General features: G+C 42.8%; 24 protein-coding genes, 1 long non-coding RNA gene, 3 other non-coding genes and 2 pseudogenes across 64 annotated transcripts; 18 read left to right on the top strand and 12 right to left on the bottom strand.

Annotated features, from left to right (window-relative positions):
* Nucleotides 1–2,318: 2,318 nt before the first annotated feature.
* Nucleotides 2,319–27,964, top strand: DNAJC18 (DnaJ heat shock protein family (Hsp40) member C18). The gene is made up of 8 exons (XM_058541611.1): nt 2,319–2,425; nt 4,300–4,486; nt 9,955–10,100; nt 12,579–12,764; nt 14,044–14,153; nt 15,410–15,519; nt 18,030–18,202; nt 23,042–27,964. The coding sequence occupies exons 1-8, from the start codon at nt 2,386–2,388 to the stop codon at nt 23,164–23,166; spliced, it is 1,077 nt and encodes a 358-aa protein (XP_058397594.1). The 5' UTR covers nt 2,319–2,385; the 3' UTR covers nt 23,167–27,964.
* A 3,711-nt stretch (nt 27,965–31,675) lies between these two features.
* On the top strand, nt 31,676–38,649 carry SPATA24 (spermatogenesis associated 24). Of its 2 annotated transcripts, XM_058541630.1 has the most exons (6): nt 31,682–31,817; nt 32,982–33,047; nt 33,274–33,404; nt 33,491–33,561; nt 36,403–36,505; nt 36,613–36,802. In XM_058541630.1, exons 1-6 carry the CDS (start codon nt 31,701–31,703, stop codon nt 36,740–36,742), a joined length of 618 nt encoding a protein of 205 aa, XP_058397613.1. In that variant the 5' UTR covers nt 31,682–31,700; the 3' UTR covers nt 36,743–36,802. The 2 variants fall into 2 exon arrangements, with proteins under 2 accessions (XP_058397603.1, XP_058397613.1); XM_058541620.1 differs by lacking the exon at nt 36,403–36,505 and having other exon boundaries at nt 31,676–31,817; nt 36,613–38,649.
* On the top strand, nt 38,650–42,446 carry PROB1 (proline rich basic protein 1). The gene has a single exon (XM_058541550.1). The coding sequence runs from the start codon at nt 38,729–38,731 to the stop codon at nt 41,783–41,785; it is 3,057 nt and encodes a 1,018-aa protein (XP_058397533.1). The 5' UTR covers nt 38,650–38,728; the 3' UTR covers nt 41,786–42,446.
* Nucleotides 42,447–43,940: 1,494 nt separating this feature from the next.
* MZB1 (marginal zone B and B1 cell specific protein) lies at nt 43,941–46,278 on the top strand. The gene is made up of 4 exons (XM_058541719.1): nt 43,941–44,181; nt 45,244–45,368; nt 45,738–45,848; nt 45,949–46,278. The coding sequence occupies exons 1-4, from the start codon at nt 44,005–44,007 to the stop codon at nt 46,103–46,105; spliced, it is 570 nt and encodes a 189-aa protein (XP_058397702.1). The 5' UTR covers nt 43,941–44,004; the 3' UTR covers nt 46,106–46,278.
* A 1,563-nt stretch (nt 46,279–47,841) lies between these two features.
* Nucleotides 47,842–62,643, top strand: SLC23A1 (solute carrier family 23 member 1). The gene is given in 16 exon segments (XM_058541738.1): nt 47,842–47,981; nt 49,323–49,384; nt 50,020–50,160; nt 50,606–50,763; nt 51,481–51,569; nt 51,723–51,790; nt 51,958–52,139; nt 52,272–52,392; nt 52,667–52,823; nt 53,137–53,284; nt 53,846–53,951; nt 54,154–54,283; nt 54,383–54,526; nt 55,022–55,117; nt 57,974–58,240; nt 61,937–62,643. Coding segments are annotated over 15 exon segments (1,932 nt in total). The 5' UTR covers nt 47,842–47,899; the 3' UTR covers nt 58,222–58,240; nt 61,937–62,643.
* PAIP2 (poly(A) binding protein interacting protein 2) lies at nt 60,424–84,536 on the bottom strand. Its single transcript, XM_058541727.1, has 4 exons — nt 84,423–84,536; nt 65,378–65,541; nt 63,765–63,944; nt 60,424–61,442 (listed from the first exon to the last, which is right to left on the bottom strand). The coding sequence occupies exons 2-4, from the start codon at nt 65,513–65,515 to the stop codon at nt 61,386–61,388; spliced, it is 375 nt and encodes a 124-aa protein (XP_058397710.1). The 5' UTR covers nt 65,516–65,541; nt 84,423–84,536; the 3' UTR covers nt 60,424–61,385.
* Nucleotides 84,537–91,636: 7,100 nt separating this feature from the next.
* On the bottom strand, nt 91,637–139,883 carry MATR3 (matrin 3). 16 transcript variants are annotated; one of them, XM_058541494.1, is made up of 21 exons: nt 139,833–139,883; nt 138,561–138,598; nt 136,315–137,265; nt 133,316–133,480; nt 129,504–129,632; nt 115,618–115,691; nt 110,103–111,191; nt 105,014–105,075; nt 103,831–103,872; nt 103,442–103,554; nt 103,133–103,185; nt 102,539–102,664; nt 101,731–101,856; nt 101,393–101,560; nt 100,309–100,440; nt 98,703–98,746; nt 98,222–98,597; nt 95,390–95,756; nt 94,773–94,894; nt 94,151–94,229; nt 91,637–92,845 (listed from the first exon to the last, which is right to left on the bottom strand). In XM_058541494.1, exons 7-20 carry the CDS (start codon nt 111,012–111,014, stop codon nt 94,200–94,202), a joined length of 2,673 nt encoding a protein of 890 aa, XP_058397477.1. In that variant the 5' UTR covers nt 111,015–111,191; nt 115,618–115,691; nt 129,504–129,632; nt 133,316–133,480; nt 136,315–137,265; nt 138,561–138,598; nt 139,833–139,883; the 3' UTR covers nt 91,637–92,845; nt 94,151–94,199. The 16 variants fall into 16 exon arrangements, with proteins under 16 accessions (XP_058397477.1, XP_058397392.1, XP_058397383.1 ...); XM_058541409.1 differs by lacking the exon at nt 94,151–94,229 and having other exon boundaries at nt 136,315–136,395; nt 137,182–137,265; XM_058541400.1 differs by lacking the exon at nt 94,151–94,229.
* Nucleotides 136,463–136,662, bottom strand: LOC131410562 (small nucleolar RNA SNORA74). Its single transcript, XR_009221289.1, has one exon. It is a non-coding gene; the product is annotated as a small nucleolar RNA SNORA74 (small nucleolar RNA).
* A 46,923-nt stretch (nt 139,884–186,806) lies between the features above and the next one.
* Nucleotides 186,807–408,589, top strand: SIL1 (SIL1 nucleotide exchange factor). Its single transcript, XM_058541387.1, has 10 exons — nt 186,807–186,928; nt 247,297–247,411; nt 253,894–254,029; nt 318,328–318,448; nt 326,454–326,553; nt 334,288–334,479; nt 340,366–340,487; nt 403,546–403,642; nt 404,114–404,278; nt 408,053–408,589. Exons 2-10 carry the CDS (start codon nt 247,307–247,309, stop codon nt 408,407–408,409), a joined length of 1,395 nt encoding a protein of 464 aa, XP_058397370.1. The 5' UTR covers nt 186,807–186,928; nt 247,297–247,306; the 3' UTR covers nt 408,410–408,589.
* Nucleotides 408,590–422,783: 14,194 nt separating this feature from the next.
* CTNNA1 (catenin alpha 1) lies at nt 422,784–738,946 on the bottom strand. Of its 3 annotated transcripts, none has more exons than XM_058541329.1 (18): nt 738,923–738,946; nt 578,114–578,220; nt 576,215–576,410; nt 548,175–548,341; nt 547,514–547,633; nt 539,109–539,375; nt 536,163–536,366; nt 480,508–480,588; nt 479,152–479,304; nt 462,306–462,398; nt 451,033–451,189; nt 437,092–437,292; nt 436,338–436,489; nt 428,511–428,621; nt 427,119–427,300; nt 426,850–426,955; nt 425,043–425,177; nt 422,784–423,945 (listed from the first exon to the last, which is right to left on the bottom strand). In XM_058541329.1, exons 2-18 carry the CDS (start codon nt 578,216–578,218, stop codon nt 423,658–423,660), a joined length of 2,718 nt encoding a protein of 905 aa, XP_058397312.1. In that variant the 5' UTR covers nt 578,219–578,220; nt 738,923–738,946; the 3' UTR covers nt 422,784–423,657. The 3 variants fall into 3 exon arrangements, with proteins under 3 accessions (XP_058397312.1, XP_058397331.1, XP_058397322.1); XM_058541348.1 differs by lacking the exon at nt 738,923–738,946 and adding an exon at nt 599,530–599,578; XM_058541339.1 differs by lacking the exon at nt 738,923–738,946 and adding an exon at nt 605,609–605,697 and having other exon boundaries at nt 422,785–423,945.
* On the top strand, nt 493,683–495,593 carry LRRTM2 (leucine rich repeat transmembrane neuronal 2). The gene is made up of 2 exons (XM_058563284.1): nt 493,683–493,686; nt 494,029–495,593. Exons 1-2 carry the CDS (start codon nt 493,683–493,685, stop codon nt 495,573–495,575), a joined length of 1,551 nt encoding a protein of 516 aa, XP_058419267.1. The 3' UTR covers nt 495,576–495,593.
* On the top strand, nt 605,806–630,413 carry LOC131406002 (uncharacterized). Its single transcript, XR_009220042.1, has 3 exons — nt 605,806–606,018; nt 614,272–614,354; nt 630,169–630,413. It is a non-coding gene; the product is annotated as an uncharacterized LOC131406002 (long non-coding RNA).
* A 182-nt stretch (nt 738,947–739,128) lies between the features above and the next one.
* Nucleotides 739,129–754,502, top strand: HSPA9 (heat shock protein family A (Hsp70) member 9). The gene is made up of 17 exons (XM_058541362.1): nt 739,129–739,555; nt 740,942–741,000; nt 741,232–741,319; nt 742,450–742,631; nt 743,327–743,451; nt 744,023–744,096; nt 744,180–744,286; nt 744,777–744,939; nt 745,402–745,494; nt 749,002–749,211; nt 750,162–750,389; nt 751,276–751,380; nt 752,021–752,138; nt 752,564–752,658; nt 753,014–753,106; nt 753,285–753,425; nt 753,744–754,502. Exons 1-17 carry the CDS (start codon nt 739,475–739,477, stop codon nt 753,819–753,821), a joined length of 2,040 nt encoding a protein of 679 aa, XP_058397345.1. The 5' UTR covers nt 739,129–739,474; the 3' UTR covers nt 753,822–754,502.
* Nucleotides 749,587–749,660, top strand: LOC131410568 (small nucleolar RNA SNORD63). Its single transcript, XR_009221290.1, has one exon. It is a non-coding gene; the product is annotated as a small nucleolar RNA SNORD63 (small nucleolar RNA).
* On the top strand, nt 750,883–750,951 carry LOC131410572 (small nucleolar RNA SNORD63). The gene has a single exon (XR_009221301.1). It is a non-coding gene; the product is annotated as a small nucleolar RNA SNORD63 (small nucleolar RNA).
* An 11,685-nt stretch (nt 754,503–766,187) lies between the features above and the next one.
* On the top strand, nt 766,188–795,661 carry ETF1 (eukaryotic translation termination factor 1). Of its 2 annotated transcripts, XM_058541232.1 has the most exons (11): nt 766,188–766,265; nt 766,427–766,530; nt 787,428–787,603; nt 788,002–788,141; nt 790,596–790,734; nt 791,067–791,257; nt 792,636–792,765; nt 793,325–793,480; nt 793,907–793,971; nt 794,778–794,925; nt 795,181–795,661. In XM_058541232.1, the coding sequence occupies exons 2-11, from the start codon at nt 766,445–766,447 to the stop codon at nt 795,261–795,263; spliced, it is 1,314 nt and encodes a 437-aa protein (XP_058397215.1). In that variant the 5' UTR covers nt 766,188–766,265; nt 766,427–766,444; the 3' UTR covers nt 795,264–795,661. The 2 variants fall into 2 exon arrangements, with proteins under 2 accessions (XP_058397215.1, XP_058397225.1); XM_058541242.1 differs by lacking the exons at nt 766,188–766,265; nt 766,427–766,530 and adding an exon at nt 766,705–766,774.
* A 25,100-nt stretch (nt 795,662–820,761) lies between these two features.
* Nucleotides 820,762–824,561, bottom strand: EGR1 (early growth response 1). The gene is made up of 2 exons (XM_058541166.1): nt 823,742–824,561; nt 820,762–823,027 (listed from the first exon to the last, which is right to left on the bottom strand). The coding sequence occupies exons 1-2, from the start codon at nt 824,034–824,036 to the stop codon at nt 821,700–821,702; spliced, it is 1,623 nt and encodes a 540-aa protein (XP_058397149.1). The 5' UTR covers nt 824,037–824,561; the 3' UTR covers nt 820,762–821,699.
* Nucleotides 824,562–838,191: 13,630 nt separating this feature from the next.
* Nucleotides 838,192–844,438, bottom strand: REEP2 (receptor accessory protein 2). 2 transcript variants are annotated; one of them, XM_058541284.1, is made up of 8 exons: nt 844,347–844,438; nt 842,358–842,430; nt 841,990–842,066; nt 840,664–840,784; nt 840,336–840,449; nt 839,846–839,987; nt 839,618–839,748; nt 838,192–839,532 (listed from the first exon to the last, which is right to left on the bottom strand). In XM_058541284.1, exons 1-8 carry the CDS (start codon nt 844,376–844,378, stop codon nt 839,464–839,466), a joined length of 759 nt encoding a protein of 252 aa, XP_058397267.1. In that variant the 5' UTR covers nt 844,379–844,438; the 3' UTR covers nt 838,192–839,463. The 2 variants fall into 2 exon arrangements, with proteins under 2 accessions (XP_058397267.1, XP_058397257.1); XM_058541274.1 differs by having other exon boundaries at nt 838,193–839,532; nt 839,846–839,993.
* A 2,116-nt stretch (nt 844,439–846,554) lies between these two features.
* KDM3B (lysine demethylase 3B) lies at nt 846,555–908,019 on the bottom strand. 2 transcript variants are annotated; one of them, XM_058541144.1, is made up of 24 exons: nt 907,819–908,019; nt 893,780–893,947; nt 890,498–890,611; nt 889,342–889,447; nt 887,645–887,769; nt 885,369–885,443; nt 882,132–882,731; nt 877,601–878,834; nt 876,471–876,672; nt 872,916–873,130; nt 871,993–872,145; nt 862,047–862,154; nt 860,822–860,949; nt 859,145–859,424; nt 858,144–858,400; nt 855,581–855,847; nt 854,618–854,789; nt 854,107–854,197; nt 853,879–854,009; nt 853,106–853,225; nt 851,478–851,617; nt 851,050–851,226; nt 849,935–850,069; nt 846,555–847,982 (listed from the first exon to the last, which is right to left on the bottom strand). In XM_058541144.1, exons 1-24 carry the CDS (start codon nt 908,002–908,004, stop codon nt 847,902–847,904), a joined length of 5,265 nt encoding a protein of 1,754 aa, XP_058397127.1. In that variant the 5' UTR covers nt 908,005–908,019; the 3' UTR covers nt 846,555–847,901. The 2 variants fall into 2 exon arrangements, with proteins under 2 accessions (XP_058397127.1, XP_058397136.1); XM_058541153.1 differs by lacking the exon at nt 882,132–882,731.
* Nucleotides 908,020–911,629: 3,610 nt separating this feature from the next.
* On the bottom strand, nt 911,630–921,618 carry FAM53C (family with sequence similarity 53 member C). 2 transcript variants are annotated; one of them, XM_058541263.1, is made up of 5 exons: nt 921,561–921,618; nt 918,417–918,646; nt 917,970–918,027; nt 915,976–916,763; nt 911,630–914,699 (listed from the first exon to the last, which is right to left on the bottom strand). In XM_058541263.1, the coding sequence occupies exons 2-5, from the start codon at nt 918,492–918,494 to the stop codon at nt 914,442–914,444; spliced, it is 1,182 nt and encodes a 393-aa protein (XP_058397246.1). In that variant the 5' UTR covers nt 918,495–918,646; nt 921,561–921,618; the 3' UTR covers nt 911,630–914,441. The 2 variants fall into 2 exon arrangements, with proteins under 2 accessions (XP_058397246.1, XP_058397238.1); XM_058541255.1 differs by lacking the exon at nt 921,561–921,618 and having other exon boundaries at nt 918,417–921,175.
* A 1,240-nt stretch (nt 921,619–922,858) lies between these two features.
* LOC131405984 (oocyte-specific histone RNA stem-loop-binding protein 2-like) lies at nt 922,859–925,844 on the bottom strand (annotated as a pseudogene).
* Nucleotides 925,845–927,510: 1,666 nt separating this feature from the next.
* CDC25C (cell division cycle 25C) lies at nt 927,511–956,367 on the top strand. 6 transcript variants are annotated; one of them, XM_058541177.1, is made up of 15 exons: nt 927,511–927,699; nt 928,149–928,358; nt 929,088–929,182; nt 929,880–929,925; nt 931,088–931,121; nt 931,237–931,326; nt 932,553–932,651; nt 936,235–936,393; nt 950,641–950,793; nt 951,763–951,864; nt 952,727–952,789; nt 954,075–954,173; nt 954,723–954,856; nt 955,476–955,587; nt 955,787–956,367. In XM_058541177.1, the coding sequence occupies exons 2-15, from the start codon at nt 928,165–928,167 to the stop codon at nt 955,934–955,936; spliced, it is 1,530 nt and encodes a 509-aa protein (XP_058397160.1). In that variant the 5' UTR covers nt 927,511–927,699; nt 928,149–928,164; the 3' UTR covers nt 955,937–956,367. The 6 variants fall into 6 exon arrangements, with proteins under 6 accessions (XP_058397160.1, XP_058397171.1, XP_058397183.1 ...); XM_058541188.1 differs by having other exon boundaries at nt 927,511–927,723; XM_058541191.1 differs by lacking the exon at nt 927,511–927,699 and adding an exon at nt 927,737–927,943.
* Nucleotides 956,368–962,959: 6,592 nt separating this feature from the next.
* Nucleotides 962,960–977,510, top strand: GFRA3 (GDNF family receptor alpha 3). Its single transcript, XM_058541313.1, has 8 exons — nt 962,960–963,222; nt 968,322–968,636; nt 972,354–972,446; nt 973,725–974,037; nt 976,270–976,373; nt 976,540–976,674; nt 977,068–977,156; nt 977,357–977,510. Exons 1-8 carry the CDS (start codon nt 963,150–963,152, stop codon nt 977,444–977,446), a joined length of 1,212 nt encoding a protein of 403 aa, XP_058397296.1. The 5' UTR covers nt 962,960–963,149; the 3' UTR covers nt 977,447–977,510.
* Nucleotides 977,511–1,015,331: 37,821 nt separating this feature from the next.
* Nucleotides 1,015,332–1,031,715, top strand: CDC23 (cell division cycle 23). Its single transcript, XM_058541104.1, has 16 exons — nt 1,015,332–1,015,493; nt 1,015,582–1,015,654; nt 1,017,595–1,017,732; nt 1,018,604–1,018,646; nt 1,019,166–1,019,271; nt 1,019,377–1,019,509; nt 1,021,058–1,021,235; nt 1,021,321–1,021,418; nt 1,021,573–1,021,654; nt 1,027,626–1,027,779; nt 1,027,900–1,028,019; nt 1,028,334–1,028,409; nt 1,028,734–1,028,795; nt 1,029,496–1,029,574; nt 1,029,652–1,029,771; nt 1,029,973–1,031,715. Exons 1-16 carry the CDS (start codon nt 1,015,333–1,015,335, stop codon nt 1,030,141–1,030,143), a joined length of 1,794 nt encoding a protein of 597 aa, XP_058397087.1. The 5' UTR covers nt 1,015,332; the 3' UTR covers nt 1,030,144–1,031,715.
* On the bottom strand, nt 1,031,684–1,041,230 carry KIF20A (kinesin family member 20A). Its single transcript, XM_058541095.1, has 19 exons — nt 1,041,122–1,041,230; nt 1,040,477–1,040,662; nt 1,038,569–1,038,658; nt 1,038,347–1,038,466; nt 1,037,616–1,037,754; nt 1,037,312–1,037,499; nt 1,037,096–1,037,225; nt 1,036,720–1,036,914; nt 1,036,495–1,036,606; nt 1,036,325–1,036,393; nt 1,035,740–1,035,883; nt 1,035,425–1,035,590; nt 1,035,147–1,035,311; nt 1,034,886–1,035,025; nt 1,034,647–1,034,749; nt 1,034,134–1,034,332; nt 1,033,794–1,033,885; nt 1,033,426–1,033,563; nt 1,031,684–1,032,247 (listed from the first exon to the last, which is right to left on the bottom strand). The coding sequence occupies exons 2-19, from the start codon at nt 1,040,639–1,040,641 to the stop codon at nt 1,031,927–1,031,929; spliced, it is 2,676 nt and encodes an 891-aa protein (XP_058397078.1). The 5' UTR covers nt 1,040,642–1,040,662; nt 1,041,122–1,041,230; the 3' UTR covers nt 1,031,684–1,031,926.
* Nucleotides 1,041,231–1,041,423: 193 nt separating this feature from the next.
* Nucleotides 1,041,424–1,061,613, top strand: LOC131405823 (bromodomain-containing protein 8). Of its 5 annotated transcripts, XM_058541052.1 has the most exons (22): nt 1,041,424–1,041,747; nt 1,042,974–1,043,070; nt 1,048,149–1,048,218; nt 1,049,361–1,049,410; nt 1,049,643–1,049,765; nt 1,049,892–1,049,972; nt 1,050,391–1,050,455; nt 1,051,162–1,051,298; nt 1,051,835–1,052,053; nt 1,052,479–1,052,623; nt 1,053,531–1,053,740; nt 1,054,152–1,054,432; nt 1,054,786–1,055,238; nt 1,055,540–1,055,633; nt 1,055,832–1,055,878; nt 1,056,654–1,056,868; nt 1,057,058–1,057,150; nt 1,057,347–1,057,415; nt 1,057,805–1,057,982; nt 1,058,938–1,059,042; nt 1,059,520–1,059,564; nt 1,061,205–1,061,613. In XM_058541052.1, exons 1-22 carry the CDS (start codon nt 1,041,729–1,041,731, stop codon nt 1,061,262–1,061,264), a joined length of 2,856 nt encoding a protein of 951 aa, XP_058397035.1. In that variant the 5' UTR covers nt 1,041,424–1,041,728; the 3' UTR covers nt 1,061,265–1,061,613. The 5 variants fall into 5 exon arrangements, with proteins under 5 accessions (XP_058397035.1, XP_058397043.1, XP_058397059.1 ...); XM_058541060.1 differs by lacking the exon at nt 1,059,520–1,059,564; XM_058541076.1 differs by lacking the exon at nt 1,051,835–1,052,053 and having other exon boundaries at nt 1,041,425–1,041,747; nt 1,061,205–1,061,612.
* Nucleotides 1,061,614–1,063,693: 2,080 nt separating this feature from the next.
* LOC131405872 (bromodomain-containing protein 8-like) lies at nt 1,063,694–1,072,406 on the top strand. The gene is made up of 7 exons (XM_058541115.1): nt 1,063,694–1,064,522; nt 1,065,382–1,065,648; nt 1,066,516–1,066,673; nt 1,069,304–1,069,393; nt 1,069,492–1,069,560; nt 1,071,197–1,071,374; nt 1,071,920–1,072,406. The coding sequence occupies exons 1-7, from the start codon at nt 1,064,127–1,064,129 to the stop codon at nt 1,071,968–1,071,970; spliced, it is 1,209 nt and encodes a 402-aa protein (XP_058397098.1). The 5' UTR covers nt 1,063,694–1,064,126; the 3' UTR covers nt 1,071,971–1,072,406.
* A 407-nt stretch (nt 1,072,407–1,072,813) lies between these two features.
* Nucleotides 1,072,814–1,100,824, top strand: NME5 (NME/NM23 family member 5). Of its 2 annotated transcripts, none has more exons than XM_058541125.1 (5): nt 1,072,814–1,073,364; nt 1,085,829–1,086,034; nt 1,086,684–1,086,784; nt 1,093,243–1,093,361; nt 1,096,373–1,096,516. In XM_058541125.1, exons 1-5 carry the CDS (start codon nt 1,073,236–1,073,238, stop codon nt 1,096,493–1,096,495), a joined length of 678 nt encoding a protein of 225 aa, XP_058397108.1. In that variant the 5' UTR covers nt 1,072,814–1,073,235; the 3' UTR covers nt 1,096,496–1,096,516. The 2 variants fall into 2 exon arrangements, with proteins under 2 accessions (XP_058397108.1, XP_058397113.1); XM_058541130.1 differs by lacking the exon at nt 1,096,373–1,096,516 and adding an exon at nt 1,100,609–1,100,824 and having other exon boundaries at nt 1,072,823–1,073,364.
* Nucleotides 1,100,825–1,101,263: 439 nt separating this feature from the next.
* LOC131405899 (high mobility group protein B1-like) lies at nt 1,101,264–1,101,938 on the bottom strand (annotated as a pseudogene).
* Nucleotides 1,101,939–1,121,857: 19,919 nt separating this feature from the next.
* Nucleotides 1,121,858–1,141,132, bottom strand: WNT8A (Wnt family member 8A). 5 transcript variants are annotated; one of them, XM_058541007.1, is made up of 9 exons: nt 1,140,805–1,141,132; nt 1,139,411–1,139,777; nt 1,138,794–1,138,866; nt 1,137,631–1,137,734; nt 1,126,846–1,126,879; nt 1,126,480–1,126,618; nt 1,125,194–1,125,319; nt 1,124,338–1,124,480; nt 1,121,858–1,123,210 (listed from the first exon to the last, which is right to left on the bottom strand). In XM_058541007.1, the coding sequence occupies exons 4-9, from the start codon at nt 1,137,636–1,137,638 to the stop codon at nt 1,122,662–1,122,664; spliced, it is 999 nt and encodes a 332-aa protein (XP_058396990.1). In that variant the 5' UTR covers nt 1,137,639–1,137,734; nt 1,138,794–1,138,866; nt 1,139,411–1,139,777; nt 1,140,805–1,141,132; the 3' UTR covers nt 1,121,858–1,122,661. The 5 variants fall into 5 exon arrangements, with proteins under 5 accessions (XP_058396990.1, XP_058397009.1, XP_058396999.1 ...); XM_058541026.1 differs by having other exon boundaries at nt 1,139,667–1,139,777; XM_058541016.1 differs by lacking the exon at nt 1,138,794–1,138,866 and having other exon boundaries at nt 1,138,906–1,139,777.
* Between the last annotated feature and the right edge of the window lie 974 nt (nt 1,141,133–1,142,106).

Raw genomic sequence — 1,142,106 nt, 5'->3', positions numbered from 1 at the left:
AATTCTATTTGAATCTGCTGGAAAACATTGTGTGGCTCTGCTCAGCAGCACCCCCCCACCTCCCCCAGATTTGTGGATGTCCTTTCTCACCTCTTTGAACTTCTTTCTACACCTCCCTCTTTCTCTTTGAGAAGTGCCTTGGAGATCTCAATTTCTCTTCCCTTACTTCCTTCCCAGCTGCTCTCGCACTCTTCATATAGTTACTTTCCCCTGGCACCTCCATCCTGAACCCTTTGAGCCCGTAGCTTCCTCTTTTATCAAACACAGAGATTGAATTTGACAGTGGGAGTTATTTTGTTGAGTGGTTGGTGTGCTTAAGCAAAAACTGGCACAGAAGTGTTCTAAATGTTGAGGTTTGGAGTTCTAAGTTAGTCCAGGTGATACAGTCATAGAAAAATTCATCCATAGGTGTTAATTGAGGTGTAAATGAGCTGAGGGGTACATTTGAGCGGCAATACTTGAAAAGGCTGCAATGCAGAACCATTTTTTACTGATCAAGGAGTAAATCAGTCATCTAGGAAAGAAGGGGAAAGTGAGGTTTCAGAGGATGATAGGAAAGGATGTTGAGGTACCAGACATTTCCAAGAGGCCCCAGCTTCCCAAATCTTGCCCAGCATTCTTTTTTTTTTGGTAAGACTGGCCCTGAGCTAACATCTGTGGCAATCTTCCCCTATTTTGTATGTGGCTCGCCACCACAGCATGGCTTGATGAGTGGTGTAGGTCTGCACCCAGGATCCGAACCCGTGAACCCTGGGCTGCCAAAGTGGAGCACATCGAACTTAACCACAATGCCACCAGGCCAGCCCCTTGCCCAACATTCTGAACCTGGACTCTACTCCTAAGTAGCTCCATAATTCATAGTACCCCTTCTCAATACAATTACCCCCTACAGTGTTCTAGTACCTCCACTCTCAACCAGATACCTATAACTTCATGGTACTCTGACATCTCTGAGAACCTCCAGACCTTAGTCCTGTGCCCCTGATCTCCAAGGCATACCCCACCTTCCCCTGTCCATCTTCTGGAGCAGTCTGTCTAGCCCCCCAAAACAAATAAACTTCCTTCTCATATTCAACCACCTGTTGGATGTCCCTGATCAGGTTTCTCTTCTGCAAAGCACAAATGGCTTCTTCAGGACCCAGCCTTCTGTGAGCACAGTGATGCTCATATATCCTAGGGCCATGACTGCTGGGAAGGGATGGAACTGCATACCACTGGAGGCTTTTACCCTTTCAGTTTGCGTCCAGGGCTTTACATCTCCCCACCCACCCCAACTGCCTAAGTAGCTGCTGGTTGATATCATAATGGACATAACTGATTTGGACTTCCTGGGTCAATGAATTCCAGATAATTTTTCATTTGGGGATGAACATGATCATTTTTCACTTTTGCAGACCCGACCTTTGGCCATTCCAACTCACCTGCAGGCATGAGTCACTGAGGACACTGTCTACCCATCCATCTATGAAGAATTGCTTTTATTCTTTGCTAAGCTCCATGCATACCTGAGTGGGGAAAAGCAGGAATATTTCTTCATTTCCTTTTTACTAATCTCCTAGGGCCTGATCCCTCAGAAAAAAAGGGAAGGGGCTAAGGAAACGACTAGGGTGGGATAGAGAAGTCTCAGAGGGCCCCGGAGTGGGATGGAATGGATGAAGCATAAATAACAGCAAAGATAGGAGCACTAAAGCCAGCTCCATTACCTGCCCTTTTCTTCCTTCTCTACCCCCGACCGGACCCCTAGCAATCCCTCTAATGACACTGTGCCAGAGGAGCTGGGGGGAGGAGGGGCATACCCAGACTGCCCTCTAACCACATAAATCCACTTCGCTTTTCTATTTTCTTGGCTCTTAAGTTCGGAACTTAAGCCCCCAAACCCGTCTCTGAATCTCCAAGACCTAGCATACACTTTGCACAAAACACGCATTGGCGTATATTCAACAAAGACATCCCTGAGGAGAAAAACAGTCACACTGTCACCCTCTAGCCTATGGAAAGTTTTTGCAAAGCCTTTTCCAGGCAGGATCTCATCGCGCCTACCAGAATGTCCCCAGTGTTAAGCGGGGCCGAAGTCACTATCCTCACTCTACAAATGAGGAAAAGCCCGGCCCAAGGTTGCCAGTTTCCTACTGTGAGCCACTAGCCGCACAACAGTCAACTAGCAGCAACATACTTCCAGAGGCCTCTCTTCCAAGGGTCGAGCTCCTTTACACCGCTGCATCTCCGACGGCCCCTCGCGCGAAGCCTGCCGGGAGTTGTAGTCCAATATCTTGCAGCTCCTATGGGTTGGACTATAGTGACCAGCATGCCCTGCGCTTCTTGCCCCCTTCCTTTTCAGCCTCCCGCGCGGGGGAGGCTCCACAGACCAGCGGACTGGGAACCGATATGGCAGCGACTCTGGGCAGCGCAGAGCGCTGGACAGAAGGTACCAGGTCCTGGCCGGAGGGTGGGACAGGGCGGGATCGGGGAAAGATCGGGGTGCGGCTTCTGAAGGCGCCTAAGGGCTGAGATCCCGGGCCTGAGGTGAAGGATGGAAGCCTATGAGAAGATGCTGAGCCTGAGTAGGGTTCCGGATGAGGTGGGGGACCGCCCAGGGCAGGAGCCGGGATCCGGAAACCAGGAGCGCTGGCTCAAGCTGAGGAACCGGCTGGGAGCCCAGAGTCACCCGTGACGACTTGTTGCCTCCAGCCCCGGCCCGGCCCGTGCCCCGCCCAAGGCCTGCGGCGGTCAGGCTCCACCCGCGCCCCGGTGGGCCGAGGGTCAGAGGGGTGATGCGGTCTTCCGCAGCTTGCTTATCTGGCCTTTATCCTCGCCGCCGCAATGGGCCGCCTGACCCTCGGTCTCGGTTTGGTCTTGTCCCTGCAGCCTGCATCAGGACCTATAGGCCGGCCTTTTCCATCCTACAGTCAGGCAAAGAGTATTGACCCAATACCTATTATTTACCCTGCAATATGCTGATCCTGCAGCGGGGATTTGACAGACATGGGCCCCTGAGCTCACAGAACTCAGTCCACTGAGGGAGTCTGACAGGTAAACAGCCAATTACAAAACAGGGCCAATAGTCCTGGGCTACACAGCAAGATATATGTTTGGGGAGCATACTTGCAAGGCATCCAACACAGCCTGGGTGTCAGAGGGGGGCAGAACTTTCCAAATGTAGGAAGAGGTTATAGATGTTGGGCAGTCAAAAAAATGACAAATAAGAAAAATGACAAGTAACCACCATAAATATTCCCAGTCTCATTCCTCTCATTGCCCGAGAAGCAACTGGGAACTCCTTGAATCATTCCACTAAAATGGAAGCTTCCTGGTAGTCTTGGTAGTCTAGGCCTTGTGGAGAAAGTGTTACATATGATGACATGAAGGATGTGTTGGAGTTAGCCAGGCCAACTGAGAGGAAGAGTGTCACAGGCAGAGGGAACAGCATGTGCAAAGGCACAGAGAAAAGAGAAAGCATTGCTGATCTAAAAGGAGTTTGCTGTGGCTAGAGCATTGACTACAAAGGCGCATGTGGTGAGAGATGAGGCTGGAGAGGCAAGTTGGGCCCATGATAAGAAATCTGGACAAGGAGCAGTGGATAGTCACTAAGAGATATTAAGCAGGAGAAAGATGTTTTTAAAGTCTTTGCCAGATCCTCCAGACACGACATGAGTACTCTGCCTTCTTTGACTGGATTGCTATGGCCCTCTTTACATTCTGTAGGCATTATGATTAATTGAATCCTCTCCCTTTAAACTATAACCTCTTTATAGTCAGGAGTGGGTCTTAGCCATACATCTCCTTGATCTATCTAGCCAAGTGTCTTGTATATATTAGTTCCATAACTGTTAGTTTAAAAGAATACAACTCATCTCTACTTTAAATCTTAGTGGTAGGAGGCATTGCAACAGAAATATTACTTCATGAGCAATGTCACTTCTGACCATGGATCACAGAGAAATAGGCTTCCCCCTGTGCTGCACTAAAGGCAAGGTATTGGGCAGACACCTCTTGAGCCCCTTTACTGGCTCTGGGTGAAGATTATTTGCTCACTGACCACTGTAGGTATGGTGGACATTATTATGCTTCATGTTTCTGGCATTATAAGTTTTTCATGGTTGCCTCTGTATTTTCTGTATTGTTTTCTCAAGGAAGATGTTCAGCTTTGTATGGATGCTTAAAAGTCAGCATGACATCATTAGTCTGGCCCGCACACTCACCTGCTCATGCCTACAAGCAGCCTCCCAGATAGCTAAGGCAAGTAGCAAAGTTGATTTGCAGGTCAGACTGAGGCCTAATGGAGGGGCTATTGCTTTGCAGCTTACATTGATGCAGTTAGAAGAAACAAATACCCAGAAGACAGACCTCCTGAAAGTCATGATCCCTGTGGTTGCTGTAACTGCATGAAGGCACAAAAGGAAAAGAAGTCTGAGAATGAGTGGAATCAGACCCGGCAGGGTGAGGGGAGCACCACTTATACTGAAGAGCAGCTGCTTGGAGTACAAAGGTGAGCCTGTGGTGGGATTAAATGAGCGATTTTATGTAGAGTGCCTGGCATAAACAATGTGCTATGTAAGCGTTGACTGCTATTTTTTTTATTATTATTATTGAAGCACAATAGCTTCTTGGCCTCAGAGGCAAGACTAGGTGGAAGTGGAGTATATGGGGTAATCTGAGGTAACTGCCCTGCTTCTACTGTAAGAGAGGCAGAGAAAAACAACTAGACAGAACAGACATCTTTACAACTTTCTAGCCAACAACAGCAGAATACACATTCTTCTCAAGTATACATGGAACATTCTACAGAACAAGACTATATGTTAGGCCATAAAACAAACCTCAATAAATTTAAAAGGATTAAAATCATACATACATATAGTGTATGTTCTTTGAAATCAAAACAGAAGAAAATTTGGGAAATTCACAAATATGTGAAAATTAGACAACATATTTCTAAATAACAAGTCACAGAAGAAATCACAAGGAAAATTAGAAACTATTTTGAGATGATTAAAAATGAAAACACAACATACCAAAACATATGAGATGTAACTAAAGCAATATATGGAAGGAAATTTATAGCTATAAATGTTTATATTAAAAAAAGTAATCTCAAATCAATAACCTAATCTTCTAGAAAAAGAAAAGCAAACTAAATCCAAACAAGCAGAATCAAGGAAATAATATAGAGTGGAAATAAATGAAATAGAGGATAGAAAAACAATAGAGAAAATCAACAAAACCAAAATTTGGGTTTTTGAAAATATCAACAAAATTGACAAACCTTTAGCTAGACTAACCAAGAAAAAAAGGCAGAAGACTCAAATAACTAAAACCAGGAATGACAGAGGGAACAAAACTACCAATCTTATGGAAATAATAAGTATTATAAGAGAATACTATGAACAATTGTATGCCAACAAATGCATAGATGAAATGGACAAATTCCTAGAAAGATACCCTGTAACCAAAACCAGACAAAGGCATCATAAGAAAACTAACCTATCAACCAATATCCCTTATGGATATGGATTCCAGCAACATATAAAAACATATAAAACTGATAAAAAGGATTATATACCTTGACCAAGTAAGATTTGTGCTAGGAATGCAAGGTTGTTTAACACACGAAAATCAATCAATATAATACACCATATTAATAGATTAAAAGACAAAAGCCACATGATCATTTCAGTAGGTGCAAAAAAAGCATTTGACAAAATCCAACACGCTTTCATGATAACAATACTTAACACACTAGTATAGAGGGGAACTTCCTCAACCTGATAAAGGTCATCTACAAAAAAATCCACAGTTGACATCATACTTAATGGTTAGAGCAGGAACAGGACAGGAACAAAACAAGTGTGTTCACTCTAGCCACTTCTATTCAACGTTGTACAAGAGGTTCAAGCTAGGGCAATTAGGCAAGAAAAAGAATAGAAGCCATCCAGATTGGAAAGAAGAAGTAAAACTGTATTCAGATGATATCTAGCATAGAAAATCCTAGGAATACACACATACAAACCCACACAAACTATTAGAGTTCAACAAAGTTGTAAAATACAAAATCAATATACAAAAATCATTGTTTTTCTATACACTAGCAATGAAAAATCTGAAAATGAAAAAACAATTTCATTTATAATAGCATCAAAAAGAATAAAATGCTTAGGAATAAATTTAACAAGAGAAGTGTAAGATTGTACATTGAAAACTATAAAACTTCATTAAAAGAAATTAAAGAAGACCTAAATAAAGGGGAAGATAGCCTGTGTTCATGGTTTGGAAGGCTTAATATTGGTAATACGGTAATACTCCTCAAATTGATTCACAGATTCAACACAATCCCTATCAAATTCCCAGCTGCCTTTTTTGCAGAAATTGACAAGCTGATTGTAAAATCCATATGGAAATACAAGGGACTCAGAATAGCCAAAATAGTCTTGAAAAAGAACAAAAAAGTTGGAAGACTCACACTTTCCAATTTCAAAACATATTACAAAGCTACAGTAATGAAGACAGTGTGGACTAGAATAGGATAGACATGTAGATCAATGGAATAGAATTGAGAGTCCAGAAATAAACCCTTATATTTATGGTTAATTGATTTTTGACAAGAGTGACAAGACAATCTAATGAGGGAAATAATAATCTTCAACAAATGTTGTTGGGACAACTGGATATCCACATGCAAAAGAATAAACTTGGACCCTGTCCTCACACAAATACAAAAATTAACTCAAAGACCTAATGTAAGACCTAAATGTAAGAGCTAAAGCTATAAAACTCGTAGAAGAAAACATAAATGTAAATCTTCATGACATTGGATTAGGCAATGATTTCTTGATATGACACCTAAAGCACAAGCATCAAAAGAAAAAATAGGTAAATTGGATTTCATTGAAATTAAAAACTTTTGTGGGCTGGCCCGGTGGCGCAAGCGGTTAAGTGCGCACGCTCTGCTGCAGCGGCCCCGGGTTCGCCGGTTCGGATCCCGGGCGCGCACCAACGCACCGCTTGTCAAGCCATGCTGTGGCGGTGTCCCATATAAAGTGGAGGAAGATGGGCACAGATGTTAGCCCAGGGCCAGTCTTCCTCAGCAAAAAGAGGAGGATTGGCAGATGTTAGCTCAGGGCCTATCTTCCTCAAAAAAAAATAAATAAATAAAAACTTTTGTGTTTTAAAAGATACCATCAAGAAAGTGAAAAATCAACCCACAGAGCAGGAGAAAATATTTTCAAATTATATATCTGATAAGGGACTTGTATCTAGAACATATATATTCTTACAACTCAACAATAAAAAGACAAATAACCCAATTGAAAAATGGACACAGGATCTGAATAGGCATTCCTTCAAAGAAGATATACAAATGGCAATATGCACATGAAAAGTTGTTCAACAACATTAGTCATTAGGGAAATGCAAATCAAAAGCACAATGAGCTACCATACCACCTCATACCCACTAGGATGGCTATAATCAAAAAGATGAACAATAATAAGTGTTGATGAGGACACGGAGAAATTGGAACCCTTATATATTGCTGGTAGGATCTAAAATGGTGCAGCCAGTTTGGAAAACAGTATGTCAGTTCCTCAAAAGGTTAAACATAGCATTTGTCCTAGCAATCCACTCCTAGGTATATACCAAGAGAAAGAAAAAAATACTTCCACACAAAAACTTGTACATAAATGTTCATACAGCATTATTTATAATAGCCCCAAAATGGAAACAACCTGGATATCCATTAACTGATGAATGGATAAACAAAATGGAATATCTGCACAATGAATACTTGTTGGTAATAAAAAGGAATGAAGTACTGATTCATGCTACAACATGAATGAACCTTGAAAACATTATGCTAGCGAAAGAGACCAGACACAAAAGGCCACATATTATATAATTCCTTTTATATGAAATGTCCAGAATAGGCAAATTTATAGAGACAGAAAGATTAGTGGTTGCCAGGGTTTGGGGAGGAAGGGAATGAGGAGTTACTGCTAACAAGAATGGGGTTTCTTTTAGGGGTGATGAAAATGTTCTGTAATTAGTGGTGATGGGTGCACAACTCTGTGAATATACTAAAAAATCCACTATTATACATTTTAAAAGAGTGAACTTTGTAATATGTGAATTACATCACAATAAAGCTGTTATTAAACAAATAATAAATTTATGAAAGAGAGAGAGGCAGGGGAGTGTCTGCCATGGAAGCAGGGACTGGAAACTGGGCTGGGGATGCAAAGGATCCCCGTGGGCAGCTCTTGGGGAAGGGCCCTGACTGACATTCCATACCCTGCATTATAAACCAGCCTATGTTACTGACTTAATATGAACTCTTCAACAAGGCTCTGGGCCTCTCCCTGCCTAACTGAATTGTGTAGTAGCAAAAAATCTGGAGACATTCTAAACGCCCATCAGTAGGGGATGTATATACATCCATAAAATGCAATAATATGCAGCTTTTTTTTTGGGGGGTGAGGAAGATTAGTCCTGAGCTAATGTCCCGTGCCAATCCTCCTCTTTTTTGCTGAGGAAGACTGGCCCTGGGCTAACATCTGTGCCCATCTTCCTCTACTTTATATGGGACACCGCCATGGCATGGCTTGACAAGCGGTACATCTGTGCGCGCCGGGGATCTGAACCTGTGAACCCCAGGCCGCCACAGCGGAGCACGTGCACTTAACTGCTGCACCATCTGGCCGGCCCCAGTAATATGCAGCTTTTTAAAAGAGTGTGGTAGATATATTATAATAGCCAATATTTATGTCATGTCAGATGCTATCAAGCATTTTAATGAATACTTCATTTAACCATAACAGATCTGTGAAATATAGATATAAGTATTAGCCCATTTCAGAAGAGGCACAGAGGTTAAGTATACAGCAAGATCAGATCCCAGCCAAGGCGTTTTGACTCCCGAGTTCATGCGCTAGTCCAGCAGTTCTCAGAATGTGGTTTGGGAGCCCCAAGACCCTTTCAAGGTGGGGGAGTGGGGAGGGACTGCAAGTATAAAACTATTTTCATAATAATACAAACACATTATTTGCCTTTTTCACTCTCATTCCTTCATAATTACACAGTGGAACTTTTGAGAGGCTATATGACGTGTAATTATATCATCCTTCTGTGTTTTAAAATTTTTTGTTTTCATTTCTAGTATGGTAAATATTGATAGATATAACTCACATAAAATCTCTTTTGGGGTCTTCAATAATTTTTAAGACTTCTTAGATCAAAAAGTTCAGGACTGCCACTTTAAACTATAATCCTATACTGCTCGTCTCTATAAGTTATGTATCAATCTCCAAGATAAATTGTTAGTTAAAAAAAGAAAAAGAAGATATAGAAAGGTGATTATAATATGCTTCCATTTAGGTAAGAAAAAAATGGGGGGTGTCTCTATACTCTTCTTTGGACATGTACTCTCTTTGGACATAGGATTCACAGAAAACTTCTAACAGTGGTTGTCTTTAGGGTGGGAGACTGGGGGACAGGGAATGGGGAAGCAGGAAGATTTTTCACTGTAGTTTAGTACGATTGGATATTTTTCTTCTACCATGTGTATATATTAACTTTTTAAAACAAAGTGTAAAATGATAGCCAAAAGGAAAAAGAGAGAGAAAAAAAAATAGGGTGGTTAGGTGTTTCTTCTGGCTTTGCTGTCCTGTGGTTCAACTCTCAGGACCTTAGCCTGCACCTTGATGTAAGGATTAGTATACTTGTTCTGCCCACTTGCAGGAATATAGAAAGAATAAAATATTAGGTATAAAAATACTTTGAAAGGCATTAAGCTCTCAGTGGGAGGACATATTGTTAATGAATGTTTCATTAATGTGTTCACCAGTTTTCTTTTAGGTTTGTTTTGGGGCTCACAGATTGGAGGGAGGATTGATATACTATTTTGCAGTTAATTGTACAAAAGGGGCCTTTGTAGACATACATGTTTCTGATGTGTGTTTTTAGGATCAAGAAATGCAGAAATTACTATGAAATTCTGGGAGTTTCGCAAAATGCCAGTGATGAAGAGCTTAAGAAAGCTTACCGAAAACTTGCCCTGAAATTTCACCCTGACAAGAACTGTGCTCCTGGAGCAACAGATGCTTTCAAAGGTCTGATCCTGAACTAATGCTTGATTCTGCCCTTCTTGTGATGTTTGGTCCTAGCAAGTTGTTTTCAGTCTCCACTGTAATTGTTTTCAAATTATGAGACTGACGTGCTGCCAACTGCACCAAGAGGGCAGCCTATCTAATTGTTTTATAAGGCTACAAGCATGGATTTTTTTTTCTAGCCACATCTCTTAAATAGTGACAATCAGCATAGCTCCCTCCTGTCCTCAATCACTTACCTTAATTTCTTTTGGAAAAAATATTTGGTTTCTCTGTAATACTTTTTAGAACCATTCATTCATTGATTCATCAAATATTTATTGAAGATCTATGTGCCAAGTGCCCTGGTGAAGAAAGCAGACATGATTCCTCTTGTGGAACTTATAGGCTGATGGCTGCTTGCAAATAAAGAACTAGACAACATTACCAAACTTCTTTGACCATGATACTCTTTGTTCATGAAACCTCTGTTAGTAACATGTTCATATGAAAAAGCTGTGTATAAAGAGCATAAATACAGTTACGGATAAAATCTTTTTTCCATTGGTTTCCGTGACACTTTCAGAATGTATTCTTAAAAAATATTTTGAACCCCACACACAAATAAAAATCTTACTTAAGAGCTTTACCCCCTGAAGTCACTGATTTGGGCAAGGATTACCAATGGATGCTGAAACCACTGGATGGTAGGTTGTTGTTGACCAGGATATTCACATGATGTCAAAGTATCACCTCACGTAATGTTTACTCATTACAAAGGGGAAAAATTCCTTTATAATGGAGATATCTAGCTGTCACCCCTTTAACCAAGTGATCCAACTTATCATCACCAATGCTGGAATAACCTAACATTACATGGTATATCACCTATGTGGTATTCTTGCCAAAATGTTTGACCTGAATCTAATAATGAGAAAACAATCAAAATATGGGACATTCTACAAGAACACTCACCTACTCTTCAAAAAAATTCAATATAATGAAAAACAAAAAAGGTAGGGAGACTGTTCTTGATTAAAAGAAACTAAAGATTGGCAATAGATGTTAGCTCAGAGCCAGTCTTCCTCAGCAAAAAGAGGAGGATTAGCATGGATGTTAGCTCAGGGCTGATCTTCCTCACACACACACACACAAAAGAAACTAAAGAGACGTAAAACCAAATGCAATACATGAACCTTGCATGGATTCACTGAGTGATAATGAATTGATGTTAAGTTTCTTAGCTGTAATACGGTATTGTGATCACGTAGGAGAATGTCTTCTTCTTAGGAGATATACGCTGAAATATTTAGGGGTGAAGTGTTATAATATCTGCAGCCTACTTTCAAATGTTAAGCAAAAAAATGTATACATATGATATGTATGTATGTATAGAGAGTTGAGGGAAGCAATGTGGCAAAGTGCTAACAATTGATGAGTCATGGTAAAGGGTACACATGTGTTTATTATTCTATTTTTTCAATTTTTCTGTAGATTTGAAATTTTTCAAAAGAATAAGTAAAAAACAATAGATCTGAGAAATTTTTTAAAGTGGTCATTTACCTCAGAAGACAATCTACCCTTGTTGATGTGCCATTGTGAATCTAGTTCTCCCCACAATTTCTACAAGGAAACAAATAGATAATCCACATTCTCTTTACACCTTCATGTATGGTTTTTATAGACTAATGCCATTTCTTTGAGAAATCTGCCAGATTTCAAGGGAAGTGAATGTTTAAGCAACACTGTTTAGGTTTTTTCTGCTTAGCTGTTTTATTGCTGAAAACATTTAATACAGTTCCCTAGCTAGAAGAATCATAAAGAAATGCTCTTTCTGACTGTGTTTCTGATAGTGCTGACTGAATTAGAAGTAGTGGGTGGGGATGTCTTAAAAGATTTTTTTTGAGGTTTCTTTGATTGGTGGTACTGATTGTATGTTTAAATGAAATTGGACAAAGTTTGCACATTTGTGCATAGGGAATAAAGGTAATGGTAAGAATATGTAATCTATTCAGCTTTTAATCCCTCACTGAGACATTGGAGATACATTTCTTAATTTCTGAAGACCATTTTCTAACATAAGCTGAAATAAGACTGTGATGAGTGAGGACTTTGCTTTTAGCAAAGCAGAAGGATTTTGACTGATTATTTTATTCAGGAGATTGTTTCTGACTTCAAGTTAAAATACCACTACTTATGTATGAACTGTTTCCAGCCATAAACTATTGCTCTCAAGTGAAATAAGAACACATTTTTGATGAATGAGAGCAGTATTTCTTAGTTCATCTTGAGTCCAGTGTTGTTTCTGGCTTATCAAAGTAGATCATGAAAAATTTCAATGGCAGGCACTTTGGTGAACTTTCTAGGCCCAAGCACCTCTCCTTGGCCCCCTGTGAAGTTACCCAGCATCAGTCAACTCTGGGCTCTTCATTGCTGCTACTGCGATCACCCTCAGCTATAGCAAAGACTATGTACTCAGTTGCTTTGTGGTTTTGGTTGCAGCAATAGGAAATGCCTTTGCAGTCCTGAGCAATCCTGACAAGAGACTCCGCTACGATGAATATGGAGATGAACAGGTGATTTTCACTGCCCCTCGAGCCAGACCTTATAATTATTACAGAGACTTGGAAGCTGACATCACTCCAGAAGAGCTATTCAACGTCTTCTTTGGAGGACATTTTCCTACAGGTTAGTATCCCAAAATTATTGTTTAAAATTTTATATATATTTATATATGGCTCTCAACAAGATCCTGTTTGAGGATCTGAATAGAGGGACCATGGTATGGTGGAAACAGCAAGAATTTGGAATCAAATGACCTGGAGTGTGAGGCAAGCTTCAGCCTCCAGCTGGGCATGATTTTGACTAAATCACTAGTATCTCTGATCCTGTTTCCTCACCTGAAGAATGGGGCTGATAATATCTACCTCACAGTGCTGCTGTGAGGATTAGATATTTTTAAGTGCTTTATAAATAAGTAGCAAAATGCCTATTATTGTCATTATTGCAAAATAGCAGCTTTATAAAGATAAAAGTTAGAAAAGTACCCCCAGAGAGTTGGAAGTTGGGATAATTAAATGCCCAGGAAGTACACTGAATTTTATGAGTTGCTATTAAAGATACTAGTGACATAATCTGATATTGGGCTAGGAAGTAGACATGATCCTGTCAGACAGGATTCATGGCCCAAATGCTCTTTCTTTTTTTTTTTCTGAGAAAGATTCTCCCTGAGCTAACATCTGTTGCCAATCTTCTTCTTCTTCTTCTTCTTCTTTTTTTTTTTTGTGAGGAAGATCAGCCCTGAGCTAACATCCATGCCAATCTTCCTCTTTTTTTTTGCTGAGGAAGACTGGCCCTGGGCTAACATCTGTGCCCATCTTCCTCCACTTTATATGGGACGCCACCACAGCATGGACTGACAAGCAGTGCATCAGTGCGCACCCGGGATCTGAACCCGGGCCACCAGCAGCAGAGTGCGCGCACTTAACCGCTACGCCACAGGGCCGGCCCAATCTTCCTGTTTTTTTGCTTGAGGAAGATTAGCCCTAAGCTAACACTTGCGCCAATCTCCCTCTATTTTTATATGTGGGTTGCTGCCACAACATGGTTGGCGAGTGGTGTAGGTCCACGCCCGGGATCTGAACCCACAAACCAGGACCACCGAAGTGGAGCACGTGGAACTTGAACCACTCCACCATGGGGCCAGCCCCCAAATGCTGTTTCTTTTCTAGCCTTTGAGGGTTCTCTCACTCACTACTTACAAAAGACTATTTAAATAAAGGCAGGAGAACTAAGCATGTTCCATTTCCATCTGGTTCCCTTGCTTACCTACTGTCTTATTTTTCTACTGGGTAAAATGGGAAAATTCTCTACCCTCAGAGAATCTGTTTAGGAGCAAGGACCTTGGAAAAGGCAAGGAAGGAGTGTTTGCCATATCTCATACTAAGTGTTTTTCTTTCTTTTCCAGGAAATATTCATATGTTTTCAAACGTGACAGATGACACCCACTATTATCGCCGGCGGCACCGACATGAGAGGATGCAGACACAAAAGGAAGAGGAGGAAGATAAACCTCAGGTACCCAGGGAGGACAGGAGAACTGCTGCTCATAAACACTTGTACTGAGCTGACCTTTGTGGCGTATGATCAGGTTTTAGAAGTTCAACTTGAGATATGTTGCTAAAATGTGTTTTAGGAAAGCAGAGGCTGGTAAGAAGAGCTGGATAATTGACTCAAATAGGCCAGAATGGTACCCCCCTTCCCCGCCCATTCTTTGGTGGCTCTCAGGGGATCTCAGATCCCTTGTGGGGCTGTCTTGATCAAGGTTTTCTTTTTTGTGTGTGTGAGGAATATCAGCCCTGAGCTAACATCTGTGCCTATCCTCCTCTTTTTTGCTGAGGAAGACTGGCCCTGGGCTAACATCCGTGCCCATCTTCCTCCACTTTTTATGGGACACCGCCACACCATGGCCTGACAGGCGGTACATCGGTGCCCGCCCGGGATCCAAACCCGGGCCGCCAGCAGTGGAGTGCGCGCGCTTAACTGCTACACCACAGGGCCGGCCCCAAGGTTTTCTTGACTGCAGAAAATAGGAACTCCTTTCAAAATATTCAGAACTAACGGGGGTTTAAGGTAAAGGATCCAGGGAGTCTCATGAAGCTCAAGGGCAGGAAGCACACTGGGCCTCATGACAGACAAGAACCAAGAACTGGGGTGCTATCAGGCACCCACACAGCTGTGCTCTCCATGATTGTTTGGGGCCAGATTGTCTCCAGTTTTCCTGCCTCCCTGCATCTGCTTTGTTCTCTCTAAGCAGCCTGGCTTCTCCTACTTCCCCTTGCAAATGGCCAGTCCACAGTGCCTAAGAGTGTGTGTCCTTTCTTCAAGGGGACTGCCTAGCAGTGAACAGTGATGAATCTCAATCCCAAATTCCTAAGAGGGAGAATGTGTTTATCCCTGCTAGAGTTAGATGTCCCCCGGTCCATTCAGCTGTAGCCAAGGCAACAGAGTTGCATAATACTAACATGGCCCCATGAGAGTCACAGTCTGGGCAGACTCACCCACAGGTGTCTCCTTCTTTGGTCTTAGAAAAGGAGGCTGCAGGAGAATTACTGGGTGTCAATCCAGGTTGTGGGTGGGCCTCCTTCAGCCTTCTCAGCAGAGAGAACAAGAGTTGTTTGGTACCTCTTAGCAGAAAGTACAGCTTTCTCAGAAAAGCCATGGGCTTTGTGCAATGCATTGGTAATTTGTATTTTCTTTGGGAAAACTATCTTATTTTCAATAAGCTTTATACTGATGAAGAACACTTACACCAAATATTTTTTCTTTTTCAGACTACATATTCTGCATTCATTCAGTTACTTCCAGTTCTGGTGATTGTGATTATATCTGTCATTACTCAGCTACTAGCTACTAATCCCCCATATAGTCTATTCTATAAATCGTAAGTCAAATATTTATAAATCTTTCTTAACAGTATGGAGGGTGAAAGATTTGTAGGTTTTGATGGTACATCACTAACATTTCATTTCACCTTTTGTTGTAGAAAACACTGATTTTGTGTTTAAAGGAACAGCTGGGTAGTAATAGTGCAGAGACTCAAAAATACTGTAGGCAGTTTCCTGTGCTCTCAGGACATGGATTGTTTTGTTCTACAGCGACATCATCTGGTCAGTTGCAGAACTGCAACAACTGGTTTCTGAAGGATTAATAGAATAATTCCAGGTTCAAATTAAATCCTTATCACACCGTGTTAGAGTTAGAAAGGACCCTATTGAGCTTGTGATAGGATTGCTGGACCCCTGTGGGTCTGGGAACATAGTAACTGAGATCCAGTGATTGTTTTCAATTTAAGAAATTGCAAGAATAGGACATTTATTCATGATAAGGCTACATAGTCAAACCATAGTATCATATTTCTTTGCTTTTGCTGAAAATATAGAAATTCATTATAATGTTTGTATTGCATGAAAATTATGAGATCTGATAGGATTTTTTTTATTTCTTCAATTAATTATTTCAATTAATTCAGTTCTCCAAGTTTGGTCCCCAGACCAGCATCATTAGCATCAACTGGCAACATGTTAGAAATGCAGACTCTTAGGCCTCACTCCACATCTATTGAATCAGAAACTCTGCGGGTGAGAACCAGCAATCTGAGTTTTCACAAGCCCTCCAGATAACTCTAGTCCATACTAAAGTTTGAGAATCACTGGATTAATTATTTTTTTAATTAATAATAAGAAATAAGTCATTACTCATTATTATAGTTTAGTAGACAAAAACCTTCCAAAATGTGGAATCCATAGGGCAATACATAACAGGAAGAGTTTTTGTTGGTGATCACTGTGGAGTGAAGACTATCATTCTAGATCATTATCTTCATTTTACAGAGAGGAGAGCTGAGACTCAGAGGGAGGATATTGCTCTCAGGTCACACTGACCTGATTCCCTCTATTTCCCAACTTCCTGTGTTTCTCCATATGCTACAGCTACCTCCTTTCCTGTCAGGCCATTGAGGCAGGCAGGAACCTGCCCTGATAACACCTTCCCAGAGACAGGTGGGAGCAGTCATGGCCTGAGCTCTTAGACATTTAGCAAGATCCCTAAGTCGGGAGATCAATGGAGAAAGCTGAGAAAAGGTCAAATATAACTCATGTGAGATGGAATTTGTCCAGTTTGAACAAAATCAGCTTGGATTTTGCACATTATTGTCACATTGTTTTATTTATTTATTTTTTTTCCTTTTTTGTGAGGAGATCAGCCCTGTGCTAACATCTGCCAATCCTCCTCGTTTTTTGCTGAGGAAGACGGGCCCTGGGCTAACATCCGTGCCCATCTTCCTCCACTTTATATGGGACACCGCCACAGCATGGCTTGCCGAGCAGTGCGTCGGTGCACGCCCGGGATCTGAACTGGCGAACCCCGGGCTGCTGCAGCGGAGCGTGTGCACTTAACTGCTTGCGCCACCGGGCCGGCCTGTCACATTGTTTTAACTTGAGCTTGCACTCCCTTCTATACTTTCTTATGGTTAGAATTTAGTTAACCCAGACCTGTTAATGCTTCTGAGCACCAGATACCATTGGATATCTTAGACCCACAGAGAGTTAACCCAGAAGTATCACTGAAATCCATTTTTTTGTGTGTGTATGAGGAAGATCAGCCCTGAGCTAACATCCTTGCTAATCCTCCTCTTTTTGCTGAGGAAGACCAGCTCTGAGCTAACATCTATTGCCAATCCTCCTCCTTTTTTTCCCCCAAAGCCCCAGTAGATAGTTGTATGTCATAGTTGCACATCCTTCTGGTTGCTGTATGTGGGACACGGCCTCAGCATGGCCGGAGAAGCGGTGCGTCGGTGCGCGCCCGGGATCCGAACCCGGGCCACCAGTAGCGGAGCGCACGCACTTAACCGCTAAGCCACTGGGCCGGCCCATCACTGAAATCTTTTGTCTGAGCTTTTTTGCAGTTCTGACTTAGCAGCTGTGTGTGAAGTGCTTTTTATCATGTCCTAAAATTGGTGCTAAGTTGGTATAAGCTATCGGGTTATTTGTAAATAGTTTACTGTAACAATCAGTTCATCCAACCAGCATTTACCAATAGCCTATTCTGTGCCGGGTACCAGGCTAGGTCTTACACAATATACAAATTTTTTTTTAAGCATTCAGCATTCTTCTTTTAGCATAGAAAGCAGTATTAGAGAGGTGAATCCTTTAAGAGAATAAAGTAAATATGTTGTAGCTGAATCTACAGTATTTACATGCTCACGTAATAGCGATAATGACGTTACACTTACTGCTTTGCTAGAGAAATAATAAATGTTAGATGTATTAGAAAATGAAATTTGCATCTGCCCTATGGAGAGGTGATTGTGATAATGATATCTGTGAAGCCAGTGCTAAGACTGATATTGCCAAATATAACAAGCTTCACTGAGCTTCTCTCTCTTTGTTTCAGGACCTTGGGCTACACCATTTCTAGAGAAACCCAGAACATGCAGGTGCCTTACTTTGTGGATAAAAACTTTGACAAGGCCTACAGGGGAGCATCTCTGCGTGACCTGGAGAAGACGATAGAGAAGGATTACATTGACTACATCCAGACAAGTTGTTGGAAGGAGAAACAACAAAGTAAGATGCTGTAAAAGAGGCTTTAGCTGGTAGCCGTGCTTCCAACCTGAGGCATCCCCAGCGTCCTGATCCCTCCTCTCTCCTTGTTTGAGTCGCACATGTTCATGTGAACAGAGACAGGACAGAGGCCCTTCAGGATACTACCAAAAAAGGAAAAGTTTATTGACAGGATACATGTGGCCAGGACTTGGAAATCTTAGGAACTTAGGCAGCACTAGTTGCCAATCTGTCTGTCTTTGAGTCTCTACCTCTTCTCTGCCTGTCTGCCTCTCTCTCTGCCAATTGCCTTCCTTTGCTTCTTCAAGCTCTCATCCTTCATAACCTTGTTTTGCCATGGTTTATTTGGGTTCCAATCTCCCAGCAGCTCTCCCAGCTTCCCCAGCCCCACCAGTCATTGGCCCCTTTGTACATCACAAGCCTCCTCTTTAAGTTGTAGCTGGTTTGGTCCATAGTTTCTTAACTCCACATTCCCTAGAAGGAAATCTGATCCAGCCTAACTTTTTGAGCCAGACCCAAGGTTCCTAGGTCGTTGGTATTGAGTTAGGTGCCCCCTTTCCTCCCCTCCAGTTGGCTGTGGCCACACAGAACAAAAGTGACCTTCCCTAGGTCTGCCCCTTCAGTAAGGGTGGGGGTGAGCAGGCCTTCCACTCTGTTTCTCTCTCTAGAGACAAGGCAGGTGACAGTGTCTGCCACTTGTCTTACAACTCCAGTGCATGTTAATGGGGAGTGCTGGTAGCAAGGATAGCCCTGTCTCTCAGCCAACAGCGTCACTTTTCGTCCCACTTGAATTCAACACACTCATGCACACACACACCCATTAGTAACCATCTTATAAAACATGGCTTTGGTTAATTTTTAAAAAGCAAACTCTAACTCATTTTTTTAAACCTTATTACTGGGTATTATTAAACATCTAACGGTGTCTGGTAAAATTAGCTCTTCAGTCACAGTGCTGCTAAGTCCTTGCTGACCCATCATGCATCCCAACCCCACCCCAGGTTAATCTCTCCTTCCTCTGTCTTCTTAAAGCACTTGGTTCATCCTGTGAACACAGTACTGCTCTCACAGTGTTAATGTTCCGTATTTACATGTCAGTCTCCCTGCTGGACTGTGGGCTCTCTGAGGACAAGAATCATGTCTTATTAATTTTGTGTCCCAGACCCCTGGCACAGTCCTTGCTTCAGAACAGGTGCTCAACAAATGTCTTTTGAAGAGAGGATTCTCAGGACTGGAAAACAATGAAAATGCTGAGGATTAGGAATCACAGAGCAGAGTTAGTGTCTTAACCTTAGCCCTTAGGGATCTTGTCTCTGCCCTCTACTTCTATAGGGCAAAGCCCAGCTGAATTCTCAGGTGCATTAGGGGCTTGGTGGGCAATGACTCAGGGATGTAACAGGGAATTAAGCAGGAGGAAGAAGTTGCTTTTTTTATCAAAAAAACTGAGGAGTCTGGAAGTACCCTGTATCGTGTTAAACTAAGTTTAGCAAGTTTCAAAAATGAGGAAAGAATTCTAGAGCAAGATAAACGCCTTAGACTAAAAGGCAGTATATATGTGGATCCAAATCAGGTGAAGGCAACAGTGCGTGTCCTAAAAGTCGCCATTGTTTTGGGCCGTGAGAGGGTTTTGAGTTTGTTGCTTTTTGCAAGAACTGGATGAAAATCTGCATTTCACATTCTTCAAACACACACACACACACACACACACACACACACACACACACACACACACCAGCTGGAACTGTGCGAAGAGCTCATGGTAAAGATTACACCTAAGGTGGCTTCTAGGCTTTTGTCCCCATCCCCATGAGGCCTAGTTTCAGGGCTTTGGCACTCTCCAGGTATAAATAAAAATCCAGTGGGTAAGCATGATGCATGTACCCACAAGTTCCAAACAGGGGCTTATCGGCACACACCCTTTAAAAATCTATTTCTGGCGTTTAAGGATGGTGGCTGTCCGGAGCCTCCACACAACCCAAGTGCCATTTGAGAACAAGTAGCACCTGCCCTCCGGATCCAGCAGCAAGTGCAGCCAACAAGGTTAAATTTAGCACTTGGAGGTTGTAAAAAATAAACCCACTTGAGAACAAAGTTTACTCTTGGCAAAATACCAAATGGAAACTGTTTTTAGCCAAGTTTGCCATTGCCTTTTTAAATCTTTTGTTCATTTCTTTTCTTTCTTCTTCCTTAGAATGCTTAATCTAAGTGAACTTCTATAATCCTAGACTATGAACACTAATTGCCCTATTTACTCCTTCATAGCTGCATCTAGATAATAAACCTGATGCTAGGGGAAGTCGCCAGGCCACTGGGCTGGGATGGACAAAAGTAACAGGCAGGAATTGCCTCCTGGCCTGGCTGAGCTGAGCTGAGATCCTGGCCCTGCCTCCCAGGGGAACACTTCTTTCCATGTCCTGGAGCAGGGTAGCAGAGTGGGTAGAAGCTTAAGCTTTGAAATGAGGATGAAATGAACTTCCTCTTAGAGAGGCTGTATGGATTATAGAAGATGGTATGGATATAATGCTTAGCATGGTGTCTGGCATGTAGTAAGTACTTGGTTCCTGGTAGGGTCCAGGCCTTGCTTGGCCTTGCTATACTGGATGCAGTGCTGTCTCATGGGGCTGGATCATGAGGGTTGGGATCTGTTGGGGTCTTCTGGCTGTCAAGAGTCCCATCTGGGCTCTTTTGCAGAGTGTTCTTGGGAGAAGCTCTGGGACTTGCTTCTCTTGGCAATTTCCCTGAGTCAGTTTACCTTGAAGCCTCAATGATCTGTCCATCTATTACACTGGCATTCAGGGCAAGGGAAACATTTTGCAAAGAAGAAAAGATGGTCTCTTGATCCTGCCCCTCCCAAAGATTTTTTTTCTTTTTTTTACTTAGAAGTTATTGAATATTAACAGAACTTGTCAAAAGTAACATATTCATTGAGTTGACCTTTTGCTCATTGCAGAGCAAAGGGATTCATTGGCAGTTTGGAGAGAAGTTTGTCTAAGCATGGTAGTGGGGATGTGGGTCTTGGTTCCTTGAAACACGGACCTGGTACAAAGTCATTGCTCTGGAGCAGGGGTCTCAATTTCTGAAGCATTGATACCTGGTTTCAGTGAACTTTATGAAAAGCAATGTGATGTTTTATGAAAAGCATTCATATATGTGCTTTTATCTTTCATCAGCTTGTTACAGTGGTCATCAATGTAGAAAATAGTAAAAATCATTAGCCCTTAATGTTTTCTGGAGTGAGATTTCAGGCAATGGGGCATTTAGATAAGCCCAGTAAACAAAAAACCTAAGGAAAAGCAAAGCCACAGAATCTGTTCCATATAACTATGGGTATAACTGTGACTCCAGAGGACCAAAGGCATAGAATGATTTTATAGAGGCCTCCTGAACAGGTTTCCCACATGCCAGAGAAATGGAGTTAGTGCCGAGCTCTGGGCAGGACGCAGGAGCAGAGGGCTTTGTGTGTGGCACATGATCCTCTATGAAGCTGCATTACCCACAAGGATGGCTGTGCCAAGGCAAGCTCTGGCGAGCAGGCCCTGCAGGCACCCGCGCCAAGGGGTGAGAGCACATTGTTCTGGAGCCTAGGAGACCCATTGCTTGCCAAGCAACTGCTGAGCTAGGGTCCCGGCTCTGAGCGCCATTGTAGAGGGAGGGTTTTCATGCATACACACCCCTCACCCTGTAGTCTTACACTTCATCTACACTTTGGGCCTTACTTGATGTAAATAGAATCATTGTGAGCAGAAATGCCAGGCAGTGTTTTGTGTTGATAGAAACTTATTCAGAAACCAATGCCCACTGTTCTCCCAGGCTAAGTATAATTCTTGTTTCCAGGCAGTTTGCTGATTAATCAAACAGGTGCCTCTCGCTCCACCAAGAAAAACAAAATCTGTCAGCAAGATGATTAAGAATGGATAGACATATTTCAAAATGATTAAAATAGCATTTTTACAAGAAAGGTCCTTTAAACATTGAGTAGCTGCCTGCTGTTGGCAAGTTTCAGAAGCCACACAGCCCATCCAAGCATGCCATCCTGTTAATACACAACACATCTCTGTAGGTGCTTTTCAGGCATTCCTTCCTGAGAATGTTTCTGAAACTTTACAAAAGAATAAAAAATAAAGGCAGCCAAACCACCGTTGAGTCAGGGAAGACAGCAGAGATTACATTCTAGTTAAAAATAGAATGACTTTCTCCACCATGAAGAGAAAATGAAATTCATTTAGTCAAGGAGACAGAGGTCACCAGATCCAGATGATTTCACTTTTAAAAGAGCCCAGCTGCCTTTGGCCTTTGAGTTAGGGACCCCACATGTGGTGAGGGAATGAAGAAAGCTGCCAGCAACCTGGCCTTCTATAGAGGGCATACCCAGCGGAGGAGGCTCTGCGTCAGTTAGCATGTATGAGTTATGATCCCACCATGCAGGGGAAAGCATGAAGCAGCTGTCTTAGTTTCAGATGACAGGGACAGGCAATTGGACTCCATTCTCTCCCAACTGCCATCTGAATCCCATTCGTAGGAAAGCCATGAAACAGAGTCTCCTTTTACTGCACACGTGCAGGTTTCCTAAGTCTGGTGCCAAATGTTCTATTGATAAGAACTAAGTCCAGTGCTTTTATAATAGAGCATAGATATTGCAGGACTCCGGGATCACAGGTGTCCTTTAATCCTCAGCACCTGGTGTAGTGTAGCTGCCTGACAGTCTTGAATAAATGAGTTTCTTAATTTAATTGAAAGAGAAAGCATTAAGTAAAGTAAAAGGAGCTTTGATTCCAGAAATACTGAAATGAAACAAAGAAGCTCAACTCTCTTGATTAATTGGTTACTTCTTTTATCTTTCAGAGTCGGAGTTGACAAATTTGGCAGGATTATACAGAGATGAACGATTGAAACAGAAAGCAGAGTCGCTGAAACTTGAAAACTGTGAAAAACTTTCCAAACTTATTGGCCTGCGCAGAGGTGGCTGAGAGGATGGTAGTCCTGTGCAGGGTTGGGGTTTTGCTACTTGTTACTATTTATGTTCCTAATTCCATTTTATAATACAAAATTAGGAAATGACGAACATTTTACAATTTGCTAATGTTGTTTGGTGGGCAGAGTTGAAGGCGCTTGAGCATGGAGCCAGACTTGTCATCAGAGGATCCTTCCTGGGGATTAGCTCCGGGGGCCAGGAACAGTTCATCTAAACTGAATTAATGGCAAAGCATTTGATTCAGCCCCCCTGTTCCATGCCCACCGTGCCTCGAAGAATGTAGTTCAGGGCATCCCACAGCAGATTCATGTTTTCTTCCTTCTTCCCTTCTCCAGTGAAGTCTCAATACCCAGTCATTCCTAGGCGTAGCCAAAGCAGCTTAACATTAGTTGTTTACAATGTGCACCAAGAATTACATCTCTCCCTTATTAGAGTCATCATCTCCCCTAGAATTCAGCCTTTGGAACATGCTCCTAGTCAGCTTTCTATTTTCTAAGGGGAATGTGGAGAAATGTAAACTATTGTAGTCAATAGTTTTCTATTTGCCTAATCTCTGTTCAGAGTTACTAGCATTAACAAACTGCCTGATTTGAGTTTCTTTTACTTCCTTAACCCTCTCTCTTATAGAGGGTCCAGAAATTAAAAGCTATTGAGTGAAACAGTTCAATGGACAACTCAGCAGCAGGAAGCAGGGGCCGGGGTGAAGACAAAATGCAAGACTGAGTCTCAGCTTCTCAGTACAGGTTTCCAGTCCATCATAGAACCCAGAGAATGTTCTTTTTGTCATTTCCCCTTGCAGCATCACACTTGAGCTGAGTCCCTACACCCCACAGAGGTACAGTGGTCAGACTTAAGAGGAGGCATTGCCAGCCAAGTGGGCTATTTGCTCAAGCTTAGAGATAGAAGAGAAAGACTCTCTTTCCGTGGCTATGGGGGTCTGGTCTTGGCCCCAGCAGTCACTTTGTTTAACCCAGTGCCCTGTAGTTTGTGATATAAGATGCTTTTCCATGTAGTCAACATTTATTAAGTGCCTCGTATGAAGCAGGGACTCTCACATATATTTTCTTACTTTAGCCTCCTCACAACTCTGTAAAGTAGACATGTTATCCCTGTTTTTATGAATGAGAACTTTGGCCCAGAGAGGATGAATGGTTGACCTGGGTCGCACAACTGGTAGTGGCAGAGCTAGATGGTAGGCTGATTATCAAGTAGAAAGTGTGAGATCATCCCATTTCTCAGATGATTCTAGTCAGATTGATAAAGCAGGATCTTTCCCAAGGATGTCCCTGTCCCCCCTGACCCTGTGACCCTGTATCCTTTCAATGGCAGTCCTGCATCCACTCAGAACATCTTCCCCCTGGTCTTTAGGAAGGAAGACCCTCTCTACACCAATTCTGTATACAAAACAAGAGGTTCCTCAAAGGCAAGCAGCCCTTCCCACTGGCGACAAAGAAGTGGTAAGTTGTTGCCTGGGCTACATGATTCTGGGCCTTCATGCGAAGGCAAGCTACCAGGATCGAGCTGTCTTGAGTATCATGAACCTGAACCTGGAAGGATTAGCAGGGGACTGTAGTCTACCCTCTATGTTTTCTTCAGGATAGAAGAAAAGTTCCTGTTGGAAGGAAAGTCTACCTTAAAACTGATTTCCAAAGTAGAGTTTCTCCTTTCAGATGCATAGCTACGATTTTGGCAGACATGTCTAGCATGGTTCAACATGTGGGCTTGCCATAGGGTTAGGAGATGGGTCCAGAGGTAAAGAGTGGAGCTTTGGTGGCTGTAGGAAACAACTGCCTAGCTGTGCGGAGGAGGGGAAGCTCCAGAGATGGCCAGATTTTGCTGCCCAAGTAAGTTTATCCTCCTGGTTTTGGGGGGCTTCCTTGATCCCCTGTGAGTGACTAAGAGGATTTAGTCTATAAAATGTGCCTGTGAGCCAAGCAGGCTTATGGGAAGTTTTCCTATACACACAAAAATCAAAGCTCTCCTCTTCCCAACACCAACCTCTGCTAGAAAATGGGCCATAATTAAATTGGCTTGACAGCTTAAAAGACCCAGCTCTAGAAACCCATGAATAGCGTAGTCACACATTTTATGGATTTCATGGCAGAGATGAGTTATCTGTGATGATACTAAATAGAGGCAATGCTAACCAACTCCATTAAATGTCAAGTCTATTGTGTGTGTTTATAGCATTGATGGTACTGTTTTATTTATTACCTAATAGACCACAACACTCACATCTGGTTTTCCTCCAGGGAATGGTATTTGCTTTTGGTTGAAGAATAGTTTATTTGGTACGGTCCAGAATATTGTTAAACTATAATTTCCTGGGTTATATTTTAGATGGATTGTCTGCATGGTGGTAAAATAAGCGTTTCCTCTTGCCTACATTCTTTGGAGGGTTTCCTGACCATATATAAACTCTTTAGGTAAGGCTTATTCTTGCTGTCAGACTTGGCGTGCAGCTCTAGACCATTTCTGTGAGCATTAATGCAGATTGGAGACATGTGATAGGAGAGGGGCTAAGCACTAGGGCTTGAGGCTCAAGCAGAAACTAAGCTCGCATTCATTAGAAGGAAAGTGCTCTGTGCACTGCATGATCAGCAGTGAGGAGGGGAAGATGAAAATCCTTCTCACCACAAACAACACTGCAGCTTGAAGGAATCTGTGTCCCCAGATTAGTAACATTGGGGTTCATCTGCTCAAACCAGAAAACTTCTGAACTTCCTTGATCAGGCTTAACAGCTTGGGAGAAGTGACCAATAAGAAAATGCCATTGCTATGCTTTCTGTTGGAAACTATTAGAAATTAACACTGAACTCCAAACCCCACTGGAACATGGAATCCAGCAGCCTGGCCAAGCGATGTGTTATTCTCATTTTCGTCCTCACACTCAGGACTGGCTTTGTGAGGAGGCACTGTTGGATTCCAGAAGCTTTCTGTTACAAGTGGCCACACACACAAGTTCATTGTCTCTGCATGCACTCTTCCTCACAGGAACTGGCACTTAATTAGTATTTATTTTGGATTTATTTAAGATGTAAGCTTAGTGTCCTACTATGTGTATTTTTGGAAAGGGCCAAGTTACTACACAGCTTATTTTTTGAGCTTGCCATCATTGATACCTCGTGCAGTGACCACCAAGTAACTATATACCCATGTGTTAGATATTGATTACATGATTTGCATCACACTCAGTATTTAGAATTAAAGATGTGAATGTTCTCTGACCAGAGCCAGGTTTTACACAAATGGAATCAACTCCTGGTGGAGTATGAATCCTGAAAATCTGGTCACCTGATCCACTGCATCTGGATTGAGTGTATTTTAACAGAGAAGGAAATTAAACGATTTTGTATAAAAAGAATGGCTTTATATTTTTCCTTTGTTCTTTTACCTTTGTCCATGGCACCCTTGGGCACTGCATATTGCCTGACTCCCTTGGAGCCACTTAGGACTAGAGAAGGTATTGACCTCTGCTCCAGTCTTCCCTCATCCATCAGCGGAATTATTGGTTTCTAGAACAATAGACAGCATTGGTGGTATCACCGATTCCATATTTATTTTCTATCAAATAATAGCAGCTGCAGCATATTAGAGCCAATATACAGATCAACTCTACTTAGCATCTGAAAATCATGTGTTATCCCAATTTCCTTGCTGGCTTTGTTCCTAATTGCCCATATTTAGGAAATATTCATTTAAAAATACAGTACATGGTCATAATAATACCTTTCATTTGAAGAAAGATTGAGATGAGATTCAATTCAGCAAAGATGGAGAACTTACTATGTGCCAGGTGGGCTGGGCTTTTGGGATGGAGGTCAGGGAACAAATGAGACCCAGTCTAAGGTTCCTGGAGCTCACAGCTAATGGGGAAGTTAACTTTAGACAATGTTCCCCAGTGGGATAAATGTCAAAGGAGAGACCAAGGGAACTCTGGGAATCTATAACAAAGGGATTAATCCAGTATGAGGTATCAGTGAAAGCAATTCTGAAAAAAAGAGAATTGAAACATAATCACCCTTCATACAGAGTGCAGGGATTTTTTTTTTTTTTTGGCAGGGAAAGAGTCACCCTAAGCTAACATCTGTTGCTAGTCTTCCTCTTTTTTTACCCCCTCCCCAAAGCCCTAGTGTATGGCTGTATATCCTAGTTGTAAGTCCTTCTAGTTCTTCTTTGTGAGCCACCGCCACAGCATGGCAACTGACAGATGAGTGGTGTGGTTCTGCGACTGGGAAACAAACCTGGGGTGCCGAAGTGGTGACAGCGTTGAACTTTAACCACTAGGCCATCAGGACTGGCTCAAGTTTTCTTTTTTTTAATGGAGATTGAAGCAACACTGTTTGGGTGCTTCCATTTCCATGAGTAGCACCACCATCCATCCAAGTACAAAAGCCAGAAACCCAGGAAACTTTGTGTGGTAGACTTAATTTGGTGTCCCTCAATGGACTACACCTAATATTCATGCCCTCATGTAGTCCCCTTTCTGATCTGGGCTGGTTTTTGATCTTTAACCAATAGAATGTGGCAAAGCTAGCAGCTTCCATTTTTGCACTTAGGGGAGGACGCTGCCATGTAAGTCCAAGCACCCTGAGACCACTAAGCTAACCACATGGAGAACCAAACAACTGAGCTGGCCACGAGAACTGAGAACCCAGACATATAATCCAAGCCAAGATGTTTGTGCCACCCCAGCTGATGGTCAGAGCAGAAATGAGCTGCCCCACCAATCCCTGTTCAAACTGCAGAATTGTGAGCAAATAATAAAATGGTTGCTGTTTTAAGCCATTACATTTTGTGGTAGTTTGTTTGCAGCAGTAGACAACCAAAACACCTTGACTCCCTTTTTCTCTTATCCCCTCATTACCGCCTATCAATTTTACCTCCAGAACATCCTAAATCCATCTTTTCTCTTCATCTCCTCTGACACCATCTGACTCACAAACTACCATCCACTTTCTCTGACAAAAACTACTACAGAAGCCTGCTAAGTGTAAGCAGTCTCTGTGCATCTACTCAGGGTCCCCTCCAATCTGTACACTTCACTGCAACTAGAGAGATCTTTTCAAAGCATAAATTATATCATGTCACCCTACTGCTTAAAATATTTTTACTTCACTGCAACTAGAGAGATCTTTTCAAAGCATAAATTATATCATGTCACCCTACTGCTTAAAATATTTCAATGCTTCTTTTGTCCCCAGAATAAAAACATCAGTCTTTAGCATGGCCTGTTGCTTAACAAGACTCTACCACATTTCTGGTCTCTACCCCTGCTTGCCCTGCACATCTTTTTCTTTTCTTCCATACTAGCCTTTTTTTTTTTTCCTGAGGAAGATTGGCCCTGAGCTAATACCTGTGCCAGTCTTCCTCTATTTTGTATGTGGGTCACTGCCACAGCATGGCTGACGAGTGGTGTAGGTCCACGCCTGGGATCCAGGCCCATGAACCTGGGCTGCCGAGGCAGAGTGCACCGAACTTCACCACCAGGCACGGAGCTGGCCCCCATGCTAGCCTTTTAATTACTACGCTCTGCCAACCCCTTTTCCCCCTAGGGACTTTGTGTATACTGTTCCTCTTTCTGGAACATTTTCCCCCTCACCTGCCCCTACCCCCTTTGCTAAGTGTCTCCTGGTTATCTTAATAGGTTTCAGCTCAGACATCACTTCCTCACAGAAGCCTTCCCTGACACCCCAGACTGGGCTAAATCTCCCTTTACTCTCATTCTTCTTTTTCTTAGCACTGGTCATAGCTATAGTGCTATTTATTTTAATAATGACTTAATTTAGGATTTATTTGGGTGTTTGATTATTGTCTGTGTCCCCTACTAGACTGAGTTCCAGTCTGGTTTTATCTGAGCTGAACCTTGAAGGGAATGACATGTCATCTGTCAGGACTTTCTCTGGAAGTGCAGCCCAAATTCTTTGAAACTATTCCCATCAAAAGTTGGGATGTGTCCCCTCTCCTTGAATCTGGACTCTGGCTCCCCTGACCAATAGAATACAGCAGAAATGACACTCTGCCAATTTTTAGGCCTAGGTCTTAAGAAACTGGCATCTTCCATTTCTTATCACTTGGGATGCTTCCTTTTGAACCCAATCACCATGCTGGGAGAAAGCCCAAGGAGCCCATGGAGAGGAACAAGACCCTTGGTCCTCAGCCTCAGATGAGCTCCCAGCTGACAGCACCAACTTGCCAGTTATGTGAGTAAGCCATCTAGGAAGTGAAACTTCTAGCCTCCCCTCCCACCCCACACCTCAATCATCCCAGCTGATACTTCATGGAGCAGAGATGAGCTTTCACTATTGAACCCTGCCTATATTGAAGACTCCTGAGCAAAATGATTTTTTTTAAGCTATAAATTTTGGATTGTTTGTTACACAGCAATAGATAACTGCAACATCAACCAGGATGACACCCCTGTGCAGAAATGTAGCCCTCCTGGGGCAGGAATACAGAGCTATTTGTGATGACATGTCATTCTGAGCCTCACTGGGCCCCTGCTGGCCGGAAGCCCATAGTGTTTGTTGACTCACAGAGTGGGAGTCTGTGGCAGTCCTTAACCAGGGTGACCACCCCTCATGTTTGTGCTGGTATACAGGGTGCAGACCTGGATCCAGGGTTCTCTCTTTCTTATAACCTCCCGTCCCCAGGGAACTGGCTATTGGAGCCCACTGCACTCCAGGGTTTTGTCCTAAATGTGGAGGGCATCCTGTTCCAGCTGGTGGAGGTGAACTTTGAGTGGCAAGGGATATAATTATATATATGATATCAAGCCGCACCTCATGAAAGACCCTTGAGAGAGGACAAAGTTCAAGAAGAAGATTCAGGGATCACTGCCCTAGAGGAATATGTACCTTTGTCCAGGGTGATTCAGGTGAACATTCACATTTGATAGACAAAGTTCCAAGAAGGCTCTGTGCTGAGGCACACAACCTACACAACACCCTCTAGACCCACACTGTCCAACAGAGTAGCCACTAGCCACATATGGCTATTTAAATTTAAATATTAACTAATTAAAATTTTTAAAAATTTAAAAAGCAACTCCTCAGTCCCATGAGCCACATTTCAAGTGCTGAATAGCCACCTGTGGCTAGTAGCTGCAGTATTGGACAGTGCACATGTAGAACATTTCCATCACAGAAGTTCTATTGGACTGTACTGCTCTAGGCCCTTAAGGTTAGTCAATAGAAATGGCCTTGCCCTCAAGGGCATGAGAATAGACACAAGAAAGAAGGAAAGATAAAACAAGGGCTATCACTGGGAGACTCACAGGAATGGCCATGTTTGTCAGGCCACAACATCCATCCCAAAAAGAGGCCCCTAGGGAGCTTTTGGGAGCAGTCTGGGAGGCTTACCTGTACTTTCACCTTCCCTTTCTGGTCACTGATAACATTTTTTCCAAATTCCTTCTTTATATAGCCATTTCCTGCTTGGGAGTATCAAATATCATAAGTTGAGTATCGTTATATTCAACATAGATGCAGCACAGCATCATGGTTAAGAACGTGGACTCTGAAATCCAACTGCCCACATCAAAACTCTGTTCCAAGTCTTACTAGCTTGGGTGACCCTGGGCAAGTTATTCATTCTCAAAGAACCTGCATTTTCTCATCTGTAAAATGGGGACATTAAAACCTACTTCCCAGGGTTATTGTGAGGATCACATGAAATAATACTAACAAGGCATAATGGTGCCACAAAACAGTAAATTTTAGCTCTGATTTTCCCCAAGCTTAACCTTATTAGGGTTTCAGAAAAAAGCCCTCAATGGGGATTTGGTGAAGACGTGTGATTACCTTATCCTTCCCTACTTCCGTTTTAGAAGTCTCCTTCATGCCCCACTTCAGTTCCCCTAATGACTTCAGGCTCTTCAGGGCCCTTCCCAGCACCTTGACGTGGTCGCACATGGTTCCAGTGTGGCTGCTCAGAGCCTGGTACATAAGAGTATGAGAACTCTTATCTTGGGTAAGGCCACTCCCCTTTTCTGTTCTTGAGCTGTCCTTCATTGCTTAGGCTCACGTCCCCTAAGTACTAAGTGTGTCCCTAGGAGGAAGAGAGATCACAGGAGGCTGGATTCTCATACTCTGGGGGAAATTTAGAGATTAGGGTGGGAGAAAGAGGCATGTGAAGCTCAAGACGCAGAGGTTGCTTTAGGTGACTCTTGCTTCACGGTCTTGCAGGTTAACAAGCCCTGGGAGAAGGCTGAGGGCTGGTGTCTGAGTGTTGCCTGTTCACCGGGCCTTAAAGGAAGTATAAGCCGGGCTCTGCCTGCTCCGCAGGACTAAGTGAGAAACACAAGATAAAACAGATGGGCAAATTTCCTTTAAACTTAAAGCCCTAAGGGTTATGAGAGGTTCCCCTGGCCCGGGCGCCTCCTTTAAGAGGCGGGCCCCATAGCCGCTAACAAAGGAAGTCCCCGCCCCAGGTTGCCAGGGTGCTCTGTGGCGTCGCATTCTCATTGGTGGGCGACGGTGGTGAGGCTCCCAGGGGCGGCCATTTCCAACGAGCTGGTGGGGGCGAAAGATGGCGACGCCCCTGGGGTGTTCGCAGGGGGGGTCAGGATCGGTGTGTCTCGCCTTCGATCAACTGCGGGACGTGATTGAGTCTCAGGAGGAACTGATCCACCAGCTGAGGAACGTGGTACGCAGCCAGAGAGCTGGGGGAGAGGCCGGACTGGACGCCAAAGTGGTGGGGGCGGGGCCAGACCCTGGCCAGATGCCAGGGGCGTGCAGGGAGCACGTTCTCAATGGCGTCACCAGGAGGAGGCGGGGCCCAGAGGTGTGCTGGCTGGTAGAGGTGGAGCCAGAAAGGGTCAGAGTCTTTATGAATATTTACCACAGAATTTCAATCAAAATCAAGTTGTTCTCTACTCTCTTTGCCTGATTGTGCAGGGCCCAGTAGATACTGAGCCTCAGTTTCCCCATTTCTAATTGGAGATGACTTTACTGACTTCCCAAGGCCCTCGTGTGCAGGCCGAGAAATTATAACATCTTTTCTATCATGGACATCCCCTCCGCAGTGTCTAATGCAGTGCCATGCTGAATGCAATAAGCACAGGTTTGGCTCTTGCACACGTGAATTTAAGGGCTTCCATCCCCTTTATGCCCCTTTGCTTTTGCCTTTTCAATCAAACCCCAGTTCATGGGTGCAAATCATTGGAGCCACAGATTACCTGCACAGGCATGGTAAAATCGTGGTCAACTAGAGTTCATGGTTTTTCTGTTTTTGTTTTCTTTCCTGATAAGAAGGTGGGGAGAGATCTCCATCTCAGAAATAAAATTGACATTACATTTATTTCTCATTCTAATGGCTGTATGCAGCTCTAGGCACTGAATTACCTTCAGTTCCCTAAGGGACCCAGTCTTTCTCTTGGCAGCTGGCCTTTGCGTGTGTGTGCTCACCATCTGGAACACGTTTCTCTTCCACCTCTCTTCTTCTGGCTGACCCTTGTTTAGCAGTCAGATCTCAGGTCTGACATCCCCTTCTCCAGAAGCAGTTCTGACCCTTCCCCAGGCCAAGTCAGGGGCCGCCTCTGGGCAGTCCTTTGTGCTTCTACATCATAGTACATCCCATGTTAGAAGTGCTGGCCGGGGGCTATCTCCTCCATGAGGCTGGTTGCTCCTTGAAGGCAGAACCTAGAGCTGAGCCTCTGTGAATCTTGTGGAACGGAAGTCTCCCTTCTGGGCCCAAGTCTCATCCTAGGTGCCCTGGGCATCATCCCATTTTCTGTCCTTGGTCCTGGTCCCTAGAGGGCACCCCTCCCACCCCAGCCCCAGGCCCTCCCTGAGCCAGGCTCTGTTGCAGATGGTTCTCCAGGATGAAAATTTTGTCAGTAAAGAAGAGTTCCAGGCAGTGGAGAAGAAGCTGGTGGTAAGTAACGGCCTCTGCAGGCTCCTAATCTTCCCCATTTCCCAGGATCTCTGTGACTGGGCAGAGTCATTGAGTATTGGCCTCTGAGAGCCTCCCGCCCCAGTAGTGAAGACAGAATCTTCCTGTATGGCTTCTATGTGCCCTTCAGAGAAAGGGGGCTGGTTAAGGGAGCCTAGGCAACCCAGGGTGGCTTGGGGTAATGAGGTCACTGCTGCTGCCCCTGCAGGAAGAGAAAGCTGCCCATGCCAAGACCAAGGTCCTCCTGGCCAAGGAAGAGGAGAAGTTGCAGTTTGCCCTCGGAGAGGTAGAGGTGCTGTCTAAACAGCTGGAGAAAGAGAAGCTGGCCTTTGAAAAGGCGTGAGTGGGCCTTGGTAGAGGGGGTGAAGGTTGGAGGTCTCGTCTGCCTGTCAGCCTTCCCATCCTTTCTTCTCTTCTCCACCCAGGCTCTCCAGTGTCAAGAGCAGAGCCCTGCAGGAGTCCAGCAAGAAGGACCAGCTCATCACCAAATGCAATGGTAGGCGGGAGGCCCGCGCTGCCCCCCATGCTTACATACATGGGCTTTTCCCTAACAGCTTGGTGCCCGTGTCCAGGGCAGGGTTTCACCCCAACTTCTGTCCCCGGCTGAGGATACAGGCAGGCCCAGGCGGGCCACACCTTCGCAAAGGTCTTCAGGGACCAGGCAGGCCACGGAAATGAGGGAAGCAGTTGGTGTACAATATTCTTCATGGCCATAAAGGAACGGGCTCGCTCCCATTTTTCTTGAAACATACAACCTTCTTAGTCCACCTTTTGTTTTCCCACTTTTGATGGGTATTAGAAATAGTGTACTTTACTCATAACTGTTACAAGAGGAACAACAGGGCAAGCACAGTCCTATTTGGGAGCTGACCCTTAGTCTCAGGGTTGGGGACCTAATAGGGAGAAGTGGGGACTGTGGTGGTACAGAGAGCCATGCCCCCTCTCAAGGGCTTAGCACCTCTGCTATGGGAATGGGGGCCCAGTATTGTTAGATCTTTAAAAAAGAAACTGAAATCCAGGCTTTAATGGCAGCTTTTCTGACTTTTTAGTGTTGACAACTGATTTAGAAATTTTAAACATATTGTATGGGCCAAGTAAAAAATGTCTGTGTGCCATTAGTTTTCACCTCTGCTGTATGCAGATGCCTGTGGCCACTTGTTGGCTCAGTTGGTGCTGTGAGTTGTGGGGTACTTCCAGTCAGCTACTCAGTGTCCCTAGACCTCAGAAACCCCTTTCATCTTCCCAGAATGCTGAATTCCCCTTACCTAGTTTAAGAAGTGGGTATAAATTCTATATGCAACATCTGCTTCCTACACTGCAACAGATTTTGAGTAGGCCAGAGACCAGAGCCCAAGCCCCAAACAGGTTCAAGGTCTCTCCTTATGGGCTCCCACCTGAAGCCTTGGGCACTCCTACCGACCAATCCAGCCCTCTCCCTCCCCTGGTGAATACTCTCACTGGTAAGATGCCAGCCCAGGTGGCCAGATCAAGGGGGTGGATGGACAGGCCTCATGGTTGTTTGGCCTCCTGGGGCCCAACAGGCAGTCACTACTTCCATACCCAAGGCCACTGGACCTCAGTCCTTTCTCTCTCCCTGAGCATCCCCCCACTTTCCTAAAAGGAACCTAGAGTTCTTTCCTGGTGGTACTAGAGACATCTTTCCTCTAGGGAATTTCCTAGAGATCAGCCAAGGCCGCAGGGCTCTGTGTGCTTGTGGAAGGTGTGTCTGAGTCATGGAGATAGAGCCTGGCTGCCTCCCCCCAGAATGTCCTGAATCCCTCCAGTGGGGCACAGACCTGGTGACCTGAGCCTCACCCTGGCCTGTGACCCCACCTGCCTTTGTGTGTGTCTGCTTTTACACTTACATAGTTCTTTATTCTTCTCAAAGGGATTTTCTAACCATTCTTTCATTGGGTGCCATTTATTTAAAATTTTTGAATCTTTTCTCATTTATTTTTAAAGATTCACACAAATTTCTGATGCCTTTTCCCAAAAAAACTTCACAAGCAATCAGTCTGGATTAGCTGGATGACCTGGGGAAGGAGGTTCAAAAGGCCTGGTCCTCTGACCCACTGACCTCAGCTTTTCATTCTCTTCCTTCACCTGTGTCTCTGTTTCTTTCCTCTTTTCCATGCGGTACCTTAACTTTTCACCAGGTCTTCTCTTCTGAAACCTTACGTGCTTCAGTATTTCTGCATTTTCAGAGCTTGTGTTCTAGTTAATCTTTGTCCCATCTTTAAAGGCAGTGGGATTTTCTTTCTGTGAGGATCAGAATTTTCCAGGGCTGCCTGAGGGACAGTTATATAAATGAAGTACCGGATCACTACAGCCTCATTGGATTTTGACCCAAGACACAAAAATCATCCTTGCATCTAATGAGCACTTAATTTGGGGGTAAGCTTTGCCACCACTATCTCCCTGGATCCTCCCACTCCCCTGTGGAATAGGGGCTGTCTCTGTCCCCATCTTACAGAGGAAGACATGGGTCTGAAAAAGGAGGCAACTTGCCCAAAGTAATAATACTGTCTCATCAATATTAACTTTATTGAAACGTCACCTCCTTCTGTTCTCTGATCAGTTCCTGCGTCTTAACTCATCTTTCAGGAGCTGCCTCCTCCAGGGCGGGGACCCTGTCTTCTCCCCTGAGGCCCTAGCACAGGGCTGGTGTCCAGCTAGCCTTCAGTAGGTCTGGTTGGATTGAGATAACTGAACTAGGTGATGTTTCTAAGTCCTAACCTCCCAGGGGACCTCCTGTTCATTCATTCCACACATAAATTTATTGTGCACCTACTGTGTGCCAGGGACTGTTTTAGGCCTTCGAGTTAAAGCAGTGAATAAAACAAAAATCCTTGTCCTTGTGGACCTTACATCCTAGTAGGGAAGAAGCCAAATGAGTAAAATATATGATATATTAGATATAAGCGCTAAGAAGAAAAATAAAGCAGGAGAAAGGGATAGTATTGGGAAGGGTTGTAATTTCTGACTAGGAAGGGACTGGCCAAGGAGGTAACATCTGTAAAGATCTGCACGAGTTGAAAGCAGGAGCCGTTCATTCTCCTGCCTTTGGGTGGGGCTGCCCACCTCTCTCCAAGGGCCTTCGCCTGCCCTCGTGCGAGTCACCTGGTCCAGAATAGAATTGTGAAGTCACTGACACAGTCATCAGACATTGTGCCCCCACCGTCACCCTGTCACGACTCCATAATAAACTCATTCTTACTAAAGTATTAGCAACTACTCATGGAGAATCCCTGGGTGGGGGGAGCCAGGTTCTGAAAAGACTCAGGAAGGAGCCCATGGGACGGGAACCACCCCTCCTCCCTGCCTCTCTCCCCCACAGAAATTGAGTCTCACATTATAAAGCAAGAAGATATACTTAATGGCAAAGAGAATGAGATTAAGGAGTTGCAGCAAGTTATCAGCCAGCAGAAACAGATCTTCAGGTGAGGGGTCTGGGCCAGGCTGAGGGTTGTTGATGGAAGCAGGAAGCTAGACCTCTGGCCTCTACCCTGGGCTGTCCCCAGCCCACGCCCAGCTGGCTCCGTTACAGGAATCACATGTCTGACTTCCGGATCCAGAAGCAGCAGGAGAACTACATGGCCCAGGTGCTGGACCAGAAGCATAAGAAAGCCTCAGGGACGCGTCAGGCCCGGAGCCACCAGCGTCCCAGGGAAAAATAAAATGGTCGTCGCCTTCCTGTTGTCTGGCTGTAATGCCGACTCTGCCTTCTCTGCTGTGGGGGTCCCCATCCTGAACCTTCCTATCCCTGTGGGTCACCCCAACCCAGGCCTCACCAGTGGCCTGGCCCTCAGGGAAGGGGCAGGGGAAGAGGCAGAAGGTACTCTCCTTATTTCTTCCCTGCCTGCCTCCTGGGCCTCGGTGACCTAAGTGAGAATCAAGTTACCAGGGACTGGGTGGGGAACAGGCCTTGGACCACCACCTCCCAGGCCAGTGAGCCCTAGGCTCAGAAAAGGATGCTGCTCCAGCCCTCAGCCCCTGCTACTTCCCTCCCTCCCTTGGGTAGTAGTTGGGGTATAGGGTTGTAGCCTAGGGCAGGACTACTTTGTTGTCTAGTAGGCAGTGTCCCTTGTTACTCTCTGTATTTAATCCCTCCCAATATAAACAGCCCTGGTTACCCCAGTAACACCCTACCCCACTCCCAGTGCCCTGATAAATTTAACTCTCCCAATTTGGCCGTAGAGCAGGAAGGGCTGTGTGTGTGTGTGTGTGTGTGTGGGTGTGGGTGTGTAGCCCTGACCAGAGATGTCAAAGACGGTGGGTTTCCAGGACCACAATGATTTGGGAAATCAGTTTCCATCATATAACGGAAATGTTATACCTGTGATTCACATTTGTACCTTCTTATACTTCCCCCAGACAGAAGCTTATCAGGCTTCACAAATGGGAAGAAGGGAAAAGGACAATGCTCTATTTTTAAGGTGGGAAAACAGTCTATGAAGGGGCTATAACTTGCTGACGTTGCACATGCAGGGCTGGATGTGATGGACAGGCTTGATTCTCTCAGAAAGCGCTCATTGATGGCTAGGTGACCATGGGGACACACTCAGGCAGGGGCCCCACTCAGAGGAGGCCGAGTGAGATTTATCGAGTCTAGCCTTTCCTGGGTCATTGTGAGGATGAGTGCAGGAGGGGCCAGTGCTCTTGCTCCAAGGCCAGCTGGGGCCTGAGTCATAGCAGGACCTTGAAGCCAGAAGTTTAAGGGCAAGTGGTACCCATTGTCATTGTCCCAGAACAGTGACAGGTGGTCGCTACTTCCCCACCAGTGCCTGTCCCCAGAGCAAGTCCTGAGGTGGTGGGGGCTGGAGTGAGGGTCTTGTGAGTGCTTGGGGGAGCACAGGGCTATTCCTGCCTCAGAGGGGCTTTAGAGAGGGGACCACAGGTAGCCTAAAGGTTCCTAAGAGACCCCACATCAGCTTCCAGGGCTTGTTCTGTTGCAAAGGCAGCCTATAAAAGCTAGAGCTGTCCTCTCCAGCTCTTTCCAATAGGTTCCCACTAAAGGCAAGAGATCCACCCAGGGACAGCACCTTCCTGAGGCCCCAGTACAACTTTTGGAGTGGGGGAGCCCTCCAAGTGATGCTCATCTATGAAAGATTATGGGGTGAGGGGTCAAGGAAGGTGGTGGGTACACCCTATGAGCTCTAGCTGGGACAGGTGATGAGAGGGCCAGAGAGGAGGGTGTAAGGTGATGATGGGAAGATGCTGGGGGCTGAGGGAAAGACGAAATTGCTAGTAGGACCTGAGTTGCCTGGCCTGAAGGTCTGGTCCCCTAGCTCACACTCTGATCCACCTACCATAGTGCTTGACCTCAGGCAGGTCCCCACTCAGCCTCAGTTTCCTCACCTGTGATGAGTGGTGTTGGGCCTAGCTCCTGGTTCCAAGTTGGACGCCTGCCTTCCCCTCACCTTTCTGTCAGCCAAAGCCTGGAGTGCCACCTAGGCACTCCGGCCCGCGCCAGAGGAGAAGGGGGTGGGAGGGTAAGGCCCAGGTCCCTCTGGCTGCCGACGCCGCTGGCTCAGGAGTGGATGCGGCCGCTTTAAGGCGGGGTGACCCCACGGCATCCGCGGGCGGGGCGGGGACAGTGCGGGCGGCCGCTGCAGCAGCGGAGGCGAATGCGAGGGAGGTAGTGCGCCGCGTCCGGCCCCACCATGCTGACCGCGCTCGCCCTGCCAGCCCTGCGCGGGCTCCTAGGGCGGCTGCCCGCGGCCTCCGCGCGGCGCCAGGATTCCTCCGGTTCGTCAGGCTCCTACCACACGGCTCCGGGTTCTCCAGAGCCCCCGGACGTTGGGCCGGACGCGGAGGGCCGGGCGAATTGGCCCGGAGTGGCCCCTGCGCTGGGGGCGGGCGCGCAGCCTCGCCTGTCCGTCAGCGCCCAGAATAGCCGCCAGCAGCTCGGGCCCGGCTCGGGTTTCCCGCGAGGCCCGGGCTCGGGCCCGCGGCCACCCCAGCCCCAGCTGCGCATGCTGCCGTCGGGGGAGATGGAAGTCATCTTCGGCGCCGGGCCCCTCTTCAGCCGCTCCGACGCGGCGGATAGCGAGGTGCAACAGCTCACGGCGCGGGCCTTCCGCAGCCTCTCTCCTCCCGGGTCCACGTCTCTCAACCCCCCTGCACCTCAGCCCCAGGCCCCCGACGGTGGCTCCCGCTGGGCCACCTACCTGGAGCTGCGGCCGAGTCCTGCCACCCCAGCGCAGTTCGAGTGTGTGGAGGTGGCGCTGGAGGAGCATGCCGCTCCCGCCAGGCCCCGGACAGTGCCCAAGCGGCAGATCGAGCTGCGCCCGCGGCCCCGGAGTCCCCCGAGAGAGGCCGGCGCGCCACGCCCCCGACTGCTCCTGCGCACCGGCTCCCTGGACGAGTCTCTGGGCCGCCTACAGGCCGCCGCAGGCCTCGTGCAGACGGTGCTGGCCAGAAAACTGAGCCCCACGACCCCTGCCACGAGCAGTGCCACCTTCAGACCCACGGGACGGCTAGAGCCTGCGACCCGAGAAACGGCCCGCAGTACTCGAGTGGTCCTGGAGGAGGCCAGGTCTCGGCCACCTCGCGTGCAGTGTAGTTCAGCCCCCGCCAGGGCCCCACGGCCGTGGCCCAGCCTCCGCGAGCGTGCAATCCGGCGCGACAAGCCCGCGCCCGGGACCGAGCCGCTGGGTCCGGTTAGTTCCAGCATCTTCCTGCGGTCAGGGGAGAAGACCCAGGAGGCGCACAACCAAGAACCTGAGACTCAGTTCCCGCGAGAGACTCTGGATCGAACCGTCCTGAGGGCACAGAGTCCGCCTTTCGAGTCTAGGACCCCCTGGGAAGCTCCGAGTAAGACTGTGAGGCCGAGGAGCCCGTCCCTGCTGTGGCAGGCTCCAAATGGGACGATGCGGGGTCCTCACTGCCGGTCTCCCCAGAACCTGTCTCCGTGGAATCGGGCTATTCAGAGGGCGAATAGCCCGTCGTTCCCCGAGGCATCCTCCGCATGGGAAAATCAGGATCCTGTCCTCAAGGAAACTGTCAGCAGAAGGAGCCCTTCGCCTCCGACCCCGTCCCAGTGGAATCAGAGTGTTGCCAGGGCAAGAAGCCCATCTCCCGAAGCTCCTTCCTCGTGGGAGGTTCCGCATCCGGCAGTCGAGGATACGGTAGAGGGGAGTAGGAGCCCGTCCCCGCGGGCCTTGTCCTCATGGGAGGCCCCAGATCGTCCTATTGGGACGTGGAGCCCATCGCCCCAAGAGACTTGGGATCCCACAGTGCAGGGCTCATCGGTAGTATCTACGCAGGAAGCTCTGAACGGCTTAGCCCAAGAAGAACTGGCGCCGCCCACGCCTTCCGCACCCGGGACTCCAGAGCTAACAGAGGCGCAGAGTCCTTCCACGCGGGAGATGCCACATCTTGCCATCCTAGGCAGTCAGGTGTCGCCACAGGTGGCTGCACCCGAGCTACCCCTCAATCGTCTCGTGGGCACCGTGGATGCCGATGCGCGCCCGGAAGCCTTGGGCCCTGGAGAAGCGGCCTCGGGGCGGCCGCGCGTGGCCATTCCGAGGCCCCGCGACGTGCGCAAGATAGTGAAGACCACATACGCGCCAAGCTTTCCGGCAGACACCCCAGGCTCAGGGCCGCCTGCGCCTCCTGCGGACCCCCGCGGGGAGGAGGGCGGCTCATCCAAGATGCAAGAGCTCCAGGCGCTGGGGTCCCACGCCCCAGCTCACTACACTTCCGTTTTTCTCAAGGACTTTCTGCCGATCGTGTCGCACCCCTACGAGCCCCCAGAGCCGTCCCCCGACACTGTCCCCCGGGACGCTTCGCAACCCAACGGAGTCCTGCGGCGGAGAGCAGAGAACAGCACGGCGAAACCCTTCGCGCGCACAGAGATCCGCCTACCTGGTGCCTTGGCCTTGGGCCGCCGGCCGGAGGGAACCCGGGGAGTCCTGGTGCGCGCTCCTGGTGGAGAGAACCGGGAGGCTGAGGCCCAGCGCCTCGTCCCCGACGGCGAGGGTCGGACCAGCCCTCTAGGCGGCGCTCGCCCCTCACCCCAGCGGTCGCCCATAGGGCCGGCAGGGGCCCCACCTCCCCGACCACCCCGCCCTAGCTCCCCGCAGGCGCACCCTAGCCCGAGCCCTCGGATAGCACCCAAACGGGAGACACCCCCTTCGGCCCTCGAGCCCGCGACCGCGGTCCAGGCGCCCTTCCCGCGGGAGCCCCAGGCGTCGGCTAGCAGAACGGCCCCGCCCCAGGCCCGCGCTGCCTCGGCGCCTCCGATGGACCGGTACTCGGAAGGCCCCTCCCAGGGGGCGCGCAGGCTGCCCGGGGCCGCGCACCCGGGGAAGGTCTTGGTGGACCCCGAGAGCGGCCGCTACTACTTTGTGGAGGCGCCGCGGCAGCCTCGGCTGCGGCTTCTCTTTGACCCCGAGAGTGGGCAGTACGTGGAGGTGCTGCTGCCGCCCTCGCCCCAGGGGCCACCCCGCCGAGTCTACACCCCGCTGGCCCTGGGCCCCGGCCTCTACCCGCCTGCCTATGGGCCTATCCCTGGTCTCTCACTGCCGCCATCCCCGGGCCCACCGGCCTTCAGCGGCCCTCAGCTACCCTGGGCCTCTGAGGTGGGCCCCCTGGACGGGATGTACTACCTGCCAGTAAGTGGGACCCCTAGCCCCGCACCTCCTCTGCTCCTCTGTGCTCCGCTCTCCAGCTCCGGTCCCGCTCAGCCCGGTAAGGGCTCCTTGTTCCCGGGGTGAGGCCGCAGGGCCTGATCCCCATGGTGTTGGGGCCTGTTGATGGCCTTGGAGGTTCTAGCATCCTGTCCCCTGCCCTCCTTGCCTTCTATTACCTCTTTCTTTTACCCATCCCATCGGTCTTCAGACCAGCAGTTACCTTCAGACAATGTATCTGAGACACCTGGGGCTGATGGAGCTGGAGCTTGGGAAATGGCTGCCTGCTTCCTCCCCCAACAAAATTGTATACCCCTTTCCCAAGCATTCCCATAGTGTGCTGTGTTTTTGTGTGTGTGTAAAAATGAGGAGTCCTAGGACATGTCCCCAGGAGCCGACCTGAGGGGGTGTTGGGGTTCTGGAGGAGCAGCAGGAAATGGGAGCAGCAGGGGACAGGGCTGCCCCCAGAGGTAGTGAGCTGTCTGTCCCTCCCTGAAGGTGGGCCCAGCTGCGGCGGAGCGGACTAGCTGGTGGGATGGAGGGAGAAGGACTGGGGCTATCAAATCCGTTATTTTTTGGAAGAGGATCTGAACCTTGGCCTGGGAGGCTGTGGCAGAAAGTGGCTAGTGCAGCCCGCAGGCCAGGCTGGGTCTGAGAAAGGGAGCTGTGGGGACAGCAGGTGGAGATGGAGTAGGGAAGTAACATGCAGGGGCTGTGGAGGGTGAGCCCCGGATTTGGAGTGGGGATAATGGGGGATGGGGGAGGGGAGGTGGCTGTAGTCTCCAGCTGGGAGCCCCATCTCTCATTCTCCTCTCAACCCCAGCCTCTGACTTGGCTTCTCTAAGCCCTCAGAGCTGAGCTGGCTCATCCTGGGCCCAGAAGTGGGAGCTTCAGCCATTCCTACCTAGGGTAGGGGGCAGATGAAGTGAGTCATCAGGAAGGGCATACAAGCAGGGAGGATGGTTGAGCTGTTGTCCCAGAGGAGCCTCTTGACACCTCTGGGTGGGGTGGAGGGTGGGTTAGGGCTGGCGGTAGAAGGGATGACTTGTGTGGGGCAGGCCAGAGAGACTTGGAGCCCTTAGCTGGTTCCACTCCCCTAGTAACAGATGTAGCAACTATGCCCAGACAGGAGCTGGCTCTTCCTATGGTCACAGCAAAGGAAGGGACAGGGCCTATGTTCCAATTGCCTGGAGATTCTAGGAGCCTCTGAGGAGAGCAGAGGGAGATGTGTGGGGTGGGAGGTGTTCTGTGTAGGGCTCTGTGTGTAATTCTGAGCTTGAAGCGGCCGGGCCTTGCTGGACTGGTATGTGATGGGATGAGTTTGGGGAAGAACAGTTCCCATTAGAAGCAGTGTTAGGGATGGAGATCAATGCCTTCCTTAAGTTCCAGGCCTCTGGGGGACCCAGGTCCCATGGAGTCCCTGCCCCCTGCCTTGGGCTGGAAGCTGACTGGGAGAACTATGAGTGAGAATAACCGGGACATCTTGTTGTGGCCGGAGACGCTGGTTCCGATGGCATGTAGGGCCCTGGGCCACTCCTGGACCCCTCACCTCATGCTGGTGTGCAATAAATCACTCACCCAATGAGCCATGATGGCTGGAACAACTGGTGTAAGGTGTCTGATTTCCTGCCACGGCCCCTTACCACCCCCTACAATGCCCTTCCATGCCTGGGTATGGCCTGGGTGGAGGGGATCTTAGGGCACAGGGAAGGAGACCATGTGTGTCTTTTACACACTGTGGGGTCCCTGTCTCAGCAGACTTGCCTCTCAGGGAGGGAGCCCTAGGCTGGTAACCACGCCTGTGGCCTCATCCCTCCTGATGGCTGAGTGGCCAGTGGGCTTTGGGGTCAATCAGGCTTGGGTGCCAATCTCAGCATGGCCCCTCTAACTGTGTGACCTTGGATTTGTCACTTCTCTCTGAGCCTTCGTGTCCTCAAGAGTAAAGGTGACAGTGACAACCACCTCCTCCCCCAAGGTGCTCAGCACAGTGCTCGCCACGTGGCCAGATCCCAGGATGTGGGAGGTCTCAGAGCCCAGGTGTCCTTGCCCAGGCCCAGCCCCTCTGCTTGCCTCATTGTTCCCTATGTGTGAAATGGAGCTGAGTTGGCTGGAGCCGTGGTCCCACTAGAGGAGGTGCAAACATGGTGTCTCCAGGGCCCTGGGGGAAGGGAGAGAACGGGAGGGGTGAGGTGTCGGTTCCCCATTGGTCTGGGCCAGGCTTTCCGGGGCGGCCCCCACTGCACACACGCACATGCACACCTGCACCCCAACCACAGCCCATACTCACTGAGCCAGCTCCACGGACCATGAGGCTGTCGCTGCCACTGCTACTGCTGCTGCTGGGGGCCTGGGCTATCCCAGGGGGCCTTGGGGACAGGGCCCCGCTCACGGCCACTGCCCCACAGCTCGATGAGGAGGAGAAGTACTCAGCTCACATGCCTGTTCACCTGCGCTGTGATGCCTGCAGGGCGGTGGCCTACCAGGTGAGTCCCTCCCCCAGCAGTTCCCCTGCCCCTGCCCAGGCCCCTCCTCAAGCCAGACCACTCCATCTACCTCAGATTTAACCACTGGCCTTTGATCCCCAAACCCCCACTTGCAGGCATAGAGCTAGACTCAGCCTTTCATGATATTGTCATCTTCACCTCACCTGAACCTCCATGCCTCAGTTTATCCATCTGTCTGCCCAACAGAGAGCAGATAATCTGGGACACCCCACAGTACCTTGAGACCCCAGGGAGTCACCAGCTTGTCCTCTGAGACTCCTCCCTTTCCAGGCCCATCCTTAGGTCTGGATTCCTTCCCAAATCATGACTGGGGAGGGGCCGGCCCCTTGGCGAAGCGGTTAAGTGCATGCGCTCCGCTGCTGGCGGCCCGGGTTCGGATCCCGGGCATGCACCGAGGCACAGCTTGTCAGGCCATGCCGTGGTGGCGTCACATATAAAGTGGAGGAAGATGGGCACAGATGTTAGCCCAGGGCCAGTCTTCCTCAGCAAAAAGAGGAGGATTGGCACGGATGTTAGCTCAGAGCTGATCTTCCTCACACACACACAAAAAAGTCATGACTGGGGAGCATTGGTATATGTGTGCATGTGTGTTGAGTACATGAATGTATGAGTATGTGTGTGTCTGAGTTCACACACAAAACTTCAAGTGTGCCCGAGTACCTCTGTGTGGGGAGGGGAGCCTATCAGTACACGTGTCATTAAAGCCTGGGCTGGGTTTTTTCTTTCTTCATTCTTGTGGTTTAAAATAGCTTATGCTGGGCAGGTGTGCCCTAGGGGAGGCGCCCCCGTGCCCAGGCCTAACCTTCCACCTCAGCTTTTCCCGCCCATCCACCCCATCCCAGGGAAGTGGGTCCTGCCTTAGCTCGCCAGGTCCCAGCTTTCGGTACCTAGGGGAGGGCTGTGAAGTCTGCCTCACAGGTGCTTCCTGCTCAAAAGGCTCCCTTGCCACCTCATTCTCCCCCAGAGACCCAGGCTCTTGTCCTCCCCTCCCCACCACTGAGCAGCCCCAAAGCCCTGATTCTCAGCCCCTCCTTGTTCCAGATGCAGCAACATCTGGCAAAGGCAGAAGCCAAGCTTCACACCCAGGACTCCAGGGGGCAGCAGGTGCTGAGCGAGTCAGTATACACAGACGTCCTGGACGGGAGCTGCTCCCAGACCTGGCAGGAGTGAGTTGAAAATCCAGCCCTATCTTCCTCCTCCAGGGGCAGTGCTGATGGGTGGAGGTTCCCTCTCTCGCACTCACACTGCACACAGACTCCACTAGGCTCTGGTCCAAGGTACAGGGCTGTCTGAGACAAAGTCTGAGCTCTGGAGCTGGGAGCAAGTAGAAGGGTGGGTGGCCAGGGGACAACGTTGCTGTGTGACCTTGGGCCAGGAGCTTCCCCTCTCTGGTCCTCAGTTTTACATCAGGGAGGATCAGAGTCTGGGCACTGAACTCAGCAAATGCCTAGTGTTCCCAGCTTCATGTGGAGGTGGGTCCCTCACTGGCCAGGCTCCCACTAATGTTGTATCCCTCCCCTCCCCACTGCCTCCAGCTATGGGGTCCGAGAAGTGAACCAGGTGAAACGTCTTACGGGCCCGGGGCTAAGCAATGGGCCAGAGCCAGGCATCAGCGTGATGATCACGGGGGGCCCCTGGCCCACCAGGTAATGACAAGAGGGTAAGGGGTGGGATGGAGCCCTTGGGGCCTTGGTCTCCCCCTCTGTGGGCTGGGCAGAGTCTGAAGCTCCCTCTGGACTCCCCTAGGCTCTCCTCGACATGTTTGCACTACCTGGGGGAGTTTGGAGAAGACCAGATCTATGAAGCCCACCAACAAGGTGCAGGGGCTCTGGAGGCATTGCTGTGTGGAGGCCCCCGGGGAGCATGCTCAGAGGAGGTGCCAGTCACCAGGGCAGAGCTCTAGTCCTTCTTCCCCGTCCTGGTCAGCCCCTGAAGAGAGCTGCGGCTTCCTCTGGATCTGCCCCACACCCTTCTGCAGGCTGCCGCTCTCCCTCCCTTCTCCAGCTTCGGGGCACTGGGGCCTGGGCAGGGGCCAAGGCTTTCCCCTCTGGACTCAAATAAAACCCAGTACCTCAATTACTTCTCTCTGCAAAAGATGCTTGGGCAGCTGGGAGGACAGACATTGGTGTTTCTGCTGATGTTGCTCCTAGAGAGGGCCAAATACATGTCCCCACAGTTTCCCAGGGTAAGTGAGATCTGTCATGGTTGGAAATGTGAGCGAGCTGTCAAAGGCATATGGAAGCAGTTATATGAACGGTGAAACCTCCGATCCATGACGAGAGAAAAGAAAAACCAAGGAAAACTCCACAGGCACACTACCTTGTGGACACGCCTACTGCAACCACTCCACACCATCTGTGTCCTCCCAGAACACTGGTCTCACTGGGCCTATGCCCAGCAGCTGCTCACTTCCTAAACTCTGCCTCTGTCCCCAGCTGGCATGGTTGGAGCCTAGGTGCCCACCTGGGACAGGACAGGGCAGGGTTCCTGGAATGGGCTGGATTCAGCATCTTGGCACTAAGTCCTGCTCTCCCCAGAAATTATTCTGACCTAGAGCCCTTTCCTCAGCAACAGAGGAAAGGGCCCCACCTGGGTCTGGGAACCTAGGGTCAGGTGGCGCTACAACTCACAGTTGCCTTTGTGAGTATCTCTGATCCACGGAAGCCCTGGGAGGTGAACAGAACAGAGGCTCTAATCCCCAGCTGACAGACACAGAAGCCGAGACTTAGACAACAAAAGAGGCTCAGGCCAAGTCCCCGGCTGAGTAGTGGCAGGGCTGGGAGGAGATTCAGATTTTGGGGGTTGGGAAAGGTCTTTGCTGGAGGGATGGGGGTGCCCCAGGCAGGCCCTGACCACTGCAGCTTCTCTGAGCTGTACTGCAGCCCAGCCCCCTACATTCCATCACCTGTTCCCGATCTGCCTGAGGTCCCTCCTCCCTGGCCCTCTCCCCAGGAGAGAACCCCTAGGCACCAGGAGGAGAGCCAGTGCCCAGGAACTGGCTGAGCCGCCAGTAGTATCAAGCGTGGAGTTGGGACCTGTGATGTGGACCTGTGTGGCCCTCTGTTTATGTGGAGTGATTTGGAGAGACTCTGAATCAGAGCCTGGGTGTTGTGGGTCCATTTGTGTGACTGTATCTGAGACCATGTGCAACTTCCCGGCCTTGTCTCTGTGTATGTGGTGTGTGGTTTGAGTTGAATTGAGTGTCTACTGGACTGTGCTGGTGGAATAGTTGGGGCTCTGTTTGCACAGCCCCCTGGGGAGTAGTGGGGAGGAGAAGGTGGGGAAGAAAGTGCTAAGGAGGGGCTGGCCCGGTGGCACAAGTGGTTAAGTGTGCGCGCTCTGCTGCGGCGGCCTGGGATTTGCCGGTTCGGATCCCAGGCGCGCACCGATGCACTGCTTGGCAAGCCATGCTGTGGCGGCGTCCCATATAAAAGTGGAGGAAGATGGGCACGGTGTTAGCCCAGGGCCAGTCTTCCTCAGCAAAAAAAAAAAAAGAGGAGGATTGGCAGATGTTAGCACAGGGCTGATCTTCCTCACAAAAAAAAAAAAAAGAAAGTGCTAAGGAGCAGCTTAGAGGCTTCAAACTGGTCAGACAACTTTGGAAGCTGGGAGCTGGAGCCAAGAAGGGGGAGAACAGGGTAGGCAGACAGAGGAACAGCCTGAAGGCTGGACAGGCTGACAGATTCAGGGCTGTGGCATGAAGCTGCTGCCCAGCTGGAGAGCAGTGCTGCCCGTGGGCCCTCGGGGCAGGGCCTAGCCATGAGCACAGCAACCCAGAAGTAGGTGGGCCCTAGGAGGACTGGGGCTGGGCTGGGGCAACACAGAGGAGAGCAGAACCAGGGACCGCAAGCCCAGCCCCCACCAGCTGAGGAGCCTCAGCCCCTTGAGCCCTTCCCAACCCCCGTCAGCCAACTCCAGGCCCGATGGCCTGGCTGGGCCAGGCCTCCCAGGAGAAGACAGGCTGGGCCCAGGGCTGACTTCAGGGGCTCTGTGACATGCATTCACACAGGGCCCAGTGCTTAGAAAGGCCCTACATTTTGTTTAATGCTCTGCTGGCGCTGTCTTAAAATTTTTAATGTTTTTGGAACAGGGGCCTCACATTTTCATTTTGCACTAGGTCCCACAAATTATGTAGCCAGTCCTGGCTGGGAGGGGAAGGGAATCCTTGTCCTGACACAGGGGACAAGCAAGGCTGGGCCAGCCTCAGCAGCTCCTTCTTCAGAGGCCCATCTGTTGTGTGCCTCAGGGACCTTGAGGGGTGAGTGGCAGTGGAGGGGAAGGCAGTCCCTTAACACTTTTTTTTTTTTTTTTTTTTGCTGAGGAAGATTAGCCCTGAGCTAACATCCCCTGCCAATCTTCCTCTTTCTGTATGTGAGCCACAGCATGGCCACTGACAGACGAATGGTGTAGGTCCACACCCCGGAACCAAACCCAGGCCACCGAAGCAGAACGTGCCAAACTTAACCACTAGGACACCGGGGCTGGCCCATCACACATTTAATGTATGATTTACAGCAGGAGCTCAGGAGCTTGGGCCAACCTGAATTTTAGGAATGGTTTTCTAAAATCTTGCTACCTGTGTGGCCTTGGTCAGATCTTATCTCCTAAATCTGTTTCCTCAGCTGTAAAAACCACCCAGTGCCTGAGGTTAAACACAACAATACATAGATGTTGCTTGGCACGTAGTCATTCCTCAGTAAGGAGAGTGGTTATAATGATGATAATGATTAACTCGTTATTAATAAGTGGGAAAGGGCTTCATGCAGAGTGTGATAGAGTAAGTGCCCATTTCCACTTCCTGTCCTCTCACCTCATCTAGGGTTTGGTAAACTGCCAAGACCGCCCACTCCTCACCCCCAATCTGGCCTTCTCTTGGAAAACAAGAATGGGTCTCGTGCCCAGGCTCAGGTGCCGGCGGTGAAGTGAGTGCTCAGGAGATAACTGTGGCAGAGGCTTGGGCGGGCTTTACCACTATGGCCAGAGTTAATAATGACCTCCGCCCGGGTCCTCCTTTCGTAATCAGAGCTGGGCATCTGGTTACAGATTTACTTCGAACAATGTCTGATATGCGGAGTAAAGTCCTCCTTGGCCTTCATAAAGCCATCCCCTCTTCTCCTCAGGAACTGCACACGCCTATGCCCCAAAGATGAGGGCCCAAGAGGACCCCAAAGGCCAGACACAGGTGCTGGGGGACTGGGTGGAAGTTGGTGGGGGCAGGGCAGGGTGGGGGCTGGAGGGCCTATGCCAGCCTTCTCCCTGGGAGGGCAGAAACAAAGGTTCTGATGAACTTGATCAAGAGTGAGTGTCCTCAGCTGACTGTGGCAATTGGGGGATGGGGTGGGGATGGTAGTAGGGGTGAAGGAGCCTTTAGCTTTGGGACTGTATGACTCCAGGTTCGGGGCTAGCAGGGGCCCAACCTATCTCCCCCTCAGTGACACCCTAAGGACCTCCAAGGGGCCGAGGTGGGACCAGAGTAGGCCCAAGAGGGCCTGTCCACCATCTCCAGCCCTCTTTGCCTCCCTCTCCTGGTGCCCCCTAGACATTCTGACTTAGGGGCCCACTCCTTTGGCTAGAATGCCCGGGTTTCGAGGGCTCCAGGAGGCAGCACAGTGGACTCAGCCCTATACGGGCTATTGCCTATAAGGCAATGTGAGGTGAGAGCCAGGTGTAGCCAGGCTGAGGGACATCTGGGTGGGTAAACCATGAGGGAAGGTGGGGCTTGGGCCAGGCTTGGACCCCACTTTGATAGGCCACTCAGACTTCATGATTGATTCTGGGGCAGAATCACCCTGAGTTGCTTCTCTCTGCTGCCTCCAGCATGAGTCCCCAGGCTCAGCAGGGACCTCTATGAAGGACCCCCCAATGTCCCTGCCCAAGTTTGAAGAGCCCAAGTTTGACATGTTGTACAAGATCGAGGACGTGCCACCCTGGTACCTGTGCATCCTGCTGGGCTTTCAGGTGGGTTTCCCCCCAGGGCCTCCCACCCCCACTCTGCATGCTCCCCAGGTTCCCAGCCCCCTCCCTGGCCAACAAGGTTATCTTGGGTAACAGAAAGAGAAACCTAAGGTCAGCAACAGTGACTGTCACCAAGCAGGGGTCGGGGAAAAGGCTCAATGGTGCCTGAGAGATCCTGTGTCACCTGCCAGGCAGAGTGTCAGTGACAGGGAAGAGGGCCCACTCCACAGCAGCCATAGGAATAACTTGGGGGCAGATTAGTAATGCCCAGAGAGGTGAGCAGTAGGTCTCTGAGAATCCCTTGTGGGAGGGTCAGTCCTGGGTGGGCACATTGCCAAGGGAGGCATGGGTTCAGGCCCACTGAGGCAGGCATGAGGGCTGTTAGGGGCCCCTGTTTCCCTGTGAGCTCCATGTGCCCTGCCTCATGCACTCTCCCCCCTCCCCCTAGCATTACCTGACATGCTTCAGTGGCACCATCGCTGTGCCCTTCCTCCTGGCTGAGGCGCTGTGTGTGGGCCACGACCAGTACATGGTCAGCCAGCTCATCGGCACCATTTTCACCTGCGTGGGCATCACCACCCTCATCCAGACCACACTGGGCATCCGGTGAGCTGCCCTGTCCCCACACGGACACACACAGTAATCCACACAACAGGAGCAGGTGGTTTCTCTCAGAGGACTCTTATGGGACAAAAAATGCTTGAATCTGCCCCCACTTCCAGGCCAGCCTTAGAGCCAGGCACTTGGGGTCCTACCCTTGGCCCTGGGCAGTCCTCAAGGGCAAGGAGTCTGTGGGTTTAAGGGAATGTGTCCTAGCTGGGCTCTTCCCCTGTTAAGCCCTACTCTGGGTAATCAGGACCACCAGGGCCTGTGTGGTGCTCTTCAATGGCCCATCCTCCTGGGGTCCCCCTGCTCCTGTATGCACAGCCCTAGGCCTGGGTGGCCAAAGGACGGCTGTTTGTGTGGTGGGGGGATGGAGGGAGGCTGTGAGTGGAGCTCGGATGCAAGAACTGAGCTGTCTACTTCTGTGCATGTGGCTCCTCACAGTGCAGGAGCTGGTGTTGAGAAGGAAAGGGGGCAGGTTGTGGGCGAGGGGCTCCATGTGTTTTCTTCTTGGGCCCCCAAATGTTAGAGTCCTGCCTGGGGCCTCAATGACTTCCCTCTGCTCTGCCCCTGCCCTGTCCCTCTGTGTCTCTGTCCCTGTGTGTGATTCTCTCTATCCCTCCCTCTGTGCCCCTCTCTCTGGGTCTCCCCATCTCTGTGTCCCTGCCTCTGCCCCGCCACTCCGACCCCGGCGCTGCTCCTCTGTGCCTCTCTTTCCAGGCTGCCGCTGTTCCAGGCCAGCGCCCTTGCATTTCTGGTCCCAGCCAAAGCCATCCTGGCCCTGGAGAGATGGAAATGCCCGCCGGAAGGTGGGCACACTTCTGGGGTCTGCACTGGAGAGGGGAGGCCCAGGAGCCTGGAGGTCTGGGTGACTGTCCTGAGTCCAGACACTGGTGTGCATTCTCTCCTTCTCTTCTCTGTTCCCTGTCCATGTGTATGTGTGTCCCTTTCTCTGCCCCTAGAGGAGATCTACGGTAACTGGAGTCTGCCCCTGAACACCTCTCATATCTGGCACCCACGGATGCGAGAGGTGGGTTTGCACGTGGGGTAGAAGAGACCTAGACCTGAAGAGGGGGCTAGATGGGAAAGAAAGCCCACTGATGAGTTGGGGGATGCAAGGAGGTGGTCCAAGAGCTTTTTTTATGTGGAGGTCATGGCCTCTACATAGTGACTTACAGCTGATCTTTGCTCTTCCAGGTCCAGGGCGCAATCATAGTGTCCAGCATGGTGGAGGTGGTGATCGGGCTGTTAGGGCTGCCCGGGGCCCTGCTCAGCTACATTGGGCCTCTCACGGTTACCCCCACTGTCTCCCTCATTGGCCTCTCTGTCTTCCAAGCTGCTGGAGACCGAGCAGGCTCCCACTGGGGCATCTCAGCTTGGTGAGCAGGCACCAGGCTTGATCCTTGCCCAGCTCCAGCCTCCTCACCCCCTTCATGTCTTGCTCCTTTAGTCCTGGCTCCTGCCCCCAGCCTCGCCTACCAGCCATCTCTTCCTTGTGCCTCTGCCCCCAGCTCCATTCTCCTGATCGTCCTCTTCTCCCAGTACCTGCGCAACCTCAACTTCCTGCTGCCTGTCTACCACTGGGGAAAGGGCCTCACTGTCTTCCGCATCCAGATCTTCAAGATGTTTCCCGTGAGGAGCTGACAGGCAGCTGGGTTTGGGACTAGGGCAGGGGTTAGACCTGTGTCCAGGGCTAAGGTTGTGGGCAAGGGCTGGGACAGAGGGGGAGCCAGAGCCAGAGCAGAGATGAGGTCCCAGCCAAGGACTGGAGTAGGTGTTGGGGCGAGGTCTGAGCTAGGGCTGGGGCAAATGCTGGGGCTGCAGCTAGGGCTGAGGTAGGGGCTGGTTAGCCTGGACTGAGCTCTCCAGGGCAGCTCAGTGCACCCCTTGCCCCACCCCACTTCAGATTGTGCTGGCCATCATGACTGTGTGGCTGCTCTGCTACGTCCTGACCCTGACGGACGTGCTGCCCCCAGACTCCACAGCCTATGGCTTCCAGGCACGAACGGACGCACGAGGGGACATCATGTCTATTGCACCATGGATCCGCATCCCCTACCCCTGTGAGCCACCCGATCTGGGCCCTCTGCCTCCAACTGAGACCATCTCAGGCCCCTGGTGACCCCAGTTCAGCTGATAGCACAACTAGCATCAGATGCCTATGTATAGCGTGCCAGGCAGAGTGGTGTTTTGCTCAAAGCCTCACTCCAGCTTCATGACTCTGAGTGATCCCAAATAAGCTCCCACAGCTTATTTGTACAGCTCCCACCTCAGCTTGACATCCCTTCCCCTGCACCCCTGCCCAAGTCCTGCCTAGTCTACTTCCTGGCCCACCTAGGAGCACTGCATCCATCCTCCTGTCTCCTCATAACCCAGGTCAGTGGGGCCTGCCCACAGTGACTGCGGCTGCTGTCCTGGGAATGTTTAGTGCCACACTAGCAGGCATCATTGAGTCCATCGGAGATTACTATGCTTGTGCCCGTCTGGCTGGTGCGCCACCCCCTCCAGTACATGCTATCAACAGGTATGCCCACCTGCTCTCCCCAATATCTGATCCCCTCAGGGGCCACACAGGAAGCAAAGGTAGAAACAGGGTTGAGGCCCAGAGGTGTGGACTTGGGCAAGTCACTAACTCTCCAGACCTCGTTCTCCTTCCTCATGAAATGGGGATGCTCTCCTCACTCACTCTGAGTGTTTCCAGTAGCTGAGGAGATAATGAAGTCGGAAGGAAACTACAGTCATTGACAACAGTCCATGTGCCTAGCCATTGATGTGCATTCTTTTATGCAGTCTGCTAACGACTCTGTGAGACAGGTACCCTTATTATCCCCATTTTACAGATGAGGAAACTGAAGCCCAGAATAGCCTAACGGAATAAGTGCCAGGGCACTGGACTACTGCTTGGACCTGGGCTCCTGGCTCCCAGACCTACCTCTGGCCTGGAGTGGGAATTACTACGGACAGATAGTTGCAGCTAGCACAGACCCAGAGAAGGCCAGCAGCCCGGTCAGGGTGACGGGGTGATGGGAGGACACAAGCCGGTGCAGAGGCTGGACCAAGCCCCCCACTCGCCCTTTCCTTACAGAGGCATCTTCACCGAAGGCATCTGCTGCATTATTGCAGGGCTGTTAGGCACTGGCAATGGGTCCACCTCGTCCAGCCCCAACATTGGCGTCCTGGGGATTACCAAGGTGCCACGACAAGCCAGAGCAGCACTAAGCCCCACCCCCATTCCGTATGCCGCAGGTCTAGCCCCACCCTGTGTTTGAGAGGACCCGCCCTGCATCAAGCCCTGGCCCGTCTGTGCCTTGCTCTCATATCAGGCTCCGCCCCCAGAACTACCCCGCCCCCGCCTGGCCCCGAGTTTAGCCCCGCCCCCTGGCTCTTTGGCAGGTAGGCAGCCGGCGCGTGGTGCAGTACGGTGCGGGTATCATGCTGGTCCTGGGCACCATTGGCAAATTCACGGCTCTCTTCGCCTCGCTCCCCGACCCCATCCTGGGGGGCATGTTCTGCACCCTCTTCGGTGAGTGCCACGCGCGTGTCCGGGGACGCGGCGCGGCTGCGGAGTGGTGGAGCCCACTCAGCCCGCGCAGTGCCTCCAGCGGTTCTCCTGCGCCCTCAGGCATGATTACGGCTGTGGGGCTGTCCAACCTGCAGTTCGTGGACATGAACTCCTCCCGCAACCTCTTCGTGCTCGGATTTTCCATGTTCTTCGGGCTCACGCTGCCCAATTACCTGGATTCCAACCCCGGCGCCATCGACACAGGTGCTTCCGCCTGTCGAATGCCTCTGGGGGTGGGGGAGGTGTGGTAGGCCCGACTCTGAGCACAGCCCCCTTTTCTCAAAGGCTCCACACAGCTAGAGCTACAAATCCTGCCCAACTCTGGATGTTAAATAGCAGCTGTCCTTTACGAAGACACTTTCTATGGACAGGTATTGAGCGGTACACGTGCTCATTTAATTTTCACAACAGCTCCAGGAGACAGATACGATTATTATCTCCATGTTAACAGATGAGGAAAGTGAGGCTCAGAGAGGGTAAATGATTTGTCCCAAGACAACAAGTAGCAACTAACAAAACTGGGATTTGAATCCAAGGATGGAAGAGGATGTGCAGAGAGGCCTGAAAGTCAGTTTTGTACTGTCCCATCTCCACACCTGCTCAAGGAAGTCAGCAGGCTGCACCAGTGGGGAAAAACTCCCTGAGCTCTGTTCTCTCGATGGAGCCATGACATCCATTGGCCCTTGGCCTATTCCACAGGCATTCTTGAAGTGGACCAGATTCTTACTGTGCTGCTGACCACGGAGATGTTTGTGGGTGGATGTCTTGCTTTCATACTGGACAACACAGTGCCAGGTATGGGTCAGCCCTGGGAGGAGAACACATAACAAGGCTGGACTCACAGGCACACCAACAGATGGCCCCTGAGCCAGAGCTCAGGTCCAGTGCAATGCAGGCCCTGCAGGGAGAAGCAGGAACAGATGGGCTGGTGGAGTGCCTGCTGACTGGAGGGCGAGACCAATGGTTAGACAGAGGCACAGATATGCCTCATAGGTCTTGAAGATGGTGGGGCTAGGAGTCATTCCAGGGCCTTGAGTTGTTTCCTCTCCATTTCTTGACAGCCATCAGGTTGAGGGGTGCCTTTGCTTTCTTAGAGTAGGACAGATACAAATGCAGTATCAGTATGTTGGTAACACCCCACCAAATATGCCAGCAACCGGTCAACCTGGCTACTAGAAGAGTATCAAGGCTTTTTGAAAGGATCATGGAGGATATTTTGTGGGGTCCCTGAGAACCCTCCCAGCCCATGTTTATGTGCCCAGTAAATATATTTAAGAACTACATGTCACTGGTTGCTCTAACTAGTAACAAGCATAGTTAACATTTACCAAACACCTATGGGTCAGGCATGGAACCATTTCATCCTCAAAAACTATCCTGTGAGGCAGAGACTATCAACACCATTTTATATGAGGAAACAGAATCAGAGAAGTTAAGTGACATGTTGAAAATCTGGGATTTTAACAAAGTCCGTCTGATGCAGTCAGTCCATTGCCTGTGTTCTAACAACTGCACCACACTGCCTCTGCTGGAAGTTTTCAAGGGAACTGGAAGATCAGGGAAAGCTCTGTGGAAATGGGTTAAAGACTGCGTTAGTCCAGGGAGATGAGGGATGGGAGTAGCAGGATGATGGCCTTCCATCCCTCGCCACTTACCAGCCTGAACATAGCTGCAGGCCCTGCTTCCTTCCCTCTCTCTGAAAATACAAGTGTCTATTCAGAGTACAGGAGTCAGAGGCTGGCTGTGCACAGCTAGTGGGTTGGAGTTTGGGCAGGGCAGGGCGAGGGATCCCTGGCACTTTTAGGAATTTTAGGCAGCATCAGATGATGAGGGAGCTCTGGGTAGCAGCTACCCCTTGGATGGATGGGTGGTACCTGATCATGGCACCCAACCCCTCCAGGCCATTTAGAGGAAGCTGGGCTGGGGGCTGCAGCAGCCCAACCTGTGACCTGAGACAGGGAAGTGGCAGCCTCAATGCCTAAGGAATCTGGAGAGGAGGCCAACTGGGTGGGCAGCTGTACACTGAGGGGCTTCTTTGTGATTTGGGTAGCTGAATTAAACTACCCAGATGTTAACAACAGCCTCAGACTGCCTGAGTTCCTCACATCCCCATCCTTCAACCAACCCAATTGCTCATCAGTAACCATCCCTGCCAGGGATCGTTATATGTGTTATGCTACATAATATTCAACAGTACTTCAATGTGTATTGATGCTGAATCTGAAACTCAGAGTGGTTAAATCACTTGCCTAAGGTCATACAACCTGGATTAAAACCCAGGCGTGGCTGGTTCAGAACCCAGTTCTTAACCATGGAATCACACAGCTTTCTTCTGTGTGATGGGCATACTTTCCTGATGGGCCACTTTGCACTGGTTCTTTCTCTTTACCCATCCACAGCCCAACTTTAGAGGGGCAGGCAATTTAGTTCAGCAAATGCTAGTGGGGCCTGCCAGCTTGGCCCTGGCTTAAACACTGAAGGGGATGTGCAAAAAAGACTATAAGTTACAGTTTGTTTTGAGGAGCGCCTAGCACAAGATAGGAAGTAAAACTGTGTTTAAAGCAATTTAGAGCAATTAAGGTCAATGACCCTGGGCTGGAGTCACCTGGAGGGCTTCCTGAATGACACTAGATGGGGCCTAGGAGAACGCAAGGGACTTGGAGAAGCAAAGGAGGGCACTGTAGGTAGGGATGTGGAGGGTAGGCGAGGGAGCTCTGGGCCAGCTGTTCTGTGTGGGGGTCAGGGCGATCAGACAACATAGTCCTGTGCCACACCTACAGCTCTTCCCCCTCCACTCTGCCCATCTGTGCTCTTTGTGCAGCTAGCCCAGCTCAGATAGTACCTCCTCCAGGTAGTCTTTCCTAAGGACCCCAGCCCTCCACTCTCGAGATTTTGGAATACATTTGGTTTGCACTACTCATGCGGTTGTCAGCCTGGCCTGCCAGCACATGGAAATCTCACTCTTTCTCCTAGATTTACTATATGTCACAGTCTTTGTCTACCCCATCCCTCTTGTGAAAACCTCAGAGATCTCAGGCACCCCTCCCCAACCTCCTGAGAATTTCCCTAGTTGTAAAAAAATCTCTTATATCACTACCACCACTGAAGATTTTACTTAGCTTGAAATTCTCAGGTTTGTATTAAAAAATAAGACTTTATTTTCCAAATTTGGAATCATAATATTAAATATTAATACCTATTATAGTGTTTCAAAATATACCTCCCTGCCCCCACAGCAAAGTCTGGGCATTATTTAGTTCTCATGGGCCCAGCACACACTAGCTCTAGACTCAAGATGTAGGTTGACAATTACTTAAAATTTCTGCCTGTTTCTTCATCATAAAATTTTATAATAGTGCCTATACACCTCCCACAGGTGTTTTGAAGAAATGAGAAAATGAAATTAAAGCACTTAGCACAGAGCCTGGCACACTGTGGATATGTAATAAATACTAATTATAGCTGTACCCTTTAGAGTTCCCTAGAGCTCTGGCCAATTTAGGAGCTGAGAAATCATGGATTCAACAGCTTTTTAGGACCAGAAGATATTTCAGAACCAAGAAACTTGACTCCAGAAGTCGTTCTAAGGACCAGGTTAAGGGGAGGCAGCAGAGGGTTGCTGGCCCTGGTGACACCGCTGTCCTTTTCCAGGGAGCCCAGAGGAACGAGGTCTCAAACAGTGGAAAGCTGGGGCCCATGCCAACAGTGAGATGTCTACCAGCCACAAGAGCTATGACTTCCCCATTGGAATGAGCATGGTAAAAAGGATTACCTTTCTGAAATACATTCCTATCTGCCCAGTCTTCAAAGGCTTTTCTTCAAGGTCAAAAGGCCAGCTTCCAGTTCCAGAAGACACTCCAGAAAATACAGAAACTGGGTCTGTGTGCACCAAGGTCTGAAAAATTACTCCCAGGAAAGGTAGGACGTGTGTTTAGTCTATGACTTTTGTGGGAGGGTTGAAAAATCACAACATCTTTATGCTTTTACCAAAGAAAAGCCAAACTACTCAGTTTCCATTTTTGTGACCTGAGTGTATTCAAGGGGAAGGTAGAACTAGGTAAAAAGTCAATATATGGATTTCTGGTAGAATTCCTTAGCCATTTTAGTCAGAGTGGAACTTCCCAACTGGTATGGGCCACTAAGAGGTTACAAGTGTGCTGAAATATTGATCACTTCAGTCTTCTGGGTATCTGGGCAGAAAATGGGTCACCTGGAGCCCATAAACTCCAGCCACAGGCAGCCTCATCCTTGCACTCAAGTATACTAAACAAATATCACTTCATGACATGAAAAAGGTTGAGAAATAGTGACATAGCACAACAACAGGAAAAATCCCCTCACACAAGCTGCCTTGTTTCAATAGTGGTCATAAAATAAAAACCCCATGAAAACAGGATGACTTCAGTTACCCTAAAATGATGCCATATAGGCCCTGATGGGGTGATCATTTATGCCAAGGGCTTCAAAATAGAGTAGCTGAAGCTCTGAAACTTTCCATCTCTACTTGTAATGCAGATGCCTGGCTCTCTAGTTAAACATCAAAGTAGTTTTAATGTGCATGTTCCCTCAGACAGGCAAGTTCGAACAAAATGAGAACTTAGCCTAGATGATTCCTTAATAGTAATAATAACAACAATCACTTAGAACTTTCTATGTGCCAGGGACTGTCTTAACTGCTTGATGTATATTAACTACACAATCCTGAGATAGATACTGTTAACATTACCATTTTAAAGAGGTGGAAACTAAGGCACAGAAAGGTTAAGTGACTTGCCCTCGATCACTGGATTCACATCCAGGAAGTCTGGCTAATCCTTGCTCTTAATCATTAGGTTACAATGCCTCTTTAATTCAAGTTTATAATCTCCAATTATACTGCACTATGATAATCTGGCAGTATGTGGAAATGAACTCATTTGCCCTGTATGAGCTCAGAGAGAAAGGATCTGTAAGCTTCAAATATTTGGCAGTCTGCTGTGCCACTTGTGGTACTGAGCTGTTAGAGAACAGAGGGAACTGGCTGTATCAAGGCTCCAAAAAGAAAGAGAGCCAAGCAGGATCATCTCTGCTTCAGTGTTTCTCAATAAATCTACCCGATTATTAGTTTGTTAAGGTGGCTATTAAAAGACACTGGGGCAGGACCAGCCCCGCGGCTTAGTGGTTAAGTGCGCGCGCTCCGCCACTGGCGGCCCGGGTTTGGATCCTGGGTGCGCACCAACGCACCGCTTCCCTGGCCATGCTGAGGCCGCGTCCCACATACAGCAACTACAAGGATGTGCAACTATGACATACAACTATCTACTAGGGCTTTGGGGGAAAAAAAGGAGGAGGATTGGCAATAGAGGTTAGCTCAGAGCCAGGCTTCCTGAGCAAAAAGAGGAGGATTAGCATGGATGTTAGCTCAGGGCTGATCTTCCTCACAAAAAAAAAACAACAACAACAACAAACAACACTGGGGCACAAGTGCTTACATCAAAGGATCCCCAAGGAGAATGTGAGCCAGAATTGACTACATGGCCTTCTTAACCTTCTTGAGCCCAACAAGCTCAAGAAAAGCACAGAAGACATTATCAACAACTAAGTTAGAGCCATGAGGCAGAACCGTATGTGGAACCAGGAAATTGCTAGTCAGGAAATTGCTAGTTGGTTGACAGCCTATTCCAAATAAAGATTAGCCACAAACATATTCTAAACAAGCTTGTGAGGGGAAAAAGGGGAAGGTCCAGGTGAATCAAAATAGCAAACCAGCTCAATTATGACCAGCAATGGCTTGTGAATGGCAGAAACCAATGGAGGTTATACTAGAGTAAGGTTACCATTATACTCGTCAGCGAAAAAGTTTCTTAACGTGGACATCTACAATTGCCCTGACAGTGCAGCCTGAGGTGCTCAAGGTGGGTTATGGAAGGGACTCTGGGGTTTATTTTACTAGTGTATTTCAGACAGATACTTGCATAACATACTTGACACTATAATCTAATAAAGCTGGCTCTCTCAGCATATCTTGCCAGCAGGGTTGTCCTAAGGTACTGAGCCCATTCTAAAGTGAATATCACCACTGGAGAGTCTGCATTCCAGCATCAATAAACACAACCATCAGCTCAGTTCTACTATTATTTATTTTTTTAAATATTTTTGAAAAAATATAATTTTTTTACAATATTTTCAACTTAAACACTATTCACACTGAACACGTATGGCAGCTTAACCTACCCAAATATGAAGTTTAAGAAGCCAAAACTGTTCTAGCTTTGTTAAAAGAAAAGTTGTGCTGTAGACTACTGTAGTGATGGTTAACAAAGCAAGGAAAAGCACCACTCAAAGCATATGTCACAATTTCTTTGTTCAATTGGATTACGGATTGGTCAAATGTTAGACTTCACACAGGCATAGCTACAATAGTGACTCCTTAGAAGAAGATGCAATTTTCAAATCACATACTTCCCCAGATGTAACATTAGGAGAATTCAGATTTCTTACATGATAACATACCATAAAAGCCAGGACTAGTTCTCATCTGATCACTACCCTGTAACCTCAGTAATGAAAGACATACTTGTCTATGATGAATTATTTCAAAATTAACTAACAAGCCTTCTTCAGAAAAAGGAGATTCTTTTTGATGGGGACAAATGCAAATTTAAATCTTAACTGAGAAGTCTGCTTAACAACTACAGCTTAATTTACACATTTAAAAAAAGTTTAGACATTAATAAGTGTTAGTTAACCTAAGGAACCAGTTTAGTCTAAAAAAGACAATTCACTAAGATTTAGAGGTCATTTAATGTGGTGCTTTGTCACAACTTGACTGGTGCTTCCTTCCTCGCTGTCTTCACATCAAGCCATGGGGCCAATTCTATTTTCAGTAAATGTTAGACAGCTTTTTACTTAATAACAGTCTCAGCACTTTTATTAAGCATGCAAGACTAACAAAACTTTGGCAATGCATAAGTGTAACACAGTGACAAGAGAGAGCTTTTACAATTAAGTCTTCTAATACTGCCTTCACAGTGTGGAAATTGTGCTACATCCACCAAAACAGGGCCCCGTCTACTCAAATATTTTAGTACTTCACCCCAGGAACAAACTCCTTTGCATTTGGATTCAGATTGCTCTTGACCTGGAAAATAAGTACATAAAAAAGCAACTTCATTAACAGATGGCTTCAGATACTCAGAAGCATTCAACCCAGATCCACATGCAAAAACATCTTCCAAAAAATACCAGACAAACCCAAGAACTCAGATTGTAAGGTTAAACTTAACCCCAAAAAATCTATGGCAGGGAAAGGAGGAAGCAGATGTAAGCTATATATATCAAATTTTATCAACTTTCTTAAGAGAAAGTAAGAATTGAAATTAAATTTGCTTAAGTGTAACCATAAATCCACTAACTTCACATAAACTAAAGGAGTTTCACAGAACAAGGAATTCTATTCATTTCATTGATATTTGACTTTCTTCAAAGAGTTGCATACTATGCAAAAATTTTAAACAAGTGTTGAAATGATGATTAAAGTGACTGGGGAATTGTTTATGGATTAATTTTACATTCTGATGCTCATTGAAAATATGGAGTTGTTTTTCTACAGCTGCTGTATTCTAATTCCCACAGGAAGCATGGTATATAACAGGAAAAGAAAACTACATGGGAAGTAGAAGACCTAAGTCGGATTCCCAGCTCTGCCCGTAACTAACTTCCTATGTAAGCCTGAAGAAGTGACTCTCTCTGGGACTCCATTTTTGCATTAGTTTAAAAAAAAAAGGGAAGAATGGGCCAAAATCTCTAGGAGCCTTAAAGACTTGTACCACCATTATTCTCTCTCTCTCTAAATCCTTACTTTCCTAAGCAGATGTGTCAGCATATGGGGAACAGCTGGAAATTTTCCCCTACCACATCTTGGAATGCAACTTGATAAAAACAAAAAGAAACCAGGACGGATTCCAGGACCTGAAATGTAGGCATGCTGGCAGGCTTTTAGACTGAATCTGACCCCCTTCCATTACTTACTTCAAAACCAAAGCATATTAAACATGTCGGAGCAATAATTTTAGTTTCATAATTTATACACAATCACTTCCTTAGAACGTATTCTCCCCTCTCCCAAGGGAAATATATATAAACTTTAAAAGTGTGACGTTTAAATAAAAATGCACCGTTCTTGAATATGCAATCTTTTGGCAGCTACAAAAGAATGAGAAGGAATTAAAGTAATCTCAAATAGACCGAGTTGAACAAACCAGTTTCTATACAATGGAATTATACTGGGTCCAGATTAAAGTTATACATAACGCCCAGCAAAGGGCTTTACTCATCGGGGCAACCAGGGTCATCTGTGGAGTGATTAATGTAGCCATAAGCAAGCATATCCCAACAGACTATTCAGATCACACATCTGCTCAATTGGGTTACTGTCATTTACTGCAACAAAGGCTATACCACAATGTAAAATTCAGCGTTTTCTATACAGCCCTTTAGAAGAATGGTTTACAAATGCCTGATAGGGCATCCTGGCTGTCTAATAAATCCTCCCGAAGTGTTTTTCAAACATTAACATGCCTAGACGATTGATTCTGCAGGTCTGGGATGTAGTTGAGGAACTTATTTTTGTTTTTAATGCTTCAAGGTGATTATGATATACAGCCAGGTTAGGAAATCACTACACAATGAACAGAAGACAAGTGCAAGAAATACTTCTGAGTCTAGTGGGCAAATTCCAGAGAACTATCTTGTAGAAGCAACTAGAGATTGTCAATACGGACAGAAAGGTTAACATTCTGACTTTATTTTATCTTAATTTTAGTGAAGGACTCATCAGATTTTACTCTAGTACTAACATTTAGTTATCACAAGTCCTGAAAAAATTTTTTACTGCAAATATACAACTAGCAATGAGACATTGCGAATAACTAAAAATGTAAATAAATTTGTGTTCCTTTTCTGTCAAGAGCTTATAAAAGGCCTTATTACATCACAGTTCTAAACAAAGTTAGGGTTCTCAATGAAAATCCCGGATCAGGAAAAAAAACTCCAAAATTGTACCTTTCAGATAAAAATTTGCAAATTTCACCAAATGTTTAAGACAAAATTAAAGAGCAAAACCTCACCATCAAGCTACTTTTGTATAGGCCACTCACACGAACATACTGTGTACTCCTTTCGGATTAATGCTTTAAGACATTTAAGTATCCTAGGGCAACACAATTATCAAAGCTAAAAGCGGTGGCAAGAAATCTGTTAGTGGTCTCAGACTAGCTCCAGAGTGTTGCCAAAAGTCACTCCATGTCATAAGTGAGACTGGGAGGTCTCTGCTTCCATAGTAAGAAGCAGTACAATTTCTGAAGGGGAAGAGATGTAGAACTCTTCTTAAACAGATCTGCTGGCTTTTCCACTTATGGGAAAAATGAGCTAGGTTTTAAAAAGATGAAAAATAACTTTTTACCACAAGATCTTCCAGAGAAGAGCCATCACTGATAACAAGGTCATTAAATTGGTCTTGGATTTGGTCCATAGTTTGTGGGAGATCTCGAGCTGGAATAAACCACTCATGTTCTTCTTCCTCTTCCAGCATTTCTTGGAAACAGCGTTCAATAAATTCTTCTTCCCATAGCTCCTCTTCTATCTGGATTTATAATAAAGGATAATTTATAGCACACTTGGTAAGACATCACTAAGAACAGCTTAAAATATCTTGAAATAAATCATTTAAAAACACAATGTTGTATGTCCTCCTTTGCTTCTGTGCTAAGGAAATAAAAATGTTTACCATAAGACCTGTTTAGGGTTTTGCTGTCTTTACTTGTTTTAGCAGAATATTCTTTTTTCTATTGCGAGTGGCAGGAAGAAGTAACAAAGGAGTGCTCTCATTGAGGAATGCATATCAGAATCACCTGTGATACTTTAAAACTATACAAACTCACTCAAAAATGACTGAAGAAAAATCTTTAGAGGGTAGGGTCAGGGCATGGGTAATTAAAAAACAAAAAACCCAATTGATTCTCATTGAAATAAGACTACACTGTTTTACTCTTAAATATCCATCATTGGATATGGCAAAATCTAGCTGGCTACTGATACCAAAGTGATGATCAGGGAGGAACTAGATGAAAGATGGAACAGGTGCCAGAAGTATGGGAATAAAAGATAACATTTATCAATGTATGAGAGTTGTCTAAAGAGAACAGTGGTATCAGATTTTCAGGCTAATCATATTGAGAACTTTAGGTGAAAAACAGCACAATTCTGCACCCTAGAACCTGTGCCCATCTGCTTCTGATTCCTGAATTCTCGACTTTCACTGTAGCAGAGCAATCTGATTGGTCTAAGGCAGTGGTTCCCAAAACTAATTGCTCACTGGAACTATCTGGGGGCTTTTAAATAACAAGTTTCCCAGGCTCTACCCTAGTCCTCCTGAATCAAAAATCTCTGGGGTGGGACCCTGAAAAAAGCTACCTGGGTTATTTTAATCAGCAGTTAAATCAGGTAGTAATCAGCATCCAAATAAAACAGGAGTAGTGGCACATAAGTCCATATATTTCATATGTAAGGGACCAGATAAAAACCATATTTCAGGGACAAGTTTTTTGTTAGTGCCCTTGAGTCAAGGTGATTCCTACTCCTAGCAATCCTGTGTACAGCAGAGCTGAACCCTGCCTGATCTTTTTTTTTTGCACCATCCTCTCACCTTCTGGCACTATCCAACAATGCTCTGCTGCTATTCGTGGCCAATTTTTTGGGAAGTGGGTGGCCAGGTCCTTCTTCCTAGTCTGTCTTAGCCTGGATGCTCCACTGAAGCCTGTCCACCATGGGTGGTATTTGAAATACCGGTGGCATAGCCTTCAGCTTCACAGCAACAAGCAGCTGCCACAGTATAACAACCAGTAGATGAGTGGTGTGGTTCCCTGATCAGGAAACGAAGCCGGGCTGCGGTGGTGAGAGTACCGAATCTTAACCACTAGACCACTAGGGCTGGCTGGCTTCAGGGATAAGTACAATTATGTTATTTGACGGCTGTCATGGACCACGAAAAAGAGCACGTTTGTACACAAAACTAACTTGTCTGTTGAATTCCTCTTCGTTTTCCATCCACATGTACTCTGCAAATGGATTGTCATCTTCGTGAGAATGACCATTAATTATCACATCTTCATTGATGATGCTTGGGCTAGTACTGCTGCGACTTGGATCTTTCATGGTTGACGTTAGTTGTCGTTTTTAACCTTAGAAGAAGAATAATACAGTTAATTTAGTCAGTTGGTAATCCTTTCAGTCTTAGTGAGCATCTGTTACTACCAGGCATCACGGTTAAGTGTTAGATGCACACAATACATTAATGCACATGATAAAGTGAACAATTGGAAAGCTTCATTTTTTCCCAAATGATTTTAAAGTTTAAGAAACAGCTGAGAACAGCCTAGATTCATCTAATGTTTGCTGGTAACAGTCGACGAAGGTAACCAATTGCTTAAATTGAATCCCCAAACCATCTAATTTTTTTTTTTTTTTGGTGAGGAAGATCAGCCCTGAGCTAACATCCACGCCAATCCTCCTCTTTTTGCTGGGCAAGACTGGCCCTGGGCTAACATCCGTGCCTATCTTCCTCCACTTTATATAGGACGCCGCCACGGCATGGCCTGACAAGCGGTGCCTCAGTGCGCACCTGGGATCCAAACCTGGGCCGCCAGCAGTGGAGCACACGCACTTAACCACTACGCCACGGGGCCGGCCCCCATCCAATTTTTTTATATCGGACATCCCTTGCTTTATAAAACAAGCATGGTCTAGAAGACTTAAGTCATCAAGCGACAATGAAAAGCAAATTTTTTTTTTTTTTTTTTTTGTGAGGAGATCAGCCCTGTGCTAACATCTGCCAATCCTCCTCTTTTTTTGCTGAGGAAGACTGGCCCTGGGCTAACATCCATGCCCATTTTCCTCCACTTTATATGGGACGCCGCCACAGCATGGCTTGCCAAGCAGTGAGTCGGTGCACGCCCAGGATCCGAACCGGGGAACCCCGGGCCGCCGCAGCGGAGCGCGCGCACTTAACTGCTTGTGGCCCTGGGCCGGCCCCAGAAAATTCTACTTTTTAAAACCGATATTAATAAGCCCAGGGGCCAGCCTGGTGGTGTAGCGGTTAAGTTCGCGCATTCCGCTTCGGCGGCTTGGGTTTCGCCAGTTTGGATCCTGGGCACAGACTTACTCACCGCTCATCAAACCATGCTGAGATGGTGTCCCACGTAGAAGAACTAGAAGGACCTACAATTAGGATATACAACTATGTACTGGGACCTTGGGGAGAAAAAAGAAAAAGATGATGATTGGCAACAGATGTTAGCTCAGGGCAAATCTTCCTAAAAAACAAACAACCGAACAAGAAGCCCAGAGATTGAAAGTGAAAACAAACTTTTTTTTTTTTTGTGAGGAAGATCAGCTCTGAGCTAACATCCATGCTAATCCTCCTCTTTTTGCTGAGGAAGACCGGGTCTGAGCTAACATATATTGCAAATCCTCCATTTCCCCCCCGCAAAGCCCCAGTAGATAGTTGTAAGTCATAGTTGCACGTCCTTCTAGTTGCTGTATGTGGGACATGGCCTCAGCACGGCCGGAGAAGTGGTGCATCGGTGCGCGCCCGGGATCCGAACCCCGGGCCGCCAGTAGCGGAGCACGTGCACTTAACCGCTAAGCCACCGGGCCGGTCCACTAACAAACTTTTAAGAAACCTCTTAGTTCTCAGTCCCAAGGTATAGCTCTGAATCTCTCGACTTTATAGCGATTCTCTATTTGCTTTATCTCTGGGTCTATGTCAAGTTCCTCCATGTCTGGATTTCCCCACTGTACAATGAGTTTCAGGCATCTAATCTCTTTTTATGTGAGTAAAAGTAGTATCTAATACAGTAGGTCTGGTTTCTCACACTCTGCTCAATAAGTGATAACATGATCTAACCTAATCAACATATTGCAGGCTAAAAGATTGAAGCATAAAGTTTCAGATTCTACAGTATTGTACCAATTTATTAAGTCTAAAATTGCTAAAAATGGGTTTACATAAAAGATCCACTTGTATATAATTTCAAACAGTAGCGTCATTTGCACCAAAGGAAATGGCATACCTAATATGCGGACAGAGTTAAAAAAAAAAAAAAAAACAAAAACCTCTTTAGGCCTTCTTACTCCAAAGTTATCATGATCAAGTAAAACACTAAAACTAGAACCTCCTACTAGAAATAGCTTTTTCCTTGGGTTAAGGTTCAGGGAGGGACTTGCTCTGTGTTGCCTTGCCCTTTAAATTCATTTGATAGACATCCTTAAAAGGACCTAAGTATAATAAAAATTCATAGCTGTTCATATAATATAAATTTACTCTCTAAGCTGGGGGTAAGGGGTCCTATTCCAACACACATATGTATTTTCTCAAATACTGAATACTAATAACAATGGCATCATAGTGGTGACATTTTTAGTTGTCAACTAAAAATTACTGGCAACTTCCGCCCTAGTTGTTGTTGTTGTATGTATATGAAAGAGAGACAGAGACAGACTCTGAGATTTATGTGCCAGGCTGTGAGTAAAAAGAAAACATAATTTAGGTTAGAAAATTGAGGCACTGTGAAAGCAGACAAGACAGAAAACAGACAATGGATATCTTTGATATTTTTATTTCTCATTCATCTTGGATGAACTAAAACCCTTTATTTTGATAACAAGTTTTGACTAAAGAACAATCAATTCCTCTAAAGAAAATTACTCATTCTTTTATGTCAGGCTACCAAACATTTATATGCTCATCTTTAAATGAATTACATTTTAGATTAGCCTCAAATATTATGAATAGCATAGGTCAATCCTGTTTTGCAACTGGATGGAACGTTGTTTACTCAGCGAATGAACTGATTGTTAAACTATGTTCAAAGATACCACAATATATACAGCTTTTCATTATTATTTTCCCAACATGTATCCTATCCCAATTTATATCCATTAAATCCTACCTTTCAGAAGACTACAAGATTAACAAGTAACTTATATATTAAGTTAAAAACAGCAAAAAAAATCATGTTTAGCACAGAGTACAGGATATTCAATATTCAAATGGAATTGAACAGCTTAGTAGCAACTATATGTGTGAGACGTTTCCATCTAGAAATATTTCTAACTTTTTTTAAATATCCTTCAGGGGCCGGCCCCGTGGCTTAGCGGTTAAGTGCGCGCGCTCGGCTACTGGTGGCCCGGGTTCGGATCCCGGGCGCGCACCGATGCACCACTTCTCTGGCCATGCTGAGGCCGCGTCCCACATACACCAACTAGAAGGCTGTGCAACTATGACATACAACTATCTACTGGGGCTTTGGGGGAAAAGAATAAATTAAAAAAAAAATTTAAATATCCTTCAGGTGACTAAAGTGTATCTAAGTGCAACCTTTTTTTTTTTAAGAAAAAAGTTTTTTCCACACATTTTATGAGCATAAACTTGTATAAACAATGAAAAATCTGCCTCAGCAAATTCTGTAGTCTGGGAATCTCAAGGGACTCCTCCCTCCTTGTTTGATGCCAACCAGTAACAAATACATTATTAACAGTGCCTAGCAAAAAGGGCCCAATCTCTGTATTTGACAAGGCTCTACGTCAGCTTTTTGCCCATTATCACCTCATCAAACAACCTGTGGCTTTGGTATAGATCCCAATGAAAGAGTCTATGAAGGACAGTATATGAAATTACTTTGTCAAGCAATATCTGGGAAACAAATCATAATTGAAGCCAATAAGAATGAACTGGAGCCTGGGTATTCATCTTATACCTTAGACAGCTGAGGGAAGAAAAAACTGCTGATCAGATTTCTAGCTACAGCCAGCCAAGTGAAAGCCAGAGGAGTAAGGATCATTTACTTTCAGAACGTTGACAGACCTACAATTATTGAATGCAAGGTGTTGTAATAAAAGGTAACATATCAGATTTTTAATTTTCTTCTATGACCTGTTCTTGCCTCTTCTTGGACCAAAGTGCATCCTTTATTTTGCTATTTTTAAAAACTGAGTATACAGTTCAAATACCAAAAAAATTTACTTTTTAAAGTATCTGACTGGCATTTGTTGAAAACAGTTAAAGGCAAATGTAGTAGCCAATGCGGCCTAGGGCAAGGAATAACAGTTGGAGCAAGTAAGACAAAGCAGACAACCTGGGAGGAAAGGCTGGTGAAGGAGATGATTTGGGAGTAAGGGCTTTGAAAAGCTCCTACATATTCTGGGAAACCCAGAAGGCCATGGGCATGCCCAATGCTGGGAGCATGCTCAGAGAAGACCTGAGAAAGCCTTACACTCTCACCTCTGGCTGACATTCAGGCTCTGCACATCAAGTGAAGGCTAAGAAAGAATTGTAAATTGCCTGAGTGTTGAAGGTGTGCCTCAACATACACTAGAGCCCATCTACAAAGACTGGGAGAGTTTTGTTTTTTGCTTACAAGTATTTAAGAAAATCTCTTTTAAAAACTAGCTGACTGGGGTCGGCTGCATGGCCTAGTGGTTAAGTTTGGCGTGCTCTGCTTCAGCAGTCTGGGTTTGGTTCCCAGGCGCCAACCTACACCACTCGTTGGCAGCCATGCTGTGATGGCGACCCACATACAAAATAGAGGAAGACTGGTACAGATGTTAGCTCAGGGAGAATCTTCCTTAGCAAAAAACAAAACAAAACAAAACCTAGCTGATCACTAAGCTAATGGAACAGAGACTTCAATGGCACACAAAAAAATACAAACTTTTACAAAATTAGTTTAGAAAAGTCAATGAACAAACAACTACAACAAGCAAAACAACAACCCCAGGAGAGGGGAGAATCTGATTTCCAGAGCTGACACAGTATAATATTCAAAATGTCCAGTTTTCAACTAAAATTATGAGGCATGCAAAGAAATAAGAAAATATGGCCTATATACAGGAAAAAAAGAAACTAATAGAAACTGTCCCTGAGGAAATCCAGACATTGGACTTATTAGACAAAGACTTTAAATCAGGTATTTAATATATGTTCAAAGAGCTAAAGGAAACCACATACAAACAACTAAAGAAAACCATAACAATGACGACTCATCAAATAGAGAAAAATTATAAAAAGAAATCAAATAGAGATTCTGGAGTTGGAAAGTACAATAACTTAAATGAAAAATTTACTAGAGAGCTTACAGCAGATTTGAGCAGGGAAAATAAAGAATCAGCAAACTTGAAGATAAGTCAGTTGAGATTATTCAGTCTGAGGAGCAGAAAGAGCAAATAATGAAGAAAAATCAAAAGAACCTCAAAGACCAGTGGGACACCATCAAATGTACCAACATATGTATAATGGGAGTCTCAGAAAAAGAGAAGGGGTCAGAAAGAATATTTGAAGAAATAATGGTTCCAAACTCCTCAAACTTGGTGAAATCTTTGTTAGTCTACACATCCAAGAAGCTCAACAAACTCCATGTAGGATAAAACTCAAAGCGATCCACACACAGACACATTTTATCAAATTATTGAAAGACAAAGACTAAGAGAGTATCTTTAACACAATGAGAAATGACTTGCCACATACAAGGAATCTTCAATAAGATTAATAGCAGATTTCACATTGGAAACCACAGAGGCCTGAAGGCAGTAGGACAACATATCCAAAACGCCAAAAGAAAAAAACTGTGAACCAAGAATTCTATATCCAGCAAAATCATCTTTCAAAAATGAAGAAGAAATTAAGACATTCCCAGACAAATAAAAAGTGAGAGTTCATCACTAGTAGATCTGTGAAAGCTAAAGTGAGCCCTTCAGGCCGAAACAAAAGAACACTCGACGTTAACTTGAATCCATCGGAAGAAATAAAGAACACTGGTAAAGGTAACTACACAGGTAAATACAAAACGCAGTAATAATGCATTTTTGGCTTATAACTCCTCTTTTTCTCTATATGATTTACAAGGCAAATGCATAACATAAAATAAAAATTATAAATCTACATTAATGGGCACACAATGTATAAAGATGTATTTTGTGACAATAACATAAGGGAGGAGGAAAGAGCTACACAGGAGCTAAGTTTTTACATACTCTTGAAACTAAGCTGGTATTAGTCCAAACTTGATTGTTACAAACTAAGATGTTGTATTCCATGGGTAACCACTAGGAATATAACTAAAAAATATATAGTAAAAGGTAGACAACTGAGGCAGCCAGAAACAAGCAGCTTAAAGACTTGAAGAGTCAACGAGCTCAAATCTATATGTTAGTCTCCTTTCACTGGGGGAAAAAGCTTTTCTCCAGAACAAAAACTTAAGAGGAAATGCTGGAAATACAAAAGCAGCACCTAACTTGCTTGAGTGATGTTTGAAGGCGCAAAGTAGATAATGACTTGACAAACACAGTAAAAAACAACACGGGAATTAAACCATACCAATATGTTGCTATCTTATCTTTGCTCATGCTTCAATTTGACCCACTTTAAAACTGGCAGAAATGAAGTGAGAAAGCCAATAATTTACCCCCAATTTTTTAATGTTCACTATTTGCTTCAAAGCATGTTTATTATGCTTTAAAATCCTAAAATAATCAGAAAATATAATTCAAAGATTATAATTTTTTAGCCTCAATTTCACGCAAAGGATTTTTTATTCCTTTATTTTTTTTGGTGAGGAAGATTGGCCCTGAGCTAACATCTGCGCCAATCGTCCTCTATTTTGTATGTGGGATGCCGCCACAGCACGGCTTGATGTGTGATGTGTAGGTCCACGCCTATGATCTGAACCTGCGAACCTCGGGCCACCAAAGTGGAGTGCGTGAACTTACCCATTATGCCACCGGGCCAGTCCCAGGATTTAAAAAATAACATAATAATACTAACTCAGAACAGCAAGTTTAATATATCTAGGAGTTGTCAGAATACATGTAATTAGACTTTCCTAAATGAAAATCACAAAAATTGTAGAATAATAACGTATCACCTGATAGTGTTTTCAGTAATCATTTGAAAAATTTTGGATAGCAGGTCTTTGTACACAGTTAGGAAATTTTGTTGGAAAAGGAAGCATTAAAGTGAAAGAAATGTATGTAAAAGTACACAGTACTTTAAAACAAAAGAAGAAAAGAAAATACGAGTTAGATGTACAAAACAGGTCTAAAGCACATATAAGTTTTTTCTTCTCCATCTCCAATCCTACCCAGAAATAATCAATGTTAACAGCTTAGTATGTATCCTTTCATATTTCTTTGCTTATACAAACACACATGAAGGATTTACATATTTTAACAGAATCATGCTAAATATATTACATGAAATTTCCCTACTAGTGAACATGTACCGGTATACTTCACTTTTCTGTTTTTTGCTGAGGAAGATTCATACAGAGCTAACATCTGCTGCCAATCTTCCTCTTTTCTGGCTTGAGGAAGATTAGCCCTGAGCTAACATCTGTGCCAATCTCCCTCTATTTTGTATGCAGATCGCCACCACAGCATGGCTGACGAGTGGTGTAGGTCCGTGACCGGGATCCGAACCCATGAACCCAGGCCGCCAAAGCAGAGTGCACCAAACTTAACCACTAGGCCATGCAGCCAGCCCCTATACTTTACTTTTTAATAGATGCAGCACCACTCCTCTCTGAGGCACACTTGTGTTCCCAGTTTTTGCATTACTAACAATCCTGCTTTGATGGCCCTTGTATACATATCCTTTTCTATTTGTGCTTTCTGTAGGATATATTCTCATAAGTGGGAATAACCAGGTCAAAGGCCATGTGCATTATTTGCCAAAAATGTTGTGGTAATGTACATTTTTATAATACTTTAGGTGCTCCCATTTCTCTGCATCCTCACCAGTTCTGGATATAACCAACATATTTTATTTTTGCAATCAGATGGTCTAAAAATGAAATCTCATTGTTTTCCTTTACAGCTTCTGGGATATGCTTATCTTGCTTGGGAATTAAGAAGTCTTTTCCTACCTTAAGGTTATATTTTCTATATTTTCTCACCATATTTTTATAGTTTCATTTTTTTTACATTTAAATCTTTAATTCATGTGAGCATTTCTTTGAGTATGATATAAAGGATCTGTATTTTTCCACATGAATACATCATCAATCATTATTTAATGAAAGCTTATTCCCCATGTTTATCATAACTAAATTCCACTTACACTATCCTTCTAGATTCTGTGTTCTATAATTGTATATTGTATCCTGTTTTTTCCCCAACTTTTTATTTTGAAGAATTTTAAACCTACAGAAAAGTTGTAATAATACTATAATGAACACTCTTACCTTTCATCTGGATTGCAACTGTTAACATTTTACCACAGTTGTTTTCTCTATATAAATTTTTTTTGCTTAACCATCTGATAAGTGCAAACATTATGCAGACATCATGACTTTTCATCCTCAGATATTTCAGCACAATATCTTACTGTTTTGATCAGAGTAGGCTTTCAGTAAATTTTAATATCTAGTAGCACAACTCCCTTCCCTGTCTTTCTTTGGGGGCAAATCTTGCACATCTATTCTTCATGTGAACTTCAGAATCATTTTGTCCATAATAGTCTGACTGGAATTTTATCAAATTTTGCAATTTGCTCAGGATAGATATTTTTATATTAAGCCTTCTGGCCAGGAAGATGGTATATCTATCTACTCAAAATGGTTTTAATTCCTTAAAATATAAATGAATCCAGACTTCTTTTTACCAGTAATGGTGGGCTAGATTATTTGGACCAGTCTTTCCACCGAAACCTAAGTGTTGGATGACATATCTTTAAAGAGACCCTTAAAAGCACTAAAGTGTTGACAAGAAAGTAAAGTGGGAATTCAGAGAGCAAAGCAGAACTTTTAAACACCGAAGCTGCCTTTGTGCTGAGGGCTTTTGCCCACTAGGCTTCTTTGGGTTGAGTGCTTGGATGCTTCATGGGGCAAGAGGCACAGAAGTCAAGGTGGGAAAATAAAATAGGAGATCCTTTCCACCCTAAGTTGGGACCCTAAAGGGCTATATAATTAGGGTGAGCATAAACCAAAAGTACCACCACTCCCCACTAAACAAATCAAAAGGAAAAGGTGGGAGGGAAAACAGACATTATGACTATGGCTGGTCCTCCTGTGGATAGCAGGAATAAATTGTCATTACCTGGGAGGTCCAGAACACCTCAAGTCATGAAGTGAGTATAAAGTGGTCCTGAATTGGTAGTGTCCTCAGTGCCAGTGCCTGATAAAAGCCAATGTAAAACTCCTTGGGAGAAAGCATCTTTATTCTAGGCCTTGGGGACCTCCATGAATAATTTTTCAAGGGCAATGAACAGAACACAATGAAAGATAACCAAATCCTGAAGGAAAAAACAAGACACAATAAGAAAGAAGCAGCGCAATTTACAGAAAGCATAATCAGACCCATACCAGACTTCAAATATTGGGATTATGTGGCACAGATGACAAAACAAATGATTATTACAGATCAAGCTTCAAAGTATCTTCAGAGAACAGCGAAGCATAAAAAGTGCATAGCAGATTTGGAAAAGAGCCAAATAAAACTTCTAGATATACAGAAATCACAACATAAATAAAAACGTAATAGGCTTGGCAGCAGATTAGATACAATGGAAGAACTAGAAGGTAAAAAGAAATTATCCAGACAAACACAAAAAGAAGATAGAAAATACAAAATAGGGTTCAAGCAATGTAGAGGGCAGAGAGAGAACTACCAAATTCCAAAAGAAGAAAAAAGAAAATGGGGCAGAGGCAGGATCTGAATATTTCAGATCTTGGGGCCGGCCCCGTGGCTTAGCGGTCAAGTGCGTGCGCTCCGCTGCTGGCGGCCCGGGGTTCGGATCCTGGGCGCACACTGACGCACTGCTTCTCCAGCCATGCTGAGGTCGCGTCCCACATACAGCAACTAGAAGGATGTGCAGCTATGACATACAACTACATACTGGGGCTTTGGGGGGGGGGGAGTGTGCACGTGCTCTGATGCTGGTGGCCTGGGTTTGGAACCCCAGGCGCCCACCGATGCACCGCTTATTAGGCCATGCTGTGGCGGCGTCCCATATAAAGTGGAGGAAGATAGGCACAGATGTTAGCCCAGGGCCAGTCTTCCTCAGCAAAGAGGAGGATTGGCATGGATGTTAGCTCAGGGCTGATCTTCCTCACATACATACACACATACATATACACACCCACAGACACATACATACATACATACATACATACATAAAATTATGAATATTCTAGATCTGGTGAAAGACATCAACCAACATGTTTAAGAAGCCCAAGAATCTCAAAGTAAGACAAATAAATACAAACCAAGACACATTATAGTCAAACTGCAGAATATCAAAGAGAATTCTTAAAAGCAAAAACAAAAAAGAGGACATTATTTTCAAAAAAGTGACAAGAAAAACCAGCTGCTTCTCAATAATAATGAAAAGCAAAAGACTACACTGAAAGAAAATTAACTGCAAACCCAGAATGCTAGACCCCTGCAGAAAAGAGCTTTCAAACATAAATGAACTAGAAATTTTCCATCCTTATACTCAGGAATAGTTTGAATAACAAGAATTATGAGATCCCTGAAAGTAAACAAATCTAAAATTATCGTACTTTATAAACTAGTACATCTTTAACAACCTTTAATTTTGTTTTTCTTATTATGATTGGTCTATTCAGGTTTTGTATCTCTTTGGTTAATTATGGTAATCCATATTTGACTAAAATTTCTTTTTTTTGTATGTGTGCGCTTTATTTTTTTTTATTTTCCCCCAAAGCCCCAGTAGATAGTTGCACATCCTTCTAGTTGCTGTATGTGGGACACGGCCTCAGCATGGCTGGACAAGCGGTGCATCGGTGTGCACCAGGGATCCGAACCCAGGCCGCCAGTAGCGGAGCGCGCGCACTTAACCACTAAGCCACGGGGCCGGCCCTGACTAAAATTTCATTTTCGCCAGAATTTCAATTTGTTATAAAACTGCACCAAATGTAACTGTTCTAATTTCTTCTGTTTCATAGTTAATTTGATTATATGTTCCTCTTCTCTTGCTTAGGCCAGCAGAGATTTATCATAGAAAAAAAAAAAATCCAGCTTTGCAATTTGTAGGTCAGTGTAATAAACTCTTCATAATGTAAAAGAGGGAGATCTGTGTGCGTGTGTTCACCATTTACAAATGCACAAAATCTCTGGAAAGATATAAAAGAAACTGAGAAGCAAATCATATCTGATAAGCGACTTGTATCTAGAATATATAAAGAACTATTATAACTCAATAATAAAAAGACAAACTAGGGGTGGCACCATAGCGTAGCGGTTAAGCTCGGCACACACTGCTTCAGTGGCCTGGGTTCACAGGCTCGGATCCCAGGCACGGACCTACACACTGCCCATCAAGCCATGCTGTGGCGGTGTCCCACATACAAAATAGAGGAAGATGGGCACAGATGTTAGCTCAGTGACAATCTTCCTCAAGCAAAAAGAGGAAGATTGGCCACAGATGTTAGCTCAGGGCCAATCTTCCTCACCAAAGAAAAAAAAAAAACTCAATTTAAAAATGGGTAAGGGACCTGAATAGACAGTTCTCCAGAGGACATACAAATGGCCAATAAACAGATGAAAAGATGCTCAACATCATTAACCACCAGAGAAATGCAAATCAAAACCACAATAAGATACCACTTTACACTAGAAAGGCTATAATAAAAAAGACAGATAATAACAAGTACTGGTGAAAATGTGGAGAAATTGGAGCCCTCATTCATTGCTGGTGGGAATGTTAAAATGGGCAACTGCTTTGGAAAACAGCCTGTCAATTCCTCAGAAGATTAAACATGAAATTACCATATAACCCAGCAATTCCACTCCTAGGTATATATGCAAGTGAAATGATATACGTCTACACAAAAACTTGTACACAAATATTCATAGTAGTATTATTCTTAATAGCTAAGAAGTGAATACAACCCAAAGGTCTACCAGCTGGCAAATGGATAAATACAATGTGGTATGTCCATATTATGGAGTATTATTCAACAATAAAAAGAAATGAAATACTTGATATATGCTATATCATGGATGAACACTGAAAATATTATGCTAAGTCAAAGAAGCCAGTCACAAAGGACCATATATTGTATGACAGCTAAGGGGTACAAGGTTTCTTTTTGGGGGTAACGAAAATGTTCTAAAATTGTGGTGACTGATGCACAACTCTGTGAATATACTAAAAACCACTCTACTATACACTTTAAATGGGTGAATTGCATGGTATGTGAATTACAGTTTGATAAGAGCTGCTAAAAAACACAACTGAGAACACTGGTTGCTTACAGAGAGGAAAACTAGGTGGCCAGAGATATTTTTGTTGTACTTTTGAGTTCTGAATGAATTACCTATGAAAAATTTCAACTTTAATAAACAAAACACTTGCTTTTGGTTTTATTGATCTTTTCTACTTATTTTTATTTTACTAATTTCAGTTTGCTTACTTTATTTTCCCTTCCTTTCTACTTAATTTCAACCAATTTGTTGCTTTGTTTTTCAAGCTGACAAACATGTTTATTTTTAACTTTTCACTTAATAAAAATTTTATATCTATAATTTTCCCTAGAAGTTTTAATTTATTTTTTATTTTGTGTGTGTGTGTGAGGAAGATCAGCCCTGAGCTAACATCCATGCTAATCCTCCTCTTTTTTTGGAGGATTTAACTGTTAACACGCACTTAACTGTTACGCCACGGGGCTGGCCCCTCCCTAGAAGATTTTATATAAAATATAGTCCTTATCATTTTTAGGCAATTACAAATTATTTAATTTATAAGGAGCGAGAGGTTATGTGGAAGAATATTTTTCTTAATTTTCAAGTGCTTAAGGTCCTTTCGGGTACCTTTTGATGCCCTGATTTCTAGTTTTATTTTATTATGTTATAAAATGCAGCCAGAAAAACCTTAACTTTTAGGGATTTATTACAGTTTTGTTTGCAGACAACTATGATTGATTTTTGCAAACTGTTCCTTGGGCCTTTCAATTCTGAAAGCGGTGTATTCAAATTCTCTACTATATTATTATTTGACCCAGTCTGAGGATCTGTCTCATAGGAAAAAAACATTTTTGATCACTGATGTTTGGTTTTATGTCTTCCATCATAATTTCATGTTTACTTTTCTTACAGTTTTTTTTTTTTTTTTTGTGAAGAAGATCAGCCCTGTGCTAACATCTGCCAATCCTCTTCTTTTGCTGAGGAAGCCTGGCCCTGGGCTAACATCCGAGCCCATCTTCCCTTACTTTATATGGGATGCCGCCACAGCATGGCTTGCCAAGCGGTGCGTCGGTGCGCGCCCGGGATCCGAACTGGCGAACCCCAGGCCGCTGCAGCGGCGTGCACGCACTCAACCGCTTGCGCCACCAGGCCCGGCTCCTCTTATAGTTTCTTTTTACATTCTATTCCTGTAGTGTTTATTTTCCTATTCTAAATAGATTTTTTAAAACCACGATTTATTTTCTGCGACCTACAAACTACTGAGGAATCACAGTCTCCTCCCCCACCCCGTTTGAGATATAATTGACATACAGCACTGTATAAGTTTAAGGTGTACAGCATAATGATGTGACTTACAGTAGTCCCCCACTTGTCTGCTGGGGATGCGTTCCAAGAGCCCCCAGTGGATGCCTGAAACCGCAGTTAGTACTGAACCCTGTATATACTATGTTTTTTCCTATACATACATATCTATGATAAAGTTTAATTTATAAATCAGGCACAGTAAGAGATTATCACCACCAATAATAAAATAGAACAATTATAACAATATACTGTAATAATTTGCCAGCATCACTACTCTTGCACTTTGGGGCCATTATTAAGTAAAATAAGGGTTATGTGAACACAAGCACTGTGATACAAGCACTGTTGCTCTTATAGCCAAGGCGGATGGGTAGCCGGTAGTGCATACAACGTGGATATGCTTGACAAAGAGATCATTCACATCCCTGGCATGACTGAGCAGGACAGCACAAGATTTCATCACCATACTCACAACGCTGCACGATTTAAAACTTATGAACTGTTTATTTCTGGAATTTTCCATTTAATATCTTTGGACTGCAGCTGACTGTAGGGGAGGGGAGCTACTGTACATCTACTGTGAAATTAAATAGATTTAAACAGTTTCCTATATATTAAAAATATACTCTATACATCCCCAACCAATTCAAGACATTTAGAATGTTTTTCCTTCTTCAGTATACCCAACCCAAGCCCTGTCCGAAACAAGACCTTTAGAATGATTTTACTTACCCACTTCCTCCCCCACACCCCATCTTCTGAGTTTTGTGGAAATATTTAGCATTGTTAGATTGACACTACTAGGTTTTCCCTTACAGTATATATCTTTTTAAAGGATTTTTTTTTTTTTTTTTTTTTTTGGTGAGGAATAGTGGCCCTAAGCTAACATCTGTTGCCAATCTTCCTCTTTTCGCTTGACGAAGATTGTCCCTGAGCTAACACCTGTGCCAATCTTCCTCTATTTTGTATGTGGGACACCACCACAGCATGGCTTGATGAGTGTTGTGTAGGACCGCACCCAGAATCCAAACTCACAAACTCCACGCCTCCAAAGCAGAGTGCACGCACTTAACCACTACGCCACCAGGCCGGCCCCTTTAAAGAATTTTTTAGGGGCCGGCCCGGTGGCGCAAGCGGTTAAGTGCGTGCGCTCTGCTGCGCCGGCCCAGAGTTCACCGGTCGGATACCCAGCGGCGCACCGACGCACCACCTGGCAAGCCATGCTGTGGCAGCGTCCCATATAAAGTGGAGGAAGACAGGCATGGATGTTAGCCCAGGGCCAGTCTTTCTCAGCAAAAAGAGGAGGATTGGCAGATGTTAGCTCAGGGCTGAGCCTCCTCACATACAAAAAAAACAATTTTTTAATCGAACACTTACAATTCACATTATTATCTTTTTTTTTTAATAATTTTATTTATTTATTTTTCCCCCAAAGCCCCAGTAGATAGTTGTATGTCATAGTTGCACATCCTTCTAGTTGCTGTATGTGGGACGTGGCCTCAGCATGGCCGGCCTCAACATGGCTGGAGAAGCGGAGCGTTGGTGCGCACCCGGAATCCGAACCCGGGCCGCCAGCAGCAGAGCGCGTGCACTTAACCGCTAAGCCACGGGGCCAGCCCTCACATTATTATCTATTTATACTTTACTAGATTCATTGCTTATCATTGTTTCTTTTATTCATCATCTTTCCCTAACTTGACATCTTTGTTTTGGTTTACTCTTCAAAAAGTTACCTAAGGATATATATTTCTAAGTCACTGAATGTCTGAAAATGTCTTTTGCCTTCGTATTTGAATAATAACATAAGTGGGACAGATTTAGACTTCTGTCCCTTCTGTCATAATCTACAAATATTCCAGCTTTCACTGTTGCAGAAAATTAATTTTCTTTCTTTTGCAAACATCCTGTTTAGCTGAGAGCCTAAAAACTTAAATTTAGAAATTTCACCAGATTCTGGTTAGGTGAGAGCAGTTTTTTCCAATTAATGCTGCCTGGCATTTTCAACCTACAAACTCATATCTTCAGCTGTGCTTTCCCTCCTGAAATGTCTCTTATACATATTGGTTTCCAGCAGTGTCCATTCTTTTCTATTCTCGGCGAAGATTTTTTTTCTTTTGCAAAATTTTAAAATGTGGAAATCTTTTAAGTTTTAGAAACTTCCCCGACTAGTTTCATCTCTTAAGAATTCTTATTAAAATTCAAAGATTTCTCTTGTGACTCCTAGACACCACCTTTTCTTATTCATATGTATATAATTTTAGCCTACTAGTTGTCTCTTCAGCAGTGAGAGAGGATAAATATTTTTGCATCAGCCTCTGTTTTCCACTCAGAAGTCTGTGAGCAGCATTCAGTTTTGTACTTTAATAATTGGCAGTATAAAGTAATAATTAAAAGCATGGGCTCTGGAACCAGACTGCCTTTCTAGCTGTGTGACCATGGGCAAATTATTTAACCTCTCTGTGTCTCAGGTTCCCCAACTGTAAAATGAATAATAATAATAATACCTAGGCAGAGAGCCTGGCACACAATAGTATTATCTATCTTGGTGCTTATTAAACACTTAGAGAAATCAAAAGTTGCTAGAGCAAGGTATAAGGTAAAAATCACAGGTCCAAAAACCTGTATGACAAACAATATCAAAGAAAAATCCCAAAGACTATAACCCTAACCTCAACTGTAGTATAACAAAGATGGCTCAGCCCTGCCTATCATCTCTACTGATAAAAGCTCAAAGCACACAGCAACACCATCCTTATTTATAAAAACTGATACAAAAACATAAGGGGGGGGCTGGCCCCGTGGCTTAGCGGTTAAGTGCGCGTGCTCTACTACTGGAGGCCCGGGTTCGGATCCTGGGCGCGCACTGACACACGGCTTCTCCGGCCATGCTGAGGCCGTGTCCCACATACAGCAACTAGAAGGATGTACAACTATGACGTACAGCTACCTGCTGGGGCTTTGGGGGAAAAAAGAAAAAGGAGGAGGATTGGCAATAGATGTTAGCTCAGAGCGGGTCTTCCTCAGCAAAAGGAGGAGGATTAGCATGGATATTAGCTTAGGGCTGATCTTCCTCAGAAAAAAAAAAGAAAAGAAAAGAAGGGGCAATTCAAACCTCTAAACCTACACCATCCAATGTGGTAGCCACTAGCTACATGTGGCTATTTAAACTAATTAAAATTCAATACAATTAAAAATTTAGTTCCTCAGTCGCACTTGCCATATTTCAAGTGCTCGACAGACTCATGTGCTTAGTAGCTACCTTATTGGACAGCACCTCTCTAAACAATGAGCAAATTAAGAAAAAGATTGAGTTAACTGGAACCGAACCTTGGGCTGTATCAAATGTTAATGCACCTGTGCCACAGGATGGTCCTGATCACAAAGGCAATAACTTGGACAACTTTAACCTCGGACTGGGTTGGAATCCCAGATACGCCACAAACCACCCACAAGACCCTGCATATATCGTTAAATCACAGACAGCACGGTACAATGCTTAAAAGCACATAATCTCTGGACTACTCGGATTTGAATTCCAGCTCTTACTAGCTGTGTAACACTGAGCACGTTATTTAACATCTCTCATTTGTTATCTTCATTTTACAGTAGTACTTACTCCCTAGAGATAGTGAAGATTAAACACTTGTAAAAGCATTTACAATACCTGGAATTACTAAATGCTATAGACGTATGTGCCTAATAAAATAATCTCTCAAGCTTCTATTTCCTCAATTTCAAAATGGGCGATATAAAACTTGCTCTGCCTATTTCATGTTATTATAATGAATATGAAAACAGTTCATAAATTACAATATGGAAAAGCACAAAAGGAAGGGAGGCAGGGGCCTTATTTTCCACTTTCTTTCATCTCCCACAATACCCATGAATAGCTGTGCTAACAGTGGACATTTTATAAATGTTTACATTTTCATTAAAACTGGAGCATCACTCTCTATAGTCATAAAGAAATAAACTTGCATAAGATGCAGAGTGCTTACTTAAGGAGAAGCCTACTATAAACTTGCTCTGTCCCAAACAGGGTGGAGATTATCCACCTCAATTTGAACTCTTAAGGAGCAATATGCAATACACTATAATAAAAACATCCCAGCTCCCAAGCCTTTAACCATTACAGTGAATCTCCATTGCCTAACTCCCAACCCTTAAAGAAACAAATAGGCTATAATTTTTGGACAATTATCTATCTTTATTTGTCATAGACACTTATTTGCGAGAAAAAATTAAGTTCCGTTCAAGTTCACAATTAACAAGTGGCATAAACATGCTAATTTGCCCCAAATATCCTCTCTCTCAAACCGGAAACAAGCACAAAACAGCAAACATGGGGAATCTCATTAACAATCCTTATCGAGACCCTTTTCTTATCTGCAAACATAACCTGCAGCATATGAAATTCCAAAGGCTATTTAATGAAAGTGCAAACCAACACCTGATCAACTGCTCAAATGCAGTTTGTGAAAAATCATGCCACCAGGGTTCAAGACAAGATTAGCCAGCACAAACAAAATGGAAATTTGTCTTCTGTCGAAATAAACGTCAAAAGCTGTCAGCTGTAAGACCTTCTCCCACGACAAACTGGAAGCTAAATTCTTTCCAGAGGGTGCGGATTCTGTGAGGCGATGGGGCTTCAAAATCAGGGAAAACAAGACAACAAAAAGAAGCAAAGATCCCTTTTTGGAGTCACTAGAAAACACCACTGCTGGCTGCTTCAACAGTTTTGAAACACAGACTTCACCACAAATCATATATTTTTGGTGGTGGTGGGGCGTAAGCACAGAGAAAGATTAGGAGTACCAGAATCAAAGAATGTGAATTCGATGGGCCCTTAAAATTCATCTGGCTCAAAAACTTCCTGGAGTAGGGGTTCCCAGTACCCTCAAGGCCCTCCTATCCAGAGCATGGTATACAATACAACTAAAAATAAGGGGTAGGCGAAGAAGATGGAGAAAGGGGATCTGAAAGGTACAGGCCCGTGGACCGTTGCAGAACCCTCCCCTCGTACGCTCGCCAGCCCGCCAGTCCCTCCGCCCCTTTCTCTTCCTCCACCCCTGCTTCGGGAGGAGCGCGCACGCGCGGCAAGTAGGCGCTGCGCGTGGCGACGCGCAGGCGTAAAGTGGGGAGAAACAATGAGCTTTGTTGCCCGGGCGGCGGTGGGGGGCAGGGGGAAAAGGGTACCCGCCGGTGGGGAGGAGTGAAGGGACTGGAGGGAGGGGGAGACGCGAGAAAGTGCTCTCCCGGCAACCCTCGCGCGCCACCGAGGACCCGGATAGAGAGCTGCGAGATCCAAATCATAAATAATAATGACAATGAGAAAAAAGAGCGACGGCCATGTCTCAGAGAAGAAAGAGACGAAGTCGGTCCAAGCTCATCCTTCAGACTTGGCTGAAAGGGGTAAGGAACACCGGAGGCCATACGGGGCTTGGTGGCCAACAACCCGGGGGACCCGCTAGGCCCCTCAGCCGTCGTCGAGGTGCTGTCCCTCGACCGCCGGGGCCGCCGCACCCTTCTGGCCGCTCCGCCCGAGGGAATCCCTCACCCAGTGCACGGCAGCGGGGACGGCAGCCAACGAATCCGGTCGGCCTCCGCGGGTCTCCACAGGCAGCGCCGCTCCCCCGCTCGACGCGCGCTTCGCCCGCCGCCTCCCTTCTCCAGTCCAAACAAACACCCTAGCCCGGAAGTGATTTCACTTCCGCCGCCGTCGGCCCCGCCCTCTCGTTCTGTCTGCGCTGCCCTCTGAGACCACTAGAGAGCGCGCGAGAGAACGCGCCACCCCAAATTTATCTTCGTCTCCTAGGCTGCACGCGTGTGCGTGCGCGTCGGCCTTTCCTACGTACCCTGGTGGCCGTGGTGTGGTATGCTGGGAGTCCTGAGTGGGGTCGGGCCAGTGTCCCCACACCCGACCATCCTTCAAGAATGGTGGGAAGCAGCGAGTAGGGGAACTGGGGAGCGAAGACGACCCTGAGAGGATACACAAACTTAGACGTTTACAGACCGAAACAGTTACTTCAAACGTAGCGACACCAAATAGGAACATCTAGATAACGACAGCGCACTCACACACCCAGACACACCAAACGTAATACACATTGCACACTAACAGTGACACGCACCAAGTCACATCCAGAAATTCTGACGCAGAAAGAATAAACACAGAAACAAACTAAGACGTTCACAGAGGCATACTAACTGATCTCCAAGCACCTGCACTCAGACACGTTCAGGCACACACTTTTTGAAGCTAGACCTTTACACATGGACGAAAATTATGAGTTTATGGTTCGCAGGCAGTCTATGGAAACTTCTTTGTGGCTAAGAGAGGAAACACCCTGTTCAGAGATAGGATACGGTGAGACCTCAAGGTCCAAGAATTTCCTAGTCTATGAACCTGGATGCACTGTACCCCATACATTGCTCTAATCCATGCTTCCTTGCTGTCATCATTGGCAAGCCCCAATGTATATTTTTAGTGATACTAATCAAGGTGCAGTGTATAGTATGTGTAAAAAAATTTGGATGTTTGAATATGTATGCACTATTTTTGAAAGGGGACACAAAAACTATTAATTTCTTCCCTCTGGACAAGGAAAATGAGGGACCGAGATTTACCTTTTTACTCTCTTGCAAAATTTGAATCCCTAAAAAACCACATGCTTTTAATAATATCTACTAAAACTCCAAAAAAAAAAAAAGTTTCCCTCCATGGGAAGGCCTGAATCCAAAATAGGGCTACTCTTCTTTAGGGCCATTTCATTCATTGAAGGTCTGCTTTGGGTCAGTCCAAAACCCCAAAGAAATGAAGAGCACAGTTGTTCTGCCATAGGCTCTGGTCAACCACTTTGGCCACATTTGCAGATATGTATCCTAAACTGGGAGGAAGGGTTTGGCTTTGTTGTCTGCTGAGCAAACAGCTCTGGAAGGAGATGGTGCTGTCTTACAGGTCTGTGGAGTATGATTCATCCAAGGAACCTGGAAGATAAGCTATCAACCTGAGGCTGGAAGAGGCATGAACAGGACAGGAGGAGAACACAATAAAAATAGGAGTTTAGATAATGTGTAGTTGACCCTGACATTCTTAGCAGCTAATCATGAGATGAACTGAACTTGTTACTTAGCAACACAAACCACTTAATTGATTATATTGGTAATATTGAAAAATCTTTGATAAATCCTGGTTTATTTTTTTATTTTTTTTAGCCCTGAGCTAACATTTATTGCCAATCCTCTTTTTGCTGAGGAAGATTGGCCCTGGGCTAACATCCGTGCCCATCCTCCTCTACTTTATATGTGGGACACCTGCCACAGCATGGCTTGGTAAGCGGTGTGTAGGTCCACGCCCGGGATCGAGACCTGCGAACCCTGGGCCGCCAAAGCAGAGCGTGTGAGCTTAACTACTACGCCACGGGGCCAGCCCCTGGTTTATTTTAATCTGAACCATTCAAAGGCTTATGTTGTTTTTCCCCACCCAAACGGGTTAAGATTTCAACTCCCAGCTCACAGGATGAGTTCGCCATTGTAGTTGAGAAAGCTTAAAGATATCCTCTGGATATCTCCTTCCACGGACCCTCTGCTCACTTCCAAAATGGGGTTCATTATGTTCATGCTATGCCTGGATGGTGGTGGTGATGGTATGAGTGGAAAACACTTTCAGAAGAGCAAAGGTGGGACAAGTTTGCCAATGATGAGGACAAACACTTCAATGGGACTAGCAGAGGTCCACAGTTTACAAATACTGCAGAAATTCATCTGTTTGGTTCAGATTAGTAACAATCCTAATTTGAGATGGAGGTTGAAGTAGGAATCACAGGAGAGAGGATGATAATGAAGGCCCAGGATGGCTGCAACTAAGCTCCGACTCTACCATCTTCCTATAGGCGTGAGTTTTATCAAAATGTAAAATGTGTCAGTCTTCTGATTCAAACGTTCCATGTATAGGAATCTGCCCAAATAAATTGGACATATGTAAAAACATGTAAGGATATTCATAGCTATGTTATAATCAATCAAAAAAACCTAAAAGCCTATCAATAGGGAATTGGTTAAATGAATTATGGTATAACAGAATAAAACATTAGTTATTAAAAAGATGTATATTCATTGTTATGGAATTATACTTATGTCTTTTTTTTTTAAGCATGCTGCAAAAAATAAGCCTCTAAAATTATATATGTAGACATAGGCATGCGTGGGTATAAATGCAAATATCTGGTAGAATAGCAATATCTATAATAGCAATATCTCTAGGTGGTCAGATTTAAGAAGATTTACTGTCTTCTGTATACATTTTTATATTGTCTGAATTCTCTATGAAAGCCTGAATTGAATTTATAAACAGGAAAAAAAAATCACACCTCGAATAAAATCTAACATATGTTCCTATAGTTGTTTGGTAATGGCCTTGTGCCTATGCTCATTTGTATCATGTGGAAGCATTATTGTGTGTTGAGTAAAGGCCTAGAATTGTGGGGGTAAGCAGTGGCCCCTGCTCTAAATGTTTACACTTCAGGTGAGACAAAGCATCATCCAACAAACTTTTTTTTTTTAAACAATTTATTTTTTCCCCCAAAGCCCCAGTAGATAGTTGTATGTCATAGTTGCACATCCTTCTAGTTGCTGTATGTGGGACGCGGCCTCGGCATGGCTGGAGAAGTGATGCGCCGGTGCGCGCCTGGGATCTGAACCCGGGCTGCCAGAAGCGGAGCACGCACACTTAACCGCTAAGCCACAGGGCCAGCCCTTATCTAACAAACTTTGAATGCCTACAAGGCAGTAACTGGCATGATCGTTTCCCAGAAAAGTTGTTTTAGTGAAGCTTAATGAGATACCACCTCACACCCATTAGGATGGCTACTATCAAATAAACAAAAAATAACAAGTGTTGGCAAGATGTGGAGAAATTGAAACACTTGTGCACTGTTGGTGGAAATGTAAAATTACCATATGATTCAGTAATTCCACTTCTGGGTATATACCCAAAAGAATTGAAAGCAGGGTCTCGGAGAGATATTTGTACACCAATGTTTATAGCAGCATTATTGACAACAGGTAAAATGGACAAGCAACTCAAGTGTCCATCAATGGATGAATAGATAAGTAAAATGTGGTATATACATTGAAGTATATACAATGGAGTATTATTCAGCCTTTAAGAAGGAAATCCTGCAATATGCTACATCATGGATGAAACTAGAGTACATTGTTAAGTGAAATAAGTCACAAAGAGACTGTATGATTCCATTTATATGAGGTAGTCAAAATCATAAAGAAATTGTAATGATAGTTGTGAGGAGCTAGAGGGAGGGGAGAAAGGAGTGTTATTGTATAATAGGTACAGAGTTGCAGTTTTGTAAGATGAAGAGTCCTGGAGATGGATGGTGGTGATAGTGGCACATTACTAATGTATTTAATGCCACTGAACTGTACACTTAAAAATGGTTAAGATGGTAAATCTTGTGTATTTTTTTAAAAATTAGTCTGACTTAAAAGGTGTACCAAATTTGTATAGGTTGAGTAGGCAGGACGAGCAGGATTTAGAAAATAAGGTGTAGATGTGGAATAGGTGAAGATTTTTGCAAAAGGGTGAGTCAAATAGCCCATTAGAAGCCACTGATTTAACAACTCTGGCAAAGTTGAGCAAATAGGAATTAGTCTGGCTTTTGATAGGCAGGTGCAATGACTGAAACTTGAGTATTTTGTCCTAATCAAAAGGACATTCCCGCTGCTCTTGGTATATCCTATTTGGATCAGGTCCATAGAATCAATACCTCATCAATGCTACCATGTATGAAGCACAATGATATCATGGTTGAAAGGTTACTTAACCTGTATCTAATGCCAGTTTTTCATCCTAAATTTACATATGCTATTGGGGTGGGCATATGTTCATCAACTTTTGTCTACTACACCTAATAGATTGCCTTTCATTTTCACCTAATTTTCCTATTCCCTACTGTACATCTGGCTTTACAGAGTTCTTAAATTCTGTGGAAATTATAAAACTTTCTAAGGCTAGAACTACTAAGTTCAAAGAAAGGCTAGGGCTAAAAATATTAATTTAATAATTATGTTAATATAGTCATTTTAATCAATCGGAGCCAGCCCTGATGGCCTCATGGTTAAAGTCTGGCATTACACTTCAGCGGCGTAGGTTCGGTCCCCTGGCGTGGAACCACCCCACTCATAGGTCAGTAGCCGTGCAATGGCCGCAGCTTACATAGAACCAGAAGGACCTACAACTAGAATATGCAACTATGTACTGGGGCTTTGGGGAGGGGGGAAAAAAAAAAAAAGAGGAAGATTGCAAACGGATGTTAGCTCAGGGCGACTCTCCCAGAAAGAAAAAAATCAGTTGTATACTACCTTCTGATAATCCTCTCACCCAGAATTTTTTCAATCTAATCCCCATAAGTAATATCATCTCTTTATAGCTTCAGACTTCTACCTAATAATTAGTACTTTGAGCTCTACCCAAGTATCAACTATAAAGTTTATCACCCAGCATTTAGATGTACCCAAGTGAGGAGAGGTAGCTATTTCCATTTTGCTGTCCACTTGAAACGTCAACAAAATTATCAAGCTTTTTCATTGGTTCCTTTGTTGTGATTAAGAGTGGTACACAGTAGAAAAGGATAAACAAAGTGGAAAAAAAACATCTGGCGAGGCAAAATGGAGAATTCCCAAGACTTCATGTTTCTGCCCCACTAGCCTTCCTTGAAAGTTTGTTATCAGGTGCCCAGAAACGTCCAAGACTTTTTTAACATTCTGAGCAAAAGATAAAGGATAGACTTGGGACAGCAGTATCTAGGGCTCTGAAGTGGGGTCTCCCATTGATGATTCTTTTAAATGCTTTGCACATTATTTTCCACTGTTTCCCTTAGTTTTAGGTTTGGAATAGCAAAAACAGTACTTCACTAGTATCTAAACCAGGCATCTAAATACAACTGCTTAGCAAACACTTCTTCAGCTATAGGTAAAGCAATCATTTTCAAAGTGTGGCCTCTAGCCTTGACATCAGCATTTCCTAGGAATTTGTTAAAAATGCAAGTTATCCAGACCCACCCTAAACCTAGCAAATCAGAAATTGAGTGGGACCCAGCAATATTTTAATGCAGCTTCCAAGTAATTCTGATGCATGCTGATGTTTGAGAACCACTAGTCTAAAGGAATTCACACAACCATTTCGTTTGTACACTAGTGTTGATTCTAAGGATCTTGGCTTTACCCCTGACAGTCACAGGACTTGCAACAGAGTAGAGAGACACTTTAACCACAGCCCAACAAACAGCTCAGGGTCCTTGCCAGGGAATACAATCTCAAATTCATTACCATTCAGTACTTGAGCTTTCAGCTATCCTAAACCATATTCTATGATGGAGACCAACAAAGGAAAGTACACAGACCTGCTCCTACCCCTAGTGAAAATTATCTTAAATAAACCAAAGACTCTACCAAACATTTTCGTTACTAATCTGATTTTAAAAAAATGTTCTGCAATATTCCTGCAGATTTCCATTACATACCATGAGCCTTTTGTCAAAATTTTTACTCATGGTAATGTTATATTTTACTGTTCAGAGTCACCAAAAATCCATTGTGAACACTAGGCAAAAAATGTGTACTCTTCCCTTTTTATAACCTTAATACTTGCCATAATATTTAACAGTGTATACTTTCCTTTCTTGTCCCATCACCCTAAAAAAAGGGGGTAAGGGAACCTTTCCCTCTTAGAAGGAATTCAGAGAATGGATATAACCTTAAAAGTTCTTTACAGTCATACCATTTAAGTCACCTTCCTCATTAAAAAAATTTATTTTAAATGAAATTATTTTTAGGATAAATACTCAAATCAATACTACAGCTAGCCAACTCAAGCCTTACCAAGGTCATTCTCAGATCCCTCATTTATCAACAATGGGCTAAAAAAAATTGTAAAACAAACACAACACGTTTCTAAAACTTTCCCTCACACAGGATTTACATAAGATTAAACAAAACGATAAAATGGTGGGGAAAAATGTTCTTAAATTTTACAGTATGTTTAGATGGAAATATTCCTTTTAAATAAAGGTTTGCCATATTCTGGGAAATAGCTGTTACAGATTTATTGATCACTAGCAGCTTCTTTATGAGAATTTCTGCTTCCTAAATGCTATCAAATGAAAATATTAACATTCTCTTCTACATCTCGGTACATCCAACAAAGTAGGACCTATGGAAAACAGCTATCATTGACAGAAAACAATAGGGATTCCATTGTACACATAATGCTTTATGTAGCTGCTGTTAGTTAAGTTGGAATTAAGCAAAAGTGGGTAATTAGTAAAGGCCAAAATTAAACTTCGGAACTAAACTGGCAAGGATTTTTTGTGCATGTCACATTAAAAAAAATGTCACCTGCCCTTCAGAGGCAGACTGTAACATTTTATCCAACTATTTGATATATCCTTTAATATACTTGGACCTAAGAGATTCAAAGAGAATCCCTCTTATTTTTTTTTAATTTTTTAAAAATTTGTTTTTTTGACAACAGAAAATCCCTTATACCAAGAATCCCAACATATTTTGAAAGGCTGGTAGAATTAATTCTTGCTATTCCATGTTATTTCCAATTTTACTGTTAAGTACTTAGACATGTCTAAACATGAGCTTTTGCTATTGCTTTACGCTTAGAACATAAAACTCCCAGGGTTTAAAAGAAACCATGAATAGCCCCATTTTTAGTTATGTAACAGGAACAAGAAATCCACCAGCACCAAAAATTTTAAAACTCAGATCTTTAGTAGCAGTTTTTAGAACACTTCAGATTAAAAATGTAGTAATTTGTTAAAGCATGCAAAAAAGTTTAACAGTGAATAATAAACACAACTGACAAATATATTGGTTAACATTCCAAACATGTATAACCAATGAACGTGGCCTAGGTTTTTTATTGGTATTCACTTCAGAAACTTGAATCCACAGATATAAGCAGTACATAACCAGAAAGTTACAAGTAAACACAGATTATACATGCAAATTTCTGTTCACAAAGGTCACATGTGCAGGTATATGAATTAGAAGCGTGCGCCTAGATTATGGTCAAACTTTTTAAAATGCAGAAATGTAAAATTACATCTTGACAATATGAAGAGATGGTCTACACACTTTAAAAATCAAATGTTGCTTATACCAGATGTATGACAGCTACAGGATTCAAGTGACAAGCAATAAGATCTCAAGGAATTAATACTGGTCAAAGAGAACGGGAATATTTTTACATTTCACTGAAAATACATTGACTACTAGAATACAAAATCTAGCAGGAACTTAGGGAAAAAATTACAAAATCTAAAGCCAGTTACTTAATATATCTTATTACCTAAACAACAGCATGACATTAAAAGAAAACTGCACCTGTATTTTAATTGCCAATCTGACATTAATGAAGTTCTCCAAAAATGAAACACAACCAAAAAAGCTTCAAACGCCAAATAAAAAGTCTGCAAGGCTCAGATTAAAATGTGGAATGTTTCAGATGAAAGTAATAAAAATACAACTGGTTTTGTTCTTTATTGAATGGAATCAAAGTTGACATTTCTTTGAAGCTCGGAACTACTCAATTTCATTTCTCTCAATGGTTCTATGCATCTTTTTCTTAGTGGTGCAAGTTGTCTTAAGTAGCTTACAAAGTCAGTCTCTACGAAGTACTTCTGTCTGTTACCATTCTGATAAAACAAAAACAGTTCTTCATTAACTTAACCGTGTATGTATTTTTGCTATTACACAACACATGAACAGACATCTATTATTTTTCCACTAAAACAAAAGAGTACAATAGTTTTCTTCTAACTATCAGTATTATATTTAAAAAAGGTTAACATTAAAAACAAAGAACCATTATTTTCTTTGAAATCATTAAGCTTCTTGCACATCTTAAGCTTCCTTCTTCTGCCTGCGTTCTTCTGCCAATTTATTCAGAAATTTCTGACAAGAAAAATAAAATTACAGGGATTAAGTCATGTAAGAAACATAACAAAAGGATTAACTCCAAAATATTCTATCCAAGTTTAGAGACTTAAGTGTAATTTAACTACAACCTTATCAACATTTTTAAGATTCAGCTATTTTTATTAGTCAGTGGACAAAACTAAACTGGTTCACAGGACACCACAATAAGGCATGGGAAAAAATGGTAAAATGCGAAAAAGTTATTTCAATGTGCAATTAACACTAACAGAGATAAGAAAACAAAGACCATAGAAGAACTCCTGCTACTCCAAGAACATAGACTAGTTAAAATGATGTGCCTTTATTCAATGCCCCCTCCACTAAAGCAAGTTGGCAAACATTACCTTAAAGGGTCAGTAATAAATATTTTAGGTTCGTGGGCCATTTGATCTTTGTTCCAACTACTCAATTTTGCCCTTATACCAATAAAAGCAGCCATAGACAATACTTAAATGATCCTGGCTGTGTTCCAATAAAACTTTATTTACAAAAGCAAGCAGACCACAAGTGTAGCTTGCTGACCCCTGTATTAGACCTGTAACTTCTAGAGTTCCTGGACACCAGAGATCTGTTAACATATTAACAGAAGTACAAAAAGAAAAAAAGACATAAAGAAAACAAAAAAAAATTAAAAATCTAATCTGAAAACCGGAAGTTTATTTTGGCTGGAATTTATCAACTCTATAGTTATTGCAAATTGATGAGAGGATTAAAAGCCATTATACCCTTAAAAAGGGGGGAAAACCCAATTAAGAAAGTATCAACTCGTTTATCATTAGCAAGATACTGTATTGCATAATAACTTAATGAAGTTGATCAAGTTCCATTAAAATAGAAGGAAATAATAAAGAGAACCACCTCCAACACAAGTATCTAGAAAATCAGAATAGCTAGAAACTATTATAAGACATAATATTGTTTATAAAGTCAAGCACCTAAAGACCACTTTTAAATTATTTCAGTACTCTTCTAGGTAATACGTGTAGTTTCTGCCTCCAAACAGCTTAATATCAAGGCAGATAAAACATTTTTATTAAATTGCTGCTACCGTTGAAAATAACCACCATTCTTTTCTCATATCCATAATGGTAAGACACATATAGGCAGCGAAGAATATTCACATTTATAACAAGTGATACAGCCAAGAACGGGAATTATTTTCTAAATTCAAGGCTATCTTATCCATCTAGATAACATATAGAACATGTTTGATGACTGAATACTCTAATAACTTTACATTATAAAACAGTGTAAAAAAAAAAAAAAAACCAAGTTATTTACCATTATGAATTCTTTAACTCCTACTTTCAAGTTTTTCCCATTATCTATTTCAATACTTAGTCCTCCAAGAAGGCACTAACTGAAATACATAATTTCAAAATATTCAAATAGGAATTTGTTATTATTATGTTGTGCTTCATTTATTCATCCTTCTATCTTTATATTCTGTTGGTCATAAAACTTACTGAAGTGTCATTAATAAATAATCATTTAAAGTCAATATAAAGTCATTAAGTATGAAGGGACGTGGCACATTATAAAGTTGGAAAAGCTTTTACATTGTTCCACTTGGCTTTCAGGCCTCCAGTATCTTCCAAATTAGAGAAATTAATAAAACATTCATTTGAGAATACTTAACATTAATTATATCACAGAATTTATAACATGGTTAGAAATTACTAAATTATCATCATTTGAGTGTTCTATAGAAAGAAGCTCAATAGATGTTTCTGGAATTCATTAAACTGTTCAAGGCCCATCAATAAAGAAAGAAAAATGTTAGCTCCAGGATAAAGCATCGTGCTGGGTCCGTAGAAGGTATTGTACACATTTTACTTTCCATAAATTTACGTAATTTGTTAGTTTTCACAAAAGAACTCTACTCTTTTAGATTCAGCCTTACCTTTAATTTCTGATAATGAGGAAGGCTGCTGCAATGAGTATTCTTTGCAACTTCTTCATTTGTATAAAAGAGTGAACACAGCTTACAGTAAAACCCTGTTTTAGGTATCACATAGTCTATACCTAGAACACAAACATACATTCTTACAAATTCAGTAAACTGAAGATTTTAATTAGCGTTCTCAAATCTTTTTTTTCTGTCAATATAATCTGAATAACACCTGTGAGAAGTCCAATATGGCCTAAGCTAAAACAAAACAAAAAACCATGACATTATTAGTTAATAGTTTGTACTTAATTGATGTTTGAGGCCCCACCTAGTTATACTCTTTAAAAGGCAGAAATAGAACAGATAAACAAAACAAAAAGCAATGTGAAATTCTCAGAAACCTTTCTGAGGAGAAAAGGGAACATACTGTGGAATGATAACAAAAGATAATACAAAATCAGGAGACATGGGTAAGAGGAAAAGAGAATATATCGATTAAGATTTACAAATTATTCTGCACAGAAATAAATTTAAGATGCTAGCAGAGCTTATGTAAGACCAATTTAAAAACCTTATTTAGTAAGAGTTTGGGGAGGGTGAGAAGGGAACAACAAAGCCTTAAATCTCACCAACAGGAACATTGGGCTGATATGGTCCAATTCTATACTCATCTGGGATTGTATAGTCCTCCTTGTTTTCATCACTTTGGCCATCTGCATTTTCACTTGTATCCTTGTTGGGATCATCAGCATTCTCAGCCGATTCAGCGCCTGGTTCTGTATTTTCCTCATTTTTAATTCCATTTTCCAACGCTGCTTCGTTTTCTTGATCAAGTTCCTCGATCTTGTCCACCTTAATTTCAACCAAACCATCATCATTTTTGTCACCAGATTTAAATGCCATGCCTGATTTACGAAGTTTCTGAAGTTCCGAATCTTCCTCATCACCAACCTCATCTAGAGTGACAAAACCTTCCATACTCCCTGGGAAACGACGCTGTTAAGAAAGACAAATTTACTCTGCAACAATTATCCTGCAGCATCCCTTCCATTTGCTTTACTTGAAGGGAAAGAGATAGCGTCTTTGTCTTTATTCATCCTCTCAAAATATTGACTTTTTCCTTTCTCTTCCAGAATCACTGTTTGTTTTTTTTTTAACAAACAACTTTGTTGTTTTCTCTTTTTTTAATTTTATTTATTTACTTTTCCCCCAAAGCCCCAGTAGATAGTTGTATGTCATAGCTGCACATCCTTCTAGTTGCTGTATATGGGACGCGGCCTCAGCGTGGCCAGACAAGCGGTGCATCGGTGCGCGCATGGGACCCGAACCCAGGCCGCCAGTAGCAAAGCGCGCGCACTTAACCACTAAGCCACGGGGCCGGCCCCAAACAACTTTGTTTTAAAACTAAATAATCAGGGCCGGCCCTGTGGCTGAGCGGTTAAGTGCGCGCGCTCCGCTGCTGGCGGCCCGGGTTCAGACCCCGGGCGCGCACCGATGCACCGCTTCTCTGGCCACGCTAAGGCCGCGTCCCACATACAGCAACCAGAAGGATGTGCAACTATGACATATAACTATCTACTGGGGCTTTGGGGGAAAAATAAATAAATAAAATTAAAAAAAAAAAGTTTTAAAACTAAATAATCAAAGCCTTGCCTCACAGAAAGAGCAGAAAATAAATGATATAAGGACATCCATATTCTACACTTTCTCAGGCTACTATGCTGCAGGGGAATGTATCAAAGAACTGATTTGATAAAAGTAGTTGAATGACATCCTTTGGAAGACAGTATCTCATGATATAACTCTTTTTTAAGAGAACAGTCTAGAGCCAGCCCTGATGGCCTAGTGGTTAAAGTTTGGCATACTCTGCTTTGGTGGCCTGGGTTCAGTTCCAGGGGGCGGGACCCACACCACTCGTCTGTCAGCAGCCATGCAGTGGCAGCGGCTCACATAGAAGAACTAGACGGACTTAAAACTGTAATATACAACTATGTACTGGGGCCTTGGGGAGGAAAAGGAAAAAGAAAGAGAGAGAGGAAGATTGGCAACAGATGTTAGCTGTTAGCTCAGGGCAATTCTTTCCCATGGGGAAAAAAACAGAAAACACAGTCTAAAATAGGTTAGTGGTTAAAAAATCAAGCTCTGGAGCATGACCGCTTAAGGTTTAAATTTTGGCTCTGCCACTTATAAGCAGTATGACCACAGAAAACTTATTGAACTTTTCCAGGCCTCAATTTCCTCATTCATGAAATGGGGATGATGAAGGTTTCTACCACATATGGTTATTGTGAGGATTAAGTTAATTAGCACACACACAAAGAGCTTACAAAAATTTATAGCATGTAATAAGTGCTCAATAACTACCAGCTCTTCAGAGTGCAAACACATTACACAACAATCATCCACTTCAGCCAGAGAAATAACCTGAAGACTAAGTTATCTGGGGGCCAGCCCAGTGGCGCAGCAGTTAAGTGTGCACGCTCTGCTTCGGCAGCCAGGGATTCCCAGGTTCGGATCCCTGGCGCACACTGATGCACTGCTTGTCAAGCCATGCTGTGGCGGCGTCCCATATAAAGTGGAAAAAGATGGGCACGGATGTTAGCCCAGGGCCAGTCTTCCTCAGCAAAAAAAGAGGATTGGCAGATGTTAGCACAGGGCTGATCTTCCTCACCAAAAAAAAACCAAAACACACACAAAAAACAAAAGAACAACAAAGAAAAAAGACTATGTTATTTGACTAAGCCATCAAAATCTGGAGGTAAATATTAGTTTTCTAACAGTTAAGTGTTTATAAGGAGCCAATGGAATAGGATTACAAAAATCTCATTTCAAGAGCCATTTAACATAAGGGGCTTCAAAGGCATTTTAATGCTCTAAATCCTTAATGTAGGTAGTCAACACACCATGGGTTTTTTGTTTTACTATTCTTTATACCATGTATGTGTTTTTATATTTATATTCACCTTGTATGTTCTTATATGTGACATGTTCAAAGAAAAATGTTTTAAAAGCTATTCAAGTATCTGATCAAGCTTACGTTTTTCTCAAACAGGAAAATTCTTCAACAAGTTTTGAACGAGTGGCAAAATGTTTTAAAAAGTATCTTGGGTCAGTTAACTTATTGTAAACTCATACCCCATCTTTTTAAAAACAAGCTGAACTATATAAGGTTGCCTACCAGTACTTACACACTACCACTATAATACAGAAATATATAGTTTTAAGTCTTTCTCCTTCATCACTAAAAAGTTCCCTTTGTGAACTGACGTGTTTTTTGCAACTATAATAAAAAATTCTATTCAATCTATTTATTGCAGAGTTTAAATTTAAATGTTTATATTATGGTTCTGATTTTTTTCTAAATGACTAATTCTCTTTAATCTGACCCTGCTAGGGTAAATAATCTGAAACATTTAATTTAGTTTCCTATTAAAACAGGCCAATATACAATCTTCCTTTACCTTTTTAAGCTTTTTCTTTGCAGCTGCTGAAGCACTTGCATTTGCATCTTTTTTCACAGCTTTGTCTGAAGGTTCCTTTTTCCCATCAGAAGCCACATCACCTAAATTAGCAAGGTCTGTCTCATCTCCCACTGAACTGCCACTTTCTAGCAGTGCTGCTGCTTCTTCTTCATCTACGAGTAGCTCATCTTCAGATTCAAGAAGCATGTTAGGTTCCTGTTCTACCTGGTCATCCTTTGTATCTTTTTCACCATCTTCACCTGACTTCTCTTCTTGTTCTTTACCTTCAGTTGTACTTTCAGTCTTCTGGGAACCATCAGTCTTAGATTTCTTATCACTTGGAGATTCTTTGCCATCTGGAGAATAAGATCTTTTTCTGAAATCAAAAAGATACCCCTCAATTAATTCTCCTATGTTGAAAAACAAAACTTTAACATATTAGTGTATACACACACACACACACACACACACATGAAATTACCGAGATTTATCTTTTTTCAGTAAGTCAATGCCTCTGTTAGGAATCTAAAAGACAAAATTTTGCACAAGTTAAAAAATTGCATTAGAATATATTCATTTGCAGAACATAATTATCCAATTAAATAATCAACTAAGTTTATTCAATCCCCGTAACTATACCTACAAATTTAAGGTGCCTAAAGCCAGCAGTTCATTACAATCAACATTTCAATAGAGCAGTGGATAATACAGTCGCTAGGACACATAATGATATTTCAGTCAATGATGAATCGCACACGTGACTGTGGTCCCATAAGATTAGCACCACATAGCCCAGGTGTGCAGTAGACTATACCATCTAGGTTTGTATAAGTACTGCAAGGGAAGAAGAAATTTTCCCCTATCTTTCTAGGTTCTTCTGGTTGGTCTAAGAATTAAATTGACATGACACAGCTTAACAGGAGAAAAAAAGTTTAATAACATATATACATGCGAGAAACCCAAGAAGACCAAGTAACTCACCAAAATGGCCGAAGCCCCCTCACCTTAAATACCATCCTCAGCTAAAGACAAAAGAAGATATTGGGGGTGGGGAGAGTCAGCTTCAAAGGGAAGGAAGGCAGTTCACAGGTAGGTGAAAAGGAGCAAACATTTGGAAGACAAGTGTTTGGCCACACAGAAACAACAGAACACAGAGCTGAGCCCAACAAACAGGTTTTTCTAGGTTCCTGTCTACCACCTAGTTCATGTTATACTAAGGTGATAGCTGGCTTCCTGAGACACTTTTTTTTTTTTTGTGAGGAAGATCAGCCCTGAGCTAGCATCTATCACCAATCTTCCTCCTTTTTTTTTCCCTTTTTCTCCCCAGAGCCCCCGTAGGCAGTTGTATGTCATAATTGCACACTCTTCTAGTTGCTGTATGTGGGACGCTGCCTCAGCATGGCTGGAGAAGTGGTGTGTCGGTGCACTCCCAGGATCCAAACCCGGGCCACCAGTACCGGAGCTCACGCACTTAACCGCTAAGCCACGGGGCCGGACCCGAGATACGTTTTTTTAAATCTGAATTCTTTTAGGCAGCTAAAGAGGAGGCAACAAGAAAAACTTCCTAAGTCTTTTGTTTCTCAAAAACAATCAGCCTAAAATAATCCCCATGTTAAAGAGACACATTTTGGGTTGGCAAATTTTGTTCCCCTTCAGTACACTCTACATGATGTTCGCACAACAAAGAAATTGCCTAAAAACAAATTTCTCGGAATGTAACCGCATCATAAGTGACCCATGACTGTAAACATTTTGGTAGCAGAACTCTGTTCAAATAAAACTTAAATACAATAGATAAAAGCAATAAAGGCACTTCTTACAGAATACCAGTTAAAAAACTACTGCTACTGAAGATGACCAGAACAAGAGAAAAGGTTGCTGTCTTTCAATAACCAAATCCTATATTCTTAGCATGTAAAAATATTTATAATATATAATATTTATCATTATATAATAAATTTTATAAATTTATAAGTATATAAATATAATATTTATAAAAATATATATTTTATATAATATATATTTATTATATATATTTGTGGTGTGAAAACAAACTTTATAATGAGGATGAATTACATACTACATACCCTCAGTACCAATTTTTTATATTTTTCAGACAGATCAACTTTCACACATCTCCCCTGAAACCAAAGCGCCTTTTTCAAACAGTGGTCAACCATTGCCATTGCATCTTCTCTGGTCTCCATCTCAATAAAGGCCTTAAAAGAAATAGAATATTATTTTTCAAAGAACTGTACAGAACTTTGGTGCTTATTATTTTTTCTATCCACTTGTTAGGAAAATTTAATCTTTAACACCGAGACACTGCTAAGAGTGAAGTCACTCAATAAAATAAGGACAACCTGTCAGATTTACAAAGTAGCAAGTATTAAACCACCTATATGCAGTGTTTCTGCAAAAAAAATAAATAAGCTTAGAAGATATCACTCAAAATATTGTAAGAAAAAGAAAAATCAATAAAAAAATAAAAGTCAGGAAGGATACAAACTCAGAACGCTGTTACAAAAGAGTTAACAAGAAAAAAATAAAGCACTCCTGGACAATGCTGGTGTGATTATAAATTGGTACTATTTTTTGAAGAGCAATTTGACAATATCAAAATGAAGAAAGCGATTATCAAGATCCAAAATTCCATTTTGAAATTTTATCCTTCAATTGCATACAAATATGCAAAACTTCACAGGCTGCCAAGTCCACAGCAGCACCAATGGTATAAGCCAGAAAAACTAGCAACTCTAAATATCCATCAACTCAGGAAGTCAAATTTGTTCAAGTTTACCAATGGAACCATGTATAAAGTGGAGAGCAACAGTACAATATAATCCTAGTGGAAGCAAGAAAAAAAAAGTATACCTATATTCACACAGGAAGAATTTTGGGAGCAAATTCTGGAAACAAGTAGAGTTACTAATCTGGGCAAGAGAAGAGATCTTTACTTTCCACTTGATCCTTTTCAGTATTTAATGCTTTATACCTTAAGCACCTACTGTGACTTAGAAAATCACTATTTATCATTGTTTGGCTAAGAAAATTTATCTATAAGAAGATAAAATGATTCCCCCTGCTTTTTTCACTAAAACTTAGGATATACACAAAAATCTTCAAGCCTTTGAGAAATAATTTTTTTCAAAACCTCTACATGTCTACTACCTGACTTTTCATCCTCATCAGTATGTAATTCTTTATTTTCCCATACGGCTCAGCAAGCTTGAGGACAGCACTGTCAGAATAGCCAGAATGAGGTAAATTGCTGAGATGTATCACACGTCCAAGTTCTTGCTTTTGATCAAACTTCTGGTCTGGCTTCCCTTCAGGTTTCTTTAATTTAATAAATAGAAAAACGTGCGAGTCAAATGTCGGTAGGTATGCTATAATTATTAATAGTTAATATTATTCTAGTTAGTAACAATTTTAAATAGCTAAAGTTAAATATTAAAATGATGTATTAAATGGTTGGTGAATAGAAGTCTGGAAAAAACAGGTATTACCTTTATTCTTTTATACTTTTGGGATAAATGAACTCTCACTGGCTTGCCAAATACTAATGCTGGTGTGGTTGTATAATAATCCACTGCAGCCTGAGCATCTTCCGTGGTTGCCATTTCAATAAATGCCTGAAATTGCATAAAAAACTTAAAAAAAAAAAAAAAAAGTCCAAAGTCTTCCTAGATATATTTACGTATTTAATCATTAATTAGAAAGCATTTTTAAGACTCTAAAAGCAGAACAAAAAACTAACATTATTAATTTGCTATTTTATTAAAGGTCATCTCAGATTTTATCATCTTTATGCTACTAAAAATATTTACTATGCTTACTGGATTTGAAATAATGATTGGTACCATTTTAGTTTTAAGTTTGAAATGGCTTTCCAAGGAATTATCCTTTTACAGCCCTTAAAGCAGTTAAATAATAATGACAATTTTACTGTTTAAGGATCACAATTTATAAAGTTACTAATAATCCATTACTACAGTTGTCCCTTGGTCTCCAAAGGGAGACTGGTTCAAGGAATTCCCCTCAGATATCGAAATCTGAGAATGTTCAAGTTCCTTATATAAAATGGCACAGTACAATGACTATAGTCGGCCCTTCATATGTTACACACAGGGATGGCCAACTGTACTAGAATTTATTATTCACATACTCCAACTATTGGCTTTTTCCTCTATTACATTCCATATGATGATGTAAGATTACATTTAGTTCTTTTTCTAACACAAAATCATAAATTCCTTTAGGAAATATTTTAGTTTATTATATATATATATTCATATATTTTATTTCAACTCATACCTCATTAATTTTATTTAGAATCAGATGATTCGAAATGACTCCAAATGGTTCCACCAGCTGTAACAGTTGATATCTCAAGTTTTTCCCTCGCTGAAAATCCATGATGTGAACAACTCGGCTAGTTTCCTATCCGTTAGGGAAAAAATCATGTCAATAAGTCTCTTTAAAAGCAATATGAAACAGGTTATGCATTAGAACTTTTATAGTCTATAGTTAACCAGAAAAGATTAAGTATTTAAAATAACAACTCATAAATATTCTAGAGAATTTAAAAACTACAGAGGAAATCAAATGTCACTGGGGTAAATCTCAAAAGTTTCAGAAAACAGTCTCTGCACTGATTTTTAAATTAAATACTGTGTACATAACTGGAGAGCAAAGTTCTTAAGGCTGAATCAAGGTAAGATCTCCAGCCTATGGGCATATATAACAAAGTTTTAGCTCTTATCATGGTCATATAAGAGCCTGACGGATTTCAAACAACAGCAGTCCTATAATAAGGAGTTGTGACACAGATTCAATTAGCAAGGATTTCAGTCAAATCACATTCCTCCAAAAAGCAAATGTAGTAAAAGCAAGAGCTACATTACTGACCACTCTGCCTTTCTGCATGTGTCTTGGTCCTTGCAGGTTCCCATTTCCAGCACCTTTATGGGAAAAAAAGTATTTTTTTCAGGCTTGTAATAAATACACTTGCTATAATAGGCTATTTTAATTGAAAAATGGACATCTTTCAAACACAAATGAAGGGGAATTAAAAATATCATGAGTACCATACCATGTCTTTTCATGCAATGTTATTTTTGAATAACATTTCAACGAGCCTTCTTTTGCCTATAATCACTGCATTTAATGTTTATGGTAAAAGCTCTTAGGGAAAGGTAACATGAATTTTATAATCACCCAGATTTCCTCTTGGTCCAACTGCTGGTCCCCCAAGATGAAATGAGGGAGGTGGAGGTCCCAAAATTCCTGGTGCTGGGTTTGTAGACTGCTGCAACATGAATGGATCACCCCTAGTAATGTGAAGACATAAAATATAAAACATCTGATAAACAGGTCCATCAGAAATAATTAACATTTACACCCCTTTGGGGACATTTATGTGCGAAGCAACTAGGGAAAAATCTATAATATCAATAAAATAAAATTTACTACATAGTTTCTAAAAATTCTTTCATATTCAATAAAGAAACTCAGAAAAAAATTTTTTTAATGAAATGTTGAGAGTTTAACCTGAAGTCCTTACACTGATTTCCTTTACAAACAATAGCTTAAAAATTTTAACTTACATTGTGTGTCCTGTATCATTGTCAGGATTCCATTCTGGGTAGCTTTAAAAAGACCAGAAAATTAACTTTAAAATAAAACTGTCCTTTTCACAAAGTAGCCTTGTTTGGCCTTTAAAATAGAGATTAGAGATTATTTATTAGTAAAGTTATATGAGAGTCTAAGTGTTAGAAATATTACAATTTAAAACATGTCATATAGATATTTCCAAAGAAAAATTTCAGAACTTCAAATTAATTCAAATGTATTGAATAAACTTGTTCTGTATTGCTTGAAAAGTAAATGTACTGTCATGTGTTGCTTAATGACAGGGATACATTCTAAGAAATGTGTCATTGTGCAAACATCATCGAGTATGCTTACACAAACCTATACAGTATGGCCTACCACATGCCTAGGCTATATGGTACTAATCTTACAGGACCACTGTTGTGTATGTGGTCTGTCATTGACCAAAATGTCCTTTTGTAGCACATGACTGTGTTTTAATTAAATTTTTTTTCCTGTATTTGTTAAGTCATAAGGAGGAAAAGTGCTGCACGAGGAACTGGCAATGTGGGTTATATAGGGAAACAAGAACTGACCACAGATTTTCCTTCTCCGATATTAAATACCAAAAGTAGAGGTGACTTGCGGCACTAGAAAGAAGGAACAGCCCCAACAGAGACAGACACGTGTGAAAACTGCCACTCCAATGAACAATGGGTACTGTGTGCTGCTTAGGCAGGGAGATTCTTTAGGAAGTCAATTCATTATAGCAGCTTAAACTCAGAGTATCTCAAAAGCAAAAAATACATCCTGAAGAATTTTGCTTGACAACTAACTTCTAATGACCCTCCCCCTTTCTGTATCTTTTATGTTTTTAGAGCATGTATTAGTTATTGAAAATGCTCTTAAGAATCTATTCTACATATCAAAGGCTATCTTTAAGTCTACTAAAAATTCTTTCAATTTATATACAGAGCCAATGTTTATTTATCCTAGAATTAACAGTAAATAAAGTACCACTACCACCGCATCTAACATGCCATATAAACATTTTGTTTGTAATTAGTATTGCCTGGATAGTATCAACTATGCAGTAATAACAATGTGGATATTACAAGTAAATGAACTCCCAAAAGCAATCAATGGCTGTTTTCTGATTCACTATAAGGATGCTTTAAAGGTATTTCAAACTCCTACATTTCAAGAAGCAGCTGGCATCGACGACTGTGACTTGCTCCATTGATATGTTGACTCCACTCCTGCAGCAAAGTAAATTAGTAGAATTAACAAAAATAAAGCTATAATATTTTCATTTGAACCATTCAAACTCTAGAATATTTATCTAGATGCAATATCATAGGCTGTACAAACACTTGCCCATTCACCAATCACACTGAATTAATTTAAAACCATTTCTCTGAATCCTTGTAGCTTGATCCTGCCCTCAAATACGCCATGCACATTCTTGGAAAAACTGGATAACTTGGTTAACATATTAATAGACCTGACAGGGAAAAGATACAGAGTTAATAAAGATCAAGAAGAGTAACTGACCTTGAGATCAGCTAGACATGTTAATTTCTGCTGTGGACCAAACTGAATTATTCATGTCATATTATTAGAATTGCTCTTTTATAGAACTCTAAATATGATAAAATATTCATGCTTATATCTTATCTACTTTCCTAGAAAATATATGCTGTAAATGTGAACAATTAGTTAAAAATCTTTAATTTCATCCAGGTTTTGAGGTATGTTCCCAGTGTACTACAGCCATAAAAAGCTAAGATGATTCAACAGGAATGACTTTTCTAAAAAATGCTCCCCATTTACCAAAAAAACTAAGCTCCTAATATATTTCCCAAAAATAAAGAAGCAAATTTCAGGAATGCCTGTTTCCAAATTTTAGGGAGGGAAACATTACATTCTATCAGTATTTGCTCTTTTGTGGTTATTTTAAATTTGAAGGGATTAACTTTCTTCCTATTTTTTTCAAATTTTCCTTTCTTTAGTTAAAAATTCACGTACAAATGATTAACATTTTAGGCAACATATGAAAGAGGAGTTAGAAAAGTAGGCTCTGCTGCCAGAAGGCCTAGGTTCCATTCCCAAGGTGCCACTTACTCCACGTGAATCCTTGGTACAAGTTATTTAAATTCACTGTGATTCAATATTCTCCTAGGGTTTTGTGAAAAGTTAATGAATTAATAAAGATAACCCGCTTATCAGAACACTGCTAGGCACATAAGAAGTGCTCAAGAAAATGTAAACTATTATTACACTGCTTATAAGGCTATCTTGTTTTACAATTCCTGCTTTACAAGTATTGTTTCACAAATTCTCACAAAATGAGGCAACTTTTGTGATACCCACACTACCTAATATAATTATATTTGGCATAGAAAACATGTTCAGGCAATGTTTTTAAAAGGGGTCTCACTTAGAGCTAAACTAAAATAAGAAACCAAATTACAAGAGATACTTTCTTGAAAAGCTTCTGAATGCTATAAAATGAAAAGCTTCTGAATGCTATAAAAACGGGATCCTAATTTTAAAAAACTGATTTACACTACAACAGTTTACATACATTCCTACACCCTAATAGAATTAACTAAAATCCTGTGAAAGAACTAAGATGCAACACATCCAAACAGAATGGTACTTCTCAGAACTTGGGGAGCTATCTCTTAAAGCTCGATTGTCTTTTAAAAATAATGGCTAATAGCTAAGGAACTTGAAGAGATCTCTCCAGCTGGCTCTACAACCAGATATTTGAGACATAAAAAGTTTGTACTTGCAAAGTAACAGACCACTGGCTTGCTGGAGGTCACTTTTAAAATGGCTGTAAGCAAGAGGCACCATAGGTACACACAAAATTCAGGAGGAGGAGTAAACAAATACCTTAGGATTTTTGGAACTAAAAACATTCAGATTTTATTTAAAATATCCTTGAGAAGCAGTGTGTTGGGAGAAGAATAAAAGTAACCCTACTAGCCATGCTTATAATTCATAGGAGATGGAAAGGGTCTCTAGTTGAACAACAATTGTTTGTATCTAATCCCCCACGCTCTTTAAAGGTTCAAACTTACGGTTCAAGTGTGGCTGGTCTTTCAAAGTACTAGAAGCAAGGCCAAGATCAAAGAATCAGTTATGTACCTCCCAAGCCCACACATTACTATCTGCACTACTACACTTGATCTTTTTTTACTGTCTGGTTTAAGGTGAGGATAACAGTCAAAAGGGTTTTAAAAAAACCTGCATTTTGATTCTACATTGAGGTAACCCTCACATCAGATAAATAAAGATTAAGAATTCACTTTTTGAATTCAGAAGTTCTTTAGGAAAACCACATTCACCTTGATGTCTTTGAGATACCTAAATTATATAAAGAAAGGATAATTTGGAGAAGCACTTCTGGAATGGCAGAATAAAGAATAACTTAAGGGCTTCTAGAATAATACTAAAAGAAAAACACGAACTTAAGCGATAAGACAGCGAAAGGGCTGTAGTGGGAGTTTGCTTTAAGTCAAAAGAATTTGAGGGAAGTTTAAGGTTGTTTAGAAAAGCAACTTGACGTTCTAAAATGACCTAAAAAGAATTAAAAGCAACACCGTCACTGAAAGTCATTTAAAATACCAAAAATAATGATGACAAATTAGATCATGTTTTTCACCTAAAAGTTTCTTATTTCATGTTAAGAAGAGATTTTGATCATGTAGGCTGTTTAACATTATGACTAAATAAAAAGAACAGATTTTCCAAGTTATGCAGCAATACCAGAGAGCAGGATTAAATGTTTAAAAAATTTTCATTGTCTACTTTCACCACAGGAATTTTCTCTAAAGTCACTGATTCTGTTATCAGCTATAATATGAAAAAGGACTACTGCTAAAAGTGAATATTTAATTATTTTTTCAATAACGCAGATACTCAGAAAACATAGCTATGTTAAGGAAACCAGAATATATTAAGAGATTCCAAGTGCTTAAACTTCTTAAAATCGGTCCAATTTACAAACACCATAAATTTTGTAAATCAATCAATCAAAACAAAAGGCCTCTAAAATAATTCTTAAATGTTCCCATATTGTGACAGAATACCAAAGTTAGCTGGGGCCCTAAGCATTTTTACAGCTTAAAAGTCTCTCTGGCACTAGGTAGGGTATCTTACTTTTGAATCTAAAGTTTCATCAAATATTCTTAAACTATTCTTTTGTTAATTCAGATCCATTGACTATCGTTATTTATTAACATTACTGTTCAGGAACTAGAAAGTAGCAAGATTTAGAGAGAAAAGAATACTCATATACAAAAATAGAAACTTTTCTCTGATTAAAGTCCTCTCGTGGTTTCCTTTTGTGTTCCTTTACTGAACTGTTTTTTTTATGTGTAAGCAGCAAGATTAAATTGCTGCTCAAAGTCAGGATAAGGCGACTTCCAACAACAGCTTTTGATTTATGAAGACTCCAGCAGCAAAGATTTTAAGTCCCTTACAATCACTTTCATTTGAGACACTATAAACTAGCTATTTTCTTTGGAATTTAGAGATCCTCTCTGAGAACATTGGTCACATTGCCATTTCTGCAAAAAGACAAGAAGTAATAGAAAAAAATTTGAGTTACCCAAGTTTAATGGACCTTTTCATTAAATCAACTCACACCAGATCTAAAACTTGAAGTTCAGTACTGAACAAAAACTAAATTCCATGATATACCTAGTATATCCAACAAATTTGAAAAAAGAGAACACCAAAAACCCCTACCAAATAAAATTTTCTAATTTTTATGAGTTTGTGCTTCTGTCTTAAATGAAAATTAATCTATGAACTTATTTGATGTTAATTTATTTTGGTATGGATTAAAACTTAAAATATTCCTTGTCTGTATACTTAAACTATTTATATATTAATTCAGAAGATTTTTGTATTACAAGAAATACATACATATTTAGCTAAGAATTATTTTTTAAAGACTTTTTCAAAGTACTTTGTAAATTCAAATATAAAGGTTCTTCTCTTAATTATCTGAGACAAAAAACACTGAGATCCAAACACAGATAAGGGAGTGAATGGTAATACTTTTAAAAAGAAGATTAAAAACAAAATCTCTAATGATCTATACGACTTAGTTTACTCAAAAATCAATACTCACTAAAAAAATGCATTTAAAGGGACAGATGTGAAAAGAAAATGACCTTTCTAGATGTTACTGTAAAGAAAAAACCCTGTAACAGTAACCATCAAATCAATTTCATGGCAGCAAATGTTCCAGTTAAGTAGAATAACTATACAGCACATCAGGAAAAATGGACAGTCACAGATTATACATCAAGCTAGTGGAGTGCTATAATGTTGACTTTAAGTCAACTGCACTGTATATTGAAAAAAAATCAGTGAGAATGAGTAACATCGAAAATGTTGAAAGAGAAAGGACAACATATTTAAAAGGGCATTTTGAAAAAGTTCCCATTTTGCCAGATGTGATAATTAAAGCAAAGGAGAATTAGATTTTTTTTTTTTCTCAAATGACTACACCAGAAGTCTAAGTCAGAAAAAGAATATGCTTACAAGGAACACAGAGCAGGATACTGCAGTAGTTGATTTTTCCAAGTCTCTAAAGGGATAGATGCAATATGGGATAATAAAAAGTGAGTTCTGAAGTATGTTTAAGAAAGTTGTGGAAAAGGAGAAAAAAAATGATGAAAAATTGCAGTCATAGTATGAGAGTCTGTGTTAAAGGGAAATTAAAAAAGGAAGAATGAACTAATCTAAAATATGAAACATACCGAAACACCAGGGCTCTACATTAACTCTTTCCCTGTAGCCACAGATAAGGAAAAAAAGAGAATTGTTCAAGAATACATCTTTACTACATACAAATCAGCAATCAAGACAGATGGAGAGCTGAAATCTAGCATCCTGAATGGCAGAGCACATTGACTTCAAAAAATATATATATACTTAAAACAATTCAACAAAGCAGACAAAAAACCTGCTTAAATATATGATTAAGAAGAATATATTGATGCCAAAAACCAACAAGATAATCCCAGTGGATGACAGTTTTGTGGCCAGAAGTAATCTAGGCAGATCGTATTAATGTAAAGCCCTGGTTTAAAATGCTCAAAAACAATTACCTTCCAAATAAAGTATTCTCAAAAGTATAAAAAACTCTTGATCAACTCAGTGTCATCAGACTGTCATGAGAATTAGAGTAAAAGATATAAGTAAATACAGAATAGGCACTACAATGTAAAAGAAATTAGAAGTATCTGTTGCATTAACTCACCTTATTAGAATGAACTGGCAAATCACATATAGAGCACAGATGGGGATAACCCTTCGGTAAGAGTCCATGGAAGTCTTCAATATTGCTACTTGGAGGAGCGCCCCTCTTTTTCTCAAAGAGAGATCTCTCTTGTAAGGGGCCAGGACCACGTCCCATTCTCTCATACTCACTGTCAAATTTATGATAGTTATGCGAGGTCTCACCAAAAAAAGAATCATCCCTACACCTTTCTCCATCTCTTAATCTGTCATCTTCATAATCCATTCTGTCATAATAACCAGATTCTTGAGAACGACTTCCATGGTCATAATCAAGCACTGGGTTGAGACTAGGACCACGATCATCAAAACTATCTCTTCTAAAGTGCCTTTTTTCTTCCCAATCATCCCTAGGTACTCTGTATGGTGGCTCCCGTGTAGCAGATCTGCCATCTCTACCATAACTCAATGTAGGGCCTTCTTCAGTTCTCCTCCTTTTAAGCTGTAGAAGGATTTGGGGCAAATTCTCAGGAGTAATCTTGTCCTCTGGATAACGACTCAGTTCATCTAAGTCTCTAGCAGACAGACCAAAGCTGGCCAAAATGTTACTGGCCTGGTCTGCATCTCCACGGTGTTGAGAAGACAAAGGGAGTGGACCTCTACTTCCAATGTTAAATATAGACTGCAAATTATGGGAAGAAGTACTAGCAGAAGACAGTGCACTATGAGCTCCTTGTTGATTCAATGAAGAACTCATTCCAAGATTCATTAAACTAGCAAGGCGTGCAGTACCCTGGTTCATCCTTCCAAGAGATGCTGGCATACTTAAAGACTGGGTAGCAGCAGCAAGAAGGCCTATTCCTGCTGCAGACAGGTCACGCCCATGACCCTGCGAGTCCCTACCGAGAGATGACTGCTGGAATGACTTGGACATTGTAGAACTATCTCGTGTCTAGTTTATAGATTTAAAAAAAAATTTTTTTAAAGATGGCCAAAAAGAAAGCTCAAACTAGAAAACTAGGTTAACTTTGCTTCAAAAAATGGTAACGCCAAGAAAAAGGATCAATAAGGACTGTAGAATCTTCTTCAAGCTGAGAAACAGCAGACAACTCTGTAGAAAAATAAGCAATTTTAGTCATAAATCCCTTTAAGTAGATGCCGTTTTTTAAGAAAAAAAAAAAAAAAAAACCTTATGCATCACGTTGATTAAAAAAAAAACCATTTAAGATCTCAAACGTACAAGAAATTTATTACATATCTTAAACAGATTCCAGATGTATGCAGAGCCTGCATATAGATATATAAAAAGTAGTCTTTCATGCTAAAGTTTAACTACTAAAGGGAATTTCATACTGAATTTAAAAACACTTCAACTGAAGGGTTAGATGTCTGAGTACATCAAAATTTCAACAAAAATATAGATGGGTCTCTTCTTTTAGAAGAATAAAAATACACCCTATAGTATGATGCTTAAGTTCCAGGAGAAGACTAAAAACAAACAAAAAATCAAGGTCAACAAGTCAAAGATGAATCAGTTGCATTCTGCTTTAGAAAATGAGACCTATTATCACTATCAGAAAGAACCAAGTAAAATCACAAGTAAATGAAGCTTAGGTGTCAAGTACCTAGTATAAGATCTAAGACCAAACACAGTAGTTGAGACCTTTATGCAGCAAAATCAATTTGAGTTGAAGACAGATGTGAAGAAAAACAAGTGACTTCCTACAGTTTAAGGATTTCTGCACAAATTTAAGCCATATAACTAACTGCCTTCTTACTGTCCACCCTCTATCAGGCAGTGCTTATTTCATTTCTAATCTTATAAGGTCTAAGGAGAACTAAGTATGGTCAGTACAGAAAAAGGCGACCTCCCAAGAACAACCCCAGGTACAGGAAGTACAGGTGATTTAAAGAAGTGAAACTCCCCAAATTAGCATCCATCAACACTCACTTAATGCTCAGGGCTACAGCACCCATAGAGCTCAAAACAGGTAAAACTGAAAAACTAGATCTTGTTTACACAGATTTCTGTACTTTTCACAAGAATAGCCCAATCACCTGGGAAATTTAAATTCTGAAAACGATCCCACAAGATGTGTTTCTGGATGAAATAATTTTCATTTTCTTTCTTAAGTTATTATTTTACCTCAGAAATTGTTACATAAGAATTTGCAAAGCATTTACAACATATGATTCTCATAAAATATCACTTAAATGATGTATGTAACAAATGTCCTTGATGAAACAATTTTATAATCACAACTACATACAGAGGTTAAGTCTTAAATCGTTTGCTACAGAATTCTATTAGGAGGCATTACTCAGTTAAGTTTTTACACGTCTGATTACCCACACATCTAACCACTGGTAGTCCAATATGTTAAACTTTATTACAGTAAAAACCAGGCAGTAGTCAATGGTTACAAGTCTATTATGGGACCAATTCCATCAATGATGGATTAAAGCAAGGAAACACTGGAGGAATACAGTGGCAGAGGAAGTATAAAAAAAAGTTACAGGCAAGTCAGATTTCACAAAAAGATGTAACAAAGTTAAAAAGACACAGAAATGCTATCAGGGGTGACTGAAATTACAGAAGATGTTTTTGCATACCAAGAAGGATGAATTTGGGAAAGGACACCAGAGAAACTAGTTCTAGATGAGATCCACTATGTAAACTACTTCGGCTTTAAGATAAGATTAATAAAATAAAGACAAGAGTAAGTGACTTCGTTGGATGAAAGTTTCTTTAACATGTCTTATAAATGCCATAAAGAATGGCAGTTGAAATACTGTGTGAACACTGGTAGGACCCTCTGAATATTCATGTATACTTTATTTTAAAATATCAAAACCTTCAAAGGGTTTTTCAAAATCAGAATTTCAAAGTATCAAGATTATTATTAATTGCAGCTTTGCCCGTCATGTTATAGCCAAAACTTTGTATTACTGAAAAGCTGGTCTTTTGAAAGAACTATTCTTTTCCCTCAGGGAAATCACACAAATAGTATTATGATCATATGTAAAAAATTTTAATTGATCATATTTTAAGCAAATGATTCTTGTATTACAGAGATCTAAACTGCTTTTCTTTGTAGTGTATATGAAAATGGTGAATCTGCAAAAATGAAAGCTTAAGAGAAGTAAAGGTAAAAGATGATAACCTTAAGACAAAACAGAAAATGGATGTCAGAAAAACTTAGAAAAAAGGGCAAGACAAACAATGTAAATCCCATGACAACTTGTAATTTTGTAAGAAAAACCTTAATATTTTTGAGACTCAGAGTTTCAACTTAAAATGCAGCCCCACACAAGGACATGAGAGTAATATTGCTGAAAGGGAACTTAAGCCAGATTTTTGATTGAAACAAATAAACGAAATTCTTAAAAATTTTTTATTATAACAAAGAAATTGAGAGAAATCAGACATGACAGCACTGTTGAAAGCATTTATGAAAACAGTTCCTTAAGTATCTTTGGCCAATGGTGAACGTAAAACGAACAAGTCATTTTAAAAGGCTCATTTAAGTGAGACCTACTGCCTATTAAAGTTTACTACAATACTGAGATGTTTACTAAATTACTAAAGATTTTTAAAGATTAGCTTCTTTTATTGTATTTTTCCCCAAAACTATAAAATTGCCTTTTCATAGTACATTATACTAGAGATTAACAAAGTTTGAAAATAGTTCCTTTGAGATAACTAATCTAGAATGTCATGTCATGTCAAAATCTAATTTACCCATTTAAAATCTTCATCCAATAAATTCTAAATGCCCATCAATGCAGAACCTGTCACTTCCAAAAAAGAAATTACCCCCACTCCCAAATCAGGAAACGTTAAAAAAAAGAACGACTAACACTATCCGTTCACAAATGCTATTTACTACAAGCTGATATTCGAATTCTTAACAAACAAGTTTAAAACTCATTTTTATCGACAATTCTATAATTAACCTGGAACTTAAACCTAGTTCATGACATAATCATAAGTGCCACTAAAAATGTTAGCTTCACATTCAACATCTGAATAAATATTATCTATATGTATGGTCAAGAAATAAGTTTCAGATAACAATATTCAACCCCTTCATTCCACGAATAGCTGATATTCTTTATTCAATTTATTTTCTTCTATTAAAAGAAGCGGAATACTAAAATATTTCAGGTAACAACTATGCTTAACACACCCAGAAAGTTTACTGAGAACAGAAGCAAATGGTTGTTCCATATCTAGATTTCCTCCTATGAAAAATAAAGATTATCTCTTAGTCCTATTATTCACTCTTTCAGAGGATTACTTAGTAGGATTACTAAAATAAGCATACGTGGACTCCAGTTCTTTAAAAGATACTATAGAAAAAATCTTCAGCTTCTCAACTCAAAATTTAAAAATGCTGTTTTAAAGGTATTTACTACCACCATAAGGATCTACTACCATATGGATCTTTAGTTACGTTCTCAACTGTGTGAAATAACCACTTCTTAAAAAAACAGCTAAATTTAAGACGTATAATCATAAAAGCTTGTAGAGATACTCAGGAGAAAATATCTTCACATTGACATTATTTTAACTCTATAATCTCACACAAAAACTTACAAGCATCAGCTAGAAAATGATCTCACATAAAAACTTAAAAGCAACAACTAGAAAATGATAGTTCCTTATAGAATTTTCCCATTCTGAATTAAAAACTTAAAAGGGTGCAAGCAATTTTCAGATTTTCCAAATGTTCCATCAAGGTCAAACACTCCTGTGATTTATTAACGTATTCATGTGAAAATATGCCCAAGATGTTTACAAGGTAGCAACCAACCATACCAACACAGTAAAAAATGTCCTAACGATGTCATCAATAGATGGCAGGAACAGTTCACTATTAGTAATTTCAAAGAAGCATCATTTGTAAAGGGAGCTGCTTAATTTTTGCCATCAATCACACAAAAGCACTGATTCCTGTGGTCAGAACTTTCAAATGAACAACCTGACTCATTTCCTATTAAAGAACAGGGTTAGGTTAACTATTCCTTATTTAAAATTCTCTCACTTATTAATTTTATAATGGTTTTACAAATAATTTATCAACGGTTTCCATTTTAAAGTGTTACAAAATTTTCATTTTAATGTTAATTTACATCACTACAGCTTCTTATATTTTATAACTTGTACTTCATTTAAAGGTTTGATTTTTAAAAATGATTATAATATCCGAGGAAATATTCAATTTTTCATATAGGGCTTTAAAACCTTATACTTTAATCCGTGCTCTTCAGTACCATAATCTCATGTCAGTATGGCATACTTTTGAGTGACTTAAGTTTTTGTTAAAAATAAACTACTAATTAATTTAAATAGTAAACCCCTTAGGAAATGAAGTCCCAGCTCTATTAATTTCAGTTTTATATAAAGCAATATGTGCCTCATCACACAATAGGAAAGATAAAAACATTTATAAAATGCAGTGCCAGGAAGGCAAAAAAACAAGCATTAATATTTTTAAGTGCTTTAAAACTTGCTCTTAATCCATTTTACAGACCTGGATTCAATATCTAGCCCACATCTTGATCCTAAGGATAATGGTAAAAGTGTGTTGCGGAGTGCCTTCAGCTGCTAAGATAGAAAACCTCATGTTAATCAGTAGAAGGGATTCCTACTCAGACTTGAATATTTTTCTTCTTCCTAGATTTAGAAATTTTTCCTAGTGCCTTTCAAGTGGACATTAAATATCTTCAGATTAAAGCAATACAAGAAACTGATTAAGTAAACCCATACTATGGTATGGAAAGTTATTCCATTTACCTGATAATTTTGACTCGATTTGACTTATGATACTACCTCAGCTAACTCTCTTCTCTACTTAAAAGCAAAATTAGTGGCTTTCCTCAAGGTGCCATTCTGCACCCTTAAGATTTTCCCCTCCACTCACTTTATGGTCTATTCTCTTGGCTTCCACAAACATTTGTACAACTCTTTGATTTGGTATATACGTACTGAGATTTTTGGAGCCCAAATACCTTGATTCGAATCCTGGTTCTACTATAAAATAGCTGTGTGACCTTGGACAACTTACGTAGCATCTCTGTGTTTGTTTCCTCATACATAAAAAGGTAATAAAAATAATACCTATTTCATCAAGGCTGTAAAGATTTAAAAAATTAATCCACATAAAACACTTAGAATGCTGTCTGGCACATGGTAAGCACCTCAGTCACCATCTACTTTTATGTAATCTGATCCTCTCAACCAATGAGGAAATAAAGTTTAGAGAAAAAAAGACTGAACCAGAGACATATCAATAAAGAGCTTATAAACCTTTCACTTGCATGGTACTCCCTATTTCATAAATCAACTTTAACGTCCCATCTGTTTCTAAACAAAGTTGAATTCAAATTTAAACTTTGTTAATGAACTAGAAGTCAGCTTTAAAAGATCAGATTTAAAGACTGGTAGTAACCTAGATAAATAAGATTGAAAAAGAGAAGGGGATTCTAGTGAAAGGGGACAAATTAAGCCTCTTCCTTCCTCATTCTCTATTGCCTATCTACCTTTAAATTACCTTCTCATCTTTCAGAACACAGTCCTTACCTCTCCATTTCCTCTGCCATAACATTACCAGAGATCCTCAGTCCTCTTGCCCTACAGCTGGCCTCCTTGCATCCACGCTCACAGCTTCCAATACAAGCCTCCTAAACATCACTCATTATTTTACACTCTCCTGCTCAAAAACATACTACTCTCTACTATTTACCACATGAGGTCCACACTATGCTTTTCAATGCCTTTCATATATCAGTTGCATCCTATTTCTCGAAACCTATTTTCTTCCATATGCCAACACCTTATTAGAATGGTCATTTTGGGCCGGCCCCGTGGCTTAGTGGTTAAGTACGCGCGCTCCGCTGCTGGCAGCCTGGGTTCGGATCCCAGGTGCGCACCGACGCACCACTTCTCCGGCCATGCTGAGGCCATGTCCCACATGCAGCAACCAGAAGGATGTGCAGCTATGACGTACAACTATCTACTGGGGCTTTGGGGGAAAAAATAAATAAAATTAAAAAAAAAAAAAAAAAAAAGAATGGTCATTTTAAGAGCTGTTACAGAGACTGCTTAGTACTTGTGCAAATATAATTATTAGCTGGAATGGGTCTCTCCTCTGTTCATTTAATACTAGTAATTCTCTTCAGGCCCAGCACACCCCCCTAGCCCTTGTATCATGCGTTATAAAAACCACAGTGTATACAAACACCCAAGTTCAGAAACACAATATTAACAAGACCTTAGATATCTTCTACCAACAATTTCCAATGCACTCCTCCTCCTTCTGCAGTCCCTTGTTTTTAAATTTTACCACTTAACACACATATATAACCTTACTTAAAAAGTGTGCTAATTTGGCATTTCTGAGTTTTCTACAAATAGGCTTTATGTCTATGTATTGCTCTTATTTGCTTTTAAAAACTGATTTATACATGAGGTAAACCTACATTTTCACTGCACTATAGATACAATTACGGCACATAGACATCTATTTTGCAGATGATAAACATTTAGGCTGTTTCCAGTTTCTTGCCATTACCAAGAATGCTGCTCTGAGTATTTCTTGGTGTCTCCTGATGCTTAAAGCAAAACTCTCTCCTCCATGGTGCTTTTCCAGAATACCATAACCCACAGAAGGATACACAGTTAAGCATTAAAATCGTTCTGTTGTTTCACATCTTCTCACAGCAAAAATGTTTTAAGTACAAATGTTTGTATTTCTTTGACATTATTGTTCCTTTCCCAACTACTGCATGAGTCAGGTTTAAAGTCAAACACTTGACTTTAAATTGTCACATATGGTATAGTTTCTTCCCTTATGAGTTACTATACCAAAGGGAGATGTTTAACATGCAAGTAATTCCCACAAAGGGGGAAAAACCCATGCAAATCACCTTGAAAGATCAGAAAATTATGTATCTTCATTAGCAACCTGTGATACTGCAAATCAAAGATCCCATTTAGACCCTAAAAATCAACTGATTACTTTCTGTAAGTGCTGCATTTACAACCTGCCAACTACAACATCTACCAAAGACATCCAACACCCGCCCCCTCCCCCCCCAACCTGCCTCGCTCTTTTTATCCATCAGCAAATCCAACGGCAGTACCTGGGAAGAACTACCTCAGCACCCTGCACCGTCTGTGTTTTCCTAATCTGTTTCTGCCTTAAAATAGGTACCAGCAATCACAGGCTATTGGGACTCTAGGTCAAAGAGAATGTCGAGATATGTCATTTTTAAAACTTTCCAGAAAAAAGCAAATATTTTATATCAATCAGCCTTTAAACTCTGGAATAGCTTTTTACATTGTTTTTTAAACTAAATTTCTTTAATTAAAAACATTTTAAATTAAAATCTAAAAACAAAAAAAAAATGTTAACCTAAATTGTCATTACTACTTCATGTAAATTTTAATTTCAGAGTCTTGAGCCTTATTTATATACAACATTAAGGCTCGATATAGAACTGGAAAATCATACAGAAGCCAGATCACATCTACTCACATCTGCCACAGTAATAAATTATATACAGATCAGGAAAGATAGCATACATAGTACTTTATCATATATCTTCCACTGAATTACAAGTTTATATTTAAGCTTATAATAGAAATGAGCTGCAGTAAGTCAAAGGCTAAAGTACAGAATTTTAAAAAATCCCTTATAAAAATCTTCTAAAGGCTACATATCTACAATTCTCTCAATCCATTGGCTTTTCTCTCTGCTCTACTTTCATCTGCTACACTTTTCTACATATAAACCTTTTAATCAAGAATTTCAAGAACCCTTGATCCTAATGATCCAATCAGAAGGCCCATTACACAGCTAACTATAAACTGCAGCACTTTACTTCCTGGACAGTGTTAACCTTGGAATAACTATGTACATAAAAAATTGCAAACAATCTTCCTCAAGCAAGAAGAGGAAGATTGGCAACAGATGTCAGCTCAGGGCCAATATCTTCCTCACAAAAAAAAAAAAAATTACAAAACTATACTGTCTACAACCCTTCCAACCCCCCACCAAGGACCTTAGTATTCTCCATCCCAAATACTGCCAGTCAAGTAGCACACTTAGAACATGTTGCCACAAGTGCGGGGTAGTTTTAATGCAATTCTAACTAAAAGACGTCTAGAGAAAAAAAGTACTTTTAACTAAAAGATGTGCTAAGAACATCTAACAAACTATTACCCAATTCTTTGGTTTTGACCCTTCTTAAAATAATTAATGGCTGCAGTTCATACTGTAACCTAATTAGCATTAGTCCCAATAGCGACAAATTTAATATTTTTACATAACATTGTCTTCAGATTCCTATGTTTGTTTACACATAATAACCAGGGTTATCTTACACAAGAAGCTCTACTTTTTGTCACTTGTGAATACTCTGCAACTTCAGATTTCAAGCTGCCTCACTTCTATCTCAATCTCCCTCAAAAATACATGAGATCCTAAAAACAATAAAACATGTGATTCCGGTCTTTTAAGCAGTTCCAGCATTTACAAAAAATGTTTCACCACTCCCTCTCCCCTACCAATTATAAAAGTAAAGGTAGTTTCTTGTGGAAATTTCAGAACAAGAGGGAGGCAATACAAAATCACCCATAATGCCAACATCCAGAGCTAACTTTTTTGGGTGTATCTCCATTTTTATGCTTATTTACACGTTCCTTTAAAAAACAACAAAAAGTGATCCAATTCGGTATCAGCAGTTTTATTACATTTTTCTTTCCAATTAATATACTACATTCCATTATCATTTTCCCATCCTTACTCCCCTCTTAAAACAGCTGTAAACAGCTGTATAGATTTCCATTTGATAGCCACACTATAATTAGCAGATCTCCAAATGTTGAATCTTGAGATTTTTAATGCTTAATAACCAAGATTAACATCTATGTAGTACACAAATATTTGACACACTACTCCCTTAGGAAGTCTATCCTGTACGTATAGTCTTTCCATTTTTAAGCCTTATTATAACATGAAAAGTCTGAATCAAGCACCCAATGAAGATGCAAGCGTTCTAGAACACAATGGAAGCACTGCCAATGGTTAACTATATAACCACCACCTCCTTGGGCTTTAACCTTCTCCTGTATAAAATTAGGGATTTGAACTACATTTTATTTCTAAAATTATGTAAGACACTTTCCTTCCATCCTTCGGCTGTTAAAATTTGTATACTTATCATTAACTGACTCGTAATAGTATTTAGCGTTTACACTTCCCTAAAAGCATTAGTGAAATTAGTACGTTTAGAGACTCCTTTAACATACAGTGTTCACATCAAGGGTGGTTAAATGCTTCCGAATTAGTTCAGAATGCTACAGAAAAGCAACTCTTCGTACACAGAGCTGAGAAGGGAAATATGTAAAGATAATAAAGTGAAAACTTCCTCTCTGGATAAAGTATACCAATGCTATAAGCATATAATGTTAAAGGCAAAGGAAGAAATGTTAAGTTTAAAGCACTTCAACAACATAAATATCTTCCGCTAAAGACCTCTTGTCCAAATCTTACATAACCAACCAGAAGACTCTTCATGTAGTACTTCAATTGTATTTAATTTCAAGTTTGCAAAAATATTCTAGTTAAGTGGAAAAGGCATACATAGCGCGTTTTTGCAACAAAAATCTGTTTTCCTCGTCTTCTTGATTTCTAACAATACTACTGTTGAAAAATTATGTCGATAGGTTGTGTAGACGTCTGAGCCACCGAGTTTTTAAAACAAAATTTTATTTTGTTTTATGACAACAGCCCCAAACAATTTTTGCCCGCCGAGTACAACTGTTTAAATTTACCGGGGAAGAAAGTGTTTCATCGACTATTTAAAAATCTTAAGCTCTGTTCAGGAAGCAGAACGCAGCATCAATACAAAATCCCATGACTATGACCTGGGAAATCAACGACTCTCATGTTATCCCAGCGGTCTTGAAAGCCTAAAATTTCGGAATCGCCATAACCGTTCTAGAAATATCTGGCTGGAAAACTGTAACTGATCCAATAGGAACACTCCACAGAATACGGCTACGGAGCAAGATAAACACTAAGGAGACATTCCTCCACGGTAAATAGGAAAAGTCCCTGTAGGACACAGAACATGGCAAAGGATTGGCAATGAAAAGAACAACGATGCGGCGACTACACCGCGGTATTCCAAACCCTTTGTCTGGAAACCGGAAGGTCCCACACCACAGTATCCTCTCCAGAGGAACCTTCACTGACAATATTTTAATAAAGAAAAAAGGAAAGTGAGATGACTTTCTAAACAAGAACAAATCTCCTGCCTCGCAGCGCACTGCAAAAAGCTTTATCCACGACGTAACAGGAAAAAAAAGCGTTAACGTTTCATTTTTCGGCCATTTTTACGCGATGGGGGTGGAGAGGATTGTTTCTGAGGTCCGGCTAAAATCGCGCGCGCATGTGTGTGGGCGGGGGACGGGGGAGTCTTAGGGGGCGCTATGAAGCAATGGGCGAGAGCAGAGCGAAGGTCGCGACGCCAAGAAAGAAATGCTGCTCAAACGGCTAAGCTTTTCCGAGTCTGCGAAATCCTCCATTTTGGGACACGTTTTCAGGTGCGAAAGGGGAAAAAAGCAAACACTTATCTGGGGCTGGCGCTACTCAAGGACTTCGCTATCTTAACTATCCTTCCCAAACGGCAGGCCCCCTATGGACAGTCGGTCCCTCAGGCCTCGAGTGCTCCTCCCTTCTCCTCAGCGCTGCAGCCCGCGTGTAACGGGCTCGTCGTCCCGCCCCCGCCCACAGCAAACCTAGGACGCAGTTAGCTCGGCCGATCGCCTGCCCTCGACGCCCCCCGACTCTCCCGCCGCATCCCCGGCCCTTGGCTGACCGCATGTCTCCCTCCGGGCCTGCTCACCTCCGCCGCCCGAAGAGGCTGCTTGCGCCGCCACTGCGCTCCTAACATGGCGGCCGCCGATCAGGCGGCTCACATACGCAGCGCGGAGGGAGGCAGAGCGGGAGAGCGGGAGCGAGCAAGAAAGGCGCGCCGCCGGCTCCCTGCAGCCCGTTGCCGTCGCTGCCTCCTCCCGGCGGACGCGGAGAGCCCCCGGCCACCCCACCCCAATTCTTACCCGCTTCACGCCTACCTTAAGAAAAGGGAGAGGGAAAAGGAGAGGTACCTCTCTCCTAGCGAGCGGGACGCGGAGACTCCCACAATCCCCCGCAGCAACGGCGCTTGTAAGAGGTGGCAGCGGCGGCTTCAGCCCAAGAACAAACCCACTCTCGCGAGAGAGCTCGCCCCCACCCCTTCTTGGGTCCCGTTTCTGCGCGCGCCAGGCCCCTCCCCCTACTCAGCGCGCGCACATCGCTCGCGCCCTCCGCTGCCTTGGTTGTTCGCTATTCCTGGAGCCCGCCTGTGGCGGGAAATGGAGAGAGAGGCACAGGCTACGAGTTCTAGTCCCATTCCCCAAAAAGGCTTTTTCCCACCCCCTAAATTGCATGGGGCAAAATTTAAATAGGGTATGCCTTAGAAGCGAGTCAAGGGAGTCCCCGGTTTAGACCCGATTGTTATCCTCTCTGGTTATTCCCTGCTTATTTGCCGAGTGGTAGGAAGCGCCAGGAAAAGGAAACCAATATCATTTTGACTGTTTTTTAATCCCGGGAATTCCGTGCAGGAAGGTCATCGAGGCGGAAGATTGCGAACTCATCCCATAGAAACGACCGCCGCCGCCATTTGGTGAATTTGACTGTAAAACACTCAAGACTGATACAGGTTCCCGATGAGCAAAGGAATAGTACGTGTGAAAACCTTGAGGTAGACTTTGAGAAACGGCATAGATAAAGCTGGAGGAAAAGGCCATTTCCCCGGGGGTTTCGAATTCAAATACGGAGGGAAAGGCAGTCACCTGAAGCCTGAGGTAAATTAGTGAATACAAGTACTGATTGATAGCACTCAAGTTTTTAAAATCTTCAGATTCTCATCTTTGAAAAATCATTCTTGGTCCACTGTGAAGACAATGATGGGGGCAAAGATGGAGACCAGTGACCAGTGGAAAAAATCTCAGAGATCAGTGAGGACAAAAAGAAGCAAGTCTTGTTAATCGGATTGGATATGGAAGATGAAGACAAGGGTCATGGACAAATGACAACTCTATATAGTTAGCAGTGCTATTGAGCACTGGAAGAGGATCGGCAGGGAAAATAAGGCAAGTTGTTTGGCATCAATTTTAAATGATGTTATTTATGGGTCTTGAGCTCAGGGGAAGAGTGTGGGTTAGTGATAAATTTGAAATGATATAAGTGAAACTGGGAGTAGAAAGATGAGTTGGAGATAGTACTGTGAAGAGAGGCCTTAGGACCAAGCCTTGAGAAACTAATCAGGTAGAGCTGAATTGCAAAGAACCAAGCAAGTACCAACGTAGGAGGAAAAAAGCAAAAAAAAAAGATATGGAAGTAGGAGACAGAAATTGTGCTGCCTTGACAGCCAAAATACTTAAAGGACAAAATGACCAACAGGGTCAAATGCTATCAAGAGGTCAAGACTAGGACTAAAAATATCTACAGAAGATTAAGTAACATGGACATCATTGTTAACATTGAGTTGCTTCCAGTAACATGGGAGAGGAAGTCACACTGGAGGTGCTGAGTGTATGGAAAGCAGGAAGATGGAAACCACTAAATGCAGAAAAAGTTGGGCTATGAAGAGAATGGAAGAGTAAGCAAGATTGAGGAAGGTTGTTTTACTATGGGAGAATTCTGAGCCCAATTAAAATGTTGGAAGAGTATCTCAGGAAAGGATTGAAAAAACAGGGAAGAGAAGGGATAATTAATGGACACTCCAAAAAGAATGAGATGCAAAAGAGACATGCCTTTACTGTAACAGGAGATACGGAGAGGATGATGCCGAGTTTTCATTAGGCTTGAAGACAGGAATTATAGTCAGGTGACTTCAGTTTTCTGTGACTAAGTCATCTGTTGAGGGCTAGAGCTGCACAAGGGAAAATTTTTCAATAGCCATTGTGAAGACTAGGATTGCAATCCCACATCTTCATGTACATTGTATGATTTTCTATAGTCTTTGAGAAGGTATTTGGTAGAATTCATCAAGGGCTGGAGCGCCCCTGAATAAGTGATGTTTAAGCCTACTATATAGCTAGCTTTGGAATGATATTTTGGGGGATCTTAATTCTTCAGTGAATCTTCCTTCCACTGGAATCCAGATCTGCTTTCTACTGTGAGCCTTTGATTCCAACTAATCTTGGCTAAGACTTCCCTTTATGTTGTCCCCAGCTTTTAGATGAAACAAGAGGCTATGCTCCTCTGGAGAAACGTAAATCCATCTTAGTTCAGATATGCACTTACCCATATTTTTGTATAAGGCTGTAATGCCCTCTGGTGATCATACAGAGAAGAAAAGTCAAACTTTTTCAATTGAGTAATTATTTATTGAGGATGTGCTTAGTGGCTTATCAACAAAAAAACACATTGGAAACCAAAGTTAATACAGGATTTCAGTCATCAAATGCCTGTTGCATGAAGAACACTGTACAAGGGTGGGGACACAATGATGGATAAGACAAATCACTAGGTCTTGAGGATCCTGGTCTAATGAAGGATACTGGACAAGGAGTCTGGCCTCAAGATGGGCCTGGCTGTGAGCAGAGATGGATCAAGAGCTTTATTCACATTTGGGTTATTTGGGAGTGGGTGTGGTGTACACCAGGGATGGTAGAGAATGAGGCTACAAAGCAAGAATTTCTGCTGAGACTTTGAAAGGTCTAAGTGATAAGTTTGGTACGGCTATATTATCTAAGACTTCAAACACCAGGATAGGGTCTGGATTTGAGCTGATAATGAAGACCTTTTACAGTTTCGAGCAGAGAAGACATATTGAGGACATGTTTTGACACCACACAATCACTAAGCAGCTGGTAATGCATTATAATGTCATAATTCTGAGGATATAGTACCATTATTCCTGTTTTACATAAGAGATTAAGAAGCTTGCCTAAGGTCATGTAGCTAAATAGTGACAAAGCCAGGATTTGAACCCAGTTCTATATAAATCCAAATCCAGAGCTTTTGAGCATTATTCTGTACTGCCTTCAGCAGAACTGTGGTCTCAGAATCTTCTGGCAGTCTACCATCTAGTTATTTTTTAACAGATTTAACACTCTGAAACCAGGTCATTTCTATACTTTAGGCTATTTAAAAACAGAAAACTGTTAACCAGTTGCTCTTTTAACAGTGGCATGGAGGAGGGGGGTTTAAAAAGGATTTTTTGAATAAGTAATACATATAATAAAACTCCAAGAACACAAATAGAGTTTTCCCCAACCGCTATTCCCCTACATAAATGCAACCCACTATCAACCATTTTTTGTGTAGTCAATGGATTTTCTATAAATATATAAACATTTTGTATGTCTGTATATACATACATACATACATATACATATGCTTGTGGTGAATTAAAGATGGCCACAAATTCTTTGCCACTCTTCTTATGGAATACTGGAATCAATTTCCCCTCTACCTGCATCTGGAAGGACACTGTAACTGGCTTTGACCAACAGAATGCAGAAGTGACTTTTAAGATCTGCTTTCATCTGCTGGGAACCCAGTTGCCATGCTGTGAGAATCCCAACCAATATGAAAAGGCCACATTAAAAGAACCAAGGAGCTTAAGTCAATAGCCCCAGCTGAGCTCTCAGGTGGCAGCCAGCACCAACTGCCAGCCAAAGTGAAGCCTCCAGATGGCTGTAGTTTCAGCGAAGTCCATGTGGAACACAACCACCCAGCTGAGCCCAATCAACCCAGAGAATTTTAATAGTAGTTGTTTGAACTACTAAGTTTTAAGGTGGTTTGTTATGCAGTGATACACTAAACAAAGCTTTATTTTAAAAAAAGATTATCCAGGGCCGGCCCTGTGGCTTAGCGGTTAAGTGCACGTGATCCGCTGCTGGCGGCTGGGGTTTGGATCCCGGGCACGCACCGACGCACCGCTTCTCCAGCCATGCTGAGGCTGCGTCCCACATACAGCAACTAGAGGGATGTGCAGCTATGACATACAACTATCTACTGGGGCTTTGGGTGAAAAAAATAAATAAATAAAATTATTAAAAAAAAAAACAAAAACAAAAAAGATTATCCATTGTTCCTGTTTTACTTAATTTCTTAAGCTATCTTCCAATGAGGCTGCTCAGTATTCCATTATATGAGTGGTACAAAATTTATTTAACCAATGTTCTTCCAAGGGACAATTTAGGTATTTTCCTACTTTCTGCTATTCAAAGCAGTGATTAAAAAAAGTTCATGTACATATTACTCCATACATGTAAAAGTATTCATATAGTGTAAAATAAGCACCTTGTTTTCTAGAGCTATGTTGTCTGCTGTCCAATAGCCTTAAGCTACACTCCTTTTCTCAATCTTACTATCTACATTTAGCTAGTGGACAGCCTGGAGAACATTTTTGTCATTGTAGAAATTTTTATGACACAGTGTTGTTCTAGAGCAGGGATTAGGCAAAATTTCTGTAGAGGGCCAAATGATATTTTAGGCTTGTGGGCAATATAGGCTGTCAGATATACTCTGCAATTGTAGTGCAAAAGCAGCCACAATAGGTAAATAAATGAGCATGACTATGTTCTAACAAATATGAATGGCTTAGTCAGAGTATATGCATTTTTTTTGGTGAGGAAGACTAGCCCTGAGCTAACATCTGATGCCAGTCCTCCTCTTTTTTTGAGGAAGACTGGCCCTAGGCTAACATCCGTGCCCATCTTCCTCTACTTTACATGGGATGCCGCCACAGCATGGCTTGACAAGCGGTGTGTTGGTGTGTGCCTGGGATCTGAACCTGTGAACACTGGGCCGCCAAAGCGGAGTGCACGCACTTAACCACTGTGCCGGCCCCAGAGTATATGCATTTTAAGTTACTAGATTCCCTTCCTTAAAGATTATACCAGTTTACTCTGAACAAATGAGTACCTGTTCCCCCATTCCTTTGATAACTGTGTCAAAATCTATTTGAAAATCTTATTGCTGGAAAATAGAATCTCAACTATGGATTTTATTTGCATTAATTTGGGTTAAGCATCATTTAACTGTTCATATCTTTTGCCCATTTATCTATTCATTTGTTGAGCTTTTACTTTTTGATTTATAGGAATTATATTAAAGAAAAATTAACCCTTGGCAAACATCTTTTACCAGTTTTGGGTTTTTTTTGTTCATGCTATTTTTCTTTTTTTTTTTTTTTTTATAATTTTATTTATTTATTTTTCCCCCAAAGCCCCAGTAGATAGTTGCATGTCATAGTTGCACATCCTTCTAGTTGCTGTATGTGGGACACGGCCTCAGCATGGCCGGACAAGTGGTGCGTCGGTGCGCGCCCGGGGATCCGAACCTGGGCCGCCAGCAGCGGAGCGCGCGCACTTAACCACTAAGCCACGGGGCCGGCCCTGTTCATGGTATTTTTCTATCCAGAACTTTTTAATCTAGTCACATCATTCATTCCTTTTAAGTATTCTTCATTTTGTTTTTAACTTTAAAGGCAAAGCCACTACACAATTATATAAAGAAAACTGTCTGTTTTCTTCTTGTACTTTTAAAATTTAAGTTGTGTTTTACGGCCTATTTCTGGATTTCCTTACCTGTTGCATTCATTGAGTAATCTATTCAGGTGCCAGTACCACCCCGTTTTATTCTTTTGTAATGTTTTAACATCTGGTGGGGCTAGTTTTCCTTTATGACTCTAATTTTGCACATTATACCTATTCTTATTTTTCCATGAGTGTTCGAATTAGCTTGTCTCATTCCAAAAATAATCCTGTTATTCTTATACTTGTCTCTAATTATTCCTAGCTTTATCTTCCTTCTAGTTTATCTTCAAACTGATTAGTAGCTACTTCAATGAACTATTTTCAGTTGACACTCATAGCATTTTCAAGTAAACTTATTATATGTAAATGATTTTTACCTCTTTCCCCACTTATACATTTATTTTTCTTCTCTTACCTAATTGCCTTTGCTAGTATTTTTCAACAAAGCTTTCTCTTTTTTAATAGGAACACTTCTAGGATTTCCCTATTAAGCATCACACAGGCTTTTGGAATAAGATACATTTTATCAGGTTAGGAATCTTGACTCACAGCAATATTAGCAAAGGTCATTTTAGCATGTAGGGAGAGTATGTAATTTTTATTGAGATCCATAAATTGCAAATATTCTTGATGTATTCTTAAAATAATCTAGGAATGACTTTTCTGTTGTATTACTATATAATGGTTCGTTTATAATGTGTACCTACTCAAGTCTTTATGCCCCTAATTTAGCAGGTGTTTACCACTATATATATACGAAGCTAAAAAGGGAACCCAACTTCACTTCCATCCTAATCCCTTGAGGAATTTTTAAATGCCTTGAAATCTTCTGACCCTCATTGAACCCATAGTTTAGTAGGGTAAGCACTGAAGAATTTTAATAAAATGTGATAAACCCTATCATAGGGCAAGACTAGGGGTGGGGATGTGACCCACTAAGGCCTTCCAGAAGGGACATTTTAAAAAATCTAAGAGGGGCTGGCCCCATGGCATAGCAGTTAAGTACACATGCTCCGCTGCTGGTGGTGGGGGTTTGGATCCCGGGCGCGCACCGATGCACTGCTTGTCAGGCCATGCTGTGGCGGCATCCCATATAAAGTAGAGGAAGATGGGCATGGATGTTAGCTCAGAGCTGATCTTCCTCACAAAAAAAAAAAAAAAAAGACTCATGGGTGTTATGAGAGGAAGAATGATGTAGATAGGGACTCTTTTTTTGTTTTTTTTGTGAGATCAGCCCTGTGCTACCATCTGTCAATCCTTTTTTTTTTTTTTTGCCGAGGAAGGCTGGCCCTGGGCTAACATCCATGCCCATCTTCCTCCACTTTATATGGGACGCCACCACAGCGTGGCTTGCCAAGCAGTGCATCGGTGCACGCCTGAGATCCGAACCAGCGAACCCCAGGCTGCCACAGCGGAGCGCACACACTTAACTGCTTGCGCCACCCGGCCGGCCCCATAGGGACTCTTTTTAAAGCAAGGTTAAAAGGTATGTCTGTATATGTTTTAAGAGATAAAGGAAGCTTCCTCAAGCTATAGCAAGAGCGGCCAAGATGCTGATGGTATTTGGCATTTGTAATAGATGTAAGAGACTAGAAGTAAAAAGACAGGCATTTCAGTAGTCCCTGAAAGATGTTAGTCTGAATCAGGTTGATGACTGAAGACAAGTAGATATTTGTGATTATTAGTTGGAAAGACTTGGTGGCACTATATATGAAAGCCTGAAACCAACCACTAGCTTTGGAGTCAGATTTATTGAACACCATAGTAGTTCCTGGATCCACTAACTGTGTGACCTTGGGCAAATACAGATTTTACCTTGTAGAGCTGTTGAGAGGATTAGGAGATGTGTAGAATGAATTTAGTAGTTCTTGCACATGGTCAATGTGCAGTAAATGTCAATATTCTACAGTGCCACACGTCCTGCAGTATATTTACATGAATATCCTAAAATGACAAAACCACGGATTCAAAGATTATTCATTTTTATAAAGCCCCAGAGAAAACATGTTTTATGTTTTAAGTTTTATCCTGGTACTTATTTGTCAGTGCAATGACTGCTAGTAAAAGAGGTTCTGCAAGTTATAATTTATATACAAAGATGTTAAACTAATTTTCTTAACTATAGACACTCACAGATTACCAAAAAAAGTAACAAAAGCCCACACACATATTTTAGTCAACATGTCTCAAATTTGAACAAATTCTCTGCAAATCCACTATTTTCATTTAACACTTTTCCAAGCTAAATTTAGTGTCAAATAGTTGTGCGCTATGTTATATTTTTAGGGTGCACTAGCAAATGTTTAGGAAATCTGACACTTGTTTCCATGATTTTTCTGTTTCAAAATTTTAAAAAAAGAAACCGTAATCCTCACTTACTGGGGTATTATTGAAAAGCAGGATATGCCTATGGCTTAACTCTATTTTGGGTACATTATGACACATGGATATTAATATTTACCAGCTGAGACTCTTTAGTCAGCTGTCAGTAGAACTGAGCCTTCTTGGGAATGAGGTAAATCTTTAGAAGCTGGCGAATACCACCTTTTCAAAGGACTCTTCTTACATGGCATCTGTCTAGCTCTGTGGTAAAACAGTCCAATGACACATATAATGGGTGCAGAATCAGGGAAGGTGGCTTCTCGGCAGAAGTGTTATCTGAGCTGAGATCTCAAAGTAGACAAAGTAGAGAAGATGGAACTAGAAAGGGAAACAGCATGTGCAGAGACCTAGTAGCAATAGGCTTATCAAGGACTGAAAGAAACCAGTGTGGCAAAGATGAGGTAAGAGAGCTAAAGGCTAAACTGTGCATGTTAAGTGAGCAGGGACTGTGTCTTATTCATCACTTATCACCAGTGTCTAGTAGAGCTCAGTTAATAAGTCTTAAGCCCATAAAAAGGGTATACATTAAATGACCAGTTTTTTGACAAGAGTAATTACCACAGGTTATTGCCTCTTCCTCTAACTCAGCCCTGGAGATATTACACAAATAAGAGGTAAGGTAGAGATCTGAGAAATAAAATATGAAGAGTCCCTTGGAAGAACAGATCATGATTGGGTCTCACTATACAAGGTCAAGAAATGGAAGTCCAGTGTAGAAAAGGGTAGAGTGCGATGGGAGTAGGGGTAATATTGACTGGGACGAAGCTTTTCTATTCTGCCTTTGCCCCCTGCTGTTCACTGCCTCATGTCCAACCCACTGGCTGGAGTGGTCAGCATAATGCAACCTTACTTATTAGCCCCTCTAGTTTTCTAGAGAATTACAACTCATGGGAAGAAGAAATTCTACCATCTGCCACCCTGGTGAAGCCCTGATTCTAACTCAGAGCCTCTGTGCCTTGAGGTCATCTCCACTCCCCTTCAACTCCTTAGGACACTAGGGCCTGGGCTTGGCTCCTCCCTTCTACCAGCAGCTGATACAAAATTCCCATCCTCTCCTGTGAGCTCATAGGGTAAAAATAATCAGTCATCTGGGGACTACAGCATCCACTATCAAAGACAACAGGGTCAACCACTATTCTAGATGAAAGAGAATAAACACAGACCATAGAATAAAAAGTGATTATTAAAAGTGGAATGTTTATAGAATATAGGGGGCTATGAACTAAGGATCCTGATTAATGTACATATATATTTCATTGCTCTATCAGCTGACAGGGCCTAGAAGCAACAACATCTCATTACTAAGAGCACATCTAGTGCCCAGATCTTGGTTCCTTAATATCATTCTACAATAAAGGAACCAGGGCGCCTTGGATAAATGGTTGACACTGGGACAGGAAAGATACAAGATGAGCCTGGACCATCTTATAGTGCCATAAAGTGAGAAGTGCTTAAAAACAACAACCTGCAATGATGGGGGCATATCAAAGGGACGCAAGAGCCGAGTGAAAGAGCTCCCAAAGGCCAAAGCTGGAACACGTTTTTTTTTTTTTGGTGAGGAAGATTAGCCCCGAGCTAACGTCTGTTGCCAACCCTCCTCTTTTTGCTGAGGAAGACTGATTGGCCCTGGACTAATATCCGTGCCCATCTTCCTCTACTTTATATGTGGGACACCTACAACAGCATAGCTTTTTAAGTGGTGTGCAGGTCCGTGCCTGGGATCCAAACCCGCGAACCCCAGGCCGCTGAAGTGGAGCACGCAACTTAACCACTATACCACCGGGCCAGCCCCAGAGCTGGAACACTTTTAACAAAATAAAGTATTGGGGCTGGCCTGGTGGCGTAGTGGCTAAGTGCTTGCATTCTGCTTCGGCGGCCCAGGGTTCACAGGTTCAGATCCCGGGTGCGCACGGACGCATCGCTTGTCAAGCCATGCTATGGCAGCATCGCATATAAAGTAGAGGAAGATGGGCATGATGTTAGCTCAAGGCCAACCTTCCTCAGCAAAAGAGGAGGATTGGCAACAGATGTTAGCTCAGGGCTAATCTTCCTCACAAAAATAAATAAATAAATAACAAAACTAAAGTATTATTGGATTTTTTCCCCAAAGTATAATATCCACAAGTAGATAGTGCTATAAATAAATTGACTAAATGGGGGAGAAGAGATCAATTTATTTCTGAAGAATTCCAAGTAACTTACATAGAAATTCCACCCGAGGAGAACACAACTCCCCTCTCCTTAAGTATAGGCTTCACATAGTGACTTTATTCCAAAGACTATAGTGTTGCGTGAGTAACTTTACAGTGCAGAAACCTGGCAAATAAGACCTCAGCCAGGTGATCAAGGTTAACATCAATAGTATTAAGTCATGTTGATAGTATATACTCTTGATATGTGATGAGAATGGCACTTTACCTCTGTGTTCTTCCTCTCAAAATCCCTTAAAGCCCAGCCTAATCATGAGAAAAACTCAATCCTAATTGAGGGATTTTTGGACAAAACACCTGACTCAAAACTCAAGGTCATGGGCCCGCCCTGTGGCTTAGCGGTTAAGTGAGCGCACTCCACTGCTGGCGGCCAGGGTTCGGATCTCGGGCGTGCACTGACGCACCGCTTCTCCGGCCATGCTGAGGCCGCGTCCCACATACAGCAACTGGAAGGATGTGCAACTATGACCTACAACTATCTACTGGAGCTTTGGGGGGAAATAAATAAATAAATAAAAATTGTTAAAAAAAAAAACTCAAGGTCATAAAAAACAAGGAAAGTCTAAGAAGCTGTTACAGCCAAGAGGAGTCTAAGGAGACATGATGACCAAATGTAATATCCTCAATGGGATCCTGGAACAAAGAACATTAAGTAAAAACTAAGGAAATCTGAATAAAGTATGGACTTTACTTAATAATGTATTGATATTAGCCCATTAATTGTGACAAACATACTATGCTAATAGGACCAAAGTAACAGAGGATCCGCTCCTTTGAACTAGGACTTAGGACACTAAATAGACAAATATATGACTCAACAAGTTGGCTCATTAAAAGTGTTCCTAAATAGCAGTAAAGAGAAAGATATTGCTAAACAGACATTCTAAGTATTACAGTTGATTTGTTCAGTGAAATTGTTTTCCAAGACAATATTGACAGGGCCATTACCTGGAGCTGTTCATAAAGCCCTAATTAAGCAACAAGATTCACAGGAGTCATGGTCACTCTTTTAAGTTCTCAATTACTTGCTCTTACCCGGTTGTTTTCCTTTGTGTGAATTCCTAGGCACTGAGCCACCTTTTTATGTGCCTTTGGTGCCTGCAGAATTTATTCCTCTGGGGTTTTATTTTCCTGATTAAAATTTGAGACATGATCCAAAATTTAAATGCAACAGCCCCTTGACTGTAGTTTCTTTCAACCCTGAAAGAAGGGAAGTAAATTATTTACAGCGCCAGGGATAGAACTCAATATGTGTGACCCCCACCCCACTCACCCTGCTTTAGTTTTTCCTCTTAATATGGTACAGGACTGGGGCATGAAACTTGAGCAGAGCAATGAAGAGGGGGCACTTGTGTTCCTTAACCTTAACTGCTACCTATGGCAGGAGGTAGCAGTTTGGATATTTACACACCAGCAACCCTCCCAGTCCAATTTCAGTTTCCATTGCAGCACGGGAAACGGATGAGAAAGGGAAGGAATGAATAAAAAGCTACTTTGAAATGTTTTACTTCATCTTCTTAGACTCAACAGGAAATAAAAAAAATCAAATCAGCAGGGAGTAGTCACTGACTAATTAACTTCACTTATCAAGTACAAAATCCCATTAAATTATTTTAATATGCATTAACAAGCCATTGAAAACTCTTGGGATATTGATTACAGGCACAAACACCAAATGAATTATACCTTTTCAAGTAGCAACGCAGGGGCCCCTCTCTGCACCGGTACCCTTACCATGGTCAGGAAGGCAATCTGTATGCTTAGAGGAACTCGAGATCCCAGATTTTAAACCCTGGCAACTCATGATATATAAAATTTTCCTCTTTCCTTAGGGGCCATTTCTATTTCACTACTTGGGACTGAGGATCAGACTCTGTTGGAAATTGAAGACTGCTGTTCTTTCTTGGGACATCTTTCTTAGGTATATGCTAAAAGTTGAAAGAATCACTATGATAAAAGTAACTCACGCGAAAGGTAGACATAACAAACTCCAAACACAAGAAATAAGGACTATTCTACTACTGGATAATTTACTAGTGTCACCTTAGTCCTCTAAAAGATGAAGAGTTTAAGGCTGTATAGTAAAGGCTTGCTGTAAGGCAAAGATATTGATAACATGGAATTTTTCAGTGAGACATGTTGGTACTGGCCTTGAGCCTGACACTAAAGAGCTGTCAACTCTCAAGGCCTGAATTTCATTCTCTAGAACAGGGGTTGGTAAACTATAGCCAACCCACATAGAATGGTTGGGGGAAAAATTTTGTTGTGACACTGAAAATTTTATGAAATTCCTATTTCAGTGTCCATAAATAAAGTTTTATTGGAACACAGTAATGCTCATTTGTTGCCATATTGTCTACAGCTGCTTTTCATACAACTGCAGAGTTGAGTGGTTGCAACAGAGACTATATGGTGCACAAGCCTAAAATATTATCTGGCCCTTTACAGGAAGTTTGCCAACTTCTGCTCTAGAACACCAGTGTATAATAAAATTTTCTGCATTGGTGGAAATGTTCTCCGAGCTGTCCATTATGATAGTCTCTAGATACAGTCACATGTTGCTTAACAATGGGGATACGTTCTGAGAAATGTGTCGTTAGGTGATTTTGTCATTGTGTGATCATAGACTGTACTCACACAAACTTAGATGTTATAGCCTACTACACACCTAGCCTATACGATACTACTCTTATGGGACTACCATCGTATATGCAGTCTGCCGTTGAATGAAACGTATTATGTGGTGCATGACTGTACTGAGATGGAGAAACTGATTTTATTTAATTTTTGTCAATTTAAATAGCCACATGTGGGCCAGCCCAGTGGCATAGTGGTTAAGTTCGCACACTCCGCTTCAGTGGCCTGGGGTTCGCTGGTGAGGATCCCAGGTGTGGACATATGTACCACTCATCAAGCCATGCTGTGGCAGCATCCCATATACAAAATAGAGGAAGATGGGCACAGATGTTAGCTCAGAGACAATCTTCCTCAAGCAAAAGGAGGAAGATTGGCAACAGATGTTAGCTCAGGGTCAATCTTCCTTACCAAATAAATAAATAAATAAATAGCCACATGTATTGCACAGCAGAGCTCTAGAAAATGAGGGCTTAGTTTAAGTCTTGGAGTTTAGATTAAGCATTCTTCTCTAAAATTCTGATACTCTCCATTATTTTTTAGTATTTTAAGTTTTTCTACCTGTAAAGAAAACCTCACTTCTCCTCCTATGTTTTTCCTTTACTCTCACACTACTATGACACCCTTAACACTTCTAACCCAGATGTGTAGGGGTTTTCCCCACATCAAGCAACTCTGTCACCAGCGGGGTGTCCTACAATTCAACTCAATTCTGACACTATCTACACCCGGAGCTCCCACAAGTTAAGGGCAGTCCCACAAGACTGCCCCTCCCCCACTTCAGATGCCAATCACAAGTCCAGCTTTTTACCTGTGCTTCTGACCAATCAGCTATAAATCGGAGGTTCCCACAACCCCTTCCTCGAGTTCGATTAATTTGCTATAGTGGCTCACAGAACTCAGGAAAAGTTTACTGTTTACCAGTTTATTATAAAAGGATATGATAAAGGATACAGATGAACATCTAGATGGAAAAGATGCATAGGGCAAGGAATGTGGGAAGGGGTGTCAAGCTTCCATGCCCTCTCTGGGTGTACCACTCTCCCAGTGCCCCCAAACGTTCACCAACCTAGAAGTTCTCTGAACCCCATACTATTGGGATCTTTATGGAGGCTTCATCACAAAGGCATGAGCAATTATTAACTCCATTTCCAGCCCCTCTCTCCCTTCTGAAGAATGGGGGGTGGAGCTGAAAATTCCAACCATCTACATTGCTTGGTCTTGCTGGTGACCAACCTCATTAGAACAAGACATCCCTATCACTTAGGAAATCACAAGGGTTTTAGGAGCTCTATGCCAGGAATGGGAGCAAAGACCAACATATATTTTCTATTATCTCACACTACCCATCTGAGCTAATGCAAGTTAATTAGAACCTACATGACAAAAGGACTACTTACATTACTTATCTTGGTGTCACACAGGGCTGTCAGATATCTGAGGTCCTGATGGAGGCAGGTTTCTCACACAGGTGAAGGCATCTAGGATTCAAAGAGTAAAGGAATGATAGGCTGTCCCTAAGACAGGGTCCTTTTCTAACAGAAATAAATTGTTTGCACCCAGACTAGGACCAACTCCACAGGAGGAGTTATTCCACTCTCAGAGGTGCAAAACGCTGCCCAAAGGTACTCAGCCATAACACCAAAACAGTGCTGGAGCCAGACCTCAATAAAGGCAGCGTTTACTCTTCCACCAGTGTAACACCATCCGAGGCATCACACTAGCCTGGATAGCTGACAACTGCTGGATGATTCCTGAAACAGCTTTATTTCAGACACTCAGGCACTCCACATAGAAGACATGGATATAGGTATCCCCATGAATTGAATATTGACTGCAAAACAGAGACCTGGAGGCACTGATTGCAGACTCTGCTGCCAAATCCTTTAAACAAGTAAGAAACAGGAATCCCTTTCCCATACCTTCAGTCATTTTATCCAACATTCAGGGAGCTCCTGCGATGTGCCAGGCACTGTGATTGGGATCTAGCAGTGAACAAGCCAAGATATACTCTCCTTTCCCTTATGAAATTTACAATCTCCCCATAAATCCCTCAGATGGAATGATACAGATAATCTCAAAGATTTTAGGTGCCTTCAGAGCATAACGACCAAAATCCCACTCAGCCTTTCACTGACTAGAGGCTGAATTTCTTGGGGGCAAATATACATGATTTTGCCTCCCAACTGTTTTCTGATAGACACCAACTAGCAAACAGGCCTGGCACACAGGAGGTAGTCAATGTTGGAATGCATAGGGACATTTACCTGAGAACTCCATACACAGACTATCCATCTGCCACTAACTGCCTCTCTTCAGGAGGGCCAAAGATGCCCTACTTTCAAGTCATCCTAAAAAGAAAAAGATTTCAGTGTTCACCCCAGACTAAAATGGCTGCTTTTCTGCAGAGATAAAAACAGAAGGCTGTCTGCCATTTATGATTTACCATGTTTTTTATACCCTCAGGAATTATTTTATTCCCCATTGTTTGCCTTTTTCCTGCCCATGATTACCATTAAAGCTAACCACCCCCCAAGCCCTCTAGATATCACTAGTCTTAAGACCCTATTTGTAAAAGGCTATTCACAATGAACATCTGAGGTCTTCACACAAAGCACTCAACGTTTAGCTAAGAGAGTCCTTTTAAGGGAAAGCCAATTGATAGAACAAAACTAGCTTTGATAAATAACTCCCCTGCCTTCCAACATCCTCACCAGTTCCCCCTGAGGAAACCAGGATGTCACTTTTCACAGAAGCAGCAACTAAGTCAGCCCTATTGGACAATCTCCAGCATCACCTCGAGTGATAAGTGTTTGCCTAGAACTGAGAAGCATCTCTTCTCAGAAAACTAGCATTCCAAAACAAAATCACTACGAAGGGGACTCAATATTTACTGCTCTAAAGGGGCAACAACTCTCCACTCCTGAAAATGAAGAAACCCGCACAAATATACTGTCAGCCTAAAGCAGAAATTAGTATGGTTGTAGCTAGGCCTACTGTCTAGAGCCCCTCAATAAATTGGTATTTTTATATTTTATTAAAGAGCTAAAGAAGAATGCCCATAATTTTAAAGCAAATTCACACCAATATTTCCCTGATAAGGCATTTCTGCAGATAACTACAGCTGTGAAATCCCTGTACAAAGGGAACATGAAGACTAGCTTTGTATGGTGCGGGGAGTGGGAGCCACACACTTTGACTTCAATGAAAATAGCAAAATTCCCATTGACCTCCTCCCTGCATAAGGCCCCTTTTGAGCACTGGGTAGACACTCAAAAAATAAAAGCCTAACTTTCCCCCTCTGCTTACAGCCCTCCATGGCTTGATTACCTTTGTTCTGTTTCCCAGGTATGATTCAAGTAACTTCATACTAGCCAAACCTGTTGAACCAGAATCACTCAGAAAGGTCTGGATTTTTAGGTTTCTCCCTGCAAAGTTGTGCTCTTGCAGATTTAACCTTAATGGACAAACAACTATGCTGGCATCCTGGTACAGTAAACAACAGAGTTGGCATGAACCAGGCCCAGAATGCCAACCAGCTATCCGCTGCTGTTCTCCCAGCAGTGTAACACTTGCCTAGGTACAAGGCAACCTAGGCAGCTGCCTACAGCTGGGGCCAAAGGTAGGCTAATGGAGTTGCACTCACCTGGGGTTGCATTTGCCCAAAGTCCACAGCTGGCCCCTCTGCAATCAAAGTACCCCAGGATAGAGTCAGCCAACAGTTAGTGAACACTTGTGTGGAGTTCAAGCCCCCTGCCCTCAAAAACCCATAACTTAGTAAAGCCTGAGCCACAGAAATAGCAGACAACAAATAGCTTTCCCTCAGTTAGCTTCATTTTCACGTTGTTACTTATGTAACACAGCAGTTCAACAGAAGCAAATCAATGGCCCAGTCAACAATTATCAGGAAGCTTGGCTCTATCACTTAACAGCCAAGTAACAGTGGACAAGTAACTTAACCTCTCTGTGCCTCAGTCTCCTCATTTGTAAAATGGGAATGTTATTAATAATATTCTGTACACAGGGTGGTGGGGAGGCTTAAATGGAATACAAATTAGGATAATATCTGGTATACAGTGGGCACGCAGTAAATAAACACTTGCTGTTATCAGGAGCTACATTCCAGGCAAGGAGATGATGAGTAGGGGTTAGAAGAGGGCAAGTTACCCTGAGAGAGCAATGGGCAGTGAAAATTGGAAAAGCTGGTTAAAACTAGATTGAGGAGGGCCTCGATTATGAGACCTCTTGAAGAACAATAAAAGCAGAAATTTATTTAGAAAAATAATTGAATGCAATAATGGATGTGAAAGGAACTAGAGACAGGTAGGTAGCCATTCCTGCCAACAACCTCATCTATTGGTTGAAAGTGATTATCAAAATGTTTGCAAGCAAGTTAATAAACATTCCTACGCACTCACCCTTATAATTTACTTTATTTAGATAAGGTTAGGGTATCTAAGATCATACCTTTTCCCAGCCATCCTCCAATTTCACTCCTAACCCCCTCCAAACAATTTAGAGTAAAAGGAAAATAGATGGGGCTCATTGTGCAGGTCTAGAAACGAATCTAAAAATAGCCCGCCCCTTTCAGGGGTTTGCGTTGAAGGGACGGACGGAGCTCCACCCGGACACGTGTTCCTCACAAATCTTCCCAAGTCCCTGTCCCTGGCGCCTGGGGAGCGAGGCTCTCCGAGACCAGCTCTAGGTGACTCTCCAGGGACAAGATGGATGGTAGAAAACAAGGGGCGACTCTAGGGCTACGATCTCCCGGTGTCTCTTCAAGATGCCCTCCAAACCCGAGGTCACGAGGGAGCGAATACCAATTTCGTCCTGTACCTCACAAAAAGCCTCCCCACAGCTGCCTCTCGCCCCGGGCTGCTAAACCTCCAAGGCCTCTCCCTATTTGGCCCCCACTCACCCGCACATGTCCGGAGCTCGGCCGGGGCACTCCAACCCGGGCAGAGGCGGCAAAGGAAAGGGCAGCACTGAGCGGAGGGGAGCCCCGCCCCGGGGCGGCTGCTGGGCGAGGGCCTCAGTGGGCGGGGGGCCTCAGTGGGCGGGGCCTAGAAGCCCCGCCCAGGAAAGGCCGGGTTAGGAAAAGACGAGGGCGGTGGCAGAGGTGAACATACCGCTTATAGGAGCTAGACCCCAGAAGAGAAAGAGTAGGAATCCGAACAAGGGCTACATTTATTCGGCTCCCATCCCATTTGGTACTTACGGATGGAAGGGGTGCTGGGTTTAGAGCTGCTAAAGAGAAAATCTGGTGTGTCCTGGTGGGGCCGGGCTTCCTGCCTGCCCACACCGGGCGCCCCCGAGACGCCAGTTCCTCTGACACGTGTGGCACCTTTCGGTTCCTGCAGGCTCAGCCCACGCTTTTTCCACCTCCCACGCAGATCCTCTTTTTGGCTTTCTCCAGCAGCGCTGTCACTAGACTAATGGATCTCCCACCCACAGGTCACCTTGGTTTTCGGGATCTCTCTAGGAGGTTTTCCGGTAGATTCCCCCCAGTCACTCTTACAGTCTAACCCTGAGGTGCCCTGCAGTGTGGTCCTTAGCTGAGCTACAGCAGCTAAAGAATACTAGTTTTCTCTGCCAGACTTGCCTTTCACGTTGGCACAATCAGCCAAAGAGGCTACATTCTTGATCTGGACAGATTGCCCACCAGGTTACCAGCATTTCTTTTGAACACTGAAACTTCCTTCCCCCACTAGCTAGAGTCAATATGATTCTGTCCTGCTAAACAGTTGGTGAAGCTGGGGCCCAGAGCAGCAAGGCCCAGCAGCAGTAATTCCTAAATCCATTCCATAATTCCCCAAATTCTAGAGCCCCTCCCTTCCTAGGCCCCCTAGCATCCTACCGGCTCTGCTAATCTATTGCACCTGGCCCTTTGCCAGGCAAATGCCTGGGAATCAGCCACTGCCCTTGGCATCTGCCAACATGTTTTATTATCTATTTCTTCAGGTATTTCTTAATGAAAAAAACGTGCTTCCTGTGCACCCCAACCCTTGCAGACCTCTGCTGAGAAAGCCCAGAGGCCTAAATTGATTCCAGCAAGAAACCCTCGGCTCTAAGGCCAGGGAGCCACTGGAGAAGTGGCAAGCACAAATCCTCCCCAGTTTTGATGGAGTTGGACACAGGCTCTGGTTGGAAAAAGGCTTACATAAATACAGTAATTTAAAAAGTCACGTGAGCAGTGCTGTGCTGGTAGGCAGGAGCTCTGCTTTGCCGTTAAATAAGAAACGTAACTGAAGACTGCTGCCATAATCAATGCCTGCATCCGGCTGTCACAGTGTGTTCATAAAAGAGAGTTATGAGAATTATAAAACCAGGCAGGTTGGGTGGGTAATTATCCTGCGGAGCTCTGCTAAAGGAGAAATTGCATTGGCATCTCATATATTTTGCTTTCTTTCCTTCCAAACACACAAAATGGAAAAGGCAGAGCTACCCTGAGGATTCACGAAAAGGAAAGATGAGGTTTGTGTGAACATGTGCATGTGTGCTTTCAGAGAAGAGACAGGAAGTAATTGAGGCTAGGGAGATACTAGGGCCTTTGGGGAGAGAGGAACCAATGACTTGGTGACAACTGGATTCACAGATTAGTCTAGGTAGAAAGCAGGATTTGTGTGAAGGGAAGGCCAGCCATTAGGAGTAAGGCTAAGAGATGGGCCATGTTCTCATGTCATATTGAAAATGTGGTCACCCTTTTTAGGTATAAGCCATTCAGTGTCCTTTGGAGGAAAACCTAGATTATGATTTCTTCGTTTCCTAGGTAAAAAAAATCCTTCATAGTCAACCTACTTAACCTCCATCCTTTTAAAATCTGAATTCATTTTGTGGAGTTGATTTATGTGGTCTTTCACCTCCAATATCAACTACTTTTCTAATTTCTTGTTTGTTCCTTATTCTTGCAAAGACAAAATTGTTGGGAATAATAACAAAAAAGAAAAGGGAAAATTTCTAGAAAAAAAATGCAGCCAGATGAAAGGCAAAGGATTAGAGTGGGTCCATTAGCTCTGAGTTTGACCTCATAATTGAAAGGCTGGCTCCAAGGGACACTAGGTCCCCAAACTTCTTGCCTGCCTTTCCATTTCTCCTCCATCTATCCTCACCTCCTTGATGCCTTTTACCCCTGAGACTGCTCTTTTCCTCTCCTCCCTGGACAGGAACCACCAGTGGAGAAATATTTAATCCTTTGTTCAATCAGTCAGTCAACATTTACTGAGCATTTCCATTTGCCAGATTCCAGTTCAAGTGCTGCAGATAAAGTCAAAGCAATAGAAATCCCTGCCTGCCTAAAGCTTATAATCTAGTATGGAAGAAAGACAAGTACTATAGGTATACTTGGGCGTATGTCAGGGGGCAGCTAACCTAGCCCGGGAGGTCAGGGAGAGTACTAGAGATGGCAGTATTCCCTCTAACTGCTCCTAAAGTCTTAGAGTAGAAGAGGGATCCTTCCTCCATTCCTGTACTCCTCTTGCTGCTGCTCTGTGATAGCTTCCCAAGTTAGAGTGAGGGCCTGCAGTTTCCTTGTTATTTCTCAAAAGCATAGTTGGATTGGCAAAGATATAGAGAAATTGGAACCTTCATACACTGCTGGTGGAAATGTAAAATGATGCTGCCACTTTGGAAAACAGTTTGGCAGTTCCTCAAATGATTGAGCATAGTTACTTTATGACTCAGCAATTCCACCCCTAGGTATATACCCAAGAAAATGAAAATGTATGTCCACACAAAAACTTGTAAACAATTGTTCATAGCAGCATTCGTAATAGCTAAAAAGTTGAAACAACTCAAATGTCCATTAACTGACAAATGGATAATCAAAATGTGGTATATCCATACAATGGAATACTTGGCCATAAAAAGGAATGAAGTACTAATTTATGCTACAACATGAATTAACCTTGAAAACATTACATTAAGTCAAAGAAGCCAGACCACATATTGTTTGATTCCATTCATATTAAAGTCCAGAATAGGAAAATCTATAGAAACAGAAAGTAGATTAGGGATTGCTTAGGTCTGAGGGGGGCACAAGGTGATAGCTAAAGGTTGTAGGGTTTCTTTTTGAGGCGATGAAAATGTCCTAAAATTGTAGTGATGGTTGCACATATCTGTGACTATAATAAAAACCATTGAATTGTGTACTCTAAATGGGTGAATTGTATGGTATGTGACTTACATCTCAATAAAGCTGTCAACAACAGTGAAAAGCATACTTGGGGACCTGAAAGATCTGCAATTCTGATGAAAATTCTGGTCTGTGTAGTCATTGCCAATTTTAAGGACTAGAAAGGACTTTTTACTATGGGTCCTGTGGCCTCGCAGAATCCTTCCTCAGCATACAGAGAAACTTAATGCATTTGGGTGGGCAAACAGATGCAAAGGGGTAGACTATGCATTCCCATACTTCCTCTCCCTAACTTGACTCCCTCATAACAATTCAGTTCAACATTTCTGGTGTACCTACTATGTAGAAGGTGTATGGACCTGAAAGAGAGTCTCTTCACTCCTTCCAATGGTTGAAATTAAATTATTAATATAATGCCCTCCATATAAACAAATATAGTTCTTTAGAAGACAGGCAATGTGGTACCAAGAATAGTTGCAAGGCATCCTGGGATTCTGGGCTCCCTCTATAGCATGTAGGGAAATGTCATAGTGACATCAGCTAGAGGAAGACCAATTTTCATCCTTCTTGATGTAGAGCAAGTTCCAAGACTTGGCTCCCTCCTCACATGCCTCCAATCACCCCTTCATTTGGTTTCTAGACTCATTTAGTTAGGCTATTTTCATACCCCTCATTTGCTCACCAACCCCACCCCCACAATGTCCAAATTGGCCCTCCAATACTGAAACCATTTGCCGGAAATTCATTAAGCTGAACACATGGGAAATTATAGAGGAGATTTCACTTGTCACTTAGGCTCAAAAATAGAAAGTAATTTTAAAAGGACAGTGGTGAGAGGCTATTTTTATCTTGCTTGTTTGTGCTGAGTTTTCTTATCTTGCTGTCTCTCATTCTCCTCTTGGCCATCTCTCTTCATCCTTGCTTCTTTATTTATTTTTATTTATTTTATTTTTATTTTTTAAATTTTATTTACTTTTTTTCCCCCAAAGCCCCAGTAGATAGCTGCATGTCATAGCTGCACATTCTTCCAGTTGCTCAGCATGGCCGGAGAAGCAGTGCGTCGGTGCGCACCCGGGATCTGAACCCAGGCCGCCAGCATCGGAGCGCACGCACTTAACAGCTAAGCCACAGGGCCGGCCCCATACTTGCTTCTTTAAATTAAACATTGGCCTTTTAAATTTTTGACTCAGGTTCTCTTATCTTGCTTTATAGAGTCTTCTCTTTCTGTCTTCATCAGTCATTAATTCAACAAATGTTGAGTATCTAACATGTAGCAGGCCCTGTTCGAGGCACTAGGAGGGATGGAGTGATGAATAAGACAGATATGGTCCTTACCGTTATGGAGTTTATAGTCTGATGAAGCAGGTGGACATCAGGTAGTGTGAGTTCAGACGTGGTCACAGGAAAGTCTTGAGGGAGTCACTTGCACTTTTCTGATGCTAAGTTTACCCTGCAGTAAATGGACATGTGAAAATAGCCAGAATCCCAGCATGTTTGTGGAATTAGGAAATAAACCAAATATATCACAAGGAATGCAAGGAAACCAAAGACCCAGGTTTCTGTGTGGTATAGGCAAGCGCCCTGGGTAGAGAGAACATGGATTTGGGAGTCAGATGTGGATCTGATTATGACTCCACCACTTACATGTTAGCTGTTTGACTTTAAGTGACCTCCAGACCTCAGTTCCCTCATCTATAAAATGGGAATTGTGATTTCTACATTTTAGGTTGTCGTGAAGATTAAATGAGATGTCATATATAAGGGACCAGGCAGGTGCCCAACTTATGTCATTTTCTTTCCCATTACCTCCTTATCCCACATTTGAATCAGACAATTCCAAAAAAAAAAGAAGCCAAGTCTCCCAGTTGGTAGGAAATGAGGTTCCTCAAACGGTATTCACCAATCATATGCCCAGAAAGATGGGGTGTGATTATATTGGTTACTATATTGTGCTATATATGCAAGTTATGATAGTCAGATCACTCCCTTCTTCTGGGATAAGGGAAAGGCAGTAAAAAATGAAATTATAGGAAAAAAAACTGAAATGAGATATAACAAAGGACTTCCTCACTATGAGGGCTAGAAATGTGAGTGGTGTTAAAAAACAAAATTCAACTTAGTAAATTTGAAGATCTAATTGGCTTTATTCAATGATTCATGAATAGGGCATCCCATCTAGAAAATAGAAAGGAGCTCCAAGGAGCTGTACAAAATGGAAGGCTTTTATAGGCAGAAGGGGGCAGAAAAAGGAAGTTGCTAGCAAAGAGTGGATTGTTGTAGGCAAGGTCACCTTCCTTTGGAGGAAGGTGAGGGTCTCTCAGGCAGATTACTTCACTAATGCTGACCAGGTAATTCCAGATTGACTGGTTAAAGGTCACATTCCTGTGAGAGGCTGAAACTGCAATTAGGTTAGTTATTAAGTCTTGGTTTGCTGAGCACAGTCTTGGGCTTAGCAGAAGTGACTCCATTTTGGGTCTGTTGTTTCTTTTTTAAAAGTGAATGCCAGAGAGCGCTACAAAATCTCCTTTTCTACAAGTATGTTTGGACTGGGCTGGGGCAGGCCTACCTGGAGGTTGAGAATAAACCTGCCAACTTCTTCATGTCCCATTTATCCTAAGGAATCTTTGTGGGAGGAATTGCTGTTCCTCTTCCTTTTCCAAGCCAGGCGTGCTTTGGGGAGAGGAATGCTGCCAAGAAGGCTTATTGCTCGCGAGGAAAGGAAAAATGGCAGCTGCCATTTCAGACACTTAATAAGTACACTAAATTGAGAAGCTGCTGATTTGGTATACCTGATCCCTCCTCCCTGATAAAGAAGAAATCTCTTCAATCAGAGGTTCCTTGAAGCTGAAAAGAAAGCCTGAGCTCAAACTGCGGAAATTGGCAGAGACAATACTCAAAGGAATAAGCCAGGCTCAGCACCAGGATTCCTAGATTCCCTCCCTGGCCCCACCCATTGAAAATTTCAGGTTGCCTTTATTCTGCAGAGTTCTTTTCAAAGGGTGTGCATTTAGTTGTCCTTTTCTCCCTTCACTACCATTTTTCTTTCTTCTTCCTTCTCCTTTCTTTGTTCTTGCTTTCCTTCCCTTCTCTCTCATGCCTCCTCCTATTCATTTTCTCCTCCTCCCTCCTCCCAATCTCCATTTCAGCTGTTGGATCTCATTGCCCACCCCACTGGGATTTCTGTTACAAAAACTTTAGAACTCTTTCTTGATCTAAAGTAACAATACTATTCTGATAACAAAGGCAATGCTCTGTATTTGCAGAGAGCAAGGTTTCCCCAAGTGTAGTCAGGTGCGCTGGGGGAAGATCTTTCATGCAGAATTTTCAGAGCTTTCATATGCTAATGAATTGTGAGTGTCCATGAGGGGTTAGAATATTGGAACCCACATTTCTCAAACCTCTTTGATCTTTTTCTTTTTTTCCACAGAGCATATCCTGGGACACGTGGTCTTTGGAACACATTTCAGAAACACATCATGTGTTAGATTTTTTTTAATGCTGTAACATTCATCATCATTTGATTCCTACAATTACCCTATAATAGGACAGGGAAGTTAAAATAACCTCACTTTACAGATGAGTAAAACTGAGGCTGGGAGAGGTTACATGCCTGGCTAATTGTAACATAGCTAGCCAGCAAGCAACAAAGCCAGGTCATCTTATTTATAGCCCTAGTCTCTCTGCACTGCCTTGTACTGCATTTAGATATAATAGATATGTGACATCATAATATGACATGGGATCTAGAAGACATACATCCTATAATTGGTGAATTATGACATTCATTTTTTTCCCATTCAACTAAATATGTATTGTAAATCTGTTATGTGCTTATCACTATTCCATGTGCTGAGGATAGAGCAGTGACCAAGACAAAAAGACAAATTCTTGCCTTCATGGAGCTTACATTCCAGTGGAGGAGAAAGATATATATATGTAAAATATATTTTATTATATTTGTTATATAATCATAAGAGCTAAGAATAAAAATAGAGAAAAGAATAGGCAGATGGGAGTTGCAGTTTAGGGGTACAGGGGGATCAAAGAAGGCTATACTGAAAGGCTACATGTGAATAAAGACCTGAAGGAGATAAGAGGGTGACCTTGCAGAGATTTAGGGGTAGCTTAGAGGGCACTCCAGCAGAGAGAAAAACAAATTCAAAGGGCTTGAGGCAGGAGTGAGCCTAGGGAGAGGCTGAGCTGGGGAGGGGGTGGAGTGGTAGGAGATGAGGTTAGAGAGATTGAGGGAGTGGGATCCAGATGCCAGATCTTGTAAGGAAAGGAAGTGATGTAATGCGGATGGTATGCCATGATATCATAATAATACCATGTGACAGTTTTATGTTGCTGCCTAAAACATTACCCCGATTTTTTTCCCCCCAAAGCCCCAGTAGATAGTTGTAAGTCATAGTTGCACATCCTTCTAGTTGTTGTATGTGGGACTCAGCCTCAGCATGGCCAGAGAAGCGGTGCCTCGGTTTGTGCCCGGGATCTGGACCCAGGCAGCCAGTAGCGCAGCATGTGCACTTAACTGCTAAACCACGAGGCCGGCCCTACCCCGGGATTTTAAATGCTCATCTCACACTGTTTCTGAGGGTCAGGAACTGGGGGCAGCTCAGCTGAGTTGGCTCAGGGTCACCAACAAGGTTGCAGTCAGGCTGTCTGCTAGGGCTTCGGTCATCTGAAGGCTTGCCTGAGGCTGGAGGATCTGTTTCCAAGCTCACTCAAGTGGCTGTTGATAGAACACCTCAGTTCCTTACTACATGAGTTTCTCCATAGGGCTGTTCATGACATGGCAACTGGCTTCCCCCAGAGCCAGTGATGTGAGAGAGAGAGAGAGAGAGAGAGAGACACACACCAAGAAGGAATCCAGAGTGTCTTTTATAATCTAATCTTGGAAATTACATACCATTCTACTGTCATATTCTATTGGTCACACAGATAAACCCTGGTACCATGTGAGAGGGGACTACAAGTATGTGAATACCAGGAGATGAGGATCGTTGGGGATTACCTCGGAGGCTGGCTACCACAACTCGTTTGCAGGCAATTTCCTCAAACTAACCATTCCTTCAACAGATATCAACAAATATGTGCCAGGCATTAGAGTATGGCCCCTAAAACACTGAAGCTCACAACTCTATCTGGGTTGAGGCCTGAACAGGGACAACACAGAAAGCAGGAGCTTCAGAAACCCGCTGAAAGTCTGAAGGTTTTATTTCAATTCTGCATGAGCATGCTTCTTTCTTCAAAGCGCCACTTCCTCTAGACCTGGCCTCATTATTTCATTCACCTAATTAATACAACTTGAAATAATCTTACTTAAACCTGCAAAGAAAAAAAATGCTTTGAAAAAAGCTGTAGAACTTTAAAGCCAGGCTGGGAGCCATCTGAACAATTTAACCTTGAGATGACACTGGACTTTTTTTTTTTTTTTTTTGAGGAAGATCAGCCCTGTGCTAACATCTGCCAATCCTCCTCTTTTTGCTGAGGAAGACTGGCCCTGGGCTAACATCCGTGCCCATCTTCCTCCACTTTATATGGGACGCCGCCACACCATAGCTTGCCAAGCGGTGCGTCTGTGCGCGCCCGGGATCCGAACCGGCGAACCCCGGGGGGCCGCAGTGGAGGGCGCACACTTAACTGCTTGCACCACTGGGCCGGCTCCAGACAATGGACTTTTTAGAAGGGCAGAGCCAACCTACCCATCCCTCCAGAACCCTGAGGTGCCTTCTTGTAAAAAAGAGGCACCCTGCCTAGTCTAAGAAGAATGACAACAGGGAACAGAGCATTTGCTCCATCCTTGAGGCCCAGTACTAGGTCTATCCAGAGACAAAGACAAGGCTCTCCTGAGACCCAGGCGGTCCCCCTGCCCAACTTCTGCCAGGCTAGGCCTTGGCTGTGCAGCCAGAGTTAGCCAGTTTTCTAAAATGCCAGCAGATGGCATCACAGACTCAGGAGCGAGCAGCTGAGGCTGCTGGCAAGAGCAGAGGGACTATTAGGAACTCAGGCTCGTGCTTGGCATCTAGGGGCTCCTGGCAGGGGTGCTGCCTCTCCAGCCCCCAGCTTAGGGAAGTTTCTGTGCTGTGCCTGCAGACTGGGATACTGTCAGGTGGGTAACTCAGAAAGCAGAGCCTGGAGCCCCCAGTTAGGAAACAGATGGTGAACACAGAGTCTTTTCTATGATCTTATCTGAGAAAGATGAAAATCAGGGGTTGCTGTTCCCAGAGCAACTGTATTTTTCCATCATTGCCTGTCCCTTGCTCATGAAGATCCCCCTGGAGCATATCCTGATTTGGGGGCTGGCAGGTCCCTGGCAGAAGCCTCCTGGGGTGGTCAGATGGGACCAGAGACAATTTGAGGGATCAGAGGGCTCTGGAAAGCATCTAGGGAATCCCAAGGGCTCAAAATTGAGTCCTCTTTTTTCTCCCCAGTGACCCAAAAGAGGAGCTACAGCACAGAGCTGCCTCCCAGCAACACAGGCAGGGTCAGTTCTCCTGCAGGCCTTCTGTTTTTGCCTCAGTCTTCTTCCCTCTCCTTGTATTTCTGACTCCTCCTCCTCTTCTCTGTTCTACTTTTTCTCTCCTTCCTTTTTGCTCTGTCATCTCTGTCCATTTGTGTCTTTCCCTTTGTGGATCTCTGTCTTTCTCTGCTCCAGGGAAGAGAAGAAAGCCAGTTACCAAACTGCCTTGGCAAAGTGCTTGTGGGCACTGGGCTGCAACACCATTGTCTGTCTTTAGCGACTCAGACTGGACCGTCTCCACTCAGCCCTCCCTCCCTCCCTCATTCCCTTCCTCCCCGCTGCTGCTGTTTGATGGTTAGTCCCGAGGAGACCTGGACAAAGGGAGGTCCAGAGGTGACCAAGAGAATATACTCTCCTATCCCAGAGCCTGTGTTCCTTGCTTTGTAGCTCCGGATGGGAAAGCTGTCAGGGTCTTCCCAGTAGGACTGAGACCCACTGAACCTCCTGCTCACTAGGCACTCATATATGCCACTAGAATGTGAGCTTGAGGGCAGGGCCCTGTCTACCTTGTTGACTGTTGCATCCACAATATCTAGTACATAGTAGATACTCAATAAATATCTGTTAAAAATAATGAGAGGATGGATGGAAGGATGACTGCTGAGCTCGGTATTAGGCACTAGAGTACAGATATTAAAGGTGCCACCCCAGTCCGTAGTGAGAGGAGCACCCAGAGAAGCAATTGTGTATAATCTAGAATAGTAACTAGAGGATGGTGGTGGTAGAAGCTGCAGTGGGTGCCTGAGTCTGCACCGTGAAGCCAGAGAGGCTTTGTTCACTCACCACTCCAACAGTTGTTCATGGAGAGCCTCCCAATACCAGACTCTGGGTTATAGCCGGGAATAAGGTAGGCTTCCAGCTGTGTGTGGGAGTGAATAAATAAGCAATAACAAACAGGATATATGCTGTTCTAGGGGAAATAATGGGCAGTGGGGGCAGAAAGCAGAGGCAGCTTGCCTAGTCTGGCAGGTTCTGGAAGACTCTGTGGTGAAGCAAGCCTAGGCTGAGACCTCCCTGTGGTGAACCGAGCCTAGGCTGAGACCTGCCTGAAGGGTTAGTAGAAGTCAGCTGGCGAAAGAGAGTTTTAGGCCAAGGGAACATCACATAGGGTCAAGAGAGAACAGGCAAGTTTCAAGGAACTGAGTAAAAGTGTCAGGAAATCTGGCTGGAGTACCAGTAGGGTGATGGGCAGGGCTGGAAGACATGCAGCAAGAGAAGTGGGTGGGAGTGGGGTGCAAAGCCCACCAAAACCAGGTTAAGGAGTTACAACTTTACCTTGAGGTCGTGGGAAACCATTTAAAAGTTTTAAGAAGGGAAATGATAAGATCAAGTTTGCATTTTAGAAAGATTACTCTGGGTGTAGTATGGGAAACAGATCATGTAGGGCCAGCGTGGCAACCTGGAGACCAGTGAGGGAGTAGTCCAGGCAAGAAATGATGGCCGGAATGATGATGACATCAGTGTGGGTCGTGTTTGAGTCGAGACTGAGGATAATTAGGAGTTTTCCTGGTGAAAAAGTTGGGGTAGAGGAGATGTGGCTCAAGAGAGAGAAAATGCACATGCAAAAGTTTCAAGAACTTGGCATGCTCTGGGAAGCGCACGTGGTTATATATTTTTAGCCTGTGAGATGGCGTAGGGGTAGGTAGTGGGAGGTGAGGTAGGGAGGAGCTAACCTTTGCTAAGAGTCTTGGAAGCCCAGAGTGAGGCCAGATGCCTTTTTAAAAAAATTTTTTTTACTTTATTGAGGTCATATTGGCTTATAACATTGTGTAAATTTCAGGTGTACATTATTATATTTTAGTTTCTGTATAGACTGCATCATGTTCACCACCAATAGTCTAGTTTTAATCACTGTACATATGTGCCCCTTGACCCCATTTGCCCTCCCCCCACTCCCTTCCCTTCTGGTAACCACTAATCTGTTCTCCTTATCTATGTGTTTGTTTATCTTCCAAATATGAGTGAAATCATATGGTGTTTGTCTTTCTCTGTCTGACTTATTTCACTTAGCATAATACCCTCAAGGTCCATCCATGTTGTCGCAACTGGCGCAATTTTGTCTTTTTTTATGGCAGAGTAGTATTCCATATTCCGTTGTATATATGTAGATCACATCTTCTTTATCCATTCATCCCTTGATGGGCACTTAGGCTGTTTCCAAGTCTTGGCTTTTGTGAATAATGCTGCAGTGAACATAGGGATGCATAAATCTTTTTGAATTGTTGATTTCATGTTCTTTGGATAAATACCCAGTAGAGGAATAGCTGGATCATATGGTATTTCTATTTTTAATTTTTTGAGAAATCTCCATACTGTTTTCCATAGTGGCTGCACCAGTTTGCATTCCCACCAGCAGTGTATGAGGGTTCCCTTTTCTCTACATCCTGTCCAACATTTGTTATTTCTTGGCTTGTTAATTATAGCCATTCTGACAGGTATAAGGTGATATCTCATTGTAGTTTTGATTTGCATTTCCCTAATAATTAATGATATTGAACATCTTGTTATATGCCTGTTGGCCATCTGTATATCTTCTTTGGAAAAATGTCCGTTCATATCCTCTGCCTATTTTTTGATTGTGTTGTTCATTTTGTTGTCGAGAGACCTCTTTTGTTGGAGTTGGGGGAGGAGTGGAGTGGGGAGGCCATCTTCCCCAGATACCTGAATAATCTGGAGGGCTTCCAGAGGGTCCTAGTCCATCCAGGCATTTTCAGAACAATTGCATCACCTAGAACCTGAAAGACAAGGGCAAACAGTATCCAAGGAGGTGAAGGAGGATGTGGGAACTGGAGGAAGCAAGTGGACCAAGACAGGGAGTGGGGAGAATGGGAAGAGACTGCCTGCCAAGCACAGAGAGGTGAGCAAGCCTGGGTGAGATAGACCCCATCAGAATGTGGAAATCCCTTTTCCAGAATTGTCCAGTACTTGCACTCACTCTTCCCTGTTCTCTCGCCAGACCTCAAAGGCCTCCTACAGACATCTTTAATTTTTCCCCTAAAGAAGAGATTTGGGAAAGGGTAGAGAGCACGGATCAACTAGTGTAATAGTTAAGAAATTGGGCCCTGCTTCTTCCTTGATTTGTAACTTAGGGCAAATCACTTAGAGCCATTTTCCTCACCTGTGAAGTGGGGACAATACTAATGCCTACTTCATCAGTGCTGAAAGGTTGAAATAAGGTAATGTGAACAAAAAGCTTACACAGTGAAAGTTCTCAATAAATCTTTGGTGTTATTAAGATTTTGGTATGAACCAAATGGGACGGGAGGGTAGGGGACAGAAAGAGACAGGAAGGGATATAAATGAGGAGGGCTGAGTGAAAGGCAAGGAGTTCCAACCTGTGCACAATTCTTCAGTGGCTTCCATGGCCTATGGGACAAAATCCTCCACCAAGGCTGGTAGATGAGGCCTACTTGTCCTGTCTCATCTCCTACTCTCCCACTGCTCCCAACCTCACTTTACAGACTAAATGTGACACTACCACCTGTGATTTCCAGAACATACCAGGTTCTTCAAGCCTTTACATGAGCTGTTCTTTTGGAGAGAAAATGGCCTCTCAAACCTGTCTTATACCAAATATCAGGAAGCTTTCAGAGAGCTGGAGCAGATGTTGTGAAGGGACCCCGGGTGTGTATATTGTGGGAGGGACATGGGGGACTAAGGGAGGGAGGAGCAGGGGAAAGAAAATATGGCTCAAATAAATGGCATTTGACTTAGTACTTGGGTGAAGGAGGGGAGCAGGCAGGCTGATGGTATGCTTCCTTAGTAGTGGGGTTAAGACTGGAGGAGAGGAGGGAAAGGGGAAAGGTTTAGGGGAGTCCCAGCATATACCTGGTCTTCCAACCCCTCCCCTGTCTTCTTTTTCCTTCCTCTCTTTAGGGTCCACGTTACCTGGGAGGGAATTGCAAGCCTGGGAGTGTTGCCCAGGGACTTACTTGTTCCTGTTAGGAGCTAAAGCCCCAGGATACAGTGGTCTCATTACTATAAAATGTGGAAAGTGCCTTCTAAAGACTAGTGCAAAGGACTATGGGAGCCTAGAGGTGCACGTAGTTAACGTAGCCCGGGGAGCCTGGGAAGGTATCACAGAGGAGAGGAGCCAGGCCTTAGCAAAGGAGTAGATTATCAAGTGGGAAAGGGTTTCCAGGCAGTAAGCACAGCATGAAGGGAGGTAGGTTCTGCCTGGTCCCTGTGAAGACAGAACATATTCTTCACTCCCTCTCCTTTCCTCCAGCTACAGAATGGAGCTCTTGTGCTTTCTTCTCCCAGCCCACTCTTAGAATCATTGACTATCAGAGCTGAAAGAAATCTTGGTGATCTTGTGGGTTATCCCACTCTTTTGAATTTTTCAGTTGGGGAAACAGAGACCCAGAGGGAGGAAGAGACTTGTCTAAGGGCTCTCAGTGGATGAGGAACTTAGACTCGGAACTCAGGGTTTCAGACTCATCTCTGTTCACATTTCCCAGGGCCACATTTCCCCCATCCTCCACCCCAACCCAAGGGACTGGGTTTTTTTCCCCAGGTGAGGACAGGGAAGGAATTTTTACCTAACCCCCTGTTATGCAATAATAATAACTACAACTACTATCCTTTATTGAACATTTACTGTGTGTCAGGCACAGTTATAGGTGGTGGGGTCATAAATAAAACAAAGTATCCACTCACAGGTAGCTCACATTCTAGTGTAGAGACAGAAGTTAAATTAACTTCTGTTTTTTTTTTCTTCAGAGCAACATGTCAGCTATGAGGAAAATTAAGTTCAGAAAGAGAGATGGAGCATGATTATAAGGAGGCTATTTTAGAGAGAGGGATGTATTGGTTATCTATTGCTGCATAACAAATTACTCTAAAACTTAGAGGCTTAAAACAACAATAAACATTTATTGTCTCTCACAATTTCTGAGGGTCAGGAATTCAAGAGTGGCTTAGCTGGGTGGTTCTGGCTCAGGGTCTCTCTTGACACTGCAGTCAAGTTGTCAACCAGGACTGCAGTCATCTGAAGCCTTGAGTAGAGCTGAAGGATCTGCTTCCAAGATGGTTTACTCACATGGCTGTTGGCTGGAGGCCTCAGTTGATCACCATGTGGCCCTCCCCATGGGGCTATTTGAGTATCCTCATGACATGGCATGTGATCCAAAAAGAGAGCAAGGAGGAAGACATAAAGCCTTTTTTTTTTTTAAACTTTTTATTTAGAAATAATTTTAGATTTATAGACAAGTTATAAAGATGGTACTCAGAGTTCCCATATACACTTCACCCAGCTTCCTCTAACATTAATATCTTACATAACTATGCTACATTTGTCAAAACTAAGAAATTAACATTGGTACACTACTATTAACTGAACTATGGACTTTATTCAGATTTCACAAGTTTTTCCATTAATGTCCTTTTTCTGTTCCAGGATCCAATCCAGGAGATCACGTTGTGTTTAGTCATCATGTTTCCTTAGTCTCCTTCAATCAGTGACAGTCTTTGTTTTTCATAATCTTGACAATTTTGAAGAGTACTGGTTAGGTATGTTGTAGAATGCCCCTCAATTTGGGTTTGTCCGATGTTTTCTCATGATCAGACTAGGGTAATCACAATGCCTTTTATGACCTTGTCTTATAAGTCACACACTGGTACTTCCATCAAATTCTATTCTTTAGAAAGCAGTCAATAAGTTGGGGAGGGGAATTGAGTTCTACCTCTTGAACGGTGGAGTATCAAAGAATTTGTGGGTGTCAAAGAAGGCCTCCCTGCTAAGTGACACTTGAACAAAACTTGAAATAAGCAAGGGAGCAAGCCATGGAGATATCAGGATAAAGCTTTGTAGGCACAGGGGACAGCCAGTGCAAAGTGCCTGAGGCAGGAGTGTGTGCAGCAACGTCTGAGGAATAAGTCAGGAAGCCAGTGTGCCTTACCAGAGAGAGCAAGGGGGAGAGGAGTAGGGCATGAGGTCATAAAGCTTGTGGGTTGGGTGTTAGGGAGGTAATGTAGGGTCTTGTAGGACATAGTAAGGATTTTGGACTCTAGGCTGAGTGAAATGGGGAGCCATTGAAGGATTTCAAGCAGAGGAACGAATGATTTTAAAAGGGTCACTCTGGCCGCTGTGTGAATAGACTATAGATGGCAAGGGCAGAAGTTGGCTATCAGATGAGGAAGAACTCAGTGTTCTTCCCAAAGGAAGCTCTTTCTACAGTCCAGTGAGAGATAATGCTTATTGTCTCATTTAATCCCTAACTTAAGGGCCATTATGAGAATTAAAGAAGATAACATATTTAGGGTGGCTGGCACACAGTAGGTGCTAAGCATAACAAAGTCTCAAGGAACAGCAGTGACTAGAGGAAGAAAATGAGTATCTGTGAGTCTGGACAATGTCCTTCTTTTATGCCCATCATATGGGCTCGCTCTAGGGATGCAAAGAAACAAAACTGAGTTCTTAACTTCGAGGAGCTCCGAGTGTGGTGAGTTGGATATTTCTGCAAGAAACAATCCCAACTCAGCTGGCCAAGTACTACAACTGATTTGGCACAGGGGGCTCTGGCCATCCTGGAAGAATGCCTGATTTGAGGAAAATATAAAAGGACTCATCTGACACATAATTTCTGCCCTTGCTGCCTATAGTTTGTTCACACGAAGCTAGGCTTCAAACTCAGGACTGCCCAGATCTCGAGGCCCACATTCGCAACCACTCTGATGTACTGCCAGACCTGTGGTGCATGGTCCTCCTACACTTAACCCATGGCCTTGTCAGTTATATCCTCAGCAGACGCTGTTAGGTGATGGATTGAGGAGTTGTCAAAACCCTAAAGAGAGAGGGAAAGCCAGGCTTATTATCCTCTGATTTATATTTACTGCAAGTAGCATTAAATAGCACATACAGTGGGAGAGGAAATAGCTCTCTGTTGGGCATGGGACTTCTGTGGTCAAGGCTTTGGTGAGGCTTCTCTAGATGAGGATGTGGGAAGGTCAGTGCTATGGTCCTAAGATTCCCTCCACCATAGGCCCACCAGCACTGGTTCAAAAAACCCTGCAAAAAACTCTGCCCATTTTACAGAAACTTCTGCCCTCTGTAGGGAGAAGGCTTTGGCACAAGACTGAGCTTCCACTTGGTCTCTGAAATCACCAATTGTGATTCAGTTGGATGAGCTTTCTTGAGAGAGAGGCACAGAAAAGAGAAACAAAGAAGCAGGGAGGCAAGAAGAACAAGAATGAGAGTGAAACAGAAATTGAGGAGGATACAATTAAAGGATGCAGAATTAATCATGGGACAGGAAGGGGCAGAACATCTGAGGGAAGTTAAAAAAAATAAAATAGCTGAAGAGAGGGAGGAGAAAATACACATCTTCTCACTAAATAAACATCTGCTGATAACAGTCCCCTCCGCGCCTGTGGGGTGATAGAGCACCTCCAGCACCTGCCCTCAGTTCACCCTTGCCATCCCCCTGTGTAGGAGGCAGTGTGGTGTTCACTCCCCAGGAGCTCCTCATGCCTTCATTCCTTCAACAAATAGTAATAAAGAACCTACTCTAGGTCACAAACTGCTCAAGGTGCTGGGGATATAGGCAATAAGCACATAAGTGAGTTAATAAGCCCAACGTAGAGAGCAGTAAATACTATGAAGAAAATAAAACAGGGTAACAGGGTGGAGTGTGTCGGGGAGGCTGCCCTAACTAGGGTGTTGTCGTCTGTGCAATGGGGATCATAACAGGACCATCCTCACTGGGTTGCTGTGAGGATTGTAGTTGTTGATATATGGAAGCTCTTAGCACAGTGCCTGACACAGAGTGAGCTCTCAACACTAACATCTTAGCGTGGGCAGGGCCTACTTCTTGGAGGAAGTTTTGTTACCTTCATTGGGTCGTGCTCTCTTTGAAGGAAAGGACTGTTATCTATCTTGTTTTCTGTTGTATAGACAATGCCGTAGGACACTGCCTGGCATAAACAGTCAGTAAATATTCATTGATGGATGAATAAATTCCCATTTTACCAATAGAGAAACCAAGGCTGAGAGTTTAGGGGATTAAATCATCCAGCTAAGTTAGCGGCAGAGCAGGGACTGCAGTTGAGCCTTTGGATCAGAAAGACTTCAGGAAGGGCCAGCCCCGTGGCTTAGCGGTTAAGTGCGTGCGCTCCGCTACTGGAGGCCCCAGTTTGGATCTGGGCGCGCACCGACGCACCGCTTCTCCGGCCATGCTGAGGCCGCGTCCCACATACAGCAACTGGAAGGATGTGCAACTATGACATACAACTATTTACTGGGGCTTTGGGGAGAAAAAAAAAGGAGGAGGATTGGCAATAGATGTTAGCTCAGAGCCAGTCTTCCTCAGCAAAAAGAGGAGGATTAGCATGGATGTTAGCTCAGGGCTGATCTTCCTCACAAAAAAAAAAAAAAAAAAAGAAAGACTTCAAGTGTAGGGATTCTAAGAGCTCAGGCCTGATGCCCCTAGAGCCCACCTGTTCTCTGGACATAGGCAGATGGAGAGTGGTGGGACGTGATGGGAAGAGGTCCAGAGAGGCCTCTGATAACACCTCAAGTGGACTTAAAAGGAGCCCTGTGCCCTGTGACTCTCCTTACTCTCCCAGCCAGCTGCCAAGGTGAGAGCCTGGCATCTACCCAAAAGACCTCTGAATTTTTTTCACCCCCACTACTGTGGGCTGCTCCCCAGCAGCCAGTCACAATTTGTGCAGAATCATTCCATTCCTTTCACTACTAAACCCCTGACTGCTGCAACAGCTTTCCTTCCTTCCTTCGTTCCTTCTTTCCTTCCTCTTTCCACCTTGCCTAAAGCTCTCCCTTTCTCCTTGTCTCTTCCTCTTTCATTCATTCCTCTCTTTCCACATCTCTGATCTTCCTCCCTCCCTTTCTCCTTCTTTCCCTCCTTTCCTCCCTCCCTTCATAAAGCAATAGCCTTGCTCATTCCTCCCTAAATTGAAGGCAGTATTGTAGTAAAACAAATCGCTGTCAGCGAAGTACATTTCCACTGTATTCATCCCCATGCAGAGAAGATTTATCAGGGTCTCTCACCCTGCACTGTTATGTAAATGTGGTAATCCACTGGAAATATGATATCTGAGGAGTCTGAGGATAAAGTCACCATAAAAACCATCAGTTACTCACTGGGGCTTGGGTTTGGTTAACTCACTCACTGCTTTGCCTTGCCTCCTTCCTTTCTCCTTCTGGGAGGAAAACTTGACAGGTGATGACACCTTATGAAAGATGTTTTCTGCCTCCTTGGGTCCTAGGAAGTCATCTGGAGGATCAAATGTTTATAAAGTGTCTGAGAAATTATAAAGTGCAATATAATTCAAGAGTATTATTATTTCTATTGTCATGTGGGCCATCTCTGTGCCTCTTTGGTGTGACAGATGTCTGTTCTGTCTGCAAGCTAACCCCAGGCTTGGGTGTCCGTAGCCTCCTTCTGCTGGCCTGCACCTATAAGCAATGCTCCTTCTTTCCCTCTGGGAGCCCCTGGGCACCCAGAATCACACTGATGTTTGTTTGTCCTAGAAGTTTAATAGGAAGATAAATTCTTGAGGGGGTTGAGAATCCTCTGAGAAGCCCTCCACATTCCCATCCCTCAGGAGTGGAGATTGGGGCAGGTCCACAAGAACTATCTGGAATAGGAAGGAGGCTAGGGCCAAAGCCCTTAGCCCCAGCCAGACCTCAGGGCAGCTGTCCTGGGGGCCTCAGGATTGCATATGCTGCCCTAGATTACTCAGAAGCCCTGCTCAAAGAGGCCCACACTGCCTTCTGTTCCCAAAACAGGCAGAAAAGCCTGGTGGTTAAGAGCCCAAGAGCTGAGTCCTGGGTTTGAGCCCCACTCTGCTACTTTCCAAATTATTCCCCCTCACTTTTCTCATTTTTAAAGTGGCAATGATAATAGTATCTGCTTAATAGAGTTGGTGTGAGGAAGAAATGAGATAAAGCTTGTGAAGCACTTAGCATGTAGTAAAATAATTTTGTTGTTGTTTTAAGTGTTGCTCAGAATGCTTTCTACATCATGGACCCTGCCCCTCAAAGGTCTGGCCATGGGGATACAGTCCTTGTCTGGCCACCTTCTCCAGGAAAGGGCCCCTAAGTCTGGGTTGTGGCTGCTTCCCTTGGGATCAAGCTATTTCAATCCAGCAGCCCCTGGGCACTGGAGTTGAGGGACAGGAGGTGGCAATGGAAAGGCAAGAAGAGTTTTGGGGGTGGGGTGTCTCTTACGTAGAAATGTCAAGAGACAGAGCTGGAAGTGGGGGAGGTGATGGGGGTGTGGGGAAGAGGGAAGAAAATAAGATGTCTCTAAGCTGCCAGAATCCGCATGGGGCTGCAGCTCTGGGGCCCTGGCACTTCCTGCCACCCCCATTCTTAGGAATGAGTCACTAGAGGGAGGAGTGATGGAGGCGTTGTGCTCTGCCCACAGAGCATTGGGCTGTTCCCCAAAAGAGGGCTGGTGGGAGGGACAAGGAGATCCAGAGGCTTAGGGGCTGAGAAGAGCTAGGAACAAGGGGAGAGAGGAGGAGTTCCTAAGGCTCAGCTCACCTATTGCAAGGCCAGGGTAGCAGGCTCCATCTTCCGCTTCTTATGCCAGCTTCTCTGCCCATCCTGGCCAGAAATAATCAATGCACAATTGCTCTTTTGAATTCTGTCTCTGCTTGTGGTGGGTTGGGTCTATCCAGTTTTCTCCACAGGGGGGTGCTTCACATCCTTTTGGTCTCCCATAGTGGGGGAGGAGACAAGGGTCCACTCGTCCCTTTTCCACCTGGCCAACTCTTAAAGTCTTCTCCCCTTTATAAGCCTTTCCCTCTGCCTCTGAGCAACCTATCCATAACTCCATTACAGCACTTGGCTCATTTTGCTGGGATTTTTTTTTCCAGAATCCCTGATCCCTCAGGCTTCCAGTTCCTCAAAGTCAGGGACTTCTTATGTCCCTAGAGCCCAACCAAAGGTTAGGCATAAATGTATGGATATGGCTTGGCCCACAAATACTGTTTTTTCTTCTTCTCTCCTTCTCTAGTTATGCTGTTCCCTAACACTTCTTTATAGTTTCCATTTACTGAGCACCTAGTATGTGGCAGGTGTCTTTACTTGTTAATTTATTTAATCCTCATAATGACCTAATGCCCATTTTACAGATGAGAAAACTGAGCTCAGTGAGGTTAAGTAACTTGTCCAAGGTCACAGTCAGCAGGTGCCAGAACTGAGATTTGCCAGCAAAGTTCTCAGCTTTTTTTTGTTTTAAGAATCTTTTTATTATTTTTTTAAAATACAACAATCAGACCTCTTAGTTGTAACAATTTCATACAGACTTTTTAGTTAATTTTTGAGTTGCCTGTTGCTTTCCTTCATATATATGTATATGTATATATGTATCTTTATTGAGATATAATTTAAATACTATACAATTCACACAATTAAAGTGCACAATTCAATGGTTTTTAGTATATTTACAGAGTTGTGCAGCCAACATCACAATCAATCCTAGGACATTTTTGTTAATATTAATGGAATGGAATAATAGTATTCCATTGTGTGGCTATTGTATGGATATAACATCAATATCATGGTGTATTTACCTATTTATCAGTTGACGGGAATTTGGATTGCTTCCACTTTATGGCTGTTATGGATAATGCTGCTACGAACATTCATGTATAGATTTTTGTTTGAACACCTGTTTTCAGTTCTCTTGGGTATATATCTAGGAGTGGAATTGCTGGGCCATATGGTAACTCTATGTTCAACATTTTGAGGAAACGCCAGGCTCTTCCAAAGCAGCTGCACCATTTTACAATCCCACCAGAGGTGTATGAGGGCTCCAATTTCTCCACATCCGTCCAACACTTGTTATCATCTATGTTTTTTTTTTTTTTATTATAGCCATCCTGGTAGTATGCAGTAGTATCTCACTGGGGTTTTGTTTTCCATTTCTCTGATGACTAATGATGTTGAACATCTTTTTATGTACTTACTGGCCATTTGCCAATATCTTCTTCTTTTTTTTTTTTTATAATTTTATTTATTTATTTTTCCCCCAAAGGCCCAGTAGATAGTTGTATGTCATAGCTGCACATCCTTCTAGTTGCTGTATGTGGGACACGGCCTCAGCATGGCCGGACAAGCAGTGCGTCGGTGCGCGCCCGGGATCCGAACCCCGGCCGCCAGTAGCAGAGCACGCGCACTCAACCGCTAAGCCACGGGGCCGGCCCACCAATATCTTCTTTAGTGAAATGTCTATTCAGATCCTTTGCCCATTTTAAAATTGGGTTGTCTTTTTATTATTGATTTGTAAGAGTTCTTTGTATAGTCTAGATTCAAGTCCCTTATCAGATAGTATATGATTAGCAAATATTCCAGCCATTCTGTGGGTTGTCTTTTCACTTTCTTGATGGTATCCTTTGAAGCACAAAAATTTTTAATTTTGATGAAGTCCAACTTAGCTTTTTTTTTTGTCACTTGTGCTTTTGTTGTCTTATCTAAGAAGGCTTTACCTAACCTAAAGTTATGAAGATTTACTCATAATTTCTTCTGGGAGTTTCATAGCTTTAGCTCTTACATTTAAGTCTATGATCCATTTTGAGTTAATTTTTGTATATGATATGAGGAAGGGGTCCAAGTTCATGCTTTTGCATATGGATATCCAGTTGTTCCCACATCATTTATTGAAAAGACTATTCTTTCACCATTGAAGTGTCTTGACATCCTTGTTGAAAATCAACTGACTATAAATGTGAGGGTTCACTCTGGAGTCTCAAGTCTATTCCATTGATCTATATGTCCATCCTTATGCCGGTACCACACTGTTTGATTATTATAGATTTGTAGCAAGTTTTGAATTCAGAAGGTGTGAGTTCTCTAACTTTGTTCTTCTTTTTCAAAATTTTTGCGGCTGTTCTGGATCCCTTGCATTTCCGTATGATTTTTAGGATGGGCTTGTCAATTTCTGCAAAGAAGCCAGCTGGGATTTTGATAGGGATTGTGTTAAATCTGTAGCTCAATTTGGAGAGAAAGCCCCCACTTTAACCAGGATATCATACCATCTATCAATCCCAATACAAAAAGGATACAGGAGGAGCATACAAGAGGACAGAGAGAAAGAGAGAGAGAAGCAAAAAAGAGGAGGAGGAGAAGAAGAATAAAGGAAGGCGTGATCATCCATGTGGAACAAGCAGAAATGAATCCAGATGTAGGGAGTTCCCAGGCCAACCAAGTGGTAGAATCTTGGAGACGCTAACTTTTTCCTTACCAGACACATCTTCCATTAACCCAATGGAAGTTCGTATGTCAGTAGATGGTATGGCTTCTTCCTTCCCAAAATCATTCCTTTCTTTTCCTTAGGATGTCTTCCAAATACCTGGAGGTTATGGATACCTTATATGCCTTGATTTGTGGGATTTAATGAAAGCTCCCTGTTGAAAAGCGCCAGGTCTCAGTAATAGAAAGAAATGAATCTCATCCCACCCCCCATTTTCTACAGTAGGAAGTTTTATAGCCCCTTCTTGGTTAGTACCAGGGAAATTGGCCTGCTCTGGGGCCTCTGTTCTGGAGAGACTGGCATATGGAGGGTGTGCATGGGTCCCCATAGGGTGCTCTGGGGTGTGCAGGGTGGAGAATGGGGCTGCTACTCTCTTACAGCCTCCTGAGCTGGTGAACTCAGCTGGGCCCAAAGTGTCTTGCTACAATCTGTACCTCAACCAGACCATCTTTCTTGCTAAGAGCTGGTGATAAGAGTGAGGATATGGGAGGTGGGAGTATAGGCTGGAGGAGAAGTGAGCTTAACTCCCTCCTAGTGGATGGAGAAGGGATGATTGCAATTGCTCATTTAGCAAATGATTTAGCCTGCTGTAGAAAATCCTATTAAATGACAATTCTTATCTCAGTCTCCGGCTCCTGGGAAGAGCAGCTCTTTGTGAAGACCAGGGCACTGTCTTTTCTCAATCCAGTCAAACAATCATCACAAGTAAGAAGCTAAAAGCGAGAGGCAGGGAAACTTCACCAGGTTTCCTTGCCTCTTACCACCCTTTCAGCCCACTCCCTCATATCATCCATCAATTATCTGGTTAGTTGAGCCCATTGTAATATAAATAGCAAGCATTTTATAGGTCCCCATTAAGCAATGTGATCAGCATCAATTACCTAATGAGACTCTGGAAAGTTGTGATTTAAAATCCTGTCCTCAATTGTGACTCGGCTTTGTCTGGAGCCAACATGATAATTGCAGCGACATCCAAACTAATGGCACTCCAGATGTGGGGCTTCTGCTCCCAGCCTGGGTTTGGCCCTGGGGAAAACTCACCCTCTGCCAACGGGGCTGATTTCTCTACTTTGTTCTGAAAGGGAGAGTTTTGTATGCCCTACCAGGGCTCAGAGGGTGATGGGTATATCTGCCCAGTTCTGCCCTGTAGCCTCAGGGCCTCTGGGCCTGGAAGAAAGAGGTGAGACTAGAGGAAAGTACAGAGACACAGGAGACTATCTGCTCTTGAGTGCAGGGAATTTTATCTGTTTTGTTCTCTGCTGTTTCCATAGAGCCTATAGACTACTTGGCACATAGTAGGGGTTCCATAAATACTTGATGAATGAAGGAATAGAATCCCTGGATGGTTCCTCCAGCCAGCAAGCCCTTCTCTTTGCAAGTTTAGGTATAGTTCCCTGGAAGACAGGGAGAGATTTTTGTGTTTAGTGATGATCTTTATAGCTTGAAGATTTGGTAATTGCCCCATTTGGGCTGGTGGCCTGAGACAGAAGTATTTGATGTTGACAATCTGGAGGGTTTCATCTTTCTCTCTGAATATCCCCACCTGCCACCCCAGACAGCCTGGCTAAGGATTATATTCTGGCTTTTTTCCAGAGCAACACAGATAGTTCCTTTTCTTCTTCATTTTTCTTAGCTCCTCCCTTGGAGAAGCACCTTGAAGCCACTTGCCAAATGCATTTGTCAATTTTAAGTTGTCATTTATTCTCTGTCTCAGCAGTATTTGACCTAGTTGATAACACCCTTCCTTTGGAAACACTTTCTTCACTTGGCTTCCTGGGCACTAACACTCTCATGGTTTTCCTCCACTTTCCTGGCAGCTCCTTCCCCTATCTTCATCCCCTCTACATGTTCAAAGCTCCAGAGATCCATCTTCTAACCACAGACATTTCTAAGTGATTTTCTCTAGTATCAGCTTAAATACTTTCTATACTGATGACTCCTAATTTATATCTCTGATTCAGTCCTCTCTTCTGAGCTCCAGACTCAGACATCTAATGCCTACCTGACATCTCCACTTGTATGTTTAATAGGAATCTCAAACTTGATATGTCCAAAGAGAATTCTTGATTCCTTGACCCTCATTGCCCACCATTCCCTGCACAATCCTAGGACCCAATTCTCTCAAGTGGCGTCTCCATTTACCTGGTTGCTCAAGTCAGATACCTAGGGGCCACTCTTCACTATTCTCTTTCCCTCAGTCCCCACATTCAATCTGTCAGTTAGCTCTGTAAACTTTATCATTACCATCCTGGTCCAAGCCATCATCCTTTTCACCTAGATTACTGTAATAACTTCCTAACCAGTCTCTTTACTTCCACCTTTGCTGCTTACCTCATAGTCTATTTTCAACTCAGGAGTCAGAGTAATCTTTTAAAAATATTAAGTCAAATCATGTCTCCCTTTTGCTCAAAGTTGTCCAATGAAAAGATGCTCAGCATTATTATTCATCAGGAAAATGCAAATTAAGACCACACTGAGATACAATTATGTATCCAGTAGAATGCTGAAATTCTAACACCACCAAGTGTAGGCAAGGATGTGGAGCAACTAGAACTCTTATTCACTGCTGGTGGGAATGTAAACTGGTAAATACACTTAGGTAACCTGTCAGTTTCTGGGGCCGGCCCCATGGCATAGCAGTTAAGTGTGCCCACTTGGCTGCTGGCAGCCCAGGTTCAGATCCGGGCGTGCACTGACGCACCGCTTGTCAGGCCATGCTTTGGCAGCGTCCCATATAAAGTAGAGGAAGATGGGCACAGATATTAGCCCAGGGCCAGTCTTCCTCAGCAAAAAGAGAAGGATTGGCATGGATGTTAGCTCAGGGCTGATCTTCCTCACACACAAAAAAAAACCAAAAAAAAAAACCTGTCAGTTTCTACTAAAGTTAAAAATATGCCTTCCCTATTATCCAACAATTCCACTTCTAGGTATATACCCAAGATGAATAAGTGTGTATGTCCACAAAAAGACATGTATAAGAATGTTCATAGAAACCTTATTCATTATAGCTCCAAACTGGAATCAACCCAATTGTACACCCATAGGAGAATAGTTAAATAAATTGTGGTATATTCATTCAATGGAATACTGCATGGCAATGAAAAACAATAAACTCTGAATATATGTAAACTGATGTTGATCTTCTAACCTCCCAAACTGTAAGAGAACAAATTTCTGTTATTAAGTCAGAGGAGTGGTAATTCGTTATGGCAGTCATAGGAAACTAATATACTTCTCGTGGTTTAAAAGGCTCTGCATGATGGGTATAGAGTTTCAGTTTTGCAAGGTGAAAAGTGTTCTGAAGACTGGTTGAACAACAATGTGAATGTACTTAACAATACTGAATTGTACACTTAAAAATGATTAAAATGGAAAAAAATGGTTAAGATGGTAAATTTTACGTTATGTGTATTTTACCATGATTAAAAAATAAATAAGGGCCGGCCCCGTGGCTTAGCGGTTAAAGTGCGCGTGCTCCGCTGCTGGCGGCTTGGGTTCAGATCCCGGGCGCGCACTGACGCACCGCTTCTCCGGCCATGCTGAGGCCGCATCCCACATACAGCAACTAGAAGGATGTGCAGCTATGACATACAACAATCTACTGGGGCTTTGGGGGGAAAAAATAAATAAATAAAATCTTTAAAATAAATAAATAAATAAATAAATAAATAAGAGCCAGCCCTGATGGCCTAGCAGTTCAAGTTCCGTGTACTCCACTTTGGCAGCCCCGGTTTGGTTCCTGGGCATGGAACCACACCACTTGTCTGTCAGTGGCCATGCTGTGGCAGTGGCTCACGTAGAACTAGAAGGACTTACAACTAAAATATACAACTATGTACTGGGGCTTTGGGGAGGCAAAAAAAAAAAAAAGAAAAGAAAGAGAGGAAGATTGGCAACAGAAGTTAGCCGAGAGTGAAACTTTCGCAGCAAAAAATAAAATAAAATAAAATAAATAAGATAAACTAAACTAAACTAAACTAAAATAAAAAAGGCTCTACATGATCTCACCCCTGTCTACGCCTCCAAGTAGCTTTATCATTCACTTTTTCCAGGCTCACTGACCTTAAATGTATCAAATGTGCCCTAATCTCAAGATCTTGGCATTTGCTGATCTCTCTGCTGGGTAAACTCTTTCCTCTCATATCTGTTTGGATCACCTGCCTGAGTTTAAGTTTGCCAGGTTTCTCCACTGTAAAGTTACGCCCCCCCCAACACACTGTACTCTTTGGAATGAAGTCACTATGTACAGCCCATACTTAAGGAGTAGGGAGTTGTGCTCTACCCCCTGGAAGGTGGAATATCTACATAAATTACTTGGAATTCTGCAAGGGAGATTTGTCTCTTCTCCCCCATTTATTTGTTTATTCAGTCAATTCATTTATGTCACTTTGGACTCATGAATACTTATTTTACACTTTGGGTTATGATCCAATAATATTTAATTTTGTTGCTCAAATTGTTTCAATTTTGGTTACTGGGAGCTCTTTCAGTTGGCTCCTATGTCCCTTTGATATACCTCCATCACTGTGTTTTTGTTTGAGTGCTTCCTTTCTTTCTGGAACTGAAAGATGCGCCAGGCTCATATTATATATTTCTAGCCCCAGCCCTAGAATCAGCCATTTCTCCAAGGAGCTCTGGTTTCTTTTATTACAAAGAAGTTTCACTACCTGAAATTATATTATTTCTTTGCATTCTATCTGTATCTCCCACTACAACATTAGGTCCTTAAACAGGACCTTTTCTGCTTGTTTTGCTGCTGTAGCTCCATTACCTAGAATGGTATCTGGTACACGGGAAGATAAAAATAAAAGTTTAGTGAATGAATGAATAAATGAATAAGGCCAATTGTTATGCTTTTTTATACAGGCATTCTTTTTTTGGGGAGGGGGAAGATTGTCCCTGCACTAACATCTGTTGCCAATCTTCCTGTTTTTTTTCCTCCCCAAAACCCCAGTACATAGTTGTAGAGTTGTAGCTCTTCTGTATGGGAAGCTGCCTCAGCATGGCTTGATGAGTGGTGAGTAGGTCTGCACCCAGGATCCGAACTGGTGAACCCCAGGCCGCCGAAGCCGAACGTGTGAACTTAACTACTATGCCACCAGGCCAGCCCCTATACAGTCATTCTTCATGGTGCTTTGACACTCATAAGAATTTGATCAAAGGGCAGATGTATAGATGAATGGACATATGGATGTATGAGTAGAAAAATGAATGAGTGAATGACTAAACAGATGGATTGATTACTGGATATATGAATGAATTGAGAAACGGATGGACGTTGATATTACCACTATGCACTCCAGTTATTCATGATAGAAACTGGGTGGTGAGTCCTTCCACACTTTCTTCTCTCATTCAATCAGCTGCTAAGTCCTGCCAATTTTACATCTCAAATATTTCTTTTTTTTTTTTAATTTTTTGTTTTGTTTTGTTTTGTTTTTGTGAGGAAGATCAGCCCTGAGCTAACATCCATGTCAATCCTCCTCTTTTTGCTGAGGAAGACTGGCCCTGGGCTAACATCTGTGCCTGTCTTCCTCCACTTTATATGGGACGCTGCCACAGCACGGCCTGACAAGTGGTGCCTCGCGGCTCGCCCAGGGTCTGAACCCGCGCGCCACACTTAACCACTATGCCACGAGGCCGGCCCTACATCTCAAATACTTCTTAAATCCATTTCCTGTTCTTCATTTCAACTGCTATTGCCCTAGTGCAGGCTCCCTTCATCTCTTGCCTGGATGCTACTATAGCCTCCTAACTCATCTCTCTGCCTTCAGCCTTGCTCCCACCCCCATCACCATCCACATTCCTGCCAGAGGGATCATTCTAAAATCAACTATGCTTGTGTCACTCCTCTGCTTAAACCCTTAGGGTAACGTCTAAACTCCTTAGCATGATATAAAGCACCTATGATAACCTGGACCTTGGCCACCTCTCTAACCTCTCCTCTGCCATTCTCTACCTTACACTGATTTGTATGCCTCAAAAATACCAAACTGCTTTTAGTTCCCACCAGGGATCATGCTGCTTCCCTGCTCTGTCCTTTGCTCAGACTAGCCCCCCTGTCTGGAATGCCCTTTCCTCACATCCATAGCTCAGAATTCTTACCTGTTTCAAGTTGTTGAAAGCATGTAATTTTGCAGTTGTGATTATGCTTATTAGCAAGGCCAGGACTAGGATGCAATATTTAAGAGTTGCGCAAGTGAGAGTGAATACATCTTTATATTTTGTGCCCTAGGTACCTCACTTGACTCACCCTAGTCCCAGTTCTAGTTTCTTCTAGATTGGGAGCTTCCTGAGGGTAAGAACTTTGTCTTTTATTCCTGTAATGCCTAGCACAATGACTGGTGCCTAGCAGATGCTCAGTACATGTGGGAGGGAGGAAGGAAGGATGAATTAGAGGTCTACTGCCTAGGCCTTCAAATCCAGACTCTATCTCTTGCTAGCTATGGGAATATGAACAGGTTCCTCTCTTGTTCCTCAGTTTCCTCATCTGTGGAAGAGAAATAATATTAATATCTCCATTACAGGATTGTTTTTCCATTTTAAGGGAAACTATCTGTTTCATCATAATATAAAATTTATTGACCTACAGTTCTTTAGAGTATTCCCTTATGACTTTAAATGTTCTACTATATCTGCAGGTATGTTCTCTTTAACATTTTTTGATATTTTTTATTTATGCCGTCTCTTTTTCTTGATTGAGCTTATCAAAAAATCTTCTTGATCCTCTATAGTATCTCTATTTTTCTAATTCATTAATTTTTGCCTTTGTCTTATGATTTTTTTCCTCCTACACTCTTCTGGATTAGTCTGTTCTTTTTTTAGTTTCTTGAGTTAGATGTTTTTTTTCAGCTTTTGCTTTCCTTATATAAGCGTTTAAATCCATATATTGCCTTTTAAGTACCACTTTATCTGCCTTCCACAGCTAACTTTCATTTCTAAATATCCCCATTTTGATTTCTTTTTTGTCCCACGAGTCTGGAAGTGTTTCCAAATGCATGGGGCCCTTGTTATCTTTCTATCGTTAAGTTCTATTTTGATTAGAGAAAGTGGTCTATTAATTTTTTTGTATCTGATGAGATGTGCTCTCTGGTCTAGTATGTGATCAGTGTTTTAGATATTCCATGGGTGCTTGAAACAATAATTGTTGGCTGCTTCATAGGGTTATTGTAAAGATAAACATTAGATAATACCTGCAAAGCACTTAAAACAGTGCTTAGCACTTAGTGAGATCTCAGGAAGTGGTGGCTCTTGTTGTTTTGCTATTATTGTTGGTGAGTGATAGTCTCAGTCGTTGCTTGGTGTGTCACTAGGTACCCTGGGAATTAGGGAAATTGAGCCCTCTCCTGCACATCAGTTCAGCTGACTCTGACTCAACTGCTCTACAGTTCAGTGACTACACTGGCCACAGGGTAGATTAATCTTTGACACACACAGAAAGCACCACTCAGCTTGTTACAGTGGAATCAGTTCAGAGTTGGAGTCAGACTGACCTGCGGTGGGGCCCTGGCATGGCCCCTCACTAGCTGTGTGACACTTCCCCTCCCCCAAATTCCACTTTCCTTATCTCGGTGGAGTATGGTCTCCAGGGTTGTTGGGAAGATTAATGTAAAAGCCTTCAGCATAGGGCTGGACACAAAGTAGACCTTTGATAGTGTTAGTTTATTTTTCTTTCCTTCCACTGAGCCTGCAAGGACAGAGAGGAAGAGAAGTTAGAGCTGTAATGTTGCAACCATCTCCACTCTCCTTTCCTGGACCTCTCTCTTTAGAAAGCCTCCTTCTCATTCCTGCAAGGCTGCACTTCTCTAATGCTCCTCCCCAGGGAGCAGCTTGAAACCAGCCATGACTGAAGGAGAGGGAGGAGGGAAGGGAAGAGGATGTTGACATATGCAAATCAGTACCCAGCCTCCTGTCAAATTAGTGTGACACCTGCTTGGACAGAATTTTCCTTTTATCTCCTATCTGGAGCAGCTCAATTAATTTTTCAGGCCACCAGTTAGCATATCCCATAGATGACAGCTCCTCAGACCCTCAATGAGAGCGGAGTCTTCCTCTTTGGTGGCCACACAAATGCGAGATTTGCCTCTGCTCTTTCTGGGGTCCCCAGGTGGGCTGAACATCTCGGAGGCATCTCTGCCTTGCCCTGGAGCTGATGCTGAGCTTCCCTCAACACTGACTTTGAACTCTCCTACTTTCTCTCCTTCAAGCCTCAGTCCCAGTGTGCAAAATGGGTTGGCTGGTTTTTCTACCTTTGAATCCAAGGAAGAGGAGGCAAGCAACACATGGAGGGCAGAGCTAAAGGGGGCAGAATAAGGGAAGCTCTGGACAGGGGTGTTTCAAAAGCACTCTTAGACAAAGATAATCACTTTGCCTCCATTCTCAGCACTACTTCTAGTTCCTCTGCCTCCTGTCATTTTGTCTCTCCCACTCTAATTCCCACACATAGATCAGACAAGGTTCATTTTTTCTGCTCCTGCCTCTAGGCTACTAGAGAAAAACCATAGAACTATGCTCACTGGCTCCAGTGTCTGATTTCCAGTTGTGGTCAGTCCTTCAATGCCCCTTAGTAATCTTTATAATCATCCCCAGTCCTCGATCTCTTTCATTCTCCTGTAATGGGCTTTTGGGCTTATTTCCAGTTTCAGCTGTTATGAATAAAGTTGCTATGGATATTCTCATACATATCTTTTTGTGGATGTATGTTTTTCTTTTTCTTGGGTAAATATCTAGGGGTAGAATTACAGGTACAGGGTAGGTGTGTTTGTAACTTAACAAGAAAGTACCAACAGTTTTCCAAAATGGTGTACCAGTTGGGGCCCTTATTAAAAAGAAAGATCCTTGGGCTCTGTGCTGGACTTACTGAATCAGAATGTTCCAGGAATAAAGCCTGGAAAGCTGTATTTTTAGAAAGCTCTCCATGTAATTTTAATGCAACTAGTTCATTAATTGGCATTTGGAAATCATTGGCAACACATAGAATCTTTACTTTCTTGTTTTCCATTCCCTCCTCAATAAATGTAATTCTGGCTTCCGGGTCCACCATGTATCATGGTTGCAAATAATGAAATAGTTGACTAGCAGTGATTTAAACAGTAAGGACAGGGCCGACCCCGTGGCTTAGTGGTTAGGTGCGGGCGCTCCGCTGCTGGCGGCCCGGGTTCGGATTTGGGGCGTGCACCGATGCACTGCTTCTCTGGCCATGCTGAGGCCGCGTCCCACATACAGCAACTAGAAGGATGTGCAGCTATGACATACAACTATCTACTGGGGCTTTGGGGGAAAAAATAAATAAATAAATAAAATTATAAACAGTAAGGACATTTATTTATCTCACATAGCAAGAAATCCAGAGGTAAGTAGCTTCAGATTTGGTAAATTTAGTCACTCAGTAATGTCATCAAGGATCCAGGCTTTTCTCATTTGCCATCCTTAGGGTATTTGTTCCATTCTTGGGCTTGTCCCCTCATAGTCCTAAGACAGTTGCCACAGCTCTGAACAGCATGAGCTCACATGACAACTTTGAAGGCAGGAAAGAAAGGGTTTGAAGATAACTATTGTATTGAGGAGGAAAATTTTTTCCAGAAGTCTCCAGACTTCCTCCCAAGTCCCATTATCCAGAACTAGGTCACTTGTCTACCCTTAGGTTTAAAGGGGTGGGAGAAGGGGTACTGAGAAAGTATCTGGCATTTTTGAGCCCCTATAGTGGGAGGTAGTCCTTACCAGTAAGGAAGAAGAGTGGGAAAATGGCTTTTGGGTAAGTAATCAACAGTGTCTCCCACAAGACCTCACTAAAACTGCTCTTAGCACCTTAAATGCTAGATCCAATGACTTCTCTCTAGTTTTCCTTGTACTGGACCTCTCTGTGATGTTTTACATTGCTGTCTCCCTCTTTCTTGAAACTCTTCTCTTGTTTTCATTTCATACATTCTCTCTACCTCTCTGATCACTTCTCCTTGGGCTCCTCTCCACTACCCTTCTCCTTCTTACAGGTTAGTGTTTCCCTGGGTTTTTAACTAGACTCTGCCTGAGCACCTCTGACCATCTAAACCAAGCGATCCACCTTAACCATGCGACCAAGATCTAATGAGAGCTGTTTGTGGCCTATTCCTTGAACATTTGTATTTGGCCATGGGCTTCCTTTCCCCACTAGAGTCCTGATTCTCCCTCCGCCATGTCTCTGTCTCTTCTTTCCATTAGGCAGCTATTGCTCTTGATAAGGTCCTTACCAGCTTTTTCTGAAGGACAGAATTTTTTTTTGTGTGTGAGGAAGATCAGCCCTGAGCTAACATCCATGCTAATCCTCCTCTTTTTGCTGAGGAAGACCAGCTCTGAGCTAACATCTATTGCCAATCCTCCTCTTTTTTTTCCCCCAAAGCCCCAGTAGATAGTTGTATGTCATAGTTGCACATCCTTCTAGTTGCTGTATGTGGGACGCCACCTCAGCATGGCCGGACAAGTGGTGCGTCCGTGCGCGCCCGGGATCCGAACCCGGGCCGCCAGTAGCAGAGCACGCGTACTTAACCGCTAAGCCTCGGGGCCGGTCCCTGGGGCAGAATTTTAAAAAAAGTTACTTATAACCTCCCATAGGGTAGGTCCTGGAACTGAAAGGCCCTTTGTTTTCCCATACTCCCTGGGATTTTGCGATAGAAGCTGAATTGCTCCATAAAATAAAGAGATGATGAATTTGGAGTCCCAGAGTTGAAAAGATCAAGAAGAGAGAGACTAGAGTCAGTTAACAGCTGGGTGATGGAAGAGTTGAGAAGGACCTACCACTTATGGCTACATAAAAGAATTTGGATAGACGTGTCTAAAGCTGACTTTCCAAGTGAAACAGTGTGTGTTATGACTCCTCCCTGTAACTGCACAAATTTTTATTGAAAACTTCTGAAGCCACCATGTATGTGATGTGCCACAATTTCAGAGACAGCAGTTGAGGGGGCCACAGGTTTATGGGGCTGGTAGTGTGGACAGCCCCACATCTGAGTCACACTCAGACTGTCAAAGCCTCTTTCTGATCTCTTAGCCTCTGGCCTCAAGCCGCTTCTAGCCCGCCCTCCAGTAGCTGCCAGAGTGATCTTTGTAAGACACAAACCTAGGTCACTTCCCTGCTTAAATCCTTTAATGGCTCCCCAATCAGTGCTTCTTAAACCTGGGGCTCATGGATCACTGGGGACACATTCTCAGGGGTCTTCAGTACCTTTTAAGAAATGTATTATTGGGCCGGCCCGGTGGCGCAAGTGGTTAAGTGCGTGTGCTCCGCTGCGGCGGCCCAGTGTTCCCCGGTACGGATCCCTCGCGCGCACTGAGGCACACTTCTCCCGCCATGGTGAGGCCGAGTCCCACATACAGCAACTAGAAGGATGTGCAACTATGACATACAACTACCTACTGGGGCTTTGGGGAAAAAAAAGGAGGAGGATTGGCAATAGACATTAGCTCAGAGCTGGTCTTCCTCAGCAAAAAGAGGAGGATTAGCATGGATGTTAGCTCAGGGCTGATCTTCCTCACAAAAAAAAAGGGAAAAAGAAATGTATTATTTAATTTCAGGATTAATTAAAGAAAATGTAAGCATAGTCTGTTAACCCAGATGACCACCTTATAACTAAGCACTTGGAGGAGATTTTAGTGTTGTTTTGCACTTATATTTATTGACTGAATTGGTGCCAAGTGATCTTCTGAAATGACAGCATTTAACTTTTAATGCTGTAATTATTTTTGTCTCATTGCTCACCTGTTGAGCAATGCTCAACTACTTGCTACATGTTGAGATATAGCCTCAACACGTAGAACAGGGCCTGGCACATTGTAGATGTTCAATAAAGATTTGTTGAATAAATGAATGAATGAAGTGTCCCAAACTGGGTTCTGATATCCTTGGGGATTTTCTACAGTTTGAGATCTCCTCAGCGTGACATGTGAGGCTCTTCACGATCAAGCTAGGAATACTCAACTAGTAATTTTACCAGACAGTCTGGGCAGGATGTGGAGATGTAATCTTTTTTAGAAAATAAAAAATTGAAAGTATAAAGGATTTATGTACATTTTGACAGGGCAGACGTGATATGCAAATGACTTGCAAATATAATGCAAATGGAATGCAACTCCTCATGCAAATGAGCATCCTGTCTTTGGAATCAACTGCTGGGGTATTCACTAATTTGTCTGTGGTACTGGCAGTAAATCTTTCAAGGGCTTAGAATGCAAGTTGCTTTGGTGGGGATGTATGTGTCTTGGGAAGGAAGAGGTGGTGGGAAGGGGTCTCTCAAGGAAGAGTAAATGTGGTGCTGTCAGCCTGCAGCTTAGTATGAAGCTTAATACAGTATGCACCTTAACATGAAGTTATTCTGCAATGATATTCCAAAGGCTGGCCTTTTGGAATTGGCGGAGGGTGGTGGACAATGAAATGCAACTCCTTATACTCCTTTGAGTCTTGGCTACCTCACATCTTCTGTCCCACCCATCTCACACCATCTAAGCTCTGGTCTACTGGAGTAGAGAGTAGGGAGTCAGAGATCCCTGGACCCAGGTCCTCACCATGAGGACAACAGAAGAGCCTGTGATAAGAGCTCTTGTAAATCATATCTGAAGGAGGTTAAGAGCCTGATGTGGGGTTCTGCATTTCCTAGTCTCAGGACAAGAAGAATTTAGCTGAATTTCTGCTAGATCTATTAGAAAAAGATGGTTTGTTACAGGAAGCATTGGGCTTTCTGAAAAATATAGCTGCTTAATTCCAATGCCAATGATGTGGTATCTGACAAAACTGGAAGCTTACTTGGAAATCTAAAGGAAAAAAATGTCAAGTCTGATTTTTTTTCATTATAAAAACCTGTTCTTCCCTGTCCTTGATGTGAAAGGAAATTTTTGGTTACACAGACTTTTCTCCAATGATTATAAAAATATTGGGCAAATGAAATAAAAGAGCCTCTAGCAGATTTTTTTTTTTTTTTGAGGAAGATCAGCCCTGAGCTAACATCCAATGCCAATCCTCCTCTTTTTTTTTTTACTGAGGAAGATATGGGACGCCACCACAGCACGGCTTGATAAGCGGTGCGTCGGTGCGCGCTCAGGATCCAAACCTACGGACCCTGGGCCGCCGCAGCAGAGTGTGCGCACTTAACTGCTGTGCCACTGACTGACCCCTCTAGTAGATATTTTTTAACATAACCTGAAATCTGTTTTTTCTCTGACACTTTGCTTTGCAATCACACCTGAGTTCAAATTCCCACTTCTCAGGTATATAAACTTGGGCAACTTACTCAACTTTGCTGTGGCTCAGTTTCCTCATCTGAGGAAAATAGGAATAATAGTAGAATCCTCATGAGGTTGCTGTGAGGATTAAATGAGATAATGCATGTACTTAGCACAGTGCCTGGTTCATAGTAAGCATTCAATAAATGTAGAAATTTGCAATGGTTATCTGCAGTTTTCTGCCTAGAGTCCATTCACCCTCCATCTGATAACTGTACCCCATTTCATTGTGGTGAACCATCATTCACACTCTCAGTCTATGTGGATCTAGTAAAACTGATTCCATCTTCAGCACCAGGAGTAGAGCATGTGACTTAGGTTTAAACCAATCAGACCATTCCATCCTCCAGGCCACAGTGATTAATTCAAAAGTGGGGACATACATAGAGTTACCATATGACCCAACAATTTGAGTCCTATAGCTATTCCACTAGCTATATTTGAATAAGCTTGTACACGAATGTTTCAAGCAGGGGTAGATTCATAACAGTCAAAAATGGAAACAACCATAGCAGCATTATTCATAACAGTCAAAAATGGAAATAACTCAATGTCAATCATCTGAGTAGATAAAAATGTTGGTATATCTGTACAGTAGGACTATTATTCAGCCATAAAAAGGAATGAAGTACTGATTCATGCTACAGGATGAAACTTGGAAATATTACGCTAAGTGAAAGAAGCTAAACACAAAAGGCTCCATATTGTATGATTCCATTTATATGAAATATCCAGAATAGGCAAATCCATAGAGACAGAAAGTACATTAGTGGTTGCCAGGGATTAGAGGGAGGGGGAATGGGGAGTGACTGCTAATGTGTATGGGGTTTCTCTTTGAGGCGATGAAAATGTTTTGGAATTAGATAGTGGTGATAATTGCACAACATTGTGAATATACTAAAAACCACTGAATTGCATACTTTAAAAGGATGAATTTTTATAGTATGTGAATTATGTCTCAATTAAAAAAAACTAGACAAAAAAAACAGCAACAATGGGCACATGACTCAAGCAGGCCAATGAGAGCCAATAAGACTCAATCCAATCCTTTGGAGCTATGAGGAGAACAAACTAGTTGCCTTCTTGCAGGATTCCAACTTGAGAGAATATAAGGTCTGAAGCTGCTGACCTGTCTTGCTATGTGTAGAGCCTGAGATTGAATCATCCATCCCAGCTGAAAGCATAGCCAAGAAATGGAGAGATATCAAGACGTGGTTACACATTGGAGCAAGAATGACTAATCCTCCCAGTTTGCCTAGGGCTTTCCTGGCTTTAGCACTGAAAGCCCCATGTCCCATGTTGGTCATCCTAGTTAGAGCTCTGAATCTACCCCTGCTTGAAACTCAGGACTCTACCTGTGGACTTTCTGATTACATGAGTCAATAAATTCCCCCTTTTTTTTAGCAAGTGTCATGGGTTTGTTTTCCAGAGGCAGGCACTGAGACAGAGTCTAGAGATCAAGAGATGTTTATTAGGGAACAACACCTACAAAAGGAAGGAGGCAGAAGCAGATGATTGGGCAGATGAAGGAGTCAAAATGTGATGTAGACCATTGGCCAATCCAGCAGAGAGCTCTGGAACTAGTATTGCCCTTCAGAAGGTCCCCAAATTGAGCCAAAATGGCTGAGCCACAATACTCCTCCCTGCTTCTTTTCACCTGCAAACTTCTAATCATCCTTCAAGTCTCAGCCTAAATGTTGCCTTTTGGGGGAGTCCTTTCCTGAAGACCTCAGTGATGTTAAGTCCCATGGCACCTGGGGCATGTGTAGCAATTTGATTAATTATTATTTTTTTGCTTTATGTCTGTCTTACAGTCTTTTAGCTTCATGAAGTAAGGGACTATTCTGGTTAGCTATTGCTAGGTAACAAACTACCCTAAACCTTAGTAACTCAAAACAGAGATTGGCAAAGTAGGGCCCGTGTGCCAGATCCAGCCCACAGCTTGTTTTTGTATAACTAGAAAACTAAACTTTTTTTTTTTTTTTGCTGAGGAAGATTCACCCTGAGCTAACATCTGTTGCCAATCTTCCTCTTTTTGCTTGAGGAAGATTCTCCCCGAGCTACCATCCGTGCCAATCTTCCTCTACTTTGTATATGGGTTGCCACCATAGCATGGCTGCCGATGAGTGGTGTAGGTCTGCGCCCCAGGAACTGAACCTGGGCCACCAAAGCGGAGCATGCCAAACTTAACCACTAGGCCATGGGGCCAGCCCCTAAGAATTTTTTTTTTTTACATTTTTAAAGGGTTGTAAAAAATCCCCCCAAAACAAGAACAACATGTGACAGAGATAGTACATGGCCCACAAAGCCTAAAATATTTGCTATCTGGCCCTTTATAAAAAAAGTTTGCCAACCAAGGATTAAAACAACCACCATTTTGTTACACCTCATGATTTTGTGCATCAGGAATTCAGAAAGACTTTGGCTGGATGATTCTTCTGCTCTATGTGATATTGTCTGGTACCTCACAGTGGCACTCAGCTGGAGGCTGGTCTGGTCTGGAGGATCCCAGAAGGCTTCAATCACTTGTCTGATGCTTTGGCAAGATGGCTGGAAGGCTGGGCTCAGCTAGGCCCCTCTCCCTTTCCATGCTCTCTCTCTCTCAGGGTGGTTGGACTTATTACAGAGTGGTTCAGGGCTCTAAGAGACCAAAATGGAAACTTTTGAAGACTAGGCTTATAACTGGATAGTGTCACTTGTTCTGTACTCTATTGGTCAAAGTAGTCATGGCCTAGATAAAGGGAGGGGAAATATACCTCACCTCTCAATGATAGGAGTGCAAAGAATTTGAGGCTATCTTTAATCTACTTGAGGACTAAGTTGGCTTGTTCACCATTGTATCCCCATCTCTTAGCACTGCACCTGGTATATGGACTCAATAAATTTGTTAACTAATGGACACATTCTGGTAGGTGGAATCTGACCTATTTGTAATATAAAAATATTAGATTTGGAGCTAGATCAAAGCTGAGCTCTACTTGGACCCTTAAAAGCACTCCACTCCACGTTTCATTTTGGGGCTACCATGAGCCCAGCACTACGCTGCATCTCTCAGAGTATTTGAACTTCAGTTTCTTTTTGGTTAATGAGGGACAATAAAACTTGCATCTCACAGGATTCCTGTGAGTATTAAATGGTATAACGAATGTGAGAAAGTGTTTTAAACTGTAAAGTTCTGTTTAACGTTAGGTTGTTATTATTGTCATTGTTCCCCCGGGTGGGGAATGGACAAGCCCAGAGCCCCTAGATCCCCTGGCCTGGGGAAGGACCCCTCAACCTTACGCCACTCTTCAGCTCTTACCCCTGCTAGTTCCTGAGGAACAGGTGTTAGGAGAATAAAGTAGGGTTCCTATGACAATGTGATCTAGTTCTAGCCAGGAAAGACTCATTTCCCCACAGTGGCTCTAATGATGGTTCGATGGGTCTCATAATTCCACAATGATCTTGGTGCCAACGCCTCCTACCCTGGGCATCTCTGCAGAGGCTGTGGGGAAATGGAAAGCCACACTAACTAAACAAATAAGAATGATTAGTTGCATATGACCAGCCGCTTGTTGCCTGAGCTGGCCTATTGTGTGCTCCAACATATGGAGTAATAAAGACACTGCTGAGAAAAACCACATTCACCTTGTCATCCTCACCCAGCTCAGATAACGCACTATGCTTATCCCCAGAAGAGGCCCTGAAGCCCTCTGTCCCAGAGACACTCCCATACCTTTCATTTCCTATCTCATTTTTGACTGGGGGGAGAGTTTGTCTGCCTGAGCAACACCTCTTCTTCCAACCTTTCCGCAAAAGCTCCTATACAGCCTGGGCATGATGTATAATGTGTGTGTGGTGTGTGTAGGCCTGGAGTGGAATAATTACTTAGAGTGTTAAGTAAGGATATAAAGAGGGATCCCCTGTGTGAGTTTGTAAATACCCACACATGTATTCGTGTGTAATTTAACTTTGCCCAGCCTCTAGCACGATGTCTGTGTAGCCAGTTGGCAAGGAAAAGAATAGTACTAATAGCTAAGAACTATTCAGTACTTACCATGCCAGGCACTGGGCTGAATACATTATCTATATCATCTCATTTAATCTCCATAACAATTGTTGAGGTGAATACTGATAATATCTCCATTTTACAGATCGGGAAACACCTCTCTAAGGTTGGTTAGGGTTAAGCAACTTGCTTAGCTAGTAACGGGCAGTCAGGACTTGAACCTAGGTCTGTCTGATTCCAAAGGCTGTTCTTAAACTGCTCCACAATCCCAAATCCAGGCTCTCTGCTGACATTGACATTGGATTCAATGATCTAATGTTCTGACAAATGCCACATGGCAAGCCTTATTCTCTACATGTGATCTCCCAAAGCTGTGGTGCTTGGGAACCTTTATTAGGGACAGTGTCAGAGAAGTGATCAGTCACTGTACCCACTAGGCCCAGGATTCCCTTGTAGCAGACACCATCCCTTCTGCAGCTCCCTGCTTGGAGAGGCACCCCTGGTCCTTGTGGAGGGGTAGGCACAGATTAGACCAGGGAGAGGGCCCACATAGGCTGCTCTACAACAGCCCTGCAGTGGCCTGGCTCTTCCAGGTGCTGAGGGGTGGAGATTGCAATGAACTGTTCCAGTCAACTTGGCTCACCACAGATTTGGTACGTGGAGTTAAACTGTCTCAGCCAGTCAGACATCTCGGTGTGATGCAGACAACAAGACTGAGAGAACAAGTGGTCTGTGAGAGGGAGAGATGAAAGAGTAGCCTGTCTTTAGACCACCTTGTTTCCAGCTCCAGTCCCTGCCTGCCTGTCTTTTTTTTTTTTTTTTAAAAACATTCTCCTTTATTTTATTTATTTTTTTAAATTTTATTTATTTATTTTTTCCCCCCAAAGCCCCAGTAGATAGTTGTATGTCATAGCTGCACATCCTTCTAGTTGCTGTATGTGGGACGCAGCCTCAGCATGGCCACAGCAGCAGTGCGTCGGTGCGCGCCCGGGATCCGAACCCAGGCCGCCAGCAGTGGAGCGCGCACACTTAACCGCTAAGCCACGGGGCCGGCCCCCTGCCTGCCTGCCTGTCTTTAATCAACCCTTTACCATGGGTCAGGACAAACTTGAACTGCTCTATTTGATAAAAGGGTGAAGAATTTGCAAGCTTGAGGAAAAATCCAGGAGAAGGAGATGTGAACTGGCTGACTGGGTCCTGTGCAAGGGAAAGAAAAGATAAAAAATGATCCACGGAGGCAGTATAGGTGAGACAGGGACTTAGGAGGAAACAACTGCTCAAGTAGGCTGTCAAGTTGTCTACTGTGGGATGTTCTCCTCCATCACTCCTACAGTACCTTCAGTAAATTCTGCATTTCACGTTGATGCTTTTGCAGGTATGGTTTCTTTTTCTTTCTTTCTTTTTTTTTGCTGAGGAAGTTTCGCCCTGAGCTAACATTTGTCCCCAATCTTCCTCTTTTTGCTTGAGGAAGATTCACCCTGAGCTAACATCTGTGGCCAATCTTTCCCTATTTTGTATGTGGGTTGTGGCCACAGCATGGCTGACGAGTGGTATAGGTCTGCTCCCAGGAACCAAACCTGGGCTGCTGAAGTGGAGTGCGCCGAACTTAACCACTAAGCAACTGGGCCAGCCCTCAGGTATGGGGTCTTGGTGGGGAAATGGAGAAGGGTGAGGGAACAACTCACTCTTGTGTCCCCAGTCCGGTTTCCTCAGGGTCTCTGATTAGTTTTCAAGGCTACTCTATATGTGTATGTTTCCATGTTTCATTAGACACGTCTGTGTAATTATGTAAGCAATATACATGTGGCAATGTGCATATCGTGTGTGACAATGTTTATGTATGTGAATGCAGGATGTTTTAATTTATCTATACGTGTAAACACGTCTGTGTGCTGTATGCATGAGTTTGGACGTGTAAGCTGTGTGCATGAGTGTGGGTGTTTGTGCCACGGTGTGGGGCTTGTGGGTGGCCAACTATTTTCCAGAGGTGGCTGCCATGATATAGGCCATCCCACACGTTCTCTTTACAATATGACATTGACACTCCTCCCATCGAGACGTGGGCTCTCTTTCCCTCTCCTTAAATGTGGACAGACCTTGGGACTCCCTCAACGAATAGAGTATAGCAGAAATGACGCCATGTGGCTTCTGAGGCTAGATCATAGAAATACCACGTACTTTCATGCTTTACTCTCTTGGGATGTTCATTCTTAGAAACTAACTACCAAGTTGTGAGGAGGCCAAGTTATTGGGAGAGACCACTTGTCAGTGTCCTGGCGATAGCACCAGCTGAGGTCCCAACTGCCAGCCAGCATAAATTGCCAGCTACGTGAGTGAGCATCTTGCCTTAGTTGAGCCAGCCCAGCTGACACTGCACAGAGCAGAGTCGATTCTTCTCTGCCAACCCCTGCCCAAACTGCTAAGTAAATGATTGCTGTTTTGGGATGCTTTGTTATGTGGCAGTGGACAACCAGAACAGGGCTGTAGCTGTGTCTGCCTCACTGTGTGTGTTCTTGTGATTCGGTGCCTTTGTGAGTGCCCGCAGGCAGTGCATTTGTGTCAGATGTCTGTGCACATAAGCGGCGGGTAGTCGAAGGTGTTTCTGAAGACAGAATCATGGTTCTTGGGGTTTTGCTTTGGCCTCAGTGGGAGCCATTTGGTGAAAACCCTTTGAAATCTTGTCTGTCTTCTAGGTCTCTTCTTTTGAATGTTTTTCTTTGAACCAGAGAGGCCTGTTTAGCTGAGAGCAAATGCAGCTTAAATTTACTGACCCTTTTCTGGCCAAAGCCCCCTGAAGCTGCCAAGGCCTTCTAGCAGGTGGGGGAGGCTGCCATCCAGAGGCCTCACTTTTCTTTCACAAGGGCTGAAAATGCTGATTTTTTATTTTTCCTTTGCTACTGAGGCCTTTAGAAATGAACCAGAGACAGAGCAAAGCACAGTCACTAGGGTCCTTGAGGTCTCCTGGGGTAGAGAGACCTAGAATTCTTGACTGCCAACAAGGAAGCTGCCTATATGGGCTGAGGTGTGCCCAGGTCCCAGGGTAGAGATCATCTGGTCTCCACCCTGCCTTAGCTGCTGCCACCCACTCCATCTGAGTGCAGCGCAGGAAGTGAAGGACCCTGGTTCAGATGGCTAGTTCCTGTTGGTCTCCTTGGCAGTGCCCCTCAGCTTCTTGCTTCTTCCATGTTGGCAGCTCCACTTAGCTTTTCTGGGGACGTTGAGAGCTCTGGCTTCACACTCCTGCCCTTGCTCTGCCTCTCAGGACCTCTAAAGCACTGTCGTCCAATAGAGCTTTCTGCGATGATGGAAATGTTCTATAATCTGCATTGTCCAATATAGTAGACATTAGTCACATGTGACTCTTGAACACTTGAAATGTGGCTAGTGTGACTAAGGAACTGAGTTTTTAATTTTAATTAAGTTAAATCTAAATACTACATGTGGCTGTTGGCTACTACATTGGACAGCACAGCTCTGAAGAGTTCAGAGAGAAGAGCTTTTGTTTTATCGGTAAAATGGGGATAAAATCTGCCCCATCTGCCTCACAGGGCTGTCTGGAGCAAACAAGATGATGAGTGCGAAAGAGTTTTACTCACATAAGGGATCCAGAAAGAAAGACAGCAGTGTGAACTGAGTGGGCTTATTCTTCTAGCTTTTTGTTAATATTTCTGTTTTATGGCCCTTGCTAGACTGTTCTGATTTGATCTATTTACATTCCTGTGTCTCTCATCTGACCCTGAGCTCTCTAAGGGTATGAACCTGGTGGGGCTGTTTCACAGCTGTATCCCCACAGCCAATGGCTGGCATGTAGCTTGGTACTCACGTTCAAGTGAATTACATGTCTGGGGTCCAGAAGGGATTCTTGGAAGCAGAATTTAATGTATATGGTGAAAGCTGAAGGGCAGAGAGGAAGAGGCAGAGAGGAGGAGGTGGGACAATACAGCAGTGAGACAGAGAGCTAGGGCTCCTGCTCCCCATACTCAACTTTCTAGGCCCATCTAGAGAAAGCAGGGAGCCAATTCCTGATGCTGGGAATGCTTTCACACAGCTGGGTTTCAGGCTTGTGGGATATTAATTGAGAAAGGCTGATCAGAGGAGAAACGATGTACTCAACACATTTTGCTTGTTGAGGAAGGCCAGACTGATCATATAAATCTCTGCCTAGCCAAGGCTCTGGGGGTGGGTGTTGTGGTTTCCTTTGATTGACGGTGGCCAGGTTGAAGGTGAGTCCTCAGGCTCTCTACCCTTCCAAGCCTCTGCTTTTCTGGGGAGTGGAAGAAGGAACTTGAAAGCTCTCCAACACAGCATCAAGGGAGAAATGGCTTTTTGGTTGTTGTTTACTTATTTAAAAGGACATTTAAAACTTATTTCTGCTCAATGCCAAGAGTAACAGAGAAACAAAGAGAAGACACTACTATGATCCCACCACCCACTCTGATCCCTGGACTTCAAACTTCCCATCTGTACAGTAGTCCTCCTTGTTTGGGGCCAAGAAAGTAGAGGCTGTCTGCTTAGGCCTGGCCCTGCACACTGGTTTTAGCAGCTCAGGAGGCTTGAGCTCAGACTAGTTCCCCTGGGAAGGTGGTTCTCAGTCAGGGCTTTTCAAGGTTTGGGGACTGGGGGACACAGATTTCCCTTCCCCACACACTTGAGCTGGTTAGATCTGTCCCAAGAAGGAAGCCAGGCTCCTGGGAGTGCTGGCAGCTCTGTGTCCAGCTGGACTCTTCTCTTGGCCCCTGCATTTATTTATTCCTTCTAAGATTTGAGCTTATTTATTCTATTTTTAAGCATCTTACTCTTTTTTTTTAAAAGATTTTATTTATTTATTTTTTCCCCCCCAAAGCCCCAGTAGATAGTTGTATGTCATAGCTGCACATCCTTCCAGTTGCTGTATGTGGGACACGGCCTCAGCATGGCCAGAGAAGCGGTGCATCGGTGCGCGCCCGGGATCCGAACCCTGGCCGCCAGCAGCGGAGCGCACGCACTTAACCGCTAAGCCACGGGGCCCGCCCAGCATCTTACTCTTGTAGCAATTTATTAATATCTTTTTTATAGCTTGTGTCAGGGTTGATTGTGATTTATATGTTCATTCTGTAATTTAGCACTGATGCAATAGATATTTGTTGAACATTTATTATCTGTCCTCATAGTACTAGGCAGCGACACAAACTAGAATTATTCCTGGGCCCAGCTACTCTTGCTGGTCTCCTGGGTGTTCCATGGGGAAACGGAGCTGTTCCCTGTCCTTTCCCATCCAGTCCCAGGTAAGTGTCCTATGTAGACCTTTCTAATAAACTGGCACTACCCACTCAAGCACTGCCCAGGGGCTTGTTCTCCCTCCTCAGGCTACTAACCAAAGTTTGCTCATGGCTGCAAAGTCAATTTCCCACCTGTTTGAAGTAAACATAATCAAAAAAGTAGATTAACTGCTAGAAGCTCACATAATACATTGAACAAGGAAAGGAACTGCAGAGATCTCTATAGGTTGATTGTTCTTGGGGAATACTTACTGTTTGTGGGAGGTCACTGCTTGTGTGGATTATCCTTTTCTCCACTCCTGAATGACCAGGAATCACCGTGTCTGGACTATGAAGCCTGACGGAGCACCCCATTTTACTGTTCAGGTTAAGCATCTCTAGGCGAGAGGAAGGTCTAACAGAGGGGTATCATGGAAAGAGAATAGGAGTTTCAGAGGCACCCAAATTTGTCTTAAGTACCCAGTTCTACCACTTCCTGACCCTATGACCTTGTATAAGTCCTTTAACCTCTTTGAGCCTTAGCTTCCGCATCTATAAAAAGGGATGACAGTTCTGATCATAGGAAGTTATGAGAAGTAATATGTATATGCAGCATCTGGCATATATAAAATCAGTTATTTAGTGGTAGAGCAGAATTAGAGCTGCAGGTGACTTTCATTTTTAAAATAACTGGTAGTTGTCAAAAATTCACACAATACACAAGTATATAAAGTAGATGAGGGCCAGCCCTGTGGCTTAGAAGTGAAGTGCACACGCTCCGCTGCTGGGGACCTGGGGTTCGGATCCCGGGCGAGCACAGACGCACCGCTTGTCCGGCCATGCTGAGGCCGCATCCCATATACAGCATCTAGAAGGATGTGCAACCATGACATGGAACTATCTGCTGGGGCTTTGGGGGGGAAAAAAAAAGGGAGGAGGATTGGCAATAGATGTTAGCTCAGAGCAGGTCTTCCTCAGCAAAAAAAGAGGAAGATTAGCATGGATGTTAGCTTAGGACTGATCTTCCTCACAAAATAAATAAATAAATAAAGTTAATTAAAAAAAATAAAATAAAGTAGATGACTTGCAGGTGGCCTATTCGGCATGAATTTTCAAAGGACTATTTATTGCTTGAGACTCGGCTTTATCCCAATCTGAGTCACAACCGCTTGATTTATTTTTACTCCCCACCCCTTCTGGTTTCTTTCTGAGGATCCTTCCGCTAGAAAGAAACTAGGCTTTTGGGAAATCAGTGAACAAACTTCGAAGTTCCATTTTGGTCTAGCTTGGAAGCAACCCCACGCCCGTGGGCATCTCTTTCACATGTGTCTCTATCTCTGGCGGAGGGATACAGGGGAGAAAAAAATGATGCAACGCAGTAAAAAATGTTCCAGGAGGTTTGCGCAGGGAGACGCTAGGGGGCGGGACTTGTCAGAAGACAGGGCGAGGCGGGGCTCACAACTCCCAGTGCCCGAAAGGGAGAGAGGGGGCTGGTGTCCGTCCGGAAAGGCGGCAATTGGGCGAGGCGGCGAGCGACGTAATAGCCGCGCGCGCACCGGGTCAGACGGTCGCCGTCGCGTCTGCGCACCGGGAGCTGGTGACCGCTGCGGCCGCCTGGAATTGTGGGGGTTGTGTCTGCCCCTCGGCTGCCGAGCGGGAAGCCGAAGGTAGGGGCAGTGAGGGCCGCCCGGCCATGGAGCTGGGCGGGGGGCTCAGGGCGCTGCCCGGCCTCCTCCCGCCAGCGGCGCCGGCGCCTTCCCGTCACTGTTCTGGGGTCTCCACACATCCGCCCTAGTTCTCCAAAGCGGGACGTCCAAGTGGACCCCGCGCTCCTCAGTAGTTCCGCAGACCTGGCCTCTCAGCGCAAGGGACGCCTTCCCTAACTTTCTTACTCAGAACGTCCCCAAGAACCCTTCTTAAATGCCAGGAGATGAGGCAGTGGGGGTCTGAGACTGGCTTTTGGCTCCGCATCTGTTTTAATTTCCTTCCTTGTTGCCTTTTCCCGGCCTCAGTTTCTGTATCTGTCCAACCGCTCCAGTGCTGACATTCTGGTTCTTGGCCTAGACCTCTGTCTCTCTTCACCATATGGCACTGCGCCCTACCTGCGTCGTATTTCCATTCCTATCTTGTGTTTTCCTTTGTGCTGGTAGACGGAAGACTTGCCTTTAAAGTAGGGGTTACAGGCTTTGGTGTGTCTCAAATCACCTAGGAAGCTCTACTCACAGGGATTTCGGATAAAGCGGAGCGAGGGTACTTGCAGTCCTCCCCAGGTGGTTCTGATTTGGGTGGTGGCAAAATCTTCGCTTTGAGATTCTCCTCTTCAGAAGACAGGAGAGAATCAGTTGACATATGATCCCTGGAATGGGGCTTCTAGTGGGAAAGACCAGGAGTCAGGAAATGCCCAAAATCTGAGAGGCCGGTGGGGGCTTCTTTCGCACTACAGGAGCTAGAGGGCCAGCCGTTTGATGCCTTAAAAAAATACGTATCGACGACCCATATGTAAGATCAGTTTTCTAAAAACTATTTTAAAATGCCTGGCTTCGATTCAAGCCCAGCTGGTGTTCCTACCTCAATAAAACAAAACCAAACTGCTTTGGGGAATTGAGGGGGTTAGATTAACCCAGACTAGGTAGGCAGGAGAATGAATCCTCCGTGTTTTGTAAGAGAAGAAACTGATGTTTATAAACACTAACAGTGTTTGTTTTGACAGTGTGAAAGATGTTTTGTATCTGTGTGTCTTTTTAGCTCTCTCCCAAGTTTTTTCCTTTTCTGATAAAAGTATAGCCAGATTTGGGGGTTGGATAGGATTTTGTTGGAAATCAGGGCATGAGGATATTAGGATGTTTGTATAACATAGATCAGAGCTTGGTCTGTGGTTTCAGTTGAGAACATGGCTGTTGGGTTTTTAAGGTGTTGCCACACCAGATTTATTTTAACCTTTCTTTTTGGTGTTTAGTGAATTTACTCTGCTAATTAATATATGTGCTGTTCTGATGAAATTGGCTACAGAGAAGACTTACTTGCCCCCATTTTATAGATGGCGGGAATGGGGAATATGTTAGTAGGGATGTGCTAGACTGGGAATGAAAAGTTGCCTTGTGCTCTGATTCCTGCTTTCTTCCTCTTCCCTGCTGTCTTGGAAGGCCAGCTGTTACTTGCTGGTGTGTTTCATTGGCAGGAAAAAAGGCTAGTGAAATGAAACGGAAAAGTAACAAAATGGGTTTTAAAATAAACATGCCAGAACTGAATCCTTCAAAGAGTGTTGTTCTCCTTTAGAGTGGTATTTGTAGGTGTGGGTGGTGGGGGTTGAGAGTGGCATCATTTAAGTGATATGGCCATTGTCCAAAGCAATTTTGAAAATCCACCTCTGAAATTGTCTACAGTGACAATTTTTTTAAAAATAATTTTATTTATTTATTTTTTTCCCCCAAAGCCCCAGTAGACAGTTGTATGTCACAGTTGCACATCCTTCCAGTCCCTGCATGTGGGACTCGGCCCCAGCATGGCTGGAGAAGTGGTGCGTCGGTGCGCGCCCGGGATCCGAACCCGGGCCACCAGCAGCGGAGCGCGCGCACCTAACCGCTAAGCCACGGGGCCGGCCCTACAGTGACATTTTTGAACCATGTGAGAGAACAATCTTATTAATACATGTTACCATACTGCATTTTTTTTTAACCTCAAATGGCATGGTTAAGCATCCTTATCACCTGACTTGTCTTCAGATGAGTTAACAGTTCTTTTGAAATGGACTAACAGATTTTTGGAGTGTGGTGAACAGTGAGTTTGGATTCCGAGTCTATCACTTACTAGCCATGTGACCTTGGACAAGTTATTTCACCTCTTAGGCTTGGTTTTCCACTGCATGAAAATGGGAATAATGCTTACTTTGAAGTGTGGTTAAATGAGGTAATACATATGAAAGCTCAGGACATATGAATGCAATAACTGTTTGTTTTACCCTCGAAGAGTGAAGATTTGCTATTATTGTGAATATTAAAAAAAAATGACAGTTTCTAAAGGCAAGTTGTACCTTTTTCCAAATAGGTGAACGCCTTCCAATTCTCTTTTCATTATGTTTGTGGATTCATGCTCTGACCTCCTCATCCTGCCTCCTCTCTTTTTCTTCATTCATTTTCTTCCTATCCTAAGCGAAGCTGTGCTGCAGATGCTCTCTGCCTCTTGGAGTAAGCCTCTTTTCAGGAGAGCCAATTTGAGCATTCTTATAATGCCAGCCTCTTGGTGGTTTATTCCTGGGGATTTTTCTCTGGGGCCCCAGCTGGTGCTTAGATCACACTCGGTAGCACAGGCATCTCTAACTCCTGGATTTGGTGTCAGTTTGGAGACCTGTCCTTGTGGAGCTAATGTTTTGTCTTTCTGAGCGAGGATGAATACCTTATCCTTTTCTGAGTCGGCCTTAAGCTGCAAGCCTTAGTCTTCCACAACATAGACCTTCTTATTTTAATTACATGTGGTCTAAAGAGAGAATATCCTGCCCTTTTCTTGGTTTACTTCCACCAAGAGTTTCACTGTTGCGTAGGGGAGGAGGAGAATACATTGTTGCCATTCAGGTGGGGCTTTGGGTAACCCCTGATTTCTAGCTTCAGTGACTGAGTTTGTCTTTGGGACAAAAACCTTGTAAAAGATTCAGGCTGCTCAGAACACATGTGAAGAACCTCCTGGAATTTTCCTGGCTTGTGAAGAGTTTACACCTGGCATCCTCACTTGTACAATTTTCTGCCTTGGAGACTGAGAATCCAGGAGCAACAGAACTATGTTCAGCCCAGATATGTAGTTCCTGTTCCTTTAGGTTTCACTAGGCAGCTCACAGACAAGGGTGTGGTTGTGTTGGCTGGCCATGTCTGCCCTCATTCTGCTAATAGTACCCTTGGCTTTGGTGTTTGAGGCATTGAGAAGTGTGTTAGTAAGTTATGGGCTGTTATAATAGAGTACCATAGACTGGGTAGCTTAAATAACACATTTATATCTCACAGTTATGGAGGCTGGAAATGCAAGATCAGGGTACCAGCATGGTCAGGTTCTTGTGGAAACTGGGTCAGCCCTTTGGATATCTAATCAAGTGTTTGTCAACATTTTGTTCATTATCACCTTTTGAGACATTTTTTTCCTTATTGTCCCCCCACCCCGCCCAGTGGAATTTTAATACCACAGTTATGCTCTGTATTTGTTTATGTATTATAGCCCTTTGGAGGCCACAAATTGTTGTAATATCTAAGATTTTTCTTCCCCAAGAATCAGTTTTCACGTCCTTGGGAACAATAGTGCCCTCATTGAGAATGCTTGGTTTTATCCTATATTCTCTTTCTAATATAGTTATCAAGGCTTGTTTTCTTTTCTTTTTTTTTTTTTGTGAGGAAGATCAGCCCTGTGCTAACATCTGCCAATGCTCCTCTTTTTTTGCTGAGGAAGACTGGCCCTGTGCTAACATCCATGCCCATCTTCCTCCACTTTTTATGGGACGCTGCCACAACATGGCTTGCCATGCGGTTTGTCGGTGCATGCCCGGGATCGGAACTGGCGAACCCTGGGCCGCCACAGTGGAGTGTGTGCACTTAACCGCTTGCGCCAGTGGGCCGGCCCCATCAAGGCTTGATTTCTATCCAGAAGGTCCAACTGTTACCACAAGCTTTTTCAATGCCTCAGACATCAAACTAGTAAAAGCAGGCATTATCTCATCCAATCCTCACATCAACCTTTTAAGATAGTTGGTATTATCCCCATTTTACAGATGAAGGAGCTGAGGCTCAGTGAAGTTAAATGATTTGACCAAGGTCAAAAAGTTTGGTGCAGCCAGGCTTTAAAGCCAGTTCTGACTCCAAAGCTATTTCTGTTGCACTGTGCTATTCCCCTTGCCCCCCGGCCCCATGAGTCTGCAGTCATCAGCAGGACATTCGACCATTCAGCTTATTTTCTCAAGGTCCTACTAGGTGCCGGGCCCAGTGGAAGATATTGGGGACACTAAAGTGAAAAAGAGTTCCTGCTGTGGAAGAACTCACCAAGTTTTTCCAGGATGGGGATGCCTTAGGGCTAGTGCCCTTGTTACCCTCTCCTCTTTGGGCATCTTATGAGATGGCTGGCTATAGCTAAGGGCTGTCATGGAAAGATTTGAGTTAGTTGGACTTTAGGAGGGTCAAAGCTATGAATTTGTCCTTACTAGTTCTGTTTTCCAACCAGCTGAGCTGTTTCTAATCACTGAGCATTACTGGTTGTAGCAGGCCCAGTAAACTCCTTGGCCATTAGATGTTTGTGAGCGTGAGGATTAGTAAGAATGACATTTCTGCTTTGCTTATTGATATTCCTAGTAATTCAGAGCAGAAGTTGTGTATCCCTTTCTGAGGTTATTCCATATTGCCTTCCTCAAAGCCTAATGCTGTTGAGAAAGTTGGAGAAGAAATGGAATAGAGTTGGAGGTGGGAGAGAGAATTTTTACTTGGATTTATCCAAAGAGGTTATAATTGAGTTTATTCTTTATTGTTTTTATTTTCTTCCAAGTCTTGGACTTTTGAGGTGTTCTGTTTACCATCTGATTCTCTGGTGCCTCCTTGGTCTTCTTTTTTCACAGCTGAGCCTGCTGTTTTGGCCCAGGTGTTCTTGGACTAGAAGTTGGAGCCTTTGGGTAGTGGCTGATATTTAGCCCATGTCACATATCATACCTGCAGAGAAATGAGAAGGGGAATGTTTCTGAGGTCTGCTTGCTGGCTGTGTCTTGACTGAGGATATTCTTGATTATGCCTTTTGATTACCACTTATTATCGTCACTGGCAGAGGAACATCATAGGAGTCAGTGAACTGATCCATTTCTAGCCACTTCCCTTTCTGCAAGTAGTCTGGCCCTTCTGTCTTGTGAGGAAGAGGAGTTTTAGAAACTGGGGGAAGAATCAGAGATGCATCCCAAAGGTCTGGTGAGGAAGGCTGATGCTAGTAGACTTTTATTTTATTTTTATTTATTTTTATTTTTTTCTGGTGAGGAAGACTGGCCATAAGCTAACATCTGTTGCCAATCTTCCTCTTTTTGCTGAGGAAGATCTGCCCTGGGCTAACATCCATGCCCAGTCTTCCTCTATTTTGTATGTGGGACACCTGCCACAGCATGGCTTGATGAGCAGTGCACAGGTCTGCGCCTGGGATCTGAACCTGCGAATCCGAGGCTGCCGAAGCGGAGTGTGCGAACTTAACCACTATGCCACTGGGCTGGCCCCGCTAGCCGACTTTTAAATGGACATTTCTTTACGTCTGAGAGTAGTTGCATCCTTATACTTCTCATTTCTATGAGGCTCCCAAGGGTGCAGCGGCCGTCTGACCAAACTCTAGAAAATCAGCAGGCTTCAGTTCAGTGGAAGTAACATAAAGTAGGACAATTGATACAGACAACATTGATTGGTCACGCTTTGAATCCAGTGGGTAGTAAACATTGGAAGCTTAAGGGGCCAGTTCCTAAGCAAGGTATTTAAAGTCGATTTTGTGACCCTCCCCATCTCATACTCATGGAGAGTTGGGTTTCATGGTATTCATGAAGCAAAGTCTCCATCCTTGGGCTCGCTGCTAAAGTCTGAAATCATGGTGTTTCTGTACTGGAAGAGATTATTCTAAATCAGTTTCATTGCAAACATCAGGGCTGGGTCTGGTTCAGATCCCAGGGATGGCTGTTCATGGTTACTTGGGTGAGTGAAGAGTCAGTAGATACCTTTCTAGTTCTGTTGCCACCCAGAGCTGCAGTTTTGCATTTGATGGGTTCGTATTTTACTGATGACAAACCTGAGCCCCAGAGAAGTGAAATGGGCCATATAGCTTTTTGAAGGCCACCAGTGTATTTAGTGGCAGAGCTGAGACTCAAGCCAGAGGGTTCATAGAAGGTGGCCATAGAAGTTGTTAGAGTTATTTAAAGCCTTATAAAGATGCAAGATGCCATTGCAGTTAAAAATCTCCAGCGAGGGAGAAGGCCCGCCTCCACTGTTTGGGTTGTTCATTATCTTATAACCTTCACTGGTGAGTTTTTTGGCTGTCATGCTGATTTTTCTCCTATTCATGTTTCCTTTTGCTCTTAGTGTGTTTCCTTTTGCTCTTACCCCAGAAGAAATAAATTTGAAGTTTCCCTCTGTTTTAAACACACAGAAATAGTGCTCAGGCCAGACTACTGTGAGTGTGTTCTGTAAAGAATGGGGCCAATGCACCAGTGGACCTTATCTGGTGACCCAAGCAAACCTTTAATACATCTCTAAAAGAAAATGAGAGTGAAGGAATGCATGGTATGTCAGAGTGGTTTAAAAACACTATGGAGGGGCTGGCTCCGTGGCTTAGCGGTTAAGTGCGCGCGCTCCGCTACTGGCGGCCCGGGTTTGGATCCCGGGTGCGCACCAACGCACCGCTTCTCCGGCCATGCTGAGGCCGCGTCCCACATACAGCAACTAGAAGGATGTGCAACTATGTCATACAACTATCTACTGGGGCTTTGGGGAAAAAAAAGGACGATTGGCAATAGATGTTAGCTCAGAGCCGGTCTTCCTCAGCAAAAAGAGGAGGATTAGCATGGATGTTAGCTCAGGGCTGATCTCCCTCACACAAAAAAAATAAAAACAAACAAACAAACAAAAAAAACACTATGGAGTCAGCTTACTTGGTTTCATATTCTGCTATTTACTTACTAGCTGTCAGATTGTGAAGAAGTTACTTATTTTCTCTAAGCCTTAATTTTATGATCTGTAGAATGGGAATGGTAATAGCTACTTTTGTGGCTGTCTTGAGAATTGAGAGAATTTATATGGAAAGTGCTTCCTCTGGCACAATGTAAGTGCCCTGTATTATCATCAGTAATGACAACAGCAGCAGTTTCCAGTTCCTGACCCAAGACTGGGTTAGAGGATAAATTATGCTGACCAAGCAAGTGTTATTTTATCCATCCCATCATTGTCTGTCTTTATTGGTTGGTTTATTATTCATATCAATAGTCATAGTTAGCTCATGATAAATAACTGAAAGTCGTGAATAGCAAGGAACTTCACAGCTTCTCTGCTGTCTCCTTCTTTACTTGGCTTAGTTCTCGCTTTTCTGAGTCCCAGCCAGTGGGCCCTGTTTCCTGGGCAGTGTCTGAGATGAGGATTTTAATGGAGCAGGGCTGGCTGGTCCAGAGCCTGCCTGGGGCCCTCTGACAGTGTGTTCTTTTGTCTCTTGCTTTCTGCTCTTCAGCCCGACATGAAGCAATTAGCTCGTTAAGGGAACTTTGACTTCTGTCACGGCTTTCTTCTAATTTGTATGCCCGTTTCTGGTCCTTGTGCAAGGTCAGGGAGGCAAGTCAAATACACTAAGCTGGATTTTATGCTGTTTCCCTTTGAGATTTACAACTGATTCAGTGAGGCAGTGGGGATGGGAGTGAGGAAAAAGCCCCTGAAGCTACTACCCATGATTATATTGATCTCAAGCTGAGTTTTTTAAAAACCCGAGCACCATAACTATAGCTTGTGCCTTACTATTCCAAATGAATAGTATTTGGTAAATAGTATTTACTATTATTACTATTTGATAGATAGTATTTACCAAATAGGGTAAAATCTCATTATTTTGGGGAAAGACCAGTCTGAATTGGTAAGAAAAAAAAAATGTTTTCAAAGAAATGCCATTGTCTTAAATTTTTTGGCAAGCCTCTGCTGTATCTTTTTCACCTAGTCTTACTGCTTCCCCTGTTTCCTGTAACTGCTCCTGAGTTATTACAGGAGCCTCCTCCTATCTTCTGTGTCAGCTTCCTCCGGGACATTGTGTACCATTGCCCCTTGGGATCTTCCTAAATACAGTGCTGATCAGAGAACACTCATGCTTAATGCTTAGAAGCCTTCAGTGGCACCCACTGGCTGCTGAATAAATTCCAAAATATCAGTTGTCCTAGTGTTCCATGCCTATTGCAGTGTATCCCTGTCCTACCACTTTAATTATATTCTCTACCATTACCCATGTTTACCCTTTGCTTCTGATAAACTGGTCCATGTGGTCCTCTAAGCATGCCTCGTGTTTGTGTCTCTGCCAGTTCTTTTGCCCAGAGTACCCTGTTCTTGGTTTCCTATTTTATGCTGCAGAGCTGCCTTCTTCAGTGAGTCTTGCGTGATACCTCCTCATCTGTGTCCCTATAGCAACACTTTGATTATAGAATTCAGCATACTTTATCCTGGTTAGTTGTTTTGTCTCTTATTATATGAGCTTCTCAAGAACATGGGCTGTGCTTTATTTTGTGTCTCCAGCATAATGCTGAGTGTAACATGGACATCATAAATGCTTGTTGAATGAACGAATACGTGAAATCCTGAGAAATGATAACAGTCCGGTTCAAATGCCAATTCTTCTCTGAAGCATTCCTTGATTCCTAGTCACAGTGAATCTGGCATGCTCAACTCCCAGAACCCTCTGTGTCTGAAGCAGTCGGATTCTTTAGAGTAAATCTTCCCAACTGTATTAGAAATTCCTGGAGGGCAGAAACTGTATACCTCATTCCTCTTTGTGTAGCCAGCCCCCAGCTCAGTTTCTGGCACACAGAGAGTGTTTAATAAATGCTTGTGAAGGCAGGAGTCCTGCTATTTGGTCAGCTGATGTGCCTGCTAGTTGATCAGCTTCCTCTGTTACTCGCTGGCCAGGAGTCTCCAACTCAGATGTTTTCAGGGCCAGGTAGGGAACAGTCAGTGGGAGGCAACAGAGAACAGGAGTGCTGTGTCAAACTGGAGTGCTCCTGTGCTACCCAGCCTATTGTTTTACTGGGTGAGTGTGGCTCTAGTGGCCTCCTCATCTCATATTACAAGAGAAGCCAGAAATCTAGACTTTTATGTGAAATCCCCAGGAACTACCAAAGTACATCTATGGGCCAGATTTAACCTATAGGCTACCCATTTGTAACCTTTGGGTGGAGGCTTATGGAAGCCTCCTTTTAAGTTCCTTATGGAAGAAGAAAGGGGGGAGGAGAGGACATAACCTGAAAGCTTTTGAGGAAGTTTTGGTGAAAGCCTAGCTTTGGTTGAGAATGTACTATAATTGTCTATGGGTATTGACTTAGTCTCTTGGGCTGAGTCCTGCAGAGACCGTCTGTGGTCTGTGATTCATCCAGTCTTGTAATTCTGTCCCTGGAAAGATGGTGACCTAGGGACTTCTGTGATTTTTGCGCAGCCTTTGCTGAGGCAGGTTTGATGGTTGTTCTTGCTTCTGTCTACCTCTAAGTGCATGGTGGTCAGGCTGGTACAGTGTAAGGTCCCAAAGACCATTCCTGTTAATGGCTTCTCTGAGAAGGAGTTCTGGGTGAACAAGCACAACCGAAAGGGAAATATATTGTACAAAATCATTGCCTAAATGTGGTCAGCCAAAGGGCAAAGCAGTATAATAGCCAGAAGGAAAACTGCACCTCCGTGGAACCTTTTCAGGGCCATATCTTGTCCTCTCCCTGTCCTGTTCTTTTCATAGTCCTTAAGGGCTCCTGGCAGTGCTTACTTGATTGGCATTACCTTCTAGGTCTGAAAGTGTTGCCACCAGTGATATCCCCATCTGAGGCAGAAATGAGCTGATTGGAATATCTCTGGAAGAATACATGAGAAACTGAAAAGAGTGGTTGTCTCTGGTGGCAGGCCCTAGGTGGCTGGAGAATGGGGAGGAGGGAAACTTACTTTTCACTGGGTACTTTTGTGTGCTTTTTCAAATTTGACCTGTGTGCATGTATTATTATTTTTATATTTTTGTTATTTATCAGTCATTTATTTATTTGTTTTTGGTTTTTTTTGAGGAAGATTGGCCCTGAGCTAACATCTGCCTTTTTTCTCCCCAAAGCCCCAGTAGATAGTTGTATGTCATAGTTGTACCTCCTTCTAGTTGCTCTATGTGGGACACTGCCTCAGCATGGCTTGATGAATGGTGCATAGGTTGGTACCCAGAATCCGACCTGGCGAACCCTGGGCTGCCAAAGCAGAGCACGTGAACTTAACCACTACACCATGGGGCCGGCCCCTGTATTATTATTTTTTTAATGTACCTGAGCAGACCCAAGTGTGGTCTCCTCTTCGAATTTCACTCTGTTCTCACTTTTTTCCTGAAGTGTGGGTTTGTCTGCAGACACCTGGAACCAGTCACTGTAGACTGCCTCTTGGAGGTGACAGCCTTGCCTCTCTGCTCCCCAAGTGTCTTAGGGTTTCTTCTCCTGGGGTCTTTGGGATAACAATCAGGCCTAAAGTATGTTCAACATTTTACTGTTTTTTTAAATTTAATTAATTTTTATTGAGGTAACATTGGTTAATTATATAATTTATATACATTATATAAATTTCAAGTGTACATCATTTTTTTTAACATTTTACTGCTTTTAAAAGCTTTCAAATACATTATTTTATCTGATCTTTACAACATCCCCATTTTCTAGAGGTGGAAAATTGAGGTTTGGAGAGTCTAAATGACTTAACTTAGGGTGATATCAGCTGGTCAGAGTAGAGCCGTGACTAATCCAGATAGCCTTACTTCATACTCATGCCCCTTGCTCTTAATTCTTGTGGCAGTGATGTCGTCTTCTCTTTTTGGAATTCTCTTCTGGGTTTTCAAAGCTGTGTCACTTGGAGCAGGAGTGGAGCTGTGGTGTTCCCTCTTTTCTCTCTTGGCTCTAGCCTTCCCCTCTTTAGGACTCGCAGTAATGTAGGTCTGTCTTCTCTGGAAAAAAGGGGTCAATAGTAGGTTTCTCCATTTTCTAGATAAAGTAAACTAAGGCTCCATTGGTGCGATAACTTTTAGGGAAGCTTGAATTGACAGTCTGCTTTCCTATTCTTTGCTGAGTATTATTGCTGCTATTAGGCAGAGGGCTTTGTTTCCAGCTTGCAAATCTTTTTAGCAAAGAAGTAAATGTGGAATAGAATTGGAAGGACTTGTGTAGTCCTTGGATATAATTTAATGCTCCACATCCCAGGGAGAGTAAACATTGTTAAGTGCACAAGATGAGTTTGAATTAATATCCTGACAACATATGGCTTGGCATGTAGGGCACTCCTGGGAGACCCTTCTCACTATACATAGCCTTCCTTTGCTGGGTGGCCCTTTCTCACAGGTCTTCCCAGCAGCCGTTGTGCACCTGGGTGAATCATCAGCTTCCCGAAGCGTTGAAAAAAACAATTTTAGCTGATGAAAGCCCTCATACAGGAGGCAAAATAAACAGACAACCCTGAGAGACAGTATGTTTTAGTACTACTTAGCTTCCCCTGAGTTTGTCCAGAGTATTCACTTCCATTAGAAACACTGGCTGATCCTCACCACCAGTCTCTTCAGAATACAACATTGAAAATCATCTTGCCCTTTCTACTCTGCTGCCCCTGACATGATGGATGTGGAAGGTCTCTGGAAGCTCCAGAGAGGCAGTGAGCACCATGGAGGGAAGGCTGAGTTGCTTCTCAGGACCAAGCAGAAATCCTTGACTTTTTGCCTTTTCTATTCCTACTTAAATTAGAATTAGGTTGCCTTCAAAGAGAATTCTCTGCGTTACTGACAGTTCAGAGTGAGAGAGGCTCCTGGTACCACCTTTTTTTTTGTGTGTGAGAAAGATTAGTCCTGAGCTAACATCCGACGCCAATCCTCCTCTTTTTGCTGAGGAAGGCCGGCCCTGGGCTAACGTCCATACCCATCTTCTTCCACTTTATATGGGACGCAGCCACAGCATGGCTTGACAAGCGGTGCATTGGCGTGCGCCCAGGATCTGAACCTGTGAACCCCGGGCTGCAGAAGTGGAGTGTGCACACTTAACCGCTACACCACGGAGCTGGCCCCCTCCTGGTGCCACCTTTGCAGTCTCTGAAGAGCACTTGTTGGGGGTGTGTAGAGAACATGCTTGGGTTGTCTCTTCCTCACCCAGCCCTAACTTGTGCTATCCCAAGAGAGTTGTCCCAGAGATAGGTACCAGCAGATGGCTTAGTCCGGGCCTAACTGGTTGGCAGCTTTATAGGTCCAGAAACTCTGCTAATTCACCCAGGTTTAAGTTCCAGTGGGCTGTCTCAAGTACATGAAATTCATGAGATCATTAAGCCACAGTTCCAGTTAACTAATTAACTCTAAGAAACATGACTACCGAGTTGATTTGTGTGGACAGGTAAGAGCATTGTCTCCTCTATAGGAAAGGTTAGCTGGGAAACCAGCTCAGCCCTGGAGGAAATCAAGGTGAAGTATGGTAGAAAGCTCTTGGCTGTAGGATCAGATATACCCAGATTTAACCATGTACTAGCTGTGAGACTTCAGATGAGTTATTTAACCTCTCTCCTTCTATTTCTTCATCTGTAAAACTTCCTGGGGTTTTCATATATGTACATAGTAAGTACTCAGTAAATGTTTTGTCCCATTTACTCCCCTCTCTCCTTCCCTCTTCTCTCTTCTCCCAGCATTGTTCTTCTAGGGCTGTATCTGTAGTCTGAACAAAATACACTTGTTAGTCTGTTAGGGCACCAGGAAGGTATTGGAGAGAGGCTCATTTTCATTCTTTAGGTTCCCTTTCATGTATCCTTTGCAGACCACAGCCCTTCTTTTACCACAGGTTATGGTAGGAACAATTAGATTCTACCTCTTGTCAATCTGTTCCAACCTATGGAATCTTGTTTGTTGCTGTTCAATCCTACAGTTCTTTGCTGAGCACCCACTGTATGTCAGTTACTGCTTGGCCATGGGAATGTAGTGGTGAGTGAGACAAATATGGTCCCTGTCCTCAATAACACCTCTCCAAACGTCCTCCTTAGATGAGTTACTTCTGTGGATGACTGGTCTTGTTCATTCTTTGTTGCTTCATACTAATTTCCTTCTGAGAGGGCAATCTTCTCCCTAACCTAGGGGACAGTGCCCCTTTTTGCTGCCTGGGCTTTGCCGGCTGGCTTGCCTGCTCCCAAGCGATGAGAGCAGTGTGCTGAGGCTGAAGGAGAAAGCCCTGTGGGCTACTACTGCCTTGGCCACACATGTCTCAAAAGCCTGTGTTTGGCACTCTTGAATGTTCCTTTTCTCCTTGCACACAGATTATAGTGTTCACTGGTAATTTAAATTCAAATAACCTTCCTCCCCCTCTCTGCCAAAAAAAAAAAAGGCCTGTGTATTACAAGGTAGAGAACAAAGCAGGCCAGCCCCAGGTTTGTTTTATCATGTGTGTTTTATATGTAGCCTCGCTATGGATTACCTTTACTTTAATAAGGCTAATGTGTAATTCAGGCATATTGATATTCTGCAGTGATAGAATCTCACTTCTTTACCTTGTTTGTCATAAATAGTGTGGCAGGTAGATTCAGGGGCTTTGGCCAACAGTGGGACTTGCTTCTCCACTTTTCTCCACTTTGGACTCTAGACTGCATCTTGGCCCCTAGTGGGCCCTGCTTAAAGAAGATCCAGCAGCCAGGTTGATGAATTTCTCAGCTTCAAAATCGGGGCCTGAAGATTGCCCTCTGCTCTCTCGTTCTCTCCCTGTTGCCAATTTTACCAGCAGTTGTCAAGAAGTGTGTGTGGGGCAGCAGGCAGAATGGCTCATAGGGAACCGTTTATTTGAGAACTCCCAGCAGAGAAATGCGTTTTCCTTTCCTTCTCTTGCTGTGGTGTGTAGCATTGTGATTTGGTACTGCTTGTCTCTCTGCAATACTGAGGCCTGTGTGTGACTCCTCCAGCCCTGGTGGGGTTTTCAACAATAAATTGCTTGCTGGTTGGTGTTTCCCCCAAATTCCATCCCCTTCCCAGGAGTGAGGGAGTGTGTCAACAATTAGGGACATAGTTGAGCCTCTGTTTCTGGCACTGTGACCACTGAAACTATGGTGTTTGAGCCCAGATGAGCCATGTTTCCCACTGCTGTTGGGGCTGGGCATTTGCTGCAGTTGGATTTAGTTTTAAGAGTCACACTAGAGGCTTGGTTGGAAAGGAGAGAGTACTGCATAATTATTGCTTATGTACCAGTTAAACCTATCAGCCAACAGATGTCAAGTGCAGGAAAAAAGAGCAATAATGTTATTATAATGGCATAATAGTTATCATTATAATAATCAGCTGGCATAGCTTTTGATAAGAGGCAGATCCTGAAATGAGTGCAGAGGGAAGGGTTAACCTTGAATTACAACACAATGAATGGGTGCTTAACCTTGCAGGAGATGCCATGTGGATGCAGATGATTCAGGTATGGAGTTGCTACCCTCTCTGCATAGCTAGAGTAGCTATGGAGACTTCAGCTGGGGTTGTCTGCTCTGTAGTACTGTCTCTCATGCTGTGATGGAGCACACACCATCTTATGGTTTAAGGTACTCTGGGTTGCAGGTTTACCATCCCAGTACCCAGCAGCAGTGGGTTTTGGGGAAGGCAGAGACTTCATCTGTGTGGGTCTATTTGGGCTTTTCAGAAAATCCAGCTTCATCCCCATAGCTACAGATGATGAACTCCACTCCCTACAGCGAACTGTGCTCCATACCTAAGGGGTGGTGGTGTACCTCAGTTATGTACATACTGATTGTGGTGGGCTGTGCTCGTGCAAGACCACCTCTCCTTACCCAGAGAGCTTGCTGGAGCTACATTCCCATTTTGGTTAGAAAGGTGGTGATGAAGAGGTGAGGAGCAGAGCTGGGCTCATAGATAACCCACAAAGGCAGCACTGGGGTAGGAGGAAAGAGTCTTTGGACTCAGGCAGACCTGGGTTTGCTCCTGTACTTGCCATTCACTAGCTATTGGACAAGTTGTTTAACCTTCCTAGCCTCAGCTGCCTGTCTGTGTATGTGCTCATCTATTTTTCACTAACAGCCCTGTCTCTGAAGTACCTATCGCTATGCCTGCCACTAAATAGAGCTTGGTAAATACTTCTGTTTCCCCCACCCACCCCCATCTGCCTACCCTAAAGAGTAGAAGAGCAAGGACAAGACCCTCCTTCTTCTGTAGGGAATTTTGGCCTCAGTTAGAGCTTTATGTGAGCTCTTTCAGGTGCTGGTGTTGCTTTTCTGAGCCACCATCCGCAGACCTCCTCTGAAGCTGTCTCATCAGGGGAGACTTTGATATTTAATGTTTGGGCACATCTTTACTTTATCCAAGGAGTGAAAGATAGGGTTTAAAATCCCTGCAGGGAACAGTATACCTGCTTCTACCTCAGCCTTCAGCAGCCTTGCTTCTGTTCCCCTTTTTCCTTTGGGTGGGTCGCTTGGGGGCACTGCTTGCCCTGGGGAGCACTTGTTTCTTGCAGAGGCTGCTAGTTGTTTGGCTCAGTCTCTTTAATGGGTAAAGGTTTTTGTGTTTCTTTCTGCCTAGGCCTTTGCTGTGGACTTTTATTTTGGAAGCCAGAGCACTCAGACAAGGTCATATCTTTTTAGACTATTTTTGGCTGTAGGCCAGCTTATCACTATGGCTACCACCCGCCTGGAGAATGGGAGGACATAGACAGTAACTTCTATAAGAAATTTGGGAAAGAGGAAGGGGGAAGGGGAAGAATAGTTTGGCTTAAGGTCAGAAGGGAGAACAGCTTCTCTAAGCAGAACCATTTGATTTGGACAGAGCTTCATTTCCCTTCTCTCTGAAATTTTGTTCTTTTAGTCAACAAATATATATATATAGTGTCTGTTACATTCCAGACACTATGGTAAGCCCTGAGATACAGTTGTGACCAAGTCAGATACAGTTCCTGCTCAGAGTGTATTGATGAATATAGACATTAGTCAAATTATAATTACACACATAAATGTAAAGTTATAATTGTAATAAATGTGTTGAAAGAAAGGAATTTGGTGCCATGAGAACATTTGATAGGGATTTAACGTGGTCCTGGGGTTAAGAGGGTATCAGGAAAGGCTTTCTTGAGGAAGTGATGTTTGAGTTAAATTGTGAAGAACAAGCAGGTGTTTACTAAGCAAAGCAACATGAGATTGAAGAGTGTTTCAGACTGAGGGCCCAACTTTTACAAAGGCTCCAGGGTGGGGGCGGGGGGGCAAAGAAGCATGACTTCTATGAGGAACTGAAAGAAAGTGTGGCCAGAGCACAGACAGTGAGAGGAGATGGGTACAAGATAAAGCTGGAGAGACTGGCAAGGGCAGGCCTGGTCAGTCATGGCAAGGCATTTTGTGATGCCCTAGAGAGCAGGGAATCCTTTGGAGAGTTGTTAGTCATGGTTGTGGTGGTGAGATGACTGGATTTTCAGTATGAGTAGATCACTCTGTCAGATGGTACACTGGATGGGTTTTGATGAGGGGGTGAAGGTCAGAAAAGGAACATTACTATAATAGGTTGCTTATTTTCCTTCAGTCTGTAAATGGTAATCTTGAGACTGACCTCCTGAAGTCTCGCCACCTTCTTCCTGAGTCAAGTCCTCTCTCTGTGTCCATGGTCAGTATGTTGGGGCCACCTGGCTACTCAGCAGACATGGTGGCTCAGAGTGCTGGCATTTGGCGTTTTTCCACCTTCCCAGAAAAAGGTCTGGAGGTTTCAGGCCTGCCACTTGTTAATATCTGACAGCAGCAAAGCCCTTTGTAACACCGTTGTCTTGCCGTCCCTCTTTTGGCTGTCACTACTGGGCCTGACCCCTTTCACCTTGGACCACTTCAACCACTGACATGGGTAACTCCCTGAGAGGTGATGTGCCAAGTTAGCAAAGCCAGCACCTGCGGTTTGTGTAGCGTTCAGTTCTGGTTGATGCAGGTGTGTACATGTTCTCTCTTGGCAGCAGCCAATATCTGGAGGGCCGGAAATGGGCTGTAGATATTCTCCCGTTGTGTAGCCAGGAAGACTCAGGTACAAAAGGGACCTGTGGTATAAAGAAGCCTGGGTCAGTCACACACTGTCAAACCAAGTGTTAAGTGTGTGGTAGGTGGTTCCAGACTCTAGACCAGAGCCCTTCCTCGGCAGTACTGTGGCCTTGCCCACCACTCCTTTCACTTACTCAGCTGGAAGGCTGTGTTGCACAATGGTTAGGAGTATATGACCCTCGGACTTGGATAGACCTTCGTTAGAATCTCAGCTTCACCACTTACAAGCTGTGTGACCTTGGACAAGTTACTTCACTTCCCTGACCCATAGTTTTTTTTTTTTTTGCTCTTGCTGAGCATTTGAAGAAGATATTTATTGCAGTAACACTGGTTTATAACATTGTAAAAATTTCAGGTGTACATCATTGTACTTCTATTTCTGCATAGATTACATCATGTTCACCACCAAAATACTAATTACAACCCATCACCACTCACATGTACCGAATTATCCCTTTCACCCTCCTCCCTCCCCCCTTCCCCTCTGGTAACCACCAATCCAATCTCTGTCCCTATGTGTTTGTTTATTGTTGTTATTATCTACTACTTAATGAAGGAAATCATACGGTATTTGACCTTCTCCCTCTGACTTATTTCACTTTGCATTATACCCTCAATGTCCATCCACGTTGTCACAAATGGCTGGATTTCATCGTTTCTTATGGCTGAGTAGTATTCCATTGTGTATATATACCACATCTTCTTTATCCATTCGTCCCTTGATGGGCACTTAGGTTGCTTCCAAGTCTTGGCTATTGTGAATAACGCTGCAGTGAACACAGGGGTGCACGTACCTTTGCAAATTGGTGTTTTCAAGTTCTTTGGATAAATACCCAACAGTGGAATAGCTGGATCATATGGTAGTTCTATCCTTGCTTTTTTGAGGAATCTCCATACTGTTTTCCATAGTGGCTGCACCGGTTTGCACTCCCACCAGCAGTGTATGAGAGTTCCCTTCTCTCCACATCCTCTCCAACACATGTTGTTTCCTGTCTTGTTAATTATAGCCATTCTGACGGGCGTGAGGTGATATCTCATTGTAGTTTTGATTTGCATTTCCCTCCTGATAGTTAGTGATTTTGAACATCTTTTCATGTGTCTGTTGGCCATCTGTATATCTTCTTTGGAGAAATGTCTGTTCAGGTCTTTTGCCCATTTTTTAATTGGGTTGGTAGTTTTGTTGTTGTTGAGATGCATGAGTTCTTTATATATTTTGGAGATTAAGCCCTTATCAGATGTATGGTTTGCAAATATCTTCTCCCAATTGTTAGGTTGTCTTTTCGTTTTGTTGATGGTTTCCTTTGCTGTGCAGAAGCTTTTTAGTTTGATGTAGTCCCATTTGTTTATTTTTTCTATTGTTTCTCTTGCCCGGTCAGATGTGGTGTTTGAAAAGATGTTGCTAAGACCGATGTCGAAGAGCGTACTGCCTATGTTTTCTTCTAGAAGTTTCATAGTTTCAGGTCTTACATTCAAGTCTTTAATCCATTTGGAGTTAATTTTTGTGTATGGTGTAAGGTAAGGGTCTACTTTCATTTTTTTGCATGTGGCTATCCAGTTTTCCCAACACCATTTGTTGAAGAGACTTTCTTTTCCCCATTGTATGTTCTTGGCTCTTTTGTCAAAGATTAGCTGTCCATAGATGTGCGGGTTTATTTCTGGGCTTTCGATTCTATTCCATTGATCTGTGTGTCTGTTTTTGTGCCAGTACCATGCTGTTTTGGTTACTATAGCTTTGTAGTATATTTTGAAATCAGGGAGTGTGATACCTCCAGCTTTGTTCTTTTTTCTCAGGATTCCTATAGCTATTCGGGGTCTTTTGTTGTTCCATATAAATTTTAGGATTCTTTGTTCTATTTCTGTGAAAAATGTTGTTGGAACTTTGATAGGGATTGCATTGAATCTATAGATGGCTTTAGGAAGTATGGACATCTTAACTATGTTAATTCTTCCAATCCAAGAGCACGGAATATCTTTCCATTTCTTTGTGTCTTCTTCAATTTCTTTCAGAAATGTTTTATAGTTTTCGGTGTACAGATCTTTCACCTCTTTGGTTAAGTTTATTCCTAGGTATTTTATTCTTTTTGTTGCAATTGTAAATGGGATGGTATTCTTAATTTCTCTTTCTTCTACTTCGTTGTTAGTGTACAGAAATGCAACTGATTTTTGTATGTTGATTTTGTATCCTGCAACTTTACCATATTCGTTTATTACTTCTAAAAGTTTTCTGGTGGATTCTTTAGGGTTTTCTATATATAAAATCACGTCATATGCAAATAGTGACAGTTTCACTTCTTCCTTTCCAATTTGGATCCCTTTTATTTCTTTCTCTTGCCTGATTGCTCTGGCTAGGACTTCCAATACTATGTTAAATAGGAGTGGTGACAGTGGGCATCCTTGTCTGGTTCCTGTTCTTAGAGGGATAGCTTTCAGTTTTTCACCATTGAGGATGATATTAGCTGTGGGTTTCTCATATATGGTCTTTATTATGTTGAGGTACTTTCCTTCTATACCCATTTTATTCAGAGTTTTTATCATAAATGGATGCTGTATCTTGTCAAATGCTTTCTCTGCATCTGTTGAGATGATCATGTGATTTTTGTTCTTCATTTTATTAATGTGGTGTATTACGTTGATTGATTTGCGAATGTTAAACCATCCCTGCATACCTGGAATAAATCCCACTTGATCATGGTGTATAATCTTTTTAATGTATTGTTGTATGCGATTTGCTAGTATTTTGTTGAGGATTTTTGCATCGATGTTCATCAGTGATATTGGCCTGTAATTTTCTTTTTTTTGTGTTGTCCTTGTCTGGTTTTGGTATCAGGGTAATGTCAGCTTCGTAGAATGAGTTAGGGCGCTTCCCCCCCCTCCTCAATTTTTTGGAAGAGTTTGAGAAGGATAGGTATTAAGTCTTCTTTGAATGTTTGGTAGAATTCCCCAGGGAAGCCGTCTGGTCCTGGACTTTTATTTTTGGGAAGGTTTTTTTTTTTTTTTTGTGAGGAGATCAGCCCTGAGCTAACATCCGCCAATCCTCCTCTTTTTTTTGCTGAGGAAGACGGCCCTGGGCTAACATCTGTGCCTATCTTCCTCCACTTTATATGGGACGCCGCCACAGCATGGCTTACCAAGCAGTGCGTCTGTGCGCGCCCGGGATCCGAACCAGCGAACCCCGGGCCGCCGCAGCGGAGCACGCGCACTTAACCGCTTGCGCCACCGGGCCGGCCCCTTTGGGAAGGTTTTTGATTACTGTTTCGATCTCCTTACTGGTGATTGGTCTATTCAAATTCTCTACTTCTTCTTGATCCAGTTTTGGAAGGTTGTATGATTCTAAGAATTTATCCATTTCTTCCAGATTGTCAAATTGGTTGGCATATAGCTTTTCATAGTATTGTCTTATAATCTTTTGTATTTCTGAGGTGTCTGTTGTAACCTCTCCTCTTTCATTTCTGATTTTACTTATTTGTGCCTTCTCTCTTTTTTTCTTGGTGAGTCTAGCTAAAGGTTTGTCAATTTTGTTTATCTTTTCAAAGAACCAGCTCTTGGTTTTATTAATTTTTTCTATTGTTTTTTTGGTCTCTATTTCATTAATTTCTGCTCTGATTTTTATTATTTCCCTTCTTCTACTGATTTTGGGCTTTGTTTGTTCTTCTTTTTCCAGTTCCTTTAGGTGCATTGTTAGATTGTTTATTTGAGATTTTTCTTGTTTGTTGAGATAAGCCTGTATCGCTATAAACTTCCCTCTTAGAACCGTTTTTGCTGTATCCCATAAATTCTGGCATGTCGTATTTTCATTTTCATTTGTCTCCAGGTATTTTTTGATTTCTTCTTTGATTTCTTCGTTAACCCAGTCGTTGTTCAGTAGCATTTTGTTTAATCTCCATATATTTGTGGCTTTTCTGATTTTCTTCCTATAGTTGATTTCTAGTTTCATACCATTGTGGTCAGAAAAGATGCTTGGTATTATTTCAATCTTCTTAAATTTATGGAGACTTGTTTTGTGGCCTAATATGTGATCAATCCTGGATAATGTTCCATGTGCATTTGAAAAGAACGTGTATTCTTCGGTTTTTGGATGGAATGCTCTGTATATATCTACTAGGTCCATCTGTTCTAGTGTGTCGTTTAAGGCCAATGTTTCCTTATTGATCTTCTGTTTGGATGATCTATCCGTTGGTGTAAGTGGAGTGTTAAAGTCCCCTACTATTATTGTGTTATTGTCTATTTCTGTTTTTATGTCTGTTAATAATTGCTTTATATATTTAGGTGCACCTACATTGGGTGCGTAGATATTTACAAGTGTTATATCCTCTTGTTGGATTGTTCCCTTGATCATTATGTAATGCCCTTCTTTGTCTCTTTTTACAGTTTTTGTTTTAAAATCTATTTTGTCTAATATGAGTACTGCTACCCCAGCTTTCTCTTCATTGCCATTTGTGTGGAGTATCTTTTTCCATCACTTCACTTTCAGTTTGTGAGTGTCTTTAGGTCTGAAGTGTGTCTCTTGTATGCAGCATATATATGGGTCTTGTTTTTTTATCCAGTCAGCCACCCTATGCCTTTTTTTTTTTTTTTTTTTTTTTTTTTTTTTTTTTGTGAGGAGATCAGCCCTGAGCTAACATCCGCCAATCCTCCTCTTTTTTTGCTGAGGAAGACGGCCCTGGGCTAACATCGGTGCCTATCTTCCTCCACTTTATATGGGACGCCACCACAGCATGGCTTACCAAGCAGTACTTCGGTGCGCGCCCGGGATCCGAACCAGCGAACCCCGGGCCGCCGCAGCGGAGCGCGCGCACTTAACCGCTTGCGCCACCGGGCCGGCCCCCACCCTATGCCTTTTAATTGGAGCATTTAGTCCATTGATGTTTAAAGTAGCTATTGATAGGTATGTACTTACTGCCATTTTTTAACTTTTTTTTTTTTTTCCTCAGTGTTGTAGTAGTCCTTCTCTGTTCCTTACTTCTTCTATACAGAATTGATGGTCACTTTAGTTTGACCTCTGTCTGAAAGCTGTACTCTTTAACTCCCCTCCTCCCTCCTTTTATGTTTTTGATATCATATCTAACCTCTTTTTTGTGCATTTGTATCCATTACCCTCTTATCATGGAAATAGATAATTTTTCCTGTTTGTGGTCTTCTCTTTTCCCCTTAAATGAGTCTCTTTAACATTTCTTGTAGCACTGGTTTCTTGGTGACAAACTCCTTTAATTTTTGCTTATCTGGGAAAATTTTGATCTCTCCTTCCATTTTGAATGATAACCTTGCTGGGTAGAGTATTCTTGGCTGTAAGTTTTTTTCTTTTAGCACTTTAAATATATTGTGCCATTCTCTTCTAGCCTGTAAGGTTTCTGCCGAGAAGTCAGCTGATAGCCTTATGGGGTTTCCTTTGTATGTAACTTGACATTCTCTTGCGGCTTTTAGAATTCTCTCTTTATCTTTAATTCTGGACATTTTGATTATGATGTTCTTGGTGTGGGCCTCTTTGGGTTTACCTTGTTTGGGGCTCTCTGTGCTTCCTGTACCTGCATGTCTGTTTCCTTCCTTAGGTTAGGGAAGTTTTCATCTATTATTTCTTGAAACAGATTCTCTGCCCCTTTGTCCCGCTCTTTTCCTTCCGGGACATCTATAACACGGATGTTAGTGCGCTTGATGTTGTCCCAGAGGTCCCTTAGACTGTCCTCACTCTTTTTAATTCTTTTCTCTTTTACCTGTTCACCTTGGGTAATTTCTTCTAGTCTTTCTTCCAGCTCACAGATCCGTTCTTCTGTATCCTCTACTCTGCTTTTGAGTCCCTCTAGTGAATTTTTCATTTCCAGTATTGTATTCTTCATTTCTGATTGGTTCTTTTTTATATCTTCCATTTCTTTGTTGACATTCTCACTGAGTTCATCTATTCTTCTCCCCAGATCAGTGAGCATCCTTAACACTCTTAGTTTGAACTCTCTGTCGGGTAGGTTGCTCATTTCTGTTTCACTTAGTTCCTTTTCTGGGGTTTTGTCCTGTTCCCTTACTTGGAATGTATTCTTTTGCCTCCTCATTTTGCCTCTTTCCCTGTGCTTGTGTCTACGTATTAGGTAGGTCAGCTACGTCTCCTGCTCTTGGATAGGTGACCTTAGTAAGTGATGCCTTAGGAGGTTTCCAGTGTGCTTCCCTCAGTTCTCAATGTTCCAGGGGTGACCCCTATGTGGGCTACGTGTGTCCTTCTATTGTGGCCTGTTAGCTCTCCCTATAGGCGCCCAGGGAGGCTGAGTTATGCTCCTGGCCAGCTGTTGTAATGCTCAGCTGTTTGTAGTTGTTGTGGGCCCTTCAGTCTCTTTATCAGGTGTGGGGAGCCCCAGCATAGTTGGCTGTAAGTTCTAATACCACATTTGTGTTGCAGTATTTCTTTTAACTGAGTAGGCCCCCAGCGTGGCAGGTTGTTAGGCTCAGGGCCTTACAATTGCTGTAAGCCTCTAGCCTATTAGGTCTCTTGTCAGCTCTCTGAGGATTGCAGCTGGGTGGGGCTGGCCTCAGGCACAGGAGCACCCAATTGTTTCAGGCTTTGGAAGGTGGGGCAAACCTCCTATGTGGGTCTTTGAGAAGCACAAGTCTTCCGCAGCTGACAAGCCCTGTTGCCCACAGGTCCACACACACAGTCAACACAGTCCTGCTCCGTGTGAGTGCCCCGACCCCCAAGCGGACCCAGTTTCTCCACGGCGGGAGCCCCAGACACTCCGCCACCACCCCACACTCTCCACGCGCTCCTTGTGCACACCCTGCCGTACTCAAGTCGGCTCAGTTGCCAGGCTGCAGAGAATCCAGTCACCAATCTATGCAGGCCCACACGTTGCCTGAGGGCTTGTTGTTAGGTGGGGCCAGTCTCTAGGGTGGGCTGCCTGCCCTGGCTGAGCTGGATTAAATCGGTGCTCTAGCGGGTGGAGCAGACCCTGGGCTAGCAGGCCTCAGGGAGAACTCCAATGGCGTCTGTGTCAGCACGCTCACACCAGGCCACAGCAATGGCCGCCGCCAATGTCCCAGTCCCTGGAGAGGTCTCACCCCTCACCAAGATGCACTCAGGGCCTATTAGGTGAGTCTCTTTTCACCCCAGCACTGTGCACCTTTCTTTCTGGTGATTTTAGGATGCTTTCTGGAGCGGGTGAGTTTGTGTGCGGGCCCTTTAAGAGCCAGTTTTAGTTTCTTTGTGAACCGGGTTTTCTGGGGGTGCTCCCCAATGCTTTAGTAGCAGGCACCGTCAGATATGATGCCGCTGGTGTCGATTGTGCTGGGTCCACAAAATGCCCACAGAGGGGGAGCTCCCGGCTCAGGGCCCCGCGCCTCCAGGGAGGGTGCGTACCTGTGAGCTGCTCCCGGCGGCCGTGAAGCTGGCGGCTTGTGAAGGCGGCGTTTTTCCTCTCCCGAAGGGAGTCTCTGCCTCTTCCACCCCAGTTAGGATTGTCCATTGTTGCAGGAGTTCCTCTTATCCAGTTTTCAGTTCTGTCTCAGGGGTAATTTTTCCACAAGTAGTTGTAAATTGGCTGTGTCCACGGGAGGAGGTGAGTTCAGAGTCTGCCTACGCCGCCATCTTGACTCCGCCTCTGACCCATAGTTTTTTAACTGGGGAATAATAATAGTATCTACCTTGCACGGTAGTTATTGTAAAGTATCAATGAGAATAGATGAAAGGTGCTTAGGGTCCTTCACAGGGTAAATGTTGAATAAAAAGTGGTAATGATTGTTATGATTTATTTGGCTAACTTTTGTTTGTTTGTTTTACATGTCTGCTGTGTGCTGGAATCCATGCTGGGGATGGTATAAGGATGTGGTCTTGGCCTTGAGGTGCTCAGTCTTGTGGTCACTTTTTCTGCTATTTGTCTCATTCTGTGTGGTCATGCTTCAGCAAAAAAGGACTCTCCTACAGGGGATCCAGATCAGATGTCCACTTGGTGGCGCTTTCTCCTTCTTCAGGCCTCCCCTTCTGTGGCCCCCAGCCTCCAGCACGCCCTGATTCCTGTTTGCTCCTAGCTTGGGGGTGGAGGGTGCCAGTTCTTTGTAAGGTAGCCCTGCTTCCTGCTAGGACTGCCCCATCTGGAGCAGCCTTCTCTTTTTGCTGCCTCATGAGTTTCCATTTCTGATAGTGAACGTCCCTGGCTCCTCTTATTTGTTCCTTAAAACTCTATCATTGCTGCTACTTTTCCTTTGTAAAATACTGTGTAAGATAGTTGACATAAAAGAGACTATGAAAAATAAGCTGGGTTGTATTTTCTGTAAAGGTTTGTATAGTGCTGAGTTATTGAAATAAAATACTCCCCAGTGGTCTCTGGGGTGGGGTTTGAGGCATGACCTTTATAAGCAGATTATATTTGGTGGAGGTGTTAGGGAAGGTTAATTTGATTCCTTGGGAGTTGGAAGGGCAGAGGAGAAAGGACAGAGCTTTTCATGTTCTCCAAACTGGAGCCTATATTGGCTGAGAAGATGAGAGGATGTGCTGTATAGAGTGTCTAGAGCTGAATGTGCAGGCCCTGACCTGTGCCCATGCTTTCTTTCTCATTCACGGGACTGGGGGTTGCCATGATGAGTTTATATATCACTTCATTCACTCACCATTTAGTAAACTTTGTGCACTGCATTCTGTAGGAAGAAATAGAATTCTACTTCTGGTAATTGTTAGCTTTTTGACCCTGTCTTGATACTTCTGTGATTCAGTTTCCTCATCTGGATAAGGATGTACTGATACCCCCTTCCTGGAGCAGTTAGGATGAAATGAGATAATACACATCATGTGCCTGGCACATCGTAGGTGCTTAGTGAATGGTGAGGAGTATAATGCCTTCAAAGAATTCAAACCCCATCAGGAGAGAAGCCATGGATGGGACAGTAGGTACTGAGAAAGGCTGGCCAAGGGCATGGAATAGTGAGATTGGATTTGGCTTGTTTAGGGAAGGTTCCTGGGGAAGGTATTTGGAGTCAGGCCCCAATCTGTGTCCCTCAGATTTCCCTTGGGAAGATGAGTGACTGCTTCAACTAGAGAGAAGGCAATAGACAGAAGGCTTGAGTGGTAACCCAAAAGAACTGTTATTGTCTCTTTCCCCATCAGGAAAGGGGGTGCAGTCATTAAAGCAAAGTAGCTGGGAACTCTGGCTCTTTCGAGTCAGACTGACCTGGGTTGCAGCCCAGGCTCTGCCACGTACATGCTTGGTGACCTTGAGCAAGTCACTTCCCCTCCTCTCTGAGCTTTGGTGTCCTCATTTATAAAATGGAAATGATAATATCTATTCACAGTGTTGGGTGAAGATTAAATAAAATAAAATAATGTATATAAAACACTTAGCACAGTGCCCTTCATATAGAACAGTACATATTCAATAACTGATAGATTAAAAAACAAGGAAATACACCTTGGGAAATAAAACTCTTTTAAAGTTCTGTGGCCAGATAAATTTTTTGAAAAGTCAGTCTACATCTTGGAATCAGTTAGCTGCTTCCCTCAATAAGTTCTTAAAGAGCTTGTCACTCTCCTGCCTCTCACTCTCTGCTGGCTTTCCATCATACTTAGAATAAAGTCCAAACTCCCTACCCTGGTTACAGACCTTTCATGAGTAGATCCCTGCCTGCCTGCCTGCCTGCCTGTCTGCCTTGGCAGCACATTACTTATACTCTCCCCTCGTCTTGTATGTTCTGGCCACAGTGACCTTCTTTTTGCTCCTTGCATAGAGAGCTTTTGCTCCAACTGTACGCTCTGCCTGGAATGCTCTTCCCTCGCCTTCACTTGATTGGCTCCTTGTCATTCAGATCTCAGTTCTGTTACTTGGGAGAAAGGCCCTTCCTTTCCTCTGGTATGAAGTAACTACTCATGTCACTGTAACATAGCCATGTGATCTTTTTCTTGTTTGTTTGATTCTTGTGAATTGGTTTTCCCTCCACCAGAATGTAAGTTCCATGAGCATAGGGACCGCGTCTGTCATGTTCATAGCTGTACTCTCAGTACTAGGAACAGTGCCTGGCATATAGTAGATGATCAAACAACATTTGTTGAATGAATGAGCTTGTGAGATTGGATTCTGTTATTACTTAGAACCTGGGTACATAGATGTTGACATTTATACTGCTTTGTTTCCTAAATAAATGTAATCAAGATGATTATCTTTCTTGTTCATTACTTATTAAGTGTCTTCCCCTCTCCCTCTCACTATTAATGGGAACCTTCTGGGGAGAGGCTGTTTTTCCCCAGCTTCATTTTATGTGACTCTCTTTCTTCCTGGCATTTTGCTATTGGAAAGGGGAGTTTGTGGTTGCTAGGCTTTGGTCATTGATTTTTTAGGTTTTCTGTTATAAAGAAGCAAGTTTTAGTGCATTTGCTTGGAATAATACAAACACAAAAGCTTACCAGGACATGGCAAATTTATCTCACTCTGATTTTCTACGGGTGCTTTTTGCAATACTACCTTAGTTCTAAGGGTGTTAGACAAGAATTGACGAATTGACCATGGCCAGATAGAAGCAAATTCACGAGTGTGAGTGAGTAGTAGGGTGAGACATGGAGAGGTCAGAGGGGATAGTGCTTTTCTTCCTGCCAGTGGCCTGTGTTTTTCATGGCGAATATTAGTGGTATGAGTGAGACTCTGGACCAGTTAACTGTTCCCGTTGCAGAGGGCCTGTAATCTATGGAGCTGCAAGGACTGTAGGGGGGCTGCTCAGTGCTGGTGTGCACATCTGGTGAGGCCTAGGCAAGCCTTTTTCTTTGCGAGGGAAGCACCCCAAGCTCCTGGAGTAAGGAGGAAGTGGGACTCCAGCCACCTTTGTAAATGTCTGGATCCTAAATGTTACTAGTGCTCAAAGACCTGGTCCTGGATTTAGAGAATAAAATCCAAATCCTAGGCATGGATATGAGCAGGAGAGGGTGTCTGGAGCAGGGAGAGCCAGCAGACGTGAGCTTATATTCCTAAAAAGTTTCTGTGTTTATTGAGAACCTTAGCATGTACAGGTCTCCAATCATTGCTAAGACTCCTTTTCTCCCACCCAAAGCTGCCTTCTCCTTTCTCTGGGCACATGGTTATCTTAAACTACCGTAGTTATTGTTGACTCTTCACTATTTTTTTTTAATAATTTTATTTATTTATTTTTCCCCCCAAAGCCCCAGTAGATAGTTGTATGTCATAGCTGCACATCCTTCTAGTTGCTGTATGTGGGACGCGGCCTCAGCATGGCCGGAGAAGCGGTGCATCGCTGCATGCCCGGGATCCGAACCCGGGCCGCCAGTAGCGGAGCGCGCGTTCTTAACCGCTAAGCCACGGGGCCGGCCCACCTCTCTCTCTTCACTATTTATAAAGTTCTCAAAGGAAGGACATTGGACAGCCTCCTTGTCAGCTCTCTCCTTTGCTTATTTTCCTTCTTTGAAGGACTTAGCCTTGTGGCTAACTCAGGGTATTTGGTCACTCTTGCTACTACTACTAAGTCAGTGTCTTAACTTGCTATAGTTACTGACCATCCTCTATCCATCTGGAGTAATCTTTAATTTATGTTTAAACTTATCTAGAGGTCCACTTAAAAGTGAAGCTCCCCTTCTCTTTTTTATGCAAGAATTTTAGCTATAAGCCAGCAAGACAGGTATTTGAAGATTCTGGTACCACAGGTGGCTTTTTAGTAGAACAGTGAGTGGCTCTCTCAAGCAACTTCTCTGGGCTCAAAAATCATTATTAAGCCTGCTCTTGCTTCTTTCACCTCTCCTCTTGAGAGCTGAATGATGATCTCTGTTCCTTTAATCTTTTCTCACTTGCCCTGTTTCCTGGCCCTTGTGTTGTTTCTGGAATTTTTGTTCAAAGGAGTGTTTTCTTTGAGAATTTTTCACAGCTTTCTTCTGGCCAGGGTTGTAGGTAACATATTAGGCTCCATCTCCTCCACTTTCCAGGCTATAACATGTTTTTTTGTGATTTTGGAAATGTGGTTGGGATGGATAAAATGTACTGTTATACTTTCCCACATCATTTTGACTGTCATCCATAATTCTGTGTCATTTAAAGGTAGATCAGCCCGGGAGTCTCCAAACTGGAGATCCTAACCTTTAGGGGTAGTGATGGCCTAAGTTTCTGTGATGCCTAATCCGGCAACCTATTTTTTTTAGTTAAAAAGTAAATAAACTTGGGGCCGGCCCGGTGGCGCAAGCAGTTAAGTGCGCGCGCTCCGCTGCGGCGGCCCGGGGTTCGCTGGTTCGGATCCCGGGCGCGCACCGACGCACTGCTTGGCAAGCCATGCTGTGGCGGCGTCCCATATAAAGTGGAGGAGGATGGGCACAGATGTTAGCCCAGGGCCGTCTTCCTCAGCAAAAAAAAGAGGAGGATTGGCGGATGTTAGCACAGGGCTGATCTCCTCACAAAAAAAAAAAAAAAAAAAGTAAATAAACTTGCATCTCTTTTTATTTTTATTTTCATTGATATTCTCTTCTTTCCTTAAATCCTGAGTGAGAACTTCTTCAAAACCAGTTGCCAATCTTTGTGCTCATAAGGATTTGGAAGATCACGCCTCCCAGCCCTGCCCCCCGTATTCTTTACCTGTGTGTCTGATAGAATAATAGACTACTATGGAAACAGCTCTCAAATGTCTCTCTTTTCTTCCATGTGCACACACACACATGAACACATTCATTTTCTAAGGAATGGACACTTCTCTAAGAGGAATTCATCTTGTTTCATGCAAATGCCCTCCATTACAACACAATTCAGGAGACTTTGAAAAATGTAGAATTAGTGAGATTTTTTTTCCCCCCAAAGGCCTCAAAGCTCTTAAAATAAACCTTAAAAAACCTGCTACTCAGAGCTTCAGCTCTGAAAGTAGACAAATTGCAAACCTGATACAATAAGACTCTCCTTCTCTCCTCTGATCTTTTTCCTTTTTCCCTCTCAATTTATTTTAACTTTCCCATGGTCTTACCTTTCTAGAAAGTTGGTTCAGTCCTTCCTTGCCAGCTCGTAGCAGGAGAAGCAGCAGGGCTTCTGGCCCTAATTTATAGTTTACATTTCTTCTCCATTCTCTCTTTCCTGCCCCAGTTCTTCATCTCGCAGCATCCTGTTGACCCTTCCCCTATTAGAATGGAAAGTGTCACCTCCAGTGACATGTAGCTTTGGAATTTGATGTCATCAATACTACCCTAGTGGTTTGGGCAGAATTTGGGAGCCTGTTTTGTGTATGTGCTGCTAGATGAGGAAATGGGGACTTTTTTTTTTCTTTCAGTACCATCTTTCCCCTTGCCTGCCTAGCCCTGGTGAGCCCTGTTGCTAGGGGAAATGGAGATCTCTTTACCATGATTAGTTCTGGTATATTATCCTATGAAGTTACAAAATAGGATTTCAGAGCAAGATGTCAGGGAATCTCCCTGAAGTTCCCATGGAACAAGTTGACCTTTCAGTTACATTTTTTCAACATTTTTAGGGGCCCATTTGAAGAGAGCTACAGCAATAATTAGGACTAAGCAAAGAAAACTAATTTGGAGCTAGAATATTTTAATAAGAAGCTTAAAAAATCAGAACCTGCTGATACATAATAAATAGGAATTTGAGCTTTGTTCTCTTCTTACTTATTCCTTCCCTTTTTGCATTATTTATGTATGTTTTTTGGTTTTCTTCCCAAGACTTGGGGACTCTCCGTTATTCCCTTGGTGGTGGAATGCGGATCTTGTTGGTGACAGTCTGCTGAGATTCAGGCAGGTAGAGGGAGCAGGAGTGGTCTGCCTTGAGCTACTGCTAAATCCAGGGATTTTGGTTCATCAGGGGGAAGGGGTAAGCTTGCTTTCATTTCTAGATTCATTTGCATTTTCCCAAGCATTCCTTGGGACTGACTGTATTTTCCAGATGATTCTCTCTGAGAAATGAGGAATGAAAGAAATTTTCTGGACCGTTCTAAGAGCATTTTTCCAGTCTTTCTGAGCAGTCAGAGCCTCAAGCCAAAGATATGTGCATATGTCTCTTTAAGGTCTCCTCTAGGTGACAGTAGTAAGGCCCCCAATTCATTTGCGAGGCAGGCGGTTTGATATAGTAGTTAGGAGCTTGGGCTTTGGAGTCAGATCTGCTTTCTAATTCTGGCTCTGTCACTGAGTAGCTCGGTGACCTTGGAAAAATGACTTAACCCCTCTGAGTCTTAGCTTTTTCATCTGTAATATGGGAATAATGATGGTACCTACGACATAGGGTTTTTGTCAGCACAATGTCTGGTGAGTGAAACACTTTCTAAATGTTAGCTGTAATTGTTACTTTGAGATCTGATGGAAAATCAGATTGAACCTTCTTGGCAAGAGAAAAGACGGTAGAAAGTTGCTAGAAGAACCATGAAGGAAGATATGGGGTTGAGGGAGAGAGAAAAGTACCTAGCAAAAAGAAAAGTAGGAGAACTCTGGGTAGTCTAATGAGTTACCTATTGTTTTACTACTACTATTAATAACTCCCAAATCTTCCCCTTTGCTAATCCACCAAGCTGATTATTCTCCCAGAAACCTCAAGCTGGCTAGTGGCTCCTCAGCAAAGTTTTAATGGCCACAGCAGTCACAATGTCCTCCATGACCAAGACATCATTATTTTTACAAAACATACTGCTGTGTTTTGCCACCTGCACTTTGAAGTGTTATACATAATTAAAGCGAAACCATACTTGTCAGAATAGGTTCAAAAAGTGCATTTTGGGATCCTGTACCTTTGCCCTGACAATGTGTTTATTAGCTTGCTTGTTAGTTCCAGGATTGGTCAATTAAAAGCACCTCTCTGCCAGCCTGTTCACACCAACACTCATCCTGAAGGCTTTGAGAGAGGAGCTCAGTGTGGCTCACTCCATCTCTCTGTCACTGGGAAGTCATAAAGTGGTGAACACGAGGCAGGGAGGGGAAACTACTTGTGGCTGATACTTCTTCCCAAATGTGTCTGTGTGGGAAAGAATAACTCATGGGCTGGATGGAGCAGAGCAATAGAGGTTAGGAGCTTCTTGATGTTTTGGAAAACAGTCAAGTGCAAACAAATAAATTAGATGAAAACCTTTGTCAGACAGTTTGGTTTGTTTTCTCATCAAGAAGTTGGACTTCTGGGCTGTTTCTCTTCACATCTGATAATTAAAACACTGAGATATTGGTTTGGTCTCTGATAAACTTTTGCTGTGATATGGGGGAAGAAAGGAGAGAAGCTTGTCTTGGGCCACTGCAGCAGAGGAGCTGTCAGTGCCAGTTGCTTCAAGTCTTGGCAGGGTCTCCCACCAGACAGTGCTCAGGTCTGGCTTGGGGAGGCTGTGTGCAGAAAAGGAGCAAGGCATAGGGCTCAAGTGTGCAGGCTTGGAGTCACAGGACTCAGGTTCAAAGCCTTGCTTTGCCACGACTAGTTGAGTATATTAGTTTCCTGTGGCTGCTGTAACAAATTAACACAAGCTTGGTGGCTTAAAACAGCAGAGATTCTCTCCTGGTTCTGGAGGTCAGAAGTCTGGAGTCAGTATCACTGGGCTGAAATCAAGGTGTTGGCAGGGCCCCACTCCCTCCAGAGGCTCTATGGCAGAATCTGTTCCTGGTGGCTGCTGGCATTCCTTGGCTTGTGGCCACATCATTCCAATCTTCAAGTTCAGCATTGTCAAATCTCTCTGCTGTCTTCATATCACCTTCTCTTCTGTGCCTGTGCCAAATCTCCCTCTCTGCCTCTTTCTTATAAGGATGTTATGATTGTATTTAGGGCCTATCTGGATAATCCAGGATAATCATTTTAAGATCCTTAACTGAATTACATCTGCAAAGATCTTTTTCCCTTATAAGGTAACATTTACAGGTACGAGGTATTAGGACCTGATATCTTTGGAGGGCTATTATTCTGTCTACCACACTGAGTGACCTTGGCAAGTGATTTTCACCAATATAAGTTTGTTTCCTTATCTGTAAAATAAAAATGGTAATAATATCTTCTGCACCTCATTTCCATGAGGCTTAAATGAAACCTTGCATGCCAAATACTTGGCACGGTGCCAAGTATGTAGTGGTACGTAGTACTAGTGAATACTATTACTTCTATGTATTATACATTACTACTATTGTTATTTAGCCATCTTCTGTGAAAGAGAGAGGAATAATTCCTTAAGAGTTTATTTGACTTGGGACAGTCCCCCCACCCACCCATCATGGCCCCCACAGCCGTAGGATTTTTGGCCATCACCCCCCACAGTCAGCAGTTGTGTCCCCAGGGCCACCCTCTTACCCAGTCCTCCATTTTCCTTTCTCAGTGCATGGGCTGGTCTTTGGGAACAGGCCTCACCCTTCAGGTGTGAGGGTGTTATAGATTGAATGTTTGTGTCACCTCAAAATTCGTATGTTGAAGCCCCAACCCCCAGTGTGGCAATATTTGGAGTAAGGAAGTAATTAAGGTTAAATGAGTTCATAAGGGTGGGGCCCTCATTTGATAGGATTAATGTTCTTAGAAGAAACACCAGAGAGCTCTCTTTCTTTCTCTGCACTCATGCCCTGAAGAAAGGCCATGTAAGGACATGGGGAGAAGGCTGCTGTGTACAAGTCAGGAAGAGAGCTCTCACTAGAAACCAAATTGGCCAGAACCTTGATCTTGGACTTCTAGCTTCCATAACTGTGAGAAAATAAATTTTTGTTAAGCCACACAGTCTGGGGTATTTTGTTATGGCAGCCCTAGCAGACTAACATTGGGAATATAACCTGGCTCATACCCAGTTGTGCCCAGACACCTAGGGAGAAGCTTGGACTCTGGAATTATTCCCAATTACCATTCAAGACAATTTGCTGTGTTGCTGCTTTCCCATGGATAATTTTAACTCCATAACAAAGCATGAAAGAATATTATTTTTACAGTGGTATTTAGTATCTGATAGCTATTAGCCAAAAGGTACGTGTCCCCAGTGAGGTACTGTAAATACATTTTATCTGTTCTATTACTTGCTGTTTCACGAACACGTCCCTGAAGCATTTTAATCTTGTTTTTTTATGCTTGTCTTCGTGTGAGGAATTGTTCTGATTTGCAACTTTGGGGGATAATTACTATGATCATTAATTTCTGTTCTTTTCGTCCCCTCCATTTATTACTGGTTTCTTGAGAAAATTTTTCCCTAAATCTACACTAACTAGAGACAAGTCACTTGATTAAAAGGGTGTTTTACAACACTAGTTTCTCTGGCTCCCTTGGCACACTGATGGGAGGGCTGTGTCAGCATCTTTGTAGCTGGGGTGAAGGTCTCCCTGGTCTGGGCTCAGATGAATAAGAGGCTTTGGGGTACCTCTGGCCTCAGGCTGCATTGCAGAATATTTTTTGCACTGGAGTATTCCTGGGCAAAGGGCAGGGGAGGTTCACTTGGTTTTCTTCTTAGCAGAGATTCAGTCATAGACATTAATCGAGCCTGTGTTATGTACAGGACATTGTATGCAGCCCTGTGGGGAACATGGTTCTTGGCCCACAGGGGTACTCAGTATATGTTGATTAAGTGAATATGTGGCTAGATAGAGTGGTCTTAGCATTCAGAGAGACTGAAGGGGCAGGCCAGGGGTTCAGTGCCTGGGGGCTAGTGGATGCAAGGTGCTGTAACATCCCTGGAAATGTCACAGAATTGGGAGTATCCTCTTGAGGGCCATGATGACCTAGCACTTGGATCTGCAAGAGGAAGTAGTGGAGGAGAAAGATTGTCTTGAGGACAGTTTATTTTGCATTTATTTTCGCCTGAGTCCCCTCTTGTCATTGTAGACAGGCACTCTTATGAATGTTCTGTGTAAGTACAGATGTTTCATAAATGTCAAGTGATCACCTAAGACAGTTGAGGGAGGACATGGAAAAATAGTTTAGACAAGTTGGCTCAGGATAGGGCAGAGGCAGGGATGTATGTGAAGTGAGATGCCTGGGAAAAGAAGTGAAGAAGGTAAGAAAGCAGAAGCCAGAGAGGATTTGAATTAATCTGGAACTGAATGGGAGCCCGGCTTAGAGAAGTCTGATCTGGGCTAGATACCCAGGGAGAGAGCATTGGAGGGATTTCTGTAAGAATGAGGAGGGAGAAAACAGCCTGGGATAGGGGGGAAAGGAGATACTGGGAAGAATGGCTTAATTCTTCTCTGCACCACCTACACATCATGTATCTCTCCATTATGACACTTGTCATACCATCTAGCAGTTATTTTTTTATATGCCTTTTCTTCTCCTAGAAGGTAGGAGGGGGGGCTCAGTCATCTCTGTATTTGTTGCTTAACACTGTGTCCATCACATAGCAGGTGCTGCACAGATGACTGATGAACGTTCTTGAGGTTAAGGCCTGGGCGAGCCATCCATTAAGGACTGAAATGTGAGGGATTGGGGCGGGGCAGAGGGGAGACCAGCACATAACTGGCTTGGAGGGTGAATCAGGGTAGAACTGAGAAGTGAGCCTGACGTAGAATCTAAATAAAAAATTTGCCAAACATTTCTTCTGTGTCAAGTGTTGAGCTAGCCGGGCAGAATGGACATGGTCCCTGTCTTTATGATGCTTAAGGCCTAGCAGTGGAGAAGGACAACTGTATGTATAAGAAAGTGTAATAAGTGCTATGATAAGAAAGTATGGGTGGTGCGGCAGCACCTAATCTGTTCTAGTGCGGAGGGTTGGTGAAGGCCTCCTAGAGGAAGTGTCTTTTAGGATGAGTAGGAAACCTTTAGGATGAGTAGGAAACCTTTAGGATGAGTAGGAACTTGACAGATAAAGAGGAGGGGAAATAGCATTGCAAGCAGACATGTGCAAAGGCCTGGAGGTTGGGGACAAGATGATTAGAGCATTGGAAAAAAAGTTCCATAAGGCCAGCTGTAGACAGGAAGAGGAAAGAGATAAAGCTGGAGATGCTGATCCAGGCTGAATGGTGGAGGGCGTGGGTATGGAATTGGGCGTTTTTCCTGAGGGCCCTGGAAAACCATTGAATGGTTTCAAGCGGGGGAGGGTAGGATTAAATTCATGCTCTGGCTATAGAATAATCCCTCTAACATTTAATCAAGGTGTGTACTTGTAATTTGCTGATCTTTTACCCTGAGATAGTCTGACATTGCAGTGAAGTCTGCCCATTTGCTCTAAACCACTGTCTGAGTGCAGGAGCCTGAAGTGTGTTGGAGAGCTTGGTCTGCCACAGGCCTGAATCTCTGGTATTTGATCTCAGACCCAGAGCCCAAGTCTGTGCTGCTGAGCATGTGGTGTTCAGGACTGTTAGCTCCCACCTCTTCTGCAGCTCTTCCTGCTCCTGCCTCAGAGCCCCTTCACAGCAGCTTAAAATTCCTCAGCCACTGTACCTTCCTCTGCTCTGCGCTCTCTATAAATTGAAAATTTTTATGACAACGTCAAATCAATGGGAAAAGTTTTGAAAAGTAGGATTGAGAAATAAAGACCTCTTTGCCTTTTCTCCCTGCAAGGGAATATGAAAAATATAGAAATGCTAAGTTATATGTTAAATATCCTCGGGGTTTCCTTTCCTTTCCTTTTGAAAGTTTTTTACATTAACCAAAAACCCTACAGAGACGCTTGTGGGAAGATAATTCCTTTTGGCTGGAGCTTAAGTTCAGTGTTGTGCGCTTTTTCATTTTCTTTCGTCGGTGGTGGGTTGAGACCCAACTGTGCAGTTGCCAGAGCTCATCACAGTCCGGTTGCCAGGTGAGTTATCTTGGTGAATCTGTATGTTTTCCCCTTGTACCTACCTAATGAAAGCCAAATTAAATCAATTTTTAATCAAGGAGATGAATGACAGGTTTTTCCTTAGAAAAGAAACTACAAGGCCCCAAAGTACTGGATACAATAAAAAGTGAAGTTTTAATTTACATGTGTGCTGTTAGGCATGGCTTTAATGTCAGGAAAACAGGAGGTGCTGTCAAAATAGTATTTGGAAATACACCATCCTGGGGAGATGGAGGAGAGTGCTTTTCTCTTTGCCCTTCTTCTCTTTCATAGTTTGTGCATGCCTGTGTGTTCCCAGCACCTTGCGCAGGTACGTAGTACACAGTAGGTGCCTGGAGACATCTGAATGAATGAAAAGGTGATTTGAGCAGGCGCTTCTTGCTCTCCTGTTGCCCTCTCCCTGCAGTTCCTCGGTCTCCTGTTTGTTCATTTCTTCATTCACACAACATACATTTATTCCTTCTGAGCTGGTGTGAGGGCCAATGGTAGAGAATGGGATGAAGGGAAGTTTCCATTGAGTTGAGGCTGAGAGGCATGGTGAGATCTCTCCTTCCTTTTCAATACTTATTTTATCCTTTATTTTGGGAAATCGTTTTCTAAGCTACTATCACACCAACATCATTGTCCTGAAAATTGCCTTCTTTCCACCTGCTTTGGTGGAAGGAAATGGCTTCTCTTATGGTGAGGGAGAGTGGCAGAGAGAGTAGGGATGAAGACTTCAGCTCAGTGGCTATCCCCATAGTATGTCTCCATGGGCTGTGAGGCGTGGGGCTGTGGGGAGCCAAGCTTGCCTTGCCTGCAATTTTTTTTTTAATTAATTAATTTATTTTTCCCCCAAAGCCCTAGTAGATAGTTGTATGTCGTAGCTGCACATCCTTCTAGTTGCTGTATGTGGGACGCGGCCTCAGCATGACCAGAGAAGTGGTGCATCGGTGCGCACCTGGGATCCAAACCCAGGCCACCAGCAGCGGAGCGCATGCACTTAACCGCTAAGCCACGGGCCGGCCCTTGCCTGCAATTTGATTACCATAATCATAGGTCTGGCTTTGAGCTCTGGGCTCCCAAGGCATTGGCATCTCCAGAGGATTCATGCAAGACACCAAACCCTCCCTGCAGCCTGTGCTCCAGCTTGCTACTGTGATTGAATGGGCTCCTTGAGTGTTGTTGTTCATCTGAGGAAGAAAGTGGCTTTTATTGAGAGACTTTCAGAGGGTCTCAGGAGACTGGATTTGGGTTATTCCAGAAACCCTGGGTTGAGCAAAGAAGAGATTCATTAGAGGGGTGTGCCTTGTGCATCCTCACTGTGCTGCTTGGCTTGGGTTGCCCTCACCTGAGAGAAGGGGGTGGCTGTAGCAATTTGGGTAGGTGAACAGGCAGGGAGATAATAGATAAAATTGACAGTAGTTGATGATGGATGGGCAGGGGGCAGAAGGGAATTGGGGAAAGGAGTGGGAGGTGTTGAGGAGAGCTCCTGAGTTTCTGGCTGGCACAGAATAGCTAGGCAACTGTATAGGAGGATCAAGAGTGTGAGGGGAAGAGTATGAGCTTAGCTTTGGAGTTGTTGAGTACGAAACATAAAGAGGAGAATAGAGCAGACATATCCTTCAGGGAGAATGTGCCTAGAATCTCAGGCTGCTTTCCTGTTCAAGTTATCCACAGAAGTTTTAGGCCACTGTGTGTGAGGGTAATACAGTCCAACTCCAAATTCTGTTTACTGGCTTCTTCTATTAATAGATGTTGAGAATTTGCAAGAGCTAACAAACTGCTGAACTGCAAGGCAAGGAATGAGTTCATAAGCAGAGTTAATGACAATGGTGACCCTCTTATCTTAGCAGGCTTCTTTTTTACCTCTCTAACCTCTCTTTTACCATGGGGCAGTTCTGAAAAGGAGATTCCAGAGGTTTGCTAAGACAATGCATTGAGCTATGTGTTTGAAACCCATCTGACCCATCTGGCAGAGAGGGTTCTTGTATATCATGATGTCACTTCCCATAAGCCCTTTGCTCCAGCATTGTTGAAATAAATGCATGTTCCTAGTTTTATGCCTCTAGGCCTTCAAAAAGCGCTCTTGCCTCTACTTGGGATGCCTTTCTCATTGTTTTTGGCTAATTCCTTTTCCTTTTTTAAACTTGAAAGCTCGCCTCTTCCAGGAAGTCCTCCCTCACCCTATCTCCTGATGGAGATATCTGTTCTCCTGCCTCAGAGCCCTCTAGCCATCTCTGTCAGGGCTCTTTCAACCCAGTGCTTACTATAACTACTGATTTACTCACCCATCTCCATTGGCTGTCTGGAACCTCCTGGAGGACAGAACCCCTTGGTGTTTGTATCCCCAGCGCCCCCCTGGCACGTGTCTGGGATGTAGGAGGTCTCAATAAATGTGTTGAAGGATGAATAATCTGCCAATTGCATGTGTTGGAGGTGGTGGCAACTGGATATATGTTCCCTAGTTAGGCAGTAAGGGTTTCTTCATATTTTCATAGTGCACAAATTTTTGCTCTTTTGGTAGCTCTCCTATATGGGAGCATGAACAAGGTCTTTGCAAAAATATTTTTCTGGATTGGCGTGTCTGTTAACTGCTCACCTGGGGTTGAAATGGCTTTGGCGTGGGTGTGAAACCGCAGGTAGGTAGTGAGCAGCATGTCTGGGCTGTGTGGGCGTGGTGCTCTTCAGTTTTTTTGGATGTTCTCCATGTTTTTGTGAGCTACAATGCAAACATCTGGCTTCTCTGAACCAGGGCTTGTGCCCAATTGTTTATGGGACTGGTTGCCTTTCAGGGTGCGAGTCTGTAATATTAACCAAGCTTCATCTACAGTGTTTTCTGTTGGCATTACCAGGGGCTGCAGTGGCTGTTTTTTTCTTTCTTTCTTTCTTTCTTTCTTTCTTTTTTTTTGTGAGGAAGATTGGCCCTGAGCTAACATCTGCCAATCCTCCTCTTTTTTTGCTGAGGAAGACTGGCCCTGGGCTAACATCCATGCCCATCTTCCTCTACTTTATATGGGATGCTGCCACAGCATGGCTTGACAAGCGATATGTCGGTGCACACCGGGATCCAAACTGGCGAACCCCAGGCTGCCGCAGCGGAGCACGTGCACTTGACTGCTTGCGCCACCGGGCCAGCCCCTGCAGTGCCACAAGAGGAATTCCTGAGCAATGAGAGACAGAATGGGAGACTTTGTGGCAGGGCAGGCCCTCTAAGCAAAACAGAAGAATGTGTAGGGAAGGTGCTGAGTGACAGAGACAAAAAAGTAAGGCCAACCGAGAGATAAGGTGATAGTTTTGTAAGGAAACTAGAAAGAACTGGGGCTGTAAGGGTAAGGCAAGGGAGGGCCACTTGGCATCTCTCACACCCTTGATGCTTAAAAAAAATTTTTTTTATTGATGTTTTAATAGTTTATAACATTGTGAAATTTTGGGTTGTACATTTTTGTTTGTCCATCACCACATATATGTCTCCCTTCACCCCTTGAGCCCACCCCCTACCCCCATTGCCCCTGATAACCACAATACTGTTTTCTCTGTCCATGTGTTGGTTTATATTCCACATATGAATGAGATCATACAGTGGTTTGTCTTTCTCTTTCTGGCTTATTTCACTTAACATAATACCCTCCAGGCCCATCCATGTTGTTGCAAATGGGACGATTTTGTCTTTTTTTATGGCTGGGTAGTATTCCATTGTATATATATACCACATCATCTTGATCCAGTCATCAGTCGAGGGACACTTAGGTTGCTTCCACTTCTTGGCTATAGTGAATAATGCTGCAATGAACATAGGGGTGCATAAGCCTCTTTGGATTGTTGATTGCAGGTTCGTTGGATAGATTCCCAGTAGTAGGATAGCTGGATCATAGGGTATTTCTATTTTTAATTCTTTGAGGAATCTCCATACCGTTTTCCATAGAGGCTGCACCAGTTTGCTTTCCCACCAGCTGTGTATGAGGGTTCCTGTTTCTCCACATCCTCTCCAACATTTGTTGTTTTTTGTGTTGGTGATTATAGCCATTCTAACAGGCGTGAGGTGATATCTTAGTGCTGTTTTGATTTGCATTTCCCTGATGATTAGTGATATTGAACATCTTTTCATGTGCCTATTGGCCATCTGTACATCTTCTTTGGAGAAGTGTCCGTTCATTTCCTCTGCCCATTTTTTGATTGGGTTGTTTGTTTTTTTGTTGTTCAGTTGTGTGAGTTCTTTATATATTATGGAGATTAACCCTGTGTCAGATATATGTTTTGCAGATATTTTCTCCCAGCTGGTGGGTTGTCTGTTCATCTTGATTCTGGTTTCGTTTGTCTTGTGGAAGCTCTTTAATCTGATAAGGTCCCACTTGCTTATTTTTTCTTTAGTTTCCCTAGTCTGGGTAGGCATGTCATCCGAAAAGACTCCTTTATGACCAATGTCAAATAGTGTGTTGCCTATATTTTCTTCTATGAATTTTATAGTTTCAGGTCTCACCTTCAGGTCTTTGATCCATTTTGAGCTGATTTTTGTGAATGGCAATAGCAGATGGTCCACTTTCATTCTTTTGCATGTGGCTGTCCAGTTTTCCCAACACCATTTATTGAAGAGACTTTCCTTTCTCCATTGTATGTTCTTAGCTCCTTTGTCGAAAATTAGCTGTCCATATATGTGTGGTTTTATTTCTGGGCTTTCAATTCTGTTCCATTGATGTGTGTGTCTGTTTTTGTACCAGTACCATGCTGTTTTGATTATAGTGCTTTGTAGTATGTTTTGAAGTTAGGGATTGTGATGCCTCCAGCTTTGTTCTTTTTTCTTAGGATTGCTTTAGCTATTCGGGGTCTTTTGTTGTCCCATATGAATTTTAGTATTCTTTTTTGTATTTCTGTGAAGAATGTCATTGGGATTCTGATTGGGATTGCATTGAATCTGTGGATTGCTTTAGGTAATATAGACATCTTAACTATGTTTATTCTTCCAATCCATGTGCATGGGATGTCTTTCCATTTCTTTATGTTATCACCGATTTCTTTCAATAATGTCTTGTAGTTTTGATTGTATAGGTCTTTCACCTCCTTGCTAAGATTTATTCCTAGATATTTTACTCTTTTTGATGCAATTGTAAATGGTATTATCTTTTTGAGCTCTCTTTCTGTTAGTTCGTTATTAGCATACAGAAATGCACACCCTTGATACTTTTAAAATGATATTGTCTTACTCATGACCCAGGAGGATTGGGTTCAGAGCATCTGCTGCCCAAAATGTGGACTCCAAATGCTTATTGATCCTTGGCTGAACGTGCTCTGCCTAGAGGCCGATTGTGAGACCGATTGTTTCTAGGATATATTTACCTGGGCTGTTAGCTGGCATGTCATCCCCTTTTAGCAAATCTGGTGCTGTGAGAAGGCTAGCTGGCAGGTCGTCCCCATGGAGCCTACTGTGGCAGGAGAGACTTCCTGGGGTACTCTTGGTATCCCCATCACAAGCTCACTCACTGGAACCCAGAGTCCCTTTGCAGGCTCCAGTCTAGGATGCTGCTGCTGGCTGAGCTTACCCCTGTCAGTTGCAGGCTGATGAGTCCTGGCAGGCTGGGATTTGGCTGGTGGCATCTCGCAGAGCCCCCTGACCCTACCAGCTGTCATGAATCCTGTCGTGTCCCCCTTGTACATATGCTTGAATGTCTCGTGAAGTACCACTCTTAAGAAGGACAGATACCAGATGGGAAGAGCATCTCTCGAGAGTTTATGTGTGCTTTTTTGTTTTTTAAAAAATACACTCAAAAAAATAAATTGTAGCCTGGTTTGGTGATTTTTTCATGCTCAGAATATGTTTTTCGTGTTCTTGCTGCCCTGTGGAGATCAGCAGAGCTGTAAAGAGAAACCACCTCATTAGGAGACTCTAGAAGAAAACCGGGCTCTCCTGGCGCTTCCCCAGGGATATGGGCACCTCCCCTTCTGTAGCCTGCCAAAGCCAGGGCCTGGGAATGGCTCCCCAGGGCAGTGTGCTCAGTTGCAGCGTCAAGGATCTTAAGGAATTTAATTAAGCAACTAATAGACTAGGGGATTTTTAAAGTTAAAGTGTGATATTTTTGACATTAAACACAATTATTTAAATATCAGTTAATTAGTGCTTTTTAATATTGCTTCTTGAACTCAACTTTGGTTACTGCTGTTGACATGAATACTTGACAAACCCAAGATCAATGTGGAGGTGTGGGGCACACTTGAACGTGGACTTGGAGGAGGAGGGGAAGAGAGAACATAATTTACAGCTGCTGAAATAATTTAGCTGTTTCCCTTGCTGATTGCTTTCCTCCTCTGTACTGCTGATGCAGTGAATTGTTAATGGGATGGGCTCTTGCTGTGCCAGTCAGGGTGGGATGAGGCCATTTTGATTGTTGGGAATAAACTCTGAGATTGGGAGGAACACTTTAAGTTAGAAACTGAAGCCACGTTCCACCTCAGTCCCAGCACAGGGGTAAGCTTTGGGATGTGCTTTGATACGAGGGCTGCATCCTCTTGGGTGAAAGTTGTTGATTGGGTAACGAGGGAAAGTGGGGAGATGAGAGTCTAGGGCTAGGGTTCAGCTTACAGAGCTGCAGACACGCTGAGTTGCTCATAGACAGATGCCTCTATGGAGTGGTTGGCAAGCTGTTGGAAGGTCTCCCTGCCTGAAAAATCTGCTCTGCACACCTGCCAGGATGAGTGTCACTATTCTGGATTAAGGTGTTCTGCTCACCTGTTGATGTTTCCACTCACCCATTCATTCACTTATTTTATCAGTGATACTTTTATTGACTGCCTGCTGGGTCCTAGATCTGGCACTAGCTAGTGATGGAACAGTGGATAAAGAAGGAGTCTTTGCCTTCACGGAATTCATATTTACAGTACGGTTTGGTGGGTCTTATGATAGTTGCACAGAGAATTATGGGAGTACATGGAGGACCAATAAAATATGGCAAATCAAACCCAGCAAGATATAAAAATGATCATCTGACCAAGTTGGATTATCCCAGAAATGGAAGGGTGGTTTCACGTTAGAAAATCTACACATAAAATTTGCTACATTAATAGGTTTCAGGGAAAACTATGTGATCATCTTAGTAGATGTAGAAAACACTCGCGTGATAAAAGTTAACACCCATTTATGATAAAACCTCTTAGCTGTTTAGAAATAGAAGGGAACTTCTTTACTTTGACAAAGAATATGTACCAAAGAAACTACAGAAAACATCATTTTTTGTTTCATAAACTTTTAGAAGAGAGAACAATGTAGTTAATGTGTCCGGGCCGGCCCCGTGGCTTAGCGGTTAAGTGCGCACGCTCCGCTACTGGTGGCCCGGGTTCGGATCCCAGGCGCGCACCGAGGCACTGCTTCTCCCGCCATGCTGAGGCCGTGTCCCACATACAGCAACTAGAAGGACGTGCAGCTATGATGTACAACTATCTACTGGGGCTTTGGGGGGACAAAAAAAGGAGGAGGATTGGCAATAGATGTTAGCTCAGAGCCGGTCTTCCTCAGCAAAAAGAGGAGGATTAGCATGGATGTTAGTTCAGGGCTGATCTTCCTCAAAAAAAAAAAAAAAATGTATCCATGTGCCCATTATCCAGTTTCAGCAATCACCAACTCATGGGCAATCTTTTATTTATTTATTTTCCCCAAAACCCCAGTAGATAGTTGTATGTCATAGCTGCACATCCTTCTAGTTGCTGTATGTGGGACGCGGCCTCAGCATGGCTGGAGAAGCAGTGCGTCGGTGCGCGCCCGGGATCCGAAGCCTGGCCGCCAGTAGCAGAGCACGCACTTAACTGCTAAGCCACGAGGCTGGCCCCATGGGCAATCTTATATTCTTTTTTAGTGTGGTAAAATATATGTAGCATAAAACTTCCCATTTTAACCAGTTTTAAGTATACAATTCAGTGGCATTAATTACATTCACAATGTTGTGCAACCATTACCACTATCTACTTCTAAAACTTTTTCATCACCCCAAAAGAAACTCTGAACCCATTAAGCAATAACCTTCCCATTACTTACCCACTCTCCCCAGCCCCTGGTGGCCTCTAATCTACTTTCATCTCTATGAATTTACCTATTCTAGATATTTCATGTAAGTGGAATTATACAATGTTTGTTTTTTTGTGTCTGGCTTATTTCAGTTAACATAATGTTTTCAAGGTTCATCCATGTTGTAGCATGCATCAGAACTTCATTCCTTTTTATGACTGAATAATATTCTATGTATATACCACACTAAAAAATCTGCAAAAAATTTATTCATCTATTCAAGGATACTTAGGTTGTTTCCACCTTTTTTGGTGTGTGTTTGAGGAAGATTATCCCTGAGCTAACATCCGAGGCCTATCCTCCTCTTTTTGCTGAGGAAGATTGGCCCTGGGCTAACATCCGTGCCCATCTTCCTATACTTTATATGGGACGCTGCCACAGCATGGCTTCACAAGCGGTTTGTTGGTCCGTGCCCAGGATCTGAACCTGTGAACCCTGGGCTGCCGAAGCGGAGCGTGTGAACTTAACCGCTACACTGCTGGGCCGGCCCCAGATTGTTTCCACCTTTTGGCTGCTGTGAACAATCACATGCAAGCATCTGTTTGAGTCACTGTTTTCAGATATTTGGGTGTATAACAGGAGTGGAATTGCTGGGTCATATGATAATTCTATGTTTAGCTTTTTGAAGAACTGCCAAACTTCCACAGTAGCTGTACCATTTTACATTCCCACTGACAATGTACCAATTTTCCACATCCTTGCCAACACTTGTCCTTTTTTTTTAAGAAAAATTTATAGTCATCCAAATAGGTGTCAAGTGGTATCTCATTATGGATCTGATTTGCATTTCCATAATGACTAATGATGTTGAGCATTGTTTCATGTGCTTTTTGGCCATTTGTATATCTTCTTTGGAGAAATGTCTATTCAAGTCCTTTGCCCATTTTTAAATTGAGTTGCTTGTCTTTTTGTTGTTGAGTTGTAGGAGTTGTTTGTATATTCTGGGTATTAAACCTTTATCAGATATGTGATTTGCAATATTTCCTCCCATTCTGTGGGTTGTCTTTTCACTCTCTCGCTAGTGTCCTTTGAGACACAAAAGTTTTTAAATTTTGATGGAGTTCAGTTTATCTATTTTTTCTTTTATCGCTTGTGGTTTTGGTGTCATATGTAAGAAACTGTTGCCCAATCCAAGATCAAGAAGTCTTGCCCTTATGTTTTCTTCCATGAATTTTATAGTTTTAGCTGTTAAATTTAGTTCTTTGATCCATTTTTAGTCAATGGCACCCTTGTTAAAAATCAATTGACAGTAGATGGGAGAGTGTATGTTTATCCTTATGTCAGTACCATGCTGTTTTGATTACTGTAGCTTTGTGGTAAACTTTTGAAATCAGGACATGTGAATCCTCCAACATTGTTTTTCTTCTTCAAGATTGTTTTGGGTATTCAGGGTCCCTTGAAATTCCAAATGAATTTTAGGATGTGTTTTTCCATTTCTGTGAAAAACACTGTTGAGATTTTGACAAAGGTTGCATTGAATATTACTTTGGGTAGTATTATCATCTTAACAATATCAAGTCTTCCAATCCATGAACCCAGAATGTCTTTCTATTTATTTAGGTCTTCTATAATTTCTTTTAGGAATGTTTTATAGTTTTCAGTGTACGTCTTTCGCCTTGTTAGTCTTTCTTCCTTGGTTAAATTTATTCCTAAGTATTTTGTTCTTTTTGATGCTATTTTAAATGGAATTGTGGGGCCGGCCCCGTGGCTTAGCGGTTAAGTGCGCGTGCTCCGCTGCTGGCAGCCCGGGTTTGGATCCCAGGTGCGCACCGACACAGTGCTTCTCCGACCGTGCTGAGGCCGCGTCCCACATACAGCAACTAGAAGGATGTGCAGCTATGACATACAACTATCTACTGGGGCTTTGGGGGGAAAATAAATAAATAAATAAAATCTTTAAATGGAATTGTTTTCTTAATTTCCTTTTTGGATTTTTTTTTAATTGATGTCATAATAGTTTATAACATTGTGAACTTTTAGTTGTACATTATTGTTTGTCAGTCACCATATAAATGCGTCCCTTCACCCCTTGTGCCCACCCCCCAATCCCCTTCCTCCTGATAACCACCAAACTGTTCTCCCTTTCCGTGTGTTAGTTTATCTTTCCTTTTTGGATTTTTTGTTGCTAGTGTATAGAAATACAACTGATTTTTGAGTGTTGATTTTGTACCTGCAACTTTGCTGAATTTATTAGCTCTAATAGTTTTTTGTAAATTCTTTAGGGTTTTCTACGTATAAGATCATGTCATCTATGAACAGAGATAGTTTTCCTTCTTCCTTTGCAATATGGATGCCTTTTATTTTGTTTTCTTGCCTAATTGCTCTGGCTAGAACTTCCCATATTATGTTGACTAAGTGGCAAAAGCAGGCATCCTTGTGTTGTTCCTGATTTTAAGGGAAAAAGTTCAATCTTTCACCATTGAGTATGATGTTAGCTGTGGGTTCTTCATATATGACCTTTATGATGTTAAGGAAGTTCTCTTCTATTCCCTGTTTATTGAGTATGGTTTTTTTTTTTTTTTTTTTTTGCAGAGGAAGATTTGCCCTAAGCTAGCATCTGCCAATCTTCCTCTTTTTTTCTTCCTTCCCCCTTGCCCTGCCCTGCCCCGCCCACCAAGCCCAAGTACATAGTTGGGTATAGTTGTAAGTTCTTCTGGTTCTTCTGTGTGAGGCGCCACCACAGTATGGCTACTGACAGACAAGTGCTGTAGTTCTGCACCTAGAAACTGAACCCGGGCCACCAAAGCGGAGCGCGCTGAACTTTAACCGTTAGGCCATCAGGGCTGGCTCTATTGAGTGTTTTTATCATGAAAGGATGTTGGATTTTGTCATGTGCTTTTTCTGTATCTATTGAGATGGTCATGTGTTTTTTTCCTGCATTCTATCAATGTAGTGTTTAACTGGATTAATTTTCATGTATTGAACCACCCTTGTATTCATGGGATAAATCCCACTTGATCATGTTGTATAATCCTTTCAATATGCTGAATTTTGTTTGCTAGTATTTTGTTGAGGATTTTTGCATGTCTATTTATAAGGGATATTGGTCTGTACTTTCCTTGTAGTTTCCTTGTCTTGCTTTGGTATCAGGGTAATTCTGGCCTTGCAGAATGAATTAGGAAATGCTCCTTTTTCTTCTATTTTTTTGGAAGTTTTAGAAGGATTGGTATGCTGCTACCCTTCTTAACAGGCACTTTGCTGGCTGATAGGCCCTGGGCTGTGTGGCATGGGGCTCTGACTGCTATTTGGAGTTCTGATCTTGAAGCTGGGTCAGGTCAACTTTTCCATACTTTTTGTCTCTATACCTCCCAATCATACTGATGATGCAGACTGGAAGCTGCCCTGGCAAACAGAGTCGAACTGATAAGTTGGACTTTAAGACTACAGCTTTTCCTTGTGCTCTCTCTTTCCTTGTGCTAATGGATGGATGATCTGTTCTTGGGCTTGCTGAACAAGAACAAGGTCTCTGAGCCATCCCAGGCACCAGCTTAAGTCAGCGGACAAGGGAGCAGGTTCTATGTTGAAAATATTTATTTTAAGGGTTTTCTTATAGCTAACATTTCAGGAAGAAAGATTCCATTGAGCATGGCTTTCCATAATTCTAACTTCATATCTGATCAAAGAGGTGGCCACACATACTTTTTCAAAGAAGTAATTTACATATATGTGCTATTATGTCTGCTTCCGCTCAGCAGTATTTTGTGTACCCGTTCTCAGGTGTCACCACAGTCCCTATTTTCACCTATTTTAATGACAACATTATTTTCCATTGTGTATTCCTTTTTAGATTGTTGATTTTATTCAATCACAGATATTTTTTGAGTGCCAAGCACAGTGCTGGGCAATGAGGATACAGCAGTGGGTTAGGTGGACAATTGTCCCTACCCTTATGGAGCTCCTAGTCAGGTGGGTTCTAGTTGTTATAGGCCTGTGAAATGGAATTTCACTGACCTCTAACACAGTGGTCAGTGGGTGAGGAGAGGATGAGGAGGTTGTGTAGTCCCTAGCCTGGCTCCTATCGCTGCCTTCTAAAAAGCAAGCGAGGCCTCGGCAAGACAGTGGCAGTTCTGCTCATAACTGGGCTCTCAGCGAAGCTCAGGATGGGGAGCCCTGGAACCATGTCAGAGTCAGCTCTGAAACGGGGCTGCCGCAGCAGGGAGGACTGCTGTTTCCTAGGCAATACTCTGCTTAATATTTTCAGTGCGTGGTCACAGCAGAGCTAAATTTGGTTTCTGATCCCAAATTGGTAATAAATGTAGACATATTTAGAGTCAGAAACAATGCATTTAAAATCCTCTGCTCCTTAATTGTCCTGCCAAGCACTGAGTTTAGGTTTCTTTGTTTCTTGGCTACCTACCCAGTCTCCCACCATCTCTCAGAGAAAGCACCCAGATTTTCTCCGGGTGTTGGGTGGGATTGTGAAAGCCGTGAGTTATGGCTCCCTGAGCTGTGTTGAGAGGCATCTGATTTTTGTGTTTCTGCCCACGTATGTAAATGTGTACATTTTAAAATTCATCCTCCTTTCAAGTTTTTAAGGATCTGGGATTATAAATAGTCTTGGACTCTCAGGCGTGTTAAAAATAAAATATGATGTTTCAGTTGCTGACTTACCTGAAAGACATAGTCAATGCCAGCATGGTAGTAGCAAGTACCGTGTTTGTTGACCCGTCTTCCTGCTGCCACTAAGTGTTTCTGTAAGTAAATGCTGTTTCCCTGGGGCTCCTGAATTAGTTAAGGAGCACCCTAATTGTTGCCCATCTCATCATTTCAAAGTTATAATTTGTGTCTCAAGTTGCCCAGAACAGTATCCATTTTCTCATGCATATTTCTTAAAAGGGCTTTCTTTTTCATAATTGTGCTGTCTGAGACTCAGATGTGAAAAGCCATGCCGTCCACTGATTGTGAACAGCACATCAACCACCTGAGGGCAGTGATGGTATTTTTTGTATGTTTTGTATGTTCGGTTCCATAGTATGGTGCCTAGTGTGCTCAGGAGACTGAGGCTAATGCTAAAGTATCTTTGTGAGGCACCTGTTTCTAGAATGTGAATGCTGAATGCTTATAATCTGAAGTACCAGAGTGGCAGGTACGGAATAAGGGTTAGTGTGCTTACTGATTTGCAGATAGTTCATTTGGCAGTATGGACTAGAAGTCATACCTTCCTCCCTATCATAGTCCTGCTAAGATGCTCTAACCTTCTCTGGAAGTGTGGAGACATCAGGGGAAAGGAAAGATGAACTCTGATCCCTCCCCAGCTCCAGACTCTGGTGTGTGGATGAGTGTGTGAAAGTCTCTGGTATTCTTTGGGAGCAAGCTATAGAGAAAGCCCATCATGTCTACTGTCAGGAGATCCAGTTATTATTTTAAAAGGGGAGGGAAAAAGGAGGCCCTGGGGCTTTTACTCTCTGGGTGCCAGCTGACTGTCTAGGGTGGTCCAAGCAGTCTAGTTCTGCTGAATTTATCGCCCCCCTGCTCCTGCTCTCCCTGTTTTCCATTAGAGATAGGAGAGCAGCAGCAGGAATTTGTAGATAGGCCTGAATCACTAGGAAGCTGGGTTCTGAAGTGGCTGTTCTCAGTCAACTCTTCAGTGGGCACTGATGCAGAGCCAGCCAGTATCGCTTAAAGGTTTCAATGGAAATGCCTCTGTAGCCACCTAGAGTGTAGTATGGGTGTGTGGGCAGACCTGCGGCTCAGGGAAGCTGGGTTCCAAGGAGACACTTGGTTGTCAGAACAGAAGACAATTCTATATGGGGGCTGAAACCCTCACTGCTTTTGTTTATCCTGTCCTTTGTTCAGAATTTTCTCTAACAGTAGTTATTAGTGAGAGCTACAAGCTTTTTGAGCCCTCACTTTGTGTCAGGCGCTGTGCTGTATACTTCATATCATCTCATTTAATGCTGATAACCATGCTACAAAGTAGTTACTAGTAAGTACCTTTTCAGATGAAAGAGTTGAAACTTGAAGAGGTAAAGCAGCTAGCCCAAAGTCGTCCCACAACTAGTCGGGGAGACCTGGCTCGAAATCCAGAGCCCATGTTCTTTTTGTTACACTGCAATGGAGATGGACTAGAGTGGAGCTTCTGGTAACCTTGGCTGTTATCATCAGACACAGGCTGATCACTCTCAGGACCTCAGGCAGGGTCAGGGAGCAAGTATAAGGAGTAGGTCTCCTTGTCTACTTCCTGCTAGGAGCTTGCAATCTGGGGCCTAGTGGAAAGTACACTGACCAGGTCCGGGGTATTTCTCTAATTCACCTGGTCACTTGCTGGTATGCTTAGGCAAGCCCTATGCACCTTTTTGGGCTCCATTTTCTTCTTCTGCCGTGTAGAAATAATTCTGTTCTATATGTTTCCTGGATGAGGAATGGTATGTCAGGATCATAGACTAGTTGGAAATGAGCTTGGGTATCATCTTGGCCAACTTTTACCCAATATAGTTCTCCTTTCCCCTCTGCTGAGTTCTTGCCGGATAGTTGGGTATATATGAGGGGAGTGCTTAGTGCTGGGCTCTGTGAGGGAGAGCAAGGAAGCTTTTGCTTTTTGTACAGCTGAGAAGCCTGAATGATGGGAGGTTAAGAGGTCAAGCCACACAGGGCTCCATTAACTTGGCTGCAGTCTGAGTCAAGGGCATTCTGAGCCAGCCCTGGTGGCCTAGTGGTTAAAGTTTGGCATGTTCAGCTTCAGCGGCCCAGTTTCAGTTCCCGGACGCAGAACCACACCACTTGTCTGTCAGTGGCCATGCTGTGGTGGCGGCTCATATAGAAGAACTAGAAGGACCTACAACTAGAATGTACAACTACATGCTTTGGGGAGGGAAAAAAAGAGAGGAAGATTAGCAACAGATGTTAGCTCAGGGCAAGTCTTGCCCAGCAAAAAAAAAAAGAAAAAAGGATGTTCTTCCTCTTGAATGTGTGTGCCTCTCCTATGAGCTGGGCTGTGCCAAGGGCATTCAGTAATCAAAATGTGTGTGTGTGTGTGTGTGTGTGTGTGTGTGGTGTATAATGTACAGAAACTTAGATGCAGTAGAGGTGGGTCTCTCTACAAGAGGGCCCTAGTAGGCTCATTTAAAAATTTCTCTCCTGACACAAAATATATGCGTTTTTAGTCACACTGTTGCAGAACAAATAAAATGAGTCCAGTTTCTGTGGCTGATTTCATAGACCACTGGAAAGGCAGAATGGTCTGTGGAAAGAGCATGGGTTCTAGGGCCAAACTGGCTTTGAATCCTGACTCTACTGCTCTCTGGCTCCGTGAACTTGAGCAAGTTACTTAACCTCTCTGAATTTCAGTCCCCTTGTGGGCAAAATGAGCAGCATATTAGAACCCCATCAGAGGGTTGTTGTCTTAGTACTTGCTTGGAACATAGAAAGTGCTCTATAAATGTTGACTATAATTATTATTTGATAGAATTTATTTTCCTCTGGGCTGCCCAGATATTGCATTTGAATACTGGGGGATTAGGTGTCACTGGGGTATTTCTCTCCATTCCTCACTCCAAGTGCTACAGTTACGATCATTACAACTCTACAAAGTGCGAGGACTAAAGCTTCTGAGCAGTCTGAGGCGTGGCGGAGAGCTCAGAGAAGGTGGAGTTGTGTCTGATGGGAGTTTGTTCTTGGAGAGTTTACGTCCCTGCCCCCTCCTTCTGCTAGTGTGACTGTGCGCATCACTATCCTGAGGACATGTGTGTTGGGGAGTGGCTCTCCACCATCACAGGAACCTATCATATGGCATTGGAGAATCCCTCTATAGGACCACTGGAGTCAGTTTTTTCTCATATATCATTATCAGTCTAGTGAAAGTATTGAAAAAATTGGATTTAGGAAAGTGGCCCCAAATCTTCAAACTTCGGTGGACCCACTCAACCTTTCAAAGTGTTCTACCCTCGTGCCTCTATTTCTTCACACAGGTTCCCTCTTTTGAAGGGCCCTCTGGCTGCCTCATTGCCAAATCCAGTGGATTTTCTCATTCTTATTCTGACTGATCTCTTGACATTGTGGCCCACAACTTGATTTTCTCAGGATTCTCCCTTCTCATGACCTGTGTAGTTCTGCACTATTCTTGTTGTTCCTCATCTGATTCCCTTGCTTGCTCCTCTTTCTTTTCCTAACCACCAGCCATGACTTGAAGACTATTCTTGGCCTAGTGTTCCTTTTTCTCTAAGGTTTCTCCCTAAGAGGGTCTCTATTCTAGTTGCTTTAGTTACCACCTCGGTGCTTGTGGGACGAAAATTCTTGCCCTCCCCTAGCTTTCTCTACCTCTTTGTCTTCAACAGGTATGAAGTTGCCGGAGCCTTCCTGTATCTACTGACAAGCTCCATGCCTAAAGACATTGAACTCTGGTTATCCTATATGTAGATATTGAGTATCTGGTGTGTCTTCTGAATCTTTTAGCAGTTCAAATGAAGATTGAGTCTTAAGCTCCCTTCCAACATTCAGCTTCTTTGAAGGCTGTGGCTAAGTAGGGTAGGTCTGGAGAGGGCCAGGCTGGGCTTCCTTTTATTAAATTACTGTGCTTGTTATTTGATTTCTTTTAGGTGGAGCCACTGTCTTTATCTCTGAGATTACAGTTTTTTACTAATCTGCTTAGCTACCTTCTTGAAGATCTGTTCTCTTCCCTACTGGAGTAGGGGTGAGATTGGTCATGTCCTCCACCTTTTGGAATACAGAGTATTGAGAAGGGGTCAGGAGTGCCCCCTTCTTATTTCATCCCATCTCATGTTACCCTCCTTCCCGGGCTCCTGTCCTAGCTGGGTTTGTGGAGCCCTTCTTGATTCCATGTGCTCTCTAGTGGGATCAGCACCTATCCCTGTATTGTTACTGGAAAGGCCTCTTGTGGGCTCTCCTTTCCAGGCTACATGAGCAGATTTTGGCTTTGTAGCTCTCTGGTCAGGTGGAGGCTTGGGTCCGTTGTGAATTTTCTACCCTCCAACAGCCTCCTTTAATCACTTTCCTTCTTGGGTACCTTGGGTTTATTGAGAGCAGTCCCCATTTGCTTGGCCATAGACATGACTTCAATATTTGGGGCAGATACTGTCCCCATGACACAAATGGTCAGTGGCTTAAGGATATGGGGTTAAAGCCACATTTCTTTTGCTCTTTAAAAGCTCTTTCCGTTTAACTGCTGTCTACCTCCTGACTTTCTGTTTAGTTTATTTCTTAGGGGGAACAAGCCTGTTTGCTTGACTGCTCCAAACTCTTTTCTCTTGTCCTTCAAATTATTCTTTAAAAATTCATTTCTTTTCCTAAGCATTTGCACATTGTTCTCTTGTCAGGGCTGTCCTTTCAGTGTCCTCTTTGCATTGTTTCTTCAGCTTAATGTTTGTCTGCTCAAATTAGGTGGTGAGCTTCTGTGTAGAGGTGAGTGACTGGGTGTGTGTGTATGAGTTTGTACAGCCCATAAATAGTAATGAATGTGTGTGTGTGGGAAGAGCTCATTCTCTAACCTTCAGTTTGTAAAGCAGAAGATTGTTTTATGGCTGTTCCTGCAGCTGAGAGTTCTACATGATGGTGACCTGGCTTTCTGGACACTAGTATGCTGAGAAAAGCACTGAGTGGGCTGGATCTGCCTCAGGGCTCAGCAGAAAACTGGCTTGCATCTCTCCATTTTCAGCTGTAGGGGTCCTCCTTTAACATCTGTTTCCTTCACCTCCTGGGGGTAGATACCCAACAAAAGGCTTTGGTTCTAAAGTTTGAGGTGTGGGTCAGCTAGAGGGTGTGTAGATCCTGCAGGAGGCAATTGCTCATGACAGTGGTTCCAGGGTGCCTGGCCTGTGCCTGACTTCCTGTGGGTCCAGGGGCAAGTCATCATCCCCACTCCAATGATGGTGTGATACCTAGGTGCCAGGTGCTGTACCAAGGACTTTCCATGTACTGTTTTATTTGATTCTACCTAACACTCTGAAGTAGAAGCTCTTATTATGGCGATTTTACAGATGAAGAAACTGAGGCCTAGTGAAGTTGTGTCCGGGATCACATAGCTAGGGATTGGCCTTTGGTCTGTCTGAATCTAGATCCATGTACTATGCTTTCTATCCAATGTTTTTATCTCTTTGCTTCAGTTTCCTCCTTATAAGATGGAAATAGGAATTCTTGCCCTTTCACTTTTTCTAGGAGATTAGGGGCAACAGATACATGGACATATACTGTAGGACATATACTTAAGTATCTGAACATTTTATAAGATGGAGCTCCAAGTGCTCCCAGGCAGGCTGCTGAGGTGGCTCTGCTTGTCCATGATGACTTGCTACCTTTTCCTATTCTCCCTGTTGTTCTGGCCCTGAGACTGGAGAACAGCCACTGTCCATGGAGCCTGCCAGCCCCATGTCAGAAGCTTCCAGAGATTCAGCAGTCCCACTCCTCCTTCCTCTGTTGGCTTTTTGCCATCCTCATCTCATTCTTTTGTTTTCCTGCCTTGAGAGAAGACAAAAGTTATGGGAGGATGTCTTGTTTATACAGGGCCCAGTCCCCTCCCCTAGTCCTGTCGGACATGAGGTGCCAAGGGAGTTGCGAGTCCAAGGGGCTCCTCCCACTGCGCCCCACGCATCTGCTCTGGGCTGCAGTAAGCTGGCAATACAGATTGCTGAGACCATCCAACCTCTGTTTAAGTAGAAGTACAGCCTACAAATGGCCAGTTTTGATAGAAAAATGGGCATCTCAAGTACCTTATTATTTCTTTTGTCCTGAAGCCCAAGGATACTTAAAGAGTTACTGGTGAAACATTGAAATACGTTCCCCTTTCCTGGACTGAGTGATGTGTTTTAAGTCGGAAGAAGGCCATAAATGTAAAGATGTAGATCTGTCCTCCATTGAGAGCCAAAGATGATGGGAAGGTTTGTTCTGCAGGGTGTGCAGGGGCAGGTGATCAAGTGAACCCAGGGTTAGTGGGTGGCAGGTGATTTGGGGAGGGTACTATCCTCAGGCCAAGTGTGCCAAACTGTGCCTCAGTGGGATGCCATGACTTTGGCTTTACTTATGTCAGGGTCTGAGGTTTCCTTTTGCTGCTGCTGCTGCCTAGGTCCCTGCTTATTTTGGTGGGCCATCCTGGCAGAACATAGCTGTATGCCATTTCCCCTTCCCTCCCACTCCCTCAGCTTCAACATAAAGCCCAGGGAAAACTATGCCTGCTTGCTCTCCACCAGCTGCTTCTTGAATAAGGACCAAGGCCAGGTGACTTGACTGCAGGCCAGGCCTTAAGAGGACAGAGGTCACCATTACCCATGCCTGTGGGCTACAGAGTTTGCACTTGCTCTCTGGGTGCCCCTGCAAAGCCTGAAAAACTGTCTCGCACCTTTGTCCCACCTTCATTTCTCCTCTGTCTCTCCCCAGCAACCCCCCGCCCACACACGTTATCTCTTTCTTCCTGTTTCATGGAAAAATATGTGGAGGCAATAAATAGGTCAGGTGTGCAGTCCGTGTGGAATTATTGGGGAGAGATGAAGGATCCATTTGTGAATCGATCTCTTATTTTTTAGTATTGGCAGAAAGTGCTTCTGAAGGCGTTAGTGTGTTGCAGGAGATGGAGGCGGCTGAGAGCCCTGTGGGATCTGCTGTTTCTCTCGCTCCCCACTCCCTTTCCCACTCCAGGAGGTGGGGAAGCTACTGTTTGTGCATCAACTGCCCTGATCTCTTTTTCCTCAGTCCCTTCTGGGCCTCTTCTTCCTGCTCATTTGTCTTCTTTGCCCTTGACTACTTCATTCTCATTTATCTCTTCCTCCTCATCTTTTTCCCCAGCACCAGTTTCAGTGATTATCTCTGGCTGTGGGAAGGGAGCATTTAACTGGGTGTGTGTGTACACGCATATACACATAAAGGCTCTCACGTAGGGGAGGGGAAGGGAAATCTGTGGCTTTTGGGATAATCTTTGTTTTCTCTTTGTTGTCCTGAAAATGCTGAGAGTCCCCCCCTTCCATTTTTTATTCCCCTTTTCCCCACAGCCAAGGCTCAGGGTTAAGAAAGGTCGAGGGCCTGTTGAGACCCATCTCCCTGGGCCTTTTCAGCCTTCTCACTCCTGATGTGGCAGCCTCTGCCTCTTGTTCATCCTCACCCAGCCTTCCCCTACTCCTTCCCCCAAACCAGGCATGACCAGGCACCTGTCCAGAACCTAGTGCTGTGCTGTGAACTCACTCCCTGTCTTTTGGTGTAATTGGTGCCCCAGGGAGCCAGGTTGCTGGGGGAAGCTCATGTGGCACTCAGCTGTTCCATTTTGTTGACGAAAAAAGCGGGGAGAAACTGGCAGAAAGCAAAGGCTTTTGCTGCTGGGTGAGTGTAGCAGCTATTTTTAGCATCCAAGCCTTTGCTTTTGCATTTGGCTGTGCTTTTTTAGCACAGTGCTGGTCCAGCCGGGCTGTTTTCCTTCATGGCTCCAGATGTCCTTAGGGAAAGTTTCTGTCTGCCCCTGAGGAGGTGTGGGCTGGGCAAAGGGGTAATAACTTCTGAGAGTGGATTTAGGCAGGACTTTGGTCCCACTACGGTCATGTCACAGCACCAATTTCTTGAGATAGAACACAGAGGAGTGAGGCAGGAATAGAAGAGAGAAAAGGTAAACACCATCCTCTTCAGAGATGTTCCCCCATAATTAATTCAGTTAAGCCTCTATTGAGTAAACTGCCTAATGAGGTTTTTTGGGGCTGAGTGATCAACATGCAAACCTTTTGTAAGGGTCTGGGCTAATACTGACATGTTCTGAATTTTCCTAAGGCTTTTTTTTGCTTGTTTTATTTTGTTTTTCTTTCTGCCTTTCTCTCCTAGATCATTTGCCAATTTGGAGTAAGTTCTCTTGACTTCCACTCTAGTCAAAATTTTTTCACCACTCCAAACAGAAACTGTATACCCATTAAGCAATAACTCCCCTGTAACCTGTAATCTACTTGCTGTCTCTCTGAATTTGCCTATTCTAGATATTTCATTTAAGTAGAATCATGCTATATTTGTCCTTTTGTGTCTAGCTTATTTAACTTGGCGTAATGTTTTCAAGGTTCATTTATGTTGAAGCATATAGAAGAATTTCATTCTTTTTATGGCTGAATAATATTCCATTGTATGTATATATCGCATTATAAAAAAAATCCATTCATCTGTTGATGGATACTTGAGTTGTTTCCACCATTTGGCTATTGTGAATAATGCTGCTATTAACATTCACATGGAAGTATCTTTTTGAGTCACTGTTTTCAGATCTTTGGGGTAGAGTGCCTAGGAGTGGAATTGCTGGATCATATGGTAATTCTATGTTTAGCTTTTTGAAGAGCTGCCAAACTGTGTCCCACAGCAGCTGTACCATTTTACATTCCTACCAGCAATGTACGAGGGTTCCAGTTTTTCCACATCCTTTTTAACATTTATTCTTTTCTTTTCTTTCTTTTTAAATTATAGCCATTGTAGTGGATGTAAAGTGATGTCTCACTGTGGCTTTGATTTGCATTTCCTTAATGATTAATGATGTTGAGAATCTTTTCATGTCCCCCTTGGCATTTATATATCTTCTTTGGAGAAATGTCTGTTCAAGTCCTTTGCCCATTTTTAATTTGGGTTGCTTGTCTTTTTGTTGTTGAGTTGTAGTAGTTGTTTATATATTCTCAATATTAAACATTTATCAGATATCTGATTTGCAAATATTTTCTCCCATTTTGTGGGTTGTCTTTTCACTCTCTTGATAATGTCCTTTGAGGCAAAAATTTTTTTTGATTCTGATGGAGTTCAATTTGTCTGTTTTTTCTTTTATCACCTGTGCTTTACGTGTCATATTTAAGACACTATTGCCAATTCCAAGGATGTGAAGATTTCCCCTATGTTTTCTTCTTTTTCTTGAGGATGTTTGTTATAGCTTTATTGACATATAATTCACATACATACAGTTTACCCACTTAAAGTGTACAATTCAATGGCTTTATTTATTTATTTTTTATTGTTGCATATTATCTATTTTATTTTTTTGAGATTCAAATAGACCTGTATTTATTTTTGTTTTTTAAATTTATTTATTTATTTTCTTTATTGCAGTAACATTGGTTTATAACATTGTATGAATTTCAGGTGTACATCATTATACTTCTGTTTCTGCATAGATTACATCATGTTCACCACCCAAATACTAATTACAGTCCATCACCACACACATGTGCGTAATCATCCCTTTTGCCCTCCTGCCTCCCCCTTTCCTCTCTGGTAACCACCAGTCCAATCTCTGTCTCTATGTGTTTGTTTGTTGTTGTTTTTAATTTCTAATTATGAGTGAGATCATGAGGTATTTGACCTTCTCCCTCTGACTTATTTCACTTAGCATAATACCCTCAGTGTCCATCCATGTTGTCTCCCCTATATTTTCTTCTAAGAGGAATTTCAGCTCTTAAATTTAGGTCTTTGACCCATTTTGAGTTAATTTTTGTGTATGGTGTAAGGGAAGGGTCCACTTAATTCTTTTGTGTGTGGATATCCAATTGTCCCAGAGCAGTTTGTTGGAGAGACTGTCCTTTCTCCATTGAATGGTCTTGGCACCCTTGTTGAAAATTACTTGACCATATATGTGATTATTTTGGGGCTCTCAATTAGATTCAATTGGTCTATATGTGTGTCCTTATGTCAGTACCACACTGCTTTGATTATTGTAGCTTTGTAGTAAGTTTTGAAATCAGGAAGTGTGAATCCTCCAGCTTTGCTCTTCTTTTTCAAGATTGTTTTGGCTGTTGTGGGTCCTTTGAAATTCCACATGTATTTTAGGATGAGTTTCTCTATTTCTGTAAAAAACACCATTGGGATTTTGATAAGAATGGCTTTGAATCTGCATATTGCTTTCGGTAGTTTTGGGTAGACTTAACAATATAAGTCTCCAATCCGTGAACGTGGATATTCTTTCATGCTTATATCATTTTAGTTTTTTTTATAATTTTATTTATTTATTTTTTCCCCCAAAGCCCCAGTAGATAGTTGTATGTCATAGCTGCACATCCTTCTAGTTGCTGTATGCGGGACGCGGCCTCAGCATGGCCGGAGAAGCGGTGCATCGGTGCATGCCCGGGATCCGAACCCGGGCTGCCAACACCGGAGCGCATGCACTTAACCGCTAAGCCACGGGGCCGGCCCTGTATCATTTTAATTTTAACAGCTACTAGGGCTTGCATTTTGGTTTGTTTGGCTGTTTGAAAAGTGATGTGAAAGGCTTTGTGGCTTGGGAATATTGAACTCTGCTGGTTTAGGGGATGCTGATGGCATCTGTCTTCAGGTATGACAGTGGGTCTGGTTTAAAAGTGAATGGTTATAAAGGCTTATGCAGATTTGGGCCCATGTCTGTTCACACACAAATCAATTGGTTAGTTTTCTTCTCTCATTACCATAGCTAATACTACCCTGCACAACCTGATAATAAGTTGATAATGAAGAAGGAATGGAGCAGGGATGTTATAGCTCATACAAATGTGTTAGTTGGCTATACAGTTCCAACCAAGGCATATCTCCCCTTGGGTGGCTGGAGTCCTTATGGAATATGGAGGCTTACTTCAGACTGATCTACCCCTGTGATAGAAGACCTGTGATACCTCTATGCAGGAAACATCTGACATATGTTGAACAAGTGACATCATGGGAATCACAATGCTGAGGGATCAGGCACTAACTTCCTGTTGACCTTGTTTTCTTTGTTTACATTCCTCAGGTCTCTAACTATGCCTCCCCAGGGTCTGCCCCTGTTTAGGATGACTCCTCTGGGCGTGCCTCTCGGGCTACTGATTGCCTCCTGCTTCACCATCTGCCTCAGTCATCAGAACCCGGTAAATATCTTATCACAAGTAGAGAGATCCCTGTTCGGTCCAAGAAAGCCTCTGTGCCACCAGGGCTGCCGTGGGAATGGGACAAGCTTTTATTTTTCTTATAGGAATGTGGCTAGAGCTGGGTCACAGAGTATGGTATGTGTACTTCTTCCCCCTAATCCCTGAGTCCTCTGATCTCTGTTTAAAGCTCATGGCACAGTTTCCCTTTGGGGAAAATATGATGATGATGATATAATAATAGTAATAATGATGAGCAGCTTACCATGTACCAAGCATTGTATTAAGTGCTTTTTTTTTTTTTTTGCCGAGGAAGACTGGCTCTGAGCTAACATCTATTGCCAATCCTCCTCCCTTTTTTTTATTTCCCCCCAAAGCCCCAGTAGATAGTTGTACATCATAGTTGCACATCCTTCTAGTTGCTGTATGTGGGATGCGGCCTCAGCATGGCCAGAGAAGCGATGTGTCGGTGCGCGCCCGGGATCTGAACCGGGCTGCCAGTAGCAGAGCGCGCGCACTTAACCGCTAAGCCACGGGGCCGGCCCTGTATTAAGTGCTTTTTATATATTTTCATTTAATCCCCCAACAACCCTATGAAGTAGACAACTACAGTTATTATCCTCATTTTGAGAAGGAGGAGACTAAGGCTCAGAGACTTAGCCAAAACTTGGCCAAAATCTAATAGCGGTTTATAGCAGAGCTGGGAAGTTCAGGATTCTCCCCAAGAGCTGAGTACCTGTGTGGTGAGCACCCAGTAAGACTCTGCTTCCTCCTCTACTCCCCTCTTCCTTGTGTTTTCTCAGTCTATCAGTATGTCTGTATTCTCTGTCCCTCTCTCCTTTTCTCTCTGTTCTTTCCAGGCCTCTCTTCATTAACCTAGACATCATTGCTCAGGGTTTCTCTCATTGCCACAGGCAGGAGCAGAATGCCCAAGAAGGCCCTGAGCTTGGCTTGGCTGCGGCACGCTAAGGCTCCTGGCCCCAGCAACAGCCTGCCCTTGACCAGCATCCAGTGCCCTCTTTCCCCTCCCTTGAGATGCCCTAACTGTAAGGTCTCTGACAGTTTCATGGTCCCCTGGCTACCTTCCCTAGCCTCAGGGGCTCCCACTAAATGTTGGGTAAAGTTCTAGAGGCTTTGGAGTGAGAGGACCTTGAAGTGCAAATGACAATTGTGATGAATTTAATAACAATCCAGCTCAGCTGAGGTTCACCTCTGGCTCGTGGCAAGTTTCCATTTTCTCTCTGAAGTCATTTGTTTTCTCTCTGTCTTTCTCCCCACTTTGTGGAGCAGGAGAGAACATAGTTAGGAGTCACGAATTCTTTTGAGCTTTTAATGTTCTCTACCATCTTGTTGGTGCCAGTTTTTTGGCCTCTTCTTCAAGGACAATGAGAATGAGATCCTGTTAGTCCCTGAGGGTGGGACTGGCCACAGCATAAAGTTGGGGCTGTCTTTAGCATAGCCTGGCCCGGGAAAGCACCCAGGTGTCTCAAGGGATCAGGGCTGTGTACCCCACAGCCTGCAGCTCGGGAAGATCTCAATGCTCCCCATCGTGAGCTTTAGCAGATGCACAATTAACAAAAGCATGCTGATGAATTTACTTAAGGACCGTGTGTTAGTAAGTCTCTTTTGGATAATAGTCCAACCAAATAAATGAGCTTTCAGGGCCATAATTGTTCTGGCCCATTTATATTAGCTCCATTGAGTCTAGTCTCAGAAAAATGTTAATACTGACTTTCATCAACAGAAGCTGCTTTTATCCTTGTGTCTGTTCCTAAGCTGTATCTATTTGTCATAATCTTTCATCATGTGCTAAGCACAAGTAGGAGTTGAAGCATCTTTTCTCTCATACCATAGAAATTGCTACCCTGATACCATTTAAAATCCAAATAATGCAGCCAGGCAACTTTACAACAGTGAAAATGGGCAGAGGGGGAGGTGGGGGTGGTTCTGATTCTTTCTTCAGAGCCACAAAGCCCAAGGCAAATGCTGCTGATGACCTGGAATTGTCCTTCCCAGGGGCATTTGTGCAGGTTAATGGCCACCCAGGAAAGGTTGGCTGTGTGTATCAGAGTATGTTCTGGAGCCAGCCTCTCTTCCTGGCTCCTGCTGTGGCACCTTTCTGGGATGCTACATCTTAGCATCGTGGATGCTGAAAGAGTGTGGTTGTGTGGTATACTGGCCTTCAAAAAGGTGGTGAGTGATGAGGGAGGTAGTGGAACCCAGTGGAAGGAGCACAGACCCTTGGTAAACTCCCTTTTGCCACCTGCTTTGGCAATTTGACCATTTCTGAGCTTTGTTTCCTCATCTGTAATACAGAATCAGTACCTCCCTCTTAAGATTTTAGTGTAGATTAAATGTGATTATGTATATAAACCACTAGCTTTGGGACTGGCACAATATGGTCAATGGATGGTCAATAAATGTCAGCTGTTACTTTTAGTAAAGGGGTGGCTGCTTCTATGGTTTAATTTAAGGCTCTGTCAGGCAGGCTCCTGTCCTAAAATGTTGCCCTGGCAATCTGTCTCTGACCCAATGTCTATCAACCTACCATTAGAGATTCACTCATTCTCTTGGATGGTGAAGACTTTGGTCTTTAAGAATTTCTTATTCAGATACAAGTGCTAGGAAGTGTGACATGGTAAGCTGTTGTCAGCTAACACCTTAGCTGGGATTTCTTGCCAGTCAGTTGAGAGGAAATTGGTATTTGGAGTGATGGTGGCAGGGAGAAGAGAGTGCTAAGGATTCAGCATGGAAGGGAGCCCTGAGAAGCCAGTTGAGAGGGCATGAGAGCATGGGATTTATTTCAGAGCTGACCAAGGGCTGGTTGGCCTCTCTCACCTCTTGGTCTTTCTCTCCTGTTTAGGGCACAGCCTGGACAGAGAGAGGCTAGTCTTGCTTGTCCTTTCTCTGGGACTGTAGTTTCTCACCTGATCCATGAAAGCCTTCCCTTAGGAAGGAGGATGTGCTGATATATGTGCTAAGGTGATCTCATTGCCCTTGCTTCAATTCCCTCAGCATCCAGGGCGCAACCATTAGGACACATGACTAAGAACAGAAACACAGAAGTGAGTCAGAAGTCATGCATGGGCTGTGGAGCCAGCAGGCCTGGACTTAAATCTCTGCTCTGCTTTTCTCAGCAGTATGATTTTGCACAGGCTCTGTATCCATCCTCATTTGTAAAATGGGAGTAAAAGTATGTGCTTCACAGATGAAACTTGGCTGAGTTGTGAGGCGTGGAAGGCACTTTAGCCCAGTGCTGGGCATATGTTAAGGGCTTAATAAATGGTAGCTGCTGTTATTATTACAACCTCATCCCTGTGATGCTGCTTTTCCTCAAATATTTTCTGGAATTCCCCTTTTGAACTGACTGTCTAGCTTGTGATATGTTCATATGACTGAGCCTCCCTCAGTACTTTCCAGATATGATTTGGGCAAACAGTCACTCCAAAGTCACTCAGAGCCAGATTTGGTGAACATGTTATGCTGATCAGACAGGGAGCACCAATTTTCTGTTACCTCCACTAAAAACTGACATATACTATCAAATAATGGCCAATTGTGTGTGTATGTGTGCAAGTGTTCACATATGTGAGTGTGTGTATGTGTGTAACTTGAAGTCTGGTTCAAAGATGATATCAAAAGGAAGCTCAAAAAACATTTTGAGCAGTGATTGGATTGTTACAAAAGTGTTTGGCCTTCCTAGGGCATTTAAAGCATGTGGCTCAGTGGCTCATCAGTCTTGTTTTAATCCTTCTTCTTGAACCTACTCTGTTAACCTTGTTAAAGAAATCTAGAAAAAGAAGCTTTTCCAGCTCCTAGTCATCAGAATGAACACTAGCCCTGCCTAAATTTTGAAGGGCTTTCTGCCGTATTCTTATCATCACCATTCCCCTTTGCCTCTTTCTACTTCTCTTGATGATGAGAATTCAGTTGCTTGCTTACAGTCACACCTCCGGGAGTTACCTGACTAATAGATACACTAAAGCAAGAGCTGCAATTTAAAGCTTAGAGATGTTTAGTTTGGCCCTTTTAGTGTTCTAAAAATAAGAAAATTTCACATAAAAATCTGGATTTCTGTTTTCTCTTCAAGTTGAAGGACTTGGTGGCAGCGTGGACCAGCTGAGTAACGGCTGCATTCCTTAGTCAAGGCAGGAGGGCTCTAGTTTTCACAGTCCCACCACTCCCTCTTGTTTTACACCTGGCCCACCGCACTCGTTTATATCCATCCCTGCCTGGCCCCTGGAGGCATTTGACCCACACACTTCTGAGGTAAATTTTATTAATGATCTCCTAGGCCCACGGTCTACTGTATGATGCTTCTGGCAGAGGCTGTCCAGCATGGTTGGACCCTGGAGTACATAGGCTCCACGTGCTTAGTAGACAAGGTGGTCTTTGTTCTGGAATGTGGGGCTACTGCCTGGCTTCTGGCAGACTCAGCTACTTTGGGTTTCCCACATCTAAGCCATCCAAAAGACATACCTGCCTGTGGGAGGGGGGCATTCCTTCATTCCTTTGTTCTGTGCTTACAAACTAAGCCCTGTGCTAGGCATGGGGAATACAGTGGTGAAATAGACTGACACAGTGCCTGCCCTCAGGAAGCTTGGCTTTTGAAAGTTTGATGTCCATGTCCTCAGAATGTAGGGTGCTTACTGCCAGTCTGTTTTCTCTTTAGTTTCACAAGCACATCTACTCTTCTGTTCCTAGTTTTCTTTTGAGCCCAGGTTTGTACAGGCTTCAAGTTGAAGGAGTAGGAGGGGTTTGAGAGGCCAAGCTGCCCAGGTGACCACAACCCCAACTTGACCTGCCTGAACGATGCCATATTGTGTAGTCACTGTTGGATGTCACAACACAGACTCATCCGACCTGGAATCTATGACTGCCTTTACAAGTAATAAGAGTAATGGCTACCATGTACCCAGGGCTAGTGGTTTACAAGGTAATACGTCATCTGATGTATGAATGAGATGTTGTTATTATTTCCACTTTACAAATGTAGAAACTGAGGTTTAGAAAGTTAAGTAATTTTCCTGGAGTTCATAAGAAACTGGGATTCGAACTTTGGGTTATCTGATGCAGAGCTTGAATTCTTAACCACAGTGCTGTCGTCAGTGCCTCTATTACTTTTGACATGATTTGAGGGCCTTTCCTTGCCGAAGATATTTTCCTTACCAATCCTTAACAAGATGTGCAATTCTGTCATCTGAATTTCATGCCTTTATTTCTTGTTAAAATGTAAAACTCCTTGGAGGGGCTTTACATTGTCTTCACTAACATTTTAACACCTTAACCTTTCTTCTGACAGCTAATTAAAGATCAGATCCTAGGGGACCCAGGCAAGTGGGGATATCTATCTGGAGCTGGGGTCCTGCTTGAAAGAGATGCACTGTTACCTCTCATGTCGGGTTAGAATTGTTAGGAGACCAAAATGAGAGCTATATAAAGTACCCAGCACAGGTTTGGGTTCATAGGAGGAATCTACTAAATATACTTACTATTTTTAGGGGAAGAATTGGGAGGTGGAAAAGTGATGGCAGAGAATGTGGGAGGGCTGAAATAACCTCCCGGTGTGCTAGTGTAGGTTCCTCCTTGCCCTCCTAAATATAATTTCCCAGAGCTCTGGAACCCTCTGGTTCCAGTTTCCTGAGGCCTTACTGCTTTTATGCAAGAACAGATTTAAAAATGGGACAGGAAGGATGGGAGCCTGGGAAGGAGCAAAATGAATAATACTTTGTATTTATCTTGCATCTCTGTCTTCTGAGCTCAAAGTGCTCCACAGACACCATCTCATTAATCCTCCATGCTCTCCATAGGGTGGAAGGAAACAGGTTTTAGGAAGAGGTTTCCAACCTGGGCATCTTCCTCCCTCAGCCCAGCTGGACTCCTACCTTCCCACTTGCACTCCTTCTTCAACGGATTGGAATGTCCCAAGAGGTCATTTATGCCCCATAGGCACCCTGGGGAAGTGCCAGGCTCTTACTGTGCCCTGCTGGGCTGCTTAGGAATCAGTTGGGCCTCAGCTGCCAGCTTTTGTACGTCTGTGTTGGCCATTTGAGGCCTTACTCTCTCATTCAAATGTGTATTTTTTCTTTTATAAATATCTTTTTTTTTTATTGTAAGAGTAATAGGTATGAGTTTTAAACAATAAACAGTATAATAACATATCAAGTAAAAAGTAAAAGGCTCTTATTGTTTCCTTTTGTCAACCCCTTTCCTTAGTATATTCCCTTAACCTTCTTGAGATAGTATAGAACCTTCTGGACTTTTTTTAAAATGCATATACAGAAGTTCCATATACACAGAACATATTTAACCACATCGCCTCACTCGTATTGGTTCTGGGGCTAACCTTGTGAAAGGTCCAAACATGGCTGGGAAGGGGAGGAGGGGTCTGGAGGAGAAGAGTGGATCAACCCAGGCCATTTTCTTTCTTCTTGTTTGTTGCCTAGCTGTGGTGGGTCATGCTCTGTGTTTTCTTTTCTCTGAAGGAGTTTGCACTGACCAACCCAGAGAAGAGCAGCACCAAAGAAACAGAGAGAAAGGAAACGACAGTAGAGGAGGAGCTGGACCCAGAGGTCCTGGAGGTGTTTCACCCGACCCATGAGTGGGAGGCCCTTCGGCCAGGTACCAAGCCCAGCCCTATCCCCAGGAAACACACTCTGAATTCAAACTGCATATGTCCTTTGTCTCCACTGGGCTGCTTTGAAGGAGCAGCCACTCTCTGGCCCACTGGAGGGGAACAGTGTGGTCCATCAGAGTGGTGGCTGCTGCTACAGGGCTCAGGGACTTTCGTTTCTTGCCAGAACAGAGATTGTGATGTCTGAGTGCCCTGGAAGGAAGGCAGGTGGTGGGTGGCCGAGCTTTCTGCGCAAGTGATTGAAAACTTTCTTTCCTTGCGCTTGTGAAGCACAGGAGAGGCAGTGACATGTGCCTCGCTCTACAAATGCTATTTTGGGCTCTACTGCTCGGCTCAGTGCTGCTGAAATATTGTTCATGGGAGAGTCCTGAGCAGCGGTGCAGGGCAGGAGTGTTCTGTTGGTAAAGGAACCTGTGCCAAGAAACAGGGGCTGGTCCTGAATATTGTTATGGGAGAGTCCTGAGCAGCGGTGCAGGGCAGGAGTGTTCTGTTGGTAAAGGAACCTGTGCCAAGAAACAGGGGCTGGTCCTGGCCTGGTTTTTAAATGGGCCGTCCTCAGAAGGAACAACTTTCTAACCCTTTAATGAGCCTGGGCCCAGGGCTTAAGATAATAATGAAAATAGCCAGCACTGTGGAGTGTTTACCATATTCAGGTACTGTGCTAAGTGCTTCATTTGCATAATCTTGTTCTGTCTTCATAATAATAGGAACTATTATCTTTTTCACATGAAAACATTGAAGCTCAGAGAGGTTAGGTTACTTGACCCATGTTATTTAGCTAACTTGTCCTATGTCATTGACCCCAGAGCCTGAACCCACCTTCCTCCCACTTTTCCTTCTAGTTTTCAACTGTCGTTGGCTGGAGCCACACTGTGGTGACACTTGGGCCTGTTTTCAAGAATAGACTGTGTTCGGCACTGGTGCAAGGTGGATGGCAAACCCTGGCAGCTGCCACACTGTAGTTTCATCAGCTCCTTACTGATATTCATCACCATGTCCTCACTGCCTCCATTGCTGCTGTGCTGGCAGAGCAGCGTTTGCTGTGCCAGCCAAGTTTCTGGTAGCAGTATTGCTCCTGCTGGGCTTGCATACGGGTAGTTGCTGCCACAGAAGAGTGATGAAGCACCAAGGAAGCCAAGTAGGAGCTAATGGCTTTGGGTAGAGGGAGGTTTTAGGAACAGAGGTACTGGGTTCAGCAGATACAACTTCTGGCTGCCCTCTCCCAGCTTCCCTGAGAACTGAGCCCCTTGATTCTTGAGGACTAAAACTAAGAGGGGCCCTCAGGGGCGGGGAGTGGGAGATGTGAGCTGTATCCACTGGTTTTATGTGTGGAGCAGATGGAGGTCAATGTCCTGTGGTCCCCATTTCTACCCTCTGTTCCTGTGGCACCCCTTAAGGCCCTGGTCCAATTGCAGAACAACCCTGAAAGTTCTGACCCCCCTTGCCCAGACCTCTGAGCAGTGGGGCTGCTACTAATAGCCAACCAAACAAGCCCTTCTCTGTAGCCTTGGGGAGGCAGAGCCAGAACATGTATGACAAAGGTGGGCTGAGGGCTCTGAGTGCCTCCTGGAGAATTAAAATGGAGCACTGATTTTTACATTTTACTTGATGCCGCATTGCAATGACCCTCTGCCTTCTAGTTTCTCAAGAGCCCCTCATAAATTCTTATGCCCCAGATTCCCTTGAAGCTGCCTCAAAGGCTGGTGTATTGCAGTTGAGCATAGACGCTGAGGCCCCACAGCTCAGGGGGCAAAGCAACTCTGGTGCCAGTTATATCTGCCCCATCCCAAGAGTGTTATTGCCTGCACTCACCCCCAAAGCAGAACCGGTGAGGGGAGGTTAGGCAAGAGGCTTGTTATGGCCTCAGTGTCTGATGTGGGATGATTCAGAGTCTGGCACTGTCAAGTCAGACCAGTGGAGGCAGACAAGACTCTCTTAGGCCCTGATACAGGATTAAGATGTTCTGTATGTGTATTGAGGAGGTTTTGTATGTATGTCTGTTGGTAGGGAATTGACCTCTCGGTGGTCTGTGTGGATAGCTGGCACTTGCCTTCACTCAGAATATATTTAATTCACCACATTCTGAGTGCTGCTTGAGATCTTTCAACCTAGCTACCTAAAGGTTAAAAGGAATGTAGCCAGTTCTGGGAAGTTGTTTGATGGGTAGATAAATGTGGAGGTAGTATAATTAGTGGTACAGAGGGAAGACTTTAGGCTCAGCCAGCCCTGGGTTCAAATCTTAGCTTTGCTTGGGGGATCTTGGGCAAGTCGCTGAATCCTCCTGCCCTTCATTTTCCCTGTTGGTGACATGGGGGAAATGTCCTGCCCTCCCTGCTGCAGAGATCATTGTGAGGATTCTCGACATGAAGACATCACTCAGTACCCAGCAGTTCTGATTTTATTTTATTTATTTATTTATTTTGCTGAGGAAGATTTGCCCTGAGCTAACATCTGTGCCAGTCTTCCTCTATTTTGTATGTGGGTTGCTGCCACAGCATGGCTGACGAGTGATGTAGGTCCGCGCCTGGGATCCAAACCCATGAACCCAGGCCGTTGAAGTGGAGCACGCTGGACTTAACCACTATGCCACAGGGCTGGTCCCCCAGCAGTTCTGATTTTAAATGGTAAATTCTCCATTTGTGCCACCCCTGAACTCAGTTGTGGAATTGGGTGCCAGTGAGGGTATGTGAGCCTGAAGGCTTCCTGTCCTCTCTGGCCTTAGACAGGGAAAAGAACTTATGGTGAGAAGGAGAGACTTCCGTGGTCATGAAATGCTCTCCCTCTCTCTCTCCACAGAGATTTTTTGATGAGGGAGCAGAAGGGGGTTAGCAGAGCATTTCCTGCCTGAGAGTCAGGGCATGGCACAGGAAGATGGTGGAGTCTCTTTTGGACACTTTTAAGAAAATGGCAAAATGGCTAGTTTATGTTGACAGTTATTGATCCAGTTTGGTACCTTCTGTCCCCTGAGCTCTCTGAAGGGAGGACCTCAGCTCTGTTGTTCTCAGGCTTCCATGGAGGGGATACTGGTACATAGTCTGGGCTTATTTGAAGACAGATTTCCAGACTGCCTGCTGTGGCCTGGAACACCTGGAGACCAACCCATGACTTCATGGGCTTTCCCACCAGGCCAGGTGGGAATTGGGCCCCAGCCACTCAGCCCTGGAGCAGCTGCAGGTCACTCTCCTGAAGTCTGCCTGCCTCTGTTATTACTGTCAGCATCCTCACTGTGAGATGCTTGTTCCTAGAAGTGATTTTCCTGTCTCTCTCTCTCTCTTCTAGTTTATTTTGGGATCTATCTCACCTTACGGAGGCACAGCAAGCATTTGAGTGTGGATTCAGCATCAGCTGTTCACAAGCAAGCAGAGAAAAGCTGTTTGCTGGCAGGTCCTATGGGTTCTGGGCAGGGAACTCAGGAATTTGTCTTGGGGTTGAGGACTCCTGAATCCCAGGACAGGAGTGCCTGTGCACTTGTTATTACAGAAAGCTGGTCACAGACAGATACCATGGGGCTTATGCTCCCTGGGCATTTTCTGAGATCCTTCTTTGTGCCAGGCAATGTACTGGTAGCCAGAGATACAGATAGTAGCTCACATTTATCGAGTATCCCAGGCATCCTTTGAGGGCTGGCGCTATAACTACCCTCATTTTTATAGATAAAACTGAGTCTCAGGGGCCGGCCACATGGCATAACAGTTAAGTGCGCACGCTCTGCTGCTGGCGGCCTGGGTTTGGATCCCGGGGGCGCACCGAGGCACCGCTTGTCAGGCCATGCTGTGGCGGTGTCCCATATAAAGTGGAGGAAGATAGGCACAGATGTTAGCCCAAGGCCAGTCTTCCTCAGCAAAAAGAGGAGGACTGGCATGGGTGTTAGCTCAGGGCTGATCTTCCTCACACACACAAAAAAACAAAAAAACCAAAACTGAGTCTCAAAGAGGGGAAGTGCCTTAGCCAAATGACCAATAAGTGATAGAGTCAGAATTCAAACCTAGCTTTGTCTGGCCCTAAGCTGAGCTCCTAACCACTGTGCACACTACCTTTCTGGGTGGCAAATGGGATATGACCCCTTCCTTCCAGCAGCTTACAGTCTCACAGAGGATACAGAGACAGAAAAAGCCAGCAAAGTGTTTTGGATGTCCTAGTGGAAGTGTCTTGTGCTCAGTGAGGGCACAAAGGAAGATGAGGAGGCCAGGGCCTTCTCTCTCTACCCTTGAGATCTCAGTGGAGCAGCGAGTCAAATTTTATGATACTAAACCTCCAACCCACCTTCAGTTCTCTTTATGAGCTGTGTGGCCTTGGTCTGGTTGATTAGAATCTCTGAACCTTAGTTTCCTCGTCTGAAAATATCTACTTCACAGAGATAGTGTCAGACTGAAAGAAGATTACCATATGTAAAATGTTTCACACAGGGCCAGGCACGTAGGAAATATTCAATAAGTGGCTATAGTTTTCATTTAAAAAAATATGCCTTTGCTACCTCCCTTTTCTTGGGGACCTGAAGGACAAGTGGAGGTAAGGAGGCAGCCTGGGCAAAGAGCCCCTTGTCTTACCTTTAGCCAGTGCTGCATGTTGGCCCCATGTGGGCTCAAGGAAGCTCAAACTTGGGGCTCTTTATTGACTTCAGCTGACTTCCAGGTGGCTTTGAGAGCCTCAGAAATGTTGGCATTAGCTACAAAGAGCTCACTTGATGGGAGCATGCAGGAAGCCTGTGCAGGAACACGTTCATGTGAGGGGGTTAAAAAAAAAAAAGAAAAGAAAAAAAATCCGAATCATCAACAACTGATGAGAGCAATCCAAGAATTATAGAGCACCAGCCATCTGGTCAGATCATTTCAGATCTGCGCGAGCAATAGAAGAGAATTGAATTTTAAAAACCTCATTTATAGTAGACCAACTACTCTGTTTCAACTATTTAAGAGAGGAGTCTGATTTCTGCATGTCCTGGACATCTGACGGAAGGACCGCCTGACTCTAGTCTGGGTGAGTGTGGGATTGTCTCTGTGAGGCCTTTGGCCTCTTGTAGTATGGAAGGGGCTGTGTGATTCTCCAGTTCTCCGACACCAACTGGGTATCCAACAATTCAATTCAATACTGACACTATATACCTGGAGTTAGTGTCAGATCCCACAAGCTAAAGGGCTCAGTACCACTGCCTCTACTTCAGATGCCAGTCGCAAGTCCCAGGCCACCTGTATTTTGGACTGACCAGCTGTAAACTGGGGATTCTCATGACCCCTTCCTCAGGTTTGATAATTTGCTAGACCAGCTCACAGAACTCAGGAAAACACTTTACTTACATTTACTGGTTTATTGTAAAGGATGCAGCTCAAGAACAGCCAAATGGAAGAGATGCATGGGGCAAGGTATCCAAAGAAGGGCACAGAGCTTCCATGCCCTTTCTAGGCACACCACCCTCCCAGCTCTGCGATACGTCTGCCAACCCGGAAGCTCCCCAAACCCTGTTGTTTAGGTTATGGAGGTTTCGTTGCATAGGCATGATTGATTAAATCATTGGCCATTGGTGATTGAACTCAATCTTCAGCCCCTCTCCCCCCCTGAAGGTCAGGGGATGGTGCTAAAAGTTCAGTTCTCTATTCGTGGCTTGATCTTTCTGGTAACCAGCCCTATCCTGAAGTTATCTAAAGGCCCCCCACCAAGGGTCATCTTATTAGCATAAATTCAGGAGTAACAAAAGATACTGCTATCACTTAGGAAATTCCCAGGGTTTTAGGAGCTCTGTTCCAGGAACTGGGGGTAAAGAGCAGATATATATTTTCATTATACCCGAGGCTGCAATTGAGGTGGGACTAAGGGGCAAAGCTCCCAGTGCCTTCTACCACTTCCCTAGCTCTGCGGTTGGGAGGTAGGTGACCGTCCCTTCCTCCCCTAGCCTGGAGGGATCTTCCTTACAGGTCATCTTATTCCCCAGGATGGTCTACAAGAGTATGACTTGCTTCTGTCCCATCCTTCACATGCAGGCACGCACATACACACCTCTAGACCATGAGCAGTGGGTGAGAGTGGGTGTGTTGGTTAAGGGCAGTTCATACCTAAGCCCCTGTGGCTTATCAGAATGGGGCAGTGAGACCTGTTGGCTGCCACCAGGAGATGATGGCCAGAGGGAGGGTATAGCAAGGGGCCTCTGTTGGATGATCTTTCACCCTGGCTCAAGCTCGGTGCTGCGAAGGTGGAACAGGGCTGGATAGAGGAAACAGCATGGTTTTTGTGTTGCATTGGGGTAATCTGTCTCCTCTCTTGAATACAAGTTGCTATCTCCAACAACTTTTCAGGCTGAGGTGTGTTCAACATTACTTATCTTTGGTGCTACCTCCTTCTGCACAATGCCATCCTCCCAGCTTTTCAGGTATTCTGGGGGATTCCCTAAGAACTTCATTTGTTCCTCTCCTACCTATACTTCTGGTCCATCTCCCCCATTACTGCCACCTCCCCGTCTTGGTTAAGCGTTCTCCACTCTGAGCATCTCCTTTGCTCCTTGGTAATAGGAGTTTGTCAGGGGAACTGCTTGGGGCATAGCAGGATGCCAGGCCTCTTGAAGCCTGTAGGAGCAATTTCTGAGGCTCCAAATTACCCTGTATTGGGAGAGAAAAGTATGGTGGCTGGAGTACTTGAAGGCCCCAGAAGGCTCCATGAAGACAGTTCAGATCTCTTTGTTTCAGAGAATCTTCAAGGCTCCATGAAGACAGTTTATAGATCTCTTTGTTTCAGAGAGACCTCGTTTCCCATATTTGGAGTTCTCCCAGGATGGCTGACCACTGCCCCTCAACAGCCAAATCCCACACCCCTCTAGGGGAGCAGGTGGAGGCCAGGGCAGGAAGGCCTGTAACCTCCATCGCAGCCAGTGGCAAGGCTAAGTCCACTTTGAGACTGGCTGGCTGAGTTCAGTGCTGGCACCAGAGCATCTCTGCCTGTGCTTTGGCCTTCATTACCCAAATGGGGCAGGCCAGGGTCCAGTTTGCAATCTGTGGACTTTGGTGGTGATGGAGAGCAGCTGTTAGCCATCTGCTTTCTAACAAGTATTTGTGTGCTTAATGCTCACCCTAGGCCCTTATCCTCCCCTTCCTCTGCTTCCACCCACCTGTTCTCTCGAAGGTTTAATAGAGTGTTTAGCAGAGTGGCACAGCCTCAGCTCTCAAAGATCGAGACCCCCAAACTGGCTGAAATGAAAAATGTAGACTGGAGTAGGGATAATGGAAAACTAGCTGTCAAAACTAGTCCCAGCTCTTGTGCCCAGGGCTTGACTTTAGTTCAGAGAATCTGTAGCCCTGACTTCCCTTCTCTCTCTAATATTGGCCTCACCCTCCTGGCTAAGATTGTCTAGGCCATCTCCAAGGTTGGGACTAATCAGGTCTGGAATAGCTCTCAAGGGCTGGCCTGGAGCTGGAATAAGAGCTGATTCCTTTCTAGAACCTCTTGCATTCTTAGTTTTGTCACAGCACTGGAGGTCGGAATTGATCAGTAACTTAAGAGGAGATAATATTTGACTGGGTAGAGAAGAAGACAGAAAGCATGAGTGGATGGGGGGATGCTATGAACTGAGACCTAATTGTGAGAGTATATCTACCTGGCTGGAGAGGCAGGGATATGTCGGAGAATAATGGGATGGTGGTGGTGGGCAGCATCCCCCCTGTCAGAGATAGGGGGCAGTGGGAGGGAGGGGAGATGAGGAGAACAGACAAGGCAGTAGATCTAAAGACGTGAAAGTAAGGTAAGCTGTGAGTGTGTAGTTGAGTCCATTCAGGGGCTGTGATGAATAGGAGATGAGGAAATGAAGAAGGGTGATATAAACTGGTGGGTTTGAGGAGTTTGAGAATAGGTGGAAGAAGAGAAATAAGATGGTAGTTTTAGAGATAGCCACATCAAAAAGCTTGTTTATTTCGTGTTACATTTGTTGAACTCCTGTAATGTTCCAGGTATAGTGCTTGGATGCTGGAGACCCCATGGCAGGCATTGACAGAGGCTTGCCTGCCTGGGCTAATGGTATAGGAGGACCTCAGACAGGAATATAGCTCTTTGAGAACACAGAGGAGGGGCCCTGAAGGAAAGACTTCCCAGAGGCAAGGTCATTGAAGCTGAGTGGAGAGAGCTTTTGTGTATGTTGGAAGGGAGAGAGGAAAGGGAACCAGTGTTGACAGATTTGAAATCCCAGAGAGGAGATCATTGATAAGGCAAAGTTGTTTAAGTGGCAGAGGGAAACTATTGGCCTTGTGAATATGACGAGCCTTGGAAATTAGAAGCAGAGGCTAGAAGAAAACAAGGAAAAGTGGGAGAGGGGTGGAGGTAAATTGAGGAAGCTTCCATTAGATGTCTTCAGTTTTCTGAGGCAAACCAAGGATGGGGCTTCTACCTTGGGTGATGAAAAATGAAGGACTCAATTTATTGCTTGAGGAATGGAGTGGTTAGGAAGAACCACTGTGAGGAAAGTGCTTAGACAATCAAGAGGTCAGAACTAAGCATCGCCCAGTATCAGAAAGGGCCCAATTGACACCTGGCAGCCTGACTTTATGGTGTGCCAGGACCAGTGGGTTTGGTTATTTTCTAGAGCAATCTGAGCCCTGGACAGTAGATAGCTGGAGTGTGAGGAATGATGGGCAAATCATTAAGGGGACTGTTGGATTGTCTTTGGGGTTGGTGAGGGAGATCTTTGTCTGGCCTCTGGGGCAAGCTGGAGAGCTTTACCGGAAGCTCCCCTGACCCTGCTCCAGCCTTTGTCTTCTGAAACAAGGGACATGAAGATTCTTTGAGGCCCCTTGCAATGCCCAAGGTCAGAGTCGGGGTGGCACCCCCTTTGGCCACTGGGTCTTCTAAACAGCCTGAAAAGAACCTGAATGAGGCAAAGCTGTGTGCAGGGGGCTCTGTAAGCCTTATGTTGCTTGTGTTCTAATCAAGCTGATTGTATTTCTGTTCATGTTGGGCTTTTGTTTTGTTATTGTTCATCTAATAGGTTGTTGGTCTTGCCTTATTTCTCATAATATGTTGATTTGGGCAAACAAAGATTGAGTTATGTTTTAATTTCTTTAATTCCAGGATAGGCTGTTTCTGGTTTGTATAATGCTGTTGTTTGGAAGGAGAGAACCATTTCTTTGGATTAAAAAGTTTTCAGATTTGATTACGTGTGGCCATAATTAGTTTATTTGGGCAGAGGTGAGTTTTTATGGAATAGTAATATGGTGTATTTGTAAAGATTTTTTTTTTTGCCTAGGGGAAAAAAAATAACTACCCCTGTACCCTACTCAAGCAGTCCTCTAAATGTTGTATGAGCATCGTCTTGTTAATCTGCTTTCTGTCATTCTGGTTTTGCCGAGTCAGGTTTTTGGACATAGGGTAAGGAGATTGTCTAGTATCTCATGGCCAAGAAAGACTGAGGCAGACTAGGACCCAGGAATTCTAGTCTAGCTGTTGGAGAAGGGAGGAAGACTAACATTTTTGGGGAAACCCCCTTGTGCTCGGTGCTTTCTGTACATTATGTAAGGGAGACCTCAAGGTGCTTCATGAGGGAGTGGTTATATCTTCTCTTGGTCTCTTTTGGAGCCAGTAGTTGGCCAGTGAAGGGGCCTTAGATCCCATTACTTTTCCCAGGGGTGGGGAAAATCACCATTTTCTTTCTTTCTTCTGAAGATAGAAACTGCAGGATCATTGCTTGAAAGCAGTACTATTTGAGGTGTATGTGGGAACAAAATAATGTGAATTTTGGAGGCCATTGACACTCGGGGGAGGAATTATTCAAGAGGATCCAGAATTATTCAAGCTGCCCCATCTTTGTTTCCTAGGTTAGATCTTAGGGATCTTAGGGGTAAATCCAGATGTCCCTAAACACATTAGAGTAAGTAGCCCTGTGTGCAGTGTGATTTGAGGTCTATTAGCTGGCTTTAGACTCCCACTGGGATAGAATGCAGATGGAGGAATTGTTCCCCAAAGACCATTAGCATTTCGGCTTCCAGTATTTGATCAAAATAGCTAGCTGAGGATACCTTGGAGTTAGGTATAGAATGATAGATTTCAAAAGGGAGGGGCTCTTTCTTCTACAAAGCTGGCAGTAATAGGGGCAATCAGATAGTGTTTGAATTACAGGGTTCCATCTTAGCAATGGGTCTGGGGGTGCACTTTTGAGGGGGAGGGTGTGAAGAGAAGTGGATAGAAGTTAAAGAAAGACAAGTCAAAAGAAGGCTGAGTCTTTTCACTTATTTGCTGGCATCATCTAACCCTGCTTATGCATGTCAGTGAAAGTCTTGGTTCTATAGGGATTCAGTTTGAACAAACTGTTCTTTTTTTCTCTCTCTCTCTTCTTCGTTTTCATGCTCTCAGCTCTTCTCTCTTCCTCCCTCCCTGACTGTCTGCCCTCTGCCTCCTTTCCTTCCTTGCTGTAATGGCCTCTACCTGCAGCTGAGTGGCAAGTGGCGGGGATGGATAGATGTGAGGGTGTGTAGCTGGGGGAATGTTTTCTCAATTCTGCCAGCGTCAAAGAAATGATTTCCAAGCCAATCCTTCCAGCCACGTATTTCGCTGATCAGTCACAAAGAGAGGAAGAACACATTAGCATTGCCAGAGAGAGGATTTGGGGAAAATCAAGTCTGTGGAACTGAGTGATCTACAGTGGTAAGCATTAAAAACAAATCCTGGAGTGCAGTTGGAGTTCTTCCAGCCTGTCTCCCGCAGCCCTGTCTCTTGATACACACTCCTTGTGCTACATGAATGGGTTGTGCCTCAACTTTCCCAAAGAGCGGAATGCTAAAGAAGGAGAGGCCAGTTTGTGTTTCCCATCATTGGATATTTCTGGGCGTGACATGGAAAAGAAGCAATCTCAGAAGGTTTTTTTTTTTTTCTTTTTTATTCTGTGACTGCAGTATCTCCATATACTTGTAAAGCCCTTGGAAGAGAGTTCTTTTGAGTTGAGCACACCTACATGCTCAAATACTTCCCCTCTGCCTGGTACTAGTCCCGAGGGAAGCCTCAGGAGAACAATGGCCTCTTCTTTATCCTTAGGCCAGGAAAGTGCTTCTTGTCAGGAGGAAGAAATTTCTGGTTGTATGGGCAGAACTTAGAAATTCAAGTGGAGTAGTTTGCCTCCTTTGGACAAAGACAAAAACTGAGAACATCCTTTCTTTGAAGAGACATGTCCTTCAGAGAAGGAATGACTGGAGGGCAGAGTCCAGGCTGTATTTCAGCATCTGGCTGTTGTCAGAGTGCCTCGAATGTAGCAGGCAGTAGTAATGTAGAGTCAGTCTACCTGGGTTCACACCTCAGCTCTGCCTTTTATAGCTGGGTAGTCTTGGGCAAGTTACTTAATTCCAGTAAGGTTTGATGAAATATCCTGTAATGAAATATCATTTTTAAAATAGGAATAGTAATACCTACTTAAGAGGGTTCTTTTAAGTAGTAAATAAGGTAAGCATATTGAAGGGGAGGAAGACTATCCTCTACCCCCTCTGGGTCCTTTCTGGCTGGGCTACAAATTAAATTGACATGAGACCAAATAGCAGGAGAAAATCAAACAAAGCTTTATAACATGTTTCCGTGGGAGAGACCCATTGGGTGACTGAGTATCTGGACAAGATGGCAGAGGTTCTCACCTTAAATACTACCTTCAGCTAAAGACAAAGGAGGATATTGGGGGGTGGAGGGGGTGGGGAAGTCAGCTATGGGAGATTACCAGAAAAGCACAGTAAGGTTATTATGCAGCCTTGCCTTCCACATTGATAAGTTTCTAGAGATGAGGTCATCCCCCCACCCCCCTCTTCCCAGTACAGAGAGGGAGATACTTTTACAAATGGAGATTTCTCTTGCAAATATGAATGTTTGGTAAACAGAACTTTGATAAGAATGGGCTTAGCAAGGACCCTCCAAGTCCATCCATCAGTTAGTGGGGGGGAGAGATCAAAGTGTCTTTCAGAAAATAATCAAGGTAAGGAGACATATTTTGAGGTGACCAATTCTGATCTCCCACAATATGAAGTTCCAGATGCATAGTAATTTCTCCATAGATGTTAGCTGCTACTGTTTCTGTTGTAGTAAAAATGAGTGGATATCAGACAAACCCAAATTGAGGTGTGGTCTAAAAAATAACTGAACTCTTCAAATATGTTCAGATCGAGAAAGACAAAGAAAGACTGAGGAGCTGTCACAGATTGGAGGAGGCTAAGCAGACATAACAACTAAATGCAGTGTGGTATCCTAGATTAGATGCTGGAACAGAAAAAAGGACATTAGAGGAAAAGCTGGTGAAATCCAAATAAAGTCTGTGGTTTAGTTACTATTATTGTACCAATGTTAATTTCTTAGTTTTTATAATTGTTCTATGGTTGTGTTAAGATATTAATATCACTGGAAGCTGGGTGAAGGGTATATGGGAACTCTGTACTTTATTTTTTTGTAACTGTTTTCTAAGTCTAATATTATTTTAAAATAAAAAGTTAAAATAAGTGAATATTCAAGTGACCTTTAGATAAAGGAGAAACTGACAAGGGTGGAGCCATGCACGGCAGATCACACCTGACTTGGTCTCACTTCTTGTGTCAGAGGGAGAGCTCTTACTAAGGGGCCCCAATACCTGCCTCTTTAGCCCCTGCACACCTGCTGCATACCCAGGAGAGGACTGTTCTAGGCAGATAATTAGTCAGATAACAACACAGACACACAACCCCAGGTCTCATCCTGTAGCGGTGCCATACAGCGACTGGGGAGGAGTCCACTCATTTGGCATTAGGACTGTCTGCAGGGCTGAATGATCAGGGCACTTGTCTCTGTTCCTTGGAATATAAATGAAACTTTGCCTGTTTTATCTCTCTATTTAAGCACCAATCACTATGGGAATATGTTTGTGAATTGTGATGCCTACCCCTGCGCTCACTGTTTGATCATCTAAAAGAAAGAAAAATGAGTTCAAACCCAGCTCTGCAATAATTTATTATTATTTTCTTTCCTGTTTTAAGTGCCTTGCTCTTGCACAAAGCAGGTATTTTGCTTGCTCTTCTTGGGTGCAGAAGGTACATGTGCTTTTCTTATGATTGATGTGGCCATCTCTGTCAGGCTAATAGCAGGGTTTGTAGAAGAAAGCCATTATTATCATTGAGAGCATGTGAATCTTGGAGTTTTTGTTTTTGCAGTGAAGTCCATTTTGCAATGGAAAGTATAAAGTCTTCCATTCCAGTATACAACTCCCTTACAAGTATTTACCCTTAGAAGCCCATATTTTCTAAGTTAAAAAAAAAAAATCAATGCTAAAAAATGTTCTTTGTATTTTAGCTCAGTGGCTAAGGTGTACTGCTTTTTGTTTTTGATTTACAAATTTTATTGTCATACCCTTGGGATGTGTGTGGATTACTCAATAGTGTGACAAATGGCTGGGCTCTGAATTATGTATTGTATTACGGGGGAGTTCATAAACCGTGTTTCCCTATAGGTTATTTTAGGCATAAGACTAGTGAACTGTCATTTCTCTTTTAGTCACATGTGACTGAAAAAAAAAGTGGGGGATGGTGGTGGGAGGGAGAAGTGTCTGGCTCAAGATTGAACAGTAAACTACCCCAGAGACTCGTGAATGCAGAGGCTTGAAGTGGACAGACCTTAGGTATAGATTGGGAGGATTGGGAGCATCTGGGCTAGAGGAGAAGCTCTACTGCAAATCAAACCTTTGCTGCACCTTCGCTCAGGCTAGAGCCCCAGTGGAAAGAAGACCACTTCAGCTCTCCTGGGGCTTCTGTTTAATTAAATAAGTAGTGGCCTGAGGCCAGAGAGTTCTGCACCCTGAGTGGGCTTTCTACGCTCTTGCTCCCTTCCCCCACACAGCCGCTTGTGCTGATGTATGTGCAAACCCTTTACAGATGTGTTGGCACTGCTCGGTTTGCAGAGATCATCTGTCTGTTTTGAATGAGCAACTCTATGTTTGCGGCTCCTTTTCCCTGTACAGGGAAAAATTGCTTCTGCCTTCTAATGGAAATGTTTACCTTCCCTAGGGAAAGGCACTATTCTTTGGGGATAATGCCGGTGCTCCCCACCCTTCGTGGGAGCATAAGCCTGTGCTCAAGGGTGGACGGGAGGAGGCAGCCGTTGGAGTGTGCACAGTTGCCACCGGGGCAGCCATCTGCCAGTGTCTCGGCCCGCAGCCTGCCTCTGAGCTGGCCGCTGGGAGAGAGTGTCTGCACTCCTGGGCCTGCATGAGTTATGCACAGCCTATTCCCTAAATGAGCTTTCTAAGTGTATATGACTCCTTTCTATGCTGTTCTTGTATGGTCTGCCTCAGGGCACGGTTCAGAATCTCCCCTAATTATGCTGGAGCTCAGCTTCTAGTGTCTAACATTTAGAGTTTCTGGTAATAGCTGATTTTTTTTTCTGGATAGAATTCTAAAATTGCAGTGAGGGATTGATTTATGGTTATAGGAAGATTTGCTTCTTACAGGGAAATTATCAACACTGCGATGATATAGTTTCATGGTACGGTATTTTCATTCTATCCAAAGCCATGGTCTAGTCCTCCTAGCTTCTTCCAGAATGGATCCTTTGTAATTTAAGGAGGCTGCTCTAGTGTTAGAATGAAATCTGTGCTTTCAGTTGCAGACCACCACCTTCCCTGCATATTGCCCCACTTCCTCCCCATCTTCCCTTCCTGAGATGGAAGAGTTTTTGTACTTGCTCCTTAGAAAAAGGAGATTCATAACATGACTCAATCCTCCCCCACAGATCTAAGATTTCTGCCATCCAGTAAATTTTGGCAGGCATGCAGTATAAATGGAGAGCAAGTCCTGTCTTACTATCCCTGCCCTGCTACCCTCATTTCATATGCTTCTTGGGTGGAATCTGGGATGTCCAGCTTCTCATCTCTTCTGCTTTTCCTCCCAAGCAACCCCTGCTTCTCCTATAGGGCCGTCCTTTAGTATCTACAAGGTACAGAGGACAGTCTTTCACATCCCAGGGACTTAATGGAGAGACCTATGGGAAGAGTTCAAGTCTTGAGATGTTTTAGTGCTTGCTATGTGCTTACCACTGTGTTAAGTACAGTGAGAGCATAGTAGAGTGCCTTGGCCTTAAGCACCACAGCCCACTTGGGAATCCATTTGAACAAGAAAGTTGACGGTCTCACTCCTCCACTCACAGGTCTGGATGTGCAGATGTCTTTGTGTCTGTCATTACAATGTTGATCTCTTAAAGTCATTGAGGCCTCCAGGCTAGTGCTAGTGAGGCCATGATGCTGTTGAGAGTGAGTTACTAGTGATATTGGGCTCTCCATTGCCTTCTGGTTGGGGAGGAGAGAGGAAAAAGTAGCATTGGGTTCTAGAAAATCCTTGGCTTTGAAGACTTGGTTAAACTTTGTATTCTCACCCATCCCTATATAAGTCAAAAGAACCTAAGATAACAGAGTGGAGGACAGAATGGAATTTTGGGGGACCAGAGACAATGAGAAATCTGTAGGTGCAGAGAGAGAGCTGCTCACCCACCAACCTGTTAGAACAAGAGAAAGGAGTGCCTTCCTTAGCCTGGCCAGCCAAGGAGACCCATGCTGGGAGGGAGTGGGGAGCCCCTCAGAGACTGCTCCCTAGGGATATTGTTGCTGCTTCTGAAGCTCCCGCTTCTCTCTTCACATAGCCACACAGCCATAGGAAAGCAGAGGGTCCTTAGCTGCTTAGCTGCTGCAGCAAGGAGATTGACCACATAGGGAGAGACTTAGGGCAAGTCCAGACCAGACCAGATATGGCTTCTTTTTAGCCTAGCCAATGGGATGCTCTTGTTTTAGGAACAACTTCCCCATCCCTTGAGTCTGGGTAGATGTGTCTGGAGCTGAGCCTCTCCAAGTCTGACCTTTGTGGGCTTTTCTCCCCATTTCTGGCCTCAGTGAACTGACCTGCTGGCAGGTTCTGGAGCCTTCCCAGGCCTGAAGCATATAGGGCTTAGCAATGACAAGATCTGTTGTAGAGCTGCATTTATTGGATGTCCTTTGAAATTAACTTTCCTGTAGTCCGTAAGGGCCCCATGGAGGCCTCTTCAGGGGTCTTGGCTTCCCTTGAACTTCATGCTTGTGCTGACTCCCACATACCTTCCTGTGTTTTTTCATTTTAAACATGGTTGGTGGTGAATTGAGGGAAGGGAATGGGGATTTGCTTTCCTCTGCACCAGAAGTACAGTGCTGCTAATTTCATTCTCCACACACATTCTGTCTCTGAGATGAACAGGGTCTTCTGTGCCCATGTTTAGTACCGCTGTGTTGCTGGACTCTCCTGGCAAAAATTAGGCTAATGTCTCCAACGACTGCATTAGCCACTGAAATGAGGTTCTAAATTGAAGATACTACACCAAGTCTCTCTCCAAGGTATCACGTTGTTCTGGCTTTTATTATTCAAATTCATTCTCTCAATGATTCTCTGCAGACTGACTGGCAGGCTGGTTCAGTGCGGCGCATTGTACTAGCTGAAAGGCAAGATCACCTTTTAAGAAGAGAGAAAAAGGAAAGGAAAAAAAGAACAAAAGATGAGTGCTGTGGTGCAAAGAGTCAGCAGTTTGTTCTAAGAGCTACTTAGCTGGCCTGTGCAATGCCTGGAGATAGGAGATGAAGGGACCAGACTTGGGATGGGGTGGAGGGGATAGCATGGGGGTAGGGTGATGTCGTTGCATTAGTGGCATCTGTGCCTTGTAAGTTCACCACACTTTCTCTTTCCCTTTAGTGTTTACTGAGCACCTAAATACATGCCTTACAGGGTGCCAGGAACCCTGGGGCAGGAATCCAAAGATCAACAAAAAGCTTCCTTCAAGAAGCTCTTAGTTTCATGGTTTCACTGGTTTTCTCTCTATCTTGGGTGTGTGGGTGAGGGGTGAGAGGGATTAGGGGAGGGTTCAAGCTTATGATTCTTGCGTTTTAGAAGGAGCCTTCTAGCAGTCAGATGCTTAGAGAGTTGAGAATTTAGCTCTGTGTTTGTTTTTAAAATGGGTTTTTTTTTGCCTACTGACAAAGTAATGTGTTTTCAAAGCACAAAACTTGGAAAACACAGAAAAGCACAAAGGGAAACAACAACAACAAAATCACCTGTATTCCACTATCCAGATGTAAAGATAACATTATGGTTTATGTTCTTCCAGTTGTTTTTACAAAAATGCTGTCATTCTGTACACAGTATTTTGAAGCTGATACTTTGCCTTGAGAAATTGGGAACTAAATTTTGCAGAATTTTGAAAGCTAGAGCACATAATTAGGCACACAGTGAACATTTTCTAGGTGCTGTTCTTTATCAATTGTATGAATATACCAAATTATGCTTAATTGATTATTATTGTTTATATTATTATTATATGTGATTATTATATTATTATATATGATTATTATATGTGTTAAACCACATTTAGGTGGTTTCCAGTTTTTCATTGTTATAAATAATTCTACAGTGAACATCCTTGTATATGTTTTTATGCACTCTCTATGTTCTTAGAAGAGATTCACCAAAGTAGAAATGCTCGTCTTTTCTGATTCTTTTGCCCAGCACTTCAGCTGGGACAACCTCTTGTCTGGGCTGTTAAGATAATGCCATGGTTTTGAGTATCTCTCACTCCTATTCTGCATTACACATCAGATGCCTTGGGATTTTTCTCTCTCTACGGTCCCTAGGTACTTCTTCCTTGGCCAGGAAATAGCTGGCTTCAGGGCAGCAAGCACAGAACACACATTCCCATTGTTTTGTGTCAAGACTATAGGATCCCCAGGGACAGGGACATTGTCATCAACCTCTTTGATGGTAAGCAGATATTGAGTGCCTGCCCACCTGTGCCAGATGAGGGAGAGATACAAAACAGGCCCCTACACTCAAGGGGCTTACTGACTGATTGGATAATGGAATTGACATGAAATAATCCATACACATTTATCGAACACTTGCTATGTGGTAGGTACTTGTGCTAGGCTATTGTTGAGGGAACAGAAAAGGTTGAGATGCTGTTCTCCTTCTTTAAGGAAGCTGCAGCACATATAAATAAGAGCTACTTATAGGTAAAATTAACTAGCGATACAGGTCAATAAATCTAGTCATGCAGACAACAAGTGTTACAGAGATTCAGAAATTGGCTACTTTGGAGAGGAAGGTCATTCATTATGAGTCAGGGTATTTAGATAAAGCTCAGAGAGAAGATAAGACACTAGTTGGGACTTGAAAAAAGGCTGGCATTTGATGAGGTGGAGTGGGAAGGGTTTTCCAGGTGGTAGGAACAGCTTGCAAAGGGATGGTGGCAATAATGACTGTCTTATGATGGAGACCAGTTGCGCAGCAGCACAGGAGGGTTGGGGGTGGGGAATTGCAGAGAGGGGAGTGAGAGTTAAGGTTGCATACTGAGAGACCTGAGAGTTATGGGCTCCAGAGCAGTACTAGGTAACCAGTGGATGGGAAAAAAAAGTTGCTAAATTTGTCTCTGATTAAAGGGCGGGTAAGAAGGTCTTGATTTCACTCAGTGCCAGAGTGCTCCCAGGCTCAGTCCTTGGACCTTTACTCTTCTCTATGATCTCATTTAGCCTAAAGGCTTTACATTTCATCTGTTATGCTGATGACTCCCAGATTTTTTTTTTATCTCCAGCCCATACTTTTCTGAACTTCAGACCCATCTATTCACCTGACTACTAGACACCTCTATGTGGATGTTTAATAGGCACCTCAAACTTCACATGTCTAAAACTAAGCTCCTGTAACCTTCGCCACCTCAGTTAGTGGCAACTCTGTCCTTTCAAGTATTGACGCCAAAATCCTCATAGCCATTCTTGACTCCTGTCTTTCTCTCACACCAACATTCTATCTGGCAGCAAATCCTAACAGCTCTATCTTCAAAATATATCCAGAATCTGACCACTTCTCGGTACCCCTACAACCACCATTATCTTTCACCTAGATTATTGTAGTAGGCTCGTAACTGGCCTCCCTCCTTCTGCCCTTATCACCTGCAGTCAGTTTTCAACACAGCAGCCAGAGGGATCCCTTTGTCATATCTTCCTATGCTCAAAAATATCCTTTGGCTTTCATTCTCATATAAAGTAAGAGTCAAAATCCCTTCCGTGGCCTGTAGAGTCCTATGGTGCGGCTCACCATTACCTCTGTCATTTCATCTCCTACTATTCTTCATATTCCCTCTCCTTCAGCCACCTTGACCTCCCTCATGTTCCCTGAACACACCAGGCCCATCACACTTTGGGATTTAGAATGCTCTTCTCCTACATAGGTTTGTGGCTGGCTCCCTTACTTCTCTTAGGTCTCTTCTCAGAAGTGACCTTCTCTTCCAGTGGCCAAAGCTGAAATGATTTAAGCAATAAAATAAGTAATGTAGTATTGGATTATAAACTGAAGTATAAAATAAATATATGAGTCTGAACTCATATAAACAAATGATTGAATGAATGAATAAGTAAATAAATAGGAGAGAAAAGATAAATCTCTCTTACAGAAGGACTCCAATAATATATATATATAGATGCTTCCTCCTCCAGGAGGTGAAGCTTAAATCTTTTGAGTGTGGTCTGGACTTAGTGACTCACTTAGTGCTGATTTCATGGGTGAGAAGTACAGGAGCATTATCACTATGAACTCTGGCAGGATCAATCAAAGAGGCTCTGGAGAAGTGCCAGCTAAAGTTTGCGCAGTGTTTCCCAGGCCTCCAAGCGTGTTCTCAAACTTTATCTCACAAGGGTCTAGGGGGAAGGAAAGTAGGTTTCATCCAATCAATGAGGCTCAGAGAGGTCCAGCAGCCTACCCAAGGAGATAGCACCAGGAGTGAGTTGCTCTATAGCTGTGCCTTTATTCTGCTATTTGGGAGCTCTTAACATGCTCATCCAAGCTTTAGTTGCTAAGCTTCTAGAAGTCTGTGTAATTACTGTTGTCTAAAATAGAGAACAGTAATAAAGTCCTTTTGGATGATGCTGATGATGCTGAAGATGACAGCAATTTTGATAATGATGATGATGAAGCTGCAATCCTTGAAGACAAGGGCCAGGAGAACCCTTATCTTAGAATGGAGCCAGAGCCATCGCCACATGCAAAGGGCTGATCAGGATGCAGCACTGCCTAGCAGGTGATTTGGACTCTCAAGTTGGGCCACCTGTGAACTTCTCAGGGCTCCACTTCTAATTGCCTGTGTGGTCTCACCAAGCCTCAGTTTCCTCATCTCTAAATGGAGAAATATACTATATATTTTACTAATGTTATTACCTGACTCTTAGGGTTATTGGGAGGCTCTTTTGAAGTAATCAAATAGGCTCATTATCACGGAGCCTATATCATGGTGAATGTTTCATGATGATACTAGCAAATTCTTACAAACAGCATACTTTATGATAGGTGATGGTCTAAGCACTTTACATATATTAGCTTGTTTATGTAACACCCTATAAGGTAGATTCTAACATCGTCACCCCTAGATAAAGAAACCAAGACACACACAGGGAAGTTGAATAATTTGTCCTTAATTACAGAGCCAGAAAGTGCTGGAGCTGGGTGTTGAACCCAGTCAGTCTGAGTCCAGAGGCATTACACAGCTATGGTAGCCGTGGAGATGTGCTGCTCAGAGTTCCCTTTGAGAGAACTGTTGTAGCGAGCAGAGTTGACAGATCTTGAGATCCATCACAGCATCCACACCAAGGCCATGCTTCTTCTGGGCTGCTCTTAGCCTATGGCTGAGTACCAGAGTGGGGCCATTCCTGCCTGACATGGAACTCCTCTGATGGGCAACTTTTTGTGTGTGTAGTAAAATATGCATAACATAAAAGTTACCGTTTTAACTATTTTCAAGTGTACGTTCGCATTGTTGTGCCATCACCACCACCATTCATCTTCAGAACTTTTCATCTTCTCCAACTGAAACTCCGTACTCATTAAATTTTAACTCCTCATTTCCCCCTTCCCGCCAGTGCTTTTGTCTGTGATTCTACCACCGTTCTATTTTTGTCTATGATTTTGACTACTCTAGGTACCTCATGTAAGTGGAATCATACAATGTTTGTCCTTTTGTAACTGGCTTATTTTGCTTAGCATAATGCCTTCAAGGTTCATCTGTATTGTAGCATGTGTCAGAATTCCCTTCCTCTGAAGGCTGAATAATATTCCATGGTACATATACATCACATTTTGTTTATCCATCCATCTAATGGGCAATCTTTGCTCAGGGACTCGCTTATCAGCCTGGCTGAGACTTTTTCAGGACTGTACTTCAATCTGAAGCTTTTCCTACCCAATCCTCTCGTATTGCCCATCTTGTTTTCTAGATTGTCAAAACCTGCATCCCAGTCAGAAGACTCTCACCATCTTCCCCAGCTCCCTCTCCCTTTATCCTTCACAGATGCTTCCCCACTAATCTCTTGCATGCCTAATCTCATCTTAGTCTCTCTGTCTCAGAGGACCATACTGAAACAACAGCCTCTTAATAAACACTATTTATCATTATGTATAGTAACTTTAGTATAGAAACCTAGTAAGCATTACTTGTGATCAAAGGTAACATCACCAGTGCTATCATGTGGATATGATGGACCTCCTGATGATGTGAGAAGAAGGGCTCTTCACCTCTGTGGTATTCTTCCTCAAAACAATAACCCCAGTCTAATCATGTGAAAAACATCAGACATACCCAAATTGAAAGACATTCTGCAAAATACCTGCCCAGTACTCCCCAAACTGTCATGGTCGTGATAAACAAGGAAAGACCAAGAAACTGTCATAGACCAGAGAAGACATGACATCTAAATGCAATGTGATATTCTGAATTGTATGCTGGGACAGAAAGAGGACACTAATGGAAAAACTGGTGAAACATGATGAGTCTGGAGTTTAGTTACTGTAACGTACTAATGTTGATTTCTTAATACTGACAAATGTACCACAGTAATGTAGGATGATAACATTAGGGAGCCTGAAACTGGGTGAGAGGTGTACAGGAATTCTTGGAACTTTCTGTACTATCATTGTAAGTTTTCTGTAAATCTAAAATTGTTTCAAAAAAAAAAAAAAAAAGTAACTTTCTCAAGCAAGGCCTTCCTTGGCCACCATCTGAAAAAAGTTTTTCCCTCCTTGACATTTCATATCCCTTTCCCTGCCTTATTTTGCTCCTTAGCACTTATTGTCTAATACTATATATTTTACTAATGTTGTTTATCGTCTGTTTCTACGTTATAATGTAAACTCTGAGAGAATAGGAATTTTTGTCTTTCTTGCTCACATCTGTATCTTCAAGGCCCAGAACTGTGCTTAGCTCATAGCAGGTGTTCGATAAATACTTGTTAATAAATGAAAGAACGAATTCCTTTATATCACCCTTTTGTGCTTAAACAGCGTGAGGACTTTGTGTTTGGGCCTTCCTTTCTCTTTTGAGATTTCTAGTGGTTTCCCATTCCAATGGAGGGAAATGACACTTGTTGTTTCTTTTTTGCTTTAGCTCTCATGGAAATGAGAGTATTGTCAGAGGTGGGTTGTGTGCTTCCAATTTGTTCACTTACCAGCAGGAAGAGCAAGTAAATGGCATCATTTACTACTTTTCTGGCAGAAATTGTTCCCCCTGAAGGTCAGAGCTGATCTGTGAGAGACACCCTCCTCTCTTCATCCCCTCCCCACATGTTTAAACCTATGATCCAGAACTGGCTGGTTCAGCATAGCAAATGTGGAATGTGTACGGATGTGAGGAAAACATGGGACTCTTTGATCTGGAAAAGTAAAGCCAGTGAAGGAAAATTCATTTAATCATGAACATATATTGAGCTTTTCTGTGCCAAACACTGAAAACTTGAAGGGTGAAGATAGTGGGAATGTGGACTGGTTCAACAAATCCTGGTCAGTAGAACCTGACAACACTGCTTGATCTTAAGGGCACTAAATTTAGGACAAACTAAAGAAAACCTACCTTACACAATAAGTGTAAATGCATGGTTAAAAGTATATATTCAAAAATACCTTAGAAAAATGTGTGGATGATAGCAGTGTAATGGGCAAGGGATGGAAAGAGAATTTTGAAGACCTCCATTGAACATCATGGAGAAAGACCAATGTCTTCCACGCTCAGTGTCCATGCCAGGAGGTCTATGGGTTCTGCTAATACTTTTATGGAGGTGTGTTGGGTGGAGAATTGTATTGTCAATGCCCTTTCAGGTGCAAGAAGTGGGGAATGTTGGAAGAGAGATGGGTCTGACTGAGCTCTGGAGGATTGCGGGCAGCGCCTGTTCAATAGCAACTGTTTTTTCCTGCGTTGGAACTTGATTTATCTTGTAATATAGTTTAAAGCCTCCATAGAATCTACTACCCAAAGAATGAAGTCACACTGATTTGAGGCCTGAACAAAGTCATCAGGAACAACAAAACTGTGAGATAAAAGATATTTCCCTTGTGCTCGACAGTCTCCACCTCCTGTTGTTTTCAGATTCCCCTTGTCTTGAGCCCAGAGATGCCGTGGTTTTGGTTTCTGCTTTTGATGCTGTGCCCATCACACCTGTGATGCTCTCTGAACAAAGGTCTGCTCCCTGCTGGGCACAGGAATTGGGCCTGGGCCTGGGGCTAGATTCCCTTCTGAGAGAAACAAGCGTCCCCTTCCATTTTGCTTGTCTTAAGGAAGAAGCCAGGGGTCCCCTCCGTTTACAAGTAGGGCAGAATGTACTTTCTTAAAACTATTCCAATATCACACTTGGGTTCAATTATCTGCAGAAATAGACTTATATAAAAAGAAAATTTACAAAGGAGAAATTTGTACCAAATAATGGGCTACGTTTTTGTTAAAATTTATTTTTTCTTTTTTGAGACCATCATCTTTAAAGTCTGAGTGTCCAGGAAAGAAGAAAGGAAAGAAAAAGAAACCAAAGTACTTACAGATTTTTGAGTGTAAATCTGAAGTCTGAGTGATCATATGCTCTTCACTAGCAATGTAGCCTGCCAGGAGCTTCCCCTCCTTGACCTTCTTCCTCACCTTTCACTCCCCCACCTGCACTGGATGGTCAGGCAAGGAAAGGTGGCCTCAAGAACCTTAACTGTGCTAAGTCCCTAGCTCTGCCTACCTGCTCCTCCAGCCGAACTAGATGGCCCACACAGCTGACTTACTCTCATCTCTGTGTCTTGGTGTGAACGCTTTCTCCCATCTGCAGGGCCATATTACAAATTATAGCCATGTAACAAATTACCACAAACTTAGTGGCTTATCTCATAGTGTATGTAGGTCAGAAGTCCAGATACTGGTTATCAGGGTTTTCTGCTGAGAGTCTCAGAGGCTGAAATCAGGGTGTCAGCCAGGCTGTGTTTCTTTCTGGAGGCTCTGGGGAAGAGTCTGCTTCCAAGATTGTTCAGGTTATTGCTCATATGTCTTTAGAATCAATTCCTAGAAGTCAGATTTCTGGGTCAAAGGGTAAATGCAGTTATAATTTTATTAGATGTTGTCAAATTCCCTTCCATAGAGATTGTAACAGTTTGCTTTTCCATCAGCATTGTATGTAAGTGCCCATTTCCCTGTAATCTCACCTGCAGATATATATTTGCCAATCTGATAAGTGAGAAATGGTTTCCTACTGTAGTTTTGTTTTATCTTTCTCATAGTCTGACCAAAGTTGAGCATCTTTTTATAGGGTTAAGGGGCGTTGTATTTGTTTTTCTTTGAACTGCCTGTTCATATCTCCAGTCCTTTTTTCTATAGGGTTATTGATCTTTTTCTTCTTTATTTTTAAAAGCTCTTTATATATTAGGGATATTAACACTTTGTCTATAATATTAAGTTACAAATTTTTCCCAGTTTGTCATTTGTCTTTTTTCTTTGCTTATGATATTTACTATGCATTTAGAATTTTTATAAACTTATTTTTATTTTTGCATAATCAAATTTATTAATATTTTAGTTATTGTTTCTGGATTTGGAATCATAATTAGGAAAGTTATTCACTACTCTCAGGTTATAGAAGAATTCACCTATGTTTTCTTTTGGTACTTGAATAGTTTCATTTTTTACATTTAAATATGATTTGTTTGGAATTTATCCTGATATATAGGCATAATGAAGTTAATTTTATCTTTTTCCATATGTCTGTCAACTTATCGCAACAACGGTTATTTAAAAGTCTGTCCTTTCCTCACAGATTCGAGATGCTACCCTTATTGTGTACTAAATTTCCATATGCAATTGGGTCTATTTTTAAATTTTCTTTCCTGTTCCATTGTTAATTCTGTATATTCATGTCCCAGTTACCAGACTGTTTTAATTACATAGACTTTGCAGTCTATTTTATTTTATTATCTAGTAAATCCTGTGTGTGTGTGTGATGAGCCTCCGAAGATAACCAAGGACTGACTCGTAAGAAATTTCAACTCTTAAAGATAGATAGAAGAGAGTAAGCTGGCAAAGGAACCTGGGGAAGGAGAGACTGTAGAGGTAGGAGGTAATCAGGGGTGTGCAATCTCCAGAAAGTCAGGGCGCAGAGTACTTTAGGACTGAGATACTGGTCTCTTGTGTCAGGTGCTGCTGTGAAATCTCACGAGATGAGGAGTAGGAAGCATCAGTGATTGTCACTAGGTGGGAGTAGAGTGGAATGGGCAACGAAGTGAATGAGAGGTCAGGAGGTATGTTCAAGTGTAGACATCCCTTGAGAAGTTTCTCACTCTAAGAGAAAGGAAAGGAAATGAGAAAAGGTAGTACCCAGAAGGAGTGTAGGGAAGTTTTTCTTTTCTTTGTCTTTTTTTAAAAATTGAGGTGAAATTCACATAATACAAAGTTAACCATTTTAAAGTGAGCAATTCAGTGGCATTTAGTACATTCACAATCGCTATCTCTATCTAGTTCCAAAATGTGTCATCATCGCAAAGGGAAACCCCATACCCGTTAAAGAGTTACTCCTCATTACCCCCTCTCTCTAGGTCTTGGCAACCACCAAACTCCTTTCTGTCTTTATGGATTTACCTATTCTGAATATTTCATATACATCATGTCATACAATATGTGACTTTTTGTGTCTGACTTCTTTCACTTAGCATAATGCTTTCAGAGTTCATCTATGTTGAAGAAACTGGAGACTACGTATAAATGCTAATGGAAAGAATCTATTACTCAGGGACAGATGGAAGATTCAGGAGAGGGTGGGTAAGAGGTAAGGTTCTTGAAAAGGTGGACTTCATCCATTTGAAGTGGAAAGTTGAGGAGACCCCATCTGATAGCTTCTGTGTGCTCTACAAGTAGGGAGTCAGAGGTTCCAGGGAGGGTAGATGATCTGAACTAGTGATTGAGTAGAGGGGGTAGAGTGTGCTAACTAGAGAAACATGGTTATGATTGGCAGGTGGTACTAGATACTTTTAATTTTTGCCCACTGTTTGTTTCAGTTCACAAAAGGTTTTTGGGGGGAGTCTCCCAAATATTGCATAGTCACAGAGGGAATATTTGCTTGTTTCTGCTTCCTTCTTCCAAGACAGTGTTCTAGCTATATCAGAGCTTAGGGTCCTGCCGCAAATGGGATCCACACGGTGTAGCAGCTTCACAAGTTTGAAAAGTTTTTGGTTGAGTTCTCCTGAAGCAGATACTGAGATAGAGGCTGGGGTGCAGTATATTTATTAGGGATTAACACCTGTGAAAGAGAGGAGGAGGAAGCAGGGTTGGACAGAGGAAGAAGTTCAAACTGCGATGCAAGCCCAATGAAGCCACGGCAATCCCAGAGGGGTGTTCTGGAGTGAGTATTGTCCTTCAGATTGTCCTACATTAGGCCAAAATGGTTAGGTTTTTATACCTGTGCCTGGCTTAGTCACCAATTATAGACTGCCCCAGAAGGTCATGACCTTGACCAAAGTAGCTTTCTGGTGAGACAGACCCTGAAGGAGCTGACACTGAAGGTTGCCTGCTGACTGAAGCAAGTCTTTCCTTGAAGAGGGAATATGGGCATATCTGCCACAGTATAGGCAGTCTAGCTGGGAGCCCAGCTGGAACAGCTTGGAGTCGAGGCACATGGGAAGCAGACTTCTTCAGGATGACTCTTCTTATCATTGCCCGGGAAATTTTTCTTAGAAACTGAGCTGATGGACAGGAGCCAAGTGGGCTGGTGGAGCTGGCACCAGAAGTTATACTCTGATTCTCAGATGGAGTGAGTGAGCCCTGGCATTTGAGGACATGGGCATGTGTTCCCATGGGGAGTGAAATGGCGCTTATTAGTAAGGCTTTATTCTCAGCCAATCAACTGACCAAGAGTGGTTTGGATTTTGAAAATGTTTCATGATGTTTTTGACTTCACTATTCTTTATCAGAGAAATGACAAAAAGGAAAAGTCACCTAGTCAGCAGTCAGCGAATGCTTGCTGAATGAGTGAATGAAAGAACCACTGTGGGCAAAGCAGTAACAGGAAACAGAGGGTCAGCATTCTGTGTCATCTTTTCAGAGGAGTCTGCGCTCCAGAGGCAGCAGCTTGGCAGGCTTAGTGGAAAGAGAGGATGAAGGATAGAGCTTGGAGCAGAAGTGCAGTGGTCCAGGGTAAGGTAGGAAGTTTCCCAAGTTATGGTAGACATGGGTGCCAACTGCCTCAGCTGCCTTGTAGGTAGAGAGAGTGAGTGCCTGGAAGTGGATGTGTAGCTGGATACTCGCCACATGTAGCCATTTGAGACATGGAGGGGGTGGTCTGGTAACCTTTTCCCTGAAGAGGTTTTCCCCTGCCCCCTGTGTGAGAACTATGTAGCCTTCCACTACTTCTGGCAGCTCCTTCGCATAGCCTCACAGCCCCACCCACTCTATCACCTCCTTCTCCAGAACTTAAAACAATATGACTGCCCCCCACTCTGGTCCGTTGCTGTTTCCCATAAGCTGTTGTTTCACCTCAGGGAGCCAGGCCTGTGGTCCATCAGCCCCATCTTGGTTCTTAGAGTCTCTTTGTGTCCTTGTGGCCTCACTCTCCTGCACACAGCATGGACCTCATGGCGCCTGTCATTTCCAAGACACTCTTTATGGCTGGCCCCCTTGATTCCCTCACCTTATTGTCATATGGGGAAAGAGGGGGAACCATAGCAGGATGTTGGATTAGGAGTAAGAAATGGCTATGGTGTGGAAGTTAGAGTCCTGGTGTCTGGACTGGTGTTGATGTGTGATAGCTAGCCCTAGGAGTGGAGTTGGAGCTGGGAGAGAGGGGAAGAAAGAAAGCCTATAACTATAATAATTTATTATTATTTTAATAACTCTCATTTATGTAGAAGTTAAATTTGGCAAATTGCTTTTACATCTGTTATTTCACTGGAGTTCATTCTTACCTCTTTCCTGACTCCTTTTCTCCCCCTACTTTTCAGATGTAGCTATGTATCAAGGCTGTCGTAAATATTGTTTCTTCTCTCTTTGCTTTCTGCCTCAGAGATTTGTGGTTTCAGCCCTCATTGCCATACGGATGACTCCCAAGCCTGTGTTTCCAGCCTCAGCCTCACCCCCAGAACCCGCCTCCCATATTTTCAGCTACCTGATATATATATCTCCACCTGTCCCATTGGTGCTACACACTCTTTAAACCAAACTCTTGATAATTTCCTCCAAAAGCCATTCTTCTTCCTATTTAACTATGGCATCATCATTCTCCCAGTTACCTCACCTTGAAACTTTGGCATTTCCCTCCCCCCTTTCCCCCACAGCCCAGTATCATCAGTCACCTTGCTTTGCCATGTCCCATCACTTGTTTCTGTTCCCACTGCTCCCTCTTGTTCCCACCCCATGACCTCTTGCTGAGCTATGGCTCCTTGCCCAGTTTCCCCAGCTCCAAGGGTGTCTGCCTCCAGGTGCATCCTATACATATCAGCTACTGCATTAGTCTGTTTAAACCATTGTTTTTATTGTAGCATGTTTTTTCCCTGAAGAAACGGAAATATTTCCCCACTGTCTAGAGAGTTAAAGTCCAACTTCTCAACCTGGATTGTGAGGCCCCACAACTTCTCTCTTTCCTCTTTATCTCCTGCTATGATCCTATACACACTTATCTCATTTTCTACTGGAACTGCTTCTGTTTCCCTGATTGTTTCCTAGACTTTCCTTCTACCCTGCCTTCCCTACTTTTTGTCCTGAAGTTCCTTTTCCACTTCTCTATTTCTCCACTCCCTTGCCCCCTAGCCTGTATAATTTCTACTTGTTAAAATCATATTGATTTATATCCATTGCAATGGAATACTGTGACACTGTTGAGAAATGAGGTAGATGCACGTGTGCTGATAAGGAATGATATTGAAGGCATACTACTGGGTGATAAAAAACATGTTGTACGACAATATATATGGTATGATTCTGTTCTTGAAAAAATTATTAGTAATAAATGTATATAAATGTATAGAGAGAAAAAAATTGGAAAACTATGCCCTGTTAATTATTATTCTTGAAAAAAAGTGATGATTATAGGGATTATAGGATGATTATATATTCCTGTAATGTTTGGTTTTTAAAGTATGGTGGTTGCATATTTCTGTAGTAATCAGAAAACATAAAGCATAAAGCAAGAAAAAAAGTGGGAAAAAAGTTGTTCCCAACCTTCAAGGTTTATCTGAATTTTCTCCTCCCTAGTGTCTCCCGGTGGCAGGTGCTTTTATTCATATCCCCCCTCCCCACCATACCCTCTCGCATGAAGCTCATATCAAGCCTCATGTTACAGTAATTTATGTATTTGCCTTATTCCCCCCTTCTTGCTCCTGAATCAGAAACGGCTGGGGCCGGCCCCGTGGCTTAGCGGTTAAGTGCGTGCGCTCCGCTACTGGCGGCCTGGGTTCGGATCCCGGGCGCGCACCGACGCACCCCTTCTCCGGCCATGCTGAGGCCGCGTCCCACATACAGCAACTAGAAGGATGTGCAACTATGACATACAACTATCTCCTGGGGCTTTGGGGGGGAAAAAAAGGAGGAGGATTGGCAATAGATGTTAGCTCAGAGCTGGTCTTCCTCAGCAAAAAGAGGAGGATTAGCATGGATGTTAGCTCAGGGCTGATCTTCCTCACACACACACAAAAAAGAAACGGCTGGTATCATTTGAATCTTTGAGCGCCTGTAGGGCCTGCCCAGGTGCCCCTGCTCAGAGGCTGCTCCATCGGTGTTTGTTGAGCTAGGCTGCCATGCCCCAGGCATCTCTGGGTATGCTGGGGCCTTAGTGCTCCTGTGATTTGGGAGGGACTGAAAGCTCTGCTTTTTCCACAGCAGGAGCTGTATGTCTGATGGGGATAATTGATTGACCTTTAATTCATTACCAGCTTCCTGACTAGGATCCCAATGATTATGATTGATAAGAATGTGATTGGAAATCTCATCTGTGTTCTCACTGATCCCTAGAGGGATCCATTCTCACCTAACCTAGCATTAGATAAATTCAATTCAGCAATCCATCAAGACACAAAGTAATTGAAGTGTGGATTAGTGCCTGCCAAGAATGGCAGAAGGAAATGATGGAAGGGTTTTTGGCCAAACAGACTGAGCTGTCCAACCCCTAGGGAATCCATTATTCTACCAGCCCACCAAGCCCGCTGTTGAGCTTTAACCATGTCTGCTTTGCAGGTACTTGCAGGCCCTAGCTCAGCATAGATTCTGGTCTTTGCATCAAAGGACTTGTAGCACATAGTGAGACTTTTCTATTCGGTCTCAATCTGCTTTCTTGGGGGTGGGCAGCAGAGGTGTTGACAGTTAGGATTTGGTTGTTCCTGAAGTGCTGTCAGGCTCAGCATGTCCTCAGCCTGGCTCAGAGACAGAGGGAGGCAGTGTCAGGTGGTAGAAGAACTGCTTTTGAAGTCTAACAGAACCCAGTTTTACCACCAGCTTGAAGGCTACTCTAGGCAGGAACCACTATGAATCGCAGGATCTAAAATGCTTGGTAATTTGATGTTTGGTTCATATTTGTTGAGTTGGACTAGTTGTATAACTAAAGTATTCTCATCTGTAAAATGGGAATACCTACCCCATAGGACTGTTATGAAAATGAAATATGTATAGCAGCTATTCTAGTGCCTAGCACCAAGAGGTAATTGGTAACTACTAGTTTCCTCTTTCCTGCCCCCTTCTCCCTTACACCCTTAAAGGTTAGGAATCTTATGACTTACTATGTACATACTTACTAGGCTGCAATGAGAAGGGCTTGAGCTGATCTCATTTTTTAGCAAATGTGGCCTCTCTCCACATCTGGAGTGGTCCTTGTAGCCATCCACATGGTCTACAAAAGCTCTGTTCGTAGCAGTGGCTTATGGCACGGCAGTGTGGTACAGTGGAGAGAGCCAAGGACTAGGGCAAGTTACTTGAGCTCTTTCTCGTCTGTAAAAAAGTAATATTTACCCTGTCTAGAATTTATATTGTAGTCCAAATCTACTTCTTTCTGAGCGGGCATTCCCTTACCCTCATTGTTCCCGAGGGATGCTGTCTTGTTGCGTGCCTCCCTTCCCATTGCCCTGCCTGTACTCATGTTACTTCTCTTGAATATCTGTTGTAGGATAAGAATTTATCAAGTGAACTATCATTGACACCATATTATGATAACAGTGGTCAATGCTGTGCTCGTTGTGTGGTAGTACAACTCTTTTATGAGGCTGCTTGCTAATTAAAAGGACTTTAAGTAGCTTTTAGTAAAAGACATATATATAAAAGACTGCTTAAATATAAATTAAAATTAATTTAAACTCTCTGTGGGTGTGAGGTCGGGGAAAACAAATATAATAACCACCTTGGCTACTTTGGTTACAAGACCTAAACGTTAAATGTAATTTTGAATGTCCTGGCAGCCAAAAGAAAAAGGGAAGTATGATGAATCACGTAATTTATCTAATGAAGTAGCCAATAATTATATTGATTGTCTGCTGAGAAGGAAGCTTTTTCCTGCTACTAGTAAGAACTAATCTAAAAGCATTTTTGTAATAGACATTAAACCATGTACTGGACAATGTTTTTAACAAGATTTTTTCAGAAAATGCAGAAATGCCTTTTTCAATCTGTTCCTTATTTAGACCCTGAACAAAATCTGAGGGTGTATAAGAAAGCAGGATTCAATGAGTTTGTTTGGTAGGGGACAAATCCAGTGAGCATTCTTCTGTTTTAACTAAGATACAATATAGAATCCCCTTAGCAGGATGGAGAAAGAGCCTGTCCTTTAGATTGCCTGCCTCAAATATCTGCTCTTCAGGTTGGTTTTTGGTAGGGACTTGAGTAGTAGTCAGATTAGGATTGAAAACTCTGGCCAGGATTTGGCACAATCTGAGTCAGTGTTGCATCTTTCAAGACAACCTTAGCCGACAGCTCTTTGTCTGCAATGATCCATTTATGTGCATACTGTATGCATTGCAGAAATGTGAAAATGAATGGACACATGTTGACTTTTTAATTAAAAAACCTAATGAATTGGTTTAACTGTTTTCATTAGTGTGTCCAATGGATAGTAAATTCAGTATCCAGCAAGTTTGTATTTATGTATAGCTCTATTTGGAGAAAAATACATCTTTCACAATCTATTGCCAAGTGCAGTAATATGCATCAACCCCCCACTGAAGATGGTAGCCTTCAGTTACATAAGAAATTCTTTTGTTTATCAGAAATGTAAATATAGGCCTAGGAGAGTTGGTGAGAGATGTTAGTTGTGGCTACATGAGAGAAAGTAGAAATCCGAGGTTTTCCTATCTGTTCCCTTTGGTTTTTCTCTTTTTAGGACTTTGAAGTTGGCATGAGGAAGAAAAAAGTCATTGCAAAATGTTGGTGTAGCCAGTGCACATTTGCTAATGGAGACGATTCCTTCAGACCTCAGAAATGGAGGAAAACCACAAGGTGGTATATGAATAAAATGATTTTCTTACTTTCTTGGTTTTTGGTTTCAATTAGTCTCATCAGAAGCTGTTTGGTTGAGTTTAATTTTCCATTTAGTTCTTTTTGCCACCACCTGAACTAAAGAAATCCAGGGCAGTTCATTATCCCTTTGCCCCTCTTTAGTAAGTTATTTTCCATCCAGTCCCCCTCCATCTCTGAAAGGGTTATCTGAATTGTTTGGGAGGGCAGGGTATTCTGTACTTGTTTTTATCCATTATTTATGTTTGCATTCGATTATACTCAGCCTTTCTTTCAATTATGGAGATGGCCCTTGAGCATTTTTGTTTTGGGGAATAGGTATCTGTTATAACAATTAGCTCTGGAGAGAGGGGAATTACCCATAATTCTTGTCCTCAGAAGAGATGTAGTACTAATGGATCCCTGGCTTCCTATCTGACTCCTCTGGAGAGCCACTGCTCTTGTTTACTCATTGGCTCAGGGTCTCCTGAATTAGAACTGGCAGGAGGTATTCAGTGTGTAAAGCAGATTTGAGTCCTCTAGAGGGGCCTCTGCTGCAAGACTCCAGGATTCCAGCTTATGTTTGTGGTGTCCATTGTGCCTCTCAAAGCCCTTTTCCATCTGATGTTTGATTGGGCCCTCACAGTACTCCAGGGATATGCCATTTGTGAAATGAAGATCTATATCTGTGCTGTTTAATATGGTGGTCACTAGCCATTTGTGACCATTTAAATTAAAATTAAGTAGAATTTAAAATTCACTTCCTGAGTTTCATTAATCACATTTCAAGTGTCCAATAGCCATGTATAACCAGGGGCTACTGTAATTGACAGCACAGATATAGAACATTTCTGTCATCACAGAAAGTTCTATTACATAGTACCAGTTGACCAGCCAGAAAGTGGATGGTGATGCTAGTCTGCCTTAATTGACTGCTAATGTGGAAACACAACCTCCTCTCCTACACTATCAAATAGCTGCTTGATGATCATTATTATTATTTTGCTGCTGTATTAATTTAAAGTCATCAAGTGAAAAGTGCTAGATATTGCTAGCTAAAGCCATTGGCAGCAATGCCAAGTTCTTTGCCTCTTGTTGCTTGGCATTTTATGTGTGTGTCATGTGGTGGTGGTTCTCCATCCACTGGGAATGGTGAGCAGTTGATGTGCAGGCTGTGAGGCTAAGCTTCTCAGCAGAGAAGCTATACTTGATGATGTGGGTGGCCTCTGCAAGTTGGGTCTTGCCTTTTCCTGCTGCTCTGGCTCTCCCTAGCAGGGAGGCTTGGAGAAAGTAGATTTGGTGAAATCTGGAGGCTCAGGTGGGAAGATGCTTGGCTTTTAGGACCTATATTGTGAAAATCAAGTCCACAGGGTTCTAGAAGAGTTAAAATGATTTCAGAAGTGAAGACTTTTTTATTTCCTAAAAACCTCAATGAGAGATTGGGAAGCTTTTTTGTCAATTATAATTTTCTCCACTATAATTCTTTGTAGGTTTTTTTCAGGCAAGGTGAGCTTAGCCAAATATTAGAGACACAGGAGTGTATATTAACCAAACATTGTGTAGCCAGAAATATGAATGTGAGATTTTACACAGAAAAATATAGCCACATTGCACAAGTGGCCCTGGAGGGGCATCTTTCCTGCATTGAGGATCCCTGGACCCATACAAAATCTTTCCAAATCCCAGATCTAGATATGTGCCTCCTTGCTCTGTGCTTTAGTTTGTCTGGGGTGTGTTAGAGGTAATGAAGACAATGGGAAGGCACACTCATATACGCCAGTCCTCTCATCCTGCCATCCCCTCCTCCTAAGGTGCACTAAAGCATGTGATTTGTCCTAGGATAAGCTGAAGATTTGATCCAAAGAATTGACTGTCTAACAATGGGATTTGATTAGTAGGACTTTGGTGGTGGGTGTTGGGATTGCAGTGTCTCCCTGGTAGCTCTCAAATCCCCACGCATCAGTAACTGTTTTGGTGCCTTTGCATAGAACTGTGCCCACTGCTCTACCCTTTAGTCTGAGTGCAGGTGTATTTAGAGAAGAGGCTTTTGGGGACGTTCCTCTTGATGTGTGACGAGGCCTCGGTTTCTAGGCTCAGGATGTATGGTGGTAGCCATTAGGAAAAGCTAAGGGAGATTAAACAATACATTTCCAGAAAGAATTAAAAAGATTGTTAGATTGGTATGACAATCCACGCCAGAACAGTTTGGGGAGATGGAGTTTTGTTTCAGGTTGGAACTCTGGCCTCCTTTTCCTGGATTTGGGCCTGTTAGAATTTCAGTTATGAAAGCTGATGAAGCTCAGAGAAACACCAATCCCACTTGATGGGTGATCTCTCAGGTGATCATTTTTCTTCTAAGTCTTAGCATCATTCTATAGAGCATAGAGTGCCTCCTCTATTCCATTGAGCCTGCAGTCAGCCACTGTCCTTTCTGGGGACATACTGCCATGCTTGGAACTGTACAGAAATTCAAGTTAAAAAATCACTGTCCCTGGCCACTGTGAGCTTATAATTGAAAGTCATGGAGAACATTTAACTGATGCCTATGACCAGATGTGTGGAGTATCTAAAAATGTGAAATAATGAGGAAGTTATGGGTATTAGATAATGGAAATTTGGGGGGAAATTAAAATATATGTCACAGTTTTATACTTTTTGTAGTTTTGAATTTATTTGTTTATTTTGGAAACAAGGAATGGTGTATTTTGTTCATAAAGATAACGTGTATTTAGCAACATGAAATCCCAGAAAAATTTGGGAAAAACTTCTTTTTAGATTGTGAAGAAGGGGATGGCTAAAGAACCAGAATTAGCCCTGAGAGAGGAATAGCTTTTTTATTTCTTTCTGGGGGCTCTTTTATTGCTCAATTTGGGTCACGATGGTCTTTGAATAAGAGTGACCATTAGCCATACCCATAGAAGGGAAATTGGTTTCTTAGTCACTGTGCTGGTGAAATAATGGGGTGGCTGTAAATCTGACCTTTTTGACATCATGTCCCTAGTTTTCAAATGTCTACCCACCTGTCATTGGCTCTAGGAATAATCATTTACTCTTCTAAATGGAAATGCTCTGAGATACTACAACCCAGAGATTGATCACAGGATGGGGCAGTGTGCAAATGACTGTATCAGTATCAAGCTTTTGCTGTTCCCAAGGTCTATATATTCAGCCATTTTAGTGGCTTTTCATTTGACTTTTAGCTTCTGTTGCTAAAGTAATGGTAACATATTCTCTTTTCCGTTTGTTTATTTATGATCTTGTTTTCTACCCTTGCAAAACTTGATACAGGTACAAAGCTTCAGAAATGTACACATACCGGAGTAATAGATAACTCTGATTTGGTTACAAGGCAATGATTTAAGTTGACAGGTTTAGCTGATACCATAAAACACAAGAGAGAAATAGGATCAGTTTATAAATGTCAGCAGAACCCCTGAGAGTGAGTTGCTGCCTTGGAGCTGATGCCGGTACTGTTGTTTTGTCTAATATATTATAAAGCGAAATAAACTGATGTCTGTGGAAATCTGGCTGACCAAGATTAAAAGAATAGAGCTGTAAATTAGCTGCTTCCTTTATGTCACTTTTAAGCAACTTTCAGAAAGGACTAAATGACAGGACATTAGGGTCCGTGGAGAGACCAGGGATCCAGCTTCTCTGGAATGCCAAGAGGCCAAGAGAATGGATGGGCCTGCTTGTGGCAAGTCCTATTGGGAATCACAACTTGTCAGTTCTCCATGCCCCACTTTGCCTCTATTCTGGGAAAATGGAACCTTAGAATAGAGGAGATTGTGAAGTCCAGATGTCTGGAAACTAGACCTTGTGGCGGGCATTATAGGTTCTGTCACTTTGGTGGCCGTAACCATCCAAAATGATGATTGTGAAGTATTTTAGTGATTTGTAAAAACTAAAATCATTTCAGTACAATGGGGCATTGACACACAAGATCACCATCTCCCTCATGGAAAATAAATATTCCTTCTTTACCTTGACATTTATTCCCCATAAATGCACTAGTGTGTATGTAGCATTATCTTATGAGTGTTTTATTCCCTGTGATGTGCTTTGTTATTAAGGTCTGCAGAGCCAGGGGAAGTGGTGGAGACTACTAGGGCATCCAAGGGTAGCTAGTTTTTAGGGAACTAGTTTCAGTTTTGTATAATTAGTAGGAGTGGACATAAAAACTAAGCACACATATCATTTTCATGCCTCTCAGTGGCTGCCACACTCAGAAAAGTCCTTGGAGTATTTTAGTCAATAGAGCAGTTTAAACTGATGTCCTTGTTTTGAGATATCTCATGCTGCAGAGGAAAAATAAAGTTCCAGGGGATGGAAATATTTAAAAAGTCAGGCTTCCATCCATCTGCTTCAAGGCAGAAGTGCCCTGAACCCTGTCTAGGTTGGTCAGGACACTCTCCTTTCAGAGGTTTCTGTGGATAATGCTCAAAAACGCTGGATGCTGATTTGTGCTTTTAAGTCATTATGGGCATTTAACATTGTCTTAGTCTGTTCAGGCTTCTATAACAAAATACCATAGACTGGGTGGCTTACAAACAATAGAAATTTATTTCTCACAGATCTGGAGACTGTGAAGTCCAAGATCAAGGTGCCAGCAGATTCGTTGTCTGGTTCATAGATGGCTATCTTCTCTCTGTGGCCTCATTTGGCAAGGGGCAAGGGAGCTCTCTGAGGTCTCTTTTATAAGGGCACTAATCCCATTCATGAGGGATCCGCCTTCATGACCTAATCACCTCCTAAAGGCCACACCTCCAAATACCGTCATAGTGGGGATTAGATTTCAACATATGAATTTTTGGGGGACACAAACATTCAGTCTATAGCAAGCATTAAATATAATCCAGAGATGCTTAGCTCTGAAGGCAAGAGGGGATGAAGGGATTTCTGTTTTAAGAACTCTTTAATTCTCTTCACTCCCACCTCACCCACCACTGCCAGTGTGGGTATAAACCCTCCTGAAGTGCCCATCCTCTTTCACTCTTTGGCTTCCCTGCTTAAGCCTTGAGGGGCAGATTGGCTGGTTGAGTGAGGGCTCTGTTCAAGGTCATTTGGGTGAGAGCTCTGCTCAGTGTCATTTGGGGACAAAGGCACTGAGGTTGAACCCAGCATCTTGTTGGTTTGTGTTTGAGCAAGGCCCCTGTTCCCAGCCTTCTGGACCACCTCCTTGTGAAACCATAGCTCTAGCTAGATACCTGTCAGGTGCTTCATTGAAAATATGCAAGTTAAATTTGATTGGTTACATTCATCTCTACTTAGTAGGGTGTGTTAGAATGTGTCTGAGTAGTATATGTTGATTATGTGTATATGATATTCTGAGTTGTAATTTCTCATTTAGAATGTGTGTGTATGTTGTAGGTATATGATTTATAGATAAATCACAGTTATAACAGTATAGTTCGAGGGAGCCCAAATGAACCCATCCTACAGTAAGAGACATCACACGGTTGGTTCTTTCCAGCTCCATCCCTTTTTTCTTTTTAAAATACATTTTTATTTAATTTTCTAATATTAAAAGTAATACATACTATTAAAAAATTCATAATTACAGAAATATATAACATAGGAAATAAAAGTCATTCAAGCCCAATTTCTTCACCAGAGATAACATATATTAATGTATACTCTTTTTTAAACCCTTTTTTATTGTAAAATTAAATATAGATACAGAAAATTAAACAAAAATGTATATCTCAATGAATTTTTATGATGAGCACTCTTGAAATCCTACCCAAGTCAAGAAATAGAATTTACCAAGCACCTCAGAAGCCCCTCCTATGCCCCATCCCAGCTACAACTCCCTCCCACCAAATATAACTGGTATTCTGATTTGTACAGTAATTGCTTCTTTGCATTTTAAAATAATATATTATTCAAGTGTACACCTTAGACTCTATAGTGTTTCCCGTTAAAAAAATTGTTATATCCTTTAAGTTTCTCTGAATCTACAGGTTACTCCTCCATCCCTTTCTTTTCCTTGTAATTTGTCTGTTGAAGAACTCAGGCCATTTCCCAGATTCAATTTTGCTGATTTCATACTCATGGTGCAGTTCAGCATGTTCCTCAGATCTCAATATTTCTTAGAAATTGTCAACTGGATCCAGAGGATCAGTCAGACTTAGGTTCTATCTCTATGGCAAGACTATAAATAGTTTTGGGTTCTTGTATTGGGAATTACATAATGTCTGATTGCCTCTCTTTTTGTGGGGTTACAAGATGGTGATATTCAAATCTGTCATTTCCTTTTTATCTTTAGCTGCATTACTTTTACAGAGACACTTCCTCTCATATACTATTTGGTTGCCCATTGGTACAGTTCATAAAAGAAAGACAGGGTAAATGCTTGGTTCTTTTTCCTTATTTATCAGTTTTCAAGATAATGAGTTGGTTCCCAGTCATCCTCTGAAGGTGATTAATTAACATTTTTTTTCTTTGTGAACTCATGGATTTAAGCATATTTGGTAGTTTTTAATCCATCAAAATTATTACTTTTACTGAAACTGAAATTGTCCCATCTTTGGTTAGTTGAAGGTTTTCAAGTAAGCTTTTTTTTTTTTTTTTTAATAATTTTATTTTATTTATTTTTCCCCCAAAGCCCCAGTAGATAGTTGTATGTCATAGCTGCACATCCTTCTAGTTGCTGTATGTGGGACGCGGCCTCAGCATGGCCGGAGAAGCGGTGCGTCGGTGCGTGCCCGGGATCCGGGCCCAGGCCACCAGCAGCGGAGTGCGTGCACTTAACCGCTAAGCCACGGGGCCCGCCCTCAAGTAAGCTCTTTTGATGTTACCTTAGTAGTTATTGATGGCTTTCTTGCTATCTGGTGTGACAAGATATTCTAGGCTCATCTTCTTTAATTCCTGCTCAGGACTAGAATCAGCCACTGGTCTTGGAAGTCCTGGTTTCTTTTAATAGGAAATATCTTAAGACTACATTCTGATCGTTAGGATTGCTCATTGCTGCTGTATTGATCATTGTTTCTAGGCTTTTCTGTTGACAAGAGCTAGGAAATATATATGATAATATACCTCACGCGTTCAAATGGATAGTCATATTCAGGAGTACGGGATTTTTATTTAACTTCTTTGACATTACGTCTATATCTCTTTTCTTTCACACTAAGAATCCTGGTTCTAGGACATGGGGGAGTATACAATTAGAAAATCTAATAATTATTCATTTGCTCTGTGTCATCTTATACACATGACAGTTTCAGAAGGGCAGTACTACCACCCCTGATATGATTACTGAAAACAATTTAAAACATTTTTTGTGTGTGTTCTCATTGTTCTTAAATAATTGTACTGTATATCTACATTGTCAGAGCATATAGCCATTATATACTTTCTTCCTTTTAACCCTCAGTCTTATTTCTACAAATAACTATATGTTTATTTTTTGTCTCTTATGTCTAGTCCTTATGATAATGTCTTTGTAGTTATTTTGGTTGTCTGAAGTGTGTTTTCTAGTAGATTCTTCAGAAACAGCACATTGAAACAATATTCTCTGAGTTCTTGTGTGTTGATAAGTTTGTCCATAGTCTTTAAATCCAAAAGTCACTTTGGTAGATATAAAATCTTTGGCTCACATTTTCTTTCTTTGAGTGTGTGAAATATGTTACTTCATCTTCTGCTGGCAGTAGGCTTTGCTGTCAAAAACACTGATGACAATCTAATTTTCTTTATTTTATAAGTCATTTGTTGTTTTTGCTGAGATGCCCAAATGATCTGTTTTTTTTCTTTAGTATACAATAATTTTATTAAAATATGTCTTGCTGTTGGACATTGCTGGTCAATATTCTCAGGGTCACAGTGTACTCTTTCAATACATAGTTTTTAAAAAATGTTTTTTTATTTTAGGAAACTTTTCTTGAATGTTTTCTTGAATGTGTTTGGTATTTGTTCTTTTCTCTTGTTTGGGCTTTCTTCTTTATCTAATGTTGGATCTTCTTTGTCTTTATTGTTTGTCAGTTTCTGACAAATTTTACTTTTTTTTCTTCATTTCTTTTTGGTTTTTCAATTTTCCTCCTTTCACCTTCTATTTATCTTAAGGCATTTTCTGTTGTGATTATTTGTTCTTTTATTTCTAATTCTTCCTTGAGTTCTAGCACTTCATTTCTTATTTTTGTTCTTGAATATCTTGTATCATTTAAAAAATGTATGTAGCTCATTTTGAAATAAGAAGTTAACAGTTTTGATCTGTTCGTGGCCATGTCTTTCTGGCTTGCTTTCATTATCTGTAGGGATGTTGTTCTCCTTATTCTTTTTTTATTTTTATAATAACTTTATAGGATTTGACCTCAGTGCTTTTTTGTTGATCATTTTTATGTGAAATTAGATTTTTTGAACTTTCCGAAACATGGCTTTAATTACCATTTCTAAATTTGTAGTGCTCCCTCTTCTGTTGTTTTCATGTAGTGTTCAAAAACACGGCATCTTGCTCTATGAGGTTTCCTGGCTCCATTTTCTTCTCCCACTTTTATCTGGACGTTCTCTTTCCTTTATTTTATTGTTCCAGTTCTGCTCAATTTTGATTTCACTTCTAAAAGTGTCTTCTCAGTGTGGAACCCTGTCCTGATGATAGGGGAGCGTTGATTGATTAAATTTGAGAGTTCAGTGGGGCTAGACTGCTCTAGCCCCTTGACAGCTTACCACAGGTTTCTTGTACTTGCCCACTGTTGGACTATGAAAAATTCCTCCTGGATTCAATTACTGTTCTCCTGTTGGCCCACTGTGTTTTTAGTGAATACCTATTGACTTCTTTGGGATTTTCCTTTCTCAAGTCTGTCAAACATCCTATTGCTTCCTGTGTCCTCCCATATAGAGACTAATACCAAGCAGATCTGATGTCATTTCATGATTTGTCTGCACCTGCTTCTGTTTGGGGATTCATAGATATCTTTTCACTTAGTTTTGATATAAATGTTGCTTATGGGGTTGGTTTTGCTATCTAGTTGCGGAGTTTTTTTTTTTAAATCGAGGTCATATTGGCTTATAACATCGTGTAAATTTCAGGTATATGTTATTATATTTCAGTTTCTGTATAGATTGCATGGTGCTCACCACCAATAGTCTAGTTTTATCCATCACCATACATGTGTGCCCCTTTATCCCTTTCGCCCATCTTCTACCCCCTCCTCCTCTGGTAATCACTAATCTGTTCTTATCTATGTGTTTGTTTATCTTCCACATATAAGTGAAATCATACAGTATTTGTCTTTCTCTGTCTGACTTATTTCACTTAACATAATACCCTCAAGGTCCATCCATGTTGTCACAAATGGTGCGATTTTGTCTTTTTTTATGGTGGAGTAGTATTCCATTGTATATATATGCCACATCTTCTTTATCCGTTCATCCATTGATGGGCATGTGGGTTGCTTCCACATCTTGGCTATTGTGAACAATGCTGCGATGAACATAGGGATGCGTAAATCTCTTTGAATTGTCGATTTCATATTCTTTGGATAAATACCCAGTAGTAGGATAGCTGAATCATATGGTATTTCTATTTTTAAGTTTTTGAGAAATCTCCATACTGTTTTTCATAGTGGCTGCAATATTTTGCACTCCCACCAGCAGTATATGAGGGTTCTCTTTTCTCCGCATCCTCTCCAACACTTGCTACTTCTTGTCTTGTTGCTTATAGCCATTTTGACGTGTATGAGGTGATAGCTCATTGTAGGTTTTTTTTTTTTTGAGGGAGATTGGCCCTGCCCTAATGTCTGTTGTCAGTCTTCCTGTTTTTCTTTTTTTCTCCACAAAGCCCCCAGTACATAGTTGTGTATCATAGTTGTAGAGTTGTAGCTCTTCTATATGGGACGCCGCCTCAGCATGGCTTGATGGGCGGTGAGTAGGCCTGCACCCAGGATCCGAACCAGCGAACCCTGGGCTGCCGACATGCAACATGCAAACTTAACCACTACGCCACCGGGCTGGCCCGTCTCATTGTAGTTTTGATTTGCATTTCCCTAATAATTAGTGATGTTGAACACCTTTTCATGTGCCTGTTGATCATCTGTATATCTTATTTGGAAAAATGTCTGTTCATATCCTCTGTCCATTTTTTGACAAGGTTGTTCATTTTTGTTGTTGTTGAGTTGTATGAGTTCTTTATATATTTTGGAAATTAACTCCTTGTTGGATATGTGACTTGCAAATATTTTCTCCCAGTTGGTGGGTTGTCTTTTCATTTTATTCATGGTTTCCTTTGCTGTGCAGAAGATTTTTAATCTGATGTAGTCCCATTTGTTTAATTTTTTCTTTTGTTTCCCTTGTCTGAGTAGACATGGTATTCAAGAAGATACTGGTAAAACTGATGTCAAAGAGTGTACTGCCTATATTTTCTTCTAAGAGTTTTATGGTTTCAGGTCTTACATTCAAGTCTTTAATCCATTTTGAGTTAATTTTTGTGTATGGTATAAGATAATGGTCTACTTTCATTGTTTTGCATGTTGCTGTCCAGTTTTCCCAAGAGACTTTTCTTTTCTCCATTGTATGTTCTTTGCTCCTTTGTCAAAGATTAGCTGTCCATAGATGTGTGGTTTTATTTCTGGAGTCTCAATTCTGTTCCATTGATCTGTGTGTCTGTTTTTGTGCCAGTACCATGCTGTTTTGATTACTGTAGCTTTGTAGTAAAATTTGAATTCAGGCAGTGTGATACCTCCAGCTTCATTCTTTTCTTTCTCAGTATTGTTTTTGCTATTTGGAGTCTTTTGTTGTTCCGTATAAATTTTAGGATTCTTTGTTCTATTTCCGTGAAGAATGTCATTGGGATTCTGATTGGGATTGCATTGAGTCTGTAGATTGTGTGAGGTAATATGGAATTTTAACTATGTTTATTCTTCCAATCCATGAGCATGGAATATCTTTCCATTACTTTATCTCTTCTTTGATTTCTTTCAATAATGTCTTATAGTTTTCAGTGTATAGGTCTTTTGCCTCCTTGGTTAAATTTATTCCTAGGTATTTTATTCTTTTTGTTGTGATTGTAAATGGGATTGTATTCTTGACTTCTCTTTCTGCTAGTTCATTATTAGTGTATAGAAATGCAACTGATTTTTGTATGTTGATTTGGTACCCTGCAACTTTGCTGCAGTTATTGATTATTTCTAATAGTTTTATGGTGGATTCTTTAGGGTTTTCTATATATAGAATCACGTCCTCCATAAAAAGTGATAGTTTTACTTCTTCCTTTCCAATTTATATCCCTTTTATTTCTTTTTCTTACCTAATTGCTCTGGCCAAAACTTCCAGTAGTATGTTGAATAAGAGTGGGGAGAGTGGGAACCATTGTCTTGTTCCTGTTCTCAGAGGAATGGCTTTCAGTTTTTTCGCTGTTAAGTGTTATGTTGGCTGTGGGTTTGTCATATATGGCCTTTATTATGTTGAGGTATTTTCCTTCTATACCCATTTTATTGAGAGTTTTTATCATAAATGGATGTTGGCTCTTGTCAAACGCTTTCTCTGCATCTTTTGAGGTGATCATGTGATTTTTATTCCTTATTTTGTTAATGTGGTGTATCACACTGATTGATTTGCAGATGTTGAACCATCCCTGCATCCTTGGAATAAATCCCACTTGATCATGGTGTATGATCCTTTTAATGTATTGTTATATTCTATTGGCTAACATTTTTTGTTAAGGATTTTTGCATCTATGTTCATCAGTGGTATTGGCTTGTAATTTTCTTTTTTTGCATTTTCCTCACTTGGTTTTGGTATCAGGGTAACGTTGGCCCTGTAGAATGAGTTAGGAAGCATCCTGTCCTCTTCAGTATTTCAAAATAGTTTGAGAAGGATAAGTATTAAATCTTCTTTGAATGTTTGGTAAAATTCACCAGAGAAGCCATCTGGTCCTGGGCTTTTGTTTTTTGGGTAGTTTTTGACTACTGTTTCAATTGCATGTGATTGGTCTATTCAGATTCTCTATTTCTTCTTGATTCAGCTTTGGGAGGTTGTGTGATTCTAAGAATTTATCTATTTCTTCCAGGTTATCCAGTTTGTTGGTGTATAGCTTTTCATAGTATTCTCTTATAATCTGTTGTATTTCTGTGGTGTCCATTGTACTTTCTTCTCTTTCATTCCTGATTTTATTTATTTGAATATTCTCTCTTTTTTTCTTAGTGAGTCTGGTTAAGGGTTTGTCAATTTTGTTTATCTTCTCAAAGAACCAGTTCTTAGTTTCCTTTCTCCTTTTTATTGTTTTTTAAGTCTCTATTTCATTTATTTCTTCTCTGATTTTTATTATTTCCTTTCTTCTGCTGACTTTGGGCTTTGTTTGTTCTTCTTTTTCTAGTTCCTTTAGGTATAGAGTAAGTTTGTTTATTTGAGGTTTTTCTTGTTTGTTGAGGTAGGCCTGTTTGCTATAAATTTCCCTCTTTGTTCTGCTTTTGCTGCATCCCCGAAGAGTTGGTCTGTTGGGTTTTCATTTTCATTTCTCTCTAGGTATTTTTTGATTTCTCTTTTGATTTCTTCATTGATCCAATAGTTGTTCAGTAGCATGTTGTTTAGTTTCCACGTATTTGAGACTTTCCCAGCTTTTTTCTTATAATTGATTTCTAGTTACATAGCATTTTGGTTTGAAAAGATCCTTTGTATGATTTCAATCTTCTTAAATTTATTGAGACTTACTTTATTTCCAAACATATGGTCTGTCTTTGAGAATGTTCCCTGTGCACTTGAGAAGAATGTGTATTCTGCTGTTTCTGGATGGAATATTTTATGTATATCTATTAAGTCCCATTTGGTCTAGTGTTTCATTTAAGACCACTGTTTCCTTGTTGACTTTCTTTTTTTTTTTTAAATCACCATGGTATTGTATTTTATTTTTTATTTTTTTTTGTTAGGAAGATCAGCCCTGAGCTAACATCCATGCTAATCCTCCTCTTTTTGCTGAGGAAGACCAGCTCTGAGCTAACATCTATTGCCAGTGCTCCTCCTTTTTTTCCCCAAAGCCCCAGTAGATAGTTGTATGTCATAGTTGCACATCCTTCTAGTTGCTGTATGTGGGACATGGGCTCAGCATGGCGGGAGAAGCGGTGCGTCAGTACGTGCCCGGGATCTGAACCCGGGCCGCCAGTAGCGGAGCACACGCACTTAACCACTAAGCCACGGGGCCAGCCCTTTTTTTTTTTAATATTTTATTTATTTATTTATTTTCCCCCAAAGCCCCAGTAGATAGTTGTATGTCATAGCTGCACATCCTTCTAGTTGCTGTATGTGGGACGCAGCCTCAGCATGGCCGGAGAAGCGGTGCGTCGGTGCACGCCCGGGATCCAAACCTGGGCCGCCAGCAGCGGAGCACGCACACTTGACCGCTAAGCCACGGGGCCGGCCCTCCTTGTTGGCTTTCTGTCTGGACGATCTATCCATTGATGTAAGTGGGGTATTGAGGTCCCCTACTATGTGTTGCTGTCAGTTTCTCTCTTTAGATCTGTTAATAGTTGCTTTATATACTTTGGTGCTCCTGTGTCACGTGCATGTGTGTTAACAAGTATTATGTCTTCTTGGTGGAATGTCTCTTTTATCATTATTTAATGCCCATATTTGTCTCTTATTATCTTTTTAACTTGAAGTCTGCTTTGTCTGATAAAAGTATGGCTATATCTGTTTTCTTTTGCTTGCTGTTTGCTTGCAGTATCGTCTTCCATCCCTTCACTCTGAGCCTATGTTTGTCTTTAGAGCTGAGATGTGTTTCCTGGAGGCAGTATGTTGTTGGGTTGTTTGTTTTGGTTTTTTTTTTTTGGGTGAGGAAGATTGGCCCTGAGCTAACATTTGTGCCAGTCTTCCTCTATTTTGTATGTGGGATGCTGCCACAGCATGGCTTGATGAGCGGTGTGTAGTACCGCCCCAGCATCTGAACCCACAAACTCCTGGCCACCAAAGCAGAGCACGTGAACTTAACCACTATGCCACTGGGCCAGCCTGGTGTCTTGTTTTTTAATCCATCCAGCCACTCTGTGTCTTTTGATTGAATTCACTCTATTTACAATCAGAGTGATTATTGATATATGAGGGCTTAATACTACTGTTTTATCTCTTGTTTTCCAGTTGTTCCATATTTCTGTTGTTTCTTTTCCCTTGTATTTCTTACTGCCATTTCAGTTTGATGGTTTTCTGTGATGGTTTTCTTGTTATTTATGATTTGTGGCTCTGCTCTGACTTTTTGTTTTGTGGTTACCATGAGGTTTGTATAAAAGATCTCATAGATGATATAGTCCATTTTCTGATAGTCTCTTATTTCCATTAGCCTAAGCAGGTTCCATCCCTTTCCTCTTAACCTTCTATGTTTTTGTTGTCACAAATTATTCTTTTTTGTCTTGTGAGTTTGTGACTAAATTGAAGTGTTTATAGTTATTTTTGATGCTCTCTTTCCCTTTATCTTTTATGTTATAATTAGGTGTTTGCTAACATATTCTGATAGACAGCTGCAATTTTCTGATTTTGTCTGTTTATCTCCTTGCTCAAAGCTTTGTAAACCTTTGCCTTTTTGTTTCAGGTAGGAGGGCTCCCTTCATCATTTCTTGTAAGGTAGGTCTAGTGGGGATAAACTCTCTCAGCTTTTGTTTATCTGGGAAGGCTTTTATTTCTCCATCATATCTGAAGGATAATTTCACGGGGTAGATTATTCTTGGCTGATGGTTTTTTTTTTTTTTTTTTTTTTTTTTTTGTGAGGAGATCAGCCCTGTGCTAACATCCGCCAATCCTCCTCTTTTTTTTTTTTTTTGCTGAGGAAGACGGCCCTGGGCTAACATCTGTGCCCATCTTCCTCCACTTTATATGGGACGCCGCCACAGCATGGCCTGCCAAGCAGTGCGTCGGTGCGTGCCCGGGATCCGAACCAGCGAACCCTGGGCCGCCGCAGCGGAGCGCGCGCACTTAACCGCTTGCGCCACCGGGCCGGCCCCTTGGCTGATGGTTTTTGTCTTTCAGTATTTTGAATATATCATTCCATTCTCTCCTGGCTTGTAAGGTTTCTGCTGAGAATTCCGCTGAAAGTCTGATGGGGGTTCCTTTGTAGGTTATTTTTTTCTGTCTTCCTGTCCTTAATATTTTTTCTTTGTCATTGACTTTTGCCAGTTTTAATATTTTATGGCTTGGAGAAGGTCTTTTTGTATTGATATAATTAGGAGTTCTATTGGCTCTATGTACTTGTATGTCCAGTTCCTTCCCCAGGTTTGGGAAGTTCTCAGCTTTTATTTCTTTGAACAAGCTCTCTGCTCCTTTCTCCCTCCCTTCTCCCTCTGGGATACCTATAATCCTTGTGTTAATTTTCCTAATTGAGTCAGATATCTCTCAAAGAATTTCTTCATTTTTTTTTGAATCTTAGTTCTTTCTCCTCCTCCACCTGAAGCATTTCTAGGTTTCTATCTTCGAGGTCACTAATTCTTTCCTCCATAAGATCTACTCTATTTTTTGTGCTTTCTACATTACTTTTTGTCTCATTAATTATATTCTTCATATCCAGAATTTCTGTTTGTTTTTTTTAGAGTTTCAATCTCTTTGGTGAAATGTTCCTTCTGTTCATTAATTTTATTCCTGAGCTCACTGAATTATCTTTCTGAGTTTTCTTGTAACTCGTTGAGTTTCTTTATGATAGCTATTTTGAATTCTCTGTCCATTAGATTGTAATCTTCCGTGACTTCAGGTTTGGTTTTGGAGAGTTGTCATTTTCCTTCTGTTCTACAGGGTTACTGTAGTTCTTCATGGTGTTTGATGAATTGATCCTCTGCTGGAGCATTTGTGGTAGTAATCACCTTTTCTTATTTGGTACAGCTTAGGTTACTTTGGTTCTGGTCACCTGGATCTCACGTTCCTGCACTGGCTCTCTGCAAGCTTGGATGCTGCTATCCCATGCACCACCTGTGCTGCTATACCAGGGTTGTCTTGGGATCCTGGTTGCACCACTGCCAGGGGTACTGGGTTCATAAGTGTCACTGTCACTGACGGGGCCCTGGGGACCTGGGGAATTGTATGTAGCCCCTGCTGCTGGTGGAGCTGGTGTCGGGGTTGCATTGTTGCCACTAGGGACTGGGTCACTGGTTCTGCTGTGGTTCCTGATGCTTCTGGTTGCAGATTCCACCTGCCACTGCTGGTGGGGGATAGGGTCTGTTTTTTCTGTTCCTGTCCCATCTGCTTGTAGTTGTGCCAGTCAGGCTGATCTGCTTTCACACGGGCCAGGCTACAACCATTCAACGGGTCATGCTTACATGGGCAGGGGCACCACTTAGTGGCGTGCATTTGCACAGGCGGGGCTGCTGTGGCCTGGTGGGTTCTCTCGTTGGCTGGGCTAACCCCACTCTGCAAGTGTTCGGGCGCAGCCCAGCTGCCCCTGCCTCCACTCATAGTTGTGCTGGCTGCATGAGGATCCATGTTCTGGTTCTCTGCCACCCAGGATGGGGTGGGGGCTGCTCCCCAAGTTACACTGCTTCCCAGGGGTCCAGTCCAGCTACCTTCAGGTGTATAGCTGTGTGGATCTCTCAGATGTCCTGTTGTGCTGCGTAGGAAATCTTCTGTTGGTTAATGGATATCTGTTTAGTTGTAACGTAGAGGGGAGAGACAAAGGGAACAACTCACTCTGCCTTGATGCTGACATTACCAGTGCTGAATCTGTTTTTATGTGGAGATTTGGATAGATTGAAAAACTATGCTGTTGCTACATTAACAAATATGTTCTTTATAAAGAAGTCATATATTTGCAACATGTTCTTTTTGCTTAGTTTTAGTCATCTTTTTATGTCAGTACAAGTTTAACCTCCTTCTTGTTGAACTATTGTATTCCATTGAAGGGGTATGCTGTATTATGTAACAAATCCCCTATGGATGGACATTTGTATTGTTTCTCATTGTTTGCAATTATTAAAATGCTGTAATGAACATTCTATCCATATATCATTGTGAATGTCTCTATTGGATAAATTCCTAGAAATGGAATCTGCTGGGTCAAATGTAATGAACAGTAACAGTTTTAATAGATCTTGCCAGATACCCAAAAGCATTGCACTAATTTATATCCTTACCTACAGTGTATTAGAATGCCTCTTGCTATGTGGCCTTTCCAATATTGGCCTACAGGCTCTCCAAGGTATGCATGTTTATATGTGTTTTTGGAGAGTGATTTACAGACTTCTTTAAGAAACTGGTGAAAACTATGGGCCTTCTCAGAAAAATATAATTGTATACTTAAATATTTCACATACAATTTCAGAGTCTTTACCAACTGATCTCAGGTGACATAGTTCTTGTTGTTGCCTTCCTAACTACCAGCTCTGTCTTGCTTCTGTTTGGGGCACTTGGAAACACTTGAAAGTTTAAGGATAAAGAGCAGTTGTAGAGCTATGACCAATAGTTCATCCACCAAAGCCTGTAGTCAGAGGTGATAATATTCTGAAGTCCACAATGAAGTCTGATGTGTGTGGTTTACTAACAGTTAAGAACTAAACCATGCTTCTCACTCAATCTATTTTGATTTCTTGCTCTGTTTCTATTTGTGCAATTCTTAGTCTTTGTACCTCTCTCTTATTTTCCTTGTGGGTTGGGGAGTGATACTGTGGAATTAAAACCCATTTAGAAATACATATTGTAATTAGCAAATTGTTTTATTTTCCCCTGGTCCCAAGTTAAAGACTGTCTTTGCACTGTACTTCCCTCTGCCCCACGTTTCAGAAAGAGGAAATTGTTTGCTTTTCTTCCCATAAAGCTCATTCATCTTTGTTTTGGAACATATACACAATGGACTTTTAATATGTATCAGACATTCTGTTTAGCAGTGTAAGGAATATAAAGGTATCCTGACTTCAAGGGGAATATAGCCTACTGGGGAAAATTTGACAAGTATAATATTTTTATGGATTTGCTTCCCTCACTAGACCAGTGATTTCCTCCATGTCTCATTCTTGATTTCCCTAAAACCTGGCATATCATAGGTGGTCGGTAAATGTCTGTTTAATGAGTAATAAGAACCCAAATGAGTAAGAGAACATGAATAGAGGAAGTGTCATTTGAGAGGAATAAGCAAGACACAAAGGAAGGAGGACAATATATGAAATTGTATGGAGTCGTTCGAGCTAGGCCATTAAAAAATGGATTTGAATTTGACAGGCTAAAAGCAAGGAAAGAGGCAGTATTAAGGACCAAGGAAAGCATGGGATGAGTTTGGTCAAAACATGGGGTAGGGTACCTGTGGATGAGGGGAGATAAAGCAGAGAATATCAGGCAGGGACCTTACTGGATTAGGTGGGCCTTGAACACTAGCAGGGGTATTGGTACTTTGGAGGGTAGCTGCAAAGGGTTCCTGGACCCAATTCCGACTTGTGTGTGCGTGTGTTTGTGTGTGTGTGTGTAGGCTTCCCCACATCCACAAGCCGTTCTTGGACGCCAGCAGGGATCCGATAATTCAACTCAATTCTGATACTGTCTCTCTGGAGATAGAATCAGATTCCACAGGTAAAGGGCTCTGTCCCACAAGACTGCCCTCCACTTCAGACACCAGCCTCAAGTACAGGTTGTTGTTACCCATGCTTCTGACCGACTGGCTATCAATCAAAAGTTCCCACAATCTCCTCATGTTCCACTAGTTTGCTAGAATGGCTCACAGAACTCAAGAAAACCCGTTTATTCACTAGATTACTGATTTATTACAAAGAATATTAAAGGATATGAATCAACAGCCAGATGAAGAGATACATAGGGCGAGCTTCCTAACAAAGGAGCTTCTGTCCTCGTGGAGCTTGGGGCCCAGCAAGGTGGCACATGGTGGAAGCATTCTGGTTCCCCAATGTGGAAGCTCTCTGAAAAAAGGCTGAGGAGCTGTCCTTTTTGGGTTTTTATGGAGGCTTTGTTACGTAGTCATGATTGACTAAGTTGTTGGCCATTGGCAATGGATTCAACCTCAAATCCCCCCTCCCCTCCCTGGAAATCATGGGACGGGACTGAAGGTTCCAATCCTCTGATCACAGGGCTAGTTCTCCTGGCAACCAGCCCCCGCCTTTGGGTGGGGTGCAAAAATCGCCTCATTCACGAAACAAAAGACACCTTTATCACTCTCAACACTTAGGAAATTCCAAGGCTTTTGGGAGCTGTGAGCCAGGAACTGTGGACTAAGACCAAATATACAAGAGAAATATATTTTGGTGATCTGAATGACCAAATATATATTTCTTATAAATCACAATATCACAGTAGCAAAGAACCACTGAAGGTTTTTAAGAAGGGAAGTGCCAACAGAGTTGTCCTTTCGGGATCCTTTTCCTAGCTGCAATGGCAGGAGGCATGGCACAAGGAAGGATCATATATGTTTTCATTGGAGATTAGGTCTCATGGTCTCCTAAGGTTCCTTCTAGCTCAGGATGCTGGTGTCCCTGGAGTTCTGAGGGATTTGCCTTCTCTTTTATAAATTTGAAATGGGAGGTGTAAAGAAGGATGTTTTGGAGATGGCTTTTTGGGAGCTGATTTCTATCAAAAGAGATCCAGACAGGAAGTGCTCAATTGGGAGTAAATCCACTCGTGAGTGGGAGGGAGCACCAAGGCCAGAACTTCCAAGCACTGCCTGGGTCCCTGGAGGGCACCTGAGAGTGTATAGCAAGTCGAGTGTATATAATCAAGTGACACTTGCAAAGTTCACATTAGGTGCTCACGATTGGGAGCATTAGGCGGTGGCACAACTGGGGGCAGCATCAGCTGTTGTGACAACGGGGTGGAGGTGTGGAACAGGCTGCTTGTCAGAAGTATACACATCAGCAGGTTTGCTGGAGCGCCAACCTTGTACTCAGCGGCCGGGAGCATTTAGGCCTCCTTGCCCATGCTTGGGTGGGCACCTGCCAGCACAGTCCCCTGAGGAGCAGGAATACAGAGTGGGGTAGCTGCTTTTATAAGCTTTTTGGTGCATTGTTGCAAAACTGGCTTAAGCCTGTGATTAAGTTTATCAGGAAACCTGAAACCCTTCTCCCTTTTTGTTGGCTGGCATTATTTTCATTTAAATCCTTCCCACGTTTGCCTAAGTTATGCTGCTGGATGTGGCCTCTTTGATTTCTGTTCTGATGTCTTGGGGAGTGGGGTAGAGACTGCCCTATCATAAAAAGATTTGGTTTGCCGGCTGGTGGCCGCAGCTGGGGAAGACTATAGTGGATGTTTTCAGTGTGGCTCATTTACTATCCTCTCAACTTGGAGGCCCTGAAGCCTTCATTGTTATTGAACTTTTTGCACCCTTAGTGAGGCAGTCTGACATGAAAATTCTACAAAAATCATGTACTGTCCTGTATAGAACTTGATCAGCTATATACTGAGAGCCTGTTAACACTCAGTCTGACCATCTATCATGGGACTGGTCCCTGTCTCATAGCTGGGAAAACTGAACAAGTCACAGAGCGGCAAGAGGCAGGCAAACACCATTATTAAAAGCTCTCTGGAGTCAACCCTATGCATCCCGCATGCATTATCTCTTACTCCTCACAGTGAACTCCTCATGAACTCTATGAAGTGGGTACTCTGAGCCCCATTCTGTGCGTGGGCCACAGAGGTTATTTTCCCACGGTCTCAGAGCTGTTAAGTGGTGGAACTGGACCTGGAACCTGAGTCTTCCTTAGCCTGTGCCCTCTACCACTGGCCTGGATAACTGCCCAGGTCACCCAGATGCTAGAGGCTGTAGCTCCTTCTGGTGAAACTAGCAATGCAGGTGAAGAAAGCAAAGCACGCACTACTTAGGTCTCAATACTGATGATCCAAAACCTTAAGTTAAGAGGCAACAAATTGAGATAGTCATTGTACTTTGATAGGTGAAAGAAGGCTCAGGTGACCTCATTTTGTTGTTCAAGTCACCTGTGTTTAAGGGAGGCTCTCCCAAAATGGGAGGGCAAGGACTTGGGACTAGTTGTTTCCTTGACTGGCTTCTCTACACTGTATCTGTTGCTCCATCTGCCTCTTTTCCCCTTCTGATTTGCATTCTGGCCCCCTCCTCCCCCAAAAAGGAGAGATTTAAGAACCCTATCCTTTAGAGCTAACTGAGAGAGAAATTCTGGGGCTGCCCCACGGCTTAGCAGTTAAGTGCGTGCACTCCGCTACTGGCGGCCTGGGTTCGGATCCCGGGCGTGCACCGATGCACCGCTTCTCCGGCCATGCTGAGGCCACGTCCCACATACAGCAACTAGAAGGATGTGCAACTATGACATATCTACTGGGGCTTTGGGGGAAAAAAAAAGGAGGAGGATTGGCAATAGATGTTAGCTCAGAGCCGGTCTTCCTCAGCAAAAAAAAGAGGAGGATTAGCATGGATGTTAGCTCAGGGCTGAACTTCCTCACCAAAAAAAAAAAAAAAAAAAAAAGAGAGAGAAATTCTGCCCTAGGAATTTTACTCTATTCATATTTATGGATTTCCTCTCTTTCCACTGCAGAGAGCCTCCAAGCCGAGGGAGTTTTGCAGCAGGCACTGGGAAAATTGTAGAGGTCAGGAGTAGCTGATACTGTTTTGAAATAATTCATAGAACCATGTTTGGCCATGGAGGTAACAGGTGCTGTAAAAGAGAACAAATAGAGCCAATTATGATGTCAAGATCCCTGGGGATTGATGGGGCGGGGCGAAAAAAGGATTAAAAATTAAAGTGCAATATCTTGGCACTTTGCCTTTTTAACCTCCTTATTAAATAATGACTTCTGTTTAAGGAAAATAAATGAGAACAAAGAGTATGTTTAGAATACAATCTTTGCGTTTTGAATTTGACTAATGAGTGGTTTTAGCACTTTCATTTGGTTCTCAGTCAACCTGTGTTCAAAGTGTCAATTAACCAATAAATATTGTGAAAAACAAGAGTCAGAAATGGTTGCCACTCCTGCTAATGAGCTGCTAATGAAATTGTGCATAGGTGGGAAATGCAGGCTCTCTGGAATCCCCAAGAGTCTTCTCCAGAAAATGAGCAGTAGAGGAGCTAAGGCCCCTGACCCCTGGAAAACCAGCACATTTAACTCCTTCACGCCCAATTTGCCATTTTTTCCCTCCTCATTATTTAAAAGTTCCAACCTGTTTCAACTGACAGATCTTGCCCTCACTGAAGAATCGAGACCAGCAGTGTATCCCAGAAGTCAGGAGCAGAGGGAAGGACTCAGGAAGCTGAGCTGAAGGCGCGTACGTCCTTTTCCCTCCTCATTATTAAGTGAAGCTCATTGCCAGTATCTCATGGTTAACTTCAGTTATAGTGAGACTTTTGTGTGTGTGTGTGTGAGGAAGATTGTCCCTGAACTAACATCTGTGTCAATCTTCCTCTACTTTGTATGCAGGATGCTGCCTCAGCATGGCTTGATGAGCGAAGTGTTAGGTCCACACCTGGGATCCAAACCCATGAATCCTGGGCTGCCAAAGCAGAGAGCTCGAACTTAACCGCTATGCCCCCAGGCCAGCCCCGTATAGTGAGACTTTTTAAAATGTGGTTTTATTTGACTCAGTAATTCCCAAGTGGGTTTAGAAAGATGGAAGAACTGTAGCTGTGTTGCAGTTTATTTCAACTGCCTAGCCTTTGGTCTCTTGGTGATTCTCTTACTCTCCTAATTTTCTGGAGCCTTTTCTCAGTCTCCTCACCCCCAACACATACACATACACATGTGCACAACTGAAAATAGATTGAAGTCTGAATATATTCAAGATTTTGTAGGATTGAGAGAGTAGGGGGTGGATAGGGAGTATCTCTTAAAAAAAAATGTCAGAAACTAGTAGACCATAGCAATCAACAGGGTTATTAAAACCAGATTCCCAGCATGGATGTAAAAATCCAAATTTTCTCATTAGCAGGCTGTCTTATACCTATTAGTCTCACTTACTAAATCATCTTCTAAGCTAGAGAGGAACATGGGACACATTTTGAGTAGAGATAGAAGGGGCACGGAGGCAATCAACAGGCTAGGAAACAGGTGTGGGACACCCATTGTGGGTCTCTGGGTGAAAGTAGACCCTCTGACCCTTCTATCCTAATCTCCTTTACTCTATCCCTGGCTTTATTAAATTTTGGGGCTCTGACAGCTCCTCTGGGCTGGTGGGAGGAATCACTGCACACGCCTTAAAGGTCTGGTGCTTTTGAGGGAAGGAGGACTGACAGGGCCATGATAGGATTCCTAGTTTTTCTGGTCAAAATACTATCATCCCATACTACTATCTCATTCTTCCCATTCCCCACCCATTCCCCTGCTTCAGGCTTTATTATCATTGATTAGGTCAAGTATAATAGTTTTCCAACTGGCCTCCTTGCTTCTTGTCTCCCTGTTTTATATACTGAGCTCCAAATGCTTCAAATGGAGTTACTCATTGCCCTAAATATGCCCACTTTTTTGCTTGTTCTCTGAAAGCTGTTCTCTGGACTCGGAACTCTAAGTGTTGTTACCTCTCTTCCTTGTTTACCTTGTATTCCTTAATGGTAGCGATTGGTCTTGTTCATGTGATGTCCTTCCCAGTGCCAAACACAGCAAGTGGCCCTCAGTGCATGCGCAGTAAGCTGTGGTAGAAGGAACGCCTAGAAGAGAGCAGACTCTTGCTGAATCCTCAGTGAATGCTTGTTGTCCAGCCCCTAGTAGAAAGAGACTCACTGTGTCGTCGATTTAGTTCCTTTGAGCCTTTGTCCTCATGGCTGTTCAGAGTACTGCTCTGACTGTAATACAGGAAATCTTCTAAGTAGCATTGCTAGTCCTTCTCCTTGAAGAGCACTGCTCTTGTGAATTCTGTATCTAGAGGTTGGTGACCAGCTGTTGTCTGTCCTCCTTGAAGACTGGGAAGGAGACATTGGTTAGGTCACAGCAGATGAGATTTTGGAGGGTGGTGGAAGCTGTCAGGGTAGCTGTTACATGAGGGAAACTGTGGAGTCTCTTGTTCTGAGGGGCTTTAATGCAGGTGAGGGACTTCTGCCCGTGTTTGGAAGCCATGCCAGAGAACACTGACTCAGTGAAAAATCAGTTTGGAGAATATTTTTATTTTTTCTCGTTTTATCATTGCTTTGTCCTTTTAGAGAATGCATAAATATAACTGCAGTTCAGACTGGTTCGCTATATACTTCGCTGCTTTAGTAAAACTCTGTTTGTGTTTCCCTTCAGAAAGTAATAACATTAAGCATTGGTTCAGGGTTCAGCACCCTAGAGAGGTTTGTGCACATTTTTTTGTTACTGGTTCAGTTCAAGTCCTGCCTTGGAGACAGGATAGATGCTCATTTGTGTGAGGCAGGGATCTTGCCAGGACTTGTTTGGGGGTAGGAATAAAAAAGCTGGAGGAGAGGGTTGTGGTAGTCATGGCAACAAGGCCTGTAAAATCTCAGCTCTGACCAGCCCTGGTTAGGAGCTTGCAGGCCCCAGTGAAGTGAGTGGCATTGCTTCCTGTTCCATATTTCTCCCATTCCTTCTCGTCTGGGAAATGGTGGGCAGGGGGCTGGCATTCAAGCTGACCTTTCTGGATGCCTCCTGTGTGCCTGGAGCTGAGGCTGAGCTGTGGGTACAAGCAATTGGTCCCTGCCCTTCAGAAACTCAGCATAATCAGGGATTTTTACTCTTGTTAAACATACCTACAGGACTTGATAAATAAAATGTCTTTGTTTCATCCTGGTTGACATTTACCTTTTTGGGGCTGTGTTTCCTGAAACACTTTTAACTTCTTCTGAGCACTGACACAGTGTTTTCTCATTTGTTCTTCACAACAATCTAACACATTAGGGAAAGCAGACATGATAGATTGTTTTCATTTGACACATAAGGGCATGAAGATTCAGAAACAAAAGAATTTGGCTAAATTCACCCTGCCCTCAAAGACAGAGCTGAGTGGGTAGCAGAGTTCCAGGGTTCATGTTCGCATGACCAGCTCTCATGTGAACAAGCCACACCAGGGCAGCCCTTGATTCTCTGCCATTGCATCCAGGTATAACTTGAAAGAGCCTAGAAGTCCCTGGAGGGGGAGGTTTCCAGGCAGGGGCCTACAGAGGACACCGCATACCTTTTACTCACCCCCCCGCCAAAGCTGTGTAACTACTGAGGCATCTCATCTCAAGGCAAAAACGAGAGCACTGTGGCATCCATCTCAGTTGGCCCTGTCTCCACTAAAGCAGAGCAGTCAGGCTCCACAGAAGCCTCACTGTGGGCACTACCCGAGGAGGACCCTGTCACTGTGAGTCCAGGAGGGGCACGTTTCTAATCACTGCGCACTGGGATGAGTTGGGACAAAGACTGAGTCAGGCAAAATTTGTCAATAGGTGAAACATCTTTTCCAGTAGTCACAAGTTGGCTGTGGGCTGAATTCCATTTATAGATGTATTTTGTTTGGCTTTTATATTTTAAAATTTGAGTGCTTTTAGAGGGGGCATTTTTCTCAGTCCTCATCACTCCCTTTTGTCTTGCAGATGGCCCTCCTGACTCATCTCTCTCACTTGCCTGCCTCCCTTGGGCCTTGGAGTTGGCTTCTACCTCTTGGATCTTTATTTCTTACCTGCCCTTCTACCAGGGTTCCTCTTGCCCAGGTGTTTCTTGGCCTCAGGCTTTCTAGACCATTTTCTTCTTTCTTCCCTACCCAGAACTGTCCTTCTGGGGCTGTGTTTAAGATCTGAGCTTAGCTCTCTTTCCTGGCCCCTAGAAATACTTGCTGTCACCTTGCACTGTATCTGATAAACTAATTGCTCTTCTGGGATTCAAAGGGAGAAGGTACTGCTTTATCCAAAGAAATGAGTTTTTTAAACAACTTTATTGAGATAAAATTTATATTCCATAAAATTCACTCGTTTAAAGCGTACAATGGGAATAATTCTCAGATGTTGGTAGAATAGATGGGTGGTTTCCAGACTATGCTGTTTCATGGACCAGAAAATTTGTAAAAGAAAATTTGGGGGACCAAAGGCCAACTATTTTACTTTGCTGAGTTAAGAGCCTTAACATAGAAACAACTCACTATCATCCATCATCATCATTATCTCATTTTATAAAAGGACATTTTAACACAAAAAGATAGAAACTATATAATTTCGGAAAAAAGAACTATTCTTTATATTGGACACTTTTAACTTCCTTGTTTCAGGACCATTGGAATGAATTGCCACAATAAAGAAACTACTTCAAAACTTGGCTTAAAACAACAATAATTTCTTTTTGTATAGCTCTGTGTTAGAACTGTAGTAATAGTTCACATGCCCTTCAAATGCCCCGCAAATAAACAGTTATATCTACCAGAATGTGGAGGAGTGGGAATCACAAAATGGAATATAGACACTAACAAATGAACCAAGTATTACAAATTAGTAACATAATCACACTGTAGGGGGTTGGAAAGAAAAGAAATAACCTAAGTGACTTTGTGAAATGATATCTTGACTAGATACTATAAAACTAAAAACAGATAGTACTGTAAAACTAAAGAGAAAAGAACTGTATATAAATGCTATAATCTAGTTTGGTAAATATGTTTCTCATAGGGCTATGGGTTAGCGATTTTGAAACTCCTTTATATGTATACTAGAATTGTAAAATAAATATATGTATGACAGATAATAAGAGCCATGTTTCTCACTGTTGGAGAAAGGAGTTACAAATAAGGAAAGTGGGAAGACAAAGAACTCTGTGGCATTAGATTGGGATCTGAGATATCAGTATAAACTTGTAGTTTTTAATAGATATACAGACAGATACAGAAATATAAATGTGTATATATGCATATATGTATGTGTATATATGCATATATGTATATGTATACACATACATAAAATTCTTAGCTCTGTCCATTGACAGGGTCTAGAAGCAATGACACCCTGGTAGTAATGAGCACACCTAGCACCCAGATCTTGGTTTCTAAATACAATTCTTTAATAAGAGAAACTAGGGCTCCTTGAGAAGTAGTTGATTCCATGACTGGAAAGGAAAATACAAGATGAACTTGGAACATCTTATGGAACCAGAAAGTAAGGAAATGCTTGAAAAAGAACCTGATGGGGGGAAGGAACTTGTTAAAAGAACACAAGAGCCAACCTGAAGGAGCTCTTAATTGCCAAAGCTTAATGGCCAAACAATTGTTTGTTACTTCCAACAATTTGAGTAACAAAATAAATAATGATAGGATTGGATTATAACTCATGGAATAAAATATACATGGATCCATACGGGTATAAATAAGTAATTAAAAGTGACAGTTTTCCTTGCAGTGAAATTTCAATCAGTGAAACTTCAATTAGTAAGGAAGGAGGGAAGTAGAAGATTGCCATTAGACCATCACTACAGTGTTTATTGTTGCAGACGGATTCCTCTAATGGTTTGGTTTGGCGAGAGGAGGGATGATATGTATAATCTCAAAGTGTTTACCCCATGATTTTTTTTTTAAACAATTCAGTGTTTTTTAGTATATGCATAATATTGTGCAACCATCTCCCTATCTAATTCTGGAACATTTGCATCACCCCAAAAAGAAACCCAATACCCATTAGCAGTCACTTCCCATTCCTCCCTTCCCCTATCCTCTGACAACCACTAATCTACAGTGTCTATTGATTTGCCTATTCTGGACATTTCATATCAAAGGAATCATATGATACATGGCTTTTTGTAGCTATCTTCTTTCGCTTAGCATAATGTATTCAAGGTTCGTCCATGTTGCAGTATGTATCAGTATTTCTTTCCTTTTAATGATTGAATAGTATTCCACTGTATGGATATACCACATTTTGTTTATTCTTCAGTTGATAGACATTTGGGTTGTTTTCACATTTTAGCTATTATAAATAATGCTGCAATGAACATTCAAGTACAAGTTTTTGTATGGACATGTGTTTTTAATTTTCTTGGGTATACACCTAGGTATGGAATTGCTGGGTTCATGTGGTAACTCTATGTTGAACTTTTTGTGAAACTACCAGACTATCTTCCTCAGTTTGGTAGTTGCTATGATTTTTGTTTACTACAGTGGAAAAGCTCAGAGATTACTTTTATTAGTTGATCAAGGCCAGTATCACCAGTAACACTGACATCACGAACCTTGTGATATGTTGCGCTGAGAAGAACACTACATCATTTCTGTGGTGCTTCTGTCAAGGATGTATGACCTCAGTTTAACCATGAGAAGACACGAGACAGTCCTGAATAACTGATCAGTATTCCTCCAGGGTGTTAGAGTCATAAAAGACAAGGAAAGACTGAGAAACTGTTGCAGACTACAGGAGACTAGGGAGAAATAACAACCAAAGGCCATATGGGATCCTGGAATAAAAAAGGACATTAGTGGAAGCACTGATAAGGTTTGAAAAGGATTTTTAGTTTGGTTAATGGTATTGTTAATTTCCCAGTTCTGATAATTGTCTATGGCTATGTAAGATATTAACATTGGGAAAGACTGTGTGAGTGATATATGGAAACTCTCTGTCCTGTTTTTGCAACTTTTATGTAAGTTTAAAGGTAGTTCGAAGTAAAAAGTTAAAAAAGGAATCCAGTTTTTTAGTCTTGCTCAGATGTCTGAAGATCAGCTAGACTTGGCTGACCATGGCTGGACTTAGCTGGGCTTAGCTCTAATCTGCAGTTTGGGTCCGGGTCTGCTCTATGGGTCTCTCCTCCTTCTTGGACCAGAATGCCAGCAGAACATGTTCTTCTCATAGTGATGGCAGAATTCCATGAGACAAGCCAAACACACAAGCATATTTCAAACCTCTGTGGCACATTTACTAACATCCCACTGGCCAAAGTATGTCACAAGCCAAGTCCAAAGTCAAGGAGTGGGAAAGTACACTCCACCACTAGTAGGAAGGACTGCAAGGTCACATGGCAAAGGGTGTGGATACCGGCAAGGGGGAAGACAATGATGCAGTCTACCACAGATTTACCGCCCTTGGAAAAACGGGAGTTGTTACCTGCATCTTGGCCTGTGATTAAAGTCAGCTACAGCGAGTCCCAGTAGGAGTCAAAATTCATATGATGTGGCCTTGCATAATTTGGACAGAACTTGTACTTAATATAGACAGAGTTTCCTCAGGCTTGAGTCTGTCCCCAGGGAGCCAGTGGTAGGGAAACAGACACTGTAGGCTGCAGGCCTGTTTACCTTTCTGGATCCCTATCTTATTTTCTGCCTATCCCCTTATCCTCCCCTACCAATCCCTAACTCTTTACTTGCATGTATCTTGTGACTCTTTGCCTCTGCTCTGCTCTTCCCAAGTGTTCTGGTCCCTTCACAGAGGCCCTAGAAGGATGCAGGTCAGATCACACTCTCTTTCTAACTTGGCCTTTTTCCCAATGGGGTGGAAACATTTGTAATACTGTATTTTCTGCTGCCTCTGCCACTGCTGCTGCCATGACTGGTTTTGTGTATTTTAAATGAGCGTAACCTGTATTTTAAGTTAATGCTATTGTGGTTGCTCTTGCCCCCTGTGGTGACTTATGTGAAGGGAGTAATTTTGGAATTTTCCCCAAATAAAATAAATTGATTCACGTAAGAGCCCAGTTTCTTCCTTGGCCAGCTTAGCACAATATAACCTGCTAAGTTTTGAAACTTATAAAGTCACGTACTTTTTTTCTTCTCCCTTTCTAATTTTGATCAGAAGTCTGAAAATTCAAAATGCTATTATTATTATTACAAGTATTAGTACTATTACTTCTAAAAATAACTATTAACATGACTACTAATTATTATGAATCTACTTTCCCTAGTGAAAGTCCTTGTTGGCCTTTCCATACACCTCTAGATCAGCGGGGATTTTCTCTCTTTCATTTTTAATTTTTCACTCTGCAAGTAATTATTGAGGATTTACTATATGATAGGCCATGTGATAGGCCCTGGAGGTAAAATGGTGAGCATTTATATTAACCAGATAAATAAAAAACTAAAATATAACTACAGATTGTGGTAAGTGCTATAAAGAAAAAATTCATGGTGCTGTGAAAGCCTTTAGGGGGCAGCCGGATCTGGTCTGGGGAAAGAGAGGATGCCTCTCAGAGGAAATGACTCTTAGCTGGGATGGGAAGGATGAGGAGATGGAGGCTGGGGTTAGAAAGAGGATTCTGGGCAAAGGGAACTGCAGGTGGAATGGCCCCATGGTAGGAGGGAGAATGGTTCTTTCATGGAATGGAAAAGGCCAGTGTGGCCTAGAGCATGAGGAATGAGGAATGGACAAGGCTGAAGAGGCAGGCAGGCGCTAGATACTAAAGGGCCTCATTGACCAGTGTGAGGACTTGCATTTTTATTCTAAGAACAGTAGGAAGCCATTAGAAGGTTCAAAGCAGGGGAATGACATAGTCAGGTTTATATTTTGAAAAAAATATCATTTATTGTAAAGAACAGTTGGATTGGGAGATAAGAGTAGATAGGGGAGGCCAGTTGGAAGGCTATGGCAGTGTCCAGAAGAGAAATGGTGATGGTTGAACAAGAGCAGCAGTGGGGAGGACAAAGAGAAGGGTATGAATTCAAGAGACATATAGCAGGAAAAATCTCCAGGTTTTAGAGATAGATTGGGTATGGGAGGTGGTAAAGTAGAGGGAATATCAGGGATGACCTGCTTAGCATTCAGCCAGGAAGCATCAGCAAGGCAATGCTATCCTTTGGCAGGAGAAAGCACAGTCAAAGTTCAGGTGACAAAGCAGCATCTCTGCTTCTAGATTTCCAGTCTCCTGAAGTGCCCTTTCCCTGCAATTCTCTGTCCCTGTGGCCATTAACATTCCTCTTCGTATTTGTAGAACCTACCACAGTGGCCTGGTGTATAGTAGTTGCTTGGTAAATGTCAGTTGCACAAATGAATGAGTGAGTGCAACATTCCATTTGTAGTATGTTATCTTGCACAGTTGCTTTTTAACTATCCTTGGGTAATTTTGTACAATGTGTATGAATAGCCCATCCATTCACAACACTTGTTTTCCCAGCTAGTGGATCAGCTCTTCTGAGATAGGTGGGTGTAGGTTTTTAGTTTATCTTGGTTCCAGTCTCTGCCTCCTTGGCTTGCTATGTCCTCTTGCCTTCCAGTCTTGTCCTTCTTCCTTCTCCCTTCTCAAAACGTTTTTAAATGCCACAAATTTTATGTGTCAAGCTCTGGCCTAGGGGCTGGGGAAATAAAAAAGGTGGAGATATAGTCCGTTTGCTCAGGGAGGAGAGAGCCTCATAGAAGGAGCCTGATTAAGTAGATGAGAGAGGTGAAGTGTAAGCTTGCTGGAATGGCAGGTTGTTTGGGATTCTGTGGGATTGTAAGGGGAGGGGCAGGAAGGGTCATGGAGGAGGCAGTAATGTAGCCATATCCTGAAGGGTGAGTAGATATTCATCATTCATCTACTATACATAATAAAAAGGCTTATCATAGCTCAATTTAAAGAAAACAGAACAGCTTAAATATGCAGGTTCTAACTGGGGGGCATTGGTCTCTGGATTGAAGTGCAGATACCCTTGCCCACCTTGCCTCATTCCCTTATTCAGTATGGATTATCAAAAGGAGAATATGTGAATGGTGTGTGTGTGTGTTAGAGAGAGATGGATGGATTCAGGTAACTGAACACAGCAGTGTCTGGTCTTCATGGACTAATTAAGTCCTGTTGGCTTGTTAGCCAACCATTCCATCACTGTGTCTTTCCAAGGACCCTATACCTCATGAGCCTTCTCTCTTCTTGGCTTTAGGTCAGGCTGTCCCTGCAGGATCCCATGTGCGGCTGAATCTCCAGACTGGGGCAAAAGAAGTGAAACTCCAAGATGAAGACATGTTCCGAAATAATTTGAAAGGGTGGAAAAAAGGCAAAAGGTACAGTGTTAACCCTAGGGACTGGGAGGCTTAACAACAGTGATTTTTGTAACACTGAAAGTAATGACAATATAATGTTTCTTACTCAAATTCATGTGGCCTTTTAAAAAAATTTGAAATTTAATAGCCTAGAATTTGTGATAAATCTATCAGGGTTTTGTGGAAGTTTACTTCTACAGTCTTTGGAAAGAAACAGTTTGCAAAGCAAATTGTACTTTAAAAAAGCTGTAGGGGAAATGCTTAACCTGCTTTAAAAATGAAGCTATTTTTCCCAGTACTTTAAGAGCACCCATTTGAATCCCAACAATTAATATGCTGATTACAGATGAGTCATCTATTCATTAAAACAGGCCTGTTAGGCCTTCTGCTTTGCAGTAATACTTCCTTGGTGAACAATAAAATTGCATTTTAAAGTCTTTAATTCAGACTAGCTTTTCCTCTTGTTAGTCCATATTAAAACAGGCTTTCTTGTAATATAAAGTTCTCCAATGGTAAGAGACTGCATTATTTTTTAATAAAGATTAGATTATTAGATTTTGGACAATTCATAGTCTCTATTTTCTGTTCTTTGCCTTGAATTACCAAGTTTTTTTTCCTTGCTATTTCCTACACGAGGGAGAAGGAGGTTGAGGAACGGGGTTGCAGGGGCTTCTGGAATTGTGTGGTTTGAAAGGTCAATATAAATACCAGCCATGAAATTTCAAACACGGGGACCAGCAAATTATGGCCTGTGGGCCATATGGGACTGCTACCTGTTTTTGTATGGCCCACAAGCTAAGTCGTTTTCAACATTTTTTTTTTTGTTTATTGCAGTAACATTGGTCTATAACATTGTATAAATTTCAGGTGTACATCTTTATACTTCTATTTCTGCATAGATTACATCATGTTCACCACCCAAATACTAATTACAACCCATCACCACACACATGTGCCAAATTATCCCTTTCGCCCTCCTCCCTCCCCCCTTCCCCTCTGGTAACCACCAATCCAATCTCTGTCCCTATGTGTTTGTTTATTGTTGTTATTATCTACTACTTAATGAAGGAAATCATATGGTATTTGACCTTCTCCCTCTGACTTATTTCACTTTGCATAATACCCTCAATGTCCATCCATGTTGTCACAAATGGCTGGATTTCATCGTTTCTTATGGCTGAGTAGTATTCCATTGTGTATATATACCACATCTTCTTTATCCTTTCGTCCCTTGATGGGCGCTTAGGTTGCTTCCAAGTCTTGGCTTTTGTGTTCACTTTCAGTTTGTGAGTGTCTTTAGGTCTGAAGCGTGTCTCTTGTATGCAGCATATATATGGGTCTTGTTTTTTTATCCAATCAGCCACCCTATGCCTTTTAATTGGAGCGTTTAGTCCATTGACGTTTAAAGTAGCTATGGATAAGTATGTACTTACTGCCATTTTTTAACTTTTTTTTTCTCAGTGTTTTAGTAGTTCTTCTCTGTTCCTTTCTTCTTCTATACAGAATTGATGGTCTCTTTAGTTTGACCTCTGTCTGAAAGCTCTACTCTTTAACTCCCCTCCTCTCTCATTTTATGTTTTTGATATCATATCTAACCTCTTTTTTGTGTATTTGTATCCATTACCCTCTTATCATGGAAATAGATAATTTTTCCTATTTGTGGTCTTCTCTTTTCCCCTTAAATCAGTCCCTTTAACATTTCTTGTAGCACTGGTTTCTTGGTGACAAACTCCTTTAATTTTTGCTTGTCTGGGAAATTTTTGATCTCTCCTTCCATTTTGAATGATAACCTTGCTGGGTAGAGTATTCTTGGCTGTAAGTTTTTTCCTTTTAGCACTTTAAATATATCGTGCCACTCTCTTCTAGCCTGTAAGGTTTCTGCTGAGAAGTCAGCTGATAGCCTTATGGGGTTTCCTTTATATGTAACTTGACTTTCTCTTGCGGCTTTTAGGATTCTCTCTTTATCTTTAATTCTGGACATTTTGATTATGATGTGTCTTGGTGTGGGCCTCTTTGGGTTTATCTTGTTTGGGGATCTCTGTGCTTCTTGTACCTGGATGTCTGTTTCCTTTCTTAGGTTAGGGAAGTTTTCATCTATTATTTCTTGAAATAGATTCTCTGCCCCTTAGTCTCACTCTTCTCCTTCCGGGACACCTATAACACGGATGTTAGTGCGCTTGATATTGTCCCAGAGGTCCCTTATACTGTTCTCACTCTTTTTACTTCTTTTCTCTTTTACCTGTTCACCTTGGGTAATTTCTTCTAGTCTTTTGTCCAGCTCACAGATCCGTTCTTCTGTATCCTCTACTCTGCTTTTGAGTCCCTCTAGTGAATTTTTCATTTCCAGTATTGTATTTTTTATTTCTGATTGGTTCTTTTTTATATCTTCCATTTCTTTGTTGACATTCTCACTGAGTTCATCTATTCTTCTCCCCAGATCAGTGAGCATCCTTAACACTCTTTGTTTGAACTCTCTGTCGGGTAGGTTGCTCATTTCTGTTTCACTTAGTTCCTTTTCTGGGGTTTTGTCCTGTTCCCTTACTTGGAATGTATTCCTTTGCCTCCTCATTTTGCCTCTTTCCCTGTGCTTGTGTCTACGTATTAGGTAGGTCAGCTACGTCTCCTGCTCTTGGATAGGTGACCTTAGGTAAGTGATGCCTTAGGAGACCTGCATTGTGCTTCCCTCAGCTCTCAACGTTTCAGGGGTGACCCCTATGTGGACTACGTGTGTCCTTCTGTTGTGGCCTGTTTGCTCTCCCTTCACCATTTTTTAATGGTTGGAAAAAAAACAAAAAAGGAATAATATTTCATGACTCATGAAAATTATGTGAAATTCAGATTTCAGTGTCCATAAATAAAGTTTTATTGGAATGCTCATTCATTTATGTATTGTCTATGGCTGCTTTCTTGCTGCATTGGCAGAGTTGAGTAGTTGGGATAATCACTATAAGGCTCACAAAGCCTAAAGTATTATCTGGTCATTACAGATAGTTTGTTGCCCCTGTTCTAATACATGTAAGTATTGGGAATCAATCATGGATTGAGCACAGTTAGTGTTACTCAGTCCTTAGATTTTTATTATTTTAACAATGTTTTGCAGTTAGATATGAGGCAGAAAGGGACTTTAGAGACCCAATTCTTACCTAAGTCTTTTTCTTACTATACCTGACAAGAGGTCATTCAGCCTGTCCACGTTTACCTTCAGTCATGTGGCATTCACAGCCCCAGAAAGCACCCTTTTCAGATTTGGGCAGTTTTCATTCTTGGAAAATTCGACTTTTATTGTGATAGATAAGATCAGGAGATATTTGTCTTCCTTATAGTCACCCCAAACTGGTAAGGATCTTTATTTTCCCCCATCTCTCTGGATAGGCCTATACCTGGAGTGACCCGGGTCATATGATGATTCCTTTCTCGTAACCACCTAAGAAAAAATCAAATCTTATTGTTGTAACCCCTACCAATCTCCCTTCATCCCCAGCACACATATACACACATATTTCAATGTATCAAAGTACTTCAGGAAGCCTTTTCTCACGTCTAAGCCAAGTCTTATTTTCTAAATAAAAAGTCTTGGTTTAAGAATATTCAGTTAGGCACTTGATTAATTTTGAGTTTTTTATTTGTTGGTTTTAATACTGTGGGAAGTTTTTTCTCTAATACCTGACCATAGATTGTCAGTAGGAGTACTTATTGCTTTGTCTGTTGCTCATATCTTTTTAGAATAGAAAGCAGAGTCATCCATGTGGTCTGTAATAGACACATCATAACAGAGAAATATTTGTCCCTACTCTTGCCTCTTTACTTTTCTCGTTTGGAATGTTTAGAGGGCTCTGCCCCAGAGTGGCCTCCAGGATATACTGGATATGTCTTCTTCCTTCTCAGCATTTATAGGCAGTGGCAAACCTGTCTGAACAGAAGCCCAAAGACATCGACAAGGTGTTGTGGGTATTCACTGCTGTGAGCTCAGTGAGTCTCTGGCTGCCATTGGCGGTGAATTCCTCCTCCTGGGGTGGACCTCATCCTGTGCTTCTTCAATTCTACTTCACAGTGTTTTCCTTGCTCTTTAGCATTTGAATGGGAACAGAGGCCAAAGGGCCGGGCTAATTTCCAACATTGTTACAGTGTTTTGCTTATCCACTTATCTATTTTGGGGACAAGTCCCATAGCTTTCCATTAGATTGTCAAAGAAGTTGGTGATCCCACAGAGTTAAGAGCCACTGGCTAGAGAGATAGGGATAGTCCATTCAGCCTAATCCATGGCAGCGGTCTCCACTAGGCCTGCTGGATGTGTGACTGGCCACACTGCTACCCAGAGCCACAATCCCTGTCGGCTCTAAAGCATGGGACAGGGCCCTCAACTCTGACTTGTCACAGAGGCTTCTCCTGGCACTGCCTGACTTCAGTGTATAGTTGGCTCCCAGCAGCAAGTTTTCCTCTTGCTAATTTATATGTTAGGCATTGCCGTATCCTCTGGTTTTAGTCCATATCCCTGTCAGCGTCTCTCTTTTTGCCCTGAAACAGCCAGCTTCTTTGTATCATCTTTTTTTGTTTGGAGGGATGGGGGACAAATTGCATTCCAAGTTGTCCCATCTTGAGTTGAGCATTTACCGTGGTACAATATGCTATAGTAGTTAAGGAGTGGGCCAAGGACAGGGCCTTTTACTTGCTCCATTTATTCATTTTCACACCAGACCTATTGAGTGCCCATGTGCCACGCATTGGAGATACAGTAGTAAACAAAACAGACAAGTTGCCAGCCGTATGGAGGCTGGCAGGCAGGAAAACGGGTAAATAAACATACAAGTAAGGTAGTTAGAGGCTGTAATAAATACTAAGGACGAAATAAACAAGGTGATAAGTCCCTGGGGGAGGCCATTTTAGATAGGATGGTTTGGGAAGGCCTTATCAAGATGATATTTGAACTGAGACCTGAAGAATGAGGGGGATTTAGTTATGCAAAGGGTTAGTTTCATAGGTTTGGAGTTAGAGCATTTCAGGCAGAGGGAACAAGAAGAGTCCCTGGCTTTGTCAAGTTCAAGAAACAGGAAAAAGATCAGGGTGACTAGAGAGTAGAAAAAGGAAGAAGACTAATAGGAAATGAGATTGGAGAGGTATGAGGGGCCAGATTGTGTGGAGTTTTGAGAAACATGTTGAGTATTCTTCATTTAACCAGAATTATAATGGAAAGCCATTGGAGGATTTTGGGCAGGAGAGTGATTTAATTTAATTTAGTTTAGCAAGATCATTCTAGTTGCTATATATATGGAGAATAGATTGAAGGTGGACAAAAGAACCAGCACAGAGACAATTAGGATGTCCTTTCAGTAGATCAGACAAGACATAATAGTGGCTTAGTCTAGGATGTCATAGTGGATAGTGGATGAATTTGGAGATTTAATTTGGAGGTTGTGCCAACAGGCCTTGCTTACGATTTAGATGTAGGGGTTGAAGGAAGGTGAGTGGGGGAGGGAAGGGACTCAGGATAAAGCCTCATTTTGGGATTTCTGCATCTAGTTGCTTGCAGGTACCATTTTTTTGTACGACAGAAAAGATTGAGAGAGGGACAGATTTATGGGAAGAACCATCAAGACCTGTGTTTTAGTTGTGATAAGTTTGAGGTGCCTGTTAAACCTTCGAGATCCAAGATATATCAGTTAGGTAGTTGTATAAGAGTCTGGCTGTTACTTGGGAGAGGTTTGGGCCGAAGATGTAAATTTGGGCTTCATTGCTTTATAGATATTTAAAAAGAACTAGGAGAGAGTGTAGAGATAGAGAAGAGAAGATTGTCCAGGATTGAACTCTGGGGCATTCTAGCATATAGGGTTCAGGTAGGAGATGAGGAACTAGCAAAAGAATTAGAGAAGGAGAGAGGAAGGGGAAGAACTAGGAGAGTGTGGTAACAAGAAGCCAGGAACAGAGAGTGTTTCAAGGAGAGGTGGGTGAACTGTGTAAATACTGCTGAGTGGTTGAGGAATATGACATTAGTAAAGAGTTCATTGGATTTGGCCATCAATTATTGGTAATTCTGATGAGCAGTTTTAGTAGAGTTGTGGGAACAGAATCCAGATTAGAGCAAGTGGGAATGTAAATAGTAGTCAGGAAGGTAGATAGTGAGTGAAGACAATGAGTTCATAAAGTTTTTCTCTGAATGAGAGCAGGGAAATGGCATGATAGTTAGAGACTGTGGGGTCAAAGGAGTGTTGGTATGCTGATGGAATCCAATTAAAGGGAAAAACTGATGATGTAGGCAGGAGGGAGCAGTATAATTATAGGAGTTAAAGCGTTTGAAAAGGCAAGTGGAATCTGGAGCATAAGTTTAATAGGAGCAGGGACACCGTCATCCATTATAATAGAAGGGAAAGCAGAAAATATAGTTTTGGGTGCGAGTTTGTGTATAGACCTGATGATAGGAAGATGAGGGAGTTCTTGAGGATAACATCTGTTTTTCTCAGTGAAGAATGAAGTGAGAATACCAGCTGAGGATGGTTATGTATGTGTTTGTGTGTGTGTTTGCGTGCATGCTTGCAGGCACACATGTGGCACACTTGTGTGTGTGTGGTTGGGGCTGAGAGTGGGTGATGATGGATGGCCTAGGAGAGTGGGACTTAAGGCAGTCAGTCAACAGAGATATGAGACATAATGGGATTAGTCCTGACCAAGTCTTAGAGGAGGGAGGAGATAATCTATATAAGCTGTGGCCCTAAATACTTAGCTCCCTCTTAGGGGTAAGGGGCAAGGCAGTGGCATCCTTATGCAGCTGGCAGTGGGTGATGCTCTGCCAGGAGAGGGATTCTCTCCCATATCTTGTAGGATTGTGGTAATGATTTGAATGAAATATTGCTTCTAAAGGGTTAACACAGTGCTCAAGACATGGTTAAGTGCTCAATAAATAGAAGTGATTAGCTATTATTGATTAGTTTAGGAGGACTGAGGTTTAGAGAAGACAAGTGTTTTTCTTAGGGTCCTCAGGGGTCTCTAGGATGAATAAAAGACTGAATGAGCAAAGCCCTGAGAGCATGTCCCTCTCATGAGAGTTGAGGCCTGCTAGGATCTTGGACTGTGAGACTGATAGGCTCATCTCACCTGGAGCAGAACAGTCCAGTAGCCCTTTCCTCCTCCACCTCTGATATATCTCCTGGGTTATCCTTAATTCCCCCACAGCTGGACAGTCTTATCAAGCGCAGCCCACATTCCACACTTCCCTTTGTCTGTATCACTGTTGTTCTTACCTCTGATCACTGTACCAAAACGAGTACTGGTGGCAAAAGTTGCTGTCTACCCCATGAATGCCTTCTCTCCAGTCAAGATGAATGGTTGTGGCTTGGATCAGCTCCAGGGGTCTTTGTGAGAATACCATTCTGGTCTTTGCCAGGTTCCTGAGATTACATCAATGTTGGTTCCTTTCCTCCCTCTCCTTGAAGGCTGGCTATGGAAGATAGTTGGCCTTGATTCTAGTCCTCAGTGTCTCAACCCCATTCTTTTGTCAGGTTGACACATACCTCCTGCATCTACTCTTTGCCCAGGGGTTGGTCTTAAAGGTGTGAATTTATCCAATCTGTTTTCATGAAAACAAGCTGGCTTGTCAAATCAAATCAGGCACATGCTTAGGGAGCTCAGGTCCCTGTTTCTCCCTTTCCTAGAAGAATATAAATAGGGTTCATGTTATTTCCTTTATCTGTGCCCACTGCCTTCCAGGAGGTCCTGCCCTGGCACGTGCTGAAAGAGCAGCATTGCACAGACATTCCAGACTTGTTTCTGGCTGAGAGCTTTCTGTCTGTGGTGGGCCTCTGTCTGCCCTATGCCATTTCCTCTTTTGTGAAATGACCTCATCTTCAGTTGTGTCTTTCCTCCTCTAGTTTTAAGGTAAGATCACCCTGTTGGACTTCTGGCTGACTGAAGGCAAAGGTAGGATAGTGTGCCCTGAGTTAGAGCTGGCCTGATTTAGAGTGCCAGCTACCCAGGGAATTTTCTTTCTCGGGAAAGATGGTGCCTCCCTCCTGACTCTCAACTTCTCTTTGGACAGGCTGGATATCAAAACCAACACCTACACATCTCAGGAACTCAAGAGTGCGCTGGCAAAATTCAAGGAGGGGGCAGAGATGGAAAGTTCAAAGGAAGACAAGGTGTGTGATGTTCTTTCCAGGGAGTTAGGATAAGCCTGCAGTACTGCCTTGAAGGGAATCTCTTTTTCCTGAAGCTTTTGCAACAAATATAGGATAATAATAACAATAACATTGTAAAATAATTTAAGGAGCAGTTAATGCCAAATAAGTAACCCTTTATAGACTATTAAAAATAAACAATTCTAGGAGCATTTCTCTTATCATTTACATTAGGATCCAACTTCCCATTACGTGTTTGGGGAAATTGAGACACAGAGTAGAGATGGCCATTCTCTCCATTATCACAGACATGAGTGAGGATAATAGAGATTAAAACCCAGATCTCCTCACTTACACTTGGATTAGACATAAGCTTAAAGGACAGAGGAGCTGGGCTGGGAAGGAAGAAGCCTGGTTCCTTGTCCTTGTCCTTTGAACATGTAGCAAATGTATTTACTTTTCCAGGCCTAAGGTTCTTTAAATGTACAACATAGGGTGGGACAAGAGGATAGCTGAGGTTTCCTCCAGCTCTGAATTCGTCTACACGCTAAGGAAATGAGAAGGAAAAAGAGGCAGAATTGCAACCGCTTGGCTATACCCCTAATGTCTGGAAGGCTCATAGGTACAGACCTATACCAAAAAGAAATCTTACTCTTAGTTGGATCATGAGCTCATGTGTTAGCCAGAGAATGTCACAAATCGCTTTTTACATTTCCAGTTGAGTCCTATCCTTGAAAGATCCTCCTCTGATGACCACCTTGGAGACCTTTCTGAGTTCTCCCTCCCTCCTCTCCTCCTCACAGTCCCCTTTGCTTTGCCTACCTCTCTGCCCTCGCCCCAGAATCCTGGCAGTATCTTGGAGGGGCAGCATCAGGTTCTTGACAGCTTGTATGTTAGTGGAGGAAGCCTTAGGTCCCTCAGATCCTTCAGAGTTAAGTATTTCTGAGACAAATGAACCTTTTTTTTTTTTTGGTGTGGGGGAGAACCTAGTTAAGATATGTTAATATGATGCCAAGTCTCCATGTCTTTCCTCTTTTTACCAAAGTCACATCTCCTGTCATGGAGAGTATGTGTGGTGTGAGAAGGTGAGTAGCAGGATGGCAGTGGCAGCAGCAATGAGTAAAGGAAGGTGATGAATAAAATTCCATCCCACCACAGGTGTATTAACTGAGAGGGGTAAGGAAAAGCAAAAGTACCAACCTAGGGAAAGTGATGGTGGGAGAGGAGAGCAATGCGTGCCTAGGTGCCTGAAGCAGATATTGGTGAGCTCTTTCCCACTCCTCATCCCCTCACCATGGGCTCCATGTGGGGCTGATGAGAACATGAAAGTCAGCCCCTGTTCCATGTCTTCTCTGTGGGTGAAAGACCCATGGCACCCATGTCTCTTCTCTTTGTTCTCTTTAATGGCATTCTTCTCCCATAATTCAGTTAGTGTAGAAAAGTATGAATATTATGAAAACATTTTTTAAATGTAAAAGCAAGAGATTAAGTTTTCAGTTGCTATTTTTTTTTGCAATTAAAAATAATCCTATCTCCTCGCAAGGAGAGGTCCCATTAACAGTACCCAAATACAAGATCCCTCTACCAGCTAATTTGAGTAAGCTGCCATTTCTGAGATATGGCTGCCACACTATTTCTTTACTTCTGTGGAGCTTAGGTTGTCAGCTCCTTCATTGAGTTGCTGAGTTCTGCGGTCTTTCTCCCACTTTCATTTAGAGCATGTGTGGACTGACTCAGCTCACTGCCAGTGCACTGGGACTGGCAAATAAATGGACTTGCAGTAGGTTGGGGAGTTTCTTACATGTCTCAGGCTCCTGGCTGCAGATGCCATCATACTTTTTGTTTATCAATCTTTAAACCCAGATTGTGTGGTGGCTTGCAAGTACAGCATGGTGCTTTTGCTATTTATAAAGACAATACTGTCAGATATTGCGCCATAGCCTGTCAATTGAGTGAATGTTTTTTTGGACTTGAATTTTTTTGGAGAAGGGCATCAACTCCATTGTATTCATTGCTATCTTAGATTTTAGAGAATCGGTCCTTCTGAGAGTCCCTTGCTTAGTGGAAAAGCTCTGTCTTGCCGAACAGATTGGGGCTGTTATTGTTGGATTGATCCGTTTATCCCTCTATTACTGTACAAATTGATGCTTTATGTTTTATCATGTCAGCTGTTGTTCACCTGTATCCTATAAATTGCTCCATTTTAAAATATGCCCTTAAACTTTTGATTCTGGACAAGATAAAATAGACTCATTTCTCCCTATTCTTCCTACTAAGGAAAGCTAAAAACCCTGGGCATAATACTAAAAGCACATATAAGAAGACTCTACAAGGTGGGAAGAAGAAGGCGAACTGGCTGGGGACTTGGAACTTGAGGAATGACATGGCATTGTGTTCCTTGGATTTTCTTTTTGCTCTCTATATATCCCAAAGTGGGCACTGGAGAAGTCCACATCTTGAAAATGCCAACAGGAACAGATAGAAAAAAGCCCTAAGAAAGGCCTGCTCTTTCTAGAGAAAGGACTGGGAAAAGGGCAGCCTAATAGGACAAAAAGCTTTATGACAGTACCTGTCCTACTTTAGCCAAAGACTATGGAAATCTCCCCACTCTCACCCTTAGTGCCAGTGGAAGTTAAATGGGGAACTTGGATTTCCGCCTGCCACTTGGTGGTAGTAAGCTGCACGCTCATTTATCTACCAGAGAGGTGTCAGCCTAAGCCAAGTAGGGAGCCTGAACTTACACCCCCTCCCAGTGGCAATGAAATGGTGTGAGGCAGTGCTCTGCTACCTCTACCAAGGTGGTGTCAGCGAGAGTTGAGCAGAGCCTGAATTTCTACCCTCTTCCCAGTGGTAGGAGACTTCTCTGCTTCCCCCACTGGTGTGTTACCAGCAGAGACCAGGTGTGGAGACTGGTTTTACACCCTCCACATGGGAATAGCAGGCTGCTTCTCCTGTTGCGGTGGTGTCAGCAGAGGCCAAGAAGGGAAGCTGAATATCTGTCCCTTGCCTGGCAGCACCAAGGTGGTTTTTCACTTCTCCTAGCTGAGGTAGGGGGTGGACGGTAAATAAAGAGTCTATACTTCCACTCTCTACCTGGTGGTAGTGAGGCAGTATGAGGCAACATTCTGCTCCCTACTCTGGGGCAGTGTCTGTGGGGGTAAGTGAGAAGCCTGAATTTCCACTCCCAGACTAGCAGCAGTGAGGCAGTGCTTTAATTCCGCCACTGGGGTGATGTCTGTAGAGGCCAAAGAAGGACTTCCACTCCCTGTGTCCAGCATCTCACGGTGGCAGGTGCTGCTCTTCCTCCTCTTAACTGGAGAGTGGTGGTAGGATTTTGGAGAGAAGAGAGCTGGAAAAAGGGATTTTGCAGATGAAGTCTTGGGCATACTCCCTACTGACCCACACAGGAAACTGACTAGAATTAACACAGCAGAAGATTTGAGAACTGAACTACAGTGTGGAATCCTGCCCAGGTTTTTGGATTAGCCTCTGGTAGCACACAAAGGAAGCAGACCAAAATAACACTGCAAAGCCTCTGAAAACTAAATTGTCTTGGAGTCACAGACATACAAGAAGGCTAGAACCAGCATAATAAACCTTCTAAACAGTGTGACTACCTATTGAAAAGGAAGATTTGATAGAATTCGGAGTCTTATAACTTAATACCCAAAACGTCCAGGATACAATAAAAAAAAATCCCTCATCTTACCAAGAACCAGGAAAATCAAAACTTGAATTAGAAATGACAACAGATGCCAACTGAGATGACGTGGAAGTTGAAATTATCTAACAAGGATGTTAAAGCAGCTATCATAAAAATGTTTCAACAAGCAATTATGAACACTCTCAAAACAAATGACAACCTCAGCAGAGACAGAAGATATAAAAAAGAACCAAATGGAGTTTTAGAACTGAAAAATACAACTAAATTTTTAAAAAAATCACTAGATAGGCTCAATAGCAGAATAGGGATGAGAGAGAAAAGAATCAGTGAACTTGGGGACAGATAAAAATTCCTTAACCAAATAACAGATAGAAAATAGTTGGGAAAAAAAATGAACAGAGACTTAGGGACCTGTGGGACTATAACAAAAAATCTAACATTTCTGTCATCAGAGTCTCAGAAGAAGAGGAGAAAGAATTTGGGGCTGAAAAAATAATCAAAGAAATAAAGATGGAAAAATTCTCAAATATGGTGAAAGGGATAAACCTATAGATTCATGAAGCTGAGTGACTTCTAAATAGAATAAACTAAAAGAAATCAACACCATGACGCATGACAGTCAGACTTCTGAAAACTAAAGACAGAAAAAAGTCTTGAAAGCAGCTAGACAGAAACAACACATTATCTCTAGGGAGCAATGATTGAATAACAGCCGATTTTTCATCTGAAAAAGAGGCCAGAAGTCTGTGGCATAACATTTTTCAAGTGCTGAAAGAAACAAACTGTCAACTCAGAATTCTATAGCCAATGAAAATATCCTTAAGGAGTGAAAGGGAAATCAGGACATTCTCACACAAAAGAAAATTAAAAGAATTTGTCACCAGCAGACCTACCTAAAAGAATGACTAAAGAATATTCTCCAAATAGAACGGAAGTAACAGAAGGAAACTTGGAACATCAGGAAATAAGAACAATGAAATGAATAAAAATAGGGGAAAATATAATAGAGTAGCCTTCTCTCAAGTTTTTAAAATTATGTTTGATAGTTGAAGCAAAAATTATGACATCATCTGTAACTCCATATATGTTCAATATGAATTTCACTGTCAGGGTTACTAATTTTTGTTTCTTTGCTGCACTTTCATCCTTGGTGGCCAAGCCTCTCTTTTGATGATCCATTTTTATGAAATGTTACATGGATTTGTCATTGGGGGATGAGGAAGCCGTACAACTACATACTTGACATCTGTGTGTGAACTGAATAGTGAATGTACAATGACCAGTGACTGACAGACTTTACAAGAAGTGGTAGGATCAGCCACCAATCATGATGGGCATTTATGTTATTTATGTAGTGATTTGTGGATTGAAGAACTAGTAGCCAAGTTGATACTTCATGCAATTACAGTTAATATACTGTGGCAACTGAAATTTGTCTTTTTGGGAGACTGGTGTTACTTAAACTGTGGTATTTGAAATTGGTGCATATCAGATCTATGCAAAGCAAGGACTATCTGTATCTAATAAAAGATTTGTATCTACAATATATAAAGAACTCTGAAAATTCAACAGTAAAAACCAACAACCTATTTATAAAATGGGCAAAGGACATGAACAGACATTTCACCAAAGAGGATATGTAGATGGCAAATAAGCACATGAAAAGATGTTTAATGTCATTAGCCATTAGAGAAATGAAGATTAAATCCACAATGAGATATCACTATACATCTATAGAATACCTAAAATAAAAATGGTGATAGTACTAAATACTAGTGAGGATGTGGAGAAACAGAATCTTTCATACATTGTTGGTGGGACTGTAAAATGGTACAGCCTCTGTGGAAAATATTTTGGCAGTTTTTTATAAAACCAAACATATGCTTATCATACGACCCAGCAATTGCACTCTTGGGCATTTATCCCAGAGAAGTAAGAACCTAAGTTTATACAAAAACCTTTATACAAATGTTCATGCAGTTTTATTCATAATAGCCAAAACCCGGCAACAACTCAAATGTTCAACAGGTGAATAGTTAAACAAACTGTACATCTTATACAATGGAATACTACTCAGCGTTAAAAAGAAATGGAACCATTGATATGTGCAGTAACTTAGATAGATCTCAAGTGCATTATGGTTAGTAAAAACCAATCTCAAAAGGCTACAGACTGTATGATTCCATCTGTATAACGTTCTCCAAATGCCAGAATTATAGAGATGGAGAACAAATTAGTGGTTGCCAGGCACAGGGATGGGAGGAAGAGAGTAGGAGGATGAGGTGCAGCTATAAAGGAGCACAGTGGAGTTATTTGGTGGTGATGGAACAGTTCTGTAGCTTGATTGTTATGGTGGTTACATGAATCTATACGTTTGATAAAATTGTATAGAATGATACACACACATACATGCAAATGTGTACATGTAAAAGTTACACCTGTACGTGTACAGGTGAAATCTGAACAAGGCCTGTGGTCTAGTTTAAATAGTATTGTACCTATGTCATGTTCTTTGTTTTGATATTGTACTATTGTTATGTAAGGTGTTACCACTGGGGGAAGCTGAGTGAAGGGTACATGGTACTTGCTGTAGTATTTTTGTAATTTCCTGTGAGTTTAGAATTATTGCAAAATAAAGTTGTTGTTTTTGTTTTGTTTTTTAAATTATAATTTTTATTTATTTATTTATTTTCCCCCAAAGCCCCAGTAGATAGTTGTACATCATAGTTTCACATCCTTCTAGTTGCTGTACGTGGGACGCGGCCTCAGCATGGCCGGAGAAGCAGTGCATCGGTGCGCGCCCGGGATCCGAACCCAGGCCGCCAGCAGCAGAGCGCGCGCACTTAACTGCTAAGCCTCGGGGTGGGCCGTTTTTTGTTTTTTTAAAAAAGAGCAAGGCACATATCATTTTTGTGAGGGAGAGGTGACTGTTTTCTTATCCTGCTCACTTGCCTGTCATCCCACAGTTCTAGGCAGTGACTCAGCTTTCTCAGACCTCTTTGCTTGGCCTTTGGCAGCCATCCAGCGTCCTTTAGCTGGGTGTAGGGAGAGCATTTCACTGTTGTTTTAGCCCAAAGATGCAGGATATGGCATCCCACAAATGCGATTGCTCTGCTAGGAGCTAGGTCTTTTTGAAAAAGAGGCTAATTCATTTCTTTGGTTGGTGTTTCTATGGAGTGCTTGTAACTGGGGCGAAAACCCATAGGTAATAGATGAGCAATTTGGAGCTGACAGCTGCTCATCATCCTGCTTTTTATAAATATTCGTGCCTTTTAATTTTTCTTGGAAGATAGAAACACAAACCACTGTGACCTTTCAGACTTTTTACAAGCACTATCCTCTAAAATTGGGAAGAAAACAGGGAGTGTCACATGTGTAAAATATGTAATTAAAGTCTTTTATTCACCTCCAACATAACTTCATTTTTAAAATCTTTATCTGTGTGTGTGGGGGGCGAGATTGAGAAAAAATTGTTTGAGACTTGAGTATAGTACATACAGTAATTTAGCCACTTCAAACAGTTGAACAAATTGTACACCTGTAGTTAGATTGACAGTGATGACAGTGATTTAATTTTTATCAGCAGATTTCTCCCACTCTGACAGCTCTTTACCCACAGTTTCCTACATCCAGGTTTCCCTAAAATGTTACTGAATTGGGCAGGGCAAAGCCAAGATATTCTATGACTGTAGAAGATAGAGAACCAGGCTGTAGATTATTCCACCTTAGACCTCAGCCTTCTCGTGTGAGGTTATGGGTTGAAGGTGAGCTTGCATTGCTTCCCCTGACCTCAGTGATTGCAACAAGAAGACTTTCCCTTCTTCCTGAACATTGAAAGTTAGACTGGGATAAGTGAAACTTGGAAAATCTTGAGTATCTTTTTGGGGCAGAGGGCTATATGGGTAGACTCTGAGGGCTCTCTTCTCTAGGCATCTTAGAAGGTAACTGGATTTTTAATAGTATAGATTAAAGAAGATTTTGAGTCCTGGAGCAGTAATTCTTTGAGGATGGGCATCCATGGTAGACCACAGAGGTCTTGGGGAGATATCGCCAATCGATTTGATTAATCATCTCTTTGCTGCTTTCCTTAGGCAAGGCAGGCCGAGGTTAAACGGCTCTTTCGCCCTATTGAGGAGCTGAAGAAGGATTTTGAGGAGCTGAATGTTGTCATTGAGACTGACATGCAGATCATGGTACGACTGATCAACAAGTTCAATAGTTCCAGCTCCAGTCTGGAAGAGAAGATTGCTGCACTCTTTGATCTTGAATATTATGTGCATCAGGTATTATATTTCCTTGTCCATAACTCTGACTTTTACCTAACAGCTCCAAAAATAAACTCCCCTGCCCTAAGCTCCAAGAAAATAGCGTCAGCATCTTTACTTCTCTCCCAGGGCGTACAGTATTTTTAATCTAGGCCAAAATCTATTGTAGTAAAATACATTCTTAGAGGCCAGAGCCAACTTCTTTTTTGTTTGGAGTCTTACCTCCTTTACTTTTTCAACACTGAGGATGTAGCAAAAGTAAAGTAGACATGATCCCTGTTCCGTGTAGCTTATAGTCCAGAAGAGGGAACAATTAAATAATGAACAATTGAACAATGAACAAATTAACAATTTAATGAGATAATTTAAGATTGTAATAAGGGTTCCAGAGGGTAATGTAGGAGTATAGTCAGGGGTATTGGGGAAGGCTTCTTTGAGGATGTGACATTTAGGCTGAGCATTAAAGAATGATTAGGGGTTGGTAAAGAGGGGAAATTAGAGCAGGGGATGGCAAATTATGGCCCGTTTGCCAAATTTGGCGCACTGCCTGCTTTTGTAAATAAAACTTTATTGGGACACAGCCACACCTATTTGTCTATGTATTGTTTTATTGCTTTTGGCTGTTTTCATGCTACAATGGCAGAGTTGAGTAGTTGTGACAGAAACTATATGGCTCACAAAGCCAAAAATATTTGCTTTCAGGCCCTTTAGAAAAAGTTTACCAACCCTTGGATTAGAGCATTCCAGGCAGAGGAGACAGCATGTGTAAAGATTCTGAGGCAGAGAAGAGCTTAGTGAGATTGAGGACTTGGAAAAGATTGGAGTGACTGGAGTGCAGTGACCAGAATGTGGGGTAGCATAGATGTGGGGTAGCATAGATAAAGTGGAAAGGTTAGGGAGTCAGAGAGGTGGGGCTGGGACTATCACACTCTTTATGATTTTGATCTTGATCCTAAGAACCACTGGAAAGTTTGAAGCAGAGAAATGACTGATCAGACTTGTGCCATAATTATAATAGTTAATATTTATTGATCGTTATCGTATACCAGGTACATATTCATGCTTTGTACACATTAATTCATTGACTTCAGCTGCCTCATGAGCAGGCACTACTATTAATCCCATTTTATAACCAAGGCAAGTTAAGATCACACTTGTGATTCCCTGAGGTCACTCAGTTAGTGAGTGGTGGAACTGCGATTTGCAACAAGGTCTGTCTGACCCTAAACTCTGTGCTCTTACCCTTTTGGCCACTCTACCTCTCACAGGATACTGGTACTGTTTGAATGAAGCTCAAAAGGGAAGAGGTGGATCTAAAGAGAAGGAGCCAAGAGAAGCCATTTGTTTATTAAGGAATTAATTTATTGCATGCCTGTTAAGTCCCAAGTGCTGTTCCAGGCACTTAAGATACATCTGTGGGGGCCGGCCTGGTGGCGCAAGCAGTTAAGTGCGCACGCTCCACTGTGACGGCCCGGGGTTTGCGGGTTCGGATCCCGGGCACGCACCGACGCACCACTTGGCAAGCCATGCTGTGGCGGCGTCCCATATAAAGTGGAGGAAGATGGGCACAGATGTTAGCCCAGGGCCAGTCTTCCTCAGCAAAAAGAGGAGGATTGGCAGATGTTAACTCAGGGCCGATCTTCCTCACACACACACAAAAAGATACATCTGTGAACAAAATTGGAGCTTACCTTTTAGCAGAGGCAGATAGATAATAAACATAACTAATAAGTAAGTTATAAATAATATGTTTGAAGGTGATAAATATTGTGGAAAATAAAAAGTAGAGTACGGTAAGAATTGGCAGTGTTGGGAATGAGCATCTCAGGCAGGAGAAACAGTAAGTACCAAAGCCCTAAGGTGGGAGCATGTCTAGTGTGTTTGAGGAACCACAAGGAAGTCAGCGTGACTGGAGCTGAGAGAAGAGGGAGAGAAGTAGATGAAGCTCAGAGAGATAATTGGAGGAATATCATGGAGCACCTTGTAGGCCATGGAGAAGAATGAAATTGAACATTATTGGAGGATGCTGAGCAGAAGAATGACATGATCTGACTTGCTTTTAAAGGATCTCTCCAGTTGCTGTGTTGAGAATTAGACTGGAGGCAGGGGCCGTGGGTAGAAGCAGGGAAACCAGATAGGAGGCTATTGCAGTAATCCAGACTAGGGATGATGGTGGCCCGGGAAGGCTGTGTAATCCAAATCAAAGGCTTATTTGAGATCCTTATCGAAACATAGATGTTCAACATCCTCCCATGCACAACAGCGTCCTTGTTCTCTATAAACTAGGCTAAAAGACATTCTTTCTTTCTTTTGGATTTTGCCAGCCTTTGTGGTGGTGAGAGAGGATGAGTGTATACTGTATCTGCAGGAATTATGGGGCAACCTCTTCATCTTCTCTCTGCTCATGACTCTTTCTCAGGCTTCAAATAGCAGGTCTGTGATCCTCTTAGAGAAAAAATGGACTTGGGTTCTCTTTCCTCTTTCCAATCTTTCTCTCCAGGGCAACAAACAAAAATTCCAGCAGCTTTTCTGTTATAGATATTTAAAGGATTAAGGATCCTAGGGGTTATTGTCCAATTCAGTCCTGCTCTGATGTTGACAGCTTTTATTTTTTCTCATCTTAACATACTTGGATGGATCTTTAGGTATCAGGTTTCTGTAGGCTCTTCCTTTAGTCACACGATAAAAGGCCAAAATGACTAGAGAGCTTATCATACCTAGAGAGGAGTGAGTACATGGGAGGCTAAGCAGGGACCCAACAAATTTTGTTTTCTCTGCAAGCCTGCTGGTCACCTGGTAGTGTCATCTCTAGGGTGACATCCCATTCTGCTTTCATAGCTTTTTACTGGGTGGGGTAAACAGTTTCTTGGACATCACCAAATTCAGCTTAAGGTCAGCCCAGGAACCAGTCCCCTGGTGGAGGCCAAACTTGCTCTGTTGGCAGAAGAGTCATAAATGTTCTGGGCCATTGGCCTTTTGATTGAAAATATAGTCTTTAGTTTGGGCTGGTATGTCAGGCTTCCACACAACAGTGTTAAGTTGTGATTTCACAGGGGGATTAAAGAAGATGCAGCTCAGCCTCGAGTTCTAGTTGTGATGGGGAATTGGGGTGAGGTAGTGCTACCTTTGAGGAAGATAGGACTTTTCTTGCCAGAAACTTCACCTGTCCACTCCTATTCTAGACCCACTGATTGGAAGTTTTGAGGAGCCATGGGCTTCAAGGACCCAAACTGGATCTGCCCAAGGATTTCTCACAGCCATATTTGAATTATTAAACAGGATTTGTGAAAAGCAAAACCGTGTGTGTAGAAAATAGTTTGTGAGTTATTTATGAGGAGCGGCCTCTGTTTGCCCCATCCACCCTGAGGCGGTGTGTTTGCCTTCCCTCATATGACTCCTCAATTATTTACCGTCACTATTTCTCCCTTTCTCTATTTCCTGTCTTCTCATTGTCTTGTCAGAGCTCTGGTTCTCTTTTTTCCTCTTGAATGTTGGCACAGTTCTTACTGCCCCCTTCCTTATATACTCCCTCCTTCTACCTTGAGTTCCTCTCCACCTGTCCCACCCTACACTGAAGGCAGCCTGGGAAAAGTTCTGGCCACAGACCCAGATGGGGAGCTGCAGACCTGGGCCCTGGTCCTGCCTTCTCATGTGTGACGCTGGGCAGGGCCCAGATTTTGGAGCTTGATCTTCTGTGTGTGCGGTGGGCAGAATGACTCTTTTCTTCCTCATCTCCAGTAAAATAACAAATGAGAAAACATCTTGAAAAGGCTGAAGTGCTTATATAAATGTCAGCATTTATAACACCCTGAATTATCTTTGTAGTAATAAAGTGAATTTAGAACAGAACCTCTGTGACTCTGGGCTGCCTTGCTCTGGGGCTGTCAGAGTGGCAGCTGCTCACGCCAGCTTTGGTAAGTAACCTTCCCAGGCATGGAATGACAGGACTCTGAGCCATGGTTTTGTATCCAGAAAACCTGGAGGAAGGAGGAACAAAGGAGAGGCAGTGAATTCTTAGATTTTAAAATCAGAGTATGTGAGGAAGGAAGGTTTGCTAAGTATTATTTGTGCTTATGTCAGCAAAGCACCCAGCTCTGAGTCTCCCTAGTTAGCTGGGCTATGGCCCAATAATCATTCCTCTTCATAAGGACAGATTAGGGCAGAAAAATCCCAGCCCTGGTTTGGGGCCCTTATGGCAGAACAGACTCCATGCTTATTTCACGACCCTGGATTGGTGATCTCTTCAGATCTGTGGTACCAGGGACCCATCCATTTTGTTGCCACAGATACCCCAGATTGCCTTTTTTACTCACAGTGGAGTGTACTTCAGTAATATTTTTGTCTGATCAAATTCATTCACTGGGGGCCGGCCTGGTGGCACAAGTGGTTAAGTGTGCGCACTCCTCTGTGGCAGCCTGGGATTCGCCAGTTTGGATCCCGGGCATGCGCCGATGCACCACTTGTCAGGCCATGCTGTGGCAGGCGTCCCATATAAAGTGGAGGAAGATGGGCATGGGTGTTAGCCCAGGGCCAGTCTTCCTCAGCAAAAAAAGAGGAGGGTTGGCAGATGTTGGCTCAGGGCCGATCTTCCTCACACAAAAAAAAATTCATTCATTGGTTTGACGATTATTTATTGAGCAACTAACTATATGCTCAGCACTATTCTAGTCACTGGACGTATGACAGTGGACAGTCAGACAAAAACCCCTGCTCTTGATATTATATCAGAATGTATAAGAATGATCTTCTAAGTGACATAAACAGGCTAAGCCCACCGCAAAACATAGGCAGAGTCAAATATAGTCCTTCAAACTCAATTTCTCTGTTAGAGCCCTTTTCCAGTTCTGAAGGACACAGTCAGGTAGAAAAGGACTCTGTGGCGTCTGAAGGAAAAAGGTGGGTAGCAGTCATCTTGTTGTTGGACTCTAGCTTCCTGATGATTTATAGAGTGGGATCAGCAGGTGGGCAAGAGGCAGCCTTTGTAGCAAGAAAGATATTTTCAAGGGAGACTGTAGCTGCTACATGGGGAAAACAGGATCCAGTGACCTTCCTGAGGAAGTTGAGTTTTCTTGTTCTAGGACGCTAATGAAGCTTGGGGAATGAGATCCCCTATAGAATAAAAGAGAGAGAGAGAGAGAGTCTGGACTTGGGGCTTTGGACCTTAAATGATAGCCTAGACTAGTGCTATCTGATAGAACTTTATGTGATGATGGAAATGTTCTGCACTGTCCAATAATAGCCACTAGCCCATGGTTCAGGCCTCAACTAAAGCCTTTGAGAGAGACTTCTGTGTAGATTTTATCATGAATATTCTAAGATTCAGTCAACCTTATTCCGTATGAAGTGAAGAAGAGGGAAGAGAAGGGTACTATTGTTATTCCTCTCCTAGCACTCTTCCAGCCCCCGTTCCCCCTGTAACAGGTTCCTTTTATAGTCCTTGACTTCTAAGTAAAAATCAGCTTTTTTTTTTAAGGGTCTGCTGCTTCCACTGCCCACATTGGGACAGGACATCAACAGGAAGCATGGCACCATTTAGTAGTGCTGATGATGCCAGATCTTTGTGTTAACAGCTTGTACATTAGGAGTAAGCCTTGTGACTCATTATGGTATTAGAATTTTCCAGGACATGTTTGGCATAAGCAATAGCTAGGTGCCGTTTCTGCCAGTTCCCATGCAGGTGCTCATAAATCATGTTAGATGAATTAGGAGTTCTTCAATTTAAGATTATTTAAAAATTTAGTTTGTTTTTACAAACCCTTTCCTAGTTAGTCAGAAAGGCCACTGTTGCTTTTTACTTGACTTTTTACTTTGTTTTTGAATAGCCACCAGAAGAAAAGCTATAAGAACTCTTCTTTCCTTGAAGATGGCTGTACTGTATGTACTAAGCAGAGCCCTTTGTTACAGATGGATAATGCACAGGACCTGTTTTCCTTCGGTGGCCTTCAAGTGGTGATCAATGGGCTGAACAGCACAGAGCCCCTGGTGAAGGAATACGCAGCGTTTGTGCTGGGGGCTGCCTTTTCCAGGTGAGCAGCGTGGATGGACAACCCATTGGTCAGAATCATTTGGGCCCTTCAGGTGAAGTCTAGCTTTACTCTTGGCCCGATTGGCCTGGCAGAAGGTTATACTTGAACTCATGCACGTCCCTATCCATATTTCAGTGTAATCCCAATGAAACTAGAGTAAGAATTTGATTCTGCCCTTACTCCAAGTAGACAGAAATTTTCACCCATGTTGTCATTATCTGTGAGTCTCTGTTCCTCCTCTTCTTTTATATATATGGACATTTAATAGCATATTTTAGGTCACACTCTCTGTTTTATTCAAAGCTAATAAAATGTTTGACTAGGGGCTGGCCCAGTGGCGTAGTGGTTCGCATGCTCCACTTCGGCAGCCAGGGGTTCGTGAGTTCAGATCCTGGATGTGGACCTACACACCACTCATCAAGCCATGCTGTGGTGGCAATCCGCATGCAAAAACTAGAGGAAGACGGGCACCGATCTTAGCTCAGGGTAAATCTTCCTCAAGCAAAAAGAGGAAGATTGGCAACAGATGTTAGCTCAGGGCTAATCTTCCTCACCAAAACAAACAAACAAAAAAAGTTAGACTAACCATAAATAATTGAGAAGAAGGGGAATGAACTCCAAGAGTTGATCCTTTTGGCAGTAAAGATACATCTGATGATGAATAAAGGATGAACCTACCAAGGAGGGCCTTTTGAGGGGAATGTGCCTTCCCCTAGTTGTCTGGAACCAATCAACATTTGTAAATAATCAGGTTATTGCACTCTCTGGATTGGGAGTTGTTTAAATTTCAATTACTCTGACTTGTGCTAGAAGACTGATCAGGCAAGAGGAGTGGGGAGACAGCATTTCTGAAGAGTGGATGCAGAAAGATATGTGGGCGCCACATCATTATACTCATCCTAAAAAAAGTCAAGATGTCTTCAAGCTGCAATTGGTTCATTGGAGTTGTAGTTCCTTCCATTTTTGAAAATCGGCTGCTAGGACCATTTGTGCCTCTAAAACAGGAACCGATATTCTGATTCTTGCTGCAAGGACATGGGTAGTGGCTTTTAAGGGTTGCCCTGCTTGCCTGCAGGAATTGTGATGTTGCAGGAGAAAGGCTATTCTGAACATTTTTACCATTGGAGACATTGTTTTGAAAAGATTCCCTTTGCCTTTCATCCATGCTTATCTTCATTTAATCAGAATTTCAGTCTGATGCTCTCTCATTCTGAGAAGCTTCACTATCTTTTCTTAGTAAATTGAGGGGCAAAGCTGGGAAGTCCAGAAGAATTGTTCCATGAGGAGAGGCTGAGAGCACTGCAGGCCTTTGTTTCCTTTATCACTAACCTGCCTTGATATTAAAGCCCTGGTTGTCCTGTGGTTGTGTTGTTGACAGTCAAGGCTGTGGCCTCCAAGGCACTCCACCTCCCTTGGTCTCACCTACCAGAGCCAGGCAGTCTCCTAGGAATCACAGGGAAATCTCTGCCTGTGCATCCACTGGAAAGGTGGGGAATCTGTGAGTTTGTCATTGGTAGCTGTGATTTCAGCCCTGGAGAAGTTCAAGGTCTCGTCCTCATAAGGCTTTAGTGGCTTGAGAACTTACTGAGGCTCACTTTTTGTTTCTCAAGTGATAAAATAGTTAAACATTATTAACCTCTCTCCCCAGACCATTTTTGGAAATCTTTTCTGTAATCCCAAGCACTTTCTTTCTACTTTCAATATGAACAAATGATCCTAGATGTCCCTTGCCATTGCTTATGGAAACACATTTCTTGGAGGAAACTGTGTAGCATCTTGATGTCACATCTTAGTTAAAGGGGACTAACTAAGTGACAAGAAGCATGCATTAGGCCTGCTTAGCAGGCCATAACTCACCCAGGGGCTGTGCCAATATGTGATGTTATTAAGACTTTTCTGTGATTGTATTAGCATAAGAACATGTTAACGTTTATGCGGCATCACTAAAATTTAAATAGAGATAAATGTGAAATATTGCAATGTAGTGTTTTGGTGACAAGCAAACTGCTATATTCAAAATGTTCTAGCTGGGCTTTTGATGGTTCACTGGAGGGCAGTTACAATGACAGCATGGTACGGTGCCAGAGCTTTTGGAAGTCAACAGCATGCTCCTGAACATCATGAAAATGTCAATATTTTATGTAAAGAGGAACTTGATGCAAGGTAAGAATAGTTCTATGCAGAGAGGCAGGTTTCAGTGCTCTATTCTGATATTCATTATCTACTCTTGATGTCCTAAGTATTGGTTCTGCAGCTCCCTACCTGCCCCTGGCATACAGGTGTACACACACATCTCACACATGTGCCTGCAGACACACACAAACACAGACACACAGACACACACACACAGAGTGATTGGATGAGCTTGCTCTTTGTCAAGAGGGCATTCGAGGGATAGTGAACACAGAGGAATCATGGAGTCCCAGGATTTGGGGGTGTTATTTAGAGGTCACTCCTTCTAGTTTTCTGCTGATGGGCAAGAAACTGCTCAATCAGTCCAGATGTTTGGGTAATTTGGAAGGACTAGGCAGACCACTGTAGCTGGAGTCAGAAAATCTAGGTTCAAGTCCAATCTCTACCATTTCCGGGCTGTTTGCCCACGGGCAAGTGATTTCACCTTTCTAAGCCTCATCTTTTTCATTTGTTAACTAGGAACAATAATAGAGGTGTTCTCTGAATTTCATAAGATTAATTGAATATGAAATAACATAATATACAATAAGTCCTGTGAAAATGCCTATAAAGTACCTGTCAGTGTTAAGGGATATAACATCATCATATTCATTGTGGTCCTTTTTACTATGAGTTTTCACTCTAAGGCAATTCTTATTCCTTTTGTTTTTATAGTACAAACCTTTATCTTCCTCATTTTCTCTTCTGTTAAGATGCTTATGTTCTACCACATATATCTATTGGTGCTAATCTTGCTGCTTCACGAGGGTGTTTATTTGCCTACCTGGGTTAATTGCCTAATAAGGCCTCCACACACATTTCTATGGATGAAGAGATCTCTTCCCTGGTGTTAAACATGAAGCAATTGTTCCAAGATCAAGAAGAAAGAGTTGACATAAATGTAATTGATGTGGCCACCGACTGTTACATGGCCACTGAAATAGTTTGTTCCCTTACTTAAATATTATTCACACTTATTTGTAGGTCACACACTTATTTTATGCTGTTTGTCGCCCATGTATAAGGGAAGTCAAGTTCTTGAATAAGATATGCAGAGATAGGAGTCTGATGCTTTTGGCAGCTTCATCTTGTCATGGTTTGTTCTTTTTTTTTTTTAAAGCTTCCTTTCTTCTTCAAGTCAGTTATTTTCAATGGCCTTTCTATGACCTGATTTCATCTCATGATGGCACCTGTGTGTTTCTGTCTACAGTCTGACCTACCAGGAGTCTCTGGAGTCCCAGACAAGTCATTTGTGTTTCTGTGTAAGGGAAGTCTCACAAAGGCCTTGTGAGTTTCAGAGGCCATGCAGCCTTCTGTAATCTGGTTTGGTTTTACTTAGCAGCAATCTGGCTGCCTCCTTTTGTTTTCCTCCTGCCTCCCTATATGTAGCCTTTAACTTTTAACTGTCAGGAGCTAAATTATCAAGAAACTGGTGTGCTTACCTCAGGGAGCACTGACTTTTCCTGTTCTCATGCCCCCACCTCAGTCACTTTTGGTGTCCTATATCCATCTTTAATAACTCATATTCTCATCTGCATACATATGAATTATTATGCAATTATATGGGCTTGTAAGTGGTCATTGTACACAGTACTTTTGTTTGAACTGTCCACAATTTGCAGGGGTGTCATGGACCTGTGCCCAGTACAAAAAAGGATGTACATGTATCATGAGTCATAGTGCGATTATGTTCTGTTATGGTGGATCCCTGGAACAGGATTCTGTTCTATCCCCTCTCTCCTTGGCCTCTTCCTTGGAACTCCTTAGCAGATTTTGGGTTACGTACAGCTCTTTATAAAATGAATATCTCCCCTAATCCCAACCTTACACCCTCTCATCCTATGCTTTGTTGGCTCTCTAGTTTCCTCAGTTGTACTCTTCCCACTAACGTTTTACCAGTTCATGTTTAACGATTTGGCCAGTGCCATATCACTGTGTCTCATCTCCATCTGTTGGCTGCCAATTTCCAGATTTCTTTCCTGCCATCCTTAGTGAATTTCAGTGCTCATCTGCATCTTTTCTCCTCTGTCTTTCCTGATGGCTGTTGTGAGCTTGCTGGGGATCAACGTTTTCAACTCCACTGATCTTTATCTTTGCTTCTGTCATCCACTAGATGTCTTGAAACTCATTTCTCATTTTTTCCAACATCTCATGTTCTCTGACCACCTTCATTATCTCTTCACATTTTCTTTCTTTTCTTTTTTTTTTTTTTTTGTGAGGTATATTAGCCTTGAGCTAACATCCGTTGCCAATCCTCCTCTTTTTGCTGAGGAAGATTGGCCCTGGGCTAACATCCACACCCATCTTTCTCTACTTTATATGGGACGCTGTCACAGCACGGCTTGACAAGCAGTGCGTTGGTCTGCGCCCAGGATCTGAACCTGCAAACCTTGGGCCACCAAAGCAGAGCGTGTGAATTTAACCGCTGTGCCACTGGGCCGGCCCCTCTCTTCACATTTTTATCTCTCCTGTTGAATGTGGTTTTTATCCTTGTTGTGACCTCCAGCCTCTGCACATTTTCCTGTTTTCTCCTTCACCATCAGTCCTCCTCACTCTCGTCCCTCTCTCTAGGCTCCTTTCTCTTAGCCCACAAATGTTGTCAACTACCTATCCACTGACCCCTGTCCCACCACTAACTTGTCCATCGCCTCCAACCTGCCAACCTATATTTTCCTTCCCTTCCAAACTTCTTTTTATAATTTTATTTATTTACTTATTTTCCCCCCCAAAGCCCCAGTAGATAGTTGTATGTCATAGCTGCACATCCTTCTAGTTGCTGTATGTGGGACGCAGCCTCAGCATGGCCGGAGAAGCAGTGCGTCAGTGTGCGCCTGGGATCTGAACCCAGGCCGCCAACAGCGGAACACACGCACTTAACCACTAAGCCACGGGGCCGGCCCCCAAACTTCTTAAAAGAATAGACAAAAAGGGATCCAAGTAAGTGCACATGAGCATTATGTTTCTACCATCCCTGAAATTTTTCAAGAGTATTTCGAAATCATTGACATGTCTTTAGCAGTCAACAATGTCAAGCACTACTTTCCTTTGGAAACTTTACTTCTTGGCTGCCATGTGATTATCCCTTGTTTCTTGTATGTCTGTAATTAATTGCTCCCTCTCCTTTTCCTTTAATGGCAATATCATCTTCTTACTATCTCCTCATTATAGCTATTCACCAAGATTTTTCTGGCCTTATCCATTTTCTTTCTTCGTTTTCTCTGTCAATGGTCCTGTCTATTCCCATGGTTTCAGATTCTACCTCATTGTGGATGACTCCAATGTCTATGTTGAAGTCCAGCCTTTCTCCTCAGGTCGTATCCTCCATTTCTACCAGACTGTCTAATTGCAACTCAAACTCAAGGAGAAGAAAGTGGAATTCATTTTTCTCTCTCTCACAAACTAGGTTTTTTCCCCCACATTCTCTTTTTATCTATTCTTGCTGGTATGATTGTCATAGTTACCCAAGCTTGAAACTTTTGAGTGATATTTGAGTCTTCTTTCTCCCTATTTAGTTATTTAGTTGGTGAATGAATCTTGTGGATTTTTGTTTCCACTATTGTTGTCTACTAAACAACTATATCCCTTTTTGAATCTATTTTAAGGACTGTAGATATTGTGAGGGCTGCAACATGTTTAGGGAGAGGATTCCCTCTCTCAGTGCTAGGAAATGAGCAATGAATAGTCTAAACCAAGCATAGTAATCCCATTCTTGGATGTAGATTGATTTAGGGATGGGCATGTGACCCAGTTCTGATTAATGAGACATAAAGAGATGTTCACTGGAAAGTCTTCTGGGAGGATTTTGCTCCCTTATAAAAAGAAAGATAGCAAGGAGACCCTGCCTACCTCTTCCTGCCTTAATTACAATTGTCTTGGAGCTACAGCAGCTGGCTTAGACCAGTGAGGTGAGAAGCACAAGGACAAAAAGTCAGCATGCTGAGGAGCATAATAGAGGGGAAAGATAGAAGGAGACTAGGTCCTTTATGATATAGTTTAGCCACTGTACTGATTTTTGGAATCATCTACTTCCAGACTTTTGTTGTGAGAGAGAATTAAATGTCTTTGTTTTTTAAAAATCAATGTTAGTCATTATTCTTTTACTTGCAACTGAAGATACTCATAAAACTTATAAAATTTCTCTGGGATCTTTTAAATTCCCCTTATTTCTTCATAGTACTCATCTCAATTTGCAATTATATATTTGTTTGATTACCTGTTTAGTTTTGATAACCCCTGTTAGACAGTATGAGGAGGATTGGATTCGTTTTCTCTCTTAATCTTGCTGTGTCCCTAGTATGTAACACAGGACCTAGCATTAAGTGCTAGAAAATAATTATTGAGTGAATAAATGAAGAAACAAAAGAATGAACAGATACCTGGAAATGAAATGTTTTTCCAGATAGCATATGGAGGCTGAGTGAAGAGTGCTGTCATTATTATTAATGATGTAATAGTGGATGATTCAGATACTGCTCCTTGACCCTTTAAAATCTAAGGCCGTGGAAATGAGTGTGTAGCCCCCCTGGCTGAAGGCCCAGAAGAGAGAAGGTTAGAGATTGGGATGAGGTCAGATGTTGGAGATGCCAGCATTTGAATAAAAGTTCAAATGTGACCCGTAGGACTAGTTCTGACTTCTTGACTTCAGAAGCTAATTTTTCACACTCCTTCAGTGACAGGGAAGGTGCTCAAACCATTTTGTATCTGATAAATTGATTAGCATATTAATCAAGATTGGCCCAGGCAATTGAATAGCCATAGCTCTTAAAACTGCATTCAAAGTCTGATTTCTTTTTTCAAATGGGAATTAATGACAAATGGAAAATAAGCTCTAAGCCTGACCAGTCACCCTGCGTACTGCAGAAACCAAGACTTCATTCTGGGGAGGGAGGCACTACTTTGCTTTATGAATCTACTCTGTGATGTGCCTCTGCCTCCTCCACATCCTCTATGTGGCTGCCTTCAGATTTTTTCATTGTTGACTACCTCCTTCTTAATTTCTTCCCTGCATAACTCCAGCCCACAAAGTACTTTCCTTTTAGCTTTATTAGCGTTTGTTGTCTGGACTCCTAAATTGACTCTTTAATACATCTTATTCTCTGTGTATGCCAATTCTTTCCTCTGTTTCCCCAATGAAATTGAAAACTTCTTGAGAGTGGAAACTGGTACCAAGTCTATGGTACCCATAAAACCTTACAGAGGATAAGTTTCATGTGGCTGCTTAGAGCATTTCATGGTACAAACTAAATGGTCTAACACAAGAGCTGAAATCACCAAAAATTGGTGGGAAGAATGAAGCCAGTAATAGCAGAGGATCTTATTTTCTCTTCTATTTTATTTTATTTTTATTCCAATGAGTATGTGTTATATTTGTAATTAAAATTTAAACAGTAAGTAACAAAACAAAACAGAACTGGGTGACTTCTATATCTAGCAAATAGTGGATTACATTCCCAAGAATCATTCTTCATTCAGAATGCCTCAAGATGCTGGATTAAATATTTAAACATTTCCTTAAGTGCTCATTTCAGCTTACAAACTGTAGGGCCCCAGTTTTGTATAACTAAAGGAGAAATTAATAATATCATATTCTTTATGTGGTGGCCCTGCAAGAAAGTGAGAGAAGTCCTAAAGACAAACATAATAGAAAGTACAAATCCTAAGAGATCTGGAACACTGAAACTTATAGCTATCCTGGGAACATTTGCCATTCCCTGGTGGCTGAGAGCTTTTGTTTTCAACAGACTTTGTAAGTTGGGGGACAGGAGACAAAGCCTACAGCCCATGAAAGGGAGAATTAGAAAAATGAAAATCTTCCACTCAAAAGGATATCTTAAGGCAATTTGGTTTTGAATGGAAGAGAGAAAAATTCCCCAGAAAATTCTTCACTCAAGCCAGCCCTAGAGTGCTTTTGGGCTGGAAATCTTATTCCTTTTGTGGCTTGAAAATCTGCAACCTGAGAATTTAGTCTAAAATGGTCTCAGTTGAATAATAAACTGGAAAAAATGTTTGCAATTTATATCACAGATGTAGCATTAATATTCCTAATATATGTAAAGAGTACCTAAAAATAGAGAATAACTATACTAACAACCTTGTAGAAAAATGGGCTAGACACACACAAGTCACAGAATAAAAGAAATGTAAATGGTTTAATCATATGAAAAATGCTCAATTTCACTCATAAGAAGACAAAGATCAATTAAAACTATACTGAGACCCTGTTTCTCTCCTATCAGATGGACAGAAATCCAAAAGTTGAGAGCATATTCTGTTTGTGAAGCTATGGGGAAATAGACTCTCATACATTGCTGGTGGAACTATAAAATGGTACAGCCCTTACAGAATGAAATTTGGCAATATCTAGCAAAATTGCGTATATATTTACCCTTTGAAATATTATTCCTACTTCCAGAATTCTACCTCTAAAATACATTGCTAAAAATATGAAAAGACATATGTATGCTCAAGCTTGTTCGTTATAGCACTATTTGTAATAGCACAAGCCAGGAATCTTTTTGTGTAGGGAAAAGTAGGGAACTGATTGAATGAATTGTATAATTTATTCCATCGAATACCTTGCAGTTGTAGAAAAGATTGAAGAATATTTCTGTATAATATAGAATATTTCTATTGTGGTATATCCTAGAATATATTGTTAAATGAAAAAAAGAAGGTAGAGAAAAGTATGAATAACTGCTATTAAGCATGTGTATGTACTTATATTTTTAAAAATGAAGGAGAAAAAGTTACTACAGGGAGAGGGACTTTGTAATCATGCCAATATTTTATATAATTCAAAAACTCAATTAAAATGTAAAATCGAGAGCAAAATGAAACAATTGAATCTAACTGTCTATGGAATTAGTGGCATAATCACACAGGGAGAAACTATTTCATGTGATTTTACAACCCAATACTTTTATACATCCCTATTTGGACATATCTTAAAGACAAGGAAAACTTGCAAAACTTTTCAGAAATCTTATTGTCGATGGAAGTGTTGGTGTTATTCTGAGACTGCTGTATGTATCGTGGAATAAAGCAGATGAACAATTATGCTGATTTCTCTGAGAACTTGGATTTTCAGCATGACAAAAGGGAGATACAGATGTGAAACTGGAGATTGGGTAACATCTCCTTTAGTCCTGATTTTGAACTGAAAGTATTAGTATGAACTCATGATGAATTTTTTCTTTAAAAAAAAAATGTATTTTTTAGCTCTGTCTCTGAAAGGATCTAGAAAAAAGATAAACCCAATAACAATAATCAACTCTGACTCCCAGATTTTATTTTCTAGATACCGTTATCTTCTAAAATAGCATTTTCCACTAAAAGGAACTGATTTCTTGGAGAAATAGCTCATTTCAAGTCTGGAGTAAGACATGTGCAAAATGATCCTAGATATCTTGTCCTAATAGAAAGCAAGGAAGCTCTCAAAAAGTACTAAGGTCTTGTGTAAAGGACTCAGGATTCAACCTGAAAAGGTCTCCATTGGCCATAGATGGGACACTGAGTTTCAAGAAGGATAACAACTGCAATGAATTGAAGCAAATCAAATATGTTTAAATCCCCAAGTTCATCACGATACTTAAAAAAACAAATTAAACCTACCTCATTGGTCACCTTTGGTGGGTACTAGGTAGGGAACCAATTCATAATCAAAAGTAGAAAATAAATAGAAACAATAAACCATTTATCCTACCTTTCTGGTATGAACTGAGCCTCAGTGTACTCAAATAGTTGATATGGGGAAGTTTATAGAGAAATTCCAGCTAAAAAAGGAAGAATGATATAATTAGAATATCACCATTTTGCAAACTTTAGTGAATTAATAGATCTTGGCAATGATCATCAATGGCTGCTAACATCACAGAAAGAAAGACAGTCAAACATTATGTGTCTTGTAGTGGATGATGTGGTGCACATCCAGATATCCCTTGAGGTCCAAGGCATTTATTCCCCCAGGTCCAGGAGTGTTGGCTACTCAAGGCTCATGAATCAGTTCCTCCAAGAATTAATCCAGAAGGAAGCTGCTTTGCCCAAGATTATAGTCCCTGCCTGGGGACAGCCTGCTTCCAGTGACACAATGCAGGGGTTCAAAGGGCTTCCACTCCTGTCTCAAAGGAGACAACTCTGAAAGACCATCCTAGCTCTAGAGCTCCCTGTGGGATCAAATGAAACCTCTCTTGCAACTGTATTACAGTTTAATTTCTCCTATTGCTTAATCTTGCTTCCCTCATCCCTCACAGGTTTTGTTTACAAGAGTACTCCCCAATAAACTTCCTGCCCACAAATCGTAGAGTCTGTTTCCTATCTTCCTCCTGATAAAGTACACACTACCACCCATGAAGTCATCTTGATAGAAAATGGAATCTGAATCTGATCAAGATCCAACTTCCAATTTAAAGGAAATACTGGAGATGGGACAGGGGATATGTTAAATGATATAACGGACATGTAATCAGCAAAATCCAGACTGTTGGAAACTGTAGAACTACTGGATTTTTCACCAAATAAATTACAAGCAAAAAATAGAGGGAATGAAACCCATAAATTAAAAGATACTTAAGATAACTATCAACCAATTACACTATATTTAGATCCTGACCAAATCAGCAATCTGTTAAAAACAAAATTATGAGATAATTGGGGCTGTTTAAACAATTACTTGGTATTTGATAATATTAAGGAATTATTGTTAAAAATTTTTAATGTGAAATGGTATTGTGGTTATGTTTTTTAAAAAGAGAGTCCTTTTGGAGAAACATACTGAATAAGTTATGTTACCGAACCAGGTCTGTTTTTGCCCATCACCCAGAAAGCCAAACACTGAGACGATAAGATTGCAGCAGAGAGAGGGTTTAATCACAAGGCAGCCAAGTGAGGAGAACGGGAGAACAAGTCTCAAATCCGCCTTCCCGATACTGGGGACTCAGGGATATTTATGGGGTAGGGGGCAAGGTGGTCTGAAATGTGGAGATAGATGATTGGAGATGAGGAGAGGTGAGGTAATTGATGATCTGCGCAAGCGTAGTCAGATTTCATGCCTCTTCATAGGACACGTGCACAAAATGGTGATGTTAGCATGACGTAAGTGTGGAGTTTTTAGCCTCTTGACGTCAAAAGGTCACTTATCGGACATGGGCCCAGTTGATGGGTTGGTGGTCTCAACTGGCCTGAAGTGGACATGGGGTTCTAATTCCTGAAAAACAGCTCAAACGCCCATTACCATGGTGACCCAGGTTCTAGGGAGATGTTATCTATAGAAACCTAGTGGGAGTCAGATAGTATATTGCCTAAACAGCACAGTTGACAATGGATGGGTAAACAGCTAAAAGCTATAACCAATAATTGCAAAAAGGAAAGCAAAACTTAAGTTCCTTGCTATTTACTCATCAGTGGCTAACTCTTTGCCAGTTTCAGTTATGGGTAAAGTGATAGGATGTCTGAGTTTTGCTTTATTCTTATCTGGAGGAGGTGGGTAAGTGAGTGGGTGGGGGTATAGATGAAACAGAACTGGCCACAACTTTATAATTTTTAAAACTGAATGAAAGGTCCATGGAGGATTATTATACTGTTCTCTCTACTTTAGTAGATGAAATGGATGAAAATTGCCATAAGAAAAAGTTGTGTTTTTTTTAATGTAGTTCCAAATTGGCAGAATTTCCAGGTTACTGGTAGAAACATGTATAAATCCTCTTTAGAGAAACACGTCTTAAATCTAGACCTGAAAGCATCTCCACAAAGAAAAAAATTCCAATGATCATGAGCTCCCAATCAAAATAACACAAAGCACACACATAAAAATAAGGCATCACAAGTGAAAGACAGCAGAAACAATCAGACCTGCAAAATTACAGATAGTAAAATTCTGAGGGTGCAGAATATAAAATAATTCTTTTATTGTCTTTAAAGAAATAAAAGATTCTATCAAAAGTATGAGCAAAGAATATAGACTATCAAAAATGACCATGTCCAGTAAGATTTGAAAAAGATCCAAATAGAACTTATAGAAGTGGAAAAAAAAAATTGCAGTTAGGAATTCAGTAGATAAGGTAAACAGCTGGCCAGACACAGCTGAAGAGTAATTAAGTGAACTGGCATATATATTTAAAGAAATTATTCAATGTGCATCATGGAGAGACTGAAGTGAAAACATTAAAAATGAAAAAGAGGATAAGAGACATGGAGAATAGAATGAAAAGGTGTAACATGAGTTCCAGAAGGGTAAAGAGAATGTGATGGAGGCTATCTGTGTATATATATATATATATATATATATATTTTTTTTTTTTTTTTTTTTTGGTGAGGAATATTAGCCCTGAGCTAACATCAGTGCCAATCCTCCTCTTTTTTTGCTGAGGAAGATTGGCCCTGGACTAACATCCATGCCCATCTTTCTCTACTTTATTTGTCGGATGGCTGACACAGCATGGCTTGATAAGCAGTGCATAGGGATCTGAACCTGTGAACCCTGGGCTGCCGAAGCGGAGCACGCGAACTTAACCACTATGCCACTGGGCTGGTCCCAAGAGAGACTATATTTAAAGAAGTTTGGCTGATACTTTTCCAAAATTGGTGAAAGACATGAATTCTTATTCAGGAAGCCCACTGAATCCCAAGCAGGATGATTAAGAAAAAATAACATTTCTAGCAACATACCGAAGCTATAGAAAGACGGGGTTACAAAAAACAGCTAGAGAAAAGACAGATTAACTACAAAGTACCTGGAGTGGTACTTGGCAGAAAGAGGGAAAACAACTTTGCTCTGAGTATTCTCAACCTAGTTGCTGGGCCTGAGAACTAGGCCATGATGTCATTTTCATCAATTCTAGACAGTAGTTGCCACCACAGTTCTGTTGCCTGTGACATTTCTTTCTTGGTTCCATGTGCATCCTCTTAGACATCTGGATTTAAAGAAGAATCCCCCATGCTTCCCAAAGTTGGAGGTACTTCAGGTCTTCCAGGTTTCTCATTAAGTGCCTGTTCATGGGCTCAGGTTATTGGAAAGAGAATAATTCATCTCTTTGAGGAAAGAGAAGAGTGGAACTGTAGAGTCTGATTGAGAGGCAGCCAGCATGGGCTTTTCTAACTATTTCATTCCTACGTTCTTCTTACCTCCTACCAGGCCTCAGTTTCTCTCTCTTTCTCTGTTTTTATTTTTTAAAATGTTACTGGTTTTGTAGAGAATATACTTGCTCGTTGTAAAACATTTAAATGATGTAGGAGAGACTGACTTCTGGCATGACAGTGTGTGTTTTGCTGACCCAGTCTCCGCTGGAAATTATTTTAAAAAGGAAATAAATTAACCCTCTGAAAGTGATCCTAAGGGCAAACAGCAAGTAAAAAACATCTAATCAAGGAAATCTATGAAAATTCAAACTCCAGTAACAAGGCAAGAGTCTGTGTTATTTGAGCCAAGACAGCTCCCTCCCTCACCAATTCCAGCTCAGTGAAGTAGGACTCCACTCCAAACTACTGCAGCCTAGAACACAAGACTTCCTTTGCCCTCAGCTCCCAGTTGGAGGGCTTTCCTTTTGGGAGGAGCAGAAATTTGGTGTTTCTTATCCTGCCCTGAGCTACCTGTTGCAGAAGCTAAGTTGTGGGTGAGTGCATTCCAGAGTGCGGGCTCCCTTCTTCCACCCATCCCACACTTGTGGAATGGAGGCTCTACCTTGGATGTGGAGCACTGAGAATACTGGGGCCCTAATCACCCTTGCCCTGGCTCGTGAGGCAGTGGTTCCATGCTGAGAGAGGCAAGCTGAGAGGACCTCAGCCTGCTGTCCCCCAGCCTACTAAGCACTCAACTCCTAGAGTGAGGGGTTACTTAGAGAGAAGCTTGGCATTGTCCCCGTTCCCAGCTCCAGAGCCCTGTCCTCAGAGATTTTGCCTTGGGGAGAAGCAAGACCATAAAACAGATAGCTCCCAATCTCTTCCCAGTGGAACTGACTTGATTTGCAATAGAATGTGTAGAATTCAAACCTAAGGACACTTGCAAGAACAGTGGAGCTTGTGGTGAAAGGCAACTGGGAGGAGATTGATGATGTGGGGGATCAGAGTTGGCCACCTCAAAATATCTCTCTTTATCTTGATTATTTTCAAGAACAAAAGACTCTGAAAGAAACTTTGACCTCCCCGCCTACTAACTGCCTAAAAGAATTTAAGATAGAAGGCCTGTCCCCAAGACAGGCCATCACCATAGATAACTCTGGGTATGGATAGACTGGGAGGGTCCTTGCTAGGTCCATTCTTATTAAAAACCAAGTAAAAGTAGAAGTTACCCTTTGTAAGAAACATTTACATTTGTAAGGGAAATCTCCATTTGTAAAGGTATCTCCCTCTCTGTACCGGGAAGAAGTGAGGATGACCTTATCTCTAGAAACCCTTATCAGTGTGGAATGTGAAGACTTAAATCTGCATACTCTTGTTTAGTGTGCTTTTCTAGTAATCTCCTATAGCTGACTTCCCCTATCCCTAACATCCTCCTTTGTCTTTACCTGAATATGCTATTTAAGATGAGAACCTCTGCCATTTTGTTGAGTTACTCACTTTCCCTGGGTCTTTCCCATGTATATGTGTTATTAAACTTTATTTTCTCCTGCTAACCTGCATTTTTAATTATTTGGCCAGCCATAAGAAACTTAAGGGAAAGAGTGGGGTGGGGGGCGGGAATTATCCCTCGCCCCCAACAATGAATTTAATAAATATACAGCCTAGATGGTAGGCCAGCTGGTTTGCAGGAGGGAACCAGGGAGTAAGACAGTTGGGAAGAGTCCTCCTGGGTCAGAACAAACATCAAACAGGGACCTCAGAAACTGTTTCTTCAAAGGAGCCATAAATTGATTGGATGGATTAGTTTGTAGAACAATTTATGCCCCAGTGCATTGTTGAAACAGTAGAGCTCTTTATATTTTAAGGATTAACCTTTTGTATTGCAAATATTTTTTCTAAGTTTGTCATTTCTGTTTCAACCTTATTTATAGTACTTTTCTATATGCAAGTTAAAAATCTTCATTTAGACAAAATTGTTAATCTACTATTTTATGGTTTCTGTTTTTTATGACATACTTAGTAAAAAGCCTTTTCTATACCAAGAGTATATAAATATTTTCTTCATATTATTTCAAAAATATGAAATATTTCAAAGATACAGAGGAGTTTAGAAAATCTTGTACTCACTAGCCAGATTTAATAAACTAAAAGTTGCTATATTTGCTTCAGATTTTTTTTTTTTGGTGAGGAAGATTAGCCCTGAGCTAACATCTGTTGCCAATCTTCCTCTTTTTGCTGAGGAAGATTGGCCCTGGGCTAACACTTGTGCCCATCTTCCTCTACTTTATATGTGGGATGCCTGCCACAGCGTGGCCTGATAAGCGGTGTATATGTCCGCGCCTGGGATCCAAACCCATGAACCCCAGGCCTCCCGAAGTGGAGCATGCAAACTTGACCACTACGCCACCAGGCTGGCCCCTGCTTCAGATTTTTTAAAGAAATAAAATATTAGATACAGCTGAAGACCTTGTCATAATCCTTTCTAATTCTATTTCCCTTTCTTCTTCCCCAGAGATAACCACTGTTCTGAATTTTGTGTGTATCATATCTATTTTTTTATATATGTCTTACATATCTGTCTTCATAGTAAGTATATGTGTATTTATTTATTTTAGTTTTTGCCAATCTGATGAGTGTGAAATGGTATCTTATCCTTTTTAATTCACTCTTCCCTGACTACTATAGAGGTTGAGTACTTCCCCCGCCATAATGGAATTATACTGTACATGCTGCTCAGAAATTTCCTCCCTCCCTTCTTTTCTGTCTTTTTTTTTGGTTGAGTACATTTTGTATATGTTTTTGTGCCATCAAGGCTGCCACCTTTTTGAATTTCTTTTTCATATCTTTTGCCCATTTTTCCATTGAACCTTTTGTTTATTGCTTGGTAGGTTTTTTAAAATATATTATATATAATCTGGATACTTACATATAGTATATATTTTTTCATTTATATTAAATATAGTCTGGATATAATCTTTTGTCAGTTACATGCATAGCAAATATCTTCTAGTATAATATCTTCTAGTATGTGGCTGGTTGTTTAACATCGCCATGTTGCCTTTTGTTATAGACATTTTAAAGTATGTTTATAGCGTCAAAATTATCACTTTTTGTTTATAGTTTGTTCTCTTTATATTTTAAGAAACTCTTCCTTACCTTGAGGGTATAAAGATATTCTCTTATATTACCTTCTAAGAGTGTAAAGTTTTGACACTTAGACATATTTTTTCTATGCTGTGATATATAGATTTAATTTTAGTTTTTACCATGTAGCCAACTAGTTGTCCTGGCACCATGTAGTGAGTAGTTATCTTTTTCCCAGTGAATTATAACGGTTCCTCCACCACGTACCGAGTTCCCTTGTTTTTATGAGTTTGTATTCTGATCCATTGGTCTCTTTTTCTATCCCTGCACCAATCTCATATTATTTCAATTACTATAGTTTTATATGTTTCTGTATCAGGTAAAAAAATTCCTTTTTTTCCTCATTCTTCTTTAAAATGCCTTGGATATTTTTGGCCCTTTATTCTTCCACATGGATTTTAGACATACTTTGTCAGGGTCAACAAAACTTTAGATATTTTCATTAAAGTTGCAGTAAATTTATAGATTAATTTGTGAGAATTAACATATTTACAAAATTGTGTTCCCATCTATGAATGTGGCCTATCTTTCCACGTAGATGTTTTAACTCTTTTAATAAAGCTTCAAAATTTTTCCTTATAGGTGTTGAATCTCTTTTGTTATCTGTAAGTATCTTACAGTATTTGTTATTACAAATAGGATCATTTTCAAGTTTTTATTTTCTAATTTGTTGTTGCTGGTGTATGATTTTATATCTAACAAATTTGCTAAAGTATTATTACTTCTAATAGTTTATCTGTGTTTTTTCTTAGATGTTCTTTGTAGACAATCATATCATTTAAAAAAAACCATTTGTTTCTATCCAATTTTTATCCCTCATTTGTACTTTTCTTATTGCATTGTTTAACACTTTTAATACAATGTTTTTTGAAATATTAATAATATGCATTCCTGTCTTATTCCTGTCTTGAGAGGTAATGATTTGAATATTTTACCATTAAATATTTATTGCAGACTTTTAATAGACTAAAAACTTCTCTTCTCTTCTTAGTTTGCTGATTTTTAAAAAAATCATGAATTGGTATTAGATTTTATTGATAATTTTTTGTATCTATAGAGGTGATTATATGATTTTGCTTCCATTAATTTGCTGATGTGATGCATTGCATTAGGAGATTTTCTAATATTCTACTTGGCTGTGATATATTATTATCTTTAATATTTTGTTAGATTTAGTTTGTTAATTTTTAACTTAGAATTTTTTTATTTGTGATTATAAATGATATTGGCAATGTGATTTTTCTTTATCATGCTATTCTTGTATGGTTTTGTATGAAGATTACAGTGATGTTGTAAAAGGATTTAGAATGCTTTCCTTCTCTTTCTAAAGTCTGGAACATTTGGTACAAGGTGGGGTTGTCAGTTGCATAAAGGCTTGATGAAACTCACCTGTAAAACCATCTGGGTTTGGTACTTTTTTTTGTGGGTAGATTTTTAAAAAATTTCTCATTCAATTTCATTAATATTTAAATCTCTAGATTTTCTATCTCTTCTTGAGTCAATTTTGGTTATTTTTCTCTCTATGAAGTTGTTTATTTCATTTAATTTTTCAAATTTATTGACATGAAGTTGTTTAAAATATTATCTTAGGATTTTTTATTTTCATCTGTATTGCATCTATAGTTTTGTTTCCCTTTTTATTCGTAATATTATTTATCTGTGCTTATCTCCTTTTTTACTTTGTTTCTGTTAGTATTTTCTTGATATATCTTTTTCCATCCCTTTTCTTTCAGTCTTTCTCCCATTATATTTTGGATGTATCTTTTCTTTTCACAGCATATAGCTAGATTTTGCTTTATTAATCTAATTAAATATCTTCATTTTTTGTTGGGTGATTTTACTCCACTCCCTTTTATTGTGATTTATTGACATATTTGGATTAATTTCTGCCATCTGTTTCAGTGATTACCTTTAAGCTTTTAACATGCTTGATTGGGCTTCTGAAGTGTAAAGTTTTCTACCTGCTCTTAAAACAATACAAGAACTCTAAGAATGCTTTAAATCCGATTTCTCCAGTCTCTCTTCTCCATGGTATCATAGGCTAATATTTTGTTTCCACCTTGTTTTTAACTAACTTCATAAATTAGTCATTATTATAATCAATGCTAATATTTTACAGTTTGTGCTTGTTCATATTTTCCTATATGTTTACTGATATCTTTGCCTACTTTTTCCTTCTGGGGTTCAATTTCCTCTAGTTATTCTTTCCTGAAATGTCTTGGGCTGGTAAACTTTCTTAGCCTTTCCTCATACTGTTGTCATCATTTTGTCTTCCCTCTTGCATGATAGTATATCTAGTTATCCTTCTGGTATCTGTTGTTATTGATGAAAAATCTATTTCCAGTCCAGTAGTTTTTCCTTGTGTAGGCAATCAGTTTTGCCCTGATGTTTTAAAGTTTTTCAGTTGTATTTAATTATCAGCAAGTTTTGCCATTATATGTCCAAGTATGATTTATTTTAATTTATCCTGTTTTATTCTCAATGTGCTACTTCAATCTTCAGACTTCAATTATGGAAATTTCCTTATTCCTTACCATTACCTGGTTCATTGGCTCTCCCTCATATTCTCTGTTCTCATCTCCCTAAACTTTTGTTAGGATTATATTGGACCATTTGTTTCTAACATCTCTTAACTATTATTTCATATTTTCCATCTCTTGTGCTTCTATCTGGATGATTTCCTCCACTTTATTTTTCCAACTAACTGATTTTTTCTTCACTAGTGTCTAATGTGTTTATTACATCTATAAAGTTGCAATTTTTTTTTAATGTTTAATTTCTTTTTTTTTTTTAAACTTTATTTATTTATTTTTCCCCCCAAAACCCCAGTAGATAGTTGTATGTCATAGTGCACATCCTTCTAGTTGCTGTATGTGGGACTTGGCCTCAGCATGGCCGGAGAAGCGGTGTGTTGGTGCGCGCCCGGGATCCGAACCTGGTCTGCCAGCGGCAGAGCGCACGCACTTAACCGCTAAGCCACAGGGCCGGCCCTAAAGTTGCAATTTAAATGGCTATGTTTTTCATTTATGGTAGTTTCCTTCTAATTATTGCTTCAATGGCATCCAAAAGTTTGATATGTAATATTTTAAGTATTAATATGTAATATTTTAAGTTCACTCAAAATATTTTAAAATTTCAATTATGACTTCTTTGATTTATGGTTTATATTTAAGAGTATTTCTTAATTTCCACAAAATAATGGAAAGTTTCTAATTATGTTTTTGTTATTGACATCTAGCTTATGATCAGAGAAATACTTTTACTATTTCAGTCATTTGAAAATAGTTGAGATTTTGTTTGATTACTATACAATTAGTTTTTATAAAAGCAGAATGGAGTGATATATTTAATTTGCTGAAAGAAAATAAATGTCATCATAGAATTTTATATCCAGATGAGAGAGAGAGAGACAGAGAGAAAGAGAAAGAGAGAGGAGAGGGGGAGGCACATGTACCTTAAAAGAATGTATTCTGCACTTTGACCATGAGATAGTCGACCTGCCTTTCTCTTTCTCCCTCCCCATATCCTCTCTCTTTCTCTTTCTCTCTGTCTCTCTCTCATCTAGATATAGAATTCTATGATGACATTTATTTTCTTTCAGCAAATTAAATATATCATTCCATTCTACCTTCTGTTGTTGCTATTGAGAAGTTATCTGTCAGTTGGTCACTCCTCTGAAAACAATCTTTTCCCCCCCATTTGCTTTTAAGATTTTCTCTGTCTATGATTTTCTGTACTTTTTCAAGATGATGTGTTTAGGTGTGGATTTTTTATTTGTTAATTTTCTGCTTGGAGTTTGTTGAATTTATTTAATCTGTATGTGTGTCTTCTCTCTGTTCTAGAACATTTTCAGCTATTATCCTTTAAATATTGTCTCTAATAATTGCCTCTTTCTCTATTCCATCCTTTCAAGACTCCAACTAAACATATGTTAGACCTTCTTATTCAGTCTTCCATGTTTCTTTACCTATTTTCCATATTTCCCATCTATATGTCACATCTCTGCTAAAATCTAGATAATTTTGTGTGACCTATCTTCCGGTTTACTTCTTTTCCCTTCTGCCATGTCTCATCTAATATTGAATCTGTCCATTAAACGCTCAATTGTGGATTTACAGTTCTAATTTTTAGCAGTTTTATTTGCATCTTTGTCAAAGTCTGATATATTCTCTTTTTTTAGTTTCCTATTCACTGTGGATATTTTTAAGGATGTCTTTTATTTATTCAAACATTGTAAACATAATTATTTTATAATCCATATTTTATAATTCCAGTTCTGGTTCTGCTAGTTTGCATCAATGTTGCCTTGTTTCCTTATGTGCTTGGTTATTTTTGACTGTACTACTCATTGATTTTTAAAAATAATTTGGAGCGTACAAAGAAGGGCTCTTCTTTCAGAGAGGATTTGGATTTTCTTCTGCTAGATGTTTGGAGGTAATTAAGAATCTGGGATCATCTCAAATCAAGTTCACAACTTGAGGTTTCCTAGTTTGCCCAAGGGATGTGAACCTAGATTGTAAACTGTATGAAGGCTGAATTGTGGCTTCAACTTTTTGGGGTCAGTTTTTTCTTTTTCATTTTTTTCCTCTTTTTTTTTCATTGTTCTTATTATTGCCAGCAATCTTTCTGATTCACCTTTAAGCTATGACTCCAAAAGACTGCATTCTCAGGATAAATGTGTGGAGAGTTTCCACTTTGGGTGGCTCTAGACCTTGATTGTGTCCCCATTTCCCTACAAGGTTGCCAAAACCAAAACCCAAGTTTGACTGAATCAGTGAATGCTCTAGGCCTGAGTACCTTCAATACTCTGGTTACTTTTCTGGGTTCCCTCTCTTCCTTAGCTTTTGGTCTGGTAGTTCCTAATCATCTTGTTTTTTTTGAGGCTTTTAGAGAAATACTTTTTATATTCAGTTTTTTTGTTTATTTTCAAAGAGTGGGTTGCTCTGAATAATCTAACTCACCATTACAGGAAATGAGAGTTGGCTATTGATGTTTTAAAAAATATTGCAAGTTACCTTACTAGACCATCTTATTGTTTCTAACAGCTTTTCAGTTTATTCTTTTATTTGTACAACCTGCAATAATACCTGCAAAGAATGATATATATGTATTTTAGTAATAGTGATGATAATAGGTGCTGTTATTTGTGTCTGTTTTTGACGGGAATCCTTTTGGTATTTCTGGTATTTTGGGTATTGATTAGGCATGATGCTGGCATTTGATGTGGTGTGTTTGTGTGTATGTGTTTTGTCTGTTTATTTGTGCATGTATTTGTTTATGTTAAGTATGTGTACATAATTTCATTTTCACCAACAGGGAGTCTCACAGGAATTTATCGTGAACTGCATGCCTTCTGCCATCTACTAAAATGACCATATGATATACTTCTGTGACAACTTTCTTTTTTATTAAAAAAATTTTTTTATTGATGTCATAATAGTTTATAACATTGTGAGAGTGCAGTTGTACATTATTATTTTTCAGTCACCATATAAATGCGCCCCTTCACCCCTTGTGCCTACCCCCCAACTCCCTTCCCCCTGGTAACCACCAAAGTGTTTTCTCTGTCCGTGTGTTAGTTTATATTCCACATATGAATGAAGTCATACAGTGTTTGTCTTTCTCTTTCTGGCTTATTGCACTTAACATAATAACCTCCAGGTCCATCCATGTTGTTGCAAATGGGATGATTTTGTCTTTTTTATGGCTGAGTAGTATTCCATTGTATATATATACCACATCTTCTTTATCTAATCATCTGTCGATGGACACTTTGGTTGCTTCCATTTCTTGGCTATAATGAATAATGCTGCAGTGAACATAGGGGTGCATAGACCTCTTTGGATTGTTGATTTCAAGTTCTTTGGATAAATACCCAGAAGTGCGATAGCTGGATCATAAGATATTTCTATTTTTATTTGTTTCCATTTTTTTTTGTGAGGAGATCAACCCTGTGCTAACACCTGCCAATCCTCCTCTTTTTTTGCTGAGGAAGACTGGCCCTGGGCTAACATCTGTGCCTACCTTCCTCCACTTTATATGGCATGCCACCACAGCACAGCTGGCCAAGCAGCGCGTTGGTGCGCGCCTGGGATCTGAACCGGCAAACCCCGGGCCACTGCAGCGGAGCGCGTACACTTAACCACCTGCGCCACCGGGCCGGCCCTATTTTTAATTTTTTGAGGAATCTCCATACTATTTTCCATAGAGGCTGCGCTAGTTTGCATTCCCACCAGCAGTGAATGAGGGTTCCCTTTTCTCCACATACTCTCCAACGTTTGTTATTTTTTGTCTTGGTGGTTATATCCATGCTAATGGGTGTAAGGTGATATCTTAGTGTAGTTTTGATTTGCATTTCCCTGATGATTAGTGATGTTGAATATCTTTTCATATGCTTGTTGGCCATCTGTATATCTTCCTTGGAAAAATGTCTGTTTGTATCCTCTGCCCATTTTTTGATTGGGTTATTTGTTTTTTTTTGTCATTCAGTTGTGTGAGTTCTTTATATATTATGGAGATTAAGCCCTTGTCAGATATATGATTTGCAAATATCTTCTCCAAGTTGGTGGGTTGTCTTTTCATTTTGATCCTGGTTTCCTTTGCCTTGCAGAAGCTCTTTACTCTGATGAAGTCCCACTTGTTTAGTTTTTCTTTTGTTTCCCTTATCCGAGTAGACATGGTATTCCAAAAGCTCCCTCTAAGACCAGTGTCAAAGAGTGTTCTGCCTATGTTTTCTTCTAGGAGTTTTATAAAGTTTCAGGTCTTACCTTCAAGTCTTTGATCCATTTTGAGTTAATTTTTGTGTATGGCAAAAGATAATGGTCTACTTTCATTCTTTTGCATGTGGCTGTCCAGTTTTCCCAGCACCGTTTATTAAAGGGACTTTCCTTTCTCCATTCTATATTCTTAGCTCCTTTGTTGAAGATTAGCTGTCCATATATGTGTGGTTTTATTTCTGGACTTTCAGTTCTGTTCCATTGATCTGTATGTCTGTTTTTGTACCAGTACATGCTGTTTTGATTATTACAGCTTTGTAGTATATTTTGAAGTCAGGGATTGTGATGCCTCCAGCTTTGTTCTTTTTTCTCAGGATTGCTTTAGCTATTCGGGGTCTTTTCTTGCCCCATATGAATTTTAGGATTCTTTGTTCTATTTCCGTAAAGAGTGTTCTTGGGATTCTGATTGGGATTACATTGAATCTGTGGATTGCTTTAGGTAGTATGGACATTTTAACTATGTTTAGTCTTCCAATCTATTTGCATAGGATATCTTTCCATTTCTTTATATCATCATTGATTTCTTTCAATAATGTCTTATAGTTTTCATTGTAGAGGTCTGTGACCTCTCTTTTTGTGAATTGTATTTATATATTACCTAATAGTGAATTATCCTTTCATATCTATAGTGAATTTTTTTGGCCATTGTATTAGTTATCTATTGCTGCATAACAAATTACCACAAACTTAGCTGCTTAAAGCAATGCGCATTTAATATATCAGTTTCTAATGAGTCAGGGGTCCAGCATGATTTAGTGGAGTCTTCTGCATCACTGCAGTAGCTGGGGTCTAATCTGAGGCTTGACTGGGGAAGGATCTCTTTCTAAACTCATATGGCAGAATTCAGTTTTTTGCAGTTGTCAGAGGAGAGGCCTCAGTTTCTTGCTGGCTGGAGCCTGCTCTCTGTTCCTTGCCACGTGGGCATCTCCATAAACAATTCACAACATGGCAGCTTTCTTTTTCAAAACCAGCAAGGGAGACAGTTCTCAGCAAAACAGATGTTACAGTGTTATGTAGTCTGATCACATACACATAATCACATAGATCCTGCCACCTTTGCTGTATTGGTTAGAAGCAAGTCATACTCTCCCACTTAAGGGGAGGGGATTACGCAAGGATGTGTCTGGTTTTGATCTAGACATTATGAATTGGCTGCAAGTGACAGAGAATGGTGTACGTAAGATAGATGTTTATTTCTCGCTAGTCTAAACATCATCTTCAGGTCAGCAGCCTAGGGCTGATGTGGCAGCTGTGCTCCAGGTAGACACAGGGGTCTTGAGTTCCTTCCAGTCACACTATGATGCCATCCCTACGGAGTGACCATTTCCTCCTCATCCCAGATGGCCAGATTTACATTCTAGAGAGCAGAATAGAAGGGACATACAATAGGAGGCCAGTGACACTTAAAAGTCTTTCAAGGAGAATCCTAAAAGCTGTCAAATGATGCTTCTGCTTGTACCCTGTTGGCCAAAATGTAGTCTTTATACTTATACTTTATTTGCCTGGCAAGAATTTTGCTACTCTGGAAGAATGGGAGAGCAGATCATGAGGGACCACTAGCAGTTTCTGCCATAGCTAGCTTTAACCAAAAATGAAAATAAAATAAAATTTCTCTTTTGTGTTTGCTCTGGAATAATTTAGCATAAAATTATCTAATTTTTTTGAGATTCAAAACATAATCTGAGAAAATATACCAATGACTCAGTTTCTTTTCTGTAGAATGGGCAGGACTTGAAGAGCACAGGGAGGACTAGACTAACCTGGACCAGGTACAGTGTGGATATGAGAAAGGCTGCTTGTGGAAAAGGAGCCTGCTAGGGTTAGGGGCTTTACATATGTTGTCTCATTTAATCCTTGCAACAATTCTTGGGGAATAGTATTCTGGCTCTACAGAAGAGGATACTTGCCCAAGGGCACTATGATAATTTATGGGAGGGCTATACTTTAAACTCAGAGCTTTGATGTCAAAGCTCATGTTCTTTCTATAGTTTGAAGAGTTAATAGACTCCCACAGAAAGGGCCATCCCTCTAAGCGTCTTGAACGGGGACCCTAGTCTTTTTCTTCATCAATCACACAAGCTCTTGACTTTGATATTTTGAGGTTGCAGCAAATGAGATGGGGGAAGGAACAGGTGGGATTTAAGGAAAGGTCTTATTCAGGCTAGCTCCCATAGCCAACAGTTTGAGTGGTGGTCAGGATGTAACTTGATGAAACTCTGTTGTATACTTTCCTTTTCTTCCATGGTCTGCTTATGCATTAGGAGGTGTCCAATGGGCACTGACAGGATTGAGCCTCATTAAGAATTTCATGCCCACAGGCTTCACCCCATTGCCTGAAAACACCTCTGACTAACATTTCCAGAAATAGGCCTGGTTAGACTGGGCAAGCATGTTTCAAACTCTGCTGCTCTGGTTGATTTTTCAGAATACTCAAGCCTCTTTTGAATAGTTTCTCTATGAAATTTAAGTTACAAGGTCATAGATGGGAAACTTTTTCCTATTATACTTTCTCTCTTCTCTCCCTCTCCTCAAGCACTTATGAGTGTTTTGCTTATTGAATTCTGATTAGTTAGAAGTTTTCTCTTTCAGCCTTACTTCTGCTGGCAACAGTAGTCCATTACTTAAAGAGGAGAATCCATAAAGGGTAGGGGGAGGGCAATAATTGAAAGATGGCAGGAAATATCGACCCTGTCCCCCGCTGATGACAGCCATGCTTTTTGCAGCCTGTGCTGCCTGAGTAGAAGACTGGGCGGGGAGTCTCAGGGCTTTTTCAGGAAGTTGGCTGCATCCCATTATCTCAGAATGTGTGCAAAGTGTTTAATGAACAGTACTGGGTAAAGGCTGTCATGTGGCTATGGAACAGAAGGATTTCCTCATATTGGACAATCTGTAATCCCTTCGTTTCAGGGAAATCTCTGAGACTGACTTTCCAGGCTGCCTTCCAGCCCCCACTGCATTTCATTTGCCTACCCGACCTTGAGGTTTAAAGCTAATTTATTTCTATCTCATTTTTCTCTCAGCTTTTATACTGCATTTAATCAGTTGCTTTGGTCCCACTGCCACTTCAGCCAGGCTTGCCAGGAAAAGATTATAGCTGGGCCCTGGTGCCCCAGCCTCATCCAGAGCATCTAGCCAACGTGCCAAAATGCAGAATGTGTCAGAGGCTTCCTGCTCTCCTTGACTGGCAAGTGCAGAGTAGTTTAGGCTGTCAGGGAGCCTTCCCTTTGCAGAGCAACCAGGAAATGGGAAGGATAAAAGGGGCTGAAGGCTCTTTTTAAAAGCCAACTGGGAAGGAAAAACAAAATGCAAGCCACCTGCCCAATTCCCAGGAGTCCTCCCCAAGTTACTTTTTGTGGTTAGGTCATTTAGATTCTTCTGGTAAGGAGTTAAGGGTACAGGCTGCCCCAGTAGGGTTTCTGTTTAGCATTAGACTGGGTGTTTTGGGGGCATCTTGAGGGACTTTCCCTCATAGTAGTGGCTCTGGTACCTTCACTTTGAGTTCAGTGTCTTTTTACAATCCTCAGTGGCTTGGTGGAAAACTCTTTTGGGTAAGCATACGCCCACATTGGGGTGGGTGCTAAGATTCAAAGAGAAGCAAAAGCCAAGCAGAAAGTGGGCCCAGGAGTAAACTTGCTGGGCATTTCTTAGCCAGGAACAGAGGACAGGAATAGGTAAGCCCTGGTGCCTACCTGTGGCATTTAACATGAAAGCCCCGTTGCACAAATGCTCTTGCCAAAGAGCTATGGACATGGTTACTGGCTGAATGCAGGAGCCTCAAATCCCTTTCAATGCCTCTGTTGAAGTGATTTGTTGAAGACCACAGAGCTAGCTGGCAGCCAGAATGAGAAGATGAATCAGAAGCTCTGATTTTTCAGGCTAAGATATGGCCTTCAGGTAGCATTTCCTGCCAAGTCAAAGAACTCCTGGGATCTGGACAAATGTGTTCCTGCAAGATTCAGATAAAGCCCTCCTCTTTCACCCTATAACTCACAATGAACTTTGCCTTAAATGAGCTGCAGTTTCCCCTTTTGCAAAGATAAGACACTATTGGGAGCTTATCAAGCTAGGTGGTGCCTGATGGGTCATGGGTGTCTTATACAAAGTTATCCAGCCTGCCTGCCTTCCTTCCCTCTACTTTTCCCTCCCTCCTTTGTTGCTACAGCCTGTCTTCTGATATTTGTAGTGACCACTTGGGTCCCCACATTTCTCTTGCTGTGGCTAATCTTGGCCCTGTGTTCTTGAAGTCTGTACCTGAAGGTTCACTAAAACTGCATGGCTCAGAGATGTGTAAGACCCTTATTTTCCCCATGGAATGTGGTCAGACTTCTCCGTAGTATTTTGGTAAATGTCCAGATTAGTGTCTGTGAGGTGACTTACTTAAATTTAAATTTTATGTCTTCAACTCTGATTTGGTAATATATTCACGTAGTTCAAAATTTAAAGGGCACAGAAGGGCATGGTGAAAACACTTCTTCCCACCCTGCCCCTGTGCCATCTAGCTTCCCTTCCTCAGGGAAACCAGTGTCGCCAGTTTCTTCTAGAGATATTTATGCATATTCAAGCAAATATACCCATATAGTGTTTTTTTGTTTTTTTTTTTTTTGTGAGGAGATCAGCCCTGAGCTAACATCCGCCAATTCTCCTCTTTTTTTGCTGAGGAAGACGGCCCTGGGCTAACATCTGTGCCTATCTTCCTCCACTTTATATGGGACGCCGCCACAGCATGGCTTACCAAGCAGTGCGTCGGTGCGCGCCCGGGATCCGAACCAGCGAACCCCGGGCCGCCGCAGCGGAGCGCGCGCACTTAACCGCTTGCGCCACCGGGCCGGCCCCCCCATATAGTGTTTTTTACCTTGTTTTTACACAAAAGGCAGGTTACTGTATATACATGATTCTACAATTTATCTATTTAACAATTTATATTAGATATCATTCTTTATCAATACATACAGAGCTTCTTAGGAAGTGGCTTTTGTTTTTAATATATATAGAATGACTCAGCGGAAGCTTTTGGGAAAATGTGTGCACTGACCCCTGTTTACAAATGACAATGCTAGGGGGCTGGCACGGTGGTGTAGTGGTTAAGTTTGCACGCTCTGCTTCGGCGGCCTGGGGTTCGCAGGTTCGGATCATGGGCGCGGACCTATACACTGCTCATCAAGCCATGCTGTGGCAGGCGTCCCACATATGAAATATAAGAAGATGGGGGGCCGGCCCAGTGGTCTAGAGATTAAGTGTGTGGGCTCCGCTTTGGTGGCCCAGGGTTCACAGGTTCAGATCCCGGGTGCACACCAACGCACCACTCCTTAAGCCATGCTGTGGCAGGCATCCCACATATAAAGTAGAGGAAGATGGGCACAGATGTTAGCCCAGGGCCAATCTTCCTCAGCAAAAAGAGGAAGACTGGCGACAGATATTAGCCTAGGGCTAGTCTTCGTCACCAAAAAAAAAAAAAAATGACAGTGCTCCAATTAATTAGACTTATTATGAGGCAAAATTTATTGTTTAAATGAAGGATATATTTGATTGTTGTGTCTAAGAAGTGATTACTGATGGCTTTTTAGAGCCAGTATGACTCACAAACCATCTTTGATGATAAGTTTGGAATGACTGTGTCATTAGTTCTGATTGGGAGTTTGTGCAAATCAGAATTTTAGTTTAAAACCTGCTAAGGCAATAAAGCAGCCACATGCTGGGTCTCCTTGGCTGCAGTGTCTCCCCACCACTGTGTTGGAACTGTTTTGTAATAAGGTGTAGGGTGACAATAATAAGGTGACATGCTAGGTGTACCATGGTCACTAGGACTTTGGACTCAGAGGATGCCTAGAAGCTTTGTCTTTGCAACTGTGAAAAGTAAAAATAAGAAGCTTAGCTATTTGCATTTTTCCCACTGAAACCTGCTGACAAGTTGGGAATACTTCTAGCCTCAGGTGGCTGACTGGTTGGGCTGTGGCCCTTTTGTGGTCATGTTCTTGGTAAGGAGGTGATCCTCAGAGGAATGGGGGGATGAGTTGGGGTGGGTAAGAGGGCTCCATCTTGAGTGTTTGCCAGGGCAGCCACTTTAATGCTTCTGGGAGAGCTGGGCTATTTACAGAAGACAAAAGCCACATTTCTTGCCCTTTAGAGGGACTTAGAATCCTCAGGGCTAGCTTAAGATATCCAGAGGTCCTGAACACTAAAAAGAATGGGGTGCCCATTCCCTTCTCCCCACAAATAGGTAATTCAAAATAAAAATAATTCCAAATTTTAAATTAAGTTCACTAGCCCTAGGATGGATGTCTAGTTAGGTTTTTTAAAAATAATGTATCAAATATCAAATTGTCAATTTTTTTTTTTCTCCCATTTTTGGGTATCCATGCTTTGCTGATGCCCAAGGACAAATTCACTTTCTCTGTTGTATGATCCAACATTGAGAGTACCTAGTTCTCCTGAGGAGCTGCCCTCTTCCTATGATTTGGGTGCCAGGAATTATTTTACAATGTCAAGAATTCTGAAGTTTTTAAAAAATGTTCTTTTGTTTATTTAATAATATATTTACCCAAACTGAACATTAAAATAGCTCTGAAATTTTCCTCCAAGAAATGCATTTTCTTCTTGAGTGCTCCATGATGAAATCAGTCTTAATTTCAGTTCAACTAGTGTGTAAAAACACACAGTGAGTGATTATTAGTCCCCAAAGGAGGCAAGACAGATGGAGCCCAGAATGGAATTGGCTTTATGATTAATTGAATCCGTGAAGAGTTGAATAGAGTTAGAGCTGATTCGGCCCAATCAGCAACTTGAGACGGCTAGCGCTGTCTCCAGCCTGAGAGAGGAAAGGGTCACAATAACCCAGATTTATCCTCTATTAAAATGGATTGGATGTATGCACCAGACGGTCCCCATTTTTAAACCATTGATGCAGGATAATTGGAATGGAAACAAACAAGATTAGAACTAGATTACAGGTATTTGTGCAAGTTGCCTTCTAAATCAATCAGAGTCCATGATTTGTTCTGAGGGTGCATTATCATTAGAGTGAATCTCTGAAACTCAGTGACACATCTGGAGCTGTCCAGCTAGAAGGGGTAGGAGGGGGAAGGGGAGCAGGTTGCTGCTTGGGGTTGGAAACTAGGTACAACTGTAGAGTGCTTTTCTGTCTTTTTGAGTAGATGTCTTCCAGAGAGAATTTTAATTTAATTTTGCTCTTTTTTCTCTCCAGCAGGGATACATAATGTATAGGTTTGAAATGACTGCCTCTTCTCCACAGTGAATAGATGGATGTGTTCTTTTTTAATGTTTGCATCAAACGGTCACCTAGGGCAGCTGCTGCCTGTGGGGACCTTGCAATCCAGGGAGCAGGAAGGGAGAAGGCCTGGGGCTGTGGGAGACTGCAGCGCGTTAACCAGCATGTCCATTAGGATGATGAGTACCCTGGTGCCTTGTCAGGGGGCCTGTTAGCTTGAGTTTGCCTTCATGGATGGGCTACACTTCCCGGGCCAGGAGCTGAAGGGAGGAAGCCCAAGTTCCCTTCCAACCCTCTGCTACCACTAACTGTAGCCATGAGCGTGGAGTAGGATGTGGGGTAGGAGGTCCTGATCTCAAGGGTGGCTCTGATCTAGTCCTGAACTCAGGAGTCTGGACACATGGGTCACAGTCTCAGGCCTACAGCCAACTCACTGACATTTGAGTAATCATTTTACTTATAAAAACAAGAGGACTAGATATCTGAGGTTCTTTCTGGCTGGAGAAATGTGCCACCGTCCCTTCCTGAGTTCTCTTCTAGGCGCTGGTGCCCATGCCAAGTCCCTGGCAGCATGCTGGGTTTAGGCCCATAGAAACCCCATCTGATAGGCAAGCTGCACCCTTACCTTCAAATTGTGCTTTTTTTTTCCCTTTCATTTTTCCATTTTGAGCTCTTCTGAGTCAGGCTGCAGGCAGCTCATTTACATGGGAGTCAACCAGAAAGAAAGCGGCTTGAAGTCTACTTTAATTCTGCCGTGGGAGGTGTTTTCCTGTTGAATTGCTAACCAGGCAGGTCAGAGGGAATCATAAGGGATCTCACTCATCCCTAGATGGAAGTGAGTACAGCAAAGCACCCCAGAAGGGAGTGGAAAAAAATTTTTCCTTGATGACATTTGTCAACTCTGGCTTTCTCCAAATTGAACATACTTAAAAGGCACTATCCCCAAGGGAAGGAGGTGAGGTTTCTTGGTCCCACAACAGAAAAGGTGAAACCAAGACCCATGCCATACCCTCAGGCTGCTGTTGAGCTAAGAACTGAGCCCTGTTTCTCTTCTCCCTGTTTTCCCAGTGCCATGTCCTGCTGTTACCTTGGCCCCACTAGCTGCTCCAGCTGTAGCTTTTACTGCTGCCATTGTGTCAGGCACAAAGGAGTTTAATTTGCCTATTTTGTTGGAGTCTCCTTTGTGAAGAATAGTGCCTGAGACTGTGTCCGATATAGCCTTTGTTTTCGTCAGAGGCATCTCCTCCCTTTCCAGCTCAGCCTCAGCTGGACCCTTTGCCTGGACCCCAAGAGCAAGCAGTGCTCAGCAGGTTTTCCTTCTTGCTTCTGTGTGGGGATGGAAGGGGGATTGGCAATCCTGCTTAGGGGGCCATGCCTGATTCTCTGGACCTGAAAGGCCTGAAGCGTATATGGGAAAGGGAAGAATCAGCGGTACAGTGTCAGTCTTGCCTGGGACTAAGTAATCCTTGGCATCCAGAATCTAAGGGACTCATTCCTTTTTTTGTGCTTGAGCCTGGATCTTACTTCCCATCTGCCTAGAGCAATACTTCTCCTAAAGTGCTGGGAATGCAGTTGCTCTATTCAGTGACAAGAGGACAGGCTAGAGGGGCTGGCCTTCTAGCATAGTGGCATAGTGGTTGAGTTTGGTGTGCTCCACTTCGGCGGCCCGGGTTTGTGGGTTCTGATCCCTGGCGTGGACTTACACTACTCGTCAGCTATGCTGTGGCGGTGACCCATGTGCAAAATAGAGGAAGATTGGCACAGATGTTAGCTCAGGGTGAATCTTCCTCAGCAAAGAAAAAAAAAGAGGACAGGCCAGATACTTAACCCTGTTGGTTACATGAGGTGAAAAAAGAACTTAACAGTGTCTTCCTTAGCCTTTGATTCTCCAGTCTTTGGTTGGAACCTGTCCTCTGGGGCAGGGGAAAATTCTAGGCACCTTTGTAATTCCCCAATGAAGCCCAATGTGACAGGAAGCTCTTATTTTAGCTTCCAGGATGATAAACACTACTTGTGGCTATTGTGTCCCACCTATCTGTCAAATGCCCAGTGCTGTGGGCAGGATATGTATCAGAGAGATGGCTGAATGAGCAATTCCCAGCGGAAGAAGCTCTTGTCCGAGAGTGGTTAGGAACCATCTCTGGGAAAAGAGATGCCAACTAGGCTTGTGTCTCACAGAGACTTTCTGCTTGGGCATCAGCGTCCTTCACATACCCAGTTTCTGCCAGGCCTCCCTGTCCCTCTTCTTCTCTTGAGGGCAGTGTCTCTATTGTGACTGAATGAATGGACAAGCTCTATTGGGGAGGGCTAGAATATGGAAGACCCATTAGGGTGGGATGGGTGGTGGTAGGACAGACATCTACTTGCACACGTATCTCCTGTATGTCTCATGCAGTATGAAGGGACCTGCCCTTGCCCTGCTCCCCTCTCTGTGTAGTACCCCAACCTCAAGACAACTAGGCAAATGTGATTGTTGATGACAAGCTGGAAGGGGAGGACTAAACTAAGTAGCAGTCATGGCTAAAGATCTTCTCACCAAGTTGGATGCTTTTTGAAATAGTGCCTGATGCTACCTCCCCACATGGGTGTGTTGTTAAGAAGTAACTTTGCTAAAAATCCAAAAAGAACCGTGCTAGGGAAACCCTACAGGAAGCAGAGATGACATCTAGAGATGCAGAGGGACCCAAGGCCAGGAGCAGCAGCATTCCCCTGACTTGCACAGTGACCTTGGCCAAAGCTCTTGGCCTCTCTCTGTGGTCTTATCTGGAAGTGGGGAATATTCTCTTACACCTCCATGGAGTGCGATGAGATTATCCCTATAAAATGCTCTGATTGTCTTGGAAGAAAAATACTGTATCTCTGCCAGTTGTCGTTATAAATAGTGACACTTGAAAATCGATAGGGCATCACTCTGAGGAGCTGCAAATACTGCCCACACCTGTTTGTTTTCCAATTTATTCTCACTTTTTCCTAATAAAGGGAGGGGCAGATGCTGCCCGCCCTGCACATCTCACTGATGGTTGGGAGGATTAACCTGGAGGTAGTGAGCACAGCTGGAACCATGGACTCGGTAAAGGCATTTGGCGGCTGTGCTTGTTGCCCATGGCAAACAGGCTCAGAGAGGCCAGCTCATTTGACAAATGTTTACTGAATTTCAACTCTGTTATGTTCTAAGGGGATAGAAGGATGCATTTGGCATATTTACTGCCCTCAAAATGTTTAGAGTCTAGACCAAGGCATGAAGAATGTTTAGAAATAACTAGAGTACTTAACAATATTCCAGACACTGAGCTAAGCTACCTACATTTTCTCATTGAATCTGTCAAAGTAAGTCCTATTATGAATAAGTAAATTATCGTTTCCACTTTACACATGAGGAAACTGAGGCCTAGGAAGGTCAAGTACTTCCCTAGGGTCACATAACTAAACTTTTAGAGCTAAGACATGAACCTAGGCAGTGTGACACATAGGCCAAGTTCTTAACACTGTGCCATGCTGAGTGATGATAAATGCTGAGAGAGAGAGACACTGAGAGAGGGACAGAGACAGACAGAGACACTGAAAGACAGAGAGACAGCGAGAGAAACAGACAGGGAGAGAGGGAGAGAGAGAGAAAGAGGAGGGAGGAATGGAGATAGGAGAGAAGATGAAGCAAGGAGGAGAGAGAGAGAGGTTGAGAGAGAGAGAGAGAGCTAGATATCTGGGTTCCTACTGTTTTTTTCTGCCTGTGAGTGATAATCAGCCTTACTCTTTGCCATTATTTCCGTGTACCATAGGTCAGATCAAACCCAAGGAGGAAAATCAGAATATGTATCAAGAGTGGGTAGTAGATAAGAAACTTGATTTTAGTGGCTCACCAGTCCCATAAAATGACCCTTGAAAAACATTCCTGTCATGAGGTGGACTCCGATTGTTCCCTGGGGAAGGTAGTTAGGGATTCTTCCCTCCTTTTTTTATAAATTGGGTTCTGGTGCCCCTCTAGCTGAATTATTCAATGGAATCCTTCATTCACTTGCCTCTCCTCACCAAGGGCTCCTTTTAGAATCATTGAGAGCATGAGTGCCCATTTCAGCTTCTGGTCCTGGGGCTAGAATGCTTCTCAGGAGAAATCATCTCCTTATTGCTGGAGACAGGCACCCAGGGTGAACCTCTGGTGCAAACATGAGGCTGCCATGGCAGCATTGGACCTACCACACTGGGAGGAGAGTTTGCCTGTAGTCATCAAGCACAGGAGAGGGACCCTGCCATTGGGGAGAGGGTCAAGCACAGTATTTTTAGCAAGCGATCCATTATTGTTTATTCAGCCACTTTAAAAATAGATACCACCCTTTCTTTCTAATTGTCACCATTTGTCATCCTCTGTCCTTGCTTTTCACACGCTGAAACGTTCATGAATATTTATTCACCCTCCCAGAGGCAACTCCATATACGTGTGTGTGCGCATACATGCGTGTGTCTCTCAAATTCGTTCTGACCCTCCTATCTTTCCTATCCTAAAAGGTGACATAGTGGAAGACAGGGAATGGAAAGCAGGGTCCCTTGTCTTTGAACTCCTTTCTTTGATGCTGCAAGTAACGAGTGTCCACACCTCTGTTCCATGTTCCTGCTTGTCTGTGAGGTTACCTTTCTCCCTGCTCTGGTTGTCCAAAGTCTACCTTTTTCAGAACTCAGCCAACTTTGATCCTCCCATGTCATACTTCCACCCTCTTTGCCTGGCTGGTGAAATGCCTCCCCTTGGCAGTAAAGTTCAGGATCCCTGAGGTACCCTGGCTTGGCCATTCAGCTCTTCAGATTTTTGTTGTTGTTGTTCTTGACAAACGTTAGGTGAGAGGAGTAGGGAGGCAGTTTTCACCTCCTTTTTTCCCAGGAAAACGTTTGCTTGTCAGCCACACTGACACACAAGCCCTAACAGTTACGAACAACTGAGGAGCCTGGAGCCCACCCCAGGGATGTTGCACTGAGCTGAGGACTCTGGAGAGAACCTCCCCCTTGTGGCTGGGCACCTCTTTTGGCTCTCCAGAGTGGCTAAAAAGACAAGATGACTGCCTGGGCATTTAAATGCAGGAGTTTATTATTGATGAGGTATACTTCTCAGGTAGGTTGCATCTAGCACCCCTTGATGCTCTTTCCCCATGCTCCTGTGGAAGCCTACATTCTCTCCCTGTTAATATCTTCTCTAGATCAGAAATGATTCCAGATGTCATCTTATTTACCCCTATCTTCTAGCAAGGAAGCCCTTTTCATAGCCCATCTCAACACTTGGCTCTTCTGGTCTTAAAAATTCATTCATACATTAAAAAAGATACATGAGTACCTACTATGTGCTAGGCAGTCTGCTGTACTGGGGATATACTGGTGAACGAGACAGGTCTCACTTCTTAAATAGTTTACCTTTTAGTCAGAAATTAATCTTTAAAAGTCAGTTAATTCATCAAAATTAAAAACTTTTGCACCTCAAAGAATACCATCGAGAAAGTGAAAAGACAAACCACAGAATGGGAGAAAAATTTAACAGATCATATACCTGTTAAGGGACTTATACAGGCATACCTCATTTTATTGCACTTCGCAGATATTGTGTTTTTTTTACAAGACCCTCCACCAGCAAAAAGATTATGACTTGCTGAAGGCTTAGATGATGGTTAGCATTTTTAAATTAAGGTATATACCTTGTTTTTTTAGACATAATGCTATTGCACACTTAATAGACTACAGTATAGTGTAAACATAACTTTAAATATGCACCGGGAAACCAAAAAACTTTGTGGCTCACTTTATTGTGATATTTGCTTTATTGTGGTGGTCTGGAATGGAACCCTCAATATCTCTGAGGTATGCCTGTATCTAGAATATGTAAAGAACTCTTACAATTCAAAAATAAAAAAGAAAACCCAATTAAAACATAGGCAAAGGATCTAAATAGATTGCTGTCCAAAGAAGATATACAATGGCCAGTAAGCACATAAAAGGATGTTCAGCATCGTAAGCCACCAGGGAAATGCAAATCAAAACTACAATGAGATAACACTTTACACTCACTAGAATGGCTATTATCAAAAAAACAGAAATAACAAGTGTTAGCAAGAATGTGGAGAAATTGGAACCCTCATACACTGCTAGTGGGAGTGTAAAATGATCTATCCACTTTGGAAAACAGTCTGTCTGTTCCTCAAATGGTTAAACATAGAGTTACCATATGACCCAGCAATTCCACTCCTAGGTGTATACTCAAGACAAATGAAAACATATGTCCACACAAAAACTTATACATGAGTGTGCATAGCAGCGCTATTCATAACAGTCAAAAAGTAGAAACAACCCAAATGTCCATCAACTGATAAATGGATAAATACAATGTGGTTTTTCATACAATGGAATATTATTTGACAATAAAAAAGAAATGAAGTACTGATACATGCTACACATGGAAGAAACTGTAAAACATGCTAACTGAAAGAAGCCAGTCACAAAGGACCACATGTAGTATGATCCTGTTTATATGAAATGTTCAGACTAGGCAAATTTATAGAGCCAGAAAGTAGATTCGTGGTTGCCTAATCCTGGGAGCGAGGAGACTGGGGAGAAATGGGAAGTGACTGCTAATATGTATGAGTTTTGAGGGGAGGGTGAATGATGACAATGTTTTAAAATTGATTTTTGTGATGGTTGCACAACTCTGTGAATATATTAAAAGCTATTGGATTATATACTTTAGAAGGGTAAATTGTATGGTATGTGAATTATATCTCAATAAAGCTGTTTTAAAACGTCAGTGATATGTGTTATGAAGAAAATAAAATAGCATTATGTAGGGATTTTTTAGATAGGTTGGTTAGGGAGGCCATTCATGAAGAGATGTCATTCTGGCCTCAACTTAAATGTCAAGATGGAGTCATCCATGCACACATTAGCCTGAATTTTCCAGGCAGAGGGTGTAGCCAGTACAAGGGCCCTGAGGCAGGGACAAGCTTGACCAGTCGGTGAAGCAGCCAGAAGGCCAGTGTTAATGGGGTGAGGGGAACCATAGGGAGACTGAGAAGAAGTGAGGTTGCGATACTTGGCAGCGTACCTAGAGACCAAGGTAAGATATAGTTGGATTTTATTCTAAGGACAATGGGAAGCCACTGGTAGCTTTTAATTAGAGAAGTAACAAGATACAATTTATGTTTTTTGAATGATCCCTCTGGTTGCTTTGTGGGAAGGATCTCTTCATGTTTTCAGAATGTAGAGCCTCTTACCTTGTTATCTTACAACTCTTATGGTAGGAAGTTCTTCTTGGTGTCTTGTGGCAGTCATCTCTTCTGATTCAGGATTCTGGCTGGTAGATCTGATGGCCATGATAGCCCTTCATAACTGGGAAGATTATTATTCTCCAGATTAGGATATGGAGTCAGAAGACCTCCATGTCTTTCCATGGATGTGGCTACTTTCATCAGGAGATTGTGACTTTCCAGGCTCAGGACCATGGTGTCTACTTGATTTTCCAGTGCTGGGGCTGGCTCTGACCTTGGTACCCTGGCCCCAAGGTGAGTAGGGCAATCCTACCACCTCCACCAGCTAGCAGCATACCCACTTCCTTCCCCTGAGGTTGAGGGCAATCTGGAGAAAGGTAAGCAATGCAGGGTGCTGTGTTGAAGTCCCACAATCCAGTGACAGAGTTGGAATGAACTTTTTTATAGCTCTAGTTAGCTCTTGAGAGGCCTATCATATGATGAATTAGAGCATAAGACAGGAGCTATACGGCCTGGATTTGAATCTGGACTCCCCTACTCATTAGCTATCTAACCTTGGGCAAGTTATTTAATCTCTTAAGCAGTTTCCTCATCTGTAAAATGGGGATAATAGTAGCACCTACATAGGGTTGGTTATTGTGGAAAACTAAATATGTTAATACATGTAAAGCATTTAGAAGAGTGCCTGGCAAGCAGTGCTCAGAGAGTGTTAACTTCTATTATTATCTTCTCTGTGTTCACCCAAACATAATCTCAAAGAGTCAGCTCAGGACAGAGGGGCACTTCTCTGGGGAAGGAGGTGGATGGCACATAGTCATTAGAGCTTTGGTTGCTCTGCAAATATATTTTTTAAATTTCATATGTATTGTTTCCTCTGACTCTAAAAGTAATACACGATCAGCGTAAGCTTTCCAAACATTAAAGTAATATGTAATGTAGAAAGCTGAAATTATATCAAAAGGATGTAGATCCAGTTGCAGAGAAGAACTGCCTAATGGTAGTTTGTTCACTCATGCGACAAATATTTGTTGAGTGCCTATTATGTGCGTCCTCTGAGGGTTATTGTGAAGAGTAAGGGAGATAATGTAAGAATACCCAGCACATGCCAGACACCGAGTAAGCGCTCAGTAATGGTAACTTCTATTGTTGTTAATTGTCATCCTGACTGGAGGCAGAGGTGTGTGCATTGTGAGTATTTTCTGCAAGCTTTTACTTGACTGGAGAGCTGGGACTTCTGGGCCATGAAGGTCATTGTCCTCTCTTGCATAGTGTTCTAGAACTTAGGGGCTTAGTCACAAATTTTGGTGGCCTATGGCCCTAACACCAGACCCAGTTCTTCTGTTGATGTGTCACTTGCAGGAAACAGAATGCTATGAAACATCTCTTTTCTTCTTGTTGTTAGCTTTTTATTGCTGCATAAGAAATTACTTCTAAACTTAATAGTTTAAAACAACAGTAATCATTTATTATTTCTCACAGTTTCTGTGGGTCAGGATTTTGAAAGCATAGTCAAGATGTTGGCTGGGACTGGGCCTGCAGGATCTGTTTCCAACTCATATGCCTGGCAACTTGGTGCTGGCTATTGATGAGTGGCCTCAGTTCCTCTCCACATGAGCCTCTCCATAGGGCCGTTCAGGTATCCCCATGGCTCCCTCCAGAGTGAGCAATGTAAGAGAACAAGGCAGAGCATCAGTGCCTCTTACAACCTAGCCTCAGAAGTCATCACTGTCACCTCCTCTGTATTCTTTTGGTCACACAAGTCAGCCATGATTCAATGTGGGAGGGAACTATGCAAAGGTATAAATACCAGAAGGAAAGGATCATTGGTGGCCATTTTAGAGGTTGACTACCACACCTAGTATCCAAGGACCCTGTCCCAGCACTGTGGGAGGGAACCTCAGGCATCCAGGGCCAGTTACCTTGTAGATACTCGTCTGTGAGGTACGCAGTGCTCATTGTGGCTTGCAGAGCCTATACCGCTCCCCCACTCTCTGGCCTCATGATACTGAGCTGTCCAGCTCAGTAACCGCCTCTTGGCTGAAGTGCTGGCATGTCATGGGGAGGACAGTGGTTTCATTTTTGAGTCTTTGATCATGATCATAGATGAAGTGTGTGATAGAAGACTGTGCTTTCTTGCAAGTCTGCCAATGGCTTATGCATTCAGAGTTGGGATTTCTTGAAGTAGACTGACCAGCTGACTAGTCTCTTCCTACAAGCTTTTTGCTTTCAGAGGAAGGGGGCATTTTTGGTACCTTGGAATTCAGTCATTTCAAGATGAGGGTGAATGGTATCATTAAAAAGGGGCTATTTTCATTCCTATAGTTTCATGTGTTCTGTAAGGAAGACTCTCCCTTACAAAGTGGGAGAGGTGAAAGCTGGGTGGCAAAAGATCTTCTTGCATAAGAGCCTGGGCTCTGGATAGACAGACAGCTTGACACTCTGTGTCCTGGGTAAGTTACTTAACCTGTGTAAGCCTCAGCTGCCTCAACTGAGAAATGGAGAAGACAGTGGTGCTTCACAGACTCACTGTGAGGAGTAAGTGAGATAATGTATGTGTAGTATAAATAAAGCTCCTAGCACAGTGCATGGCACAGGGTAAAGAAATACAGTATGAGGTGTCACTAATATTATTATTAATGGTAATCTCATCCTCCTCCTCATCATCGTTATTATGCTCATTGACCCTAAGTGAGACTGAGAGGGGGGCAGTGACTTACCAAGCAACACAAAGGGAATCACAGTCTGGGAGCCAGGTCTCCTTCCCTCTTTTAGCAGTCGTACTTTTCATCTTAGATGTTCTTCCATGTGATGCCTGAGCCACAAATAGAAGTTTGGGCAACTCCCAATTATCCCTAGTGTGAATAATTCACTCTGAGATAATCTGTGCCTGGCTAGCTTCCAAAATCAGCTGAGTGGATTATTCTCCCCTTCACTTATTCACAGTACAAGTAATTGGGAGCTGGCTTTAGAATGTGAAGACCATGAGGCCATTTCCTGTTGTTCTCAGTTACTCAGCCTTGCCAGTGGCGATGTTTCAGAGGCGCATAGAGACTGTAGAGCAGAGCCCAAGGAGAGAGGACAGAGGTGATGACAGGCATGAGAGTGAAGGATGAGAGCCCTGGAATGACGCACTGGGGGAGGCAAGCCTGCCAACTGCAGATGAGGAGAGCCAGGGAGGAACAGTGTAGAAGGGCTGACTTGTCTCTCTCCTGGGCCAAAGGGAGAGGCCCTAATGGAGCTAAGGGTCATGTTTCCCTGAGGAACTCTTTGGACTTAAATTTGACTCTGGAATGTTAGATGTTCCTGGAATCTTTTAAAATATGATTGACCTCCATCTTTCCTTCTATTTGCTGCTCTGTTTAGCATCAGGGGACTGCACTAGGAGACCCAAGGAGCCTCTCCTTTCTGTAAAGTGGGGTCTCTACATTGAAAATAGCATGCGTGGTAATGATCCATTCATATGAAAAGTAAATGAGTGAATATTTATGTATAAATTTATAGTGCATATGTATTTTTAAATATGTAATATAAAAATAAGCTCTTATCTCTGAGGGTATGAGGAATGAGGTTATGAGAAAGAGGGACTTTCCTATTTGCACCTTCTGTACTATTTGAATTTTTTTTTTTACCGTGAGCTTATATTATTTTCTAATTTAAAAATATAATAAGGGACCAACCCGGTGGCGTAATGGTTAAGTTCACGTGCTCCACTTCAGGGACCTGGGGTTCACAGGTTCATATCCCGAGCATGAACATACACACCACTTATCAAGCCATGCTGTTGCAGGCGTCCCACATATCAAGTAGAGGAAGATGGGCACAGATGTTAGCCCAAGGCCAATCTTCCTCAGCAAAAAGAGGAGGATTGGCAACAGATGTTAGCTCAGGGCTAATCTTCCTCACACACACAAAAAAAGATATAATAAAATTAAGACACAGAAGACAAGTTGCTATTGGATTTTCTGGCATGAGCCCTTTTTTTTTTTTTTTTTTTTTGTGAGGAAGACCAGCTCTGAGCTAACATCTATTGCTAATCCTCCTCCTTTTTTTTTTTCCCCAAAGCCCCAGTAGATAGTTGTATGTCATAGTTGCACATCCTTCTAGTTGCTGTATGTGGGATGTGGCCTCAGCATGGCCGGAGAGGTGGTGCGTTGGTGCGTGCCCGGGGTTCTGAACCCGGGCTGCCAGTTGTGGTGCGCGTGCACTTAACCGCTAAGCCATGGGGCCGGCCCTGGCATGAGCCCTTTGAACCTTCATGGTACATAACCTTCAATTGTCTTCAGTTTTGGGGTGGAGTTGACAGGTTCCTCAGATCCTTCAGCCAGGTGGCCAGTGAGGCATTATTCATGAATATTCTCTCAGAGTCTTGTTCTCCATATTGGAGCTAAACAAGTATTTGTCTCCCCCCAGTCATCAGTGCCTTGGCCCCAAGGTTGCCATCCTCTTTCCTGCTCATATTCTCCCTCTCTCTTCTCCTTCCCTGAGGGCCCAGGAACCATTTGCCCTGGATCTGCTAGACCCGGGGTTGCCCTGAAGTTATCAGCATAGTCCCCTCTTTGCCTCTGGGAAGGAGAATTAAAGTCTTGATTCTGGTACTATTTTGACGTATGAGGTTTTTCCAAGTTCAGTACTTTTAAAGGGGGAAAAAGGTTAGTTGCTATTTGAACTGTTTCTCTGGGTTTAAAACTCTCTGGGTTTCATTTAGTTTATGGCTCAAAAAAAGTTGTTTGAGCTCAGTTTGGGGTTCATAGTTACTGAGGTTCACTCCAGGGTTTGGCTGGTGATTGGTTCCAGCTTGTGCTTAGGAAAGGCAGGGACCAAGTGAGAGGTGGGAGCTTTCTTGTCTCTGTGGCTCTTAACAGCAGCAATAAATTGTGGTGTGTGTGGAGCAGGAGCAGAGCCAGCTCAAAGAGCTCGGGGCCAGAGGGCCCATCCACGGGCAAGCTGCTTTTCAGCCTGGCTGGAGGTTCTTACATCTGGGCCCAGCATGGCAGTGCTGAACCAGACCTTCAAACGTGGCTCCAGAGTACCAGGCATAGCTAGAGCATTTAGCTGCTCCACATGGGAGCTGAGCTTTAATTTTCTCCATCTCTAGAGAAGGCCTCAGTGGCAGAAAAAACTTGGTAGCCACCTATTGGCCAGTGTCACTGCTTAGGGCAGGCCCCAGGTCGATGATAAAGTTGACGGAATCACTTAAGAATGTGCAGAGCTTAGGAGCTGAAACCTAGAACCTCTGCTGGGTCTCGCCCCAGAGGGTCCCTGTGATCTCCTGTCCACAGCTGATGTTGGAACAAAGAAGCCTCCTGAATATGTCACAGCTCCCCCCAGGCACCTTGACAGAACTCATTCTGGGTTTTTGGAGGAAGGGTGTGATCTGTGTGGCCTGAAGGAGGTCTGAGTTCCCAGAGTCCTTTGAGAAGGGAAGCTGCTTTGAGAGATGACTGAGGCTGTTGGCTGGATCGTGATGAGGGAGTTAGAGGAGTGTGCAGTGGGCCCTGGAGGTGATGAAGGCCAAGGACCTCTCTTCCTTCAAGCCAGATTAGGGGGAGGGCCCCACTGTGAGCCCTGTGTGCTAGGTGTTGAACAAATGGTGGCTTTTGTGGCAGTGGGGATGTGGTAGGTTTTCTATTTCTGTACCTAAAATACCTGTTTCCCCTCTCCAGGAGGTAGGAGTATCTTGGAAGAGAGAGCCACCCTGTGGAACCATTGGTGTGAATGGGAGTGATTCTGGGCTGAGCCTCATCTCCATCCTTGGCTCCTTATCAAAGGTGCTGAGCTGAGGTTTCCAGGTTGGGGGCAGTTTATTCTCCATGGTTGGTGCTATGGGAAGAAGATTCAAGTTAGTGGGTGCGGAAAGCCCCCAAGGAGTTGGCTGCCTGGGGGCTTTATGCTTTAGTATTGTGTGGATTTCCTAAGTATGGAAATCCCTCTAGATGAGAGAGGACTCTTGAGAGGGAGAACTCTTTTTTTTTTTTAATTGAGGAAGATTGGCCCTGCACTAACATCTGTTGCCAATCTTCCTCTTTTTCTTTTTTCTCCCCAAAGCCCCAGTACATAGTTGTGTATCATAGTTGTAGAGTTGTAGCTCTTCTATGTGGGACACCGCCTCAGCATGACTTGATAAGAGGTGAGTAGGTCTGTGCCCGGGATCTGAACCAGTGAACCCCGGGCCGCCAAAGCAGAAGGCACAAACTTAACCACTACGCCACCAGGCAGGCCCTGAGAGGGAGAACTCTTTATGCTGGGATTGATGTGTTTAGGGGCTGCCAGTGGCCATCAGACATCCCTGCCTGGAGAAAGCAGCCTTATATAGAGAGGGAAGCAAAGCCAAGAGATGCAGCTTGATAGAGCCTGGCACATTGCTTGAGCCTCTGGACCCAGCTGTACTTTTACTTTTGTCATCCTTCTTCATGATGGGCCCCAACAAACTTTCTTTTTCCCTAGATGAGTCTGAATTCAGTTTTGGTCCCTTAAAAACAGAGTCCCAACTAATACAAAACAGCTTCCAGCTGACCTAGCTGGAACATTGCTTCCATAGCTAATGCCGTGTCCAGGGAAGCTGCCTTTTTTTGGTGGAACTCTGTGCCCAGCACTGTGCTTCACACACATTGGGTGCTCACTTCATGTTTCTTATATGGGTAACTGCACCCTCACCATCTGCCACCAAGCTTTTTATTTATTTATTTTTTGTGAGGAAGATCAGCCCTGAGCTAACATCCATGCTTATCCTCCTCTTTTTGCTGAGGAAGACCAGCTCTGAGCTAACATCTGTTGCCAATCCTCCTCCTTTCCCCCCGCCCCCCAAAGCCCCACAAGATAGTTGTATGTCATAGTTGCACATCCTTCTAGTTGCTGTATGTGGGACGCGGCCTCAGCATGGCCGGAGAAGCAGTGCGTCGGTGCACGCCCGGGATCTGAACCCGGGCCGCCAGTAGCGGAGCACGCGCACTTAACCGCTAAGCCACAGGGCCGGCCCTGCTACCAAACTTTGAGAGGAGAGTGGAGGCCTGAGCCTGGGTCTCCCAGCCTGCCTTTTGCTATCAGTGAATCTTGTCATCTGTGCATGCATTTTTCGTCTCCTTTCTCTGCTTCTGCAGAGATAAATACAATCTGTCAGTCTTGCTTTGCAGGGGCCTTGCCAAACATGCCAGTTGTGGGGAGTTTATTGGCCTACCTCAGGCTGCTGTCTTCCAGATTTAGACAGGGGACCATACTCCCATGGCATAACACTGTTTGCAACCATGGGTCTGACTATCTCCTGCTGAAATAGGGCTGTACCCTGGTGCCCAGCTTGAGCTAGTACTGAATTTATTGTGCCTAAAACATCAGGTCAGTGTTAGAGGTTCCTTGCCCACTGCTTCTTTCCCAGGCTGCTTGTGCCAGCTGCAGGGCCCTCGTGAGGCTGTTAGGTGTCTCTCTATGGCAGATTCATTGTTCCATATTTTTATTTAATTACTTACTTTTACAGCTCTTAGAATAAATCTAATTATCCATCTGTTATGCCACATTATGTCACTGCAGTTCATGCAATTTTTTCTCATTGTATGATATTTGTCAACTTGACTTTGCCCTCTTCCAGTGTTAGTGCCCCTCTGCATGGCTCTTTGCCACCTCCTCAGTGGATCCCTAGCATATCAGTCTATCAGGGCCCCCAGGCAGAGCTGACTGTGAGTGGCTCTTAGATGGAGCAGAGGTTGGTGGAGCTTAGAGTATTGCAGAAGGAGGAGAGTGGCCAAGGAGCCATCTCTGATGCCATGCTGACCTGACATAGGTCTGAGGTTGGATTGACATTAGAGTGCCAGATCAGAAGTTCTAGCCTAGGGTTTATGGTCTTTAGCCAGAGGGCTGTTGTCAAGGAGGGAAGCCAGGTGATGTCAGACTGAAAAGAGATGACAGTGGCCACCTGTGGACATGTCTATGACTGCCCCGCCATGGCTGGCAAGCGGTGCCTAACATTAGGATTGAGTCAAGGCTGATCTTAGACACAGCAGAGGTAGAGGTTACCTACTGGAGGGTGATTTCAAGAACCATGTAGAGGATCCTGGTCCCCAAATCTTTTTTTTTTTCTCCTGCTGCTGCCAAAAATTCTCTTAATACCATTGGGAATTAATTTCTTGGCTTTTTAAAAAATATATCTGTTACCTCTCTTTGTGGGCAAATGCAGATACTCCCAAGAGGGGTACCCCAGGAGTCATTGAGCACCTCTGCTGTATCCCTTTCTTCAAGTAGGTGGGGAGTGTGTGGCGATGGGGACACATGAGGGAGTTAGTTAAGGGAATCAAACTAGAGGGGGAGGAGAAGAGAAGGCAAAATTTGGAGCATTGGCTGGAGTCTACCCTGTGTGAGCTCTTGGAGTGGGTAAGGTGCTCAGAAAGGGAGGGAGGTGATGTACCCAACCCATCCACACATCAAATTATGGGGCTAGACGGTCCAGGCCTCAGTGTCCCAGCAGGGGAGCAGCACCAAGCCAGCCTCGTCCCTTGAGGCAGCTCCTGCTAAGTGAGTACCAGGCATTGGGCTAAACTATCTAGAGAGTAAGTTTACAGGTAAACAGGCAACAAGGTACAGTCTGTGTCCTGGAGGACTTGGCAGTTTAGCAGGGGAAACACTTTGACCAAGTCTGTTGAACATAATGAAAGAGAAAGGGGCCCCCAGGAATGCATAGCAGGGGCCCTGTGTGGGTCAGGTGGTCAGTGAAGCTTCTCTAAGGAAATATTTGGAGTGAGACTTGAAGGAATAGGAACTAGCCAGATGAAGATGGCACAGGGATGAGGAGGGGTGGGGGAAGGGCACTCCAGCCAGCAGCAGGAGACAACACAGCACTTTTGAGTTTAGAAATTCATTCGGGGAGGGGAGGTCCACTTTGGGTTCTGACATAGGGTCATTTTCAGCAGATTCCTGAATGGAAGCACTAAGGCTGCTACTGTTACTGCTTCCAAAGCATTTACGCCTGGGGTCCAGGGGAGGACTCGTATGTAGCTGATAGGCTTTCTGTGGTGGAGGCGCTTTGGTCAGAGGCTCTGTATTCTACCTCCTCAGCCTCCAGGGTGCCCACATCCCAGGGCAGGGTCTGCTACAGTGGGCTGAAACTCCTCTTCCCTCTCCCGCTTCTCCACCTTGCCTCTGGCCCAATCCCACATTAAAGGCCTTCTGACTTGGATGTGGGCCCAGGCTGGAGCTCATTATAGCCCTGTGGCCAGGCCATCCGTTTTCCCTTCCAGGTTAAGACTAGGTAGGCATCAAAGACTGCCGGGAACACACCACAGGCCTTCTCCCTTAATGATCTCACTCCCGCCCTCAGTCTGCATGGCCTCCTTAGCCGAGCTTTTCTCACCAGAGCCTCTGGTGACTTTTCACAAGCTTTTCCTCATTCTAACAAACAGGATTCAGTGACTAATTGCTGGTATTTTTTTCCTCAAGACTCTATTTATATAGGCTGTCATGTTGGGGGTGGGGGAGAGCAGGCTTTAGTCTTGGGGGGCTGCTGTTTCCTGCTACTGCCATGTAGACTGAGGCCCGTGTGGCATTGATGTCCACACTTTGTCTTTATTCTTGTATTTTTATGTCATTTCGACATTTGGTTCTTTGAACATCTATCATCCCTTTTATGCTTCTCATCTCCCACAGAAGATTGTTGTATTTTGTCCCCCACCGAAGCTGCGTTTTCCTTTTGTCAGATTTCTCACTTTCTTCTTTATTGTATTTTGATCAATGTGGCCATGTAGGTCTGGGTTTTATTGGGAACTTTTCATCTTCTTGGCAGTGGCCCTCAGGGCCTGGATCTTCTCGCAAAAGCTGGGCTCTGCCTCAAGCCCCTGAAGCAGGCCTTTCCTGGCCAGGACTGGAGAGAGCCCAGCCTGTCATCTGTCCAGGGACAGTGTAGCCTAGTAGTTCTCAAACCTAAGCATGCATCAGTAGCACCAGGAAGGCTTGTTAAAATGCAGATTGCTAGGCCCATCCCCTTAAGTTTCTGATTCAGTAAGTCTGAGTTGGGGCCCCCAAATTTTTATTTTCTACTAGTTTCCAGGTGATGCTGGTACTGCTGGTCCAGAGACCACACTTTAAAAACCACTGTTTTAGTGTGATTCCTCTTTTACCTTGAGCCAGAGTGTCCAGGGCCCTAGGCAGGGCAGAAGAGCAGGGGACCAGGTTCCCTCTTCTCCAAACTGGGTCCAGCTTTCCAAAAGTAAATGATGTTAGATGTTGGCAATGACATCATAATATTTAAACACTTTTACAATGATTTCACTTACCCTATATCATTTGATTCTCACACTAATGTGAGTAATCCTTTGGGTAAGTAGCACAGCTTCTTGACAGAAATAGAAGTAAAATTTAGATAAGTTAAGGACTCTTTCCTGGCCATTCAGCTAGTAGTTTGTGCTATAGCCCCAGTGGAATCTAGGTCTCTCAGCTCCTATTCTAGAGCTTTCAGCTTACTAGCTATATGACCTTGGGAAAAGTTACTTAACTTTCTGTGACTCAGTTTGTTGTTTAGTAAAATGAGAGTAATAATAGTATCTGCTTATACAGTTGTCATGAGGATTACATGACTTAACGTTTGAAAAGCACTTAAGAGCTATTAAATGGTGGAACTCCAGAATTCATTCTCCTAATAGCTACGAGAGGCTGCCCTTATTTTTGCATTTCTGTTATCACAAGAGGCCCAGGAGAATGTACCACTACCCATCAGACAGCATTATCTGGGGCCATCAGAACAGGGCTCAGTCACTTTGGAAAGGCACTTCTATCTGTGTCTGCCCTGAGGGAACTGGTGCAGAGGAAGCCAGGAGGATGGCATTTGTCTCCAGGAGTTGGAGATGGAGCTGTAGCTGATGGGCTGGGCCAGTGTGTGAAGTCTAGGACCAGGAGGAGAGCCATCAGGAGAGCAAGGCAGCACGTCATCTGGTGCACTCCTCCGGAGCTGCTGCAATGGAGGCCCTTCAGCGCTCAGCCGTGGAGTGGCCCTTCAGGGGTTCATTTGGAGAGAGAAGCTAAGTCTCCCTTTTGTTGTTTTTTTCTCTTCTTGCCTCTCCTCCACCTTCTGACTCAGGCATTTATACAAATAGCTGGGGTTTTCAGTAGAAGGCTGGTCCTGATAATGCTACTAACATTGAACCTATTGAACATTATGTGCCAGGCACTGTTACATTCAATATCTCATTTAATCCTCCAACAACCTTATGAAATAATCCTCGTTTTACAGATGAGGAAGCTTGAGCAAAGACAGGTTAATTAAGTCATGCAGAAAAGAGGTCCAGGATTCAAACTCGTCTATTCTGGCTCCACAGCCCATGGTCTTTACCACTGTGAAGCTGCCTCCTTGGACTCTACCATAATGTTTCTCCCTGGGGTGCCGTCTTCTCCTTCCCATGGGTGCCTAGCCTTGGCCTGTTCCCTGGATCCTTTGCCCCTCAGCTCAGTGTCCAGGGTCCAGGACTGTGAAAGTGTTTTATTCACCTTTGTATCTTCCATAGAAGCTAACACAAAGCAAAGCCTTATGCAGAGGGTGACCATATGTTTCGTTTATGCCTCTTGTCCCAGTGCCTCCTTTCACTCTTAAAAGTGTCCCAGTTTGGGCAATAAATTATATGGTGACCCTTGTTACACATGACTGGTTCTCTCAACCCAGGGACAGTGCCATTTTAATTGAGAACCATGAAAGACAGAATTCTCTTTAAGACTCAAAGAAATAAATCCCAGATAGTGAAATTTTAAGCACTTTTATGGCCTGGTGGGCAAGAGGATTTAGACAAAGGTTCCGCTCAGCACCCCACACACCTATCACAAAAGACTATTTCTGAGACCAGACTTGAGGCCTCTGAGGGTCACCAGGCCTGTCTCAGATTCGGCAGGTCAGGAGTCCCACTGTGGTGTCATGGAAGTGTCTGACAAGGAAGGCCAGAAAAGGGGAAGGAATGCAAAAATCTTTTGCTTTCCCACCTTTCCCAGGCAGAAGTGAGCCCCTGCCTAGCATTTGACTTTGCTCAAGCTCCCCCTACCCTTCCTGCAGGAAAGAGCTAACTGGGGTTGACCCTCTCCACAGTGCTGAACTCAAGCCCTGATGAGACCCTGGGCTCGCCTTCCAAGTGCTTTCTTGTCTGGGTTTCTGCTCACCTCAGGCTCTACCCCTGTACCTTGGACATGGGACCACGCTCACTCTCAGCCTTGGTGTGTGCAAGTGTGTGCAAGTCAGATTCCAGGTGTGTGCAAGTCAGATTCCAGGTGTGTGCAAGTCAGATTCCAGGCTGTGTCCTTGCCCCATTTGCAGGTAGCTGAAAACTGCTGTGCATATGTCAGTTCACACTTGAACTGGTTTAATGTTTTTCTTTTGAGTTGCAATCTAAAATTTAGCCAGACAGAGTTTAACGAGCACTAAATCGTCAAGCCTTTTGTTTCCCTTGCTATTCAAGCCATAGAGATTTTGTATTTGATTCAGCAACAATTGCTGAATCTTAAACAAACCATTTACATTTGACATTAACTATTTTATAAGTGTAACTTTTCCCTTGGCATTAGAATGATTCCAGCAGAAGGCCTTTTAATGCTTTATTAGAAAAAAGAGTTAAAAGAATCTGTGGAGGTTGTTCTTAATATTTTCTTTGGGAAAAAAAAGTAGATTTTTACTGACTTCAGTTGAGTAATATATACAGATATTTAGCCTTTCTACTCCTACTTAATGACTTTTGATCTTGCCAGGGTCATTCTTTTAGAACACCTTCTTGGTCAAGCCCTCCATTTTTCAGATTACACCTAATATTGAAGTCACCCCTCTTGCACAGTGACTTGTCTAATAGAGTACCTTGCATGTCTCTGTTGGCTGTTAATTTTGTCTAATAGGGGCAGGAACTATTTTCATTATTTGCTCTGGCCCCAAGATGATTAGCTGAGGACCCTGTGCACTCTGGGTCCAATCAGGATTTGTCAACCAGCTGACTGGACAAAGAGCCTCAGACAAATAGCATGCTTGCAAACAAAACTATCCGTCATTGTGTCTCTGAAAGCTGTGAGTAATTGGAGCTTTTTTCCAGTTCTTAAAGATCACCAAAGAGTGGGAAGTCTTCACTTTCCTTTTAGGCCCCCAATTCCAGAGTCTGGTGAGTCAGGCCTAAGGGCCTCGGGCAAGGTCAAGCCTCTCAGTTTTGTTCCTGCATCAGGGGAAATTCTCTGTCCTTCTTAACCTGGAGGAAACCTGGTGAGTCCTGAGCCCAGCTGGGAAGTCAGCAGGCCCACTCCACCCAGTTTTCACCTCTTTTATAATGTGAGAGAAGTGGCTGGAGGCAGGAAACCCATGCTCCCTCGAGCCATGAAACTGGCCACATGAAATGGAGCTGGCCAAGGAGGCCGTGTTGATCTGCCCCCATGGAAAACCAGTAGCCTGGGTGCCACACTTGCCTCTCAGAACTAGAACTAATTGTTCATAAAGATCTTTCCAAATACCAATGATGCAAAATATTTGGGTGGTTCACCATATTGTTCACCATATTTAAACTGTCAGAAACCTTAAATATCTGAGCAAAACCTCAGCAAACAAAGGATATTTTGAGGACTTGTTATGTATGTTGCACAGCAGAGAGATTTGTAGTCTATACGACTTCCAAATCCTGTAAATGAAGCGTTTCAGTGTTGTCATTTTCAGCTACAGACCATCCCACGATCGTTGCCTTTTCTTTTTTACTGTTAAGAGATGGCTCATTCATGAACATTTTTGCAGTTCTGTGGCAAAGCAAAATAAGGCCCTGCTTGATTCCATTGTCTGTGATTGAGGAGATGAGGAGCTTGGAGGGAAAGGTGATGGATTTCCCAGCACACATCTTTGAACTTTACAGAGCAAGATCTGGGCGAGTAAGGAAGTTCTTCCTCAACCACAAAGGGCCTAGTAAGAAGGTGTATTGCCTGCAGCTTGGAACAGGGATTTGCCCGGTGATTTCCCTGGAGCCCTCTTACCCTGCGGGATCTGGCCTTCTCTGCTCTCCCTTAACCCCCAGCACCTAGAGAGATAGTTGTAACACCAGCTAGTATAGATGACCTAAGGTAACACTCTCTCTGTGTTCTCTAATAAACTTGATAAATCTCATTGTGTGAAAAATCTCCCATATGTTTTAGCCTAAATTTTCCTCTGCTTAACCCTGTTATTCCTACTTTGCCTCCCTCAGACTGCCTGAGACAATTACTAGGAGACATTCTTTGAATACTTATAGGCCACAGATAATTTCTCTTTAGTCCTCTCTCTTCCGTGTTCCCCACCCTGTGGTCTCCTTTTAGCCAGTTCTAATTAGCTTCTTTGATCCTTCCTCCCAGTCTCTCCCTCTAGCTTGTTAATTACATTTCTCCTCCATGAATTCTTTCTATACTGGCTTTGTCTGTCTAGCCAGAGGAGCTGAGAATGAGAATCTAGGGCCACTCAGTGGGAGGTGGTACGTTCTTCTTTGTCCGCCACCACAGGTAGCCCCTCCCACTTCTGAGAAGCCTGAAAACCCAGGCACTCTTTCTTAGCAGAAAAGTAAAAATAATAATTTTCATAAAAAGTATAATATATTGTGGTAAGACAGCTATTATTTGAATGCTTGGTATTTGCCAGGAATTGTGCAACATCCTACAACAATCCCATGATATAAGTATTATTATTATTATTATTTTTGTGTGTGTGTGTGAGGAAGATCAGCCCTGAACTAGCATCCATGCTAATCCTCTTCTTTTTGCTGAGGAAGACCGGCTCTGAGCTAACATCTATTGCCAGTCCTTCTCCTTTTTTACCCCAAAGCCCCAGTAGATAGTTGTATGTCATAGTTGCACATCCTCCTAGTTGCTGTATGTGGGACGCGGCCTCAGCATGGCCAGAGAAGCGGTGCGTTGGTGCGTGCCAGGGATCCGAACCCGGGCCGTCAGTAGCGAGCGTGAGCACTTAACCACTAAGCCATGGGGCCGGCCTGATATAAGTATTATTAATCTTCATCTTATAGATGAAGAAACAGAGCTCCAAAGAGGCTTAGTAACTTACCCCAGTCACACAGCTCAAAAACGCTGGAACTAGGATTTGAACCCAGGTCTGATTTCAGAGCAACTCTTATTCACTAGTTTGCTTACTGAGTTTGGGCTCAGGTCATTGGCTCTTAGCCCACCAAAAAATAAACTATCCTTGGGATAAGGTGTCAGCTATTTACCCTGAGTGTAGAAGAGGCTTTCTGAATTGAGATTAGAAAACTGGTGCAGAAGCAAGTTGGTGTGGTGCTATGGGTCTTTATGTATCTGAGCAGCTGGAAATCTCCTTCTGTAAGAAACAAGACTTTGATAAATTCTTGACTTACTTTAATTCTTAACTCACTTTTCTGACAGTTTTATCTCTCAGAAAGCTGAGGAAGCCATAAAGAAAAAGACTTCACTGAAATTATATTCTTAGCAACAAGAAGGATCTGGTTGGTAAAGTCAAAGTGTTGGGAACCTTAGCAGAAAGTGGCCATGTTTGGAGAAGCCAAGGGAAATGGAGAACTCGCTGAGTTTGGGGGAAAGCAGATTTTAGAAGGTCCAGGAAAAAGTGGGTCTGTCTGGGCAAGAGCTTTAAAAGGAAGGATGACTCATAGTCTGATAAATGAGATGTGCTTAATGCAATCACAAGTGATTACTTCAAGGAACAAGAGAGGAGACACCTAAAGAGACCAACGTGGCCACATGGGGAGCAGTTAAAGTTGAGCTTTTGTCTAAGAGATGAAAAAGGGGCCTATAACCAAGAACGAATAGAGAAGAAGGGTGTAAACCTCTGAGAACACTGTCAGGAACACCAGGTGGGTGAGACCTGGGATGCTACGAACAAAAGGACCTGCCTGAGCAGTTAGTGTTCAGAGTGAGAGGAATGGCAAGGAAAGCGTTTGGCCACCTGCTTCCGTCAGATGATTCAATGTAGCAGATGACAGAGAGGGCATTGCTGTCCTCTCTTGTACTTCTGTTTTGCCTTTGACTTCTCTTTTAAGGACAATGGCCTTCTTGCCAGAAAGAATAAAACAAACATGGTTAAGAGGAACTTGAGGGCCAGCCCCGTAGCTTAGCGGTTAAGTGCGCACGCTCCGCTATTGGCGGCCCGGGTTCGGATCCCGGGCGCGCACCGACGCACCGCTTCTCTGGCCGTGCTGAGGCCGTGTCCCACATACAGCAACTAGAAGGATGTGCAACTATGACATACAACTATCTACTGGGGCTTTGGGAGAAAAAAAAGGAGGAGGATTAGCAATAGATGTTAGCTCAGAGCTGGTCTTCCTCAGCAAAAAAAAAAGAAGAGGATTAGCATGGATGTTAGCTCAGGGCTGATCTTCCTCACAAAAAAAAAAAAAGAAGAGGAACTTGAGCCCAGGAGCATGAGGAAAGAGGAAAAGAGGCACTGGCTTCTCTAAATTAGTTTGGATCTGAAAAATCAAATGAAAGCTTCTGGACATCATCATGAGACCTGTGTGTGTGAATCTTTATGGCGTCATGGCGGTTGAGAGGGGCAAGGAGACAGGGTGGCTAACTGTTTTGGTTTTCAAAGTAACAGGGCAAGGTTTTGAGACGTGGTTTATGAGCATTTCTAAAAAGGAGAGGTGATCTCTTGGAGCTAGTGTGAGTTCTATAAAAGCAGGTCTTGCCAGACTACTTTAGTGCTTAATTCTTCCCTCCCTCCCACCCTCCCTCTCTTCCACAGAAAAGTACATCAGTCTTACACATACCACTTGCTGGCTTATTAAAAGTGAACGCACCCGTATAACTACCACCCATATCAAGAAATAGAACTTTATCAGCACCCCTGAAGACTCTCTCATGCTCCCCCCCAATTCTAATTTCCTTTTTCAAAAAGATTTGCCAGCCTATGAAATTAAATCAATGTTATAGACACAGAGGGAGTCTGCAATTCAGGAAAGCATTTGGCAGAATCTCATGATAATCTAATGAGTCAAGTATAGAAATGATGATAAAGATATGTGGGTTTGTAGCTACTTGAATGATCAGACCTAATAAATGTTTATTTATAAATGGTTCAGTGTCAACAGAGCCCTCACTGTTGTGACGTGCTGGAGAGCTCATATCAGACTCTGTCCCATCCAACCTCCATTCAGATTCTTATGTGAGGACATGGGAGCAGATGACACAGATCATGAAGGGATAACCAGCATATTGAATACATGACAGAATGAGGATCCAAAAGAATAGTGACAGGCTAGGATGAAGGGCTCAGGTAGCAAAGTGATATTTTAAATTTTGTTGTTATTAAATTTTTAATTTTATAAATAACCTATATTCGTTATTTCAGAAAATAAATCTTACCACCCAGAAACAAATATATGGTGTCATACCACCCATACCATTTGTAACTTGCTTTTTGCCTGCTGTACTTATGTCCAAAGCCGTTTGGGGAACCCTTGGCTCATCCGAGGATCATGTGAACAGCCTCCAGGGATTTGACCTAGGCAGGCCCTGTGTGAGTCAGTTCTGTGACACTACTGTCAAAAACCTAGATGTGATCTGAGGCATTTGGAGTAGAGTAGCCTCGGGGCAGAGGCTGCTGGGCCCACTGGACTAGAGGATTTGGCCAGGCTGGAGCCCTGCACGTAGGTTTAGGTACCACCTCTGAAGGGATTCATCGGTACACGGAACAGCATCCCATAGAGCGTTGTCAAGGAGGCAAAGGATTTCAAGAGTCACACGAAGAATGACTGTAGGATCCCGTGATGTGAGAGGGGAGCTTTCTCTGGGCCATTGGCTGCTTCTAAGCTTTAGAGGGCTGACCTGTCAGGGCAGGATCAGACAACCCTGTCTACTTTGAGAGGGTAGATTTGGGATCAGTGAGTATAAGCTTCATGAAAGCAGATTTCAGCTTAGTATTAGACGACATTTTTCTAGCAATTGGAAGAGTTTAAAACTATTGTAAGGCTGCCTTGTTCAATAGTAAGCTCCCTGCTGCGCTAGTCTTCAAGTATTGGGCAGCTAGTTATAAGAGGTGCTGTAGTGGATAAAAGGTTGCGCATTGGGTCCTGTTATCCCAAATGCTGGTCCTCAGATTAGTGCCAGGCCTACTGATAAGAATCATGTGGGGCATGTATGAAAAAATCAGGTTTTGGGCCCCATCTTCTGGATTATGTTTCAGTATGTGTAGGGTAAGGGTTAGAATCTGTTAGAATTTTCAAAAAGTGCCCCAGGTGCTCCTTGGAGAAATGGCTGATTCCATGGCTAGTGCAGGAAAAGTACGATATCTTGTACAAGAACATCTTGTGCCAGAAAGTAAGGAAGTGCTCAAAGAATGATGGAAATGTGTCAAAAAGATGCAGAAGCCAGTATGACAATGCTCTGGTGATTAAATTAGGGATCATTTGAGCATCAAAATAAATAATGATAGAAATAGATTAACCCATAGATTAAATCCATGAATCTATATTGATATAAATGAATGAATGAATGAATAAATGAGGAAGAAGGAAAACTTCTTTCAGGTAGAGTGCCAACAAAAACAGATTGAAGAAATGATGGAATTTGAATATCACCATTAGACAAGCATCATAGTAATAATTATTTTAAGCAAGAATTATCAGTGAATGCCATAACTAGTGGGTGAAAGTTTGATGAGGAATAGGCTGTCTTCCTATCTCAAAGTGTCTTCCACAAAATATTTATTAATTTCAAAGAGACGAATAGTATCTTTTTTTTTTAATTAATTAATTAATTTATTTTTCCCCCAAAGCCCCAGTAGATAGTTGTATGTCATAGTTGCACATTCTTCTAGTTGCTGTATGTGGGACACGGCCTCAGCATGGCCAGAGAAGCAGTGCGTCTGTGCGCGCCCGGGATCCGAACCCGGGCCGCCTGCATCGGAGCGCACGCACTTAACCGCTAAGCCACGGGGCCGGCCCCAAATAGTATCTTTATAGTGGAGAAGTCTGGCAGATACCACCATGACTGAGTAATCAAAGTGAACATGACTAGTTGTGGGCTTGACTGACATCATGTGCCTCCTGATATGATGCACTGAGAAAGACATAACATTGCCTTTGTGGTATTTTTGCCAGCATGCATAACCTCAGTCTAATGATGAAAAAATGTCAGACAAATCCAGACTGAGGGACATTCTACAACTGACCTTTGCTCTTCAAAACTGTCAATGTCATGAAAGACAAAGAAAAAAATATGTGTAAACATATATAGAGAGAAAGAAAGGAAAAAGCAGATGTGATAAAATGTTAATTGGAGAATCTTGATGGGAGTTCTTTTACTATTTTGCAACTTTTCTGTAAGTTATTTTTCTGTGTAATTTTTGATAATTTTTTAAGTGCCCAGTCTGAAATGATTTAAGGGGAAAAAATGCCCCGAGTGATTGTAATGCAGAGCTATGTTTGAGAGCTACCAGATGTTTGTCAGGAAGATTCTTTGGTGCCCCTCCCTCTGAGGCCTACTTATCTCTTCAGAGGTGGGCAGATTATCTGTGTGTGTGTGTGTGTGTGTGTGTGTGTGTGTGTATGCGAGAGAGAGAGAGAGAGACCGGAAGGAGGTCCTAGAGATACTCTTATGAGCGCTATCATTGTGGTGAATTGTGGGCATCCCATATTTGCTTACATGACTGGCTGCTAGTTGGGGACCATATATGAATGGGCCTAGTGATAACTCCTTCCCTTCCGCAGTGTTCAGATGGAACTTCTGAGGAGCCCAGTATAGTTCCCACCACACTTAGGTGCTATTAGGCTTGTTACAGGCAAGATATTTTGTTTCTCCTGAGGGCTTCACTTTCATGTGGAAGAGTTGGATGTGGCATTCATTTTTTTTGGTGACCTATTCAGTTTTTATTCAAGTTGGTAATTGTCTATATCTTAATTGATTTATTGATTGCTTAGCCCTATAAATCCTTAGGTGGCACGCTGGTATAGATCCCTAATGAACCTACTTATTTCAGGATTACACGTCCTGCCGATCCTTGTGATACACAGGTGATCAAGTCCACACACTAGGGCACAGACAAGGTGAGACCACCAGAGAAGGAATCTTTCTGGGCAAGAAGGTGAACATGCACAACTTCATCAGGCAGGATCGCAAATGATTAAGCCTGACCACATATCCCCGTCAGATATGCCCCTTTTCCCTACTGCACACCATCTTCTCAGGGGGTATTTCAGAACAATGGCAGTTTTTTCCTCTGTTATTAAGAGAATGAAAAGAAATAATAATTGTCCTACTTAGAAATATTGCGAGGACTCATGAGAGCACATACTCCGATGTGTCTCCAGTGTCCTGTGGACAAGCCTAAAGTGTAGGTTTGAACTGGGACTCTGGATGACACAGGTTCTGCTGTGGGGCTTTCACCTTAGTATTTCCTCAGCCCCACCTAACTGGTCAACCTAATTCTTATTTCCCGTCCCAGAGCTCTGCCTTTTTCAGTTTTTCTCTTTTTCCACTAATTCAAACTCCCTTTTCAGCCCTTGTTGTTCCAGTTCACCCTGAGCAGGATTTCTGTGTCTGTGCACACAACCCTGGTGCCAGCAGTGCCCACTGTGTGGCCGTGCGACCTGTACAGCTGCACAGGACCCCACCCTGACAAGGGCCCGTGCTTGGTTTAATGCTCTGCCCTCACCATCTTGAAATTCCTGATAGTTTTTGAACAAGGGCCACACGTTTCCATTTTGCACTGGGCCTGAAAATTATGTAGCCAGTCCTGAGTGCCAGGGATGGAGAAAGACAGCTTCTGGATCTGAAGTGAGCTGCATTCTTATGGGTCCCCTGACTGGGTTTGGCTGCACACCCTGAAATCAGCTCCACTATTTCCCCCTCACCTCCCACCCCACCCTGACACTTACTCAGCTTTGGTTAGCTAAAATATGACCTCTGACCCTTGGCAGATTGCTCACATTGGTCATCCTGACCCAAACTGTTTGGTTTCTGCAAATGCAGTCACTTCCATTTCTGCAATCTTCTCTCCACCCCCTAGCCAAGACTTACAGAGTAGCAGCTGCTGCCATCCCTCTACACACAGACAGCTGACTCGGTTGCTGATTGTGAATATCCCAGTAATCCAAGTGCTAATGGTATTTATTCAGTCCAGCCAGATTAGCCCTGAACAAGGTTTATTCTCACTTATCCCATCGGAGATGAGCTACGTCCTTAAATATCCTTTTGTTGACTTTGTGCATACCAGCGCCACTGATGTCACTGAGAGGCATGCCAGGCCATGCCCTCAGATCCCCAACTGTCAGGATACCCACCTTCCAGCCAGCAAGTGCTTCCCCCCACCCCCACCCCCACCCTAGGAGTGGGCTGCAGCTCTGGTCCTGAGTCTGTAGGCTGGGAGAGGGATGAGGCCAGCATATGTGTCCAAGGCATCAGGGCTGAATAAAGCTGTGTTCTCAAGGATATGGTCTGGCCTCTCTGTGTGGCAAACCCACTATAATTATAATTTTTCCATCACAACACATTGGCTAGCATTTTGGCATTCGTTAACTATTCTATCTTTAATGCAAGGTAGTTTTAGCTCTGCCTCCCAGGTGAGGAAACTGAGGCAAAGGGACTTGCCCAAGGTCATCAGCCATTGTTCACAGGATTCTCACCAAAGGTTCTCCAGGCCCTGAACCTTGCACATCCCCTAGACCTCACTCTGAGCTGTTTGGGGCATTTCCTCACCAAAAGCACACAGCAATTGGGTCATTCAGAGCCCAATGCTGAGCTGCCTGGGGAGAGAGAGGTTCTGAAAGCATGTTGGTGTCTGCCTCTCCAAGGCAGATTGCTCAGGAAATGCCCGGCTCTGCTGTCCCTGCCTGGATGGACTGAGTGCCATCTGGAAATGCGGACTTTGTCTTTCCCACCCTCCCTCTGCTGTGTTTCCTCAGCCCCTTGACTGGGCAGCACTAAAAGGCTGTCTTCAGAGGCTGTTGTATGGAACCCCTGAAGTGTCTACAGAGCCACTGAAGCCCTGAAGTGTGGGGTAGAGCCCAGAGTTATGTGGGCACCCTCATTTAAGCTTGTCAGGAGAAAAGGCCAGGCAGGGTGTGGGCCCAGGGCTGCCGAGGCCACACTCAGCCACAGGCCCACATTTGGCCCACGGTCCTGCTCTACTCACCCAGGTCCTTCATGACTCTGCTGCAGGTGAAAAAGTAGATTTATTGCCTTATGAAAGTGATTTCAGCAAGTGGCAAAGGGCATCAGGCTTTCTCTTTTTCTCTGTGGTTTCACTTCTGTGTATGAGCTCTATTCTCTCCTAATCTGAATGGGCTTCCCTCCATGAGGATAGGGTGGGACCCGGATGCTGTTGGCGTAGCTGTAGGTGCTCCTGGCTTACAGCAACCTGCCTTGTGGAGAAGAGAGCTTCTCTCTGTCCTGACTCCAGTGTAGAAGACTGAGGGGCTCTGATTGCCCCGTCCTGGGTGACCCGCTGAGGCCATGGTAATGGGAGACTATGATGGGCCAGCACTGGGCCACAAGCTGTCCCTTGTGGCCTGGGGGGCTGGGACCTGTCCCATCGGGATCACAGGAGTGGGAGGAAGAGAGGAAAGGGTATCAGTGCCAGGAGGTGGAGAAGAAGGGGTGCTGGGCTGAAACAGGCGCACACCCCGTAGCTAGAGCCAACCTGACCTGGGTATGGTGGGCTGTGCCTGGCTCAGAGTGTCCCTCCAGCTCTTCTCCTGTCCCTGGGGTCATCTGGTCTGGCCTAAAGTTACGTAGCCATTCATTCATTCACTTGAGACCTGTGAGTAGAATCTGCTGGTGTGGTCTCTCTTGGATGTGTGGATGCTGGCTTGTTCAGTGTTGAGTGGCAGAGAGCAGGGTGAGCGTCCCTGAGGATCTGCCCTGTGTGTGGGGCTTCTCTGAGCAACTGCCTGGCAGTGGCTTACCTCTAGATCTTTCCTAGGACAGAGTGCTGTCGGGCCCTCTCTAACCCACATCGGGGCTCCCGTGACAAGAAGTACCAGGGAAGCCATACCTCTCATTGGCTCTTGGCATCTTTTCTTTACTCTCAGTTGGCTTATTCTTTCTCTGGAGGATCCCAGGGATTTGCTTACACAGGACATGCCCTCCCCTTTTGCCCCTGATAGTTTGTTTCTTGTTGATTGTGGTTTGGTTCCCTTTGGGGTTTGAGTCTTCTCTCTCCTTCTACCAGGTGAGACCTGGGTGGGCAAAGTCCAAGTCTTCTGCATGTTGTCTCTCCCCTCCCCCAACACTACCTCATGTTGGTGACAGGGCTGCTACTCTGAGAGGTGCCCAGGTGGGTCCCTGGCCCAGCGTGCTCAGGCCGGGACTCCTTGGATGCCCCCTCTGTTCCTGAGCTCTGATCTTGGCCTTCAGGGTTGGCCTGGTGATTATCTCATTTCTGGGTCTTGTTCTCAGCAGATCTGTAGATAAGGATGAAGCCTCGTGTGCTGTCTTTGGAGAGTCTTGTCTCTGCCGATCTGTGGGCCCGTGAGGGATAGGGCTCCTCAGTAGTGCTCACTGAGGCTGATGCAATGTCAGGCCTCGCAGCCCTCCTTCCTTGGGAGGCAGCGTTTGACGTTTGTGTGAATTTCTCAGCATGGTCTTCATCTTTTCCTAGACCCTGCCTGTCACGGGTGAGCGTTCCTCAGGCACATGATGGCAGAGACAGCCCTAATTAGCTCATGCTTTGATGAAGCAGCTGCCTTTCTCAGGTTGGGGGAGCAGGGGGCAGGGGAGAGGCTCAGCTCCCAGGCCCCCCTGCTTCAGCACCCACCTGCTGTCTGGTGAAGAGCTGTCAGCCTCTCTTCCCCAGAGAACCCAGGCCATCTCCAGGCTGCTCCTTAGACACAAGTGGAGTTGCAGTGGGACAGGCCAGCACCCACCCTGCACATCCTTTCTGGCTGAGAGGATGCAGAGAGACACTGAGGGAAGAAGGTGCCTCCCATTTTATAGCAGGGAAACTGGCTCAGCATGCTAAGACTGCCTTGAACCTTGAAGCTCGTGCCTGGTAGGAATAGAGAGGTGGGCCCTCTAGGACTCACTCAGGCCCTGTCACCATGCCATTTGGCCAGCTTTTATGGAGCTCCTGCTGTGTGCCAGGTCCTCTCCTGCAAGCAACAGTGTATATACTCTCTTGTTACTTGCCTCCCCTTTTCTCTGAGTTTTAGACCAGAAGCCAACTCCTTCTGATTTGTCTGAACCCTGCCTCACTCTCCAGGATGCCATGAGGGCCCCCTGCCAAGGTTTGGGATTAGGAGGAACAGGTGCTTTTGGGGTCTCCATGGAGTTGGTGGCCATGCTAAGGTAGGGCAGGCAGAACCAGGTGGAGACTTGGTGCCCGTTGTGGACTCTCTGATCTCAGGCCTGGACCCATCCCTTGCTGCTGGCCTCAGGCTTTTTATGTGCCTGCAGCCTTTGTTCTTTGAGGCCTCGTAGGGCTGGTGAGGGAGCCTTAACCTTTCTCAAGGGCCTGACTACACAGGTCCCTGTGCTTGGCACGAGCTCCTTGATTGATCGCTAATTTGAGCTTAGAAAGCAAGGCGCCTGCAAAAGGGTATCCTGCTGGGGTTCCCAGCCATGTTCCCTGCCTGGCACCCAGCCCTGTTGGAGGTCTCACCTTCCAGGCCTCACATCCTTTCATCCAGGAGGGCTGTGCCTGAAGAGTTTGTTTGAATCTCCTCACTCTTTTCTCCAGCCCAGAATGGATTTTGAGTGTTTCAGTGTTGCCATTTGTTGGTTGGTACAATCATGGTTATATACATGTGTTTATTCATTCGTTGCCTATTGTCCAGGGCCCTACGACGTGGCAGGCTCTGTGCTGAGCCCTGAGAATAAAGGGACAGAGAAAATCGCAGTAGCTGCTCTCATAGAGCGGAGGGTCTGGTGGGGAGGCAGCTGGGTTGGTTGTGTTTTAGGATTTAATACTCAGGGATTCAGAGGCTCCCTGGATCTTGTTCTCTCTTCTTGCCTTCCTCTCGCAAGCGGTTACTATGTGCTGTGTGTGCTCTCCACCCAGAAGAAAGGAGTGGAATGGGTCCCTGCCCCTGGCCCTGAGAAGCTCCACACCCAGAAGGGAACAGATATCTTAGTAATAGCCCCCAGTGTGTGATTTGCCTGTGGTCATAGAAGAAGAAGCACCCAACACTGGCTTGGGGGTATAGAGGAAGGCTTTCCATAGGAGGGACTCTGAAGTAGCACCTTTAGCATCAGAAGAATCTTAAAATGGTAGAGGTGATTTTCCTTTCCAAATCACCCCAGCCTGTTGGCTGCCGGGGAGTGGGAGACTGGCATGGAGCCCTTGGCCCGTCATCTGTGCCATAGGCATTGTACCCAGGTGTATCCACAGCAATTAGTCTCTGTTTCCCCAGCTAAGTTCTAGCTTGTCCAGAGTGGGAACACTCCCCACCTCGTGCACCTTGTTTCTCCCCAGGGGTGGCTGGTGTGGTGTCATCTCCCTAACCACCAGGATCCCTGGGCTGGGCACAGTGGTGGGCCCTCAACTCAGTGAGTATGTGCAATGTCACACTTTCATGTGCTTCCCACCTCAGCAACCCAAAGGTCCAGGTGGAGGCCATCGAAGGAGGAGCCCTACAGAAACTGCTAGTCATCCTGGCTACGGAGCAGCCTCTCACTGCAAAGAAGAAGGTGTGTTTCTGTTCCCTTCCTCCTGCCCAGCCCCCAGCACAGTGATGGAGCCTGGAAGGCAAGGTTCCTTTCCAGGCTGTACATGTCACCCTTTGAGGGTCTGATTGGTTGTGTGCTATGTGGTATAGGGGGAGAGGTCCCACTCACCTAAAGCAGCATGGCAGCATGCCAAGGTGTCTGGAGGCCTGGGTTCAGCTCCCATAGTGTAGTCTTGGGTCCTGCACTCTGGCTTCCTGCCGTGGGCCTCAGTTTGTCTACTGGGTGATCTTGAAGGTGGCTGACATCTCTTCTGGCTCTCTCAGACCTGGATTCTGGGTGTAGCTATACCTGAGGGATGTGGGTGGGGCGAGGAAGAAAGGGGGCTGGGCTGGGGTAGTTGAGGCACCTCTGACTGCCTTTTCTGGGCCTTGGGGCAGAGCCAAGTCTATGTGGCTCCTCACCCCTCACCCATCTGGATCTGTGCCTCCCCAGGTCCTGTTTGCACTGTGCTCCCTACTGCGACACTTCCCCTATGCCCAGCAGCAGTTCCTGAAGCTGGGGGGGCTGCATGTCCTAAGGAGCCTGGTGCAGGAGAAGGGCACAGAGGTGCTGGCTGTGCGTGTGGTCACCCTGCTCTATGACCTGGTCACTGAGAAGGTGAGTGCTCAGGCCTGCCCTGCCTCCCCCTCACTTTGCTTTGTGTTTACTTCTGGCCATTTGACCCTGGCCCCTCCCACGTCTCTCCCATCCATCCCTCCATCCTCATAACTGAGTGCTCCTGAGCAAACATGCCAGCCCTGAGCTGGACAGACAGGGCTGCTGTGGGGGCCCCTCCTCAGAGCCCTGTACCCAGGATTTCTGAGACATCAGGGAGGATGTCCTCTGGGAAATGACTGCTAAGCTGAAACCTGAGGGCTGATGAGGAGGGCGAAGGGAGGAGGGGCACTGGCAGTGGTCAGGGAAAAGTGTGCAAGCGAGGGATCAGTATGATTGAAGGCCAGAAATAGCCAGGATCAGCCCTTCATGGAATGAAAGGTCATTTGGCTGAAGGATAGTGTGGGGTTGTGAGGAGCAGGTGGGATGAAGCAGTTGCACCTGGGAGCCATCACAGCAGCCAGGAGACCAAGGGGCCAGGGGTTGGAATGATGCTGAATCTTGAGATTCTAACAACCTAGAGGTGCCTCCTCTGGGAGCTTTGGCTCTGGGTAGGGGCTCAGAATGGCTGCCCTCAAGGGCCCCCGGGACCCAGGTGCTTCCACCTGTGAGGAGACTTGGCACCTGGCCCACTTTGGTCTTTATGAGCCTGAAAAGTGTCTTAATTAAGGAGAGAGTCAAACCAGCCAGGCCTAGATTCTTAATTCAGCTGCTGCAGAGAGCACTGGCATGGCTTTCTCAGCTGTCTCTCTCGGGCCACACTCTCCCTAGAAGAGCTGATTGCAATTGGTAGAGCAGGGCTGGGCAGCCACTGGAACTGCTGCTGAGTGTTGGAGGCCAAGGGGCCCACCCCTTCCTCCCTACCCCCTCTCCTGCTCTGTGCACCCCTCCTCCAGGCCTCAGGCTGAGGGTCAGGGTTGTCTATTGCTGCTTCTCTCTGTCAGCTATTTGCTTTTGTGTATGCGCTTGCTCTCTCACTCTTTCTGCCTCTCTATCTCTCTTGGCCTGTCTTGTTTCTCAATCTGTTTCTCTCTCTCTCTGCCTCCCCACCCCTCCAAGCTGTAGAAATCCAGTTTCTCAGAACAGCAGGCAGCCATGTGGTGCTCACATCCAATTAATAAGGCCTGGGCACAGTTGACATCCTGAGAGTGGGCCAGTGAGCCTGGAGAAGGACATGTACATTGGCTTGGCATTTCCCAGGAGAAACTGATCTCTTTAGTCTGGTGTCTTGGGTGTCTCTTTGCTCCCCCAGCCCTGGTATGGCAGGCACTATGACACTGGCTCATCCCCAGAGAGCTACCACTGGGAAGACTCATCAAGGCTGTCCTGAGTCTGACCCCGGGAGCCTGCCTTTGAGGCTTTGGGGTGCTGTGAAGATCGGGGAGGGACTGGCATCTCTCTGTAAATAGTATAGAGAAAGTCATCCTCCTACAGGGAAGGGAATAGTGGAGGAGTTTCAGCCAGAAAGCTTTAGGACAGATGTCAGCCATACTCAATGCCTGAGGCAGTCAGGGCTTCTCTGTTCTTGTGGTTCCTCAGAAAGAGTGAAGAACTAGCCAAACTGGGGATGGGTCCAGAGCTGCCTGAAGGTGGAGATGTAGAGATTGCCATTTGGGGCACCATGCACTTCAAGGGTGTTGTTGGCGTGGGGAGGTGGCAGCTGAACTGCAGAATTTCCATGGAAGAATGTGGACCTACCTCTCAGATTGCTGCTTCTGCAGAAAGGGATGCCTGCCTGTGGTTGTGAGCCCATGTCCTCTCACACCTCCATGGAGCTGAAGGGCCACAGGGGTGACCCACCCACTGGTTCCTTCCACAAGTGTTGACTGGGTATCTGTCCTGTCCAACGGTGTGCCAAGTCCGTGGCCCCTGCTCTCCTGGTGCTTTCAGGCAGACGTTTATCAGAGAACCACCCAGAGCATGTGGGTCATGGAGGCCTCCCTCTGATTAGGGCCCTGACCTCTTCAGGGGAGTCAAGTGAGGCGCTGAGATCTGAGGGGTGAGCCCAGTTAACTGTGGAGTCAGGGTTGGGTGAGAATATGCCTTGAAGTGGGAGCTGCCCTTCCAAAGTCTTGGGGGAAGAGTTAATGTGACAGCTGCCAGAGTGAGGGCATGTGTGGAGATGAGGCCAAGTGCAGGCAGGGGGAGATCCTGCAGAACTCCCAGGGAAGGGATTTAGTCTTGATCATCAGAAATGCCAGGTTGTGAAGGGTTTGGGGCTGGGCAGTACTGTCTGCCATTAGAGGACTGGAGGAGGTGGGTTGTGAGCTGGAGGCAGTGGACTGCAAAAGTGCAATGAGGGGCAGGGTACATGGGGCAAAGGCAGAGAGGATTGGGATGTGTTTTGGAGGTCGAGCTGGCAGGACTTGGGGGTAGGTTAGGAAAGGACTACCAGATTCTTCTCAGCCTTTTCTGTCCCAGGATGCTGACCCCCGCCCCTCCCCTGCCTCCTCCGCCAGCCCCGATGGGTCCCAAGGCCGTCAGGTAGTCCACTGTGGCCCCTGATCTTTTCCTGGGCTTCCTTCTTGCCTTCTCTGTCCTCTGCATGCCTCATTCTCACCTGGAGTTAGGGCAGAGAATCCTTCTTTCTTCTTGCAGGTACATTTAGTATAGCCGATATGGGACATCTTTGCCCCCTGCCAACCCTCCACCTCTGCTTAGCCTTCCTCTGACATTTGAAGTAAGCTGGTAACTTGTCAGGTTTCAGGTGTTTCCTTTCCTGCCTCCGGCAGCCTGTCAGGATCGGTTCCCACCATATTCTGCTGACAGGGCTGGGTTTCTGCACTTTACAGACAGGGGCTGAGCATATGACTTCCTGCCCAAACTTTCCTCAATTCTCCAGGCCCTCGGTTAAAGGCCACCTTCTTTAATGGGACACCCAGGGTTCTGTGTGTTCTGGGCTCCAGCCCAGCCCTTAGGCCCTCGTACCCCATCGACCAGCACAACTTGCCATTCTTCAAACATGAGATGGGCCGAGGCCTGTTGTTTTGACCCTTCTCTGTGTGGACCCTTCACCCTCGTCCGCTTGGACGACTCTCACTTACCCCTTAAGACTGAGAGAAATGCCGTCCTCCTCTATTCCACATGCCGTAACTCCTCTGAGGAAGTAGATCTGTAGTGGTGGTAATGATGGCAATGTTGCTGATATAGCTAAAGTTTGTTGGGGTATAGATGGTGTAATAATACTTGATATTAAAGTTCTCATTGTTGGGTGTGCTCTTTGTGCTGGACCCTGGCTGCATGTTCACTATCCCATTGAGTCCTCCCAACAGTGGTGAAGGGGTCATACCTCCACATAGAGATGACGACATTGGGTCTTAAGGAGGCTAAGTGCCAGCCCAAGATCATTCAACTGTCAGTGGGGGAGCAGGATTGTGAACCCAGACTGCCTCCACACTACACTGCTGGACTAAATTTATCATGTTATTTAGGAATTATTTAGTTAATTTTTATTCTCCTGCTAGACCCTGAGCTCCCTGAGGGCAGGGACATGTCTCCAGCTTGGTTTCTCCAGCACTTGGCACATTGTGTAGTTGTTTTTGATGAGTGGATGGATGGACAGCTGGGTGGATGGGGGAGCATGTGTGAAGCTGTGAATCCAGCTAGCCTTCTCCCATGAAGGGCTTTGAGGCCCAAGCGGATAAAAGAAGAGAGTGTGAACTCACGGGTCAGCCACATGCCTTCATGTCTGAAGGGCAGTGCTGACTGCTCTCTGTGTGTTCTCTCCCCGCCACCCCCCACCACCCCATTCCTGGCGCCTGGCCGTGCGGATGGCAGATGTTTGCCGAGGAGGAAGCCAAGCTGACCCGAGAAATGTCCCCAGAGAAGCTGCAGCAGTATCGCCAGGTGCATCTTCTGCCAGGCCTGCGGGAACAGGGCTGGTGTGAGATCACTGCCCACCTCCTGGCACTGCCTGAGCATGATGCTCGCGAAAAGGTGCTGCAGACACTGGGTGCCCTCTTGGCCACCTGCCGGGACCGCTACCGTCGGGACCCCCAGCTCAGCAGGATGCTGGCCAGCCTGCAGGCGGAGTACCAGGCACTGGCTACCCTGGAGCTCCAAGATGGCGAAGATGAGGGCTACTTCCGGGAACTGCTGGGCTCTATCAACAGCTTGCTGAAGGAACTGAGATGAGGTGCCCTCCCAGTACCGGGACTGGACTGGGATGCTGCTAGCGAGGCTGAAGGGCACCAGCTTGGGTGGGCTCTTCAGAGGACACCAGACAAGAGGGAGGACTTCCCTGCTGGGACCTGGGTATCATCTGGGCAGTGTTGGCTTGGCCATTAAATATAGGCATGAAGGCCCTTGTCTGTCTCTACTGTGTGTCTGTGCAGACTGGGCACAGCCCTCTGGTTGTGGGGCTGTGTCTGGGAGCCCCCAAGGGTAGATAGGTGGGTTATTGCGTGATAGGCTCCTGAGGGCCCCTGGTAACATGCTGGATAGTTAGCCCAGGGCATCCAGTAACAGACTCCATGGGAAGGGTCTGGGCTCAGGAGTTGGAAAACCCTGGCTGGAACCCAGCTATTTACCACCCAGTAGCTCTGTGACTCTGCGAAGTCCCTTACCTTCCCTGAGCCTGTTTCCTCATGTGTCAGAGGAGAGTGCCATTAAATGAGAGAAAACGTGCATAAAGCACTACACCAATGCCTGGCACCTGTGCTTGTCCCTTCCCCCACCCAGCCATGAGGGGAGGTCTGGGGATCATCTCATTGCTCCCTCTACCCTGTGTCCAAGTAATAGTTTCGAGGTCACTGGCACTGGCAGAAGCCTGAGGGCATCTCCACACACAGGGTTGTTGTGTCAGCCCAGACACCTGATGCGCTAGGCTGGAGCAATTGGTGCTGGGTGGTGGAAAGACACTGGGGGTGGCTTGCTGTACTCTGGAGGCCCTTGGGTATAGGCTTCGCTCTGGGAAAGGAGTGATCTCACTAAAGCTGGTAGTGGGAGCCCAGGCCTGCCAGGCCCACCTGATGGGACAGAGCTGCCTCTCTGTGCCCTTGCCCCTCTCCTGTGTCTGTGCTGAGCTGGGCCCAGCCCGAGGAGGAGGCCTCAGAGGCGGGGGCAGCCGAGCCTGGCAAGTCCTGGCCCCCACCCCAGAGAGGCTGAGCGCCAGGCTGGGAGCCTGCTGTGGGTTGCCACGGCAACCGCAGCTCTGGGCTTTCCTGATTTGGATTCTGGTGCATTTGTTTTTCAGCCTTTCCCAATGCACCAGAGGCTCACTCCTGCTGCTCAGGCAGCCCCTCCCAGCCTCCATGTAGAAATCTCCCCCTCCTAGCCGTAGAAACCTCAGCGTCACTGGGTTAAGGGGAAACTGAGCCCCAAAGAAACATGGGGTAGTGGGGGGCTTCCGTCCCTGCAGTCCCTTTGCTCAGCCTGAGACGCTCTCCTGCCCATCTCATGCCACAACACACAGGAAGCTTGAGAGAGAGCTGTTGCCCGCACAGAGCCCTCCCAGGAGAGCAGGAGGGAAGTAGGAAACTGTTTTGCCAGGGTAGGAAGCCTCAGGGCTTGGGCATAGTTGGGATCAGACCCAAAGTATTACTGCCTCACTGCCTTTAAAACCTCTCAGTAGCCTTCGAATTACATTTTACAGATGAGGAAATCATGGCTCAGAGAGGCTAAATGATCTGCCCGAGATCACACAGCTCGTAAGTGGCAGAGCTGGGATTTGCTGGGCTGACCATGCTGTGGAAGGCTTGAATGTGTGGCTCAGAAGGGCATAATGTTTAATTTGACAAGCATTGGTGGGAGGGTCAGATGTCAAAGCAACTATTCTGTGGCAGAGCAGGGCAGCGTTCAGAAAGGAGGTGCTGGGGCCTGGCTAAGGCCAAGGTCAAGAATCACTTTAAAGACGGTGTCAGCAGGCTCTGCAGGTGGATTTGAGAAAGGGGGAAGGTGAGGCATGGGAGGATAGGGCTGCCCTGCCACATGCTGGGAGAGAGGAGGGCTTGGGGTTGGGGAGGAGTCTGGTCTGGGCCTCATCCTGGCAGCGGTGAGCACTGAGACTATAGGAGCAGTTGCACTCTTTGAGCAAGGGCTTGCGAGAATGTGGGGAGCTGTGGAGGGAGGCCTTGTGAGGCCCCTGGGTAGCATCAGGCTGGGGCTGGGGATCTCCAGAGCCCTTGAGGCCTCAGTAACCACCAGAGTCTGATCTGGGATATGAAGGGATCCCCATAGAAGGAGTGACACTAGTAGAGGCCTAATTGAGGACCCCAGTATCTCTTTTACCCTCAGGTCTGCTGCACAAAATAGCATATCTGTAAAGCAGAAAGGGGACTTTGGGCTACAAGCTCTTGGGTGGTCCCTGGGGCTGAGGGAGGAACATCTGGGGGCTGAAGTGAGGGGAGTGAGACTAGTGCCAGGCTGCTGAGCCCACAGGCCGGGTGATGGGAGTACTGCTACTCTCTTCCCCACTCCATATACACACAGACGAGGCATCAGGGAGGGTGAAGTTTGGTCTACAGTCTGTCTTCTCATTGACCTCATTTGAGTTTGTCCTGGGCCTCCGACTTCTTGGTCCTGGGCCCTGAAGCAGACCCTCCTAGGAGACAGGCAGCAGTGTGACCCAGGGCTCAGGCTCAGGCTGCTTGGGTGTGGGTTCTGATTCCACCACCCAGTTCATCATTGGCTATTGTCTGCAGGTCTAGAAGGAGCCCTTGTTTGGGCTCCTGAGGGTCCCTGAGGTCCCTCAGCCCCAGGGACCACCCAAGAGCTTGTGGCCCAAAGTCCCCTTTCTGCTTTACATCCTGGGAACTATGGCCAAGGAGTGTGACCTGGGCTCAAAGTTAGGCAGGAAATGTTAATGGGGGTCCACAACTACCAGAATTTTGAGTTATGTGACTTCTTTCTGCCAGGGCCTGGAGGCTGCTTTCCTCTTCTCCCACCTCTGTCACATGGTGGGACCACAGGGCTCTTGGCCTTATGATAAGGACTGGACTGAGAGCTGTGACTGGTGGATGCCCCATAGACCCTGGATGATTATTGGTTCCCTGCTCCTCAACTGGGCTAAACCAGGCCCTCTATGTGGGAGGATGACAGGGACAAGGAGTGGGATGGTGGTCCTAGGTCCGCACCCCACCCCTCAGCAGGCTTGGTTTTTATTAATTTACTTGTTCATTCATTGTTTTATTTAAATTGTATTTATTGAGCACTTACTCTATATTAGGCCTCAGAGTTCTGAGATTAGTAAGTCATAGGCACTGCCATCAGGGAGCTCACAGTCTGGTGGGTGAGGCAGTCACAGCATGACATGTACTGTGATGGGAGAGGCCTTGGTCAGCTGGAGCTGAGGAGGCCCCTGACCTAGTTGACGAGGTCAGGGAAGGCCTTCCAGAGCCGGTGGCAGCCAAGCCGAGACCTGAAGGATGCTTGAAAAACAAGCCAGGTGAGATGGGAAAAGGGTTTCAGCCCCAGGAAGATAGGGGAAGACCTGAGGTGAGAGAGAGTGGTCCATTTGAGAAACCCACAAGTTCAGTGTAGCTGGAGGAAGTGATGGGGGTGAGGCGCCAAGTGGCCCAGGGTGGAGCTACAGGGGCCAAGGCCTTTCCAGTGCCTTGTCAGCCTTGCCAAAGAGCATGCCCTTATCTCAGTGGAGTGGGGAGCAAGGGGAGGGATTTAGGCATTCTCCTGGTTGCTGCTCACCCATTCATTCATAAAACAAATCTGATTTAGTACTACTGGGAGCCAGGCACTGTTCCAGGGCATGAAGTGATAAGTAGACAGCACTGGGGAGGGGCAGACCATGACAAATAAGCATATAATATGATGCCAGGCAGCAAGTGCTAAGAGCTATGAAGAAAAATAAAGCACGATAAGGGGATAAAGACCGTCAGGGAAGACCTCCCTGAGGAGGTGCAGTGTGGGCACAAGGAAGTGAGGCAGTGAGCCCTGTGGAGATCTGAAGAAGTGCTTTGTAGACCAAGGGAAGAGCAGAGGCAAAGGTCCTCAGGCAGGAGCATGGCTGGAGTGTTGGAAGAAAAGCAAGAGTCAGTGGAAGGGTGAAGAGTAAGCAACAAGAGGAGGGCAGATCTTGGCATCTGTGGTAAGGACTGGAGTCTTATCTTGGCGATGGGAGCCATTGGAGAGTTGTGAGTGGAGGAGAGACTGATGTGACTGACATCTTAACAGGATCACTCTTGTTGCTGTGGTGAGAACAGATAACACAGGGGTAAGGGCGGAAGCAGGAGCCCAGTGTGGGTCTATCGCAGAATCCAGGTGAGAGCTGATGCAGTTTGAACCAGAGTGATGATAGAGAAGGCGGTGTGAGGTGCTCAGACTCCAGATACGTTTTAAGGGTAGAGCTGAGAGGACGTGCTGACTGCCTGCACGTGGCATGTGAAGAAAGAAGAGTCAGGGAGGAAGCCTCACGTGGGGGCTTGAACAAATGGATGTGTGAAGGTGCTGTTTACAAAAGTGGTAAGAGAGAAGAGTAGGGAAAAAGATGGAGACTTTGTGATGGACATTGTTTTTGGACATGTTTCTATTGAGATATCAACCGGCCATCAAGGGGGATGTTGAGTAGGCAGTGGAGATAGTCTGGAGCCTAAGGAAGAGGCCACCTGTGAAGAGAAAAACTTGGAGGCAGTGTGTGCTGGAGCCAGCTCACAGCAGCGTGTGAGCCGTGTGGGTAATAAACATTGTGAACTGGTTGTTAAACATAGCCGTTATTAAAAATAAAATTATATAAACTTAAAGTTAAATAATATATTAAAAAAGCAAAGGTAATTTTTACAATCGAGCAAAAGAAGAGCAAATTAAACCCAAAGAAAGCAGAAGAAAAGGAAATAATAAAGAGCAGAAATCCATAAAATTGAAGACAGAAAAACTAGAGAAAATTAATGAAAAGATGGTTTTTTGAAAAAAGACGACACAAATTACCAATATCAGGAATTAAAGAGGGGATATCACTATAAACTCTACAAGTGTTAAAAGATCATAAGCGAATACTATAAACAACTCTAGGTCCATAAATTTGATAACTTAGAAGAAATGATGGATCAATTCCTTGAAAAATGGTGTCTTTCACTGTGTTAGCTTCCTATTGCTTGCTATAAAAAATTACCATGATCTTAGTGCCGTAAAACAACCCAAATATATTATCTTTCAGTTCTGTGGGTCAGAAGTCTGATAGAGTTCTCACAGGGCAAAAATCAAAGTCATCAACAGGGCTGCATTCCTCCCTATAGGCGCTGAGTAGGATCCACTTACTTGCCTTTTCCCGCACTCAGAGGCTGCCTGCATTCCTTGACTTGTGGACCCTTTCTCCATCTTCAGAGCTAACAAAAGCAAGTCAAGTTCTCATATTACCTCACTCTAACTTACTCTTTTTTTTTGTGAGGAAGATCAGCCCTGAGCTAACATCCGTGCTAATCCTCCTCTTTTTGCTGAGGAAGACCGGCTCTGAGCTAACATCTATTGCCAATCTTCCTCCTTCTTTTTTTTCCCCAAAGCCCCAGTAGAGAGTTGTATGTCATAGTTGCACATCCTTCTAGTTGCTGTATGTGGGACGCGGCCTCAGCATGGCTGGAGAAGCCGTGCGTTGGTGCGTGCCCGGGATCCGAACCCGGGCAGCCAGTAGCGGAGTGCGTACCCAACTGCTAAGCCACAGGGCCGGCCCCTAACTTACTCTTCTACCTCCCTTTTCCACTTTAAGGCCCCTTGTAATTACATTGAACCCACCTAGATAATCCAGGATATTCTCCCTATTTTAAAATCAGCCAATTAGCAACCTTCATTCCATCAGTAACCTTAATTTCTCTTTGCTACACAGCATAACATAGTCATTGGTTTCAGGAAGTAGTATGTAGATGTCTTGGGGAACCATTATTCTGCCTCCCACAAACACAAACTACCAAAACTCACTCAAGAATAAATAGATAACCTGTATAGTACTATATCTATTAAAGAAACTGAATTCTTAGTTTAAAATCTTGCCACAAAGAAAACTCCAGACCCAGATGGTTTCACTGGCAAATTCCACCAAATGATACCAATTCTATACAATCTCTTCCTGAAAATAGAAGAAAACACTCCTAAACTCATTTCATAAGGCAGCATTACTCTGATACCAATACCAGACAAAGATATTAAAAGAAAAAATTCTACAGACCAATATCCCTCATAAGTGATGAGGTCTGGGGATTGAGGAGGGGAGATCTTGGAGGCTGTGGTAAGGACTTCAGAGTTTTCTAAGTCTCTAGCAAAATCCTCAATGCAGAACTTCTCAACAGGGGCTGGCCTGGTGGCGCAAGCGGTTAAGTGCGTGTGCTCCGCTGCGGCAGCCCGGGGTTCACGGGTTCGGATCCTGGGCGCGCACTGACACACTGCTTGGCAAGCCATGCTGTGGTGGCGTCCCATATAAAGTAGAGGAGGATGGGCACGGATCTTAGCCCAGGGCCAGTCTTCCTCAGCAAAAAAAGAGGAGGATTGGCAGATGTTAGCACAGGGTTGATCTTCCTCACACACACACAAAAAAAGACTCCTCAACAGAATATTAGCAAATCAAATGTAGCAATATATAAAAGGATACTACATCACCACCAAATGGGGTTTATCCTGAGGATGCAAGGCTAGTTCAACTCAATTCACCATATTAACAGACTAAAGAAGAAAAAGTCCCATGATCATCTCAATAGATGCAGAAATGCAGAAACATTTGACAAAATTCAATATCCATTTATAATAAAAACTCTCAGCAATATGGAATAGAAGGGAACTTCCTTAACCTGATGAAGAGAAACCACTTTAAAGCCTACTGAAGGGCCGGCCCCGTGGCTTAGCGGTTAAGTGCGCACACTCTGCTGCTGGAGGCCCGGGTTCAGATCCCGGGCGCACACCAACGCACCGCTTCTCCGGCTGTGCTGAGGCCGCATCCCACATACAGCAACTAGAAGGATGTGCAGCTATGACATACAACTATCTACTGGGGCTTTGGGGGAAAAAAATAAATAAAATTATAAAACCTACCACAAACATCAAACTTAATGGTCAAAGACTGACTTTTTTCCCCCTAAGACTGGGAACAAGTCAAGAATACCCACTCTCACCTCTCCTTATCAATGTTGTACCAGAAGTTCTGGGTGGTGCAATAAGGCAAGAAAATGAAATAAAAGGCATACAGATTCAAAAAGAAGAAATAAAACTCTCTATTCACAGATGACATGATTGTTGATGTAGAAAATCCCCTGGAATGTACAAAAAGTCTCCTAGAACTAGCAATGAGTTTAGCAAGGTCACGTGATATAAGGTCAGTGTTCAAAAATCAATTGTATTTCTGTATACTAGCATTGAACAATTGGAAATGAAATTTTTAAAATACCATTTACAGTAACATTGAAACAAATGAAATATGTGTAAGTCTGGCAAAATTTGTGCAGGATTTTTATGCTGAAAACTACAAAACAGTGATGAAAGAAAAAACCTAAATAAATGGAGAGACACGTTGAGTTTATGGATTGGAAGACTAAATATTGTTAAGATGTCAGTCCCCCCAAAATTGACCTATAGATTCAATGCAATCCCATCAGGAATTTTTTAGATATCAAGAGTCTGACTTGAAAATGTATATGGAAATGCAAAGGAACTGGAATAGCTAAAACCATCTTGAAAGAGAACAAAGTTGGAGGACTCACACCAACCGATTTTAAGACTTGCTACAAAGCTGTAGTAATCAAGACAGTGTGGCATTGGTCAAAGAATAAACAGATTAATGAATCACAACAGAAAGTTCAGAAATAGACCTACACAAATATAGTTAATTGATTTTTGACAAAGGTGCAAAGGCATTTCAGTGGAGAAAGGATCGTCTTTTCAATAAATGCTGCAACAACTGGACAGCCACATTTTAAAAAATAAACCTTGACCTATACCTGTCAGCTTACAACAAATTTAACTCCAATCATAGACCTAAATGAAAAATTATAAAACTTTTAGAAGAAAACAGGAAAGACATCTTTGTGACCTTGAGTTAGGCAAAGAGTTCTTAGAGTCAACACAAAACACACAATTTGTAAAGTAAAAAATTGATAAATGGAACCACATCAAAATTAAAAACTTGTTCTGTGAGAGAAATTAAGAAAATAAAAAGACAAACCACAAACAGGGAGAAAATATTTGCAAATCACATATCTGACAAAGGACTTGAATCTAGAATATAAAGAATTCTCAAAATATAATTCTCAAAATATAAAGAATTCTCAAAAGTCATCACTAAGAAAATAGTCAACCCAATAAAAATAAATAGGCAAAAGATTTTTTTTTTTTTTTTTGTGCATGCACAGCAAGGGACAGAATGAGGGATGGCTGGTCCCATGGAGTTAGTTGGGACCAAAAATTATCCTTTTTTTGTGTGTGTGTGAGGAGATCAGCCCTGTGCTAACATCTGCCAATCCTCTTCTTTTTTTTGCTGAGGAAGACTGGCCCTGGGCTAACATCCGTGCCCATCTTCCTCCACTTGATATGGGATGCCGCCACAGCATGGCTTGCCAAGCGGCACGTCGGTGCGCGCCCAGAATTCGAACCGGCGAACCCCGGGCTGCCGCAGCGGAGCGCGCGCACTTAACTGCTTGCGCCTCTGGGCCGGCCCAATAGGCAAAAGATTTGAAGAGACATTTCACCAAAGAAGATATACAGATGACAGATAAGCATGTGAAAAGATGCTCAGCATCATTAGCTGTTAGGGAAATTCAAATTAAAAGTACAACAAGACATTATTACACACCTATTAAAATGGTTTAAAAAAACCCAAAACTTGACAATACTATGTGCTGGGGAGGAGCTATGAGAGCAACTGGAACTCTTATACATTGTGGTGGGAAAGCAAAATGATGGACAACAGTTTGGTAGTTTCTTATAAAGTTCAACATACATACACTTACCATAAAACATACCAATCTTACTCCTAGGTATTTACCCAAGATGATAAACGGAAATCTGTGTTCACAAAAAAACTTGTACACAAATGCTTATATCAACTTTATTTGTAAAAAACCCAAAAACTAGAAACATCAAATGTCCCTCTTCTGGGGAATGGATAGACAAACTATGGTGCATCCACATAATGCAGTGCTGCTCCGCAATGGAAAGGGATGAACTGTTGATACACACAGCAACAGGCATGCATCTCAAATGCATTATGCTGATCGAAAGAAGCCAGACTCAAAAGACTACATACTTCTTCTGGAAAAGGCAAAACTATAGGGAAAGAGTTTTGTCAGGACTTAGGATAGAGGGATATTTCCACTACACTGGAGTAGCACAAGGGAACTGTTCTGTGTCTTGATTGTGGTGGTAGTTACACAACTCTATGCATTTGTCAAAACTCATAAAATTGTACACCAAAAAGAGTGAATTTTGCTGTATGTAAATTTAAAACTAAAAATTTTTAAGGTAACAAATACTCAAAACTCATCCTTTCCTAATTACACTCGACTGTCATTTATGCTCTTGAGATTACTTGTGTTTCTCGTTATCTCAGTGGTGGAAACACTAACGGTGCACTCCTGTGCTTCTCTTCCCAACTCCACCTTCAGGACATCACGTTGGTGGCTGGAAGTCTGATGTGGTAGGAATAGTTATACCATGGAAATTGGGAAATGCTACAAATCAAGGCTTAATTTATTGTTTTGTGATTGTCTAGACTTACGAAAGTGATGAAGAAAATGTTAAATTAAGCCAATTAAACGTAAAAGTGTGTCATCTATAGATAGCACAAAAAATTGAGGAAATTGTCTTACAATATTTGACAACTATTATCTGATTCATCAAAGAAGTCACTCACTGACAAACCAGTGAAATTCCAACATACGTTTTTGTTTCACTTTCATCTTACTTAAGGTAAACAAACTATCAACCACCATTCATGTCAGAACCCGTTTGGCAGGTGCAACCATAGGTTGGCTATAGATGCAAGATTTCAGCAAAAATCAATGAAAGCCTTCTGTGAGAATCAGTTGGCTATATGGAATTTACAGTACAGAGTAGTGCATATTTTGTTATTTGTGCATTGTGTGCTTTAATTCCTTTATAGGAGTAAAATGTGTAACAAACAAATGTACGTATATATATAAGCATCCCCTCCCAAGCCTGCCCTGGAAAGCTGGTTGTTAAGCATTTACCAGCATACCACCACTTAGGAATCACCAGAGACAGAGAGAAGAGGACCAAGGCCAAGGCCTGGACCACCTCAACATTAGAGGTCAAGAGGAGCATGAGCTGGTAAAGATGAGGAGCAGGGATCAGTGACGGGTGCGGAATGTGAAAATGTAGAGAAGGTGTGACAAGGAGGGAAGGGGTGGCCACCAGCATCACATACTAGTAAGAGGAGATCTGGACAGAATGGTATGAGCTGGGGAGAAGTGAGGGAAGTGGAGACACCGGGTCTGTACACTCATCCGAGGAGTTCTGTGTAAGGGGAGGGGAGACATGGATTCAGGGGAAGCTTTTTGTATTGTCTTTTTTTTAACTATGGGATCTATCAGAACACGTTTTGTATGCTGATGGGAAAGATCCAGGAGGAAGGAAAACTTGGTGAGGCAGGAAATAGAGGGGAGAATTGTGGAGGCAAAATCCTTGAGTAGGCCAGATCCAGTGACTAGCCAAGGGGTGGCCTAAGCCAAAGGCCTGGAGAGTTGCTACATCCTGACAGGCAGATTCCTGAGGCCCAGGTGCAGGGATGGGGCAGATACGGTGGGTGGGAGCATGAGGGAGTTCCCAGCTGACTATCTCTTCTCCAGTCAGTCTCCTGGGAGTAAGGCTGAGTAGGCCCCTACTCTGCCTGCCCTCTGAGAGACGCTCTTGAAGCTGCAAGGCGGGGGGGCTGGGCTGCTTGCCAGCTGTGCGACTTGGGTGAGGGGTTTCACCTCTCTCAGTTCCCTCAGCTGTAAAGTTTGAGAGGCAGTAATAGCACTGACACCTCACAGATTATAAAGATGAGATGGGGGTATGTGGGTAAAGGCCTGACGTGGGCTCTGGGCATGCCTAGCACATGGCAGCTTCTCCTCTCTTCCTTCAATGGGGAGGTGACCCTGGCCTGGATGGAGAGAATGGAGGCTGTGAGGATTAAGGCTGCAGAGGTAAGGTGGAGCCTTTGAAGTATGTGCCCAGGGGCCATGGGAGGCGCTGCAGGGTGGTTAGCAGGGCAGGGAGAAGGGCAGCTGCTGCCAGCAAGGAAAGGAGAGCTGGGCTCTGCAGTCCCTGTGTGCAGTTAGTGGCCAGAGCAGGTGTGAGGGGCAGCTAAGCCCAGAGTGCAGGGCTGGGGAGATGCTGCCAGGGAGGGAGCTGGCTAGGCCTCACCCGAGGGAGGTGTCACTGAAGGAGGGGACACTGAGAGTCATGTCTGCCCTGGCTGAGAAGCATGAAGCCTCAGGATACCAAGAGGAGACAATTCTCTTAGTGGGTGGCAAAGGGGCAGGAGCGAATACCCCCAAGGACAGGGTGGGGCAAGTCTCCCTCATGCTCAGCCCAGGCCTGAGCGTCTTTAGATCATGATCTCTAAGGAGCACAGCAGAGGATTTCAGTATTTCTGGGCAGGGCCTCTGGTGCCTCCTTAGTTGTCTGCTTTTTTGCCTTCTGTTATCTTTTGATAGATGATTGGTTTAAATCAATGAATGGTTCAAATGGTTCAAGCACTATTTCTCAAGCAAGTGACAGGCCCTTTGCTGGACAATGGGGTGAATAAGACCAATGCTGTCTGTTCCCCGAAGGAACACGGGTCAGTCCTGTGTAATACCACGTGCCTGGCTGAGAGGGCCAAGCCTGGGGGAGCAAGGGAGAGCTGTGGGCCAGTGTTTCCCACTGTGGTACAAGGGATGATTTTAGGTGATACATGAATAAACATTTATTAAAATGTTATTTTAATGTATGTTAGAAGAAATGTAACTAGCGCATCGAACATGATTTCACAGATATTGCTTAGGAGGAGACGAAGTTAAACAAGTTAGTCTTTTTAAGTAAATAATGGTATTTAGGTTGGGATGACGATATGGCAAAGGTGATGACCCAGACATGCAAGTGATGGACTCACCAGGACAGTATGGCGGTGTCCCAGGAACCGCCTCCAGGAGGCAGTGTGGGTGCAGCGGGCAGGGTCACAGTACCAGACACTAGAGACCATGCACAGGGCCGCCAGCATAGGTGGGCAGTAGGCAGCCCCAGACAAAGGGCTTTATGCAGAGGCTTGACTCTAGGTGGTATTTTCAGAAGATTCCTTTGCTACTAGGTGGAAAATAGAGAATGGATACTGGAGGCCGAGGTAGGAGGCGGATTTAGGAAACTGCAGCATTCCAGATGAGGGGTGGGGTCTTGGCCTCTGCTGGAGAGAAGTGGATGGGTTAAGAGGAGCTAGACTGGATGGGAACTGGGGACTGCTGGGCTACAGGGCTGTAGGACATCCAGCAGATCAGGTGAAGCAGCTAGGGACAGACATGGATCAGGACTGGAAGACAATTTTGGAGTGTGACAAACTGATGGCAAAAAAAAGCCATGAGAATATCCCAAGAGTCAGCATGGATCCTAAGAGTTAGCATGGGATGGGGGCCGAGTAAAGGGCGGCCAGCGCCTTCTGGGCCCAGCCCCACTGGAGACACCCAGCGTAGCCATTCACTCAGCGTCCTGGGTCTTGGCAAGTCAGTGATGAACAGAATAAAGATTCCTGCCCAAATGGATATGTAAGGCTATGAAGAAAGAGAGGGCAAGGTAAGGATTGATCAGAGAAGGTCCTTCTGATAAGGGCACTTTTGATGAACACCTAAAGGCGATCCTAAGAAAGCATAGGTTATCTGGGCAAAGTGCATTCAAGACAGTGCACTCCTTTGGCTTTTACTGGGAGATGGAAGCCACTGGAAGGTTTGAGCTAAGAGAATGACACTATCTGACTTGTCTTATAGGTATTATTGTGACTGCTGTGGGGAGTGGTGTGAGGGAACAGGATGTTCAGGGAAGCCTAATGGGCGGGGAGGGCGGTTAATGCAATAGTCTAGGTATAGATGACTGTGGCAGTCCACCTTCTGGCATTTGCCCTCTTGTGTTGTTCCCTCCCACAGTGTAGCAGGGGTAGTCTGTGTCCAGTAGAATACAGTGGAAGTGATGGTATAGCACTTTAAGATCAGGTTTTAAAAAAACACTGTGGCTTCCATCTGGTTGCTGTTCTCTTGGATCACTCACTCCGGAGGAAGTCAGCTACCCTGTTGTGAGCTGCTCCATGCCCACGTGGCATGGAACCAAGGTCCTCTGCCAACAGCCATTTCGTGAAGGAGCCCGGAAGCAGATCCTCCAGCCCATCAAGCCTTCAGAGACTGCAGCCTCATGAGAGACCTCGAGTCAGACCCTCCCACTAAGCTGCTCCTGGATTCTTGACCTTGAGGAACTGTGAGGTAATAAATGTTTGTTGTTTGAGCTGTTAAGTTTTGGGGCAATTTGTTACACAGTAATAGATAACTAATACAATGATGAGGACTTAGACCAGGTGATTGATAGTAAACAGAAGTGGTGAGAAGTAGTTGGACCTGGCATACGTTTCAAAGAATTTGGACAGGTCCAGTTTGAGATGTTTATTAAGACATCCAAGTGGAAAGTTTAGAAGGCAGGCAGTCATAATAAAAGGTGAATCCCGGGAGAAGTTGGTATTTGGACAATATTTAAAGCCAGACGTCTGGCTAAGACCAGAAGAATGAGTAGAGCCAGAGAAGAGAAGAGGCCCAGGTACTGAGCCCTGGGATAGCACAACTTTGAACAACTAGGAAAAGGAGGAGAAGGAGCACCCAGTAAGAAAGATGGAAAAACAGAGTGAGGTGTTCCAGAAGTCAAGTGAGGAGCTTTCTAGGGGGAGGGTGTCTTCACCTGGGCCACTAGTGGTAAAGTTGGTATGAAGGAGACAGAGGCAGTCTATGTGATGTTGTGGAGGACAGTCCCCCTTAACCGGGAGGAAGGTAGTCGAGTGGTGGGAACAAGAGCTGACTGGAATGGCAGAGAGAATGGAAGTGAGGAAGAGGAGACAGGGACTACACAAATCTCTTTAGGGAGTTTTGCTTAAGGTGGGGATGTTTGCTGGGAAGGGACATGGGGTTAAACTAAGGAGGGGTTTTATTTTTAAGGTAGCTATTATCATAGTATGGTTTAAGCTGATAGGAATAATTCAGAAGAGAGATGGGTGATATCCATGGAGACGTCAAAGATGCCTCCAAGGTTTTGACCTGCATCTTGAAGCATGGACACGTGACTTCCCAAGGTTGGCGTGGCCCTCCCTGGTGGGCTGACACGGAAGCTACAAGGCCGTGCAGCCCTTGGCCTAGAGGTACAGGCATAGTCTCCTCACTGGGCAACACTGTCCCAGGGGAAGAAGGACAGAGCACTGCAGATGCTATGGGCAAATCCAGGTGACGTTTAACGTAAAACTCAACTCTACTGGAAGGCAAAGAAAATGACTTTGGCCTCTCAGACTTGGTTTTATAGTGGACTCTATTGGGAAAAGTTAGTGTAAAAAACATTCAAATTCATAAAATTTAAATAAGACAGTAAAATTATACCTTGTAGCTAGAGTAATCGCTATAGTAATCACAAATAAGGTAAAGTTGAAATTATTGCCTAAGCAAACACTATTTTGTCAGGCTTCTGTTGCAAGCCCAAGGCAGGAAACATTGCAATTATTATAAGTGAGCCCAATGATGAATTTGCATTTGAAGCCCAAGAAAGGGAAAAAAGCATGTTCTGATTACAGCATCACAACATTCTAGCCTGAAAAAAAGCAACTTTATTAATGTCCTGCAGCAAAGTACATTAGTAATTATAACCATGCATTAAAATTCTCATTGCATGTCATATAGAGAGTAATCAGTTTTCTTCACGATACATTATGTTTTACTGAGTTTTGTGTGGTTTGGCCCTCTCAAGACCTTTCTGGGAACATTCCTTTTCCAGGGATGGCTTTCTAAAACACCCAGGTTGCTTACTCTGGGTTGTCCTTGGTCATATAATACCAGCCAAACCGCTGGAACCCAGGGCTAGTGGAAGCTCCCTCCCTGAACCAAGGATGAGTCAGATCTCCTTCTCTCAAACCCTAACGCCACCACTAAGAGAACAGGCATCAAAACTTGGTCAAGAGTGTTACTAACAAGTTAATGTGAGATTCTCTTTGGTTATGGAATTTTTTTCTTTAAGCTTATTTAAAAAAATATAGCTAGAAATATGCTCCTGAATTCTAAAAGTATTTTTGACCAACTTAAACACAAATATGTCCTTGCAAAATTCACCACCTGGCCAGGTTTAACATTCGCCTATTTCCCTGTGGAATCTAACATCAGTGTTCTATTTAGCAAATACATTTGAGTGAAGAACAGTAACTGATCTTTAGGAGCCCCAAGGGGTGGGGGCAGCTGGCTAGGGCAGCCTTAGATACTGTCCATGGCTTTGAACTCGCTGAGGGCCTGAACAGGGTTCACGTGCTTCTTCTGAGATGCCCGTTTAATCTTGGTCTGTGTCTCATCCTGTTTCTCTCTCTTCACCAAGGGCTTTTTCTCAGGTGCCTTCATCTTCCATGACACAGCCGGGAGGTTGAGGGAAGCCATACCCTGAGACTTTTGGTATTTGGTGGAGGCAACGTAGGACGCCTTCACTGTCTGCACCACGGCGTTCATCAAGTTCTTGGCAGCCTGGATCAGGGACATGGCGCTGTCCACCTATGAGGCACAGACAGGGGCAGTGAGGAGCACAGGCCTGACCTCCAGTCCCATGTGCACTGGGGGGCTGTCAGTGCCTGAGGGAGGAGTCCCCACTCCTCCCCCTCCAGGACAGGGCTGAGCAGCAGCCCACTTCCTGTTTAGCTCTCCCAGTGGCTGCCTACTCTTATCCGAATACCCTGAAAATGCCTATGTTTTTCAGATCTTTTGAAGAAGAAAAAGGAGTAGTAACAAAAACATAAGGCACCATCCCCTTGCCTGCCTCTACCCCTCAGCAAGTTTTTATTCACTCAAACAAGCTGCGGGAGGATCTGCATCTTCCTGAGTGATCGCAGAGTTATAACCACAAGCACTGTGAATAGCCACGAGGAGGAGGAGGAGGCATCAAGTCAGCTCTCCAAGACAGAAACCCCACTGCTTTCAGTCATGCCCCAGGGGGTCTCTTCTCTTATTTAGAGAAGAGGGATAACTGCTCCCCAGAGGGGGGCATTTATGTTGTAGCAGGTGGGCAAGTGGTATTAGTATATCCAACATACAAAGTAGTTCTTTGAAAGGAAATTCTGTGGGATTAGCAGAAGCCACAAGGAATCAGTGGAGCCCAGCACACAGAGCGAGACGTCCTCTTTCCCCTGCCCAAGGTGACCAGGGGTCCAGAACTGTGACATGGTAAACAGACAGAGAGACTACTCGGGCACTTTGAGGGGTGGAGGAGGTTTGAGAAACCCTATCTGTGTCATCTTTGCAATTTGTGAACAGGCTCAATTCCTCTCGGGGGAAGAAAAGCAAGGAAGATAAAAACATTTTCCCAGTGAGTGGCCAGCAAAAGGGAAAAGGCCAGCCCTATAATGGCTCCAAGCTGTCACAAACCATGCCCTGCTAAACAGAACTGCATGTCCTGCTTACATGCACAGGAAGCAGGAAGCGGCCAATATGCAGCCCTTGACCTCCAAGGACTGAGAAGAAACTTCAGGTTTTTCCACAGCCCACTTTCCCAGTTCAGGGCAGGTAACGAGTGTATGTGGACAAGAGGCTACTTTCATTTTGGACAAAAGCCAGCAGATTTCCACCAACCACTACTTTTCACAGATGAAACTTACCCCAGAGACGACAAGCTCCCCACCAAGGTTCTGCACCTCAGCCTTGACTTTGCTGCAGATGTTGAGCTGGTGGCAGTAGAGGGCGATGCGCTGGAGGTAGGCCAGCAGGTCCTGCTTGCAGGCCGAGTCTGGGCACTGACGGGAGAGCAGGCATAGCACCATGCACTCAGGGCACGGTCCAAACACACCCTACCCCCAGGGCTATTTCTGAAAGGCTCAGTGTGCCACCAACAGGCTTCTTCTCTCCTTGCTGGGGCAAAGGGCAAGAGAGGAGTTATCCAACTATCTGGGGTGGTCACAGACCTAGGCTACTCTCTGCTTGGGACCGTGCCCCTCAAGGTGAGAAAAAGCCTCAGCAAGTAAGAGCCTGGTTCTAGAGAAAAGTCAGACTGCTGTGAGCTGGGTAATAACCATCCAAATAGCTCTTCTGCTCAGAAGCACTTTATCTGCTTAATTATGATGCACACTGTAAAGGCCTGATGAAAGGAGATGTTCACTTCAGGCAAAGATGGAGGACAAGTGAGTTAAACCAAAGCAAGAGAGCACGTGGGGACTGTGAGGTCTTGACCAGGGACAGGGAAGCCCGGGGGAGCGCAATTCCTGTTCTGCTGCCAAAGCTCAGGGTCAGGGGAGGCTCCTGGATCGGGGCTGTTTTAGGAGGCTTTACCCAAAGACGGAAACATGGAGCACCTCTCAAGTGTTTACAGCAAACACTTCCTTCCTGTGAGGCTGGGGCGCAGTGAGAGGGTTGTATAAAATGAGGTCTGAGACCACGCTGGAGATTTTGAATTTTAAGAAGCCACTGAAGCAGGGCAGAGCCGTATCTGATTTGCATTTTAAGATGATCATATAAGAAGACTGAGTAGGCAGCTGTGTAGAGAATGGAGGGAGGAGCGGGAAGTCAGTGAGGAGAGGCCACACTAGTCCAGGCATGGGGCCGAGGAGGTGTGGACTGGGCTGGTGGTTGCAAAGAGGAAAAGACTGGATGGTGTCAAGATCCATGAGGCCAGCAGAAGCACCAGGGCTTAGTACTGGATTACATGAAAGAGAGGGGAGTCAGGGATGACTTCTGAAGTCTTTGGCTTGAGCAATGAGAAAGCGCTGTCACTTAGCCTGCAGCCTGGATACTTCAGGGAAAGGGGTGGGAAGGGTTTGTAACTGCAGAGAAAAACAGTGTCTCTGATAATAAGTCTTGGAGCATCGGAGGAAATGTATGGTAAACTTGCCAGGAGGCAGGAACCACATGTTTTGATATATCAATATGAGCAATAAAAGGGATGAAGGCTGGGTAGTCAAGAACATGAAGTGCTGAGGACACAGACGTCTTTCCCCGACTGGGCACATGAGCCTTCAAAAGCAGTAGCCAAACAGGCTCCTGATCCTTATATGAAATAAATCCACAAGAAGAGGCTCTTAGACACCTGGTTTCAGTGTGTTAGGGATTGCAGAAGCAGCTCGTGCCCAGAGCTGAAGTTCTGAAGAGAACTGAGAGGTAATAAATACACAACAGTCAACAGTAGAGGCTGGTTTTAACTGTCAACCAAGGCAAGATTTCAGGACATACACACCTGCTCCAGAGATGTGCCCTAATGCAAACCGGGCCTACCTCCTAAGACTTGTCAAAGAAGAAACAAGAATTCAGAAATCCTTAAAAATCTATGCTGGTATTAATCAAACAGTTTGGTGAGTTAAGAACAATTTTGGAGATGAGAAGAGTGCTGTGTCCCATGTAAAATCATTACTGCCACCTTAGAATGGACCAGGCTGGGCTGCCTGAGGCCGAGGATGAAGCAATTCTGTCACTTACATGGTCTGCGATGGTACGGCCAAGCTTATCCATCCTGGATCCTGCCTCAGCAATTTTCTTGGCAGCACTGATCACATCTGATGTATTTTTGAGTGGTCCTTTACCTCTGAAAAAAGAGAACAAGATCATTGTATATGAAGCCCTTCATAGCTGGAGATGAGCAGAACAGAGACGATGTCTACAAAGCGGCACCGTCCTGCCTGTCTGAGGTGACCTGTGGGGAGGAAAGCTGCCCTCTATGTAGCTGGTAAGGGCTGGGCACTGCTCACCGGGTAAAGTCAGTCATCTCCATCATAATCATGCACATCTGCTTGGCCAGCACGATGATGTCGTTACCACTGTCATCCCATTTGGACACTTCAGCGTCCAGCTTGCTCTTTTCTTCCTGGAAGCTGGCCACCTGTTCCGCAATCTTTGCTTTTTGCTCCTGGGGAAGCTGAGCCATGATCGCCTAAAATCAGAAGCACAGAAAGCTCTTACATAAAGAGAATATGAAGTTTTCACAGGGCATTAGCCAAGAATATTTCTACCAAGCAGTCTATAACATAGGTAGGATAATGCTTTAATAGGTTTCATTTTGTCTGAAGGGCAATTTCTGCTCATTTTGTGCAGAAGTTTACGGCAGCCTGAATTCCTGACCCACTTTCGAGGGTAAGTTTCAGTGTGAAGGAAAACAGAGTGTGAGGGATAGAAGGGTAATGTGGAAGCTTTGTGAGCACACCTGCATAGGGACAGAACCTGCTTAACTTAATTCTTTACAAGTTTCATGCTCTGCCGCCTGCTGTGGGAAGAGGAGATGACAGAAGGGGCCAGTGCATGAGCCCTTTCCTTGGAGGGCCCTGAATGGACCTTTCCTGTGGCTGCATTACATCTCCAACTTTTCAAGGTGAAGTGGACATGGTTTTAGAATGTAAATTTTAAAGAGGGAAAGGAGAAGAGAACCTGCTAAGGTATATACATTTTAGCTACTTGAGATGTCATTTAAACCTTATCAAAGCAGCACCTGGAGGCCTACTGCCCACCTCAAACCCCAGAGACTCCAGGCCTCAGGCTCCTCCCACCAACCTTCCCAAAATGCTCATGACTGAGTGAGGCCTAAAGCAGGATGCACTTGCTGTTCAAAATGACTTCTAAGGAGTGAAAAAAGACTCCTTAGAAATATTTCTTGGCATCCTCCCAAAAACATAAATGCTATTGATTGAAGGTTTAATGACTCAAATGAATGCAATGGCTCTGACTGATTTTCTTGAATGTACCACTGTTATTTTTTTTAACCCATGAATAATTAAATAGTTCATACCCATGGTATCATTGAGATGGGCAAAGAGAGCAATCTTTTTTGAATTTCACAATCCTTTTAACAAACATTTCATTGACTAGATCCTAGGCTTTCCTGACGCAGGGCTCTGTCATAAACCACAGCCCCAGGGCACAGCTGAGAAAGCCCATGTTCCTGCCATGCTCCCAGCTAAGGAGACATTTCTGAAGAACCTACAGTTGACTAGCAGGTGCCAAAACTTGGGTTAACTTCAGTCCTACTGCCAGAGAAAAGAAGAAGAAAAATGGTGTTCTCAATACTGAGAGTGTTTTCTTAGAAAAGAAAAGCCAAGACCTAAGAGGAACAGGGAAGATCTACAGAACAAATTAAATTTGTTCCTTACCCGGGCACTTTGGCCAGCTATCAGCTGATCATCTTCTGTCTGGACACTTGTCCTACTTCTGACATCAAAGTCTTCTGTCTCGAAGTCGGAGTCATCCAACTCCTCAGGGGTCTGCCACAAAGACAGAGATCATGAGTCAGATACAACCCTGGGCCTCCAGCTGTCCCAAGTCTCTGGACCCACAGCCCCTGGGCCCATGTACGATACCCAGAATTCTGGATTTTCATGTGCAGTGTTCCAAACAGTTGTGGGTAATAAACTTAAAATCACTCATTATTCGTCTGAGACCCTGCCTCACTGATGCACACGTGGGGTTGGCCCGTCCAGCAAACAGCAGGCAAAGGCACCACACTAGCATGTCCCAACGGGCCTAGGGGTTCCTTTATGGGGGTTAGGGGTTCAACTTCTACCAAGGAGTCAAGACTTTCTTTGTTTGAAATGAGCTTTTCACTTCTTGATTTACTTCTCTAACACCTGCATCTTAAGACAAAGGTGAGACTTGTCCTGTGTAAAAAAGACTCTCTATTAAAAATAGAGGTGTTTTATACAACATTAAGCAGATCCTTATAACTTTCCCAGTTTATGACAAAAAGAAAATTAAATGCATTTACTGGGCCTTCTTTTAGGGTGCTTTGAGGAGTAAAAATAGGCAATGTATTTTTATGTACTATTTTTTTTTTACTTTTATCAAAGGAAAAGAGAGAGAATATGGCAGGTAAGGTCTGAGAAAATACCAAAGGGATTGATTACTGGTCCTAGCTCTTTGCTTTAATTATGAAATAAAATTCTTACTTTGCACAACCTCCAGCCTCTCATGATTAGCTGCTGACTAGAAACATAATGTCATCTTATGGAAGTTATCAGTAATGGGGCAGCAGGCAGAACAGCTGGGGTTGGCTCTTGTCCCAGCTGACCAGCCTGTGACAGGAGGGCAGTGAGGCGAGTCCCTCATCTGCACCAGGACCTAATCCAAGCCCAGCCCAAGGGCTTGCTGTGAGGCTCAAGTGAGAGGACATGTGAGAAAGCATCTGAAACCACCAAGAGGATCTTAGGTTTGTACATGTGCAATGTCTGGGCCTGTCCCTCAATGAGATGAGGTGAGGACAGCGGAGGTCACACGAGGCATTAGTGAGCCTCAGAGAGCACGTCAATGCAAGATCCTGGAGTCTCACTGACTTGGCAGCCCAAAACACTATGCCACCATTGGCCATTTTAATGCTGGGGTCACAGATACCTTTAGAGTTTTGGTGAGTGCTAAGGCTGTGGAGGAGCATTCTCAAAGGAGTGCCTCCTAACAAGATCTCCACTTCTGCAATGCCCTCGAAAGTCCATCACCGACCCAAGAACTGTTCTTGCCAAAAAACCAAATACCTTCTATTCATTCATTTGTTCATTCCTTCATTGAGTATGCATGTGCCAAACACTGTTCTGGGCCCTGGAGGTACAAAATGACTAACACAAAAATTCCTGCTCCTACACACATAGGCATACCTCAGAGATGTCACAGGTTTGGTTCCAGACCATCACAATAAAGCGAATATCTCAATAAAGCGAATATCTCAATAAAGCGAGTCACACAAATTTTTTGGTTTCCCAGTGCATATAAAAGTTATGTTTACACTATACTGTAGTCTATTAAGTGTGCAATAGCATTATGTCTAAAAAAATGTAAATACCTTAATTAAAAAATACTTTATTGGGGCCGGCCCGGTGGCGCAAGCGGTTAAGTGCGCGCGCTCCGCTGCGGCGGTCCGGGGTTCGCTGGTTCGGATCCCGGGCGCGCACCGACGCACTGCTTGGTAAGCCATGCTGTGGCGGCGTCCCATATAAAGTGGAGGAAGATGGGCACCGATGTTAGCCCAGGGCCGTCTTCCTCAGCAAAAGAGGAGGATTGGCGGATGTTAGCTCAGGGCTGATCTCCTCACAAAAAAAAAAAAAAAAAATACTTTATTGCTAAAAAATGCTAACCATCACCTGAGCCTTCAGTGAGTCATAATCTTTTCGCTGTTGGAGGGTCTGGCTTCGATGATGATGGCTGCTGACTGATGAGGGTGGTGGCTGCTAGCAGCTGGATTGGCTGTGGCAATTTCTTAAAATAAGAAACAATGAAGTTTGTCACATCGATTGATTCTTCCTTTCACAAATGATTTCTCTGTAGCATGCGATGCTGTTTGATAGCATATTACCCACAGTAGAACTTCTTTCAAAGTTGGAGTCAATCCTCTCAAACTCTGTAGCTGCTTTATCAACTAGGTTGATGTAATATTCTAAATCCTTTGTTGTCATTTCAAAAATCTTCAAAGCATCTTCACCAGGAGTAGATTCCATCTCAAGAAACCACTTTCTTTGGTCATCCATAACAAGCAATTCATCTGTTAAAGTTTTATCCTGAGATTGCAGCAATTCAGTTACATCTTCAGGCTCCACTTCTAATTCTAGGCCTCTTGCTATTTCTACTACATCTGCAGTTATTTCCTCCACTGAAGTCTTGAACCCCTCAAAGTCACCCATGAGGGTTGGAATAAACTTCCAAACTCCTGCTAATGTTGATATTTTGACCTCTTCCCATGAATCACGAATGTTCTTAATGACGTCTAGGATGGTGAATCCTTTCCAGAAGTTTTTCAATTTGCTTTGCCCTGATCCATCAGAGGAATCATTATCTTTGGCAGCTATAACTTTACAAAATGTATTTCTTACATAATAAAACTTGAAAGTCAAAATTACTCCTTCATCCATGGGCTGCAGAATGGATGTTGTGTTAGAAGGCATGAAAACAACACTAATCTCGTATACATCTCCATTAGAACTCTTGGGTGACCAGGCGCATTTGTCAATGAGCAGTAATATTTAAAAGAATCTTTTTTTCTGATTAGTAGGTCTCAACAGTAGGCTTAAAATATTCAGTAAACCATGTGGTAAACAGATGTGCTGTCATCCAGGCTCTGTTGTTTCACAGATTTAGCATAATTCTTAAGTGCTCTAGGATTTTCAGAATGGTAAATGAGCACTGGCTTCACCTTAAAGTCACCAGCTGCATTAGCCCCTAACAAGAGAGTCAGCCTGCTCTTTGAATATTTGAAGTCAGGCATTGACTTCTCCTCTCTAGCTATGAAAGTCCTAGATGGATCTTTTTCCAATATAAGGCTATTTCATCTACATTGAAAATTGGGTGTTTAGTGTAGCCATCTTGTTTAATTATCTTAGCTCGATCTTCTGGATAACTTGCTGTAGCTTCTACATAAGCACTTGCTGCTTCACCTTGCACTTTTATGTTATGGAGACGGCTTCTTTCCTTAAACTCATGAACCAACCTTTGCTAGCTTCAAACTTTTCTTCTGCAGCTTCCTCACCTCTCTCAGCCTTCAGAGAATTGAAGAGAGTTAGGGCCTTGCTCTGGATTAGGCTTTGGCTTAAGAGAATGTTGTGGCTGGTTTGATCTTCTATCCAGACCACTAAAAGTTTCTCCATATCAGCAATAAGGCTGTTTTGCTTTCTTATCATTTGCGTGTTCACTGGAGTAGCACTTTTAATTTCCTCTAAGAACTTTTCCTTTGCATTAACAACTTGGCTAACTTTGGGACAAGAGACCTAGCTTTTGGCCTATCTCAGCTTTTGACATGCCTTTCTCACTAAGCATTTCTACCTTCTGATTTCAAGTGACAAACGTGAGAGACGTGCAACTTTTCCTTTCACTTGAACACTTAGAGGCCACTATAGGGTTGTTAATTGGCCTAATTTCAATATGCTTATGTCTCAGGGAATAGGGAGTCCCGAGGAGAAGGAGAGAGATGGGGGAAGGGGAAGGGATGGTTGGTGGAGCAGTCAGAACACACACAACATTTATCAATTAAGTTCACTGTCGTATATGGGTGCAATTCACAGCGCCTCAGAACAATTACAATACTAACATCAAAGATCACTGCTCACAGATCACCATAATAAATATAATAATAATGAAAAAGTTTGAAATATTACGAGAATTACCAAAATGTGACACAAAGACACAAAGTGAACAGATGCTGTTGGAAAAATGGCGCTGATAGACTTGCTCTGTGCAGAGTTGCAACAAACTTTCAATTTGTAGAAACACAGTATACCTGCAAAGGGCAATAAAGCTAAGGGCAATAAAATGAGGCAAGCCTGTATTCTAATGGAAGAAATGACAACAAACAAAATAAAGTGAATTATATGACATATCAGAAAGCGATGAGAGCTATAAATAAATAAAGCAGTGAAGGGGGATTGTAATTTTATATGCGTGGTCAGGAAAGGTCTCATGAGAAGGTGACATCTGAGCAGAGACCTGAAGGCAGTGAAGGTGGGAACATGAGAGTTACCTGAGGGAGGAATGTTCTAGCAGGAGGAAGTCACCAGAACAAAGTCCCCAAGGCAGGAGGTTGCCTGTGAAATTGGATGAATATCAAGGAGGCCATGGTAGAGGGACTACCCTCATGTCCCAGGGTCAGCTGGAGCCTTGGGAGCAAAAGGGAGAGCAGTAGAGGATGAGGTCAGAGAGGTGACAGGCTCAGGTCCTAGAAGGCCTTGTGGGCTAGTGTAAGGACTGAGTGACAGGGGCAGCCTTTGGAGAGTGTTGAGCAGTAGATAACATGTACTAACTGAAGCTTAAAAGGATCACTCTGGCTGCTCAGTGGATAATGAGACTGCAGGCATCTAGGGGTGGGAATAGAGAGACCAGCTGAGAGGCAACTGCATGAATCCAGGTGAGAGATGCTGGTGGCCTGGACCAGGGTGGGAACAGTGTTCAGATTCTCTATTTATTGTGAAGGCAGATCCAACAGGATTTGCTGACAGATCAGATGTGGGGACAAAAAGAGGAATCAAGGGTGAATCTGAGGTTTGGACCTGAGCAAGTGAAAGACAGAGTTGCCATCAACTGACAAGTGAAGACAGAGTGGAGCAGATTGGGGTAAGGAGCTAAACTTTTGGGCATAATAAGCTTGAGGTGCCCATTAGACAATGAGGTAGTGAGAGGGAGTAGGCAAGGTGGCTAGGTGAGGGTGGAACTTAGGAGAGTCAACCTCTTGATGGTTTTCTCAAGTCTTTACAAACCAACAGAATGAGGAGAGGTCAAGAACTCTGCTACAGGGCATACCCATGGTAAGAGGCTGAAAAGATGAGGAAAAACCAGGAAAGGAGACTGAGAAGGAAGGGGGACCAAGAGATTTTCTTTTTCTTAAGATGGGAGAAATAATTGCATGTTTGTATGCTTGGAGAAAGGTGCTGGAAGAAGGAATGGGATCCAGTGCAGGGGACGGCCTTACCCAGGGGCACTGGGATGTCCACGATGAGAGGAGGAAGGCACAGATGCAGCAGGGGCAGATGTCCCAACTGCCTCAATATCCTCAGTGAAATAGGCGCTAGGCCAGATAGGGAAGATGGTGTGGGAGGCTGAGGCAAGCAGGAGGGTATGAAACGTTCCTAGACTCCAGGGCTGCGTGGGCGACACTGCACGGCAGCAAGGGCTCACTGATGGTCACGGGGTCAGTGACCCCAGTCAGGGTGGCTGTGCTTTTCTAGACCATGCTCAGCAGGAGAAGGTGGGATTTCACTAGGATTGTATCTGCAAGGCAAATATAAATAGGAAGTAAAAGGGGGCAAAAGAGATTATATTGCTGAACCACGGACTCAAAGCTAGAAAAGAAGTGAGGCAAGGACCTGAGGGGCTGAGTGAGGGTGACAAGTGGGGAGGACCAACTGATTGAAGACCCTGGTGGACTCAAAGGATTGTTGGGAGTCACAGTACTAGAAGGAGTGACCCAACACACAGGGACAGTTAACACTGGGATGATGTAGATGCTGGTAATGACAAGGACTAGGGTATGACCATGGAAGGGAGGTTGACGTGAGGGGAGAACAAGACATCAAACTGAGAGGCCCAGGGGTTGGAAGGATGATCCTTGAATTAAAACAAGAATAGTGTGAGAGCATGACAATAAGTGAGAAGCTAAACCATGGCTGTCTCGCACACCTCTACTTTGCCCTTGCTCCAGGGCCTCCAGGCTACTCCCCGGATGTGGTTTCCCCCAACCCTACCTGCCTCCCCACAATGGGACTTGAATTTGCAAGCATCTCCTTGAGTGTATGCACTTTTGGCCCACTTAAATCCCCACGGACATTACTCTCAGACACCCAACAACTCCTCTTTATCATTAAGGTTTCTTTTATTCTATTTCTAGGTGTCTGTCAGCATGGAAAGAACTCTGGAGAAAGAGGGTTGCGTTCATTACCACTAGTATATGTGACCCTGGGATCCCTTCACACCACTGAGATATGGCCGCTGGGTTTAACCTTACATTCAACCAGGCCAAGCCTCCACCAAACATGGGTTCTTCTTTAGCACAGCAGCAGGGATGAAGAAAGCAAAAGGCTTGAGGCAGGCCCAGTGGTGTAGTGGTTAAGTTCACGCACTCCGCTTCAGCGGCCTGGGGTTTGCCGCTTCGGATCCTGGGCACGGACCTAACGCACCACTCATCAAGCCATGCTGAGGCGGCGTCCCACATAGAGCAACTAGAAGGACAACTATGACATACAACTATCTACTGAGGCTTTAGGGAGAAAAAAGAAAAAAAAAAAAAAAAAAAGGGAAGATTGGCAACAGATGTTATCTCAGGGCCAATCTTCCTCGGAAAGAAAAAGAAATAAAAAGGCTCAACCAGCTCCCTGCCTCCAGCCTCCAACACATCAAGGTGACCTGGGGACTGCAAGAACAGCCAGCAGGCAACTAGGCAATTCCTGAATAGTTCTTTCCTCCTCACTCCAAAGAGGAGTGCACTTGCCCAAATGTTTCTACACTACATACAAAACTGGTCCAGCCTGATGCAGCTGCCTTAGAAATGGGCTCTGCTTCCAGCTGACAGTCTGGCTAGGTTCTGCAGGCTGTCAGGCTGAGGGGGTAAAAAGTGGGACAGAATCCCTGTCTACCTCAGGAGGTTTCACTAGCAAACTGTGAAGGTGTAAGTGAACTCCCCTGATCCAACTAGATCGATAGCATAGCAAAGCATCCCTCTATGCAGCAGGCAGCACCTGGCCCAGGTGTGGGGGATGGCCAGGTGGCCGTGGGGAGGGTTATGCACAGGCCCTCCATAGGAAAAGGCAGCTGTGAGACCCAGGCCCAGCACCCCGGGGATGCATTACAGAAGGATTGGTAGTTTCTCTAAACCCAACCCAGAGTGGCAAAACCCAGTTTATGCCAACCCAGAGCGGGCCCTGGACTTCCTCTCAGCCAGTGAGAACTGCTGCTCTCTCAGAGAGGATGGGTCAAATGGGCCCAGACCAGGTGGCACTTCCATTCAGCTATGGTGAGAGGGACTCAAAGCTTGGCCATGAGCCAAGGAGTATCACCAGGGCCTGCCAGTCCCTCATCCACACTCTGAACACACTGGGGTTCTAGCATCCTGGCTGCCTGCCGCCCTTTCAAGGAGAAGGGTGTTCTATATGAAGAATAACTTCAACTTACATTAAGGAAATATTCCCTTCTCTGAAATTAACTGAAGAGCCTTCATTTTTCTGTAGTTTCCCTTCAACTCAAACAGAAGCCTCATATTTGTGGTGACTGTTTGCCCTAAATTAAATCATTAAGGCCAACTCATACTAGCTCCTGTTCTCAGCCCAAGTTTGGGCTCTAACTTGCAACTAAAAGTCATTTTAGACAACGTAATTAAATATATCTCATTCTAACAGCTTTTAGATTCATGGTTTTAATATACTGCCACTGCATCTGCTGAGTTCCAGAATGAAGCACTGCTCAAGTTTAGCAAATGATAAGAAAGAAGCTGTTAAAACGTCTGAAATGCAGTTACTCACCCTTATCATCAACACTGCTTTCCTGATGTCCCGGATGCCATCATATACCAGCCGGGAGGCATCGATAAACTCGTTCTCATCCATGGGCTGGGCAGGGTCCGAGCTGAGGGCTTCCACAGCCGCTTCTACTTGCTCAGTAAAACGTGGCATGACTGTGGAGAAAAGAGGCATGGCAGATCCTGGTGGCCCAGCAGACATCATCATTCTGCCAGCCCTCCCTAAATCCCTCACTCAGACAGAAAGAGGCGAGGTATATGATGAAGAGCCTCTGCTTCTACCCAAGTGAGAATTATTTATGGGTGAAATAAATTAAATGGCATATTTTATAAAGATTCGAATAATCTTGTCTCTGACCAGATTCTGCAATATACGATTTGGATGGTTAAGAACTTGAAGTGAGATTAACTTGAGGCCTTGCTTAAAAATGGGACCCTCCTTAATTTGGTATTTATTCATTAACATGAGACTTAACTAAGAATTTCATCTTAAATAGAGTGTTCAGAATTATTCCCATCACTAATCGTGGGGCACATATGAAGGAAAGGGTTTGCGAGACCTTAACTTGGCTGACCAACTTCTCACAAGTCTGATATAACACCTAGAACCCTTAAGACCTGAGCTGAGTTCTGATCTCCACCTTCCTAACCTAGACTAGGTTAGGAAGGCCTAGACTAGGGCCTAGACTAACAGGATGGCCTGGCCCAGCCGGCCATCTGTGTGTGGGTAGCACAAATAAGGGAGGGAGTTCCCACACCTGTGTTGGAGAGCAGCTTGGTGGCTTCCAGCACCTTCTCCGTGTAGACCCCTGGCTCATAGTTGTCCATCTCTGAGGTGACTACGTGAATGACTCGGGCTGCTCGGCCTCGGATTGCACCAGCTGTGCGGTCCAGCCCATCCACATCTTTCTCTTGGAGAGCAATGACACATTTGTTCACATCTTCCAAAATGTGATTCTCTGAGGAACAAGCAAAAAGCTGAATGAGGGAGGAGGCCTTCCACTACAAGGGGACAATTTTAAGTTGGCATCTATATTTATTGAGTGTTCACTTTGTGCCAGCTGCACTGCCAAAAGTTTTACATGTATCATTTCACTGAAGAGACTAGCTTAACAGATTAACTGTCCACACAGAAACTCAACCTGTAATCACCTCCAAAAATAACAATCTTCATTCCAGGCTTAAAAAAAGAGAGAGAGATGCCCATCTTTAAGGCACAGTTGTTCTGTAAGCCAGGCAGAAAATTCACATCACAGAAACCTTAATAACTTCTCTTTCCCTTAATTTCACAGACCTTATGTCCCAAAGTCTAAAGTAGAAAAGGTTCACTGTAAGGCTTTACCCTCCCAGTCCCTCATGCCACCCTCCAGTAGATGCCAAAGGTATTCAGACAATCTACCAAGAAGCCAGCATAAAGCCTTGGGATAGGAAAAGGTGCCAGAAAGCAGGTTGAAGTCTCCTCCAGAGACTGCGAAGGGAGCCTACCTGAAGCTTAACATTTAGCGACCCTCTCCTGGGATGCAGGTGGGTCTGTTGTGATATTTGTGGAAACCCTTGAATCCTATTAAGCTGACAAGTGGCTCCTACCAGTCACAGAACTGAATTTGGAAGACCCACCAAAACTATTTTTCCTCAAAACAAAAAGCTTGACACTAGATTTCAGGAATCCCAGAGTAAGGAGTTTACCTCCACCTCATCTATAATACCACAGTGGAAGCAACCAAAATGTTCCAAAGCAGAGTGGGTAATAAATTATGGACACTACCCAGCCTTTAAAGTGGATGAGGTCCATCTGTAGGGGCAGACCCAGAATGGGAAAAGGAATGTTCTCACTCACCCAGAACGGCAGACACCAGCAGACAGCCCAAATGACAGGGCTGCCCAGACTCCAAGAGGTGGGTGGGTGAGTGACACATAGCAAAGTCCCCAGGTCATCACCTGGCTATTTCCTTCCTGCTGAGAAAGGAGCTTTCTTCAAGACATCTAAGAACAGTGTCTGGTAAAGACATGCTCACTCCCTTAAAGCAAGAAAGTACTTGGCACAATAGGTGACAGAATAATGGTCCTAGTTCTTCTGGAAGAGCCAGAACAATTAGGGCAAATGTAATCTGTTTAAGAAACACATCTGGTCATTTCTTTGCCAGCCCTGGCTACCTCACGCTTTGACATGTCATTATCCAGGACTGGTGCCTGATTTAATCCACTTCCCAAAGCCATTACCCTTCCCTCATAGCCTCTGCTAACATAGTCAAGTTATATATGACAGTGTCTGGAAGGGAGATGACAATAAGTTTGACCTCTTAAGATACCCAGAATAAGAAAGCAATCATGGTGCTATTTCCTCTTGTCCCAAGGGAAGCCAGAGGCAAGTGGTACTTAGCAATCTAGCAAAGAATAGAGCCACCACAATGCCCCCCGCCTTTGGGCTTCAGGATTCCCTGTAGGCCCCAAGAACCAAGGCCCTCCTCTTTATAGTTCCCAAGAGACCACAGGCAGGGACTCTATAAGGGACTGCTTGTTCTGAGACCACAGGTATAATGGAATAAGATGAAAAAATCACAATGAGAAAGAAATAATGATGTGAAAGAATTAAAAACATCTTTCCAGGGCCAGCCTGGTGGCGCAAGCAGTTAAGTGCCTGCGCTCTGCTGCAGTGGCCCGGGGTTCACTGGTTCGGATCCCGGGTGTGCACCGATGCACCGCTTGTCAAGCCATGCTGTGGCGGCATCCCATATAAAGTGGAGGAAGATGGGCATGGATGTTAGCCCAGGGCCAGTCTTCCTCAGCAAAAAGAGGAGGATTGGCAGATGTTAGCTCAGGGCTGATCTTCCTCACCAAAAAAAACAAAAAAAACTCTTTCCTACAAACCTAAACATACTCTCACCATATGATCCAGCAATCGCACTCTTTGGTATTTATCCAAAGGAGCTGAAAACTTATGTCCACATAAAACTTGCACACAGATGTTTATAACAGCTTTATTCATAACTGTCAAAACCTGGAAGCAACCAAGGTATCCTTCGGTGAACAAACAAACTATGGCACATCCAGACAATGGAATATTATGCAGTGCTAAAAAGAAATAAGCTATCAACCCATGAAAAGACATGGAGCAACCTTAAATGCATGTTACTAAGTGAAAGAAGCCAGTCTGAAAAGGCTAAATACTATATGATTCCAACCGTATGACATTCTGGAAAAGGCAAAACTATGGTGACAGTAAAAAGATCAGAGGTTGCCAGGGGTTGGAGGGGGGAGGGATGAATAGGTGGAGCATAGAGTATCTTTAGGGCTATGAATACGCTATATGACACTATAATGATGGATACATTTGTCCAAACTCATAGAATGTACACCACCAAGAGTGAACAGTAATGTATATTATGGACTCTGGGTGATAATGATGTGTCAATGTAGGTTCATCAATTTTAACAAATATGCCACTATGGTGGGGAATGCTAATAATGAGGGAGGCTACACAAGTGTAGGGGCAGGGGGAAGATGGGAAATCTCTGTACCTTCCTCTTAATTTTGCTGAAACCTAAAACTGCTCTAAAAGTCATTCATTCATACATACATACATACATACAATAAACATCTTTCCAGGGAAAGCCAGAATATAGTAAGAACTCCTATTACAGAAGGGAAAAATGAATTACCACAATATAGCTAAGAAGACCATAATTTAGCATCTACTAACTCAAAAATTAGGAGACGTGCTAGGGTTTATACCACTGTACTATCAAAAGAGAAAATATATTAAACAAACTTTTTACATAAACAAATTTTAGGGGGGATATTTGAACCAAGTATAAGAATAAATGGATTTGGAACCTAGCAGAAGCATCTTTTACATACAAACTCTCTACATATTAATTTAAACTAAACAGACAGGTACGGAGCCTGCCCACCATACTAGGCCTTGGGTTAAAAACTGCCGCTTTTACTGACTGTAACACAACATCTTACACTTGTATCTTCTATCACTAAGGAAAGCTAAGTAAAAGGAAAGGAATAAAAAGGAAAGAAAAGATGTTGCTAACTAAACTTGAACCAATGTTTTCTCCTATCGTTGATTTTAAGACTCATCTCTGTTTCAGGATTGTTAATACGGGGGGCTGGGGAGCACATCTTGGAATCAATGAAGCATGGCATTCTTTTTTCTCATTAAACAAAATGGCCCAAACTTCCACCAAGAATTTGTTAACCTTCGTCTAGACACCTACCGTTTTAAAAATCAATTTAGACTTTCTGGAGTTCATATTGCCTTTCTTCCAAATGGACCTAAACCAGGGAAGGGTTTCCCATTCTTTAGTGACCAAGGAAGCCATCTATTTCAGGAAGCTGACTAAAGTAATATTCTCTACTTTCACTGAACAGCTAGCTGTCTCTAGGGAAGGCCCAGCCAGCTGAGGCCACCACACCCCCAGGACACAGCACCAACCCTGCTCTCTACACTTGAGCCCTAGGGGAGAAGTGAGTTTGTACCGGACATGTGCAAACATGGGAGGTTAGGAGGTACCCACACTAACTTAACCATAAATTACTTTAGCTTTAATTGAATTTCCAAGGAATCTCAGGATGGGTCCATTCTGAGCAGACAAACCAATCTGTATCCCATTAAAGACTGTTCAATATAGTCTTTATTTGTAGGTGCTTCTAATAGGAAAAAAATCATACACATACATACAACAACATATCTACAAGGGATCATATTATGGACACTATTATATATCCGTTTTTCATTTGAAAACCTTTCTAGGTCTGCCTCTACAGAGCTACCTCATCCATTTTAACGGCTGCATAGTACCCTGTCAAATAGATGAAGTGCCATAATTCACTTATCCAGTCTTCTCTTAGACATTTTGGTTGAAGTAAACATCCTTGTACAGGTATTTTGACAAACATTTGTGTACATATCCCTGGGGAAAATTTCTAGCCATGGAATTACTAAGTCAACAGGCATATATGTTTAAAGTAGACGTACAGTACCTAATTGCCCTCCAGGAACCAAACCAACTGGCATTCTCTAGAAAGGCTGCATGAACTTATACTTCAGCCCACAATGTGGGCTGTCCTGCATACCCTTTGCTTGGGACATCTTTATCAGTGCAACCTTATGCACACATGAGAGATGATAATATTAATAGTTATGCAGAGGACTTACTCTATAACAAGAAATATTCTGAGTGCTTGACATTTAAGTCTCTATATGGGAGCCATTTTTTTTAAAGTTACCATTAATTAATGAGGAAACCAGGACACAGAAGTATTGAGTAATTTGCCCAAGGTCACACAGCTAGTGGGCATGGGAGTCAGAAATCAAACCTAACTTCACCACTACCTATACCACTTCCTCAAAACAGAGAAGCTCTATCTTCAGTTTTGCCTTTTTGCTACTAAAGACAAAAACAAAAATTAGGTACAATAATCCTTTTATTTAATGGCCTCCCAATCATACCAAATTCTTGGGGCCCACTAACACTTAATGAAGAAAGAGTACAAATTACCACTCTTATATGTTGCCCCCAAGTATCTCATACAATATGTTATTTGCTTCCAAGAGCATTTCGAAAAGAAATGTAATAAACCCAATTAGAACCATTCTAACCAACCACTTGCATCTTAAGGAAAAAAAAGGAACCAAAACTTCCACATGTAAGCAGAGTAAACGATGAGAAAGTAAATTGCATTTCCATGGAAAACGTTTATCAAATACAATTCAAATGAAATTCAAACAGTCTTTATCACTTTGATAAATTTCAAACCACTGTCCTTAAGGGATCAGTCAATATAAATATATTCATGGTTTGCTGAATGCTCTCTAGCATCCCAAACCATCTCCAATATTTACGAGGCAACATTCTGAATAGAATAGCTTGGGGAAAAGGAGTCCCCACTCCCTCTTCCCTGGGGGTGGCATGCATGTCCCTCTCTCTATTTTCAAGTTCCACTGTCTCATATTTGATATACGGTGACCCAAGATCCCACTGCTCTACAGCCTCATGAAACACTGGTATCAGGGTCTTTGTGGCTTCACCAGGTTATACACAAGATTGACCACTGCATTTTGAGCCACCAATTTAGGATGTGCCCTGTGATAAGTATGAGGGAACTTCTAGAACCAATGGGACAGAATGTCCAGGAACAACAGAGATAAAGTAGCAGAGGATCCTCTCAGTCCTACTCCCTAAACAATTTCCCCTTGGATGGGTTCTCAGTTAGTTCACAGGGCTACAACAAACATCCAAGCCCCATGGATTCCAGGAGGGAATTTCATGGTGGAAAATCATTAGTGGAGGGGCCAGCCCCGTGGTGTAGCAGTTAAGTGCGCGCGCTCTGCTGCTGGCGGCCAGGGTTTGGATCCTAGGCACACACCGACGCACTGCTTGTCAGGCCATGTTGTGGCAGCGTCCCACATAAAGTAGAGGAAGATTGGCATGGATGTTAGCTCAGGGCCAGTCTTCCTCAGCAAAAAGAAGAGGATTGGCATGGATGTTAGCTCAGGGCTGATCTTCCTCACAAAAAAAAAAAAAAAAAAAAGAAACTCATTAGTGGAAATATTCCACAAAACCTCTCACACTGCCAAAGCGCCACAAAGCCCTAGAATACAGTAGAGAACAACCACTCCAAAGAGTCAAGCAGCATGCCCAGTTTTCATTTGGCAAAATTTTATGAAGCCCACCAACCTTAAGCCAGACCCTGTGCTGGGGCACTTGCCTGGCATCCCCCCACTCAGAACCATGCCCACCTCACTGATGGGACTATTGAAGCACCAGTGTGCCTCAGGGCAAGGGGAAATTGGGAATGGGGGCAGATCGGAGTGAAGCCAAGACATGGCTTCTTGTCTAACGACTGCCCATGACTACTACAGATGACACCTGCTCTCTAATCCACAGTGCACATCTAGAGATGCTGGGAGATGCACAAGGGCGAAGGACTGGGGACAATTGGGGGCCTGCCCATTTTTTTTGTTTGTTTGTTTATTGCAGTAACATTGGTTTATAACATTGTATAAATTTCAGGTGTACATCATTATACTTCTATTTCTGCATAGATTACATCATGTTCACCACCCAAATACTAATTACAACCCATCACCACACACATGTGCCAAATTATCCCTTTCGCCCTCCTCCCTCCCCCCTTCCCCTCTGGTAACCACCAATCCAATCTCTGTCTCTATGTGTTTGTTTATTATTGTTATTATCTACTACTTAATGAAGGAAATCATACGGTATTTGACCTTCTCCCTCTGACTTATTTCACTTTGCATAATACCCTCAATGTCCATCCATGTTGTCACAAATGGCTGGATTTCATCGTTTCTTATGGCTGAGTAGTATTCCATTGTGTATATATACCACATCTTCTTTATCCATTCGTCCCTTGATGGGCACTTAGGTTGCTTCCAAGTCTTGGCTATTGTGAATAACACTGCAATGAACACAGGGGTGCATGTATCTTTATGCATTGGTGTTTTCAAGTTCTTTGGATAAATACCCAGCAGTGGAATAGCTGGATCATATGGTAGTTCTATCCTTGATTTTTTGAGGAATCTCCATACTGTTTTCCATAGTGGCTGCACCAGTTTGCACTCCCACCAGCAGTGTATGAGAGTTCCCTTCTCTCGACATCCTCTCCAACACATGTTGTTTCCTGTCTTGTTAATCACAGCCATTCTGACGGGCGTGAGGTGATATCTCATTGTAGTTTTGATTTGCATTTCCCTGATAGTTAATGATTTTGAACATCTTTTCATGTGTCTGTTGGCTATCTGTATATCTTCTTTGGAGAAATGCCTGTTCAGGTCTTTTGCCCATTTTTTAATTGGGTTGGTAGTTTTTTTGTTGTTGAGATGCATGAGCTCTTTATATATTTTGGAGATTAAGCCCTTATCAGATGTACGGTTTGCAAATATCTTCTCCCAATTGTTAGATTGTCTTTTCGTTTTGTTGATGGTTTCCTTTGCTGTGCAGAAGCTTTTTAGTTTGATGTAGTCCCATTTGTTTATTTTTTCTATTGTTTCCCTTGCCCGGTCAGACACGGTGCTTGAAAATATGTTGCTAAGACCGATGTCGAAGAGCGTACTGCCTATGTTTTCTTCTAGAAGTTTCATAGTTTCAGGTCTTACATTCAAGTCTTTAATCCATTTGGAGTTAATTTTTGTGTATGGTGTAAGGTAAGGGTCTACTTTCATTTTTTTGCATGTGGCTATCCAGTTTTCCCAACACCATTTGTTGAAGAGACTTTCTTTTCTCCATTGTATGTTCTTGGCTCCTTTGTCAAAGATTAGCTGTCGATAGATGTGTGGGTTTATTTCTGGGCTTTCAATTCTATTCCATTGATCTGTGTGTCTGTTTTTGTGCCAGTACCATGCTGTTTTGGTTACTATAGCTTTGTAGTATATTTTGAAATCAGGGAGCGTGATACCTCCAGCTTTGTTCTTTTTTTCTCAGGATTCCTTTAGCTATTCGGGGTCTTTTGTTGTTCCATATAAATTTTAGGATTCTTTGTTCTATTTCTGTGAAAAATGTTGTTGGAACTTTGATAGGGATTGCATTGAATCTATAGATGGCTTTAGGAAGTATGGACATCTTAACTATGTTAATTCTTCCAATTCAAGAGCACGGAATATCTTTCCATTTCTTTGTGTCTTCTTCAATTTCTTTCAGAAATGTTTTATAGTTTTCCATGTACAGCTCTTTCACCTCTTTGGTTAAGTTTATTCCTAGGTATTTTATTCTTTTTGTTGCAACTGTAAATGGGATGGTATTCTTAATTTCTCTTTCTGCTACTTCGTTGTTAGTGCATAGAAATGTAACTGATTTTTGTATGTTGATTTTATATCCTGCAACTTTACCATATTCGTTTATTACTTCTCAAAGTTTTCTGGTGGATTCTTTAGGGTTTTCTATATATAAAATCATGTCATATGCAAATAGTGACAGTTTCACTTCTTCCTTTCCAATTTGGATCCCTTTCATTTCTTTCTCTTGCCTGATTGCTCTGGCTAGGACTTCCAGTACTATGTTAAACAGGAGTGGTGACAGTGGGCATCCATGTCTGGTTCCTGTTCTTAGAGGGATAGCTTTCAGTTTTTCACCATTGAGGATGATATTAACTGTGGGTTTCTCATATATGGTCTTTATTATGTTGAGGTACTTTCCTTCTATACCCATTTTATTCAGAGTTTTTATCATAAATGGATGCTGTATCTTGTCAAATGCTTTCTCTGCATCTATTGAGATGATCATGTGATTTTTATTCATTTTATTAATGTGGCGTATCACGTTGATTGATTTGCGAATGTTAAACCATCCCTGCACACCTGGAATAAATCCCACTTGATCATGGTGTATAATCTTTTTAACATATTGTTGTATGCGATTTGCTAGTATTTTGTTGAGGATTTTTGCATCGATCTTCATCAGTGATATTGGCCTGTAATTTTCTTTTTTTGTGTTGTCCTTGTCTGGTTTTGGTATCAGGGTAATGTCGGCTTCATAGAATGAGTTAGGGAGCTTCCTCCCCTCCACAATTTTTTAGGAAGAGTTTGAGAAGGATAGGTATTAAGTCTTCTTTGAATGTTTGGTAGAATTCACCAGGGAAGCCGTCTGGTCCTGGACTTTTATTTTTGGGGAGGTTTTTGATTACGTTCCGATCTCCTTACTGGTTATTGGTCTATTCAAATTCTCTACTTCTTCTTGATCCAGTTTTGGAAGGTTGTATGATTCTAAGAATTTATCCATTTCTTCCAGACTGTCGAATTGGTTGGCATATAGCTTTTCATAGTAGTCTCTTATAATCTTTTGTATTTCTGAGGTGTCTGTCATAATTTCTCCTCTTTCATTTCTGATTTTACTTATTTGTGCCTTCTCTCTTTTTTTCTTGGTGAGTCTAGCTAAAGGTTTGTCAATTTTGTTTATCTTTTCAAAGAACCAGCTCTTGGTTTTATTAATTTTTTCTATTGTTTTTTTGGTCTCTATTTCATTTATTTCTGCTTTGATCTTTATTATTTCCCTTCTTCTGCTGATTTTGGGCTTTGTTTGTTCTTCTTTTTCCAGTTCCTTTAGGTGCATTGTTAGATTGTTTATTTGAGATTTTTCTTGTTTGTTGAGATAGGCCTGTATTGCTATAAACTTCCCTCTTAGAACCGCTTTTGCTGTATCCCATAAATTCTGGCATGTCGTATTTTCATTTTCGTCTCCAGGTATTTTTTGATTTCGTCTTTGATTTCTTCATTGACCCAGTCGTTGTTCAGTAGCATTTTGTTTAATCTCCATGTATTTGTGGCTTTTCTGATTTTCTTCCTATAGTTGATATCTAGTTTCATACCATTGTGGTCAGAAAAGATGCTTGGTATTATTTCAATCTTCTTAAATTTATGGAGACTTGTTTTGTGGCCTAATATGTGATCAGTCCTGGAGAATGTTCCATGTGCATCTGAAAAGAACGTGTATTCTTTGGTTTTTGGATGGAATGCTCTGTATATATCTACTAGGTCCGTCTGTTCTAGTGTATCGTTTAAGGCCAATGTTTCCTTATTGATCTTCTGTCTGGATCATCTATCCGTTGGTGTAAGTGGAGTGTTAAAGTCCCCTACTATTATTGTGTTATTGTCTATTTCTCTTTTTATGTCTGTTAATAATTGCTTTATATATTTAGGTGCACCTACATTGGGTGCGTAGATATTTACAAGTGTTATATCCTCTTGTTGGATTGTTCCCTTGATCATTACGTAATGCCCTTCTTTGTCTCTTTTTACAGTTTTTGTTTTAAAGTCTATTTTGTCTGATATGAGTACTGCTACCCCAGCTTTCTTTTCATTGCCATTTGCGTGGAGTATCTTTTTCCATCCCTTCACTTTCAGTTTGTGAGTGTCTTTAGGTCTGAAGTGTGTCTCTTGTACGCACCATATATATGGGTCTTGTTTTTTATCCAATCAGCCACCCTATGCCTTTTAATTGAAGCATTTAGTCCATTGATGTTTAAAGTAGCTATTGATAAGTATGTACTTACTGCCATTTTTTAACTTTTTTTTCCCTCAGTGTTTTAGTAGTCCTTCTCTGGTCCTTTCTTCTTCTATACAGAATTGATGGTCTCTTTAGTTTGACCTCTGTCTGAAAGCTCTACTCTTTAACTCCCCTCCTCCCTCCTTTTATGTTTTTGATATCATATCTAACCTCTTTTTTGTGCATTTGTATCCATTACCCTCTTATCATGGAAATAGATAATTTTTCCTATTTGTGGTCTTCTCTTTTCCCCTTACATCAGTCCCTTTAACATTTCTTGTAGCACTGGTTTCTTGGTGACAAACTCCTTTAATTTTTGCTTGTCTGGGAAATTTTTGATCTCTCCTTCCATTTTGAATGATAACCTTGCTGGGTAGAGTATTCTTGGCGGTAAGTTTTTTCCTTTTAGCACTTTAAATATATCATGCCATTCTCTTCTAGCCTGTAAGGTTTCTGCTGAGAAGTCAGCTGATAGCCTTATGGGGTTTCCTTTATATGTAACTTGACTTTCTCTTGCGGCTTTTAGGATTCTCTCTTTATCTTTAATTCTGGACATTTTGATTATGTGTCTTGGTGTGGGCCTCTTTGGGTTTACCTTGTTTGGGGCTCTCTGTGCTTCTTGTACCTGCATGTCTGTTTCCTTCCTTAGGTTAGGGAAGTTTTCATCTATTATTTCTTGAAACAGATTCTCTGCCCCTTTGTCTCGCTCTTTTCCTTCCGGGACACCTATAACATGGATGTTAGTGCGCTTGATGTTGTCCCAGAGGTCCCTTAGACTGTCCTCACTCTTTTTAATTCTTTTCTCTTTTACCTGTTCACCTTGGGTAATTTCTTCTAGTCTTTCTTCCAGCTCACAGATCCGTTCTTCTGTATCCTCTACTCTGCTTTTGAGTCCCTCTAGTGAATTTTTCATTTCCAGTATTGTATTTTTTATTTCTGATTGGTTCTTCTTTATATCTTCCATTTCTTTGTTGACATTCTCACTGAGTTCATCTATTCTTCTCCCCAGATCAGTGAGCATCCTTAACACTCTTTGTTTGAACTCTCTGTCGTGTAGGTTGCTCATTTCTGTTTCACTTAGTTCATTTTCTGGGGTTTTGTCCTGTTCCTTTACTTGGAATGTATTCCTTTGCCTCCTCATTTTGCCTCTTTCCCTGTGCTTTGTCTACGTATTAGGTAGGTCAGCTACGTCTCCTGCTCTTGGATAGGTGACCTTATGTAAGTGATGGCTTAGGAGGCCTGCAGTGTGCTTCCCTCAGTTCTCAATGTTCCAGGGGTGACCACTATGTGGGCTACGTGTGTCCTTCTGTTGTGGCCTGTTTGCTCTCCCTGTAGGTGCCCAGGGAGGCCGAGTTATGCTCCTGGCCAGCTGTCGTAATGCTCAGCTGCTTGTAGTTGTTGTGGGCCCTTCAGTCTCTTTATCAGGTGTGGGGAGCCCCAGCACAGTTGGCTGCAAGTTCTAATACCACATTTGTGTTGCAGTATTTCTTTTAAGTGAGTAGGGGGCCTGCCCATTTAAAAGTGGGGCTCCTCTCAGTGAGAGCCAGCTACTTCCCGACGGAGGCTGTGTGTCAGGTGAGATGCGGAGACATCTCTAGTCACCCCACATAAAAAGTGATAAAGCTGCCATGGGTGGGGTAGGTGCATGAGGGTATAAAGAATACTCAAAATTAACTGGTCAGTCCAGTAGAACTCTGCATAGGCATCTGCTTGTCTCCTCCCTTTATCCCAAGACTCCAAAAAGCAAACCATAAAAATCAGAGGAATTGTCAATAATAGCCTTGCCCTATTAATTATTTAATTACTTGCCATTGCTAAGCAAGCCTGTGACAAAACATTAGAGAAACACACTAGAGTAGACCTCTAAAATTCAGATGCTCTGAAACCATCACCACTTTCTGACTGAGAGAACTGTTCCGTGTTTTTATTTGCTAAACAGAAACTGCCTAAACTCCTTTCCATCAAGCCAACTCTTATACTTTCCATATTTGCATAAAAATTGAACACACTCACCAGACAAAAGTCTATCTGTTAAAGAATTTGATTTCTTTTTACCATTCTTCTGTTTTATGTCATACACCCTAAAGATACTGTCCAGATCCCACTAAATGCTACTGCAGAATCTCTTTCGTTCTCCGACTTGAAGAATGTTACATGAGGGACATTTGATTCTATTATATTTTATTTTGCTGTAAAGAAGGACCAAAAATCCCTTGAGACCAAGCCTGAGATATACCCAACCTAACCACAAGAAAGTAAGTTTAGGAATGGAATATCTATGTCCGACGGGGGCTTTGCATTTAGATTTCAGAATTCGTTGTTTGCTTAAAAGTGTGCTGTGAAGGTGGAATGTTTTTCTCTAAACCTATGAAAAAGAATAATTCAGTACTTCATTGGGAAAAACAACAGAAGGCCAAGATTTCCCAAAAAAGCCATTGCTGCATTTTTGGCACCTGCAAAGATATGCTTGCAAATGGGTTTTGTATTTTAAAGTACCAGCACTTGCAATTTGGCAGTCTTGCAGCAGCATTGTTTGCCCCCTCTTTTTGCAGTTTACGGATTGCCTACTCCCCACTCACTCAAGTAGAGCCAAAGCTCCCAATCCCAAGGAGAACGGGCAGAGACAGGGAATATTGGTATGCAGAACACACTGTCACCTTATATAGGTCACTGCTGGAGGACTGTGCTGTGCATGTACTTAAGCCCTGCTTCTGTTTCAAGTCCCATCGCCACTCACATCTCCCACATTCCAGCCTGCGGTTCCCTGGGGTGACAGGTAGTTTCAGCCCTACAAGCACTGAGCCACTGACTGCCCACAGCCACTGGCCTCAGAAAGCCTGGCACCTCCAGAGAGCAAGCAGTGCAGCCAAGGGCAGCAAAGGCTCTGTTAAATACACAATGCATTTATACTTGCTCAACTCTAAGGAGATGGACTGAAATTTATCTCTGTGTGATAAACAGTGAATTGCAGTTGACAGACATTTTCTATATGAATGCAATTTACTATGTCATTACCAGTTTATGTTTATATAATGAAATCAACTGTTTTTGTGAGGTGAATTACCCAGATTTATTTTTTGCAAGTTCATAATTAAATAGCACTTAAATATTTCCTCTCTGTTTTCTATCTGTGCATCATGCAGAGAGTCTTTCAAAAAGTAGGCAGTTAAACTATGATCATTTCTGAGGGAGAAGGAAGGAGAAGCTTTCTAAGAAGGGGAAAAAAAAAAGAAACTAAAGGTGATAGTGTTGGGAATCCCTTCTCCTAAGTTTCACAGGCTCATAACAAACAACCACCGCCTCTACCAGGACACAGGTCAATGTTTTTTCTCAACACAGTAGCAGCAAGAGGGGTAGATGGTTATGATGTTGTACAGGTCACAGCTGCAAGATCTTACTCTATACAAACATGGAAACACCTCTGCCAGCCAGCTTTCTAATTTATGCTTCTAAGATGAAGACCAGGCCCACCAAAATGGACACAACTTCAACTCCACTTCCCACTGCTCAGGAGTCAGTGGTAGCTTTTTTTTTCTTTTAATTAAAATAAAAACCAGCACAATATTATTGCTAGAATAATTTACCTGCCCAGACTTGGGGGCGTTTTGATTGTCCATTATTGTAACTTAGGTGAAAGTAATTATGTACATCCTCACATTCTTCTCTGGGGAACCAGCTCATTACCTGAGACAGCCAAGAAGTCATCAATGGAAGTAATGTCATCGACAGCATCTGTGAGGACACGGACTTGTTTTTCCCACTGTTCTTTAAAAAGATCCATGTTCTCTTGGGCCAGTTTACTCTGTGGTTTTGCTGCTAAAGCCAATGCAGCATTGATAACCTGCAAAGATATTAAAGTTCATGGATTACTTTTTCAGAGTCACGAAAATAAAACAGGTGGGACAACTTGGTCAGTAGCGTGGCTATGGCTTTGTATCACACACATTTCACTAGGACATGATACCACGTTTCACCATAACACAAAGATGAAGTAGAGAAGTGTTAATGTTTTATATGTGAATGTAGAAGTAATACATTTGAAATACAGAAATACAGTAATACACTGAAACTACGGACAATTACAAACATATAAAAATATCTCTAATCTCTCCACTCAGTGATAGCAACTCTTTACAATTTTTGACATTATATTCCAGGCTTTTTTCTCCTTATATACACACATACGTATGCACAACAAAAAACACACAATTAGAATTACAAGCTACATAAAACTAACTATCCTATTTCTTCTTTTAAATACTTCTCCTTATCATTAAATATACGCTAAAAACATTAACTGTTTATTATTCCATCTTACAGATGTACGTGGCTATTTTCCTACTGTAGGATATCTAGGTTTGTTCCAGTTAGTCACCATTCTTAATAATCATGTGATGAACATCTGACATTTCAGGTTCTTGATATATTATCAAAGTACATTTGTGAGAAATATATTGTATTTTAATTCCAAGCATTTTTCTGAGACATCAAAAGTAATTTTTTAAAAAAAGCTTTATTGAGATATACTTCACATACCAAACAATTCACCCGTTTAAACCGTACAATTCAATGATTTTTAGTATATTTACAGTTGTGCAGCCATTACCACAATCACTTTTATAACATTTTTATCACTCCAAAAATCCCCATATCCATTAGCATATCATTCCCCACTCCCCTAAACATTTCTTAACCCTCTCTTCTAGCAACCATTAACTTAACTTTCTGTCTCTATGGATTTGCCTATTCTGGACATTTCATATAAATGGAATCACATTACTATGTGGATTTTTATAACTAGCTTCTTTCATTTAACATAATGTTTTCGAGTTTCATCCATGCTATAGAATGTATCAGTATTTCATTCCTTTTTACTGATGAATAATATGCCATTATATGGATATACCACATTTTATTTATCCATTCATCAATTGATAGACATTTGAATAGTTTCCACTTTTTTGGACATTATGAATAATGCTGCTATGCACATTCATATACATGTATTTGTATTTTCATTATTCTTGGGTATATAACTAGGAGTGGAATTGCTGGATCATATGATTAACTTTATATTTATCTTTTTGAGGAAGTGCCTTACTGTTTTCCAAATCAGCTGCACCATTTTACATGCCCACCAGCATATATGAGGGTTCCAATTTCCCCACATCTTCACCAACACTTATTTTTCCTTTTTTTAAATTATAGCCATCGTAGTAGGTGTGAAGTGATATGTCATTGTGGTTTTGATTTGCACTTTGCTGATGGCTCATGACGTTGTGCATCTTTTCATGTCTTAGTGACCATTAGTATATATTCTTTGGAGAAATGTCTGTTCAGATCCTTTGATATATTCATAGAATGAGTGAATAATGAAAGTGGTATGAAAATGAGCTAAGAGAATACTTAGTAAGATTTCTAGGTAGAAAGTGCTTACAGGTTATTGGAAAAAATGTGTTTATAATAATGCAACTTGGGAGAGAAGTAAAGACAAGAGGAAACTAGTGATGATGGAGTAGAGATCTGGATGAGGCAGAAAACTAGTTACCATAGAGGCATTTGGGTATGCAAACCTGAGGGTAGGAGTCTGGGATGATTTTTTTTAGGTGCCACAGGAACCACATGCCTTCAGGTCATGTGTATAATTCCCAATATATTGGAGAGGTATTCAAGAGTGATGTTATCAACTTAGCCCCCAAATAATGGAGTTAACAAACTAAAGAAGAATCAGACCCACCAGACTAGTGCAACTATTTCTCTTCCTTCCTAAACAATTGGAAGTGATAGACTATCAATTATAGAGTCACAAGCATAGGAGACTGGGCCATCCCAGTTATTAATTATAATAGCTCACCACTTTCAAAAGTGTATAGGTTTGGACAATAAATTATTTGGAAGAAGAGATATCCTACCTTTCTCATATGTTATGCTGTGGTTTCCCATATTTTCACCATTTCAAGGCTTGTTTTTTGCTTATTTTCCTTCATGTCATTCATTTCCCACCAGGTGGTTAACAACTGTGGACTACTCTCTTCACTGATTAACTCATTAACTCACTATGTATCAATGAATCAGAGTGGGGCCAGACCTTACAAGAATATATGGCTGAAGAAAATGTTTCCTGAGAGAGCCAAGTACATATTGGCAAAGAATTAACTGTAGATTTTACATACTAAGACAATCTCTCCATTACAAAGAGAAAATTGCTCTCTTTGGTCTGTCATATATCTTATCTCATAGAATACAATGGAGTAAAAGCAAGTTGTCTAAGGTTAACTTTCTCATTTTGATTATAAAACTATTTACAAATGATACTTCATAAATTAAATACTCATTTCTGATGACTCTTAGTAAATCAGGAATAGAAAGCTACTTGACATACTACTTTAAATAATCATCCAACATGATACTTAGTTTTGAAACTCTAGAATCATTTACCTTAAAAATCAAGGTGTTATTGATTGGTATACCATTAGCTACATAATAATGTAATGGTCTTTTAGCCAATGAAATAAAATGGGAAATGGAAATAATAGAAAAAGCTGTTACAAAGGCAACAACAAAATTACTTTTCAATGCAAATGATCTTTGTTTATCTAGGAAATTGAAGTGAGTCAACTGAAAAAAACCTTTACAATTAATGATTTCATTAAGGTAGCTAGAGACAGAATATATAAAAATCAATAACTTTTCTATATTCCAGAAAAAAGTTAGAATATAAAATGAGGGGTGTGTCAGATCTTCATGAAAGTAATTAACAGGAAATATGTGGGATTAAATCTGTAAAGAAACTCACAGGACTGAAGTAACAAAAAGTGACTAAGCTTTTCTGAGGTACATTTTAAAAAGTTGAATAAATAGAAACACATTCCATGTTTAGGGTTAGGAAGACTGACTTATTTTATTCACAAATTAATCCAGAGCAACAAACAGCTGAGAAGAGCCAAAAATCTTGGGGACAGAGAGCAAGAGCGATGAAGAGAGAGAGTTAAAATATAATTTAAAGCTAAAGTAATTACAATAGAATAGTCTAAAAACAGACCCTATCATAGAGCGGGATTCAATGCATGATAAAAATGACATCACAAATCAGCGGGGTATGGTAGGTTATTTTTATATTGATAATCTATTTAGAGAAAAATACAGTTATAGCCTCACTTCATACTTATGTTTATGTGTTAAGATTATTTCCAGATAGATAAAGTTAAATTAAAAATAACAGGGCTAGAAGAATGCATTTATTTATTCATTTACTGAATAAATACTTAAATAGAAATAAATAATTCTTGTCTTAAAAAATTCTCCTCTATTTCTTCCAAATAACAATGAGAGAAGTCAATTTATAAATTTGACTATACTATTTCTGTATTTAAATATATATGACAAATGAAGTGTACAGTGTTAGGTAAACCAGTAAGGAGAACACCAAAATACCAGTAGAAAAAGGAGGGTAAGACACGGCCAGCTTACCTAAGGTGAACTGTAAATGACTAGGAAACAACTAGGGGAAAAAGTTTACTCTCACTTACAATCAAGAAAGGCTAATTAATGTGAGTTACTATTTTTGCTCATTAAATTTGCGAAGAGCCCAAAACTAGGCACTACCACCATATTTTTAACTTTTAAAATGCTGTTGTTAGCTAAAACCTACAGTACCATGTTGAATAGGACACTCTTGTTTCTGATCATAGGGGGAAAGTACTCAGCCTTTCACCATTAAGTATGATGTTATCAGGCTGAGGAAATTCTCTTCTATTCCTAGTTTACAAAATGTTCTTATCAGGCCTGGATGTTAGATTTTGTCACATATTTTTTCTGTTTTATTTCCACCATTCTGGCTATTTCTTCTTTGTCTCCTTTGCTGACTCACCTCCTTCCACTAATGTTGGAGTTCCTCAAGGCTCCAACCTATGCTGCCTTCTCTCCTCTTTCTACACTCCTCCCACCTGAGAGCAGTTTCATGATTTCACATACCATCTATTTGCCAACTACTCCCATATCTCCAACCCAGACCACTCATTCTAGCCCCCAACTCATATCCCAGCTACATACCCAATAGCTCTACTCAGATGTCTCAGATATTTCCAAGTAAACACATCCAAAATAAAACATGATTTCCTGCTCTCAGTCATGCTGCATGGATCTCGCTTTAAAATTCTTGATCACTCAACTTCAAGTATACTCACAGTGCTGGAGAGAACAAAAGAACTACATTTCCTTAGTTCAGTCAATCTCTTCCTCTCCTCAAGTCTGGACTCAAAATGAGTAATTGTTTCATACCTTCTCCTCAAACCTATAAAACCTTTGCCAGCATCATCACTCTCAGATTATAACTCTGCTTCCTATTTAAATGAGAAGATGAATGCAATCAAAAGAGAATGTATATAGATTCCTATCACCACATCTACCCATCTACCTGCATCTGTTCCACATACTCTGTCTTACCTCTTTTTAATTATGGATGGTCCTATCTATGCTCCTATCTCAGACCAATCTGTCCACTGGATCTCTTCCTCTCCCCTACTCCAGGGCATTGCTCCAGCAATTCTCCCTGCTCTATTCTATCTTATCAATATTTCCCCGCTACTGGATTATTTCCATCAGCTAAACATAAAAAACAAAAAGCACTCTCAATCCCATATTCACCTCATGCTACCACCCCACGTCTCCATAATTCTTACATAAAACTAGAAAACAGCTTTCAACTTGCTATACTCAATCCCTCTCTTCTCTCTTGAACCCACTCTAGTCAAGCTTATCTCCCCTAAACTCTACCTAAGCTTCTTTTGTACGAGGTCACATGTGACCTCCATATGTTGCTCAATCCAAAGATCAAGTCTCAGTTCACATGCTACAACCATTTGACATGAATAATCGCCTTTCCTAATAACACTTTTTTCACTTGTCTTCCAAGATAGAACCAGCTCCTGGTGGTCTGGTTTTAATAACTCTTCCTCAGTCTCCTTTGCTGGATACTGCTCATCTCCTCAAACTCTAGAGAGAACCCCAATTTTAGTTCTCAGACCTTTTTATTCTAGGTATATTCACTCCATTGGTGATCTCATCTAGGCTCATGGCTTTAAGCACCATGTATGTGCTAATGAATCTCACATTTATACATCGTCCAGACCTTTTCCCTGAACTCGACTTCACATCCTGCATATATAACAGGCATCACAAAATTAACATACCCCAAAGCGAGCTCCTTAGCTCTTCTCCCAAACCACTTTTCCCTATCACAATAAATGACAACTCCATCCTTCCAGCTGCTTAGGCTCAAAACCCTGTAATTCTCCCTGACTCTTCTCTTTCCCCTCCACCTCACATCTAATCCTTCAGTAAATTCTACCTTCATTATATCCAGACTCTAACCAGTGCCTACTTCCACTGTCCTCTTGCCTGCTTTAGTACCATAGCCTCTGTTTTGGTTTCCTATTGCCGCTGTAACACATTACCACAAAAATAGTTGTGCTTAAAACAACATAAACATATTATAGTTTTGGAGGTTAGAGTCTAAAATAGGTCTTACAGAGCTAAAATCAAAGCGTCAGCAGAACTGTTTATTCTGGAGGCTCTAAGGGAGAATCCAGACCTTGCCTTTTGCAACTTCCAGGGGCTGCCCACATTCCTTGGCTTGCAGCCACATCACTCCAACTCCTGCTTTCATGATCACATCTCCTTCTCTGACGCGGACACCCTTGCCTCCTTCATATAAGGATCCTTGTGAGTATACTGGAGACCCACCTGGATAATCTAGCATAATCTAACCATCTAAAGATCCTTAGTTTGGTTACCTCTACAAAGTCCCTTTTGCCATATAAGGTAACATATTCACAGGTTTCAGGAATTAGGAAATGGATGCCTGTGGGGGGCAATATTCTGCTTACCACAGCTTCCTACGGGGTCTCTCTGCTTCTATCCTTCCTCACAGAAGTCAGAGGGACCTTGTTAAAACCTAAGCTAGATCATGTCAATCCTCTACTGAAAAACCCTTCAACGGCTTCCCATGTCCTTCAGAGTAAAAGGCCAAAGGCCTTAACCATGGCCCTAAAAGGTCCTATACCACCCAAACTCCTGTTAGATATTTGACCCCCTTCTTCAAAGCCTCTGCATTTGTTGTTCCCTCTGCCTGGAATGCTCTCCCCTCAGACACCCTCCAAGGCTTGCTCTGTCATCTCCTTCAGGTCTCTGCTTCTACGTCACTTTCTCAGCGAGGTCTTTCTTGACCATCCCAACCATACTATTTAACACATACATCAACATTTGTGGGATGCAGCTAAGGCAGTGCTTTCAGAGAAATTTAGAGCAGTAAATGTTTAAATGTTACATTAGGAAAGAAGGTCTCAAATCAATGATCTAAAAGCTTCTAACTTCAGAAACTAGAAAAAGGGCAAATTAAACCCAAAGCAAGCAGAAGAAAATAACAGAGTAGCAATTGATGAAATACAAATTACCAAAGCTCACTCAAGAATAAACAGCTAGGGGCTGGCCTCGTGGCTTAGTGGTTAAGTGTGCGCGCTCCGCTACTGGAGGCCTGGGTTCGGATCCCGGGTGCGCACCAATGCACTGCTTGTCCGGCCATGCTGAGGCGGCATCCCACATACAGCAACTAGCAGGATGTGCAACTACGACATACACTATCTACTAGGGCTTTGGGGAGAAAAAGGGAAAAAAAGGAGGAGGACTGGCAATAGATGTTAGCTCAGGGCCGGTCTTCCTCAGCAAAAAGAGGAGGATTAGCATGGATGTTAGCTCAGGGCTGATATTCCTCACAAAACAAATAATAATAATAAAAGAATAAACAGCTAATCTGCATATCATTATATCTATTAAAGAAACTGAATTCATTGTTAAAAACCTTCCCAGGAAGAAAACTCCAGGCCAGGCGGCTTCATTGGTAAATTCTCCCAAACATGTAAAGAAGGACTAATACCAACTATACAGACTTTTCAAGAAAACAGAAGAGAAGGAAACACTTTCCAACTTTTATGATATGGAAAGGCAGACTTTACAAGACAAGAAGACAACAGACCAATTATCAATATGCAAGCCTTACAAGGGGCCACAATGTCTCTGGGGGCCTGTTCCCTGCAGACCTCCCTCAGAGGGGGAGGGGGTGAGGTGGGGGAGGGAGAGAGACAGAAAACGCTGAGAGAAACTTTTAGTCAGAAGTATCTCCTTTGAGTCCTTCTGTGAAATTGCTTTGTAAGAAAAGATTAGAGACTATCAGAAGTGGAAAAGTGAGGTGATTCAAAGGTAGATGGTCTACAATTGTGAAATAATAGAGTAAGAGCTGAGGCCACAGGCTACCCTGGCCTGTATACCTTGGAAGCTTCCTTAAGAGCTTTATGTTCTCTCACCACCTATAGGCCAGGCCTGTCTGGTTTTGTGCTCATTTGATGCTTGTCAAGCCTGTCAACCACGAAAATGATCCGTGTTCCCACAAGCACCATAGCAGAAGAAGTAATATGGAAGATAAATCTAAGTAGGCAGAAGAAAGAATGGACAATTTCATAAGTTATTTCTCAATGTAGTTAGTGAGAAGTACAAAAAAGAAAAAAAAAAGAAATGTAGATAAGCAATGGCTTCAAATACTTAATACATCCTTGTGTACATTTCCAAGAAAGGCCACGCATTAAACCAGGCTATACGAATTACTAAAGAGCCAGAATTGCAGTAACTTAAATTTGTGTTAATTTGTATTAACTTAAATTAACTTACAATGCTCATTCTTGCATAATGAACTAAGAAAAATAAAATAGTAAGTGAGATCATGTCCAAAATGCCCTCCTCCAATTTTAAAGACTCAATTGTCAGAAACCTGCTGTTGGCAGGGTTTTGTTTTTCTTTTTACCCCCAGCCAGCACCAAATGAACTGAAAAATTGAAATATTTTAAGCAGCTACCATGGACTAAGACTTGGGCACATCCACAAGCAAGATGATGTCAGATAAATGTGGGGTACAGTCAGGTCGTTCCCTAAAACAGTTTGATTTTTTCTTGTAAAAGCGTGTGAGGCAGGGGTTCTCTGCTCAGCTGGAGGTAGGTCTGCTTTCTGATACACAGAGTGAGAGAGAGCAGCCACAAAGTAGAGGGCAACTTGTGGAAGAGAGCTGACCTACTTCCTTTCTTACTCATGGTAACAGCAAATCACCAAAAAATGTGGTGCTTTTTTCTCCCAAGCAACAAAATAAATCTCTTTCAGGGATTTATTTTGAGGAGGGATCCTTCTCAACTCAACTTTAATATCTTAGATTTGTAGAGTCAAAGTTGTTTAACTGCTAAAATAATTTAGTACTTTAGAAGAGAACTTCCAAAAGTTAATTTGCTATTGGGCAAACTGAAAAATGGGGAAGGAAACCCCTCTAGAAGTTCCATCTGTTATCTCTCCCCTCCAGAAAGGAACAATAAGGTCTAGGAGCCAACTCCAAAGTGTAGGTGGGGCCACAGAAAAGCAGCCCCCTGGAAAGCTGCACAAGGAGGGCACCCCCAGCAGATGGGCCAGGGCTGCCTGCACGAAGCCGCCTGGGTGTGAGGCACAGAAAGCACCCTGGAAAAAACCAACATGTATCCCATACTATGGACAGATGTTGACGTAGCCTCATAATAAAAAAACGTACTTTAAAAAATAACTGATTGTCTACATGGTACAGCATATTAAACATCATCTTAAACTCCTGGTGAATTAACTAGCCTTAACTAGTTAAGTTAATTAACTTGCCTAGAGTCTATCAAATAAGCCAGTGACTCTGGAAGGGAAGACCTCAGGGCTAGGACCCCCAGAACCTGAGATCACTGCCCACATCAGGCTGAAGAGTAAGGAGAGGGCTCCACTCAAATCCCTCTTCCTCAGAGGGACAGCCATCAGCCTCCATGAAGGAGAGGTCCTTTAAGCATGAAACACACACGCCAGAGTAGGCCAGACACAGCTCCCAGAAGAGTTTGGTTTACCCTCCTAAAAGAATTTCAAAATTTTAAATTAGTTACCGATCGTTTAAAATTGAGACTTGACAGAAAAATCTGAATTGCTGACTTCTCTTTAAAAATAATGAAAGGATCTAGCAATAATGGGTTGGAGTGGAGTCACAGCTGCCTGGTTTTAGAAATGGCACATGCTACCCAGTTTGTCATTACCATGTCAGTGCCTACTGTATTGCCATTAGTGAACCTGCCCAGCCCTGTTTGTGAGCAAGGGTAGGAGTGAGCCTAGGTGAGAATCTGGGAGAATAATCACACCTAGAGAAACACTTTTTTATCCAGGACAGATATGCAATATCAAGTGTGGTCTTGGCACATTCTGTCTAAGCCCACTCTACTTGAGGTCTGTTCTAGCAAGAGAAATGAAACTACAAAGACGAGGCAGAAACGACGCTTTCTGATGGCAAACTCAAACCTGCACAACATGGCCCAGCCATACGTTTTTATGCACACCATCATTTTCATTAGGATCTACTAGACTCTCTCTGTGATTTTTTTTTCTAGGCTTTAAGATCATTTATATAAATACCCTTGGTAGGTGTGATCAGCGTATATGTTACCATCTGTTTCAGCCTATATGTGAAAGCATTGTCGCTTTTCAAGCATTTAAACACCAAATGGAGAACCAAAGACATTAAAAACAAAGTGCTGATAGGGTAAAATGGCAAACTTGAGGAAAGAATGCCAAATCTTTAGAAATCTGCTCTAAATTTATCATATATAACTTGGTCATCCATGAATTTTCTGGCGGTGTGAATCCATTGTGCTTATTATCTGTACAGCTACCAATCACTAGCAGATTTCATGACTGGATTAAAGCTGGGGAAATGTCCATCAGATAATGTGGATTCACAACTGGCCTATCACACTAATATTTAGATGAAGCAACTCTCACTGGCAAACTAATCCATACAGTTGAGAACAAATGCCCTAACTAACCTGGGTGCCAGTTAGGATCCCAGATTACTACCCAGGCTTTACTTATTTTGATTGCCTATCTTGAATGTTGAATTATTTATATGAAATAGCCAAAATATTGTTCACAGCATATTTTAAAAAGTTGGTGGCAGACATAACATAGAAACTTCATTCCTGTGACCTCTATTCTATTACTCCACTTCCTTTGTTTTATTTTATTCCCCCTTATTCATGGTCACTGCCATCTGGCAGGACATTTAGAGAGAGGTCAATGTAAATCCTCCGAGTATGCCCAGGAGCATTCTCTACTTGGGAAATCGAGAGGCAACCTCTTCCACCGAAAGAGCATTTATACTGCTTGGAAATCCCTGTGAAGGGCAGGGAGTATCAGGCCACACAAACAGGATCAGTTCCCCTCATAGGAGGCAGGCAACACAGTGGGAACTTAACAAAGCAACTGTTCTTCTATGTGCTTCAGAGACTTTCTCAAGTCCCAAATGCTTAATCCAGCCTCATCACCAGTCTCCAATATGCCATCATCAATGGAGAAAAGTTCTCAAGCTTTTCCTTCAGTAGCTGGATGAATCATGTGATTAATATATATATTAGAAGGCCACTTTAAGACATTACAGAGTAAGGGTTCTAGCTCTTGAATCTTGCTCCCTCCAACACAGAGATCCAAATACCGGGCATTAAGATAAAGTGTAGGTGGGTAGCTGTTATACGTTTAGGCTTCCAGGACTGCCAGATGTTGCAGACGGCCCTCCTTCAAGGAGGGTGTAGACTGAGCAGTGTGGCCACAACCTACCCTCCATTTGCCAGCAATGGAGGACATTATGTGTTTTTAATGAAGGGCAAGGGACAGTAACATGTGATGCCCTGAGGAAACGTCACTTGAAGTTAAACATAAATTTCTCCAAGCTACATGGACTCCGGATCAGTGTTTTGTTCCCAAGACTTCTATCTAAAATCTTAAAAACAAAATTAACAAAATAAACCTCATCTCCACTCCAACCAAAATCCAATTTGGTGGTACCTCAAACATTGCTGGTCGTACTTTACCTGAGGACAGAGGGCTTCTAGCTGGCTTGCAGACATTCGAACAAGCTTTACGCCTTCCTCATTGTTTGAGATGGAACAGGCCAAGTTGGCAACCTAGAAGAAGGAACACCATAAAAAGATCTTTGAAGATTTTTCTCTCTTGACTGCAAAAGAAAACAACGTATACCTACCTCCATCCCTGACCTTTATAGAACGAATGACAAGAGCACCAATGGTGTTCTATTTCTCACAGATTGATTACCTGCTTATCAGGACCAATTTTTTAGCTCTGTGCTAAGGAAATTATACGAAGTCATAACAAAAGTCACATTGTAAGTTGGTGGCAGAAACTTGACAGATCCCAGGGCCTGTAACTCAAAAGCTTTACAAGGGCTCTAACCTGCCTGAACAGTAACTTCACAAAGAGGGTCTCCTGGTATGGGCAATAATGCAAGAAAAGCTAAGGAACCAAGGGCATCAGGAAAGAATTGTTAGTATCCTCAAATAAAAATGTACTTTGCAGCTGTTCTTTAAGGAAGGAAATCAAAATTCTAAGTTGCTATTCTCATTTGACAGGTGAATGGATGCCTATTTTAAGCCAAGATGAGTTTTATTTGAACACAAGGCTATTTTTCAAATGAAAAAATAGCATTAAAATAACATCAAGATGGATCCAAGGCCATCCTCATCAGACATGGAAAAAGAAACAGGGATGATGTCCCCTAGTTAAAAGCAAAACTGTGCTTCAACTGGGTTCTCAAAAGCACTGACAGCTGCACTCTTTCCTGAATGATGCTGCTTCATTTGAACTAAAATCTTTACCTTCCCATCCAACTGTCTCAATGACACTACTCAACTACTCATGTAGCCAGAAACATCTTTCAAATTGTGTCATACTTCCTCTGCTGCGGCTCTGGCTGTGCTGAGAATGTTGCTCTGTAGCGACTGCTAGGGCTGTGATCACTTATCAACATTTCTAAATGAATAGGCTTGCCAATTCCATTAGCAATATCACGGACCAACTGAATACACAGTGCTGAAACACATCTTTCCCCTAGTTGCAAATTGAGTTCATAACGATAGAGGTGTAGGTAGTTGAATATCAGAGCCACTTTCCGGGAATTTAAATGACAGAGTAAACAAGCGCAATAGAAATAACCTTTGATTTTCACTCCTCTACCCAACTTAAGCACACAGAGGCACAAGAAAAATTATATACTATTATGGCTGCTGTTTGCAGTGTTACAGTTAGGGATTATCAGTTTTCTGTAAAACAGCTAGCTATCAGAATCCTGCAATGCCTAATAACAAGGAAAAATAAAAGAACTAACATGTAATTTAAACATAAAAATGCAAGTAAATTGAAAATTAAATCAGATCTTTAATGTTCAGGGACCTTCAAAAATCACATAAAGAAGTAACCTTTATACTCCTTGAAGATTACAATTCCACTTTCTGGTGTCAACTGGACCTGAGCAAAGAGGCACTTCCTCTCTTCATGACGACAATCTACAGAGCTGATTATAGATTTCTTTTTTTTTTTTCGTGAAGAAGATCAGCCCTAAGCTAACATCCATGCTAACCCTCCTCTTTTTGCTGAGGAAGACCGGCTCTGAGCTAACATCTATTGCCAATCCTCCTCCTTTTTTTTTCCCCAAAGCCCCAGTAGATAGTTGTATGTCATAGTTGCACATCCTTCTAGAACCCAGGCCGCCAGTAGCGGAGCGCGCGCACTTAACCTCTAAGCCACGGGGCCGGCCCTGATTCTAGATTTCTATTTACTTGTTTAAAAACTACAGCAAAATATGAACTAAGCTAAATTTTACAGAACATAAAACCTTTAAAAATATTATCCCTCAAATGTACATTTTATGATGTTACACTGGAGGAGGAAGCTTAAACTAGATGTGCTCATGAATCTGCAACTTGTATTGCTTCAGTGCCTTAAGAAGGCATTTTGAAAAACAAATATAAAATTTGAAGTTGATCACTGAATTAGCAATTTGGAACTAACAAAGATCCCTGGTAAGGTGAGTGACTGTACTACTACCCAGCACCCCAGTCCTACTCTCACCATTTAGGGGGCCAGTGAAATGTTAGATTCAGGAAGCTACTGTGTTTTTGCCTTTCACGCTAAAATAATTTTATTTCAATTTACATTCTCCCAATTTTATGAACCTGTAGGGCCCAGAAAAAATACTTAAATTAAGAAGCAAAAGATTATAATAAGTATTATCTACCACAGATCAGATGCACGAGAGTGGTGTGTGGCTAAGGCTAAAAGGCTGACTTTTGTAAACCATCTTTCCTGTTTCCTGATACAAATTCTAACAAAACTAAGGTTATGGAAGACTTGTTCTTTATTTTAAGACATTACTTAAAAATGCTTCTGATGTACTGTTGAAGCAGTAATGTTCTACAACAGAACAGTGCCTGTTTCAGGAGGCCCCCCTGCCTGGCCCCGAGAGGAGGAAGCGGGCGCCTGTCACTGACAGTCTTCTCCAGATGAATGAGCTTCAATTCACCCTCCAGGGACAGGGCTACTCACTTCTAACAATGACAAATGTGCAAATGCAACATCTCGACCACAGCTCTCTAAGAGGCTAACCTCATATACTAGTGCCAGGCTCGACTACAGTGAAAGCTGGGGTGAGGGGAAGGGCTTCCCAAATGCCTCCTTCTGGGACTCTAGAAATCTGGGAAGGCAGTTAATACTGAGACTGAAGAAGATTCTGAAGTTTGAATTAAAAACACTCGGAGCAGCTAACTTCCACAGAGAACCTGGCAGAGCTGAGACTTTGTAGAGCAATGAAGAATATCTCTAGATTTGTTCTGGGAATAAATTATTATATCTTTGGTACCACAGTAACCTGTGTATTAACAATTTAAACATCTTTGATTCCTGCTAATACAAGAGGTAGGCTAAGATTGACGCTATGACTACTAGCTTTGAAATCATGAGGGCCTCTTTTGCACTACTTCTGCCCTGTTGAACCTGCAGAAGAGCAGAACATTTCAGAAAACTTGCAACTCCCTGACAAAAGACAGCCCTGGGTTTTTTCTGGTCTCAGGAGTAGCCCAGTAACAATCTGTGCTGTGGAAGAAAAGACTGTCACAGCCAGGCTGTGTCAGATCAACAAATATGACATCTGTACATGACAGAAAAGACAACTTCCCAGCCATTTAGGAAAGCTCTACCTTTACTCCACATTAGATTTTCTTTACTTAAATTAAATTAATGAAACAAAGTTCTGCGGTGGAAAAATATACCACTATGACAATTTTTCCCCTATTAGACATGTGTTAATCTGAACTTTAAATAAAGTTCAGATTTGTTTAAGTCAAACACAAGTTGCTTCCCACTGCCCTCAGTAAGTGCTCCTGGTTTTGTATTTGCCTCTTACCCTGGAACCCTGGTAGGAAGACAAGAAAAGATTTCTTTTTGTTCTTGGTAATAAATTAATGACCTACTCTCATAACAGCCTATACCCACTGTGGGAGTGAAACAAGTGAGAAGAACTGTGGAATAGGGAGCTTTTAAGGCTAAGTAGTGAAACCAAGACAGAAGCAGCAGGCCATAAGAACGAAGATCAAAACCTACATCACTTGCTATGTGGCTTTGAGTCAAACTACTACCTGAGTTTTCTTCTTTAAAATGGTTGAGTCTGAACTCTCAAAAAGTCCAAAATAAGGGCCAGCCCAGTGGCATAGTGGTTAAGTTCACACGCTCCGCTTCGGCAGCCCGGGGTTCGCAGGTTCGGATCCCAGGTGCGGACCTACGCACCAAACATCAAGCCATGCCGTGGTGGCATCCCATGTACAAAATAAAGGAAAATGGGCACAGCTGTTAGCTCAGGGCCAATCTTCCTCAGCAAAAAAAGGAAGATTGACAATGGATGTTAGCTCAGGGCCGATCTTCCTCACCAAAAAAAAGAGTACAAAATAACAGTAACTCAACTTTTACAAACCTGTCATATATAAAGTAAGAAGTCCCAACTGTCATATAATTTCAGAACCACTCAAATTTCTAACAATTACTCCCAAACTCACAGAGGAGATGATGATGGAACAGAGGTTAAGCTTCTATCTTTCCAATTTCCTGGGAAGGATGTTGGATCTTTCCAATTTCCTGGGAAGGGTATTGGCTATCTTATTAGCAGAAACAAGACATCGTACCAAAAAATGAAGCATGCATGGGGGATAGAAAAGTTCCAGACTAGATTGTGGTGATGGTTGCATAGTTCTGTAAATTTAGCAAAAATCATTGAATTGTATACTTAAAATGGGTGAATTTTATGGTATATAAATTATACCTCAATAATGCTGTTTTTAAAAACAAATGCAGGGCTAAGCAGCTCAGTAAGGGAAATTAGCAGAGGCTAGAAACGAGAAAAGCAGAAGTTCAGACAGGTAAGCAAGCAATGAAAACAATGTTTATGCGAGATGGAGGGTGGAGCATTCTGTGATCAGAACTTGGTTTTTTTTTGTTTTTTGGGTTTTTTTTTTGGCTGAGGAGATTAGCCCTGAGCTAACATCTGTTGCCAATCTTCCTCTTTTTTTGCTTGAGGAAGATTAGTCTTGAGCTAACATCTGTGCCAATTTTCCTCCACTTTATATGTGGGTCGCCACCACAGCATGGCTGATGAGCGGTGTAGATCCACATCCGGGATCTGAACCCGTGGACCCGGGCTGCCAAAGCAGAGCACACTGAACTTAACCACTAGCCCTAGAATTTGGGTTTTTAATGGGTCAATCCGTGGCCCTCACGAGGTAGATGCTTTAGATCAGAGACTCTGCACACAGCTGGGACAGCCAAAAGGCAAGATTCTTAGTGAAAGAGTGAATTCAGAAAAAGTCACCACGAAGAGGAAAATAGCAGGATATTTGCCAGCGCAAGCTCTAAGCATTCACTCAAGCAGGAAAAGAAAAGGCCTCCCTTCCCCAAATTCTAACCCAAAGCTGGCCCTTCATAAGGGTTTAGGTGTAGAAATTATACGGCCCAAAAAACCTAACTTTAGGTTTAGGAGGTCATGTGTTAGTAGTATCCTTAAGCAACTGGCAGAAGTAAATATAAATGGAAATTTTCTCTGATGGAAGGTAATCTAAAGCCAGGCCTCAAAAAATTTCCATAGGCAAAATGCCAGGAATGAGAATGTACAATAAAAAGTGCAGGAAGTACACAAGGAAATAAGCCATCTTGGGCAAAAGTAAGCAAAAGAACTGCATAATCCGACCAATAATGACTGCAGAAACTCTCATGATCAAAAATGGAATATTAAATACTAAAAATGGAACATGTGTTTCTCATGTAAACAGAAACTTTAAAAAAGTATAGATAAGAAAAAACACACTAAAAAATGAGTAGGCAGATTCGAGAAGGATCAAAATAGAACTTCAATAGAAAAGTAATACCTTCTACCACTTCTAGAAATTTAAAATAATATTGACTAAACAGTGCTGAAAACAGAATAAACCTGGAAAGTCATGAAGAAATTATCCAAGAAAATCAAGACATTTCCATGATATGGAAACCATAAAAGAAGTTAAAAGACGTAAGATAGATTAAGAAGGTCTACTATTCAACTACGAGGAATTTCAGAAGGAAAGAGAGAGAATGGGAAAAAAGCAATACTGAAAGAGATAACGGCTGAAAATTTTTCAGAGTAGATGAAACATAATTTTCAGATTTAGGAAGACAAATTCTAAGCAGGGTAAATAAAAAGAAATCCACACCTCGACTCACTGTAGAGAAGCTTTAGAACAACAAAGACAAGAGATATTTTTAAAGCCAGAAAGTAAATACAAACTATCTACAAAGAAAGCTCAGTTAAGATTCACTGCTGACTTCTCAACAGCAACAGAAGCCAGAGATAGGGAAATAATATCTTCAAATCACTGAAAGGGGGGAAAAACCATCCTAGGACTATACATCCAATGAAATTATTTTTTTAAGAATTAGGGCAAAATAAAGACATTAGACAAAACAAAAGCAAAAACAACTTGAGAGCATTTACTCCAGACAGATCTTCCCACCTCCCACACTAAAGAAATGTCTAATGAATATGCTTCAGGAAGAAGGAAGTAATCCCAGAAGGAAAGTTTAATCTGTGAGAAGAAATGGGAAGCAATGAAAATATGGCGTCAGGTAAAATTTCGGCAAAAGTTGAAAAAGTGAATAAAGCAATACCAAAAGTGTCTAACTCACAGGGCTAAAAAATTAAGAGAACCAAAATACTGAACAATAATACTTAAGTTACAGAATGACTGAAGTTAAAACATTCTAAGATTCTTATACTGTTTCAGAAGGAGGAATAGATACTGATTAACCTCAACCGCTGAGTTCAACATGTATGCTAAAATATCCAGTTACTACTAATAAAACAGAGAGTGTATGATTTCCAAACAAGAAGAGGCTAACAATAGGAGGAGGTGGGAGGACTCAATCTATCCAAAAGAGAGAAGGAAAGTTAGAAATAGAGATGGAGGGGTGAAGCAGAGAGTTAAGAAAGAAAAAGAGAGAGAACAAAATGCAATGGTAAAAATGAATCCACATGTCATAATGATAATGGATGTGTATGTACTAAACTCTCTAATTAACAGGGAAAAAAAACCCTGCTAAACTGAGTAACAATAACTAAAAACATGCTCTTTACAAGATACATTTAAAACATAAACAGAAAGGTTGAACATCATTTCTAAAAACAATGAAAGCTGTAGTGGGACGATCAGGAGGAAGCATGGGACTCACAGCCCTCTGTCCTCCCAATACCGTCACTGGGAGGCTGAAGGCCACATGCTTTGTTGTTTGGATCTCAACTGAGTGGCAACTGAATGTTAAGACCTTGCCTTTTTAGAGGGAACTTACAATGAAGAAAAAAATCATGTGGAATCTGTCACTATATTTATTATTAAATTGTTGAAGACCCTATCTATTTAATCATTCATTGTCCCTTTTATAAAAGCCCCAAGTAAGGATTTTTTTTTACTTTTTTTTTTTAGGATAGGCTTATTTTCCATGAAAAAATGGGCATATTTCTTCCATTCTAAAGACCAGAACTACACAACCATTGTGTTGCATCCTTTCCTTCTTGTTACCAGGAAGTGCAGTACCCAAGTCAAACTCAAGCATGGCAATTATAGTTCACAATTGTGTTATTCGTCTTCTAGGTCCTGATTTTCTACATCTACCTTATTTTATCATTTATGTTTTTTGTTCAAAATAAATCATTTCAAATCTAATTTTAGGAAGAGGCAGGATATAAATATAAGCATCTCTAGTAACAGGATTGGAAATAGTGACTTTACTAAAACATCATAAACTATTTTAAACAGCTTGGCTATTTGATATTTTTTAAAGGCTTTCATTTGTAGATCACCACCCAGATGATACTGTAATCATTTCCATTTACATGGTATCATATGGACCACTTAAAAAGTTCTCTACGGGCCGGCCCCGTGGCTTAGCAGTTAAGTGCGCGCGCTCCGCTGCTGGTGGCCCGGGGTTCGGATCCCAGGCGCGCACCAACGCACTGCTTCTCCAGCCATGCTGAGGCCGCGTCCCACATACAGCAACTAGAAGGATGTGCAGCTATGACATACAACTATCTACTGGGGCTTTGGGGGAAAAAATAAATAAATAAATAAAATTATTAAAAAAAAAAAAGTTCTCTATTTCTATCTAACTGCCTGAATAATCTATCAGTAAAGCTAGAAAGGGGGCCTGTCTAAACATTAGTCCATCAGCTCTAGTGATGAGGAAACAAGAGGGCCCACACTCTTTTCTGCAGCAAGGTCAGAGCTGGGCAGAGTGCTTCCTTAATCATTGCTACCAATGCTCCAAGGAAAAAGAATCCAGATGCTCCCTGAGAACAAGGTTCATCCACTGCTTTCACTAGACCATCCCAAAATTTGACTAGGTGGTCAAGTTCAGCCAAAAAAGCTTGTTTGGGGGTAAGGTGTTAGAACAGCACATGTAAGACATTTTGTCTCACATAGCCCCATGCAACTGAACTTACAGACCCTTGAAAATGTGAGAAAACCAAGCTCAATATGCTTTTAGAAAAATCTTCTGGAATCCAAGGTCAGCATTCCTCCCAAGAACACTTGACTGCTTTCGTGCAAACATCTTACAGTCCTAAAAAATTGAAGCTTCATTTAATTTGCTATTTGCAAGAATTCAGCCTACAGTATTATGGAAAGGCACTGAGAAAATACCCAAGATGTCACACGTAGATCGTATAAGGTCAGTGTTTAATTCAAATGCTCCTTACAGAACCTTCTTCAAGGCCACTTTACTGCGCATTATCAGCACACTACAGAATAAAAATTATAATGCAGATCATTCAATTTGCAGTTAAAATACACATTTCAAGCCAATAAAGCCATACCTTATGAAGTCTTGGATAATGGGAGATACTTGTGGAGGGGGAGGGGCAGCAAGTAATAATAATCCAGAACGAAAGCATACCAGTCACATTTACTTTTTAGTTCTTAATTCACAAGGCAATGAATGAGATACTATCTTATAGTAGCAAGTTCATTATAATAAGAGGCCCACTTTAATACAATGTCCGGGGTTGAGAGAAAAGGTATAATAAATGAAACATGGTTTTTATAGGCATGATTTCATGAATGGGATTTTTCCTATTTCACTCTCAATTCGTGAAATGGAAAGAAGACTCAGAAGAGGCCAAAATTAAAAAGGGAAAACTGATTGCTCCTTAGCTATTAAGCTGCTCCCAGCCAAGGAGGAGGGCAAAGAATGAAGCAATTAAAAAGGACACATGGGTATTGCATTATTGACAGAAAGGTTAATATTTCTGACAGAAAATAAATTTTTCACCTCAACACACTAAATTGAAGAGCAACATAAAGAAATCATTAACTTGATATGGGAGAAAAAGTCAAGCATAAAATGTACTGTTACCTTGGTGTATAGCCATGCCCTTTTATAAACAGATGAAAGAAAAGCTCTAGTGCTAAACTCTAGAACAGAAGAAAATGGTGAAGAGAAGTGCCACCCAGCTCACCCATACTGACCCTCTCAGCTCCTGCTCCCCTACTCACTGGCCTTGGGGACACATTACTACACATCCTTCACGTAAGAAAAGGGGCTTCAATACCACATGGGGAGGTACTAGATGCCACTGACAACTGTGGTGTGAGGTAGTCAGAGACCCTAGCAAGACCCTGAGAAAATAAGTTAAGAGCAACCTCACAGCAAACACTTTATTTGTCTTTCAAGTAAAATCACAGAAGTCATTAAATAACAATAAGGATCCAATAGGCAGCCAGCACCACACAGCCTTCCTGAGGCTAACCTGTGCACACAGAGGGACTGGAGAAATTCACTTCTGCTCATAAAACTCCAGAGTCAGTATGTGGTTTTTATTCTTGAAACTAATCTTGCATTTCCATAATGTGACATACAAAGAAGGCACCATAAAAGGTTTCCATTTCTAAGTGGGTAGTATCCCTAATACTACTCAGAAACTATTAATACATTTGAAGCAACTTTACATGACACCCCAAATTAAAGCATAACCTTTTTATACTATTTTTTTTGGTCTGGGGGGGAAGTATTTCCATTAAAGCAATAAATAAGACTTCCAAAAACCAAGTTAGCAAGAGACAACACATCTGTTTCAATTTTATTTTGGTCTTGTATTAGAATACTGCTTAAATAATAGCTTTTCAGCCCCCATTTCAAATGCTGATAAAATGGATAACTTTTTTCACATATCATCTCAGCACCATTTATACCACATTATGCAAAATATACACACTATATACATTTATTTTGATTGTTCTTCTCTCTAGTAGAAGGTAATCTTTATGCAGGTAGGGATTTTTATTTTATTCACTACTATATCTCTAATGCCCAGAACAGTGAATGAGACATATTAGGAACTCTGTAAATATTTGTTATATGAATCTATTACAATATTTTTTTCCCTCAACTACGGAAAGTCTGCTATAGGTTTGTGAAAGCTTTGTTCTAGCAAAAGAAAATATTGCTCAAATCAACATCACAACCTTAAAAAAAGTCTCCAAATTTTTCCCAACATCTCCCCATCCCAAAATATTTCACAATTCATCCCATCAGGTATATGTTATATGGAATGATGCATTACGATGCTCTTTTGTATAAACATTACAATACTTCAGAACAAGAAAAGCTCACTAACAACGAGGCTCAGTCATAATGTAGAGCTCTGCATTTCTCAAAGTACAGTCCTTGGACCACTGAATCAGAATCTCTGGGGACAGTGGCCCAGGAATGTGAATGTTGAGCACCTGGAGAACCAGGAGATCCATTCATCTATTAGTTACTGAGCACCTACTATGTTCCAGGCACTGTTCTAGGCCCATGTTCTCAAAGAACTTACAGTCTACTGGAGTATGGGGTGGGGAGCAGACCAATAAAAAAATGAAATAAACCTAACAATTTCAGATAGTGAGAAGTGTCACAGAGGATATAAAACAGACGACAGGATGCAAAAATTACTGGAGGGATGCATGGAGGGAATGAGGGATCCAGGAAAGCCTCTCTGCAGAAGTAACATTTGGGCAGAGACCTGTAGGATGAGAAGTGGGCAGAGCACTCCAGGAAGAGGGCCCAGGGAGCCCAGAGGACATAAGGTGGAAACATGTTTGGGGATGGTCAAAGAGAAAGAAGTAGTCAAGCATGGGGGCTAGAAGGCAAGAGAGACACAGGACTAGAGGCAGCTGAAAAGGCAGGCAGAGCACCTTATGGACCATGGTCAAGAATCTGGATTTCAGGATTTTATCCCAAGTGTGCCTAGAAGCCACGGGGGCATCAATTGGTCCTGAAGCAAAGGAACAACATGATCTGATTTAAAGGGATCATGTTGGCTGCTTTGCAAAAAAGAGACTAGAGAGGGACAAGAGTGCAAGCAAAAGAAATCAGTTAGGAGGCTGTTGCAGAAGTCCAGTGAGAGACGATGGCTTGGACTAGGGAGCTAACTATGGAAATAAAAAAAGAGTAGAATGATTTGGGGGCTTGTTGATTAAATATAGAACATGAGGAAAAAAGAATAAAAGGATGACTCCTAGACTTTTGGCTTGAGCAATTAAGTGGACACTGGCCAAAAACATAACAAAAAAAGTACAAGAATGTTTATCAGATTGTTATATGTAACAACCTAAATAACCTAAATGCCTAATGGTAGGGGACTGGTTAAATAAATGAACTAGTAAGCAATCAATATAAACGCTGTAAATGAGTACTTTATAACATAGTAAAATGGCCACGACTTGATACACAGGGAGAAAATCCATTATATCATAACATATTATGATATCATTTGCCTCAAAAAACAAATCAGTATCTATCAATTTTGTGTATTTTATAAAAAACCATCCACATATAGATAAAATAAGAGTTAATCTACTCCAAAATGTTACTTCATTTCCTTTGTGCTTTTCTTTTTTTCCAAATTTTCTAAAATGAACTTTTATTTCTTTTATAGTTTTTTTTTTTTTTTTTGAGGAAGATCGGCCTTGAGCTAACATCTGCCAATCCTCCTCTTTTTGCTGAGGAAGACTGGCCCTGGGCTAACATCCGTGCCCATCTTCCTCTACTTTATACGGGATGCCGCCACAGCATGGCTGGACAAGCAGTGCATCTCCGGGATCCAAACCGGTGAACCCAGGCCGCGGCAGTGGAGCGCGCGGACCTAATCACTTGCGCCACTGGACCGGCCCCTATAGTTTTTTTTTAAAGCTATATTTTAAAATGGCAGCATCCCCAAAACTGCACCTAATCTAAACTGGCACTCTATCTTTTCTCCCCAAGCACCCTGTTGCAAAGGGATGCTTTCAGAGGCTCTTGTAATATCTCTAATGAAGAAGTTGGGCAAATGAGCCTAAGCAGTATTGCCATAGAGCAACCCTGGGCAAACTCTGGCTGGTGCGAGTTTTATGTGAGTCTAGATCCCTACTGCAGCAATCACACAGCATGCCCAAATGGTTCTGGGAAGAGGTCTGCAGAGGCCTGGCTTCACTTCAGTGGTGAAGAGCACCTTTTCTAACACCCAATAAATCAGACTATACACTTTAGGGATCCGATGTGAGATGAGTTCATCTAACCTCAAGGAGCAGCTATTTGATGTATAGCAGTACCCAAGTGCTCATGGGGAAAATTGTGGGGACATAAAGAAATTACTCTATAGCACATTAACAGAACCTGCTTTGGAAAGTGGATAGGCGGCTGGAATCCACAAAGAAGCTGCTAGAACATAAACTGTGCTTCCTATAGTTACCCTAATTTTAATGGAGGGATCATGGAAGATATTGAAAAGGACATGAGGGGAATAGAGTAGACATGTTTTATCTAGATTAGAGAACAAGATAAAAATTAACAAATTCTTAACTGCTGAAAGGCCAACTATATACAAAAAATTGTTCAATCAAGAGAATGATTTCTAGTGGCAAACTGAAAGGTTCTATCTTATGCCTTGTCTTAGACAACATTTTTTAAACATCAGATTGGATAAAAGATATGCTTATTTTAAAAAAAAGAAAGAAAGAACATAAGTTTGGAAGGGGCAGTCAATAATATTAAGAGCAATGCCAGCAATGCCTGACAGGATAGAACAGTAGACTGAATCTAAGAAGTTTATACTGGATTAGTGTCAAAACCACAGAGAGAGCCCAAGACAAGAATGAAGAAGATGGGACTGAGCAGCAGCACCTCAGGAGAGAAAACCCTGGGGCTGACTGACTGGGAGCTCAGTGGGAATCACAGACTGAGGTCACTGCCCAAAAGGCTAAAACCATCCTGGGATACACTGGTCAGAGTTGCCTTCCAGAACAACGGAGGCCTCGGCTACTCTATCTACGTCCGCCTGTCCCTGGAGCAGGTATTCAGTAAGGGCTGGCACTTGAGTGGGGAGCATTAAGAGAACAGGAGGGATGAAGAGAGCCTCTGAAAGGCATGAGGAAAATCATCTATACCAGCGCTGTTCAATAGAAATACAATGTGAGTGACATAAGAATTTTAAATTTCTCAATAGTGACATTAAAAAAGGTGAAATTAGCAAAAATAATTTTTATTTAATCCCAAGATATTACATTTCAACATGTAACCAATATAAAAAGTTAATGAGATATTTTACATTCTTTCTTTCCATATCACATCTTTGAAATCAGGTGTGTATTTTACATTTATAGCTCCTCTCAAACCCATGTATATAGCACTGAGAAGATGGACAGGGGTAGTTCCAGAGAAGGAAATTGTGGCTCCTCTTTCCTAACAACCAGAGAATCCACCAGTGGAACATGCTGCCTCCGGAGAGGGGGAGTTTCCCGCTACAGAAAGAGTCCAAGAAAGGATAAGTGACAATACATGGATGTTACACAGAAGGGGATTTACACACCAGAGTGAAAATGATTCTATGAAAAGAACCACTCACTGTGGTGTGAAGAGATGGACCGAATTCCCTGGAGAGAACAGAAAACCTGGCTCCTAAGAGGAGAACCTAAGGGAAAAGAAAAACTCCAACAACGCAAGGAGCACCAGATAAGAGAAGCGGCAAGTCACTGGGTAAATGGACACAAACAGGATCTACATAAAGCTTCAGAAACAAAACTGCTCTGTCTTACTTCTTCCATGTGGTGTTTATGGCTGTGTAGCAAGCTGCCTAAAAACCATGCATTCCACACACCTTCAGGATGGGGAGGTGTTGTATAATAACGTCTGGTCTTTGTCCTGGATTCCCTGGGAGAGAACTCCTAAATCCTTAAGACCTCAGTAGTGATAAGAATGTCTTTATTATTCATCATTGGCCCTCATAGTTTATGCTAATGAGGAACTCCTGGTGAGCCCCCAGAGGTTATGCTAATAAGATGACTGAGGATGGAGCAGGGCACCATGCCAACCATGTGATTAGAGGACTGAAACTTTCAGGAGAGCCCAAGCTCCAGTGGGAAGGAAGGAGGACTGGAGACTGAGTTCAATTAAATCATGATTCTATCAATCATGCCTACACAATGAGACTCCAATAAAAACTCTGGACACTGAAACTCAATGGAGCTTCCTGGTTGGTGAACCATCAATGTGCCAGGAGGGTAATGTGCCCTGATTCCATGGCGAGAGGGCAGGTAACTGTCTTTGAGACCTTCCCACCCTTCACTCTACATGTGTCTTCATTTGGCTGGTCCTGATTTGTATCCTTTACAATAAAATGTAATCATAAGTACAACACTCTCCTGAGTTCTGAGTTGTTCTAGCAAAATATCAAACCTGAAGTGGGCCATGGGAAACCCCCAAATTTGTAGCAAGTCAGTGAGACGTACAGATGGCCTGGGGACCCCCAAACTTGTAGCTGGCATTTAATGTGAGGGGCAGTCATGGGAACCCCTAAATTTATAGCCAGTTGAGTCAGAAGTGCAGGTGGGCTGGGGACCTCCTAACTTGCAGCTGGCATCTACAGTGAGGGCAGTCTTGATAGGATCATGCCCTTTACCTGTGGGGTCTATGCTAACTCCAGGTGGTTAGCAGCAGAACTGTATTGCAGTATTTTAGGACAAACACATCCAGCAGAATTCTCAGTGGCTGCAGAATCTGAACCCTCCTCTCCTGCAGGAGAACTATTAACCACTAGCCCTACTCAACTTTTACTCAGCACTCTTACTCCCCCTAAACCCCCAGGAAAAATGGCAAATGGCCCCAAAAATCAAAGTTGGCCTGTAGACATTTACTCCATTTAAGAGGGAACTAATGAAAAGTAAGGAAGAAGTTAGGAGATTAACAAAACAACCAGAAGGAAGTATTTTACCTTTGCTTAAAATGCTTCTCTCCCTAGTTCAGTGTTCCATTATAACACAAATATGTGGGGAGGAGAAGCTTTGTCATTGAAGAATAAAGTTCTGCCTTAAGTGAGGAATTTGAGGCTTTTATAACACTTTAAAAACTCATTTCCTTTTCATGCACATATGCAATTATATATCCTAGTATCTCATTATCATAAATGTAATTTAACTGTTTGCAAAATGGTACTACAAAGCCTTTGGTTATGCCTCAGGCAAGGAAAAGCCATGTGTTATTTAATATATATAATATGTATGGGGGGGTGATGGGGGCAGAGGGCATAGAGAGGGGAAAGAGGTGAGAAAGGGGTCAAAACTGAGTTGTGACAGGGAACACCAAACTCTAAGGGGACCTTGGTTAGTAATGTTCAGAATTAAATAAAAAGTGTAAGTATGGACAAAGCTCCTGGAGCAAGGTCTCCAAAGCCACCAGGTCCACATAACGCTTCTCACTTGGCATAAGGCTGTCCACTAAGCCACTGACCTTGAGTGGCACAGCCCTCTTTGTTGGAGGGACGCAAGACAAGTGACCTTAGGCAAGTTGTTGAACCTCTCTTAAGCCTCAAGTTTCCTTACTTGAGAAATGTTATTGTGGAAAGTCATTGTATTTGCATACACCTGGTACACAATAGGTGTTCAGCAAGTGTCAGCCGTGCTGGCTAGAGAAGCTGAGGATGACACAGCAGGCCATAAGAAAGAACCCTCCAGCTACAGTACAGACAAGGGTTGTAGCTTGAACCTCTGAGGTTCAGCCACCACACTGACCCCTTTCCCATGCCACTACTGGTACCTATTATCCAAGGCTGTGGGCTGGTAGTGACCCTGCTTCCTGCTTAACAGGCACACTTTCTAATATGTAGGCTACATATAGGAGGCTGGCTTCCTGAAGACAATATTTGTACATTTGGAGGTTACACCTCACGCTGTCACGTGACTATTGTGAACAAGATTATACTTAATGGAGACACAAAATGAAAGTCATCTGATTTTAATTCCAAATGCCACAATCATTAACTTGAGTTGCAGACTGACCTATGTATTCTGTACATAATTAATTCAGGTCAGAATAACACTTAGTGTTCAAAGAAAACTAGATGTAAAATTAGTAATGCATTTAATGTGATTACTGAGGTTTTCCTTGAAATATTTTTATGGTATTAACCTGGCCTAATGTCACTATAAATCCAAATGTACAAGACAGACATTTTACATAAAAGGCTCATTTTCTCTACTTACATAATGACCAACTTAACCAAATGGTCTATGGAATATCTTTTCCAAATATTAGATGTTTCACATTTAAGGTTACAAAATCAAATAACTTGGGTATATGCTTACCATGTGTCAAATTTTTGAAACAAAGTAATAGTGAATAAATTAAATAATTACATAATTTCAGTTATCAAAAGGTAGGAGGCAAGCCTAACCTACCTGGAAATTAAATACCAATTCACTCCTCTTTCTGTCACCTAAAAAACTAACCACTTACATACAGATTTCTATTGTTCAAGCATATCAAAATAGCAGCATGTTAGAGCTCAGTTTCTTCAATTTTAAAACAAGATGATTGGGCTGAGTCTATGGCTCAGGCAAGGGTTAAGCACTTGACATACACCATCTCTTTTAGACCTCAAAATTAATTCTGAGAGACGTATCATTAGTATCCTCATCTTACAGACAAAAAATGGGAATTCAGAAAGGTTAAGTAACTTGCCAGGATGCAAGCCCAGGCAGTGTGATTCTTGAGCTCTAGCTTTTCTAGCCACTCCTTCCTTGTACAGTGTCTTCTGAGTTTAGGCATGTCATGATCTATCTTTATCTGCATTAGGTAGAGATCTTAAGTTTCAAGATAGTGACTCTCTATATTTAATCATGTACATAATTAATGTAAACTGATCAATATGAAAGACTTTCATCTTATACATATTGTATACTAGGTGAGCCCCCAAAATTTTCAGCTGATTAAATAATGTGATTAAAAATCACCACTTTCCACCAAATTACCTACAGTTAATAAAGCTGCTAATACACTTACCTCAATCAATTTGTTGGCATGTTCACGGAAAACTTGGGCATATTCCTTAACTTCTTTCTCATTTCCATTCTTTGCAGCTTCAATCAATACTAAAAGTGGAACGTTGGTTTCCAGGAACGAATCTGAAACGTGGTCCATGACAGCTTTGCGGAGCTAATAATTATTAAATTGTAAAAATTTGATTTTATTTCTACCAAGAATCTAGATTTCTTTTTTCTCTTATACTTTTAAGTCTAATGAAAGCTCATGATAGCTGGGCTGCACTTATGAGGACCCCTCATGTAAGCCATGCAGTTATATAATCTGCAACAAAGGAAACATATGATCGTGGAGACAATGATTTACACTACAGTTAGAGCATTTCAGCAACAGAATCTCAGTTTTCAAGATAATATCCTTTTTTCTTAAGAATTACAAAACTAAAGCTTGTATCTTAAAGGAATAATACAAAACTGAACAGAAAGCAGCTCTGGGCTGAATTGGCACATAGCCTTGGAATATATGTAATCAGCCTAATTCGCTAAATAAAAATGAGAAGAAAGGAAAAAAGCACTTTCTGGTTTATCTGTTCAGGGTTAGCATACTATGAACCTTAAAACTGCAAGGTTATCTTTATAACTATTTCTAATACTATTTCACCAAAAGGAAAATGAATAAAGATACAGTCCATCTTCAATTTTGCTTTATATTAGACATGAATAACAAAATCTCTCTCCATTAAGTCTGGAAATTATTTGTATTAGTATTACAACTTCTTTTTAAACCTTAATACATTGTTTTATAAATTCAACCCTACCTTTTTTAAAGACTAAAACTCAATTTGATTCCAAAATGTTAATGGGATTATTTAACATTAAATGAAGAGATTCTTTCCTCTGTATTTACTAACTCAGAAAATTGAGTACCCCAAATATCTCCATACCCTCCATATTTGTACTGGAAGCACATCTCCACCAAGGGTCTAAAGGAACTGTGAGTGTGTCATCTGAAGGGGGCAAGTTAAATTACTGCAATTTCTATCTCTACTGTTCGTAAGCTAATATCAGAAGATCCTTCAGAGTACTTTCACATGTCCCCAAGTCACGTTAAACTGATTTTCTTACCTGTACATCCTTTTCACACTACAGCTAATTTATTCAGTCTATCCCAGTGGGACTGTATTATTCCAGGTCCCCAAGAGATTTTATTAGCCATTTATAAGTTTATTAGCAACAAAACAAACAGAGATTGTCAGTTTCCTGTGAAAATCCATCCTTTACCCCAATAAAATATACGGGCCCGGTATTTGTTGAGATTTTAACCAAAACTACACAACTGAGAACTTGGGAAAACAATCAGCACTTTCTTCCTGCTTACCTGTCTACGCAAGTCCCTTGTCTTCTTGGTCATTTTATCTATTGCAGAATTGAGCGCATCACTTCTTTCTTTACGTCCAGCCTGGAAAAAAAAGAAAGAGATGCACATTTTAGTAATTCACAAGGAAAGTGAATGACAGCTGATAGTTATTTGCACTCAAATCAACATTGAAAAAACAGTCAATTTTTTTAGCCCAAAGTTGGAAAATAAGGAAGGGCAGAGGAAGGTGAATAACCATGTGGTTTTGTTCATAAAAACCTAACCATACAACTCATAGCTGTATCTGATGATGGGAATTGAGGGAGTTTTTCCAAAATAAAAGAAGCCAAGAGACAAGACTTTTGTTTCAAGTTCTACTTGAAAAATTAAATTTATATTTTAATTCAAGGTTCAGCATACACTAATTTCATTAATGAACGTGCTCTCCTTGAACTGCAAGCAAGAACAGGTTACACCTGATTTTGATCAACTTTCAGATGTGAAGAAGGTCAAAACGTGAAAGATGGCACCTGGTGCTAAAACAATGTGAAATAACGAATTTTAAGACTAAGATGAACCATGATGGGTCAGAGTTAATAATGTATACTATGCAGCTCGAATAAGAATACTTTGTAAGGGCCGGCCCCGTGGCTTAGCGGTTAAGTGGGCGCGCTCCGCTACTGGCGGCCCGGGGTTCGGATCGCGGGCACGCACCAATGCACTGCTTCTCTGGCCATGCTGAGGCCGAGTCCCACATACAGCAACTAGAAGGAGGTGCAGCTATGACATACAACTATCTACTGGGGCTTTGGGGGAATAAATAAATAAATAAAATTAAAAAAAAAAAAAAAAACAATGCTTTGTAAGATTACTTCAGCCATATTTTTTAAATTCTAGGCTAAGCTTAATGTAGTTCTATTGCACAGAAAAGAACATATTAGCCACTCTGAGAAAGGTATATAAATCAGCATTTCTTCAGAGGTCAGGGGGTTGAGTTAAGATTTGCCCCAGAGAACATTCTAAGCAGAATCAAAATAGATCATAGTTGAAAGAAAAGAGACAAAGGTAGTTATCCCAGGTAGAGCTAGCCATGTGCTTGGAAATACCTAGTAAGACATCAGCTAGGTTAAACTATGAAGTATATTAAAAGTTTTTCCTTACAGAATGCCCAGCCAATAAATGTGGCTCTTTCTCTAAAACATATAGTAATCACAGGAGAGATACAAATGCACAAAGGAAGTTAACCCTGTGTTCTACCTTTGGCTGCCCTCATGACATTCTGTTATGGATATGCCATCAGTACATAAACCAGCACTGCAGATGAACGATTGGGGATGGGGGAAATGTGTTTATACATTTGCTGAGTGCCTTTTATGTACATTTGTTACGCACTTTCTCTCTTATCCCCAATCCATTAAAAGGGGACAACGACACTTGTCCCTCTGCCCTCATCTCTATGGACTGCTAGAGGAGAAAAGAGAAGGAATGTTGAGGGATATAGATTATTTAGCAGAGGACAGAAAGGAGACAAGAGGGGACTTATGAATATTACGAGCTGAAATATAAGCGATAAATTGATATGGTCACTATCAAATCTGGTCAAGGTCACATCCCTTACGTCTCCCCACAATACTCCTGTACTGCCAATAAAATTAAGCAGTCAACTAACGTTAATGGGTAAAAAAAGAGTCTCAACAAAAATTGATTCAAGTATGAGAATTTCTACCTGCAGGAATAAACTGATTTATTCACAGCCATCAGTCAGAAAAGAAAAGACAATCTCAAAAGTCAAAATACCAGGACCTAAGGCAAAGGAGGATAAAATTGAATAAACAAACAAACAAAAATCAAACTGAACTCATAATTAATGCTTTAATCAGGAAAGTCTCAGCACATTCCTTAGACACTCAAGCACTCACTGCAAGAAAATTTCTCCAAATAAAGCCAGTAAAGTTTGCAAAACCCAGTAAAGTAGCCACATTTCTTAAGTGTTTCTAACAGATCATTTATTCCAGAAAATACCTGTTATCTGAAACCCAAAGGTTGGGCTCAATGACCCTATGAGAGCCCAATCCCTTGTAATCTCAAATGCCGAGAAATTTCCTCAATTTACTTTGAAAGTTATATAAAAGCAAATTCTTTTCTTTTTTTTTTGGTGAGGAATACCAGCCCTGAGTTAACGTCCGATGCCAATCCTCCTCTTTTTGCTGAGGAAGATTGGCCCTGGGCTAACATCCGTGCCCATCTTCCTCTACTTGATACGGGACGCCGCCACAGCATGGTTTGACAAGCGGTGCCTGGGTGCGCACCCGGGATCCGAACCTTATAAAAGCAAATTCTTAAACTTGACTTTTGAGGGAATTATAGTCACACAGCAAAATTCACTTTAAGATCCAACCCACACCATGAATCTGTTAATTCTGTCTTTGTCAAACTACCCTAAAAATCAATTTGTCTTTCCTGTTACTTTGGGAAATAGAGGTTTACGCCTCATTAATCAGAAGGGGGCAGTTCCGAAGTTATTTACTGAAGCTTTTAGGTTATACTAGACAGACCATCTTTTACATCAAAGCATCGCTTTAAAAAAAAAAAAAGGTCTAAATAGCAAGTTTAGGGTTCCAATCATTTAAAATATAATAGGGATGAGTACACACACATACACACACTTACAATCTTAACAATGAGCATGATGAAAGTAGAAAACCTGCTGATCTGTAAAACAAGATTTTACTTCTCGTTTAAATTAAAGCTGTTATGATTTTTTATTTCTAGTTTTATCTAAGCCAAAGTAAAGTTGCTCGATGAATCTGTAAAATAAGTGACTCTGGGCCGGTCCCATGGCTTAGCGGTTAAGTGCGCGCACTCTGCTGCTGGCGGCCCAGGTTCGGATCCCGGGCGCGCACCGACGCACCGCTTCTCCAGCCATGCTGAGGCCGCATCCCACATACAGCAACTAGAAGGATGTGCAGCTGTGACATACAACTATCTACTGGGGCTTTGGGGAAAAAAATAAATAAATAAAAAAAATTATAAAATGAGTGACTCTCAGCTCCCACCTAACTGAGAGATTCTATTCCACTGAGCAGAGAGAGACCACTTAAAGGTTCACTCAGTTTTGATATGTATGTCCCTGCTAAGCAGTGACAAAGAGCTTTCTAAGAAAAAGATAAGATATGTTTGGATTTCAACATAAAGCTTCTCCTCAGCAAGTAAATATCAGCTGAGCCGAGGAGAGGCAAAGGTTATTAGGTGGGACAGCCTCTAGCAACCAGTCCTAGCTCACAGTGGAAGGGCTTTCAAAGCTCATCTTTAGCAGAAGCATGAAGAAGCCACTTCACCTTCCTCCCACGTGGACAGACTTCTATTTATTTAGACATACTTTTTACTGAGCACCTACTCTGTATCCATTGGAGTGGGTAGGACTAGACATAATCCTTCTCTCAGGGGATTTATAATCTAAGATAAAATAATTCAGAGCAACACCTAATTCAGCAATACCCTGTATGGTGCTGGGTCGGGCAGGAGTTCTGAATGACATCATAGTGGGTGAGAGTAGTAAGTAAAAACTATGCAGAAAGTTACATTTATGCTAGGCATTGAATTTTTAAAAATATTAAGGGGGCCAGCCCCATGGTGTAGTGGTTGAGTTCAGCATGCTCCACTTTGGCAGCCCAGGTTTAGATCCCGGGTGCAGACCTACACCACTTGTCGGTGGCGTGGCCATGCTGTGGCAGCGACCCAAATATAAAATAGAGGAAGACTGGCAACAGATGTTAGCTCAGGGCGAATCTTCCTGAGCATGCATGTATAAACAAACAAACAAACAAACAAATAAATGAGAGAGAGATAATTAAGTAAATAAATAAATAAATAAACATTAAGAACTAGAATTTCCTGGAGGATTTACTCATTTTGGTGGTGACTTCTCAAAGAACAAGCATTTTTTTTTTCTTCCAAAGAACTGACTCCTGCTTCAGAAGGAGTAAGCATTCTCCTATAACAAATTCACAACTCCCCAAACCACTCGTACCTTTGCCACAGATGACACCTCAGTGCTGTGCCTGGTATGTATGTGTCCACCAATTCTTCACCCATACCCTACCACCTCTCAGCTCCCTGACTCCAAGGGAGCATCTCAAGGCGCATTTCAGTCCCTAGAAATAATGTGACAAAGGTTCCCAGGTGAGCCTACAAAAGACTACTCAACCTAAAAGGTAAGGGCACAAAATAAACACAATGCTTCCAGGGAAAAACACACAGTGAAAACTTCCATTAATACTTTCAGGGGAAAACGTGCTCTAATTTGAAGGATCTACATGGTCTCTTCAGGGATCTTCTGCCAGAGGCTTCCTTCTCTTTTGATTTTGCACACTCTCCCTACTAGAGCCCAGCCATTCCCATTACTTCAATGACTATGGTCACTCTGCCATCTTTCACGCTATGATCCATCTACACTGCATTTTAATTCTTCAGACATGCCATGCTCTCTCTCACCTACCTGGAATACTCTTCCCCCCTTCTTCTAACTCTTATTCATCCTTTACATGAGATATCACACTTCCGTGCAAGAGCCTCCTCTGGCCACCCTCAACCCTAACTTCCAGCTAGGTGTCCCTCCAAAGTGCTCCCACAGCACCTAATGCTTCCCCTCACAGCCATTCTCAAATCATACCCTGGGATAATTACCTGTTGACCTGTCTTCTCCCACTGAACATGAACAAAATGAGAAAACAGCGACCAATTATAGACATGTTTAAAAGTCACAGGACTCAACGTGTGATCTATGTGGCAAATTATCAGTCTCCTGCATTCTTGTTATTAGTGAAAATATAAGGCTTTTCAAATAACCCCAAATACTGCTTTCTATCTTCATTTCAATCTACAGTAAGGATGGAGAAAGTAGCAGAGGAGGGTAAAACCCAATGTTTTGGCCCTGAAACATTTAAGGACTATTTAAAAGGAAACAAGAAAGTCTGATTAATTTAACAGGAAGGTCTAATTTGACACAATGCCTCCATCAGCCATCAGAAAATTAGACAAAATTTAAAAACTAAGAATCATGGCATTCCACAAGACCCAAGTCAGAATGGGCACCTGAAGCCCTCCCCCTCCCCACCCTCCCAAGACAATGAGGGAGAGAAAGGAATTGAGCAGCACTTTCATCTTGGGGTACAAAAAGGGAAAACTGAGGCTGCCATCCACAGAGTAGAGGCCTTTGAGTAAAGCAGGGGGTGAGGAACTTTAGAAAGGAAGTGATATCTAAGGTGCTGCTGGAAGGCTTCAGAGAAGAATGTGGAAGCTAATATTAGAGAGACTCTCAAGAAAAATGTTTGAAAACCAAGAAAGACTGGCATCTATTAAAGAGTCAATCCATGTCTTCATGAGTAGGACTAAAAGGTCTGCAGTGGGCTGGGCAACACATTGTCATGCAACATACATTTAATGAATAACATGAGAAGCAATTTGACCCTAGTTGTTCTACCTGGCCCACAGAGGCTGATGGGCTCTGCATAAACTGAATATGTGACAAGACTCACCGGGAACCTTAGGCAAAGACTAAGTAGCTTAATATTAGAATATAATGGTTATATAGTCCTGCATTTCCAAATTCTCTCAAAGAGTACCCTCTCCTTAAGGTTACAAGGAACAGAAGTTTCTAGTTTGCCTAACGTTACCTATTATATCCTAAAAATTAAAAAACTAGGTAGGAACTCTAATGTTACATACTTGTTATCCTACTTTCCTTCTCCTTCCCCTCACAGAAAGCAGAAGTTAGAAATGACTCTACTGGTTTGTCTAGGTATTTTCTCAGATGATAGCTAGCCTTGTTCACCACTTTCACATTTTTCTCGGCTCGGTGCTGTATTACACCTAAAAATATGCCCAGGTATCTGTCTAGATGTTCTATGAGTTCTAATAAGTTTAGGTATTTTCAGCTCTGGCCAGAGACACATGCTAGAATATGGCTTTTGAGGTATTCCACCATGGCGTAACTACACCATGTCCAGTCACGTGGCTGTTATTGTACAGAACTATCACTAAGTAAACCACAATGAATATGTGGCACCTTTCCACCAAATTCTGATAGATCAGAATGAGAATGTGAACTATTCCTTTCTGTTCCTGGGGAAAACAATGACAAAATCCATGATAAAGAAGTGTTAGAGAGGCAACACTAAGAGGGTCCTGGCACAAGTTGAAGCATATAGCTGAGATACTCCAACTGCTTTTTGAGACACCAGATTTCTTCTTCTTAAAACGATAGTAATCATCTACTTGTTAAATAGCTGCTGTGCATAATAAGTTGGAAAGTTCTCAGAAGCACAAACAGGTATATAAAGCAAAGAGGCATACATAGTAAGTATATAAAGGTCATAGAATAAGACCTTAATTTTAAAGCTACTAATAATCCAGAGAAAAAAGATTCAGCTGTAGGGTTATTTCAGAAGGATTTTTCAATTCTTAGTTAACTGGTAAAATCAGGCTAAGATTTGTGATAAACCAAGGAAATCTTTTGGTTTCTATATTGATTTAAAAAAAAAAAAAAACTTTCTAAAGTGCTCTGATCCTCTTTGCCCTACTAAAAATAATGGGTTAACAGGAAATCTTTGTTTACTGAAGATTCTACAACATCTCATGTTCACCAACTGGTGCTGGATCTTTAGGATAATTTGGCAAGTGTGTGTGTGTGTTTTAATATTAAGAAAGATTCTCATCAGTTCTGCCATTCATTAAAAGTATGTAGAACAAAAACCATAAAACCTTTAAAAGACTAACTAGAAGAAATATTTATAAAATAAGTGGCAAACAAAATTAATTTATTTAATAAGCAAAAAAGCCTTACAAATCTTTAAGAAAATAACCAATTTTAGGAGTAGAAAGTGGGAATGAGCAAATGAAACACACAGACTACAGAAAAGAGCAAAAGTGACAATATACCTACACACAAAATGATGCTCAATCTCACTCATAATTAAAGAAGAACAAATCAAAGAGAGCATTTTTCACCTATCAGATTCACATATATTTTTAAAGTTTGCTAAGCTTCCGATATGGTGTTATGCGGGGGTTAGTACACATTTACAGACTACTGAAGGAAGAATAAAATGGTTTAAAACTTTTTGAAAGGCAATGTGGCAATGTCTATCATATTTAAATACACACACCCTGTAACCCAGCAATTTTACTGCTAGGAACTTACCTTGTATATAAACTTGCCTAAGGATGCAAAGATATTAAAAGTATATTCATTTTATACTGTCTGCAAAGGCCTCAAAACAAACTACATCTCCATAAATTATAGCACAGCCATACAAGGGAAAAAGCTATAAAGCCATTAGACAGACAGACCTCTCCCCTCTCTCCGCCAAATAAACGTACGCGCGCACACACAAAACAAGCAGCAGAACGGAATCTACTCCCATGGCAGCTCAAATCTTAGCAGGCCCTGTTTTAGAAATACCGAGGTCAATGTCTCAACAGCAGCTATAATGTTGACAAGCTGCAATAAGCTGTTCCTAATAAGAAATGATCTTGCTCTCTTTGGGCCAAATTTCTGTTACTGATTTTCTTTGCATTGACGACATCACATGTTCAATTTTTTTTGCTTGTCTTAGCACATGTCACTGTCCCTCCACCTCAGAGTGCATTAAGGGGGTTCTGATGGAATAACATTTCCAAGCTTCAGCAACCAACACTGCTAGCATCTAGCCAATATACATGCAAATTCATCCCTTTAAATTTAGCCAATTGGGTCAAAAAACCCACTAAAATTGAAAGGGATTCTTCAAGTAAATATGAATGGGTATCTGAGCTCTTAATTCTATCTCGTGCAAATGGCTGTGTATAGCCTGTGGCAATCTATGTAGGCAGGAGGAAGCACATCTAAATAGAAAGCTATTCAAAACATAGAGCGGGAGAAGCAGGAAGGACAAATCCAAACTCGGCTATATTTCAGAATAAAAAACAAAGCCTGCCATGCACAGGAAGGGGGAAACATGAACACCATGAAGCTACTGGCAGAACAAGAGTAAGAAAACGTTTGGCAATATAAATTTCAATCAGTCTATGCATTAGTCAAGACTTCAGGATAGTTCTGTTTAGTTTGATGTCTATGGTAGGAGAAATAAAAGACCTTCATGGTTTAAATGTACCTCTGCCCAAACTTCTATGGAAGATTTTCCCTCACCAAATGTCCGACTTAGATGCATCACCCCAAGATTTACTGCTGAATTACCTAGCCCTGGGCACAGAATACAACGCTAGCACAACAGAATTAGGCTGTCACATGATCCTAGCCCTGCAATCCCCCAACAGCAACAACTGCCAAAACGTACATGATTCCAAAACCAGAAGAAATCCCAAACTTTATAAGTCGCAGCGTCAAAAGAAACAGAGCTCACCATCACTAGTGTAACCATCACTCCTTCCTACTGCTTTCTCAGTCATGTTTACTATTACTAACAAGAGAACAAAAGGACTTTTAAAAATCAAAATCAACGAAGGGCAGGGATGGGGACAAGGATTCAGCCAAAAATGGGGATTTTAGAGGCCTAATGTGGACAGTCTACTTTTTAAAAGGCTTTTGAAAGGAAAGATTCCCAGCAACACAGATACTTATTTACACTCAACAGTGGTTCCCTGTGACTGCACCAAAACTCTAAGAGCCTAGAATTCTGAATGCTCTCAGATCCCCTGCTCTACCTGGGACAACTACTCTTTAGCCCATCTCGAACATGACAGATTGGTAAAGCCATCAATCCTTACATATTCTATCTGCCTCTGTCAGATAGGTTCTGTTTCTTGGGAAGATAACAAGCTAATATTTAGGCCAAATCCCAGTGGTTTTTCCTTTTTTATTTAAAACCATTTCAAAAATTTAAAAGAACAGTCGCATCTTTGCCTCCAAATACAGGCATGTTTGAAAGCATGAACAACTCTAGGATTTACCATAATCTTTCATCCTCTTTCCCTCCTCCCTACAAAAGAAGGCCAGTAAAACTCACCTACTCTAATATAGATCTTTTATTTTCTTTCTTCTTTTTTTTTTTTCTTGTGAGGAAGATCAGCCCTGAGCTAACATCCATGCCAATCCCCCTCTTTTTGCTGAGGAAGACTTGCCCTGAGCTAACATCCGTGCCCGTCTTCCTCCACTTTATGTGGGACACCGCCACAGCATAGCCTGACAAGTGGTGCGTCGGTGTGCACCCAGGATCCGAACCCAGGCCGCCAGCAGCAGAGCGTGCGCACTTAACCACTACACCACGGGGCCGGCCCCCCCCAATATAGGCCTTGATACAACAACATAGGCCCAAATAGGTGGCTGCCAACTAAGAACCCTAAAAGGTTCTTAGCAGGGGACATACTCAGACCCACAAAATCTAGGACCTCCACCCTAAAAACTGCTATCACCTTTTGATAAACACGAGGAGATCCTCCAAGTAGTGATCAAGACTGGCAGCAATAAGGTTTATCTTCACATACTTCTCCAGAGCACCTCTGTGCAACAACTCTGTTGCTGGCGTGTTACAATTTTTGGAGTTGGACATGATTAAAGAAACATTTGACTTTTTAGCATAAAGCAGAATCAAGCTCCCTCTCTACCTCACAAGAATAGAAAATTTCATGTATATATCTGTACATCTGCTTCCTCAAGTGGAGAAATTATTCTCCCTAATCAGCAATACATATTAAAAGCAAACTTTCGTGTAGAGGAACACAGATAACTACAGCACCTAAGCCCTGCTGCTTGACTGACTTAATTTGCTTAAAACCATTTACAGAGAGGAGAGATGGGTTAGATTTTACTTCTCCTTTGCCTTGTCATGAACAACTAAAGCAGTGAAAATTCAAACAGATGATTTGGAGAGTACCTTCCAGGGGTTGTACTGCCACTTTAATTAAGTCAAAGGCTTATGTATGCAGGATAAAGTTGCTCTAAAATGAAACCAAGAAAAAGTTTAATTCAGAAAGAACATGGGTTTCTTTTTAGGCTTTTTACATAAAGAAAGAGAAAGATCAAAAAAAATTCCAACAACGGGAACTGTGTACTCCACCAATTTTAAGACAAATACCATGTCTTCTTTGGTTCCACAGTTTGAACCTTTTGAAACCAAAGGAGGGCAAGTGAGCAAGATAGTTGGTAACCTAGAAGGAACTGTGTTCTCTGGATACTGTGATACAGCAGGCATTACTGCCCACTTCTCCAGACGCATCAAAAAATAATTACTCTTGATTGCATTGGTGCTTCTCTGGGCAATTTTCCTTGCCCACAAATCTGTTATAATAGTACCGGGATAACATAATTTAAGCATTTTCCATTTGCTAATATATAAAGAGGTAGGCCAGGCAGACTAGAGAGCAGAAAGGAACCAAGAATCTAAAGGAAAGGAGATGATTTTCCTTCTAAATTTTCACATACAACTCATTTCTAATCGTGGGTGCTCTAAATCCAATTAACTCTAATGCTTTTTTCCACCTGGAGCTAAAGTGGTTACTTAGGGAAGAATTTAATCGAGCTCTTCCTGCCTGGCAAAAGTTTTTTTCAACAGTGGGTGGCTGTGTTCATTCAATAAGGGTATTTACAGCATCCCAAGGGCTTCTTTCCCTTTAAAAAAACTAAGAGAGACCACCCCATCAGACTTCTCTCCTTGGAAGTTTTGGGAGCAAGTTCCTGCAGAACAGTAACTCTGAAAGTAGGGTCACAGACCCTGTAAGAATCTGATTAAACCTTATCCACAGAAAAATGCACAAGCAACAAAATTCTACAAGCTAGTCTATAGACCCATGTTAAGAACTTCTCGCCTACATACAGATAGATAATGGAAAAGATCAAGGTCACTGGGCAGTGACATCCTTGAGGTCTAAAACAGGACCTTTCCCTCCCCCTTCCTTAACCAGCAAGCAAGAAAACAGTGGGAGCACTAGTGCAGGCTCATTCCTGAGAATGTGGGGCTCCACTCCATGGGCAACTCCGGCTTGGGGACTTCTTTTTGGCCGGGGGAAGCTGTCTTAGAACCACATTGCAGCCCAAGACTCTGCCTGTTGAATCTTTCCTTCCTCTCTCCTTTCAAAGCTATCAGACCTGCCCTGTGGTCTGAAGACTACTGGCCCTCAGAATATTTCTGCTGTCTTTTCTCTCCCTTGATACTTCCCAGGCATTTTCCCCAATAAAATTCTTATACTTCTAATCCCATCTTGGGGTCTGCTTCTAGGGGTCAAACTATACACCTGTAGCTGCTGCCATTTCCACAGCACCTTTACACAGGGTTCTGAGGAGGGGACCCTGGAGTCTTCCAGTCCTCACTCCAGTACCACACTCCAACACAGAAACTATACCTCTTAGGACAATGACTTCTTAGACTTGCCCAGCGGGATGAAGCCCCTGGAAGCCAAAAAGTCAATGATGTTCTGGTTTCACAGACATCATGGGTAGTTTTGAGATTTCTGCCTTCAGGTCTGAGACAAGACCCACTAAGAGTAAGAGCCAACAGTATGGGAGAACTTGACATGGAATGCCAAATCAATAAGGTAAGATGTATAAAAGGCCTTACCTTTGTCAGGCCTGAAAAGGACCCTGACTCATGCTAGAAATATCTTTCACGTTTATAGAACAATAAACATGAAGCTGTAAGTTCATAACCAAAGTTCTAAAAAGTGATGACACTATTCAATAGGGAGAAGATAGAGTTAGGTCACGTAAAAACAGCCAAAGAAAAAACCTATTTCAAAGTATGAGTGACCTTTTGTATTCACTAGAGAGATTCTAACAACCGTTAGTATGAGACTCAAAGTCAGTTCTTAAGTGTGCCAGTAGGAGCTATTACACGTGCAAATGTTCTATTAGTTGAGAGCCACAACGCCCCAAACCTAGCATCAGCTGAGGCTTTCAGTGGAAGGAGCAGGTGAGATTCTGAGGTAAATACAAGAGATCATGTCAGAATCCAGTCATGCTGTATCACTTCTCCTAAATCATTTCTGTTCCACTGTTAACACTTAGGGCATGCAGTATTAAATGACTGTATCAACCTACCCTTTTCTTCTAGTAAGACATTCAAAGATCAAATCAGCATTATTTTTTAATCAGAATCGTGATAAGATATTGTTACAAAAGAGGAAAAAGGACAAATCTTTTTAGAGTTCCCCTGAAATTCTCAAAGAGCAAAATGACCAAAGGCTTTGTTTTGCAAGCTTTTTTTTTTTTTTGCCCTTTATTCTTGGTCTACGATGTTAAGCTCTTAATGACAAAGAAGCCAAGCCCACTTAGCAAGTTTACCAACACATCTAAAGCAAATTGTAGTCATACTTCTATTTTAACCAAGCATGACAACAAGGTGATTGAGTAGCTTTCCAAACTACCAGAGCAGCAGGCACTACCTTGCATAGGCTGGCGTTAGATCAGCACTTCATAAATCGTGCAGGCTCCTGCCCATTTAGATGATCTCTCTATGCAGAATCGGCAGTCTAACACTGGCTCTCCCAAGCATTAAAAATCATTACTCTGCTAACCCAACTCACTGTTCAGACGGGTCTTCTTGAATGCAGCCTTTATTACAACCTCACTGCTGCTTCCTACACTGAAGGAATACCATGTTTTTAAGTCAGGAGTCCTTCTTTCTCGCTTTATTGTAATCAGGGGGTCTTACAACGACGTCGATACTGTTAGAAAGCACGGTGCTTTATAACAGTAAAGCTTCTGGAAAACCCAAACAAAAGACACGTCATCCGGTGACGTCAGCCTATATACAGTTCTGTGTGGTCGCAGCACATAAGCAAATCCATTCTTGTGCCGTTTCTCGGAAAAGCTTTTCAGTAAATGCACTCATGCTGCTCCAGAAGCTCTTCTCTGCAACAAGCCGCCCATCTGCCATCAACAAGTTAAGACGGAGAGAACTAACGGCTGCAGAAGGGAGAGGGTGAAGCTTTGATTAACCAGCTGAGCAGTCAGAGGAGGATGAAATTAATAACTTATATTCAAAACTGATTTGGGGGATCAGAGTGGTCACAGAAAATGAAATCAATGCTTTCGAGAGGAATCTCCTAAGGAAAAAAACCACTCACCCTGGTGGATTCAATTTTACTCAGAAAGCCTGGGACACAGAAAACTGGTCAAAGGCTCCTGCATGTTAGAGCCTTTTACAGACTCACTGCGTTGAGTCTAACCACGACTGAATGCAGCCTCCAATGTGCTCAGAAGAATGGGTAAGTCCGTGCATTTATGTGTCTTGTACAGTCAGCAAGGAAATCATGCTTTTAAAATAAGCCACTGAATTCCCATTTTATGAAGGAAATCATTGTTACATTTTTGGATTTTGAGGTTTAGGTAAAAGCATATATTGCTGATGACAGGACATGTTTTATCTTCTTAATGGTTGTTTTGTTGTAGTCATACTAACAGGGTTAGTTTTTCTGCAGTAAATGAAAAATAAGTTAGATGCAGTGAAATCCTTTGCCATAACATTATGTTGGTTTTTTTTTTAATAGCCCATACGTTCTGCTGAAAAATATCCTATCTTCTTGTTTTCCTTAAATTATATTCTGCAGGCTTACATTTCAAGTGGCCATTAGGGGCCCCTATGCTGGCAGCAATATATGCAATGAGTATGGTTTTAAAAATGCTGCCTGCCCTGGGTATGGCGTGTCCACCCAAATGCCGCTGTGAGAAGCTGCTCTTCTACTGCGACTCTCAGGGCTTCCACTCAGTGCCAAACGCCACAGACAAGGGCTCTCTGGGCCTGTCCCTGAGGCACAATCACATCACAGAGCTCGAAAGGGATCAATTTGCCAGCTTCAGTCAACTTACCTGGCTCCACTTAGACCACAATCAAATTTCAACAGTAAAAGAAGACGCTTTTCAAGGACTGTATAAACTTAAAGAATTAATCTTAAGTTCCAACAAAATATTTTACTTGCCAAACACAACCTTTACCCAACTGATTAACCTGCAAAATTTGGACCTGTCTTTTAATCAGCTGTCATCTCTGCACCCAGAACTCTTCTATGGCCTTCGGAAGCTGCAGACCTTGCATTTACGGTCCAACTCCCTGCGGACTATCCCAGTACGCCTGTTCTGGGACTGTCGTAGTCTGGAGTTTCTGGATTTGAGCACAAACCGTTTGCGAAGTTTGGCTCGCAATGGATTTGCGGGATTAATCAAACTGAGAGAGCTTCACCTAGAGCACAACCAGCTGACGAAGATTAATTTTGCTCATTTCCTACGGCTAAGCAGTCTGCACTCGCTCTTCTTACAATGGAACAAAATCAGCAACTTGACGTGTGGGATGGAGTGGACCTGGGGCACTTTAGAAAAGCTAGACCTGACTGGAAATGAAATCAAAGCCATCGACCTGACAGTGTTTGAAACGATGCCTAATCTTAAAATACTCCTCATGGATAACAACAAGTTAAACAGCCTTGATTCCAAGATCTTAAACTCCCTGAGATCCCTCACAACCGTTGGCCTCTCTGGCAATCTGTGGGAATGCAGCCCTCAAATATGTGCTTTGGCCTCCTGGCTGGGCAGTTTCCAAGGTCGGTGGGAGCATTCCATCCTATGCCACAGCCCTGACCACACCCAAGGAGAGGATATACTAGATGCAGTCCATGGATTTCAGCTCTGCTGGAATTTATCAACCACTGTCACTGCCATGACCACAACTTATAAAGATCCAACCACTGAATACACAAAAAGAATAAGCTCATCAAGTTACCATGTGGGAGACAAAGAAATCCCAACAACTGCAGGCATGGCAGTTACTACTGAGGAACACTTTCCTGAACCAGACAATGCCATCTTCACTCAGCGGGTAATTACAGGAACAATGGCTTTATTGTTTTCTTTCTTTTTTATTATTTTTCTAGTGTTCATCTCCAGGAAGTGCTGCCCTCCCACTTTGAGAAGAATTAGGCAGTGCTCAGTGATTCAGAACCACAGGCAGCTCCGATCCCAAACACGACTCCACATGTCAAACATGTCAGACCAAGGACCATATAATGAATATGAACCCACCCATGAAGGACCCTTCATCATCATTAATGGTTATGGACAGTGCAAGTGTCAGCAGCTGCCATACAAAGAATGTGAAGTATAATATCTACTCATCATCAAAAATTACATCAGATAAGTAATCTATTTTACATAGTAGGGGCTAAATACATAGCTAATTTTTACCAATGGTGACATTAAGCCTAATTTTCCAAACCAAGTGGAGACTTAAGTTTTTGAAGTGTTGAAGTATTTTTAATTTTTTTTAATGAAACCATATTTTAAGTGTTAAATGAAGCAATGCTCACATTAATTTGCACTCTTGTTGGAAAGTCTAAAAATGCTTACTTCAAAATAAGACATTTCATGTATGTAATTATATACTAACCGTGTGTAAACATTTACACTAAGGTCTCCATATGCTATTTTTTTCTACTGAAAACAGTTTGAAAAGAAGCTACTGAGCAGGAAAAGATATGGATCAATACTTGTTTGATCATTGCTCTCCATCCCAAGTACCACAACTGGCTTGCTGCTTAAAAGGAGACTTAGCAAAGTTCTCTTGTATGATAATTTGGTATTTACTCAAATCTACAATTTACTGCCAGTGTGGGAAGTAGAATTTCATATATGCCGAAGACTGGTAAATATTAAACACTCTTCTCCCACAGTTTTTGCCTGGGTTAGTAGATATTATCAAAATCCACATCATGAAATCTGAACCCTTTATGTAATTCTAATAAGCTGAGTGACTCTAATATATTCAAACAATGAATCCAAGTGATTGTGAAAAGGTCTCACCATAATGAAATCAATACTAAATAATTACACTGACTTCTTATCATCCATCTCTAGTTTGACTCATAATAGACACGCTGATTTTTGTGGCATTTAGACAATTACTTTAAACTAGTATTAAATTACCATTTCACTAATTAGTGTACTAAATCCTACATTTACATTTATACGTGAAAAAAGATTTAGAAATTATTTTGGAGAGAAAAGAGATAAACTAAGTCAACTTAACAATCCTATGACCTGCTCCCTCTAGTTTGAAAGCACACACAAACATGCACACATACCCACACACACACACACACACACACATACTCTCTCCCCCCCCCCCACTCTTTCTCTCTCTACTGTCATGATCAAAGATGCCTTGACAAAGGGGTTTAAACCTCTTTCTTCTGCCTTTTCCTGATCTTCAAAGCTCAAAAAGCCAAATTAAAAATAATGGCTAGCAACAGGCATAACAGATTCTTGTTAGGTATACTAGAAAGGAACCATGAAAAAAATCACTTAGTAAATATTATATGCTAAATTTTGACCTTTTAATAAAGATGCATATTCACACTATAAGAGCAGTTTCTTCTAAGTAAAGGGAACAACATATTACTGAGGCAGACCTTCTCGTGGTAGAACACTCTACATGCCTGTGCAGCCACACAGTAATAACTCGAAGGTGGCGCAAAGGTGAGGGGATGAAAGGAAAAGGCAGCATTTTGAAATCTGACTGGCAGAAACAGGTTAGCTGAAGTTAAAAGGCAGCCAAGAGTGAGGCAAACGGGTAACTGTACATAATCGGCATCAAACAGGGCAAGGCCCTGGGACTTGTAGCTGAAAAGGAGAGTGGGGGAGGTTCTCTAGTGTTAAAATAAACATCCCATAATTAACAAATGATAATGATGCCACATTCTTCACACAGAAAAGAGCCACAAGTATTTTGTTTCTTCAACTATGATTTTTACAGAGAAACTGTGACACATTTGGGATTTAGATGCAAGTTACCAATTCATACAGAATTTTTCCATTAATAAGCTTCCATGTATGTAATAGCAAAAACCATGAAATTAGATTACTGACTTGATTTTAGAAGACAGAGCATTTTTACAACTGACATTTACTGTATGTGAAAAAAGGCATAAATCCTTAGAGAAAACCACTACCATAAAAAAGTTACTTTTTCCTTAACATGACCATTAACATGATATCCTTCATTCAAGGCATATTTTCTTCCCAGAAATGAATTGAAAACATGTTAAGACTACAATTTAACCCATGAGATTTAATTGTAATTTTTTCTTCTTTAATACTAAGAAAGGGGTGTCTACCTACATTTGAAAGAAAATGTGTCTCAGTAAAAAGCAGACAGGATCAAAAATTACGGTAAAAATGTGCTCTTTACATTTTTTAAGGGGGGTGGATTAGTTTGGCACAGTCTCAGCCCGGCCAAGTTGAGCTGATCTTGAGCGGTGAGCATTTGATCTGTTGTTAAACCAGACCCAGGGCCTGCCTGGGCAAGGACAGAAACTGATTTTACAGCATAGAGTGCAGCTCACTGCATCCCTACAGAAGGGATGGATCAGAAGCCCCCATTACAAATGAGAGCTCCACAAGCTAAAATTTACCAACCCATTTATCAGGGTAACCACGGCTATTTTTCAGGGTACAGTTTTGTCACAATACTACTGTGTCCTGAACACACAAGATTCTACTAGCCCTGAAGGATAGCAGAGAGGTATTTTCCATCATTTCAACCACAACCAAAATTAATTGAAACTGTGAGTTGAAGGTTGACAAATACTGGCTGGGAATCCCCACATTAATCCTAAAGATTACAGTTAGTAAAATGGACCATCAATTGGTAAAATCCTTAACATATGTAGAAAAGTAAATTGGAAAAGCAAGTCATTTAGTAATTCGGGGTAAAAGCATAGCCAAGACCACCAAGGCATACTCTCCAGTTGAAAAATAACTGATTTTTCTGCCCTCCATTTTTCTGGTAATGCTTTCTGAGAAAAGTGAGTAACAGTGCCAAATAGCATTTTCCTTTTTCATGTAAAGCGCAAGCTTCCCTTTACAGTTGCCTATATAGAAGGCAGGATTCTATTGAATTTTGGTCTATTTGTGTTTCGGTATCAGCACAGTGTGAAGATGAGGCTGTTAGCCATATGTGCTCTCTTTACCAACTGGCTAGGGTGGAAGAGTATCACAGCTACACTGCAGATCCTGGTAACACAACGGTAGGGCTTTTGTTTTTCAGAGTAGTTTTATCCTCTTCAACAACCCCCCCACCACCCTTTTTTTTTTTTCCCATTTTCAAGATTAGAGGAAAATGGCCATTTAATCAAGAACCAGAAAAATAATTAAATCTCTCTGGAAAAAGGAAAGCTAAAGAAGGCTATGATACTATAGCCACCTAGAAACCAAGAGCTAGTTTCAAACTATTTACATTCATTTCTGTAGCCTGCCAGGGATTTTAATCACCTTTCTGAAACGCAAGTGGGCTGATAAATTTGCAAATCCACACACAACTGAGAGAATACCCACTGCCAACATCAAATAGCAAAGATACTAATTTTTTAAGCCAAAAATCTGCACTAACACATGTAATTTCTTAATGCGCCTAAGTTAATTTCTGTACCAACTCAATGAATGAAATTGATTGAACTTCCCAACTCCACTAATTATTAAAATCCATCTGCTTATTCTAATGCTAGTCACCAAGAGCTAGACTCTATCTTTCCAATAAAAATGAGTCCTATATAGCACTAGGTTTGAATCCTAAAATTCAAAACAGGCATGTCGTTTTCTTAAGGCATACTACCCACACACAGCCATCAGGAAGAAAAAGCTTCAAATGCCCTGTTCTTTCTCTAAAGTGTGGATATCAATATGAAATTTTTAAAGAATATTTTTAGAAGCTAATTTACATGATCATTTTCCTAATAGAGCAATATAGTGACAGACCTGTCTTAAAAGTCTGTTTTGGGACATGCTTTTCAGTGCTTCAACTAGAAAAAGACAAGGATAAAGGCGATAAGGCTATCTATAGATATTTAAATATTTCTGTTCCTAACCTAGGGCAAACTCGTAGTACTTGAGTAATTTAAGGCCAAAACAAATAGAAAATGACTATTTAAGCTTTCATACTGCTAATGCAAACATCTGGAAATGTCTGCTACTCCTTCAACTAACCTATTCTTCCTTGGTAATTTTTTAAGAAGTCTGATCTATGGAATGTTTGGTGAATCTTCCTATCAACACTGAGACTGGAAACTAAAAGTACAGTCCCAACACATTGTGTCAATCACCTTAAGAGCCATTTTTTGGGGGGTGGGAGGTGGGCAAGCGGGTTGGGGGTGGTGGGAAGAAAATACTATTATACTGGGGGTCTGGGGGGGTGGTAACAAAGTGCAGTGTACGGGAAAGTTTTGTTATTAAAATTGTGTATACTGTAAAAAGTGAATGTCTTTTTTTTTTTTTTTTTTTTTTGGCTTTTCCTTGGTAACCTATCAATTTTGACATGTGAAACTAGAAAAACCATTTGTGACTGATATAGAAATCTTAAAGAGGGCCGGCCCCGTGGCTTAGCGGTTAAGTGCGTGCGCTCTGCTGCTGGCGGCCCGGGTTCGGATCCCGGGCGCGCACTTACGCACCGCTTCTCCGGCCATGCTGAGGCCGTGTCCCACATACAGCAACTAGGAGGATGTGCAACCATGACATACAACTATCTACTGGGGCTTTGGGGGAAAAAATAAATAAATAAATAAACAAATAAACAAATAAAAAATAAATTTAAAAAAGAAATCTTAAAGGAACAGTTGTTTTGTACCATGTTCTCTACAATGCCAAACGTGCCAGTTAAAAAAAAAGGGGCAGCTAACCATTACCTGTCTTCATTAAGAGACAGGCAAAACTAGGCTAAAAAGAAAGTAGAGGTAAAGTGGGGGGCTGGCTACAAAGCTACCATGCCAACAATAAACAGCAATCATGCAATAGGAAGCTGCTCTGTCATAAGCCTTAGCAAGTGGACAAAGTTGCTGAGTCCATGGGGCTCACACGGCCTAGGGTTGGCCGCTGTCCCCCACCCTCCCCAACAGTGGACAGCTGCCACAGCCCGGGGAGCTTTAGAAAAGCACTCACTTTCCTATACCCAGCAAACAGCAACTTGGCCTCTACTTCAGAGGTCTGTTGGAGTAGATCCCCACTCCTGGGAGGGAGGTCCACAGGTGCTGACCATGCTGAAATCTCTAGGATCCCTACACGACCTACTCTACTCCAGATACCAGCTCAGGAAGTATGGATAGGGGGAAAGGAAGGGAAGATTTTTAACTAGTGTTCCTTGCTTGGCATAAACATCCTCAGGACAGAATGCTAAGCCTGTGCAGCACTGGGGGCAGAACCTGCCCTGGCCTCAAGGAGTTGACTACCAGGAGTCTGCCACGTTTGCCAGGATGCACTTACTGCTTGCCTGGAGCAGTGTAGCAGGACCAGAAAGGTGGGAAGAAACAAGGCTACCTCTTTCCCCAACACCCAAGGATGAGGGAATCAGAGAGGCTAAGAGAGCTCTCACACCAGGAATCTCAGCAGTAACTAGGGCAGAGGCAGGAAAACACAAAAAACCCACAACATTTTACTGTCAAACTCACCCAGTATGCAATAGAGGGCACAGGTGATGGTTGGTTTCAAACTGCACAAAGGAACAAATTCCTATACTTTATGGAGTTAAAAGCAGAGCTTATTAACATAATTCTCGTACATTTTAATCTTGAAAATCCCATGTAAAGCTACATCTGATTTCTTTATCAGTTATTTTAATTAGTTTTGCCTGTATGCCACAGCATTCTCAGGTTCCCACTCAAATTTATAATAGATTTCTTCATGGTCTCTTTAAAGAGATTTTTTTCTTTCTTTAAATATATCTAACCAGCTGGGTACTCAAGTCTCCCTTAGAGAGACAAAATGTACTACAAATTGTCTTTTACGAAGAGAAAAAGGAAAAAGAGGTGAAAATCATAGCTATTCCAAACATCTCTCCTTAGCATGAGTTCCTCCTCATTAGCCAATGTTTTGGCAACACTCTTAAGGGACAGGTGTTGAGCATCCCCTACCCCTATCTGAAGGGGACGTTAAAGAGCAAGAAATCTCCAAAGGGAAGTACAACGAGGCATCCTACCCTGCAAAGCCCACAAACTGAATATACCATCCCTTTATACACGAAGGCTTAAGAGCAAAGCCCAACCCATGGCCCCCAACTCAGGACCTCCCGCAAGAAACCCAACATGAAGGAGCGTCTGTGAACAACTCGGAAGGCAGGAGCCAATAGCTCCACCATCACCCAAAGAGAAAAGGCTCTTCTCTCACTTGGGAACCAGAATTTTGAAACTGCAGCCCCAGAGACAATTCCCAAAGCCTTTTTAGAACTTTCATCAAGAGACTTTACCAAGAACCACAGTGAAGAGATGTAAAAATGTTATAACTTTAGGGGCCGGCCCGGTGGCGCAAGCAGTTGGGTGCGCGCGCTCCGCTGCGGCGGCCCGGGGTTCGCTGGTTCGCTGGTTCGGATCCCGGGCGCGCACTGAGGCACTGCTTTGGCAAGCCATGCTGTGGCGGCGTCCCATATAAAGTGGAGGAGGATGGGCACGGATGTTAGCCCAGGGCCATCTTCCTCGGCAAAAAAAGAGGAGGATTGGCGGATGTTCGCACAGGGCTGATCTCCTCACAAAAAAAAAAAAAAAAAAAAAAGTTATAACTTTACTGAGTATTCATTCACAATTGTGTTCAGTGCACAAGAACTCCATCTTTAGGCCCTGGTATTTGTACATATACACTATATGTACTGTGTGTGTAGTGCACACACACACACCCACACACACAATCTCCAGGTTGCTTTTTCTGGAAAATCATTAGACAAAAACTCTACAGCCATTTATATTAGTCCACCTGTCCATCATCTTGAGAACAAAAAAGGTCCTCTTGTAATAAACAACATTTCCCATGGTCTAGCTGCCAAATACATAGAAGTCAACTGCTCAGCACCTAAAATCTCTGAAAACAATGTGTTTATCATTTACATATAATCTACTTCTATAAAGTCAAGGAAATTTAGCATAATACATCCATATGCACAGAACGGCTGAAATAAGGATATAAAAAGATCAAAAGCAGAGATTCTTAACTTTAAGGATTCAGGATATGCTTCATAGGATGCAAGGACCTCTTGAAATTATTTTTTTTATTTTTATTTATTTTTCCCCCAAAGCCCCAGTAGATAGTTGTATGTCATAGCTGCACATCCTTCTAGTTGCTGTATGTGGGACGCGGCCTCAGCACGGCCAGAGAAGTGGTGTGTCAGTGCGCACCCGGGATCCGAACCCGGGCTGCCAGCAGCGGAGCGCGCGCACCTAACCACTAAGCCATGGGGCCGGCTTGAAATTAAAACGCAAATTGTGTGTGAATCTAGAGGTTTCACCAGATCCTAAAGGGTTTTGATAACTCACAAAAAAGCCCTAGTAGAGCAATGAAATAGTTATTTCTGGCATACGCTAATTTGGCCTTAATCTTCCTGGTGGCCAAGGCAAAGAACAAAATCAACAACTTTCATCTGATCAAGGAAGCGCACTGATTTGGGGGAAGAGACACTTAAGTGCAAAAGTGTGAATTATTTATAAAATAGAGCCAGCTATAGGAACAATAAGGAAACATGTCAGACAGTATCTCCAAGGAGGTTTTAGGGAACAAGTAGACTTGTTCTTCACATCAACCCCTGAAAAAGCTTTGGGTAAGGAGCCTACACAAGCATGTTACATGCTTTGTGGTGATCTAAACTTTAGTAACCCAAGACCAGAGCTTATAAAGTCATCAAGAATGAATGTGCACCTACTTGGAAGAACAGTTCATGTTTCCTCCTTATCACATCGCTGGGACCCAAACTATAGTGTTCCATCACATAAGGGACCCAGGAAATACCTACTCCATTACATTACAAATCTTCTACACTAGGAGTATAATTTGAATATTAAAAAATCTTCTACTACATCATGAACGAAGAGAAGGACATTTCATGCATCATCTCTAGTTGTGCTGATGATAACCATAAATGTTCTCCTTGAGTAAGAATCTATAAGATGATAACCCATTTCCTAAGTAAAAACACACTTTAAAAAGACAAAAAGTATTTACTGGTCTGAAGAGCTATCAGAAATTTAAATGACTCTAAAATTTAAAACTCATTCTATATGCAACTAGAAAAATCACATAGATTTGAACAGGAGCAAACAGCACAGTGATTAAGAGACCTGCTCCACACTTGGGCCTGTGACACTGAACAAGTCCTTCAACCTCACCATGACTTGGGCCTCTCACCCTTAGCATGGAATTAATTACAGTAACAACCATAGGGAAATTTAATATGTGTAAAGTACTGAGAACAGGCTGGCACACAGTAAATGTTCAATAAATGTTTGCTATTTTGAATAGCAATATGTGGAGAACTAAATGCAATAGATCCATCAAGCAGAGAACAAAATCACATTAAAGACATGTTAGACTCCTGTTTTCCTCCCTAAAACTCTATACTCTCTAATCTTACTTCCCTCACTAAGTTAATGTATAGTATCCAAAATGAAGATTGATAATTAGCGAGAGCTTTTAATAAGCTAACAGCCTGGATATACTTTTTATATCTAATAGTTATATAAAACTGACCACCTTATCTCATAATCAAGTAATCTGCTTTATAAAATGTATTATAATATTAGACATGACATTACTCTGGTTTGGCTTTATAAATCAAGGCTAAATTTCAAAAGATTTAGAATCTCTAACTACAAAATTCCTTCTGAGTAAGGTAGTCACTTGAAATCAAGTAATATCTCCTTTCTTTGTTCAATAAAATTATATAGGACAACATATACTATCCATCATCATAAACAGATACTACTGTTCAAAAGAAATAAGAAATAATCTCATTGATGTCTCAGCTTCCGATAATTTTATTTTAGGACAAAATACATGACTGAGAATTATGGATCACTATTATGTTTGGGTTTTTCCTTAGAAAAAAATGTACTTCAAGTCTACCACATCTAATTTAGGAAGCAACCCATCCAATTGTGGCAGATTTGATTCCTAGGCAGATTTGCCAGAATTATTGAGGTACTGAGCAGGGAAGGTATGGGAATTTAAAAACACAAAGATAACCCATCAGTCCAGTGGACACAGGAGGATATGTTGCATGATGGCTAGAGAGTGATCCTCCATATTACAAAAATCTCTATTAAATATAAAGCTTGCTCAGAATTAACCTGTCTGAATGAATATACATGTTTGGTCTTATCAGAACTTGCAGATCTTATGGCTCAGATTTTTCAAGTTAAGAACTTCTTTCTTGGCATTATCTTTCTAAGATCATGATCCAATTTATCTAACAAGGAAAATCACTTTATCTCCTCCTTCACCCACCCCTTTTCTTCACTTTCCCCTGTCTCTTGACCCTGGGCTTGCTGTCTTTCTTCATTTACCAGCACATAAACAAGCTCTTCACATACCTGCTTCTCCTCATGGCCCCCAACATTCCAAGGATAACCGCCTTATTGAGGGGTAACCATTGAGTTGCAGTATCTTCAATGCTGAGTACCCACCTCCTAAGAAATACCTATAACTTAAAAAATACTCCTCAACACTACAAAATTAAGTGCCTATCAGCTGCAAACTGATCCACACAATTGGGGCAATACTATTAAAAACACAATCACTCATCTGAGTTGTCTTCTCAGTCTACCCTTCCCTTTGTGTATAGATTCAAGTATCAAATAATGTTTACTCACTTTGCTTTTACTTTCAAAGGTCAGGAATATCAGCCACTTAAGAAAGGTACCCTTTTTGCTTTTAATAATTAGCACTTACTCCAGCTCTCTCACCAAATAAAATAACCAACACCCTTCACATCTTTAATATGAAAAGCTATTTTGCTGGTTTTATTTGGGGGTAGGGAATGTGTCTTGGAGCATAGAGGACAAGAGTGTAGAGTACATGGTTATGAAATTTCAGAAATGTACAATTCTTGACGTAATGATAGGCAGTAATCCTTTCTTCATCTATGCTCTAAAATTTCATACCAATTTTGTCAGGATTCCATAGAACTGGCCACAAAAACACTGACCCTTCATGTGAAAGTATGTTCTGCCACAGTTTTTTCTCCAAATAGAGAAAAAGACATGAGCATCAGGCACTGGTAAGTATTCCATGGTAGCACTGCCACACGTGGCACATACTAAGAACTGTGTTCAGAAGTGACCCTAACAGTGCTACTTCTCCCTGATCAACCTCCCTAACCTCCCCCTGAAATTCACCAGGGGGAAAAACGGCAGTGAGAAAGAAAAGAAAGAGAATCTACTACCCTCAGCACACTCCTGTAGGCATCAGGGACAGTGCCACGTCACCACATCTCCCTGACAATCCCTTCAGGTCAGCGTTTGCAAAACTGCTCTCTGACACTTGCCATCAACTTCCAACAACCAGAGCCCATTTTATTATTGTGTTAAAACTGCCAGTCTAAGATTTATCTATTACTCTATATGAAAACCTAATAGCAGATGATCAGGAATTTTGCTTCCTTTTGATGCAGCATTCCTGAAGTGTCAAAAGACATTACAGTGCATAAGCGATATCATCATCTAGACACCCAATTTGTTTTCATTTAGAATTAGATGTGAGATGAATTACAGATAGAATGTGAAGAACTGGACAAACTCTAAAAGGATTTATCTAAAGTTTAGTTGACATTCCCACCAAATACATCACCATAAAATATTACAAAAATTATTAAACAAATTTATTTCTGTTAAAAACACAAATCTTGGGGCCAGGCCAGTGGTGCAGTGGTTAAGTTCACACACTCCGCTTCGGCAGCCCAGGGATCACAGGTTCGGATCCCAGGCGTGGCCCTATGCCTTATTAAGCCATGCTGTGGCAGCATCCCACATATACAATAGAGGAAGATAGGCAGGGATGTTAGCCCTGAGCCAATCTTCCTCAGCAAAAAGAGGAGGATCTGCAACAGATATTTGCTCAGGGCTAATCTTCCTCACCAACAAAACAAAACAAAACAAAGACAAATCTACTGGCCTCCCAAAACAATAATCAATATTTTGAAGATCTTGTCTTCTAAATATTTAATGTCAATTTTAAACACACACTCCTCAGTTTAAACTGAGGAGGGCGGGGGTATGGGGGGGTGTCTGGGGATGAGATAAAACCTATGAAAGGCTAGATTCTTTATTCTGGTGTTACTAACTAGCATTTAAACTAAGTGAATTCTAAGACCTGATATCAACTGAGATTAAGAACACAATAGATGGCACAGATTAGGAAGGAGAAGGATAGGAAAGATTAAGATTCAGTTTTTGAAATGTTAAAAGTTCAAATTTTATTAGCCATTCAAGTAGAGATGACATGTCCAGATTAAAGATCTAGGCTGGAAATATAAATTTTGAAGTCATCATCAATGAATAGAGGTATTTAAAGTCACGAGACAATGAGATCACCAAGGGACTGAGTGTAGATGGAGAAGAGACTCAGAGAACCACACTTTTCTCCTACACCAGTCTGAGGAATCTTTAAACAATATCTATCAAATGGCAGTCAACAAAAAAAAAAGGTTGGATTTCAAGGGCAGCATCCCCTCAACATCAAAGCCACTTGAGCAAAGCATGTTCTATTGGAAACCTAACGGGAATAAGGTCAGCTTAATTCATGAAAATGATCTGAAACATTATATGTCAAAAGAATTGTTACCAGTTAAGGATCTGCACACACACACACCACTTTAGGAAGTGAGAATGGTGACTATCATAACAAGTCCATCATTCATCACACCTCTGAGTATGTTCTTAGTAGGTGCTGCAGATGGCCCTGCCCTCAATGAGGTCAGTCTAATAAACTAAAGAACCAATAAGAGATGATGGGACAATCAGAAAAGCATGTTTTAATTTGGGGAAAAATGTACTTGAACTACGAGACGGCCAAGTAGTCAATAAAAAGATAATTATATAATTTTCTCTTATTTTTTTTTTTTATAATTTTATTTATTTATGTTTCCCCCAAAGCCCCAGTAGATAGTTGTATGTCATAGTTGCACATCCTTCTAGTTGCTGTATGTGGGACGCGGCCTCAGCATGGCCGGAGAAGCGGTGCGTCGGTGCGCGCCCGGGATCCGAACCCGGGCCGCCAGCAGCGAAGCATGCGCACTTAACTGCTAAGTTACGGGGCCGGCCCTAATTTTCTCTATCTTGATAGAGGTTTGCGTTACAAAGTGCGTGCATTTGTCAAAAATCATCAAATAGTACACTTAAAATTTGTACATTTCACTGTGTATAAAATTTATCATTAAAAAATTGAACTCTTGGGGCCAGCCCAGCAGCACAGCAGTTAAGTTTGTGCGCTCCGCTTCAGTGGCCTGGGGGTCACAGGTTCAGATCCCAGGCGCGGACATATGCACCCACTTATCAGGCCATGCTGTGGCAGCGTCCCATATCAAGTAGAGGAAGATGGGCATGGATGTTAGCCCAGGGCCAATCTTCCTCAAAAAAAAAAAAAAAAATGAACTCTAGTTAATGACATGCATGCTACACTGTTTACAGGTGAAGTATATAAGTGTCTGCAATTGACTTTGAAATGCACTAAAACAACAAGATGGATACAGGGACGGATAAATAAGTGATAAAGCAAACATAACAAGATGTTAATCAGAGAATCTAGGAAATAGGTGCATATATATATATATGGTGTTCATTGTACAATACTTTCAGCCTTTCTGTATGTATGAAAATTTTCATAATAAAATGTTGGAAAGAAAGGAAAAAATATAATTACAATTGTAATTTGTAGTACTGGCAATCTAACACTATTCCTTTCAACTAGACCCACAGTGTTGCATGGTGGCTAAGAGCTTGGACTCTGCAGCTAGGCTGGGTTCAAAGCGTAGCACCTACACTTACCACCTGGGAGACCTTGAACAAATCGTTTAACCTGTATGCTTGAACAGTACCAAACTCATGCTTTGAAGATTAAATGGGAATGTATGTAAGCCACTTAGAACAATTCCTGGCACACTGTAAGCACTAAAGGGTGAGCTGTTTTATTATTATTAATAAATATTTTAAAATAATTTAACAAGCACTACTTCAGCTTCCACTATATGAGATGCTAAGGTGATAGGTCCTTGCCCTCAGGAGTTTATAGTTTAGTTGGAGATAAAACTTACAATATTCAATAAATAACTTATAAAAGACAATAATCCCAAATGTGAATTGGATGGTGCCACCAAGATTACTGATATTTAGAGAACAGGGAGGGTACTGAAGAATGCAGTGGAGAAATAAGCCTTAAGTTTGGCACAAAGGTACCAGCAGGATTTCAATATGGCTGGGTGCAGGAGTAGCCAGAACCACTAATCTGACAGATGATACCAGTAAGTACAGGTACTCACAGGTTGGCCAAGGAAGGGCTAAATGACAAGGGGCCTCTGGGACTATGAAGGGTACTTAGATTTAACATGGTCAACAAGGGCAGATTTCTGGAGATGGCTGGGATATGATAATCAAAGCAGTGATTTAGAAAAATGTATTCTAGCAATTTTTCTTGTTTTGCTGAGAAAAACAAAACCCATAACTTCAACTATCAGAAAGGGGCTGCTAAGGAAGATGAATAACGGAAAGAGATTTATTTAAAGGACAGGCAAAGGGTAAGAACCAATGGTCAGCTGACAAAGAACAAACGCTTCTCTCCAAGAGCTTTGCTCAAGAGAAATGGGCAGCAGATTGGAGCATGAAGGGAAAAGATGTAAGAAATCATTCGTTCACCAGCATGTATTAAATAAAGACAGCCTCCGAGTTCCCATGTTAAATTTCAAGTTTTCACTATTAATCTCCAATCTAAAACTATTTTCTGAAGAGCCAGTTTCTCCATGCTTCCATATTTACAGCTTTCTTTTCAAGGGAAAATAAAGACTTCCTCTCACGAATCAGACACGAAAAAGGCAGAATCAGTTTCTACTTTATCATGTATAGGGCAAAGCTCTTGCTTGGGTCCCCTTCACTCTAGTAAAATCTACCCCTTTTTCCCATCTTACTGATGTACTCTTAAAATTTTTGCAAAATAAAGTTTTAAACTTTTAGAACAATAATTTCTGACTCCCTAGTGTGGTGGCAATATTAAACTGAAATGCAGGAACACAGTGTAGTGACAACCTGTTAATTTTATTCCCTCACGTACTACAAAAGAATCTTATTATAAGGTTTAATTTGTTACTTCCACATATAAGAGGTTCATTAATGGCTTCACTGTTAGAAACCTCAGTGGAAGTGCTGTTTTTTTGTTAAAAAACTATGTGGCATGGCTGCCAATACAATTTTAATAAAAGCCCCAAACCGTTATCTACCTCCCATCTTAATAACAGAATTGAAGATGAAAAATGACATCTTAAGGGCTACACTTCACAATAGCAACAAGTTTCAGAATTTCAGAATCATTTCATTCCCTATCCAAATTTAACTCTATCATGTCTTTAGTTCTCTCTCCATGATCAAATGTTTTCTTTCTTTAGACTCTTTCAGAAATCATCATAATTATACAAGCTCCTCAAATGTCTCAAATAAGAACACACATTTCTTTTCTTTCCACAGTTTCATTACAATCAAGTCTAGCTGATAAATTTCTCCACTTAGGCAAACCATGAAAATGATCAGATGTCCAGACCTTTTCCACAGACTTAAGGATTCTACATTAATTTTGATTTAACCAAAGTAGGGAAAAATCCAAATGGGGAGAACCCACCAGAAACCAACTCTTGTTGCTTTTTCTAGCTCTTTTTACAAGAAGAAAAGGGACATACTTTCCCCTCTGCTACAACAGTGACAGAGTAGAGACCTTGAGAGACAAGAGAGCTTGTATCACCCATCAAACACCTTATGGAAGTGTGGGTTCCCCGCACACCTCCAGGCAAGTGTCTGCAACTAAGATCCACTGGTAAAACAATACTCTAAGCTTTAAAAAAAAAAAAAAAGATAAAAACTCAGTAAGGTGCAAATTTTTAGGAAACAGGCGGGAAAAGAATGTCTTACCCAGTATGTATGGGATTTTCTGTCATCGCTAGTAAAGGGCTTCTACTGGTGAATCTGTAATCTCCCACATCCACAATAATATTTATATAGAGAGCTGGCTATATATTATACAACCAAGCTAGCATACTTGGTTAAAACATGAAGACTAAAAGGCCAGGCATGGGTTTGATCTTTGTGGGGACCAGTTTCGCTCTCCGTGAAATTTTTAATTTTACGTTTTTTCTCCATAAAATTGAAAATATCTTATCAAAGGTTACAACCGGTACTCAAAACTGTGAGGGGGATCAGTGAAAACGCACTGCCAGTCCTGGGGAGAAATCACTCAGAGCGTATGTCCCATGGAGTAAGAAACAGCTCTACATATAGGATGACACTATTATATAAGCCATCATTATCCCTTTTAATGAATTGAATCTACATAGGATAAGGAAGAATAAGATGACATCACAATAAATTAGCCCCCCAAAAAAAGAAACTGAAAAAAATGTCTACAGAAAGGCTTAGTGGGAATTTTTTTTCTAATAGAGAGACCTAGTGGGTCAAATCAATTCTGCCCTTAAAATCCTTTATTCTATTTTCACTGTATCACAAAATGTCTATATTTTACACTATTGCAGTAGGAGGAGTTTGTCAAACTGTTCTTTCTTCCTCTTCTTCTCCCACTTAAAGTTTCTCTTCAGTGATAATAGGTGGCCCACTCATTTAGCCTTTTATTCCATCTTTCTTTACTTGGGAGCTCTCAAGCATTTACATTTTTCACTTAAGACTATGTAAGAGAGTGTGTATATAGGCACAAGTACGTGTGTTCAGTTGGCGGAAAATGGAAGCAAAAAGACATAGATCAAAACAAAATAGCTTCTATCTCAAAAATAAAGCCATTATTGGGGCCGGCCATGTGGTGTAGTGGTTAAGCTCGCGCGCTCCGCTTCGGTAGCCTGGGGCTCTCAGGTTCGGATCCCAGGTGCCCACACACACACCGCTCATCGAGATATGCTGTGGAGGCATCCCATATACAGAGTGGAGAAGGATGGGCACGGATGTTAGCTCAGAGCTAATCTTAATCTTCCTCTGCAAAAGGAGGAGGATTGGCAATGGATGTTAGCTCAGAGCCAGTCTTCTTTACAAAAAAAAGACAGCCATTATTTAGCTTATTTCTTGTCAAAGATTTTTTTTTTTAACTTTGGCTCCTCTCATTTCAAGTCTTGTACTGGCCATTTTTATTTGATTAGAAAAAGAACCTCTCACTTGATTACATGTAGAGTCACATTCAATGCTTGCAGTCAGGAACTTGTATATCCACAAATAAATAGCAGATATCCACACAAATTTTGCAGATGTGGGTAAAAATAAAAACAAAATAAATATTCTTAAAACTATTTAAGAGTATAGAAATCCTGCAGATGTGATGTCAATGAGAACTGTGAAAGGAAGGTTTATCATAGAATGCTATAGAAGGAAAGGCTCTGAAAACCTTCACTAAACCAGCTCCATGATTGGCCGCCTTCGTCCATTCATCCAGGTCAAATGAATTTTGATCCTAAACAATTAAAATGGCCATGTGAAAAGAATTTTTATAAAACCTAAAAGCCCAAAGTCAGGCAATTAATTACTACCTTGTATTCAACCATGAAATTTTTACAAAGGAATCTGTATTTGAAATACATCCATTTATATGAAACTCTCATTTGAAATGTGAAAATTCTTTCCTAGAACCATTAAGTTTAACAGTCTTTTCTCTCTTTTTGTACTACTTTTGCATGTGTTTCATACACACACAGCCACAGCATATTCCTTGTGGCTATTTTTGTTTAATTCTTAAGCAAGAACTAGGAAGTATGGCTTTGTTGCTGAGGTGTGTGAAACAGGCATGGAGGTGTTAAGATTTCCCTTCTAAAGAGTAACCACTAATGAAGGTTTCTAAGACTCAAGCAGTATCTATTACTGTCAGTAATTCCTGAATTAATAAAACCAATTGAGCACACAGTTAGTGAACGTAGGAAATGTTCTATCATTCACCTATAAGCATTTCTAAGGTGAAAAAGAAAAATAAAATCTGTTAGTGTTGAAACACAACTAAGTTTAGGCCAAATTCTCAATTTAAATATTTGCTAGTATAGCTGAATATATCACAAAGTAGTATTTCAATTCAGTAGGGAAAAAAGATGATTCAATAAATAGTATAAACATAAGTCACTATCCAATTGGAAGAAATATGAAGTTGGATCACTTATCTCACACTAGACAGATGAAAGATTGTGACAGTTTTATATAGAGTCAATTAAGCTAATCTGGTACTACATTTCCCAGAATTCCCTTCCCTGCATAGTTCCAGGTTATCCTGGACCACATGAGACATCCATGTGTGAGATATGGAAGGCGGAGATGAAGCAGCAATCATCTTTCTTATGCTGGGAAGGTCAGTGCAGGTACAAGGTGCTACTGCAGGTCACATATGCTTTGCTTTTCTGCTGGCTCACTGTGTTAGCACAGGGCAGCAACCAAGACCACAGCTCCTACAGGATTTTCTCCTTCAGTTTTTCTCACTTCTGGGTCAGGTACATATTTAAATCTGTGATAAAGAGTGGCATCTTTTCCTCCATGAAACCTCTATCATCAGAGTTGGGGGCCTAGATATAGTGAGAGGCCAATATGAGTTCTAGGCTGTCCTCATGGAGTCCAGCTGATGTTCCACAGTTAATGCTGCTTCACATGTACCATCTTCTCTTACTGACTGCATGCCCTGCTAACTTCCGGCTCCAGCGCCAGATACAAAAGCAACAGCCTCATATAAACTGTTTAGTCTGCTCCCATGGTTGCATAATATCAAATCCTTATAATAAATCCTTTAGGTATCTTTCATAGTTGCTCTGCTTCTGTAATTGAACCCTGATTGACCCAAAGATGTATGTGTGTGTAAGTAATCTAAAGGGGAGGAAGGCATTTTTAACCAAAATAGGAAATCCCCTTGCCATAAAACAAAAGATAAACACACATATATGAAAATAAAAATAAAACTTCGATATGGAAAAAGAAAAAGAAGGGCCAGCCCCAGTGGCCTAGTAGTTAAGTTCAGCATGCTCTGCTTCAGCAGCCCGAATTTGGTTCCTGGGCACAGACCTACACCTCTCGTCTGTCTATGGCCATGCTATGGTGGCAGCTCACATACAAAAAGAGGAAGATTGGCAGCAGATGTTAGCTCAGGGTGAATCGTCTACAGCAAAAAGAAAAAGAAAAAGAAAGCCATATGCAATGTCAAAAGACAAATGACAGATTTAGAAAAAATAACACACATCGCAGATATTAGGTTAATGGCTTTAATATACAAAGAGCTCCAGCAAATAAAAAGACACACAAGCCACTGGAAAAATGGGTACAGAAGATGAATAGGCAATTCACAGAAGAGCAAATCCAATGACCTACAAGTATATAAAAAGATTGTTTGAATTCAAAAGTGGCTAGGGAAATGCAAAGTATTAAAGTAATAATGAGCTATTACTTCATACCTATCAGATTAGAAAAAATAAAACAAGTAACACCTACTGTTAGAGAAGATGTGAAGAAAAGGCTATTTTCTTACATCGGTGGTAGAACTGCAACTAGTTGAGCCTTTTTGGGGGGAAATAATCTATCAACATCCACTCAAATAAAATATGCATGTACCATTCAACACAGTAATTCCATAGAAATAGAATCAAGAATCATGTCACAGAAATAAAGCACCAAACACAAGGTACTGCAACGTTGTTCATGCTGCTTAAAAAAAATTTTTATTGGGGCCAGCCCGGTGGCGCAAGCAGTTAAGTGCGCATGCTCTGCTGTGGCGGCCCGGGGTTCGCTGGTTCGGATCCTGGGCGCGCACTGACGCACCACTTGTCAAGCTGTGCTGTGGCGGCGTCCCATATAAAGTAGAGGAAGACAGGCATGGAAGTTAGCCCAGGGCCAGTCTCCTCAGCAAAAAAAGGAGGATTGGCAGATGTTAGCTCAGGGCCAATCTTCCTCACACACACAAAAATTATAGCAAATGCCTGCAAGAAGAGGAGAGTTGTCAAATAATTTATGGTATATCCATACCATGAAATACTACTCAGCAATTAAAAGCATGAATTAGATGTAAACCAGCAGACTTGAAAGGATTTCCAACAGATATCGCTGAACAATGAGGCACAGGTTTGTAAACAATTATCCCATTTTGATCAAGCAAACACCTACGCAAAAAAATCTACCTGGGGAGGTGGAGGGGGGAGTAGGGAAGTAGAGATTGGAGTTTTATTATATAAGCAGAGAAAAATATGGAGATATTCATACCAGATTGCACACACTGGTTCTTTGGAAGAGGAAGATGTGAGACGGGGAAGAGATCTGAGTGGAAGGAGGGAGGAAAGGGGAAAGGGGGAAATAAAAGAACCCAGCATGGGTATACAGATCCCATTTATGGAAGATCCATGTATGTGTATGTGTGAGCGTATATAAATTTAAAGGAGGATTATCTTTGCCTTTATACATTTTTGTATCATATAGTTGCACTTGTTAAAAGTGAAGCCTAATTTCTTATGATTATAGTGTTTAAAAAGGCAAACAGGCTCTAGGAAGGAACTATAATTGAACTATATAGTAGTCATCAGATTCACTGGATCTTGCAAAGGAAATGACAACCATGTAAAAAGAAAGAAAAAAGCAGAAAAGGGAAGAAGAATGAAGGCAGTGAAAAAGAGGATGTACAGTGGAGAAGAGGCTAGAATCATTGTCCTGGGACACTACCCAAGAAAGAGGTAAAAGAAAGTACCTCCCTGAACCAAGCCTGGAAGACAGAAATGTTGATATGCGTGGAGGGGATCTGGCTATTGGTCCACAGCCTCATAGTCAAGGCTTGCAGTCATGGGAATGCACTGAAGTAATGTTAAAAATATTGAAATATTCCACACACACACATACACCCTCCATTACTTGAAAGGTCAATGCCAGGCCCAGTAGAAGCCTCCAGAATTCTGCTCCAGCAGGATAGCACTACTGATTGGATAGCACCCATGTTAACCAGATGTACATATACTAAATATCTCCCGTGCTTAGAGGAAGAAATCATCCATCCCCACAGTGATGCCATCGTAGTCCACCTTTACCCACAGGCAAGGTAGCATCACTTCCCATGACAACCAGCTGCCATGATCAACTGACAACCTCCAGAGGATGTGAGGCCAAGGGCCCCAGAAGTCACAACAGTGCCCAACAGGATAGGAAGAGAGGCGCAGTGAGATAGGAGCCCAATAAAGAAAACAAAAAAGGCAATGTGGGTTCTCCTCTCTCGATTATCCATGACATGCTCTAGACAGAATATTTTATGGAATTATCCTCAACTTCCCAGGCATATTATCACTGGTAACATTACATTGCATGTTTTCTACTGTCACAAGGCAAAGAGTACGTTCTGTTTGTTGGTTCATTTACTGAACAGTCAGTCTTCCTTTTTCCTAGAGTACAGCATGCCAGTTTTTACCATAGCTTTAGGTAATGCTCAATATCCCCTAAATTCAATGTAAACACTCTTTGTGCATGGCTAAAGTTAAAGGTCTAATACTAGAAAGCACTATCAGTCACCAAGAAAGACTCATTAGACCGGGTTTTTCTAATTTAATTTTTTGTAGTGGTAATAAGCAAATTTTAAATCTGTAGAGGTATCGCTTTTTAGGCTCCAGTACCAGAAAGCATCACTCAAAGTTAAAAAAGAACAAACGAAGATTTTCTAGACAAGAGCCAGGGTCAGGAGTTAAAGACCATAGGAACTGTCAGATACACAAAAGCGACAGAGACTAGAGTGAAATGATAAAACCGTCAAAGTTGTTATAGTGAATTAAGACTACTTTAAACCATCTGTGATAAGAAAAGGTAATAAATTACAAGGTGTCAAGAGACCTGACACTCTGGAATAAACATTTCAAAGAAGAGAGAAAATGTGTATTGGCTATATAGATAATATACTAATATGTGTTATCATTAATAGTAATTATTTGTTAAATAGAAGTAACCTCAATAATATACAGAACAGGCAATAATAGAGCACCTAGCCTAAGGCCACTCAATATGACTTGGCTGAAAAACAATTCAGACATGACACAAGACACACTGATTACATTCCAGACATGTGAGGTTTACAGACTTCATTGCATTAAGGGACTATAAGCTGATGCCACAGTAGGGAGAACAAGAACAGAGGCCTCTGGGATTAAATATCTGAGAAAGAAGCAGGAAAGCAAAGACAGACAGGAAATAGCTTTCTTAGGAGTAAAAAAAGAGATGCAGAAGATTTTAGCCAAAAGAGCGGGGTATGGAATAAGACTCAGTGGCCATAAGAGCAAAAAAAAAGCATTTTTAAAAGGAAAAGACAAGATAAGCAGAAGTCAGCAAATTATCATAGTAAAGCCCATTTTACAATCAAGTAATATAACCCTCAATACATACACACATGTAATCTTTAACTAGAATGTGTGTGTTTGGTTGTGTGTGTGCTTTACTGTATCTACATAAAATATTTCTGGAAGGAGGGGCTGGCCTGGTGGTGTAGCAGTTAAGTTTGTGCTCTCCACTTTGGCGGCCCAAGGTTCGCAGGTTTGGATCCCAGGCACGGATGGATGCACCACTTGTCAAGCCATGTTGTGGCAGCGTCCCATATAAAGTAGAGGAAGATGGGCCAGGATGTTAGCACAGGGCCAATCTTCCTCAGCAAAAAGAGGAGGATTAGCAATGGATGTTAGCTCACGGCTAATCTTCCCAAAAAGAAAATTTCTGGAAGGAGATATAAGAAACTTTAAGGAGAGAAACTGGATGGCTAGAGAACAGGAATGAGAGGGGACTTTATATATACTCACTATATACTCTTTTATACCCTTTTAATTTTGAATCATGTAAATATATTACCTATTTTAAGATTTTTTTTTTTTTTTGTGAGGAGATCAGCCCTGTGCTAACATCTGGCAAACCTCCTCTTTTTTTTGCTGAAGAAGACTGGCCCTGGGCTAACATCTGTGCCCATCTTCCTCCACTTTATATGGGACGCGGCCACAGCATGGCCTGACAAGCGGTGCATCGGTGCACGCCCGGGATCCAAACCGGCAAACCCCGGGCCGCCACAGCGGAGCACACGCACTTAACCGCTTGCGCCACCAGGCCGGCCCCAATAATTTTTTAAAAAAATTTTTAGTAGATATAAGGAAGTAATGCAGGCATAAGGATCTCAGCTCAACAACAGAGACCTACCTTTTTCAAAACAAACCTATGACAGCCAGCAAATGAACCGCTTTCCCATTACTCTTTTTTTTTAGTATCATTTCTGAAGCAACTAATAATTAATCCAATGAGCAAGTTCACAGATAACATCTGAAGGTAACTGTTCATATCTCCTAAGTGAACAGTGATGATGCCAGCCAGCCCACATGCCTCACCTCTAAGTCAGCCCAGCTTAACTATTTCCTAATAAGATTTTTCTCTTCAGCCATTTTAGAGCTCTAAAGAGAGAGAGAGATTATAACATGAAAGGGAAAGAAACCTTCTAGACCTCACACTACTTGTTCCAGTGTCTTTTTTTGGTGAGGAGATCAGCCCTGTGCTAACATCTGCCAATCCTCCTCTTTTTTTGCTGATGAAGACTGGCCCTGGGCTAACATCCGTGCCCATCGTCCTCCACTTTATACGGGACGCTGCCACAGCATGGCTTGCCAAGCAGTGCGTCGGTGCGCGCCTGGAATCTGAACCGGTGAACCCCGGGCCGTGTTCACCCCGGGCCGACACAGCGGAGCGCGCGCACTTAACCGCTTGCACCACCCAGCTGGCCCCTGTTCCAGTGTCTTTTTATACTACATAGGCAATGCCTAAACTTATTGTTTTTGGTTAACTATTTAACCAGATCTAGGATATGTAAATTCTGTTAAACAATGAACTAGTAGGTTAATTAATAAGACCAGAAGGAGTCTTATTTGTAACACCACTTTCCTCTAGTACTAGAAAGATATTAAAATAAACTGGAGAGGAAATATAAACATGACTTGTAGAAAATGAACAAGAAAAGAAACTATATGGATAGTTACAGTATTCAAATAAAACATGTTTCAAATGCAATCACCAAATAAATCCAAAATAGGTGGGAAAGAATAAAAAGATTTTATACAGAGATGCCTATACAAAACTCAATTCAGAGAATGAACGTTGACGATTAGAGCCTTGCTTCCCAATGCCAGATAACTCAGAATTAACCAAAAAGAAGTATGCCAGACCTAAACAAAATGTATATTTTAACAGTAAAGAGAACATATTATGAATCTGGGAATAAGGCCACCAACTTCAGGCAAGACAGTTAAGACAAACGGAGAGCAATAAAATAACCTCTGCAACACAGTCAGCAGGGACATACTTGCTAAAAATTAATAGTCTTTAGACATTATTACCAGAATGCACATAAAAAAGGGAAAATTCTCCAAATGTATTTGACCATTCCTGAAAGAGAAGGGGGAGAGGGGAAGGGGAGGGAGGGAGGGAAGGAAGGAATAAGCTCTTTCACTCAGCAGAATGAGAAATGCAACTACTCTTAAGAAATCACTGGAAAGCAGAACAGGTAAAAATGAAAAATAGAGGACTTGAAGTTTTAAAACATTCAAAATACTAAAATGTATTAGCAATAGTAGTGGTGATATAGCAGTAGTATTAACAGCAGGGGCCGTTGTACACCCTCCCGACCATGCTGTGTGCGTAGGCACTATCATCATCCCCAACTCACTGTTGAGGCAACTGAGACTTGGAGGAGTTTAGGTAACTCTTCATGCTCAGTGCAGCTGTCAAGAACTACAACAATGTCGCTCCACAGAAAATCCCTTCAATGAGAAATTTACCTTAATGCCAACAACCTATATGTATTAGTAAACGTGTAGTTAAACGTATCCGGAGGGAAAACAAAGCTTCAAATTGGGTAGATTTTACCACCCCAGAAGTAGGACTACTAAGCAAAGAGAATTTCAAAGATACAGAGGAGCCACTTGATTTATGTCCAGAAACACAGGTAACGGTAAGCATCCCTGACAACTGCACAACTAACAAGTGATGTACTGGCCTATAGAATCTTCGTTGTTTTCAGCTTCTACCTTCAATTCCTCAATCCCAGATAAAGAAACACCAACTTTACTAGTACCAACCTCCAAGCAGCAGCAACAGAACGGCGAGCTGCCCAGATATTTCCTTTCTGTAATTCACTGAAAATTTACTTGGGGCAACAAAGACATGTTCCATCTCCCAGGACCTCAATTTAGAGAGATTCCCTCCCCAAAATAGGCTTCACAAGCACCTGCCCACACTGATCTGAGGGTGACTGTCTCTACCAAAACACATCTTTCTTACTTCCTGTCACAGTGCCTGAAATTCTACCATCAGGATTCTCTCTGAGAATTTTCTTAAAAAAAAAAAAAAGAATTTAAATATCCCCAAATAAAGTAATAGGAAAAGTGGGAAAAAGGGATCATATCTGACTTTTTTCAACTGACACTTTAATTAAGAAATTATAACAGTTAAAAAGGAATGTTTTCGGAGCCGGCCCAGTGGTACAGTAGTTAAGTCTGCACACTCCGCTTCGGCAGCCCAGGGTTCACAGGTTCGAATCCCCGGCATGGACCTAAGCACCGCTTATCAAGCCATGCTGTGGCAGGTGTCCCACATATAAAGTAGAGGAAGATCAGCACAGATGTTAGCCCAGGGCCAATCTTTCTCAGCAAAAAGAGAAGGACTGGCAACAGATGTTAGCTCAGGGCTAATCGTCCTCACACACACACACACAAAAGGAATGTTTTCAGTTTCCCCCCTAGTTGCAGAAAAAGCTTAAGAAGGATTTTCAAAAATTCCTTCTCTCATATGAATTTGTTTTTGGTGCCTGGTACAGTTTGGTCTGGTAGCAAGCACCAACAGATAAAAGGGACTAACTACATAGCAAGCTAACATTAATGGAAAAACCCTGGAAAGAAGTCATTACAGTTAATTTGACCCCTTGTTAGTAGCTATAATTTTATATTACATATACAGAGTGGAGCGAGACATTTTCTGCTTGTAAAGTTGTTGCTGGCTTCTTTAATAGAATTTAACAAACTTCTGTGATAAAGCCTCAGGATCACTGAAAGCTGTAAGGAGACTGCCAACATTGTCCTACACTTCACCATAGAAAAGGCCAGCCCTAGGGGCCGGCCCGGTGACGCAAGCAGTTAAGTGCGCGCCCTCCGCTGCGGCGGCCCGGGGTTCGCCAGTTCGGATCCCGGGCGTGCACCCACGCACTGCTTGGCAAGCCATGCTGTGGCAGCGTCCCATGTAAAGTGGAGGAAGATGGGCACAGATGTTAGCCCAGGGCCAGTCTTCCTCAGCAAAAAAAAAAAAAGAGTAGGATTGGCAGATGTTAGCACAGGGCTGATCTCCTTGCAAAAAAAAAAAAAAAAAAAGGCCAGCCCTTTGGGTTCACCAAAGCTGGTAGATCTGCAGGTTAATTCCACTGGGCAGCAGCAAACCCAACAGGATCAGCCATGCTGGTCTGGTAGGTGCACCACAAAAACCAGGAAAAGGCTCCATGACAGAAACTGAAAATCCACGCTGTTGAGCTACAGGTAGTACCCCATAGAAGCAAAAATCCATCATAGGCAAACAAAGTAATGTTGCTTAAAACAAGCCACTTCACTTACAACCTCTGCTACATCTTTTTTGCAATTCCTTCAAGTTGGCCTAGAATATAGCTATGAGATACTACTATATACTTATGAGCACCATTATTTCAAGCAAAATCTCTCCCCAAATCCATTATATTCCTCTGACCACAAAAAAATCTAAAAAGATTCTGTAATTAATATAAAAGCTGATTCCTTTTCATAGTTCTTAGAGTTGTATAATCAAATTCTAGGCGATTATATGCAGAATCTTCACATAAAAAAACCAAAGTATTTAAAATGTGATAATTTAAGAGCCAACAAAATTCATATTGTACCACTACTGTTTCACACAGACAAAATAAAAATGAAAAACAGTTGGCTTGAAATGATACATGTTCAATCTGATTTCTGCGTTTTTGAACTATTTTTGATTCAACAACCCTTAACTTGACATATTCATAATTTAAATGAAATAGCCACAGAAAATTGCAGGTCGTTAGTCTGTTTGATACAAAGCCAGGAGATTAAAGAAGCCAACGTTGTGCACAATGTAGGCCTTTAATGTAGTTGATGTCATTTGATGGCAATAACAGACATAGGTCTCATTTCAAAATGGGGAAAACATTCTTTACTTCATATAGAATAAACAAATTGCCTTGATTCCTATAGGAAATATAATTTAAAATACTCGTCACATCATTAGCATACATACATGTGAAAAAGCATGTGAACATTTTTAAACAGCTTTATTAAGATGCCTAAATTAAGATGTACATTAAGATATAATTCATATACAATTCACCCAGGTAAAGTATACAATTCAATTTTTTAGTATATTCACAGGTATGTGCAACCATCACCACTAGAACATTTTCATCCCCTCAAAAAGAAACCTTGTACCATTTAGCTGTGACTCTCCCCATCCTTGCATGTGAATATTTAAGTATTTTAAATATCCAGGACATGGTGACCACACTTGGTTATAAGTTTAAAAGCTAAATTTGCTGTCCTTTTCTTAAAAATAATTTTTATTATTCAATATAAATTTGCTCCTTAAACCTCCAGAATCACGAATTTATTCATTCTCTTTCAAAAGACTCTTCAGATTATTCCTGTTTGTGAAAAACAGTATCAAGGCAATCAAAACACTAAAGTACACCCCCTCACACATATGAATGCACCACTTTTTAGCATCTACCAACAATTAAACAAAAATACATAAAAACAAAGCCCATAAACACATTTTTAAATGTTTCTATCCAATTATTACTTCCATGACGAGCAACTACCCTTATTCTATGGTATGTGCCTTTTTCGGGTTTAGAAAAGTAGAAACTGGCTCCAAGTCCAACTGTGCTGAACTCAACAGGCCCTTAAAAAATGTTAGACACTCTCTTCCTCCACCCACATTAAACATACACCCCCTAAAACTGTTGATTCACCGGATTCTCAGCTGCCAAAGAAAGCAGACTAGCTTAGTGTTTGACATTTCCTTTTGGCAGTCATTAGTCCTTAATGTGTCACTGTCTAGAGGCTAAATGCAATAGTTGCATTCATTTCTACTTTAGCGGATCATTTTCTTGGGCCTGAGGAAATGTATCAAAGGCTAAATCCACCCTACAAGAAAACTGCCAATCAAAGATGCTATAAAATAAAAGTAATAATATGATCAAAACACCTTTCTCCACAAGCCCCTTATCACTAGAGTCTAAGCAGTAACTTTCTATACAGGAGCAAATTAAAGGGGAAAAAGCAAACATTTCCCAAGACCTCTGACAATGTTAGCGAGCCACCCACTAACAGGGGACTGTTTCTAGCCAGTCTTTCTTATAAAATGGTTCTTTAATGGTTCTTCATTCCCACCAAGCCAAGAGGTTTGCCAACCCTGGACGCTAATTAATTCTTCATTCTAAATCTATTATTGTTTCTCCCTTCACCACTCCTCAATGCCAACCTTGTCTTTCTGTCTTTGAATGTCTTTGAATATCCTATTTAATATAAATAGTTTTATACTTGCTCCAGTACTTTATAATGATAAAACAATTTCATTTGTGCTTTTTTTTTTACCCTCACTATCCTAGCATTATCTCTTCTAAGCCAGACCTCCTCCTTATTTTTGCCCACAAAAAGAGCACCAAAAATGGGAAAAGAAAGAAAGAAAAACAACAGTAGATAGGGTGTTTATATTCAAACAAAGCTTTCTCTAGTTAGAGGCCATGTCTTTTCATAATCAATAGCAAAAACAAGGAATCTGAAATCATATTGGCCAACAAAATAGTGTTTAAGCCACCTAAAATTGTGTTGAGGCAACTTCTCAATAAGAAACTTGCATGGGCCGGCCCCATGGCTTAGCGGTTAAGTGCACGGCGCTCCGCTGCTGGCGGCCCGGGTTCGGATCCCTGGGGGGGGGGGGGGGGGGCGTGCACCAATGCACCACTTCTCCGGCCATGCTGAGGCCGCGTCCCACATACAGCAACTAGAAGGATATGCAGCTATGACCTACAACTATCTGCTGGGGCTTTGGGGGAAAAAATAAATAAATAAAATTAAAAAAAAAAAAGAAACTTGCAGAAGACAAGTCATGTCCCCACCCCAAAAAAAGCCCTGATTACTGCAATTTATTAAATTCCATTCAATCAAAGTCTAGTGAACAACAATGTAAACGTCACTACTAAATTATATAATAGTCAAGTAGACAAGAAACAAAAAGTTTCTTACTACACATGATAGATCTTTAAAAATACAACTCAGGGGGCCAGCCCAGTGGCATAGTGATTAGGTTTGCACACTCCGCTTGGGCGGCCCGGGGTTTGCTGGCCTGGATCCCAGGCGCAGACCTACACACCGCTTATCAAGCCATCCTGTAGCAGGCGTCCCACATATAAAGTAGAGGAAGATGGGCATGGATATTAGCCCAGGGCTAATCTTCCTCACCAAAAAAAACAAAAACAAAAAAACCACTCGGGGAGAACAATGTCTCTGGTAATGCTTAAGGAACTGGACTATGGAATGCCTAGATGATTAAGCAATGACCATTTCTGACCTTCTAAAAAAGTGCTTACTAAAAATTTAGCCAAGAAAGCTCTGTATCATCCAATGACTATACACTAGTTACACTCATTTTTGGAAAATTAAGGAACTCAAATCGAATCTAGTGACAAACGGTTTACTTCAAGGATACATATGCACAAGAACCCAAGCATTGCTGGGCAACTAGCCTTACGAGCAGCCACACAGGAAGCCGAGGATCCTCCCCTTCGCTGGTTGCACCCTCCTCCAATCTCAAATATCTGATCCATTCTTACTCTCTACGCTGCCTATCTAATTCATAGCTGCTGCTCACCCACAAATTCACTTTGCCACGACCCCTCATGACCCTGACTCTACTTAATGGCATAATTTCCTGCTTCCGTTCCCATTATCTAACTGCATCCTTTTCCCATTATTTTCCCATACAAATCCCCAAGAGAATCTAATCAGCCTAAGAGACATCATAGGCCAGCCTAAGAACTGGAGATTGAGAAGGGGGCTAGGTGGGATAAAACAAGGCCTTCCAGAGGTTGCAAGATAGACAAAAGCCCTCAGAAGAGCTATAAATATGGCAAGGACTGTGTCCTTAAGCATCTAATATGCTGACACCTACTCAAATAACCATGATGATGATAAGAGATGTGGGTTTTTCTTTATTTTTTATAATGGGATTTTCCAAACATATCTAAAAAAGGATTGATGATTAAAGTAAACGAACTTTCTTATGCAACACCACCAAGCTTTAACAACCATCAACTTTCTGCTTTCTCGTTTTATTTATCACCCTTCTGTTAGTTTTTTGCTGGAATATTTTAAAACAATCCACAACATCGTGTCATTTCATAAGGGATTCTCTTATATGTACCATTCCCCATAAACCTATGTTCATATCTGGATGGTCAAATCTTGAGGGTCAAAAGAATCGCCACTTGACCAAAACCTCAAATCAAAAACGTATAATTACTGACGTTTATCATTATAACCCTAAAATTAATGTAATTCTTGATTCAGAGTAGTTTTAAGAAAATGGTTAATTTTGCACTGGCTAGAAAAACCTAGTCAAAAAGAATAGTTTGATTCTAAATCAGCTTTTAGAGTTTGCAAAAATGAAAGAGCTGTATGGACAACGAATAAGAGCTAGCCAATGGCGTCAGTGTTAAAAAGCACTGTCATTAGAAATTTCCAATTTTAAAACTGGATTTTTTTCTGAATACTACAAAATTTAATATTGCTTTGAAAAAGAAAAATCAACGTCCATTTCCTCAATTAAGAAATTTTAATAATCTGAAAAAATCAGCTTTGAAAAGGTGAGGGGGGCAAGATGATCCTTTATCACAACAGAAATCTCTAAATAAGGGTATATATGAACAACCAACTTTCAAAAACAAAACAATTTTCCCATATGTAATGGTTTTGTTTCGCCAGTAACACAGAATCTTAAAAGCAACATAAACAAATATGTTCCGCTTCCCAGCAACCAGTGTATTTATTATTATGAGCATTAAAGATTATAGTTGGGTATCACTGGTCAAATATTTACAACTTTTCTTATAAAATATTGCAGATTATTTTACACCAGGGAATAATAAGCAATATTCATATAGACACAAGAACAAGGGCAATCCAAAACATAAATCTTTTTAGTTCTAGAAGATGAGTTTCATATTTGAATCTACAAAACGAATAATTCTCTCTCAAAGCAGGGAGAAGTAATTCAGGACAAGCATGCTCTGGAGTTAAATGTAAAGGACAAGTAGTAAGGAAGCCTTGAAATAAGATGTCACACTGCATTCTATTTGGTAGACTATTACAAACTGCAAATTACAAAACCAAAAGTTAGAATACCTACAAGTGGAGTAAAACAGGAGGCCAATCATTTCGACACATCTGAAAATAATACTTGTAAGACAATTTACTGCCCAGATATTGTTTTAGCATAAAGCAACTGAAAGGAAATATCTTCCTTTTATAGTATGTCTTCAAATCACGCCATTATGAAAAGGTCCTAACGCCATTTTCAGAGAATGACCAAACAAAATCAGTACTCAGTCTTTGGTTCCAAATATCCAATAACCCACTTTAAAATAAATAAGCTATTTAATGACTGTCAAGTACTTAGCAGTCATCAGATGTGAACACAGACTCAATCCAAAATAAACAGAAAGAATAAGGACATTCACTTGGAGAAGAAAAACATGACATTCCAGACTTTCACCCTTCTAATTTTATATTATGACTAAGAAATATGAAAACCAAAGTAATTTTCAAGACAGTAGGCCTGAAATCAGAGAAGAGGAAATTTCCTGGCAGACAGGAATTTGCCTGTCTCTGGCAAAGATAGCTTAGAAGCTCAATGAGTTTTTACTAACTACCTTAAGTCCTCTAAAACATCTACTAAAAAAAATTTTTTAAGATCAACAGAAAATATTAGGGTAGAAAGTTATGATTGATAAGCTTTTCGTTTTACATGTTTGTCACATATGGGCATTTTAGATAAACAGGTAGCCTCCCAAAAAGCCTAGCTTGCTACATTTAAACAATTACAATATTTTAAATGAATCAATTTATTATCAACACGACAGCTTTGCCAAAAGTAAAGCCTATTCCTTGGGCCAAAAAGAATAAATGAGGAAGAAGGAACTGTATTATAATTGCCTAAAACAATACCAATTTGCACTGGTACAGCACTTTACAGTTTTATATTCACATCAAAAAGGGTATCCAAATGAGGAGGGAAAAAGACCCTTCTTGTCAACTGTGATTAGATGCTTTACTACAAGATCATGCAGATCGGGGGTAGAGACTGCCATTTTGGCTCTTTGCTACAGGCAGAAAGCATGGAATGGACCTCCCACAAGAGTCAGGAAAGCAGCCTCAGTCTCTGCCTATCCAGATCCCTGTTTACCTTGTTCTTGGCTACACTTCATTTTTCATTTTTTTATTCCAAGGCATTTTGATATTTTTGCAATACCACCACCCATTAACCCATTTTTATCATTTTACTTGGTCTTGTTTGAGTGTTTCTCTGTGCCTTTTAACAAGGTCAGGTAGAGGGGCAGCTATTAATGACCCGTTTTACAGTTGAGAAAGCAGCTCTGGGAAGGTTACTTGATCAAGCTATGGAAGCATCAGCGTATTGTCCACCATCCACGGCATCACATGGGAAGAGCACCATGAGGAGCACCATGAGGAGTAGCTCTGGACTAAGAATCAGAAGCCTCAGTTCTAGTCTTAACTGTTCTTACCCGAATATGATCATGGCCAAGTTATCTCTATCTCTAGTTTCAGGCTGTTTTGAAAATAGGTGGTTGAGTTTTAGTTCTGGTTAAGACAGATTAAACACATTCCACCCTGTTTATCCCACTGAATGCAACTAAAAATCCTGGAAAGAACGCATAGAGTAGCAATCTGAGAACTGCAACAAGGAAGGGCCAAATCCACAATTATAGTTGGAGACTACAACACTCCTCTCTGAGTAATCATTAGAACAAGCAGACCCTAAATAAATAAACAAACAAACAAATAAATAAATAATAAGCAAGGTATATAAGGACTGAACCAACTGGATCAACCAACACCATCAACCAACTGAATCTAATTGACATTTACAGAACACTCCATCCAACAACAGCAGAATATATATACTCTTCAAGTGCAAGTAGAATATTCACAAAGGTAGCACTGGGTCATAAAACAAATCTCACTAAACAATTTAGAGAATTGAAGTCATGCAAAGCATGCGCTCTGACCATATTGAATTTGTATTAAACTAGAAATCAATAACAGAAACATAACAAGAAAATCTCCACATATTTGGAAATTAAACAACATACCTCCAAATCATCGACTGGTCAAAGAGGAAGACTTAAGGAAAATTTTTAAATATTTTGAACTAAACAAAAATGAAAAAACAATATATCAAAATTTACGGGATGCAAAGCAGAGCTTATATGGAAATCTGTCCTAAATCTTTACACTTAAAAGAAGAAAGGTCTCAAACTGATAACCTAAGCTCCCACCTCAAGAAACTAGAAAAAGCAGAACAAAATAAACCCAAAGGAAACAAAGAAAAGAAATAATAAAGAGGAGAAATCAGTGAAATTGAAAATAATAAAGAAAAATCAATGAAACCAAAAGCTGGTTCTTTCAAAAGATCAATAGAATTGATAAACCTATAGCCAGAGTGACAAAGAAAAATAAGAGCAGATACAAATTACCAACATTAGGAATGAATTAAAGAATATGGCTACAGACTCCCCACAAACAGTAAGAGGATAATAAGAGAATGTTACACGCAACTCTTTGCACACAAAATTTGACTAATTGAATAAAATGGACCAATTCTTTAAAAGCCACAAACTTCTAAAATTTATCCAAGAAGAAATAAGATAACTAAATTGCCTTATATTCATGAAAGAAATTGCATTTGTAACTTAAAATCTTCAAAGAAATTAGTTGGCTGGACTAAATTAAGACTCAGCAAACTTCTATAAAGGACCAGATAGCAAATATTTTAGGCTTTGGGGGCCATATGGTCTCTGTCACAACTACTCAACTATGCAGCCATAGATGATAAGTAAATAAATAGGCATGGCTATGTTCCAATAAAACTTTATTTACAAAAATAGGTGCCAGGCCAGACTTGACCTGAGAGCTATAATTTGTCAACGCCTACACTAGATGATAACAAATGTCACTCCCAAATTCTGAACTTTACAATTCTATACTTCCATGGTAAAAAATCACTTTGATATATAGCTCAAGAAAAGGATGATGCAAATGCCATCACCCAGAGATAACTGACTCTGTTTGACCAAGAATTGCTAGAAGCGTATATAGTAAACAAAAAAACCCTCACAACTCACCACTTTAGTCAAACTAGCCTTGAAGGAATCACTACCTCAAAAAGATGAATCAAGACCTTATTAAGGTGAAAAATTCTCAATTATCCCATATTAATAGTGTTTGGAAATAAACAACACAGCATATGATTATAAACAAACCTAAAAATTCAAAACACATAAAACTAAGGGTCTAAGTCTATTTTTAAACTTGGTGTCATTATGACGATAAGAAATATTGTCCAAAATACGGGAGAAAATAGAGAAGAAAATTTATATTGCCTATCATCCCACAACCCAGCAACATTTACTAATACTCTGATATATTTAGAGGTTATTACCGTTTAATCCAGAAACATATTTTAGATATGAAATATTTTCAAGCTTGCCTGACATCTAAAGAGCACAAAGCAATACCAAGGACAGTCTAACAGCAATCTCGCGGAGGCTAAAACCATATCCATCTGCAGCCTGACACTTGGGCCGGCTTCCATGTCTGCTCCATCATCCTGATTTCAAGAGACCACTCCACTATTGCTCCATTAGGCCAGCACTATTTCATCTACTACGTAAACATGCATCTTTCTGCATATAAAAGGTTAAGAACTCGGCTGTTAAATATTGCAATTCATAATGCCAGAGTAGCATACATAGGAAGTACCTCGAACCTCTTAGAAAGCAATACAAAATATAACTGGGGTGAGATGTCTTCCTCAGAGTTAAGAAGGTCTTTTAAACCTCTCATTTCACACCATAAGAAAATCACACATTAATTTTTGACAAATAAGGTTTCCAAATTGAATAAATCCTGCTCTGTCAAGAGAAGCAAGTCCTACATATGCTCAAATTTTGCATTCAATGCAACATCTATTTATATCTAAATTTTCCCAAATATGCTAGGCAGCTCACAGAAAAGCTTACACTAACAAATCAATATAACACATGCAAGCACAGCTACAGAACTATGGACTAGCAATACAGGTGAGAGTCTACAGCAGAAACCCAAGTGTTCAAGCAAAGATGGAAACCATAGCATACTGTACAACAAAGCTCAGCCCCTCTAGTTGCACATCACAGAACCAAATGAAACATCTGACACTTAACACTAGAGTCCAGAATGGGAGGATATTCTGTTCTGCTCACTTCAAGAAGCTATACCAGACATGGGTCTATATTATTTAGTATGGAGTATTTAATTTCAGAACAGTCATTTACAAAGCCATACAGTGGAAAACTCCCATCGCCATTAAAGATGTTGATGTAAAATTGTATTTGCTGACTTGTAAAGATGTACAATGATAAAGTATTAAGAGCTCAGATTTTCAGGTCACAGAGATCTGAGTTCAAATGTCAGCTGTATGTATATATATTTTTGAGCAAATAACTCAATAAAGGTTATTATGGGGGTAAAATAGGTAATAATGTACGTCTCTTAGAACAATGGCTGGCATATGGTAAGCACTATAATAGTACAGATGATCCTTATTTTATTGTTAAAAAAAGAAACAGTAAGGTAAGAACAGATATGTGTATACATATACACATAGCCAGAATGAAGTCTGGAATGCTATACATGAAAAATAGGTGGTAGGATTACAGGTGATTTATAATGAACACAGAACTTTTATAATCAGAAAAAAATTAAGATATAATTTTAAAAATAAGAAAATGCAGCCAGGAAATAATGCAGTAACAAGCTCTTCTAAGAGACCTTCAAAGGCTGGGAAGCTCTGGCTATGCTGAAGTGATTCCAGGAAGGCATTTGCAAAACTGAGAAGAGATTAGCATCTAAATTAAGTGCTTCCCTTCACTACAACAACAATATATCTTTGAAAATGAACAGTAACTGCATCCTATTCATACATTCCATATCAAACTATTATCCAAATCAAATAAAAATTTTATACCTGATATATAAACATAATCAAACCCTTCAAATATATGCCTAGTCCAATACAAAAAATGTTTAGTTATTGCATTCCTCTTTAAGGATCTTACAACCACTGCATCCAATGTTTTTGGGCAAGAAGAAAGATAAAATTTATCCTTTAGCAACATCAATCTCACCAGGTCCTAAGCTGAACCAATTTTCTTCTGCCTAAAGTTTTAGGCATTAAAAATACAAAGTATAATATAATAGCTACTATATATGGATTATTGTACCATTCTGGACATTCAATGAAGAAGTTCTTTTTACACTCTTACCTACTCAACCCTAGCTGGTTGGTTACTCAGTAGTCAGAAGAGAAATATAATGCAAGCAAGAAACACAAACTACATATATAATTTTACATTTTCTAGTGGCCAAAAGTAAAAAGAAACAGGTAAAAATTAAGTTTAAAGAACAGATTTTATTTAACCCAATGTATCCAAAATATTATCAACGAGATATTTTACATCCTTTTCCGTGTACTAAGTCTTTGAAATCTGGTGTCTAGTTTATACTTACAGCGCATCTCAATTTGGACTAGTCACATTTCAAGTACTCAATAGCCACATATGGCTACCGGCTACCATACTGAATGGCACAGAGCTAGAGCTACTCAAGCCCAAGGAATGTGCTGCTTCTCACCAATTCTAAGGCCTAACTCCAGTCAGTCAACACATATGACCATGAACTGCTGGACAAGATTGCTCAGGCCAAAGCCAAATGGAAGGCATTTCAAGGACTGAGGGTCTTCTATGTTTCAGATACTGTGTTAGGTGTTTTCAGATTTGGGTGGCGTTTTCTTGGGTGGGGGGAGTTTTGTTTATTTGTTTTTTGAGGGGTCAGGGGGCTGAGGATGGGTGTGGTAATAGAGACAAGTAAGCTTTGTTTCAATAAATTCTACTATTAGAAAAACAACTAAAAGCATATGCCTTAACAAACGGAAAAAGAAATATATTAAGGATCAGCGTATCCCTCAGCAGAATGAAGAGTGTGAAAAAAAGAATTCAGCTGTATGAAGAACAGGGCTCTTCAGAAGGAAGTTTTTCACTGGCAGTGAAATAACTTCAGAGAACATTATAACACTCAACTGGGCTCCAAAGTCATCTATATATTTAAGGAACAGAAATTTTAACCCATTATCCTGGCAGTTTATTTTAACTCATTAACCTAATAGTTTGAACCCTACTTATATGAATATTTTGTTTATATACAGAGAACATTAAGAGGATTAAAATTATTTTAAAATTTAAAAAACACTCTACATAGAAGAAAGGGAAAAAAACTGGAAATACATATCCCTAAATGTCAATAGTAATGGTGGTTCAGTAATTTAATGTACATGTATGACTTTTAATTATACAAAAATAAACCAAGTGGCAATAACTTCTTTCAAATTCAATTACATTTCATTTTAATTTAAATCCATTCACTTTTAAACCTCTTAAGATTATGACACCCATCCAAGCTGTTTTTCTTTCTCTAGAACCCTCACAGGCAGAGTAACCTTAGGCTCATAGAGCAAGAACAAATTAAACTTAACCACAATAACCGCATTTCATTTCAAGGAAACCTGGAAGTCATTTGTGGAACTACAAAGATCCAATGAATGGTCAAAAAACCTCTAGTGTCATTCATCAGAGGCATTTCCATAATGTTAAGTAAGTAGAGGTCAAATGCATTACTTTTAACATCAATATCTCTTAGAGCATCGTACAGTAAGTTAGCAATAGAGCCAAGAATACCCTCTAATTCTTCAAACCACAATGCAAGCAGGAGCATTAAGGCTGCTGGCTTCCTGGCCCTTGGAGCCTTTAAAAGGGAGTTTGGCCCTCACCTGATGAATTAAATTTAACTCTCTGATCTAAGACATCACTTTCACTCACTGCTTATTTCAGAGTACTTGGTTTAATTTTTTCAACAAACATCATTTGTATATTGAAAGACCTACAGAAAGTAGAGGCAAACCACCCACGGCTTCCTCCTCCAGAACCCTCTAGAATATAAGGCCGATAAGGGCAAGGATCTTTGGTTTTTGCACTAATGTATCCCTAGCACCATGAATACTCAAAATTGTTCATTTTATTCTCCTTCTCCCAAGTCAGCATGCGCTCATTAAGCAAGCACTTACTGAGGACCTCTTCTAGCATTATACTAGACCCTGAAAGAATATTTTTAAAATAGTTCCCATCTTTCAAAAGCTTAAAACCTAGTCGCCAAAATTACAAGGATAAAGGAAATATAATTAAGCAACAATTCAAGGAAGTAAACAGGTGCAAAACTTCAAGCCACAAAGAAATAATGTAAAACGGTGCAGTTTGAAATGGACTTCAGCAAAAAGATGGGATAAAAAATGTGGACCTTAAAGGAAGAGCAGGTTAGGTTTAAACAGGTGGGAAGGAAATTTCAAAAACACAATAAACAATGTCCTACTGAGGGCAGGAGTTCACACTGGCCTGAGCAGGCAGAACAGACTGGAAAATGGAGAAACCGAGTAGAGCCTGGAATAAGGCAACAGTACTGGAGACAGAAAGGAAGAAACGCAATAAACCATCTTTATTGCACATTGGAATCACCTGGGGAACTTTTAAAACTACTGATGCCTGCACCTCAATCCAGTGATTCTGACTTACTTGGGGTACAATCCGGTCATCAGGATTTTTAAAAGTTCCCCAGGGATTCTAATGTGCGTCCAAAGTTAAGAATCATTGCCTTAGAGGAAAAACCGATGTAACTTGGTAAGTGGCAACACAGGATGAAGGAGGAAAAGACTCAAGAGATTATGGCAAGATTTTAAGAGTATCTATCTATAAAAATAATGACATTACTTACAGAAGCCAGTAAATGAAAAAAGGAAAAACATGTGAGCCCTTCTGGACCTTACCACTCTGTCTACAATGTTCTACAAAGTGAACCAGTTCTAATTAATCCAGATTGTCTCAATTCTCCATATACCATAATTACTTGTTTAATATTTTTCAGCAGAAATATTCAAAACTTAAAGCGAACTATTTTTTAAATATCAAGGTAGAGCTCAACCTCAAGTATATAAAATAAATCCTCCATAAAGTCCTCTCAGGTTTTCCAGCTAGAAATAATCTCATCCTCCTTGCAATCCCCATGGTATTTTAGTGGTACCTACGATGACACTCCCAGAAAATGCCTTGGAGAGACCCTGTCTGTTTCAGAAGGGAGGGATCAGTGCCTCATTCCTCCTCTTACACAGTGCCCAGCACACTACTTTGCATGTGACACATACTCAATATGAACTGAGTGACAAAGGCAGACCCTGCCGGTTAAGTTCTGATTCCCACTAGAGGTTCTAAATGGTTTTAAGTGCTTCATAAATTAGCAAAAATCTATCCCCAGTTGCTTCTGCTTCTTGCACTCTTTTACTGTTCTCAGCTTTCTTCAAGGGTGCTTCATTGCCTTTCACCTTTATCCTCACTCCATTGCTTTTTGAGAGGACCTAGCCTGCTCACTGTTACATGAGTCAATACAAGGAAACTTAATATTTTCACCTTTAGGAGAAACATGTCCAGAGACCATCTTCTAAAAATATATTTCTGAATCTCAAGATAATTCCTTTCAAAACCCGATCATAATCCATAAATTTCAGCCGAATATCAATCATTGTTCTCGTTTTCACCTAGCTAATAAAATGTTACGTAACAATGTTGTTATGGTCTCCATGTCTTGAGTATAAATAAGGGTTTCCCATCTTTACTTACATCCATGGCACAAATAGAAAATACTATTTTTCTGACACTCTGGGGAAAAAACAGAAGGTTATTCATGACCAGGGATGACTAGCCCAAGATCTGACCAGCCCCAAGACTCAAGGGATATCTTGTAGACTGGGTAGGAAGCGCTAATATACAGCACTGAGAACAGATTTATCACATACTCTTCCCAACCACAGGCTATTTTTAAAGTGGTTTCCTAATCATAAATGCAGTGGTACTTTTGCACCACTTCAGCACTACACGTGATAGCAGATAACTGATCCACATACATATAATGAGTCTTTTGTTTCCCTGTATAAGACTCCAACATTGTGAGCCAGTCTTGAAATTATCCATTTTTTATATTTTCTGATTTTCAAGCTTAGATATGCATTTTTAAATGTGTCCCACATTTTCACTGTGACTTACCAACTGCTTTTCCATTTGATTTAACTAAGCCTCTAATCTCATTTTTCTCAGGTAGACCGCATATGATCAAAACATAGCAATGGCTTAAAAAAATTAAATACGCTTCACTAATTTAACAATATGGTAGAAGCAAGATAAACACAGGAAGGCATTCATCTTTACCCTAGGAATTCCATCATGACTCACCATTATACGTTCACTTACAAAGGCACATGAGTGAACAAACAAGATGTATGGCAAATGAACAAACGAGAAAGATCTTTGTCAAGATCTTTTCCTGAAAAGTATTAAATAGGCAAAAATCAACAGGGAGAACTAATTTGTATTGTCCCTCTTCCCTTTAACATGATTTTATTTAATTCATTCCTTCTTTGCCATAGTAAAATAATAGGTACAAGGTCTAAACTACAGCAACCTTAAGTTAGCATTAAACAACCGGAATGAAGAGGAAGTATTTGTAAAGGAAAAAGGAAGACACTGACAGTAGAGGGGGAAAAAAAAATCAACAAGTACAGTATTTTCTATGGAAAAAAAAAAAGTCAAGTGTCAAATTTCACAGCACTGGTTTTTAAACACCTTAAAGATTCAAAAACACTACTCAGTTTGTCTAATACAGCTCTAATTGGCAATTACCTACTCTTACAACATTCCATATGGTTCATGAAAAAAACTTCATCAACTATAAATATTTTCAGCATTCCCTTTTGCCCAAAATTAGTTGGCCACCTAGATATGATAATGGAATTTTAGGGGTATTGAAGCTCATTATCCCTAGGAGATGCATGCTGAAATATTTAGAGGTGAAGCGACACAATGTCTGCAACTTACTTTCAAATGTTTCATAGAAAAAAAGGTTGTGTATGTGTACACATACATATACACACATACATTTATACACACAAACATGCATATGTATCTACGTGTTAATTGGTCAATCTAGATAAAGGGTAGATGGGTGCTCACTGCATGATTTTCATAAGTTTAAAATTTTTCAAATAGAAAGTCGGGGAGGTAAGGGGCCCATAGAAAGCCATTTATCCATTCTTTGAAAAATTTGCCCCACCCAAAAGAGCCAAGGAGCTAAGAACATATTTGACGTTTATAGTTAAAACATCTCAGATTCAGTCTATTATGGAAAACTCCCCTTACTTCAAAGAAAAGTTTTGATACTCACGTTGCCCATGTACTCCGAGAGCAGGTCCTGCAGAGCCTGGCGGACAGCATTACACTCTGCCACAATTCTCTCACGCCTGTCATCACGGGTGCAGGACGAGTCGGCCATCAGGGCAGCACCACTAATAATGCTTTCCAGGCGCTCCTCCAGGGAAGGCCTAAAGCGCTCTTCGCTGAAGCTCAAGGGGTCCACAATGATTTGTTTCTGCAGAGGAAGTGTTATTGAATGTTAGTGCTAATCTCTGTTCCCTCCATTACTCAAGAAGGTGAGGCAAGTATTGATTAGAAACATCAAGATTTAAGACAGGGGCCGGCCCCATGGTGTAGGGGTTAAGTGCACCTGCTCCACTGCTGGCGGCCCAGGTTCGGATCCCGGGCGCGCACCGATGCACCACTTGACATGCCATGCTGTGGTGGCGTTCCACATAAAGTAGAGGAAGATCGGCATGGGTTTTAGCGCAGGGCCAGTCTTCCTCAGCAAAAAGAGGAGGATTGGCATGGATATTAGCTCAGGGCTGATCTTCCTCACACAAAAAAAAAACATTTAACACAAAATTCCAATGACTGAAAGAAAGTTACACTTCTTGGTACATGACAGGCTCTCTCTCACAAGTTGGCCTATGGTAGATCACTTCTCAAAGAAGTGAAGGCACTGGGAGAAATACTATCTAGCTGAATGAGGGATGATTCCACAAATGCAAACACAAACATATTAGCATAAGAATCAGGTTCACACTACTTAATCTGAACATCTAAAGGTCAGCCTATATAATATTAGTAAGGTAAGTTACCAGATGAGAATTACAACGAAAATAAAAGTTGGCTCTCTTTTTCTTTTCTATGTACAGAGTATAAAATTGCTACAGAACTGTTTCACCACAAAAAAATTAATAAACAAAAACAAAACACTGACTTCTGTCCTCAAAGTTTCAGAAAGGAATGCATTTATAATCAATTTCAATCTATTTTCCTCACCTTATACATCTCATCAAATTTTATAAACAATTCAGTCTTAAATTTATCCTGTTATGTCTAAATTGGAGACTTTCTTTGCTCAAAGACCTCCATGTATTCTGTAAGAGACGATAGCAATCTGTCCCAACAAAGCCACTCTGTGAAGTATAACTGCCCAAAAAACAATAAACCCTTCCTCTGTCTCCCTTTCACTCCCCTGACTCCACTTATATCCAGCTTTACCAGTGAAGAGTGAGGTCAGGTCACAAGTAAGCTTTAGGTACAAGGTCAAACATCAACACCCCCAAGACAGCAGCTGTTGGCCTCCCTCCAACTTCACTTGATACAATTTATCCTCATACTGGTAAATGTCTGTCCAAATATTTTGCCTTTAATTTTTCTTTATAGGGACTATGTTCTTATTGATTTCAACTTAAATGCCCAGTTTTTTTCTTAAAAAAGCTTGCCCTTTCCAAAAAATATACGTTTCTTCTTTCTTGTCTTCCAAACAACATTCAGTTTCAAAATTGAACATAAAACACCTTGAGCTCTTTATTAACCTATACTTTAACTGATTATTTTTCTTACCCGATTAAGTCATTGCAGGATTTCTCTGCTCAAAATGAATACACAATGCCTTCTGACCAGGAATAAGCAATAAATGGTCACAGAATTTTAATAGAGTCATAGAGCCGCAACAGGCCTGCCATCATTTAGTCCAACCCCCTCATCTTATGAATGAAGTTTCACTGTAGCCCTAAGAGGTTAAGTGGCCTCTGATATATTATTACATAACTTAGGGTAAAATGTAACCCTTACTGCCTTGAAAGAGGCCAATATCTAATGCTGCCAAATTTGAGGGGGAAAAACAACAGTGCCAGTAAATTGTAAGATGCATCATAAGAGTTTGCTAAAGTCATTTAATGTTTAAGGCTCCAGGGTAAAAATTCAGCTCTAACACCATGGTCTTTAGGCTTAACACTGTCTTTATGATTTATGAAAAGTCTTAAACCAGCCATGCATATCAGCAAGGATCAGTTACCCCAGCCTAAGTAAAGGGGTGAGACAAAGGAAAGAAAAGGCAAAGGCAATGAAAAACTGTTAAAAACAAAATGCACTCTATTATGTTGATTCTGTACTTCAAAGCATTTCTACTTATGAAAGGATGCTGGCCACCTGGAAGGCAATTTTCTTTACGTTATTAAAAAAAAAAATTTTTTGAACCCAACAATTGGTAAAAAAAAAAAAAAAAAAAGCACTTAAAAAAAAATCTTAAACTGCTGCCATCTACTGGAAACCATGAGGCATTGTGGGTAGGAATTAAAAAACACAAAATCCACCAAAAAATTTAAGATTAGAGTTGATACATAGGACAGTGTGTCACAGAATGTATACACGGAACAGATCTGGGGCATCATCTACAAAAGGTAATTATATGGCACTGTGCTAAGAAAATATTTTATCCCAAATTTGCTTCTACTTGATTAAATTTTGTCTATTACAATTTAGTCATTGAGAAGAGAAATATATCTAGAGAGACAAGTAAGATTAAGATGATGGCACTTCTGCTGTAGTCACTTATGATGTGTCTGTATCTCCCACCAGACTGTGAGCCCCTGGAGGGCAGAACTGTGTGCACTTTGCCTCTGTGTCTCCCATAGCTTCCTATCTTTCAGAAGGTTAAAACCTTGATTGAAATGAACCGAACTCATATCCTCAATAAAGAATCCCCTCTTAGGAAACGCAAGTTGCATAAAAGAATTCAGAAGTTTAACTCAAACTAAAAGAGCAAAGAAAGAAAGAAAAAATAAATGTTTTAGGTCAAGTCAAGATCAAGTAGACAGATGATTCATAAAATTTCTTTCAACTTAGATTGCAAATCTAAGTAGAAATTGAGCTTTCATCAGAAACCTTGATCACATTTTCCCAGGGATCTGTTAACTTTGGAGGATGGTCAAGAGTATGAAAGTATAACCTCCCAAGTATAACTTACATCAAAGTTATTGAGTGCATATGCCAGTTCTCCTCCTCCACTCTGGTGCTGGGAGGCATCATCTGATGCAGTAGCCTGGGCTGCATTGGAAATGCCTGTGACTGCCTGCTGCAGCTGCTTGTATATCAGATCTCTGTTGGCCTTATAGGCTGCAACATCAGGGTGCTGTAGGCATGCCTGGGATGCCGTATAGAGGATCGGAACATTTTTCTGCAGGATTCCTCTGGCTGCAGCCATCTGATCACGATGGCCCACATCTTTCAGTTCCTACAAGAGTAAAACAAGAAAATAGAACAGTCTTTATATAGGTTCTATTCATATAAAAATTTGTCGGTAAATGCTGAAAAGTTAGAATTTCTGCTAATTAGATACAATGTTTTCATTAACAGCCTAAAAGTTCATCACAAAGGAGGCAGTATGTCTGAGTAAATAAGAGTTTACACTTTTCCAAACCACAGAGACCTGGATTTAAATTTCCAGCTCCACTTTTTCTTGGCTATTGTGATCTTTTTTTTTTTCACCTCCCCAAAGCCCCAGTGCATGGTTGTGTACCCTAGCTGTAAGTCCTTCTAGTTCTTCTATGTGAGCCACCGCCACAGCACAGCAACTGACAGACAGGTGACGTGGTTCCCCGACCAGGAAATGAACCCCAGCTGCCGAAGCAGTGAGAGCATCTAACTTGAACCACTAGGCTATCAGGGCTGGCTCTTGGCTATTGTGATCTTATTTAAACTCTCTATGTTCAGAGTTTCACCTTCTGTAAAATAGGAGCAGTAATAGTAATTCTCTTATAATTGTCTTGAGGATTTAATGGGATAACGCCTGTAGAGCACCTAGCACAGCATTAAATAAAAAGCAAAACATAAAACTGACCAGCATCTTGATTACAACTATATAAAGATGTATATACCTATTCCAACCAAAATAGAAAAATCATTTGGAGACACATTTAAATAGAGTAAGATTTATTATGAGGATTTCTTTTTTATTATGTTATAAAAGCTCATTACAAGAGTTTTGTGAAATTTGGGATGGAATACCATAGGTGCACACAAACTATGCAAACTAACCAGGTGAGGATGTGGTGGGCTACTCTCCCAAGTACACAACTCCTCCTGTCCCCGCCCCCCAGCCCAAAGACCACCTTAGGACACAGGTCATTAAGGCATAAAGCTGAGACTCATGTGCTCCATGACTTTAATCCAAAAGGTTTGTATTTCGTTGTAATACTCTGTATACATGTGGTCTTAAGTGAAACTTTCCTTTTTCAATTTCCTCTACGCCATAATTACAATCCAGTTAAAATCTTTTGAAGTTCTTGACATGATTTCCACTACTGGCATCTATTTGGTAGACCGACTGGATATGCTAAGTGACAAATAAGTGATACCAACAATAAGCAAGATGGGAAGGGAGTACTTCTGGTATCTCATTGTCACTGAAACTACTCAGAGAAAAAAAAAAACTAAGTCTTGGGCCGGCCCGTGGCTTAGCGGTTAAGTGCGCGCTCCACTACTGGTGGCCCGGGTTCGGATCCCACGCGAGCACCAACGCACCGCTTCTCCGGCCATGCTGAGGTCGCGTCCCACATACAGCAACTAGAAGGACGTACAACTATGACATACAACTATCTACTGGGGCTTTGGGGGAAAAAAGGAGTAGAACTGGCAATAGATGTTAGCTCAGAGCCGGTCTTCCTCAGCAAAAAGAGGAGGATTAGCATGGATGTTAGCTCAGAGCTGATCTTCCTCACAAAAAAAATAAAAAAAACTAAGTCTTTAGTAAATATGGATCACCACCACACAAGAGAAATATAAGTGATAACCCTAACTGACCACCAGATGTTACAACTCTATTTTACATGTAATCATAGAATTTCAATGTTAATGTCACCAACTGAATCCTAGAGCACAAATTTAAACGTTTTAAAAGTATTACATTTGTAAACAGTAAGAGAAAATTGACTAATTTAGAAAGGCCAAAGTCAATTACTCAATTTAAAGTCTGACTTAGCTATTTAATGGCTCGTCTTTCTAAATGAGTTCCTAATTAAGCATTAGAGACACCAAACTGGCTTCCTTTTTCTGAAACTTCACCTCACTATGTATTTTAGGTTTGCATCTTTATTCAAACCTTCTACAATATGACAGTTTACTTTTCCTCCTAGAATTCTTTTCTCATTTGGAATCTGAATTTACAAGTAATAGCTCACGGCACTCCAAATGCCCTACAGCACAGTACATGAGGCTGAATATTCAGAAACGGGACCCTGTGGATTTAGAGAATCAGTGATCATTTCAAGACTCAAGCTATGAGAGGGGGCTGAGGCTAACCACTATGCTTAAACAGCTGGCGCACAGGTTCTATATGGCACTGTCTAGATATCTTGCCATCACTACAACCTCGGACACTTTAAGTCTTCTAGGGAAACATTTGTCTTTAAGCACTTACATTGTGCTCTGTTTTACAAAATGCTTTGCAATCAACTTTGGCATTCTTCCTAAGTATCTATAACCAAGATCAGTACAGCCTCTTATAAAGATTACCAAAGACACTTGCAGTCACCTAAAGTTAATAGGTGCCAGAATTACTATTCCACACCTGATTTTCCTAAAGCCACTGCCTGGCCTAGTTTGATAAACTTCTATCTTTCCAAAGACTACATTAGGTTAAATATTCAGAAATAGGACCCCACGAATTTAGAGAATTGATGACATCTCAAGACTCAAGCTGGGACAAGGGGCTAGGGCTAACCAATATGCTTAAGCAGCTGGTGCACATGTTCTGTGTAGCATTTTCTTTCTTTTTTTTTTTTTTGGTGAGGAAGATCAGCCCTGAGCTAACATCCATGCCAATCTTCCTCTTTTTGCTGAGGAAGACTGGCCCTAAGCTAACATCTATTGCCAATCTTCCTCCTTTTTTCCCCTTTTTCTCCCCAAAGCCCCAGTAGATAGTTGTATGTCATAGCTGCACATCCTTCTAGCTGCTGTATGTGGGATGGCGCCTCAGCATGGCCAGACAAGCTGTGCGTTGATGCGCGCCGGGGATCCGAACCCGGGTCGCCGGTAGCGGAGTGCGCGCATTTAACCGCTAAGCCACGGGGTCGGCCCCTGTGTGGCATTTTCTAAATGTCTTGCCCTCACCACAGTGTATCTCTGATAGACTCCGAGTTACCAATATAGGGGATATATTTTAACCTATGAGGAAAATGACAGCTAAATATCATCATTTGTCCTAACTACTAAAGTGTTACACTTTTTAGAAGTGCTTTTGCCATAGCACAAAGAAACTAGATTTTGTTAAGTAAAGATAGGAAAATGGACACTATCACACATTAGTACTATTTACTATAATAAGAATAATGATCAATCATAAGTATTCTTTTCAAGACATATAGTGCTGATAAGTAATCCTGATGAGTGAAAAAAATGAGCTATAAAGCAATATAATAGATTATGAAATTAGCGTTCCTTGATCTACTTTAGCCTTCATGATTCCTCAACTTCACCAACTCATTTTTGTTTCAAAGTAGACTCAAGAACAGACAAATAAAAACATAAAGAGGAAATGACTGCTTTCAATGTAATTTGAACTAACCATCACATGCAGTGACCAAGAAACAGAAGCTAACTTCTAAGCAACCTACAACACTCTCTCTAACCAAGAGCTGGAAATTCAAATGAAAGTTTCCTTTCATTTCCCTCTTAACAATTTAAAATTGTAGCCTATACATACATTTGATCAGATAAGAGTCTTCTCTTGGATTCAAACAACTATACTTGAAGAAATGGTCACGGTCAAACCCAGCCAGTTCAGATTATTTACACATAAAATAATGGCAATACTATCCATTACAATGTGTCTGTTCAGATTTTCAGGAAAAAAAAAAAAAAATCACAAAAGTCAGAGTTCACAGACTACGTAAGAAGCATTACATTTTTACCAAACATTACCAAACATCTCAACAAGCTCTATGTACCCTGGTAAGTGGAATGTAAACACCAAGTATTCCATTTGTAGCATACTGGGGAGCCCAAGTTGACAATGTGAGGCAGAGGTAGCCCTCCTCACAGGAACCAGGGTTGATGACGGCCCATCCTTACCTCTGCCATCTATTTTACCCTTACAGTCAAAGAAGAGCCTGCAGCCTAATGGAAATTCAACACTTCTAGTCAGCAAATAATCTTCTAGCCCAAGAAAGTAATAGATTAGGGCCATACTTAGAATCCCATTCCAGGGGCTGGCCCTGTGGCCTAGTGGTTAAGTTCGGTGTGCTCTGCTTCAGCAACCTGGGTTCGGTTCCTGGGCACGGACCTATACCACTCGTCAGCAGCCATGCTGTGGCGGCAACCCACATACAAAATAGAGGAAGATTGGCACAGATGTTAGCTCAGAGCTAATCTTCCTCAGCAAACAAACAAACAAACAAACAAAAAATCCCATTCCAGGACAGATCTGCAGTACAGCAAAGGGGTTTATTCACCTGTCCATTAAACAAATATTTATTGACACTACTATATTCAGGCAATGTTCTAGGCACTGGGGATTATAGTAGCAATTTAAACAGAAAAAATCCCTGTCCTCTGGAGCTTGTCAACGTGGGTTCAAAACCTGACTCCACCACTCACTAGATGAATAACCTTGCCAAATTACATAACCTCTCTGTGCTACATTTCCTTCACCTATAAAAATTAATATCTGATCAATTATAGTATCTACTTTATAGTACTTTGTGAAGATTAAATGACTTTGTGTTTATGAAGGGCTTTTAACAGTGTTTAGCACATAGTAAACACCTTTTTAGAGCTATTCACTACTATTATGTTCAGCAACATCCTCACTATCACACTATGTCCCAGAAAAACCTTAAGGATAAATAGGTAAATTCCAGGGCCTGGCCTGGTGGCATAGTGGTTAAGTTTGCACGTTCTGCTTCAGCAGCCTGGAGTCTGCCGGTTCAGATCCTGGGAGTGGACCTACTCACTGCTCATCTAGCCATGCTGCGGCAGCATCCCACATAGAAGAACTAGAAGGACCTACAACTAGGATATACAACTATGTACTGGGGCTTTGGGAAAAAAAAAGAAAAAGAGGAAGATTGGCAACAGATGTTAGCTCAGGGCCAATCTTCCTCAAAAAAAAAAAAAAAAAGGTAAATTCCAGAGAGCCTGCAGACCTTATGAGGTTTAGTATTTCCTCAATGGGCGGCTGCTGCTTAAATGATACAAGGGAGGCTAATGGAGCCAGTACACACAACACACCTAAATGTGTTTTTACACACGCTCTTGAGAAAACAGCCTTTTTCTGGACTGAGGCTGCCTACAAAGATAAGAGGCTCAATGAGGAGGTAAATTATTACATACCATGCCTAGGGAGAGAAGAAAAAGTCAAAGGTGAAAACATTCCAGGGGGCTAAGCATACAGCAGTAGGGGAATTCTGCCAGAAAACACACAGTGTAGAAAAAATGCGACCAGTTACTGGAGGCGGCCAGTGGGCAGTATCCAAAAGAGAGAATAAAGTTTCCACCAGGCTGGGACCTTAGGATAAAATGAGTATCAGTTTAATTCCTAAGAAAAGGTCTAGTTTATAAGAATACACACCAAAGCCCAGGTCCTATAACAGGCCATTTTATGAAAAAGAGGCACACAGGAGCCCACAGCCAGCCTACTCAATGGATTCTATTGTAGGAGGTTAAGGCTAAAGGTTAAAGAATTAGGCCCAAGGAAAACTATAAATGACCATAACATACTACAAACCCAAGACAAAATTTAAAACGTTAACATGTATCACTCAAGATACCAGGAGAAAACAAGAGAGTAAAATCAAGTTGAGTAATTCAGAGATAGTTTAGGGACTGTGCCACAAAGGTTATGGGCAAAGTACAGGGAGACCACAAGGTTGTTAGGGCACTTAGGCCTGAGGAGACAAGAGGAGGCAGCAGTTACCAGAACCCAGGGAACAAGGTGTGTGGAGAAGACCACCCAACAGGGTCTATGACTTTTAGCCACAGGGCAACCAACAGGGAGGGAGCCAGGGGAATAAAACCCCAGCCTCACTCTCCTATCTCCTACTAGTGCTCCCACTGGCCAACCCAACCAGGAGCCAGAGGGCAAAGGAGCTCCCGGAGGCAATCCAGACAGTCAGGTTCCTGGGGCAGAGAGCAGGGGGAACAAGGGCAGAAAACAGATATGGAGGTACAAACAGAAATCACCTGGCATGTTAACTAATTGCTTCAAGAATTTTACGACATCTTATTTCAGAAATGTTTGAAATTTACTACTTTTTTTTTTTTTTTTAATACCTCAGGGATTGTGTTTAAAGAACTCTTCACCGATTCATGGCACACAGAATTAAAACTCAGGCAGCACTACTTTCCAGTAAGTTTGTCCAGTAACATCCAAAATTCTGGACTATTATTACATTTTATCTCAAGAACATCATCAAGGTACTTATTGCACCATTTTACAAAGATACGCAATAGTAAGCGTCGGTCTAAATGTTCTCCCTTTCCTCAAATAATAGTTAAGTCTTCAGAGACCAAGATCAGACTAAGACAGTGGGACTATTCATCAAACTTTATTTTTTAAGCATAACTAACATTTATTTCACATATTCAAATGAGAATTTATATCAAGAACATTTAGTAAAATAAATTGTGTACATAATTTGGCCAGCTTGCCATATTTGTAGAATTATCATACTGTTATACAACAAGCTCTTCTTATAATCAATCAGCCTCAACAAAAAGAAAAAAACGACTTGTGATTTATGTGATAGAGACATAAGCCAACACAAGCACAAATGATAAAAGCACATTGAGCCTACACTAACTAAATTACTCAGGCAATACACCAAATCTAGCTATATTATCATGTGTAATATTAAGTACCGGAATATAAAACCAGAATCTCATACGTGCAGATTCAGTCTGATCACACCTTATAGCTTGAAATATGAGCAATAACTACTATTCACCAATTGCCCACTGTTGAGGGCCTACTTGGTGTCCGGCACTATATTAAATATTTTACACACATTATTTAATTTAATCCTCTCAACCCTGTGGGTAGAGTTTTTATACTAATGTAAATCTAGCTAAATCAAAGTTACCAAGAAGTCTCCAAAGCTAAGGCTCTCATATACTGGACATGAACAGTAATGATATTGATATTGATACTCCATTTTCCTTCTGCCTGTCAGAGCTCTTGCTGGGTGTTCCTGTCCTCAGGAAGACTACCACCACCCCAGACCAGAAGAGAGAACTTCACTACTCTGAGTGAGACATAGTAACTGCTTTCCTCTTACCAATGATTAGTGAAGAATGGGCATGTTACACTATTCAGATTTAGGACAAATCTGTTAGGGGCTTCTAGATCATTTGCTTATAAAGAGAGACATGGAAGAAATAGTCCTTTTTTTCTCCCTGGACATATTGATATGTGCAAATGTCATGCCCAGAGCTTCTGCAGCCATCCAGTGCCAAGCACTCTGAAGATGGCAGTGCTGGAAAATGCCAAGAACCTGGATCCTTGATGATACTGCAAAGCCTTTAAATTTAACAAATCTGAAGTCATTTAACCTAACTTGGGACTTCTAATTAGTGATAAAACAAATCCCCCATTGTTCAAGCAGTTTTGCAGCTGGGTTTTCTATGAACTGCAGCGTAAAATATCCTAACTGATAAAAGTGTTGGCTAACAATAACAAGAATTCATCTTTTTAAGGCTTTTTAAAAATAAGAATTAAAAGCACAAGCTAGACCAGGACTATGGCAGTTTTAAGAAGCTGTTTGGTGACATGTGCATCCCCCCACTACAGAACACATATCTAACACACAGCATCCAATAGGAAGGGACCAGGGAAGACTTCAAAGCACCTCAAAAGCAAAAATGCCAAAACTGCTAACAAAACTTGGAAAAATCAGAACACCGATCCACATGCCACACAACACAAATTCATAATACTACGGGAACTACTAATACTGATTAATAAGAAATACTTTAAAAGTGACAAAATATGGGGGGAGGAAGGAGATACTTTCTGATATAGAAGTAATTCCAATATGTTTTAACTGGTTTAAGGTTTTTAAAAATCTGACTTGAACTCCACCACCAACTCAAGTTAATCTTTGAATGTACATAACGAAAGCCAATCACCTGTCCAGACACTATTGCAAATTGCCAAGCGATTTAAAATTTTCACAAGAATTAAAATAAGAGCATAACATGAACACAACTTAATTACAGCTTTATTAACAACAGGGATACTTCGTAAATTAAGTGTTTTAATGGGACTATATTGGCAGAGGGAGGTATTGGTACCTTCAGAAAACTTAGGTAAAATGGATTTTTCTCACTAGATAATAATATAAACAATTTTAATATATCCCCAAATCATAACTGTACCTGTTGTCTCTCGAACGCCATAATGTTCAGCTTATCCACTTCAGGTTTCAGGGCTTTATACTGTATTCCTAAGTCTTGTTCAGTGCCAGCATTCCTCAGTTTTAAGATACCATCTTCCACCTATAAAACATACTCCCCAAAATAAAAATTCTAAACAACACAAATCTGTATATAAAGAAGATCTAGAATTTTTTTATTCCTTTTAACAGCTACTCAAATAGCAATCTAAACTCTCTCTTGAGTTTACATGGCCCTCAAATATTCCAGCAGCTACTACATGGGAGCTTTAAGGGTAGTGGGAAGGATAGCATTATATTGACTTTTATCTAAAAGGATACAATTTAACATGTCTTGGTTTCTCAACTCTGGAACTCTACTGTACAACAAAATGTTTAATCACTACTGCAAAATGAGAAGGAGTCAAAACAATGCCTTTGCTACAAGTTCTTCATTAGAACCAAGGCAACACAGGCTCACAGCAAAGCCAGTATGATGTACACTTGGAATCGAAGAGTAAGTGGAAATTAAAAACATTCCTGGTCTATTTAGGTAAACCAAGTTCAAAACCAAACCAAATCCTAAGGAATGCTGAACTAAGTACGGCCAGCAGCAGCCTCACTGTGATAGAAAGAACAAATTACAGACACAGGCCTGTACTTACAACTTTCAGCTGAACAAGTAATTTGTAGACATCTGCCATGTCAGCCAAAATAAGCAGCCGGGTGACAGCAGAGAGCAAAGCTCTAGCTGCCCGAACCATGTTGCCACGCTTCACAGAAGAGCAGGGATCATCTGCAAACTCTCCTGCAGCACTCTTCATCAAATCACCTGTTTTGCAGAAAGAAACAACAAACTCAGCAGGAATGAACCAAATAAGTGGTCTACATTTAAAAAAATAAAAATAGTTCAAACTTTGTATATTTCATGCACAGAATTTAGTTTAAGGGTTTTTATTTTTGTTGTTGTTTTTTCTTTAGTTTGTTTTCTTAGCCGTCACTAAGAAAAACGTCCTCATATATTGCCAGTGAAAGCATAGTATCTGGAAATGATTTGGCACTATATATTAAGAGCCTTAAGAATATTTCTTTGCATTGATCTAATAATACTCCTTTCCAAAAAGGAGCATTATATGTATCCTAAGAAAAAAAATCCAAGATTTGAGTGGGAGAAAAAATGGATCTAATGCAATCTACCCTCACATCCACAGAATGATAAAGAAATACAGCAACCATTATGTAGGACCACCACACTTCATTAACACCTCACTATCTAATGTGTACAGCTCTAACAGAGACTCATTGGTATGTGAAAAGATTTCAGTCACTGACTCATTTTCCCATAGTAAAACACTGCCTACAGCTCAAATGCTCGACAATAAGCATCTAGTTAAGTAAATTATGGTATAGCCTATAATTGACTATTATCCAAATATTAACATATATATGAAAAATGTTAAGACATGATGAAATCTTAAGCAGAAAAAAGACAAAACGATAAATGTATGTAACCTGTGTTTTCAAAAAGAGAGAGAAAAGGGGGCCAGCCTGGTGGTGTAGTGGTTAAGTTCGTGTGCTCTGCTTCGGCAGCCCGGGGTTCACGGGTTCAGATCCCGGGCGCAGACCTACGCACCACTTATCAAGCCATGCTGTGGCAGGCGTCCCACATACAAAATAGAGGAAGCTGGGCATAGATGTTATCTCAGGGCCAAACTTCCTCAGCAAAACGAGGACAACTGGCAACAGATGTTAGCTCAGGGCTAACCTTCCTCATCAAAAAAAGAGAGAAAAGATTGCAATCAAAAGGCAAATAATAGTTATACGAGGTTACCATCTGACTCTTTACATTATTCTGTACTTATAAAAACATTTTCTATAATGAACAGGTATTATATCCATAATAAAAAAATTTAAGCTAAAAAGATATACATTTTACTGTAGTTATTAGGACCATCCAGCTTACACAATCCTGAGTTCAACAATGCTAAGAATTTATTTATAACATTTCCTGGAAACTTGTAAAATAACATACTTTTTTCCATTTGTTTCTATTAATAATCATTTAAGGTGCCTATTGTCCCTCTTATCTTACAGCTGGAAGCAACTGGAGGGTCAGGAATGTGTCTGTTCCACCAGTTATATTGACAGTGCCTGTATGCGGACTATCTTGGGATTTCTGGAAAAGCAATTACTCCTTTCCTTGGCTAAATGTGTCCACTTCAGATTAAAGCCTCAAGGCCATTCACTCTCATCTCTTCCACAAATGTAAAAAAGTGCACTCTCAAGAAGCCTAGCTACTTCTGAAGAGACTTACCAAATTTCTCCTAGCTATCAAATTTAGTTGCAGAATATGAGTTTAGGGGGAAAAAAATTAAATTCATCCTCAGATTCATATGTTAATTAGGCTTAGAAGTACCACATAGTACTAAGAGTAAAGACAAGCTCTGCGTATTTGTCAAGTCAGAAATAACTCACAATGAAGAATTTTATAGTTAAACGTTTTTCCTTCATCTAAGATACAGACATGGGAAGATACAGACATATGGCAATTACTATGTGGATACATAACGTTAAAAATGTTACCTTACGGTACTTAAAAAGATAGAGCTCATTCATTCACTCAACAAATATTTGAACACCCACCATACATCAAAGACTATATTAGATGCCAGTGATACAGTGCACAAGGAACAGCCCATGTCCTGATGGAGCTCTATGGAGGGGGGAAGACAGACAAGCAAACAATTAAAAGCTGATTAAGAGAAGGCACCTGTACTCAAAGGGCTCACAAATTAGGGAGTATTGCAATGTAATCAGAATTACAATAGCCCTGTGGACAAAGTGCTATGGGAAGATAATACGAAAAGCTATTTACTCATGGAAGAAGTTGTCTCAAAAGCCTTGCAGAAAAAGATATTTGCCTTAAACAATATTAATATTAACATTAAACAAGAAATATTTCCTTACACAATAAATAGAATTTCACCTATTTATTGAGAGCTTACTACAAACTAAAACAAACAAATCCACTGCCAGGGGTACAAAGCTGAACCAGACTATCCCTGCTTTCAAATGGTTTATAATCCAGAAAAGAGGAATGTGATCATACAAAAATTTTGTGGCATTTTAACATACAAGCCATAAGGAAGGCACAAAGTACCATACAGTTTCAATGACGGAGGCACTAACAACCAGTTTGGGGAAGAAGTGAAATGCCAGCAACAGTTTTATGGAAGACATGGTACTCTAAAATGGATCATGCCCTCGAAGGATAGGAAAGATTTGTGGCAGTAAAGTTAAGGGAATTAGCATCTCAAGCAAGAGGAACAGCAACATAATAATATCCAACATTTATTAAATGTTCACTCTGTGGCACTATATATATTTTATTTAAACCTATCAGCCACCTAGAAAGTAGGTACTATTAGCCTTTCTTTACAAATGAGACAACTAAAGCTTAGACAGGTTAGCTAACTTAATCACAGTCACCTAACAGGAAACGGTAGAGCCAGGATTTGTAATGCCAATGCTTATGCTCTTAGAACCACTTATCAAGCTGAGGTACACAATAAGAAGGCATGTTTGGGGACTAAGTTCTCTAGTCTAACCGTGAGGTAAGGGATGTGTATAGCAGAAGAGGAAGATAAGGACAGAAAGACCATGAACAGAGTACAAAGGAAAATCCCAGAGCCAAAGAGAGAAGTCAAAGTCATAGATACACAGGATTAACCTAACAAAAGTACATACAATAAACCTGACCAAAGAGATGGGTCAGAGAACCACAGTGAGAGCCCAGGAAAGAACAGCAGTAAATTATAAAGCCAGGGATCAAATGATATGATAACCTTTGATTGTGAAGAGTGAGGGAAAAGAAAGCATCAAAGATTACTTAAAGGTTTCAAGCTAGGGTTGTCCTGAGACAGAGAAGAGGGCCAGAGCACTGTATGAGGGCACATGAATTGAGGAAGATTAAAAAAAAAAACTGGAGCCCTTCAGACTGTGGATTTAGGAGTAAGGAGAGGAAGACACTGTGACAAGAGAAACAAAGGAACCAAGACGACGAACTGTCAAATACAAGAAGACAAGAATTTCCAAGAGAAAATTGGTCAGCAAAATCAAATGCATAGCCGGCCCGATGGCTTAGCGGTTAAGTGTGCACGCTCAGCTACTGGCGGCCAGGGTTCCGATCCCAGGCGCCACCGACACACTGCTTCTCCGGCCATGCTGAGGCCGCGTCCCACATACAGGAACTAGAAGGATGTGCAACTATGACATACAACTACCTACTGGGGCTTTGGGGGAAAAAAAAAAGGAGGATTGGCCATAGATGTTAGCTCAGAGCCAGTCTTCCTCAGCAAAAAGAGGAGGATTAGCACGGATGTTAGCTCAGGGCTGATCTTCCTCACCAAAAAAAAAAAAAAAAAAAAAAATCAAATGCACACATATATACCAATAGAATAGAACTGAGAATCCAGAAATATAGTCAATTAATTTTCAACAAGGCTGCCAAGACCATTCAATAGGGGAAAAAAATAGTCTTTTCAACAAATACTGCTGGGACAACTGGATATTCACATGCAAAAGAATGAAGTTGGGCCGGCCCGTGGCTTAGCGGTTAAGTGCGTGCACTCCGCTACTGGCGGCCCGGTTCGGATCCCGAGCACACACCGACGCACCGCTTCTCCGGCCATGCTGAGGCCGCATCCCACATACAGCAACTAGAAGGATGTGCAACTATGACATACAACTATCTACTGGGGCTTTGGGGAAAAAAAGGAGGAGGACTGGCAATAGATGTTAGCTCAGAGCCAGTCTTCCTCAGCAAAAATGAGGAGGATTAGCATGGATGTTAGCTCAGGGCTGATCTTCCTCACCAAAAAAATTAAATTAAATTAAAATTAAAAATTAAAAAAAAAAAACAAAAAGAATGAAGTTGGACCTCTACCTCACATCATATACTTTCAAAATAGATCTAAACCCAAATCTAAGAGTTAAAATTATAAAACACTTAAAAAGAAACATTGATATAGATCTTCATGACCTCTGATTAGGCAACGGTTTCTTAGCTATAAGAACAAAAGCACAAACAACAGAAGGAAAAAGAGATATATGGACATCATTAAAAATTAAAATTTTTGTGCTTCAAAAGAAACTATCAAGAAAGCGAAAAGACTCACAGAATGGGAGAAAATTTTTGAAAACTATATATCAGATAAAGATCTAGTATCCATAATATAGAAAGAATTCTTACAACTCAACAATAAAAACAATCCAACTTAAAACAGGCAAAGGAATAACATACACATCTCTCCAAAGAAGATATATAAATGGCTAATAAGCACATGAAAAGATGCTCAACCTCATTAGCCATAGGGCAATGCACATAAAAATCACAATGAAATATCACTTCGTATCTATTAGGATGGCTATAATCAAACAGACAGGAAATTGAGGCCAGCCCCATGGTGTAGCGGTTAAGTGCGCGCGCTCAGCTGCTGGCAGCCCGGGTTCAGATCCCGGGCGCACACCCATTCACCACTTGTCAGGCCATGCTGTGGCGGTGTCCCATATAAAGTGGAGGAAGATGGGCACAGATGTTAACCCAGGGCCAGTCTTCCTCAACAAAAAGAGGAGGATTGGCATGGATGTTAGCTCAGGGCTGATCTTCCTCACAAAAAAAAAAAAAAAAAAGACAGGAAATAAATGTTGGCAAGGATGTAGGGAAATTAGAACCCTCATACCCTGTTGGTGGGAATGTAAAATGGTGCAGCCACTTGGGAAAACAGTCTACCAATTCTTCAAAAGGTTAAATGTAGAGTTATATTATATGACCCAGCAATTCCACTTGTAGGTATATACCCAAGAGAACTGAAAACATGTGTCTACACAAAAACTTATACATGAATGTTCACAGCAGCACTATTCATAATAGCAGAAACGTGGAAACACCACAAACATTTACCAACTAATGAATGAATAAACAAAAAGTGGTATATCCATACAATGAAATATTTAGCCATATAAAGGAATGAAGCACTGATAAGTGCTACAACATGGATGAACCTTCCAAGCTTTATGCTAAGTGAAAGAAGCCAGTCACAGAAGGCCACATATCATTATTTCATTTATATAAAATGTCCACAATAGGCAAATCCATAGAGACAGAAGGCAGATTTGTGGTTGCTAGCAGCTGGGGCAGAAAGGAAGATTGAGGACTGACTGCTAACAGGTACAGGGTTTCTTTCTGGTGTAATGAAAGTCTTCTAGTTACATAGTGGTGATGGCTGCACAACCTTGTAAATACACTAAAAACCACCGAATGGTACACATTAAAAGGGTGAATATTACAGCTCAATAAATAAAAAGACAAAAAAGAATATCAAATGCAGTGACCTGAAAGAACACAGGCCTTGAAGTTGGTGGTAAGCTGAAGTATTAGCTTTTCCACTTATCAGCTATGTGACTGGACTCCATAGCCTGTTTCCTGTTCTGTAAAATGTAGAGAATACCTTGCTGTGAGGGTCAAGTAAGATAAAATATATAAAATGCCTAGTTCATTGCCTTGCACTAGAAGACACACAGGGTTGGTAGAAAATGTTATTATTAGGTAAAACAAGATGGGCAGACAAAAAAAAAGTCTTCATTGTGTTTCATGAGTATTCATATGTTCAACAACAACCTTCAAGAGCATTCATGCCTTCTTTCAACAAATGTTTACCAAGCACCTTCTATGAGCCAGGCACTATTCTAAACACTTGGGGTAGAAATTAACTAAACAGACAAAAATGCCTGGCTCCAGCGAGCTTATATTCTAATGAGAGATTAAACACAATAAATAAGTCAATTATATAGTTTGTAAGAGGAAAGTACTGGGCAGGGAGGGGCAATAACAGAAAGAACAAGGAGACTGGAGATATAAGATACAATTTAAAATAGGGGGATTGGTGATTTGCTGGGAAGATGATGGCATAGGAGAACTCTGAACGCACCTCCTCACATGGACACAACAAATTTACAACTACCCTTGGAACAATTACCCTGGAGAGAGAACCAGACGTTGGATTAAAAAGAACCCCACAACAAGGGACAGCTATGACTGAGGTGGAAGAGGCAGAAATACCTTTCTGGAGAGGAAAAAGCCACATTCTAGCCACAGCACTTCAAGGCTAGGAGCAATATTAAGCCACACTGGAGATCTGCCCCGCTTCTAACTCCTGACACAACTGTGTGCTGCCATGCCTGGGGCTGGCCTCACTCAGCAGCACTTCTGAGAGGGCTGACAACAGCCGTGCAGGCAAGAGGCCTACGTCAATTGTGAGCCCCTGAACCTAGCAACCAGCCATGCTGGGGACCTACCCAATTAACAGCAAAACAGCAGCAGGTATGTGCTATTAGTCCTTGCAGCCAACTATGCTGGGGGTCTCCCTGCCCAACAAAGTGACTAAAGGGACCACAACAGCTGCACACAGCTGAGCCTTACAACCAGCCGGTCAGGGGGACCGCCTAGCCTTCCTGTGCACCTGCAGTAAGAGCAACTGCACAACAGAAAGATACACGTAGCACAGAGAAATAGGCAAAACAAGGAGACAAAGGAATATGTTCCAAGTAGGGGAACAGGACAAATCCTCAGAAAAAGAACTGAATGAAACAGAGATAAACAATCTACCTGATAAAGAGTATAAACTAATAGTCATAAGGATGCTCACTGATCTTGGGAGAAGAATAGATGAACACAGTGAGAACTTCACCAAAGAAATGGAAAATATAAAAAAGAACCAATCAGAACTGAAGAATACAATAACAGAAATGAAAAATTCACTACAGGGAATCAATAGCAAAGTAGATGACAGAAGAACGGATCAGTGAGCTGGAAGAAAGACTAGAGAAATCACCCAAGCTGAACAGAAAAAAGAAAGAAGAATTAGAAAGAATGAGAACAGTCTAAGGGACCATTGGGACAATATCAAACACACTAACATCCATATTATAGATATCCCAGAAGGCAAAGAGACAAAGGGGCAGAGAATCTATCTGAAGAAATAATAGCTGAAAACTTTCCTAATCGAAGGAAGGAAACAGATATCCAGGTACATGAAGCACAGAGAGCACCAAACAAGATGAACCCAGCAGCCCACACCAAGGCACATTATAATTAAAGTGTTAAGAATTAAAGATAAAGAGAGAATCCTAAAATCTGCAAGAGAAAGGCAACAAGCTACATACAAAGGAAAACCCATAAGGCTATCAGCTGACTTCTCAGCAGAAACCTTACAGGCTAGAAGGGAGTGGCACGATATATTTAAAGTATTGAAAGAGAAAAACCTAGAGCCAAAAATACTATACCCGGCAAGGTTATCATTCAGAATGAAAGGAGAGATAAAGAGTTTTCCAGTCAAGCAAAAACTAAGAGTTTATCACCAATAAACCAGCCTTACAAGAAATGCCAAAGGGACTTATTTGAGTGGAAAAGATAAGACCACAAACAGGAATAAGAAAATTATCAAAAAAAAAAAATCACTGGTAAAGGCAAATATATAGTAAAGGAAGCAGATTAACCACCTATGAAGCTAATATGAAGGACAAAAAACAAAAGCACTAAAATTATCTATTTCCATGATAAGAGATTAACAGATACACACAAAAAAAACAGGTTAGATACGATACCAAAAACATAAAATGTGGGGAGAGAAGGGAAAAGAGTACAGGTTTAAGCAAGAGGTCAAACTTGAGACCATCAACTTAATATAGATTGCTATTTATATAGATTATATGAACCTCATGGTAATCACAAACCCGAAACCTATAAAAACACACAAAAAATTAAGAGAAAGTAACCCAAACATAATACTAAACATCAAACTATAAGGTAAGAGAGCAAGAGAAGAAGAAAGGAACAGAGAACTACTAAAACACCCAGAAAAAAAGTAACAAAATGGCAGTAAGTATATACTTATCAATAGCTATTTTAAATGTCAATGGACTAAATGCTCCAATCAAAAGGCATAGAGTGGCTGATTGGATAAAAATACAAGACCCATATATATGCTGCATACAAGAGAGACACTTCAGACCTAAAGACACTCACAAACTGAAAGTAAAGGGATGGAAAAAGATACTCAAATGGCATGCAAATGGCAATGAAAAGAAAGCTGGGATAGCAATACTTATATCAAACAAAATAGACTTTAAAACAAAAACTGTAACAAGAGACAAAGAAAGGAACTACATAATGATAGAGGGAACAATGCAACAAGAGGATATAACACTTGTAAATATCTATACACCCAACAGAGGAGCACCTAAATATATAAAGCAATTATTAACAGACATAAAAGCAGAAGTAGACAGTAACATGGTAATAGTAGGGGACTTTAACACTCCACTTACATCAATGGACAGATCATCCAAACAGAAGACCAATAAGGAAACAGTGGCCTTAAATGACACATTAGACCAGATGGACTTAGTAGATACATACAGAACATTCCATCCAAAAATGGCAGAATACACATTCTTTTTGAATGTACATGGAATATTCTCCAAGGAAAGATCACACATTAGGCCACAAAATAAGTCTCAATAATTTTAAGAAAAGTGAAATAATACCAAGCATCTTTTCTGACCACAATGGTATGAAACTAGAAATCAACTACAAGAAGAAAACAAAAAGCCAAAAATATGTGGAGATTAAACAAAATGCTACTGAACAACTACTACTGGGTCAAACTAAGAAATCAAAGGAGAAATCAAAAAATACCTGGAGACAAATGAAAATGAAAATACAACATGATAAAATTTATGGGACACAGCAAAAGCGGTGGTAAGAGGGAAGTTTATAGCAATATAGGCCTACTTCAGCAAACAAGAAAAATCTCAAATAAACAATCTGACTGTACACCTAAAGGAACTAGAAAAAGAAGAACAAAGTCCAAAATCAGAAGAAGTGGGCCGGCCCGTGGCTTGGTGGTTAAGTGCGTGCGTTCCGCTGCTGGTGGCCCGGGTTCGGATCCCAGGCGCGCGCCGACGCACCGCTTCTCCGGCCATGCTGGGGCCGCGTCCCACATGCAGTGACTGGAAGGATGTGCAGCTGTGACATGCAACTATCTACTCGGGCTTTGCGGGAGAAAAATAAATAAAAAATAAATAAAATTAAAAAAAAAATCAGAAGAAGGAAGGAAATAAGAAAATCAGAGCAGAAATAAAGGAAATAGAGACTAAAAAGAAAAATCAATGAAACTAAGAGCTGGTTCTTTGAAAAGATAAACAAAATTGACAAACCTCTAGATTCACCAAGAAAAAAAAAGAGAATGCTCAAATAACTAACACCAGAAATGAAAGAGGAATAATTACAATGGGCACCTCAGAAATACAAAAGATTATAAGAGAATACTACAAAAAGCTCTATGCCAACAAACTGGATAATCTAGAAAAAATGGATAAATTCTTGGAATCATATAACTTTCCAAAACTGAATCAAGAAGAAATAGAGAATATGAATAAACCAATCACCAGTAAGGAGATCAAAACAGTAATCCAAAATCTCCCAAAAAATAAAAGTCCAGGAGCAGACGGCTTCCCCAGCGAATCCTACCAAACATTCAAAGAAGATTTAATATCTATCCTTCTCAAACTCTTCCAAAAAACTGAAGAGCAGGGGAAGTTTCCTAACTCATTCTATGAGGCCAACATGAACCTGATATCAAAACTAGAAAAGGACAACACAAAAAAGGAAAATTATAGGCCAATATCACTGATGAACATTGATGCAAAAATACTCAACAAAATACTAGCAAATCGAATACAACAACACATTAAAAAGACCATACACCATAATCAAATGGGTTTTATTCCAGGAATGGTTCAACATCTACAAATCAATCAACATGATACATCACATTAACAAAATGAAGAATAAAAATCCCATGATCATCTCAATAGATGCAGCGAGAGCATTCAACAAGATACAGCACCCATTTATGATAAAAACTCTAAATAAAATGGGTATAGAAGGAAGTACCTCAACATAATAAAGGCCATATATGACAAACCCACAGCTAATACCCACAGGGAAAAACTGAAAGCTATCCCTTTAAGAAAAGGAACCAGACAAGGATGCCCGCTTTCACCGCTCTTATTTAACATAGTATTGGAAGTCCTAGACAGAGCAACCAGGCAAGAAAAAGAAAAAATAAAAGGGATCCAAATTGGAGAGGAAGAAGTAAAACTTGCAGATGACATGATTTCATATACAGAAAACCCCAAAGAATCCACCAAAAAACTATTAGAAATGATCAATGAACACAGTAAAGTTGCAGGATACAAAATCAACATACAAAAATTAGTTGCATTTCTCTACACCAACAATGAAGTAGCAGAAAGAGAAATTAAGAATACAACCCCATTTACGACTGCAACAAAAAGAATAAAACACCTAGGAATAAATTTAACCAAAGACGTAAAAGACTTGTCCATTGAAAACTATGAAACACTGTTGAAAGAAACTGAAGAAGACACAAAGAAATGGAAAGATATCTCGTGCTCTTGGACTGGAAGAATTAACATAGTTAAAATGTCCATACTTCCTAAAGCAATCCACAGATTCAACGCAATCCCTATCAAAGTTCCAAGGACATTTTTCACACAAATAGAAGAAAGAATTCTAAAATTTATATGGAACAAAAGACCACAAATAGCCAAAGGAATCCTGAGAAAAAGAACAAAGCTGGAGGTATCACATTCCCTGATTTCAAAATATAGTACAAAGCTATAGTAACCAAAACAGCATGGTACTGGCAAAAAAAAAGAGACAGAGACCAATGGAACAGAATGGAGAGCCCAGAAATAAACACATACATCTGTGGACAGCTAATTTTCAACAAGGGAGCCGAGAACATTCAATGGAGAAAGGAAAGTCTGTTCAATAAATGGTGTTGGGAAAACTAGACAACTACATGCAAAAGAATAAAAGCAGACCATTATCTTACTCCATATGCAAAAATTAACTCAAAATGGATTAGAGACTTGAATGTAAGACCTGAAACCATAAAACTTCTAGAAAAAAACACAGGCAGTATGCTCTTCAACATCGGTCTTAGCAGCATATTTTCAAATACAATGTCTGACTAGGGAAACAAAAGAAAAAATAAACAAATGGGACTACATCAAACTAAAAAGCTTCTGCATAGCAAAGGAAACCAACAACAAAATAAAAAGACAACCTAAGTACCGGGAGAAGATATTTGCAAACCATATACCTGATAACGGTCTAACATCCAAAATATATAAAGAACTCATACATCTCAACAACAAAAAAACTAACAACCCAATTAAAAAATGGGCAAAAGATCTGAACAGACATTTTTCCAAAGAAGATATACAGATGGCCAACAGGCCATGAAAAGATGTTCAACGTTACTAATTATTAGGGAAATTGCAAACCAAAATTACAATGAGATATCACCTCACACCCATCAGAATGGCTATAATTAACAAGACAAGAAATAACATGTGTTGGAGAGGATGTGGAGAAAAGGGAACTCTCATACACTGCTGATGGGAAGGTAAACTGGTGCAGCCACTATGGAAAACAGTATGGAGATTCCTCAAAAATTTAAGAATAGAACTACCATATGAACCAGCTACTCCACTACTGGGTATTTATCCAAAGAACATGAAAACACGAATGCTTAAAGATATATGCACCCCTATGATCACTGCCACGTTATTCACAATAGCCAAGACTTGGAAGCAACATAGGTGCCCATCAAGCGATGAATGGATAAAGAAGATGTGGTATATATACACAATGAAATACTACTTCAGCTTTAAAAAAAAAGACGAAATCTTGCCATATACAACAACATGGATGGACCCTGAGGGTATTATGCTAAGTGAAATAAGTCAGATAAGTCAAAACACCGTATGATCTCACTCATTAGAAGACAAAAACAACAACAAACATATAGATACAGAGATTAGATTGATGGTTACCAGAGGGGAAGGGGTTAGGGAGGAGGGTGAAAGGGGTGACTGGGCACACGTGTATGGTGATGGATGGTAATTAGTCTTTGGGTGGTGGTGAACATGACGTAGTCTACACAGAAATCGAAATATAAGCATGTACACCTGAAATTTATATAATGTTATAAACCAATGTTACCTCGATTAAAAAAAATTAACAATAAAAAATAAAAATAAATAAATATTAGTGATAAGGAAAAAAAGAAATAAAATAAAATAGGGGGATCAAGGTAGGCATCATCAAAAAGGTACCATTCTAGTTGTCTTAAAAAAGGATGCACAGAGGGGCCGGCCCAGCAGCGCAAGCAGTTAAGTGCCGAAGCTCCGCTGCCGCCACCTGGGGTTCGCCGGTTCAGATTCCAAGTGCACACCAACGCACCGCTTGGCAGGCCACGCTGTGGCGGCGTCCCATATAAAGCGGAGGAAGATGGGCATGGATGTTAGCCCAGGGCCAGTCTTCCTCAGCAAAAAAAGAGGAGGATTGGCAGTTGTTAGCACAGGGCTGATCTCCTCACACACACACACAAAAAAAAGGAAGCACAGGAGCCATGTGTCTATCTCAAGAAAACATTCCAGGCAGAGGGGAACACCAAGTCAAAGACCCTAGGGCAGATGCACACTAAAATGATCTTGGAAGACCAAGGAAGCCAGCATGGCTGGCACAGAAGGGAATAAAGAAGAGCAGCTTTGTGACAGGGGCAAAAGCCAGACTTCAAGGGTAATAGAACAATTTAGAAATAAGCCTTTCAAGACCAATTCTTTCAAGAATTTGGTCCGCTTGGAGGAAAAGTCAAGGGCCTACTAAAGAAATTTTTTTGGGGGGGGCCGGCTGGATGGCGCAAGAGGTTAAATGCGCACACTCCACTGCCTCGGCCCGGGGTTTGCCAGTTTGGATCCGGGGCGCGCACTGACGCACCGCTTGTCGAGCCATGCTGTGGCAGCGTCCCATATAAAGTAGAGGCAGATGGGCACAGATGTTAGCTCAGGGCCAATCTTCCTCAGCAAAAAGAGGAGGATTGGTATCAGATGCTAGCTCAGGGCTGATCTTCCTCACAAAAAAAAAAGAAAAAAAGAAATTTGTTTTGTTTTGTGCAGGTGTGTGCACGCATGCGCGTGTGCGTGTAGGGGTAGCAGTATAACGGAAGAGAGTAGGATCATGAACTTAACAGAAACTGCAGCTTCACCACTAAACACGTCTCATTTTCCACAGTTGTAAAACAGAGATGATAGTACAGGTAATCCTAGCTTTGCACAGTAGTACGGGTCTGTAAAAATGACCATACAAACTGAAACAACGCGAAATAATCTTTATCATCAACAGGAAAAATTACGGTTGTCCTGTGACCTTTAAAATTTTTTGTCAAAAGGTTAAAAGCACTTTTATTATTGATTATAAACGTACAGGGAAATGAAAAAAATAGTACAACTAATATTTATTTAATACTGTAACTTAAAACATTATGAATACTGAGAATTAAAGTGTTTTATTTCTTTGTAAGTGAACTACTCGAAAGTAATTTTTGAACAATGCTTGCCTTCTTCGACATTTAACTTTGGATTCAAAACAAGCATCTTTTCTATCACTTGGCAAACTGTATTATTTCTTCCTAATTTGGATCAGTTTTCAACATTTTATCCTTTCCACTTTCGATGTCATGAAATACCTCCAAGAGTTCCTTTAACGTGAAGGTTTTGATGACATCACTTTCTCTTGGACATTGTCATCCTTTTCATTACAACCACTTTCCTCATTTATCGACATCACTTCCTCTTGGACATTTGTCATCCTTTTCATTACAACCACTTTCCTCATTTATTTCAATAAGTATGCCTTCACGAAGTTCGTCTGACTACATATCTAGTCTCTTAAACAGCAGCAGTGTCAACATTTCCAGTCAGCTATTTCTTCTATAACTTCATTTACATTCTATTCAAATTTAAATTCTGGCTTTATCACTTTTTGTTTCTTTGCTGCACTTTCATATTTGTTAGCAAATTCCCTCTTTCAATGAATTCCCTCTTTCAGTGATCACTTTTTGTAAAACGGCTCACGTGGGTTTATCAAGGCGGCAACATAACTACACACTTCGCATGAACTAAACAGTTGCACAGTGACCAATCACCTACAGACCTTGAAAGAAGGGACATGATTTGTCAGTGATCATGATGCACATCAGTTATTTATGTAGTGATTTGTACACTTAAGAGCTAGCAGCAAAGTCTGTACTTCATGCAATCACTCAGTTAATAATACATGGTAACTAAAATTTGAACCAGGTTATTGGGGGACTGGTGTTATTTAACTAAACTGTGGTAGCTGAAACTTGTGCATATTAGAACCGTGCAAAGTGAGGATTGCCTGTTATCTACCTCCCAGAGTTGCTGCAGAGATGAAATCAAATGTTCAGCAGAGTGCTTAGAACAGTGCCTGCACTCCCATACTATCTATTATCACATTGGATAGATTGAGGGGGAAGGGGAAGCAAAAAGATACATGAAGATTCTAGATCACAGATAGGAACATATAATCAGGACCACAGGAGGAAGTAAGAGCCATGAGAGGAGGAGGAATTCTTGTACTCGCAGATGAGAAGTGCAAACAGCAGTAGCAAGAAGCTTCCAGGGAGTACAAAGCTTAGCATTGTTGGAGAATCCCATTTTCTCAGAAGCCGTAAGTGAGGCTCTCCTAAAAACTGAACAAGGTGGAAATGGAAATGAGGATTTGAGGAGAGTGGAAAAAACTCTCAATCAGCTGCTATGGGAAATGAAAAAGGGAATTAATCGGAAGTAAATGAAAGAACTGTGGGCAGAAGTAAAGCCCCAAATTAGGCTAAACAGGATAAACAAAGTAGACCATCTAAATGAATCAAAACTCTTCAATGATTAGATTACATTCAAATGAATAAGTGAAAAGTCTTGTAGATAACTTTAAATTTAATTTTAACCACTTAACCTGACTGTACTAATCCCCCAATTTTTCACCAACTCTAATCTCTCTTTTCACCATAACCTCCTCTTCCTTCTAAACTGCCACTCTTAAGCAGTCTCATACTTTCCATAGCTAGCATGATATCATTCCAAAATAAAATCAGGTCAAATGATAACAAATAAGCAGAACTGGAAGGAAGAAGCAAAGTAAATTAAATATATTTACATCTACCTTAATCTCTTTCAGCTCATAGCCATAATGGCAAATCTTTAACTTCATGGCTAACATATGGTATTAGTAATGAAAAAATACATCGGAAACATATTGTACGAAGGATTAAAATGTTTAAATTTTCTCTACTCACAAAACTATGAACAAATATGCAAATAAGCCACTAGCTAAAAACAAGGTCCTCAAACTTCTGCTGAACAGTCGTCTCTGCAAAAGGAACATGACTCTAAGATTGACTTGAGATGTTTAATAAGTTATTAAAAAAACACAAAAAAGAATCAAGAATTCTTTTTTTTCGAGGAAGATTGGCCCTGCACTAACATCTGCTGCCAATCTTCCTCTTTTTCTTTTTCTTTTTTTTTTCTCTCTCCAAAGCCCCAGTACATAGTTGTGTATCATAGTTGTAGAGTTGGAGCTCTTCTATGTGGGACACCACCTCAGCATGGCTTGATGAGTGATGAGTAGGTCTGTGCCCAGGATCCGAACCATGAACCCAGGGCCACCAAAGGGGAACGCACAAATTTAACCGCTAGGCCACTGGGCCGGCCCCTCAAGAATCTTTAAAAACAATAAAATATAACTGTCAATTAATTTATAGAGCATACTTATAAGAGTTATCAAAAGCACTCTTTCTGCACACAAAAAGGCAAACTGGGAAAACTGAGGCAGATAGGCAATCAGTTCAAAGTCACATGGTCAGCAGTAAAGGCTGAGAATATAAGTGGGTCTTCTGACATTGTCCCAATTGTCTCCAGTCAACTACACTACATCTGGTATTAACTAAGATACAAATGAGATAAAACTTAAGAGAATCCATTACTACTGTTCTATCTGGCATGAAATTAGATCTTTCAACATGCCCATACCCTGGCGTTTTCTGATAACTAAGCTCAGGATAAAAGTTAAGCTCCTCTGGAGTTCAAAACAAGGACAAAGGGCAACTGCAAAGGAAGTAAACCAAAAAACTCACAGTTCTACATTAGAACACAACCTGATCAAGACCTCTCTGAAGTATGAAATATCTTGAGTAAATTTCCTTCAAAGCAATCCAACTTTTTATGAAGTTATAAGGAAAAGACAGGCTTGAAGTGTGTGTGGGTGTGTTTGGGGGTGTGTGTTCATGTGTGAATGAGAGACACAGACAGACAGTAAAAATAGAAAAAGAGAAGGCTTGGTTTTTCTTTTTTAACCTGAGCCTAGGAAACATGAGATATTCTATTATGTTGCTCCTTTAAAACAAAGAATATTACAAGTAATGTTAATGAACATACACTATCCTCTCAGAAGGCTGTCTCGTATAGATAAAACAAGGTATGGGAACTGGGTCGGAATCCCAACTTCACTATTTGGCAGCTGTGTGACTTTGGACTGCTTCATCTCTACCTTTGTTGTCTCTTCTGTAAAATGACAATACCATCTCCCACTTGACTGGTTTGTTTAGAAAATTAAATGAGGTAATAAATGCAAAACTCAGCAAATACTTTCCGTGCCCCTTCTACTCTCCCATCTAACTTCTCCAATTCTTAAACCTATTTAGAGCGTGGTCATTGTTCATACAGCAACTGTTTCTTATGTTTTTAAAAATAAAGTCATCCTAGCAGGTTTCCTAAAGGATAGAGAAAAAATTCTTTTAATTTGTAACGTTGAATTAGTACAGGGGGAGCCTCCTTCACTCCAAACTCCATAGTGCCGAAAGTAGTAAAAACTGGTCTTTTCGTGGTAAGAGCTACAAACAAAGCTTGACTTAGCTCCTCTTGCTGGGCCTTAGCTTTTCCCTCTGTTAAAAAAAAAAAAAAAGGAAATAAGCCAATCTGAGTTTCCTTCCAGTTTTTAGGAACTAGTTATCTTCCTCACCAATCCTATTTACAACTTCACATCCCAAAAAGCCCATGCCATACTACAAGAACAGCTCCCAACCATAGCAGAGGGTCCCAGCTATGGAAACAGGTCTACAGGCTTCAAAAGTCCTCCAAGGAGACCCAATAGATAGAGCAAAGTTATATCTTCCCTAAGAAAATACTAAGGATACTTCTACTATATGCCTTGGCCAGAACTTAGATTTCTACCTTTAGGTGCAGAAAAAGACAAGAACTTTGCCAGCCCAACAGAGGAAAATGGTTTGTCTTCTGTAAATTAAATGATTCACCCCTCCAGTGAATTAATGAAAATTAATGAAAAATTTTTTTAATTTCTACCTTAAATAGCAGATATATAACAATCTGTACTGAACAATGAGAATAAAGGTCACAATGTGTTTATATCACGGGGGTGGGATAGGGGAAACTACATCAACACACACGAAAATATTAACAGAGGTAGCATATTACAAGATGGTATACAGCCTGATGGGTGATTATTTTCTGCTGTTTATGTTTTTTTCCAGACTTACTATAATGAATATACTTTTAAAGAAAAAAAGTTTTTAAATGATCAAAAAGATAAAATATCTTTAATTCATGTCTGTGAGACATAAAACTCAGGGTTTCCTAGAAAGGAATAACCTAAAGCACTCAAAAAAAGTCTATATACAAAATTTTTTTCTAAGGTATAAAAATCCAACGGCCACTAGTCACTGCAAAAAGAAAAAAGTAAAATTAGCAACATTATGAAACATAAAAGCTTTGTGAAAACAGATGTTTTAAGAAGCTTATCCCAAAATATGGGTAAGCCAAGTCGTAAAATAAGGAGGGCATCTGCAGCCCCGATCTCATTGTCATTCTTTGTTCAGTTGTTGCAGAAGTTCAACTATTATACAGACCTTAACTGGACATTTCTTAAATAGAACATTTTATGAGAGCATATTGTTATCAATTGCCAAATCCAACTGAGAAAGATATTTTAAGACATCCACTTGAATATGATTTTGAGGACCAGCAAACACAGCCCTGTGTCAAAACGACAGAAGCTTCCAGGATAAGAGTCCCAGGTAACCTTGCTCAAGTCACTTTGATCTCTTGATCTCAAAATGATTCTAAATGTCTAAAATTTTTTTTCTTTTCAAATGTCTCATACTATACTTGTTAACAATGGCAGCCTTCAGCCTTTAAAATAAAAAACTGTCTTATTTACCATATTCCTTTTAAATTTTTGAAAAGTGATAAGGCCATAACAATATTAAAAAGAAGTCGTTAGTTTTCTGGTTCAAAATAACTTCCTTAAATCATATTACTCTTTAAAGGATGTTATTCAGCCATTAAAAATTATGTTGTAAGAGAATACTTAATGATACTGAAAGATGTTCAGGATCCATTAAGTGAAAAAAGTAAATAACACAATCAAGCAAAACATATTTCTACCCACGTGAGTAGTATATTCATAGACAACAAACTAGAAGGGTTTATACCAAAATGTTAACCACTGGTTTCATCTCTGGGTAACAGAAGTATAGCTGATTTTTATTTTCTTCTTTTTGTTCCTACTATCAAAAACATTTTCACTGCAGAAAATTCACTTTTATTTTTAAAAAATGTTTTCAATTCTATCCAAGGAGTAGCCAGAGAAAGAGGAAAAAAAGAGCAAGCAACCAACATCACAGGTGTCTGTTATAAAATCACCCTGTACTTAACAGCTCAGCATCTTTTTACACAGTAAAAAGTAAAAAACACCCAGCCTTGGATTTGAATATCTAAAACTTCCTTATCATGGAATTCCTAACTCTTGAAATTACTTTTTTAGTGCTTTAGCTCCACTGATAAACCTACTTTATACCAAATTCTCTTACATATATCTGATTCAAGGATCTCACCAAAGTGATATAACTGTCCTTATTTCTTTATCATTCCACTAACTTTCATTTTACAAAATAATAAACTCACAGGACCAAGCCTTCACAATATTATTTGCTAACTTCAAGATAATCAAGAATTAACACTCATTTTTCAAACTATCCCACTCCCTTCCCCCCAGCCCCCAGATTTTTTAATTCATTTTCCATGATCTGGTAACAAAATAAGACATTTTTTGTGCTTGTCAATGAAGATAAACTGGCAATATAGTTGCAAAAATAACAGATTTCATACCATAGTCCTTACGGGAAGGAACCAAATGGTGGTTTATATCTGGCATAACCCACACGCCCTGCGACATGAGGATGAACCTGAATAAAAACATTTAATCCTCTCCACCTTCACCTTTCCATTCATCAATGGTGGATATTTGGCAAAAACAACAGACCTGATAGATGAAACCTCCAAAATTATAGAAAAACTGACAATGATTGAAAGAATTCCTAACAGATGCTTTAAGAGAACTTTCCTGGGTGCCATTTTTAATCTACAAAACTGTTTATCTTTTGAAAATCACCCAGGAAATAAACATTTAATATCATGTTATTTAAATACTATAAGCCTATCTGAATCAGTTCAGAGAGAGCCTAGAAAAACTCTCAACCTACACCATTCCCCATCCCCTGAGGGTAAGGAAAGGAGCTTTGAAATTTCTTTTTCCAGCCAACAGAATGAATTTAAAAAAAAAAAGTTAAAGTACGACACATATTCATGTTCTCATTTTCCTTACTAATTCAAGTGTGCCCTGCTGCTATTCAGAAACACTCCAAAGAGAGGCACTTACTTCCTGATTACACATTCAAATAAATGCATAACACGCATTTCAACTTGGAATCACTTTCTTATGAAATTAACTAGTAGAAACCACATTACTGCAACATCATGGTTGAAGTCATGCCAAAGTCAAAATTATAATACCAAACTTCTCAGCTACACTGTACAAATATACTGAGGAAATAATACTACCCAGTGTAACTTAAAAGTATTATTATCCTGGTTAGTGTTATTTATTTTTGTGAGTTTAACAAGATAGACTTCAAAAGAAAAAAAAAAAAGAGGAGCAATTTCAAAATGACAGGAAACATTAGAATTTAATAACTTCATTCTCCTTTCCTCCCTTCCAAGCTCGCTACACCAGAACCTGAGTCTCTGCAAAGCAGCATATGCTCACACAAGGGTAGTGATCTAGAAGCAGACAGCATCCTTGACACATGCCAAGTCAAAGAAAATATAGCCTCGACCCCAGAGACTTACAGTTTAAGTCAGGCAGACAACTTTAAGACATAAAACACCCAGATGACAACCAGCTAATGATTTTTTGAAATTTATATTTTGCTTTTCCTGCTCAAGTTAAATGAAGAGCAAGAGAAAATGGATTAAATGGTGAGAGTGGAGGAATGGGGGTCAATAATGAACATGTTTTAAATTAATCACAGTCTTCAGGAACATGTGAAGGGTAGGAATTGGAGTGGGAGCACTTCTATCAACAGACCAGCCATCAGAAGATCACATGAAAAGAGACATCCAGAAAAATAAGAGGGGAAAACAGGATGAAAAATCTACCAAGACAGCAAGGGAAAAAGGCAAGGAAACAAATGAGAAGCTAGAACTCAAAGCAAGAGTATGAGAAAAATGAGCTGATTTCTTGTTAGGTTTAATGAAGAAAGTGATTACACTAATCTGAAAACCTAATTAACTTAACTTTAATCTTTTTCAGAATGTTAAATGTTTCTCTGCTCTTCCAGAGCATCATTATTAACACTTTTTGAAACCCACAGTCAACATTTCAGGGTAGGAATACTTGTTTGTCACTTTCCTCCTGTGAACAATTAAAGAGCCCATATATAAAATCAAGTTCATGATCCCAACCTGATTAAAACCACACTAACAAGATCAGACAAATTAAAATGCAATCTCTCTCACACACCCACACAAAGCTCCTCAAAGCTACGTTTCAAGTCTTGACATCATGAATTTAGCAAACCCAGACTCCACTCTATCTCCTGTCTACCTCTCAAGGCCTACTCGAAAACTGTCACTGACAGTCGCTTTGTCCTGATCACATCTGCCTTTTGACATCCATCTTCCAGGCTGCCTATATTAGACATGGGTACATCAGTCTGAAGCTGTCAACATCTGCACTGGACAGGAGACCAATTTTTACCTTCTTGACTCTGACTCTAGTCAGTTGCCAGGGAAAAAATTATGCCTCAAGAGCCTGACAGCTTGTGCTCAATATCCTTTTGTCAGGGATAAAATACATCATTATTTTTCTTAAACTTGCCTTGCCAAGATTCAAAATGGAAAAAAAATACATATATACACACACACATATACACACACATATATACGTGCACACATATACCTCTCCATATGTGTGTATATATATTTTTTCTCTATATATATGAATCATTCAAGCTGCACCAAGGAAGATGGCATCTATGTCCTCAATTTCACTACACAATTACTGAGACAAATAAAAGAATGTCTCAATTAATATCAATTAAAAACCCTCAATGCCTATCCTTTCTTTATGACAATGTCTTAAGAGACCATCAGTTTAACGGACTGGGTAATTCTGTGCTTGCAAGATTTAAAAAAGCTGAGAAGATATCTGTGCAACAAGACTATTAAAGAATATGCTCACCAATCAACTATAGCTGCTAAGATTACGCAGATGCTAGCAAACTCAATAGTTTCAACTCTATTGTTTTAGTAGACCAATAAATACTGCTCTCTTGCTCTAAAAGTGACAAGACACTTTCTACAGAAAAGATGGTTCTTGTAACGACTGAGACTCAGTATTGAACAACACTGATTGCTCTCAATAAGTTGAAATCCTGCTTCTACTCGAGGACAATGCACTTGCACTATAATTAAATGATTACCTGAAATGGAATAATGATCCGAAAGCCAGAACCTGTAAAGAAAGGCCTCCAAAGAAATCCTTGACAAATATTGCCTAAACATAAATAGATATGGAAGGGGGGAAACTACAAGCCAAACATTAAAGTGTTTGCTTTCTATTTACTGAACAAGGATATTTAGTAAGTCCTATTTTACCTTCTAGCCATTTAGGGAGAAGGGGTATCAGTGTCACTATTAAAGGCTTTGTCAATAATGGAGAAGAGGCTGCAGTGAATTATCCAGATGTTTTCATGTTGTCTACCATGTGAATAACAGTACAGACATGTGAGGTATCTGGCTGTAGTTAGTGGTACAGCAATCAAAACCAAATGCTCTGGTAGGCAGTAAAAGTCACTGGCTTTAGCTACAATCCTTGCTCTATTCAACAGAACTCAACCACCTTTTCCAGGACTACCATAAATTTTGTGCCACCATTAAAATCGCAACAGACACACGTACTCATGTCTTGATTTTCAACTGCAAGTTAATTCTACTTCCGCAATACCAATAGATTAGTGATGGAAATCTAAAAGATTAGCACCTTCGGCCCTACAAACCATATCTCAATCTTTGAAAGTCTAGTAGAATTCCAATCAATAAGAAAAATAACAGGGTTTCATCAATCAAGAGTACTTATGTTTATAGATACCTATCATTGCCCAAGGGGCTCTCACAAGCACCATCATGTTTCAGATATATTAATAAACAAGGATGAAGAAATGGTAAACATCAATTACCTCCAAATAATGCAAAATTTTTAAAAAGGAAGTAGCATCTTATACCTATAAAGATAGCAAAAAATTTTAATGGAGTATCCCATTACTTGTCAAGAAGGATAATTTGTTTCTATTCAACATCCTTTTATTATACCTCTTGTTCCTTTGGAGTACTCTCCCATTATTTGTATCTTGGAGTGAACATGTGATCCAGGCTGGCTAATCAGTCTCCTCTGGCACTAGAAACTGGTTCAGTGCTGAGCATGACCCAAGCAAAGCTAATCAGTCCCCTCTATGACTAAGACACAAACACTGAGGAAGAAAAGTTCTTTTTCTGCTGAGATGACAAAACTAGGATGACCACCTCAAACTGTAAGTGAGCATCTAGTCCAAGATGTACATATGAAAATAGAGGAAACCAGAGTGAGGAAAGGGCTGGATGACTGTGTGTGGTCTCTGATGAAGAGAGACTATCTTCTAGCAGACAGGAGGCTGTTTTTCCTGTTTTGTCCCAGAGCTTATAGTCAGGAAAAATGGACATGAACAGTAAATTAATAGCATGAGTGGCATCAAAGAATGGAGTGGAATGGAGCGGGTAAGCATGGGGTTGGAAGAGTTCCCTGCAGGTGCACTGGATCTTGAAAGGTGGAGGAAGGGAGAGGAAAGTCACTGAGGTATGAAAAACAGAAGACTATGCAAGATGTGCATGGGGAACAGTGAAGGCCCAGACTGGAGAAGGGTGCTCGGAGGAGAGGTTAGAAGAAAAGAGTTTGGAGCTAGATTTTAGAGGGTGGCTTGGAATGCCAGGTGAAGAAGGGAGGACTATCAGGGAAATGATATAGAATCAGAGAATTCTGTGATTGGGTTAGGTTTCATAGGTTCAGGTTCCCATATACTTGAATGTCTCTAGTGATACTGGGCTTGCTACCTCTGGAAGCAGGTTTTTCCAGCACTGCTTTGTGTTTATTTTAAAAGCCTTTTTCTTCTTAAACTGAATTAAGTCTCCTTAATGTTCTTCCTGTTTTAAGAAGTTCTGCCATCTGGGCAACAAAGAATATGAGGAAAAGTGGTGTTTTGGGGAGGTTAGTCTCTCAGCTATGTGCAGGAAGAGTTCAGGGGGTTGGGAGAGAGAGCCTGGAGGCAGGACCAACAGTCAGGAGACCACCACAGTGGTGGGGGGTGAGATGAAGCTGTTAAGGAAGGGACTACTATCAACAGACAGTGGAAAGGGAGAGTTGGCCAGATGTCTCACAGATTAACTGCCAGCTTGGCCTGTGCAAGTGGCTGATCTTCTTTATAGGTAAAACTGAGGGACCTGGTATGTGAAAAATGTATTATGTGTAATAATTTATTTTCCTGTGACTTGAATCGTTTAGGGTACGTGTTGAGGCAGTGTGTGCTACTAAAAACTCCAGGTGAATTACATAAAATTGGCATATTGTCCTCGGCTTAGAGCCATTAAGATTCTGCTGTGCCAGTTTTCAGTTAGGTTAAAGCAAATTTTTATTACAGTATTTGCTTCAGTGTTTATTTACACTAATAAAAAGTCAACTAACAGGATATTTTTCTTAACCTTTTATTTTGGCTCACAGGAGTTGCAAAGATAGTACAGAGGGGTTCAGTGTACCCCTACCCATTTTCCCCCAATGGATAAGCAACAGATTTGAAATGCAAAGAATTCTAACTCTAATTCATTAGTCAATCTGCTATGGAGCTCTAGGTAAATCATAATTACTCTGTGTTTTATATACCAGTAAAATTCAGAGCAGTTAGGTCAGAGTTTGGCATAAGCACTAAGGACCCCTGGAGCCGGGTCTGGGAAAGGTATTTGTATTATCTTTTGCTGCCTAACAAATTGCCTAAGCTCCAAAGTTGGTGGCTTAAAATAACCATTATCTCCCTGAGTTTTCTATGGGTCAGGAACTCGCGATTGGTTGGGGCTGCCATCATCTGAAACTTGATGAGCTGGAGGATCTGCTTCCAAGGTGGCTTACTCACATGCTTGACAAATTGGTGCTGACTGTGGGCAGGAGACCTCAGTTCCTCTCCATAGGACCTCCTGATTTCCTCATAACCTAGCAGCCAGCTTCCCCCAAAGTGAATAATCCATGAGAAAGAGCCAGGCAGATACTATACTCTTTTTACGACTTTGCTTCGCAAGTAGGTAGTATCACTTCCACCATATTCTATTCTGTATAGAAGCGAGAGTCTCTAAGTCCAACACACATTCAAGAGGATAAAGTTAGGCTCCACTTCTTTAAGTGTCAAAGAAGCTGCAGATATATTAATGTCACTTCAGGGTTTCAAATGATCAGTAAACAGCCTCAACAACATAACCAACAAGGCTTGGCTGATGAAAGATTCTGAGCTTAACCATTTTCATAACATGTGTTTTGTTCTATTTATGATAGGAGAGAGGTTTCATAACCATTCAATTTCTCCAAAGTAAAAAGTAAGCCAACAGAAAAAAGCAAGGCACTTCAGCTTTTCATATCTGATGAAGTAATGATGATGCGAAGCAGTTATATTTCTGTTTTAGTTTTTATTTTTTCAAGGAGGAGGCAAATTATGGTGAATAGATCATGATCATAAATAATTGCAAAGTTGGACTAGGACAGACAAGTACTTATGATTCAGAGCCACATAAAAGATTTTCTCAATATAAACAAAAATAACAAAACAGAAATTCAGATATCCATTCGAAATTGTGGGGAGTGTTTTTTGGGGGAGGTGCATGTATTGTACCATGACTGCTACAGATTTGCATCAGAGAAAAGTTCTGAAACAAGGAACATATACAGAATGAAATAAAAAGTTACCTGCAACGATTAAATGTATTTTGAAAATAAACATCTTAGTCACTAGACTCAATGAACACTTGGCCAAATTCATCTGTTAATATTATTGTGAGTTTCATTACAGGAGGCAAGAAGGCCTGGGGAGCAAAACCTTCTCACAGAGTGCGATGAAGTAACAGCCAATCAGATTTCCTCAACAGGAAGCTCAAAAATTGTCCTGAACTGAACAGTTAAACTGCTTTAAGATAAATTCATTCAAAATCCACTCTAGTTAGGCTGCCCCCGTGGCTTAGCGGTTAAGTACGCGCACTCCGCGTACCTACGTACGTACGTACGTACGGGCAGCCTGGGTTCGGATCCCAGGAGCCCACCGACGCACTGCTTCTCTGGCCATGCTGAGGCCGCGTCCCACATACAGCAACTAGAAGGATATCCAACTATGACATGCAACTACCTACTGGGGCTTTGGGGGGGAAAAAAAGGAGGAGGATTGGCAATAGATGTTAGCTCAGAGCCGGTCTTCCTCAGCAAAAAGAGGAGGATTAGCATGGATGTTAGCTCAGGGCTGATCTTCCTCACAAAAAAAAAAAAAAAAAAATCCACTCTACTAGATTGAACAGTGTCCTCCAAAAATTCATGCTCACCCTAAAGCTGTGAATGTGGCCTTCCTTGAAAACAGGGTCTTTGCAGATATAATCCAGTTAAGATGAAGTCATGCTGGATTAGGGTGGACCCTAATTCAATGATTGATGTCCTTTTAAGAGGGAACTTTGTACACAGAGACAGCCAAGGAGAATGCCATGTGACAATGAGGCAGATACTGGAGTGACGTGTCTACAAGCCAAGGAACACCAAGGATTGCCAGAAACCACCAGAAGCTAGGAGAGAGCATGAAACGGATTCTTCCTCTGAGCCCCCAAGAAAGAATCAACCCTGCTGACACCTTGATTTCAGATTATGTGGCCTCCAGAACTGTGAGAAAATAAATTTCTGTTGTTCTAAGCCACAAAGTTTGTAGTAATTTATATTATGGTAGCCCTAGGAAACTAATACATCCACCCGGTTAACATTATAAAATTTAAATAATGTCATTATTTGCAGTATTAGAAATATTTATCTTCAGCCTGAAAATTGAAAAGAATATTTGCCATTCAAAGCTTTTAGGTTAAAATTCAGAACAACTGGAGATAGTATTTCCATTTAATGCACGGCCCCTTTTTGGATACTGTCACAGGGATGAATTTGACGTAAGACTCCAATAAACTATGCACATCGCTGTCAGCCATCAGAGATCTACTGAGGTTCTCCCAAAAACCAGAAAAAGAAAGCACTTGCACAGAGTATGGGCTCAGTTCATCTTAGCTGGTATCCAATGGCCCTACAAAAACCTATGTCTTTGTTGAAGTCCTCCTGCTAGGCCAGAAGTTTAACACAAAACTACAGGTTTCAAGAAGTTAATCTTCCAGATTTAAAGTCCTCTTATCATACTTGTAGCATCATAGTGATGACTGTTTTTCTAATAGTAACTACTGGTAAGCTGTGGGTTACAATTTCACTTTTTTTTTTGTGAGGAGACCAGCCCTGTGCTAACATCTGCCAATCCTCCTCTTTTTCTGCTGAGGAAGACTGGCCCTGGGCTAACATCCGTGTCCATCTTCCTCCACTTTACATGGGATACCGCCACAGCATGGCTTGCCAAGCAGTGCGCCGTGCGCGCCCGGGATCCGAACCGCGCGAACCCCGGGCCGCTGCAGCGGAGCGCGTGCACTTAACCGCTTGCGCCACCAGGCCGGCCCCACAATTTCACTTTTTATCAACTCTGAGTTTCCCAAACCTGACTCCTTTTAAGTCCAGATTTAATCTATTTCAAACCCAAACCAGTGCAAATATGCATAGCTGATTTAACATACCAGTCTGACAGAATGCAGCAATTTCTAGGGTATTTTCAGAATGGTTGGACATTTTTCCATTTTATCACCCCTCTATCTTCAGCACGAACTAAAAAAAAGGTATTACATAGGATGAAAAGTAAACTTCTGCCCTATTTATTTTCAAGCAAATTGTGTTACATTTCTAAGACTCAACATTACTTGCAACACCCAAGAGAAGTAGATGTTCTCCAAAATAGATGTTCCTTTGTTACCATCTCTCCTGATTAAAACTTAAGCCACTACAACTTAATACATCTCCAATAACTGACTAAGTTACTGAGCAACTGACAAGCATAAGAATGAGAATACTGACCACAAAGAGTCACCTTCATGGATTAATTTTCTAGAAAGGCCTGCTTCTCTCTATATAAAAGCAATATTGACCTACCTTGTTTTCGAACATCTTCTACAGCAGCCACAAGCTCCTCCTTGAGAAACTGATTCTCCTTTGCAATTTTATCCCCCTTCTCCAAGAAATTCTCAGTTGCTTGTTCAACAGATGCAGCCAAAACATGAGCCTTCTTAGAACGACCTCTCTTCTTATTAGAGGGCCCCTTACTATTGGTGTTTACCAGAGTTGTAACCTAAAAGTTTCATTTTTGAAAATTAAACTGCAGTCAATTAAAATGAAAATAACAGAAAGATTAATATTTTTAAAGAAAGAATAAATTATTCATAACAAAAAGAAACATCATATTTATGAGATTCCACTAAGCATTAACAAATAACATATAATTTTCTCCATATTTAAGACATACAGCAATGAAACTCTATTTGGTTTCCAAAATAATTCAGCTATCTCAATGTGTAAGAAACATAATATTTAATTCCTCAAACATGATCATTAGGTTTTTAGTTCCATTTTACAAATTAAAATGGATTAGAAACAAGTTAGACATCTCTACTGTATGTCATTAAGAAGTTCCAGAAAGAGGTTAACAATGAACTTAGCTTTACCGGGAGGTCACATTTTTCCATTGTTTTCAATATGTGCAAAATGTTTTAAGATAATTTGCTTGGAAATCTTTTCACAGTTCATTCACAGAAATCTCAGCAATTAATTAATAAAGGCCCTTAAGAAAGAAAGGAACAACTACCCAAAGTAGCCTACTGTGATGGTGTTTTAAGTCCCAGAACATAACCATCATTAATACATATAATATCAGATGATCTGTAAGTTGAAAAACTAAAGGGCCGGCCCTGTGGCTTAGCGGTTAAGTGTGCGTGCTCCACTACTGGTGGCCTGGGTTCGGATCCCGGGCACGCACCAACGCACCGCTTCTCTGGCCATGCTGAGGCCGTGTCCCACATACAGCAACTAGAAGGATGTGCAACTATGACATACAACTATCTACTGGGGCTTTGGGGAAAAAAAAAACAAGGAGGAGGATTGGCAATAGATGTTAGCTCAGAGCCGGTCTTCGTCAGCGAAAAGAGGAGGATAGCATGGATGTTAGCTCAGGGCTGATCTTCCTCACAAAAAAACAAAAAAAGAAAGAAAAACTAAAGATTTATTATTGGTGTAATTTTCCACACAAAAGACCTACTGAGAGCTGTAGGAGATAGGCTCCAAGAAAGTAAATATTCCTGAGTCTTACCACACACATCTACATATATATCTTTAAAACATATATGTATGTATGTATGTGTATATATATACTATTTATGATACTAGTTTCTGAGTTGGAATGGAGTTTTTTAGAAATAGAGCACATGCCACTACATCTCATTTCTCTCTCTCACACATACACATGATACTAGTAAACTGACAAAACACTAAAAATGCATAGCTAGTTGCTAACAGTTAATGAAATGTCATCACATTATGATATTTGTATTTGTAACAGAACATACCAAAGCTACACCTTCAAATTCAATTACCTGCTAAATGATCCTAGACAATAAAAGGTGTGTTAAGCAGGGCGAAGAGACTTAACAGTCAAGGCTCCGTATCCCATCTGTCTCGGATATAACTTCCAAGAAAAGAGTGATGCCAAGAAAATGTCTGCAAAGTGCAAACATTTGGAAAGTTGCAGTATATAACACTAGCCCCTATTAATGCCAATAAGACTGAAATAAATTGCAGCAACTATGTTTCTAAAGGGTTAAATGAACCCATGCATCAATATTTAACTAGCAGTGGAGCCAAACCATCTAAGTACTATCAACCTAAACTCAACCACTCAAATTAAGGCTTTGAACTAAATAACCTTGCTTGGCGTTTGTTACCCAGGCCTACTGTTATGGAACCATTACAACAACTATGTATTTGTTTTCAGATTCTTACCTGTGTAACAAGAGGCTCCAACAGTTTTTCAACTGCCAGAGTCCTGATTTCTAGACTTTTGGGGTCCCACTTGAAGTTTATGTTGCCTGCGTGGACAGCAGTCATTTCTGAAAGAGAAACAAAAAGCCAAAGTCAGGCAAACATCAAACACAAATATGAAATATATAACAAATCTTCTCCAACTTAAAGACTTTTATATCAGGAAAGCTACATTCACCACAAATCAAAAAAAAAATTCTTACTAGCCTGCATATGAGGGCCCAGTAAATCATACAGCCTCTTACACTTAAGATTTCAAGTTTACAAACATTAGGGATATTACAAGGAGGCATTCCCAAACTCACAGAGCTTTTCCCTTTGGGCTTCTCTGGCACCAAGACGTTTCTACTTTCAGTTTCTCCACATAGACTTAAAAGCAGGATGAAAAGCTAAAGTGAGTGAAGGCTAATATAGAAAACTCTGATTTTTCTTACTCTACAACATTTACAGCACAGTATTATCTAAGGGTATGCCTCACTTCATTTTTTGATGGATTCTTAGAGAACATCTTGTCTTACTCTATTAAAACATAATGCTTGAGTCTGCTGCCCTCTGTACCTACAGCTATTATCACTCAGAGCCAGAAGAAATTTCACGTCACATTTAGTCAAATATCATTGTATTAGTGTCAGGGTAAATTCCATTAGATAGAGGCTTTAAGACTAGGGGAAAAGACTTCAACAAAAATACCAAGCAAGTTAGTGTTTGCTTCTAAAAGTAACGCCTTTAAGATTAAAGAATAAAAGAAAAACAGGAGAGATATATAGTTGAGGTAAACACTAATATTAACTTTCCAGACAACAAACTGTTGATAGAAATTTAAAACCTTAAAAGGGTGCATTCTTATGATCTAGAAATTCTACTTCTAGAATTTTATTCTAAAGAAAAAATGAAGGTGCATGTAAAAACTTGGATACAATGATGTTCTCAACAGCACGGTATACAATCATTAAAAACTGAAAACTACCTAAATTTCAGACAACAGATCGCTGAATAAATAAATCACACAACCAACCACACAATGGGATACTGTGCTGCTCTTAAAAAACAATGTTGTCAAAATTCAGAAAAAACAAAAAACAGTGTTCTCACTGACCAGGTATTTCTATTAAATACCATTTCCCATTAAAAGGAACCAGGGCTCCAAAAAAAAAGAGGGGGTGGCTTTATTCCACGTTTGAGATATCCCTCATTGTACAAAAAGCAAGGAAAGGCGCAAAGACTAACAAGATCATATCAAAAAGACACAGGAACCAGGGGCTCCATTGGCCAAATTTACAATGTTGAGCATCAAGCAGAATGATGACTGTAACTGCCTATAACATAGATAGATAAATATCCTATGACCATAGGGATCTTCAGAAGAAAAGAAAGTGGGTGGGGAGGAAATTTCTTTACCAAGAATGTAGAATAGAATTAGAAAACGACCATTTTGCAAACCCCAGTGAAATAACTGAATCAGGCAAGGATTATCAATGGATGTTACTATTAGGTGAAAGGCTACTGGGGAACAGGAAATTTGTAACGTGCCAAAGTATCACCTGACAGGTTACTAATTACAAAGGGGGCAAGATATACCTTTACAATGTTGAGATCTAATGGTCACCTCCTTAAATAACTAAACTTAGGTATTGCTAATAATTAAACACCTGATATTGTATGCCTCCTAACCTTATAAAATATGAAGTACCCTAAATTACCATATAAAGTATCCTTGATGAAAAAAAGTTTTAAATCTTTTTCAAGAGCCTCAGTGTTACTATAAACTGAGCAAAGTTAGTTGTGCAACAGCACAATTAAATGTTTAACCTGAGTCTAATGAAGCCTCTACATAGGGATTCTAAACCTTTTTCAATGCCATGGATCCCTTTGGTTGTCTAGTAAAGCCTATAGACCAGCATTGTCCAACAGAAATATAACGTGAACTATATATGTAATTTAAAATTTTCTAGTAGTCACATGGAAAATGGAAAAAGGAAACTGATGGAATTAATTTCAATAATATATTTTATTTAACACAATATATCCAAAATATTATCATTTCATTATGTAATCACTATTCTTTAAATTATTGGAGATATTTTACATAAGAATAAGTGTTCAAAATCTGGGATATTTTACACTTAGGGCACATTTAAATTCAGACAAACCACATCTCAAGTGCTCAACAGCCACATGTGGTTAGGGGCTTCTGTACTGGACAGTGCAGCTATAGACCCTTTCTCGGAATGTTTTTTTCAAATGCATGAAATACAATTCAAAAGATTACAAAGAACAAACATATATTGAAATTTAGTTATCAAAAATACAGTAGTCCCTCCTTATCCACAGGTGATATGTTCCAAGGCCCCTAGTGGATGACTGAAACCACAGATAGCACTATACATACATACCTATGATAAAGCTTAATTTATAAACTAGGCACAGTAAGAGATTAACAACAAAACTAATAATAAAATAGAACAACTATAACAATATACTGTGATAAAAGTTACCGTAGATCTTAGCAACGTCAGAATGAATTTTTTTCTTTCCTTATTAAGTCTAGAACTTTCACCTTTTCACTTAAAGGAAGCACTTTGTGGCTTCTCTTTGGCATATCCAAATTGCCAGCATCACTACTTTTGCACTTTGGAGCCGTAATAAAATAAAAGAAGGGTTACTTGAAAACAAGCACTGTGATACCAGACAGTCAATCTGATAACCAACAATCAATCTGATAACCAAGATGGTTACTAAGTGACTAATGGGCAGGTAGCATATACAACATGGTTACACTGGACAAAGAGATGATTCACACCCCAGGCAGGACAGATCAGGATGGGTCAGGAGGGCGCGAGAGATTTCATCATGCTACTCAGAACGGTGCACAATTTAAAACTTATGAATTGTTTATTTCTGGAATTTTCCATTTAATATTTTCAGACATCCACTGATTGCAGGTAAGTGAAACCACAGAAAGCAAAATTGCAGATAAGGAAGGACCACTGTACTTCACAAACAAAATGTATGATATAGTAATATATGTGCTTCTTTATTAACATATTAAATAAGATCTGGTAAAAAGTCTGATAAAGAACATGTATATCTTTTCAAGATATCAATTATAATTATTGCAGATACAAAAAGAAGTGAGATTCCTACTGGTGACCTACTGGTTTAACTAAAAACTTTTGTTTTGTTGTCTGTATTAATGGAAAGAAATGCTAAATTCCTCTTAATCGTGAAAACAAAGACAAAATTTTTCCCATGCAAATTCACTGCAAGTTAAGAAACCCTAATTTAGACTGAATTTTAAGTTTATAGGAAGTAGAAGTTTATAGAAGATACAAAAGCGTGTTAAGCAACACCATGAAGAAACAGACAAATCCAGTATGTAGGGCATTCTATAAGACAATGAGGGCTTAACTCTTTAGAAAGTCAATATTTGGGGGAAGGAGGTGGGAGGACTACTCTAGACTAAGACTCAGGAGATATAAGACTCAATGCAACATGTGTACCTCCTTTGGACCTCGGTCTGAAACAGCTATTAAGACATTTGTAGGAAAATTGGTAAATTTTTAATATTTATTAAATATTAGATGATATTATGGAATTACCACTCAATTTCATAGATGTGATAATGAAATTGTGGCTACATAGAAAAATGACTATTTTTAGGAGATACCTGCTGAAATATTTAGGGGTGAAATGTCAAGATGTCTACAATTTTCAAATGGTTCAGCAAAAGTAAAAATATATACATAGAGAGATCAAGGAATTATGAAAAAATACTCATAACTGTTAAGTCTAGGTGGAGGTCATGTGAGTGGGTGTTCATAGATTTATTCTTTTCCTTTTTTTTTTTTGTTTTTTTGCTCAGGAAGATTGGCCCTGAGCTGCCATTTGTTGCCAGTCTTCCTCTTTTTGCTTGAGGAAGATTGGCCCTGAGCTAACATCTGTGCCAATCTTCCTCTATTTTGTATGTAAGTTGCCGCCACAGCATGGCCACCAATGAATGGTGCAGGTCCGCACCCAGGAACCGAACCTGGGCTGCTGAAGCAGAGCATGCCGAACCTAACCACTAGGCCACAGGGCCAGCCTCTCACAGATTTATTCTTTTAGCTTCTTTGTATACCTGAAATTCCTCATTTAAAAAAATGGGGAAGGGCCGGCCCCGTGGCTTAGCGGTTAAGTGTGCGCGCTCCGCTGCTGGCGGCCCAGGTTCAGATCCTGGGTGTGCACCGACTCACCGCTTCTCTGGCCATGCTGAGGCCGCGTCCCACATACAGCAACTAGAAGGATGTGCAGCTATGACATACAACTATCTACTGGGGCTTTGGGGGAAAAATAAATAAATTTAAAAAAAATTTAAAAAAAAAAAGGAAATCTTATCTGGGCAAAAATAAAATCATTTAAAAAAATAAAAATTAAATTAAATTAAAAAATGGGGAGAATGTAGAAGTTTATGAGAAAATGTTCAAAATAAATACTACTAAAGATGGAAAAGGGATTTCAAAACAATATGAAGTGTAACTGCAGGGGTGGGGGAAGATATCTGGATGTATAAACCAAAATATTAACAATGATGTTATCTCTAAGACTTGGGGATGGTTTTAACATTCTTTTTGCTTAACTGTATTTTCTAATATTATAAAATTACACAGGTATTTAAAAAAAGTTATTTTTGTAATTAAAAAAGAATCTTTATTTTACAAGATGTAGGAAGGACAGTACAATCAAAAGGCATGCTTGATCATCACTTAACCACTTTGAACTTGTTTCCTCACTTATAAAATAACACTATCATTACCTTAAGAGGGCTCTTGTGAAGATTAAATTAAATAAAAAAGATTATGATCAACTGAATAAAATGAGAATCCATGAGTCCATGCTAATATGAATAAACGAGAAGGAACAGTTCTTCCATACCATAAGAAACCAACTAATAAAGTAGAAAGAATAACGTATTTAAGAAAATCACCATTTAGGAACCATCATAATAATTGATTCAGGCAAGAATTATCAAAGAATGCTAAACCAAGTGGGTAAAAGTTTACTAAGAAACTAAATATTTACAGAGTCTCATGGTAACTCCCAACAGATTATTTATTGATTACAAAGGCGGGGGGGGCAGGGAATATAGTAACTTTACAGTAGAGAACCTGGCAGACACCACCTTAACCAAGTGATCAAAATTAACACCCCCAACAACAGGACAAATTGACATCATGTACCCCCTGATATGATGCACTGAGAAGGATACAACATCACTTTCTGTGGCATTTCCTACCAAAATTACATAACCTCAATCTAGTCATGCGGAAACATTAGACAAACTCAAAGTGAGGGATATTCTACAAAATAACTGGCTATAGTCTTCCAAAATGGCAAGGTAGGGGCCAGCCCAATGGTGCAAACGGTTAAGTGTGCGCACTCCGCTGCGCCAGCCCAGGATTCATCAGGTCGGATCCCGGTCGCACACCAATGCACCGCTTGGCAAGCCATGCTGTGGTGGCGTCCCATGTACAGTGGAGGAAGATGGGCACGGATGTTAGCCCAGGGCCAGTCTTCCTCAGCAAAAAGAGGAGGATTGGCAGATGTTAGCTCAGGGCTGATCTTCCTCACAAAAAAAATATATATAATATATATATATATATAAATAAAAAAAATTAAAATGTCAAGGTAGGAAAAACAAAGATAGACTGAGAAATCCTTCCAGATTAAAGGAGGCTAAAAAGCCATGAGAACTAAATGCAATAATTCTGGACTGAAATTGTACCGGGAGGAAAAAAAATTGACAATTGATAAAATCTGAATATGGATTCTGAATGAGATAACAGTATTGTATCCATGTTAAATTTTCAAACTTTCATCATTATATTGTAGTTATGTCCTCGTTACACGTAATGGGCATGATGTCTGCAACTTATTCTCATATGGTTCAGGAAAAAATAATGCATTAAGTATATGTATAGAAAAAGAGGAATGGAGAGTGGGAGGGAGGGAGGGAGGAAAAAGACAAGGAAGAGACAGAAATGGAGGGAAGAAGAGAGTTAGGAAGGGAGAAGAGATGAAGAAAGGTGGGGTAGAAGGAGAGAGGAAAAGGGAGGAGTAAAAAGGGAAGGGGAAGAAGAAAGAGAACATAAGAGGAGAAAGAGAAGGATAGAGGGAGAGAAGCAGGGGAGAGGAGAAGGACATGGAGAGGAGAGGGAGAGGGAGAGAGATGTCTTGAAATGTGGGTAATGCGCAGGCCCCGTGGCTTAGCAGTGCACGCGCTCCGCTGCTGGCGGCCTGGGTTTGAATCCCGGGCGCGCACCGACGCACCGCTTCTCTGGCCATGCTGAGGCCGCGTCCCACATACAGCAACTAGAAGGATGTGCAGCTATGACATGCAATTATCTACTGGGGCTTTGGGAGGAAAATAAATAAATAAAATCTTTAAAAAAAAAAAGAAATGTGGGTAATGATTTTTTAACTTTATTTCATTTTAATTAATGTTAAATATTCACTAGTGAATACCTTATCAGCACAGTTCTAGAGTTTCTATAGAAAACAACATCAAACACCTAAATTCTATATTAAAATGACGACCAGGACAAGGTAGTACTGCACGTCTGTGACTAGCCCACTCTTGACAACTTTAATATAAAAATATCTTTGTACCCTCTCCCATAAATGCATACTTGAGGCACAAATAGGTAGACCCCTTTAGATATTGCTGAAAATAGTAGTGCAGGCATCATCTAACATTTCACAAAGACATCTAAGCTTCAAAAAATTCTAGAAGCACTGGCGATGGGGTGCCAAAAAAGAATTTGGATTTGCTTAATCTGGTAACACAGAATGCCAGTTTCTAGGGAATTTGTTCCACTGCAAGTGGGCAAATTTGCTCTCTACATTCATATTATATCAGGCCTATACTTTGGTTTTTAAAGGTTATTTGTCCACTAAACCAACCAGCCCAAGTCAGTAAACCTTAAGAGATAAAGTGCTCTAGATTGCTAAAGGGCTGACAAGAGCTCAAGCAAATGTCATCAAATGTCACAGATAAGATGTTTCAGAAGGAATGATTTGCTCCATGGATCCTGCATTCCTGTATCCTAGCATTCCATAGTCAATACGTCAATACAAATAAAACAGAAAATCTTTCAAGGGTTGCAGAAGGAGGGAGCCAAGAGTGAAGCTACCTGCAAGTGGACATGTGGTCACATCTGCGTTTTAATTATTAAACAAGTACAACATATTCGCTTTCCCAAAGAAATACACTCTTCCATTTTTTCTTGAAATAAAAAGTCTTTTTGAAAGGAAGCAGCCCAGGGAAGGACAATCACTGCCTGGGGAAAGGGGCTAGACCTGAGGACTTGGTAACTTTTGAAAACCAGCAAATCAAGGTCCAAACAGCACACACATGCATTCCTATTGCTTTAGAATCCACAGCTCGGGCCCCCTTTTCCTTCATGAGCAAAACTGAGGACAAGGATGAGAGTCTTGATTTCAGAGACAGAGTCTCAGGCCACAGGTAAGCTGCGGAGGAGAAGGAAGGCTGTTTGGCAATACTTCAAAAAGGGAGGAAGCTGCCCAAGGTGAGCCAGTCAGGGGGAAAAAAAAAGGCTTCTGACAACTTGGAGAAAAACTACGTTTTCCTTAGAGAAAGAACAAGAGTCTCCTGAAGACTTATACATGTTGATAATAAAAAAAGTGCTCAAACCAGGCTTGATGGCCTAGCGGTTCAAGTTCAGGATGCTCCGCTTCGGTGGCCCCGGTTCGTGTCCCAAGCATGGAACCACACCACTCATCTGTCAGTAGCCATGCTGTGGTGGCAGCTCAAACAGAAGAACTTACAACTATACACAACTAGGTACTGGGGCTTTGGGGGATGGGGAAAAAAGCAAGAAAAAAGGGAGGAAGATTGGCAACAGATGTTAGCTTAGGGCAACTCTTCCCCTGCAAACAAACAAACAGTTCTCCAAAAAACAGCCTTCTTGGTCTTCTGTTTTCCTGATTTTGATACTTTGAAGTACAAAATAATCTCAGTTTCTTCTTAACTCAAAAAAAAGGCAGAATGTGTGAGCACAATAATGAATTGCAAATGACACCTGACCTCTCCAAGTCTGGGAAGACCACCAGAAGGGGTCAGGACTGGTAAATCTTGGGAAAGCAGGTGCTCGCTCAACTTTCCATCAGCTCCAGGCAATCTTTATCATGCAGAAGTTGGGTTATCAGATCATCAATTTTTGAAGAGATCCAGAGATGCAGACTTTTATACGAAATCTCCTAACTTGAACGTAATGTGTGTGGGTACTATATTTGCCCTTTTAGTCACCATTTTGCAACCACTGAACAAGATTCTCCCCTAAAGTCCCTTCCAGTTCTACATTCCAGAACTCCATATCCTCTTAAGTAATGTCTCTGAGGAGGTCTCCAGCCTCTTCCATAAAAATTCACCAGACGCAGGCTCCGGCTTAAAGGTGTTAAGGCAAAGGACTCAATCACTCACTTACATGGAGAAACTTGAAATATACTGACACTCGAAAATTGAGAACCCATTCAGTGTGTTTTCAAGTCTTTCAATAACCATGATGGAAGCAGACTGCCTTGTGCGGCATCTTTAATCAAAGGCCCTGCCAAGAATGACACCAAATATTATTAAACTATACTGGGGAGCCAAGTTATGCTTTTGGTGACCCCAACCTTAAAAGGATTTCAAAAAGTAGAAGTAGAGCGTTTAAGATCTAATGAGAATATGTTCTCTGGAAAGAACATGGCTTCTGGTAACCAGCTTTGTCACTAACTTATTCTCTGACCTTGGGAAAGCCACTTCACCTTTCTGGATCCTCAATTATAGATCCTCATCTATAAAATGAAAGGGGTTGAATTCTAAGCTCCAAGTCCCTCCAGCTCTGCAATTCAAGTATTCCTTTCATTTATTATTATTTCTGAATAACCCCTGAATTGTTTTATTAAATGTAATTAATTTTTCCCAGGTTTTAGCCTGTGGTCTTCCTAGCTACATGTTAAGGATGATAACTACGTTTATGCTTCCTTATATCCCTTAAGCTGCTGGCAAGGTGCCTTATGCAGAACAGACACAGTATTAGTTGAACTGAATTTATGCAACTTGATTTTAAAATATTTACAAGCCTACCAAGACAAAGCTCTTGCTTGATCTTAGTCATATCTTCCGCTTCTCCACAATTAATGGTATTGTTTAGAGTAGCTAAACAAATAACTTTTAAACTCTTGGCAGTTTCTAGTTTTCCAATTAAGTTACAGAGCACTCCTTCACAAGATCCATTACAAAACCTACTAGAGCTAGCCAACCTTAATGAATTTCAGCAACCTTAGGTTTTTCCAGGAGAGATCATGCTTAGTGGAACTAAATAAAAAGTTAAACTGTAGTTATTCAGTCTTCATTACCTTATAAATAGCAATCCTGGCTATAAAGCAAAAGTTCGCTATAAATTCAGAAAGGGGCAGAGATGTAGGTGTTTGACTAGCAATCTTTACGATAGAAAGAGAAATGGAGAAGCAACAAGCTGAAAATAAAAGCACAGTTCCATCTGAACCAAGGAGGCTGATTGTTGGCAAACTGCCTCATTCATGCAAAGAGCTACATACCTTCTTTAAAGATATTAAAAGTTCATTTACAACAGAATGGCCACATCATTCTTAAAATATGTCTGCTCCAAACCTTTAGAATATCCTTACCAAGCTATTCAATGCCAATTTTTTTTAACAGCAAGGTTAAGTTAATACAATGTTAGGATGGTTCATTTAAATGCAAATCAGGAAATTTAGACATTAAAAGTACCCACAGTAACTTTAACTATCACACTGTACAAGATATACGATTGTGGATTACTCAGTGCAGTCACAGGGATGCTTGGTTGCATCTGCATTAAACAGAGTTAACACAGCTGGTGGAATCTCAACTCAAATCTCCCTGTAACTGTCAAAAAAAAAAACCAAAGTAACCCTCATAATTAAGACTCACTCCGAACCCTGCCTATTTTACAAAATGCCCCCCTCCAAGCCTGTCACTTTCTTCTAAAATGTAAACTGGTTGGACAGTGGGAGGGGAGGGGGAAGGAGGGGTAAGAAAATAAGAGGTATAAAACACTGCTGGTCCATCTAAACAAAAAGAAAACTTTCCCCTCCCCCAAAATGCAGATGGTCTCTTTCTAATCACAAATACAATACCATCGTCAAAAAAATACTCAGGGGGCCGGCCCTGTGGCTTAGCGGTTAAGTGCGCGCGCTCTGCTACTGGCGGCCCGGGGTTCAGATCCCAGGTGCGCACCTTCGCACCACTCGTCTGGCCATGCTGAGGCGGCATCCCACATACGGCAACTAGAAGGATGTGCAACTATGACATACACCTATCTACTGGGGCTTTGGGGAGAAAAAGGAGGACTGGCAATAGATGTTAGCTCAGGGAGGGTCTGCCTCAGCAAAAAGAGGAGGATTGGCATAGATGTTAGCTCAGGGCTGATCTTCCTCACAAAAAAAAAAAAAAAAAAAAACTCAGGGGCCAGACCGGTGGCATAGCGGTTGGGTTCGAGCGCTCTGCTTCAGCAGCCCGGGGTCTGCCGGTTCAGATCCTGGGCACAGACCTACACACCGCTCATCAAGCCATGCTGAGGCGGCGTCCCACAGAGAGCAACTAGAAGGATGTACAAGTATGACATACAACTATTTACTGGGACTTTGGGGAGAAAAAAGGAAAAAAGGAGGAAGAATGGCAACAGATGTTAGCTCAGGGCCAATATTCCGCAGAAAAAAAAAAAAAAATGCTTAGCCTTGGTCAAACCTGCAAGTCAAAAACATAATCAGAGTAAGTTTCCCATTCACTACAGAATAACTGGATTACATAAACCATCATGTGTATGTGATCCACTCATCATATACAAATACATTTTATATCAGGCACTTATATGGCACACAGCAGAAGCTGTCACTCTCCTTCCAGTTATACATCTATGAGAAAAAGGACACAAATAAATCTTTATTATTTCTTTAAAGATTATGATTATTATAATTTTTGTTTTGTGTGTGAGGAAGACCAGCCCTGAGATAACATCTGTCGCCAATCCTCCTCTTTTTGCTAAGGACGACTGGCCCTGGGCTAACATCTGTGCCCGTCTTCCTCCACTTTATATGGGACACTGCCACAGCACAGTGCACGCCCAGGATCTGAACCCCCGGGGCCACCGCAGCGGAGCACGCGCACTTAACTGCTCCGCCACCAGGCCAGCCCCTATAATTATTGTTTAATCACAATAAAACATTTAATGGTTCTCATTTTGTTCCTTATTTTCTCGAGAGTATCAAAGGCAATGGAGAAACACTGGGAACAGATGAATGAGAGAACTGCCATGCCACAAGCATCAGAAGACACCATGACTACCAAAAGCACTCACTAAGCAAAGGACAAAAGGTGAACCTAAAAAAACAAAGTTCCATCAACTATTTAGCCACTCAATCAGCAAATATTTGAGTACCTTCTCTATACAGGCATTATACCAGACAGCACAGAACAAAACCAAAAAATCCTGCCTTTATGAAACATACACCGTAGTAATGGCATAAATAAGTAAATAAGACAGTATCAATGGTAGGAAGAAAATTAAGCAGGGTAACGGTAATGGAATGAGGTAGGGTCCTCTGAGGGCCTTTCTGTCTTGATAACATTTGAGCTGAAATCTGAAAGTCAAGGAAGAGCCAGTCAAGCCGAGCATCTGGAGGAAAAGGATTGCAGGCAGAGGTAACAGAAGCGAGGCAGCACCTTCCAGGACTTAGAGAAAGAGAAAGCCAATGTGGCCGGAGCATACAGCAAGAGGTGAGAGATCAAGTGAAGGAAAAAACAAAAACGAAAGCTCCTGAGCTGCTGAAATGACTGTTTGCACTATGGACTGGGCATCCACTATCATTTCCTTAACTTCCACCCCATATGGTTGAGACCATTAACAATGGAAGAGTGTTTAACAGAAAGCTGCACTAAGCCCTCATAACAGACAATTGATTATGGATGCACAGGAAGTCCCTGTTTCCCTAAGAAACTGAATGACTCTGGTCTGAAAAGCAAAGACGATGAAACCAGCATCTGGACTAAAGGCACAAGAGAAAAGAAGAGACAAAAGGGAAAAGAAGTCTTTGTTTTAGAACAATGGGACTAAAAAGCAGAGAAACTTTTCACACAGCTAAGGAGAAGCGCACAGGAAGAAGAGGACTGTACTTTTATTGGAGAGCCAGAGAAAAGCTGCCTGAACTTGACTAGCGTCTAGGAAGTTACCCAGACTGAGTGAAAAAACAAGAAAGAAGTGTCTCTAAAACTTGTATTGTAGTATATACTTTTGAAGACCTATTTTGTCATTCATTCATCAACAACTGACCAATTACCATGTCCCAGGATACTGCTAGGTGCCAGGAACACAAAGACTAATTAGAAATCCTTATCAGATCATCACAGCAACTAATTATTAAGTACAAAAGGGAACAGGTGCCTTTACAACAGAGAAATCTTGGAGACGCCACTTAATTGATTAAAGTGTTTAAACTTAGAAGCCACTTAAGTGTTTAAACTCAGCATCACCACTGGAACAACCTGACAACTGCTGCAATACCCTGAGAAAGATATATATCACATAGTCTTGCCAAAAGTGGAAACAATCCAAACTGTAGCACATCTACAAAACTGTCCTAAACTCTCCACAAGTGTCAATGTCATGGGGAAAAAAAGACTGGAAATCAAAACTAAAGAGAAATGACAACTAAATGCCATATGTGATCTTTTATTGATTCCTGGATTTTAAAAAAACTAAAAGACATCACTGGGATAACTGGGGGAATTTAATATGAATATGGACTGTACATGAGATCAGTACTTCTGGGAATCTTGTTAAAAGGCAAATTCTGATCAGTAGGGCTAGGCTAGAACATAAGAGTCTGCATTTCTCACAAGTTCTCAGGGAGAGCCAACACTGGTTCTTGGACTACTCTTTAAAAGGAATTACATAGGGGCCAGCCCTGTGGCTGTAGCGGTTAAGTGCGTGCGCTCCGCTACTGGCGGCCTGGGTTCGGATCCCGGGCGTGCACCGACACACTGCTTCTCCGGCCATGCGGAGGCCGCGTCCCACATAGAGCAACTAGAAAGATGTGCATCTATGACATAGAACTATCTACTGGGGCTTTGGGGGAAAAAAAAAAAAAAGGAGGAGGATTGGCAATAGATGTTAGCTCAGAGCCGGTCTTCCTCAGCAAAAAGAGGAGGATTGGCATGGATGTTAGCTCAGGGCTGATCTTCCTCACCAAAAAAAATAAATTAACTAAAAAAATAAATAAGGGGCCGGCCCTGTGGCTTAGCGGTTAAGTGCGCGCGCTCCGCTGCTGGCGGCCAGGGTTCGGGTCCGGGCGTGCACCGACGCACTGCTTCTCTGGCCATGCTGGGGCCACGTCCCACATACAGCAACTAGAAGGATGTCCAGCTATGACATACAACTATCTACTGGGGCTTTGGGGAAAAAAATAAATTAATAAATAAAAATTTTAATAAATAAATAAATAAAAGGAATTACATAATGTTACTATATCAATGTCAAATTTCTTGCGTGATATCATAATTATGTAAGGGCAATGTCCTTAATCTTAGGAGTTACATACTGAAGAACTTAAGGGTGAAGTACCCTGGTGTCTGCAGTTGACTTTCAAAAGCCTCAGAAGAAAAGTTTACATAGAGTAATTGAGCAAATTTGAAAAATATTAACAATTTGTGAATCTAGGAGAACTGATGAATCAAGTGCTCACTGTATTATTCTTTCAACTTTTCTGTACGTTTGAAGATTTTCAAAAAAAAAGTTGCGGGAAAATACAGTCTACACAGGAAAATAGCTATAATACAACAGAAAGTATAAAGTTGTAAACTGCTCCATCAGTGCACAAGAGGAGCACCCACGAGGGAGTCCTCAACTGGCCAGGGAGTCCTCACTCAGGATCCGATGGGAGGGCAAGGGAGGCAGCTGTTTCAGCTTGTGCAAAGGGACAATGGCACCAGAGAACTTTGGCACCTTCCAAGAACCAGAAGTGTGAGTGAAAAACAGAAGATGAATATTGAAATAGGCAGAAAATAAGGCTGAAAGATAAGCAAAGAAATTAAGAAGGCATTAGAGGTTTGGACTTTACCTTTCCTAACTCAAAAATACTGCGGACTCACTCTATTCTTACTGTTTATAATAGTTACTTGAGAAATCCTGAAACACAACCCCCCTCCCCCCAAAAAAAAACAAAGGCGCAAACCCTACCTCTTACTGTTACCATAGTGAAGGCCAAAAGCAGCTAGCAAGTGCCTTCCTGACCAGAGCAGCATTTCCCCAATCTAAAGGATTTTTCCACGCACACAACTGCAGAGCTGAGTTCCTCAAATTTAAGGCCCCAAACCAAGCATTTTCCTCCCCATCTATTCCCCCTGTGGCCTTCCCCCACTCCATTGACCAAAGTTCCACCAAACCAGGTCCCCTTCAAGGAGACTCTAGGCCCCCTTTTCCTCCTCTTCCCTCCCCCTCCTCAGCACCTCAGTAAATATCTCACTCTACTAACCCTTCCTGTTCTCAGAGCTCTGGCCTAGGACCTGGTTTAGAACATCCTGGAGTCTTCTCATTTCCAATTGTCCTCCAGACAGCCACAGTATCATCATTGTAGGGTCAACTCCTCTCTGAAAAAAACGGGATTGCTTCCCCACCAGACAAGATGAAGCCGAAACTCCTGCAAACAAACCTGACCCACACAAGCCTGTGTGCCTCATCACCTGCCTTCCTTCCATGAAACTTCTCCAGTGCACATGCGTGTCTCTAGACCTTTATTCAAGCCCTTCCTCTACAAGAGCACCATTCCAGACTTTCTCATCTTCCTTCAAGACACACAAATGTCCTCTGCTTCCACAGAAAGAGCTATTCCCTCTTTTCTGCGTTCGCTCAGCATTTTATAAGCATCTCTACCACAGCAACTGTATCAGTGTGTCTGTCTCTCATAAAACTGAGAGCTCCTTTGAGCACAGGGACCACGGCTTTTTTGAGCATGGTAACTTTCATCTAATAATATTCTATAAATGATTAACTGAATTAGCTCAACTGTTTTAGGTTTCACCTAGCAACAGTGACACATGTGGAAAGAAATAAGAAATGTCTCTCGTTATAGATTAGCAAAAATGGGTATAGATTGCAAATTCTTACTATCAGTGATACTAATAAAGCTGATCTCATTTGTAAATTTATTGAGGTTAACAGTGGTGACTTACACATTCTTAATATCTCCTCAGCATCTGCTTTGAAAGACAGACTTTTAATAAATGCATTGTATTTAACTGAACCCTTCCCACCGCAATTGAGATACAGCAAACTAAATAGTGCCTTAGACCCTGACTCAATAAAGATACCTAGAAAACATCACATCTTTCACTGGTCTTAATGACCCCAAAGAAGCTTAAATTTCTCTCAAGGGTTGCCATCTTCCATTTCGTTGGGTGTTTTCCCCTCCTCCCAAGGGATCAAGCCCGCATTTCACTTAGCCACTTCTCTCCAAAATGACAGGTTTCTAAAGATACACTTCGAAGTCATTCCAGAGCTTTTCTGAGAACATGATGGTCCAAGGAAGCAAGAAAATGATAACACACGATTATAAGAAACCTTTGCCAATTTAGAGATCCCCAGGAATAGAAAACCTCCATGAACAGTGATCTGTCAGTAATAGTAACTTACCCTTTCAGCTTCTGCCTTATTCACTGCACTATCATTTTTCACAAACCATGATTAAGAGTCTAGATGAATGTTGAAATATTTAACATAATTAAATATTCAACATACCATGAAAGAATAGTAACAATGCATCTTTGCTTGGAAAGAAAGCATGTATGGGAGCTGCACAGGGCAAATGGACTATTAGCAAAGGCTCCTATCCTTCATGTCACTTAAAATGGGCCACACTGAATGTGTTTTCTGAGTTATGACAGCACTTTCAGTTTTAAGAACAGTCTGTAATCTAACCTGGTTAAAAAACCAGGATTATGTAACCTGATAATTAACCAGGCTTCCAACTCGCATCTTCAACTCATAATGTCAAATACTAACAAAATAAACCATAACAATAAAACATTTTCAAAAGAGTTATGATCCACTTATTTATCACAATATTTAATAATGAAATCTCAGAACAAAAAAACGAAGGAAATCCACAGCTCAATATAATGAAATAGATTAGCCAAAACTAAGCAATCCAGGAAAGAACTAGCTTTTAAATTAGCAATTAAGGAATAAGATCAGTTATTTAACACTAAGATTAAATTGGATTATTCATTATGAAATTTTTAAAATTTTATTTATTTATTTTTTTCCCCCCAAAGCCCCAGTAGATAGTTGTATATCATAGCTGCACATCCTTCTAGTTGCTGTATGTGGGACGCGGCCTCAGAGTGGCCGGAGAAGCGGCGCGTCTGTGCACGCCCGGGATCCCAACCCAGGCCGCCAGCAGTGGAGCACGCGCACCTAACCACTAAGCCACGGGACCGGCCCTCATTATAAAATTTTAATGCAAATGATGATTTTCTTCTGTAAAGCCCTCAAAGTCTTTAAAAAAAGTTCTTACAGATGAAAATGATAACTTCCACAATATAATTCCCTCTCCTCTTTTACTACAATGGGAACACGGAACAGATGACAAGAGACTTTAAAAATCAAATCATACTACTTGTACAATACTTATTCCAAATGATGTAATCTTTGTTACAAATATTAGAATAACACTCAAAGTTGCCTTTCGAACTGTGTTTACATTATATGCCATTACTCCAAACTTGCAGCCAGTGAAAAAGCACAAATTAAATCCCAATCAAAAAATGGGGTTGATAGATGACAGTCCATCAACGAGTAAATAGAAATGCACGCTAATTTCAAGCTCCATTAGAAATGGGGTTGGGGGTATGCCTGCACACAGAGAAGAAAAAGTTTGAAAGTTATGAAAAAACTAAAGAACAAAATAAATAATGAATATTTAGAGGCCCCAACAGAGAAAGGGCAATGTTGAAGTTTTATTTTGAAGCGTGGTTCTTTCTCCACATTTTGAACTTTCAATAATGGACTAACTTAGTATAGTGCTCTTGCAAGTGAGCAAACAGCAGGAGACAGGGAAAGTCAAGCCAGACTGTCCACTTCCCCAGACTGGCCCATTCAGCCCAGGCCCACAACGTGGGAGGCTGAGCAGACCACCCCACTGCACAAGCAACAACCTCAGGGTCTAGAAGCAAGCACACTGGCCCCTGGGCAAATTTTAGGAAGTGCGGCTCTGTTACATGCTCCCAGACTCTTTTCTTAAGAGAAAACAGAAGGTACTAATAAGACTTAAATCCTCCAACATGTATAATATAACCGAAATTCCTTTAAGACTTCTAAGTGTATGGCTTCACAGTCATTCATGAGTAAAAAATGATTTGGGCTGGGAAAGCAGAAAGGATAACTGATTTCACGTTTTTTACTACTTGTTTATCTCCATATAGAAGGTCAAACTTCTAAAAATATATATTTTGAATGAATTTATTTGTTACCTATTTATTTTTTCACTTTTTGTATGCAGTAAAATTCACTCTGGTGTACTATTCTATGATTTTTGACAAACTCAGTTGTATATTCACCTCTACAATTAAGATATGGAAAATTTTAATGAATTTATTTTATTTTCACAACAGCATGTACATAACAACCAAACCATAGAATATAAATGTACAAAATATTATTACCTTTAAGAGCTAATTTGGCATCAACTTACTACAAAGCTACAGTAATCCAAACAGTGTAGACTGGTATAAAGACAGACATATAGACCAACAGAATAGAATGAGAGAGTCCAGAAACAAACCCTTGCATTGCCAAATGATTTTTGACGGGTGTCAAGACCATTCAATAAGGAAAGGATAGTTAGTCTTTTCAACAAACGGTGCTGAGAAAACTGGATATCCACATGTTAAAGAAGGAAGTTGGACCCTTACCTAATATCACATACAAAAATTAACGAGCCAGCCCTGATGGCCAAGTGGTTCAAGTTCGGCAGGTTCGCTTCCCAGGTGTGGAACCACACCACTCGTCTGTCAGTAGCCATGCTGTGGCAGTGGCTCACATAGAAGAACTAGAAGGACTTGACACCTAGAATATACAACTATGTACTGGGACTTTGGGGAGAAAAAAGAAGAGAGAGAGGAAGACTAGCAACCGATATTAGCTCAGAGTGAATCTTTCCCAGGAAAAAAAAAAAAATTAACTCAAAATGGATCAAAGACCTAAATGCAAGAGCTAAAGCTATAAAACTCTTAAAAGAAAACACAGGGCAAAAGTTTCACAACATTTAATTCGGCAATGATTTCTTGGATATGACACCAAAGGCACAGGTAACAAAAGAAAAAATAGATAAATTGGATTTCATCAAAATAAAACTTTTGTCTATCAAAAGACATCATCAACAGAGTGAAACGACAACCCAGAGAACAGAAGAAAATATTTATCACATAGCTGATAAGGGATTAAAATCCAGATTACATAGGGGAACTCCTAAAACTCAACAACCAAAAAAATAAACAAACTGATGATGTGCCAAGGATTTGAACAGACATTTCTCCACAGATATATGAATGGCCAATAAACATGAAAAGATACTCAACACGACTAATGATTAGGGAAATGCAAATCAAAACTACAATGAGATACCACCTCACATTCATTAGGATGGCTGCTAGCAAAAAGACAGAAAATGACAAGGATTGGTAAGAATGTGGAGAAATTAGAACCCTTGTACACTGCTGGTAGGAATGTAAAATGGTAGTCACTGTGGAAAACAGTATGGGAGTTCCTCAAAAAATGAGAATAAATTTACCATATAATCCAGCAATTCCACTTCTGGGTATATATGCAAAAGAACTGAAAGCAGGGTCTCAAAGAGATATTTGTAGACCCATGTTCATAGCAGCACTATTCACAGTAGCTAAAACGTGGGAGCAATCCGTGTTCATCAATAAATGAATGGATAAGAAAATATGGCATATATATACAATAAAACGTTACTCAGCCTCAAAAAGAAAAGAAATTCTGACATATGCTACAACACGGATGAACCTTGAGAACATTATGCTAAGTGAAATAAGCCAGACACAAAAGGACAAATATTATATGATTCCACTTATATGAGGTACCTAGAATAGGTAAATTCATAGAGAAAGACAGTAGAATAGAGGTTACCAGGGACTGAGGAGAGGGGAGGATGGGGAGTTATTGTTTAATGAGTAGAGTTTCTGTTTAGGATGATGAAAAAGTTCTGAAAATGGATAGTAATGATGGGTGCACAACACTGTAAATGTACTTAACGCCACTGAACTGTACACTTAAAAATGGTTAAAATGTTGGGGCTGGCCTGGTGGCATAGCAGTTAAGTTCACACGCTTCGCTTAGGCTGCCCAAGGTTTGCAGGTTCGGATCCCGGGCGTGGAGCAACGCACCGCTTGTCAAGCCATGCTGTGGCGGCATCCCATATAAAAGTAGAGGAAGATGGGCATGGATGTTAGCCCAGGGCCAGTCTTTCTCAGCAAAAAGAGGAGGATTGGCAACAGATGTTAGCTCAGGGCTAATCTTCCTCACCAAAAAAAAAAAGGTTAAAATGGTAAATTCTATGTTATGTATATTCAACCACAATACAAAATTAAAAAGAATAGCAAAAATTTCCCCCAGGAATTCCACTGCCAAGAAGTTGTCCTAAAGAATAATCAAGGATGGGCCGGCCCTGTGGCTTGGCAGTTAAGTGCTCGCGCTCCGCTGCTGGCAGTCCAGGTTCGGATCCCGGGTGCACCCCGACGCACCGCTTCTCCGGCCATGCTGGAGCCGCGTCCCACATACAGCAGCTAGAAGGATGTGCACCTATGACATACAAATATCTACTGGGGCTTTGGGGGAAAATAAATAAATAAATAAATAAAATTAAAAAAAAAAAAGAATAATCAAGGATGGGCAAAAGATTTAGCTACAAACTAACACAGGTCTGGAAGGAAACTAAATGTCCAACAGAGGACTGATTAAAGAAGTTACATAATGGAATAGGAGGGAATCATTAATATGCTATGTTAGCACTGTGGAATTAATCATATTTCATCAATTCTAAAGGATACATAGTTCACATTTTTAAGTCTCTAAAATCTAGATGTGTCTTACAATTGATGGCATTTCCCAGTTTATTTGGCAGTGTTTCTTTTTTCTTAGTGGTACATAAAACAAAGGTTAATCTTATGCTACTAATAGAGGACATGCTCAAGTTATAAATGGACAGTAGATTACAAAAGAGCACATAAAAGTAAAATCTAGTTTTTATAAAGTTATATATAGTCAATATACATGCCTGGAAAAAAGATTAGAGGATATATACCAAAATGTTAACAGTCTTTATCTCTAGGTAATATAAATATGAGTGATTTTTATTTAAAAAAAACTTTAATAAACTGGATGTAAAGCCATGCCTTTACCCCCACATCAACCTGGCCCAATCCTACATAGAGCACAAGTATATCTACTATAACTAATTCAATATTTATTGAATATGATCTGCTACGGGTTTAGAAATGAGTCAGGTATCACAAGGAGACAGAAAGATACAAAAGAATGTAATTGCCTTGAATGAGCTCAGCATCTAGTAAAAGAATTTATGGTCTACAAGAGTCTTAAAGAAGATAAATAAGCAACTTAATGCTATCTAATAACCGAACTAGTTCACTGGTTTTACTCACTCAATATGAATAAAAACATGTCTTGTCCAGCACTCCATAATTGAAAGGATAAATTAGCATTTTATCACATTAGAAGTTAAAATAAATATCTTTTATAAATCATCTTATTCAATATAGATGACAAAGTTCAAACTCTAAACTCCTGGGCTGAGACTCCTAAAAGCATATTATCATAATTCATCATTAAAAACTCCTAAAAGCATATTATCATAATTCATCAGATAATAGATATATAATCAATGACAAATTAGCAATAGCAGGAAACATCCTATCACGTAACTATTGTTTATTATAACCTTTTAAGAATTATATTTTGTTGGGGCCAGCCCAGTGTTGTAGTGATTACATTCGCACACTGCACATCGGCAGCCCGGGCTTCTCAAGCTCGAATCCCAGGCACGGACCTATACACCCATCAAGCCATGCTGTGGCAGCGTCCCACGTGCAAAATAGAGGAAGATCAGCACGGATGTTAGCTCAGGGACAATCTTCCTCAAGAAGATTGGCAAGAGATGTTAGCTCAGGGCCAATCTTCCTCACCAAAAAAAAAAGAATTATATTTTTTCAAAATTCTTTCTCTGTTTTCCTTGCTTACCATGTGTTCACTGTGCTGAAAGGTAAAGTGGCTACAGTGGTAACTTGCTTTCTGCCCTCAAGGTATCCACAGTTCAGCTGAGGGGGGAAAAAAACATAAGAGAAAAGCTCCATGACACTGGATTTGGCAGTGATTTTTTAGATATAACACCAAGGGGCTGGCCCGGTGGCGCAGTGGTTAAGTTTGCACGCTCTGCTTCAGCAGCCCAGGGTTCGAAGGTTCGGATCCTGGGTGCGGACCAACACACCACTGGTCAACCCATGCTGTGGCGGCATCCCATATAAAGTAGAGGAAGATGGGCATGGATGTTAGCCCAGAGCCGGTCTTCCTCAGCAAAAAAAAAAAAGAAGAGAATTGGCAATTAGATTAGCTCAGGGCTAATCTTCACACACACACACACCAAAACGATATGACACCAAAAGCACAGGCAACAAAACAAACTGGACTTGATCAAAATTAAAAACTTTTGTGCATCAAAGGACATTATCAACAGGGTGAAAAGACAACTTGGGATGGGCCGGCCCCGTGGCTTAGCAGTTAAGTGCGCGCGCTCCCCTGCTGGCGGCCCGGGTTCAGATCCCGGGCACGCACCGACGCACCGCTTCTCCGGCCATGCTGAGGCCGCGTCCCACATACAGCAACTAGAAGGATGTGCAGCTATGACATACAACTATCTACTGGGGCTTTGGGGGGAAAAAAATAAATAAAATCTTTAAAAAAAAAAAGAAAAGACAATTTGGGGAAAAAATATTTGCAAATCATATATCTGATAAGGGATCAACATCCAGAATATATAAAGAATTCCTACAATTCAACAAGGAAAAAACAAAATCTGATTAAAATGGGCAAAGGACTTGAATAGAGATTTCTTCAAAGAAAATATAAATGGCCAATAATCACGTGAAAAGATGCTCAACATCACTAATCATTAGAGAAATGCAAATCAAAACCATAATGAAATATCATCTCACATCCACTAGGCTATTATTTAAAAAAAAAAAAAAAAGAAAAGAATCAGTGTTGGTGAGGATGTGGAGAAACTAGAACCCTTATACATTGCTGGTAAGAATGTAAAATGACACAGCTACTGTGGAAAACAGTATGGCAGTTCCTCAAAAATTTAAGCGTAGAATTACCATATGGCCCAGAAATTCCACTTCTGGGTATATACCCAAAAGAACAGAAAGCAGGGACACAAACACATATTTGTACACCCCTGTTCATAGCAGCATTATTCACAATAGCCAAAAAGTAGAAACAACCCAAGTGTCCAACAACAAACGCATGGATAACAGAATATTATTCAGCCTTAAAAAGGAAGGAAATTCTGACACGTTACAACACAGGTGAACCCTGAAGACATTATGCTAAGTAAAATAAGCCAGTCACAAAAGAACAAATACTGCATGATTCCACTTATATGGGGTACCTACAGTAAGCAAATTCAAAGAGACAGAAAGCACAATGGTGGTCGCCAGGGGACTGAGGGGAGGGGAAATGGACAATTATTGTTTAATGGACATGGACTTTCAGTTTGGGATAATGAAAAAAGTTCTGAATATGGACAGTGGTAATGGTTGCACAATGTGAATGTACTTAATGCCACTTAAGTGTACACATAAAAATGGTAAATTTTGTTATGTACATTTTACTACACACACACACAAAAACAGGATAGTGAGTGAGAATGTCATAATCAAGTGCAAATCTTAGAATTTCAGATAAATTAAATATCACTTTCGGCAATGATGATCAACGTCTCAGTGGAAAAAGCTTGTTAATCAGCCTTCAGAGATGGAGAGCATTTGTGTCAGAGGAGGATGGAGCATTGCAGTACAAACGCCTGGCAGATGCAGAAGACGTGTAGCAACAACGTATTTTCCAGTAGAAAATACGGCTGAAAAAGTAAGTTAGGGCAAGAACTTATAAGGCCTTGAATGCCAGTCTAAGAGTCTGACCAGTGCAGCAACAAGACAGCAGTTTCTCAAATGAGAGTGAGTATTGCTTATATGTAAAAGGCTGAATGGTGGAGGGGAAGACAGGAAGAAATTCAACAAACTTTGGCAAACACTTACTGAGCAACCATAATGTTCCAGATTCTCAGATTAAAAACTGAAGGGAGCAGAGGGGCGGGTAGTGACTATAAAGGGACAAAAAGGGATTCCTAGAGTACTGGTAATTTTCTGTTTCTTGATCTGGATGGTGGATATGGGTGGTGCTCACTCAAATAATTCATTAAGCAGACAGTCTCATGATTTGAGCACTTTTCTACATGTATGTTATACTTTAATTTTAAAAAGTTTTATTAAAAATAAAGACCTAGACAACATTTTTAAGAAACCCCAGCTGAGAGGAAGTCATCCATAAAAATGTTTACCAAGCAATATGAAAGACGCAACCACAAAATGTGTACAAGGCACTCTAGAAGCACTGAGATCCAAGAGAAAACCCAGAGGCAGTGATTTCTAAGGTGGGTTTTAAAGAATAAATGAGTTTGCCAGATGGATGAGAAAAGGGTGCTCCAGGCAAAGGAAAAAATATGAAAAAGGCACCAAAGATAACAACAGAACAATTTATCCAGAGAACTACAAATAGTTCAAAGATAAAAAGATAATCTAAACTAGGGAATCAGAGAGAACGAAAAAAAAGGAATTTACGTAAGATAAAGACTGGATGGAGAAGATTTCACCTCTGATTAGAATGGAATGGAAAGGAAAAAGAATGGAATGGAGAAGGTTCTCAATTTGGCCAAAACAGCAATTTCGTATTGGGAGCCATCCATAATCTGTTGACTCCTCTGTCATAGCTCCACCCACAAGCTATACTCCAAACAGAAAAGATTTTTTCCTCCTTCATTCAACAAGCATCTAATTTGCCCTCCAGGCCAGGTACCATGCCAAAGGCTAAAGGCTATCAGTCCCCACCTTCAAGGAGCTCACAGGCTCATTATCTAGCAGGAAAGGCAAAGAGGGACATCAATAATAAGGTAAAGTACAATGGAGTACACTACCTGGTGAGAAGAGGTGTGCTACTAGAAAGCAAAGTGCTAACTTGAGTCTTGGATATGACTAAAAGTTCATCATGAAAATGATGACATAGGGGCCGGCCCCGTGGCTTAGTGGTTAAGTGCGCGCGGTCCGCTACTGGCGGCCCGGGTTCGGATCTCGGGCACGCACCGACGCACCGCTTCTCCAGCCACGCTGAGGCCAAGTCCCACATACAGCAACTAGAAGGATGTGCAGCTATGACATACAACTATCTACTGGGGCTTTGGGGGATAAATAAATAAATAAATAAATAAATAAATAAATAAATAAAAGTGATGACATACAAATGTGGGGGGCAGGGGGAGCAGTGTGCATCACTAAGGAAACAATAAACATAATTACAGATAAGTCTAGGACCCTACATCCAATCCATATTTAAGGCCTGTCTTACTTCTCCAAAATACAGCTCCCTTCATCCCCAATACCTTCACTCTCAGCATCTTTCTAGCTTAACTCCCTATTTCCACTTGTACACAAATACAAGCCTTGCAAGCACTAGCAAGAGTGACCTTCTAAAATAGTGCTGGCCCGGTGGTGTAGTGGTTAAGTTTGCCTGCTCAAAGCCCAGGGTTGGTGGGTTTGGATCCCAGGCAAGGACCTACGCACCGCTGATCAAGCCATGCTGTGGCAGGCAACCCACATATAAAGTAGAGGAAGATGGGCACGGATGTTAGCCCAGGGCTAATCTTATCAACAAAAAAAAAAAAAAAAAGGACAGAAAGAAAGAAAGGAAATCAGATCATGAAACTCCCTACAATGGCTTCTTACAGCTCTTAGAATAAAATCCAAACATGTGACCTGGCATTCACTGGCAATCTCATGTGAGGCCTTCTCCTTGGCCCATATTCAAGCTACACAGGTCTTCTCTTGGGTCTCTAAACACGTAGTTCTTTTCTGTCTCAGGACGTTTACACAAGCAGAGGATCCTGTTCCCTCTGTCTAGATCTTCACCAGCACACACCCCCATCACCCCCAAAACCAGGTCTGTCATGTCTCACACTATTGTTACTTTCTCAAAGAAATTCTAGGACTTTGCCAGTTACTGCTGATCTCCACATCTAGTATATGTCTCCAGAAGAAAAAGGCGTCTCATTTTGGGCATGTTGAGTCTGAGAAGCCCCTGGGACACTCAAGCAGCTCTATGGTACACAGGTGACCATGTGGGTCAGGTGAGAAATCTGCACTCAAAAGAGAAGTTTGGACTTGAGCACATAAGTTTGATAGCAGGGAGACCGCGCAGAGAAGTGATTCTTAACTTGGAGCAAGAGGGCACCCGTGATCTCTAAGTCACCGTATAGAATGAGATGTTACTAATGGGAGTGAGGGTGATGCTACATCAATGGTGTGAAGGACTGAGATACGTTGGACAGAATTTTGGTATGAGGGGATTGAAATAAAAAAGACTGAGAAGCAAGAGCAAATATAAGGAAAACCAGGAGAGAGTTACATCACAATTCCACAAACTCCTTTGCCCTTTTATGCTTCCTCCCTTGACAAAACTCTACTCATGTTTCATCCAGTTCAAATGCCACCCCCTCCTGGAAGCCTTTCTGGCTTTATCCAAACAAAACTTATTAGCCCCCTCTCCATGCTTCCACAAGTTTCTTCTATCGTTAGTATTACACAGGATTAGACCCACACACAAGCTTCTTATCAGTACTGTTATGGCATGTATCACAGTCTGCCTTGTACTACACCTGGGGTGTGTACCTTCCCTATTACATCGTGAGCTCTTAGGAGTAGAGACCATATCTTAATCATCCGTAAACTCTTAAGAAAGTGGCTGAAAAATTATTTTTTAACTTAATAGAAGTCAAGAAGGATAAATAATTGAGGAGAGGCTATAGATAATTTCTCCATTCGTTCCTCTTGTAAAACAAAATAACGCATCCTAATTAACTTGATTTACAAATTCATATTTTCTTAAAGTAACATGCACCTGTACGATCTTTAAAAATCACTGCTAAACAAAATATCCTCTCATCTAAACACCTATCCTGTTGCAACAATACAATGATGTAATCATCTCCTTCAACATAAATGTGAAATGCCCTTAATTTAGCTGGAGACTTAACATATCTTACTTTCCTAAACTATTGTAAATTCTGTACAAAACAAACACCAAAAAATCTTACAAAGGCGCAGGAGGACATACAAGAGTGTCAATCCTGGATCTGAGCCAACCGCCGCCGGCATTATTGGGACGCCATTCCGGCCAAGCCAAGGTTAGGCATTCACTCAACATTTTGTCTAACAAGTGCTTCACGCACACGCACACTCCTTGAAAAGTCAACAAAAAAGACTCTAATGCCACTCGTGAAAACTAGGACTAATCAGAATTAAGAGTGTCCAATTAACCAGCACAAGAAGTCTGAGTAATTGCACAACAAAGGTTAACATGGTACAAGCCAAAAGTCCACACGGGTGTGGCGCACCTTCCCAACCAGACTGTGTCAAAGAAAAGGGAGCACTCTAACTTTCACATTCGCTGGGCCTGGGAACGCGGGTGTGCGAGCTCAGCAAACTTCCGGTCCACTAGACCGCGAAGTTTCGGGGGCGGGGAGGGGACGCGACCACAGAAACCACAATCACCTCCCAGGAAAACTCAAGTGCCGAACACTCGCGCACCGGGAACTACGTGCAGACTCTTCACCACAAGGCAGGCGGCGGAGGGGGCCCAGCGCGGGCCTGGCACGCGCACTGAGTCCACTTGAACAAAGTTTACAAACCGGGAGAAACTTTCCCGAGAGGAAGAGCCGCGGCCGCGCGGGGCCTGCCGCTCGCTGTGCTCCGGCCGCTGCGGCCCCTCAACTTCCCGAGCGCCAGGAAGCTGCGACCCCGCCGGCCCGCGCGGCCAGGGCCCAGGCGCGGGGCCCCACAGAGGAAACGGGCCGGACGCCCCACCCGCGCCCGCCGGGAGCCCGATTCCCGGCGGGGTCGCGAAAGAGACGGCGCCCCGCCCGCCCGCGGGGCCCGGCCTGAGGAACCCCTCGGCCCGGCCAGGGAGCCGAAGCCCGCGCGAAGGAAGTTACCTGCGGCGAGCGGGGCGAGCGCAAGAGGATTCCCGAGGCCCGAAGCCGACAGCCGCCGCTTTGTCTGAGTCCCGTCCGGCTCCGACGAGGAAATGGCCCGCCCGTCGCGCCCGCCCCCCGCCCTGCGGCCCCGGCCCCGGCCCCGCCCGCCCTTCCCAGCACCTCCCTCCGGCGCGCTCTTCCCGGTGCCTCCCGCCGCCCCGCTTTCCCGGCCCTCGCTCTGGGGGCGAGCCCCCGACCGAGAGCCCGACGACAGCGCACCGGGAACCTCAAAAGGACCTCTTGCTCTCCGCCATTCACTCCAGAGTTCCTTCATCCCAGGCCCCTAGTGGGCGCTCAGGCTGGGAGTGACCCCTGAGAGGAAGGAGGAGCGGTGACTCCTGGAACAGCCCGCGAGCGGGGAAGGGCAGGTGAGTCACCGATGCGAGCACAGGTGAGTCTCGGGGCGCGGCCCGCGCAGGCCCCACCCCCGGCTGGTGCCCGAGGGACCCGGCGCGGCGACGCAGAGTCCTGGGCATGCTCTTCTGAGGAGCGCCACAGGTGTTCCCGAGTCACAGGCTTCCAGAAGAGTGCTCTAGGCCCACGCCCTGGTTTTACAGAGGGAGAAACTGAGGCTCACAGCTTGAGGCAGAGTGGACCTAGAATCAGACTCTAGAGACCTCATAATGTGGGTGGAAGCCGTCCTAGAAATCACCTAAGCCATCCCCTTACTAGACAGATGGGGAAACGGAGAGCCCTCCTGATGGAGGACAAGGGGCATGTCACAGCAGCGTCCCCTCCTGAGGCATTCCGAGGCCAACCTCCTGAGATTGCCCCTCCTACAGACACACATACACACACACATTTGGAGGGCCTGGCTTCTATCCCTATCCCTCTGACCATTTAGGGAATTTTATTCCCGCTCTTCCTTGTTTATCTTCCTCGTCAATGCTCCAAAAAAAAACAAAACAAAACAAAAAACTACAAAACAAAAAATATTGCATATTCACCATCAGCCTGGTATAGAAAACCCTAATGGTGTTTTTCCTCCTTCATCGTGGGATGATGAACAAAGTTGATTTCAGTATTGGCCTATAAATCCAAAATAATGCAAGACAACAATATCCACTGCTGGCTTAGTGCTGAACACTGAGCAGGGTTCTAGAGGGACCTGCCTGCCCTCAAGATGTTTACCATTTACTACTCACATCTCCCTCTCCTCTGGGAAATGCAAACTCCTGGAAGACAGAAGCTGTATCCCCTACAGCACCCAGCGCAATGCTCATCCCCTACAGCAATGCCCAGTTAACATCTGTAGGTGAAGGTGTTCACTGTAATTCAAAGCACTATGGGGGCTACCCGGCGGCTTAGCAGTTAAGTGCGCGCACTCAGCTACTGGCGGCCGGGGTTCGGATCCCGGGCACGCACTGACGCACCGCTTCTTCGGCCATGCTGAGGCCGCGTCCCACATACAGCAACTAAAAGGATGTGCAACTATGACATACAACTATCTACTGGGGGGCTTTGGGGGAAAAACAAGGAGGATTGGCAATAGATGTTAGCTCAGAGCCGGTCTTCTTCAGCAAAAAAAAGAGGAGGATTAGCACCGATGTTAGCTCAGGGCTGATCTCCCTCACAAAAAAAAAAACAAAGCACTATGGGTTTGTGCTAGTGAAGATGTGCTGACAAAGGACAATAGGACCATGAAGGAAGAGAACCACCTTCAAGAGAAAGTCAAACCTTAAAAAGGCCATTCTTGTCCAACTACACCATTCTGTTTCTGGCGTCACAGTCTTTGCTCTTGTAGTCTCCCCTGCTGGGAGTGGCTGTGACTTCCTCTCATTACCTTTGGCTTACATCAGAACATAGTAATCAATCAATAAATATTTGTTTGAACAGGAGAGAAAATTAAAGAATTATGCTCCAGGGGCCAGCCCGTGGCGTAGCGGTTAAGTGCGCATGCTCCGCTGCTGGCGGCCCGGGTTCAGATCCCAGGTGCGCACCGACACACCGCTTCTCCGGCCATGCTGTGGCAGTATCCTACATGAAGTGGAGGAAGATGGGCACAGATGTTAGCTCAGGACCAGTCTTCCTCAGCAAAAAGAGGAGGATGGGCATGGATGTTAGCTCAGGGCTGATCTTCCTCACAAAAAAAAAAAAAAAAGAATTATGCTCCATAACTTTGTATATACATCACTTCATTCAGGACAAGCTACTTAATTTGTGAGGCCCTGTGTTAAAAAATTATTAACAATTTATAGAAAGCAACAGCACAGCCTTAAACCAAGCATTGGGCCTTTCTAAGCATGGGGCCCTGCTATAGATTGAATGTTTGTGTCCCTGAAAATTCATATGTTGAAAACCTAATCGCCAAGGTGATGGTATTAGGAGATGGGGCTGTGCGTAGGTGTCTAGGTCATGAGGTCAGAGCCCTCATGAGAGGGCCCTCAGAGATCCCTTTACCCTCTGCCACCTGAGGACACAGCAAGAAGGCTCTGAATATGAACCAGGAAGAGAGCTCTCGTCAGAACATGACCATGCTGGTGCCTTGATGCTGGACTTTCCAGCCTCCAGAACTGTGCGAAATAAATTTCTGTTGTTTATAAACAACCTAGTCAGTGGTATTTTGTTTTAGCAGCCCAAATGGACTAAGACTAAAGATGAAAGTGCAAGGTTTGTTTTGGGAAAAGAAGGGTCAAGTGACAGAAAAAAATATGATGAGAGACTTGCAGTGTGCCCTGTAAGCTAAGGGGAGTCAGTTCCCTATCTCTGAGAAACCTTGAAAAGCTTAGTAGGGAAGACGAGCATTCACTGTATCCCAGGCACTTGCTATGTGCTGGGGAAGCAGCAGTGAATAAAAGTGACTTGATCCCTGTTCTCATACAACCTAAAATGTAATGGAAGAGACAGATATTAAAACAGCTAAACTATAAGAAAGAAGGTCAAGTGTGAAGACAGGGGAGAGACAGAAGTAGATTTGGGGGGAAATTAACCTAGTCTGGGGTTCAGTGACCTGAGGAAGTGACCTTTATGCTGTGATCCGCTCCAGTCAGACTTCAGTACTCAGCTCTCCATCAAAACTGCTTTTATCAAGGTCTCTGATGACCTCTATGATGCCAAATCCAGTGGTCAGTCTCCATCCACAGTTCATTTGTACCATCAGCAGCAGATCACTCGCCTCCTTGAAACATTGTCTTCATTGGGCCTCCAGGGCACCAGGCTCTTCTGATTTTCCTCCAACCAACATGGCTGCAACTTCTTAGTCTCCTTAGATGATTCCTTCTAAATTATCCCAGTCTCTAAATGTTAGAGCAGCAGTTCTCAGAGTGCAGTCTGAGGACTCTGGAGACCTTTTCAGGGGGTAGTAAGGGTAAAACTATTTTCATAATAATACTAAAATATCACTTGCCTTTTTCACTCCCACTCTCTCATGGTGTACAGTAGAGTGTTCCACAGGCTATATGATGTGTGATATGGCATCACACAGAATACAGAAGCAGATATGAGAATCCACCTACCTTTTATTAAGCCAGATATTAAATAGATTTGCAAAAATGCAAAACAATGACATTTCTCCCTGAATTTTCTTTTGTTTTAGAAAACTGTTATTTTTCTTTAAAAAATGTTATTTATAATAACATGTAATAGTACAGCAAACATTGATAGATAAAACACATAAACAAAAGTTCTTTGTGATCCTCAAAAATTTTTAAGAATGTAAAAGAATCTTGAGATCAAAAAGTTTAAGAACTGCTGTTAGAGTGTCCCAGAGCTCCATCCTTGGACCTCTTTTTCTGTCTGCCATCAACCCATTGGTGATCTCATCCAGTCTTTTGGTTTAAATATGCTGACAGAGCCACCCGGTGGCATAGTGGTTAAGTTCGTGCGCTCCGCTGCGGCGGCCCGGGATCGCAGATTCAGATCCCGGGGGGTGCACCGATGCACCGCTTGTCAAGCCATGCTGTGGTGGCATCCCACATATAAAGTAGAGGAAGATGTGCACAAATGTTAGCCCAAGGCCAATCTTCCTCAGCAAAAAGAGGAGGATTGGCATCGGATGTTAGCTCAGGGCTAGTCTTCCTCACACACAAAAAAGAAAAAGGTAGAGGGAGATTGGCACAAATGTTAGCTCAGGGCAAATCTTCCTCAGCAAAAAAAATTATAAAAAAAGAAATACACTGACAAATCTGGTTTATATCTCAACCTGAACGTTTCCCCTGAATTCTAACCTCCCATATCCAGCTCCCTACTTGATACCACCGTTTGGATATCCAGTAGGCATCTAGGCATCTCATATTTTATATGTCTGTACATCCAAAACTGATTTCCTGAAACCTCTGTCCAAACCTGCTGATCCCACAGTTTTCTTCATTTCATTAAGTGGCAACTCCATTCTTCTAAGTTGTTTAGGCCAAAAACTTTGGAGTCATCCTTGACTATATTCTTTTTCTCACACATTTCATATCTGATTCCTCAGCAAATCCTGTGCTTCTACCTTCAAAATATATTCAGAATCAACCAACTCTTTACCATCTCCACTGTTACCATCCTAAGTCAAGCCATCCTCATCACTTAGCTTGAATTTCACAGGAGCCTCCTACCTGGTCTCCCTACTTCTGCCCTTGCGTCCCTCAGTCTAGTCTCAGTTCAGCACCTGGAGTGATCCTGTGAAAATATAAGTCCGAACATGTCACCCCTACTCTGCCCAAAACCTCCAACGGCTCTTATCTCACTCAGGGTAAAAGGCAAGGTCCTTATAAGGGCCTCCAGAGCTCACCTGCCCCCACACTCTTCTCCGACACACTGGCCTCCTCACTATTCCTGGAACTCACAGGCAGGTTCTCGCCTTAGGGCCTTTGCTTTCTGCCTGTAATGCTCTCCTCCAGATAGCTGCCTGACTCACTCCCTCACTTCCCCCAGGTCTTTGCTCAGCTGTCACTTTCTCAGTGAGGCTTCCTCTTGGCCACCTTATCTGAAATTGCAGCCCCTTCCCCCAACATCCCATCCCTCCTTCCTTGTTTTATTTTTCTCCTTAGGATGTATCACCTTCTGACATATAAAGTCGTATATATATATTTTTTTAACTTATTGTTTTCTCCTATCTTCCTCTTACTAGAATTTAAGCCCTCAATTTTTGTCTATTTTGTTCAGTGCTGTGTCCCTATAGTGCCTGGCACAAAGCAGGTCCCTCAATAAATATTTGTTAAATGAATGAAAGCATGAATAAATGGGATCTAGAAAAGACATTGACAAGGTGAATAGGGAGAGAAGGAAAAAGTTTGATTCTAGACCAAGGGACAGCAAGTTTGAAGGCCCTGAGTCCCATTCCAGGAAAAGAAGTTCTGTAATTTGGGAGCTGGTGAGGTAGGCAGGGGCCAGACTGGAGAGGGCTTTGTAAGCCTTTATAGACTTTATTGTGGGGAGAATGGGGTGCCATAAAGGATTTTAAACAGAGAGAGAATGTGATCATATTTTGTTTTTAAAACATTCACTTTGTTTTTTTGGTTTTTTTTATAATTTTATTTATTTATTTTTTCCCCCAAAGCCCCAGTAGATAGTTATATGTCATAGTTGCACATCCTTCTAGTTGCTGTATGTGGGACGCGGCCTCAGCATGGCCGGAGAAGCCGTGCCTCGGTGAGTACCCGGGATCCGAACCCAGGCCGCCAGCAGTGGAGCGTGCACACTTAACAGCTAAGCCACGGGGCCGGCCCGATTCACTTTGGAAAAAAAGCAGATTGTAAAGCAATGCACATAATATCCCATTTATGTTTGAACAATGTATACATATTTTTTTTTATAATTTTATTTTTATTTTTTTTCCCCCCAAAGCCCCAGTAGATAGTTGTATGTCATAGATGCACATCCTTCTAGCTGCTGTACGTGGGACATGACCTCAGCATGGCCAGAGAAGCGGTGCGTCGGTGCACGCCGGGGATCCGAACCCGGGCCACCAGCAGCGGAGCACGCGCACTTCACCACCAAGCCACGGGGCCAGCCCCTACAGATTTGTTTTAACGCTCTTTTCTCATAGCAGCTGAGCCATTTAAAACATATCATCTGTTCAAAATCCTCCAGTTCTTCCCATCTCACTCTGAATAAAATCTACATGATCTTGCCTAGCAACTTTAGACCAATATTCAGCTTTTTCCCTCCATCTTTCCACTCCAGCCCATGCTGGGGTCCTAGACATTCCTATAACACATCAACCACTTTCCTGCCTCAGGGCCTTTGCATTTCTAGTTCCCTCTGCTTGGAATGGTCTTCCCCTAGAGAGCCCCTTGGCTCACTCCATCACTTCATTCAGATCTCTGCTAAAATGTCATCTTGTCCAAGAGGCTTTCCCTAACCACCCTTTGTAAAATAACACCAGGACCCAGTTCCCTTCCCTCTCCTCTCCATTTTCTTTCTGTACCCTGCTGTACTTCATAGCACTTGTCAATACCTAACACATTATATGGTTATTTATTTACTTATGGTCTGTCTTCTCCATTAGAATGTAAGCTTCATTAAAGCAGGTATTTTTCTCTACTGTTCACTGTTGTGGCTTCAGAACCTAGAACTGTGGCTGACGGGTAACAGGTGAATGAATGAATACTTACAAGTCTGTAAGGATACACAGTAAAATGTTACAGTGGTTACATGCAGGGAGGGGAATGGGGGGACTTTTAGGTTTACTGTGTATAGGATAATATATAACATATAAGTATAGTGGGATGGAAAGAATTGGGTAGATTTGGGAACTAGATCAAAGGACAGAGGATCCTAGGTCTTGACAATGGATTGGATGTGGAGGTTTCTGACTTGATCGGCTGAGGAAATAGTGGTCATTTACCCAGATGGAGAACCCTAGAGGTAAAGCAGATGGGGGTGAGGGTGGAAAGTAATGCAGACAAAGAGCTATCTTTGGTCATGCTTGGTGTTTGTGCCTGCCAAACATCTCAGAGAAGATATCCTTTAGACAGGGGTATATCCAAATATGAACTCAGGAAGGGCCCCAAGTGGAGCTAGAGATGTGGGAGTCATCTGTACCTGGAGAATGTATGGCAAGAAGAGGTGGAGGCCCAGGACCAACATTTAAGAGGAAGAGGAGCCGGAACAGAAGACTGAGTTGCCCTCTGCAGCCCCAGAGCCCCCCTTTCCTTTCCTAAAATGTACCAATTCCTTTTCCACATCAGAGTCTTACTATTTGCTGCACCCTCCATTTGGAAGTCTCTTTGCCCTAACTCTTCAGCGTGACTCCTTCTCAGGCTTTTTTTTTTAATTAAATATTTATTTAGTGTCTACTTACATATTAGATTTTTGAGATCACTTATATTGTTTTTTTTTAATCTTTTAAGCCAGTTGTTTTCCTAAGACTTTACTTTTTTAGAGCAGTTTTATGTTCATAGCAAAATGGAAAGATACAGAGATTTCTCATATACCCCTTGTCCCACACATGGACAGCCTCCCCCATTATCAACATCCCCCATGACAGTGGTACACTTGTTAAATTGATGAACCCACATTGGTACATCATAATCAGCCAAAGTCCATAGTTTACATTATGATTTACTCTCGGTATTGTACATTCTATGGATTTGGACAAATGTACATTAACATGTATCCATCGTTATAGTATCATACAAAGTATTTTCACTGTCCTGAAAATCCTCTGTGCTCTACCTGTTCATTCCTCCCCCACTTCTCATTCTTGAGAGCCAATGTTGACATCACCTGGTCATAGAGGCCTTCCCTGACCACACCCCTCACACCTCAGTCACTCTCTACCACATTACTGCATTTTCTATTCTTTTTTTATTTTTTGTGGTGAGGAAGATTGGCTCTGAGCTAACATCCATTGCTAATCTTCCTCTTTTTGCTGAGGAAGATGAGCCTTGAGCTAACATCTGTGCCCATCTTCCTCTATTTTGTATATGGGATGCCACCACGGCATGGCTTGATGAGTGGTGCATAGGTCTGCGCCCAGGATCTGAACCTGTGAACCCCGGGCCACAGAAGCAGAGCACACAAAGTTAACCAGTATGCCACTGGGCCGGCCCTGATCCTTTTTGTTCTTTTAATTGAGGTATAATTGACATACAACATTATGTTAGTTTCAGGTGTACAATATGTTTCTATTCTTTATAGCACTCATCTCTCTAGAATCGTCTTGTTTGTCTACTGGTTTATTTTCTGTCTCCTCCATGAGCCTGTAAGCAACATGAAGACAGGAAGCTTGTCTGACTTTTTTACTTATCTGTTCTTATAATTTAGCACAGTGCCTAGAACATAAAATGGACTTTAAAAAACATTTGCAGAAAGAATGAGTGGCCATAGATATAGAAGGAAAACCAAGTGTCATTGATGCCAAGGACTTGGTCACTAATGTCAATTGATGACATTTGGGTTGAAACTTCAGGTCTCAACTTACTTTAGGTTGCTGAATATAATGCACATAATCACATATAACTGCACCAAGAATGTTAAGGAAAAAAAAAATTTTTTAAATCAATCAGCAAGAATTTATGGAGTATTCTAAAAAGTAACACAAAATAATGTCAAAATGTCAATAAAGATGAACTATCAGGGATCATCTTTGAGATTCTCTATATTATGAGGGCTTCATTGTTATTTATCTACATTGTGCTGGTAAGTAGCTTTACAGTTTACAAAGTACTTTCCTGAATGTTATCTCATTTGAGGCACCCCTCAACCCATAAGGAAGGTGGAACCAAAATGAGTGAAGATCCAAGAATGGTGAGACTTGGCAGCTTTGGAATGAAAGGTTGGAAAATCTTTACCTCTTGTTGTGGCCATGAAATGATAAGCACCCCATCCCCCATTAAGTTCCACAGAAGGGATGAAAGGGACTCTAGGCTTAGCCTAGGGAAAGCCAAAAAAGGGGCTCAGATTTGGACAAGAGTCAGTAAAAACTAAAGGTAAAACCAAAGTGTGGGACCACATCAGAGTCAAAAGTGATTGGATGCCTGGTGGCCCTAGTTGCCTTCCATTTCCTTTTCAGAAGAGTAGGGGAAAAAGAGTAAAGCCCTGCCCACCCTGGAAGTTTGGTTTATTAGCTCAGCTAACATCAGGGTATTTTCTTCATACCTTTGTAGCTCAATAAATCTCAACTCAGGCTGCACATTAGAATCATCTGGAGAGCTTTTTAAAAATATGATATCCAGGCACCACACCCAGGGGTTTGGATTCAGTGGTTCTTAGGTAGGAACTAAGCATTTTTGAAATCTCCCTGGTTGATTCTAATGTGCAGCCAGAGTTGAGAATCACTGATAACTAGTGTAAGCCTGGGCAGAAAACAAAGTAAAGTCAAGTATACTTAAAACTCATTCATTAATTCATTTGCTCATACAATAATAATTATTTTAATACTCAATGACTAAAAATAATAATCTGATATTTACTAAGTCTTTGGCATATGCCAAGTTCTGTGCTAAGAGCTTCACATGTCATCCAAGCCTCTCAACAATCCTAAGGTAGTTAATATTGCATTCCTCAGTCTATAAATGAGACAACAGAGGCTTGGGTCACACCGGGAATATGTGGCAGTGCTGGGACCCAGATCTGCCAGAATCCAGAAGCCAACTCTTAACCATCTCCACTTAGCCTCTGAAATGTTAATGGCTTTCAAAAGCTCTTTGTTGAAAAGCCACATTCAAAACTGTCTTCACGTCAAGACTATACCATGCCGGAGGTAATTTAAACACCCAGTTGTTATGCTGTATTTTGTCTTTTTGCACAGCTTGAAGCAGTTTGACAGGTGGGGCTGGTTGGGGGTTTGAAGGGGGCTCAGGACAGGAGCTCACTTGTATCCCTTCCAAGCCTGTTCTAATAGAGGATGCTGTTGGCTTTAACCAGTGAGTTAAGTTTTAAATAAAAGAACCAAACTTAGGCCCTTGACACTTATGAAACTGTGTCAAGTTCTTTTTATTCATGTTATTCATCTTCCCTGCAGAAACTGAAATCAAGATTTAGCTCTTAAAATCAGTCAGCAGTGGGTGTTCATGATTCTTTCCTCTCTGATATGATAAAAGATTTGTACACAAAAACAAACACTTCCCGCCCCTTTCATGCTCATATTTTTGTTCATAACAATGGAGAAAGAGAAGCTGAAAGGAGAAAAGTTAAAAAAGACTGTGACAACCAAGCAAAATTATATCTAAAAAGAAGTCTTTTAAAAAGGGGAGCAGGGGGGCCAGCCCCGTGCCCTAGTGGTTAAGTTCGGTTCGCTCTGCTTCAGCAGCCAGGGTTCGGTTCCTGGGCACAGACCTACAGCACTCATCAGTGGTCATGGTGTGGCAGCAACCCACGTAAAAAACAGAGGAGGATCGGCACAGATGTTCACTCAGGGCGAATCTTCCTCAAGCAAAAAAGAGGAAGATTGGCAACAGATGCTAGCTCAGGGCGAATCTTCCTCAGCAAAGAAAAAAGGCAGGGGGGATGGATGAGGGAGGTTGTGCTTTATCCTTCTCTTTAAAGTATCAGTGGACTTTATTATAGAAACCTGGTTCTTTGTATTCACCATTCTAAAAATTCTTTTTTTGTCTGGCATTTTTAGATTTTTATAGGAGTATGAAAAGTGCTATCAAAATAAGAATTGTTGCATTGTAATATAAACTGAATTAAATTAATACACTTTAGATCTCAGGTGTATTGGTGAATGAGTCATTTGTCTCTATTCATTGCTTCTGTTGCCTAACAACAATTTTTCTAAACTCCAACAAACTTTGAGAAAAAGAAAATCTTGGAACGGAGCAGAGAGAGAGATCTGCCAGGAATTTTTACATGCCTCCGTAGGTCCTCATATGGGCATTCTGAATACAGAACTTAAAGTGGAAGCTGGGGCAGCCTTTGTTTTTGGTCTACCCAGAGTGAATTTGATTCTGGGTTGACTGGAGTCAGGATGGCTGAGTAGGTCCTGGGATTCCTGGATTCCATGAGCTCACGGTGGAGTCTGGCAAACCTATGTTCCATCCTGGCTCCCTCTGTCAGTTCTTACCAGTCCAGTTTCTTTATTTCTTTAATCACTTTTCTGTCTGCCTATGAGTCTGGCAGGACCTGCCCCTCCATCACAGAAGGCTATTATCATATTCCTTCATTCATCCATTCGTTTGCTCAGTCAACAGATATTTTGGAGGACCTTCTATGTGACACGCATTGTACTAGAGAAACAGTGGTGGGCAGCCCTCATGAAATTTACATTCTAGACAGGGAGAAAAACAGTAAGTAGGTAATAATTAAATGAATGATATGATTTCAGATAGGGTTAAGTGTTAAGAGGGATGTGGAGGAGACATGCTCATCTAGATAGAGGGCTCAGGAGGGATCTCTCTGAAAAGGTGATGTTTGAGCTGAGACTTGCATGACCAGAACGAGCCCAGTGATGGAGTAGAAGGTCCCAGAGGAGTAAATAGCAAATACAAAAGCCGTAGGGTGGGAATAAGCCTAGCATATTCAAAGAACAGAAGGAAGGCCAGTGTGCTGCAGGGTAGTAAATAGGGAAAAGAGTAGATGATGTCAGAGAAATAGGCAAGGGCCAAATCATGTAAGACCTTGTAGGTGATGGTAACGAGTTTGAGTTGTCCTTTAAGAGCAATGGGAAGCCCATGGGGGATTAAGAAGTGGAGTGAACATGATCTGATTTGTATTTTTGAAAGGTCACTTTGACCGCTGTATTAAGAATGAAGCGGGCCGGCGCAGTAGCGCAAGCGGTTAAGTGCGCGCGCTCCGCTGCCGCGGCCCGGGGTTCTCCGGTTTGGATCCCGGGCATACACCGACACACTGCTTGTCGAGCCATGCTGTGGCGGCATCCCATATAAAGTAGAGGAAGATGGGCATGATGTTAGCTCAGGGTCAAGCTTCCTCAGAAAAAAGAGGAGGATTGGCATCAGATGTTAGCTCAGGGCTGATCTTCCGCACAAAAAAAAAAAAAAAAAAAGAATGAAGTGTAAGGGAACATGAGTGAATGCCTGTCATCATTCATTCATTTATTCATCTGTTCAGAAATATTTTTTGAGTGTCTAATTGCCAGGCAGTATGCCAAGCACTGAGAAATTATGGTGGGTAAAACATCATTCCTCCCTTCAAGGAGCTTACAAGACAACTGGTGCGTCAGAGAAGTACAGAGGCTCTCATACTATGATGAGCTAAGTGCTGGGCTGGGAGTAATCTCCATGTGTTATTGGAACCCAGAGGAATTCATTCATTCATTTAGTACATATTTATGTGCCAAGTTCTTGGGATACAGTGGTGAACTAAACAGACAAGGCACATACCCCCATGGTGTTTACAGATTACTGGAGGAGAAAGACATTATAATTAAACACTCACGGACCTATCATTACCCATTGTCATATGAGCTATGAAAGAAAAATAATGTGAGAATGTATAAGAGGGAAGCCTGGTATAGTCTGGAAGGACTCAGGAGGCCTGAAGGAAGAGCTTCAGGTAAAATAGTTAAGTAGGTAAAAAAAGGAGAGGAAGATTGTCAATTGTACCTCAATAAAGCTAGAGGGAAAATGGAGGGGAAGAGTGCTGTGGGCCCACTGAGACCCCAGTTCTGTGGGTCACGAAAGACTTTCTGACATCGAAGCTGAGTCCTGAAGGATGAGTAGGAATTAGCCAGTTGAAGGAGATTTGGAGGGGAAGGGAAGGCACTGCAGAGCAAAGGAACAGCCTGTGCAAAGGCATGGAGGCAACAGAACATAGCAGAATCTCCGAAAAAGCAAGACGTTCAATACGGCTGGGTCGTAGAGTAGAAAGGCACAGCGAGGTCAAAGAGATTGGAAAAGTGAACAGGAGTAGAAGTGTGCACGCTAGTAAACTCTTGTGAACTTCGTTCTGAGGGCAGCAGGGAACTGCTAAAGGATTTTAAGCAGAAGGGTGACCAGGCCAGATGAAGTATTAGAAAATTCTCTGGACACAGAGGAGACTGGGCTGAGCTCCCACAACATGCCACCTACTGAAAGTGGGCATTATGCCCTCAGTGAAATCCCTCTTGGAATTTTCTGGGTTGAGCAAGGTCCAGTTTAGCAAATAACATTGGCCACCCTAAAAACTCCTTTCCCCACTTTCCACAGCTCAGCCCAGGACTGCAGGAATCATGAACTCGGAAGACATCTGCCAGTTGTGATGAGCAACAACCCATGAGTGCCCCCGGGAATGGGCACACCAGGGAACCCAGTTTCCTCTGCCTCATGGGCCATAATGTGGTACACAGAGCAAGGTCCCCTTAAATCTCAATAGCTTATTCCTTTCATAAATTTGCTTAAGGTGAGGCTGTGACCCCATGACTACTATCATTTGCCCTCAGCATTTTGCTTTCACCTTGAACTTTCAGCCAAACACCTGGATCTCTGGACCAAAGCCATTTTTGTCTGGTGGTGGACAATGCCTTCTAACTGCTCTGCCCCCCAAGGGGTCTTTAGGTTTAGGGGGTGGGGAGAAGGTGTCCTGTGTCTCCATTGAGGCTGAGGCCCAGGAGACCAGGGTGAGATTTCCTAAATGTGGTCTAGGCAGGTCCTCCCTGGCTCAAATGGCTTCCCATTGTTACAGGATAAAATCTAAATAATTTAGCCTAACCTGCAGGGCCCTTTGGCATCTACTTCTTTATACCAGCTGTCTCCTTGCCTAGAGGTCTCTTCTCCTTATCTCCTTGTGGCAATGCCTTCTTATAATTTAAGTCTCAACTCAAATGTCACCTCCTCAATTTGGCCTCCCTGACCACCCACTCTAGGGTAGCTGGATAGTCACTCTCTATCCCAGTACCTCATTGTTTTTTCTTCATAGCACATGTCACCATCCAAAATTATTTATTTGTTGGTCTACTTGCTTATTGTTGGTCTTCACCCTTTAGGATGTGGCCTGACAGCTTCAACATTGTCTGTCTTGTTTACTGTTTTATCCTCAGTACCTAGAACAATGTCTGGCACACAGTAGGTGCTGAATGAATGAATAGTCCTGGTCTATTTTTCCAGACTCATTCCACTCCATCCCTCCATTCACCTCTGTCAAGGCTAATGTCACTGTATTGCAATGACACATTTACCTGTCATCTACCCTACCTGCCCATGTCTGTGAGCTCCTAAAGGAAGGCATCCATTCACCTCCTTATCCCTAGCACACAACACAGTAACCAGCACACAGTAGGTGCTTCACTAATATTCGTTGATTGCCTAGATAGAAAAATGTGGTTCATGGGCCGGCCCCGTGGCTTGGCTGTTGGGTGCATGCACTCCGCTGCTGGCGGCCCGGGTTCGGATCCCGGGCGCGCACCGACGCACCGCTTCTCCGGCCATGCTGAGACCACGTCCCACATACAGCAACTAGAAGGATGTGCAGCTGTGACATACAACTATCTACTGGAGCTTTAGGGGGAAAAATAAATAAATTAAATAAATAAATAAAAAGAAAGAAAGAAAAATGTGGTTCAGAGAAACATGGATTAGGAAACCATGATCATTTTCATGGCAGTGGTAGCAGGGGTTGTCATAAACCTAGACTTACAGCAGAGAGGCAGCCCCTTCCTGTGGACCAAACCAGGAAAATAATACCATATTAAATTCTGATAACTAAGAGCAAAAGAGAGTGAGTGTGGCCAAAATGACCCTACTTCTCACCATCCATGTACTCCCACATGGGTGAGAGCAGTCAATTCACAGGTGAGAAGTAAAGGAGCATTCTCACTATCAACTCTGGCAGGATCAACCAAAGAGGCCTAGGAGAAGTGCCAGCTAAAGTTTGCACAGTGCTTCCCAGTCCTCAAACTTTATCTCACAAGGATCTGGAGGGAAGGAAAGTAGGTTTCATTAGATCAGTGAGGCTCAGAGAGGTCCAGCAGTCTGCCCAAGGAGATACCACCAGGAGTGAGTTGCTCTATAGCTGTGCCTTTATTCTGCTATTTGGGAGCCCTTAACATGCTCATCCAAGCTTTAGTTGCTAAGCTCCTAGAAGTCTGTGTAATTACTGTTGTCTAAAATACAGAACAGCAGAATGTGTAATTAGATGGTTTTAATAAAGTCCTTTTGGATGATGCTGATGCTGATGATGCTGAAGATGATGGCAATTTTGATAATGATGATGATGAAGCTGCTATCCTTGAAGACAAGGGCCAGGAGGGAACCCTTATCTTAGAATGGAGCCAGAGCCATCGCCACACACAATGGGCTGATCAGGATGCAGCACTGCCTAGCAGTTGATCTGGCGTCTCAAGTTGAGCCACCCGTGAACTCCTTAGGGCTCCACTTCTAATTGGCTATGTGGCCTCACTAAACCTCAGTTTCCTCATCTCTAAATGGAAAGATTATTACCTGACTCTTAGAGTTCTTGGGAGGCTCTTTGGAAGTAATCAAATAGGTTCATTATCATGGAACCTATATCACAGTAAATGTCTCATGATGATACTAGCAAATTCTCACAAACAGCATACTTTATGACAGGTGATATTCTAAGCACTTTACATATATCAGCTCCTTTATGTAACACCCTATAAGGTAGGTTCTAACATCATCATCCTTGTTTTATAGATAAAGAAACCAGGGCACACACAGGGAAATTGAATAATTTGTCCATGATCACAGAGCCAGAAAGTACCAGAGCTGGGTGTCAAAGCCAGGCAGTCTGAGTCCACAGGCATTACACAGCTACGGTGGCCGTGGAGATGTGCTGCTCAGAGTTCTCTTTGAGAGAACTGTTGTAGCGAGCAGAGTTGACTGACCTTGAGATCCATCACAGCATCCAGACCAAGGCCATGCTTCCTCTGGGCTGCTCTCAGCCTATGACTGAGCACAGTAGGGGTACCAGAGTGGGGCCATTCCTGCCCAACACAGGACTCCTCTAGATGGGCAACTTTTTTTGTGTGTGTGGTAAAATGTACATAATATGAAATTTACCATTTTAACTATTTTTAACTGTATAGTTCAGTGGCATTATATACATTCACATTGTTGTGCTACCATCACCGCGATTCATCTTCAGAACTTTTTCATCTTCCCAAACTGAAACTCCATATCCATTAAACCTTAACTCCCCATTTACCCCTCCCCTCAGTGCTGGAAACCACGATTCTACTTTCGTCTATGATTTTGACTACTCTAGGTACCTCATATAGGTGGAATCATACAATGTTTGTCCTTTTGTGACTGGTTTATTTTGCTTAGCATAATGCCTTCAAGGTTCACCCATGTTGTAGCATGTGTCAGAATTCCCTTCCTTTTAAGGCTGAATAATATTCCGTGGTACATATATAACACTTTTTGTTGTTTTTTGTTTTGTTTTTGTTATTTGCACGATTGATTTTTTTTTATTGTGAAATTTTTGTTGTACATTATTGTTTGTCAGTCACCGTATAAATGCATCCCTCCACCCCTTGTGCCCACCCCCACCCCTCTTGCCCCTGGTAACCACCAAGCAGTTCTATCTGTCTGTGTGTTGGTTTATCTTCCACATATGAGTGAAATCATGCAGTGTTTGTCTTTCTCTTTTTGGCTTATTTCACTTAACATAATACCCTCCAGGTCCATCCATGTTGTTACAAATGGGACAATTTTTTCTTTTTTTATGGCTGAGTAGTATTCCATGGTGTATATACCACATCTTCTTTATCCAATCATTAGTTGAGGGACGCTTGGGTTGCTTCCATGTCTTGGCTATAGTGAATAATGCTGTGATGAACATAGCAGTGCATAAGCCTCTTTGGATTGTTGATTTCAGGTTCGTTGGGTAGATAACCAGTAGTGGGATAGCTGGATCATAAGATGTTTCTATTTTTAATTTTTTGAGGAATCTCCATACTGTTTTCCATAGAGGCTGTGCCAGTTTGCATTCCCACCAGCAGTGGATTAGGATTCCCATTTCTACACAGCCTCTCCAGCATTTGTTGATTTTGTCTTGGTGATTATAGCCATTCTAACGGGTGTAAGATGATATCTTAGTGTGGTTTTGATTTACATTTCCCTGATGATTAGTGATGTTGAACATCTTTTCATGTGCCTATTGGCCATCTGTATATCTTCTTTGGAGAAGTGTCTGTTCATTTCCTCTGCCCATTTTTTGATCGGGTTGTTTGTTTTTTTTGTTGTTCAATTGTGTGAGTTCTTTATATATTATGGAGATTAATCCCTTGTCAGATATATGGTTTGCAAATATTTTTTTCCAACTGGTGGGTTGCCTGTTCATTTTGATCCTGGTTTCATTTGCCTTGTAGAAGCTCTTTAATCTGATGAAGTCCCACTTGTTTATTTTTTCTTTTGTTTCCCTTGTCTGAGTAGACATGGAATTTGAAAAGATCCCTTTACGGCCCATGACAAATAGTGTACTACCTATATTTTCCTCCAGGAGTTTTATAATTTCAGGTCTCACCTTCAGGTCTTTGATCCATTTTGAATTAACTTTTGTGTATGGTGAAAGAAGATGGTCTACTTTCATTCTTTTGCAAGTGGCTGTCCAGTTTTCCCAGCACCATTTATTGAAGAGACTTTCCTTTCTCCATTGTATGTTCTTAGCTCCTATGTCAAAGATTAGCTGCCCGTAGATGTGAGGTTTTATTTCTGGGCTTTCAATTCTGTTCCATTGGTCTGTGTGTCTGTTTTTGTACCAGTACCATGTTGTTTTAATCATTATCGCTTTGTAGTATTTTTTTGTGTGTGTGTGAGGAAGACCAGCCCTGAGCTTATATCCGATGCCAATCCTCCTCTTTTTTGCTGAGGAAGACTGGCCCTGGGCTAACATCCATGCCCATCTTCCTCTACTTTATCTGGGACACCGCCACAGCATGGCTTAACAAGCGGTGTGTTGGTGCGTGCCCGGGATCTAAACCGGTAAACCCCGGGCTGCGGCAGCAGAGCACGCACACTTAACAGCTTGTGCCACCGGGCCGGCCCCTGTAGTATGTTTTAAAGTCAGGGATTGTGATGCCTCCAGCTTTGTTCTTTTTTCTCAGGACACATTTTGTTTATCCATTCATCTGATGGGCAACCTTTGCTCAGAGACTTTCAATCAGCCTAGCTGAGACATTTTCAGAACTGCACTTTGGTCTGAAGCTTTTCCTACTCAATCTTCTCTTATTGCCCATCTTCTTTTCCAGATTGTCAAAAACTGCATCACAGTCAGAAGACTCTCACCATCTTCCCCAGCTCCCTCTCCCTTTATCCTTCACAGATGCTCCCCCATTAATCCCCTGCATGCCTAATCTTATCTTAGTGTCTATGTCTCAGAGGACCATACTGACACAACAGCCTCTTAATAAGCATTATTTATCATTATTATTTCTGGGGAAGGGGAAGAAGCATTTAAAGCAAATTTGTAAAAATAATTTAAGACAGTTATACAGCATAATTGTGCATGGTATTTTCTTTTTTGAACTTCTTTTGTTATATATATCTCATTGTAGAAAAGTTAGAAAACACACACAAGTAAAAAGAAGAAAATTAAATTCACCTGTTATTCTACTACCCTAGATTATTTTCAACCATTACTGTCATTACTGTTTCATTTGGATGTGGATCTCTCTAAATATTTATCTCTACATATGCAATATCAGTTTCTTTTTTTTTTTTAATTTTTTTTGTGAGAAAGATTAGCCCTCAGCTAACATCCGACGCCAATCCTTCTCTTTTTGCTGCGGAAGACTGGCTCTAGGCTAACATCCATGCCCATCTTCCTCTACTTTATATGGGACGCCGCCACAGCATGGCTTGACAAGTGGTGCATCAGTCCGTGCCTGGGATCCAAACCCCGGGCCGCTGAAGCAAAGTGCGCAAACTTAACTGCTATGCCCCCGGGCTGGCCCCCACTATTAGTTTCTCTTTAAGGAAACTGGTTTCTCCCACACGATGAATTGGGTGGAGATGACTCTATGGATCTTGGAGTCTATAAACTGACTTAGTTTAGGAATGCATTCATTCATCCATTCATTTAGTACATATTTATTTAACAGCTACCAAGTATCAGGCCCTGCTCTAGGCACAAGGGATACAAGACAGACACAGCTCTTGCCTGCAGAAAGCATACAGTCTAGTAGAACCATAGACACATCTCCAGGCAATTATGATACCCTGCTCTGTGGACTCAGAGCAGGGCCACCCAGCCCAACCAGGTTTCTTGGAGAAAATGGTTTCTAAGTCAAAACCTGAGGCGTGGCAAGGAGTTAGCCAGGCAAAAAAGAGGAAATTTTAAAAGGCATTGTAGGACTAGAACCTAAGCAAACAGGGTCATGTGTAATAGGCCAGGTTGCCTAAGGAGCCGCTGACTCTGCCCACAACTGCCAAAAATGATTAATGACTCTGTGTGTGTGTGTGTGTGTGTGTGTGTGTGTGTGTGTGTGTGTGTAGCAGCCACTCAGACTGAGCAAGGGATAAGACCTTAACCAGTTAAGGAATCTTGCTCAGAGGCTCTCTATAGAGAAAGCATATACCCAAGAACCCACCAGAGGAGAGAAGCTAACTGATCTCAAACCTTAGATTGGAAATATTGGCCAAGAATTAAGCTCTCTGAGGGCAGGGGTGGTGGGTTCTCTACCTCTGTGGAATCCGTAGGCCCAAGACAAAGCCAAGTACAAAGAGGACCCTCAGTTGTAACTGGTGCCCATGGCATCATTGTTTCTCAGCCTAAAGAGGCCTCAGGCAACAGGAAGACACTCTGGATGATTCTGGCATCATCTCAAGCCACTTCTTGGGGGTGCAGTTGGTTCAACATGAACTACGAAGTCCAGGGTCTTGGAAGTGACACAGAAAAAATACGAAAGCCCAGCCTTTCCCTGAGTAGATCTGAATTATTCAGCACCAGCAGCAGCAGCCCTACCCATCACAGAATTTCCAAGACAGGTTGTAGATCAGCAGAAAGTAATATTGTTTCAAATATTGTTCTGATATTAACATTTCTTTGATTGGCAGCAGTCGATATTGTATTTTCTGCATCCTGTAATTCTTGTTGGCCAAGTTCTATTTTAGCATATGGGTATAAATAAAATTATTCAATGAGATAATATCCAGAGAGGTCGAAGTGTGCTGACAGGTACTACCATCTCATTAAATGTGAATAGCCTTATGATGTAACTTGGATTTTTTGGGGAAAAAAAGTGTTAGACAACCACAGTGTGGTATTTTTAGGTACATAGGTGAGGCAGGCACCCACACATACTACTACAATCTTCTGAACAGTAAAGATAGTTCCTCACTTCTCCCAGCCTGGGAGGGGATGGGCTGAGATGACCTGGCCATGCTTCCTCAGTGTTCCCTTCCTTGGGAGACAGCAACCCCCCCACTCCCACCTCCAAATTTAATGCTTGGTGAAGCAGCTGCCAGCAAGTGGCCTAGGGAGTCAAGGCCCATCTCTGTGGTCAGTGAGGCCTTGGCACTGAGACAGACAGGAACATGTCCAGTCCTGGCAGCTGGACCCCACTAAAACCGGCAACCACAAAGACCAGTACTGGCCACGGTCTGCATGTCCTGACCGTGGAAGAAATGTCACCACCTTCCTCAGGGACAGGCCTGAGTGGGGGTTGTCACTGGGTGAGTGAACACCCACTGGTCTTCTCAGCCAATTTGGCAGTCAGGGTAAAAATAACACCAGCCGCATCATTTTCTAAAATTAAGGGTGATGCTATAGCAAATGTATGCAGATGTATACAGACACAGATGGGAACAAGTGTATTTAATTGTAAATGAGTCAGAATGGAGCAAATGAGATTTCCCTTATATTTGGGTTCCAAAAATTACAGAGAAAATGTGCTTGAGGCAGAAACAAACCAAAAAAAAACCACAAAAAAATGGGGGTAGGTTATTGAGGCAGGAGCCACATGGGAGGGAACCTTTGACATCCAGAAGGCTGGGGTGGCTTTGGTCTCCTCTGTGGGTTATACAGATGTCCTGGCTCTCAAGAACTTGATCCCAAAGGCCCTAAAGTGGCCAAAGTGCTCACGGGATGGACACAGGCACAGATGGCAGGACTCGTGGTGCCTCAGCCTCATCTTTCCCATAAGTGGAAAAAGGAAGGGAGGACTGTAATGGACTGTCCCCAAGGAGAGAGCCAAAGACCAGCTTTTGTGACCTCAGAGAAACAAGCTGAGGCAGAGAAAGAGAGAGAGGGGAAAAAAACATCTCTGCCTAGCTGCTTGTGGCCAGAGAGAAAGGAATGACAACAGAATACTTCTTGTTTGGAAAGCACCATTTCTCAACAGCTTTAAGGAAGACACCTAGTAGAGGGCCAGGCTATTGGTAGATGTTCAGTAAATACTAGAAGAAGGAAAGGAAAGAGAAAAGATGGAAGAAAGAAAGAATATGTCATCTTGCAAGTCCCTCCCACTCTGTGGACTGAAGTGGTGCTGTAGGGAAGAACCGCAGAAGCAAAAAGGCAGACTGCCCAAGTAAAAGGGACATGCTACAAAAGACACGAATGTGCCTTCCCTCAGGGCTCAGGGGAATGTGGGGGACGAACAGGAAAGTGAGACACATCGATCCTGCCAGGCCTTCTACCCCTGTAAGCTCACCCCTCCACAGGCAGCAGTCTGGAATTCTTACCTATTCCCTGTGCCTCACCAATCGTAATTTGCTCCTCAGAGAATAGAAGAACATTGGTTTCACCACAGTGGGTGAGCTATCCCTAGGGGCAGCAACCTAACATGCAAGTCAGGAAGCTTTGTGCATCTGGGCAGCCTCAGAGCTCAGCACCTCGTAGCCATCTAATAAATGCCTGCCAGTAGATGAATATATGAATGAATGCATGGATGAATGAATGAACACAACAAAGACTCCCCACCTAAAAATGGTCTCACTCTGTGGTTTGAGCCCTTTGTCTCTCCCTCCCCAGGCTTGTTTCCTCTGTGTACTTATGATTCTCTGCCTCCCAACCTTGAGGAACAGCAAACCCAGCCTTTTTCCTCGGGTCCAGCTCCCCTGGCAGGAGGATTCCGGGAAGGCATGAAGCACAAAAGCTCCTCTTGGGAAAAGGGCAGGGGGAGCTTTCATCTCAGCCACTCTGCATTCTTTGTCCATGCATTTGCAGTCCTTGCCTTATCTTCCCAGAAAGCCCAGAGGGCTAGGTTGGCCTTGGTGACATTTGACCCAAGCTTCCTCCTCCACAACTCTCCCAGCCCCACTCTCACCCCTGCCCCACCCCCAGGATTTCAGCCTTGAAGAAAGCCCACACTGTCTGCTTAGTGGTCTGCAGGTCAGTTCCAAGGAAGAGTACTTATGCTCAGAGTGCCACACACCCAGGAGATCATATGCCTGAGCTCCACAGGTCCTCTGAGCACCCTTCTCAGCACCCACCCTGCTAGATGCCAGTGGATACAGAAGCGAAAGAGGAAAATGCAGCCCAGCATCATCACTGCAGCTCCAGTCTGCCACAAGCCAACCTGGTGGACGGGTTTACTTAAAATGAAGTCAATGAGAGTTGAAGAACTGGCTTTAAGCAGAGGCCCGTGTCTGCTTTTCACAGGCCTTATTCAACGCTGGCTTCCTACAAAAGCTCAGTGCCCAAGCTTTGGCCACTTTCTGTGACCTGCCTCCCCTCGCCCTGCCCTTGCCTTCTGTGTCTGACTCTGCATTATGTGTTCTACTTTCTAGCCCCTCCTTCTTCCTTCCTCCTGTTTTTCTTCTTCCTCTTCTTTCTTCTTCTCCCTTCTTCCTCACCTGTTCCATTTGCTCAGCACTTTACAGTTTATGAAGCTCTTTCAGATAGTACATCAGACATGATAAGATGAGTTCAGTGGCATATGTGACAGAGATGGAGAAAAGAGACAGAGACTCTGTTAGCATAATAACCACCAGAGCTACACTATAAGAGGGAAAAGCATCTTGTAGATGCTTCATCCTGACGCTGGGCTTTGGAAAAGCAGCCCCTGTCTTTCATCACCAATGAGAAAGACCTAAAGACTGACGTGTATGCTTGTGTTTTGTGAGATGTCGTTCTTGGTTTGGGTTCCCCCAAAACAGACCTTGAAACGGGTTCAAGTGCAAATAGTTTATTTGGGAGGTGATTCCAGGAAAGACTGGTAGGGGAGTGAGGAAGTGAGACAAAGAAGGAAAGGAAGCCACTAACGGGTGCTTAAGGTGTTAAGTTACTACAGGGACAATTGGAGCTCAGATCTGCTGAGAACTCTAGAAGACAATGTGGAAGATGCTTCAGGATTGTCCCTGCTGAGGGATGAGGAAGCTGGGCTACACAGACACTTCTGTCATTGGTTGAGAGCTGCTTCCAGAGCTGAGCTGTTAACTCCCTGGCACTTCCCACTTTCACTGTGCAGAGGTGTGTTCCTCTGGCCAGAACAAAGCCCTCAGGCTGAGTCCCAGGTGTTGGCACTAAGTGGTCTCTGGCGTGTAGAGGTGAGTACTAAGAGGATTTGAGCAGGGCAACAGCAACGTCTGCTATAAACCGCAGTAGCATTCCAATCAACACCCTTGAACTTGAGGCAGTTTGAATGGGTTTCTATCTCTTGAAACTAAGATATCCCCCCTTTCCCTCATCACTCCTAGTAGCTATGCAAGGCCAGGCAAAGTTCCCTCACTCTCCTCTTTTCTCTTGTCTCTGGGGCCTTAAAATGTCCCTCTTCACCTCAAAATGTCTTTGAATCTTCACCCATTCTTTTTTCCTTTGTCCTGAGCTTGGGATATTTTCTTTCCACCTGAGCTTTTGTGCACACACACACACACACACACGCTGCTTCCTCCCAGACTTTGTTATCAGTTATCCTCCTTGAACTCCTTGATGAGCAGGAGTTCTTTTTATTTTGTTTTTTGGTGAGGAAGATTGGCCCTGATGTAACATCTGTGCCCATTTTCCTCTATTTTGTGTGTGGGATGCCTCCACAGCATAGCTTGATGAACGGTGCATAGGTACGCACCCAGGATTTGAACCTATGAACCCTGGGCCACTGAAGCAGAGCACGTGAACTTAACCACTACACCACCGGGCTGGCCTGACTAGGAGTTCTGAAGAGAGAGTGTTTCAGGCAATGGAAGCAGCAGGAGCCTGCACATAAACTGGGTCTAAGGGTGCCCTGCCCAATGGCTTCCCATCACCCACGATACAAAATCCAGTTCCTAAGCCTTGAATTCAGTACCTTAATCCAATTTACCAGGGGTTTTTTTGTTTTTTGTTTTGTTTTGTTTTACCTAATCTACTTCTGTCTTTTCCTATGCATCTCATTAATTAACAAACATTTTTGAGGGCTTTACTATATACCAGGCGTGGGCCAGGCACCAGGGAGGAGCAGTGAATAAGACAGACACAGTGACACATTCCCTGTCCTCATGGAGTTTATAGCCCATTAGGGGTGGAGAAGATAAAGATGAGGTGGAGATCATAGGAAAGGTGCCCTTCTCTGAACCAAAAAGCATTCAGGAGAAGAGCCCAGAACCACCTGCCATTCGGGTCTCTGTGCCCCTCCCCATCTGTATCTAGCCTCCAATAATTCCCACCTCCTGGTATTCACACCTGGGGTAGTTCCTTCCCACGCTGTGCCAGTCAGTCTATATGACCAATAGAATACAGCAGAAGTAACGGTATGTCACTTCTGAGATTAGGTTATAAAAGACACTGCAGCTTCTGTCTTGGGCTCTCTTTTCTCTCTCTCTCTCTCACAGATCATTTGGACTGAGATTCAGTTGCCACATCATAAGCATCTCTGTGGAGAAACTGAGACTTCCAGCCAACAGCCACATCAATGACTCATCTTAGAAGTAGATCCTCCAGCCCCAGTCAAGCCTTCTGATGACTGCAGACCCAGATGACACAACCTCCCAAGAGACACTGAGCCAGAACCACCTCGCTCAGCTGCTCCCCGATTTCTGACCCTCAGAAATTGTGTGACATAATAAATGTTTATTTTTATAAGGCACTGTATTTTGGGGTAATTTGTTACAGAGCAATAGATAACTAATATACCACGTTTCACCCTATCACCTTCCCCTTGATATCCAGGGGATATCTTTCTGCTTGTTCCATATGGTTCTCATTGTCCTCCTGCTCACCAACATCTCTTGGTGGGCCCAACAGAAAACATTATGACATGATTCCAAAGGTGCTTTCAAAGCCTCAAAGTTGGTTAAAATCCTACACATTTTCCTTTCCCTTAGCAGTTTTTCTCTTTAATTTATGTTCCCTTATACAATTCAAGAGAAAAAAGAAGCCGTAAGTTCCTGATTCATTTATACTCACCTCTTCCCCATGGCCTTGTGAGAGTGATTTGGTGTGAGAAAGATCTCTCTCTGAGACTCTTAAAGTTTCTACTCTACCTGTGAATAAAAGAAGTGAACTGGCCAAGAGTAAATGGAATTTGGACCTCAAAAGGTTGGAGTTGGATTTTAAATCTGGAATTTGTGTTCTCTGAGTGAGTTTCAAACCTGGAAGCTTCCTTGCCCTCCTCTGATTCAGTCTTTCTGCCTCATTGGACTGCTCTGTCCATCAGAGATATGGAAACACTTCCCAGGGTGGTTTCCTTGGAGAGCAGGAAGGAAGGACACACTCAAATTCAGAATTATCCTAAAACTACAGCACAGGGCTTGGGCAGGCTTAGAATGAATCATAGGGCTGGCTTTCCTATCAGCTGAGGATTCAAGCTCTGGACTTGGTTTCCCCCTTTTTGTTCTAATTTTCTATCCTGAGAAGTAGCTCTGAAAATTCCCAAGGAACATTAAACCATCTACCTGCCCCAAGTCACCACCCTAAGATTTAGCATTAAGGGACCATTTCTCCAGGCTTTGTGATAGTCCCATGTTGGACATAAGACAGAAGCAGTTTTATTTATTTATTTATTTTTTGTGAGGAAGATCAGCCCTGAGCTAACATCCGATGCCAATCCTCTTTTTTGTTGCTGAGGAAGATTGGCCCTGAGCTAACATCTGTGCCCGTCTTCCTCTACTTTATATGGGATGCCACCACAGCATGGCTCGACAAGCAGTGCGTGGGTGCGCGCCCCAGATCCGAACCTGCGAACCCCAGGCCGCCGAAGCAGAGTGCACGCACTTAACCACTTGCACCACTGGGCTGGCCCCAGAAGCAGTTTTAGTTATTTTGGTAACACTGGTTGTGTTCCTCTCTTTTGGAGTGAGTGAAAATTGTTCTGAAAGGCATAAAGGCGATAGGGAGATACAGAATACTATTGAGTCCCTAATATGTACAAGATTGTTATTTCGTTCCTCACAGGAACCCAGTTGGTGGCAGTTTTAGAACATAGCTTCAAATTCTTTGATCCTCCCCTCACTGAGAGGTGGGGTCTATTCTATATCCTCTCCCCTTGAATCTGGGGAGGCTGGTGACTTCTTTGACTGTAGAGTGTGGTGAAAATGAGGCTATATGACTCCCAAGGCCAGGTCATAAAATGCCATGCAGTTCCTGCCTTGTTGGCTGGGACACTCACTCTTGGAACCTGGAGTCATCACGTAAGATGTCCCAGAGCCCAGAGGCCACCATGCTGTGAAGAAGTCCAAGCCATGTGGAGAGGCCGCACATAGATGCTCTGGTCAACCATCCCAATTGAGCCTAATTTCAAATCATCCCAGCTGAAGCCCCAGACATCTTGAAGCAGAAACCCATCCCCACTGTGCCTTGTCCAAACTGCTGACCCACAGAATCTGTGAGCCTGACAAATTGGTTGTTTTCTTATGCCACTAAGTTTGGGATTGTTTGTTACACAGCAATAGATAACCATAACAGTATTATTATTCCTTTTGCACAGATGTGGAAACAGAGACTTGGAGAAATTACGTTTTAAGGCTAGTAAGTGATAAAACGATGATTTGAACTCAGGTCTCTGACTATAAAGCCCATTGTTTTTCCAAGAGGGACCCAATCAGGGATGGGATATTGGGACTACCTGGGTTGTGGGATTGAGGAGAATCACATGGTTGTACTTTTCCTCAGTTGGACCACATCCCAAATCCTGTACTCACCTTCTCATCTCAGGGCAAACATGCCCATATACGTCAACTCCTGGGGACATTTGGCAAAGCTTAATTCAGCTTCTCTTAACCGGTAATTGTCCGATGCTGAACTTAGGAAGCTGGAGCAGGATTCCTGGGTCTGGAGGCCTCATCTCCAGTAAGTCAGACCTGTATGCTGGTGCCAGATTGACCCATTTTTCAAGCAGATCCTGACCTCCAGGAGATGCTCTGAGCTAGCACCTCTCTGAGGACCAATCAAAAGCTCTTTGAGGATTGGCCTAACAAAATCTGGGTCCACCTGCGAGGTGGAGGTAAGGCAGGTTTGGCCCTTTGTTTTCTGTGGAGAGGGGATACAGAGTCTAGTCTCTCTTCTCTCTTCCCTGTTTACTATGGTGCTGAGGGTTTCATTTCATTAGTTTTATAAAGTCTCTGGAGGGTGTCAGGTGTCAGGTGCTATAATAAGTGTGAAATTTAACTACTTTTTCATCAAGGCAAAAAAATCCAGCCTCAGAGATTCAAGTGCTGGGAATCTGCTTGTAAAAGGCAGGAACCCTATTGTCAACTTTAAATAAATTGCAACTGAAGCATGATCAAAGACTGAATTATCACTGCAAGTCCTCTCAGGAGCACTCACTCTCCAGCAAGAGACAGGCAATAAGAACCAGGTCCAGGAAGGGGGCCAGATGGAAGCTACAGTCCTGCTACCTCTCATAGCTGACAGCCTTCAATGGTCCATCTTTTTTTCCAGAATGTATCATTCTCCCTATAGAGGCTCACCAGCCCACTCTGCAGACCTTCTTCAACACCCTCCCCACATCCTCTCAGCCCCACCTCCCTGCACAATAATTTCTGATGAGTGCTGTAGCCCAAGTTTTCCAAAGGTACAGCCCTGGCCATTAACCTTTAAAGAGCAAAATGCCAATATGGCTGCGTTACAGGGAGCACACTTTCTATTTACAGCTGCTTTTTCAGATCACAAGGTACTAAGCAAAGAGAGAATTTTACTTTAATAACAAGCAGAAACTTAGAATAAATGCAGGGGAGAAAAAGCCATGAAAAGATCTGAGCAAGCCATGGAGACTCCAGGTCAAGCAGAGGAGATGTTGAGCAGCATACTGCAAGAGAGTTCTGGGGCCAAAGCTACTAGGAGAAGCTTTGGCCAATTCCACAGGGAAGGGAAATTAGCATTTACTGAACTCTTACTATGTGTCAGTTGCCATGCAAGATGTTTTACATACATTGTGTATTCCTCACTTCAAACCTGTGAGATCCTATTTTATGAATGAGTAAACTGAGGCTCAGAAAAAAGTAATTAATTAACTGAGGTTAATTGCCCCAAATCACACAGCTAGTGTGGGAGGGACCTGGGATTCAAGTCCAGAGTTTACTCTGCATCCTTTATTTCACCTACTGCTGGAGAGAGGTATTTATTATCCTCACCTTGGTACAGATATCCCAGTGTGTGACCCCCCACCCCCTTTTCAAAATGAAAAAAGAAAAGATTAAAAGTATTCCTACAGGAACTCTCATACACTGCTGGTGGGAGTGCAAAATGGTGCAGCCACTATGGAAAACAGTATGGAGATTCCTCAAAAAATCAAGGCTAGAACTACCATATGATCCAGCTATTCCACTGTTGGGTATTTATCCAAAGAACTTGAAAACACCAATTTGCAAAGGTACATGCACCCCTGTGTTCATTGCAGCGTTATTCACAATAGCCAAGACTTGGAAGCAACCTAAGTGCCCATCAAGGGACGAATGGATAAAGAAGCTGTGGTATATATACACAATGGAATACTACTCAGCCATAAGAAATGATGAAATCCAGCCATTTGTGACAACATGGATGGACATTGAGGGTATAATGCAAAGTGAAACAAGTCAGAGGGAGAAGGTCAAATACCGTATGATTTCCTTCCTTAAGTAGCAGATAATAACAACAATAAACAAACACATAGGGACAGAGATTGGATTGGTGGTTACCAGAGGGGAAGCGGGGAGGGAGGAGGGTGAAAGGGATAATTCGGTACATGTGTGTGGTGATGGGTTGTAATTAGTATTTTGGTGGTGAACATGATGTAATCTATGCAGAAATAGAAGTACAATGATGTACACCTGACACTTTTACAATGTTATAAACCAATGTTACTGCAATAAACAAAAAATTAAAAAATAATAATAAAATAAAATAAAAAATAAAAAATATTCCTACAAGGTTTATAGAATGACCTGAATGAAAGGATCGTTTATACCCCTTGAGAAGGTCCCAGAAGAAACTCTGAACGTTGACTATTAGACTCAGAATCTGGAATCTAGGCCATAGAAGCACTCACATTTCCTAACTCTGCCTCCTAATCTTCCTAATCTCCCTCCGAGCCAAGCCTAAACATCAACCTGTCCACAATGCTTCTCAAGTACCTACACTTCTTTCTCTTTAAATTCTCTTCAGGATGACTTCAAATAGCCATCTCTTGAGGCTGACAGAACATTGAGCCCAGCCATTTTGCCCATCCTCATGAAGCCCAGTGTCTCAGGCAGGATCAGGGAGGTTCTTCCACATGTCAGCCACACAGGCCACCACTGACACATCCATCAGCCCAGCCCACTGGTCCCTTTATCAGGAAGCTCTGCTGCTTTGGGGCCAGACTTGGGGCAGGGGCTTCTTGGGGGTCCTGCCTCTCTAGTGTACTCCGTCGGAGGTACTGCCAAGGAGTAGTGTTCAGATTTGCACAGCTTGGAAGACCCTTGACTTTAGATTTCTTCCCAATTTGGCTGCCCTCCAAGGCACCCTCCTCTCTCTCCCCCACTGTAGGACCCTAGTACAGTCCCATCAATGAGCTTCGGTTTGGGGGAAAAAACAAAACAACACAAAATGGACACTTTCTGCTCATTCCCCATTATTTACCATGGCAGGAAATGAAACCACTGTTCATTCAATGGCAAGCCAAAAACTTAAGAATCATTTCCAATTCCTTTCTTTCTCTTATACTCTATAATATTCAATCTATCAGCCTATTGCCTCTACCTTCAAAATATATTCAGAATCTAACTACTTCTCACTACTTTCAGTGCTACCACCTCAGTCCAATTGCCCATAATCTCTTACTTGGACTATTGCACTTGTCGAGGAAAAGGGCAAATCTCCCTCTGCCCTTTCCCTTAAGGTTCTTATGTCTGACCAAATAATTAAAACACAGGTTGGCAGGAGAAAATAATACCAAATTTAATAACATGTATACATGAGAGAAACCAGGGAAATTGAGTTTCTCAGCACAATGGCAGAGATTCTCATCTTAAATACTATCTTCCACTAAAGACAAATGAGGAAATTGGAGGTAGGGGGTTTGAGATTTCAGAGGGGAAGAAGACAATTTACATGGAGAGGGAAATGTAAATGTTTGTCAGACAATTCTTTGCAGGGCCACCTATAGAGAATGTGGCCGGAGAGACAGGAATTATAGTAATCAAGAGTACATAGATTTTAGTTCTCTTCTTCCTCTTCTTCCGTACTGATAGTTTCCAGAGATAAGGTCATTCTCCGTCCCCACTTCCCAATACAGAGGGAGATACCTTTACAAATGTAAATATTTGGTAAATAGAACTTTGATAAGAATGGGCTTAGTGAGGACCCTGCCAGTCTTTCCATACCCAGAGTTAAATTCCTTTAGGCAGTTAGTGGGGGAGGTCAAATGTCCGTCAGAGAAAATAATCAAGGTAAAGAGACATATTTCAGGGTGGCCAATTTTGATGTCCCACACACTCCTAACTCATCTTCCAGCTTCAATTCTCACTTCCTTTTAGTCTATTTTATGCACAACGTCTAGAACTGCACTGTCTAATATAGTAGCTACTAGCCACCCATGGCCATTTAAATTAATTAAAATTTCATTCCCTTTAAAGATGGAACATTTATTTATTTATTTATTTATTATGTTTTTTTTGTGAGAAAGATCAGCCCTGAGCTAACATCCATGCTAATCCTCCTCTTTTTGCTGAGGAAGACTGGCTCTGAGCTATCATCTATTGCCAATCCTCCTCCTTTTTTTTTTCCCCCCCCAAAGCCCCAGTAGATAGTTGCATGTCATAGTTGCACATCCTTCTAGTTGCTGTATGTGGGACACGGCCTCAGCATGGCCGGAGCAGTGGTGCGTTGGTGTGCGCCCCAGATTCCGAACCCGGGCCACCAGCAGCAGAGCGCGCGCATTTAACTGCTAAGCCATGGGGCCGGCCTTCATTCCCTTTAGTCATACTTACCACATTTCAAATGCTCATGGAACATTTTGATCATTGAAGAAAGTTATATTGGACAGCTCTGATCTAGAGTGAGCCTTTTAATACTTCAGTCAGGTCATGTCTCTCACCTGCTCAAAATGCTCCAATGACTTCCCATCACACTTAACAACAACAACAACAAAAAATCCACAGACCTGACCATGATCTGCAGACATTATGTAACCAGGTCCCCTGCTATGCCTGCTATCTCATTTCCTATTGCTCTCTCCATCTCTCACTCAGTTGCAGCCACTGGCCTCAGGTATACCAAGCATGCTGCTTCCTCAGGGCCTTTGCACTTGCTATTCCCTTTGTCTTGAACACTCTTCCCTTAAATAATCACATGCCTACTCCCTCACTTCATTTAGATCTCTGCTCAAATGTCTCCTCTCACACGACTACCCCATCTGAAAAAGGAGTCATGTCCTCTCCTTCCACCCCCACTCACTCTCTACCCACTTATTCTGCTCTATATTTCTTTACAGCACTTCTCACTGCCTGAGAATGAATTACATATTCATTTGTTTATTGTCTGCCTCTCCCACTAGGCCCCATGCTCCACGAAGACAAAAGCTGTGTGGTTTTTGTTCACTGCTCTATCCCCTTGTGCCTAGAATCTCGCCTGGCGCATAGGAGAGACTCATGAATGTCTACTGATTAATTGAGCGACTGTATGTTTTCTTTTTCTTTTTTTTTTTTTGTGAGGTGCATGTTTTCAGATCTGCAAATGTCTCCAAGGCATAGAATTACAAAGGACTTGGCCATCTTGGAATGAGGAAGAGGAAATAAAAGGAGAGAGAACAAATGAATTAGTATCTTAATAAATTATCTTGTTACAAACCTGTATTATAGAATTTGGTGTGTGTGTATATATATATATATATATATATATATACACACACATGTATGTAGTGTCTTATACTTCTATAAGGCTTGTTTTGAAAACGTGAATTTGGTCCACCGTGATTGCTATATTAGGGAACAATTTAAGTAAAAACACAAATTTTGCATTTGCTTCTGTACCACTTCATCCGCAAGAAACACTAGGTGAGCACAGATAAATGCCCCCACCTGAACCAACTCATGTAGAAATACACAAAACACACATAAACAACATACATAACACATGCGGAGAACTGAGCTACTTCAGAAGAGCCATGCCGTCCACATCTGGTGTTACAACTTTCCATAAAATTTCAGATAACCCTCCTTCTGCCACTTCACAATAACTCACAAGCTGCAACTCTTCTGACACCCATTTCCACAAGCAAACCTCAGGTCTTTTTCAAATCAAAGTGCCATATTTACTATAGTATTTATGTTTTTCTTAACAATTTAACATCTGTAAAGCTGTGCCACCATTTTTATTAGTTCTCATTTTGTTTTAATGCATCACTAGTGAGGTTTTCACTATTGTGCCCCCAATCCCATTTTTCCCATAAACCCTGAGGGATTTTGCAAAGCTCTGTGATTTTTAGGAGCATACGTGTCACTTTAGAACAGAACTGACTATCCTTGGGTACATCTACCCTCTCCCAGTCCTCCAACTAAAGGGAAAGCACCTAAAGGGCAGGAAGTGTTTTTCATTCCCTTTTTAATCCCCAAAGTCCTCCCTCCCCCAAGAGGGCACATGTAATAGATGCTCATGAAATGTATGTTGCTCAATTTATCCCACCCTAGCCTCCTTTCAGTAGATCCCCTATTAGCATTCTATCAAATTGAGCTTGGAACAGGGATGGCCAGAAGGAACTCCAAAGAAACTGTCCAGGGAAGGTCTTTGTCGGCAGCGTTGCCCTCCCAGAGCTTCCAGGGGCACCACTGCAGGGAACCATTAACTTTAATCTGAGTGGACTGGAGCCACACACACCCACCCACCAATGCCCTGGATGGTGGAGAATCCCCAGGAGGTGGAGGAGGTGGAGCAAGGGCAGGCACAAGTCCTTGGAGGTTGTGCCGGCAGGCGCCCCTGAGCCGGCCCTGCAGCACCCAACGGATGCAGCAGATTGTGCAGCGAGGAGGCCTCCTGTAAGATATATTAACATCACAAAAGTTAATGGACCAGAAAGGGAAAAAATTAACATAAATTACCTTCAGGCTGAAATCTTGCCTTCCTTGGCAGCTAGAGAAAAAGTTCAATGCAGTGCCAGAGGAAAATCAGGCCTTGGGAAGCAGAGGGCTTAATGGGCTAAAATATCACCTCCGACCCTCCCTGGAAAACAATAACTCCCTGATCAACTGGGCCTAGTAAGAAATTATGCAAGGCAAGTGGCACAAAGAAGCTGGTTTTACTTATGCTGCATTTTGGCTAGTGCTTTGTGCAGTGTGGGCTTTATGTAGCTTTTGCTGAATGTGCAATGCTTTCCTCAGTGAGTTGGTAATTTCTCCCTATCTGGGGAACCTTGGGGGTGTCCCTGGCCCCTGCCAGGTCTCCTCAAGTCCTGGTAGCAACAGAGCTGTCTTTATTAGGAAACTACCTCCAAGGCCTCTTTGGATGTAAAAGATAAATCTCCCTGCCACTCCCCATGCCCCCTGCCCCGCTCATGCCGTGAGGCTTAGCAAGAGAGCAGAATTCCTTCATATGAAATCTTGAGTTTCCAGGGTGAGGGGCTGGGGGAAAAAAAAGAGGACATGTGAGAAGGTGTTGCTGAAAAAAGGGTGTACATAGCAGGGCAGCAAGCTGGCATGAGAGAAGAAAAGTTGGACAGTGGCTGAGAGATGCCTAGTGGCAGGAATGACCAGGGAACTTTAAATAACAACGATGCCCAAGACACAATTTTAAGTTGTTGGCTGTGTGGTATATGGCCCCTTCTGTTTCCCTCAAGCTTTTAGTGAAAGTGTGCCACACATAGCCTTGAATCAGGGATGCTTTGGAGAGTGAAGAGATATGGGCACCATGAGAGAAGGGAGGGATGAAACACACAGTAGGTCAAGAATTCAGCAGAAACAGGTAATAAGAGCAAATATTTTTAGAGCACTTACAGAGTGGCAGATACAGTTCTAAGTGCTTTATATTCATATATTACTGGTAACTCATCTAATGCTCATACCAACCCTATGAAGGAGGAACTTTGACTATCCCCATTTTATATACAAGGAAATTGAGGCATAGAGAAGTTAAATAATCTGTCCAAGGTCACACTACCAGTAAGTGGCAAAGCTGGGATGTGAACCCAGGCTCCAAAGCCATTCTCTTAAACTCTACACACTACTGCCCCTCAAGAATTCCCAAAGACAGGGGCCAGCCCCGTGGCGTAGTGGTTAAGTGCGTGCTCTCCGATGCTGGCGGCCCGGGTTCAGATCCCAGGTGCGCACCACCAGCACATTGCTTGTCAGGCCGCGCTGTGGCAGCGTCCCACATAAAGTGGAGGAAGATCGGCATGGATGTTAGCTCAGGACCAGTCTTCCTCAGCAAAAAGAGGAGGATTGGCAGATGTTAGCTCAGGGCTGATCTCCTCACAAAAAAAAAAAAAAAAAAAGAATTCCCAAAGACATGGAGTCCAGGACACAGGGTTTTCTATTGTACTTGGGGGTGCGGGCAGCATGAGGTGAATCCTTCTAGCTGAACATGGAAGGAAGGATGACCCCAGGAGGCTGGGAGACTTGGATACACCCAAGAGTCTGATAGTTGGGCCACATTTAAATTAGGAAGGAAGGGCCAGGTGATGCCCAAAGTTCTTTCCTGCATTAACGGTCTGTGATACCAAGACAGGGGTCCTGCCTTGGAAGAGGTTGTGGTATCGTTGTGAAAGGGACACATATCTGGAACAAATGAAATAGCTTTCTGTGGAATAGTCAGAGAGCCTACAAGGCAACAAGGCAGTAAAGGATCCAGTGTGAGGTCTTTGGGTCACAATGATGTATGTTGGATGAAATGCTTTAGAGAAAGACAAAACCAGGGAGACTTCATGGAGGAGGTGGCCTCCTGCAGAATAGTGGGCTGGGATCACAAAGCTCTGGAGTCTCATTTCAAGCATTTCTCAGTTCTAGCTCCCCTCTTCAGGCCACTTCCGCACTCTCTTTCCTTCCATTTTCCAGACTTCCTGTTATCAAATCAGCAAAACACAAGGGAGTGCCTTGTGGAGAGGTGGGAGCAGGATGGTCAAAGGCTGAGTTAGTCAGTCAGTCAGTAGGGAAATGACCTACAAAGGCTCTGGTTCCTGAAAATGGTCTGCACACTGAATCTGAAGGGAAATTTGGACTTCCCATCCCAAAGCATCTTTGCTTAACTTTTGTTTTTTAATTGAGATATAATTCACATAGCATAATACTCACTATTTTAAAATGTACAATTCAGTGGTTTTTAATATATTCACAAAGTTGTGCAACCATCACCACTATCTACCACTAGAACATTTTCATCACTCCAGAAAGAAACTCTGTATCCATTAGCAGTCACTCCTCATTTCCCATTCACCCCAGCCCTGGCCACCACTAATCTACTTCCTGTCCCTATGGATTTGCCTATTCTGGACATTTCATGTCAAGGGAATCATACAATGTGTGGTCTTTTGTAACTGGCTTCTTTCACTTAGCATAATATTTTCAAGGTTCATCTATACTGTAGCATGTTCAGTGCTTCATTCTTACTGGTTCCTGGCTCCAGCAGCTTCTGCTTCAGGTAAACTGACCTGTATTCTCTGTATTCACCTGTCTCTCCAGTTTTCAGGGTGGCAGTTTGTCCTGTGGCCTCAGTTTCTAATGAATCTAAGAAAAGTTGTTGATTTTCAACTTGTGCAGCTGTTTTCTTGTTGTGAGGTAGCTGGGATTTTGATAGGAATTGAGTTGAATTTGTAGATTAATTTGGGGAGTATTACCATCTTAACAATATTGAGTCTTCCAGGAACATGGGATGTCTTTCCATTTATTTAGGTTTTCTTTAATTTCTTCCAACAATATTTTATATTTTTCAGTGTACCTTTGCTTAACTTTTGTCCTTCCCTGGCTCAGCTGCTGCAGAGCTGAAGGGTTAAGATGTGAGAAGGAGCAGAAGGAGCTGTCACTATTTCTCAGCCAGGGGTAAGACCAGGACTCCCCTAGGATGACCCATGCTGGGTTCTGGGCAGTTATCAAAGGGCCTTCATGCTGAAGTGCTGGGCACAGCTGTTGGTCAGCATGCACCTGGTGCTTTCCACTCTGGGCCACTCACTGACTCTCAGTTCTTGAATGCTGAGATGGGAAATCTCTCAGGCTCATTATTCCAGGAAAGCATCTTCTTCTCGGGCCAGCCTTGGAGCAGCGGTCTCAGTGAGCCTGAAGTCCAGTTCCCAGCTCCTATCTGCCCTTGGAATTTCTCCTGCCAGGAAGGACAAGGTGCCTTCTCCAGGAATGTCATTGGCAGAGAGGACAAGAACCATGCAAATTATATTTCTGAGCCTTTTCCTAATCACATCAAAGTCCTTTGCAAGGAGTCTTCTTGCCTAACTCGAGTTTCATAATTACAAATTATTTCTAGCAGAAATGCTGACCGTGGGAAAGTAGGTTAGAGCAAATTTGATTCATATTAAAGCCATGGTCAGATCATCATCAACCTTCAGTGTATTTATTTTTCCATCAGCTCTTCCCTGGTTCCTCCACCTCCCTTTTTGGCCTGACTGAGCTGGAGACTCGCCCAATGCAAATAACAGCATTAAAATAAAATCATGTGAGTGCTCAGGGGAACACGCCTGAGTAATGGAGAAGACAACAAGCTTGGACAACCACCACAGCCCTCTCCTCTTACTCCCTCAAGGCAGGCGAAAGTTCACAACTGATTTGGGATCCCTTCTAACAGTAAACTGGAGGAAAACTAGAGCTTAAGTGGTTTAAGAAAAAAATTGTAATAATGTATCAGATCGCTATCACTCCACTGATACTTACTCAGTCCCTGCATCTCTGAAGTAATTTCCACTTTCTCAGTTATGATGGGGGGAGCTGTGGGTGTTAGATAGAACAAAGAGATAAAGCCATGAGAAATAAACCAACTCAGAGATGGCTTTGTTCATTCATTCATTCATTCATCAAACATCTGAGAGCTGACTGTCCCAGGCACTGTGCTGGCTACAAGAGATGCAGAGATGAAGGAGGTGGGGAAAATCATCCCTGCCACTTAGTTGTTCTTAGTATAAGAGGGGAGGCACATGTGTAGCCAGATAAACCACACTACCAGGAAATTTGTTGCTTCCAAGAATCTGCAGCTTAAGATTTTCCCCCTCAGCTAGGGTTGGGGCAGGGAAGGTGGAGAGTGGTCATCTCAACTCTGCCTCTAGGGACTGGAAATTAGAGCTGCTAATTCATCACTTAAAAAAGAAAGAAACAGGGCCTGCTCAGTGGTCGTGCGTGCGTAGTGATTCGGTGGTGGTGTGTAGTGGTTAAATTCATGCGCTCCGCTTCGGTGGCCCAGGGTTCGCAGGTTCGAATCCTGGGTGCGGACTTATGTACTGCTCATCAAGCCATGCTGCGGCAGCATCCCACATACAAAATACAGGAAGATGGGCACAGATGTTAGCGCAGGGCCAATCTTCCTCAGCAAAAAAGAGGAAGATTGGCAACAGATGTTATCTCAGTGCTAATATTCCTCACCAAAAAATAAAAAATATAAAAAGAAAGAAACAAAGAAACAAAAGAGAAAGAAAGAAGGGAGGGAAGGAAAGAGGTGGGAGAAGAGTTGTCATGCCCTAGAGGAGGGCTTTTTCATTGGTCTAGTAGCTTTGCAATGGATGACTTGGTTGGTCTCAAAGATCTGATTCCTTGGACACAGGGTCTGCCTTGAAGGGTGAGGGAGATGATCAAAAGATTATGAAGAAAAACCAAGAAGAGGGTCTGAACCTAAAAGGTAACATTTGGTAGAAGCTGCTGCCCATAACATGGAGCTCCTCCTTGCCTTCCTTCCCAAGTGACAGTAAGAATCGAGAAGAGATGGCTGAGAAAGGTCTTGAGGTATGTGGAAGAGCAGTGTCAGGGCCACAGCTCTCATGCCAGCAGCAGCAGCAGCAGCAACATCCCACCGTGGGGCAAATTGCTTGGGGGCAGCTGGGGGCTGCTTTACCTTATGACCACAAAAATTCTATGGCTTTTAATTTTGGGACACAGTGGCCATGTTTTCAGCTCTTCCAGGGCCAGGATGTTGAGGGAGAGTCATCCCTCAAATCTTCTCTCAGTGTGAAATGGATTGCTGCATTTCCAGGGCTTAATTGTCCGCACCAGCTAAAAGCACTGCCAGTAATGAAAATACATCCACTCTTTTTATGAAGAGAAAAGGATAATAACTCAGCCAGCTTTAGCTTACATTTTACTGAACATCAGCCCAGCTTATTTCTAAGGACATCTCTGATGTGAAGCACAGAAGGCTGCTGGGGGGCTGGGGGACGCTGAGGAAAGGTCTTGGGGAATGGAGGGCAAAAGGGTGCTCAAGGCTGCCATCCTTACCCCCTCAGAGTACACAGCTTTCCAAAATGATAGCTATCCCTTCCCAAGGAGCTGGAGAATGTGACTACACAAAATTTAAAACTCCTTTGTTTCTCATGGAAGATGAATGACAGCAGTAGCAATAATAATAACTTAGCACTTTATAGTTTTCAAAGGACATGCAGACTCTCTCATCTGATCCTTACAACCTCCCTGAAGGGCTAGGAGGACAAATGTTATTGTGTCATTTCTATGGATAATGAAACTAAGACTTAAGGAAGGAAAGTGACTCACCCAGTGTCATCAGCTAGTGTTGAAGTCAGTGTCTGACACCTGAGCTGGGCAGTCTTTCTGTAACTCCACATCCAGAGGTGTGGTGGCTCCTTGGTGGTGGTGGAGGGAGACAGCACTGGAGAGAGTAACTGGTGCAAAATGGGGTAAGGACTATAGGGACTTACGCAGTTCTGAAAGTTACATTTGAAGAACCTCTGCATTCCCTCAATTCCATCTCCATAACCTCCTCTTAGACCAGTGCTCCAGCCATGCTGGCCTCCTGTGGCTGATATTCTTGACTACCAACTTACAGCCAGCTGTTCTCCACTTCTTCCTTGCTCACAGAAACCTGGTTTTTGTCAGAAATTGAGAGCACTAGTTCTTCAATGAAGTTCAGTAGAAGGTAGGCTGGTCCCCTGCCCAACTCTAAACCAATCTGAGTCATTCATTCCCCTTACTAATGACCAGTTTAGGAATGGGCATGTGATGAAATCTTGTTATGTTACAAGATGTGAAGGGAAATCTGCACAGGTCAAGGGAAGAGTTTCCTTGTTCTGAAAAGGGAAAGGTTTACTCTCTTAGTCTCTGCCTCTAGACATTGAGGATGCAGAAATTGTATGAGGTTGGAGCTTTGGCAGCCATCTTGGCATATGGAAGGAAGTCAGCTTAAGACGGTGGCTGAGCAGAAAGAAGGAAATAGTCTGGGCCTAGATGATGCTGACTTGCTAAATTAACCAACCTTAGAACCCTACCCTCTCTGTCCCTAGCCTTCTTTATGTGAGGTAATAAAATTCCTTCTTTTTGCTCCATTTTGAATTGGGGCAACGTCTCTTTCTTTCCACTGAAAGCATTCTAAATGATACACCTCCTTTCTGTTCCTCAAACCCTCCAGGCTCATTCCCATTTCAGGGCTGTTCCCGCTGTCTGGGACACTTTTCCACCAGATGTTCACATGATTGTCTCCTGCTTATTATTCAGGCCTCAGCTCAAATGTCACTATTCTAGAGAGACTTTCTATGAACTGCCTAGTCTAAACCAGTTTTCCAGTCACTATGTTTTTATTTTAGCACTCAGTGTCAGAAATCATGTTTCTATTTATGTGTTTATTTGTTTATTGGCTGTTTCCCTCAGCAGAGTGTAAGCTCCATGTGAATAAAAACTGTGCCTGGCTTGCTCACTCCTATATTCTTAGCATCTGGCACAGAGCCTAGGACATAGTAGGTGCTCAGTAGACTTTGGTGAATTAATAAATGAATCCCAGAGACAATCTCACCATGCTGCTCCCCGGTCTCCCTCTCCCCCATGGCTGTTTAGATAACGTATCTGTACATTTGGCCTTTCATCAATTCCTTTTACAAAAATCTAAATCTCAGGACCAGTGATAAATAAAGAAGGCAGCAGAGAAGAAAATCATCATAAAAGCAAAATTATTTTAGGCTTAAATGTAAAAGGAGAGCAAGCTGATTGCATAACATATGTAGATCTATGCAAATTACCATGCAAATTAAATAGAGGAGAAGTTTGAAGTGGTGAGAAGTCCAGAGTCCCATGTTGGATGTGTTTTCCTTTTCACCAGGAAATGGTATTAGCTTCTTAGACTCAGAAAGTGGGGATTCTGACATACAGTGAGAGAAAAATCAATTGAGAGTTACACAAGTAAAAAAGAATTTAATTTAGTTGTTGAGTTTTTCTAGGAGATAGAAATAAAAAACATTCCATTTATCCACTTTAAATAGTAGAAATAGGAAGCAGAAAACTCAATTCAGTTTTATATGATAGTCAACAAAGATTACAGAGGAAGAGGGAGAAAGGAAACAGAGAAAAGAGGAGGAAGGGAGAGATGGAGAAACAACCCTCAAGTTACCAAAATCCTTCAGAAGCAAGAACCTAATCAATGTAATGATAATTCTTTTTTTTTTCTAGTGAGGATGATTGGCCCTGAGCTAACATCAGTTGCCAATCTCCCTCTTTTTACTTGAGGAAGATTGTTCCTGAGCTAATATTTGTGCCAATTTTCCTCTATTTTGTATGTGGGATGCCACCACAGCATGGCTTGACAAGCAGTGCATCAGTGCGCACCTGGGATCCAAATCTGCAAACCCCGGGCCGACAAAGTGGAGCGTGTGAACTTAACCACTACACCACCGGGCTGGCCTTGATAATTCTTTATATTCACAGAAAACAAACAAAAACAAAAACAAAAAACCCACACAAACAGCTCTCTAGGTTAAAGAAAGGATATACATTTTCAGAGTTTGTTATTAAAACTGTTTAAATTCCTATCTAAAATATGGGAGAGAGTTTACTCACTCACTTATTTGTTCAACAATTATTTTGGGGGACCCATGTCCTGGGCCTTGAAGTAGGTGCTGGGGAACATGTGAGAACAGGATGTAGGCACAGTAACTGCCTTCATGGGGCTTGCACTCTATCAGGTTCTCTATTCTAATTTTCAATGGGGGAAACACCCTTTACGTGCCTTCTCTAGAAAGAAAAGATTATCCATCTCATTTTACAGAGGAAAAGGTCTATTTTTTGGAACACCACATTGTGGGCAGTGCACAAGCTGCTATTAAGTACTTGAGGGCCCTGTCATGATTTCCCATAGCTAAGCACCAATGGAATTGCCTTTTGGCAAAGATCTCAAAAGGGTGCTGACCTTACAGGCTGAATTTTCTAGGATATTACTGATTTCAAACATTTTGAGCCAACGTCTGCTTCAGCTCCTCAGCTATCACTCCAGCCACCACCGCACCTCACTTCAGTCACCACAATAGTCTCCTGACTGGTCTCCTTGCTCCCAACCTTGCTTTCCTTCTCTCTGTGCTCCACACAGCAGCTACAGCCATCCTGTTCAAATCTAAGACACAGCTTGCCTCTTTTCTGCTCCAACCCTGAGCTGGCTTCCTGCTCAGAGAATGATCCAAAGTCCCTACAATGGCCTACCAGCCTAGAGTCCTGTTCCTCCAACCTCCCCTCCTCCTCCTCTCCCTCCTGCTCACTCAGCTCCAGCCACACACCACCCACAATCCCGCATTAGTCTTTGCACTCTGCATCCCACTGCCCAGAGTACTGCCTCCCACACCCCCCAATCTGCAGGGCTCACTCCCTCACCTTTTCAGGTCTTGACTCAATCGTCACCTTCTCACGGAGGCTTTCCCAACTACCCTATTTAAAATCACAAATCTCTCTGCCCTCCATACTCCCTGTCCTCTTTCCCAGCTTTATTTTTCTCCATAGCTCTTATCACTCTCTAACTTATTGCACATTTCACTCATTTGTCTTGTTTAGTGTCTGTGTCTCCCCCACAGAATAAAAGCTCTGCGAGAGCCAGGATTTTCGTCTGTTTTGTTCATTGCTGTATCCTCAGTCCCTTGAAGAGTGACTGACAAATTAGGCACTCAAAAAGTATTTGTTGACAGTCCTTTAGTTTGAACTGACTTAGCTTTACGGAAAACGTGACTACATTCTTCTCATTTTTGTCATTTTAGAGAGGACCAGTGACAACTCCATCGATGGCTCAGCCTAGTCCTCACAGTCATGATTGGGAAGCCCTGGGCAGAAGCTGTAAGTCCCTGGAGATAAACTTTGGCCTTGAATCCCCAAACCAGTCCCAGAATGGGTGGGTCCTCTTTCACGCTCAGCTCATATCAGCTAGGTGCCTGAATAGCAAATGTCAGAGCCTCCTCCTAAACGCAGGCAGATTTACTTTGCAGACGGTGAGGATGCATTTTAATTTGTTGATGTGAAATCTTAATTGAACTAAACTGCTAGAGGTAGTCTCTGTTCTCTGTCATAGTCTTAATTTAGTTGGCAAAACAAGATATCATCAGAGGAAAATCACAGGCAAAGACGCCGTGCCCAGAGGGTTTGGGAAACACCCTTCTGCGTTTGAAGGTGGGCTGGTGTGTGACTGGCACAAGCATGAACCCCACCCACACAACTCAGGATGCCAATTTGGCTTTCCAGGGATACTCAGGGGGCATTGCATGGGCTCAGACATATGGGTCTTCCCAAAGCAGTGAGGCTAAACACTGTTCCCCTCCTATATTCCATGTTCTGTTTCAGTGTTAGAGCAGGGAAGAGATGCAGGATTTCTCACTCAAAGTACAGAAGTGTGGGAGGTGCCAGCTCTATCACTCACTTGCTGTGGGACCTTGAGCAGGTCACTTCCCCTACTTGGGCCATGGTTTCTCCATCTGTGCAACAAGGATGTTGGAATCCATGTCCCGAAAGGCTTCCATCACCAACATGCCATGTCTGATACTCCTAGAACTCTCAGGCCTGTGTCAGCATCCAGCCTGAGGCTCCTGACTCTTGCCCACCAAATCCCTGCTGAGTTCTTGGCCATGACATATGCTCACACCAATGGCCTCACCATCTCCTACAGGGGGGTCAGGCTGCAGCCCTTTCATTAATGTGGCCTCATCCCTGATTCACAGAATCTCAGGTTGTGATTCTAGTTAGGCCCCTGGGAGGAGGCCTTAGGAATTGTTCTCTTGGTGACAGACGTCCACTCCATTCCTTTCCCAGACTTCCACTCCCAGGGGCCTTCTATACACGCTACTTGTCCCATCCAGGCAGCTTCTATCTACTAGGCCTGTCTATATCTGGAGAAGCTCCTCCTGGGGACTTGCTCCAAGCTCACCCGCACTGCATAGGCAAATTGCCTGTGGCAGCCAGCAGGAATCGGACCCCTGGGCAGTCCAGCTCAGATTTCTGCCTTATCTTATTCCAAGGACAGTATCTGCAAGGGAGCTCCCAGGGAAGTGACTCAGGCTTTGGTATCTCCCTCTGAAGCACAGCTGTAGAAGGGCTAGGGGCAGCTTCCTTGAGGGTCAGATTCCTGAGCTGGCAGGTCCTCACTCTCGTGATTCATTGGCTGGAACAGGAAGGTTGCAGGTCTCAGTACCTGCATTTAGTTACAGGTTCTTCTCACACTGGGAATCAGGTGCCAGGAAGTTTAGCACAGAGGCAATGCCATGTAGAAGGGCAATCACAGCTTTGCAGTAGAAACCACCTGGCAAGTCCCTTCTGCTCACTGAGCCTCTTTCTTCATCTGCTAGGTGGTAATACCTACCTCAGGGAACTATTCTGAGAACTAGATGCTATAGTGCTTTCAGAGGGCCTAGCACTGTGCCTGCTCCAGAGGCTTTACTCCCCAGTGGCAGCAGTTGATGTGTTATTTTTACTAAAGTCCTAGCACAGTGCTTGGCATCCAGAACGTGCTCAGTAAATGCAATTGTGATCACCATCCACCAGAAGACACACAGAGCTGCAGAGCTCCTTTCAACTCTTTGGAGATGGTAGCAAACTGCAGATCACATGGACACATCCCTGAGGTTCCTCTCTCCCTGAATTCTCTGTCTTGCTTTGCTTCCACCTCAGTCTGTGAGGAGGCCAGTGTCAGGGAAAGGGAAACTGATAGGTGGTTGGTGGGGTGATGGCATTTGGGAGATAAATTGGAAGCTCTGCCTCCTTCTACCTTTGGTGGAAGCTGGAAATGGCCTTTTCCCATCGCGGAATAGAAAGTTTGATGATGCTAATATAAAGCCAGCAGGGCTTCTTGCACAGGAAGGACCTGGACTTATGAGCAGCCTTCCTTGGGGTGGGGTCCTTTGCAGAGACTGAGCTCAGCCTTTGATTAGGTGGAACTCTTTCTACTGAAAGTGTCAGAAACCTCTCTCAAATTTTTAAGCAAAAATTGAATGCGTTGACTCACACACTTGGGGAGGATTCTCATCAAAAGGTCAAAGGAAGCCCAGAACCAAGGCCACAGGGACTGGAACCAAGGACTCAGCATGCAGGGACATGCTCTCCCACAAAGAAAATAAAACCTGGTGGTGTGGTAGAGATTGGGCCCACTTTAGGTAGGGAGGTCAGGAAACGTCAGTTATGGGCAGATTTGTGGATGCGGCAGCTCCAGGCAGAGATAATATAATAGTCAATGCAAAGGTCCTAAGTCAGGAAGGAGCTTGTTCAAGGAACACAAGGAAGCCAGTGTGGGTAGACAGCAGTGAGCCAGAAAGAGAACAACAGGAGATGACAACTCAGAAAGAGGCAGGAGCCAGATCATGAAGGATCTTCAAGGCCAAGACATGGAATTTTTATTGTATTCAAAGGATTGTGGGAAGCATTTGGAGGGTTTTAAACAACAGAGGGATATGATCTAACTTATGGGTTTTTTTTTTTGGTGAGGAAGATCAGCCCTGAGCTAACATCCATGCTAATCTTCCTCTTTTTCCTGAGGAAGACCAGCTCTGAGCTAACATCTATTGCCAATCCTCCTCCTTTTTTTTTCCCCCAAAAGCCCCAGTAGATAGTTGTATGTCATAGTTGCACATCCTTCTAGTTGCGGTATGTGGGACGCGGCCTCAGCATGGCCGGAGAAGCGGTGCGTCGGGGTGCACCCGGGATCCGAACCCGGGCAGCCAGCAGCAGAGCGTGCGCACTTAACCGCTAAGCCACGGGGCCGGCCCATGGAGTAGAAGTTTTGAAGAATGGGAAAGTGAACATATTAGAGGAGTACAGGAGGATCACAGAAGAGTAAGTGTCCTCTAGTGGTTTCCCATTCATACTTGGGACTCTTTCTAGACATCTTTCTTCTGGGTCTGCACCTCCTCTCAGGAAAGGGCTCTAGGTAGCCCTATTTAGGTCATATGTCTATCTCTGGTCCAATCACTGTATCCAGAGGATGAGATACTAGAATTGGGCAGACCTGGGTCACATGCTTAACCCGGTGACTAGAGAGGTGTTATGACTGGCAGCCCAAGCAAAACCACATGGAGTTGAGGAGGGGTAGTTTCCAAAGAAAACAGAGTTGTTAGACAGACAAAAAGCAACAAAAAGCAACAGGTCCACTACCCACTCCTGTTCTCACAGGACTGTCCTGAGGCCCAATGAGACAGTGTCTGTGAAATTGCATTGTGGATTGCATAGCACTACACAAGGTGAGGGATTATTACAGTAGGACTTAGTAAATGGTGGATTTGTTTATTTGTTCTCTCAGGAAACAGTTACTGCGTTTCTAAGTGAGGCTCTGTACTAGGTTCATGAAGAAGACGACACAAATCATGAATCAGACATGATCCTCCCCATGAAGGAGCTTGCAGTTTAGTAAAGCTGTATTAGTCAGCTTTTGCTAAATTATGTTGTGATAACAAACAACCCCCAAATCTTTGTGGTTTATAACAGCAGAGGTTTATTTCTTGCTCACCAGCTTCAGGTTAGCTTTGGCTCTGCTCCAAGAGTCTTGTTCATTCTAACACATGCCATTTCTTGTGGCAGAGGGTAAATAGGATACTATGATGGCTCCTAAAGCTTCTGCTCTGATCACTTCTATTCTCATTTGATTGGCCAAAGCAAGTCATATGACCAAACCTGATAACAATGCAATAGTGAATTATCCTCCTCCCACAGGGAGGTATTGAAAGTCATATGGCAATTTGTGGCAATTTATAATAATTTTACAGAGTGGAGAAGTGAATAATTGTGAAAAATAATATAATCATCACAAAGGGGTAGAAGCATGTGAATGCTCATTATACAATAGAAAGTGATCAGAGTCCTATGATCCAGGGCATTAGGAGTTCAAAGGCGGGAGCAATACTCTCCAGTTGGGGAGATCAGAGAAGCCTTCTTGAAGGAAGTGGCTTTTGGGCTTGGTCTTGAACAATACTAGAGGATCTACATGGATATAGAAGAAGAAGGCAGGGCATTCTAGCAGAGGAACAGCATGAGAAAGCCATGGAAGAGGGAAAGTAGGATGCTTAGACAGGAAATGGTGAATGGTTTAGTTAGCCTGAAACAGAGGAATTAGGAGGAAATAATAGAAAGTTGGCAAAATGAGTATGTCTGCCACCCCTAAGAGCATACAGAGGCTCTCATTCCCACCCCATCCAGCTGCCCAGCCTGGGGTTCCTGAACTGGGGAAGTGCCTGCAATTTCCAGTAAATGAGTCCAGAACTGGCTAGCCTTTGGCTATACTCTTCTACCCTTCTTGGCTTGGTCAAGCCCAGGTCCTAGCCCAGAGTCAGCTTCTCTCTCTCAATATCTCTTTCAAAGTTTTGTTGGAAATTGTACTCCTAATGTTCTTATAGGTGATCTAGTGGTTAAAGATTCAGTGCCATGGCCAGGGTTCGTTTACCAGTCAGGGAACCACACCACCTGTGTGTCAGCTGTTATACTGTGGTGGTTGAGCGTTGCTATGATGGTGAAAGCTATGCCACTGTTATTTCAAATATCAGCAGGATCACCCAGGCTGGACAGGTTTCAGTAGAGCTGCCAGATTAAGACAGACTAGGAAGAAGGACCGGGCCACCCACTTCTGAAAAAATTGTCCTAAAAATCCTGTGAATAGCAGCAGAACATTGTCTGATATAGCGCTGGAAGGAGAGAAGATGGTACGAAAAGACTGGGCAGGGTTCCGGTCTGCTGTATACACGGTCGATAGGAGTTGGAATTGACTCACAGCACTAACAACAACAATGTTCTTATAAAGGTTTCTATGATTTTTCTGTTTGTTTCCTCTGCCTGCGTCAGCCAGCCTGGTATCCAGAGGATACTCCCAAACTAGGAGATGTTAAAACCAAAAAAGAGGTCTTCCCAGAGGCAGGGGGATGGACAAGATGACCTGGTAGAGAATCCATCCTTGCAAAGAAAGCCTCAGTCTTCATCCTGCTGGCTTCTCTCTTCCACTGCAGCAGTAAAATGAGTTTTTGTTTTGTTTTGTTTAGAATAAGATCACATAATTTATTTTGTTCATAATGTCATAAAAGAAAAATATAATGGCTCTTTATAGTTGCATGCATTACAGTATGAATTTCATTGTCTTTTTGGATTCAGCTTATTATTACAGCAATGATTTGGGTTAAATGTTTACATAACAGAAATTTTCTGCTTCTTATTATGTGATAAGAATGTGATGATCAGTAAAATTAATTTTATAACAATCTTGTTTGTTTTGTTTGTAGTTATCAAATGCAGTATGCAGATGGAAAAAGCTGCGTTGAGAGTGGGTCCTGATTTATTGGAATTAATGAGCTACCCACATGGTGGGCGTGTGGTCTAATTAGTACTGGGCAGGTTTGCACTTTTAATCATTAATGCCCTGCCAGCCTGCTGGAAGCATGAAGAGAAACAGGCTGACTAGGACATACCAGAAGATAGGTAAGGCTATAGGGAGGCCTCCCACTGCTCAGGAGGGGCCTGCCTGCCTGAAGGCACAAGTGGAGCTCAGGGACCTGTGGCTAGGTACAAACCTTGGTGGTCCTGTCTCAAGGGAGGCAGGGAGATCTCTCCCTTGGGTAGTCTCCAATGGAGACTCAGTAGGTGCCAGGGCACATATCAGGCCTGAGGAAAGGCTTGCATATCACTCACTCCATCATTCATTCACTCGAAAATATATATTAAGCACTTTTAAGTCTGTGCCAGGCACTGGATACAGTAATAAACAAGACAGACAAGCACTCTGCTCTTTCAGGATTTCATTTTCTTCTGGGAAGCAGACAATAAACAAGTTAAGGAATAAACTGGCAAGATAAGGTCAGTTAGTAATAAGTGCTCTGAAGACAATAAAAGGGTGATGTGATAAGAGTACTTGGGTCTGGAGTAGGCTTACTCTAGACGTCTACTAGGAGAGGGTTGCTCTGCAAAGCTGACATTTATGCTGAGACTGGAGGCATGGGAAGGAGCCAGCTTTGTAAAGTGCTGAGGGAAAAGCATTCTAAGCATTGGGAACAACAGGTGCAAAGGCCCTAAGGCAGGAAAAGGCTGCAATTACTTGAGGAACAGAAAAGAGACAAGTGTGGCTGAAGTATAGTGAGCAAGAAAGAGAATGATTAGAGTTAAGGTTGGAGAGTTGAATAAATGTCAGGTTATACATAGTTTTGTAAAGCCAAGTGTATTCGTCAATGGATGATAAGGAAAAATCAGAAATCACTCTAGATATTTCAAGTAGAAGGAATTTTTGTTGTTGTTGTTGTGAGGAAGATCAGCCCTCATCTAACATCCGTGCTAATCCTCCTCTTTTTGCTGAGGAAGACCGGCTCTGAGCTAACATCCATTGCCAATCCTCCTCCTTTTTTTTTTTCTCCCCAAAGCCCCCCAGTAGATAGTTGTACGTCATAGTTGCACATCCTTCTAGTTGCTGTATGTGGGACACGGCCTCAGCATGGCCGGAGAAGCAGTGCGTCGGTGCACGCCGGGGATCCGAACCCGGGCCGCCAGTAGCGGAGCGCGCGCACTTAACCGCCAAGCCACGGGGCTGGCCCATGTAGAAGGAATTTAATTTGAAGAATTGGTAACAAACATGTTGGAAGAGCTGGAGGAGCAGAGAGGGAGATGAGGTTATCCAAAGATTAGTAATTACAGGAAGTCATTATCAACCTTAAGGCTATAAGAGCAAAATGGAAAATGGTGATAACCATGGTTGAAAATTGCTGTGCCACTGCAATGAGGTTGCTATTAACAACTGAACTACCTGAGCAGGAACCCAAGAGCAAGCAATGTGGCCATTACTAGTGGAGCCAACAAAATGCAGAAAGGAACATGGCTTCTTCCTTATTCCAGCCTTCCAGTCTCCAGGCAGTGGTTCCAATTGACAGAACCTAACAGGAAGCCAGCTACAAAAGGAGTGTAGGAAATGTAGACTGCAGGATCTCAGGTCTAGTGGGGACAGTGTAGAAGGGCAAATTCGAAGCTGGACAACAAGACTCTCCAGAACAACAGGGTAAGGATTTGGATATTGTTCTACAGCCCTCCTTCATGAGCTCTGCATTTTATATGCAGAACAGGCTGCAGGGGCAATTTGATCACCTCACTTCACTTCTGTAAAATGGGAATGACGATAGTCATAGGTTTGTTATGAGGATTCAGGGAGATAATGTATATAAAATAGTTAGCACAGTGCCTGGCACTTAGTAAGGTGTCAATAAATGTTAGCTATATATGAAGCTATACTGAAAGCACAACCAACATCACGTGGGGGACACCAGCCTTTCTGATGAGATAAAGGAGGTCTTAGCACTTGGAAAGGCTGGGAACCAGGGTCTTAGGAGAGCTCAGTCTAGACAATTGATAGGATCAGAGAATCTCCATCTCCCATTTGCTCCCACAGGGCTCACACAAAAGACCTTTGCTGTGCTCTGCTTTTGCAGGTTCTGCGTGGACCTAAGTAGGAAATCCAGAGTATATGGAGTATGGTAGAGGTTGAAGGAGTCTGGCGGAGGCATTGGGTACCAGACAAGATCATGAGCATTGTTCCAGTTATCTATTGCTGTGTAGCAAAATATCTGAAAGCTTAGAGCTTAAAAGAATCATTTTTTATGCTCATGACTCTCTGGATCAAGAATTTGGAAGGGCACAATGGGGAATGGCTTGTTTCTGTTCCACAACGTCTGGGGCCTCAGCTGGTAAGAGTAGAAGGATGTGGTTCTCCCAACAGCTGGGGGCTGGAATCACTGAAGGCTCATTCACTCACATGTCTGGTGCCTGGGCTGGGTTGACTTAAAGATTAAGACTGGAGGCTAGAGTGCCTACACATGGCCTCTCTAGGTGGTTTGGCTTCCTCACAACATGGCGGCCACAGGGTAGTCAGACTTCCCATGTGGAGACTCAGAGCTCTAATCACAAGTTTTTCAGCTAAAAAGGTGGAATCTACATCGTCCTTTATGACAAGCCTCAGAAGTTTCTCAGCACGACTTCTGCTGCAACCTATTGGTCTATAATCTACAATTTATAAGGAAGCCATAAGCCTACCAGACTCAAGGGGAGGAGAAGTATACTCCACCTCTTGATGGAGGAACGACAAAGTTATGGAAGAGCATATGGGATGGGAGATATTATTTTGGCCATTTTTGGAAAGTATAATCTACCACAGGCCTTCAGGTTAGAACTCACACTACCCCTTAGCCTGGGACGTTGCCAGCCATTCCAGGAAAATAAGGCCTGAGCTCCCTGAGGAAGATAGGGCCAAAGGCACATGACCCTGTGTGTGCCCTACCTTAACCTTCAGAGGAAGCCTCCCCAAAACCCCAAAAAGGAGGAGATCTGTGGCCCAGAATAAGTCCTCAGAGAGTCCACTGGTGAACACTCAAGGGACACATGTCACATTAGAGAGCAAGAGAGCTGGAAACTGTGCTAGGGAGTCTCATCACATTTGATACTGTATAATAATGATGATGATAAGATATTTACTGAGTGCCTATTTGAGACCAGGTATTTACATATATCTTTTAAATTTAAGCCTCCAAAGGAAATATAGAGCCTTAAATGCTCTTAGAAAAGAAAAAAGATTGAAAATTAATGAGCTAGGGATCTATCTTAGTAAATTAGAAAAAAATACAGCAAAATGAACTCAAAGAATGTAGAAGGAAGGAAGTAGCAAGATTAAGAATAGAAATAAAAGAAATAGAAACCCAATATGCAACAGAGAGGATTCTGTAAAAACTGTAAAGCTCTGATGATACTGATCAAGAAAAAGTTGAAAGAAGACAAAAATAAACAATGTCGGGAATGAAAAGAGGGATATTGCTATGGATGCTTCAGGCATTAGAAAGAAAATAAGAGGATATTGTGAATAATTTTGTACCAATAAAATTGAAGTATATGTGAAACAGACAAATTGCTCAAAATATATAATATAATTTACTAATACTGATCCAACTTGAAATAGGAAATCTGAATAATCCTAAAACCATTAAAGAAATTGATTCAGAAGTCAAAAGTCTTCCCACGAAGAAAACCTAGGCTTCACTGGCTAGTTGTAATTCTTTAAACACCCCATGAGAGAATTAGGATTCCCTTCTTCAGATGAGGAAACTGGAGCTCCAAGAGTTCAAGCAATTGCCTAAGAGCCGAGAGCTGGTAAATTTCAAAGCCAAGATTTGAACCCTGATTGGCTTGGCTCCAAAGCCAGGGAACTTACACTCCTCAGTCTCCTCTTCAAATGCTATAACCAGCAGCATATACGTGAAGGTGAAGGAAAGACTCTGATGCAAAAAATGCAAAAACAGATTCCAGATTTGCAGAGATGGAAGGGAAAGCTCTTTCTGCCTGGGGAAGCCCTAGACATGAAGAATCTGGTTATGTCTACACAGAGAAGGAACCTGGAGATTATCCCCAGGGCCCCACTCCACCATCCTTCAAGACCTATTCAAATGCCACCACTGCTTCTCTGTAGGGCACCATAAACCCTGCCCTAAGCCCCATGTCTGCCACAGCCTCCCATACCTATGGATGCCCACAGCACTGTATCTGGGCCTCTTCTATCCATTGTCTGCTGTGTGTCCTTCTCATTGTTTTCCAACCTTGAAAACACATGGCTTCCTAAGAATACAGACCCAGTTTGAGAAATCTGCAATTAAAAAGTTAAATGCTGGCACTCTAGGTGATCACTGGGGCTTTGAAAATTCTAAGGCAGCTATCATAGTCATCTATACCATCCAGAGTATGTTCTTGTTAAAAGGTGTTTTTAAGATTTTCCCTAAAATAAAGACTGAAAACTTAACTATTCACAGAGCAAACTTTGTGGTCCCTGAAGATAGATTTTATCTTTGTAACAGGCATGAACTCCTCCACGAAATAATGTAGGATTTCATTATCTCTCTAAATCAAAATTAAATCCAGCTTAAGTTCTGTGGAACACTCGATTATTGTTCCATCTCTTTGCTCCCTCCTAGCTAATAGGATTACACACCCATCTTCTTCACTAGGTAACTTTGCAGTTTCCTCCTGTGTGTGTGGTGGGGTGAGGTATTTCTCTATCCCTTGACTCTGGGCTTGGCCAGATGACTTGTTTTGACCAGTGGTGTTTTAGCAGACTTGACTAAGAAGAGGTTTAAAATGGGCTTGTGCGTTGGGGCTGTTACTCTTGTGCCTCAGCAGTCTTCATAAGATGAACATTCCCTGGCTATCCCACTGGTTCTGGAAGGAAGATGAGAGACACATAGAGCAGAGTCAAACCACCCCAGCCAAAGCCAGCCTATAAGCAACTAGCCCCCAGCTGGTCACCAAACACATGAGCTAAATAAATGCTTTCTGTTGTGTGCACTGAGATTTGGTGATTGTTATACAGCATTATTGTGGCCATAGTTAACTGATATAATCCCCTTCTTACTAAGATTAGCAGGTCCTCAGTTCACGCCAGTTGCCACAGCTGTACCCTCTGCCTGGGCTTTGAAGTACACCTGAAGGTGGGGCTTCTGAGGCAGCTCCATCCCCTCTGTGACAAGTCCAGCCACGGGGATCTTTGCCAAGGGTCCCTAAACTGTGGCCCTTTGTGCTCAGCTCTCACAGTCACTCATGGCCCTCAGTGATTGCCTAGGTTTGATTCTCAGATTCATAACTTTGGGCAATTCATTTACTCTTTCTTTGCCTCATTGGTAAAATGTTCTTACTTCCTAGGGTTCTTGTGAGAAATAAGTGAATACATATAAAGTGCTTCACACAGTGCCTGGGCATATAATAAGTGTGCAATAAATGCCAGCTGTTACTTTTATCACATATTTATTCATCAAATATTCTTCCTCCTAGGTCCTCCCATCTCAGAGGACCTGCATTCACATGAGCTCAGGTCTCTGCTCTGAGACCTTCATTCATACCTTCATTCCCTTTCTAGTCTTGAGAGTTCCAACCAACCCTCGTGAGCTGTGCCCATTCCTCTTCAATCTGGGAAGTATTAAGCCTCCAATTCTAACCTCTGTTAAGAAAGGCTGTGTGGAAGTTTTTTCTGGATAGCCTGCTGCTTGTAGCTTTTCCTTTCTACCCGGAAACACACAAATCCTCATGGAGGTCAATAAAGTCCAAACCTCAAAGACACAAAGCCTGGCTCTCCCCTCAGGAGGGGTGGAATGCCTTTCATTCCTTTGAAGTGAGCCTGCAGCTGAGAAAAACTAGACAGGGTTATTTTCTCAATAGGTCATTCTGCTACATTTAATTCTAAGTAAATCTTCACTACCAGACTGTGAATTCCTTGGCTATGTTTTATTTGCTGTGTACTGCCAGAGCTTAGCACAGAACCCACACTTAGTGGGTGCTTGATAAATGTTGGGTAAATGAATGAATGAAGAATACGGGTTATAGGACCAAGACAATTTCCAAACTAGGGGTGGAGAAATAAACATGAGCACCCACCACTGTGTGCTCATCCTCATGCTCAATGCTGAGGCTCATACAGGAAAAGTACCAAGAGCCCCGGAGCCTGTACTCAAGTCCTCAAAGACTTAAGTCTACAAAGGAAATAAAGCTCAACCACACAAACCACTTGCTCTGTCCCACATCAGAGAGAGCCCAATGAGATGCTTGGTTCAAAAGCAGCTGTGGCCTTGGTGCACAGAAGGCTTAGGGAAGGAAGAGACAGGATGTGGCCTAAGGTTTGAAGGTCTAGGAGAGGCTCAAACACTCAGCAGAAGGCCATTGACTTATCAGGTATCCAAGAACATCATGAGCAAAGGCACAGCACAGGAATGAGTTTGTTATTTGTGGAAAATAACAAGGAGATCAGCCTGACCTGTCTGTAGGACTTGTGATGGGGAGTCATGGGAGATAAGTTTGGCTATTTCGGGCTGTGACCTGAGTGTGGAGACCTGGAAGTCAGGCTGGGAGTGGGTCCTGATGAGTCAGGCAACAAAGAGCAGGATCCTGAGGTGAGGTGTGACAAGCATGCACTAGCAGCAGGAGCTCTCTTTCCTCTCATTCCAGGACGAGATGAGATTTGAATCCAAGCCAGAGATGCCAGATATGAGCCCACTAGAGGGGCAGACCCTTCAGCTCCTCTAAAAAAGTAGAATTTGTATTGGTGAGAATTCTTCGGTTGCAAGCAACAGAAAAACTCTAGATAACTTAAGCAAAAAATGATTGTATTAGAAATAAATGGGGTTGGTTTACAGAATCAAAGAAAATACTAAAGAGGCTGTCCCAGAGAGATGAGAACCAGGACAGGGAAATTAAGGGAGCTGGAGCTAAGGAATAATCTTCATGGTGCTGCCTTGGGGATAAATGAATTCCATTTTCATGTCATTCCATTCAAGATTCAAGGTCAGAAAGAGCATCTGATTGGGCCTAGCTTGGGTCACACACCAATCCCTTGGCCAAGGAACAGAGAGAGGCTTCATTAACAATCTACCAAGATTATAATTGCTGAAGCAGTAATCCCAAACCAAATCCCCAAAACTGGAGCCAGGCGAAATGGATACTGGACAGGCTAAAATAGTAGTTTTCTACTACAAGGTGTGCGCTGGGAAAACCTAGGGCCCAGCTGATCTTGGAGGTTGGGGAGAAAGGAAAGATAGAACAGTTACCTGAACTGGTATGTATATGTAGTGGTTAATTTTATATGTCTACTTGACTGGGACATGGGGTGCCCAGTGAGGCATCCTGCAAGGATGTTTCTGGAGGAGATTAGCACTTGAACTGGTAGACTGAGTGAAGGGGACTGCCCTTGCCAATGTGGGTGGGCATCATTCAATCTGTTGAGGGCTTGAATAGAACAAAAAGGTAGAGGCAGGCTGAATTCTCTGTCTGGCTGACTGCTTGAGCTGGGACATCAGTCTTCTCTTGCCCTCAGTGCTTCTGCTTCTTGGACCTTCAGATCCAGACTGGATTCTACACCATCGGCTCTCAAGCTCTCAGGCCTTCAAACTACACCACTGACTTCCCTGGGTCTCCAGCTTGCAGATGGCACATCACGGGACCTTTCAGCCTCCATAATTGTGAGCCAATTCCCTATAATAAATCTCATTTCCTTTATCTATCTATCTATCTATCTATCTATCTATCTATCTATCTATCTATCTATCTATCTATCTATCTATTGGTTCTGTTTCTCTGGAGAACCCGGAATAATACACTATACATATATGACTTCACCCCTAGGCTTCAGAGCTTAGAGTTCACCTCAAGTTCTGCCCTTAGGGGTCTTCAGGGTGACGAGGGTGAGAAATGAGCTGTGTGGAGAAAGGGACTTTCTAAGGTTCAAGATGGGAATCCAGGACAGTGTTGTAAAATACACCCTTGGAATTTAACAATTTAATAGTTCTATGGGGGAGGAGGGAGGGACTTGGCATTTCCAGAGATAAGTGAAGCAAGGACAGGCCCTTTGTCTGTCTCTGAGATGCTGAGAGGGTCAGGGTGTTCCCCCAGCTTCCCCAGCCTCCTCAGATCAAAATGGAATTTCAGGGGCCGGCCCCGTGGCTTGGCGGTTAAGTGCGTGCGCTCCGCTACTGGCGGCCCGGGTTCTGATCCTGGGTGCGCGCCGACGCACCGCTTGTCCGGCCATGCTGAGGTGGCATCCCACATACAGCAACTAGAAGGATGTACAACTATGACATACAACTATCTACTGGGGCTTTGGGGAGAAAAATGGAAAAAAAATGGAGGAGGATTGGCAATAGATGTTAGCTCAGGGCCTGTCTTCCTCAGCAAAAAGAGGAGGATTGGCATGGATGTTAGCTCAGGGCTGATCTTCCTCACCAAAAAAAAAAAAAAAAAAGGAATTTCAGAAGATAAGGGGCAGAGGCCAGTGCTCATGCAGGGCAGAAGCAGGGAGAAACCTCCTGCTTCATCTAGTTGAAAGAGAGTCAAATGGGGGCAAGAGTTTGTTATGAAAGTATAATTACCCAGCCTGCCTTCTCCTAGAGCCTGGCATGAAGGGAACGGGGCCTTCTGGGAATCCTGATGCTAAACAGCTGAGGTAGCAGTAGACTTAAGACAAGTGAAATCCTCCCCACATTGTTGGAGCCTCTCCTGAGCCTGGCCCTGATCTGGCCTACCTCAGCCTATGAGATGGAATGGTTTCTGAGCACAGGTGGCACAGGGACTTGTAAGCTTTTAAGGAACCAGGTAGGGATGAGTACACTTAGGGGTAGGTGACATTAGAAGGAGGAGATAAGAAAGTTCTAGATTCACTCTCCATTCTTCTCTGCTCTGCTCAGTGTCCCTGCCCCAGAAGCTGACCTCTACGAACTGTACTGTCCTGGCTCCTTGCCCTCAGCACCCTGTTGGGTTTGGCCAATGCGAGGCACTGGCAAGAGACAAGCCAATGGGAAAAAAGAGAGGTGAGGATATTTATTCCCCACCCTCAGCCCCATTGCTGGGCCTCAGTGTTGGCAGCAGCTGTATTCCTTTATAGAAGGCCATAGCACCTGTGGGGCAATGGCCCTACCACATACAGCTCTCACCAGGTTCCGGCAACACCACTCCCTCTTTACCCCTTCCCCTTCCGGCCTAGAACTGGTAAAGGCTTTCTTTTGTGTCTAGGCCCTGAGCGCCTCTAGGTCCTTTGTTGTTTCCTGTAACCCCACTCAGGAAATATCCCCTTCATTAGCCTCTCTTAAACTTACCCCCTGAGTGTGCCACCTCTTTTCTACCAGGGCCCCTGTCAGGTACAGCCTCTTACTGTGGCACAGAGCATGGAAACCCCCTGTCACATTGGCCCCTTGTTGGGCGTCCCTGCCCAGGGCTGTCTCAGATCGACCAACAACAATCAAGGAATCTCAATCAAGTGTTCTCTGGTGTTTGGCAAGGCCCTTAAGAGGTTATTCTGTCACCTCCCTGCCCCCACACACGGAGAAGAGTAACAAGGCAGAGACTGGCCAGCCCGGGAAAGGTCGTAAGCCAAGGAGAGGCCCTCTGGCCTCAGTTGCCCACCAGAATGGGTTCTCTCCTCCTTAGCCTTGCCTCCTTCCTCCTGCTGTGATCTCAGCCTGTTCTTTGTTCCTCCATGGACTCTTTCCAGCAGGGAAGCCAGGTCCCCCTTTATAATCTACCCCTAAACTTCAGCTGTCTTCCACTTACCTCCTCCTTTGCCCAGAGAGAAATCCTTTCATTTTCTGTTCTCCCACCCCCCTCAGAGCATGGGAGGGAGCAGGGAGGAAGATTGGGACCCTTCTCTGAGCCTTACACTCCCACCCCAGACCTTAGTTTCCCCAGGAAACAGCAGGCAGGAGGAGGCCTGTCTCAGACTGAAGACAAGACAGCTGCTCATTAAGGAAGCTGAGAACTAAGGGAGGTGACTAATAGTGTCAGGAGCAGAGCCCAGCACAAGCAGGGAAGTGAGCAATGGCATCAGAATTGATTATGGGAGAAAAGAGGAGAGGAGAGGAGAGTCAGTCCCAGAGCAGGCAGGACTCTCACTTCCAGAGGATTCTCTCAGGATAAAACCAAACAGCCTGACCCTCTCCCTCCAGGGAGCTGTCATCTTAGAAAAGAGGACTACTCTGTCACCTTGTGTGGGGTGAGGGGTGGTTGGGACATGGATACAGGTAAGGATGTTTATTCATTCATTTCACAAACTGAGTGCTTACTCAGTTTATCGAGTGCTTACTACATAGTGGGTGCCAGCAGTGAATCAGACAAACATAATCCCTGCCCTCATGGAGTTTGCTTCCTGATGCATTTAAAATGCAGACTCCTTCTGTGGTCCACAAAATCGCACTTGGTCTGGTCCCTGTCCTCCTCTGCAACTGCATTTTGTCCCCCTCTTCACTCTCTTACTCTCCTCTAGCCATAAAGGTCTTCTTGCTATACCCTAAGCATGCCAACTTCATTCCTGCCTCAGGGCTCTTGCAGTGGTTGTTCCCTCTGCCTGGAACATTCTTTTCCCAGATCTTCTCATGGCTGCCTCCTTCTGGTCATTCAGGTCTCAGCCAAGGGACTGCCCTAGCAGGCAGAAGAGCATTCCAGGTGGTGGGAAAAGCTTGTTTGATAGTCCTGACGGGGAAAGAGTTGAAGAACTGAAAGGAAACCAGTGAGGCTGGGGCAGAAAGGGTAAAGGGCAAAAGGAAGTGATTTAGCCTGAGTTCCCCTGAAAGCCAACCAGGGGACAAAGGCTATGATCCAAGGAGCAAGGATGAGGGAAAGAGGAGTGAGACCAAGGAGAGCCCATGCGAGAGAGAATGTATTATTCAGTAGGTCACAGCTTCAAGTAACCAGGGAGCATTCTGAAAAGCTTTATGAAGGGTCTCAGAACCAACCACCTGGGTCAAGAAATAGGGATACATTTTTCCAGTGGCAACCACCTCCATTGTCAAGAGTTGCCTCCAGGGTATTAACTGCCCTGCACTTCGGGCTGGAAAGCCAAGCAGTTCCCCTGCCACAAAGAAGCCCTGGGGCAGAAAACCAGAGGGTAAGGTCTCCAGCCTGAAGGTGCTGTCAGGTTGCACCCCATGAACTGGTTGAAGCCAGAATGTAGCTGTTTGTCACAGCAGTGGTCAGAATAAGAGGGGAGACTGAGAGAATTTGAAGTGGCATACAAGAGGTGTCTCACAGAGTAAGATGGACACAATGTGAGGCTAGAGAGAGGAGGGATAGCTGTCCATGTCAGAAGAAGGGGATGGAAGCTGGTCTGGGCAGGCAAATGTTCCTGATACGGGTAGAAGAGTGAACTGTGGTGGTGTGAGTCCCCAGAGAGGGCACCTCCTCTTTGTGGTGTGCCCAACCAGGCCACTGCCCACCCCTTCATGTCCCAAGGAGGCCATTTCTCACTTTTTTGTGAATTTACTAAGTATCCCACAGCATCATCCCAAGGGAAGGGTAAGGAGGCAAGACAGTGAAGTGCTCCTCAAGGTACACGTATGTTACCCATGTTGGATAAAAGGCTGGGAAGGATTCTCACAGTGTTTTTCACGAGACTCTAGCCTGGTGCACATTCATTCAGGAGTCAGTATCAATTTACTGAGCGTTTACCATGCGCCAGGCACTGTCCCAGATGCTAGAGATGCAGCAGTGATCAAGAGTGACACAGCCCCTGCCCTCACCGATCTCACATCCCAGTGGGTGACATGTAGACTTGGTACCGTTCCGCGTGCATTTCAATGTGCACATGGCACAGGCGTGTGCTACCTGGTGGGGGACTACAGTGCTACATCCCCTGTCCCCATGCCCACCTCTTGCTCTCCCCAGCCCCACATTAACTTTGGCCCCAGGAAGGCAAAGGATTCCAACCGCCCTGAGCTGGGGCCCAGCTCATACTCATTTCTCAAGAAGTTTAATTTTGCCAACAGCCAGAGGCAATGACAGCAGCTCTGGAAATTTGGCTGCTGGTACTCTGGGCTGGGATAGGCAGCCCAGAAATAATTGCCTCTTAGAGGGTTTTATTGGAATATGCACGTGCTTCCTGCTTCTTGTGGAAGTTGTTCCCTCCCTGGGCCGCTTCCTAATGTGAGGAATGAATTAGGCCTGTGAGTCTGGTGGGGGTGCCTCAAAGAGAGGGTGCAGGAATTTGGAGAGCACTTGCAATCCTCTCTGTCACATGTACCAAAGCCTCACCACCTTGTGGTCATACAGCTTCCCCCAAGGTCTGCCTCAAATCCCCACTGACCTGGAAGCCCCTTGCCAAGTGTGCATGGCCTTAAGACTTGGGATCTGAGCTCTGAAGGCTGCTTTGCTCTAGAAGTCTCCCCCTTGCCGCTGTCCTTATCGCAGGATGGCTGCTTCTCTTTGCTCTGAGTAGGGAAACAGAATGTTAATGATGATGAGTCTAGATTTTCCCGGGTGTGGAACCAGCCAGATGGATCCTAATGCCACATCCTGGCTCAGTCTGCCAGACCTGTGACTGCACCAAGATGGCTGCCTCCTCTGCTGCTCTTGTCAGGTGTGAGGGGAGTGAATAGGCAGAGAGAAAGAGTTGAGGGGAAATGACTGCAACAAAGGAAGAGGTTTCATTTATCTGCCCCAAATCTGGTGGGGTCTTCTCAAGGTCATTGAGACTATCTCCCTGACTCCAGCCTAGTCAGTGCCTCCCAGCCTCCTTGGGGATCCCATCTCACCCCCCTGACTTGCTGGGCCCTTGGCTAGGTCAACAGACATGAGGAGAGGGGGTCTATCTCCATGCAATTATTTCAGTTCTGTGCCTCGGCTGAAATCCTCTAGGATTACAGGCCTGTTGACTATTCTCTCTAAAATATCACTCTTCATGTAGGTTATGATATAGTTGAGGGACATAAGGGAATGGCTGTCAGGGTGGGTGCAGGGAACTGCTGCCCTGTTTAGTGTTCCCTGATGTGGGACACAAAGACCTCCAGACCTCAGGAACTCCTGCTGATGCTGTTCGCAGCTCCAGTTCTCCAGCAGGCCCACAGATGTGCTGTGCCATTTCATTCTTTCCCCATTTTGGCTCCTGGAAAACTCGTACTCGTTCTTCAAAATCCTGATCAAAGATCACCTCTTCTCTGAAGGCTTTCCTGATCCCTTTTCAGGCAGAGCTGATCACTCTAAGTCAATACTTCACTCTGCAAACAGCATGATCTTGAGGAAGTTACTAATTATTACAAAACCTCTGTGAAATGGGGGTAATAGAGCCCTTGCAGGGTTAGTGAGGAACTAGAGATAATATATCTTTGAAACCTAGTATTGTACCTGGTACGTGGTTTAGGGTCAGAAAATGACAGCTCTTGGAGTGATGATGGCAGTCATCATAGTTTTCAGTAGTCTGTTTACACATCTGTCACCCTTAACAGATTATGGACTCCTTAAGGACAAGAGCCACAGTTGAGCCATTGCTGTATCCATAGCACCCTGGCTAGCTCAGAGTTAGCACCCAATAAAGGGTAATAAATGTCAGCATTATCATTAGGATACTTAAAATAATACTAACTGGCCTTTAGTGAGTGTTTACCACGTGCCAGGCACTGTTCCAAGCAATTTACCAGGATTATTTCACCTAATCTTCACAACAGTCCTATAAGGTATTATCATCCCCATTTCACAGATGAGTAAACTGAACCTTATCAAGGTTTTGATTTGCCTGAGGTCACACTGTAAGCAGTGAAGGATGGAGGCAGTTGTGAACCAGGTCAGTCTGACTGCAGAGTGAACAACTCCATACTTGATTGCTGAACATGCTCTATCTATACCGTATCACAGTCCTCAGTCCACCTGACAACAGGAACTGAGTTTGGTTTATTTATGTATTCTCCAACCCTGGCACAGATCCTGGCACACAGTAGGCCCCCCAGTCAGTGTTCCTTGAATAAATAGATGAGAAAAGGAGAGGGAGAAAGGAGGTCAAGGGCAGATGGTAGGGCTGGGGAGGGGCAAGAGATCTTCTTTTTGGAGAGCAACGGGAGGTGAGTCCAGAAGAGGGCCAGGGAGAGGGTTGTGTCCTGGCCTTCAGGTTCACACACCTTTTCAGGGGTGCCTTGCCATTCCCACCATCCCAACTTTCAACTGCTTCTGAACGGGGTGTTCCCTTGGGAACAGATTGAAGCTCAGAAGAATGTGAGCTGAGGGCTCAGGTGCTCCATTCTTCCCAGGCAGCCACTCCCCAACTCCAGGACCCCTGGCCTGCGTTATAAGGGTCAGAGAAAGGTTTGTGGTACATAACGAGCCAGCATTTGGGAGAAGAGGAAAGAAAAGTAGGCTGCAGCATCTCTGTGCCTCAGAGGATTCGACTTTGGGAGCCAGGGAGTCACTCCCACTCCCTGCACTCAACATTCAGGGCCTGACCTCACTCAGCAGGGTCATAGCCCTGGGGAAGACAACCTTGATGGAGGTAAATCTCTCCTGTGAGTGGGTGGACAGTCTCTGTTCCTTGTCTTCTTGTCAGCACTCTGGGGTGAGGGTGGGGTCTGCCTGCCCATCTGACCTCAGGGCTAGGGTCGTGGGGACCTTGGCCAGCTGTGTCCTAGCCCAGCCCGATTTCTTCAAGCCCAGTTGGTGCTAGGGAGGGAGAGGAAAAATTTAATTTATATTTCTCCCCTCGATTCAGAGTTTGGGCAGCTATTTTGACTGCTTCACTGGAATATTATTTAACTCTGAGTTTCTTTTTCTCATTACAGCTCGAAAATTAAAATCTCTCTGCCTTGGGCAAGTGAAGGCTGAGTGAAGGATGGCTGCCGCCACCACACATTTCTCATTTAAGTCAATTTGGAAACACCGACTGCCTTCTCTCAGGGCAGGTGACCGAGAGAAAAGGACAGGGCTGATTTTAGTCACCCTCCTTCCTACGGCATCGGCATTAATCCTCCCATTATTCCTGCAGCCCTCACTGACCTGCCCTAATCACAAACTGAATAACACCCTGTGCGTGTAAAGCTCTTCCCCATGCATTATTTCCAGCTGATCCTCACAACAGCCCTGCAACGAAGGAAGGCAGGTGTTCTTGTCCATGTTTTTATTAACGAGAGAACTGAGGGCCCAGCGCATTTTATGGATGAGAGACTAGCCCCTGAGGTTCTTGGGGAAGGGGGCGTTGGGATGGGGTGGTAAAAGTTGTGACCCCTTCCCTTCAGGTCTCCCTCCTTCTGAGAAGACAGCTGGGGCAGAGCCACCTCTTCTCCTTGCTCCTAGAACAGTGAATGGGTGATCCACTCAGGAGCTGCATGATGTAAGCCAGCTCCTTTCCCCGCCCTAAGCTTCAACTTCCTTATATTTAAAAGAGGGGTTGTCCAGGGCCGGCCCCGTGGCTTAGCGGTTGGGTGCGCGCGCTCCGCTGCTAGCGGCCTGGGTTCGGATCCCGGGCGCGCACCAATGCACTACTTGTCCGGCCATGCTGAGGCCGTGTCCCACATACAGCAACTAGAAGGACATGCAGCTGTGACATACCACTATCTACTGGGGCTTTGGGGGAAAAAAATAAATAAAATTTTAAAATAAATAAATAAAAGAGGGGTTGTCCTAAATTATGCCTACAGCTACCCTGAAGCGCATGTGCCCAGACCGTAAGGGAAAGGAGGACCATATTCTTTGTTGCTTTGTTCCATTTCCGTGTTTCTGGTTCTCTGTCTTCGGGTGTCAACTGCTCATCTCTCTGTGAGAAAACCCAGCTGTCTTTGTCCTGCTCTTCTTTTCTCTCTGCAGATCTCTCACTGATTTGCTCATAGATTCTCAGAGGGATATTTGGTCTACATGGCGTCTCCCAGTAGAGCTCCAGAACATCCCCTCTGAGAGGTGTCTGGAGAAGGCAGTCTGGTGGGACGTGGCCCCAGGGATTGCCTCAAAGCCATAGCAGCACACTGTTTTCACTGAGTATATCAGGAGGTGCCTGGGGCCTTCAAAGGTCTAGAACAGGTTCCTTTCACTGCGGGACACAAGGTCTAGGAATAAGGTTGGGCTGCATCTCAAGCAGCATAAGAAGTTGTGACTGCCCTGTCAGCAACCAGCAGTACCAGCCATCTAGGGGCACAAGCTCTGTGGAAAAAGGAGTTTCTTGTTCCACCTTTGCCCCCATCCTCAGCTCCCTTGAGGATCTGGTAGTTTTCCACATGCTTCTATTCCCTGTTGGGGGTCTCTGGAGAAACAGGAGCCCAAGACATCGTGTGACCCTAAATCTCTCCAACAACCTCATGTTTTTGTTCCTGGTGTGAAATGATAGCCACTCTCACCCCCTCTCCTCCTCCCTGGGGAGTGGGAGCCAAACTGCTCTCTTAGTCACCACTTCAACCTCAAGGGCCACAGAGGGTACTTCAAAACTAACCTGAGTGAGCAGGAAGGACAGCCTGGGCAACCAGGGGCTTCCTGAGGCTGGTGCAGGAGGGAGAGCTGAGGGTGGGAGGAGGGAATGAGTACTTCCTGGAGATAAAAACTTTGGATTGCGACTCAAAATCAAAAAGGAGGCTGCACTGTTGAAGCAGGGAAAATTAGATCTGGGATCAAACTTCAGCTCCACCTCAAGCTGTGAAATCTCAGCCAACCTCTGGAAACCTCAGTTTCCTCCTTCACTTTCCACAGAGATGATTATCACATAGTGTTGCTGCAGGATTGAATGAAATAATGTACATAAGACACTCACCAAGGTCTCTGGCATATATTAGGCCTCAGTGAATGGTTGCTATTATTATTAATATCAATATTATTGTTGTTGTTGTTGATTGAGAGTTAGGAAGTGGGGATTAGAGACAGACTTTCTTGTTTGCAGAGACACTCAGCCACAGTGAGTCAGGGAAGAAATCCGGAAACAGTGGGTCTCCACCAGAAGCTGTCTGTGGTCTCATGAAAGCCCAGCCTTACCTCTGGTGCTATCTGTATCTTGTTGACTCAGATATAGACTCAAAGCTTTCTGTTTCCTGGTAGCAGCTCACTTTACACTGGGAACAAACAGCAAGCTGGGAAATTAGAGTCACAGAGACTGGGCAGTCAAGTCCACTGAGGATGAGGGCCAGGCCAGAGGGAACAATGGTTGTTCCAAGTGCCCAGGCCTTGGAAAAAAACTGAGGTCCCAAGAGAGAAACCAGAGCTGCCCCAGGGGGCACTGCCTTTTCCTTTGTGCCTCTCACTCTTTACTCCTCCCTCTGCCCCGTTTCTAGCTGCCCACACAACCCCAATTCTAATAAGGAAGGTGGGACCAAGGTGAGATCTCATAGGGTAGACATTGGGGCTTCTTTTCTGAGGGAGGTAGTTTGGAGTGTTGGGCTTGCCCCTACATCACTAGGTCTGGAAATCCAAATATGACTGCAGGGCCAGGAAATGGGGTAGAAATCCTAAGATCCTGAGATGGGAGACCCCACAGCTGTCAGCTTCACCTCACCGTATCTCTCTTCCCCAGTCCCAGTTCCCTGTCTCTTCTTTCTTCCAACTCCCTCCTTTCCATTCTCGTTTCTCTGCCTCTTCCTCTTTCTCCTCACCTTATTCACAGGCTGGCTTTCTAAGTTTTCAACTTCTGTTCCCAGACCCCTATACATATGGGAGTATTTCTCTTTTTGTTTCTCTTGTTCCCTTCTCTCTGATTGCCTCACCCAGAAGCAGGGATTCCTGCCTTCTCTGATAGAGGCTTAAAGGAGAGCTAAGCCCCAGGGTTTAGGTTCAGGCTCCTCGGAGGTACGTGGGGGGCAGGGGCTGGACTTCGTGGAAGAGGAAAGCATGAATTGGCTCATGAGAGCATAAAGATGGCATAGACAAATGGAATGCAGTATTGATTGGGCTCTGGGTGACTCATCACCTCAAAGGAGGGATCTGAGAGAGTGATGTCATTGCTGGAGCTGGTGGTGACACTGGCAGCTGCACCCCATCCTTGCCCTGAGAACTTGCCTTGTTTTGCCAGCTTCTTTTTGGCTTCCCATTACAAAGCAGAGCTGGGAGAGCAGATTTCACCTTTGATGTCATTTAGAACCACAATGTGGTTTTCTTAAACTGAGACACCTTCCTTCCCACATCCTCACCTCCACTTCTTCTGCCTGTTTTAGTAGATGTACTAATGTGCATGTGGGCATTCACTGTCTCATACATGTGTGCACTTTTTATATGTGTGTACACCTTATGTGCATGCACACACACACACACAGATATATATTCATACATACTCCCACCTGCCATCTGTTTCCATCAGTGAGGGGAATAAACTGGTCTTCCAAACAGTGCTAGGGGATTCTAGGGGGCGGATTTTTCCTGAGAGTGATCTGAGGAAGAACTCCTGTGTGTTCTTGTCTGCTGGCATCTTGATGCCATGTGCCTCTTGACTTCAGAGGCCACACAAGTGAGCCAAAGTAAGCTTAGCATATGAATAGGCATGTGTGTCCTTGAATATGTGCATTTCCAACTTCATAATCATGGGGAAATTGGGAAGGGGTGAGGTTGGCGGGGGACGGGTATATGTGGAGGAGGACAATTTGAGTAGGGCCAGAGACTTAAGAAACTGACTCCAAGAAAAATGTCATCATCATCTCCCTCTCTCATCCACACCTAAATTGAATGTATCTTTCCCTTATTATCCTAGGAAGAGAGAGAGTTGAATCCATTTGTTAACTAAGTGCCAGGAATCCAGCTAAGCTGGAGCAGAGGAGGGGTTCCATATATGAGTGTGAATATTAATGCTAGGTAAATCACATGCAAATACATTGAAAGCAAAAATAAATAGCTTGTGGCTCTTGAAAAAGAACAATTAGCCTGAGGAGAAGGCAGTGACAGAGCCACAGCCCACATAATGGAGTGACTTCTAGAGTCTGGGTAGAGGATGAGCCACTCCAGTCCTCTGGAGATCCTGGCCCGTGACACAGTGGAAAGTTTGTTTCGGCCATAAGCAACTGACAAGTATTTGTCAAGTGCCCGCCTGACGTGGTGGCAGAGGTAGATTTTCCGTAAAGCTAACCAAGCTTAAGTATCAAGGCTCCTCATTTGCACAGGCCCCTTCCAAAGCTTGCACTTAATTTTATGTTCATAATTTTGTATTCTTTTTCTTAAAGAGGGCTTCCCCAAATTGTATAAACTTTGGGACCCAAAAAACCTGGGTCCACCTCTGCAATGAAGAGAATAAACTCTGTTGTTAATTTAATTAGCAGCTTCTGAAACCAGCAAACAGCCACTGATGATTAAATAGCTAGGAACAAAAGTTTTTTTTTTCCTTTTTGCAATTATTGGTTATAGCTTTTAGCTGTTTATCCATCCATTGTGAACTGTGCTGTTTAAGCAATATGCTATCTGACTCCCACTAGGTTCCTATAGATAACATCTCCTTGAAGCCGGGGTCACCATAGTAATGGATGTTTCACCTGTTTTTCAGGAATTAGAGTCCCTTGTCCACTTCAAACCAGTGGAGACCACCAACCCATCAACTGGGCCCAGAAAGATGTCTGATAAGCGGCCTTTTGACGTCAAAAGGCTAAAAACTCCACCCTTAGGTTATGCCAACACCACCATTTTGTGAACATGTGTCATACGAAGAGGCATGAAGCCTGACTCCACTTGTGCAGATCATCAATTACCTCACCTCTCCTCACCTCCAATCATCTGTCTCCACATTTCAGACCACCTTGCCCCCTACCCCATGAATATCCCTGAGTCCCTATTTTCGGGGAGGCGGATTTGAGACTTCTCCCATTTTCCTCACTTGGCTGCCTTGTGATTAAACCCTCTCTCTGTTGCAATCTCGTCGTCTCAGTGTTTGGCTTTCTGGGTGGCGGGCAAAAATAAATCTAGTTCGGTAACACTTCCTTTGAAATCATCTCTCTCTCTATCGGAGATGCCCATCTGTCTGCATGGCCTTGTATGCCCCTTCCTCTGGACCAGATGACCTCCAAGGCTGCTCCTGGCTCTAGGACTCCACAATTTTCTGCCTTAGGCTGGTGCAGGAGGAGGATGAAGGTAGCTGCTTTGTTGTCAAAAGGATGTGGCCCTCTAGCCTAAATTCTGAGAACCTCAGGGAGAAAATACCTCATAATAAATAACAATAATACCTCACATCTGTAGAGCTCTTGAGAGTTTCTAAAGGGAATGTGTCATTTGATCTTCACAACAACTTTCAGGCAGGGAGGAGACACATTATGGAGATTTGTTATAGACAAGGAAACTGAGGCTCAGAAAGGTGAAATCACAATAAAAATAGTTCATACTCACAACACTGTTGTAACAGCAGGGTTTTATTGTTGTGCTCATTTAATCTGCACACAACCCTATGAGGTAGGTATTATTACTATCCTTATTTTAGAAATGGGGAAACTGCACAGAGAGGTTAAGTAACTTGCCGTAGCCAGACTAAAGAATAGCAGAGCCAAGATTCAAACTCAGGCAGTCTGGCTGCAGAGTTCATTATCTTAATCAGTTTACTACTTAATAACTTGTGTGTGGTCACTAAAATTCATATCTACATCTGTCTGACCCCAGAGCCCTTTCTCGTCAACACTAAGCACTACCACTTCCCTAAGGAACCAGGAAGTACCAGCTGCTTGCAGCCAGGGGCCTGGAGGGAGAGACAAGGGGATTGGTGGGAAGTTTAGGTGATTGGTCTAAGGACCAGGGTCTAACCAGGGAAGGAAGGATGAGTACCAGTGTTCCTCCTGGGCTGACAGCTCAGGGCAGGAGGTAAGCCAACAATCACCAACTTGTAAAGGGCCTGGGGAGACCTCTTCCTTCCTGGGCCCTCAAGAACCAAAGTCTTTGACCATCTCTCTCCACTCCTGCAATTTCCTGACAAATGAGATCAAGATTATGGTCAAAGGTGTGTTTAGGGAGATCACCATGGCAACAAAGTAAAGGATGATGGATTAGGGGTGAGGGTGAGTTAGGAGAAAGTTGCAAAAATCCAGGAGAGGGGCCGACCCGGTGGTGTAGTATTTAAGTTCGCGCACTCTGCTTTGGCAGCCCGGGGTTTGCAGGTTTGGATCCCTGGTGTGGACCTACGCACCACTTATCAAGCCATGCTGTGGCAGGCATCCCACATACAAAAAAAAGTAGAGGAAGGTGGGCACAGATGTTAGCCCAGGGCCAGTCTTTCTCAGCAAAAAGAGGAGGATTGGCAATGGATGTTAGCTCAGGGCTTATCTTCCTCATTAAAAAAAGAAAAAAAAAATCCAGGAGAGAAGTGATGAGGTCCCAAATGAACCCAGGCAGTGACTGTTGTGTGGAGAAGAGGGATGCAGGGGTGCACATATAAAGGGTGGACATGGATGTCTTCTTCAAATGACACAGCCCACATTCAGGCCCCAGTGGAAGAAGGGAGAATAGAGAGTGTGGGAGGTGTGGGGAGCAATAAACAATGAGGCCTATAGGATGAGCAGCCCCTTGAAGCTGCCAGAGGTGATAACATCCCATCTTCCTGCTCTCTGGGTCCCCAATCAGGCTGGTTCCCCCTGGGCTGTGTGTGAGTGTGTGTGTGTGTGTGCATGTGTGTGTGCGTGTGTGTGTGTGTGTTTAGAACAGAAGTGTCAGCCCTGGGCTCTAGGGCCACATCACAGTGAGGTGAGCTATGGGGAGCATCAGGGAAGCATGATTTAGAGTCTCATTCCCACTGCCCTTCACTGTGCTGCAAGGACAGTTCAACGTAATATATAATTACCGCCGCCCAACAAGGCTGCACTGTACACAGAGCTCCCCACCTTCCTCCCGCTCCCTCCTGCCTGCCTTCAGACTATAAATCAGTTTTCAATCCTGAGTGCTACCTGTAAATGTTCAAGCTCAGGATCCTTGCCTCATATTCCTGTATCCCTGGGGGGTGGTTTAGGCTCTGAGCTGCCCCCCTTCTCCCAGTCCTGATTCTGACACCCTTGCTATCCCCTGATTGATGGTGAGAGGGGCAGCAGGGGAGCTGGAATGGGTTCTAGGGTCTCTGGGGCCCTGGTTTGGGGAGTAGGGGTGGGTGGCTCTGTGTCTACCTGACTCAGCCAGGCCTGAGCTAGACTAGTATGCAGCACTATGGACATGCTCTGGACCAACTGGGCAAGAAGGCATTGAAACTGAACCCTCCCCCCAGAATGGCAAGCTCCTCCCAGTCCTGCAGGATGTGCCAGAAGGAGGCAGGTAGGCACCTTCCCTGGAGAGTCTCTAAAAGACAGTGCCCTCACCATGGGCTGATGTGGGGGTGAGGAGGCACCAGCCATGGCTTGGCCCTGTGCTGGGATGAGAAATCCCAAAGTGTACCTTGGAGGTAATAAAAGGACAAATCAAGAAAGGAATTCTTGATTTGTATCTAGCAGGTACCTTGAGGACTTTGATTCTCCTTTTTTAAAAAAAAGTTGGACGCTTTCCTTCTCCCTTTCCTGCCCCTCTGTGCTAGGATATCTGCAATAGCCTCCTCACTGGTCTGCCTGCATCCACTAGTACCCTTCTAACACATCCTCCTGCTGAACGGAGGTCAGAGCTCGCTTCCCTGATTAAATCTCTTTGTGAGCATCCCTTCTCCCTTAGGATAACACCAAATTCCTTACCATGGCTCACAAGACCTGACCCTGCCCATCTTAGCCTATCAGCCTCATTGGGTACCACTCCTCCTCTCATTGCCTCACTCTAGCCACAGTGATTTCTGTTGTTTCTCCAACACTCCTGCCACAGGGCCTTTGCACTGGCAGTTCCTGTAACCTGAAATGCTCTTCCTCTGGCTCCTACTCTTCCAGGTCTATTCCTATGTCACCACCCCACCCTGATTACTTCATCTGAAGTAGGTACCCCTTTCTATCTCAGCACCCTGTTTTGTTCACTTTATAGTACTTATTACATATTATATAATTTGTAATTCTGTATTCATCAGCTCATTTCCTCATTTTTTGTGTGTTTTCCTCATTAGACTGGAATCTCTGTGAGGGCAAGGGCCACACTGTCTTATTCATCATTGTATTCCAGGTGCTTAGCATAAAGCCTGGCACATAGAGGTATTAATTAAATATTCTTTCAATGAACTGAATGCATAGGAGATAGCTGCCAGAGGAAGTCTTAGAAGTTGAAGCTGATTCTACCTATTTTTCATTGCACCCCCACTTGCAAACAGCAAACAGTCAGATTCATCCTTCCCTAGAAGATCCGGCTTGCACCCACCCTGGGGAAACCAGGAGGATTCCGCCAGGGCCTCTGCCCTCCCTCCTCTCCTTTGGGAAAACTCTTTCAACTGTGGCCCCTTCTGGCTGTCCCCAGAGCTGCCCCTTCAAGCACCATGGGTCAGTGGCCAGTGTTCACCACCTCCCACTCCCCATCAAGGTCCCTGGGTTGCTGCAAAGTGTGTCTCAGCCCAAACTGATACCTGTGCCCACTGATGGGGGCAGAGGAGAGGAGTGTGGAAGGAAGACGGGGTGTGTGGGCCAGGAAGTCAAAATGGGGACAGCGAAGGGAGGCTGAGGAAGCAGCTCTTCCATGCATTATAATATCCATGAAGTAAATGCAAATTAACTGAAATCACCTTTTGAATAAGCAGCTTTTATTGAGGGAGGTGCTCTAATCCCTAAATGGCTTTATTGACAGCCAGGAGCTGGTGGGGGAGGGGGTGGGAGATGTGAACATGCTGTCAGGAACCGCTCTGCAGGGCCCTTGTCCCTCTGCTTTTAGATTCCAGACATGCTTCTTGTGGCTAATGGAACTCGCAGATCTCCAACCTCGGCTCCGACATTCCACTCCCCTCCCCTACCCCTGAGTCTGGAGAGCCTGGCCTCCGGGTTTGCTGGAGGCCTAGGCTGCTGGTTGCTGCATCGTGAGTCTAGATATTGAGTGAATCTGGGGGACTGGAAGCAACGGAGTGTGGCTACAGTGATACAGCTCTGTGGGCTCTCTGGTATAACCACATCTGGGAATGTAAAACAACCCTGTGCCTGTGTAAAGGTGTGTGTGCTGTGTGTGCTGGTGGGTTTGTGTCTGTTTACACACACCCCTGGGAACAAGCATCACTGTTTTTGTATCTGTGCGGCTGTATCTCTGCCCCCCCAGCCTCCACATCTCCATCCATTTGCACTCTTCCTCAAGTCGTGGGGGGCTGGCCTCAGCTAGGGAGTCATGCTTTTTCAAGGATAATGACTTTTATCAGAATGATAATAAATTGATGACACATGGAGCCCCCTGGGCTCTGGAGAGAAGCCAGAGAAGAACATCTGGGGATGGAGTGGAGGCTGGCAGGGCTTGGGGGCTCAAGGGACTTTATCTCTCAGAAAGCCCATTCCAGCTCTGTTCAAATTTTAGAGGGTAAGGGGATGGAGACAAAGGAGGTCCAGGGGATGTTGGAAACACATCCAATTATTATTATCAACAGTTATCAATATTACTGGCCTGGCCTGTCTACCTCTTCCAGAACTCTCACTTCCCTGCTTTGCTGTCTCTCTCACCCTCCCAAAGCACTCACTTTGACTCTGGAGCTGTGAGGGATAAGGCTGGCTATTCCACTCTCCCAGCCTCTGCCACTCTGGCCCTCATCCAAAGCCAAGTGCTGCCCAGAGATGGGGGGAATGGGCCGCTCCTCAGTATTGGATAACACAGAATTCTGAGGGGCCGAACACATAAGCAGGCCTTGGAGCACCAAAAACTGGAAAACTGACCCTTGGACATGCAGCCTATCAAGGCTAATTTTCCTCAATGATCTTTCTTAATGGATTTAGGGCCAGGTGAGTTGTCACTGGAGAAAGGAGAGGAGAGTCCAGAAACTTGCAGAACATCCACGCTAGAGGGACCTGGATTACAAAGCAGCAATTCCTCTCACTGGTCAGAGAAGATAAGTGATATCTCCCTCCTAAAGGTTTCAGAAAGACTTCATGCAGGACTTACAGCACCCAGGGGCTCACTTCCCTGGAAAGCTCCTCCACCCCATTGCCGCCCAGAGAAAGCCACTTCTCTCCAAGATGGAGAACTCCTGCCCACTTAGCATACAGCCTGGCACATGGTAAGTGTTCAATAAATATTAGCTGTTCTGAATATTAGCTTAATCTCCTGGTGGAAAGTCTCTGAGGGTGGTCGCTACAGGGAGGGCTGAGCCTCTAGGGACTCTGGGAGTCAGGAGGGGTGGGGGGCAATGTGAAGCAGGCATGGTGCCAGGATGCTCAGCTGGCGCACCAAGGAGGCAGGGACCCTGGTCTCTACTGTGGCCTCTCTTCCCCTGCCCCAGCTGCTGAGGCGCATCCTCTCTCTGGGCCCTGCAGGAAGTCCTCCCTCCGTCCCAGGCAGGCCCAGTGACCTTTCGCTCAAGTCTGCAAATATATTCTTGGCGAGTCTTGGAAATGAAATTGTGTTCAACATTTGTATAGGGCTTTTCCGCAGCCCAGGCCTTTACAGACATTAGCTAATTAAATGGAGGAGGAGGAGGAGAAGGAGGAGGGCCTGGCCTCTGTAGTCAGGGACTCTAGGCCCTCCTGACCTGGGCAGCTCCAGTCTCATTCTTCCCCTCTTCTTTCCCTGCAAGGTTGGACTTATTCTAAAGAGGAAGCAACTCCTGGGGAGTTGGCCACTGAGTCAGAAAGCAAGGAGAGGAGGGAGTTTGAGAATATGTTGAATAGGTAAGGGTCTTCCTGATGTCATTCTGTCCCACTGCCAGCCACATCCAGCAACTGGCTCAGTCTGAAAGTGCAGTTATGTGTCTGCCATGAATGGGTCAGCCTCCTTCTCCCGCTTTGGAGGAGGACGTGAGGACAGACAGACAGTAACTAGAGCCGGAGCAGGTTGTCAAACATCCTTCCCAGAGGGCTAGGGGAAACAGGGCACATAGCTGTTCGGTCTGATCTGAGAGGGACAGGGCCAACCTCTCAGCCCAACTGGGAATCACAAAACTGGATAGTAGCTCCTAGGCTGGAGAGAAGCATGTAAATCTCTGCCCCCATGCTCTTCCTGGCCGTGAGGGTTGGAGGTGAGCCCATCCCAGCATCAGTGGAATTTCCTGCACTACCCCCCATCTACTCCCCACCATCCTCAGACCCTGCCTGTGCCAGCAGTGAGTCAGTGAGTGGAGCTGCCTTCCAATGGGCAGTGAGTCAATTCCCACCTGGAGAGGAGAGAAGGAGAAGGGGAGAGACTGAGAGAGATCCAGGATCCAGGAATAGGATTGAGGGGAAAGACCAAGAAAGAAACAGATATCAGTTATAGAGACTGATCTAAGGAAGAAATAGGCCACATTTCAGACTGAGACTGTAGCAGAAAGGAAAGGAAGACTAAAAGGAGAGAAGAAGGAAGAAAGAGCTCCACAGTTAACAATGATGTCAAGAGTGAGGATTTCTTGGCACAGCCACGGGGGCAGCTTCATGTAGGAATCCCCCCAGGAGGTCTGAGAGAGCCACCATAGGGCCCTGGAAGGAAAGCTACACCACCCACCACCCACCCCTCTCCAAGAAGGACAGCATCCACAGGGGCCCACCTCAGATGTGTGGGCTCATTCAAGAGGCAGGCAGGCACATTCTCCTCCCTGATCCATCACAGGGACTACCAGCCCGGAGACTTGGCCCCTCCTCCCATGGTGAATATAGGGGCGGGCCTGCCCCTACCCACCCTGATCCCATCAGTCTGCCTGGTGCTGATTGGGAAGTCAGCAATTCTGGAGGCCCCGCCAAGTCCAGCAGAGGAGGTCTTGACCTCTCCTCACTGTAATTATCTGTCTCATAAAAAATAAGCACTGAACTTCATAAAACCAATTAAGACTACAGGGCCAGGGCACAGGAACACGCAGGAGTCCAGGCAGCTCTGGTGACAGTGGGAGCCAACTCCAAGGGCAGAGCAGTACCTGACAGCTCCCTCCTCTCAGGCCCAGCCCTAAAGGCTGCAAAGCTCCAGCAGATGCAACAGAAGACACTGAGGTCAGATCCAAGGAAGAACTGGCTGGGTGGCAGGGGCAGTGAGCACTGGGATGATTTCTTCCCTTTCGTGACCGGCCGCCCAACAGAGCCTGGTTCTTCCCTCTGTAGCCCTTTCTGGTTCCAGAAAACCTCAAGAGCTTCCCATTAAGTTACCAAGGCAACGCAGCCCAGCAAGATTCACAGTGACGATGGAGAGAGAGCAGAGACTGACAGCAGCCCCACGACTGGCTGCCAGGGTTGGGGCACACATCTCAGGGTGAGCAGGGAGGCAGAGGCTTTGAGCCAGAACAAACATCCCCTACCTCCCTGTCCAGCCTGTTCCAGGGGCGGTTTTCCTGCAGCTTGTGGGTTTACACAGCCCAGTTCCAGGTGGGTGGGAAGACAGCATCAAAGCTTCCCTCACTGTCAGGTGGGGGTGGGGGGGGCTCTTACATAGCTTCCCAGAATGGCAGGTGTTGCAGCTCCTGGCCCAACCCACGGGCCAAGGGTACTTCTGCTTTTAAAGGCCAGTGGGACACTCTTCCATGACCACCTGCTCTCTCCACAATGGTCCCCCAGGAAGGCAGTGTTTCCAAGGGATCATGAGCACAGGCTGCTTTGGAATCTGACAGAAGTGGGTTTGGCTCCTGGCTTCGTCACTTTCTAAGACTCTGTGACCTTGGGCAAGTCACTTCTGTCTCCGTGTCAGTTTTCTTAGCTGAAAATTGGGATAATATGATGAATTCCTAGGACTTAATAATATCATACATATAATATACTTATGCAAGGCCTGGGACTGGGTCAGTTTAAAAAAAAATTAAAGTTGTTAAAATTTTATCATTATTACTATTTTAATTTTTATTATCATTGTGTACCTCCGTTTACTCATCTGTAAAATAAGAATCATGATTCAATGGGTTGTTTGAAGATTACACAAGATAAAGTATCTGAAATGCTTAGAAAATCACCTTACCCAGAAAAAGTGCTCAAAGAATAGGAGCTGTTACTATTATGATTCCTACAACCGCCTTCTTCCCCCAAGTCCTTCAGATTATATACCTGGAAGCTATCACCAAGCTGGCCCAAACTGCTAGTTCCCTAAGCAGTAGGGGCTATGAAAATGAGCCTCCTAGAATCATAGTGGGGGGTCATTCCTAATGGCCATGCCAGTGAACTTCCAATTCATTTCTGGACCACGCATGAGCCTTTGACTTCTGCACTCCTTCATTTCCGTCTCAGGAGCCTGAGGTTCCCTGAGCAGGCTGAGGTCCAGCTAATGATCAGCATCCTGGAGGAAAGGGGTAAATGGTCATTTAGAATGGAAAAACGTTTTGTCCTTACACAGAAGGTCAGATGCCAGGCTCAGCGAAACGACACAGGAGAACGGAGGAGAGGTGGAGCTATGATGCCTCTTAAAGGTTCCCGTCTTTTGTTGGTCTAGCTGAGGCCTCATTTCCATAAGGAGATCTCAGATATGGCTAGCAATTACTGTCTGCTCCCAAACTCTCACCATCTTCCTTCCTCAAAACACCAACACTGGGGCCGGCCCTGTGGCACAAGCGGTTAAGTGCACGTGCTCCACTGCGGTGGCCCAGGGTTCGGATCCCAGGTGCTCACCGATGCACCGCTTGGCAAGCCATGCTGTGGTGGCATCCCATGTAAAGTGGAGGAAGATGGGCACGGATGTTAGCCCAGGGCCAGTCTTCCTCAGCAAAAAGAAAAAAAAAAAAGAGGAGGATTGGCAGATGTTAGCACAGGGCTGATCTTCCTCACACACACACAAAAAAGCAGCAAAATATTCAAGGGCCGGCCCGGTGGCTTAGCAGTTAAGTGCGCGAGCTCGGCTACTGGCGGCCTGGGTTCGGATCCCGGGCGCGCACCGACGCACAGCTTGTCCAGCCATGCTGAGGCCGCGTCCCACATACAGCAACTAGAAGGATGTGCAACTATGACATACAACTATCTACTGGGGCTTTGGGGGAAAAAAAAAAAAGGAGGAGGATTGGCAATAGATGTTAGCTCAGAGCCGGGCTTCCTCAGCAAAAGGAGGAGGATTAGTGCGGATGTTAGCTCAGGGCTGATCTTCCTCACCAAAAAAAAAAAAAAAAAAAAACACCAACACTCCTCTAGGGCCCAATCACACTTTGATCTTTGGCTTTGGTAGGCTGGTTTGTGACGCAGTCTTTCTCATCTTAGGCCCTTTCCACAGATCTGTACCTCACTGGTCCAATGGCACATGAATTGCACAGGTGGGTGTCCCAGGGTCTCCGGGTGTGCCACGTGCTGAAGGTTGGGCTAAAACTGCAGCTAGAAGAACTTGGGTGAAACCTCTGGGAAAATGTCCTAGTTGAAAGCATTGGGAGACACACGGAAAAAGCTACAGGCAAGCTACGGAATTTTCTACTCTACAGGTTTTCAATCAGAGAAGGCCCCATCCCTAACCTCTACTGCCCTAGAAAGCCTGCGAGTTAGTGCCTCAGTGAGGGTGGGCTGGGGCTGGGGCTGTAAAGACCCCTAAGACATTGGAGGAAGGTAGGGCAGTTCTCGTGCCAGACCCAACCAGGGCCTCCAACACTGGGTTTGTCTTCCATTCCCCTAACCCCCTCCTCCATAGCCTGGAAGACCTGCCATCTTAATGTTCACAGCACCCCTGAGGCCCTGTGGGATGAGGTGGAGCCCTGAAGGCCTGGGAGTTCCTGCAGAGCCAGACTCTAGGGAGACCCAGTGACTCTGGGTTCTGATGTCAGAGACCAGATCTGAAGACGACTCGGACATGTCCTCCCCCGGAATAAATTCACAGACTCAGGCTTGTGCCCTCAGCTCTGCTAGCAAGAAAGCCTTTGTCTTCAACCCAGAGATCCCCTCCTCCACTCCAGCCACCATGCTCTGGACTCTCCCCATTCTTTGGACAGAGAGAACTTGGAGGTGCTAGAAGCATAAAGGCCAGGCTTTTCTTCTGGGGATGCATAACCTGATACAGGCATCTTACCCTCTCTGTGCTCATAAATCAATATCCACACAGGCCGTTACTGGAAAGGAGGAATTCCTGAGGGTCAGTGGCTTTGGGATGATTGGTTGGGGGATGAGGAAGTCTGAGAGAGACAACTGGAAAGAAAGCAGGAGTGGGGAGCTGGGAAGCCTCCTCTTCAGGCCTTTCCCTGAGGGCAGCTGCTGCCCAGAAAGCCCCAGCTGTGTCAGCTACAAGTCAGGAATGTGCCACACCCCACCGACCCGCACACCGCTCCCTGCCTCACCCCATCCCCATCTGACTCCCAGATAGGTCCATGAACAGTGTTAGATCCAGGAGAAAGAGAAAAAGCCTTTTTTTCCCCCATGACAAAGAACCTAGTGAGCAGGGCATGGGCATTACCAACACAGATTAATCTGGAAGTCATTCTGAAGAAAATTCAGCTCCCCAAAGATAGCCAAGCCAGGGTCAGCTGCTGGGGACTGGCAAGGGGCCAAAGAGTTACCCTGTCCCCAAACTGGGACCCACCTGGCGTTGGCCATGGCTCCCGGATGGAGACCTGCCCTTCTAGCTGATCTCCCAGAGGCAAGAGTCAGGTTCCTTCCAGCCCAAAGAGTCTCAGGGACAAGTCAGAAGAGCCAATTTTCTCTCAAGTCTCTGTCTCTGCCTGCTAGAAAAAGAATGCTTCCAGCTCTCAAAGGGTCTGCCCTGCTCATCCTCAGACTGACAGGTGGACAGACAAAATTTCCAATATTCTCAGAGTCCAGTCTGGAGAGGTGGCCCAGAATCCTCTTCTGGGATGACCCAGGAGTGCCCCCTGCTGTCTGATTTGGCTGAAGCCAGTTGAAGGGTGGAGGAAGGAAGGAGTGGTAAAGCAGATTCTAGCAGCCCCAGCAGAAGGGGCCACGCTCTATGCTGCCCCCTCTATACACTGCTGGAGCCTGAATCAGCTGAACTTCCCCAGGAGTCACGAAGAGGGGAATATCCAGACAGCAGTCCCCCTGGGAGAAGGATGACACACTAGGGCCCTGCAGCCTGGCCTCTGGGCACATGCCCAGAGCTCTGAGGAGGGCTGTCCAATCTGCAGATGTCCTTGGCTTCAGGAAAAAAGTCATGTTCCACGTAGCAAAATCAGCCACCTCCTCTGAACCTCAGAGAGAAGAGGCTGTGCCACAGTCAATCATGTTAGTGAGTGTGTGGTGGGAGATCTGCCAGCCTTGGGGAGCACAGAAGAGGCTCCGCTTCTTCCCAGCAACTCCTCCAGGTGCCAGTGGGACATGTCCAGATTTACCATTGACAATACAGATAATAACAGATAATAATAGCTGTTTCCAAAAGGACCTCTGGCTCCATGCCCATAAGCTCAGGAGAGACTCGAAGATTCTTCCTGTCTCTTTAGCTCCAACATTCTACGAGCCTATAGGATTTCACAGCCTACTCCTAGTGGCTGCCTTCTCTCCTGACCACCTGCTATTCCCCATTCCTAGTTCTTTCTTTAATCTGCTTTAAATCCATCTTGCTGCATCATAAACAGTGGCTTCTAGAAGGGAGGGTCTTCTAACACTTCCCATTTTCAAGATCAGAGATAGAGAAGAAGGGACAGAGAAAAGAGACAGGACACTGAGAAACCAAGGGGAGAGGAAGAAGAAGCAAGAATAAGGAGTAGAGAGATGACCAACTAAGACCCAGGTAAATATCTGAGAGAAACCATCTGACCGACTGGAGAGGTGGGGAACAAACCTCAGCATTGTCTCTAGTCATTCTCCCTCTAAACATTTCACAGCTGCGCACTCACACAAAATGTAGGCGTCAGTGCGCATGCATGCGTACGTACGTACATGCATACAGACAGACAGGCACACACTCATGCTTAAATTATGAGGAAGGCCTGGCTGTGTGTGGGGCTGGAGGGGGCAGCAGTCTTCTCATGGCCCAGACAGTTCTGCCCCTACCTGCATAATTATCTTCCCCTCTTCACATCCCCCACCCCAGCCTCCAAGCCTTCCAGCACTAAGTATTTGTGCCTTCAAAACAGCTCCCTCCCTGAGTGCCACCTCCAGGAAGTGCTGAGCTGCTCGAATGGAATGGGGGGATAGGAGGGAGGACAGCTAGTCCTCTTCCCTCCAGAGCGCTACCCCATCAAACAGCTGCCTTTCACCTCTCCTCCCTTCTACCTCTTTCATCACTGCCAATGACAGCTGCAAAAACAGCCCTCCCCACCCCGAGCAGTGGGTTGCAGGAGATATGCCTACCTCCCAGGGCAGAAGACAGCTGGGGGTGGGGGGTCTGGGGCAGTAGCATCCCCAGCAATGCCAATATCCTCTGCCTCCCTTCCCCCCATAATTAAAGAAACAAAAGGGAAAGCCCTCCTAGCCAATCCCACAGCCACTTTGCAGTCACCCCAGCTTCCCAAAATCCCACTCAGGCTGGCCCCAACCCTGCCCTCCCAAGGTAGCCTATACTTCTCAGACCTTGGAAAGTCACTCCAGGATATCTCACCCTGAAAGACAGATCTGCTCTTGGAATGCAGGGAGACAGTGATGAATTCGCCCACACATTAGCAACCTACTTCCATTAACTCCCATGTCCAAATAATTTCTAAATCACCAAGGATGAGCCTGGGGGAGGGGAAGGGAAGTCTGTGACATCAATCTTCAGCAAGGATTCCTCCTTCAAACCTGGCCAGGGCCCCAGGCAGGAGAAAAAGCCTGCACACACATACTCTGGGGGCTTCTGGGGCAAAGCAATAGAAATGAGACCTCATCTCCCCCACCTCCATCCCCGCTGCCCCACAGTGCCTCCTGTGACCTAAGTTATTTTCCACCCCCACCCCCTCCTTTGGGTCCTTGGAAAAACAACACAAACATGGGCTCATGCATCCCTTCTTGGAGGTTTCAGGGCCCTGGCTGCTCCTAGGCAGGGTAAGGGCTGCCTCCTGGGGGCATCCTGACCCCTCAGGCATACAAGAAAGCATCTCCTGTGTGACTAGCATCCAGGGGAACCCAAAGGGGCAGGGCATAAGAAGGGTAACTAAGACATCTACTACAGTTCCTGGTTTACTCATTCCTTCTCAAAGTACCGTACTTAATACTCTCGTTTTACAGATAAGAAAGTGGAGACTCAAAGGGCTCAACTTGCCCAAAGCTACTGGCTAGACAAGAAACAGATCTGAGTCAAGCACAGGTCTTCCATCTCTAAAGACTGCTTCAGGGAGATCATGTTCTGGTAGGGAAGGGGGCCAGGGTGCAGGTGACATTTCAGTTGCTTAGTGTGCCCAACTACCTTTGGGTCTGGAATATAGGATCATCAGCTCAAACCTATAGTTCTAGCCCTTGCCTTGCTTACACTGCCTGCCTCCAAGCCACCCTCCAGCTGGGAGGTTTGTACATCTTGGGGATGGGCCAGGTGGGGCCTGGAAGGCAAAAGGGACAGAGAAGGGAAATGCTGGTATTTCTCCAGGATCCAGGAACAGGAGAGGGGATGAGAGCTGGGCAGATGGGCCTGAACATGCCATGTGGGAAGGCTGGGCCATGGGAAAAATGTGGGCACAGTGTGGCCTGGCTGAAACATGGCTTTGCCCAATTGGCGACCTGAGCACTTCTCCCTTCCTCCATTCTCCCCATTTCTCTCTCAATTGTCTACTTCAGATGTAATTCTTTCCAAATGGGCGCCCCCGTCCCCACAAAGGGACTGGCACGTGGAGGGATGCTGTGGACTGATCACTGACATCATAGCCTTCTTCCAGCAGCAGCAGGCTGGGGAGCTGGCGGCCCAGACCACAACAGGAGCAGCTTGTGATGTTCTGTTCTAGCAGAGTGGAGAGGGTTCCCCATGGCTCAGACCTGAGGCTGAGGAGCCAGGATGGAAAACACAGGAAAGAGGAGGTCCCCGAGCTCTTGGCCAGCTAGCCGGCTTGTTGGTGGCCTGGAATATAGGTGCCCACATGGGCTCTCCCTGTCTAGAAGGAGAAAAGTCGTCATTATCCAGCCCTGTGATTCTGATGGCTGTTGGGGCTTAGTGTTGGGGTCCCCATTAGAGGTGCTCAACCTGTCCCAGGCCCTGGAGTTCCCAGAAATGAGGGAAGGGTGAGCATGAACCAGTCACTGGCACTTGCTGGCTCCCTCTATGCCTCTTAATAGCAGAAAGTCACCTCCTTTCTAAGTGTTTCATTGAGGCGGGGGGTGGGGGGTGGGGTGGTATCTTTGCCTCTCAATATCTTGTGGAGCTGCCTGTAGTTTGAGTTATCTAGTAGGACCATCATGAGATGTCAAGAGGAGCAAGAGACAAATACTTCAAGATTGGATTCAAGGCATGGTCTCCTCTCTGAGAATATTATCTGATTACCCTTAAATGAGGGCATTTCAAATACTCCCTCTGTAGATCAAAGCCACAGAACTCAACTGCTCAAATGCAGCTGCAGAACTGGCAGCCAACACAGAACCACGGAGTCTAAGAGCTAATCAGTCCTCAGGGATCCCCTAGATTCGAGGCCAAAGGCCCTCACCACCTATTTGGTGACAGAAAAAAATATGGGCTTTTGGATTTTGAAAGAGGAAGCAGGTGATGTGGAAGAGAGACTTTCACACACAGAGGTGCTCAATAAATGCTGGATCAGGGCCACTGGTACAGGAATACGCTTCCAAAGGAGCCCATTGTCCTCTAATGTGAGGAGAAAGAAGGCTTTAGAGTAGGAGTAGGGGGTCTTGCTATTTCGGCCAAGGTGATCAGGAGGCCTATTCGGGCATCTCTACCAAAATGGAGGTGAGAGGACAGGTTACCATTAGATAGGCCTCCTACACTGGCTTGAATCATTCTCAGGACACCTCTGGGCCTACCTGGGCCCTGATCTTTGTTTAGAGTCCTGCTCTCCAGCTGCGGCTGTGAAGCTGGTGCGGACACTCACAACCTCACTCTTCATAGTGCTGCCATTAAGGAGCCTAATTAGCAGAGCCCCATGCCAGGTTGGGGACATTAAGCATAAATGGTTTCCCAGACATCGGCATGAGCAGATCCCAGGAAGAAACAAATATTTTAATCTCATAGAAATGGAAGTGTAGGGCCAGCCCCGTGGCTTAGCAGTTAAGTGCGTGCGCTACGCTGCTGGCGGCCCGGGTTCGGATCCCAGGCGCGCACCGGCGCACCGCTTCTCCGGCCACGCTGAGGCCACGTCCCACATACAGCAACTAGAAGGATGTGCAGCTATGACATACAACTATCTACTGGGGCTTTGAGGGGAAAAAATTAATTAATTAATTAAAAAAAAAAAAGAAAGAAATAAAAGTGTAGGAGGGGAGGGGGTTCCCTCTGTTTACTCTGTATCTATTGTTCTCCCATCCTCCACCCACAACAGTTTCTGCAATTCTCAGGTCCAAGGATTCCCTGCCGGAGGAGGGCGAGTGTGTGGCAGGGGGTAAACAGATCTTCACTCACCCAGACATATGGAAGAGTGGAAGAGATTCTCAAAGATTTACAGGGAGGGAGATTCCTGGAACTGACTTGGTCAACAACCCTGACGGTCAGGAAATCCTTGACATCTAATTTGAATTAATGTTGTGATAACTCAAGGCCTACTTCCTCATGGTTGGAGAGTGTGGAGAAAGGACTGGAGTGGAAGATCAGGGATGGGACACCTTTAGACCCAAATTAGTTGCTCTAGGCCAGTAGTTCTCCCAATGTGGTTGGGACCAGCTGCATCAGGACCATCTGAAAACTTGCTATAAACGTAAATTCTCAGGCCCCACCCCAGATCTACTGAATTAATAAACTCCGAGTGTGACAACTGGCAATCTTGTTTTAACAAGCCCTCCAAGTGGTTCCAATGTGAGTTTAAGTTTGAAAACCACTGCTCTTGGCTCTGCCTCTCAGATGGAAGAGGAAAGTCAAGAGAAAGAAGAATTAGGAGGGGATATAACAAGCAGCCTCGTCCAAAAGAAGAAAAAAGGAATTTCCCAATGTGGAAACTCAAAACTAGGCCTCAGAGGATGCCTCTGATCTTCTCGGGCTGTAAATGTCAGAGCAGTGTCTAAGTGGCCCAGCATAGAGAAGTCTGGGGAAAATAACCAACCCTGACCTTTTGCATTTTGCCCAGAGCAGGAAAGGATAATGGCACAATTGTTTCAGGTACTATATCTCCTGCTCAGCTTTTCTGAGCTATCTTTTCCTCCAGCTAGGCCCCCTCAACTCCCATCCCTCAGCCCTCTGGCCACTCCACTTGTCTTATATCTTTTCCCCTCATCCATTGAATGAGAACTGGTTCAAACTGTTTCTTAAGCAGACCAGTAGTGACTGAGGCCCTACTCCATAGGGAGTAAGAGAAAGAAGCCCACCATAATCTATAATGGGGCAGCCTCCCTTCATACCCTCCCTCCCCTCTTCATCCACCCAGGCCACACCAGTTCATGGTACTGTCATAAAGAAAGAGAGGAGCCACTCTTTCCCTGATCTTTTATACTATACCTGAATGGTCATACTTGCAAAGAAAAAAAAAAAGGACAAAATTTAGGCTCCTAACCAACCTGAAAGTTTCCTGAGGGCCAGTACTGGTCTATAGCTTATTCTCCTTTTATATCCACCATACTAGATCCTAACACATTAGATGCCTAATGAATATTTGATAAATTGAACAGAAGAGAGTGCCCAGAAGCAAGAAACTGACGAGTCTCTGCTTCCAAACTGGAACCACAATGGAGTGTGGGTCCTCCCTGAAATGATTAGGAAAGAAGCCCCATTCTGCCACTTTTGAGCCCAGGCACTGCCATCTTCATCCATTCATTCATTCAGCAAGCATGTATAACACACCTGCTACATGTGGACCCTACACCTTATGTTCTAGTGGGGAGAAACAGATATAAAGTAAGTAAACATAATATTTCAGGTGGTGTTAATTGCCTTGGAAAAAAAAGTAGAGTAAGGTGGCTAGGGATGGTGGGAATAGGGGTCTAGAAAAGCTGCTCTGAGGAGGTGGCATTTGAGCAGATACCTGAAGGAAATGAAGGAGATACACTTGTAGCAATCTGGGGGAAGAGTGTTCCAGGTAGAGGGAACAGCAAATGCAAAAGCCCTGAGGTAGGGGCATTTTGCAAGGAATCCAGCAGGCCTGGAGAGGAGTGAGCAAGGGGAAGAGAGGTAGGAGATGAGATCAGAGAGAAATTGGTGCTCAAATTACATAGGGCCTTGCAGACCATGATAAAGATTTTAGGTTTCATTCTGAGTGAGACAGGAAGTTACTAGAAAGTTCTGCACAGAGGAGTGACATGTTCTTCTTATGTTTTTTTTTTTTTTTTGGTGAGGGAGATTGGCCATGAGCTAACATCTGTGCCCATCTTCCTCTGTTTTATATATGGGACGCTGCCACACCATGTCTTGATGAGCAGTGCATAGGTCCGCGCCCAGGATCCAAACCTGCAAACCCTGGGCCACCGAAGTAGAATGTGCAAACTTAACCACTATGCCACCAGGCCGGCCCCGACATGTTCTAATTTTACAGGACTATTGGCTGCTGTGTTGAGAACAACCTGTAGGAGATAGAGCAGAAGTAGTGAAACCACTTAGGAGACTAGGCTGACCTACTCATTTCCCCCCTACATTCATTCTCTCCTTCCACATTTTAGTTGGGCGCAAGGCTGTCAGAAAAATGACTACATATCACAACCTTCCTTGCAGCTAAGTGTGGCCATGTGACAAAATTCTGGTTGATGGGATGTGATCAGAAGGGATATCTGCAACTTTCAGGTCATGTTCTTTTTTTTTTTTTTTTAAATATTTATTTATTTATTTAGTGTGCGTGTGAGAAAGATCAGCCCCGAGCCAACATCCATGCCAATCCTCCTCTGTTTTGCTGAGGAAGACTGACCCTGAGCTAACATCCATGCCCACCTTCCTCCACTTTATATGGGACATCGCCACAGCATGACCTGACAAGCGGTGTGTCAGTGCATGCCCGGGATCTGAACCCGGGCCGCCAGCAGTGGAGCACACGCACTTAACTGCTACACCACAGGGCAGGCCCCCTCAGGTCATGTTCTTAAAGCAATGGGCCTGCCCTCCACTTCTTCCCTCTCTCCTTTCCACAGGTTGGAATCTCACAGGCATGATAGCGGCAGCTGGATCAGCTATCTTAGGCCACAAGATGGAAGTTATATGTTGAAGATGACAGAGCAGCAAGCCATAAGAAGCCAGGATCTCTGACATTGTGGAGTGACTGTATCAACCCCAAACTACTTATGCACAGATTTATACTTGAGAAAGAAGTAATCTTCTATCTTATATAAAACCCTGTATTTTGCAGACTCTGATATAGCAACCTAATCTGTATTGTAACTAATTCAGAAGCGATTGCAATTGCCTAGGCAAGTAATGATGGTGGCTCTGGTGAGGGTAGGAGTGGTAGAACTGGAGATAAGTGATTCTGGAGATAATTTAAAGGGTAGAACTGACAGCATTTCCTGAGGAATTGGATAAGGGGGCGTGAAAGAAAGAGAAGAGCCAGGAATGATTCCAAAGTTTGGGGCCTTATAGAACAGAGTTGCATTTATTGCAATGGAGAAGACTGGGGCACCAGTGAGTTTGAGAGGACTATGAGCAACATTCACATGGAGATGTCAAGTAGCAGGTGGATATGAGTCTAAAGTTCAGGGGAGATGTGAGGGTTAAGATATCAATTTGGGATTTATCATCATGTAGCTGAGATAAATGGGATGACTTAGGGAGTGAGAGTGGATAAAGAAGAACAGAGGCGTGATGACAGTCCCACGGCACCCCAGAGATGGGGAAGATGAGGAGGAGCCAGCACAGGAGACTACTGAGGTAGGAGGAGAACTGACAGAGGAGTATCTTGGTAGCTAAATGAAGAGTGTCAAATGCTGCTGCTAGGATGAGTAAGATGAGGACTAAGAGAGGACCGCTGAAATCGGCAAGAGGGAAGTCATTGGTGACACTGACAAGAGTATTTTCAGTGGAGCATTGAGGGCAGGACAATGAGAAGACAGGAAGTAGAGACAACTCTGAATTCCTCTGAATCATTCCAGAAATCTAACTTCTACACTTCCTATCACAGTTCCAAGCATTCTGAAGGCCATGAGGGCACCCAGTAACTGAACCTCACTCAGTTCCCCTTCTCCACATGTCTGAACGGCTTTGCCATCTCTCCTTTCCTGGATTCCCCCTGGCTTTAGAGTCCAGGCCTCTCTGCAGCTCTGCCTCTGCCCTGCTGGCTCCCAAGGCCACTCTCAAGGACCACCTGGTCAGGCTGGGCAGCCAGGCCTGACTCTCCTGGATCATAATTAGTGCTGCTGCTAATGATGTTTGGCCCCTGTGGAATAGCAACCTGGGGAAATTCTGATACTTCCAATTTTCCCCCTCAGTGCTTTCCCGCATGCAATTTCCCAGCCAGTGCCAGTGCTCCAGCCCTGGCCCCTGCTGCCTCCTCACCAGGGAGAATTAAGGCAGTGACTTGGATGCCATTCCAGAGGGCCTAATCAGTTAGCTGAAGTCATCTCCAGGCCATTATCACAGCGTTATCATATTAACACAGGCACCAGCTTTGGGGGAGGCAGGGAGGTTGCTGTGAGGAAGGGGTGGGGGCACCAGGCCAGCTCCACACAGCACACAATGAGCATTGCTAGTGGCGTGATTAGAAAACTGATGGCTAGAGAGAAGGGAGCCCTCCCAGAAGAGCTCTGGAGTTTCCAGCAGAGACACAGCTCAGCCATCCAGTCTTCCCTGATGTGGAGCCTCTCTGGTGCTCCTCTCTTCAGAGGAGAGCCTCAGCAGTCAGAGCTCTGGTCACTGCCCTGTGGCCTGGCATCCTGAGGTGGGGCCTGGTCAAATCTTGGACCCAGCTCTCCTCTGCCTAGCAGTCTTAAGTCCTGGCCTCTTTCCCTGGAAAGTGTTCAGCTTATAGCAGTCCCGATTTCCCAGTTCTGGGACTTCACTTCATTGCTGTGATGGGCCTCAAGCTCTCTAGGGCAGGGGGCTGTGGTGGGCCCCATGCCTCAGGGTCTTGGAGGAGTGGCTAGATGGTTGCCTTGGGTTAAGGGCACCAGGATTGACTGGACCTTGGCTTCTGCTACAGGGAATGTAGATGGAAACCAGCACTTATAAGGCAACCGCTACATGAGAAACCAATGTAAAGTCTTCTTTTTTTTAATGTAAAATATACATAACAAAAAATATATCATTTTTAAGTATACGGTTCTGTGGCATTAAGTACATTCACATTGTTGTGCAACCATCACCACCAACCCTCTTTAAGACTTTTTCATCTTACTCAACTAAAATTCTGTACCTATTAAACACTAACTCCCCCACAATGTGGGGTCTTGCATGTTTATCTCATGTCGTCCTTATTGTGCGGTAGGAATTATCCCTATTTTTACCAATGAGGACACTGAGGAACAGACCAGGAAAGCAATGCTGCCTTTCCCAAGGACAGATAGGCAGGAAGAGGATTTGAATCCCAGTCTGCTCAATTCCAAAGCCTGTGTTCTTTGTAGTTCCCTACTCCGAGACGCCCCAGGTCTAGGGCCATTATGAGAACGGCATCACTGAGTGATATCACTGATGACTAGTGACTTCACACATGATGTCACAAACCAAACTGTATGTGACAGGGAGGGCTTCTAGCTGGCATGGTTTGTACTTCTCAGGAAGGATTCCCAAAGCAAGGCCAGGCACTATTAATCAGTCTTTTGACTGCCTCATGGCACCCAGCAGGAGAGGGTCTCTCACCTTTCTTTAAGTTGGTACCTCTCTTCAAAGCTGACTGTGTTCATTCCTGGCATGTTGGGCCCTTGACACTACTTAGGGGACTCCCCCTCTGCAGTGTGGAATAATGAAAGGAGCACGGGATGTGCAGTCAGATGGGCTTGTGTTAGGATTCTAACACTATCACTCTATATCCATTTGAGTCCAACTCTTACGGGAAAAAGGGACCCCCTCAAGTTAGCTCAAGCATAGAAGGTTACTGTCAGAATGCACAAGGAGCCACGTGGGGCTTCTCAGGACACTCCAGGGGCAGGCACTAAAGCTGGGAAGGAATTTAGATTCAAGACTCCTCAGCGGCTGGAGGTCATGGCTCTTCTTTGTCAGGCCCTATCACCCTTAATGTGATTCAGCCACACTGGGCAAGTCTGCTTCTCTTCCAGGCTCTGGTCACTGCTGGGGAACTCATTGCTTTAGGTCGAGGTTTCTAAGAAAGGGAATCTGATTGGCCCAGCTCATCTTTCTTCCACTATGCCATAAATTAGAGGTGACTGGCAAGCCGTGAACTGACTAACCTTGGGTCAGAACCTCCCTCTGGTCCAGTCGCCTAGGGCAGAGGAGGGTGGAGGTGAGTAAGTGGTGGTTTAAAAAACTGGAGGTGGAGGTATGTGTCATGTGGTATATAATATGGCCTGCAGCCAAGTTTTGGCCATTACAGAGTCTCTTAAAGGGGGCTGCGGAATGGGTGGGTAAACAGGTCTAATATACTATACTAACTAAGTATACAAGTTACTTAACCTTTCTGGGCCTCAGTTGTTTTCTCATCTATATAAATGGAATAATAATTCCTATCTCATAGGGTTGTTATAAAGACAAAATGAGAGAACAAAAATCAAAGTGCTTGGTAAGTCCTTAATAACACAGTAGGCACTTAATAAATGTTGGTTTCCCGTCCCTCCTGCAGGAAAGGCCACTTCCAGTGCTATATTGACCTCAGCTCAAAAAAATCCAAGATGGGGTTCTGTCTTCTGTAGCAGATTGAAGTCTCCCTGAGGACAAACATCATGACTCATTTTCTTTTTGTTTCCCTCTTGGCACCTCCATTTGATATAGTTTATTCTTTCTTGTTGAAATGGGCGTCCTACCCAGGCATCTAGTGGGACAGAGAGATGAGGTGTCCTCCTTTATATTCCTGAAGGGCCAGTATTGCTAGCTAACACTCTGCAAGAGCCATTGACAGCAAGAGTGATGGGGAGCAAAGACGGCTCCTGTGTCAAAAGGAAGACAAATGTGCCCTCATGCTTAGGAGAACATTTTGATGGAAAGCCTGGGACAAGGCAGCATTTTTCTTTGAAATGCTATGAGACTATAAAAATAAAAATAAGTCTTCCCCCAACTCAGGAGGCTGGGGCAGAAGACTTATTTTTCAGTGGTTAATCTATGCTCAGAGGAGTTGTCCTAGGCCTCATTCGATCATTGACTCAGAAAATATTTATAAAATGTCTGTTTTTATGGAACTTAAAATCTCATCAGGGAGAGTCACTAATCAAACAATTCCACTCATGAATATATAAGTATAAACCATGATGAGTGTTATGAAGGAAAGGAACCTGTTCCAGGAGAACATATACCAAAGAACCTGACCTAGATTGGGGAGTCAGACCATGTTAAAGATTTTAACCTTCATCTTGAGAGCAATGGGAGGTCATCGAAGGGTTTTGGCATGGTCAGATTTGTGTTTTTAAAAGATCACTCAGCTGCAATGAGGAGAACAGATTGAAAGGAGACTGTTGTGATAATTCCAGCAAGAGATAACAGTGTCTTAGACTTTGGTAGTGGTGATGGTGGTGGAGACAGAGAGAAGTTACAGACTAAAAAGATATTTAGGAGGTAAAATTAACAGGACTTGGTGATTGATTGGATATGGGGGGAGGGCAAATGTGGTAAGGACAAGGATTCCAGCTTGTATAAGACAACATGGGAGAACACTACAAGTGAAGTCTTAGACAGGTTGTCTTTCAGGAGCCTTAGAGACATCCAAGTGCCAGTGTTGAGGTGGCAGCTGGATACATGGGTCTAGAGCTCCAGGGAGAGATCAGGGCTGTAGTGGGTCATTTGCTCAGAGGTAGTTCAAAGGCAGTAGATGAGTTCTGTAAGAAGAGAGTAGAGAGTGAGAAGAAAGGAGGACCTAAGGTCAAACCCTGAGGAACTCGGACATGTCATTTGAGGCAGTGATTCTCAAAGTGTGATCCACGGCCCCTGGGAGGCCCCCAAGACCCTAAGGGTCCACAAAGTCAAAACTATTTTCAGGGCCGGCCCCGTGGCTTAGCGGTTAAGTGTGTGCGCTCTGCTGCTGGTGGCCCAGGTTCGGATCCCGGGCGCACACCGACGCACCGCTTCTCCGGCCATGCTGAGGCCGTGTCCCACATACAGCAACTAGAAGGATGTGCAACCATGACGTACAACTATCTACTGGGGCTTTGGGGGGAAAAATAAATAAATAAATAATTATTAAAAAAAAAAAAACTATTTTCATAATACTATTAAGACATTATTTGCCCTTTTCACTATGTTGACATTTGCACTGATGGTGCAAAAGCAATAGTGGGTAAAATAACTTGCACCTTAGCACAAATCAAAGCAGTAGCGCTAAACTGCGCTAGCTTAGTCCTTATATTCTTCACTGTCACATGTATGCAGAAAAAAAATTTTTACTTTTACTTAGCAATGTCCTTGACAAAACAGTAAAAATTATTAATTTTTATTAAATCTCAACCCTTGAGTACATCTTTTTAATATTCTGTCCAATGAAATACAAAGCACTTCTGCTGTATCCCAAGTATAATGGTTGTCTCTAGGAAAAGTACTTCTGCAATTATTTGAGTTTCAAGCTGAACTAGCCTCTTTTGTCATGGAACATCATTTTTACTTGAAGGAATGATGGAAAGACAAACTAAGATTATTCAGATTTGAGTGTTTTTGGCAGACAGTTTCCCCAAAATGAACAAAGTGAGCCTGTCACTTCAAGGAAAACAACTGACAGCACTTGTTGCCAATGATAAATTCAAGCTTTCAAGTGAAAATTAGAATTTTGGAACACTTGTATCTGCCACTATGAACCTGACAGCATCCCAATGCTTAAAGCCTACTCGGATGAGATTGATGGTAATATAATGAATGTGATTTTTAAAATATTGTAGAATGAAATGTATCAACATTTGGAAGATCTGTATAATTCAGAGGATCATATTTTCCGAATGACCTCAATGCATGCTGTTACAAAATCTATTCAAAGTGCAAGATAAACCACTAGATTTTAATGTAATAGATTAGGAATTGATGGATACGGTTTCAGATTCCACATTGCAACTAACCTTTAAGAAATTACTGTATGTAGGGCCAGCCCCGTGGCTTAGTGGTTAAGTGCTCGCGCTCCGCTGCTGGCGGCCCGGGTTCGGATCTCCGGCGCGCACCACCGCACTGCTTCTCTGGCCATGCTGAGGCCGTGTCCCACATACAGCAACTAGAAGGATGTGCAGCTATGACATACAACTATCCACTGGGGCTTTGGGGGGAAAATAAATAAATAAATAAAATCTTTAAAAAAAAGAAGAAGAAATTACTGTATGTCGAGTTTTGGTGTAGTATCAAAGAAAAATATCCATAATTATTTGAAAGCTAAAATACTCCTCCCTTTTCCAACTTTATGAGGCCATATTTTCTTCATATACTTCAACCAAAACATATTGAAACTGATCAAATGCAGAAGCAGAAATGAGAATCCAGCTGTCTTCTATTAAGCCAGGTATTAAAGAGATTTGCAAAAATGCAAAACATGCCAATCTTATCACTAATGTTTTTTGTTTTGGAAAATGTAGTTCTTTTTCACCAAAACGTGTTATTTATGTTAACACATAATGGTTTATTGTTATTTTTAAATGGATTAATAAATATTCTCTTAATTTCTTAGTTTTAATTTTTTTTTTTTTTTTTTTTTTTTTTGTGAGGAGGACCAGCCCTGAGCTAACATCCAATGCCAATCCTCCTCTTTTTGTGCTGAGGAAGACTGGCCCTGGGCTAACATCCATGCCCATCTTCCTCCACTTTATATGGGATGCCGCCACAGCATGGCTTAACAAGTGGTGCGTCGGTGCACACCCGGGATCCGAACCGGCGAACCCCGGGCCGCCACAGCGGAACGTGTGCACTTAACCGCTTGCGCCACCGGGCCGGCCCCCTTAGTTTTAATTTTTAATACAGTAAATATCAATAGATATAACCCACATAAACAAAAGCTCTGGGAAGTCCTCAATAATTTTTAAAAGTGTAAAGGAATCCTGAGACTAAAATATTTGAGAACTGCTGATTTACAAATTGCAATCCCCTCATTTTTTTTTGAATTTTTTTTATTGATGTTTTAATAGTTTATAACATTGTGAAATTTTGGGTTGTACATTTTTGTTTGTCCATCACCACATATATGTCTCCCTTCACCCCTTGTGCCCACGCCCTACCCCCATTGCCCCTGGTAACCACAATACAGTTTTCTCTGTCCATGTGTTGGTTTATATTCCACATATGAGTGAGATCATACAGTGTTTGTCTTTTTCTTTCTGGCTTATTTCACTTAACATAATACCTTCCAGGCCCATCCACGTTGTTGCAAATGGGACGATTTTGTCTTTTTTTATGGCTGAGTAGTATTCCATTGTATATATATACCACATTTTCTTCTTCTTTTTTTTAAAGATTTTATTTATTTATTTATTTTCCCCCCAAAGCCCCAGTAGATAGTTGTATGTCATAGCTGCACATCCTTCTAGTTGCTGTATGTGGGACGTGGCCTCAGCATGGTCGGAGAAGCAGTGTGACGGTGCGCGCCCAGAATCCGAACCGGGGCTGCCAGCAGCGGAGCGTGAGCACTTAACCACTAAGCCACGGGGCCGGCCCGATACCACATCTTCTTGATCCAATCATCAGTCGAGGGACACTTAGGTTGCTTCCACTTCTTGGCTATAGTGAATAATGCTGCAATGAACATAGGAGTGCATAAGCCTCTTTGGATTGTTGATTTCAGGTTAGTTGGATAGATTCCCAGTAGTGGGATAGCTGGATCATAGGGTTTTTCTATTTTTAATGCTTTGCGGAATCTCCATACCGTTTTCCATAGAGGCTGCACCAGTTTACATTCCCACCAGCTGTGTATGAGGGTTCCTGTTTCTCCATATCCTTTCTAACGTTTGTTGTTTTTTGTCTTGGTGATTATAGCCATTCTAACCGGTGTGAGGTGATGTCTTAGTGTTGTTTTGATTTGCATTTCCCTGATGATTAGTGATGTTGAACATCTTTTCATGTGCCTATTTGCAATCTCCTCATTTTAAGAGGTCATTCAATCCATCTCCATGAGCAAACAACTTGGAATAAGGTATCTCTCCTAATTCGTAAATATCTCTAAGAAGAGGAAACATTACAACTCACATATACTCACAATGTTTTGGAGCTGCAGAGATAGACCCCATCAGTTCCCAGAAGGGTCTTGGAAAAGCCCCCCATCAGAAAGCCCCCACCCTGTCCTTCTCTCTTCCTCTAAAAAGTAATGGCTCAAATGAGTCAGCCAAACGCAACATCTTACTCCACCAGTGCCACCACCTCTTCCCATTAGCACATCCTACCCTTGATTTTTCAATCTGAGGTCGTCAGAGCAGTGCTAGAGGAAAGGAGCATGAATGGGGCAGATAGGGTCAGATGTGTTTCTGAAATGCCAGCACATTCAATTTGTCAGGTATTTTGCGTGAATTTCCTCTTGAGTTCACAGGCTTCTAACTCAGCAGAAATAAAATGAAATGAACTAATTAGAGCAGCAGGCTGTGAGGATGTTCTGGGCCTGGCATACACAAGAAATGTGGGGCAGGGGGAAAGGAAGAAGAGAAAAGAGCCTTAAAGCAGAGGGCTGGGCAGGAGACCCATCCCAAGGGCCAGGTCCTTGAGGAAGCCTCCCCCAACCTCCCTAGTCCCTGGGGCAGCAGCTCTTTCCTCAGCTTTGTTTCCTAAGAACCTACTCCTGGTCTGGCCCCTCACAATCAGGCTCTAACCTCTCTTTCTAGTCTCTTTTTCGGACACTCCCACCAGATGCACTTTACCTCTACTCATACTAAACTTATCATTCTCCCCCTATACCATGGTTCTTAGTGCCTTTGTACATACATTTATTACACTGTACCGAAATAACTGCTTATATGTCTGACTCTCCCATGAGACCAGCGGCTCCCCAACCTCTAGATTTCAAGCATGCATTGCATCCTACTCACTAAACAAATTGCCACCTCATAGCAAGACTTTCTCTGTTTGGTCCCCAGATTGATTCCTAGATTAGTTTAAACCTACAAGCCCTAAGTTATAAACAGGATGATGCAGCCTTGTTACAGTGTAGTAGTTTGAGTTTAGATGCTAATGCTTTGTTGATGGCAGGAGTGTGACGGCTAAGTGATATGATTGCAGAGATTAGTCGGTGGGTTATTTGCGCCTGGGCCATAGAAACCCTGAATGTCTGGCTAATTTTGATAAAACCTGGTGACCACATTCCATTACCCCATAAAAGACAGGCCAGAGGCTCCTCACTCTGGGGCAGCCCATTCCTGTTTCACTAGCTTTTCCTGTTACACTTGCTAGATCTTTCTGTAGAATTGCTGTCCTTCGCCCAACTAGATGAGATGAACCCAGACCTCCTGGGCCTGTGGGCTCCTGGAACATCAGCCATCCCCTCTATGCTGCCAGAAGGAGCAGCTGCTCTCTAGAGAGGAAATTGCTGAATCCTGACTCTCTTGGGACCAGGAACTCACCCCTTCCCCCATTTCCGAGTCTAGGGAGTGTGGGAAGTGGCATGAAAGCATGCTTTTGTCTCCATCATGTCTGGTAAATCCATGTTCCCTGCATAGGTCCAATTCCTTTGGATGAAAAAGGCCTACTCTTAGTCCCACCATTGGAATGAGGAAATTAAACTTTAACCAGTAAATTTCCCACACATACACAATTTTTGAGATATGACAAAAGATTGCTGACTTTCATTTTGCCAAGGAAAATCTTTTCAAGAAAGTATGGACATAAGAATATAACCTCACATTAAAGAAGAGAGGTTTTATATTGAATATATTTAGCTTTATTTAAAGACTCACTGCATTGTCCTTGTTTTTTCTCATTTCACCATGATGGTGAAATGGACTACTCTCATATGGAGTTTGGGAAGAGCTAAACCAGACTGTGAGCTCCTCTGAGCAAGGCATGGTTTTTATTCATTGGTGTTTTCCCAGGACCTAACTCAGAGCCTGGCTTAAGATAAATGCTCACCACATTTTTATGGAACAAAAGAAGAGAGGAATGGAGAAAGTAAGGTATTCCCCAGTTGAGTACCATGATAGGAGATAGATGTCAAGCCCTATTGTATGTGGGACCCTGGAATAAATCGTCTCCACCCTAACTCTACTCTGTGATCTCTTTATAAAGCAAAGAGCTGATTACCCGACTCCTTATCTAACAGCCTTCAGTAGTTCCCCACTACTTCTGTGTTCCAGTCGAAACTTCTTAGCATTGTATACCAGTCCCTTCACATTTGGTCTCCAACTTCCCTTTCTAGTCCTCTTTACAGATACTCCCGCACGATGTCCCTTACCTCTACTCATACTAAACTCACCATTCTCCCCATTCACCATGCTCTTTTGTGCCTTTGTAATTTCTGTTCTGTCTGCCTGGAATCTGCTTTCTCCCTCCTTTCAGATTGGCCAACTCCCAACTCATCCTTTAAGAAGATCCAGCTTAAGCACCTGTTTCCCTCTCTTTCATGTCAGCTGTTTCCTCCTCTGAAATCACCTGTTACCTGTGCAGTAGCAGTTACCAAACTGGATTGTGATTATTTCCATGCCTGTCTCTCCCACAAGACTGTGCCTCTTGGAGGACAGTGATCATGACTTTTTCTTCTCACATCTCCAGTGTCTAGCACTGTTTGTGAATAAATAAATGAATGGGAAAAAATAATGAACTAACCAGCTAACCTCCCTTTCTTGCTGGGCAGTCCATAGTTAGAAGCAACTATGAGAGCCAGCCCGGTGGCATAGTGGTTAAGTTTGCATGCTCCCCTTTGGCGGCCTGTGGTTCGTGGGTTTGGATCCTGGCATGGACCTACACACCACTCATCAAACCATGCTGTGGCCGTGTCCCATATACAAAATAGAGGAAGATTGGCACAGACTTTAGCTCAGGGACAATATTCCTCACCAAAACAACAACAAAAAGAAGCAACTATGGATTAGAGGAGTAAATTCAGGTTCCTTCTCCTGTAGGGTATGAAAAGCCATACAAAGTGGGAAGATAATCCCACTTCCTGACCAAAACCCCAGTGCATCCTTCATTACCTTTAGTGCCTGAGGCATTGCTGAGCTGAGCAAGGAAAATTCAGGTATCATTTCCCCACAAAGCCACTTATACAAACCCATTCAACTCTACCCTGAAGTTACCAATGCCAAGAGCACCAACATGGGCCTTGGTGCTCGGTAAAGGAAAAGAGGGTCTGGGCTGAGGGCTTCAAATTTAGGTTTTTGTTGAAAATGAAGTTGTAGCTGAAGAGTGAGTAGAGGCTGGTGTGTTGATCACTCCCACACCCTTGCCAAATATAAAATGTGGGAAAACATAATATCTTACCCATGAAACTATCCTTTCCCATGGTCTTTCTTACTTGTTCCTAATTATTATTATAATTTTAATGTCACCCCCCATCAATTCCACATTAACTTGTTCCATGTCTTATAGCCATTATACTTAAAAAGCATGGGCAGGATGTGCTTCTTGACTTATATCTTAATATAACTTGGGCATAGCTAAAACTCCTCTGACCCAAGCACCAGCTGCCTCTGACAGATTAGTTCATTTGAGCAGTTTCTAAATCCTGGGAAATCAGGGATGCCTGTGCCTGTTCAAGTCCAGACACACTTACAGGACCACAGAATTTTAACCTACCCTGGAGCACTACAGCAATCTGGAGTCAACAGTGCAGCCAGCTATCATCACCCTGGGGTGGGAGGGGAGTTGGGAAGACCAAGAGACAAAGTACACAGAGGTTAGGGAAGACCAAGTGGGAGAGGGAAAACAAAGACATTCAGACAGGAAAATGACCAAAGGGAGCAGGAAAGGGCCAGAAAACAAAGACGACAAGAAAAGAGTGAGGGTGAGTGTAGAGGTAAATGATCACACAGGTGAAAACAACGAAGAGGGAAAGGGCTGAAGAAGAGCCCATCAGAAGATACGTTAATTTCCTCGAGAATAGGGGCAGTCGCATATTTTTTTATGCATCCCCTATATAACCCCCAAAAGTGTTCAGTAAGTACTTATCTATTCCAGCACTGTTGATGGACAAGGCTTTCAACAGGAGAATCCAAGTGTCTGGTCCGGCAGAATCCTGGGACAGGGATTCTGGCATTCATAGCACCTTCTAACTTCTCTTTCCATCCCAGGTTCTCAATCTTGTCTGTTAGAGGCAGGATTTCAGGCTATATAGACTTTGAGACAGCAGGGTCTACTCAGGGGCAAAACTTCCTGCCTGGTTTACAGTGCACGCTCTGCCTGTCTTCCCTTGCAGGGAATGAGCCTTCACTGAGAACTCCTCATTAATTTCAGCACAGGGTCTGCTTTCCTAGGCTAGGTCCTTGAGCTAGGCTCTCTCTCTGTTCCCTTCAGGTAGCTACTTTTTTTTTTTTTTGCTGAGGAAGATTTGCCCTGAGCTAACATCTGTGCCAATCTTCCTCTATTTTGTATGTGGGTCGTGGCCACAGCATGTCCACCTACAAGTGGTGTGGGTCCGCACCCGGGAACTGAACCCGAGTTGCCAAAGTAGGTGCACCGGACTTAACCACTAGGCCACAGGGTTGGCCCCTCTGTTCCCTTCAGGTAGCTATTGTCTGAACTGCCTCTCTCCCCTGCTCTTTGGCGGGACTTCTTCTAAGGGAAAACCTGAAGGCAGGATTGCTCCAAGTATTTTCTGCTCTGGTAGGCTTTCTCAATGGCTTGGTGAAGGTGTTTCCAACTCTTTCCCTTCTAGATCTTCCAACCAATCTATCCCTAGAGTCATCTTGCTAGAGATCCCAACATCTTATTACCTCCTCTTTTATAAATTTTTACTTGATCTCATAACCAAAATATCCTAGAGCCTTCGAGTTTTCGGTACAGGCCCCACTGGAACCTCTTTAAGCTCCACCTTTTTTTTTTTTTTTTTGTGAGGGAGATCAGCCCTGAGCTAACATCCGTGCTAACTCTCCTCTTTTTGCTGAGGAAGACCGGCTCTGAGCTAACATCTATTGCCCATCCTCCTCCTTTTTTTTTCTTCCCCAAAGCCCCAGTAGATAGTTGTATGTCATAGTTGCACATCCTTCTAGGTGCTGTATGTGGGACGCGGCCTCAGGATGGCCCGAGAAGCGGTGCGTCGGTGAGCACCCGGGATCCGAACCTGGGCCGCCAGCAGCGGAGCGCGCGCACTTAACCGCTAAGCCACCAGGCCAGCCCATAAGCTCCACCTTTTATCTCTAGCAAAGCACTGAATACAGCAAGAGGCTAAGGGCATGTTGACATCTGCTCGTCAGCAAGCCAGAAATGATGGCTTCAATTTCCTTTCTCGTTTCATTTATTCCCAGGCTTCTCCTTCCCCACCTTCATAAGCCAGTTCTTATTTCAAAAAGTCAAAGTAATAACCCTGTTCTCCAGGGGCCCTGATTCTGGCATTCATAGCACCCTGTGGCGTAGTAGTTAAGTGCTCGTGCTCCACTGCTGGCGGCCCGGGTTCGGATCCCAGGCGTGCGCCAATGCACCCCTTGTCAGGCCATGCTGTGGCGGCGTCCCATATAAAGTAGAAGAAGATGGGCACGGATGTTAGCCCAGGGCCAGTCTTCCTCAGAAAAAAAAAAAAAAAAAGAGGAGGATTGGCATGAATGTTAGCTCAGGGCTGATCTTCCTCACAAAATAAATAAATACATAAAGCTGTTCTCCATTATTCATCAGGTTGCATGCTTCCTCCCTGTCACACATACCCCTCTTGCCCTCTCCACCACCTCTTCTTATCACCTTCCTTTTCTCCCTCTTCCTCCTCTCTCTCATCCCTTCCAGAGGGAATTTAGGGTCATTGCCCTTCCTCAAAGTCCTACACTCTTCCTAGAACGTTATGAGCAAATTCTCAGCTAGGTTGGTGATCACAGTGCTAAATACATACTTTATGATATGCTTTGCATTTGCTGATTTCCTCATGCCAGTGTCCCATGCTATACACGCTATCAGAGATGACCCTACAGAAACCTGCTGTCCCAAAGAGACCTGAAAAATTCCAAGGGGATTCACAGGCCATAACCCAGCTGGGTTTATCCTCCCCCATCCCAACAAGAGGAATTATCATCTCTGAGCTGGGCTGACCCCAAATACCATGGCACTGGCCCTGCAGACTGGGTCTGGACCAGGAGCCAAGAATTCTGTGGCGATAGACCTTCCAGGAGCCAAGAATTCTGTGGGCACCTGCGTAATTGTTCCTCTTGCCAGCATGCTTTGACATTCTTGGACAGTAAATATAAACGGATGCAATAGAGCACGTGGGGAAGGGCACGGGGCTTTGGAGTTGAAACCCAAATTTAAATTCTGCCCTGACACTTACCACCTACATGAACTTGGTTAAGCTACTTAATTTCTCTATGCCTTAGTTGTAAAGTAACAATACCTCTATGATTGGAAGGACCAAATGAGAACCTGTACAATTAAAGCATTTAATACAGTGCCTAGTACACGATGAGCATCTAATAAATGTTACCAGTTATTAGGATCATATATGTATAGACATCAATAAGTCAGATAAACTGTTCAAACCCATTATAGGCTTTTAAATAAAGAAATATAGTCTTACTATTTTTTTTAAGTATTGCCTCTCGGAGTTGCTTTAATGAATTGCTAGAAAGGAGTGATTTATAAGTACCAAATTGTTGGAATGCAAATAGATACTTCAAAGAATTAAAAAGTAACTTGTTTTCTTGAATGGGATAAACATTACCCTTGGGATCTTGTTTACAAACTCGAATATTTTGTAAGCAAATAGTACTAAGATGAACTCCAGTCCCTATTTAGGTGAAACACTCACAAAACTGTATTCCCAAGCTTTGAGTAAATGAGGTTATGGAAAAGGAGCCATTGCTCAAATGAAATGCCCTAATTTCAAAAGCATCAGGAAAAATGTCAATCTTGAGGTTTTTTTCCTTTTACATATCTTTATTTTTTTATTTATTTTTTTTGTGAGGAAGATCAGCCCTGTGCTAACATCTGCCAATCCTCCTCTTTTTTTTTTTTTTGCTGAGGAAGACTGGCCCTGGGCTAACATCCATGCTCATCTTCCTCCACTCCACATGGGACGCCGGCACAGCATGGCTTTCCAAGCGGTGCGCCCATGCACACCCAGGATCCGAACCGGCGAACCCTAGGCCGCGGCAGTAGAGTGCGCACACCCAACCACTTGCGCCACCGGGCCGGCCCCTACATATCTTTATTTTAATGTAGCAAAATATGGGGTAATGGCCAACCTACTGCACAAATAGTCGTTTTTCAATTATTCATGTGTGAGTTATCCAAGGCAGATATCTAAGCAACCCTGTGTTTGCTTCTTTCTATTCTCTCTGCCTTTTATCTTTACTGCTTCACAAACGCACACACACACACACTCACACCTTCACATGTACTCATATACTAACAACACACTCACACATACACACTCACATACACTCTCTTTCCCACACACACAGACACGCACACCCCACTTTGCCCAAGGCAAGCAGAGCCCCCAACTGCCTTGTAGTAACAGAAGATGTTGGTCCCTCAGAAAAGCATCTTTGTTCCTTTTCTCCCCTCACTGCAGGTCTCCCCTTCCTGAATATCACGCAGAGAAGGAAGAGAAAGGAGGAAGGAAGGAAAGGAAATCATGGTATATGTCCCCCAGCCCAGCAGTACAGGCTGTGAGAAACAGAAGGCTCCTGCTCCCTGTGTGCTGGCATCTCTCTTGCCATTTTACTGAAACTTTGGGGTGTTTTTCTCTCTGTGGCACCCACGCTCCCTCCCTTTCTGCCAAAGCTTCTTGTTGTGACAGAATGAGAGGCTGGTGGGTTGGGGGGAGGGGAAAGCAGCTAGGTAGCCTGTGGGCTGAGTTACAGCTCCCCCTCCAGGATCTGGGAGGCAGGGGAGATTAAGCTACAGACAAATCCTAGCAGCCCCTCTAGTGCTAAACCTCATACACACCCAGAGCATCTGTATACACACAGAGCTGTGCACTGCCCCCAAACCCACCCATATGACACACACACATACACACACGCACATAGGACTGGAACTCAGCAGGCACGGGCACGCATTCAGTAATGCTCACGCAGGAAATCCCATGTCACACTGGCATAGATCTGTCCAAAGCAACACATGCCCCAGGTACCCCTCCTTTGATCCCTCTACCTTCTGATGGGCCAGAGAATGCTGCTAGGTGCTGGGCATACTTGTGGTATAAGAAAATGGCAAGAGCCAGCCCTGATGGCCTAGTGGTTAAAGTTTGGTGCCCACCACTTCAGCAGCCCGGGTTCGCTTACTGGTTGCAGAATGATACCACCCATCTGTCAGTTGCCATGCTGCGGCGGTGGCTCACATAGAAGAACTACAATGACTTACAACTAGGATATACAACCATGCACTGGGGCTTTGGGGAGAAAAAAAAGAGAGAATGACAAGTCTTGAGTGCATAGGCTCTGTTATCACTCAGTACTTGAAGCAGAGGGATCACCACCAGCGGCAGGGCTAGCAAACTGCTTAACCCTCTCCTCATTAGTCTCCACTCAGAGAACCCTGGGCTCCCTCCCAGGGCCCCAGCAGCACACCCTGGAAAACGTAGACACGAGTCCTGGCTAGAGGGCAGAGGAAGTGTGGGCTATAGCTCATAGGCTTTGGCCTCCTTGCTCCCCTCAGTCTCAGCTGATGTCCCAGGCTCATCTGAGGGAGAAGCTCCTCTATATGAATGAAGGAGAAAGGATTCAAGGTCCACTCAAACCTCTTTCAAATCTCCAGAGGAACCAGCCAATGAAAGCCAGTCGATACATCTGAATATCAGGCTGAAACACAGAGAAACCAACATTGTCAAGCTAGACCCTGATCAGAAAAGTCAAAAGGACATGCTCAGGCCGGCCCCGTGGCTTAGCGGTTAAGTGCGCGCGCTCCGCTGCTGGCGGCCCGGGTTCGGATCCCGGGCGTGCACAGATGCACCGCTTCTCCGGCCATGCCGAGGCCGTGTCCCACATACAGCAGCTGGAAGGAGGTGCAGCTGTGACATACAACAATCTACTGGGGCTTTAGGGGGAAAATAAATAAATAAAATCTTTAAAAAAAAAAAAAAAGGACATGCTCAACTGTGTTAGATGAGTCTTTATGAGCTCTGCTGCAAGTAGCCAGTCTAAGATGGACTCAATCCTTCTCCTTCCTAGCCACTGCTAGGAAGGCAAGTACACTGCCTTCCTGCCTCCTTAAATCCTTCTTTTTATTAGGTGTCTACACTATTCTTTATACTTTATGCGTATTATTTTATTTTAATTTAAACAACTCCACAAGGTGTTACTGTAGAGAAAGTTGAGAAAGCTTGAAGTTCAGGGATATACATGACTTGATCAAAATTACATGGCTAGCAGATGAAGGAGCCAGTATTCACTCCCAGGCCTGGGTAACTCCAAAACCTTTGCCCTTTCCACTGCTTCTCAAGAGCACTCCACTGGGAGCCCTCTCATCTTCCTCTGAGTGAGCATGAGACCATGTCTGGTTGTGAAGCTAGTGTTGGGGGAAGTAGAAGAGAAGGAACCTGCCTGTTGACCTTCCAAGGGAGAAAAAAAGTGATGCAGCCTGAGTCTTCAGACCCTCTGCTCAACCTCCAAGCATTGTGGGATGGGCCCAGCTCCCTTGGCAGTGCCCAGCATGGGTGATTCGTCAAGAGCTATTTCTCCTTCAGGACCCCACACTTTCCTGGCCAGTGTGCTGCACAGCTGTGAAAAGTCCAGCCTCGGACATGCAGAGAATGTGTTGATTCAGAAACATTTTAAAAATTAATCAGCACATGGTGATGCAGGCTGTTTGTTCAGGGCAATGTGCCGTCTAAGTTGTAATGTGCCAAACTCCCTCCTTCCCCTTCGCACAGCTCCTCCCTCTCCCCAGGTCCTGGCTGTTACCCATGTCATTCTGGCAGTGAGAGCCCACTCCCTCAGGGGCTACTGTTTGCAAAGCTCAATTTGCCAAGTGAGCAGTTTCCCCAGATGTGTGAGTGTGTGTGTCTATGTGTCTGTGTGTGTCTGCGTGAGGTGTTTTTCCTTCTTCCTAAACTGAAAAATGGTGAATCCACTGGTTTCTCTATCTTCTGGAACATGTCCTAGGAGCACAGGTACTCAGTTTCACATGTGTTTTCAGGAAGCAGGCATGAGCAGCTACTCCTTAAGGCAAGAATTACTGGTTGGGGTTTCTTGAGGGTGACCAAACTAGAGATTATTCCTCCTGGAGAGGCTGCCACCAAATGCTTATCTCATTTTATCTCCTTCTAAACAAGGCTGCTCTTCCCTTCAGCCCAGACAAATATAATTCATTCAAATACTCAGTCATTCAACAAGTATTTATTGAGCACTTACTATGAGCCACAAACTGTTCTAGGTGAAGAATACGGTGGTAATAAGACAGAAAAGTACTCTGCTTTCATGGAGTTTGCCTTCTAGTGGGAAAAGGCAAATAATAAACGAGGAAACCAATAAGCAGTGCCAGGATAAATATCAAATAAGACAATAGGATAGAGCAAAGATCAGTTCAGCAAACTATGGCCTATCACCAATTTTGTAAATAAATTTCAAAAAGTAAATAAAGAATGCTCGGCAGGGGGCTACTTTGTTTTTTCTCCTTTTATTTGTATATATTTTTTGTGTGTGTGAGGAAGATCAGCCCCAAGCTAACATCCGTGCTAATCCTCCTCTTTTTGCTGAGGAAGACCTGCTCTGAGCTAACATCTATTGCCAATCCTCCTCCTGTTTTTTCCCCAAAGCCCCAGTAGATAGTTGTATGTCATAGCTGCACATCCTTCTAGTTGCTGTATGTGGGAAGTGGCCTCAGCATGGCCGGAGAAGCAGTGCATCGGCGCGCGCCCGGGATCCGAACCCGGGCCGCCAGTAGCGGAGCGCGCACTTAACTGCTAAGCCACGGGGCCGGCCCTGTATTTTTAAATTAATTTTTGAATAGATAATATAGTCAATGAGTCTAAATTTAAAAGAATAAATAGAAAAGGATATGCAGAGAAGTCTCTCTCCCAGCCCTGTTTCCCAGCTATCCAGTTTTCCTCCCCATAAGCAATAAATGTTAATTTCTTGTGCATCCTTCTAGAAAAAGTTATTCGTATAAAAAGCAAATACACATGTAGAGTCTATATTTTCCCCCCAAGGAAGCTATTTTAAATTGGGAGATCTGGAAAGACTTGTAATTTAGGCTGAGATTCGAATGATATGAAGGTGCCAGCCAGGCGAAGATCTCTGGGTGGCAGGTTCCAGGCTGTGAGAACAGCTAGTACAAAGGCCCTAAAGCTAGACTGGACATGGCAGGTCCTAAGATGAGAAAGGAGGCTCACGTGTTTGGGGGCACAGTGGGCCAGAGGGCAATGATTTGAGCTAAGTTGGAGAGAAATTAGAAAGCAGGAAGATTCTACTCTTAAAGGCTCTATAGTGTCCATATATCCCTGCTCCTGGGGCTCCAGAGTGGGGTGAGAGGAAAGTTATTCCTGATATCTAACTCTAGTCTTCTTTGCTATCCTCTTGAGCCTTTTGTGTGTGTGTGTGTGTGTGAGGAAGATCAGCCCTGAGCTAACATTCATGCCAATCCTCCTCTTTTTTTTTCCTCTGCTGAGGAAGACCAGCCCTGAGCTAACATCTATTGCCAATCCTCCTCCTTTCTTTCCCTTTTTCTCCCCAAAGCCCCAGTAGATAGTTGTATGTCATAGTTGCACATCCTTCTAGTTGCTGTATGTGGGACGCCACCTCAGCATGGCCGGACAAGTGGTGCGTCGGTGCGCGCCCGGGATCCGAACCCGGGCCGCCAGTAGCAGAACACGCGCACTTAACAGCTAAGACACGGGGCCGGCCCCTCTTGAGTCTTAAAGAGGGGTCACTCTATCTTTTAAAAATAGAATTCATGGGGCCTGCCCAGTGGTGTTGCAGTTAAGTGCGCGTGCTCTGCTGCAGTGGCCCAGGGTTCGCAGGTTTGGATCCTGGGCGCACACTGACACATCGCTTGTCAACCCATGCTGTGGCAGCATCCCAATAAAGTAGAGGAAAATGGGCACAGATGTTAGCCCAGGGCCAATCTTCCTCAGCAAGAAGAGGAGGATGGGCAACAGATGTTAGCTCAGTGCTCGTCTTACAAAAAAAAAAAAAAGAAGAATTCATGCGTATATGCTGTATATATTTGTATGAGCATGGAGAAAAGCATGGAGCAGGACAAGAGTATGGAAGGAGAAGTAGGGGGTAACATTACTAGTGTTTCTGAAGGCAGGTCCTGCCATCAGAATTCTCAGTCTAGGAGCTTGCTAAAGGCTTTGTAAAGATGATGATTATCAATCTGAATTGAGCAGATGGGTCCTTTCCTGGTGACAAAAACAGAGTGTAATAACTAACTCTCCACCCAGGGCTTTGCTTTGCAAAATGTAGGGAATTTTCAATATGCAATAGCTGTGTGGCCAGAAATTTTCAATCTCAAGTTTTCTAGAGCACCTACTATGTGTTCAGTATCTTGGAGAAGGCAAGTGAAATAGAGCACCTAGTTCCTATCCTTAAGGAGTTTATAATCCAGCTGGGGAAAGAAAATTTGAACTTGAGAAATAACGGTTATTTCTAGGTTAATCACCTAGATGGTTAATCTAGATGGTACAAACTAGTTCAGAGAAGCTAGAAACCAATGTGAGCAAGAGCTGTCAAAGAAACTCTCATGGCAAGGTAAATCGTGAGCTGAGTCTTAAAGAACAGAGAGGATCTGAATAAAAATAATGATATCTTGATTAAAAGGAGAATAATGTGAATAAAGAGGACAGCAATTGGCACAGTAACCACTCAATAACTGGCAGCAGCTGCTGCTTCTTCTTACTATTATTGCTACTTATAGTTTACAAAACATGTTCTCATAAGTTATTATATTTGATATTTACAATAACCCTGTGAATTGGTAGGGCAGGTGCTACTGTTTCTACTTTACAGATAAAGAAACTGAGGCTCAGGATGATTAAATACATTGCCCAAGTCAAAGAGCAGAAACTAAAACCCAGGCGCTTTGAATCTACATAGAGCAGGCTTCTCTCACTGTGGGGAGAGCAGCGGGCAATTCAAGCAGGCAGAACAGCAGGAACAAGAGAAAGAAGCAGGGAGCCTTGGTAAACTGAATTACATATCAGTTGCATACTCTCTCTCTCTCTGTTCAAAGGAGCCTACATGCTCTGCTCTGCCGTCTCCCCTAGATAGGCCACATATTCCCAGATCACAAGGCCTCGCTCAGGAAAAAGAGAAACTTATTGAGGGACAACCTCAATAGAGTAGGAAAACTGTGAGCAAGAGGATTCACCACCTCTACAATCTCATTAGCACTGCAGACCTACACACACATGCATCAGACTTGCAGGTTGTCAAGGGTAAGGGACTAAGCCTGAGGCCCGAAGTAAATCAGGCTGTGTCTCAGAAAAACAGGCTATGTTACTCATATTAAGTATTCTTGTGGATTAAAATGCCATCTACTGTTTTTTTTGGTTTTTGTTTTGTTTTTTGCCATCTACTGGCAAAACAAAAAAAGGATTCACAAAATCCTTTCTTTTCTCAGGATCCTGCAGAGTGGCTGGGCTATCTTCCACACCTTTCACTCAGACCCACCTGAGGACATTGGCCCTGTCCTGCCACTTCCCAGAGGGGACTGGCTGAGATGAGCCACATACCTGTTGTCTATCAGAGCCAGACTACGAGGCCTTGGGGCAAGGGGCTTCAGTGACTGCCTTTGGAATGAGGCTGACTTCCAGGGTTGCCCCTGGCAACCAAACTCCTCCATTGGTATGCATCACTTATTGGAGACTTGGGAGCTGGGGGAGGTTGTTGAACCATATAATGCAGGGAGCATGTCAGTCGTTGTCCTCTTTTCCTCCTCCCAGCCCCAGACCCCACAACTGTGATGAGTACAAGTACTTTCCCCTCACCTGTCTTTCCCAGGTCAACAAGATCAGCCTGACATTTTCCCTGAGGACAGGAGGTTAGAAAGAACCTGTCTGGTTTGCCCTGCAGCAGAGACCCAGGTACCCAACACATTCTTGGCCAGATCCTGGCACACCACATGCCCTCAAATGACTAATACCTTTTTACCCTTTAAACGTCAAGATCCCTTTCTTTAGGAAGCCTACTCTGACTTGCCTCATATGCCATATACAGGGATAGGTGCCCCTACCCATGGAACCCTGAGCATCACTCTATCATAGTACACATCACTCTGCATGTATTTATCTGTTTTTATTAGCTCCTTGAAGTTGAGGACTGTGTCTTATTCTAGCACAGGACCTGGCATACAAAATAAATGCTTGTTGAATGGATAAGTGAATGAATGAGAACACAAGATTCTGACAGGAGGAAACAGAGGAGGCGAAAAGGAGCTTTCCAAGCACTGGCTGGAGGAAGCAGCATGCACAGAGCACAGAGGGGCTCCAGAATGATTCAGCTTCCTCTAGAATGGAGGGCATGAGGAGGGAGAAGGGAAGGTAGGCCGGGACCATCCAGTACAGTCTTGAAAGCTGAATTAATACATTTGGGACAGGGGCCGGCCCGGTGGCGCAAGCGGTTAAGTGCGCGCGCTCCGCTGCGGCGGCCCGGGGTTCGCTGGTTCGGATCCCGGGCGCGCACCGGCGCACTGCTTGGTAAGCCATGCTGTGGCGGCGTCCCATATAAAGTGGAGGAAGATAGGCACAGATGTTAGCCCAGGGCTGTCTTCCTCAGCAAAAAAAGAGGAGAATTGGCGGATGTTAGCTCAGGGCTGATCTCCTCACAAAAAAAAAAAAAAAAAAAAAATACATTTGGGACAGGAGAGTGGCCAGCTCGAAGCTGCATTTTAGGAAGACAGATCTGGCCAGGTGTGCAGGATGGACTGGAGGGGAGAGCCAGGTGGCAGGGAGACTAGTCAGGAGGCTGTTTTCACAGTCCAGACTTGACATGTAAAGGATCTAGAGAAGAGCAGTGACAAGGGGAAATAAAAGCAAGAAATAAGCTACTCAATTCTGTTGGATGGCTTCTTCATGCAGCCTAGGAATGTCAGCCGCTGCCTGACCCTGGTTAATTAGCATCCTGTGGTTGCCATCTGAGCTGACTGGCCATAGAGAACTTTGTTCCCTGCAGAAATCTTAGCTGCCCTCCTAAGTAAGTCTAGGAGAGCATTTCCCAACCAGGAATCCTGGAACAGTGATCCATTGTATATTAGTAGGCATCTTGCAAAGAAAAAGAATGAGTTCTCTGCTCAGATAATTTTGGGAAACTCCAGACTCAACAAAGAGCGAAGCTGTTTCTTTACTGTAATATCTCAAGGGGCCATATACCCACCCAGTGTTTATCAACCTTAAATGGCAATGGAGTGTTTTTCACACCACACCCATTCATAGCTCCTAAAGGAGCACTCACAAAACAGCTGGAAGACTCTGGAATCAAATTTGTTTGCCTTGCCTCCTGCAGGACGCATATGGACTACACATGTAGAGCACACTGCATACATGCCCACTGTCCTTGCTTAGAGGAGTAACTTCACCCGTGGCCCTACCTCAGAAGCAGTGTTGAAGCTGCTTATAAGCTCTGGCTCTGAAGCCAGTCTGCCCGGATTCAAATCCTAGCTCTACCACTTAATAGTTATCTAGCCTCTCTGTGCTTCAGTTTCCTCATCTACACAATGGGGAAAATATTAGAACTGACTTCAGTGGGGTTGCTTGGAGGATTAAATTAGTGAGATAAACCTTGAAGAGCATTTAGCATTGTGCCTGGTGCATAGTAATCCCTCAATAAATGTGAGCTACTCTTTTTATCTTACGTAGCCAAGTATTCTATGATGAGAGCCCATCATTGGAGGAGAAAGCCCTCCAACCATAGCTCTCAACTGAGGCAAACTGCTGAGGCCTGGTATGAAAAGGTGAGGGAGTCAGACTCTCTCTTTGGGGAATTAGGAATGGAACACAGGGCCAAATGACTAACGGTGGGAGTGAAAGCTGAAAAGATCATAGACAGAGGAGCCAGGATATATAGTCAAGGCATGAAGAGTCATCGCAAGCAACTTTGTCCAGATCTGCCTCTCACTCTCCATGCCAAGATTCCCATTTTCTGGTGTCCTTGTTTGCCCTTCCCTTCACAGAAAGGCATCAGGCCCTCAGGTATTTTAAGCCAGTGGCTTCTTGTCTGGAGTACTACTACTAAGACCTGATTCTACCCACAGAACACTTCCGACACCAAATGTGTGAAGTTTTGCCTTACACCAACAACCAATTCTCCAACTCTCTGGACACCAGCTGGGTGTCCTACAATTTAATTCAATTCTGGCACTAACTACCTGAAGTTAGCATTAGATCTCATGGGTTACAGGCTCAGTCCCACAAGACTGCCTCCCACTTTAGATGCCAATCACAAGTCCCTGGCCTCCTCTACTTCTGACCAACCTACAAATTGGGGGTTCCCATGACCTCTTCCACAGGTGCAATAATTTTCTAGAACATCTCACAGAACTAAGGAAAGCACTTTACTTCCATTTACCGGTTTATTATAAAGGATACAAATGAACAGTCAGATGAAGAGGTACATAGGGCAAGGTCCAGAGAGTCTGGTGTGCAGAAGCTTCTGTCTCCATGGATTTGGGGTGCACCACCTTCCTGGCAAGTGGATGCATTCACCAAACTGGAAGCTCTCTGAACCTTGTCATTTAGGGGCTTTTACGGAGGTTTCATCCATAGGCATGATAGATTATTTACTTAATCTCCAGCCCCTCTCCGCTCCTCAGAGGGTGAGGGGAATAAGACTGAAAGTTCTAGGCTTCCAATCAAGGCCTAGTCTTTCTGGTGACAACCCCTCATCTGAAGCTATCTAGGGTCCCACCACGAGTTACATTACATTACAACAAAAGAGGCTCCTATCACCCTGGACATTCCAAGCGATTTAGGAGCTCTGTGTCAGAAACAAAAGATGTTGCTATCACCCCTATTACTCAGGAAATTCCAAGGGTTTTAGGAGTTTTTTGTCAGAAACTGGGAACAAAGATCAAATATGTATTTCTTATTATGCCACAGGTACCAACTGAATAGGTGTTTACAGACTCTTACTGTATGAGTAAGAAACTCATGTCACATCCTCCATTACTACAGGGGACACCACTTCACTGCACCTTTTATTTTCCTTTCATCTCTCCTTGCCCTCACCACCAACATACCTTTCCAGATGCATACCTTGAACCCAAAAGCTTTCACACACTCCAAGGTGAGGCCTTTATATTTGGAAGACAGAATGAAGGAATGGGGAAATAATTCTTTCCTCCAATACAGCATTTTACAAAGTGCTTTTATGCATATTACCCGATTTTGATAATAGCCCTTTTAAGAAGGTATCATAGGGCCAGCCCCGTGGTTTAGCGGTTAAGTGTGTGCGCTCCGCGGCTGGCGGCCCGGGGTTCGGATCCCGGGCGCGCGCCGACGCACCGCTTCTCGGGCCATGCTTAGGCCGCATCCCACATACAGCAACTAGAAGGATGTGCAGCTATGACATACAACTATCTACTGGGGCTTTGGGGGAATAAAATAAATAAATGAAATTATTAAAAAAAAAAAAGAAGGTATCATTATCCTCATTTTAGAGACAAAAAGCTAAAGTTTTAAGAACTCAAGTAATAGCTCAAGGTCACACAGCTTCACGGGGAAGAATCAGGACCTAAAGCCAGCACTTTTGACCTATAAGCCAGGGGCCTGTTCACTATACACACCAATCTGGCCTCCACCCCAACCCAGGACTCAGGGTCAGGCCCATATACCTGAGAATCACAGCCTTGATCTGACTGAGAACTTGTCTCTAGGCAGGTCATACTCAAAACTGTGGATTTGTGGGTAGGCAGCACCCCAAATACCTAGCTTTGCCTCTGGAAGTGACTTCTGAGAGGAGGTGGGCTATTGAGGGCATTCAGGGATGTCAGGAGCAGAGTCTTGGTTCAGAGCTGCTCTGCCCACTCTTGTTCCACACTCTCCTCTGGGGAAATTTCCAGCAGCTGCAATATGGTTGGGTTCAATATTCTGCCTTGATGCAGTCTGACAGCAGCTAAGGGGCTAGAGTGGGAAGATACTAAGACTTAAAATCTCTCAGTGGAAACATGGTCTCTCATTACTACCCTTTGTGTTCTCTGTGTACTGGGGACTCAGGAAGTCTCAGGCACCACGATTATCTAATAGGTTTTGAGTCTCATTCGTTAGCCATGGTAAGAGCCATCTCATCCTTCTCTAGCTTGCAGAGAGGGCCTGAACCTAAGCACCCTCAGGTAGATGATGGGTGTCTGCTTCCTTTGTTTTCCTCTTTAGATCTGTCCCTCCTCTCCCCCTGCAGTGGGAACCAGTTTCTTCTCACTCATGAACCAGCTTCTGAATCCTGGGACTCACTTCACCTCTCCTCTCCTCCTCTCCTCCACCACCACCTCACAGAATCTCTCAGAGGGCATCCCAGAATCACCCATGTTTTTATCTTCTGAACTCCAGGACCTACAATTTCTTCATTATAAGGGGGAAAAGATATATTCTCTCTCATCATTCCTATCCTGTGGGGATGAGAAGGCAGTTGGTTTGAGCTTTCATTCTATCCTATCCAAATTGCTAGCCTTCCCAGCTCTACCTCAGCTATCCAAGCCTGTGATGGCATATAGACTAAGTGAACCATACAAAGTTCCCCCAGGGTACATGGAGGAAAGCTTCAAGCTTTTTTAGTTTCTCCCAACACACACACACACACACACACACACACACACACACACACACACACACACACACCTCTCTCTCTTGTCTCTCTCTCCCTCTCCCTCCTCCATCCAAGGAGATGTTAATGGAGTTGTCCATTAAATGCAGCAGTTGCCAGAGTGTTAGGATGACTGGGCAGAGGGCCTGAACCCATTTATTCCAAACTACAGCCCCATCACGTATCTCAGGTTTTTATCTTTTCATTTCCACACTGTGCCTCAGCCAGGTCGCTGAATGCCAACTCCCGGTCTGAGAGCCCACAGGCTTCCCTAGAGCACACACTGATGCCTGCCTGTCTACTAGCCACAGAAGTAGTGATGGAGACGTGAGAGGGAGGATGGTGGGAAGGTAAATCAGCACACAACTCCCAAAGCCCACCACGTGTGCGAGAAAATGTTGCTTAAAAATTAAGCCCCAATTGTGGGATCTTTCTCTGACATTTGTCTATAATTGTGACAATTTACTACAATGTTACAAAGTCTAAAAGCCACTCTCAAGAAGAACATTGCCTGTTTCTGAAGACTCTGGACCTGAGACCAGCATCCCCCTGTCATGGTTATCTGGTATCTGCCCTGTCCTCCATTGTGAGTTATTAGAAAGTCATATACTTTTCCAGCTGTTTAGAATAAAGACAACGAAACAATAACTTTCATCATAGTATGAGAAAAGCCTGGAGTATCAGCTGTGTACAATCTGGCAAATTGTGGGAATAGGGCTTGGTCAAAGAGTGGAACTCTGGCTTAGCACAGGAGTCTGACTTCAGCTCTTGGTTCTTCTTGATTCTCTCAGCTTTCTCTTTGCCCTGTGATTCTTGGAGAAGCCATTCCACAAATATTAACTGAGTGCCACTATGTGCAAGGATGCTCCTTCTGGCACAGCCCTTGGGTTCATGGCAAGACTGCCTCCTCCTTGTGGTTCTTCAACACCCCCAGCTGGTTCCCTGGACACTGTGACCAGACGCTTCTCAACTAAGTGGACTGAATTGGTCCTTTCTTGAACTGAGCTTGCCTTTCTTCACACCTGAGTCTAGAACGCACCATTCACAATTGACTGCTAAACCCATAATTTGTGCTTTGTAAGCAATTTCATTTGAACGAGCTACATGTATTCTACAGTCAAAGAGGAGAATAGACAATGCAGGCTGTAACGGATACATGTTCCTCCCCAAGCATCACTTCCTTAGAGAATCAGTCTCCCCCATTCCCTAGTTATTCCAAGATCACATGGTTCTGGAGGGGCAAGATCTTCCCCCCAACTGGTGGTAAGGACATGACCCAGGCATAGCTCATCAGATTATGCAACACATCTGTGTACAGCAACTGGTTTAGAGAAGGACGTACGACTCAAACCACACCAATCACTGTCTTCTCTGGTCTTTTGTAGGAGCTATGGGAAAAGATATATGTTCTTTCCCTCTGGAATGGTGAGTTCTAAGGGTAGCACTGGTTTGAGGCTGCTGGTGGTCATCTGGCTGTCATGTGCAGGGAGCCTAAGAATGAAGCAATACAGCAGCAAGCAAAGCCAAGTGACAGATATAGTTTACATCTTTTTTTTTAATGCTTTATTTTTATTTATTTGTTTATTTATTTATTTAGTGAAGATCAGCCCTGAGCTAACATCTGATGCCAGTCCTCCACTTTTTGCTGAGGAAGATTGGCCCTGGGCTAACATCCATGCCCATATTCCTCTATTTTTTTATATGGGACACTGCAACAGCATGGCTTGACAAGCGGTGCATTGGTGCACACCTGGGATCCGAACCTGCGAACCCCGGGCCACCAAAGCAGAGCACACACACTAATCCACTACGCCACCAGGCCGGCCCCTATAGTTTACATCTTCATGCGTCATTTGAACTCATGGATTTAGTCTTCCTGAAGCAGGTCTACTCTTCGTTGGAGATGTTTGGGAAGAAAGCAGATAGCTGCCTTTCAGTTGTCTGATATAAGGTCCTTATACAACCTGTATTTTATTCCCTCCTACAAAATATGTTGGAAGAAAAGTTATGGAAATGGGTAAGAGTTGTCCAAAATTCCCTTTTTCACCTTTAGATCTAAACACATGATCCCAGATCTCTTGAGAACAAGAATCAGGAGCCACTCTCATTCTAAAAATAGCGAGTCAACTAAGTACTTGCTAAAGAGGTTAGGGATGTTTGACGCATGTCCCTAAATCTTTGGGAGCATCTGGATAAGCATTTACTGTGCTCTCTCTCACATTTTTCCTCAGGCCACTATCAAAATAGATGGGCCAAGGTATGTCAGTGGCATGCCATGACCCAGTGGCATGTCAGGAGAGAGTTATCTGCCCCTTTGCCTACTCCATCCCTTCCTATCCTCATTGTTAGTGGGAAGGAAGTTAAGTTCTAAGAGGTAATCAGAAGCAGGAAGGAACTGTCTTGTGGAGGCTTTCTTGGAAGAATATAAGAATCCCTCCTCATCCTGAGCTGGAGCCAGTCCAAAATCACACTGATGGCTATGATGACAAAGCCTGGACTGAGAGGGGAAAGCAAGGGGTAGAAAAGGGAGAGAGAGGGGAACCAAAGGGAACTATTACAAAGAGTAAAAAAGAATCTCCCAAGAACAAAATAGCATCATGAAGAAGCCAACAGGCTGAGCAAAACATAGCAGAGAGGTGACAAGACCTGAGTACCTGAAGCCCCCCATCAGAGCAGGCAGTTCCCTGGGCAGGCGCTGGGTTTCTCCTTTCAGAGAACTCTGGACCCTACCCAGGGGAGTGCGGAGCCTGGCTGGCTCCCAATCAGAGCACAGACCTGACCGATTAACTTTGTCTCTAGTCATGGCTCAAGAGTTCTTGCAGTCAAGATGCTTCCATAATTGGTTAAGCCCATGGAACCTCAGCCTGTGGCTCTATGCTAACAAGGCTATTTACACTCTTACTGGCAAGGAAAGCACAGCTGTCCACTAGATGCACGCTGAAGAAGCCATCTATTGCTAGAAGAACATATCTTCATCTTCCTTCTCAATTGACCTTTATTACTCCACACTTTTTGGACACAGAATACCGGCTATTGTTCCCAATGTTCATTATCATTGGGCATCAATCATCATCACTATACTCACAAAGTACTATACAGTCATTTGGGTTGCTCAATATTCTACCACTTGGGAGAGATGCTATCTTAAGTTGGGTTTCCCAAAAGCAGAGATTGAGACAGGATTCAGGTCATTTGATTTATTGAGGTATGCCCTCAGGAGAAAGAGAATGGAGGAAGCAGGAAATAGTAGGAAAGAAGGATGTGGTCGCAGTTTTGTGTCTGGCTTCAGCCTGATCCCACGGGGAAACTGACAAGCATGAATAGCACCAAACAATTGATCCTTCCTTGAGGTAAAGGGGCTGGCTTTTGTACCTCCTTGGCCAAAAGCTGTAGGGAGGTACAGAAAGGTTCTCTCACCCACCAAGAGCAATTTTCTGGAGAAGGGGGCATCTGTGAGCCACTGGAACCCAATATAGCAGCTGGGGAAATGAACAAACTGATGTGGTAAAGGAGATTTGGGCAGGGCTCTTGTATTAATTAGTTTTGGCTGCCATAACGAAATACCATAGACTGAGTGGCCTAAATTTATTTTCTCATAGTTCTGAAGGCTGGAAGTCTGAGGTCAGCATGCCAGTGTGGTTGAGTTCTTGTGAGGGCTTTCTTCCTGGCTTGCAGATGGCTGCCTTCTTGTTGTGTGCTCACATGGCGGGGGCGGAGGGGGAGGCATAGATAGCAAGCCCTCTGATGGCTCTTCTTATAAGGGCACTAATTCTATCATGAGGGTCCCACCCTCATAACCCCATCTAAACCTAATTCCTCCCAAAGACCCTTCTCCAAATACCATCACATTGGGGGTTAGGGCTTTAACATATGAATTTTAGGGGCACACAATTCATCCATAGCAGGTACCATTTTGTAAACAGGGAAAAGAGGCAACTATTAGCCAGATTTTTTCAATCAGAGTCATTTCCCTTGTACCTAAGTTCTTCCAGAACCCCATTTGTTGACTGATGCAGAAGAAACAAGTTAAACCCCAACTAGCTGAACCAGGCCTAGGATCTCCCAACAGCTTCTCTTTTCTCAATTTCAGCAGGCACTGCCTCTTGCCATGGGAAAGTCAGGCTGTGATCATTTGCAAGCTGCAGTCCTTGGTAAGTATTCTGTAGGTGACAGCAGAGGCTTCTGTGTGCGATCCTATCCAGCCTAGGCTTTAAAGCTCAGAAGCAGAGCCATTAACATTCTCTTCAGCTGCAGACAGTTCTCTTCAGCCTTTGTTAGTCTCATTTTCTTCCCTCCCAACTTTTTCATCAAGAGCAGCAGCTTCCTTGTCCCTAGAACCTTTTCTTCTCTTCAAAGAGCTCTGGGCTCCAGGGAGGCCTATGGCCAAGAGATTTGCCAGACACCTCTGGATTCCCAATGAAGAGCAGACTGTGCCGCCTGCTCTGCAGCTAAGAACGCAAGCATCCTTTAATCCTCTCATTTTAGGATTGAGCAAAGGACCAGCCAGGAAGCCACCCTTCCTATGGCTTCCTGGGCAGTCTGCAGTGGTTAGGCCTTGAGTTATGGAGGCTATCCTGCTAAATCCCTCAAACCACCCCTACTTCTGGATTTGGGTTATTTAGATAGAGGAAGTCAAGTGGGGAGAGTCAAAGGCCCAGCCCTCAGAGAGCAGGAATCCATCCACTGCCTATCCTCTATTCTGAAGCCCCTTTCAGTTCATATGGGAGAAGGTGGGAGGACTCTCCATTTCACAGAAAGGGTCCTGAATGCCTGAGAGGGGCAGAAAAGAGTTCTCAATGAAAGTGCCATTCACGCTTCCATTATTTGTAAGGGCTGCCACATACCCAGCTGTGTGCTGGGTTCTAAGGAAATAGGAAGGAGTAATATCAGGGAAGCTTAAAAATTCTACTACCGGCCTCAAAGTAAATTTCTTAAGCAATCTACAGATTTTTTTTTGTTGTTGTTGTTAGCTCAGGTCGGCCCTGAGCTAACATCCATTGCCAATCTTCCTCTTTTTGCTGAGGAAGATTAGCCCTGAGCTAACATCTGTGCCCATATTCCTCTACTTTATATATGAGACGCCGCCACAGCATGGCTTGATGAGCAGTGCATAGGTCCACGCGAGAGATCCAAAGCTGTGAACCCCAGGCCACCGAAGTGGAGCACATGAACTTAACCACTACACCACTGGGCTGGCCCCAGCAATCTACAGATTTTAGTAAGAGGGAACAATTCAGACAAAGTGCCTGCACTTCAGACAGAGAAGAGCATATTAGGCAGATGGTAATTCAGCTTCATTGTCCAAACTTTCCTCTTAAGGCTGCCCTTTCCCACCAAAAGCCACTGGTTGTATTCTTGTGTCTTTCCCAAGGTTTTTCAGGGGTAGTGCCATATCCCACCCTTTGCCCAGAACTTGATTCTGTCATCTCTATATCTTCTCTTATGTCTTACAGTTATCTCAGGCATATAAGCACTCACTCCTTACAATAGTTTCTGCAGTCATTCCAGAGAGGCACATGAAAACAACTTGCCCAGGATCATATTTTACCAAATCCTCTCCAGACAGGACAACAGTTATGGCAATGGAGTGCAATCATTTGTATTCATTTCCCTGTTTGCTCTGGCTAGAGAGCTGGGCCCAGCTTCACCCTGAGCACCAGCCCAGGTGGGCCCAGAGGCACACAGAGACGGACTGCCACTCCATCTGCTGGCTTGACAGCAGCTCTGGGTTGCAGCCTTTGAATTCCTTGCAAGGCAGACTCTGGCTCTGAACCGGGAGACCAACATATCTTTTCACCATGATAGAGTAAAGATATTCAGCCATTTTGTGAAAAGTGATGACATCTACCCCTCCCACCTTAAACCGACAGACACAGATACAAAATACAGCTGGAGGGCCGACCCCGGGGCTTAGTGGTTAAGTGCTTGCGCTGTGATGCAGGCGGCCCGGGTTCGGATCCCGGGCGCGCACAGACGCACTGCTTCTCCAGCCATGCTGAGGCTGCGTCCCACATACAGCAGCTAGAAGAATGCGCAACTATGACATACAACTATCTACTGGGGCTTTGGGGGAAAAATAAATAAAATTATAAAAAAAACAACAAAAAAAACAAAATACAGCTGGAAAACACAGAGCCAAGGATTATTGATCTAACAGGAGCTGGCTCTCTTCTGCACAAGCATTCCTTTGGGCCTACAATAGGGACCTGCATATAACAAGAAGACAGCTCCAAACCAAGTCAGGAGTGGAAGGGGTTAGGATGGAGTTTAGAAAACCACTGATGAAATTGGGCATTTTCTTTTCTTCTTTCCATAGAGCTCTTTATCTCTACTTGCCTTCTTTCTGGAAAATGCTTTCTCCGCAGATTATTTAACTATTCCCCAGGGCCTGTGGTCCATCCAGAGTCATCCTTATGCTCACAATTTCTTATTTATCTATCCTTACTGAGGCAAGGAAACGAAAGGGGTCCACTTTACAGATGAGGACAATTAAGCTTCCTTGACAGAAGAGAGAAGGAGAAAATGATATTACCTATCCTAACTCAGAAATTAATTACTTGGTTCCTAAAATCCCCGTTTAACTACAGTAACCACACAATGTTATTTGGAAGTTTCAACAGAGGCTCCACTATATAGTATCCATGTCATACCAAAGTGAGGTGCTAGCCAAGATGCAAATTTTCATAGAAAACAATTGAAAAACAGTTATGGAACTCTAAAACCTTCGCCCATATCAAGGGTAAAAAAGAAGTAGTTAAGTATTAAGAGAAAATTTTTGAAAAGGATTTATTTGGTGAGAAGTGTTGGTGTGCTATTGGTACCTCCCTCCAAAGAAGGAGGGGTATCTGCACTTCAAGCCTAATGAGAAGGGCTTCAAGGAGACCTCCCCAGAGAGGGGTATGTATCTCCCGTAGTTAGAGGTGCAGAGTGGACTAATTTCTGACTCCAACCCAAGAAATGTAGGGGCCACTGTACACGCCAGCAGCTGCTTTACAATGCTGGGATCCGCCCACAGTCTCACAGCTTGTGTGAGCATAGAAAAACTGGAAATGGACTGTTGAATTATTAGGGGCTATACAGGAAGAAAGCAACTGACAGAGGAGAGTGTACTTGCCCAGCTAAGTGTGTGTGTGCATGTGTGTGGAAGGGAGTATAGATCTCTGAAGAACCCACAAAAGTGCCCCAGGAGAAATCCAGATTTAAACATTGGCCACTCCTGGAGAGTGCCAAGCCAGCTTCAACAACATGAGACAAGTACAGTATTTTCTGCCATTAGGTCTTACTTTCTTGCTCTAATTCTGAAAGGGTCAGAAACTTCAGGAAAAAAAGAAGGACCACACTCCCTCTTTTCACTTGCAGCAAGCCCCAGATAGGGGAGGAAAAAATAGCTTAATCTTGAAAAAATTTGAAAACATTGACAGTACCTGGGCTGAACATGTTAAGTTCCTAATTGAGATTATTTTTTACAACCTAAAGTGACTGTAGGGCTTTCTAATACCTGCAAGAAAAGCATTTGCGCAGGAGCAGAGTTAGGACCACCACTACTGAGCGGGTTTAAAGGAACAGTGGGAGCCAAAAACAAAGTTTCTTTTATGATTACAGCCCATGAGTCCTGCTTGTCATTGTTCCAGTTACAATTGTAAAAGTTGTTCCTCAACCTTTATTTTAAAAAGCAATAAAAACACCACCAAAGGGGTCACAACAAGAGGAGCTGTTGTCAGAGCTAATAGTTGTCCTTGGCTTAACAGCACTCTGATGTCCTTGTGGAAAACGAGGCCTACAGATTCAAATTCTGTCCACTTCTCTCCTTTCTTCTTAATTTCTTGAAGCGTCCTCTACTCCCTCCTTCTGTTACCCTGCAGTATGTACCACAGTTCTGAGCGAAGCTATTTTTAACAATGTCCTAAAACCTCTTGTGCTGCCACAGTCCTACCCCACACCCTGCCCCTTGCACCCTGCCCATCCTCAGGGATAACACAGGGAGTCAGAAGTCACCTTGACATAGTTTCAGAGTCTCTTCCTGGTAACACTTACTGCTATCTTCTCAATTTTACCTCCTCATTCTTTCCCTATCGTCCAGGGAGATGAGACACATACATATACATCCACATACAAAGCACTAGGCAAAGAAAATTATATACATCAATTCTCTGCCCTCCAGGCAAGTACAACTTAAGACAGCTAACACTAAACAGACAAGCATAAACATACAAATAGCAGAAAAGCAGCAGTAAACCAATACGTGAATGAAAAGCAGGGGAAATGCATGATTGAGATGGGAAGCAGAGTCGACCAGTCAATGAATACTTACTGAATAGCTATTAGGTGTCAGGCATTGGGCTCGGTTCTCGCAATAAAATTTTGAAAATAACAGACACAGTCCCTGCACACACAGAACTTTCAAAATACCAGAGAAGATAAATACTCAACAAATTTTTACTAAAAAGTAGTTTATAATGAATGTAAGTGCACAAAGTGCTGTGGAAGATAATACACAGGACTGGTCTGGGCATTAGGAATCGAATCTAGTCTGGGGGTTAGAGAAGCTTGCCTACACAAGTGACATTTAAATGGGGACCTGAAGGCTAAGTAGGGTTAGACAAATGGCTCGTGGGGAGAAGAGGGACCTAGGGAGAAGAAAGGGCATATGGGAAGGCAGAAGCAACACACTGAAGGAACTGAAAGAAGGCCTATGTGGCTAGAGTGAATATCTATTAAGTGATAAAGGGGCCAAGGTGAGGAGAATGAAGGGATCAGCAGGAAGCTGGGGGATTTTAAATGCTGATTAAGAACAAAGCAACTGGGGGCTGGCCCCGTGGCTTAGCTGTTACGTGCGCGCGCTCCACTACTGGCGGCCTGGGTTCGGATCCCGGGTGCGCACTGACACACTTGTTGTTGCACCGCTTCTCCGGCCATGCTGAGGCGGCGTCCCACATACAGCAACTAGAAGGATGTGCAACTATGACATACAACTACCTACCGGGGTTTTGGGGAGAAAAAGGGAAAAAAAGGAGGAGGATTGGCAATAGATGCTGGCTCAGGGCCGGTCTTTCTCAGCAAAAAGAGAGGATTGGCATGGATGTTAGCTCAGGGCTGATCTTCCTCACACACACACAAAAAAAAGAAACTCTTAAAAAAAAAAAAAAGAACAAAGCAACTGAAAATCATAGGATCAAAGATTCAAAGGATTGGAAGGAACTTTAAAGGTTATCTATTCCAACCACCCAGATGATGCTGGAATCCTTTCCCGTTCCCTATCACTAGATCAACATGAATGGAGGCCAGAAAGGGCTTGGCATGGGGTCACACGAGGCTGGTGTAAGGGAGCAAATGAAGTACCCAAGGAGCCCCAAGGGCTAAAGCAGGAGAGTTCTTGGTTCCATTTCTCTGTCCCCAGAGTATGAATTGCAGCTGCTCGTCTGGTCAGCCTGCCTACCTGTGTGAAGATACCCTTACAGGATTGGCCAAGAAGAAGCAGATAGCAACCATTCATATTTATTAACCATAACTTGGTGGCAGGAGAATTACTTTGAACATGTATCAGGGAGGTTGGTTTGTTCAAGAGGGCTTAGCTAGTTTGCATTCATGACAGAGAAACTCTTGTGGAGGGCCAGGCAAGGCAGCCTATGGAGAAGTCCAAGAAAGCAAAGCCAGAGTGCCCATCACCCAGAGGAGCTCTGGCCCATTTACTCTGATAGTGGAATCTGTTCATTCTCGTTAAGGCGAATGCTGCTTCTTGTGCTGGAGGCAGGACAAGGAGGCTACTCCTTGGTGGTACAAACCAATTAAACACTCACGTTTTTACGGCAGTAATGAAACCTGGCCCCCTTTTCCCTTCATTTTCCTGCTTCTCACTATACGGCAGGGCTGAGTGTACTCAGGAAGGGTCCTGTGTCCATATCACCATCATCATTAATCAGCATTTAGTAAACACCCCACACTATGAAGAGCCCTTTGGTAGCGCAGGATATAAGAAAGTGAAGGTCTCTGCACTTGAGAGGCTCACAAATCTAGATGAGGAAGGTAGAAACATGTACCAGAAGATAAACCACAACCATCCACCAAATGGATGTACAGAAAAGAATTAGGCTTTTGGAAGACTAGATCACTGTGGAATTGGCTAACTCTCAAGCTTTCTGAAAGAGCTGGCACTTGATCTAGGTGCCACATCGGAGTCAGGTGTGGTGAGGAGGTGGGAAGGCATGGGGGTAGGGAGGTGCGGTGATAGAGGAACAGGGTTAGACCAGAGGCTTCTGACAAAGGCGTAATGGGAAATCAGATTTGAAAGGTGAAGAAAATCATGAAAAGCCCTAATGGTTGACTAAGGAGCTTGGAACTTTGATTTTATTCTGGAGACAGTGAGAAGCCACTGAAGGTTTCTGGCACGAGTTTTAGAATAACTATTCTGATTGGAATGTGCAAAATAACTTGAAAGGAGAAGAGAAAAAAAAAAAGGCAAGGAAGCCAGTTAGGAGATCACCATATGGCAGGATTTGATAACTTAAATTTTTCTCTTTTTTTGCTGAAAGAACTGGATTACAGTTAGTTCCCTTAAGCTTTCATGGAAATTTAAGGAAAAGAAAAATAAAAGTTTTGGTTGTAGTGATAGGGGTTTGGGATTTAAAAGACCATCAAGAATACTGTAAAAGAGTAAGATAGCAGCTAGAGCTTGAGGAAACCAGCCTCAGAGCGGCATGATGCAGGGAAGCACTCCAAGAAGACTAGAAAGAGATTCCCTGGGTTGCAGATGAAGATGAGTTTGTAGGACTTGGAACAGGGGACCCAAGCCTTGCTCCCTGTTAGCACCTTAAGAAGGAACACGACCCTAGAGGAGACCGGCCACGTGATGCAACTAGGAGACAGGGCTTTAAGCTGTAGGATTCACAGCCTCACAAAAGATTCCTGTGAGTCAAGGATGAAGAGCAGACACTCAGTACCTGGACCTGAAGGGAGGGTGCAAATGATGGGACAGCAGGTGTCTCAGCAATAGCCAGCAACTCAAAGCCCCTTCCAATCTCACGGCAAAATATAAGATCCTGGGGGCTGGCCTGGTGGCACTGTGGGTAAGGTCACGTGCTCGGCTTTGGCGGCCCGGGGTTCACAAGTTCAGATCCCGGGCGTGGACCTAATGCACCACTTATCAAGCCATACTGTGGCAGGCATACCACATATAAAGTAGAGGAAGATACATACAGATGTTAGCCCAGGGCCAATCTTCCTCAGCAAAAAGAGGAGGATAGGCAATGGATGTTAGCTCAGTGCTAATCTTCCTCACCAAAAAAAAAAAAAAGATCCTGGAACCACAATTCAAGCCTGAAGATGAGAAATAAGTGAGGTTCAATTTCCCACCAGTCAGGTAGGATAAGAGAGTATAATAGGAGTTTACTTTTATTTAAGATTATCAATAAATGTGATACTTCCCACACACATGAATTTATAAACTGAGAGTCACACTTGCTATAATTTCTATAGTTCAAGGGTAAATGGATGACACCTAGATTAGAATGATTGCAATGAGAAGAAAAACACATAAAAGTCCTAGAGATATTATGCAGGAATAAGGAACAGGGCTTGATCTGCCCAGAACCTACAGAAAATCCCAGGAAGCTTGTCCTCACCTCTGTCACTCTCTACCCTTAGGCATCCCTATAGGGGACTCAAGTAAATGCTTTATGGGTTAGTCTTAGCATCCATAAATTATGATGAAATGCAACTTGAAAAAGCTTTGTTCTGGGCTGGCCTGGTGGCTTAGCGGTTAAGTGCGCGCACTCTGCTACTGGCGGCCTGGGTTCGGATCCGGGCGCACACCAACGCACCGCTTCTCCGGCCATGCTGAGGCCATGTCCCACGTACAGCAACTAGAAGGATGTGCAACTATGACATACAACTATCTACTGGGGCTTTGGGGGAAAAAAAAAAGGAGGAGGATTGGCAATAGATGTTAGCTCAGAGCCGGTCTTCCTCAGCAAAAAAAAAAAAGAGGAGGATTGGCATGGACGTTAGCTCAGGGCTGATCTTCCTCACAACAAAAAAAAAAAAGCTTTGTTCTCTCCCAAGGCTGTATGTTAGTGCTCAGGTGGACAGGGTAATAGAAGAAAGGATGAGATTTAGTCATTGAGTTTCTACTTTGTGTCAGATATGATGGGTACTAGCAATACCTAGATTAATAAAACTCTGTTCTTGTCCTTGAGATGTTCATAATCTAGTGGGAGGGATGGACATGCTGACAAATAATTAAACTCGTTTGTGTGTGTCATAACAGCACTGTGGATAAATGCTCTAGATGCACAGAGGAACGAGTGACGAGCTCTGCCTCAGGAAACCAGAGAAGGCTTTACAGAGAAGGTGAGATTTAAGTGGGTTTTATATGATGAGTAGGAGCTCAACATTTGGATAAGAAAGAGAAGAGCATTCCAGGCAATGGGAAAGGTATAGACAAGGCATGGAGGCATAAAGAAATAGTGAGCTTGTGGTGGAGGAGAGAGAGAGGGAATGAAAAAGAAGTTAGAAAAATGAGCCTCCCAATATTTTCAAAAGATTAATTAAATTACAAACATAACAAGTGATTTTGCAAATTCACTGGTAGGTTACGACCTATTTCCAAGCCTCAGAGTTGGCATTCACAGGGTTAAGTGGGATTATCATATCTAAGAAGAAAACTTGATTGCACTCAGTGAAAAAGATGTTCTGCCTGGAATTGGCCCCTACAATCTTTAACCAAGGACAGACTACTCACATGATGAGCACAGGAGAGGTAGCTGTTCACATATTCACTCCAAAAGGACTTCTGAGGTACACCAAAGAGAAGTTACATGTCATCTGGTGTATGCTCCCAAGCTGGAGACCATGCAAAGGGATACAGACACTTAACTACCCTTAGAGAACATAATAGCCTCAGGCAAAACTTCATTTTCCTCTCTGTTTTTCTCTCTGAAGACTTCTTACCAAAAACATGTTCTACTTCTTCAATAATATCCAACCTCATAGCCTTTTTCATCTACCAAATGAGCAACTTTCAGAGAAAACATTTTAGTTTAATACCCATATTCCAGGAGTCTGGAAAAAGCCTGGGAACTTAGAGGGGCCCATCATACTGCACAGCTTCAAGCTTTCTGCCCCAGGGCTCACTTCTCTTTAGGCCCTACTCCTTCCCTATCTTTGGCCCCAAAGACACAGGCAAGAGGGCTATGCTAGCCTACTATTCTTAGTAACTTCATGTAAAATGTGGCATAAGAAGAAAATACCCCAAAACCTCAGCGAGTTTTTTCTTAATAATGTGCCTCAAGATTTATTGAAACATCTGAATCTCATTTTCAGCATATTAAAGATCTGGGTTGCAAATGTACAGGTTCTGTATTTTGTGATGTACTTCTGACAGAACTCAAGGATCAGGAAAGAAAAGATATTATTATTGATAGATTCTTTGAGGGTGAAGGGAGGGTCTTAGAAAACTGACTTCAAGTAAAAAAAGAAAGGTAATTTGGTTTTACTCTTCAAATAAAAAGTGCATTTGATTTTGAAAAATAATCACCAAGACTCACATTTTTGTGTTTAACAACCACCTTGAAATTGGTCTGCCTCAGAGGACACCATGATTCTGGGCTACCTTAGCATGAATGATTTATGACATTCATGAACTTGGCAACTACATCAGTTTTTCTAAACCTGGCACCCAATACCACCTGCACGTTAAGTGAAGATATATGATTTATAAAACTCACCTCATTATGCAGAGGTACATGAATTGTCTTATATATGCAGTCTATAACTCCCAAGACAGATAAGGAGGCAGCTATGTCACAGAATTTATGGCTCCTTCTTGCTAAAGCTGAAGTTTTGGAGAAAAACTAAAGAAATAACTAGTCTTTTGGAGAAAAATAGCTTTAGCTAACCATTACATCCCCAAATGATGAACCGGCTATAGCCCACGGCTATATCTTACAGGAACAAAGGGGCTAACGGTGAAAGTCACTTTAATCGCAGCACCAAACTATTTCTACATTTGAATGCTGCAGTAATAGACAGAACCTAAGTGACTTTGGAAATATTAAGTTTGGTGCCTAGACCTCTTGCTGAGATTTCTCATCAAGTGGCCCAGCCACTGGATTTCAGAGAAGAGAATTCATACCTTGGTCTGCCCAATGGCTTTCTGTGTGCACTCTCAAAGTGAAAAAAAAGCAAATGCTGGTTTAGATTCTAAAATGCAGCTCATTTTCAGAGATTTTAGAAATGTAGCGAATCTCTCCCCACACTCCACAAAAAAGTGGAAGCACGGAGGATTCAGTGGAATAAAACTTATGAATTTCAAGAAAGAATAAGATTATATAGACAGCCATTAAAAATGACAAGTATATGGGACCAGGATGACAAGCAGATATCTTTAGATAAGATAATGCTAAACATAAAAAGCAGAACACAAAAATGGAAAGCACACATACCAATTGGAAAAAGACAGTGACAAGAAAATATGGTGTTGCCAGTCTAGAGATTTTCAATAGTATAAAGCTAAACGAGAAGCAATGAAATTCTAAATAATTTATTTTCAAATATCCCTATCAGTCAGAAAATAGACACATATTCATGTCTGCTAACTGTCCTTAATCCAAGAAGCAGCTCGTCCCTCTCTCCTCTGCAGAGCTCTCTAAACAGTGTTCCACCCTCTCTAGCCTTGAGAATATAGAACACCAGCACTCAAATATCTAAGGTAACAGAAGAAAGTTGAAATGTAAAAAGTTTTCAAGTAGGGGTAGGAATTTAAATTACCTGGAAAAAAGGAATGTGGGGAACCCACTTTCAACTTTAAAAACTAATTATTAAGTCACTTGATTTCTGAAATGTGTCTGGGATTTGTCCAGTTCTGACTTTGGGTTCTAATAATCCCTTACGTCTGCCTCATCCAATGTGGTTGCCCTAACTCATGGAAATGATGCTCCACTCACAAAATGGTGCCCTAGGGCAAGAGAGCAATATCAAAGAACCACAGATTATGCATCAGGAAAAGTGAAGCCTCTTTGGCCACTGGCAGTATATCCAAGAGAAAAGTAGATGCATAAGGAAGAACTGCATTGGGGTTCAGGGACTCAGTTACTACTTCTCATTAAGCTACCTGTAGACACTTGACCACTCAAACACAGATGCTATTCTCCAGGGCTCTGGGTGCTAGTGCCTTTAATCCTGAGAGTGACATCCCCAGCTCAGGCCAGCGAGCCTTCCTATAAATGGAATGCAAGGGAAGTGGGGACGCACCATACACACATACACAAACACCTACATCCCAGCACAACAGCCCGGGGCAGACCTGACTTCCTTCTGGGAAGCCACAGAAAGCTGCAGAGAGCACACACAGGGTGACCTCATCCACAGCCTCCTTTGCACTTAGCCACACTTAGAAATAGTTCATTAATCTAGGGTGGAAGATAGGTGTTCATAGACCCTTGACAGCTATCATGCTCACAGACCCCTTTTCTCCCAAAGAAGGGGTCATAAGGCTCCTTCCAGGTAAACCAGCTTGCTTCACATCATGTCACGCGCACACACACAGTCACCACCCCCACCCCCACTTCAACTGCTAGTTGAATAAGCCAACTAATTGGCACCTAAACCAAAGGCCTATGATCTGACCCAGTGTCCTTGAAACAACTTGGCACTTTTCTGTGCCCTTACTCTGCCTAACAAAGGCACTCCATATGGATGGTATTGTTCAAGCCACACAGAAAGGTAGCAAGGGTGGTGCAAGCAGCCCTGGGATATACTTGGGTACAGGTAGAAAATATTCAAATGTATTTATATTTATTTTTATCTTTTCCATTTTTATTTTCTGCTTTTATATATGTTAAATAATAGTACTATATACACATATACATTTTATAAATACATAAATATATACACGATGGAGGTGTGTGCTCAAATATTTTTCTAATAGGGATGTGTAATGAAAAAGTTTGGCGACCAGAAGACACCATGGTGCTTGGGATGTTTCTAAGTAAGGTCTGGTCCTTAATCCTCACCTCACCCCCATCAGAATCTCCTGTAGAACTTGTTAAACATGCAGATTCCTTGACCCGCCTCAGCCCTATAGGACTTAAATCTCTTGGAGTGGGATGCTTAAAGAGCTTCCCAGTAATTCTGATGCCTACTGAAATTTGGGAACTATTGTGATAGAAGAATTAGAGAAGCAGACATAAAGAAGCTGAGCTATGGAAAGGGCAGAGTCAGTGCAGATGGGAACATCAGAAGACCATTTCTGAGATGAAGACCAATAACTGGCCACTATAGCCAGGTTTTGCTGAGGCCTGACCAAGGAAGAGGAGCTACTCTCCTTGTTCTTCCAGAACTCTGGCTCTATAGGTATTGAGACAATGCCTATACTTCCCCAACTAGCCTTCAATTAAATCCTCATCACCTAAGGAAACCTGGGCACTTCCTCTTCAGATGGTTGGGGAGCAAGGGTGAGGAACGTTAGGAACCAACAGCCCCTCACACACAGAGAGTACGTTATCCAGTCGAACTTAAAAGATAGCTGACATAATTTCACTAATCATGTACCTTAAGAAGTGAGGATAAGCTAGGAGGAAGAGGTTATAGGAGCCAGAGTTGTCTATAAGCATTTGAAAAAGGTCCTGTACTGACTCAACATTTAATCTGAAATCATGTGGATGATTTCTAAAAAGTATACCAAGTAAAAACAGAGGCTGTAGAGCAGAAGCTAACACTGTGTGACCTTGGGCAACTAACTAATTCTCTCCATTTCATTTATTAAATGGAAGGTTAGGGGCTGGCCCACTGGCGTAACGGTTAAGTTCGCACATTCCGCTTCAGCAGCCCGGGGTTTGCCACTTCAGATCCTGGGCTCGGACATACTCACTGCTCAGCTCATCTAGCCATGCTGAGGTGGCGTCCCATATAGACGAGCTACAACTCTATAACTATAATACACGACTATGTACTAAGGCTTTGGGGAGAAAAAAAAGAAAAAGAGGAAGATTGGCAAAGAACGTTAGCACAGGGCCAATCTTCCGCAAAAACAAAACAAAACAAAAGAAAACAAAAAACTGACTTGTCTTAAAAAAAAAAAAAGAAAGAAAGGTTAAACATTAAATGATATCTAAGGTCCTTTCTGCTTCTAGAACCCAATTTTGGGCTCAACTCCAAGTTCGGGGTTCCTATCACTATAACATGCTGATCAAGAATAAATTAAAATTCTGGCCCTTTAAACTAAAAAATTCAAAAAAGCCTCGTATATCCTTAAGAATTAACTATTAAATGGATTTTCATGAAGAGCAAATCTCTGCTTTTGTCAGCTCTGCCTCTTCGCCAAATAGGGACTTCATGCACAGGTCTTTGACCTATCGAATAGCCAACTGTTTTCCAAACCTGAAAGAAAGTCCAGAGTGAGGTTAACTGACTAATTTTTACACTGTACAGTGAGACTGCATTATCACTGGAATGTAAATGTCCTAGCTAATCAAAGTGATATTTTATTTTCATTTACTGCTGCCTTACTTTTCTTTCAGGGTCATCCTCTATTTCTCTTTGCTCCAATCCAAAGAAGGACAGGTTCGTGGGTTACCAGGCATTCGGTATAAAATGAAACCTGCTAATTGTCACCACCCTCGGGGACAGAGACATCACCTGACATAATACTTCCTACACTTCACTGGGGCAAGCTCTGTTAAATCAGGTTTCAGTGGAGTGACACCGTGTAATGTACTCCAATATAGTGTAGCTAATGCCAAAATGGAAAAATGGGAACTGTCTCCTGAAATCTGTTGCAAGTACATGAAAAATTCCAAGGAGAATAAAAGTGACAAATCCCTGCAGTATGCCACATTTTTATATCATGAAGATGGAAGGTGCCACAGCATGATACTCATCTTTGGGAAGACTGAATAAAACATCAACTGAGTCACCAATTTAAAGGAACTGCCTTAAAAAAACTTGATCCTATTAGCTATATTACAGATTGAACTTTCTTTATAGTTGTCCTGGAACCTAAACTACATAAGAATTTTTTAAAAGCATTTCTAACTTTTTTATTCCATTGCCTAAAATAACTGCTGCTAATAATGGATTAGGCCAGTATTAGAAAACTCATCTTCAGTATATGAGGAGGTAAAAGATCAGACCCAGTTTGGTTATGAGGCAGCAGAGCCTAGTGGTTAGCAGTGTAGGTTCTGGAGTCAGACAGTGTGGCTTCAAATTCTGGTGTTACCATTCAATTGCTGTGTGACCCATATAACATAACCACTCTAAGCTTCAGTTTTCCACATCTGCAAAATGGGAAGACCAAGAGTATTTACTTGAGACCATTCTTGTGAGCATTCCGTTAGAAAATGTATATAAAGTGGGCTGGCCCTGTGGCTTAGCAGTTAAGCGCGCACGCTCTGCTATTGGTGGCCCAGGTTCGGATCCCGGGCGCGCACCGACGCACCGCTTCTCTGGCCATGCTGAGGCCGCGTCCCACATACAGCAACTAGACTGATGGGCAACTATGACATACAACTATCTACTGGGGCTTTGGGGGAGAAAAAAGGAGGAGGATTGGCAATAGATGTTAGCTCAGAGCCAGTCTTCATCAGCAAAAAGAGGAGGATTTAGCATGGATGTTAGCTCAGGGCTGATGTTCCTCGCAAAAAAAAATAAAGAAAAAAAATTTAAAAAAAAGAAAATAAAGAAAATGTATATAAAGCATTTAGGACAGTGTGTGTGGCACTTAAGTAAACATTTAACAACTATTAGTGATTACTATCTAATGACAATTACTATTAATGGCTAGGAGTTAAATACTTAAAAATTCAAACTAGTTTCCTATCTTCAAATATGCTAATATAGCAATCATGCCAGTTAGAATATAATTAAAAATACAGTATTCACAGGTATTTGACAGCTGCCTCTTCTGTCTGGTAAACATTTACCCATATGCAAATTATATATCAGCTCCTTTCACTTTCCAGTGTGACACTGAAATGACAACAGAGAAATGAAATACAGTACTGTGCTGTATGGTGAAGAATTATACAACCTGGCTATAGATCTAACTGTCCATTCTTATGTATTTGCACCCTATTTCTTTTTAGACTCTGGCTCATTTCTTCAAGCCTTTAGGCTGTAGGCCACGTTAATTTTTTTGTGTGTGTGAGGAAGACTAGCCCTGAGCTAACATCCGATGCCAATCCTCCTATTTTTGCTGAGGAAGATTGGCCCTGGGCTAACATTGGTGGCCCTCTTCCTCTACTTTATATGGGACGCCTCCACAGCACGGCTTGATAAGCAGTGCGTCGGTGGGCCCCGGGGCCGGGCCTGTGAACCCCAGGCTGCCCAAGCCGAATGCACGCACTTACCCGCTGCGCCACCAGGCTGGCCCCAGGCCACGTAAATTTGTGAAGCAGTCCAGAAGCCTGTCCTTCATTCTTGCGAATAACAATACAGCCCCATTCTCAGGCTCCTGCTTTGAATATCTAGAGCTACCACATCCCCCTGGTGGTCATGGTGTGTATTTGCTAGGCTCTTGGGGAAACCACCAGAACCTCAATCATACAAGTATCCACAGAAACATAGTCTCAGACACCCTTTGGCTAACACCATTTGATTCCAGGATTCTTTTGATTGACACTTTGTGGCTTTTAAGAGTATACAACAAGAAGGAAACAAAAGCAAACTCTTAAGAGAACCAGTTGAGAGAAGAAGGAAGTGAGGAGAATGTAGTTACTCCAATTATTCCACTTGCCCTCTTTTCTCCCTGCCATATACAACATAAGGATGTAAAATTTTCAATTTCTATTTTGCTTCTATGTTTAATATTATTCATCATTCCTATTTTCTTCTGCATCAGTATATCAGTAAATCTCTACAAATAGGCGTCATTAGCCTGTAACTTTGACAGCCTCAGGCAAGTCTACCTCTGAGGGAATTAAAAAAGACAAGAGGAATAAGAGTATTAAGAAGACCAGTGAGGATAATAATAATAATAGGATAATAATAACAATAGCTAACAACTAAGTAAGAGTTGGGGGGACTTATTATTTTTCTTACAATCTGTATAATCTATAACCAATGTTATGTTTGACTTTTCTGTTTATTTTCTTACTCCCACTTCCATCCCCCTCACAACGTAAACTCTTCAGTTATCTTCTTTCCCGCCCAAAGTTGCCCGAACATTTCCTTCACAATTCCTCACACAGTAGTGGAGCAACTTTCTCTTTTGAAATAGGACTTTAAGGACAAACTGCTTCATTTCCAAAATGAAGCTCAATCTCACTGTCATCTCATCAGTGAATTCACGTTTTGCTTTCACTGTATTCCCACCACGTAGCACAGAGCCTGACACATGGTGAGCACTCCAGTACATATTTGTCGAAATCAGTGAATTAATTCCATCTTTTTCTTACCAATCTGAAACCGGTCACAGCACAAAAAGGCCACTGATATCTTGTTACAGAACCCACAACCTGTCTCTAGCACCAAGCATGAGGTTTTGAGATGGGCCTGAGGAGCCTCAGTCATGCCCAGCACAGGCGGCCGGGGAACCGCCTGAGCTCAGGTATTTTTTTCTCTTGATGGTTGGCGTGATAATTAGCATAACGCCACCCAAACCTGTGTCAACGAAAGGCTGCTTTACTAGTTCGAAACCTGAGGTCTCTGTGGTAAACACAGCAAGAATGTGTCCAAGGTCTGTATATCCAGGTGTATTTTATGTTACTGTAATAGTAACAGACAGCCAAACAACGAACAAAGGAGGCGGCCGAGCAACCAACGTTCTAAGCCTGAGGTTTATACACAACAAAAGCCCAGGACAAGATGGCGCCCTCCGCGAGGAGCGAGAGCCGGGAAAACGTCAACGCGCGCGGTGTGTGCACGCGCCCGGGCTCGCTCCGGGTTACGTTCATTCGGGCCAAACTCACGTGCGCTGGTGCATCCAATGAGTGCTGTAGTTAGACTCCACCCCCGTTTTCCGCCACTCCCTGCGCACATGCCCTCCAGGCCCTTAGCAGGATGCCAGCTGCGCAGGCGCAACAGGCCCCTCCTCTCACGCAACTGACGCAAGGAGACTGTAATCGGTTCGCAATTTATCCCGTGTGACCTTGAGTCTTTCCTGCCTCCGAGGACCGGGGTTGTCCAAGATGCTGCCTTTATACCTCTCATAGTCCCGTCGCCTCTCGCTGAGCCCAGACCTACCGCAGCTGGAAAGGAAGGACACTGTTTTTCCAACCATCGTGCTACGAAACGTATTAGCCGTACACCCTGACTCCGGGAGCGGCGTTCAGGTAGTCTCCCGTCAGGCAGTGCGGGCGGTACCTCAGCGGAAGAGCGGGCCTCCAGGCCGCAGCGACCAACCCCCGCCCCCCCACCCCACGTGGTTGGAGGTTTCCAGAAGCGCTCTTACCGCTGAGCCGCGGAGCTCCTGGCCGTCCGAGAGCCTTTTTGCTGTCTCGTACTCCCACCACCTAGCCGCCATGATGAACGCCAGTCGAGCCGCGGCAGCGCGTCTTGTCGGCGCTGCAACCTCCCGGGGCCCCACGGTCGCTCGACATCAGGTAAGGAACTGCTGGGCCTTCCCCCAGGGACTTACGGCCTTGGGCCTCAGTGCGGTAGGCCGCGCCCTTCGGGGTCAGAATTCTCCGGGAGAGATCTGGAGTGAAGGAAGATAACTGGCCTTCAGTAATTAGCGCTGCTGGTTCAAGGCATAACTCAGGGTTTTGTCTCCATGTCTCGGGCCTTGCTGAGTCACACTCCTCGCAAGCCTAGGATCTTACTCCACGAAGTAGCAGATAGTGGTCCCGACCGTCTTTTCTGTGGTTGATCGGACAGATTTGGCCTTAGGAGCGAGGGACGCAGTCTTTTGGGAGGGAACCGCTGTTCTAATTTGCGTTTTCACCTACGAGTCGAAGGACGACTGTTTTGTGTAAAATACGTGTGCAAGGATTCCGTTTCTGTGAGGAAATGAAGTAAGAGAGGCACCCAAACAATGAATTCAAAATCAAGCTACGATTTGTTTGTTTAGAAATATTTGTCCAGTTGGTTTTTCAGAATCTTTGGTGTGAGATTGTCTCCCTTTGTTGTTTCGGCAAAAATAAGGAGATCAGGAAAAGGTCACAGATCAGGAAAAGGTCACGGAGAAGTTGTTCATCTTCGTGTAAGACCAAAAACATACATCTTTGGAGAACAGGATTTGTGACTCTCTTTGCAGTCACGTGTGGTTATAGGAAGGCTTGGAAGTAGCCTGCGGTTAGGTTGTAACAAAGGTCTTTGATCCTGATTGGAGGCCACTCCAGACAAATTTTTTTCTAAACTGACTCCACAAGATTACTAATCCTATTCCCCTTAAATCAGTTGCTTGGCAAGGTCAGGGGAAATGTCTAAATAACTTAGATCTATATCTGCAATACACGCATATGTAGGGCTTAGCTATACACTGCTTTTAACAAATTGAGAAGTATCTAACTAGTATTTTGTAATGCAGGGATTCTCAACCAGGGGCAGTTTTGCCTCCCCAGGGCACGTTTAGCAGTATCACAATTTGGGGAGCTGTGCTATTGGCTTCTAGTGGTGGAGGTTCAGGATGATGCTAAACATCGTACAATGCACAGAACAGCCCCCCCACAACAAAGATTTGGTTCGAAATCAATAGTGCCAAGATTGAGAAATCCTTTTGTAAAGTAATTCAAGGTAATTTTGTATCGACTTATTTTCATGTGATTTATTTGAAAAATTCATACTTGATTTATTAAATTTTCATGCTGTTTAAGTAGCGTAATGCTTCTTATACATGGAATACTTTCATTTCAGTATATTTTATGATGCTGCTCAGTTAACAGAATGAAAGTCTCAAACTTGCATACGTTCTTCAGAAGAAAAATTGGAAGAAGCCCGTTTTCATATGTAGTTGGTGTCTGATGCAAGTTTTTTTTTTTGTTTTTTAGGATGGCTGGAATGGCCTTAGTCATGAGGCTTTTAGAATTGTTTCAAGGCGGGACTATGCGTAAGTGTTCATTTGCTTTGAGAGATAATAAGTATTAAACCCAAGAGCAGTGGTCTCTAAATTTGTGATTAACTGTTGTGCTCAGAAAAAAGACATATTTATATTTGTTTATAGATTATGTAATGTACTATTGTCCACAGTATCAAGTATTTTCTTATGTGTTCCTGCAACCATTTGGGAGACCACTGTTAAGATAACACTAACCATAGCATTGTTTTAAATGTCTTACAGATCAGAGGCAATCAAGGGAGCAGTTGTTGGTATTGATTTGGGTACTACCAATTCCTGTGTGGCAGTTATGGAAGGTAAACAAGCAAAGGTGAGCATGATTGGAAGCTCTGGATCATGTAGTAGTAGCCAGTACCCAATCCAGAATTCTCTGTCCTTTGGCTTAGATAAGGGACATTTTAAAAGCTGGTTTTAAGCCCTTAAGACTCTTGTGAGGTCAACCTTTGTGCTTAATTGCATGGTGCTGATAGTTGAATGGATTTGACTTCCTAGGATTTAAATGTGTCCTATAGAGGTAAGTATAGAGGTAAGACTATTAAGTTACCATTAGTACCCATTGGGATGACTCGAACTGTTGGTTACTTCTCTTTTTAGAGTCTTGCGTTTTTGTGAGTTCAACCAAGGCTGGAGGTGCAGAAACAGTCTAGAAGCAAGTGGAGCTCCACGTAATGCATGACCACATCCCAAGTAAAGCACGTTCTTAGGAGCTCCCTGCTCTGGAGGCTGTTCCTCTTGAAGCCTACTTACTGTGTTCTTCTCAAGATTTAGAGCACTTGGGATTCTTTTTTTGTTGTTGTTGTTGTGAGGGAGATCAGCCTGAGCTAACATCCGATGCCAATCCTCCTCTTTTTTGCTGAGGAAGATTGGCCCTGGGCTAACATCCGTGCTCATCTTCCTCTACTTTATATGGGACACTGCCACAGCATGGCTTGACAAGCAGTGCGTTGTTGTACGCTCAGGATCCGAACTGGCAAACCTTGGGTCACTGAAGTAGAGCGCACGCACTTAACCACTGAGCCACCCAGCCAGCCCCGCACTTGGGATTCTTGAATTGGCTTCTTCACAAATGTTTTTTAATATTCCTGAAACAGCCATCACAAAAAAATTTAGACATAGATTTAATTCTCCATATGGAAGGAAAGATTACCTTGTCCCAACATCGAGTATGAAAGATTGCATTTAAATCTATTTATTCCAGGTTTTTTGTTTTGTTTTTAGTTTAAGTGGTTTTGAAGTAAAGACTAAAGATATTTTAAACATCTGTTTCCAGTGGTAGGTATTTACTGTATCAGCATTCATAGAGCAGAAAAGCATGCCCATTAGTACTGTTCTTGAGCATTTGTTTTGTGATTTGGTGCCTGTTTTGTGTCTTAAATGATTGATACAAAGACAGCAGTGGTGACTGGAACCTCATTCTTTATCTTACTTTGGGAGTTTTAGGTGCTGGAGAATGCTGAAGGTGCCAGAACCACTCCTTCAGTTGTAGCTTTTACAGCCGATGGTGAGCGACTTATTGGCATGCCAGCCAAGCGACAGGCTGTCACCAACCCAAACAACACATTCTATGCCACCAAGCGTCTCATTGGCCGGCGATATGATGACCCTGAAGTACAGAAAGACATGTGAGTAATAGCAAAAGTATAGTTATTTGCAAAGACCATACGGCAGAATCTTTTCAGCAGGATCCCCGATTAGGTCTTTGCTGTGTATTGACATGATACATGAAGATTTGGGTAGTCATTCCTGGACCATGTAAATTCGTGTTAAACCCATAAGGTAGATAATGGCATGGGCTCCATTATGTGCAGATCAGATATGTTTTCAGGGTTCATCTGTATTGTAGCATGTATCAACACTTCATTCCTTTTTATGGCCAAGTAATATTCTATTATGTGGCTGTATATTACATTTTGTTTATCTGTTTGTCAGTTAATGGGCATTTGGGTTGTTTCCTCTTTGGGGCTATTCTGAATAATACTGCTATAAACATTTGTGTACAGTTTTCTTGTGGACATCTGTTTTTATTTTTCTTAGGTAGGGACCTAGTAGTGGAATTGCTGGGTGTTAGGAAAACTGTGTAATTGCTTTCCAAAGCAGCTGCATAATTCTTTTGTTTGGGGAAAAAAGAATGTTCAGGTTTCATCAGGATGTTTGTACATGTTAATGATTGCTTTCTAAAGGTTTCCTTAAATCCTGAAGTTCTCATTTGTTCGCTATGGATCTCTTGGGGTGGGGGTTGGACTTTCATGGTGTATGGTAACTTTGTCATGGTAGGTTGCACTGGCACATTTTCACGAATATAAATTTTGTCTTTCAGTAAGAATGTTCCCTTTAAAATTGTGCGTGCCTCTAATGGTGATGCCTGGGTCGAAGCTCATGGAAAACTCTATTCTCCAAGTCAGATTGGGGCATTTGTGTTGATGAAGATGAAAGAGACTGCAGGTGAGAAGGTTTAATCACATCTTGGAAAGTTCGAAGAACTGTATGATTCCTCTGAAATCACTAGCTGCCATACGTGTGTCTTTGTAGGAGTCTGGTGGCTTTTATACAGAAAACCTGGGAATGGCAAAACATTGTTACTCTTCATTCTTTCCCTGCAGATTCTGAATTTATCTTCCATGTTTTCCTAATGGTGCTTGCTTGTGTCCCTCGCCACCCCCCCCCACCCCCCCGTAGGGAAGTAGCTTTCTGTATTGAAAGCCGAAAGACTACACATTAAGCTTTTTGTCTGTTAGATAAAACTTAGAACTTCCTGTTTGAAGAAACTAGTAACTTTAAATCTAAAAAGTAGGTTGTTGTAGCTGGTGAACCTTCACTAAAATGTTAAAGGTGAGATTTTGGGTTTTCTACCAGTATCTTTAATTGGAGTGTTTTCTTCCAAGGTCTCTACATCTTGTGTCACATGCTGAAAAACTGATGGGTGCTGTGACTTTAAGGCTATATTAGTAAATCTCTTACCTATTTCATCTGACAGAATCTCATGACTGAATTTCATTCTTTGACTCTTTTCCAGAAAATTACTTGGGGCATACAGCAAAAAATGCTGTGATTACAGTCCCAGCTTATTTCAATGACTCTCAGAGACAGGTGAGTTCAGTTAGTATTCTTATTCAGGAAATTAATTGTACTTGGGACACAAGAGTGGAAAATGCTTTTTTCTGTTTCTTTAGGCCACAAAGGATGCTGGCCAGATATCTGGACTAAATGTGCTTCGAGTAATTAACGAACCAACAGCTGCTGCTCTGGCTTATGGTCTAGACAAATCAGAAGACAAAATGTAAGTTTGTGCAGTAGGCTCCACCTGGATTTGTGAGACTGAAGTTCATAGAACTGTGAGACTTACCCTAAATCATCATCTTGGTTTATTAGTGATTGAGCCTTGTACTTAAGACTAAAAATGTACTGCCTTGACCTTCAAGGCTGTATGGTTTGTGTTTTACATTCATTTTAAGACCGTTCCTTTGTTTATATATTTACTTTTAGGTACTGGGCTATGGTCTTTTTTTCCCCCTTGGTATGTATGTTGGCAAGTGTTCATCCAAAGAGTAGTTGAATACTGTCAATTTTGCTTTTAAAAATTGAATTTATTTCAACTGTATGTTTTACATGTAGCTATTAGGACCACATGTTAACACACATCACTTAGTAGTCAAATTTCGTAATTATTATACCTTGGGGAAAATAGCCAAGTTTACGTTTGTTTGGTTATTGAAATTTATATCCTTGTGATAGGTTTTGTTCCTTAAGGCCTTCTTTTTTCTTTCTAGCATTGCTGTATATGATTTAGGTGGTGGAACTTTTGATATTTCAATCCTGGAAATTCAGAAAGGAGTATTTGAGGTGAAGTCCACCAATGGAGACACTTTCTTAGGTGGTGAAGACTTTGACCAGGCCTTGTTACGACACATTGTGAAGGAGTTCAAAAGGGAGGTTAGTTACCAGTGTGGTTGATGTGTAGACATTGGGATATTGAGAGTTTCTTGTTCAGATTGCTACTTGCATTGTTTACAATTTTTTGCCCTTAATAGAGCATTGACTTGACTGAAACTATTGCATTTCAGTTTCATGGATGGACTAAACTATTGTGATTGTTGTAGCTTCAGATTGGGAACAAACAGATAAAAAGGATATGGCACTTGGTGTACAGTATTGGAAAAGGGATTCTGGAAACTCCTTTTTTGAGCTAGAATTCTGTAGCTGGAAAGAACCAAAATCAGTTCAGCCCTCTGACTCCAGGCACAGATAGCTGTTTCAGAAAGGTTTTCTATTCCCCACAGATTTTTAAGGGTAATAAGTAATTCTTGCTTGTTTATAAAGATATGGCTTATCACTGCAATTTAAATAGTATTCATTACCTCAGTAGTACTAGTATTGTGTGTCTTCCCTTTGTAGACAGGGGTTGATTTGACCAAAGACAACATGGCACTTCAAAGAGTTCGGGAAGCTGCTGAAAAGGCTAAGTGTGAACTCTCCTCATCTGTGCAGGTGAGATGTGGACAAATTCTAATTTTTTTTTGGCTGAGGAAGATTTGCCCTGAGCTAATATCCGATGCCCGTCTTCCTCTTTTTGTGCCGCCAGCACAGCATGGCCACCAAGACGAGTGGTGTAGGTCTGCGCCCAGGAACCAAACCTGGGCTGCCAAAGCACAGCATGCCGAACTTAACCACTAGGCCACTGGGGCTGGCCCTCCAGCAGTCTTGATGGATTTTTTAAGCCTGAGTTTATTTCAATATGTTCTGGTTGGCCTAATGTCAGTCTAATCTTTTTACAGTTTTCTGGTTGGTGGTAAATGCCTTTCCTATGAGCAAAGGAGCAGTGTGTCTTTTATGGATGAGCTAAAATTTGTTAACTACCCAAATCAGAGGTTATATATACTGGAGCCAAATAATAATTAAGACCTGAATGACACTGAATATGCTTATTTGCTTTAAATTAAAGATACTAATTGTAAAATCTAGACTAGCAGTGTGCAAAATTAGAATCACTAGCCTGGAAATATTAGGAGACTCTTAGAACTTCTGCTATCTTCATTTAAGACACCTCTTTGTATGAGTCTCTCATTGTGTCTCATTTAATTGTTTGGATCACCAATCTAGAAAGTGAGCTATGAAACCTGACTCAAGGCTGGGGTATATACACCTGTGCAAATTTCCCTCTGTGGGCATCAGATTTGCTCAGCATCTGTTAAAGGTGTTAGCCTGTGTTGTTCTAGTTCTGAGAGGTGAGAGCTTCACTTGCCTTAGCCACTTAGAACAGAAAAACACAAAGCATGTTAGGTTCGGGTCAGAGACCCAACAAGATGAAAGGCAGAAGATCTATTTCCAGTTCTCAGGTGGCAGCAGGAAAGCAGAGCCTGTGACTACTTTAGTTATTAGTTTGATCACCCACACTGGGAATTATAGCAGCTGTCATTGTGTTGGTAAAGTGGTTGACCTTCAGTCAAACCTGGATTTTTTTTTTTTTTTTAAGTAGTTAGGAGTGACGAAGTTGTACGAAGTCATCCATGATATTGATGGTATTGCCTTGTCCCTGCTATCAGAGTGGCAGAACTTGGCAACACGATGGTTAGGGTTGGGTTGAAATATGTGTCACTGCCAGGGGATAGCTTATAATTCTTTCCAGGGGCTTGACACTTTTTGGAGGAGATGTTGGTTGGTTTTAGTGTGGCTGTATCTTATTGATAAACATTTGGATTGTTTTCCAGCATTTGTTATTATAGCAAGGTGTATTGAGCATTCTTGTACATTAATGTTTGTGCATGTGTGATTGTAAATCTATAGGATAAATTTCTAGAAGCATTTATTACCCTTGTGGAGTTTACAGTGTGGTTTGGGGAGATGGACATTAATTAGAACATCATATATATTAGTAAACGTCAAATCATAAGTAATGTAGAGGTTAAGAGTGGCTCTGTAGGCAGACTGCTGGGGTTTAAGTCCCTATTTCATCACTTATTAGCTGTGTGACCTGGATGAATTAACATTTCTGTTTGTTTTCTTATCTATAAAATGAGGATAATAGTGCGAGGATAATAGTTCTACTTTCCCCCTTGGAGTTACAAAGTTTACTAAATTAATACATATAACATGCTTAGGACAATGTGTAGTAAATAGTAAGTACTCTAAATGTAAGCTGCTTTATTGTGGTAAAAAGGCAAAGTTTGATTTACAGTTATAATAGAGGAGCCTGACAGAGGTGTCAAACATAGCAAGGAGAGCTTCTGAAAGATGAGTTGATCTGGAAAAGATAGAGTCAGGTATGAGGCTCTGGGGTGAAGACTTGAGAAAGGGCTAGTGTGACTGAAGTGCACACGGTCAGGGGGAGCATGGAAGATGAGGCCACAGGCTTTATAGATTTGAGATTGGGTGTCTGTGCTGAGATAAGTGAGTACGAACCACTGAAAACTTTTAAGTTGGGGCAGTAACATGGTCAGGTTTGGTTTTGGGAAAGGGGCTGTGGCTGAGGTGAAGTGGAGAATCCTTCATGGGGGTCCTGTGGCAGAGGGCAGCCTGAATGGATGTGGGAAGACGTTGGGAGGCTATTGTAGCACATCAGGTGGTGAGAGGAAGGACTTGGACTAGAGAAGGTAGTGAGAGATACGTGGTTAAATTTGAGAGAGAGAGGAGGGATGAAATTTTGTGATGTACTGGCTTTAGAGGGTTGAGAGTCCTGAGTTTTTCAGATTGTCATTAACTTACAGCATATAGAACTGCGCTAATAATGGTAGTAGCCACATGTGGGTATTTAAAATTAAAAATTCAAATCTTGAGTTGCACTAGCCATAAAATTTCAAGTGCTCAGCCATATGTGTCTAGTGGCTGCTGAATTGAACAGCACAGATAAAGAATATTTATTGCCACAGAAAGTTCTATTGGGTATCTTTGCTTTACATAATTCTATTTTTTGGTTTGGTTTATTAATATTTTGTAAAGAAGGAAGTTGCCAGTGGAGTTCTTTAGTGTCACTGTTTCTACAGAAGGTGTGCTAACTCTCACTATTTATTAAACATTTAAATGTCCAGGGTACTTTATCTGAAAAAAGGTGGTTAAGGACTTGCTCCTCTCAATCTTTATTCCCTGTTGGCCTTGCTTTGATGTGAAGTTGGAGGGAAGGCATAAGTTAATTCTGTTCCTAAGGGTTCACCCCTGGGACACCTGTTTCAGCATGATTAGTGATGTTTTGTTAGTCTTAATATTCTTACTCTGTGCCTTACTGAGATGTGCGGTTTATTAAATAGTGGATGTCACATGGTGTGACTGTAGAAGTGTTAGCTGCTCTCCATGGATGTGATGGCAATAAAGTCAGTCCTTCTAGTTCTCTCTAGTTCTCTTTAGCATTTCTGTGGTAGCTTTTTTCCTGTCTTCCTAAAAGTTATAAAGCTCTTGCTTGGTGGCAGGTGATTTGGTTCAGAGCATACCTTTGACATTTTTCTTCACGTACGTGGAATACTTTAAAACTTGGTAAAAGAAAACGGTATTGTGATTCTTTTTTTTTTTTTATAATTTTATTTATTTATTTTTTTCTTCTAAAGCCCCAGTAGATAGTTGTATGTCATAGCTGCACATCCTTCTAGTTGCTGTACGTTGGACGCGGCCTCAACATGGCCGGAGAAGTGGTGCGTTGGTGCGCGCCCGGGATCCGAACCCGGGCTGCCAGCAGTGGAGCATGCGCACTCAACCGCTAAGCCACGGGGCTGGCCCAGTATTGTGATTCTTAATGTACGTTTAGTGGCAAGACAGTTCACCATCTCCTGAACGGGCATTTTGCCTGCTTCTTTATTCTTCTTTGTTAATAACAGATTCTATAGTGTTTACCTCTGGGAAGAAAAGAGGTTGAATCTTAAAGAGTCACTGTCTTGGTGGCTATTCATTTAAAGTAGGTTTGATCCTCACTGTGGCTTTCAAAGTCTTCCTGTCCTAGGTTATGGTCTTATTTTAATTGAAGTATAACAAAGAACTTCACCACTACTGGTCTCCCTGCTTCCTTTGTAGACAGACATCAACTTGCCATATCTTACAATGGATGCTTCTGGACCCAAGCATTTGAATATGAAGCTGACCCGGGCTCAGTTTGAGGGGATTGTTACTGATCTAATAAGGAGGACCATCGCCCCATGCCAAAAAGCCATGCAAGATGCAGAAGTCAGCAAGAGTGACATAGGAGAAGTGATTCTTGTTGGTGGCATGACTAGGATGCCCAAGGTATGGACCCATGGAATTCTTGGTATGGAGAGCAGAGAGAGCCAACATGTAATGTTTTCTTGGGACAAATGGCTTATGTTGTTCAGGGACATGAATATGTGGCCTTTCTGCCACGGTAACGTGAAAGGGGGATGAAGTTGTGCCCTCTTTTCTTAAAGGGTCTAAGAAAAAGGGTTAGAAAGGGCAGAATGTCTTGGGAGTGGTAGCAAGGAGGATCCTGAACTTCAGTCCTGCAGAATTTTTAGGAATGAAACAAAGTTTGAGGTTAGAAGTAGCTTAAAACTTTGGTATTGACTAGTCTCTAGGGGCAATTTTGGACATGTGTCATTGCAACAGTGTTTGGGGTTTCTAATTGCATCTCTTCAGCAGAGATGTGTGCAATGATGCATTTTATTCATCAACACATCATTCTGAAAAGACAGGTGTGTGGAAAATAATGACTGAGCACAGAACCTGTTGAAGGTGCAATTCTTACTTTATTGCTTGAATAGAATTATCTTGGGCTTTGATATTTTCTTAATTTTTACTTTGGAGTAAGTGGGCTTGGGAAAATATGCACACAATAAACCTGAAGGAAAAAAGAGGCTTTGAACCAGGCTTTGAACCATAACATTCTTTATGTTAACGAATTATCCCAGGTGCTATTCAAATAGAAATTTTTCATGTGTTGTATGGAAAACCAGATAACAAAACTTAGGCATATTCTTCCCAAATTTAAAAGGGCTATGAATGAGATACTCATGAGTAAAGTATATGTGTTACCTGCATGATAATACTTAGCTCGTTAACAAGAACTCAACTAAAAAATGGTAATTTGCATAAACCTTCTTGGATCTGAAGCAGCCTGTCCTGAGTTGGTGGGGTCTTGGGATACACATGTGCTCTTCCCTGCCCATTTCAGGCAGTTGCCCTGAGTAGTGGGTGACAGGTTCTTTTTTCTTGATGCTCAGGTTCAGCAGACTGTGCAGGATCTCTTTGGCCGTGCCCCAAGCAAAGCTGTCAATCCTGATGAGGCTGTGGCCATTGGAGCTGCCATTCAGGGGGGCGTATTGGCCGGTGATGTCACTGATGTGCTGCTCCTGGATGTCACTCCACTGTCTCTGGGTATTGAGACTCTGGGAGGTGTCTTTACCAAACTTATTAACAGGAACACCACTATTCCAACCAAGAAAAGCCAGGTAAGAGCCACCTCTCCCTACCTGTCAGAAATAATAGCTTCTGTGAGGTATGTGATTGCAGCCACTTTTGTGAGCTTTTCCTAGAAGTCTTCCCTTTGTGTTTTGCAGTCCACAGTAGTTGATTGTGGGTGGTAAGAATCTTGTCTTTTGTTCTCTTGTTTTTATTCCTGGAAAAGTTCTCTTTACCTGTCTGCCAGTGGTGGTGATTGTAGGAAAGGCATCAATAGTCTCTCCTTCACAGGATTAAAATAACTTGCCAAAAGGAGCCTCATCATTTGGGACTGAATTCCCTGTACTCCTCTGTTCTCAAAGGCGGTAAAAAGAATGGCCTGGCCAAGGCTAGGGGAGTATGCTTGTCTTCCAGGTGAATGATGAGGGTCCTGAGATACCAAGCAGGGCTATTTGGACAATGGCTTGTTCTTGGATTAAGAATTATTGCCTGACTTGCCCAATTTTGATATTTTTCTGAAAAACTATGCCTATTGCTATATTTGTGCACTGATGTATTGCCAACACATCATTCTGAAGAAGAGTGTGTGATGACTTTCTGTGACTAAGCACAAAATACATGTCCTGTCTCTGACCTGTTTCCCTAGATGACCATGTTTCAACATCTTGCTTTGTAGCTCCTTCTCTTGAGGCGTTCTGTGCTAATGCTACATCTTTGTACAATGCATTTCCTTAGCTGAAACAATAGCTATTGTATGCCTTTTTGCTGTGCTAAGCCTACTCCTTTTCCCTGCAAAAATATAAGCCTTTGTTCTGAACATAGTGTATATTAGGACTCTTCCAGTGTTGGGATATGAATTTCTTCCTTTGGCTTGGACTTTGTATAAAGGGAGTAGTGTAATCAGCCGGGCAACCCAGGAAGTTTCCTTCTCCCTAGGTGTTTTCTACAGCTGCTGATGGACAGACTCAAGTGGAGATTAAAGTGTGTCAGGGTGAGAGAGAGATGGCTGGAGACAACAAACTTCTTGGACAGTTTACTTTGGTAGGTATTGGGAATCCTGAATATTATGCTCCTCATTCTTCTTACTGTAAAGTTAGACTATTCTAACCCTTAATAATAATACCATAAACTGCTTACAGACACAGACATAGTCTGTGTTATCTTAACACAGTATACAGATGAATTTTGCAACTGGATACCCATTGCTTCAGGTTTTATCTGAAAGCCTTGCTTGTGCCTTAGGAACTGCATCAAGTTTATAAATGTAAGAGCTAGAGAAATGTTGATAAACAATGCTAATTAGGAGAAATTCCTGATTACTACCTTAAAAGACATTTGATATTGCTTTGGCTTCTAGTCAGCATTGCTTATTGGTTCTTAGTGAGATGAACAGTAATGGAGAGGTTTGTTCTCATTCACTCTGTACCCAGGTACATACGGCAGTTATGGTTATTGGCTGTAGCCAACCTTGACTGGTATAAGCCCTGTTTATTTCAGGCAGCAATGAAACTACTACCCTTACTTATAAACTTTGTGTTTTTGTACATTTAATTAAGTGAAAGTGTCACTTGTTTCTCCCAGGAACCAAGTGATTTGTTTCCTAGAAGATAGTATAGGTTTGGAAATAGAGCACTGGACCCCTTTGTGAGAGGAGCTTACTCTGGGTATTTATTTATTTTAGATTGGAATTCCCCCAGCCCCTCGTGGAGTGCCTCAGATTGAAGTTACATTTGACATTGATGCCAATGGGATTGTACATGTTTCTGCCAAAGATAAGGGTACAGGACGTGAGCAGCAGAGTAAGTGCTCTTATTTATCAGACTGTAAGAGTGAGGTGAGGGACCTTGGTGTTCCTCTCTGTTAGGAACTAGACCATCTAAGTTGTGCGTATATTTTCCCCCAGCCTCAGGGGAGGATGGTGAGTCCTCTTTGCCCCTTTTCTCCTCAGTTATCAGATTCAAAAACAGGTGTGGTGTTTATTCCCCAAAACAGGCAAGCCACTGAGCCTCTGAATTGCTGAAGTTTTGGTAGGCAGGCAGGACAGTTGGTCTTTGTATATTTCAGACCCTTGGTTTTCTTCTGCTTATTATAAGGTAACAGGGTATTCATTTTCTTCATAATTCACGTCAAGATGGGCTACTCTGAGCAGGAGTATTTTTCTTAATATAGGAAGAGGCATGGAATTTTACTTTGGAAGTAACGAGATGCTTTCTTTTCACTATAGTTGTGATCCAGTCTTCTGGTGGCTTAAGCAAAGATGATATTGAAAATATGGTTAAAAATGCAGAAAAGTATGCTGAGGAAGACCGGCGAAAGAAGGTGATTACTTTCTGCCTTTTCAGCTGGGAGGTGAAAGTAGTTTGGACGTGTGTCATTGATCTTACATTTTCTCTTACCTTCAATCTGTCACTCCTCCTGCTTTGCTCATAACTTGTGTGTGGAATGCTTTTCTTATTTATTCTCAGTCTTCCCATGTCAAAATTCTCATGTTACAGAATCCAGCTAAAATCTCTTACAGACATCCCAGACTACCCCAGATCACAGTGATTTCTCCCTCCTACTGTTTTTATTCTGTAACTGTATGCAGCAGTTAGCATGTTGTCTTGCTCAGTGAGGACATTCAGCCAACTGGTTGATTGGGAAGTCTTCATACTACATTTCTAATTTCTTTTAGGAACGAGTTGAAGCAGTTAATATGGCTGAAGGAATCATTCATGACACAGAAACCAAGATGGAAGAATTCAAGGACCAATTGCCTGCTGATGAGGTAAGTCCTCTTTTAAAATAGCTCAAGAAATTGAGAGGCATTGTCACCAGTTATTAAACTGTTTTTCTGTGTGGGTCTTGAAGGGAATTTAGTTTTTAAGAAATGTTTCTGAATATTACTGTTACATATAATGGGATAAGAAAACCAGAAAAAGTGAGGGTTTTGTTTTGTTTTTAAGTGCAACAAGCTAAAAGAAGAGATTTCCAAAATGAGGGAGCTCTTGGCTCGAAAAGATAGTGAAACAGGAGAAAACATAAGGCAGGCAGCATCTTCACTTCAGCAAGCATCATTGAAGCTCTTTGAAATGGCATACAAAAAGGTACAAAGGCTGATGGGTGTTTTGCTCCTAACTTGATCTTGATATAACTACTCTTGATTACTGTCACTGATGGCTCCCTTCATAGCCATTTATAGAACTGGGAGTATTGGAATTGAAAATATCTTTCCTGCCTTCTCAACTCTGATTTGGGAGGGAGGGTGAGGTCAAAGGGAAGCAATCACAGAAACCACCAACAGTGTACAAATGGGGAGGGAGAGTGGAACAAGCAGGATATGGCCCCTTCATTTTTTAGTTCATCAAAAAGTAAACTGTCAGCCCCAACATAAAATCAGTGGCTCTCAAATGTTTTCTTAACAGATGGCATCTGAGCGAGAAGGCTCTGGAAGTTCTGGCACTGGGGAACACAAGGAAGATCAGAAGGAGGAGAAACAGTAATAGCAGTAAACTTCGGAGCTGAAAGGACAACATACTATGACGCTTGGGAGTGAAGGGACTTCCTGAGCAGAAATGGGCAAACTTCAGTTTTTTACTGTGTTTTTGCAGTATTCTATATATAATTTCCTTATTATGTACATTTAGTGACTGTTAGCTATTGATCATTTAATGAGTGATAATTCCAACCGTACAAAGTGCACAGTGTTCTATCCCTAACCTGTCATTATTTTCCAGCTGCATGTTAAGGGGGGAGATGATTTATTGATCATTATAAAGACTTAATGTTGTTTTGTGCTGAAGTAGCCGTATTTCCAAGGGGTGAAACCATCTCGTATACAACAATGAAGGTAGTCAATGAACGTAGTCAGCCATAGACCTGAAATGAGACCATAGAGGGTTGAGATCCTTCTAGTTAGCTGAGTACAGCTGTACCGGGCTGTGTGTACATGGGATTCTTCAACTGAGGCCTTGCAAGGCAAGCCAGCTGTGCCGTGTTGAGAGGTAGGGCAGGGGAAGCTAGATGGATGAAAAACTAAGTTAGCTATTCATGTTAGGTACAGCTATTAAAACAAGGTAATAAGGCTCCCAAACTTTCCTAAGGCATACTTTTCTGTATCCTTGATGATTGTTCATTTTGATCCATTCTGGATTTTTTAAAAAAATAATAAATGTGAAAATCATCTTGATCTTGTATTTGTGAGGGGTAAGGCCCTGAGATTTAGCTTCAGGAATATGACATAAATCATACTTCCGAATTCCTTGACCTAGAGTCACTCAGATGAAATACAGGATTTTCTGCTGGCTAAAAATAAAAACAAGTTCAAGATTTGGAAGGGCTGGTAGAATGAAATAATGAGCATTATCACCAAGCACAAGTCTCATCAGAGGAGCTTTTGTTTTCCCTCTTAAAGCCCCATCTTGGTTTGGAATGTTGCAAGTCTCTAGATCTGTATCTGGCATGAAAAGCAGGGCTAGTATTTTCAGGCTGCATTCAGCTCTAAGTAGCAAAAACTCCAGTCAGAATTGGCTTACAGTAAAGAAACATGTCTAGTAATAACTTCTAAGATATGATTTCAGTGGCTCAGTAATACCAGGAACCCAGATTGTTTTCATATGTCTGCTCTTGCATCCTCAGCAGGTTGCCTTTTCCAAAATTCTCTGATGTGCTAATTATCACATGCTGACAACTTCAGCACCAGAAAGGTGATTGCATCTTTCTTGTATCTCATTGAAGTGTTAAGAATATTTCCCAAAAGTCTTCGAACAGACTTCCCCTCATGTTTCATTGATTATTGTCATATGCCATGCCTTAAGGACTCTGTTAAGAGCATGGGCTTAGACCCCATTGGACGTAATGCCTCCTCTTGTAATATTTTGTGATGGTATCTCAAATGGAATTTATATATACTTAAGTCAATACAATGCTCTAATGTGAAGGAGACTGTTGACATAATAATGACATTCCTGGAAAGTTAAGTGTTCATTAACACTCATTTAAAAGCTGCTTGGGATTCATATAAAAAATTCTAGGCTCAAGTTTTCAGCCACATAAACACTTGCTGGGAACCTTGTGGGATGTGCAATAATTCCTTATGAATTATTGTTTTGTGGTGTGTTGGGGGAAGATAGCATCTCTGGTTGGCCCGTGCCCACTGAATGCCTCTAGTATCCCCTAATCATTGTGATAGCTAAGCCCCTCAAGGATTCCCAGTTAAGAAGTACTGGCTTGGGGCTGGCCTAGTGGTTCAGTTCAGTGTGCTCCGCTTCAGCCACCTGGGTTCCGTTCCCAGGCACAGACCTACACCACTCATTGGTGGCCACGTGGCAACAACCAACACACAAAATAGAGGAAGATTGGCACAGATGTTAGCTCAGGGCAAATCTTCCTCAGCAAAAAAAAAAAAAAAAAAAAACTACTGGCTTGAAATATTATTCAGGATTCATCCTTGGGATCAGGGAGAGAAGGCAAGCATCCCCTGAACAAAATGGGTTCTATTAGGAAGGAAGGAGAAGAGCTGCTTGGGTAGGTACCCAAGCTGCTGTCTCAAGGTGCCCCATGTGTAGTGAACACATGGCGGTATTTCACTTGCCTACCAACAAAACTGTTATTAGTGCAAACAGCCTTGAAAGGCAAAGAGGAATTTTTATTCTTCAAATAGTATCCTTTTTGTGGTGACAAGTGCTTGATAGGTCCCAAAAGGAACTTCTGATTTCCCTTAAGTGGTTTTTCCAATTTGAGTAAATGTGTTTCTTCAAAAATACCTGGAGTCAGCAAATCTTAGCAACCTTCAAAGTACATCCAGAATCACCATCTCCACTCCTACCACCTATTTAGTATAAGTTACTACTTGGATTATTCCAAGTAGTCTTCCTCCAGTTAAAATTACACCCTTGCTACTTTGGTGTTTTCCCACAACAGTCAGCAAATCACTTCCCTGCTCAAAGCTTTTCCCCAGGCTTAAACAGCCTTCACATGATCTGGTCCCTCACTACCTCTCTTTCTCCCTACCTTCCAACTACAATTTTACCTTGTGGTCTTTGCCCTTGCTGGACTAGTCCTCCCCTAGACTTCCACTTGGCTCAGTCACATTTTTCCATAAGGTTTGGAAATGTCATATAATAGCAGTCCCTTCCTCAAGATCCTGTTATTTTCTATGTTCCTTACCCTACTGTTTCTCTGCACAGCAATTATTACCACCTAATTTGTCCTTCCTCTATTGCTATGGTCTGAATTTTTATGTCCCCCCCAAAATCCATATGTTGAAATCGTAACCCCTAAGGTGGTGGTATTAGGGGTTGGTGATAGGGAGCTGCTAGGCCATGAGGGTGGAGCCCTCATGAATGGGAGCAGTGCCCTTATAAGATGCTCCGGAGATCCCTCAGCCCCTTCCTGACTCAATGAGAAGGAGAGGGCCCTCACCTGACCATGCTGGCACCCTAATTTAAGACTTAAGCGTCCAGAACTGTGAGAAATTTCTGTTTATAAGCTACTCAGTATTATTTTGTTAGAGCAGCTGGAATGGACTAAGACACCCACCAAAATATAAGCTCCATGAGGCCAGAAATTTTTTTGCTCACTGCTATTTCCCAACATATAAAACAATGACTGGCACATAAGTACTCAAATGTTTTGTCAAATTAATGCATCTTCCAGTGTCTAAAACTGGGTGGTTTGATTTCTCCATTTTAGAGATTAAAGTCCCCTTGTTTTTTAAGTTTATGTATAAATTATACTCTCACCTGTCAGGAGTAGTAGGGGCAACTTACATCAAACCCAAAAGCTAGAACTTAATTGGTAAATTTTTTTTTTTTTTTTTTTTGGTGAGAAAGATAAGCCCTTAGCTAACATTGTTGCCAATCTTCCTCTCTTTTGCTGAGGAAGATTGGCCCTGGGCTAATATCCATGCCCATCTTCCTCTACTTTATATGGGATCCGCCTCAGCATGGCTTTATAAGTGGTGCTTATGTCTGCACCCGGGATCGGAACCTGCGAACCCCAGGCCATGGACGTGGAGTGGGCAAACAAGCACTATGCCATCAGCCGGCCCAAGATAAAAGTTCATTTTTTTTTTTTCCCCCCAAAGCCCCAGTAGATAGTTGTATGTCATAGTTGCACATCCTTCTAGTTGCTGTATGTGGGACGCGGCCTCAGCATGGCCGGAGAAGCGCTGCGTCGGTGCGCGCCTGGGATCCGAACCCGGGCCACCACACTGGAGCACACGCACTTAACCACTAAGCCGCGGGGCCGGCCCAAGATAAAAGTTCTTAATGAGAAAAAGGATGCAAGGAGAAATTGATTAGTAATGTTTAGAGGACTAAAAATGTGGCCTGAGGTTTTCCTGGGCCAGCAAAGAGGCAGACAGGAGTGACCAGAATGAGAGTCCAATTCTGTTGCTGACTTATTCTGTGTGATTTGATAAAATTTGTGTTGCTGTTGACCCAAGTGGAACTAACTTTATTCTCAACTTTTTATTTTGAAAATTTCAAACCTATTCTTAGAATTTTTTTTTTTTAATAATTTTATTTATTTATTTATTTTTCCCCCAAAGCCCCAGTAGATAGTTGTTTGTCATAGCTGCACATCCTTCTAGTTGCTATATGTGGGACGAGGCCTCAGCATGGCCGGAGAAGCGGTGTGTCAGTGCACGCCCAGGATCCGAACCTGGGCCGCCAGCAGCGGAGCACGAGCACTTAACCACTAAGCCACAGGGCCGGCCCGTAGTCTTAGAAGTTTTAAAAATAGTATAATGAACATACACACACACACCTTTCACCTAGATTCAATTAGCATTTTGCTACAATTGCACTCACACTCGCTCTTGTGCACTTTCTCTATATATTTGTTTTCTGAACATCATGACATTTCAACATACATCTTATATAAAAACAGAATATTCTCCCTACAGCTATTAAAATCAGGAAATTTAACACCATATAATACTATTATCTAATATATAGTCTATATTAAAATTTCCCTAATTGTCTCAATAATATTCTGTAACTTTATTTTTCATCTAGGGTCAAATCAAAGATCACACAAGGCATTTAGTTGTTATATCTCCTTTATCTAAGAATAGTTCCTTTGCCTTTTTTGTCTTTGCATAACACTGACATTTCTGAAGAGTATAGGCCATGTTTTATAGAACGGCCCTTTGTTGGATTCACCTGATGATTTCCTTATGTTCAGAGTCAAGTACACATTATCCCTAAGAATGGTACGTAGGTGTTGTGAATTTATCAATGCATTAGTTACCAAGGAGAATAAGATGTCAGTTTTATGCTTTGTTCCACACTTCTTCATTATAAAGATACCTTTAAGGGGTTGGCCCAGTGGCGTAGTGGTTAAGTTCACACACTGCTTCGGTGGCCCAGGGTTCGCAGGTTCGAATCCTGGGCATGGACCCATGCACTGCTCGTCAATCCGTGCTGTGGCAGCATCCCACATACAAAAAACAGAGGACGGGCATGGATGTTAGCTCAGGACTAATCTTCCTCATACACACACACACAAAAAGTCTATCTTCACATTAAAGAGGACACTGCAGCTGAACCAGCCTTTAATACAAGTTTCAACTCTGAGTGAGATCAGGAAACAGGAAAACAAAAGGTTCAACCTAAATCCCAGGCTCTCAAACAGGTTTTTGTAGCCTCTAACCCAGAGGGTGAAGATTTGGGCAATGGTGATGGAGAATGGGGAGACCACATGGGTGACTTCAGGGGATCGATAAACCACTAATTACAAAATGCAAGATTGTGAATATTAATTTTTCTGAGGAAATGGTCCATTGTTTTTACTCATGTCTTGAAGCACTTTGTGACCAAAACAGGGTTAAGAAACACAGATTTCCTAAATGGGAAATCAATACCAGTAAGGTATTACTGGTCTAATTGGCTTAAATTCAAGTCATACCCTCCTGGTCCCTGTCCTCCTTGCCATATGCCATCTCCTCAATCCTGCCTTCACATTTCTTTTTTTTTTTTTTGTGAGGAAGATCAGCCCTAAGCTAACATCTGTGCCAACCCTCCTTTTTGCTGAGGAAGACCGGCTCTGAGCTAACATCTATGCCAATCCTCCTCCTTTTTTTTCCCCCAAAGAACCAGTAGATAGTTGTATGTCACAGTTGCACATCCTTCTAGTTGCTGTACGTGGGACGTGGCCTCAGCATGGCCAAAGAAGCGGTGCGTCGGTGCGCGCCCGGGATCCGAACCTGAGCCGCCAGTAGCGGAGCACGCGCACTTAACCGCTAAGCCACTGGGCCGGCCCCTCACATTTCTTAAGTATCCTTGGTCTACCCTCTTCCACGAAGCCTTCCCCACTCAGGCCACACTGGCTGTTTCACTCAAATTCTTACACTCTTACTTTTCAACCTTTTAATGTTCAATTCAGCAACTTATGGTAGCATTTATTATATTTTCCCCACCTTCCCCTGGATTATTTTGAAGCAAATTCCAGAAATCATAATTTTACTCTAACATTTCAGTGTGTACCTCTAAAAGGATAATTCTACAAAATATATCAATATCATGATCACATATTTAAAAAAACTAACAGGGGCCGGCCCCATGGCTTAGTGGTTAAGTGTGCGCGCTCCGCTACTGGCGGCCCAGGTTCGGATCCCGGACGCGCACCGACGCACCGCTTCTCCGGCCATGCTGAGACCGTGCCCCACATACAGCAACTAGAAGGATGTGCAACTACGACATACAACTATCTACTGGGGCTTTGGGGAAAAAAAAAAAGGAGGAGGATTGGCAATAGATGTTAGCTCAAGGCCGGATTTCCTCAGCAAAAAGAGGAGGATTGGCATGGATGTTAGCTCAGGGCTGATTTTCCTCACAAACACACACGCACAAAAAAAAAGGGCAGAGGATCTGAACAGACATTTTTCCAAAGAAGACACACAAACGGCCAACAATGAAAAGGTGCTCAACATCACTAATCAAGGAACTGCACATCAAAACCACAATGGGGTATCACCTCACACTTGTTAGAATGGCTATTATCAAAAAGATAAGAAATAACAAGTGGTAGCAAGGATGTGGAGAAAAGGGAACACTTGTGCACTGTTGGTGGGAATGTAAATTGGTGCAGCCACTATGCAAAACAGTATGGAGGTTCCCCCCAAAATTAAAAATAGAACTACCATATGATCCAACAATTCTACCTCTGGGTATTTATCAAAAGAAATGAATACACTAATTCGAAAAGCTACATGCACTCCTATGTTCACTGCACCATTATTTACAATAGCCAAGATACAGAAACAACCTAAGTGTCCACTGATGGATGAATGGATAAAGATGTAGTGTATATATATAACGGAATACTATTCAGCCCTAAAAAAGAATGAAATCTTGCCATTTGTGATAACATGGGTAGACACTGAGGGCATTATGCTAAGAAAAATAACTCAGAGAAAGACAAATACCATATGAGCTCACTTATATGTGGAATCTGGAAAAAACAAAAAAACAAGATCATAGATTCAGAGAACAGACTGGTGGTCGCCAGAGGCAGGAGTGAACAAAACGGGTGAAGGGGGTCAAAAGGTACAAAGTTCCAGTTATAAAATAAATAAGTCTTAGGGACATAATGTACAGCATGGTGACTATAGTTACTAATACTGTATTGCAAATTTGAAAGTTGCTAAGAAAATAAATCTTAAAATTTCTCATCACAAGAAAAAAATTTCTTAACTATGTATGCTGACAGACATTAACTAGACTTATTGTGGTGATCATTTCACAATATATACAAATAACAAATCATTATGTTGTATATCTGAAATATGTTATATATCAATTATACCTCCAAAAAAAGTCTATCAGGATATTAAAAGTACTTATACAATAAAAAAAACCCAAAAGCAAAAAACCCAGTAGTCTATTAATTTCCTTTCTTATTGATATAACAAGTTGTTCCATGTTCATCTTGTTTACTTCTGCCTCAGTCCTGTAAACAGCTGCGGCTGCTTTTATATACTGTTATCTATGTAACATTCCTACACCTTTTTTTTTTTTGGTGAGGGAGATCAGCCCTGAGCTAACATCCATGCCAATCCTCCTCTTTTTGCTGAGGAAGATTGGCCCTGGGCTAACATCTGTGCTCATCTTCCTCCACTTTATGTGGGACGCCACCACAGCACAGCCTGACAAGCAATGTGTCAGTGCGCGCCTGGGATCCGAACCCGGGCCACCAGCAGCGGAGCGCGTGCACTTAACCGCTATGCCACGGGGCCGGCCCCTCCTACACCTATTTTTCCCCTAAAAAATATGGCAAATTTCAGGACTGCACTATAAAATTTTTCAGCACTCATCCCAGCGCTAGACAGAAAAGTGCTACACAATAAATATTTATGGAATTGAACTAAAAGATTAGCACTTGTTTAGCTACTCTGTATCTCTACTGAGTCAAAAAGGAACCACTGGAAACATATGCGCTTACCTCCTCCAGAGGTGGTCCAAGAGCATGGCTCAATCTTGCCCTGCCAATTATTCCTTCATGTTATGGGAAGACCTACTCCAGCTAGTGAGTGTTCCCTAGAATAGGGAATCTAAGACAGAAAAAAAAGTTGTTTTTCTAGAATTTAAAGAATGAGAAAATACGTGTTCTCTATGTGCATTATTTTCTTAAAGTTGGAAATCATTATAGAGTAAAGTATTTAATGGTCAATATCTGCTTAATTTAACAAGACTACAAATTCGTGTAAAGATGTTTGGTCATCTAGAGAGGAAACGGCTGTCACTCCTTGGTTGTAGTCCCGCTCGCCCACTGAAGGGTTACATTTCACCACTAGGTGTCCACAGGGGAGTAAAGGATACCTTACACTTGCCCAATTCAAGTCCCTTTCACACACATTGCACTCCATACTTAAGCAACTGTCTTATGTCAGTTTATACAAATCTTAAATCCTTTGAGTTTTATAGTGTACCACTATAGCTTAGGTCTTCTTCATTGGCTTTTACTTACTGTAAGACTATTTATTTAAGGATGAAATCTACAAAACTGCATTCTTCAAATTCATTATGCTTAAGTACAGCCAGGAACTTGAGGGCAGACTAGACATTCCCTTATTGATCTCCATCTACTTTATGAAGTTGTAAGCACTTTAGAGATAGTCTAATCCAGAGATTTTTCAAACAATTTTTAATTTTTCTAGGTACAGAAAGATTTTTCTTTTTCTTTCTTTTTTTTTTAAACAAAATCTTCTATGGAGTCTTTAATTGATGGATCAGGGGCAGGGAAAAAACACACCTAACTATTAAGATACCTAGGAAAAAGTCATTCATTCTACTAATATAGTTAGGGTATATAAACATCCAACATTTTAAATTCCAACTCTGAAAAGTTCCAAATTTCTAATAATTATTAATACACCAACCACTGAAGCAGTGGAAAAAATCCCACAGACCTATTTTACTGGCTCCTTCTTTCCACCAGGAGGTAAAAACCCTTAGGAATTGCACTTTGGATCTGCTCTACCTTTAGTCTCTCATCTTTATCTTCTGCTGGAGAATGATAAGGTGAGTAGTGTCACAGGTCCTCAACAGATGAGTACAGAAGATAGTGGCAGAAAACAACAAACTAGGAGAAAGTAAAAAGAGAACTAACTTTCACTGATGACATATGCTTGTCGTAAATGGTACTAGGCACTTTACACAAGTTATTTAATCCAACAATAGTCCCACAAAATAGGCAGTATTCTCATTTTACAAATAAGAAAACTGAGATTCTGCGAGATTTATGAAGCGACGTGCCCAAGAAGTAGAGTCAGGGTTCAACCCTAAAGCTGCCTAGCTCCAGACGTCTTTCCTTTAACAATCCTGCCAACTTCCACAAGAGTCAAAGAGTATAGCCCTTAGCAAACCTTTCCACAACCATCACCTCCCTGCCTTCTTCACCTTGGCTACTCTTGAACTGGCCTCCACATTAGCAACCAGTTATCTCATTCTGTACCTAACAGCCCTGTGTTCTCAAGCTGTTATTGGTGTTTTCAACATCAAAACAAACCATCCCTCTCCTTTCTTTCATCCCCACCCATTAACTAGGAATGTTATCTATATCCCAATATTTAACTTTATTACCTAATGTTAGAGCTGGGGAAGAAGTTCTGAGGTCATCAAGGACAAATCCTTCATTTTTCTTAGGACAACCTGTGCCCTGTGAGGTTATATATTCTATTCTCACCATATGGCATTTTGAAAAAATCTGTATCACCCCTATATCACAGGAGGTTCTCCTGGACACTGAATAGTCATGGCCCCATTTAAAAAGCCTCCTCTTTGCTGAAGAAAATAGCATCCCTGTTCTATTCCTCCCAATCTCTTCTGGTAGAGAGCCATGCCAGCCTTTGCCTCTAATGCACTGATTTCCAATTCTAAATGCAGAAATGGTAAATTTGCAGCAACTAGGCAAGAAAGCTTTGGGGGCTACAGTTAAACTGCCTGGGTCTAGAATATTCTCAGAAACAAGTTGCACATCTTGGTAATCATCAAGTTTCAAAGATTCAAAGGTTAACAAACAGCAATTCTACCTGGGATATCACCGTGCTTACTTCAGCATGAATCACATGAAAAGCAAGCCTGTGAGCTAGTCTAGAAAGCCTGTAAAGCCATCCAACATGGACCTGAAGCAACACTATAAACATAAACATAAAAATGAGCAGGAAAGGTAGATCAAGGCAACCTCATGTAGAAAGTAGAAATTGGGGCAAGGGGAATGAAGTAGGGAAAAGCTTGGGACATGGTAGACATCCAGTCAGTCAGTAAGCAGTATTTATTTCTACTTACTTTAAGAAGGCCCATTACTAAGCACAGTGAATGGCATACAGTAGAAGTACAATAAATACTATGTAATAAGGGAATATATGCTAAAAATTACAAAATGGTACCTAAAGAAGAGATTTCATCTTGGGAAGTCACTTGTTGGGGGAAAGAAGACTTGACCTATAGGATTTCTGTGTCCTCATCCTATGGAAACATAGGTAATGGGCTGCTGCATGATAAAATGAACCGGACACTGAACATGGAGTCTGGAAGCCATAAACTAGCTGTGTGACTGAGCAAGTCACCTTTCTTTGCCTCATTTCCCAATCTATGAAACGGGTGTAATACCCTCATCTCTAAGGTGTGGACAAAGTTGAGATAACATGCAAAAAGGATTCAAAGCCTACACAAACACAACTGCCTGAATGACATCACTAGCTGCATAAGCAATCTTAAACTTAATAGGTCCAAGACAAAATTTTCAAACATCCCCCAAAACCTGCTCCTCATCTTTCCCATCTCAGTAAATGTAACCATTTCAGTACTCTGGAAGCCATTCGTGCTCTTCCTCCACATCCAACCCATCATCCAGTGTATCGATTCTAACCCCCATATATCATTCACTTCTATCTGCACTGTCATCACCCTAGTCTAAGCTACAATTATCTCTCACATGAATTACTGCAGCAGCCAAAATGATCTCTAGACTTCCACTTTTGCTCTCTCCAATCCAAGCAGAACAGTCTCCTTAAAAACGTAACTATATACCTTCGTGTCACCTCCCCACTTCTAAATCCTTTAAGCTGCCCATTGTTAAAGAGAAAGAGGCCAAACTCCTAAACCTGGCTTTCAAGGCGCTACATGATCAGTCCCCTGCCTCCTTCTGAAACCATTCCCCCTATTCCTGACCTTGCTCCAGCACACCGGCTTTTTTGTAGTTCCTCAAATGTGTTATGCTCCCTCTCTGACAAACTTCTACCCATCCTTTGGGTCTCACTCCGGAGTTGGGCCCTCTTTCATCACACTCTCACAGCATTCTGAAGTACTTACGTATTCGACCAATTATTTCATTACACAAAAGTACAAAATCACAAACGGTTATAAACCCAACTAAACTGAAAGCTCCACGATGATAGGCACTGTTATCTGGTTCACCTCAGTATCCTCAGGAAAACCAGATCTAGCACACAGTTTGGGCCCAAATATTTGACTGGATCCAACTAAGGTGAACAGAGAAAGTAGCCAACTAAAAACCCTAACTCAAAAAGATAAAGTTCTAAGTTATACAGCTGCCCATTTGCTTCAACACTCTCCCCACCTCCACTCGCAACAGCTCAGATTAAACCATTGATGGGATCAGATACCTCGGGTCTCCAACCTCAGGCAGCCTCTGCTTCCTTCCCCCCCATCCAGTTCCAGGTCCCAAGTGAACCCATCTTAGCGCTGGGGCGAGAAGGAACGTGCCTCTTTTTTGTGGCGGGTCCCGGACCACCCGGGAGAAGTTTCCTAACACCCTGGCCGGGAGTCTGAACCCTAGTGCGCGCAGCCGTGACGCACGCAGGCCGAGCACTTCGTCAGCTGTGAAGCCGCGAAGCGCGAGGCGCTTCTTCCAGGCATCTGAGGCCCAATTCCCGGGACGTCCCGGCCCGAGCGCCTAGCCGCGCATCGCAGACCCTCGGAAACCCATTCCATCCAAAGAGGAGGGACAAAAAAGACGACGACCCCTGCTGCCTCCCCCTTTAAGAAATATCCCAATTGGATCCTAGCAGGGCTCTGAGTAACTCCTCGCGAGAGCTACCGGCTTCCGCCCGCTTCCTCCTCTCGCCTCGCCGAGCCGGAAGGAAGGCGGTACTTCCCCGCCCCCTGGCCTCTACCTCACAAGGCAGCGCGGCCCAGCTGCGGCCAATCGGCGGGTTCATTGTAGGCCGCGGCGCAGAGAACCAATGGAAAGTCGCGGCGCACGCAGAGCTTCCCCTCTTCCGCACCGGCCCCTTCCTTTCCGCCCGCCGACTTCCACTCAGCCCCTGGCGGAGGAAGTGATGTCACAGGCCCCATGTGAGCGGATTGCAACACATGCAGCTGCCTGGAGAGAGGGAGCCGGTGTCCTACGTCAGAGCCGCCGCCGCGGAGCCGCCGCCGGGGAGGAGCAGCCGCTGCCGCCCAGGACTGGGCCCTTAGGTAAGCCAGGGAGAGGAAAAGACCAGCGACCACTGCGGAGGGCCGCGCGGGGCGGGAAGAGGAGGGCCTCTCGGGGGTGGCAAGGAAGGGAGCCGCTCTGCCCCAGCGGCGGTGCTAACTCTGTGGTCTTGGTGTCTCCGGGCCCCGCCGGGCCGCTCTAGGGAGGAGGAGGCGAGAAGATGGCGGACGACCCCAGTGCTGCCGACAGGAACGTGGAGATCTGGAAGATCAAGAAGCTCATTAAGAGCTTGGAGGCGGCCCGCGGGTGAGCGCCGCGTCCGGCCCCCCCGTGCCCTCTTGGTTCCCGGACCCCTCAGGATGGCCGCCCCCGCGCCGCATGGTCGGATGAGGAGAACCAGGCACTAGCTAACTCCCGCCTTCTGGATCTCTGGGTAGTAGCCTCTGACCCAGGGGCCAGGGTCTACGCGGTTGGGCAGAGAAGGGCTCCTTCCTCCGCTTGGGGGTAAGGGCCCCTGTTCCTGGGGCTCAGACCACTCGACTCTCTCGTGGTAGGCCACTGCTACTTTTGTATCCCTCCCAGGCCTTTGAATCCAGCTCCTCCCTCTTGGAGCTCCAGGTGCTGACACCCGACTAGAGGGCTGTTGGGGGAAAGGGCTAGGCCTTCCCTGATTTTCTCTCTTCCTCTTCTTTCACATTCCTTAGTCAGGCCTTCTTAAAATGGCCTCCCCATCCTGAACTTCTGAGACTTAGGTGGGTGAAGTTTGGATGGGGCAGGAAGGAGAGGTGGTCAGGACCAACCTGTTCTTGACTTCCTCTGATTTCTCTGGGTCTTCCAAGTCTCCCAAGATGACTTCCTGGTTTTAGCTGTTCCAGGACCCATCTATAACTGAAAATGCCAACGTGTGCGGGGTGGAGGGGTAGGAGAGGTTTTGGTTGACAAATCTATATCTATATATCCAGGAGAAATCTGGATTATGGGGCTGTTGATGTGAACTGTAACTAAAGGCCTCTTTGGTCTCTCTGGAACTCCTGGGGATAAAGGTGCCTGATGGACTAATGCTTGTGGATATTCAGAACTGAATTAGGTGCGCTTTGAGTCTCATTTTGTAAATTTTGATAAACTGTAGGTGTGTCCATTGTGGGAAGGGTATGCTAGACTAAAACTGGTTTTCTGTGCGCTTTTTAATTAAAAAAAGAAAGAGTTACTTGTTTGGGGAAGGTGTGTCTGAGGTATTCTTCTTTTCTCACTTTGTTGCTTTATTTTGTTCCTTTCCTAGTCATAGAAACTTTTTACTTACAGGAAGTGGCAAGAAAAAAAAAAGTGTTTGGAACATTACATATTTGTATGTTTGAGCATTCTTAGAATAGCAGAGTGGCTTGCCCTAGGGCATGTTGAAAGTTGTTGTCAGCACAGGAATTGGACATTCATGTTTCCAGCCCAGGTTTGTCCTTGATTGGTAGATTTGCAGTGATGGAATTATCAAGCTTTTGGTTGTTACTACTTTATGAAATAAGGTGTGCTTATTTCTATGGAAGGCCCAGGGTTAACAGACTGGTTTTGCCATTGTGTTCTGCTTAACATATTAGCAACAGTTCTGCTTGGGATGGAGCTTCTGAAAGTTTGGCTCTATTCAATGACTTGGGCTTTTGCTCTCTCTTTTTCTAATACGAATTCAAGGTAGCAGCTTATTTTTTCATTCCTTAGGTTTGTTTTTCTTTGAATTTGATAGAATTTTCAGACCTAGTTAATAATCGTACAGGAACTTGAACACAGATGTTTCTGTGTCACATGGTAGAATGAATAATTATACCCCAAATGTGAAAGTACTGTACCAGGAGGGGTAATATAGGTCATGACCCAATATGATGTACTACCAGGAATTAGCGAGATTCTTTTGTTTCACTAGGATCTTCTGTTGTGTTACTTGAATCCTTCAATTAAGTGTGGCTTTTATAGATTGCTGTTGTTGCAGTGTTTAAAGTTGGATGTGACCTGTAGATTTGTTCTCTTATTAGTTAAATTTGGAGGCAGGTTCACACATTAGAATTTGCATACATTATATTCTCTGAAGAAGTTCAACATATGAAATCACAACTATAATTTGCGTGTTGTCCGAGTGAAGTAACATTAAAGATAACACTGCTTAATAAGTTAACAGCATTCCTTTCTACTGCTTGATGAAGGAAGCTCATTCTTAAATTTGTTCCTAACCATGTTACCTAGCCACTTGAAACTGTTAAGCTCCCCTTTAAAGCTTTTAAAGGCTTTACCCCTTTGATTAGCAAAGGTCAGTAAAGTTTAAAGCACGCTAGAAATGAAGTTCTCATACACAACTTTTCTTCCAAGTGATGGAGTTAGTTTGGACATTTTAGACAGGATTAAGCTGTCTAAAATAGCTGGGGAGTAGTCTTCCTCCAAACAACGTGGTTGGTAATCATGTCCTACTTTGCTTTTATTCAGGATTTGGTTGCATCTTGATCCCATGAAAATTTAAAATATTGGCCATCTCTAGGTATCAGGAAGGGAATCACAAGTTTATTCTTTTTGGCTCAGAAGTTTCCCAGCACATACCAATTTCTTTTCGGGAATAGCAAGATTGTATTTTCGTGACTGAGTCATATTTAAAGTCAGATTCATTAGATTATCATAGTGTACAGTGGGAAATGTTTTTCCTTCTTTACCTGAAGCTAAAATATTTTAAGGAGGAATGTAATGGACTTTAAAGACAAACTAGATGGCAGAATGAATCTGTGCATGCTGGTGTTTGAGGGGCAACCTGTGTGTTTCAGGAGAAAACTGAGGTTGTGTTCAAGCATGGTTATTAGCACCAGATAGTGAAACTTAGTGGTGAATTAATAGAGTTGTTTTGGAAAAGAAGATTTTTTTTTCCCCTCCCAGCAGTGTAGAAGTCTGGGCATGAGAATGAGATTGGTTTGTTTTTAACACTAGCTGTTAAGGTATGCTGCGTGAGATAAGAGTAATTTTGAAATTGAGATAGTCATGTGACTAATTCTTGATAATATGACCCAAATGTAATATAGCTTTAAAAGGGAGACACCTACAAAAATGGACTCACTAATTAAATACATCTGAACAGAGTGAAATTTCTAAGCACAATAATTTATTAAGCACTTAATATGTTATAGACTATTAACCGATGCATTATTTCATTTAATCCTTACACAAGGTATTACTACTATTTGATAGACAAGGCAACTGAGGCTGAGAGGTTAAATAACTTGCTGTCTGAAATGTCACAGAACTAGAATGTAACAGAGCGCAGGACTTGAACCAATGTGCTATACTACACGATGGATATATTTTATGTTTTCAAAAAGTGCAAGACTGGATTTACTCAAATTGTAATCTGAGCTGTAACAGACATGTCTGTGGAAGAGCATTTATAGGAGCCAAAATGACTAAAATGGGGAACTTGCTAGGAGTCTGTTTGTAGCTAGCATCATACTTAATTTTCTGAGTTGAAAGGAGTGTTAAACATGTAACTTGATTTTAAGTTGGGTGAAACATACCTATTTGGTTTCATATAAGCATGGTTGAATGTTAGCTTGTGTGTGTGCTAGTAAAATAACCAGCCACTTCTTTTGCTATAAGTTAAGTCCCACTTAAAGTTAGTGGTAGTTCTTCCCAGATTATGATTGTTCCTGGTATATTCTTCACAGTTGGCTTAATGGGGACAAATGTGTATATAAGCCAAAACTGGAACTAGGGCCGTGTGAATGGAACTGTGGTTGCAGGTATTCTGAATAAGGAACTAAAGCAGGTGAACATCTGTTACAAAAAGGTAAGTGGGAAATTTTGGTTGTTTTTTTCCTAATGTTTTCTGAGCCGGCAAGAGGTAGCCCCAGAAAGTGTTGGAAACTTTATAGTTTTCAGGTAATAAAATCATAACCAGAGCCTGTTCTAGCCAAGGACAGTGGTGATTGTGAGAAAGGAACAAACAAGGTTAATTTGGGCTAAGTTATGTCTGTGGGTGTTAGAATATTTTTCCACTTATCTTCAACAAGGAACCTTGTATATTTCAGATAAAATGAGGGCTTGGTTAGATAACCCATGTTTGAACATCAGTGCAGTTTGCAAACTTCATTTGGATCTTCTGTTGTGGTCTTGGGGCATTTTTAAAGCTTACTGTTTAGTTAAAAATAACTAGTAGATATCTTGACTTTGAAAGAAGTAGAAATTACCTGGCTATACATGACTGTCTTTCCTGTCCCCAAATATAACTCTAGTGGTGGCAGTGGGGGGCTGTTTTTCTCCTCTACTCTCAATAGTTCTGATACCAGATGTGTGGGGATTTTTCCCACATCAAGCAATTCTCAGTGGACACCAGCTGAGTGTTCTACAGTTTAATTCAATTCTGACACTGCCTGGAGTTAGCATCAGATCCCACAAGGTAAAGGGCTCAGTTCCACGAGACTGCCCCCCTCTTGCCATGCCAATTACAAGTCCAGGCCTCCCTTACTTCTGACTCACAGGCTATAAATTGGGGGTTCAATAATTTGCTAGAATGGCCCACATGGAAACACTTCACTTATGTTTAGTAGTTTATTACAAAAGATATTATAAAGGATACAGATTAAGTGGCACATAGGGCAAGGTCCAGAAAGGTCTGAGTGCAGTATCTTCTGTCCCTGTAGAACTGGGGAGCACCACCTGGGTTTACCAACCCAGAAGTTCAGTAAATATTGTTCAAGAGCTTAATCTGCAGCCCCACCGCCCCGCTGCCCCGCTTCCTCTTCCCAGAGATACAAGAATGGAGCTGAAAGCTCCAACCCTCAATCGCTTGGTCTTTCTAGTGACCAGCCCCATCCTGAGGCTATCTGGGGGCCCTAGCCTGAGTCACTTAATTAGCATAAACTCAATTGTGCTGCAAAGCGGCTCCTTATGAATAACAGAAACAGTCCCATCTCAGGAAATTCTAAGGATTTTGGGAGCTTTGTCAAAGCTGGGACAAAGACAACATATATTTCTTAATATATCACATAACTATTTTTTTTAAATCTCCACAAAATTCCTCTCATTATATTGAATTAAAAGTTAGTAATTTGGGGGGCCGGCCCTGTGGTGTAGTGGTCAAGTTCTCGCGCTCGGCTTCCGCTGCCCGGGATTCACAGGTTCGGATCCCAGGCGCAGACTTAGGAACACTTATCCAGGCGTGCTGTGGCAGGCGTCCCATATAGAAAGTAGAGGAAGATGGGCATGGATGTTAGCCCAGGGCCAGTCTTCCTCAGCAGAAAGAGGAGGATTGACAGCAGATGTTAGTTCAGGGCTAGTCTTCCTCACCAAAAAAAAAAAAAAAAAAAAGTAATTTTGTAAAATTGTTGGATAGGTTTTTTAAAATCTTATAGACAAATAATAATATGGACAGATTGCTAATACAATTTCAATAGATTAAAGTATATTAAATGTGTTTGAGTACCTTCCCCAAGTGAAAATTGTTTATTAGTAGAACATTTACCTAGATGATACTTGGAATGTTCTCAAAGTGATGAATTTCAGGTACTTTTATTTTTACTTTAGTTCTCCATATCCTTAAAGGGCTGGTTACAACTAAAGTGATACTTGGTAGTTTTCGTTTGGATACCAGAACATTCGGGCACTTAAAGAGAGCTTTTTTCATCCTCTCTTCTACCCACTGCCGCCGTCCCCATGGTTAGACAGGTAAAAGACTCCCCAGAGAAAAGCCAAGGATTAGGATATTTTTAATTTTCTGAGAAGAGATGACTATAGACCAAACCACTACAAAAGTCTTGATTGTCTCTCACTAAGAGGTCAGGATACAGATGCCACCAACATGTCTGAGCCATGAGAAGTGAGAGAAAGAAAGGAGAGAGAAATGAGATAGTAAAGGGAAGGGGGGTAGATAAGAGTTTATTTGATAGGGTGTGTTGGTGTTCCTCAGTCCACAGTGAGTGTCCTGGCCTGCCTGCCTCATTAGAACTAGTCCTAACGACCGTTGTATTCTGGCTTGGTGTTCCATGCACTGTGAACCTAATGAACAGTTACTCTCTTTTTTTTTTTTTTCTTGTGATAAGCAGCCATTACTTTTTTTTTTTTTTAATTGATGTTTTAATGGTTTCTAACATTGTGAACTTTTGGGTTGTACATTTTTGTTTGTCCATCACCATATATATGACTCCCTTCACCCCTTGTGCCCACCGCCCACCCCCACTGCCCCTGGTAACCACAGTCCAGTTTTCTCTGTCCATGTGTTGGTTTATATTCCACATATGAGTGAGATCATACAGTGTTTGTCTTTCTCTTTCTGGCTTATTTCACTTAACATAATACGCTCCAGACCCATCCATGTTGTTGCAAACGGGACAATTTTGTCTTTTTTTATGGCTGAGTAGTATTCCATTGTGTATATATATACCACATTTTCTTAATCCAGTCGTCAGTCGAGGGACACTTAGGTTGCTTCCACTTCTTGGCTATGGTGAATAATGCTGCAATGAACATAGGGGTGCATAAGCCTCTTTGGATTGTTGATTTCAGGTGCGTTGGATAGATTCCCAGTAGTGGGATGGCTGGATCATAGGGCATCTCTATTTTTAATTCTTTGAGGAATCTCCATACCGTTTTCCATAGAGACTGCACCAATTTGCATTCCCACCAGCTGTGTATGAGGGTTCCTGTTTCTCCACATCCTCTCCAACGTTTGTTGTTTTTTGTCTTGGTGATTATAGCCATTCTAACAGGCGTGATGTGGTATCTTAGTGTTGTTTTGATTTGCATTTCCCTGATGATTAGTGATGTTGAGCATCTTTTCAGGTGCCTATTGGCCATCTGTATATTTCCTTGGAGAAGTGTCTGTTCATTTCCTCTGCCCATTTTTTGATCGGGTTGTTTGTTTTTTTTGTTGTTCAATTGTGTGAGTTTTTTATATATTATGGAGATCAACCCCTTGTCAGATGTATGTTTTGCAAATATTCTCTCCCAGCTGGTTGGTTGTCTGTTCATCTTGATTCTGGTTTCATTTGTCTTATAAAAGCTCTTTAATCTGATAAAGTCCCACTTGTTTATTTTTTCTTTAGTTTCCCTAGTCTGGGTAGGCATGTCATCTGAAAAGATTCCTTTAAAACCAATGTCAAATAGTGTGTTGCCAATATTTTCTTCTATGAGTTTTATAGTTTCAGGTCTCACCTTCAGGTCTCTGATCCATTTTGAGTTAATTTTTGTGAATGGCAATAGCACATGGTCCACTTTCATTCTTTTGCGTGTGGCTGTCCAGTTTTCCCAACACCATTTATTGAAGAGACTTTCCTTTCTCCATTGCATGTTCTTAGCACCTTTGTCGAACATTAGCTGTCCGTATATGTGTGGTTTTATTTCTGGGCTTTCAATTCGAACAGTTACTCTCTTTGAATTTCAACTCTTGACAGACTTCTCATTGTAATAGTAGATACACTTATCCTTCCAGGAAAGGAAGGCTTTTTCTGGACACACTCTTAGGTAAGCAAGAGTACCTAATTAGAATACCATTTAAGGCCTAGTGCAATGTGGGTTATAGGTCCCGGTTCCCCACCCTCCCACACACCAGTTGGACCCTTTTAGCAGAGAGCCCTTTTTCTTTGAACTTAGGGTTGAGGGTGTGCTCAGTGTGGCCCCTTGTGCTGGGAAGATATTCGGTTGTGAGAAAACTTAAAATGTCAGTTTTGCAGCAGGGCTAAATGATCTTAGGTCCTATTTGAAGAGTCGGAAAGAAATTTGCCTCTTTTCCCTAGACCCACTGCTGGAACTGTCCAGCTGAGAACTTGGACAGCAGAAATTTCTTCTGAGTCCAGCCTATTCTCCAGGGATCTCAGAATAGAACCTTCTCCTAGGATACATTCTGTAGGTGTCTCTTAATTCTTCAGCAGCCTGCTATCTTAGTGAGGGAGAGAAGGGATTAGGGTGCTACAGTGCTCTTTTTTCCAGCAGGTTAGAAATTAGGTTTCTCATTGGGGCACTGTCCTCAGAGAGCATGATGAAGTTCCCTCTGATGATAACAGCTTTATTTTATGTCACGGGACACACTTTGAACCCTTGCCTGCTGTCTATTAGAAATGGAAACTTCCTTTTTTTCTTAATTTTGTCACTTTCTGAACAGGTATCTTTTTCTTTGAATCTAAGTGAATGAAGATTAAGGGAAAAAAATGATTTTTCTTTTTTTCTCACCTCCTCCAAAACATAATTGAGTTTAAGAAGCATAATTTCATTATTATTCTCTTATAGATACAAAGATGAAAACAGACTTGATTCTTTTACATTGATAGGCTGATCAAGCTTTCTGTGCTTTAATCCAGCCTTTTCTATCTACTTAATTTGTATATAATAGGTGCCTTATAAGTATGTTTGCTTTGTCCAGTTTTTAGCCCTCCAAGTTGTTTTATGTCTTTATTTTAACACCAATTTTCAGACATGTAGCTTTCACTCAGTGTATACTTTGACTTTACTCTTGTCACCGTGCTTCCTTCCCAGTTCAAAGGACATGACGTTTTCAGATGCCTGACAACTATTTCTTATCATGCAAATAACCAACTGGGGATATTGAGCCTGTACTCTTCTGTTCTCACATTTTCGTTTGATTCTCTAAAGTTTCCTTTAGAAGAATGATCCTAGTCAAAACAAAAGATTTTTTCTCTGCCATATCTGTGGCCTTCTAAATTAGACTTTTTTCCAAACTCATATCTAGGTATATGAAAAATGAAGCCCATATTTGCATTTTTTTCTTTTGACCAGTCAGTTTACAAACTTCATCAAACATCTGCTTGAGCTTGAGTTGGACACTAGACATTTTGGAAGAAATGTGTTATACAATGAGAACGTGGTCTGACCACAACACTGGAGTGTTTATATGAACCATTTCCAGCCACATATTAATAAGTACAGAATAACACAGAAGATGTTGAAGTGGGTGTGGTGTAAGAAGATGATTAGGGTCTTGAACGAGGTGTTGGACATTGTCAAAAACCAAGAGATTGTGTAACTACTCAGGCAAATTTCCTAGGCAAGGCAAGTGTTGTCAGAGAATGTTACTTTGGGATTAGTATTATTTGGCTGTTACAGTATCTGATACAATGGTGGAGTGGAGCTGTAACTGATCTGCAACATTGAAATTGTAATTGAAATTCATTCTTGATTAAAAGCCAGTTAGTCTAAAATTAGATCCAAAAGCTTTGTGTTGGTTGATGGTTAGTGAGCTGTCAGGGTATTGAAATGGTGCAGAGCATTTACACACGTGTGCCTTGTTGGTATAACAGAGCTTAATACAGTCCCAACACAGTTTGCCTTTCAGCCTAAATAAACTTTGGTTTGCAGGTAATGAAAATGTACTTGTACTGATCCTCAAACATTAATTCCTTAATACCTCTGGATATTTTTAGCTTTTTACTGAACAAAGTGTTCTTCCTTTCTGGCTGCCCCATTTTCTGGCATCTTCTGGCCTTGATGACTCTACTTAAGCAAGGAGGATCCTCGGGAAAGATAGGGTTAGAGGTTCATGGCTGAGATGTGTTTTAATCAACTAATGAAACTAGTTTTCTAAAGATAAGTCGAATAGCATACATTTTGACTCCTCAGCAGCTCTCTGCGGAAAGCTATTGCCATTTGATGGACGAAGAAATTGAAGTACAGAGAGATTAAGGAGCTTGCCTAATATCACAGCCTAGTAAGGGGCAGTGCTAGATTCTGTTCCCACTTTTCTGATTTCAAAGCCTGTGGTCCTAACTATTATACCACACTACCTTGCTCTTTGATTAGTATTTCTTTTGCTGAATAGAAACATCTCCCCTTCCCTTCTGAAAGAAGGTCTCTTGTCCAAGGAGATTTGCAATTTACTAGAGGGAACAGGTGTGCTGAGACCCAGGCGCAAAGAAAAGAAGGAAAGCAGGCATGCTATTTGCACATCACCCTAGAAAGAACTTGGGTACCGAACATGCTTATACTTTTTGTTTGTTTGTTTGTTTTTTGTGAGGAAGATCAGCCCTGAGCTAACATCCATGCTAATCCTCCTCTTTTTTCTTTTTTTCTTTTTTTTGCTGAGGAAGACCAGCTCTGAGCTAACATCTATTGCCAATCCTCCTCCTTTTTTGTCCCCAAAGCCCAGTAGATACTTGTATGTCATAGTTGCACATCCTTCTAGTTGCTGTATGTGGGACGTGGCCTCAGCATGGCCAGAGAAGCGGTGCGTCGGTGCACACCTGGGATCCAAACCTGGGCTGCCAGCAGCGGAGCGCGCACACTTAACCGCTAAGCCACGGAGCCGGCCCCCGAACATCCTTATTCTTAATGAGCATCAGTGGTGAGGGGAATAACTTGCGTTTAAATCCCTCCCCATAAACTCGTTTGTGTATTAGAAAGATTAACAGGAAGGCTGAGGCTTTTGTTTTATTTGAAAAGTACTTGCGTAGTGATCAAGAAAGATATGAGGTGGAATTTCGCATTTGTAGGGTCCTGAATAGAACACTGGTAGTGAGTCCCTAATGCTGGTTGTGATTGATATCTCCTGGCATTGCACTGATGTGAGAAGGCTAGAGAAATTTTCCAGCTTCTGCTGCTCCACTAGGTTAATTTTGTGAAGTTGTCATAATTTTTTTTTTAAGACATCGTAAATGCCTGTAATTGTAGAAAAAGTAATACGCCCCTAGATATATACATTTTTGTTTTGGATGACTGAATAATCCTAATGCATTTGAGGATAAAATACTAAAATGAACCATTGTAAACTTGCTGCTGAAAAGTTTTGGGACATTTTGAGTTATTCTATCCTCTAGGATAGAGCTGCTTTAGTGTCTCAATATGTTCAGGTTTTGGTCCTTCTTCCATCTAGTAATGACGTCTGACCCTAAGGTCCACTGCACAAAGCAATTTCAGGTAATTTTGTCTAGCCTCTTGAAGAGTAACAGAATCTTCCCTCCTAGTTTGGTATTCTATAAGCTCTCTATAAAAGGTGGCGCTAGGGGCCGGCCCGGTGGCATAGTGGTTAAGCGCTCAGGCACGTCTTCGGTGGCCTGAGGGTTCACAGGTTCGGATACCGGGCGCCTTGTCAGGCCATGCTGTGGCGGCGTCCCATATAAAGTGGAGGAAGGTGAGCACAGACGTTAGCCCAGGGCCAGTCTTTCTCAGCAAAAAGGGGAGGATTGGCATTGGATGTTAGCTCAGGGCTGGTCTTCCTCCAAAAAAAAAAAAAAAAAAAAGGCAGCCCCATCCACTTCCTACCTGCATAATAAGTGATATGAGGGAGGGGGCCATCAAGTTGAGAATAAACGAAATTAAGGGTGACTAAAGAAGACACCCTGGAAGTGTTGGTTTTGTTATGGTAAAAAACTAACAGGACGGTTTAAACTTTTTAGTGAAGCTGAAGCCAGGACAATTAGTCATTTTCAGGCATGTGTAAGTTCTCTAGAGATTGGCAGATTTTTAATTGGTATTTTGTTTGGTAGTTTAGAATAAATCTCTGGTGTTTGTTTAGAAGAGAGTATATAGAGAAGACCCTATTTCTTTTTCTTTTTTTTTTAAGGAAGATTGGCTCTGGGCTAACATCTATGCCCGTCTTCCTCTACTTTATATGGGACGCCACCACAGCATGGCCTGGTAAGTGGTGCGTAGGTCTGCTCCCGGGATCCGAACCTGTGAACCCCGGGCCGCCAAAGCAGAGCACGGGATCTTAACTGCTATGCTGCCAGGCCAGCCTGAGAAGACCCTATTTCTGATGTTAGGAATTAACCATTTGTTCATTCATCACATGTTTGAGCATCCACTATGTGCTAAAATGATTTCTTTTTTTTTTTTTTTTGTGAGGAGATCAGCCCTGTGCTAACATCTGCCAATCCTCTTTTTTTTTTTTTTTTTTTTTTGCTGAGGAAGACTGGCCCTGGGCTAACATCCGTGCCGATCTTCCTCCACTTTATATGGGACGCCGCCACAGCACGGCTTGCCAAGCAATGTGTCGGTGCGCGCCCAGGATCCAAACCGGTGAACCCCAGGCCGCTGCAGCAGAGCACGTGCACTTAACTGCTTGCGCCACTGGGCTGGCCCCTGTGCTAAAATGATTTCTGCCCTCAAGAAGCTTATATAGACCTAGTGTAAGCAATGTGTTGTTTCGATGTTTGGTTCTTGGTGGAAGAGAAAACAGGTCATATCTTTGGAGTGACTGATAACCAGGAAGATAACCCAGGCTCTGGGTTATATCAAAATACTGAATCCATGCCATGGCTGTAGGATAAAGCCACTTAAGGTTTTCTATAGTATAACTGTTTAAAGTTTTAGAGGGGATTCCATTTCTGTATTTCTCCCTTATGATAAATTACAAAGTAATTTCTAGTGGCCGGCCCGGCAGCATAGCAGTTAAGTGCGCACACTCCACTGCTGGCGGCCCGGGTTTGGATCCCGGGCGTGCACCGATGCACCGCTTGTCAGGCCATGCTGTGGCGGCATCCCATATAAAGTGGAGGAAGACGGGCACAAATGTTAGCCCAGGGCCAGTCGTCTTCAGCAAAAAAAGAGGAGGATTGGCATGGATGTTAGCTCAGGGCTGATCTTCCTCACAACAAAAACAGTTTCTAGTGTTCTGGCCATATTGTTTTGAACTGCATATTTGGTTTCGTTCTTTTGTTCTATTGGAAGATTTGATAAGTCCTGTAATCCAGTAAAGGTGATCACTACTTACCACAGAGTCAACTGTTTATCACTCGCTCTTTGGACTTACTTGGATTCAAATAAGACTTTATCACCTAACAGTGCTTTTTTTTTTTTTTCTTACCCACCTCCTAGCTGTGTTGTGATGTTAATTCTTTCTGACTTTATTAAAGGGTAGAGGGAGAGAGCACAAAGAGCTAGAGTTCTATTTGGTTACCATTTAGTGAGCACTTACTATCTGTTATCCATGCTAGACACTTGACATATCTTATAGAATCATCATGACCTTGTAAAGTAAGTAGAAACCGAGGCCCAAAGGGATTTACGTAGTTTGCCCTACGTCACACAGATAGGACAGGACATGAACCCAAATCTGTCTATTTCTAAAATCTGTACTTGTAACTGCCCTCCTATTCTGTTTCCATATTAAACCTATATCAAAAAGATAGCTTTAGTCTCAAAGTTTAACCTTAGTTTTGTGCATTTGGTAAAAGAAAAATGCAAAACCCATGGTGAATAAAAAATAAGGACAAATGGAGTAGAAATAGGAGAGGAACTGATTGATTTTCTGCTTGTGATCCATATAATGCAGCTAGCTTAGCAACTCCCAGAAATGATCTGACTGAGGTTTAAGTTGAGTTTTGTGAGCTTGAAAAGCGGATGCTGGAAACCTTGGCCATCCATATTCTAGGCACAACCCAGTCATCGAACATTGCCATAAAAGCTTCTTGGGGAGCATGTATTCTAAATCCCCAACTGGAGAGTATATTAGTAGGCAGTCTCTAAAATATTCCTGGTCCTAATCTGAAAATAATTCCATTATGTAGTGTGATGAGATGGATGGCAGGGCATTTGATGGGGAGTGGGTATTCTGGCTGGAAAAAGTTAGACATCTCTGTGCTGTCGTTGTGGTTGTGTTACTACTAGGGTAGATGACGGCAGCTTACCAGCGGCAAGTAGGCTTTGCCGAGTTTCTCTTCTTTAGGTGGAGGTGAGGTCGTGGAATCTCTTTGACTTCAGCTGGCCAGGAGATCCTGCTTAGGTGTAGAAAGCAAGCCAGATACAGTAATTCTCGACCCTAGTTATGCATTAGAATTTATCTGATTCTATTTGAAAATTGAGACTCCCTCTTACCCACAGTCACTACCACCCTCACTCTCCCTGTTCAAGAGCTACTGAATCAGAATAGAGTAAGGGGAGATCTTTTTGTATCTGAGCGTTTGATTTTTTTGGTTTGCTTTTTTAGAAAGCTCTCCAAGGATTTGTGGTTCTCATGCAAATTGGTCAGTGAACAAACTTGTGCGGACCACGTGTTTTTTTCCACCTGCCTTTCTAAAGTGTTCTTGAACATTGTTGATAATGACGAACCTTGATAAGATTTTTGCAGGTCACAGAGTGCCTAGGTTTTGTTGTGTGCCTGTCATTCTTATGACTGCCTCAGAAGGCATCTTGAATCCAAAGGCTGAAACTCTGCAAGCCCTAAAGTTACATACAACCACAGCCCGGGCTTTGCTCTGATTACTTGGAGTTTTCTTCCTTAGAAACCCTCCAGTCCTGGCAGTTGGAGTGACCTTATAAATATTTCCCTGTCCATAGTGCTCAGGGGCCATGAAACCTTGGGTTGGGTGAGTGACTGGTGGTACTATCCTAACCCCCTGTCCTAGGGAGAGAAACTTTTCCTTCAGCAGTCTCTTTGAGGGAAGGAAAAGCTGTCAGCTATTTCTTTAAATTCTCTTCCTTCCTGAGTTTTGTCTAGTTTTATTTACTGTCTGTATTTAGTCTATTTACAACTACTACTTCCTCCTGTCTCCCTGTTGTTTTATTCCTCTGGGTGGAAGCATTGGTGAACCAACCCTTCTTTGATAAAGGAAGGTGCCCTCTAAAATGATGAGAACAAGAAGAAATCTCAGAGCAGAGGCCCCTGGAAGGCTTAACATGGCACATTGCTGTATGTTGTGTCTTGCTTCACCCAGTTTTTACAACGTCCAGGTGAATCATTGCTGTACCTCATAATTCACTGGCTCTTGAAGGAGAGCCTTTTGATTTTGAAAAGGGATATAGTGACAAACCAGAAGAGTGGATGAAAACTATTAAAATTAAAGGGAGTAGTTTGCCTGTGTAGCCAGCAGCTCCTTAGTGAGAGCTTTATTTCTCCTTCTCTCCTGAAGGTTGTTCACTCTACTTTAAAATGAAATCTTCAGCTTCCTTGATTTTATTTTGATGTTTACACAAACTGGTCTGGTAACTTGGATTGGCTTGCCTGGGGGTGTAAATGAGTGTTTATTTTGTTTGGAAACTTTCCCAGAAAAACTTTAATTTGCTTGTATTAAAACCAACATACAAAACATCAGAGTTTATAAAGTAGCCTTTAAATTTCTAAAGTGAAAGCCATCCTTTCAATAATCCTTGTTTCCTCTTCACCAATCAGGTGTCTTATAATAAAGATGAATTCAGAAACTTAAGGTTTCCTCCAAACACGGTAGGGAGAGGCACAAGGGGAAACTAGTAAAAGGTAATTTTTTGAACATTAGTCAAAATTCAAAAAGAGTAAGAGAACAAAACTAACTTCAAATAGTGTTTCAGATTTAGCAACTTGGTAGAAATCTACCAAACGAAATTTTTTGGCAAGCTACACTTCCCAAAACATTTTTTTTTTAAGTGGAATGCTGTAACAAGATTATGTTCTTAGGTGTCTTCACTACTTTGTCCTCTCGAGAATGTTACATGGATGTGAGTGTAAGTTTGCCCAACTCTGGTGCTGTACAGTAAAGTTGCTTAATGAATGCTTATCTTCTTAACCTATCTTGCAGTGGAAAGTAAATAGCTGCTTATCTTAAGGTCATTGCTTTGTCCATCACGTGATTAACTTGCTTTAAAGATTTGCTTCAGGCATTTTTGGTTCACTTGGTTAATTTGTCTCAACATACCCTCTTCAGCCTCAAACTTTCCATTCTTTGGGGTTTGGTGCCTGTTCACTTCCTGAGTGCTAAGCCTGCTATCCTTGGAGCCCCATCTCATTCCGTTCCCTACTGATTGCCTCTTTGCTAGTTCCATCTCCTAGGAGACTACTCTGTAAATCAGAGCACACCAGCTTTTAAAAAAAAACTGAGCCCTTCTTTTGAGAAATAACTTCCTTGACCCCTCAAGATTCCTAGAGCCCCTAAGGTGAGAAATATGCTCTCTTGAGAATTGTTGATCTGAAAACAAGCACAAGCCAGTAAAGTCAGTATTCAAACTTATCTGTCTTCTTTTTTCCCCATCTTCTGTGTTTTCATATTGCATATTTGCATAAGTTGACAAGCCCTGTGTAGAATCAGGTAGGTAGCACCTATAATCTAGACCATGTTTGAAGTTAAATTTACTTGCCCAGTGTTTCCAGCCTCTCCCAGAGCAAATGCCTTTTCTCCTCCTTGGCCTTTAGGGTTTGACATAACTCCAGAAAGATTTATCAAAAAGGTTTTTTGGAAATTCCTTTTTCAAAGCCCAGGAAGATAAATTATTGGAAGAAAAGCAGTTTGTTACATTTGATTGCCTAAAAATGGGATACAAAAACACTCGCTGACTGTAAAGAGCATTTTTCTTTTTTTGTATTAGAAGATATCAGTTTGTTTCGTTTGGGAATTCTTTTTCCGTCTAGTTCAGAAACTGGAACATGGCCACAGGTAGAATTGTATGTATGTGTCTGATCTTTTGATTTCTAGGCGCCTTGTCCTGGTTTAGAAAAGTTCCTTTTATGTAGTTGTGCTATGAAAATTAAGATGAAAAGCATTGTAGAGAGTGATATACCTGACTTAATACAAGTGTGTGTGTGTGAGAGAGAGAGCAATGGATTGTTCTGAATCACTTTAGTTTGTCAGTACTGTATTTGAAATTTTAGCTAATTTGAATAATGGAAATATATAACATTTATGCAGACGAAGAAATAACTGGGTGAGATGTAGCGTTTGGAGCTTTACTTATATGAAGTGTATCTTGGAAGCAGCTTTGTTTTGTGATTATTTTGCGTGTGTTTGTGATGACAGCTGAAGCTGTTTATCATAAATTGCTTGATTCTCTGGTTTGTCTAGAATACTTGCTCCTCTATCCAAGGGGTGGCAGCAGAGCACACACCATACTTTACCATGTACTGTCAATCAACTTGTTCTTCGGGGAAAGTGTTGCAAAGGTTATGAACCAGCCTTCTAAGTTTTGAGTAGAAACCCCACCAGAAGCAATGCTGGTTTTGGAGTTAAAACATCAGCTGACAATATTTTGATAGCGGAAGGGCTAGATAGCCAGCTTGTCTGCTTGTAAAGAAAATTTGTCTGACAAGAGGACGGGTGGAATTTGCCACTAGTAGAAAACTTGCAGAGAGCAGGGACTCCTATAAGTGAGGTCTCTTTCTAATAATGAGGAAAAACAAATACCATGGTGTACATTTGTGAAATTAATTTTACTATATAAGATATATTTCCAGACATTTTCAGATTTCAAACCCCTCTAAGAGTTACAAAGCTAATATAGGGGTTTTCTCTACTTTTTGTTTTTGTTTCCTTCACTATACCTCTTCCCTTCTTTCTTATTAGTCACTTGTCACATAAGCCCGTTGAACTTGACATTGTACCCATCTTTCTAATTTCTTTTTCTTGCCAGCCTCCACTGGACACTGGATATGTGAAATTTTACTATTAAAGTTGGCATGTTGGGCTACTGTGAAATTAAGCAAGCTCAGTAATTGAGGGAAAGTTTAGGCGTTTCTGACAGTCTTCCCAGTTTATCTCAAGAAAGCCCCCACTCGTTTCCCCGTGACACTAATACTTAAAACAGTTAAACTTGTCATAGCCTTTAAGGGCATGATCTTAAGAATCTCAGGAAGTAACTTTCCTACAGACTCATTAAGTATCAAGTAGAAACAGTTTGTAAAATGATATCATGTTTTTTAACATACTTTGGCTCATATCAGATCGGCTTTTGCCTTCACAATATAAATCAGCTCAATTTATACTATAGCCATTGTAAGAAAGCCAGCCATTAGATCTGATCAAGGCAGATTTGGGACTTTTAATTTCCTATGTATATGTATGTTATAGATTTGATTCTGTTCATATTGCCACTCATTCTTATAAAATTTTGATAATCTAGGGCCGGCCCTGTGGCTTAGCGGTTAAGTGCACGCGCTCCGCTGCTGGCGGCCCGGGTTCGGGCGCGCACCGACGCACCGCTTCTCCGGCCATGCTGAGGCCGAGTCCCACATACAGCAACTAGAAGGGTGTGCAGCCATGACATACAACTATCTACTGGGGCTTTAGGCTTTGGGAGAAAAATAAATAAAGAAAATAAATAAAATTATTAAAAAAAAATTTGATAATCTAGTTTTTTAAACATTAACAGTTTGTTGTTAATTTAGTAAACATAAATTGACATTTCTCAGGAAATGTGTCCTTTGGCATTTCTAGTAAGCTGTCAGGTTAAGAGACCAAGAGACCTTAAAAGGAGTATCCTATTATGTAATGTCTGAGTCTTTCCCATAGATTTTTTTAATAACAGCCTTGTTGAGATATAATTTACATACTATAAAATTTACCCTCTTTTTAAAGTGTACAGTTCACTGTTTTTTTCAGAGTTGTGCAGTGATCACCACTGTCTAATTTTAAAACATTTTCATCAACCCAAAAAGAAACCCGCATACCCTTTACCACTCACTCCCCATTCCACCTTGTTAATCACTCTCCTTTCTCTGTGTCTAGGTTGCCTGTTGTGGACATTTCATATAAATGGAACCATACAATATGTGGTCTTTCGTGACGGCTTTTACTTGGCATAATGTAAATAATGTATCAGTACTCCGTTCCTTTTATTGAATAATGTTCCGTTGTATGAATACACCACATTTTGTTAATCTGTTTATTAGTTCGACATAGAGTTTTTTTCCTACTCTTTGACTATTGTGAATAATGCCTCAGTGAACACAAGTTTTTGTGTGTACATATGTTTTCATTTCTCTTGAGCATATACCTAGAATTGGAATGGCTGGGTCATATGGTAACTCTATGTTTAACCTTTTGAGGAACTGCCACACTTTTTCAAAGTATTTTCCCATTTTACATTCTCAACAGCATTGAATAAAGGTTTCAGTTTCTCCATATCCTGTATCTTGGAGAAATATCTGTTCAAGTTCTTTGCCCCTTTTTTATGTTAGTTGTCTTTTTGTTGTTGGGTTATAACAGTTCTTTACGTATTCTAGATCTAAGTTCCTTATCAGATATGTGATTTGCAAATATTTTCTCCCATTCTGTGAGTTGTCTTTTTACTTTCTTGATGGTATCCTTTGAAGCAGAAAAGTTTTTAATTTGATGAAGTCCACTTGATCTAGATAATCCAGTATTTTAAATAGTAATTTTTCTATACTGTTTTGGTATTAATGAAAACTCATCATATTTGCATTTCCTAAACTGAGAGTCAGAGATGAGAAAAGCACATTAAGGGGTGAAACTTATAGAACGTTTTTTGAAAAGAAGTCACCTAGAATGAATTCCCCAGGTGATTTTAGTGTGCAACCAAGGTTGAGAACTGCTGTTTTAAGGGAAACGTGTGTTTTATTTAACATATAAGTGGACTAACTAGTTCATAGTTTGTTTTTTTGTTTTAATTTTGTATTGTGGCAAAATATACACAACATAAAATTTACCATCTTAACTCTTTTAGGGTATACAGTTTAGTAGTGTTAAGTACATTGAATTATTGTGCAACCAGTCTCCAGAACTTGCTTCATCTTGTAAAACTGAAACCGTATAGCCATTAAACAACAAACTCCCTCTTTCCCCTCCCCCCCCCCAGGCACAGCAACCACCCTTCTTTCTGTCTCTGAATTTGACTACTCTAGAGACCCTCATATAAGTGGAATCATGCAGCATTTGTCCTTTTGTATCTGGTTTATTTCTCTTCGCATAATGTGTTCAAGGCTCATCCATATTGTAGTATGTATCAGAATTTCTTTTAAGGCTGAATAATATTCCACTGTATCTATATGCCATCTTTTTTGTGTTATTCATCCATCAGTGGACATTTGAGTTGTTTCTACCTTTTAGCTGTTATGAATGTTGCTGCTATGAGCGTTAGTGCACAAGTATCTGTTTGGTTCCTGGCTTTCACTCTTTTGAGTATATACCTACAAGTGGAATTACTAGATCATATGGTAATTCTGTGTTTAATTATTTGAGGAACTGCGCTGCTGTTATCCTTAATGGCTATACCATTTAACATTACTACCAGCAGTTCATAAGGGTTCCAGTATCTCCACATCTTTGCCAACACTTATTTTCTGGTGTAGTTTTTTTTCTCTCTCCTCCCCAAAACCCCAGTACATAGTTGTATATTCCAATTGTAAGTCCTTCTAGTTCTTCTGCCTGAGCTGCCGCCACAGTATGACTACTGACAGGTGAGTGGTGTGGTTCCACACCCGGGAACCAAACCCAGGCTGCCGAAGTGGAGTGCACCAAACTTTAACCACTAGGCCATCAGGGCTGGCCCTCTGGTGTTTTGTTTTTGATAGCCATCTTAATGGGTATGGAGTGGTTTTGTGTTTTGATTTGCATTACCCTAATGATTAGTGATGTTTTGATAATGTGGTTTTTATATTTGCTTCAAGTAGAAGTAGGAATATTGAAATGAAATATTTCTTAACTGGTAGTGCTAATAAGTATCTTGAGAATGTGTAGGTAAAAAGATATGTTGCTGGCATCAGTATTGAGGTTAGAGAGAGGCTGGTGGTTGCTCAAAAGGGACCTCCCCTGTGACAGGGCCTTGTTGGTGTCCTCCATAGTTCGGAGTTTGGTCCTGGTTTTTAGTTCTAGAAAGTTGAATTTGTTTGGGCACCCAGAGTTGGTCAGGCTCTCAGTGCATTGCTCTTTTTAATCAAACTCAAAAGCGATTAAAATGTAAAGTATATTTAGAGATACATTTATTTGAAGAGAGAGTGTGTGTGTGAGAGAGAGTGATTTTCTAACTGGGATATTTGTGTGAATTCCAAAGCTCTCTCATTATCAAGGTACTTAGAGTGCTAAATTGGTGATTATAAATTTTTGTGGTGAGCCTGGAATTTGAAGAAAAAGGGGGAGCAGGCTAATACTAAGTTGGTATTTCATCTAGACTTGGAAAGACTTGCTGCATCATCCTGTGATGGCATCTCCCAGTGAAGAACCACCAGATTCCAAATCTTTGCCATGGACTTATTGTCAGATTTCAGCCTGTTGTCACCCCTTCATCAAAGCTTTTCTCTTCGTCCTTGGGGGATGAAGTGTTTCCCAAGCATCCCTTAAAGTGCCTTCTTTACATAACTAATATTACATAGCTAATATTCATTCAAATAATTGAGCACCTACCGTATTCTGCACACTGTTCCTAGCTCTGGGTATACTTTCATTACACTGGTATAGTCCTTACCTTCCTGGTCACTTTGAGAGTGATCTATTTCTACTCTTTTAGGAGCATTCAGTCTAGCTCCCTTTACTAATGATAAGCATGAATTTAAACTCTTTACTTATGTGGTACTTGAACCTCTAATATTATTCTTTCTTCCACAGCAATGGCACAAGCATGATATCATTGATCATTCCTCCCAAAGACCAGATTTCAAGAGTGGCAAAAATGTTAGCAGATGAGTTTGGAACTGCATCTAACATTAAATCACGTGTAAACCGCCTTTCAGTCTTGGGAGCCATTACATCTGTACAGCAAAGACTCAAACTTTATAACAAAGGTAATCTGGAGCTTGGTCATTTTCCTCTTCTGCTTTGTCTTCGTTATATTTTCCACTTTGATCCTGCCATGATGATTTTGGTGACTAGTGTTTCCTTCAGCCAGCTGTCAGCAAAGTCAGTTTGACCTTGGAATTTAACCTCCCCCTTTTTTTGTTGTTGTTCTTTTTTAAGTTAAGTAGTATTTACTGTACTTAAAGGAATAAATCCTTCCTTTTTAAAACATCTCAAGAGGAAGTTTCAAAATTAGAGTGAGAATTCTGCCTAGGAGGTGCACAGATATTTCTGCTTTATTCAAATTATGATTTACAGGGGCAGGGACAATAGGCTGTGGGATCATTTCTATTTGAGGAAAAATAGCTGTGGATTTAAGGAGAGAAATTGTTTGTGTTCTTTGCAGTACCTCCAAATGGCCTGGTTGTTTACTGTGGTACAATTGTAACAGAAGAAGGAAAGGAAAAGAAAGTCAACATTGACTTTGAACCTTTCAAACCAATTAATACGTCATTGTATTTGTGTGACAACAAATTCCATACAGAGGTAAGAAGTTGAACCACAGAATATTTTCATCACCCCCAAAAGAAATCCCGTACCCGTTAGCAGTCACTCCCAGTCCTGCCCCTTCACCCCCATTCCCCAAGATCTCTCAGATGTAGGCTACCACTAACCTGTTTTCTGTCTCTATAGATTTGTTTATGCTGGGCATTTCTTATAAATGGAATCATGCAATGGGTGGCCTTTGTGTCTGGCTTCTTTCACTTAGCATAATGTTTTCAGGGTTCGTCCATGTTGTGGCTTGTATCAGTACTTCATCCCTTTTTGTTACCAAATGATATTTGCCACATTTTATTTTATCCATGGATATGCCACATTTTATTTATTTATCAGTGGACATCAAATGTCCATTGGTGGACATTTGTATTCTTTCCACTATTTGGCTATTATGAATGATGCTGCTTTGAACATACATGGACAAGTGTTTGTGTAACTGTACGTTTTCATTTTGGGGGGTGTATACTTAGGAGTGGAATTTCTGGGTCATATGGTGACTATGTTTAAACCTTTTGAGGAATTCCCAGACTGTCTTTGAAATCATTGTACCATTTTACAAGGTTGGCTATTTTCAAAAAATAAAAGAATTTACATTTATTATGACACACCGAATGACATAACCATTCAGCACGTTTGAGGAAAGTGCTAAGCTGGGTTGGGAGAACTAACTAATTAGGCAAAGAAATAATTGACTACCTGATCTCCATCTCTCCCTGTGTGCCCCTGATACTTGCCTATATTCCTTGCATCCTTAGTTTTCAGCTCACAAATTGTAAAATATTTAGTAGCAGGACTACAAGAGCTTTTTTTACCCATGAAACTTTTGAGTGACAGAGCTGCCATAAGATGAACTTTAAGGGTGGAAAGGAAACCTCATTAGAGTGACCTAAATCAGTCAACAGTAGAACAATCAGGAATTCACAGCTGGCTCCTAGTGCAGTCTCTTGCCTTTCATCGACCTAGGGAAAAACCTCTACAGTGGAATTAGAACTGACATTTGTCGACACAGTTTACAATGGATGATTTTTGCTAACTTGACAGGAAGTTCAGTTCCAATTGGCTCTTGGTGGGTTACATAGATGGGTGAGACTGCTTTTCTCTTGGCTATCACAGCCTCCTGGCAAAGCTTCACTGGGAGGCTCTTAGCCACCCTGTCCCCACTTACCTGTATCTGGTTTGATGGAAGCAGATTTTGACTCTTGTTAATGTAAATAGTACCTGGTACTCATGTTACCTAGCTTTAGCTTACTTACTAAGTTAGCCTCATTGGTTTTTCTAAACCTTAACTCCTCTTCCAAGGTACCATTTTCATCTTGCTAGCTTTGTTTATTTTGGCTTTAATTGATAATGTCAGTAACTAGATATGAATGTGGCATACTGCACAACACAATTTATGTCCTGTGTAATCAGAATGATTATACATTCTTATGAGGGGTAAGTCTATTCCCTGATGAGCAAGCCTGCTGGAAACCTAAATTAATCAAGCTACCTAACAGATCATTACAATAAGGCAAAAATTTTAACACATGCAATATTCATGTCTTAATGCTAATTATCAAGATGGTTTGGCTAAAGATTGATTCATAGTGATTAATCTGCGTTCTAGTCAATTCTTGAAGGAGGTATTTTCTTCCTTAGATAAAATGGAATGGGCAATCATTTTTTAGCTCTAAAGAGGCTGCCACCTAGCAATTAGTATTCTACCAAGACTATAGTATTCAAACTCCATCATAAAAACTCTTGCCCATCTATATGGGTCCCAGGACTGTTTAAATATTTGCTCTTTCATGAGGCAGAAATATGAGGAAATAACGCTAACCCAGAAAGAGAATTTTCCTCCATAAAAACTCAGATTAATTAGCTATAACACCTTTATAATAAAATTGAGTTTTATATCCTGATATTATTAATGATGCTCAAGACACAGGAGTAAAATGAAACATTTCAAAACCAGATCTTATTATAGACTATTTCTGGGTTTTGTACACATGTACTCCTACTCTAGAGTTGATTTACAAGATATTCCTATTTGCTATAATGAATACTGCCTGTTAATGCTGGGGTTATTAATGGTAACAGAAAGTCAACTTTTGGAGGTTAGACTTTTAATTTGAACATTATGTTCCATAGACTACTATCAGTCTAAATCAAATCAAGGACCAGGAAGAATTTGAGCCCTATAACTCTGTATTAATGGGGCCAGGTCAGGTTTGTTGAAAGGCTTCACGTGGATATTATTGGTTTTTTTTCCTGCATCGGGTTCACATTTTTCCATGAATTACATATTTGTAGCTGAAGTCGATGAATTATTCCATAAAATGGGTTTTCTACAGTACTCGTACCATTCTGAGCGGGGTGAAAGTGCTTGTATATATATCCTTTCACATTTTGTTTTGACCCTAGCAAGGGATTTATTGTGTGGTACTTATGTTTACTTTTCAGGCTCTTACAGCACTACTTTCAGATGATAGCAAGTTTGGCTTCATTGTAATAGATGGTAGTGGTGCACTTTTTGGCACGCTCCAAGGAAACACAAGAGAAGTCCTGCACAAATTCACTGTGGATCTCCCAAAGAAACATGGTAATATAGGAAGAGAACATGAGCCCATCTGCTTTGTGCCTAGCAATAAGGAAACAGTATAATGGGGGGAAGTAAATCCAGATGATGAGAGAAGCATCATGAAATGACTTATGACTTATTGGTGCAGTGGCTGGCTCTTCTTTTGACAAGAGAGTTAGTAGTCGCTCTCTGGAAATGAGTAACAGTTTATGTCAGACATTTAGTCAAGGGAATAGTGATTTTTCTCTTTGTCCTTTTCTTGGGTAATAGCATGATTATTTACTTTTTAATTAGCAAGGCATCCTGTACTTCTTAATAATTGCCTTTTCTTTCACCGCTTTTTTGTGTCAAAGGTAGAGGAGGTCAGTCAGCCTTGCGTTTTGCCCGTTTAAGAATGGAAAAGCGACATAACTATGTTCGGAAAGTAGCTGAGACTGCTGTACAGCTGTTTATTTCTGGGGACAAAGTAAATGTGGCTGGTCTCGTTTTAGCTGGATCAGCTGACTTTAAAACTGAACTAAGTCAATCTGATATGTTTGATCAGGTAAGTGAGAAGTAGATGCTCCATTATTTAAGTTTCTAGGTGGGAGTGGAGAGTCCTCTGAGTACTGGGACATGCACACACACACACACCCTTTTTTTTTTTTTAACTTTTACAATGATATATTCTGTGTTAAAAACTTATCTCTGGGCCGGCCCTGTGGTGTAGTGGTTAAGTTCGCACGCTCCACGGAGGCCCAGGGTTCACAGGTTTGGATCCCAGACACGGACCTACACACCGCTCCTCAAGCCCACTGTGGCGGCATCTCACATACAGAATAGAGGAAGATTAGCACAGATGTTAGCTCAGTGACAATCTTCCTCAAGCAAAAAGAGGAGGATTGGCAATGGACGTTAGCTCAGGGCCAATCTTCCTCACCAAAAAAATAAATAAATACAAATAGAATAAAATTATTTTTTTAAAAAAATCTCTTTTATTAGATGTTATTAGGAAACGTTCCCCCATGCTTTTCTGGGCCTTTTCTCTTTTGAAATCAGCCATTTTTAGATATGATCTTTGTGGGCCCTGTGGAGGCCCCTGGTTTAGTGGATTGCCATAATTGGCTTTGAAATGGGGATTGATTTCAAAGAAACTAGGAGCTGGTTTTTCCTGTCTTTTTCTGATTTATTCCTGGAGATAAGTAAAGCAGTGAAACTCTCAGCAATATGACAGAGCTGATTAAGCCCAAAGCATTTAATCCAGTAAGATCTTTTGGTTTATGACATGGGCTAAGCCATAACACATTCTCAAGGTGTTCTTCTGGAGGGGAGGTGTAGCATTGCAGTAGAAGGCTCACCAAAGAGGGTGTCTTGTACTCTACCACCTTATATGGCAGAAACTGATAGTTCCCCCTTTCCTTCACAAGAAACTTAGTTTTTGTTTGTTTGTTTGTTTGTTTGTGAGGAAGATCAGCCTTGAGCTAACATCCAATGCCAATCCTCCTCTTTTTGATGGAGAAGACTGGCCCTGAGCTAACATCCATGCCGATCTTCCTCCACATTATGTGGGTCGCTGCCACAGCATGGCCTGACAAGCGGTGTGTCAGTGTGCGCCCGGGATCTGAACCCAGGCCACCAGCAGCGGAGCGGGCGCACTTAACCGCTACACCACAGGGCCAGCCCCAAGAAACTTAGTTTTGTTTGTGTTTGTTGAGTTAGCCTTTTACAGATCTAATAGAATGTATGATATGATTGGCTGGGGAGGTTTACCCTGGCATTGTTGCCCACTGAGACCTGCTTGTGAATAAATTGGGCTCCTTCCCCATATTCTTTCTCTTTAGATTTCAGTGATTATGTTGTTTAGCTTTGCATTGTATTAATAGATAGTGGGTCCTGGTAAAGATGTTTGAAGTACTGATAATGCCTTTTTTTGTGTGTGTCAGAGGTTGCAATCAAAAGTTTTAAAATTAGTTGATATATCCTATGGTGGTGAAAATGGATTCAACCAAGCTATTGAGTTATCTACTGAAGTCCTCTCCAACGTGAAGTTCATTCAAGAGAAGAAATTAATAGGTATCAGTGAAATGCAACTTACTTGTTCTGAGATGTTTTTGTGTATATATATGTATGTACATGATTGTATGTATGTATGAAAGAAGACACTGAAAAGGTAAAAGAGGAAGATTCAGCATTTTTATTAAAATGTTCCTCAGTGGAATCATTACTTTTTAATCTTTCTTTAGTCATTAGGTCTCATAAATGTGTTCATGTTTCTGCTGTTTTTACCCTTTGGCAATAGGAACCAAAGTTCAGTCTTATTTCCCATATTAATTATCCTTCATAATAGAGTTACGAATAGAGAGCCCGAATTAAAGATTGATGTGGCCATTCCTTCGCTTTGTTTCCAATTTAACTGAGCACATGCACATTTCCAGATGAGTGTATAGTATTGTGCCCAACTGTTACCTCGTAGGGTCAATTTCTAGAGCCTCAACTAGTGGTATGATTTTTCACTGACTTTTCACATTTACTCATTTTTAAGTTGATTTTTTTCTCTCTGATTTTGAGTAAAGGGGTCTATATCTACAAAGGAAACTAATATATGTCCTCATTGACGTGTCCCTAATCACAGGGCGATACTTTGATGAAATCAGCCAGGACACGGGCAAGTACTGTTTTGGAGTTGAAGATACACTAAAGGCTTTAGAAATGGGAGCTGTAGAGATTCTAATTGTCTATGAAAATCTGGATATAATGAGATATGTTCTTCATTGCCAAGGCACAGAAGGTATGAGAATTAGAAAGTAAGATTGCTATTTGTTACTAACCTGTGTATCCAGGAAGCCTGGGGTGGAGGTTTGGGAGAGATGCTTGATTTCAGGAGCAATCAGAAGGCAGATCTGCACCTTGTTCCCCACTCCTACAATCTGTAGCACGTTCCTGCATAAATGTTTCTGCTTGAAATGATAAATGTCTGTTTAAGATTGTTAGATTTCCTGAGGATAAGGACTGTATTTTGAATGTCTTTGGTGTTTCCTTCTGATAGGAGCAGTGTACCTCGTAGACACTCAGTGCATAGTGATTAATATGCTTATGAAAAGGTTGATAGAATGAGTTCAGGAGCCCTTTCATCTAACCTAACTCATCTCATGGGACTTATATCTGTTAGTGTATGAGAACTAGGTTAACACATTTTTTTCCCCTAATACTGCAGAGGAGAAAATTCTTTATCTAACTCCAGAACAAGAGAAGGATAAATCTCATTTCACAGACAAAGAGGTATGTGATTGTTTTCTTGGTTTGATAATACATGCAAGGAAACATAAATTCATATGTTAGAGCACTGGCAGTGTAGAATATTGGCCTTGAGAAACCAAACCTCATACTTGTTGGCAATGGGGGGCAACGGGAAGTGGTCAGCTCCTATCTGCCGCATACCCATCTAATTCCACGGAAGGAGGCCAAGTCATGGTTACTGTGGTTATTTTTAAAATAGTTAAACATTCTCATCTTTGAAATAGTAGAGGGGAAGATTTAATTGAATAGCACCTCTCCTGCATTGTGAAACTTGTGCTGCTGTCTTCGCTTTATCAGCTCTTCTACTGAAATGCCTTTTGCGCATTTGGTCTAAATGCATCACCACAGCTTAAGGTGTCACCAGCACAGATTCCTTTAAGTGGTAGCTTCCCCAAATTCTGAGTTGAAGGACTTTGTTTTTTATAAGGCTACTCCAAAAAGCAGTTCTGGCACGTCTCTTCAGGGCTGTTGAATGAGTGCTGCCTAGAGACACTTCACAACAGCCTGACCTCCAGGGACAACAACAGGACCATAAGTTGAAAAACTGCTAAATGTATATTGACATTTCATTACTGAGGCTAGAACTTGGGGAGGAATGTTGTTTGAAATAATCAGAATTTCTGTGCTGTTAAATTTGTCATCGAAAACCAGAATTCACTTAGAGAGTTTTACACACATAGACATAATGAGAGGGAGAGTGAGAATGTTGGTGGGCCTGGGAGCAAGAGTCACTCCGTCTTGATATATCCTAATCCCATTGTGTCTGTATCTCATGGTCGCCCCTGTAGACAGGACAAGAACATGAGCTGATTGAGAGCATGCCCCTCTTGGAATGGTTTGCTAACAACTATAAAAAATTTGGAGCAACGTTGGAAATTGTCACCGATAAGTCACAAGAAGGATCCCAGTTTGTGAAAGGATTTGGTGGAATTGGAGGTGAGTAGCAAATCAGAAAACTAAACTTAATGCAGGGGTCTCAGGCCAAGCCCTTTCCTGGCTGTCCCAAAATAAAGTTACTTCAAGTGAGGTGCGCTCATCATCGTGAGGCCGCAGGTTCCTTGGTTGGGACCATTTTTTATCATCACCTCTTTGCTTTTTATAATTCTGCAAGGAAATTGGACTTCCCTTATTAGAGTGAACCCTCCCCATTCCATGAACACAGGCGAACTATTCTTTGGTTTGTTTCTCCAGGTATCTTGCGGTACCGAGTAGATTTCCAGGGAATGGAATACCAAGGAGGAGACGATGAATTTTTTGACCTTGATGACTACTAGGTAGTCGACATGGGTCCGGCAAAACGTGCCTCACCCTCCAGCATCCAACCCAAGGAGCATACCCGTGGTGGAATCCAAACAGATCCCTGCCTTACAATTGGAACATTTCTAGAACTTAATCCATGAGCATTGGATATTGAAAAGAAAACCGAAACAAAACCAGACCCAACCCTACACTTAGGTTTGTCATGGTGTCAGCGCAGCAGCCTGCAACTAAGTTCCTAAATGCCACTTTGGACTAATTTAAAAAAGAATCCCAGTTTTTACTTTTACTTGATGGTGAAATTGGTTGCTCTTGTATTTTATGGAAAAAAAATGATTTTTTTAACCTTCATACATAGAAGCAAAAATACTTTAACTGCTGTAAACCTTCAAAAGTTAATAGAAATGAGATCATACTGGTTTGTTTCTTATTTTGATTGGAGAAAAATTAAATTGCTGCATTTCGCAGTGACCCATTTACATGGCATTCTCAGCTTAGACTGCATAAGAAGAAATATATGTGGTGAAATGTTGGAACCATTTCTCTATTGGTCTCTGTTCAATGTTGAAAGGGTGAGCTAATAAGAGGCAATTTCAACTTCACTCCCTCACACTACCCCTCCCCCTTCAGATTGTCAGTTTCAAGGATGCAAGTTGCATTGCCAAGTCAAACTGACACATGAATCACTTGGGCCAGTGCACTGTTTACTTCCATCTGTTTTGCAGGCGCATTTGTGCCCAGGGTTTGGGAGTCCTTAGTGTCAGTTGCTTTGACAAGGGTTCCCATAATCTTAGCCTACTGGAAACCAATTTGGGATGGATATGATGGGGCTTCTGTGCTATTGCTGGGATTGGGAGAAATAAAACATGCAATTTAAGTGGAAGCAAAGAAATTTAAAGAATATTTTATTTTGCTTGGGTCTGTCCTTGGTAAAAGGGAGGTGTTGTGTTTTCCTTGTGTTGGATGGCATGAGATTATGTGAATGTTTTGATTCTTAAAAAATGAACTGCAAGGTTTTTCACAGGAACAGCAGACAAGACATGTATGCCTGTGCATGGAATTACAAACCCCTGACCTCCTGGTGGGGTTGGAGCATCTGTTTCGAATATGGGACTTATAAGCACCTCTCATATGAGACATTATGGGAGGGGGGTGGGAAGGGCAGGGGCGGGAGGGGATGGGACACAGCTTCTGGCACCAAGGACTTAACCATGTTGGATCCAAAAGTGGGCCTGAAAACCTGAAGCTTATACTTCACAGCTGGGCTGTAAGTCGGACTTGACCCCAGCTGACATGCAAGGTCATGGTGTGCCCGAGGTGGTGACAGTGAACAAAGTGTATAGGACGTGCCCAGTGGTAGCAGTGGAAAAAAGCATACCAAATGGACTTTGAAGGACCAAAGGTTTTAAAAGTCAATTGGTATCACCCCTGACACTGATAGAGTAGTGGGGTGCATTTGGTTTTCAAATTGGGTACTTTTAACACTTTAGTGCCTGACTGCTGTTCTTCACTGACTTGACTCAGTCACTCGTAGCTTTATTGGTCTGAACCAGCTCCTTGTTCCCAGGTTGCAGACCTGCCTATCGTTCCAATAATCCTGTTTCACTTGAATGAAGGGAGTATGTCTTAAATGTAAAGCTTCTGGTTCTCACACTGTATTCTGAGGTCTAAATGACTGTCGATGTATAACCTGATGTCTTAGCCCCCAGTGAGAAGAGTCAGTTCTTTGGTATTCACCGACGCGGGAGGCTTCACCTGAACAGGCTTTTGCTTTGGGCTCTGCTGTTTGTTTGCAGAATACCCAAGAATGAGCAAACATGCTCTCTTCACAGCAGTACCTTAGGGTTTTGCCATTGTAAATGGGTCTAATGTGATATGACAAGACCAGAGAAATTGGATGTAAATTTACATTTTTGAATATGCTTGTTGTTTCACATGATACATTTAGGGTATGCAGCTCCTTTTGTAGTTTTATTTTTACTATTTAAGTTTGGAAATGATGCCAAATTTTTGTATTTCTTTAATCAATGTGTTCTCTTCAGTGATATATATTGCATTATATATTGATGTGTGTATCAATATATACTGATATGTATTACACTTACACATACAAACACAAAAATTAGAGGGGGTGAAAACCGTAGCCTTTGCATTCTCTATAGCCTCTACAGAGAGATCCTAAGCAGCAAAATCTTGGTGTTGTGATGTACAGAAATGGAGAAGAGTATTAAACCATATTTAAGAATACACTTTGTGTGCTTGAGATTCTTTAGGACTGTTGCTAGAAAGGCCTGAACTGTGGAGACAGTGTAAGTGAGCTCTCCAAGGCGTGTGTCTGTTTAGTCATGGCAAATAACTTTTCAGCCTTAGATTTTAGTTGTCTTTTGCTACATTTGCCTATGGAAGGGTATGTGCAAAGGGTGTCTGAGGTCATGATCCCAAAGTTAATGCCTGAGGAAGGAGGTTCAAGTTGCTGGGGCCCAACTAATTTGTGTCTTCCCTGATTCCACATGCATGCCAAAGGGAAACTTGCCTTTTTTTTTTTTGATAAGGAAGATCAGCCCTGTGCTAACATCTGCCAATCTTCCTCTTTTTTTGCTGAGGAAGACTGGCCCTGTGCTAACATCCTTGCCCATCTTCCTGCACTTTATATGGGACGCCGCCACAGCATGGCTTGCCAAGCAGTGCGTCGGTGCGCACCCAGGATCCGAACTGGCTAACCCCGGGCTGCCGCAGCGGAGGACACGCACTTAACTGCTTGCACCACCGGGCTGGACCCGCCTTTTTTTTTTTTTAAGTTGTTTCGAGTATGTTATCCCACGTAACGCAAAATTCCTTGGAAGTAGATGGTATACCCTATTTTACAGGTTATGAAACAGACCAAAAGAGGTTAAGTAGTCATTTAGTGGCAACGCCAAGTTTTATCTCAGGCCTCATTCCAAAGTTGATTGTTTTTATACATCTGGCTGCCTTTGAGTCAATAGAATGGTCCAGATGGGAGAAACTAAGCCTCCCACTCTCCTTGATCTTGCATACATGGCACTGGGTAGGAGAATAATAACTTCATCCAAGAGCATGTTGGAAGCTGGAGAAGGGCTCCTAGACTGGGTCAAGAGCACAAGAGTATTTGTTTCATTTGCTTTCCCTAAAGGTTGAGGTACTTAGAGCTCCTTCTATTAGGTAGTGGGAAGCCTCGTTGAAGAACCAAGGTGGTGCATTATTTGCTTTCTGCAAATTTAAGAAAAAATGTTTCTAACTATTGACCAGTAATGGCACTTTTTCTGTTGCTTTGGTTTTTCAGTATACTTTTGCCCATTTTCTCATTTGAGCTAGATGATAGCCTTGATGAAACCCACTTAACCCTCTGGGAAAGACATGCCTGTGCATGGGCGGGGGTATATAGCTTTTCCTCCTGATGCATCCCTAGGTGCTGTTTGAAGTCAAAAGTTGGAAGGTAGCACAGTGGTGCCAGATATGTGGGCTGTTGTACTTGCCTGTCTGGGCCTGTAGCACTTGCTGTCTTTTGTTCTCTGGCTCCAGTTCTCATGCCATGACACTCTCAGACAGGCACAGTGGATTCAGGGCTGAATGCCAAGGTGGAATTTAAGCCTCATGCCAGCTTCTCCTTTGTTGCCAATTTGAATGTCTGCTGGGATTCCCACATGCCAAGTCCCACCCTGATGAGACTACGCCTCCAGGGACATAGGAACTGACCAGCCAAGGAGTATGGAAGCATTGGGTGCCAAAGTTGCTGAGGACATGGCTAAACGACGGGAACATGAGGAACACATGAAAACAGTTGGCCTCCAGAGTTCTCTGAAAATCAACTTGAAACCCTGTCTGGGTGAACTCGGTTTCAAGTGTTAACTGAAATTGCCCAGCAGGCTCATCCTGGGACTCAGTTAAAAGCCCAGACAAAGAGTCAGCTCTTTGGACAAACAGCCATGGTTCTGGCTCTGCCATTAGCTAGGCTTGTGATTTCAGGTAAGTCCCCCCTATCCTTTAGTTTCTCTGTCAGTGTGAGGAAGGCTGTGAATCTAAAGAGCCTTTCCAGCTGTAAAGCTATCAGGATAGCATGGTAAACAGGATATCTGATGTCTGACTGGGATAGAAATCTGGCTCTACCAGTGAGACTTGGCAGATTATTTAATATCTGTGAGTAGCAATTTCCCTACCTGTAACAATGCCTGCTCCATAAGGATTAAATGCAATAAGGCACATGAAATGTATACTACAGTACCTGGCACTTAGCAAGGGCTCAGATGGGAGCTGCTCTGATGATGGAGGGCCAGGGTGAGTTTGTGCTGGCAACCACGAGGTGGTGCTAGAGTTAAGGATACTAGCTGTGGAAGAACTTTGCTTCTGGTGGGGAAATTGCTCATAAGCATTAAGAGGTGCCTGGGACGGTTTGCTTAACCCTTAAAATTTGGAGAAATGAAGAGGGCAAACTACCAAAGGAAGTAGGGATGAGTAAACAGGAGAGCTCAGGCGTCTCAGTCCGGGCTTTGAGCTATCCATCTGTAAAATAACTACAATCAGTAACATTTATTGAACAGTTACCATGCCCCAGGCAGGTTGCTGTGTCATGTGCATCATCTCATTTAATTCTTAGAAAAACAATGAGGTGTAGCTACTGTTTTATATCTGCCCATCCAAGTTCATAAGCTACTACGTGGCAAAATCTGGGACTCAAAGGCAAGTCTGTTTGGTTCCAAAGCCAATGCAAATGAAAGTCATTCCTTGCTCAAGAAGGGAGAGGACAGTTGGTGGTGCTGCTGAGAAGAGGAAAAGTGGACTGACAAACCCTTGTGGTGTCAGAGATGACCAACAGCTCAGATTGCATCTGAAAGGCACCTTTTTTTTTTTTTTTAAAGATTTTATTTATTTTATTTTTTCCCCCCAAAGCCCCAGTGGATAGTTGTATGTCGTAGCTGCACATCCTTCTAGTTGCTGTATGTGGGACCCGGCCTCAGGATGAACGGAGAAGTGGTGCCTCGATGCGCACCCGGGATCCGAACCCGGGCCACCAGCATCGCAGCACGCGCACTTAACCACCAAGCCACAGGGCCAGCCCTGAAAGGCACTTTTCTAGCAGTTCTGTCCTTCTCACAACATGTACACGTTTTGACTGGTCAGCCCAGCTTAGCCATAGCCACAGTTGCGGATGGATCAAAGGACCTCTCTTGGACTCTATAGAAGACCCCTATAATTTATCCAGTATCATCAGAGAAGAAGAATGTACACACATAATGGAATTTCTCAGAGACTAGGGCATCTGCCCCTGCTCTTAAAAAATGTCATCAGTAGGACAATTAAGGAAATTGGAGTGTGGACTATAGATGAAAGTATTGTATCAGTGTTAAATCTGAATTTGATTACTGTGGTTTTGTAAGAGAATACCCTTTTAAGTTTGATTTTTACACAGAATTTGGGTTTGACTCAGAGGTCAGCATTTAGACGAGTTAGTTCTGCTGCAGGGTTTGCAGTTCAGGAGAAATCTCTACTGTGAGTCAGCCTGTGGGGCTGGGGGCTAAGCCTGGGAGTTGGGCCCAGACTGGAAGGAAGAGAGCAGATGCAGGGCCAGGAGGGGAGCTGCTGTCACATGCCTCAGATGAAATCAGCTTTGAGGTTGGTCTGGTGCTGGGTGAGATGAGGCAGTATGAGGAACAAGGGCTTCTTGGGGGGCGCTTGACCCCTAGCTGGGTGAGCAAGCCAGGGGACAATGGGAGGACGGCAAAGCTGTACCTGGGAGCCTAGAGCCCATTCTCAGAAAGGACAAGAGTGTCTTTAGTTCTTTGTGTACAGCCACACCCTTATGTAGCTCTTCTGTTGCCCCTACTTTCACTTCTTAAGAAATCATAATTTTAGCACTTAAAGGGGCCCTGGACCTTACTTTTCCAATCCCCTCATTAAAGAGAGAAAAAAGCTAAAGCCCAGAGAGCAGCGTAATGACCTGTCATGCTCTTGCAGCAAATTAGCAGAGTCAATATGAGCACCTGATGTTACAGCTCCACATTCAGTGCTTTTAACACATGGATGATCTTGTTATTCATCATCTAAGCCCTATTCTTCCCCTTGTTAGGGATGAGAAAAGGGAGGATCAGAGAGAGTGAATGGCCTGAAGCCAAAGGCAGAGCTGGGAGGAGAAAGGTGGCCAACATCCAGGTGGTGTTATGAAAGCTGTTTTGAAGTCACTTCCCTGTGAGTCAAGGTTGGCTTGAGTGTGTAGTTGAACTTGCTTCTCCAGCCCCCAGGGTTCCAAATTAGCCTCATCTACGTTTCCCTGTCAGACTTCTGGCTCTTCCACTCTGCTGAGGTACCCTGCCTGGGCTCAGCCCCTTCTGCTCAGTTCTCCATCACCACCCAAAGGGAACTTAGAGGGCAAACCCATTTCCAGGGAAGCCTGAAGACCAGGAAAGGAGGATGGGAATTTCAGAGAGGTCTCTCCAAGCAGGAATGGCAAGGATCTATTGAGGTAAAGGCAAAGATGTGGGATATTCTGCTACATGGGGAAAGGGAGGTGGGAGCTGAGCTTGAGAATGAGCAAAAATCAGGGTTTGATGCCTGCCCCATGTTACATGGCTGTCCAGACCTAAGTACATTCCCAGCCTAGGCTCCCCAGGGAGTTGGCATGGACCAACCACCTCATGACACAATCCCCACTGGAGGGCCTACAGAAGGGGACTGTTTGTTATAGGGCAGGATGTCACCTGAGGAAGAGGAGTTGAAGCTCCTCCAGATAAAGTTGCATTCTTGTGCTCAGGGCTAGAGGCCTGCCTTTGCACCCCAGTTCTGAAGAGAGATAGCATGAAAGGGGCTCTGCCCCTCCCTCAGGAGCTGAGCAAAAGGCCCTCAGAAATCCAATCTCCTCCAGCCTTCTGTCTGTTTCCACAGACACAGCACACTGCCACCTCTATTCCTTAAATTGGACTTGGGTTAACCCCAAGTCATTCTTGCATTCAGCAAGCATTTACAGACATTTCCTGTGTACTGGGTGCTGTGCAAGATGCTAGGATACACTGGTGAACAACAGGCACTGTCCCTGCCCTTCAGCGCTTATGCTTATGGTCCAGCAGCGGAGACAGCAAGGAATGGCAGAGTGAGGAGTGTTAGAGGATAAAGGGGAGGGCAAGGTGGCTCCCACTCCATCTAGGGGTGCCTGACCTGCCTGGTAAGCAAGGGTCAGCCTGGAGAGATTAGAGGTGAGTTTGGAGAGGTAGATGGGTTAGTCCTGACTTGATCCAAAGGCCAGGAAGCCACTCAGATTTCAGGACACTGATTTTTTCACCCTGCTATCATTTTTGTTGCTTGTTTATTAACACCTTTATTGAGATAAAATTTGCAAACTATAAAATTCACCTACTGTAAGTATAGTTTGGTGATTTTTGAAATAAATTTGTACAGTCATGCAAACATCACACAAGCCAGTGTCCATCACCGCAAAAGATCTTTTGTGCCCCTTTGTAAGCAATCCCTGCTCCCACTTGCAGCACTAGGCAAACACTGATCTATTTTCTGCCTCTATAGTTTTGCCTTTCCTAGAAATTTCATATAATGGGAATAGTACAATATGTTGTCTTTTACATCAAGCTTCTTTGACTTAGCTTCTTTCATTTAGATGAATTTTTGAGATACATCCATGTTGTGTGTTTGTTCTTTTACTATTATTTTTGAGTAATGTGATACAGTAAGGAATATATATTTCATCTTTGTCCCCAGTTCCAGGCACACAGCTCCTAAAACCTTGGAATCTCTGGAGTGATAAGCATGTCTTTTGTATGCTAATGAGATGACTGGTGGCTGGGCTTCAGAATGGGGGCTTGTTGACAGAAAGCCATGATTACAGGGTTGGAACTTTCAGCCCCACCCCGAGGGAGGGGAGAGGGGCTGGAGGTTGAACTAATCACCGATGACCGATGATTCAATCAATAATGCCTATGTGATGATGCTTCCATAAAAACCCCTAAATTATGGAGTTCAGAGAGCTTCTGGGTTGGTGAACATATCGAGGTACTGGGAGGGCTCCTTGCAATTCCATATGAATTTGAGGATCAGCTTTTCCATTTCTGCAAAAAAGACCATTGGCATTTTGATAGGGATTGCACTGAATCTGTAGATTGCTTTGGGTAGTATTGCCATCTTAACAATATTAACTCTTCCAGCCCATAAACACGGTATGTCTTTCCATTTTATTTAGGTCTTTAATTTCTTTCAACTGTGTTTTGTGAGTTTTCTGTGTATAAGTCGTTAAATTTTTTCCTACGTATTTTATTCTTTTGGATGCTATTGTAAATGGAATTGTTTTCTTAATTTCCTTTTTGGATTGTTCATTGCTGGTGTCATTCTGGTTTTGACTTGTATTTTCTTCATGACTAGTGATGCTGAGCATCTTTTCATGTGCTTATTAGCCATTCATATATCTTTTTTAGTGAAATGTAATCTTTCATTCTTAATCTCCAACTCTGCTTTTCCATGAATGGAGAGAGGGGGAGTCCCTTTGTCTCCTAGATACCTGTCGTCTTCTACCCTTCGTCCCTTCTCTTTACTTTCAAAAAGTACTTAACAGGTGGAGGAGTGTTGCAGTGTAGAGGATTAACAACCAGACGTCCAGTTCCGAACTCTGCTACTTACTTACTAGCTGCATGACCTTGGCCATGTTACTTAACTTTCAGTTCCCTCAAGTTTAAAATAGGGTGTTTTGTTAAATAAACTAAGTTTTTATTTCATGTGTTACATAAATGTCTACTACAGCCAAGCACTGTGCTAGACCCTAGAAGACAGTCGCCGTCCCAGTGGGCTTCCAGGCTAGTGGATCACTCCAATGAATGTGAAATCCCTTTTGCAATTAACACCTGAGGGAGGGCCACGCATGAGAGTCTGTCAGAGAAAGCTTTTCTGAAGACACTGGTGCTTGAACTGAGCACAGAAGATGTTAACTAGGCAAAGAGGAGGAAGAGCATCCCAGGTAGTGAGAACAGCATGTGGGGTGGGGAGGAGAGTACAGTTGAGGAGGTAGGTGGAGAGCTGTGTGGATGAAGCTCAGAGAACAAAGGGGAGTCTGGTGGAAGATGAAGCCAAAAGAGAGGCCAGCAGGCGCAGACCAGGATGAGCCTCAAAGCCTCGCTGAGAACTTGAAATTTTATTCTGAAGGATATGAGAAGCCATTGAGATGTTTTAAGCAGAAAGGTGATAAATTCAGATTTGTTTTTCAAAGATGTCCTTCTGGGCACAGTGCAGTTTAGAAGAGAGCGTAGGGCTCAGTCTTGAAACACTAGAACACTTAATGACCACACAGAACATTGTCCATCAAGACGTGTAAAAGATGAAAGAGAGGGCTTCAAGAAGACATGATCACATACAAGGCAAATGCTGCTGAGAATTACTCAAGGAAGATGAAGACTGAAAAAAATCTGGATTCAGAGACAGGAGGTTCCTGGTAACATATGAGGAGGCCCCAAACTGCTGCTCAGCCCTCAGAGCCTGTCTGCCATCTCCAGCCCCCACAGCCGCTGCCTCAGGACTTCCCGTCTGGCAGAGAACAGGTCTTTCTCATTAGGCTTCTCAGGATGATTCCCTGGCAGGTCTCCTGGCTGGCTACACTAGCTGCATCATGGGGCCAGGCCATTTCAACCATGTGTGCCCACCTCATCTAACCCACCTCACCCATCTGGCTGCTCGAGAACCAGAGGTACCTACTACTGGGTGCCAGCATGAAGGCAGCCTCATGTCATGGCTAAGTGCTTCTCTGAAGTCAGACACCAGTTCCTCCCAGAGCTCTACCACTTATCAAGATCTTGGTGAAGGATACTTAAATGGCTGAAGCTGTTTTCCAATCTGTAAAACACTGTGATTAAATGCGACAGTGAAGCATGAATCAAATACTCCACAAACACTATTAGCTATCATAGGTTCATATTCACTCATTCAACAATTGTTTATTGTGCTAGGCCATGGGGATATAGTAATCAACAAGGCAGACACCATCCATGTCAACAAAGATTCTATCCTTTGATGGGAAAGGCACAGGGCACTGGGCCAAGGATTGGGTGGGTGGGAGAACAAAAGTTGCACCCAACCCAGTTTTTGTAGGGAGGGGTTGGTTTTCCTTTTGGCAAGATTACTTGTTACAGCATGAAGATGGGGTTAGTGCCACTGGCAAGAGAAAGTTTGGTTCCTGTCCTTAGAATATAATTTGGTTGAGAGGCAAGCATAGAAAAACAGAAGAGAAATGCATAGAATTACCAGGTGACTGTCATACTGGCTGTCACATTGATTCTTTTTGCAAAAAGTCTCAGTTTATCAATTCTCAGTTTCCAAATATCCTAAAATCCAGGCCCCAGGGCCACTGGAGTATCTGTCTTTCTCAAGGCAGGGAGCAGCCCAGGACCCTTACCGCTTCATATGGCTTTCCAAGGCTCAAAACCCTCTCACCAGAGGAGAATACAAGGCCTGCCCAGCAGAGGCCTGGGGTTCCTGCAAATTCTGTAGCTGGAGAGGAGGCTGCTGGAGCTCCCCAGCTCCTCTCAGACCTTCCTTCTCTGCTAGGCTCAGCTATAAATAGCTTGCTGGTTTCCAGCTGGGGATCTCCCAGCCCTGCCAGGAGCAAGCACCGCCTTCTCACCCTGTGCTGCCCTCAGCCTGGAGCAGAAGAGGGTGGTGGCTGGCAGGGGGAAGGAGAGCAGGGGCGAGCAGGAACCAGAGAAGCTGGCCTCTCGACTACATTACCCACAATCCTAGATCGTAGCTGGAAAGAGGAGGCTGCTGAGGGACTGCAGCCTTAGGTGGGAAAACAAGGCCAGAGGCATCCTAGGCCTTGGGTGTGCAGCCCAGGCCCTGAGACCCAGTTTTTTCCAAAATCTAACCCCTAAACCTTCAGTCCTGGATCTTAGAAATCATCTCCTCTCCATGTACCCAATTCATAGGCACTCAGCTGACCTGGGGCCAGGGAGACCAACAAAGTTCCTTATCTTTTGGCCTTATTCGCAGTGTGTATGTGTGCATGACCAAAGACTAAAAGCCTGTACGTGATTTTATTCTGGATCAAGTCCAGAGGCTGCTTGGCACTTGAAACCCCTTCCCTGGCATATTCCCCAACTCAGTCCCAAGCTCTGAGCTTTTCTTTCCCTGCCTCACCTGAGGCAGAACAATCAAGGGCCACAGGTTGCCCCAGCAGAAAGCCTGTACTCTGGATGACATGTGGCCCTTCTGGAAGAGCTGGGAACTGCTGCTGGTTTGGTCTCTGCTAAGGTTTGGTCTCTCTCTCTGACCTTTGCTCATCTCCTAGCAGATAGATCAGAGTAACCACGTGGTTAGCCAGGTTTAAGTCCCTTGGAGGTGCTGTAGGGAGAGCCTGTGGGGGCTTGCTGGTTCTTACAGTGGATAAACCAGAGTTGTCAGGCTGAGCAAGGGAGGCCATTCTGGGTGGTGGGGGCACCCAGTGTGCACTACTCCAGACCTCAGCCCCACTGCAGGTGTACAACTGCCCCAGCTCTGACTCCCCCCACCCCTTCCCTCCAACTTTCCCTACAAACTATTCACGTAGGGTTCTGGGGCTCAGGAACCTCCAGACTACAAGGAGCAAGCAGGTGAAGATGTGAGGGGCAGGACCTAAGTCAGGGACCCCTGTCCAAGGTGAAAAGACACCATGATTGGCCCGAAAACAAAGTTCTTTCCCTCTTTTCTCTAGCTCAGATATAATAACAACTGTCACTTACTAAGGTAGGTACCAGGAATGCAAAGATGAGTAGGATCAAATCGTAGTCCCAATAAATAAACGATGTATAATACTGTGTTAAGTTTATAACAGGCCTAAGGAGTGGGGTGGGAAGGATTTCCAGATGGCCAGATGTCTGAACCAAGTAAAGGATGAGTAACAGTTCTACCAGAATGGTGTGGGAAGGGCATTCCAGGCAGAGGGGACAGCTTGAGTAGAGGCAGGGAGGAGCAAGAAACAGCAAGAGGGAGGAAGGGAGAGAGAGATACCAAACCCCAACTTGCAAAATGCAAGGAGAGGAGCGGTAAGGCGAGGAGCGGTAGGCCCTAACACCACACTCAGGAGTTTGGGCTTTAGGCCCCGGGCTGGGAGCCGCGGAAGGATCTCCAGCAAGGTGAGCTGTGTTCAGAAATAGGGTGGGAAGTGGGACAAAATATGAAACCGGTGGGGACAGTGGGAATGGAGGAAGGCACCGTGCCAAGGTCCGGACTCCCAAGCCCGCCTGTCCGGCGTTCACCTCGGCCAGGCCCAGGCCGCGATGGCCCAGGCCGCGCGTTCCCAGCCCGCCGGCCGCCGCCTCCTTGGCAGCGAGTCCCCTGGCCGTGGCACCCGGGCGCGGGCGGACCCGGAGGGCCAAGCTCCCGCCCGCAGCCGCCCGCGGGCCGCCTGCCAGACGCGTCGGGAAGGAAGCGCCTTGTATGGGCCTAGGGCAGGGAGGAAGCGCCTTGTAGGGCCCCGGGAGGAAGCGCCATACATGGCGAGGGGCGGGCGGGGGCGGGGATCCCTCCCGGGATGGAGGCCGCTTCCGCCGTAGCGGGCCGCGGACCGGAGCCGTGCTGCGCCACTCCCATCCGGGGCTGCAAAGACCCCCGGCCACCCCCACCTCCCTGGCCGCGACCCCCCACCCGACCGCTCCCACTCCAACCCCTCTGCGCCCTCCCTCTCCTGTGCCGGAGCTGCAGGAATGGGGGGCGGGGGCGGGCTGCAGGGGCTCCCGCGGGCCCGCGCGGCTTGGGGTCCAGCCCGGCTGACGCCTGACCCAGCCCCGCCACCCACTCGCTCTGTGACCTTGGGTAAAACGCTTTGGTCTCTGAGCCTCAGATTCCTCTTCCGAGACTGTGGGGATAAAATGAGAGGATCCCCGTTAAGCACCTCCTGGATGCCCGCAGTGGCGGCGCCGGCACCCTAACAAATGTAAGGGGAGGGGGGCGGTTTTCCCAATCACCTTCTGTCTGTGTCCCTTTAGCCTCTTCCCGGCCGACTTTGCCCCTGGAGAGCCCGAATGAAGGGCCATATGGGAGCTGACAGCTTCGGGAGAGATCTTTCCAGAAGAAAATAGAACAACCTTAATGTCTAGAGTTTTCCCTTCCAGGCTGTGGGATCCAGAGAGAGGGGGTTCCAATCCCAGCTTCTCCCCTTACCAACTGGTTGATGCTGGGAAAGGTACTTACCTTCTCTGAATCTCAAGTTCCTCATCGGTCAAATGGGGATAATAAATACTGATTTGCAGGGTTGTTGTGATAATCAAATGAAATGAGGCGTGAGTGTGTAAAGTGCCTGACATGGAGTAGATGCTTAATTAACTCAATTCCTCAGTTCTCTGTGCCCTTTCCCAACTGGGTGGGGAGAAGGAGATATGAAAGTCTTGAGTACTTGGCCATTCTTCCTGGAAGCCCTGCCCCCTTGGGGGAAACTGTCCCTTCTTTGGCATCTCTGGGGCCAAGATTTGGTGCCTCTACCAGAGGCGTGTCTGGCACTGATACCTTTCTCAGTTCAGCCACCACCCCAATGACCTGCCCTTCCTGCCTGCTGCTCTTCTCTACCTACCCCAGAACATAGCTGACCTCCCAGATCATCTGGCAAGGGCAAAAAGAACCTGGAGGAAGTTGAAGTTCCCATCGCAGGCAGAACCTGGTATCTAGGACACCATCCCCTCCCACGCCTGCTGTCAGTACCACACCCACACATTTCGACAAGAGATGGATATCAATCTCAGAAAAAGGTTTCCCGGTCCTCCCCTGTTGGCCCTGCCCTGCCCTCATCAGTTCTGCCTGTCCTGGAGTCCCACTTAAATCTAACCTGAATCTTCCTAGCTGTCAATCGCAGCCCCATCCTGCTGTGCTGCAGTTAGCAGCCCCTAAAAGGTTCCAGGCAAGTTTGTGGACACATACAATAGATGTGTGTCACCCACGGCCTCGTTTCTTTTCATCCTTGTTGGGCAAGGAGGCTGTTGTTGGCATGGTAACCTTCCCTGCAAAAGTTGCAGCCCTCAAGGATGTTTTCAATTCCAGCAGGGACATAGCTCCTTCCCCCCACTGTAGATCACAGAGTGACATATAGCTGTGTCATTCTGGCCTCCCCCAGAATGGGGACGTGGTGCTGGGGCACAAAAGGACTGGTTTGTGGAGGGCAGCAAAGGGCGTAAGGGAGATGCTGACTGGATCTCTGAGGAACAGGTTCCCTCTGCCCCACGTGTTGCTCCAGTTCTGAGGCCCAGAATACTTAGGGAGCCTCTGGGGATCTTGTGGTGAATGATAAACACACATCTTCACTAAAACCAGGCACGCAACAAATGGCCTAATACCAGTGCTTAATTCTGTAGAATAAGCTCATAAATCATAAAGCATCCAGAATCCAGTGATTTCCTTTCTCCTCAGTCCCTCTGTGGAATAGATGAATATTTATTAACCGTCTCCCGTCTTCCAGTTCCCATACATTATTTCAGCTAATTCTTCCCACAGTCCTATGAGGGAGGTATTAGAACACTCATTTTAGGGCCGGCCCCATGGCTTAGCGGTTAAGTGCGGCGCTCCGCTACTGGCGGCCTGGGTTCGGATCCCAGGCGTGCACCGACTCACCGCTTCTCCGGCCACGCTGAGGCCGCGTCCCACATACAGCAACTAGAAGGATGTGCAACTATGACATACAACTATCTACTGGGGCTTTGGGGAAAAAAAGGAGGAGGATTGGCAATAGATGTCAGCTCAGAGCCGGTCTTCCTCAGCAAAAAGGGGAGGATTGGCACGGATGTTAGCTCAGGGCTGATCTTCCTCACAGGAAAAAAAAAAAAGACATTTAAAAAAAGAACACTCATTTTACAAATGGGGAAACTAAAATTTGGGTAAAGATCATAAGCAACTTGACCAAAAATACAAGGCCATGGAGTGGTGGCACTGGGACTGGAACCTTGGTCTTCAGAGTCCCTATCCCACACTCTTTCTACTAGGTCCTGTGTTCCTTTGTATTTGCTACTGTGCTGCTGATAAAGAAGAAATCCTTCCCCCCATGTCCCAAGGCATTGCCTTTCTAAGAGGTCCCCAGGAAGAAAATGAGCATCGGCACAGTCTCTGTGGCCATGGGGTCCCACGTGGCTCTGCATGGCACTGCAGCAGCGGCAGCATCCTCGTTCGCAAACCTGAGGCTTCCCCTTGCCAGCTGCCTTGTCTCTGTCGTGGAGTTTCCCCGGCAGAGGACAAGCTGAGGGGAAGTGGTTCCCAGCTGCCAGCTTCATCTAAGCAAAATTGCATTAGAGCCAGCCCCGGCTTCCCTCAGTCCCTCCAGAGTGAGCACATTCAGCTCCTCCGCAAAAGGGAGGGGAAGAGAGACACAGAGCGAAAAAGGAAACTTCCATTTCTTTCCCTGGCTAGGAAGCACTTGGCTTTGAGCTGCCAATCATCTTGTAGGTGGAGAAGATTAATACTGAGCCTCTGGAGATTATAGAAGTCTCTAAAATGAACCCTTGGGTGAGGGCTTTGCCCAGGAGAGACACTAGTAGGAAAGCCCTGGGTTTGAGTGTGATGGAAGAGAAGGAGAAGCAGATCTCAGGAGGGAGAGAGACCCCTGGATCCCCACCTCCTCTCCTCATGTGCTCTTTTCTGGGTGTCATTCTTCTTTTTGTGGGTCTTCTGTCTACAAAGATGAGAAGAGTCATGTCCTGGCAACTGGAACAGGGTGAGGGAGAAAGCAGTAGGAGAAAGGAACTATCAGGTTGTGACCTCAAGCAAAACAGGGAAGTGTTAATAGTATTAGTAGTTAATATTTATTTATAGTGTGTCAACCAGCTTCATGTATTATCTCATTTAATCCCCTCCCTCAGGTAGATCCTACTGTTATCTCTGTCTTAGAGGTTTACGGGCTCCTCAATAACAAGAGCTCCCAATTAATGGGAGTGGGCCAGGCTCTCTATAGACATTGTCTCATTTAATCCTCTCCACAAATCAATGAGATGGAACCATTCTGCCCATTTTCCACAGGTGAAAACTGAGGCTCAGGGAAGTAGGGAACTTGCCTGTGATCACTAAGTTATGTAAGTGGCAGAGTGAGGGATTAGAATTCAGATATGTGACTCTAGAGCACGGGTGCTTGGCCACTTTGCCTTGCTGCCACCAAGGCTTCTCCACTTCTTCCAGGTGGAGATAGGCTGGGACTACAAAAATCTGCCCACGTCTACATTTTCCTAGTGCTGACCACATAGATGAAAACCTGGCTGGGAGCATTTATTTGGTTTAGTTCAGACTTGCCACCAGAGTATTTTTAGGGCCTGGACAGATGGGCCTGGGAAACATGGGGTCCTGTGTCTTGGAGCTCTGGCTGTCTCCAATCCAGACCTCCAAGGCAGGAGGAAACCTTGAGAGATCTTCACTACCCTCCCCATGCCTTGAGAATACCCTAAGAGATACAAAGCTGTCTAAATTAAACAACCCTCAGAAGGTCTCCTTAAGACCCAGGGAAGTGCTTCTTGGAGAAGAGAGTGGAGAGTCCAGTGATTTCAATCAGGGAGACCAAAGAGCGGCAGCCTCTCCAGCCAGTCAGGCTCCCAGTGGCCTTTCCCAGGGGCTCCTCTGCACTGTTACAGGAGCAGACTCCATCACTCCCTCCCCCACAGCCCTGCTTGGAATCTTGAGTCCGAGGAAAGGCTCCACTTCACTTTCCCTAGAACAGCAAGTCAAGGAGGCAGTCTAGCTGGAGAGGAAGAGGAACTGGAAAGTGAAAAAAGAAAGTGCTCATTTCCTTCCCTACCGTTTATTTTATTTTTAAAACATTTTATTTATTTATTTTTTATTATACTATATGTGATGCATGTTCATTACAGAAAATGCATGTAACGGAAATAAGATTTATTAGTGTGAGTATGCCTCCCTTTTTTCTCTCTTCTTACCCATCCACCAAAAGGTTTCCAGCTCAGAATCCAATCCCATTTTCCAGTTTAGGGAGTTTGGTCTTTGCCATCCCAGTTCCTGGATCTTTTGTAATATAGAATCAGAACGGGGGGGGTGCTGGTTAGAGAGAGAGAATGAGATGTAGAGTCTGAGAGGCTAGGAAAAGGAAGAACTTGGGTAGAGAGGCTAAATTGATCTATATAATAAAGAACAAGGAAGGGGGAGAGAGAAGGGAAGGAGACAGGTTAGAAAGGAAAGGCAGGAGGAATTTTATGAAGTATTGCTGTGGGAAAGTAAGTGGATTCCCTGTAATTCCCCAAGTAAAGATTGGATTTCCAGCATCATAATTCTTTATTTGCAACTCTGTGCAGACACTTGACCATGTAAAGACCCAGAATTTATTAGGGTTCCATACAGGAAAAGTACAAAATATCATTATTTGATAAATGAAAGAAAACAGTCAAATATTTATCCCGTCTTTTTTTCCCACAACTTTGATTTAGTCTAAATATTTTGTTGACAAATTCTGGTTAATAAATACCAATGGAATGATATCCAAAATGAAAATCATCATTTTGTAATCTCTAATGAGATAATGTATTTGGACAAGGATCATCAATCATCAGAGATTCCTAAAACCATTGGGTGAAAGATTGAGGGGAACTTTATAATACCAACAATACTTGACCCCTCCAATTAATTTTAATATCACAAAGAGAGAGACCAGGGCCGGCCCCGTGGCTTAGTGGTTAAGTGCATGCGCTCCGCTGCTGGCGGCCCGGGTTCGGATCCCGGGCGTGCACAGACGCACCACTTCTCTGGCCTTGCTGAGGTCGTGTCCCACGTACAGCAACTAGAAGGATGTGCAGCTATGACGTACAACTATCTACTGGTTGGGGCTTTGGGGGGAAAAATAAATTAATTAATTAAGAGAGAGACCACTCAAGAGAATTGAAAGCATATGTTCACACAGAAACCTGTGCATAATGTTTATAGCAGCAGCATTATTTGTAATAGCCAAAAGTGAAAGCAACCCAAATGTCCATCAACTGATGAATGGATAAACAAAATGTGGTATATCTATACAATGGAACATTATTCAGCCAAAAAAAGGAATGAAGTACTGATGCGTGTTACAACAGGATGAACCTTAAAAATATTATGCTAATTGAACAGAGCCACATATTTATGATTCCATTTATATAAAACATCCAGAATAGGCAAATCCATAAGAAACAAAAAGTAGATTAGTGGTTGCCAAGTCTTGGGGGTAGGTGGAAGGGGGAGCGACTGCTAACAGGTACAGGGTTTTTTGGAGGGGTGATGGTAACATTCTGGAATTAGGTAATGGCAATAGTTTTACAACATTGTGAATATATTGAAAACCATTGAATTGTACACTTTAAAATGGAGAATTTTATGTGATATGAATTATATTTCAATTTAAAAATCATATCTAGGAAATTAAAAAGAGAGAGAGAACCAAAAATTATGTGCCTCTTGATGTGTTGCAATAGCAAGTATACAGCATCCTGTAAAAGGTGCACCTGAATCTGATCGAGCCTCTAGGTGTAACAACCAGTTTTTAGGAAATTCACGGGATAGAAAGACATCGTAAACAACATTACAGGGGGTAAAAACCAATGCGGTCTGTCAACCTCCAAAAGTGGGGAATTCTTCATTACAAATAACCTGGTTTCTTCAATAAATAAATAGCAAGATGAACTATTATTCATGAAAAGAAACTTAAAAGACTTATCAACCAAATGCAAAGCGGACCAACACAGCGCTCATCAAGCCATGCTGTGGTGGCATCCCACATGCAAAGTAGAGGAAGATGGGCACAGATGTTAGCTCAGGTCTAATCTTCCTCACCAAAAAAAAAAAAAAAAAAAAGAAGAAGAATAAGAAGAAAATAAGCATTGGATGAGTAACTTAAAAAGACTTGCTTTATGAAGCCTGACAGTTGGGCCTGAGGAGGTTGAAAAAAGTGTTTCTGGATAGAATCAAGATGCTTCTGAGAGTGGGCCGGCCCCGTGGCTTGGTGGTTAAGTGCACGCGCTCCGATGCTGGTGGCCCGGGTTCGGATCCCGGGCGCGCACCGAGGTACCACTTCTCCGTCCATCCTGAGGCCGAGTCCCACATACAGCAACTAGAAGGATGTGCAGCTATGACATACAACTATCTACTGGGGCTTTGGGGGGAAAAAATAAATAAATAAAATCTTTAAAAAAAAAGATGCTTCTGAGAAAAAAATTCTAAAGACCTTGGCAGTTTCATTAACTAAAAATGAAATCTGACTCCGAAGAGAATGAAAGATGACACTGAGGAGACAATTCAGGGGAATCATCACAAATCTGAGGGACAAAATCGGTTCTGAGGCTGCTGTAATGGGATTGGAAGTAGTCACCACTCTAAATTTTCTGTTTTAATGGGACCTGGGGGCAATCAAAGTTGTGTTTGCATGATTCATAGAAAATTGAGAATGCTCCCCAAGGTACTGCTTGGCCTTGTTACTGATCTGAGAAGACTTACAAATGGGCCAAGTCCGGTGGACCTGGGAATATTAAATAAGTGGTTCTGAGAAGACACTTTGAGATGGACAGCTGGTGTTGAGGTGTCTGAAAATTGGTTTTGATAAAGTAGCTAGAGGAGATTCACTGTCTCTGAGAAGCCAGTTTGAGGAGATTCACTGTCTCTGAGAAGCCAGTTTGAGAAAATTCAAAGTTGGTTCTAAAGAAATTCAAAGGTAGTTGGCAGGCTGGGATGGTTTTGTTTCTCCTTCTCCCAGACCCATTCCAAATCCCATGGACCAACTCGCCCACAGTCGGTGAGCCTTTAATTTGTTCAATAATTGGGGCAAAGTTTGGTTTCAGGAGTCTGGTTTTTGAGTCTGAAAAGGTTCTAGGATAAGAAGTTGGTTCTGAGGAGAAATGAGCTTCCAAGGAAGCTGAGATTGTTTTCTCTGAGGAGGGCACCCATTGCTGATTCTGTGGAAACGGCGACTTCTTTGTTTGTTTGGGAGCTGAGGAGGCACTCTGGCCCAAGTGGGTCACCTGATGTACCTGAGTCACAGGGATGGGAGAAGACACTTCAGGATAGATTCATTTCCACCCATTTGCCTCCCCAGATTTCTTACGTCCCTTCCCTCAAAATGAGTCCAGAATGAGAGTCTTAAGAGGGCCTCCACTGCCACTACATTGGGGCCTGCCCTTTGGCCTCCAGTTTGCAAATCAGCACCATGATCGTAGAGGGCTATGTCCTCTGAGCAGAGGGGCTGGTCAGAGCACAGGCCAGGGCAGCTAGCTGGAGAGAGAGTCCAAGAGGGTCACCCCCAGGATGGAGGACAGTTCTGTAGGGTAGAATGAACGTTGGGAAGCCCACCTGGAGAAGGGGCACTCAAAGACAGAGAAGGAAAATTCTTTTTAATATAGCTTTATTGAGGTATAAAGGATTTAAAAATAACTTTATTGAGGTATAATTTACATATTATAAAATTCACCCATTTTAAGTGTATAATTCAATGACTTTTAGTAAATTTACAGAGTTGTTCAAACATTACACCAGTTTTAGAATATTTCCATCATCCTCAAAATAACAAGCTGATTTGCAATCAAAACCTACTCTTATCCCTAGCCCGTGGCAACTACTAATCTGCTGTCTCCATAGATTTGCCTTTTCTGGACATTTCATATAAGTGCAATCATACGATATACACCTAACTTCTTCATCATAACATTTTTGAGGTTTATCCATGTTGTAGCACACATCCATATTTTGTTCCTTTTTATTGCTGAATGGTATTTAATTGTTTGGGTATACCACATCTTGTTTATCCATTCACCAGTTGAATAGACATTTGGATTATTTCCATTTTTTGGCTATTATGAATAATGTTGCTATGAACATTCCCAAACATATCTTTGTGTGAACATATTTTCATTTCTCTTGGGTAGATATCCAGGAGTGGAATACCTGGGTCATATGGTAACTGTATATTTAACTTTATAAGAAACAGCCAAACCATTTTCCAAAGTGGCTGCACCTTTTTACACGCCCACTATCGATGTATGAGGGTTCCAGTTTTTCCACATCTTCACCAACACTTGTTACTGGGTGTCTGGAAAGGCTAATTGTTAAGGATAATTTTCTAAAATAAGTGAAGCCACCCTCTCCACACCCCAACCTTAACACATACCCAGGCAGGAAGCAAGTGCCAATTTATCAGAGTTGGGAACACAGACCAAGACCCACCGTCTGGCCTCAGCTGCCCTTGTCACTCTCAGGCGGCTCCACAGTCCCAGGTTCCCCAGGCCCAAAGAGGAGAGATAAAAGTTGTAGTTACAACACTCTCAGAACTGATAGGCAAGAATGCGGTAGGATGGTTTGCAACAACTAGTGGGTGAGTGGGGCCCGTGTTCCAGAAAACCCATCCGGGGAAGAGCCCACAGGAAATAGTAATAAAAGGCAAAGTGTACAGATAACCTCTCAGAACTAGTCTCCCAGGGCAACTTCCCACATCATCTGATCTCAGACCCTTCCTCCTCTTGAGTTAGGAGTGCCTCATCAGTGTGTGGCCCACCCTCTACCAGGTACTCTTCCTCCTTAGAAAAGTATCACCAAGGACCTATGTACATTTGCCAAGGTGAATAAATAATAACAGCATACCTCGCTTAGCCCCAGACATCTCATTACCAGGAAGGTATAACCAAACAGGAGGGAGTTTGGAGTAGAGCAATAAAAATGATGAAGGGGCTGGCTCTGTTTACGTGAGGAAAGATTAAATGAAGCACATCTTTTAGGAGGCTGGGCCCTGCCTCTGTGAGTGTGGGGGGAGATGGGTGATTATTGCTTTGAGTAAGAGGGAGGTGAGTAAATGGGGACGGGCTGGGAAGAAGGAGCCAGAATAGGGGGGCTTTGGAGTAAATGGGGACACATCCACTTTATAAAGACTTGTATTCAGATATTCTCAGCAGCTTTATTTATAATAGCCCCTAAAAGGAACGAACCCAAACATCCATCCACAGGTGAAACGGTGAACAAATTAGGCTATAGCCATGCAGTGGAATACTACTCAGCAATCAACAGGAGTGAACTATTGATACACGCAGCAACGTGGATGAATCTCAAAATAATGATGCTAGGTAAAACAACCCAGACCAGAATGAGTACATAAAATTATTCAATTTATATGAAAACTGCAGAAAATGCAAACTGATCTGTATCGTGACAGAAAGCAGATCAGTGGTTGCCTAGGGATACGAGTGGAAGAAGGAAAAATTGCCAAGAGGCACAAGGAAAGTTTTGGAGGTGATGGATATGTTCACTATCTTAATTGTGGTGATTGCTTCAGCTGTGTACACATATGTCAAGACACATCAAATTATACACTTATATGTACAGTTTATTGTACACCAATCGTACCTCAATAAAGTTGTAATAATAATAATAATAAACCTAAGTACTGAGGAGAATGGGCTTCTTGGAGAGAGCTCCCTGAAAAGGGAAATGAGATAGATTTACTTGCATCTGAGGAGCTGAGCCACCAACTTGACCCAAGAGATCTTCTCAAGTATAATAGGTTCTAGTAACAGGAAAAGGGAGACGGGAAGAAAAATCACAGAAGTAGAGGAATAGATTTGCTATTTGGGTGCAAAAATCTTATTAGCAACCAAAGGCTTATGGGTAAAATGTTGAAATCTTATTTGCTCAACACCCAATTCTTTTAGACTTGGCCTCATTTCCCTTAGGACCACTGGGATCTCACGCTGCCCAATCTTCCCCTTTCAAACTGCACCAAGAGTGGCTGACCCAGGGAAAACAGCAGGCGTGGGAAGAGAGGGGCAGGTTGCAGGGAATACCTCTGACCCCATAGTACCCATTCCTGACTCCATTTCTTCCTGGGGTTGGGGGGCTCCAAGTAGGGGGAGGTAGAAGGCTTCAAACCCAGCCTGACAGCCAGGCTAAGCTCTGCCTTTCTGAGTGCTTAGAATCTTTCAAAATGGATGAAGCTGAACATTCCTGAAATTCAAGAGAAGAGTACCTCTCAGGTACTACTAAGAGGAAGGGTCAAGGGTCCTTAGAACTTGGTTCTCTCTTTTACTTCAGAGTCTAAACCCATCCTCTGCTGGTCGAGTTCCCTTGCCCCCTCTGCTCTTCCACTCCCCTCCTCTCTGTCCTCCTCATCCCGGAAGCCCTAGGCAATGTCCCCAGGTAGCAATCAGTTGTTCAACACTGTCCAGGCCCCTTTGCAAGCCTTTATGATGATGAGAGCTTTTATCAGCACTGCCCTGTGCCTTGGTTTCAGATTTCCCTCACAGGAGCAGGAGTTAAAATGAACAATTTCCTTTTGCTTTATACTATAGGACTGTAAAATGGGGCAATTTTCGAGTCTTGCCCTATTTCAACTATGCAAAGAAACTTGAGTTTTGACTGTCAAAACCTAAAGAAACCCTAGTGACGGGCCTAAAAAAAATTAGCAAGCAGGTGTGGCAGAATTTCTTGAGACGCCATCTGTATCAGAATCGCCTGCTGTGTTTGTTACCAAGGCCAGGTCCAAGACTCCATCCCAGACCTGAAGAATCAGATGACCTGAGAATGGGACCTGGGAATCTGATTCTGAGGTACTGTAATAACATAGGAGACTCTCTGCTTTAAAGGAACAGAGTCTCTTTGCTCTTTTTTTCATATTTTATTCTTGCTATGTTTAGTTTCTTGGGAGTCTGTGGTGAGAAATTCTTAAGAATGTGTAACAGGCATAGACTTGTGTTCCTGGGCCTAGGGTGAGATGGGGAGGGGTAGGTGGGGCTAGGAAGAGGTGTGCCAATGCAAGTATTGTCCCATCAGGATCTGGCAGTTTTGCCAGGAAGCTTGCAGGGATGTGCCCTTTGCTAGAGAAGGTGGCTTGGTTCTCCTACTCCAGGCTATGGAGTCTGGTATCATGGAAAAGGACAGATATCAACAGTGTTGGTTCTTGAGGGCTAGAATAGAAGAGAAAGAATTGGGCCGATGCCAGGGGATTGCTGGAATTCCCCTGGCTCCAGAAGAGGTGGGTCGGTAACCGAGAAGACCCTTAGAGGGAGGAGGAGTAATGGTGGAGACTCTCAGAAGGAGGAGGAGTGGAGGCAAGTGAGACCCTAACTTCACTCAGGTCCTGATAACCATGCTGGGTAGAGGGGATACTTCATTGTCCTTGATTCTGGGGGTCAGAAGTTAGGAGGGGAGCCCAGGCTTGGGAATTCCAGGATACCAAATCTATTGCACTCATCTGACCACTTCACAGAAGACTCATATCAGGATTGGAGTTACTGCTTCCATTTAGTAATCCATCGATTGCCTCTCCTGGGCAAAGACTCAGTCAGCACCCTCCCTGCTTCACACACAAAGCAAGTCAATTGGGTTGAGTCCTACTTATCCTTTCCAACTCAATTTTTCCACCTTTCCTAAGCCCCTGGGTAGGTTGAGTGCCTTTCTCTGTGCTCTTATAGAGCCCCGTGCTTGCCCATATTATATAACGTAACACCATGTTATAATTTTTGGCTTATATCTCTGTCTTCCCAAATGACAATCTGCAGTGTTGTGGCCAGCTCAAGATCTCTCACAGAGTAGACAGATGCTCATAAGCCCACAAGGATTGCTTTAGCCATGTGGACCCTCCGGGGGCTGGGGCCAGAGGAACCTGGCACCTCAGACCTCTTACACAATGGGGACAGACTTGGTCTGGATGGGAACCTTAAGACACCAGGCCAGTCTCCTGCCCACTCTGCCCTGTGTCCCAGGAAGCTGCCAAGGATTGCAGCTCCAGCTGGCAAGTAATGAGATTTCTTCCTAGAAGGATTGTTGGCTTGAGAACTGGCCCTCACCTCTTCTAGGCTTTTTCGACGTCCTCAGGTTTCTGGGGACATGGAGGATGGGAGGGTGAGGGTGGGTCTGCCCCAGCTTTGTTACTGTTTCCCAAAGCCCTTGTACCCACCCCTTATCTGCCCCAAGTGCATATAGCAGGGATTCCTAAGAACACAGATTTTCCCAACCCTGTGTGGAGATGGGGGGCAGGGCTGGCTGAACCTTTGGGGCCAGGAGAATAGCACTGCCTCTGGCCACACATGTTCCACCCCTACCACTGGCCATTGTTAGCGTGAATTAACCAAGACAAGACTGCAGCCCACTAGACTGAGGAGGAACAGGCCCAGTATCAAGAAGAGGAGACCCAATCCAGTCCTCATAAAGAACTCACTCCAGTGACACACAGTGGGCACGACTCTGGTTGGAATATCTTTGTCTCTGTAAAAGCCCCTCAAACCCTTCGAGAGGGACGGCTACTGCAGAGCCCTCCCCCAGGCCAGGAAACACACACTCAACCACAGCTATTTTATTTTCCTTTTAATTTTTCTGAAGGATATACACGACATATCCCATGGGCAATAAAGCGCATTCAATGTGTTTATAAGCCAAACAGTCACTTTGTTTAAGCAAACACAAGTACAAAGTAAAATAAAACCACAAAATAATGAACTGCATGTTCATAACATACAAAAATCGCCGCCTACTCAGTAGGTAACTACAACATTCCAACTCCTGAATATATTTATAAATTTACATTTTCAGTTAAAAAAATAGACTTTTGAGAGTTCAGATTTTGTTTTAGATTTTGTTTTCTTACATTCTGGAGAACCGAGGCTCAACTCAGCCCTCTTGCTTATTTTGCTCCCAAAGCCTCCCCCGAATCATCACTCCCTGCCCCCCTTAAGGCTAGAGGTGAGCATGTCCCTCACAATTGCACATGTCAAGCCGTCAGCAAGGCGCATCACACGAAAGGCACCAAGACGTGAAACTTTTTAAACCGAAAGGACAAAAAGAAAACCACTTTCAAAAAAAAAGAAGAAAAACCAAACCATATTTTGCCACATGTGAGAGTACAGTTGGGCAATATTTACAAAAAGGTTAACGGAACATCACTCTGACACATGCTGATTAATACCGGGGACTCCTGTTTCAAAAAAAGCTTCAAACTTAATCGTCACAGCATCATCACAAAATAAAGGATCACCATTGGTTTGCTTGGCTTTTCTTTGTTTTTTTTCCCAAAGTGAGGACCTAACTCCAAATAATACAATAGAATATGCAAATTATCTTCACATCAAGAGTACCCCAAGAAAAACGAAATCCATGGCACAGACACTGTACAAGGGTGCAGGGCTGGGCTCTGAGGGGCCCTAACCCCATTTTGCCAACTTGATTTTCTAGCATTGAAGGGAGCAAGGGGTCAGGCATACAATGGAGATGATACTGAAATGATATATCCAAAAAAATCCATGCAAATCAAGTTCTTTGGATAGAGGTGAAGAACTTGGACATGGCTATTTCAGGCAGCTGAAGTCAAAGGGAGAAGGGGAGGAAGGGGAAGTGGGCAGAAAGAATTGTTGGCCAACAGACCTTCCACGCCGACCCTGGGGTCGAGTAGAATGGGAGGATTTGGCTCTGAGGACCTCCATCTGACCTAAGAAGAACCCCCCTCCTATGGCCATGTCCTCCTCCTGTCCTTTAAGTCTCTTGTGTTTCTTTTTCTCCCTTTTCCCTTTCCTTTAGCAAATTTCAATTGTCCTGGGAGAAAAGGTTGTTGTCATGTCCGAAAGGCCTGTGGAGGCGCTAAAGGAGTTGGTGACAGCTGAAGAAGGGAAGCTGCTGACTTGGGCCGGGAAAGCAGGGGGAACGGAGGAGTATGTGGTGGCCACAGAGGGTGAGGGGAAACCACTGTGCACAGGGGATGGGTAGGTGGAGGAGCCCGGAGAGGAGTAGGAGGTGGGCACAGGTGATGGGTATGACGTGGTGGCCGGGGATGGGTAAGAGGTAGTAACCGGGGACGTGTAGGAGGTAGCCACCGGGGAAGGGTAGGAAGACAGGGAGGAGGTGGCAGAAGAGGCCACAACACCTTTGTCTGCTTTTTTGTCCTTCTGCCGCAGGTGGATCTTGGTATGCCTCTTGCGTTCATCGCTCCTGGCAAACTTTCTCCCACAGATGTCGCAGGCGAAGGGCTTCTCGCCTGTGTGGGTGCGGATGTGGGTGGTGAGGTGGTCACTGCGGCTGAAGTTGCGCATGCAGATGCGACACTGGAAGGGCTTCTGGCCAGTGTGGATGCGAATGTGGCGGGTAAGCTCATCTGAGCGGGAGAAGCGGCGGTCACAGGACTCCACGGGGCAGGCATAGGGGCGTTCGTGGGGGGGCGTCTTGCTCGGCCGGTTGGGGTACTTGCGCATGCGGCTGGGTTTGATGAGCTGGGACTGGTAGGTGGTGTTGAGGGCCTTCAGGTCCTGGGAGCCCGACTGTGTGGCAAAGGCCTTGATGGTAGAGAGTGGAGTGAGTGAAGGCTGCTGGGTACGGCTCTCCAGGCCCTGGAAGGGCTTCTGGTCTGGGGTGCCCAGGCCCAAGTCCCCCTGCTGTTGTGGAAACAGGTAGTCAGGGATCATGGGGACCTGGAAGCCACCCTTGGCAGCAGGGTAGGCAGGAGGCGGGTACTGGAGCGCGGTGCCTGCCGAGCCTGGAAAGGCCTGGTTTTGTGGCTCAGGAAAGATGTCAGTGTTAGGCGTGGGGAAGGTGGGTGCCGCTGAGTAAATGGGGCTGCTATCGTTGGACTGCACTGCGCAGCTCAGGGGTGGGCTCTGGGAGGCAGAGGATGAGGAGGAGGCTGCTGGAGATGGTGCTGAGGATGAAGTGGCTGGTGGGTTGGTCATGCTCACAAGGCCACTGACCAGACTGAAGAGGGGCTCAGGCCACAAGGTGTTGCCACTGTTGGGTGCAGGCTCCAGAGAGAAGCGGCCAGTGTAGGTGATGGGGGGCAGCCGGGTGGTTTGGCTGGGGTAACTCGTCTCCACCAGAACCTTCTCGTTATTCAGAGAGATGTCAGGAAAAGACTCTGGCAGGAGAGAGAGAGGGAGGAGGCCTGGTTACTGGAGAGCAATCACTGGAGGACGAGGAGGACCCAAGCTGCCAGGCAAGAGATCAGGCTGGCTACCATTGACTCCCGAGCGGGTTAATAATTGATAGCAGCAAATTGCAATGTTCCTGGACCCGCTCCAGCGGCAGAGCCCATTTCAACAACAGCTGACGCAAATACGGAGAATCCCCCTCCACTGCAGCTCCCAGCGCTGCACCGCCGCGGCTGCGCGGGCGAGGGATTCCCGCCAGCAGCCCCTCGGCTGCAGCTAGTGCGCGCCCCCTACCCCGGGCTGCCGGGACATCTTTGGCCACAGATCACGGCCGTTCCTTGGGGACAGGCCGCAGGCACGGCCTTTCGGGGAGCGGGGGGGCGCAGCCCTGCTCATCAAAACAAGCCCTCCCCCCTCCACCCACCCACGCAGCCCCAGAGCTCTCCATCCAAAATAAAAGCTCTCTCCTCTGCGTACCGCTAGGAACGAGGAGGGTTGAGGTGGGGGTGGGGGTGCTGTCCCCAAGCATCCCTCTAACACATGACCCAAGGGATGTGAGGAATAGAAGGGAAACCCCACTTGCATTCCCTGAAGTCCTGGAGCACTACTGCGGTGAAGGGGGCGCTGCAAAGGCTGTGGGGAAGGATTGGACGCCAGGATCGTGGCGAAAGAGCTAATCCTCGGCATAGGCCACCGCTTACCTGAGGTCAGGTGCTCGTAGGGCTGCTCGCCCGCCTCCCCCTGAGGGTTGAATGCGCTGCTGCTGCTGCTGTTGCTGCCGCCCCCTCCACCGCCCCCGCTGCTGCTGCTGCTGTTACCGCCGCTGCCCTCGGGGGCTCCGGCGGCACCGAGGAACTGGGGAGCCCCGTTGCTCAGTAGCATCATCTCCTCCAGCTTAGGATAGTTGTCCATGGTGGGCGAGTGAGGAAAGGAGCCAAACGGGTCGGAGATCTGCAGCGGGGACATCAGCTGCATCTCGGCCTTGGCTGCGGCCATCCCAGATGGGCGGGCTGGAGAGCTGCTCTTGGGCCGGGTGGGCGCAGCCCGGGGCTGCAGCTGGGGGACACACTCTCGGGGAACTGGCCGGGTCACATGCGGGGCGCGGGGCACACTGTGGAGAGCGCAGGTGGGGTCCCCAGGCTTGCCCTCGCCGCCGGCCGGTGTGGACGCAGCGCTGCTACGGAGGCTGGGGCAGGGGCCGGTCCTGCAGCGGCGTTAGTTAGCAGAGGTGGTAGCTGGCGGCGGCGGCGGCTCCCCAAGTTCTGCGCGCTGGGATCTCTCGCGACTCCCCGGATCCGCCTCTATTTGAAGGGTCTGGAACCGCACGGGCCCGCCTCCGTCGTGACGTACATGGCCATATATGGGAAGCAGGAAGCCCTAATATGGCAAGACCGGCCGGGAGGACCCAGAGTGACGTGAAGCCCCCTATCCGAGAGCGGTGGGCCCCACCATCCCGCACCCCGGGCCCTGCGCCGGATCCTGCACCCTGGGCGCCCAGACAACGAGAAAGCCTAGGGCTCAAGCCGTACCTGGGGACTCCCAGACCCAAGCTGCTCCGGAGTTCCCGACATTGCCCCCGCCCCTTCCCTCCGCCTTCTTCCCTCCGCCTTCTTCCCTCCTCCCGGAGCCGGAAGCGACCGGGCCATATCGGGCCGCTCCAAATAAGGCGCTGACCAAATAAGGGTGGTTCCGGCGGGGGATCCTTCCTGCTCCTTATATGGTGTTTCCGGGTCGCTGCTTGCTGCTCCCTAACTCACCCCCTCCTCCCTGGTTCCAAGCCGGGAGCCCCAGCGCGCGCAAGAGCGGGGGACGCCCAGGCGGGGAGGGCTCGGGTCGCGTAGCGCTAGGCGCACCGCGGCTCGAACGGCTCCCCGACGGGGACTGGGCTGGGGAAGCCCAGGCCCGAGGCGGGGGCGAGGGCGAGTCGGGCTGGGGTTCTGCCGCCGTCATCCAGGGCCCGCCCGCCCACCTCTGGGACCGTGGGAGCGGGGCGGGAGCGAAAGGGAGGAGCGGCTGTACTGGCCGGGGCAGAGGCCGCCCAAGAGGGGCGGGTCCTTGACCCCGGGCCTCGACCAATGACACGGTGCCTTTCCAAGCGTCACTGGGGAAACTGAGGCTAGGAAGTAATAGCCAGAGGGTTCTTGGGCCCCTGCGCGTTGCGGTGGGCCGCCTGCTTCTCTATCTGCCAATGGGATGCGGCTGTTGGAGCCTGGGGATCCCTCTGTGCCACCCAGAACCGAAAGGCTGTTCCCTTGTCCCCTCCAGGGAAGAGCCCACCTTTGGGTGGCCGGATGATTGCCCTAGGAGAGACCCAAATCTTGTTCCTGTCAGGAGCTGGTGGTCCTTGTGGTGGTGGGAGACTTTCCCACGTTTATCCAAAGCAGGTGGAGGTGGGGTAGGCAGTTCGGGAGTCTGAAAAAGGGGCTTCCCTACGGGCTGTCTGGGGACCACAGATTAGCGCGAAGAGAGGACCTGCTTAGCGGCTTGGTGCTGCCCCCTGGAGGTCCTCTCTCCGGCTCAGTTCCCCTAACCCCTGGCGGAGTGGGCTCTTCCGCCGCCTTCTTGCTGCCCCTCCCGGCTCCTGTGCTGGGCGCAGAGCCAGGCCGGGGGAGCCTTAGACGCAGTGAGCGCGAACTGAGCAGGCGCCGCAGCCTGGGCTCTCCCTGCAGTCCCTGGGGAGCTGCCACCGCCGAGACGCCCAGACTCTGGGCGGGATAACACTCCGTCCCCGAGCCAGGCCAAAGGCGGGGGCGGGGGATAGGCGGAAACGGTTGCCGCAGGTCTCCCGGGAGCGGACGCGAAGAGGGAAGCCCTCCCCCTTCTGTCTCCTCCGCAGTCAAGCGCACACCCCAAAGAGAAGAGGGATTCCGAGAGGGGAATGCTACTGCTCTAGCTCTGAATCCAGGGGAGGTGTTGTTTTTCTGAATTTAAAAAGAAAGCAGAAATTTTGTGTGAGAGGAGGGTGCTGACGACACCAGGAGTGAAGGGGGCGACACCAGGAGTGAAGGGGGTGGGTCAAGGTTTCCATGAACCCAAACAGCCTCAGGAGGTCGGGGTCAGGGGGTTTAAATGAGGGGGGGAGGTAACTCTTGGGCTTCATCCCTCTGTACCCTCCCCTCTCCCCCCACAGACATTTTCTTTCTTTCTTTTTTTTTTTTTTGTGTGAGGAAGATCAGCCCTGAGCTAACATCCATGCCAATCCTCCTCTTTTTGCTGAGGAAGACGGGCTCTGAGCTAACATCTGTGCCCATCTTCCTCCACTTTATGTGGGACACTGCCACAGCATGGCCTGACAAGCGGTGCATCGGTGCACGCCTGGGATCAGAACCTGGGCCACCAGCAGCAGAGTGAGCACACTTAACCACTACCCCACGGGGCCAGCCCCTACATTTTCTGATAAAAATCTACTTAAGGAATTCAGCAGTGAACCAGGACTCCCTTGTCTATCTGCTCTAGGTCTGAACTCCCCATAGCAAGTGCCTAGGGCTGCGTGGGAGGCCCACTCCCATCGCCTACTGAGTTGTCCATTAGGGGCAGAAGTGGTGCACCTCTCTGACGCCTACTGCAGGGCAGGAAGGCCAGGCCAGGCAGGGTCAGACTGTCCTGTGTCTGAATGCCCATTTTGCCATTCTCTGGTGGGGTACCCTGGCAAGGCTTTTTCTATCTCCCTTTCTTCAACTGTAAAATAGGGCTAATGTTAATGATACCTACATGGAAGGATTGTTTGAAGACTGAAACTTACATGGACTGCCATCTGTGAAGTCTCAAAGCACAGTGCCTGCCTCGCAGTTGGCATTCAATAAACAGTGGCTATTGTTATTTTCAGGGGCTTTTGACCCACAGAATCACCCACAGTTCACCCACCCATCCTCAGCCTCCAAGCAAGCCCTAATGACCCTTTTCTGAAAAGTTATACAGAAAGGGAGAAACATTCCAATTCTAACACAGGGGACATTGTCCTGAAGAGCTAATCTGAATATCCTTCTTGCTGCAGTAGAACATCATTTCTTTTTCTTCTTCTTTTTTTTTTTGTGAGGAAGATCAGCCCTGAGCTAACATCCATGCTAATCCTCCTCTTTTTGCTGAGGAAGACTGGCTCTGAGCTAACATCTATTGCCAATCCTCCTCCTTTTTTTTTTCCCCAAAGCCCCAGTAGATAGTTGTCTGTCATAGTTGCATATCCTTCTAGTTGCTGTATGTGGGACACAGCCTCAGCATGGCCGGAGAAGCGGTGCGTCAGTGCCTGCCCGGGATCCGAACCTGGGCCGCCAGTAGCGGAGCGCGTGCACTTAACGGCTAAGCCACGGGGCCGGCCCAGAACATCATTTCTTAGAGCAGAATTTTTCAACCTTGACTGTGCAGCAGTCATAGAGCACTGAAAAAGAAAGGTTTTACCCTAGACCAACTGAATCACAATCTTCCTGAGCTTGTGAGTGCCACAACTGAGTAGGCACATCGTTCTAGTATCCTTGTTCTGTTCCTGGGGAGCTGCCCAGGCCCCAAAAGCACATCCTCCTTCTCCAGCCAGGGCAAGCCAGTTCCTTATGGTTCTAATGTGCAAGCTGACCTAAGGTATCTTCAGGTCCTTGCTGAAGCTGGGCACTGGAAATCCTTATAGTCTACATCTTTTGTTTTGCATGCCCAACATCAATTGCCCTTTCTTTTTTTTTTTTGTGAGGAAGATCAGCCCTGAGCTAACATCCATGCCAATCCTTCTCTTTTTGCTGAGGAAGACCGGCTCTGAGCTAACATCTATTGCCAATCCTCCTCCTTTTTCTCCCCAAAGCCCCAGTAGAGAGTTGTATGTCATAGTTGCACATCCTTCTAGTTGCTGTATATGGGACACGGCCTCAGCATGGTTGGAGAAGCGGTGTGTCCCTGCGTGCCCGGGATCCGAACCGGGCTGCCAGTAGTGGAGCGTGCACACTTAACCGCTAAGCCACGGGGCCGGCCCCAAATTGCCCTTTCTTAACTACTCCTCAGCCAGCGATTTCCTTTGGGGAACCACCCCAAACTATATGGCTAGGGGAAGATAACCCCATCCTAGATCTAGGAGCCAGGTATGTCACCCATGCCTGGCCATCCATCTAGGCTGTTCCAGTCTAGGGGTATTCTATCTCCCTAGCCATAGTGAATGAGTCAGGATGGGCACATGATTAAAACCAGGCCAATGAGAATCATTTCTGGGGCTTTTTTTCCCTGGTGGTACTAAGACAATGGAATGTAAGCCTGGAGACCATCTTGCCATGAGAACTGGAGAGCCTCCCTGAGAAAGAAGCCAATGCAGAGGAAATCAGAGAGAGGACATCTACATACAGAGAGTAAGTCTCTAAATATAGCCTGGGCTTTGTAGTTATGCAGGCCAATGAATTCCTCTTTTATTTAATAAAATAAAACAGGCTCATTTCAATTTCTGTTACTCGCAACCCAGGAGGTTCTGATTAATATACCCATTATCCACACCAACAAAACACTTTTCTGAGGACTTACCATGGGTGAGGCCTGGGAATAAGGCCTAAGGCCTAGGCCCCTGCCTCTAAGGAGCTTACAGTTGGGTAGGAGGGAGCCTGGATTCCATATTACAAGAGAATTAAGAATAGGAAGCAGCCCTGTTAGCCACCAAAAGTTAACTACACTAAAGAACATAGGGGATAAGAGAAGCGAGAGATTCCAGGGGCCTAGGGGGAGGACAAGGATGATGAAGTGGTTTTGGAGGAGAAAGAACACGAGAAGGACCAAACTTTGTGGTGAGGAAGTGAGAGGCACTCTTAGGCTGTGGTTGAGGGTGGTCAGGAGAGTCCATGTATGGTCCGTCTGGGAAAAAGGGGCTGGAGTAGAGAGGGTTCCTGTTGGGAAGTAGTAGGAGGTAAGTTTGAACAAAACATTCATTCTTTTAAAAAAGGTTTTTGGCCGTGGCTTGTTTCAGACACAGTGCTAAGTCTTGGAGATTCCACAAGGAGGAAGGCAGATGTAGTTTTGCCCTCCCGGAAACTACCATTTAGTGGGATAGAAGGAACTGAACAGCTATGTAAATAAAAAGGATAATTTCAGATTCTGGTGCATGTAACATACTAGAGAGGTGAGGGAAGGCATCTCAGAAGAGGTGACATTTATGCAAAGATAATAAGGATAAGTGGAAACCAGTTCTGCATAGAGGAGTGTGGTGGGGAGAGCATTCCAGGCAAAGGCGACAGTTGCATAAAGGCCTCAGGAGGGAGGGGGATCTGGCCACAATGATTCTGGGGCCTCAGGCTCAGGTGTGGGCAGCAAGAATGTTGAGGGCTAAACTGTCCCCTCCACCATCATCTGCCTTGTTCTGCCCTCTACAGCTCAGACAGAGGAGAAGGTGGCCTTCTCAAGCTCTCCCCACCTCCATGGTGTATGCCCCTGGAAGGCAGCTTTCACCCAGGGACCTAAGAGACCTGGCTCAAAGCCCCTGCACACTCCCCAGACCTTAGCCATCTCTGTGATGAGGCAACCAGCGAGAAGGAAGGCCTGAAACTCTGCTCCCTGGACAGGGTTGTGCTGCTGGCCAGCCTTCTCAACAGCAAGGCTGGGGGCATCTGAGTTATCCCCACTCTCCCCTGGTCTGTCTTTTGGCCAATGGTGCACTTCTGTTTGCCGAGACAAGGGGGACAGGAAGGGGAGGAGACCTGGTGATATGGGGCTCCCCTCCCAAGGAGCCAAATCTCAGTTTGGGCTTTTGAGCACCCAACTTGTGACCAACAACCCAGATGGGACAACTGGCCTGGGGCCTACAGGAAACGAGGTTTGGCGTTAGGAAGGCTCTGAACCACTCCTGCACCTTGATCTGGGTTCCCACGTGGCCTCAAGGGGTGCTTAGGAATGAGTCTGGGACTCTCAGACCTTGCCTGCTGGGCGGCTGGTGCCAGAAGCCCTGGGAAAGGTGAAAGGCCCTCTGAGGGTCAGGTCTGCAGGTGTGAGCTGCAGTCTGGGCTCAGACTTTCCTTGCAAGCGGGAGAGGAGGGGCCAGAGGGGAGAGCAGAACTGGGCTTGTCGATGGCAGCTGAGGCTCTAGGAGAAACCAGCAGGAACCATCATGTCTCGGACACCTGACCCAGGGCTGAGCAGGCTGCAGCTCTCAGAGGAAAACAAGCCCCTTTTTCCATTGCCACTTCCTCCCCCCCAGCCCCTGGCTACGTCAGCACCCACATGTGCTGCTCAGATCAGTGGTTTGCCACTGCTGTGGCCAGCCCGGGGCTCAGGAAGTGACTCTGTCTTCGTTGTCTCTGGGGTGCCTGTCACACTTTCCGATGGCTGATGGGCTCTGCCGGAAACATGGAGGGCCCGGCCTTCAGTGGGTCTGGGGGCAGCTCTGCTCCCACCCGAAGGAGGGTCTTCAGGGGTGAGAAGAAACCTGAAGAAGCCAGGTATGGGATGGGACAGAAGACGCACTAAGAGAGCGGGGAGTAATAGAGAGATGGAGAAAGAGGAGAGAGGAGAGGATCATCCCAGAGTGTTGGAGTGTGACGCCATCTCATCTACTCCAATTACTGTTGGGGAGATGCGGTGCCAGAGGAGAACCTCGAGTCCTAGGATAGGTGGAGAAGGGACCATGCAGAGCCATGCTGAGGCCTGAGGCAGAGGGCGTCCCCTGGGCTCTGAAGAGGGTGCCTGGCATATTCTGGACGGGATCCTGGGGCTGCAGGGAAGAGACCATGGAGGATTTGGCCCAGGTAGGGTGGTCTGCCTGAGAGAGTTGGAGTCTGGGCTGCTGTCCTCAGAGTCTGCCTGTGGGGTCATGTGCCAGACAGAGTTAGGTTGGGCCTGAAGTGGAAAAGCCTGGGGCATAATAACTTGGGGAGGTGGCACAGAGGGTCTGTTAAGGGAAGAGGGAGTGGGTAGAGGTAGGTGAACGCTTAGGTAGGGCTCTCCAGGTCCTCTCTGCCTCAGAGTGCCCTGCAGATGCAGAAGAGGCTGCTGTCCTTGGACATCACTCCGTCTGCTCTGTGCTGGGTGGCCCTTCTCCCAGGCCAGGGGCTGGCAGGACCCTGGGCTTAGAGGACAATCCAGCCTGTGGTGGCTGCTTTGCTCCCTCCACCCCCAGCTGAATGTGCAGCAAAGTCTTCTGCAGAAATCTCTGGAAGCTTGACGGGCAGGGAGAGGGAGGGAAGCGTTACATAAGAGCCCACTGATGTGCAGGAAGTCTCGAGCAGCCTTTAGATTAGAAAGGCAGCGTTCCCATCCAGCCCAGAAAGGCAGGAATAGCAACAGTGGTTATTTCTGGCCCCTCACCACCGCCCAGCACTGGGGCTGCTCAGCTTCATGGTGGGTGAGCTTGGACTCTGCAGACTTGGTGGGGCGGGTCGGGGGGGCAGGCAGCCCCCGGGGTTGCCCCACTCTTGCACTGGCCTCACCACCCTAAACACCAGGATGCAGCAATCAGTACTGGTGCTTGTTTTCTATGATTTTCCTTAATCTCTAGATGTATTCTCTACCCCCACCGCCAAGACACATTTACAATGTAACAGGCTCTGTGCTAAACACTTGACAGGCATTTGTCCTCACAATGCCTATGAAGTAGATACCCTTCTTACCTCCATTTTTTTGATGAGGAAACAGACTCAGAGAGGGCAGGAGACTTGCTCAAGGTCAGAGAGCTGGGCTATGGTGGAGCCAGGATTCCAATCCAGACAGCCTGGCTTCAGAACTCTTTGGCTGAACCCCAGCTCATACCAAGAACAGTTCTCTGGGGCCCAGAATGAATTGGACAAAGGTTTTACCCTACAGGGGTTCTTGAGTCAAGCCGAACAGACACGTGAACAATCATTTCAATTCATCCATTCAACAATTATTTATCAAACATCTACTCTGCTCTAGGCATTAAAGATACAAAGAGAAGTAAGGAGATACTCCTTCTTTTGCAGTTCACAGCATAGTGGGGAAGACAGACAAGTTAGCAAGCAATTACAACAGTGTGATCCGTGCCATCACGGGGGAGTCACAGTGACTGTGGGAGCCCCTAGTCTAGCTCCCACCCCCTGAAGTGGTTCCCAGGCAGTCAGAGAGCCAGCTCCTCATCATTTTTAAATAATTGTAGGAAGCTGGCAATTATTTGGTTGGGAAGGGCTGGCAGTGAGACCAGCCAGGAAACCATGCAGTAATCCAGGAGAGAGAGTAAGTTCCCGCTGCATCAGCACCAGCTATCACAGAGGCTCCCTTCAGGGGCCTCCCCGTCAGAGGCAGAGAGCAAGAAAAACTGACATCCAAATTTACTACAGGCAGCTCGCCCAAAGGTGCATCCGTTTCCCTTGGTACAGTGGCAATAGGGTAGTTGGAGAGACTGGATGGAAAGGTCCTCTCTTTTTCCTCCTCCAACCATCTCTCTATTTCCTCCACCCATATGGGAACCCTGTTTTAGGGCAAAGTCAAAATGAGTGACTGAAGAAGACGCTGACACCCAGAACCGGGAGAAGGAGCTTCCATCCAGATTATCACACTGACACGTGGTGACAAGAGGGAGTGTTAGCTCCTATCCCTAGGAACATCCACAGAGGGGTCTCCGCTTTACTCTGGGCAGAGGCCGCACTTCTGTTCCTGTCAGCAGGTAGAGGGAGGGGATCTTTGGAACTTCTAGGACCCATTTTCCCCCTGGTGGAGCCACAGAGAGAGCCATCATGGCAGGATGACGGTGTCTCGAAGCTGGCTTTGGGCTCGGTGTCTTTTTAAAAAAATTTATTATGATAAAATATATATAACATATGGTCCCGCCATATGGTCACCGGCGTAGTGGTTAAGTGTGTGCGCTCAGCTTCAGCGGCCCAGGGTTCGCAGGTTTGAATCCCAGGTGCACATTGACGCACCGCTTATCAAGCCATGCTGTGGTGTTGTCCCATCTAAAGTAGAGGAAGATGGGCACGGATATTAGCCCAGGGCCAATCTTCCTCAGCAAAAAAGAGGATGATTGGCATCGGATGTCAGCTCAGGGCTAATCTTCCTCACAACAAAAAAGAAATACATAACATAAAATTTACCATTTTAACCATTTTTAAGTGTATAATTTGGTGGCATTAAGTACCTTCACAATGTTGTGCAACCATCACCACTATCCATTTCCAGAACTTTTTCATCATCCCAAACACAAACTTTGTACCTGTAAAATAATAATTCCCCATCCTGTCCCCTCCCCCAGCCCCTGGTAACCTCTGTTATAGTTTCTGTTTCTATGAATTTGCCTAGTCTAGGTACCTCACAGAAGTGGAATCATATTTGTCCTTTTGTGTCTGGCTTATTTCACTTAGCATAATATTTTCAAGGTTCATCTATGTTGTAGCATGTGTCAGAATTTCAATCCTTTTTATAGGTGTATAATATTCTATAGTATGTATAGACCACATTGCGTTTATCCATTCATCTGTTGATGGACATTTGGGTTGTTTATACCTTTTGACTATTGTGAATAATGCAGCTGTGAATATTAAGGGGCAAGTATCTTTTTGCAGACTCTGTTTTTATTCCTCATCCATCTAGCTATCACAAGAGGGACTTCCTGGTTTCCTACTACCGGTGACCAAAGCAGTAGCATCTCCCTCTTTAGATAGTTTTAATAACCAGAGTCTCCTCTGCCTCCCCTAATCCCACCCTTAGACTGGGGTCATGCCCAGAATGGCTGCACTGGTCTAGGAAAGAGGCTTTGTAGGGGTCACTGTAGGGTCAAAGCTCTGGATGGTTTATTTTTAGGAGCTGGGTGGTGGGAGTTTCATTGTCTTCTCTTGGGCTCTGGGTATGTTTGCCACCACTCCCCACCCCAGACCCAACTTTCTCCTTTCCCTGGCAACATCCAGGCTGTCTCCCCTTTCTCTCCAAGGCTAAATTGGGAGTGTGAAGCTGCTCTTCTTCCCAATTTAGCTTTTGAATTAAAGCGAGAACTGAATGTGGCTGGAAAGCTGACGCCCATCTGTGTGTGTGTGAGAGAGAAGGAGAGCAAGTGAGCATGAGCACATTCAGGGGGAGTCAGAGCAGCAAGGGGAGCTGATCTGGGCAGCTGCTGTTTAGCACAGACACCCATCTTCAGGTGCAGGCAAACAGCTCGGCAGAGAGACGCTGAGGTTTGAAGGTTGGTGTTTTCCAGAAGTGGAAGATGCTGCAGGGACATCATTCAACATTCCACAAAAACGAGCCAAGCGCTTATTGTGTGCCGGGCCCCGTACTAGATGCTGGGGAAACAGTGCTGAACAAGGTAGACCCACTGCCTAGGCCCTGGCTTTCAGTCCAGTGGGGAAACAGGGTGATGTGTGCTGTCAGGGAGGAAGAGCAAGATGCCCCAGGGGCCTGGACAGGGTGGGGTGAGGGAGTCACATTTGAGCTGAGACTTGAAGCGCAGGCAGCTAACCAAGTGCAGCAGGAGAACAAGAGTGCTTGGGCAGAAGGCACTGCACATGCAAAGATTTGAGTCGGCCTGGCTTCTGCAAAGGAGGGCGCTGGTGCTGGGTGAGTTGGGCTCAAGAGGGCTCAAGAGCTTCCTCCTCCTCCTCCTCCTCCTCTCCTTGCCTCTTCTTCCAGGAAGAACAAAACCAGACGAGAGTGACTTGGGCCAGAGAAGTCTGGGAGCATGTGAGTCCCTTCTACTCAGGCTCTAATAGCAGAGGTGGGGGCAGGGAAGCTACAGGTCTCCTTCTGAGTCACCACTCAGAAAGCTGGACCTGCCAGGTCCAAGATGGACACGGAACAGAGGAAATGAGATCTTAATCGCATCATAGGAGACAAAGGTATCAAGAAGCGTCTCAGCTTGGTTTAGCTTACCCTATCCTTCCCAGGACCGGGGCTGGCTGTGTTGGTCTTTGGGGGACATTTCCTCTTCTTACCTGATGGGAATGAATCATGATTCCGGCTGAGATGGGAACAGGTCGAAAGCTTGGCAAAGAAAGACCCTCTGTTGGTAGAGACAGGGAGGAGCTGTCTGGGGGGCCATGCATTTCTCTGTCAGCTCTTGAGTTCCCCAATGACAAGCACTGCTAAGGGATGCTGGTGTAAAACTCACCATCAATATTCAGGCAGCATTATTTATTGATCACTCATCTGGCTGGGACAAAAGGAGAGGGTAATTCATTAGGGATGCAGGGCTGGTGGGGTCAATTTGGGAAAGAGGTCAGGGAAAGGTAGGTCATTGAGGAGCTCCAGCCCTGGATCCTGCAAAACCACCTTGGGATTCCAGAGTTTGGGGATTATGGTCTTTTTGTCTCCTTTTTTAACCCCACAGTACCGCAGATGAAAATAAGGGAAGGGCAAGGGACAGGGAAACCTGGGGCAGGCCTGGGACCACCACTGTGGCCATCAGGGAGATCATATCCAGGGAATCCTACAGCTGAGTGAGCTTCCCTGCCTCTGGGCCCACACTGCCCCTCCCAAGTTCCCTACCCCTTGCCACCTCTTGGGTCCCTCTCCCAACCTGCCCCTGAAATCAGCTCCAGCAGCCTCTCTAGATGCCATTTGAGAAGACTTTCAGAAGTCCCTTGGGCTGCAGGGCCCTCCCAGGGTCAGCATGGCAATTTCCCTGCTCCTAGGAGGGTGCCTGATCCTCACCCAAAGGGCATCCCTGCCCTCTGTGTCTGACCATCTCTCCTGTGGGGAGTGGGCAGGGGATGGGCACACAGGCTGGGCTTAGGAAGTGATTGCTTGAGAATCCATAGCTGTATTGTCCACCTGTAAGGGTGCTTTCCTCATGAACCTCCGACTCCAGGGAGTGGGGCATAAGGCACCTTGCTTGCCAGACCTTAAGCCAACTGTCTGGCTGCAGGAAAGGTTGTCCTCTGCAGGTGCTTGGGAATCCCACATTGGGAGGGAGCTGCGCCACCTTGTGGCCTTTTTCCTCCTTGCAGGCATCCCTGCCACCTATTGCTGCCTCCAGGCTAGATATGGGACAAACTCTCAGGCAGAACCCAAATGGCTCTAAGACTTGAGGTACCCTCCTCTTCCCGGCAGGCCTGACCTAGCTCAGAGAGGGAAAAATGGGGGGAATTTGGGAGGGAGATGATCACATACTGGCTGAAATTTAAGGCAGTGGGGAAGCCACTTTTGGCCTTGAAACAGTCTCTCCCTATGGGGGAGAGATATGGGGACCATGGCCCAGAGCCACCAGAGCCCCTCCCTTATCTGCCTGCCCCCCTTTCCTCCAGGCTGAGCAAGGCTGGGCTCAGCTCTGCTGATCAAGGAAGAGCTGGCAGAGGCTGGAGCTGCTGGCTTTTCTCTGACGTCATGGCCTGGCAATCCCATTTTAAGTAGGTTCTCGGGTTGTGGGGCACAGACAAGAAACGGAGGGGGAGCCAGCTGAAGCAGTTCTAGGCCTGAGGCCATTCTAGCCAGGGACCTTAGGCCTGGAGAGCTGCCTGGTGTCCACAAGATGGTCTGGGCGCGGGACACAGGGCTAGACCTCAGCCTCCACTCCAAAGCCAGTGTCTCTCAATGGCTGCGGGGCACCCAGGCAGTGATGAAGCACCCTCCATGTAGCTCTAGCCATACACCTCTGTTCTGATATCTTTTCCCCACTCTCCTGGCCTAGAGAGAGCCACTGAGGCAGAGGGGAGAGGGCGGGTGGCCCCAGGGAATGAGACAGCAAGAGGTCACCTAGACTCAGATGTATTCCACCAGCCTCCTCCCAGGAGCTTCCCCCCATTCTTTTTGTCACCTCCATCTCTCCTCTCTTCCCCTGCACCATAGGGGCCAGGCCCTGTGCCGAGTTCTAAGAGACTGAATGTTTCCATGGCAACAGACCAATGAGCTTGGAAATCCTGGCATGTTCCTGTTGACACAGGGAAACCCAGATGTACATGGAGAGCCTGGCACTGTGGAATCTGTCAGTGACCTCCTTTAGCCACCGGTCATTGTGGGTGCAAGTGTGTATCTGAGTGTGTGTGTGTGTGTGTGTGTGTGTGTGTGAGAGTGATATGCAGCAAATGGGATTTAGGCTAGAGAGGGCCTAACCTGATTTCCTGGCCATATGGTAGCTGCTAGCATGAGACCGCAGCATCTTACTCTCTGGAGATCTTTCTAGAACAAGGGAGTCTCTCCCCTGAATTCTAGCCTGACACTTCCTCTCCTTTCTGATAGAGAAAGGGACCAATTTGCTCAGAGACCTATGGTGAAAGGAATGACCTTTAGAGAGCTGTTGACTGGGGATTCCAGGGAGGACAGAAAGAGCATCATACACCCCGCCTCCACTGGGACCTCAGTTCAGGAGGTTCTGAGCCAGCTTGGCTCAAGTGTGGCAGGGGGACGTGCCCCTGTGATGCCAGGGAAGGGAGAGGAAAGCCTGAGGTATGGGCATTTTGCCAACTCTGGGATCCAGAGCCTGGGGCTAGGTCCCCATACACCCCTACCCACCCCATGCTCTGCTTCCTCCAGTTTCCTTCCACAAGGCTGAGCTGCTATTTCTCTGCTCCCTTCTCCCTCCCTTCTCCTTCCCTCGCTCTCTCCCCCCTCCCTCTCCTCTATTTTCCTTTGTTCATCTCCTCTGATGCTGCCTCTGCTCCTCTGTCATCCTTTCCCTTCTCCTGGGTTCTACCTTCCAGGGTCTCATCCCCAGCCAGTTGTGCCCCTTGTCCCCTGGTGGCCTTGGCTCTACGTCCCAAGGGCTCAGACCCCATGCCCTGCAGCCTCCCTCCTTCTTCTCTCCTCCAACCTAGCCGAGGAGCTCGGGGCTTGGCCTCTCCCTCCTGGGGCCACATGGGCATGCCTCTTTGGCCTAGCCCTTGCTTCCCTGTCCTCTTTCTCTGTCTCCAGGGTCAGACATGAACCATGAGGCTGGTTCCCCATCTCCACCTCTCTCCTCCTTTCAGAGTCTCCGGTTCACAGCCCTCCTCCAAGATTTTTCAGCATTTCTGGGCACTGTGGCCATCCAATCCCCTAGCCCTGCCCAGCAGCCCCCATATCCCATTCTCTCTTCCTTGGGGGCCTCTTTGGGGTCTTTGTCCCCAGAGCTTACACGTGACACTTTCTGTGAGGTACCAGAAGGTCCATTGGGGGAGGGGATCTCAGGGCAGGATTCTGAGGGACAAGACAACTTTTGAGGGTTGGGGCCCCTAGCCCTTCTGGCCCCTCCTAGTCCCCTGGCTCTATCTTGAACCCTTGAAACCATGTTCCCAGAGTCAATCAGCTCAAACCTATTTCTTACTTTGGAGATCAGAACTCCTAGGGTTCACAGTCTGACCTCTTCCCCCCTCTCTCCCACCGCTGGGCCCTACTTCTCACTTGAGGTCCTTCCCACTTGTGGACTGGGTGGGGCAAGAACAGAGTACAGAGGCTGAAATAAATGAGGTGCCAGATTTGGTTTATTGGCTCATCCAGTGCCATAGGTCCAATGGGCACCCTTTCCATGGAATTGGGAGCTCCTTGGCTCCTAAATTTCTTTTTCTTCTTCACACATTCCTCCTGGCCCTGACTGAAGCCACAGCAGAAGCTGGGGCAGGGTGTGGGGCAAAGGCTGGGCTCTGACGGGTTTGCTCACATGGGGCCCAGTCTGCTTGGCACAGGAAGAGGACCCTGGGGGACAGAAGGATGGGCCCCCCGGGTTAGGAGGAAAGGAGCGGGCTCAGCAGGGACCTCTACAGGGGGCCCTGAGGGTAGAGGAGCCCAGCCCAGGGGCAGGGCAGGGCAGGAATGGGAGGAGACAGAAGGAGATAGAAGGCAGAGGAGGTGAGAGGCCCCTCAGAGCCCCACTCTCTCATGGGCTGGGGTCCTCTGAGGCTCTGAAACTAGCAAGGAGGGCTGAGAGGGAGAAAGGGCCAGCTGGCTGAGCAGGGGGAGGTCACTGCTAGAGGGAAGGTCCTTTACCCCAAATCCCCCAGCTCTAGACCCAGAAAGATACACACACACATTCACTCACACACACTCCCGGAACCCCACCTCTTTTTAGTAGGGACATGTAGCAAACAGCCCCACCCAATGCCCCCAGCTGCAGCTCTGGCCTGCCTGGTTGTCCTGGTCCTTTAAGCACACACTAAGCCCCTGTCCTCCATTCAGAGCTGTGGCCTGGAGCCCCTGCCCAGGTTCTCCAAGGCCTTCTCCACACCCTCCCTCTCTCCCAGGTGCCCTCAATCTGGGCTGTGATGCTCCCCACCCCTGACCCAGGGAGCACTGTAGGGACATGTTAGGACCTCAGAGAAGGGGATGGCCATGGTCTTCAGCAAGGCACTGGGTGGGCAGGGGCAGGGCTGGATCAGGGAGAATAGCGGTTCAGGCTCTGAGGAGCCCCCACCTCCCTGGGTGGCTCAGTCCTCAGCTCCTGGTCTAGCCTCTACCCTCAACCCCCACAGCAGGGCCTCCTTTCTCTTTTCCAAGCCCTTCCAGAGGAGTGGCCACTGGGCAGGCACTGGAAACAGCCATCTGAGGGGCCCTGGGGCCTGAGACACGTGGGCTACTGGCACAGTGTGAAGCAGGGGCTCTGCAGCCGGTGGGGGTCAGGACCTCAAGCCGAGTCGCCCCCACCAGAGGTCTTCTTCTTGGGCCGGGTCTTCAGTGTCTTGGAAGCCGGTGGCTGTGGGAAGGAGGGAGGAAAACAGAGAGCTCAGCCTGAAGCCACAACCCCCTCCCCATTCCCAAGCTCTGGCCCAGGCTCTCACCTCAGCTTTGGGCACTTTTTTGATGGATTTGACCCTCTTAGGGGCCTTGTCCCCCATGTCATCCTCAGAGGTCTCTGTCCGGGGATCTGCCTGGTTCGTGCTAGACCTTAAACTCAAGGCAGGGTCATCTCCTGGTTGGCGGAAGGAAAGGAGAACAGGGGCCAGGTGTCTCTCCCATCTGACCTCCTTGCCCTAGGGTTCTCCACCAAACCTGGGCCCTGCCTGTACCTAAGTCCTCAATGGTGTCCAGGAGGCTTCCAGGGCTGGATCGGAGGCGGCTGTCAGGTCCCTGCAGGGGCAGTGCATCCTCGTCTCGGATCAGGGTCAGGTCCTGCATGCTGAAGCTTCGGAGCTTCTCTGACAGCACCCCCTGGCCCTAGGGTCACCACCACGCGCCAGGAGAACGGGAGGAAGGGGCGGGGTGGAGAGAGAGGTCACCATGGGGCACTGGGCAGCTACTGGGTTCCTCACCCCGTCCTCACCCAGTCGTACGACAGCACTGACAGGCTGGATGATTTCCCTTTGGATGATGAGGAAATTGTGGCTCAGAGGTGGAAGTCACTTAGCCGGAGGGTAGTACAGCCAGGACTGGAACCCCAAGCTGCATAAGCCCCAAACTTTCACGGCCCTGAGGACAGGGTGGATGCAAAGGGGCCTGGCCAGGGGTACAAGATGAACAAGGTGGGGTCCTGGGAGCCTGGGTCTGCCCTTATCTCACCTTGGCAGCAGCTGTGACCGCGGCGTTGGCGGCCAGGTTCAGGCCTCTCTTGCCCACCCTCATCATGGTCTCATAGCTCTTGTCTCGGGCCTGCGTGATGTACTCGTCGATCTCCTGAGAGGTTGAAGGAGGAGGAGGAGGAAGTGAGGGGTGGGCCCTGATGGCCAGGACCTGCTCTGCCCTTGTTCACACCTGGACAAAGGCACTGCTTGCTCCAGGAGGCCAGGGCTCTGCCAGGTCACTTTAAGGCTCTGGGCACCCACAGGGAGAGCCAGGAATGTATGTGGCCTGGGGCAGGCTGGGAAGCGAGCTGAGAGTGGGGGCAAACCTTCTCCTTGTTGGACAGTGTTGGGTGCACGAACTTGCGGTAGAGCACACTGGAGCCCTTGGTATAAGGGGACAGCAGCCATATCACGAAGGCGATCTTGAGCTCAAAGTAGAAGGGGAACCTGTGGAGGGGACAGAGGCAAGTGGCAGAGCCCAGGACAGGGAGTCAGGAGGTACTGACTTTGCATTTCCCTGGCCAGCCCCCAACCCCTTAGTGCAGTAGGGTGCCCATATGGCTCAGGAAACTGGTCATTTCTAATCTCAAGGGGACTGGGAGGCTCAGCTGAGACCCCAAGTGGGAAGGTGAGAAGTGACTCCAGCAGGAATTCCCCTCAGCAGTGGCTCTCCTCGGCCTCTCTCTCTCAGAATCCCAGCCCTGTCACTCTGACAGAGGCCCCCACTCCTCTGGCCTGGGGTCAGCACCAAGGTGAGCTCCCTAACGTCCCGGGCACACTCCTGGGTCCTCACCCCCATCTCTTCCTGCCCTCCCTCCCATGAAGAAGACAGGGCTTCTCCAGCTGTGCTCTGGGTCCCATCCCTCGCAGCCAGGACATGCTCCTTGCTTTTAAGGATTGTTCTCCATTCCCCACGGGCTCCTCCTCAGGCCACAAACTCCTTCAGGCAGGTCTCCTCACCAAGCCCTCTCCTTTGCTTGTGTCAAGAGGCATCTTCACTCACTCTCCTCAATTTTTAACCCATTACTCTTTCCTAATCTGACCCCACTCAACTTTCTCTGCTGAAACAATTTTTCTCAAAGGCCATAGGCCCTTGTAATTTACAAATGCAATGATCTTTTGTCTCTACCTCTCCATAAAACTCTCTTCTCTTGACTTTCCATGTACTGTGCTGTTAGTCCTCTCTTCTAAAAGGCATTTGCTCATTTGATAAACATTTTTGAGCTCCTGCTGTGAATATATAGATGATTAAGACATTCTCTTCCTCAAAGTGTTCATACATAGTACAGTAGTGCCTGGAAAATGCCTTTGAAATACAAGCATCCAATGTTTATAGAATTGAATCATATGCCTATATTACAAACAGGGAAACTGAGGCCTAAATAGCTGTCACCTGCCCAATGTCACAGTAAGTCTGGCAGAAGCAGGTTTCCTGAAACTATTGTGGTGCTTTGGCTGCCAGAAAGAAATGTGGGGGTTATGTCTGTTCTTATTCTGTTGATCAAGCCAGGCCTGGATGGGGGGTGGCATCCAGGACCCCATGGAACTGTAGGGGGACTCCACTCTGGGTCTCAATCTTCTATTTGCTGGCTAGGTAGAGAAAGTCAGAGGCCCTGGACCCAGAGATGTAGGGAGGGGATGCTGGACCTCACCAGGAAAGCACGATATCCGTGAGTGTCTCAGCTGTGGTGAAGAAGGCAAAGACGATCCAGTACATCATCCATTTCACCTGAGGGTACAGAAGGCAGTGTTGGCTGGGGCCTCAGGAGAACACCCAGGACCCCACCTCTGCCTGCCAACAATGCTGGAGGTGCCGTGGGGAAGGGATTTTTAAGACCTCAACTTTGCCTGCGGATCACACTAGGGCTGGGGGAAAGGAACAACCAGAATCTCCTTTGGACAGGGTCTTGTTAAGTGCTGACAGCATTGGTACAAAGTCACCCCCATCTGTAATGTGACCCATTGTCCCCTCCTTTCTCTGCCATTGGGTTGGGTGGGAGATGAAGGGTCATACACTCACATATTCCTTCACGTTTTTTGTCTTCACGGCCTTGTAGGAAGAATAGGCTGGGTACAGGGTGCCAAAGATGAGCCTAGGGAGGCAGGCATGGTTACTGGGCCCCTCGGCCAAGAGCAGTGGCCTCTCCCTCCCAGCTCTGCATCAGTCCTTGGGTAGGTAAGGGGAGAAGGGACAGAACTCCAGAGTGCCACATAAGCTGGAGTGATGAACTCAGGTCAGGGGTTAAGGTCAAAGCAGTCAACTCTCAGGCGATACACAAGCATGGAGGCCTTAGCCAGCGAGGGTGATGCCCCTTCCCCCTCTATTGTTCAGTTTTTCTCCAGGCCCTGAGGTAAAGAAAGACCCAGAGGCCAGAGGGTCCAATATGGTCTCTTCAGCCATGATCCTTGGTTATGCACAAACATATCACGGGGAGTGGAGGTCTGGTCACTGCCATGGGGGTGTCTTCCTTCTCCAGACACCATGCCCATTTCCTCTACCTCTCTGTCTCAGAGCCAGGCTGGGTGGGGCCAGGTCTTCAAGGGAACCTGACACCACCTAACAGGGCACTCTACCTGGCAGTCAGAGGCACCACTGTGGCCCTGAGGACCTGAGCCCTGAGGACCTGCCTGGGAGCAGAGGGCACAGCAGGGGAAAAGAGGAGCCCTGAGGACCTGCCTGGGAGCATAGGGCACAGCAGGGGAAAAGAGGTTTATTCCCCCATGTAAACACTCTTGGGACTAGGCGCAGGGGAGGGCCTTGGGCTCAAGGCCGTGGCTGGAGTGGGGCCTGGTAGTGACCCCATTAGAGACCACATAAAGGACACAGGTGAGGGAATGAGAGGACCGATGCCTCTCAGGGAGCTCATCCGGACAAAAAAGAAAAGCCACTTTGAAGGCCACATGGAGATATGAGGCCCCTGGATTCCCTCTGGGGTGGTAGGGAGGAGGGAGACTGATGGATCTAGAGGAAGCCGACACAAGCACAGGAGAGCACTGAATGGGAAGAAGGCAGCAGGGAGGGGATTCTGGGGTGTCAGTTCCCCATAGAGAAGGCAGAGAGGCAGGGTCCTGAGCTGGGGCAGGGGTTGGCTGAGGCCCACGTGGAGCCCCGGCTAGACCCAGCCCCTTGACAACATGTGGGTACTGCCTGTTCCCACATGGACCCACCTTATAGAGGCAGGATACTTCTGAATGGGCCTGTAAAGATGGGGTGGGGGGCAGAATCCTCAAGGACAAAGTCTGAGGTTGTGGGAGCAGGGTTCCCTCCTGGAGCCTGGGGGAGATGGCAGCGACATAGCTCCATGGTGTGGCTGGGAGCCTGGAATGAAGGCCACCTAACGCCCTGCCCTCCCCTCCGTCGCTCTCACAATCCTAGGCTGAGCACACACATCTTCTCCTGGTTACCTCCCACACTATGTCCTCCAAGCATCTCTGCTTCCAGATACCCAGATGTCCTCCCTGGGGGGTCTTAAGAGCGTGTGCCCTCATCCTCAGTCTCCTGACAGACAGTGGAAGGCAGAGGAGGGACCGGGCCCTCTGGGGAGGCCAAAGCTGCTGGCTATGGCCCTAAGCTATGGAATGATGAGGCCCTGCCTTGCTCCCCACTCTTCCATTAGCTCTCTCCCCCCAGGGAGATGTGGGTCCAGGTCTGAGGAGCTCCTCCAGCCCAGATCTGCTAGGTGGGGGAGGGGACATGCCCGCCTCCCCTCATAAATCAAGCCATGCTGCTCAGCTTCTAGGATGAGGAAGGGCGAAGGAGCAGGGAAATTAAAAATAAAAGGGGTGGGAAGCCAGGCCTGTCATGCTGCTCTGAATACTCCCTCTCTCCAGTCCTGGGTCCCACACGTCCATGTCTCTGGGGACCCCAAATAAGGACGATGTGCCTTTAAGTGACTGTGCTGTGTGAAGCCACGGAGTGGTCCATGCCGGGCTTCAATACCCCTCGCCTCCCATCACTAACCCCTATCCCCCTCCCACCCCGGCCGCGCCCCGCCGCCGCCGCACTCACACCACCAGGCGAGAGATGATCCAGGACACCATGGCGGGGCCGGGCGGGGGACCCAGCCCGGGCCGAAGATGCAGCTGCCGGAGGTCGAGCGGCGGCGGCAGCAGGAGCCGCAGTAGCAGCCGCAGCCGCAGCAGCAGCCGCCGCGGGGGCCGCGGAGCGCTGAGCCGCCGCCGTTAAAGGGGAGGTCCCTGCCGCAGCGGCGGGCCGTGGGCGGCGGCGGCTCTTAAAGGGGAGGCCGTGGCGGTTGCGGCGCGCCCCCTGCACCTGCTGTCGCTGGGCATGCGCCCTTGACCCTCGGTGCCCTGCCTTCCTCTAATCACTTGTTCACCTTTCTTGTGTTCCAAGCCCTGGGTTGAGGTCCGCAGAGGCCTTCATAGTTCCATCCTGACATCCCAGCCCACATTAGTCTGAAAGGCTTAAAAATCCTTTTAGGAATAATAGCTGTGACTTATTGAGTGCTTACTGTGTGCCAGGCCCTGTGCTAAGGGCATCACATGCATTATTTCAGTGAATCCTCACCACCATCCTGTAAGGCAGGGGCTATAATTATCCTCATTTTGATGATAAGGAAATGGGAAGCTTAGGGAGGTTCAAGAATTTGCCAAGGGTCACAAAATGCCTAAGTCATGCTGCTGAGATACGAACCCAGGAAGTCTACTCTAAACAGGCTACTTCTCCCAACTGCTGACTAGCAAACTCTCCTCCCCCATCACAGGCCCTGTAGAGTCACCCACCCGAGAGCTCCTGACATCAAAGGTATAGCTGCTCCTGTCCACCCCACCCGTTTTTGACCATCACCAATCACCCCAGTTGGAAGAGGACCCACCCCCCAGTCTGATCCGCTTTTTTAGGTGGTCAATTTCTAAGCTTTGCAGGGGAACAGAGCCTTGTGCTCCCAACGTGGATATCCTGGGGCAGGGGAGTCAGATTCTCTACAAATAGAGGGACTGGGAGAGAGGCCTGAGGTCCCGTTTAGAGATGGATCCAGGGGCTCCAGTTCCACCCACATCAGCAAGCACTGGCAGCAGTGGATGCCCTAATTCTGAAGACATTTATATCCAGAATGTAGGCTAGCCCGCCTCCTGATTTTCACCAAAGCAACAAAGCTCCAACCTCTGTACCCACCCTTCCCCCCATGCTTTCCTTTCCTGTCCCATTTCAAAGCTTCTGCATTCTTCTACCCTTTATGTCGAGGTGTAATCCTTTTGGTATCACAGCATCAACTGTGCCCATCCAGGCTGAAAGGACACACTCAGCTCTGTATTTCAGTTATGGTCCTATTCAAACTCAGTATCCTTGAACCACACAATGGTCTATTTCCACCCTAATTGTATTTCCAGGCTCAAACACTTAGGAAGATGTTTTCCAACAGGCTCCAGAGAAGCAGCCTCTGATGACCCCTCTTGCTATTCTTTACAACTTCTTCTTCAAAAGGACTTTTCTAATTGGAATGCAGTCTGTCCTCACCCCTCAAGCCACTTAAATTGCTGCTTGATAAACAAAAATAAATCCTATTTGGGTCTTCTGCCACCAACTCCGAGGTGGATCTAGGGCCACATGTTTCATACGTGGGCAGCCCAGGCCTCCTGCTTTGAGAAACTCATTGCCCAAAACCTTGCTCAGGGCCCCCCAACCCGCCAATGCCTCAGGAAGGTGGGACCCCACCTTTCTCACTCCATTCACAGAGCATAAACTATGGAAAACCCATCTCTCTTCCCACCCTCTAACTCAAGTGGCCCCTTCCCTCACCCCCAAGCCCTCAAACCACAATGACCTGGCACTTCCCTCTCCCAATTGGGCACAAATTCAGGAAGCAAAGAGTAATAACTGGATGCAGCAATGTAACGAAGATCTGAAAATGAACCATCCTCCACCTCTAACTCTGCCCTTAACCTGGCCTTGCTTTTTATTTTTGTTATTTTATTTTTTTGTGAGGAAGATTAGCCCTGAGCTAACATCTGTCGCCAATCCTCCTCTTTTTGCTGAGGAAGACTGGCCCTGGGCTAATATCCGTGCCCGTCTTCCTCCACTTTATATGGGACACCGCCGCAGCATAGCTTGACAAATGGTGTGTTGGTACGCGCCTGGGATCTGACCTTGGGCTGCCACAGCGGGGCACATGCACTTAACTGCTACACCACCGGGCCGGCCCCCTGGCCTTGCTTTTTAGAACGGCTGGCACAGGAAAAATTTAGTCCACTCCGAACAGATTTGTTAGATTTTTAATAAGAACATGGAAATCCCAATCAGCCCTTCAACAAAATTAAAATACAGAAAGTGAAATTAAAAGTATTCTACAGTAAATGACTTTTATTTAAAAAAAAAAAAGTTAACTGTGAACATATAAACAAGCCTGCAGGGCACTACAGTACAGCTGGAAAGAAGACAGATACATTTTCCAATGTACCTATGGGCCTATGAATTCCATTATTTTCAAACAAATTCTTAATAAAACTCCAATGAGTTGGAAAGTTTTGCTGAAAATATTTCTGGACAAAACCCCCCCAAACCAAAAAGCCTCATGTAGGAAATCAAACTTTCCTTTGTATTTGGAACTGAAAGAGGAGTCCCAAGGGAACGCTGGTAATAGGTGAAAATGGTTCCTGGAGTCACCAGTGTTTTGTACGTGTGGAATACACCACAGCTCAGACACGACAAAGTTCTTTCTCAGATGGCTGTTCCCTCAAGATAGGACTGAGATGGGAGGGGAAGAAACTAAAAGAATCCTAAAAAGCCAATTCTTTTAAATTCTGCTTTGGCTGATTTTGTGCTATAATGGGCAGTTGATTTCTAAACATCATATCTCTTCAAAGAGTTTTATTGAAAGGAAGACTAAATGTAATGTGCCTTTCCTCATAATCCAGGAAAACAACTGTGGTATTTCAAAAATTCTAAAAATATCTACTTTCATGAAATAGTAACTATTTCACTACAAACCTATTTTTCACTAAATACACACGTTTCCTAATCCTGGAGCCTCCTGGGAAAAGCAGTGGGTTCTCCCTGGGTCCTGCAAGACTCCAGTGTTCACGGGAGAGATTGTGGGGAATGGCTTCACCCCGTCTCCTGGGATGGGCTATGTCAAAGATCACGTGCAGAACAACTGTCAGGCTTCCACCAGGCAGGTTTACATGATTAGCCCCTACTTGTACCAGTTATGTTTTTCTCCCTACCTCCAAACACGTTCCCACTTAACTAGGCACAAGAGAAAAAGAAAAGAACGGTGTGCCCACGTTCCTGGTTTGCACAAATCTCAAATCACGAGAACGTGCAGGAAAGCCCAGCGATGTTCAGGCAATGCAGAGTCCCAAAAGGCCACAGGCTGGGGATGTGGCACCCTCAGCTTGGAGTCTGAAACTGTGTGTGTGAACAGTGACTTGCCTGTGTCAACCTTCAGTGTTGAGGCAGCGTAGAAAAGAGTGGCTGGAGAGTTTGTAATACTGACCACACTGGCTCCAAGTGAAGGGCCTCTGCTCCAGCAGAGAACCCTGCCGTTCCCTGTATGTGTTGTGAGTGAAAGACCTGCTTCACAGGGGAGTTCGAATTTCTCCACACCTAAGACCTTGCCAGTTTTGATTCATGAGCCTTGAGGGTGCCAACAGCATCTTTCACTGCATGATAAATGATGTTCTTCACCTGGAGAGAGCAATCAGCACAGTCAGTTCATGGCAGCCCCATACTGTGTTCTGGAAATGAAAATCTATGTTCTACACTGACTATAAGCCTACTGGTTAGTGAGGAAACCTCTCAACCAGGACTGCATGTTTCCCAAATCAATCCCAAAGATGATTTATAAGTCACATAGGATATAAGGTCTATATTTAAAAAAGAATGATGAAATCATTTGAAAGGCTATATAATCACCGTCATCTATGTGCTTACTGTGTGCTGAGCACTACTGCTAAACTCTTTATGTGGACTTTCATTTAATCCTTACCATAATCCTATGAGGTAGACTCTATCATTATCCCCATTTTATAGATAAGAAACTGAGGAAACCAAGGTTCTATGGTTAAGAACCTTGCCTAAGGTCCTATAGATAATAAGAATGCACTAAAACAACAGTGGGCAGGTATATTATTGGATATTTTTTCCCTTTGTGCTTAAATGCATTTTTTACTTTGTCTAAAAAGAACACATGTGTGTGAAGTAGGAAGGTATAGTAAAAATTATTAAAGTGAACAGGCTTACTAAAATAAAGTGAACAGGCTAAAGATAGTTTTAAAGCAAGATGGTGATTATTTCTGGGGAGGGAAAGTGAGGAGATGGATTGGGGAAGGGTACTTGGAGACTTCAACAATGTATATTTTGTATATGTGTATGTTGTATATGTGTATGTGTATAATGCTTTATTCCTTAAACTGATAGGAACACAAGCCCCTTTCGCTATTCTCTATTAATTTTTTTGTATTAATTCAACAAATATTTACCGAGTACCTACTATGTATCAGATATTGTGCTAGGGAAAAGCAGTGAATAAAACAGTAAAATCCTTGCCTTCATGAAGCTTAAATAGCTTCCATTCTAGTAGGGATAGAAACAAACAGATAAAACACATAGTATGTTAGATGGTGAAAAATACTACGGAAAAAAATTAAGCAGTGACAGGATTGGGAGTGCTGGAGGTGACATGTTACAAGTAGAGACCTAATGGAGTGGGGTCTGAAATATGTATAGCTGAATATTTGCATTATGTCTATAATATCAATGTTATCTATTTATCAATGTGATTGTACTTTGTATAAGAACTTTATGGTTGAAACGTTCCATAATTTTGAAAAAGGAATAGTAAAACAGATCAGACTCAGGGTTTAAGGTGATTGAATCTATAACCAGCCAAGACAAATCTCCAACCTCATCAGTCACTGGCCAAAGAAGACACACCTGAGCCACAGGCACCACGGCGGAAAACAGGCCACAAGTGAGAGGCTGGGAGAGTATGTATTCAGATTGCTGAAGTTCTGCGTGGGGAATCTTGCTTCCTTTTTTCTTTTTATGCCACCTAAAGTACCCAAGTGTATTAATAATGAAATTCTGCCCTTAAAGTTGCAATCCGTTTTAGGAGCAGAGGAAAACCTAATCTGATTGTCCAGCTTAGATCTATAAGGGGAAAACAATCTTCACCCCATGAGTACACTTCTTAGGGCATGGATTGCAGTCCCTAGCAGGGCTCTAAGGAATTGACTCTGCACAGAAATTTGCTGTGAGAAGCAGCTTGGGGTAAATACCCCTTTCTCAGAAACATGCTTAGCACACACTGCCACAGTGCTTTTCCCACTTGACTGGGGAAGTCAGTCTAATCAGTTACTGATACTGAAACACTGTATCTCCTAGGGGCAGAGAAATAGAAGACTGTTCAGTGGAAATAAATAGCTTAGAAGATGAGTATTCTCTAAAAGGAAACTTGAAGAGGATACATTAAATACTTCCTGGAGGGAAGACTCCATTCCCCCAGACGTGGTGCCCTTAATCATCTCTGTACAGTATACCTCCCAGAGAATACCCTCAGAAAGCAGAATGTGCCTCCTGTGTAGGTAGCTGAGTAGGACAAGAGAAAACAGAGTGGGGAGGAAGGAGGAGTTATTTACCTGCAGTTTATCCTCATGGTTTGTATGAGTGTTAGAGAGATGCCTGAATTCCTGCGTCAGGCGGAAACAGTGCTTTACGTGTTCTGGAGATACAAAGTCTTCTGCTACTTTTATGCAACTGTATAGATTGTGCACCTGGGAGGGGAAAAAAGTACAGAGGGAAAGCATCAGGCATTAGAGATTCAATAATACATGGAAAATGTCCATGATATAGTTAAAAAAAAAAAGCTTCAGAAATACTTATAGGGGCCGGCCAGGTGCCGCAGTGGTTAAGTGCGTGCGCTCCGCTGCCGCAGCCCGGAGTTCTCCGGTTCAGATCCCAGCACGCACCAACGCACCACTTGTCAAGCTATGCTGTGGCGGCGTCCCATATAAAGTAGAGGAAGATGGGCACAGAAGTTAGCCCAGGGCCACTCTTCCTCAGCAAAAAAGAGGAGGATTGGCATTGGATGTTAGCTCAGGGCTGATCTTGCTCAAAAAAAAAAAAAAAACACAAAACAAAGAAAAGAAATACTTATAAAATTCCACTTTTATAAAAACAAATGCAGAAAAACTCTAAGTATAAATTTATAAATAAAAGTGTTAGTATTTACACAGAAAAGGACCTGGAAATATACGCCAAACTGTTAACAGTACGCTACCTCTGGGGAAGGTAGGATGAGGGGATTGAAAGGAGTATGGCACAGGTAGCTGAGCTGAGACTTTCACTTTTTTTGTGTGTGAGGAAGATCAGCCCTGTGCTAACATCCGTGCCCATCTTCCTCCACTTTATATGGGACGCCGCCACAGCGTGGCTTGCCAAGTGGCGCGTCAGTGCGCGCCCGGGATCCGAACCGGTAAACCCCGGGCCACCGCAGCGGAGCACGCACTTAACTGCTTGCGCCACTGGGCTGGCCCCGAGACTTTCACTTTTTCTTTAATAGTCTCCACTGTTTAAAAATTTTTAAATGAGCATTTAAAATTACATGGAAGAAAATTAAAAAGCAAAAAATAAGTTACAGTTGAAGAGCAATCAGTCTAATCCAACCATTTATATCTATTGCCAGATGAGCAAGAAAATCAGAAATAAGGAAGCCTATGGAACTGTGGAGCCCAGCCCCCAAGTTGGAACCTACCTGGTGTGGGGCTCCAGCAGGTATGAAGACGGCATCTCCCAGAAACTGAACAATAGCCCAGCCTTGCACACCATACTCCTCATAGAGTCGCTTACGGAGAGTCTGGTCCAGGTACCAACTTTGGTCATGAATTGGGTCATGATCAGGGGGATTCTCTTGGCCTTGCTCTTCTCCAACCTGAAGCCATGACCAAAACCCAAAGATGGAAAAATCAATAAATACATAAAAATAATTAACAGCATAAATCCAACTTGCTACAGCAATCAATGTCCCTGGTGGGCCCAAGCTTCTGCTTTATTCTATTCAACATCCTCTAAGTGTGGATTCAGGCTTTTAGGGCATTTTGACAAGAGGTACAGGTCTTTAATGCCAAGGGACTCCACATGAGAAACCCTAGGCAGGCCATCTCAGCACCCCCAGAGGCATACCTTTCGGAGCAGCTCGCGGATCTTCTCTGCATCCTTGGCTGCATAGATGTGCCACAAAGCACCAGGCTTCTCCTTTCCATCGTGAATCCTCTGCTTTGTCACCTCATCAGCATCTCCCTCGTCAATTGTCTTGAGTACCTCTGAAAAGAGCAAAATGACACTTTTCAACATAACCAGCCATTTCAGGACCTCTGAGTGAAGCAAAATATCCAATTCAAACAACTTTAGTCTCCACTATTCTCCATCTCTCTGAAGTAATACAAGATAGAATCAAAGAATCAAAACTCATATTGGTCTAAACTTCCTATACACAGGAAGCGCAATCTTAAATCTTCCTTATTTAATAGAGACTCAGCATTTTTTGGAGGTATAGTTTTCTTTTAAAACATATTTCTTCCGGAAACTGTGTAGCCATACCTCATGTTTAAATTGCAGGTTATTTCCTGCTGCAAGTAGATGGACTCTATATACTTTCTCAAGATCTCTTCAAACTGTAGGATTCTATAGATTTAAGGCTATGAAGCATAAAGCTTCTCTGGCAAGTTAAGAGGGCTGGCTTCTAATGCTTGTTTATTACAGTCCCTTAAAGGACAACATAATGGAAGGATCTGCAGGTGTGAGGCATCAAAAACAAATATGTGGCAGGAAATATACTGAAGTAATGACACTGATTATCCCTGAACCTTGAGATTTTGAGCTACTTATTTTCTTCTTTAAAATTGTCTATGGGGCCAGCCCAGTGGCGTAGTAGTTAAGTTTGTGTGCTCCGCGTTGGCAGCCTGGGGTTTGCAAGTTCAGATCCCAGTGCAGACCTTTGCACTGCTCATCAAGCCATCCTGTGGTGGTGTCCCACATACAAAATAGAGGAAGATGGGCACATATGTTAGCTCAGGGCCAATCTTCCTTAGCAAAAAGAGGAAGATTGGTGGGCCAGCCCGCTGGTGCAGCAGTTAAGTGCAAGCGCTCTGCTTCGGCGGCCTGGGGTTCGCAGGTTTGGATCCCCAGCGCACACCGACACACGGCTTGTCAAGCCATGCTGCGGTGGCGTCCCATATAAAGTAGAGGAAGAGGGGCACGCATGTTAGCCCAGGGCCAGTCTTCCTCAGAAAAAGAGGAAGATTGGCATTAGATGTTAGCTCAGGGCCCATCTTCCTCACCAAAAAATAAATAAAAATAAAATAAAATTGTCTGTTTTCTAAAACTTCCATAATTAACATATATTAATTTTACACAGAGATGGCAGGGAGTGGAAATGCAGCAAAATATCACTTTTATGCTTCCTTTCCATGCAAGTGCCTTGGCTCTACCATCTGTCACCCTACAGCTGATCTGGGTGATGGACTAAGTAGGCCGGTTTGCCCTTTCTTCTTCATTCCTCTTTGTGAGGCTACAAACTCAGTGGAAAAGAGCAGCATTCTCATAAAGAGAATAATTCTGGTCAAAGATAACACAAGTAGCACTCTTCTCTGCCAGAACCTCCCTCTGTCTATCAATATCCACTGGGCACCTACTACGCAACAGGTAGAGATTTAAGGAAAAGACACTGGCCTTGGCTGAGGAAGAATACCCAATTCTACTCCCGAGGCCAAGCCTCATCATCCTGAAGCAGTGAATTCTAGCAATCGTACCTTCATCATGAGCACCCTCCCCGATGGGGATCCCAACATACACCATCACATTAACTGCATCAGACACATCTAAGTGAAGATTTGTTGTGCCAACTCTTCTGTCTTCCGCTGTTATCAAGCCTGAAGGTAAAAGGAAGATACACAAGGTGAAAGGGTAATATTCTGAAGAATCCATATAGACCCTACAAGTGAAAAAATACTCAAAAGATGTTCTTAAATGAGTAACACTGGGAAAGTGAAGTATATCTGTTTATCAAGAAATCACTCTCCTCATCTCTTTTCTAGTGTTTAAAGGCTGTTTTCTAGCTTGGTTGACACTATCATTAGCTTTGGACTCTGAACCAATTCCACCCCCTAAAAATGATCTCTCCTTCAAAAGCAAAACAGATATGGACATTAGTGACGTTCAAAGGAAGCTTGGCTTTCACAGCTAGGACATTACTGTGACCTCACAAAGAGCTGGCTGGGTAGCATGGCACTCAGATTTCTTTACTGTTATTTTATCAAGACTCTTAGAAGCTAAGAATCATGTCTCCTTGGATAGAATTTTTGAGAGGAGACTTTCTAACTAGTGGAGATATACAAGCTTATGGACTGGGCCCGTACAGATGTTATGCAAATCAATATGACAAAAGCAAACATTCAAAACCGTCCTGAAAACTATTAACTTCTACAGCACTTGTCACTTGCTCTCTATCAGCTCTACACTCCCTCTATAGGTGAAATGGAAATAATAGTGTCCAAAAAGGGCAATTATGGCCCCTCCCTCATACCGTAGGCATTGTACATCTTGGGGCCCAGATCGGGCCTTACAAAGTAGCTGGGTAGCCTGGAGGCCAGATTGAGCCTGCCATCTCGTTTGGTATATTCTGGTAGAGGAAGGTTCTCCATCAGATCTTCAAACCTACAAAAGAGAGGCAAAATTCACTTTTCTGTGATTACTTTGTGACGGCTTCAGCAAGGCCCAAGTCTCTCAAGATGATCCACTGTAGTTGACTAACCTTGTTGGCATCATGTCCCGAAAATCTTCCCCAGGAGGCCAGTCCTTGAGTTTGAGCACCATTGGCTGCCCATCTTCCGACCTTAATCGCTCTAGAAGACAGAAAGCACTCCCACAAACATCTGCTGGGTTGGTTGCTGTCTGATTTTCGAGTAACTAAAAGTTTCAGGAAACCAAGCTCTTATTTTCAGACTTGTAAACTCCCATAATGGACTGTGTGGGCTTTGTTTTCCTCACTCACTGCTTTAGTACATGCTATATTTTTCCATCTCACAGGGATTCTAGCCCCCTCTACTGAGTGAAAGTGCTCCATACCCGCCATGGAATCATGTGCTTAAGTCCAGGTGTGCTCTGGGGGCCATGTGATTGTCATGTGAGCTACCTAGTTGGCACCAGGACAGAATGTTCCTCCTGCCAAGAGGATATAATTTGTTATTCCAGGGGCAGGGCTGGACATATAGATGCTTACTTTCCAGACTGCTATTACTGAACCAGATATTAAAGCTACTTACTGCATATTATCTCGAAGCCGTCCCAGAAATCCCGAACTTTCACATCAGATATTATAGCACAATTCCTGCAGTTCACCAAGTCCACATCCTGGTCTCCAAATTCCTGGCTAAAGGCTTCTGGTTTCCAGAGTTCAGACTTGAGCTTTTTATGTACCCCTGAAACCAGCACTGGCTGTGGAAACAAACATATCCCAATTGGAGGCATTCAGGAAATACTTTTAGCTCAGGACTAAGGGACAGAATAGGAGGGTTTCCTGGGGATGACCTCTTCTCCATGATGATTTACTGTTCCTTTCCAGTTTCAGAATCTATGGATTTCAACATGCCAGGTACAGCAAATGGAAACTACTTCTACTCTATTATTATACTTGGTTCTCCCCCTGGGGGGCATGCCACAGAAATCACTTCTGTTGCCCTGGTATCTACCACTATCTTGAGATGAGAGGACAAAAAGCTGACAAATGCACCTTTGAGAATACTTCCCCACATCTAGAATGAAAAACTATCCAGACAATTCCATACCCTCCTCCTTCCTCAACCACCTCCTAAAGTATAAAAATCAGGAAGTGTTATCACACTATCACACACACTTGTGTGGCCTTGAAACATCTACTTACAAAAGTACCAACCACTTCCATATACCTCCGCCTCACCCCATATCCACTTAAGGATTTTCCTCTAAAGGTGTCATTAACGCCAGATCACCTCCTCACAGGAATTTCAACTGCCCTTTTAAGAACACAGAGCTACACAGCTTAGAAATAAAAGGATCCACAATGTATTTTTAGGAATCTTCTGATTTTTAAAAATCCAAGAAAACTCGAAGTAGCAAGGCTGTCTACAACAAACTTACTATGTCTAAATCTCCCTGGGAAAAAATCTCCCAGAGAGAACTGGAAATATACCAGTAGCTGTGGGGGGCAGGCAGACAGCCAACCCTGGGAACTGCTTATTCTTGCTTACCTGGCCTTGCTTCCAACACTCTCGGAAGATCTTCCAATTGTTTTTGTTGCTGGGGTCATGGAGACATAGAAGTCTTCCATCACAGAGCCAGGAGTGAGAGGTATGGGGATCCAGCACATTTAACCCCATCACCATCTCCTTAACCTCCTTTTGGGTATCAGTCAAGTTACAGGCCCGCTTTGCAGCATCTGAGGTTTTCTTATTTTCTACCACTGAGGCAATGATGTGGTCAAGGAAGTTGGGTAGGCTGGCCTTGTTCTTTACTCCCTGCCAGACACAAATCCATCAGGTAAGTTTGAGGCACCATGAGAAAAGCATTCAAAAAATTGTCTCACAGTTATATTCACAAGGAGTTCTGATCTACTTGATTAAATTTCATAAAAGTTATTGAAATGTCTTTTGTAACTGGAGGGGGGAGGGAGTCTATTAAGTCAATATCTTAAATTTCCCTATCCTTCATATTTTGCTCTACATTTATGAAAGAAAAGTACAAAAAGATCTCCTGTGCCTCAAGAGATTTAAGACCTAAGAAATATCTTTGGCATTCAGCATGTTTTAAGCATATGCATGTAGACTGTAGGGATCACATCCCAATAAAGGGTTGTACCGGAGTATCCAAGAGGAACTGCATATTCTGAAAGTAGTCCCCTACTGCCCAGTTCTTCCCCTGCTACCATCCCAGTGAAAATTTCTGATCTGTTGCAACTGATGGGAAAGATCAGGCCTAGAGATGAAAGTGACATACGTAAGGTCACAAAACTGAAGGAGGGGAAGGGCTTTGTAAACTTGATAATCCTGTACCTGAAGTATCACTAATCATTATCTCTAAAGAGTAGATGTTATCATATAATGTCCTGGTAAAATTAAAAAAGAAAAAGGAGAACTGGGGATCGAGCAAGTACAAATAACATAGAGCCCAAAGCCCAAAGTAATCTTTTTTTTTTTAAGTCATTTATACAAAAGATAAACAAATAACCTACATTGTACAGGGCTCAACCAGCCACAGTTCATCCAATTTCAGCCATTAATCATAAAACAGAATGAGAAACATGTTTATGTACTTGTTTGAAATTATCTCCAAGATATATAAACTGAAAACAATTGTGTAGAAAAGCAATTGTGTAGAACATCTGTGTAAAAAGAGGGGGAAAACTATATACACATGATAATGTCATTGAAAGGACACTCAGGAAGCAAGTGACCTCCAGAAAGGGAAACAGGTGGCCAGGAGACAATGGTGAGAAGGAGACTTCACTGTATCTTTTAAATTTTGGACGCTGTGAATTCATTCATTCAGTAAGCGCTTACTAAACACCTACTGTGTATCAAACACTGGCACTAGGGATACAGTGGTGAATAAAACAGTCAAAACTGCCTTTAAGGAGAGGCGAGACAGATAATAAATAAAACATACAGTAAATCAGATGGTAATAAGTGCTATGGAAAAAATAGTAAGTGCAGAGAAAACAGATTTGAGTGAAGGATGGGAGTGGGATGGACTTTTAAAAAGAGTGATCTAAGAAGAAGTCTTACTGAAGAGATGGCCTTTCAGGAGGGAGGAGAGGAAGTTGATGATGAAGCAAACCATGTAGTTACATGGGAAAGTTCTAGGTGTAAGAAAGGACAAGTGCAAAGGCTCTGAAAAGGGAGCATGCCTGGCCATGTTCAAGAAACAGCAAGAAGGTAGGTATGGCTAAAGTGGAGTGAACAAGAGGAAGAGTGGTAGTTGAAGTCAGAGAAGTGAAGGGAAGACTCACAGATAGGGCTGGAGCCTTATAGTCCACTGAAAGGACTCTGCTTACATTATGAGAGAAATAGGAAGACTTTGAAGGATTTTAGGCAGAGGTGACATGATTTGACATATTTTAAAAGGATCACTCTAGCTGCTGTGTTGAAATAGCCTGTAGAGTGGAAAGGGAAGAAATAAAAGGGACCTGTAAGGATTTTACTGCAAAAATTCAGGCAACAGAGGATGTTAGCTCAGACCAGAGAGGAAGCAGTGGAGCTGATGAGAAATGGGTGGACTCTGAATACATTTTGAAGATCAAACTGAAAGGATCTGTTGACAGATTAGATATGAAATGTGACAGAGGGGAGTCCCAAAGACTCCAAGATTTTTGGCTGAGCAATTGGAAGAATGGAGATGTCACTGACCAAGAGAGGAAAACAAGGAGGGGCAGGCTTATAGGCAGAAGATCAGGAGTGTGGGTTTAGATGCGTTACACGTGAGCCATCTATTAGATATCCAAGAGAATACAATATGAATGTACCGCCTAGGTTAAAAAAAAAAAATTAACGTCTGTCAAGAAAATAAAGTAACTTCTGCTGCTGATTGAAAAATTTTAATGTCTCGATTTCTACTGACTTCCTAACATGGCACAAAAGGTTCACTACTTAAAAGGATCTCAAACATTCCCCAAACATCATGTAAAGAGAGATCTTGTAGCTGGACAGACAACGTAGAGAACACAAGTCACCCACATACCCTGTAACCCAGTTATCAGGTCTCTGATGGTTTTCATGGAAAAGCAGCAAAGGCTAGAGTCTTAGAGAGGACACTTACTGCCGAGGATGTAGAGAAGACCGGGGGGAAGGGTATGCCTGTGTCCAAGGGGGTTTGAGGAAGCTTTCCGGGCCCGGAGTGAAGGAGGTCTCGAAGGCTAGAGCCTTCGGTTTTGTTGTTGGAGGCAGTGGGACCCAGTAATAGACTGTTAAAAAGCTTTGGAGTCAACGGAGAGACCTTTGCAGTGGAGTTGAACGAGTCCAGCCCAAAGGGTGAATGAGACTCTTTACTGAGCACCGACCTCAGGGACCCTGCTTCTGTAAGAACATAACCAGGAATAGCATTAGGCATGGCAAGGAATACTCAGCAGGCAACTGACTCCTAAAAATCAGCCAAGTCGGAAGGAGGAAAGACTCTCCCCTCCCCTGCCCCCCAAACTACGTACGGTTTGTCTGGGCCAAGCCTGATGAGCTATGACTATGGCAGGTCTCATGGCCAAGGAGAAGCTCTCTTACTTCTTCCTTTCTTTTCCAGATCTGGATTTCAAACTTCCTTTTGTTCCCATCCATCTTTCGTCTCCCTCACTTTCTAAGACAGTGTTTCTTCAAGTGGGTTTCCAGAATACTTGTATTGGAATCATCTGGAGTGCTTGTTAAAAATGGAGATTCTTGGTCTTACTCTAAGAGATCCTCATTTAATAGTTGGGGTGGGGCACAGGAATCTGCATTTTTAACGATTCCCCAGGTGATTCTTGTGCCCATTGATAACTAAGCCTAGCCCTCAATCCTGGCTGCATAACAGAACCATCTTGGAAGTTTGTTAAAAATCTTATATCAGTTTTGACTAAAGAGGTCTGGGGTAGAGCCCAGGCATGTGACTTTTAAAAAAAAAACTCCACTTCTAGAAAGAAGTTGAAAGAGATTCCCTCATTTTATGTGATCAGCCAGAGAAAGCAAGTGGCATGTTTCATAAACGTGGATGGTAATGTGTGAATCTGAAGAATCCCAGAATAACTCAAGTGTTCCACCCACAGGCAGGGCACAGGCTTATGTTCATCTCACCTTTTGTTTCTTCTTTAGCCTTCTGAGTTGCTAAATCCGCCAACCAGTGCAGGGCAGAGGAGGGTGGGGCTGTGTCAGGGCAAGGGGGCCTGATGGCTTTTAGCTCACTATTGCTATTTGATGCCAAACTGTCTGCTTTCAGAGGCTCATCAGATCTGATGTCAGTGCTGTCAGCTTTGGGAACGTGGTCGGGCTCTGGAGCTGTTACTGCTGCAGTTCCTCCTCCGCCTGAGAAGGTGGTTTCACTTCCAGAAGAGGCACTAGGGTTTATGCTAGGAAGCTAAAGCACGGAACGCCAATATGGTTAGAATGCTGTCCTTGTGTAGAAAAAGTAGAATGCTATGCATGTCAATTTTTTCTCAATAAAACTGGAAAATAAAACAAAACAAAACAAACACATACAAATAGTGATAGCTGCTGACACTAAATAGGTCTGGGAAAACAATCTGAAACTGTCCCATAAACCGCTATTTCATTCATTTATTAACTTAACATATATCTATTAAGTCCTACAACATGATAGAAACTATGCTGGGTTCTGTGGAAAAAGCAGTGAATAAGACTTGAAAATAAAATAGGGTTTTTGTTTAGTACGCCTGAGGCTCAATTTCTGCAATGGCAAATTGGTGATTAGAACTCGACCTCAGGGGCCTGCCCAGTGGCGCAAGTGGTTAAGTGCGTGTGCTCCGCTGCAGCGGCCCGGGGTTCACCGGGTCGGATCCCGGGCGTGCACCGACGCACTGCCTGGCAAGCCATGCTGTGGCGGCGTCCCATATAAAGTGGAGGAAGATGGGCACGGATGTTAGCCCAGGGCCAGTCTTCCTCAGCAAAAAAAAAGAGGAGGATTGGCAGATGTTAGCACAGGGCTGATCTCATAAAAAAAAAAAAAAAAAAACTCTACCTCAGAGAGCTATTCTGAGGATTAAATGAGATACTGTATACAAAGAGCTTAGCATAGTGTCTGGCAGACATAAATGCTCAATAAATGTTTATTATTCTATTACTGAATTTTCCAGATGATTTGGTCTAAAGTCAACTCTACTGAAAATATATCTTGAGGTCCCTCAGCATTAATCCCTGAGCCTCTTGTTGACCATATGGTAGCAGTGTTCCTGGAAGGGCCTCCAAATGTAAGCAGTTGTGTGTGTGTGGTTTTTTTTTAAAACAGCCTCTTGTTCAAAATAGTCACCATCAAACTGGAATGACCTCCACCTCTGACAGAGCAATGAGAAAACTGCTGTCTCTCTCTGGAGGCTTGGGATTGCTTTCAGGGTAGAATGATCCCAGCTCAGCAAGCCTATCCTAACATTTCTATCCTCTGTAGCTAACACAAGGACAGGGACCATGCACACAGATAGGACTGTATTCCTAGTCACCTTTTCTATATTCTTCACCTATACAAGGACCCTGACATATAAATCTTGACAAGATGCAAAGAATCTCTTTGTGCTCTTTATTAACCAAGCCTGAATTGGTTTTAAAGATAATGAAGAGATACCAGTCAGGGGAATTAAAATCCCTTGAGTAACTCTTTGTGGACTCTCTGTAGAAAGGCTTCCCATCCCCTAATTCCCCAGGAATCCTATGGTACCCTGAGACAACAGAGGTGAAAATGAGGCATTTCCTGGTACTAAGAACTTAAGTTTCACTCAGTTATACCCACACACATCACTCTACCTGTGACATCCCATTGGTGACAGCAGGTCTCAACACAGATTTGTTTTGCCGACTAATACAAGGGCAGTTTGCTTTAATTCCCCATTTGCCCCGAGCAGCATGTACCATGTCTCCAATATTGTAAAGAGCTGGAAAAAAGACAACAACAATAAACATTAGAATGCTTATATGTGCTAGGTATTGTGTTAAGGACCTTATTTATTTTATCTCCCTCAATCTTTACCACATTTCAATGAGGTAGCAGCCTTTTCCCTCAATTTTTGATGATGAAACTGAGACTCAGAGAAATTAGGTCATTTGCTTAAGTACATATAAGTGGTAAATGGAAATACTAAGACTTTAACTCAGGTATATCTAGCCCTAAAGCTCTGTGCACTCTTAACCACTAAGAGCTACACTCTCTCCCTCCTCTAGTAAATATTAACAAGGTGTCCTCCAGGAGAAACTCTAGGGGTAGATTCCTTAATGTTCAAGAGTATGTACACATTTTGAATTGTATACTTGAGATTTATGTACTTTGATGTAAATTAGACCTAAAAAAAAGAAACAGTTAAAAAAAAAAGAAAAAAAGACCAACGTAAACCTTACACAAACCTTTAACCAATGCTTGGACCAGCAGGGAGCAGGCATCCTACCATTGCACTGAGAGAGCCCTTCTGTTTGGAAGCACTGGGTATAAAGGATCCTGGGGGTGGCCCCTGTAAAGCTTTCTTAAGTGGAAGAGAATATAGGCAGTAGTTTTGCAGATTCACCATCTTCAATGCATGTATGTTAATGGAAGTGAGGAAGCAGGAAACACAGACTTTCTGGAGGAATCACTGAAGTAAACTGGGACTATTACACAAACATGACCATTTACTCCTACTGTTAAGCTGCCTTCTTCATGGATTCAAGAGGTCTGATTAGCTTTAGCTGGATTTCTATAAGTCTAAAACCTAAGGTCTTTCTGGAAGCGTGGGGACTGGCTTTCTCTATTCTGGTCCTGCCAACCAAAGGAATGTAAAATAATATCTGGAAAAGTAACCAACCTCTCCAACCAGAAAGGTGAAGCAAAGTATATGCAGTGGCTACATACAATCTAACACATATATCTAAAAATTCAAATTCTCAGAGAAATCTGTAAGGCTTAAAAAAAATCAGACTGAGGTAAACCATTTCACCAAATTTTATAGTGTGTGAATAAAACATTTTTTTCCCATCAAATCTAAAAAATGAATTTCTTTACCTGTGCCAGGGATGATCTGTGTGGGCATGAGATTCTCTGGCTCATGGGACTGCCCCTTTGCACACTTCAACCAAGAGAAAACCTCTTCATCACCCATCTCTTCTGTCTCTGAAACAGAAATGACATGACTTCACTCTTTTTATGAGGGTCACAAGATGTATCCCTCTCAGTGAAGCAAAGTTTCAGACCCTAAAGGCCAATTTTCTCATGGGCCAAAGAAGACAACAGCTAACTTTTTAAAAATCTGCTTCACTGAGGTATAATTTACATACAATAAATTTAACAATTTAAAGTGTGCACTTCGGGCTGGCCCCGTGGCTTAGCGGTTAAATGCGCGCGCTCTGCTGCTGGCGGCCCGGGTTCGGATCCCGGGCGCGCACCGACGCACCGCTTCTCCGGCCATGCTGAGGCCGTGTCCCACATGCAGCAACTAGAAGGATGTGCAGCTATGACAGACAACTATCTACTGGGGCTTTGGGGGAAAAAAAAAGGAGGAGGATTGGCAATAGATGTCAGCTCAGAGCCAGTCTTTCTCAGCAAAAAGAGGAGGATTAGCACGGATGTTAGCTCAGGGCTGATCTTCCTCACAAAATAAATAAATAAATAAATAAAGTGTGCACTTCGATGAATTTTGACAAATGTATACAGTTGTATAAAACACTACTACCATCATGAAACAGAACATTTTCATCCCCCTTCCTAAAGTTTCCTTGAGCCCTTTGCAGTCAATACCCCTCTCTTCAACCCCCAGCCACCACTGGTCAACTTTCTAATACTGAAGTTTTGCTTTTTCTAGAATTTCATATAACTGGAAGCATATAGTATGTAGTCATTTGTGTTTGGTTTCTTTCACTTAGCATAATGATTCTGAGATTCATCCATATTGCTGCATGTATCAGTAATTCATTCCTTTTTATGGTTGAGCAGTATTCCATGGTACGGATGTACTACATTTTGTTTACCCATTCATCAGCTGGTAGACATTTAAATTGTTTCCAATTTTGGGCTATTATGAATAAAGCTGCTATAAACATTCAAGTACAAGTCTTTGTACGGACACGTTTTCATTTCTCTTATAAATACTTAGAAGTGGGATGCTGGGTCATATGGTAATTTTATGTTTAAAGTTATAAGAAATGGCCACATTGTTTTCCAAAGCGATGATACCAATTAGCATTCCTACCAGCAATGTTTAAGATCTCTAGTTCCTCCATATCCTTGACAACACTTGGTACCGTCAGTTTTTAAAATTTTAGCCATCCTAATGGGTATAGTGGTTTCTCATTATGGTTTTAATCTGCATTTCCCTAATGAGTAATAATAATTTTTTTCATGTGCTTATTTTCCATTGATCTATCTTCTTTGATGAAATATTGATTCAAATCTTTTGTGCATATAAAAACTGGGCTGTCTCCTTTTTATTGACTTGTAAGAGGTCTTTATTATGGATACAAGTCCTTCAGCAAATCTTTTTTCCCAGTCTGTGGCTTGCCTTTTCATTTACTTAACAGTGTCTTTTGAAGAGCAAAAGTTTTCAAACTTGCCAAAAACAATTCTTCTTTTGCTTTTTGGGTCCTGTCCAAGAAATATTTATCTAACCCAAGGACACAAAGATTTTCTATTTTCTTTTTTGAGGTTTTATGATTTTAGCTTTTATGTTTAGGTCTATGATTTACTTACAAGTTAATTTTTTGTATATAATATGAGTAAAAAATAGAAGTTCACTGTATTTCTTTGCCTACGGATATATGATTATTCCAGTACCATTTGTTGAAAGGACTATCTTTTCCCCATTGAATTATCTTGGCACCTTTGTCAACTATCAGTTGACTGTAGGTGTGTGAGTTTACTTCTAGATTCTCTGTTCTGTTGCATTACCACAGCATCTTAATTACTATAGCTTTATAGTAAGTCTCGAAGTATAAATCCTCCAAATTCATTCTTTTCAAAATTGTTTTGGTTATTCTAGGTCCTTTGCATTTCATACAAATTTTAGAACCAGTTTGTCAATTTATACAACAAGGTCTATTGGGATTTTGATTGGAATTGCCTTTAATTATAGATCAATTCGGAATAATTGACATCTTGACAGTCAAGCTTCTATCTATGAATATGGTACATCTTTCCATTTATTTAGTCTTCTTTAATTTCTCTCAGCAATATGTTGTAGTCTTTAGTGTGTGTCTTTTATATATTTGCTCAATTTATCCCTAAGTACTTCATGTTTTTTGGATACTACCACAAATGATGTTTATTTATTTATTATTTATTATTATTTTTTAATTTATATATTTTTTGTGTGTGAGGAAGATCAGCCCTGAGCTAACATCCATACCAATCCTTCCTCTTTTTGCTGAGGAAGACTGGCCCTGGGCTAACATCTGTGCCCATCTTCCTCCACTTTATGTGGGACGCCGTCACAGCATGGCTTGACAAGCGGTGCGTCGGTGAGCACCCAGGATCTGAATCTGGGCCGCCAGCAGTGGAACACGCGCACTTAAGCACTACGCCACGGGGCTGGCCCCACATGATGTTTATTTAAAATTCAATTTTTTTTTTTTTTTGTGGTGAGGAAGATCAGCCCCGTGCTAACATCCGCCTAGTCCTCCTCTTTTTTTTTTTTTTTTGCTGAGGAAGACTGGCCCTGGGCTAACATCCGTGCCCATCTTCCTCCACTTTATATGGGACGCTGCCACAGCATGGCTTGCCAAGCGGTGCATCCGTGCGAGCCCGGGATCCGAACTGGTGAACCCCGGGCCGCCACAGCGGAGTGCGTGCACTTAACCGCTTGCGCCACCGGGCCAGCCCCTAAAATTCAATTTCCAATTGTTCATTGAACAGCATACAGAAATACAACCAAGTTTTGTTATGTTGATTTTGTATCCTACAATCTTGCTAAACTCATTTACTAGTTCCTGTACCTTTTTTGTAGATTTCTTGGGATTTTCTATATAGATGATCACGTCATCTGATAATAAAAACCATTTTACTTCTTTCCAATCTATATATTTTTTTGTTATGCTCTTCTTTGTCTCTTATTTCTTAATGCTGACTAGTCACTCCAGTACAACGGTGAATAGAAGTTATGAAAAGTGGACCTCCTTGCTTTATTCCTGATCTTAGGGGGAAAAACTTAGTCTTTCACATTATGTAAGAAGTTCCTATCTATACCCAGTTCAGTGTTTCTGAACCTTTATTTCTTTATCACTCCTCTAAAGAACCTTTCTAGATCTTTTTTTGGGGGGGGCGGTGACAATTGTGCTTCCCACCCTAAGAAATTTCAATACAAGATACACTGTGTATCTGTTTATGTATTGTGGCCCTCTGGAAGGGCACAAACCATTGTAATATCTTAGAAGTCCCCTGCCCTTGCCAAGAACCAATTTTCACCCTTGTAGAGAATACATGATCTAGTTTGTTGAGAATTTTGACAAATGATTTTTCTGCATTTCTTGAGATAATCATATGGTCCTTTTTTCAGTCTATTAATATAGTCAATTGCCTTGATCTATTTTCAAATGTTAAACCAACCTTCCATTAATGGGATAAATCCCATTTGATCATGATATATTATTCTTTTTATGTATCTCTAGATTTAAATTTACTTAAATTTTATGAAAGATTTTTACATCTATGTTCATGAAGGATATTGGATCTGTAGTTTTCTTTGCTTGCTATGTCTTCGTCTGGTTTTGATATCACTATAATGCTGGCTTCATAAAAGGATTTGGCAAGCGTTTCCTATTATTTTCTGAAAGAGTTTGTGTAGAATTGGTATTATTTCCTCCTTAAATGTTTGGTAAAACTTACCAGTAAAGCCATCTGGGCCCGAAGTTTTCTTTGTTGGAAGGTCTTTTTTTAAATTACTGTGTTCATTTTAAATACCTTTTTTTTTTTTTTGGTGAGGAAGATTCGCCCTGAGCTAACATCTGTTGCCAATCCTCCTCTTTTTGCTTGAGGAAGACTGGCCCTGAGCTAACATTTGTGCCCATCTTCCTCTATTTTGTATGTGGGTCGCAGCCACAGCATGGCTTGATGAGTGGTGTAGGTCTGTGCCCAGGATCAGAACCTGTGAACCCCACGCCACCGAAGTGGAGCACGTCAATTTAACCACTACGCCACTGGGCTGGCATGTTGGAAGGTTCTTTAAACTAGAAATTCAATTTCATGATATTCACTTTTTTTTTTTTTTTTACTAGTTTCTTCAGGCACAGTTCTTGTTTGAGATATTTCTTCCTTTCTAATATAGATGTTTAATGCTATAAATTCCCCTCTCAGCACTGCTTTAGCTGCATGCCACAAATACTGATATACCATGCTTTTACCTTATTTATTTGAAAATATTTTCTAATTTCTCTTGTGATTTCTTCTTTGATCCATGGCATATTTAGAAGTGTGTTGTTTAATTTCTAAATATTTGGGTTTTTCCAGATTATCTTTCTGTTTCTAATTTATTCTTTTGTTGCCAGAGAACATAATTTATATGATTTCAATTGCCTTAAATTTATTGAGACTTATTTTATGACCCAGAATATAGTCTTTATAGTCTATTTTGGTAAATGTTCCATGTACACTCAAAAAGAATGTGTATTCTACTGTTGTTGGAGTGTCCTATAAATGTCAATTAGGTCAAGCTGATTCATGGTGTTATTAAGTCTTCAATACCCTTACTGATTTTCTGTATACTTGTTCTCTCCGTTGTTGAGAGAGGGTCTTTGAAATCTCCAATTACAGTTGTAGATGTCTCCATTTCTCCTTTTAGCTCCATCAGTGTTTGCTTTACATGCTTGAAAGCTGATATTAGGTGCATAAATATTTAGGACTATTATATCCTATTGATGCATGGACTCCTTTATTATTATGAAATGATCCACCTTATACCTACCAATATTCTTTGCTCTGAAATTTACTTAGTCTGATATTAATATAGTTACTCCAGCCTTCTTTTGAATAGTGTTAGCCATGGTGTATCATTTTCCGTTGTTTTTCTTTTAACCTACCTCTGTCATCATATTTAAAGTAGGTTTCTTGTAGACAGCATTTTAATTGGGTCTTGAAAAAAAAATCAAATTTGACAATATCCACCATTTAATTAGTGTTTAAGTCTATTCATATTTAATGTAATTATTAATATTGTCGGGTTTAAATTTACTATCTTGCTATTTGTTTTCTATCTGTCCCATTTTTTGGTTTTGTTTTTCCTCCTTCTTTTGAATTAATTCAGTATTTTTTATGATTTGATTTTGTGTCTACTTTTGGCTTATTAGCTTATACCTCTTTATTTTTTAGTGGTTACTCTAGGGTTTGTAGTATCTTTAACTTATCACAGTCTATCTTCAAATATTATACCACATAACATATAGTGTAAGACCCTTACAAAACTATACTTCTCTTTCTCCTTCCTTTCCTTTGTGCTACTATTATTACATATATTAATTTTACATACATTATAAACTCCACAATACATTTTACTACTTTTGCTTTAAACAATTATCTTTTAGAAAGATTAAAAAACAAGAAAAAAAAATGTCTTTTATATGTACCCATGTATTTACCACGTAGGATGTTCTTCATTCTCTCGTGCAAATCCAAATTTCCATATTGTATAATTTTCTTCTGCCTGAATAACTACCTTTAACTTTGTTTGTAGTGTGGATGTGCTGCTTCTTTTTCTCTTTATCACTGTTTTTCAGTAAGTTAGTCATGATGTGCTTTGGTGTGGTTTTCTTAATGTTTCTTCTGTTTGAGATTTATTGTTGGATGTGTGGTTTTATAGTTTTCATCAAATTTGGAAATATTTTGGCTTTACTTGTTCAAATATTTTTTTCTGTCTCTGCCCTCCCAACCTTTCTCTTTCTGGAACCCCAATTATATGATTGGTAGACTGCCTGATATTTCCTGTAGTTCAGCAAGGCACTCTTCAATTTATAAATTTAAATCTTTCTTCTCTCTGTGCTTAGTTTTGGATAGTTTCTATTGCTATGTCTTCAAGTTCACTGTTTGTTTCTTCTGCAGTGTCTAGTTTGCTGTTAATCCCATCCAGTGTTAATTTTTTTTGAGATATTTTTCATCTCTAGAAATTTCATTTGGGTCTTTTATATGTCTTCTATTTCTCTGCTCGTCATGTTCATATTTTCCTCTATGTCCTTAAGCATATTACAAGATTTATAATAGCTGCTTTAAGGTCCTTTAACATTAATTCCATCACCACTGCCATTTCCAGGTTTGTTTCTATTGACTGATTTTTCCCCCCAGATTATTGGTCATATTGTTCTGCTTTTTTGCATATCTGATAATTCTCTCTCTTTTTTTTTTTTGTGAGGACGATCAGCCCTGAGCTAACATCTGCCAATCCTCCTCTTTTTGCCAAGGAAGACTGGCCCTGGGCTGACATCTGTGCCCATCTTCCTCCACTTTATATGGAACGCTGCCACAGCATGGCTTGACAAGCGGTGCATCAGTGTGCACCCAGGATCCGAACCCTAGGCCGCTGTAGCAGAGCACACGCGCTTAACTGCTACGCCACCATGCCAGCCCCCTGATAATTCTTGATTGAATGCAGAGCTTTGTGACTTTTTTGTTTCTGAGTATTGGATTTTGTTGTAATCCTTTAAAGAATGTTTGGTTTTAGTCTGGTGCCTACTTAAGTAACTTGCAGATCAGGTTGATCCTTCTAAGGCTTGCTTTACACTTTGTTATGGCAGCTCCAGAGCAGCTTTTATTCTGGGACTAAATTAGTCCCACTACTAAGGTGTGACCCTTTTAGACTCTACCCAGTGTCTCTCCACTCTGGCGGGAATAGAAACTGTGCGTTCTTGTAAATTATTCAGTTGATTGCTTTCTGAAGGTTCTTTTTTTGGCCTTGAGGAGTTTCATTTCACGTATGTGCAGATCACTATATAGCCAAAAAATTGAGGTGCTCTCTCTACAGACTTCTAGTGTTCTCTCTCTATGTGGCTCTGACCTCTGCAGTACTCTGCCTCACTGTTCTCAGACTCTGATCTCTTTCTCAGCTCAGCTGAGATTGTCAAACGTTGTTTTAGTTGCCTTTCCCTGTGCTATAGCCTGGAAACTGCCTTCAGGCAGTAAACTGGGGCATTTGTAGGGTTCAGTTTGTTTCTTCCCTTCTCTTAGGGATTACAGACTCATGCTGCCTGTTATTCAATGTCTGAAACCATGGTTTCATATATTTTGTCTGGCTTTCTTGTTTTTTATAGCAGGAGGGCAATTCCTGTAGCAGTTAATCATTCATGGGTGGGAGTGGAAGCTCTAACAGCTACATAACATGTAGTACCTAGTGGGTGTCAGGCCCTGTGCCAACTACTTTATGTACATTACCTTATTTAAGCCTCACAAAAATGCTGTGCGAGAAGTACTCACATTATCTTTGTTTTATAGAAAAGGAAACTGAGGCTCTTAGGAGTTAAGTAATTAGCCCAAAATACCATAGTTGATGCAATAAAATGTGGAAGTAGGTTTCAATCTCAGTAGCCTAAGCTCTAAACCACTATGTTATAATGGTTATACTGTATCTCTGAAGAGGAAAGAATGAGGAGGTCAAGGGGCAAGGAGAATTCTTGGCATGTAATAAGATAAAGCAAGAACAAAGAGAAGCAAAGGATATGAACAGACATTTCTCCAAAGAAGATAAACATAGGGCTAATAAAGACATGAAAAAATGCTCAACATCATTAATTATCAGGAAAATGCAAATCAAAGCCACACAACAAGGTACTACTTCATAGCCACTATGATGGCTAGAATTAAAAACACAGACAATAGGGACCAGCCTGGTGGCATGGTGGTTGGGTTCGCATGCTCTGCTTCGGTGGCCCAGGATTCACAGGTTTGGAACCTGGGCACGGACCTACGCACCACTTATCAGGCCATGCTGTGGCAGGAGTCCCTCACATAAAGTAGAGGAAGATGGGCATGGATGTTAGCCCAGGGCCAATCTTCCTCAGCAAAAAGAGGAGGAGTGGCAACAGATGTTAGCTCAGGGCTAATCTTCCTCACACACACAAAAAAGAGACCCACAATAACAAGCATTGGTGAGGATGTGAAAAAACTGGAACCCTCATATATTGCTGGTGGATTATAAAATGATGCAGCTACTTTGGAATACAATTTGGCAGTTCCTGAAAGGGATAAACATAGAACTGTCATACAACCTAGCAATTCCACTTCTAGGTATTTTTTCAAAAGAAGTGAAAACATATGTTCACACAATAATCTGTATACAAATGTTCACAGTGGCACTATTTATAATAGCCCAAAGTGAAAACAACCCAAATGTCCATCAACTGATGAATGGATAAACAAAATGTAGTATATCCATACAATGGAATATTATTTGGCAATACAAAGGAATGAATTACTGATATGTGCTATATAACATGGATGAAACTTTAAACAGTATGCTAAGTGAAAGCAGCCAGTCATAGAAGGCCAAATATTGTATGATTCCATTTACAAACCTTCCTTGACTTATGATGGGGGTATGTCCCAATAAACTCATTGTTAAGTTGACAATATCGTAAGTCAAAAATGCATTTAGGGGCCGGCCCGGTGGTGTAGCTGTTAAGTTCATGCGCTCCGCTTTGGCAGCCTGGGGTTCGCAGGTTCGGATCCCAGGTGCAGACCTACACACTGCTTATCAAGCCATGCTGTGCCAGGCGTCCCATAAGGAAAGAAGAGGAAGATGGGCACAGATGTTAGCCCAGGGCCAATCTTCCTCAGCAAAAAGAGGAGGATTGGCAACAGATGTTTTAGCTCAGGGCTAATGCTCCCCGCCCCCCCCCACCCCAAAAATGCACTTAATCCACTGAATATCATAGCTTAGCCTAATCTATTTTAAATGTGCTCAGATCACTTATATTAGCTTACGGTTGGGCAAAATCATCTAACACAAAGCCTATTTTATAATAAAGTGTTGAGTATCTCATGTAATTTATTGAATACTGTACTGAAAGTGAAAAACAGAATGGTTGTCTGGGTACAAAATGGTTTTAAGTGTAGTTTGTTCACTCTTGTGATCGCATTACTGACTGGGAGCTGTAGGTTGTTGCCACTGCCCAACACCATGAGAGAGTATCATACCGCATATCACTAACATGAGAAAAATTCAAAATTCAAAATTCGAAGTATGGTTTCTACTGAATGTGTATCACTTTTGCACTATGATGAAACTGAAAAATCATAAGTTGAAGGACTGTAAGTCAGGAACTGTCTGTATATGACACATACAGAATAGGCAAATCTATAGAGACAGTAGGTAGATTAGTAGTTACCAAGGGCTGGGGGCGGGGGCAGAATGGGGAGTGACTGCTAATGGGTACGAGAGTTTTTTTTGGGGAGTGACAAAAATGGAATTAGACAGTGGTGATGGTTGCACAATCTTGAGAATATACTAAAAACCTTTGAAGTGTATAGTTTAAAAGGGTGAGTTGTTTTTTTTTTTGTGAGGAGGATTAGCCCTGAGCTAACATCTGTCGCCAATCCTCCTCTTTTTGCTGAGGAAGATTGGCCCTGGGCTAACATCTGTGCCCATCTTCCTCTACTTTTTATACATGGGACACCTGCCACGGCATGGCTTGATAAGCGGTGCATAGGTCCATGCCTGGGATCCAAACACGCGAACCCTGGGCCGCCAAAGCGGAGTGTACAAACTTAACCACTACACCACCGGGCCGGCCCCTAAAAGGGTGAGTGTTATGGCATGTGAATTATATCTCAATAAACATGTTATTTAAAAAAAAAGGGAAGATGAAGAATAACCCTTCTTGACTTGTTTTAGCCCTCCCAGTTAGCCTGGAGTACTGGCAACTGTAATAAATGAAGCTAAGTAGCTAAAGAGGGGGCATAAACCCATTCCTCCTTCTTTTCCAAGTCCCATAACTCCATTGACAGGTTACCTTTAGAACTGTATAAGACAATATTAGCTTACCACTGCGTGGACGGCTCTTCCTGAGCCTGTAACAGTCAAGGCAGACCCCAAATCCACATTTGCGACAAACCCAATGGATGTTGAAGAGAGTCGTTTCACATACGTCACACATCTCCCGTACACCACGCACTGCTCGCTTCCATGCCACTTTCTCTGGTGGAAAGAGGAAGAGGAATATTGTTGCCATTGACCACCCTGAACAACAGCAAAAGTCCCTAGGTCCACTGATTCCTATTAAGCTGTTTTGTCCAGCAATAAAAATCAAAGATTCAAAAAGTTTGTGTTTCTACCACTTTAAGAGAAACAAAATACATGGAATTTCTACTATTTCTGAACAAGTGTCAATAGAGAACGAACGCCACATATTGTTACTTAAGATACTATAAAATTTTCAATTTAGGGGAATTTGAAATAAGAGGATTTTTCTCTTGAAATTTAGGGCATAATTTCATAGTACAGTTTTCCTTGGTCTAGAAATAGGGTACAGTATAGTATCTCATAGACATGGAAATATCATCAATGTCTGAATAACATGGGTTCTAGGTGTGAAACATGGTACCTGGTAGCACTTCATCTATTCACAAACCAGAGTATCATTTATTAATACAAGTTTGTTCAAAGCAAACTGAAAATATTCAGAGTGAACCAAACCCAAACAGGGATCAAAATGCATATTATCGCAGCTGTGCTACAAAAATGAAAGGCAAGCAGGGAAGGAGTTTTTGGTTTGTTAATTTTCAAAGACTAAAAGAATGAGGGTTGCTGGATATAGTTAGGGCCTCAAATATTTAGTTTGCTACAAAGAGAAGTCTTATCAGTCTTAATTCATCCATAGAAAATACCATCTGCCACTCCTTCCACTCTTCCCTTTAAGGAAAAGAAAATGAAAGTTTCCAACTAGGAGTGCTTGGAAGGTGCCTTACGGTGTGGCTCCACCATCATCATGGCCTCCTTCTCGGACATCACAAGCTGGCAGAACTGGTCCCCAACGTTGGCCAGGATGTATTTTGAGGTTTCTAGGTCTATCCCTTCTGCTAGGGAGGAAGAGGGAATCCACAGGTTCATAGCATCAGGGTCACTTTGTTGGGGACTCAGAAACCCCTCCACACGGAGTACCCCCTTTCGAGTGAAGATCAACCTGAGACAGGAAGACAGACAGTCAAATACACGGTAAATAGCAGCAGCAGTGCAAACTAACACACACCTCAAATCCTAGGACCTAAAAGAAATTAAATGAGACTTAATAGGAATCAGGCTGACTTAAGAATTTTCACCATATTTGACCAACACAGTATACATTCTCTGCTTGTTAACACTTAATAAGGTCTGGGTTCTTTAAAAAGCTGTCCCCAGAAATGCCTATCAGTTTCTCCATCTACCTGTTTCACACCTACACCAATACCACTGAACCGAGACCAGAGAAAAACACAGAGCCATGCTCACTGTCACATTTTATTTATTTATTATTATTTTTTCCTCCCAAAGCCCCAGCCTGTGGTTGTATATCCTAGTTGTAAGTTGCTCTAGTTCTTCTACGTGAGCCACCACCACAGCATGGTAACTGACAGGTGGTGCGGTTCCACGACCAAGAAGCGAACCTGGGCCTCCGAAGCAGTGAGACTGCCAAACTTTAACCACTAGGCCATCAGGGCTGGCTCTCATTGTCACACTTTAAATTCATGTCTACCCATCAGGTGAGCCCATAATATTGCCTGGCAGTCATAATACAGTTTCCTGGTGTACCCCCTCTCCTAGATATGTTTCCTATCTTCTCCTTTCTTTTCAAACCTCCAATATTATTTTCTCCATGAGGAAGGACCTTGCTAAGTATTCCACTGAGAAAATACAAGGAGCCAGAAGAGAACTCCTGCAAGCTTCCACCACCACAGCACTGCAACTTCCTGGGTGCAACTGGGCCCATATACTCCATCTGATCTTCTGCTACTATGAATGAACTAGGCCCTGGCAAAGCCCAATCTCTCCACCTATGCTCTGCATCCTATCCTCTTTCATAGGCATCCCTCTACTAATTCTCTCTTCTACATCATTTATTTTCCTTTCTGCTGAATCATTCTTGTCAGTATTTGAACTTGCTATCTCAAAAATCCTCTAAAAATATGTGTCTGAAAAATCCTCTTGATCCTACACCCTCCTCCATTTATGTGCTTGTTAGAGCAGTTTCTTGAAAGAGTTGTCTCCACTGATTGTCACCAGTACCTTTCCCTTTTATTTTCTCTTAATCTACTCCATCAGGCTGTCCTCCACCAATCTACCAAAACTGTTTTTGACAAAGTTAATCCTCCTTGTTAAATCAATGGTCACTTCCAGTCCTTTTCTTGCTGACCCAATCAGCAGCATTTGCCACAGTTCATTACTCCTTCCTGGAAATACTTTCTTTAGTTGTCATCCAGGGTAGCTCAATGGCTTCTCTTTCTCAGCCTCCTTTACTAGTTCCTCCTCATCTTTCCCATTTCTAAATGTTGGAGAGCTCCAGAACTCCGTCCTTGGACTGCTTCTCTTCTGTACACTCTGACTCCTTAAGCGATCTCAATTAGACTCACAGCTTTAAATACCTAGTGACATCCAAATTTTTATCTCTAGCTTGGACCTCTTCCCTCAGCTCTAGAGTTGTATATCCTGCTGCCCTTTAACATCTCCATTTGGAAATTTAATAGGCATCTCAAATAACATGACCAAACTAAATCCCCATTTTTCTCCCTAGACCTGCTTTTCCCTGAGAAATCTTATCAGTAAATGGCAATTCCATTCTTCCAGTTTTCAGGCCAAAAGCCGTAGAATCATCCTTGACTCCTTTCTTTCTTTCTTTCTTTCTTTCTTTCATACTGCATATCTAACCCATCAGAAAATCATGTTGGCTGTACCTTTAAAATAAATCTTTAATCTAACCACATCTCATCACCTCCATCACTAACTCTCTGCACTAAGTTACCATCCTTTCTCACCTGGATAATTCCAACAGCCTCCTAATTTCTCTCTGCATCTCCCTTTGCCTTAATGTGATCTATTCTCAAGAAGGTAGTCACAGTGCTCCTTTAAAACATTCATCAGTGTCACTCATCAGCTCAAAATCTCCAATGATCTTATTCAGCATAAAAGCCAAGGTCCTTAGAGTAGTCTTAAAATGTGGACCCATCATTAACTCTTTGACCTCAACTCCTTTCCTCCTTGGCTTACTCTATTTTAGCCACCCTAGCTCCATAAACAACTAGGAATATTCCAGCCTCAGGATAGTTGCTCTTGTTGTGCCCTCTACCTGGAATACTTGTCTCCCAGAAAAATGCATGGCTCACTCCCTCACCACCTTCAGGTCTTTACTCAAATCATCCTATTTAAAACAGTAGCCTCTCTAGCCTCCTCATACTTCAATCCTCTTTCCCTTCTTTATTTCTCTCATAGTCATTATCAGTTGACATACTATATATTTAACCTTTTTTTTTTTTTAAACATAATTCACATTTTATTTTATTTATTTATTTTTTTGTGAGGAAAATCGGCCCTGAGCTAACATCTGCCAATCCTCCTCTTTTTGCTGAGGAAGACTGGCCCTGGGCTAACATCCATGCCCGTCTTCCTCCACTTTATACGGGACGCCGCCACAGCATGGCTTGCCAAGCAGTGCGTTGGTGCGCGCCCGGGATCTGAACCGGCGAACCCTGGGCCGCTGCAGCAGAGCGCGCGCACTTAACCGCTTGCGCCACCGGGCCGGCCCCTTAACCTTTTTTTTCTTATTTACTGTCTCCTTCTTCAAATATGATGCAAAACTCCTGAGAGCTAGAATTTGATGGCTTTGTGCAGTGCTTAATCCTCAATGCCAGAACAATGGCTGGCACACATTGAATGCTCAATAAACATTTGCTGAATAAGTGAATCCATACCCCGTGGATAAACCATTTGGATTTCTTTATTTTAAAAATTAAAGGTTTTTGAAAGATCACTTTGAAGAAATTCTTCTTCTAAGTTTACTGAGCAGAGGAAAAGTGACTAAATAGCTGTTGTTTGGTAAAAGCAGGGGATAGTCCTAGGATTTTCATCAGTTATCTCTATTTCAAAGATGCTTCACATTATCTCCTAATCTTACTTCCCCTTCTCTCTAGGAGACTCAGGTTACTCTAGCACTGAAGAGAGGAGTAAGTGGTCAGGCAGACCATACACAAAATGGAATTCTGCTTATACCACTGGTTTCAAATGGAACCCAAATTAGGAATAACTCAACGTAGCTCACGGGTGGGCAGCTGAGACTGTTCAACTTCAATCCTCCAAGGACAAAGCCACATGTCATTTCACAATCCAAACAACTAAGTGGCTACTATGATAGAGCCTCAGCACAGACTCGGAGAGCAAAGGGGTAAGAAAAACAAAGAGTAAGATGGTGAGATATGTTTACAGATTCAGAGAAAGAGTGGGAGTGAGGTATCATTAATGGAAATTGGAAAGGAGACAGAGAGGAGTTTGGGTACCTCCGGAAGTGAAAGAAGCGGCAGGCCACAGTGGAATCATCTTGCTCCTGTTCCTTAAACTTCCGATACCGCTCCAGGCGGCACTCACGACACTTGTGCAAGTGAGGGGCTACATTGATGCATGACCCATCCTGCAGGAAGGGCTCTCCGGACTGCTTCAGCTTTTTCACTTTGCTTACATCCTTCAGGACTGACTGGCCAACTGTGGCAAGGGAGGGAGGAGAAATGGTAGGTCATGAGAAGTATAAATGAGACTCAATAACATGATCTTGGGGACAGATACTTGTCCTGACCTGGGCCACTCCTCTTTGCGCTGCTTGGGCATGCGCCCATCAGGTCCATCCTTGACAGAGAGGGAGCGAAGAGAGCACAGAGGCTTCAACTAGGAGCTAAGGACTATGGAGAATTTGTGGGATATGCCCCATTATAGCAAAACAACTCTGGGCATGGGTGAAGAAAACTCAAGATGGGAGAAGGTAGCCGCCACCTGCCTCTAGCCCCTCAGGATACGACTGTTCCAACTAATCAAGGACTCTTGGGCTCCCATGGGATACCAATACCTAATGACGACAGCTATTTTTACCACCAAACTTTCTCTTACACACTTGACCTGCTGGACCATACCTCATACCACAGGAGTTAATGGCTTTTGGGAAAAGTGTTAAAACCTTATATATGCGCCAGAGAGAAGTAAACTGAGGAGTGATACTCTTTGCTTCAAGTCCACAAAAGGCTGCTATTTGAGAATGGAGGCCAGTACTCAGTAACTCCCCTTAAGTAAATTAAAGAGGATGGGCCAAAGGGAAGTAGAAAGGGATGAGAAAAACACAAAGAAAGAGGTCCTGACCAAACATTCTATCAAGAAAGATCAAGGATCTCCCTTTGTGGGATTATCATTATACAGGACAGATACTGCAGCTGCTCTTCAGCACTTACTGTGCTAGTTTAGGTGCAATCTTGCCCTGAACCAGGAGGTCTGATGAGGGACCCCTGCTGGGCCCTTTTGGCTATGTAATTTTATAAGATTATAAAACCTTCCATCAAAGGGAGGGCCTCTGCTGCCCAAGAGCACAACAAGCATTCAAGGCCAGTGTCAGAGCCAAGCCCATGTACAGCCCCAGCAGGATCACCTTTCAGGGGTGCAGTCCGAGGCCGGCCCTTGGGGGCCTGCTTCCCTTTGCCTTTGCCCAGCAACAGCTCAGCACTGCGCTCCCCATTGGGGCCCAGCTTCCCCATCAGGTGCTCCGGAATCCCCTTCAGGCCAGTCTTGGCCTGCAGCTGCTCCTCAGAGTCGCTCAAATCTGACAGGTCACTGTTGGTGCTGGAGTCCGAGTCCTGTCTGCAAGCCAAGCTTCGCTCATCCAGTGAGAACCTTTTCACAGCTTCAAAAGGAGCTTTGTTCTCCTGTGAAAAATCTGCTGGGGAGGACAGAAAGCTGCCTGAGTGCCTGCCAAAGACGTTACCAAAGGTTTTGAGGAGGGGATTGTCTTGCTGCCCAGGCCCCACAGTTGGCCTCTCCTCTGTGGGGCTTGAGGAGAGAGTAGGCATCTCAATGGGCTGGGTGAGGCTGCTGGTGGGTGAACTGGAGCGGCCATTCCCCATGGCAGAGAGGCTTGGGCCCCCGGTGGTAAGAGCTGAGCCCAGAACGCCAGGCACCAGTTTGGAGGAGTCAGTTGTGATGAAGAGGGTTTTCTTCTTTGCTAATGATGCCGAATCTGCAGAGTGAGACTCGGGCCAGCTTAGTGCTGCCTTGGAGGTGACAGTAGTAGCAGAGGAAGAGCTACCTGATGCCTGAGATGCAAAGCTGCTGAAAGGGCTATGTTCAACTTTCTCCACAAATGCCAAGAAGGGGTTAGAGGGTTCTTCACGGGACAGTTTAGGGGGCTGTAAAAATAGATTTTCATGACTCTCTGGGGTACGGGCATTTAGGAGGCTCCGTGGGAAGGCTGGCGTGAGGGTGGGCATGGACTCTGCAGGCATTTTCCGGTCCACAGAGCTGCCAGCCTTAGAGCCTAATTTAGTGTCTACTCCAAGAGCGGATCTGCCTTTACATAGGCTCTCAAGGCTTTGTTTGAATGAGTCTCGACTGGAGGAATCATCAGCCAAACTCTCTGAAACGGTAGTGAAGTAGTTACTGGTGGGTAAAGTTTGTGACATGCATTGAAAAAACAAGTTTTTGGAGAGATCAGAGTCTTTCTGAGACTCTGGTGCAGAGCTACAGCCAAAAGAGAAGCCCAAAGGTTTGTTTTCTGTGGCTAGAACCCCATTGGACTGGCTCCTTCCACTTCCAAAAGTCAAAGGTTGTGATGAACTTGGAAGAGATGCTCCAAATCCACAAGAGGCCAGAACAGAATTTCTTGAATTCTGAAAAGAAGATAGCCTGAGTTAGTGACGCTGGCTTCTCTTGACAACCTTATGATCTCTTTCTTGGACCTAGACCAAAATTTCTTGTGGGTCAATCAACTTTTCTCTCCTACAATTCCATGAAAACTGCTCTTACAACTAGATTTCACCAGCATTAGGGAAGAAACCTGCCACAGACCACACAGAGGGCACCTTTAGCAAGGTGAGCTAGAGATAACAGGATGTCATTCATCCTGCCACTCCCTTGGTAGTTAGCCAATTGGTTGTCACAGCACTAGGAGGCCATGTAGGCTTCTTAGTATCCATTTGGAAATGAAGACTCCACCTGGGAATTGGAAAAAAGGGTTCCTGAACAGACATCAGCTTTTACTTTGAAATATATCTACTGACCCTGTAATATTAATCTACCTCAGCGACCTTAGGGGCTACTGTTAAAGTTTTGATTTATTTAAGCTACTGCAAATTACCCATCATACAAAAATGACTTCAGCCCCATGACAAGCCAATTGTATATTAAGGAAAAGTATTTTCTTTATTAGTTTGAAACTTCCCAAGATGGACTCTTTTGGAATTTGGCCATTTATTTATGGATTCAAGTCAACCTAAAAGTTGAATATCTGTTTCAATTAAAGTTAGACCTAAAGATGCTAAATTAAACACACTAATTACTGAACCCTTTTATTACCATTAGGATCTAACAAATCTCCAAACAGGAAAAATGTAGATACTGATATACCCACCAAACAAAAGCATTCAGCATAACAAAAGGGGGTGAATGAATAAACACTTTCCTTTTTTTACCTTGAAAATATTAACTTCTGCATGTGAATAAAGAAGGGTGTGTGCATAAAGAAGGGTAGGATCACTTTCATATCTATTACACACATGTATATGTACGCAGAGAGAAACATCCACAGGTAGATATGAGCACTTATGTAATATTTGTTAATTTAATAAAATCTGATCCCTGGGACTTGACTCATGAACCATAGACTGCTAAAAACAATTCACTTTCTGGTAGTAGAGGACAATATCCCTAAACATTCACTTTAAAACTGTGGAAATAAAAATTATTCCATGACTGCTTAATGGATATGGAGTTTCCTTTTGGGGTGATGAAAATTTCTGGAACTAGGCAGTGGTGACGGTTGCACAACATTGTGGATGTACTAAATGCCACAGTATTGTACACTGTAAATGGTTAAAATGGTAAATTTTATGTAATGTGTTACTATAGCACAATGAAAAAAATATTCCAGATAAATGAAAGGGCTATTGTTAAAAAAGGGGGAGTTTCCATTTATTTAAGGTATTCTTTAAATATGCAAGAGGAGTCTATACTAGGACTTTCCTTGACGGCTGTATAGAGGCAGGAGAACCAGATAGGCCACCTATGGCTTGCCTCCTGTTGACGTTTGCTACAGAGACTGCTTCAGGGCATTTTGGAGTTAAAAACTTAAGTTCATTATTCTTTCTTCTTTTCCTTCTACTAACCAAAAACCATTGACTTAAACCCCCTCCCAACAAAAAAGATGAGAACAGACAGATACAGCCCTGAGGCTTTGCTATTGTTTCACTAGCAGGATTTGGCCAGGAGCCTTGACACCCACATGACTGCAAGGAACCAGTATGGGTAGCTTAGGTTTCACTACTAAAGGTACCCTTTAAAAATAAATACACACATGAATGAAAAATAATTTGGATGGTCCTTCATTTTCCTTCAAATGATTACATTCCAAATCCTTTTCTTACAAGAAAGTGATGACAAACTGATTTCAACTCAAATTTTAGGGCAAGAGGTTTCCCGGGGGCTGTGTCCCTATTTTAGATTTGACATCATAATGGAAACATCCATTTCTGTACTTTTAAATCATATCCCAGGAGAATACCTAGGCTGACACACTAGCAAAATTACTGTTAGTCACAGATCTCCGACCTGTTTAGAAAATGCCCTTTGAATCCATATTTCATCTATTCAGCTTTGCTATTCCAAGAATAACAGCATTCAGTGGATCTCTTCTTGTAGTATATAAAATTTGGTCTATTTTGTAATCCCCATTTACATCCACACTGCCTTTGACATGGAGTAGATTTTAATTAATCTGGGCAGTATGATGACTTACACACACTGGTAATCCACATAAGATCCTCACCTAGCTCTCTTGGGAATTCTGGTCAACTAACAGAGGACAAACCATGAACAGTGTGAAATTTGCATTTACAGTCCTTCTCCTCTTCTACCTGGACATTTCACCTCCCTCTCCATCCCTGCACACTAGGGATTAACAAATTGCATTTGCTATGGAGGGGAAGAAGTCAGATGAAATGCATATGCCATGTTTTATCTGGCATTATTATACCTAAAATGATTTCATTTTAGGATGTGAGCTACTTCAAATAGGGATTTCAAATCTTTGTTTATAATATACAGTACTTAGCACACAGTAGTTTCCTATACATAATTTAAAAAATCATTTAGTATTTTATCTTTGTAGTTCATATTCCAGCTTGAGTTAACAGCCAATTTGGAAAAAAATATGACTAGCATCATAAATCATAGTTTGGTGACCCAAATGAGTCAAAAAGACTCTAAGAACTGATTTTGATATTGTTTCAAATTTGATGGTAGAGCCAACTTGACGTTAACTTGTATTTAACAAAAGTTCCATTTCAGCAACAATACATGCATATCAGATAAAGAACACAGTAAACTGGATACTACTGTGATTAATTCCATCAAATTTTCCAGGTACGGCTTTAAAAGATTAAGTTAGTAAAAAGAAAAAAAAGAAAACAAAACACTTTTATAGCCATATCAAATCATGGAAAAAAGCCTAGCCTCAAGAGAAAATATCATAGAAAACGATGAACTGAAAACACGAGTTGGTAATAGTAGCTTGCACATAGCCTTAATTATAGTGTTCACTATTACCAACACTGTAATTCATTACCCTTGTCTCTCACAGGCCTGGTGGAGGCTTAACCACTACATGAACTAAACAGATAATTGAATTAAAAAGATTCCCTACCACATCTATTTTAACATCTCATTAAATTGGATTGTATAATCAGTTTTGCTTAGCCCCATTGTTAGGTGACTTTTAAGAGCTGATAAAGTTATTAATATATACACATTTGTCCAGTGAGCAATGAAAGACTATCCACAGAGTACAATTTAAGCACATCTCAGAAATACTCCTTCCCTATGGCATTTGAGATGCCTTTTAATGAGTTAACAACAAAGTAGGGTGAAAGAGTGAACCCAAATCTCGCAAATCTGCCCTTGAAACGACTCACCTCTCCTGGGGCCTGCAACCAGCTGCCTTTCTGTTTTTCTGCCCCAGTCCCTGCTGCAAGGCCAGTGTCTGAGATCCTCACCGTGGTTGGGGTGGAGCTGGCGGTAGTGACCACAGCTGCTGAAGCCACCATGCCCTGGCCAACTTGTTCCAGTGTTTTTCCTGCCTCTTTGTTTTCGGCTCCACCCACCTCTGGGACCAAAGGTGTCTGACCTGTGGCTGCAGAATATGGAGTGAAAGGTACAGGTGTGTCTCCACCTACAGGCTCATCCTGCACCACCAGAGTCCTGCCGTTTTCTTTGGTGTAAGTGGCAAAGCGAATGTTGCGGTTTATCTGGGGGACAAATGTAGTCGGTGGCTGCTTGGCTCTCTGATCCAGCCCTGGCTCTCCACTGGCATTCCCTCCTTTCCAGGGCCCTCGGCTCGCCTCACCTCCATCGCTCCCATTACTGTCTACTTCACCCCTGTCTCCTTTTAATTTCTTTGATGCAGAGTCACACCCAGAGTCCGAAGCACTTTTCCTCCTCCGGCCATCTTTCCCCTCTATGCTCTCTCTCTTCTTCTTTCCTTTGGAAGATTTTACTGCTTTTAACGTACCCCCCTACAAAACAAAATTCAAAAAAGATTTATTACAATGGACCTTCCATCCTGTGAAAACCATAAACCATTAGCTCTTTCCTACCTCTAGAAGCAGACAATCAAAGCAGGCACAGGTTGCCAAGTTCCAATGCCAGCTCTAAGACATCCCCTTTGTCAAAAAGCTCCAATCTTCCTGTGACTCAGTTTATACATACATATTCACGATAATGGTTACTAGACCTTACTTGGCAAACTTTCCCTTAAATAAAATGTACTACTTCCTCAAATGGACTTTTTTGAAGGTTTTAAAAATTTGTGGAATTTCTTTTACAAAATAGACTGCTAGAGGTAGGCTGGGGGCTCATTTGCACCTTGATGAAAAAAGTCTGCTTTATTTCATATTTATTTCTTTGTTTGACAGAAACTGGCATTTCAAGTATTGAAATAAAAAGTCACTAAAAACTGGTGACAACTTAACAATAGGAAAACCAACATTTGTGAGTCTGTGACCTAAGAAAAAGTGAGCCCAAGAGAAACAGGTTTCGATTGCTCTTATGGACACCATAAAGATGCAATCAATCTCTAGATCTTATTTCAAAGCCTTAGACAGAGGAAAGCAAAAAAAGCAGGTTACCATAGACCAAACAGCCAAATCTCTTGGCTCTTCCAATAATTTTAGCCTATCTCATGAAATCTTACTTATGCCTTATTTGAGAGGCCAGATAACCTTAAAAGATACAGGATTAGAAGGGGCAATTGGTGTCTATGAATAAACTCCTGCTTCGAGAAGGACAAGGGGAGGGGGACTTAGGACACAGCTAACATTGTCTCAAGCAATCTTTGTGCAGCAAGGACTTATATCTGGAACATTCTTAGATTGGTATCCCACCATGAAGCAGCTTTATTTTTAGCTTTGTTCAGATAACTTTCAGATAGTTTTATTCAGACAACATGTGTTGGGGTGGCAATAAGCTAATGACACACAGTTGTTTAGCCATTAATATTTACTGACTTAATTAATCTACTCTTACTCCTCTTGAGTATTTATAGCTTCTTTGTGCAGATCTGTATCTTTGTTGTAATTATTATAGCTGTTATAACAAACTTTTTCAAATTTTATATTTCTTCTTGCCAGTTCTAGTTTCTATATTTTTCTTTTGCTGCCTTCATTTCCATCTTTTCACCCTTAATTTCCTTCTATAACTCTTAACCAAAGCTCAAGATTTACTTGTTTCCCCCATACTTTTGGTAATATCAAAGTTTCTGAGTCTTTCACTCAAGAATTGTTTCTGTTTGCTAAGAATTATTTTCATTTGCTCCTTTAAAACTTTTTTATCCTCTCTTCAACCTCTATCATCACTTAGTTTTCACTGCTGTGAACTATTTAAGTATGATCAATGAAATCTCTCCTTTCTTGCTCACTCATTCAAGGACTATGGATCTCTAAGAAGGGTTACTGGAAAACTTGGCAGAACTGTCAATAATAATTGTACTTTGCTAGCTAAGAAGATAGTCACATCATGGCAAAACGGAAAAGGGAAAAATCAACATTTGCTGCTGAAAACCACAGATCTCACTTTTAACTCATCCAGCCAACTTGCAGAACCTGGCTCACAGCAATCTTCCTGAGCAACAACTTATATGTGTGTCCTACTTATGGCAAGCTGCTCACACGTGAGTAGATAACCTAGAACACTGAGACCAGTATTCTCTAGCAATATCTGGCCAGCTGAATAGTACATGGCATATAATAGTTGCTTAATGAATGAATTAAATAAGGAAGAGAATGAAAAAGGGACCCAACACACCATCAAAGTAACAGGTATGTAAACAGTCAAGAGATCTATCCCATGTGTGATAATATACTACGTTGTAGAGCTGTTAAATTTAACACTGAATCTTCTTTTCCTACCCTGATCTTGTTTTATCAAGGCAAGAATGACTGGATAAAGATGAGGAAAACTGTATACTTAGTAGGAGTGGCCAAGACAGCAATATTACAGAGGCGCTAAGAGACTATGAGGAATGTGTGCACAGCTGGCTGTCCTAGTCAATGTCCCACTGAAGGAAATTCACACAGGATTCCTTGAATGGTTCAGGCACTAATTTATAAACTATCTTTTTTGGGCTATGATAATTCAGAATGAACCAAGAGTTGGTATGGTTCACAGCAATTATAGAGTAATCCACTGTGTGCTGAGCACTGAACGAGGCACCTGTTTGATTTGATTCTTCTTGGGATATGGAATTTCAGACTCCATTGGAGCTCTCTACCACCTAACGGAAAGAAAAAGAGGATGTAGCTTCTCCTTTTCTTATTACTGGATAGGTCGTGAATATTACTACTGCTTATTACAGCTGTACTGTCTACTGTATCTTTCAAATATACCTGTCCTAAAAGAATATAAGAAGAAATAGTTAGGCGATGGATTTTAAAATGGCTAGGCAACATAGCCATGATTAAAAAGGTTTGCTCAGACTAGGTCTCTTTCTTGAGTATCCTCCCTTAACTAGACAAGATGGTGGAGACAGCAAGAAATGTACAGTGGCCAGAGCTGAAATCCAAAGGGCATCCATGGATAACACACACATAAGGAATCTACATAACAAGATAATGTGAGGTCATGAGTCTGCTCGGAGTCTCAGCCCATTACTGTACCTCACTCTGAGGCGTCGAATTGTCCATCAGCATCACATGGATCAGTCTGGGATCTACGGACTTGATCTCACCACTCTAGAGTAGGAGCAAGATAGCAGAAAATATGAAAAAGGGAGGAAAAAAGATTTAATGCCTTGTCCACCAAAGACATAATTATGTATTTTTCTAATGTATGTAATTATCTCATTTGTTTCTACTCCCCTGCAAGAATGAAAGCTCCATGAGAGCAAGGATCTCTACTATCTCATTCACTGCTAGAATAACAACATCTGAAACGAGATCTGGAATGTGGTAAGCACGCAAATATTTGTTAAATGAATGAATGAAAGAATTGAGTTCAATGCCCAAGTGTCTCGTTTAGGGATGTTAATTTCAAATTCTGCATCTCTAAAATCTTCCTATTCTGTTACATTTCTGTTCTTACATTCTGTTACATTTAATTACAGAAACCCAAAAGCTTCAGAACCAATAATCATTAAAAGCACCACTCTATAATTAAAGAATAAAAGCTTTCGGGAGGAGCCAGTTTGACAGATATTGTCAGATTTAATGTGCATATCCTTTGACCTACCAATTACACCTAGGAATTTATTCCAATAAATAATGTGATGGGCTGGCCCCGTGGCTTAGTGGTTAAGTGCGCGCACTCCGCTACTGGCGGCCCAGGTTCGGATCCCGGGCACGCACCGACGCACCGCTTCTCCAGCCATGCTGAGGCCGCGTCCCACATACAGCAACTAGAAGGATGTGCAACTATGACATACAACTATCTACTGGGGCTTTGGGGAAAAAGAAAAAAAAAGGAGGAGGATTGGCAATAGATGTTAGCTCAGAGCCGGTCTTCCTCAGCAAAAAGAGAAGGATTAGCATGGATGTTAGCTCAGGGCTGATCTTCGTCAAAAAAAAAAAAAAAAAAAAAAGTGAAACAGTGTACAATGACATATGTTCAAGGATATTCACCATAGCATTATCTGTATTAGTGAAAATACTAGCAAAGATTTAAATGTCCATCAATTTTAGATTAAATTAGTTATGATATATCCATTCAGTGGAATAGTAGGCATCTTTTAAAATAAAGGATGAGGCAGATTTCTATATATATCTACACAGAAAGATATTGATAATTTACAGTTAAGTAAAAAAGGTAAATTATAGAACTATATGTATCATATGATACCATTAGTTAATAAAGTGTGATTTATATAATTACCATACAAATAGATAATATATAAATATTATACACATACACACACAGAAGATATCTGGAAGAATATGAAATATATACCAAACTGTTAATGGTGGTTACCATTTGAGGGAGTGATATTTGTCTAGGGGAAGGGGTGGCTTTCAATATCTACTTTATATATCTGTGTATCGTTTGAAATTTTTTTTTTTTTTGGTGAGGAAGACTGGCCCTGAGCTAACATCCAATGCCAATCCTCCTCTTTTTCGCTGAGGAAGATTGGCCCTGGGCTAACATCCGTGCCCATCTTCCTCTACTTTATATGGGACGCCGCCACAGCATGGCTTGACAAGCGGTGCGTTGGTGCACACCTGGGATCCCGAAACCTGCGAACCGTGGGCCGTCGAAGCAGAGTACGCGCACTTAACCACTGTGCCACTGGCCCGGCCCCCATCATTTGAAATTTTTAAATGAAGATTAATTAATTTAATAATTTTTTAAAAACCAATAAATAAGTAAAATCATTTATGCTTATATTGCATGTGACTGCTAAAGGGCAAGTCTGAAACCAATTCAAAGATATCATAAATAAATATTTGTTTGCCTCAAAACACTCATTTATTGTTTTTCCTAGACAATTCTCCAGGTAGTTCTAGATGCTATGTTTTTTCTCTTTACTTCATTAGAAAAATTCATTTTTTCAGTATCTAAGGGAGAGTGGCATAAATATTACAGAAGCAAATGCTGACTAGATTTTTTAACTACTAAAAATGTTATAAATATGATAAAATGATAATACCACTTCACATTTGTATGCTGTCTTACAGATTTCAAAGCATTTTCAAACACATTATCTCAGTTCCCAAAACAGTGCTGTGAGGTCAGTGGAGGGTTACTTAATTACCTCTAACTTACAGATGAGAACACTGAGGCTAAGAAAGTTGAAGAGCCTTTCTCAAGGTCATACAGACATTCAGTGATACAGCCAGAGATGGAACCCATGTCTTCTTACACTAGTGAAGTGCTCCTCTTCTCTACACCACCCTCTGTAAGGGGATGGACGGACCTCAGATGAAATAACACACAGCCTCACCTCAGTTAAAGACACCTCCATAAGACGAGTGATGGAGTCTTGATGGCTTACAACACCATAGAGCCAACTTTCCTCCCCTTCTGGCTGGTACACTTTGACCCTGTGACCTTGAACACTGTAGGGACCTAAAGGAGAGATCAGTCGGTATTTAATATTTTTGACTAAGCTACATTTCATGATTGTTTCTAAAAGCAGAAGGAAAACTCTACCATGTAAATTTTTGGCCCTTTCAGTCCTCTTGTATGGAGTTGAATAAATGAGCAATTTCAGATTTACCATACTCAGTGATTTAAAAACAAAACATAAATAGCCTTTCCCAGTGACCTTTGTAAATTCTGTATTTTTTAGAGATTCTCTGGAATCTCCTAGCCCTCTGATTCCACCTTATTATCTCAATCTTCCAATTTGAGAAGTAATATAGGGAAGAGAAAGGAAACTTACAAATCAAAAACTACAGGTACTATGAAAATGTACTCAGATCTATATGACATATATATAAAAAGCGGGAGGTCAGTAAGTTGAATGTATTATTTTGTTAAGCAATCACAGGAATGATATATAACCATTTACGCTCTGCTATCTGACTTTCAATAGTGGTAGGTGGAGAGTTCAATTTATGGTGTTTCCAGGCTCTGCACTAATAATAGTCTGAACAAATATAGCACCTGTCTTCCTAGGAACACATAGTTTTAAAGATATTACTTTATCAGCAGGTAATGTTCCCCTGCAATTTCAGCTGGCCAGCCAAAAAGGACAGTTTCTCTCTCCTGCATATCTTATAAATTTGAGACTATACAGCTAAATCATTACTTAAATGAAATTCTCTCTCAAAGCTATAATTAAGCTTCCTTAATTTTTCTATACATACTCATATACACCTCCACCTTTCATCTTGTCCACTCAATTTTCTTCTCTCTCCTATCAATTTTCCCTCACATTTCTTTCTTCCTCCATCCTTTCCTTGAAGACATTGTTTTATCTTGATATTCTCCTTCCCTAAATAGGCCTATTTTTCCTACTTTTACCTGTTTAGATTTAGTTTGACAAAAGAGAATCAAGGACCCTATTTCACTGAAAATTATGATTATCATGAGTCTCAGAAAGAAAGAGGAATGGATGTACAACATGCAGGGAAGGATAAATGAAGCAATAGTCTACCCTTTGTGTAGAATCTTGGTCAAAATCTATACCTGAACTAGAAAAAGCTAATAATTCATTTTTGTTTTCATTCTTAAAAAATAACATGCTGTTAATGTGAATGAGTCTGTGGAAAACTTCCTTTATGAACATACCTTGCACTCTCAGTTGTTATTTCTTGGTATTAATGGTGTTTAGAATTTGAGAACCTTACAGATAGTAAGCTCAACAAGGGCAGAGATTTTCCAGCTCATGGTTATATCCCCAGTACTTTAACATCATGTCTAGCACATTAGTCCTTAAGGAATATTCAGGAAATGAAAGAAAAACAACAAAACAAAACTCACAACAAAACTGTATATTATGAAATATAATATAAAGAGAAAACAGTGGTCTGAGTAAGATCCTATTTTTCCAATCTATTCTAGAGATCCAGCTAACTAGAGATACTCTTGACTCTACCCACAAAAAGAAGACAAGCACAAATGTTTAGAGTTGTATTTCAACATTGAGCACACACCTGATTCAGAATTCAGGGACAGAAGACTACCTGTTCTTACCTCGGCTGAATATCTCTTGTAGCTTTTGGTCACCGATCAAAGCATTAACTGTTTCTCTCAGTGCAGCGTGTTCCAAAAGAATCTGGTTTTGGCTATCTGTTCCCATCTGGTAAAGATAAAAGAAGAAAACGACTGAATATTAAAATGAACAGCAATAATATCTAACCAAATGAGAAAAATCATACTCCTGAAGAGCTTTATATCAGCATTTGCCAAAGAATGTTCTGTAGAACCCTAATCTCATGAGATGCTCTGCAAAAAATAACGATGCTAGAATCAATTAGGTTTAGGAAATATTATATACTATATCTTTCTATACACAATAGTATATTAAAGGCTCTGAGAAGACATGTAAGAGAGAACTCTATTAGGTCAGTGTTTATCATACTTATTTGACCACAAAACATTTTATTCAATGTAAATCTTTTTGTTTATTTTGATATTTATCCAACATTTACTGAGTGCCTACTCATATAAGAACTAGGATTACAAAGATGAATAAAGCAAAGTCGGTGAGAGGGAGTGAGGCCTAATAAGAGAGGAAGATATATCAACAAAGAAATTATCACTAATATTTCAGTTTAGGAAATACTGCTCTTAGCTGCCTCAATAAGACAGCAAAACTCTTAGAAGTCTCCGAATTTTTAACCTTCAGACACAATTCTTACAAGTGAGAAATAAATATTACCATCCATAAATTCTGCAACTCAAACTCAGGAGCAAATTTGCTTAAATTACTAACTTAACCCTTTTCTTTGTAACTAAAGCTATACCTAAGCTCTTCGATATTTAATATAGCTCAGAACCACCCAAACTCCCAGCCTCCCTGCCACTGACATAAGTATAGGCCTCCTCAGACTCAAGTTATAGAAGCAGCCACCTCTGGGAAGCCACCTCTTCTGAGGAGATCCTTAGAATTGTGGTCTTAAATCTTAAGTGGTTTTAGGGTGGGGTGGGGGTGTGTAGAAGAGGAAAGAAGGTTCAGCCACCAAACCCACTTTTCAAGGGAGCAGAGAAACTATAAAAAGCACAACAAATTATTGGGAGGAAGTACTTGTTTCAATGCTAAAAGAAAAGGGGAAACACCATATTTATAATCAACAAAGAAATTAGCAAGGAGAGAAACAAGTTTAGGACTAGACTAAATGTTAAGTACCTGGAACAGATGTAACCCATTAGCATCTGACAGGAAACGAAGCTCTCGATCCAAAAGGTATTCAACTGGAACCACAGAACCCAAACCGAGTTTATCTACTAGGGGAGTGAAAGTCTGTGAAGTACGACGACAAGAACTTTATTAGATCTTGGACAAGAAAATAAATAACAATTCAACCGAATCTCTAACTTCAAAGAAAATATTCATCATTAATATATCTTTCACCCCAGTAAATACAGATAAACTACAGCATAGGTCCTTAGAAACATTCCCAATCCAGCATTTGCCCCTCAAATAATCACAGAAAGCAAACTAGAGCAGAAAGTCAGCTCAATACTTTTATTTACAGCTAAAAAGGATAAAAAGAATGAGAAATTCCTCCTTTTTTCTAGGGATCTGACTGATCTTGCCAGGCTTCAAGAGGGCTAAATTACAATAAATTCCCAGAATAAAGAGTTACAACATTATCATCTCTAGAACTCCTGAAATCTCTGTGAGATTTCTAAAATAATCACTGGTATAAATATGCATGGGTAAATTCATATTACTATGAATAAATAAACAGCCTACAAAAGTCACCCAGGGGCCCATATCCATTTGAGTCTTTAAAAGTTCAACTGGAAAGTGGCCTTAAAAACAAATGAACAAAGACAGTTTAGTAATTGATGATACATATAATCAATAGGTAAAAAAGATGTGTTTTGAATATTATTTATTTAATTTGGTTAGCCATAGGAGAGTTAGATTTAAAAAAATGTAACCATTTATGCCTATGCTTTGCTAACAGGATAGATAGAAACAAATGGATACTCACAGAATTAAACTTTATAGTGTATTTTGTCTGACTTCAGAAAACAAAAATTAATAATTAAAAAAAACTTGAAGCACAAGCAAAAAAAGCAAAAATAAACAAGTGGGACTACATCAAACTAAACACCTTCTGCATAGCAAAAGAACTTATCAATAAAATAAAAAGGCAACATAAGGGAGAAAATATTTGCAAATCACATATAAGGGGTTAATACCAAAATATATAAGGAACTCATACAACTCAATAGCAAAAAAACAAATTATCTGATTAAAAAATGGGCAAATCACCTGAATAGACATTTTTCCAAAGAAGATATACAAATAGCCAATAGGTACATGAAAAGGGGCTCAACTTCACTAATCATTAGGAAAATGCAAATCAAAACCACAATAAGGTATCACCTCACACCTGTTAGAATGGCTATCATCAAAGACAAAAGATAAGAAGTGCTGGCAAGGATGCAGAGAAAAGGGAACCTCTGTGCACCGTTGGTGGGAATGTAACTTGGTGCGTCCACCATGGAAAACAATATAGAGGTTCTTCAAAAAATTAAAAATAGAACTACTATATGCGGGCCGGCCCCGTGGCTTAGTGGTTAAGTGCACGTGCTCCGCTGCTGGCGGCCTAGGTTCGGATCCCGGGCGTGCACCGACATACCGCTTCTCCGGCCATGCTGAGGCCATGTCCCACATACAGCAACTAGAAGGATGTGCAACTATGACATACAACTATCTACTGGGGCTTTGGGGGAAAAACAAATAAATAAAATTATTAAAAAAAAAAAAAAAGAACTACTATATGCAATCCCACTTCTGGGCATATAAATGAAGGAAATGAAATCACTATCTTGAAGAGATATCTGCACCCCCAGGTCCACTGCAGCATTTTTACAATACCCAAGACACAGAAACAACCTAAGTGTCTGGTGATGGATGAACGGATAAAGAAAATGTGATATGTGTACATACACACAGGAATATTATTCAGCCATTAAAAAGGAGGAAATCTTGCCATTTATGACAACATGGATAAACCTTGAGGGCATTATGGTAAATGAAATAAGTCAGACAGAAAAAGACAAATACTGTATGATCTCACTTATATACGGAATTTAAAAAACCAAACTTGGGGCCAGCCTAGTGGCACAGTAGTTGGGTTTGGCGTGCTCCACTTTGGCGGCCCAGGTTCACAGGTGCAGATCCCAGGTGCAGACCTACACCACTCATCAATCCATGCTGTGGTGGCAACCCACGTACAAAACAGAGGAAGATTAGCACAGATGTTAGCTCAGGGCTAATCTTCCTCAAGCAAAAAGAGAACTCACAGATATAGAGTAAAATGTAACTGGTGGTTGCCAGGGGAGGGAGGAATGGGGGAAACGGATGAAGGTGGTCAAAGGGTACAAATTTCAGTTATAAGATGAGTAAGTTCTGAGGATCTAATGTACAACATGGTGACTATAGTTAACAGTACTGTAACAATACTGTATTGTAGGGGCCGGCCGGGTGGTGCAAGTATTAAGTGCACGCACTCCGCTGCGGCGGCCCGGGGTTCGCCGGTTCGGATCCCGGGCATGCACAAATGCACTGCTTGGTGAGCCATGCTGTGGCGGCATCCCATATAAAGTGGAGGAAGATGGGCACGGATGTTAGCCCAGGGCCAGTCTTTCTCAGCAAAAAAAAAAAAAAAAAAAAAAAAAAAAAGAGGAGGATTGGCAGATGTTAGCACAGGGCTGATCTCCTCACAAAAAAAACAAAAAAAACAATACTGTATTGTATACTCGAAAGTTGCTAAGAGAGTAAATCTTAACGAGTTTTCACACACACACCAAAAGCTAACTATGTGAATCAATGGATGTGTTAACTAACCTTACTGTGGTAATCATTTAAAAAAATATGTATATCAAATCATCATGTTGTACACAAATTTACACGAGGTTATATGTCAATCATATCTCAATAAAGCTGGAAAAAAAATAAAATAGAGTTTCTATGGGGAAAAAAGACTTTAAGGATTACAAACATCGTTTCATAACCTTACTATAAGAAAAGACTAAAGGTGAAAAAATTCTTTAGCAACAAAAAGTACCAAGTATTATCTAATGTAAAAAGTTTCAGGGGCTGGCCCCGTGGCCTAAGTTCAGTTAAGTTCGGTGGCCTGGATTCGGTTCCCGGGCACGGACCTACACCACTTGTCAGCCATGCTGTGGCGGTAACCCACACACAAAATAGAAGAATACTGGCAAAGATGTTAGCTCAGGGCGAATCTCCCTCAGAAAAAAAAAAAGTTTCAGAAGACACATGAGAAAAGATCTCTCCCAATTTTTGCTTCGGTAACTTCAGAATAAAAGTGTGTCAAGGACAAATCATGGAGTTTTCGGAACTCTAAAGAGTTCAGCTGCTGGATAAATACCGTAGTTACAGTATAGGAGTAAAGCCCAAATAAGTTCCTGGCCAATAAAAGTCACTCACCAGGGCTGGCCACTGTGCAATTGAGACTCGAGTGCCCTGGACAAGGACCGGGTCCTTCCGGGGCGCCCATACTAGAGACCCTTCCAGCAGAAGCACAATAACTTCTTCGGCATGAACTTTAACCCAGGAGTGTTGCTTCCAGTTACAGCCATCAAATTCTACAAAGATCTGCCAGAAGAGATAAAAAACAGTTTGGAGGTCACATTTGGAAAAATCCCACACTATAATATATAAACAAACATAAACCCCCTGTTTTGAACAACTAGGAAAAATTCTACTAACTTGTTTTTAAGTTCTTTTAATGGATTTCAATTAAAATCAATCTTATTTCAAAGCCAGGAAGCTGGTCTCAGCCCCATTCTGAAAAGGGGGAACAGAGTTAAGGGTGCATGAGTTATTCAGTCAGTAATTTCTAGCCGTGATTCTACTGAAATTTCGTTTCCAGTTCACATCTATGCACACTGGCTGAGGGGCCGGGGGGCTTATACATATAAGGCATTGTGCTGGGTTCAGGAATACAGAGAGGAATCGAGTACATTTCCCGGTCTCAAGGAACTCATAGTCTAATAGGTAGGAAGAGAAATTTTTCCCACTTCTACTGAAAATGACTTCTACTGAAAATTTTTTTTGACTAGGTGATATATGCACATGGTTCAAAATTCAAAAAGATAAACACTGAAAAAAAAATAGTTGCTCTCCTAGTCCTGTGTGTGGATTTTTTTAAGTATCACTGCCAGCAGTGATCTCATATCTGCTAGCAGAGATGCTGTCGTCACAACAACGCTTTGCTTCCTCCCAGAAGAGACACTCCACTTTTTGAGATATACTTAAGTAGATATTATAATGAGTTTTGAAAGTAATTCATATTAAATGAAGCTACATTTCTCTAATAAATAGTATGCTTAGGTTTGGCTTTTCCATATAAATTCTGATTTCTGAGCATGTTCAACACAGCATAAAGAGCAAGACATATGCATATAGGTATCAATATTTAGAATAGATATGTCCAGTGCCTAAAACATAGCTGATCACAGAAGAAGGGCTAGAGTATTTATTTACATCCCACTTCATTTTCAAAGAATGTTAGCTGGCTTTTGGGAAACATATGCAATAAAATGATAAAATATAAATTAAAAAATCAGGCCCAAGCAAACTACAACAAACAGTCACTATCAAAGTGTGAAAAGAGAAAACTTAAGCAGGCACTAAGGATCTATGCAGCCATATGATCGAGTGATATATTTGGCTCTGAGCTTCCTAAAGGCCAATCTGAAAATGGAGAGGTCAGTTACATAGTTCTCACTGTCTAAGAGGAAAACAAAGTAATTACTCAGGGAAGCAATGCTTTTCCAACCACTTGGCTCTATAAGAAATTTCTCATATGAAGCTTCCTAAGGCAACAATGAGAATCCCCACAGCAGTGACTCTCCAACTGGGAATCATGGAGTTACTAGGAAGATCTGTAAGTACTAGGGGGCACCAAGCATTTCCTGTAGACTTGAATCCTAGGTCTTGAACATGTATGTACTATTATTTTTCAAATATATGTAGATGATCCAATGAATAAAATTCAAATCCATTAAAATTATTACTGAATTCATAACAGCTTTTGTTGGTATATATGTTCTCATTCAGTCAACACAGAATTATAGTTACAACTATAAGAAAATTCAGGATACTTATACTTGAAAAGTGTGGAACCACTGCTCAGTAGCCTAGCATTAGGCTTATTCTCTTCAGAGGAAATAAATACTTGTAAATTGAAGTGCATTGCTGAAGTTATTCCAGAAATTAAATTCATTATATAAAGCTCTAGTTTTATTATTTATAATATACCAAGTAAGCTTCACTTCTACTTAAAAAAAAATGATGGGGAAACAAGGCTTAGGAAGGGGAAGCATGATTTTTACAGAGAAAGAGAACCTTGAACTGCAATATATTTAACATATGAATAGGATCACTCATATATACATATATGCTCTAGAGGAATAAAACACAATTTTGAGTAACTTTCAGGCAACTGGAAAGAGATGTATTCAAACTTACATTAAAGTGCAGACTTGGGCACCAAGAAAGGTAGTAGTAGCAGCATAATGAACAAAGTTTGGGGCTTATGTTCTAGGAGGCTTGGATTTGAGTCTTAGTTCCACTCTCTATTAACTGCAAAACTTGGGCAAGCCACTCTTTCCTCCTCAAGCCTTGGTTTCCTCCCTTGTAATAAGACTATGTGTCTGTCTTACTTCACAGACTGCCTGTGAAAATTAAAGTAATAGATTCCGAAGCCGTTTGGTCATTTGCAAAGCACTACTTGGGCAATAATATACCATAAGAGGGCCGGCCCGGTGGCTTAGCGGTTAAGTGCGCGCGCTCCACTACTGGCGGCCCGGGTTCGGGATCCCCGGCCCACACGATGCACCGCTTCTCCGGCCATGCTGAGGCCGCGGCCCACATACAGCAACTAGAAGGATGTGCAACTATGACATACAACTATCCACTGGGGCTTTGGGGGGAAAAAAAAAGGAGGACTGGCAATAGATGTTAGCTCAGAGCCGGTCTTCCTCAGCAAAAAGAGGAGGATTAGCACGGAGGTTAGCTCAGGGCTGATCTTCCTCACACACACACAAAAATAATATACCATAAGATAAACAGAAATAAAGTAAAAAAAAAAGTTATGGGGATGTTCAGAGGCAGGAGAGATCACTTCAGGTGTGCAGAGACTGATATGGGCTGAGGCCAAGAAAAGTCCCAGTCAAGTTCTAGGATGGCCAGGAGCTGTAGCACACTGTGCAGAAGGAGTAGGAGACGAGGCTAAGAAGACTAAGAGTCAATGTGGAAGACCTTGAATATTAGGATAAAAAACTTGGGCTCCATCCAGCTGCCCATGGGAGGTGTGTGCGTGTACATGTGTAACTGCCAGTGAAAGGTTTTTACTGGAGGTCAAGATAGGAATAGAGCAGTTGGTTTTAGGAAAACTCAGCTAGCTAGTGGTGGATGTAGACGGGTTAAAGTTTGGGGCCGGGGGGAGGTGAGGGGTAGTAGGGGGTGTTTTTAAATGACCTAGAGTGGGAGCAGTGAGACTAGGAAGGAAGTGACTCTTGCTCGTGAGAATCCAAGGGTCCTATAATCAAGCTTGATGACTGGCTGGATATACTGATGACTGGCTGGATATAAGGGTAAGGGAAAATTCAAAATGAGTCAGATTTTGAACCAGGGACTAGGAGAAGAGTGGTGCTATTACATAACTGATGTCAGGAGGAGGTGATAGCTGGAGGACAGACAAGACCTAGCAAGCCATGGAAAGGAGCATGGAGTGTTCAGTACCCAGGCTGAGTCTGACCCTGAGTGACACAGTACTCTACCCGGCATCACTTAGAAAACCAGAGGTTGAGGCTCCTTGGTGACAGACAGCTAGGTGCCATGCTGCAGTTCTTTTTTTGTGTGTGTGTGTGAGGAAGATCAGCACTGAGCTAACATCTGATGCCAATCCTCCTCTTTTTGCTGAGGAAGCTTGGCCGTGAACTAACATCCGTGCCCATCTTCCTCTACTTTATATGGGACGCCACCACAGCATGGCTCTACAAGCAGTACATCGGTGCGCGCCCGGGATCCAAACCGGCGAATCCCGGGCCGCCGCAGTGGAGCGTGCGCACTTAACCGCTTGTGCCATTAGGCCGGCCCCCATGCTGCAGTTCTAATCTGCCAACCACGTTTTTATTTTTTTTAATAATTCTATTTATTATTTTTATTATTTATTTTTCCCCCAAAGCCCCAGTAGATAGTTGTATGTCATAGCTGCACATCCTTCTAGTTGCTGTATGTGGGACGCGGCCTCAGCATGGCCGGAGAAGTGGTGCGTCGTGTGTGCCTGGGATCCGAACCTGGGCCGCCAGCAGCAGAGTGCGCGCACCCAACCGCTAAGCCATGGAGCCAGCCCGACCATGTTAAAAATCAACATGAGTCACAAAATTCTAAGTCATACCAATACATAAATACAAGAACACTAAAAGAAGCCATTGTATTAAAGCTGTGACTTCTTATTCTTTGCACATAAGAACTTGAACATTTAAAAAGTTAATATTCAGGGCCGACCCCGTGGCTTAGCGGTTAAGTGTGCGCGCTCCGCTGCTGGTGGCCGGGTTTGGATCCTCGGCTCGCACGAGGCACTGCTTCTCCGGCCATGCTGAGGCCTCGTCCCACACACAGCAACTAGAAGAATGTGCAGCTATGACATACAACTATCTGCTGGGGCTTTGGGGGGAAAAAATAAATAAATAAAATTAAAAAGTTAATATTCAGGAATCCTATCATCACATATCTGAAAACATCAGGGAAAAGGTGAAATATTTGGAAGCCAGATTTCACCTAATTTAAGCACAATTATCTCTTAACCTGCCTGGGCAAAGGATATGGAATAAAGTGTTTAACTTGACAACAACCACAGTGTTACACATTATGGGATCAAGCAACAACTCCAGGATAACAGTATGAATTTGTTTTGAGAGCGATATGGAATGTAGATATATGTAAATATGTACTCCCAACAGTAAGGCTTATTTCTGGGCCCTAGCACTGTGCATCATTTCCTAGCTAGAGAAATGGAAGGAGTTAGAACATATAAGATAAAGAATCAGTTCGGCTCAAAGTAGTGAACTCTTAAAATGGTAGTGGCCAGGCCACAGGAGAGGAAGGAGGGATATAAACTAACAAAAAGCAATAGTAGTGGTTGGATTGAGTCAGAAATGATTAAGGCAGGTTGATAATCTGAACAGAACAGGACTAAAACAGTTTGATTTTTTAAAAAGATCTTTTAAAAATTTCCACTATTAGAGTAAACGTAGCACATAGTAATATACATGCTACAGCTAGAACCCAAGGACTAGATGTAAAATATTTCATTAGTTAAGGAGAGTTAGTGGTAAAATTCTTGCTTTCACTTCAAAATTCCTTTTATGGTCTATATGTGATTTACATTCATTTTCCTTACATTAAAATCAAATAAATTCTTTAAAAAATCAAATAAGTTACCCTAAGTTTGATAAAATCAGATGGTAGTAATCTGAGTAATATAATCCTTCATGTTTATCACGTAATCACCAGTATGGATTCTGGTTTTCCCCAAGGCCATTCTTACTACAATTAATAAAATTGTTTATCCACTCACTCAACAAAAATAGAACACCTCTTACATAAACGTGTAGCACTTGCCAGGACCAAGAATATTAAGGTGAATAAGGTTAGGAGGAACTCACAACCTACATGAGCCAACAGAGAGGTATAGAAATTATGACAGACCTATGCAATGAGGGCAATAATAAAGATCTGAACATGCTGTATTAGGCTAGAGAGGGCATTTGCCTTGGGAAATTAGAACAGTTTCACAGAAAAGGTAGTAGTATATAACCAGGGTCTTAAAGGACAAGCTGCATTCTTCTGGCAGAGAAGGAGAAAGACTTTCCAGCAGGTGTAAAGGCAGAGAAACATAAAGCAGATAGAGTATTCTAGGAGGAGAAGGAGGCTAGTAAGTAAGCTGTAAAGGGCTCTGACCAGCATGTTAATAGATGATAAATTGAAACCTGGTGGCACAGGTGTCTTGTTTGGCCAGGAGAGTGGTTTTTTGTTGGTTTGTTTTACTGTGTATTTGGACATCTTTAGGCAGTGTGTACACTCTCCAGTTGCCAATCCCGCCTACAACCTTTGGTCTGTCACCCAGCTGTTTCTTACAAGCCTGGTCCCTGGACACATGAGAGTTTATGTTGCCTGCTATAGGCCTTGGGAGAGCCATTGACAGTTTTAAAGGGGGGAGGGTCAAGACATGATAAAATATGTTTTAGAAAGATAATGCCACCTGGGGAAAAAGAACTTCTCAATACTCAGTTTAAACAGGAAATCAAAATAGAAATTACAAAGTGTTTTATAATTAGGTGACTGGCTAAACACACTTTATTCATACTATGGAATAATACAGACAAGTTTTAAAAAATGAGATATATCTAATAGACTAACGTAGAAAGATCTCTAAGATACATTATACAGAAAAAAGCAAGTTGCAGATTTTTTGGGGGGGATGGGGGGAATAGGAGGAGGATTGAGATAGGAGAGGAAATAATATTTTAGCCTTAGTAAATATTTTTTTTCTTTAAAGTATGTATTCATATATTACTTATATAATTAACGTTTGTTTAAAAAGGAAAGAATTACCTTTGGGATCAGGTTGAAAGTTAAATTAGAGAGAGAAGAAACTAGAGGCAGGGAGGCCAATTACAAAGCAATGATAATCCAGGAAAGAGATGATAAAAGCCTAAACTAACAAGACTGTATGAATAGAAAGGAAAGTGTATTTGAGAAACTAGAGATAAAAATAATGGGATATGGTGATGATTTTGAGAGGGTAAGGGAAATGGAAGACTAACTCCCAAGGTTCCTAAATTTTCTCTTTCAATTTCCTACCTACATTCTAAACAAAATATGAACTCTGTTACAAATGATTTTACAAAACTGTAGGACATCTTGACAGCCAAGGTGGGGAATGGTACATGTCTAGAATACTGCTGTTTTCAAATAAAAAATAATCTTCTCTCTATGGTTCCTTTGATCAAGAGAGAGCTTTCTAGCTTTCTAACAATTATTCCCAATTTTTTCCTACTTTCTAACATCCTCAATAAATTAAATGTTTAAGTACTGGAATACCATACAGATAAGCGGAAGAAAAACTCAAGCATATATATATATATATATACTTCTAGGGGCTGTGGAATCAAAAAGATCTGGATTTGCATCCTAACTTCCCCACTCTTTAGCCTCTTTGAGCCTCACTTCTTTTGCCTATAAATAGGAACAGTAAGTACCTCAAAGGATTGCTGGTAGGATTAAATGAAATAAAAGCGTAAAATGCCTAGAAGACCACGGACTCCTGATAAACATGCATTCCTTAAGCAAATTCATACTACTGGTCAGATTATAAATTGGTATGACTTAAAAAAGAAAAAAAAAATTGCTATACATCAAGAATCTTGGGGCCGCCCCGTGGCTTAGTGGTTAAGTGCGCGGGCTCCACTACTGGTGGCCCGGGTTCGGATCTCGGGCACACACCGACGCATCGCTTCTCCGGCCATGCTGAGGCCGCGTCCCACATACAGCAACTAGAAGGATGTGCAACTATGACATACAACTATCTGCTGGGTCTTTGGGGAAAAAAAGGAGGAGGACTGGCAATAGATGCTAGCTCAGAGCCGGTCTTCCTCAGCAAAAAGAGGAGGATTGGCATGGATGTTCGCTCAGGGCTGATCTTCCTCAGAAGAAAAAAAAAAAAAAGAATCTTAAATATGTGCATACTCTGTGTCTCCATAATACCACTCCTGGCAACAATACTGGGGTATAACCCTAAACACAGAAAAGGCTTTATTCACAAAAATGCTCATTATGGCACTACTGATAAAGCCTAAACTCCGAAACAATTTCAGTATCCAATGAAAGTGGAACAGTTAAATAAATTATCCAGCCAATAAAAAGTATAAGATTTTCTTACAGAGTATTTATTTCCTTTCAGTTACAAAAGCAATACATTTTACGTGTGGAAAATACAGAAGGAGCACCATGAAAATTAAAATCACCCATAATACAAGAGTTTTTAGGAATACAAGAAAATAATTTTTTAAGTAACAAAGTAAAACTCAAAATTGAAAATACAGTATGAATTCAACTTTTAACAATTCTAAAAAAAGATTAGAAGAATATGTCTCAAAATACAAACAGCAGTTTCTAGTAGGTTGTGACACTACAGGGGCTATTTTATTATTAAAATAATTTCTATATTTTGTATAATAGGCATGCATTACTTGAGAATCAGAAAAATAAAACATTTAATGCTTCTAATCTAACAATCCAGATGTAAATCACAAAACCTATGGACAACGCACCTTGGACTGGGGTCCCAAATATGATTCCAATAATGTCAAGACAAAAAAATTAGTAGTGAGTCCATATCAATAAAAATATATAAAAGAAAAAAACTTAAAGATCAATTATAAATACCTTATAACAAGGGGTCATAGAGTAGAAATTCCATAATAAATCAGAAGTGAAAGTTAACAACCTAATAGTGGCTTCTAAATATTCTACTTTTTAAGATAGGGTGGTCAGAGAAGGCCTTTTAAAATGATAGAAAAATGCATGGGTTCCCTGTTACTGATGAACTTACAATCTAGTAGGGGAGATAAGCTATACATCTTATTACATATCTACAAGAAAAACTGTGATAAATATTCCAAAAGAGGTATCCAGAAAATGCTAAAAGAACAAAGACAAAATAACATGCTGGGGATTCAGACAGGCTTTATAGAGGTGGTAGAACCTACAACGGACAGGCTTTCTTTTCTCCTTATAGGATTTTGGTGGATGACAACATTAAAAGCAAAGAGTAAAGGGGAAACAAAGCAATGGAGGATCACCAAATCAGGGCCACTGGCAACGGCCTTTAGGCAACACCGATTCTTCCCTGTCTGATTCTTTGCACACCAAGGACCCTTCTTAATTTGGTCTCTTGAGTATACCAGGAGGCGGCTCTGTGCAGATCTCTGGATAGGTATATCTCCCATTGTAAATTAATAACCTTACATGTGGATTTACAAATTAGCCTCCAGAGAGTTTGGTTAGTGAGAATCAGTCCCCTAGAGCTCGATTACCCCTGAAGACACAGAAAAAAAAACGGAGTTTTCTGCCCTTGCAAAACTGAGAGAGGTCACACTACATGAGTCACTACTAGACAATCAGGCAGGTTTTACCCATCTACAGACCAAGGATAAAAGACACTTTGGCAATAGGGATAGTGGGGTGGGGAGGGCTTAAAAACCACCAACCTGTCAAAGGCAGTGGAAAACTGAGAAGCAGCAACAGGTGTTGTGTCCCCCAGGCCTCGTGGAAGCAAAGCCTACAGGAACCCACCCCAGCTGTTGTTGAGAAAATCACTAACAGAAAAGGCCATTTACTTATCCACCATTTAGGGGGTTGGAGGGGAAACTAAATCAACCAGAACAAGCTGGGGATGAGAACTAAGCAAGTGAGCACTAAAGAAGGGAATGAGCCCTTGGCAGGTGAGGAGTTAGAGAAGCAATTCTTAGAAACAAATGGGTAATTAAGAGAAAAGATCTGATTGTGTAGTAAAGAGAGAGGAGGTTGGACAAAATAACCAGTATATAACGTGATCACTGGTGGACATATTGCACAGCCCTGAAATAAAAAGAATGCAGACAAATTAAGATAGAGCTATTAAAAATTACACACACATACAAACACATAAAATAAGACAAACTTAAAAAAAAAAACTATAGGAAGCACTTGAGTGCCTAAAAAACTCAGAGGTGGCTCAAAATTCCAAAAACAGACCTCCTGCTGTAAGAGGGGAGTTAAAATGAAAAGTGTACTTAGAGGGGCTCACACTTAAATGTTATATATTCTTTTATACAATCTCATTTTCATATAAAGTTCTCTAAACCATACACTGAAAAACATTCTATTTAATAAACAGAGCATAAGATATCATGATGTCACTCAGATTTTTATTTAATTTTTGGAATTATAAGCAAGAAAAGGACACTTAAGGATAATCATTAAAAGCCATAAAACTCCTATTTCAATTAGGGCTGAAGTTCTATGTTTGTTTGAACATAGCTTGAGAATAAATAATAATGGATTGTACACTGGAAACATGGTAATATCCTGGACCTGACTATAATTATTACATTATCTAGAAACAAAGTAGAGAGGTATTTTAAAGTCCACCTAACCTGAGACAAAAAGGAAAGGTAGGAGGAGGAGGTAAAAAAATACAGCAGATAGGCTTTCACTCCTCTTGGATGACTCCCAGACAGAAGAAACATGGTACTAGCCCAGACACTGCTACAATTATTACATTATCTTGAATCAAAGGAAAGGAGTATTTTAGAGTCCACCTTTCCTTCGGATAAAGATGAAAGATTAAGGGGTAAAAAAATAAGGCAGATATGCTTTCATTCCTCTCACAAGTTCTGGATAGCTGAGATAGCTAAGATATACATTCAAAAAAAAAAAATCAATGCTACTAAAAGCATGATTTAACTCTACCATACAGCAAGAAAAGGATGGTTTATTTAATAACATTGGTGCTGCCACAACTGTTTACTCAGTAGGAAAAAAGTTAGATCCCCCTACTTCACATGCCGCTTACAAAAATATTCCAGATGGACCAAAGATCTAAAGGTAAATATAAATGAAAATATGGAAAGAAAATATGAAGAATATTTATATTATGCAGGCTCAAGATGGGGGAGCTGTTCCCAAGCAAGTAAACCCAGAAGCCATTAACAAAAGTCTAAGAGATATGATTATACAAAAATTTTATTTTTCTGTATGGCAAAGCAACCCACAAACAAAGTCAAAAGACAAATGAGAGAAGATAATTGCAACACACTTAACAGGTAAAAGGGTTAACATCGCTAATATGCACAGAACTCGTTCAGAGTGATAAGACAAGTCCCATTTTTTCAAATGGGCATAAAAGAAATGTAAAAGGCCAATAAACAGAAAAAGACTAGGAGTCATGAAAATGCTAGATACTATTTTTCGCCCATCAGATTGCCAAAAATGACAAAGACTGATGACACTAGCGATGGCAAGGGTGAGGGAAAACATGCACTGTGTGCGTCACTGCTGGTGGGAGTATGAAATGCTACAATCTTATTAGAAAATACCTGGCATTACCTAATAAAATAAAAAATACACTCCTTAATCCAACAGGATTGCTAAAGTACAGAAATAAAACTATGATTACATAAAAATATTTGTACATTACCTGCAGCACTGTTTGTAGTGCAAAAAAATTTTTAAACATGAATATCTATCATAAGGGGGAATGACTGAATAAATTATGGTACATCCAGTCTATGAAATATAGTTATCTAAAAGGATGAGTAAGATCTATAGGTATTGATGCCCATGGTATAATGTTAAATAGAAAAAAGAAAAAAAGCAGGCTGCAGATATTGTGCAGTATGATACCATTTGCTTACAAAAAGCAACCCTTTGTACATGGATGAATGTTTTTATATTTTTTATTTTGTATCAGTGTTAAGAAAGATGAACAAAGCTTTCTTTGGTAAGTGAGAGCTGGTGAAGGATGGAGATTGTTGGCTTTTTCTGTGTATAGTTTTGGTTGACATTTTGCAAAATGTAAGTTTTGCTTTTATAACAAAAAAAGGGAAATTCATGTTTTTTTGGTCTGTGTGTTTGTTTTATCTACCACACCTACATATGTGAAGGTCCCAAGCATTCTGCAACTTATATGGACCAATAATGATTCAGGAACATAAATAGGACACTGAGTTAGAGAAGAAGAGTTAGAGATAAATGTATGAAACTAATTTTGCAACAAGATTTTTTTTTTTTAAACATAACAGGCTTATTCTGAAATACAAATAAAGCTCAATTCCATGAGAGAGAGAGAAAAAAGGTTTTCCGACTTCATCTAAAAATCTCAGTAGTTGTCAGCATAGCTTTGATGAAGATGCCCACCTATCAAACCCTTATCAACAAAACTCCCAATCAACAGGATCCTGACTTTCCTTTTTTCATATTTCACCTTAAGGTAGCAGATGGCTTTGGTACTGTTTTCCAAAAAAGGATGCATAAAAAGGGATCCGGAATATATTTTGAAAGATTTCTGGATCAAAAAGTATTTAGAAAGAGGGTATTAATGGAGCCTACAATCGAGAAGTGTTTTCAATCACTTCACAAACTCATTCATCCAACCCTCAATTACTCATCCTTAACAGGGGGCGCCCTGCTACGCATTACTCAAAGCCAAGCATGCCTGAAAACATCTTAAACATAACTGAATGAAAATCTGCCCAATCACAGGCCAGCTGCTTGCAAACTCCACCCTTGAGTACAGGAAGAACACTTTTGATTGGAACACGGTTGTGTTTACTACGGTGTGTGGTGCAAATTGGAAAGGCCCACATGCCTAGGGTCCAAAGGAAATCTCTTCAATGAAAAAGGAAAACAAACGGCCAGTTCTGATCATATACTAGTCACTGTCATTAATAGAACTTCATCACAGCAACAGCAATTCTTGAGCAATTTTGCAAGCTGGTGAAAAATTCTAAAGGCTCCAAGTTTTGTTGTGGCTGTTTTCTCATCTACGTCCCTCGGTATACATACAAGACAAGCATAAATGTATTCTCAAAACCCAAATCTGCCTTTGCTTCTGTATGTACACAGGTCCATGCAAGACCTCAACACAGTTGTAATGAACACTTTGCTTTAATTTCCAAGAATCACTGCAACTTTTTACTTGGCTTGAGAAACCAATTCCATGGCCCCAGTGGTAAAATTATTCAGTATTTAGCTTAGGAGGTGTCTAGCACCTCAGTGAGCTTCAAACACCTCTGCCCTTAGGGAGTCCAGCAAACAACGAAGTGAATGGGTAGCCATTTCAGGTGCAGAGCTCATTAGCAATTCATCTGATGGAGGAAACAACTAGAATATAAAATTCCATTGAAAAGCTAGGACAGACCACGCCTTTGGTCAAACTATGCATATAATGGTGGCTCTTAAATATGTTCTGCATTCAAGAGGGTAGATCATTGGGTCTGAGAGGGACACCTCTCCCCATCCCAACCTAGAAAGCAATCTTCTAAAGAAAACGCAGAGGAATTTAAATCCAAATCCCCTTCTTAATCCTCTTCCTCACCTCCTTATATTCCTGATATCTTTTTACGAATTCGCCCCACTGAAGCCTCATAAATGTCCAAGCAGCCTTTTCTTATAGAGGATAGTGAAAGATCAAATCAAGTGAACTTAAGTAGCAGAAGCAAAGCCTAAGCCAGCCATAAGCCAAACAACCCATAAAGCTCGCATATCAGGGGAGGAAAAAAGCAACACTGATCAATAGGTTGAAAAATAAATAACAGAAACCTGCACTATTACTATTAAATCTCACAAAATGCGTTCCCATTTATAGCGAATAAAATGTCTGCAGGGGCAAGTTCATCAAGAAAATATACCTTCTGCCTGCTGATCTATTACATTCCAAAAGAATCCCCCTATTTTTCATAGCCTTATCTCAACAGAGAAGCTAGGGCAGCTATCAGAATGAGGAACTAAAGAGGCTTGCCAAAGCTCAAAGACAATATTCTGCCGCCACATTAACAAAAATGGTACCGAATGCTAGTTAGGCTCTATTACCGAACAACTTTAATCACAAAAAAACACCAAGGCCAGTATTCAAATGCGGCCAAGCCCCAACACAAAGTTTCAAAACAAAACCTCTCCCAAGGTTGGGGGAGTAGCCGAGCTGGGAGCAAAAAAGCACCACCCAGCAGCCCCATTCGGCTGCTAGGACAGATCTCAAACTTATCAAGAACAGCCACAACTGCAGCTCCTGTCACCTGGAAGCGCAAAGAGAGAGCAGCCCAGGAGAGTCCCGAGAGCTGGCCTTTCTGGAGACCGCCAGGCCGAGCCCGGCTCAGACAAGGAGGAAGTAACTGCCAGATAAAAAGCCCCGAGCAGCTCCAACTGCAGCTTCTGTGCCTCCCACAAGTGCCCACGTTCCCGCCCCACTCGGGGCTCCGGGTGGAAGGGAACAGGGCGCAGGTCTCCCGGGAGAGGCTGGGGACTACAGGTCCCCGTCTTTCAGGGAGCAGCGGCAGCACCGGCCGAACTCTGAGGGGCCCGGGAACCCAGCGTTAGGGAGCCTGCTCCGAAAGCGTGTTTGGGGGGGAGACGCTGAGAAAGGGGTCGCTCAGGAGGCGGGGCCTGCCGGGTGGAGGCAGCAGCTCCTGGCGCCCTGGCCGCCCCCCGGGGGAAACCGGGGCGCGCAACCCGACGCGGAAGCCATGCCGGCCAGGACTCGGGGTGCTGAGGAGCCGGCGGGGGGCGCTGGAGAGAATCTGGGGGCGCGGAACTGGGTCACCCCCACCTCACCGCCCCCTCACAAAGGCCCCCGGGGAGGCCGCCCGCAGGCCCCGCAGCCCCGGCCTCGAGTGCCCGCCTCGGCCGCCACTCACCGCTAGGTCCTGGGGCACCGCCCCGCTCATGGCCCGCACTGTGCCGGCCCGCCAGGCCCGAGTGCGCAGCGCAGGCCCCGGATCTCCTCCCGCCGCCGCGGGGGCCGAGGCCGAGGCCGAGGCCGCGGTGTCCGCGAACAGAAGCAGCAGCCGCTTGCCCACCGGAGAGGCCGCAGCGTCCGCCATCGCCAGGGCCGGCCGGACCCGCGCTCCCGCCCTCTGCCTCCCACCACCTCTGCCGCCGAGAGCCCGATCCGCCCGCAAGGCCTCCCTCCGCACCACCCGCGGCCGTGACTCCCCCCCACCCCCCCCAACAGCCACCACCAACCACCGGCGCTGCGCAGCGCCCCCCGTGGCCGGGAGCGGAGCCGCAGCCCGGGCCCCGCACAGCGCCCCCCGCGCTCCGGAGCGGGGAGGCAGCTCCGGGCCCCTCGCAGCGCTCCGCCCCAACCTCCCCGGGGCCTGCAGTGCCCCCTGCGGCAGGGAGGGGAATTGCAGTTTCGGCCGGGATGCGGAAGTGGGCGGGTCCTTTAGTCCCCCATGGCACCATCCTGGTCCCAGTCTTCCTTCAGGGGGTCCCATATCTGGGGAGGCTTTAGCTTACCCTCCTCAAACATGAAATACTTTTACTATGGTGGGGGGCTGTGGGGCAAGGTACCTAGCTAATGGATGTTTTGAGCTTAGAAGTTAGCGCCCAATACTCTATTGACTTCTTATCCTGAAAATAATCTGCTACCTTTCCTCAATATCTTTTAGGAAACGTTCTCCCCATTGGTCCTTGGGACACAATATCTTTCTTCTCACTGGCCCATGACATGGTACCATCCCATTCTATACTACCAGTACTTCATGGGTTCCTTTCCAATTGACTGTGTTACATCCATTGGATATGATAATGCTATTCTTTCCATTGGCTGAAGGCAAACATGCCTCCAACATCTTGGTATTTTGACTTAAACCCATAGAGCTTCTCTTCCCGTTCCAAGTCTGCCAATGTTATTAAGTCCAGGTGTTTCTCAGTTCAACTGTTAGGGGAACTGGAAAGAGATCAGAAGTAAAATTCTTTTCTCTGGTTCAACAGCATCTCATCTTACCATGGAAGTAGTGGGGCAGTGGGCAAAGAACCCCACCACTCCTATCTGAATTCATTTAATACAGGCATGGGAGATTGATAGCTCCTGTTAGAAAAGGGGCTGTAACAGAAGGGGAGATACTGAATTTTTTTGCCAAGATTGTTCTTCACACCAGGCAATTGGAAACCTCAATCATTAACGTTGGTAATGTCAGAGACTAGCACAGGTTGCATGGTCTTATGGACGCAGAAACTGAGTACATATGGAAGCAGATACAAACCAGAAAGATAAATGGTCTAGTAATAATCCATGATTATTACCCTGCAAGTGTCAATTTCTTTGATCTGACCTACAGACAGGAAAAAGCAGTAGCTAGTTCTTTCTCCAAGACTTAGATGCTTACCCTGTAGTCTCCCGTCCATAACCTCGTCTTTACCCTTGGCCTACTTTTCTTGTAGCAAAGGTTGGGGGCCGAGGGAGGACCAACTATTGACTTTAGTAAAAAAACAGAACACTTAGAGAAGTCATTCTAGAAGTAACCCTGTGGAGCACGAAGGAAACATTCCCTTGGACTTTTTCCTCTCCCTATTTCTTGGAACTTCTATCTCCTATAGCCAACTTGGGGCCTGACTCAATGTTTTTCTGGGCCAAGTGACACCTCTTAAAGCACATGGCCCACAAGTTGTAGTTGGTAGGAGGCAAACAAGGGTGAACCCATACAGGACCTAGCTGCCTTGCAGCTTTTCTATCAAAATTCACTGCTGGCATTTTCTCCCATATGGAGCTCTAATTACTGCCCCAGTGTCCAAAGCGGGCTTCTCACAGTACCAGAGACAGAAATGTGCTAAGCTCAGGGATGGGAAGGCAAAGATGGGAAATTCATTCAACAAATACAGCAGGCAATTATCATGTGCCAGTAACTTTTCAAAGTGATGGGGACACAACACTGAATAAAACAAAACCCTTGCCCTCATGGAGTTTACATTCTTTTCTATACTAGTGGGACTTCAGGAATGGAAAATGAAATCACACTTGGCCTCACAGAAAATATACAATAGAAAAACCCAACAAGGGCCGGCCCCGTGGCTTAGCGGTTAAGTGTGCGCGCTCTGCTGCTGGCAGCCCGGGTTCGATCCCGGGCGCGCACCGACGCACCACTTCTCCGGCCATGCTGAGGCCACGTCCCACATACAGCAACTAGAAGGATGTGCAGCTATGACATACAGCTATCTACTGGGGCTTTGGGGGAAAAAAATAAATAAAATTAAAAAAAAAGAAAAACCCAACAAAAAAACTGAAAAGAAAGGGGAAAAAAAGCGGGTGGTGGACGAGGAGTCATTTTAGATGTCCAAACTTGACCCCTGCTCAAACAGTAGGTGAAACAGCAGTTTTAAAGAAAGAAAAAAACCTATCATTCTGAGCTTCTTGAACCACATGCCATTGCCCCACCCCCTAAAAGCTCCTCCTTTGTTTCCAGGGCAGATCACAACTCCTACTCTTTTTAGAGTGTATTTTCATCCCCTCAAAGGTTCCTGCTCCAGGTAGTCAAGCCAATCCTGTCCTCTTGCACACTTCATTGATATTCAGTGATGAGTGCCACCAATTTGAATCAGGAAACTGGGACGGAGGCTAAGCAACTTGACTCTTCTTGCTGCCTGGCAAGTCAGCACTACAACTGGTAAAGAAAGGCTATGCCTTAGGGACAGAGGCTCCTGCCTGGATCTCTAAGCAACTACACTTCACCCACACACATTGGAAGAATGCTAACGTAGGGCGAAGAAAGGGTGAAACAGAAAGGTCTAAAGAGAGAGAATGAGCCAAACAGCTTCTTTCAGCAAATGAACATTCCAAATTGAAGCATCAGAGAAAATACCACCTTCTAGGGCAAAAGAGAAGCTCTTTTTCCAAAAGCAGTATTTTTAGGATGGAGAAATTGCCTACGGCTTTGGAATCTGAATTCTGATGACTAAACCTCTATCTCTCCAGGAAATAACGTGCAAAAGAAAGAGATTCCTGGTCAAGTCTCCCATCTTGCCTTCTCCCCACTTCCCAAAGCCTACAAACCAATCTAGACAAGTTTCTGACTGCACCATCAAGCATTTCTCAGGGAGCTAGAAGGTACTAATACAGGCATACCTCGTTTTATTGTGCTTTGCTTTATTGTGCTTCGCAGATATTGCGTTTTTTTTCACAAGACCCTCCACCGGCAAAAAGAGTATGACTTGCTGAAGGCTCAGATGATGGTTAGCAAATTTTAGCAATAAAGTATTTTTAAATTCAGTTATGTACATTGTGTTTTTAGACATAATGCGATTGCACACTTAATAGACTACAGGACAGTGTAAACATAACTTTTTTATATACTAGGAAACCAAAAAATTTGTGTAACTCGCTTTATTGCAATATTTGCTTTATTGCGGTGGCCTGAAATTGAACCTGCAATATCTCCGATGTATGCCTGTACTTAACTTCAACCTGCTAGAAGCGAGAGTGGCAGTAGGGAAGAAGAAACGGGCATAAGTACCACGGAAACAGACCAAATCAGACTACCAGAAATAACCAAGGCCTTAACAGAAACCCGGGCCGTAGGATAAGACTGCTGTGGCTGCGAAGGGCCTAGGGACCAGATACTGCCCTCAAAGGGCAAAGGCCCAGCCACGTGCTAGAGGAAGGGGCTGGAAGAGTTCCTCCTTGCCTTCCTTTGTGGAGAAAGGAAGAAGACACTGTAGTACACAAGGTTGCTTGGGAAAATGGATTATTCTAATAAAACTTTATTTTTTCAAACACAGCCACAGAGGCAGGACCTCATGTTTAACACACACAGACTTATGGATTTTTTTTAATATAAAACAAAGTTTACGAAAATTTTTTTTCCACTTTTTGTATTTGTAATCCCATTAGCACAGGGACTTTGGCAGCAGGTGGGAGTGAAGGGCAGCTGGAGCTGCCACTGGGCAGTCACTGGGGACAGGAGGAGAGCACCAGCCTGGGAGTGGCTTCACTCACACACGCGGGAATACTCACCTACTGGTCAGCCACACCACACACACAACACAGATGCAGATGTCTACCCAGCGTCAACCACAGCCCTGTAGAGGTGTGCTCCACTCTGGGTAAGCCCAATACGTGAAAACCCAAATAGTCAAAACTGCTAAAGTAGAGGGAGGTTGCTTGCTTTACAAAAGCAGCAATCACAGGCTGCTTTTAAATGGTCAGCAGTCCAAATGCATCGAAAAATAGCATTTGGTTTACAGAGAACTGTTGAAACAGATCTATTGTGTAAAGCAAAATGAACCACTTCTTGAAAAGGCTTGTCCCAGGGCCACAGATGCTTAGATTGGGAAGCAGGATGATAGTTCCAACTAGTTTAACTTTCCAGTCTTAAAGTAATGGAATTCAAATATGGTATCTATAGACCTTCTCCCCTAAGGATGGTGCCCAAGGGCTTTGGAGAAGCCAGGGTAGAGGCAGAAATACTGCCTTTACTTCTTCAGCTTAGGCCCTGCAGAGACCCAGTTGGCATTGCCAGTGGCCTTTTGGAAGCTGGCACAGCCAATCTGCAGCAGAGAGCCCAGGGATGAGGATGCCCCAGGAGGAAAAGAAGCTGGCACCAGGGAAATCATGGCCTACAGAGGGAGAAGAGCCAGGGGAGGGATGAAACCAAGGATGGGCAACTCCTGGGCTCACAGTTTCCCTTGATTCTCCAGAGAGCTTCTCTCAGGTCCCTACAGACCTGGTAGCTCACTGATAATACGTGGTAACTAGCAGGAGAAGGGGAGGAACCATGGAAGGGTATAACCTCTGAGGGCCAGAGGCTCAAGAAGAAATGAGCATCTCCTCTGGAGTGGAGGCCAAGAGGCTGGAGCCCCATTGATGCTCCTATCTGACATGTGGGAGACCCAGAAAATGACAGGTTCAATTCCACAAGGAAGAAAACACATAGACTTTGGTCTTCTTCCCTAATATGAGGAATTCGGTCCTAAGACACCCTGGAAATTGAAGAGAAAAATGCCTTTCTTCCAATAAACAGGAAGGGCAGGTCCAATTTGGTTGTAGAGAGTCTAACCAAAGCTGGACAAAGCCTCCCAAGCTATTGTGGCAGCAGCTTCAGTACGCATCTCCAATGGTGCCAGCCCTACCAAGGCTCCTGCAGTCCTTAAACCCATCACTGTGGCCACTGGGACCCGCTGCCCTGGCTCAAGTTATGGGTGAGTAACAAAAAAGGAAATTCAATCCAACAACAACAACAAACTCCCAGCTGCTTCTCACAGCCTTTGCTTTACATATCTCAGCCAATCCCTCAGTGAGCCCCAACCTCCCTGAGGTCTCTCAGGGCCACTTAGAGGCAAATAAACATTTCCTGGCAGGAGTGGAAGGCAAGCAAACTAGTAAATGCTAACATCCCCTTCCTCTTTCTCAAGCAGGTCAGAAAAGAGGCTAGGCCTGGATCTTATAACAACAGGTTTCCCTACAGTCTGCTTCCAAAGGGCAGTGCTATGGTGAGCTCACCCATGTCTGCTGGGCAGTGAATGTGACTTCTCCTGCTGCAGGTCAGCCTCAATAGATGTTGGGGACCACTACAGGGCCTTCCTTCCTTGTTCTTGACCCTCGAAGGGCAGAAAGTGATAGGAAAAACTTCCCGTCAGTAGAGAGGGAAAGAGAGAGATGGAGCCCTTCAACCTTGCCTCAGTTGCCCACATGTGCTTGCATCTATTCAGAGAATGAGAAAGGCAGGTTGTATACAGCCTAGGCAATCTCATGAGAAAAAAAGGCCAGCTGAGAATCAATGTGGAGAGCCCTCTCCAGCCCCTAATACTAGATCTATCTAGGTGAAAGGGTGAGCCTGAGGAAAAGACCATTAGATGAAGTCACAGCATTTAAAAGACCCTGCTGTAACCCAAAACAGAATCCTTTGCAGAGCCAGTGGTACTTATGGATTACAAGCCTGGTTCCAGAGCTACTTAGAAAAAAGAAAAACTTGGTGCCCTCCTCTTGACTCCTTGAACACGCCACTGTCCCGTGGAAACTCAGGATCCTGGGGGTATCATGATGCTCTGCTGTTAAGGAGCAACTGCCTTCCTTCCCTAAGGCTATGCAAACACACCTTTCCTCAAGTATACTCCCATGCATGCACACACTCACACACAATTTCTCCAAGGAGGCTGAATGATCCCCCACCCTGGCCAAATTCTAAGACACAAGTGCCCTTTGAAGCAAACGGGCTAGTGAAATTCCCCGAGCTGGGGTCAGCAGACCCCTTCCTTCCCTGCCCCACTGCTTTCTCGGTGGCAGGGATACTCACACTCAGGGCCGCCATGGGAAGGGTCTGCTCTGGGGCTGTCCCTCCCGCCACCAGCTCCGTTTATCTTGTCCTGGCCAGTCTCTCAGCACGGTCGAGCTTCCTGGAGCGAGAAGATTTCCAGCTGCCCTGAGAGGGAGCCCTCCACTCACCCCCATTCCCAGGCTGGACTCCCGGCCTTGGGGCCTCGACACTTGTTAGTAGCCATAAGAGAGTCAGTCTGTGTGGCCCCAGGAAGTAGCCTCTCTGTTTTAGTTCTCCTCAATCAGATTCAAGTCCAGGTCCCCAAAGTCCTGCTGGCACAGTGTCCGCTTGCTCAGCGCCTGCCGCCCCCACCGCACAGCCCCCTCCTCTTCCTCTTCGCTTTCACTCAGCACCTGGGAGGAACCCCCAATGGGGCTGCAGGAAGCAGAGAGGGGTGGGGGGCTACAGGCCATGAACCATGGTGGAGAGATGCTGCTGCCTTCCCGGGCTGTTTCTTGGAGACAGAGACCTCCTGAGTATGGTTTCTGTCAAACAAACAAAAAAGTTAAGACGGCAAAGAAAGACACTACCTTCCTAGAGCACCCCGGCCCAAGCTGTATCTCAAAGTGCCCCTCTTGGTTACCCTTGAAGGAGTCCTAGGTTTTAGGGTGAGGTTTGTGAACTCCCCGATAAAATTTGGAAAATTTAGCATACATGTACATTTCTTTGAGGAAAGAGCCCATAGTTTCTACCAAATTCAAGATTAGAAGCTCACTTATAAGCTTCATGTGGGCAGGAATATTGTCTGCCTGTTTCACTACTGTATTATCAGTGCCTAGTCAGAGCCTGGTACATAGTAGGTATTCAATAAATGTTCGCTGACTGGTTGGATGAATGACTCTATCAATAAGTGAGTAAGAGGTTTGTGACTCAGTGGTCTAGACGGAAGCATATGAAAAAAGTGGGCAAGTGCATACAACAACTGCACTCCCACTGGGAAGTCAAAAAAACATTTGTTGAACAGATGAATAATGCAGCAACCCATTTTGCTTAAGCTCTTGCAGATCCACTTGAAGCAGTGAAGGGCAAGTGGCAAAACCAGCCTTGAGCACAAGGAGGGTGGGGTACTGATACTGGGACTTTTGTAGCTTTTGCATTCTCAGAGAGGGAAAGTGCCTCTAGCAGGACAATCTGGGGTCCCTGCTGGAAGGTTTAACATGGGTCTCACCTCAGTTTCTCTGGAACCCCGAGGACTGAGGAGTTTCACTGGACACAGGACTTTCAGTTCTAAAACTGGGACAGTCCTAAGCAAACTGGGATGGTAGATCACCTGAGCAAAAGCTCAGACAGAAAGGAGCTCCAAGGGAGCCCCCGTCAGGAGAGCATGGAGCTAGACGGATAGCTCAAAAGTGAAAATGGAACAGCATCAGGGGCCGGCCCTGTGGCTTAGCAGTTAAGTGTGTGCGCTCCACTACTGGCAGCCTGGGTTCGGATCCCGGGCGCGCACCGACGCACCGCTTGTCCGGCCACGCTGAGGCAGCATCCCACATACAGCAACTAGAAGGATCTACAACTATGACATACAACTATCTACTGGGGCTTTGGGGAGAAAAAGGGAAGAAAAAAAGGAGGAGGATTGGCAATAGATGTCAGCTCAGGGCCGGCCTTCCTCAGCAAAAAGAGGAGGATTGGCATGGATGTTAGCTTAGCGCTGATCTTCCTCACAAAAAAACAAAACCAAACCAAACCAAAAAAAAAGAAATGAAACGGAACAGCATCCCTCTACTCCCATCCAAGCTGCCCCAGTCCTGCTGGTCCCACCTGATTCATCTTGTCAAAGTCCAAGGAAGGCCGCAGCCGCCGGGGATCCTCCTCATGGCGCCGCTTGACCCCAGCTTTGCGGGCATCCAGATCACAAGGCTGTGAGCGGCTTCGGGGAAGATTCCGGAGGCCTCGAGGTCGCCAGGGCAGCTCTGGGGAGGACGCGGGGGAACTCCGGGCAGAGGGCAAGAAGCGGCTTGCCTGTGGGCCCAGGCTGGGTGACAGAGAGAAGCGGCGCTGGGGTGGGCAAGGTGACAGGGACTCAGCATCACTCTCCCAGGAGCCACTTTGTGGGGAGGCGGCACAAGGTCGAGAGGAATCTTGGGCCAGGGCCAGGCTGAAGAAAGGGGGGCTGTAGGGTCTGTGAGCTGGGGCACATTGAGAAGAGGCACTGGGAGCTTGGAGGAACCTGAGGCTGGAGACCCGCTTTGGGGGGCTCTGGTGAGGCACCTGCGGCCCACCCCCTCCACCACTGCCCCGGTGCTTGATGGGAGTCCACAGCTTGGAGGGGGCGGGCCGCCACACTGGCTGCCAGCGAGACAGGTCCACGGGCACTGAGAGTGAGCGGCAGTGCCTCTTGGATGGAGGAGCAGGGGGCACAGGAAGCTTCTCTGGGTCTGGGGGCTCAGGGCTTAGGACTTGGGAGAGGGGCTGCTGCTCCTTTGGGGAACTTCCCCGGCTGGGTGGTCTGAGGTGCAGGCTTAAGCCAGAGGGGTGGTAGCTGAGGTTGAGGCTGTCCTGGAACTCAGCACAGGAACAGTGGGGCAGGCCCCTCCAGGAAGCACCTTCTGGAAAGCATTCATAATAAAAATAATATTAATGATAGCTAATATATTTTTAAGAGCTTACTATGTGCCATATGAGGTAATAAGCACTTTATGTGAGGTTTCCCAAAAACCTCATGAGGTAGGTACTATTATTATCCCCATTTCACAGATGAGAGAAGTTCAGTAACTTGCCCCAAGACATGCAAGAATTAAATGACCAAAGCAGGATTCAAACCCAGGTCTGTCTGATGCTAAGGCTAGGTCTTTTAACCACTATGCTATATTGCCTCCATTACAAGGAACCACCTGAAATTGAAAACGTAGTCCCATAGACTGCCTGCTACTCCCTCTTAAAGGTAGAATGAATCAAGAGAAATAAAGGTGTGTGAATGAGCCCTGCTCATTGCTCACTCCACTCCACCTAGCCCTACTTTGCTCCTTCACCCCGCAGCCTGGGGTTGTGAAAAGCAGGTCTATGCTCTCCTTCCTTAGCATTTCCCCTTGCTGTGTGTCAACAGCACCAAGACAAGAGTTAGGGCTGCCAAACGAGTAAGAGGTAATCAAGTAGGTAAGAGACAATTCTTATTCCTAAGGAGGGCAAACAGGGTGGGGAAGGCCTTTGACGATGGAACCTCTGCTTCGGAAACCCTAGGACTGCTCGTGTTCTTTTGTGCCTGGCCACCCACAAGGAAACGCTCAACAAAATATACTGATATGAAAGATCTTCTAGCTATATTATAGTTAAGTAAAAAAAAAATTTACCAAATAACATATATAGTATGCAACCTTTTGTGTTAAAAGAGTGAGAATAAAAAATGCATATTTAAATGTGCTTCTATTTGTATAAAGAAACTCTAGTTGGATAGACAAGAAACTAATAATAAGAGGTACTTTTAGGGAGGTGGTGGGAGCTGGGTGGACAGGAGACAGGAGAGGGGGACTTTTCTTAGTATAACTTTTTGCTATTTTAAAAGTTTTGAACCATGTGAATGTATTATCTATTCAAAAAAATTAGACTATAAAAGTCCCCACAAGGCTAGAATAAGAGCAAACTAAACAGATAACTTCCATGCTGGTGCAATAAAATGGAGACAAGTGCCAGTCTCAGAAGGTGACCCTAGCAAGAAAGTTGTGGAGGTAGGCTAGCTAGCCCTCGTCACTGGAAACCAATGAAAGAAATGTGTGCATGGAGGCTGGGCATAAACACAAACACACACAATGCCTTACCAGACACAAGCTGGAAAGGGTTCCCACAATTGGAGATGTCTGCATGATCAGGCAAAGGCTAAGAGAGAGAGAATATCCATCATGATTCAGGTTCAGCACACAGATTTCCAGGAAGCCCTCTTCAGCTCACCCCTGCAATTCATGGGCTATAGGGATGTTAGGGACTCCTAAGTGTTTTCTTCTTGTCTTCCCAAAGTTAGTGAGTAAAATAATCCACATCTTCCAATATCTCAAACCCTTCTCCACCCAAGATTTGGTGTCCCTTCTCTATCAGTGGGAAAATCCCTGCCCCCTTCCTTTTGGGCTGGATTTTGAGCCTTTAGTGGGCTCTTCCAATACAAGTACCATGACTCATACAGCACAGGACAAGGGTGAAGCATTAGCAACATACAGCCTCAGAAAACAAGGGGGGGGGTTTGTGGAGAAGCAGAAAGACTGGTCTTTTACCAGACTGATGCTGAAGCGTGTGCATTTCAGCTCATCCAGAGTCTGCTTCTGTAGCTGCTCAGTGATCAGGGTTATCATGATTCTCCCCAGGATTTGACTTGCACACTTTGGAGCAAATGATGGATGTCTTCCCTGTCGTTCTTCCAGACCTCACTCGTGAGCCGTCTTCTGCCACTGCAGCACCATTCTAGCACCATTGGGACTTCCCTCTCCAGTCATGCCTGCTGAGTCTGCCAATTACAGAGGGACCAGCCCCAAGTGATATTAGAGATGTACCTGGTCCAGAGATGGAAAATGCATGGCATACATACCACAGCATCCCTATGCCAGGCCTCCGGCAGACATCATTAATTGATCACAGCTCTCTCCTGCTAAGCCTAAACATAGCTTCAGAAACATTCTGAACTTGGCACTCCAGATAACCACTAAAATGAACTGGAGTTGGCAAGCAAGTTGAAACCTATTTGCTGCTCCTAACCTGGTTCATGCTCTGCTCTGTCTACCCAGAATACCAGCACTTCAAAAACAGCTCAAATGAGAGAGAGGGATGCCCAAATGGTTACTTCTATCCTGATTAGCCCAATATTGTCTTTATCTTCCAGGCACAAGCAAACAGAGGTACCTTTTTCCTAAACTACAGAAATAGTAATAGGGAACAGGGAGGAGCAGTGGTTGTAGGAATGACTTTCAGCTTCAGACCAATCAGAGTAAACAAGGTTTTATGTTCTCTGTTAGCCTGAACAGTTGATATATTATTGTTTTCAAGAGATACTGTATATATTCTCTTAAAAATGGTGAGAGGATAAGGAAATGGTACCAGGGTAATTCCAGTTACATTTCAACTCCATAGATGTTAAAAACAACTCTATGACTTCACTCAACTAAGTTTTTAGCCTGATCTGACTCAAAGACCATGGATACAATTAATCAAGACTCTTTCTCACAGTCAATTACAGTAGAAGCAAACTACTTCTATCAGAGAACAGGCTTCAAGCCCACACAATTGCTTGAGGGGCCATGCTCAAGGGAGGAGGAGAGGTTAACCTAGTGTTTCGATATAGTATTGCCAATTCCCAGAAATTGGCAATGATCAGCAAGCAGACAGCTCACCAGAGAGTGTATGTAGCATTTGCTAGTAGAGAGAACAATCTATCAAGAAACCTAAATCTTGATCGGATTTGCTGTGACAGTTTTGTCAAATCATTTAACCTTTCTTGACCTGTTTACCCATATGTAGAATGGGCAGAATAATCTGTCACAGGGACAATAAAACATAAAATATCAAAATGTAAAAAGCATACCATCTGATCTGTACAAATCAGGAGTCCACACAAACTGCCATTTCTCAACCCTCCTGTTTGTTGCTCTACAAAGCCTCAGAATGCCACAAGTGATGCTATCATTAAGATGAAGAAGGCAGTCCAAGTTTATCTATTTGGCTAGATGCCCACCTCCCTGATCTGCATACCAAGAGAGACCCAAAAAGGCTCTTCTGTGACCTTGGGGGCAGATCACTTTCTACTTTTGCAAAAAGGAGGGATCATCTCTGCCCCATTCCCACCTCATGGGGAGGCAGGCCATAAGGAAGAGCAAAGAAATACACGTGGAGGTACTTGGAGTTTTTTTGAAAAAAGGTGTGAGAAAAGTCAATCATCATTACAGTTAACTACCATTGTCACGCATAATTATTATTACCACCCTGAACCAAGTTCCAGCTTCCTGAGAGCTCCCTTCAACTGCTTCCCCTATGTCCCTGTGGGAGAAGCTAAACCTTATATCACTTCTGCTCTTGGTTTCTTAACTCTGCCCTCAAAGAGCAACCAGAGAGGGAACCTAACTGCAGGCTTTTACCCCGGAGACCCTAGGCCTCAGGCTGACCAGCCATGAGCAGGGAGTGAAGCAAATTCTTTCAAGCTGTTCATGAGGCATTTGGCCAAACAGCAAACTCCCAGCTCTCTCTGGGATCAAGTGAAGAGAGTGATTTTGTATTTTTCTGCATTTTAATTGTTGGGATGTGGCCACACACGGTGGTAACTGGAACAATACAACTACCACCACACAACTCATACTCTCAGCCTGAGTTTCCTAAAACAGGCCAGGCTGAGAGGGGGAACAGAACGGAAGCCATAAGGAATCAAACCAGGACACAAAAGAAGGCAAACCAGCTCCGCGAGGGGCCTCCTCTTTCTCAGGCAAGCATAGAAAAAAGTGTAAGAAGCCCTCTCTTGCCGCCTTCCTTCCCCTTCCATTTTGTATATCTGAGGGGCAGAAACGGCCCTGAACATTCACTAAAAAGTTAAAACTTCTCAGCTCAACAACTGGCACCGGGCTCAGCCCTTCATAGAGCAGCAGGCCGCTAGGCCCTCCCCAAAACCCCACCAGGCCCAACTTTCAATCCAGGTTTTCTCTCCACCATTAGCCCCCTAAAATAAATATTGGGCTCCCACCCCATATCCTATTGGATGGCAGTAACTCCTGACATTCGGGTTTTAGGGATGCTGAGGCTGTGCTGAAAGCTGGAGAACCTAGGATCAAGTCAGGCCAAGGGGGAGGAGAGTCACAAATCCCCTGGGGACATTCCCCGCAGGTCCCAGCCCCACACCTCTGGGGGAGACTTAAGGAAAACATGAGGGAGGCAGGGAGGTGCAGGAACAGGTAAGTGGGGACCTGACTGCTCTTCCTCCATATGGCTCTGGCCGGGATAGGGGTGACAAGTGGGGAGCACTCCCTCCCCCCATCTCGATGAAGAAGCAAAAGGCTAGGCCCCCCTCCAATCTTCAACCTCACCCTCGGCTGCCCTGCCTGTCCCCGCGGGGTGGGGCATGGGGCGTCCGCTGGCCCCTGGGGCGGGGGGGGGGGGGCGGGCTAGGGCTCGCTCAATGAGGCTGTCGCTCGCCTCTTCCCAATCAGCTTTCATCATCTGGCCGCGGGAAGCGAACTCAGGACGCCGGCGATGAAGAGGGTCCGGGACTTAGCACTCCGCCACCCCCTCCCCCACCGGGTCCCGTGCTCTCCCCGCGGAGGCGGCCTGCGAGGCCGTGCCGCGCGGGCGGCCGGGCTGGGGGAGGGGAAAGGGGGAAGGAGGGAGGGACGGTTGAGGTGCCCGCCCCGAGGCCCCAGCGCCACCTGCCCTCCGCCACCTACCGCGGCTCCTCCAGCTCCCAGGGCCGCGGCCAGAGCAGCTCTGAGCGCTCCGTTCGCCCCACGGTGCCCTTAAAAGGCGCTGGCGCGAACCAACGGGCCCCTCAGGAGAGTGAGGCAGTCTCTCCGGTACACAGAATCCCCCCGAACCGCCCGCGGAGGCTCGAGCCCCGCGTCGTTTCTGTCTCAAAGTCTTTCTTGGATAGCGCTGTGGGGAACAAGCCCAGCTCTTTGATTTAGGGACGAGGGTGGTTTCCTCACTATCGAGTCACCCCCTCCAAAATATTGCAGAAGGTGGACGGGCCCAGTTGGAGACATGTCTCGAAACCCGCGGGGGGAGCCGTGTCGGACGAAGGTAAACAAAGCCATCGCCCCCGCCCTCCATTCCTACGTGGGCCAAAGTACAGCCCCCTGCTCGGTTCGGGTAGCATGATAGAATTAGCCAAGGTTCCTCTCACTGCTCTCCTGTCCCACCCTGTACGGCCGCCTCTCTAAAGGAATCCCCCTACCCCTAGCAGAGGACCTGTCCGCGGCGTGAAGGCTTCTGGGAAGTGTAGTCCAAGCGCCCATTAAGGCCTGCTCAGAGTCCCAGGAGCCCGTCTTCTAGCTGCCGGATCGGCTGGAACCTTATAAACGCAGGATTCATAACGGTTGCGGGGCCTTTCCCACTGGGTTCTGTAATTAGCCTTCACCCAAAACACTTTGTAAAGCTGAGGAGGGCCCAGGGCTGTTCACTCCTCCTCCCTCTACGCACCCCAACCCCCCTGCCCAGCAGGATGAGGTAATGGGATTGTGATTATGACATCATAGGCGGTTCAGTTGCTTGCGTGGGGGGGCGGGGCGGGAGGAATACGGTGGTTACAGCTGGACCTCTTTCGTTAAGACAGAAAGGGAGGGATGAAACAGGCAGATGGGGAAAAGATGTTGATGGCCCTATATTTCCTCTTCAGGAAGAAGAAACCACCTTTTATTAAATCTCCACTACTACCATCACCTCCCACCTCAGCCAGAGTTTAAGTCCTTTTTGAAGAGACTGAAGAAGTTAGTAGGTGAACAGGTTGGGGAACAGCTAGATGGTTTCTGGCTCTTATGTAAACTTGAGTCTCAGCTATCAAAGAAGGTTTAGAAAGACGGGCAAAAAGATGGAAAAAGGAGAGGTTTTAAACAATGCCTTCGTGTTGTGATCTCTTTGTAGGGCAGAGTTTTAGATTTCTTTTTTAATCGTTTGGAAAGTAGCAGTAATGCAAGTAATCTTCACTATTACACTTAGCAACAAGTCCCCTGAAAGACATCTGTTTTCCCTAAATATTTTGTTCCCCTTTCAAGTCTGGTACAGATAAGTAACTGATCAGCTAGAAAGTAGAGCCAGTGGTGGGAATCTTCCTCACAGAGCCAGGAGCCACCAAGTCTGCAAACTGAAAAAGAAGAGTAGAGGGAAAGTGAGGTAGTTATGAAGAAAATGGGGATGGAGGGAAGATGCACTGCACATTTCTTTGCCCTGCACATTGCCCTTTAGCAAAAGAAGGAGGGGGGGGGGGGCATGAAGTACAGGAGACATGGCTTCCAATAACTGCTGTTGTGGAGCATTTATGTGCCAGGCACCGTGCTACATACTTTAAATATATATGCTCATTTTTGCTTAGAATCATCAAATGAGACAAAATCTCCTTATTTGACAGATGAAATAGCTGGAGAGGTTAAGTGACTGCCCATGTGGTGGACAAAGGTAGTATTAAAAAGCAGTCTGAGGCTCTGAAAGACAAACACCGTATGATCTCACTCATATGTGGAATATAAACCAACACATGGACAGAGAAAACTGTATTGTGGTTACCAGGGGCAATGGGAGTAGGGGGTGGGCACAAGGGGTGAAGGGAGACATGTATATGGTGATCAACAAACAAAAATATACAACCAAAATTTCACAGGTATAAACTATTAAGACATCAATAAAATAAATTAAAAAAAAAACAGCAGTCAGGCTCTAAAGCTGTTGGTCTTCACTGCAAGGTGATCCCCCTTTTTATTATTAACCATGCCTACTAAAGTTAAATGATTGAGTATAAGAAGTTAGCATTGGCTTATTTGCAAAACATTGAAAGAAACTGAGACACTTAACCAAACCTGCAAGTCAGGTTTCAGGCCTCATTTCAAAGGAAGATTACACCCCTTTCACCAAGTATAAAATAGCCCCCAGTGCAGCCCAACCTCCTCCCCATTACTAACTATAATTAAATCTCCTTATGCCACTTTTAGTTCTCAAGGCTTTTCTTACTCATGTCCTAGCTATTTGTTCCTGCTGCCCCATTTTCCTTCTTTTGTTCTTGGGCTACTACCTTCCCCCCCCCCCCCCCGCAAAGCCCCAGTAGATAGTTGTATGTCATAGCTGCACATCCTTCTAGTTGCTGTATGTGGGACGCAGCCTCAGCATGGCCAGAGAAGTGGTGTGTCAGTGCACGCCCGGGATCCGAACCCGGGCCGCCAGCAGCGGAGCGCACGCACTTAACCGCTAAGCCGTGGGGCCGGCCCTTGGGCTACTACCTTGAACCACATCTTAATTGTGTCCTCATGGGCCAGACCCCGCTCTGATGCTGCTCCAATGGGTTTCAGCAGAGGACACTACCTGGGCTCCCTTCTGGTCTCCATCAAGATTCTCTGAGGGTTCCAGAGTCTGAAGCCAGTCATCCAGGAGGTCATCCAAAGGAGTGAAATCCATTTAAGAGACTCTCCATTCCCTGCCTAGGAAGGCAGCAGAGTCAGAGGAACACACACCTCCTTCAGACTCCCTTTTCAACCAGTGAAAGCTAAACGTCTGCAAAGTGGGGAGAGGTAGGGCTCAGTCCACCACTCACAGAAGGAACCAGGAATAATGCACACACCCCTCAGCCTCCCTCCCTGCAGAGGCTGGCTAGGGGGGTCCCAGGAATGTAGGGCTCTTCTCCACTGCCTGATCTGGGCATCCCAAGAGCAACAGCTGTACCTCCTGTTCTTGTTTGGCATTTGAGGGTGAAGTCCTGGCTGTCACTGTGCTCTGGCAATGACAAATATGTGTTAGACTGAGGTCAAGGTGAAGGGGCACAACACACTGCTTCATCACAATGAATCAGGAGACTCGTTAGGGAATTCCTTGAGAATGAGGTAGGATCAATGCCATCAATCCAACAGAAAAACCAAATCTTCAGATCATATTAAACACCAAACTTCCTAATTCCCTAATATTCTTTCTTCTGGGAAGGATAAATTAGATATTCCAACTCCCTCAGAAGTCAAGATAGATATATAAGACAGTATTTGATATCCCTTTAAAATGCATTCTACCTTTTCATATATTTAGTTTGAAGGTATGCATGTAAACTTACATGTAATTAGGCAAATATGTTGCAGTTAGCCAAGTCAGCTGGCGGCGTGAGATAAAAATGGTTAGAAGGAAAAAACTTCATTAGCAAACATGGATAAAGCTTTAAAAAGTCTTAAGGGCCAAGTATATGGCTTCTTCTATTTGAAAAAATCTTGGAAACTTATTTTGGGGGCTAAATTGCAGGAGAATTAGTTTTATTATTTTTTTGTGAGGAAGATCAGCCCTAAGCTAGCATCCATGCTAATCCTCCTCTTTTTGCTAAGGAAGACCAGCTCTGAGCTAACATCTATTGCCAATCCTCCTCCTTTTTTTCCCCATAGCCCCAGTAGATAGTTGTATGTCATAGTTGCACATCCTTCTAGTTGCTGTATGTGGCACGTGGCCTCAGCATGGCCGGAGAAGCGGTGCGTCGGTGCGCGCCCGGGACCCGAACCTGGGCTGCCAGTAGTGGAGCGTGTACACTTAACCGCTAAGCCACACGGCCGGCCCAGCAGGATAATTCGTATTAGTAATGCTGCAACTTTGTGAGAGCACTCAGATTCTAGTATCTTTCCATCACCTGACATTGAACCAAAGCTGCTTGGTTGATGCTCTTGTTGTGACCACTCACAACTGCACTCACTTGAGGACCTGCTGCAGAAAGCACTGGTAACCAGGTGTCCACTTGCCATAATCTATCTGCTTTTGCCGCCGTTGTAGGACGATTTCATCTGTCTCTACCTCCCACCTGCAAGGAAGTATACAGTGACCCCATGGAGTGTGATTATAATCATCAAAACAGAAGCCAACTCATCCCACACTCCCTTAATCCCCAGCCTGATTTTCGAACTCACCTGGCATGGCAGGGATCTGTGCTGATTCCCACATTCACCATCTCTATCCCAGAGGACAAAGATTCTTCACACCCCTTCTTTCTCAGGAAGCAAATTCCACAGATGAAAAGGGTAAAACCCAGCTGACTACACTGCACCTCTCAGCCACTACCACCACCAAGATCCTGACACCAAATAAAGGTTGTATTTCTGATTTTCTGTTTCTCAAAGATAAAGGTTGCACTTCTAATTTGTTTCTTAAAATTTGATCTGCAAGCCATCTGCATGAGTAGCCCCTGGGGGCCTTGATAATTCCTAGGCCCCACTCTAGACCCGTTGAATCATAATTTTGAGGGTCTGCATTTTAAAGAGCTTCCAAGGTTATTTTAAACATTTTTTATTACAGAAAATTTCAAATATACAGAGAAGTAAAGAGAATAGTATAATGCCTTGCTACTCAAAGTATGGTCCCAGGACCAGCTGCATCAGCAGCAGCTGGGAGCTTGTTAGAAGCGTAAAATCTTGGGCAGCAACCCAGACCTACTGAATCAGAACCTGCATTTTAACAAGATCCCCAAGGGATTAGTATGGACATTAAACTTTGAGAGCACTGATATAATGGACCCCTCAGTTACCCATCACTCAATATTCATGGCCAATTTTGTTTCATCTATCCCCACCACCACTTCCATGGGATCATTTAAAAGCAAATCTCCGGGGCTGGCTTGGTTGCGCAGCGGTTAAGTGCGTGCGCTCTTCTTCGGTGGCCCAAAGTTTCGCAGGTTCGGATCCTGGGCGCGCACCGACTCACCGCTTGTCCAGCCATGCTATGGCGGCATCCCAGATAAAGTAGAGGAAGATGGGCATGGATGTGTAGCCCAGGACCAATCTTCCTCAGCAAAAAGAGGAGGATTGGCATTGGATGTTAGCTCAGGGCTGATCTTCCTCTCACACACACAAAAATAAAATAAAAGCAAATCTTGAAGATTAAGAATAAATTCTTAATATCACCTAGTCAATGTTCAAATTTCCATAAACAACCAAAGTTTAGGATCCTTTGGACTGTGATAAGGATTATGCTGAGATGATTCAACTCTCCTACTTTCCCTGAAGAATGAATTTCCTTTGCCCCACGTAACCTAGCATCTCAGAGATGCTGCACGCTAAAAGGGACACTGAACAAGGAAAGCTCTTGGAAGGGGCCAATGCCGCTCAGCATACGTACACACACCTGTATCGCCTCAACGTCTGCCACACCAGGGGCAAATGCTGCCTCTCCAGCGGAAGGCTAGCAAAATTAAGAGGGAAAGGTCCACTTAACGACAAGAGAAAGCAGCAAGGAAAAAGAAATGTTTAACACCTTCCCACCGAAATCAATTATCTCCAGGTGTTATCCTAACGAGTGGTCGTCGGGGGCGAGGTGCAATTTAAATCTCCCGGGGTTGGAGGGGCTGAGGGAAGGGAGAGCTCAGGAAGGGCGTGGCGATTGGCCAGAGGGAGAGCCAATGGTGCGCCAGGGCTCCTTGAGGGGCGGAGCTTACCTAGCCGCCTGCCGAACGCTGGTGGACCAATCGGCATCCTGCTCTGGCTGAGGGGCGGGGCAAATCTTGGTCCCCGACAGAGCAAATTCACGCCCCGGGTGATGTATGAGACAAACGATTGGCCGGGGTAGGGGCGGGGGGCGCGGGTCGGGGCGGGCGCGCGGAGATTGGCTGACGCAGCTTAGAGGCGAGCGGGATAGGTTATTCCGAGGGTAGAAGGTTTGAATGGTTAAGGCTTGTAGCTGTTGATATTCTCGCACCGAAGCTGTAATTTCGGCTCTGCGGAGAGAAGCGGCAAAGCGTGACCTTGGCCTATCCAGTCGAGAAGCAGAATTGTAGTCTAGTTAATTGCCGCCTTTCCCCAGATTTCCTTTAATTTTGCTCGAGTCTTCGCTTGTGTCTGATCTCCACCCACGCCCTTTCTCCTGGAGGTGAGTCTCAGACTCAAACCCGAGGTAAGCCCGGAGCCATCTCCGCCACGGAATCACCGAGACCCCATGGTCCCCTCAGGGTCCAGTCCCGGCCCCGCAAACGGAAGTTCGGGAGACCTAATAGGCATTGTCGCGAGTCAGGAGACGTGAATTCCTTCTGGTCAGGAGTCACGAGCTGTGTGGCCCGGAACAAGTCGAAGACCCTCTTTTTATTCCCTCTTTAGGGTCCTGAGGTTGCCTTTCGGTAAGTTCAGGTTCCAACGGAAAGGCCAAGCCTCTTTGGGCAAGTGGGATTTAACCATCAAGCCAAGTTATGATTCACCGTTTGGGGATGCCCCTCCTCCATTACTGATCCGCTTGGCTGCTGCTGGGAAGGGTGGTGGAGGTTGTGAAAGCTGGCCAGTATAGACGACGTTCGCCTCTTAGCTAGGTTTTATTTTTTTTCTCAGGGAGAGCTCGGAGACCATGTCTGCAGAACTCTTCTCATTCACAAGAGAGGCAGGAAGCCCTGGCTCAGGACCTAGTTTTAGGTCCAGTCAGAGGAAGATATTAAATCTGCTCCTGGAGAGAGACACTTCCTTTACCGTCTGTCCAGATCTCCCTAGGACTCCAGTGGACAAACTCTTTGGTGATTCTGCAAACCTAAGCATTTTGTCTGGGTAAAGCTTTTCTTTTCATGCCTTATCTCCTTTGCTTTTCTAAACAATTTTTAGATTTTGGTTTTGTTTTTTAATTATGCAGGCTCAAAGATGAGGGTTTAAGTCTCAGCTTTGCCCTTGACTAACTGTGTGACCCTTTTGAATCTCTTTTCTGTGACATAGAAATAATAATACCATCCTATCTTAGGAGAATCTTGTGAGAATCAAACGATGTGATGTCTGGGAAAAGTCTTTGAAAACTCTTGCATTATATGAATTGGTCACTTTAGTAGTATTAATATTAGTGTTACTGTTATTGTACTTTAAATTTTGGTTATGCCATGCCCTGACGCCTCTGCTAGCAGAGTTGGAGAGTTAATGGACCTGAGAAGTACTTAGCGACCCCAGGGAGAAGTCAAACCTATGTACTCTCCGTGCACAGGGCAGAAGAGGTGGGGTCAAGACTTACCTTGGCCAGTGAACTTTGGTCCTTAATTTAAAAAATTATCCTGTCTCAGTATGTTGGTGAGGAGAAAATGAAGTACAGATTATTGGAGTAGAGAAAAGGTGGGAGATTTTTCTCAGCCTGGTCTGAGATATTTCCAAAAATCAATTAGATTTATTTGGACACTGTTTGGATTATGTGATAGTCATCGAGAGACATTTCAAAAGAAGAGGATAACATGATCTTTGTCTTTTAAGGATATTACGACCTAATGGGAATCTTGATGTACTATTATGTCTCAACAGAGAAACTCCAAAACGTTGCCTTGATCTTTCGAATCTTAGCAGTGGGGAGATGTCTGCCATTCAGCTTACCACTTCTGCAGACTGTGATGAAACTGGTAGGGAGAAGGGCGGTAAAGGCTTCAAGGGAGAGAATAACTTTTAAGGGAGAGGACAGGATAGAAGAATAGAGATGGAAGGTGATAAAAGTAGGTAGCGAGACTTGAAGTTGGAATTCTTTGGGTACCTAGAGGATTTTTGAGGAGAATGATTAAGCCAACGGGAAGAGAAAGATAACACTAATAGGAGCCACTTTGCATTTGAAAAAGTTAGGAAGGCATATTTTGTTGACTGATTGATTGTGAGAATGAAAGTAGTAGTTAAGATGAAAGGTTTTATGCCCTAGTCTAATGTCCTCAGAGACAAAGAAACCAACATAAAGAAAAACTTTGTCAACTAATTCTTATCGGTTTTTATAAAGTCTGTGCCTAAAAAGAATATGTTTTACTAGTCAACCATTTTAGTATTTGTTCTAATTTCAGATTTACTGAGTGATAAGCTTTCTTTTCTACTCATGAAAAAAATCTCTGTAGGTTAACATAGTGCACTGCTTCCCGGCATTTCTTCTTTCAGTGACACATGTAAATTCTTAAATTTCCTTGAACGTGTACCTTGTACTATGAAATTGGTACCTAACAAGATACTTTGTGTTGTAACGGTCAGCTTTTGAAAATAATATGGCTTACTGATAATGAAGAAAATCAGAAGGAAAGACAAGATGCTTGGACAAAAATAACTCTTCATATCTGTTTGCAGGTCACTTGAAATCTTCAGGACCTCAGGAAATACAATTAGCTGGGATGTAAGTTCTTTTGCTAAATGAACCCCATGCTGAACACTGGCACAGGGATTTTATCCTATGCAGACTCTGCAGAGTATAGAATGTGTCCCTTTGGTTATAAGTGGGCCTGGAGGCCTAGATCCTTCCCTTGAAAGGTTTTTAAGTTTCCTAGATCTAAATAGTGTTGCGAAGATGAAAGCTACTCATTTTAACCATCACACACAATCAGTATTATCTTTAAAAATGGAGGAAAATGGTATACTGCATTTAGGCATATGCTGTTATCTGCATGTGAGTAGTGCTATATCTTAGTGGTTAAAGGTGCAGAGTGTAGGCTCTGGAATCAGAGTGTCTGGATTCCAGTGGCTTATTACTTTACCAGCTGTGGCTCTGACAAGTTTCTTAACTTCATTGGACCTCAGTTTCTTTATTCATAATAAAGAAGTAATAATAAAGAGATAATAGCACTTCTCATAAACAGCCATTGTAAGGAAATTTAATCCTTAGCACATACCAAGCATTTAATAATGTTTATTATTACTCATGAGGATTCTTTGTTGGAGATCTTAAAATGTTCAGTCAGGGAATACTCAGAGAATGAAAAGGGATTTTAATTCAACTTCTTAACTTAACTTCTTAAACTCGTTGTAAGTTTTCCATTTGACTGTTTTAATCTTTTTAGAACTTTATCCTTCGATGTTTAGGTGAATTAGGTGCCACTTTAGTGCATGAGGGAAGGCTTTCCATGACTATTTTTATCAATACATGTGAAAATTTCACTTTGTATTGCTTGTATTTTCTTGGAATTGTTTAAAATGTCCTAACCCACGCAGATGAAATCCTGGGAGGGAGGATAGAAATTCATAAAAAATAAATATTAGCTCCCAATAGTCAATGCTGGAAAACTACTAAGTTGTAAATTGTGTCTACATAAGATATAGGACAAACTCATTATCTTTGATGCATATCTATATATATATATGGTTATGTAATATATTGTTATGTCACCCAATATCTTGATATTTACCACAGAAAGCACCCTATGTATTGTTATTGGAAGAGACATAGCTAGGTATAGGGCTCCTAGAATGGAGGAAAGGAAAAGTTGAGATGCCCCAAGCCACTGAAGAATAACCAAATAGTATTTGGGGCTTAACTGACTGGCAGTTTTTTTGATCTACAGGAATCATCACCAGCACCTTATAAAATGCAGTCCAGTGAGTAGTTCCTCTTTCTTGGGTTTGGGTTTGTGTCTCAGTTGGGATGCAGAGGCTTTCCAGCTCACCTGTGGCTTGAGGATGCTGGATGTTCTCAGAAAACAATCTCTTGTAGGCTCAGCTGCTTTGTAGTACTCCGAATGCTTTGGACCATGGCAAAAGGAAGAAAGATGCAATATGTGGCTCATCTACAAATAAAGAAAATGTGAGTGTTTAATGGAAACCTAGATATATTAGCAGTTTTCTTCATTTGAGTGGAGCAGCTCATCAGTATCATTATGAGACCTAGAGCTGTTTATGCCTCAGTACGCTAGACAAGCAAACTGTATCACTATAGGAAAAAAATTCTTTATGGTTTGTTTTGTTTTTTCTCTTTAAGGTTTGACCCTAGGACAAAAACCTAGCTCCAAGTCTTCTACAGCAGGTCATTATTGCTCATGTTCAGTTGATTGGTTTAAGGACAAAAATTTCTGTTACTATAGTGTAAGGAATTTGGAGATAAATTCCTTTTTTTAAAAACAGAGAGGGATAATGCACATAACTTGTTCACATACTCTCTGCATGGCTTCACATACAAGTCTAGATTTCTTAGTTTCTTTCTATTTCCCCCTTAGCCTAGTTTCTTAGACCCTATTCTAAGAAAGCTGTGGTCGCTTTTGGCTAAGCCTCAGGCCCTCCTTCAGAGCCTAATCGTTAAAATAATTCTCTAACTAATCCCTTCAACTAATCCCCTTTTCTAGCCATCTTTTTCTTTTCCCTGCCTTCCATCCTTTCCCCCCAGGTCAGTATCTATAAAAGATAGCTACTGTTCTTTTCTCACATTGACTAAGTTATGCCCATGTTTTTGGCTGTTCTTTTTTTGTGTGTGTGAGGAAGATCCGCCCTGAGCTAACATCTGCCAATCCTCCTCTTTTTTGCTGAGGAAGACTGGCCCTGGGCTAACATCCATGCCCATCTTCCTCTACTTTATATGTGACGCCGCCACAGCATGGCTTGACAAGCCGTGCGTCGGGGCGTGCCAGGGATCCGAACCGGCGAACCCTGGGCCGCCACAGCGGAATGCGCGCACTCAACTGCTTGTGCCACTGGGCTGGCCCCTGGCTGTCCTAATCAGCTGTTTCTTGATTTAATACTGTCTTTCTAATCTCCCTTTAAAATCACTTTTTAAAAATCGCCCCATCCTGTCCCCAGTCAGGTCCCTTTTTGCTCCATTCCTTTTACTTATAATCATAAAATTGGTATCCTCCAAAGCAAATCTACATACCATACATCAAATCCAAACCATAATTTGTATTCTCAGGATATAGGGTCAACCTTGATTACCTTTAATGTGTTTCATGAGGGTTATTCATGGCTTCATCAGATGAAATGTTTTTGTCAGGGCCGGCTAGCCCGTCTCTTCCTCCAGCCAATGTAGTTTTTCTTATGCAGGAAAACAGTACTTTGCAGCCCTTGGAGTGGTGGGCACCCAGGAACCTGAAGTTTCAAGAGAGACCAGGGGTGCCTTATATGTCTCCCCTTTGTCTACTGGTGAGTCACTGGACAACGTCATCAAGGGTCAGCTGAAGTATCCTGGGGTATAGGATGGCAGATCTGGATTTATGACCCTTTGAATTTTTCTAAGCTGGCTTGAGTGAGAAAAGGAGTTGGAGAAGTAATGTTTGACCAGGGAAAGGAAGGAGACATATGTCCTCTGATCTTTTTATTTGTTTAAATGTAAGGAGGAGAAAAAATCCTTAGTCCTTTTCAAAAATTTCTTTGTTCTTTAAGTGTTCCCCCACCCCAATTTTAAAAGTACTGTGTGCCCATTGTGACAATGGTTTAAAAACATAGGAAAGTATAAAAAAGCAAATAGCTACCTCACAGAGAAAAACCACTATTAACATTTTACTTCATTTCTTCTCAATCTTTTAACTGTGTATATAGTTTAACAAAGTTGAGGTCATATCATATGTATAACTTTATATTCTGTTTTTTTTAAGTTAGTATTAAAACTCTTAGTAAACTTTATTTTTTAATGGATACTTTTATTCTAATAAATGGACCATAATTTATGTAAGTACTTCTTTATTGTTGGACACTTAATGGTGTCCAAATTTTTCTTTTATAAATAATGCTATTATGTAAGTTCTTGAGCATAAATCTTTGCCTACGTTTCAGATTTTTTTTCTTTAGGATTAGTACCAAGAATTATAATTACTGGGTTAAAGGGCACAAATGTTTTTAAGATTTTTGATACATATTGCCAAATTCATTTCCAGAAAACTTATAAGAATTTACGTTTTCACGAGCAATGCATAGCTCATTTGCATAAATGATTTGTTATCATTTTTAAAAAATTACTAATTGGGTAAAAAATTTTATTCTGCATTAAAAGTAATTAGTAGTGATTTCATGTGAATATTAGCCATATATATTTCCTCTAGTGAGTTATTGTGTGCTTTGTCCATTTAGCTACTAGAGTCTTAAGTTACCCAGGCACTTATTTGCTTTTTTTTTTTTTGGTGAGAAAGATTGTCCCTGAGCTAACATCTGTTGCCAGTCTTCCTCGTTTTGCTTGAGGAAGATTGTCACTGAGCTAACATCTGTGCCAGTCTTCCTCTATTTTGTATGTGGGATGCTGCCACAGCATGGCCTGATGAGCGGTGTGTAGGTCCGTGCCTGGGATCCAAACCCGTGACCCCTGGGCTGCCAAAGTGGAGCACGTGAACTTAACCACTATGCCACTGGGCTGGCTCCTCATTTGCTCTTAATAGACTGTGGACTCAAGATACTCCAGAGATTTGGATTCTAATCTCAATCCTATGGGAAAGCCATTTTAACATATCCCATCCTAAGTAGATAAAGTTGATTATACTTCAGATTTTTTATTTCTTGGAGGAAGGGAAGACTTGGAGCATGGTAAATTACTGGATGGTCTTTTGTGTGTGTGATTTTGTTTTTGTTTTTTGGATTTTTTTTGGTGAAGAAGATCAGCCCTGAGCTAACATCCATGCCAATCCTCCTCTTTTTGCTGAGGAAGACAGGCCCTGGGCTAACATCTGTGCCCATCTTCCTCCACTTTATATGGGACGCTGCCACAGCATGGCCTGACAAGTGGATCGGTGCGCGCCCAGGATCCGAACCCGGGCTGCCAGCAGCGGAGCGTGCGCACTTACCCGCTTCACCACGGGGCTGGCCCCTGATTTTGTTTTTTAATGTGCTAAAATATACATAACATAAAATTTACCATTTTAACCATTTTTAAGTGTACAATCCATGGACATTAAGTACATTCACAATGTTGAGCAACCGTCACCACTATCCGTTTCCAGAATTTTTTTGTTATTTGAAACAGAAGCTCTTTACCCATTAAACAATAATTGTCCCTTCCTTCCTCCCCCCAGCCCCTAGTAACCTCTAGTCTACTTTCTGTCTCTGTGAATTTGACTACTATAGGTACTTCATGTGAGTGGAATCATACAACATTTGTCGTTTTGTGTCTGGCTTATTTCACTTAGCATAATGTCTTCAAGGTTCATCTATGTCATAGCATATATCAGAATTTCATTCCTTTTTATGGCTGAATAATATTCCATTGTATGTATATACCACATTTTGTTTATCCATTAATTGGTTGATAGACATTTGAGTTGTTTCCATCTTTTGGTTATTGTGAATACAGCTGCTGTGAACATTAGTATACAAATAGGTGTTCAAATCCCTGCTTTCAATTCTGTGGGGTATATACCTGGAAGTGGAATTGCTGGATTATATGGGAATTTTATGTTTAATTTTTTGGAGAACTGTCATACTGTTATCCCTAGTGGCTGCACCCTTTGACATTTCCCACAGCAATTCACAAGAGTTCCAATTTCTCCATGTCCTTACCAACACTTGTTATTTTCTGGGTTTTGTTTTGTTTTTATAACAGCTATTCTAATGGATATGAAGTGGTATCTCATTCTGGTTTTGATTTGCATTTCTCTAGTGACTGGTTTGCTGGTCTAGTGATTAAGATATGGCATTCTCATGGCTGCGCCCGGGTTTGTTTCTTGGTCAGGGAACCACACCACCCGATTGTTGGTAGTCATGCTGTGGCGGCTGCATGTTGCTGTGATGCTAAAAGCTATGCCACCAGTATTTCAAATACCAGCAGGGTCACCTGTGGTGGACAGGTTTGAGCAGAGCTTCCAGACTAAGACAGACTAGGAAGAAGGATCTAGCTACTCACTTCCGAAAAAATTGGCCATGAAAACCCTATGAGTAGCAGCAGAGCATTGCTGGATCTAGCGCCTGAAGATGAGAGGATGGTGCAAAAAGATAGGGCAAGGTTCTGCTCTGCTATACACAGGATCACTAGGAGTTGGAATCAACTCAATGGCACTAACAACAACAAAATGAACACTAGTTATGTGTCCATCTTTTCATGTGCTAGTTGGCCATTTGTATATCATCTTTGGAGAAATGTCTATTCAAGTCCTGTTTGTTTCTGTTGTTGCGTTGTAGGAATTCTTTATATATTCTTGATATTAAGTCCTTGTCAGATATATGATTTGCTAATATTTTCTCCCATTCTGAGGCTTGCCTTTTCACTTTCTTGGTAGTATTCTTTGATGCAGAAATGTTTTTTTTTTTTTTTTTTTTTTTTTTTTTTTTTTTTTTTTTTTTTTTTTGTGAGGAGATCAGCCCTGAGCTAACATCCGCCAATCCTCCTCCTTTTTTTGCTGAGGAAGACGGCCCTGGGCTAACATCCGTGCCCATCCTCCTCCACTTTATATGGGACGCCGCCACAGCATGGCTTACCAAGCAGTGCGTCGGTGCGCGCCCGGGATCCGAACCAGCGAACCCCGGGCCACCGCAGCGGAGCGCGCGCACTTAACCGCTTGCGCCACCGGGCCGGCCCCTTGTTTTTAATTTTGATGAAGTCCAATTTATCCATTTTTTCTTTTGTTGCCTGTGTAAAAATTGTTGCCAAATCCAATGTCGTGAAGCTTTCCCCCTATATTTTCTTCTAAGAGTTTTATAGTTTTAGCTCTTAGATTTAGGTCTTTGATTGATTTTGAGTTAATTTTTGTATATGGTGTAAAGTAAGGGTCCTGGATAGTTTTTAATATTTCTATATACTTGACAGGACAATGGAAACTTGGTGGAAAGTGAAATGAAATATCTGGGCAGCCCCATTACTAGAGTTCCAAAACTGGATAAAAATCCAGAACTAGGAGAAGACCAGACAGGGGAGATTTCAGATGAATTGATGGAGTTTTCCCTGGACAGTCAAGAAGAGGCCAAGGTAAAGTGCTCTCTTAGGTTATCTTTGCATTTTTCGTGTTCCTTCATTCTTGAATAAACCATATTGTGTATCTAATATGTTGCAGTCACTGTGCTAAATGGTGGGTCTGCAGAGATCAAGAAGACGTGGTCTTGGGGCAGGACCCATGGCCTAGTGGTTAAGTTCGGCATGCTCTGCCTGGGCCGCCCGGGTTCCGAACCTGGGTGGAGACCTGCACCACTCCACAGTGGCATGTTGTGGCAGCGACCCACATATAAAATGGAGGAAAATTGGTGACAGATGCTAGCTCAGGGCAAATCTTCCTCAGCAAAAAAAAAAGAAGACATGATCTTTACACTCTAAGGGCTACCTGACTGATAGGGTGTAAGGTCGCTGTGGGATTCTTCTTACTGCTGAGTGAGAAGGTTCTAGTTAGTAGTTTGTGTCGATTACCATCAATGTAATCTGGTATAAGTGATGCCTCCAGAATAGTGGTAATGGATGGAATATACCTAGTATGATTTTTCAGATATTTTACAATGTATCCTTTTGTCTTCTTTTATCCTCCCCATATCACTGGGAGGACTATCTGAAGCCTGTGGCTTATTGACCATGTACTGATATGTCAAAGCTAGTTTCTGAGGCATTTAGCATTTCTGAATCAACTTCATTTCTTTGAAGCAAATATGTGTAGGGGTATGTTTTTAAAATTTATTCATTATATAAGGCAAATATGATAGAGTGGATTCTAGTCTGCATTCTCTTATTTAGTGTCATGACTAGGAGCAAGACACTTAACCACTCCAGGGCTCAGTTTCTCATTTATAAAATGAGAATTATTATTTATAATAATAAAAGAATACCTCCTCAATAGGATTGTTGTGTATATGATCAAGTATTAAAAGCAGTTTGTAATAATGATAGATTGTCAAAAGTGCTATGAATGACAGAGTGATATGAAAAAAAGGACCTAGGAATTTAGAAGGGTGCTATTTTTAACTTTAACCTAAGTAACTGGAGAAATGGTGACACTATAATGAATTTGAAAAGAAGGGTGAGTTCAAAGGGAATAAGATGTGTTCTGTTTTGGACATTTGAGTTAGAGGTAGCAACAGGAAATTTAAATGGAAATACTGAATAAGGATTTGGAGCCATCAGGACTGGAAATGTACATTTCAGGACCATCTGCATAGAGGAGAAAATGAAGGCTAATGATTCCAAGTTTAAAGACAGAGAGAAAGAGCTCTTGAAGAAGTAGTGCTAGCTACTGAGGAGACATAATGAAGTAGTAGATAGATACAGGAATAACACCATTCAAGAATCAGAAAGGAGAGATCTAGGACACAAATGGGTTAATTTTATATATTCATTCATTTTATACATTTCTTTATTGTGGTAAAATGCAATATACATAAAATTTATCCTTTTAAACATTTTTATGTATACAGTTTGGTGGTGTTAAGTATCTTCATGTTGTCGGGAATGTACTTATTCATCTCTAGAACTTTTTTTTTTGGTGAGGAAGATTAGCCCTGAGCTAACATCCGTTGCCAGTACTCCTCTTTTCACTGAGGAAGATTGGCCCTGGGCTGGGGCCGCCCCAGTGGCGCAAGCGGTTAGGTGCACGCACTCCGCTGTGGCGGCCTGGGGTTCACCGGTTCAGATCCTGGGCGCGTACCAATGCACTGCTTGTCAGGCCATGCAGTGGTGGCATACCATATAAAGTAGAGGAAGATGGGCATGGATGTTGGCCCAGGACGAGTCTTCCTCAGCAAAAAAAAGAGGAGGATTGGCAGATGTTAGCTCAGGGCCAATCTTCCTCGCAAAAAAAAAAAAAAGGTTGGCCTTGGGCTAACATCCGTCCCCATCTTCCTCTACTTTATATGTGGGACGCCTGCCACGGCATGGCTTGATAAGCGGTGTGCAGGTCCGCGCCCGGGATCCAAACCTGTGAACCTCGGGCTGCCAAAGTGGAGTGCGGGAACTTAACCACTACACCACCAGGCTGGCCCTTCTAGAACTTTTTCATTATTTTCATTATCCCAAACAGAAACTCTTTGAAGAGTTTTGTAGTTTTAGTGCTTAAATTTAGGTCTCAATCCATTTTGAGTTAATTTTTGTGTATAGAGTTAGGTCAGGGTCCAGTTTCATTCTTTTGCATGTGGATATCCAGTTTTCCCAGCACTATTTGTTGAAAAGACTATCTTTTCCTCATTGAATGGTCTTGATACCCTTGTTGAAAATCATTTGACCATATATGTGAAGGTTTATTTCTGGACTCTCTATTCTAGTCCATTGGTCTTATGTCTGTCTTTATACCAGTACCGTAATTTTGATTACTGTAGCTTTGTAGTAGGTCATTTTATACATTTTTTTATTCACAAATTATACTTGAATATATTCTCCTTGTAAAAAATTAAAACAATAGCTAAGGCTAACTAACCCTATCTGACCACCATTCCCAGACTGGATTGAAAGGTGACTTGGAGATTATTTTAGATTAGAGGGAAAGTCAAGAGCATGGGAGTCTATGGTCTAGAAAGTATAGACTCTGGAGCCAGGCTGCTTGGGTTTGTAGCTTGGCTCTGCCACTTGTGACTATATGGGTAAGTTATCTGATCTCCCTATGCCTCAATTTCTTTTCTTTTCTTTTTTTTTTTTGTGAGGAAGATCAGCCCTGAGCTAACATCTGATGCCAATCCTCCTCTTTTTTTTTGCTGAGGAAGATTGGCCCTGGGCTAACATCCGTGCCCATCTTCCTCTACTTTATATGGGACACCACCACAGCGTGGCTTGACAAGCAGTGCATCGGTGCATGCCTGGGATCCGAACCCGCAAACCCTGGGCCAAAGTGGAGCGCGCACACTTAACTGCTGCGCCACTGGGCCAGCCCCTCAATTTCTTTTCTTTTTTTTTTTTTTTTGTGAGGAAGATCAGCCCTGAGCTAACATCCATGCCAATCCTCCTCTTTTTGCTGAGGAAGACCAGCTCTGAGATAACATCTATTGGCAATCCTCCTCCTATTTTTTTTTCGCCAAAGCCCCAGTGGATAGTTGTATGTCATAGTTGCACATCCTTCTAGTTGCTGTATGTGGGACGCCGCCTCAGCATGGCCGGAGAAGCAGTGCATCGGTGCGCTCCTGGGATCCGAACCCTAGCCGCCAGCAGCGGAGTGCACGCACTTAACCACTAAGCCACAGGGTCAGCCCCTCAATTTCTTAATCTATAAAAAAGAAATAGTTTTGCGGCCCACCGGGTGACATAGTGGTTAAGTTTGGGCGCTCCACTTCAGCAGCCCAGGGTTCATCCCGGAGGCAGACCAACGCACTGCTTGTCAAGCCATGCTGTGGTGGCATCCCATATAAAGTAAAGGAAGATGGGGATGGATGTTAGCCCAGGGCCAATCTTCCTCAGCAAAAAGAGGAGGACTGGCAACAGATGTTAGCTCAGGGCAAATGTTCCTCACAAAAAAAAAAAAAATTTTTTATAACTGTTTCATAGCGTTGTTGTGAGGATTAAGTGAGTTAACTACACATAAAGCATTTAGAACAATACTTGTTACAGTGTTATAAACCAATGTTACTGCAATAAACAAAAAATTAAAAAAAAAAGAACAATACTTGCCAATTAATAGTACTTAATTATTATAGCGTAATGTAGTATAAGTGCTTAATTATTGTAGTGTAAGAACCAAAATGTTGGAGTTATGAAGAACACTGATCGATAAGGGATGCTCAATGGCCTTGATGTCCTCCGCAAAGTGAAAGTTAAAGTAATCTGATGACTCAGAGGAGATTGTTAGGTGAGGATCTTGAAGAGTATGGACAAGGTTATAATCAACTTTTGGAAACTGGAAGGGAATTATTAAAAGACAAATAAAATGGTATTTGTAAGGTCCTAAAAGATAAACCTGCATGGTATAGTGTCTTCCTACAAGAATCCTTTTGGCTGGAAGCAAGAAGGGAGACTTTGGAACTCCAGGAGTGATTAAGCAAGGCTTGGAGGTTGCCAATGGTAGATGAAAAAGGAGTCAAGGAAATGTAGGTGATAGTGAAGGCAGCAGAGAAGTAGATGATGATGAATCAATGCCTGTATAAGGAGCCAAATGTCACTGAGTAGACTCAGCAAGGTAAGAACAGTAATGTGAGTGAAAGTTGCTTGGGGCCGGCCTGGTGGCATAGAAGTTAAGTTTGCCCGCACCAGTTCGGCAGCCCGGGGTTCACCGGTTTGGATCTCGGGCACAGACCTACGCACTGCTTATCAAGCCATGCTGAGGCGGCACCCCACATAGAAGAGCCATGAAAGATATACAACTATGATACACAACTGTGCACTGGGGCTTAGGGGAGGAAAAAATAAATAAAAGAAAGTTGCTGAGGAGGTATAAAGCAACTGGTTTAGAAAGTTTTGAGAATTAGGGGAGATTTTAGTCAGTTTGAGAACATGCCAGATTTGAACTCTTGGTGATAGAGTAATAGAGGATGGTTGCAGATTCTTTTTTTTTTTAAATCTCAGTTTGTTGAGAGGTTAATGTGGAATGCAGGAGAAGCTTGGTGTAAATATTTGAGGAGTTGAGAAGTCATACTCTCCATAGGGTTGTTAGTGAACTTTGTACGAGTGTGGAGGACTAACATGGGCTTTAATGTTGAAGGCAGTAATGGGCTAGAGTGGAAAGGAAAAATGAAAGCCAGGTAATAATAATAGCTCCCATTTATTGACTACTTAGAATGTACCAGGCACTGTGTGCTGAGCAGTTTACATCTCTCATCACATTTAATTCTCATATCAATCCTGAAAGATGAGTATTATCTCCTTTTAAAAGGAGAACATTAGGCCACGAGGTACAGTCTCTTACCCAGGGTCACAAAGTTAGCAAGTGGCAGAGCCCCTGTTTAAACTAAGATCTGCCTGACTCCAGACCCTATGTTTTTAGCAATATTATGATGTTTCCTGCTGAAGATACCTGGGAAGTAAAAATCGTCCTAGGGACATATAATAATGTTAGTTTCTTTTTGTGTAGGGTTGGTAAAGTTGGATACCCAGAGTTTGATGAGCTAAAGTGTTAAGAAGGATGGTGAATCAGTTATCTAGAACAATGCTTTTCAGTAAAACTTTCTGAGACAGTAGAAATTTTTTTTATATCTATTTGATACAATAGCCACATGTGGCTGGCTATTGAGCACTTAAACTGTGGCTAGTGCAACTGAGGAGCTGAATTTTTAATTTTCTGGAGTTTTAATTAATGCAAATAGCCATATGTAGCTAGTGTTACTATAATGGGGTAGTGCAGATCTAGAACCTTCTATAATGTATGTTGCCTGGAGCAGCAGCAGCAGTAAGAGGTAGGAACTTCTTAGCAATGCAAATTTATGGGCCCCACCCCAGTCCTTCTGAATCAGAAACTCTGGGGGTGGGGCTCAATAATCTGTGTTTTAAGAATCTCTCCAGGTGATTTTGATGCACACTAAAGTTTGAGAGCTACTGTTCTATAACATAGTATTAAATTTTGTTTTGTTTGAATTTCGTTGGTTTGTGGGAACAACAGAATGACGATACAATCTGAAGGGGGCAGGATGGGTATTGGGAGAATTGGCAGCGACCCTCCTGAAACAAACATTTTTGAGGACTTGCTGATAATGGAGGGTAGATCTGTGGAAAAACAGCATGTTAGGGATAGTTAGCATACAGAAAAGGTTGCTAGGCCTTCTGAAAAAAAAGAACAATGTAAAATAAACATTTAGTGTTGCTTTTACAAATACATGTTAGTCTTCATATTTGCAAAATGTTGTAGTTAATATGGTCAAATCTCAACTGGTGTTAATTTAGTAAATTGAATTTAATGTTGATTAAAATGAAAATCCTTTTATTTTCAATTTTATTGTTGGAAATTTGTCTAGAGTGTGTTAATCTGCTTTTATGAAATTATAAGTACAGTTCAGTAAATATAATTGAATTTTCTTTGCTGATTGAAAGTCTTTCATAGTCTCAGAAACATTCTAAATTGTATAATATAGACGGTGTAGGAGAGTGGATTTAAAAATAGACTGACCGCAGGAAATACTCTGAAAGTTTTGTATGTTTACATGGAAGAATAGCATATGGCTCTTAGGTATTTATTTTGTTGGTCTTTAAAATATATTAATTCCCTTTATGGACTCATTTTCTTGGATTGTAACTCTTATAAAATCATTTTCAATTAAGGACCCCCTGTATAAGAGTATACATAGCAGTAGGTTTTAGATTAGAAAAAGGGTAGAGATTTTTTGTTATTGGTTTGCCTCTTTGATGCTAAATGGAAGTAGATACCTTATAAGGCAGTGAACTCCTTGGAGATTGGTGTAACCTTAGTGATTTCTAATTCATTCATTTAAAAAATATTTATTGAGTACCTGTGAAATGTCAGGTACTGTGCTAGGCACTGGTGATAGAATGGTGAACAAAGCAGACTAGGTTCATGCCCTCTTGGGGTTTATGTTCTTGTCAGGGAGACATCAAAGAACAACAACAAAAAAACATGTTTATCAAGTTAATAGATGTTCTAGTTAGAGTTCTTGGTTGCAAATAACAGAAACTGATTCTAGTTACCTCAAGTAGAAAAGGGATTTTTCTGGAGGGTATTGAGGAACTCAGAGAATTACCAGAAAGACCAGAAAACAAGGTAGGGCCTGGCCAAAATTCTACTAGAGTAGATTGTGCTCGGGATACTACCACTTGCTGGCTGGACACTCAGTGCCACCATTACTGTCCCCCTGCCACAGAACATAATCCAACCTGCTGCTGGACTCTGCTGCTCAGGGACATTTGCTGCCACCCACTATATTCTCCACTATGATGCATAAAAAAGTCTCAACCAATGCCGTGCTTTTGTGTTACTCCTCAAGGTTCAAAATGCAGGCAGGAATATCTAGTTGGCTATAGGAGAATGCAAAAGGGAGTATCTGTCCCCCTTTGGCCTGTTTATCAGAAGGCAGGGCTGCCTCCCATCTAATTTGAGATTTTACTAAAACAGGATGCTTTGTAGCCAAATTGCGAATGACTGCCATAACAGACAAGCAAATTGTCCACGTGTAATGATAGAAATAAAATGGGGACTGAGATAGAGACTAATATAAGGGAACTTTTAATTAGGAAAGGCCTCCTCGAGCAGAAAATATTAAGTTGAGAACAGGTTGATGAACTGTCCCAGTTTGCCTGCAACTGAGGAAGTTCCTAGAACATGGGACTTTTAATGCTAATACTGGGAAAGTCCCAGACAAACTGGGATGAGTTGGTCACTCTAGTTGTGAAAGAACCGTATATGACAAGAGTAGAGGCAAGAGCATTCCACGAGGAGGGAATATTGTAGGTGCAAAGGTCCCAAGGTTGAAAAGATCTTGGTATGTTCAAGGAACTGAGAAGCTGGTGTGAGTGTGAGGGAGAGCTACCTAAGGTGGGAACGAAGAGGTAGGCAGGAGGCAGAGCATGCAGGGCCTTTAGGCTATGGTGAGTGTTTGGATTTTATTCTGAGTAGAGTGGGAAGCTATTGGAGGGTTTTAAGCAGGGGAATAGTGACCTGATTTGTTTTATGAAGACCACTCTTGTTACTGGATGAGGAGTGGATCGGAGAGGGTTAAAAGTTGGAAGGAGAAAAAAAAACAGTTGGAAGCAGGTAGAAGTAGGAAGCTATTGCAGTAATCCCAGGGAGAGTTTGTAGTAGCCTGGACTAAGGTGGTGGCTGTGGAGACAGAGAGAAAATGGATGAATTCAAAATGTATTTTGGATATAGATTCAATGGGACTTGATCCATTGAATATAGGCTGTGAAGGAAGGATGGAATCAAGGATGACTTTAGACATGTTAAGTTTTAGGTGTTTTGTTTCAGAGAAAACAGAAGCAATCAGAAGAAAACTACCTCCTTTTCTCACCAAATATAGCAACCTCTCTGTTCTGATACCTATATAATCTGCCATCCCTCTTGTTACACTGCATGGAGTGTCCCTGCTCCTTCCTATCTAAAGCCCCCTCTTGTTACACTGCATGGAGTGTCCCTGCTCCTTCCTATCTAAAGCCCCCCGCTTCACACTGCATGCTATTAATTCGTTCATTCAGTATTGCTGGGGATAGAGTAGTGAACACAACAAAGTCCCTGCTCTCGTGGAGCTTACATTCTAGTCAGGAGGAAACAGACAAATAAACAAATACATTTATAATATGACAGATGGTAAAAATACTATGGTAGAAAAGCAGGGTAAAGAGAATAGTGAGTACCTTGGGCTGGCCCGGTGGCGCAACCGTTAAGTGCGCACGCGCCGCTTCGGCAGTCCGGGGTTCGCAGGTTCAGATCCCGGGCGCGCACCGATGCACCGCTTGACAAGCCATGCTGTGGTGGTGTCCCATATAAAGTAGAGGAAGATGGGTACGGATGTTAGCCCAGGGCCAATCTTCCTCAAGAAAAAGGGGAGGATTAGCATCAGATGTTAGCTCAGGGCTAGTCCTCCTGACAAAAAAAAAAAAAGAGAGAGAGAATAGGGAGTACCTGGATTGGGTTGGAGTAAAGTGGGAGTTGATATTTTTAGTAGATTGAGGAGATTAGAGAAAGACCTCTCTGAGAGTAACATTTGAGCAGACATCTGAAGCAGCGAGGGAGCCAAACAAACAGATAATCAGGAGGAATGAGTTATTCCAGCAGAAGGAAAAGCAAGTACAGTGTTTCTGAGGTGGGACTGTGTTTGGCAAGTTCATGGAACAGCAAGGAGGCCAGTGTGCCTGGAGCAAAGTGAGCAAGTGCAGAGAGGGCGATGAGGGCAGAGAGTAGGTAGCAGGAGAGCAGATCATGTAAGGCCCTATAGGCCATTGTAAAGACTTTGCAAAAACCCTGAGTCAGGTGGAAGCATCTCCTCTTGTCTGCTCCTGCAGTATTTCTTCTGGATCTTTCTCTCTCCTCTATTATCAGTTTTCCCTTTTCTCCTGGATTAATAGTTCTGAAATTTTTTGGTATCAGGACCCCTTTACAATCTTAAAAATTATTGACAGCCCCTAGCCTTGTACCTGATCTTATAGGTTTTTTCCATTGATAATGGAAAATCCATTGATTATCATCCAGTTTTTCTCCATTGATTATGATGATTAGGTATAGGTTTCTTGAGATGCCACTTATCAGACTGAGGAAGTTCGGTTCTATTCCTAGTTTGCTGAGAGATTTTAGCAGGAACAGATGCTAGATTTTGTCAAATGCTTTCTCTGCATCCGTTGATATGATCATACGAGTTTTTTTTTAACCTGTTGATATGGTGAATTAAATTGATTGATTTTCAAGTGTTAAAACAACCTTGGATTCCTGTGATAACCTTACTTGGTCATGATATATTATCCTTTTTATATATTATTGGATTTGATTTGCTAAAATTTGATTGAGAATTTTTGCCTCTATGTTCATGAGAAATACGATCTTTACTGTTGTTTGCCTTGTAATGTCTTTGGTATTAGTATCAGTGTAATGCTGTCATCATTTGGAGAGAATTCTCTTTCAATTTTCTGAAAGAGTTTGTGTTTTTATTTCTTTTTTAAATGTGAGGCAGAATTCCTCAGTGAAGCCATCTGGGCCTGGGCTTTTCTTTGTGAGAAGTTTTTATATTACTAATTCAATCTCTACTTTTTGTAGGTCTAGTCAGGTTTTCTGTTTCTTCTTGAGTCAGTTTCAGTAGTTTTTGTCTTTTTAGGAATTTTCCCATTTAATCTAAGTTTTCTCATTCATTGGCATAGAGTTGTTCATAGTAGTCCCTTATGATCTTTTTTTATTTCTGTAAGGTTGGTAGTAATGTCTCCTCTTTCATTCCTGATTTTAGTAATTTGAGTCTTCTCTCTTTTTCTTAGTCAGTCTAGCTAAAGGTTTGTCAACTTTGCTGATTTTTTTCAAAGAACTAACTTTTGGTTCTGTTGTTTTTTCTCTCTTGTTTTTCTATTCTCTACTTCATTAAGTTTTGCTCTCATCTTTCTTATTTCCTTCCTTCTGTTTACTTTGGTTTAGTTTTTTCTTTGGTGGAAGGTTAGGTCATTGACTTGAGATCTTTTTTCTTTTTCTTCTTTTGGTGAGGAAGATTGTCCCTGAGCTAACATCTGTGCCAGTCTTCCTCCATTTTGTATATGGGATGCCACCACAGCATGGCTTGATGACCAGTGTATAGGACCACACCTGGGATCCAAACCCATGAACCCCGGGCCACTGAAGCAGAGCACATGAACCCAACTACTACACCACAGGGATGGCCCCTTTCTTTTTTATTATAGGCATTTACAGCTATAAATTTTCATCTAAGAACTACTTTAGCTGCATCCTATAAGTTTTGGTATGTTGTATCTTCATTTTCATTCATCTCAAAGTATTTTCTAATTTTCCTTTTGATCTTTGTTGACCCACTGGTTATTTAGGAGTGTGTTGTTTAATTTCCACATATTTGTGAATTTTCCAGATTTTTTCTGTTATTAATTTCTAATTATTCCATTGTGGTAAGAGAACATACTTTGTATGATTTCAATCCTTTAAACTTTATTGAGTCTTGTTTTATGACCTAGTATATGATCTATCCTGGAGAATGTTCCATGTGTATTTGAGAAGAATATATATGCTATTGTTGTTGGGTACAGTGTTCCATAGATGTCTGTTAGGTCTAGTTGGTTTATTGTATCGCTTCAATTAGTTTTTGAGCTTTCTAAAAATGGTACCATACTAAATGTGGCCGTCACTGGCCTTGCTATTCTCACCAGGGCCTTTGCATTTGTTGTTCCTTCAGCCTGGAACACTCTTCCCCTAGGCAGCACATGATTTTTCTCTCTCATTTCAGTCTCATTTATCCACATATGTCACCTTATCAGGAAGGCCTCTCCTGAACAAGCTTTCCAACTCCAATATTTTTCCTATCTTTTTATCCTTCTTTATTTTTACTTATAATACTTATCACTACATAAAAGTACAGAGAATATTTATTTGTTTGTCTATCTCTTTCACTCTCGTATTCACTGCTATGTCACCTAGTAGAGACTCATGTGTCATGCAGGTGTGTGGATATGGAAGGCTGGAAGTAAGAGCAGGCGTCTTGACTGGAGAAAGAAACTTGAGTCATGAGCATAGAGGGAGAATTTAAACTCATGGGTAGAAAAAATCACCTATGGCAAGAGTGAGGAGATAAAAGGGAAAAGGACCAGGACCTAGCCCTGATGAATCCAACATCCATTAGAGATTTGGTAGGTGAGGAGGCCAGACAAAGAAGACTGAGAAGGAGCAACAGAGAGGTAGAAGTGTCACCGTTCTTTTAGTATTGGGGGTGCCTATACTAGAAATAAACTAAAAAAACTAGGAGGTGCCATTGAAGCCAAAGAAGGGAGTAGCCAACTCAATGGAAGCAACATGTGGTAACATGAAGATTGTTGATAACCTTGACAAGAGCAGTAGAGTGGTACAGACAGAAGCCAGCCCTATGTGTGTTGAAGAGTGTATAGGCTATGAGGAAATGGTGATGCCTCCTTGGTTTACAAAATAGTAATTATTCAATTAAACCTTTTTATAAAATCTGCAGGTAGAATTAAGCTTAGCAAGTTTCCTTTTGTTCTTTCTGGCCTTTTCAGTGCTTAAAACTCCAAGATTTGGAAAGGCCAATGATTCCTTAAAGAATTAAAACCACTAACGGATTGATTTCGAGTGTCATCTAAGCCACCTGGTCTTGATATCTCCCCACACCAGCTTCTAGGAACTGGGAAAATTCCAGCTAACTAGACAAAGCTAAAGTATCATCATCATCATCATCCCTCCATAACCTAGCACTTACACTCTTTGTGAAGTTTCCATTTGTTTTCATATAAACATTGAGAAGAGTCTGTCAAAACAGTAGTGGCTGTTTCTGTTTGTTAAAGTAGTTTCCTACTATCATTTATTTCTGTCTTCTTATCCTTGGACTATATGAAACCCAAAAAGATGTTTATCACCTTTATTGTCAGCATCATTATTGTCAGCATCATAATAGCTACCAAAGACCTAAAGCATCAGTGCAACAGAATAGAGATTCGAGAAATAGACCCATGCATATATGGTCAACTGATAATTAGATCAAGATACAAAAGCAATTAAATGGAGAAAGCACAGTCTTTTCAACAAATTGTGCTGGAGCAATTGGAAATCCATGTGAAAAACAAAAACAAAAATCTCAATACATTCCTCACACCATATATAGAAATTAGCACAAAATGGATCATAGACCTAAATGTAAAAACTAAAACTACAAAACATCTGAAGAAAAAAACAGGAGAAAACTTTTGTGACCTTGGGTTAGGTAAAGATTTCTTAGATATAATACTAAAAAATGGATACATTTCACTTAGTAGCTAATTAATTCCAAGCTCTTTAAAATGAGCCCTTAGCTTAACAATTATGGTGTGTTCTAGAGAGGCTCTTTTGGTTACAAGAAGCAAAGATTACACTAAGGCCAGAAAATTTGAAATCCTGATCTGGCTTTCCCCTGCCTTCTTCTCAGGGCAAAATTGAAGTTATAGGAAGGGAAGTCTGTCATGAAGGCTGGGTAGCCTACTCCTCAGTCCTTTACCACATGTCCTTTCCCACCGTAACTTTGGTGCATCCATCCATTCACCATTGGCCTCATGGCCTTGACTGTATCTTTTGGCTTCTTCCTTTTAAGCATTGGTGTCTGCTGCTGCCTAATTATTTCACCATTTTCCAAGTTAAACTCCCAGGAAAGGGAACCTGATGGGCCCAGATTATTTTTACATATTCTAGGCCACTAAATAGGTGTGTTCAACTAGCAATGTAGTCCAGTCATCAGTGGCTTGCAGCAGGGTTGTTTGGACATAGGGAGATAACTGGCAGGGGTCCAAGGGAAAAGGTAAGTGTAGAATATTGGTTATGTAATATGTGGACTGTACCTGTAGTTGGCACCATGAATGGTAGAGTTTTCCTTGGATGGGACTATGGGTGTGACAAACACTGTAATAGACACAGTTATTATAAAGTGAAATATTGACTTCTCCCAGAAACAATTGACCATCAACCTGTCTTTCAGTTATTACTCTCTTATTGTCTAGCCTCCTCCTAAATCAATCCATAGCGGTTAATGAGATGAGTATATAGAGAAGGTCATATCTAGGCCAGAGGTAGAAAGTATCTGGGAACAAAGGATAAGAATCTTAGATTAGTTGAAAGTTGTTATCAGAGGTCACTTAATATATCCCCCTGCCTCTGGGTATAACACCCAAATCATGCCTTTCAAATAGGCATTAGTTCATCCGCTTGGGCCAGCAACTCCCAAGGCTAGTTCTTCATGATATTTAATCCATTTTTTTTTCCTGATGGGCTTCACAGTATCAATCCTATAATGGTCATCCTGATATTTGATTCTCGTGTTTCCTTTTCCCTTGCATGATGCTTATTTTGCTATTTTTCTTCTCCATTAACAACCTCCTTTATAAGAAGGCTGAATGATAATTTTTGTCTCTCACTCAAACTGCTGCCAAAAAAAAGTGGCATATACTCTTGCTTAATATTTTTTCATCCAGGTTAACTTTTTTGGCTTGTCATTGTCAGTTTTGCTGGGGTCCTTAAATCTTGACTGTCAGTGTCTTAGGATCCCATAGAGAAACTGGACTTTGGTTTGTTCTTTATCACATGACTAGAGGACCTGAGCTTGCGTTTGCTTTCTCCTACAAGTATTGGTACATAGGGGCTGGCCTGGTGGTGTAGCGGCTAAGCGTGCACACTCTGCTGTGGCGGCCTGGGGTTCCGATCCCGGGTGTGCACACTGACCCACCGCTTGTCTAAGCCTTGCTGTGGCAGCGTCCCATATAAAGTAGAGGAAGATGGGCACGATGTTAGCCCAGGGCCAGTCTTCCTCAGCAAAAAGAGGAGGATTGGCGGCAGATGTTAGCTCAGGGCTGATCTTCCTCACACACAAAAAAATTGGTACATGTAAGACAGTTAGCTGGAGAATTTGGTTTGGCTCGAGTTAAAACATCTATGGGAGATGGAACATCATGCAGTCTGAGGAGAAAAATATTAATGAGGGGAAGACAGGTTGCTCATCTAGGGCACTGCTTCTCAAACTTGAGTGTTCCTAGAAATCACCTGGGCATCTTGTTAAAATGCACATTTTCAATTCGGTAGATCTGGGGTGAGGCCTAACATCTGGGATTCTGCATTTCTAACAAGCTCCCAGGAGATGTTTGGGCTGCTGGCCTGCAGACATACTTCGAGGAGTAAGAACCTAGGGGTTTGATGTTCCCAAACAGGCATCTCTGAACAGAAGCTGTCTGTATCGCTCCCCTTCATTGCCAGGGAATTTGAACAGGCCACGACTGAAGCAGGTGATAAAATTCAAGGACAACCCAATACCAGATAAAGTAAAGGAGAAGTATTGTTCTAGCCACAAAGAGCTCAGGAAGGTAAGGACTTTTTAAGATGAGAATGTGTTTAATCTTCTATCTCATTGTCTTCTCTACTTTTCTGGTATGGGGATTGCTTTAGCATATCTTTTTTGTCTTCCTCGTTACTTTTACTTTTTTATCTCTTTGTTCTTTCCATCTTTCTTTTTGCCTTTTCTATATCTGCATCCATATGTAAAATATTTAACAATAAATATCTATGTTATATTATACTTTTGGAAATGATGTTACCATGCTGTCTTCCCAACCCTCTTTTTTAAGATCTGAGAGAATACAAGGGAACTTTGGTTAGTAAGGATACTTACTGCTGTTTTACCTGTGTTCTAACAGAAACAGCATCATAGAGCACACTGGTTTAGTGGAAAGCAACTTCTGAAAAACTTAGCCCTCATCCCCTACCCCTCCTTTTAAAAAAAATCTAAATATATTTGGCTATTTTATAAAATCAGTATATGATAATATAGAAAAAGCAAATAAACAAAAAGAAGCTGTTGCAAAATGCCCATAATCTCACAGGCCAGAGATAATTACTGTTAACACTTGATGTTTTTTCTTCCAGACACTTTTCTATGCAAATTTTTTTTCTCTTATTAAAGTGGTATTACAAAGTACGTGTTTTCTAACCTACTTAATGATATTATGAATTTATTTTCACGTCAATGAAATTAATTTACTACATACTTTTTATGGCATAATAGTAATCTATAACGTGGAGAATATGATTTGTTTAACCAAGACCCTGTTAGTGAACATTTAATTTATTATTAATTTTTCTCTATTATAAACATGCTGGGATATCCATCCTTACAACCAAATCTTTGTGCATATCTTTATTTCCTTAGGAAAACAAGTGGAATTATTAGATCAAAGGGTATGCATATTTTTAATGAGTCTCCACTTCTTTCTATCCCCTGCTTTTTAAACCTTTAACATGAGGTTTGAGAGTGAAAGGAATCTTGTCATCTTCAGGGCTTAGGTCTAAAGAAGATGGTCTCTCTCTGTGACATTAATATCACTCAGATGCTGGAGGAAGATTCTAACCAGGGGCATCTGATTGGTGATTTCTCCAAGGTGAGTTTGGTTACATCCATTCTATATTTCAGTGAATCATTTTGGATCTGAATCTTCTCTGTTTGCAGAAGGCACTAGGTATAATCATGCATCCTCGCCAAGTACTCTTTGATATCCTGAAGGTGCTATGGTGGTAGATCTAGGCCCTAAGACATTCCGATGCAAAAGTATTCCTTATTCACTCTGGGAAAATCTAGAGCGGGGGGAAGGTATGAGGCTTTTTACTTTTTTCTTTTTAAAAATATCTTTTAAAATTATGTAAATAATACTTTGTTATTACAGAAAAGGTAGAAAATGAAATGTACCCCAAAGGTTATCAACCAGAGTATTATTACATTTAACATCTTGGTGTATATTCCTCCAGATTTTTTTCTCTGTATTTTCACAAACACACATGCACATACACAAATATATTTTTTGTTTTTCCGCAAAAAATAGTTTATACTGTTTTGTGATGCACTGGGGTTTTTTCCTTCATTTAATATATCAGGAACATCTTTTCATGTCACTAAACAGTTCTGCTTCATCATTTTTAAATAGCACAGTATTTCGTTTTTTTGGCTGCCTATAAATCTTGATAAATCCCTTCTCATAGGATATTTACTTTTACAATTTTCCTTTATGAACTATACCAAGCTACATATTTGTAGCTAAATCTAAAACTTTGTACACATCCTTAATTTGTTCCTTAGAATTAGTTCTTAGAAATAGAATTGCTGCATATGCACATTATAGAGACCATTGATTTTTGAAGGCTTCTGGGGTTTTAAAGGTCATTTGGAAAGAAGGATGATATATGGTCTTTGATCTCAAATTTGGGTATAGAAAACTTGCTGTTATTTCAGCTCTTGGGTATTTCTAGGTATGTGCGCTGCCAACCGTGTCAGGGAGACACCAAGATCTGAAGTACGTCAACCCAGAAACAGTAAGCAGATTTCTGGAGATGGTAACTGATTACATAAGCTACCATCTGGTCTGTCCTGTCCATAAAATCCTCACTTCCATTTGTATTCCTCTCACTGTGTTCACTCACATAGGCTCCTCATTCAACTAAAGCTGCATTAAAGGACTCTCTTTTATCCCATTCTTCTGTTGCCATTGTTTTTAATTAAACAAATGATATATAATTGTTATGAAACAAAGAAAGGAAGAAAAGAAAGAAAGGATAGGAAAAATCACCCAATTAAGGTGACCTTACATCTTGGTTTACATGTTACAATCCCATTTACACCTATTAGTACAGGGTAATTATTAATAGTGTTCTCTTTCACTCTCAAAAGTGTCCCAGTTTGTGCAATAACTATTTAGTTACCTACCCACAATCTTGCCACCAGAGATAACCACTAGTAATATTTTCCTTATGGCCTTCCAGATTTTATTCTGGCACATGTTTTATAAAAATAGGATCATAATGAACATGTAGTATTGCAATTAGCTTAGTAAGACATTATAAATATCTTTCTATATCAATAAAAAGACATCAATACTATCCTTTTAATGGCTATATAATATTCTATTATACTGACTTGTATAATTTATTTAACCAAACCCCTATTATTGAATATTTATTTGTAATATTTTGATAACCTAAAACAATGCTGAGATGAATATTATTGTGCCACATCTTTGTGTACTTTTCTGTTTACTTAAGATGTTAGAAAAGAAATTGCTGAGTCAAAGTGTAATTACATTTATTTTTATATGTATTTACAAAGTTCCCTCCCGAAAGATTGAGCCAATTTACACTCCTACAAGTAGTGTAAGTTTCTGCCTCTAGGTATTAACCCTTTCCTTCCATATCCTTTTCTGAAAGACTTGCTTTCTTCCTTTACGGTGGAGGGTGGGGAACCATTTCCCATCTCTTCTTGCAAAATTGGGATCTCTAGCTGCTACCTGTGCCACTTGGATGTCTTCTGAGAGGCTGATTGCAGCCATGCTTGCCTCCAGATGAGCAGCCTGAATATAGTTTTCCCTGGTGTCCTGGCAATACCAGCTATTTTGGTTCTCCAAAAAGACCATTTTCTATTTTATCCTCTTATGTGAGGTGGACTGAACCATTGCCACAATTCAAATATAGGAGGACTTTGGAGGCTGGGCATACAGTGGAATCCTGGGTGACTAAAGGGAGAGCAAATAAGAAACTGTGTGACTGGCTCTTCTCTCCCTTGGAGTGACAGTGGGCAGGGTATTCAATCATATTTTCTGTGCAGGTGGCTGCCTTACTGTCGGGGAAGTTCCAGGGTCTGATTGAGAAGTTTTATATCATCGATTGCCGCTATCCATATGAGTACCTGGGAGGACACATCCAGGTGAGGTTACATTGGGGTCATTAGTGGGGAGGAGCTGGAAATGGCTCTTGATTGAGAAGAGTCTGTGGACAAAGGGTCCTATGAACTCTAAAACTAGGGCAGAGATTATACTTTTGGAGCACATCAAGGCTGTAAGTTCTCATTTCTGTTCTAATTCCGTACATCTTGAACAATTTACTTTCCCCTTCCTTCCTAGACCAATCTCCCTTTTTTCTGTAGGAGCCAAGGGCTCCTACCTGGAAATAAAAACATTAATCCAAGGACTGAGAAACACTTTGCAAACATTTACCGCTCATAGATGTTCCTCACAATGATTTCCTACACTTTAGGCGGTTCAGTTCTACAAACATTTATCAAGCACCTACTACATACCAAGCTCTGTGCCAGGCCCTGGGAGTAGATACAGAGGTATAATTAGATCTCTGCCCTGAAAGTGCTTATAATCTAGCCTTCCTGGCCCAAATATCCCAAGATGTTATCCCAGTTATTTCCAAGTTTTGGAGCTGTCCACAGGCCCTTAAGGAAATACTTATTAAAATTCTTCTACAGGGAGCCTTAAACTTGTACAGTCAGGAAGAACTGTATAACTTTTTTCTGAAGAAGCCCATTGTCCCTTTGGACACCCAGAAAAGAATAATCATCGTGTTCCACTGTGAATTCTCCTCAGAGAGGGGTCCCCGAATGTGAGTGTCTACATGGGGTAGGGTGGGTGATAGAAATGGATCTTAACTTGAGACTTAACAACCAGGGACCTTCCCAGAGCAGTTCAGACAGAGGCTGAGATAAATGAATGCTTTCTACTGCAGTTTGAAGAATGTTAGGGAGATGGAAGGAAAGGGTTTCTACAATTTAAAAATTTGGAGCAGTGAAGGAAAAAGGATTGGGAATGAGACATCAATGGAGGAAAGAAGAAAGTGTGGTGCTACTTGAACCTTTTTTGTGTGTGTGAGGAAGATCAGCCCTGAGCTAACATCTGTCGCCAATCCTCCTCTTTTTGCTGAGGAAGACTGGCCCTGGGCTAAGATCCATGCCCATCTTCCTCCACTTTATATGGGACGCTGCCACAGCATGGCTTGACAAGCGGGATCCGAACCCCGGGCTGCCCGCAGCAGAGTGCGTGCATTTAACCACTACGCCACTGTGCCGGCGTCTACTTGAACCTTGTTTTGTAAGAACAGTGAGATCTGGAGGTCTTTTTTGGAGTTAGCAATAGTCTCTTCTTCCTCCCCCTCCCTAGTGAATGGCCCAGGGAATTCTAACCTTGCTTCTTTCCACCCACCCATCTCCGGATTTTCTCTAAAGGTGCCGCTCTCTGAGGGAAGAAGACAGGGCTCTGAACCAGTATCCTGCATTGTACTACCCAGAGCTATATATCCTCAAAGGGGGCTACAGAGACTTCTTTCCAGATTATATGGTAAAGGAAGGGGCATATGGGGCAACAGGGGAGCTCAGACTTGGGGAGCCAACTTTAGCATGCAACTCCCAGGGCCTGCAAAGCCCTCTGAGAAGAAACTGCTGCTCCTTCTTAGCCACTACCAGCAGCATCTCTCTTAGACTTAGTAGGCAGAGTTCAGGAGTCTAGAGGATCCCTTACTCTGTCCTCTACCTTTCAGGAGCTGTGCGAACCACAGAGCTACTGCCCTATGCATCACCAGGACCATAAGGCTGAGCTGCTGAGGTGTCAGAGCCAGAGCAAAGCATGGGAAGGGGAGCGGCAGCTGCAGGAGCAGATTGCCTTACTGGTGAAGGATGTGAGCCCATGATAATGGATCAGTTGCTGGCTGCCTAGGAGTCACCAAAAGACACTGTAGAAACTCTGAGCAGAAAGAGGCCATCTTCTATGTGTTAACCCAAGATCGTTAAAAGATGTCTGCAAATCAACAGGCTGCCAAACTAATGAAATCCCAGGCCTGGCGATTGGTTAGAGTTCAGTAAAGCTGCTGGCTCGTGGTTAAGTCCTAGAGCTGGCTCTGTAAGGCTGTAGCATGGGGTTGCATAGATAGTTGTGTTGCTTCAGGAAGTGGTTGCATTCTCTTCCCAACTACTTGTGTCTTCTCACAAGCCAGCCAGCTCTTTCTCTCCCTGGGCTTCTGGCTATGCAAAAGAGTTGCCCACCCTCTTTCTCTGTATTTTCCTGCTTTGTTTCCCTCTCTTTCTTTTTCTTAAATGGGAAAATAAACATTGCAGAATGAGAGATGTGATTGTGAGCCCAGTCTGCTCCTAGAAGATCTGTATAAGGTAGTGATCACTAAATCAGACTCCTTCAGACATAAAGGTGCAACCATCTCTATTCAGAGCTGAGGCCATGGTGCTTTGTTCTAGACCAGTGGTTCTCAAAGTTTGGGCCCTGAACCGTCAGCATCATCTGAACTTGTTTGAAATGCAAATTTTCGAGCCCCACCCCAGACCTACTAAATCAGAACCTCTGAGGTTCGGGCCTAGAAATTTGGGTTTTGGAAATCTCCCTTTTAGGTGATTCCAATGTGTACCAAGACTTGAGAACCGCTGCTCTGGAATTAAGGAAAACCTTTTAACCTGCATTTTTCAGCAATATTCCAGGCTTTCCTTTCCTAGACCATTCCATGGTATGAGTTAGCTGAAAGTGTGCCCCAGACCCAGCACTCTGGTATATAGGCTCAGAAAACCACAATGTGGGCCTGCCCCGTGGCTTAGCAGTTAAGTGTGCGCGCTCTGCTACTGGCGGCCTGGGTTCGGATCCCGGGAACGCACCGACGCACCGCTTCTCCGGCCATGCTGAGGCCATGTCCCACATACAGCAACTAGAAGGATGTGCAACTACGACATACAACTATCTATTGGGGCTTTGGGGAAAAAAAAAAAAGAAGGGAGGAGGATTGGCAATAGATGTTAGCTCAGAGCCAGTCTTCCTCAGCAAAAAGAGGAGGATTAGCATGGATGTTAGCTCAGGGCTGATCTTCCTCACAGAAAAAAAAAAAAAAAGAAAGAAAACAATAAAAAAAAAAAAGAAAACCACAATGATTGGCATTCTCTAAGGCAGGTGATAGGTCTGATTTGAGATCAAAAGTTTCCTTGTCTAAAAATCGTCCCATTTGCAACAACATGGATGGGCCTGGAGCGTATTATGTTAAGTGAAATAAGCCAGAAAGAGAAAGACAAACACTGTATGATCTCACTCATATGTGGAATATAAACCAACACATGGACAGAGAAAACTGGACTGTGGTTACCCGGGAAGTGGGGGTGGGGGGTGGGCACAAGGGGTGAAGGGAGTCATATATGGGGTGATGGACAAACAAAAATGTACAACCCAAAATTTCACAATGTTAGAAACCATTAAAATATCAATAAAAATCAAAAAAAAAAAAAAAAAAAGCCAGTTTAGGACACTAGAGGAATTTAGTTACCAGCTGGTGGTTAGAGAGAAAGGGGAGAGCATGGGCAAGGAAGGCCAATGGTCCCAAGGTAGGGATTCTGCTTGCAAGTTTCCTTGATGGCAGAGCTCATCATTGGGATGCATAATTACAACTATTAAAATCATTTCCATCCTCTTTATGGGACCCAAACAAAATTTAAAATGCTTGCATAATATTTAACAGTATATTTTGGGCATCAAAGAACTATTTAAAAAGGCACTACTGTGAGAAATAACCAAAGGAACAGATGTTAAACACAGAGGTATAATTTTACTCCCCAGTTAAGGCTTTCTTCAAAAAAAAAAAAAAAAAAAGTTTCCTTGTCTACAGTCTCAGTGGGGTTTTGACTTTTCCCATTTCCCAAATTCTTCCCCACTCCATTTCACATCTCACAAAGACAGCTTTAGGATTTAAGATGCTTGGAAGTAAAGATTTGTGCTATATGAAGATAGGAATAAAATAATATAAAAGTACCAAGAAAGATCGGTTATACTTAAGGGGATGTTTTGAACTGTAGTCTTCAATAATAGCCCCGGCTTTCCTTTCTTAGAGCTCTTTAAGGTGAGTAGGCTTTGTCAGCCTAGTGAGGTACGGCCCTACTTGGCCTGGGTGGCAGTGGAATTGACTGAACAATGTCATTCTCTGGTATTAATCTAGTAGTAGTGATCACCCAGGATTAGAAAAGGACAGAGGGCTCTGAAGCCCAGGCTGAGATAGAACAGAGACAAAAATGACATCTTCCCAGGTTCTAGAGCAGAGAGACTTTTTTCAAGTGAGCGGGAGGGAAGCAGGGCAGCAGCTGGACTGTTTTTTGCAAGGTTCCCAAGTGCTGTTCTCCTGGACTGCCACTTGCATGCCTCACAGCAGAGGGCACTGCTGTATTCTCTAAGCCAGCCACTGGAGCCTGCCACCTCCACTCCTCGCTTGTGTCTGTCTGTCCAGAGGGAAGCTACCTCTCTGGCCTTCTCCCTGAGCCCTTGAGCTCAGAGCTCAGAAAGGCTGGGAGGAAAAGGGAGAGAAAAGCTGCTGCTACACTAGGTGGGAATGGCTGAGGGAAAGATGCTGCTCCTCTGTCCCACCCTCCTCCCACCCCCACAAGCAGGGAGGACACTGCTTGAAGCACCTCCACTTCCAAGTGTGAGGAGGGGTCCCCGACTCATTGCCTTCCCCAGTGGGTCATTTCCTGATAATTCTCCTTAGAAAGGCAGAACCAAGCCCCCACCTGGGAAAAGACTGGTGCACATGTGTTCACATTTCAGTTATTTTAATTAAGTGGAAATTCTGAGTTACAAAACAAAGAACTAGAGCTTAATTAGTTATCTACTTTGTGAAAAATTATATTTGCATAGAGGGCAACATTTTGCCATATAATTTCTTTTAATATTCTCCAACTATATAGGTACCATGTGATTTGACTCATGTTATTTTCGGGAACAATAATAATAGTAGCTAACACTTTTCAGGTGCTTACTACATGCAAGACTTTTTATGAACTCATTTTATATATGTAAACTAATTTTTACAACAATCCTGTGAGGCAGGTAGTCATTTTTATGCATGTTTTACAGATAAAGAAATTGAGGAACAGAGGGATTAAGTAACTTGTTTAAGATCACACAGCTAATTAAGGGCAGAGTTGGGATTTGTGACCAGGAGGTATGGCTCCTTAATGAATTTTGTTGTTACCAAACCCTCATGAATGAACATTGTGCCTTCCTAAGTTAGCACTGTATTAAGTGTTAAATATGTAAGAGCCTCAATTATAGGTACTTGAGAAGTCAGGGCCGTAGGGTTGCTTGGGCTTGGGAAATGAGGCTAAGGGCAGACACTAAGACCCTAGCTCAGAAACCTCGGCACAAGACCATCTAGAGGGTTAGCTCTGCATCGGTGTCCTTGCACCGACTGGTATTTGTTCATCGTGAAGTCAAGTAATAAAGAATGGAAAGCTGTTGGTTTAAAAACTGCTTCTGGTGGTCAATCTCAGCCTAGGACCTGGTTGACCTCTGCTATAGAGAGGGGAGGAGCATTTCCCTTTCCTTATCAGGAGTATAAAGTGGGAGGCATGGAGGATTTTCTTTCCCCATTCAGTTCAGGCAAATGTTAGGGAAACACCAATTCCTTTAAACATATATCTAGGATTGTCAATCTTAATTACCACAGATATTCAGATATGACACAGTCCCTGCCCTCAAGAAACTGACAAGGTAGAAAATGATTCTCTTTGTTCCCATCCCTACAAACATGCTGGCCCACTAGTATATTCAGCAAAAGGAAGAAGTACTATAGCTTCTAGCTCCAAAGCAGTAGGTGGGGTGGTGGGGGCTGGCCAAGTTCACAGAATAATTAACTCCTGCATGCCACCTGGGATGATATCATTTATTCAGTGCTTGGTGTGTGCCAGGCACTATGCTAAACCCTTTACTCAATATATACGTGTTTAATCCTCACAACTGTTATATGAAGTAGATACTATTATTAATTTTACAGATGAATAAACTGAAGCACAGAAAAATTAAGTGACATGCTTAAGGTCACCCAGCATGTGTTGGAAATGGCATTTGAACCCAGGCAGTCTATAAAGCTTGTGCTCTTAACTATTATTCACTATACTGCTAACACTCAGGATTAACTTGGATAGCAGCAGGAACTAAAGCTCAACAGTTAAAGAGGGCTTGATAGAAGGCAGAAAACCAAGATTACAAATGAAAGTGGAGGGCTGGCCCAAAACCAAGATTACAAATGAAAGTGGAGGGCTGGCCCCGTGGCTTAGTGGTTAAGTGCGCACGCTCCACTACTGGTGGCCCGGGTTCGGATCCTGGGCGCGCACCGATGCACCACTTCTCTGGCCATGCTGAGGCCGTATCCCACATACAGCAACTAGAAGGATGTGCAACTATGACAGACAGCTATCTACTGGGGCTTTGGGGGAAATTAAAAAAAAATGAAAGTGGAGTAAGGTACAGGGTCTTTGGACCTTTGAGCCCCAATCAGTGGATTGCAAGGACCCCCCAGGGCAGAGTTTGTGTCTTAATCATTTTTGCACCTGGCACACAGCTGGACCCATAATCAGTCTCAAAAGACATTGAATTGAATGATGGCTGAGTAACATCATCTTTGTAGAAAGGACTGGCTCATTTGTCATTATCATTATCCACAAGGTTCCCAACGGCAATGCTGCTTATCTAGCAGGTGTTGGCAGTCACAGAGGACATGGTTGGTGGGGAGAGGGTGTGCTGGAGGAGCTGTCAATATTAGTCTTGTACTCATATTTATTTGCAGAGGCTTCCTCAACCCTCCTCTAGCCTTAGTTACCATTCCTCATTAAAGGCCCAATGATGTCAGGCTCTCCACTGCAGTAACCCAGACAGAAATATGCTCCAGGCATCTCATTTACTCTCACAATGAGGCTGGCCTCTTACAGGTGGAATTGGGCATTCCTCTCAGCCCATCAGCTTGACCTTGTTCCTGCCTTCCTGGTCCATTCCATGGTGATAGCATTGAGTAGACACTTAGAGTAGGCACCCTGAGCAAACGCCTTTTCCCAACCTACCCTCCTACCCCAAACTTGATTTGGCTTGGTTGCTGAAGGAGGGGGAGAGCACCCCTTGACCACCCCATGTCTTTGTTGAGTTGTAGGTCTCAGCCCTTTCCTAGCATCCCAACCACCCGAAATTGTTACCTTTTGCTTTGTAAATTCTGTTTTGAAACTATTGCCAGAGTGAAGTGGAAAGTGGGGGCTATCAGCTCCCCAACTACACGTTTCCTAGACTGACTGGAGGGGAGGGCTTGGGAAAGGTACATAGACGTAGGGTGGAGCTGGGGGGAAACAGGCCCTGTACAAAAGCTGAGTAGCCAGATGTTCACTTTCCCAGCTCTCCTGTAAGACTGGCAGGGCAGATATAGATTAAAACGAAGCACAAACTCCATTTAAAGTGCATTACAGCTCAGGAACCAGCTCCCCCTGGGCAGGAGACGGGAAGAAAGGGCACAAGAGGCCACATCAGTCTCCTTCCTTATCTAGGGCCACATGTCTCTCTCCTAGCTTTTGTGAAGGGTGATTTACACCCCTGGCTGGAATGACTCTCTTTCTGGGCTGATTACATCGGCAAATGCCCCCCAGAGGCCACAGCAGGATGGCCATATTCAGAAGCAGTAGCCAATAAATCTCAGAGGTTTATATTGAGCTGCTCAGTACCCTCCCTCCTGGCCCTCTGCCAGGCCGGCTGTGGAGGTAAGGAGAGGGCTTGGTTGGAGGGTTAGGGGAAGAAAACCTCCACTTCCTTTCATCACCCTCTTCTCTCTCTCTTTTTAAGTACTGCTTAGTTCTCATTCTTCCAAGTCATTCTGCCTCTATCTTTACCCTGGGAGCAGGTGGGAATCTGCCCTGGGTCCAAAGAACACCCTTACCCTTACTGGTAGAAATCCTGGGTTCTGGGCACAGCCATGTTTCTGTCTAGCTGTTTAATCTTGGTAGAGTAGCTTGCTCTTTGAAACATCATCTGAAAATGAGGAGGCTCCTAAATGTTCTCTCCAGCCACCCTCCTCAGTGATCTTTTCTTTCGTCCAGGGAAATCTCTGCTATTTAGTCTGAGGGAAGTTTAATCCTTTTTCCTCTTTGATGACACTGAAGGGGCTGAATTTTGGAGGAGTCTAGTCTGGCAAAGGTCCTCGGATCTGACTCCAGGTCTGCTCCCAGCAAAGCCATTTCACCTGTCTGGGACCCATCTTTTCAGAATCTCGGGGGTTTATGACAACCACCAAATGTTACCCTTGAAGATACTAATAAGGGGAAATGAAATCATACATGTGCAAATTCTAAAAGAAAAAAAATACTAGAAATGCAAGTGCCCTTGTGCTGGTTTGTTCAAGGTTTGTTACAAGATTTCATTTGTGGCGATCGTTCTTTCTTTTGGTGGTGGTGGTGGGGGTTGGGGTTCCAGAAAGTGAGAAAGAGGCTTTTCTTGTGTGTGAGGAAGATCAGCCCTGAGCTAACATCCATGCCAATCCTCTTGTTTTTGCTGACGAAGACTGGCCCTGGGCTAACATCCGTGCTGGTCTTCCTCCACTTTATATGGGACACCGCCACAGCGGTGAGTCAGTGCGCGCCAGGGATCCCAACCAGGCTGCAAGCAGCGGAGCGCGCACTTAACCGCCAAGCCACGGGGCTGGCACCCAAAAGCAGGCTTTTTTGATAAATATTTGCACCCTTGAGATGGTGAGCCTCCAGCCGCAGCTTCCACAATGTCTTGGGAAGAGTTCCTCCTCTAAGGAAGTTTGCAGCAGACGGCAGGTCAGCGCGATCGGGTAGAGCACTTCCCAGGCGCCTGCCCTCCCCCGCCCCTTTCTCGGTCCAGTAGAAGCAGCAGCGTGCGTCCGTCCGCTTCGGAGTTGGAGGGCGGCGCCCAGGACCCTAGTGGGAGAGTGTCGGCGTCGCGCGCGTGAGGAGGGCCGGGAGGCGCCGGTGGGAGGCGCCGGCGGAGGAGCCCCGCTCGCAGAGCTCCAGCGCCACGAGCGAGGGGAGCGCGGCGCCCGCACAGGCAGAGCGCCCCCGGGGGCGGACACCCGGCGTCCGCACCCCGCTATGGCGCGCCCCCCGAGCCTGCGACCGCCGCCGCCCGTCCTCCTGCTGCTGCTGCTGCTGCTGCTCGGAGCCGGTGAGTGTCGTCTGTGCGTACATGGAGCCCGCTCCGGCCAGGGCGTTAGGGGGAGGGCGATGGGAGCGTGGAGGCGGGGCCCGGGTCATCGCTGCCTTGAGAGGGCTCATACCGCACAGCTGCCTGGTCCCGGGCGTCCCGTCTGTACGAGCCTGGGCAACTGGAGGAGGAAGCCCAGGTTGCCAGGAAGGGGCTGGGTTCCATGCCTAGTACATTAACTGTTGTAGATTGAGTGCTGGCAATGGTCAGGGCACCCAAGCATGTCCTCGCCCTCGGTGTCCCCTCTTCTGTCTTGAGGTGCGTCTACACGCTCGGTGTCCCCTCTTCTGTCTTGAGGTGCGTCTACACAGTCACGGAACAACCGCAGCCAGGCCACTATGAGGACAGCATGTTTAGGAGGCAGGGAGAATCAGAAGCAGGACTGCCCTTTGCTCGACATGGGCTTCAACTCTTCCACCTCCTGTAAGGACTGGGGAAGTGGACACTAGGTACCGATGAAGAAAGAGAAGTTTTTTGGTAGAACTGACTTGTCACAAATTAGGGTTGTAAACTGCTCCCCAGAACTTGCCAACATCATTATTTGGTTGTATTGTGAGAATATTGCTCACCACCGACAAACCTCTTCTTCAGGTATCGGGCTCCTGCCCAGAGCCTGACTGGAGGGAATCCTGAGGCAGTGACCACACATCGACCCTGTGACCTCTGTCCACAAGGTAGTAGTACAGAAATGCAATCTTGACTGTGAGACAGATACGGAAGAAAGGAGGGAAAGGACTGGTCTGTGCAGACTGACTTCATCACTAAATCAGGGCAGCAAGACATCATTGATCTGATTTGACTGCCCAGGAAATGTCACTAACCCTAATGGTATGGCTGCATGTCAGGATCAGGGGTAAACATTAAACACCTTCCTCCAATTTAGACACCTTAATCAATTTAGGGGAACAAGCTCCACCCTGTTATGATGAAATTTAACATGGCCCCCACCTTCTTTTGTGGAGCTGCAATGCCTCTAAATCCATGGCTGCTCAAACTTGGTGAACTATCAGCTAACAAATTAGAGAGGTTTACTTTTGAAAATTGTTATGGCTCAATATTTAGTCCAGTTAAAGCAATGAGACGTGGACCTGCTACATTTTTTTCAGCAAGCACTCATTTGGTGCCTACCAGAAGTAACGTTGTAAACATTTAGTGTTTCTCAAACTGTTTAAATCCATGTCCCCCTTTTGGTAAGGATAATCTCAAACCTTCCTTAAATATTTTTTGAAATTTCAAAAGCTTTCTTTTTCATCTTCCACATATAAAATAATCAAATATGCTTTTGTGAACCACTCATTCCCTTTGGAAATTCTGATATACCCCCAAAAGTGTCCTAACTTCTCTCTTCCCTATTCCCTCTGTTGAGAAACTCTGGTTTAATCCCATCTCCTCATCTTACGTTTGGGAAACTAAGGTCCAGAAAAATGAAGTAAATTGTCCTAGGCAGAGCTGGGACTAAGGTGAGGTGAGAGAAGGGGGTGCCAAAAAACTCAGTAGTCAAGGTAAAGAATATTTTAATGCAATATTTTTAAAAATCAAAATTAATGACCAAAAAAATCCATGATGAGCAAAATATCAAAATTTTAAAGGAAAAGAGTAACGATGCTATGCTGAGGCACTTTGGAACTGAAGCAAAAGGAAAAATCAGTACTGCCAGTCCTGTATTTATGCATTGAATATGGCACTGATTCTCAAACTTTAGGGTACATCATACTCTCCAGCGAACTTGCTAAAATCAGATTCACAGGCTTTATCACCAGAGATTCTGGTTCAGTAGTTCTGGGACAGGGCTCAGAAATCTGCGTTTTAATAAGTAACCTAATTGATTATCATGTGATTAGAAGAGGAAGTTGGACTAACTAAACTCTGAGGCCCCTCCTAATTTTGGGACTCTAATTGTAAGTAGAAGGAAGGGGCCCAGAGAAGGTACAGAGGTGACTCACAGAATGTCTCTGTTATCTGATTATTTCTTAAATAGTAGGAGCTTACAAAGAAGAGACACTGTTCTGGGCACTGGCGACAGAGTAGTAAGACAGACATGGAAGTCTAGAGGGGAGATAATCAATAAAAAATCAAGTAAAAAAATAACAAGTGGTGATAAGTGCTATGCAGAGAATTAGAGTAATAATGTCTTAGAGTAGCTAGGGGGCTGTTTTACATTGGTTGGTTGGGGATGGCCTTTCTGAGATGACATTTAAGCTGCAAACTGAATTATCAGAAGTGGCCAGCCATGTGAAGATTGGGGGAAAGAGCATTCCAACGCAGAAAGAAAGGCTAGGGCAAAAGCCCTAAGGTGATGTCTTGTTCATGCTTGTCTTGTTCAATGGCAACCAGAAAGAAGGCCAGTGTGGAATGTGGGAAATGGGAGACAAAGAGAGGGGCTAGGAGGTGAGGTTAGAGAGGTAGGCAGGGACCAGGTCTTACAAGGCTTGGTAAACCAGGGTATCTAAACTAGATCTTAACCTAAGTGCAATGGAAGCTGTTGGAGGGATTTAAGCAGAGAAATGAGATGATCTGATTTACAGTTTTTAAGAGATGATCCCATATAATGCCAATCAGCATTAGAATTATGTTATTTTCACACAATGGAATGCTATATAGCAACAAAAATAAGTTACTTACAACTGTACTTAACAGTGTGGGTGAATTTCACCCACATAATATTGATTAGTAAACAAAATATTCATCAAAAGAAGTCAAGACACCAGAAGCGCATGTTGTATGATTGAAAAACAGGCAAAACTAATCTCTAACATTAGAAATCAAAATACTGGTTTCCTTGGGGCGATGGTGACTGGCAGAGGGCTTCTGGGGTGCTGGTGATGTTCTGATCCTTTATCGGGGGGGGGGGGTGGTCTGGTTACACAGGTGTGTTCGCTTTGAAAATCACTGAATTGTACTTTTTTATTTATTTTTTTTTTTTGGTGAGGGAGATTGGCCATGAGCTAACATCTGTGCCCATCTTCCTCCATTTTACTTATGGGATGCCGCCACAGCATGGCTTGATGAGCGGTGCGTAGGTCCACACATGGGATCTGAAACTGCAAACCCCAGGCTGCTGAAGCAGAGCGTGCAAACTTAACCACTACACGACTGGGCTGGCCCCTGAACTGTACATTTTTGATTTTGTATTTTTCTGTATATTATACTTCAATAAGAAATTTATTACCAAACACGATATACAGATGGCTAACAAGCAAATGAAAATATGCTGAGCATCATTAGTTATTAGGGAGATGAAAATGAAAACCACAATGAGATACCACTTCACACCCATGAGGATGGCTATAAAAAAAAAGAAAACAAAAAAACCCCCCAAAAATAGCAAGAGTATGGAGAAAATAGCAAGTATATGGAGAAATTTGAACCCTAGTACATTGCTAGTAGGAATGTAAAATGGTGCAGCCTCTGTGGAAAACAATTTCGCTGTTCCTCAAAAAGTTAAATGTTGAATTACCATATGACCCAGCAATTCCACTCCTAGGTATACACGCAAAAGAATTGAATACAAGTATTCAAGCAAATACTTGTACATGAATGTTCACAGCAGCACTGTTCACAATAACCGAAAGGTGGAAACAACCCAAATGTCCATCAACTCATATATGGATAAACAAAATGGAGTACATCCATACAATGAAATATTATTCATCCATAAAAAAGAATGAAGTACTGATGCAATGCTACAATGTGGATGAACCTGGAAAACAGTGTGTTAGATGAAAGAAACCAGATATAAAAGATCACATATTTTATGATTCCATTTACATGAAATATCTGGAATAGGTAAATCTGTAGAGACAGAAAGCAGATTAGTGGTTGCCAGAGACCAGGGGGAAGGGAGAATGGGGAATGACTATTTAATGGGTACAGGTTTCCTTTTGGGGGTGATGAAAATGTATTGGAATTAGATAGAAGTGATGGTTCTCCAACATTGTGCATGTACTAAATGCCATTTAATTGTACTTTTTAAGATGGTTAATTTTATGTTGCATGAATTTCTAAAACATTTTAGAAATGTTTTCCAACCTAAAAAAACTTATTAAAAAAGATGGCTGCAACAACGACAACAAAATACTAATTATGTGAGGTGAAAGATATGTTAACTAATCTTATTGTGGTAATAATTTCACAATATATATGTGTATCAAATCATCACATTGTACACCTAAAACTTACACAATGTTATATGTCAATTATATCTCAATGAAGCTGGGAAAAAAAGATGGCTGAATGTTATGGGAGAATGAATTTGGAAGATGGAATCAGGGAGACCAATAAGGAGTCTTGACAGTAGTTCAGACAAGAGTTGATGGTGGTTCGAGCTAAGGAGGTAGTGATAGATGTGGAGAGAAGTAGACTGATTTCAGATATTGGAGTGGAGTTGATAGTGCATAGTGGAGTTGACAGAACTTGTTGGATTGAACATAGGATGTAAAGGAAAGAATTAAGAGTCACTCCTAGATGTTTTGCCTTGAAAAACTGGGGGAACGATGATGTTCTGTTACCCCTTAGAGCGACCCTAAATCTTAGGATACAGGGCCTTCCTCCAGGGCTGAGCTATAACTAACCTTGGTATTCCTGAGTGACAGAATCAGCAAAAGCTCCCCACCCCAAGCGCAACCAGTTCCCACCGTAAGGTATTTTTAAGTGACTTTTAATGGAAGACTCAGAGTTGTTGCTGACTCTCATTTAGCACCCCCAGGCACATTCTCAACTCTCTGGTTATGATGCTAGCCCTGCCCATGGCATAGCTCTGCCCAGGGTGCCCTTCTCTGTGCCTGGCAGGGTCATCAGGCTCAGCTTCAAGCAACTGTTCCCCTCCCCTTTCCAGGAGGCTGAGTAGCCTCTCTTCAAACTTCCATCTCTTCTTGGGCCTGATGTGTTCTGTCCAGTGTCACAGCTGCAGACTCTCCACTCCTGCTGGACTTCTTTCTCCCCACTTATTCCTAAAGGCCTTTGTGCTATCCCAAGACTTTCCTGCCCAGAGTTTCATCTGGAGCCCCCCACCCTACCTTACAACTTGGTTTTCCCAGACGGCTCCTCTGACCTTATGTGAGCCTTACCTGGTCTCTCTTTCCCCACAGGGGATCCCCTCCCCAAAGAGGGCCGGCTCGTGAACAGCTGTATCCAGGCCAGGAGGAAGTGCCAGGCTGATCCCACTTGCAATGCTACCTACCAGCACCTGAATTCCTGCATTTCTAGTATAAGCACCCCATCACCCGCAGAGGAGCCTTCGGTCCTTGCAAACTGCGTGGAGGCCGCACAGCACCTCAGGAATAGCTCTCTGATGAGCTGCACATGCCACCGGCGTATGAAGAACCAAGCTGCCTGCCTGGACATCTACTGGACCGTTCACCCTGCCCGCAGCCTTGGTGAGGCCCCCATCCTAGAGTGGCCTAAGCTAGGGGAGATGGCTCTTGGGGGTTGTTTTTCAATCCTGCAGGATATGGGTCACATGGTAGATTCTGACAGGGATGATAATGAAGCTCTGCATTTGACATCAGTGAGAAGTGGAGGGGGGAATTGGCAGTATCCTTTTGGGACCCTACAACACTGCCCTCCCTTCTTCCTACTTCCCTCTTTCTTACCTGGCAACATGTAGCTGTCTCTTGGCAGAGCTCTGAACCAGGCTGAAGCCCAACCTAAGCTCAGGGGAGCTCCTAGAACAGAAGGGTATGGAAAGGAAGTGGAGGAAAATGGTCTTAACCCATAAACAGGTTCCAAGTACAATGTAATTCATAAGTTCAGAGAGACTGGGAGGCAGCATCAGCATCCTGGTCCAGTCTTTAACAGAAAGGATACTCATTAACCAAACAGGAGATAGTCAGAGAGGGGAGGCACTGGAGAGCCAAAGAGAAGAGCTTCCTCTAACTCTTTCCAGAGACCCCTCTCTGTATTAGTCAGCTTTTACTGAACTATGCTGCAATAACAAAACAGTGACTTGCAAAACAAAGGTTTAGTTCTTGCTTATGTTCCGTGTTGGCTGTTTCATGTGTCCTCTTCATTCTGGGATCCAGGCTTAAGGTACAGCCTCTATCTGGGATGTTCCCTTCTCATGGCAGAGGGAAATGAGCAATGGCTCATGAGCATGTGATAGCTTTAAAAGCTTCTGCTCAGATGTTAGATGAAATACTTCTGCTCACATTTCATTGACAAAGCAAATCACATGGCCAAGCCTGACATCACTGGGGAGGGGAAGTATACTGCTCCCACAAGGAGACATTGAAAATCACATGGCAATAAGTGAGGATGTATACTCTTACAGGGAGGGCAAAATGATTGGAAACAATAATACAATCTACCATAGTCCACCACTTGGTCAAAACATTCATTTTCTTGCCTTCCTCAAGCAAAATATATCTACCCACTTTCCAAGGAAGATGCCCTAACAGTTCTGTCTGAACATGACATCAGGCTTCAAGTCTAGGATCTCATGATAATTTTTATATCAGGTCTGGATGTGGCTCCTCTTCGTCTAGAAACCTATGGACTAAAAAAGACAGTCATCTGCCTATCATACATACTCAATATACAGTAATGGAACAGGGACAGGAGAACCACAGCAAACACTCTCAGTTAGAAAGGGGAGGAATGGGAGACACACAGCAGACATTGATTCATAGCAATTCCGAAGTCTTGCTACACCAATGTTGCAAGGGCCATCTTCCCTGGGAGTAAGAGATTGCTCTTTAATAAGGCTCTTCCATGGGAGAGTTACTCTATCCATTGTTCTCCAGGGCTCTTGGCCCAGCCCTCTGGGAGGTCCTTCCTTTTCTGTTATTTTCTTTGGCGGCATCTGAAAAGGGCGTTGGAGATACAACCTCCTTGGGGACTAAGCAGCATTCTCAGCTTGCTTGCTACCCGTGTTGGGGTATTTTAAGTCTCAAATAGTCACAATCTCTTTTAATCCAGGCTGGTGGCTCTTAGCAGTACAACTCCCTTAAAACTTAATTGCTTTTTATATCTTTGATTTCTGTCACCTGATGTGCCAGTAGCCTTTCCTGTAATCCTTTTCAAGACATGCATCTGTTTCTAGACCTAATTAGGAGTACCTTGTCCTTATCAGGCTTCTGTGGGAGAGCCACTACCTTAGTCTTTTTTTCCCTGAGCACATTTGTCCAACTGGCAGGATCTGTTGGATACCATCGTAATCAATGAGAGCTCTCCACAAAGGGCATGATAGCCACATACTTGAATTGGTCTTTGCCCTGAGGCTGAGTTGTAATTGACCTTATTACTCAAAGCATTTTTCACTTTTATCTTTTACCATTTGAATATGAGAAGCAGTTACATTTCTTAATCCTGCAAGTCCTAGAATTTCTGGATTCTGTCTTTTCTCTTTCCTCCCTATTTGCAAACTGGCCAATTCTTCTCTGAGCTTCTATCTTTCTTGTAGTACCTTGCCAAATGCAGCCAATAGCAATCAAGACATACTAATAACCTTTTGCTTCTCAACTTCTTTCCCTTGAAGTACAAGCTCATTCAGTGCATCATCTTCCTTCCAAGTTACTGCAGGCAACAAGTGCCACTGCATAATGGGAGCTGCTATCTTTCCAGCCCCTAGTAACAGCTTATTCACCATCCACTGTCCAATCCCAAAGCTGATACCACACATTTTAGACTTTTTTTTTGGAACTGCAGCCCTCCACTTCTAGATACCAATTGCATTTTTCATAAGAATTTGCTAGGTTATGCTGCAGTAACAACTGACTAACCCCCAAATCTCTGGCTTTCAACAACAAAAATGTATTTCTTGCTCATGTTACACATCTGCTGCAGGCTTCCATGAGTTGGTTTTGTCTTTACTCTGTCTTATTCATTTGGGGATCCAGACTGGTAGAGGGAAGAGAGCAACAGCAGAACCATGTGATCATTCGTAAAGGTTCTGCTCAGATGTGATTTACATCACTTCAGCTCACAATCCACAGGCCAAAGCAAGTCACATGGCCCAGCCAGACAGTGGGGTGGGGAAGTATACTCCTCTCACAGGGGGCCTGCAAGTCACATGGCAACAGATGGGGCTGTATAATCCTCCCACAGGGTGAGCAGCAAATAAGTGGAAACAGTAAAATGATTTACCACACTCCTTGTTCCCTGCTTTCCACTCTTTATCCTAATTGCTTCTCAGAACTTCCCCTGGATCCTCTCACCTTCCCTCTTTTCCCTTGGGAACTCCAGGGCTTTCCAAGTATCCAAACCATCCTCTCCAGTTTGCCTGACATCATCCATATTCCTTCCCTCCTCAAGATGCATTCACAAAGGCTTATTGGGTGACAAACCTGCAAGCTCACCTCTCTCTCTTCCGACAGGATTTATTAACCAACGTTTATTGAGCGCCTACCATGTGTATGAACTATGTGGTGATTTTATAAGACCTAGTAAGTCTCCCTAAGGAGCCCACAGCCCCATGGGGATGACTGAGAGAGATGTGTTTCCTTTGAGATCATCGTCTCTTCCTCCTCTGCTTTTCTCAGTCAGGTTCAATTCAGGACCTGGCCTCACTCCCATCTCCTCGGCGTGCAATACCTCTCCATAGGCAAATGGTCAGCTCTGGAATGGAGTCCAGTCCCTTCCCCAACAGCAAGAGAAAACAAGACAGAGCCCCCTTGCCTGCTTATGTACCCGCAGGCAATATGTCTAGGAGTTAGGAGTGGAAACTCTGCAATCAGATAGTCTAGGTTTCCATTTCTTATTAGCTTATGTGAGCCTGAGCAAGTAACTTAACCATTTTCATCCTCAGTTTCTTCTTAACTACCCAAAGGCTTCTAGGAGGATTAAATGAGACTAAAAAATATATATATATATATATTTTTTTTTTTCCCACTTTTACCATAGTGCCCAGCACACTGTGCTCAACAAATGTGGCTTTATTATTCTTATCATTAAACCCAGTTTATTCATCGATCCCAGCCTGTACCTTTTTGGCCCTCTTTTTCTCTCACCTCTGCAGAGCTTGCAGCTGGTTAGGTAGAGACTGCCTTTTCCTTTTCTCCACAGGGCTTTGAGGTCTGACTCAGCAGCCTCAGCCCCTCCTACTCCTGCTCCCAGCCCGGTCCTCAGGATTCTGGTGCTCCCCACCTTGTCTCTAGGTGACTATGAGCTGGATGTCTCCCCCTATGAAGACACAGTGACCAGAAAACCCTGGAAAATGAATATCAGCAAACTGAACATGCTCAAACCAGGTGTGGAGGGCAAGCCGATGCTGGGATGTGGGGTCTGGGCCTGGACCCTGAGAGAAGGGTGGCTGGTGGGGGACCAAGTTGGGGGTGTTGTAGGGGAAGAGTACTCACCTGCCAAGTAACTAAAGAAGCATTGTGTCAGCGTGGGAGTCTGAGCCATGGGGCATGGTCTGGTCTCACAAGACTCAACGAAGAGCAATAGAATTAGGGAGGCATTCGAAGAGAGTCCCTTAGGGCTCCCTGGTTCCAAAAGACGGGTCTCTACAAAGGGTTTGGTGGGAGTGGCAGCGGTCCCAGAAAAAGTGTGCTGTAATGGAGTATTTATCCTCATTTGAGGCAGCCAGGAAAGTACTTTTTGTCCCTGAAGACTAGGAAATTGCTTGTTTTCAACCATTGTAATGGGATGGGCGAGGTGTTGGGCAGGGAAAATGGGGAGAGAGAGTATGAATCCTTAGGGGTGACTCAGGGTGGGGAGCCATCTGTCTGGCAAGGACTATGATGCATGTTTTTCAGGAAAGTGAAGCTGTTGCATTAATTGGAAAGGAACACACACGTGCACTCTCTTTTTGAGAAAGATGTGTTTTGTTGTACAGTCAGTTCTATATATTAGAATTAGAATTTTGAGATAAAAGCATAAAGATTTATACATAACAAACTCTTAGTTGCAAGGAATCTGGGAATAACCTGTTCCAGTTACTCCATTGTTCTGACTGCTGGAATATTCTGTTAATAGAAATATCACCATAATTTCTCAAGACTCAGAGAATGGGTAACTTTTATGCAAGCATCAATCAATGAAAGACAGGCAAGTGATATTAAAACTGAGCAGAATAGATAAATGCAAAACAAAAAAAAAATCCTAAATAGAATTTGGTTGCATCTGCTTGGACAGTTCAGAAAGTCCTTTAGAATGTTGTAGGGCCTCTAGGTTATGAGTTCCACCATGAGATCTCACTCACTGCACAGGATTGAGGAAGGAGTTTGGGTTAGTTGAGCTTTCTGGCTGCTTGAATCCTAGAAAAATGAGTGTTAGATGTTTTTTCTTTTTTTGCCTAGTGAAGCTGAGGAGTAGGATGGGGGGATGGGGGAGGCTCACGAATACCAGATATAGTTTGTGGATAGAGGGAAAGCCCTGGATTAGAGTGGCTGTATGAGGTAGTCCTCCCTTTCCTCCTACGCCCACTACCGTATTGTTAAATGACAGGGTTGCGGGGGTTCCTTGGGGTGCTGGGCTGCAGGTTTGCAGAGAGGACTGGTGTCTTGGTGCCCCTCTCCCCCCAGACTCGGACCTCTGCCTCAAGTTCGCCATGCTGTGCACTCTTAATGACAAGTGTGACCGGCTGCGCAAGGCCTACGGGGAGGCGTGCTCAGGGTCCCGCTGCCAGCGCTACACCTGCCTCGCGCAGCTCCGCGCCTTTTTCGAGAAGGCGTCGGAGCCCCACGCACAGGGCCTGCTGCTGTGCCCGTGCGCGCCCGCCGACCAGGGCTGCGGGCAGCGCCGGCGAAACACCATAGCCCCCAGCTGCGCACTGCCGTCTGGGGCCCCCAACTGCCTGGAGCTGCGGCGCCTCTGCCTCTCCGACCCACTGTGCAGGTGCGGGTGCGGGGGGCTGGCAGGGTGGGCCAGGGCGCTGTGTGCACTGCTCCCTCCGGGCCGTCTGCCTGTGCAGGGCTGGGTCTGACCTCCCTGGGACCCTGGACGGACTTCCCCACATAGCTACCTTCTATATTTTCTGAAACTCTTTTCTCAAAAAGAATATATTTTTTTCTTTGTATAAAAACTTCAGAAAATATAAAAATTCACTCAAAATCCATCACCTGAAGGTAATCTACCATACTTGTGGGAGCGTTTCCTTCCAGTCTTTTTCGTATACAGATAAACAAAATTTGACATTATGAGAATATGTTTGTATCTTGCTTTTTTTCACTTACGTTACATATCTCCTGAGCATTTTCTCGGGTAGGCAGTATGGGATAGTGGTGAAGACAGGGTTGGAAGTCCGACAGCCATGAATTTAAATCCTGGGTCTGTGTGACCTTGAGCCCATCCTTTAACCTAAAATTCCGTCACTTAACCTAAGATTCCACTTAATCCTCTGTAAAAACTGGATGATAATGCAGACCTTATGGGATTCTGGCGAGAGTTAAATTACATGCTTTATGTAGAGTGCTTAGCTTACTGGTGCATATTAAGTGCTTGATAAATGGTGGTGTTTATGTTGTCATTTACTGTCCTTTGACAACTTGACTTTTAAGTGCCCTCACCATATTCCATTTTATTGATGCCCCATACTTTATTTAATTATTCCTCTATTGTTGGATATTTAGGGTGCTTTCTTTATTGCTATAAATAATGCTGCAGTAAGTACCACTCTTGTTCATTAATCTTTGTGCACAAATCTAATTATTACTTAGGAGGTGTTGCTACAAGTGCCATTACCAAATCAAGGGACATGAAGATTTTTAAGGTGTTTGATACATACTCTCCAGAAAAATTCTGATCTGGCTTTCCTCTGCCTTCTCGGGACAAAACACTCACCAAATTGAACTTATCATCCATTCAAGTGACATTTGTTGACAGTGGGAGTCTCACCAATCTTGTTTTGCGACCTGGTTCTACTACTTACTTCTCTGTAACCTTGGGCAATGCTTAACCTCTGAGTCCCCCTTTCCTCTTCTGTAAAATATTACATAGTCAGAGCTCTCAATAATTATAATACTAATACTTGCTGAGTACTTGCTATGGGCTAGGTACTGTTTTAAGTACTTAACATGTATTAATCATCTAAACATCACAAGAACCCTATAAGATAGATGCTGTTTTTTTTTTTCTCATCCTTAGTTTACAAGTGAAGAAATCACAACAGAGAAAGGTTAAATAACTTGCTCGAGTTCACCCAAGTAGTAAGTCAGGTTTGTTAATGAGGTTTGGAGTGAAGGAAGTCTGAGCCAGAGTCTGTGTTCCTAACCATTCTGCTCTACTGCCTGTTATGGTGCTGGTAGCTCTTACTATTACGTAACAAGTGCTCGGCTAGGTGACTAAGATATTTTTCCTTCCTTCAAGGAGTTTGCCATTGAGTGGGGATGACAGAGGAGTAAATCACCAATCTAACACAAAGCAAAATGTAAGGAAAACTGCAGAAATATATATAGAAAAACATACTCATAATTCCATCACCCAAAGATAACCAACTTTACCTATTGTAGGATGAGTGTTAATGATAACAATAGGGGTTGGCTCGGTGGCGTGGTGGTGAAATTCACACGCTCTGCTTCGTTGGCCCCGGGGGTGCCGGCCCGGATCCTGGGCATGGACCTATGCACCACTCGTCAAGCCATGCTGTGGCACCACCCCTTATATAAAATAGAGGAGGATGGGCACTGATGTTAGCTCAGGGCTAATCTTCCTCAGCAAAAAACAAACAAACAAAAACAAAACCAATATCTAACATTTATTAAACATTTAATAAGTACAAGCACTGTGCTAAATGCTGTACATGCATTCTCTTATTTCATTCTCACAAAAATCCACAAGGTAGTGCTGTTTTTGTCTCTATTTACAGTCGAGGAAACTGAGGTTAAAGTAGCTGCTGAGATCTCATAACTAGAGATTGTAGAGCCCAAATTCAGAGTGGTGTGCTGTGGGGACTGATAGTGCATTTAATTGTGACAGGAGCAGGCTTCACCAAGAAGGAAGCCCTAGGCCAGGCTCTGAAGGCAGAGGAGGGTTTGGCATGAAGATGGGCATGTCAACTAAAGGGGCAGCAAGGGTGAAGGCTGCAGGCCTGACCCTCAGTGGGGACTCTTGAAATTTCCCTTTTTCCAGATCACGCTTGGCGGATTTTCAAACCCACTGCCATCCCATAGACATCCTAGGGACGTGTGCAACAGAGCAGTCCAGATGTCTGCGAGCATACACGGGGCTGATTGGTGAGGCTGGGGAGCATGTGTAAGGAGCCCACAGGTTGGCTATCCCTGGGGGTGAGAATGCTCTGGAGACTGAACCCAGATGAAGTGGTCCTGAGGCAGGTGGGAACGGGTGGGAGCTGAAGTTGGGGTTGGCATAGGCCCTGACAATCCTCTCTCCACCCCACAGGGACTTCCATGACTCCCAACTTTGTCAGCAATGTCAACACCAGTGTTGCCTTAAGCTGCACCTGCCGAGGCAGTGGCAACCTGCAGGAGGAGTGTGAGCGGCTGGAAGGGTCCTTCTCTCAGAACCCCTGCCTCAGTGAGTGCACTCCACCTCCTCTCAGCCGCTGTGACCGGGTCAGCTGAACCCAGGGAGAGGAACAGGGTCAGCTCTGTGGTCCACACTGCTTCCATCCATCTCCTGCAGAGCAGCTCCCTCCTCAGCATAGGCTTACATCCCCCTGCCTGCGCCTTTCTTCCTTCTCCCACTCCCTGAGTGACCCCAAGCTGCCTATTCAACCTGTGCGGGCCCCAAGGACACTATTCAGCTCAAAGAATAAGCAAGCAAAATGAGACAATATCCCATTCCCAGCTGCTGCCTGCTTACCCTCCTATGTCCCAGGGTTCCTGAGGCATTACCTTCCCTTCCTTGGGAGCCTGAGAAATCTCCAACAATTGCCCACTTCCAATCTACTTTCTCTCTTCTCCTCAGTGGAGGCCATTGCAGCTAAGATGCGTTTTCACAGCCGACTCTTCTCCCAGGACTGGGCAGACTCTACCTTTTCCATGATGGAACGCCAGGTAAGGCACCCTCTGTTCCACCCTCATACCTTTACCGGACTAGCTGGGGGAAACTCAGACAAGGGGATGGAGGGGGTGACCTCCTTGTGGTCATGAATACTATAGACCTCTAATGGACACCTCAGGGGATGGGGATAGGCCTTGCCCGAGGCTGAGATGGTTAAGGGGGTAGAGCTGACTCCATTCCATTTCTTCCACAGAATAAAAACCTTGCTCTGAGGCCACAGCCCTGGGTGCCCTCTCTTTTCTCCAGCCCACTTACCTTGATTCTGCTCCCGAGCCTCTGGTAACTGGACTTTCCTGGGGGCCCTCTTCCCCTCTTCTCCACCCAGCCTGACCTGCAGACTACAAGGGGTAAGGCAAGGAGAGCATCAGGAAAGAGGCGCAGTAAACAACGTGGCAACCCTGACCCCACCCAGCACGTCCAGTCAACTCCAGATGAGGCCACAGTAGAAGCTCACTGGCTGAGTTCTCATTCCCCCCACTTCTGACTCAGGCTGCCCCTCCTTGGGACTTGGTGACCACAGTTTAGTCATATCTGCTGGTGGTGACCAGCTCTACCAAGCTGTCTCCTGATCCCTTCCTCCTGCCCACCAGGATCACCGAGGCTTTAACAAATCAGTTATTCTCTATTGCATTCTCCAGGTAGGCAGGGCTGGGTGTTCTGAGGCAGCCTAGAAAGACATTCCCCATTGTGAGGAAGGCTGGAGCAAGACTCCTGCCCCCTTGTCTCCTCCTCTGAATGGGGGATGGGAACCTGCTGCCTGTCCTGCCCTGGGAATCTGCAAAGCATTTGAGCATCAAGAGCCGGAACATTTGGGCCTTGCTTTCTTCTCGCTACTGTCCCAAAGTACCGCCCCCCCCCCCAGCTTCTTGGATCATGATTAGACATTTTGACTTAAAACTTTGCTTTTTTCACATTTTCTCACATTGTTAATTTATATAGAATTAGAGGTGTTACAGACAGAAGAGCACAGGCCAGGTGATCAGGAGACACAGCAACCCTGCTGCCAACTGCTGTGTGACCTTGGGCAAGTCTCTCAGCCTCTCTGTGTACTTGACATGGAGATGGACGGAAAAATAGCTTAGGTGAGGCTATGGACCTGGTTTCTGTCCCAGCTCCAGCCATTTCTGGGATACTGCCTGGGATCTGCCACAGCAGCTGAGAGGGGAGTGTCCTTAGTCAACCTCAGCATGTATTGAGCACCTCCTTGTGTTATTGGTCTGCTCCAGACCATAATGGGGGCCAGAGGAAAGGGGAGACTGGTTCTTGATCTCATTTGCAATCCTCTTGGGATAAGGAAACAGCCACCCATGCAAAGTAGTTGGAAGAATATGTAGGCTATGCACACTTGTCCATTCATTCACTCACTCTTTCCATAAGCATCTGATGAGTGCTGGCTTTGCAAGGCACTGCAGTAGGTGCAGGAGATTATGGGGTAGTAAGACTCCGATCAAGCCTTTCACACACCAGAGCAGAGAAATAGACAAGACAGTCAATAAAAAAAAAATGCAATGTGATGCATGCTGTACAATAATTATAATAATAACCCTGATTTATTGAGCCTCTCTTGTGTGCCAAGTACTACTTTGCCCCTACTGTGTGTAAGTACATGCATTAATTCATTTAATCTTCCAATACTTTGTCAGTCACTAGTTATGTGACCTTGGGCTTAACCTCTCTGGGCCTCATTATCCACATCTGCAACATGGAAAAAGCATAGAACCCACCTCATAAAGAATGAGATAATCCATGTAAAAGCACTGTGCCTGACACATAGTAAGAACTCAAAAAAGTTAGCAATTATAGTATAAGCTTTTTATAGAGAATTTGGATGATACAGATATTATTAAGAAGAAAGTAAAAATCTTTAAAATCTCTTAAACTTCCAAACTGTTCCCTGCACATATATGCACATGAGAATCTATGGTATGTATAATTTTACATAAGTGGGGTCAGACACTGCGTATCAAAGTGTAAGTCACAGACACCTTTCAACATCTGTGAGTAGAGCTTGAGCTACATCATTCTTTTATCAGCTGCGTAATGGGGACTTGTATGAATGCGTATTCCTACATACATAGTTTATTTAACCAGTTCTGTATTGATGGATATTTGGCTGTCTTCCCATTTTTCTTCCAGCCAAGTTTTAAAGTAGCGAGGTGGTGACTGCGGGTAGGATGTGCAGAGGAGCTGCCGGAGTGGTGGGTGGAATAAGGAAAGCCTCTCCCTATACATTCTTTTATCCCCGTGGCCCACCCTGTCCCAAGAAATGCCCAGCCAACCTGCCTCCCTGCAAGCTTCAGTGGGGTGCTGGGTGGACCTTCCCCTTCCTCCTTTTCCAGAAAGATCTCTGAACCAGTCAAAGCCTCTCCATTTGCTTTTGTTCCATTAGCCTGGGGCTGGCGGTGTGAATGGTACAGTCATTCCTTGCTAAGTGCTTGAATTAGACTAATAGGTCATCTGTGCTTTTCTCTGAAGAAGGTCCAAATTCCTGGTAAACAACCAGACCACTCTCCCAGCCCAGGGCCTAGAGCCAAGACCCAGCATGGGGCCACAGTGGCTGGACTGAAGTTTTAATGGTATCCTGGCTGGCTGGGATGGTTAATGCCATTAGTCTAGGTTCTGGGTGATGAAGTGGGAAGGGTGGCTGGCAGCAGTGGTAAGTAGAGAGTGCTGAATTACAGGCCTATGCATGGTTGGGGTGGAGCAGAGTGTCTTTAAACAACTATCTTCAAATTCACCCATTCAATCATTCATTCATTCAACAAACCTTGCTCTGTGCCAGACTGTATTTTTCCAAGATCTGTCCCTGCCCATTCATGAGCTGCCATTTCAGTGAAGGGGCAGCCCAGGACTGGCAGCTGAGCTCCAAGTTTGGGCAGTTGGGACTCTTCATTTGTCCTGGTTGATTATAACACACAGCTGTTTGACCTTGGGAAATATTCTTTTTGTTTTGTCTTTTCGGTTTTTTTTATTGATGTCTTAATAGTTTATAACATTGTGAAATTTCAGTTGTACAGTGTTGTTTGTCAGTCACCATATAAATGCCTCCCTTCACCCCTTGTGCCCAACCCCCAACCCCCTTGCCCCTGGTAACCACCAAACAGTTCTCTTTGTCTGTGTGTTGGTTTATATTCCACATATGAGTGAAATCATGCGGTGTTTGTCTTTTTTTCTCTGGCTTATTTCGCTTAACGTAATACCCTCCAGGAAATATGCTTTACCCCTCTGAACCACCGTTGCCTCATCTACAGTGGGGATGCCAATAGGAATACTTAACTTAAAGGGTTACAGTTTTTGTTTTTTTTTTACCTTTTTTTTATTGTGAAATTTTTGTTGTACATTATCGTTTATCAGTCACCATATAAGTGCATCCCTCCACCCCTTGTGCCCACCCCCCACCCCCCTAGCCCCTGGTAACCACCAAACAGTTCTATGTGTCCATGTATTGTGTTTTGCTTTGTTTTTAATAAGTACAATATCAGCAATTTAATTTCAGCCAAAAAATTAATTGGCAATATCAACTAATGTTTATATCAGTTTTAATGGTTTGGATTGGCAATTTTTTGTCTTTCTGTTTCTATAAAAGCTTACAAGTATGAGGAATTTATGCTTGTTTTGATCTCCATGTATATTTAAGGTAGATAATAGTAAAAGAATTTAAAACCAATCAGGGTTGTTTTGAGGACTGGAAATAATTATAACACTTAGCATAATGCCTGATACAGGATGAACACTCAATAAATGGCAGCTATTACTGTTATTACTTCTAAGAGGGGATCTGTGAGTACCATGTATTTCGCTCTCTGCTCTGGAACAGTGGTGAGTGATGGTGCTCATTCTCCTTCCAATTGTGGGCTGAATTCTAGGTGGGGCTGCCCCTAGGAGATTCATTATTCAAGGTCTGAACTCCAGGAGGGAAGCCAGAGCTCTGGGTCTGTAGCTCAGGCCCTGAGGGACCTTGGACAAGTCATGGAGTCAAAGAAAGTCAGTGTCTTAGTCAAGGGTCTTTTGGCAGCAGGTAACAGAAACATTGGAATTACTTAGTAAAAGGGGAATGTCATGCAACCCAATCCCAAGAAGTTCAGTCAGGCCTTGGGGGAGCTGGGACTGGTGAGTCAGAAACCAGTCTTGAACCCCATCTATTGAAGGCCTAAACGTCTTGGACAATCTACTTCATTCTTTCTGCAGACCTATTTCTGCATGACTTTCCAGGTCCAACGACTTCAGCTAAATGATCCCCCATCCCAATTCCAAATTCACAGAAAATCTGATTATCCATGCATAGATTCTATATTGGCTTTTCTGGGTTGAGGATCCATCCCAGACCTATCAGCTGGGTAAAAGAAACATAGATCCAGGGCTGGCCTGGTGGCGCAGCGGTTAAGTGGGCGCACTCCGCTGCGGTGGCCCGGGGTTCGCAGGTTCAGATCCTGGGTGCGCACCGACGCACCGCTTGTCAAGCCATGCTGTGGCCATGTCCCAAATAAAGTGGAGGAAGATGATTGTCAAGCCATGCTGTGGCGGCATCCCATGTAAAGTAGAGGAAGATGGGCACTGATGTTAGCCCAGGGCCAATCTTCCTCAGCAAAAAGAGGAGGATTGGCATTGGATGTTAGCTCAGGGCTAATCTTCCTAACAAAAAAAAAAAAAAGAAAAGAAACATAGATCAACCTGCTACTAAAGTAATTACAGGATCCCAGGCCTATTAGTGAAGCGCAGTTTTCAGAGAAGGCAGTATGGCTCACCAGGACCCCCAAAGGCATAGACTCTTGTCAGGGAATTGGGGTGGATCTTAATCACCTGGGGTCCAGCTTTGCTTTTTATTTTAAATTTAAAACAAAATTTATATAATTGAGGGAACAGCATCAAAAGCCCAGAAATAAAACCACACATCTATGGACAGCTAATCTTTGACAAAAGAGCTAAGAACATAGAATGGAGAAAGGAAAGTCTCTTTAGTAAATGGTGCTGGGAAAACTGGACAGCCACATGCAAAAGAATGAAAGTAGACCATTATCTTTCGACATACACAAAAATTAACTCAAAATGGATCAAAGACTTGAAGGTAAGACCTGAAACTGTAAAACTCCTAGAAGAAAATTTAGGCAGTACGCTCTTTGACATTGGTCTTAGAGGAATCTTTTCGAATTCCATGTCTACTCGGACAAGGGAAACAAAAGAAAAAATAAACAAGTGGGACTTCGTCAGGCTAAAGAGCTTCTGAAAGGCAAAGGAAACCAGGATCAAAATGAAAAGACAGCCCACCAGCTGGGAGAAAATATTTGCAAATCATATATCTGACAAAGGGTTAATCTTCATAATATATAAAGAAGTCACACAACTGAACAACAAAAAAACAAACAACCCAATAAAAAAATGGGCAGAGGATATGGACAGACATTTTTCCAAGGAAGATATGCAGATGGCCAATAGGCACATGAAAAGATGTTCAACATCACTAATCATCAGGGAAATGCAAATCAAAACTACACTAAGATATCACCTTACACCTGTTAGAATGGCTGTAATCACCAACACAAAAAATAACAAATGTTGGAGAGGTTGTGGAGAAAAGGGAACACTCATTCACTGCTGATGGGAATGCAAATTGGTGCAGCCTCTGTGGAAAACAGTATGGAGATTCCTCAAAAAATTAAAAATAGGATTTTTTAAAAAATTTTTTAATAAAAAATTAAAAATACCTTATGATCCAGCTATCCCACTACTGGGTATTTATCCAAAGAACTTGAAATCAACAATCCAAGGAGGCTTATCACCCCTGTGTTCATTGCAGCATTGTTCACTATAGCCAAGAAGTGGAAGCCACCCAAGTGTCCATTGATTGAAGACTGGATAAAGAAGATGTGGTATATATATACAATGGAATACTACTCAGCCATAAAAAAGACTAAATCGTCCCATTTGGAACAACATGGATGGACCTGGAGGGTATTACGTTAAGTGAAATAAGCCAGAGAGAGAAAGACAAACACCCCATGGTTTCACTTATATGTGGAAGATAAACTAACACGTGGACAGAGAGAACAGTTCGGTGGTTACCAGGGGGAAGGGGGTTGGGGGGTGGGCACAAGGGGTGAAGGGAGGCATTTATGTGGTGACTGACAATAATGTACAACTGAAATTTCACAATGTTATAAACTATTATGACATCAATAAAAAATAGAAAATAAATTTATATTATTGAGATCATATTGGTTTATAACATTATACAAATTTCAGATGTTTATCATTATATTTTGACTTTTGTATAGACTTCATTGTGTTCACCACCAAAAGTCTAGTTGCCGTCTGTCATCATACATATGTGCGAAGCTTTGCTTCTTTCATGGCTTCCTCCCTGGCCCAGGAGTGTCTTTTCTGAGCTTCCTTCTTGGATGCCGTGAAGGGATGGGAATGTAGGAACATAGGCCAGGTGCTGTGGCTCCTTTGGGTCTGAGGACCACCCTGGGAGCTAGAGCTGAGTGGAGTTTCCTCTTTTTGTGTGTGTGAGGAAAATTAGCCCTGAGCTAACATCTGTTGCCAATCCTCCTCTTTTTGCTGAGGAGGATTGGCCCTGGGCTAACATCCGTGCCCATCTTCCTCTACTTTATATGTGGGACACCTGCTATAGCATGACTTTGACCAGCGGTACGTAGGTCCACACCTGGGATTCGAACCTGCGATCCCAGGGCCACCAAAGTGGAGCACACGAACTTAACCACCACACCACCCAGCCGGCCCTGAGTGGAGTTTCTTAACGGCTGCAGAAGGAGGCTTTGCTCCTGTGGGGCTTGCTAGATTTCTGGTCCTGGCAGTTGAAGAGTAAGACAAAGTGAAGGGGATCAGAATATGCCACTCCAAAATATGCCACTTTGGCGTAAGGATTATTTTGACCTGAAGGCAATTGAGAATCAACAGATGCAGGAAGGATTCTCTGCCCTCCCTTTATCTGCCTGAAAGCAGGGCATAACTGAAGACCAACACCGAGATGAGTTTGCATAAACAGATTTTACCTAAATAGCCCTTATGTTCCATTAGTTCCCCCCACATACATATTTCCTAGTCATTTCCCCATGATTTATTGTCCCTTGGAGCCCAAACACTCTTTCCTTCGTTAAAAGGATATATAAGGCCCAAGTCTAACCCCAAGTCTTATTTGAGTTTCACTTCTTTTCTGTAAACTCTCATGCAGGTATATATTAATAAAAATTGTACCTTTTCTCCTGGTAGCTTAATTATTAGCTTAATTCACAGGCCCCCAAGGACTGAACCTAAGAGGATAGAGGAAAAAGTTTTTCCTCCCCAACAAAAGCATTGCCATTTCTTTGGCTGATAACACTCCATCTTCGCCTCTATATCCCATCTGACCAATAGTCATAGGCTCTCACCCTCATTCCTCTCTTGGGATCTCTGGTTCTTAGAAATTCTACTCTCTTTTCAGCATCTCTGCTTCTCTCAGGAGGAAACCTATTTATATCTGGAACCTGGGACACTTGGTCCAATAAAATTCCACCTTCTGATATTGAGCTGGTCAAGGCCTTATCTGACATACTATGGGTGGGTATGAGGGTGGAGGAGGGTAGAGACAATAATAATAGCTAACGTTTATTAAGAGCTTAATGTGCGCAAAGCATCATGCTAATGGCTTAATGAGCATTATCTCATTTACTTTTCAGAACTATCCTATTTTATTTTCCCCATTTTACAAGGGGGCTTAGTGAGGCCAAGCAACGTGTCCAAGGTTACAGGGATAACAGGTGGCTGGTCCAGGACTCAAACCTCAATCTCCCTGACTCCCAGGCACAATCTTTGATCCACATTGCATTTATCCAATGCTGGGGTGAGACCCCACTTCCTAAATTACAACAGAGGCTAGGATGAGGGATGTCGGATCAGAGGAAGCTTTTTCTTTTTCTTTTTTTTTTTTTTTAAGATTTTATTTATTCATTTTTTCCCCCCAAAGCCCCAGTAGATAGTTGTATGTCATAGGTTCACATCCTTCTAGTTGCTGCACGTGGGACCCGGCCTCAGGTTGGACGGAGAAGTGGTGCCTTGGGGCGCGCCCGGGATCCGAACCTGGGCCGCCAGCATCAGAGCACGTGCACTTAACCGCTAAGCCACGGAGCCGGCCCCCAGAGGAAGCTTTTTCAATCTGCAGAGATGATTTCCTGAAAGAGAAGGTATTTGGGCCGGGCCTTGAAGAATAAGTAGAGTTTATTAGACAGAAATGGGAGAAGGGCACCCCAGAGATCACAGTGAGCAAACGCAGAGACTGGAAAGGGCAGGGAGTGTTGGAGGATAACGAGTAGTCTGCTGTGACTGGAGTTCTGTGAGGGGAGGTGCTCCCAGGTCTTCCTGTCACTCATCTCCCCACTCCACTGTCCTGGGGAAGGGGTCACCTCTAAGGACACACCCAACTGCAGAGCTGCTGCTGTGAAAGCCGGACCCTGTGCAGCAGGCAGGAGTCCTGGGGAACTTGTGTACAGAATTCTGGTCTGGCATGCTTGGCATCCCTGGCTATGGGGAGCTCCATGGACCCTTGACCCCTCAGTGATATCCCAGGGTGCAGAGGTCAGTGTGTGTGGGTGAGAGGATGAAGTGAGCCTGTGTCTGGGCTGGGAACAGTGACAAGCGGGAAGGGAGAGCCCATCCCCCACAGAAGGATACCAGCAAATAGTGCCTCCCTGTGCTGACCCCGTTACCAGTTGCTGTGGTCAGCCACAGTGTCAGGGCATTTGCTCCTGAGAGTCTGGTCTTCCCAGACTTTGGTTGGCTTTGGGGTTCCCACGGAGGCTTCTTCCTGCTGAGCACATACTCTGGACTGGGTAGGGCAGGCAGTAGGTTGGCACAGAGATGAAGACAAGTTTAGTGGTGGAGACAGATAGACAAATAATAGTGAGAGGCATCATTATTTGAGTACTTGGTATGTGTACAGCACCAAGAGCACTGTTAAGAGCTTTAGGGGCCAGCCCGGTGGCGTAGTGGTTAAGTTCATGTGCTCCCCTTTGGCAGCCCGGGGTTCGCAGCTTCAAATCCCAGGCGTGTACCGACGCACTGCTTGTCAAGCCATGCTGTGGTGGCGTCCCATATAAAGTAGAGGAAGATGGGCACTGATGTTAGCCCATGGCCAAACTTCCTCAGCAAAAAAAAAAAGAGGATTGGCAATGGATGTTAGCTCAGGGAGGATCTTCCTCACAAAAAAAACAAAAGAGCTTTACATGTGTATCCTTTTTAAAGCTGAGCTTCCTCATGGTCTCATCTCCACATGGTATCAATCTGGCATCTACAATATTTGAAAGAAAATTTAAATAGTTTTTGCATAATCTTTTGAAGAAAATACACAGCAAAACACTTAAAGTCCTCTTTCCCCATCTGTCACTCTGTGTTGTGTACACAAAGCAGCCACCCCCACAGACTCTCTTCTCTCTCTCCCTGCTCCTCAGAGGAGAGATTTAGGCCATGAATATATATAGGTCATATTTTTATTTCATTTCACATGCATAATTCAATTACACTTCTTCATGGCCCTCTGAGGGCAGGCACTTTCATCCCCATTTTATAGAAGGAGAACCAGATGTCTAGAAGTTAAATCTCGCTCAAGGCCACACAACTAATCACTGGATTTGAAGCAAGCTCTGTGCATGCTGTGAAAGTGCATGTGATGCAAGGCCTGTGAGACTCCTGAGGAAGGGACAGTTAATTTATCATGGAGGACTTCATGGAGAAGGCAGAATTTGAGTAGGACCTCAAGGATAAAGAGAAGCTCAACAGATAGAGATGAGCAATAAAAGTGTTTCTTAGAAAGGGAGGGAAGCCCACAAGATGGGCGTATCAGACAGTGGGATGTTAGAAGGGAGGCCATCTCATTCCTCCCTCTCCATGGTGGTGGGCCTGGCATTTAGGAGACTTGCCTCATTTCCCAACTTTGCCCCAGGCAGATTCTGCCTGTGCCCTTTTAACAGCCTCTGTCACAAAGCCTCCTTGTATCTTCTGAAAGAGACTGTCTCATTTAGGCTGGCTTCCCAACTCCCCTCTTTGCCATAGGGGAAGATCTGTGGTGAAGGAGCCCAGAAATGAACTCCCTCCTAGGCCAAATAAAATACACTTAATTCCTCAGGAATTACATGTCAGGTCTTAGGGAATGCAGCTCTCTAGTTGTTCAGTGAAAGCATGTTGTAGTGAAAAGAGCACACTGGAAAGTGGATCCAGTTTGATCTGGGTTTGAATCTCAGCAAAACTACTTATCAGCTGGGTGAATTCAGGCAAACTGCTTAATTTTACCAAGCTTCAGTCTCTTGATCTAGAAACTGAGACACCCTATTGCTAAAAAGGAGTGCTTGATAGGTTTGTCAGAGAGGAAGAAGAAATTGTTGCCTGGTGCATATATTGATCTAATATTTACTTCGGTGTTTGGCGTTAGGGACTTACCAAATCCAGGTTTCTCCTTCAGGAAGAGGGCAGCATGAGGAACTTGGGTGGGAAGGTGACTCTCAGCAAGTGGAAGGAAAAAAAGGAGGTAGGGGATGAACCATGGAAAGAGTTTTGAGTCCTGAAGACTCATTGCCATTTTGGAACAATTCCATGAACTGAAAAGGGAATCCTTGCCTCAGTTACCTCACCTTCAAGTGCCAATTCAACTTAATGAATATTGGCCAGACACTTGAATTGCTATTTCATCTGTTTTATTTTTAAACGTATTTTTTTCACATTCTGCCTCATCCCAGAAGAGATTTGAGGTAGCTTATAAAAATACACAATATAACAAAATGAAAATAAAGGCATGGAAACCAGGATGAAGAGAGAATCAGAGTAAAACAGTGACAACCAGATCATTTCAGTAATCTATGTATGTGAAAAAGTTCCTGCTTAGATTAACACCATTGGGCCGGCCCGGTGGTGAAGCGGTTAAGTGCGTGCACTCTGCTTCGGCAGCCTGGGGTTCGCAGGTTCAGATCCTGGGGGCTCACTGATGCACCGCTTGTCAAGCCATGCTGTGGTGGAATCCCATATAAGATAGAGGAAGATGGGCACGGATGTTAGCCCAGGGCCAATCTTCCTCAGCAAAAAGAGGAGGATGGCATCAGATGTTAGCTCAGGGCTGATCTTCCTCACAAAAAAAAAAAAAAAAAAGGATTAACACCATTACCACAAAATCCTTAGTATATCATGCTTACAGGTAGTAGGGGTTAGAAAATGTGTCTTAAACAGAACTAAAGGTAATATTTCTATTTTACAAATGAAACAGGTTAAGTCCTGCCCTGGTTCCAGCATATAAGGTGCATGTGTGTATGTGAAGGGAAGGGAGGAAAAATCCTTTGTAAATTAAACAAAGTACAAAGTTTGAGACCCATGTGCTTGTGTTTGGCAAGAGACCACAGGCAGCTGCCTCTGCTTTTTCCGCTGCGCAAGGAATTAAAAAATCTGACCACTTAACTGAAATGGGCATCCAGGAGAGAGGAGGCAAAGGAGAATAAACCCAAATTAGTATTTCAATAGCTATCCAGCCACACTAAAATGTATTGAGTGCTTATTATCTGCCAGCTAGTCTGCTAAGCACTTCACATTTAGTATAGTCCAAATTACCTCTTGCAGGGTAGGCAGCCTAGGAGTTAAGGGCCCAAGCTTGAGCAGCAGGGGTGGGAGTCCCGCCTCCCTCAGTAGCTTGCTGCATATCCTTGGTTATTGCCTATGTTCCTCCACATGCGAGCCCCAATTTCCCCTAGCTGCCTCTCGGGTCGTTGTAATGAATCAGTAAGCATCCAAATCCTGAAACACTATCCCCCTGACTTCCCACCCCATGGCAGGGCCCTGGGTTTAGTTAGGTAGGTAACGGCAGGGCCCCAGTCCCATCGCCGGCGCGGGCTCCTCGGTGCGGGTGGAACCGCGGTGGGGAAGCCGCAGGCGGCGTGCGGAGGAGGCGCGCCGCCTAATGCAGTTGTCAGTTAATTAGGGGAGAAGGTTATGTCATTAACGGCGGGATCGATGCAAAGGGAATTAAGAGACTCTGGCAGCGCCGCCGTTGCGTTCTCTGCGCTGGCTGCGGGCCGAATTCAACAAAAATTCGATACGCATTAGCGGACGATCAGCGGCCGCCCGGGGCGCGGAGCCGCCCAGCGCGGGAGCTGCGGCTGAGTCGGGTGGCCGGGGCTTGACGCGGTGCCCTGCTGGGAAGAGCCGTTGCCCCGGCGGGCGCCCCCGCCTGGGCGGACCGGAGCCCCTGCGAGGGGCGGGATGAGGGACCTGGAATGCAGGAGGTCCTCGCTAGCGAGTTTCTTGGCCTGAACCTGAGAAGGCTGGGGACACGATGGCAGGGTCAACGTTTAAACATTCCAAAGTGCTCCTCCTGGTGTTCCCCAGCACACTCTACCCAGGCTCCTCACCAGGCCCACTCCCACTCATCCTTCAGGTCCAGTGACTTTGGTCACAGGGAAGATGCCCTGAACTTCCCAGGCTAGGCCAGGCCACTGTGTAACCCACCCTCCCATTACTTCTTCATGGCCTTTATCACTGTGCCATTATATGGTGATCTGTACAACTTTCTGGTCAATGTCTTTCTCCCGACCAGATTGTGAACTCCAGCAGAACCGAGACTGTGTGGGTCTGCCTTGTTTACCTGCACCCACAGAGCCTGGAAGAGGGCAGGTGCTCAGTAAATATTTGCAGAAAGAATGAATACCCTCAGCAGCCCAGTGGGTTGGTGTGGTGAGGAAGTTGAAGCTCATGGAATCTTGGTTTTCCCATCTAGGGAAAAATTAGTTACAGCTGCCTCCATACTATGTGCCAGGGACTATGCTACGGCTTTAATTTAGATTTGCTCCTTTCTTTCTTACAACAACACTGTGAGATAGAAATTATGTTATGAAGGAGGAATTTGCAATGAGCAGGAGCTGTGCTGCTCGTTTGCCTGTTTGCCCTCAGATCCATTGCTCCCCTTCCAATACTCTGTGTCACAGGTGGGAGACCCCCACCCATCTACCCCCATCCCACCTCCCAGCAGGCTGTATTTCCCAGGCTTCCTTGTCAGCTGGATTTTGGCTGAGTTTGGCCAGTGGGAGCCACTGGCACAAGATTGGAGGGCTGAGGACAGGAGAAGCCAGAATACCCCCAGCTGTGGCAGCTTCTGAGCTCCATCGCGTTCCTTTGGCCTCCAGACCAGAGATGGTAGTGGTTTCCTGCTCTGGGTTACCTCACTTTCCCTTGTTTGGCTTCTCAGTTCTTCCATCACCTGAGTGGCCACAGTGTTAAATTCTCTGCGTTACCTTCCCTCTGTTTGAAATACTTAGAGTGAATTCATTTTCCTAAGTACTATAAGAGCCATGATTGGAATCCAGACCTTTCTGACTACAAAAGTGCACTTAAAGTTTTTTACAGAAAATGACAGTGGGCAAAGCAGTAAGAGAGTGATAACCATTTAACCACCTTGCCCAGAGAGCTCTTCCCAGGTCCCTTCTGTGAGAGAAATTAGTTTTAAAGATAACAGCCCACCCATAAAACCTATTCAAAATTTATGTTTAAGAAATTCTACTTTCCATAGCTAAAATATTGTTTATACCTGTAAATGAAAGTGTTAATAGCATCTACCTACTAGAGTTATTGTGAAGATTAAATGAACTAATGTATGCCAAACACCTGACACGTGGTAGATGTTCAGTGATAGCTCCTTCCCCCACTCCTGTTTTAAAACCTAGAGGATTATTAGTGCCTTCAGTTTTCCCAGCTCGGAATCCTGGAGTGTGGAGGACAGCAGCTCTGTCTGTCATTCCCTACTATTCTCCTTATCACATTGTAGATTCACCTTGGCCGTTGGACCAGTGGGTGAGAAGTAGTAATCAGGTAGCCAGCCTGGCAGCTACAATACACAGAAGATATTCGTGATGAATGTTAGATCTGAGCGAATGCTCCTAAATCAATAGAACCACCCCAGAGACTTGGCTGGCAATGAATGAGAGTGTGAGGTGTCTTTGACACACGCATCCAGGGTCTGATTTGAGCAAAGATGTGTGCTCAACGGTCCCGAGGGCAATTTTCTCCTGATTGATTTGCAACTTTGGATCTTAATGGAAAAGAAGCCAAGTGTAAAGGAGGTAGTTTTCTCTCTGAACCAGAGATCCTTGTTGTGCTTTCCTTTCTGAACTCTTATTACCTGCAAAGGGGCTACAGAGGCCAAAGTTTGCCGGAGAAGGGTGTTTAAGGGTGGGGGTGGGAGTTAGAGAGAGGAGCTTATTAACCCACATAATCCTTAATGATTCAGGAGAACCAGGAGACCAGAAACTGCCCTCGATGACAGAACAATTGCAGATAGCAGATCAGATCTTCAGCTACCACAGCTATCCCAGCCATCCCAGCCTGGGGCTGGGAGTCCCACCTGTGCCCTTGGACAAGGCACTTCATTTGAGCCTGCCCTGACTACTGCACAGGTTGCTCGGGGCTCATATGAGTCATTGACATAAATGCAATTTGAGGAAGTTTGTAGACCTTGCAAATATATTTGAGGTGATGGTTTTAAGCTAGATCAGCAGCTGAAAACTGCTTTTTTACCACAATAGCGTAACTCCTAGAAGTTAAGACCACAGGATTTGGAGTCAAATAGAACTAGGTTCCAATCCCAGCTCACTGTGACTTGACTACTTCTCACTTAACTTTTCTGAGCCCCATATTTCTCGTCTATAAGACAAGAATGATAATGCCTACCTGGAAGGGGTGATGTGAAGATTAAATTAGATACCAGGGTGAGAGCTTAAGAAACAGTACCCATTTGGCCAGCCTGGTGGCGTAGTGGTTGACTTCACATGCTCCGCTTCAGCGGCCTGGAGTTCACAGGTTCAGATCCTGGGCGTGGACCTACGCACTGCTTATCAAGCCATGCTGTGGCAGGCGTCCCACATATAAAGTGGAGGAAGATGGGCATGGATGTTAGCTCAGGGCTAATGTTCCTTAGCAAAAACAGGAGGATTGGCAACAGATGTTAGCTCAGGCCTAATGTTCACCAAAAAAAAAAAAAAAAAAAAGAAATGGTACCCATTACTAAAATTGTTCACAAATTTATCTGCCAGCTAATATTTTGGAAAAAAAATAGAGAGTCTGGTCAACTAGGTCATTATAATCTTCAGAATTCTCAAGTATACATGCTTTGATTTGTCATCCCATGTTCCACTTCTTTAGGAACTGTTCCCACTCATACTCCCTGCCAAAAAGCTAGACCTAGGCTGCCATGTTGGTACCATGTGTCCCTGTCCCCTTGGCCATTGTTGATTCGACCATAAGTGGACACTTAACCTAAGCTGGACAAATCAGATTCTTCTCCTGGGAACTGAACCAGTCAATTGTGGGGAGTCATGTAGACTCCAGAACTAGTACCACTATTTTGAGGTGTGTACAGTTGATAGATGAGCTGAGGAAACTGAAATGGAGGAGGGACAGAGAGAAATACAAAGAAGAGGTCATTTAGCTTTAGTCTGTGTGAAAATGATGGAAATTGCCCCATTCTTGATGAGTTTTCAGTTTCTTAAGGCCCGGCTGTGCTGATTTCCTGTCTTTGGAGTCTACGCAGTCTGCAGCCAACCACTGGTGCCCACATTTTCTTGCACTAGCCTGTGTGCGTCTTTTTTCCTTGCCACCAAAAGAGACTACACTAGGATAAGGGCAATGTTGTCCCTTTATGAGGTAAAAATGCTTCTTAAAAAACTCAAGTGGTCTTCTTAGAAATGAGCTTATATACTCAAAACACACCCTTGCCTCAGTAAACTAGTAAGCACAAATTGGTCAGACCAATTATTATTATTTTTATGTATTTATTTTTTTTTTGTGAGGAAGATTGGCGCTGAGCTGACATCCAATGCCAATCCTCCTCTTTTTGCTGAGGAAGATTGGCCCTGGGCTAACTTCCGTGCCCATCTTCTTCTACTTTATATGGGATGCTGTCACAGCATGACTTGACAAGCGGTGTGTCGGTGCACACCCAGAATCCGAACCTACGAACCCGGGGCAGCCAAAGCGGAGCACGCGCACTTAATGGCTGTGCCACTGGTCCGTCCCCTGCAATTATTTTTTTTTCCCCCTAAAGCCCCAGAACATAGTTGTGCATTATAGCTGTAAAGTTGTAGCTCTTCTATATGGGACGCTGCCTTAACATGGCTTAATGAGCGGTGAGTAGGTCCGCACCCAGGATCTGAACCTGCGAACCCCAGCCGCTAAAGCAGAATGCGGGAACTTAACCGCTCTGCCGCCAGACCGGCCTGGTCAGACCAACTGTCAAGCAGAGTGTCAGCCACAAACTAGTTGAGAAACCTTTTTTCTTATATTTTCTTGGATATTTTGTCATTACGCTGAAAGTCTCAAAATGTTTGATTTGCAACAGCACCTGTAAGTTCTCAAAAACTTGCATCACATGATCATATGGTTTCTACAAGGACGTTGAGCTCCTAAGGATGGATGGGGTCAGAGGGCTTACACTGAGTTAATTAAAGAAACAGGGACGGGCCGACCCGGTGGCGCAAGCAGTTAAGTGCGCGCGCTCCACTGCGGCAGCCCGAGGTTCGCCGGCCCGGATCCCGGGCGCGCACTGACTCACCGCTTGGCAAGCCATGCTGTGGTGGCGTCCCATATAAAGTGGAGGAAAGTGGGCATGGATGTTAGCCCAGAGCCAGTCCTCCTCAGCAAAAAGAGGAGGATTGGCAGATGTTAGCTCAGGGCTGATCTTCCTCACACACACACAAAAGAAACAGGGAAAGGGGGGAAAATGCTATCTGAGAGTATATGATTCTAAATGTCTCTTATCTCCATCAGTAAAGGGGATAATAATGTCCCCACTTCATATCGTTGATCTGAGTATTAAATGAAGTAGTACATGCAAAATTCTTTGCCTGGTGCCTGGCATATAGGTTGAAATGCACAAATGTTTTATTAGCTACAACGATCATCATGAAAATGTGACAAGGCTTATTGCTAGAGCCAGATTTTAAAGGAAAATGCTCTAAAGTTCAAATAAAATTAAATGCTCTGGTACCTACTCAACTTAGTAGCTTCGTGAGGGTAGGGACTGGGTCTTGGTTGCTGTGATTTCCTTAGACGTTAGTGCCTATTGAAATAAATAATTTTTTGAATAAACACGGAGCCCTCAGTATGATCATCACAGGACTGAAAAGCAGTTTGAAAGCTTTGGAAAGTAAAATGGTGATTTTTAAGAGGATTCTAGTTCTGGAGTAGAAGTACTGAAAAGTAGGTGGATGAGAAGGGTGGAGAAGAGGGGTCCATGGACTTAGAAGCTCAACATGGCTACTGGAAGGAACACCCACAAATTCTTAAATTTTCAAAAGTTTAAGGTCATGAGCTTAGTCTAGAAGTGCTAACATTTTATGGATTGAACTGCATCCTCCCCAAATTCATATGTTGAAGTCCTAACCCCCAGTACCTAAGAATGTGAACTTATTTAGAAATAGGGCCTTTGCAAATGTAATTGGTTAAGATGAGGTCATACTGGAGAAGGGTGGGCCTCTAATACAACTAGTGTCCTTCTGAAAAGACAAAAATTGGACATAGACAAGCACATATGGAAAATGTGTGAAGATGAAGGCAGAGATCAAGGTGGTGTTTCTACAAACCAAGGAACACCAAAGATTGCCAGCAAACCAACAGCTAGTGGAGAGGCCTGGAACAGATTTTCTCTCACAGCCCTCAGAAGGAACCAACTCGGCTGACACCTTCATTTTGGACTTCCAACCTCCCAAACTGTGAGGCAATACATTTCTGTTGTTTAAGCCGCCAGCTTGTGGTACTTTGTTACGGCAGCCCTCACAAGCTAATATATGAAGCAAACATATCCGAAAATGCTGCTCCTCTGGCTCTCCCAGTGGTAATTCATGCCCAAGCCCCAATACTTGGATCTATATGTACTCACCTCAAACCATTTCTGTTTCTCAAACCAAACAGTTCCTGCCAAGTGTGCTTCCAAGCAGCAGACAGAATGAGGTGGAAAGCCCTTGACCTGTTAGTCCCAAGGAGCACAGTAGTTTTAAGTCCAGTCAACTACAACCATGTAATTAAAAAAAAAAAAAAATCCTGCTTAGGTCTGAAGAACTTTTTTTCTTTCTTTTTTTTTTTTTTTAAAGATTTTATTTATTTATTTTTTCCCCCCAAAGCCCCAGCAGATTTTTGTATGTCATAGCTGCACATCCTTCTAGTTGCTGCATGTGGGACGCGGCCTCAGCATGGCAGGAGAAGCGGTGCGTCGGTGCACACCCGGGATCCAAACCGGGCCACCAGCAGCGGAGCGCGCGCACCCAACCGCCAAGCCACGGGGCCGGCCCTGAAGAACTTTTTTTCCCCTTCGGTGAGGAAGATTGTCCCTGAGCTGACATCTGTGCCAATCTTCCTCTATTTTGTATATGGGATGCCACCACAGCATGGCTGAAGTATTGTAGGTCTGCGCCCAGGATCTGAACCCATGAACCCTGGGCCACCTAAGCAGAGCATTCGAACTTAACCACTATGCCACTGGGTCGGCCGCAGCTCTGAAGAACTTAAAAAAATTTGGAATTATTTAGCTCTTTCACCCTAACGTTATTTTAATAAGTAATAGTAATTGTTATGCATTGATTGATTATTATGAATCAAGGAGTTTGCTAAGCACTTTATACACATCATTTTTTTTTTTTTTTTGTGAGGAAGATCAGCCCTGAGCTAACATCCATGCTAATCCTCCTCTTTTTGCTGAGGAAGACCGGCTCTGAGCTAACATCTATTGCCAATCCTCCTCCTTTTTTCCCCCAAAGGCCCAGTAGATAGTTGTATGTCACAGTTGCACATCCTTGTAGTTGCTGTATGTGGGACGCGGCCTCAGCATGGCCGGAGAAGCAGTGCGTCGGTGCGCGCCCAGGATCCAAACCTGGGCCGCCAGTAGCGGAGCGCCCGCGCTTAACCACTAAGCCACAGGACCGGCCCAATATACATATCATTTATTTAATCCTCTCAACAACCTTAGGAGATAAGAACTGTTATTATTTACATTTTATAGATGAAGAAACTGAGACTCAGAGAATTAGCTTGTCTATAAATGCACAGCTAGTCAGTAATGGAGCTGACCTCAGACCCGAGTTGGCCTGAGCCCAGAGTCCATGTTCTTTGTTACCACAGTCTTCTGTCTTCTGAGGGGGTACTGGGCCCAGCACATAGAGAAAGCTCCTAGAATATTAGATCCCTCCCCTTGTCTGACTTAGTCTCCTAATTGACGTAAAACCTACTGCTTGTTCTGCCTGCATTTTCAAGCTCAAAATGAAAGAAAAGTGCATAGCACATAGTAAGTGCCCAGTAAGTGTTAGCTATTATTACTATTAATATTGCATTGTGCATGTTCCTCTCTGGCAGGGAGGTGAGTCCCTAGTCTACTGCTAACACTGGGTACTTAGAAGTGTTCTAGAATGAACAAGACCAGTGGAGTAGGGGCTTGGAAGGTAAGGTTGATCTAGGAAAAAATGAGAAGTGAGAGTGGGGAGGTTGGGGCTGGAGGAGGGGGTGAGGGACAGAGAAAGCAGTTGGCAGAAGGCCAGACTCCACTTTGCCTTTGGTGTGGCTGCCCCTGGGGGTAGCTCCTCTGCTCCCGATTGGTCAGCTCACCTTGCTTTATCCTTTATTTCGTCCCTTTTAGGGTGATGGGGAAGCTGCAGCTGTGGTTACATAAAGCTTCCTGGAATTCCTCCAGGAAGAGGGGAAGCATGTGAGGTGCTGGCAAACAAAGATTCTGAGGTGAAGAAGCATGTGAATGAGAGTATGAGAATGCTTTTGTATAGGCCATCGGCATCATGGTGAGCTGGAGGGCATTGGGCAGATTTAGGTGTATACCCCACCTCTCTCACTTCAACAACTGTGTGACCTTGGGTAGGTAATTTACCTGCCTGAGCCTGATTTCCCCTTCTGTAATAAGGATGATAATGGTACCTAACTGTTCAGACATTTAAACGCTTAGTACAAGGCCTCATAAATAATAGCTGTTAATATTGTTATTGTTATTATTTTAAGTGTTAGGATTTGGTGTTCTCTCTACCCGAGCATATGGATTCCCCAGCCTCCTCCTCTCCCTCCTGCTCCCTCAGTTCTGAAAATTTGCGTCAAACACCTCCGAGTGCCCTTCGATACGTCCGCTTTCCCCTGGGCCTTCTAGTGGGGCCAGGCCTTCGGGGACGCTTGGGCGGCCCCAAGACAGTGGAAAGCATCCCTCCATGGCTCTGGGATTTTCCCACAGCCCAGGAAGGGTTGATAAAAGCCTTATCTGAGTCACATTCCATTATGGGATTAAATCAGACTTGTTCTGGGGCCTTCTGGCTGCTACCCCAGGCGGGATGCCGGCAGCTCCTGGTTATTGCCTTTGGCCCAATCTGAGGTCATCACACTTCTTTGGCCCAAGGGACCTTCAGAGGCAGGGGCTGAGGAGAGGCTCTGGCAGCCATTTGGGATTAGTTTCAATTAGCAAGCACTGACTAAGCGTGAAGGCTAACAGCCAGGCACACACTAGTCACCAGTGGGGAGCAAATAGAGAGATGGGACACTTACCCACCCAGCTCCAATCTGAGGCAACAAATGACAGGCTCTGTGAGGGCAGTCGACAGGGATGTGGGATTAGCAGAGAGTTAATGAGGCAAAGGAATAAGTATGTGATTGCAAGCGAGCTGCTAAATTTCTCTGAGCCTTGGTTTCTTCATCTCTGAGCTTGGAACATTAGCATTTACTACAAAAGCTTAATTTAAATGGAAATATGCTAGTTAAAACAACAAGGTTTTAGAGGTGAACCTGAGTTTGGATCTTGGTTTGCCACCCACTGGCTTTGTGCCATTGCTGTTAACTTCTCAGAGCCTCAGTTTCCTCATGTATAAAAAGGAGGAAGTAACACTTCCCACCCAGGGGTGTTGTGAGGGTTAGAGAAAACTAGGCATAGCAGTAGGCTCACTGGGCAAGGGCACACACAACTCCTTCCCTCCCAGTGCTGCTCAATAAATGGGAACTCATGATTTTTCTTCTTCTGGCAGTATGGATGGGAGTGAGTTTAGCCTTTTTGTCAGCCTTCCCGAGTCCTGTGTGTGTGTGTGTGTGTGTGTGTGTGTGGTTGAAAGGTGGGGTGCATGTCTCTGTGTGTGCCCTGGCAGAAGGAGCCTGGACTGAGCCAGATGCCACCTCAGCATGAGGTCACCACTGTGGAGATGTGTTTACCAGACTTGGGTCAGCTTTGGACCAGCCTCCACTTGGAGGGCAGAGCAAGGAAGAAGGGAGAAAGGGGGATTTCATTAGCCTCCATCAACCAGGTGGGCCTTGGAGTAGGCAGGTGCAAGCTGTGAGCTCTCTGGGAGGCCTAAATGCCCAGCAGCCAGGATGCCCCCACAGAGGCTCAATAACGAGTCTGAGGTGCCACGGCACTCAGGACCCCCAGCTGGTACTTCAGGTTCTCACCGTCCAGATCTTTCATCTTCCTGGCTCCCTTCTCCCTTACCTCTTGTTTTCACTTGCCACCACTCCTAAATTTATAGTGGTTGATTCTTTCCTGACCTGGACCCAGTTGGTAATCTGGCAAATGTGAAAGGACACTGGACCCTGTGCCTGTTGGAAACACAACAATCTTGTGTACCAACTATATGCATGGCATGATTTCATCTCATCCTCAAAACAACCCTAGAAGCAAGCTTCTCTCTTTTTTTTTCCTTGTGAGGAAGACCGGCCCTGAGCTAACATCTATTGCCAATCCTCCTCCTTTTTTTCTCTTTTTCTTTCCCTCCCCAAAGCCCCAGTAGACAGTTGTATGTCATAGTTGCACATCCTTCTAGTTGCTTATGTGGGACGTGGCCTCAGCATGGCTGGAGAAGCCGTGCGTCGGTGCGCGCCCCGGATCCGGACCCTGGCCGCCAGTAGCACAGCACGCGCACTTAACCGCTAAGCCATGGGGCCGCCCCAGAAGCAAGCTTCTCTTAATGTCCTCCTATTCCAGTGGAGGAAATTCTCATTCTAAGAGATAAAATAAATTGCTCAACGTCACTTGGCTAGGAAGCGGCCGAAGCAGGACTTTAACCAAAGACTCTCTGACTCCAAAGTCCATGCTTTTTCCTTCAGACTCCAGATAAATACTGTTCTTGGGTCTGAGCTGTGCTTTCTACACTCATGCACCCTGGGGAAGTGTGAGCACTGTGCTGTTTTCCCAGGAAGGGCCCACAAGCCCACGGGAGTGGCCAGTGTGGATTCCAGAAACAGTGGGCGGGTTGAGGGTCTTCTGATGTCTTCCTCAGGGGGCAGAAATTAGGCACGGAGCTCAGATTCTGAGAGCGGAGATTGTTCCATCCAAATTTTAAAGAGGAGCCCAGAGGGTCCTGAAGAACATAAGCAAAATAAAACAAAAATGGGGGAGGCAGTAGGTTACTTTGAAGTGGTGCCAGTAAGTGCCCCCTGCTATGGCAGCTGTTGGGCATATGGGCCTTGGAGTCTGGCAGACCTGGGTTCGAGTGCCACTATGGCACCTGCTTGTTTGGATGACCTTTGGCAAGGCATTTATATTCTCAAAGCCTCAGTTTCTTTGTTTGTAAAATGGAAATGATAATAGTACTTTGTTGCGAGGATCAAGTGATATCACACACATAAAGTCTAATACCTGGACCTCAGTCAATGTTAAAAAATGGTATTATCCGTAATAAAACTGGGTTAAGAGTAAACACCTGTCAGAAATGTTCTATTTGTTGATCTGGGTGGTAGTTATATGAGTGTGTGCATTGTAAAAAAATCATTGAACTGTACACCTAAGATCACATTACTTTTCACATGTGAAAATATGTACTTTTCACGTTTTATTGTATTATCTTATACGTCAACAGAAAACAAGAACAAGAAAAACAAAAGGAAGCTCTTATGAGTCAGGGTTGGTAAAGCGAAATGGTTCAAATTTTTTAAAAACAAGTTTGGGGGCTGGCCCAGTGGTGCAAGCGGTTAAGTGCATGCGTTCCATTTTGGCGGCCCGGGGTTCACAGGTTCGGATCCCGGGCGCGCACCAACACACAGCTTGGTAAGCCATGCTGTGGCGGTGTCCCATATAAAGTAGAGGAAGATGGGCATGGATGTTAGCTCAGGGCCACTCTTCCTCAAGAAAAAAGGGGAGGATTGGCACCGGATGTTAGCTCAGGGCTAGTCCTCCTCACAAAAAAAAAAAAAAAAGAAGTTTGCAGCTTGAAATGTAGGGGGAAAATGTATTATGGAGGTATGTCAAGCAGTTAATTAATAAAAATATATGTTTTGTGCCCCCTGGATTTTGTAATGCTTGTGGGATTTGTCAGTTTTCTTAAATGTGCATTTGTTGTGACTTGTTTTATTATTCTAAGTAAATATTCACTTTTGTAGTTAAAAAAATATAAATGCCCTTATTGAGGGAAATCCACGATGACATAAAGAAATGGAAAGATATCCCATGCACGTGGATTGGAAGAATAAACATAGTTAAAATGTCTATATTACCTAAAGCAATCTACAGATTCAATGCAATCCCAATCAGAATCCCAATGACATTCTTCACAGAAATAGAGAAAAGAATACTAAAATTTATATGGGGCAACAAAAGACCCCGAATAGCTAAAGAAATCCTAAAGAAAAAGAACAAAGCAGGAGGCATCACAATTCCTGACTTCAAAACATACTACAAAGCAATAGTAATCAAAACAGCATGGTACAAAACAGCATGGTACAAAAACAGACACACAGATCAATGGAACAGAATTGAAAGCCCAGAAATAAAACCACACATATACAGACAGCTAATTTTCGACAAAGGTGCTAAGAACATGCAATGGAGAAAGGAAAGTCTCTTCAATAAATGGTGTTGGGAAAACTGGACAGCCACATGCAAAAGAATGAAAGTGGACCATGTGCTATCGCCATTCACAAAAATTAACTCAAAATGGATCAAAGACCTGAAGGTGAGACCTGAAACTATAAAACTCATAGAAGAAAATATAGGCAACACACTATTTGACATTGGTTTTAAAGGAATCTTTTCGGATGACATGCCTACCCAGACTAGGGAAACTAAAGAAAAAATAAACAAGTGGGACTTTATCAGGTTAAAGAGCTTTTATAAGACAAATGAAACCAGAATCAAGATGAACAAACAACCAACCAGCTGGGAGAGAATATTTGCAAAACATACATCTGACAAGGGGTTGATCTCCATAATATATAAAGAACTCACACAATTGAACAACAAAAAAAACAAACAACCCAATCAAAAAATGGGCAGAGGAAATGAACAGACACTTCTCCAAGGAAGATATACAGATGGCCAATAGGCACATGAAAAGATGCTCAACATCACTAAACATCAGGGAAATGCAAATCAAAACAACACTAAGATACCACCTCACGCCCGTTAGAATGGCTATAATCACCAAGACAAAAAACAACAAATGTTGGAGAGGATGTGGAGAAACAGGAACCCTCATACACAGCTGGTGGGAATGCAAATTGGTGCAGCCTCTATGGAAAACGGTATGGAGATTCCTCAAAGAATTAAAAATAGAGATGCCCTATGATCCAGCCATCCCACTACTGGGAATCTATCCAACGCACCTGAAATCAACAATCCAAAGAGGCTTATGCACCCCTATGTTCATTGCAGCATTATTCACCATAGCCAAGAAGTGGAAGCAACCTAAGTGTCCCTCGACTGACGATTGGATTAAGAAAATGTGGTATATATATACAATGGAATACTACTCAGCCATAAAAAAAGATAAAATCGTCCCATTTGCAACAACATGGATGGGCCTGGAGCGTATTATGTTAAGTGAAATAAGCCAGAAAGAAAAAGACAAACACTGTATGATCTCACTCATATGTGGAATATAAACCAACACATGGACAGAGGACAGAGAAAACTGGACTGTGGTTACCCGGGCAGTGGGGGTGGGGGGTGGGCACAAGGGGTGAAGGGAGTCATATATGGGGTGATGGACAAACAAAAATGTACAACCCAAAATTTCACAATGTTAGAAACCATTAAAACATCAATAAAAAAATTTAAAAAAATAAAAATAAAAAATAAAAAAAACCTTGAAAAAAAAATAAAGTTAATATATGTACATAATGCACATACCTGAAAATTAAAGAATACAAAAAAGTAAAAAAAAAATATATATATATATATATATATAAATGCCCCCCTCTTTGGTAGGGCCTAGCAGTGCAGGAGAGAAAACAGGAGTTGTCAGGTTGGATAAGGGTGGAGCCACACCCAGCTTGTCTTCTAACCTCAGCCCACTGGAACCATGGGTGGCCTAGGTGTGGAGTCCTGTGGTTGCCTTGGGGGAAGCAACCATGCAGTCCTGCTCAGCTGATGGGAAGCCTGCTGCGATCAGGCTCAGCCTGCTGCCCTTGCAGAGAGAGCTCCCACTGGATCATCTTCCCGAGATAAAGAGGCTGAGCAACACAGTGATGTCAGCCCGATCAATTCTCTCTCTCCCTAACAGTTCTCAGCAGTGACCTTGGAGGTGAGGCATCCTTAGGGGGACCTTATTGAGTAATAGGGATGAAGGACGCTGAAAAGGGGGGGTACCGAGGCTGGGAGTCCCTGATGAGCAGGGCTGGTAGCGAGGCCTCCCATTACATCCTGGGGCTATTACCTTGGGGAAATGGAATTGGACAAGACTGCCTTTCCATTATGCAAAGAAAGGGCTTTTCAAGTAAATTTCCATTTAAGTATGAGCTTAGATCAGTGAAGATGGGGCCATAATAGCTTAGATGGTCATCACAGCTATTAAAAATACATTTTTTCCCCTGTGCTCAGGCTGCCTTGTCATCTTCTTATTGTTCATCCCCAGAAGACTGTGACTCAACCTTTCCCAAGCTTCTGGGAGGCGGGTTAATGTCCATCTGTATTTTCAACTTTTTAATTCTTCAACATACATGGTGGATGAAATTTACATGCTCAACACAGCCCATGGGTGTATCCAGAAAGTGAATAAAAGTCGGTTTGGGGATGGAGGTGGGTGATGGGTAGTAAGTAAAGCACTCCACTCATTGGTCACTGCCTGCAATGCTGGGCTTGCCTCTCCAGAAGATCTTGTGCTGCCCTTTCCCTGCTTAGGTCTTCAGACATGTATGGTTCTTTTTTATTTATTTATTTATTTTTTTGGTGAGGAAGATCAGCCCTGAGCTAACATCTGTTGCCAATCTTCCTCTTTTTGCTGAAGAAGATTGGCTCTGAGCTAATATCTGTGCCCATCTTCCTCTATTTTGTATTTGGGATGTGACCACAGCATGGCTTGACGATCCGCGCCCAAGATTTGAACCTGCGAACCCTGGGCCAATGGAGCAGAGTGCGTGAACTTAACTACTACGTCACTGGGCCGGCCCCTGTGGTTCTTTTTTAGCTCAAGGCCCTCAAACTGTTGTCTGCTTGCTTGGATACTCTTCCCCCATGCTCTACCAGGCTGACTTCCACTTATTCTCCAGGTCTCAACTCAAACAATGTCTTCAAGGAAGCCTCCACTGACCCACTCCCCAACCCCACACCAGGTTATGGCCTTGTATTGGTTATCTATTGCTGGGTAACAAACCATCTTCAACCATGTATTTGCTCATGATTCTGCAATTTTGGCTGGGCTCAGTCTTGCCTGGGGTGACCTCTGCAGCTGCTCCAGTCAGTAGTCAGGTTCTGGGTGCTGGTTGGTCCTGGATAGTCTCACTCATATGTGAGGAGCCTCAGCCAGAATGGCAGGAACAGCTGGGACAGCTGGAATGTTTGGGACAGCTAAGAGGCTAACCTGGGGCTTTCTTATACAGTGGCTTCAGGGCAGCAAGAGGATGGGAGTAGAAGCTGAGAGGCCCCTTGAGGCCGAGGCTCAGAAGTCACATAACAATGTCACTTTCACTGCATTCTATTGGTTAAAGAAGGTCACAGGGCCAGCACAGATTCAAAGGCAGGAAAATTGACTCATCTCTTGATGCAAAGTCACATTGCAAAAGTGCACGTATCTGGGGATGGCAGGACTTGCGGCCATTTTTGCCACAGCCTAGCACAGACGTAGCTTCCTAAGCTTTTCCTTCATTGCTCTAGTTGTTACCGCCCAAGGGGGGGTCTTCTCCCGCTGCAAGACATGCCAATCATCAAGAGGCAAGGTAGTAGGAGAGAAATGACTTTTTATGACAGCTTGTAGCAAGAGGGAGGACGGCCGACTCACGTCCAAAAGAACTACCTTACAGAATAAAGATTACAGGCCAGTTATATAGGGGGGTGGTCTCCGGGTTGGGGAGGCATCTGGTCTCTGGGTGGGGGCATCCATGTGATCTCCAGGTGGAGGCAGATATCTGTTCTTAGTTCCTGATAGTCTTTTGCTTTGCTGGATATGCATCAGAGACCTGAGCAGTGCCCTATATCCTGATCTTTCAGTTATCATTGATGATGGCTGTCAGCATAGATTTTCTGCCCGGGGGTCATCACATTCCTAAGGAACTCAAGAGAACAAAGTTATCAATTTACAGCAGCTGGGAGGGGCCATAAAATCCACAGAGCATGTCTAGGTTAGTTAATCAGAGGTCTTTCAAAGTTACAATAGGGTTTCTTTTCTACAATATGGCTTCTCTCATGTCAACCTTGTACTGAGCGAGTATCATTATCATAACTGTTATTAAATAATTCCTTGTATGATTGCTTGTTTATAGTTTTTATCCTCCACTGGACAACAAGGTCCATGAATGTAGGGACTGGCTATCTCATTCATCACTCTATTCCCAGAGCTTGGCACATAATGGGAGCTAGTTGTTAAATGAACAGATGGATGAATGAATGAATGAATAAATAGATAAGTGAAAGATAAGGTTCCAGGAGTCCCAAAGTTGCAGCATAAGGCTTTGGAGATAGTCCTGGGTTTGAATTCCAATTCTATCACTTCTTAGCTGTTTGACTTTAGGCAAGTTGCATAATCTCCCTGAGACTCAGTTTCTTTATCTTTAAAGTAGAGATAAAAATAAACTCTACCTCACGGTCCAATTGTAACTATGAGAGTTTCAACTCCACATTCGCTCTCTCCTCTTTTCTTTGTGCCCTTCTTGGCTTTTCCTACTCATGAGGTGAGGACTGTTAGTTTCCTTGTTGTAAAGGCCTTCCCCCGACTCCCAAGCATTTGAAACTGGGCTTTTTGGGCAGGTGGCCCTCAGAGTATATCCCCTAAAGGTCACCAGGAGTTCATTCTATATAGACCACTGCCCCAACACTATTAGTGGCTGTGAACCAGTGGTGATTCTGCCCCCTAGGGGACATTAGGCAATGACTGAGACATTTTTGGTTGTCACAGCTGGGGGGAAGGGCATGCTACTGGCATCTACTACATAGACACCAGGGATGCTAAACATCTTACAATGCAGAGGACAGCCCTCCCCTACCACCAACAAAGAATTAATTGGCCCAAAATGTTAATTGCTTGGAAACCCTGCTGGGAACTGACTGTTCTTTCGGTTCTCACCGGGTTTAGGTGTAGTAAGTTCTTCTTAGTGGTAGTCAGCCCTCAGCCTTTTTTGGCTTCTGGTGTCTGTCACAGTCCTTCCATCCCTGGATCACATAGCTTTTGAGCAGCAGCTTTTCTCCTTAAGCAGTTCGGAGAGTCGGGAGGGCGGGAATGGCTCCATCTGTTGGCCAGAGCTGGGATCACAGCAGGAGAAGGCAATAGAATTTTTCCCAAGAAAGGCCTCAGGTGTGTCAACCTTCAACGTACTACATACACATCCCAAGGGCAGCTGGAGGATGTTAGGTGGGACAGCACGCGACTGGATAAAGTTGTGACTGAAGCTGTCGTGTGTGACAAGCTTGAGGTTAGAGCCTAGAGTTGTATTTAGCAGTTGGAAATACTTTCCTTCTTATTCTTTCTTCTTGTTTTTTGTTATTTTTTAAAACTGTGAAACCTATGATACATTTATGTCATATGCAGTATGTAAATGTGCTTATATGTAGCAAAAAGCATATAAGTACAGTTTAGAGAATAATATTAAAAGAAACACCCATGACCCACTACTCAGATCAAGAAATGGAGTGTTACCAGTTCTTTAGAAGCCCCCCAGTGACAGTTACACTGTCAATCAGCTCTACTTCCTTCCTCCTTCCCTCCTTTCCCTTTGCTCTTTCTCCTTTCCTTTCCTCCTCTTCTGCATTCTTTCTTCTGTTCTGTTCCTTTTAAAGAATTCTGATTTTTTTTGTGAGGAGGACTAGCCCTGAGCTAATATTCAATGCCAATCCTCCCGTTTTTTCTTTGAGGAAGATTGGTCCTGGGCTAACATCCATGCCATCCTCCACTACTTTATATGGGACACCGCCACAGCATGGCTTAACAAGCAGTGCGTCGGTGCATGCCCGAGATCTGAACCTGCGAACCCTGGGCCGCCAAAGTGGAGCACACACACTTAACCACTGCCCCACCAGGCCGATCCCCTTAAAGAATTCTTTCTTCTTTTTTTTCTTTCTGCACTCTGCCATTTTATAGCTATGAAACTTAGAGCAAGGTATTTAATTCTTATGAACTTAAGTATCCTTATCTATAAAGTGGGAATAATAAGAAACAATACCTACCTTACTGGCTTGTTGTGAGATTTTGTGAGATAATGTTTGTGTAAGGGTTAAAAATGAGATAATCCATGTAAAACTTTAGCACAGACCTTGTTATATAGTTGGAAGTCAATGCATTAGAGCTGTTTGTATTTTATTATTATTTTAAAGTCATTTCTTCTCTGATAGAAGAATTCTGTGGTATAATGGAAAAAGGCATGAACTTTGGAATCAAAGAGACCTGGGTTCAAATTGTGGTCCCATTTTATACCAGCGGTGGATTTATGCAAGTCACTAAACTTCTCCATCTATAAAATGGGGGTGATGATACTGATGGTGTGTAATTGATCACACAGGGCTGTTGTGAGGATCAGAAGAAATGATACATAAAGTGCCCAGTAATCAGTTAAAATAAATGTTAAAATGTTTCCTCCCTCTCTCCTTTTCTTCCTCTTTCTCTGATAGAGTAAATTTTCTTCCCAATAGGGGCATTAAAAGCAACTGTGCGCTTGTGCATTCTCCTAAACTCTGGATTCAGTTCAGCAAGTCTTCATCAGACGTCCACTAGGTGGCTACAAGCACCTTCCCGGCTGGTGTGCTGTTAAGTCCAGGACACTAACCCCTTGGAGGAAATGAAATTTTAGGGTCATCTCCCTTTTTGGTTCTGGGCCTCTGGGTGGGGCCACAGGGCACCAGGGTGTAGGTGCGGCTCTGCTCTCAGAGATCCATCTCTTGAGCTTGGAGACTGCTTGCTGGGCTAGCGTGGCTGTGTGTCCTTGTGTAGTAGACACAGTGGGGCTCATGAACAAGTGAAGATACCATCACACTGTAGTGCAGAGACCTGCAGAGGGGCAGGGGACTAGAACTCTGATCTCCTTTCACCTCTTCTCCTCTTCAAGGGATCTGTCTAATATTGTGCGGGGGGGGGTCCTGGTTGTAAAGTACATGAGGCAATGGGAGACAGATTTCTGACTTTGTATGGAGCCTGGTTTCTGGAGGGGACTCACAGGCTTCCACTGGGAGAGGAGCTTTGCATCCCAGCTGTGACGCTGACTTCTTAATTCCTCATTACATCACTACCTTTTGATTTATTTACTGTTAATAAACCAAAAACAAGGAGATCATTTCCTCTCCTCTGGCTTTCATTGAGGCGATCTGAACTCTAATCTCTGATTAGAGATTATCAGAGGCAGAAGGAATCTTGGAAGTCATCTTGCCCAGTGCTGTCATTTTACAAGGGGGAAAGCTGAGGCCCAGTGGGCAGAGAGATGGACGAGGGGGAGATTTTTCTCAGGTGTGTTGAGATCATGGTGGATTTCAGCTCTTCTGGATCCCAATCCCGGGATGCTTCTAGATGGCAGCTATATATGGGGAAAGGGGCTTGAACTTGAAACACAGAGTCCTGGTTTCTTTATTTCTGAATAGCTGGATAACCCCTAAGCCGTGCTGTCTGTCCCCTCATAGAAGTAGCAGTGCTTACTAAGTGCACATGTCTCTAATCGTTGTAACAACTCTATAAAATAGGTCTTATTATCATTTGAAAAAGGAGATAATTTTATGTTCTTCACAGGATTCAATAACATTTGAAAATTATTTATAATGGCAAAACATACAAATAAGATGAATTATTAATCTTTTCATCATTATGAAAATGTAGTGGAAGAATATGGGTTTTAGTTAGAAGTTGAAGTTACCTCAAATAAGTTGCCTTTCGGAGTCTGTAAAATAGGAATGATGATACCTCCTTGCAGGATTGTCATGAGGATTGGTGATCAGATGTAAAGATCCCAAAACAAAGTAAGAGTTCAAGAATAGCTTAGGACCAGCCCCGTGGCTTAGTGGTTAAGTGCATGCACGCCACTACTGGCGGCCCGGGTTCGGATCCCGGGCGTGCACCGACGCACTGCTTCTCCGGCCATGCTGAGGCTGCATCCCACATACAGCAACTAGAAGGAAGTGCAACTATGACATACAACTATCTACTGGGGCTTTGGGGAAAAAAAAAGGAAGAGGATTGGCAGTGGATGTTAGCTCAGAGCCAGTCTTCCTCAGCAAAAAGAGGAGGATTAGCATGGATGTTAGCTCAGGGCTGATCTTCCTCACACACACAAAAAATAATAATAAAAAAAATAAAGTTTCTCTTAAAAAAAAAAAAAAGAATAGCTTACATGTATCCAGTGCTTATTATGTTAAAAATTGTTCTAAATATATTACATGGATTATCTCATTCAGTTCTCACCCCAACTGAATAGCAGGAATTATTGTTATGATCCTCATTTTATCAATGAATGACCTAAAGGTCATAGAATAAACGACATTCCCAAGGTCACAAGCTGGTAATGGTGGAGTTAGGGTTTGAACCTAGGTAGTATGGCTCAGAGCCCACATTCTCAAGCTCTCCACTCTACTGCTTCCTAACAAAGAACCCTTATCACTACCACCATTCCACCTCTGGAGAGAGGAGAAGAAAGGTAAAAAGATGCCTAGGGGCCAGCCCGGTGGGGTAGTGGTAGGTTCCCATGCTCTGCTTTAGTGGCCAGGGGTTCGCCAGTTCGGATCCTGGGCGTGGACCTACATACCGCTCATCAAGCCATGCTGAGGCAGCGTCCCACATAGAGCAACTAGAAGGATGTACAACTATGACATACAACTATCTACTGGGGCTTTGGGGAGAAAAAAGGAAAAAAAAACAAGGAGGAAGATTGGCAACACATGTTACCTCAGGGCCAATCTTCCTCAAAAAAAAAAAAAAAGAAGAAGAAGAAGATGTGGGGCCAGCCCTGTGGCTTAGCGGTTAAGTGCATGCACTCTGCTACTGGTGGCCTGGGTTCGGATCCTGGGCACGCACCGATGCACCTCTTGTCCGGCCATGCTGAGGCGGCGTCCCACATACAGCAACTAGAAGGATGTGCAGCTATGACATACAACTATCTACTGGGGCTTTGGGGAGGAAAAAGGGAAAGAAAAAAAAAAAAAGGAGGAGGATTGGCAATAGATGTTAGCTCAGAGCTGGTCTTCCTCAGCAAAAAGAGGAGGATTGGCATGGATGTTAGCTCAGGGCTGATATTCCTCACACACACACAAAAAAACGATGCCTAATGTCAGCTTGGAAATGAGACACATTTGCAGTGGGCTGAGACTGGTGGTGTTGGGGGGTGAGGAAGTAGAGTTCAGGGGTTCACAAAGGTGTTGGGGGGGTCCATATCTTTAAAGGTGGTGATTATGACTTTCATTTTTTAAACATTTAACAAGTGAAATAATTATTTAAATATTTTTCTTCCTGAAAAAAGGAACAGTTTGAATCTTGAGTGAATGAAAGAATGAATGTGAGGTGATTCCTAGTGATCAGATGAGCATGAAACAGTTTATTACTCAGCTGAACACTGGAAGCCTCTGTGGTGATTTTGACTGTTACAGTGTTTTATTCTAAGTCATATATACACTAAAAATTTACCCACGATGGGGCCGGCCTGGTGGCTTAGCGGTTAAGCACTCACGCTCTGCTGCTGGCGGCCCGGGTTCGGATCCCGGGCGCACACCGACATACCGCTTCTCCGGCCATGCTGAGGCCGCGTCCCACATACAGCAACTAGAAGGATGTGCAACTATGACATACAACTATCTACTGGGGCTTTGGGGGAAAAAATAAATAAATAAATAAAATTATTAAAAAAAAAATTTTACCCACGATGGATAATGGTTCAAGATTCCAAGCATAAGGAACCCTGATGTTGAAATACTAGTTAGTGAGGAGCTTACAAATGATAATTCTGCAAATTTGCCTTAAGGTATTCTTCAACATATCTGTGAATTGCATTTATCTAATAAAAATTCTTATCTAGCACATCAAGAAATCTCTGGGGCTTCAGAAAGCAATGTTACAAGGAGAAAATATAGCCAGGGTCTGGGGGGAGGGGAGAATGGGAAGCGACTGCTAATGGGTATGGGGTGTCTTTTTGGAGAGATGAAAGTATTCCGGAATTAAATAGTCATGATGGTTGCACAACTATATAAATATACTAAAACCACTGAATTGTACGTATTAAAAGGGTGAACCTTATGGTACATGAATTACATCTCAATAAAGCTATTATTTTAAAGTCATTTGAATTTTGCATTCTAATCAAGAATGTATGTGTATCTTCATACATAAGTACTTTTTCCTCCAAATCATTCAATAAAATTGATGCTTCAGAATGAAAAAAAACCCCAAAAAACTCCACCATTATTTCAAGGAATCTATCTTGTGGAGATAATCCTAAGTATCAAAGAAAGAACTCTTTGTGCACAAAGATGCTCAATATATCATAAGTTAGAATAAGTCAGTAATTATATAAATATGTGACGAGAAAATTAAAAACTAAAAGATACTGTTTCTATTCAGTTGAGTATTATATAGCTTTAAAAATTATGGGTATGGGGCGTAGCAGTTAAGTGCATGCGCTCCGCTGCTGGCGGCCTGGGTTGGGATCCCGGGCGCACACCAACGCACTGCATGTCGGGCCATGCTGTGGTGGCGTCCCATATAAAAAGTGGAGGAAGATGGCCACGGATGTTAGCCCAGGGCCAGTCTTCCTCAGCAAAAAGAGGAGGATTGGCATGGACGTTAGCTCAGGGCTAATCTTCCTCACACACACACACACACACAAATTATGGTTATGAAAATTATGATTATAATTCATGTTCAACATGTTCAACACAAGGGACTGGTTATGTATATTTATGGTACAGCCATATAATGGATTATCAGGCAAGCTTTAAGGATAAGATGTAGAATTTTGTTTTCTTTTTTGTGAGGAAGATCAGCCCTGAGCTAACATCCATGCTAATCCTCCGCTTTTTGCTGAGGAAGACCGGCTCTGAGCTAACATCTGTTGCCAATCCTCCTCCTTTTTTCCCCCAAAGCCCCAGTAGATAGTTGTACGTCATAGTTGCAAATCCTTCTACTTGCTGTAGGTAGGATGCGACCTCAGCATGGCTGGAGAAGCCGTGTGTCGGTGTGCGCCCGGGATCTGAACCTGGGCCGCCAGTAGCGGAGCACGGCGCTTAACCGCTAAGCCACGGGGCCTGCCCCCTAGAATATTTATTTATTTATTTATTTTTAAATTTTATTTATTTATTTATTTTTTCCCCCAAAGCCCCAGTAGATAGTTGTATGTCATAGTTGCCCATCCTTCTAGTTGCTGTATGTGGGATGTGGCCTCAGCATGGCTGGAGAAGCGGTGCGTAGGTGCGCACCAGCAGCGGAGCATGCGCACTTAACCGCTAAGCCACGGGATCAGCCCTAGAATATTTATTAATGTGGGAAAATGCTTATAGTGAATTACAAAGTGACAAACGTGTGCAACAAGACAGTATGAAGCTATGTACACTGATGAATGAAAAAATACAGAAACCTGTGATTTCCTTTGGGTGGGAGTTATCTGGTAATGTTCTATTTATTTATTTATTTTTTGTGTGTGTGAGGAATATCAGCCCTGAGCTAACATCCATGCTAATCCTCCTCTTTTTTTCGCTGAGGAAGACCAGCTCTGAGCTAACATCTATTGCCAATCCTCCTCCTTTTTTTTTTCCCCAAAGCCCCAGTAGATAGTTTTACGTCATAGTTGCACATCCTTCTAGTTGCTGTATGTGGGATGCGGCCTCAGCAGGGCCGGAGAAGCCGAATGTCGCTGCACGCCCGGATCCGAACCCAGGCCGCCAGTAGTGGAGAGCGCGCACTTAACCACTAAGCCATGGGGCCGGCCCCTGTTCTATTTATTTATTCATTTATTTATTTAACACATTTTATTTTTTTAGCACAGACTTAGGTTCACAGCAAAATTGAGCAGAAGATACAGAGATTTCTCATATACTCCCTTCCCCTCACATGCATAGCTTCCCCGTTATCAACATCCCCCACCAGAGTGGCACATTTATTACAATTGGTGAACATACATTGACACATCATTATCACCCCCCGAAATCTATAGTTTACATTGGGATTCAATCTTGGTGTTGTACATGGGTTGGGACAAATGTATAATGACACGTATCTACCATTATAGTATCGTACAGAGTCTAGTTAGTACACTGTCCTAAAAATCCTCTGTGCTCTGCCTATTCATCACACCCTCCCCCTAACCCCAGCAACCGCTGATCTTTTTACTATCCCCATAGTTTTGTCTTTTCCAGAATGTCATATAGTTGGAATCATACAATGTGTAGCCTTTTCAGATTGGCTTTTCACTTAGTAAAATGCATTGAAGTTTCCTCTATGTCTTTTCATGGCTTGATAGCTCATTTCTTTTTAGTGCTAAATAATATTCCATTGTCTGGATGTATCAGTTTATTTATCCATTCACCTACCAAAGGACATTTTGATTGTTTCCAAGTTTTGGCAACTATGAAGAAAGCTGCTATAAACATCTGTGTGTAGGTTTGTTTTTTTGTGTGTGTGTGAGGAAGACCAGCCCTCAGCTTACATCCGATACCAATCCTCCTCTTTTTTGCTGAGGAAGACTGGCCCTGGGCTAACATCCGTGCCCATCTTCCTCTACTTTATACGAGACACCGCCACAGCATGGCTTAACATGTGGTGCATCAGTGCGCGCCCATGATCTGAACCGGAGAACCCCGGCCGTGGCAGCGGAGCGCACGCACTTAACCGCTTGCGCCACCGGGCTGGGCCCGTGTGTAGGTTTTTGTGTGCATATAAATTTTCAACTCCCTTGGGTGAATACCAAAGAGTGCGATTGATGGAACACATGGTAAGCATATGTCTAGTTTTGTAAGAAACTGCCAAACTGTCTTCCAAAGTGGTTGTATATTTTGCATTCCCACCAGCAAGGAATGAGAGTTCTTGTTGCTCCACAGCCTTGTCAGCATTTGGTGTTGTCAGTGTTCTGGGTTTCCGCCATTCTAATAGGGGTGTAGTGGTATATTTATTTTTCTTTATAATTACTCTATTCTTCCAGTTTTCTGCATTGACCATACGTTATTTTTGTAATAGAAAAAATGTGTTATAAAATAGAAAAGTACAAAGTCCATGTAATAACAGGGAGTGGGGGGGGAATGGTGGAGGAATAAATGTTATGTAACATTACATAAAGAAAAACATAGCTGCTGGCCCGGTGGCATAGCGGTTAAGTGGGCGTGCTCCACTTTGGCGGCCCAGGGTTCGCAGCTTCAGATCCCTGGCATGCACTGATGCACCGCTTGTCAAGCCATGCCGTAGTGGCGTCCCATATAAACTAGAGGCAGATGGGCACGGATGTTAGCCCAGGGCCAATCTTCCTCAGAAAAAAGAGGAGGATTGACATCAGATGTTAGCTCAGGGCTAATCTTCCTCACAAAACAAACAAACACCAAAACATAAAAATTACAAAATTATATACAATCATAAACAATTTGATATTTTCAAGGGCAAAATGTAAGAATTCTAAACAAGTCCTAAAAAGCATTATTTGACAACATATAATACCATAAACAGTTACTTTTTGTCCTGTGTCAGTATTTATTCAGTTTATATTCAATACATATATTCATGGGTATGATATAATGTAATTTTTGTATTTGCTAACACATCATGCTTTTTTCTTAAATTATAAATTTAGAACAAATATAAAGTGTGCATCAGTTGTGAAATAAGAAAAAAATAGAATTTTGCCTTCATATACTATATATTATGGTGCAATAAAGTTGACTTTATAATACAACTTTTAATAATATATATTAATCTAAAACAATATGCTTTACCTAAAATCACTTCTATATAACACCCCAAGAATGATAAAATGGTTCAAAAAGTTCCCAAGGGAGTTGGTAAAATCATATATTACTATGAAAGGGTTAAAAACAAAAAAAGTTGAAAATGTTCATGTAATGTTTAAGAATGCTGGGCTTTGTAGTCAGAACTGGGTTATAATTTAGACTGTCTCCTTGGTAGAGTGACGGAATCTCTCTGAGCTTCCGTTTTCTTATCTGTAAAATTGGGATGATATGAATATCATAGAGCTGTTTTAAGGGTTAAACCAGGTTACACTCATAAATGTCCAGAACCTGTCACAGGGTAAGCCTTTTAATAAATGTTAGCTAGCTTCCCCCCCTGAGGTAAGAAAGAAGTTGGATAAAGAGGAAGGATTCTCCACCAGTGGCCATGCATCTTCCTACTTGAGGGATAAATCTAGAGAATACCGGGCATCTTTGCTAGATAGGTACATCACTTTGCCGTCCAGAGGCACAGAATCTGCCGACGAACTACACTCTTTCTATCTTTCATCCAAACACATCACCCCTAAGGTGCAGGGCACTCTCCCTTCTGCACCTTTTCTTGCCCCTACTCCGACCCCCAGCTTCCCACTCCACCTTTCCCAGTCACTCGTTCCTCTCCGCCCCGCCCAAAGATCGTAGCTTTTTTTTTGCCTCTCTCATTTCTGGTTCTAACTTTCCCGCCCCAGTAGCCCTTGGCCAATCGGGATGTGGTTGTCTCTTCTTTCCCGACCTCTTGGAGACGTTACGAGAAGTAAGATCTCTGATTGGTTTTCCGGAACCAGAGCCCGCCAATAACAAGCAGACTTTTTTAGGGCAAAGAACAGCTAGTATTATCGCTGGTGATTGGCTGGAGTGGCCGAGCCAGGAAAATGGCTGCGAGCAGTTCTGTAGTGCCGGTGGCTGTGACTGCTGCTGTGGTGCCAGTCCTGTCAACGAGCGGCGATTTCTCAAATTTGCGGGAAATTAAAAAGCAGCTGCTGCTTATTGCGGGCCTTACCCGGGAGCGAGGCCTACTGCACAGTAGCAAATGGTGAGGTGTCGGGGTCGGAAGAGACGGGCCTCGGATCCTTGGCCTTGGGGGGCTTGTGGAGCTGATTCAGTTTGTGTGGGTGTTCCAGGTCCGCGGAGTTGGCCTTCTCCCTCCCGCCGTTGCCTCTGGCCGAGCTGCAGCCGCCGCCACCTATTACAGAGGTAAGGACTTCACAGCGAGCACTCCCCGTCACCTGAAGGAGTACTCAGTGCCCTGTCACTGGAAGGGAGCAGGCTAAGCGCTTAGTGAGAAATGTTTGTAGAGGGAATTCAAGCATTTAAGGAGCTGGGTGTTTTAAGCGATTTTATCCGTGTGGTTTTCTTCAGCTTTGGAAGATTTGGTGGTGCTCTTGCTTAAGCTGGAGAGAATTTGTAAACAATCCTTGCTTAAGATTTCGTCTTTTAGGTTTTGTAGCCCAACCTAGACAATGTTCATAACGATGAGAAGAATCAAAGGTTTTTACAACAGTGCGAAACTGACTTTGGATTCAGACAGCTTTGGGTTCAAATCTCAACCACACTGGTGACTTTTTTTTTTTTTTAATTCTGTTCTGATCTTTTAAATTTTATTTATTTATTTTCCCCCAAAGCCCCAGTAGATAGTTGTATGTCATAGTTGCACAGGCCGGAGAAGCGGTGCCTTGGTCCGCGCCTGGGATCCGAACCCAGGGCTGCCAGCAGGGGAGCGCCCGCACTTAACGGCTAAGCCACGGGGCTGGCCCCACACTGGTGACTTTTTGCAACTTACTTAACCTGAGCTAGTTTCCTCATCTGTGAAATGCAGATAATAGTATTTACTTTATGTGGCTATTGAGAGAATTAAATGAGATATGAATATATTTCATGTATAATCTATATGGTACATGTGTATACATAGTCTGTGTAGTTTGCATGATTTTCGTTGTAATTCATTTTGTATTTCCTGAAGATGCCATTTCTTGATTCCCCCCTCCACCACTTAAAAACAATATTTCTTACTCCAAAAGGTATAATGCAAGTGGGAAGGGGCAGGGGAAGAAATAAGCAAATGGTGAGTGGATGTGAAAAGGGCCACACAGAATCCTAAGCTGAATGGCCACATTTAGGACATGTTGACTCAATGAAGAAAACACTGAATATGTTTTGGTTCCAGTTTTGTGCTGGTAATATTTGGGGCAAGAAGGGTGAGGCGAATGAAATTATTAAAGTTTTAATTAACTTATCCCTAGAATTTGGGGATTTGTATTTTTTTTGTGTGTGTGTGTGAGAAAGATTAGCCCTAGAGCTAACATCCGCGCCCATCCTCCTCTACTTTATATGGGACGCTGCCACAGCATGGCTTGACAGGCGGTGTGTCTGTTCTCAACGGGGATCCGAACCTGTGAACCCCGGCCCACGGAAGTGGAGTGTGCAAACTTAACCGCTACACCATTGGGCTGGCCCTGGATTTGTGTTTTTAACTTAAATGTGCATCATTTCATTTTTTTACATAGAGAGTTTAGCTGTGTTCTGTACTTTTTGCGATGCTAACATGTTAAAACTTTTTTCAAGTATAAGTGATTGCATAGTATGTTGCATTTATGTAAGAATTGAAAAGCCTGGAGAAGGAATGAAATGTCAGACATTAATGCCAGACATTTTCCATAAATTTTTCACTTTTTCCTCATTTCAAATGTGTATTACTGGCTCCATTTTACAGATGAAGAAGTGAATACTCAGAAAAGCTAAGTAACTTCCCCACTAATGTCATGAAACCAGGAAATCAAGGAGTCCTAGGAATCTAGGTCCCTAACACTACAGCCTGTATAAGTTCTCACTACATTTGCAGAAATAATACAAGCTTCTGAGTGTGTTGGTTTAGTTTTTTAAATTTTTATTTTTTTCCTCAATTTTTTATTTTGAAAAAAAGTTCTTTGACATTATTACATAATAAAATAAATATATAAAATTATATATTAAAATATATTTATTAAAAATATGTTATTTTTATATATCTATTTGGTTTTTGGAGGAAGGAAAATAATTATTTTTTCTTACATCTTGAAATTAATGAATATGCTTCTTGGATTTGAACTTTTGTTGTCCTGTTCCCAACTGCTTAGATAAACTTGTCTCTTTTTTAGGAGGATGCCCAGGATATGGATGCTTACACCCTGGCTAAGGCCTACTTTGACGTTAAAGAATATGATCGGGCAGCACATTTCCTGCATGGCTGCAATAGCAAGAAAGCCTATTTCCTGTACATGTATTCTAGATATCTGGTGAGGGCCATTTTAAGATGTCATTCTGCCTTCAATGAAGCACGCATATTTAGAACCAAGTGGAAAAAGTTTAATCTTTTAAATAGCTTAGCAATAGCCTGCTTGGTGCATATACTTTATAAATACTTAACAATAATAAAGAAGATATCATAAATAAAGTAAAAAAATGACACTGTGAAAGAAAATATTAAAAATATTGATAATATTTATTATTGACAAAGGTGTGGGGTAGTAGACCCCCTGTTTTAGGAGTAAAAGTTCATACAGCTATTTTGAAGGTCAATTTTGGCAGATTATGTCAATTTAAAATACTATGACCGGAAAGTTTTACTTTAAGGAACTTAATTTATCCAATAGAAATACTTTAATATGTGCACAATGATATATGTACAGGACTGTTCATTGAAGTATTTTTTGTAATAGCCAAAAAATGTCGAGAACCTAAATATCCATTAGTCAAGAAATCCATTGTTAATTCTTGCCTGAAATATTCTTTACTATGATGTTGCAAAATGATGATTTTCCACTCCAGCACCCTCTCCATGTTTACTACTCATTACTTGGCATTCTACTCTAAGCAAGAGCCTTCTTTCCCCTTCTCCATTTATTTATCTATCTAGTATCAATATGGACTCAAAGATTCCTATATTTTTAATTGTTTATAATTCATTACTGTACTTAATTATTTTGGGGCTCAAATTATTCCAGATTTGGCCTGTGAGAGTCCCTGAATAGTTGTTTAAAATTAGTGACTAATAGTAGATGCCATTTTGGTTGGACTTGGGCCCTTTAGGTAGAATCAGGCTGCTAGTTTTAGAACAGGTTTCAGAATAAACTGGAAAAAGATCTATTTGTTGATTTTCTCTTACAGTCTGGAGAAAAGAAGAAGGACGATGAAACAGTTGATAGCCTAGGTATGAATTTCTTTCTTTTAGCTTTTGAACTAAAGCAGGGGTTGGGAACTCAAATGCCTACAGGAGCCAGGCAAGTAATATAAATGTGTGGAGTAGACTGAGGAGGACTTGTGCAAATTGGAGAGCATAAGTAGCTGGTTATCACTCAGCTCCTGCTGAGAGCTGCCTTGTGGAATATGGGCCTGGTGTTGTCAGGGCTTTCTTCCCTGGGCCCTCCCTTGTTGCCTGCAAAACTGGAAATTTAGATTTTTAGTTGAGGCTTCTGATTTTTAAACGTTGATAACTAATTCAAATTTTTAAAAACATGCAGGTGGGTGTAACAAAATATGAGTGCAGACCAGTTATCAGTTGCAGTTTCTGGAATAAAATAAATGGATTGTGTAAGATACCATTGTCCACTTGTGGATGTTTGCTGGAAGTTCCGGGTGTAACTTTGGTTGACGCCAAAGGGAATGTGTAGGTCTATGAAATGAAGACCAGCTGTCTTCCCTTAGATAAGAGACTTTGTTTCTTTCCTAGGCCCCCTGGAGAAAGGACAAGTGAAAAATGAGGCTCTTAGAGAATTGAGAGTGGAGCTCAGCAAAAAACACCAGGCTCGGGAGCTTGATGGATTTGGCCTTTATCTGTAAGTGTTAAAGTAATTTGGAACTTTCTATAACATATTCTCCTGAGTAGAAAGAAAGTGTTATAAAGCATTAACTTTTCCTATGGTTGTTTCCTTCTTTCCTAGGTATGGTGTGGTGCTTCGAAAACTGGACTTGGTCAAAGAGGCCATAGATGTGTTTGTGGAGGCTACTCATGTTTTGCCTTTGCATTGGGGAGCCTGGCTAGAACTCTGTAACTTGATTACAGACAAAGAGATGGTAAATTGAAATGAGCTATGTGAAAAACCTTCTGCTCCAGTCTTACATAATTCTGTAATAATGGGGTGGGGGGAGAAAGAGTTTTGCTAAACCTTTCATTATAGCTACCTCTTCGCTCCTTCTCTAGTCTCTTTCACTGTTGGGTTTTAGATCTTCATTTGAACAGTAATGTTTGGCTCTTGTTTGGTAGTTGCTGTTGGATTTGCATCCAGTTGTATTAGAATATCTTTACATATTCATGTTTTCACATTCAGGTTTTACTGTAACTTGTTTTATAGACTAAATGCTGTTATTCTCTCCTAATTCCAAAGATGCCATAGGAATGGTTTCTCTGATATTAAGGATTATCTTAAAAACATTTTTAAGGTCTCTTCTGAGCTGTCATAAGACTCTGTAAAGATTTAGAGATTTGTTAATTAGTGAAATGATGTATGTGAAATTGCTTTATAAACTGCAATCATTTTATTAGTCATTATTGGAGGATATTGTCTAGAGAGTTTGTTTTGCTGTTCTTCAATAGTTAATGGAAACAACAACATACTTCCCTTTGTTGACTAAAGAACGACAGGCTGGTTGATTTCCTCCAATAATGATACATATTGCTAAGTCTGTGTCTGAAATCTTAATCTTGGTTTACTTGTATTCACCTATCTCTAACTGCCTACTAGACTTTCATTGAAAGTTTGTTTTTCTCTGAACTCAAAATATACAAAACCAAGTTTCTCATCTTGCCTACCAAATTCTCTTCCTCCCAACTAGATAGACTCTCATTAAGACACCCAGTGTTGATGCCTCAGAGTCATATTTATCTCTTTCCTTTCTCTTATCTCCCTTTATCTGGTCAGTCCTCAGACATTGCTGTGGTTTCTTTCTTGTGTGCATCTTTTTCTCTTGGTTTCCTTTCCTTTCCTTTGTTTGTCTTGGTTATCATCTCAAATTTGGATTACCTATAAGTAATAGATGCTTCCTATCTAGCTTTCTCATTTTTACACTCTCATTTCCAAGCCATCCTGCATATTGTTTCCAAACTTATTCTTAAAACACCCATGTCGTCATATCGTTCTCTTGCCAAAAATTGCAGTGGTTTCCTATTGTATCCCATTTTCTGTTGCACCATAGGACCCACCCTACCAGTTCAGTCTTATTTTTCCACTGTTTCCCAGAACATAGCCTCTCCTCAAACTAAGCTAGTTTCCTCACCCTATTCACCCACATTCATTGTGACCGTTTTTCCTCTATTTATGTTGTTGCTCCTGCCTAGAATGTTGTCTTTTTTCTCTTCCTCTCCCTTTTCTCTATTCAAGTCTACCCATCCTCCGAGACACCTCAAATCCTTTCTTTTCTTTGAAGCCTTCCCCAACTAGGCCTTTCCTCCCTATTGTGCTTATAATTCTTATTCACTTAGTTGAACTGCCTTTTGTTCATTATTAGGTGCTTTAATAAAATTTTGGTGATAAACTCCTTTAGACAATAAAGATAGTTCCTTGATGTTCATTTGGGAGAGAGGTAGAAGTATATTAAGTGTGTCCCTCTCTCTCCTGCTGCCAGCTGAAGTTCCTGTCTTTGCCAGACACCTGGATGAAAGAGTTTTTTCTGGCTCATATATACACAGAGTTGCAGTTGATAGAGGAGGCGCTGCAAAAGTATCAGAATCTCATTGATGTGGGCTTCTCTAAGAGCTCATATATTGTTTCCCAAATTGCAGTTGCCTATCACAATATCAGAGGTGAGTGAATAAGGACGATGAAATAGCATCAAACCCTGAATGTGGCACTTTGTTGTTTTCTGAACTCTGTATCTTCTTTCTGCAGATATTGACAAAGCCCTCTCTATTTTTAATGAGCTAAGGAAACAAGACCCTTACAGGATTGAAAATATGGACACATTCTCCAACCTTCTTTATGTCAGGGTGAGCTGCTTCTTTTGCTTGGACTTAAACTCTTTTGTGCTTTAATCTCCGGGTTTGTATTGTCACCCAGTAGCATTAGCTACAAGAAAAATAATTTAGGGAGTTTGTTTTTCATGCTTAAATCATCTTAAATCATCTTTTTTGCTTCTTCCAGAGCATGAAATCTGAGTTGAGTTATCTGGCTCACAACCTCTGTGAAATTGATAAATATCGTGTAGAAACATGCTGTGTAATTGGTAAGAGCCACTGCCTTTTTTCTTTTAAGATTTATCTTTATTGTAAGTAATACAAATGTAAAAATAACAATGGAATATTGTCAAAGGTAACAAAATTATATGTAGTAGAGTGTAAAAGCTCACTGTAATTCCACCCCCAAGGTTGGTGACCGTGGCTCCAGAATATTTTTCTGTGTAAATACTAAAAATATGTGGGTGTGTGCGTGTGTGTGTGCAGTTTGCTTGTAAAAACAACATCATTATACACACTGCTTTGTAACTTCCTTTTCTTTAATTTAACAATGTATTTTTGGGCAGGCCCCATGGCTTAGCGGTTGAGTGCGTGCACTCCACTGCTGGCGGCTGGGGTTCGGATCCCGGACACGCACCGATGCACCGCTTCTCCGGCCATGCTGAGGCCATGTTCCACATGCAACAACTAGAAGGATGTGCAGCTATGACATACAACTATCTACTGGGGCTTTGGGGGAACAAATAAATAAATAAATAATTAAAAAAAAAAACACAACAATATATTTTTTCCATCTCTTCATGTTAGTACATCTAGATTTGTATTATTATTTTTTTGGTGAGGAACATTAGCCCTGAGCTGATATCCGTTGCCAATCTTCCTCTTTTTGCTAAGGAAGACTGGCCCTGGGCTAATATCCGTGCCCATCTTCCTCTGCTTTATATGGCATGCCGCCACAGTATGGCCTGGTAAGTGGTGCGCAGGTCCACGCCTGGGATCCGAACCTGTGAAGCCAGGGCCACCAAAGCGGAGTATGTGAACTTAAACCACTATGCCACCGGGCTGGCCCCTAGATTTGTATTATTTTCGATGCCTACTTAATATTTTATTATAAAGACGTGCCATCATTTTTATTTAATCATTTTCTATTATATAAGTTGTGGCCAATGTTTGTTAATATAAAATTTGCTTTAGGAAACGTCATTGTATGTGTATATTTATTTTTGCATGTTTATACAACTCGGTCTGTGTAATAAGTTCTTAGCAATGAAAGGCTGGGTCAGAAGTGTGTATATTTTAGGGGCCGTCCCCATGGCCTAGCAGTTAAGTGCGCGTGCTCTGATACTGGCGGTCCAGGTTCGGATCCTGGGCACACACCGACGCACTGCTTGTCTGGCCATGCTGAAGTGGCATCCCACATACAGCAACTAGAAGGATGTGCAACTATGACATACACCTATCCACTGGGGCTTTGGGGAGAAAGAGGGAAAAAAAGGAGGAGGATTGGCAATAGATATTAGCTCAGGGCCGGTCTTCCTCAGCAAAAAGAGGAGGATTGGCATGGATGTTAGCTCAGGGCTGATCTTCCTCGCCAAAAAAAAAAAAAAAAAAAAAGTGCATATATTTTAATTTTATTTATTTATTTATTTTCCCGCAAAGTCCCAGTAGATAGTTGTATGTCATAGCTGCACATCCTTCTAGTTGCTGTATGTGGGACGCGGCCTCAGCATGGCCTGAGAAGCGGTGCATTGGTGCGTGCCCAGGATCGAACCCGGGCCGCCAGCAGCGGAGCGTGAGCACTTAACCGCTAAGCCACGGGGCCGGCCCAAGTGTATATATTTTAAACTTTAATATTGCTGAAAAGTTTGTAAGAATGTCCAGTCCTATGAAAAGAGATGAGAGTTCCTGTTTCTCTGTATCAGGGAGTCTCAATTTTGGCACTATTGACATTTTGGGCTGCTATTTTTTTTGTGAGGCTGTCCTGTGTATTGTAGGGTGTTAGCGGTATCCCTAGCCTCTACCAACTAGATGCCAGTAACTCTCTCCCCTGGTTGTAACAACCACAAATGTGCAGATACTGCCAAATAACTTCTTGGAGTCAGAATTATCCCTATTTGAGAACCATGGCCCTATGTACTTGGTCACACTAGTGTGACCTGATAATCAGTTGGCCTAGACAGATGAATGGTTACTCCTGGATAAAAGTAAGCTTGGTTGGTTGTGACTGAAGGCCTAGGTTCCCTAGGAGGGAGATACCCTTCCTGGGTTTTGGTGACACTGCATTGAGATCATACATTCGTACCTTCCTAGGTCAGGATGTTGTTAATAAATAGAACTTCAATTCATCAATCATTTAATAAATATTTCCAGCCCTTGAGGAAGTTGTAGTCTGGTATGGGAAATAAGCTTTTAAAAAACATAATAAGTCCAGTGAGGACATAGGTAAGTTTAGGAACAAACGGTCTTCAATATCAGAGCATTATGAATAAAGTATAAAGTCCGTTAAGGTGAGGGTGGAACTCCCATTTATGCAGAAAACGTCTTTTGAGCATCTTCTGAATGCCAGGCACTGTGCTTTGTATTGCAGGACCTACCCTAATTGCCTATTGAGGAAGACCAATAAGAAAACAACTATAATAACAGTGGGTTGAGTGTGATGATTGAGGTAAACATAGGATGCTAAGAGAGTACATAGGAAAGGCATCTAATCCAGTCAGAGATTAGGGAAGGCTTCTTGAGAAGGTGACGCTTCAAGGATGGGCAGGAGTGAAAGAGTTGAATAAGGAAGGAGAAGGATTGACTTGGGAATGGCATTGCCGACGCATTGAAGTGTGAAATGAAATAGACATTGTGCTTGAAATAGTTCAGTGTTCTGAAGCATGGTGTGGGAGGTGGGAATGTACAAAAAGAGGCCAGATCTTGAAGAGCCTTTTATGCCTTGCTAAAAGTTTGGATTTTATTCTTAAGGCAGTAGGAGTTTTCTAAAGGATTTTAGGGCTGGCCTGGTGGCGCAAGCAGTTAAGTGTGTGCGCTCCGCTGTGGCGGCCCGGGGTTCGCCGGTTCAGATCCTGGGCGCACACCGACGCACCGCTTGTCAGGCCATATAAAGTGGAGGAAGATGGCCATGGATGTTAGCCCAGGGCCAGTCTTCCTCAGCAAATAGAGGAGGATTGGCAGATGTTAGCTCAGGGCTGATCTTCCTCACAAAAAAAGAAAAAAGTAAATAAAGGATTTTAAACCAGAGAGTGATGAAAGTTTTCAGATTTTCATTTTCAAATGATGACTGGGGACAATGTGTGGGGAGGATTAGAGAAAGGGCAAGACTAGAGGCAGGGAGACCAGCTAGGAGGCTTTTGCAGTAAACCAGACAAGGGATGGTGAGACCCTAAGCTGAGGTATTGGCAGAAGGAATGGAGAGAGGCAATTGGACTTATTTAGGAAGTAGAACAAACAGAAATTGGTGACTGGGGTAACCAGATTGATAACAGTGCCCTTTACATGAAGAAAGGAAATAGAAGTAGGGGAGATAATGAACAGTTCTTTTTTTAAAGCCAATTAAAATCAAAGGAGTTAGACATATGAAAAGCAATAATTTACCAGTTTCTTTTTTTAAATAATCGTTTGAGGTGCACTCCTTAATTAACCTTTTTTCTCAGTATATCTGTAATGCCCAGCAAAGTTCCTGACATATGGTCAATAAATGTTTGTTGAATTCAGCCCACCTACCTTAAAAATCAAGAATAAGAAACATTAGATATGACAAAAAATAATACTTCAGCTTTTACATTATAGCTGAAGTGAAAAGACAAAGAAGGATGGAGAGAAAAAAAGAAACTGAGGACCTGAGAGAGAATGAAACAACTTAGGAATAGAGTGATGGCAGGAATCTCCTACTTGTTTAGTCCTTGCTTCTGCTTTTACATCTTGATGTGAATTGATTGTTTCCTTCTGCATCTTTTCTGGAGTCCCAATCTCTGAGAGGCAGCATTTATAATTTTTATATATACACACATATATATATATGTGTGTATATATAAAACAGCCTATACTACAGTATAGATAGTTAAGATTTGGACTCTGAAACCAGACTGCCCAAGTTTAAATCTTGGTTCTGCTCTAACTAGCTGTGTGACCTTGGACCTAACCTCTCTGTGCTGTAGTTTCCTTATCATAAGTGGATAATAGTAGAACTTTCTCTCATATAGTTGTGAGGATTAAATAAATTAATACATACAAAGCACTTATAACAATGTAAGTTCCCCAGCACATTGTAATCATTCAGCACATTTTAACTGTTCCGGCTGATCAGAAAATCTCATCTACTTCATCTTTGCCCAGAACTTGCCTGTTCTGACTTCCTTGACATCTCCTTTGTCATCCTGACTCCTTTGGTAGCTAGGGTTTGTACCCTTGCTACCAGTACCCCACTTCTCTCGTATTGCAAAAGTTAACCTTTGGACAGTCTGCCTAGAGCCTGCCTACTCTTCTGTCTATGAGTTTGAGTCAGTGGCAGAAGCGAAGATATCCTCGTGTAGGACATAAAGTCCTCCATCTTTTTTTCCAGGTGAACGTGAACTTGAATTTGAACTTAAATGATCAGGTACAGGGTGCAGACAATTGTTATAAATGATTTCTGCCGAGTCAAACTAACAGCTGAATCTAGACAGATTGAAAAAAACCCACAAACCATGTATGGAGGTTTTGTTACTTTTTACCAAAATGGAATTGTATCATGTAATTTCTCTGCAATTTGCTTTTTCCACTTGACAGTATATCATGATCTCTGCAAGTTAGTATATATACGTCTAAACCCATCTTTTTGTCTAGTTTATTTATGCCCATACATTGTATACATAAAGGAGAATTTTTAAAGTGCAGAGTATTTTTGCTTCCTGCACCCTTCCCCCTTTAAAATACTTGTGATAGCATGCTCCATACCACACAAAAATATACATACACATATGCAGGGTTTATTGGGCTGTTTGCTTTACAAAAACAGGATTGTGTTATATAAATTTCTCTGCATTTTACTTTTTTTTTTTTTTTTTTTTCTCTGCAAAGCCCCCAGTACATAGTTGTATATCCTAGTTGTAGGTCCTTCTAGTTCTTCTGTGTGGAACTCCGCCTCAGCATGGCTTGATGAGCGGTGAGTAGGTCTGCACCCAGGATCCGAACTGGTGAACCCTGGGCTACTGAAGCAGAACGTGTAAACTTAACTGCTGCACCACTGGGCTGGCCCCAGCATTTTTTTCTCTGTCAACAATATCTTGTGAAAAATCCCTCCAAGTCTTAGTATAGCTGTGATTCATTCTTTTTTAAAAAATAGCTTTATTGAAATATAATTTACATACCATAAAATTTACCCACTTTAAGTTTATAGTTCAATGAGTTTTTATAAATTTATACAGTTGTGTAATCATAGCCATAATCCAGTTTAGAACACTCCATCATCCCAAAAAGTTCCTTTGGGTCTATTTGCAGTCAGTTCTACTCCCATCCCCCAGTAGCCACAGATTTGCCATCTATCTCTATAGTTTTGCCTTTTCTGGAAATTTCATATAAATGGAATCTTGCAATGTTTAGTCTCATTGTCTGGCTTCTTTCACTTAGGTGTTTTTGAGGTTCATCCATGTTATAGTGTGTATCAATAGTTCTTTCCTTTTTATTTCTGAGTAGTATTCCATCATTTGGATATATACCACATTTTGTTTAACCATTTACCAATTGACATAAGACCTTATGGCTTGTATACCCTTTCTTCAAATAAAATCTTTCACAGAATCCTAATATCTTTCACTTGCTCTCTTCAAGACCAATGATAATAGAACTGCTTTGATTCTTGTGGCAGAGGGGAGCTCAGAGCTCTACCTTTTTAACCCTTGAGGTACCTCTTTAGAAACATAGGAATATAGTTGGAAAACCACTAATTTAAAGCATACTCTGGAACTCTCCTACCTTTTATTAAGAAAATATGTGTACAAATGCTATATGCAGATGAAATAAAATGAAGAAAAACTTGCAGTGTTAGGGAACACTTTATTTTAAACCAGAATATGTGATAGATGAAGTATATTTCCCAGGGGAATGATGATATTCCCCTTACGTACAATTTGGCTTTTCTGCAATGACTTTGGGGGAATGGGTTATGGTCTCATGCTCATTCTGTGGAATACTGTCTATTTTAGTGGACTTTTATTTTTACCTTTCTAGTTACTCATATTTTTTTCGTTTTTCAATCAGGCAATTATTATAGTTTGCGTTCTCAGCATGAGAAAGCAGCCTTATATTTCCAGAGAGCCCTGAAATTGAATCCTCGGTATCTTGGGGCCTGGACGCTGATGGGACATGAGTATATGGAAATGAAGAACACATCTGCTGCTATTCAGGCTTATAGGTGAGCTTCTAGTTGAGGTGTGAGGTGGAGCAGATTGCTGTGATATTAGGAGGCTCTATTGAGCCTGCAAGTTGCTAACCTTAATTCTGCCCTCCTAACCATCTCTCTTCCATTTCTTAGACATGCCATTGAGGTCAATAAGCGGGACTACAGAGCTTGGTATGGCCTTGGACAGACCTATGAAATCCTTAAGATGCCATTTTATTGCCTTTATTATTATAGACGGGCTCACCAGCTTCGGTAAGTCCGGCCACTTGACAACGTGTTTGTTGTGGGAAGGATTGATAACTTTTCTTTCTCTTTTGATACCTACTGAAGAATCACAGTGAATAATTTTGACTCTTAGAGATCTGAGTTTAAACTTGCCATATGCTGTTTGGTCATTTTTATAATGGGTTTAATTGTGAACACAAAATAATATAATTATATGAAGCATTGGATTAAAGACCAGCCCTTGCATAGATTTGAAATAGTGGTGGTGGTGGCTCCTCAAGGGATGACTTTAGATATCTATCAAGTCTTTGCTCAGATTGCGTATTCCTCCTCTCTCTCAGGCCGAATGATTCTCGTATGCTGGTTGCTTTAGGAGAATGTTATGAGAAACTCAATCAACTAGTGGAAGCCAAAAAGGTACCTGAAATTGGGTCCTGGAGAATTTGAGTGAAAATCTGCTGTTTGGATGAAGGGTTGGGCTATCTGTGCGCTAATTTTCCTTCATTCTGATCTAACTGCATAGGCAAGTCTGAATATTTATATGTACATAGTCTGAAAAGCAAAGCGGGGCTGACATCATCAGTGGGAATGTCAGTATATAGCCTGGACCTATCAGAGGTAGTAAAAATGCCTGCATTCTGCAAGTCTGAACTTCTGGGAGGCTTGTAGGACCTGAGCCTTTATGTGATAGTCATAGCACATGGGGCAGTGGTCAAAGTGACCAGTTTATTTTTTTGACAGTGTTATTGGAGAGCTTACGCCGTGGGAGATGTGGAGAAAATGGCTCTGGTGAAACTGGCAAAGTGAGTGAAAGGAGTGAAATGCTATTGATATATCTGTTGGCTTCTCTGGTATGGTGGCTCCTGCATGCTCTAGAGCCTCCCATCCGTCATCCTACATGAGTGTGGGGTAGTAACAGGGTATATGAATACTCGTCTGGAAATTAAGCCATCTTGATTCAAGAGACTGCCACTTCTCTTTGAAGGGAGAATTGCTTTCCTATTAGGCAAAGGATCAAGAATGAATTGAAAGAAATGAAATGAAATTTTCTTATCAGAGCAGTCTAGGAAAACTACTTTAAGTACTGATCTCCTGATAAGGCTCAGGGAAATAAAGAATAACTCAAATAGTAGGCAAAGAGGTTCTTAAATGCAATTTCATTCCTGCCAGTTCTTTTCTGGATTCTTAGAAAAAATCTGAATTGCTTGGTATCTTTTTTTAATCTCATTCAAGGTATTATCAGAGAATTTTTGCAAAGTTGTGTTATCTAGCTAGTATTTACTGACCCTCCCTCCATCACTAGTAGAGTAGTGATTCTAAGCTTTGATGAAGTAACCATCACATCTGGGCACTAATACTATTCTAGTCCCAGTGTGCCATTTATGTCAAAATTTGTACTTGTCTGTATATTGTCATTTTTTGGTCTTAATTGTGTGCTTTTACTTTTTATCACTAGTTTGCTTTGAGATCTGATTTGTACTTAAAGACCAATTTCTTTTGTAGGCTTCATGAACAGTTGACTGAATCAGAACAGGCTGCCCAATGTTACATCAAATATATCCAAGATATCTATTCCTGTGGGGTATGTGTTACGAGTATGAGAATAGGGTTGTTGACCTTATTCTTATTACCTCAGTTATTCCTGCTTTCCCTATCTAGGAAATAGTGGAACATTTGGAGGAGAGCACTGCTTTCCGCTATTTGGCCCAGTACTATTTTAAGTGCAAGCTGTGGGATGAAGCCTCAACTTGTGCCCAAAAGTGTTGTGCATTCAATGATGTGAGTATCAGTTCTTTAATAAAGGGTTTGGATTTTAGGCTCAAACGTATGATCTTTACCATGATCTGGGGGTGGAAAGTAGATAAGAAGGTAAGTGGAAAGGCTATCTTGATCTGTGGAACTTACATATCCGTATTTTAGAACCTGTTTTTGAAAGTAGCCTTGGACATATTTTGAAACAGTTGCCTGACTTTGTTTCAGACTCGGGAGGAAGGTAAGGCCTTACTCCGGCAAATCCTACAGCTTCGGAACCAAGGCGAGACTCCCTCCGCTGAGATGCCTGCTCCCTTTTTCCTCCCTGCTTCACTGTCTGCTAACAACACCCCCACACGCAGAGTTTCTCCACTCAACCTTTCTTCAGTCACACCATAGTTGGCTACTTTTAAGCCAGCACATTGCCAGACCCATATTAAGCCTTACCTCCATGTAAAGAATGGCCACGCCTGTTCTTCCAAGGACCTTAGCTCTTTTTGCTTGTAAAGATGGAAACAGCTCCTTGGGGACAGTTTACAGCATCACCTTCAGGGTAGACTGACAGAAGAATCCTGGCAGGAACAGACATTGTCTTTTGCCAATTAGAAGCACTTCTCTCTTCCGTTCAGAGTGGCTACCAATCTTGGCCTTCTTCCCAGAACTTTCCCCCTCTCAAAAAAAAAAATCCCTTTAACTGCACTTTAGTACAGGCAAGGCTACAGGAACAAAGGTTTACTGCTGCTGGGAGTGGGAGATTTCTTTAGAGAGGCAACGTAGGGAGAAAAGTCTACCACTCTACATTCTGCTGGCAGTAGGGGCACTGGATACCCTAGGAAGGTCAGGGCACTGGATAGACATGACTTCTTCCTTGGATTTGCTGAGCATGACTATTCTGATGTCAGAGATTAGGTTTAAATGGAGTGAAGCTATATATTTGTTTTTACTGTAGGGAAACATTCTTCCAAAACTTTTTTTTTTTTTTTTGAGGAAGATTGGCCCTGCGCTAACATCTGTTGCCCATCTTCTTCTTTTTCCTCCCCAAAGCCCCCGTACATAGTTGTGTATCATAGTTGTAGAGTTGTAGCTCTTCTATGTGGGACACCGCCTCAGCACGGCTTGATGAGCGGTGAGTAGGTCTGCACCCAGGATCCGAACTGGTGAACCCCGAGCTGCTGACGTGTGAACTTAACCACTACGCCACCGGGCCGGCCCCCAAAACATGGTTTTGAGGAGTCTGCTAGAAGCTTTCAAATTGGAAGTAACTTAATAGAGTTGAATAAAAGAAGGGCAAAAAGAATCTGAGCATGGAACTGCTGATAGGCCCTACTGAGGGCAAAAGATGTCTATAGAGTTAGCTATACCCCTACTAAAGCAAAGCAAGGAGACAGGATTTTTTATAGATAATTTCGTGGACATTTGGGAGTGATAAGTTTTGTGACTGTACAGGCAAGAATAAACTCATTCAAGCTGGTATGTTTTAATAAATATTTTTGATGTAATTGTTTTTTTCCAGGCTTCACCTGATTAGACAAAGAATCATTCTTGCTGTGCTCTTGGAGGTTTTCAGGCCTGTGCATGTGTATTCAGTAGGAGGTAATATGCTGTGACTAAATGTCTACTGTAATGAATTTGTGCAGTAGATGCTATGGATTATTCTGAGCTCAGGGCCCAGCCTTCCACTATTCTTGTTTCCAGAACAAGTTTGTTAACCCATTCACCTCCTAATGTATGATAATTGATTTTATATTAAGGAAGGTTTAGAATATCTAATGTTCCTTGAACTCGTTTCTTGGTAAGCTTTCTTAGGTTAGCTGTATACTAGTTACCAGTCTCCACTGCCATTCCTGTGCAAGGTTTCCCTGGGCCTGAATGATATTTGATTTTCAGTTTTTCTGCCCCTTTTATAATTTCTGTTTTAATGGTTTTGCTAAATTTGGAATTCAAATAAAAAATGTGAATAATATCTTTATTTAATATAACTTGTGCATAGAAACCAAATAAGTAAAAAAGCCTGAGATTACATAGGTGATTATATTACAAGAGGGAGAAAAATAACTAGTGTCTGAATATTGCATTCGGGATAGAGTTCCAGGTATATGGTAAAGCTTAAAAGAGACATATTTCTTAAGCTGAGCAGCTGACCCACCTCAGGGCAATGACTGCTCTCTCCTTCCCCACAGCCTTAGTATTTTTTGCCAAAGGGCCCAGATTTGAGTAAAGGGGAACGCCGTGAGCGCAGGATCCGGGCATAAGGGCTGCAGTCTGTTGAGCTTTGACAGGTGGGCGTTCGGGGAAGTAAGTTTCGAAGAAATGGTTTCTTCCCCGGGGGCTGTTGGTTTGGTTGCTGGTTTTCCTGGTTGGCACCAAGGCGCTTTTTGGTAGAAGAAGCCTGGCCTTGGAGTTTTAGCACCGTATGATACTGCTCCGCGATGCATGCTGCCTTCTTCCGGAGGTCCAGTTTTACAAGCATCATGTTATTCTGAAGCTCAGCCAGGGTCTGATCCTAAGGAAGATAAATAAAGTTATAGAAAATATTTCTGTCTGGTATATTAGAGAAACAAGAGGGCAAGGTAATACATCCCATCCACTACTAGTTACTAACAACTGTTTTTACAAAGATTAACTCTTTAAGGTCAGAGCTTACAATTGAATGGGGGCATTTTCTTTAAGACCCAAACCAACAGCACTGAATAGGACATTTTCTTTCTTTCTTTTTTTTTTTTAAACTTCTATTTTATTTATTTTTTCCCCTTTTTCTCCCCAAAGCCCCAGTAGATAGTGGTATGTCAAAGTTGCACATCCTTCTAGTTGCTGTATGTGGGATGCGGCCTCAGCATGGCCTGACAAGCGGTGCGTCGGTGCGCACCTGGGATCCGAACCCGGGCCGCCAGTAGTGGAGCGTGCACACTTAACCGCTAAGCCACGGGTCCAGCCCTGAATAGGACATTTTCTAACACATAAGGCGGTATGAGCTTGAATAAGTTTACTTAACCTCTGAGAGCCTTAGTTCTTAGGTATCAAATTAAGTGCTGTGTTTAGTCTAAGATGTATTTTTTTTTTTTTTTTACATTTTAATGTCTCTGAAATCAGGATGCATTAACTGATAAATTTCATAGCTTAATTGTTAGTATTTTGTCTTAGTGGTACGTAAAATAATGGTATCTTTAAGCATCTTGGATTTAATATGATAGTACCTACTTTCCTAGAGTTGTTATTACAGAGTAAATGTCTATAAATTACTTAGCACAGTGCCTTGTACTTAGTGAATGGTTTTTTTTATTTTATTTTTTCATTTTTTGGTGAGGAAGATTGACCCTGAGCTAACACCCATTGCCAATCTTCCTTTTTGCTGAGGAAGATTAGCCCTGAGCTAACATCTGTGCCCATCTTCCTCAATTTTTTTTTGGGATGCCACCACAGCATGGCTTGATGAGCGGTGCGGTAGGTCTGTGCCCGGGATCTGAACCCTGGGCCGCTGAAGTGGAATGTGTGAACTTAACCACTACGCCACTGGGCCAGCTCCAGTGAATGGTTATTTTTATTTTGCAGGGAAGAGAAACCCCACTCCCTATAAGATTAGCCTAAAAATTGTTACTTTTCTCTTCTGCTCTGCATTTGCCCTCTCACATATACTCTGGAGTGGGCTGATGGGTGAGAAGGGGATATATAGGCTGCCCTAACCTGTTTGATTAAGATGTCATCACAAGCGGTCAAAGCTTGTCGAAGTTTTCCTGCCCCGGTGCTGTGGCAACAGGCTCTTTCTGCTGACTGGAGAGATTCACCAAGTTTCTGAAGCTCTGTCCGCAGCAGCCTTATATTCTGAAAAAGGAGGAGTAAGAACCAAATTGTGGCCAAGGTCAACCAGGATAATGAACTGAAGGAGTTGGATAGCCATTTGAAGAGAAGTAAAATTAGAAAGGCTAGTCAGCTGAGTGAAGTAGCCACTCTCCAGGACTGTGCACAGAAACGTTTTGTCCTCACATGAATCAAGGATAGAGTGTTGGAAATTGCTTTAGGTAAGAGCTTTGGTAACAGAGAAAGGTAATTACCTTCTGGCCCTCTTCTAACTTCTTGTCCACATCAGTGGTGAAGGGCTTGGCCGAGGGTGGCGGTTCTAACATCTTCTGATACTTCCGCAGCTCTGAGGGAAGGAAACAAGAAACTTCAATATGTAGGCTTTCTAGCCTTGGGCTTACCTCTTTAACTGAGTTAACAGTAGCTTGCAGCAAATATAAAAAGTGATGCCACGTGCATCCTAGAGGGAAAGGCCAGTGGGATGTAGCTTGGAGTTGAGGAAATTATGTTGGAGTTGGTGTCAGAAGGCCCAAGTTTGAAGAACAGCCCTTCCCTGAACCACTATTATGCTTGCTGCCCTTTCTCCTTCCTCACCTTCAGTGGTGGAGTTGAGCTCTGCTCTGCACTGTTCCAGTTTAGCTTTAACCTCCTGGAGCTGCTGGGTGGAGGCAGAAGCCGCCAACCTTTGTGACCGCCGGAGGGACAATTCAGACCCTGACTGTTGATGGGCCACTGGCTGCTGTCTGGCTTCCTGTAAGTGATCTTCTAGCTCTTCAATCTTCTCATCCCGCTCCTAAGAGGGAAGCAGCACAATTCCGTCCAGAGTCAGACAAATCCTACAGGAACAGATGACTGAACAATGAACAAAACCTTCTCTGATACTTATGTTTCAAAAGCCTGTTTATTAGCACTTATACCATTTCCTGGCCAACCAAACCCTTAATAAATTTACCAAACATAGATTGACACATACAAAATACTGAAGAGACTAGAGAAAACTGAGTTACATATTCTTGCTCCTACTAGAGTTTTTAAAATCTGTTTACCTCAGGCAAGCTAGTTATGGGAATCTGAGTAGCTAGCTGGGGCTGGTTCAGGGCAACTCACCTGAAGCTCTTCTTGGTAAAAACTTGTCAGTGACTCCTTGAGGATCTTTAGTTTCTCTTCATACATTTCCTCTAATAGTTCCTTTTGGGTGTCCAAATGTTCACTGTCAGGAGCAAAGAGAAATGAGTGAAGATTGTGAGCATTGTGTTTGGAGGACAGATCTTGAGGAACAACTCCATCCTAGTCCTTACTTCCCACCCTCTGGTCCAAGGGACAGACCAAGAGGGGTCACTCGCTACCTGCACCACTGTTCCCGTTGTTGCATCTGCTCCACCATCTCATTACAAATTTCATCACGGAGCTGCATCTCCAGCTGCAACTTTTCCTGCCGTTCTTTCAAAAGCAGTGCTTTCATGGCTTCCACCACCTGTAGGAGCTCCTAGGAGGGACACACGGGTCAGAGATACCCATGCCCCAAAAAGGCACAGGCCCATCTAGAAGGCAGCATGGAAAAGGTGTAGGCATCAAGCTGCTGCACCAAAGCTTTCTTGTATTCTCACCTCCTTGCCATACATAGAGATGTCAGCTTCATTTTCAATGTCATCATCAAGGCCTGGGTCTGTCTTAGCTCCTGTCTCTAAGCCAGGAGATGGCCGCAGACTGTGTTCCTTGATGAATGAATGTAGCAATGGGAATCCCAGTTGCACAGGTGGAGCATGCACAAGCTAGTGGGGGGGGGGGAGAATCTTAATTGAATTCATACCTAGTCCCTAGTAGCTTCCATAAATAAAGGTACCAGCCCAAAGGGAGCACGATCATCACACCCATAGCTTCTGACCTGGCTGGCAATGGCTGAGAACTTGGCCACATGAAGAGTCTCATCATAGGTAGATGCACAGGGATTCACATTGACAATCATGCAGGAGCGGCCTCGGCCTGTGAAGAAACCTTGGAACACTCGAGTCAACTTGCTGTCACGGAAGGGAACCAGGTTCTGCTTTGACCTGGCAGAGAATCAGAGAGAACAGAGCTGTGAGCAGAACTCCAGCCGGTGGGGTATCCTAGCACCATCCTCAGTGGTGACCAGGAAGTCTCTTAGCAAACCGCAGAGCTCCAGGCCATCTGGGCCCATGGCTTGCAGTCAAAAGCTCACCGGTTCTGCTGGTTTTGGCGCAGGGCAGCAATACAGCGGCCAAGGGTGTGTAAAGAAGTGTTAATGTTTCCTGCTTCTTTCAGTCGCTCACCACTCTTCTGATCTTTGCAGCGTTCTGAGCCAGCCAGATCACAGAGGGATAACCTTGAATGATGGGCAGGATCTGACATAAGGACCCCACATGTTACAAGCTTTCCCGCCCTTCATATAGTTCTGGGTGGGGGAGGACCCACCAAGAATCTCTGTACCCAAGGAAGGAGAGCAAGAATCTAACAGAAGTAATTCCTCTGGCCAAGAAGCCCAAATTTCTAATTTATTTATTTATTTATTTTTGCGAGGAAGATCAGCGGTGAGCTAACATCCATGCCAATCCTCCTCTTTTTGCCGAGGAAGACTGGCCCTGGGCTAACATCTGTGCCTATCTTCCTCTACTTTATATGGGATGCCGCCACAGCATGGCCTGACAAGCGGTGTGTTGGTGCGCACCTGGGATCTGAACCCAGGCCGCCAACAGTGGAGCGTGTGCACTTAACTGCTACACCATGGGGCCGGCCCCAGCCCAAATTTCTAAATGGAAAAACTTACTCGCTGATCTTGGGGACTATATCCCCTTCCCCCTGAAGGTGCAGGATCCGGATTGAGAAGATGCTATGACTGGAAGTTAAGAAAAAGAAAAGTCACTGCACATCTTACATGACCAGGTGGAGAACTAATGTTTCCTGGAACACAGTGAAAGGTTGGCTCGCGCAACTCACCTGCGGCTGGAATTCTGGTTCAGGTGGGTGCTGGCAAAGCTCTGGTTTTTACGACCCCCTTTCAGGAGTTTCCAGGCCTCCTCAGCATCCTGAACATGAATCCAATTGAGATCTGAGGCCAAGGAAAGAAGGGCATCATACATGAGATGCGAGCACCTAACTCTTTTCCTAGTCTCTCCTCAAGTCCCTTTCAGGGTTCATGCCAGCCTCCCCACTTTCCCATACCTTTCACGTAGGGATTGCCATTCTGATCCTCACATAGCCGCAGAGTCTGTCTCTTACGCTGTTGGCTAGGCGGTTCTAACAGGTCATAAAGCAGTTCATTGTAGATCTCAAAGAAGGAGATCCAGATGGAGAAGCGAATGTCTGCAGGGACACTTACAGGGGCAGTGTCTGGCTGTGCCCACTGGTGATTCGTTTCTAGGGAAGAAGCCAATGTATAGGGCATCAACCCTAGGGTAGTCCATCTCCCTTTTGGCCTACAGGGTCTTCTGAAGGTGGAACTCAGGTTGCAACCTCTGGTCTGTACCCCTCGCAGCTGTTGGGAGCAGGGAGTGGGTTCCTAGTGTTACTTGGCACAGACCCCAGTTATGGTACATACCATCCAGCTGGCTACTGCTGGTAAACTGACTGGTGGAGGAGAGCCCAGCAATACCACTGTCAAAGCTGGTGCTGGTACCCATCCGACTTTCAATGTAGACACTCTTCTTCAAGGAGGTGGACAGCTCCTCCTGGAGGGGCCCAGGGAGAAGATAAGTACAAAACTTTCCAGAGATTTGTCCCTCTATCCCCATCTCTATGAACACCAACGCTTCACCTCTTGGAGGCCTCCATTTAGCAGGGTCAGTTTCTTCATTTCTTCCTGCTGGATCTGTTTGCTGTCTAGCCAGATTACCTCATTGGAGAGCACGGGCTTCAGATCAGGGGTTGGATGAAGCTGGCCTTGGAGGCTTTTGAAGATCAGAGCCAGGGACCGGGGCAGGATCCCTCCATCCTTGACGGTACCTGGAGGTATGTGAATGACAGATAGCTGAGGCAAGTGCTGTTCCCCAACTCAGAGCATCAAAAGGCAAAGACAACACCATTACAGGCCAGTCAGGAATCCTATGAGGCCTACTAACCTTGAATTGTGTGGGTTTTCCCTGAGTTGGTGACTCCATATGTATAGATGAGCCAATTCTGCCCTTTGAGTACGTCCTTTACCATCTCCTTCACGGTCAGGTTGAAGAAGGATGCCTGTCCCACTTCTGGCCCAAAGATCTAGAGACAGACCCAGTTTCTCAGAGGCCCATTCTTCATCTCCCACTTGCCTCCTGTGCAGAGCCAGCAGATACATCCCTTTTTGGGTGGCTGGCTCTGGAGACTACTCAAGCAGCTTCTTCCTGCAGTGCTGCCAGCTGCTCCCTAAACACTGCAGACTCAACCACTCTCTGCCAGTCCATCTTTCATCCAAATCAACAAATACTTAAGGAATGCTGTCCACTAAGTCCGATGCTGCACACACAATGGGACAACATAATGGTCACAAGTGTGGACTCTGGAGATGGATGGATCTAGATTCAAGTCCTAACTCTACCAATGACTAGCTACATGGCTTCAGCAACATTACCTTCATTGAGCCACAGTATCCTTGTCAGGAAAAATAGTGACAATAATAATAATAATAATAATGAGTTGTTGGGAATTAATTCATATAAAGTACTTGACACATTGACTAGCACACAAGGGTCCCCAAAATTGTAGACATGCATATATAAGGAACTCGTAGTGAAGTAAAAAGCTTTCCCGCTAAAGAGGGAATGAAGTACCCCCTACACGTTGGTCCCTTGTTCACAGACCAGTACCTCCGTACCTGGGAAAAGGTGAATCTGTGGGTTGCTTGTCCAATTCCCCGCTCATTGCTCTTCTGGGCAAAGGAGTCCTTGGGTGCCTGTAGAACAAGGGTCTCCACATTCTCAATATGGACACAACCCTGAGAAGGGGGAAAACACAGTTGTCACAGAAGGAAACGTTCCTGGGAACCTCTTCTGTACTGCATCATTCTACCTTGAATCCTCCCTCCTCAGAAACTCACCTGATCCTCCTGTCGTTCCAACTCTGAAGGTAACAAGGGCCTGACCCTCAGGTATACTTTCACCTTCTCTGTACTATCCTCAGATGGAACCTGTGGCAGAATTCCAGGCCGGAACTACATATTAATCTCAGCAGTTATTTAAGATTGGCAAACATAACACAGTTCCTGGTAATCACGCTAACATTCTACCTCAGATGTTTCTGTGCAGCTACTCTTTGGTTCCATAATCATTCCAACACACATGGACTTTTCCACTACTTTATCACCCTTCCCTGTCTCTTCAGTATCCTGAAAACCTGGCTTAACACACTGATTATCTGAGTTAGAACTGTTGACCGGTATGAAAATCAGCCTGTGATATTAAGGCAAAGCACAGTAGTTAGGCACCTTGGAGGCAGACACACCTGAATTTGAGTCCCAATTCCATCATTTAGTAATTTTGAGACCTTGAAAAAGTTATTTAGGGCCGGCCCCATGGCTTAGTGGTTAAGTGCACGTACTCCACTACTGGTGGCTGGGGTTCAGACCCCGGGCGCGCACTGACGCACCGCTTCTCCAGCCATGCTGAGGCCGCGTCCCACATACAGCAACTAGAAGGATGTGCAACTATGACATACAACTATCTACTGGGGCTTTGGGGGTAAAAAAAAAAAAGTTCTTGAAATTTCTTTGCCTCAGTTTCCTCATCTATAGAATGGGGTTATAATAGCACCCACCTCATTCATTCAACAGATATTTAGAGAGCTGCCTACTATGGCCCAGGGACTATGGTAGTCCGCAGTGAGGGACATTATCAAGGTTCCTGCTTTCATGAAACTTTCTCTATAAAAGAGGAGACTTCTAAGTGGAGCTGTTCTCAACCAGGGCCATTTCCCTCCCAAGGGAACTTTAGTAATGTCAGGAGAGTAGTCTTGGTTGTCACAAGTGGGAAGGAGCTACTGACATCTAGTGAGTAGAGGCCAGGAATGCTGCTAAACATCTTACAACGCACAGTACACCCCTGTATATCAAAGAATTATCTGGCCCCAAATGTTAATAATGCTGCAGCTGAGAAACCCAGCTTAGCAGAAAGAAAGGCTCCATAAATGGAAGCAATGGCTGATTTTAAAACCTGAATGTACATTCCACCTACTTGATGGCTGTATGACCCTATGCAAATTATTTAACACCTCTGGGCCTCATGGTGAAGGAGAGAGAACTATTAGCCTTTCCTCATAGGATTACCTGAGAGTATGCACTGAGGGTGTTTCATTAATGCAATGCAAATAATACTTCTCATGGACACACAACTCTACATTTTTTACTTGTCATCTCTTAATTTTGAATTGATCTCTCAGACCCTCAGGATTGCTGGTTTTTGACTTCATACTACTCTGTATGGACAACTAGTAGGCTGAGGATATCACTTTCTGCCCCCAAACTACTGAAGGGGAACAGAATATGCCACCCCAAAATGTGCCACTCTGGCAAGTGGATTATTGTGAGCTGAAAGCAATTATGATCCAGCAGACTCAAGAAAAACTTTACCTCTCCCTTAACTGTCTAAAAGATTTTACAGAGGGGGCCTGGCCCAGAAAGAGAGCTATTACCAGAGATAACTTTTTATCTGAAAGACTTATCTACATGGCAGGGCAAACATTTGATTACCAAACATCTGCTCTTATTATCTTCCTGTGAATTGCCCTCCTCCCCTTTGAAACCCCAGGTCCCTATCCCATTCCTTAGCTCAGGATGGCATCTAAGCCTCAGTTGCCTGACTGCCTGTATGTACAAAATTAAATTTGTTTTTCTCCAGTTAATCTGTCTTACGTCAGTTTAATTATTAGAACAGCCGAAGAACCTAGAAGGGTAGAAGGAAAATTTTTTCTGCCTGGGTACCCCAAGCCATTCTCCAACCAACTCCTTTACCTGCTGCTTGTCTTCCAGGGAGGTGGAGATGACAGAGCAGTCTGACAGGAGGTCCTTGCGTACCACAGACCCCAAATCCGCAGCTGTGGACTCAAACATGGGGGAGACTACGACCTCCTCATCTGATAGCAAGCCGGCTGGCGGAGAAAGGATCCCTTGCGACATGACAGCAGGGGCAGCTTAGGTCTAAAAAGAGACAAGGGTGGGTAGGGAGGAGAACCTTAGGGGACAGAGGGGCTGCAAATTCTAGGTAAGAAAAAAAAATTCCCTTGCCCCAGGACACCTTGGTCTCGCTGCCTGAATTCCCACTCCCTTTTCCCTTCAACTACCAGCAGAGGGGAAGGGGATGGGAGGAGTTAATCATTTAATCCAGCCTGAGGCAGCATTTCCGACCTCGAACAGGAATGAACAGATATCTGGCTCCAAAAGCAGAAGGCCACGATCCAAGCAGGGTGCCTTGCCCACCGGTGTTGTGGAGGTAGTGTCAGTAGGCTAGGTTCCTTCTCCAACCTCGGCCGGAGGCCCACAGTGAGGACAGAGGTATTAAGAAAACAAGGGATGGCAGCAGCACCGCTTTCTGAAAGCCTATTCCGCGAGGGCAAGAGCTGGTACTCCAGCTGGGCTCCAGCACAGCCCCACACTCACCTGAAGACGCGACACTTGGTCCTTCTCCGGTCACTCACACTCTGCCACCGAACCTTGATTTTCGCCGCCGAACCTGGACTTTCGCTGCCAGAGAGCACAACTCCGCCCACGAGGCACACCTTTTGTTACTGATACAATGTTTTAAATTACGCGCTGCGTTCGTTCGGCCAATCAGATAGCGAAGCTTGCAGCTACCAATCAGCGCAAGGAAAGGGGGCGGGCGAGGCTGGGAGACCGTTTGCTCGGGGCTTTGACTTCTCCGCTCTAATGTGGGTCCGGGTTACCAACTGTCGGAGTTTGGAGTTGGGTCGGCTGAAATCCTGCCCGCTTAACACTTTTTCTTGAACCCTAGGTATTTCTTTTCTAAGAAGCCTAAAGGAAATCCTGAGGCTTCAGCCGCCATCCTTTGTTCTTCTTTAGCACATTCCTTCCCAGGTGCGCACAAAGAGACCTGGTTTAGGGTGCTTTTTCGTCGCGCGTTGGGGTGTGGGACTCCATTTCCCAGGAGGCACCGCGAACAAACTCCCGGACTCTGCTTCCCAGAGTTCCCCGGGTTTCGGCCCTGCTAGGCTGTCTCGCCTCCGGGGTTGGAGACATCGGGGCCAAGATGGCTACAGGAACGGGCAGTAAGTATCTGGGCTGCTTTTGCGTGGAAGGCGTTTGTAGAGCGGAGGCCAGGCGCCAGATTTTCTGCCACACGCTTAGGGAGTAGGAGCAATGATTTGCCTGAGAGCCCAGGGTCTTCAGAGACCTTTGCTCGACGGTGTCGTGAAGGCCAACGGTTAGGGGCCTAGCCGTGTTGAATCTTGTGTCTCAGGGAGGCCGCGGAGATTTGAGAGAAGCAGCTCAGTGAATCCTTGTGTGTTTGGGAGCTCTGTGGGGTGAGAGATAAAGGTGCTCTAGAGACTCGGACACGCGGGTGGAGAAACGCTGTGGGCCATACGGAGTGGCCGGCATTCATTTTCTGACTAACGTTTGTGAGGCCCGGTATTTTAACCGAGAGCTTTTTGTGCCATTGGGGAAATTGGGTTTCATGCATCTCAGCCATTTTCGTGTGTTTCATGGATCGAAGAGGTCTTTTAAGCCCGACAGCTAAAGGGAAGTGGAATTACTGAGAGAAGTAAACAAGTTTTTGCGAAGGAGGCGGGGCAGTGGGGGCGGGGTAGGGGGGGTGGCGCTCGGAGTCGTGGGAAATAAGCCCTTGCGTTCAAACTGGAATAACGTATTCTTAAAACTGGGCGTTTTGGGAGAAGTGCCTTAAATATAAGGCGGTTCTCCCAAACTGAAGGGAAACTGACATTCCCCCCACGTTTTTTTTTTTGAGTAAAGCAGAGTAGACATGGCATTCGAAGAAATAAAATCTTTTGCCAGATAGAGTACAATTCGCATGCAGTCAATAGGGACCGCCTCAGTGGTTGCATTTTACTAGGAAGATGAAAATCAAGATTTGGTGATAGCTCTCTTTGTCCTTAAAAGTTGGTTGTATTGTTTTGTATTAGGCGTCTAGTCCTACCTTTGGGGCTTTTTTTTTTTTTTTTTTTTTTTTTGGTGGGGATGCTCAGTCCTGAGCTAACATCCGGTGCCAGTCCTCCTCTTTTTTTTTTTTCTTGCTGAGGAAGATTGGCCCTGGGCTAACGTCTGTGCCCATCTTCCTCTACTTTATATGAGACTCCGCCACAGCATGGCTTGACAGGTGGTGGGTTGATGTGCACCCGGGATCTGAACCTGGGAACCCTCAGGCTGCCAAAGCAGAGTGTGCACGCTTAACTGCTGTGCCACTGGGCTGGCCACTTGCCTTTGGGGCTTAGAACCACTGTCTTAGTGGTTGTCTCTAAGCCTTCTCTCATTTCAGAACACAAGCTGCTGAGTACTGGCCCCACAGAGCCGTGGTCTATCCGAGAGAAGCTGTGTTTAGCGTCTTCTGTCATGAGGAGTGGAGATCAAAATTGGTAAGGTATCTAGGATGTCTCCTTTCATGGGTCTTAGAAACTGTTGGGTATTTTTTTACACTGATGGATTCCATACTAACCTTTGAGAAGTATTTCTTTTTTAACAGCTTTATTAATTCACATACCATAAAATTAAGCCAGTATAATCACAGAATTTAGTGTATTCACAGAGTTGTGCAACCGTCATCACAGTCTAATTTTGGAACATTTTCATTACCCCTAAAAGAAACCTCTTACCCCTTAGCAGTCACTCTGCAATCTCCTCTACACCTCCCTAACATCCATCCCCCCACCCCTAGGCAACCCACTCATCTACTTTCTGTCTCTCTAGGTTGCCTATTTTGGACATTTCATGTAAATAGAATCATAATTTGTGGCCTTCTATGACTGGCTTCTTTGACTTAGTGTAATGTTTTTCGAGGTTCATCCAAATGGTAGCATGTATCAGTATTTTATTTCTTTTTATGACTAAAATAATCCACTGTATGGGTATGCCACATTTTGTTTATCCACTCATCAGTTAATGAACATTTGGGTTGTTTCCACTTGTTTTGACTATTATAATTAATGCTGCTATGAACATTCGTATATGAGGTTTTGTGCAGATGTATGTTTTCAATTCTTTTGAAAGAGTGGAATTGCTGGGACGAATGGTAACTCTATGTTTAACTTTTTTAAGGAACTGCCAAACTATTTGTAAAGGGGCCCCACTGGTTTACATTCCCACCAGCAGTAAATGAGGGCCCCAATTTCTCTGTGTGCTCCGCAACACTTATTGTCTGTCTTTTTGGTTATAGCCATACTAGTGAGTGCGAAATGGTATCTCATTGTGGTTTTGCTTTGCATATTCCTGATGACTAATGTTGAGCATCTTTTCATATGCTTATTGGCCATTTGTATATCTTCTTTGGAGAAATGTCTGCTCAGATCTTTTGGTTTATTTATCTTTTTATTATTGAGTTTTAAGAATTCTTTCTATATTTTGGACAGAAATCCCTTGTCAGATAGATGATTTGCAAATATTTCTCTTATTTTGTGTGTTGTCTTTTCACTTTCTTGATTGGTATTTTTTACAGCACAAAAGTTTTTAATTTTGATATGTCCAATTTATCTATTTTTTCTTTTGTTGCTTGTGCTTTTGGTGTCATAGTTAAGAAACCATTTACTTCTATATTTTCTTTTAAGAGCTTTATAGTTTTATCTCTACACATTTAGGTCTTTGATCCATTTTGAGTTAATTTTTGTGTATGTTGTAAGGCAGGGGTCTCTTTTGCATTTAGATACCCAGCTGTCTCAGTACCCAGTATTTGTTGAATTGTCTAGGCACTCAATATTTCTTTTTTTTTTGTGTGAGGAACATCAGCCCTGAGCTAACATGCATGCCAATCCTCCTCTTTTTGCTGAGGAAGACTAGCCCTGATCTAACATCCATGCCCATCTTCCTCCGCTTTATGTGGGACGCTGCCACAGCATGGCCTGACAAGCGGTGTGTTGGTGTGCGCACTTAACCGCTACGCCACGGGGCCGGTCCCTCAGTATTTCTTTTTAAGTACCAGACAGTAGGACTGTGGTTTCCGATCTTTTTTGCTACCAGGATATACCCCTTTTCTTTTTTGGGGGGAGATGAGGAAGATTGGCCCTCAGCTAACATCTATTGCCAATCTTCCTCTTTTTTCTTAAGGAAGATTGTTGCTGAGCTAGCATCTATGCCAGTCTTCCTTTATTTTGTGTGTAGAATGCCCCCACAGCGTGGCTTAATGAGCAGTGTGTAGGTCTGTGCCCAGGATCCCAACGGGGAACCCTGACACGGAGTGTGCAAACTTAACCACTATGCCCTTGGGCTGGCCCCGCCCCTTTTCATTTTTAACATTAGTCTTTTTTCCCCCTCAGGATCTAAGGACACTTTAATTGTCTTAAGCCTTATAATTACTTAATATACAAATTTGTGTTTATATGGTATATCTTTACTACTTTAACCATTCAAATGAGTTTACAAAAGCACTATCACTGGTCACACTTAGCATTTCTGCGACTTTATATATTTTTCAAGTAACTTTTCAAAGATGAAACCAGAGTATTCTAGGTAGTAGCTATTATTTTTTGAGGAAGTACTGAGTCATATGGTTCAAAATGATACACAGTGTCTTCCTCCCATCACTGTACCTCATCTCCCCATCGTTAGCAATTTCTTGTGTGTCTCTGGCATTAATTTTGTATACATGAGCAAATATATATTTTCTTTCTCCCTCTCCTTTTTTTTTTTTTTTTTTTTGTGAGGAAGATCAGCCCTGAGCTAACATCCATGCTAATCCTCCTCTTTTTGCTGAGGAAGACCGGCTCTGAGCTAACATCTATTGCCAATCCTCCTCCTTTTTTTCCCCAAAGCTCCAGTAGGTAGTTGTATGTTATAGTTGCACAGCCTTCTAGTTGCTGTATGTGGGACGCGGCCTCAGCATGGCCGGAGAAGTGGTGCGTCGGTGCGTGCCCGGGATCCGAACCCCGGGCCGCCACCAGCGGAGCGCGCGCACTTAACCACTAAGCCATGGGGCCGGCCCTCTCCCTCTCCTTTTTAAACACAAATGATTATATACTGTACATACTGTTCTTTACCTTGCTGCTGCTGCTTCTCTTTTTTTCTTTAACTTAGTACTAAATCTTATAGATCATTGCATATCTGTATATGAAGTTGTATGTCATACCTATTTTTTTAGCAGCTGCATGTTTTAGAAATATACCATAATTTATTTAACTGATACTCTATTGGTGGACGTTTGTTAATACAAATATAACCTTGCATAGTTATGTATAAATTATATCTAAGATAAACTGAAAAATAGAATTATTGGGTCAAAGAATATATGAGTTTATTAAATTTGATAGATATTTTAAATTGCCCCACTCAGAGATTGTTTCAATTTATACTCCCATTGGTAGTATATCAGAGTACATGTTTTCTATGCCCTGGCTCATAGAATGTGTTGTTAGGTGTTTTGATCTTTGACAGTATTATAAAAGATGAGAAATAGTTCTCATATTTTTCATTTGCATTTATCCTATTATGAGTGAGGTTGAATATCTTCCATGTGTTAAAGAGCCACTTGTATTTCCTTTTCTGTAAACTACTTTTTCCTATTCTTCTATTTGATTATTAGTCTTTCTCTTTAATTTGGGGGGGCTCCTTATATATTAGAGAGATTAGCCACTTGTCTGAGCTATGAGATGCATTTTTTTTTTAAACCATTGTGCCATTTGGCTTTGCGTATGGTGATATTTTTACATTAAGACTTTTAAAATATAGTTTATTAATAATTTTCTTTTACAGCTCCTGGATTTGGGGACATAATTAGAAAGTTCTTCCCTAGTCTGAGATTATAAAATAATTCTCCTATGATTTCTCCTAGTACTTTCATGGTTAAATTTTTTTTTTTTTGGTGAAGAATATCAGCCCTGAGCTAACATCCATGCTAATACTCCTCTTTTTGCTGAGGAAGACCAGCCCTGAGCTAACATCTATTGCCAGTCCTCCTCCTTTTTTTTTTTCCCCCCAAAGCCCCAGTACATAGTTGTATGTCACAGTTGCACATCTTTCTAGTTGACGTATGTGGAACTCAGCCTTAGCATGGCCAGAGAAGCGGTGCATCGGTCCGCGCCCGGGATCCGAAGCCGGGCCACCAGCAGCGGAGCGCGCACACTTAACTGCTAAGCCGCCAGCTGGCCCCTCATGGTTAAATTTTTTTAAACATTTAAATCTTTGGTCCATTTGGGGCTTTTCTTGGTATAAGGTGTAAATTATGGATCAAACTTTAGTTTTTGCTGATAGCTATCCGTATAACAATGTTAAAGTAAACTACTTTTTATAAAGGAAAAGAGCTCTGTGATACCATTATCTCACACAAAATTTAAAAACTTTTTTCTTTTTAGCTCTTTTTTTTTTTTTTTGTGAGAAAGATCCACCCTGAGCTAACATCTGCCAATCCTCCTCTTTTTTTTGCTGAGGAAGACTGGCCCTGGGCTAACCTCCATGCCCATCTTCCTCTACTTTATATGGGACGCCGCCACAGCATGGCTTGACAAGCGGTGCGTGGGTGCGCACTTGGGATCCGAACCCACAAACTCCTGGCTGCCGCAGGGGAGTGCGCGCGCTTAACCGCTTGTGCCAGTGGGCCGGCCCCCACACTTTTTTCTTTTTAAAATTATGAAATATTTCAACCACATAGAGAAGTGTGGAGAGTAATATAGTGCCCATGTACCTAGTACTTGGACTTAACAAATCTTAATATTTTGTCATGTTTCCCTCAGATTTTTTTAAAGAAATAAACATAGACCCAGTTGAAGCCCCTTTACACTCTTCCTTGATCCTGTCACAGTCCAACTGTTTTCATTTTTGTCTATTTCTTTCTTTGTCTTTATACCTACAACTTTTTTAAAGGTTGTGTGATTGCATCATGGCAGAAAATTGTGTCATCTTTTTTCAGTTAATATTATGTTATAAATATATTCCATATCACCACATATATTTCATAATTATTTTTATGAACTGTTTAATATTTCATAGAGTTGAAGTGCCATAAGTTAAACATCCTCTTGCAGATGTTTAGGAAAAACCTAACTGTTCATCAGTCTGATCAAATCTACATGGTGCTTTCTTCTTGGTGCTTGCTCTTTTGTTAAATTATTTCCTTATATTACATTCCTAGGAGCTGTATTAGTGGATCAAAGGATAAGTTTTTTGGGTCTGGAATATATTACAAATTGCTTTTCAAAAGGCAAGTCTTTTCTAAAAGAACTAAAATCAACATAAAAATATTTTCCAAAATGAACAGAAATGATAGTTTACTTGATTCTAGTACCTTCACTTCACCCAGGAAATATATCACCTAGGAGAACTGTTTAGCAATGACTCTTTCCCTCTAAATGACTTTTAAGTGGTTGTGTCATTTTCCTTAGTCACATATTTCAGAATACTTCCCAATGGCAGTGTTTTCTTCCAAAGTTTGTACTCTAAACCTTGAACTCTCAGCATGCCTTCCATCTTTTTTTTCTATTTGTTTTGTAAGAAGGCTTTTCTCATTTTGCAGGGTATCAGTTAGCAGAGCAATCAAGCCTTTTGCAGAACCTGGCCGCCCTCCAGATTGGTTCTCTCAAAAAGTAAGTTCCCTGTGCTGCTGACATGGCCATGGATTTTGTGTTCCTATAAAAATTCTAAGGTGATTCGGATGTGTAATCAGGGTTAGGATTGTATAGTCAGGTTCTTAGCTGTATTGATGTTTATTTTGGCTATATAATTTAATGAGAATTAAAGTCCATCTATTAATTTACAGAAATCTAAAAAAGTTACAGAAATAAAAAAAAAATCATCTTTGTCAAGAAAAAAAAAGTAAGTTCCCAAACAAATCCTCCTTTTTTGGGGGGGGAAGGAAGAGTGGCCCTGAGCTAACATCTGTTGCCAATCTTCCTCTTTTTGCTGAGGAACATTAGCCCTGAGCTAACATCCTCGCCTGTCTTCCCCCAGTTGGCATATGGGATGCTGCCACAGCATGGCTGGAGGAGTGGTGCATAGGTCTGTGCCCAGGATCCGAACCTGCGAACACCGGGCCACAAAGCTGAGCATGCGAACTTAACCACTACACCATCAGGCCGGCCCCGAAACAAGTCCTCTTTTAGAGCAGTCTTTGAGATGTGAAGTGGGTTCCCTTCCTGCCCTTTAATCACAAAGCTTTTATACCATGAATAGGGAGAATAGTTGAGAATACTTTTTCCTTTTTCCCACTGTTTGCCAATCCATCCCTGTATGCTTGTATTGCAAACTATTCTTGTCAGTGTAGCATAACAGTTAAGAGCCCACGCTTGGGGGTTAGATAGATTTGGGTTTAATATGACTCTACTTAAAAACTTTGGACAATGATCCTCAGTTTTCTCAGTTTATCCCTATTGTAAAATAGAAATAAACTTTGCTTCAGGATTGTTATAAAGGTTAGTTGTGGTAATACCTATAAAGCATTTAGCACAGTGCCTTGCATATGGTGACTACTCAATAGATACTAGCTATAAATATTGGCTATTAGGTTGTCTTTCCCCAAATACACAAACTCCAAGTGAGAAAACTTCCTTTTCTGTGTCCTGGTATTGATTATTTTGAACTGATTTGATTGCACAGTAATTTGTCCTCTTAGAAACCACTCATATCTTAGATATAGCTCCCCTTTCTAAACCTGGGTCTAATATGTTGAAACTTTGAAAGTTCATTCCTTTCCAGGTTTGCTCATCATATTTGCTTTTTTTTTTCATAGCATTGTGCTTCCCAGTACTCAGAGCTTCTAGAGACTACCGAGACCCCAAAGTGAGTATAGAACCAGGCACTTAAGCCAAATCTTTTAAGTGGAGAGTGTTTACTGAGGAAGTCTGATTTGTATCTATTTATATAACTGGGTGATAAAAGTATAGCAGAAGTTATCCATGGTTAGGTGGTGGAGAAGGCTCAAAGAAAGCAAGTGGGAGTGAGAACAAATGTTCCCTTATTCAAATGGTTGTGTCTTGTTTTTTTTTGTTTTTTTTTTTTTAATTTTCCACAGACGGAAACGAGGTGAAAAGGGAGAAGTGGTGGAAACTGTTGAAGATGTCATTGTTCGGAAACTGACTGCTGAACGAGTTGAGGAACTAAAGAAAGTGATAAAGGAAACCCAGGAAAAATATAGGTACTTATTAGAGAGAATGCCAAATGGTTGGGAGAGACAAAAGGGGCTGACTTCTGATACTTGTCAGAATTTTTTAAATAGCAGATTAAAAAAACCCAGTCTTCTTACCTCTCTTTCTTCCTACAGACGACTGAAAAGAGATGCAGAACTAATTCAAGCTGGGCACATGGACAGCAGACTGGATGAGCTTTGCAATGACATTGCGATGTGGGTTATATTATATTGTTCTTCCGTCTACACTCCTTTCTTTCTTTTTACTCCCTTTCCTCAAGTAATCTGGCTTATTTCCTTCATCTGCCATCCCTTTAGACTTGAGAGATTCTAGAAGGGGAAAGCTACAGAGTGGCCTGGTAGCTGGGAGGGGGGAGTGAGTCCTGGAAGGTAATGTGATGGAACATTTCAATGTGAGAACATAACTTAGTTCTAACTTAAAAGCGTTTCTAGTTTGCCTGGGTAAAGAATTTTGTAGTTAGGCAGTACACTCAAAATTCCCTGTTTTGCTGATGAGGATTCCTTTTTAGGCCTTTCCTTCAGAAAGTGCTAGCCTGGCAAAAAATTTCCTTGTGAGGGCACTATGAGGAGGACCTAGAGCTGGTTAGGATTGAACCATGAATTCCCTCTTCAGGAAAAAGAAATTGGAGGAGGAGGAGGCTGAAGTAAAGAGGAAGGCTACAGATGCTGCCTATCAGGGTAAGCTGAACCTAGTGACTGTTTAGCAATTGACTATATAGTAAGTACTGTATGCTAATGACAGTTGAAGACTATTTTGTAACATAGAATTTACTGATTCCAGTTTACTTGCACACTATTCTCTGTCATCTTCTCTTTTATCAGAATGAAAATATCCCTTTTTGTCCAGGAAGAAACTCTTAGAAAATTAGCTCTGTTCAGATCTTGCTAGACCTTGTGTCCTTTTAGGACAAAAGGCTTGATAATAAGACACTGAACGTAATTAAGATTTTAGAAGTCAAAAGCTTGTAAAAAGGTTGAGAATAGCTCAGTCATTGGATAAGGGGAGGAACTTAAGCATTTATGACTCTAGGAATGTGTGCTTTGAGCCAATGAGGTCTTTTTCTCTTGTTAAAAGCAGAATCCTAATAAGTTGTTGAAGAGGATATTGAGGGATATTTCAACCACTTTCCTACTCCAAGGACCTTTGGGATAGTTAAATAGTTAAAGTGAATTTGCTTAGTGTAAGAAGTGCTCTTAGGAAAAGTCAGGTTAAAAAGTTACCTGTCTCTCAGAAGTGTTAAAGAAAGTTTTCTAATGCACACTCATAATGCTGCTTTAGTGAAGCAACATCTTTATTTGTCCTTTACTAGATAATAGCAAAGTAGCCTCTAGTTTCATTTATTTAATCTTGAAGACTTAGAAATTGTTCTCTTTTATGTTCTAGCTCGTCAAGCAGTAAAAACACCCCCTCGGAGGTTACCCGCTGTGATGGTTCGCTCTCCTATAGATTCTGCCTCCCCAGGAGGTGATTATCCACTTGGGGACTTGACTACAACCACTATGGAAGAGGCCACCTCTGGGGTGAGTATATTTCCATCCGCAGGAATTAATCAGCAAAGGGGCAATAAGCCAGCAGAAAGCTGAGTGATGGGAAACCACTTTTGGCCTGAGGCAACTTCCTTTCTTGGTCTGAATGTTAAAGACTTAATTTGCCATGTTCTATGCTCAAAGACAAGGATGGACATAAAAACACTGAAGTTTTTGATCTTTCGAGAGATAGATAAAAGACTATGTAAAGGAATTGTTTGTACGTGCACTAGCCTCATGAAATTCCTGGTGAAATAAGGGGCAGTTTCCTTGCAAATATAATATTGGTAGTGGGTAAGGAGTTTGTAAAAGGCAGGTTGGGTGGAAGGTTGGCTCATTGTGGGTTTGAGTGGGTGGAAGAGAAAAAATTGTGGAGAAGGAAGGTGTGGCTGAGAGCAAGAGGGGTAGAGAGGGTTTCTGGGCAATTCCATTCAGGACTAATAAAGTAATAGACACACTAACCCATCCAGATTAGTAGGGAACCTTCCAGAGTTTGAGAAGTCAGATAAAGGTTCTCTGTTGTCTCTTAGGTAACCCCTGGGACTTTGCCGAGTACCCCAGTCACCTCGTTTCCTGGAATTCCTGACACCCTTCCTCCAGGCTCTGCACCCTTAGAAGCCCCCATGACCCCAGTAACAGATGATTCACCCCAGAAAAAGATGCTTGGACAGAAAGCAACTCCACCCCCCTCCCCTCTGCTGTCAGAGCTCTTGAAGAAGGGCAGCCTCCTGCCTACTAGCCCCAGACTGGTATGGAGACTTCTGTGGGTGTTTGAGAGCTGTGGTGATTTAGTATTTTGGAAGGGAGTGCCTGGGACCTAAAATATGACATGGAAAAAAAAAACAGTTCAAAAGAGGAAGAGATCTGCTAGTTAAATGTTAATTAAAACGAAAACTTAAAAAAACTAAAAATTAAAAACTAAACCCAAAAACCAGTAAGTTGATAGTATCCTTGGGCCTTGAGGTATCTGAAACCACAATTATTGTGGTTCTCTTCTCCAGAGAACTCTTGTCAAATAAGTTTTGAAAATTAGAGTTTCCCTTGGGTCTGAAATTATTCTCTTTGGATATTAACTTCTAGTTTCATGAAGTTTGGTCAACTGCTGGAGCTTTTTTGGGAAGTGTTAGTAAAGGAAAGCTTGAGTGTAGCCTTCACCTCTATTCTTCCTTGGTAGGTGAGTGAGAGTGAAATGGCTGTGGCTTCTGGCCACCTGAACAATACAGGTGTCCTCCTGGAGGTAGGCGGGGTCCTTCCAATGATACATGGTGGGGAGATGCAGCAAACAGCCAACACTGTTGCAGCCTCCCCTGCTGCCTCAGGTAAGACACCACTTTTCTCTTATCGACTTTACTTCAGAGGTGTTGAACTTGGCATTGGCTGCTCTTGGTTTCTAGCCTTTGTTACTAAGCAACTGTCAATCCTACATTTAAGGCCCAACCTTGGAGCTCCTTACCTGTTAAACCACGTAGTGTCCCAGATTGTAAATCCATTCCATCTTCAAAATATTGATAGCTCTGGAAGACCACAGCATAGATATCGATGAGAGGAATAGTGAAGTTAATAGTGAAGCTTTGTCTCTGGGGCTTGTAAAATCATGGAAGAGTGCTAGAGAGATCTGAGATTATAGAATAGGGGAATGCGATTTGGAACCAGAGAACTGGACTTTAGTGTCAGGCCTGCTGCACACTGGTTTTGTGACCTTGCATGGGTAACTTAACTCTTGAGCCTGTTTTGTCTTGTATTAACTGCAATGTATATACTTCACAAGGATGTAGTAAGAATTAAGGTAGAAAATGCAAAGCAAAAAAAAAAAAAGAAAAAGCTTTACAGTATACCAAACAAACATTAGGTATTGGTATTGGAATGGGGTTGAATTTGGGTGGTTTATAGCATGCTTAACTTCAGCATAAGTGACAGATTTATTCATACCAGTTTTTTGTGTGGGGTTTTTTTTTGTTGTTGTTATTGTTTAATTTTCTTCTGAGGAAAAATTACTACCCGTTTTTCATATACATTGTGTGGTCTAGTGTTTTGGGTCATTCCTAAGTGGGCAGATTTTAAGTAAGGTTGGAGAAAGTAAAGATACAGATAATGAGCTTATTCAACAGAGGAATTGCTTTCATCCTTCAAAACTAAAAATTTTCTTGGTTGAGTCTTAAAGTGGCTATTGCTTCTTGTTCATGTGCTTTCTTCTTACCTCATTTTGTGTACCTCTTTGTCTGTTAGGTGCTCCCACTCTTTCCCGGCTTTTAGAAGCTGGTCCTACACAGTTCACCACACCTCTTGCTTCCTTCACTACTGTTGCCAGTGAACCTCCAGTTAAACTTGTGCCACCCCCTGTAGAGTCTGTGTCCCAGGCTACCATTGTCATGATGCCTGCGCTGCCAGCACCATCTTCTACTCCGGCTGTCTCCACTCCTGAGAGTGTAGCTCCAGGTGCGTCCCTGACCCACGCCCTGAGCAGCCACTAGGTCCAAAATTTCATCTTGAGCTTCAGTTAGAGAAAGGTCACCAAGAGCATCAGCTCCAGTTCAGATGCTTCTGTTCTGTTCTTCATGGAAATATGCCATCTTTATCCTTAGAAAAACAAGGTTGTGAGAAGAGGTGGGTGGGTATTTATGTGTTGGGGCAAAAGGCTAAGTACACATATGAGCGGGCTTGAGAATGTGTTCTCACCTTACTTTCTAGAGAAAACTGGGGAGAAGAAAACATAGGCAGATGTAAGATAACTTTTTCCGGCTTAAATGTGTGGGTTCTTGACATCTGTCTACAGCCTTGGCCTGACCTCCAGGTGGTCACTTGGTACCAAATAAGCTTCTAAGATGTTTTTCTCTTCCTGTTATTCAGTGAGTCAGCCTGACACCTGTGTTCCCATGGAGGCTGTGGGGGATCCACATACTGTGACTGTTTCAATGGATAGCAGTGAAATCTCCATGATCATCAATTCTATCAAAGAAGAGTGTTTCCGATCAGGAGTAGCAGAGGCCTCTGGAGGATCAAAGGCTCCCAGCATAGATGGGAAGGAAGATTTAGATCTGGCTGAGAAGATGGATATTGCTGTGTCTTACACAGGTGAAGAGCTGGACTTTGAGACTGTTGGAGACATCATTGCCATCATTGAAGACAAGGTAATTATTCAGGAAAGCCTAAAAGAATCTCTCATGGGTCCTGCATAGGCTTCTCTCCTCAGCCTCTCCTTGCTTCTCATAGTAAGAATTATTAAAACAAACAACTCTCCTGCTTCTGCCTATCTCCATCTCTGTAGTTTGAAAGCCATTTGGTGCTGACATAGTAGTCATCTCCCCAGCCATCCTTATGTTACTAGTTTGCACAGGACAGGTGCCTGTCCATTGGTTGCTTCTCCTACATGGAGAAGATGGAGAGAGAAGCTGCAGATTCAGGCCATCTCACTTGGTGCTAACAGAATTGAGGGACTTGGGCTTCTTTCTGTGACTTCAACAATGTATGTATTATGGGACAGGTAGATGATCATCCTGAAGTGCTGGATGTGGCAGCAGTGGAAGCGGCACTTTCATTCTGTGAAGAGAATGATGATCCCCAGTCCCTGCCTGGCCCCTGGGAGCACCCTATGCAGCAGGAGCGGGACAAGCCAGTACCTCTCCCTGCACCAGAGACGACGGTCAAGCAAGAGAGGCTGGAATTTGAGGAAACAGAAAACAAGGGAATTCATGAACTGGTGGACATCAGGGAGCCCAGTGTTGAGATCAAAATGGAACCTGCAGAACAAGAGCAAGGCATTTCAGGGGCTGAAATAGTAGCTGGAGTTGTTCCAGCCACAAGTATGGAGCCACCAGAACTCAGGAGTCAGGACTTAGACGAGGAACCCGGAAGTGCTGCAACTGGAGAGATTGCGGAAGCAGATGTTTCCATTGGGAAAGGCGATGAGACTCCACTTACAGCTGTGAAGACAGAGGTATTTAAGATCAGGGGCTGGAAGGATGGAGGGTTATACCTTGGGTAAGAAGTGACAGTTTAGTTTACTTTGGTTTTCCTGTTTCATTCCTGGATTCTGACATGTTTGATGTGTCCAAAGCCCATAGGTGTGATCAGTGCTATATATACTTATCGTATTCCTATTAAGGTGACCATTAGAATCATATTAAATGGGTAGGACTTAGAATTTCTTCTATAGTCTCATTATCATTGAAGAATAAAATTGTGTAACCTATAGTGATTTACCACTACTTAGGGTATTTGTTCTTTTTGCTCTTCAGGCATCCCCTGAAAGCATGTTGTCTCCATCACATGGCTCAAATCCCATCGAAGATCCTTTAGAGGGAGAAACTCAGCACAAGTTTGAAATGTCAGGTAAATAATGCCAGGAAATCTGTACTCTGTAATTAACTTGAAATCATTTGCTTTGGCTTCTGAGGGATTGTGGGTTGTGGGCAAGTAGAGGAGGTAGAATAGGTCAGCGTGGAAAGGAGAGCTGCAGGGGATTATTGTCCATAGGAAGGGGAAGGCTAAGGTGGAAAAATCTTCAGGTAGTCTTTCTCTCCTCTGCAGACTCATTGAAAGAAGAATCAGGGACTATTTTTGGAAGCCAGATAAAGGTATTTCAGACTTTTCTTTATTCCTCTTGCCATATTAACAGATTCCCCTATAGCACTATCTTTTTAATGAATTTCAGTAAACTCCCATCTTTATTCTCTGAGATGAGACTGGTTAAGGAGTTGCGTGGGGAAAAGCTGCAGTGGACAGTCAGGCATAGGGGGAGTACTATGGCAACATGTGCTTGCCATCTGAAAGAGTGTGTGAACATCGCACAGACCTTTCTTTGCATATAATGCACAAAGAAGCTTTGATACATCCAGAGTGATTTGGAGTGTATAGGGATACCAGAGCCAGCAAAAAGATATAAGAAATCAGATTATTAATTACACTATCCAGAGAAAATCATCCAAAGTTGTCTTTTTAGAATTACTAAAGCAGTAGTAATAAACAGAATTAAAGTAATGTGATGTGAGCTTGCTCCATCAGATGAGACTCAAAATAAAACTATTTTTGATAACTTTGTACCCAGGGTCAGAGTTCCTCTCAAGAGCAAGGGGAAAGAAGGAACGCCTCTTAGCTTAGTTTTAAGTAAGTAGCTTTTTTTTTTTTCTTCCTTTTAAAAAGATCCTGGGTCTTATTCTTTGTCCAGGTTCTAAATTACTTGATCAGTCAGTATCTGTAAGTAGATGTTAGTATAAGTGATAGAGGGCTCAGTCAGGAAACAGTGTGAGGCCATTTTATAGAACTGATCTAACCCAAAGACAGATGATGTTTAATGATGCTTTGCTGGATAGCTTTGTTTGCATTTGTTGACTGGAGCACACTGTGTCTAAGGATGCCCCAGGTGAGGATGATGAGGAAGATGGAGTCAGTGAAGCCGCCAGCCTAGAGGAGCCTAAGGAAGAAGATCAAGGAGAAGGCTATTTGTCGGAAATGGATAATGAACCTCCTGTGAGCGAGAGTGATGATGGCTTTAGCATACACAATGCTACGCTGCAGTCCCACACACTGGCAGACTCCATCCCTAGCAGCCCTGCTTCTTCACAGTTGTGAGTATCTGAGATTCTTTCTTTGAGGTCAAGGCAGTGAAGGTGAGAAGTAGGAGAGGATCTTTTATTTAATCTTACTTTTTCATCTTCCCTTTCTTGGCCTGGAACAAATAGTTGACAAGAAATAATTAGGGCTTTTTTTTTTTTTGACTTATGCCTAGTGGGACTCCTATATTTCTTTTATTTCAGCTCTGTCTGTAGTGAGGATCAGGAAGCTATTCAGGCACAGAAAATCTGGAAGAAAGCTATCATGCTTGTATGGAGAGCTGCAGCTAATCATAGGTGAGTGAGCTTTACCAATCAGTAGGAACATTTTCTTGTGCTCTTCCTCATTGTTGGTGACTAAAAAAAAAGTCTGAGTAGGCTTATTCGGGACTGGTGGCGTTGGCTTTTACAACTTGCAGCTACTTAGATCAAGTTCCCTTACCTGTGCTTCTGGAGGTTAAGTCAGTAATTGCACCTTATTCTTTTTGGACAGGTATGCCAATGTCTTCCTGCAGCCTGTTACAGATGATATAGCACCTGGCTACCACAGCATTGTACAGAGGTAAGCCATGATCCGTTCAGCATGCTGACTTGCCTGAATTGTAAGTTGTCCAGGCTTAGTGGATTTTTGCTTTAGACAGTAGGTTTAAAGCAGATGTTTTTGATGTGAGTAAGGGTGACCAAGTGCTAAACTGATCATTTCAGTGGCTAGATCACCAATGATAGTCTAAAAGAATTAACTTCCTTTATTACCTTTCTCAATGCTTAATTTGTAGACTGACTTTGGTTTTTGGGTTAAGTGCATGTTTGGGGGTGAGGGGTTGGCATTTGAGTCCTGGCAGCTGAGACTTAAAGTATATATGAGAAGGTATATATGGTAATAATATATTCAGGGATCTAGTTGAGTCCTCTTCCCCTCTCTGCACCATTTACCCCTGTTCTTTCTTTTAGGCCTATGGATTTGTCAACTATTAAGAAAAACATTGAAAATGGACTGATCCGCAGCACAGCTGAATTTCAGCGTGACATTATGCTGATGTTCCAGAATGCTGTAATGTATAATAGCTCGGACCATGATGTCTATCACATGGCAGTAGAAATGCAGCGAGATGTCTTGGAGCAGATCCAGGTACTCTGAGGATCCTTATTGTTTTAGCAAGGATGAAATGAAAATACTCAAGAGAAGGATTCATATCAATGTTACTTAAGAAGGGATGCTGTGACTTTTATTTGAAATAGCCATCAGGAACATATTTAGGAACATAATTTTGCTGCTCTTGCTGGATTCATGTTGGTTTGGTAAAAGTTGTGAGAGAATACAGTCATGCATTGCCTACAGTCATGCATTGCTTAATGAGGGGGATACATTCTGAGAAATGTGTTGTTAGGCGATTTTGTTGTTGTGCAAATATCATAGAGTGTACTTACACAAACCTAGATGGTATAGCCAGCCACACATCTTGACTATATGGTACTAATCTTAATGGGACCACTGTCATATATGCAGTCCGTCATTGACCAAAACGTTTTGTGGCTCATGACTGTCTTCTACCTTTCTTGGGTAATAGCTTCAGTTTCCTGGAGTTTTTAAATAAAATTTTTATAAAATGCTGAATATATATTTTTTAATTACAGTAAGTATATACATAGCAGACAAACATCAAATAGAGTGTCTTCTCCCTTTTCATCACAGATACTTGTATCCTGTAGTTAGATTGACAGGCGCCCTTTGGGATATTGAACTTGAAGGGATGTTGTCTATATCTGCAGTCTGCCAAATTACTTAAATTGCTTAATGATTTTTGGTTCATCTAATTTTATTCTTTCTCATTGTTAGAGCAGAGAGATTTTCGTCCTATATTATAGCAAAAAAAAAGTTAGAGCCATTTGGCATTTTCAGATTCTTTTAACATGCACAGCAAGAATTAAAACCTAATATGCCAAACTTCTAATCAGTCAATATGTATTTGAATGCTATTTGCAGAAGGATACTATACAAAGTCCTGTTTACAAAGCCCAGATTGTCTTAATTCTTTCTTGCTGGATCAGGTCTCTAGGGCCAACGCTGTTTCTTCTCCCTACAGCAATTCCTGGCCACACAGTTGATTATGCAAACATCTGAGTCTGGGATCAGTGCTAAAAGTCTTCGAGGGAGAGATTCTACCCGCAAACAGGATGCTTCAGAGAAGGTGAGGAGACCGAGAAAGGGCCTGTGTGCTAGTGGTCCAGTGCTAGAAGTCTGAAGCATCCAAGGACCCTTGTGTTACTACTTGGTACTGCTGGGCTTCTATATTCCAATGGTGTACAAACATATAAATCTTAGAATGGTGGTTGTTTGCTCCCATCCAAACATTGAAGAAACCTGCTGTGACTGGAAGGCCCAGTCACATGGGAGAAATTGTGAGCTGAGTGAGTGAATTATTAATTCCTCTGAGAGAGTGCTCGCAAGGTGGGGAAAATGACTTAGGTTGCAGCAGTTGGGGACCATCAGTTCCTGTTCCAGAGGCATAATGGCCAGATTGCTTTTGGATCTCTTTCCTCTTGTTCTTGAGTTTTTAAATTTTGTCTTTGTGTGTGTGGTGCTTGTGTCTCTGTCCTGAGGTTTGGGGTGCTTGCGGCTGAGAGTTTCCGTGGAACCTGATCAGTGTTTGTTTGTCCTCTAACAGGACAGTGTCCCCATGGGCTCTCCTGCCTTCCTTCTCTCTCTCTTTGTAAGTATTGAATGGCTGCAAGGGGTGGTGTTGCCCCAAAGATTCTCAGCTCCTGCTGGGGGTGGGTGGCAGAGGGAAATCGAACATGCAGACTGTGGCAGTGTCTTGAATTCTGTTTATTCAGATCGTGGAATAAGAAACTGTGTCGTCTTCTGCATTCTTGTCTTTCTGCATGTGTGTGTGTGTGGGCTGGGTAGGAACTGTTTATGAGTTCACTGGGCTGAAATGAGGTATTCTTGGTAAGGATCTAGGATGCACCCACTTCTCATTTCTTGACTCCACCTTTTGCCAATTCTTTTCTTACAAATAGGAGATTGCTCAGAGCAGCAGCTGCTAGCTGGCTTTTAAAAAAGTGTGCCTCATACCGCCAGATACTCAGCACATAGTTTTTTTCTTTTTCCCTAATATTAAGTTGTAAGACTGAAGCCTGAATCACAAATTTAAGATAAAGATCTCAGTAACAATGACCACTGCATACAGTAGTGGCTGGTGGAATTAGAGATAAGCTTAATAAAGCTAGCCTAAAGACTTCTATTCTTTTCCTCTGTGAATTGAACGACCTCTGACTCTGTATTGTTCATTATGGGGCACTCAAGCATGATGTAATGGAAGGGCATCAGGCTAGAAAACTACATGGTCTTAAATTCACTGGATTATCTCTTGGAGCCTTGTTTTCCTCATCTGTGTGATGGAGCTAATATAATGAGGTACCTGTCCAGCCTACCTCACAGGGATGTTGTGAGGATAAAATGAGATACTAGATATGGAAATGGCTTGAAAAAAATTAAAGTGTTACACAAATGCAAGGGGGTATTTTTATTCTTACTGTTGTCTCAAAGGCAACTTGTGTTCATGAGCTCTAAAAATTTTAGAGTCCTTGCATGTTAGAAATGTAAAAATGGCCTGGCCCAGCAAAAGTGTTCACTAGTTCATCTCACCTACAGGCCTCAGCCTGTACCACAGACAGAACACTATAATCTCCATTCTTTCTTGTTGGCCTGCAACAGTCACTCTGGATCCCCAAGCAATTGGCTGGCTGTTGCAAGGCTGGTTAATAGGATCTTTTATCTATTGAAGACAGCAAAATATTGCACAAGAGGAAGGAGCTGGGCTGCAGGGAGAGAGCAGCAGATGGAAAGAAGCCTTCTGATTGTCCTGATCTCATGGAAAACAACTGTCAGGAGGTGCTAGGGAACTAGTGCCAGGGTCAGTCTGCAGGAAAGGCCTTTCTTATAGGGACCAACAGCTGGACAGGTATGTTAGCCAAGAATCTCACTATCCACTGCCCTTTCTGACTCTCCCACCTTTCTTTTACTTTTCTGTTCCTTTGTACATGATTTGGGACCTGGGTGGGATGACTAATAGTCATTCTGTGGGACACCCAGGTGAACTCTAGTGCCCTCTCTGGTGGGCAGGAGCAAGATACTCGGTCCTCCTCTTCCTCTCACAAACTACTGCCAGGTGCTTTTTAGCCTACTCTGTGGGAAGACAGATATATGCCCCTCATTTCCTGGATTTTTCTGCTGATTCTCTCCCCTCTCCCCCAAGAAACCAAATCCCACAGCATTCTTGTTGCATCTTCTCTCTTACTTCCTAACCAACTCACTCATGCTCCCTTTCTTTGTCTGCCTATCATTTAGGATGGGGGAACCAGGGGGCGTCGCTGTGCCATTGAAGCGGATATGAAGATGAAAAAGTGAAGCCTCAGAGTACCCTCATTGAGCTGAACCTGAAATAGAAGTAAACAAGATAGAGCTTGGGCTTGTGGGCCTGTTCCAGAAGTGGAAGTTACAGAAGAGGAGGTGCCTGGGCCATGTGACATGAACTGGGAAAATCTCTCTCAGAGAGTTGAAGTAGCACAATTGCCTGTTTTAGGGCAAAAATCATGGGCTGTGTTAATGTCCTAATGTGTAGCTAGCAGATTATAGCTAGTTTGTACTGTCTTGTGAAGTGTACAGACTTTTTAAAAAAACAACCTGTGAAATGTGTGTGTATACAATAAACTCTGAAAGAAAACTCTAGCCTTGGTGTGTTCTTTATGTGTGTGTATGTGTGTAACTTGTGATTTCTTCTGCTTGATAACTGTTTCATCATTTGTGAGAATGATGTTGTTAGCGGGGGAAAATGGTCTTATAATATGAATTGTTCTTCTACAGCTCAGAGAAGGTAAGTAACCAAGATTGAATTTATAATTAATGTTTTAAAGTGTTGCATTGTGTGATAAGGACTATATTAGCTTTTCTTCAGTGTTTGGGAAAACTTAAGGTTTTCAGAGTTCTGTTCATGGCATTGTTTAAAGAAGATTAGAGCATGGACATAGGTAGCACTGACTTTAATCTTGGACATTTGTCTTCCTTAATACTATCTTTGCAGATGGTATTTCTAGGATAGTATTTTACTATTTACTTATCTATTTCTATGTGTAGGGTTCTTGTGTGTTAGAATTCATAACGTTGATATTTGAAGGCTAAACTCAGTTTGAGTTACCAAGTTTATCACCTGAGTTGATTCCCACTTCTGTTATTATATAAAAACTCAGTGAGGGGCTGGCCCGGTGGCACAAGCGGTTAAGTGCACGCGCTCTGCTGCGGTGGCCCGGGGTTCACAGATTCGGATCCTGGGCGTGCACTGACGCACCACTTATCAAGCTATGCTGTGGTGGTGTCTCATATAACATAGAGGAAGATGGGCACGGATGTTAGCTCAGGGCAAATCTTCCTCAGCAAAAAAAAAAAAAAAAGGATTGGCATCAGATGTTAGCTCAGGGCTGATCTTCCTCACACACACAAAAAAAAACCAAAACAGTGAAATGAGCTAATTATAAGCCTTTATTATAAAGAGATGGAGATTAATAGTGTGTTATCTAGTACTTTGAGCCTTCTTGAGAGGGAGGAAAGATATGATTAGAAGTTACACCTCTTTTTGGCTTAAGTAAAACTATAAAGCTTGTTAGGATGCTAAGGAAGTAGAAGATACAGTCTTTCTGAGGTGATAGAAAGGAGTTCAATCAATCCAGGAGTTAGAAAATTAAATAAAGTGTATTCTGAAAGCAATCTGCAAATGTGCATGTAGCATAAGTAACGAAACCCTAAAGTGTGGAGAAGTTTGTGGAGGAGGAGGAGGTCCATTAAAGGACATAGATTTTGAGTTGGTAGAGAAGGTGATGGATGAGCTTAGCAAGCCGAGTTGAAGGGGTAGGCATGTGTGGTGGGGGCAATAAGGAGACAAATGTCACTGAAACAGGGATCATACTAAGGAATAGTGAAGTACAGATACCAGGCCAACGGAAGAAAATAGGGGTTAACTCATGGAGGACTTTGTAATTTTATTTATTTATTTTTCCACCAAAGCCCCAGTATATAGTTGTGTGTCATAGTTGCACATCCTTCTAGTTGCTGTATGTGGGACGCGGCCTCAGCATGGCCAGAGAAGCGGTGCGTCGGTGCGTGCCTGGGATCCAAACCCGGGCCGCCAGCAGCGGAAGCGCGCGCACTTAACCGCTAAGCCACGGGGCCGGCCCCACATGGAGGACTTTGAATGGCAGATTGAGAAATTTATATTTGAGGTGATAGCTACTGTAAAGCCTCGAATAGGGAGGCTATCTGTTCAGAGAAGATTGGATTAAAGATAGAGCAACTCACCAGGAGGCTATGGCATTTATTCAGGAACAAAGGATGGGCATCGAGAAAAATTGTGGAAGAAAATTGGGAAATGGACTTGCTTACTGAATACAAGAAAAGGAAGAGTAAAAACAGCGTTAAGAAAATAATGTTGATGATGAGGATAAAGAAATTGGGGAGAGCAAATGATTTTGGAGATATTTAGCAAGAAAAGTGATTTTAATTTTAGAAATGTTGAGTTGAAGCAAGATAGGGCAGCTAAAGGGAATTGACCTTTGGGTACATGGGGCAGTGAGAACAGAATGCATATAAGAAGTAAAGTTGGAGAGATTTGGGAGCCACCTGAATAGAGATCAAAGTTGAAACCTCACAGTATATACATTTTTAAAGGAAGTGTTAATAAGGAAGCAGAGGACCAAGCAAGAACATAGAAGACAAAGATTTATTGAAAGTTGTAAAAGGGAGAGGATAAAGGTGTAGGAAAGCCAAGATAGTGTAGTGTAATGAAAGCAAGGGAAGATATTTTAAAAAACTTGCTGTTGCAGTTCTCATTCTGAGAAGTGAGAATTGGATATGACCACAGGTAATAGGATAACAGGTTGTATGCCACAGGTAACCTTAAGGTGTGTTGTAAAGATTTAATGGTTGATAGGTTAACAAGGACTATATGCTGAGAAAATATCCTTTGTTCCTCAAATTTATTGCCTTGTAGTTGAGTTTAAGGGTGATTTGGGATAGAGGAATTCTGTTCAGCTAGCTATGCTCTAGTTCTTTCTCTTCCAGTTCTTTTCATACTCATGGAGTATGAGGAAATCCAAGAAAAAATTATTATTGGGTAATATCTCTATTATACTGTTTGACATGGGGCTTTTTCTTTATTCCCAATGACAAAGATTGTTTTGTTCCCCGATGTGTCCCTTTAGCTAGCTTTTACTCTTCCTAATGATGAGTAGAAAGAAATTTCTGGCCCCTTATCTTTCTGCCAAACTTGGGAGATGGAAATGCCGTAGGAATATTGATTTGAGTGAATGTAATGCATTTTTTTCTGTGTATTTACAGATGGGGCATCAGTGGGTTTGGTTGGATTCTGAACAAGACTATCCCAATGACTCTGAGTTGAGCAACGACTGCAGGTCTCTCTTCAGCTCATGGGACTCCAGTCTGGATCTTGATGTGGGCAGCTGGAGGGAAACTGAGGAGCCAGGGACTGAGGAACTAGAGGAAAGCAGCCCAGAGAGAGAACCTAGTGAGCTGCTTGTGGGGGATGGAAGCAGTAAAGAATCTCAGGAAGAGGCAGAGCGAGTCAGCCGCCAGAACCTCCTCCACTTTCTCTCTGAGGTAATGGGGAGCCACTATTTCCAAAGTTGGAAGAGTCTTGACTTTCTGAGAAAATGCTTACCTGTACATATTTCTACCACTCTTAATATTGTTTACTAAATACAAACTGCATGATGGCAGGGACTAAGTTCATTGCTGTGTCTCCAGCACTTGGTGCTGACACAAAATATGTGCCAAGTATGTACTTTTTGGCTGAACCTTCTAAGATCCCAGTCATTACGAGCCTGAGTCATAGGAAATGGAATTTCTGTGTGCAGAATTGCCTTATGAGTATCCTTGAAATTCATTCTTTCAGAGTCGCAGGAGGTGGCATTTGCCCAAACTCTCCTTGAAGCTTATGTTATGACTTCAAGGCAGTGTTTTACAGAGTTCTTATTACCCTGATTAAGGGCTGAGGACCTTAGAAATATGGTCGGCTTAGAAATAAGCAGAATTGGAAAGAGAATTTATATTTATGTGGCAGTTGCACACATTCAGGAGAACCTAGGTCAAGATCGGGAAGAATCCAGTTGAAATGTTGCCACTTCTATCGGCATTCTGTGTCAGACAAAATTTTCAGCAGTTTTGTGGACAGCCACTCCCAATTGATGGGAGTTGACGCTTGAGATGAAAAATTGAAACATAGGCTCCTTGAAGAGCCAAGAACCATATCTATCTTGTTTACTATTAGGTCCCTAGCAACTAGTCCAGTGCCTTATATATAAGATATTTGGTAAATTTTACATGACTGAATGAATGAATTAACCTATTTGCCATCTCACATTTAGTCACAGTGGCAATGTAATCATGTGGCATTATTGATATGGATGATGATTTCCATTGGTGTTCCTATGCATCTAACAATAAGCTGTGATTGCAGGTAGCTTATTTAATGGAGCCATTGTGCATTAGTAGCAAAGAATCAAGTGAAGGCTGCGGCCCTCCATCTGGTACCAGACAAGAGGGAAGGGAAATTGAAGGTACTGAAGGAGAAGGGGAGCCCTTCAGAGAGCCTGAAGAGCTTTTAGCCAAGGTAGACCCCTTGGTAGCTGAGAAGAAGTCACTGGGAAAAAATGGAAGGCTGGAGGTGGCTCCAGCTCCCTCAGATATTTGTGCAGTTCAGGGACTACCCACAAAGAGTGAAGAGGTAAGTGAATAACTTAAACCAGCTGTCTGATTGGTCCTCTGCACAGGGAGGCAGAGGAGAGTGGTTAGAGCACATAGGCTAACTCCTGCGAGTTCAGCTACCTGGGTCCAAATCCTGGTTTTAGCACCAATTAATTGTGCGACCTTAGGCATGTTAGTGAACATTTTAGAACCTCAGTTTATTCTGTTGTAAATGGATTGTAGTGCTTTACCTTAGGGTTTGCTGTGAGGTTTAAATGAGACAATTCAGGGCCGGCCCGTGGCTTAGCGGTTAAGTGCGCGCACTCTGCTGCTGGCAGCCAGGGTTTGGATCCCGGGCGCGCACCAACACACCGCTTCTCCGGCCATGCTGAGTCCGCGTCCCACATACAGCAACTAGAAGGATGTGCAACTATGACATACAACTATCTACTGGGGCTTTGGGGAAAAATAAATAAATAAATAAAATGATTAAAAAAAAAAAAGACAATTCATGTAAAGCACTTAACGTAGTGCCTGGCTCATAGTAAGCAAACAGTAAAATTTAGAGTGTCATTAGCATTAATATTATCTGACCAGCTAGACTAGTTAGCTCCATGGCCACAAATGATAATGATAGTTTTAAAAGGATACGGCATCCATCTAGAATTGAGTATATTGCTTTTTCATTTTTTCTTGGGGTACAGAGTCAAAGTTCTCCAGCAGGATCGTTACCAAGAATTCATTGACTTAGGTCTAGTTAAGTCAACTTTTTCTAATTTCTTTTATAGCTTTATATAGTTGGCCTATTCTCACCCTAAGGTCAATCTTCTTTACCCCATGCAAGTAAAATTACCTTGCAGATAGTAAATCTCTTTCTAAAGTTTCCTTTATTTCTTGGCATTCCCAGGAGGAGGTTCGGCAAGAATCCAAGGAGGAGGACCAGGGTGAAGGATATGTATCAGAGATGGAAGACCAGCCCTCTTCAAGTGAGTGTGATGATGGCTTCAGCATTCAGGAGACTCCTCTGTTGGGTATCCTTTTCAGTCGTGCTGCCTCCTCAAAGCTGTAAGTATAGATTTTTATCCAAGATTGTTAAGTTTCGTACTTTTACTTCTGTTTATGCCTATTTGAATTTGTTCCCAGGATCATGGGTTACTTTTGTAAATTAAGAAAAGGAAATTAGAGTTGGAAAACACTAGAAATAGAATTAAATATAATTTTATCATATAAATAGAAGTCTATATGCTTTCTTCTTATAAAACAAGTCTGTTTCATTAACATTAAGAATCTCTTTCATAAATAACCCTTCTCTCTAATTACTATCTTTATTCAGGAAACATTGCTGCATCAGATTGTCCCTCAAGTCTAATATTAAACAAACTATCCTTTTAAACATACTAAAACAGCTCCTATTAAGTAGAAATTAAAAATTATTTTAAAGTTATGATCTCCCTTGTTCCTTTTTCACAAATCTTGGGAAATTGTTTATATAATTGTCTCATCTTTTTATAAATAATTCTGGGGCTAAAGGGCACATTTTAGAATCTTAATTTTTTCTAAGTACAGTGAATTTTTTTTTTTGTGAGGACGATCAGACCTGAGCTAACATCTGATGCCAATCCTCCTCTTTTTTTTTTTTATGCTGAGGAAGATTGGCCCTGAGCTAACGTTTGTGCCCATCTTCCTCTACTTTATATAGGACGCAGCCACAGCATGACTTGACAAGCGGTGCATCCGTGTGCGCCTGGGATCCGAACCTGCGAACCCTGGGCTGCCGAAGTGGAGCGCGTGTACTTAACCGCTGCACCACCAGGCTGGCCCCCAAGTGAATTTTTTTGAAATCAGAAAAACAAAGTATTTTTGTTGTGGTAATAAATAGTTCCTTTTCTGGATCTGGTCTTGTATCTATCTATTGAGAGAAGATAGCATGATCTTGTTTTTTTTTCTTCACTTCATCCCAGATGCACCTACATTATCTGTGGGAAGGCAAAGCAATAATTATTCTAGCCTTCTTTTGTTTAAGATAGTGAACCATGCATATATATTTTTTAAATAGCAGATTTCAAATTTTTGTTACACAAATAGATTACAGCTTAAAATCTAGGTTGTTGAAGAATTGCTTCCTTCGCTTTTCTATAACTTCGTGTGTAAGTATGAGCAGCTGGCCTATGATGACTGTCCAAAAAACAGGAAATCTCGAATCTGGGACATTTTCTTTCATGACATTTCAGCGTCTTGAATGGCAAACTCCACACTCTTATCTTAGAATTTAGATTAAACGTGAAATCTTTATTAGAATGCAATAGATATTAGTTATTGAGTCTGCTTGGCCAGATAGTTTAAGGGGAGATAGAAAGCTGAGTTCTTGTGTTATCATTCGGGAAGCTTAAAACTAATTTGAAAGATAGACATTCCCCAGATCCCTCCTTTCTGCCTTCTCCCTTAGACTGTATTGACTCTCAGGAGTAAAGAGAAGTAGAGCCTTTGGAGCACCACTCTAAGTCTGTAGGTCCTTTCTTCTCCCACACTTTTCCTTGTAGTTGCTTGGCATGCATTTCCAAATACATGGAGATAAAGGTAAGCAAAGGATTGTTTCTTAAAATATTGCAAAGGTGATTGATTATGAGGTTACAGAACCTAGCGCAGCACCTTTCACATAATGGAAACTTACTAAATATCTGTTGCATTGGTGTATGAACAAAATTGCACCAGTACCAAGGACCTATTGTTCATTCTGTTTGACCAGAAACAAAGGAAGATGTTTATTTTGGGCTTTAAATGCCTTGTTTATATAGGGTTCTGGGTTTAAGGGTATGCTGATTTTTGTGGTATGTAATTTGGATGAGGTGAGATATTGCATCATGAAAATGAATAGTTATGTGGAGTTGCTCAAATTGGATAAAAATAAAATGAGATGTGAGTTGTGCTCAAATGAACACACACAATATGGTACATAAAGCGGAATGAGGGTGTGAAACGTTAGGTGTGAAGAGAACTCATTTAGAGAGCATAATGCAGTGTATAAAGTGGGAATATATAGTGTGTAAAGTATATAAACATGATGTTTAACTTTGGAGTAAACAGAAAACTTGCCAACTGGGAAAATTATAAAATGAAATAAAACATTGCATCTCCAAAGAAAAACTAAATAAATTAGCCCAGAGAAGGAAGGTCCCTGAGGAGAAATGATTTTTCTTAGGTATTTTAAAGATTACTATATAGGGGAGAGTGAAAAGGAAAAATATTTAAATCATGTAGCATTCAGATGAAACATAAGAGAATTCTTTGGAATGTGAAATCAAGTATTTCCTTCTCTGGAAATATGGGAGAAATACTTATTAATGTGGCATATTTCTGCATAAAAACAGGATCAGATTCATTTATCAGATACTTAATTGAGCACCTACTATGTGCCAAGCACTTGTGAAACATCAGTGAACAAAGATCACTTTCATGGACCAGTTCTTTAGAGTCACAGGTGCTGAAGAGCAAATCAGCAAGAGTCCAAGAGGCACAGGCATTTGTAGGTTTGTAGTATACTTTATGATGTAACCACTTCATTGGGTAGTAGTGACCAATAAGAATATTTATAGAATTAACTAGGAGTACTAGGTGTTAACTTCATTACCCACTGGGGGAGACAGAATACCATATGTGAAGTTACTGTTTCTTTTCTGTCCTGTTTCATCCCATAGGTCTGATCTAGGCCAGAGTGACCCTGTTCAGGATCACTTGCTATTTAAGAAGACTCTCCTGCCAGTCTGGAAGATGATTGCCAGCCACAGGTAGGTCTCCAAGCCATTTGTGGCATTCACAGCCACTCTTCTCATTTAGAGTGACTTTCCAGAGTTTCTTCATCCTCTTGATGTTTGTCCTTTAACAGGTTCAGCAGTCCTTTTCTGAAGCCTGTATCAGAAAGGCAGGCCCCAGGATACAAGGATGTGGTGAAAAGGTCAGTGGAAAAGTGGTCAAGAAAGGTTGGTTGTGGGCTGCCCCCATGGCTTAGCGGTTAAGTGCTCGCGCTCCGCTACTGGCGGCCCGGCTTTGGATCCCGGGCATGCACGGACGCACTGCTTGTCCGGCCATGCTGAGGCCGTGTCCCACATACAGCAACTAGAAGGATGTGCAACTATGACATACAACTATCTACTGGGGCTTTGGGGAGAAAAAGGGGGAAAAAAAATAGGAGGAGAATTGGCAATAGATGTTAGCTGAGGGCCGATCTTCCTCAGCAAAAAGAGGATTGGCATGGATGTTAGCTCAGGGCTGATCTTCTTCACAAAAAAAAAAGAAAGAAAGGTTGGTTGCTTTTATATCTGTCTTTTCATACTGTATTTCCCATCTATTAGATTATTTCCTTATTTCATTTACATTACTTACAAACTCAAGATATATTTTCCAGCCGAACAAGTTTGTAAAGTTATGGTGAGCTCAGTCTTCATTTGAGAAAGAATGCAGGGAACAAAAGGATAATATAGGCTTTTTTTTTTTCAGTGTTGACTTTTAAGTAAAATGATCCATTCATTATAATCTTACATTAACCTTTGGTAGTTTTTGACACTGTTCTTTTGGAACAAAACTTTAAAAGGAACACTGTATTTATTCAGGCAGTTATAGGTATGCTAAGGCAAAGATGGTAATCCAAATGGATGTTACAAACATTGGTTGATTGCAGTATTTTGGATTTTTATGGCGTAGTTCATCTAAAATGCTTCCGTAAACCAGTGTGTTATTAGACTATAAAAGATCAGGAAAGGACCTTTGGAGACAGACTCCTTTATTCTCTAGATGAGGAAACTAAGGCTCAGAGGTGGTCATGACTTGCCTGTGATCAATAGTGAATAGCAGAGCTTGAACTAAACCCCGGATTCTTACCTCCCAGTTTCCCAGAAAAGCCCTCTTTCTACACTGCTGTGCTTTCTCTTATATACCCACTTTCTGTATCTCATTAAATAATTATGTATCTTAATATTCACTTGATTCTCACTCTTTTCATCTCCATGAAAGAGGAAACAATTCTTAGCTTTTGATTATGAATTAAGAAAAGTAGATTAAATACCTAGTATATGACTATGCATTATAAACAATCAGTCAGTAACGACCATGTGACACAGTGATCATTGGAGGTCTTTACAACTTTGGTACCTTGGGCCAGCACTCCTCCTACAATAGTAGAGTGTAGTGGCTGGGCCTCTGGGCTCTGGAGTCAGGCTGCCTCTGAATTGAAACCCAGGCTGTGTGACTTTGGGCAAGTACTTAACCTCTTTAGATCTCAGTTTCCTCATTGCCAGTTGGAGATGATAATGGTATCTACCTTATAGGTTTATTGAGAGGATCGAGTGAATTCAATTAGAAAAGTACCTAGCATCACGCTTGGCCTCTTATACACAGTCAAATGTTAGCTGCTGTTGCTATTTTATTATCTTATGGGGATTCTTATCTTTATACTGTTTTCATTAAGAGCTGGTTAGTTCTCTCTTTATACTGTTTTCATTAAGAGCTGGCTAGTTCTCCAAGAGAATATGTTAGGTCACCACATGTTCCACATGAAGGTTTGATTTCCTCTGGTTTCTCTTCGCCACCTGTAGACCCATGGACTTAACCAGCCTGAAGAGGAATCTGTCTAAGGGACGGATTCGCACCATGGCTCAGTTTCAGAGGGACCTGATGCTGATGTTCCAAAATGCTGTGATGTACAATGACTCTGATCATCATGTGTACCATATGGCTGTGGAGATGCAGCGAGAAGTTTTGGAGCAGATTCAGGTACTGTATGTAGAGAGCTGCAAGAAAAAGGAGAGTAGCCTCTGGAATCTGATTTTAGGAGGTCTGTGAGAATAAGAGTGATGTTGAAGTGGCCTTGTGTTCCCAGAGTTTATGTTTAGAGGTGATTCAAGGCCCTGAAGGATTGACCTTGTACTTGCTGGAAAACCCTGAGCCTCTGCAGGACCAGCTTTAATCAATAGTGAAGTAAAGTAGTCTAGGAAAGCAGGCAGCAGTGAAGAGCTCTCAAGAGAGCTAGGGATAGATAAGTAACGGGAGCTCCTGCTTCCAGAGCTTCAAGTCGGAGGGCTAAACATGCAAACTAGAGGCTGGAGTCACTGTCTGTTTTTTGGTTGCTATACCTGTTGATATTAATGTATGTTCATACTGTCTCATCTATAGGGGATAAGACATGGTAGCCAGAAGAAGGCATTTGAGGGTTTCTTTTCTGGGCAGCATCATACTTGAAAGAAACATAGTCAAATCTCTTTGCAGAAAAATAAAATTGCATAAAGATTCATAGCTTGCTGTCTGCCTTGACCCTGTAGGTGCTGAGTATTTGGTTAGACAAAAGAAGAGACTTAAATAGTCTGGAATGAGAACCAGCCAACTCCATGGATGATGAAAAACCTGTTTTATTAACCTGGAGCTGCTACCCTGAGCTTTTCTGGAATTCGGACCTCTCATTGAGACTCTGACCCACAGAGGCTCCCAGTACTTGTTTACCACTTTTCAGTTGTCTTTTCTAATAAGAATAATGCCTTAACTCACAATCATGGAGTCAAAGGTGCCTGTGTTCATAATATATAGAAAATGGGGAAAGCTGAGATTTGGGGTTGTGCCATAAATGTTGCCCACATCTTTGTTCCATAGGTTTAATTTAGAGGTAACTAGATTAAACCTCTTATTACTGTTCTATAAATAAATGTTATTTCACAAGTCAAAGATTGCTTCTTAATGATTACAGAAGATCGGAATAGAGGGGACAGTATCATCTGGTGAAATGAGTAAGGTATTTGACCTGGGTTTTCTTCCATACACTGTCTGGAAGGGGATGGGGTAGGATGAGGGGATAGTGTCTGTAAGTTGCCTCACCATTTGTAAAATGCAGATAATTGAAGTGTCCTTCAAATGTCTAGGAGGATGAAATAAGATAAATTATGAGAAAAATGTTAGAAAATGTCTAGTGCTCTAAGATTTGCACGGGGGATAAAAACGCCTGTGGCTGGCTCCCTGTCTTGGTTGTAAGGAACCGGCCAGAGCCTGTGAAACACTCTGCTGGGATTGGCCCTGTGCAGCCACCGTACCTAAGCAGGGCTTCGGGTCTCCTAGCAACCAGTTGTGGTGGCACCGGAGGAGCAAGTGGTAAGGTGAGTCCCCAGACAAGGGTCGGACTTGGAATCTGCGGGTGCAGCCCAGAGACGCCCAGGGGACGTAGAGATTCTGCTTTCCAAGCAGCCCTGACCCTACTGCTGGGCGGGCGGGGCTGTGTCCGGCTGGGTTGGGCGGAGTAGGACAGGCTGCCGCTCACCTGCTGCTGGAATGCAGGAGGAGTTGCCGACTTAGTCTGTTGTTGCTGCCCTGAGAGTCTACGCTAGTCCCAGGCCCTCGGATTGTCCCTTGACCTCTCCACCTCGAAAGCGCTTAGGAAAACCCAAGGCACGACTTGGACGCGAAGTAGAAATCGTATTCCTGAGACACCGTTTATAGAAAAAGATACGCAATTTCTAACTTTATAAATTAATAAAAGCAAGCACCTAATGCTGTTCTTAATCACAATTACATTAAATTTGGGGTGGGGAATGCATGTCATTGCAGTTGACACCTGTCAAGAATCTCTTAAATTGTATCCTGAAAAGCCAGGATGGAGATATCAATGCCCCCACCGCAGATATATGTAGAAAAAACTCTGGCCATTATCAAACCAGATATTATTGACAAAGAGGAGGAGATACAAGATATTATTCTCAGATCTGGATTCACCATTGTTCAGGTAACTTCTGGGCACATGATCATGTTTTTTCCTCTCTTTGCTCCTTTTTTTTATGTTTATGTAAATATGTTAACCCATTTAGATCCTCAGTATTTAGCATTAAACTTAGGTTTATTCTTCTAGGTATGAAAGTTATATGTGATAATTTAAAAAAAATTTTTCACACTTCAAAAGGATATAAAATGAGAAGTAAAATTCCTTTTCCTTTCACCTATTCTCTCCCACACCAGGTCCCAGTCTCCAGAGAGACAACCACTTAACACTTTCTGTTCTTCCAGGATTTTTCTATGCATTTACAAACATTTTTTCTCCCGTTAAATAGGACAGTCCTTCTCCCTTAATCCCATTTACAAAGTCCCTCAGACAGCATTCCAGATCATTACATCTGAATCTGTCTCATTCTTCCTAACTTCTGTGTAATATTCCCCTTTGTGGATGAACCACATTTTATTTACTTAGTCCTCTATAGGTGCACTTTTAGACTGTTGGTATTTTTTTCAGTTATTACAAACATTTAATGTTTTAAGCCTTGTTCTGTGGTTGGTAGAGATTTGAAAATGAATCTAAAAAGTGTTGTTAAAGATTATCAAATAGAATAGAATTTTTTTTTTTAAAGATTTTATTTATTTATTTATTTTCCCCCCAAAGCCCCAGTAGATAGTTGTATGTCAGCTGCATATCCTTCTAGTTGCTGTATGTGGGACACGGCCTCAGTGTGGCCGGAGAAGCGGTGCGTCGGTGCGCGCCCGGGATCCGAACCCGGGCCGCCAGCAGTGGAGCGCGCACCCAACCGCTAAGCCACCGGGCCGGCCCAGAATTGAATAGTTTTAATCTTCCTTTTTTGTACTATCCTTTTTTGAAATTATAGTTTTTTATTCTCTTATATTTGTACAGTGTCTTATTGCCTATTTAGTCAGTGTTTTAAAAAATAAGAGAACACTTCAATTTTCAGGAAAGATGGAATTTCGGTTGAACTTAGAAGGGTAGGTGGAGGCTGAGGGTAGGGATGGTACAAGAAAGAGTAAGAAAATAGTACAGGAAAGTATAAGGAAATGTTTAATTAAAAGACTCGGGTAAAGATGAACTTTTTAATAAATGTTGTTAGAAAAACTGGGTACCCATTTAAAAAATAGTTGGATTCAAGTATTATACTATATACACAGGATAAACTCCAAATGGATCTGAGATTTATGTATTAAAAAATTAAACCATATAAATTCTAGAAGAAAAGGTGGATGAATTTCTTTTTATTCTTGGAGTGGGACAGCCTTTTTAACTATGACTTAAAGTCTAGGAGCCATAAAAGAAAAGATTGATAAGACTGTAAACATGAAAAACTTCTGCATGGCTAAATAAACATCATAGCAAAGTCAAAACACAAATGACAAACTTGGAAAAAAGATTTCCAACTCGTATCACAGAGAAAGGACTAATCTCCCTAACATTTAAAGAGCTCCTAGAGAAAGGTAAAAATTCAGTTGAAAATGGGCAGAACATGTGGATGGTCACAGAAAAAAAATGAATGCTTCTTTAATATATGAAAAGATGCTCAATCTCGAAGCAGGAAAAAAGCAAATTAAAATGACACTGAGATACCATCTGGCAAAAATATAAAAGTAAATGGCACAACTCCTATGGAAGGGAATCTGGTAATTATCTATCAATATTACAGATGCATTTACCCTTTGACGCGTCGGTCCTACTTCTAGGAATTCCTGCTATAACCCATGTATTAATATGAAATGACATATATACAAGTTGTGTTTTGCAGCATTGTTTACTTAGCACCAAAAGATTGAATTAGATTATTTAGCACCAGCATTAGAAGATTGGTTAAATAAACCCTGATGAATCCACCAAATTGAATACTATACAACTAATGGTAAAAGGAAGAATAAGGAAGTTCTCTGTGTCCTGTTATGGGAAAAAAGCAAGATGCAAAACAATGTGTAGCAATTGTGATATCTCTTTTGTGATAGAGAAAAAGTAATATATATTTATGTTTGCCAATATTTGCAAAATGAAACACTAGGAGATAAATATTAAAAAATGGTTGCCTATTGAGGACAAGAAAGAACAGGGTGGCTTAGCACAGGGATGGGAATGAGATTTTTCAGTATATACCTTTTTGTATTGCTTTGAATTTTTTAACCTTGTAAGTATATTACCCATTAATTTTAGGAAAAAAAATGAAATATACAAATAAGATAAAGATATCCCATTAAATTTTTTAAAAGTCCATATTTTAAAAGAATTAGTGGGGCCGGCCCCGTGGCTTAGTGGTTAAGTGCGCGCGCTCCGCTGCTGGCGGCCCGGGTTCGGGTCCCGGGCGCACACCGACGCACCGCTTCTCCGGCCATGCTGAGGCCGCGTCCCACATACAGCAACTAGAAGGGTGTGCAACTATGACATACAACTATCTGCTGGGGCTTTGGAGAAAAAAAAGGAGGAGGATTAGCAATAGATGTTAGCTCAGGGCTGGTCTTCCTCAGCAAAAAGAGGAGGATTAGCATGGATGTTGGCTCAGGGCTGATCTTCCTCAAAAAAAAAAAAATTTAAAATTAATGTAAATACTAATATTTAACACTTTCCCTAGTCAGCAATACATTTCAGACCAAAGACGACCTTGGTATATTGTATGCTGCTTTTTTGTTCTAATTGTGGTAAAATATATACAACATTAAATTTACCATTTTAACCATTTTTAGGTGTATAGTTCAGTGGCATTAAGTACATTCACATTGTTGTGCAACCATCACCATTATCCATCTCTAGAACTTTTTCATCATTTCAGCTGTAACTGTACCCACTAAACACTAACTTCTTGTTTACCCCATCCCCAGGCCCTGGTAACTACTCTTCTACTTTCTGTCTCTATGACATTGAGTATTCCAGGTATCTCATGTAAGTGGAATCATACAATATTTGTCCTTTGTATTGTATGCTTTTAAAACAGGCTTTATTGTAGTTAGGAATCCATTGAACTTGAGGCTTGCTTGTCCCATCTAGGGAAAACCTTCTGAAAAATGCTGTATCCGTTCAGTAGGTGGCAGTCTTTCCTTCATCACAAACTAATGGTTCCTTTTTTGATATTATTTAGTATCACTGCTTCTCTTTATGAAAATATTTATTCAAATTCCAAAAAAGTTTAGCCTGATCTAATTTTAAAGCAACCAATGGAATCATTGATTCATTGTCAACTTTAGTTTAAGATGAGCCCTTAATTTTTATAATTATGCTGCGTTAGTTAGCACACCTGCAGAAAGTAGCTTCCCCTGCTTGTTAATGGGTATGTGGCAGATAAGAGCTTACATTGCCACAGATGAGACTTTTATTTTTTAACCCAGCAACATAAAACCTCCACGCTAATATGCGTAAGAATCACAAATACTAGCATGTCTTAATTTTAAATAACAATCATGGATTATACTAAATCAGGTGCTATTGTAACTTTTCAAATTTCTTCTATTTCTTCACTATATGAATTTCAATGTGAGAACAGATATCAGCACTTTTTTGTAGTAGCTTTTCCTTGACTGGTGAGAATGTTACATTTGTCTAGTAGAGCCTGTTCATAACAGTGCTAACCCACCTAGGTAAACATTTTCTCATGCTTCTTCTGGACAGTTTAGAGTCCTCACTACAAACCAAGCAATTTTATCAAGTTTCTAAAACATGAGCACACATGATAGTTTTGGAAGGGGCTTTAAGAGATAGGTCACTTGGTAAAATTCACACTGTACTCTCAGGAAAATCTAACCTATTTTAGAAAGATGGATTTCTGCCTTAATCATGGAGATTTTTAGCCTTCACCTAGTGACTTATCTCCGTGTTTCATCATCCTTACTCTAGCCAGAAGTCTTTCTTGTTTACTTCGAATCCCTCTGTTATATTTTGAGATTTTTCCCTCATGATCCACCTTTAGTGGAATTGAAAAACAGTAGTAATGAATGACTTTTAAAAAGCACTCAAATAGCTACTTTTAGGGAAAGTGTGATGCTTTCCAATCTGAAGAATGACTGATTCAGCTTCTATGATTTTTTAAATTTAATAATTCATTTGTATAGTCTCTCATTTGTGAAGAAAATAGCATTTATTTGTCCTAAACGTTTCATATTCTTTCAAATTGAGAAACTTAATGCCAACTAATTTTTCTTAAGATCACAGTGAATCAACATATTTATGGCAGAACCAGCATAAAGAATACACAAGTTTCAGGTTCAAGTGAAAGACTTGTTTACTGCAACGTTATACTACATGTTATTTCTAAGTACCATAATGAGACCAGCTCCCTAAAATAATGTAGGAAAATTTCACAATAAATAGGAAAATATCACAAATATATAGGGGAAGATGAATTTGGAATATTGTAATGTCCGGTTTTGTTACGTTAATGTGTACAAAGTATATATTAAGAAAATATTGATGATTAGAGTGTTTTTACTTCAAGAAGGAGATATTGTGAATTTGTCATTAACAAACCATATGTTGAAGAAGCCTGCCAAATAGGAATATTTTTCTTAAGTAGGTTAAATAATCTTTTTTTTTATTGAGGTAATGTTGGTTTATAACATTATATAGATTTCAGGTGTACATCATTATATTTCGATTTCTGTGTAGACTACATCATGTTCACCACCCAAAGACTAGTTACCATCCATCACCATACACATGTACCCAGTCACTCCTTTTGCCCTCCTTTCCCACTTCCCCTCTGGTAATTACCAATCTAAACTGTGTATCTATGTGTTTGTTTGTTGTTTTTGTTGTTTTTATCTTCTATTTATGAGTGAGATCATACGGTATTTGACTTTCTCTGTCTGACTTATTTCACTTGGTATAATACCCTCAAGGTCCATCTATCTTGTCGCAAATGGCAAGATTTCATCTTTTTTTTATAGCTGAGTAGTATTCCATTGTGTGTGTATACCACGTCTTCTTTATCCATTTGTTCCTTGATGGGCGCTTAGGTTGTTTCTAAGTCTTGGCTATTGTGAATAATGCTGCAATGAACATAGGGGTGCATATATCTTTAAGCATTCGTGTTTTCATGTTATTTGGATAAATACCCAGCAGTGGAATAGCTGGATCATATGGTAGTTGTATTCTTAATTTTTTGAGGAATCTCCATACTGTTTTCCATAGTGGCTGCACCAGTTTGCATTCCCACCAGTTGTATATGAGAGTTCCTTTTTCTCTACATCCTCTCCAACACTTGTTATTTCTTGTCTTGTTAATTATAGCCATTCTGACGGGTGTGAGGTGATATCTCATTCTAGTTTTGATTCGCATTTCCTTAATAATTAGTGATGTTGAACATCTTTTCATGTGCCTGTTGGCCATCTGTGTATCTTCTTTAGAAAAATATCTGTTCAGATCATTTGCCCATTTTTATTTTTTTATTTTTATTTATTTATTTTTTTGTGAGGAAGATCAGCCCTGAGCTAACATCTGCCAATCCTCTTCTTTTTTGGCTGAGGAACACTGGCCCTGGGCTAACATCCATGCCCATCTTCCTCTACTTTATATGGGACACCACCACAGCATGGCTTGCCAAGCGGTGCATCGGTGCGTGCCCGGGATCCGAACTGGCGAACCCCGGGCCACCACAACAGAGCGTGCGCACTTAACCGCTTGCGCCACTGGACCGGCCGCTCTTTTGCCCATTTTTAAATTGCATTGTTTTTTTGTTGTTGAGATGTATGAGTTCTTCATATATTTTGGATATAACCCCTTATCACATATATGGTTTGCAAATATCTTCTCCCAATTGTTAGGTTGTCTTTTCATTTTGTTGATGGTTTCCTTTGCTGTGCAGAAGCTTTTTAATTTGATGTAGTCCCATTTGTTTATTTTTTCTATTGTTTCCCTTTCCTAGTCAGACACAGTATTTGAAAATATGCTGCTAGGACCGATGTTGAAGAGCGTGCTGCCTATGTTTTCTTCTAAAAGTTTTATGGTTTCAGGTCTTACATTCAAGTCTCTTGTCCATTTTGAGTTAATTTCTGTGTATGGTGGAAGATAATGGTCTACTTTCACTCTTTTGCATGTGGCTGTCTAGTTTTCCCAACACCATTTATTGAAGAGACTTTCCTTTCTCCATTGTATGTTGTTGGCTCCCTTGTCAAAAATTAGCTGTCCATAGATGTGTGGGTTTATTTCTAGACTCTCAATTCTGTTCCGTTGACCTGTATGTCTGTTTTTGTTCCAGTACCATGCTGTTTTGTAGCTTTGTAGTATATTTTGAAATCAGGGAGTGTGATACTTCCATCTTTGTTCTTTTTCCTCAGGATTCCTTTGGCTATTCGGGGTCTTTTGTTGTTCCATATAAATTTTAGAATTCTTTGTTCTATTTCTGTGAAAAATATCATTGGAACTTTGATAGGGATTGCACTGAATCTGTAGATTGCTTTAGGAAGGATGGACATTTTAACTATGTTAATTCTTCCAATCCAAGAGCATGGGATATCTTTCCATTTCTTTGTGTCGTCTTCAATTTCTTTCAAAAATGTTTTATAGTTTCTGGTGTACAGGTCTTTCACCTCTTTGGTTAAATTGATTCCTAGGTATTTTATTCTTTTTGCTACAATTGTAAATGGGATTGTATTCTTAATTTCTCTTTCTGCTCCTTCGTTGTTAGTGTATAGAAACACAACTGATTTTTGTATGTTGATTTTGTATCCTGCAACTTTACCATGTTCATTTATTATTTCTAAAAGTTTTTTGGTGGATTCTTTAGGGTTATCTATATATAAAATCATGTCATGTGCAAACAGTAACAGTTTCACTTCTTCCTTTCTAGTTTGGATCCCTTTTATTTCTTTTTCTTGCCTGATTGCTCTGGCTAGGATTTCCAATACTGTGTTAAATAAGAGTGGTGAAAGTGGGCATCCTTGTCTGGTTCCTGTTCTTAAAGGGATAACTTTCAGTTTTTCTCCATTGAGTATGATGTTAGCTGTGGGTTTGTCATATATGGCCTTTATTGTGTTGAGGTACTTTCCTTCTATACCCATTTTATTCAGAGATTTTTTTTTTAATCATAAATGGATGCTGTATCTTGTCAAATGCTTTCTCTGCATCTATTGAGATGATCATGTGATTTTTATTTTTCATTTTGTTAACATGGTGTATCATGTTGATTGATTTGCAGATGTTGAATCATTCCTGCATCCCTGGAATAAATCCCACTTGATCATGGTGTATGATCCTTTTAATGTATTGCTGTATTTGATTTGCTGGTATTTTGTTGTGGATTTTTGCATCGATGTTCATCAGTGATATTTTCTGTAATATTCCTTTTTTGTGTTGTCCTTGTCTGTTTTGGGTCAGGGTAATAGTGGCCTCATAGAATGAGTTAGGAGCTTTCCCTCCTTTTCAATTTTTTGGAAGAGTTTGAGAAGGATAGGTATTAAGTGTTTGGTAGAATTCACCAGGGAAGCTGTCTGGTCCTGGACTTTTATTTTTGGGGAGGTTTTGGATTACTGTTTCAATCTCCTTACTGGTGATTGGTGTGGTCAAATTCTTTTTTTTTTTTTTTTTTTTTTTGTGAGGAAGATTGTCCCTGAGCTAACATCTGTGCCAGTCTCCTCTATTTTTTATGTGGGATGCTGCCACAGCGTGGCTTGATGAGCGGTATGTAGGTCTGCACCCGGGATCCAAACCCATGAACCCCAGGCTGCCGAAGCGGAGCATGCAAACTTAACCACTATGCCACTGGGCCGGCACCTCAAATTCTCTGTTTCTTCTTTTTTTTTTTTGTGAGGAAGATCAGCCCTGAGCTAACATCCATGCTAATCCTCCTCTTTTTTTTGCTGAGGAAGACCAGCTCTGAGCCAACATCTATTGCCAATCCTCCTCCTTTTTTTCCCCAAAGCCCCAGTAGGTAGTTGTATGTCATAGTTGCACACCCTTCTAGTTGCTGTATGTGGGACGCCGCCTCAGCACGGCTGGAGAAGCAGTGCGTCGGTGTGCGCCCGGGATCCAAACCCGGGCTGCCGGTAGCAGAGCGCGCGCACCCAACTGCTAAGCCACGGGGCCGGCCCTCTCTGTTTCTTCTTGATTCAGTTTTGGAAGGTGGTATGATTCTAAGAATTTATCCATTTCTTCTAGATTATCCAATTTGTTGACATATAGTTTTTCATAGTATTCTCTTATAATCTTTTGTATTTCTGAGGTGTCTGTTGTAATTTCTCCTCTTTCATTTGTGATTTTATTTATTTGAGCCTTCTCTCTTTTTTTCTTGGTGAGTCTAGCTAAAGGCTTGTCAATTTTGTTTATCTTTTCAAAGAACCAGCTCTTAGTTTCATTGATTTTTTTCTATTTTTTTTATGTCTCTATTTCATTTATTTCCACTCTGATTTTTATTATTTCCTTCCTTATACTGATTTGGAGCTTTGTTTGCTCTTCTTTTTCTAGTTCCTTTAGGCGCACTGTTAGATTGTTTTTTTGAGATTTTTGTTGTTGAAGTAGGCCTGTATTGCTATAAACTTCCCTCTTAGAACCACTTTTGCTGTATCCCATAAATTTTGGCATGTTGTATTTTCATTTGTCTCCTTTTTGATTTCTCCTTTGATTTCTTCATTGACCCAGTAGCTTTTCAGTAGCGTTTTGTTTAATCTCCACATATTTGTGGCTTTTCCAGTGTTCTTCTTGTAGTTGATTTCAAGTTTCAAACTGTTGTGGTCAGAAAAGGTGCTTGGTATTATTTCAATCTTCTTAAATTTATTGAGACTTGTTTTGTGACCTAATATGTGATCTATCCTGGAGAATGTTCCATGTGAATTTGAAAAGAATGTGTATTCTGCGGTTTTTTGGGTGGAATGTTCTGTATATATCTAAGTCCATTTGGTCTAATGTGTCATTTAAGGCCACTGTTTCCTTATTGATCCTCTGTTTGGATGATCTATCCATTAGTGTAAGTGGAATGTTAAAATCCCCTGCTATTATTGTGTTGCTGTCTATTTCTCCTTTTATGTTAATAATTGCTTTATATATTTAGGTGCTCCTGTGTTGGATGCATAGATATTTACAAGTGTTATATCCTCTTGTTGGATTGTTCCCTTGATCATTATGTAGTGCCCGTCTTTGTCTCTTGTTACAGTTTTTGTTTTAAAGTCTCTTTTGTGTGATATAAATATTGATACCCCAGCTTTCTTTTCATTGCTATTTGTATGGAGTATCTTTTTCCATCCCTTCACTTTTGGTTTATGAGTGTCTTTGGGTCTGAAGTGTGTCTCTTGTATGCAGCTTATATATGGGTCTTGTTTTTTTATCCAATCAGCCACCCTATGCCTTTTGATTGGAGCATTTAGTCCATTGACATTTAAAGTAGCTATTGATAAGAATCTACCAACTGCCATTTTGTTACTTTTTTTCTGGGTGTTTTAGTAGTTCTTTTCTGTTCCTTTCTTCTTCTCTTGCTCTCTTTCCTTGTGATTTGATGGCTTTCTTTAGTATTATGTTTGGGTGCCTTTCTCTTAATTTTTTTGTGTATTTATTATAGGTTTCTGATTTGTGATTACCATGAGGTTCATATGTAATAACCTATGTTAATAGCAATCTATATCAAGTTGATGGCCTCTTAAGTTTGACCTCTTGCTAAAAGCTCTACACTTTTACTCCCCTCCTCCCACATTTTATATTTTTGATATCATATTTAACCTCTTTTTTTTGTGTGTGTATCCATTAATCTCTTATCTTAGAAATAGATAATTTTAGTACTTTTGTCTTTTGACCTTCATATTAGCTTCCTAGGTGGTTGATCTGCTACTTTTACTGTATATTTGCCTTTACCAGTGATTTCATTTATTTATTTATTTTTATAATTTCCTTATTCCTATTTGTGGTCTTTTCTTTTCCCCTTAAATAAGTCTCTTTAGCATTTCTTGTAAGGCTGGTTTATGGTGATAAACTCCTTAATTTTTGCTTATCTGGAAAACTCTTTATGTCTGCTTCCATTCTGAATGATAACCTTGCTGGGTCAAGTATTCTTGGCTTTGGCTGTAGGTTTTTTCCTTTCAGCAGTTTAAATGTAGTGTGCCATTCCCATCTAGCCTTTAAGGTTTCTGCTAAGAAGTCAGCTGATAGCCTTATGGGATTTCGTTTGTATGTAACTTGTTGCCTTTCTCTTGCAGGTTTTATTATTCTCTCTTTGTCTTTAGTTCTTGCCATTTTAATTATAATGTGTCTTGGCGTGGGCCTCTTTGGGTTCATCTTGTTTGGTGCTCTCTGTGCTTCCTGTATCTGGAAGTCTGTTTCCTCCCTTAGGTTAGGAGAGTTTTCAGCTATTATTTCTTCAAATAGATTCTCTGCCCCTTTATCTCTCTCTTTTCCTTCTGGGACACCTATAATATGGATGTTAGTGCACCTGATGTTGTCTCAGAGGTCCCTTAGGCTGTCCTCATTCTTTTTAATTCTTTTTTCTTTTTTCTGTTCAGCTTGGGTGATTTCCTCTAGTCTTTCGTCCAGCTTGCTTATCTGTTCTTTTGTATCATCTACTCTGCTGTTGATTCCCTCTAGTGAATTTTTCATTTCCATTATTGTATACTTCAGTTCTGATTGGTTCTTTTTTATATTTTCCAATTCTTTGTTGAAGTTCTCACTGTATTCATCTATTCTTCTCCCAAGATCAGTGAGCATCCTTCTGACTATTAGTTTATACTCTTTATCAGGTAGATTGTTTATCTCTGTTTCATTTAGTTCTTTTTCTGAGGATTTGTCCTGTTCCCTTATTTGGACCATATGCCTTTCTATCCTCATTTTGCCTGTTTCTTTGTGCATATATCTGTGCTTAAGTAGATCAACTACATCTCTGGATCTTGGAGAAGTGGCCTTATGTAAGAGATGCCTTATGAGGGCCAGCAGTGTGCTTCCCTCTTGTCACCAGTTCCAAATGTTCCAGGAGTGTCCCTTGTGTGGGCTACATGTGTCCTTCTGTTGTGGCAGAGTTACTCTTACTGCAGGTGCACAGGAAGACTAGGCTGTCCCCCTGACTAGCTGGTTGTAAGGCTCAGCTGTGTGTGGCTGCTATGGTCCCTTCAGTCACTTTATTGAGTGGGGGGAGCCCCAGCACAGTTGGCTGCAAGGTCTAATAGCACATTCCTGCTGCAGTTTTTCTGTTAAGTGAGTAGGCCCTCAACGTGGCTGATTGCTAGGCTCAGGGGCTCACAATTGCTGTAGGCCTCCTGCCTGCAAGGCTGTTGTCAGCTCTCTCAGTAGTGCACTTGGGTGGGGCTGGCCTCAGGTGTGGCAGCGCACATTGTTTCCGGTGTTGGAAGGTGGAGCAGATCCTCTATGTGCCCATTTGAGAAGCACAAGTCTGCTGCAGCTGACAAGCCCTTTCACTCGCAGGCCCACGCACCCCATCCATGTAGTCCTGCCCCATGTGCATGCCCCGCCCCTCTGAAGTGGACCCAGTCACCCCACTGCAGAGGCCCCACACACTCCGCCAAAGCAGGCATGCACCTCACACAAGCCTTGCCCTGCAAAGGCAGACCCACTCACCCTGCTGTAGAGGGCCCACACATCCTACCTATGCAGGCCCACAAGTTGCCCAAGGGCTTGCAGGTGGGTGGGGCCTGTCCCTAGACCGGGCTGCCTGCCCTGGCTGGATAAAATCAGTGCTCTAGTGGGAGGGACAAACCCCTGTGCTAACCAGCCAGAGGAAGAACTCCAATGGCGTCTGCCAGTGTCTGTGTCAGCACGCCTGTACTAGGTCACAATAATGGCTGCCCCCAATGTCTCAGTCCCTGGGGCGGTGGTCCCAGCTGCCTCCTGCCTCCCTGAGATGCTCCCAGAACCTACCAAGTGAGTATCTTTGCGCCAAAGGACTGTGCACCTTTCTGGTGATTTTGTGTGTGGGGCCTTTAAGAGTAGGCTTTTCTTTCTCTTATGTTTGGTAGCTTTTCTAGGGGTATTCCCCGTTGTTGTTAATAGCTGGCAAATCCAGATATTATGACACTTGTCTTGGTTGTGCTGAGTTCAAAAGCTGCTTATTGTAGCATAGCTCTCCTGCTCAATCCCCCGCTCCTCCAGGGAAAGCTTTGTACCTTAAGATTGCTCCCCGCTGTGAAGTGCCATGGCCAGAATGTGGCTTTTTTCCTCTCCAGAAAGGTATTCTGTCTCTTCCACCTTAGTCTCTTGTTGTGGGAGTTCTTTTTATCCAGTTTCTGGTTCTCTCTCAGGGGGGGTAGTTATTCCGAGGGTAGTTGTAATTTGTTGCATCCATGGGAGGAGGTGAGTTCAGAGTCCTCCTACACTGCCATCTTCCCAGACTGGAATGAAAATAATCTTATAATTTTATTTATAGCCTACTTTTAACTTTCTTATCTCACTCTTTCTTCATAATACGAAAATATATCTTAAATTTGTAATCAGGTTGATACTAATTTTAAGTTATTGATGACTTAATGATGTATTATTGAACTGTCATTTTAAATGCTTTTGTAACTTTGTTTCTCTTATAGAGAAGAAAACTACATCTCAGCCCTGAGCACTGTAGTAACTTTTACGTGGAACAGTATGGGAAAATGTTTTTCCCCAATTTAACAGCTTACATGAGTTCTGGACCACTTGTTGCTATGATATTAGCTAGACATAAAGCCATTGCTTACTGGAAAGAACTTTTGGGACCAAGTAATAGCTTAGTAGCTAAGGAGACACACCCAGACAGGTAACGTTCCTAGGAGGAAAAGTGGAATTCAACTATGAAAATTAAAAAAAATCTGATTTCATTATAATAGGAATTTCCTTTATTTGAAAGTTTTCCTAAATCAACTGTTTTTTTGTGTGTGTTGTGCGGGGGAGGTCCATTTTACGTTTTAACTATTTAAATGTCTAAATATCAAATACCACAAAAGGCCTCCGAGAATGTCTGATTTATGGTTTATGAGCCTTATTCTTCTCTCATCCTTGAATTAAACTGCCACTGAAGTAGGATTTTTCATGGGAAAATTGGTATGGTATTTTAAAAGAATACTGGTAATATGGGACCAGAAATCCAGATTTTCAGCATTATCATTAATGTCTGGAAAGCAGAGGACATGGATTTCTTGCACTTTTGAATTTGCATTGCCTTTTCACTTCTCACAAAATACCTCTTTTTCACTCAGAGAACTCCTCTTTTCCCAGTGTATCCCTCCTGCAGATTTAAATATATTTGACCCTCATCTAGATAGATTTAAGCTTAAATTGAAAATAGATTAAAACTTTCACATGTGAGAAGTGGCAATGCTTCTGTAAACTTCCTAAGTAGAATACACATGTAAAAACTAAGGAAAGGATGTCGAATTGGATGATCATCATCTCTAACTTGCTTTTAGTCTAAGGGCAATTTATGGCACAGATGACCTAAGGAATGCACTTCATGGGAGTAATGATTTTGCTGCAGCAGAAAGAGAAATTCGATTCATGTTTCCTGAAGGTGAGTGACAGATGAGTAGTTAGTCAGTTGCATTTACTTATTGTTTGCTTTTTCTTTTATTTTGGGGATTTAGCTGAGATGGAAGATAACAGGGTTTTTCTCCAATATATTTTGTCATATTTTCAAGTTGTAGTTACTTGCCCTCTAAGAAATCTTTTGAGAAGAGTTTTTTTTTTTTCCTTTCTTTTCTCTTGGACTAGACATATTTAGTGTTTCTCTTCTCCTTCTGTGTTGTAATTCCTTTTAGTTATCCCTAATGCACCAGTAAAGTTTGTTACACATGAAAGTAAGACTCTCCCTTGGAAATTATGATTGATGCACCATTTATTCTAAAAGTTTACTATTTGCCTAACAAACACTCATGCAATTGTGAAATTAATAGTTTTCAGGCCCTTTTTTTGTTTCCATCCTGTTATGGAAGTTGTAAACCTTGTAGAAGTGGATATAATGAGGAACAACAATGAGATTTTTAGCTTTTTTTCAATAATATTTTTCGAGGTAGGAAGAGAATTTTGTGATTTTCATTATAAAGAAAAAAATGCAAAGCATTGGGCAGTTTTGAATTTTTTTTCTTTTTGCCATGTTATTTTCCTCTAAGTCATTTAGATCTGTTCCTCAGTATTTTCTACTGAAGATTTATTCAAAGAAAACTGAAAACTGTCCTGGATATTTAAAAGTCCTGATTCTTTTTGCGTGTGTGTGAGGAAGACTAGCCGTGAGCTAACATCCATGCCAATCCTCCTCTTTTTGCTGAGGAAGACTGGCCCTGAGCTAACACCTGTGCACATCTTCTTCCACTTTATATGGGACGCCCCCACAGCATGGCCTGACAAGTGGTGCATCAGTGTGAGCCCGGGATCTGAGCCCGGGCTGCCAGCAGCGGAGCGCATGCACTTAACCACTATGCCACGGGGCCGGCCCCGTACAAGTCCTGATTCTTAAACAAACGAAAACTGTTTTATAGATATTTGTACACAAAAGGATTTGCCTGCTTGCATATTTGATTCTTACTGATCTAATTTCTGTCACATATCCATTCCATTAAAGTATCTTTTTCTTTGGAAAGAATTTATTGTGGAAAATTTCAAACATTCACAAAAGTAGACAGAATAGTACAATAAACCCCTAATGAACCCATCAACCAACTTCAACAATTGTGGTCAGTCTTCTTTCATCTATATCCCCTGCTCTTACTTCTCCTGCTTCCATATTATTTTGAAGCACATCTCAAACATGAAATGTCTTTTTAATGTGGTAGCACTTGAGATTTAGTCTTACTAGTGAATTAGACTTTTCCTCTTTAGCTTTTTTTTTTTTTTTGTGAGGAAGATCAGCCCTGAGCTAACATCCATACTAATTCTCCTCTTTTTTGCTGAGGAAGACCGGCTCTGAGCTAACATCTATTGCCAATCCTCCTTTTTTTTTTTTCCGAAAGCCCCAGTAGATAGTTGTATGTCATAGCTGCACATCCTTCTAGTTGCTGTATGTGGGACGTGGCCTCAGCATGGCGGGAGAAGCGGTGTGTCGGTGCGCGCCCGGGATCCAAACCCGGGCCGCCAGTAGCGGAGCGCGCGCACTTAACCGCTACGCCATGGGGCTGGCTTCCCCTCTTTAGCTTTTAACTAAAATAAGATAAAAACTCACTTTATCTTAAGTAGAAGACATGTTTGGAAGCTCTTCTTACTGATAGGGTTATATCCCTAAATCGTGATTTTAGATTGCCTTTGTTTTTACCTGTTAATCCTCTAGACATGAGTTTAAAGGATATAATTAGATATTTGAGAAGCAGCAGTTGTAGGATAAATATAAATGATTAGTTACCTACCACTTTGCAGATCTTTTGCTGTGGGAATGTGAAGTTCTTTGGAGTAAATTCTGAGTTTTGGTATGAGTTCCCTCTTGCTTAGCAGTCGGTCAAGAACTATGTGCAAAACCCTATATGGTGGGTCACTAAAGCAAGTTGTAGAGATATTCAAAGACATGATCTTAACTCTTGAAAAAGGTAGTGCTCTTCCCTTTCCCTTTTAATAGGGGTGGCTAATTCAAAGCTTTGCTATAGTCATTCATTCAACAAATTTATTGAGTTACCTAGTATGTGCCAGAAATATAAAGATGAATAAAAAGATGTCCCTGCTCTCAAGATGATCATATTTTAAAAATCTATAAAATAAATATACAATGCAATGTATAAATTATAAGTGTCATTAAAAAGCTTTAAAAAGTACAATGAAAGTTCATCTATGTAAGAAACATGAAAACACTTTTTATTTTCTCATTAATTCATCCAGCCCTAGTTGGTAGAGACAAATAATAAATGGTCAGCAAAAATAGATGTGGTAGAAACAAACAATCCAAAAATGAAGTTAAACAGTTTCATTCACATTAATGTAAAAAATAATAAAATATTTAGGAACAAAATTAACAAAAGAAGTGCAATTCTTGTACACTGAAAAGCACAAAACATTGCTGAGAGAAATTAAAGAATATCTAGATAAATAGACATCCCATGTTCATGGATCAGAAGAGTCAATATGGTCAAGATGGCAAATCTCTCCAAATTGATCAATAAATTTAATGCAATCCCTATCAAAGTGCATGCTTGCTTTTATGTAGAAATTGACAAGCTGATTCTAAAATTTATATGGAATTGCAAAGGATATGGAAGAGCTAAAACAATTTTGAAAAAGAAGAATAAAGTTGGAGGACTTCCACTAACCTGATTTCAAAACTTAGTACAAAGCCACAATAATTAAGACAGTATGGTACTGAGACAATTAAGGATAGACATATAGATCAATGGAACAGAATTGAGAATCTAGAAATAAATCGTTATATTTATCATCAATTGATTTTCAACAAAAGTGCCTAGACAATTTGATGGGGAAAAGATGGTGTTTTCAACAAATAGTGCTGGGACAACTGGATATCTACAAAAAAGAACTTAGACCCTTGTTTCACACCACATACAAAATTGAACTCAACATGGACCATAGACCTAAACATAAGAGCTAAAAACATCTAGAAGAAAACGTAGAAGAAAATCTGCATGACTTTGAGTTGGACAAAGAGTTTTTACATATGGCACAACAGCATGATCCATAAAAGAAACTATTGATAAATTCAACTACATCAAAATTAAAAGCTTTTGTGCCTCAAAGGCCATTATTAAGAATATGAAAAGATTGGGGCCGGCCTGGTGACGTAGTGGTTAAGTTCACGTGCTCTGCTTCAGCGGCCCAGGGATCGCAGGTTCGGATCCTGAGCATGGACTGACGCACTGCTTGTCAAGCCATGCTATGGCAGTGTCCCATATAAAGTAGAGGGCATGGATGTTAGCCCAGGGCCAATCCTCCCCAGCAAAAAGAGGATTGCCAATGAATGTTAGCTCAGGGCTGGTCTTCCTCACAAAAAAAAAAAAGAAAAAAGAATATGAAAACATAAGCCACAAACTGGGAGAAAATATTGGCAGATCATATATCAGATAAAGGATTTGTATCCAGAATATATAAAGAATTCTTACAACTCAATAATAAGAAAAACAACCCAATTAAAAGCTGGGCAGGGGGCTGGCCCGGTGGTGTAGTGGTTAAGTTTGCACACTCTGCTTTGGCAGCTTGGGGTTCCCGATTCGGATCCTGGGTGTGGACCTACACACCACTCATTAAGCCATCCTGAGGCGGCATCCCACGTAGAGTAACTAGAAGGATGTACAACTATGACATGCAACTATCTGCTGGGGCTTTGGGGAGGAAAAAGGAAAAAAGGAGGAAGATTGGCAACAGACGTTAGCTCAGGGCCAATCTTCCTCAAAAAATAAAAATAAAAAAACTGGGCAAAAGATTTGAATAGGCATTTCACAAGTGAAGATATATGAATGGCTAATATGCACATGAAAAAGTGCTCAACATAATCACTGGGGAAATGCAAATTAAAACCACAATGAGATACCACTACATACCCACTAGAATGGCCATAATTAATGGCAAGGATATAGAGATACTGTGATTCTCATACCTTACTGTAAAATGGTACAGCCACTTTGGAAAACAGTTTGGCGATTTCTGAAAATGTTAAACATACACTTACCATGTAACTCCACTAGCAATTCTACTCCTAGAGGAATCTACCCACCCAAGAGAAATGAAAACATAAAGACACGTGAGTCTTCATAGCAGCATTATTTAATATAGCCAAAAACTGGAAATAATCCAACTGTCCATCAATGGATAAACAAAACTTAGTATAGCTATACAAAGGAATACTACTCTGCAATTGAAAGGAACAAACTACTGATACATGCTACAACATGGATGAACCTCAAAACATTATGCTAAGTGAAAGAATCCAGGCACAAAAGACCACATATTATATGATCAATTTATATGAAATGTCCAGAACAGGCAAATTTTTAGAAACAGAAGTTCAGTTGTTGCCAAGAGCTGGGGATGGGAGTGGGAGCAAGGAATTGCAAACAGGTACAAGGAAACATTTTGGGGATAATGGAAGTGTTCTAAAACTGTATTGTGGTGATGATCGCACAACTATAAGTTTATTAAAAATCAATTGTATACATCAATGGGTGAATTTTATGATTTGTGAATTATACCTCAACAATACTGTTTTTTTAATAGAATTATAAAAAGTAAATGAGGTTCTTGCTCCCATGGAGTTTACAGTCTAGTGTTCAAAAAATAGCCATTAAACAATAATTACCCCAATAGTTGCATAGTTATTATAATAATTGCATAGTTATTGTGTGGTAATTGCTATGCAAGGCAATTAGAGGGTATCATGAATGAATACCACTACAATGAAAAAGGCCTGACTGAGGAAGTGACATTTGAGCTAAGATCCAAGGGATAACTAGTGGTTAACCAGAGTAAAGGGAAGAAAATTATAGCAGAAGGAACAGTATGTGCTCAAGTCACGGGCAGGAAAGAACATGGCACGTTCTATAAACTGAAAGAAGATCGAGGTGGGGGGGCAGAGAAACATAAGATGAGGTTGGAGAGATAAGTAGAGGTCACGTGGTATAGAGTCTTGTGGGCGGTGACATGGAGTTCTGTCTTGACTATAAATGCAATGAGGAGCCAATGAAGCATTTTAAGGCTGGAAGTGACATAATCAGATTTTCGTTTTTAAAATACTATAAAAGGCCTGGGCACAGGGAACAGAGAACATGATCTTAACTTTCGTGGAACTTAACAGAATTAGAAGAGACAGATGACAATTATTTATGTAACCGAAATTATTACAGTGATCAGTGCAATGAAGGGTGCTATAATGAGACTAATAGGAAAGGAACCTTTTATGTAATACCTATGAGACTTCTCCCAGTTTTTCCTGGCATCCTGGCAAAGGACTCCCATTGTTAGTCCTTGTCTCATTGAGACTGAGCCTGTACACTAGTAACAAAAATCTTATCCTCCCAGCCCCTTTGCCTTGGGCCAGTTAAGCTTCAGATCTGACCACATGAGACCAGTAACTTCACGTTCTTGTCTTTATCGAAAGTAGCATATTGATGAGGCCGGCCCCGTGGCTTAGCGGTTAAGTGCGCGCGTTCTGCTGCGGGCGGCCGGGTTTGGATCCGAGCGCGCACCGACGCACTGCTTCTCCGGCCATGCTGAGGCCGTGTCCAACATACAGCAACTAGAGGGCTGTGCAACTATGACATGCAACTATCTGCTGGGGCTTTGGGGGGGAATAAATAAATAAATAAAAAATTTTTAAAAAGTAGCATATTGATGGAGATCAACCTCTAAAGACCTACTAAGACTTATAAAATATATTCTTTCTTGTATAAATATATTCTTTGTTGTATTGCAAGTTTGGTTCACCTACATAGTGTTCAAACAAAGCTGAAAAGACTAAAATATCCCTAAGTTTTATATAATTTATTGAAAAACTTGAAAAAATAAGAGCAAGAATATTAGTACATATTATATAGACAGAAATAGATTTTATGTTTGTATTTAGTAGCTATAAGAGAGCAAGAACTATGTATTATTTTCTGTTGTATCTGTACACTTTGCAAAGTGCCTGCCATTTTCTTGGCAGAAATTAATTTTTGGAATGAATTAATCTCCTAGATTTTACATGTTCTTCATTCATATTTTTCTTTTTCATCATATTGTTTATTATAATATTTCCTGTAAAAAATATGGAAATGGAAATGCAGAAAAGGATATAGTTGAAACATAATCAGAATCTTATACATGATCACTATTAGGGTTTTGATATGTTTCTTGCCAGTCTTATGTAGTCTTATTATTTCTCTGTGTGTGTGTGTACTTGTGTGTTTTTGAACAAACTTATGCTATGTGTCTACTTCTGTTTCCTTTTTTAAAAAAACTTTATCAGTATTTCTCATGCCATTAAAATTTCTTTGAAGGTTTTTTTTAATGACTAATATTTCATCATTTATTTTAACTTTAATGTGAATACATTTGTATTTGCAGTGATTGTTGAGCCCATTCCAGTTGGACAAGCTGCTAAGGACTATTTAAATTTATATGTAACACCAACCTTGCTTGAAGGACTCACAGCGCTTTGTAAGGAAAAACCAGCAGATCCTTTTGTAAGAAATCTTTTTATTCACGCTAAAGGATATTGTCTATGGTTTTCATATTTAAAACATTGTATTCTTTGAAACAGTGAAAGTATTGGGAGTCGTTTTTAAAAACTATTTTATATACATTTTAGATACTTCCTTACATATAACTTTGATTACTTATTTTCTTGCTGTGTTTTAACTCTTAAAAAACATTGTTCCTAAATACATTTTCAATTATTGCATCCTTCAATTGCTGAGCATTGTTCTTGTGTATAATTTATGTAATCAAAGGATAAAATTAGATATATACTTGAATTTTGTTCAACATTTTAGTTTCTCATGATATCTAAAATTTTTAAATAGAAAACTTGTATTTATTCACATCCCTGGATGCCTCAACACTGCTCAGGGAGGTGGAAGAATGGTTGGGTAGGAGGAACTAGGATGGTTGTCCAGGGCCAAGTGTCATCCTGGGTCCTTCTTTGCAGATACTCCCACCCATTTGAAGACTCTCAGTGATAATCAGGGAAGGTTATTTTAATACCAGCCGTACCAAAATAATATTTCTAGTCTCTGTAAACATTCTCAAAGGGAATCCCCTTTGGAAGACAAAAGATTTAATCTCCCCTACTAACTTGGTCACTTTACCAAAAAGAAAAGATAGGCAAGTTATTTCTTTAATAACTCTTATTCATTATGAAAGTAATATATGTTTATTTAGTAAGAAACCTGAAACTACTAAAAAATGTAAAGAAGAGAAGAAAAAGATACCCCTGGTTCCATTTCCTAAACATGGTCTCTGAAGTCGTCTTGCTTGGATTCAACTCTGACTCCAGACTCCTAGCCTCTCTCTGAGTCTCTTTTCTCTTTGGTAAAATGCAGATATATTAGTACCTACCTGCCTAATAGGGATATTGTTAGGATTAAATGTATCAATGCATGTAAAATTCTTAGTCAAAGTGTCTGGTGTGTAAGTGCTCAAATATCAGCTGCTATTATTATTATTTTTTTCCAGTCCCTTTTTTTCTTTGCTGAGGTTTTATTTTTTATATGACTATATATAAACGTATGTTCCATACATATTGCTATATTTAAATATATTTTATAGAGATTGTTATATAGCTTATTTAATAAAATACATGATATTTCTTTTATTATCTTTACCATTCTTCTTTTGCTATTTGAGTTGTTTGCTATTATAAGTACTGTAACAATAAACATCTTTGAGTATAGAGTTTTTCACGCACTAAGATTATTTCATTTGGAAAGAGATAAAAAAGTAGAATTATAAGTCAAAATATATGAAATTTAAAAAAATTTTGGCCCTTGAACTTTATTTTTTGATTAATTTTTTTAATAAGTAATATTTGAATATAGTATAAAATTCAAAAGTTATGAAAGGATATATAGTGAAAAGTAACTCTCCTTCTTATTGCTGTTCCTCAGCCACCCAGTTGTACTCGTTGGAGTCAATCACCGTTACCAGCCTTTAGTATATCCTTTCAGAGAAAATCTATACGTATATAAGCATGTATATTTATATGTACTTAAAAACACATACACATACAAATGCTAGCTATTAAATACACTATTTGACACTTTTAACCTTATTTACTTAATATATTTTATAAATTTTTAAATAGCACCACAAACAAAACTGCCCCTTTTTAAAAGAACAGCTTATGGCGCTCTGTTGTATGGATGTTCTACAATTTATTAATTAGTAACATATAGATGGTTGTTTAGGTTGTTTCTACTCTTTTCTTATTACAAACTGCTACAGTGAATATCCTCGTTCCTGTCAGCACACCATATATCTATAGGATAAATTCCTACAAATGGAAGTACTGAGTCAAAAAGAATGTTATTTTGATGTTTTTGACATATGCATTTTTAATTTGGATAAATATTGTCAAATTACCTTTTGTAATGATTGTACCATTTTATACTTAGATCAAAAATGAATGAGAGGGCCGGCCCCATGGTGTAGTGGTTAAGTGCGCACGCTCCACTGCTGGGAGCCGGGGTTTGGATCCCGGCGCGCACCGATGCACCGCTTGTCAGACCATGCTGTGGCGGTGTCCCATAGAAAGTGCAGGAAGATGGGCACAAATGTTAGCCCAGGGCCAGTCTTCCTCAGCAAAAAGAGGAGGATTGGCGTGGATGTTAGCTCAGGGCTGATCTTCCTCACAAAAAAAACAAGAATGAGAGTACCTGATGTTTTTTCAAGCTTTGCGTTTTTTTGCCAATCTGATAAATGAAAAATGGTATCTCAGATCATTTTAATCTCAGTTTAATTTGTATTTCTTTTGTTATGAGTGAATTTGAGTGTCTTTTCATATATGCTACTTAAAGTCATTTGCCTTTCCTTTTCTGTGAACTTCCTACTCATGCCCTTTGTCCATTTTTGGGGGGGTGGGGTGGGTTCTAGATCTTTTCCTCATTGTGTCGGAACTCTATATGTTTAGGAAATTAATCTTTTGTTGTTTAGTAGATTTTTTTCAATTTATCACTTGTCTTTTGACTATCTTCATGATATATTTTAATTTTAATGTATCTGAATTTATTGAGCTCTTTTATGGCTTCTAGGTTTCTGGCCATATTTAAAGAAGGTTTTCTGCTCTAAGATTATAAATAATATTCTCTCATGTTGCCTTCTAGTACTTTTTATGTTTCCTTTTTTAAACATATATATCTTTGATCATCTGGAATTTGTTTTGCTATCAAGAGTAGGTAGGGAGCCACATTTTATTTTATTTTCCACTTGGTTACCCAATTGACCCAAACCATTTATTGAACAATCTATATTTTCCTCATAGATTTAAGATTGCACTGTTGACATATACTAAGTTCCTGCATGCATTTGGGTTTATTTCTGTATTTTTTTTCTGTTTCATTTACCTATATATCTGTTCATTTGCAAGTACCACACTGCTTTGATTACTATAGTTTGTTTGTTTGGTTTTTTTGGTGAGGAAGAGTGGCCCTGAGCTAACATCATCTTCCTCTATTTTGTATGTGGGATGCTGCCACAGCATGGCTTGATGAGTGGTGCGTATGTCTGCACCCGGGATCCGAACCTGCGAACCCCGGGCCGCCAAGGCGGAGCGAGCGATCTTAACCACTGCACCACTGGGCTGGCCCCGGTAGCTTTATAATATATTTTAAAATCAGATAGCTCTAAGCCTCCCAATTACTCTTCTTTTTCAGAATTTTTTTGACTTGTTTTTTGCATTATTATTTCTAATGTGAATATTTTCAGGTCACAATACATACTGTCATATTGCTTTCTTAAAGGGCCATGCCAATTTACACTGTGATCACCAATGTATAATTCCCATTTCACCCCATCCATATTAGTATTAGATATAAGTTAAAAACACTGAAGTGGGAGTGGGACTGATTTGATAACAGGCAAAATAGAAAAAAGAAAGATGATATTTCAATTGTTTTAACTTACATGTATATATTTAGTGGTGAGGTTAAACATTTTCCCTTATGTATAGTTGTATTTCCTCCTTTGTGAATTATCTGTTTATCTTTTGTCCACTTATCTGTTGGAGTTTTGTAAGAATTCTTTGTATATCATTAAGAGTTACATCAACCTTTGATCATACTTGCTGCAGAAATATTTCTCTTTTTGTTTAACTTTCAATTTTGCCTTTTTTTGTTTTGTGAGGAAGATCAGCCTTAACCTAACATCTGCCAATCCTCCTCTTTTTTGCTGAGGAAGGCTGGCCCTGGGCTAACATCTGTGCTCATCTTCCTCCACTTTATATGGGATGCCGCCACAGCATGGCCTGACAAGTGGTGCGTCAGTGCACGCCCGGGATCCGAACCAGCGAACCCCGGGCTGCTGCAGCGGAGCGCCTGCACTTAACTGCTTGCGCCACTGGGCCGGCCCCTCAATTTTGCCTTTTAAATAGTATTCAATAAGTCAAACCTTGATTTTTTTCCTTATTGTGGGTTTTCTTTTACTATCTAAGTTTAGAAAGTCCTCTCCCATTGAAAGTTTTGCTAAATGTTCACTTTTGTTTTCTTCTAGATTTTTTATATTTAACTTTCCCATGCATCTGGAATTATTTTTGTATATAACACAAGATAAAGATCTAAATTGATTTTTTTCCTGACCAGTTGTCCTTGTACATTGATTTATGAAGCCTCATTTATCACATATTAAATTCTATATCTGGGCATGTATTCTGTTACAGGGATCTATATGTTCTAACAACAGTACCACAATAAATAATTACTTTTAACATTATTTTCGATACTTTTGTATATACTTAATCTTTTTTTTAGTTTTTTTGTGATAAAATATATATAAGATAAAATTTGCCATGTTAACCATTTTTAAGTGTGTAATTCAGTGGCATTAATTATAGACACAATTTTGTGCAACCGTCATTATTATCTGTTTCTGAAACTTTTTCATCACTCCAAACAGAAATTCTGTAACCCAAGCAATAACTCCCATTACCTCCTTCCCTCAGGCCCTCGTAACCTCTAATCTACTTACTGTCTCCATGAATTTGCCTATTCTAGATATTTCATGTAAGTGAAATCATACAATATTTGTTCTTTTGTGTCTGGCTTATTTCACTTAGCATAATGGCTTCAAAGTTCATACATATTGTAGCATGTATCAGAATTTCATTCCTTTTATGGCTGAATAATATTCTATTGTGTATATATGTCATATTTTGTTTATCCATTCATCTGTTGATGAATACTTGGGTTGTTTCTACCTTCTGGCTATTGTATATAATGTTTCAGTGAACATTGGTGTAGAAGTATCTGTTTGAGTACTTGTTTTCAAGTCTTTGGGGTATATGCATAAGAGTGGAATTGCTGGGTCAGATGGTAATTCTGTGTTTAGCTTTTTGAGGAACCACCAAACTGTTTTTCACAGCGACTACACCATTTTATATTGCCACTAGCAATGTGTGAGTGTTTCAATTTCTCCGCTTCGTGGGTAACACTTATTCTTTTCTGTTTTTGTTTTTATTGTTATAGCCATCCTAGTAGATGTGAAATGATCTATCATTGTGGTTTTGATTTGCATTTCCCTTACGACTAATGATGTTGAGCATCTTTTCATGTGCTTTTTGGCCATTTGTGTATTTTCTTTGGAGAAATGTCTATTCAAATTCAAGTTCTTTGCCCATTTTTTTTTTGTGAGGAAGATCAGCCCTGAGCTAACATCTGCCAATCTTCCTCTTTTTTTTTTTTTTTTTGCTGAGGAAGACTGGCCCTGGGCTAACATCTGTGCTCATCTTCCTCCATTCTATATGGGACGCCACCACAGCATGGCTTGACAAGCAGTGCATTGGTGCATGCCCGGGATCTGAACCAGCGAACCCCGGGCCACCGCAGCTGAGCGGATGCACCCAACACCTTGCGCTACTCGGCTGGCCCCGCCCTTTTTTTTTGGGGGGGAAGATTGGCCCTGAGCTAACATCTGTTGCCGATCTTCCTCTTTTTCTTTTTTCTCCCCAAAGCCCCAGTATCTAGTTGTATATCCTACTTGTAGGTCCTTCTAGTTCTTCTATGTGGGACAGTGCCTCAGCATGGCTTAATGAGCAGTGAGCAGGTCTGTGCCCAGGATCTGAACTGGTGAACCCCGGGCTGCTGAAGCAGAACATGTGAACTTAACTGCTATGCCACTGGCCCAGCCCCACTTTGCCCATTTTTAATTGGGTTGTTGTTTTGTTGAGTTGTAGGAGTTCTTTATATGTTATAGATATTAAACCCTTATCAGATATATGATTTGCAAATATTTTCTTCCCTTCTGTAGATTATCTTTTCACTTTCTTGATAAGGTCCTTTAATGCACAAAAGTTTTAAAATTTTGATGAAATCTAATTTATCTACTTTTCTTTTGTTGCTCATGCTTTTGGTGTCATATCTAAGAATCCATTGCCACATTCAAGGTCATGAAGATTTACTCCTATGTTTTCATTTAAGATTTTAGTAGTTTTAGCTCTTATATTTAGGTTGTTGATCCATTTTGAATTAATTTTTGTATATGGTGTGAGGTAGAGGTCCAGCTTTATATTTTTGCTTGGGAAATCCAGTTGTCCTATCTGTTGAAGAGACTATACCTTCTCCATCAAATGGACTTGGTACCATTATCAAAAATCAATTGGTCGAAAAAAAAAAAAATCAATTGGTCATATGTGTATAGGATTATTTCTGGACTCTCACTTTTATTCTATTGGTCTGTTTATCTGTATGCCACACTGTTTTGATTTCTGTAGCTTTGTAAAGATTTTGAAATCGGGGAGAACAAAGTCGGAAAATCCTCCGACTTTGTTCTTCTTTTTCTTGATTGTTTTGGCTTTTCAGAGCCCCTTGAAATTCCATATGAGTTTGAGGATTGACTTTTACATTTCTGCAAATACGACTGTTGGAAATTTGATAGGGATTGTATTGAGTTTGTAGATTGCTTTGGGTAGTATTGACATCTTAACACTATTAAGTCTTTCTATCCATGAACACGGGATATCTTTCCATTTATTTAGGTCTTTAAATTTCTTTCAACAATGTTTTGTAGTTTTCAGGATACAAGTTAGTTAAATTTATTCCTAGATATATTTCTTTTCAGTGCTATGGTAAATGAAAGTGATTTCTTAATTTCATTTTTGGATTGTTCATTGCTGATATATAAAAACACAACTGAATTTTGTCTGTTGATCTTGTAACCTATAACTTTGCTGAATGCATTTATTAGCTCTAGTAGCTTTCTTGTCGATTCTTTGGGGTTTTCTGTATATAAGATCATGTCATCTGTGAATGGAGACAGTTTTACTTCTTTTCCAATTTGGATCTGTACTTGACAATGTTGCATAATATAAAACTTAGTGTTTCAATTTTCTTTTTTTTTTTTGAGGAAGATTGGCCCTGTGCTAACATCCGTTGCCAATCTTCCTCTCTTTTTTTTTCTCCCCGAAGCCCCAGTACATAGTGTGTATCATAGTTGTAGAGCTGTAGCTCTTCTATGTGGGATGCTGCCTCAGCATGGCTTGATGAGCAGTGAGTAGGTCCGCGACCAGGATCCGAACCGGTGAACCCTGGGCCACCTAAGTGGAATGTGTGAACTTAACTGCTATGCCACCAGGCCGGCCCCTAGTGTTTCAATTTTTAATGGTCTTTTTCTCATTATTCTTAAAGTGATTTTGAAAATTGTTGAAGTTTTAAATTGATATAGTATATATTGTATAAAATATTTAAATGTTTATTAACTTGAGTTTTTTTTCTTTTTTTCATAGATTTGGCTAGCTGATTGGCTGCTGAAAAATAATCCCAACAAACCTAAGCTTTGTCACTATCCAATTGCAGAAAAACCTTCTTAAAATAAAGTCCTTCAAAGAACAAATCACGAACTATCATATTGTAAAAGGCATGCTTCTACTTAAACAAAAACAAAAACATAATTCCTAAGGGTTTAGTAACTACATGTGAAATAAATTATTTCTTAAAAATAAGTTTTAAAAGAATAACTGTGTTTTGTGCAGCAGATAACATTAGCTAAGGTAAAATATATGTTTAGGGTATTATTTTTTTTCTAATAAGAAAATTATATTTACTTAGAAGCATTTAGAATGTCAACAAAACAACTGCAACTTTTTTTTTGCAGTTACAAAGTGGTATTCAGTTAAGAGAGCAACAGTTAATTCATATAGGATTCATCAGAGACAACTGAAGGTGAAAAAGCTACCATCCCCCCATATAACTACCTTACGCTGTGCACTAACAAGAACCTGCTTTAAATTTGTGTGACAATTTACAACTCCCATACTGTACCAGGCAAGGTTGGTGGCTATTGAAAATACCACAGGACAGGGCTGGCTAAAGACACATTCAGTAGTGTGTTAACTGTACAACAAAAGACATTGTACAGTTTAAAACAAGTCTTACAAAGCCTTACATTTCAGCTTTTTCTTTAAAAGCAGTGAGTTGTATACAGGGAGGTTAAATGCTTTATAGACAAGAAAAAAACTTTAAGCAACTTATTTATCATCATCATCTTCATCTTCTTTCTCCTGCTCATCCTCTTCATCTTCCTTCTTTTCCTTGATTTTTTCAGCCTTGATGACTCCCTTTTTTGCGTCATAGGCTTCTGCAGCAATATGCTGTTCATATTTTTCCTTCAGCTTAGCAGCCTTCTTTTCATAAGGCTGCTTGTCATCTGCAGCAGTGTTATTCCACTTCTTGCCCAGTTTTTTGGCAGCATCACCAACGGATAGGCTGGGATGTTCTCCTTTGATTTGGGGACAATATTCAAAACAAGGAAGACTGAAGGTGGCTTCTTGGGTGCACTGGGATCCTTGGACTTCTTTTTTTTGTTTCCCCTGTAGGAGGAATGTAAGTTTTCATTTCTTTTTTATAATAGGCCTTGTCTGCCTTTGCCCTGTCTTCAAAATTTCCTTTCTTTTTAGCAGATGTGGTCTTCCACCTCTCAGAGCACTTTCTGGAAAACTCGGAGAAGGTGACTGAAGCATCTCGGTGCTTCTTCTTGTGCTCCTCCCGGCAAGTTTGCACAAAGACTGCATATGATGACATTTTGCTTCTGGGTCTCTTAGGATCTGCTTTGCCCATGTTTAGTTACTTTCCCTCAGTGAGACACAGAGTCACCCAGTGCCCATCTGGCTCTCACTCGCCCTGGTGCTGTCTCTATGGAGCTCAATGTACTGCAGCGCTTGTCGGTTTAGGGTATGATTTTAACAATGATGTAACGTTAAGTAATAGAAGGCTGATGTAAGATGTTACTGTATTATTTTTTTTTAAGTTTGAGAAGTAAGACATGGAATTTTAGTTATATTTTCCCAAGGATGTATCCTATATCTAGATGCATAATTAATGCACAGTTTAGTTTAAAAAGTATGAGTATAGAGGGGGCTGGCCCTGTGGCTTAGCGGTTGAGTGCACGCGCTCTGCTACTGGCAGCCCGAGTTCGGATCCCGGGCGCGCACCGACGCACCACTTGTCCGGCCATGCTGAGGCCGCGTCCCACATACAGCAACTAGAAGGATGTGCAACTATGACATACAACTATCTACTGGGACTTTGGGGAGAAAAAGGGGAAAAAAAAAGGAAAAAAAAAACTATGAGTATAGAAATAATTATTTGGTATAATGAAAAAGATCAGAACCAGATTATGATTTTATTTTATTTTATTTTATTTTATTTTTTTTTTTGTGAGGAGATCAGCCCTGAGCTAACATCTGCCAATCCTCCTCCTTTTTTGCTGAGGAAGACGGCCCTGGGCTAACATCGGTGCCTATCTTCCTCCACTTTATATGGGACGCCGCCACAGCATGGCTTACCAAGCAGTGCGTCGGTGCGCGCCCGGGATCCGAACCAGCGAACCCCGGGCCGCCGCAGCGGAGCGTGCGCACTCAACCGCTTGCGCCACCGGGCCGGCCCCTTATTTTATTTTTTAATCAATTTTTTTTTGGTGAGGAAGATTGGCCCTGAGCTAACATCTGTTGCCAATCTTCTTCTTTTTGCCTGAGGAAGATTGTCCCTGAGCTAACATCTGTGCCAATCTCCCTCTATTTTGTATGTGGGACACTGCCACAGCATGGCTTGATGAGCTGTGTGTAGGTCTGTGCCTGGGATCCAAACCTGCGAACTCCGGGCTGCCAAAGCAGAGCACGCGAACTTAACCACTATGCCGCCAGGCTGGCCCCCAGGTTATGATTTTAGGTAATCACTTATATAACTATTTCCTCGACATTAATAAGTTCCCTCCAAGGGTGACCAGACAGTAGGGTGATAACTCGTCCTGGTTTGCCTGGGACTTTCCTGGTTGTATCACTTGTATCCTGGGAGCCCCCTCAGTCCTGGGTGAAATGGAATGATTGGTCATAGTCTGTAGGTTAATGTTTCCCAATTATGTTTTTGTGACAAGGTATTGGTTTCAAAAAATTGTTGTAAAATTCTCATTTCTTAAAGAAATTTTAATTTACACACAAAAAAGATCCAGGTTGTAAAGCTCTTTTATTAAGAGTAAATATTGGGCCTGCCCCGTGGTTTAGCGGTTAAGTGCGTGCGCTCCGCTACTGGTGGCCCGGGTTCGGATCCTGGGCACGCACCGACGCACCGCTTGTCAGGCCATGCTGAGGTGGCGTCCCACATACAGCAAATAGAAGGATGTGCAGCTGTGACGTACAACTATCTCCTGGGCCTTTGGGGAGAAAAAGGGGAAAAAAAAGAGGAGGATTGGCAATAGATGTTAGCTCAGGGCCGGTCTTCCTCAGCAAAAAGAGGAGGATTGGCATGGATGTTAGCTCAGGGCTGATCTTCCTCACAAAAAAAAAAAAAAAAACAGTAAATATTAAACTGGCCTCATCTCTTCAAAAAGTCAATGTTGGGACTGGTGCGGTGGCATCATCGTTAAGTTTGTGCACTCGGCTTTGGTGGCCTGGGGTGCGTGGGTTCAGATCCCAGGCATGGACCTACACACCGCTCATCAAACCGTGCTGTGGCGGCGTCCCACATACAAAAATAGAGGAAGATTGGCACAGATGTTAGCTCAGGGCCAGTCTTCCTCTAGCAAAAAGAGGAAGGGTGGCAACAGATGTTAGCTCAGGGACAATCTTTCTCACACACACACACAAAATCAATGTCGTTATAAAACAAAAAGTGGAAATGGGGAGGAACTGTTCTAGATTAAAAGAGACTAAAGAAACTCCTTAACCAAATGCAATGAGTAGATATTGACTGGATCCTGGTTAAAAAAAAATCTATAAAAGACCTTTGGGGGGACAATTAAGGAAATTTACATATGGACTAAATATTAGGTGATATCAGGGAATAATTGCTAAATTTTGTAGGGTCAAAATGAAAAGGCCATAAAAGGAGAATGTCATTATTTTTAGGTGATGCATTCTAAAATATGTTAAATTTTTGATGTTTGTAACTTATTTTCAAATGGTTCATCAAGAAAAATATTTTTATATATGTATAGATAAAGCAAAGTTAGCAAAATATTAACAATTGTGCAGTCTAAGTGGTGGGCACCCTATTGTTCATTGTACTATTCTTTCAACTTTTCTGTACTTTAAAACTATGAAGTTGGGGAAAAAAGAGAAACAATCTGACTGTTAGCACCATAATCTAGTGGGCAGTTTTTCACATCACTGATGGGGGACATTCAGATATTATATAGCTCTTGATTGGATACAAATGAAATATGCGTTAAGTGCCCGCGCTCCACTGCGGTGGCCCGGGGTTTGCCGGTTTGGATCCCGGGCGTGCACCGACGCACTGCTTGTCAAGCCATGCTGTGGCGGCGTCCCATATAAAGTGGAGGAAGATGGGCATGGATGTTAGCCCAGGGCCAGCCTTCCTCAGCAAAAAAAAAAAAAAAAAGAGGAGGATTGGCAGATGTTAGCTCAGGGCCAATCTTCCTCACAAAATAAAAAAGGAAAAAATTACCAAGCCTGTAGGCCAAACTTCCAGCTTATAGTAATATAGGAGATAAAGTGACCATCTAAAGGACACCATAAAGAAGCAACTAGAAAAATTTAGAAGATGGGATGTTCTGCAGGACAGCCGCCCAGGTCTTTTCACCAATTGGTGTCATGAGAAAAGGGACTATTTTATATTAAAAGACACTTAAGATATATAATCAGAATCAATACTTGTTTCTAGATTGGATCTTGTTTAGACAGGTAAGCTGTGAAGGACATTTTTGAGAAAACTGGGAAGATTTGAACCTAGACTGAGTATTAGATGAGATGAAAATGTATTGTTTTGGAAGGTAAAGATTGTTAACTGAAAAAAGCATGTTACAAGCAATATGTACAGTGTGATCTCACTTTGATAAAAAGATATATATATGTATATATTTTTGGAATAAGGTGTAGAAGGATACCCACTCAAATGTTATTATATAATCTCTGGATGGTGGGAATATGCTGTTTTATTTTTCTTATTCTTGCTTAGTTGTATTTTAGGTTTTTCTACAGTGTTCATGTTACTGCTTTTGTAGATTTTTTTTAAGGTTTAAAAATATAAACATCTTGGGCCGGCCCCATGGCTTAGCAGTTAAGTGCGTGCGCTCTGCTACTGGCGGCCCAGGTTCGGATCCCGGGCGCTCACAGATGCACCGCTAGTCCGGCCATGCTGAGGCCGCGTCCCACATACAGCAACTAGAAGGATGGGCAACTAGGACATACAACTATCTACTGGGGCTTTGGGGGAGAAAAAGTAGGAGGATTGGCAATAGATGTTAGCACAGAGCCAGTCTTCCTCAGCAAAAAGAGGAGGATTGGCACGGATGTTAGCTCAGGGCTGATCTTCCTCACACACACACAAATATATATATATATATATAAACATCTTAATGGATGTCAGCATTAAAAGGGTTGGCAACACTTCCTTATTAATAGACGATCTTTAAGCTGTCTATGGCCAAGATGTTCTGCAAGTTTTCAGTGCTGGTGTTTATCTGAATTTTTGGACCTATTTCTCCTCAGACTGGTGTGCCCGCTGTATTTCAAAACACCTTTAGCATCAGTGTTGGGAAGACACACTAAAATCTTAACAACAAAGATAAGTAATAGATTCCTACATTTTGAGCAACGGCCAAGACCATATAGGAAAAAGCAAATAGTTTTTACAATGGGATTCCAGTGTGACAGCTTCAGGAGGTCATGTCCACCTCTTGTGGAAACCACAGGCAGCATTGTTTATGGCAGAAAAATTCCATACTGGAAGTCAGTTTCAGTCTCCAGACCTTCTTTTTGTTTTTTAAATGGAAGGAAAAAAATAGAGAAAAAAGACAATTTGCGATATATTTTGGAGATGAAATAGACAAAAATACATACAAATGGAAAATAATATAGTTAGCTGTAGGATTCTTTAATTTTGGACACATTTGAGGTCATTATTTCATGGGCCAGAAATGGAAAGTATAGCATAGGGTGAGCAGGAAAATGAGAAGACTGCCTTCTTGTTTACTTTCTAGGTAACTAGAAAGGGGAGAAGACTGCCTTCTGACATAACCTATTATGTGGGACCAAGGTAGCGCACATACATTTGTCATTGTTAAATGCTGGTGATTTAATGCATTTTTCTCATACTGAATGATAGTGTGCTATCCTTATTACTCAAGATATATCACTTCATTTAGTTCTTTCTCTAGGATTCAAAGAGACCAAAGCAAAAAGCAAGCAAATATGCAGCTCTCTTATGACTTGGAGCTAAACAGAAGTTTAGATTTTTCTTTACTCTTTAGAAGTTTAGATCTGGGATGGCATCTAGAAGCCTCTTTCTTCCCAGGCCTCTTACCAGTGTTCTTATACTTAGCCAAGAAATATGGTACATGTCTAACCTGGGCATCCCTACCTCAGCTTCTACTTGGGGGGTTTTGAAGAGTAGAATAATGCTTGAAGAAGAGAGCCCATGGGAATAGTTTTTCTGCCCTGGGTTGGGGGCGCAACAGATTAGCTTGATTTGAAAGTGTCACAGATACTTTTGAGAAATACTTTCCCAGCTCAGAAATACTGCCACTTCTCCTATGCAGTTAACTCTTTATAGGAACTATTTAGATTAAGCTTTGATTTTTGATTCAGAGGTGGCCCAATTCTTCTTTGTTTGCTGTTTCTGTGACTTCAGGTGCTTTTCTTGGGTTCTTTATTTTTGTTAGTCCCCTCACTAATAACATTCCCTATAGTAGCTTTGCACCTTTCATTTATGATCCTTAATTGCTTTCCAAAAGTTAATTAAATCTCAGAAACTCCCAGGCTTATGAGAGCTTTTAACAGAGAAGTTTACCTTTAAAGGTAGAGTGCAGTGATTTCTGGCAATTTCAGATAGAGACTGCAAATGAGATAGCTTTCTCCCACCTCACCAACGGAAAAGATCTTTGTGGAACAGTCATGCATAGCTTTCCTTTTAAATTAATTAAACCCTTTTGTCCATTGGAAAGGGGAGATGACTAAATAAAATGATGTTGTCTTTTCCTTTCTTGCTTCCAAGGTGACCCAGAAAGTTCTCTCCCCCCATTCAAATCAAGAGTTGATGACACTGCTGTGATTGATGCCTTTTGTTCCCAGACCAAATTGTTTTTTATAGTCCACCCCCTGCCAGCACTTTCCAAAGTGCCACTGCCATCAGCTCCAGAGGGAGCCCCTTCCTCAGGCTTCCTGGCCAGCAGCTGCACTGTGATGACAGGGAGCATGGAATGGGAGGAGAAAGCAGCTTGCAGACAAATGGACGGCTAATCTGACCAACAGCCCCATTACTAGAACCATAAAAAAGTTCCTTTTTTTTTTTTTCCCACCTGCCTCATTTGCATTTCTTGGCTGAGGTGGGAGGAATGCTCCTTGGAGAAGTTATGCCTTCATATAGTCCATCAAAGCACCCTCAAAGTTTTTCCCCTTTTTTTCTTTCTTAAGCCAATTCTGCTTATTCAGCCCAATATTGTCAAGTCACTACAGACCTTACAGATATTAAAAGGACAATAAGGGAACATTATGAACAACTTTATGCCAATAAATTTGACAAATTATCTGAAATAGACAAAGCCCTCGAAAGACAAACTACCAACAATGTGTCACCTAAACTACAATTTCTGGATCCTTCTTTAAACTTTCTGTCATCAGAGTTTGGATCTTTCTCAATGTTCAGCTTTTTTATTTTGAAGCAGCCCTACTGAGCGTTCTCAACTGTTCTGCCAGGATCTGGTTTTCAGCATAAGTTTTCTAACTGTGGGATAGAGAGGGTTAAGCTATTTTATAAGAATAAGCATTTCAGGGGTTAATAAATCTTATCTTAATCAGGATTGTAAAATCCTGATCCTTCTGGGTGGCCTTTATGTTGGGGCCAGAATGACAACCTCTCTGGACTTTATCTAGTGTCTCTGGTCCTTGCCAATGTGAGAACATTTCAAGGAGTCTTTAACATATATATGTGGTTAGAGCCTCTTGCACCATAAAGTGGTTAGACAAGGACCAATATAAAACAGTCTACAATGAGGTTGGAGCTTTGGAAACAAGCACATCCTTTTCAGTGTGCTTGCTTTTATAATGTGTCATTTCGCAGATGGACTGTGAAGAATTAGTCATGCCAAGCTTCTGACCGTCGGATGACCGGCTACAGACTAAACATCCCAGATGAAAATTTTTAGACTTTAAAGCTTCAGTTTTTCCTTCCACAGTTCAATTAAAATAAAATACTATATCTAATAGGACCCCCAAGTTCTAGTCTAGTTTAACTTGTTTGTACCTTTCAGAGATACAGGTTCAACACATAAATGGCAAACCATTATGAGTTCCTTCATGCGTCTCAAGAATAGTTTGAGAAAATGTAATATTTAAAACCATTGTGATCTTTATGATGAGACATGATATACTAAATTAAGTAAAAATGTAATATTGGTAGGGTATTATGCCATTGGTGAGATCCCACTGTTAGATTCCTCTTTCTGTTGCTAATATGGTAGGTCCCAACTGGAACACACTATTGTATGTAGGAAGCCAGACTCTTTGTCTAGCTACCTATAGGTCTGGGTGCCCCCACCTGCCCTCCTCTTTCGGCTCTTCAGTAGTTGCCTGGCTCTGAGGCCTGACCCTGGACTTTCCTAAGCCGTCAGAGCTGGCATTTTCACTGGATTCCATGCTCTTGCATCTTGTAATACTTTTCTTCTTTACAGCTCTATTATTTTTAAAGTCTCTTCGTCTTTTTTCTTGCCCTCATCTTGATCGTTTCCCGTTATCAGTGAGTGTGGTATTCCTGACCTCCACATAAGCTGCTATAAAGATTTTGATATGTGATTATATCTCAATAAAACTGAAAAAATAAAAGCGATTTTGAAGTTATGAAGCACATCACAGAGTGAAAGAGTTAAAAACAGTGTGCTAACATGCTTTCTTCCTGTTGTAGTTGGCCAGGGAACTCAAGTTGAATAAATACTGCCCATATCAAAAACAGTTTCCGGGGCCGGCCCGGTGGCGCAAGCGGTTAAGTGCGCGCGCTCCGCTGCGGCGGCCTGGGGTTCGCTGGTTCGGATCCCGGGCGCGCACCGACGCACTGCTTGGTAAGCCATGCTGTGGCGGCGTCCCATATAAAGTGGAGGAAGATAGGCACAGATGTTAGCCCAGGGCCGTCTTCCTCAGCAAAAAAAGAGGAGGATTGGCGGATGTTAGCTCAGGGCTGATCTCCTCACAAAAAAAAAAAAAAAAAAAAAAACAGTTTCCTACTTACACTGGGTAACTAGGCTTGAAATTAATTCTCTCTAATTTGTGACAATCAACAAATACTTATTATCTCATGTATACCTAATATGGTGAAAAAATATTTTATATTTGTTAGTCTGGCATTCAGGGCTCCCACAGACTGGTCAGTGCTTATCTTTCCAACTTTATCTCCCCAGAACCTGCCTTTATGGACGCTGCTCTAGCTAGAGTGGCCTATTTGCTCACTTTGCTCTTTCCTAACTCTGTACATTTGCCAAAGACATTCTCTTCCTTTACTTCTGCTCCCCCACATCGCAAACACTGGAAGACTCTCCCACTCTTTTATGCTTATACAATTCCTAGCCTCAGAGACAATTTCCTATAATTTTGCTCTAATACCTGCTTGTCTCTTGTGCCTGTGAACTACTCATGCTTAATTTTTGACTTCTCTGGCACTTAATAGTATGCTTCTTTGACTTAATATATGGTGAAATGGTTTAGCATTTGGCCTTTGGAAACAGCAAAGCAGTTTTGTATCATAACTCCATGACTTCCTAACTCTGTGACTATGGGAAGAGTTGCTTAATCTCTCCGTTTCCTCATCTATAAACTGAGGATAGTGATAGTACCTACCTCACAGTGTTGTTGCGAGGATTAAATGTGATAATATACATAAAAGTACCCAACAGTGTCTGGTGGCACAGGGTAAACACTCAGTCAATATTAGCTATTATTATTTACCTCATGTATTTTTAACTTATTTATATATGGATTATGTTCCCATCATTAATGGAAGGATTACTATCTATTGTTACCTATTATGTGCCCAGCACTGTACTAAGCACTTTCACTTATGTTATCTTAATTAATTCTCACAACAATCTTGAGGTTAAAGTGATTTGGTCTAGAGGCTATGTCTAGGAATTATTAGAGCCAAGGTTTTGAACTTAATTATATTTGGCTCTAAAGCCTTTCCATTACTTTATGGTGCATTTTCACAGACATGGGAAACTTACTGTTTTTCTCACAGGGCCAACTAACGGTTGTGTTCAAACCAAGTTCATTCATTTAATGGATTTATTGTGTATAAATCAATGGAGTGGAACTTGGAGCTTTACTCAGTTTATGCTACTGCTTTTTGTGGCTAACAACCACAAGTTCTCTTCCTTCATCACTCAGAAAGTGCCTCCACATTCTCTTTCATTCTCCATATTACTAAAGGCAGTAATGCCTTTATTTACACTTAACCACTACTTGCTCTTGGTCATCTGCTTAAAAAAACCTTTGCCAATTAATTTTAAACCACCTAATCCAGCCCCTTCATTTATAGTTGGAGCAAATGAGGCTCAGGGTAGCTAAGAGACATGCCCAAGGTCACACATCAAGCTAATGGCTGATGACCCAGGTTTCTGCCTGGCATCCAGAGTGCTACTCATTATGCTAGGAGCCCCTTGAGAAGAAGTGCTTGAAAAGGTTGTTGTCATAAGCAGTTAAAAACTTCCACCTGTAGTCTTATTTATGGTGTTAATAGTAAACCCTTTTTAAATATAAAATACAAATAAGCTTCCTTCGGCACAAAATTCAAATTAGTGAGATCTAATCAAAAAAGTATATGCACATAAAGAGCATCTGACTATTGCTATTTTACAGGCTATAAGTTTCTAGAAACCAGAAGTAGTTCTAATTTATTCTGTATGGCAATGGGCATGGGACATCATATGAAGGCCAGAACTGTCAGGATAGAGAAACTTAGAGGCTCAGAATAGAATTTTAGAATTTGAAAAAAATTTCGTAAATATCTAATGCAATCTAATCCAATCCCTTTCTTTTCGTAATAAAGATTTTGAAGCTCAGAAAGTGATTTGCTTGGCATTATAGTAAAATCTGTGGCAAAATCAGCAGCACTTTTCCCACAACACTAAATTACCTCCCTTGATTATCTGAAAATTAAATTATATTGACAGTTACAGAAGATTGCAGGAATAAATCCTTTTGGAAAAATATAAGACAACCTTCAGGGACTAAAATTAAACATTACCTTAATCTCCTTTTGGAACGTGAACCCCGTTACTATTCAAGCAACTTCATTGCATGTACAGATGTTCTTGGCTTTTTGGTAGTCCTTATGTGTTACTGGCAGAATTTTTTTTTTTTAATCACCAGAAACATCAGAATTCAGAAAAAGAGAAAAATGGAATTAGCTAAATGGGAACTTTGAAAAGCTCCAGATTGTGATCTATAGTGGCCTCAGTTTTTCAGCAACTTCTGGAAATGGAGAGAAATCAGAATGGGTTGGATTATCCTCTAAGAGAATCAACAATTCTTTTCTAATATCTTAGCCATAGGGGCAACAAAAATGTCTGGCTGTTCAGTAGAGCTTTTACAATATTTTCATCCGCACTGTTTTCATTAGGTTGTGTTGTGTAGGTATACTTATTGGAGCCCAAGATTTGAGAGAAATTTTGTATTACTGTCAAATTTTAAAGCATTCTTCCCAGTTTGTGCTCAAATAGATTCTGGCCAGATTTTTTTCTATCACACCATACCACCCAGCCTGGGTCTAAAAGAAATCAGGCTGCGAAGGAGGATTGTATGACACAGTGGGGAAATGCATCCATACCCTCAGCCCAACCCTGTCCTTCAAACTCTGGAGATTATTTAGAGTCAACTCCAGGACACTGGTGAGTGTGGGGAGCTCTTGGAGAGGTGAGGAGTGGGAGGGTGCCAGAGACCTGAAAGGTCTTATGAAGCCCCTGCCAAGCTGGCCTAGGATTAACCCATCGTTTCCCAGCCAGAGCTATCCCAGCTGTTTTGCTTTCCTGGGGCCTCTCGTGTTAATCTATGGAATTGACCAACTGAGTTTGACCGTGACTGGCTTTGTTTTGCAAAACAAAATTGGTAAGGCAGGCCTCATGCTGACTGACTTGAATGGTGTCATCAACCCAATTCAAGGGGTGCCACAAAAGCAAGGAAATGAAACTTCAATTTCCTCCTCATGTTAAATGATAGCTTATCATACCAATTATGACCCTTATGCAGCTCAGGGCAAAGTATTTTATTGCTTTTTTTTTTTTGTGAACAGCAATAAACCACTCTCTTCTTCCACTTTTTCTTCTAACCCCCACCTCCACTCCACACCTGATTAAGGCTCATTGGAAAGGGCCGTTCTCTGTTGTCAATGGTCAGAGAACCAAAGCCTCCTTTTTTACCCCCACCAACATGTCATGATTTTACCTTTCTTCGAGGAAGCACAAGATTTGTTTTAAAGTAAATCAGAAACAAACAAACAAACAGAAGTGTGGAAAAGCCATTCTGGCTTCAGTGCACCCTTGAAATGTTCACCTCCTCTCACTGCTTGAATGAGCTTTGCCTCAGTTCTGGGCCAGGCAGACATTGTTTGCTTTCATCCCTGTGTTCCCACTGCCCCTGCACACACCTCCATTAGAATGTTTATCATACCACATTATTATGGGCACAGGTGTGCTTTCCTTCTTGATTGTGAGGGACTATGTCCCTTCATCTTTGTGTCCCCTGTAGGCACCTCACATAGTCCCTGACCCATAGAAGGTGTTCATTGAATGAATAGATTGATGGAGGCCCCCCAAAAAGATTAGCTCATCTATTTCCCCACCTGCCAGCAAGTCTGTACTTACCTATTCCTGGAATCAAAAAGAGGTTCAGTTGCTCAGCTTCCTTATTGGGCACTTGTGGGCATCAATGGGAGAAGTGCAATGTTTCTTTGGACTTGGACCTGTGCCCTCTTCTCTTCCCTTCCTACTCTTTTTAGGAAATCTCATTTACCCCCATGGCTTTAGAAACTCTATATTGGTGACTCCTATATTTGCATCTCCATCTCAAATTTTTTCTCTAATTTATTTAGCCAGATTTCCCAGACTTAATAGCCAATTGCCTGCTTGATATCTCCACTTGAATGTCTCAGAAAAATTTCAAACTTAACGTGCTTAAAATGGAACTCTTATTTCCCATCTCCCCATTGGCTCTAACCTGGTTGCTCTCATTTTGCCTATGTCCATAAGTGACACCACCTGCCACTCAATTACTAAAGCTAGAAGACTGGAAGTCATCCTAGATCCCTCCCCTTCTCTCATCCACCACATCTAATCTGTCAGCAAATTTATTGGTTCTACGTCTAATACTGCTAATCTCTCTTCTCTCCATTCCCTCTGTCCCTTCCTTAGTCCAAGCCATCATCAGCACTTGCCTCCTTGTCTTCAAACTTCCATGCTGGCCTTTCTCAAATCCATTTTCCAAATAGCAGCCAGTATGAGTTTTCTTACAAAGTAAATAGGATCCCATCACTGCCCTGCTTAAAATCTTTCAGTGGCTTCCCATTTCTCTGGAACAAAATTCAGACTTTTTACAGTGGCCCACTGGATCTTGCATGATCTGGCCCCTGCTTACTTCTCTAAGTTCATCTCATGACACTGTATGCAAATGGTGCTCCAGTCCCATCAAACTTTGATCAACCTCTTTTCTGCTTTGGCCTTTATTACTTATTAGTGCTTCTCTCTGGAATATGCTTTCCTGCAGCACTTATAACTGGTTCTTGTTCATCCTTTGGGTATCAGCTTAAATGTCAACTCCACAGAGAGCTTTCTCTGACCACTGTTTCTAAAGATGTTGCATCCTTATTATAAAAATCCCCTTATTTCCTTCTTGACACTTAATCTGTAATTATTATTATTATTATTTTTTGGTGAGGAAGATTATCCCTGAGCTAACATCTGTCGCCAATCCTCCTCTTTTTGCTGAGGAAGATTGGCCCTGGGCTAACATCCCTGCCCATCTTCCTCTACTTTGTATGTGGGACGCCTGCCACAGCATGGCTTGATAAGCAGTGCCTAGGTCCGCGCCCAGGATCCAAACCTGTGAATCCCGAGCTGCTGAAGCAGAGTGTGGGAACTTAACCACTATGCCACCAGGCTGGCCCCACTGTAATTATTTTTTTATTTGTTCCTTGTATGTGTCCTCCACTAGAATACCAGTTCCATGAGTGCAGAGACCTTGTCTATGTCATGAACTTCTGCATCCTTCACATTAGTGCTATGCTTATAACAGAGTAGCTGCTCAATAAATATTTATTAAATGAATGAATGAATGGATGAAGTGGGTTATAAATAGGGGGATAATATAATTATTATCAAACCAGGACACTTATCAGAGTGAAAGGAGGCACAATTACAATTATACTTGGGATAACAGGCATAAACCATGAAGAAATAGAGCATTGAGTTTCCAGAGATATCGGAAGTCCAAGGTGACTCTTTGTGTTCTACATTTTTTATTCAGGTGAAGCTGAGTTCAGGTGAATACCAATGAAGGAGAGAAGGGATACATGTAGTGAAGGGGAATGGGCTGACATTTTCCTTTGCCTTGGGCGTAAGAGGTAATGGTGTGTTTGGGAACCTCATATGTTCTTCTTTTTCCTTCTTCTTTATTTTTTAATATCACATACCACATCCAAGCCGTACCCCATCAGTTACCTGGCTGAGTGACTGCCCAGCTGGTTGGTCCTGAGGGTAGTGTGGAGCCCCCCAGAGCAGAGGACCTAGGGGTCGCTTGAACTTGAAATTAGGAGATCCGATCTCTATCCTCAACTTGACCTTTAACTAGCCAAATGACCTTGGACAAATTGCTTTTCCTCTTCTGCAAGGTGAGAGGATTGTAGGAGATGACTTCTAAGGTTTCCTCCAGCCCTGAGATTCTATTGCCTGTATACTTACACTACCTTTGGGCAAAATTGGTTTAACGTCCAGAGAGCACTAATCACCCACCACATGCAGAGAGGTTTGCAGAGGCACCAAAAGAGGGTAACATGGTCCTACCCTCAAGGAGGAGATTTGTCAGCCCTATTGTTGAGACATAAAAAAATAATTAATGCTTAGATATCATAGGCAATGATATGTAGTTTCTATCAAATAAAAGGCAGGCAATTTCAAAGAGCAGATAGACCTTATGGAGGGAGTGTTTGAAGTTGGAGGAGCAGTAGGTAGGGCAAATGTATTTCTTTTTTTGTGTGTGTGAGGAAGATCAACCCTGAGCTAACATCCTGCTGAATCCTCCTCTTTTTTGCTGAGGAAGGCCGGCTCAGAGCTAACATCAATTGCCAGTCCTCCTCCTCCCCCCACCGCCCCCCAAAGCCCCAGTAGATAGTTGTATGTCATAGTTGCACATCTTTCTAGTTGCTGTATGTGGGACACGGCCTCAGCATGGCTGGACAAGCAGTGCATCGGTGCCCGCCCGGGTCCGAACCCAGGCCGCCAGTAGTGGAGCGCGTGCACTTACCTGCTAAGCCACGGGGCTGGCCCTGGGCAAATGTATTTCAGGGAGGGAAATGGTCTCAACTGGGATACAGAAGTCGTGTGAGAATGGTGTATGCAAGGAACTATCAAAACCTGGTCTAGCTGGAGCTGAGGTGGGAAGGGGTAAAATTGGAAAAGCAAGTTAGGAGCAGTTACCTCTGGGAAGAGCAGTGGGCTAGGGGAAGAAGGTGATTATTCACTTTTGGGTCTATTTACTTTTATATTGTTTGAATTTTTATGAGAACGTATTCATAGAAAAAATTTTTTTTATGTTTACAGTAGGATAGTGTCAAGTTTAGGAAACGAAATTATTCTCTATAATATTGCAAGTTTTTTAAAATCAGGTGATGATGAATTGAATGTGGTGTATTATAAGATAAATATGGTAACTATGGTAACAGTGTGTTAGGTGGAGAATTGAGAGGCAAAATATCAGTTATTGAGTTAGTGCAAAAATTCAGGTACAGGGTACAACAGTATTAGTCCAGAGTGGAGGCAAAGATATGGAGGGGAGAGGATAGATTTGGAGGACAAACCAAAGGAAGATGACTAAATATGAAAAGTTGAGCAGAGGGAGGAGTCAGGTTGATTCTCAGGAGAAAGCCTCAGTCATTCAAAGTTTCATTAGACCACTGATGGAAACAGAGAAGTCATAAGAAAAAACCAATTCTGTCATCCAGGTAGAAATGGCCAGTGAAACATTAGAGCTGTCGTGCCTAGAGATTGCACAGATGAGGATTTAGGAGTCGTCAGCAGAGAAATAAAGCTGGAATTTTAGAGTAGGTAAGTTCTCCACGTGTGACAGCAGGGAAGGAAGTGTGTCCTGATTGTCAGTTTAATGTTCTTGTCCCTGCAGCACCGCAAGCACAAGTGGGACCTGATGGGGCAATCAAAGCTCTGTGACAGCCAAGAATAGATAGATTCCTGTTACTTGAGGGCAAAGAGGTAATGGCAGTTGAGCCTTAAGAAGGGTATCTGGCTCAATTCCACCTAACTCCTCACTGAAACCCAGTTGGTGCATTTGAAGACAGTGTAGGAAAAAGAGTATGAGAGAGAACTAGTAAAAAACTGGAGTAATTGGGGTTATTTAGCTTGAAGAAAAGGAGGGTTTGAAGGCCTGAATCCATAATGAGAGGTCCTAGAAGATTTGGTAGGCTTAAAATATAGCAGTGCTGATTCAGGTTAGACATGCAGCAAAGGTCCTAATAAGTATTTTATCCCAGGTAGAGAAGGACTGGCTTTCCCCTCCTTCAAAACAGAGTGTACAATGTGCTCCTCTTCCTTCAGCCTGGGATTAGGAGCTCTCCTGTTAAGAAGCAAGTGGCTGAATCAAGGGATCTCTTACAGACTGCAAGAAGTTCCTGAAGAAATAACAAGGGACCTTCTTAAGATCACCAAGTCCCATCATAGGTCTGCACAGGTCCCTGAGAATCTGAGAGGAACGTGGGAGTGAATTTGGGTGCCTGTGCACCACCAGGCCTTTCCCTTACCCACATCCCACTGACCCCCTACCCATATCTCCGCTTCCCTTACACATAGCCTCCCTATTCCCTCACTGACCAAGTACAGTCTGAGGCTCCCCAGAACCCTGGCCTAATTTCCTCAATGCTTCCGTTGGTCATCATATATCTCTTTCCTGATGAAAAGGGCAGCCTGACTGGGTGGGCAGAGCACCAGCCATGGAGAGTGTTCAGGGCCCTGGAGTCTAGTGTTATCTCTTCAGCTCTCTTACTTGGTGATACTGGGTGGGATACTTTCCTCCTCTAAACCCAGCTTTCCTCCTGTGGTAGGGAATGCAGCAGGGTTAGGTGATTTAGAGCTCTAGTCCTACCCAAAGGTCTGTAACCTCTCCTAGAAGCCTTTGCTCTGGTCCTTGCTTACATTGCATTTTCCCCCAACCCAAACTTCTTTATCTGAGCCCTGGGTCACTGTCTTTTGTGATCAATGATTATGAGTAGTTTGTGATCTGGGGCTGGAAATTTGTCTTTCTCTGGATCCTGTTTTTCCTTCCTCTATCCTCTAAAATAAACACCCGTCCTTTGACATTCCCTTTGAAACTTTGACCTCTAATGTAGACCATAATGGTTAGCCTTTTTCTTTGAGTACCCCCTAGAGAACCAGGATTCTGCCCTCCTAAGACAGCAGGAGCCAGGCTATCTGCTTTATCATTCTAAGGAAGTCCTTTGCAAGTCAAAAGTTAGATTTCTCCATTCTGGAGAAGGGCTGAGAAATGTGACTGTTCCACTTGCAGAGGAGGGAGGAAGAGGACACCTTCCACTACATATCAATGGCAGTCATTCCACAAAGCGGTCATGACAGTTCAGAATGTCACCAGAGATCCCTGGGCTTCCAGAGAGTGAGTGGTGTCAAGAACGAGTATAGATTTATGTGGTAGCAGGCCGGAATTCAAATCCACCTCCTTGTGTTTAATTTTAGGTTGGGTGCTTAACGTCTCTATGCCACTGTTTCCTCAGTAGCAAGAGGGGAATAATTGTAACTCTTTAATTGGATTGTTCTGAGGATTGAAGGAGATAATATATATTAAGAACCTGACACTTAGTAGGTGCTTAATTAGTTCCTTTCCACCCTCACCATTATGATCACTCTCCGGCAAGCCCTGAGGAGATTGGCGGGGGACCATAGGAGACTCTAGGAACAGGCCTCAGGGTTTTCTTAGAAGTCCCTAATTCTACCTATGGGCTAAGGTCAGATGGGAAGGAGGAGGTGAAGGACAAAAAGCTTTGTAGAGGTGGGGCAAGCATAAGCATATTTTCCTTTTTAATCTAGACTGAGAAAATACAGGCCTCTATTCTCCCGGCAATGTGAAACAGTGCCTGTATTTACTGAACTATGGGAATAGACTCATGGACAGGTTTCCTTCATTGAGTTGATCCCTTTTTCAGCAGGTTTTCAAGATCCGCCATCAGATTGTGGCCAATCTGCCTGTCTTGGGCCCTGAACCTATTGAACATGAGGGTTTTACTGTTCTGTCACCTTAATGATAGCCAGCTTGTTAAGAATAAGCCAAAAGGGAAGGGGCGTAGGGTTGTAACTAATGAATCTGAATGACACTGTAATGCCTTGGAATGAATCCCTGACAGGAAGGTGATGGATGCAGAGAAATCCAAATTCCTTTAGTTTCTGGCCCAGGCTCCATGTGGGAAGATTGGTTGATGTGATTGATTGCTGTGAGGGTAAGATGAATGAGGATGGAAGAAGCTTGGAAGGAGGGGGACCATGAGCTTTTTGGGGAAGTAGGCAAACTTTCATGGAATTCCCAATTGCTCCCAGTTTCATTAGTGAAAACCTCAGATATAAACCCAAAGAAAACACAAGGCATGTTCTCTTTGAATGACTGTTTGAACAGGGCAGCAAGGATGGTTTTGTTTCTGAAAATCCCCCCCTAAGATTATTTGGGAATGTCAACAAGGTCCTGGGGAAAATGTCAAAGCATCAGGTACCTGGGATCTTTGGATGGAGAGTCAGTTAGGAATGAAGGGAGAAAATCTAGTTTGTTCATTTTCCTAGCACAGTGTCACAACTCAGGTTTCATGATGGGTACTTTGGCATCTATGTTTATTGAGGGTTTAACCTCAAGACCAGATAATTTTGTTTTTTTTCCCTGAGCCCCAAGGAAATAATCTTTTCTTTTGGTTGCCTATTTCTTCACCACAATTTTTGTGCTTAGATAGTGTCTCTTCCATTCCCCCTTCTACTACCACCACCACACACCCACACCCACACCCACACACCCACACACACCACACTTCCTTTCTCTGTCACTAACTGTAGTGTGTTTTTTTTAACCTTCCTTAAAAGGAAGGGGTAAAGGAAATCTTCCACTTCCTTGACATAGGCTGCATTTTTATGAATTTTTCCTTGTCTCTGGTCTCTGGCATCTGTGATAGTTCCCCCCACCGCCCCCAAAGCCCCAGTAGATAGTTGTACGTCATAGCTGCACATCCTTCTAGTTGCTGTATGTGGGACGCGGCCTCAGCGTGGCTGGAGAAGCGGTGCGTCAGTGCGCGCCCGGGATCCAAACCCGGGCCGCCAGCAGCGGAGCGTGCGCACTTAACCGCTAAGCCACGGGCCGGCCCTCTGTGATAGTTTTAAATACACAGAAATAATAGAGACTAGAGTGGACTTTCAAGGCACCTGCTTATGGTTTCTTTTGAGATGCCAACTTCCTTAATGAATATTCCACCTTCCTTTTCACTCAAAAAAAAAAAAATGGATTGGTTATTTCCTGTTGGAAGTTAAAAACATAACTTATGGGCTGGCCCTGTGGCTTAGCAGTTAAGCGCACGCGTTCCACTACTGGAGGCCCAGGTTCGGATCCGGAGACGCACTGACGCACCGCTTCTCCGGCCATGCTGAGGCAGCGTCCCACGTACAGCAACTAGAAGGATGTGCAACTATGACATACAACTATCTACTGGGGCTTTGGGGAAAAAAAGGAGGAGGATTGGCAATAGATGTTAGCTCAGAGGCGGTCTTCCTCAGTAAAAAGTGGAGGATTAGCATGGATGTTAGTTCAGGGCTGATCTTCCTCACAAAAACAAAAAACAAAACAAAACAAAACAAAAAAAACATTATTAATTCTTTTTTATGACAAAAATATTTATGGTAGACAAATGCAAAAATACAGAAAAACACTAAAAGGAAAACAAACCACTCTATTTTGATATTACATGATAGCAAACATTTTCATATTTTTTAAAACGAAATTGGGTTCATCCTGAACATACTGTTTTGTAATTAACTTTATTCACTTAATTATATCATGCATGTTTTTCATGTTACTAAATATTTCTCTAGAATATTATTATTATTATTATTTTTCTGAGGAAGATCGGCCCTGAGCTAACATCTGCCAATCCTCCTCTTTTTGCTGAGGAAGACTGGCCCTAGGCTAACATCCATGCCCATCTTCCTCCACTTTATAAGGGATGCCGCCACAGCATGGCTTGCCAAGCAGTGCATCAGTGCGCGTTCGGGATCGGAACCGGTGAACCCTGGGCTGCTGCAGTGGAGCGCACGCACTTAACCGCTTGTGCCACTGGGCCGGTCCCCTAGAATATTATTTTGATGGTTAATATTTCATTGTGGGGCCATGATTTAACTAGTTTGCCCTACTGTTGAGCATTTAAGGTGTATTCTAGGGGCCGGCCCCGTGGCTTAGCGGTTAAGTGCGCATGCTCCGATGCTGGCGGCCAGGGTTCGGATCCGGGGCACGCACCGTCGCACCGCTTCTCCGGCCATGCTGAGGCCGCGGCCCACATACAGCAACTAGAAGGATATGCAGCTACGACATACAACTATCTGCTGGGGCTTTGGGGGAAATAAATAAATAAATAAATAAAATAAGATAAAAAATAAATAAAATGTATTCTAATTTAAATCATTAAACATTTCTCCACTCTTGGTGATCAGTCATTTTACTTGTTTATTTAACATAGCTGAAATACCTCCTCCCTGCAGGGTGCTTGGTTTGTAGAGAGAGGAGACTCCCAAGACTGGGATGCTCAGACTTAGGAGACCAGTGGCTAAGCCCCCAGGGCTCTCTTTATGGGAAACTACTCCTCTCCCAAAGATTACCAGTGGAAGATGTAGAAGTGCAAATGAGGAAGGTAGAATCCACAACTTTCCTAGTCTCTTGCCCTGGGGCCCAGGTCCTCCGTGTACAGACACCCCAGGAAGCCCAAATTAAGAGTGTAAACACACTTTGAATATGGTTCAAGTTCAAAGGGCTTCCTTGTTCCTTAAGTTGCTTAGGTTGCATTAAAATAACACTTTCTAAATCTAGGAATCTGGATTGTTTTCCTATTCCCCAGTTCCTGGGTCTTCATTTTATTATCTGTCAAACAATGATATCAAGGGAGTTGGATATTTCCAGTTTCTCCCTTAGCCTTGTGCATAATTGGGATATAGAAGCAGGGTTTCCCATTCCCTTTCTGATCCCAAGGTTTCCAAAGAGAAATAAAAGATTTCAGCTGGATATATATTCTAGAAGCATTTATTGCAAAATGAAGTTGAGTTCCCAATCTGGGAAAACAAAACAGAGTCATTTTACAGCTCTTTGGGGGAAAATCCCTCCTGGGGGGCCTTGTCTGGATAAGTTGTAGTCACCTGTGTAAGTCCACTTACTGTGACTGGTCCTTCTTGGTGGCTCCAGAGATAGTTTCTGAGCTGGAAGAGTCCTCAGGTTATGTTAGGTCCTGGTTTCCCCAGGGTTAGGTGGGAAGAACTTTTCAAAAGTGCATACTCAGGTGAAAAACCCAACACCCTAAAAACCTCCCATTAGGCAAGTATGTGTCTCTGCCCCACTGATCTGCCTGAACTTGTAGTTGGTCTTTCTGGAGCTAGCCAGAGTAGGGGAAGGTTGCTCCTTCAGGAGTCTGGACAGAACTCTTTCATTTTTTGCTTCCATTCCTTCTGATTCTCAGCACACTGGGTTGGACATGGTCTGAAACTTACAGGGACAAGTACTTTGAAGGTCTTCTGGATATGGACCCCAAACCAAACTCCCCCTTTAGCAAGCTGCAAAAGCACAGGCACAAAGATCAGGATGTAACTTGTAGGAAAGATGAAATGGGGTCTGCCCAAGTTAGGAGGCCCAGGTCACAATTTCAGCTCTGTCAAGAATATGCTGTATAAACTCAGGCCTCTGTTTCCCCATGTGTAGCATATATCAAGAGGACTACAGACCAACCTTGTGATTTTCCAATTGTTTTCCAATCTTCTCTTTCCAAGAAAGAAGCTGTGTCCCCCTCCACTGTCATGCAACTGAGCAAATGAGTTTGTGTGGGTGCTATCTGGTGCTGCCCTTGCCCCAGGACAAAGCACTGCCTGGGGAGCGCCTGCAGTAGTACTTGTTCACCACATGCCTACACTGGTCACACTTGACTGTACAGCACCACTGGAATTTGCAGTTACAGCTGCTGATAGCCTCAGTCTTCCTCTCTTCCACCTGCAGGCCACATTCGGTGCACAAGCGCCCGCAGCTGCGTCGCTCCCACCTGGATGTGTTGTGGCTGTTCTGCAGACACTCCCGACCCTCTGTGCCATAGATGCCCAGGCTAGAATTGCGGGTACAGTAATCTGGCGATTCCTCTAAAAAGATCAGCTCAGCCTCTGCACTGGGAAGGAAGGCCTCAGTGGGTGCCCAGCAGCCCTCAGCACTGTTCCCAGCCCTTGGCTGCCGCTTATCCATCTCAATTTTCAGTGCCTGGTCATACTTGGCCTTTAGGTAGTCTCCCATCTCCCGGAAGTCAGCCAGCTGCAGCCAGCATGTCTGGATGCTGCAGCTCCCCGAGATGCCATGACATTTGCAGGTCCTCTTCATGGTGGCTCTCACTGCCTTCACAGAGAAAGAAAGAACAAAAGAGAGAATGGCTCTGAGTAGGGAAGACCAAAGGCTAGCAATTAAATGGAATATTTTAGAGCTGTGCTTCTTAACTTTGGAGGAGCATCAGAATTACCAGGGAGGCCGGCGAAAAATATTTATTCCTGGGCCCTACCTCAGATCTTCTCAATTAGAATGTTCAGGGGTTTAAAGGCCTTGGTATTGGTGATTTTAAAGCTCCCCTGGGTGATTCTTATGGAAAGCCCAGCAAGTGTTGAGAAGGTTACTGGCGTCAGGAATCCTAGGCTCCAGGCCCAACTCCATCAGTTGTTGAGCTTGTTTCTCTCCCTGCCCAATTGGAATAAGAATCATCAAGAAAATACTTAGAAAATTAAAAAGGATAATATGATCATTGGCACTGTTATTATCTTGAAGCTGGGGGCTAGAATATTTGTGGGGGTTTGGATTTGTCCTCTGGGCCCTTTCCCAGAGGGAAGGAAGCTCCTGGAGTCAGAACCCCTACCCCCAAGGTGATTACCTATTATCGTAATTGCCTTGAAAACCTCTCCCTCTTGCCCTGGGCAACCAGGACATGTAGGTATAGGTTGAAAGGGAAATTTCTATGCTCTTAGCTCTAAATCCAACTTGCTTTCAGATTTGAGTTCAGAACACTCCAGGGATTGCTATTCCACCAGAAGTCTTGGGGGAAAATAGACCCTCGGGAGAAGCCGAGACAGACCTTAGGACACAGGTTGGATGACAAATCCCTGTTAATTTCCTAGAGTATGCAGTTGAAATAGTTAAAAATTTAAGTCATGGAAGCAAGGCCTTGGTTCTGTATTTTTTTGTGTTCTCAGAAACCCGCCTGTGGAAGAAGGCAGAACATAAGGTTTAGTGATAAGAGGACTAGACTAGAAGATCTGAGTTCATTGCCTGGCTCTGATGCTTATTAGTTGTATTGCCTTGGGTCTTAACTGGCTTTGTCATCCAAGGAATGGGGGTAGCCATCCCAGTCCTGCTAGATGGTGTGAGGATGAAACATGGGTATGAGACAGCTCTTTGTAAGTTGTGAAGGACTGTACAGATGTGAGGCTGTTGCCAATACTGAGCCTGATGGCTCACTGGCTGACTCCTATACCTACCAGCCTGCCTGCCCTGTTGTTGTGAAGATTCATTAGGGCTCTGGCATCCTTTCCCTTCTCCAGGCTGTCCACAAAGAGTTTGGAGATCCTTTCCCCAAATTCCACATTATCACTGCAGCCCCCCCAGATCCAGCCATGGCCTCCTACACATAAAGAAAGAATAAATTCTGCATACAGCTCCTTGCTGGAGAAGAGTTATGGTCATCTTGGCTGACACAGCCAACCATCCCCAAGAGCCCTAGAAGTGTGTGAATCTATAGCTGAAGGTGAGACAGGGAAATGGAGGTGCTCTGGAGTGGGTAGGGGGGAGTCCTGTTCCCAAAGCCAACTTCCCACCCTTCAGGCACTCTTCAGTTTTAGGCAATTAGTCTCTATACCCACAGTAAAAGTAGGCACACTGGGGCTGGCCTAGAGATCTCAAAGGTACATCACAACTCAAACATTCTGGAATTCTGCACCATTATCCTACAATAGTCTTGTTAGAGCCACCTCTTCCCTCATTAGTGACAAATCTGAGTAAGTCTCTTAGGTGGTCTGCAAATAATTGAGTAGCTCTGGATTACGGACAAGCCATTCTAAGCCTGAAATACAAGCTTTAAACTCTCTTTGGCCTCCTTATTTCTAGATCCCTTGTTAGTTTTAAAGCTGGGTGTTACTAGCTGATCCTGGAACCATGGATCCAGGCTCCTCTCTCAGGAGAGTCTAGGTCCAGGAGCTCCCACCAATGAAGTTGCTATTGGAGTCTAGGGGTTTGAGGGAGCTGGAGCTGTGTCCCTTGGCCTCTCCCTGGAAGACTTTAGCCTGTGCTCAGCTCTGCACCCCTCACTTCTTCCCCTCATCAGAGAGCCCGCCTTACCTGTTTTTCCATTTTTTGACTCATCACAGCCACAGTTTTCAAAGTCGCCCATGCTACAGTTCTTGGTGATAGTGTACATGACTCCAGCAGAGCTGATAGCATGAATGAAGGAAGTCTCCCTAGTGGCTTTGGAGAGAAAGAAGGGTCTGGAAACTTGGTCCCTGATGACCCAAAGCAGAGGCTTTGGAAAGGCAATGCTATTTCTCTTCCTTGTCCCCCATCCCCTTTGGGTTTAAAAAGATGCTCTTCTACTTAAGAGAACAGAGCATATCTCTTTACTTCATACTTAGTTCATCCAGGCAGGAATGAGCATCCCCATGCTACAGATGGGGAAAGTAAAACCCAGAGACAGAGTGATGAGACCAAGGCCACTCTCCTCACCAGTTGTGGTGGTGGGACCAGGACCCTGCTCTCCTGAAGTCCAGCCTAGGCCCCTGTCCATTAGCTACTGCTTCTGGTCCTTGGGCCGTGAGGACTCAGGGCCATAAGACTGGCTTAGGAAAGTGAGAAGGACCTTTTCTTCTTTCTGACATGAAGCTGGAGCCATGTAATAATCATAAGGGTCATGGCTACCACTTAGTAAGCTCATATCTTACTAAATTCTTTATAAACACTGTCCCATTTCATTTCCCACACTCCCCATTCTATCTGTACACCCCATGGGAAGATAGTTCTTTTTGTCCCCATCTTCTTTACCCTCTTCCCCTCAACTCTTCTCAGGTAACTCTTAATTGTTTCTACATAAATGACTTTTATGCAAACGACTACACAGAGTTACAAACAGCTACGCGCACGCACACACACACATACACACACACACCACCTCAGGCACAGCTCAATGTGATCTCTCAGCTTCTCTGTTGGGATTTTATGACAGCTGGGCAGATGGGAAACTCCTTCAGAGGCTGCAAACACAGAACCCTTTCCCGATCTTTATTTCACATAAATCAGTGCAAGATAAGTGTGTACAAACACACAAGTACAGGGATGCATTTAAAAAACAGAGTAATTTTTACATTCGTATAGAGATACCTTTGTATTCACCTCATTCAACCCTTACAATACTCCTGGTGAGCTAAAGAGAGCTGGGCTTATTGCCCCAAATGGCAAAACTGGGGTTGAGAGAGGGGAAGTAACTCACTCAAGGTCACATAGCAAAGAAGTGGCAAGTCAGCAGATCACTGATAGCTTTTCCATTTCACTGTGCACATATATGTTACACATATACATATACTGCAAGCCCACCTCCATGCACAATACCCCCCTGTACAGGTGAACAAACTTACCACTTCTCAGTCTGTTGTGAGTGGAGAGCTGGAGAGCATTTTCGGGGCAGTTCCAGCGTTCCCAAGCAAACTGGAACTTACACTCCTCGATGCCACTCTGGGCACCCAGGGCCACGCTGGTAGTGTAGGTCAGATAGGCCTGGCAAAGGGAAAAGGGCTATGAGCTTCAGCCCTGGCTCAGGTCAGGTCATCAGGGGTTGGGGGAGCAGGCAGGACTCAAATGGGTTAGCTCTCCATCAAGGAACGATCATGGGTTCCTCTGGGTGGGGGACTTCTGGCACTGCCTCCCCTCCCCTCTTTTCCTTCCCCAAAAGAATTCCCTTAGGAGCCCCGATGGGTAAAAACAGGACCCAGAGAACATCCTACCTTGGGACCTGTTATCAGGAAATTGTTCACTGACCTACCAAAAAGAGAAAAAGTGAGGCAATGGTGAATGCGGATGAGGTAATGGGGGCTTCCTTGACGGAGAGTGAGGGGTAGGAGAAAGGACTTACCAGGCAGAGGCACTGAAGGTGGCATAGCATATGCCCACAGCCACCCTGAGCATAAACAGGTCTCCCATGGCCTTGCCCACCCCCAGGGGACCAGGTCCAGCCCAGGGCCAAGTCCAGGGAAGAAGTGAGGGGAAGGCAGGGTCTTTCTCCGTATTTATGTGGGGAAATTCTGAATGGCCAAGGGGGAAAAATCAACAGCTCTTCTCATTTGTCCCTCACTGGCAGGGCTGCAGGAGCCACTGACCCAATGGGGGACCAGGGAGGAGGGACTCAGCCCAAAGCCTCAAGGAAAGCCCCGCCCTACCCCGTCCCCCCTGCCCTTCTTCCCTCCCAGGCTGACAGACGGCTGAAGCCTTTCCCTACTCTCCAGGTTTCTTTCCTCTATATATCAGACTTTTGTCTCTTCCTGCTTGAGGGCTCATTTCTCAGAATCTTGTAGCCTGGAGCAGGTGAGGTTCCTAACCCTGAAGGTAAGTCACCTATCCATCAGAGCTACAGACAGTATCATCATCTGTCAGTGAGACCCCACTCCTTGCCCTGCCTTCCTCCCCAAGGTGTTAATAATTATAGAGGGGCTCTATTTGGGGCCTCCTCCTACTCATTTACCCAAGTAAGCAAGTGCACCATTCCTACCTCCTCCTTTGGTGACTGTAAAGTCATGGAATTGTGGGACCATGGAGCAGAAACACTTCAGAGGCCATCTCTCCAACAGTCCCTTCTACCACATTCTACCAAAGTCAGTTCTAGTAAATTTCCTTGATTCCTAGTAGGTCTATAATTTTGTATTTGAGGATTAGATCTCCAGTTTGTTAACTGCTTGTACACTTCTGTGAGAATCAACCTTTGGGCCACCCAGGGCTATATTTGAAAAGACTGATGCCTTTCTTTCTGACACCACTTTGTTGCTAGGACATCAGCTCCTTAGGCCGCAATCTGTCTCTAGATTCACTTTGTATTCTTAGTGCTTAAGAAGATTCCTGGATGAATGAACAAATGAATGAATGAACAAGTTAATGAAAGAACTTGTGGCTCCTAGTAGGGACCCAAGGCACCATTAGGTAGGGTTGGGGACTATGGTGAAGGGATGGAGATCTTCCTTGGTTGGTGAGGCTCTTTCCCAGGCCTGGGGATGGCAGGCTAGAGAGATTCAGAGGAAAGTACGAACAGGAAGTCACAGTCCTGATTCATTACCCTGTGACCATCCATACCCAAATCACTTCCCAGCACCCTAATTTAAATGAGAAAGGGAGTTCAACATCCCCCCACCAAAGATGTTTCAGGGGCCAAGGAATCCCAGGCCTTTTTAGGGCAGTGCACTGAAAGTATGGGCCAGGATTGGTGTCAGTCTGCAAACTGTTATCTTTCTATGACAAGATAAGTACGGAAATGAAAGTGTTTAGGAAGTTTTACAGAATTTGACAGAGTAATTTTAGATATGTTGAACCTAATAATAAGAAATTTGGGCTCCTATTTTATGTCCTTTTTTCTGTTCCATGTTTCTAGGAGAATGGGTGAGAAAATTCCAAATGCAAAATATCCTTAATGGACTAAAGCTCTGCCTCTCAGACCAGCAAGCTTTCTTCTTTGCTTGCTTGTGGGCTTCTCTCCTTGGCGAAAAGAGGTGTCCCAGACTTGAGTCACTTGGGAAAAGCCCTCTGAGTGTGCCTCAGTGGTCTTTTCTCTGTTTCCTATTTTTCCCAATCAAGAATCTAATGTTTAACTTGCACTTTTTTCCCCCTGAGGAAGATTGGCCCTGAGCCAACATCTGTTGCCAATCTTCCTCTTTTTGCTTGAGGAAAATTCGCCTTGAGCTAATATCTGTGCCAATCTTTCCTCTATTTTGTATGTGGGTCACTGCCACGCATGGCTACTGACGAGTGGTATAGGTCTGCACCCGGGAACTGAACCCTGGGCCATCAAAGTGGAGTTCACAGAACTTAACCACTAGGCCACAGGGCCGACCCTAACTTTCACTTCTTAAAAGTGAAAAAGCAGCATTGATTTCCATGCCACTTGCTGTGGGGTTAGGACAGGCTTAGCGTTAGCCCTGAGGTAGTCCCCCGATGCACCTTGAGTTTTAGGTGTGACTCTACATTCACTTCCTGTATATGAGTGAGTGGATCTTATTCTTCTGTGTTCCCATAGCACCTGGCATTTAGTTGGTTCTCTATAAAAATACTCTGTTTTACTTTCTAGGAAGCAGAGGGGAAGGTAGTGAGCTTTTTGTCTGCAAACTTTGTGCTTGCTCCTGCTCCGATTCTCTAAAGATCATATAATTTCTCTAAAAGGAATTTAGTATGTTTGGGAAAGGCCTCTGCTCCAGGTATTAGGAGCCCTGGGGTTTGGCCACTAATTTGTCATGTGACCTTGGGCAAGCTATTTACCGCCTCATGGACTCAGTTTCTTCATCTGTAAAAGGAGGGAGTGGAAAAAATGTTGAACATTGAATGACCTCTAAAGACTTTCCCAGCTCTCTTACATGCTAGAATCCTATTTTTAAGATTTACAGAATTTATTAATCCCAGAGGTGATTGTAGGCTGGAAATGAGGAAGTCTCATTTTCCCCAGCTGTCAGCATGGGAATCATCTTATTTATCTTTGAATCCTTTAGTTGGCCACCAGGATAGACCTGTAAGATGGATACCTAGAAGACAACCGATACCTTCTTCAGAGTCCTTTGTGGCTCTGTCTGCATAAGACCTCTGTGCTGGAGTGACCCAAGTCCTTCATTGTGGATAGAAAGTCCCCTGGAAGGAGAGAAGAGCCAGAGACAGGCACTCCACACTGGAGTCTACAAACCATTTGCAGCCAACCTGTGTATCATTTCCTTAACCCCAGCTCTATTATCTCAGTACTATTTAAGTGACAACCCAACTCTTGGTTTCTCTCTCCCAGGAATGGAAATATGGAACTGAAGACTAGAGCAGAAGATGACAGAGGAAATAGAGTGGGCCTATGACAAGACAGAATAGTAGTGTCTCTGAACCTACACTGGTGTGCTAGTAGATGTTTAACAACTAGCTTTAGTGTGACAGGAGCCATGACTGGTAGTGTTTGCTGATTTCCATGGTGTAAATACTCCCACCGTTGCCAATTTCAAACTACCAACATGGACTTGAGAAGAGATGAACAGTAGCACATCATTATACAATATTTCCATCATGTAGATATAACAGATGTAAATAACCTTCAGAACATAGATAACAGTAAAATGTAGTAAAATATTTAGGAAGTGGTGAATTTTGAGTACTTTTTATTTTTGTTTTTAATATAACATTTAATTTTAAGTTTATATAATTTAATTTTTAATAATGGCTGTGTTTAACAACCAGTTTGCCAAATTCCTGAAAATTTAACAATCTGCTTTCTGAGGTGGGACAAGCTGCCTTCAGTACACCATTGGAGCCCTGTGTCCTCCCTCTAGGCCACTGGGGGATAAAGTACAAAAGATTTCTCTGTGGAGTTTAACACCAAATATTTATTTGTTCTAGTTGTGTGCAAACCTTTAACCCTTGCTGAGCCGTAGGTCTTGCTACCTGCCCTCAAGGAACTTAGTATCTAGTAAATAGGAGATAAGGTATCTATCTAACTCTATGGGCAGAAACTGGTAAGTGAAATACAATTAATAAACGCATGTACCTCTGGAAAGGTATTCACAGAGCTAGAAAGGAGCTAGGACCGATAATCCTGAAGGCCCCTTCCACCTCTAATGTTCCAGGATGTTGAGATTCCAGGAGTCCTAGGGAAGCACTGGTGGCTGTACTCAATGAGGACTAAGTCACCCTTGCTGTGCCCAGCTTCAGGAAATCTAGAGGCATTCATTCACAGGACCACAGAGTGTCTGACCTAGAGGGTCCCATTTTACAAGGAGGTAACTGAGGCACAGAGAGAGGGGACTTAGGGTTACATAGTGAGTCAGGACCAAGAGAGCCTGGATCCTTCCATTCTGGTTTGTCCAGGACTGAGGGGTTTCCTGTGGTGTGAGAATTTCAGTGCTTAAACCTTGGATGGTTAGTTACCCTATGATGATGATGGTATGCATCCCAGGCTAATGCTTCTTTCCAAATGTGCACTTTCACTAAAATCCCCAAATCCCTGGTTCCTCCACATTTCTTTTCCAGGCTCTCTCCAGGGCTCTGAGCGTACAGGGGCTGCTTAGATTGTGGAGCAAGTTGGGGAGTGGGAGGGTGGAGGTGGCTGGAGAATGCCAGAAGTGAGATAGGATTTCTGACTTTTTACACTCCTCTGCTAATTAGATAAGAGGGTTGAGGAAGGGGGACAATGAGCCTCTATGCATATTCTTCTGAGCTGTGACACTGAGCAGAGCTTAGGGATTTTCAATCTCTGGTCTCCACCCCTCCTCCCTGGAAGCTTGTCTCTTCCCACCCCCTGGGGATACTTGACTCCCAGTCCAAATGCCACAGCTGCTTGAGCTCCTGACCCTCCCTTTGGCCCCCCAATTTAGCCACAATGACTTGCAAAGTTCCTCAACATATGCCCAGAGAAGGAAGAGGAGAATTTAGTTTTCCCTTTCAGACCCAGAGTTCCAGGTGTGGGGAGGAAAATAGGAGGCCTTCCTGTGTGGAAAATGGGAGCAGTTGGTGGTCTGTTGAACACATGGGTCTATGAGGGCTAGGGTACGTTAGAGGGGATAAATCTGCAAGCCATGACTAGATCTACTTCATGTTTGAAGGTGTGTTCCCTTCATCAATCTGCAAGCCCCCTAGGGATAGGGTTGTCAATCCCAGCCACATGGGGATCTCTCCAAGGATAGCAGCATATTTCTCCCATCAGACTGAGGTGCCCAGATGGCAGAAGCTACATCTTCACCACTAGCCTAGGAAGGTTTGGAGTTGGAGAGGCTTATCCAAGGAGAGATTTCAGATGGCTAAAACCCCTGTATTATATTTTTTATTCTCTCACTGATCTAAACTCCCATCTTTGGACACTGGATAGGACACAGAAGTTCCCAAGTAATGTTTCTTGATTGTTGGGGAATAAAGTATGGAGATGATTGTGGGATTTTTATTAGTTTTCAGAGAAATATGCATCCATCCATGCATTTATTCATTCTAAAAATATTTACCTACTGAGTTCAGGCCAATACTCAACACTTATGGGTCTAAGATGAATTATCCTTAGTTGATGTTTTTATCCTGCAGGAGCGCTCAGTCTGGTCTGAGAGAGATAAGCTTAAACAGTTTATAACAATACAGTGAGATAAAGTACTCTGTAAAATGTTGGCCGGGGAGTGAGGATATTGAGGAAATTCCATAGAAGAGGACTTCTGATAGAGACCTGCCATCTGGTGGCAGGGAATGGTATAACAAGCTCCTTGTTGCTCTCATATGGGATTCAGTAAGGCAATTTCAGCCTTTATTGAGCACCTGCCTAATGGGTAACCAGCTCAGTGGTTAGCACTGTGGTGCAAACATAGTAAAGCTTCTAAGATGACCTTTGTCCTTGAAAAACTTGCAGCGTGCTTGTGGATATAAGGCATAATTGAAAAAGTTATCAACCAAACAACAAGTATCTGATGGGCACACATGAAAAAATGTGCTTTAAAAAAAGTATGTGATTCATGCTTGTCACCAAAAGAATTAAATAAAATGGAAATATGTAATGTAAAAAACGAGAATCTGGGGCCAGCCCGGTGGCGTAGTGGTTAAGTTTGCGTGCTTCGCTTCAGTGGCCCTGGGTTCACAAGTTTGGATCCTGGGCGCAGACCTATACAGTGCTCATCAAGCCATGCTGTGGTGGCATCCCACATACAAAATAGAGGAAGATGGGCACAGATGGTAGCTCAGGGCCAATCTTACTCACCAAAAAAAAAAAAAAAAGAATCTCCCCCATCCCACTCCTTGTAAGTAACCATTATGAACAGTTTAGTGTGGACTCTTTTCTCTGCACATACAAATGTTTATATATACATATATAATTTTAAAAGTAGAATTGTGCTGTTATTCCTCAATTTGGTTTTTAAACTTTTATTTATATTTTGGACCCCTTTCTGTGACACTACATATCAATTTACCTTGTTTTCTCTTAATTTTCATATGAAATCAAAATTAAGCATACTCCTAAGAGTTAATAGTTCTGTAGGGTTTGTTATGAAAAGCAGCATCCCTCTTCAACTATACCTCCATTTTCCTCTCAAAAAGCAACAGTTTTTAATTCTTGTATCTGATGCTCTCAGTATTACTTCCATATTTCTAAAAGACCTATTTGAATCCTATTTATTGATTTTTCAATTTTAGGTATTATCTGTTGACTTCCCACCACAGAGGATGAGGATTAGCCTCTCTTTTCTCTCGCCACTCACCACAAATGCATCGTTCTCATCTTCCCATCTCCCACTATAGTTAAATTGTAATTTTAATTAGGTCAGTATTCAGTGTTTACATTACGATCATGTAAATACTATTTAGAGGAGAGTCATGTAGTAAACCAGGCTTACTTTTCTTTCCCGACAAGTCTTTGTTTTCCTTGGAATGAATAATTATCTTTTCTTTTGTTGTTTGCTTAGTTTTCTACATAGTTATCACCACTTCAACCCCAAACTCTGCCACTTATCTAAAGCACCTCTCAAGACATTTAGCTCTCAGATCTGCTCCAACCTGGCCTAGTTACTTCTCTACATCCCGCACAGCTGTCATCTTAGTAGCTTCTTTCACCATCAGGATGGGGGTTCACTTTGCTTCCTCACTTTGTTGCACATCAATTTCTTAAATCTTGTCTTTCTATTTCTATTTCTATTTATTTATTTATTTTGTGAAGAAGATCAGCCCTGAGCTAACATCCATGCCAATCCTCCTCTTTTTGCTGAGGAAGATTGGCCCTGAGCTAACATCTGTGCCAATCCTCTTTTTGCTGAGGAAGACTGGCTCTGAGCTAACATCTATTGCCAATTTTCCTCCTTTTTTCCCCCAAAGCCCCAGTAGATAGTTGTATGTCATAGCTGCACATCCATCTAGTTGCTGTACGTGGGAGGCTGCCTCAGCATCGCCGGAGAAGCGGTGCGTCGGTGCGCGCCCGGGATCCGAACCTGGGCCGCCAGTAGCGGAGCGCACGCACTTAACTGCTAAGCCACGGGGCTGGCCCACTTTCTATTTATATTTATGCTCTCATTTTGGTGGGTAACATATTCCAGTAGCTTCCTGAGAAAGGGTGCATAGTAAGCAAATTTTTTGAGACTTCACATGCTGAAAATCTATATTCTACCTTCACTTGATTGATATTTAAAATTTTTTTTAAATTAATATTTTGGTAGGGTATAGAATTGTAGGTTGGAAATAATTTTCCTACAGAATGTTGAGGTCATTGTTCCAATGTCTTCTAGTTTCCAGTGTTGCTGTTGAGGAATCTTATGCTATTTTGAATGCTAGTCTTTTGTAGGTTACCTCTTCTTCTTTCCCCCACCCCTCTTGGGAGCTTTTAGAAACTTTCTTTTATCCCTAGCATACTGAAATTTCAAAATGATGTGGCTTTGATGTAGAACGTTTTCATTTCTTGTGTTTAGTACATGGACTCTTTCAATCTGTAAATATATGCTTTTTGTTCTGGTAAACTTTCTTGTATTATTTCTTTGATAATTTCTTTCCCTTCATTTTCTATGTTCTCTTTTTCTACAATTATTTTTTTGTATATGGAGGGGAATATCAGATCTCCTGGACTGATTCTCTCATTTTATCTCTTCCTGTTTTCCATCTTTTTTTTTTTTTCTTATTATCTAGGAGAATTCTTCAACTTTATCTTCCAACCTTTATATTAAATTCTTTTTATTTCTGCATCAAATGTTGAATACCTAAGAGTTTTCTCTTATTCTTGGACTATTTCTTTTTTTTGTGAGGAAGATCTGCCCTGAGCTAACATCCATGCCAATCCTCCCCTTTTTGCTGAGGAAGACTGGCCCTGAGCTAACATCTGTGCCCATCTTCCTCCACTTTATGTGGGACGCTACCACAGCATGGCCTGACAAGTGGTGTGTTGGTGCGTGCCCAGGATCTGAACCTGGGCCGCCAGCAGCGGAGCGCATGCACTTAACCGCTAGGCCATGGGGCTGGCCCCCTGGAATATTTCTTTTTTAAAAAAGTAGTATTTTGTTCTTGTTTCATGATTGCAATTTTATCTTCTAACTCTCTGAAGGTATAATTTTTTAAAAAAAGTTTTGTTTCTTGCATTGTTTCTTCTTTCAAGTTCCTTTTTTTCCCCTATAACATTAGAGCCTTTTCTCAAAAGTCTGGTGATGCTAGGCTATTCATTCATACTTAATAATGAGGGACTAAAAAGCTGATAGGAAGCTCTTTGTACCTGGATGGGGCTTGTTGAATGATGTACTTCACTCTAGAGTGATAAGGTAGGCCCCTAGCTAGTTCACTGAGGGAACCCCAAGCATCAATATCTCTAAGTCTTTTCTCTAGGGCTGGTCAGTTTTTCCAGAGAGAAGTCTTCTAATCTCCTGTCAGAATTCTGGGAATCACATGGGGAAGGGGACTATCACTAGGAGAAGGGGAAGTCTCACCATTCAGACTTATTTAATGTCTCGTTCTTGGTTGTGTCTGGCCTCCCTGAACCTAGAATCTCTCTCATTCAGCTATGAGAGACAAAATCTCCAGTATTCTGCTGGATGGGGGAGGGAATATAGGATGGTAACCTGCTTCCTAATCAGACATTTAACCTATCTACCTCCAAGCCTTCAGAAGAACTAGGCACGTTCAACTTCTGAGCCTTTTTAGGGTTCTATGGCAGAAGCTTCTTGGCTTCCCCTATGTAGGCACTCAGCTTTTGGTTTCTCAAGACTTTGTTGTTTTTTTTGTGTGTGTGTGTGTGTGAGGAAGATTAGCCCTGAGCTAACATCCGATGCCAATCCTCCTCTTTTTGCTGAGGAAGATTGGCCCTGGGCTAACAGCCATGCTCATTTTCCTCCACTTTATATGGATGGCACCACAGCATCGCTTGACAAGCGGTGTGTCGGGCCGCGCCTGGGATCTGAACCTGCGAACTCCCTAACATCTATTGCCAATCCTCCTCCTTTTTTTTTTCCCCAAAGCCCCAGTAGATAGTCGTATGTCATAGTTGCACATCCTTCTAGTTGCTGTATGTGGGACGCGGCCTCAGCATGGCTGGAGAAGCCGTGCGTCGGTGTGCACCCGGGATCCGAACCTGGGCTGCCAGTAGTGGAGCGTGCGCACTTAACCGCTAAGCCACGGGGCCAGCCCTCAAGACTTTTAAATAGTTTTTAAAAAACTTTTAAAAAGTTGCTTTCCACCTTTCTGAATTTTGTTTTTTATCTGCTATTGGCTCCTCTTTTGTTCTCTTTGACTTTGGAATTTCATGCCTTAAAAAAAATCCCTGTACTATTTTGTGAGGGAGGGGCAATAAATGCATGTATTCAATCTGCAATGTTTAACTAGAATACATATATTCATTATTTTATGTCATATTTCTTAAAAATAGAATTTAAAATGGGGAAGAGAAATGCACCTGGGATGATTTGAGTAAGACCAATTTCAGCCACTGCCTAGCAGTGACCATCTTCCAGCAGGTGCCTTCATCTCTCCCTGCCCAACCCAGGAAACAGAATCAAGGAAAAATCAGGACAGATAATAAAGGGACTAGTCTTAAATACTTGGAATTATTTAAAAATAGAGGAGCAGATTTAGTTTTTTAGTATTAACAACACTAAAGTGAAGAATGTGTGTATCTAAATTTTTACAAACTTCTCTAACTATCACTAAAGAATAAACTCTTACAATAGAAACCTCCTTCAATAGAAATCAAAAGAGAGTTCACATGTTTAGAATTAGTCTGCTCCTTTGCAGGCTGCCATTGGCAGAGGTCAAGACGATGGCCGTGATCTCAGAATGAGATTGCTCCTATGTTTGTCTCAAAGCTTCTTCCTGCAGAAGTCAACAGGGAGCCCCTGTGCTTGGGGGAAGACTATTCCTCCACATGACTTTCTGCTTCCATCAGCAGGACTCAAGTGATAGCCCTAGAACTGTCCATGCTTCTGGCAAGACCTCACACCCCTCTCCCACTAATACATCTTTGTTGCAAAGATCTGCCTTGGCATCATCAAGAATAAGTTCATTATGCTCTTTATTCTTGCCACGTCATTCACTACAAGAAACCCAAGACACCTCATCCTCAGACTGTGACCCCCGTTATGTTCTGTATATCTTCTTTTCTGGCTCCAACTCCTTCCCCATCCTACCTCCTAAAACCACTTCACTGAATCCTCTAGATTTTGCAGTCAAATATCAGCATATTTCCCCTTCTCTTCAACCTCTTCTGATGTTCCCTTCTCTTTCTCACTTTAACTGAACCCTAGCTCAGTAGGGAGGGCATTGTTCCTTGCAACCGTCTCAAAAAGTGACTGTTTTTCTCCTACACCTCTCATGCCACTCAAGTCCTCCTCGCCACTCATTGACACTTTCAGACTATTCTTCTCTCCTCCATAAAAACACCCAGCTTTGTATCATGTGTCATTCAACGTGAACACTCATTTCTCCTCTTTGTTGTAGTTATCCTCTGTACTCCTCCACCTCCAATCTATTGAAGATTTTAGATCCTGTCTCACTGTCAGTCTGTATTAGTTATCTATTTTGGTGTAACAAATTACCCCCAAAACAAGTGGCTTAAAACGACAAACACTTACCATCTCATAGTATCTGTGGGTCAAGAATCTGACTGAAGTTTAGTTGGATGCTTCTGGTGCAAGGTCTCTTATGACTGCTTCATAATATGGCAGCTGCCTTCCCCCTGGGTGAGTGATTGAATGAGAGTAAGAGAGAATGCACTTAAGACAGAAGACACAGTCTTTTTGTAATCTAATCCCAGAAGTGACATCCCATCATTTTTTCTGTATTTTATTTGTTAGAAGTGAGTCCATAAGTCCAGCTCACATTCAATGGGAGAGATTATACAAGAGTGTGAATACCAGGAGGCAGGAATCATTGGGGACCATCTTAGAGGTTGCCTACTACACTCTGCTCTCTGGCTTCCTAATGATTCACATCCCTCCAACATGCAAAATATACTTTCCTCCCGACAGATCTGTGAAGCATACCTTTAATCTTATGAAAGGGCCTTTTGGGTGACTGAATAGTATTCTGAAGCACCTCCTTTGATCTTTCTGAGGTTTTAACAAAAGGTATAACAGTCCTCAGCTTTATATTTAAACCATATTTTCCTCTCAATGTCCTGGATTTAATCTTTTCTCAGAAGCCAATTCTTTTTTCTTTTTTTTTTTTTGTGAGGAAGACTAGTCCTAGATAACATCCGATGCCAATCCTCCTCTTTTTGCTGAGGAAGACTGGCCCTGGGCTAACATCCGTGCCCACCTTCCTTTACTTTATATGGGACGCTGCCACAGCATGGCTTGATAAGCGGTGCATTGGTGCGCACCTGGGATCTGAACCTGTGAACCCTGGGCCGCCGAAGTGGAGCGTGTGCACTTAACTGCTGCGCCACCAGGCCGGCCCCTCAGAAGCCACTTCTTAATTTTAGCATCATTTGCTGTCGAAAGAGGCTGAGAATTTTCAAAACCATCAAGTCTTTGCTCCTTTTTGTTTAACAGTCGTTTCTTCAATTTCTCTCTCTCCTCTCAAATTTACCATAAGCAGTAAGAATAAACCAGCTGGCATCTTCAACACTTTGCTTAGAAATCTCCTTAGCTAGATCACCCAGTTCATTAGCCACATTTTCTACTTTCCACATATATGAAAACGACAATGTTGCTAAAATTTCTGCCCCTACATAACAAGTACTCCTTTTCCTCCACTTTCCAAAATATTTTTCTTACTTTCCTGTAAGCCTTACCAGTAGCCTCCTCAGAGTCCAAAATTCTATGAAAAGTGTCTTCAAGGCTCTTTAAACTTTTGAAGCTGGGTACCTGAGGATTATTGTAAATATTCAATAAGAACATGATTACCTTTCAACCTTGTTCCCAACACAGACATAGATGAAAAGAAGTTAATCTTGTCAGTTTGCTGTTTTCTTGTTTAACCTGAGGCATGACTCAGGTCACAAGGATTTATGAGCTTGTTTTGCAGAAGAAAAAGAATGCCTTCAAGGAAGTTATGATCTTCAGACAAGCAGCCCCCAGCTGCCAGTTGACACCCAGAAGTCAGATTGCCCAAGGGCTTATTGGAAGTGAAAGAAACACAGATTACCCCTTTGTTTCTCTGAAACCCCTCCTGCCTATAAAATCCTCTGCTTTCTTCTCTTGTGAAGGCAGATTTAAGAGACCCTATCCTCCCACCTTCTTTTGGCCAATTCGAATAAACCATTCTTCATCTCCAAGCACCTATGTCTCAGTGACTTACTGCACATTGCACACAATCTTGAATTTTGGTATCACTTTCACTAAAACTCTCCTCAAAGTCACTGTCCTCTTTCAAAGCAACAACTACATTTTAAGTTATTTTTTACTGTACCTCACTTCCAGGTTCCAAGATCTGTATTAGTTTTCTATTGCCACATGGCAAATTACCCCAATACTTAGAGGGTTAAAACAACAGACACTTGTTATGTCACAGTTTCTGTGAGTCAGGAATCTGGGCATGGCTTAGTTGGGTACTTCTGGCTCAAGATATCTCAGGAGGTTGTAGTCAGGCTTTGGCAGAGGCTGGGGTCTCATCTGTAGATTTGACTGGGTTGAGAATGAGGGAATCCACTTCCAACCTCACTCACATGGTTGTTGGCAGCCTCAGTTCTCACCAAGTGGGCCTCTCCACAGGGTTGTCTCATGACACAGCAGTTGGCTTTCCCCAGGGTAAGTGACCCAAGAGAGAATGAGAGCACCTAAGAGAGAAGCCACAGTGTTTTTATAACCTAATGTGAATATGACATCTCATCATTTCTGCTGTATTCTACTTTTTATAAATGAGTCAATAAGTTCAGCTCACACTCAGGGGGAGGGGATTACACAGAGCATGAATACCAGGAGGTGAGAATCATTGGGGCCATTTTAGAGACTAACAACTCACTTTTGCTCCATTTTCCTAGTGATTTCAATATTCATATAGATGATCCTTTCAATTCCCTGGCCTCTCAGTTCCTTGGTCTCCTCTTTTTTGATGACTTTTTTTCTACCACCCTCCCTTAGCCACTCCCTTCCCAAGATCATATCTTAGACTTTGTCATTACCAACAAGCACACCTCTCCATGATTCCAATTTCATATATTTCACTCTCCATCTACCTCCTCACTTTCCAGCTTGCTTCCTGTAGTACCCCAACTCCATCAATCCACCTGCTCCATGGGGACTTACAGTTAATTAATCCTACCATTTTTCTCCTGTCCTTCACCCTTCTCATGTCCTCACCTTCTTCCTTACTCAACTTAAATCATATTGTAAATATATTTACTTCTTTGCATCCATCCTCAACTCTCTTACCTGGACTCAATTCTTGCCCCCACTTAATTCTTTGTAGTAAATGAAATCCAAATTGCCCCCACTTAATTCTTTGTAGTAAATGAAATCCAAATAAACCTTGATTAAATCTGATTCTTTGCTTACTCCATTCCTGTAATTGCATTACTGAATGTGGCTGGAGAGAAACACATAAACATGCTCTTTGGTTTCACTTACAATCATAACCACTAACCTAAGTGGTTTCTTAATGCTGCCTGGCAATCCTACTTTATTTCCTTAGTCCACTTACTCTCCCATTCTCTAGATGACTATTTCATAGCTTCTCTTTCTTCAAATCTAATTCCTCCTCTCTTATTCTGACTCTCAATCGACTTACTTCCTATTTTACTGAGAAAATAAAAACAATCAGAAGAGAACTTGCATGAGCTTCCATCACCACATATATCCACTTACCTGCATCTGTGTTCTAGATCTTCTATTCTGAGGCAATAGATGAAAGGGCTGTGCTTCTATCTAAGTTAGTCAATCCACTGTACATCAGCTCCTATCCCTGAATTCCCCCCTTTCTATGAGATTTTTTCCATCAGCATATAAATGTAGTTTTTCCTGGGCCAGCCTCGGTGGGCTAGTGGTTAAGTTTGGCACGTTCTGCTTTGGCAGCCCAGGTTCGGTTCCAGGGTGTGGACCTACACCACTCTTCTGTCAGAGGCCGCCGTGGTGTGGTGGTGGCTCACATACAAAAAGAGGAAGATTGGCAGCAGATGTAAGCTTAGGGCGAATCTTCCTGTCACTATCTAGTGCCCCCGAGAAACTGAAGGATGGGTTTGGAAGGATTTAACTGTTTCTATGTTAAGGAGACACAACCAGCAACCACCCTGAAGCTAACCAAGCCTCCCTAGAAGAGCTACGCCCATGACCTTGCCTTAATTTTAATATGAAGGTCTCTTCAGGAGGAGATTAAGCCTCATTACCGTAATCTGCAGTGTATGCTGAAGCATGTTTTCCAACTGAGCCTGTGCAAGCGAATACCCGCCTCTCCTTTTTGAATATTCATTCCCCAACCAAAATAAAGTTCCTGCTTCCTTTTGTTTGGGGATGCCATGACTTTGGAAATGATTCCTCATGGCCTCCTATTTGCTGCAAATACACTTTACTTTGTGAGACAACTTCCATTGGTGTAGAGTCTTACTTAACTTACCAGGAGGCAAGCCCACTTGGTTCAGTATCATTCCTCAGTACAAAAAAAAACAGTTTTTCCTCCATTAAAAAAAATCATCTCTTGACCCTACTAATCTCTCCATGTACCACTCCATTTTTCTTCTTCTTTTTACGGCACAACTCTTTGAAACAGTTCTCCCTACTCACTGTCTCTAATTTCTCTCTTTCCATTCTCTCTTAAACCTAGTTCAGTTACTCTTTCACTCTCACCATTCCATTGAAACTACTCTAGATTACCAGTGATCTCCACATTGCCAAATCTAGGGTTAATCCTCAGTCATTTCATCTGATTTTGCAGCAGCATTTGACATAGATGATCCACTCTCCAACTTGTAACCGTTGATTCTTTCAGCTTCTAGGACTCCAGGGATGCCTGGTTTTCCTTCTACCTCTCTGTCACTCAGTCTCAGTCTCCTCTTCATTTCTCTGACCTATTAATACTGGAGTGTCTGGAAGCTTTTTCCTCAAACATCTTTTATTTTCTATCTATATTTATTCCCATATAGTGACTACTCCAAAATTATATGTTTAGTCAGA

This window comes from Diceros bicornis, chromosome 1 (genome assembly GCF_020826845.1).
Source record: "Diceros bicornis minor isolate mBicDic1 chromosome 1, mDicBic1.mat.cur, whole genome shotgun sequence".
Taxonomy (NCBI): Eukaryota; Metazoa; Chordata; class Mammalia; order Perissodactyla; family Rhinocerotidae; genus Diceros; species Diceros bicornis.
This window is presented reverse-complemented; position numbering and strand designations above follow the sequence as displayed.

Bases quoted from the DNA above. Each gene is read 5' to 3' on its own strand.
- CDC25C (XM_058541177.1), top strand. From the start codon at position 928,165: ATGTCTGCAGAACTCTTCTCATTCACAAGAGAGGCAGGAAGCCCTGGC. The intron at 929,926-931,087 runs GTAAGTTCTTTT...TTTGATCTACAG, and splicing joins GAAATACAATTAGCTGGGAT to GAATCATCACCAGCACCTTA. The intron at 952,790-954,074 runs GTAAGCAGATTT...TTTTCTGTGCAG, and splicing joins AGTACGTCAACCCAGAAACA to GTGGCTGCCTTACTGTCGGG.
- MATR3 (XM_058541400.1), bottom strand. From the start codon at position 111,014: ATGTCCAAGTCATTCCAGCAGTCATCTCTCGGTAGGGACTCGCAGGGT. The intron at 103,873-105,013 runs GTAGGAGTTTGA...GTCTTTTTAAAG, and splicing joins TGCCAGCTGCTTCTTGAAAT to CTACCCAGAATGGAATCCTG. The intron at 98,747-100,308 runs GTATGTAGTATG...TTTGTCTTTTAG, and splicing joins ATAAAAAATTGGTACTGAGG to ATTCCTAACAGAGGCATTGA.
- ETF1 (XM_058541232.1), top strand. From the start codon at position 766,445: ATGGCGGACGACCCCAGTGCTGCCGACAGGAACGTGGAGATCTGGAAG. The intron at 766,531-787,427 runs GTGAGCGCCGCG...TTTCTTCCACAG, and splicing joins AGCTTGGAGGCGGCCCGCGG to CAATGGCACAAGCATGATAT. The intron at 792,766-793,324 runs GTATCAGTGAAA...CCCTAATCACAG, and splicing joins TCAAGAGAAGAAATTAATAG to GGCGATACTTTGATGAAATC.
- REEP2 (XM_058541274.1), bottom strand. From the start codon at position 844,378: ATGGTGTCCTGGATCATCTCTCGCCTGGTGGT. The intron at 840,785-841,989 runs GTGAGGTCCAGC...TCCCCTCCACAG, and splicing joins ACGGATATCGTGCTTTCCTG to GTTCCCCTTCTACTTTGAGC. The intron at 839,749-839,845 runs GTACAGGCAGGG...TCCGCCAACCAG, and splicing joins GGACACCATTGAGGACTTAG to GAGATGACCCTGCCTTGAGT.
- WNT8A (XM_058541000.1), bottom strand. From the start codon at position 1,126,998: ATGCCACCTTCAGTGCCTCTGCCTGGTAAGTCCTTTCTCCTACCCCTC. The intron at 1,125,320-1,126,479 runs GTAAGTTTGTTC...TTCTCTCCAAAG, and splicing joins TCACAACAGACTGAGAAGTG to CCACTAGGGAGACTTCCTTC. The intron at 1,123,211-1,124,337 runs GTAGGTATAGGA...TTCTCTGTGAAG, and splicing joins ACAACAGGGCAGGCAGGCTG to GCAGTGAGAGCCACCATGAA.
- FAM53C (XM_058541263.1), bottom strand. From the start codon at position 918,494: ATGATAACCCTGATCACTGAGCAGCTACAGAAGCAGACTCTGGATGAG. The intron at 918,028-918,416 runs GTAAAAGACCAG...TCTCTCTCTTAG, and splicing joins CACGCTTCAGCATCAGTCTG to CCTTTGCCTGATCATGCAGA. The intron at 914,700-915,975 runs GTGGGACCAGCA...TTTGTTTGACAG, and splicing joins ACTTTGACAAGATGAATCAG to AAACCATACTCAGGAGGTCT.
- PROB1 (XM_058541550.1), top strand. From the start codon at position 38,729: ATGCTGACCGCGCTCGCCCTGCCAGCCCTGCGCGGGCTCCTAGGGCGG.
- GFRA3 (XM_058541313.1), top strand. From the start codon at position 963,150: ATGGCGCGCCCCCCGAGCCTGCGACCGCCGCCGCCCGTCCTCCTGCTG. The intron at 963,223-968,321 runs GTGAGTGTCGTC...ACCTTATGTGAG, and splicing joins GCTGCTGCTGCTCGGAGCCG to CCTTACCTGGTCTCTCTTTC. The intron at 977,157-977,356 runs GTAAGGCACCCT...TTTCTTCCACAG, and splicing joins TTTCCATGATGGAACGCCAG to AATAAAAACCTTGCTCTGAG.
- HSPA9 (XM_058541362.1), top strand. From the start codon at position 739,475: ATGATGAACGCCAGTCGAGCCGCGGCAGCGCGTCTTGTCGGCGCTGCA. The intron at 741,320-742,449 runs GTGAGCATGATT...TGGGAGTTTTAG, and splicing joins TGGAAGGTAAACAAGCAAAG to GTGCTGGAGAATGCTGAAGG. The intron at 752,659-753,013 runs GTGATTACTTTC...AATTTCTTTTAG, and splicing joins AGGAAGACCGGCGAAAGAAG to GAACGAGTTGAAGCAGTTAA.
- MZB1 (XM_058541719.1), top strand. From the start codon at position 44,005: ATGAGGCTGTCGCTGCCACTGCTACTGCTGCTGCTGGGGGCCTGGGCT. The intron at 44,182-45,243 runs GTGAGTCCCTCC...TCCTTGTTCCAG, and splicing joins GCAGGGCGGTGGCCTACCAG to ATGCAGCAACATCTGGCAAA. The intron at 45,849-45,948 runs GTAATGACAAGA...GGACTCCCCTAG, and splicing joins GGGGGCCCCTGGCCCACCAG to GCTCTCCTCGACATGTTTGC.
- SIL1 (XM_058541387.1), top strand. From the start codon at position 247,307: ATGCCTCCCCAGGGTCTGCCCCTGTTTAGGATGACTCCTCTGGGCGTG. The intron at 340,488-403,545 runs GTGAGCAGCGTG...TTCCCACCTCAG, and splicing joins CTGGGGGCTGCCTTTTCCAG to CAACCCAAAGGTCCAGGTGG. The intron at 403,643-404,113 runs GTGTGTTTCTGT...GTGCCTCCCCAG, and splicing joins CTCTCACTGCAAAGAAGAAG to GTCCTGTTTGCACTGTGCTC.
- CDC23 (XM_058541104.1), top strand. From the start codon at position 1,015,333: ATGGCTGCGAGCAGTTCTGTAGTGCCGGTGGCTGTGACTGCTGCTGTG. The intron at 1,015,655-1,017,594 runs GTAAGGACTTCA...TCTCTTTTTTAG, and splicing joins CGCCGCCACCTATTACAGAG to GAGGATGCCCAGGATATGGA. The intron at 1,019,510-1,021,057 runs GTAAATTGAAAT...TCCTGCTGCCAG, and splicing joins TGATTACAGACAAAGAGATG to CTGAAGTTCCTGTCTTTGCC.
- PAIP2 (XM_058541727.1), bottom strand. From the start codon at position 65,515: ATGAAAGATCCAAGTCGCAGCAGTACTAGCCCAAGCATCATCAATGAA. The intron at 63,945-65,377 runs GTTAGTTTTGTG...TTATAAATCCAG, and splicing joins AAGAGGAATTCAACAGACAA to ATAGAAGAGGAGCTATGGGA. The intron at 61,443-63,764 runs GTAAAAAGTTAT...CTTATTTTCCAG, and splicing joins CTTCTCTGGAAGATCTTGTG to GTCAAGAGCAATCTGAATCC.
- DNAJC18 (XM_058541611.1), top strand. From the start codon at position 2,386: ATGGCAGCGACTCTGGGCAGCGCAGAGCGCTGGACAGAAG. The intron at 4,487-9,954 runs GTGAGCCTGTGG...GTGTGTTTTTAG, and splicing joins CAGCTGCTTGGAGTACAAAG to GATCAAGAAATGCAGAAATT. The intron at 15,520-18,029 runs GTAAGTCAAATA...TCTTTGTTTCAG, and splicing joins TATAGTCTATTCTATAAATC to GACCTTGGGCTACACCATTT.
- LOC131405872 (XM_058541115.1), top strand. From the start codon at position 1,064,127: ATGATGAGTAGAAAGAAATTTCTGGCCCCTTATCTTTCTGCCAAACTT. The intron at 1,069,561-1,071,196 runs GTCAGTGGAAAA...CGCCACCTGTAG, and splicing joins TACAAGGATGTGGTGAAAAG to ACCCATGGACTTAACCAGCC. The intron at 1,071,375-1,071,919 runs GTACTGTATGTA...TTGACCCTGTAG, and splicing joins AAGTTTTGGAGCAGATTCAG to GTGCTGAGTATTTGGTTAGA.
- KIF20A (XM_058541095.1), bottom strand. From the start codon at position 1,040,641: ATGTCGCAAGGGATCCTTTCTCCGCCAGCCGGCTTGCTATCAGATGAG. The intron at 1,036,607-1,036,719 runs GTATGGGAAAGT...CCTTGGCCTCAG, and splicing joins TGGCAATCCCTACGTGAAAG to ATCTCAATTGGATTCATGTT. The intron at 1,032,248-1,033,425 runs GTTAGGGCAGCC...TATCTTCCTTAG, and splicing joins ATGACATCTTAATCAAACAG to GATCAGACCCTGGCTGAGCT.
- LOC131405823 (XM_058541052.1), top strand. The intron at 1,049,766-1,049,891 runs GTACTTATTAGA...TTCTTCCTACAG, and splicing joins GAAACCCAGGAAAAATATAG to ACGACTGAAAAGAGATGCAG. The intron at 1,059,565-1,061,204 runs GTAAGTATTGAA...CCTATCATTTAG, and splicing joins CCTTCCTTCTCTCTCTCTTT to GATGGGGGAACCAGGGGGCG.
- SPATA24 (XM_058541620.1), top strand. From the start codon at position 31,701: ATGGCGACGCCCCTGGGGTGTTCGCAGGGGGGGTCAGGATCGGTGTGT. The intron at 33,048-33,273 runs GTAAGTAACGGC...CTGCCCCTGCAG, and splicing joins CAGTGGAGAAGAAGCTGGTG to GAAGAGAAAGCTGCCCATGC. The intron at 33,405-33,490 runs GTGAGTGGGCCT...TTCTCCACCCAG, and splicing joins AAGCTGGCCTTTGAAAAGGC to GCTCTCCAGTGTCAAGAGCA.
- NME5 (XM_058541125.1), top strand. From the start codon at position 1,073,236: ATGGAGATATCAATGCCCCCACCGCAGATATATGTAGAAAAAACTCTG. The intron at 1,073,365-1,085,828 runs GTAACTTCTGGG...TTTCTCTTATAG, and splicing joins CTGGATTCACCATTGTTCAG to AGAAGAAAACTACATCTCAG. The intron at 1,086,035-1,086,683 runs GTAACGTTCCTA...ACTTGCTTTTAG, and splicing joins AAGGAGACACACCCAGACAG to TCTAAGGGCAATTTATGGCA.
- CTNNA1 (XM_058541329.1), bottom strand. From the start codon at position 578,218: ATGACTGCTGTCCACGCAGGCAACATAAACTTCAAGTGGGACCCCAAA. The intron at 428,622-436,337 runs GTGAGTAACTGC...TCTTTGTGGCAG, and splicing joins AAGCAGTGTTGATGATAAGG to ACCCCTGAGGAGTTGGATGA. The intron at 426,956-427,118 runs GTGAGCAGTGCC...CTCTTTTTTCAG, and splicing joins GAGATGACTGACTTTACCCG to AGGTAAAGGACCACTCAAAA.
- EGR1 (XM_058541166.1), bottom strand. From the start codon at position 824,036: ATGGCCGCAGCCAAGGCCGAGATGCAGCTGATGTCCCCGCTGCAGATC. The intron at 823,028-823,741 runs GTAAGCGGTGGC...CTCTCCTGCCAG, and splicing joins CTACGAGCACCTGACCTCAG to AGTCTTTTCCTGACATCTCT.
- KDM3B (XM_058541144.1), bottom strand. From the start codon at position 908,004: ATGGCGGACGCTGCGGCCTCTCCGGTGGGCAAGCGGCTGCTGCTTCTG. The intron at 855,848-858,143 runs GTAAGTGTCCTC...TGTGTCTGGCAG, and splicing joins TCTTCTCTACATCCTCGGCA to GGAGTAAAGAACAAGGCCAG. The intron at 850,070-851,049 runs GTAGGTTCCAAC...TTCCCCTCCCAG, and splicing joins CTGCTGGAGCCCCACACCAG to GTGCACAATCTATACAGTTG.